The sequence below is a fragment of the Nycticebus coucang genome, chromosome 10 (genome assembly GCF_027406575.1).
Source record: "Nycticebus coucang isolate mNycCou1 chromosome 10, mNycCou1.pri, whole genome shotgun sequence".
Classification (NCBI taxonomy): domain Eukaryota; kingdom Metazoa; phylum Chordata; class Mammalia; order Primates; family Lorisidae; genus Nycticebus; species Nycticebus coucang.
The window spans coordinates 79884266-81034828 of NC_069789.1; the positions used below are offsets into that span (position 1 = coordinate 79884266).

Genomic DNA, 1150563 nt, shown 5'->3' on the forward strand with positions numbered 1-1150563 from the left:
GAATGGCTGGGTCACGTGCAAATTTGATTTTGGATCTCTCAAGTCTTTACCTGTCAAGTTAAAAAATCCACTCAGCCCCAGGGCTGGGCTGAGACTCAGAGGTTTTTGAGGGTGAGAGTTGAACAAATTAGTTCTGAGTGTCAGGGACAGGCTAAAACAACACGGTCTGAGGTAACATGATACTGAGCTGGAATGACAGGGAAATCCAGCTGGTCTAGGCAAAAAGAGAAAGTTGAAATTGCTTGTAGGGGAAAAACACCAAAACACACAACTTTCAGAAGTCAAGGAAAACAGCCAGGTAAGAGAGATGGACAAACTGTAGGCCACAGTAATTTTGTCTGGGAAAGGCTGAACTCAGAACTCCATTTAACCAATAATTTACTCAAAGCTGCGCTGTGAGGACCAGTCCTGAGAATCTCTAAAGAGACGTAAGGGACAGAGGGTAACCACAGTGACTTAGCAGGGCTGGAGTCAGTTGTTCCTTCCCCTTTTCAGACTTCCTTTGTCATGCATTAGGTGATGGTGAGGAAATCCGTAGTAATGGAGCAATGAGGCTCTCCATGGCAACCAAAGCTCTCCAGGGCTCTGGAGGACTCTCCCCAGCTCCCCACAGGCCTCTGTGAGCTCATTTCTCAGAACTGCCTCCGCCTCCCTGGCTGAGGTTTCTCCTGAGGCCTCCTGTTGCATGCCCTTTGGTACCATTTCCATGGAGATCTCTTCTCCCCAGATGCTCCCATCAAAGAGAAATCCCCTCTTTTTTCTTCCTCTGAAACCTAACCCTGGGCCCACCTCACAGGCTTCCTCCCCAAGCATGAGTTTACGTATCTCAATTGTTTTGAAAAGAAACACCAGCATCCAGGAACAGTCAAGACTTGAAAGAAGTCAGACGTAGTCAGAAAGAAGTTTGATCTTGGATGGTGACAGCAATTATCACAACCTTCATATTCCTTAAGTATTATGCCCCTGGTCTCTGGAGCTCTTCAACAAAGACACTGCCCTGGTAAGGATGAAAGGGCTGTCCCTCCTGGCAAGCTGGCTGTGCCTGGGAAGAGACTGAAGCATTTCTTACTCTTGAATTTTTGTGCTGCATCTTTATTTTCCTTCCACTCCTGCCTCTTATCTCTGCACATCGACCTCCCTACCACCAGCCATGCACCTTTAGAGCTTTCCCTGATAACCTTAGAACTTCAGAATGGAGCAGGAATAGGAGGAGAGTGAGATGGAATAGGAAGATCCTTCCAGACCTGAGATGTCCATGAAATATTTTGGGTTTGGTAGGACTTAAAAAAATACTTTTAAACACTGTGTTTTGGAAAATAAAACCCAAAGTAATCTTTTCTTGTTTAGGTGTTTCTCCTGATCCTTTGCGCCTTATACCAGGTAACTGATACTCCCTGGGCACCTACTATGTGCTGGGCACTACACTAAGTTCTAGAGAGATAGTAATCAAAGTTCTTGCCCTTAAGGAACTTACAATCAAAGAAACTTCCAATTATCTTTGCCATGTATTCATGTATGTCTTAGAGACCTACAATGTGCTGATTCAGTTTTCCTTAAACATGGTGCATAGGCCTTATAGGATGACTTTGCTGGTACTTGAAAGACGGTAGGAAAGTTGATGCTGCAGCCAAGGGGCAGGGTTTCCCAGTAAGGGGGAAGGTGACAGGAGGAAGGAAGGAAGGGAGGGAACTGCAGGGAGCAGTTCCAGGCAAGAGGAGGGTCCTGCAGTTTCTATTCAGGCTCTGGAGCCATTGGTGACCCCTGACATGCTGTTGCTCACATCCACACCTAAGGCTTCTCTGCTCACCATCTGGGTTTCCAGGCAGGATGACGGGCTAGCAGAAATCCACAGGGGGCAGAACATCCCACCCTGCTGCCCTGCTCTGAGGCCACAGCTCCCAAGACAGCCGGAGGAGGGCTCTGTCCTCAGATTACACAGCAGTGCCTACTGAGGCAGAGAAGCTTGGACAGCAGGGCTCCGGCACTGATAAAACACATGCCTTCCAGTCTCTAAACTGGAATTAGTGGTAATAATCTTATGTCACTTCACCACTCTGTGCCTCACTTTTTCTCAGCTATAAAATGAAAACAGAGTATCCAAATCACTGAATTATTATTTAAATAATTTAATCCTGCATAGCACAGAGTTCATGCTCAGTAAGGGGTAACTGGTTCAGACAGGGCACCAAGCACTTAACCACACTCAAGCACCAAAAAATACCGTCATCATCTGAAGCCCACAATAATGAATTCATCTGAACAACTAGCTCAAATTTGTTTTGAACATAAGGATTCTTAGAAAATGAAACAATATCTTTATAAGTAATTTTTTAAACTGGAATGTAGCAGGGAGTACATGAGGAACCCATGCCCCATCACTTTCCAAACATTACCAGGTAACGTGACACATTCCAAGACTTTTTTCTGAAGATTCGTTCCTTTTAGAAGAGGAGTTTCTTGGGCAAAAGCCACTTCGATCATTTTGGTTAGGAATTAACTCTTAATAACCAACCTTACCAGGAAAACAGTTAATTTTTTAAAAAATCTTTCTGCCCCTGACTCCAGGGAGTACAAATTTTAAATCTGTGAATACTACTAATTGGAATAATGTGACGACTAATTATTATTATAGCTAACATTTATTGAGCGCTTACTACAGGCTGGATGCTGTCGTGTTTTGCATGTATTAACTCAGGCTGTCGTCAACTCTGAAGTTGGTGCTGTTTTAAGTCCTGTCTGACAAATAAGGAACCATCCCTCGCAGATGTTTAGAAACAGACCACAGTCACACACCTACCAAGAGTGTAACTGTATTAACCAGAAGGCTCAAATGCAGGCTCTCTGGCTCCTGAGGGTAACTGTCTCTAGTACATAGAGCTCTTCTTTGTCTTCTTAAGCTTAGTACGTTGAGGTCAATCTTCTTCTTTTTATGGAGACATTGTAAACAGTTTCATTTTTCACTGAGCAACTTATTTTCATAAATTGAAATGATACATCCAGGATATTAAAATTGATATCGTTGTTTTATGGTTTCATGTTTTTATTTCACTATCTGAGGCTTGCTGAGCACCACACAAGCGAACAGCTGTCTCTGGTCAGTGAGCCAGTGTTTGCCTGGAAACAACTAAGCAGCAGGTGACACCAAGTGTAAGTGACAGGACAATGGAATACTGGAGGAGTGTAGGGAAACAAAGAGTGAATATTGGGAATGTTCTACCAGCCAGATAAGCAACCTTACAATCACAAACTTCCTCTGCCCATATCCAGGCCAGTTTCCCTTCAAAATGGTAACAATACAGCTATTAATATTTTTGTCATTCCAAGAAGCTCAATCTTCATACTTGACATTTCACAAATCCTGTGTCTTACAATTAATGTGCACATTTAAGGTAGAAATGTTTTTTTCTTCTGTAACTTCCGAAAGCTGTTACTCAATGCTGTGTCTTACAGTCAATGGCTTCTTAGAATCCAGAAGACACAGCTTTGGATACAAAGATGAATGTACAAAGATTCCACCAAAAGACTCCTAGAATTAGTAAATAAATTCTGCAAAGTCTCAGGTAACAAAATCAATGTACACATATCAGTAGCATTTCTGTATACTAATAACAGTCAAGCTGAGAGTCAAATCAATAGCTTCAAAGAAAATAAAATACCTAGAAATATAATGTGTTTAACCAAGGTCATGAAAGATCTCTACAGAACACTGAAGAAAGAAATTGCAGATGACACAAACAAATGGGAAAACATACCATGCTCATGGATTGGTAGAATCAACATTCTTACAATGTCCAGACTGCCCAAAGTGATTTACAGATTCAATGCAATCCCCATCACAGTACTTAAGTCATATTACATTGATTTAGAAAAATAATTCTGTACTTCATTTGGAACCAAAAAAGAGCCCAAAAAGCCACAGCAATCTTAAGTAAAAAGATCAAATCTGGAGATACCACATTATAAGGGTTCAAACTAAACTACAACAATAAATGGTTTTGAATATTGTCCTTCCTTTCAAAAAAATTAGCTCTAACTTTCAACCTTGATTAGATACCAGTAAAGAGTGTAAACAGGACATAAATCCAACTCTTCTGACTCTGGGTTCAGAATCCTTTCCTCTACACACCATAATTTCTCCAAATTTATCTCAGAAAACGATGGCAAATACAATAATGGATTACCGTAGGATATCTGGGCAGGGAGGTCTAAGGATAAAACTCTAGGCCAAAGACATAGGAAGTATTAAAATCCTAAGGCATCTCTCTTTAGATGGGAGATATTCCTGTCTGCGTTTTAGCTAAGGGTTCTCCAAATGGGCAGCAACTGCACCCTCTAACAGGGGGATGGTTTGGCCTGCCTGCGAGAAGAGCAGGCACCGTGGCAATCTGGGTGGTTCTGCCGTCCTTCCTCTTTCTGTTTCCCTGGCTCCTGATTTGTTTTTACCAGAGTCCCCACTGCATATTCTGAGTGCGCTCTGGTCAGATGGAGGCACCGAGACAAGGCTCTGCTGCAGGATCCCATCCCCTGCAGAGGGGCCTCTGGGGTGGCCCAATAGCGATAGTTGGTAACATGGAGGAAGGCCCTCCTTTCTTCCATCAGAGTGGGGCAGCCTGGACCTGGACCCTGGCAGAGTAAACCTTCTCCCAGGGCCAAGGAGCTGCGTCTTTTCCAGCTCTGCTATGGAAACTTGGATGAGACATATCACCTGTCAAGGTTTCCATTTCCTCATCTACCAAATGATGCTTCTGCTGCATCATCTTAAAGTTCCTGTTATGAGCATGACTGTGATTCCCCTTTCCCAGCACAAGATACAACCAGCTGGTTTGTATTGGGAGAATACAAACCCTTTTCCTGAGGGCAGGTTTTAACGCAGGGGAACACTGACCGGCCATGGGCTATGGGATGAGGGGCCATGTCACCACGGAGAGGTAAGAGAAGGCACAACCACTCCCAGCAGCTCTCCCAAGCATCTGGAAATCCAGGCTCAGAGCTTACATTCCTGGTCACTTTGTTACCAACTCTTTTGGACAATTTGATGGGGGGTGTGTGTGTGTGTGTGAAGGGACTTCAGCCCCTTCTAGTCATAAACATGCTCAGGTTTCAATTATTAACTATTTAATGTTGTTATTGAAAATATTTATTTTAAAACTACTCTAAGAGGGTGAACCTTCTTTATGGATCGCCCCCAGCTGATTTCTTATCTGCTGTTGCCAAGAACAAGAAAGGAGAGAATAAAGCTGAACAAGGTACCAGGCTCAATAAACATTTTGTTTAAAGTGTTCTTTTAAAAACGCATTCCCGGCCCTTATCACTGATAACTGCCACTTTTCTATTTTTTTTCACTTGCATTTGAAAGAAAATGAGAAAAGGGAGCAATGACGTGCCCCAGAAAACCAGGGTGTTTACTGCTTAGAGGAACCAGAAGTTTATACGGACATGGGGCATGGCTGGATTAAGAAATGACAGCTCAGCACAGGGAAGGGGAAAACCAGAAAACAAAAAAACCAACCCTGACAGCAGCAGTAAAGCAAAAACAAACAATTTTAAGAGATCTGGCCAGAACTGGTCTGTACAGATTCCCTCCCTGCCTGGGCTTCCTCCTCTGCTCTCCCGCTCCCAGAGCAGCAGCAGCCTCACCCCCTGGACTCACACTCCCAGCAAGGAAGTCCTCCACTTGCCTACAGCTCCTCAGACTAAGCCTGTGTCAACTCTACCCCTCTCCCCACCCCAGGAATCAGACCAGGAGGGAGGGAGGGTGAGGAGCGGGGCAGGAGGAAGACAGCTCAGCTGGCTGGCCCTGGCCCCTGAAGAAAACAAGCAGAGGCAGGGAGGAAAACATACTGTTCCCTGCAATCTGATCACCTCTGTGCAAGCCTCTGGGTTACACACCCGGGACGCCCAGGCCCAGAGGCGAAGCTGATTAGACCAGGCAGGAAAGCGGAGCTGGTGACTGTTACCAGGCGGATTAGAAACATATTGTGGAGAAGGGGTTGGGGGAAGGGGGTGTGCAAGGCAGTGTGGCGGGCTTGGGCAAGTGAGCCTGGAGGGGGCAGGGGACCTCACATAAAGCTCTCCTTTGAGCTGAGCCGCTAGCTCCCGGGGTGGCCCCTGGCAGCTGCTGAGGCCTCACAGTGAGAAATCTGGAATGACAAAGGCACTGTGACAAAAGGGTCTCTGGCCAGAGGGGCTGCGGCTTTGCTGGGTCAGGCACTTCTCTTCTGAGGGGCAGGGTTCAACCAGGGGAGGAGGCTGGAGTCTCAGTCACAGGAGCTTAGAGAGGAAAGGGAGCTAAGGACTTGGCTTGCCAGGTGCCAGGGACTATGCTGGGCTCTGTGTACGTAGTTCATGGGGTTTGGGATCTCAGTATGGAATCCTCACTGGATTGAAAAACAGGAAGCAGATAGTGTTCTCCCCCTAGCTCAGTGTCACCTAGAGTTGCCCAATATCACATCAGTGCCATTTTTTGGGAATGTTCATCAGAGGCCAGTTGAGAATTTTGTGACTAGGACAGCAGTAGCTTCCAGCCCAGGCAAGGACATTCCGGAGTGCGAGGACCAAAGAATGTCTTTATTGTCTTCTTGCCTGTGAGCCGCCACCCATGGAACTGCTGGACCCTCAGCGTTCAAAAATCCCGCGTGGGGAGGGCTCCTTTCTTTCTTTTTCTTTTTTTTTTTTTTGCAGTTTTTGGCCAGGGCTGGGTTTGAACTCAGCACCTCCGGCATATGGAGCCGGTGCCCTACTCCTTTGAGCCACAGACCCCGCCCAAAGGAGGGCTCCTTTTTAACCTGCCGGGCCACCGCCAAGGCCCCGCGGCCTCCACTCTAGCGCCACCTGCTGGCCTCTAACTGCCAATGCCAGCTGGCTTGGCTGGGAACTTCTGGTTCACAGCACCTATGTTAGCATCACCCAGCCCAGCTTTGCCAGGGCCAGCATCTGCTTTTGCTCTACCTCTAATTTCTCTACGATCGATGGTCCCTCTTTCCATTTTCCCATAGTCTTCATCAGTTTACCACCACTTCATATTATTTGCCTGCCTCCAATGTCCCCCATGCCCCCCACGCCTGCCCACGTCAGGGAGATCTTGGTACCTACCTTTGTTTCTTACACCATTGCCAGTGGACTTTTTCATTTAGATCTTTTTTTTTCTAGTTTTATAGAGGAACTTTCTCCTCACTTCTGGAGGTTTTAGACATGTTTCTGAGAGCTTGAGAAGCACAGTATTGTATACTAAGTTTGTGCTTCCCCTGTACGGGGACTCAGTTCTGTTCAGTTGTAGGGTGGCTTCCTTGCCCACCTGGGAGTACCCTCTGAGAATGCAAATGGCAGTCTTTGCCCCTGGTTTTGACCATAATGCTCAGTCCTGGTGTTTAATTCCTATCCACAAAGCCCAATCAAACCCCGTGGGAAAACCAGGCTTATGGCTGATGAACATGGAGACCAAGCTTGACTAAGAAGAGTTTGCCTACAGCAGCAGCTACAGATGTGTTCTGAAGAGTAAAATGCTCACTGCCAAACTGGAGGAGAGCCAAGGTCAGAACCAGAGGGGCAGAGTTGGGACGAGGACACAGAGAAGAGAAAGAGGCCATGGAGAAGAGAGAGGATGTGAGGCTGGGCCTGAGGAGGGCAGGTGAAATATGGGAAGGGGTCATGTTTAATTCAAATCATGGCTAAAAGTGAAAAACAACTTTCCCTCTTGCTGAGGGAAGTCAGCAAGAAATTATGAACTCAGAGAAGTGACTTGAATTCTGGCCCTGGGGAAGGGCATTCCCCATTTAAGCACTCTAGTGGTCAGCTTTTAGCTGCTGGCAGAAGACCACTTCTCGTGACAAAATAAGCAAAAAAGTGGTCTATTTATCTTCTAAGCTCTTAGCTCAGTATGGATGGACAGTATCTGGGCAATTCAGCAAAATCAACTTTCTTCGGCAACATGGATCAACAACAAAAAAAAATCTATGAAGTCTCATTGGCTAATCTCCAAAATTCTGCTTTAGGCTTCCCCAAACCAGACTTTTCATTTGAAGAGGAGGTGGCACAAAGATAACCAGACACAGATTCCTTGAGCTCAGGCAAGTAAACAGCTGGGTCCCAGCCAGGCTGCAGGCTGACCTCACTCAGCCGCCAGGGTGACCTCACCCAGCCTCAGGTCATAGGCTACTGGTAAACAGCAGCTGCAGGTAGTATCTCCACCTTAGAGGGTTTCTCTGGCTCCACCTCCTGATCTCTGCTACAAACGCTTGTCTCTGAGGTCTTTTCTCTGGATCTTGTTCCCGGAATCTCCTTGCCTCTGTTCTCTGCTTTGATGATGAATCTCTGGAATGCCCCTCTCTGGATTTAATGTCTGTTTTTTCCTAGAACTTCTCCCTCCCCTCCATATACTGCATCCTTTGCACGGTTCCTGGAGCCCCAGCATCTCTGGTTTTTAGGACATAGCACACCAGCCTGTGTCCAACTTCTAGGGCTCCTGCTTGTCTAGAGAAAGGATCAAGGGTTGGGTTCTGCAGCCTGAGCAGGAACTTGGGTGTTTCTACTTGTTGCAGCCTGAGAGCCAAGAGGGATGATGAGAACAAAGTAAAAGTTAGGAACAGGCAAGGCGAGAACTGCATGCTTGAAAATGGTAGCCAACCCCAGTTGGGGTGTTTTTTTCCTTGCACCAGCAGTCCTGAGTGCCTCAGACTGGCTTAAAGGGCCAGAAACAAGGAAGATCAGTGATCCTCAAACCTGGTTCTATCTTAGAATCACAAGGCAAGCTTAACAAACAAACATTGCAAGGATCAGATCCCATCACAGAGCAATTAAACCAGAATTTCTCTGAATGGTCCCCACATTTTTTTAAAGAAACCTTCCCAGAAGAGTCTAATGTGTGGGCAAGGATGAAACCACTGAGGTGATGATAGAATCAGACCCCTTTGTCTCGTCCTCAGCTGCACCTGACCAGACTGCTGGGGTACAGAGTCAAGGCTTTGGAGTCACACGAGTTTGGATCTTGGTGGTCCTGCTTACTAGTTGTGATCTTGGGATAATCTTAATGTTTCTGAAGGTATTTTGAGAATTATATCAGGTGGGATATTTAAGCATCAAGCATCTTTCAGGTTCAGAACATGTCAACTCCTTTCCCTGTCGCCACACAAACATGTTCCCTTATAGTTCTTTACTAGGAGCTGAGATCATCCTAGAAAAGTTGGGATACCAGAGCCATTGCCCCACATTTTTGTGGGAGATGGGCATGAACTTGTACCACCTAACCTGGGAGGAAGACCAACCTCAGCTGCTGAGCACCTGATCATCCCTAAGTCTGTTTCACCATCAGCATTTCCTAGGATCTGGATACCCAAGTTATCTCTAAGCTGTTTAAATTTCGCCTTGCCTCTCCTGCTTCCATATGTTGTCCCAGTCTATATGTTTGGACTTTTGACCTGAGCAGCAGAACTATAGTTGGTTTCTCTTTAGTCATTTCTTCCTTTAGGGAGACTTATATTGAGCGTCCAGCTGGGTTCCTCTCTTGACTCCTGTCATCATTCCTCCCAGAAATCAGCACCTGCCCTCACATCTCAGCCCTGGTTGGGTTTCTAGCCCATGGTGGCACATCTTCCAGTATCGGCTTCTGCCAAACTGACACCCAATGGCTCCTGCATATAAGATTTGCTCCTTCACCTACCCTCCTGCTCCAGCACTGAGTTGGAAGTATCCATGCTGCTCTCAACACCACTTCTGGAGCACCCAGCTACCCTTTCCAGGGCCAGCCTCAAATCCGGGAGGGTCATTTCTGTTTCTTCCTCTCTTCACAAGGCATCATGTCCCCACTTGCTCCAGTCAGATATCACCCCTGCTCCCAGCCCCAGACTCACCTTTCTTCATTCCTGAACCATCTCCAGTCATCATGCCATTCTGGCATTATAAATATTTGGTGACAAATAGTGATTGTCTTGGAGTTTGGAGATAAAAGGGAAAGTCCTTGCAGGAAGGTGTAGCAGTAGGCCCAGAAAGGGTCCATAAATTAACTTGGATATGTGATTTCTTACGACTTTGTGTGGAATGATGAGGTGGCTTTCATGTGTTACAGTAAATACTTGGGAATACACTAATCTTTCCAAAATCCAAATCAACTCTGAGTTTTCAACAAAGCCTCCAGATTCTGCATTAATTCACATAATGGGATATGTAAAGCATGTAGCATGGGGCCATGGCCTTTTTCTGGAATCAATTCTGCAATTTCTTCATCAAACCCATTCTTTCTTTTTTATTGTTTAGGATTCATTGAGGTACAAAGAGTTATCAAAACAATTCTTTATAGACACTACAATCATATCCACAGTATGAATTCCTTCTGTCATTTTTCCACACCAACAAAATGATCAAAATGGTCAGCTTGGGAAAGCATTCTGGGAAGGCCTTCTAAAATACAACCTCCAAGTAAACATGCTGGCATACAATGTGTGTGGTAGAGCAGCATGATGTCACTTACTTGGGCTTACAGTGCTAAATCAGAATCTGAGGCTGCGTCTGAATCTAAGATGACATCACTAGAGTACAGGCCAAGGGCAGTAATTATCCCATCTCATGGGCCAACTCAGATCAATCTACAGTGGCTTCCTAGAGCACTATACCAAAAGAAGTTGGAAGGTGGAGTCTGGACTGAGTGAAATGGAATGCAACAATCGATTAGTGATGTCTGCGCTGAGCAGGCTAGTGTGGTACCAAGAGCATAGGTGCTGAGCCAGTTCAAGTCCTGTCTCTGCCGCTTATTAGCAGAGTGACCTTGAGCAAGTTACCTAATCACTTTCAGGCTTGTTTCTCATCAGCAAAATGCAAATAGACTTTGTTTTCTACAGTACCTGCTTCACAGGGTTATTGTGAGGATTAACTGAGATAATTCATGTCAAGGGCTTGTACTGTATCTGGCACACAGTGCTCAATAAACATTAGCTGTTACGATCATAAATGGTATAGGCCCAGATGTAGGGAAAGCCACCCTGTGTTCAGCTTATGTGTCATCCCAGGTGCAGACTTGTGTGACTCCTTGGAGACACTTGCGATTAAGACATCTTTTAAAGGCACTTGTAGGGATAGCTGGAACTTCTTCATTTATAAGATATGAGCAAGAGGTTTTCAGTTGATGTTGGTAGAAGTTTTATTCTGATTCTCTCCAAAAAGTCCTTTGAATAACTTAGTCCCCAAATTCACTATGTTCTTCTCTATGTCTGTTCCCCTACACATGCTTTTCCTGCCCAGGATGCCCTTCCCCACACTGCCTATCTATATATAATTCTCTCTTTTGAATAGTTTGCAAAAGATTGGAATTCTTGGTGGAACTCTCTAGTGAAATAATCTGGGACTAGGAAGATTTTTAGAATTACAGATTCAATTTCTTTATTGGTTAAAAACTGTTCAGTTTTTAATCTATATTCTTAAATTAGCTTTGGTAAATCACAGGTTTTTTTCCTTTTTTAATTATCCAATTTATCTCATGATCACAGTACTACCAAAATATCTGGGGGAATTTTTTGGAGAAAATTATAAGTGCAATAGAAATCTGTGTTTAAATTGGAAAGCTCTAGAAAATGATAATTAGTTGGGTTTCTAACTATATAATTTTGAGTGATCAAGTATTGACAAATTCAGAAAAGCTCAGAGTTTGTAAAAAAAATTTCAGCCTGGCAAGATTCTGTAGAGTGGCAGACTACTTATTCACGTTTTCCCTATCAATAATAGGGATAGAATTTCTACTGGGCAATCGGCCACCCAGCTAATGACTACTTGTTTTGTCCTGAAAGCAATTGATTGGGTCTGCACTTCTCCAGTACCTTTTGCCTTTCACTACTGGCGGATGGTGAGAAGTGGATCAGGTTCTTTGGAGCCAGTTGGGGAGACACTGTTGAAGATGGTAGTAGCACTAATGATCCTAAATTACCAACTTCTAGACCAATACATGACAAAAATTACCTTTATCTTATTTATGCCATTGTACTTTTGAGATGCATTTTTCTGCATTTGGGCCTGTATCATAGTTAAGAATAGGTGAATCAGAGGCATTGGTTTAGTGCCTTACAGTACACTGTTCTCCAGAAGTTTTAACTCCACTAGGATTTAGTTCTAAACCAACTGAGATAGGTCAGGGGGCATGTATACTTAGTGGAAGTACCCTGTTGATTGTATGCAACTTAGTTTTTTCTCTCCTTTCCCCTTAAAATAAAATGTACATTTTCTTTTTCAAGAAAATTAATGTAATGACTACATAATAAAGTCCTATTTCTGAAATAGTAAGCCAATAGTTTTTCAATCTAAAAAATACTTTTTTCCTTGTTTTTCTATGATTTCTCCATCCATTGAGACACCGGAATGACTTTCCTTAAGAGGGAAGTTCAGACACAGCTTAGAACTGTTCTCCAGCTATCTGTTATAAAAATTTTTCCCAATGCATTATTTTATTAACTACAATCAAAGCATTTATTATTAGAAAAAATTAAAAGGCCAGACATAACAAAGGCGGCAAAAACTTTAATTAAATTCAACTAACGTAAAGTTATTGTGCCAAATTTCTAAAAATGTTTCTAAACACTTATTGTCTGTTAATTAATTATTGCAGACAGTAACAAAGAGTTCAGAGACAGAGAATAGTGCCTGGGTATATCTGGACAAGGGGATCATTGGTGAGCTGTCAGTTTCAAATTAGACTCTCTGGGTTCATGGAGAGGAAATCACCTTCAAAGCCAGGGCTTCTTGAGAGGTAAATGGTTTTCTGTTCCTAAAATGTCCCTTCACATATCAAGATCAGAGTTTAGGGGTCTGATGCAGGGGTGTCCAACATTTTATCTTTTCTGCCACACATTGGAAGAAGATTTGTCTTGGGCCACACGCTAAATACACAAACAATAACAAAAGCTGATGAGAAAATAAAAAGGTCCATGCATAATTTTTGTGGTATCTGATGCATAATTTTTGTGGTATCTGTTTGCCATAAGCAAACAGTCCTCACATAATACCCATGTGCCTGCAGGCTACAGGTTGGACACCCCTGGTGGGTCCAAGGCATGGTATTGAGAGAAGCAGGATATGACTTGGTGTTCCCATCCCCAAAGAGACAACTTCTTTCAATAACTGGAAAGCGGGGGACAGAGAGGATGACAGGGGATCTGATAGGACAAAGTTCTGTCCTTGAGGTTGAATCCCCTTGGGAAATAGCCATATATATTTAGAAAACCCAAGAACTGCTTCCTTGGGTCCTGGTTGGGAAGATGTGTCCTTGTTCAGCACAGCATCATGTCAGTCATGACACGGAAGCAGAAGCGACCAGATGGAGGGAGGTGTCCAGAGAGATGGACATTCCACACCTGTATGTAGTGTCAGCACATCGCAGTGAGGGAAACATGGAATCACAGAGAGACTTGCTGGACGGGAAGAGGTCTGGGCTCAGAGGGAACAGAGGATTCTGTGGTCACGGACAATGATGAGGACCCTTGTGATTGGGAGTGGAGCCACTGAAATCTCGTTAAAAGACTGCAACATATCATGTAAGAATCTTCAAACCTATAATGCTGAGAAAAGCAGAATTGCCTTATAGATTTTAGAATGTAAATCTTTGAATAGTGACTGCTATTGTGGTTGAGTCGAACAGCTCCAAAAGTCTAAAAATTTGGCAAATATCTTAGGTTCAACCAGTGAAGTGAGAGTCCTTCTAATTGAGGGTTGAGAGGTATTGAGGCCAAGGGCTTGGGAGTCAGACTGACCTAGGTCTAATCTTGTTTCTGCCATTCACTTACTTGGCAACCTTGGGGATATACTTTCTCTCCTAAGAAAAACAGAGATAGAATATCTTTGAGTATTGCTATGAAGATTAGCAAGTATTCATGTAAAGCACCTTACCCCTGTGTATGCACTCAGTACAGAGAAGACACTGGAGAAATAGAAGCTGTTATAATCTTGATTTGGGCTTTGCAAGCTTCTAAGAAACGGACACCCTTACAAGAAAGAAGCAAAAGGTTGTCATCATACGTGTCCCAGGAAGAAGAAAGACCGGCACCAAACCCTTTGTGTACTTGAGACTTTGATGTTCAGCAAAGCCTACTCTAACTTCAGGGGGAGAGTGTACTCAGTTTTACTATTAATCAGCATTATCTGATGACAGACTTATTGCCCATGAAAGTGTGGTTTTATTTCTTTTGATTCACTTTATTTCAGTAATGGCAAAGGTGTCTCATTATGTCACAGGGGTTAAGCAAGAGCCATCATTTGTTGGTAGTGCCTTCCTAGGGCCCAGACTCTATTCCACCTGGAAAGCCCAGGTTTACAGCAGCTACTCAAGAGCACCAACATGCACTCGTTACTTGACTTAAACACTTTGGGTCATTGAATCCATGTTGGCAGTGGACCTGACATAACATGCTTGAAGGTGAGGGGAGCTCTGACACTTGGTCCTTATGCAGGCACTGTGGTCCCCCAGCTGGTCTACAGCCCTCTTGGTGACTCTAGAAGCAGACTTATTTAAGCTTGAGAGGCAAGCATGTCACTCAAACTACTTGTGGTTAGAATGACTTTGGGGGCTGCTAAACAAAACAAAACAAAAAAAGAAAAAATGCCTGTTCCAATGTGTCCAGTCCCTCAGCCACTCCATTTTCTGCTAGTCTTCTTGTCCTTGGGGAACATAAATCCCATAAAACAAGCTGTGCATATCATAGTTCACAGAGGTGATCTACGATGTCACTACCGGAGAAAGGAGGAGAAGGTACCACCCACATTATCAAGGGAACTGTGGTGGGAGGTGTGTGTGTGGGGGTGCAGTTCCCAGCACAGAACAATCCAGGTTCACCTGAATAAAAGGCTGTTAAGAGACTTAAACTGGTTGACAGTCAGCAAAGAATGAGAGTAGCAAAACAAAATTGAGTTCAATTTCAAGGTCAACCAATTGTAAAGAAACAAGCACATGCGTAAGGAAGTTTTATAAGCCAACTGGCAAGTTTTACAGGAACGAGGCAGCAGTTTGGCAATGTTATATACCAAGGCTAAGGGTGAGGTTAAAGTTAGGCCTCCCCCTGGGTTACCAGGGAGCAGCTTCTCTAGCCAGACAGGAGACCAATAGTTGAGGACAAAAGGTCAGCATCGTCCTGACACAGACAGAATAGGCCAAGTCACTTTCTAAAACCCCCGGGTGTTTCCTTCTAACGCAGTGTGAAATTACCCCAGACATAACAATAGTCCCCAGAATTTGAGTGCTGGAAGAAACCTCAGAGGTTCCTAATCTGATGTGCTCTGTTTACAGATGGAGTAAGTTATAGCTTGGAGAAATTAAAGGACTTGACCGAAGTCAAGAGACTGGGTGACAGGTCTCAGGACATTCCAGGTGATCTGCCCCCAGTTCAGTGTTTTTTCTTAGAACACAGTCTGATTCCTAATGTGTGTCTTCTGAGAGCTCTTGTTTCCTGTCTTGGGACTACTTTTGTTACAAATCCTACTTATAGTTAATAGCAGCTGTGGTTAACACCCCTTATGTAGTAAGAACGGTCTCACCACTTTTTATTTTTCAGGCTGGACACTGAGTACAGGAGATTAAAATATACACGTTTTGCATTTTCCTTTTGGTAAAATGAGATTCCTAATACCATCTTGCTTTCTAAAGCTGCCTCTAGGGGTGGTGGGTAACATTCAGGATATTTATTCAAAGTCGACAAGAAAACAGTTTTCTAAGACTCAAAATCAAGGAGTTTATTATCTAGTCTAAAAGCTAAATTTGGCCCATACAGAGAAGCAGTGAGTCTATAAGGCAGGATTGATTTGTGAGTTAAAATGATAAGCTTCGTGAAGTTCCTGGAGGGACAGATCAGCGAGAGGGAGGGTGATCAGGAAAGGCTTCCTGTGGGAGATGGGACATGCATCGACTTTTAGGTAGGATGGGAAAGAGCTGATAAATGGGGCACCCGTGCCAAGGGAAGAAAACAGGAAGGATGTGGACAGAGGCATGGGAATGAGAAGAGCATCTTCAGGAAGAGTTGACTAAAACCCAATAGGAAATGGAGAGCCACAGAGAGATTTTAAGGAAAGAGGTAACACAAATGTAGTTGTCCTGGCATGTCGGACTAGAATCCATGGGAACCAGCCATTATATGTGTATTTCAGGAGAAAATAGGTAAAAACCATTAAGGATCTGAATTGGGTCCCCCAGTGCAAATGGAAAGGGAGTTACAGGTATGGCAGACACTTTAAAGGAAATATTGAACAGAGGCCATATGCTCCCTTTTCCCTAAAGCAGCCTTTGCTCATGTCTCCTAATGATGAAACACCAAATGGTTTTATTTATGGAAGGAACACTGTGTATTATAAATGTCTATATATCAATAGATCACGTAAATCATGTTTCTCATGATTTGTTTTTCCAAATAAATCTAATTGCTTTAGATGAGGTTTAAAATTCTGGATGCATTCTGCAGTGTGGAATTAACATAATAGTTTATGGTTTTCCAGGGACATCTCAAATGCTTTTGAAATCTTTCAAAGCTCTGCATTTCTCAACAAGTGGTACATTAATCAGGCTCTTGCTCTTGCAGGCTGTAAAAAAGAAACACACTCAGCTTATGCCATATGATGGAACTTTATTGTTGAAATTCACAGCAAAGTAAGTAGGTAGGTACACCCACTGCTCAGCAGTTTTGCAGCCATTCTGGGTTCCACATACTGATCCAGGGCTTATACAATGGAATGTACAGTAGGCCTAGATGGGACCTGGGGGGAAATGTAATAGTTTCACATGGTTTTGGTTACTACAGAGGCTCTTGAGACCCTATTTTTCTGTGAGCACTTTCCATGCTCCCCAAGAGAGAGGATTTGATTGCATAGTCATTATACAATATGGAGGACCACTGCTTGGTGGAATTCCTCCCCAAGGCATCACATTGAGAATCTCTGCATCATGGTCATCTCCACTTGATTGCCTTTGACTAGGGCTCAATTCCTGTTGTAATTAGCTCTGGCAGGGTCGCTAGCTCTCATCACAGATGACACGAACCACAGTGATTCAGACAGAAAGAAATGTCTGGGGTGTCTTATTCAGTGGGGCTCTATGGCAGACACTCAGAGCTTCCCATCTAGTTTAGATGGGATGGATGATGGTAGAGTTGTGTGTATGGAGGCAATAGAAGGAATCATCATTATCGAATGGAGTCATATTACTTCCTAAGTTTTCAACTTAGGAAGACAGCTGGATCTCAAATGGACAAGGGTTCCTATGTATTTTGAGCTTCTCACTAACTTCTGCTTCTGTCAAAATTAAATTTTTCTCTCTCCTCCTCCACTAAACAAGGCAGGAGTCATGGTCACATGGCACATCTGGGGATTTCCATAATTTTCTGTCTTTTATTGTTGCTGTTATTGGAGATTAGGTATGAGAGAAGGTCAACTGCTCTCTCTCTCTCTTTTTTTTTTTTTCTCTGAAGTCAAAGATCGTCTACACTGACTTGTCTGGGATTATCAACAACTAACCAAGGACTACTTAGTGACTACCAGCTCCAAGGTGACATCTCATGATTTCATCTCATATAGTAGCTCTGACCTACTGGAATGGTTCCTAGAATGGTTGAGAAAGATTCTAATGTTTTGGCTTTTCTCAGAAGGAAAGAATGCCAACATTAAGTAATGACAACTCTGAGTAGAGGAGGGACAGAAACACCATGCATGTGTCAACCTTATATCAAACTGATGCCCCTCACATCATTGTCAATAGGAACACTCTCTTCCTTACCTCCATCCCAATTCACTAGATTTAAAACACAGAGATTTCATTGATGTCTGATGCCCTTTGCTTCATTATCTCCATTCAAATCTATATAATTAACAATTTTTGAAATTGTTGAACTTTTGCAATTTCTCCTTTTCTATTCCTTCGGGGGTGTCCAACCTACAGTCTGTGGGCCTCAAGATGATTATTTGAGGACTGTTCTGTTCATCTGTGGTGTCAGATATTGCGAAAATTATGTATGACTTTTTTCTTTGCTCATCAGCTTTTGTTAATGTTTGTGTATTTGAAGTGTGGCTCAAGACAACTCTTCTTTTTCCAATGTGAGGCAGAAAAAGGAAAGGTTAGATACCCCTGATAGCCCTAACCTTGGTCCAGGACAGCTTTTTAGATGATCAAAGCTGTTGTCAATTAGAACAGTAGAGTCCTGAGGGAACCCACTGGATGTCCAGGAAAAGCCTTCAATTAGCAGATCCTTGGTACTCTGGCCATATTGAGCTTTAGTCTCCCCTTGGCCTTCCGGGTGTAAAATCTCCGTAGTATCAGTGCCCCAAATTGGACAAAGAGGAAAATGATTTTTATGAATCAAAATCATCGGAACCTATGTATAAAAAGCTATACGGTAAAAGTGGACCAGCTCTATAGAAAATGGTGAATTCCTTGCAGCTAAACATTTGTCCCTGGTAAGGACTCTCCATGGAAGTCAGGACATAGTGACAAGAGGGGTTGGCAGACAGGAAACCCAACTTGGAGGCTGGCTGTGTGACCCAAAGAGATTCAGGTGATGTTAGCCCATCTCCACAAGGACTGCCTCATCTCCCCTTCCCCAGGGGTTGTTCTGGATAAGCACTGTCAGTGTGACAACCTTACTGGCTTTCTGATGGACACCCTTTAGCAGCACTGGTATCACGTGGCTACCACTGAGTTCCTCCATTCATTTGGATCTGAACAACTGCCTTTTTTTTGTTGTTGTTTTTATTCAGTCTCCGTAGAGACTGTCAAAAATTGTCAATGCTGACTATATTTCAAGTCATCATGGCGGGGTATAGGGAAAAGTTGTCAATTAGCAATAATCACTCCTTGTGATAAACCTCATTGGCTACAATACTGCCACTGCACAAAGCTTGAACAACTGCCTTTTTAAATGGAGTTAAGTTTCATTTGCTGAACCCTTGCGGGTTTGGGGGTTCCCCACTGTACACCTACCTAGTCCATTTGCCAGCTACATAGTTAGCCTCACCACCTTTAGATTTTACTAATCCATTTGCCTAAGAATACCTTTGATTATCTAATCGGCCTCCCATTTCATGGGACCCTAATTGACAAAGCCCTACTACAGACAATGTCTCATGAAGCCTTCACGATGGGCTTGGGAAACAGGCAAAGTGTGCATTGTATTACCACCCTCATTTTACACACTAGGGAGCTGAGGCTTTAAAAATAAACTTATCCACATTGTGGCAGCTAACCTGCCCCAGGGCCAGGCCTGGGATCTGGGACCCATGCCTGACTGGGGACCCTGTTTGCTCTGCTACCTGCATCCCTGTTTTTTTCTCACTACAGACACTGAGATAACAGTTCCCAAATCCTGCTCAGAGTGCTGTGAACTTCCCAGTGACAGTTTTCAGGCTGTCACCCAGTGTCTGACTGCCCGCTCCCTATCCCCCAGATTTTTCATTCTGCTCAGTCATGCGAACCCTGTTCCCGTTCCCACTTGCCTCCATGCTCGCCCCTGCCTTGGCAGCTGCAGAGCAGAAAGAAAACGAGTTCAGAGTGTGCTTCTGGGTCCTGTTTCAGTGCCCATCCCCAAGCTGCATGGGGTATCAGTTTGGCAGGTCATCTTCTGCTGGCACTGGGCTTGGGGACCTCAGGATGGCAAAGGCAGGGGAGGCACGACTGACTGAGACTGAATATTTTCAATGCACGTTTGATTCTCATTTCCATTCAGGGCTCCTCATTAGGCCACAGATGGACCATGGACCTGTTCTTCCTTTTGAGTTGGCAGGGCCCAAAGCCCCATTAGCAGCAATGCGCACCAGGAGGACTCCAGGGAGAGGAAGAAGGCTGAAAGGACTGGAGTTTCTAGTCCAATTTTTAAAGAAAAGAAGAGAATAAAGGCCCATAAAACTCAGAAACACTTCTTCCCTTGGTTCATTCACATGGAAATGCAAGTCTGATGATCTTGGACAAGGAGGTGATGGCCTCAGGAGCAGGGGTCAGAGAGCTCTCCATATCCTCAATCCAGCCCCATGAGCACTAGCAGGGCTTAGCCCCTGAACCACCAGTGCCAAATGGCAGCAAGAGCCACGATCCCAATTGTTAAACTAGTAAGTGCTCAGCCCCAAACAGCTCTTCCTGGTGCACGTACTCCCAAGCATTGGGTGCTGGGAAAATTCCCCATCAAGCACAAGATACCCCTTTGACTGCTGTATTCATGATGTGAAGGGGAACAAGGAAAGCGGTACTAATGTTGTTAGGGGCTATCCAAGACCCCTCTAAGGGCTGTGAATGCTGCGTAGGGTGAGCAGGCCTGATGGGCACCAGGGTTAATGTCAAGAAAGGAAGCAGTGGGTCTTGTTTCTTGACACCTAAAGAAGCAGATACTGGAATGAGATCTATGTTTTGCAACCTAGTCTCTTAACGAGAGACGCAGACAGAGCAACTCCGCCTTTGTTATGATCACTTTGTTTATTACTAAACCTGTCAGCACACCTGCCCTGAGCACAGCATCATGGATGATGCATAAGGAAACGCCAGCCCTGGTTCCAGGGCACAACCCTCCCCTTCATTCACTGCATTCTCAGCCCATCCTCCACCACCCGGGAGGCACGCAGGATGATGTTAAACTTCCCATCCTGCAAATGAGGAAACTGAATCTGCATGTAAACGATTTGCTTATGGTCAGCAGAGCTAAGGCTCAACCCCAGGACTTCTGACCAACTCTTGTACCTATTTTTTCCCAAGAATTTACCTTCTGGAAAGATCTCAACCTAACCAACATGGTTAGGATTGGGAAGGGACATCAAATTTGGAACTATGAATAACTCTTGGTTTGAAGGTAAGTTTCATGACATCTAGACTTCTCAAAGAACCATCATTACCAGGCTTTCTGTAAGAGACCTAAGCTGAGGCTTTCATCCGAGGGACAGTCTAAATATCAGTGCCAGGTAGATGGTGCTCTTCTGTTTGCGAGGCTGACTCCCACACAGCCTCATCTTCTCTTTCCAGCTGGAGTCCAGGCTTCACCCTGCCCTTTGCCATTTACTGCATCCTCCTTCCACTGCTGAGGGGTGCTTTCTTTTTTCCTGGGTTTATCGGCCTTCTTGCTACCTTCTCTACTATGCTGTTTGACGATGTTGATGGAGGCCAGAACATTTTACATCAGTCAGCACCTTGTGTCCATTAGAGGAAGGAAAATAGAGAAAGGGGGAAAGCGGCCAGCACTCCGTCTGTGCTAGGTTGCAGACCTGGGTAGCAGCCTCCTTCATCTGTTACCTTCAATCTGGACTCTGTATTCCATCCTAGCACAGGGCCTGCCCCGGGGACTACCTTCCAGAGTACTCTTTCCTACAGTGCCTGGTGTCTTTGTCCTGCTATGAAGTAAGGCTTGTGTTCCATATCCTGCCAAGCATCTGCTTATCACTAGACAAGGCAAATATGGTTGAAATGCTTCCAATACTACTAATCAAATTCCAGTGCAGTCCAAATCACCTGGTTAATTGTTTTGAGCACCAGACCTGGCATTGACAGGCTCTGGAAGGAGGTCAGCAACTTCAATCAGGATAAATTTCACCATGCTCTTTTGCACTGAATCAGTAAAACTGACCTGCAAGAGTATAAGTTCCACCAGGGTAGGGATTTTCATCTGCTTTTTTCTCTACTATATCCCTTAGATACACCTGAAATGCTACCAGAACAGTACCCAAATGACTGCTAGGGACATTGTGGGTACTCAATAAATAATTTTTAAAAATTGAGTTCAAGTTGGGCGACGCCTGTGGCTCAGTGAGCAGTGCGCCGGCCCCATATGCCGAGGGTGGCCAGTTCAAACCCAGCCCCGGCCAAACTGCAACAAAAAAATAGCCGGGCGTTGTGGCGGGCGCCTGTAGTCCCAGCTACTCGGCAGACTGAGGCAGGAGAATCGCCTAAGCCCAGGAGTTGGAGGTTGCTGTGAGCTGTGTGATGCCACGGCACTCTACCGAGGGCAATAAAGTGAAATTCTGTCTCTACAAAAAAAAAAAAAAATTGAGTTCAAGTTAAAGTGAATGTACAGATCATAAATATACTATTCAAAAAGCATTGAGCAAGTGTATACCCTTGTGATATAGAACATTTCTGTCATTCCAGAAATAGGCAACTGCTATTCTGATTGTTATCACTTATTATCAACTTCTTGAACTTCATCTAAATAGAAAATTTAGAGAGCCCTGGGGGATTGGACCCTGCTATTAATTCATTAAAAAAAGGAAAAATAAATAAATAGAATATTTAGTATGTACTCTTTTGTATTTGGCATTTTGAGGCTCAACATGTTTTGGAGGTTTATCCATGACATTGCATATATTAGTATAATAGTTTGCTCCTTTATTTTTTTTTTATTTTTTTTTTGTGGTTTTTTGGCCGGGGCTGGTTTTGAACCCGCCACCTCCGGCATATGGGGCTGGCGCCCTACACCTTTGAGCCATAGGCACCGCCCAGTTTGCTCCTTTATTAAAAAAAGGTTTGGCTGGGCACCTGTAGCTCAGTGGTTAGAGTGCCAGCCCTGTGCACCAGGGGTAGTGGGTTCAAACCCGGCCAGGGCCTGCTTAACAACAACAACAACAACAACAAAATTTGTTGTTGTTAAGTAGTATTCCACATAGGACTATTCCACAGTTTCTTTAGTCATTGTCTTGTTGATTAACATTTGTTTGTTTCTAGTTTTTGGCTACTATAAGTAAAGCTGCCAAGAATATTTTTGTATAAGTCTTTTTATGAACACATTTTTATTTTTCTTGGGTGAATACTTAGTAGTGAAATTGATAGATCATCAATTAGCTGGATCATAAGACTCTTCCAGGCTAGCAATACATATTTATTGAGCCTTTTGAAATGTGTCCAGATATTATTATTATTTCAATTTGAAAAGTACTTTGCCTTTCTCTATCAATTATAGTAAAATTCATTTTTCAAAAAGTTTCCACCTCCTACACAAAGACTTCCCTGATTATCACAATATTTTTTTAATAATTTACTTTTATTTTTTATATTCATAGAGACAGAGTCTCACTATTATGGCCCAACCTGCTTTCAAACTCCTGATCTCAGGTGATCCGTCTAGCTCAGCCTCCCAAAGTGCTGGGATTACAGGTGTGAGCCACCATGCCTGGCCTCAACAATTTTAATGGTTAACAAGATTTATTGTGTAGGTAATAGATTCCTTTTATTTTACTTTTTTCCTGAGATCATAGAGGAGAAAAATCAACCTTTGTCCCCAGTCTGGTGGAGAAGATAGGCAGCTAGTCACAGGTGTACACAGGATGCTAAATGCTACAAAGGAAGATTGCCTCACTCGGCCAGAGAGGTCTTCCCAGTACTGGACATCACCGTTGACACTACCCAGCTGGGGTGAAAAACAAAAGAGGACATTGTAGGCAAAGAAGACGGCAGATGCAAAGAGAGGTGAAAGATAGCATGCTTCATCTGGGAACAAATGGATCCTCAGGGCTGAAGCAGGAGTGTGGGTCAGGGGAGGTACCACAGAGGCAAAGTGGGCTGGGGACTAGCGGGGACCTGGATCACAGAAGGCCTTGACTGCTGCATTAAGGCATCCGGACTTTACCCGGAAGCCAGTGGAGAACCACTGACTGGCCGTAAGCAGGAAAGGTATTAGCAAAATGAACTGCCTCTCCTACTTTTCCACCGTGATCAGCAGGACTCTTCCACACCACTTGTTTCCGTTTGCTTCGTGTTGCTGTGGTTTGCACATGTGCCTCTTCTCCATCCAGCCTGCGAGGTCAGTCTTCCGCGTGTCTTACTGATCTCTGTGATCTCAAAGTGCTTGTCAGCAGGCATGTATACAGCAGGCACAAGTGTTTATGGGTCTCCAACACATAGAATTGAACCATGAATTCCTAGAGACTATGATCACTGTTGGGGCTGCTAGGCTGAAATTTAAAAAGGATGTTAGTTTTCACTGGGGCATAAATTCCACTGAAATGAATCTGATGGGAAAGTTCTGAAATTTAAAATCAAAGAGGGAAGAATCGCACAAAACTAAGAATCCTAAGTTGTTCTTGTCCTAATCTTATCTACCTCCTACCCAGAGTCCCATGAGGTATATCTTGGAGTGTTCTGCAGTGAAACCTGGTTGCTTTTCTGAAGTTTTCCAGAATTTCTATCTAGTGAACAGATGGCATTGTTTTCATTTGAAGAGCAAAAGAATTTCATGTATTCAAACACTGAAAACTTAAGAAAACACACAGAGCATGGGAGTCATTATAATGGGAGAGAGAACACGGTAAGTCAACAGAGAGCTAGACTCCGTACAAAGCGAGAATCCAATTGACTCCTTGGCCAATAATCCGGACTCTGTAGATTGAGGGTGTGTGCACTAATGTGGCACTCAAACAGGTGCTAGCCCTGGCTAGGCTTTCATTTACAAGCACACCTATTATGGGTTTGACCCTGAGAATTCAGAGATGAAAAGTCCACCTGGGGGGTGCCCTTGGGGGGTCTTGGGAGGGGGTGTCTTGCACCGTGGTGGCAGAGATAGTAATTCATAAAAAATCCAGACAGAAAATGGGAGCAATAGTGGCCCCTCAGCCAGCCTGGTGGGCTCGAGAAGGCTCCTGGGAAGGCGATGACTGAGCCCAGTGTTCTGAAGGAGTTAGTTACTGGGAGCTGTCCAGGAGAGCAGTGACAATGAGATAAAGTAAAAAGAAGATGAAGGGCATTCCAGGGGACAGGGTGAAACCATAGGCGCAAAGGCCCAGGAGTGATGTGAGTACAGGGAGGTCACAAAAAGCAGTCTAGCATGGCTGGATAGTAGCAAAAGGTGAGGCAGAGAAGCAAGCTAGGGGTTAGAAAATACCTGAGATGAGACATTATCTGAGCACAACATTACATAAGTTCATGCATATCACTTGCAAAACAGGGTGTATCCTTTCACTAAGCCTGTTTGTGAGATTAAGAGATTAACAGTTTGCACGCAGGAAGAATTATTCATTTATTCGTTCAGTCTAAACACACATATAAAGCACGTTCTAAGTGCCAGACACTGAATTCTATATTCCGAACAAAATGACTAGCCGTTAGCACTCAGTCCAAGGTGAGTACTCCATAGACAATTACCAAATGAATAAATGAGTGATCCATTTGGGCTCCTGTCCAAGAAGCTTATAGTCTAGTGGGAAAAGCAGAGAGGCAAGCAGATTATTACGTATCAAATGTTTACAGTTAGGATAGGGCAGGGAATTCAACCTAAAAATGTCTATAAGAGCCAGGCAAGTAGAATAAGTAAATGAAGAGATTGCTTATATAGAAAACAAGGGACCAGTGGGAACTACACAAGTGCAGAGGACAGGCCCATTCTAAAGGGGAACAGTTTCTATTTGATTCCAGGCCAATTAGTATCAAAAAAAGCTGAGAATTTGTATTCTTAAGCAAGTGAAACCTTGTGCTCTCTCCAGCAGCACATATACTAAATCAAGTGAAATGTCCTTGTCTAATTTGGTTGCTCCCACCTGCCCAGGAATCCAGAGTAATCAGCCTGGCACCCACATGGAGGGCGTGGCCTAAAGGAAGCATTGGTTAGTGAGAGAGAGGCCCTAGAAGCTGCCCTTGTGGATAGGCATGGTGTGAGGCTCAGTGATCTCCGTGATAAGGAGGAGGACACCACAACTGTCACAGCCAAGAGGACCAGCAGTGCACCAGGTATTGCCAGCAGCCAGGACCCCCACCTCCCAGCAGTCCATGGGGCTCCTGTGCACTGGGTGAGGGCCTGACTTTAGATCAATCTCTGGCCTTCTCTAAGCCCTGGGCTAGGCTTTGGGGAAGTTCCTTCCCCAGACTGCCACCAAACCTGTGTGGCAGTCACTAATTCCCTGGCCGTGGGGATCTGTTTGGGGCTGTTTGTTCACAAAGGGAAACAGAAGGCTGCAGTGTGTCGGAATCCTGCCCCTCCCCCTGAACCACTGCCTCCCCCACCACATGAAAGCTCTTGAGCAAACAGAGAAATCAAAGATGATTATACCCTGCTGGAAACCCGCGTGCTTCCGCCTGGCTGCGTCTCCCTGCCAAACTGTTATGTAAGTCACAGTCCCACTCAGGCCTGGATCCAAACGGAGATGCCACTGAAGGCCCTTCCACGACCTGCTCACCACCTGCAGCCTTCCCCATGCACGTCTCATCTTACCACAAGTACACCTGCCCCAAGGGCACCATGCATGCACTCCATGGCTGACACGTTGCCTTCCCATTTGTTTTGGGAATTCCCTCTCTCCATCCCCGTCCAGCTCAGAGGTATGGGTGGGTCAGGACCAGGAGTTTGCTTTGGCCGGATTCCAAGTGACTAAGACATTTTGTACTAGAAAACTTCATTTAACAATCTGGGGGAGTTGGGTGTTTTTCACCCTCCTAAGTGAATAATTCACTTTGGCCGTTCAGATACCAGAGCCGAACGAGTAGCTTCTGGAACCTGAAATGACCTCCTGGCCAGAAAGGGCCTGAGCACACTGCTCTGTTAACCAATACTTATTTCTATTTAGGGATTCTGGCCATGTCCCTCTGCCCTAAACCACCTAAATGAACATATAAGAGCTTTTCCTTTGATGTGTCAGTGACTTGGGAAAATGAGCTGAATTCTCAGGGCTTTTTTTTCTGCATCATGGGGCTAGGAACACTCCCTGGCTCCCGCAGCAAGTGCACTAGAAGCTTGAAATGTTAATATCAGCTTTAGGGCTTGGCTATAATTACAACTGAAATGAGGTTTCAGGCTATTTAGTGTTGATGATGTTCAGGAGTTCATATATTCATATCTATTCAACTACTCTCCCTTTCACAGCCTTAATTAGTCATACCCCGGAATGAAGGGCTCAGATCTCAAGCAGAAGAGGCCTAGACTTTGGAGTCAGATAAAACTGTTATTGGGACAATAATGGTCTTTCAGAGCCTATGTGACCTTGCTCCCTGACACCTCCTGCTTTCCCTTAGTTTTCCTACATCGCTTCAGAAATGTACAAGCCTTCCAAGGGGTCTAGCTTTGGAGAATGGCCAGCCATCTCCCTCTCCCCCTTGTTTTACCAGGGACAGGCCAAGTGGGCTGTCTGGTGAGATTGCCAAAGGAATGAGGAGCTGGACTGAGGTCTCAGGGCTTAGTTCTCTCTACTAGATCCCATCCCTTTCCCCATTAATGCCAGAGGGTCCCCCTCACTAGCCAGGACAAGTGGATTGTTGTTCAACTCTTTCTCAGTTTTGATCACCAAGGTGCCAGATGTAAGAATTGAGGCAGATAGCTCCTCCTGGGAAAAATGGCTAGCAGGTTCATATTCCTTGACCAAAGATGGAACTGCCTTTTCTAAATGCCAATCTGAAGCAGGACTACCCAATAGGTCTCTGTATCCAGATAAGAGAAGGAATTTATAGGAATACCCCTTAAGCACATGGCAGGGAGATAGAACAAACTCTAAATATCCTGAGAACCATTTTTACAAAGAATTGGATCATAACCATGCTGTGAAAGTAACCAGCCACCCTCCCATTGTCTGTATCTAAATACGGTTGTTGATCATATTCAAGAATCCATATGTATTTAACCTCAGATCCTGAATCCTTCTAACCAAGGAAGCTCTGCTTTCCTACCTTGTTTTAAGACCTTTGGCTGGAAATTGAAAAACATGAGTCTGAATTACGTAAAGCTTGGGTTCTTTCATTCTGCTCAACTCTTCCTGGTCAAGAGGGATAAAAATCCCAACCCCTGAAATCTAGGGACCTCATCCAGCTCCTCCTGGCTCTCTGGATAATCATTAAATTCCTGTTAACCAGCCTTTCTACATTTTATCTTAATAAATGATGACACTGATGGTGTTGAGACAGGTCTAAGAATACAGCCTTTTTGAGCACATTTTTTTCCCCTGCCTGCTTCAGACTGTCGGCCTTCTACAAAGAAGCTTCCCTCCTTGGACCCTGGGGTCTCTACCTGGAAAAAGGAGATGAGAGTTAAATGAAGTTGAATAATCTTGCCTATGGGGAGTGCTTTCTTCACAAAATATACTCCCCTTAATCTGGGTGGTGGTAGGAGGCTGGGGCGGGCAGGTAATAACTAAGAGCAGCCCCGATAAGGCATGGAGGCTGCATCAACCACTGCCCTCCTTCCACTGGCATAGGACACAACTAGAATGGGATGTTGGGCACCAGAGAGCACTTCCGTATGTCTCAGAGTGAGCAGAGTAAACACGATGGCCAGCCCATCAGAAGCCTTTTCTTTTCTTTTTTTTTTTTTGTAGAGACAGAGTCTCACTTATGGCCCTCGGTAGAGTGCCGTGGCCTCACCCAGCTCACAGCAACCTCCAGCTCCTGGGCTTACGCGATTCTCTTGCCTCAGCCTCCCGAGTAGCTGGGACTACAGGCGCCCGCCACAACGCCCGGCTATTTTTTGGTTGCAGTTTGGCCGGGGCTGGGTTTGAACCTACCACCCTTGGTATATGGGGCCGGCGCCTTACCGACTGAGCCACAGGCGCCGCCCTTCTTTAACCCCAGGTATTTACACCTCCTGTGTATCACTCTTAAGATAGAGGAAGCTGAGTCAGGAACATGAGGTTCAAATGCTACAATTCCCAAAGATAAAGATAACAAAGTTAAAAAGTATGTGATACATCATTTTTGCCAATCATAACCTTGGCTATAAAATATTTAAAAAAAATCAGAAATCACCAACATATCTTGAAATATAGAGATATACAAACATTCCCTTATACAGTTTTGAAACTTCTGCATTAAACTTTAATCGTTAATAATTACTGCTCAGTTTAATCTAGTTTGTATGGTAAATCCATTGTTTCTGGAAGTTTCTAAAAATAAATTCTGGAATATGTATGTGTCTTTCAAGAATGAGTTGTTTTTTTTTTTTAACTTTTTTATAAAACCTTTTTGATTTACAGAAAAATCGAGATAATAGTATAGAGTTTCCATGAACCTCTCACTTAGTTTCCCCCCAGCTATCATTTTGTGTAAGGGACACACTTTATAATTAATGAACTGATATTGATACATTGTTATTAACCAAAGCATACTTTAGAAAATGGGGATTTTCACAGAAAATAGGCATTAAGATCCTCACTCAGGCTTTCATATGGTAGAGAGAAGGGCTTTGCTGATTTCAGATCTCCCCTATCACCTTTTAGAACACTCACTGGCTATTCCTGGGTTCTTTCTGCAAGAGAAAAGAAAAACTGGTGTAAAAACTTGGTTGTTGGCTCGGCACCCCTAGCACAGTGGTTACAATGCCAGCCACATATACCGAGACTGGCAGGTTCGAACCCGGCCTGGGCCAGCTAAACAACAATGGCAACTGCAACAAAAACTAGCCAGGCATTGTGGCAGGTGCCGCAAGTCCCACATACTTGGGAGGCTGAGGCAAGAGAATCACTTGAGCCCAGGAGTTTGAGGTTGCTGTGAGCTGTGACACCATAGCACTCTACCCAGGATGACATAGTGAGACTCCGTCTTGGAAAAAAAAAAAATAAATAAATAAATAAAATAAAATAAAAGATAAAAACTTGGTTGTTCATTGTGAAGCAACTCCCATACATCCTGAAGTTGTTCTCAAAAACGTTTTATCATAGCAGTGAAATAAATTAACTAAGAATGGAAATTTTGAAATCAAATCGCTTATTCGGTCATTAATAAACTATTACTTTATCAAGCTTCATCTTTCTTATCTGTAAAATAGAAATAATATGGGTGGTGCCTGTGGCTTAAAGGAGTAGGGAGCCGGCCCCATATGCTGGAGGTGGCGGGTTCAAACCCAGCCCCGGCCATAAACTGCAAAAAAAAAAAAAAAAAGAAATAATATAGTAGTAATATAACTACAAATGATAATAATATGATTTGCTGTCAGTATGAAATAAAAATGTTTTGGAATCACTCAGCTCTGTGCCAGGCATATAATAGAAGTTCAATACTGGTGATTACCATTAAGCCTAAAAGCTGAAGCTTTCTTATGAAGCAACTGTGGTCAACAAATTAGTCAATGAGTAATCTGAATCAATTTGGTGAAAAGCAGCTTTTTCAACAAAGATCAGCTTCAAAGGTCAGTAGGGAGAAGAGAAATTGTTGCAAAAGCATAAACTTAATTGCCTGAAGAATTCTCTTGAAATTGGAAAGAACAAGGCAATTATGGGGACCACTGATGTGAAAACATGTGAGGAGCTAACCATGGGCTTTTTTGACTTTACTATTCTGCTTAAAGGACTAAAATAACAGTGAATGCTTAGAGCAGCAGCCTAAACAATGGCTCTGATGAAGGCATTGTTAAGGGAGAAACAGTGTCGTGGGGTGAATCGGGGTGTCATGGAGCTCTGGCTCCTGCCTTGCTGTTCCCGCCTCCACCTCACCACATCTTCTTCTCCAGCCCTGTGCACCTGCTGCAGTGAGTCAGATGTGCAGGCTCTCCACGCCTGCCAAGCTCTTGCATGCTCTATACTTTCTTTCTGGTACACGACCACACCTTCACCTAGCTAACACAGCCATCAGGACTCAGCTTAGGCGTCATCTCCTCTGGAAAGCCTTCCCCAACCACTGCCATTCTGGTTGACACATGCTCCCCTAGGCCCCCAGGTCCAGCCTCAGCATTTCACCCACTTCTTCATGTCTCTGCCTCCCTGTGCTGTGATACCATAGGTACTCAAGTCAAGCATGGCACCCAGGATGTGATGAGTGCTCAAAAAATGTTGGCTCGTGCCTATTCTCTGCTCATTTGTGATCCCAAGGGTTTTGATTCTTCTCTCAAACCCTGAAGTAGATGCAGTTAGGGGAGGCATGTAGATTTGGCAGAAGTTTCATGTCTGCACCTGAAGCATAAAGGAGAAAACTTTAAAGGTTTATTTTTAAAGAATATAGCTAAAGCCAGTGTAGGATTAAAGAATATCAGATAAATGGGAGGCGCCTGTGGCTCAGTGAGTAGGGTGCCGGCCCCATATACCAAGGGTGGTGGGTTCAAACCTGTCTCTGGCCAAAGTGCAACAAAAAAATAGCTGGGCGTTGTGGTGGGCGCCTGTAGTCCCAGCTACTCAGGAGGCTGAGGCAAGAGAATCGCCTAAGCCCAAGAGCTGGAGGTTGCCGTGAGCTGTGACTCCATAGCACTTTACAGAGGGTGACAAAGTGAAACTGTCTCTAAAAAAAAAAAGAATATCAGATAAATTATGTTGGGGAACAGTTTCTAGGTTCCAGTGCGTAAAACAATGCCAGTCTGTTGTGAAGTTTTCCCAGTAATGAAGATTCTTCTCAAAAAACTCCCACCCAGGGGTAGTGCCTGTGGGCTCAAAGGAGTAGGATGCCGGCCCCATATACCAGAGGTGGCAGGTTCAAACCAAGCCCTGGCCAAAAAAAAACAAAAACAAATAAAACTTCCCACCTGTCCTGGTAGGGTGCTCAGTACTGGGGGCAGGGTCTCCTGGCGGCTAAGCCCCTCAGAGAGGGGCTTCCCTGCAGCCTGCTCTCTTTAACTTTCCCAGGATAGACACTTGGTCAGCCCCTGCCAACTTAAAAGTGTGACCATTTTGATTACCACAGCTGAGGAAATGGAAATCACGTTACTTCTTTGCAGTCACACAGCTACTAAGTCTTGAAATTAGGATCCAGGCCCATCTGTCTGATTCCGAGGCATTCAACCATGGCAGTCTTCAGCAGCTGGCACCTACTCACATTGCAGGCTTGGTTCTCAGAGGATGGAGTCTACCTGTATGAGGCTGAGCTGGCAAACCCAGGTTTGTTTTACATGGGCACAAGTTCCCAAACTGGATCTCATCAGTGCCCATTTATCATTCAGGTATTTTCTGCTACCTGATTCTCTTCCTTCTTGATCTGTGAATCCCTCTGGCACTACGCAGAAAGGAAAGATTCCAGGTTGGATAAAGAGGGATGTTTATGGCTTATAATATTATAACGCACCCCACAGCAAATCTAGTGTGCACCGGAGGGTTACAGCAGAAGTCCCAGAGGCAAGGTTAGTACCACAGGTCAAACAGCTCTACAATGGCCATCAAAAGTCTCTTTAAATGGATGGGTTGGACAAGAGCTTCGTATCTTTTTACAGAGATAAGTAGGCCATTTATAGAAGGGGTTGGAATTATTTTTAATATATGATTAGTTGATATGGTTTTGGTATTTTCTTGGCATAAAATTAAATCTTATATAAAACCCATTATCCTAAGTGAAATATCTCAGAAATAGAAAAACAAATACCACATGTTCTCACTCACAAGAGGAAGCTAAATGAGGAATATATACATCACAGGAGGTGTTGTGGGCATTGAAAACTAAGAAGGGGGATAGGAAAGGGATAAAGGATAAAACTCTACCTACTGAGTATAATGTACACTATTCTGGTGATGAGTACACGGAAAGCCCTGACTTTAACACAACTTATCCACGTAACAAAAAACACTTGTCCCCCCTAAACCTATTAGAATAAAAAAGACATAAAACAAAATAAAGTACCCACTATAGGATACTCACGAGTGTTTGGTTAAATGTTTAGCGTTTTGTGATTTATTGGTCAAGCTGCACTATCTCTACAGCTGCAGCCTTGAATCCATGTCAGGAGCTCCTGGGCCCAGCAACTGGGTGTTCTGCGGGTGTGACTCCACACACAGCCCTGAGCAGGGGCCCATCCTGTCCTTGGCCTGAGTGCCCCTGGGAACAGGTGAGCCGGCTGGCAGTGCTAAGGAAGGTGCTCCCTGAGCCTGCTGAACATCTGTACTAGGGAAGACGTCATTTCTCTCACAGTAATCGTGTTGACTGACAACATTCTTTCTTTTCCAAGTGGTGAGCTAACTCAGAGGTCAAATATGAGCTGATTCAGAAATGAAAAAATTGAGCAGCGAGGAAAACAGACAGAAGCAGAAGGCAGACCCATACGTATTCCCTGGCTTCTGCCATTTTAGACACAGAGGGAGTGTAGTCTTGCTGTTCCCTCCCTGGGAGATTGTTTTGGGGTTTTGGCACAGGGCAACAATCTGGGAGAGAGAGCAAAGTCTATGGATATCGTTGCTTTTTCTCCTCTAAGCCAACTAGTGCCTTGTTTTTCTGTGAGCCTGCCACTGTGGGAAAATTGCTAGAGTGTAAAGTTTCCCTTTTGTCCCCAGCGTACTTCATTTACCAGCCAGCCAAGCCGGGAACAGAGCTGCCTCTCACCCTGCTCATGAATGAGTCCATTTTCTCAGGGCAGCCCCTGCCTGCCCATTGTCTAACTGTCATGGCCTCTTGTATAGGTGTTCCTTGCAGCCCGGGCTGTTATGTAACGCCTGGGCAGGGAACTCTGCGTGAGGGCAAGAGAGATCAGAGAGAGGAAAAACCCAGAGGGTAACTAAGACCAAATGTCTTCCTGGAGAAGGAGAAAAAAAGAAATGCTAGCCATTTGTCAGCTCTTTTCCTCCGGCTTGTTTGCCTGAGTAATAAACTTTGATTGCTGGCATACAAAGCCCAGGGAGCTAGCTCCAGTGAGCGCTTCCGTAAGACAGGACATGCTGTGCCCTCAGCTGGTGCAGCTGCCGCCTCGGTCCTCCCATGAGACCCTGATAAGAAATCTTCTCCCTCGTGTATGGCCTAGGAGGAAAGGACACTGCCCCTCCTCAGCCTCCACTTTCATTTTTGTGTGTGTGTGTGTGTGGTTTTTGGCCGGGGCTGGGTTTGAACCTGCCACCTACGGCACATGGGACCGGCGCCCTACTCCTTGAGCCACAGGCACCTCCCCTCAGCCTCCACTTTCTATTCCTCCTGTTCCTGCTACACCATCTGCCCAACGAGCTGCTCAGTCCTGCTTGGAGAAGCACACACCTTCTCTAGGCCGTGTGGCAATTCTCAGGCTACCTTGACTCTTCAGCAGAGTCAGTGTTGAGAGGCGGCCATCACTTGGTGTCCACGAATGGGGCCCTATCCCTCACACTTGTGTCCCTTGGATGTCACATTCCGGGCTTGTGTCTTTTCCATCATCCCTTTTGGCCACACTACCAATATTGCGGTGAAATGAAGAGAGGTGCTCTTCATTCTTTCTCTATCTGCCGCAGCATTTCCCCCGAGGCTGTTCTGCAGAACTCCCATCCTGGTGCCACAAGGAGAGACTTTACAACAAACCAAACAGGATTCTGTGGACAGGTACTTTGGAAGAACGCTGCCTATTCTATACCACTCTTAGAAATTCCCAATGCATGCTAGCATACTAAAACCCTGACAGCTGTGTAGTAAAGAAACCCTTACCACTTTGGTGTAACACTTCCCAAAGTCCTTGACCATGAGTCCACAAATTCTATGTCTACACCATGCACTGATTCTATCAATTACAAGGGCAAGGAGAGAATAAGAGCACGGGCGGACCCAAGGTGAAGACGTCTGGTCCTCACTAAGAATCGGCTGCTCTGTCCAGCCCACCCGGAGCCACTCCACAGAGACAGCGGCATGAGCTGGTCTCTGGTACTCACACACACTGCCTTCTGACTTATCCCCTGCCCACTCCAATTTGCGCGTCCTGGTTCTCTGATCTCTTGGTTTTGGTGTATGCCTCACGGTAGGTTCCTCTGACCTTTCTCTTTGTTATAAAAAAAATCCATGGAAAGAAAAACCAAAGTCAAACAACCCAAAAAATCTTACCTCTAGCTTGCTAAATAGGGCTTATGGTCTGAAAACCCTAGACTTGAATCCTGATGCTACCATTCTCTCACTGTGAGAAGCTCGTTCTCTACTCTGTGAAATGAGGATAGGATCCCTTGCCTCGCAGAGTTGTGCAGATTAAATGAACATGTCAGGCCTCAGCATGGCAACTGGCATGTGGCCAGGGCTCGGCGCATGGCTGCTATTGTCACGATTCCTCCTCCCTTGTCTGCTCTCAGTCCTGCCTGCTGCCTGCATCTGCCCAGCTCTAGGTCAGCCTCTTTTCTCCCTCTGCTGAGTTACCCTGCACCAGGAGCCCCCCTGACAAGAACTCTGGGCCAGGTCTCCTCCACCTCTGTGGAACCTGCTCTGCCCTTCTCATCTGTCCCCTCATCTCTGCAGCCTTCAGTAGCCCCTTGGAGTCAGCATTTTACCCCATTTTATGTCTCCTTGGGGCCCCCATGGAAGACAGAACCCTTCATTAGCAGAGTGTTTTGCAGTTTACAAGATTCTTTCTTTCTTTCTTTTTTATTGTTGGGGATTCATTGAGGGTACAAGAAACCAGGTTACACTGATTCCATTTATTAGGCAAAGTCCCTCTTGCAATCGTGTCTTGCCCCCAAAAGGTATGGCACACACCAATACAAGATTCTTTCTAATAGATCATGTCACTTAATCCTCATAACAATACTCTCTGGCCTGAGTTATCTTTCTACAGATGAGGGGGGAAAGTGACTCAGTGACTAGTTTGAGGGTCTGAGGTAGCACAGCAGTCAAACACAGAGGCTGGGCTGGAAACAGGTCAACTTCAGAGGCAGTGTCTCCCTCGCCACATCCCCACAGCTGCCACGTGGGTCACTGTGACACATCGTGGAGGGAGAATCCTACCTTCCTGTCTCCTCAGGACCCTGTCATTGCTGATCCCTTTCTATCTCTACATATGATCTTGCAGAGCAATAAAAGAGGCCTGGAGGCTCAGCGCCCATCGCACAGTGGTTATGGCACCAGCCATATACATCAAGGCTGGCAGGTTCTAACCCAGCCCAGGCCAGCTAACCAACAATGACAACTGCAATAAAAAATAGCCAGGCATTGTGGCAGGCACCAGTAGTCCCAGCTACTTGGGAGGCTAAGGCAAGAGAATCACTTAAGCCCAAGAGGTTGAGCTTGCTGTGAGCTGTGACGCTACAGCACTCTACTGAGGGCAACATAATGAGACTCTGTCTCAAAAAAAAAAAAAAAAAAAAAAAAGAGGCCTGGAGAGAGGGCATTGTGAGGGAAGGGAGATCAGCTGACCCTCCAACTGCTTGTCCCTGGTTCTGGTCCTGCTTCCTGACCCAGTTCCCAGCATCTGCTTTCCAGAGCAGGAGCACATGGAATGCCAGGGCCTCTACCAGGAACAGCACAGATACTGAATGAAACATGTAGAAGAAAATTTTGATTTAGCATACTTGATAGTCTCTAGTATGATGAATCCGTTACATTGTCACTGAGTAAAATACCTCAAAACTCTTTAGACTGAAGGCTTGTTAAGTCCTGACTCTGTTGAGAAGAACACACACACACACACACGTATCCCTAAGGTACTGAAGTAAGGGAACAAATGGTGGTCTTCCATTTAGACTGTTCTTTACGTCACATTCTACAATACATGTGTGAGAGCTAGTGACAAATTCTAGATCATCTGAGGATTTGGGTGCTTTGGTCTTTGTAAATCATAAGGCCTATAATTGTGAGTACAGAGCAGAGGCCGTTCAAAAGGAACAGTAATCCCAGGGCAGCACCATGGACAGTCACCCACCTGTATCCTGATCCTTGGGCCCTATGCCCTAGAAACACAGGAAGCAGTGGAGGAGGAAAGAGAGAGGGATCTTCTTCCTCTGCGGGAAGAGTCATGGACTATGAAAAGTAGGGCCTTCTTTTAAACAAGATGTAAGATGACAATACTGTAAAAATAGTGTGGCATTATTGTAAGAATAAATGCTGATAGAAAAGAGTGGACTCTCGTTTTAATCTACATCAACATATTCCTTCCCATCTATAAAATACAGTATAGCACATTTAATAATACTCCATAACACATAGTAAAGAGGAATTTCAAGCTGATGGGGGAAGAAAGAAATGTTCAATTTATATGGCTTGGGCAACTGGTTTACCATTGGGAAAAGATTTATTTTAAACCCTCCCACACAACTGTAACAACAAATTCAAAATCAGTCAAAAAAAGTTAAGAATAAGACAATGAAGCCTGGAAACAAGTTGATATGAGAAGATCTCCAACACAAATTAAAATGGGCTAATATCTTTGATATATGGCCAACATTTAAAACAGGGTGGCCTAATAGCTGGGCGTTGTGGCGGGCGCCTATAGTCCCAGCTACTTGGGAGGCTGAGGCAAGAGAATCGCTTAAGCCCAGGAGTTGGAGGTTGCTGTGAGCTGTGTGAGGCCACGGCACTCTACCGAGGGCCATAAAGTGAGACTCTGTCTCTACAAAAAAAAAAACAAAAAAAAAACAGGGTGGCCAAGTTATGGCTCTCAGGCCAAATTGGACGTCCTGCTTCTTTTGTACTGCCTGAAAGCCAAGAATGGTTTTTATATTTTGTAATTAAAAACAATTATCCCAGACCCACTTGATTAAAATAGTTTTTAAAAATCAAAAGAATACTATATTTGACAATACCTGGAAATTATATGAAATTCAGATTTCCGTGTTTAGAAATAAAGTTCTGTTGGACCATAAAAAAAAAAAAAAAAAAAGAAAAGTAGGGCCTTCATGTTTTTCTGTGGGGTAGTCAAAACGTTTTGGGGAATCAGGACCATAATACTCATGTACATGAAAAGAATGGTCATCTCTTGACCTCTGATGGAAGATCAGGCATAGCCTGATATGGGCTTCTGTTCCTTATGGAACACTTTAATTATTCTCTAATTATTTTTTTCTTTCACCAGCTTCCTAAGGTCCTTGTTTTATTTTCACACAGTTGCCGCAATACAGAGTTTAACACCCTCTGTCATTCCAATCTCTCCTCCAGGGGCACATTAAGAATCTTAAATTTCAGCAGGGTGCAGTGGCTCAGGCCTATAATCCTAGCACTCTGGGAGGATGATCACTTGAGCTCAGGTGTTTGAGAACAGCCCTGAGCAAAGCGAGACCCCATCTCTACTAAAAATAGAAAAATTAGCAGAGTCCCAGCACCTATAGTCCCAGCTATCTGGGAAGCTGAGGCAGGCTGAGGTTACAGTGAGCTGTGTTGATGAGCTGAGTTGACAGTGTAGAGTGCTATGACACCATGGCACTCTAGCCTGGGCAAAAGAGTGAGATTCTCTCAAAGGAAAAGTAAAACAAAACAAGAAAAAAGAATCAAATTTCTACTTTGTTATAAAAAAGGTATTAAATAATGGTTCTGGTCTGAACTCTGGTAATTGGGGGCTTTCCTCCCTATATATTAGTGTGCGACAAACCCCTTCAAAAATACAATGGCACAAAACATTTATTTTGCTCACAATCTGCGATTTTGGCAGGAAATAGTGCATCTTTGCTCATCTTTGTTCATCTGGTGTTGGCTGGAGCTCCCTGATGCTTTATGACAGACATGTAAGGGAATAATCTTCACAAGATTCTAGATCCCAGCCTTTGTCTGTCAGTGGGTGGGAAGGTGCAAAGCTGGGGACTGAGACAGCTGGGTCTCACTGGGCATCTCTCTGTGTCATAGTTCTATATGGCCTCCTTAGCATGCAGCTTTGGGCAGCTGGACTTCCTCCAGAACAGCTTAGAGTTCCTTTTATATCCTAACTTCAGAAGTCACTCGGAATCACTTCCATCACATTGTATCCACCAAGGCAGGAACCTGCTTCACAGGAGGGAAGATGGACTTCACTTTGTGGTTAAGATGAAGTGACAAGTTTCTAGAACAACACGTGAGTGGTGGGACGCAGTGGCTGGTGCCTTTAACTGTAGTACTCTGGGAGGCCAAGGCAAGTGGATAACTTCAGCTCAGAAGTTCGAGACCAACCTGAGCAAGAGTGAGACCCTGTCTCTACTAAAAATAGAAAAACTAGCTGGGCATGGTGGCTCATGACTGTTGTCCCAGGTCGTCAGCAGGCCAAGGCAAGAGAATCACTTGCCCAGGAGTTTGATGTTGCTCTGAGTTATGACACCATGGCGCTTTAGCCTGGGGCAACAGAGTGAGACTCAAAAAAGAAAAAGAAAAAAAAATAGGGCAACACATGAGACTAGAAATAGATCTTTGGGCATCTTTTGAAAATTCAGTCTGCCACAAAGGGTAAATCAATGCAGGGGATGTTAATGTGTTGGATTACTAGCTTCCGAACTGTCAGACAGTGGACTAATGAATTGTTTGCTGCCTCTTAGGGGGAGGGTGGTTATAAGTTGTAAAAGAATAAAGCAAGATAACGAAATGGAGGCCAAGTCAGTTGCAAAAAATCACTCACTCCCTTCTTCCCCATGTTGCTTCTTCAAACCACTGGTAACATGCCTTGAAGCAGGCACCACCATTATTGGGGTTTTTTTAGAGACAGAGTCCCTGGGTCATACGGTAGTACTATTACCAGTTTTGCAAGGAAATTCCACACCATCATCCATAGCGGTTGCATACATTCCCACCAACAGTGTATGCGGGTTCTCCTTTCTTCACACCCTTGCCAGCATTTGTTATTGCCTGTTGTTTTGTTAAAAGTCATTTTAACTGAGGAGAGATGATAGCTCATTATAGTTTTGATTTGCATTTCTCTGATGACGAATGATGATGAACAGCCTGTTGGCTATTGGTATGTCTTCTTTTGAGAATGTCTATTCAGATAATTTGCCCGTTTTTTAAATCAGATTATTTGATGTTGTTCTTTAGAGTTGTTGGAACTCCTTGTATATTCTATTTGTTAGTGCTTTGTCAGATCGGTAAGTTTGCAAATATTTTCTCCCATTCAATGGGTTGTCTCTTCCTTTTGTTGATTGTTTTCTTTACTGTGCAGCTTTTTTTTTTTTTTTGTGGAGACAGAGTCTCACTTTATGGCCCTCAGTAGAGTGCCATGGCATCACACAGCTCACAGCAACCTCCAACTCCTGGGCTTAAGCGATTCTCTTGCCTCAGCCTCCCAAGTAGCTGGGACTACAGGCGCCCGCCACAACGCCCGGCTATTTTTTGGTTGCAGTTTGGCCGGGGCTGGGTTTGAACCCGCCACGCTCGGTATATGGGGCCGGCGCCCTACTCACTGAGCCACAGGCACCACCCTACTGTGCAGCTTTTTAGCTTGATGTGATCCCATGTGTCCCGTTTTGCTTTGGTGGCTCTTGCTTTGGGGCCATTACTCAAGAAGTCAATGACCAAAGTCCTGAAGTGTTCCCCAATGTTTTTGTTTAGTAGTGTCATAATTGTAGGTCTTCCATTTAAGTCTTAATCCATTTTGATTGGATTTTTGTATATGGCAAGAGATAAGGGTCATTTCATTCTGCATATGGATGTCCAGTTTTCCTCGCAACAATTATTGGAGAAACTGTCCTTTTCCTACATTATGTTCTTAATGACTTTGTTGGAGAGAAGTTCACTATAGATGTGTAGATCATTTCTGGGTTCTCTATTCTGTTCAATTGTCTGCATGTTTGTTTTTATGCTAGTCCTATGCTGTTTTGGTTATTACATCTTTGTAGTATAATTTGAACTCAAGTAATATGATTCTCCAGTTTTGGCTATTCTAGATCTTTTGTGAAGAAGATCATGGCTATTTTGTTGAAGATCACGTCTGATCTGTAGATTGCTTTAAGTAGAATGGATGTCTTAACAATGTTGATTTTTTCAATCCATTAGTATGGAATATCATTTCCTTTTTGTGTCTTCTTCAATTCCTTTCATCAATGTTTTATAGTTTTCATAATAGAACTCTTTCAACTTTATTCCTATGTATTTTATTTGTAGCTATTATAAATATGACTACTTTCCTGATTTCTTTTTCAGATTGTTTGCTGTTGGCATATGGAAATGCTACTTATTTCTGTATATTGATTTTATATGCTGCAACTTTACTGAATGTGTTTACCAGTTCTAACAGATTTTTTTGTCAAGTTTCTATATTTCTCTAGATATAAGATCATATTATCTGCAAGCAAGGATAACTTGACTTCTTCCTTTCCAAACTGGACGTTCTTTATTTATTTACTTCTGTTTTCTGATCACTCTAGCTGGAACTTCTAGTACTAAAATATGTTCAATAACAGTGGTGAAAGCAGGCATCTTTGTCTTGTGCTAGATCTTAGAGGAAAAGCTGTCAGTTGTCCCTATTCAGTATGATACTGTGAGTCTGTCAATATGGCTTTTATCATGTTGGGGTAAGTTCTTTCTATATCCAGTTTTTGAAAGTTTTTATCATGATAGGATATTGAATTTCACCAAATGCTTTTTTAGCATCAACTGACATGATCACATGGTTTCTGTTTTTCATTTTGTTGATATGACATATTACTTTGACTGGTGTTGAACTATTTCTGCATACCTAGGATGAATCTCACTTGATAATGATGAATAATCTTTTTAATGTATTATTTAATTCAGTTTGCTAGTATTTTCTTTTTTTTTTTTGTATTTGTGCTTAATTTTATTTATGTGCCAGATTACATTGGTGGATTTAGGTATGTTAAATAAACCTTGCATCTCTAGGATAAAACCAACTTGATCATGGTGTATAACTTTTTTAATGTGTCTCTGCATTCTGCTTGCTAAGATCTTTTTTTTTTTTTTGTAGCATTTTCTTAGTTATTTTGCTAAGACCTTTACATTCCACATTTACTAGGATTCACATATACCCTTGTAAGATGCACCCCAGGTGTAATCCCATTAATCCCCCTCCTTCCCCCTCCCTCCCCTCCCTTTCCCCTTTTTCCCTATTCTTAGGTTGTAACTGTGTTATAGCTTTCACGTGAAGGTCCTACATTAGTTTCATAATAAGGGTGAGTACATTGGGTACTTTTTCTTCCATTCTTGAGACACTTTACTAAGAAGAATATGTTCCAGCTCCATCCATGTAAACATGAAAGAGGTAAAGTCTCCATCTTTCTTTAAGGCTGCATAATATTCCATGGTGTACATATACCACAATTTATTAATCCATTCGTGGATCGATGGGCACTTGGGCTTTTTCCATGACTTAGCAATTATGAATAGGGCTGCAATAAATATTCTGATACAAATATCTTTGTTATGGTGTGATTTTTGGTCTTCTGGGTGTATGCCCAGTAGGGGGATTATAGGATTGAATGGCAGATCTAGTATTTTCTTGAGGATTTTTGCATCTATGTTCATTGGTGATACTGGCCTATAGTTTGCTTTTTTTTCTTCTTTTTTCTTTTTTTTAATTAAATCATAGCTGTGTGCATTAATGTAATCATGGGGTACAAGATGCTGGTTTTATATACAATTTGAAATATTTTCATCAAACAATTTGAAATATTTTCATCAAACTGGTTAACATAGCCTTCGCAGCATTTTCTTGGTTATTGTGTTAAGACATTTATATTCTAGGTGGAGGGAGGGTAATAGGTGGGACCATACCTACGGTGTTTTTTTTCTTGTGTCTTTGTTTATGGAATTAGGGTGATTTAGGCCTTTTAGAAGGAGTTTGGGAGTATTCTCTCCTCCTTGATTTTTTGCAATAATTTAATCAGGATTGGTATTAATTCTAATTGAATGCTTGGTAGAATTCAGCAGTGAAGCCATCAAGTCCTGGGCTTTTCTTTTGATGGGAGACATTTTTTTTTTGTAGAGACAGAGTCTCACTTTATGGCTCTTAGTAGAGTGCTGTGGCCTCACACAGCTCACAGCAACCTCCAATTCCTGGGCTTAAGCGATTCTCTTGCCTCAGCCTCCCGAGTAGCTGGGACTACAGGCGCCCGCCACAACACCCAGCTATGTTTTGGTTGCAGTTCAGCCGAGGCCGGGTTTGAACCCACCACCCTCAGTATATGGGGCCGGCGCCTTACCGACTGAGCCACAGGCGCCGCCCGATGGGAGACATTTTTATTACTGATTTTATCTTGTTACTTGTTATTGGTTTATTCAGATTTGGGTTATCTTCCTGGTTCTCTCTTTGTAGGTTATCTGTGTCTAGGATTTCCAATTTATTGGCACATCATTGCTCACAGTTGTCTCCAATGATCCTTTGAACTTCTGCAGCACCAGTTGTAATGTCTTCTTTCTCATTTGTGGTTTTATTTGTTTGGGTCTTCTCCCTTTTTTCCTTTAGCTAAAGCTGTGTGTATTTTGCTTATCTTTTCACAAAAACAACTTTTTGTTTCATTGACCTTTTATATTTTTTTTGGTTTCAGTATCATTTATTTCTGTTCTGATCTTTATTATTTCTTCTCTTCTACTAATTTTGAGTTTTGTTTCCTCTTATTTTTCTAGTTCTTTGGGAGGCATTATTGGTTATCTATTTGATGCTTTTCTACTTCTTTGAAAGAGGGACTTATTGCCATAAACTTTCCTCTTGTTATTGCTCTTGCCGTATTCCATAGGTTTTGATATGTTGTATGTTTATTTTCAGTCATTTTGAAAAATATTTTAATTTCCTTCTTATTCTCTTTATTGATCTACTGGTCATCCAAGGGCATATTATATAATTTCCACATGTTTTTATACAGGATGTCCATAAAGTTTGTGTGCAACTTAATATGTTAAACTATTTTAAATTGCATACAAACTTTATGTCCACCCTGTATTTTCCAGTGTTCTTCCTGTTACTAATTTTTAGCATTATCCTATTGTGGTCAGAAAAAATACTTGACATAATTTCAATTTCTGAATTTTTTTATGACTTGCTTTATGGCCTAACTTATGGTCTATCCTTGGGAATGATCCAGAGCTGAAGACAAGAACATGTATTCTACAGCTGTTGTTGGGTAAGTATCTACTATGTCCATTTCATCTATAGTGCAGGTTAAGCCCAATGTTTCTTTGTTGCTTTTCTATCTGGATAATCTGTCCAATGCTGAAAGGGGAGTATTGAGGTCACCAGTGATTATTGTTCTGGGGTCTATCTCTCTCTTCACCTGTGATAATATTTGCTTTATATATATCTTGGTTCTCTAGGGTTAGACACATGTATATACTTAGAATTATTATGCCTTCTTGCTCAGTTGGCCCTTTTATCATTCTGTAATGACCTCTTCTTTGTCTCTATTTACAGTTTCTGTCTTGAAAACTATTTTATCAATACAGGTATAGCTACTTTTGCTCTTTTTTGGTTTCCATTTGCATAAAGTTCTTTTTCCCCTCCCTTTACTTTATTTTCAGTCTATGGGTGTTGTTATAGGTGAAGGTATTTATTTTATTATTTTATTTTGTTTGAGACAGAGCCTCAAGCTGTTGCCCTAGGTAGAGTGCTGTGGCATTATAGCTCACAGCAACCTCCAACTCCTGGGCTTAAGCAATTCTCTTGCCTGGGACTACAGGTGCCTGGCTATTTTTTGGTTGTAGTTGTCTTTGTGCTTTGGCAGACCCAGGCTGGATTCGAAGTCGCCAGCTCTGGTGTATGTGGCTGGCACCTTAGCTGCTTGAGCTACAGGTGCCAAGCCACAGGTGAAGGTATTTATTTTAATCTTCATAGTCTGGGCTTGTCTGAACCCATCTGTCCTGAGAAGGCATTCCAGGCACTCAAAGGGAATTGAGCATTGTGCTGTAAGTGCTTGGTTATTGCAGCTCTCTCAGTCCTGGGGATGCCTCAAGCCCAGTAGTGACTCTTGAAGACCCCTGGTGGTACTGCCTTGGTGGACATGGGTAATATATGGAAGAATTCCCCAGATTTCCAGGCAAAGACTTTCACTCACTTCCCTCATTCCTTGTGCTGGGCTGCTGGAGTTGGGGGAAGACTGATATGGGCACTCCCTTGAGGCCATTATTATCGGGTCACACCTTAAATCTTCCAGTCTCACCCAAAGCTCATGGTGACTTTTGCCTGGTTACCTCTGATGTTTTCTCAAAGCCCAAGCTCGCTTTAGTCAGAAGGTGTCAAATCCTGCCAGGACTGGGTCCTTCCCATAAGGCAGCATGTTTCCTTCTGGCCGAGGATGGATCCAGAAATGCCTTCCAGGAACTAAGGCTTGGACTCAGCGGCTTCACGAGTCTGCTTGGTACTCTATTGTACTGTGGCTGAGCTGGTACCCAATCAGTAAAACAAAGTCCTCTGAACTTTTACCCTTTCCTGTCCCAAGCAACGCTGGCTGTAATTGGGGGGGAGAGGCTACTGCTAGTATCTCACTGGGTGATGTGTATCTCAAGTCTATTGGCTCTAAGCCAACATACCACACGAATTGCCCTAGGACTGCAGCCTTTGTGGTCCAACTGCCTTACAAATCTAGGCCCCAGGCTGCTTTTTGTCAGCAGTGGTGGCTAATCAGAACTTGGGCCTTGGGGTTGAGGATATCCCTGTGTCAGGATGGCCCTTGGTTTCATTGTAAAGTCTCATAATCACTTCACTATCCCTTCCCCAGGCACACAGATTCTCTCTCCACTGGGCATGCTGGTGTGGCACTTCCAGGGGATGGAGGAGGGGTGCCATAGGCAATACAAGGTTCTTTTTTGCCCTCTTTAGTGTTTCTTTCCTTGATATAATGTTAAAACCAGGTAGTACAATTGCTTACTTGATATTTGGTTCTTCTGAAGGTGTTTGCTTACCAAAGGGATAATCACTAGAGGTTTCTATGAAGCCACCTTGCTCTGTCTCCTCAATTCAGTTTTTCAAACTTTTACAAAGAACCTATTTAAATGCCACCATTAACCTGGGGGTGAGGGTTGGTGCTAAATCCTCCCATTTCAAGTTGAGATGCTGAAGAATTAAGAATAAACCTGAACTATCTAAGGCCTCCCAGGCACTTCAATTTAGAATAATCCTAATTATCTGGCAAAAGCAAATGTAAATCCTCTCTAAATGAAGAATACCTTTGTACAAGGAATTCTGCACATACACATCCTAGTACACAACTTAGAATTAGCTGCATGAAACAGGAAAATACAAAAAGCAAAGTTGAAAAAGAGCCACATGGGGTCTAACTATTTAAATAACCAAGAACATTTTACAACCAGAAGCAGATAGTACCATCAAATTATGATAATATGGGGGAGAATTTAATAAAAGAATAATTTACAAAGTACAGGGTGCAATAGGGGAGAGATGGCTCAATACTCTGAGTCCACTTACAAGACCATCTATTAATTTGTCCACCTTTATGGCTCAGCACCTGTAGTTGGAGGTTGCTGTGAGCTGTGATGCCATAACACTCTACCCCGGTGACAGCTTGAGGCTCTGTCTCAAAAGAAAAAAAATTTGTCCACCTTTAGGTTTGACAAATTATGGGGAGGATAAAGGTATCAGACCCTAGAAATGGGAAGTCTGTGGTCAGGATATGTGGCCAGCCCACAATGACCCCATCTTCTCACTGTATCAGCTCAGTATGTCAATACCAAATATCACTCTCTTCCTTCCCTCTGGTCCTACTGGTACTTCCCATTACCCAAATAAAGCTAGAAGCCAGAGGACAAGAAAGTCCACTGATACAGTCCATGCAGAGTAGGTTCCTGGGGGGAAAGCAGGGAGGAGGAAGGTGAACACACATGTGGACAGGGAGACAGAAGACGGATGAGATATGCTGTTATTTTTTCAAGAAAATAAATGATTAATGATTAAGGATCTAGGTAAAAAGCTAGAAACCATGTGAAACAGACCAAAAGAAACTCTAAAATTAAAAAATACAGTAATCAAAATTAAGAACACAATGAATATGTTTAGCAGCTGTTGAGACCCAATGAAGATTTGTAAAGTGGTAGGTAAGTCAGAATATAATATATGGAACTAAGCACGGAAAGAAAAAGGATGAAAAATACACAACAGTAGTAGGAGATACAGATGATATAGTGAGAAGAAGGGAAGTAAAAGGAGGAGAAAACAAAAGCAATAACTGAAGAAGTCATGGCTGAGAATTCTTAAATCTGCTGAAAGATAATCAAAGAAAAAGAGACAAATCACCCTCTGCACAGCAACAGTAAGAATCACAGCTGACTCCTCAACAAAAATGGAAGCCAGGAAGCAATGGAATGATGTCTTTAAAAGGCTGAAAGAAAGGCTTGGCGCCCATACTCAGCAGCTAGGGCACCAGCAGCATACACTGGAGCTGGCAGGTTTGAACCCTACCTAGGCCTGCCAAACAATAATGACAACTACAACCAAAAAATAGCCGGGCATTATGTTGGGCACCTGTAGTCCCAGCTACTTGAGAGGCTGAGGCAAGAGAATCGCTTATGCCCAAGAGTTCGAGGTTGCTGTGAGCTATGATGAGGCCACAGCACTCTACTGAGGGCGACATAATGAGACAATGTCTCAAAAAAAAAAAAAAAAAAAAGTCTGAAAGAAAATAACTGCCTATTGAAAATCTTATGTCCAGAATAAAAATCTATTAAGGTGAACTGAGGTGCTGAGCTACAGGCTTGGCACCTGTAGCTCAGCGGCTAGGGTGCCAGCCACATACACCAGAGCTGGCAGACCCCAGCTTGGGTCTGCCTGGGTCTGCCAAACAACAATGACAACTACAACACCCTCCCTCCCCCGAAAAATAATAGCCAGGTGTTGTGACAGGCGCCTGTGGTTCTGGCTACTTGGGAGGCTGAGGCAAGAGAATCGCTTGAGCCCAAGAGTTTGAGGTTGCTGTGAGCTGTGACGCCATGGCATTCTACCAAGGGCAACATATTGAGACTCTATCTCAAAAAAAATATATATACATTATGTAAAATGGTAGATTTAAATGCAAATATATCACTAAATGTAAATGTGTTCTAGTTTTTATTAATATAAAAAGGTTGTCAGGCAGGATTAACAGAAAACAAAATAACATAATAGCTTAATCCTTTTTATAAGAGGCATATCTAAAGCATAACAATACTGAAAGATTGAAAGTAAAAGAATTAAAAAAGACACTAGGCAACTAAAAACTGAAAAAAAAATTATTAATGGTTTTCAGGAGAGCTATATCAAAAATTTAAATCACCATCTTGTAGAGATATCTACACTTCCATGTTCACCGTCACATTATTCATAATAGCCAAGACATGGAAACAACCTCAGCGTCCACTGATAGAGAAATGGACAAAGAATTTGTGACATATACCCCAGGAATATTATTAGTCTTAAAATGGGAGATACTGCCATTTTTGACAATGTAGGTGAACAAAGAAGACATTATGCTAAGTAAAATAATCCAGATGCAGAAAGAAAAGTACTGTGTGATCTCACTTACATGTGGAAGCTAAAAGAAAGTTGAGTACATAGAAATAGAATTAAAAAGGCACAATTGGGGATCAAGAGAGAGAGACCCACTTCATTTTGATAAAATGGAATCCATCACGAAAATGTAATAATTCTAATTTTCTATGCATTGCTAACATAGCCTCAAACATATAAAAAAGAAAACAGGGAAAAATTAATTCACCATTACAACTGGCAGATTTTTAACATAATTCTCACAGTAAATGATACAGCAAACAGACAAATATCATTAATCATATAGATTTGAACAATGCAATCAATATACTTGACCTAAAGGATATTGATAAGACATGCATGCTGTGATTACAGGTTCTAATTTTTTTTCAGAGTACGCAAGGAAAATCACAGAAATTTACCAGATGATGGGACATTAAGTACATCTCAATTAACTGCAAAATACTGAAGTATTTTTTTTTAATACTGAAGTAATTTAAAGTATTTATCTGAGAAAAAAAAGACAAAGAGATAACCAGAAAATCCTCATATGCATGAAAATTCAAAGAAAATAATTATCACGGAAATTAGAAGCAAAAATGCAAAGATGTATTTTCTCCCTAAATGACCTACAAATTCAATGCAATAGCTTTAAAAAATAGCATCCAGGCTCGGCCCCCATAGCTCAAGTGGCTAAGGTGCTAGCCGCATACACCGGAGCTGGCGGGTTTGAATCCAGCCCAAGTCTGCCAAACAGCAATGACAACTACAACCAAAATATAGCTGAGTGCTGTGGTGGGTGCCTTTAGTCCCAGCTACTTGGGAGGCTGAGGCAAGAGAATCACTTACGCCCAGGAGTTGGAGGTTGCTATGAGCTGTGGTGCCACAGCACTCTATCCAGGGTGACAGCTGGAGGCTCTGCCTCAAACAAACAAACAAAATATATGTATAGCATCCATTGTTTTCCTTTGTGGAAGTTGATAAGCTAACTGTAAATTTATTGTGAGAGTGCAAAGGACTAAAAAACAACCAAGATACTCTCAAATAAGAACAAAGTGGGAGGACTTGCTCTACTGGAAATGAAAACTAATTATGAAACTACAGTAATTTTGATTGTGGAATTGGAGCAGGAATAGACAAACAGACCCATGAAGCAGAAAAGAAAGTCCATATGTGGACCCCTCCCATTTATTATGAAAGTAACACTGCAGAGTCATGGGCAAAGGATGGTCTTTTCAACAAATGTGCTGAGATATTTTAGATATCCACCTTGAATAACAGCAACAAAAAAGAAATTGAATCCCTACATCACATCATCATAAAAATCCATCTGTAGTATACGTTAGATGTAAAGGTGAAAGATAAAATAATAAACATTCTAGAAGGCAATTATAGGAGAACAACATTATGATCTTGGGGCAAACGAAAGAGTTCTTCACCGGGGCACAAATAATACTAATCACAAGGGAAACATTGATAAATTGGACCACATAAAAATGAGTAACTTCTGTTTACCAAAAGGCACCATTAAGAAGGTGAAAAGAAACGAATCCACAGAATACAAGATATTTGTAATACATATAACAGGCCACTTGTTTGCATTCAAATTACACTATAAACTAATAACCCATCAGTAAGAAAAAAACAGCCCAATAGAAAAGTGGGACAGTCACATCTAGAATATTCAAATGACAAGTGGACATTTGAGATACCACTACATACCCACCAGTCTTAAAAAGACTAAGAATATTAGTCTTAAGGCACCAGCCACGTACACCTGAGCTGGTGAGTTCGAATCCAGCCAGGGCCCACCAAACAACAATGATGGCTGCAACCAAAAAATAGGCGGGCGTGTGGCAGGCGCCTGTAGTCCCAGCTACTTGGGAGGCGGAGGCAGGAGAATTGCTTGAGCCCAGGAGTTGGAGGTTACTGTGAGCTGTGATGCCACAGCTCTCTACCCAGGGCGGTAGCTTGAGGCTCTGTCTCAAAAAAAAAAAAAAAAAAAGACTAAGAATATTAAATGCTGATAAGGATATAGAGAAACAGAAACCTATACATTGCTAATAGGAGAATAACCACTTAGGAACGTGGTGGCATTCATTACCAACTAACATACTTCCTGCTAGGAATGCCATTTCTCAGTACATACCCACAGAAAGATGAGTACATGGGCACAAAAAGACATGTACAAGAACATTCATCACAGCATTATATATAAGAACCTCAAGCTGGAAGCAATAAAAAGTCCACTGACAATAGAATAGATAAAAAAATTGGGTTCTATTTATACAATGAAGTGCCATAAAGAAATGAACATGAAAAACTATACCCACAAATACCCTGTTTCCCAGAAAATAAGACATCCTCCGAAAATAAGACCTACTTACGGGAAAGATAAGACGTCCCCTGAAAATAAGATCTAGCGCATCTTTGGGAGCACACCTTAAAATAAGACACTGTCTTATTTTCAGGGAAACAGGGTACTAACATGAATAAAGCTTATGAACTAGTATGGAGCAAAAGAAAGCATATACACAAAGAATACACATTGTGTGATTCCATCCATACTCAGTTTTTAAAAAAGATAAAGCAGTAATATTTAGGGAATTTGTGCATACGAGGAAAACAAACATGATTTTCATAAAAGTCAGGGTAGTTTTCCTTTGACAGAGCAAAAGGAGGCAGTAATTGAAAGGGGCCCCAAGTGTCACTTCTGGAAATGTCTGCTCGATTCCACATGGGTGTTTGCTTTTGATAAATTATTGAGCTTACTATTTTTATTTTGTGCACTCGTTGGCAGTTGAGTTATAGTTCACAATAAAAAAGGTTTTATAGCACACACACACATTCAACACAATACGTGTGTTAAGTATCTAGCCTCAGGGCTGGCTCGTAACAGATGATCAGAGAACACGAGTCTCTTCTCGTCACTCATTCTTTCTTTCTTTCTAACAGAGAGAAAGGAAAAAGAGAAAAATGTGAATTTTCAGAAGCATCTCACTTTCCAAATACAGGCACAATCTTCCTCCCTCTTTTTCAACCATCTCATTGCCATGGCAACAGCAATCAAAGGTGAAGGCTTGGAAGAGAAGAAGGGATGTGGGCGCGACAGCCGGACTCGATTACATCTTTGCATGAGGAAATCCTTTCTAATAACCAAACCGGTGAAGCCCAAAGCCTAAAGTGCCTATTAACGGATAATGTGTTTGCTTGCTTTTTATTTTATTTTTTCCCTTCCAAAACCAAAACCAAACCTTTGTTGAAAGGCTTACCTTTGCTGCAAGTTGCAGTTAATCCTGTAATCACTGTGTGAATGTTTATCAAGCCAGAACATTCTTTGTGTGTCACAGAAGCAAGAGGCCAGCAGTGGAGCCCTTGTCTTGCATAGGGTCCATTGTAATGCTGGGGAGGATGGGGTTGGGTGGGCTTTGGTGGTGGAATGGTGGTCTGTGGGCTTCAGGAAGTCCTCAGGTAGGTGTGTTCCAGCCTGTGCCCACTCTCATGACTTAGCTCCTTACCTATAGCCACTTGATAAGTTTGGAACTGGGGAAAAGGCTAATGATAGTTGGGGAAAATACTTCAACTCTATCAGATGAAGAATCAAAGACAACTGAAAATCAAGGAGGTGTCAAAGACTACTTTAAGATTATCTCTCCCCAGGTTCTTCCCCCCCACCCCTTCCCCCTTACCTACAACCAGTTTACCTAAAAAATACCAATCTTGGAAAGAGATGAAAGAATGAGATTTCTGGGCCTAAAAATGAACAAGTCCAAAGGGCCAATAACTGAAATTGTGAAGGACCTTGGGAGCTTATTTTAGCTGATGTTGGAATTCTTTCCTGTGGCCTCAAAGGAAATTCTGCCTTTAGCAGAGATTTGTTCTGCAAGGGGGATCAGACTGGAATTCCTTATGGACTGGGAAGAAGGCAAAAGAGGGGAAAGGATTCAGGAGAGGACATTTGCGTCCCCTGTTCTTGGACCAGTAGAATTAGGCAAGAGGCATTCTCTTGATTTGGTAGAAGTGGGACTATATAATTAACTTAGTACATAGTTACTGAGGACCTGTAGCATACCTGTGCTATGCCAGCCAGGTATAAGAATATTGGAAAACCAGAGAGACTGTATCTCTCATTCCATGGAGCCTATGGACAGAAGGGCTATGGCGGACACAGCAGGCTCCCCTAAGGCCAGAGGATTTGCAGGCTAAGATAGTATTTGTTTCTTGCATTTCAATTCTAGGAGTCTGGCAGAGGGAAGAAAAGTGTGGAGAAAGAAGAAAAAAAGACTATCAGAGAAAGCTTGTATTCGCAAGGACCACACCTATACTTGGTAAAAATGAACAAAGCAAAAAAGAAACCCAGGATATTACTTAGGGATATTAGTTTTGATCATCTACATAAATACAGAAAATGTGTCAAGAACCTAAAAGACAGGCCAGGCGCAATGGCTCACGCCTGCAATCCTAGCACTCTGGGAGGCTGAGGCGATTGGACTGCTTGAGCTCACAGGTTTGAGACCAGCTTGAGAGCAGGAGTGAGACCTCATCTCTACTAAAAATAGAAAAAACTGAGGCAAGAGAATTGCTTGAACCCAAGAGTTGGAGGTTGCTGTGAGCTATGATGATACCATGGCACTCCACCCAAAGTGACAGCTTGAGAATCTGTCTCAAAAAAAAAAACCCTGAAAGATTAGCCAAAGGCCAGAACACAGACATCTTGCAAAATAGCAAAAACAATCAGAGTAACACCACAGACACTTGTCTGTCTTTTTCCAAGGAGTCTAGAACTAAAAGGAAGAGAAAATAATACTCTACTGACAGGCAGATGACAGGCTGACCACCCAGAGGATGGCTAAGAAAGACAGACTCTACTAGTCTGCTTGAGGGTAGAGCTGAAGGAACAAGACCCACACCCACCTGGGCAGGTAAGAGATCCACCCAGGGGCAAGGGGTACCTGTTGGGCTGGTCACAATATCGTTCCCAAAATGTACTGGTGCAGAGGCAGCAGGGAGGCCTACGGGGATAGCACTTCTAGTCTTGATTCTGCTGTGGATCCCTCCACATGACCCTTGGCAAGCTTCTTTCCTCAATGATTTCCTCATTGCAGAGCAGCAGAAACACTAATTACAGTGATTTCAATCCCATTACCCCCATCATGCTCACTGCCAAAACTAAATAGCACGACACTAACATGTCCTCTGTAATCCTTCTCCATGAAGGATTTTTTCTTTAATACTTAAGAAATGTTTTCCAACCAAATTAGAGCAGGGAGAATGGAACTTTAACAACTAGGGAGAGAGATGTGGCCATCTCCTTTCATGAGGCAGAATCATGGCCTCGGCATAGGTTCTCATAGATGACCCAAGGGCCCCTTGGGTAGGACCCTAGTCAGCGTGGAGAGCTGAACAAAATATAGCTTTTCTAAGCTCTCACTACATAAATGAGGCCTGGCCATAGACTGCCACATGGGGAGATTTTATTGTTCCAATATGTAAGTCTTTTCTCTGCCACTGAATTTTAGGGTCACTGAGAAAAGGACTGTGTCATTATTCCTCTTTATTTCTCCTGGGATATTGAGAACGAATGCTGGATGTTCATTAAATTCTTGTCTACAGAATGAATTTAACAGACATCTGCCTCCTGTATGACAGGTACTGTGCTAAAATAAACAGATGTTGTTCTAAAGGTCCAAGGAACTCTCCAGGTTGGTGCTTACTAATACAAGAACATTATTGTTGCCCACTGTTTTTTAAAAACAGCCCATAAGATCAATTGAAGTGATGGAGGAGAGCAAGACTCTCTGCTTCCACACAGGCCAGCTCCAGTGGACCAGTGTCCACTGTGGATGGAGCAGTCCTTGACCGAGTGGTCTATGACTTGCTGTGGAGCTTCACAGACCAGGAGCAAGTTACTGCTACAAGTTGGATGGACCAATATGGACCCCAAGTCACTCTAAGACAAAGTCTAAACGTTTCACTAGTTTACTATGAGTTGAATTAATTTCTGAAATTCTGGTAGTAGGATTGAGGAGAGAAATTGAACTGGGGACAGGGTATTAGGAAAATGGGAAGGGAGGGGCAGGCAAGGGGACCATTTCAGAGTGACATTAAAATTTTGTGTCAAGTGTTTTCTGGGATGGTCATAGAGGTCAGAGCAGCACTTACAAACTTTGTTCCTTTGATAAGGTGAATGGAACAGAAAACCTGAGCGCTGTTATCTTATCATGTCTTTTCTTAGAAAACCAACCTAGAAATGCTCCCTGATGGCCAGCCTGGTTCTTGGTCCACACTCCCAGTTCAGACCTGTAGATACTTGAGTAGACTAAGTAGGTGCAATGCAGACAGGATTGTCTCCTAAATGTACTTTCCAGGACACTAGGTATGCAGGGACAAAGTACCATGGACCTGTATCAGTGTCCTGAAAGCTAGAAGCAGGCCAGGCTTTTACTACACTAACCCACAGACTTAATGGAAAGTTGTCCTGCCTGCAGAAAGCTGGCAGAGCAGTTGTGCAAACAGCTTCTCTCTGGCCTCCTCTTTCTCATACCCCAGGCAAAGTGGCCATGCAGCTGAAGGTCACAGGAATAGTCAGTCTTTGCTGTGACCCTTCTCCATCCACACTGATGACCTCTTGCCAGATCTCTGTGAGAATTCAGAAGGAATTGTGGCATTGGCCCAAGGTTGAATCTCAGTACCCCAAATGCATGGAGGCAAGGGTCTTCTGGTTCAGCAGCCAAGGCTCCCTGAATCAGATCAGCTTTGAAGAAAGCCAGAGCTGAGAGCCTAAGGGATGTCACGGCCAAGGATGCCTTTTTCCCACAAGGTATGGGGAGAGATTAGAAAATTTTCCCTCGGGCAGCACCTGTGGCTCAGTGGGTAGGGCACTGGCCCCATATACTGAGGGTGGTGGTTTCGAACCTGTCACCGGCCAAACTGTGCCAAAAAATAACCAGGTGTTGTGGCGGGCACCTGTACTCCCAGCTACTTGGGAAGCTGAGGCAAGAGAATCACCTGAGCCCAGGAATTGGAGGTAGCTGTGAGCTGTGATGCCACAGCACTCTACGGAGGGCGACAAAATGAAACTCTGTCTCAAAAAAAAAAGAAAGAAAAGAAATTTTTCCCTCAACCTCTCTGCTGCTGAGAGGGTGACCATCTTATTTACCATCAGCCACAATCCCCCTGCCATGGGGCTTGGGGGTGGGGGGGTCACACTTCTTCTCTACCTTTCTCTGGGGCTACATAACCTGGAAACAAGGCTATCAATTAAGTAACTCTATTGAATTTCAGAGCTCAGAACCATAAAATCTTAGCACTGGAAAGATTATAGAGGCCATCCCTCTCTACCCTCAAAGAACCATCTATTTCTTTTTCCTTTCTAATAAAAAGAATAATGTTTTCATTTCTCTGGTTATACATTCTCAGTTGCTTTAGGCATCCCTCATAAGATATGACACTAGACCCAAGTATGTGGCCAGCCATGGTCTTGGACATAAAAACATGAGTAAGACACAATAAACAGGTGGACAATGGAGCCACGTGCCACCAAATGCTATGAGAAGTGCAGGGAAAGGTGAAGTCTGCAGCAGCAGGGAAGATGCTCAGAGTGCCTGCTGCCTAAGTTGGACACTGGATTTACCAATGAGCAATCAGGAAGGGAAGGGACTCTAGGCAGAGGAAGTAGCACTGATTCATTCATTCATTCCTTCATTCATTCCTTTTTCATTCATTCAATCAATATTTGATGAGTACCTATTTGTAGCAAACTAGGAAAATAAGAGTAAAAAAAAAAAGCAGCAGCACCCCTGGCCTCTGGTAGCTTTCAGTCTAATTTAGGGCATAGGTTAAGAAAAGAGTCCAGGGTGACATCGTGAGGACAAGGACAGCACAGTGGAACAGGTGCTGTGAGAGCCCACAGGAGGGCACTAACTCCACGAGTGAGAGCGGGGATGAGAAGGAATGGAAGCTCAGGAGCAGGCTGGCCAGAGCACAGGGCCCCTGGAGAGTAGAGGGAAATGAGGCTGGGAAGATAGTTGAAATGGGAGAGTCTCAGGTTTTATTTCTAAGGTGATGGGAAAAGAGCATGGAGTGATGCAGTCCTATCTATGTCCAAGGAAAATCCCTCTGGGAACAGTGTGGGGAACTGGTGGGAGGGGCAGGAGATGGAGGCAGGGAGACAGCAGGCTGCAGGGGTTTCCACAGCTCATGACTTTTCTCCTCCACTGCATGTCCATTTCTTTCTCTAAGCATGATTGCAGAATGCAATGAATATTGTACGTGTGGCGTGACCAGCACAGAGTTGCTCTAAGATGACTGATTATTATAGATATCACCTTTCTCTCACCACTATTCTGGCTACATATCACAGTGCTGCTTCATACAGACCTTGTTGTCAACATAAATTCCCAAGCCACATTATCAATGTTATCATTTACTTTGGTCAAACCTGATTCCCTCACTTAGATATTCAGGTCTTGGTACCCAAAATGCAAGAATTCCCATTCATTCTTGTTAAATTCCATTTTGTTAGCTCTGTCCACTCATCTAATCCTCCAGAATTATTTGAGATCCTATATGTTCCATCAATGTCTTTCTACCTTACCTAGCTTTGCAACATCTGCAAATTGGAGCACCATTCCAGGGATGCTCTTACTCGAGTCCTTGACAAAACTTTTGAACTTGATAAAATTTTGAACTTTTGAACAAAACAAGGCTGGAATATGCCATTTATACATTCAATGAAACAGTTTTATAGAATCATATTTTTCTACCATGTTCGAAGATACTAGGAGAATCTTTTGCTTCAAACACTATGCTGAAATCTAGACAGACTATGGCACTGTCCAAGGACACTTTCTAAACAAAGGAATGTGCATCATCTGGCAAAACCTGTTCTTGGTTAACTAATCTAGAATCCTAGTCACCACCACTTTCTTTTTCAAGGATCCACTGACACACCTTTCAACCAACAATTCCAGTGGCCACATCTCATTCCTCATTTGACTTGACCTCTCAGCAGAAGTTGACACAGCCCACTCCTCCCTCCTCTTTACCAGGCCTCCAGGTTCCCACCTTCTCCTGAGTCTCCCCCAGTCTCCCTGGCAGCTGCTCTTCTATGGTATTTGGGTCCTGGTTCCTCCTCCTCCTCCACATCTCGACATTGGAATGCACTGGAGCATAGCCCTTGGACTTCTTTGTTTTTTTAAGTTACTGCAGTCCTTTGTTAATTGCAGTATTGTCGCGGATGTATCACTTCTACCTGACCTCATCTCTGATCTACAGACTCATGAATCCAACTGCATGCCAGTTTCTCTTCTTTGATATTAAACAGGCCTCTCAAACATTAACACATCCTCATTCTTTCCATTCCCTAAAGCTGTACCTGCTCCCCTGTAGCCATCGCATCTCAGTTAATGGCCACACCATCATTCCAGCTGACCAGGTCAAAATCTTGGGAATTGACCTTGACTCTTCTCTCTTTCTTACATCCTCATTCAACACATTAACAAAATTCATTTGGGGCAGCACCCATAGCTCACTGGGTGGGGCGCTGGCCACATACACCCAGGGTGGCGGGTTCGAATCTGCCCTGGGCCTGCTAAACAATGACAACTGCAACAACCACAGAAAAAAAATTGCCGAGTGCTGTGGCGGGCACCTGTAGTCCCAGCCACTTGGGAGGATGAGGTAAAAGAATTGCTTAAGCCCAAGTTTGAAGTTGCTGTGAGCTGTGATGCCATGGCACTCTACGAAGGGCGACATAGTGAGATTCCGTCTCAAAAAAAAAAAAAATTCATTTGCTTCTATTTGGAACATGACTGCTTTTTAGACCATGTCTCAGCCTGGTAGCCTCCATTGCTACCAGCCTGGTTTGAGCCATGACATCTGCACAGTTTATTACAACAGCTTCCTTTCTTTTTTTTTTTTTGAGACACAGCCTCAAGCTGTCACCCTGGGTAGAGTGCCGTACCATCACAGCTCACAGCAACCTCCAACTCCTGGGCTCAAGCAATTCTCCTGCCTCTGCCTCCCAAGTAGCTTGGATTATAGGCACCTGTCACAACGCTTGGCTATTTTTCTTTTTTTTTTTGGTTGCAGCCATCATTGTTGTTTGGTGGGCCTGGGCTGGATTCAAACCCGCCACCTCAGGTGTTTGTGGCTGGCACCTTAGCAGCTTGAGCCACAGGCGCTGAGCCATTACAACAACTTCCTAATAGGCCTCCTGTTCCACTGTAGGCTCCTTTGGTCTCTGCAACACAGGGGGACCCTGTTAAAATGTAAATCAGAGCCTGTCACTCCTCAGGTCACTGGTCATCATCTCTGCTTAAGAATCATGGTTCTTATAAGGGCCTTCAACACCCTTCCCAGTCTGGCTTCCTTCTCATTCTGACCCCATCTTCTACCCTTCCCTCCCCCAGTTTCTCCACAGCAGGCACACTGGCCTCCTTGCTGCACTGAGAACACAGTGGGAACACTTCCCCCTCGGACTCTGCACATACACTTTCTTCTCCAGAGAGCCACGTGTCTTCACACTTTGCTGAGAGGTCTTCTCGTCACGAGGACTTTGCCTGACTCCTTGCTTTCACGTGTAACCCTCTCCCTGTGACCCTGTTAGCCTCCCTACCATCTACCAACAACATATTATATACTTCCTAAATTTTTTTTTTTTAATTTTGAGACAGAGTCTCACTATGTTGTTCTCGGTAGAATGCAGTGACATCACAGCTCACAGCAACCTCAAAATTCTTGGGCTTACGTGATTCTCTTGCCTCAGCCTCCCAAGTAGCTGGGACTACAGGCACCCGCCACAATGCCCGGCTATTTTTTTTTGTTGTTGTTTTTGCAGCTGTCCTTGTTGTTTAGCAGGCCCAGGCTGGGTTTGAACCTGCCAGCTCCGGTCTATGTGGCTGGTGCCCTGACCACTGAGCTACGAGCGCCAAGCCATACTTCCTAATCTTTAACAAGTCTATGTCTCCCTTTACTAGATCTGCTACACAGAAGGAGGCATGGATTTCAGTTCTCTATCTCCCCGGCTCAGCACAGAGGCTGACGCACAGTAGGTATGCGATAAAATATGCTGAATAATAAACCATATATGGTGTGAAATTTTGCTTGACAACTGACAGAGCTGAGAAAATTCACTTCTTATATTTTGAAAACTGGAATGTATTCATTCATCTCTGTTTTCTAGACTTTTCTCTGATTGACATGTTTTATAGACTATTCATGGAAGATCGGCCATAAGAGTAGCAGGAGCTAACAGATACTGAGCATTTAATAGGTGTCAGGCCCACTGCCATGAATAGTTAGTATCTTCTTTAAACTCTTAAAAACTCCTATGAGGTAGGTATTAAGTATTATTTTACCCATTTACCAGTTGGAAAAACCAAGGCACAGATTAATCAGGTAATTGGCTACGATCTGAGACAAGATTCAAACTCAGGTAGTGTAGTTCCAGGGCGTGTTCTCTTAACTATTCCTGCCTTTACATTAATCTCTCCTAAAAATTCCCTCAGCACTCTGGAATGTAATTCATTTAGGCCAGAATATTTTAGTTAATTTGAGGAGTAAGCCTCACTCTTGCAAAGTCCTTGTTCTTTGAGGATTTCGGTATCTTTTATTCAAAGTGCCTGCTCTTTTTGGTCTTAAAATCATTCAGTTTGACAAAGAAGTTGGAAGCAAAATAAAAACAGGTAGGACTGTTCTTCTTGTCACTCAGTAACATCCCACCATCCATCCCTGGGGACAGACCGACGTCTCCATTGTTCTCCCCATCAAACAAAACTTTAAAAAGGCTCCTACGTTAACAGTTTTCAGATATCCTGGTTCAACATTCCTGATATTACTCTTCAGTTCCACAGTAGTCTTTTAAATTAGTTTTCATCAATAGCTGCTCTTTCCACCCTTTGCACATGATCTGTATTTTAAAGACTAGGCTCTTCTGAATGTTTCCTGCGTGGCTACTTTTGCCTATTTATTTATTTATCTATGTTTATTAAGATGGCCTTTTCAGCTCTCTCTGCTCTTCTTCCATTTTAGAAACAGCTGAGATCACATGAATAGAACCTCATTCTGGATGTCTCTGGGTTGGCAGCCCCATTTGGTTGATTCCACTACAGCCACGTTCCCTGTCCACAGTGTGGAGTTGGTTCTAGGGGTTGGTTTCCCAGTAGGGACTACCCCTCCCGGTCCCACATGACAGGGAAGCCTGGTGGTTGAGTTCCAGACCATGGAACCCAGGAAAGCCTTGCCAACTCTGCACACCCTCTGCTGAATCTGCTGGCTGGATGTCTACACTCCAGCTGATTTTGGAAGCTGCGTGCAGAAGATGGCAGTGCCTCTGTCAGCCTGAGTGACTCCTAGCCAAACTGTATTTTGTAGGAGTAAAAAGTAAACTTCTATGTGTGAAGCCACTGAGATTTGAGACTGCAATTTTTGACAGTTGGGACCCCTTAACTAGAACGGATCCCCTGCCCATTGTTTCATGAGCCTACCCACATCTCCTCTCTAGAGCAGCACGCTGAGCACAGGCACCCCGCAGTCCACAACCTCCCCTCCGCCAGCCAGCCTCCTGTGTCCCGCCAAGCCTACCTCAGTGTCCCTCACCAAACTATCTTCTGGGAGAGAACACAGTCCAATACAAACCCCAAAAAGGAAAGGTAGAGGCTGCTCTCTATGCAGCTGGGTGGGATGAAGGGGCCAACCACACCCATCACGAGGGAGAGGAGAGGAAAAAGGAAGAGGGGTGTGGGAGTGACTAGCCTTTTGGCTTTCCTGTGGGGGAGCATGGGACAAGCTCCAGCTGTGTGAGAAACTTCTCAGTCCACCCCAGGAGCAGGCCGAGAAGCAGGCACTTGTCCATCCTGCATCTCAGGCAGCAAGAAGCTGTTGGCAGCTTGGCCCGAGTGACTTGTTCTGTGCTTTGTGTGGTCTTTATGGTGGGTGATGGTCTGAACGTTCCCAGGGCAGATAGGTGAGTAAGAGCAGAGCCCAAAGGGAGGGAGAAAGCGAAGCCAGGCTGGCTGGACTCCTCAGTCAAAGAAGCTGCTTCCCAAAAGGCCCGGTGCAGGTGCCTGGCACCTTCCCAGCCTGACAGAGCTCACAGGGCCAGGTAGTGTGGCTGTGGGCTCAGGACCTAGGAAAGCTATTGGTTGTTTGTCTTCAGCTATTTTTTCCCCTGCATAAAATGGGAATAAGGGTCCATATTGCCCCATTTAGAATATTAAATATCAAAAGTAACAGCTATTAACAATGGCAATCAACAGAGCATTTCCTAAGTGCCAACCACTGTTCTAAGGCCTTACACAAATTAACTCATTTATTGTCTGTACAAACTCTCTGAGGTAGGTGCTATTCTAATCCCATTTTACAGATGAGGGAGCTGAGGTCCACAGAGGTGAAATATCCTATCTGGGGTGATGCAAGTAGCTTGTGGCAGTGCACGAGATTTGTTTATTTATTTATTTATTTGTAGAGACAGAGTCTCGCTTTATTGCCCTTGGTAGAGTGCCATGGCGTCACACAGCTCCTAGCAACCTCCAACTCCTAGGCTTAGGCGATTCTCTTGCCTCAGCCTCCTGAGTAGCTGGGACTACAGGCGCCCCCCACAATGCCAGGCTATTTTTTTGTTGCAGTTTGGCTGGGGCCAGGTTTGAACCTGCCACCCTCGGTATATGGGGCCGGCGCCTTACTCATTGAGCCATAGGTGCCACCCCAATACATGAGATTCAAACCCGGGAGTCTGGCTCCTGAGTCCACCTTCCTAACCACTGTGGCAGCCCGCAGAGAACCCTGTCAATCAACACTCACCACAGAAGGGCAAAGGTGGCAGGTCCTGCACCAAGCCTGGCACACAGTGGGCCCTGGTCACATAGCGCCTCTCTTCCTGCCCATTTCCATGCTGGGACTTGGAGTGCACCTGGCACCATTCCCATTTCAAGGAGGGAGGCAGCTTTTGTGGCAAAACACTGACTGAGACATCCAAAGACCTGTGTCTTTATCAATTATCTTTGTGGTCTTGGGCAAGTCCCTTAGGCAATCTCAGTTTTAATTTCTGCATTTATAAAAGGAATGTATGCTCCATACAGGGCTGGTAGGAGGCCTAATATCACCACTCTTAGCACTTAGTGGTACCCGTGTGTGACTCTGACCCAGGATTCTGTTCTAGGTGGATGAGACAGGGTGGTGCCTGTGGCTCAAAGGAGTAGGGTGCCGGCCCCATATGCCGGAGGTGGCGAGTTCAAACCCCGCCCCGGCCAAAAACTACAAAAAAAAAAAAAAATTAATAGGTGGATGAGACACCATGGACAGGTGGGTTCCCTGGAGCAGGAGGAGCTGCACCAAACTAACGTTGACACAGAGCTTTGACATCCAAGAAGTCATAACACTTAGGCCATTATCTGTTCCAATCCTCAAAAATAAAAATCTTACCATTCCTGTGCAGCCTTGAGTGAGGTCATACAAATGGAATTGCAGCCTCTCTCTGGCAGAACTGGCTCTCACCTGCTCAACCTTGAGGTACAGGACACACCCTGCAGCCCAGACCTCAGACGGTGCTTTTGAACCTTCAGGTCTGCCTCAAATGCGCAGCCCTGGGTTAATGACTAACCACAGCTGCATGACCAGGTCCTGGTCATTCCTCAGAGACCACACTCAAACCCCAAAATTGTAGCAGAGGAGGACTTTTCTCTTTTTCTTTCTTTTTTGGTAATTATTGTTATTTCTGCTACTTGTTACGAGGAGGAGGGGACAATAGGCTCTGGCCTAGGCAAATGAGATGGGACCCAAGTTCATCTTTGGGCCCCCACTTGGGGTTTTTCAAGATCTCATGTTTGCATGAAATTTGGGTGTTGAGTCTATGGGTGATTTCGTCCCCACTCTGCTAACATCAGTCCAGTGGGCTGTTACATCTCTCAGGGTCTCCACTCTCTGGGTGCGTTTTGTGCTCAGCAGGCCCATCCTCCCATTCCCTGAGCCAAGAAGACCATTATAAGGGTTCTCTGGCTACAGGACACGGTGTGTGCAGCAGAGAGCCCAAGGCAAGAGGCTGTCTTTGGTGACTGCCAGTGTGTGTGACGCATGCAAGAGGGTTCAGTCACATCAACTAGTGCTTATTTAAGCAAACACCCAGGACTAGCAGGAAACCATGAGCCTCTGGGGCTGAATCTTGAGATTTCTTCTTTCTTTACATGTGTCTTTTCCTGAGTCAGTGGTGGTTCTAGCTGCTTGGGCTGGGGTCCAGACACCGAGTGCAAGATACAGCAGCTTCGGGGCCCAGAATCTGCAGACCCAGTGGGTTTCTCTGGAGACCTGGCTCCTGCTGGGAGGCAGGGATGTCCCAAGATGGTACAGGTCATGCCAGGTGGCTTGGCAAAGGAAAGGTAGGCAGAGGGCAGGGCTATAGCACTCCACCCCAGCCACTGTGTGGGATAGCATGTGAGGAGCCAACTCACCATGGATTTATTGCAACTCCCATAAAATAGAATATATATTCTTTTTCTCACTCATCATAGCACCTTACAAATATTATCTCTGTATGCTAAAGACTTGCTATGGCTGCAGGAGGCTCAGCCAGGCTCTGGGACGGATATTGGAGGGAGGGAGAGGGGGAGAAGAGAGGGAAGAGGATCTATTCTGGGCTCCAGCCCCAGGGATGTGTAGGGAAGAGGCCCAGCTGCTCAGGACATCACCCAACAGCTGCCTGACCCTGATGATGGGTGGCCACGCACACAGACTGAGATATGCAGGCAGCATACATCCATCTATTAGGAATGGGCCAGGCTTTGTGCCAGAATCCAGAGCTAAATAAGACTAGACTTACTGCTGGAGGCATAAGCAGACACTGCAGAGGGAGACAGAGCAGGCCCCTCCACCCAGTGGGTGGGAGGCCCCTGCCGAAGGGCCCGTTGTTCTCTTCGAGGTCAGCAACCCAGAGGAAGCCACTTCTGCCACAGTTCCCATGTCCCTTCCGACCCTTAGAGGAGTGTCCAGTGAGCATCCAGTCAGCGCCACAAGTCCAGCAGCTGCCCTGTGCTATTGGGAGCTTGAGCATTTATTCTTCCGCTCAAGGCCTGCTCCCTGAGCACCTACCAGGTGGGAAGCATTGCACTGAAGGTCAGAATCAGGGAACCTGAGGCTCCAAGGTGCGGAGGACAGACCCATAAACAAATCACATGCCTTAGAATGAGGATGTGGATGCCAAGGAGGCAGCAGAACGCTGCTGTGGGGTGCCTACGTGGGAGGGACCAGAAGGGAAGAGCTGGGACTTGTTTACCAAAAGGTACTGATGGGCTCAACTTGTCTTGCCTGGGAATTTACCTGGCATTGTTCTGATCTCCCTACCTCTGCCCTTCCTGGTTCCTACCCCATGAAAGGGCATTGGGAAAGGCTGATGTCAGAAATGGCAAGTCAGGACATACACTAAGCAACAGAAGGCTTCCTATTTCCCCACCCAGCCTCTCTCCAGCCTCCTCCTGCAGCCTCGGGGCTGGGCTTGCCTTTGCCAGACTTCAAGTAATACCCATTCTGCTCTGGGCTGGGACTGCCACACGGGGCAACGAGGCTGTTGTTTTCCTCTTGTGGTTGCCCTCCTGAGTCACCTGAATGACACAGGGAGATGGGGGCTAGCCTGGGGCTCAGATCTGGGGATGCCCTGGTACCCAAATCTTCCTGTGCTCTACAAGAGAGGCACCTGCTCCCACATAGTTGTAACTTTGCTGTTGTTCTGAGCTCAGCAGTGTCCCCTGACAAAGGCCATGGAGAGGCCCTCAAGGAGGAAGAAAGGAAAGACAGACAGATACACACTTTCTGGCCAGAGCCCCATCAGATAGTAAAGAAAGAGCTCATTCTCCTAGGAGGAAGCAAGGCACACTCTGTCCTTCAGGTGCCATTTTTCCCAGTCAACAGGGGCAAGACTGGACCAGATAAGCCATGAAGGGGCCCAGTGGCGCTCCACGCCCTGTCCGTATGCACCCACAGCCACTTGGGTGGCTGAGAGGGAAGTCCCAGGTTAACTCTTTCCTTGTCTTAGGCAAAAGTGGAAGGAAGTATGGTGAGTGTGGGTAGTGCCTTCAGGGTAGAGCTCGGAAGGCAGAAATAAGGTTTCTATCCTGGGGGTCCTCCCCTGTCTCCCTCCTCCCTGTTGTCTCCTCCAAACACCCTGCTCTCCAGAAGCAAAGGCTCCAAACTTGTCACTGAAGGGCAGAAGGCTGTTATAGCCCCAGAGCCTATATTACCTTGCGGGCAGGGGTGGAGAGGGTTGGGAAGTTCAGTTCTTCAGGGTCCAGCCCAAAGGGTCCACCTCTGAGATCCTCAAAGACAAAGTGTCCACCCTCGCGTTGTTGCTGCTGTGATTTTCAGGTGTCACTGTGGTGTGGCCAGACATGGGCCACACCACAACTCTTCTTTAGGCACAAGAATTGGACTGGGGCCCTGTGTCAACTCTAGGAGCACGTCAGCACCCGCCCTCTCTTTGGCTCTGCGCTCTGTGTCCTTTCCAGGAGAGAGGTGCATGCCCTGCTGTCTGATCTGTGCTGCCCCAGGAAGCCATACTGGGGACTGACCAGAGGCATCAACAAGAAAGACTGCCTGTGGGTTGGGACCAGCCTGTCCCGCTCATTCCACCCAGACTCGTATCTCAGCACTGACTTGACCTAGGAGGAAGGCTCTGAAACCAGGCTGGCCACCTTTCACCTAATCAAGCAGCCCACCCTCAGGCCCCGACCCATCCTACCTCCACGGCGAAGCCTTCCCTGTCACCCCCTGCCTTCACAACTGTCAGCACCCACATCTCTCTCTGCTCACTAAGACCCTGCACCGAAGCTGGAGGGAGGCGATGTCACAGGGTCCCCAGCCCTCTGAGCTGCTTCCAGTACAGTCAAGAATATGTGTAAATAAATAGAAACATCATTTGGGGTTTCATGAGAGAGATTTAAAGAAAATCCTCAGGAGCTGGACGAGAAAAACCACTGCTCTGACCAGAGAGTGACAGGGGAAGGGAAGCCTGAAAAATGATTTCCTGAAACACACAGGGCTGGGACAGTGGGGTCAGTATAAAAAACACTTTCTGGCAGAGTGGAGACAGGACAGGGTGGATAGATGTGCAGGGAACTGCCGGGAGCTGGCCCTGCCAGAGCAGAGTGGGTCCCAACCAGGCCAGCTCCTTCAAGAAGGTGGGCACCTAGGCATCCCATTTTTGTTTTTGTTTTTTGAGACAGAGTCTCACTTTGTCCACCTTGGTAGAGTACTGTGACGTCACAGCTCACAGCAACCTCGAACTGGGGCTCAAGCAATCCTCTTGCCTCAGCCTCTCGAGTAGCTGGGACTACAAGCGCCAGCCACAAACACTCGCTATTTTTATTATTATTATTATTATTTTTTTTTTTGTAGAGACAGAGTCTCACTGTACCACCCTTGGGTAGAGTGCCCTGACGTCACACGGCTCACAGCAACCTCTAACTCTTGGGCTTACGCGATTCTCTTGCCTCAGCCTCCCAAGCAGCTGGGACTACAGGTGCCCACCACAACGCCCAGCTATTTTTTGGATGCAGTTTGGCCGGGCCTGGGTTTGAACCCGCCACCCTTGGCATATGGGGCCGGCGCCCTACTCACTGAGCCACAGACACCACCCAACACTCGCTATTTTTAAAGACGGGGGTCTTGCTCTTGCTCAGGCTGGTCTCGAACTCCTGAGCTCAAGCTATCCACCCACCTTGGCCTCCCAGAGTGCTAGGATTACAGGCATGAGTCACCGCGCCCAGCTTAGGCCTCACTGTTGTCACCAGCTTTCTCCTAGGGCAACTGTGGGCAGGGACTCAGGAAGGCTGCAGGAAGAAGGAGCAACATGGAGTCACCTGTCTAAACCAAAGCCAGCTCCCCCAGCCCAGATTTTCCATGCATGGGTAGCCCTACAACTTGAGCACCGTGTGGCTTTAATTCCCCGCGGAACTCCTGAAAATGCTGCCTGACTGAGCAGTGACAGAGCTGACCATGAGCTAGGCCCCAGCCTCCCTGATACTTCTGCACACTCATCAAAGAGGAGGGTTAAAATTCAGCCCAGAGAAGCACAGCAGGAGGCCTGGTGGAGAAGGGAGAGAAAGTGCCCCCTGGGAGCATCTCTGCTGGACTCCTCCAGATACTTACTCAGCCTTCCAGGGGAGGGTTGTGCACTGTGGGTTATGCTGTTTTTGATTGAAAGACAAGGCCTTTGGAAACTAATCACACAAAGGAGAATTCTGCCTGCCTTTATCAGAATCACCTGTGGATTCCTTGGCTCTAGGGTGAGGTCTGTGAGTTTGTTCCCTTCTTCCCTCCATCCCTTCCTTCCTCCCTCAAGCCTGCAGGACCCTTAGAAAGTTTAGAATAAGAAAAGAAGGGATTGGATCACACATGGTTCCTCGTGTGTAGTGCAGGGCTTCCTGGCCCCGTATGGGCCTGGGCGCCACTCTGAGACCATGGAGGAGGCATCCTGTCCACTGCCTCCCAGAACAGGAATGGTGTCCTTGGCATCCATCCCACTGAAGGGAGTCCCTCATCCAAGGAGCAATGCTGCCACCTGCTGCTTAGTGTTAAAAACGTCCCTCATTCTCTGAACACATGGTGCAAACAGAGGCAGGGAGCAAGTGAGGGGCCACCCTGGCCTCCCCCTTTAGCTGTGTCTTTAAATGTCCTATTTTGAAAGTTGCAATGTTCTCCAATCACGTCCCTTTTGGTGAGCTTATCTTCCTTGGGCAGCCACCTTGCAACAGGCAAATCAGCTCACCCATAACCTGGCCTTGAACTCAGTTCACTTAGGCGTGCATTTGTTAAGCATTTGATATGAATTAGGCATGGGCTGGCAGGAAGGCAAGGTCTTACTTTTGCAGAAAGGAGTGAGAATTGGGGCTTATCCATGAATATGGATAATTTCTATCTAGAGCAGCGGTTCTCAACCTGTGGGTTCTGACCCCTTTAGGCGTCAAACGACCCTTTCACAGGGGTCGCCTAAGACCAGCCTGCATATCGGATATTTACATTACGATTCATAACGGTAGCAAAATTGCAGTTATGAAGTAGCAACAAAAATAATTTTATGGTTGGGGGTCACCACAACATGAGGAACTGTATTAAAGGGTCATGGCATTAGGAAGGTTAAGAACCACTGATCTAGAGTGATGTCTGTACTGAGTCCTGATGAATACGTGGGAGCCAGTCAATCAGTTGAATGGGAAAGAGGATTCCAGGCAAAAGGACTATAAAATAGAATACATAGTATCCTGGCTGTTTTAATATAGAAACTTAATTGCTATATTTTTAACCTACTTTTTTGCTATATTTTTAACCTACTTTCCACCCAAAAGGGTGGAATTCAAACATTCCCCCTCAATTTCTTGGAACGTTTAAAGATTAATAGGAAACAAGTGTTTCAGTTCCTAATAATTAGGTTTTGGGGTTTAGGGACCTTCCACGTCTATTAGGAAAGAGGGAATCGTAGGTTTGAGGGAAAAGGCAGTGTTACCCAAGGAAACAGGAGGCAAAGAAGGCTTATTTCCCCTAGTAAAGAGTTCTCTGGGCCAGCGTGGAGAGAGGACTCTAGGTCAGTGCCCTGCTCTGGTCTCTGAAGTGACCCAGAGAAGTATCAGGCCCCACAGGGAAGCGGCTGCTTAGTGTGAGGATGCTCTGGAAGTCCAGCCTTGCAATGAATTTTCAGGTCCAAGAATGGTCCTAGAGCCAGCAGACCTGCAAACACCAGGCTGAAAGAGAATATCCCTTTAGGAGAGTTCACAGGGTAACAAATGTGGACAAATACCTACTGTCCAGACTCCTTGACCCTAGGAGGCACTCAAGAACCTTGACACAGTCCAGAAATAAAGAAATACAAGTCCAACCCACAATGAGAAAATAAAGGAACTCAATGTTCTTGCACACCACAGTCTGTAGCAGATTCATAGAGGTCATAGGTACAAAAAGGGTCAAGAAAGTCCCCATTCTTAAGACAATTACAGAGAGAGCAGTACGTTTCTGGGTGGTTTGGGGTAAACTACTTGCTCTCCGGCCTTGGTTTAGTCTTTGGTGACAGGGTGAGGAGGGTGGACACGTGATCTGGAGGCCCATTCCTGTGCTCTGTGAATACAGACAACATACGCTGTCACAGATGAGAGGAGACACTGGGTCTATTGCCATGACTAGGAAAAACTTTGTGAATGTGATTTTGAAAGGTGAAAAGAAGCAAAGGAATGATGACTGATGAAGAAAAGGAATGAGGTGTGGGAGGTGGCCAGCTGTGGGAGGGAGGCTGGTAGGAGGAACATGAGGACAGTGGGGGGAGGTGGGGGTCAGAGCTCCACCTCCCTTTAGGAGAATTCACAGGAGGAGAAAATAGGAAAGACAACGCCTAAGAATCCCAACTATAAGTATTTCTGGTGAATTTCACATTGAGTCAGATACTCCCCAAAGTCCTTCCTGGAAAGGTCCTCAGACTCTTACACTTCCACCATCTACCAGTGAGACATATAACATGCAACAAGTGTGTTTTCACTGACAGTGTGTGAAAGTGCAAGGGGGAAGCGGCCAGCCATCTGCAGGGCTTTCTTGCTATGCTTGGTCAGGCACAAGGGCCACGAGGCCTGAATTGTTCTGCTCAATGCTGTGTCACATCCTGAAAGGCAGTTTTATGAAGTCCTGAACACAGTGAAATATGCCTCACTCCCACACTGCTTGAACTGCCAGGTTGGGAGCGGGTGGAAGTGTTGGTTTAACGACTTTGGGCTCTGGCATCAGACAACACAGCTTTGAATCTTTGCTCTGTCACTTAAGTAGATTTTGCGACAAGGTGGCTCCATGCCTCAGTCTCTTCTTGTGTAAAGTGGATATGAAGGCTCCTGCCTCTGCAGGTGTAGTGTGGGCCTGGCACCTGGTAAGCACTCCGCAAATTGTAAATCATAGTCATCTTGCAAAGCACCAAGATCCTATTCTGTGCTGTAAAGTCAGAGAGAGGAAGTAAGAAATCGTATTGGTTGATATGGAACTGGGAAAAAATCTCTAATGATTCCAGTCCATTTTTTTTTCTTGTTTCTTGACTCGCTGGCATTAATATAAAATGCAGAAGGCATACCAGCCACAAAGGTCATTAATGAAACTGTTGGGTGGAGGGGTGTGCAATAGACCAGAACATTCTGTAGCTCTGGTGGTTCTGGGATCCTGGCCAAACTTCTTCCTGCGGACAGCCCTAGTTCTTGCTTTGTGCCCCAGAGGTTGTGGTCACCTGGTTCTCAAACGGCAGTTCTGGGGCCAGAGTTGATAATATCCTGCTCCTGTTCATAATTCCTCAGCCAAAGAGTTGTATGCCTTCTAAAGATAAAACAAACAAAAAAACGCCTTCCCTCAGTGTCCCCCATGGGCCCCAGGAAAGTGAGCAAAACTCCTCAGCGTGCTCACAGGTCCACCACAGCAACCTCACCCTACAGCATCAGCAGCAGCAGCACCCCTCAACATGCCAACCATCCTGAAGGGCTCTCAGCTCCCGACATTCCCTCCATAACCTTCATCCTCTCCTCACTAGCTGTTTGTCCTCCAGGCCTCTGTTTAGCCATTTTCTGAGACCATCTCACCACCACGCCTCAGTGGAGAGTTCTCCTGTGTGCTCCCACCTCTCCGGTTCCCCCCACCGTGGCCCTCAGCACATGCACATGCCCCGGCTCAGCTCTTCCTCTGCTTCCTCAGACTGTCCATGACTTGAGGGAAGACAGCAGTGTGGATTCCCTGTTCCTGTGATACTGTTCCTAGGGCACCAAGCACAGCACCCTGATTTAATCAGGCTTCTTAGAGGGAATGACACTCAACATGAGATTTAAGGGACCGGGGCGGGGACAGAGGAAAGACCATGCTAACAGTACAAAGGCCCTGGGGATGGAGAGAATTTGGCACATCCAAGGAAGGTGCTAAGGACAGTGTGGCTGGCACGGAGAGAGGAAGCAGGTGGTACGGGATCTGGTGTGAAGATCAACGCATAGTGGGAAGCGAGTGAAACTTGTTAATCTCAACAAAAACATCACCCTATATGCTTGACATCTCCGCTTCCACTTTTTGCTCTCAAAGAACATGGCTCTTTTCTGAAAAAGAGTTCCCTTCAGCCTTCCCAAGTGGTGGCTTATATTTTTCTCCCACATCCCTCATACCACGGAGCGGGCCAGGTGTCTTCCTCACTCCCCTGTAATTAGTTTCCCTCTTTCTTAAAACTGCCCAGCTTTGAATATCAATAGGCAGCCTGCGGCGTCCAGCCCTCTTCCTTGCAGTCAGTCATGAATCCTAGATCACTCCCGGACTCTGCATGGATCTCAGCACCTGCCCTACCATCACTCCTACCAGCCCACCTCATCACCAGCTCCATGCCACAGATACCTTGGTTCTGAATCCCTGGGCCCCTCCCTTCTAATGACCTGTCCTTCACCCATTCTGGCCAGTACCTCCTGACCTCCCAGCTTGCTGCCTCCCAAATCCCACCACCTTTGGTCCTCAACCCGGGGTGGGGGTGGGGGAATACCTGACCCTTTCAGCTTACAGAGTCTGCTCTCATCAGGATCTCTCTCTTGCCATCTGATTGGGCTTCAATTCCACCACCTTTTTAATCACCTCCTTTTCCTATTCCCTCATCTTCAGTACTTTTCCTTAGTTTTGTTGTGTTTTATGGCAAAACTCTGACCCTGGTTAACTCCAGCTCTGTGCCTGCACCACACTTGCGCCCACACGGCTGCCTGAGGCTGAAGGAAAGCACACAATCTCCCTGGCTGGTCTAACTGTGATTCATGATTCATGACGACTAACCTCAAGTGGGTCTTTAATGCTGCCTGGCAATTATGGACCCATTCACTCTGCTGGATGAATAGTTCACGCCTTTCTTCTTTTCAGACTTCCCACACCTCCTCCCCCGTGTGCCAACTCAGCCAACGACCGACCGTGCTTCCAAATTTCTCTGAGAAAAAGCAACCACAGCAAGAGAGCTTCTCAAGCTCCCACCTCTACCTGAGCCCACGCATCTGCACCTGTGGCCGTGGGCTTTCACTTTCCTCTGTCACTGTGGAGGCCTGGCCTGCGCAGAGGCCCCTAGACCCCAACCTTCTTCACTTTCTCAAGGATATCATCCTATTTCTCTGTCCCCCTTGAATGATTTGTTTATACTCTGACCACAATTCCTCTCTTCCTTTAAATGTGTTCCATCAGGTTTTGATCCCCATATAGCTTAATTATAGCTTTAAGTGCAATCCACACATTGATAACTCAAATTTCATTTTCCACCAAGACCTTCATGTTGAAACCCACATGGTTATATCCAATTTAGCTGCCTATATCCAATTGTCTCGCCCATGCGTCCAAGTGCAAATGTTGTACAAACCGAAACTACTTGTCTTCTCCCCTACACTCTGCTCCTCCCACACTCTCCCTTTCTCAGAAAAGAGGAATTCCATCCTTCCAGTTGCTCAGGTCAAAAATCTTAAAACAGTCATCCTTTGCTCCTCTCCCTGTCTCACATTCCACATCCAACCTATAAAAAAAAAAAATCACGCTAGCTCTAAGGTCAACATATATCCAGAAATTGACCATCTCCCACCATTGAGACTACTCTGGTCCAAATCACCATCATCTTTCACCCAGGCTACAGCAAAGACTTCTAAATGAGTTTCCGTCAGCTTTCTTAAAATAGCAGCCATAGTAATCTGGCTAAAACCTTGCTCACAGGAAAAGTCAAACTCCTTTGAATGGCCTGCGAGACCCTACATGATCTGGCCATGATCTCACCTCCTCCTCTCTCCCCCTGGCTTCCCCTGACCACCAGCATAGGCCTCCTTGACCCCCACACTTCAGGCAGGCACCAGCCTCTCCTCTCTGGCTTCTCCCAGGTACTTGCGTATCTTGCCATCCTGCCTCCTTTAACATTTTGTGTAAAGGTCATATTCTTTTTTTTTGAGAGGTCCCCGTGTTGGATGAAGTGTCTCATTATGTTGCCTCGATAGAGTGCCATAGCATCACAGCTCACAGCAACCTCCAACTCCTGGGCTCAAGCGATTCTCTTGCCTCCGCCTCCCAAGTAGCTGGGACTACAGGCGCCCACCACAATGCCTGGTTATTTTTTGGTTGTAGTTGTCATTGTTGTTTAGCAGGCCTGGGCCGGGTTTGAACCCGCCAGCTCTGGCGTATGTGGCTGTCACCCTAGCCGCTGAGCTATAGGCACCGAGCCTAAAAGTCATGTTCTCAATGGACCTCTCTCACTCAATGGAATTTGAGTTGAAATCCCCAGCCCAACACTTTCAATACCCTGACCACTGCTCTATTTTTCTCACAGACTCTTATTTACTTATTTCTTATGTCTACTTGTGGGGTTGGGGGGATTAAAACAAAAAAACTCCTTTATTTCCCTCCCCTGCTCTTTGTTCACTGTGAGCAGCACAGATGGTGTGTTCACCCCCGTCATCCAGGGATACTGGTGATAGAGCCACCATCATCTCAAATGTTGCTCTGTGAGAGGACAGAGGGAGCTTGGAGTCTCAGAGAGCAAAGGGCACGCTCTGTCCAAAAGACAGAATATAAGAAGGGACAACACAAATGATTACCGAGCAGTCAATCACCATTTCTCAAATGAACAAATGAATCAACATGAGGGGGTGACTTGGAGGTCTCCGTGTTAGATAAAGTCTCATCTGGTGGAAACCAAGAAAAGAGAAAAATTAGAAAGAAAGGGGATGTGGGGGTCAGTGACTCATCAGAGGCCAAAGGGGTGGAAGTCCAGTTTGACTACGAGCTTTTCAGATGGGGTGAATGGAGGAAGGATAATACCAGCTGAAGAAAAAACCCCAGAAACATAAAGGAGGTGCGAATGTAGGTGTGTTGACATGTATGTACTAGGTAAAATGCACAAGAGACACTTAGGATTTTTTTTAATTTTTTTTTTTTATTGTGGTAAAATACAAGTAACATAAAATTAACCATCTTAACCATACTTTTTGGCTTTGCTTTGTCCATGTTGAAAAAAAAAATTTTTTTTTTGAGACAGAGCCTCAAACTGTCGCCCTGGGTAGAGTGCCGTGGTATCACAGCTCACAACAACCTCCAACTCCTGGGTTCAAGCGAGTCTCCTGCCTCCACCTCCCAGGTAGCTGGGACTATAGGTGCCCGCCACAATGCCCAGCTATGTTTTGGTTGCAGTTGTCATTGTTTTTTTGAGAAATACCTATTCAAATCCTTCATCCATTTTTAAATCAGATTGTTTGGGTTTTTTCATCGTTGTTGACTTTTAGGAGTTCTCTATATATTCTGAATGTTAATCTCATCAGATATGAGAGATTTGATTTGTAAATACTTTCTTTCATTCAGTAGGTTGCATTTTTACTCTGTTGATAATGTCCTTTCATGCACAGAAGTTTTTAATTTTCATGAGGGCCAATATGTCTATTTTTTCCTTCTGTTTCCTTATCTTTGGTCTCATGGTCAAGAAATTATTTTTAAATCTACAGTAAAGCTTTTGCCCTATTGTCCGAGTGATATAGGGTTAGCTCTTATGTGTAGGTCTTAGATCCATTTTGAGTTTTTATTTTTATTTTTTTTTTATCCTGAGAGACAGGGTCTTGTTCTTCTATTTAGGTTCCAGGTTGGAGGCAGTGGTGTGATCATGGCTCACTGTAACCTTGAACTCCCGATCTTTAGTGATTTTCCTGACATCATTTCCAAGTAGCTAGGCCTGCAGGTTCATAAGACCATGTCTGGCTAATTTCTTTTAAGAGATGGGGTCTTGCTATGCTGCCCAGAGTGGTCGCCAATCCCTGGCCTCAAGTGATCCTCCTGCTTCAGCTTCCCAAAGTGTGAGCCACCATGCCCAGCCCTGTGTTAACTTTTGTATATGATATTAGGTAAAGGTCCAACTTTATTCTTTTGTTATATGCATGTCCAGTTTTCCTAGCACCGTTATTTGCAAAGACTATCCTATCCTTACTAAACGATGTTGGAACCCTTATTAAAAGTCATTTGATCATTGGCTCAGTGCCCATAGTACAGTGGTTGTGGCGCTGGCCACATACACTGAGGCTGATGGGTTCAAACCCAGCCCGGACCAGCTAAACAACAATGACAACTGCAACAAAAAATAGCCGGGCATTGTGGTGGTTGCCTGTAGTCCCAGCTACTTGGGAGGCTGAGGCAAGAGAATCGCTTAAACCCAAGAGTTTAAGGTTGCTGTGAGCTGTGATGCTACAGCACTCTATTAAGTGCGACACAGTGAGACTCTGTCTCAAAAAAAAAAAAGTCATTTGATCATATACGTGGAGATTCTATTCTACCCACTGGCTTATTGCCAGTATCACACTGTCTGGATTATAGTAATTTTGTAATCAGGAAATGTGAGTCCTCCAACTTTGTTCCTAGTTTTCAAACAATTTGGGTTATTTGAAATCCCTTGGGTGTCTGTGAATTTTTTAATAACTTCTTTTATTTATGTAAAAAATGTTGGAATTTTGATAGGAATTACATTAAATCTGTAGATTGCTTTGGGTACTACTGATATATTAATAATTTTAAGTCTTCTAATACATTAATATAGGAAATGATTCTATTTATTGATCTTTAATTTCTTTCAAAATGTTTTGTAGCTTTCATTCTGTGAAGTCTTTCACCTCTTTGGTTAAGTTAACTCTGAAGAATTTTAATCTTTTTGATGCTACTGTAAATGGAGTTGTTTTCTTAATTTCCTTTTCACATTATTTGTTGTTAGTGTATAGAAATTCAACTGATTTTTGTGTGTTGACATTGTATCTTGGTGCTTTGCTGAATTTGTTTATTAGTTGTTAACAGTATTTTGGGGGACATTTGCATTTTGACCTTACTTTTTGCTGGATAAGATTTATTATTTTGGCACCTAGCCCTTTCTCAGTACACTGCTTCTCCCTTGTGGCCAGACACGGGGCACTGGCTAGGAGGTAGATCTGGTCCTTGCTCTGCTGGAACTTGCAAACTATGGTGGGGATGCAGACCTTTATATGGGACTTTAACAAATGTGAAGAATAAAGAAAAGTTTCAGGGACATTCAAGGCATTTTACATGCATCACCTCACAATATTCCATTAGCAACACGTCCTTATAGAATTTACCACTGAAGATACATGTGTAGCTGGGCCTGGAGTCTTCTTTATGTTTAGATTTTTAACTATAAATTCGATTTATTTAAGAAACATAGGGCAATTCATATTTCTTTTTTTTTTTTGAGTAAACTTTGGTAGTTTTGTTTCATTTAACAATAGTGTTTCTGGACGGTGCCTGTGGCTCAGTGGGTAGGGTGCAGGCCCCATATACCAAGGGTAGCAGTTCAAACCCTGCCCCGGCCAAACTGCAATGACAACAACAACAACAAAAAAAATAGCTGGGTGTTGTGGTGGGCACCTGTAGTCCCAGCTACTTGGGAGGCTGAGGCAAGAGAATTACCTAAGCCCAGGAGTTGGAGGTTGCTGTGAGCTGTGATACCACAACACTCTACCGAGGGTAATAAAGTGAGACTCTCTTAAAAAAAAAAAAAATAGTGTTTTTATTCCTAAAAAAGAATTTTTCTGTTTTAAAGGTGAAATTTTGAGGGAAAATGTTGTTTATAATATTCCATTATTATTCTTTTAATATTTGTAGACTCTGTGGAGAGATCATCTCCTCTGTTACTGATCTTAGTAACTGGTGTTTTCTCTCTTTTATTACCTGATCAAACTGACTAGAAGTTTACCAATTGTATTGATCTTCTCAAGGAACAAGTTTTTGGTTTCATTGTTGCTATTGTTTTTTCTGTTGTTATTGTTCTCCTATTTTGTTGATTTCCACTGTAATCTTTACCTACTTTATCTACTACCTAACTTTGGATTTCATTTGACCTTTTTGTAGTTTCTTGAAATATAAACTGAGATCATTACTTGAGAACTTTCTTCCTTTATAGTATAGGCTTTTAGTTCTATAAGCTCTTGATGGCCATAATTTGTCTGTTTTAAAGCCTAAAATAGTAATCAATAGAAAATAGTAATAGTAATCAATATTTGTCAAATGAATTGATGCCTCCCTCTGCCCAAAACTCTCTGAATGGTTTCCATCTTACTCTAAACATAGCCAATTCCTGTCATAATCTTCCCAGCTATACACAATCAGGCCCCTGCTACTTCACTGACCCTTTTTCCTGCTGTCCCCTAACCTACACAAGCTCCTGGCTGCCCATCAAACTGGCCAGGTAAGACCTGAACTCAGGCCCTTTGCATCTACCATTCTTCTGCCTAGAACACGATCTCTCCTGTCTCTCTCCCTTACCCATGAAAAGTGACAGAACTTACTTCTTCCCTCTTTCAGACACACGCTGAAAAGCCACGTCAGAGTCCTTGCAGACTGCCCTCTGCCCACCTCCACTCTCTTGCTCTATCCCATGCACTCCCCTTCTTTATTTGTCCCCATGGCTCGTCATACTTTTGCTACCTTCTAAAGTCCTCTTTACTCTGACTTTTGTTTTTGTTTTTCTTTCTGTAGAGACAAGAGTCTCACTTTACCGCCCTCGGTAGAGTGCTGTGGCGTCACACCACTCACAGCAACCTCCAGCTCTTGGGCTTACGCAATTCTCTTGCCTCAGCCTCCCAAGCAGCTGGGACTACAGGTGCCCGCCACCACGCCCAGCTATATTTTTGTTGCAGTTTGGCCAGGGCTGGGTTTGAACCCGCCACCTTTGGTATATGGGGCCGCCGCCCTACTCTGACTTTTGTTTTGGCAAGAATGTGAACTCCTTGGAAGTAAGGAAGTAGTGCTTTTTTCCTCTTCCTTCCTCTCTCTCTCTCTACACACACACACACACACACACACACACACACACACACACACACACACATATCCCCAGGCCCAGGTGCAGTTTCTAGCCTATAGCAGGTGTTATCTGTTTAACAAATTCATAACTTGAAAAATAATCACTGAGTTGAGGATGGATTGTATGGAAGCAAAACTGCAAACAGAGACTAATAAGGAGGAACTTCAACTGTCAAGGAAGGCGTTAAAGGTGGCTCGTGCCAGAGAAGTGGCAATGGTAATAACGAGAAGTAAACTATTTCAATATAAAGTTTCAAAATAAAATCCATAGGCTATGCTGATCCATAAGATAAGGGTGGTAAGAAAAGTCAGGGTAAAAGGATAACTCCTAGGACCTGGGCTTACCCAACTTGATGGCTGATGGTGCCATTAATTGAGATGGTGATATTTGGGAGAGGGGTAAATTTGGGGATTTAGTTTTTTTGTAGACAGAGTCTCACTTTGTTGCCCTCGGCAGAGTGCCATGGTGTCACACCTCACAGCAACCTCCAACTCTTGGGCTTAGGTGATTCTCTTGCCTCCGCCTCCCATGTAGCTGGACTACAGGTGACGGCCACAACACCTGGCTATTTTGTTGTTGTTGTTCTTATTGCAGTTTGGCTGGGGCCAGGTTTGAACCCGCCACTCTTGGTATATGGGGCCAGCACCCTACTCACTGAGCCACAGGCGCTGCCTGGGGATTTAGTTTTGAATGATTAAATTGGGGGCGTTAATGAGTGGAACTATCCAGTTGGTTTATAGAAATCTAGAATTCAGGGAGGATGTATATTTGATATTTTTTAGAATACAGATGAAATTTCAGGCCATGAGCATGGATGAAATCACCTAGAGAGAGTGTATGGATAAAAGGAAAGAAGCAAGAGGAAAAGAGGGGAAGGAAGGGAAGAAGAAAAGGGAAAGGAGGGGAGGAAATAGAAGAAGAGAGGAAGGGGGTAGGAGAGGAAAAGAAAAAGAAGAGAAGAGAGGCAAGGAAGGGAGAGAGAACAGAAGAGATGAGAAAAGGAGTGGGATGCTTAAGGCCAAATTCGCAGGCGTCCTCAAACTTTTTAAGCAGGGGGCCAGTTCACTGTCCCTCAGACCGTTGGAGGGCCGGACTATAGTTTAAAAAAAAAATATGAACAAATTCCTATGCACACTGCATATACCTTATTTTGAAGTAAAAAAACAAAACGGGAACAAATAGAATTACACCACCTCATGTGGCCCACGGGCTGTAGTTTGAGGACCCCTGCTTTAGAGAAAAGAAGTGATGGAAGAGAGCAATGGAGAAGTTGTAGTGTCATATAAGGAATCAAAGAAGGAAGTTTCCAGAAGCAGAGTGAAGCCAAAGGGATAAAAAAAGTATCACCTGGATTTTTCCCAATGGAGGTCATTGAGCTTGACTAGAGTGATTTCAGTTAGATGGAGGGTAGAAGCCAATGTGTAGCAGGTTTGAAGAGTAAATGAAGTGATACGACGTGGAGAGAGCATATGTAGATAAGGGTTTCCAGAGCTGGCCTGTGAAGGAAAGGCCTCTCTTGCACAGGACAGCAAGTTCCAGCCTTGGCCTCTCCAGCTGGGCTGAAATGGGAATTGCAGGTGCTGTACCTAGGCAAGAGGTCATGGTGCAGGTGGAGATGTACTGCCCAGATCGTCCTCCAGGGCGGCCCTCGCTGTGCACCTGCAGGTAGTGCCCTGAGCAGGCACCCTTCATGTTAGCTACTTCCGAGTTGGCCTCAGCTGCAGAGAGCTGCCTGATCCAAGACCACGCCCTTTCCAGGGCATCCTGTACCTGTTTATCTGGACAGAGAAATACCAGCCTCCCCAGCTGCCAATGCTGGACACTGACCTGGAACATTTGCTCCAAAGCTTCCTGACAGGTTGGCTGAGGCTTTGTTGGGGTGCATCTTTCTCTGCACAAAGTCTAGCTGCCCAAACACAGTTTAGGCAAGATGTGATGTCACCTTTGCTTGTGTAAAAGCCTGCTTTGGTGTGTTCCTTGACACTGAGAGGTCAGGGGATGTGCTTTCCAGCAAGGCTGGAGCTGCTGGGGCACCAAGAGAGAGAACCAGAAATATGGAAGAGCCAAATCTTCTCTGCCTGTAATGGTCGACCAATGCCCAGAACACCGCTTAGGAACTCAGATGGCAATGGGACTCCAGTCCTTCTCTGTTATTTTCAGCTATGGGTCTCTCCATGTATTCTGCTTCTCCAGATCCACACACTGGGCTCTGTGCTGTTTGGTGTGATGATGGAATGCATGTCTTCACAATGTGCATGGCAGCTCTGAGACAGGGGTGCTGTTACATGCATCCCGCTGCCCCACTGCATGGGGCGGGCGGCAAGAGAAGTCACCATGCTTCCTCCAGGTCACAAACTAGTAAGCGGCAAAGCAGGGATCTGAGCCCAAGCCTTCCTGAATCCCAAGTGGCACTCCTGACCCTGCCTTTTTTCAGTACACAAGTTGAGTATCTCTTATCCAAAATTCTTGGGGGCAGAAATGTTTCAGATTTTGAAATATTTGTATATACATAATGATATTTTTCTTTTTCTTTTCCTTTTTTTTTTTTTTTGTTGTTACAGTTTGCCCGGGGCCGGGTTCAAACCTGCCATCCTCAGTATATGGGGCCAGCGCCCTACTCACTGAGCCACAGGCGCCGCCCACTTTTTTTTTTTTTTTTAAGATGGGGTTTCACTCTTGCTCAGGCTGGTCTCCAACTCCTGAGCTCATGTAATTCACCTACCTTTGCCTCCCAGAATGCTAGGATTACAGGTGTGAGCCACCACACTATCATAAGGTCATCTTCTGAAAGTCTGATGGACATGGAAGTTTGGGGGCACCACTATTTAACCCACTACACTGTGTAAAATAAAGTTTCTTTCTTTCTTTTTTTTTCTTGAAACAGAGCCTCAAGCTGTCACCCTGGGTAGTGTGCCATGGCATCACAGCTCACAGCAACCTTCAACTCCTGGGCTCAAGCGATTCTCCTGCCTCTACCTCCTAAGTAGCTGGGACAGGCGCCCACCACAATGCCCGGCTATTTTTTGGTTGCAGCCATCATTATTGTTTGGGGGGCCCAGGCTGGATTTGAAACTGCCAGCTCAGGTGTATGTGGCTGGCGCCTTAACCACTTGAGCCACAGGTGCCAAGTCTACCAGGCTATTTTTTGGTTGCAGCCATCATTGTTGTTTGGTGGGCCCAGGCTGGATTCGAATCTGCCAGCTCAGGTGTATATGGCTGGCGCCTTTAGCCACTTGAGCCACAGGCACTGAGCCCATAATGATAAATTTCAAGGGTGGGACCCAAGTCTAAAGACAAAATTCATTTATGTTTCTCATCTATACACCTTATATATAGAACCTGAAGATAGTTTTATATAATATTATGTATGAAACAAACTTTGTGTACACTGAAGCATCATGAAACAAAGATGTAACTATCTCAGCCACCCACGTGGACAATATGTAGTTATGTTGTCATCATTCCTGACCTTGAATATATGCTACTGATAAGCATTCATCTTCTTATATTTATTCATACTTGAGTACTTTATAATAAAAAGTGACATGTAGCTTGGCGCCTGTGGCTCAAACGGCTAAGGTGCCAGCCACATACATCTGAGCTGGTGGGTTCGAATCCAGCCTGGGCCTGCCAAACAATGATGGCTGCAACAAAAAATAGCCAGGCGTTGTGGTAGACACCTATAGTCCCAGTTACTTGGGAGACGGAGGCAGGAGAATTGCTTCAGCCCAGAAGTCGGAGGTTGCTATGAGCTATGATGCCATGGCACTCTACCTAGGGCGACAGCTTGAGACTCTGTCTCAAAAAAAAAAAAAAAAAGTTTAATACATGCAATTAATACAATGAAAAAATGATATGTTCAGGATAACAGCACACTGGAATACTTGCATCAGTTGTCAAACAATGGCAACAATAAACAACAGTGGGCTTTCAGTTTGTACCTATGATGCTATGTTTTGTCTGTTTTGATTAAAAGGTTACTATATGCTTTATTTTATTTTATTTGACAAGAAACATCTGAAGCAGTTGAGGGCCTAGAAAGTGGGTCCCTGGGGATAGGGAGGCATTGAATAAACTGTGTGTTATGCACCTGCGTTTTGACTGCAACCTGTCACATGAGGTCAAGTGTGGAATTTTCTACTTATGGCATGATGTCAGCACTCAAAAAGTTTCAGAGTTTGGTGCATTTCAGATTTCAGGTTTTTGCATTAGGGATGCTCCATTATGCTAGGTAGACAGATGGCCATAGTAAGGCTGTTTCAAAGTTTGAAGAGGCCTTTACCCTTCAAGAGGAAGAAACCTAATGGGCAAGGGCAACCTACCCAAGGAGATGGTGCATGGCCTGGAAACATGTAGCTGAAGAGACAAGTCCACGAAAGGTACGGAGACATTGTCCTTGGGTCCTAACTAAGGAGCAACCTTTACAGTAAAAGATGTGTCACTGGGAGAATTAGTCTGCTAAAGTCCAGGACAAGGGCCTCCCTAGAGCCAGGACTCAGGTCTGTTCCCAGCACTGCCCACCTAGCTGGGCCCCTGTGCATCCTTAGGGTGGAGGCAAGGTGGCAGCCTCTATGACAACAGCCCCACCTCATTCTCCTTTCTCTGATTTGGTGCTCTTGGGGCTCTTATTCAGCTTTGTAGCAATACTGTCCTACCTGCAGAGATAGAATGGTGACACTGCAGGAGGGTCCCAAGCTCCTTGTGAGGAAGGACTGCACATCTCTGTGCAGAGAGCTTTGCCATCTCTCATCCTCCATGCCTTTCTGAAGGAAGAAACCTGGCTGAAGAGCAGAAGCCTGGACATTCCCAGATTCCCCAGTGTAGGCTGCTTCGGGCCACCAGTCCACTAGCCTGAGCCCCTGGGTGGGGGTGGGGGGGTTGTAAAAAGGAACCCTCTTTTCTCTGCAAGAGGAGGACTGGACTAGGCCAGAGCACTCTCATCCTCTCATCTAATGAGGCCTGGTCATTAGCAGACTGTTGATCCTCCTTCCTATTACGTGCCTATGGCTCAAGGAGTAGGGCGCCGGTCCCATATGCCGGAGGTGGTGGGTTCAAACCCAGCCCTGGCCAAAAAAAAAAAAAAAAAGCCCCACCTCTTTGGGGCAGCGCCTGTGGCTCAGTCGGTAAGGCGCCGGCCCAATATACCGAGGGTGGCGGGTTCAACCCCGGCCCCGGCCGTTGTGGCGGGTGCCTGTAGTCCCAGCTATTCGGGAGGCTGAGGCAAGAGAATCGCTTAAGCCCAGGAGTTGGAGGTTGCTGTGAGCTGTGTGAGGCCACGGCACTCTACCCAGGGCCATAAAGTGAGACTCTGTCTCTACAAAAAAAAAAAAAAAAAAAGATTTTAATTTTACATATATACAAAAATGTAATTTTCAAATATGATGACATAAAACTGTGCAAAACATGCCTTTGTTTTCTTAGGCCCTACTTATAACTGTGTTTATTCCTGCTTCTATCTATCTCCATGCCTATCCCCACTGCCCTCACATTTGCCAGAGGTTTTCATGGTCATTCCAAAGAACAGACACGCTCACTGCTCTGGAGGAGGCAGGGCCGGGCCTCAGTTCGCCTTGGCCAGGAGAATGCACACGTAGAGAGGCATGCTGCATTCCAGCAGCCCTAAAGAAAATTCCTTTCAAGAAACTTGGCTTCACACCCATGGCCAGAGCACTGTGTGGAGAGGTCCTCTCCGGTTACGATCACTGCTGCAGTTGAGAAAGGAAAAGGGACGTGTGTTTGTATGGAAACCTCAAACGCCTCTCCAGATCTCCTGTGAATTACCTCTGTGTTCAGGCAGCTGAGCTAGACAGCTGCAAGGAAAGGCGTGTGTGTCTGATGGGGGCCTTGGAAAGAAAAGGCCCCTTGTACCCTGGCCAGCTCCTGTAGGTGGTGTGACCTGGGAGGACTGTGCAGCCAGGAGCTACGCAGCAGCTGTGGCGGAAGCTGGACCCCAGCAGCAATGTTCCAGTGAGCCAGAGGGGGAGCCCGAGAGACGGGCAGGGCAGCAGACGGCACCTGAGGAGGACAGCTGGGATAAAGGACTCGGTGAGGAACTCCTGACATGGCGAGGGCCCTGCCCTCTTCTTTGTTTGGCAAACTCAAACTCGTCCTTCAAAGCCAACTCAAAGGGAATCTCTTTGGGGAAGACTTCCCTGAAGCCCCGGCAAAGCCAATTCCTCCTCGTCACCTGCAGCATGCCCGCCCATAGTAGAATTGTCCGCACATAGCTCGGAGTTTCCTGCACACTGCGAAGCCCTGCGAAGCCGGACGCTGCCTGCTTCCTCCGCATGCTGGCTCGGCCTCTGGCTCTGAGCAGTGCTTATTGGTATAGTTGGGGCTCATGCCCGGGCTTGTCAAAAACACAGGATCGGGGGCCCTCCAGGACCTGAATAATCTCTGGGAGTGTGGCTCTGGAATCAGTGTACTTATCCAAGTCTCTATACAATGCACTGCAGGATTGATACAAAGCAAGGCATTTTTCAAATGTTTCTACCAAGAATCAAAGCAAACCAGAGTAGTTTTCATTATAACCCTACACACATATGAACATAAACCTAAAACAAAATTACATGAAACTATACTCTTCCGTGTGTGAAACGGAAGAGTATAGTTCCGTTTGATATGTTATATGCAATTTTATGCTAGCTAATTCTAAAAAGAACATTGGTTGAGGCTCACTAAAGTGATTCCCTATCCTATTTACAGGTTGCGTCCTGCAATTTGAAAAGTACTGATATAATGAAGCTCATCAAATTTTTGATGAATGAGTGATGGGACAAATAAATGAATACTGGTATCTCAACACCTGTTAAACCGAGACTCTGCATTAGATAATTTCTAAAATCTCTTCATTTAAAATTCTGAAATCAATTCCTTTCTTCCCCCTTGCCCCCCAATTTCTAACAGTTCCACCATGCCCCGGGCTCCAGTAATCCTCGGTTAAAGGACTGTCATTGATACATAAGAGCAGAGGCTTCTGTTGCAATTTGATCATAAATTAAAGATCTGCAGCATCTTTCCTTCTAACCTCCCCAGGTCTTCCATCTCTAATCCTGGAAGGACCAGCAAAGACAGAGGTAAACCTCAAGTGTTGGAGATTCCCAGAAGTCTTATTTCTGGTGTTCTTTCTTTGACTTCTGCAAGGTCCTAAGGCTGAGGTGGAACATGGAGGAGGAGAGGCCTGAAGTCTCTGTGGCCTGGGAAGGTTTCCTATTCCCTGGGCTAGGGAAATGTGCTGCTATGCCAATAGAGAATGTGGATCTTCCACCACTTGTACCCAGAGGGCTCCTTGAACTTCAGAGATGCCTATCCTGATGCTTGCCACTCGTCCTCCTGCAGCATGGGCCTGGGTGGTCACCTGGGAGGGCCATACAGTAAAACATGGCTCTTGAGGAGTACGGAGAGGGCTGGTCTTCTTAGAGCTCACCTAAGGGGCTCTAGTGATCACTGCCCCAAGGGGACTTGGTTATAGCTCACCAATAGGGTAAAGCCTTGGTACAACTTGAAGAAAAGGTGGAAACCTGAGGGGGTGCTCTGCTGTTTGGGATAGACAGGTGAGTCCCCCCACCCCATATTATACTACCCTGTTTCCCTGAAAATAAGACAGTGTCTTATTTTAAGGTGTGCTCCCAAAGATGCGCTAGGTCTTATTTTCAGGGGACATCTTATCTTTCCTGTAAGTAGGTCTTATTTTCAGAGGATGTCTTATTTTCGGGGAAACGGTATTACTAGCTAATATTGATTGGGTGCTTGTCCATCCCTTGTACTCTGCAAAGTGCATCATCTCATTTAATCCCTACAACCACTCTGTGAAATAGATGCTATTAGGCATAACTTACAGAAAAAGAAATTGAGGCACAGAAAGATTAAGTAACTTGCCCACTCATGGGCAAGGTCACAGAAATTGGATTTGCCCAAGTAGCCTGACTCCAGATGCCCCACACGCTCAGTCACCATGCTGCACACCTTTACTGGGGCAGTTGGCACGTAGCCACTGAAGAGAAGGCCCTCTGCCTGACACAGTTCTGCAGGAAGTGCCACGAAGTGCTGAAGTGTGGTATCATCACCTTGTCCTCTCACCCTGTCAATGATTGCCGTGTGTGCCCAGTACACTACACCAGAAAGGCCCAGGTTTACGCTATCACTGCTCTGGCAACATTATTGGCCTCAATAAAGGCTGCTTGACTAGTCTCTTAGTGGGAATGTTTTGAGGAAGAAGACCAGCATCAGAGCTGGAAGAATGACATGCTTCTGGAAGCAGAGTAATTAAGGGCAAGCATTCTGGAAGAACAGGGATGGATTAAGACATCAGCAAGCTCCCACTAGCTGTAGGATAAAAATAATAAGAGTTATTACAAGTTGCTGAAAAACTACCATACGGCAAACAGTGGCCCAAATGCTTTTATAATAGTGTTACACTTGCAGGGGTCCTCAAACTACAGCCTGCGGGCCACATGAGGCGGTGTGATTGTATTTGTTCCCACTTTGTTTTTTTACTTCAAAATAAGATATGTGCAGTGTGCACAGGAATTTGTTCATAGTTTTTTTTTTTAACTATAGTCCGGCCCTCCAACGGTCTGAGGGATAGTAAACTGGCCCCGTTTAAAAAGTTTGAGGACATGGGCGGCGCCTGTGGCTCAAGGAGTAGGGCGCTGGTCCCATATGCCGGAGGTGGTGGGTTCAAACCCAGCCCTGGCCAAAAAAAAAGTTTGAGGACTCCTGGACAGGTTATTTTCTCAACAACCTCATCATGAAGGTATTCTTATTCCCATTTTACAGATGGGGAGCCTGAGGCTCAGAGAAGTTAAGTAAATTGACCAAGGTCATTAAACAAATAGAACTGGAGTTTAAAGCGAGGCCTTTCTGAGTCAAGATTGTGTACCAAGTTCCTGTTTCCTCTTACAATTCTGCTTTCTGCATGTCTATTCTGATTTTTTTTTTTTTTAATTTTTTTTTGTAGAGACAGAGTCTCACTTTATGGCCCTCGGTAGAGTGCCGTGGCATCACACAGCTCACAGCAACCTCCAACTCCTGGGCTTAAGCGATTCTCTTGCCTCAGCCTCCCGAGTAGCTGGGACTACAGGCGCCCGCCACAACGCCCGGCTATTTTTTGGTTGCAGTTCAGCCGGGGCTGGGTTTGAACCCGCCACCCTCGGTATATGGGGCCGGCGCCTTACCGACTGAGCCACAGGCGCCGCCCTGCATGTCTATTCTTATTCAAGACAGTTTAATGCATGAGAGAAAACAAAAATATTAGTGGCTCCATGAATCCTCAAGAATGACAAAGGGAGCAGACTGGGTGGCACTTCACCAATAGTTCCCTCTTATCTGCAATCAGCTCAGCAGAGCACTGTGATGATCGCTGGCAGCGAAGCTTGGGGTGGGGTAGGCCTGGCTTCAGAGTCTTCTCAGGTCCCCTCAGAGTCACAACCCCTCCCAAGGTCTAGATTTGGGTATGGTTCATAAACTCAGCCAGGAGCCCAAGGCCTTCCCCACGAGGAAGGGCCAGTGTGGGCCCATGTTCTACCATGTCACTGAGCTCCACCTGTCTGGTTCATGTCATTGCCATTGACAGGCACCATGGAGCTCCTGCAATGTGCCTAGCAGGGGCCAGATGCTTTCCTCTCTCCCTGTTGACTAAGCTCCTCACTCAGTCTCTTTTCTCTCCTCTTCGAAGACTGTCAGGAAGGCCCTTGTTTTCACCATGGCCAGTCAGGGTAGCATAGGGGAAAGCCAGATTTTAAAGGTAGACTTGCAAATAATAACAAATGAATGAACATAATAAAACAGGGTATGTATTAAAGCAATTTAACATCTTTAAAAAAAAGTAAATAAATAGGGCGGCACCTGTGGCTCAAAGGAGTAGGCACGATCCCCATATGCTGGAGGTCTGGTCAAAAACTGCAAAAAAAAAAAAAAAAGTAAATAAACAAATTAAAAAACAAAAAAACCTTTCTTATTTCCAAACATAAGGGAAGGGCAGAACGGTACAGATCCCAAAAATCCTTAAAAGAAGGAAAACGAGGTGATCTTTAGGGAAATCCTCTTCAACTCTCCATGTCTAGTGGGACTGCTGGGAAAATTGAATGAGACAGGGAACGTACTCGTGCTGTCAAGAGTGAAAAGCACCCAGAAAACAAAAGCAATTCTGTTCCTTAGGATCTGAATGCAGGTTGACTAGTGGTCCAAGTAAGAGGCATAATTCAGTTCTGAGGCCTCGTCAGCCCCTTATGTGACTTATGAGTATAGTGAAGCCTCATAGAAAGAAAAGGCGCATGACGCTTCAAAGCAGGGTTGTTTTTTTTTTTTTATTGTTGGGGATTCATTGAGGGTACAATAAGCCAGTTACACTGATTGCAATTGTTAGGTAAAGTCCCTCTTGCAATCATGTCTTGCCCCCATAAAGTGTGACACACACTAAGGCCCCACCCCCTCCCTCCATCCCTCTTTCTGCTCCCCCCCCCATAACCTTAATTGTCATTAATTGTCCTCATATCAAGATTGAGTACATAGGATTCATGCTTCTCCATTCTTGTGATGCTTTACTAAGAATAATGTCTTCCATGTCCATCCAGGTTAATACGAAAGATGTAAAGTCTCCATTTTTTTTAATGGCTGAATAGTATTCCATGGTATACATATACCACAGCTTGTTAATCCATTCCTGGGTTGGTGGGCATTTAGGCTGTTTCCACATTTTGGCGATTGTAAATTGAGCTGCAATAAACAGTCTAGTACAAGTGTCCTTATGATAAAAGGATTTTTTTCCTTCTGGGTAGATGCCCAGTAATGGGATTGCAGGATCGAATGGGAGGTCTAGGTTGAGTGCTTTGAGGTTTCTCCATACTTCCTTCCAGAAAGGTTGTACTAGTTTGCAGTCCCACCAGCAGTGTAAAAGTGTTCCCTTCTCTCCACATCCACACCAGCATCTGCAGTTTTGAGATTTTGTGATGTGGGCCATTCTCACTGGGGTTAGATGATATCTCAGGGATGTTTTGATTTGCATTTCTCTAATATATAGAGATGATGAACATTTTTTCATGTGTTTGTTAGCCATTCGTCTGTCGTCTTTAGAGAAAGTTCTATTCATGTCTCTTGCCCATTGATATAAGGGACTGTTGGCTTTTTTCATGTGGATTAATTTGAGTTCTCTATAGATCCTAGTTATCAAGCTTTTGTCTGATTGAAAATATGCAAATATCCTTTCCCATTGTGTGGGTTGTCTCTTTGCTTTGGTTATTGTCTCCTTAGCTGTACAGAAGCTTTTCAGTTTAATGAAGTCCCATTTGTTTATTTTTGTTGTTGCAATTGCCATGGCAGTCTTCTTCATGAAGTCTTCCCCCAGGCCAATATCTTCCAGTGTTTTTCCTATGCTTTCTTTGAGGATTTTTATTGTTTCATGCCTTAAATTTAAGTCCTTTATCCATCTTGAATCAATTTTTGTGAGTGGGGAAAGGTGTGGGTCCAGTTTCAGTCTTTTACATGTAGACATCCAATTCTCCCAACACCATTTATTGAATAGGGAGTCTTTCCCCCAAGGTAAGTTCTTGTTTGGTTTATCGAAGATTAGGTGGTTGTAAGATGTTAGTTTCATTTCTTGGTGTTCAATTCGGTTCCAAGTGTCTATGTCTCTGTTTTTGTGCCAGTACCATGCTGTCTTGACCACTATGGCTTTGTAGTACAGACTAAAATCTGGTATGCTGATGCCCCCAGCTTTATTTTTGTTACTAAGAACTGCCTTAGCTATACGGGTTTTTTTCCGGTTCCATACAAAACGCAGAATCATTTTCTCCAAATCTTGAAAGTACGATGTAGGTACTTTGATAGGAATGGCATTGAATAGGTAGATTGCTTTGGGAAGTATAGACATTTTAACAATGTTGATTCTTCCCATCGATGAGCATGGTATGTTATTCCATTTGTTAATATCCTCTGCTATTTCCTTTCTGAGGAGTTCATAGTTTTCTTTATAGAGGTCCTTCACCTCCTTCGTTAGGTATATTCCTAGGTATTTCATTTTCTTTGAAACTATGGTGAAGGGAGTTGTGTCCTTAATTAGCTTCTCATCTTGACTGTTATTGGTGTACACAAAGGCTACTGACTTATGGACATTGATTTTATATCCTGAAACATTACTGTATTTTTTGATGACTTCTAGGAGTCTTGTGGTTGAGTCTTTGGGGTTCTCTAAGTATAAGATCATGTCGTCAGCAAAGAGGGAGAGTTTGACCTCCTCTGCTCCCATTTGGATTCCCTTTATTTCCTTGTCTTGCCTAATTGTATTGGCTAGAACTTCCAGCACTATGTTGAATAGTAAAGGTGACAGAGGACAACCTTGTCTGGTTCCAGTTCTAAGAGGAAAAGCTTTCAGTTTTATTCCATTCAGTAAAATATTGGTTGTGGGTTTGTCATAGATAGTTTCAATCAGTTTTAGAAATGTGCCACCTATGCCTATACTCTTCAGTGTTCTAATTAGAAAAGGATGCTGGATTTTATCAAATGCTTTTTCTGCATCTATTGAGAGGTTCATGTGATCTTTATTTTTGCCTCTGTTAATATGGTGGATAACGTTTATGGACTTGCGTATGTTAAACCAGCCTTGCATCCCTGGGATGAAGCCTACTTGATCATGATGAATGACTTTTTTGATGATAAGCTGTAATCTATTGGCTAGGATTTTGTTGAGAATTTTTCCATCTATATTCATGAGTGAGATTGGTCTGAAATTCTCCTTTTTGTTTGGGTCTTTTCCTGGTTTTGGTATCAGGGTGATGTTTGCTTCATAGAATGTGTTGGGGAAGATTCCTTCTTCCTCAGTTTTTTGGAATAATTTCTGCAGTACAGGAATAAGCTCTTCCTTGAAGGTTTGATAGAATTCTGGAGTGAAGCCATCTGGACCAGGGCATTTTTTAGTTGGAAGCTTTTTTATTGTTTCTTTGATCTCAGTGCTTGAAATTGGTCTGTTCAGGAGCTCTATTTCTTCCTGGCTAAGTCTAGGGAGAGGGTGTGATTCCAAATATTGATCCATTTCCTTCACATTGTCAAATTTCTGGGCATAGAGTTTCTGGTAGTATTCAGAGATGATCTCTTGTATCTCTGTGGGATCAGTTGTTATTTCCCCTTTATCGTTTCTGATTGAGGTTACTAGAGATTTTACTTTTCTATTTCTAGTTAGTCTGGCCAATGGCTTATCTATTTAATTTATTTTTTCAAAAAACCAACTCCTTGTTTCATTAATTTTCTGAATGATTCTTTTGTTTTCAATTTCATTGATCTCTGATTTGATTTTGGAGATTTCTTTTCTTCTACTGAGTTTAGGCTTAGATTGTTCTTCTTTTTCCAATTCCATAAGATCTCTTGTGAGATTGTTGATGTGCTCTCTTTCTCTTTTTCGAATGTAGGCATCTAAAGCGATGAATTTTCCTCTCAAAACTGCTTTTGCAGTATCCCACAGGTTTTGGTAGCTTGTGTCTTCATTGTTGTTATGCTCAAGGAAGTTAATGATTTCCTGTTTTATTTCTTCCTGCACCCATCTGTTATTCAACAGAAGATTGTTTAATTTCCATGCCTTTGGGTGGGGTCGAGCATTTTTGTTAGAGTTGAGTTCCACCTTTAGTGCCTTATGGTCTGAAAAGATACAAGGTAAAATTTCAATTCTTTTGATTCTGTTGATATTTGTTTTGTGTCCCAGGATATGATCAATTTTGGAGAATGTTCCATGGGGTGATGAGAAGAATGTATATTCTTTATCTTTGGGGTGGAGTGTTCTATATGCGTCTATCAAGCATAGTTGTTCTTGGGTCTCATTTAAATCTCTTATATCTTTGTTTAATTTCTGTTTAGAGGATCTGTCCAGCTCTGTAAGAGGTGTGTTAAAGTCCCCTGTTATGATGGTATTATCAGATATCATATTGCTCAGACTGAGTAAGGTCTGCTTCAAGAATCTGGGAGCATTTAAATTGGGTGCATAAATATTTAGAATTGAAATGTCTTCTTGTTGTAGTTTTCCCTTGACCAATATAAAGTGACCATCTTTGTCTTTTTTGACTTTAGTTGTTTTAAATCCACATGTATCTGAAAATAAGATTGCAACTCCTCTTTTCTTCTGAATTCCATTTGCCTGAAAAATTGTCTTCCAACCCTTGACTCGGAGCTTTAATTTGTCTTTTGAAGCCAGGTGTGTTTCTTGCAGACAGCAAATGGATGGCTTGTGTTTTTTAATCCAGTCAGCCAATCTATGTCTCTTCAAGCCATTAACATTTATTGAGATAATTGATAAGTGTGGTAGTATTCTATTCGTCTTATTTGGTGAGAGTCCATTGGTTAGTTTTATCTTTTGCATCAGTGTGGAGGTTAGGTTCTGTCCTTTGATTTCTGAGTTCTTACTTTGCTGCTGATCCATTGTGGTGGTCAGTGTGCAGAACAGGTTGAAGTATCTCCTGTAGAGCTGGTCTTGTTGTGGCGAATTTCCTCAATGTTTGTATATCCGTAAATGATTTGATTTCTCCGTCAATTTTGAAGCTTAGCTTAGCAGGGTACAGAATTCTGGGCTGAAAATTGTTCTGTTTAAGTAGATTAAAGGTAGATGACCATTGTCTTCTTGCTGGGAAAGTTTCATTAGAGAAGTCTGCGGTCACTCTGATGGATTTGCCCCTGTTAGTCAACTGGCGCTTACTCCTGGCAGCTTGCAGAATCTTTTCTTTTGTCTTGACTTTGGACAGGTTCATCACAATGTGTCTTGGAGAAGCTCAGTTAGAGTTGAGGCGACCTGGGGTCCGATAGCCCTCTGAAAGCAGTGTGTCAGAATCTTTGGTGATGTTTGGGAAATTTTCTTTTATAATATTCTCTAGTATGGCTTCCATTCCTCTGGGGCATTCTTCTTCCCCTTCTGGAATTCCTATAACTCGTATGTTGGAACGCTTCATAAAGTCCCATAATTCTGACAGTGAACGTTCTGCTTTCTCTCTCTTCTTTTCTGCCTCTTTTACTATCTGAGTTATCTCAAAAACTTTGTCTTCTACCTCTGAAATTCTTTCTTCTGCATGGTCTAACCTGTTGCTGATACTTTCCATTGCATCTTTAAGTTCCCTGATTGACTGTTTCATTTCCTTCAGCTCTGCTATATCCTTTTTATATTCTTCATATCATTCATCTCTGATTTGATTCTGTTTTTGGATTTCCTTTTGGTTATTTTCCACTTTATTAGCAGTTTCCTTCATTGTTTCCATCATTTCTTTCATTGTTTTCAACATGTGTATTCTAAATTCCCTTTCTGTCATTCCTAACATTTCTGTATAGGTGGAATCCTCTGCAGTGGCTACCTCATGGTCCCTTGGCGGGGTTGTTCTGGACTGGTTCTTCATGTTGCCTGGAGTTTTCTGCTGATTCTTCCTCATGAGTGATTTCTTTTATCTGTTTCCTTGCCCTAATTTTCCTTTCACTTCCTCTTGCTCTTTAAGTTCTTGTGCCTGTGGACTAAGGGTTACAGGACCAGAAGGGTGAGAAGGTTGAAGAGCAAAAAAGGGATGAAAGAAAGGAGGACCGAGTGATAAGAAAAAAAAAGAAAGATAGAGAAAGGAGAGGGGGTGGGGATAAGGAATATTGACAAAAAGAAGAGAGGCACAGAAAGAGGGAGACAGGGCAATATAGGTGTACAGTAGGGTAGTTTGACACAACCTTAAAAAACCCCACCTTCTGGGGGTGCCCAGTTGCGTGGTTCCCTTGAGGTCAGCAGCTCTTTGCTAACCTGATCAGACACAGTACCCCACCTCCACCAAGTAGGGAGGAAAGACAAAAATGCTATAAATCAAACCAAAACAAGCAAACAGAAAACTTTACAGGGATAAAATTGGGTGAAAAACCAAATGATAGTGGTAGAAACACTAGCAAAAATGAAGTTGTAGTTATTAAAAAAGGCAGCAATGGGAAATTATAATTAAACTAGAAAAATTGAGAAAGAAAAAGGGATCTGTATGGAAAAGATTGAAATTAAAAAACAAAAGAACATCAACAACGTCAAAATAAACAAACAAACAAAAAAAACAAACAAAAAAAAGAAAAAAATACACAACCAAAAACAAAGGAGTTTGTATATGTTATTGAATATTGTCTGGGCAACACGTGGTCTTCTGGGGTATGAGATGTTAGTCACAGTTCTGATACGACTGGAGGCTGCTGATTTCTCAAACCCCAGCAGGTAGACACCCTAAATCTCTCTTCAGCCCACTTGAAAGGCACTTTGAACTTGTAAACTTGCTGAGCAGAAGCTTTCCCAGCTTTCTCACTGGAATCACTGCTGAAGTGGCTATCCACTTACCTAGTGTGCCAAAACCGGTCTCACTCTGCCCCTGAGGGTTAGGGCTGCAAGGCGGCTCAGACTCCACCCTTAGGCTACTTGGTTGCTGGGTTACCAGCTCCCACCCGTTTCTAGCTCTGTGACCCTGAGGGCGGAGCTTGCCAGGCAAATCACTGACAATGGTTCCATGTGACCCACCGCCAAACACTATTAGCTCTGTCTGGCTCAGCAGCTCAGACTGGGGCCCTAGACAATGGCCAAAGTTCTCCGCACTCCCGCTCAGGCCTTCCCCAAAGCAGTTCAACTCAGTGCCAAGTCCAAGGACATCAAAACAGTTCACAGGTAAGGCCTTTCTGGTTTGCAGTCTCGCTGCTACTGAACTTACAGTTGTGGGCGGGTTTAGACGGATTGAACACACGCGACCACTTGCCGGTTTTCCACTGTTTTAGTCCTCCTCTTGGGGTCCAGAAGTCTCTCGCTGACTCCCTGTATCCTCATAGGAGTGATGATAGGCAGTTCCCACCAGCCAGAGATGCCTGGAGTCCTATCTCCCCAGACTCACGGTGCCCATATGCAAGGAAGCTGTTACTCGGCTGCCATCTTGCTCCGCCTCCCAAAGCAGGGTTTTTAAGATGGCTTGGGGACCTCTCACAATTGGTGACTCAAGGAGATGTTATTTAGTGAGCCAGGCCTGTGTCCGGGCCACTCCAGGTTTCATTTATCTCTAAGTGGCCCATTGTGTACCAGTGAGATGGAAACACCATGTCTTAAAAACTAAGGAGTGATGTGAACAATTTAACATGGAGGTCCTAAGACATGATAAATCTGTTATAGTTTCTAGAAAGAAAGCACAATGAAAAACAAGCTGTCATACCCAGACATGAATGAGTAGGCATTTGTGGGAAGTATCCCTTTGGGAGCAGAATGTCTTCTGAGGCAGTAACCACAGTGACCACATATACAGAGGTCACATAGCCTGGGAGTGGAAGGACTAAGACAGGGGTGTCCACCCTTTTTGTTTCTCGGCACTACATTAGAAGAATAAGAGTTGTCTTGGGCCACATATTAAACACACAAACACTAACCAAAGCTGATTAGCAGTAAAAAAGGTGCATGCCTACTTTTTGTGATATCTGACACCACAGATAGGTAAAATAGTCCTCACAAAGTCAGCATGTGGCCCTCAGGCTGCGGGTTGGACAGCCCTAGACTAAGAGTTTCCAGGAAGACATGGAGGGGAAGTCAGGCAAAGACCAAGTGTGCAGGCTCCAAGGGACAGTATTGGGGAAGCTTATATTGTAAGCAGTTAAGACTGCAGACTCCAATGCCTCCACTCCAACCACAGCTCCACTACATAGGAACAGTGTGACTATGACCGTGGATAAGGGCCCTAAGCTGACTGTGCCTCAGCATCCCCAGTGTGTAAATGGGGATAACACTGGTAGTAGCCACTTCATCAGAATGTGGTGAGGATTAACGGAGACACTGCATCTGGTGTGTGAGCATGGTGTTGGCACCAATAAATGCTGAATGAATATGCATCATTGCTGAGAGGCTACAAGGGGGGTACACACACACACACACACACACACACACTCATTCCAGCTCCAGCTTTCACCTCCAAAGGACACTCTACCAATCAATGACTTTCTTGGTAAGCTTTCACCTCCACAGGACACTCTACCAATCAATGACTTTCTTGGTAAGAAAGTACTTAGGAACTTTACCTAAGAATTGCAATCAGTGTAACCTGGCTTATTGTACCCTCAATGAATCTCCAACAATAAAAAAAAAAAAAGTAAGTACTTAGGTACTTTCTTGCCAAAAAGGTATCTGAGCCGGTATAATATGGCAACTTGGGGCATTCTGAACAACAGAGTCGGGATGTGGGTTGGTGGCAGCACCATCTGAAACACTGGTATCAGAGATACTTTAACTATTTCCTCTTCCCATCCCACGCTCTCCTCAACCTTTTCTGCATCATGGCCTTTTAAGAAATCGGTGACTGCTAAGGATCCTCTTGCCAGAATAGCGCATGTCTCGCATCTGCTGCAGTCTTCACTTCATTTGAGGGGCTCTGTGTTCATCAGGATCCGAACTCTGTTCCAGAAGTTCAGACTCACAGACCTTGAGGCATGTCCCTGCTGCCTGCTTCCTCCCTCTGAAGCCACACTGAAAAAACCCCAAGGGCCAGAGACACCTGCTTCTCTGGATCATACTCTGAAAATTGCTCTCCAGAAAGTGTGTTGGGCATCAATATTCCAATAGTCACAGCTCTAACAGAGTCAGGGGGATGTAAAAGGAGCCCCAGGAGCCATGTCTTCTCTAGATATAACAAGGCCATCAATGATAACAACAAGGGCAGCTAACGCTTCTGGCATTTGCTACGTTCCACACACTGTGCTAAGCTTTTTCCAAGCTCTTTATCTCATTCTGTCCTCCCAAGTCCTCCATGATGCTGATACTATCCTGAGCCCTATTTCACAGATGAAGAGTTAAAGCACACAGGGGTTAAGTGACTTGCCCAATGTCAAACAGCTGGTGAGTGATAAGATAAAAACACAGACCCTGATGCTGCTATCGACCGGTATGTTTTTGGGTCACCTAGTGACATCACAGGTACCACCATACATACTTCCATCTCCTCTTTCAATGTCCTGAACGTTCATCCTAATAAATGCACATTAGACTTGAGTGAGTATAAATTCTGAACACGGTGAAACTTCTATCCTGGGTCAACCTTTCTTTTCAGAATGAACCTACATAGGGAGCAAGGCTAAACGATGAAGAGAAGGGATACACATGCCTGGCATCTGTTTGAATAAGGCAGAAAATGAAGGAAGTTTGGAGAACACTCAGGATCTAAATGTAGACCTGCTGTTTGATCCTGCAGTTCTTCTACTAGGTGTATATCCAAAAGACCAAAAATCATTTGGCAACAAAGATATTTGCACCAGATTGTTCACTGCAGCTCAATTCATAATTGCTAAGTCATTGAAGAAGGCCAAGTGCCCATCGACCCATGAATGGATTAATAAATTATGGTATATGTATACCATGGAATACTACACAGCATTAAAACAAATGGAGACTTTACCTCTTTTATGTTTACATGGATGGAGCTGGAAAATACTCTTCTTAGTAAAGTATCTCAGGAATGGAAAAAAACATATCTAATGCACTCAGTACTACTATGGAACAAATTTATAATCACTCACACTTTCATATGAAAGATCAATCATAACTATAGCCTAGGATGAAGGAGGGAAAGGGAAGGGGAGGGAAAAGGAGGGGTGTGGGTCGATAGAAGGAGGGTGAATAGGGGGACTACACTTATGGAGCACATTGCAAGTACAAGTTGGATCTATCAGGTATAGAACACAAATGTCTCAACACTGTAATTGGGTAAATGAGATGAAGGCTATGTTAATTAGTAGGATGTAAGCACTCCAATTTGTATAAATAATCAACACATTGAATCCCATAATGGCATAAATGTGTTCATAATCTATGTACAAATGATTTAATTTAAAAGAAAGGCAGAAAATGATTTCCTTGGACCCACCTCCCAGTTAAGTGGCCATGGGCATCTTGGAGCCAATGACCGGGCTGCTACAAAGAATTCCGTGACCCCTCACTCCTGTTCAACCCACAGTTCTGCAAAACGTGGGAACCACAGTAGAGGAAGTAGAAGTACAGGCTAAACACTCTGTTGTGCCTCCCAGAGAGGGAAAAAGCTGCCCAGGAAGCTCGCATGTGACAGTGGCCTGTGAGAATGTCAGGACTGAAGTGAAGGATGGGCTGCTTGCTCCATGGGAGGAAGGAGTGAGAGTGAACAGGAGGCATAGGGCCACCTGCAGGAGGGCCGAGAGACCAGGTGGGAGGGAGGAAGGCTGGCTCTGGCAGGAAGGGGAGGCGGGAGCAGAGGGAGCAGAGGATCGGTTCAGGCAGTGAGAGAGGGCAGACCCACTCTATTTCCCAGGCTGCTCTCTGGATGCAGCCAGGAAGGTTGAGTGTATTACACTGGCCCCACCTCCTCAGGCTCTCTCTGCAGTTGCTGGACTGGACACAAAAGCATAAGAGACAGAGACACCATCTCTGCTGATCTGTACCCAACTCAGGTTCCTGCTATTGAGGCCACATGTCACAGAAGCCAGGGCAGAAGCCCCACACTGCTGTCTGCATTTCCCAGGTAAGTAACTGTCTGTGTCTGAGCCAAGGTGATGGGCAAGGCCTGAAGGGGGTGGGCAGAGGAGAACATGGAAGGCAGCCACCCTGGGATGGGCTTGGTACAAACTGGAAAGACCGAGGAAGAGGGGCAGGGGCCAGAGCTGGAACAAGCCATTAGTCCAGACTTCTGCAAACTGTCCATGTGTGAGGTGGGGGAGCTGAAGGCTGCACTTGGTCCACTCCTGGCTGGCGAGTGCACGAAGTTCCAGGAAAGGGCTGAGCTCTGATAGCTTCTGGGGGCCAGCACATCTGGAAAGCAGAGGGACAGCTTCTGGAGGCCAGCACAGAGCAAACACAGCACCTGTGTTCCACTTCCAGACCAGGTATATTTGTGCAGACTCTGCCAGAAAATCCTACCCTGGGCCCCTGCCTTCCTCCAGACTTTCCTGGTGGTTGAGAGAGAGCCTTGGCAGCTGCAGGAGGAGAGCAGGACTTATATGCACTGGAGACAGCGCTTCAGACAGAGGAGGGACTCCCCACTGAGAAGGCAGTGCCCCTCAGACTCCTGAGAAGGGGTCGCTTAGCTAGTGAAGGGCTGTGTGCTGCCCTAGGGAGGCCCACCAGTGGCCCAGAGGAAGAGAACAAGACACGGGCTATGAAGAACAGGGTTCATGGGGGTAGGCTGGGGAGTGGGTGAAGTAAGTGCCACGGAACATGCACAGCATGCTGATGCAGAGGTGGAATGAGACCCAAGAAATCAGCTCCACACAAATCCAGCATCCCTTTGCTGGCCCTTCTGGGGGACCCCAGCCCCTGAGCAAGCTACCCAGTCTAAGTTGTACGAATTGGCTAGTGCTGTGTCTGCTCTATTAACTACACACATGCATCCAATTTCTAAGATCCACTCTGCTGAAAATTTGTCACTCCTGGGTTCCTGTCAAAGGCATGCCAGCCACTTCTGATATGTGATGGGGAGAGGGCAGCGGCTCCTGGGCTTGAAAGCACAAAGGGATATGAGATGCTAAACTCCAGTCATGACTGCAACATGTTCTCCCTTCCTCTATGGCTTCTGTACCTAGAGCAGAAAGTAAGGATTCCTCCTAATGCTCCCCACTCCATCCATACACTCTAACTGGGCTTGTGATGAGGCAGAGCCTGGGGAAGGACAGCTTGATGAGATGGGGACAAGGCAACAAGACCCATCAAAGACAAAGATTGCTCCTTCTGAGATGGCAGTGTAAGGCGGCCCTGGAGACAGAGAGAAGGTGGTTTCAGAAAGCAAATACTCAATGACTAATGCCCTCGACCACCCCAGGCAGCGGCCTCTGCACCACGGGTCCTGGCTCTAGCAGCTGGCCACTGGCCTCTCCCTCTGTGGAGGGCAATCTGGGTCAATGAGAGCAGGGAGGAGCCCAGCAGTGAAGCCTCGTAGCCAAGGTTCCTTGGCCCAGAAAACACAAGGGGCTTTGATGCCTGCAGAAAGCAGCAGCTCTCCCTGCTGGATGCTGTGGCCGCTCTTGGGTGGGGCCCAGCCCTAGGGCAGGCCTCAGTCTGGAGGCCACAGCTGGGAGGCAGTATGGTTCAGGGCTCAATGAAACAACCTTGAAATTAGAGAGAAACCCCAGGGCTGCTGTCTATGAGCTGTGTGGCCTACAGCAGGTAAGAAACCTCATTAAGCCTCAGTTTCTTGGTCTACGAAATAGAAACTATAATATGACAATAATAGTGTGTATCTTAAAGGTTGCTGGGAGAAGTAAATGAAATCATATGAAGTCTTCCACATAGTGCCTGGTTCATAATGTGTGCTCAGAAAAATGAAAACTATTAGTACTACCCCCATCTGAGATTCTCAGAAAGTTCTCTCCAGACCAAAGCAAACTTAGCCCTATGATCAGTAACTGTCCCCCCAAGAGGCCCCTGTTGGCCTGCCTCCCACTCCAGTAACTCCTATAAAATTTGCCACTTGCACCCAACAATCTTTATTAGGCTTTCTCCATGTCTTCAAGGTAAAATAAAATCAGTTTGAAAATAAAACCCAGATGATACCCATGTCTTATGCCTTGTTGTCAAAACCCAAAGTCCATGCTTCTCAAGTGAGGGGACTTATACCCCTGTGGGCATGTGTGGCTTATGAAAAGCACGCAAGGCCATGGGATCAATATGCCATACCCGGGGGGACAGGTGAAATATTTAAACCAAAGGTAACTTAAACACTATTTTTCTTTTAAAACAGAAAAGGCAGACAGAGAAGGCCAGGTATGGTGGCTTACGCCTATAATGCTAGCACTTTGGGAGGCTGAGCCAGGTAGATTGCTTGAATTCAGGAGTTCAAGACCAGACTGAGCTAGAGCAAGACCCTGTCTCTATTAAAAATAGAAAAACTAGCTGGGGGTTGTACGGCACCTGTAGTCCCAGCTACTTGGGAGGCTGAAACAAGAGAATGGCTTGAGCCTAAGAGTTTGATGTTGCTGTGACTTATAATGCCAAGGCACTCAACCCAGGGCAATAGAATGAGACTTTGTCTTGAAAAAAAAATGACATAGAATTTAAATTCTTGTGAATGTCTAACATGAGTCAATATTTCAAGAACAGTTCAAGCTCTCAATGGGCATCTCCTCCTCAGGTGCTTACACTTACCCTTCCTGGCAGTTAGGGGGCTCTTCAAAAGTCACAAAGACAGAAAAAGCCCTGCTTAGCCAGTGAGAGGTGACAAGTGCCTTCTTGGGAACACCTCTGATGCCTTCCAAACTAACCCCCATTCACCCAAGGGTTGCTTCATGTCTTTGGAAGAGATGGCTCACACAGCCCACTGCCTGGAAGGCAGCTCTAGCTAACATTGTCACAGATGGTGGACTTGCATTCCTGGCAGGGACAGCAAGAGCCAGACTGTTTTCCAAATAGGGGACACTGTGAGAGGGCCCAAGAAGACCCACAGCTTGCTTCCTGCTGTCTCAAGCCTTCCCCCTTTCTCACAGAGGACCCATTTGGCTAGCAGTTAAGGTTTGAGCAGCCGGGACAAGGTAGGGCCAGCTGGCACAAAGCAAATGTCCCATCCTGGCTATTCCTGACATCATGGTCCCCTGGGACTTCTAGCAACCAGAATCTCCAAAGGAGTATGACTGTGGAATTTTCAGCAGGGCCAACTCGGCCTTCCCCAGTGGGGCTCAACAACATGTCTGGTGTGGAGACCAGTGGGAAACACAGCTGTAGAGAGAACCTCAGTCATCATTCTTTGTGATTTCCTCTTCACGCTTCCCTTTTGCAGGTATCCTGAGCCAAGCAAAGGTTCTTCCTAAGGAAGAGCAGACAACGGAAGTGTCTGAACGCCATGGCACAAGTGGACAGGTGGGGCGAGGTATCCCCTCTTGGCAGCTTGACTGAGGAGGTTCATGATGGCCAGATGCTAACCATGAACTTAGAGAGGGAGAAGGAAGATGGTAAGAACACAGGAGATGAAGAGGGCACTGGTGACCTGGCAGCCTGTCCAAGGGGCAGCTTCCCAGTAACTCACCATGATCCAGACTTTCAGCATCCACCCATGAAGGAGGAATCGAAATTCTCTGACGCCTTCAGTGCTAGAGGCATTGGGCAGAGGCCAGTGGAGGTGCCTGGGAAGGATGGCTGGGAAGGAGAGGTGTCAAAGACCCTGGGTAGCCTACCCAGCGGCCTTTCACACAAGTTGTTAGGTCAGATGCAGCCTGTGGATAATGATGCAGACAGGAGGGCAAACCAAGATGAAGCGTTAGATACCCCATCTAATTTACTGGACAATGGAAAGTATCTTAGTGAACAGAAAGACGTACGCGTGTCCCCAGGCAACTACTTCCCAGCATGTTTCCCCAGGCCGGGGAGCAGTTTGAACCTCCCCTCGCAGGAGACACACACACCAGCACCGGCGTCGGCCACCCCAGCCAGCCTGGCAGCTGCGGTGCTGACAAAAGCTCGCCTTAGCAGGAAAGGCCAGCACCAAGAGAACGCGCGAGAGAGCGGGCAGGCGGAAGGGCGTCCCTACAGGTGCCTGAGAGGTGGCCGGGCCTTCCGGAAGCCCAGCAAACCGCGGAGCCCCGCGGAGGCGCGCGGTGGCGACAAGCCTTACGCGTGCGAGCTGTGCGGGAAGGCCTACTCCCACCGGGGCACGCTGCAGCAGCACCGGCGCCTGCACACGGGCGAGCGTCCCTACCGGTGCCCCTTCTGCGACAAGGCCTACACCTGGTCCTCCGACCACCGCAAGCACATCCGCACCCACACAGGTGAGAAACCCTACCCGTGCCCCGACTGCGGGAAGGCCTTCGTACGCTCCTCTGACCTGCGCAAACACCAACGCAACATGCACAGCAACAACAAGCCCTTCCCGTGCGCTGAGTGCGGCCTGACTTTCAACAAGCCGCTGTCGCTACTGCGCCACCAGCGCACGCACCTGGGCGCGAAGCCCTTCCGCTGCCCCGCCTGCGACCGGGAGTTCGCGGTGGCCAGCCGCATGGTGGAGCACCAGCGCGTGCACTCGGGCGAGCGGCCCTTCCCCTGCCTTACCTGCGGCAAGTGCTTCACCAAGTCCTCCAACCTGTACGAGCACCAGACGCTGCACACCGGCCAGAGGCCCTTCAAGTGCGCCGACTGCGGCGTGGCCTTTGCGCAGCCCTCGCGCCTCGTGCGTCATCAGCGCATCCACACCGGCGAGAGGCCGTTCCCTTGCGCTCAGTGTGGCCAGGCCTTTGCCCGCTCCTCCACTCTGAAGCGGCACCAACAGATCCACTCCGGAGAGAAGGGTTTCCTTTGTGCCGAGTGCGGCAAGGCCTTCCGCATTGCCTCGGAGTTGGCGCAGCACATCCGAATGCACAACGGGGAGAGGCCCTACCAGTGCAAGGACTGTGGCCAGGCCTTCACCCGGTCCAATCACCTCCAGCGACACCAAGCCAAGCATGGCACCTGCAAGAAGGAGCCTATTCAGGCTCCTTCTGATGAGTGAGGGCTCTGCTGGCTAACTCTCAGGAGAGGCCGAGACAGCAGACCTTGCTTCTTGGAACTCTCTCCTGTGGACCCACTCACGTGGTGGTGTCAGGCAGCCTCGCTTGTCAGCCTCTCCTCTCAGCGGGTCGCTGGCCTATGGGTGGTCCATTTGATTGATTTCATCTCCAGTATAGCAAGTAACTGCAGGGATAGCACCCAGGTGGTTTCATGTCAGTTTTTCTTCTGCGTCTTAGAGATCATAAGCAATGGAAAAGGGTAACAGAGTTGTGGGAGCTGGTCGGATGTTGAGTTCATTGGGTTGGGGGATCTCCATCCATCAGAAATTATGTATGAGCTTGGCACTCGTAGCTCAGTGAGTTGGGCACCAGCCTCATATACTGAAGCATGCGGGTTCGAGCCTGGTCTGGGCCTGCTAAACACCGACAACTGCAACCAAAAAATAGCCGTGCCTTTTGGCGGGCACCTGTAGTCCCAGCTATTCGGGAGGCTGAGGCAAGAATGGCTTAAACCCAAGAGCTGGAGGTTGCTGTGAGCTGTGATGGTACAGCACTCTACTGAGGGAAACATAGTGAGACTCTTGTCTAAAAAGAGAAAAAAGAAATTATTATATATGGAATTATTTGTTGGGCACTATGCGGGGCTCCAAGGATATGGTGGGGGGGAGAGGGAACCGGAGTGGCCTGGCCTGCCCTCAAAGCCACATGCAAACACTGAGAAGGCATCCAGGCTGGTCCTCTTTAGAGAAAGGAACTTGTTGGTTTCTAAAGGAATCGCCAGGAGTGGTTCCTATCATGCTCTCCCAAAGCAACAAAGCCTACTTTAGGGTAACTCAAACCCAGAGGGACATCCCGTCATGTCAGTATCTGCTGAAACGACTTTACCCCTGGGGAATAGTTTTATAAGTCTTGGCCTTAAAGTAGAGAAGGCTTTTTTTTTTTTTTTTTTTTTGATGGAGACTTTACCTCTTTCATGTTTGCATGGATGGAGCTGGAACATATTCTTCTTAGTAAAGTATCTCAATGGAAGAAAAAGTATCCAATGTACTCAGCCCTACTATGAAACTAATTTATGGCTTTCATATAAAGTAGAGAAGGCTTTTCTCGTAAAGGGAGGGGAGTTTGTGTTTTGTGCTTAGGAACCAGTTATTCTAGAAATTCAAAATAGCCTTAGTATCTGAAAAAAAAAAAAGCGTATTTCTTTTTACAGGGGAACTTAGAAACCGTATCTAACCTGAGAGTCTCACCCAGAAAATTCCTGTGTGTCTCCTCTCTGGCTGCCTCTTTTCCTATTTGTACCTTGGGGTTTAAGTCACATGTAACATTTATAGAGGAATTGATCTATTTACAGAGAGACCTATAGAATTTTTCCAGACATGCCTAACCATGATTATTGAAACCTTTTGGATTCATTTAAGGTTGCCTGGTTCATTAGCTTTGATTTCAAGTAAATGAAATAGAACAACCTTTGCCCAAGTGCCAATTGGCTTATATGTGTTTCAAAGTCATTAAAACGAGGTGTGAAGCCCACATGACTCACAGTTATCCTCTAATAAGGTTATTCAAAATTTGCATCACTAACAACCACTCTTCAAAGCATATTGATGGGGCCTGGGCTACAATGGCTCACACCTGTAATCCTAGCAATCTGGGAGGCTGAGGTGGGCTGATTGAGCTCAGGAGTGTGGCGGATTGCCTGAGCTCAAGAGTTCAAGACCAGTCTGAGCAAGAGTGAGATGCCCCCCGCCCCCCCTATTCCATCTCTAAAAATAGCTAGGCATCGTAGCCAGTGACTGCAGTCCCAGCTACCCAGGAGGCTGAAGCAACAGGATCGCTTCAGCCCAAGAGTTCTAGGTTATTGTGGGCTGTGACACCACAGCACTCAACCCCGGGGTGATCAAGTGACTCTGTCTCAAAAAAAAAAAAAATCATATTGATTTTTACAAAGTCAATAGTTTCTACCTCTCTGGCTGGCACTGGTAGCACAGTGGTTACAGTGCCAGCCACATACACCAAGGCTGGCAGGTTCAAACCTGACCTGGGCTAGCTAAACGACAATGACAACCAACAAAAAATTAGCCGGGCGTTGTGGTGGGCGCCTGTAGTCCCAGCTACTTGGGAGGCTGAGGCAAGAGAATCACTTGAACCCAAGAGTTTGAGGTGGCTGTGAGCTGTGACGCCACAGCACTCCACCAAGGGCAAACAAAAGTGAGACTCTGTCTCAGAGAAAAAATAGTCTTTAGCTCTGGACCTCAACTATGGGAAATCTACAACTTCACAGGGGTCCTTTGTTCTTGCAGGCAGATAGTACTTCTTAACAAAGTTTAATAAATAAGATATTCCACAAGAAGGTATAGTGCCTTCCTCTTAAGGGTATCTTTAGCATATTTCTAAAATTGCCACCAAAGGGTGCCAAATTTGAATTTCTCTTGGATTCCATCTGGTTTGGACCAATCATGTGAGTTCTCAATAGCATTCTTGTGACACATAAGGGCCAGAGAGAAACAATCTATTAAGTCATACCTTGTTTCACCAGGGTAACCTTAAAATAATCCATTCTCATCATTCACCAGACTTTGAGCTTCAGCTTCTGCAAATGCATTGGCAAAATAAAAATGACAATAACAGGCCGGGTGCGGTGGCTCACACCTGTAATCCTAGCACTCGGGGAGGATGAGGCAAGTGGATTGCCTGAGGTCACAGGTTGGAGACCAACCTGAGCAAGAGTGAGACCCTACCTCTAAAAAAATAGCCGGGCATTGTGGCGGGCACCTATAGTCCCAGTTACTTGAGAGGCTGAGGCAAAAGGATCACTTGAGCCCAAGACTTTGAGGTTGCTGTGAGCTATGACACCATAGAACTCTTCAGGGTGACAAAGTAAAACTCTGTCTCAAAAAAAAAATGACAATAACAGATAAGTTAGAGTCATCTACCATATGACATGAACTTTGGCTGAATGCAAGAGTATTACTTTGGGTGGCGCCTGTCGCTCATTGGGTAGGGTGCCGGCCACATACACCGAGGCTGGTGAGTTTGAACCCAGCCCAGGCCAGCTAAACAGCAATGACAACTGCAACAACAAAAAAAGTAGCCGGACGTTGTGGGTGCCTATAGTCCCAGCTACTTGAGAGGCTGAGGCAAGAGAATTGCTTAAGCCCAAGAGTTTGAGGTTGCTGTGAGCTGTGGTAGCACAGCACTCTACAGAGGGTAACATAGTGAAATTGTCTCCAAAAAAAAAGTATTACATTGGTAGAGAATTTATAATAATGAATTTTTGACCACGAACAGAGCAAATGTTAGCATTTTTTTTTTCTAAGTGATGAATGGAATATTTGAAGACTGAAGGATTATTCCTTTTCATTATATTCTTTTTTGAAGATGGTCATTAATATATTTTTACTAATTCAAAAATTGGGTTGGGGGCGGTGCCTATGGCTCAAAGGAGTAGGGCACTGGCCCCATGTACCGGAGGTGATGGGTTCAAACCCAGCCCCAGTCAAAAAGTGCAAAAAAAAAAAAAAAAAATTGGGGGGTGGCGCTTGTGGCTTAAAGGAGTAGAGTGTCGGCCCCATATGCTGGAAGTGGTGGGTTCAAACCCAGCCCCAGCCAAAAACTGCAAAATAAATAAATAAATAAATAAATTTTAAAAATTGGGTTTGGTTCTATAATTGTTTTGACTTGTTTTCCAAAGCCTGGCTGCACAGCAATCACCTGCACTGCTTATTAACAATACAACTTCCTGAACCCTAACTTAGAATATTGATACAGGTCTGCAGTGCAGTACCTGGGTATGATGGGCTCACCTTTGGGGGAAAGTGTGAGTGTACTTCTTATTAGGTGGGAAAACTGGATTAGCTTATGCTGGGTCTCTTTGGTGCTATGTACATTTCTGGGACGTGATGTTCCATAAACATTTTAAGGAAAATTGTCCCAACCAATCTTTTCTAACATCAGCTGCAAAGGTCATGCTGAGTAGGTGTTAGAGGAAAAAGTAATCCCATTACTGTAGTCACAGGTCATTGGACCAAACTCTGGTGCACAAGTGGAAGGGAAAAATACATAGAGTAGACAGAAGTGAAGCCAACTGGCTTTGAGGTGGCTTGGGACAGATTCTGCCCAGTGAAGTCTGTCCATCCAAAGTAGGGGCAGTTGAATCGTCTCTTTGGAGAAGAATCAGTGCTTGAAAACGGGTTTTTCTTTCTCAACTGACTGCCCCCAATTGTGCTGAGTTTTGTTTTTTTTCTATAAACCCACTGCACATCACAGCACAGACAATCTTATTTCCCTAGTAATTAAAAATCAGAGAGGGGCATTCTTTTGATGGGAAGAATTTAAAGCTTCTCTCAGGACTAATGCTGTTTCCACAATTTAGTTTGCCAAGATTAATTTGTATATAACCCATAAAAATGTTCATTTATAAGTTTCCACTTATTAAAATTCTCCTGGTGTATTCACCAGAGAATGCAGTGATACTAACCCACATCTTTTAGATAATAATGATAATAGCCAACACTTGCAGAGTGCTCAGTACATGCCAGCAACTGTTCTGAATGTTTTACATATATTAACTGTTTAATTTTTAAAGCAAACTTGTAGTGATTATTACCACCATTTTTTAAGATATGGAAATCAAAGGACAAAGAAGTTAAATTGCCCAAGATATCATAGTTCGAAAGTGGCTGGCATAGCAATGATTTGACACGTAGGCATGCTTGTGCCAGAGACTGTTCATACCCACAGAACCAACTGCCTCTGTTTGGTAAAGAAGGATATGCTATGGTTGTCAATGACATGCATTTTACAAGGGGATGACCATAACTCTAGAGAAGGTAACAGAAAACATGGTATGACTCAGAGGAGAAGACTTGTAAATTACTTAAGAATGAGTCTGGGAGAGCCTGGGTTGACAGCTAGTAATCATTGATTCCTTAGGAAAATTATCCATAAGCTGGCTAGTGGGAAAGAATTAGCATTCAAAAGTGATGGTTTCTTGAAGGTCCACCATTGTTTCACCTCACTGACTAGGAAACATTTTGTGCCTGTGCCATACACACAAAAATATACCAGCAATGAATCTTGATCCTCAGTATTTACACAGCATTTTATAATCCAAATGCATGTACTTTGGAAAGCTATAATATACACATACTATCTAGATATGAACACAACAGATCAGCCTGGAGGTCTAACTAGGCCTTAAAAAATCTTGTTTGGAAGGAAATTTTGTGTAGAGCATTAGTTTAATTGCTAGAATACTCAAGCAGATGCCAATGCTAGACTTAGAACTAGAATATGAACTATAAACTCAATGACCCATAAAAATATTGCCAAAGATGGGATGACTCAATGTTTCATCAAACCAAAATAGGGTATCTGTTTAAGCTGATAGGGAAGCTCATTTTTAACATTAATTCCCCTCTCTTTGTTCTTCAGGAAACCATGTCAATAGTTTTCTCATTGTGACAAGATAACATTTTTTTTTTCTTTTTTTGAGACAGAGTCTCCCTATGTCACCCTCGGTAGAGTGCCATGGTGTCACAGCTCACAGCAACATCAAACTCTTGGATTTAGGCAATTCTCTTGCCTCAGCCTCTCAGGTAGCTGGGACTATAGGCGCCCACCACAACAGGCTATTTTTTAAATGTTGTTGTCATTGTTTGGCAGGCTGGGGCTGGGTTCGAAGCCACCAGCCCCAGTGTATGTGGCCGGCGCCCTAACCACTGAGCAACAGGCGCCGAGCCATGGATAACATTTTTATATCTCTCTCGTTCCTGTTTTCCCCTTAACCTCCCCCACCACACAAACCTCAGTTAAATTGATTTAGAGTTTCACTGTCTCAGGAGTGTCAGGAACTTAGTAGACTGGTTCAGTAAATGAATGGAGCTTCTATAAAACATAAGTTATAACTGAGGTTTAAAGAAATACATGTCTTGTGGAAAGCAAAGATGATATCAAGGAGGCTGAAAACAAGGAGGGAAACACAGTCTACTGTGGTGGTGCAGATGAAGTCAAGGACAAATGGGAAAGGAAGCAAGGTGAAGAGACCAGATAGCAGAGGCAGAGTCAGTAAAGCTCAGTGAAGGGATGCTAACTACCATCGAGTAAACGCTTTTTAGGGGTCAGGAAGTGCATTCATTATCTCAATTAATCCTTACAACAATTTGCTAAGGAAAACTCTTGAAAAACATTCCCCCCTGGGGTCTTTAACAATTTTCCTTTCCAGGAAAGTGGACAAGATGAATAAGTCATGGCCATTGTCTTTTATTGTTAAGCAAAGGTTACTAGGTCTATGTACCCCTTCTAAGAGGTAGGCTGCCTATTTGCAACAAGGAGGACCTGGGGCAAATCCCCTGCCTTTTGGTTTAGAAGTCATGCTTGCTTACATTTTTATTTTCCATAATTACTGCAGTTCAGAGAATGTGTTTACAAATTCTTTGATACACCTCCCCTTCAAGAAGCAGAGCTTAATGGCCAGCATGGTGACTCACACCTGTAATCCCAGCACTCTAGCAGGCAGAGATGGGAGTTTGAGACCAGCCTGGGCAAGAGCAAGACCCCATCTCTACTAAAAATAGAAAAATTAGCCAGGCATTGTGACGGGTACTTGTAGTCCTAGCTACTCGGAAGGCTGAGACCAAAGAATCTCTTGAGCCCATGAGTTTGAGGTTGTGTGAGCTATGGTGCCATGGCACACTACCCAGGGTGACAATGCAAGACTCTGTCTCAAAAAAAAAAAAAAAGCTTAATTTTTTTCCCTTTTGGTATGAGCTGGACTTAGTGACTTGGTTCTAATGAACAAAATAAAACGAAGATGTTGTATAACTTTCAAGGCTAGGTAGTACAAGGTCCTGTGGCTTCCACAGAGCACTTGTTCTCTTCTCTTCCCCTCTTTCTCTTTTTCTGCCTGTCACTTGCTCTGGAGGGAGCCAGCTAACTTGTCTTGAACAGCCTTCTAGAGAAGTCATGTGAAGAGGAACTGAGGTCCTCCCCCCATAGCCGAGTCAGTGAGCTTGCAAGCTCCTCTAGCTCCAGTCAAGTTCAGATGACTGCAGGTTTGGTGGGCTGCTTGACTGAAACCTTAGGGAAGGCTCAAAGCGAGAACTATCCAGCTGTGTTGCTCCCCAAATCCTCACCCTTGCAAACCAGGTGAAATAATAAATGCAAACCAGCTTGTTGTTTTAAGCTGTTAAATTTTGGTTGGTAATTTGTAATGCAATAATACAAAGAACAAATTTGCTCCTAATAAGTAAGAGACTAGTCACTTGATGTGCTCATCAGCCCTGATTTCTCCCCTAAGGACGCTGTCAGAAAGGTCACCAAGTGGAAACACTTCTTTATGTCCTATCACCACATCCACCCCCCAAATGGTTGCCTGGAAGGGGTCCAATTATTTATAGGCTCCTTCTGTCATCTGTCCCATTGCCAAGTGAGCCATCTAAACTCCGAGGCCCAGGAAAGGGGGTCCTTTGAGAAGTGGGAAGGAATACTGCAGGTAATAGCTGGACATTAGCACTGCGTCAGATAGAGCATGATAAAAATGAATCCCTTTTGGCCACTCTCTTTTTTTTTTTTTTGAGACAGAGTCTCAAGCTGTCACCCTGGGTAGAGTACAGTGGTGTTACAGGTCACAGCAACCTCAAACTCTTAGACTTAAGCAATTCTCTTGCCTCAGCCTCCCAAGTAGGTGGGAATATACAGGCGCCCACCACAATGCCTGGCTATTTTTGTTGTTGCAGTTGTCATTGTTGTTTTAACTGGCCTGGTTGGATTCGAACCTGGCCTGTACCAGGTACACAACAAGGACCACTTCAACAAAAAATAGCTGGGTGTTGTGGCAGGCCCCTGTGGTCTCAGCTGTTTGGGAGGCTGAGGCAAGAGAACTGCTTAAGCCCAAGAGTTAGAGGTTGCTGTGAGCCGTGATGCCACAGCACTCTACTGAGGGTGACATAGTGAGACTCTGTCTCAAAAAAGGGGGGAGGGGCAGTGCCTGTGGCTCAAAGGAGCAGGGCATTGGCCCCATATACCAAAGGTGGTGGGTTCAAACACAGCCTGGGTCATAAACTGCAAAAAAAGAAAAAAGAAAAAGAAATATTTTGAAAAGTGCAGGAGTTACTAACCAAGATAAGCCAAATTACAAACGTACTTTAGGAAAGAGGCTACATTTACATCCGAAACTACATGCAAACCAGCACACAGGTGGCAACTGTGGAACCCTTAAAGAGCCAAGCAGTACACCAGATGATGAAAATAGTTAGACTTCTTGATAAAGAGTCTGCCAGCTCCTTATTTAATTCTGCCAACATTTATTTAATTCTCAGTCATTAATAACAGTGATGTCTGCACCTGTAAGGTAACTATTTTACTCCTGCTGGAAATAACCATAGCCTTTCTAGGGGGGGGAAGTCCACGTTCTTAGATTTATTTCAAGTCATCTATGAGGAGTCAGGGTCTGGGAATAAAACCTGGACTGAATAAGTTAGCAAGTACATTAAAAAACTTGTCTTAAGACAAGATGGCGGACTGAAGCCAGCTTTCAACAGAGGCTCCCGTCCAGAAGGAGAGTTAAGGGACAGGAATTTAGTAAGTATCCTGGTGGACTTGAGCCTCACCAAGAGAGAAGGTTGAAGAACGCACATCAACACCGCTGAGGCAAGCTGCGATCACAAGGACGCAAACAAAAGGTACAAAATCCACCACCAAGCGGACGGGAGTCCCCCTCCCCCATGGGACCGGCTCAAGAGCCCCACAATTAAACAAGCGGGCAGAAATTAAAGGCCCTCCCACTACACTCCACGGGAGAGACCTTCTAAAAACTGGACCTACCCCCCCTACTGGGGTGCCGTGGCGTTCTCCTGCCAGGCATAAAACGGAATAAAACTTTGGGAATCCTTCCCCGGCAACCCTCCCGGCGCTCCCCTCCCGCCCACTGAGGTCTGGAGGCCTGTCCCCCAGGACTTCGGATCCTTGGGTGATTTCTCAAGGGGAGTGGACAGTCCCCGAGTTGCGACTGGTCAGCATTGACTCTGAGGCGCGCGAGTGAGGAGAGGGCACCGGGCTGAGGGGGAGTCACGCCTCGCGCACTTCCCTGCTGTGCAGTGCAGCAACCCTCCCCGGGCACAAGACTGAATAAGACTCTAGCTTCCCCGCTGAGAGCTGAGAGCCCCTACTCTCACTCGGGGTCTGAGGGCCTATCCCCCAGGAGTTCGGATCCTTGGGTGATTTCTCGAGGGGAGTGCACAGTGCCTGAGCTGCGTCAGGTCAGCGCTGACTCTGGGATACGTGAGGGAGGAGAGGGCACTCTGCTGAGGGGAAATCAAGCCTTGGCGGCACTTCCCTGCGGTGCAGTGCAGGAGCCCTCCCCGGGCCGTATTGTTGCCTAAAACTGAATGAAACTCTAGCTTCCCCCCCAACTCCCAATCGGGGTCTGGGGGCCTATGCCCCAAGAGTTCTGATTCTTGGGGGATCTCTTGGGGGGTGTGGACCCAGCACAAAGTGCGGCCGCTCAGTGCTGACTCTGGGGCGCGGGACAGAGGAGAAAAGGGTCGCCTGAGTGCCCACACCAGAGCAGCAGTTCCCTGGAGGTAGATCAACAGCCGTTTTTTCTTTAACGGCAGAACGCTCACTTCTGGATATTCTGAGGCCACACCCCCTGTCTCCCTGGGCAACCAGAGGAGGCCACCAGTGAGCGGGGGATTTCCTGACACTGCTCACAAACCCGGGAAGCTTCCAGGGCAGGGCCGACCCAGAGAGGTGATCGGACTCAAACCTCCAACACCAAAGACGTTTGAACTCAAAACAGCTCGTCTTCTGTAGGCGATTTCAACAGGAACAGAGACAGAACCCCGCAAAGTTGTCTGTTCTGTTCTGTTCTGTTCTGTTAGCAGCATCCATCAGGGATGGGGCTAAGCCTGAGTGAACACCTCCCTCCCATCACCTGCATCAAACACTCATAGATGTCAGGCCCCATCTCCTCCTGCTAGATAGCGGCAGTCTGCGGGGGCCTGGCAGACTTCCTTGCGATTCAGGCAGGTGCAAACCCCTGGAGTGTCTGTTCACTGCAGGCAACTGGGTTAGCCATCTGCAGAGATACCAGTGACTGGGTCCGACGGAGGGGCAAAGTGGGGAAGGAGACGTCAACCTTCCTAGACTGCTCTGTTTGCTGGGTGGCTCCTCCTGACTCCACGCTGCACTGGGGTGAGCCGTGTCAGAGGAGTCACCAGGCCCCTGTGATCCAGTTCCCAGAGACCTCTTGAACTCTCTCACCTGAGACAAGTGCCGATCGAGACAGTAGATTCGGACCTTTTGAACTGGGCTAATAGACTGAGGACTTTTCAGGCGGTGCCCTGGGTGTATGGTTGTAGGAAGGTTGATTCTCCTTTTCCAACTGGGGCCAGAGGTGGGCAGGCGGGGTGACTTAATTGCTGATTTTTCCACACAGCTGAGACTTCAAGCCAGAGTAGAAGTTGCAATAGGATCGAACAGAAACCAGCTGAAAATAAGACAGAACCACTTTGCTCCACCACACCAGACAGGGCCCCAGTTTCTCAGGCCACAACACTGTATGGGCCCTCGATAAAACCCCAGGGGAAAAACCAAAGGGAGTAAAATAACCATGGGGCGGAATCAGCAGAAAAACTCTGGTAACAACCAGAATAGATCAACCCCCCCAAGAAAAGATACGGCAGATGTGATTGAAGATCCCATTCATAAACAACTGGCTGAGATGTCAGAAATCGAATTCAGAATTTGGATGGCAGACAAGATAAATAAAATGGAATTAGGAATCTGAGGAGAAATTCAAAAATTGTCTCAAGAATTTAATGAATTTAAAGACAAAACCACCAAAGACTTAGACACACTGAAGCAAGAACTTACAGCCCTCAAAGATATGAAAAATACAGTAGAATCCCTCAGTAACAGAATGGAGCAAGCAGAAGAAAGGATTTCTGACATTGAAGATAAAGTTTTCAAACGCTCCCAATCTCTCAAAGAGGAAGAGAAATGGAGAGCAAAAATGGATCACTCACTCAGAGAACTCTCAGATAATTCGAAAAAAAGCAACATAAGGATTATAGGAATTTCTGAGAACGATGATGTGGCCTCCAAGGGCACAGAGGCCCTTCTGCATGAAATTATGAAAGAAAATTTTCCAGACATGCCTAGAGAATCTGAAATTCAGATAGCAGACAGCTTCAGAACCCCAGCACGATTCAACCCCAATAAGTCATCCCCCAGACATATCATAATTAGTTTCACTAAAGTTAACATGAAAGAGAAGATTCTCAAAGCAGCCCAGCGAAAGAAAACTATAACGTACAAAGGTAAGAATATTAGAATAACTGCAGATCTCTCTGCTGAAACTTTTCAAGCCAGAAGAGGCTGGTCATCAACTTTTAATCTCCTAAAGCAAAAAAACTTTCAACCCAGGATCTTGTATCCAGCTAAACTGAGTTTCATCTATGATGGAGAAATTAAATACTTCAATGACATTCATATGTTGAAAAAATTTGCCATAAGTAAACCAGCTCTTCAGGATATTCTCAGACCTATCCTCCACAATGACCAACCCAATCCTATACCACAAAAGTAAACTCACTCAGAAACTTCGGATCAAACTCCAACTTCCACACTGGCGAAAGGATTAAAAATGTCCACTGGACCTTTGAAAAACTCGATACCCAAAATTCCACCAGACTTATCAATACTCTCCATCAATGTGAATGGTTTAAACTGTCCTCTAAAGAGGCATAGGTTAGCTGACTGGATACAAAAACTCAAGCCAGATATTTGTTGCATACAAGAGTCACATCTCAACTTAAAAGACAAATACAGACTCAGGGTGAAAGGATAGTCATCCATATTTCAGGCAAATGGTAATCAGAAAAAAGCAGGTGTTGCAATTTTATTTGCAGATACAGTAGGCTTTAAATCATCAAAAGTAAGGAAGGACAAGAATGGTCACTTCATATTTGTTAAGGGTAATACTCAATATGATGAGATCTCAATTATTAATATCTATGCACCCAACCAGAATGCACCTCAATTTATAAGAGAAACTCTAACAGACATGAGTAACTTGATTTCCTCCAGCTCCATAATCGTCGGAGATTTCAACACTCCCTTGGCAGTGTTGGATCAATCCTCCAGAAAGAAGCTGAGCAAAGAAATCTTAGATTTAAACCTAACCATCCAATATTTAGATTTAGCAGACATCTACAGAACATTTCATCCCAACAAAACTGAATACACATACTTCTCATCAGCCCACAGAACTTACTCCAAAATTGACCACATTTTAGGTCACAAGTCTAACCTCAGTAAATTTAAAGGAATAGAAATTATTCCATGCATCTTCTCGGACCATCATGGAATAAAACTTGAATTTAGTAACAACAGGAATCTGCATACCCATACAAAAACATGGAAGTTAAATAACCTTATGCTGAATGATAGCTGGGTCAGAGATGAGATTAAGAAAGAAATTGCCAATTTTTTGGAACAAAACGACAATGAAGACACAAACTATCAGAACCTCTGGGACACCGCAAAGGCAGTTCTAAGAGGGAAATTTATAGCACTGCAAGCCTTCCTCAAGAGAACGGAAAGAGAGGAAGTTAACAACTTAATGGGACATCTCACGCAACTGGAAAAGGAAGAACATTCCAACCCCAAACCCAGTAGAAGAAAAGAAATAACCAAAATTAGAGCAGAATTAAATGAAATTGAAAACAAAAGAATAATACAACAGATCAATAAATCAAAAAGCTGGTTTTTTGAAAAGGTCAATAAAATAGATAAACCTCTGGCCAACCTAATCAGGAAAAAAAGAGTAAAATCTCTAATATCATCAATCAGAAACAACAAAGACGAAATAAGCACAGACTCATCAGAAATCCAAAAAATCCTTAATGAATATTACAAGAAACTTTATTCTCAGAAATACGAAAATCTGAAGGAAATAGACCGATACTTGGAAGCACACCACCTTCCAAGACTTAACCAGAATCAAGTAGAAATGTTGAACAGACCCATATCAAGTTCAGAAATAGCATCAACTATACAAAACCTCCCTAAAAAGAAAAGCCCGGGACCAGATGGTTTCACGTCAGAATTCTACCAAACCTTTAAAGAGGAATTAGTACCTATATTACTCAACCTGTTCCAAAATGTAGAAAACGAAGGAAGACTACCCAACACGTTCTATGAAGCAAACATCACCCTGATCCCCAAACCAGGAAAAGACCCAACAAGAAAAGAAAATTATAGACCAATATCACTAATGAATATAGATGCAAAAATATTCAACAAGATCCTAACAAACAGAATCCAGCAACACATCAAACAAATTATACATCATGACCAAGTTGGTTTTATCCCAGGGTCTCAAGGCTGGTTCAATATATGTAAATCTATAAATGTAATTCAGCACATAAACAAATTAAAAAACAAAGACCATATGATTCTCTCAATTGATGCAGAAAAAGCTTTTGATAATATCCAGCATCCCTTCATGATCAGAACACTCAAGAAAATTGGTCTAGAAGGGACTTTTCTTAAACTGATAGAGGCTATCTACAGCAAACCCACAGCCAATATCATATTGAATGGAGTTAAATTGGAATCATTTCCACTCAGATCAGGAACCAGACAAGGCTGCCCATTGTCTCCATTGCTTTTCAACATTGTAATGGAAGTTTTAGCCACCGCAATTAGGGAAGAAAAGGCGATCAAGGGTATCCATATAGGGTCAGAAGAGATCAAACTTTTGCTCTTCGCAGATGATATGATTGTGTATCTGGAAAACACTAGGGACTCTCTACAAAACTCCTAGAAGTGATCAAGGAATACAGCAGTGTCTCAGGTTACAAAATCAACATTCATAAATCGGTAGCCTTTATATACACCAACAACAGTCAAATTGAAAAAGCAGTTAAGGACTTTATCCCATTCACAGTAGTACCAAAGAAGATGAAATATTTGGGAATTTACCTAACAAAAGACGTGAAAGATCTCTATAAAGAGAACTATGAAACTCTAAGAAAAGAAATAGCTGAAAATGTTAACAAATGGAAAAACATACCATGCTCATGGCTGGGAAGAATCAACATTATCAAAATGTCCATACTACCCAAAGCAATATATAATTTCAACGCACTCCCTATTAAAGCTCCACTGTCATATTTTAAAGATCTTGAAAAAACATTACTTCGTTTTATATGGAATCAGAAAAAACCTCAAATAGCCAAGACATTACTCAGAAATAAAAACAAAACAGGAGGAATCACACTACCAGACCTCAGACTTTACTACAAATCGATAGTGATCAAAACAGCATGGTATTGGCACAAAAACAGAGAAGTAGATATCTGGAACAGAATAGAGAACCAAGAGATGAATCCAGCTACTTACCGCTATTGGATTTTTGACAAGCCAATTAAAAACATTCAGTGGGGAAAAGATTCCCTATTTAACAAATGGTGCTGGGTGAAATGGCTGGCAACCTGCAGAAGACTGAAATTGGACCCACACCTTTCACCATTAACTAAGATAGACTCTCATTGGATTAAAGATTTAAACTTAAGACAAGAAACTATAAAAATACTAGAGGAGAATGCAGGGAAAACCCTTGAAGAAATTGGTCTGGGTGAGTATTTCATGAGGAGAACCCCCCGGGCAATTGAAGCAGCTTCAAAAATACACTACTGGGACTTGATCAAACTAAAAAGCTTCTGCACAGCTAAGAACACAGTAAGCAAAGCAAGCAGACAGCCCTCAGAATGGGAGAAGATATTTGCAGGATATATCTCTGACAAAGGTTTAATAACCAGAATCCACAGAGAACTCAAACGCATCAGCAAGAAAAAAACAAGGGATCCCATCGCAGGCTGGGCAAGGGATTTGAAGAGAAACTTCTCTGAAGAAGACAGGTGCACGGCCTTCAGACATATGAAAAAGTGCTCATCATCTTTAATCATCAGAGAAATGCAAATCAAAACTACTTTGAGATATCATCTAACTCCAATGAGACTAGCCTATATCACAAAATCTCAAGACCAGAGATGTTGGCGTGGATGCGGAGAAAAGGGAACACTTCTGCACTGCTGGTGGGAATGCAAATTAATACATTCCTTTTGGAAAGATATATGGAGAACACTCAGAGATCTAAAAATAGATCTGCCATTCAATCCTGTAATTCCTCTGCTGGGCATATACCCAGAAGACCAAAAATCACAACATAACAAAGATATTTGTACCAGAATGTTTATTGCAGCCCAATTCATAATTGCTAAGTCATGGAAAAAGCCCAAGTGCCCATCGATCCATGAATGGATTAATAAATTGTGGTATATGTATACCATGGAATACTATGCAGCCTTAAAGAAAGATGGAGACTTTACCTCTTTCATGTTTACATGGATGGAGCTGGAACATATTCTTCTTAGTAAAGTATCTCAAGAATGGAAGAAAAAGTACCCAATGTACACAGCCCTACTATGAAACTAATTTGGGACTCTCACATGAAAGCTATAACCCAGCTACAGCTTAACAATAGGGGGAAGTGGGAAAGGGAGGGGGGTGGGTAGAGGGAGGGGGATCGGTGGGATCACACCTGTGGTGCATATTACAGGGGTATTTGCGAAACTTGGTAAAGGTAGAATGTAAATGTTTTGGCACAGTAACTGAGTTAACGCCGGAAAGGCTATGTTAACCACTGTGATAAAAATGTGTCAAATGGTTTATGAAGTGAGTGTATGATACCCCATGATCATATCAATGTATACAGTTATGATTTAATAAAAAAAAACTTATCTTAATGAATAAATTTTAATAGAGATAAAAACAAAAGGTGAAGATAAAATTAACAGTCCAGCCACTAGGATCCCTCCAGTTCATGCCCTCAGAGTGCTAACTGAGAGAAAAAATGGCCGCTATAAGCACAGGGGTAGGGTTTCTCTCCAGAATGAATCAGCCAATGGTGGTGCAGGGATGCCAACCCAGTGAAGGTCCCTCCACACTCAAACCACTTGCAACAAAGAAGACAGATGTATGGTTTGGAGTTTTCCCTGCCTGGGTTTCATTCATCTGAACTGTGTTTCTGGAATACTAAGCACCAGGGATTCCTCCAGAGATGACTAATTTTTTTTTTTAATTGTTTCAGGGAGAGATAACTTTTTGTTCACAGAATTTGCTAAAATTTACTCAAGGAACTACAGAAATATTTTCACTTTTCTCAACAGTTAAATAATTTCTAACTTTAAAGAGAATTAGAATAGTAATTACCTGACTTTCAGTCAATATGGTGCCAAGAGTTTGTACTTTAACCACCATTCCTACAATACAAGGCAATAGAATTATAGATAAAATGTAACAATAAAAAATTTAAAATAAAGCTGTGCTTAAAATTAAGATTAAAACCTTTGGGCCTGGACAGCATCTGTGGCTCAGTGAGTGGGGCGCCGGCCCCATATACTGAGGGTGGCAGACTCGAACCTGGCCCTGGCCAAACTGCAACAAAAAATAGCCGGTCCCTGTGGTGGGCACCTGTAGTCCCAGCTACTCGGGAGGCTGAAGCAAGAGAATCGCCTAAGCCCAAGAGCTGAAGGTTGCTGTGAGCTGTGACATTACATCACTCTACTGAGGGTGCCAAAGTGAGACTCTGTCTCAAAAAAAAAAAAAAAAAAAAAAAGATTAAAACCTTCATGGAGCATAACTAAAAAGAAATAAAATATAGTAATTAGGGGTAGGGATGTAGGGTTGCTGGGTTCTGGGTAGGAGAATTGGCAGAAGTGACCAGGAGTATAATTCCTAAAGTGTAAGTGAAATAAAAATGAAATTTGCTAGAAAAAGATCCGCTCATAGTCTGTGACATGAGCTTATGTAAAGCTGCGTGCCCAGAATAGTTATAGAAGCAGGTACAGCCTCTCAACCAGGATGTGATCACAACAGGAAGAAATTAATAATTTAGAAGACACGGCTCGGTACCTGTAGCTCAAGCGGCTAGGATGCCAGCCACATACACCAGCGCTGACAGGTTCGAATCCAGCCCAGGCCCGCCAAACAACAATGACAACTACAACTTAAAAATAGCTGGGCATTGTGGCAGACACCTGTAGTCCCAGCTACTTGGGAGGCTGAGGCAAGAGAATCACTTAAGCCCAGGAGTTGGAGGTTGCTGTGAGCTGTGACGACACAGCACTCTACCAGGGTGACAGCTTGAGACTCTGTCTCAAAAATAAATAAATAAATAAAAATCTACAAGACCAACAGAAAAAAAGAGATCTCAAGGAAAAGCGGGTCCTCTGAAGATATTAATCAAAAAGAGAAAGTACTAGCAATAGCAGTAAAGCGAAACGGGAGAGGGTGCTAAAATACTATAAATGAAACAGAAGGCAAAATTATACTTATGGTAGAAGTTTTAAGACTAGAACAAATAATATTTTAATAAGTTAAACCACATGGTACTCATAAATTTAAAAACTTAGATGGAAAATTTTCTGGAAGAATATAAATCATCAGAATAGCCTCAAGAAGATAAAAATTCAAATCAATAACCACTAAAAATTTCTAATCTATTATTTAAAATCTTACCTCCTTACCCCCAAGACCTTAGGCATATGTGGTTTTATAAATAAATTGATCAAATCTTCAAAGAATAGATAATCCTTTTCTAATATGAACTATTCTAGAAAATAAAAAGATAGAAGGCAAGTTTTTTTTTTTTTGAGAGTCATTTTGTCACCCTCAGTAGAGTGCCGTCGCATGACAGTTCACAGCAACCTCCAGCTCTTGGGATTAGGCAATTCTCTTGCCTCAGCCTCCCAAGTAGCTGGGACTACAGGCCCCTGCCACATCGCCCAGCTATTTTTTTTGTTGCAGTTTGACCAGGGCCGGGTTCGAACTCGCCGCCCTCGGTATATGGGGCTGGCACCCTACTCACTATGGAACTAAACACAAGATTAACCTATAAAAATCAATAGATTTCTATATGACAGCAATAATCAATTTAAAATAGGTAATAGTCACATTAGCAATAAACCCTCTGTGATCTTTAGGGAGAAAATTCAACAAAAGATGAACAGAGGCGCTCTGGTCCTTCCGTTTGTCAGACAGCCGCTTCTTCTAGTGCAGCGCCAGCCGCATCCCCGAGGTACCATGGTGAAAGTGAAGGTCGGAATAAATGGCTTTGGTCGTATTGGGAGCCTGGTCACCAGGGCTGCTTTTAACTCTGGCAAGGTGGATATTGTCGCCATCAATAACCCTTTCATTGGCCTCAACTACATAGTCTACATGTTTCAGTATGATTCCACCCTTGGCAAATTCCATGGTACAGTCAAGGCTGAGAACGGGAAGCTTGTCATCAATGGAAATCCCATAACCATCTTCCAGGAGCGAGATCCCACCAAAATCAAATGGGGTGAGGCAGGCGCAGAATGTGTTGTGGAGTCCACTGGCATCTTTACCACCATGGAGAAGGCTGGGGCTCACCTACAAGGGGGGTGCCAAAAGGGTCATCATCTCTGCCCCTTCTGCTGATGCCCCCATGTTTGTGATAGGTGTGAACCACCAGAAGTAGGAAAACAGCCTCAGCATTGTCAGCAATACCTCCTGCACCACCAACTGCTGAGCCCCCTTGGCTAAGGTCATCCATGACAACTTCAATATCATGAAGGGACTCATGACCACTGTCCATGCCATCATTGCCACCCAGAAGACTGTGGATGGCCCCTCTGGGAAGTTGTGGCATGATGGTCACCGGGCTCTCCAGAACATCATCCCTGCCTCAACTGGCGTAGCCAAGGCTGTGGGCAAGGTCATCCCTGAGCTGAATGGGAAGCTTAGTGGCATGGCCTTCCATGTTCCCACTGCCAATGCATCAGTTGCGAATTTCATCTGCTGTCTGGAGAAGGCTGCCAAATACGATGATATCAAGAAGGTGGTGAAGCAGGCATCAGAGGGCCCCCTCAAGGGCATACTGGGTTACACCGAGCACCAGGTCATCTCCTCTGATTTCAACAGCAACACCCATTCTTCCACCTTTGATACTCGGGCTAGCATTGCCCTCAATGATCGCTTTGTCAAACTCATTGCCTGGTATGATAATGAATTTGGCTACAGCAACAGGGTGGTGGATCTTATGTCCCACATGGCCTCCAAGGAGTAAGAACCCCCAGACCACCAGCCACAGCCAGAGCACAAGAGGAAGAAAAAGGTCCTTAGCTGCTGGGGTGCCCCTGCCTATTCAGTCCCCCACCTCACTGAGAATCAACCCTCGACACAGTTCCCACACCAGACCCCCTAAAGAATGGGAGGGGCCTCAGGAGCCCCACCTTGTCATGTAACATCAATAAAGTTCCCTGAAGTAAAAAAAAAAGGAGGAACAGAATTTGTATAGAGAAAATTATAAAATGTCATTGAGGAATATGAAATAGAGCCTGATTAAAATGAAATAGATCAGATTTATGCTTATGGATGAAGATTATATCACCCCTATTGGGGTTTTAATCCATAAAAACCCCAATACAAATATTTTAAGGACCTTAGAAAAACTGAATCTAAAACTCATATGGAAGGGTCAAAGGCCCATGAATGGCCAAAATAATTCTGGGAAGGAAAAAAAATAAATAAGAAGGAAACAGAGGAGTAGCCAGACCAGTGAGCAGGACAAGTCATTTTAGATTCATCAAGTTGGTTTTGTATTAACATAAGGACAAATAGATTAATAAAACAGACTGAAGAGCCCAGAAGGAAATCCAAGGACAGGATCTTGGTTTATGACAGAACAGACATTATAAATTGGTAGAGAGAGAACATATTATTTGATAGTGGTGTTCAGAAAAACAAATACACATTTTTTTTTTTTTTTTGAGACAGAGTCTCACTTTGTCACCCTCGGTAGAACTGCTGTGGTATCATAGCTCACAGCAACCTCAAACTCTTGGACTCAGGTGATCCCCTTGCCTCAGCCTCCCAAGTAGCTGGGACTACAGGCACCTGCCCTGACTCCCAGCTAGTTTTAGAGACGGGGTCTCACTCTGGCTCAGACTGGTCTGAAACTCCTTAGCTCAAGCAATCCACATGCCTTAGCCTCCCAGAGTGCTAGGATTATAGGCGTGAGTCACCACGCCCAACCAAATATACATTTTTTAAAAATTAGATTTCCTTCTGACACGATGAAAGATTAAATTTGTAGCCGGGTACTGTGGCTCACGCCTGTAATCCCAGCACTTGGGAGGCTGAGGTGGATGGATTGCCTGAGCTCACAGATTCAAGACCAGCCTGAGCCAGAGTGAGACCCCTGTCTCTAAAAACAGCCGGGTGTTACGCCAGGCACCTGTAGTCCTGGGAAGCTGAGGCAAGAGAATCACTTGAACCCAAGAGTTTGAGGTTGCTGTGAGCTAGGATGCTACAGCACTCCATCAAGGGTGACCAAGTGAGACTGTCTCAAAAAAAAAGAAAGATTAAATGTGAACAGAGGGTGGCGCATGTGGCTCAAGGAGTAGGGCACCAGTCCCATATGCCGGAGGTGGCAGGTTCAAACCCAGCCCCGGCCAAAAACCACACACACACACAAAAAAAGTGAACAGAAATAGGTTAAAACTATAAGAAACAAAGATGTATATTCTTATAGCATAGGGGAGGATTTTTTAGACAAGATACAAAAAGAATCATAAAGGAAAATGTGGTAGAATTAGGAAACATTAAAATTTTAAAGATATGTAAAACAAAGTGGTATAAGTAAATACAAAAGACAAATGACAGTTTGCAAGGATGTTTTCAATACATATAACTGTTAAAGGTGGAGTGTCCATGATCCGTAAATTACTTGGACAAAACAATAAGGAAAGCACGGCCTAAAGAAACTGGGCAAAGATTAATTTTAAAAATCTAGAAAAAGGCTTGGCGCCTGTGGCTCAAGCGGCTAAGGTGCCAGCCACATACACCTGAGCTGGAGGGTTCGAATCCAGCCCAGACCCACCGAACAACAATGATGGCTGCAACCAAAAAATAGCCCGGTGTGGGCGGTGCCTGTGGCTCAGTGAGTAGGGTGCTGGCCGTATGTACTGAGGGTGGTGGTTCAAACCCAGCCCTGGCCAAACTGCAACAAAAAATAGCCAGGCGTTGTGGCGGGCGCCTGTAGCCCCAGCTACTTGGGAGGCAGAGGCAGGAGAATCACTTGAGCCCAGGAGTTGGAGGTTGCTGTGAGCTGTGATGCTACAGCACTCTACCCAGGGCAACAGCTTGAGGCTCAGTCTCAAAAAAAAAAAACTAGAAAAAGTATAAAACCAGCACATTGTACCCCATGACTGCATTAATGTATACAGCTGTGATTCAATTAAAAAAAATCTAGAAAAAGAAATTCAAATTAACAATAAAGTTGAGAAAAGTTGCTTAACCTCAGGAATAATCAGGGCAACACAAAACAAAGTGCTGGTCCATTTCTGTCCATCAGCTTGGCAAGCATTTTTAAAATTTGACAACCTCCTGATGAGATTCACCAAAAAAGGACACAACATCATTTTTATAGTATTCCTGCCCCAAATGCATAACTCAATCTAATCATGTGTAAACCATCAGGCAAACTCAAATTTAGGAACAGGAAATAAAATAATGGTCCTATTCACTTCAACCATGTCTATGTCATGAACTAGAAAGATCTAACAGTTTCAGATTAAAGGAGACCAAAGAAGCATGGCAACTAAAGAAGCATGGGTCAGAAAAAAATTGCTAGAAAGGACTTAATTGGGAAAATTGATAAATTTTCTAGTTTTACATCAACGTTAAGTTTCCTGAATTTGATAATTTTACCATGGTCACATAAGAGAATGTCTTTGTTCTTGGGAGCTATATGTGGGAATGTTTAGGACTGGAGGATTGTGATGTCTATAATTTACTCTCAAAGTGTTTAAGAAAAAAATAATTATGTATGAAAAGGAGGGAAGGGAGGAAGGAAGAGGGAGACAGCCAAAGAGAAGGACAGCAAATGTGGTAAAATGTTAATAACTGGTGAATCTAAGTGAAGGGTATACAAAGGTCATTGTCTCATTCTAATAACTTTTTTACTGGTTTGGAATTATTTTTCCAAAATAAAATGTTAAAAGTATCTATTTCTATTTCTTTATCTATTTCTTTACTATTCTAGTAAAGGATTTCTATCAAGTGTGGATAAGGATGTGGAGAAATGGAAATTTTCAGATGCTGGGCCCAGCGCAGTGGCTCACGCCTGTAATCCCAGCACTCTGGGAGGCCGAGGCGGGTAGATTGCCTGAGCTCACAGTGAGAAACCAGAAACCAGAGTGAGCAAGAGGGACACTTCAACTCTAAAAAAATAGCTGGGGGGTGTGGTGGGCGCCTGTAGTCCCAGCTGAGACAAGAAAATCGCTTGAGCCCAAAAGTTTGAGGTTGCTGTGAGCTGTGACACTATGGTACTCTACCGAGGGTGACAAAGTGAGACTCTGTCTCAAAATAAATAAATAAATAAAATAAGAAATAAAAAAAAAAGGCTTGGCGCCTGCAGCTCAAGTAGCTGGGGCGCCAACCACATACACCAAAGCTGGTGGGTTCGAATCCAGCCTGGGTCTGCCAAACAATAATGACGGCTACAACCAAGAAATAGCCAGGCATTGTGGTGGGTCCTGTAGTCGCAGTTACTTGGGAGGCAGAGGCAAGAGAATCTCTTGAACCCAGGAGTTGGAGGTTGCTGTGAGCTGTGATGCCATAGCACTCTACCCAGGGCGACAGCTTGAGGCTCTGTCTGTAAAAAAAAAAAAGAAATTAAAAAAAAAAAGTGTTTTAAACAGAGGGAAAAAAACGCTGTGACCTGAAAAGTGTACAATGAGGAACTAGAATTGTTAAAAAGAAAAGCTGATTGTTGTACTCATGTGCCACCTGGAAGAAAAACTAGGACCCCACTTTAGGTATAAATCAGATGGTGATTTATTACACCTGCACAGGGGACCACTGCCCCAAAGGACAAACGGCCCTGAAGAGAAGAGCAGGCTGACTTTTATACCATTTTTGTTGCCGTGCAAGCAAGCAAAAACAAAAGCAGAACGTGGCAGTTTGTTAGCTCAGTGGGTAGCTCAGGGCAGGGTTACAGTCAGGGCCGCTGGTTGGCTCAGGGGGTTACATCGTGGCAGCTGGCATGAGGACAAACTTGGCTTGGGAAATTTCGCTTGAGTAAGCTTTCCACCATTGTTTAGCCATTGCTAAGGGTTGGGGTTAAGTTCTACCATTGTTTTACCCGTGGCTAGGAGTTTTTTGGGAACTCTGGGAACTTCCTTGTTCTGAAAACTATATTCAGAATTAACCCAAGGTGAGGGTTGAGACGTGCAGGGACTCAGGCTGAGACAGGGGCCTTTAGGGGTCCTTTTGCTGGGTACCACATGATCTATTATTTTAATAGATTTTATATATTTTAACAATAAAGTTAAAAATTTTATGGTATGGCAAGAGTGACTTTTGTTTAATAAACCTGATGAGTCAGTCTTATTGAGCAAGGGAAAACAATTCCCATGTTCTTGGAATCGCATTTTATGATTTCCTAACTATGGATGAGAAAGACATTTCCCAAGTTTCCTTCAGAAAAGATTGGTGCAATAAACATGATTAACGCTAAGAGGTTTGATAATAAATTACCAAACCCCATATGCACAAGAAATATGACTAAGAATTATTTTAATATAGACTCAGGGCAATAATCACAAATTCAACTTCAGAGCGGCATGAATTACAAATACAGTCAGATATATTAAATTTGGGGAAAAGTCAAATTTTAAAGTGGCTTAATTCTCTTAGCATAGATCGCTAGGTATCTGCCTTATTGTGGCATGGTCTGATGGGTTGGCTGTGGGTGATTGGTTGAAGCTCAACTGTTTCTGATGGGCTGAAACCTAGCTATTTGTTTTTTAAAAAGTACAAAAACAGCTTCAAACTGTCATTCGTTAAGGTCATTTGTTATTGGAAAGAGAAGGGCATGATAACATACAACCTTAGCTGTCTTAAGATAATGTTAGCAAGGATAATAACATCCTCCTACAAACCTACACACCTTGCTAGAAAGAAAATGTGAAATCAAACAAAGCACAGACTATGAATTAGGGCCAAGAAAAAACTTCTTTGAGACTGCCTGTAGAATTCTGAATTCTATCACGTACACAGGTTTTTTGTTAGCACTATGCTGGTCTCTCTAATTCCCAAAGGTACACTGCTCTGCTATGGTGAGCATTTTGAGGCTCTTGTTTCACATGTACAGAACAGTGCCTGGATCTGGATATGCGTTTGATCAATGGTCAAATGTACCAGACCAATGCAATGTCATAATAATAGGACATGTCCTCTCCACAGTTCACCCCATGCCCTGCTGGCTTAAATCTGGTGCTTTATTCATTTCCCTGGGTCCTATCATATGATTTGTGATTCCTTTAAAAATTTTCTTTTCTTTTCTTGGTTTTTGAAACAGACTTTTACTCTGTGACCTGTGGGTAACTGGGACTACAGGTGCCTGCCATAAAGCCCAGCTATTTTTAGAGAGGAGGTCTTGATCTTGCTCAGGGTGGTCTCAAACTCCAGAGCCCTCCTTGGCCTCCCAGAGTGCCTTTACAAATTTTCAAATGCACAGGGCAGTGCCTGTGGCTCAAAGGAGTAGGGCGCAAGCCCCATATGCTGGAGGTGGTGGGTTCAAACCCAGCCCAGGCCAAAAAAACTGCAAAAAAAAATTATTCAAAGGCACAATACAGAAAAACTCATTTCTTAGTAAATATTTGTTGAATATCTACTTCATTAATTGTAGAACTACCACATAGTAATTCAAAATATTACTGATTGGGCAGCACCTGTGGCTCAGTGAGTAGGGCACCAGTACCATATACCGAGGGTGGCAGGTTCGAACCCGGCCCCGGTCAAACTGCAACAAAAAATTAGCTGGGTGTTGTGGTGGATGCCGGTAGTCCCAGCTACTCGGAGGCTGAGGCAAGAGAATTGCCTAAGCCCAAGATCTGGAGGTTGCTGTGAACTGAGATGCCATGGCACTCCACCGAGGGTAACAAAGTGTGGGTGGCGCCTGTGGCTCAGTGAGTAGGGCTCCAGCCCCATATGCCGAGGGTGGTGGGTTCAAACCCAGCCCTGGCCAAACTGCAACAAAAAATAGCCAGGCGTTGTGGCGGGTGCCTGTAGTCCCAGCTGCTTGGGAGGCTGAGGCAAGAGAATCACATAAGCCCAAGAGTTGGAGGTTGCTGTGAGCCGTGAGCCCTGTGACCTCATGGCCCTCTATCTGAGGGCGGTACAGTGAGACTCTGTCTCTACCAAAAAAAAAAAAAAAAAAAAAGACTCTGTCTCTAAAAAAAAAAGAAATGAAATATTTCTGATTAAGGCCTGGCTCGGTGGCTCATGCTGGTAATCCTAGCACTCTGGGAGGCCGAGGCGGGTGGATTGCTTGAACTCATGAGTTCAAGACCAGCCTGAGCAAAAGCAAGACCACCCCCGCCCCCCCACCGTCTCTACTAAAAATAGAAAAACAGAGGCAAGAGGATCACTTGAGCCCAAGAGTTGGAGGTTGCTGTGAGCTATAACGCCTCAGCACTCTATCCAGGGCAACAGCTTGAGACTCTGTCTCAAAAAACAACCACAAAAGTTCAAAATATTTCTAATTAAATTGAAAGTTAACTTACTTTGTAATAGATTGATTTTTTTTTTCAGTTTACTGTGATGCCTTGTGTGACTATAAGAATATCACATAATTTCTTTAAGTGTCTGTTTCCTTATCTATAAGGGGAGAAGAATACCAAGTACCCTTATAGAACTGCAATAAAAAATTAAATTAAATTGTGTACACAAAAGATTTCTGAGTTTTATAAAATTCTACACATATGTTAAGTTAAATAAGCAGAAGACAATTAGCCTGAGGATGTTTTTATGCCTTTTAAAAAAAAAAGCAAATAGCTGGATTTCAGCCAATTACTTGAAGTTGAGTTTCAACCAATCACAGGCAGCCAACTGATGAGACCATGCCCAAATAAGGCAGATATATAGGGGCAGCCAATCAGGTGTTTTCTCTCCTTTTCTTCTGTGTTGAGCCTATAAAAGTTCACTGCTTGCACTGCTGGGCACAGCTATTTGAACCTCTTCTAGTACTGAGTGATGCCCCATTCACGAATCATTCTTTGCTCAAATAAGCTCTTCTAAATTTAATTTGTCTAAAGTTTTTCTTTTAATGTATGTAAGATATTATTACAGAAAAAAAGTGTGTTACTTTTGAAATGGTTGTTTTCAGGGACCACAAGTACAGAAGTCAATTACTAATAGTTTGGTCAACAACAAATACCAAAATACTTTAAGTAATTTTTAAGAACAATTAAACTGGCCAAGCGCAGTGGCCCACGCCTATAATCCCAGCACTTTGGGAGGCCGAGGTGGGTAGATTGCTTGAGCTCACAAGTTCAAGACCAGCCTGAGCCAGAGCAAGACCTAGTCTCTAAAAATAACCAGGCGTTGTGGTGGGTGCCTGTAGTCCTAGCTACTTGGGAGGCGGAGGCAAGAAAATCGCTTGAGCCCAAGAATTTGAGCTATGATGCCACCGTACTCTATGAGACTGTCTCAAAAAAAAAAAAAGAATAATTACACAGATGAGGATTTCTGTATAGTGTTTACTAGAATGATTAACTTTTAATATTATACTAGAGTTTAAGGATGAAATGGAGCCTAGTGGGAAAAGCAAATGTTAATGATTTACATTTTAAATACTAAGAACATCAAACTAATATTCTCCTTGCAAAATGGCATTTATTAGCTTTAGTACATGTTTGTTTGTTTGTTTGAGACAGAGTCTCAAGCTGTCACTCTGGATAGAGTGCCATGGCGTCACAGCTCACAGCAACTCAAACTCTTGGTCTCAAACGATTCTCTTGTCTCAGCCTCCCAAGCAGCTGAGACAATAGGTGCCCACCACAATGCCCAGCTATTTTTTGGTTGCAGTTGTCATTGTTGTTTTAGCTGGCCGGGCTGGGTTTGAACCCACCATCCTTGGTCCATGTGGCTGGCACCCTACCCACTGAGCTACAGGCACCTCCGAACTTTAGAATACGTTTTATCAATGTTTCCAAAAGAAAGAATGGTTTCACTGATCCATCCTCAACTATCCCCCATACCTTCTTATCAACCTCCTCAAGCCTCATATCAAGGTCTTCTGAGTGTTTCCCAACAAGAGTCTTCATCAACACTCACTCTCCAAACAAGCTTTCCATCCACTCAACTACCCAGCCTTAAGTCCAAACATTCATCTATTCATTTGTCCAACCCTTCCCTCCTATGTAAGTGTGCATCCTTCTAGATATTCCTTTACCTGTCTGTCTGTCCATCCATCATCTATCCATTCATCCAACATTGGTACTGAGCCAGGCATAGAAATAGAGATAAAGACACTGCCCTAATAATTTGGTACATTTTCTTCCATTCTTGAGATACTTTACTAAGAAGAATATGTTCCAGCTCCATCCATGTAAACATGAAAGAGGTAAAGTCTCCATCTTTCCTTAAGGCTGCATAATATTAAGAAAAAGTATCCAATGTACTCAGCCCTACTATGAAACTAATTTATGGCTTTCACATGAAAGCTATAACCCAGTTACAACCTAAGAATAGGGGGAAGGGGGAAAGGGAGGGGAGGGAGGGGGAAGGTGGGAAGACGGAGGGGGATTGCTGGGATTACACCTGCGGTGCATCTTACAAGGGTATATGTGAAACTTAGTAAATGTGTAATGTAAAGGTCTTAGCACAATAACTAAGAAAATGCCAGGAAGGCTATGTTAACCAGTATGATGAAAATGTGTCAAACGGTCTATGAAACTAGTGTATGGTGCCCCATGATCACATTAATGTACACAGTTAGATTTAATAAAAATAATAATAATAATTTTGGTACAGAAACAAACATCACAGTGTAAAAAGTGCCACCAAAGATAAGCATTGCAGAGCACTATAGTAGCATAGTGGGAAGACGTGTACTTGAAGATACTGAAACTTTCTAGGGGAAGTGGTTGATTTGCTGGATTTTGAAGACAAATAAACTTTAAGAAAGGAAAATCACCACCCAGTGGTCCTCTTTTCATCTTTTTCTTTCCAGCATTGGAAAGAAAAATGTAGTCTACAGTGGTCAACTTTATTTCCTCTCTACCCAGTCCACTGCAATCAAATTGGGTTCCCACATTCCACTGGAATTGCTCTAAAATTACACAAAATTGCTCTTAAATACCGAAAGCAATTTTAGGTCATCATCTGACTCCAGCTCTTTGCTATATGTGACAGTTTTGTCATCTCCTTCTGTTAGAAACTCTTCTCTTTCTTGGCTTCTGAAGATTGCATCCGTCTACGTCCTCCTGGTTTCCTTGAGTTTTTCCTCCTTTTCTTTCTACTGTGCTCATGGCTTGTCTCTCACTTCATGCCATCCCTGAGAATTCTTCCACTCTGATACCTTTACGCATAGCCACACACTAGAGCTGTACATACGCAGAGCTGATCCTGTCCTCACCTCATCTCTTCTTCAATGTTCTCAAGGGACTTATTTTTCTTCAGGTAAATATTGAAGAAAAAGTGAAAATTTGTTGTCAGACTCAGTATTGCAGGCAGGCAGCTGTACTAACATATGCAGAGATTCAGAAGTGTGAAAGACCAACAAGGATTGAGAGGGCTGTAATAAGTTCAGCATCACGGCAGGTGAGGTTGAATGGAAGGAGTGGGTGTGAGGAGAGGTGAGAGGTAAGGCTAGGCAGAATGGCAGGGATCAAATGATAAGAACCCGCCTCTTTACGTTAACCAAAGTCTGTACTTCTGAGCCATTTCACCCTTTCCTTTCTTCTTCAGATCCAAAACACGGTGATCAAGGCTCCTTCAGTATCCGTCTTGTGATAAATACCAGTATTGCAATCCCCCCCCAAAACCAAATGTAGATGGAGGAACCAGACAATAAAGCACTTTTTGGAAAACCTCTGTGTGCTCATAGCCAGGACCCTCCACTGCCGAGCACGTTAGACTCAGCACAAGAAACACTGAGCATTTTATGATTCGTGATCACAGATTATATTCATTAGAACACAAGCAATTTTTTTTTTTTTTGGTAGGGTCAGAGTCTTACATTATTGCCCTTGGTAGAGTGCCGTGGCATCACACAGCTCACTGCAACCTCCAGTTCCTGGGCTTAGGCAATTCTCTTGCCTCAGCCTCCTGAGTAGCTGGGACTACAGGTGCCCGCCACAACACCTGGCTATTTTTTTGTTGCAGTTAGGCCGGGGCTGGGTTTGAACCCATCACCCTCGGTATATGGGGCCGGCGCCCTACTCACTGAGCCACAGGGGCCGCCCAGAACACAAGCAATCTTTAAAAATTAAATATTGCCATGGTCATTCTTTTTTTGGATTATGGTTCTATTTTTGTTCCTATCATGTTGTCCTGGGCTCTCAGATGAATTACCAAATCATGTACATGTTATCCCGATGTAAGACCAACCAACAATTCTACAAAGGTTGTGAATTCCATAAACATCTGGGTGAAACCAAATAGACTTTGCAAATGTTGAAATTATAAGAAGTAATACTTTTCCCACCCATTAAAAAGGCTGTGTTTTGGGCGGCTCCTGTGGCTCAGTGAGTAGGGTACTGGCCCCGTATACCAAGGGTGGCGGGTTCGAACCCAGCCCTGGCCAAACTACAACAAAAAAATAGCCAGGTATTGTGGAGGGTGCCTGTAGTCCCAGCTACTCATGAGGCTGAGGCAAGAGAATCACCTAAGCCAAAGAGATGGAGGTTGCTGTGAGCTGTGATGTCACAGTACTCTACTGTGAGTGATAAAGTGAAACTGTCTCTAAAAAAAGAAAAAAAGAAATAGTAATTCAATATGAGGGCACACACGATTAGGAGACGTTGTTTGCATTTGTGCGGGTGATTAGGTTCCATTGTTTGCATACTAGGTAGAGTCCTAGTTGTAGGTGAGTCCTAAGGAAGTGTGCCACATACCCCCACATTGTGACCATTAAGTTGGAACATAATGGGGCATTTGTAGCAAGGAAGCAGCCATAGACAATATGAAAACAGGTGTGACTATGTGCCAATAAAACTTTATTTAAAAAAATGGCTGTCCATCCTTGGACTGTAGTTTGGTAACCCCAGAGTCAGGGCACTATGTGAGGTGAGTAGGCAGGTTCCACCTCTGCACAGTGCAGGGTATGTCATATAAACTGACACATCGCAGGTCGATGGAGTCCAGTGGGGCTGGGTGGATGGAGCTAGGGTCTCGAAAGTTCGGCAGGCTTCACAGAGAGACAGATAAATTTTGTAGGAAAGAAGGCACTTCTGCTCAAGGAGAACATGAAAAGGCAGAGGCTGGCGGAAGGGGTCTGTGACTGATATGAAGTTTATGTGGAAGAAAAATGGATATAAAAGGCAGGACTGAGCCCATCTGTGCACTATGAGGGGACATAGTGGCCATATCCACGAGAGAATGAATGGTGTCTACAGTTGCATGTTGACAGAATATTCTAGAGCTGTGTCTGGGAGAAAGACCACAAAAGTGAATCTCAGCAAGAGGGTGGGTGCTCTGGAATGTTTGGAGGCCTCTCCACCAAACTTTCATAGGAGAACTTGCCAACTATGGATACAAATCCACTTTGAAGATGTGACTGTCCAGGCTGGTCACAGTGGTTCTCACCTGTAATCCTAGCACTTTGGGAGGCCGAGGCAGGTGGATCTCCTGAGATTGGAGGTTCAAGACCAGCCTGAGCCAGAGAGAGACCACATCTCTAAAAATAGCTGGGTGTTGTGGTGGGCACCTATAGTCCCTGCTACTTGGGAGGCTGAAGCAAGAGAATTGCTTGAGCCCAAGAGTTTGAGGTTGTGATCTATGATGCCATGGCACTCTACTGATAAATTGAGACTCTGTCTCAAAATATAAAAAAAAAAGACCTGATTGTTCTCTAGTAAGGTGAAGTGAGGGGACACTAGGATAATTAAATTCCCTAATCTGAGTATGAGCAGCTTGGATGTTCCTGAGCAAAAAGGGTTTGAATCTGGTTCTGTTCATTTGATGAGGATTAATATTGATGCCAAAAATTTTGTTTAAAACATTCCTGTCCTGGCTGGGTGAGGTGGCTCACACCTATAATCTCAGCACTGTGGGAGGCCAAGGTCAGTGGATTTCTTGAGCTCAAGAGTTCCAGCCCAACCTGAGCAACATGAGACCCTGTCTCTACTAAAAATAGAAAAACCAGCCTAGCATTGTGGTGGGCACATGTAATCCCAGCTACTCAGGAGGCCGAGGCAGGAGGATCACTTGAGCTCAGGAGTTTGAGGTTGCTGTGAGTTATGACACCATGGCACTCTACCCAGGATGACTTCATAAGACTCCATCTCAAAAACAAACAAACAAAAAAATTTCTGTCCTAATTCCATATCTCTTCAGGTCCTGGCAATATTCCAATGTCTAATTCAGAGTAAAGCAATAAAATGAAACCACTCTCAAGATAAATTCATTCCCTGTGCATGTGTTAAGCTCCCTGTATTTTTAATAAAATTCTCTTGAACAACAGAATAAATAAATAAGTAAATTAATTAATTAATTAATTTTGAAACAGAGTCTCACTATGTCATCCTCAGTAGAATGCTGTGGTATCATAGCTCACAGCAACCTCAGACTCTTGGGCTTAAGCAATTCTCTTGCCTCAGCCTCCCAAGTAGCTGGGATTACAGGTGCCTGCCGCAACACCCAGCTATTTTTTTGGTTGAAGTTGTCATTGTTGTTTAGCAGGCCAGGCTTGAACCCACCAGCCTTGGTATATATGGCTGGCGCCCTCCTCATTGAGCTACAGGTGCTGAGCCTGACAACAGAATGTAATCAGAATTGGATTGGATTAAATGGAAAGGCAGGATGTGGGTAAGGAAGGAAGAGGGGCTCCTATGAAATCCCCTGTGAGTGGGTCATACTCTAGACTGGAGCTGTCTGCAGGAGTCTCCAAAGACTGGAAGGCAAATCAAATCTTACAGGTTTTTCTTTTTTTAACTTCTCAGATTTCTACAAAGACCAGGTATGTGGGCGGGCCTGTGACTCAACGGAGTAGGGCGCTGGCCCCATATGCCGGAGGTGGTGGGTTCAAACCCAGCCCCAACCAGAAAACTGAAATAAAATAAAATAAAATAAAATAAGAGCAGGTATGAGAGAGTAAGTCCAGAGAATGGAGCAATTTGTTAATTAGATAATTTGCTGTCCAAAGCCAACTTAATGCCAGGGATAGGGTGTGTAGTTGGGGACAGTTGGCCTACCTCCCTGGCAATGGTAGGTGGGACTTAAATTTTCATTACACAGGCTGGATGGAGAAATGAGAGACTCTTCACTTCCTTTTTTTTTTGAGACAGAGTCTCAAGCTGTGGCCCTGGGTAGAGTGCCTTGGCATCACAGCTCACAGCAACCTCCAACTCCTGGGCTTAAGCGATTCTCTTGCTTCAGCCTCCCAAGTAACTGAGACTACAGGCGCCCACCACAATGCCGGGCTATTTTTTGGTTGTAGTTGTCATTGTTGTCTGGCGGGCCCAGACTGGATTCGAACCCACAAGCTCAGGTGTATGTGGCTGGCACTTTAGCCGCTTGAGCCACAGGTGCCAAGCTAAGACTCCAGAGCACAAGTTGGGGACACTCCAAGGTGGTGAATTGAGCTTCTCCCATTAACTATTCAACTTCTCAGCTACTGGTAGGTTTTTTTTACCCCCCGCTTCAATCAGGTTGGTCCAAGAGGGAACAGAGGTAGGGAACATGAAGACCAATCTAATGAGACCCACATATGTAAGTATAAAAGTTATAATTGCCACATAAAAATGACAAAATGTAAATATTTTAGTATCCAATATAGTCATTTCAATTGCAATGAGTTTTTATTTGCTTTTGTTTTTATTTTATTTTATTTTTTGAGACATAGTCTCAAGCTGTCACCTTAGGTAGAGTGCTGTGGCGTCACAGCTCACAGCAACCTCAAAGTCTTGGGCTTAAGCAATTCTCTTGCCGCAACCTCCCAAGTAGCTGGGACTACAGGCGCCCATCACAGTGCCTGGCTATTTTTTTGTTGTAGTTGTCGTTGTTTGGCAGGCCGGGCTGGATTCAAACCTGCCAACTCCAATGTATGTGGCTGGCACCCTAGCCACTTGAGCTACAGGCACCGAGCCTGTTTTTATTTTTTTGAGACAGATTGTCATTCTGTCACCCAGGCTAGAGTGCTGTGGCATCATCACAGCTCACAGCAACCTCACTCTATTGGGTTCAAGTGATCCTCCTAACTCAGCCTCCCCAGTAGCTGAGACTAGAGATGCTCGCCAACATGCCCTGCTAGTTTGTTTGTTTTGTTTTGTTTTGCAGTTTTTGGCCAGGGCTGGGTTTGAACCCTCCACCTCCGGCATATGGGGCCAGTGCCCTACTCCTTTGAGCCACAGGTGCCACCCTGTTTATTTATTTATTTATTTTTTATTTTTTTCTTATTTTTAGTAGAGACAGGATCTCATTCTTGCTCAGGGTGGTCTGGAACTCCTGAGCTCAACAACCCACCCCCTTGGCCTCGCAGAGTGCTAGGATTATAGGCATGAGCCACTGCACCCCACCTATAATCAGTTTTTAAATGGCACGAATAAGATAATTTCTATTCTTTTTGTTATTAGGTCTTAGACACCTAAGGTGTATTTTACACTCACAGGACACCTCAGTTCAGATAAGTCCTGATTCAGCTCAGTAACCACCTGATGATGAGTCCTGGTTTTTATTCCAGCAAGCATTTCAAATATCAGTATTTCATAGCCATGAGTCCTTCCTGTTTGTTCCTTCTTTACATGGGATGGCACCTAGTAGGTACATGAAATCTGTTTGTGTTTGAGATGGCAGACCCCCATGGACAAATAATCATATGACTCCTGAGAACTACAATATCCTGCTATTTCCACAGACAGGCACTCTGTGGAACAAAGTGAGCCTCTGTCTAAAAAAAAAAAAAAAAGAAGAAGCAGCAGCAGCAGCAGCAGCAAGTAGAGGTCCTATTTGCCCAGACGATCTTGAAAATCCCGTGCATCTGAAATGTAAATTCCTCTGCTCCCTCCGATGCTTGGACTCAAGGCGGAAGGAGCCCCAGGCGGCGGCTTGCTGTGCCGCTTCTGCTCGGAGGTATCTCAGAAGGGTGACATCAGGCCCGCTGCCCAGCTGGGGGAGCTGTTGTCCAAGGTCAAGGACCTGGAGCCCCAGCTGAGCGCCTTTGTACAGATGAACCCCAGGAAGAGGAAGTTCCACGGTAGGAGTCTCTCCCTTCTGCCCAAACTCATAATAAAGGGCCCTGGAAAAAACAGCTTTCAACATTTCTCCACAACTGTGGGATGATGCCAGACCCCGAAACATTCATGCTTCTCAAACAAAAGCTGTTCTTACCTCTCAGGGTAGATTTTCATAAAATCTGTGATAATTTGGCTCAGCTCCCATAGCACAGTGGCTGCGGCACCAGCCACATACGCCAAGGCTGGTGGGTTAGAATCCAGCCTGAGCCAGTTAAACAATAATGAACAAATGCAACAAAAAATAGCCGGGCGTTGTGGCGGGCGCCTGTAGCCCCAGCTACTTGAGAGGCTGAGGCAAGAGAATCGCTCACGCCCAAGAGTTTGAGGTTGCTGTGAGCTGTGATGCCACAGCACTCTACTGAGGGTGACATAGTGGGACTCTGTCTCAAAAGAAAAAAGAAATCTGTGATAATTTGTACATGATTTTGAAGGCTAACTAGATTTTATTCCTTCAGAAATCATATGAACTCAAGGAAGAAAACTCTTTTTTTTTTAATTTTTTTTTTTTTTTTAGAGACAGACTCTCACTTTATCGCCCTTGGTAGAGTGCCGTGGCATCACAGCTCACAGCAACCTTCAACTCCTGGGTTTAGGCAATTCTTTTGCCTCAGCCTCCCAAGTAGCTGGGACTACAGGTGCCTGCCACGACACCCGGCTATTTTTTTGTTGCAGTTTGGCGGGGGCTGGGTTTGAACCCACCACCTTCAGTATATGGGGCTGGTGCCCTACTAACTGAGCCACAGGCGCCACCCAGAAAGAAAACTCTTTAATCAAATGATCCAATAACCTAATGTAGAAAGAATTCATACTATAAATAACATGCACCTGTTACAATAGTCCTGCATTCAATACATAAGATGGGACATAATCAGGGGCCCAGGGAGGCTTTCCCGGGAAAATTCTGATTTAGATAAGAAATGAAGAATAGGGCGGCGCCTGTGGCTCAGTGAGTAGGGCGCCGGCCCCATATGCCGAGGGTTGCGGGTTCAAACCCAGCCCCGGCCAAACTGCAACCAAAAAATAGCCGGGCGTTGTGGCAGGCGCCTGTGGTCCCAGCTGCTCGGGAGGCTGAGGCAAGAGAATCGCGTAAGCCCAGGAGTTGGAGGTTGCTGTGAGCCGTGTGACGCCATGGCACTCTACCGAGGCCGGTACAGTGAGACTCTGTCTCTACAAAAAAAAAAAGAAATGAAGAATAAAGGTGGTGCCTGTGGCTCAGTGATTTAGGGTGCCAGCCCCATATACTAAGGGTGGTGGGTTCAAACCTGGCCCCCACCAAACTGCAACAAAAAAAAAATAGCCAGGCGTTGTGGGAGGGTGACTGTACTCCCAGCTACTTGGGAGGCTGAGGCAAGAGAATCACAGAAGTCCAAGAGCTGGAGGTTGCTGTGAGCTGTGATGCCACATCACTCTACCGAGGGCGACAAAGTAAGACTCTGTCTCTAAAAAAAATAAAATAAAAGAAATAAAGAATGAAATAAATACAAGTGAGTAAAATATTTGAGTTTTTGTAGTGGAAGGGAGGAGGGAGTATGTAGTGTGTGTCTTTGTGGAACTACTAGTTTTTTGTCCACAGTGGATATGATCTTGGATGTGGTTACAGCCAACAACCACTCATCATTTCTGATAACCTATGGGTTCAGTGTGAGAGCTTCAAGCAGAAGAGGGAAGAGCATCCAGAGAGATTCAACTATGCCTTGTGGATCCTGGGCTCCCCTTGGTGCACTTCTGGCTGGTATTAGTGGGGGGTAGACATGGGTACAAGTGCAAAATGGAACATAGGCACATGCAAAGAATCTGTTAATCCACAAGGGGAGATCATATCGCCTATTAAAATAGACTTCAGAGGCTTTCTGCCTTGCGAGCTCACCTGTTCCTTTTCCTCCCACCCCTACGATCTGAAACTCAGCCCTTTCTGTCTACTTCGGTTTCCTTTCTCTCTTAGACAGGGTCTTTCTTTTTTTCTTCCTTTTTGAATTTCCACAAAGCACACATTTTCTGCTCTCCAAAATGGGGGAAATATATTTAAATTGGGACAGAGAGAACTAATTAAACTACTACAGAACAAGAGTAAAACTACAGAGATTATAAAAATGCAGATCAGGCTCAGCGCCTGTGGCTCAAGAGGCTACAGTGCCAGCCTCATACACCTGAGCTGGTAGGTTCAAATCCAGCCCGGGCCTGCCAAACAACAATGACGGCTGCAACCGAAAAATAGCCGGGCATTGTGGTGGGCGCCTGTAGTCCCAGCTACTTGGCAGGCGGAGGCAGGAGAATCGCTTGAGCCCAGGAGTTGGAGGTTGCTGTAAGCTGTGATGCCACAGCACTCTACCCAGGGCGACAGCTTGAGGCTCTGTCTCAAAAAAAAAAAAAAAAAAAAATGCAGATCAACAGATTCTTTTCTAAACCAGCACTCATGAGTGCTGACACTGATCATCATTATCCAGAATCAGATAATATCCTTTAAATGCCCTGCGGTCCCTTGGAGATGTAAATCTTCGTGTCAGTGAAATGCAGCATCCAGGCACCAGCTAAACAGCACTCCAGCCAAGACCACATCTGAGGCAAGATAAAATTCTTCACTTGTTGAAACTGCCTGCTCTGGACACTCAGCCAGATTTACCAGAAAGCAGCATTCCACACCTCAGTCTAGTGGCCTGGACTCAGTCTCTTTGCTGGCACTGGCAGGTTCGTTTCCCAGTCAGGGAACCTTTCCCATTCCTTTTCCTTTTTTCTTTTTTTTTAGCCCTCGGTAGTATGCTGTGGCGTCACAGCTCACAACTTACAACTTACATCTCATGGACTTAGGCGATTCTCTTGCTTCAGCCTCCCGAGTAGCTGGGACTACAGGCGCCCGCCACAACGCCTCCCTATTTTTTTTGTTGCAGTTTGCCTGGGGCCGGGTTTGAACCCGCCACCTCGGTATATGGGGCTGGCGCCCTACCCACTGAGCCACAGAAGCCGCCCGTTTCCCATTCCTTTTCAATTAATGGAATGATTCTTGACATTTAATTTTTTTTTTTGCAGTTTTTGGCCGGGGCTGGGCTTGAACCCGCCACCTCCGGCATATGGGGCCATCGCCCTACTCCTTTGAGCCACAGGTGCCGCCCGACATTTAATTTTTTGTTCTTTTCTCTTCCACGGACAGTTCTGGATTCCTTGTCTTTTTTACCTGTGGGTCTTACAGGGTTGATGGGACTGGGTGTCCAGGTGCTCAGCTGAGAAGCTGAGATCCTACACCTCATGGCCGGACAGAAATGTGAGCTGGCAGCAATAGGGAGGTTTTCAAGGGGACCATTCTGATTAATCCCATTTTTGACTAAAACAATCTCTTCAACTCCACCCAGACAATTCCCTGGAGTCATTCCTGTGATACAAAGAGCAAAGAATACTCCCTTGCTCCTCCCCACCACTGACCTTAGTCAGAGATGCAGGTTTTTGTTCCCAAAAAACAGTGGAGGAGGGCTGGGCACGTTGGCTCACATCTGTATTCCTAGTACTTGGGAGGCTGAGCTGGGTGGATTGCCTGAGCTCACAGGTTTGAGACCAACCTGAGCTAGAGCGAGACAGTAATCGCAGGACAAAATAATAGCAGGGCATTGTGGTGGCTCCTTTATTCCCGGCTACTTGGGAGGCCAAGGCAAGCAAATTGCTTTAGCCCAAGAGTTTGAGGTTGCTGTAAGCTATGATTCCACGGAACTCTACCAAGGGTGACAATGAGACTCTGTCTCAAAAAAAAAAAAAAAAAAGAGTAGGGGAGGTTTTAGAGAGACAGAGAACGTTTTTACCCTTTCTCAGGTCATTCCCCCTGTGACAGATAAATTGCATATTGGTGAAGTCTGGGCTTTTTCTGTGACACCCCCCACCCTATTAATAGACATAGTCCCCCTGAGGCATTATAATCTCTCCTGCCACATTCTCCTCTGACCCTCCCATCCTCCCCTTAACAGGAGTCCTTAAACTGCGGCTCTTGGGCCACATGAGGCGGTGTGATTGTATTTGTTCCCGTTTTGTTTTTTTACTTCAAAATAAGGTATGTGCAGTGTGCATAGGAATTTGTTCATAGTTTTTTCTTTAAACTATAGTCCAGGCCTCCAACGGTCTGAGGGACAGTGAACTGGCCCCCTGTTTAAAAAGTTTGAGGACCTGGCGGCGCCTGTGGCTCAGTCGGTAAGGCGCCGGCCCCATTTACCGAGGGTGGCGGGTTCAAACCCGGCCCAGGCCAAAACTGCAACCAAAAAACAGCCGGGCCTTGTGGCGGGCGCCTGTAGTCCCAGCTACTCGGGAGGCTGAGGCAAGAGAATCGCTTAAGCCCAGGAGTTGGAGGTTGCTGTGAGCTGTGTAAGGCCATGGCACTCTACCGAGGGCCATAAAGTGAGACTCTGTCTCTACAAAAAAAAAAATGTTTGAGGACCCCTGCCTTAGAATCACCAAAGTCGGCCAGGCACAGTGGCGCACGCCTGTAATCCAAGCATTGGAGAGGCTGAGATGGTAGGATTGCCTGAGCTCACAGGTTCCAGATCAGTCTGAGCAAAAGCGAGATCCCCATCTCAAAAAAATAGTTGGGCATTGTGGTTGGGTGCCTGTAGCCCCAGCTACTTGGGAGGCTGAGGCAATAGAAATGCTTAAGCCAAAGAGTTTGAGGTTGCTGTGAGCTGGGACGTCACAGCACTCTACTGAGGGTGACAAAGTGAGATTCTGTCTCAAAAAAAAAAAAGTATCTCCAAAGTCTGTTATTCCACTCTCCAGGGCATGGAAAATTTGTCTCCTGCTAAGTGGGATGTTAAAAGACAAGTTCCTCCCAATACTGAAGACACATACAGTACTGAACTGCAGAAGAGTGGGCATGGAGAATTTTAACACCATCCTTGTGGAAGGCAGCAGAGCTCCCTTCTGCTCAAAGATCCAATTGGGAAAAAAACTTGAAGGCAACAAACACCCAAGGTCAACACTTCAGAGGGAAATTCCTAACCCCCCAAACCAACATAAATGCAACTCCAGGCCCAGGGGTGTTTTGGAGAAAATGTTAGAGGCAAATCCAACAACATGGACTGGGGTTTCCACAGCAGGGGCCACATGCTATTCCCAAAGAGAACATCAGCCCTGCTTTTATTTATATATATATTTATTTATTTTTAAGACAGAGTATCATAGTGCTGTAGCCCTGGGTAGAGTGCTAGGGCATCATCATACCTCACAGCAACCTCAAACTCTTGGGCTCAAGTGATCTTGCCTCAGCCTCCTGAGTCGCCAGGACTACAGGTATCCACGGGACTACAGGTATCCACCATAACAGCCAGCTAGTGATATAGGATTCCACCACTCAGAGCTGGATAGGGAGACCCCATTTTCTAGACCCAGGTGAGCTCAGAAATCAGACCCCCATTTTCAGGCACAAATAGGCTGCCATTTTCAGGACACACCCTCTGGGCTCTAATAAGATGAGGAACAAAGCAGCCTGAGATGTTTTTGGGGGTGGTTCCACCTGAGTTGGGGACAAAGACTGGACCTGATAACTGCCCTAGTGGAGGAAGAACTGTATTCATTCATTTGTTAATGCACTCATTAACTTTGAAAAGATGTTTTCCACCTACCAAGTCCTGGCCAACTGTAATTCGAAAGACCTAATATCCTTGATAAAAAAGTCTTGTAGTGACTCCCCAGGTTAGTTCAGGTTAGTTCATGCCCCCCCCCCAGAAGCTCTGGTGCCTTTCTTTTACTTTTTCCGTCTTTCCCTTTCCCTTTCTTTCTTTCTTTTCCTTCCTTCCTTCCTTTCGTTTGTTCTTTTTTTTTGAGACAGAGCCTCAAGCTGTCGCCTTGGGTAGAGTGTTGTGGCATCACAGCTCACAGCAACCTCCACCTCCTGGGCTCAAGCGATTTTCCTGCCTCAGCCTCCCAAGTAGCTGGGACTACAGGCGCCTGCCACAACGCCCAGCTATTTTGGTTGCAGCCGTCATTGTTGTTTGGTGGGCCCAGGCAGGATTCGAACCCGCCAGCTCAGGTGTATGTGGCTGGCGCCTTAGACACTTGAGCCACAGACGCCGAGCCCTTCGGTATTTCTTTGTAATTTCTCTTGGGCTTAAGTGATTTTCTTGCCTCACCCTCCTGACTAGCTGGGACTACAGGCGCCCACCACAATGCCCAGCTATTTTTGATTGCAGTTGTCCTTTTTGTTTGGAAGGCCTGGGCCGGCCGGGCTTGAACCTGCCAGCTTTGGTGTATGTGGTTGGCACCCTACTCACGGAGCACGGGTACCGAGCCTATTCCTTTCTAATTTCTTTTTTCTTTTTTTGCAGTTTTTGGCCAGGGCTGGGTTTCAACCTGCCACCTCCAGCATATGGGGCCAGTGCCCTACTCCTTTGAGCCACTGGCGCTGCCCTTTTTTTTTTTTTTTTTTCTTTTAGAGACAGTCTCACTTTGTTGCCCTTGGTAGAGTGCTGTCGTATCACAGCTCACAGCAACCTCCAGCTCTTGGGCTTAGGCAATTCTCTTGCCTCAGCCTCCCGAGTAGCTGGGAGTACAGGTGTTGAAAGACTTGGGGCAGGACCCCCCACTCTGCCCTGAGCGATGACGACCCCAATCAACCGCAAGAGACGGTGCTTGATGCAAACAGCAAGAGGATTTTATTCCAGCATGCTGGGGCTTGACTCGCAACTCTTTTAGGAGCCGAGGAGTCAAGCCCTGAACAGCAGGTTTTACAAGCTTATAAAGACAAAAACCACAAAGTAGGGAGGGGTAGCAGACATAGCAGGGGCTTTAGGGAGGGGTAGCAGACATAGGGGCTTTTCCACATAAGAAGAACTCTGGTTCATTACTCATCTGTCTTAAGACAAGATCAGCAGTTAAACATTTGCTTAGCTTTTTTCTTTCAGAACCAGTTACCAGTTATCTGCTTCAGCTCGGGGCTATTTCCTAGGACAGTTACAAAAGGTCACATTCTTATGGTAGGGGGCGAGGGGTGCTGCTACATATCTGGTCCCCCCCCCCTTTTTGGATTTGGTAGTACTTTCCTTCAGTGTCAGCCACAATTCTTGGCTATCCTTTCTAATTTCTTTTTTCTTTTTTCTGTAGAGACAGAGTCTCACTGTACCGCCCTCAGGTAGAGTGCTGTGGCATCACACGGCTCACAGCAACCTCTAACTCTTGGGCTTACGCGATTCTCTTGCCTTAGCCTCCCTGCTAATTCCTAATAAAAAATCCTGTCTTGCCACTGATCTGTGGTCTGTGGGTTCATTCCTTGAATCTCCAAGACCAACGACCACTGAAGAGCAAAATTCTGGTATCACTAGTTTTTCTATATTTAGTAGGGATGGGGTCTCACTCTTACTCAGGCTGGTCTTAAACTCCTGAGCTCAAGAAATCCACCTTCCTTGCCTCCCAGATTATAGGTGTGAACCATCCCACCCAGCCTGGCCCATAAGCCCTGCTCTGGATTGACTCTAAACGAACAAATGGAAAACATTTTAGGGATCAGTGCTTTAGGATCAACAATCAAGAAAATGACAAATAGAAGAATAACCATTCCCAAAAGTATGAGGACATTTTAAAAGGATTTAGAAGAGAAATTATATTTATTAAAATCATTGATACAGGATTCCACCACTCAGGGCTTGACAGGGACCCCCCCCACCCCAATTCTTAGGCCCAGATGAGCTCAGAGATCAGACCCCCATTTCCAGGTACAAGCAGACTGCCTTTTTCCGGACAAAGCAGCCTGTGATGGTTTCTTGGGTGGTTCCACCTGAGCTGGGAACAAACACCCTAATCCCTTCTCAGGGACAAAGACTGTAAAGGACCTGATAACCTCCTCTTAGTGGAGGAGGAACTACATTCACTTATTTGTTAATACACTCACTAACTTTTTTTTTTTTTTTGAGACAGAGCCTGGGTAGAGTGCTACGGCATCACAGCTCACAGTAACCTCCAGCTTTTGGGCTCAAGCGAATCACCTGTCTCCGCCTCCCAAGTAGCTGGGATTATAGGTGCCCGCCACAACGCCTCGCTATTTTTTGGTTGCAGCTGTCATTGTTTGGCAGGCCTGGGCCGGATTGGAACCCACCAGCTCAGGTGTATGTGGGCTGGCACCTTAGCTGCTTGAGCCCCAGGCACCAAGACCACTCACTAATTTTGAAAAGATGTTTTTCCATCTACCAACTGCCAGCCATGTGTAATCCTCAAGGACCCCTGGATAAAAGAGCCTACGTGGAGACACCTCAGTTTGTTCAGTTCTTTCCCCCTTCCAGAAGCTCTGGTGCTTTTTACTTCTTTTATATTCTTTTCTAACTTCTAATAAAAGTCCTATCTTACCACTGATCTGTTGGTTCATTCTTTGAATCCCCAAGACCAAGGACCTACTGAAGAGTGAAATTCCGGTATCATGATGACATATGAAAGAAATATGTTATATATGCTTTTATATACATATATGCATGTGTATATATTTATACACTTATATGTATGGGATATTATTTTAGCTCCCAATCAATAGAGAAATGTAATGTGAAAGGATCTAAAATACACTATGGGTCACAACTTTTTTTTTTAGAGGCAGAGTCTCATTTTGTCACCCTCGGTAGAGTGCTGTGGCATCACAGCTCACAGCAACCTCCAGCCCTTGGGCTTAGGTGATTCTCTTGCCTCAGCCTCCCAAGTAGCTGGGACTACAGGCGTCTGCCACAATGCCTGCCTAGTTTTTGGTTGTAGTTGTCATTGTAGTTTGGTGGGCCAGGGCTGAATTTGAACCCGCCAGCTCAGGTGTATGTGGCTCGCGCCTTAGCTGCTTGAGCCATGGGCGCCAAGCCGAAATTGAAACTTTTCATAATAAAATGGCTATTTTTTTTGTTGCAGTTTGGCTGCGCCAGGTTTGAACTCACCATCCTCTGTATATGTGGCTGGCGCCCTACTCACTGAGCCACAGGCCCTGCCAGAGTCACAACTTCTTTTTTTTTTTTTTTTTGGTAGAGACAGAGTCTCACTGTACTGCCCTCGGGCAGAGTGCCATGGCGTCACACGGCTCACAGCAACCTCCAACTCCTGGGCTTACGCGATTCTCCTGCCTCAGCCCCCTGAGCAGCTGGGACTACAGGCGCCCGCCACAATGCCCGGCTATTTCTTTGTTGCAGTTTGGCCAGGGCTGGGTTTGAACCCGCCACCCTCGGCATATGGGGCCGGCGCCCTACTCACTGAGCCACAGGCGCCGCCCCAGAGTCTCAACTTCTATTTGTGTGTTTTGAAATTTGTCTTCATGAATTAAAAGGAATTACCAGATAGGAAGGTGCCTCGGCTTTGGATGTAAAATGAGAAAAGTATCACCCAAACACTAGTCAAAGAGGAATGTGGAAATGACCCAATGAAGACAATTAAATTTCCACCCCCTAAAGGTGATTAATTCTTTCTCACCCTCCTTCCAATATTCCAACCCCCCTCCTAGCTCCTCAAAGCCTGATCATAGCTGACTCATCTGATACATACTTTGAGGGACATTTTTGCACATTTTTTATCTTTATTTTATTTTTTTGAGACGGAGTCTCACTTTGTCACCCTCAGTATAGTGCTGTGGCTTCACAGCTCATAGCAACCTCAAACTCTTGGGCTTAAGCAATTCTCTTGCCTCAGCCACCTGCGTAGCTGGGACTATAGGCGCCCGCCACAACACCCAGCTATTTTTAGAGAGGAGGGGTTGCTCTGGCTTTGGCTGGTCTCCCAACCTGTGAGTTCAGGCAATCCACCCACCTCGGACTCCCAGAGTGCTAGGATTACAGGCGTGAGCCACTGCACTGGCCGTGCACATTTTTTAAAAACAGAAATGAATCTCAATTAATATATGCTGTGAAGCATGGGGAAAAAGTAAAATTATTACAACATATTTTATTTTGAACAGTGTCACTAACAATAAAACAGAACTTTCCTTGGCTGGCTGTCAGGCAACTGTGTCAGGGTGGGTTTCTTTACCAAGTGTCTAAACAGGAATCTTCACACTTTGGGAAAAACTCCTTTATGAAGTAGTGAGCATGGTCTAGTAAGTGATTGTAGTGAAGACTCTGTAACAGAATCATTGACTTTTCTTGATTAAAATGTGAGGTGATGATACTTCCATGGTCAAAAACTATTTGAAGTTAACCCCATTCATTTTGGAAGGCTTCATCGTGTAGTCTAGTTTTTAAAAACTTCCAACTGATTTTTAATCCAGCTGTTGTTATCAACAAGCATAGTATTCAAGATCTAATCTGGAAAGATAACAGGCAGTATTTTTTCCACTTATTTATTTATTTATTTGAGACAGAGTCTCACTTTGTCGCCCTTGGTAAAGTGCCATGGCGTCACATCTCATGACAACCTCCAGCTCTTGGCCTTAGGCGATTCTCTTGCCTCAGCCTCCCAAGTGGCTGGGACTACAGGCACCCGCCACAACACCTGGCTATTTTTTTGTTTTATTTTGGTCAGGGCTGGGTTCGAACTCGCCACCCTTGGTATATGGGGCCAGCGCCCTACTCACTTAGCCACAGGTGCCTCCTTATTTCTTTCCATTTAGTAAATAAAATAATTGTCTTAACATACATCTCTGCCAACAGCATAAAAATTCCTCAATATGCCATAATTAGATCCAAAGCTGAGCAGATTAAAGAGAAGGGGCAGGATGGGAATAAGGTGGGTGGTGAGATCCTCTCCAATAAAAGGTCCACGAAGGTGAAGGAGCTAAGGAAATTTCACCCCAAAATATGATTCCTTGGCATGAAGATTATTTTATTTATTTATTTTTTTAGTAGAGACAGAGTCTCACTTTATGGCCCTCGGTAGAGTGCCGTGGCCTCGCACAGCTCACAGCAACCTCCAACTCCTGGGCTTACGCGATTCTCTTGCCTCAGCCTCCCGAGTAGCTGGGACTACAGGCGCCCGCCACAACGCCCGGCTATTTTTTGGTTGCAGTTCAGCCGGGGCCAGGTTTAAACCCGCCACCCTTGGTATATGGGGCCGGCGCCTTACAGACTGAGCCAGAGGCGCCGCCCGGTATGAAGATTATTTTTAATCAAAGGCCATTGGTAATCAGGAAACATTGAAGGAAGCCTCCTCTCTATCTACCTAGAATCTGAAGGGGCTGCTGGCCTCCTTATCATATGCTAAGAGATGTGGCTCCAACCTAATTTGAAGCACAGTACCTGTCTCTCAGGTTACATAACAAATCAATGTGTTTCCCTTCATCTACATATCCCCCCTAGCAACTACTTACTGCACCTATACTTTCCACATCCTCTCCCTGCCTTCTAAAAGGCATTTTTTTTTTTTGGTAGTTTTTGGCCGGGGCTGGGTTTGAACCCACCACCTCTGGCATATGGGGCTGGCGCCTACTCCTCTGAGCCACAGGCGCCGCCCCTAAAAGGCATTTATAAAAATCTCTGACCATCAGGTGGCGCCTGAGGCTCAGGGAAGTAGGGTGCTGGTCCCATATACCGAGGTTGGCAGGTTCAAACCCGACCCTGGTCAAAACTGCAAAATAAATAAATAAATACATACATACATAAATAAAAATTTTGAAAAAAAGTAAAAAAAAAATCTCTGACCATCACCGAGACTTTGGGTAATCATTCTTGTGACTCCCTCTATGCCCATGGTATTTGGAAATAAAACTTTCTCTTTTTTATTTTATTTATTTATTTATTTTTATTTTTTGCAGTTTTTGGCCGGGGCTGGCTTTGAACCCACCATGAGGCCTACAATCCCAGCACTCTGGGGCTGGCACCCTACTCCTTTGAGCCACAGGCGCCACCCTAAACGTTTCTCTTATTAATTTACAACAATTGTGAGTTGATCTTCCAGGCAACCAACCAAAGGGAAAAGGGCACATTTTCCCTGATCCCTACAAAGGTGAGTTTCTCTCCAGATCTGAGCTGTCCTTGGACACAGCTGGAAGCCACAAAGGAGTCTAGTGGAGGAAAGGTGAGTTCATTTTCCTTTTTTTCTTCAGATTAAAGTGAGGGTACATACAGGTAGGTTACATTGTTTGCATTTATACTTATTTATTTATTTAATTTAATTTTATTTTTTGAGACAGAGCCTCAAGCTGTTGCCCTGGGTAGAGTGCTGTGGCATTACAGCTCACAGCAACCTCCAACTCCTGGGCTCAAGCGATTCTCCCGCCTCCGCCTCCCACATAGCTGGGACTACAGGCACCCGCCACAACACCCGGCTATCTTTTGGTTGCAGCCGTCATTGTTGTTTGGTGGGTCCGGGCTGGATTCGAACCCACCAGCTCAGGTGTATGTGGCTGGCGCCTTAGCCGCTTAAGCCACAGGCGCCGAGCCTGCATTTATATATATAAAGTAATGTTTAAATTGTAGTTATGTGTATGTCATCCAGGGAGTGTGCTATATACCTTTGTACTGTTCCTGAGGGATAGGAACCTGAGGATCCCTCTATTCCCTTCTTGAATTTATGTATTTATTGAGACAGTCTCACTCTGTTGTCCTGGGTTGAGTTTTGTGGTGTTACAGCTGACAGTAACCTCAAAACTCCTAGGCTCAAGCGATCCTTCTGCCTCAGCCTCAGAAGTAGCTGTGACTATAGGTGCCTGCCACAATGCCTGGCTATTTTTTGGTTGCAGCCATCATTGTTGTTTGGCGGGCCCTGGCTGGATTCGAACCTGCCAGTTCAGGTGTATGTGGCTGGTGCCTTCGCAGCTTGAGCCATAGGCGCCGAGCCTCTGCTGTAGGTTTTGTTCTGTCTTCCCATGCTCCCAGTCCTTGGCTGCAGTGTCCTGATACAACTCCCATTATCATGGGCTCACTCTGTTCAGACTTCAGGTCACTGAGATCATCACAATGTTTGTCACTTTCCAAAGTCCTCTAGGTTCATCCATGGTATTATAAATGGCAGGATTTTTTTTCTCTTTTTTTTCGAGTAATATCTCATTGTATAGCTCCTAGGATCTTCTGATCCACAGTTCTACCACCAGAAACTTTGGGAGCCTCCCTGCTCTGGCCCCATGTACAATGATGCTGTAAGGGAGTGCTGACACCCAACACTGGAGTTCATCCTGGAGATCTTGCAAGAGGGTTGCTGGATCACCGGGTAGTTTAATTTTTAATTTTCTTTCTTTTTTTTTTTAAGAGACAGAGTTTCACTTTATGGCCCTCGGTAGAGTGCTGTGGCCTCACACAGCTCACAGCAACCTCCAACTCCTGGGCTTAAGCGATTCTCTTGCCTTAGCCTCCCGAGTAGCTGGGACTACAGGCGCCTGCCACAACGCCCGGCTATTTTTTGGTTACAGTTTGGCTGGGGCCAGGTTTGAACCCGCCACCCTCGGTATATGGGGCTGGCGCCTTACCGACTGAGCCACAGGCGCCACCCTAAGTTTTAATTTTCTGAGGAGGTTCCCTACCGTTTTCTTTTTCTGTTTTTTCTTTTCTTTTTTTGGAGACAGAGTCTCAAGCTGTCGCCCTGGGTAGAGTGCTGTGGTGTCACAGCTCACAGCAACCTGAAACTCTTGGACTTAAGCGATTCTCTTGCCTCAGCCTCCAAGTAGCTTGGACTACAGGTGCTCACCACAAAGCTAGGCTATTTTTTGGTTGTAGTTGTCATTGTTGTTTGGCCCAGTCTGGATATGAACCCACCAGCTCTGGTGTATGTGGCTGGTGCCCTAGCTGTTTGAGCTATAGGTGCCAAGCCTGCATACAGTTTTCTTTCTTTCTTTCTTTTTTAAGAGACAGAGTCTCACTTTATCATCCTCAGTAGAGTGCTGGGGCATCACAGCTCACAGCAACCTCCAACTCCTGGGCTTAGGCAATTCTCTTGCCTTAGCCTCCAGAGTAGCTGGGATTACAATGCCTGGCTATAGGGCAGCGCCTGTGGCTCAGTCGGTAAGGCACCGGCCCCATATACCGAGGGTGGCGGGTTCAAACCTGGCCCCAGCCAAACTGTAACCAAAAAATAGCCGGGCGTTGTGGCGGGCGCCTGTAGTCCCAGCTGCTCTGGAGGCTGAGGCAAGAGAATCGCTTAAGCCCAGGAGTTGGAGGTTGCTGTGAGCTGTGTGAGGCCACGGCACTCTACCAAGGGCCATAAAGTGAGACTCTGTCTCTACAAAAAAAACAATGCCTGGCTATATTTTGTTGCAGTTTGGCCGGGCCAGGCTAGAACCAGCTACCCTCTGTACATGGGGCCAGTGCTCTGCCCACTAAGCCACAGGAGCCACTCTCCATACAGTTTTCTATAGTGGTCATACCAATTTACATTTCAACCTGCAGTGTACAAAGAGGTCCTCTTCCCCCGACCCTGATCAATACTTGTATTTTTGAGAATCGCCATCTAGCAGATGTCAGCTAATATCACATTGTGGTTTTAATTTATTTATCCTTCATTGTTAGTGAAGTTGAGCACCTTTTCTAGTACCTGTTGGCCATTTTTATTGTGTTCATTGAATAAATGTCCACTGAAGTTCTCTGTCCATACTTTTTTTTTTTTTGAGAACAAAGTCTCAAGCTGTTGCCCTGGGTAGAACGCCTTGGCATCACTGCTGACAGCAACCTCCAACTCTTGTGCTTAAGTGATTCTGCCTCAGCCTTCCAAGTAGCTGGGACTACAGGCACCCACCCCAATACCTGGCTATTTTTTTGTTGCAGTTGTCATTGTTGTTTTAGCTAGGTTCCATCCCGCCAGCCTTGGTGTATGTGGCTGGCAAGCTGCCGATTGAGCTACTGGCGCCACCAAAGTCCTATCCATTATTATTATTATTATCATTATTTTTGAGACAGAGCCTCAAGTTTTCATCCTGGGTAGAGTGCTGTGGCAGTACAGTTCACAGCAACCTCCAACTCCTGGGCTCAAGCGATTCTCCTGCCTCCGCCTCCCAAGTAGGTTGAACTATGGGCACCCACCACAACTCTTGGCTATTTTTTAGTTGCAGCCGTTGTCAGTGTTATTTGGTGGGCCTAGGCTGAATTCGAACCTGCCAGCTCAGGTGTATGTGGCTGGCGCCTTAGCCGCTTGAGCCACAGGCACCCAGCCTCCTCTGTTCCATTCTTAAATCAGAATAATAGCAAGGTTTTTATGGGGGGGCGTTGGTTGTTCGCTTTTGCTACAGAGTTGTATAGGAACTTTATTTTTCATATTAACTATTTCATGCAACTGTCTGGGCTACCATACTAGGCAGCTGTGGAATAAACCAGTTCACCACTTCAACTCAAAGCTTCATAATGAGGGACAGCCTTCATTCCAAATAGCATTTACTTATCAGAAGTTCTGGGCTACAAGTGATTTATATTTGTGTTTATGTTTTCTCTCCATTTACCAGTACTAGTGATTACAAAGAGTAGACAATGCTATATGTCTGTGTGTGCAAAGCTGAAAGTGACCCAAGGAAAATGAACTACTCAACTCACACAAATGCTAATACCCTGTACATTTTTCCCCAGACAGGCTCATGGCCCAACACTTTAATGTAGATATTCTACATTAGAAGCAAGTAGACGTTCTATCTGCCTGGACTATGTTGGTAATCCCGGAGCACCGGAACCATGCATACCTCCAGGTCCTCCTATTCGGGTACTGACCAGTGGAGCTCCGCGGGGAAGGGTTGGCTGTATTCCCTCCTTAAGGTCTCAGAAGAGTAACAATGGGCTCTGCCCAGCAGGGGGAGCTGGATTCCGAGGTCGAGGCCCTAGAAAACCAACTGAGAGATGTGCTACAGCTTAACCCCAGAATGAAGTCCCAAGGTAGGAGTGTGCACCACCTGTCCCAAACTAATCCAGGGCCCTGAGAAACAGCTTTTAACTGCATCTTTGTTAAATAGGGGCGTTAGCCAATTTCAGGCAACTAAAACTCTCACGTAGCAGAAACAACATGTGCTTCAGTCTCTCAGCTTGCATTGGAACCACCTGGGGAATCAAAGGGGTGCGCAGCATCACGCCACATCAACAGATTGGCTGGGCTGGGCGAGGGGAATGCTGACCCAAGTGAGTTCAATCGGGTCAGCATTCCCATCACATAACCTTGTATGATTTAATTAAAAAGCCCTAGTAATTGAGGTTGTTGCCACATGGATGAACAAAGTGAGCCAACCGGGCAGCACCTGTGGCTCAGTGAGTAGGGTGGCGGCCCCTTAAATACCGAGTGTGGCGGATTGGAACTGGGACAACAACAAAATAGACAGCAACAAAATAGCCGGGCGTTGTGGGGGGCGCCTGTAGTTCCAGCTACTCGGGAGGCTGAGGCAAGAGGATCGCCCAAGCCCAAGAGCTGGAGGTTGCTGTGATCTGTGATGCCACCGTACTCTACCGAGGGTGACAAAGTGAGACTCTGTCTTAAGAAAAAAAGCAAAAAACAAAAAAAAACAAAGTGAACCAGTCAATGGAACAAAAAACACAGAACTTGGAAACAAATGTAAGCAAAAAGGAAGTCATCACAGCTTGCTGGATAGTGTGATAGGTCAACTATTCATTAAATGAGGTGGCACTATTTTGACATATTTTTTACAAAGTCCTTTCTCCTTATCTTAGAGAAGGGTAATCACAAGGGGCTTAATATGTACTTCTGCACGAAAGCAAACCTATTATATTTTAAAAGACAACATAAGATGCTTTTATGACTTGGAGTAGAAAATTATTTTTTTAAACAAAACTTCAAATTTATTTATTTATTTTTCTTTTTCCTTTTTATTAAATCATAGCTGTGTACATTGATATAATCATGAGGCATCATTCACTAGCTTCACAGACCATTTACCAAGTTTCACATATACCTTGTAAGATGCACCGCTGGTGTAACCTCACCAATCCCCTTTCCCTCTACCCATCTCCCCCCTCCCTCCCCTCCCTTTCCCCCTTCCCCCTATTCTTAGGTTGTAACTGGGTTATAGCTTTCATGTGAAAACCCTAAATTAGTTTCATAGTAGGGCTGAGTACATTGGGTACTTTTTCTTCCATTCTTGAGATACTTTACTAAGAAGAATATGTTCCAGCTCCATCCATGTAAAAACTTCAAATTTATAAAACAGAATAAACCTTGATCAATTTGATTTCATTTAAAAATAAAAACTGTTCAGTGGGGCGGTGCCTGTGGCTCAGCGGGTAGGGCGCCGGTCCCATATGCCGGAAGTGGCGGGTTCAAACCCAGCCCCGGCCAAATTAAAAAAAAAACAAAACAAAAACTGTTCAGTGAATGCCCCCTTATTTTTGACTGGGAGAGGATACCCACATCGTGCATAAATGACTGAGTTCCTATTTTAGAATACCTAAAGAACAGTTACATTCAGATAAAAACAGAGAAATAGCCAGCAGGAATGTAAGTGAAACAGTGAAGAGGCAGCAAATGGCCCACGGACATGGAAAATGCGCTCAACTGCATTAGCAATCATATAAATGAAATCAAATATCGCAAAAACAAAATATATTTTCCACCCAGTATTTTTGGTGAATTTTTTTTTTTTTTTTTTTTGTAGAGACAGAGTCTCACTTTACTGCCCTCGGTAGAGTGCCGTGGCATCACATGGCTCACAGCAACTTCCAGCTCTTGGGCTTATGTGATTCTCTTGCCTCAGCCTCCTGAGCAGCTGGGACTACAGGCACCCGCCACAACGCCCTGCTATTTTTTTGTTGCAGTTTGGCCGGGGCTGGGTTTGAACCCACCACCCTCAGTATATGGGGTCGGCGCCCTGCTCACTGAGCCACAGGCGCCGCTCTTTGGTGAATATTTTTAAAATCTGACACTATCAGGGGCAGGCAGTGATGTGCAGACATGGAATAGTCACTGATGGTAATATACTTTGGTGAAGCCACTCGCAGATAGGCAGAGGGAGTGATGTATGTTTTTGTGACCCAGCAGTTCGACTAATTATCTATTTTAAGACTCTTGTGAACTAGGGGATATGGACAAGAATGTTTAAAACAGCATCATTTATACTGGCAAAAATTGAGAAACAACCCAACTACCTATCACTGATAGGATGGATAATTAGATTGTGATCTATTTAACACTTAAGTACTATAAGGCTGTAAATATAAATGAACTACAGCTGAAACAAATTAACCTTAATAAATCTCAAAAACAAGTAAAAGAATGGGGAGGATGGGTGGAGAGAGGGTAATTGGTGGGGCCACACCTATGGTGCATCTCAGAAGGGTACAGGTGAAACTTACTAAATGCAGAATACACATGTCTTCATACAATAACTAAGAAAATGCCATGAAGGCTATGTTAAACAGTTTGATGAAAATATTTCAGATTGTATATGAAACCAGCACATTGTACCTCATGATGGCAGTAATGTACACAGCTATGATTTAATAAAATAAAGTAAAAGAATCAAGTCACAGAATTATACACTATAATTCAATAATGAGGAAAAGTAAACATACTTCTCATGGGAACATATTGATGGAAAAAGTAAAATCTAGGGAAATAACATTACTTTGTAATGTAAAATTCTCTTCCTTCAAGGGTGGAAAGGGCATGCATTTGGGCTACACAGGCTGAGTCTACAAAGGTTTCTTTTTTTTTTAATACCTACAAAGGTTCTTTTGTCTTTCTTATTTGTGTTATGACTAGTTGTTCCTAAATTTTTTATTATATTGTCTACACTTTTTTGAGACAGAGCCTCAAGCTGTTGCCCTGAGTAGAGTACTATGGCATCACAGCTCACAGCAACCTCCAACTCCTGGGCTTAAGCGATTCTCCTGCCTCTGCCTCCCAAGTAGCTGGGACTACAGGCACCTGGCACAACAGCCGGCTATTTTTTTTTTTTTTGTTTTTTGGTTACAGCTGTCATTGTTTGGTGGGCCTGGGCTGGATTCAAACCTTCCAGTTCAGGTGTCTGGGGCTGGCACCTTAGCCGCTTGAGCCACAGGTGCCAAACTGATATTGTCTACACTTTTTATGTGTATATATATTTCATATTGTAATAATAGCACTTAGGATTCTTATAAAGAGAACAAAAAATTATGATTATAAACAAAGTTCCCGGCACACTGAAGTCTTTCAATGAACCTTGGAGATGACCATGATGGTTATAGGAAGCTGGAGAGCAAAAACTATACTGCCCTCCATACCCGTAACAATGGCAGCCAGTGGACTCTTGGGAGTTGAGTATAGTGACAGCAGAAAGATGTCTCTGAAGGAGCTTAGGGTATGGGATGGAACCAAGATTATAAAGAGTCAGACCAGCTCCCCAAATTAGCCACATTGCAGATGCCAGAGGACTTCCTTGCAATCTGAAGCCCTAGGAATGATGTTCAATCAGGATGTCTTCTGCACTGCCTACCACTCTGCAGGACAGCAGGGATGGAGGGGAGCTGGGCCAACAGCCAGAGTGGCAGGAAGTTTTGTCTCAACCTCTCTTCAGCAGCAACCTTCCCTAGCCAATGGGGCAGGAGACACTGGCCAATCAGTGAGGCACTGGCCAATCAAAGGGCACCACTTCTTCCTCCTAGGTCCAGCTGCCCTTTATCACAGACCAACTGAGAAGTCCTGGAGTGGTGAGTCAGTGGGTCTGGTTGGTTCCCCTGTTACTGTTGGTTCCAATTGAGCACAGCCAGGCTGCCCCACTGTTATTACCTGGCTTTGTCCACTACCCTTGTGTTGGCGGAGCAGGTGGACCTCGTGTGCACACACTGGCCCCCCCAACAGCCTAAGACCTGAGGGAAGGATGCAGGGTGAGAGACCTTGAGGCCTAGAGGGTGGGTGAGTTTTTATTAGATTCTCAATACCTGTTGAAAGAAGCATGAAGGGAAATTGGAGAACACAGGCAGAGGTGAGGTTGGGAGGCATCATCCCATGCACAGTGATCCTGTTCTCTGACCAGGCCAGAGGAGTTTCCATACTAAAATTCTACCAAAAATTTGCACACATTTTCCTTTTATTTTTAGCAGACTCGTACTACCTGTATATGTTTATAGGATGCAGAATTTTCTTTTTTTGAGACAGGCTCACTATGTCACCCTCGGTAGGTGCTGTAGCATCGAAGCTCACAACAACGTCAAACTCTTGGGCTTAAGCGATTCTCAAGTAGCTGGGACTACAGGCACCCACCAGAATGCCCGGAGGGGTTTCTGTTACTGTTCCTCATATCTGGAATGTCTCCCAGCTGTTAGCCAGTCCAGTGGCAAAGTTACTCCAAACCCTGGCCATACCCACTTTTGGTGCTTCCCATCACTTTCCTGGGGAATCTTGTCATTTTTACCTACACCATGTGTTTGAAATGTGAGAATCCGCTTACTGTTCTGGTTCCTCTCCATGGAAGAGCCACATCTCGCGTGTGTCTACTCAACTATCTTCTGGCCATGCCCTGTCTTCTTGAGTTCTCAGAGTCCTTCGTAGATTGTGGACATAAATCTTATTAGATATAAAATTGCAACTTATGCTCCTTTTGAAGCTTGTCTTCATCCTCTTATTAGGGTCCTTCTCAAGGAAAGTATCTTAACTAGAGTCCTTTTTCCCTTTTTTCCATGGATCATGATTCTTATGTTGTATCTAAAAACAGCATCAAACTCAAGGTCATGTAGATTTTCTTCTATGTTTTCTTTTAGAATTTTTATAGTTCTACATTTTTCATTTAGGTCTATAACCCATTCAGACTTGATTGATCTATAAGCTGTGAGGTAGATATCTGGGTGTTTCTTCTTTTTTTCTTTTTTTAGCTGGAATCTCATTTTGTCACTCTCGGTAGAATGCTGTGGTGTCACAGCTCACAGCAACCTCAAATTCTTGGGCTTAAGAATTTCACTGTTTCAATGACCATCTCAATGAGAGTGAGATGAAGCTGGCGCAGTGGCTCATGCCTGTAATCTCAGCACTCTGGGTGTCTGAGGCTGGTGGATCCTTTGAGCTTAGGAGTTTGAGACCAGCCTCAGCAAGAGTGAGAGCTAGTCTCTACTAAAATTAGAAAAACTAGCCAGGTGTTGTGGCAGGTGTCTGTAATTCCAGGTACCCAGTAGGTGGAGGGAAGAGAATCATTTGCACCTACAAGTTTGAGGTTGCTGTGAGCTGTGATGCCATAGTACTCTACTCAGATGATAGAGTTAGACTCTGTCTCAAGAAACAAAGAGAATGTGAGATGAATCCAGTTAAAGGACTTCGTGTCCTCATCCTCATGTCCTCATCCTCATGCCACTTCCCAAAGTAGCAAGATATTAGTGATCTTGATCCATTCATTTTTAGTAACTTGGTACTACCTTGAATTTACCACAGTTTCTCCTTCTCATCTTCCCCCCATTACTGTCTCTCTGGAGATTGGTTTTGATGTGGTGCCATCTTTCTTCTCTGATTTTGGGCTCATAGGGTATCTAGAGGAGCTCACTGAGAAGGAGTTCAAAAAATTTAAGGAGCATTTTAAGCAAGTGACTATGAGACCTGAACTCGAGCAAATTTCCTGGACCAAAGTGAAAAAATCATCCTGGGAAGAACTGGCCAACCTCATCCAGCAATATAAGGCACAGCAAGCATGGAATTGGACCTTAAGGATATTTCACAGGATGGACAGGCAAGGTCTCTGTGATAAGGTCCAGAGAGAATGCACAGGTGAGTGAGTCTGTGGGGAAGGGCCCAGGCTACTTAAGGTGATTCTCACCTCCTCTTTTGGTAGATGGTTTCTGTGCCTGTCTGCCACAGGGACAGAATGTGCTATGAGAAAATATTATTCTTGTAGGTAGCAAATTACCGTTAGACCTGCTGGCTTTTGTGGCAAAATGTAGGTGGATGATGTGTCCTAACCTGTATTGTACCTTTATATGGATCACCAATAATATATTTTTTTCTTTTGAATTTTCTTTTGTTTTTATTTCAGATTAATATGAGGGTACAAAGTTTAGGTTATACTGTTTTCATTTCTAAGGTAAAGTTCAAGTTCTAGCTGAGCCCTTCACCCAGAGGGCTGCTGAACACCCTCATATGGTGCACATTAGGTGAAATCCCACCAATCACCTTCCTGCCCCACCCTTCCCTGCTCCCCTTTCCCTCCTCCCTTCCCCTCCCCCCTGCCTCACCCTCTCCCCGCTCCTCTCTCCTTTCCATCTGCTCCCTTCTCCCTCCTCCCCTTCTCTTCTCCTTCCTCACTCTGCCCCCTCCCTCCTCCTTCCTCCACTCTCTCTTCTTCCTGCCCCTCTCTCTCCTCTCCTCCTTGCTAGACTATACTAGTGTTTTTCTTTCAGGTCACCATAATTTTTTTTTTTTTTTTTTTGTAGAGACAGAGTCTCACTGTACCGCCCTCGGGTAGAGTGCCGTGGCGTCACACGGCTCACAGCAACCTCCAACTCCTGGGCTTAAGCGATTCTCTTGCCTCAGCCTCCCGAGCAGCTGGGACTACAGGCGCCCGCCACAACGCCCGGCTATTTTTTGGTTGCAGTTTGGCCGGGGCTGGGTTTGAACCTGCCACCCTCGGCATATGGGGCCGGCACCCTACTCACTGAGCCACAGGCGCCGCCCAAGTCACCATAATTTTTACTCTAAGCTGAGAGCTTGCATCCAAGCCAGAAACTCTAAGACAATGTCTTTCTTTCTTCCTTTCCTTTTCCTTTTCCCTCCCCTCCTCTCCTCCCTCCATCTCTCTTGGTAGAGTGCCGGGGCATCTCACAGCAACCTCCAACTCCTGGGCTTAGGTGATTGTCTTGCCTCAGCCTCCCAAGTAGCTGGGACTACAGGTGCCCACCACAACGCCCAGCTATGTTTTTGTTGCAGTTTGCCCAGGGCCGGGTTCAAACCCACCACCGTTGGTATATGGATCTGGCGCCCTACTCACTGAGCCACAGGCACCTAAGGCAGTGTTCTTCAAACTTTTTTTTTTTAAGAGACAGAGTCTCACTTTATGGCCCTCAGTACAGTGCCGTGGCCTCACACAGCTCACAGCAACCTCCAACTCCTGGGCTTAAGTGATTCTCTTGCCTCAGCCTCCCGAGTAGCTGGGACTACAGGCGCCCGCCACAACGCCCGGCTATTTTTTGGTTGCAGTTTGGCCGGGGCGGGGTTTGAACCCGCCACCCTCGATATATGGGGCCTGCGCCCTACCGACTGAGCCATAGGTGCCGCCCTTATGGCACAATTGAACCTATAGTTAAACCTCTGCAGCACAATTTAGTTTGATCAAAAAAAAAAAAAAGAATATACTTACTGTGCTTTGAACTACTTTTGAAAATAATTAACGACTGGGCAGCGCCTGAGTAGGGCGCTGGCCCCATATACTGAGGGTGACGGGTTTGATCCTAGCCCCGGTGAAACTACAACAAAAAAATAGCCGGGAGTTGTGGCAGGTGCCTGTAGTCCTACCTACTCGGGAGGCTGAGGCAAGAGACTCACCTAAGCCCAACAGCTGGAGGTTGCTGTGAGCTGTGACGCCACGGCACTTTACCGAGGGCGACAAAGTAAGACTCTGTGTCTTAAAAAAAAAGAAAGAAAATAATTAACAATCTTTAAAAATGTTCATGGCACACTAAGATCCTCTCACAGCACACGGGTTGAAAATCACTGCTTAAAGGTGAAGTTGTATCATAGAAAATCTGGATTTGACCAGCAGTTAACACTTGCTGTATATCGTACAACTATCTGGGCTTAACTGGTGTAATCATGTGTTTGCTTAAAACATCCATAGAGTGCCAGTGCTTAATAAGATTCTTTTGGGGGGGTGCGGGGGGGGCACAGTATCACATCTCACCCTTGGTAGAGTGCTGTGGCATCACAGCTCACAGCAACCTCAGACTCTTGTGCTCAAGTGATTCTCTTGCTTCAGCCTCCCAGCAGCTGGGACTACAGGTGCCTGCCACACCTGGCTATTTTTTGGTATTATTGTTTAGCAGGCCCCAACCAGGTTTGAACCCATCAGCTCTGGTACATGTGGCCAGCACCTTAAGCACTGAGCTAAAGGCACCAAGCCTTAATAAGATTCAAAATCACTCAGCGCCTGTAGCACAGTGGTTATGGCACCGGCCACATACACCAAGGGTAGCGGGTTTGAGCCCTGCCTGGGCCAGGTAAACAACTGCAACAAAAATATAGACAGGCACTGTGGCAGGTGCCTGTTGCCCCAGCTACTTGGGAGGCTGAGGCAAGGGAATCACTTAAGCCCAAGAGTTTGAGGTTGCTGTGAGCTGTGATGCCATAGTAGTCTACCGAGGGCGACCTAGTAAAACTTGGTCTCAAAAAGAAAAAGATTCTAAATCACTGTCACGTATATATAAATTTTCATATTGAACAAGCAGAAGTTCATGGCAGAGAAGCTCTGATCTTTCAGCAATATCGTCTTAAGGGTCATGATTTATACTTACCCTGGTATAAGATGTTACTGTTACTTTGCATATTTGACACACCATTTTTTCATTTGTTTTCCTCTCAGTGACTCAGAACACAAAAAGATCTGTAGAGGGTATGTTAAGAATAAATTCAGCAGCCTTTGCACCAGCAAATCCATCACTGACTTTTTTGAATGTTTTGGTGAGCATCTCAGAGCAGAAGAACTCAAATATTTGTACCTCCTTTTTGCTGCCAAAGAACCTGGGCAGCAGTCACGTACCACCATCTTGCAAGGAGCACAAGGCATCGGAAAATCTACACTTCTGATAAAGCTGGTCCTGGGCTGGGCAGAGGGCAGCCTCTATCAGGACAGATTGCTCTACGTGTTCTACTTCTGCTGCTGAGAACTCAGGCAGTTGAAGGAGACCAGCTTGGCTGATCTGATGTCCAGGAACTGGCCTTACCCTTCACCTGCTCCTATCACAGAGATCGTGTCCCAGCCAGAGAAACTCTTGTTCATCATCGACAGCTTTGAAGAACTGAAATGTGACTTGAGTGAACCTGAGTCAGCTGGGCAGTGACTGGATGAAGCAGCAGCCGGTCCGGGTGCTGCTGAGTGGTTTGCTGTGGAAGAAGATGCTCCCAGAGGCCTCACTGCTGGTCGCAGTGACGCCCGTGTGCCCAGCGGAGCTTCAGGCTCGGCTGGTGTGCCCAGAACTCGTAACGCTGTCCGGATTCAGTGAGGGGGAAATAGAGACCTATTTCCACTATTTATTCCCAAGCAGGAATAGAGCTGTGGAGGCTTTCTGTTTTGTAAGAGAGAACGCACAGAGGTATTCCCTGTGCCATGTCCCCCTCATTAGCTGGGTTATGGGCACCCGTCTGAAGCAAGCGATGGAGAAAGGCAGAGATCTGGCCCCCATCTGCTGACGTCTCACCTCTCTGTATGCCTCTTTCATCTTGAACCCGTTCACTGGCAAGGACGCTGGTTGTCCAAGTCTGCAGAGCCAGGTCCAGCTGAGAGGCCTGTGTTCCCTGGCTGTAGAGGGCATGTGGACCAATGTGTTTGAGTTTAATGATGAGAATCTCAGGAGAAATGGGATAGCGGACTCGGATGTCCCTGCATTGCTGGATACCAACATTTTCCTGCAACGCACAGAGAGCTCCTACACATTCGCGCGCTCGAGCATACAAGAGTTCTGCGACCATCCCAACCCGGCCGTCAGGTGCAGAGAGACACTACTGGCTGCCCACCTGAAGAAAGTAAAGAAAGCACGTTGGATTTATTGGGGGAAGTTTCGTATTTGGCTTTTTAAATGAAAAGGAACAAGAAAAGATAGACACGTTTTTTTGGCTTCCAACCGTCCAAAGAGATAAGGCAGCAATTTCACCAGATCCTGAAGAACTTAGGAGAATGCCAAGGTCTTCCCCGGCACACTGATTTCCTGTCGTTGTTTTACTGTCTTTTTGAAATGGAGGATAAGGCCTTCATGAGGGAGGTAGTGAACGTCCTCCAAGACATTAATTCTTCTATCAATAATGACTTGGTGGTTTGTGTCTACTACTTAGAATACTGCTCTGGCTTGAGGAGACTTTCGTTTTCAGTCCCAAAAGTCATTGAGGAGAATGGACATGGCTGTAGGTAAGTCCAGTCAATGACTTTCTACCCCGTCTCAGAATCTGTCCGTATTCTCAAGTGGGTTTTGCTAAGTGGAGGATCATGGTAGGGGTCTCTCCTTTGCATCCAACGAGCTTTAGTTCGAGTCCCAGTGAGACTCACTAGATGTTCTGGCCATTTCGTTGCCTGAGACTTGTCTTTTCTTAGCTTCAGTGGACTCATCACATAGAGTGGGGATGGTGTTCATAGTCATATTGTAAGGATGGATCCTGAGAATCACGTGATGTGTATCCTACCTTTCTCAAACACAGCTGATCCATCCACATAATTAGTACCTACACAGTTCCTATGGGACCACACGCAAGCTTTTCTTTTTGTTTTTTTGAGGCTGCGTTTCACTCTGTCACCCTGGGCATAGTGCCCTGGCATCATAGGTCACAGTAACTTCAAACTCTTGTGCTCCAGTGATCCTCCTGCCTCGGACTCCGAAGTGGCTGCGACTATAGGCATCTGCCACAGTGCCTGGCTACTTTTTGTCTTTTCAGTAGAGATGGGGTCTCACTCTTGCTCAGGCTGGTCTTGAAGTCCTGAGCTCAGGGTGGATTCTACAGTGATGTTACAGATAAGGAAACCAAGGCAAAGAAGTCTAGCAAGCCGCCCAAAGGTTGTGTGGTTAGGAGCCTCAGCCATCTTGCAGAAGACCTTGTGTTGTGGATATGACGCAGCATTTCTCAGCTTCAGCACTGTTGATATTTGGGGGGCTATCCTGGGTTTCTTTGGGGGGGGCTTCCTGTGTATTACAGAATGTTTAGAATCATTCTGTCCTCTGTCCACAAGATGCCAGAAGTACCCCTCCCTTAAGCAGTAATAACCAAAAGGACCTCCATATGTCCCCTGGGGTCCACCCCACCCCAGGGGGAGTACCAGTAATGTAGGGTGACCTTACCCAAATGACCCTATTCTCCCTAGTCAAAGGAGACTCTGACTCAGAAGTCTTCTGTACAGGGAGACAGCGTGTCCTGTGTGCCTGTGGGGAGGGGCTTGTGTTCACTGTTCACCTATAGAGAGCACGTCCTTTCTTCTTGATCACAGGTCAAGTAGCAATGTCATTCATTGGCATTGCATTTTCTCTGTGTTCACGACCAATGAGCACCTCAAAGAATTGGAAATAATAAACACTGACTTCTGGGCAGCGCCTGTGGCTCAGTGAGTAGGGCGCCGGCCCCATATACCGAGGGTGGTGGGTTCAAACCCAGCCCCAGCCAAACTGCAACAAAAAAATAGCCAGGCATTGTGGCGGGCGCCTGTAGTCCCAGCTGCTCGGGAGGCTGAGGCCAGAGAATCGCGTAAGCCCAAGAGCTGGAGGTTGCTGTGAGCCGTGTGATGCCACGGCACTCTACCAAGGGCAGTAAAGTGAGACTCTGTCCCTACAAAAAAATAAAAAAGTAAAAAAAAATAAACACTGACTTCTGCCAAACTGTTCTGGAGATTTTGTGCAATCAGCTGAGACACCCACCTGTCACCTTGAAAAGCTTCAGTAAGTTGAAGATGCTTTGACTTGTGAGTATTGTGGAAATAACAAATCCATGTCAACCAAGTTAGCTCTGAGCTGAGGCTGATTGTGTAAGTGAAGAATTCAAATTTAGAGTAGAATTTCTCAGTCTTGGTACTGACTTTTTTGTTCGAGATCCTTCTTTGTTTGGAGTGTGTTGCAGCAGGATATTGAGAAGCATCCCTGACCTCTGCCCACTCGCTACCAGTAGCTTCCTCCTAATTATGACAACTAAAATGACAAGGATGTGACTGGGCTGTAAAATTAGAGAATGAATTAATTATGGGTTATAAGAGATAGCCAAAGACAGATGCTCAGGCCTCCTTAGAGGAAACGTAGGTGAAACTTGCTTTGCTTTTTTGTAGGCTAAATCGTGTTTCCCTTTCTGGTGGAAGTAGTGTTTTTTTTTTTTTTTTTTGGCCAGGGCTGGGTTTGAACCCACTGCCTCTGGTATATGGGGCCAGTGCCCTACTCTTTTGAGCCATAGGGACTGCCCGGAAGTAGTGTTTTCTTTCTTTCTTTTTTTTTTTGTTTAGGAGCTTTTAATGCTTAAACTGAAAAAATTGCAAGCTGTGTTTTCATAGCCACTGGTCCATGGTCCCATCTCTGGCAGGGCAAGAATTTGTTCCTCACCCTGGCCACAGGTGGAAGCCCAAACTCCTCCTAGCAAAGTCTTCAGAGTGCAGGGGGGCTCCCCTTGTAGTGCTGTGCAGTGAGTTCCCAAACCAGAGGCAAGAATACAAGAAGAGTATGTAAATAGGAGCTGTGCGCCAGGCCTGGGCAAGGCGCTCGCCAGTGTTATCTCGGTTAATCCTCACACCTACCTCAGGAGTAGGCATCCCCTACTTGTGAGGAGGAATCCTGAGGCTAACCAGTTGTCCATCAGGAAGTTCACAAGTCCATCAAAGCTGAGATGAAAATCCAGGTCTTATCAGGACAGGAGCAGTGGCTCATGCCTGCAATTCCAGCACTTGGGAGGCCAAGGCAGATGGATTGCCTGAGCTCACAAGTTTAAGACCAGCCTCAGCAAGAGCAAGACCCCGTCTCAGAAAAAAAAAAAAAAAATGGCTGGGCGTTGTGGCGGGTGCCCGTAGTCCCAGCTACTTGGGAGGCTGAGGCAAAAGAATTTCTTTAAGCCCAAGAGTTTGAGGTTGCTGTGTGTTATGATGCCATAGCACTCTGCTGCGGGCGACAAAACAAGACTATCTCAAAATGAAAAAAAAAAAAAAAAATCCAGGTCTTCTATCCTTCCCATTCCACAACACTGAATTCTCTGTCTGGTCCAGGCCTGGCTTCCCATAATCAGTTCCATCTTAATATCATGTCCTATGCTTTGTCCTGACCCTGAGAGAAGGAGTCAGCAGCAGGACGCTGTTCTGTAAGGATGGTAAGGATCTTGGCATGGTATTTCATCTGAAACAGCAAATATGACCTTAGAAGTCACTGTTTGGGTCACTCTCCGCTGAATAGTTTCCCAAGGAAATGGTGAGGTAGAGCAGTCTGCAAGTGCCACAAAGCCCCCCTTCTGATTCTCTGTGGAATGAGATACCACACAGGGGCAATGCTCAAAGGGTGGTGAAAAAAGCAAGGATCAGGAGGGTGAACTGGAGTAGTATCAAAACTGCCACGGCAGGTTGGTAGACAGTCAACAGATCAGAGAGCATGTTTCCCAGCCACCGGGGAGCCCAAGAGGACCTTTTGGCTCTAGTCCAGGGAGTGTTTTGTCTTCTGCTTGCGCAAAAATGACCTGGAGACCTTGAACATGTCCTATGCCTGGCCCCAGGGGTTCTCATTTTGATAGCAGGGACAGCAGCCCCAACTCATTCAGTTTCTCCTTGGCCACTGCCTCCCAACCCTTGTTGGCCTGTGGGTTACGGGGAGAGGGGTGCAGCAGCCCCTCCACCTGGACCTCTGGCATTAGCCCTGAGAGAGCCTGCTGTGCCCGCTGCTCCACTAGTCGCCCCACTCCCACCACCAGCCGCACCCCCAGCAGCTGCACCTGCCGGCAAAGGGCCGCATCACAGATCCCAAGAAGCTGTTCTCGCTGCTTGGCAGGCAGCTCGGCAGGAGTGAGGTTGCGCCCACTGGGAGTCAGGAATAGCAGTGGACACAGATTGTGGACAAAGCAGTGATGGAAGAAGACCTCAGGTTGTCCACAAAGGTTCTGGAAAAAGCCCCAGAATCGGGCACCGCTCACTTCTGACTGTGGGCACTCCGGTCCTAGCACTGGTCATTTAGGGTGCTCTTGGGGAGGAGTCAGCAAAGGCCCCCCCAATGCCCAACCAGTCCCGGACCATGCTCACTTCCCCAAAGGGCACCCCAGTCTGGGCCATGCCAAAAGGTCCCGGGTTCATCCCAGGAAGAGCACTTGCTTGGGACCCTGGCAGTAGCGAGTCACATAGCTGCGATGTGGCTCCCACTCATACTCCACAGGATTGTAGATGATGCCCACTGGCTCTGAAAACTGCAGCTGGCTCAGCTCAGCGTTGAGCCGAAGCTCATCCTCCAAGAAGCCCTCAGCCAAGCTTTGAGGGCAGGCTGAGGGCTCCATTGAGGTACTAGGAGCTCATGGAGGGCCACCGCTAGGAAAGCCTGGGGCACAGCCATGCGTTGTCACCTTTCTCTCCACCATTTTACTGGGGAGTGCATTGCCACCAACAACTTCCAGAAGAGAAAGGCCACTTCTTATCCTTGCATCCTGAGCCACCAGGATAGCCCTGTTGCATGGCTAGTGTACCATAAATGTCTGTTGACTGAGTCGGAAGTAGTGTTTTCTTTGAGGTGCTTTCTCACAGCCCAGACTTGAAATATTTGAACCCCCACAATGTAAATTTTTCCCCTGATGACATGAAGATGTTTTGTAAAGCCTTGAGCTTGTCAATGTGCAACATAGAAGAATTCGTGTAAGTCTCTACTTTCATCAGGAGCACTGATTTGATTCTAGAAAGGATTGTATATACTTGTTAATATGTCTACTTTTCTTTTTTTTCTATTATTTTTGTGCAAAGTTAACTTCCTGGGAACTTAAGAATAGGCTATGGAAGTTAAAGTTTCTCAATTGCTATAACCACTGTGGAAAATGGTTTGCCTATTTCATAGATTCTGACATATTGTATTCACCTAGAAATTCTATAGATAGTGGTTTGTTGAAAGACAGGTACCAAAATGTTCACGACAGGTTTTCAGAATACCTGCAAAGTGGAAATACTTGCTATCGTAAGTTAGATGAGAATCCTGTGGTTATATTCTTATGGGAATGAATGATCTGCCATGAGCAAAAATTCATATGCAGAAATTTGGATGACTCTTAGACATTATTGATAGAAATGGGCCAGACTCGAGTGTATCATGCAGTTTTATTTATATAAAGTTCAAAGATAGGCGAAACTAGCACTAGAGTGAGAAGAGTGATAGGAACAGGGAGGCAGGAGGCAATATGCACACTGTTTCTTGGCCTGGACGCTGGTAACACAATAGCATTACGTTTATGCAATTCGTCGGTTGGCACTTGACGTTCATTTGTGCACCTTTCAGTATCTGTTATATTTCAAGCATTTTTTGTTTTTTTTGCAGTTAAATTGGGACCCCCCTCTAACACTTATCTTCTGTTTACTTTGGTGCACGCACATTCAGATGCTTCTCCATGCAGCTGGGTCTGTGGGCTGCCAGCAACCAACACGCAAAGACCCAAGCCCATTCTTTGTAATAACATCTTTGATAACCCCAGACCTCAAAATGTATGCTTTTAAAATCAACAATTTAGTGGCCTTGGTATATTTTCACACAGATGGGCAACCACAACTATCTAATATTATCCCTTTTAATTTTTAATTTTTTTTTTTTTTACATAGTCTCACTCTGTGCCTTAGGTAGTGTGCTGCGGTGTCATCCTAGCTATAGCCACCTCACAATCTTGGGCTCAAGCGATCCTTTTGCCTCAGCCTTCTGAGTAGCTGAGAGTATAGGCGCCTGCCACCACACCTGGCTAGTTTTTTCTATTTTTAGTAGAGACGGGGTCTCGCTCTTGCTCAGGCTGGTCTTGAACTCCTGAGCTCAAGCAATTCACCCACCTCAGTCTCCCAGAATGCTGGGATTATAGGCACGAACCACTGTACCTGGCCAATTACCTAATTTTAGAATGTTTTCATCACCTTAAAAAGAAAACCACATAGCCCTCACTTACTCCCCGTTCCCTGTCTCCCTGGTCCCTGGGTATCACTCAGTCCTAATGGCTTTTTGTATTTTGAACATCTCATAAATTGAATTATATAGCATGTGGTCTTTTGGTGAGTGGCTTCCTTTCATTTAACAAAATGCTCTCACAGTTTTTCAGAATGTACTATGTGTCAGCACTTTATTCTTTTTTACGACTAAATAACATTCCATTGTATATGGAATACCACACTTCGTTCGTCTAGTCTTCCATTGATGAACATTTGGGGATTCTGAATAAGGATCTATGAACATTCATGTTTAAACACTTGTTTTCAATTCCTTTGGGCTTATGCCTATAGAATTGCTGTGTTGCATAGCAAATCCATGTTTAAATTTTGGAGGAAACATCAAGTTATTTTCTATGGCTTTACCATTTTCTATTCCCATTAGCAATGTATGAGGGCTCCAGTTTCTTCACATCTTTGCCAGTACTTCTTATGATAGCCATCGTCATGGATGTGAGCTGTAACAGCATCTTATTGTTTTTTTAATTTACTTTTTCTAAATTACTAATGTTGAAAAAAAATATTTTTTGAGAGACAGAGGCTCACTTTATCACCCTTGGTAGAGTGCTTTGGTGTCATAGCTCACAGCAACCTCCAATTTCTGGATTTAGGCAATTCTCTTGCCTCAGCCTCCCGAGTAGTTGGTACTATAGGTGCCTGCCACAATGCCGGGCTATTTTTTGTTGCAGGTTGGCCGGGGCTGGGTTTGAACCTGCCACCCTTGGTATATGGGGCTGGTGCCCTACCCACTGAACCACAGGCGCTGCCCCACATTTTTTTTTTTTTTTTGCAGTTTCTGGCCAGGGCTGGGTTTGAACCCACCACCTCCGACATATGGGGCCGGCGCCCTACCCCTTTGAGCCACAGGTACCACCCCACATTTTTTTTTTGTAGAGACAGAGTCTCACTTTATGGCCCTCGGTAGAGTGCTATGGCCTCACACAGCTCACAGCAATCTCCAACTCATGGGCTTAAGCGATTCTCTTGCCTCAGCCTCCCAAGTAGCTGGGACTACAGGCGCCTGCCACAATGCCCGGCTAGTTTTTGTTTTTTTTGCAGTTTGGCCGGGGCCGGGTTTGAACCCACCACCCTCGGTATATGGGGCCGGCGCCTTACCGACTGAGCCACAGGTGCCGCCCAACATTTTTTTTTTTTATTGTTGGGGATTCATAGAGGGTACAAGAAACCAGGTTATGCTGATTGCATTTGTTAGGTAAAGTCCCTCTTATAATTGTGTCTTGCCCCCAAAAGATGTGTCGCACACCGAGACTCCCACACCCTCCTTCCTTCCTTCTATTTTCCCTTCTCCCCCCCTTCTTCCTTCCCCCTCTCTGCCCACTAAAGGGGGGCCACATGGCTGAGGTTTTAATACATAAAGCTTAAACGTCAAAAAGACATGAGTTTAATCTTTAGTCCAAGATTCACTGTGTACAGACTTACGTCTTTTTGCCTTTTGTAATTTTTTTTATGTATTACTTTATTTATTTATTTATTTATTTTCCTTTTTTTTATTTTTATTAAATCATAGCTGTGTACATTAATATGATCATGGGGCACCATACACTTGTTTCATGTGCAAGAGGCATAGTGATGAAGTCAGGGCTTTTTAGGAGATCCATCACCTGCATAACACACATTGTGCCCATTTTGTCATTTCTTACCATCACCCCAACCCTGCCTCACTCCCATCTTTCAACACCTCCAGCTCTTAGCCTGTGCGTGTGAATTTTTTAGCTCCCACTGTCCGTGAGAACACGTGGTATTTGTTTTTTGTGTGTGTATCCTCTGCATTCTTGAGCAAGACATTTAATTTCAGATTCAATTTGCTCCTCTGTAAACAGAAGGAAAGAAAATATCCCATGTTAACGTTTGTGCTAGGTTGTTCATTGCAGCTCAGTTTCCATATTTATAAGAGGAGGAAACAACCCAAGTGCCCATCAACCCAGGAACGGGCTAATAAACTGGTGTATGTGTACCATGGAATACTGTTCAGCCATAACAAGGCTGGAGACTTTACATCTTTTGTATTAACTTGGATGGAGTTGAAACACATTCTTCTAAGTAAAGTATCACAAGAATTGAAAGTAAGTAGCTAATGTACTCAATACTAATATGAAGCCAGTAAAGGATCACACGCTCACACAAGAGAAAAACTCAATTCAAGTTGGGGGAGGGGGAATGAGGGAAGAGGATTGGTGTGCTCCCACCTAACGGGCGTGATGTAAGGATACATGGCACACCTCCTGGGTGCAGGACACAACTCCATCAGGGACCTTCCCTAACAAAGGCAAACATTGTAAACTAATCATTTGTACTCTCATATTAATCCGAAAATTTTAAAAAGGATCCTGCCTTAAAGGTGTTATGGATCTTTTTTTTTTTTCGTTTTTAGAGGCAGAGTTTTACTTTCTTGCCCTCAGTAGAGTGCTATGGCATCACAGCTGACAGCAACCTCCAACTCTTAGGCTTAAGTGATTTTCTTTCCTCAGCTTCCCAAGTAGCTATGATTACGGGTGCCTGCCACAATGCCTGGCTTTTTTTTTTGGTTGTAGTTGTCATTGTTGTTTGGCAGGCCTGGGCTGGATTTGAACCCACCAGCTCCGGTGTATGTGGCTAGTGTCCTAGCTGCTTGAGCCATAGGTGCCAAGCCCTGCACCACCTCTTGCCTTCACTTAGTCTGAATATTCTTCTCTTGCAGTCATAGAATGGGGGATAAATGGGGTGCTCCAGATTCTTGGCCTGGGGATTAGATTTTAATGACTCTGAGTGGAATAGGCTGTCCAGTCACATTGCCATGGGTGTGGCTACAGAGAAGAATGGACAGTGGGGCCCATAAGGAATAATCTGATGCTATACACGCTGGATGGTAAGACCCCGTGCTCAGAGGCGACAGGATGAGCCTTCGCTTCGTGTCTCGCCCACATCCCACCTCCACCTGAGGGTGGGGCTGCTTCCCATTGTGTGTCTTTTCATTGCAGGTTGAAGGACTGTGGGTTGACCAGTGCCTGCTGCAGGGACCTCTATTCCGCTCTCACCAACAGTAGGACCCTACGGGTGCTGGACCTGACCCTGAACACCTTGGACCACAGCGGGGTGGCTGTGCTCTGTGAGGCCCTGAAATACCCAGAGTGTCCTCTGTGGGTTCTTGGGTGAGCTGGGGTCCCTTTTTCTTAGTGGTGGGAAGAGTGCTGGGGTCTAAGAAGGGATTGCCTGCAACCTAAAATGCACAATTCTTGCCAGCTAATCACGTTGCATTAAAACGCAAATCATGTTCCCTATCTTGGGGTCAGTGTATTGGTTAGAGATTATGGCTATAGAGCCCTCACTCACCACAGTGCCTCGGGAATGGGGAGTGCCCAGTAAATGTGACATTTGGTACTATTATAATGTAAATCATCATTCATAAATACTTACATTCCGGGCAGCACCTGTGGCTCAGTGGGTAGGGCACTGACCCCATAAACCGAGGGTGGTGGGTTTGAACCCGGCCCCCGCCAAATTGCAACAAAAGAATAGTCGGGCGTTGTGGCGGGTGTCTGTAGTCCCAGCTACTCAGGAGGCTGAGGTGAGAGAATTGGCCTAAGCCCAGGAGTTGGAGGTTGCTGTGAGCTATGACGCCACAGCACTCTACTGAAGGCGATAAAGTAAGACTCTGTCTCAAGAAAATAAAAATAGCCATAAATACTTAAATTTGTAAATATAAGTTATTCTTATATTTGTAAATGTAATTTACATTTGTAAATATCTTATATTTGCAAATATAAATGATAAGTGATATGTTGATTTGCAGTATAAAAATATATAACTTAGGTTCATTTATAAGCATGGATTTTATATTTGTAATTAATATAAGTTATGTATATTATAATTCTACATTTTATTAGGTAACTATATAATGCTAAGTATTTAGCTTTCTCATTCATTTTTCCCTACCTGTTTTTCAAAGCAATCTGAGATCAAGGCAATCACAGGCAGTGATCAGGCCTTTAACTTCTAGAAAACAGAAATATAAGATGTTGGGTTAAAATTATCATAAACTCCAGCGCGAAAGATCATTCACTTATTTTCCCTCTTACAAAGACACATTTGTTTCCTTAAAGTTCATTCTTATAAATCTTCATCTAAAAATGTTGGAGACTTGGCACTATTTCCTTCTCAATTTAAATTTTGGGGACGGTTCAGAACAGGTAGTGCCAGAGTTTGATGACGTGGAAAGACTCGCACTGTCTGTTGTTTTCTGTCACGGAAGCCTGTGTTTGGATTCTAGCTTTTCCATATTTAGTCCTGTAACCCTGGGCAAGGCATTTGCCCTCTCCAATGATCAGTCTTCCGTGTGCAAAATAGGGGTAATTATTTTACACAGTAATTGTGAAAATATATATTGAACTGTATAAAAAATGATGAAACCATGTATGTGAGTTTGCACCTGCTCTGCCTCCAATCTCTCACGGCTTCACCAAGGTGGGCTCATCTACGAGAACGGACAGTTGCAAATAAACAGGTAGCAAACAAAGACAGGGGTTGCTGAATCCACGGAAGAGCCCAGACGTGGTAATCCTTGAATCTTTTGTCTGATTCAAAGTGACAATGTAGTGTGATGTATAAGTGTGGGGACTCTGAAATTGCATTTCTGTGATCCATTTCCTGTCCATACCACTTTCTAGTTTTGTGACGTTGGGCCAGTTCACAGCATATCCTCGGCATCTTCACCACAGATCAGGACGGTAATGGTGTCCCATAAGGGGGTGAAAGCTTAACGAGATACTCACATAGAAGCCTAAGCACGGGGCCAGGACCAGGCACTCGGATAACGTTATCTTTTCAAGTAAAAATAGCTTCAGCCTTTTCCCCTGCACATTTCCAATCCCTAATGTTTACGTGGAAGTGGTGTTTTCTGTTACCAATTCTAGACATTTATTCGGTCCGGTAACATGTTAGACGCAGCACCCACAAGCTGGTGAGGTCCCGTTGTGTGCACCTCTTCATAACTTGGTTTGTAGTGACAGCAAGTTGGCAGCTTGAAATTGGCTGTGATGGTATTAGAGAATTTATACCATAGAAATGGACAAAAGAGCAAGGCTCAAAATCAAGGTTTGGTTTTTGTTTTTTGGGGTTTTTTTAGATCTATGGATTTTTTTTGATCTATGTATTAGCACCTCAACTGGGGTGGATATGTCTTTCCCTTTGGAAGCAGCACCATGGTCTCCTAGGTTTGTCCTGGGGGAGATAGTGGAGGAAGATGAGATGCAGAAATCATGTGAATTAAACATAGAGGCCCCCCTTTTTTTATATCTTACCAGACTGCCAAAAACTAGTGTTGATGAAGAAACCCAGATACTTCTGACAGCCGTGGAAGAGAGAAATCCGCACTTGACAATCACAGGCATTTGGTGAAGCAGAGACGGGACACAGCGGTAGTTCCCTGATTTCATGGAACCTGGACTCATTCTGACTCAGGGTCACCTGCACAGACCTGGAATCAGGGCTTTTCCTCATGGCACCCTGTATCCACATATTACAAACCTCTGATGCTCCAAGATGTGATCTCCCTGGTTCTCCATTCCGATCTATTTCATAAAATGCATATTTTTATTTGCTCTTTGGCCTTGCATAAACCACTGAAAGAGCTTTGTGGTAAAATTTCTACTGTCTCTCAAAGACATTATAAACACTCAATAAAGCATTAGATCTTTTTATCCCTTTTTTTATTTCAAAATATTAAGGGGGTACAAATATTTTCTTTGCATGGATACATTGCAGTAACACTGATGTCCCAGCTTTCAGCATGTCACCACGGTCATGTTCATTGTGCCTAATGGGTAAGTTTTTATCCCTTACCCACTTTCAAACCTCCCCTCTTCTCAAGTCTCCAATGTGCTTTTATATCTTTGTGCCTATGTGTACCCATCACTTAGTTCCCAATTATTAGTGAGGACATGTGGTGTTTGTTTTTCCATTCCTGAGATACTTCACTTAGGATAATGGTCTCTAGTTCCATCCAAGTTGCTGTGAAAGACATTATTTTACTCCTTTTTGTAGCTAAGTAGTGCTCCCTGGTTTGTGGGCGCATATATACTTATGTGGATGTTATTTAAATATATATACATCCTACATTTTTTTAATCCACTCATAAATTGATGGACACTTGAGTTGGTTCCACATCTTGGTAATCGTGAACTGTGCTGTGATGAACACATGGGTGCATGTGTCTTTTTGATAAAATGACTTCTGCTGCTGTGGGTAGATACCCAGTAGTGGGATTGCAGGAGAGCACGGTAGGTCTGCTTTTAGTTTTTTGAAGAGTCTCTATACTATTTTCCACAGAAGTGCTAATTTGCAGTCTTATATCTTAAAACACACTTTAGATAATTTTCTTTTTTTTAGACAGAGCCTCAAGCTGTCGCCCTGGCTAGAGTGCTGTGGCATCATAGCTCACAGCAACCTCCAACTCTTAGACTCAAGCCTTTCTCCTGCCTCTGCCTCCCAAGTAGCTGTGACCACAGGCGCCTGCCACAATGCCGGGCTATTTTTTGGTTGCAGCTGTCATTGTTGTTTGGGGGGCCTGGGCTGGATTCGAACCCTCCAGCTCAGGTGTATGTGACTGGTGCCTTAGCTGCTTGAGCCACAGGCACTGAGCCCACTTTGGATAATCTTAAAACAGAACCTGTTGCTGGTGACTGGTGCAAGAGTGTGGACAGAAGGAACTGTGGTCCTCCCTGTGTGCTGACTTGCAAGGATCCTGGCTTCCTGGGGCGCACTGGGAAGGCTGGTCCAACGTGGGCACTCTTTGTTAGTCCTACCAAGACTCCAACTCGGGTCTTCCTCTTGCCTAATGGAAGAACTTTAGAAGTATGTTAAAATTTAGAAATATATGACCTGCCCATTCCCCTAACACTACACATAAAGGCAAAGGTCCCTTTTACCACCAAACCTGTACTCATACCCCTAATTCCCCCACATAACTCACAGATATCTTCCAGTATCATCCATATGTTTTTACATAGTATTAACACTTGACTATATCTTTCTTTTTTTTTTTTTTGGCCGGGGCTGGGTTTGAACCCACCACCTCCAGCATATGGGACCAGCGCCCTACTCAACACTTGACTATATCTTTCAACAACACAGCATTGGGATTATTTTAATCACATAAAAGATGTCACACTAGCTACACTAATCTGCAAGTTGTTTTCACTTAGTCTATCTGATACTTATATAGAAACACATGCATATGTGTGTGTATATTAACACTAACAAAATGAAAATACTCCCAGAAGAATGCATTTGTGTGTATACAACATGGGTAAACAGTGGGAGAACTTGCAGAATGATTTGTTTAGCAAGATACATGTATGCGTGTGTATTGCATCATGGACAGAATAAAAGCAAAAGCATTTTATTTGGTATACAAGTTTTAATGTATGTATACATTGTGGAATGGAATACATGTGGAAATCAAGCTGATTAGCATATCCCTTATTTCTCGTGGTGCTAAAATTTCAGCAATTTAAAAATGTGAACAACAGTCACCGTGATGTGCAGTAGAGCTCATGAACTTATTCCTCCTGTTTAACCTAAGCCCTGTGTCTTATGATCCTCATCTTCCATTCCCTCCAGGCTTTGGTGACCACCATTATACCTGCTTCCAGGAGTTCAACTTTTTTAGATCTTACTGTAAATGAGATCACTAGTGTTTGTCTCTCTCCGCTTGGCTTATTTTTTTTTTTTTCTGAGACAGTCTCACTATGTTATCCTCGGTAGAGTGCCATTGCAGTAGAGTGCTGTCACGTCACAGCTCATAGCACCCTCAGACTCTCAGGCTTAAGAGATCTCTTGCCTCAGCCTCCCAAGTAGCTGGGACTACAGGTGCCCGCCACAACGCCCGGCTATTTTTTGGTTGTTGTTTGGCCGGGGCCGGGCTGGATTCAAACCTGCCAGCTCCAGTGTATGTGGCTGGCGCCCTAGCCGCTGAGCTACAGGCGCCGAACCTGTCCAGTTATTATTTTTGGTCACTGGGTACATTCTCACGTTCTGAATTTGATACTTCAGAACACTTTAGGGTCCTCTTGTGCCTCTAGAGAGCTGAGATTTAGAAACAATGTCTATGTCCAGTCACTCCAGTAAAGAGCGTCGCGTTCTGAAGAGGTGACAATTGTCTCACAGGGAGTTGGATGATCTTATGATTTCAGCATGATAGTTGACTTTTCCACATCATTGTCTTACATGCAGATATTAATATGGTGCCCAGGAAGGTTATGAACTGTCGGTGTGCAGCTTTGCCTCCTTATCCCAGACCCTCACTACACATGTGGAAGGTGCAGGTTCATTTAATGCTTCTCATGTCACCTCACTGTGGAAAGAGACACGTGGTTCCTGAATTACAGGTTTTGGTGGCATGAGAATAGAAATAATTACAAAATAATGGTAAACTGTGAAATCGGAGATAGGCATTATTCTCCAGGTGAGCCTGTTCTGTGGACTATGTCCATGTCTCCTTTTTCTTTTTCTTTGTTTTTTGAGACAGAGCCTCAAGCTGTCCCCCTGGATAGAGTGCTGTGGCATCACAGCTCACAGCAACCTCCAACTCTTAGACTCAAGCCTTTCTCCTACCTCCACCTCCCAAGTAGCTGGGACTACAGGCGCCTGCCACAACGCCCGGCTATTTTTTGGTTGCAGCCGTCATTGTTGTTTGGGGGGCCCGGGCTGGATTTGAACCCGCCAGCTCAGGTGTATGTGGCTGGCGCCTTAGCCGCTTGAGCCACAGGCGCCAAGCCCAATGCCTCCTTTTTCAAGGAGAAAGACTGGAATACTTTTCTGACATGAGAGCCCAAGCGTGGTGCAGTCATCACCAGCCCAGCTGGCTCTGCAGTCCCTGCCATGCAGTCTCAGTACAGTAGCCTAAGAACCGTAGGGGTAGTGGCTCTGAAAACCATCTTTCCTCTCTTGATCACGGTCGGGACTCTGGCCAGTGTCCTTGTGTTCCTCCATAATGTCTCTCTAATCCTGCCCGGCCTTAGGATTAGGGCCACACACAACTCTCACCCACCTGGCCGTGGCCAACTCACTGACCCTCTCCAATGAGCTCCCCCACTCAATAGTGACCTTTGTTCTGCAAAAGCCCTTGTCCTCTCTAGGGAGCAAACTGGTTTATTATAGCCACCTGGTGGCTCTCGGCACTGTTGTGCTCCACCTGTGTCCTGAGGACCTGTGGGTTCTTCACTCATCCTCAGGAGCCCAGGGACAGTGATGCTCAAAGGAGGACCCCCCTCAGCCATGGGCCTGCCTGCGGCACCTGCTGGCCATTCAGTTCCATATGGAATATCTAGATTCCTGTGACACTCAGTGGTCCCCGGGACATAAATGATACCAACACACAAGGCCATTGGTTCTGCCTATCCTGTGCTTGCACCACAGGTCTGGTCTTCCTGTGGTAGTCCCTGACACCCTGCTCATTGGCCACATGAGTGGCCCGGTGGCTCCATGATGCCTCTCCTGCAGAGACACCACCAGAGAGTATAGCAAGTCCATAGCACCAGCCAGCACCACAAAAGCCCCACCTCTCCTCGTGGCTGATGCATGCCGCAGGTGCTTCGGGTTCATGTTTTCCCACTTCTTGCCCCTTACTATTGATCTTTAGGAACCCTCAGAGGCCTGGGTTCTCCTCTTGAAATGCAGACCAGACCGTCATGACTGAAATATTACATTTAGCAGGCAGCACCCACAACAGCCACAGTGACTCCACTCAGTTATCGTCTGAGCACCCCTTTCCCACGCAAACCCACAGTACTTGGGAAACTCAGTGTGACATTGTTGCTGTGTTGGTGGGTCTTACTGTTGTGGGTCAAAGTCCCACAAAGCAATGTCATGGAGCTTGGAGGAAAGGAATTTCCTCTTCGGCCAGTGGAATTGTCTAAAAGAAATCTCTCCTGGGTCGGCACCCATAGCTCAGAAAATAGGGCGCCAGCGACACACACCGAGGCTGGCAGGTTCAAGCCCAACCTGGGCCAGCTAAACAACAATAACAACTGCAACCAAAAAATAGCCGGGTGTTGTGGCGGGTACCTGTAGTTGCAGCTACTTGGGAGGCGGAGGCAAGAGAATAGCTTGAGCCCAAGAGTTGAGGTTGTGAGCTGTGACGTCCCTGCACTCTACTGAGGGCGACATAGTGAGACTGTCAAAAAAAAAGGAAGAAATCTCTCTTCAGGATTATGTAAAGAGTCCACAAAGTTCATCTGAATGTGAATACTCAGATCAATTATGCTAATAAAGTTTAATTGGTTTAATCAATAATGTTTCATAGTGCGCTAATCCCTGACACAGTGGTGCATAATTTACTATGAGTCTAAGTGAATACTCCTCTAAGGCGGGTTGCTATTTTATTTCATAAATGAAGACAGAGACTTGAAATGTGAAGCATGCCTTTTGTTAGATAATTTTGTATCTTTCTCTCGTGTTGCTGCCAAAGGTTTTATTTTACAGAAGACGCAGTGAATCACTGCCCCTTCATCCCTGCAGGTTTTCTTTATAGAGTTGACCCTCGGTCCATTTTACTGGTAGGATGGATGAAGCATTAGTAGGCTTCTCACTAGACAGCGGTCAGAGCTGCCATCTCTAGATTTGTTACTTGGAGTTTTAGTTGTCACTATTGAAAATCACAGCTGCGACTTACTTTCTATTTTCTATCAACTTCTTCCTTCCCTTTTGTCTTTCCTTTTTTATTTTTTTCTGAGACAGAGTCTCACTCTGTTCCCTGGGTAAAGGGCCATGGAGTCATAGCTCACAGCAACCTCATTCTCTTGGCCACAAGTAGCTTACCCTCCAAAGTAGCTGGGACTACAGGGTGTATGCTGCGAGCCCTGGCTAATTTTTCTATTTTTTTTTTTTTTTTTTTAAATAGAGAAGGGATTTCCAGTTCAAGCTGGTTTCCAATTCCTGAGCTCAAGCACTCCACCTGCCTCAGCTTCCCACCGTGGTAGGATTACAGGTGTGACCCACTGAGCCCAGCCTTGTCTTTCCTTTTGCTTTTTGTGGGACAGTCTGGCATGTTTCCTCGGATCACACTGGGGAATCTACAGAGAATCTCTTCTTCAAAAAAGAGTGATCCACTGTGCACACAGTCTGGATTTTGGATGTTGGTTTAAGACGGGGGAAGTTTGCAGCCAGCACCACACTTCCCCCTGCCCTCAGTGTGGATACTCGGGTGTGCTGAGTGGCCATTTTCCTAGATATGGACATTGGAATTGTCTCCTTCTGTCACCATGCAAATAGTACCCAACTTTGCCCTGTGCATAAGGAGTCATTATGGGATTCTGAGCAGAAAAGTGCTGTAATTGGCTCTAGATTTTAAAGGGCTCGTTGTGTTAGGAGGGTAAAGGAAGACTGAAACTAGAGGCAGGAGGCCAGTGAGGAAGCCGTGGTAGTAACCCGGGGGAGAGATGATGATAGAGTGAAGTATGGTGGTGGGAATGATTTGGAGAGTAGAACAATGGGCGTTTCTAAAGTGGAGTCAAGTAAATAAGTAAAATAAAAGGGAGAGTAAGAAGATAGAAGCTAGGATAATGAAGTTTCTGGTTTGTGTAACTGGGTAGATGAAAAATCATTTGTCATGATGGATAATAGAGAGTGAAGTGGATTTATTGGAAAATATTTATTCTTTCATTCGAACATTTTCTATATGCTAGGCATGAGTTTAAGCCCCAGAATAATTTCCAATTAGGACATAAGTTTGAGATACCTTGAAACATCCAGACAAGATGTCTAGCCAATAGGTAGAGATAGGCATCCAAAGCTCAGGAAAAATGTCTCCATTTTGTTATTATAAACAACATTGGAACACATGTCCTTGTGGGTCATTTTTTCTCAGGTGCTTAATTAGCTATACTGTGCAGAAGATATTAGTGAAATGAGAATGGCTAAGATTTACACTCCCATACCATCTCATTGATATTACTTTTTAAAATTGTCCTATTTAAAAATGTCCTATTCATTTTTGTTCTGGTGTGATTGACTTAATTTTCCAAAGAAAAAACAAATGTGCAACTGCATGACTGAGCAGTACAATCAATATGACTGATTTCTATAAAATTGATAATAGAATTAAAGGTTAAAAATCCTCTTCAGAAGCATTTTTTATCACTTTCAGAGAAATCTGCAATTTTCTTTGACTTAACATTTTAGATACAATCACTACTTACATAGTGTGATAGCCTTATGATAAGTACAATACTTTTTGGAAAATGGGCAAAATTTAGAAAAAGTCATAAATGCATGTACATTCTGCCCCAGTGTTTCAACTTTTGGAAAATTCTAAAGAAATCGTCTAAGCAATAGCAAAAGTGGTATGCATAATAATGTTTATCATAGATTTATTTATAGCTTTTAAAGGAAAGGAAGCAACCTTGGAGTCTATGGGAGTAAATTATAGTTCATTTACATGTAGCCATTAAAATTACGGTTAGGAAAATTATAGAGAATCACGAAAATGCCAGTGATAGAATGTTAAAAGAGACAATGCAGGAGAAAAATTTGAAGTAGATTACAATTACAATTATGTCAAAAATACATAGGAAAAATAATGGAAGTAAATTTGCCAAAATGCTAACAATAGTTGCATTTAGATGGGGGAAATTATGGGTTATTATTTTTATTTATTTTTCCAAATAATATGTGTACCAGAGGTTGATTATTATTTTTTTTTCCAATGATTGTTTGCCCTTTCTCTAGTAAAAGCTCCCAGAACTCTCCAGAGGCAGTTGCTGGTTCCTTCTCTGAGTTTATATGGTTTCAATGAGGGTGACTCCATTCCTGCCAGGGATATAGCCCAAGCCAAGATCATCAAAAGCAATTAGACCCAATTCTAGGACTTTTATCATAGGAACTTTCAGAAAAGATGCAAGTTCTTTCCAGAAATAACTATGGTTTGTGAGAAGACAGGGTGTAAGTCTAGAGCTACGGGCAGCCACTTTGCCACCACAGGATACAGCTCATCTGTGAAAGGATCCAAGACAGAGGAGAGCAGGGACAAGAGATGGAAACAGAAAACCAAATTCTGAGAACATTTTTGGAGCTCCAGATGCATGGCGCGAAGTTACCTCTGGAATGATCACTTACATGTACTCATAAGTTTGTTTTGGCTTAAGCCAGTCTGATTATTTCTCTCTTTTTACAACAAAAGAGACCTAATTAACTGAATAATCAGATAAGATTCTATTTTTTAATGCTGTTTTAAAAAGCATATGCGACCTGATCAAACTAAAAAGCTTCTGCACAGCCAAGAACACAGTGAGTAAAGCAAGCAAACAGCCCTCAGAATGGGAGAAGATACTTGCAGGTTATGTCTCCGACAAAGGTTTAATAACCAGAATCCACAGAGAACTCAAATGTATAAGCAAGAAAAGAACAAGTGGGTGGCGCCTGTGGTTCAGAGGAGTAGGGCACTGGCCCCATATACCGGAGGTGGCAGGTTCAAACCCGGCCCTGGCCAAAAACTGCAAAATAAATAAAAAATAAATAAATATCATACAAAAAAAAAAAAAAGAACAAGTGATCCCATCACAGGCTGGGCAAGGGACTTGAAGAGAAACTTCTCTGAAGAAGACAGGCACACGGTTACAGACATGAAAAAATGCTCATCATCTTTAATCATCAGAGAAATGCAAATCAAAACTACTTTGAGATATCATCTAACTCCAGTAAGATTAGCACATATCACAAAATCCCAAGACCAGAGATGTTGGCGTGGATGTGGAGAAAAGGGAACACTTCTACACTGCTGGTGGGAATGCAAACTAATACATTCCTTTTGGAAAGATGTTTGGAGAACACTTAGAGATCTAAAAATAGATCTGCCATTCAATCCTATAATCCCTCTACTAGGTATATACCCAGAAGACCAAAAATCACATCATAACAAAATACTTGTACCAGAATGTTTATTGCAGCCCAATTCATAATTGCTAAGTCATGGAAAAAGCCCAAGTGCCCATTGATCCACAATTGGGTTAATAAATTGTGGTACATGTACACCATGGAATATTATGCAGCCTTAAAGAAAGATGGAGACTTTACCTCTTTCATGTTTACATGGATGGAGCTGGAACATATTCTTCTTAGTAAAATGTCTCAAGAATGGAAGAAAAAGTATCCAATGTACTCAGCCCTACTATGAAACTAATTTGTGGCTTTCATATGAAAGCTATAAACCAGTTATAACCTAAGAATAGGGAGAAGGGGGAAAGGGAGGGGAGGAAGGGGAGAGGGGGTGAAGGGAGGGTGATTGGTGGGATTACACCTGCAGTGCATCTTACAAGGGTACATGTGAAACATAGTAAATGTAGAATATAAATGTCTTAACACAATAACTAAGAAAATGCCAGTGTGATGAAAATGTGTCAAACGGTCTATAAAACCAGTGTATGGTGCCCCATGATCACATTAATGTACACAGGTATGACTTAATAATAAAATAATAAATAAACACACAAAAATAAATAAAAAAGCATATGCATCAATGAGCATTCTAAAGCATCATGAACTTTCTAAAGTGTGCAATCATTTCTTGACCTGTCCTAGAAGTACAAATGAAATTTTGATTTTTAACTTTAAGGTTCTGGAAATTCCAAAAATCTTGACTCCGCCCAGTTACACTGCTTCCTAAAGTCATTTAAGGGTTTGGGAACCAAGTAATACAGAACGTTGTTGTTACTTGGACTGGTGTTTCAATACCCCCAGTAACGTATGCTTTTTTGTTTTGTCTCTCCAGAATCTCTCCCTTTTTCTGCTGACAGTGTGCCCTACTTCTTTTTGGAAACTGTTCCCCTTCCCAACTCTGCCAAAAGTGGGCAGATTATGGAAATTAGGTCATCCAGGGCCCGTTGCAGATTTTTCAAATAGAAATTAAAGAAAGAGACTCTCTTTTCTCTGGAGTAGAAGCTGAAAGATGCTGGTGCCCAGGACCCCAGTCTTGTAGAGGACGCTGGTCTGAGAGAAGCCATGTTGCTTAGGGAAGCAGAGGTGAGGTGGCAAGTAATCCTGTTGAAGTCAGCCCCCAAGGACAGCGCATTCTTGTCCTTCTCACAGTTGGATTATGTAAGCCAGTAAGTTCTTGCCCTCCTCTTCAAGGTTTTTCCACTGGATTTGTTCACTTGCATCTAAGAGTCCTGAAAATATGGCTCTAGCTCAGTGCCATGGGAAACTTAGGTAGGGGCATGGAGCCCAACTTCAAGGTCCCAGAAGTGTTTTTCCTGACACCTCCCGACCTCAGGACTTTGTCCCTTTCTAGTCAATGGCATGTTGTTGGAGACCAAACTAAAGTATTTTTACTTCATGTATCAATGAGGACAGAAGACAATGCAAGATGGCAGGGCACATTTTCAAGAGGGAAGCTCTAAATAAATTTACCCACTGAGGTGTAAAGAAAAAGGAGAAGAGAGAGGGAGAGAAAGAGACAGAACAAGACAGCCGGTCAGCTGTGAGGAGGTAGAACCTTAGCTGTAAAGAAAAAGGAAATAAAAGAGAAATTGTATTTACACAGCACTGAGAGGTGAAAGAAACAAACATCTAGGAATTGTGGCCCAGTCGACGAACTGTAACCCACCTGGATTACCAACTCTTCCTTGGGAAAGGGAGAAGAGCAAAAAATGCTGTGAAAGAGAGAATAGGAGAGCAGAGAATGGGACAGAAGTTGCATGTTGGTTAAATACTAAAAAGGTTTAATAACAGATGTACTATACTATTAACTCCAATTTTCTTTTTCTTTTTCTTTCTTTCTTTTTTTTTTTTTTTTTGTTTGAGACAGAGTCTCACTATGTTGCCCTAGGTAGAGTGCGATGGTGTCACAGCTCACAGCGACCTCTAACTCTTGGGCTTAAGCCATTCTCTTGCCTCAGCCTCCCAAGTAGCTGGGACTACAGGTGCCCGCCCCAACTGCCGGCTATTTTTTGGTTGTAGTTGTCATTGTTGTTTGGCAGGCCTGGACTGGGTTCAAACCCGCTAGCTCTGGCGTATGTGGCTGGTGCCCTAGCTGCTGAGCTACAGGCACCAAGCCAACTCCAATTTTCTTAAATAAAAAGAATGCTTGCTGGGCGGCGCCTGTGGCTCAGTCGGTAAGGCGCCGGCCCCATATACCGAGGGTGGCGGGTTCAAACCCGGCCCCGGCCAAACTGCAACCAAAAAATAGCCGGGCGTTGTGGCGGGCGCCTGTAGTCCCAGCTACTTGGGAGGCTGAGGCAAGAGAATCGCTTAAGCCCAGGAGTTGGAGGTTGCTGTGAGCTGTGTGAGGCCACGGCACTCTACCGAGGGCCATAAAGTGAGACTCTGTCTCTAGAAAAAAAAAAAAAAAAAAAAAAGAATGCTTGCTAAACAGTCAATCATCAAAGACAAAATATGGCGGTATTTATTTACAATTTCTCCCTGATCTTAGACTCCTCATGAACTATTAACTTTGAAGCTCTAAGGAAAAATTCACATAAGAACCAGTTAGTCCAATGCTTTTGCCGAAATTGAAACTTTTCTTTTCTTTTTTTGAGACATAGCCTCAAGCTGTCGCCCTGGGTAGAGTGCTGTGGCATCACAGCTCACAGCAACCTCCAACTCCTGGGCTCAAATGATTCTCCTGCCTCCGTCTCCTAAGTAGCTGGAACTACAGGTGCCTGCCACAATGCCTGGCTAGTTTTTGGTTGTAGTTGTCATTGTAGTTTGGTGGGCCAGGGCTGGATTTGAACCCGCCAGCTCAGGTGTATGTGGCTCGCGCCTTAGCTGCTTGAGCCATGGGCGCCAAGCCGAAATTGAAACTTTTCATAATAAAAATGAATAACAATGATTCTTTTTATTTTTTTTATTTTATTATTTTTTTTGTGTGTGTTTTTTTTTTTTTTTTTTTTTTTTTGGCGGGGGCTGGGTCCCACCTCTGGCATATGGGACCGGCACCCTACCAGCTGAGCCACAGGTGCTGCCCAGCAATGATTCTTTTTTAAGCAAAGAATCAGTGTTTATTAGAGATTTCTTTCTGATTGTCCTTCTATATCCAATATTATTATTATTTTTTATTTTTTTTTATTGTTGAGGATTCATTGAGGGTACAATAAGCCAGGTTACACTGATTGCAGTTGTTAGGTAAAGTCCCTCTTGCAATCATGTCTTGCCTCCATAAAGTGTGACACACACCAAGGCCAGCGATGATTCTTAACACTTTCTTTGCTATGAATCAAAATGCACAAGATTTTTGTTGTTGTCAGCAGAATTATATAAATTAGCTGCAAACACTGTAACAAAATTTAAAAATAGTTTGTTAATATTTATAAATTTAGGGTTTCTATTTATATAACATTCCTTTAAATTTGATGCTATTGCTTCAAGAGTTAGTGTGTTTACTTAACTTGGACAAAAATAGCTTTGAACATGAAATGCATTTATTCCAAAATCAAAGGAATTTTTCTAAAAGGATGAACCAGTTTTGTAAATGTGCATGCAAATTTTAAAGGGAGATGATGTTTTGGTACTTGATTCAGTTATTGGAAAACATTAAAATATGTTTTATTGTTTAATGTTGTTTTTTTTTTTTTCTGAGACAGAGCCTCAAGCTGTCGCCCTAGTTAGAGTGCTGAGGCATCACAGCTCACAGCAACCTCCAACTCCTGGGCTCAAGCGATTCTCCTGCCTTCGCTTCCCAAGTAGCTGGGACTACAGGTGCCTGCCACAACGCCTGGCTATTTTTTGTTGCAGCCATCATTGTTGTTTGGCAGGCCCGGGCTGGATTCAAACCCACCAGCTTAGGTGTATCTGGCTGGCACCTTAGCCACTTGAGCCACAGATGCTGAGCCTAAAATATGTTTTAAACAACTTGGGTATATAAATGTATTTTTTCTAACTAAATTTTATGAAATCTAACTATGAATCAAGTTTTTCTGATGAAAATTTAGCATCTGTGTTGAGATGTACTAGAGTAAAATACATACCATATTTCAAAGACTTACTATGACAAAAAGAATGAAAAAATATTGCAATAAGTTTTATATCGATTACATGATAGTAGTTGGAATATAGGCAGTCCCAGGGTTATGAATGAGATAGGCTCTACAGGTTTGTTCTTAAGTTGAAATTGTAGGTAAGTTGGAACAGGTACATTTACCTATTACCTATAAGCAAGAGTTATCATCATAGCTCACTGCAACCTCAAACTCCTAGTTTCAAGTGATTCTCCTGCCTCAGCCTCCTGAGTAGCTGGAACCACAGGTGAGTGCCACTACACCTGGCCGATTTTTTCTATTTTTTGTAGTGACAAGGTCTCGTGCTTACTCAGGCTGGTATCGAAGTTCTGGCCTCCCAGAGTGCTAGGATTGCAATCATGAGCCACTGTTCCCAGCCTCCTTTTACTTTTTTAGGATGACTAATAGAAAAGTTTAAATTACATATGTAGATTGCATTAATATTGATTGCGCAGCACTGGTCTAGAACATAAGGCATGGGGGTGACAAGTCTCTCTCATAAATTGTCAGCTCTTTTTTTTTTTTTTTGAGACAGAGCCTCAAGCTGTCACCCTGGGTAGAGTGGTGTGGCATCACAGCTCACAGCAACCTCCAACTCCTGGGCTCAAGTGATTCTCCTGCCTCCGCCTCCCAAGTAGCTGGGACTACAGGCACCCACCACAATGCCCGCCTATTTTCCTGCTGTTTTTTGGTTGCAGCTGTCATTGCTGTTTGGCAGGCCTGGGCTGGATTCAAACCTGCCAGCTTAGGTGTTATGTGGCTGGCGCCTTAGCCACTTGAGCCACAGGTGCCGAGCCTGCCAGTTCTTTTAAAGATAGACACTTGTTCATCTTCATTTTCCCCCAGTGCTTACTTAGCATAATACTTTTTATGTAGTAGGTAATCAATAAATGTTTGCTAAGTTTAATTTCATTTGGAATAAGACACTACTTTTTATTATGAGAAACTACTCTCATCTTGTGGGATTTAGAATTGGTGGTACGCGATGATCATTAAACTTGGGATTTTTTTTTGTTTGTTTGTTTGTGTATGTGATTTTTTTGGCCTGGGCTGGGTTTGAACCCGCCACCTCCAGCATATGGGACCGGCGCCCTACTCCTTGAGCCACAGGCGCCGCCCAAACTTGGGATATTTTTTAACATTTTTTCGACCACAGAGATCTAACATACTTCTGTCATTCCTTAGCTGCCAGTGTTTTGAACATCTTTATTTGCTTCTGAGTTCACTACAGTGCCAAATACTTGACAGTACTGAATAATTGAGCTCTTTTTATACTGATTACTTCTGTCAGCACCAAGATAGAAATGCAAACATGAACTATCTGGAAGAATCCAGAGGGAAAAAGAGAGGAGGGACAATTCTAGGGAGAGAGAAGATACCTTAAAAACCAAAGTGGGTGGAAATCTAGTTTATAATTCAGGAAATAGAATTGAAAATTAAGCCATAAATACTAGGCACTGTAAAGAGAAAGACTCCCAAAAGGGCAAGGCAGGTACAAAGACCTGAGGCTCAGTTACTTTCCAAATCAATGAACAAGAAGTCAGGGTGTGAAAGCTGCGATGGAGAATGATGACGTTCAAATCAACACTCAAGGGCAGCACGTTATATACACCTGTGAAGGCCTGGGTCTGGAAGGCCACCAGGAAACTGTTTTTATTCACCCTGAATGAGTCTGGGGTATGATCAACTTTCTGATCTATTCAAGTTGTTTTGATTCTGCTTGCTGGAAGGGGGTGCACCACCAACTTGGCCAAATGTCTGGGCACCCTATGGCCCAGATGGGATGACATGACCTGTAAGATGGGATGACATGACCTGTGACATGACCTTCCATCCCATTACTCAAGGAAGCACAAGGAATAAGAGAGTTCCCTGTAAAGGGTCCTTCCCCTAACTGGTCCTGCTTCACTAACAGAAAGTAAAACACTGTGGCTTTTCAAAACCTATGATGCAGGTTCAGTTGCAATGTGAGGCACTGATGCCAACATTTACAGAGCTATAGGAGTCAGAAGGAAAACCTTTTGCCAATAGGTATTCACACAATGTATAACCACGATTGCCCATTTAACCTTCTACTTCCTTAGGCAATAAAACTTCTATTTATTGGGTGAAATACTACGCTAAGTTTGTAGCCAACTAGAATACTCTTTGGTTTGTTGAATGTTTTGGGGCCAACAGGGTTAGATTAGGGAAAGGGACTGTGTTAGAGGCTATCAAAGTTATCACTGTATGCAGATAATCCCCTGAATGCCTATAGAATTTCTCCTTGGCTGGATCAAACCTCAAATCAACATCTGTGTTTCCTAGTGTGAGGTTAGTCTTCCTTCAGAAGGCTAAGTGACGAGCAGAGGGAAAAGCATGTGCTGGGTGTTTTGTGGGGACCTTACCCATGTTATCTTACTGATTCCTAGTAACAACCTATAAAGGGGGCATTGCCACCTTCACTTTATATATGGGAAAGCTGCGAAGTATATCTAATAAATTACAGACATGGGAGTCTAACCCAGTGTTTCTGCAGAGTACATTTCCTATACTGTTCCCAGTGTGAGATCTAAGACGGAAGTTATTGAGGGGTGACCTCCTGAGCTTACATTTTAGCTTACTCCCCATTAGCCTACACTGCATTTCTCAAGGTTCTCCCTGGAAATTAGTCAATGAGCCTCTACGGGAACACAAATGACTGAAATATAGGAAATGTTCATATAGTAACATACAGAAAACATTCTCCTTAATAATCGAAAAAAATGCATATTGAAACAACAGTGATGAGATTTAAAAGACTTTTTCCCAGACCTTCAAGTTGGCTATGTACATACGCTAAATGTGCAATCTCCAATCTACAAGGGTTAGCCACTGATTCTAGCCTGAGTTCAAGGAAATCCAAAGCCCTTGTTTTTCTTAATTATCTGGCTCTCTAATCCGGGTCCAACTTTCCACTTAATGACCTTGACCTCATTTCCATCTTGAAGGCCTATCTGTATACATATATGCTTCCTGCCAGTTTGGTCCTAGCTTGACTATTTGAAATTCCCTTTGGTCCCCAGCTTCCTCTTTGCCTCCTATGAAAATGTCCACCAAGGCTCATCATGAGGAATCTAATGTGGTCACAGCTATTCAGTTGACCATGTTGGCATTAGGGAGCTAGGGTAGGACCCCACTGATCTAACATCATGAAGAGCACCCTGAAGTAATAGCCTGCTAGACAACACAGGGTCAGGTGGAAACAAAAAAGGAGGCAGAAGTCAGTGACCAGCACACAGATCTTGGTGGTACCTCTGTGTTCCTGCCAGCTGGGGCACTCAGTGAGAGGTATCAGTCAACTTCATAGCCTACCCACAAAGCTGAGCTGATTATCTTCAGAAGCGTGGTAAGAAGTTGCACCTAGCTTGAGTTCCTAGATGGCTAGTCTACATACTCAGCCTCTGAGCCTACCACAGTCATTCTCCACCCAGCAAGATGCCCACAATTGCTCATTTTGGACAAGTGTAGGGATTAGATGTGCCTGCTTGTTGCGTGACCGCAGATGTGAACGAACAGCAGTTTTGCCGTGGGTGTAAACGCCCTCCTCTAATTATTAAGTGAAGAAATAGACTACATGGGATGGGATGGCGTGTAGTGAAATTCTTTATTCAGGGTTTTGATTTTATACCTTTCTAGTCACATACACACTAAATCTATTATCTGTTAGTTTCATCATTACCTCATTTTACCTATCTGAAATTAACTTGAAAGGAAATATCCTGTTACCATATCAACACAATCACTTTTATAGTAAACATCTTCTAGACACTGACTAATCTCTGGGCAGGTCTAAATAAAGATCACAAAGAAGAAAGTAGCCACAGGGGAACAGAGTTAATGGAAGAATATCTTCAAGCATTCACTCAGTTTACTCAGTATGAAGTAACGACTGTGTCTTTTCCTCAAGGCAGAGCACCTATAGACCTCTGACAATATGTTGTTAATATACGTCAACCCTCTGGCCCGTATCTCTGAGGAAGGGTGGCATGCCCTTTGATCTCAGGCTTCACAGAGTACACAGCTTCAGAGAATGGGCTTGTGGGATTTTTAACTCCAGGCAAGCCAACTCTGCGTGTGTCCCAGGGGGACCCACGTCCCTTAAGCCTCTGGAAAAAAAGCAAGCCATTTTAAACTCACACTGAGTTCACTTTGTGTGCTAATGTAGGATATGTTTATTTCTTTTCTTTTTTTTTTTTGTAGAGACAGAGTCTCACTTTATGGCCCTTGGTAGAGTGCCATGACATCACACAGCTCACAGCAACCTCCAACTCCTGAGCTTAAGCGATTCTCTTGCCTCAGCCTCCCAAGTAGCTGGGACAACAGGCACCCGCCACAACGCCCAGCTATTTTTTTTGGTTGCAGTTCAGCCGGGGCCGGGTTTGAACCCGCCACCCTCAGTATATGGGGCCGGTGCCTTACCGACTGAGCCACAGGCGCCGCCCTGGATATGTTTATTTCTAAATATTATCCTACACTGGCCCACAAAATCAAGCAGTGGCTCCACTTAGCCAGAAAGCCTGCCCAACAAACCCACCCAGGCAGGAATAGCCAAAGCATCCTGAACAACAAAAACTACAACAGAAACATTGGAGGAATCATATTACCTAACCTCAAATTATACTACAGAGTTTTAGTAACAAAAACAGCATGGTACTAGTGTAAAAACAGATACACAGACCAATAGAATACAATAGTGAACCCAGAAATACATCCACACATCTATAGTGAACTTATCTTTGACAAAGTTGCCAAGAGCATATGAGGTAGGGAGGAACAACAGTCTGTCCAATAAGCAGTGCTGGGCAATTGGATCTCCATTTGCAGAATAATGAAACTAGACCCTTCTCACTTGCAGTATAAAAAAATCAAGTCAAAATGGATTAAAGACTTAAATCTAAGACTTGAAACTATGAAGCTACGAAGAGAAAACATTGGGGAAATGTTTTGGGACATATGTCTGGGCGAGGACTTCTTCAGTAATACCCTTAATGTGCAGGCAATCAAAGCAGAATTGGACAAATGGGATCACATCAAGCTAGAAGCTTCTGCATAGCAAAGGAAGGATTCAACAAACGGAAGAGACAACCTACAGACTGCCAGGAAATATTTGCAAATTACCCATCCGAAAAGGGATTAATAAGTATATTAGGAGCTCAAACAACTCAATAGGAAGAAATAAAATAAGTCAATTAAAATTGGGCAAAGGATCTGAATAAACATTTCTCAAAATAAGATATATCAATGTTTAACAGGTATGTGAGTAAACACTCAACATTGTTAGTCATCAGAGAAATGCAAATCAAAACTATAGGAAGATATCAACTCATCCCAGTTAAAAGGCTTCTATCAAAAAGATAGGCAGTAACAATTGCTGGCAAGGGTGTGGAGAAAGGTGAATTCTTGTACATTGTTGATGGGAATGTAAATTAAATTAATGTGCCATTATGAAGAATAGTATGAGGTTTTCTAAAAAAACTGGAAATAGAACTACCCTATAACTCAGCAAATCCACTGCTGGGTATATATCCAAAGGAGGGAAAATCAATATATCAAAAAGATATCCGCACTTCCGTGTTTAACGCAGCACTATTCACAATAGCCAAGATTTGGAATCAGCCTAAATGTCCATCAATGGATGAATGGATAAAAAAATTGTGGTATATATACTCAATGGAATATTATGTTGACACACAAATAATGAAATCTTGACATTTGCTGCCACATGGATGGAACTGGAGAACATTATGTTAAACCAAGCACAGAAAGATAAATCTCACATGTTCTTACTTATATGTGTGAGCTAAATAGTAAAGACAATTGATCTCTTGGAGACAGAGAGTAGAATGATGGTTACCAGTGGCTGCGATGGGTAGTGGGGGGTGGTTAGATAATTTGGGCATGGTTAATGAGTGCAAAAATATAGTTATATTAAACAATATTTGATAGCATAACAAAGTGCCTATAATCAACAATAAGTTATGCTATGCTTTAAAGTAAGAATGTTCCTAACACAAAGAAATGATAAATGCCTGGGGTATTAGATACCCCAATTATCCTGATTGATTAAATCATATTGTACATTGTATCACATGTACCCTATACAGATATACAACTATGTACCTATAATATTTTAAAGGAAAAAAAAAGAAAATTCATCAAGTTATACATGATGGTTTGATAATGTTAAGGAACGCTCTTAAACTGGAATTTTATCTACAGAAAATGATAAGGTGATTTGAAGCAAAGGAATGAAATACAATCGCCCATCGCTATTACTGAAATTTGATTTGCATAGATTAGAATTTCCAGAGTATCTGAGACTAAAGTGATAGAGAAGATTTAAGAGAAATTTAGAGAGGCTAGTGCACGCAGAGAGGCGATGAGAAAGCATGGAGGCAGGCGAGCGGGGATCATGTCCAGTGACTAGTGAGAGATGGAGAATCATGGGGAGGGTGGCTGAGAAGGGGATTTGGAGCAGACTGTGGGAGGTTTTGAACACTAGACAGGGCTTGCTCTTAATCACCTGCGTCATAGAGAGCCAACAAGAGTTTTGAACACAGTAGTAACTCCCCCCCACCCAGTTCTTTCTACTTTTATAGGGTGAAGTATGGAAAGTATATCTGAATTTATTTAGAAATTTTTTGTACATACATATATAAAACCATATATGTATGTACATATACATCTGTGCATACATATAAATCCATACATATGTATATATATATGTTTTTTGTTTGTTTTTTTGAGACAAAGTCTCACTTTGTCACCCTCAGTAGAGTACCCTGGAGTCACAGCTCACAGCAACCTCAAATTTTTGGGCTTAAGTGATTCTCTTGCCTCAGACTACCAAGTAGCTGGGACTAAAGGCGCCCACCATAACGCCTGGCTATTTTTTTTATTGCAGTTGTCATTGTTATTTAGCTGGTCTGAGTGGGGTTCGAACTGGCCAGCCTGGGTGTATGTGGCTGGCGCCCTACACCTTGAGCCATAGGTGCTGCCTGTACATATATCGATTTTATCCCCATAACAACTCAAAGGAGTGGGTTATTCTTATTTCACAAATGAAGAAATTGATGCCTAGAAAGGCTAATTTCTCTGAGGATAACAGCAATGGGCTTCTGCCAACAGTGGGAAAGTTTTGCTTCCCTTTTAAGAGTTACTGTTGCATGACCCGAGACTCCAACGAGCAGCAGCTTTGCTGTAGGTGTAAACTCGCTCCTGTAATTATTAAGTCAAGAAACAGACTATACACCGTGGGATGGCATATAGCAAAGTTCTTTATTCCAAGTTTAAGTTTTATACTCTTCCAGTCACGCACACACCTAATCCATTATCTATTAGCTGAATTTTAACTTGAAAGGAAATATTTATCATATCAATGCAACCACTAGTGTAGTAAATCCCTTCCTCTAAACAGTGACTAGTTTTCCGAGCAGGGCACAAAGACAAAAACAGCTATAGGGGAACAGAGTTAATAGAAGACTATCTTCAAGCATTCACTCAGTTTACTCAGTATGAAGTAACGACTGTGTCTTTCCCTCAGGGCAGAGCACCTATAGACCTCTGACAATATGTTGTTAACATATGTCAACCCTCTGGCCCGTATCTCTGAGGAAGGGTGGCATGCCCTTGGACCTCAGGCTTCACGGGGGTGGGGTGGTGGTGGTGCTGGGGGCTGGGAGGGTGGTACTGCTTCAGAGAAAAGGCCTAAGGTATTTTACAATTCCAAAAAAAGCCTAACTCTGCGAGTAACCCAGGGGGGTCCAAGCCTCTTAAGCCTCTGGAAGAAAAGCATGTCATTTTAAACTCACACTGAATTTACTTTGTGTGCTTGATGTAGGATAAGTTTATTTCTAAATATTATCCTACATTTACCCCAGGAAACGGGGCCTGGTGGGATTCTGCAAATGACTTCTTCATTAGGGGTAGGAGGTGGTGAGTAGGGAGAGCATTCTGGGGAAGCCAGCCTCCAGAGCAAGTGGCCGGCATGGTTTCCATGGTAATAGGTACACCAACCCTTGCACAAAATCTCATTCTCCTCGAGGCCAGAGAACCCAGTCTGATGATCTCATTCAAGCCATGGAGTCAGAGCCACTCAATTCCATGTCAGCTCAGGGCACTGCCTCTAGAAAAATACTTTTTATTTTAGCAAATCATTATTAATGATTCTTGCTTCTTGTCTCAGAAATGTTCTCCAGCTCAGTGATGCATTGGATGAAGGAATGTTTTTTGAAATTTTCCGTCTCTTTCATAGCCTTCAGGTTTGGCTCATGTGAAAGAGTTGAGAAGGTGGAAAATTTTCTTCATCTGTATTGACATCTGTATGCTGATTATCTCTCTATATATGAATCTAAGATGTGTCATTTGTTGTCACATGATGTCACATGGTCATTTTAGCTTAATTCTCAGACCCATCTCTTTCTAGTTCTGTGATTTGAAGCAAAATAACAAAGTCCGTTGGGGCTCAATTTTCTTGTCTGAATTATGGGAAAAGATGCTAGAACTTCATAATGAGAAAATGGATGAAAAGCTCTTAACACACAGCTAAAAGCCAACTAAATTATTATTAATTCCATACATATTGGCTTTCTGGGGTTTTTACTACTTAGGGAGAATTTATTAGTAATTTTTGACACTGATTATCCAGAGGAGTTGGGAAATATAGTGTGTGAATTAATAGAATATTACCAGTAACTGAGTTGATACACACACACAAACATACATAAAACCAACATAAGATCAATAAAATATAAGGAATGAGATTCACATTTACATTTGAAGAGCAATATTATTGTAAATCACTTAAAACCCAGGGTTTGAATCCAATTGGCTAACTCCAAAGTCTCTTTAAGCCACCAAAGATATGAGCATAAATAGGTTTTGCATGCACCTACTTTGCAAATACATAGTTGAGGTATTCCTTCTTACTTATACGCTTATTACACCTGAAATAGACCCTAATTGTGTAACTATGAGAAAGTCATACGAATTGTCAAGGTTAATTTTCCTCATCTGTGAAACAGAGATAATCATAATACCTCTGTCATGGAATTGCTGTGATGTTTAAATGAAATAGTCAATAAAAGGCACTTAGCATAGGTAGCATGCACTCATTAAATGTTAGGGTAATGGATTTGCTTTGAGCCCACCCGGATCCTCTTTACAAGCCACACTGCACTCATGCTTTGGCTGCTGTTTATGTTAACAAGTCACAGCTGCCCTCCAGCAGAATTGAGCCCTCAGCCAAACAGAAGCTTCCTTGCCTAGAAGGAAACACCCCTACCTGCCAGGACAGATATCAGCCAGTGGTAACAGAATTAGTGGTACAAAAAGCTGGACCCTTTGACTCAAGGTGGAATTAGTATGTAGTGCAACTTGAGCCTTTTTGTAAGATTAAACCAAAACTAGTCTTTGAACACACACCTGTTTAAGCATTCTACTCCTGTCCTAGCCCACGTCCTTCACTCCTTTCATCCTGGAAGCACTTTCCAATCACTTAAAGGAATCTTTATCTCAGTCCTCCATGCTCAGGAACCCAACTTAACACATTGCTGACAGGTCCCTAGTTACCCAGTAATACGGATAGTTTCTGCATAAAATTGCTGGTCAACAATGTGTTAAGATGTTAGAGGCACTAAGTGATTCTTTATTATAAGCAGCTGAGAGATGAGGCGGGGAAAGAATAAAACAGGCTGAATTTGGGCGACTGGGTATTGAGACTGGAAGAAATGAATCAGGGAACAGCGGCCATGTTAACACATTGTGGACTGGCAATTTTTTGCAGAAACTATCCATGTTATTGGATAACTTGAGACCAGTCAGCAATGTTGAGACAACTGGCCTTGGTGGTAATCTTAGGCAGGTGACCATCTGGATGAGATTTTACAGTTGGTTTACTTCTGGCTGGATGACCACAAGGACCCCACTGATGGAGGTAGGTGGCGCTTTGATAATCTCTGTATGCTGCACAGAGTGGTTGTTCAGGTTTCCCTTTGCGATGCCTTAGGATGGGATTTAGGTGGAAAGCGATGAACTATCTGATGCAAGGTCCCAGGCATTTGAGAAATGAGGGAAAATAGTAATTATGAGTTCTCTGGAATTGAATGAATAGTTGAAGAGAGAAAATTACAGGCTCATATCATTTAGTCAAAAATTTAAAGCAAAACAGCAGAGTCACAGGGTTCATGTCCTCCAAGTGGGGTGGGGTGGGAGCAGAAACAGCTCACAGAACTTGATTGCAATAGTGCAAAGCTCTGAGAAGGCAGTTCTTAGCCTAGGCAAGTCTCTTCAGCCAGTGTCAGGGCCTCGATAGAATGTGACCTTGAAACTTGGAATAGGGATATCTCTGCATAGACAGACTTCCAACTTTTATTTCCCCCAAATCCTCTGATCCTGAAGAAGTGGCCTATTCCTTATTATTGAAGATAGAGTCCTCCATCCCCCATTTTGCTTGAAGCCCATAAAAAGACTTCAAATAAGGCCATATAAGGCAATAAATGGTCCTTCTTAGGATATGGCCTCACCTCCCTTACTTGCCACCTGACCCATAACTAGCATCAAAGCCCTATCGCTCAGTCAGAAAAGTTCTGGGCCTGCCAAAAGGAAGATATTATATGTCAAAGAAGCCTTAGGAACTAGAGAAAATGTACTGGCAGAAGCTAGGAGAGTACGTCTGAAAGAAGACTCTAAAAGTGCTTGACCAAGGCGAACAGAGTATAAGCTTGTTAGGGGAAAGCTGGTGAATATGTGGGCACTCCACTCCTGCCATATGTTAATCCCCTCGCAAGGGTTAGGAGATGACTCAGAATTCTTGCTGGGAAAGCTTTTGGAAGGTTGGAAAAAGTAAAGACCTACACAATGAAATAGAAATGCAAGAACTATTGTAGCAAATGATGGAGGAAGGTATCAGAAAGCTTAGAAGTGGATACACTGGATTGAATCTGCTGTATAAGACAAGAGTACTACTAGTTGACCAACTTCTCAAGAGCAGGGGTGTCCAACCTGCAACCTGGGCTATGTGCTGATTTTGTGGGGACTTTTTTTGCTTATCTGTGATGTTGGGATGTCACAAAAAGTGTGTATAGACCTTTTTTTGTGCTAACTAGCTCTTTGTGTTTATTTAATGTGTGACCCAAGACAACTCTTATTCTTCCAATGAAAAAGAAAGGAAGAGGGGGAAGGTTGGATACCCTGGCTCAAGAGGACCCAGAGGTCAATCCATTTAGCCAGGTGATAGGAAATGCATTGGTGGGGGGATGGAGGGGGAGGCATCACCACTGAGGATCCCAGCCAGTAGGTGTCTTTTGTAAGCCAGTGCTGGTGGAAGGATGTGTGGTTACAGTAGTGGGTCCCTAATATTAATGGAATGGTGGAAAAACAGAGGTGAAGTGGCAGTCCTTGATTATCTGAATCAAGGTGGGTATAATTATGATAATGGGCAACAAGGTCAGAATGGTAGCCTGCAGGTATCAAAGATAGCCATAATGTGATATTCCTAGGGACAAGATTGATGGCCAACCAAAGTACTGTTTTTTTTGTTGTTGTTGTTGTTTGTTTGTTTGTTTGTTTTAGAGACAGTCTCACTTTGTCGTCCTTGGTAGAGTGCTGTGGCATTACAGCTCACAGGAATCTCCGGCTCTTGGGCTTAGGCTATTCTCTTGCCTCAGCCTCCCGAGTAGCTGGGACTACAGGCATCTGCCACAATGCCCAGCTATTTTTTTTTGTTGTTGTTGTTGTTGCAGTTTGGCCAAGGCCGAGTTTGAACCCACCACCCTTGGTATATGGGGCCAGTGCCCTATTCACTGAGCCACAGGCACCGCCCCCCAGAGTACTGTTTTTTAGAGTAGAACTTTGTAAGTTGCCCATTCAAGCAACTGTAACAAACTGGTCAACACACAGAGGTGGTTAACATAAGGAACATCCATTGAGTACATGTGGTACATACTAATTATGAAAATTAGGTCAACTTAAAGAGGTTGTCAGTGTAGGGATGATAGTCAAGTATAGATACATAATCAAGAGATCAGGAGTGATTGAGTAGAAGGGTAAAGTCAACCATCTCTGTAGAAAGTCATAATCTCTTGCTCAGTTTTTGGCTCTCTGCTTCAGAACAACTAACTGAAGGAGAGGCAAGGTTCTCAGGAGGAAGGATCAGCAACACCATGGCAAGTACATACAGCAGTTAGTTCTCCAGTCTTTCCCCGAAGAGATGTTTGGTTTTTACCTAGATCTTTCAAGAGCCATTAGATGCATTTTTTGAGTTGATGCCCATGCCCTGGGTTTCAGAGCACCAACATGGCATCCCAGTAGTGCAGGGGCTCACGAGACTCATGCAACAAATGGAACATTGGCCCAGAGCCACTTCTCAGTGGAACCAGTGGTCATTTCCCTGCTTACCAGCTTTGTTATTAGAAGAGACATACCTAGCATTTGGCAGAACTCTCACACACATTCATTCCCCAGCCTATACAGTAAGAAGTCCTATAGTCAGAAAGACTAAGTGCAAACTCCTAAAAGTTCACACCGCCTTGCTACTCATACCAAGATAAACAAAACATTTCATCCCAGTGGACTGGAAAGGTTAGTCCCACTCTGAGATCTAATGGATGCAGGTTCGGTGGCCTCTGTTTCATTCCCCTCTAATTCACCAGTCTGATCCCCGCAAAGCTGAAGAATTCCAGCCAAGAATATATTTAATATGAAATCAAAATATGGAACCAAATAGTAATCCTAATTGCAACTGCTGTGCTGGATATCATGTTATTACTTATGATAAACTTACGAGAGCATTCTCTTCCCCAAGGGAATTTAGGTCTTTCGTGGATTCATGAGTTTGGGGATGTTTAAACAGACAAATTAGATATAGTCAGTTCCTTAAACTGGGCTGAGGATTTGAAATGCATTGTGCTGGTGAAGTGGAGTGAGAATATAGACAGCTCTTGAATTACTTCAAATTTCTACTAAGTGGGGCTTTCAAATAATTATGACAATTAACAAATTTACATATTTTGGGAAAAGCTTATAATATGTCAAATCTTGTTTTCAAATGGTTTAAAGTAAATGCTGACAAACAAGTATAATTTACAGTTGGGAAGAAAAATGGATTTAAACTTCATGGAGGAATGTGGGGAAATCAGAAACTACCCCCATCCTGACTGAAAAGTATGCTGTTTCTTACCCCCCAAAAGCTGGTTCCCTGACTGGCTTCTCTGGGTCTGGCTTTAGAAGAACGGGAAGTAACATAAAGAGGGGGAAATCAAATTATACCGGAACTTTGAGAATCTACTCCCTTCCTCCACCTTCACACAGATCCTTCACACAAATCTTCCTCCCTCCCACCAAAGCCTTCTAGGGATATATCACCAGGAGGAAAAGAAAAAGGACAGTGGGTAGCCCGGGCTGCATGGGGTTCTTACCCTCCCTAAGTAGCCAATCGAGGCCAGCGGCCTGAGAACAGAAGCCATATGGAAAGAGGATGCTGTCAACCAGTCTCCACAGCCTGGCTTCTTTAAAGTCCTTCTTCCTCAGGAATGAAGACAGAGTGAGTCTTATCCTCTCAGTCGCCTGCCTCCTTGGAGTCCTCAAAGATAAACACATGGCCTGAAAGTTTGCAGCACTCTTCACTACAGGGTCCTAGACTGGGAAGAAGTTAGAAACTGTATGAAATTATTGTCTGATTTCCTTGCTTAGATGACAGCAGAAACCCTATGTGTTCTCCCATAGGCCTCGTGGTTTCCAGAGGGTTTATCTAAAACTTTTCCACTCCCTCAAATTGCAATCTTCCCTTGGTCTTGTGGCTCCCTCTTCACTCGTTTCTCCTCTCTTGCTTGGGAGCTGATGGTATCATTTGCCCCGAGGGTGTTACTGGCCCCGCTTCTTTGCCATTCTCTGCATTAACATTCTTGTTGCAGCCTCACTGTGAGTGGGGCTCGATCTTAGGCTCAGTCATGCTGCCTGCTCTGCATTTCCTCTCCCTGCCTTGCAGCTCTGGCATTTGCCCTGAGAAGGACACATCTGAGATAGGGAGGATGAACTTCAAATGGTAGAAAGCTGCCCCACTCATTTGCAGCCTAAAGTGGAGCCTCTCAGCTGGTCCACAGGCCCACAGTGAGAGGCAAAGCCCAGCCCTGGTCCACTGAACCCCCCTGCATGTGAACAGCAGTAAATGATTGCTATATCAGGCCATGTAGTTATGGAATGCTTGGTTACTCAGCAATAGCAGGACGGGCCTCAGGATTCCACTGGAAATCAACAATAGCAAATTAAAACCCTTCTTCTCAGATGGCTAGTATTATCTCTGAATCTCAAGATATCACTGGTGGACATTGCTGTTTCTATATCCCATAAAACATACAGACTTCTATGAATACTCAAGAAATAAATCAACAACAGATACAAAAGCCACAATTTTGCAAGAGTCTAAAACTACTAAAAAGGTACGAAACTTGGTTGAGAATAGTCAACTGGTTTATTAAAAGTTGTAAGGACAAGTGTGGTGCTCACACCTACCTTTATTTTGGCCTTTTATTTCATCTTTGAACTTCTTAAGTATGATACCACAGAGATGACATTAAACATTATTAAGCAGTCAATACTTTGTTAGGTATTCAAACTATAAGGCCATAAGTGACTGACAATGAGTTAATATAGAGAAATTCTACAAAGTAATAAGAAAAGCACTAAGCACTTAATGGATAAAGAAGTGACACAAGCAGATAATTCATTAAAACAAAATTGTTATGAACAAATACATACAGAAAATATACACAAGTATTTCTTCCTAAGTCAGCAAAAAATAATTTCAATAAAAATATATAATGCTAGTGAGTGTGGAAGTATGTATATGTATGCCTGGATGCATTAGGAATCAGTATAATAGTTGTATAAGTCTTTTTTTTTTTGAGACAGAGCCTCAAGCTGTCACCCTGGGTAGAGTGCCGTGGCGTCACAGCTCACAGCAACCTCCAAATCCTGGGCTTAAGCAATTCTCTTGCCTCAGCCTCCCAAGTAGCTGAGACTATAGGCGCCCGCCACAACGCCTGGCTTTTTTTTTTTTTTTTTTTTTGGTTGTAGTTGTCATTGTTGTTTGGCAGGCCTGGGCTGGATTTGAGCCCGCCAGCTCTGGTATACGCTGTAGGTGCTTAGCCGTATAAGTCGTTTTTGATAATGGAAATAAAAATGAAGCTTACTCCCATCTTTACAGTTTTAGGCTATCCATCCTAAGAAAATAACCTAAAAATTTAAAAATTTAAATGTGGGCATTAAGATAGCTGTATAGCTATGATTTAGAACAGTAAAAAACAGTAAAAGACTGGAAACAACATTAAAGTCTAATTATAGTGGAAGGGTTATATAAAATATGGTATATCTATTCTGTAGGATATTTATAACCATGAAATGTGACTATTAGGAAGATGATCAAGTTCCATGGAATCACAGTTATTTTATAATGTCAAATGATAAACACAAGACACAACACCATGAACTCAATTGGACTGTCTCTATTGCCAGCCAGACTGCTCCCCTCCATTGAACCAAACACAGGATACGCTCTGAGGGTTTGTTTGCTGTTTTAACCACGATTTGGTGGAATTATATCACAAAGCTTTTTGCACAAAGGGAGAGTGCTGGTGTCAGTGAGTTCCTTTAATTTGGAGACTTGTGTGTTTTAGTTTGTGGATGATTTTTGATATTAATTCATAGAAAATTCCCTCCCATTCTTTTTATTTGTGCTCTTCATAGTTTCTAATAATTGGATACAAACTTTTAAAAATCTCTGTCTTTTCATAATGTACATTCATCCCTTGGAATATGCAGGGCACATGCCCAAATATGTGTATACCCAAACCCTGCAGCCAGCCCTGTGGAATCCAAGTGTGGGAAAAGTCAGCTGTCTGTGTGTCCAGGTTTTGCATCCACAAATACGTTGTTTTAGATATGCTTCTGGTTGAAAAAAATTGTGTGTAAACACTAGGTGTATACCTGTGTTGTTTAGGGGTCAACTATATTTCCTGATAGGTTTTCTCAACTTTGTCTTCTAAATTTTCTATAGAATCTTAAATTTCAGCTATCATCATTCATTTTCAAGAGTGCTCTCTTATTCCGATAGTTCTGTTACAGGACTATGAGGCTCAAAAAACATTTCATGTGCTTCTCTCCATTTTCAGGCTTTAGTTCAACTGGGGCCTTGTGACCATTGCTGGCCAAAGGTCTGTGGCAGAGGTGACATATGTCACTCGCAGATTGAAGCAGCTATTGTGTCTCAGTCCATCCCTCTTCTCTCCTGCTCAGGCGTCCTTGTAAGCCACAGGTAAAAATGGTGGCATCCCCAAACCAAGGAAGCCTACATCTCTAGTAGGCTTTGCATCTAAAGAAGAGCAACTTTTTATTGCTTTGGATTTGGTGTGAGAAATAAACTTTAGTTGTTTTAAGCCATTGAAAATTGAGTGCATCATTTGGGTGCTGTGGCTCATACCTATAATCATAGCCTCTGATAGGCCAAGGTGAGAGGTCTGCTTTAGGCAAGGAGTTAGAGACCAGCCAGAGCACAAGCAAGACCCCATCTCTACTAAAAACAGAAAAATTAGCCAGGTGTGGTGGTGCCCGCCTGTAGTCCCAGCTACTTAAGGGGCTGAGATAGAAGGATTGCTTAAGCCCAAGAGTTGGAGGTTGCAGGGAGCTATGATGACACCCCTGTATCCTAGTTGGGGTGGCAGACCCTAAAAACAGAAAAAAAAAAGAAAGAAAGAAAAAGAAAAAGAAAATTGAGTGTGTCATTGAAAATTGGTTATGTTGGGGCGGCGCCTTTGGCTCAGTGAGTAGGGCGCTGGCCCCATATGCTGAGGGTGGTGGGTTCAAACCCAGCCCCGGCCAAACTGCAACAGAAAAATAGCCGGGCATTGTGGCGGGCGCCTGTAGTCCCCGCTGCTTGGGAGGCTGAGGCAAGAGAATCGCGTAAGCCCAAGAGTTAGAGGTTGCTGTGAGCCGTGTGACGCCACGGCACTCTACCCGAGGGGGGTACAGTGAGACTCTGTCTCTACAAAAAAAAAAAAAAAAGAAAATTGGTTATGTTATCAGTGTAACCTGGCTTATTGTACCCTCAATGAATCCCCAACAATAAAAAAAATATATATATATATATATATCTACCATAAAGTTTTTTCACCCACAAAAATGATGATTTGTTTGCATTGTGAAATGATGCATTTAATCCTGAAAGTAAGTGATTTCAGTATGGATGAAATAAACTAGGTTTCAAGTGGCATAAGACTTGAAATTTCCAGAGGTGCATTTTATTTAAAGCATACCAACAAGACGACTGTCAAGACTCATGGCGACTGAAACTTTCTAAGAGAAGAATTTACACAGCTTAAACAAGGCTGGTGAGTCCCTTTGCAACTTAATTGAACTAACCTCACTCCTAAAACAAATATATTTACAGAATTAATGAACAAAAAAACTCTGCAGTATATTTTCTCTCTTGTGGTCATAGCACGCTAGTCTAATAACAGACACATGTAGCTAACTGTTGAATGTATCCAATAGGGTCCTCCTCCTCTTGGGTAAATATGGCAAGGATCAGAGCCTTCCATTGTAATGAGACATTTTCTCACCAGTCTCGTCTACAATAGCACCCTCTGTTCATTGTGCTCCTGTGGTGATGGAATGTAGACTTCTCTCCCTTAACTTACCTGCACTGTACTTTAAGAATGCAAAATATGTGTATCGCTAGAATTCTTTCCCTCCAGGATCTTCCAGGCATTATTATGACTTTGAATTTCTTTTAATTACAATTAAAACTCTATCACATTAAAAAAAAAAAGAAAATTGGTTATGTTGCGACAGCATAGCCTATTGTATTTTAACTAATACAGTCCCTTTTTTGTGAGTGCAATATTCCTCTCTCTTGGGGTAGTCTAATAATTCTTGCCTTTATACAGCTTTTTTTTTTTTTTTTGAGACAGAGCCTCAAGCTGTCGCCCTGGGTAGAGTGCCGTGGCATCACAGCTCACAGCAACCTCTAGCTCCTGGGCTTAAGTGATTCTCCTGCCTCTGTCTCCCAAGTAGCTGGGACTACAGGCACCTGCCACAATGTCCAGCTATTTTTTGGTTGCAGCCATCATTGTTGTTTGGCAGTCCCGGGCTGGATTCAAACCCGCCAGCTCAGGTATATGTGGGTGGTGCCTTAGCTGCTTGAGCCATAGGCATCAAGCTGGTATAGCTTTGTTTTCCTGATGCCTTTTTTCTATTGGTTGTCTCTTTTTTCCTTTTTTTTTTTTTTTTTGGTGTTTTTTAGCCAGGGCTGGTTTTGAACCTGCCACCTCCAGCATATGGGACCAGTGCCCTACTCCTTTCAGCCACAGGTGCCACCCAGTTGTCTCTTTTTTCATGTTAGAGGCTTTCCTTAAATGTCTTATGCTTTTTGACCATTTGATTTTAATAGAAGGTGCTAAAAATTTGATATAAAGTCTTGTAGACTGTGGGGTGTCACCCTAATGTAAGTAGGGGCTAGCTCTTCATTAGGAGACCCACATGTGTCATAGATGAAATTCTTCCTTTGGAGCTATTTAATATCCAAATAGAATAATTCTCCAATACCTTGTCTGGGAGGTAGAAAGCCATATTTGTCTGACTGTCTGTTTTCTGGGAGCAAGGCTTGTAAAGGATTTTGTTGTTTAAAGTGCAAACTTTCATTAAAGTCTCCTGTTTTCAAAGCCTAATGCCTCTACATCTGGAATCTTCATATTCAATTTTGCTGATAAATCAACTTCTGCAGAGGTTGGTCCTCTGGCTTTGTAGTTTTGGGAAAGGGATCTGGGAGAACTGACCTTCTTACATGGGTTTCAGCAAAGCCCATCTTATGTCCTGTGCCTCTTCCTTGTTTTTGGCAGTGCTTGGGTCGCCCCCTGCTAAGTCCTCCCAGGAACCCAGTAGGCAAGTTACCTTTCTGCCTGCGGGCACATGGGCTGGCACTTACTCCACTCTGCAAAGTCAGTTGCTACTCCTCCATCTGGTATTTGGACTTGGTATAAATGAGATCTTCCAAATCTGCCAATTTTTCTTCTTATCTATGGTTTCCTTCTGTGTTCTCTTATTCCTTGTGGATTTATGTATTTTTATTCCTTCACTGGGACTTGACTGTTTTGGAATACAGAAGAGATTTCTTTTAGGACTGCTTTTTTTTTTTTTTTTTTGTAGAGACAGATTCTCACTGTACCACCCTCGGTAGAGTGCCGTGGAGTCAGACGGCTCACAGCAACCTCTAACTCTTGGGCTTACGCGATTCTCTTGCCTCAGCCTCCCGAGCAGCTGGGACTACAGGCGCCCGCCACAACGCCTGGCTATTTTTTTGTTGCAGTTTGGCCGGGGCTGGGTTTGAACCCACCACCCTCGGCATATGGGGCCGGCACCCTACTCACTGAGCAGAAGAGATTTCTTTTAAAAAGCAAGTGGTAAATCATCTCCTTTAGCTGAAGATATTGCTAATATTGCTAATGAAGATAATGGAAAAATCTGAATAAAATAATTACAGGGAAAAGCTAATGCAGTCACTATGAATAACAGAAATCTATACAAGGCTGGCAAGAAAAAGGCCCACAGGCATGATTTATTTGACTGTCTGCCCGCTGTCCTCCTTCTAATATCAGCAAAGGTTTCACAGAGTTGTGTGGGTGCTTGTGCAGTTCCTGGCATATTAAGGTTCAGTACTTCAATTTCACAAATATTTATTGATGGGAAAATCATCTCATTGAAATCCTTTTCCATAATTGTTTTCTGTGAATTGGTACAAATGGTAAAGCAGACATTGATATTTTAGCTTTTATTGGTATGTTACTTGCTTATTTCTCTGAACAAAACCTTAACCATGAAAAATTGACTTTTTGGAGAAGGTAATAGACATAAAAGTTCATCATTTGTATTGAATGCATTGGAACATACAAACTCAAATATGTTTCTAAGGTGTTCTTGTTTTTACTATTACTCAGTCTATCTTAAGTTCTTTTTTTTTTTTTCTTTTGTGGTTTTTGGCTGGGGCTAGGTTTGAACCCGCCACCTCCGGCATATGGGACCCGCGCCCTACTCCTTGAGCCACAGGCGCCACCTAAGTTCTTATTTCATAAAGTTAACCCCTCACATGCAACAGAGAGCCAGACACTGCTTATTCCTCTAGACCTCTCTAGACATAACACATTATATCATCATGAAAATATAAATAAGGTTTCTCATCATTATTTTTTTTTTGGGGGGGGGAATCCATCCTATGGAAATAATCCAAAATTCGACTTCTTTTTTGGGGGGTGGGGGGACAGAGTCTCACTATGTCAGCCCTGGTAGAGTGCCGTGGCATCACAGCTCACAGCAACTTCAAACTCTTGGGCTTAAGCGATTCTCTTGCCTCAGCTTCCCAAGTAGCTGGGACTACAGGCGCCCGCCACAACGCCCGGCTATTTTTTTGGTTGTAGTTTCAATTGTGGTTTGGTAGGCCCGGGCTGGGTTTGAACCCACCAGCTGTGGTATATGTGGCTGGTGCCCTAGCTATAGGCGTCGAGCCCAAAATTCAACTTATTTAGGCATTAAGATATTCATGATGGTCTTGTTTATAACAGCAAGATGTCAAAAACCTACTTTCTCTCAATCTCTCTCATAACGTGCATGCACCAAACTTATCCCAGTCAGGTCTTCTTAATGACATGAGGGAAAGATGGGCTTCCGAGAGGAGCACAGAGTTCATCTTTAGTAACAGGAGGAAGGCAGAGTATCTGGGTGCAGATGGTGGAAGGTGGGTAGTGGATGAGGTAGTGGGAGTTTGTGGAAGTTCTCTTCTGATTGCTCCGATTTTGCCAGGAAATAAAGAAGCAAGGTTGTCTGCTGTGAGTGGGGGCAGAGGTGTTGGACGTGTGAGGAGAAAGAAGAAGGTGTGAAACAATCATCTCGTAGAGTAGGAGGGTAAATGTACTAGGGAAATACAATATGGTCATTGGGCAGCAGTGTGAACCTGGATTTAAAGCAAGACGACCCAGTGCGGCTGTGAGCATGTGTCCAGCCCCTTCTAGCTGGACTAAGTTCAGAGGCCAGAGCAGCAGAAAGTTAGAAATGATCACATTTGGAGTTTAACCAAGCAAATATAATGCATGAAGAGGGACATGGGAAATGAGGGAACACACACAGAAGTTACCAAAGGAACTAAGCTAATTAAAGAGGGCAGAGGAGAGGGCACCAAGTGGGTGTGGACAGTGGAAAGGGGACAAGATCAATGGATGATGACCCCTACTGGGGCCAGAGGATTTTTGATATCTGGGGTCTTAGAGAGAGAAAGGTGAAAATGAGAAAGCAAGAGAGAAATCATGCAGTGGGTGCAGCGACTTGCTATGACAAGATCCCAGTGTCACCATGAGAGTGATGAAGGAGGGTGGAGGACAGATCATCCACAAGGGGCATTTACTGAAATGAGTGAGTGGCCATGACACAGGAAGTTTCTTCATCGCCTATTGAAGTCACCAAAAATTAAGATAGAAGGTAGGTTGGAGAAAATGACAGCCAAATGTCAGTAAGTTACAGCTATTATACAGTGAGGGGGAGAGGGTGATACGTCTGACGATGTGATTCGGAGCCAGCGCTGTTTGGGGAGGCAAGAGGGAGAAGGGCCTGAAAGTGGCAATGAGGAGCCGGGAGAATGTCACCATGAGGGCTTGAGGGATGCAGGAGGAAAGCAATTCCTACCCGAAGGGTGACAGGATCCTCAGGAAACTGAAAGAAATGTTCAGAGAAGAGCTGGAGAAGGAGATTTTTGCTTATGGTGAACCATGGATTTAAGAGGACACAGTAGAAGGTTTGGGGAACTTGGGATAAAATTGGGGTTGTGCAGAGGCATGTAGGGATGCGAAGATGGGAAATGAGGAGTGTGGGAATCTGAAACTTCTTGTGGTGACTGACACAGGGATAAAGGCCAAAATGAGGACTGTATGTCAGGGGAGCATTTGGGCGTCTGGGGCTTCCTCTTGGCTCCTGTCCTTGGTGGGTAGAAGACATGGGGTCTTAGAGCTGGGGTAGAGTTCATGTTTGACCTCCCTTTGGGAGGGACTGTGAGGTCTCTTGAATGTACATTGTCACTTAGACCTAGCAACTCTATAACAGTTGTATTTATTCCCCATATTACAAATAAAAAAGTTGATTTTAGCTCAGAAAGTTTAAGCAACTTGCTCAAAGTCACACAGCTAGTCAAGTTAGAGTCAAGACTCAAAATCAATCTCTGTCTGACATGCAGGCTTGCTCTGCTCCCGCTCTCTTTCTTTAATTTTTACCAAATCTCATACCTCCACCTCTTATTGAGATGAATGAGATTGAGGTAAGCTGCATATGCTTGTGGAATGGGGGCAAAGTTGAAGAAATTTATACCTGAAGGCTTATTTTTTTCTGTTTAATCCAGATATTCATTTGGTGGGGTCCTTTATTCCTCTCTAAATTGAGATAGGATTGTTTCAATATTATTCCAAACCTGTGAAAGTCATTGAGGCCTTACACAGATTCCCAGGGCTCACTTTTTACAAATGCTCTAGGTCTCCATAGTGGCTTTTTCTGAGTTGGTTCAGTTGGGAGATCTCCTTTCATCTTGTAGGTGCTCTGATGTCTATGCTTTATAGAAAGAAAATTGTTCCTCTCTTAAATTCTACATGTCAGCAGTCTCACAAAGCATTTGTATTTGTGTTAGATTTGACAGAGGTTTTTGATGGGATGTGTATCTTAGAAACACAAACATCCACGCCAACATCTCTGGTCTTGAGATTTTGTGATATAGGCTAGTCTCATTGGAGTTAGATGATATCTCAAAGTAGTTTTGATTTGCATTTCTCTGATGATTAAAGATGATGAGCATTTTTTCATATGTCTGAAGGCCGTGCGCCTGTCTTCTTCAGAGAAGTTTCTCTTCAACTCCCTTGCCCAGCCTGCGATGGGATCCCTTGTTTTTCTCTTGCTGATGCGTTTGAGTTCTCTGTGGATTCTGGTTATTAAACCTTTGTCAGAGATATACCCTGCAAATATCTTCTCCCATTCTGAGGGCTGTCTGCTTGCTCTGCTTACAAGTGCCCATCGATCCACGAATGGATTGATAAATTGTGGTGTATGTATACCATGGAATACTATGCAGCCTTAAAGAAAGATGGAGACTTTACCTCTTTCATGTTTACATGGATGGAGCTGGAACATATTCTTCTTAGTAAAGTATCCCAAGAATGGAAGAAAAAATACCCAATGTACACAGCCCTACTATGAAACTAATTTGGGACTCTCACATGAAAGCTATAACCCAGCTACAACTTAACAATAGGGGGAAGTGGGAAGGGGGGGTGGTGGGTAGAGGGAGGGGAATCGGTGGGATCACACCTGTGGTGCATATTACAGGGGTATTTGCGAAACTTGGTAAATGTAGAATGTAAATGTTTTGGCACAGTAACTGAGATAACGCCGGAAAGGCTATGTTAACCACTGTGATAAAAATGTGTCAAATGGTTAAAATAAAAAAAAAAAAAGTATATTTTCAGCACTTCTATAAAATTCTTAGGATCTTAGATACTTTACTTCCACTTGTTGCTTACACCTTATATATCAATGGATATTGTGTGTTGTAAATTCTAAATGTTTTTTACAGGTGAATATGTATTATGATTATTGTTCTTTCAGATTCTGTGATGCTTATTGGAACCCCTGCTTGGATGTCATGAATATCATTAAATTCAAAATTTGAGTCCAAAAAAAAAAAAAAAAGAAACACAAACAGCTTCCAGTGGAACATGATTCACTCTCGCTCTTAGAAGGCTTATAGTTTTCCCACTGGGATTTTTCACCAGCTTCTTCACCCAAGAGTTTCAGACAAGTTTGGCCAACTTGAACCCTCCTCCTTTCCCCTCTCCTCTCTCTTTGTTATCCTTGGGATTGTTGAATTTTTTTCATTCTATTATGTATCAAACAACTGTCCCTAGTTCCTACCCTCCTATGCTGGGCTAAGCCTGCCTTTGCAAATGCAAGTTCATTTAAGCCTCTCCATTGATGGAAAGATCTGTATAACATGATCCAGCTGCCTGGTTTACTCTATATTGTCCCATATTCAGCTAAGAAGTAAGACCTCCTGCTGAGATGGGGCAGTGGGTGAGGGAGGGCAGGAGTAAAAAAAGGCTTAAGAAAGAGGTAATGCCAAGAGCCCTCTGCAGGGAAAGGAGGAAGGAATGCCAGGGATTCTGGAGGATGCTGCTGCAACAGAGGTAGTTAGAGTCTTTGCTAGCAATTAGCCATGTAAGCAGAAAAGAAGTGAAAAAAGATGGCTGGTGCTTTGTGGGATTATAGAAGTCTGCAGAATAAGCACAGTATAAAGACAAAGACACAAAGTTACATAACATCCTGACAAGAGGGTTGCTGAGGAGATGGGCTGTGGGCCTGAACAAGACAGAGAGGAAGTGAGACAAGAAGAGAAGTTGAGGGAAAAGAGGGGGGAACCCCAACATCTCAACAAGATTAGAAAATGGGCTGTGAGACAAGAAGCAAGACAGGAAGGAGGTGGTATAGGAAGGGGGTCAGAAAGGAGTCAGGATTCAGCAGCTGGGTGGCTCTCCTGGCACTTGGGGACCTCCTGGTTTCCTCCTGGGCCTCCTTCCTCTTTCTCCCTGGAAAACATGGGCCTGCCAAAGCTGTGGTGGCATAAAGCAGTCCACCCCTGCAGCTTCACAGAAGACCCAGACCGGAAAGGCTAGTGAAGCAGTGCAGTGCCCCTCCCCTGCAGCTTCGCGTGGCTCCTTGCGGGATTGTTTTCAAGTGAACTTCCAGTTTAGGAAACTCACAGTCACATAATAGCTGCTATTTCTCTCTCCTCCACTTCTCTCCCTAACACCCCACTCTCCTCTTAGGGAACAATGTTCCCTCTTGTCTGCTGCAACACATGTTGGGGGGGGGCGTAGTGGGTACTTGATTTCCCTAGACTTGAAATTGAATTCTTCTCCTGAACATCTCTGTAAATTACAAGCACTCAGTTCTATCCCCTTGCAGTCCTAACTGTCACCAGTTGCCTTTCTGGCCTTTACCCAGCCCACAGTCTCTCACACCTTTGTTTCATTTTCACTTACTGCTCTTCCAATCAAATGCCATCTCTGTTAACACTGTATTGTAAGGGAAGCAGAGAAGGCCTGTCTGGGCGCTCATTAGAGCCAGACATTCCAGTGCCATAGGGGATCTGCCTGGCTTCAGTGGATCCCAAAGCATCATCTTTTCTGCCTTCTTTCTCCCTGTAGTTTCTTCCCACAAGTCTGGTTCTCAACCTTCCTAACGCCGCGACCTTTTAATACAGTTCTTCATGTTGTGGTGACCCCAACCATAAAATTATTTTCGTTGCTGCTTCATAACTATAATTTTGCTACTGTTATGAATTGTAATGTAAATATCTGATATGCAGGATAATTTAGGCCACCCCCATGAAAGGGTTGTTTGACCCCCAAAGGGGTTGTGACCCACAGGTTGAGAACTGCTGCCGTAAGTTATAGCTTTAGTAGTTTGAGATCACATACTATTGTGACTATGGCACAGTTAAGGGCCACTTTAAAGTTATAACAAATGTCCTTAGTCATGGGACCATATGGAGACTCAGTGGGTGATGCCATTAGCTGTAAAGCTTGAGGCATATTTGCAGCTGCCTTGCCTAGAAAAAGAGAATCCTAAATCAGAGAAATGTTTTGATAAAATATACTGGAACAAATGTTAAGCTGCTCTACTACCAAACAAGAGTCTTCCTGTTTGCCTTGCAATTTTGTTTCCCCCAGATGATTGCAGATGCTGCAGTCTTAGGCAGAAGCTTCTGATACTTACCTGCATGAACCTTGACAACCATCACCTTGTCTCAGTGGTGACACTTGATCATGGTCCTCCCCAGAACCAGGACAGAACTCTCTCATCCGTGTATTTAGGGTGTTTTATGGTGAAGCAATGAGTTTCCTTTCCATGTTGCATCAGGGATTCATATATTTCTGATGGACACATGAATAAACAGCTAAGACATGGAGAAAGCTCTTTCTCAGCCAATGAGCTATAAGCAATCTCAACTTTTGGGCCATCCTACTTACCCTTCAAAATGATGTCATCAGCTAATTAGCCAACATGCTTTCCTATCACCAGACCAGACAGTGACTGGGCAGCTTAGAGGCAGGGACCACGTCCCTTTTCATCGCATAAGCACATATTTTGAAAGGAGTAGGCCCTATGGCCGAATGGAACTGAATTTGGAGCCAGAAAGGGCCAATGAGATCATCTAGTTCAGGGTTTCCAAAACTGGGTTCCTTAGAACATTAGAGCCCAATGAGACAGTGGTTGAAAAGTTGTTAGGGAGAAAGAAGAGAGGATTACAGGGGTTGTTGTGTGGACAAATTAATTTGAAAAATCTGATCAAAGTTTATTATTATTATTATTATTGGACATACCAAGTCTTTGAGTACTATTGAGCCTTCTGGATGGCCAAAAGAAGGGGTGAAAGTACATACTGTGTGTTCTCACTAGAGTTCTGCGGGTCAGTTTGGGAAGGGCTGATAGCAGTCCAACTCTCATTTTGTAGGTGAGGGATATGAGGCCGAAAGAGGAAACAACCTGCCCAGGGTCATTTACCTTATTAGCAGCACAGCTGGGATTAGGACCTGCACTTGTCCTTTCTATGGTTTGTCCTTGGACAATTGCTACACAGCCACCTGCATCCTCAGCAGTAAGGAAAGGACCCCGGGGATGAGCCGGTAGCCTGAATTTCATGTCAAGTGTTTGTTTTCAGCTTGACATTTCAAAGATCGATATCCTGACTATCAAGAAGAATTACCTCAAACCTCCCCAAGCCCTTAGGAAACACGTTTCCCCTCATGAACCATGCAGTTCCCAAATTTATGATCCATATGAGGAGATGTCATGCACTGCTTTATATTTTATTCATGTTAGTCCGGGCCATCACCTCCATCACTGTACCTAAAAAAAAAATAAAATAAAATAAAAAAAGGGCAAAAAGTGATGCCTACAGAAAGAAGCTTTACAGACAGATGCAAAACTCTATGCTGAAACTAGAAAAAAATAAAATGCCAAGAAAAACAGTCAAACGTGCGTGGAGCACTAGACAGAGAGGTGTGCATGTGACGGGGTGGGGGTGTCTTCTGAATCATTTCCCTAAATTTAGCGATGCAGTTTTTAAAAAATAAGCCTTTAAGTGCTGCTTCCCAGAAATCCTGTTATTTCTCTGCATATGTCTTACATAAGTCTGTGCCACAGGCCTGCAGAATAGTCAAAAGGGAAGGGACAGCCCTATCCCGGAAGAACCATCCAGAGAAATTCCACAGAAAATGAGATGATAAGGAACTCAAGAAAACCCAACTTTTGCCTTTTTTATCCATGCAATTGTGAGTGGTGCTGTCTCCTGGAGGTGATGTCTGCTGAGTGCCTCCCACTTAGATATTGGGGGGTGGTTCTAATATTTATTCATTTCTCTTCTGAATAGAGCTGTCACTGTTGTTAATCATTTCTAAAAGCCTTATCATTATTCTTACTGAACTCTTAAAGGAACATCTCCCTGCTACTTGCCCTTATTCCTTTGACATCTCTTTCTCTCTCTCATTTTCTCTGGATTTACCCCATGAGCATTTCCAGAGGGAGTCAGGCCTCTAGAGTTTTTAGAAATCCATTTCTTTAGATTCTTCTTCCAGCTTATATCTAATTATGTAATTGATTTTACAATTCTGAGTTGCCTCTTAGCAAGCGGTACAGGGTAGCAGGAAACCTGATGGTCAATAACAGGAATTTGTATAATACACAGGCATGTTATTGAAAGAGGTTTCCATTTACATCGGAGCAAATGTCCTGATGTTTGCAGCTATACTCTGCAGACTTTACAAATGCCGATGTTTGGGGTCAGCTTTGAGTGTGAGAGTTGTTCTGATGGCAAACTCCTCTCCTTCCTACATATAGAAGCCCTTTCTGAAGTTTTCTATCTGCCTGAACCCTCATTCTGGCACTTTCTTCCTCCCAAGCCTCTATTTCCTCCACCTACCCATAACAAACCTCTTTACCAATCTGCAATCCTGTTTAATCCTCTTTTGTTTCCCACTGAGCTGCGAGAGATAGTCATGAATCCTTGCTAGCTGGAGCCCTGGAAAGAAGCAGATAAACAATTTCATAACAATCTATTAATAACTGATAATGACTTTGTATATTACTTGCCTAAGATACTTCACATTTTAATAGGGGAGAGCTCATTAATTCACAAAATGACTGAAATGCCTACCATGTGCCAAGCCTTGTTCTGGGGATATCAATTCAGATGAGGGTCCTGCTTACATTGTAGTGGGAGAGACAGAAAACAGGCAAAAAAGGAAGACCATTTGTGAGGGTAGCAGGTTCTATGAAGAAAAGGTGATGTGAGAGAGTAATTTGGTGAGCTGGAGTGAGTAGGGAGTACTCATTAAGGAGGTCATTGTGTGAAGGAAGAGAAGGAGGGAGATCTCTGCAGAGTGGGGGGAAGAGTCCCTGAGGTGGGAACACCTTGGACAGGAATGGAAGGGAGGTGAGCATGGCTGTGGTGTGCAGAGTAAGGGGAAGAGGGGAGGGGATGGGTTTGCCTTGTGGACCTAAACAGTTCTTGGTTTTCAGGTTTTTTCTTGTTGTGACGATAGGAATTATATTTCCAAGCTCCTTACATGTCAGACTGGCAACAAAGAGCTTCTTATTCATCTTCAAAGACTTTTTAATAATATAGGGCCTAGAAAATAGCAAATATCCAATAAATGATTGATTGGTCAAAGTCTGAAGTCATTCATTTCACTAAAGATGTAGGGCATGTGAGAAAAGGAGCTTGGTCTTGAGCTGTGATTGTGGATGGATGGATGGATGGATATATGGATGGATGGATGAATGGATGGATTTTTTGGGAGAATTACGTGTTTGCCCAGAAGCAGACCCTAGCTTTCCAACTTACTCATCTTGTCTCCATTAGGAACCAGATCCTATATTTTTATAGACACTCTTACCCTATAGAATTCCAAGAGGTTTTTAAAGCCCTAACTTGAATAAAAGACTGTGTTTCCTACACTGTCCTCTACTGTGAGCCTCCCCGAATTTCCTTTCTCTCAATTTTGACATTTATTCTTAGCTTCCTTTAACTAGGTAACATTTATTAAGCAAGTTAAAGCCACCAGGCTTGGTGCTATGCTTTATGCAGATTATTTCATTGGCTCCTCATAACACGCTATGACGACTGCATTTGGAAGATGTGGTGAACTATGGGTTACACGGTCCGAGTAAATTACTAAGTCACATAGCCAGAATGTGGCAGAGCTGGGAGATGTTCAGTCTCCTCTGTCCTCAGTCCCATGTCAGTGTATCCATTCATTCCACAAGTGAAAACTGAGCAACTGCATGCACACAGGTGTGTTATTGAAAGAGGGTCCCTTTACTTTGAAACTAATGTCCTCATGTTTGCAACTCCATGCTGCAGCCTGCAAAGGTGACTTGGTGGATACAAAGATAAATCACATCTTCTTACCCTCAAAAGAGTTACAATCTTTTCCTTGGTTACACGTGTAGAAGAGGATAAAGAAATAGTAAACAGAGTGCTAGAAGGGGAAAAAAGAGAGAAAATCCATTTTATCCATAGGTAATAATCACACAGCATGTCCAATGCAAATACCTTCTATTTCTTCCCTTCAGAAAAAGACAAATCTAAGACGTGGCTCTTTGGTTGTTTAGAATTTCAAGCCAAGGTCTTCAAAGGATGCTAATAAAAATATGCCTCTTCCTTCCAAAAATTGCACTCCCCAACATTCTAAAGACACAGAGGTCAAGCTGGGAGGGAGATTACAGAGCTATGATGCAAGTGTCACCCCCTACTGGCCAGATCATCAGAGTCACCAGCCAACAACTCACGTTGACAAAGTAGCCTGCCTGGATCCCTTATAAACTTCAGATGGTTCAAGTCAATAGCAGCTGAAGACCTGTCTGTGGTGCACAGCCCAGGAGATAGTGTGATACACTATCTTGTATTGGTATCAATATTATATTACTCTAGTGTTCTGCCATATTTTAGCTTTCAAAGCTTCACAAAAGTTTCCAATCTGAGTTGCAATAATTTATTTAGGTCTGGGAATCATTTGCAGAGATAAACATTTCTGATCGAATAGGGAGAAGATTGATGAGAGAAAGTAAACCCTGAGCAGAGTGAGGGAATCATGACACCTTAGGGTAGTGGAGGAATCTTAGTGTTACTTAGTCATATCGCTCTAGGAGTTGGGTGGGCCTAGTAAGCTTTCACAGACTCTTAGGGCACTAGAACCCCTCTCTGCTTTGAGAGTGTGGTGACAAGCAGCACCTGCTTTCAGAGCAATGCATCTCTCCCACCTGATAAGTGGTGGACACCCAGGAGTGATTCTTACCTTTCATTATGACCCATCTTGCTATTGCATCAAAAAAACTGGACAAATAAAAACACCTGTCTACTAGTTAAAGAACATTTCTCTTTGAAAGCACAACCTCATGGAGCTTCCTGGTACAACATTCATTTTTAAGCCCAAATATTTTTATCTTCTTCTCCCATCCGAAAAAGACCTTACTTCCATGTTCCTACCACCTGTAAGGTCCTCTCTGCCTCTCCAATGATTTTTCCCATTTCTTCACCCTCTCTTTCCCTTCTCTCCAAACACTTGAGACAGACTTTTTCTGATACAATTGAGCTATTTGGAATTGGACTTATTGCTTCCCTAAGATTCCATTTTTTCCCTGAAAAAATGGGAATAATAATAGACACTCCAGAGAAGTTTTATTTTCTATTTTTATTTTATTTTTTTGATCTAGAGAAGTTTTACAAAGTTAAGTCAGTAATATAGATAAGGCCTGTAGCTCCATATCAAGCACATAATTGCTGTCATTGTTATTGTTTATTTTTTTAATTAAATTATAGCTGTGTACATTAATGCAATCATGGGATACAATGTGCTGGTTTTATATACCATTTGAAATATTTTCATCAAACTGGCTAACATAGCCTTCACCTCATTTTCTTAGTTATTGTGTTAAGACATTTATACTCTACACTTAGTAAATTTAACATGTACCCTTGTAAAATGCACCGTAGTTGTGTTCCCACCAATTACCCTCCCTCCACCCATCCTTTCCCCCTCTCTTCCCCTCCCCTCCCTCTCCTCTTTCCCCTTCTTCTTGGGCTATAGTTGGGTTATAGCTTTCATATGAAAGCTATAAATTGGTTTCATAGTAGGGCTGAGTACATTGGATATTTTTTCTTCCATTCTTTTTTTTTTAATTAAATCATAGCTGTGTACATTGATATGATCATGGGGCATCATTCACTAGCTTCACAGACCGTTTGACACACTTTCATCACACTGGTTAACATAGCTTTCCTGGTATTATCTCAGTTACTGTGCCAAGACACTTACATTCCACATTTACCAAGTTTCACATATACCCTTGTAAGATGCACCGCTGGTGTAATCCCACCAATCCCCTTCCCTCTACCCACCTCTCCCCTATCCCCTATTGGTGGGATGCACCGCTGGTGTAATCCCACCAATCCCCTCCCTTTCCCCCTTCCCCCTATTCTTAGGTTGTAACTGGGTTATAGCTTTCATGTGAAAACCCTAAATTAGTTTCATAGTAGGGCTGAGTACATTGGATACTTTTTCTTCCATTCTTGAGATACTTTGCTAAGAAGAATATGTGCCAGCTCCATCCATGTAAACATTATTGTTTATATTTTTGTTCATGTTTATTCTTGTCCTGGCTTCTTTCTTCCTTTCCTATGTCAAAGTCATTTCTAAATGTTCCTGATGTTCTATTAAAGGCAGTCCTTTATAGAAAGTCCAAAGGTTTGCTAATGTGTCAAAATGTGTTCAACCCATAACTGGGAAAATCTGTGATGAAGATGTAAATGCCACCAAGTTTAGCGTGGTTGGCAGGGCCTGGATTATCCGTTTTGACTTTTAGAACAAGATCTTCACACAACAGCTTCCAGTAAAGACTGTTACTGTTACAGGAGAACTGAATAGAGAGGCTTCTTAGTACCTTCCAGACTCCTGGGGGAATTCACCCCAGCTGTGACAGTTACTAGTTGACAAACTTCCTCAGAGGGACACCCTTGTGTTTGCATCCTCCACCCCCAAAGTCTTCAGGGACCCAGTTGCCCCCTTGGCTTCTGAGGCTACATCCAGCAAAGGAACAAGGAGGACTTGGAAAGGTTCCTGCCGGCTGGCCCTCAAGGCTGCCTCTTGAAATATGTATAAGCCTAGTCACTTAGAAATACATCTCATTAAATGAGATATTTTTTAAAGAAGGGGAAATAATTTATAAAGATAAAAATAACAGCCTTGCCACAAAAGTGCAAAAATAAATTCTGTACCTTTTCTGCCTGATTCAGGGAGGGAGGGAGAGAAGGGAGGAAGAGAGACAGAATGTATTCTGGCTGGAGCTAAGTAAGGACAGAAACTTGACCAACCAGCAGCGATACCCAGAGACCCCAGGATCTTAGGCAAGACAGTGGAAGGGAATTGGTTTTTAAAAAATCTAATTTCTTAGTGCTAAGCTCCTCAAGTCATTCCCAGCATGATGCTTTGCTCCTAGATGGTGGCGTGCCACAGGGGTATAAGCTCCTTGTAGGTCTAATTCCTCCCCTCCCCAACAAGTTTAATCATAGGATTCTGCAAGCAGAAAACAAAAGAGAACTCCCTCCTGGATTGAGGTGGAACACATTTTTCTTAGGAAAGCATCACAAGAATAGAGAAGCAGGAATCCAGTGTACTCAATTCTAATATGAAGGTAGTAGATGAGCTAATACACGGTAGGGGGTAGGGGACTGAGGAAGTGGGGAGAGGGAAGAGGGAAGGGGGGGGCTGCGGGGTCACAGTGTACAGCACACCTCTTGGGGGTGGGGCACAATTATAAAAGGGGCTTTACCTAACAAATTCAATCCGTATAACCTAATTCTTTGTAGCCTTAATGAATCCCAAAAAATAAAAAGAGAGAGAGAGAACTCCCAGAAGCCCCTTTCCTTCAGTGGGTTTTATTTTATTTGTTTGTTTATTTATTTATTTTAGAGGCAGAGTATCACTTTATCGCCCTTGGTAGAGTACTATGGTGTCACAGCTCACAGCAACCTCCAACTCCTGGGCTTAGGCGATTCTCTTGCCTCAGCCTCCCAAGTAGGTGGGACTACAACGCCTGCCACAACGCCTGGCTATCTTCAGTGGATTTTAAAAATGCTCTCACATGACCTCAGCTCTAGTAAGCCCCTTTGTTCCTTAAAAATAGCAGCCATTAGCTAGGCATTGTGGTGGGTGCCTGTAGTCCCAGTTACTAGGGAGGCTGAGGCAAGAAGATTGTTTAAGCTTAGGAGTTTGAGGTTGCTGTGATCTATGACACCATGGCACTCTACCCAGTGTGATAAAGTGAGACTCTGTCTCAAAAAACAAAATAATACAAAAAAACAGCAGCTATCCTTCTGCTCCAGGGCCTTTGCACTCCAAAGGGCTATTTCCCTGAAGAGGTTCATTCCATTACCTCTTTCAAGCCCCTGCTGAAGCAACCTTCTCAGAGGGCCTACTTCCCAGGGCCCCAGCCCCAGCTAGTACACCTGTTCTATTTCTCCCCATAGCACTTACCATCTTTAAACCTAACTTATCACTTATTTCTTTTTTGTTCAAATGTAAAGTTTCTTATTATTTTTGTTCTCGTCTTTTATTTTATTTTTTATTAAGTCATATATACATAGATCATGAATACATTTATGCCTTTGTGTGATTCAATGTGTTGATTATTTATACAAATTGGAGTGCTTACATCCTACTAATTAACATAGCCTTCACCTCATTTACTTAATCACACTGTTAAGACGTTTGTGTTCAATACTCGATAGATTTGACTTGTACCCTTACAATATGCTCCATAGGTGTGGTCCCGCCATTAACCCTCCCTCTACCAAACCACCCCACTCTCTTCCTAACCCCCTTCCCTTCCCTTCTTCATTTAGGCTATAGTTGTGATTCATCTCTCATATGAAAGTGTGAGTGATTATAAATTGGTTTTATAGTAGTACTGAGTACATTGGATATGTTTTTTCCATTCCTGAGATATTTTACTAAGAAGAATATTTTCCAGCTCCATCCATGTAAACATAAAAGAGGTAAAGTCTCCATCTTTTTTACTGCTGCATAGTATTCCATGGTATACATATACCATAATTTATTAATCTATTCATTGGTTGATGGGCACTTGGGATTCTCCCAAGACTTGGTAATTATGAGTTGAGCTGCAATGAACAATCTGGTGCAAATATCTTTGTTGCCAAGTGATTTTTGGTCTTTTGGATATACACCTAGTTGAGTGGAGTAAAATTGAAATCATTTCCACTCAGATCAGGAACCAGGCAAGGTTGCCCATTGTCTCCACTGCTTTTTAACATTGTAATGGAAGTCTTAACCATCACAATCAGGCATGAGAAGGCAATCAAGTGTATCCAAATAGGATCAGAGGAGATCAAACTGTCACTCTTCGCAGATGATATGATTGTATATCTGGAAAACCACAGGGACTCAACTACAAAACTCCTAGAAGTGATCAAGGAATACAGCAGCATCTCAGGATACAAAATCAATACTCACAAATCTGAAGCCTATATATATACCAACAATGGTCAAGGTGAAAAAACAATCAAGGACTCTATTCCCTTTATAATAGTGCTTATTTCTTTTATGGCCCATCTTCTCCAATGAGGGCAAGAATTTTCATCTCTTGTTTATGGTACATCACATGGCCCAAGGAACAAATAGTTCATAAAATTCTCAATCACATCTGATAGCAGCACACAGCAGTCTTCCCCCCACCCCAAAGATTTGATAAATGACGAGTTGTCCCCTCCTACCAGCCATGACTGAGAAGGTCACGATTTAGAGAGGTGATGAAGATGGGAACAGGATGGCCTCAGACAAGGTTACTGAGAGCTACCCAGGCAAACACAGGCGGCACCTTTGACTACATGAGGTTTGTTCAACTTAGATTACCCCAGATAATAGTAGCCACATTTGTACTTTTAGAAACTGAAAATGGAATCACAGAAAAGGGGGGGAAATCATGAGGAGGTCTGAGAATAGAGCGAATTTTTCCCATTTCCTTTCTTCCATCCTCTGTCTGGAGCACAGCCACGTGGAGGGTTGGGATTTAAGAAGTAGATGTGTATTTTACTTGCACTATGTAAAACTCCATTATTTCTTCAATTCCTATGTTCTGAGCTCATAACATACCAAGTTAGTAATTGTGAATAATACAATTCTAAGCGTTTACATAGTTGTAAATATAATCTTTAATTTGTAACTAATTACTGTGAGGTGACCCATGCACAACTTTACTGGGTTTGCACTGACTGCCTAGGTGCTTCCCCTGATCAGCTGCAGACTGGCAGCCCCCACCCCATGCAGGGCAAGTAGAAAGCATGTCCTGACAGCTGAGAAGCCAACGAGGGACTCAGATAGCCCTCCCAAGAGCACCAACAAGCATAAGGGGCCAATATCCAGAACACACAAGGAACTCAAACTATTATTAACAAGAAGGCAAACCAATTTTCAAAATGGGTGAAGGACTGGAACAGACATTTTTTAAAAGAAGATATACAAATGACCAACAGATATATGAAAAAAAGTTCAACATTTCTAACCATCAGAGAAATGCAAATTAAAACCACAATAGGAGAGTATCTCACCTATTAGATTGACTATGATCAAAAGATGAAAGATAGGTGTTGCAAGAATGTGGAGAGTCTGCTCCAGCTTGTGCGTGAGTGTGCTTCCGCCCGCCCTGGGACCTGAAACCCAGCGCCCGGGTGCCCCGGCCACCTATCTGAAAATGTTCACAGCCAGCCTCCTGCATGTGCATGGGGGCCACAGTGGTGTGCAGGTACTACCAGCCCGACCTGACGATACCTGAAATTCCACCAAAGCCTGGAGAAGTCAAAACAGAGCTTTTGGGAGTAAAGGGGAGACAACACAAACCTCGAACTTCTTAGCAGTAGAAAATACAGCTATGCCAAGAATTTTGTGAATTATATTATGTCTTAAAAGTGTATTTATTAAAAACGTATTGAGTCACACTACTTGTTCTTAAACATCTTGTCCAATGCTAAGTCTAAGAGGAAGTGCTCAGTACAATGAAATTTAAATATGGCTTGACCAGGATTTCTTGAACACTGCCAAAGTGCATATCATCTGTTTCTTGAATATGATTTGGAAGATATTTAGTCTTGAATATCACGTGAATCAGTATTTGGATAGGTACCCTATGGGTTGTCTTGATTTAATGTAAATCAATAAAATCATTTTAAACCTAAAAAAAAAAAAGGAATGTGGAGAAAAAGAAAATCTTATTCACAATTGGTGGTATTATAAATTAGTGAAGCCATTTTAAAAACAGTATGGAACCTCCCCCAAAACCTAAAATAGAATTAGCATATGATCTAGCAATACTATTATTGGGTATATACCCAAAGGAACTGAGATCAGTATGTCAAAGAGACAGCTGCACGCCCATGTTCCCTGTTATTATTCACAATAGCCTGCATTATTCACAATAGCCAACATATATGGGAACAAACTAAGTGCCCATTAACCGATAAATGGATTGGAAAAAAATGTGATCTATGTACACAGTGGAATACTATTTAGCTTAAAAAAAAAAGGAAATTCTGTCATTTGCAACAACAGGGATGAACCTACATGACATTATGTTACGTGAAATAAGGCAGGCACAAAGTTCCAAATATCACATGATCTCATTTCTATATGGAATCTGAAAGAGTCAAACTCATAGAAGGAGAGGTGGTGGTTACCGGAGGTTGGGGCCAGGGGTTGGATAGGAAAGGGGAGATGTTGGTCAATGGGTACAAAGTATTAGTGACATGGGAGGAATAAATTCCGGTGTTCTATTGCACAGCATGTTGACTATGGTCAATAATAATGTGTATTTCAAAATAGCTAAACCAGCATTTTAAATGTACTTACCACAAGAGATGATAAATATTCGAGATGATAGCCATGCTAATTAGCCTGGATTATATTCCACAATGCATTGAGATATCACATTATACTCTATAAATATATACAAATATTTGTCAATTAAAAATAACGCAAAACATATATAGGCAGAGCGCACGCCAACCACCACCAAGACAAAGCAGCCCTGCTTGGCCTAGATCCACCAGTGTCAGTCGTGGCTCAAGCCCCAGCTCCCGCCTCTGTCAGAGGAGTTGAATGTCGGCAAGCTTCATTTCCATCTATGGAAAAAACATTACTTGCTCAATTTATTCCACAGAGTTTTAATAATGAAGTGGGTAATACTTATCGAGTACTTACTATGTACCAGATATTGTTAAAAGTGTGTGCATCTGTATTTATACACGTATATGTTTATATATTTGCAAGAAAGTGCACAAATCTTGCATAAAGCTCAGTAGGTTTTTATATACAGAGAATGCCAAAAAATACACATTTTAAGAAAGAAAATAGTAACACAATTATCAATATACAGCAACAACAAAAGACAAATAGAAGTCACGCCAAGCACCTCTTATAACTGCAGAAGTCAAATGTGACTTGAGTATTACAAATTTAATGCAGGTTTTTCCTTTCTTAAAATGTATATGCATTTTTTGGCACCCTCTGTATTTATACACTTGCAAAATTACTACTTAGATAAAAATATAGACTATCATCAGCACTCCAGAAGAGACCTTTATGCCTCTTACCAATCAATAACCTCCAAAGGTAATCACTATTTGACTTCTAGCGCAATAGATTAATTATATCTATTCATGACTTTTGTATACACAGAATCATACAAGATGCTTTTGTTTTTTTCTAGCACTTTCCATAAAACATGTTTGTGATTCATCCATGTTGCAGGTAGCAGGAATTGGTTCTTTTATGAATATGTGAATGTACTTTTTCATCAAGTCTGTTATTGGACATTTGGATTGTTTCCAGATTTTACTATTATGCACAAAGCTGCTATAAAAATTCTTGGGGAAGTATTTTGGTAGATACGATTTCATTGCTTTGGGGTATAAACCAGGATGGGTGGAAGGTGCTAGATTTTTTTTTTTTTTTTTTGGTGGTTTTTGGCCAGGGCAGGGTTTGAACCCACCACCTCCGGCATATGGGACTGGCGCCCTACTCTTTGAGCCACAGGCGCCACCCGGAAGGTGCTAGATTTAAAATCTATAGACACTTCCCTTTAGTATCAACTGCCAAGTCCAACATGACTATACTCATGTGCACTCCCACTAGCAATAATACGAGAATTCCAATTGCATTGTATTCTTACCAACACATGGTATTCCCAGTCTTCTTAATTTTAGTCATTCTAGGAAGAATATTTTGTTATGGCTTTAATATGCATTTCCCTGATGACTTATAATGCTGAGCAACTTTTTATGTTTATTGGTCAGTTGTATAGCCTCTTTTAGAAGTTCAGGTATTTTGCCTTTTAAATTTTATTGCTTATACATTAGATATGAGTCAATTGCTATATATACGTATCTACACACACACACACACACACACACACACATCTTTTCCCTGTCATCACTCTTCATCTGTTGATAGTTCTTAATTTTAAAGAAGTCCAAATAATGTCCTTTGTGTTATGGTTATTGATTTTTGTGTCATATCTAAAAATATTTGCCTTTCTCAAGGCTTGTTCTCCAATGTTTTCTTCTAGAAATTTTATTGTTTTACATTTCACATTTAGGCCTGTGATCCATATTAATTTTTAGGTGTGATGTAAGACAGAGGGGTTCGGTTTCATTTTTTCCATATCAATGTCTAATTTACCCAATGTCACTTGTTAAAAAGTCCATCCTTCTCCCACTGACTTGTAATGGCAACTTTGTCATAAATTGCATGATGTATTTGTGTGGGTTTATTTCTACACTCTATTATTAATTTCATTGTTCTATTTAACTACTCTTTCATCAATACCAGGTAGTATTTATATTATTGTAGCTTTAAACTAGTTCTTTGAACTTTGCTCTTCCTCAAGACTTTAGTCACTCTTCTAGGTCCTTTGTACTTCCCATATAAATTAGTTTACTAATTTCTTCTAAAAAACCCTACTGATAATTTAAGAGGGTTGATTTCTCATCTTAATAGTGTTGACTATTCCAGTTCATGAATATGGTATATCCCTCCGTTTGGTAGTCTTTAATTTCTCTCAGCAATGGCTTGCAGTTTTTGGTGACAGTATTTTACATGCTATACTTATTTAACCACCTGAACAATCCTGAGAGATAGACACTATTAATATCCCCATTTTTACAAGGGAACTAATGCCTAGAAAGGGTTAATGATTCACCCAATGTTGTGCAGTTAAAAAGCAGCAGAGTCACTGTGCAAATGAAATGTGATCATATGGGAACAGGACATGTACAGATTCAAAGGTGCTATCTAATGATTAGCTATGATTACGGCTACATTTTGCTGGGAAGATGGAGCCCAATGCTGTCGTATAAATATTTAGAGTCCCAAATCTCTGATGAATTTTAGGTTAACTTCCTTGGCTTTGTTGATTATCTTTACTTTGAATCCCTTTTCTGAATAAAATTTTGTGTATTGCTGGGTGCGGTGGCTCATATCTGTAATCCTAGCACTCTGGGAGGCCAAGGCAGGTAGATGACCTGAGCTCAGGAGTTCAAGAGCAGCCTGAGCTAGAGCCAGACCCTGTCTCTTAAAAAAAAGAATGAAAGGCAGTGCCTGTGGCTCAGTTGGTAAGGCGCCGGCCCCATATACCGAGGGTGGCGGGTTCAAACCCGGCCCCGGCTGAAATGCAACCAAAAAAAAAAAAAAAATAGCTGGGCGTTGTGGCGGGCGCCTGTGGTCCCAGCTACTCGGGAGGCTGAGGCAGGAGAATCGCTTAAGCCCAGGAGTTGGAGGTTGCTGTGAGCTGTGTGATGCCATGGCACTCTACCGAGGGCCATAAAGTGAGACTCTGTCTCTACAAAAAAAAAAGTAAAAAAAATAAAAAATAAAAAAAATAATGAAACTGAGTTATAGCTTTCATGTGAAGGTCCTAAATTAGTTTCATAGTAGGGGTGAGTACATTCTCGAGACACTTTACTAAGAAGAATATGTTCCAGCTCCATCCATGTAAACATGAAAGAGGTAAAGTCTCCATCTTTCTTCAAGGCTGCATAGTATTCCATGGTGTACATATACCATAATTTATTAATCCATTCGTGGATCGATGGACACTAAGAATAGGGGGAAGGGGGAAAGGGTGGGGAGGGAGGGGGGAGGGGGGTAGAGGGAGGGGGATTGAAAGGATCACACCTGTGGTGCATCTTACAAGGGTATATGTGAAGCTTAGTAAATGTGGAATGTAAATGTCTTAGCAAAGTAACTAAGAAAATGCCAGGAGGGCTATGTCAATTAATATGATGAAAATGTGTCAAATGGTCTATGAACCAAGGGTATGGTGTCCCATGATCATATTAATGTACACAGCTATGATTTAATAATAAAAAATAAATAATGAAAAAAAAAGCTGAGTGTTGTGTCAGGAGCCTGTAGTCCCAGCTACTCAGGAAGGTGAGGCAGGAGGATCTCTTGAGCCCCAGAGTTTGAGGTTTCTCTGAGCATGACACCATGTTACACTACCAGGGTGACAAAGTGAGACTCTGTCTCAAAAAAAAAAGAGAAAAACATTGGAATACTGAGAAAACTCTTTTGGTACATGACAATGTTTTTCTCATTTTTTTAAGGCTCTTCCACTGCTCTGCATGATATAGTATGTGCATTAGATATTTGCTGAAATGATGGGCCAGTCATGATAGTGAATTTTGCTTACATATTACACCTGCTCAAAACAACCGCTTTGTAAACATGGTTCAGCAGAAATTTAAGGACTGACAGTTTAAATACAGAGGATAATTAAATTTTCCACTTCAAACTTTTAAGGAGCTTAAGAGAAGATGAGAATCTGTAAGGGTTCTTCTTCTTTAACATATTTTTTGCTAACTGTAATACACTGTTTCTGTTTTTCAGTCTTATTTAATCAGTAGGTATGCAATTTAGTGAGTACCAAGTCATAGATAAGTGGGGAATTATTTCAGATCTTTGAACTAAAGACTGTTTTCTATGTTAAAATGCCCCAAACATGCAATTATGGAAGATCATTTGTGTCAGAAAATGAACCAAAAAACTCAGTGGTAGGGGCTCATGGGAACACTTCTTTGTGTATATTTTTAAGAAGTTAGTGAGGATAGGGTTTGAAATTAGAAAGAAAATTCTCCACCTAACCTCCATTACTATAAAACTAAAAATGCAAAGTGCAAGACATAAGATGTTTTACTATCCAATCAAGTATTTATAACAGATTATATACATGTAAATGAATATATGATGGGTAACAGTTGTCAGTGATTTTCACTGGCCCCTGCCCATGGGTTGGTTTAAAATTATAAAGACTAAGGAAGAGGCTCGGTGCCCGTAGCACAATGGTTACGGCGCCAGCCATATACACCGAAGTTGGTAGGTTTGAACCCAGCCCGGGCCTGCTAACCAATAATGACAACTGTAACAAAAAAATAGCCAGGCATTGTGGTAGACGCCTATAGTCCCAGCTACTTGGGAGGCTAAGGCAAGAGAATTGCTTAAGCTCAAGAGTTGGAATTGCTGTGGGCTGTGACGGCACTCTACCAAGGGTGACACAATGAGACTGTCTCAAAAAAAAAAAAAAAGACTAAGGAAGAAATTTCTAAAAATTTAAGGGACCAAACCATCTCTATAATGCTTGGGGAAAGGATGTATAGGTTTCTGACCCTGTATATTACCAATAAATACCTCAACAACATGAGCTGTAATTATCTCATACATTTGCACTGACAGTCTTAGGCATTGATCCTTACTAAAATGGACAAAATATCTAATTATGGGAATGTCAGAGAATCAAAGGAAGGTAGAAAATAAATGTTATGTGTATACCATGGAGTACTACTCAGCCAGAAAAAAGGGCGAATGAATGCCTTTTGCAGTAATTTAGATGGAACTAGAAACCATTCTAAATGGAATATCATCAGATTGGAAAAACAAACATCACATAATGTGCTCATTACTAAATTGGAACTAACCAATAAAACTCAGTGGAAAGCAAGCAGGAGAAGGCAGGCCTGAGGACAAAAACCTACCTACTGGGTACAATGAACACCATTTGGGTAATGGGCATACCTATGGCTATGACTCAAGCATTACAAAGACAATCCATGTAACCAAAAACATCTGTACCCCCTTAACATTTTTAAATTAAAACAAATTGAAAGCAAACTATGTAAGGCAAAATACATAAGTTTAAAAATAGTCCTCTCATTTACTAACTTTATTTTTGATGAAATTCACTTGAAGTATCCATTATAGCTCTTAACGTATCTATTTGTATATAGCTACTTTCTAAAGGAGCATCGATCCTAACAGATTCCTCTCTGTGGATTTTTGTCACCAGCTCTCTGATATTAGTAGACTATTGACCTACAGAAACACAAAAGAGAATAATACAGTAAAAAATAATAGCATTAATGACTCCTTGAATTTATACAAGGACTTTCTTACATGAGAGTGTTCCTCATATTTTTCACATTAATGCTCACATAAAATTAGGCAACTTAGCAGCTAGCACAATTCGTGTTTTTACAGACATAATTAAGTTCAAATGAATCAATTTAACATTGTCCATAGTGTCTATGGAGGAAATAGGACAGGTATTTCCCAATTCCTCCTTCAAGTCTCTTTCACATAGGTTATATCATTAGCCCCCAGTATACTCCTATGCTTTCTCCACTAACAGAGCTTTCTCCTCTTTTTCCTTCTACTATGACATGTCCATTCATTGTATTTGTTTGCTAAGCAATAGCAACTAAAGTGTGAAACTGGCATTTAAGGTAGTTTATATATAATTAAACAAAATGCAACTTTGGAGTCCATTGAATTATTGAACTTTCAAGAATTATAATCACTCGATTTTACTCTTAATTAGTTCTAAATGTTCTGATGGTGACCCTAGAGTTACTTACAAATTCCAGGACTAAACATATTCATTCCCTGACTGTATACATTTTTAATGCTAACCCCAACTAGAAGTTACCAGTAGACAAATTATGAGTCGACATAAAAAAAAAAAAATACATCTGAGGATAATCCGTTGCAGGATTTTTTTTTTGTAGTTTTTGGCCAGGGCTGGGTTTGAACCCGCCACCTCTGGCATATGGGGCCGGCAGCCTACTCCTTTGAGCCACAGGCACCGCCCCTCTGTGGCAGGATTTTAGAAGATTTGGGGAAGCCTCAAAAAGTTAAAAGATGAAGTTTATGAATTAAGCATAGAAAGTCACAAAGGGAGAGAGACTAAGCTGAGATGAAAATCATACAATGAGACTAAAAATAGACTAAAAATTTTTAAGGAAATTGCACTACAAATACTATATTAATACTACATACTACTACTAAATTAAATTCCTTAAAATTTTTAAGGAAATTGCACTACAAATATTACATTAATATTATGTGCTCCTACTAAATTAAAATTCACCTTACCAGACACAAAGAGTAGAATTGAAATTACTGAGAATTAAATTAGCAGACAAAACAGGGAAGATTTTTAGAATTCAGATTAAAAAGACAAAGAGAAAAATGCTGACCAAGAAGATGTTTTTTGTATGGATGGTAGAAAATAGAGAGCCCAATATATGGAAAATTTTAAATGAAAGACTAGAGTAAATGGAACTAATTCAATCATCCAAGAAATAAGAGAAAAAAGGCATTTCCATTATCTGGGATAGGGTGGGGTGAGGATGTGAGGGAGAGCCCATTTTGTATGCCAAAGTAAGGTAAATTTAATTACTTTAAGAAGAAATCCATACCTAGATATAGCCTGATCAAATTATTATTTTTTTTTTTTGAGACAGAGTGTCACTATGTTGCCCTCGGTAGAGTGCTATGGAGTCACAGCTCACAGCAACCTCAAACTCTTGGGCTTAAGCGATTCTTTTGCCTCAAGTAGCTGGGACTACAGGCGCCTGCCACAACCCCTGGCTATTTTTTGTTGCAGTTGTCATTGTTGTTTAGCTGGCCCAGGCTGGGCTTGAATCCACCAGCCTCGGTGTATGCGACTGATGCTGTAATCACTGTGCTACAGGCGCTGAGCCTGAACAAATTTTTTTAATTAAAGAAATCCTACATGCATCAAAAGACTAAGAGCAAAGAAAAAAAATCAGGCCTAGGTTTTATTTAGGAAAATCTAGAAAACTCCATTTGAAGTCATCATAGAACTGCCAAGTTAGTGATAATTTGTAAGGCTACAATTTGGGGGAGAAAAGCAAAATGAGACAAACCAGCATTTTATGTAGTTTTACCTCCCAGACAACTTTCAATTTCAAAAGCAGCTACTAAGGGAATAAAAAGCTGAGCTGAGATTTAGACCCATGGGGTGAGGGGAACAAACAGTAGAGTTAAGAGGTTAACCTGGACAAAGGGGCTCTGAAGAGGAATAAGCGTGACTTGGGAATAGCTCCCATGGGGACATAAGGCTAGCTGTGAATCACATAAACAGCTGATGCGAGTAACTGATCTGGGATTGTAGTCCTTCTAGCCATGTGGTCCATGAAAAGACAATGAACTGTTTCTAAAGGAAAATAATATCATATGGAGCCTCATGACTAGGTAAGTTTTCATAAACCATGTCCAGCACTTAGTCAAATATAACCAGATATGTGAAAATACAACACTTAAAACCTACCGTAAATAAAAGCAGACAGTAGAAACCTATTCATGGGAAATTCAGATAAAAGAGTTATAAGGTAAGTTGTAATGGACTTTAAAAACACCTTTGGGCGGCCTGCATAGCTCAGCGGTAGGGCACCGGCCACATACACCAAAGCTGGCGGGTTCAAACCCAGCCCGGGCCAGCTAAAACAACAATGACTACTACAACAACAAAATAAACAGCTGGGCTTGTGGCTACTTGGGAGGCTGAGGCAAGAGAATCATTATGCCCAAGAGTTTGAGGTTGCTGTGAGCTGTGACGCCATGGCACTCTATCTTGGGTGAGATAGTGAGACTCTGTCTCAATAAAATAAAATAAATACAAAGACCTTTGATTACTGTGTTGAAGGAATTAAAAGACCAAGAAAGGAAATTCAGAGAGACTACTAGAAACTATTAAGAAATTAAAATAGATATTCTAGAATTGAAAAACACAACTGTAATTAAAACTCTGAGTTTGTTTATATACAGCTGAACCAAAAAATAGATAAGAAAACAATGTAAGAGTCAAGGAAAAGAAAAAATGATGAAATTACAGAGAAATTGAGTCAGATAGGTTATGGTGAAGAGGTCTAAAATACTAGTAATCTTAATCCCAAGGAGAGGAAAAGGACTATGGGGGTAGCAGCAATATTTGAAGTGATCATGGATGATAATTTGCCAAAACTGAAGAAAGACCTGGCGCTACATATTGAGAAAGTACTATGGACTTCATGCAGGATAAAAAAAAAAAAAAAAAAAAATTCTGCACAGGAATTTCAAAATAAAATGCCAAAAGTTGAAAATAAAGAGAAAAATTCTTAAGAGAAGCTAGTGTAGAGGAAAATCAGGCTGGGTCATAGAAAAGGGATTGGAAAAGTAAAGGGAAGAATTGATAGAAAGATTGAAAACTTGTGGGTGATAAAAGCATGAGCAAAATTAGAATGCAAATAGGACATGGGGAATATATATTTTTAAACATGTATGACTAGTAAAGTATTAATAGTCTTTACATATAAAGAAGTATTTCAAATCAGAAAGTAGGCGGGAACTTATAAAAATGTTCAAACTTTCTAGATGTCAAAATACAAATTAAAATAAGATTTCATTTTCTTATCTACAACATAGAAAATGATAAAACCAATTTTGGAAGGTCCTGGGGGAATATGAACTCTCATTTCTGGTCAAGACTGTTAATGCAGACAAATCTTTCTAGATGGCATTGGTAATGTGTATTGAGAGCTTTAAGTATTCCTTTAACTCTTTGCTCAACAGTCTTGCAGGATTTTTGCCTGAAAGAAATGTTCATTCAGGTATAAAAAAGAATATTCTAGGCCAGTCACTATGGCTCACACGTGTAATCCTAGCACTTTGGGAGGCTGAGGCAGGAGGATTGCTTGAGGTCAGGAGTTCAAGACCAGCCTGAGCAAGAACGAGACCACATCTCTACAAAAAATAGAAAAATTGGCTAGGTATGGTGGCATGTGCCTATAATAGGTCTCAGTTACTTGGGAGTCTGAGGCAGGAAAATTGCTTGAGCCCAGGAAGTTGAAGTTGCAGCAAGCTATGACAACACCACTTCACTCTAGTCTGGGCAAGAGAGTAAGACCCTGTCAAAAAAAGAAAAAAAAAAAAAAAAGCTGAAATGGAAAACATCAATATCCAACTAGGGCAGTGGTTCTCAACCTGTGGGTCACGACCCATAGGAACTGTATTAAAGGGTTGCGGCATCAGGAAGGTTGAGAACCACTAAACTAGGGTTATTTATGATGCGCTTTTTTAAAAACTTTATGACACTTTTTTTTTTCCCTAACAAAGGATGTGAAAAAGACATTCTTATATTTCTAAATCCATTCCATTTGATATTAAATGCCAGGTAAATGTCAGGTAAAAAGTTAAGTTATATTCTGATGGTCATTAGTTTTGCATGTATGAACTTAACTACAGACTATAATTTTGCACTGAATTTTCACTAACCATTGAATTTTAGCTTATTTTGAGATACCTCTTTGTTGCATAACATGCCCCCATTCTATTTGCACATGATTTCTTACAAATATAAGATGGTATACTGTATGCTAGGCAAGGTAGGTACCACTGGATATCTTCTACTAAAAAAATTTTCAAAACTAGAAAAGTTATGTTTGACTATTTTGTGAGTCTGGAAGAACTGCTATCCCTCAGGTTCTGTTAAATAATATGATTAAGGAAATAATAACACTTTCCAATGGGGCCAGGCATGTTGGCTCATGACAGTAATCCCAGAACATTGGGAGGCCAAAGTTGGGGGAGTGCTTGAGGCCAGGAGTTCAAGACCATCCTGGGCAATATAGGAAGACCCCCTCCCCAATTTCCAAAAAGCTGTTTTTTTTAAAAATTAGTCAGGTGTGGTAGTGTGTACCTATAATCCTGGTTATTCAGGAGGCTGAGGCAGAAGGACCCCTTGAAGCCAGAATTTTGAGGTTACGACAAGCTACGATTGCACCATTGCAATCCCTGTCTCAAAACAAAAAAAATTCCAAACGGGAAATGTGGACAAAATCCTAGCATTCTATGATGTGCTTTGAAATTATACTATTAATCCTAATGGTGCCCAAAAGAGCAATGTCATAAACATAAGTTATAAAAATATAAAATTTTTGTAATTTTACATATGATCGCTAATACATAAAATGTTTAATAATTTTATTTATTTATTTAGAGACAGAGTCTCACTTTATTGCCCTTGGTAGAATGCTGTGGCGTCACAGCTCACAGCAACTTCCAACTCCTGGGCTTAGGTGATTCTCTTGCCTCAGCCTTCTGAGTAGCTGGTGCCCGCCACAACGCCCAGCTATTTTTTTGTTGCAGTTTGGCTGGGGCCGGGTTCGAACCCGCCACCCTCGGTATATGGGGCCGGTGCCCTACCCACTGAGCCACAGGCGCCACCCTATTTAATAATTTTAAAGCTTTAGATAAAAAGGCAATTAATATTATAATTAAAATGCAATGTAATATGGGTATATGTGTTTTATTTTCTGCTAGTAAAGACAAGTAAAAACAACTGGCTGGGAGCAGTGGCTCATGCCTATACTCCTAGCACTCTGGGAGGCCAGGTGGGGGGATCTTTTGAGCTCATGAGTTTAAGATCAGCCTGTACAAAAGAACAAGACTCCATCTCTGCTGAAAATAGAATAATTAGCCAGGCATTATGGCAGGTGCCTGCAGTCCCAACCACTCAGGAGGCTGAGGCAGGAGGATCACTTGAAACCAGGAGTTTGAGTTTGCTGTGAGTGAGGCTGACACCATAGTACCCTAGCTTGACCAACAGAGTGAGACTCTGTCTCAAAACAAAACAGAAAATATCCCCCCAAAACAGAACCCCCCAACTTTTATGTCTCTTAGTGTGATTTTTTCGCCCCCCAAAAGGTATTATTAAATGAATGTACATATTACAATCAGTGTTATCTTATAAATCGAAAACAATTATCACAGGAATATACAAATATAAAATTGTTAATATCAAAGTGGTATGTTTATTGCTGAGTAGTATTTATGTATTGCTTTACTTTGCCTGATGAAACAGATTGATGTTATATATATCCTTTGTAACAGTAAATTCTAGAAGACAATGGAACACAATTTAGAAAATTTTGTAGCTAGGGGCGCAGTAGCTCACACCTGTAATCCTAGCACTCTGGGAGGCTGAGGTGGTTGGATCCCTTGAGCTCAGAAGTTTGAGACCAGCCTGAGCCAGAGTGAGACCCTGTCTCTAAAAACGAGCTGGGCATTGAGCAGGCACCTGTAATCTCAGCTATTCAGAAGGCTGAGGCAAGAGGATCACTTCAGCCCAAGAATTTGAGGTTGCTGTGAGTTGTGATACCACTGCACTCTACATGGGGTGACAAAGTGAGACTGTCTAAAAAAAAAAAAAAATTAGAAAATTTTGTAACCTAAGAATTTTGTACAAAGCTAAGCTTTCTATCCTATGTGTCAGCAGTACAAAGATATTCTCAGATATTCATGGACTCAGAAAATGTCCTACTTATGTATATTGCTTTTTAAAATGTACTTAAAAATTTGCTCCAAATGAACAAGGGAGCAAAACTAAAGGCTGAAGGTTGGGGAGCTCAGGACATAAAGAAAGCAGCAATGACTACTTAGTCCAGTTAAAATACGGAAATCTAAATGCTTGCTATATATACAAACATACACTTTTCTGAAAACTTAAAATGATCATCAAAAGACAATATAAAGAACATAATAGCATAAAAACAGCAACATGGATTTAAAAACCTTGATAATTGTAACAAGGACCTACAAGTTGTTGCTGATCAAGGACTAGAGTGGGGGGAAACCGCATCAAATGTGGAGGATTCAAGAATATTGCTGAATTCTTCACTCCAATTTTAAAGAGATATGTCAACACAGCACTTTTGAGAAGTTTATAGAAAGCCAATGACATAATTAGGATCTGCTTGTAAAACACTTCAAAATCATAAATTATAAATGCAGATAAAATATAATCAAAGAACAGAAAGTAAATGACAAGAAACCTTTTTAAAAAGTATAAAATGCTGCAAAAACCCCAATACCAAATATCAGATTTACCAACATAAATGTAAATTAGTTGAATTTTTTCATTAAAGGACATTCAGATGGAGTTGTTTTTTATTTATTATTATTATTATTATGTTTTGCATTTTTTGGCCAGGGCTGGGTTTGAACCCACCACCTCCAGTATATGGGGCTGGTGCCCTACTCCTTTGAGCCACAGGTGCCAACCCAGATGAAGTATTTTTTTTTTTTTTAAAAACCTATGTCCAATTTATCAGAGATTTACTTAAACTAAAGTTGTCATGAAGCTGACATAAATAAGCATGTCAAAAATACTTTGCAAATGCAACTAATAAGAAAATGGTGAACAATATCAGACAAAACCAACTTTTTTTTTGCAGTTTTTGGCCGGGGCTGGGTCTGAACCCGCCACCTCCAGCATATGGGGCCAGCACCCTACTCCTTTGAGCAACAGGCACCGCCCCCCAAAACAACTTTTATACAAACATGTTTATACAAAGAGAACTATTTTATTAACAGGGAGTTAGTTCTCACTGAAGCCAAAACTAAAGCTTTATGTGCCAAATAAAATTGCTTCAATTTATTTAAGGGAAAACATTTAGAAATAATAGTAAGAAAATAGTAAGAAAAGATTTGACATTATTTGAGTTTTTAACAAACAAGTAAATAATAAGGGAGGATATCCTTGAATAATATGTATATGAAAATGCACACCCTCTGTATTAGCAAGGGTTCTCCAGAGAACTAACCATCATCCATGAGTTGTCCCTTTACACGCAGTAGGATGACTGGAAATTGCAAAAGAAATCCAGACAATAGTGAGTATGTAGAGAAATAGTTATGGACTGTAAGATACAACTACTTTGGAACACAGTTTGGCAGTTCCCAAGTGTTAAACATAGAATTACCATAGAGCATAGCAATTTCACTGGCATAGGCATACACAAAAGAGGAATGAAAAGTGTATTTACACACAAAAATTTGTATATAAACATTCTTTGTAGCATTATTCCTAATAATCGAAAAGTGGAAACAACCCCAATGTCCATCAGCTAATAAGTAATTGTGGTTAAGTCCATACAATGCAGGTGGCGCCTGTGGCTCAAGGAGTGGGGCGCCCGTCCCACATGCCGGAGGTGGCGGGTTCAAACCTAGCCCCGGCCAAAAACCAAAAAAAAAAAAAAAAAAAGTCCATACAATGCGGTATGATTTCAGCCATAAAAAAGCCTTGTGGATAAACCTGGAGAATATTTTGCTAAGTGAAAAAAGCCAGATAGTAAGGCCACATACCGGCTGATTCTATTTATCTGTAATGTCTCTAACAGTGGAGTGAGAAACCTGTGGCCTTCTGGATCCTTGCTTGAGTGCAGTGTTTTGAGTGAATCCAAATTTTACAGAAAAAATCGCTTTATTATAAGGGGTGAAGCTTAGAAAGATGAAGCTTTTCTTATTTCCTTTGCCTAAAAAAGAACAATCTTGAAATTAGAAGCTCTCCAGTTTCCCACCCCTGCAGGGTTGCTAGCAGAGAAATTAGTAAGTAAATTAGAAGAATCATAGGAAATATTTAAAAGCTCTTTCTCAATTTTTAGATGCCAGAAAAAAGCTAAAACTTCAACCATAGATTTATTTAAAACTTTTCCTAAAATTGGAACATTACATACACAAATTTAAGGAATACAGCTAAAGCTGTAACTTACAGGGAAAATTCATGGTATTAAATAATCTATTTAGCAAAGATTAAATTAAAAAGAAGTAATGAAATTTTTAAAAGTTCATCCAAGAAAAACAAAAATCAAAAAACTATAAAACAGAAAAATGAAAAGCAATAGGTCTGGTAGCTAAATCCAATAATACCTTTTGAAAGATCACTAAAATAGACAGGCATTTGGGAAAGCAGTGACTTTTATTTTTGGGCTAGTTTGCTTTGGTTATCACATTTTTTGTATTAGCTGATAAAGAACAGAACTACCTTAAGTTCTTTTATGGGTAAAGGATGATATAAATTGTACTTTAAAGATTATTTCTTTATAAAATAATGAAAAGTTAAGAGGCGACTTATTTGATTTCTCTATAGTTCTGACAGAAGAGAAACATTGGAAAAATATTCTACTCTATATCTTCCTCCTTTTAAAGCACAGATCAGGTGATTCACATCAGCCACACAGCAGCTGGTGTAAGAAGATGAGGTGTGAGCACCACGCCTTGCAGCTCCTAGGGTGTCATGCCCATATTTAAGTGATTCTTAACCTTTGTGGGGAAGGATAATGTCATGGATAGCTTTGGAAACTTGAGGAAAGCTTAGTGGCTTCTCCCCAGAAAAACTATACCCATATCCCTTCGTATCCTACCTTGGTGAGATCAGGTTCCTCCCCTGTGTATCATCTGCCACAGAAATGATGAAGGTAACACAGTTTGGTACAACTAAGCCTCTAAAGCAGTGGTTCTTCAATTTTTTGAAGACATTCTTTGACACTCTTAAAATTTAGAGAGGACCCTAGAGAGCTTTTGTCTATGTGAGTGGCTAATCCTTCTCAATAGTTATATTCAAACTTAAAATAGAAATTCAAAAAACATTTACTTAAAATAGTAAGTTAATTGCCTATTAATAGAAATAAAATTTTCAGAAAAATAACTATATTCCCAAACAAAAATGTAACAAAGGACATTTTTAAAGTTTTGAAATTCTTTTTAATATCTTAACACGAAGTAGCTCAATTCTCATATCTGCTTCTGCTTCAATGGGTGCTTTATCACAGGTCAGGTAGCCTCTGGAAAACACCAGTGTACACTCATGAGGAAGTAAAAACAGGAAGGCAAATGTCTTAGTATTACTGTAGGAGTAATTCTGATCTTGCAGAACCCCTAAATGCATCTTACAAACTCTCCCTCAAAGTCCCCGGCCCAGAATTGAGAACAGCTGCCTTTGAAATTCCATAAAACACTAAGCCTTCACAATGTTAACAGATTTTTTTTTTTTACTTAATTTTTACTAAATCATAACTGTATACATTTATACAATGTGACGATTTGATATACAATATGGAATGCTTAAATCAAACTAACAATCATCACCTCACTTTCTTATTTTTTGTGGTAAGACATTTATAATATACTCTTAGTTGTTTTGAAATGTACCCTTGCATTGTGTACATTAGGTGAGAACCTGTCAAATACCCTCCCCTTTCCTCCTCTCCCGGCTCTTTCTAGACTAGCTTTGTGTTTTATCATGCTTATGAATGTGTAATTGTTTATTTGTTTCATATAGTATTGAGTACACTGGATACTTTTTTCCATTCTTGAGATACTTTCCTAAGAATATGTTCCAGCTCCAGACCTTAAAAGAAAAAAAGTAGTATACCCAATTCACTTCGGGGAAATAGGTTTTCTGGATAAGACTTCACGTAGGAAAAATATAGGAACCGGAAATGGAGGAGCCACTGCATTACATAAGATGGCCATTGGATGGCACTGCTGTTCCACTCACAGGCAACTTGAGCCCTCTGCACCAGGAAATGGTCCTTACCTTGAGGAAGCCCCACATTCCCAAGACAGTTAGAAAACTTACACAGTACTTTCTAGATTTGGGTTTTTTTGTTTTGTTTTTTATGTAATGATTAAACGGTTGTCACAAATGGCAATATAAACTCATTTCTTCTCAGTTCAAAGGCCATTTCTCACTGCACTGCAACTGGGAGCTTTTGGGTTATCAAAAACAAAAGTGAAGTTTTAAGTTTGTGACTCAGACCAGGTATCTATCTGAACAGTGCAGAATATAATAGAGATGACAGACTCTGACCTCAGGAGCTTACTTAGAGCATAACTAAGGGTGACTGAGAAGCCAAGGCAGGTCTGGCTAAATCTGATTCAGTTTTATAAGACTGCAAGTTAACCACCTGGGTATGTTTTTATTGAGGAAAACAAGGTCATGTTGCAAAAGTTGTCCTGAGGGCCAGCAGCTTCGAGGGGTGAGGGGGCTCTCTCGGAAGTCTCCAGCATTTTTGGCCCCAGAGACTGGTTTTGTGGAAGACATTTTTTTTCACAGATGGTGAGGGGGGCATTGGATTCTCATAAGGAGTGTACAACCTAGATCCCTCACATGCACAGTTTATAGTAGGGTTCACATGTCTATAAGAATCTAAAGCCACCGTGGATATGACAGGAGGCAGAGCTCAGAGGGTGATGCCAGCAATGGGGAGCAGCTGTAAATACAAATGAAGCTTTGCGTGCTCACCCACTGCTCACCTCTTACTGCATAGCCTGGTTCCTAACAGGCCACAGATGGGTACTGGTCCGTGGCCCAGGGGTTGAGGACCGCAGCCTTACACAGACAATAGTCTCTACGAGAGGCCATTCAAATGAACAGAGAGCCTGATGGCAGTGTAGGGTGACACACGTCCTGCTGGATAGTGAGGTACTTACACAGACAGTCTGATGGCAGCATAGAAGTGACACGTGTGCTGGTCCATGGCGAGGTACTCACACAGTGAAGTTCGGTTCTGCAGCTCTCCCCCACGCGGCCTTGCTGTGAAAATGGCTTTGGAGAAAACACAGACCTACATAGGGAACAGAATGCCCCAGTGCAAAGGTCTGGAGAAGGTAAGTAGCTGAGAAATTTTGCAGTGTTGCGGGGGGAGTGGAGGCTGATGCTGTAGGCTAGAGCAAGGTCAGGAAATAAACTCTTGGCAGGTTGAGGAATTTGAACTTTTTCCAAAGGGCAGTAGAGAGCAGTTGAAGGGTGTGAGGAATTTTTTGCTTCTGTGGTGTTGGATGTCGTGAAAATTAGGCAGACGTTCTTTTTTTCATCATCGGCTTTTGTTAGCTCATATTTAATGTGTGGCCCAAGATAGCTCTTCTTCTTCTAATGTATGTCAGAAAAGCCAAAAGGTTGGACACCTCTGGCTCATACCATGTGCTAGCTATTCGTGTTGATTCCTTCAATCCTCTTATCTACCCTGTGAGGTAGACAGTATTAGCACCTCTTCTGTGGCACAGAGGGGTAAGGGCCTTACCCACTATAACTCAGCCAATAGGTGGCAGAGCCAGGACCTGACCCCAATGAGTGTGGTTCTAGCCATACTTCCTCACTAATAAAGTGGACAATTGCCCTAGAGTGTTACAGCTACTCTGAGAGACATCAGCTGGGTACAGTGGGAACCCAAAGCAGAGAATGTTAAATTCTACTGGTAGGTATTAGGGGAGAGAGAAAGGGTGTAGTGAGAAAAAAATGCATAGAGGATTCGAGCTGAATCACACTGTTGAATTTGCATGGAGTAAATATTTGGGAGGGATAAAGGGAAAAGAGTAGGAGGATATTTCAATCAGAGTAAGCAAGGCCTGTCTCAATACTGCACACAGCTACCCTTCTCCAGACTCCATGGAACTTGTGGCCACAAGTAAAGCTGGACAGGCAGCTGGTGGCCAGGTGATGGGGTTACGTACTCCATGGAAAGAAATGTACACTTATTCCTAGGAAGGTAAGGTTGCTAGACTCAACCCATTACTTTACACATTTTCTTTTTTAGAGACAGAGTCTCATTTTATTGCCCTCAGTGGAGTGCTGTGGCATCACAGCTCACAGCAAACTCCAACTCCTGGGCTTAGGCGATTCTCTTGCCTCAGCCTCCCAAGTGGCTGGGACTACAGGCACGGGCAATAATGCCCAGCTATTTTTTTGTTTCAGTTTGGCTGAACACACCACCCTTGGTATATGGGGCTGGTGCCCTATCCACTGAGACACAGGTGCCGCTCTACTTTACATATGTTAAGACCATTTTGGAGGCTGCCCTTTCCATTCTAAGTATTAGTCAACATTCTTGGGTTCTGACCTGTAGAAACTTGATAAAAATGACATCATCCAAATTATGAATAAAATACTGAAGTGGAATGGAAATCAGGATTAAACCCTGGAGCAAATGACATACACTACAGCTTGTTACTAATCAATCAATTATACAGCCACCCCACCAAATTGTCACCTAGCCCATGAGTCTTCTTTTTTTCTTTGAGACAGAGTCTCATTTTGTCACCCTCAGTAGAGTGGTGTGCCATCGTGGTTCACAGCAACCTCAAACTATTGGGCCCAAGTGATTCTCTTGCCTCTACCTCCCAAGTAGCTGGGACTACAGGCACCCATCACAATACCTGGCCATTTTTAGAGACAGTCTCGCCTCACTCAAGCTGGTCTCCAACCTGTGAGCTTAGGCAATCCACCTGTTTCGGCCTCCCACAGTGCTAGGATTACAGGCATGAGCCACTGCAACCAGCCTGCCCACAAGTCTTTGTCTGGTTCATAGGGACAGCAAGAAGACAAATATTAAACGGAAATAAAGACCTTGTGTGCACGGGTTTCTTTTGTTCTTTCAATCTCATAGCCAGGCTGGATTAAGAAGAGGGATTATTCTGGTGTGTATTCTTTATGAACCCAGGTTGATTTCTTGTCATTCTCTCTTACTTCATTAAAATCAATCATTTTGAAGTCCATTATAGAATTTAATTCGACCAAGAAGCCATTTTTCTTTGGTGCCAAACTTTCTCCTTTCTGAAAGCCGGTCCAACACCTGTCCATTTTAAGGACCCCAGCCAATCTCCCATTATCCATGGTTCAGTTTGCGATTTCTCACAACAACCTGGGAGGTGTTCCATCTGGGGTGTTGGCATGCATAGCCCTTCTTGTTCTGGATTCTGCTCACCTCCACCTTGTCTTTTCTCTCTGTTCCACACTCCAGTGCTCCAGGGCAATTCTCAGTGTGTTCCCCACGGATTCACACACTGTGTTTGCAAACACTGTTCCCTCAGCCTTGAAGAGGGTTTCTTCTTCTCTCTACCCAGGGAAATCATATTCTTTTTATTTTAATCTGTTACATGTGTTCCCAAAAAAGTCAAATAGTTATAAACTTCATTATGAAAACAGCAGATTTCTAACTTTCTGCCTGCCTCTTTATTTCCATTTCCCTGAGATGACCACTTACGATCATTCTTAGGGTATTTACCTCCATATTGTGAAATAACATGTTTCTATTACCAACCTCTTGACTTTGCAGTTTTAGGAATCATCTATAAAATTCTTACTATGAAAGATGAAGATCTAGCTCTCTTCAATACTTCCCCCACAATTTTCCTCTCCCCAACCTTCCTGTAGGCTTATATCATCGTTTATAGTTAGATCTGTATTCAGTGTTTACATAATTATGACTATATTCACAGCATGCCCATGTAGTAAAGCGTGATTACATTTCCTTTCTTGTATAACTTTTAATTTTCCCTGGAGTTAATAATTGTCTTATTTCTTCATTTGCGTGGTTTTCTATTCACCTACCAGTAATTCCTACCTAGACATTCTTCCACATATGTAAATTTCTTCCCAACATATTCATGCATATTAGATGTTCCATCAATGTCATCTTCTTGGAAACTTTCTGAATGCCCTCTGTCCTTTCTCTCCAAACAGCGCTACCTGCACTGCTGGCCTGCTAAGCAGCAGTCTCCCTGACTTCTTCTCATTAGCTTCCTAGAATTCTTTTCTTCCTGTGCTGGAATCCTCATTTTCCAGATCCCATGTTTTCTTATCTTCTTGTCTTTAATTACTCCATCTCTTTGTCAGACCATGTCTTTTTTTTCCTTTTTCTTTTCTTTTTTTTTTTTTTCTTTTTAAGATAGAGTCTCACTTGGTCATTCCTGGTAGAGTGCTGTGGCATCACAGCTCACAGCAACCTCAAACTCTTGGGCTTAAGCGATTCTCTTACCTCAGCCTCCCAAGTAGCTGGGACTGCAGGTGCCTTCCACAATACCCGGCCTTTTTTTTCAGTTGTAGTTGTCATTGTTGTTTGGCAGGCTCAGGCCAGGTTCGAACCCACCAGCTCCAGTATATGTGGCTGGCGCTTTAGCCGCTGAGCTACAGGCACCAAGCCCAGACCACATCTTGAAATAGATTCCTAAGAAAGCTTCTGTGAGAGGTAAATTTTTTGGAAAAATTGTAAGCCAAAAAATTATTTATTCTACCTTGACATTTGATTGACAGTTTGGCCATCAATAAAATTCTAGATTGGAAATTATTTTCAATGTTTTTGAAGTCACTGGCCCATGTCTTCTAGTTTCCAATGCTACCTCATTGAATTAATGGTAAGTGAAGAAAAGCAAATCTGATGCCGTTTTGGTTCTTGATTCTTCATATGTGACCTCCCTGAAAACATTTAGAGCTTTTCTCTGTCCCTGGCGTTATGAAATTTTGCAGTGAGATGTTTGTGTTCTTTCATTGTGCTGGCCATTTGGTGTACCCTTATATTCTAGAAGTTAATGTCTTTCTGTTCTGGGAAATTTTCCTGAATTATTTAATAACTTCTGTTTTTACCATTCTTCCTTTTGAAAACCCTTTAGTATTCCTGTGCTATTTCTCTAATTTCATACTTTCCCATCTCTTTGTGTTTTTTGTTCTATTCACTAAGATATTTCTTCAAATTATCTTCCAAATGTTGAGTTTTTACCCTTTTTATTTCTAAAATACCTTTAATTTTTGGTCCTATGAGTGGCCTGCTTCTTCATGGAGCACCTTGCTTTTGTTTCACCAATAAAGTTCTTCCTCATCTTTCTAAAACGTATTGGAAACATATTGGAAAATATATATATTTGTTTCTTTTGTAGGTTTCTTTTTCCTGAATCATCTTGGTTTTCTTCTAAATTTCTTCTTTTCTTGTTTTTTGAGGAAGAAGGAACAGCCTTAATATGAGGCTTTTCTTAAATATCTGGGAATTTTTTTTTTTTGAGACAGAGTCTCACTATGTTGCCCTCGGTAGAGTGCTGTGGCATCACAGCTCACAGCGACCTCATGCTCTTGGGCTTAAGTGATTCTCTTGCCTCTCAGCCTCCCAAGTAGCTGGGACTACAGGCACCTGCCACAATGCCCAGCTAATTGTCTGTTGCAGTTGTCATTGTTGCTTAGCTGACCTGGTCTGGGTTCAAGCCCACCAGCCTCAGTGTATGTGGCTGACCCTGTAACCACTGTGCTATGGGTGCTGCGTTAATATCTGGGAATTCTTGGCTGTCCTTTCTGGTTTAAGAGCAGGGCATGGAAAAGCTCTGTGCTTGTGAATGAAGCCTTGACTAGAAACAGATTCATTGTGTGGAACCTGGCTGGGCTGTTCTACTGCAGAACACTTTATGTCTTTTCCCTTGGATTAGACAGTTTTCTTTTTCATTTATTTATTTATTTAATTAAATCATAGCTGTGTACATTGATATGATCATGGGGCATCATTCACTAGCTTCACAGACCGTTTGACACACTTTCATCACACTGGTTAACATGGATTAGACAATTTTCTTAGGGAAGAAACATCATTCACTCTTTTTCTAGGGAGGATAAGCCTGGTGCTGATGTTCTGGTTCCAGAGCACAGAAGGCTCTGACAGCCATGTGCAGGCTTCCTCTGAATCCTGCTTTCAGAGCAACATTTCAGCTCTCACTATACCTGGTGCCCCCAAGCTAGGGTCCCTTTAATCCACCCTCTCTGGTCTTCTGCCATGGTGGAGCAAGGGGAGCTGTCTGCATGAATCAGGGAGGGGAGGATGATGGGGAAAAGGCCTCTGAGGTTCTTATTTCATCTTAAAACCAACTGTCAACCATTCCTTCTGCTTTTAGCTTCATTTCCACTTTCATTGTCAGTGGTATCCTGTACCCCCCCACATTCTATAGTACTGCCACTTCAACCTTTAGTGATGATTTTAGCCTTCTCAGCTCTGCTGAGAATTGAATTGGTTATCAAATGCCCATCTGCTTTCTAATAATGTGTTTGGTGTTGCTTTCTTTTCTGTTCTCTTTGTTCTTAAAGATTTATTCCTTTTGGAAAAAAAAAATCCCTTTGGAGAGGGTTTCAGGATATAGTGGAGACAACATGCATCCATTCTACTTGCTATAACAGGAAGCACACAATTATTTTTCAAATTTTTTATGTGGCATGATCTCCTACTAGGATTTCCCTGCCTGCCTCACACCTACAGGATCCATGGCTTCCCTCTTTATGGCCCTTCTGTATCTTAACATTGTACGTATGTCTTTTCTTGCATATATAACATGAATACATAATGAAGTATGGATTACAAACTGCTCAAGTGAAAAAGTCCTGTTATATATTTTTATATCCTCAAGATATGGCAGAGAACCCCATACTTAAATGCTCCAAGAAAGCATGTTGACTTGAGCAGAAATTGGGAGGTGTTTTTCAAAAGTAAACTCAACTGCAAAGAGATGAGGGCCTTCCAGCAAGAAGCCCCTAAATGAAGGTATTTTCCTAGATTCCATTTTATCATTCCTGGGAATGGTGAGCAGTGAAATTGCAGACCTAAATTTTCCTAAAGAATGTCCTTCAAACCTGGGAAATGTAGTGGGCTTGCTTACCTTCCTCAAGAACAGGGGGGCAGGGGCTGGAACTAAGAGCACCTTTGGGGCTAGGAGTAAATTGCATTTTTTTTTTTTTGTCAATTAGTTAGGATAAGCATGATGTCCTGGCTCTGGAAGGCTGGATGTCTGTGATCACCTCTCTCATGTACAGGGGGTAGGGTATGATCAGAGGTGAATGTCATATCCTCTTAAGCCTCCTTGGAGTTCTTTGGCCTCAGAACACACCTAGCTCATCCTAATAAGGACCATATTACCAAAGGCAAAGCCTTCCCAAAGCTGGGCTGGGTTGAAGAGCCTCCAGCAACTTGTAGTGCCTATAATAATAAAGGCAGGGGTCTTGGGTTCGGGTTTCCCAGCTGGGAATTTAGCTAACAGCAATATTGTGAGACATCTTCCTTGCACTGAGTTGGCCAATAATTCTGCTCCTTTCCTAGTAGGCAAGTAATCAAGGAATATAATTCATACTGGTTACCAAGAAGCCATCCAGCATCTTCATTAGTGAGCTGGAGCTTGAGCATTCAGATGGAGAATCTAGAATGTGGGAAGTTGGCCCAACCCTCTGAAAGTTAGGAAGGTCTTTGGATGCAAGTGGCTCTGGGAGGGACAAAATTTCAGGAAGCATAAGCAAACAGTGGCAGGCTAAGGGGCAGAATTAAGAGACAAAAGACACCCAAATCACACCTGGGAACCAATTATATGCATCTAATCTGAAGGGTGAGACAAAGATGGAATGACATAGAACTAGAAGGAGCAGGTCTGGACTGAGACTAGGGTCTTGGCCGTATTTCTCTCTGCTTAGCTATTGTGGCTTCAGAAGTGTTGTTTCTTAAGATATCAGGCTCCTATTTGTCGCTGATGGCCCTGCAGTGTGACGTGTCACTTTGCATGACAACTCACTACTCATTGTGGTGACAGTGTTTAGTCAGGACCTGTCCAGGGCAGGAGAAAGGATCTAAAGAGAACAAGTAAAAAGAAAAGATACCACTTTCTTAGAAATAACTGAGGTTATTACCTCTGTCTGGGGAAAATAAACCTGTCAGGAATCTGTTGGGCTGCTGGGATCATTGACAAGATGGTGAACGTTGACATGGAATCCAGGCAGCCTGGGAGCCTGGATGATGGATCGTTTTGACATCAGATGTGCACATCCTGAAAGGAACTAGATTCTCAAAGCCAGAACAGCAGCAGGGGCTAGGGGCATTGCAGCACCAGAGCAGGCAGGCCTAAATTCTTCTTCCTCATTTTTTCTGCTTAGTTTCCTTCTCTTTATAATAGGTTTGAGCAATAAATGAAATTTGGACTTGGATCTGGATGTTACTGAATTGCAAATATGTGAGCTGCCCTTAGAAAACCCAGACAATCTTGGAGAAAAGGTCAGGAATTTTCCAAGTGGCCTATGACAATCTGAGCCTTTGTGCTCCTTCAGGTGACCCTTTCCCCCCAAGTGTCATGGGTGGGAATGGGGTGCAGAAGTCAGGGAGGTCTAGCCTTGCCTTTTATTAGCTGTGTTGCTGGGCAAGTGACTTACCCTTAATTTCCACATTTGGAAACTAGGAATGCCTACCTCCTAGGCTGGTTATGAATGCCATCAAGAACATGTGAACGGCAAGCTTCACACACAGGTTGGCACCTCGGTGCCCAGTACAGGCTATGAAGCTAATTCTGACTGACTGACCACTCTCATGGCTGCAGGCCAAGAGTCACTTGCCTGTTGGCATTCTAATTTGTGGTCAGATAGCCTGGGCTATTCCTTGGCCACTCTGAGGAATTATCTGAACTTGGCCAAAGAAATAAATTCTCCTCAAAAGAGAGAGGGAAGAGTAGGAACTCACTTGTAACACTGTAAGCATTCTAAGAAGAAATAGCTAGGAAGGCATTTCGTGAATGCTAACGCTAGGCAGGAATATTTTCTGGGAAGCTGTATGATGGTGTCTAGAACATAAACATAGGTTTTGATTCTGCTTACGAACTGCTTCACTCAGTCAAGTGCTTAATTCTTTGGAGTCACATGGGAGTCTTTATCTGCTATTAATAAAATGCTACCATCACTGTATTACTTATAGGTTGTTACCAGAATTAAAGGAGGCAAAATATGAGAGGCTATTTTGCCTAATATTGTGTGCATGGAAGTTATTCCTTGATGAATTTTGGCTTATTTCCTTCCCATGGTTCTTCTTCTATTGTCAACTCAAGAATCTCTGATGCATAATTCAGATCCAGATGTCAGGGAGGACAAAAAATACCAAGAGATGACAGAATCAAGATTAAATAGCATCTTAAAATGTTGGAACACTGAGGCTGGAAAATATATAAAATGGAATTTAATAAGGCTATATGTGAAAGCTGGCATTTTGTTTCAGTATCCACTTAGTTCACAAGTACACGATGGATTTGTGTGAGTGTGTGTTGTGTGAGCACAGCTAAGACCTGAGGCTTTGGAGACAGAAGCACCAGACACTAGGCAAATGCCAATCTCTGTGGTGTAAATACTCTCACCTTGGCCGATTATAAGCTACTAATGTAAATGTGGAATTGGAGAGAGATGTGCCCAATTGGCTGTCCCAAGTTGGAGCAAGCTGACTTCAGCTCACTCCTGCCTTTATACTCTGAGCTCAAAGGCACAGACTTTGCATTTAAGAGACCTGCAGCTTAGTGGAAGAAACTACTTGTTTCCAGCACAACCTAGGAGTGCACGTGGTTCTGAGAGAGAACCCCAACCTGGTGGGGGAAAATGTGCCTAATTGAAGTTGGCTTGAGAGTAAAGCAGGGGAGAGGATGTTCCATACAGAAGGAGCAGCTGCAAACCTGCAGAGCTAGGAGGCAAGATTGCAAATGTGGGACCACAGGAAAGGTCCAGTTTGAATACAGCAGAGAGGATAAGGTTGATTCAGAAAGACTGAGGCTGGAGATATGTGATGGCTAGAACACAATAACAAATTTGAGCCTAATTTTAAAGGCAATAGGGAAGGAAAGAAAGGAATTTTTATTTTTATTATTTTTTTTGAGTCAGAGTCTCACTCTATCACCCTGGATAGAGTACTATGGGATCACAGCTCACAGCAACCTCAAACTCTTGGGCTTGAGCAATCCTCTTACCTCCGCCTCTCAAATAGCTGGAACTACCGGCATGTGCCACAACACCTGGCTAGTTTTTCTATTTTTAGTAGGGACAGGGTCTCTATCTTGCTCTATCTTGAACTCCTGAGCTCAAGCAATCCACCCACCTCAGGCTCCTGGAGTGCTAGGGTTACAGCCATGAACCATCATGCCCAGCAAAGGAAAGTTTTTTTTTAACAGGAGTTACATTGTGATATTTGCACTTTAGAAAGTTCAATCTGAGGGAAACAGAGAAAAATGGATCACATTAGGTCAAGAATGGAGGTAGAGATATCAATTAGAAACATAGAAAGAGTAATAATAGTGTGAAGGCAGTGACATTGGAAAATAGAAAGGAGGGCACACATCTAAGAGATGTCAGAAACGGAATAGACAGGACAGGATGACAAGGAGAAAGGGAAAAAATAGGGCATGGTGAATAAATGGATCTGCAAAGTAAGGGGAATGAGGAGTTAGAGAGGATGTGCAGGTTCCTGGCAGTGACATTAATGTGGTTAGGGAACAGTTCTTTCAAGAACTAACTCAGAGAGCATTTTTTAAGATTGTTAATTCCTGGGGTCCCACCACCACAGGCTGATTTTAGTAGCTGGATCTGGACCTCTGAATCTGCACTTTAAAACAACCCCCTAGAGTCTATTGCATAAATGTGAGAGATACTTTCATTACTTACCTGTGTTCCAGACATGCTGCAGAGAATGGGAGAAAGTCCTTGCCTTATAGAGTCTTTAAGTGCAAGAAAGAGAAAATAAACCAACAAATATATACAATGTTTATATTCTAATACCTTCCATGAAGAAATCATAGAATAAGGGGATGTAGATTGATGGAAGGTGAGGATAGGGTTGCTATTTAGGTAAGGTAGTTGGAGAACCTTCTTCAAAGAGGTACAGTTGGGGGGTGGAGCAAGATGGCCACCGAGTAACAGTGTCCCTGCAACTGGGCACGGTGAGTCTGGGGAGATAAGACTCCAGGCATCTCAGGCTGGTGGGATCTGCCTATAATCATCCCTTTGAGGATACGGGGAGTCAGCAAGGGACTTCTGGACCCCAAGAGGAGGACAAAAACAGTGGAAAACTGGCAAGTGGTTGCATGTATTCAATCGACCTAATCCCCCTGGAAGCCGTAAGTACAAGCAGCAGTGAGACTGCAAACCGGAAAGGCCTTACCTGTGAACTGTTTTGGTGTTCTTGGACTTGGCACTCAGTTGAACTGCCTTGGGGAGAGCTTGAGCAGGAGTGCAGAGAACTTTGGGCATTGTCTAGGGCCCCAGACAGAGCCGCTGAGCCAGACAAAGTTAATAGTGTTTGGCTGTGGGCCGCAGGGAGCCATTGTGAGAAAACTGCCCTGGCAAGCTCCGCCTTCAGGGTCGCAGAGGGTGGGAGCTAGTAACCTAGTGACTGAGCAGGCTAAAGGCAGGAACTGAGCTGCTTTATAGCCTTAACCCTCAGGAGCAGAGTGAGACCAGTTTTGGCTCACTGGAGCCTCGGGCTGTTGCCCTGGGTACAGTGCCATGGCATCACAGCTCATAGCAACCTCAAACTTCTGGGCTTGGTGCCACCCGGACTTCCATAAGAGCCGTGTTGTGACCCCGACCCACGACCCACACCCGCCGGACCTCTGCATGCCCTGACCAGGAACTGTGGGAGCCACACAACCTCGCATCCTCCCTCCTGTACCCTCCCTGCCTCCACACTGGCCCGCTCATCTGGCCAGGGACTCTGGTAGCTGCATGCCCTCTGGGTCCCTCCCTGCCTCTGTGCAGAGCCCTTCTCCAGAGACCGCTGGAGCTTGGGCTGTCTGTGCCAAAGTCACTGGGTGCCAGGCACTCCCAGAACTGTGTGCATGACCTCCTGTCCTGTTGCTGGATCCGGGTGTGTCACACTCTGGAGCTGCTTCTACAACCAGAACTCCCTGGTTGGGGCAGCCCCAGAGGAACTACACAGGGTCACTCCCTACAAAGATCTAGCAATAATAGAGTGATCCTGCTGGGGTCTAATCTTGGAGAGACACCTACCCAACTCTGAGGACGGCCAGAGGCAATGGTGAAAAACAATCATGAGGTGAAATCAACAGAAAAACTCTGGCGATATGAATAATCAGAGTAGATCAACTCCCTCAAGGATCAAGACACAGCACAAGATCCCATGCACAAACAAATAGCTGAGATGTTAGAAATTAAATTCAGAATCTGGATAGCAAATAAGATCAAATTAGAATTTCAAGCAGTAACCCAAAAGACATCTCAAGAATTCAATGAATTCAAAGATGAAATGACCAAAGATTTTGACACATTGAGACAAGAAGTTGCAGCCCTCAAAGATCTGAGAAAAACAGTAGAATCCCTCAGTAACAGAATGGAGCAAGCAGAAGAAAGGATTTCTGATGTTGAAGACAAAGCTTTCGAACACTCCCAAACTCTCAAAGAGCAAGAGAAATGGAGGGCAAAAAACAGATCACTCTCTCAGAGAGCTCTTGGATAATTCGAAGAAAACCAATATTCGTCTTATAGGGATCCCTGAAAGCAACGAAGTGGCTTCACAGGACACAGAGTCTCTTTTCCATGAGATTATGAAGGAGAACTTTCCAGAAATGCCAAGAGATTCTGAAATTCAGATAGCAGACAGTGTCAGGACTCCAGCACGACTCAATACAAATAAGACATCCCCCAGACACATCATAATCAATTTCACTAAAGTTAATATGAAGGAGAAAATTCTGACAGCAGCCAGATGAAAGAAAACCATCACCTACAAGGGGAAGAATATTAGAATAACTGCAGATCTCTCTGCTGAAATCTTTCAAGCTAGAAGAGGATGGTCATCGACTTTTAATATCCTAAAACAAAATAACTTTCAACCCAGGATCCTGTACCCAGCTAAACTGAGTTTCATTTATGATGGAGAAATTAAATACTTCAATGATATTCACATGTTGAAGAAATTTGCCAGAACTAAACCAGCTCTCCAGGATATTCTCAGACCTATCCTCCATAAAGACCAGCATAATCCTCCACCACAAAAGTAAACCCACCCAGAAAATTTTGATCAAATTCCAACTTCCACAGTTGCAAAAGGATTAAAAATGTCCACCGGACTCTTGAAAGGCTTATTAATATTCTCAATTACTGTGAATCATTTAAATTGTCCTCTAAAGAGGCACAGGTTGGTGGACTGGATACAAAAACTTAAGCCAGATATCTGCTGAATACAAGAATTGCATCTTACATTTAAAGAGAAATACAGACACAAGGTGAAGGGATGGTCATCTATACTTCAGGCAAATGGAAAGCAGAAAAAAGCAGGCATTGCAATCCAATTCACAGATGCAATAGGCTTTAAACCAACCAAAGTAAGGAAGGATAAGGATGGACACTTCATATTTGTCAAAGGTAATACTCAAAATGATGAGATTTCAATTATTAATATTTATGCACCCAACCAGAATGTACCTCATTTTATAAGAGAAACTCTAACAGACATGAGCAACTTGATTTCCTCCAATTCCATAGTAGTTGGCGATTTTAATACCCCTTTAGCAGTGCTGGATAGATCCTCCAAAAAGAAGCTAAACAAAGAAATCTTAGATTTAAACTTAACCATTCAACATCTGGACTTAACAGACATCTGTAGAACATTTCATCCCAACAAAACTGAATACACATTCTTCTCATCAGACCACGGAACATACTCCAAAATCGACCACATCCTAGGCCACAAATCTAACCTCAGCAAATTAAAAAAAAAAATAGAAATTATTCCTTGCATCTTCTCAGATCATCATGGAATAAAAGTTGAACTCAATAACAACAGAAATCTGCATACCCATACAAAAATATGGAAGCTAAACAACCTTATGCTGAAGGATAGATGGGTTATAGATGAGATGAAGAAGGAAATCACCAAATTTTTGGAAGAAAACAACAATCAAGACACGAATTATCAGAACCTCTGGGATACTGCAAAGGCAGTCCTAAGAGGAAAATTTATAGCACTGCAAGCCTTTCTCAAGAAAACAGAAAGAGAGGAAGTTAACAACTTAATGGAACCTCTCAAGCAACTGGAGAAGGAAGAACATTCCAACCCCAAACCCAGCAGAAGAAAAGAAATAACCAAAATCAGAGCAGAATTAAATGAAATTGAAAACAAAAGAATTATACAACAGACCAATACATCCAAAAGTTGGTTTATTTTTTTATTTTTTTTATTTTCTTGTAGAGACAGAGTCTCACTTTATGGCCCTCGGTAGAGTGCCGTGGCCTCACACAGCTCACAGCAACCTCCAACTCCTGGGCTTAAGCGATTCTCTTGCCTCAGCCTCCTGAGTAGCTGGGACTACAGGCACCTGCCACAACACCTGGCTATTTTTGGTTGCAGTTTGGCCGGGGCCGGGTTTGAACCCACCACCCTCTGTATATGGGGCCGGCGCCTTACTGACTGAGCCATAGGCGCCGCACCCAAAAGTTGTTTTCTTGAAAAGGTCAATAAAATAGATAAACCTTTGGCTAACCTAACCAGGAAAAAAAGAGTAAAATCTCTAATTTCATCAATCAGAAATGGTAACGATGAAATAACAACAGACCCCTCAGAAATTCAAAAATCCTTAACGAATACTACAAGAAACTCTACTCTCAGAAATATGAAAATGCGAAAGAAATTGCCCAATATCTGGAAGTACGCCACCTACCAAGACTTAGCCAGAATGAAGTGGAAATGTTGAACAGGCCTATATCAAGTTCTGAAATAGCATCAACTATACAAAATCTCCCTATAAAGAAAAGCCCAGGACCAGATGGCTTTACGTCAGAATTCTACCAAATCTTTAAAGAAGAACTAGTACTTATACTACTAAACCTCTTCCAAAAATATAGAAAAAGAAGGAAAATTACCCAACACATTCTATGAAGCAAACATCACCTTGATCCCCAAACCACAGAAAGACACAACAAGAAAATAAAATTATAGACCAATATCACTAATGAATATGATGCTAAAATACTCAATAAGATCCTAACAAACAGAATCCAACAACACATCAAAAAAGTTATACACCACGACTAAGTGGGATTTATCCCAGGGTCTCAAGGCTGGTTCAGTATAGGTAAATCTATAAATGTAATTCAGCACATATACAAAGTAAAAAATAAGGACCATATGATTCTTTCAATTGATGCAGAAAAAGCTTTTGATAATATCCAGCATACCTTCATGATCAGAACACTTAAGAAAATTGGTATAGAAGGGACATTTCTTAAACTAATAGAGGCCATCTACAGCAAACCCACAGCCAATATCATATTGAATGGAGTTAAATTGAAATCATTTCCACTTAGATCAGGAAACAGGCAAGGTTATCCATTGTCTCCATTGCTCTTTAACATTGTAATGGAAGTTCTAGACATTGCAATTAGGGAAGAAAAGGTGATCGAGGGTATCCACATAGGGTCAGAAGAGATCAAACTTTTGTTCTTCACAGATGATATGATCGTATATCTGGAAAACACTAGGGATTCTACTACAAAACTTTTAGAAGTGATCAAGGAATACAGCAATGTCTCAGGCTACAAAATCAACACCTTAAATCTGTAGCCTTTATATATACCAACAATAACCAAGCTGAAAAAACAGTTAAGGACTCTATTCTTTTCACAGTAGTGCCAAAGAAGATAAAATATTTGGGAGTATACCTAACAAAGGACATGAAAGATCTCTACAAAGAGAACTGTGAAACTTTAAGAAAAGAAATAGCTAAAGATGTTAACAAATGGAAAAACATACCATGCTCATGGCTGGGAAGAATCAACATTGTTAAAATGTCTATACTACCCAAAGCAATATATATAATTTTAATGCAATTCCTATTAAAGCTCCCTTGTCATATTTTAAAGATATTGAAAAAATAATACTTTGCTTTATATGGAATCAGAAAAAACCTCAAAGAGCCAAAATATTACTCAGTAATAAAAACACAGCAGGAGGAATCACGCTACCAGACCTGAGACTGTACTAGAAATCGATAGTGATCAAAACAGCATGGTAAAATAGAGAAGGATATGTCTAGAACAGAATAGAGAACCAAGAGATGAATCCAGCTACTTACCATTATTTGATCTTTGACAAGCCAATTAAAAACATTCAGTGGGGAAAAGATTCCCTATTTAACAAATGGTGCTGGGTGAACTGGCTGGCAACCTGTAGAAGATTGAAACCGGACCCACACCTTTCACCATTAACTAAGATAGACTCTCACTGGATAAAAGATTTAAACTTAAGACATGAAACTATAAAAATACTCAAAGAAAGTACAGGGAAAACTCTTGAAGGAATCGGCCTGGATGAATATTTTATGAGGAGGATTTCCCAGGCAATTGAAGCAGTATCAAAAATACACTACTGAGACCTGATCAAACTAAAAAGCTTCTGCACAGAAAAGAACATAGTAAGTAAAGCAAGCAGACAGCCCTCAGAATGGGAGAAAATATTTGCAGGTTATACCTCCGATAAAGGTCTAATAACCAGAATCCACAGACAACTCAAACGTATTAGCAAGAAAAGAACACGTGACCCCATTTCAGGGTGGGCAAGGGACTTGAAGAGAAACTTCTCCAAAGAAGACAGAGCAACAATCTACAAACACATGAAAAAAAGCTCATCATCCTTAATCATCAGAGAAATGCAAATCAAACCTACTTTGAGATATCACCTAACCCCAGTAAGAGTAGCCCACATAACAAAATCCCAAAACTAGAGATGTTGGCGTGGATGTGGAGAAAAGGGTACACTTCTGCATTGCTGGTGGGAAGGCACACTAATACGTTCCTTCTGGAAGGATGTTTGGAGAATACTTAGAGACCTAAAAATAGACCTACCATTAGATCCTATAATTCCTTTACTAGGTTTATACCCAGAAGACCAAAAATCACCATATAACAAAGACATCTGTACCAGAATATTTATTGCAGCTCAATTCATAATTGTTAAGTCATGGAAGAAGCCCAAGTGCCCATCCACCCACGAATGGACTAGCAAATTGTGGTACATGTATACCATGGAATATTATGCAGCCTTCAAGAAAGATGGAGACTTTACCTCTTTCATGTTTACATGGATGGAGCTGGAACATATTCTTCTTAGCAAAGTATGTCAGAAATGGAAGAAAAAGTATCCAATGTACTCAGCCCTACTATGAAGCTAAATTATAGCTTTCACATGAAGGCTATGACCCAACTATAGCACAAGACTATGAGGAAAGGGCCAAGGAAGGGGAAGGGAGGGGGGAGGATATCATAGGGGGAGGGTAATAGGTGGGGCCACACCTACGGTGCATCTTAGAATGGGTACAGGCGAAACTTACGAAGGGCAGAATACAAATGCCTACATACAATAACTAAGAAAATGCCATGAAGGCTACATTGAACAGTTTGATGAGAATATTTCTGATTGTATATGAAACCAGTACATTGTACCCCCTGATTGCACTAATTTACACAACTATGATTTAACAATAAAAATAAATAAATAAACAAACAAAGAAGTACAGTTAACCTGGGTTATAAAAATAAGTGAAAAAAAGAATGGAGAAGCATGAATCCTATGTACTCAATTTTGATATGAGGACAATTCATGACAATTAAGGTTGGGGGGGAGGAAAAGCAGAGAGAGGGAAGGAGGGGGCCTTGGTGTGTGGGCCCCCCTTGGTGTGTGGGCCCCCCTTGGTGTGTGGGCCCCCCACCTTCTGGGGGCAAGACATGATTGCAAGAGGGACTTTACGTAACAAATGCAATCAGTGTAACCTGGCTTATTGTACCCTCAATGAATCCCCAACAATAAAAAAAAATTAAAAAAAGGGAAAAAATAAGTGAAAAAGGTTGAAGAACACTGAGTTGCAAAATATAGAAAACATCACAGAACTGGAATGTAAAAATGGCAGGGAGGAAAGGGTGGTTCTGTTTTTGACATCTAATAACTATAACTAACACTCTTTGACATCTGAGTGGAGATAATAAGCCATTGGATTATATTGGTTCAGATCTCATAGAACAAATCTGGGCTTGAGATACAGATTGGGAAATACCAGGATGTACACAGTGGTTAAAGCTGTGAGAATGTGTGGAGGGAGAATAGCGGCTGAGAACGGAGCCCACTGAAGGAATGCTCTCCTGAGGCAGGTGAAGGAAAGGACTTTGAGAAGGAAAAGAAGAGGCAGCAGTTGGAGAGATAGAAAGGAAACCATTAGCAAAGAAGAGAGTTTCAAAGAGGGATATGTAAGCAGCTCAAGAGCTGCCCAGAGGCCAAATGAGATAGGGAGAGAAATGTATCAAATGTATTTGGGCTATTGAAGATAATTTTCTATCTTGATGGAGAGCAGTTCCAGAAAGGGGGTGGTTGGAGTATAGAAGAGTCAATAAGAGGTGAAAGTGCTCATTCAAAAAGTTGAGGGAGGTAAAGTTCTAGAGTAGTGAAAGAAGGGCATAGCATGGAGAATTTTTTAAGATAGACTTGGATTTGTTTATATGTTAAGGGAAAAAAGCCAATAAAAGATGATAGTGGAGAGATAATTAAGACCCTGATGAAGAAGAGGGACTGAAATCTCTGATCTTAGAAGGAAGGGTGGATCCCCATGCAAACGCAGTTCTAGGCAGGCTAGGGAGAGAATAGATTCCCAACCCAAGGGCCTTTACCCTTGGAAGTGGAAGTTACAGCTGTTAGTACAGAGTAGGTGAGTAGATGGTCTAGGGCAGAGCTGGAAAAGGTGGCAGAAATATGAAAACCTTGTCCTTAGAAATATGTTTGTGATGTGACAGGACCACAGTGTGATGGCTGAGTCATGGCTCAGCTGAGTCAGAGGCCCTGCCGTGAAAGGCCACCAGCCTGTCCATGTGTGTGTGTTCATCCAACAGAGCCCGGTATCTCAGATAAAGGATTTTTTAAAAGGTAGGGGATTGGGAAGATCTGGTGTTGGGGTTTTGTGCCATAAGTCTGGAGAGAATAAAGACATAATTGACCCTAATGAAGGAGGTTACCAGTGCTTCTGGAAGGGAAGCCCCTTGTCATGGGATGGTCATTTGGTCCAATTAACCCCAGGAGTTTGTGAGCTGGTCTGAAGACTATTTGCATCAGGATCACCCTGGAGCTTGTAACACCAGCAATGAAACTTTGAGGGGCAGAGCCTAGAGGGTTGCATTTTCACAAGCTTCCTAGAAGATTCTGATGTTTACAGAAGTTATATAATTGCTGTTTCCTGAGCCCTAAAATCCCTCCCCAGCTAACCACAGATGATACTCTGTCCTGAAACTCCAGAGGAAAGTCTCCTCACATTTCTTCCCATCCTGCAACAGAGACAGGGCAGTCCTAGAAGCAAGGGATTGCAGTCATGTCAATATCTGATCTATACAAGAGGGAAGACCCCTTCCCCGGTGTTCTCCTCCCAAATCCCCCAGGCTCCTTGGTTAGCTGAAGGGGTCTAGCTGCCCAGCTGCCTGCCCCTTCTCAGAGAGACCTTTCCAGGACTGCTCTCCCATGTTCTGGGGCTCTGCCATGTGCTTACCTAGAACTTCAGGTGGATCCTACTCCCCCACAGCTCCCAGCCATCCTGTCACATCATGGACCAGAGAGCTAGAGAGCTGGGATTTAACAGCCAGAATTAATTAGGCAAATGTCAGATGGGTATGAGTCACTGAGCCCTTGGTATTTTGGTGGATTATAGACCGGAGCCCTCACTGCATAGGCAGTCCCTGGGTGGGCTGACTCAGGATTGGCAGACTACAGCCAGGGCTGTGCGTGGGCACAGGTCAGGTGCATAACCCCACACCACTGAGGGAATCCTTGCTCATCTTTTACACAATGGGCACTGTTACAGGGATGTTCAGCCATTAGTTGTTGGGTTTTTCTTCAGCAGGTGAATCACCTAAGAAAACTTGTGAAGCATTTATGATTCTTGGCACCACGCTGGGTCTGATGAGATAGCTTTCCACAAAAAACTAACAGTAGCAACAATAATAGCAGCCAAAATTGCTTGGTATTTCCTGTACTAGTAACATAGTACTAATAATAGTAGTATTACTAATAGGCACCGCCTCCTCTCCAGCCACACAAAGGAGGCCTTGGAAGTCATTCAGGACTTCTTTCCCCCTCGCTCCCTACGTCTAATTGATCAGCAATTCTTGTTGGTTCTGCCTTATTAAAAATTCTATCAATATGTATTTATTCTACATCTCTGTTAGGTTCTGGGAAACAGACAAAAAGGAATAGTATCAAGGAGCCCATGGTGTAATGCAGTGTTATTCAGCCTTTTTATCTCACGGCACACTTGAACCTATAGTTAAACTTCTGTTGCATATTTAAAGTATGTTGATAAAAAAAAAAGAGTAAAAAAAAAGAATATACTTACTGTGCTTCGAACTTCTTTTAAAAATAATTTAATTCATTATCTTTAAAAATTTTCACAGCACTCCTAAGATCCTCTCACAGTGTACCATGCTACAGCACACAGGTTGAAAATTACTGGGGTAATGTGCCACGTGAACAACATGTTATGGTGGGGTTGCTGTGTGGGCACAAAGCGGGGCATGAACTCACCTGGGTAAGGAATCAGGACAGCTGCCAACAGAGAGTTTTCTAGTCCATTGCTCCTTTCTTTCCCCAATACCACATACATTATCATGCATTAAGCATTTGAAAACTGGAATACTGTAAAAGCCTCTTAATAATCTCCTTGTCTCCAAACCGGTCCTCTTCACACTGCCTCTGAGTCTTTTGAAGATGCAATTTTGTTTATACACACATTTCACCCTACTTAAAGCTCATCAGTGGCTTAGGATAAAATCCGAACACTGTGTATAACACACAAAGCTGGTAACAATATGGCCCCTCCTGACCTTTCCAACCTTTTAATAGATACTAACACTTTTCCTAATACCCCCACACAAAATCCTATCCTTTGCAGATGCTATTCTCTTGATGTAGAATCCTCTGCCTATATATCTCCCTGAGGAATCACTACTTTTCTTTTAGACTGTTAAAATTCCCCATCTGGGGCAGCGCCTGTGGCTCAAATGAGTAGGGCACTGGCCCCATATGCTGGAGGTGGTGGGTTCAAACCCAGCCCCAGCCAAAAACTGCAAAAAAAAAAAAAAAAAAATCCCCGTCTGGCCCCTGCCCTGTGGTCCTCAGGCAAAATTATTGGCTCCATCCTTGGTCTTCTCTTGGTGCTTCAAACATTTTCAATTGCCCTCATCTCTTTGTTTTGGACTAAACTGGTCTGTTGGATGTATGTTCATCATCAGATAATGATCATCTTGTTGATAGGGACCATGTCTTACCCATCTTTATATCTGTGTTGCCCAGAACAGTCAGTGTCTGACACATAATGGGTACCAGATAAATATGTCCCATAAATATAAACAACCTGGGAAAAAAGCATGATCTCAGAGACCATAGCTTTAAAGATTTAAAGAAAACAGTTTAAAAAAAGAAAAGGAAATTCTGTTGAAAGTAACCAGACAACAAAAGTATATTAAGATGATTTGTTCTTGATATTACCCTTTAATTTTTAGCCAAAGATATTTCCTTCATCTGCAATTAATACCATATACCGTGGGACACCCATTTCTCACTAAACAAGACTGGGAATTCTAATGTCTCCAAGTGTTCTCAGAGGTATGGCATGCTATATCTTCTCTATGCCCGTTCTGGCCTTTCATAAATGGCTTTGTGATTGGGTAATTTAACCTCCTGCAGCCTTGGTTTCCCTATCTATGTAATAGGAGCAATGTCAGCCTGCAGTGAGTTGAATAATGATCTCCCAAATATATCTACCTGGAACCTTATAATGTCACTTTATTTGGATAAGAGTTTTTGAGAGATATAATTAAGGTAAGGATCTTGAGATCATTATGGATTGAGGTGGACCCGAAATCCAATGACAGATGTCCTAGGAAGGGTAGAACAGGAGACTCAGATACAGAAGAGAAACACAGAGAGAAGACAGAGGCAGAGGTTGAAGTGATGAGCATTTAAATAAAGGAACACCAGAAATTGCCAACAGCCACCAGAAGCTAAGAGAAGGGCATGGAATGGATTCTCCCTGAATCTCCAGAAGGAATCAACTCTGCCAACATCTTGATTTCAGATTCCTTGGCCTCCAGAACTGTGAGATAAATTTCTCTTTTAAGCCACCTAGTTGGTGGTCATTCATTACAACAGCTGCAGGAAATGAATACCCAGTTTTAACTGGCCCTTGAGAAGGTCAAATGAGATGGTAGGCATGGGGGTGCTGGGACAGAGGAGCTGGGTTCTGAGCCCAGCACTGTGTGGCAGGCTGGCTCCTTCCTCCCTGGATCTGAAGGGAGCCTGGCCTAGGCCCCAGGTGACCAGGCTCATGGGAGAAGCTAGTTCAACTAAGTCTCAGGTGCTGCCTTGGAAAGTAACTCCCTCTGCAAAGTGCTTTGAGAGCCTCTGGCCACAGGTGCCATGAGGACAGAGTTCTCGGGGCTCTAAACTATTGGGGTACTTCTTTTTTTTTTGAGACAGAGTTTCATTATGTCGACCTTGTAGAGTGCTGTTCTGTCACAGCTCACAGCAACCTCAAACTCTTGGACTTAAGTGATTCTCTTGCCTCAGCCTCCCAAGTAGCTGGGACTATAGGTGCCAACCACAATGCCTGGCTATTTTTGTTGTTGTTGTTGTTGTTGTTGTAGATGTCATTGTCATTTGGCAGGCCCGGGGCCAGGTTCAAACCTGCCAGCTCTGGTATATATGGCTGGCGCCCTAGCTGCTGAAACATAGGTGCCGAGCCCATCGGGGTACTTCTTGAGGGCCTTTCTTACATAGTCAGTTTCTGGTTCTCAGGCCTAGGTTAAATTTATTCAGCATCTATCATTGTTTTCCTGGCTGCTTAGCTGTGCCCCTATGAGTACTTTGCTCTGAGTGGGTAGGGGAGCTGGCAGCCTCCATGCCGCAGGCTGATTGAGTTTTCATTATTATATATAGCATTCCAGACTCAAAGCAGACGGTCCCTCTATAAATTAGCATGGCTGTTATATTGCCTCCCAACAGAAGCCTGCCTCAGTGACCTTCTGGGCCTGGCCTGGAAGGCTAGACTGGGGAGAACCATGTGTGAGCAGCCACCTCCCCTTTAATCCTGTCAAGATGATTACTGCCTGCAGCAGCGTGGGGAGAACCTCCTGGCTATTTATCCTCTAGAGCAGTGGTTCTTAACCTTCCTAATGTCTCAATGTATTTTCATTGTTAAAAAGGGGTCATGACCCACAGGTTGAGAACCACTGAGGGAAAAAAAGAGCTTATATCTAGAGCAAACCTAGGGTCTCTCCGTCAGTTAAATAGGGAAACGCACTCCATTGCCAAGATTCCCAGAGTCCTATCTCCATCAGGGAATGCCTCCGTTTACTCTCAGCAGGCTAGACAATAAAGCTTAGAGCAATGTTTCTCAGACTTTAGTGTGCATAAAAACTCCTTTGGGCCTTTGTTGAATATACAGATTTTTGAACCCTGTGTCCAGGACTGGCAGCATCTACACATGTGACAGATGTTCCTGGCGATTTCAATGCAGGCGGTCCCAGGGCCATACTTTGAGAAACACTGCCAACATAGCACAGAGGCTTAAAGGCTGTGCCTCTGTACTTGCAGAAATAGCTAAAACATGTGTGTGGAGCCTGAGCACATTCAACTCCTGTAAGCCTCCATTTCCTTGTCTTTTATATAGGGATAATACCTGTACCCAATTTACATAGTTGTTTTGAACGATTGAATGATATAATTAATGTGACATGCTTAGTATAATGTCTAGCATATAATAAGTGCTCAAAAATGTTAGAAATATTGTTGCTGAGATGTTGAGGAGGGGAGATGTCTAGAGCAGATATCCTCATGAGTACGAGAGGTTTGATGAATGCTAGCCCTGACAGCTGGGATGTCAGTTTCTTAGAGAACTAAGGTGTTTGTGAGGGTATGGCAGGACCTGATGCTCTTGGGAGGGTTGGGGTAGGCAGCTTGCTGGAACGTGAATGTGCAGTGGAGCTTGAAGCATATGCCCAGGCTTCCAAGCTGAGCATACAGGATGGAGGATGAGGATGGATACAGTAGGCCTAAGGAATTGGAGCAGGGAACCCATTAGTAGAAAGGGGTTGTCTTGGGGAACTGGTACAGAAGCCCTGTGGTAAAGATTGATTCTAAGCCAATGGTATTCAGATCAGTGATTTGAAACCCAATGCCAAAGCCCAGTGGTTGCAGTCACTGTGGGAACAATGCCATGGGGCAGGGTGCAGCTTCTAAGCTGCACCAGATGGAGGCTATATGGAGACCTAAAAGTGCTTAAGTAGTTAGTCTTTACCCTATACTAATAATTTTTACCCAACAGATGTTTGCCCTCTGCATGAATTACTCTGTGGACAAAGGAGAGCCTATAGGCAAGGATATAAGGAGACCCCTTAAAAGGAAAGTTCATTGCTTTAGGCCAGGGATGATGGTGGTTTAAACTATGATGATAATTTTTTTTTTTTTTGAGACAGAGTCTCACTATGTTGCCCACCCTCACAGCAACCTGAAACTCTTGGGCTTAAGCGATTCTCTTGCCTCAGCCTCTCAAGTAGCTGGGACTACAGGTGTCCACCACAATGCCCAGCTATTATTTTGTTGTAGTTGTCACTGTTGTTTAGCAGACCCAGGCTGGGTTCGAACCTGCCAGCCCAGTGCATGTGGCTGGCACCCTAACCAATGAGCGATGGGCACTGAGCCTATGATGATAATCTTGAAGGCAGGATAGAGTCAGAGCTGGGACACTCTTTGATGGTAGACTGGGTAAGATTTGCTATAAGATAAATGTGAGAGCAAGAGGGACAAAAACATGACTCCAAGAATTTGGTTTAAGCACACATGTGAATTGTGGGACTATTTATTGAGTCAAGAGAGAGTGACATAGAGAAGATTGGCCTTCAAGGAGAGAACTCATGAGTTTGGTTTGGAACATGTTAACTTTGAGATGCCTATTAGACATACAAGTGTAAAGAATAGTAGGCATTGGGTATATGAGTCTGGATATGTGGAAAGGGGCTGAGATGAAAGGGAAAGGAGATGGAGATAAAATGTGAGTCTTTGATAAATAGACAGAATTGAATACCATCACATAGGGATAAAGGTAGATAGAGGAGAGAGCCATGGACAAGAGGCTCTTTCAAGATCTGGAAGAACAGGATAATCCAACAAAAGAGTGTTATTTTACACCTGGCCTCCTCCTTGTATCTCACCATCAGCTCTAGAGTCAAACATTCCCATAGATCCATCTTCATCACTTATCAGTATAAAAACTTTGGCATATTATTAACCTCTCTTCAATTTTGTTTTCTCTTCTATTTTCCTTTTTCTGTTTTTATTAAGTAGGGATAATAGCACCTACTTCCAGAGGATTCTGTAAAAATTAAAGGTGAAAAGTCAAAAGGCATGGGAATCACTCACAACACCTGGCACAGAGGAAGCACTCATTAACTTTTAGCTACTGTTAACAATGCTGTGAAAAAATGTTTTATAAATCATAATATGCTAAGGGATTACTACTTCTGCTACCATTATTATTTTGTAAATTCTCGGAACTAATATTTTTTTCAGTTCCATGATAATTGAGATGACTTACTGATACCTTGGACATTTTATATAAGAGAATTGAAGATGGCCTTTCAGTGACCTAGAAAGCTCATTTAATTAATTCCCAGATACCTCTGTTTTTCCAATACAATGATCATTTAAGTCGTATGAAGAAGACAAAAGAAAGCTGAGGTAGGCAGGAAGGATTTGCCACAATCAGTCACCAAAGGTCCAGCCAAAATAGGATTCCACACTGTAAGTGATGAGATTTCTGAAACAGAAGACCTCAGCAGCCAGGTATGGCATTCCCTGGAGACAATCCTCGTTTCATGAGAACTTTGTGGAAATCTTGAGGGTTCTTGAGGAATACTAGCTTCTCTTCCTGGTACCCATGGAAACATGAAGAGCAGTGGGTCTCAACTGACTTGAATAAATAGCTCTTCTGCTGCTTATCTCAATAAATAGAATGCAAAGATATAGGCCAGGGATCTGGAAGGCTCACATAGAACAGGCATTCTGGCTCAAAGGCAGATGCTTCAATTCCCTCCTGGCATTTCATTCAGTCACCATCAGAAGCAGGACATGCTCACGGCTAGAGAGTAGGTCTCCAGTGTGCAACCAAAATGGCAACTGGAAGTGAATCTAACATACCCTCAACGATCTTTTGTTTTCACAGAGTGAAGAGAGTAGAGGATATTATTTAAGTCCATCTGTTAGTCCATCCAGGCAGTATAAGGGGTAAAGCAGAGTTTTAAAAAATCTGCTGGAAGCTAGGAAACAGGAAATATCGGATACCGAGTGCCTCAGACCAAGCTCTTCTAGGCCAAGAACTCTATGTTCTAAAGTCAAATGGCTCCAAATTAATCCAAACCTTAATTTTACCTTGTCATTGGCTACTAACCAGCTATTCTAATGACACATTGTCAAGTTGTTTAATAATTTAGCTAGTATAGAACAGTGGTTCTCAACTTTAACTGAACATTAGCATTGTATGGAGATTTTTTTTTTTTTTTTTTGAGACCGAGTCTCACTTTGTCTCACTTTGTCACCATTGGTAGAGTGCCATGGAGTCATAGCTCACAGCAACCTCAAGCTCTTGGGCTCAAGCGATTCTCTTGCCTCGGCCTCCCAAGTAGTTGGGACTATAGGTGCCTGCCACAACATCTGGCTATTTTTCGGTTGTAGTTGTCATTGTTGTTTGGCAGGCCAGGGCTGGATTCGAACTCACCAGCTCCATTGTACGTGGCTGGCACCCTAGCTGCTGAGCTACAGGTGCCGAGCCTATATAGAGAATTTTTGAAAAATATTGCTCTCCAGTCGATGCCTTCAAAGATTCTGCATTAATTGGTCTGCTGCAGGGCCCAGACCTTGATACCTTGATATGTTGTCAAAGCTTTCCTTTTGATTTTAATTTGTAGCTAGGGCTGAAAACTATCAGAATAGAGAATATCTGGCTTTAGCCTAGTTCTTTTTTTTTTTTGAGACAGAGTCTCATTATTTTTTTTGAGACAGAGTCTCACTATGTCCCCCTTGGTAGACTGTCATGGTGTCACGGCTCACAGCAACCTCAAATGCCTGGGCTTAAGCAATTTCTCTTGTCTTAGCCTCCCAAGTAGCTGGGACTACAGGCACCCACCACAACGCCTGTTGTTTGGCAGGCCTGGGCCAGGTTCGAACCTGCCAGCCTTGGTGTATATGGCTGGCACCATAACTATGGGTGCTGAGCCTAGCCTATTTTTTCTAACTATTGAGATAACTGGCTTGATCTGGCTGCTGTTAGACTGTTTTCTCAGTAGCTGACCTGTGAGAACAATTGGCTGTGCATACTTGACCTAGGGATTCATAACACCATCTTCAATAGTCTAGAAACTTTAAAAATCCTTCTTCGAAAGAGAAAATTATGTTTGATCCAAGGAAACCAACCTCACATATAAAGATGTGTGAATTCCAAATCCATGCTGAATTTGGATATTTTAATTTTTTTATGCAAATCAGAGAAAATGGAATGTTCCCAGGATGAGTCAGAGCATCTCAGTCTGTTAAAAAGTGCCTAAGGCAGGACCCTGGAAAGAGGCACATCTCAGCAGAGAATTCCAGCAGTTTCCTTCTGTAACAGCCACATTTTCCAGTATTTGTATTTGATGCTTTGATATCATACCTTAGCATCTGAGTCATGTGGAGATGCTCCCCTCTCCTTTGCTCACCCCGAAAAACAGACTTTCTCTTTCAGTGTTAGCCAATTCCTGGAGATGGTAGAGAACCTCCTTGCAAGCCTGGCTTTCATGTGCAAACTGACCAATGCAGAACCCATACACCCTTTATGGGTTTTTAACAGGCAAGTACACTATTCCCCTGCCCTAATCACTCTAGGGTTAGATATCAGAAAACTAGAGACATCTCTAGAGGTCACAAAGTAAACTAGCTCACCCTAAGCCTGCTTTCCTTGTGGCCTCTCGTTTTGGAATCTGATACTATAACAAGTTCTTTTTTCAGTGGTAGATGCTTCCTGATCTATTGGCCTTTCCATACTTGAATAATAATAGAACTCATTTCTTAAAACACTTTCCTGAGACTGGAGAAAAAAGAAAACGAGGAGTCAAGCCAAAAGCAACCAGGAAGGGATAGACACTCTTATCTCCATGGGAGTCGGGGTGGAGAATTACATTAGAGATATAGGAGTTTGAAACCCTGAAACAGATTCCAACAGTCAGAATCTGGTCTATGGATTTTACCTGGCAGGATGCTGGCTGGCCACTCTCGCAGGATCCTTGGTTGCTTCCTTTTATGTAGAAGTCAGTAAGTCAATAGTATAACCCCCTCATGTCAGGGAACCAGCAATACATGTACCTGAATTATACTAAGGCAGACGTGCCCAGGACAGGACATCCAATGAGTGCAAGACATCACCCATAACAATGCCCTCCTTGGAGCAATTTCAGAACGTGGAGCAAACTGCTGTTTGTGGAATCTGATTTTCAGTGACTCAAAGAAACCCTTGGAGGTATGGAAGGTGGAAAATGTCTTAAAAGATGGTTGTCAGGCTGGCAGAGTATATGTAGGAGAGTAGGGTTAGAGTACCAGGAGTCTTCTCAATTGCTCTTGAGGGTCAAGGGCAGATAGGGGTGTCTTAAGTACTGATGAAACATAACACCTTAGCATCTGAGTCATGTGGAGGTGCTCCCCCTCTCCTTTGCTTGCTCTAGCTTCTTGGTACTTGCAATTGTGAGATTGTCTCTTCCACAGTATTTGAAAAATGAAGGTCTTTGTTCCAACTTGGTATGTAACTCTGATTCAAATGGAGTGCCAATAGGTTTCCTACCCTGAGAGTTTCTCCTAACTTAACAAATCTGGTGCTGGATCTCAAAAGGTGGGCTCCCATGGCCTCAGGACCTACGTCTGTACCAGATCAATCTGACTTCTGGGTGCCTCATTTTCTTCATCTATTAAATAGGAAAATAGATTTCATCACCTACATATGTTGAATATTGAATATGTTTATATATGTAAAGATTAAGAACTGTGCTTGGTCCTAGTAAGCATTCAATAAATATTAGCTCTTTTTAACCATTAAGAAAGCTACAAGGTGCTAAAATGTTAAGGAGTAACTCACTTGATTTTCTGAGGGCTAAATTGTTGGACCCTTTGTTAAAGATAAGAATAATCCAAGTCCTTTGCTTTAGTTTTAGGGATGCTCAGGATCTGCTCTACACATATCAGAAGCTATGGATTAAATCAAGGTCCGCCAGTTTAGGATCATAGTCAAAGCAAGATCATTGGTGCTCACCTTACCTCTCAGGGCCTGACTAAGGCAACTCTCCCTCCTTTGGAGCCAACCAGGTTGGCTAGGAGTACAGAAATCTCTAAGGCTAGGACACCAGTAGCTGCTGACGCCAAAAGACAAAGACTTTAGAGTTAGACTCAAAATCCATTCTGAGATAAACCAACTCCTAACAAGAGCATCTAGAGCCCCTTTTCTCCCTTTGTTGCCCTTTAGAACTCAATTCAAGGTCACTCCCTAAAAGAAGCTTTTCACAGCCAGCACAGGCCAAATTTGCTGTCCTTTCTCTAATCTTATCTCTGTTAGAGCAGGGCTCTGCCTCTCATATTGAATGAGACAGTTGAAATAAAACAATACACAACGGAGGACTGCACAGTCATTTTCCTGTTGACATGTCTGTTCCCATGAATTAGGTTGATTTGATCATGAGTTTCTCAAAGTCAGGGACTTTGTCTTATTCATATTTGTATCTCCAGTGACTGTCAGAGTACTGACACTCTGAAGCTGCTCAGTCAATGTTAGGATGAGTGAATGCATTAGGGAACTGCTCTGAACATCAGTTTAAAAGTGAGAAGAATACCTTCTGCATGGCATTATTGTTTAGATGCAGTGAAACGCCATCTGCATATAGGACAGTCGTAGCTTTGATGCATTCTGCTGCTCATTGTCTGACCCAAATGTAGGGCTTCAGTCAATGGTTGTCTCCTTCTTTCCCACCATGATTCCTTCCTGGAGGTGGCTTCACCATCAGCATCTCTACAGCACCTAGGTGGTCTTCTGGACACCTGTCTGAGAGTCCTGCAAGCTACCTTCTGCCTCAGGGCACCTTTCTTAGACTCTCTCACCAAGTTTTACCCAGATTATTATCTGGGACTTCATGTCTTATGAATTATTGGCAGGGATTCTTTAAGAGCCCCTAATATTATTTCTTCTACAAACCTCCTCTTCAAATTCAGTTAAATATTTTGGTGGAAGCCACGATTAGGGAGAAATTTACCAGAGATAACATGACCCTGCACTACTTTTTTAGGCTCTATGACTATTTGTAGACAGAAAAAAAGTTCTTTGCTTCCACTAAAGAGCCCCCTGCTATACTGTAGTTATTTTAACTTGTGAAAGACATGGGTTTTATTCCTTTGAATAAAATAATTTCCATTAAAGTATTCATCATGGTCACTTGTAATCCAGTAAGACATTACTGGCTGCAACCCCTGGCTGTGGGCAATGTTGCTTAACCAGACATCCAAGAAGGACCATAGACCTATGAGATATATGGCAGGCTAGGGGGGAAATGACATAACCATACCCCTGGGCACTTCCAGACAAGCATATTGCAGATGGCTCCAGGATGGGATCCATGCTCCCTTTATGGACTGCTCCACAATACTACTTTTGCTATACCAAAGCCATTGGAGAAATCCCAGGTCATAGCAGCCCTCCAGGGAAAAGACAGCTGAAGAGATCTGCCTCCCTGCATTCTGCTCGCCGTTCTGTGCATGCTGTTGGCATGCACACTGCAGACACGGCTGTTGATTTATAGCTGCACACCACATAGGAAACTGCAATGTGCTGCAAGGTGCTGCAGATGCTGGGTGTTCACTGAGCTTTCACATTTGCCTCAGGGCTCCAGCGGAGCCTGCGAGAGATTGATTATAACACAGTGAGGTAGTCCCTGCACCTGCCAAGTATCTGCGTACACCCAAGTGAGGGCCCCTGCCTGGTGGGATGTCGAGTCAGATTAAAATACTGCTTAATGATCCTGTGATGTAGTGCAGAGCACAGCATCTGAATCCTAGTTGCATTGTCCAGTGTGTGTGTGGTGTCCCATGTGCTAAAACTATCTAACTTTCTTAATTATGTAAGGAAACTCACTCATGAAACATGTGTTCCACCACTCCTAGAAACTAAAATAACATATCCCACTCTGCCCACCATTATTGGGATGGGCTTCTTAGTTATCACTTGCAGTCATCAACACAGAATTTAAGTTACTCCTCACTGAATGATTTTAGGAATGATGAAAGGGCCGCATTTTGGACATGTTTTCTGAATCCAAACTAGCCACCTGAATATCTATATCAGGCAAAAAGCAAAGGAGCCAATAAAATATAACAATAAAGCTATTTGGGTGTGACAGCACTAGCCAGAAGTATTTGGAATTTGAAAATATTTTTATCTTTTCTGTAAAGTGCTTAAATTTTGTGTGTGTCTCCTACAGAATAAAAGCATTGTAATAATCCCTCTAGAACAAGATTTACTAGCTATAGTCAAATCATTGGTTAATTGTAGTAAATCTTTTTCTCTCTTTCATCATCCTTTACTCTTCATTCACCTGCTTTGGGTTTCAAACAGACTTTGAAATGTTCAAAAATGTCCAGGGTCGAAAACACAAGCCATAAAATAACAGATAAATGAGTTTTTACCAAATTAAAAAAATTCTGTTCTTTGAAAGATAGAATAAAGGCAATATTGCTGTAGCTAATGCAATAAAAGCTTTATTGGAAAACTATTTGTAAAGCACACGTCTGATAAAGGACTTGTATTTAGAATACATAAAGAATTCTCCAATTCAATAAAAAGAAATAACTAAATTTTAAAAGTAGGTAAAATATTTGCATAGATACTTCACCAAGAAAGATTTATAGATGGAACTCTCAAAGTACATGAAAAAATGCTCACTATCATTACTAATGAGAGAAATGCAATTTAAAACCACACTAAAATGTCACTATACAACTTTTAGAATAGCTGACACATAAAGGACTGAGATGTCAAGTGTTGACAAAGATATGGGTGAGCTGCGACTCTCTTGGGGATAGAAAATGGTATAATCTTCTCACAAAACTTGGTTTCTCAAAAAGTTAAATATGCACCTACCATATGATCCAGCTATTCTGCTCATAGGTATTTGCCCTTGAGAAACAAATGCATACAACTATGCTTTCACTTTTCACATCAGCATAATTTGCAATAGCTCCAAAAAGATTCAGCACTACAATCAGATTCAGGACTTAAGTCTGTCAAGTCCAGACTTACCAAACTTGAAACAACCCAAACGTCCATTAACAGGTTAACAGATGAATAAATTGTGGTATATCCATACAATGGAATGCTATACAGCAATAAAAAAGAATAAACTATCAAAACATGGATGATCTCAAAATAACTGTATTAAGTGATAAAAGTTGGGAGGAAAAGCAAACACACTATATGATTCCATTTTTATAGTATGATTCCATTTGTATAAAATTCTAGAAAATGCAAATGAATGCATAGTATGTGTGCTGTCCTGGGAATACACACAGAGAAAGAAAGAGGGAGGGACTACAAAGAGAGAAGAGGAAACTTTGGGGTGTAATATATATATATATCCATTATCCTGGCTTCTTGAGTATTTAAAATGTCGCAACTTCTCAAATTGTACATATATGCAATTTATAGTATGTTTATTATACCTTAGTAACACTTAAAAATGCCTTAGAGTGGTATCCCATAGGATACTTTTTCTGAGCATAGTTAACAATAGTGACATTCGTCATGTCATTGCTGCCATGTGGGTTCATAGTGGTTCTAGATTCATGCGGCATCGTGTGATGACATACCCAAAGCATGCTGAACCTGCAGATTATTTTGGGTTGGGAGGGTGTTGCTGTCAAAGGGCTACTGGTTGATGACACAGAGGCAGCACCGCAGATGAAATGAATGATTTTAAAAGGGATGGCTGGTGCTCGCTCAGGCACAACAGCCATCACTTGTCTTTATTCACTTTCTTATATACCCAAACTCATTAGATAAAAATAATCCAAGAACAAGGAAGACAAAAGGTAAAGATTCCTTATCAGTGTTAATACAACAAAGTACGTACACACCTTTCTAAACCAAGAATATCTTGTTTGGAGATAAACAGCAATGGGGATGAACTACAAAGGGCTGGGTTGTCTGTTCTGTTTGCCTACTTCAGTCCACATGGGGCAACCACTCTCCCGCTGTGGGTGCCATCAGAGCTGGGGGTTCTGCACTCCATCGTGCCAGACACAGCCTGAACCAAGGGTCAAAACCACCACTGGCCTGGCATAGTCATAACCAGGGGACTGCTCCTCCTCCTACCAAGTGTCCCTTTCTTCCCACACTCTCTTTCTTCCCCATTAGTCACAGATTCCAACTTGATGGTTGGTGGTTCACACTATGCTCAGATCTCTCAGGACAAGACCAAATACTCTGTGCTCTGCAGGGGGCAGGACTTCAGACCATCATGTGAGGAGGAAAGTGTGGACTGGGAGTTTGGACTTGTAGGGGAAAATATCTGTTCAATCTTATGCCTGGTGGGGTGGTGTCTAGGTTCATAAGTGGGATCTCCCTGGAGAAAGAGACCTGGAGTTTAGCAGCTCTCTCCAGAGAGGTAAAATGAGAGGTCTTTTGTTCCCTGCTCCTTTGCAGATAGCCTGCGGCAGGCCTCCTGCTTGGGGGAGTGGTCCCCTGTCCTCTAATCGATAGGATTTATACCTATAATTTGTTTTTTTGAATGCTCTTCCTTGGAGTTACAGCTTGCTGAACTTCTTTCTTGGCTCAGTTCCCCACCTTTGGCCTCATAGAGTCTGATTCCATGTAGTTTTTCTTTCTCTGATGAGGAGCATCTGCTGAGGGTTGCTACTAGTCAGCCATCTTCCCAGAATTCTCCTACTAATGTTTAAAATACAGAAAAGAACTTGATCCCTGGGAGACTCTATGGTAAATAGTTTTATACAATAATTATGCCCCATTTTAATTTCTGAATAAATCTAGATTTTCCCATGATAGGTCTTTTTAAAGTGGGAGATACAGAGCTCTAGACTCTAGGCTAAATTTGGACTTTGGATATGTTTTGTTTCATCAGCAAGGTTTAAATATTGAAATAATTGCCAACATTTAAATGGAGTTTTTACACAAAACTCTGGAGTTTGGGGTTATTTTTGCTTTTTGTAAGTTGTATAGTATGGTCACACTGAGCCTGTGAGCATGTGGCAACAATCACTAAATATTGACTGCCATCTTTGGTCAGAGGGAAGTCACAATCCCCTTCTAGTCCCTCATTCTATCACCTCCGTGTGTGCATTTACTTTAGCAATTCTTGGTTGAAGATGGGTTATATCACACTAGGTCACATAGAGCATGAGAAGAACAAATATAGAATGGGGAGAGGATTCTACCCCATAGTTTTGCCAAGGAACCTCAAAATTAGGGGCCTAGCAGAAGTATTAACAAGATGCATGGGTTTTCCTGACTACCTGGAAATTTGAATCTGGTAAGTGCCAGTAATTTATTTATACTTATACTGATTCAATTGGTAAATAGTAAACTTGGCTTTCTCACTGGTACAAATGCCAGCAGTAGACTTATATCCTAAATTCCTTTCCAGAAATCTCCCTAATGGCATTGAAATGCAAATTAGAATGAATGTGAAACCAATAGTTTAAAACCTTGGCAATTAGCAAACTCATTTATTGACTTGGCAAAGAAAAAAAGTGCTGATATAGAAGAGAAAATTACTTTGTCACTTTTGTCATTTTTTGGACTGTTCTTTTGTTTCATTGTCTTATTTTGGTTTTTGTTTCTTGTGATGTAACCCTGACGAAGTTAGCCAAAGGAATAAGAATTAAGATTTATTTAAATCCCCCTCCTTCCCTTCATGAATTACTTCCTTTAGACTGTGTGCCACATCTCTATGTCATATACAGCAAAACAGATGTTAAGCATCTGGGATCAGAGCCAAAACAACCAAGCTCTCACACTTACTAGAACAGTCTCATTCTGTAACGTTACTTAACTATTCTATTGTCTCAGCCTTCTTAGAAGAAACTCAGAAATTAAATGTGTAAGTTCTCATATCAGATTGCCTGGCTCTGCATCCTGGCTCTATTATTGTTGGTAAGATCTTGGGCAAGTAACTAACTCTGTTACTGAAAGCTTGTTACCAAAAGCTCAGTGCTTGTCCAGGAGGCTGCTTCAGAAGAACTGGGAACAAATGGTTGAGGAGAAAGAAAGAGAAATGTATTACTTTGCTGGCAAAGGAGAAAAAAGAAAAAAATAAAATCTCAAAGTCCTAATTCCTGCTTCTGAGTAGAAGCACAGAACTTTTGAAAGTTTTGATTATTCCTATAATCCCATTTTGGGCTAAGGCAATCTGTGACCTCTGCTGGGATTGATCCCATCTCTGCTGAGACAACCTCATAGCCTGTGCCCAGAAGATTCACTTGAGCTATCTCTGGTGACACAAAGAATGAACAACATGCCCTGGTCACTCCCACACTGGCCTGAGGCCGGGATGCAGTTTTTAGTTCCCAAAAAGAGTAAGGACCATTTTCTCAGGCCATTTTTCTGTAGCAAGCTCCTCAAACCACTTGTCCTTGAGGCTGCATCAGAAAAACTAGGACAAGTGGTTTGAGGAGAAGGAAAGAGGAGTGTATTAATTTGCCAGCCAATGAGGAGGATAGAGACTTCTATCTAAATGCCATAGTCTTCCACATAAGTGGACATACAAAGCTTTTTAAAAGGGAGGGTTGTCAGTTTCAGGGTATTATTGTTCAACTGCAGTTGATAATTCTGATTGTTCTATCTCTGGTGAAGGAGACAATTCCAGGACATCCCCTACCCAGATGGCCTACAAGGACCTCCAACCTCCATTCCAAGAGTTCAGCTGAGCCACCTCCCTTAGCACAAAGAACAAAAGACATTCCCTGCCCTTCCTGACCAATGACCTGAAACAGGGATACAGGTTTTAGTTCCCAAAAAATGTGGGGGAAGTTTTAAAGAGATAGAAAGCATTTTTGCTATTTTTCTGAGGCAATTTCCTCTGTCACAAATTCTCTACATCTCAGTTTCCTCAACTTTCATACAGGAATAATGACTATAGCAAATGCCTCAAAGGATCATTGCAGTCATTACCTGTCAAAAGGCTATGAAGCCCCCAGCCCCAATTCAGGCTTTCTCTGAGTCCCACTAGCAAGTGGCCCCCAGAATACCAGAACACTTTGATTTGGCCAACACAAAAAGAGAAAACCAAGGAGCAGCAACACAGCCAGTACAAAAAGAGGAAGTTAGGCAGCAGTGGCAATTTAAAAGAAAAGTTTAATTTTTTAAAGGAAATAAAACACAAGTTCATAAGCAGATAGAGCACACCTGAGAGAAAGGTGTGGCTCTCTTCTTCGTGAATGAAGGACTCCTTACAAACTCTTTTCCTTGTATTTATTACCCAATTCCTAACTTTGCTCTACCTACTCCTAAGGTTTATGCATTTCTTTCTCCTAGGGTCTTGATCAAGCTGACTCCACACAATTCTTAACTAACTTCTTCTTTAGAAAGTCTCCAAAATATTATCAGGGCATTGATTAATCATGGGATGCTGACTAACTTCTTTAAAAAGTTCTTATTGATTAATTCCTCTGTGGGGATCTTAGGAGTTGAACAGTCTCTGAATTTCAAAACTTTCTATCCACAATCTTGGCTAGTTCTGTTTTTGTAGTATCTCAGAATAGTCTGTCTTCCCTATCCTGTTCATGTCTAAGTTGAGGAACTATCTTTTCCCTGTCTCAGCAATTGTCTGTGTTTTTTTTTGCCTTTTTTACCCTGTTCCCCACCTATCCCTAACATTATTGAGGAATAATTTTTAAAGTTAAATACATAATCTCATGCAAATACATGGTAAGGATTGTATCAAAGATTTATTTGACTCATTAATGATGGAATCAGGATGGCAAAACTGGTATAAAAGCGAATGCAAGAAACTCAGAAAAGAGAAAGAAATGCTGGACTATGATCACAACACTGGTTAATGTCCTAAAAGTGAAAAAACTATGACTTTGGGGATTATCTCTTCTATCAGACAAAAATAACTTGCAGGACTAAGCATAGAGTTTCACACCTGTAATCCTAGCACTCTGGGAGGCCAAGGTAAATGGATTGCTTGAGCTCAGGAGTTTGAGACCAGCCTGAGCAAGAGTGAGACCACATCTCTACTAAAAAAAGAAAATATAGTTAGGTATCAGTGGCAGATGCCTATAGTCCCAGCTACTTAGGAGGTTGAGGCAAGAGGATCACCTGATCCCAGAAGTTGGAGGTTCCTGTGAGCTATGATGATGCCACAGCACTCTACCCAGGGCGACTGAGTAAGACTGTGTCTAAATAGATGAATGAATAAATAAATAAATACAAAACAAAACAAAAATAACTTGCAGAAATTAATTATAATGTCCATAGGAAAAAAAAAAGCCAAACTCTGTAAAATAGTTTAAAGAGGTTTATTCTGAGTCAAATTTGAAGATCATGGCACAAAACCACTCCCAAGGATCCTTGAGCAAGTAGACTTCTGTGTCTAGGTTATAGTTGGTTTTTATACATTTCAGGGATATAGGAGTTGCACAGAAATCATAAATCAATACACAGAAAATGTATGTTGGTTTGGTCCAAAAAGGTATGACATCCCTAGGTAGGGACTTTGTAGGTTATAAGTGGATTGAAAGATTCTTTGATTTGGCTAATGAAGTAATTGGTTAATGAAGCTTTGTCTAAAGTCTTTGAATGTTTTAAGTGAAGAACAGGAAGTTTGTAAATCAGAGATAAGCTACCAGCCATATATTTGTTGGGTAAATTGAGGACCTGGGGGGTTGTCTTGCATAGCCTTAGGTCTATTAATGAGCTGCAAAGAGTATAGACAAGAAGGGTGGGGCATGATGAAGCAAGTCTGATGTCCTATCTCATGGCTAGCAATCAGTTTCAGGGATCTGATCAATAGTAGATGGTAAGTCACAGTTATCTCCCTAAAGAATCATATGAACCCTATGCAAGTTTGTCTAAATTGCTGTCTATATCTTTGAAGAATCATAATGTAGAATTTTGACTTATTTCCAAATTTTTGATAATTTTACTGAAAGAATTAACTACAATAATGTTCATAAGTTCTTTAAAATAGTGGCTATTTTTAATAAATATTATGTGTTTTCATCATTACTTGTAAAATGGGGAAGATGAATTTTTCTAAGCCCACATCATTGTTAAACAATCTGTATAAGCTCTTAGCCCAATGTCTTGCACGCGGTAAGAACTCAATACATGTTAGCTGTTCCTATTGGTTGCTGGAAGGTCAGAAACTATATAAACGTACTGTATAACCATATTGGAAAGGCACAAAAGAAACTCTGCATGTGATAATAAACTCTGTAAATTTTGCCATCATTATCATTTAAAGAATGTGCTTCATTCAAGTAGTTGCAATACCAATGCTATATATTCTTATCAAGTGGCCTTAATTTTTTTCTAAGTTATATGAAGAAGACCTTTAAACCCTTCAGGAGAAAAGCTCTTTTCAGAATAATCAGTTTTGTCAATCAATCAGAGATCCACTGAGTTACACTGACAAATCTGCCTTCTATGTTCTTATTTCATGGAACAAACTTTCCCAGGGACAAAAGTATAACTTTAAAAAATAACATTAAGAAAGCTCACAGCAACCTCAAACTCTTGGGCTCAAGCAATTATCTTGCCTCAGCCTCCCAAGTAGCTGGGACTATAGGCGCCGGCCTCAGTGCCCAGCTATTTTTTTGTTGCAGTTGTCATTGTTGGTTAGCTGGCCTGGGTTGGTTTGAAGCCACCAGCTTCAGTGTTTGTGGCCGGCACTGTAACTACTGTACTACCGGTGCTGAGCCTAGGAGTCTCACTTTGTCACCCTTGGTGGAGTACCTTGGTGTCACAGCTCACATCAACCTCAAACTCTTTGGTTTAAGCGATTCTCTTGCCTCAGCGCCCCAAGCAGCTGGGACTACAGGAGCCCATCATAATACCTGGCTATTTTTTTGTTGCAGTTCTTGTTGTTTGGCAGGCCCAGGCCAGGATCGAACCTGCCAGCCCCAGTGTATGCAGCCGGGGCCCAAGCTGCTGAGCTAGAGGTGCTGAGCCAAACAGCATAGTATTTCATTGGTATTTGTGATCTAAACATTATTGCTCACATCAAAAACTTAAAGTTAACCAAAATTCCAATCAATCAACCTGTTATCTGCTCCTCCATAAAACTGGTCCAAAAAATAAAACCAAGATTTAAAAAAAAAGAACTGGATTGGGCAGTAGGGGCCACCATTGTGGAAGTACTGAATGCCACTGGGAGGTTAGAATGTTTAATTTTTATGTTATGTGGAGCAAGAGACTTCTGGACCCCAAGAGGAGGACAAAAACAGTGGAAAACTGGCAAGTGGTTGCATGTGTTTGATCGACCTAATCCCACCAGCAGCCGTAAGTACAAGCAGCAGTGAGACTGCAAACCGGAAAGGCCTTACCTGTGAACTGTTTCGGTGTTTTTGGACTTGGCACTCAGTTGAACTGCCTTGGGGAGAGCTTGAGCAAGAGTGCAGAGAACTTTGGGCATTGTCTGGGACCCCAGACTGAGCCACTGAGCCAGATGGAGCTAATAGCGTTCGGCTATGGGCCACAGGGAGCCATTGTGAGAGAAGTGCCCCAGCAAGCTCCACCCTCAGGGTTGCAGAGCAAGGATGGAGCAGGAGCTAGTAACCTAGTCTCTGAGCAGCCTAAAGGCAGGGAATGAGCTGCCTTACAGCCTTAACCCTCAGGGGCAGAGTGAGAATGGTTTTGGCACACTGGAGCCATGGGCTGTTGCCCCGGGTAGAGTGCCGTGGCATCACAGCTCATAGCAACCTCAAACTCCTGGGCTTGGTGCCACCTGGACCTCCATAAGAGCTACTGTAAGGAACTCCATAAGAGGAACTGCAAGAGCCGGGCAACCCTGCGTCCTCCCTCTTGTACCCTCCTTGCTTCCACATCGGCCTGCTCGTCTGGCCAGGGACACTGGTAGCCGCATGCACTCCGGAGTCCTTCCTGCCTCTGCGTGGAGCCCTTCTCCTGGCCAGAGACTGCTGGAGCCTTGGGCTCTCTGTGCCAAAGTCACTGGGCGCCAGGCACTCCCAGAACCATGCGCACCTCCCAAACTGTTGCCGGATCTGGGTGTGTCACACTCTGGAGCTGCTTCCACAACCAGAATTCCCCGGTGGGGGCAGCCCCAGAGGAACTACACAGAGTCATTCCCTACCAAGATCCAGCAACAATAGAGTGATCCCACTGGGGTCTAATCTTGGAGAGACACCTCCCCAACTCTGAGGACAGCCAGAGGCAATGGTGAAAAACAATCATGAGGAGAAATCAACAGAACAACTCTGGCGATTTGAATAATCAGAGTAGATCAACTCGCCCCAAGGATCAATGGGGCAGACACAGCACAAGATCCCATGCACAAACAAATAGCTGAGATGTCAGAAATCAAATTCAGAATCTGGATAGCAAATAAGATCAAATTAGAATTCCAAGAAGTAACCAAAAAGACATCTCAAGAATTCAACGAATTCAAAGATAAAATGACCAAAGATTTTGACACATTGAGACAAGAAGTTGCAGCCCTCAAAGATCTGAGAAAAACAGTAGAATCCTTCAGTAACAGAATGGAGCAAGGATTTGTTGGAGCAAATGGAGCAAGAAGAAAGGATTTCTGACGTTGAAGACAAAGCTTTCAAACGCTCCCAAACTGTCAAAGAGGAAGCAAAATGGAGGGCAAAAACAGATCACTCAGAGAGCTCTGGGATAATTCGAAGAAAACTAATATTCGTCTTATAGGGATCCCCGAAAGTGCTGAAGTGGCTTCGCAAGGCACAGAGTCTCTTCTCCATGAGATTAGGAAGGAGAACTTTCCAGACATGCCAAGAGATTCTGAAATTCAGGTATCAGACAGTTTCAGGACTCCAGCACTACTCAACCCAAATAAGACATCCCTAAGACACATCATAATCAATTTCACTAAAGTTAATATGAAGGAGAAAATTCTGAAAGCAGCCAGACAAAAGAAAACCATCACCTACAAGGGGAAGAATATTAGAATAACTGCAGATCTCTCTGCTGAAATCTTTCAAGCTAGAAGAGGATGGTCATCGACTTTTAATCTCCTAAAACAAAATAACTTTCAACCCAGGATCCTGTACCCAGCTAAACTGAGTTTCATTTGTGATGGAGAAATTAAATACTTCAATGACATTCACATGTTGAAGAAAATTGCCATAACTAAACCAGCTCTCAGGATATTCTCAGACCTATCCTCCATAAAGACCAGCATAATCCTCCACCACAAAAGTAAACCCACCCAGAAAATTTTGATCAAATCCCAACTTTCATAGTCACATAAAGATTACGCTGGAAAGGCTATGTTAACCACTGTGATAAAAATGTGTCAAATGGCTTATGAAGTGAGTGTATGATGCCCCATAATCATATCATTATATACAGTTATGATTTAATAAAAAAAAAATGTCCACTGGATTATTGAAAGGCTTATCAATATTCTCAATTAATGTGAATGGTTTAAATTGTCCTCTAAAGAGGCAAGGTTGGCTGACTGGATACAAAAACTCAACCTGGATATTTGCTACATATAAGAATCGCATCTTACATTAAAAGACAAATATAGACTCCAGGTGAAGGGATGGTCATCTATACTCCAGGCAAATGGAAAGCAGAAGAAAGCAGGCATTGCAATCCTATTCGCAGATGCAATAGGCTTTAAACCAACCGAAATAAGGAAGGATAAGGATGGACACTTCATATTTGTAAAAGGTAATACTCAATATGATGAGATTTCAATTATTAATATTTATGCACCCAACAAGAACACACCTCAATTTATAACAGAAACTAAAACAGACATGAGCAACTTGATTTCCTCCAGGTCCATAGTAGTTGGAGATTTTAACACCCCTTTTAGCAGTGCTTGATAGATCCTCCAAAAAGAAGCTAAGCAAAGAAATCTTAAATTTAGACTAAACCATTCAAAATCTGGACTTAACAGACATCTACAGAACATTTCATCTCAACAAAACTGAATACACATTCTTCTCATCAGCCCACAAAACATACTCCAAAATCGACCACATCCTAGGCCACAAATCTAACCTCAGCAAATTAAACAAAAATAGAAATTATTCCTTGCATCTTTTCAGACCATCATGGAATAAAAGTTGAACTCAATAATAACAGGAACCTGCATATCCATACAAAAATATGGAAGCTAAACAACCTTATCCTGAAGAATACATGGGTTATAGACGAGATTAAAAAAGATATCACCAAATTTTTGGAACAAAACAATAATCAAGACACGAATTACCAGAACCTCTGGGATACTGCAAAGGAAGTCCTAAGAGGGGAATTTATAGCACTGCAAGCCTTCCTCAAGAAAACAGAAAGAGGGTGGTGCCTGTGGCTCAAGGAGTAGGGCGCCCGTCCCATATGCCGGAGGTGGCGGGTTCAAACCCAGCCCCGGCCAAAAACCAAAAAAAAAAGAAAACAGAAAGAGAGAAAGTTAACAACTTAAAGGGACCTCTCAAGCAACTGGAGAAGGAAGAACACTTCAATCCCAAACCCAGCAGAAGAAAAGAAATAATCAAAATCAGAGCAGAATTAAATGAAATTGAAAACAAAAGAATTATACAACAGATCAATAAATCCAAAAGTTGGTTTTTTGAAAAGATCAATAAAATAGATAAACCTTTGGCCAACCTAACCAGGAAAAAAAGCGTAAAATCTGTAATTTCATCAATCAGAAATGGTAACGATGAAATAACAACAGAAATTCAAAAAATCCTTAATGAATACTACAAGAAACTCTACTCTCAGAAATATGAAAATCTGAAAGAAATCAACCAATACCTGTAAGTATGCCACCTACTAACACTTAGCAGAATGAAGTGGAAATGTTGAACAGGCCTATATCAAGTTCTTAAATAGTATCAACTATAAACAATCTCCCTAAAAAGTAAAGCCCAGGACCAGATGGCTTTACATCAGAATTCTACCAAACCTTTAAAGAAGAACTAGTTACCTATATTACTAAACCTTTTCCAAAATATAGTAAAAGAAGAAATATTACCCAACATATTCTATGAAACAAACATCACCTTGATCCCCAAACCATGTAAAGACCCAACAAGAAAAGAAAATTATAGACCAATATCACTAATGAATATTGATGCTAAAATACTCAATAAGATCCTAACAAACAGAATCCAACAACACATCAAAAAAATTATACACCACGACCAAGTGGGATTTATCCCAGGGTCTCAAGGCTGGTTCAATATACGTAAATCTATAAATGTAATTCAGCACATAAACAAACTAAAAAATAAGGACCATATGATTCTTTCATTTGACTCAGAAAAAGCTTTTGATAATATCCAGCATCCCTTCATGATCAGAACACTTAAGAAAATTGGTATAGACGGGACATTTCTTAAACTAATAGAGGCCATCTACAGCATACCCACAGCCAATATCGTATTGAATGGAGTTAAATTGAAATCATTTCCACTTAGATCAGAAACCAGTCAAGGTTGCCTATTCTCTCCATTGCTCTTTAACATTGTAATGGAAGTTTTAACCATTACAATTAGGGAAGAGGAGGCGATAAAGGGTATCCACATAGGGTCAGAACAGATCAAACTTTTACTCTACGCAGATAATATGATTGTATATCCGGAAAACACTAGGGACTCTAGTACAAAACATTTAGAAGTGATCAAGGCATACAGCAATGTCTCAGCCTACAAATCAACACCCACAAATCTGTAGCCTTTATATATACCAACAATAACCAAGCTGAAAAAACAGTCAAGGATTCTAATCCTTTCACAGTAGTGCCAAAGAAGATGAAATATTTGGGAGTATACCTAACAAAGGATGTGAAAGATCTCTACAAAGAGAGTTATGAAACTTTAAGAAAAGAAATAGCTGAAGATGTTAACAAATGGAAATACATACCATGCTCATGGCTGGGAAGAATCAACATTGTTAAAATGTCTATACTACCCAGAGCAATATATAATTTTAATGCAATTTCTATTAAAGCTCTGTTGTTATATTTTAAAGATCTTGGAAAAATAATACTTTGTTTTATATGGAATCAGAAAAAACCTTGAATAGCCAAAACATTACTCAGCAATAAAAACACAGCAGGAGGAATCATGCTACCAGTCCTGAGACTGTACTATAAACTGATAGTGATCAAAATAACATGATATTGGCACAAAAACAGAGAAGTAGATGTCTGGAACAGAATAGAGAACCAAGAGATGAATCCAGCTACTTACCGTTATTTGATCTTTGACAAGCCAATTAAAAACATTCAGTGGGGAAAGATTCCCTATTTAACAAATGGTGCTGGGTGAACTGGCTGGCAACCTATAGAAGATTGAAACTGGACCCACACCTTTCACATTAACTAAGATAGACTCTCACTGGATCAAAGATTTAAACTTAAGACATGAAACTATAAAAATACTCGAAGAAAGTACAGGGAAAACTCTTGAAGGAATCAGCCTGGGTGAATATTTTATGAGGAGGACTCCCCAGGCAATTGAAGCAGTATCAAAAACACACTACTGGAACCTGATCAAACTAAAAAGCTTCTGCACAGTCAAGAACATAGTTAGTAAAGCAAGCAGACAGCCTTCAGAATGGGACAAAATATTTGCAGGTTATACCTCTGATAAAGGTCTAATAACCAGAATCCACAGAGAACTCAAACGTATTAACAAGAAAAGAACACGTGATCTCATCTCAGTGTGGGCAAGGGATTTGAAGAGAAACTTCTATAAAGAAGACAGATGCACGATCTACAAACACATGAAAAAAAGCTCATCATCCTTAATCATCAGAGAAATGCAAATCAAAACTACTTTGAGATATCACCTAACCCCATTAAGAGTAGCCCACATAACAAAATTCCAAAACCAGGGATGTTGGCATGGATGTGGAGAAAAATGCACACTTCTATACTGCTGGTGGGAATGCACACTAACACGCTACTTTTGGTAGGATGTTTGGAGAATACTTAGAGATCTAAAAATAGACCTGCCATTTGATCCTATAATTCCTTTACTAGGTATATACCCAGAAGACCAAAAATCACAATATAATGAAGATATCTGTACCAGAATGTTTATTGCAGCCCAATTCATAATTGCTGAGTCATGGAAGAAGCCCAAGTGCCCATCGACCCATGAATGGACTAGCAAATAGTGGTACATGTATACCATGGAATATTATGCAGCCTTAAAGAAAGATGGAGACTTTACCTCTTTCATGTTTACATGATGGAGCTGGAACATATTCTTCTTAGCAAAGTATCTCAGGAATGGAAGAAAAAGTATCCAATGTACTCAGCCCTACTATGAAGCTAAATTATAGCTTTCACATGAAGGCTATAACCCAACTATAGTACAAGACTATGAGGAAAGGGTCAAGAAGGGGAAGGGAGGGTAATTGGTGGGGCAACACCTACGGTGCATCTTAGAATGGGTACAGGTGAAACTTACTAAAGGCGGAATACAAATGTCTACATACAATAACTAAGAAAATTCCATGAAGGCTACACTGAACAGTTTCATGAGAATATTTCAGATTGTATATGAATCCAGCACATTGTATCCCTTGATTGCACTAATGTACACAGCTATGATTTAACAATAAAAAAAGAAAAAGAGGGCGGCCCCTGTGGCTCAGTGAGTAGGGTGCTGGCCCCATATGCCGAGGGTGGCGGGTTCAAACCCAGCCCCGGCCAAACTGCAACAAAAAAATAGCCGGGCGTTGTGGCAGGCGCCTGTAGTCCCAGCTGCTTGGGAGGCTGAGGTAAGAGAATCGCGTAAGCCCAAGAGTTAGAGGTTGCTGTGAGCCGTGTGACGCCATGGCACTCTACCAAGGGCGGTACAGTGAGACTCTGTTTCTACAAAAAAAAAAAAAGAAAAAGAAATTAAGTGAGGATGTGTATCTCTGAGTTTACTGTGCATTAGACATGACACATTGCTAGTCTTTTTTTTTTTTTTTTCTTTTTGAGACAGAGCCTCAAGCTGTTACCCATGGTAGAGTGCCATGGCATCACAGCTCACAGCAACCTGCAACTCCTAGGCTCAAGTGATTCTCCTGCCTCCGCCTCCCACATAGCTGGGATTACAGGCACCTGCCACAATGCCCAGGTATTTATTTTGGTTGCAGCCATCATTGTTGTTTGCTGGGCCTGGGCTGGATTTGAACCTGCCAGCTCAGGTGTACGTGGCTTGCGCCTTAGCCGCTTGAGCCACATGTTCCGAGCCACATTGCTAGTCTTAATATGTCATGTTCATGATATTCATGACCTTTACTAGCACCATCACTATACTCTTTTTGATACTTGATTTTCCAGAGAATACCCAATACCTGCAAATTGAGTTGGGGAGAAAGATATTAAAAAATGAGAACTAGATACATTTTTCACCATCTGTGTAGGTTTCATTAACAATGCCTGTACTTATTTAAAACTGGTCAATATTCTGGGCGGCACCTGTGGCTCAAAGGAGTAGGGCGCTGGCCCCATATGCCAGAGGTGACGGGTTCAAACCCAGCCCTGGCCAAGAACTGCAAAAAAAAAAAAAAAAAAAAAAAAACCCAAACTGGTCAATATTCAGATCTAGTGCCCAATAATAAAATTTGGAGTCAAGTTAGTTCTTTTTCATTCATGGTCAACTCTTGTTGAGCACTTACTCCTTTAATTTACCCTGAGGGCAGAGACCATGCTGTGGGTGGACTGTTTCACACTCAGCATAGTTGTAGGATTGAGCATACCCATTGTGCATGCAAATGTTGCATATTTGAGGCATTTGGAAAACTTCAGAAAGAAGATATAGGCCAGAAGAGCTACTTTAGGCAGTTTTACATAAGCTAGTTACAGCTATCAAGGACCATAAAGCTTGGAATCACACACCTATTTAAAGAGCCTAAAGGTAATTAAGCACCCTTGTACATAGTCTGCTTTACCAAGGAAAAGTGGAAAAGCCAAATTGCTCAACTTGGAGAATCCTCACTGTCCCAGCACAAGATTTCAAGGAATTGAGAAAAAATTTTAAATCAGTATTTAATTACATCCAAATTTTGTGATGTTAATAGGAATAGGAAAATCACTCAGCCTTTAAGAAAGCAGCCTCAATTGAGAGAGAATACCCGAGAAGGGTGAGGTCTAGAAGAACAGGTCTTCTCAAGGAGACCACAAGGATACACATGCAGGGTCCTCTCCATGGTGACTCAGCTCTTGGGAATTTGTAAACTTAACTTCCTGAAACTTGGAAATTTCCAAGTTCTGTGAAATCCTGTAGTTCTGTAGGGGTGGGAATAGCATCTCCCGCTTGATTCAAACTGGCCAATGAGAAGGGTACCTGTGGGGTGGAACTTTTTGACTGTCAATAAAAAGGGAAAGACCAAGGCAGTCGGGAGCGTGGCCATTTGGAATTCTTCTAGGTGGTAAGCTCCCGGATGGTGAATAAAGCCCTTCCTCTTATAAACGTGATGTTTGGGTGCTCTTTCTCTCCGTTGGGCCTTGTCTTCCTGCAACACAATCAATTACAAAAGTCCTTAAGCAATCAGTAAATATATTTGAGACCTATTGCTTTTCATCACTCTCTTAGGAATGCTGTACTGAGAGATTGAGAGACAAAAGTATAATACAACTATAGAAATGCATGATTAGAAGGAATTATCTCTATTTCAAGGCAGCATTCATGTCTACATTGAGCCTTTAAAAGTTCTTCATTTCACATGTGTAGGGGAGGAAAGACTTTTCTCTGTCCTCTTAGTTTCTGTGCCTGGGAAAAAGATAGATTATTAAAGATAGATTAACAGTAGAAAAAGCATACATGCAGGGTTTTTGTTGTAGTTGTTTGTTTGTTTGTTTGTTTTTGAGACAATCTCACTATGTTGCCTAGGCCAGTTTTAAACTCCTGAGCTCAAATGATTCTTTCTGCGTTAGCCTTCTGAGTAGCTAGGACTACATGCATTTGTCAATGTACTTGGCTACAACTTTTATTTGATGTTAATATTCTATGCCACAAGTGAGTCTTCATAAAATTCAAACTCCCAAAGAAGAAGTTAGACCTGGGGGCATATAATCCAGAGCAGTAAACTGTGGAGCCATCAAGACAAAGGTAAGAGGGGTTTGTGCCAGAGGCAGGAAATTGTGGGAAAGGGACTGGGAAATAGGGGGAACCTAATGAAAGATAATCCTTAATTTAGTGAGGTTTATTTGTACAGACTCATCTCAGTGTTGATGCCCTTTCTCTAGTGATAAGAATGGTTTCTTGGTACCAGCAGGGAACCTTTCTCACAGGAAGTTTATACCCTGCTTTTAGATAGAGGTGGGGGAAGCTGAGAGCCCTTCCAGCACCTGCTACTTCTCAATTGCACTCAGCTCAAAATAATTAATATGGCAAAGTGGCATGTTTTGGGGCAGTATGTCCTGATTCTCTTCAAATGGTTTCACATCCCAGCATCTTTCTAGTCACTTTCTTCTGACTATCTCCAGCTCATCTTTACTACTTCAAGAGACCAGTACACAGAAGTGACCACAACCTTCCAGGTCAGACCAGACCTTCCAATGCAGAGTCAAAAAGCCACTTCTCTTTTCTTTCAAAAGTTCATGTCAATGCTACCAAAGTTGAATCAGTTTTCTGGCTTCTATAGCTCAGAGTACTGACTCATCGTCAGCCTCTTGTACAATTCCCAAAGTCTCTGTCACATGTGCTGTTGCTAAGCTCCTTCTCCTCCACCCTTGCTTCTGCAGATACTTTTTATGGAACAAAGAGCTAACTCTGGCACTTAAATGGGTGTTCTTAGGTATGGACTCTATTAACTTGCTCATTCAATCAAACAATTTCTATGTGCTCTTATTTTCCGGAAGTCACTCCTCTGGGAACATAGATTGGTAAATACAATGGATACAACATTTGACCACACAAATCTTTCAGTTCAATAAGGAACAAGAATGATAAGTACAATGGGTACAACCAAGTGGGTTAAGTTCTCTAATGGGAAGTACAGGACAATATGAAAGATTCCCTAACCCAGGTTTGGGGGATGAAGTAAAGCTCCATGGAAGAAATTACACGTTAGCTGAGTAATGACAACGATTGGTCAGACAAAGAGAAGAAGAAGGATCCTTCAGAGAAAATTCTTGAGCAAAGAAGAGAGAAGCTGAATGGAGATTGTAAGGCATTGAATCAGGTTATTAGCATGGGGTCAGGGAGCAGCAGTGGAAGAGCAAAGCAGCAGAGTTTAGCCAAGGCGGAATTTGGACTTCACCTTAAAAGGAGCAGAGGACTATTGTTACCTTAAAGAGAGGAGTAGAATCAGACCTTTACTCCAGAAGCATCACTTTGGCTACAAAGCAAGAAACAGACTAGGCCAATGCTGAAGGCAAAGAGACCAGTTAGGTTGTCCGAATATTCCAAGTGAGAGCTGGCAGTGGTCTGATCTAGGGCAGCAGCAAGGAATATGAGGGAAAGTGAATAGGTGAAAGAGAGATTTAGAAGTAGAAATGATTGGACTTTTTGAATAGTTCACTCTAGGGGGCATGTGAGATAGAAGATAAAAATAATACTTGGGATGTTGATTTTAATATCTGGATAACACCTGGCACATTCACTCAGAGGGAGAACATGGGTAGAGGAGCAGGTGTCTTTTTGGTTTTATTGTTTGTTTACTTGGGCACAGAGTGAGTTATAAGTCCTATTTTGCACATGCTGAGCTTGGGTTGACAAGGGAAATGTCAAATATGCTGTTGAATATGTAAATGACAATCTGAAGGGCAGATTCAAGCTAGGATTAGAGATTTGGAAATTATCAGTATATTGGTGAGAAGTGAATAAAAGGGACAGAATGAAAGGTCTAGGGGTAAGAAGAGAAGAGGATATAAGAAACTCCACCATTTAAATTTTGAAAGAGAAAGAGGACTCCACAAAGAAAGAAAGAATATTCCAGAGTTATAGATGGAAAATGAGCAAAGAAGCCTCAAGAGAATTGTCAGTCTATCAAATGCTACCGAGAGGTTGTCCACTATATTTCTTACATTAGGATTTTGTTATCCATATTTTAGCAAATGTGTTACTGTGTTCATTAATTCATTCAAATAAATCTTTATTGAGCCCCTATAATACGTGAGGTATTCGTCTAGGTCCTGGAGCAGGCAATAAACCAGGCAAAGACTATGTGTAAGGCACATTAAAGTGTTCAACAAGACCCAGAAAAGACAGGGTCCTGTTTTCCTCTCTATAGTTTGGATATCAGCATCCTTGGGTTTCAGCTGATTTTGACCATCTTAATGAATAACATTTGGTGTATATTTTGTTTTCTTCCTGAAAGGTTACTATGAGAGAACTTGTCAAATGCCATATTGAAATCCAAATATAGTTACCCTCATGCATTTTTCTTATCCCCTAGGGTAGCAGTTCCTGTGATGGAATATAGCAGTACGTGGGGCACGGGATTATCAGAAAATCAGTTTGAAATTTGTCAGAGACTTGGATTTTAGTCAACTAATTCAGCCCCATGGGTTACTAAATATTACTGAATACACACTTGTGCCAGGCTCTGTTCTATACACTGGATGCCATAGGGAACAAAACCAACAAGGTCCTTCACACTTTGCAGAAGAGAGGGTCAGTTAGTACTTAAGAGCATAGGCTGGGTTTAAAGCTCTTCTCTGCCATTTGCTGGTTTTTTCATCTTTTTCTGCCCTAATTTGTTAAAAGATATGTTTTTAAAAGGGTAACATCATGATTCTCATACAATTGTAAACTATAAGGTGAATGTGTATCAAAGATTTCATTTAAATTATGAATGAAAGAACCAATAAGATGTTACAAATAAGTCAAAGAACAGATGTTTGTGCACCTAAAATATGCAGTATATAATCATGAACGCTGAAATAAATTTTTTTTGTTTCACATAACTGACCAACATTAACATCCATAGGATAACAATCAAATGCATTTTACTGGATGTGAGGAGTGATATCTGAGGCAAGTAAGAATTAGTCAGATGACAGTGAAAAGAGAGTAGGAAGGGGAAAGAGGATTGCATGCAAGTCTGGAGGTGAGAGTGAATCTGGAAAATTTGGGGACTTGAATGTAGCTGAGTCTGATTGAATGAAGGCTATCGAGTAAAGGGAAAAAATGGTCAGAGAGAAGCTGAATGCAAGACCTTGGAGAGCCTTGAGCACAATGTCTAGGAATTTGAATTTTAAGAGCAAAGAGGAGATATTGAAAGATTTGGTACAGAGAATTGGCTGGCACTGATTTGCATTTTAACAAGTTCTTATGGCTGTAGTACAAAGAACTGTATGGAAATAAACCAGACTGAGGGAAGGAAGACAAATTGGGTATTTATTTTTTTATATTTAGCAGTAATCCAGGCTGGAGATGGTGGTAGCCTCAACCAAGAGCTGAAAGTAGGGATAAATAAAAATAGAATTAAGGTTATATATAATGTAGATCTTAGTAGTAGGTTGTGACGTGTGTGAGAGAAAGAGAGAAATTCAAGCTGCAACCCATGTTTCTAACTTGGGCACCTGAAGAGATAGTGTGTTCACGGCATAATAAAGACAGGACTGGAGACAGAATTTGGAGGGGAAGATAAATTTAGTTTTGAACATGTAGAGTTTGAACAGCCTGTAGGGCATATAAATGGACATGTTTAATAGGTAGTTGGATATGAATTATAGGGAGTAGTGGCAGATTTGGGGTCTGTGGGATGTGACAAGAACTGAGGAGAGGCTCAGGATAGCTCACTCAAGGAGAGTGAGTGAGGAAGGAAGACCTGAGAAAGATCCCTGGGGAACACCAACATTTAGAGGATGGGAGAGGAAGAGCAGCTGCCATGGGAACAATAAGGAGCATTAGCTGGGGAGATGGGAAATAGTGCGGAATGCAGAATGGCTGAAAAGAGTTCTTGAGGGATGAGGGAGGGTGGTCAGTGCAAATGACACTAACACTTAGTGCTCACTGCGTGTCAGGCACCCTCATTCCAGGCGCTACATACACCCAGAGCTGTCCTCCCAACAGTTCTATAATAATGTATTATATCTTGGCTATATATGGTTCTGTGTTAAGATGTAAGAAAATTGACTTTATTCAACTATAAATGGCAAGAAACCAGTAGAGAGAGGTGGTTTAAGATACATCAGGCAGGGGTAGGGAGACGTGCCCAACAGGCAAAACTTCTAAGAGGCAGAAGCAGGGGATCCAGATATGTCTCCTTATAGGAGAAAAGTGAGGAAGATTGAGTAAGGATGAGGGTCTGTGTGTGGATCTGAGGGCCAGAACTAGGGAAGAGAGAAGTCTGTATATTATGAGAGGAAGCTATAAGGTCAGAAACTGAAAAAAAGAGAAGGTTGGAAATAGCCTTGTGAAGATGGGACATACAGAAGGGTAAAAGGAACTGAGTGTCTAGTCACAGCTAAAGACTCAGACCAGAAAGTCCAGATCCGAGTCACTACACTATTGGCCAGCAGGCTCTCAGGACTTACCTCATCCTAAGCCCTCACAAGAGGTTCTGCAGGCCTGCAGTTTCTTGGGGCTCACAAACCCTGAAGGTACATCCGTAGGTAGGTATTTCCTGGTGGGGCCATCCCTGCAGTCATGAGTCACAGGAGCTGGAGACTGTTGGTTTGAGACTATAGGTCTCAATTTGCTCCTTATCACACCCAAACCCACATCACGAAGATAGCACATTCCTCCTACAATATTTTTTTGTGCAGGACTTGTTTTTTTTTTTTTTTTTAACAGAGGCTTTCTTGGTCACCCTGAGTGCCGTGGTGTCATACCTCACAGCAATCTCAAACTCTTGGGTTCAAGAGATCCCTTTTTTGCCTCAGCCTTCCAAGTAGCTGGGACTATAGGTGCCCACCACAAAGCCTGGCTATTTTTTAGAGATAGGGTCTTGCTCTTGAGCAGGCTGGTCTCAAACTCATGATCTCTGGCAATCCACCTACCTTGGCCTCCCAAGTGCTGGGAGGACAGGTGTGAGCCACAGTGCCTGGCCTGTGCAGGGCTTTTTGGAAGGCAAACATGTGTCTTTGTAGTTTTGAAGGGGTGGGGGGCAGGGGGAAGGCCTAAATATCTACTATAAGGTGATAAGACTTTGTCTTTTCATGGTTTCCACTGAAGGAAAAAAATCATTTTTCTTCTCTGGAAATTGCAAATGAGGTTTGGCAGAGAGAGAGCACACCCCTACCTTATGACTTTGTAAGATATTTCTACACACACACACACATACACACACAAAGCCATTTTGCAGTTTCAGAATTCTAAATGCATTCTAATCTGTTGCAGTGGGTATGTGTAGAGGACAGATGATAGCCAGATAGGTATCTAAGCAACTGTTCTTTGACAGACTAAAATTGGGGAGCTAAAAGTGGGATCATAGGAACATGGAAACATTATGCTTTGAAAAAATTACAAGGTCAAATAGCATTGCCAGTGGATCCTGGCAGGGGACGGCAGTTGAGCTGCAGAACTGCCTTGGAGACAAGACACTTCAAGGCCTCCATTGTGATATTGTTGTCACAGGGCACCCAGTTAAAGCTGCTTTAGGAGTTATTATTTCTGCTCCCTTACTCCTTCCCCCTTTAAGTCAGTGGTTTTCTCCTCTACGTTTATGTAACATTTTAAAAATACATATACCCAAACCCCCAGTCCAGAGATTCTTTTCTCAGCAAAACATTATTGATGCTTAATTGACCACAATGAGCCAAACCTATTTGAAATACACAATTTGGTAACTTGTGACATGTGTATGTAATCATGAAACCATCACCACAATCAAGACAATAAACACATCTATCACCTCCAGTTCTCCTGCCCTTTTATAATCCTTTTTTCCTACTATTCTGACTCCTGTCCCCAAACAACCACTGATAAGATTTCTGTTACTTTAGATACATGTGCATGTACATATATATTTGAATTTCTTAAAGTTTGTGTAAATGAAGTCAGTTTGTGCTATTTTTTGTCTTCTATCATTCAGCATAACTTTTTTTTTTTTTTTGTAGAGACCGAGTCTCACTGTACCGCCCTCAGGTAGAGTGCCGTGGCGTCACACGGCTCACAGCAACCTCTTAACTCTTGGGCTTACGCGATTCTCTTGCCTCAGCCTCCCGAGCAACTGGGACTACAGGCGCCCGCCACAACGCCCGGCTATTTTTTGGTTGCAGTTTGGCCGGGGCTGGGTTTGAACCTGCCACCCTCGGCATATGGGGCTGGTGCCCTACTCACTGAGCCACAGGCACCGCCCATTCATTCAGCATAACTTTTAAAGATAAATCTGTGTTTGATCAGTAGTTCATGATCAAACTCAATGATAAGATAATAAACTTTGTAGTATTTTGTGTCGTATTTGGATTAAGACTAACCATTCATCTATTGATGGACATTTATGCTGTGTCAAGATTGAGACTATTCTAAATTACATTGATGTGAAAATCCATGTACAAGTCACTGTATGGACATACGCTTTCATTTCTCTTGGGTAAGAACCTACAAGAGAAATAGCCAGATTATATGGTAGGCATATGTTTAACTTTTTAGGAAATTGCTCAACTGTTCCCTAGAGTAGTTATACCATTTTACATTTCCACCACCAGTGTATAAGAATTGTAGTACCTCCACATATTTGCCACTACTTAGTATGGTTAATATTTTTATTTTTAGCTATTCTAAAATGTATGTAGTGGTTTCTTGTTGTGAATTTAATTTCTCTAATGACTAATAATGTACATATTTTTGTGTGTTTGTATGTTATCCATATATCACTGATAAAATGTCTATGCATATCTTTTGCTTGATTTTTATTGGGTTGTTTATTTTCTTATCATTGAGTTATGAGTGTCCTTTATTCTGAATATAATTCCTTTATCAAATATATTAGTATAATTTGCAAATATTTTCCCCTGAGTCTGTAACCCATCTTTTCGGCATCTTAACAATTTCTTTCTTTTTTTTTTTTTGGTTGCAGGTTTTGGCTGGGGCCGGGTTTGAACCCACCTCCGGTATATGGGGTCGGTGCCCTACTCCTTGAGCGACAGGCACTGACCATCTTAACAATTTCTTTCAAAAAGAATGATCTTTTTTATTTTGCTAAATTCTAATTTATCCATTTGTTTCTAGATGAATGGTCTTTGGAGTATCATAGCTAAAAAAAATTATTTGCCTAACTCAAGGACAATAAGATTTTCACATATGTCTTATTCTAGAAGTTGTATCATTTTTGTATTTAGATCTATATTCCATTTGGATGTGATTTTGGTATATAATACAAAAATTGATTAAACTTTTAAAAAATATGAATATTCAACTGCAAATAATTCACAATAGGTAGAAAAGACTGTTCTTTCTCAACTGAAGTGCCTTGGCAGCTTTGTCAAAAGTCAGCATTCAGTATATGTGTTGGTCTATTTTTGTATTCACCACTTTGTATCTTTGATCTATTTCTCTGTCTTGACATCAGTATAATATTACCTCAGTTACTATAGCTTTATAGTGTTTTGAAATCAGGTAGTCTTAGACCTTTAGCTTTGTTCTTTTATTTCAGAGTTGTGTTATCTATTGCAAGTTGTTTGCATTTCCATATGAATTTTTGAATCAGTTTGTCAATGTCTATAAGTAACTTGAGAATTACATTCAACCTATAGTTGAGTATGGGGGAAACTGATATCTAATAAAATTGATTTTGCGCCCACATGAACATGGTAAATTTCTCCTTTTCTTTAGGTTACTAATTCCTCTCAGTGATGTTTTATATTTTTCAATTTATAGACCTTGTGTATCTTTTGTAAAATGCATCCCTAAGTATTTAATATTTCCAATATTATCATACATGTTTTCTTAAGTTTCAGTTTCTAATTGTTGGGTGACTGTAAACAAAAATATAATTAATTTTTATACATTGATTTTTCTATCCTGCAACCTTGCTAAACTCACTTGTTAATTCTGGCAGTATTTTGATAGATTTCATTGGGCTTTTTATACAGATGATTATGTTGTCTGTGAATAAAAAGACAACTTTCTAAAGTAGATGATTTTTGTCTATTTTTCTCACCTTACTATGCTGGTTTGAACCTCCAGTACAATGCTGAATAGATGTGACATGGGCATCTTCGCCTTTTTATTGATCTTGGGGAGAAAACATTCATTCACCGTAAGGTTATGTTTTTTTATAAATGTCCTTTATTATTTGGGAAACAATTCTATTCCTTGCTTACTGATAGTTTTTTAAGGAATAAAGGGTGGATTTTATTAAATACTTTTTCTGTATTTATTGAAATAATCATTTAGTTTTTCTTTTTAGTCTGTTAATGGGGTTAATTAGTGAAATACATTGACTGATTTTCAAATGTTAAAATAACCTTGCATTCTTGAAAAGCTCACTTCATTATAAGGTACTATTACCCTTTTTACATAGTTATATTTGATTTGCTAAAATTTTGTTTAGAATTTTTGCACACACATTTATGAAGGATACTGATTTGTAGTTTCAACATTGTTTTTCACTGGTTCTGGTGTTAAGATATTGATAGTCTTACAGAATGAGGTGGAAATATTTCTTCTCCATCAATTTTCTAGAACAGTTTGTGTATAATTAGCATTATTTCTTCCTTAAGTGTTTAATAGAATTCACAAGAGGCAAAATATTATTTTTTTAAATGTTTGATAGAATTTCATTTGTACACAGAACTTTCTTCATACAGAGGTTTTTAACTACAAATTCAATTTATTAGATATGGGGGGGTGTTCAGATTATCTAATTATCTGATTCATCTTGAGTGAGTTTTTGATAGTTTGTATCTTTTAAGAAAATTGTTTATGTCATTGAAGTTATAGAATTTATTGGTATAAAGTTACTCATAATATCCTTTTAATATTTTTAGGAACAGTGCTGATATATCTTTTCTTGTTTCTAATATTGATTATTTGAATCTTCTTTCTTTTTATCTTTTTCTTAATCTGTCTTGCTAAAGCTTATCAACTTTATTATTCATCTCAAATAAATAGTTTTTTATTTTGACTCTTATTTTTCTTGTTTCTATTTTATTTCTTGTTTCTAAATATCCATGATAGTTTTTATTAGTTTCTATCTTATGCTTACTTTGGGTTTAGTTTACTTTTACTTTCATAGTTTCTTTTTTTTAATTTTATTGATTCATTCATTTATTTTATTTTTTTCAGAGAAACAAAAAGAAAAACAACAGAGAAAATTAACAATGCCAGAAGTTGATTCTTTGAAAAGTTAATAAAATTGATAAAACAGCAATATTTATCAAGATAAAAAGAAAGCACAATAGCCATATGAGGAAGGAAAAATGAGATATCACTACAGATCCTACAGGCATTAAAAAGGATAATAATGGCCTGAACAAAGTAAGGCCCCATCTCTACTAAAAATAGAAAAATTAGCTCGATGTGGTAGTGCGTGCCTGTAGTCCCAGCTACTCAGGAAGCTGAGGCAGGAGGATTGCTGGAGCCCAGGCATTTGAGGTAGTTGTGAGTTAGGCCATGGCATTACTTTCATAGTTTCTTAAGGTGAAATCTCTGGCCATTGATGTGAGACTTTTCTTCTTTTATAATATAATCATTTAATTTCCCCCTGTGTACTGCATTAGTTGCGTATTATACCACTATGATATGTTCTGTTTTCATTCAGTTCAAAATACTTTCTAATTTTCTTTTGTTGTCTTCTTTGTCCCGTGGATTAGATATGTGTTATGTAGTTTGCAAATATTTGGCAATTTTCCAGGTATCTGTCTTTTCTTGATTTTTAGTTTAATTTCAGTGTGGTCATAGAACACAATTTGTGCGACTTTATTTCTTTTAAATATATTGAGACTTTTAAAATAGTCCAAGTGTGCACTGTCTTGGTAGATAGTCCTTGGGAACTTGAAAAAAGTGTTTATTTTTATGTTATTGGGTGAAGTATTCTATATCCCAATTAGTTCAAGCTGGTTGATGGTATTGTTCAAATATTTTGTATTCTTACTGATTTTCTGTCTTCTTGCTTTTGAGAGAGAAATATTAAAAACTCTCACTATAATTGTAGACTTGTCTTTCTCTTTGAAATACAATCAGTTTTTGCTTCATGTGTCTAAAGTCTTTAGATTCATAAGCATTTATAATTGTCATGTTCAACTGACACTTTATCATTTTTAAATGATCATCTTTATTAATATTCTTTGCTATTATTTCAATACAGTCCCTTCAACCTTCTTTTGATTAGTGTGAATATGGTATATCTGTCCCTCTTAGGCTATTTATATCTTTATATTTGGTGTACATTCCTCATAGCATATAGTTGGGAATTTTTATCCAATCTCACAATCTCTTCCTTTTAGTTGGAGTATTTTGACCATTAACATTTAATGTAATTGTCTGTACGATTAGTTTTAAATCTATTATCATATTATTTGTTTTTTTCTGTTTGTTGTCTATCCCTGGACTCCCTTTCTTCCTTCCTTTATTCCCTCTTTGGAAATATTTGATTGAATTTTATAATTCCATTTTATCTCATTTGTTGGCTTTGTACTTTGTTTTAGAGATTGCTTTAGGGTATACTTCTTTAATTTATCAGAATCAATCTTGAAATGATAGTTTGTCACTTCATATATAATAGAAGAGCTTTACAATAGTTCATTTCTTCCCTCCTGAACTTTATTCTATTTTTGCCATATATTTTACTTTTACATATGTATAAAACTGTAATCAACTAAATAACACATTGTATTTAAAATTTAATTTTTTAAAGTGATTTAATAAGAAAAAATGTCATATATTTACCCATGTAGTTACCATCTCCACTGTTTTTTATTCTTTGTTATAGATCCATATTTCTATATGACATTACTTTTTTTTTTTTTTTGGCCTGAGGATTTTCTTTAACATTTATTATAGTGTAAACCTGCTGTTAAAATTTTTTTTCCATTTTTTTTTGTATGAAAAAGCACTTTGCCTTAATTTTTGAAAGATATTTTTATGGGTTATAAAATTCTAGATTGATAGTTGTTTTATTTTAGTACTTCAAAGTATGACTCCACTGTCTTCTTACTTATACTTTTTCCAATGGGGCACCTGCTTTCTTTCCCATATTTGTTCTTCTGTAAAAATGTACTTTTTATTTCTCCGGCTACCTATAGGATTTTTTCTTCATTGCTGGTTTTGAACAGCTTTTTCATGATATGATTTGGTGCAGTTTTCTTCATGTTTCTTGTGCTTATGGTTTGTTGAATTCCTTGGATCTGTATTTTCATTGTATCCATTAAATTTGGGAACATCTCAGTCATTATTTGTTCAAATATTTATTATGACATATTCTCTTTTTGTCTACCTTTGTACTCCAGTTAATCAAATATAAGGATACTTGAGGGAATCCCAAAAGTCACTGCTGCTTTTTCCCTTTAAAAAAAATTCTCTTTATGTGTTTCATTGAAATAGTTTTTATTGATATGTCTTCATAGTTTGCTAATGTTTTCTTTTGCCATATCTAATCTGTTATAATTTCTCCCATCCAAGTACTAACCAGGCCCAATCCTGCTTAGCTTCCGAGATCAGATGAGATGGAGTATGTTCAGCATGGTATGACCGTAGACTAATCTGTTATAATTTCTAACCAGGGAATTTTTTTTTTCAGAAATGATCATTTCTATCTCTGGAAGTTTGCTTTAGATATTTTTTCATGTTTTCATATCTCTAGTTATTTTTTACTTTACATAGAATACAGTCATTCTAACTGATTCAATGTCCTTTTTTACTGATTCTAGCATATGTGAAAATTATGGTTAATTTTCAATTATTTGACTTATATTTTTATTATGAATTATATTTTCTTCCTTCTTTTAAAGCCTAGTAGTTGTTATTGTTGTTATTACTGAATATTAAACATTGTGAGTTTTACCTTGTAGAGTTCTGGATATTTTTGTACTCCCATAAATACTTTGGGGCATAATACTAGAATATAGTTACTTAGAAAGAGTTTAATTCTTTTTTTTTTTTTTTTTTTTTGTAGAGAAAGAGTTTCACTGTACCACCCTCGGGTAGAGTGCCGTGGCGTCACAAGGCTCACAGCAACCTCTAACTCTTGGGCTTACGCGATTCTCTTGTCTCAGCCTCCCGAGCAGTGGGACTACAGGTGCCCACCACAATGCCTGGCTATTTTTTTTGTTGTTGTTGCAGTTTGGCTGGGACTGGGTTTGAACCTGCCACCCTCAGCATATGGGGCCGGCGCCCTACTCACTGAGCCACAGGTGCCGCCCAGAAAGAGTTTAATTCTTATGCTTCAGTTTTAAGATTTATTAGGCAGGAAGGACTGGGGCGGTTATCAGCATGGGGTTAATTATTCTCCACCACAAACAAAAACCTGTTTGATCAATCTGAACAGGTAGAAACCTTGCAATGGAAAACCTTGCATCTTTAGGTTTTCCATTCTGAGGTCTGAGAAATAGGCATTATTCTTGGCCCTGTGTGGGGCTGGCACATTGTTACCTCTAATCCTTTCAGATGGTTTTGCCCGAAATCTAGGTGGTTTTCCTACACATGTGCATCAATCAATACTCAGCTGAATACGCAAAGGGTATCCCCAGCAGATCTCCAAAGTGCTTGTGGGTGTGCTTGCTCTTCCTCTCACCTCTCTCTTCCCCCAATTCTGTCCCCTCCTCAATCACCCCACTCCCATCCCATACCTGTTTTCTCTCTGGTACTCTGTCCTTGGAATTCTACCAACTTAATCTCATCAAATTCTCAGCTTTCTCCCTCCAGCTCAAGTAGTCCTCTCGGCTCCACCCTGCACTAGAACCTCAAAACTTCCTCAGTTAGTAAGCTGGGATAACAGTAATGCCTACCTCATGTCTTTTGTATGTCTCAGGGGTCATTGTCCTTTGTTCTCTAGTCAATGCCCGTAATTTTACATATTTTGTCTTTTTTGTTTTTTTCTTTGCTATTTTAAATGAGAGATTAAACATGGACTGTGTTATTATGTTTTAGCCGGAAGTGGAGTTCCCAGAGATTCTCTTTCAGTGAGTGTGGGACTAGGCTTAAAAATAACTCAGAGGGGAGGAGACAAGATGGCTGACTGAAGCCAGCTTTCCACAGAGGCTCCTGTCCAGTAGGACAGTTAAAGGACAAAAACTCAGCATGTAACCCGGTGGATTTGAGCTGCACTAAGAGAGAAGGTTGAAGAACGCACGTCAACCCCGCTGAGGTGAGCTGCGACCACAAGAATACAAACAAAAGGTACAAAATCCATCACCAAGTGGATGGGAGTCCCCTCCCCCATGAGAACGGCTCAGAGTGCCCCACAAACAATCGGGCAGAGTTCAAAGGTCCTCCCACTACACTCCATGGGAGAGACCTTCTAAAAACTGGACCTACCTCCCCTACTAGGGTGCCACGGTGTCCTCCTGCCAGGCATAAAACTGTATAAACTGTATATAGTCTCTACCTGGAATTCTGAGCTCCCAGCACTCCCCTTTACTCACACTGAGGTCTGGAGGCCAGTCCCGGTTGGCGGAGAGGGGACTGCACTGGAGTGGCAGTTCCCTGAGGCACAGTGTGACAGCTGTCTTTTGGTGACAATACGGCCAGGCATAAAACTGTATAAAGCTGTGTGTGTTCTCTGCCCACAGCCCCAGACTCACAGCGCTCCCTACACTCCCCTCTGCTCTCGCTCCAAGGTCTGGAGGCCTGTCCCCCAGGGGTCCAGACTCTTGGGCAATTGCTCAAGGGGTGTACACAGTGCTGGGCTGCAGCCAGTTGGTGCAGACTCTGGGGTATGGGAGCCGAGAGAGGACGGTTCGCCGGAGGGGAGCTACACCAGAGCGGCGGTTGCCTGAGCCATAAAACGGCAGCCCTCTTTTGCTAGCAATATGGCTCACTACCGAATATTCTGAAGCCACACCCCCTGTATCCCTGGGCAACCAGAGACTCTAAGTATAGGATTTGCCTGAGGCTACTCCAACTTGCAAACTGGGGAAACTCCCAGGGCGGGGCTGACCCAGAGGTCCACTTTACTAAAACTAAAATGCACCTGGCCCTCAGGGGATCGTCAACCTATAGACAATACAAGAGCAAAGACAAGCTGATTTGGAACTCAATTCAGCTTCTCTTCTGCAGGGGAACTGCAGAGTTGTTCTGTTCTGTTCTGTCAGTAACATTAATCAGGGGTGAGAGTGGATGTGAGTGAAAACCCCCCAACCTTCATCAAGTGCCCGAGGTTGTCAGGCCTCACCTCCTCCTGCTAAGAGAGAGGCAGAGCGCAGCGGCCTGGCAGACTTCCTTGTGATTCAGGCAGGTGCAAACTCCTGGAGTACCGATTCACTATAGGCAACTGGGTCAGCCAACTGCAGGGCTATCAGTGACTGGGTGTGACAGCGGTGCAAGGTGGGGAAGGAGGCATCAACCTTCCCAGACTGATCTATTGGCTGGGTGGCTCCTCCTGACTCCACGCAGCACTGGAGCAAGCCACACCAGAGTAGTCACCAGACCCCTGTGATCCAGTTCCCAGAGACCTCTTAAACTCTCTCACCTGAGACAGGTGCAGACTGAGACAATTGATTTGGACTTTTTGAACTGAACCAATCACCTGAGGACAAGTCAGGTGGTACCCTTCCTATGGTGGTAGGAAGGTTTGATTTTTCTTTTGCAATTGTTTGCCAGTGAGGGGTGGGGTGACTTAATTGCTGATATTTCTCCACAGCTGAGACTTCAATCCAGAATATCTGTTTCACTAGGGTGGAACAGAAACCAGCCGAAAACAAGACAGAACCACTTAGCCCCACCACACCAGATGGGGCCCCAGTTTCTCAGGCCACAACACTGTACATGCCCTCGACAAAGCCCCAGGGGAAAAAATCAGAGGGAGTAAAACCATGGGGCGGAATCAGCGGAAAAACTCTGGTAACATAAATAACCAAAATAGATCAACCCCCCCAAGGAAAGATATAGCAGATGCAATTAAGATCCCATTCATAAACAACTGGCTGAGATGTCAGAAATCAAATTCAGAATTTGGATTGCAGACAAGATTAACAAAGTGGAATTAGGAATTCAAGGAGAAATTCAAAAGTTGTCTCAAGAATTTAACAACTTAGACACACTGAAGCAAGAATTTGAAGCCCTCAAAGATATAAAAAAATACAGTAGAATCCCTCAGCAACAGAATGGAGCAAGCAGAAGAAAGGATTTCTGACATCAAAGATAAAGCCTTTGAATGCTCCCAAACTCTCAAAGAGGAAGAGAAATGGAGAGCAAAAACGGATCATTCTCTCAGAGAGCTCTGGGATAATTCGAACAAGGCAAATATCCGAATCATAGGAGTTCCAGAAACAGATGAAGTGGCCTCACTGGGCACAGAGGCCCTTCTGCATGAAATTATGAAAGAGAATTTTCCAGACATGCCTAGAGATTCTGAAATTCAGATAGCAGACAGCTTCAGAACCCCAGCATGACTCAACCCCAATAAGACATCCCCCAGGCATATCATAATTAACTTCACTAAAGTTAATATGAAGGAGAAAATCCTCAAAGCTGCCAGGAGAAAGAAAACCATTACCTTCAAAGGGAAGAATATTAGAATGACTGCAGATCTCTCCGCTGAAACTTTTCAAGCCAGAAGAGGGTGGTCACTGACTTTTAATCTCCTAAAGCAAAATAACTTTCAACCCCGGATCTTGTATCCAGCTAAACTGAGTTTCATTTATGATGGAGAAATTAAATACTTTAATGACATTCATATGTTGAAGAAATTTGCCATAAACAAACAAGCTCTTCAGGATATTCTCAGACCTATCCTCCATAATGACCAACCCAATCCTATACCACAAAAGTAAACTCACTCAGAAACTTCGGATAAAACTCCAATTTCCACACTGGAGAAAGGATTAAAAATGCCCACTGGACTTTTGAAAAACTCGATACCCAAAACTTCACCAGAGTTATCAATATTTTCCATTAATGTGAACAGCTTAAACTGTCTTCTAAAGAGGCATAGGTTAGCTTACTGGATAAAAAAACTCAGGCCAGATATCTGTTGCATACAAGAGTCACAACTTAAAAGACAAATACAGACTCAGGGTGAAAGGATGGTCATATGTCAGGCAAATGGTAATCAGAAAAAAGCAGGTGTTGCAATTTTATTTGCAGATACAATAGGCTTTAAACCACCAAAAGTAAGGAAGGACAAGAATGGTCACTTCATATTTGTTAAGGGTAACACTCAATATGATGAGATCTCAATTATTAATATCTATGCACCCAACCAGAATGCACCTCAATTTATAAGAGAAACTCTAACAGACATGAGCAACTTGATTTCCTCCAGCTCCATAATAGTCGGAGATTTCAATACTCCTTTGGCCATGTTGGATCGATCCTCCAGCAAGAAGCTGAGCAAAGAAATCTTAGATTTAAACCTAAACATCCAACATTTCGATTTGGCAGACATCTACAGAACATTTCATCCCAACAAAACTGAATACACATACTTCTCATCAGCCCATGGAACTTACTCCAAAATCGATCACATCTTAGGTCACAAGTCTAACCTCAGTAAATTGAAAGGAATGGAAATTATTCCATGCATCTTCTCGGACCATCATGGAATAAAACTTGAGCTGAGTAACAACAGGAATCTGCATACTCATACAAAAACATGGAAGTTAAATAACCTTATGCTGAATGATAGCTGGGTCAGAGATGAGATTAAGAAAGGCTATGTTAACCATTGTGATAAAAATGTGTCAAATGGTCTATGAAGCGAGTGTATGATGCCCCATGATCATATCAATGTATACAGTTATGATTTAATAAAAAAAAAAAAGAAAAGAAAGAAATCGCCAACTTTTTGGAACAAAACAACAATGAAGACATGAACTATCAGAACCTCTGGGACACTGCAAAGGCAGTTCTAAGAGGGAAATTTATAGCACTGCAAGCCTTCCTCGAGAGAACAGAAAGAGAGGAAGTTAACAACCTAATGGGACATCTCAAGCAACTGGAAAAGGAAGAACATTCCAACCCCAAATCCAGTAAAAGAAAAGAAATAACCAAAATTAGAGCAGAATTAAATGAAATTGAAATCAAAAGAATAATACAACAGATCAATAAATCAAAAAGCTGGTTTTTTGAAAAGGTCAATAAAATAGATAAACCTTTGGCCAACCTAATCAGGAAAAAAAGAGTAAAATCTCTAATCTCATCAATCAGAAACAAAATAGACAAAATAACAACAGACTCCTCAGAAATCCAAAAAGTCCTTAATGAATATTACAAGGAACTGTATTCTCAGAAATATGAAAATCTGAAGGAAATTGACAGATACTTGGAAGCACGTCACCTTCCAAGACTTAGCCAGAATCAAGTGGAGATGTTGAACAGGCCCATATCAAGTTCGGAAATAGCATCCATACAAAACCTCCCTAAAAAGAAAAGCCCGGGACCAGATGGTTTCACGTCAGAATCCTACCAAACTTTTAAAGAGGAATTAGTACCTATATCACTCAACCTGTTCCAAAATGTAGAAAAAGAAGGAAGACTACCTAACACATTCTATGAAGCAAACATCACCCTGATCCCCAAACCAGGAAAAGACCCAAGAAGAAAAGAAAATTATAGACCAATATCACTAATGAATATAGATACAAAAATATTCAACAAGATCCTAACAAACAGAATCCAGCAACACATCAAACAAATTATACATCATGACCAAGTCGGTTTTATCCCAGGGTCTCAAGGCTGGTTCAATATACGTAAATCTATAAATGTAATCCAGCACATAAACAAATTAAAAAACAAAGACCATATGATTCTCTCAATTGATGCAGAAAAAGCTTTTGATAATATCCAGCATCCCTTCATGATCAGAACACTTAAGAAAATCGGTATAGAAGGGACATTTCTTAAACTGATAGAGACCATCTACAGCAAACCCACAGCCAATATCATATTGAATGGAGTTAAATTGGAACTCAGATCAGATCAGACAAGGCTGCCCATTGTCTCCATTGCTTTTTAACATTGTAATGGAAGTTTTAGCCACCGCAATTAGGGAAGAAAAGGCAATCAAGTGTATCCATATAGGGTCAGAAGAGATCAAACTTTCGCTCTTCACAGATGATATGATTGTATATCTGGAAAACACTAGGGACTCTACTACAAAACTCTTAGAAGTGATCAAAGAATACAGCAGCATCTCAGGTTACAAAATCAACATTCATAAATCGGTAGCCTTTATATATACCAACAATAGTCAAGTTGAAAAAACCGTTAAGGACTCTATCCCATTCACAATAGTGCCAAAGAATATGAAATATTTGGGAATTTATCTAACAAAGGACGTGAAAGAGCTCTATAAAGAGAACTACGAAACTCTAAGGAAAGAAATAGCTGAAAATATTAACAAATGGAAAAACATACCATGCTCATGGCTGGGAAAAATCAACATTGTTAAAATGTCTATACTACCCAAAGCAATATACAATTTCAATGCAATCCCTATTAAAGCTCCACTGTTATACTTTAAAGATCTTGAAAAAAACAATACTTCGTTTTATATGGAATCAGAAAAAAACTCAAATAGCCAAGACATTACTCAGAAATAAAAACAAAGCAGGAGGAATTACGCTACCAGACCGCAGACTATACTACAAATTGATAGTGATCAAAACAGCATGGTATTGGCACAAAAACTGAGAAGTAAATGTCTGGAACAGAATAGAGAACCAAGAGATGAACCCAGCTACTTACCGTTATTTAATCTTTGACAAGCCAATTAAAAACATTCAGTGGGGAAAAAATTCCCTATTTAACAAATGGTGCTGGGTGAACTGGCTGGCAACCTGTAGAAGACTGAAACTGGACCCACACCTTTCACCATTAACTAAGATAGACTCTCACTGGATCAAAGATTTAAACTTTAGACATGAAATTATAAAGATACTAGAGGAGAGTGCAGGGAAAACCCTTGAAGAAATCGGTCTGGGCGAGTATTTTTTGAGGAGGATCTCCCGGGCAATTGAAGCAGCTTCAAAAATACACTACTGGGACCTGATCAAACTAAAAAGCTTCTGCACAGCCAAGAACACAGTAAGTAAAGCAAGCAAACAGCCCTCAGAATGGGAGAAGATATTTGCAGGTTATGTCTCCGACAAAGGTTTAATGACCAGAATCCACAGAGAACTCAAACACATTAGCAAGAATAGAACAAGGGATCCCATCGCAGGCTGGGCAAGGGATTTGAAGAGAAACTTCTCTGAAGAAGACAGGCACGTGACCTTCAGACATATGAAAAAATGCTCATCATCTTTAATCATCAGAGAAATGCAAATCAAAACTGCTTTGAGATACCATCTAACTCCAGTGAGACTAGCCCATATCACAAAATCCCAAGACCAGAGATGTTGGAGTGAACGTGGAGAAAAGGGAACACTTTTGCACTGCTGGTTGGAATGCAGATTAATACATTCCTTTTGGAAAGAGATATGGAGAACACTTAGAGATCTAAAAATAGATCTGCCATTCAATCCTGTAATCCCTCTACTGGGCATATACCCAGAAGACTAAAAATCACATCATAACAAAGATATTTGTACCAGAATGTTTATTGCAGCCCAATTCATAATTGCTAAGTCATGGAAGAAGCCCAAGTGCCCATTGATCCACGAATGGATTAATAAATTGTGGTATATGTACACCATGGAATATTATGCAGCCTTAAAGAAAGATGGAGACTTTACCTCTTTCATGTTTACATGGATGGAGCTGGAACATATTCTTCTTAGTAAAGTATCTCAAGAATGGAAGAAAAAGTACCCAATGTACTCAGCCCTACTATGAAACTAGTTTAGGGTTTTCACATGAAAGCTATAACCCAGTTACAACCTAAGAATAGGGGGAAGGGGGAAAGGGAGGGGAGGGAGGGGAGAGGTGGGTAGAGGGAAAGGGATTGGAGGGATTACACCAGCGGTGCATCTTACAAGGGTATATGTGAAACTTGGTAAACGGTCTGTGAAGCTAGTGAATGATGCCCCATGAATATATCAATGTACACAGCTATGATTTAATAAAAAAATAATAATAATAACTCAGAAGAGCAACCAGGCTTGAGACTAAAGAACTTAGGAAAAAGGACATCTTCACTTTCCATAGTCTTACAAGCAATACAAATTTCTTTCCTCAGTAATCCAAAATTAGAAGCTTCTATTGCCTTTTTTCTAGCTTAGAACATAGTCAATCTTGTATTCTTCCCCTGCAGTGTTAAGATTCCAGGCAGTTTTTCCTGTAATTGTCTACTTTGTTCTCTAAGTTGCCTCCTCTCTTCCTCTCATATATTTACTGGTAAAACTCACAATAATTCCTGGATAAAGGTATTGATTATATTTAATATGATCTGTTGATACCACAGGGTCAGTAAACAGCCCGGAGCTCCAACCCCAACAACAGGCAGATAAAACAAGGAAATCTCTGGGTTCCCTTGGTAATCCACAGATTTTAAGAGAGGAAGGAATACATCCCTTGAGGGAGGACCCAATACAGTCAAACTATAGCTTAAGACCTAGAGACCAATGTCCCTTGTAATTTTGCCCAGCTATTTTTATCTTTGGGGCTCTAATTTGAGATGAAAGCAGAGTAGTTTATCTAACTGGCTCACTGCTCTAACTGTCATTTCCCCATATGGAATTCTGGTTAGAGGAGATTCTTTTCACTTTCACCAAATTTGTGGGTAAAAGGGGTACCCCAAAACAGATTCAGAATCTCCTTCTTTTTTTTTTTTTTGGCCGGGGCTGGGTTTGAACCCACCACCTCTGGCATATGGGACTGGCGCCTTACTCCTTGAGCCACAGGCGCTGCCCCAGAATCTCCTTCTTATATCAGGGCTCCAGATTCAGAGAATCCACTGGAGTAGGCTTGACCCACTCAGGCTCCTAAGGCAAGTATGGAAATTAGACCCCTTTTTATAAGTAAGGAAACAGAGGTCCTGACAAATCATAGGCTGTGGCCTGTGTTAAGTAGAACTAAGCACATACTTAGGCCCTTGAAAATGCAAAACGTTAGTTTCTGGCTTCATATTAGAAGGTGAAGGTCAAATAAAACACAACACAAGGTCAAATAAAAACACCTCTACCTGAACTTTTTAGTTACTATTGTATGAAAATGCTAAAGTGTTTACCAAACTCTGCCCTTTTGCAAAAGGGGTTCATTGACTGCTGGTCAGGTCACTAAAGTGTGGTTAAGTTTAGCAAACAGAACTTGGCATTGCTTAGAATAACTGCCAGTGATAGAGTTGTCGGTTTGCTACTGTTGTTGTTTTCTAATCACCAGAACTTTCACAACTAAAGTGAATCCAGTTATTTGATATGCATTAGCAGTGTATATAATTTTTAAAACCGAAGTATCTATGAGTTAAAGCGTAATCAAGTAAGTCTATGCTTATCACCAATATACAAGTAGAAAAATTTGCAAAGGGCAGAAGATTTGAATGAAGTGATACAAAAACATGAAGAAGAAAATCTTTAGAACAATGTGTGCCTCCTGTACTCTTTTGGCCTGTGGCTTCATTACTTCAAGTTACCTTTAATTATGTAACTAGAAAGTGTGAAGCCAGAATTAACCAAGGTTCTTGGTACTTTGTTGGGTGGCTGCCAAATTCATAATAACTGAATTAATGAAAAAAGAAAAGAAAAGAACGAGACCCTTCCCTCTGGCCTCTACTTGTCTTCTGGTTTCCTCACCTGGTTTCCTGACCTTCTCTTCCAGACCTTCTCATTTTGACTGAATCATGACCTGCTCATTCTTTTTTATAATTAATGAATTAATTAATTTTTTATTATTAAATGATAGCTGTGTACATTAGTGCAATCCAGGGGTACAATATGCTGGTTTCATATACAACCTGAAATATTCTCATCAAACTGTTCCACGTAGCCTTCATGGCATTTTCTTAGTTATTGTATGTAGACATTTGTATTCTGCCTTTAGTAAGTTTCACCTGTACCCATTCTAAGATGCACCGTAGGTGTGGCCCCACCCATTACCCTTCTTCCGCCCTAACCTCCCTCCTCCTTTCCCCTTCTTTGGCCCTTTCCTCATAGTCTTGTGCTATAGTTGGGTTATAGCCTTCATGTGAAAGCTATAAATTAGCTTCATAGTAGGGCTGAGTACATTGGATACTTTTTCTTCCATTCCTGAGATACTTTGCTAAGAAGAATATGTTCCTGACCTGCTCATTCTTGCCATACGTACAAGCTGTTACCTTTGGGTAAATGTCTTTTCCCAGAGCACAACATGGTGGACTCCCTCTGGTAGACTTTTTCTGGCTACCTAATCTAAAATCTCAAATGACTATGTCATAGCACCCTTCTTATTTTCTCCTTAGTATTCTCCATTGTATTATCACCACCTGGTATTTATTTATCTATTTTCTATCTCCTTTATTAAAATGAAGCTTCAGGCTCAGCACCCATAGCTCAGCGGGTAAGGCACCAGCCACATACACCAAGGCTGGCAGGTTCGAACTCAGCCTTGGCCTGCAAAACAACAATGACAACTGCAACTAAAAATAAAATAGCCGGGCATCGTGGCAGGCGCCTATCGTCCCAGCTACTTGGGAGGCTGAGGCAAGAGAATCACTTAAGCCCAAGAGTTTGATGTTGCTGTGAGCTATAATGCCACAGCACTCTACCAAGGGTGACATAGTGAGACTCTGTCTCAAAAAAAAAAAAAATTAAGCTGTATAATAACTGAAATTGATATAGATACATACCCTGTACCATTCTAAGCACTTTCCATATAATAATGCATTTAATCCTAACCACAAATCTCAATTGGTCTACTATTATTGCTTTCATTTTATAGATGATAGAACTGAGGCAAAGTTGCTAGTGAAATGGAGATAGGAAGAGAGGAAACAACTTGTTAGTAAGTGGCAGAACAGGGCTCAAACCCAGGCAGTCTGACCCCCAAACCTGTGCTGTTAGCCACTTCCTAGGCCACCTCCTGCACACTGTTAGTCTGGGGTCCTCTAAGCAGCAGACACCAAAATGAGATTAGACCTTAAGAAAGTTATTGGAAACACTAGTAAGGTAATATGGGAAAGGAACTAGAGGAGGCTGCAAGAGAAGTTAGACCATGATGGGGTTATGACCCTTGTGAAAGAGAGAGGGAAAGGAAGAAGCCAAGGAAATTATAGATTGTAGTATATATATTTTATTTTATTTTATTATTTTATTTTTGAGACAGAGCCTCGAGCTGTCACCCTGGGTAGAGTGCTGTGGCATCACAGCTCACAGCAACCTCCAACTCCTGGGCTCAAGCAATTCTCCTGCCTCTGCCTCCCAAGTAGCTGGGACCACAGGCGCCCACTACGATGCCTGGCTTTGTTTTGGTTGCAGCCATCATTGTTGTTTGGTGGGCCCGGGTTGGATTCGAGCCCACCAGCTCACGTGTATGTGGCTGACACTTTATCCACTTGAGCCATAGGCGCTGAGCCAGATTGTAGTATATTTTAAGAAAGCTTCAGGATGGCCAGGGAGTCCTCAAGCTAGAGTCACTATTAGAAAAATCCAACACCTTCTAGGACTTGGTCTACTTTAATACCTCAGCCAAGTTCAGTCATTAGTGGGAGCAACCTGTGGGAAGAGTGGCCTCAGCAGGAATGTTGTGACAGATTTCAGAGCATGGCACCTGGGGGTGTCAGTTAATTACATTCCCTGAAGTGGGGATCTGAGAGGTACATTTTCATGGTGGCCAACATCCTGGGATATTGTCTTGTTCATTACCATATCTCCAACACATAGACCAGCGTTCAGCCTAGGGCAGGCATTCAAATGTTTATCAGCTAAACGAATTACCTCTTGGATCACTTAAGGTACTCAGTAATTATTTGTCAAATATGAACAAATAAATAAACATTTAAAAAAAAAAAAAAACAAGTCTCCTAATGCTCTCACAATTTTCCTACCCCCATTGCTGCTCTGGTGAAAAGTGAGTGAGCAAACTGGGATTAGGATGACAGGAGACAAAGTTTACACTTTCCTCTTGGTGATGCCCTATTTAGGCAGTGATTTACAAGGACAAGGAGTTTCCCCTGGGAAACAGAATGAGAACTGGCTTTTGTCTGGGCAGGTGTTTTTACAGACACTTCAGACCTGTACATTTCAAGCACTTAATCCACATGAAATAATGATAGTTCACTCTCCTGAATCCATTCCAAGCCGGCTAGATATATAGTTTGTGTAATGTATAACAGAAGCTCTAGGCAGGAGATCTAAGGCTCATGAGTTCCTTTTTATTCCTTCTTTTTCCTCCCCTTTGTTTTAAAACAACAATTTATTTTTTCACAGTTTTGGAAGCTAAATTTCCAAAATCATACTGTCAGGAGGGCCATGTTCTCCCTGAAGACTCTAAAGGAGAATCCTGCCTTTTCTCTCCCTCCCTTTTGATGGCTGCCTGCAATCCTTGGTGGTCCTTGGCTATATAATTCCTTTCTTTCTTTCTTTTTTTTTTTTTTTAGAGACAGAATCTCACTCTGTCGCCCTTGGTAGAGTGCTGTGGCATCACAGCTTACAGCAACTTCAAACTCTTGGGCTTAGGAGATTCTCTTGGGCAAGTAGCCTGTAGTCCCAGCTACTTGCCTCAGCCTCCCAAGTAGCTGGGACTACAGGCGCCCACCACAATGCCTGGCTATTTTTTTGTTGCAGTTTGGCTGGGGGGCGGGTTCAAAACAGCCATCCTTGGTATATGGGGCCACTGAGCCACAGGTGCAGCCCAAGGCTGGATTTAGTTTTTTTTTTTTTTTAACAGAGTCTCACTCTGCTGCTCTTGGTAGAGTACCACGGCATTACAGCTCACAGCAACCTTCTGGGCTTAGGCGATTCTCTTGCCTCAGCCTCCCTAGTAGGTGGGACTACAGGCGCCTGCCACAACACCCAGCTATTTTTGTTGTTGTTGTTGCAGTTTGGCTAGAGCCAGGTTTGAACCTGCCCTCGGTATATGGGGCTGGAGGCTATATCATTCCAATCTTTGATTTTGTTGTCATATGATATTTTCTCTATCAATCTTTTGTCTCTGTATTCAAATATACCTCTTCTTTATAAAAAAAATATTTATTTTTAAATGTGGCAAAATATACATAACATAAAATTTGTGTATAATCCTAGCAATTTGGGAGGCCAAGGTGGGAAGATCCCTTGAAAGCTAGCAATTTGGGAGGCCAAGGTGGGAAGATCCCTTGAAAGCAGGAATTCAAGATCAGCCTGGGCAAAATAGTGAGACCCTGTTTCTACAAAAAAATTAAAAATTAGTTGGGTGTGGTGTCCTTTGCCTGGAATCCCAGCTACTCAGGACACTGAGGCAGGAGGATCACTTGAACACAGGAGTCTGAGGTTGCTGTGAGCTGTCATGACAACACTGCCCTCTAGCCTGGGCAACAAAACAAGACCCTATTTCAAAAATAATTACCATTTTCGCTATTTTTAAGTGTGTAGTTCAATGGCATTAAGTGCATTTACATTATTGTGCAATCTCTACCATCTATCTTCACAATTTCTTTTCATCTTCTCAAACTCTACACCCATTAAACAGTAACTTTCCATTCTCTCCTCCCCTTAGCCCCTGGCAGCCAACATTCTATTCACCATCTCTGTGAATTTGACTACTCTAAGTGCCTCATATAAGTGGAATCATAGAGTATTCGCCTTTTGTAATTTATTTTGCTTAGCATAATGTCCTCAAGATATATGTTTGTTAGCATGTTGTCAGAATTTTCTTTTTTTAGAATTTAATTTTTTAAATTAAATCATAACTGTACATTTATGAGGTACAATGTGATGATTTGATATACAATGTGGAATGCTTAAATCAAACTGATTAACATAACATCACCTCACTTATTTTTGGTGGTAAAACAGTTATAATTCACTCTTAATTGTTTTGAAATGTACCCTTGCATTGTGCACATTAGGTGAGATTCCCACCAAATGCCCTCCCTCCTCCCTCTGCTACCCCCCCCTTCTTGCTGGACTATATTTGTGATTTATCATACAAATGAATGTGTATGCAATTATATATTGATTTCATAGTAGTATTGAGTACATTGGATACTTTTTTTTTTCCATTCTTGAGATATTTTACTAAGAAGAATATGTTCCAACTCCATCCAAGTAAACACAAAAGATGTAAAGTCTCCATCTTTTTTATGGCTGCATAGTATATGTATATGAATATATATTTCAATAATATATAATTAATTTATATATATAAATTAATATATTATATACTATATAATTAATATACTAAATTAACAATTTGTTAATTTATTCATGGGTTAATGGCCATTTGGGCTGCTTCCACGATTTGGCAATTATGAATTGGGCTGTAATAAACATTCTAGTGAAAATGTCTTTGTTTTAAAGTGATTTTTTGTTCATGGGGTAGATACCTAGTAATGGAATTATGGGATCAAACAGTAGGTCAAATTTTAGTTCCTTGAGAATTCTCCATACTTCTTTCCAAAAAGACTATATTAGTTTGCAATCCCACCAGCAGTGGAGAAGTGTTCCCTATTCTCCACATCAATGCCAACACCTGTAGTTTGGGGATTTGTGATGTGGGCTAATCTTACTGGAGTTAGGTGATATCTCAAAGTGGTTTTGATTTGCATTTCTCTGATGATTAAAGATGATGAGCATTTTTTCATGAGTTTTTTGGCCATTCACCTGTCATCTTCAGAAAAGTTTGTTTAATTCTTTTGCCCACAGAGAAATGGGGTTATTTGTTCTTTTCTTATTGCTTAATTTTACTTCTTTGTAGATTGTAGTTATTAGACCTTTGTCAGAAACATAACCCGTAAAAATCTTCTCCCATTCCATAGCCCATTTGCTTTACTTGCAGTGTCCTTAGCTGTGCAAAAGCTTTTTAGCTTGATCAAAACCCAGTAATATATTTTTGGTGTTTCTTCATTTGCCAGGGGGTCCTCATAAAATATTTTCCTAGGCTAATATCTTCAGGCATTTTTCCCTGCACTCTATTCTAGTTATTTTTATAATTTCATGTCTCAAATTTAAATCTTTTATCCAGTGAGAATCTATTTTTCTCAGTGGTGAGAGATGTGGGTCCAGTTTCAGTCTTCTACAGGTTGCTAGCCAGTTCTCCTAGCACCATTTGTTAAATGGGGAATCTTTTCCCCAATGCCTGTTTATGTTGGGCTTATCAAAGATCAAATGATGATATGTGGCTGGGTTCATCTCTAGATTCTCTATTCTATTCCATATATCAACATCTCTATTTTTGTGCCAGTACCATGCTATTTTGATCATGATAGGTTTGTAGTATAACCTGAAGTCAGGTAGTGTGATGCCTCCAGATTTGTTTTTTATTTCTAAGTAATGTAGAATTTTATTTTTAATAATAACCCATCATAGGGCTGCTATAATAAAACTCCACATACTAGGTAGCTTACACAACTGAAATCTATTTTCTATGAGAAAATAGTCTTCACATGGTCTTCCCTCCGTCTGTGTTATCTGTTTCCTAACCTCTTCTTTTATAAGGACACCAGTACATTGGCATTAGGGCTCACCCAAAGGACCTTAATTACCACCTTACCGCTCTTGTCTTCAAATAGTCACATTCTGAAATATTGGGGGTTAAGAGTTAAGACTTTAATATATGAATTTTTGGAGAAGACAATTCAGCCTATAATACTGTGGCATGATTATCAAAATCATTGTATTAGCATTGATACAATTCAATTATGTATTTAACAAACTTTGTTCAAATTTTGCCAATTGTCCCATGTTATTTTCCTGATCCAGGATCCAATCTAAGATTACACATTGCATTTAATGGTCTTGTTTTTTTTTTTTTAATCTTTATTAATCTGGAAATGTTCTTTGATCTTTTTTTGTCTTTCATTTACTTAATTTTTTTTATCTGTACAAATCTGTGGGGTACATGTGCAATTTTGTTACATGTATAGATTGCATAGTGGCCAAGTCAGAGCTTTTAGGAAATTCATCACTTGAATAATGTCCATTATATTTATTAACTGTGTAATAATTTCTTGTCATCTACTCCCTCACTCCCCATCCTCTGAATCTCCATTGATTATCCATTTCCACTCTCTACATCTATGTGTAAACATTTTTTAGCATCCACTTGTGATAGTTGACCTTCTGTGCCTGACTTATATTATGTAAGATAATGGCCTGCAGTTGTTCCACACGTTTTTGCTGCAGAAGAGAAGTATTCCACTATGTAAATGTATCACCTTTTCTTTATTCATTTCTCCATTGATGTACAATTAGGTTGGTTTAATATCTTACCTATTATGAATAATGTTGCAATAAACATACAAGTGCAGGTATTTTTTGATATATTGATTTCTTTTCTTTTGGGTAGATACCCAGTAGTAGGATTGCTGGATCTAATGGTAGCTCTATGTTTAATTCTTTGAGAAATCCCCGTATTCTTTTCCTTAGAGGTTCTACTAATTTACACTCCCACCAACACTCTATAAGATTTCCTTTTTCTCCAAATACTCTCCAACATGTCATTTTTTTGTCTTTTAATATATGTAATGGGTATTCCTACTGGGATAAGATGATATCTCATTGTGGTTTTAATTGGCATTTCTCTGATGAGTAGTGATGTTCAACATTTTTTTATATACCTGTTGGCTATTTGCAAGTCTTTTACAAAGTGTCTATTCATGTCTTTGCCCATTTTTAGTGGGATTGTTTATTTTTTGTTATTTATATGTGTTACGGACCGCCCTGTCGGTGGCCTTCAGTCCGAGGGAGTGCAGGGAGAAGGAACGAGGAAAGTTGAGAGGTCGGCGCAGGAAAGATGACAGATTGCCACACAGCATGTGATGAAGGAAGCAGCTGTGAATTTATTGGGTACACATGTTGGTATTTATACATTTTTACAGAGCTTACATAATGCAATCTTTTTGCTTACGTGTGCGGGTTATCTTTGCGTTTACAAGTGTGATTTATCATGCATTGTTATGTTTTAACGTTCCGCTTCCGGAGGGTGGCGGTTATTAGTCAACTCTGCCCGCTTCCTCCTATCTCAGTTTCTTATTATCTTTTTAGAACAGCTTGACATCTTCTTTACGTTAATGCTTGACTAATTCTACATTTACTATTTGATCTTATTGTTATTGATAATTATAATTTTGATTTAGAGTAAATTCCTTGACAAGTATTATTTTTCCTATTGATTTTTATTATGTGTGACAATTGGTGAAACAAGATGTTCTGAACAGGACTTTATGGTGGGTGGATGTGTTTCAGTGACTTTGTAACTTATGTAGATAATTTGTATTTTATGTCCTTGGGCTTATCGTCTTAGCTCACTGGTGGGAAAACATCTTTATGTGCTCATTGTTGGTGTCACTGAGCTTAGCAGCTCACAAGGCTGTGCTCTATCTGGATTAGTAGTGCATTGTGCTCATTCTTAGGAAAGTACATATTGACAATTTATCAGAACAAACAGACTTCTGGTACAGGATGACAAACACATGAGTAGACACCACAATCTTTAAACTTAAGCGGGTAACTGAGCATGCTAGGCAACATTTCTGATGCTGTGCATACTGGGGGCGCTGGGGGCAAAGCTCCGGGGAGCACAAACCACCTTCCCGTCGTTCTGTAACGCGGACAGCACTGCCTCACTACGGCTATATGCCGTGGGTGCGGCATTTCCCCCTTTTTTGTTTTTAAACCGCAGTTCAAAGACTTCTTGGCGTATAGAGATAATAGAGGAAAACAGATACTGTATGAGACATGGTAACAACAACACAACATAAAATGATAAACAACCAATAATGGTTATGAGCACAATATACTGGATCCAGTTAAGAGGATTGAGTGTTCTAAACCCATTAGTTAAAGATTGAGCTAATGTGTTAAGAGAAGTTATTGGTAAATGAGCTTGACTCATGGCTGTAATATCTTGTTGTAAGTTGTGTAAATTATGTGTTATATTATTGTCTCTCTAGATACTTTGAAGATGTGTTTGTACTTTGTTCTATGAGTTAGATATATTATATGGTAAAGGTGTAATGTAAATGGCTTGAAATGCTGAGTGACATTTTGTTTATAGTTTCTGTTGTATGTACTTAATATCTTGACTTAAAGCTAAGACTACTTCTTCTAACACATTTAATTTAGCTTTAAGCTTATTATCAATACTGGCTTATGTCATTAACGTTAAAGTTACATTATTGCTAAGAGTATTGACATAGTATGCTGTATGTATTTGTTGTACTAAAGTTGTAGTAGTTACAGCAAAAGGTAGTGATTATAGAAATTAAAGTTGTAATACCTAAAATTAAAGCTGTCACAAATCTCTTAGGCCTAATTAATTTATTAAGTGTTTCTAACACTTGTAATGCTGCATTATCATACCATGGATTGTCTTGTAGATTTACAGGTAACATTACATATGAAGGTTTTTTTTTACAATTAACATAACATTTACTTGTTTATCATGTTGCATATCAAAGGACGCAATACAATTAGTTATTTTTACAAGTTAAAAGATTTTAAAGGAAATACATAGTTAACTGGATCACATGTAAATTCTTTCACAAATTCTCTTTTATGAGTTTCATTTAACCTGCACAGACCATCTACAAACATTCTAAATTTTCTTGAACTTTTGCCCTGCCTTTTACTTTCTTACATAACTATTTTGTTTCAGGACAAAATTTATCACACAAGATTCTTTCTTTACACAATGTCATTCTCCTTTCTGTTTAATTTCTCTTACTCTCAAAAACTTACTTTTCACCAAACAGGATTCCAGTTTACCATGAAGTCACTTATTCACTCAGCTAAACTGATAATTAGAAGGTTTAAAAGGCAAGAATTTTATCCGTTGACAAAGATTCAGTTTGTAAAAATATTTTTCTTATTTATACAAATTACTAGTGGCAAAGGGCCAATAATAAAGGTTCTAAATCTCACCCTTGGGATTTTGCCAGTGCTGCTGTCTGGGGGCTGTAACACTTGGGAGGCAGGCCCGCCCCACGAAGGGCAGGGGGGCCCCCAGCTTCCTTCTCTGCTGGGCTTTTTCAGCTGTCTTGGAGCCAGTGGAGATGCGCCCGGTGGTTTTGTTTGCTATCGGCGAGTGTACTTTCATTTTCTTCAAGCGGCGGGTGAGATCTTGTAGTAGCTGCTGGCGCCTCTTTCTGCATTGTCTTTTCCGAATCTGAGTTAACTGCTCCTGGAATAACTTCAAAGTTTTTAGTATAATTTGAACTTTTACTAATTATAATTCCAATCGTTCCAGGTAAAAGTTGTCTTTTCATTGCAGTGGGGATTAAAGTAACACCGTCCTATTTGGATAATAAGACATTCTTTTCATTTGCTAAATTTAAACCTGCACTTCCAGGAGTGCCCCGTGAAAGGTCATGAATAGTAAATTCAGGGGCTTGAGGATTCAATGTAGATAAAGGCTGTGTGTTACAAGCTACAGCCTGCTCTCCCTTGGGGTCTGGGCTGGGAGAATGCCCCTTATCTAGTTTTTTGATCTCTGTACGTCCTGATCCTCAGGATCAGTGTCTCCCTTGTTATTTAAGGGGGTTCCATCCTTATGAAATTTTGATTTACATTCATTTCTCTAATGTCGCCCCTTCTTACAATGAGGGCATAAGCCGGGCGGTTCCCCCCTCGGCTTATTGGCATGGGACTGTTTACAGTCCTTCTGCATGTGACCTGGCTTGCCACAATTGTAGCAAGTGTCAGCAGGAGCTCTCGGCCCCTTACCTCTCTTATTGAAGGTATTTTTAATATAGGCGCTGAATTTCTGTCCTTGCATTGCTGCAGCATAGGCCATACTTTGGACTATCGCTGGTGAGGCATCCATGCATGTTTTAATATCCTTGGTTAATGCGTGCCCCATGGTACCTGCTGATTGCTCACACTTAACCGGTCAGCCTTTACCGGCGGGACTGCAGCTCCCTGGTGAGAGCCGCCCTCAACCTTGAAAAAGAAAGAAAGAGAGAGAAGATTACCTGTCCTTCAGGTCCCTGTTCGGGCGCCACCTGTTACGGACCGCCCTGTCGGTGGCCTTCAGTCCGAGGGAGTGCAGGGAGAAGGAACGAGGAAAGTTGAGAGGTCGGCGCAGGAAAGATGACAGATTGCCACACAGCACGTGATGAAGGAAGCAGCTGTGAATTTATTGGGTACACATGTTGGTATTTATACATTTTTACAGAGCTTACATAATGCAATCTTTTTGCTTACGTGTGCGGGTTATCTTTGCGTTTACAAGTGTGATTTATCATGCATTGTTATGTTTTAACGTTCCGCTTCCGGAGGGTGGCGGTTATTAGTCAACTCTGCCCGCTTCCTCCTATCTCAGTTTCTTATTATCTTTTTAGAACAGCTTGACATCTTCTTTACGTTAATGCTTGACTAATTCTACATTTACTATTTGATCTTATTGTTATTGATAATTATAATTTTGATTTAGAGTAAATTCCTTGACAAGTATTATTTTTCCTATTGATTTTTATTATGTGTGACAATTGGTGAAACAAGATGTTCTGAACAGGACTTTATGGTGGGTGGATGTGTTTCAGTGACTTTGTAACTTATGTAGATAATTTGTATTTTATGTCCTTGGGCTTATCGTCTTAGCTCACTGGTGGGAAAACATCTTTATGTGCTCATTGTTGGTGTCACTGAGCTTAGCAGCTCACAAGGCTGTGCTCTATCTGGATTAGTAGTGCATTGTGCTCATTCTTAGGAAAGTACATATTGACAATTTATCAGAACAAACAGACTTCTGGTACAGGATGACAAACACATGAGTAGACGCCACAATCTTTAAACTTAAGCGGGTAACTGAGCATGCTAGGCAACATTTCTGATGCTGTGCATACTGGGGGCGCTGGGGGCAAAGCTCCGGGGAGCACAAACCACCTTCCCGTCGTTCTGTAACGCGGACAGCACTGCCTCACTACGGCTATATGCCGTGGGTGCGGCATATATGTTTGAATTCCTTTTATATTTTGGATATTAATACCCTGTCCAATGAATAGTTTGTAAACATTTGCTCCCATTCTATATGTTGTCTGTTCATTCTTTTGATTTATTATCATTGTCATCATTATTATTATTGATGTGCAGAAGTTTTTTCATTTAATTAAGTCCCATTTGTCTATTTTTGTTTTAGCTACCTGTGCTTTTGAGGTCTTGGTCATAAATGTTTTGCCTCTACCAATGTCCAAAAGAATTTCCCCTAGGGTTTCTTCTAGTAATTTTATAGTTTTAGATCTGACATCTAAATCTTTATTCCATCTTGAGTTGATTTTCGTATATGATGGGAGAGAGGGGTCCGGTTTCAGTCTTCTGCATATGGCAATCCAATTTATGGCAATACATCTATCAAAAAGTGTATCCTTTCCTCAGCTATGACTTGCTCCAGTGCTCCATGTAGTCAGAAGGACCCACCCAGCCAATAGATTTGTCATGGAAGGTTGATGCCTCCTTCCCCACCTTGCACCTCTGTCACACCCAGTCACTGATAGCGCTTCAGGGCTGTGACCCAGTTTCCACTAGTGAACAGATACTCTAGGGAATTGCACCTGCCTGAGTCACGAGGAAATTTATATCTGCTCAGCCAGGCCACTGTGGTCTGCCTCTATCCAGCAGTGGGAGGTAAGGCCTGACAACCTCGGGCACTTGACGGAGGCTGGGGGGTGTTCACTCAGTTCCAGCCCCACCCCTGATTGATGTTATTGACAGACTAGAACAGAACAACTTAGCGGGAATTTGTTTTGGTCCCTGCTAAAGAGAAGCTATTTTGAGTTTCCAGAGCCTGCGCCTCAGGCCCTGTCTTTGCTCCTGCAGGTTTCTACATTGATTAGTTGTCAATCTAGCTTCCTGCCTTCCTTTGTCTATAGGCTGATGATCCTCTGAGGGCCAGGTGTGCCTTAGGCTCAGTTTAGCGGTCCTCTGTGTCAGCCCCACCCTGGGAATTTCCCAGCTCTGCACATGCATTATCTAGTCCCCACGCTCTACCCAGGGCGGTACCACCTCGGGCAAACCCTTTCCTCATGGGGCCTGCATTTCTATCCCAGATCTGTTCCGCGGTGGTTGCCACCTGAGAAGATGCCCAGCCTCCTCTGGTTGCCCAGGGAGACAGGGGGTGTGGCTTTGGAATATTCGGGAGTGAGCCCTATTGTTGCCAAAAACAGCTGCTGCTCTGTGCCTCGCAGCACTACCACTTCAGTGTGGTTCCCTCTCAGCCGACGGTCCTGTCCTCACTCCCATGCCACAGAATCAGCACTGACCAGCTGCAGTCTAGGCTCTGTCCGCACCCCTCAAGAAATCACCCAAGAATCTGGACTCCTGGGGGACAGACCTCCAGACCTCATAGTGAGAGTGGAGGGGAGTGCTGAGAGCTCAGAACTCCAGGTAGAGAATGCATACAGTTTTATACAGTTTTATGCCTGGCAGGAGAATGCCGTGGCACCCTAATAAGGGAGGTAGGTCCAATTTTTAGAGGGTCTCTCCCATGGAGTGTAGTGGGAGGACCTTTGAACTCTGCTTGTTTGTTTGTGGGGCACTTTGAGCTGTTCTCATGGGGGAGGGGACTCCCATCCGCTTGGTGATGGATTTTGTACCTTTTGTTTGTATCCTTGGGGTCACAGCTCGCCTCAGCGGGGTTAATGTGCATTCTTCAACCTTCTCTCTGGGTGCAGCTCTAATCCACCAGGTTACTTGCTAAATTTCTGTCCTTTAACTCTCCTTCTGGACGGGAGCCTCTGTGGAAAGCTGGCTTCAGTCAGCCATCTTGTGTCTGCCCCTCTTAAGTGATTCTCTTGTCTCAGCCTCCCAAGTAGATGGGACTACAGGCACCCAAGGGAACACCTGGCTATTTTTTAGTTGCAGTTATTGTTGTTATTTAGCAGGCCTGGGCTGAGCTCAAACCCGCCAGCCTTATTGTACGTGTCTGACACCCTACCCACTGAGCAATGGGCACTGCCTCCTTCATTCTTTTTTATACCTGATTAGTTCTAAAGCATAGGTGTGTTTATTCAAAAACTTTGCTATATTTTGTTCTTTTCAATGCTAAACAATTATAAACAATGAGACAGTGCCTAACTTTACATGTGTTTACATATTGCTGAGGGTATATTTTTATATAAAAAAAAATTTAAAGGTGAAATCTTACTCTGTTACCCAGGCTAGTCTTGAACTCATTGCTTAAAATGATACTCTTGCCTCACCTTCTCAAGTAGCTAGGACTATAGGCACATGCCACTAATATTTTTGGGGAAAATTCCCAGAACTATTTCTAGCAATTTCGACTCTTTTGCTAGGTCAATATGTAATTGCATATATATTTTTTATTATGTGTTTCCAAATTCTACTCTAAAAGAATTGCATTAGTTTATATTTTCACCAGCTATGTATGACAGTCCCTATTCCCACATAGCATCACCAAGAAGCCTTTCTCTTGTTTTCACCTTTCCAATGGATAAGAAATGGTATCTTGGCTTGGCACCTGTAGCTCAGTGGTTAGGGTCCCAGCCACATACACGGGGGCTGGCAGGTTCAAACTCAGCCCAGGCCTCCTAAAACAATAATGAAAACTTCAACAAAAAAATAACTGGGTGTTGTGACAGGCGCCTGTAGTCCCAGCTACTTGGGAGGCTGAGGCAAGGGAATCATTTAAGCCCAGGAGTTTGAGGTTGCTGTGAGCTGTGATTCCTTGGCACTCTACTAAGGGTGACATAGTGAGACTGTCTCAAAAAAAGGAAAAGAAGTGGCATCTTAGTGTAAATGTATTTGCATTAAATTAATTTGCATAACCAGATTATGATGTAGATTAAACATCTTTTGTATATTTGAGGGCCATTTTGAGTATATTTTTGTGAATTATCTGTTCATGTTATGCCTATCTTTTATTTTATTTTATTTTTTTTTTTGAGACAGAGCCTCAAACTGCCACCCTGGGTAGAGTGCCATGACATCACAGCTCATAGCAACCTCAAACTCCTGGGCTTAAGCAATTCTCTTGTCTCAGCCTCCCAAGTAGCTGGGACTATAGGCTCCTGCCACCACACTCACTATTTTTTGTTGTTGTTGTTGTAGTTATCATTGTTGTTTGGCAGGTCCGGGCTGGATTTGAACCCGCCAGCTCTAATGTATGTGGCTGGCGCTTTAGCTGTTTGAGCTACAAGTGGTGAGCCTATGCCTATCTCTTTATCAGGACTTTAGATCTCTTGTCTTAATTTTTATGAGGCCTTTACATACTCCGGATATTAGCTTTGATCACTCATATGTGCAGCAAATATCTTCTTCCAGTTTTTCAATTCTCTTTTGACTTTGATTATAGCTGTTTTCCCCAAGCATTTTCTGTTTTATATACTCAGAAAGTTAGATGGGTTCAAAACTATGCCCTATAAGGTAGTTGAAAATATTTCTAGGGAAAGGCTAAAGACTGAACGTAATTAATGTTCTTCACTATTTGAATGCCTGTCAAGTGAAAGAAGTAGAGTCATTCTGTGTTTCTCTAAGGGGAAGTACTTGATTAATTTATTTGAAGTTAAAGGAATTCTAGTGGTATGTGAACCCTAAATTCACAAGTGGCTTGTTTCATATTCCTGGGAAAATTAATTTTTTTTTATTCCTAAGATCAAATATTAGCATTTTGTACAAATTAAGATGCTAGTTTAGCTGGAGTTTTGGGCCTAAAAAGAATTATCAAAGGAGGGGTAGACTATAGGAAATTTGAGTGACAAAGCCAAGATAGAAACAGCAAGAATTTTACAAAGGAAGTCCAAGGGGGAAATAGGAGGGGGACAGAACCAATTCTGGCAATGTGGGTGAGTATTATTTATGATTTTTATGCATTCTTGCCTAGATCCATCAAGGTGAGTTGAGTTTACATAAACCATACCAATAGACATTTCGATTAATTTGCATATTCTATAATTATTTCTTGAGCATCACTATGGTCCCAACATCATCTGAGTGTTCAAAATATAGCAGAACAAGAAAGACATTTTCTCAGCTTCACAAGGCATGCAGTCTTGGCAATGGTTGCTTACCAGCTGCGAGTCTGCTTACCAGAATGTTGTCCCAGGCCAAATAATTTCACCTTGCACGTAAGAGTATCAGGAAATGTCATCTCAGTGAAATTCAGATGATTTTCCTGGCTGGGCTAAACTGAACTAATTATCATACCTTTTCATTCCAGATATATAGAACATTTCATATGATGTAATCATCACAGCTATCTTAGGAAAAGTACTTTTAGTACCCCTGTGAGAGTTATAAAGGAAAGAACATAGATGATAAGGTAGAGAGTGATAATCAGCCCAGATTGGCGTGAGTTGGCAGAGGACCCAAAGCAGGACCATGCTGAGATTCATGCTCAGAATCCTACTCAGTGGCTAGAGTGCAGAGCATGGCAGTTTGGAATCCCTGTGCTTTGTTTCCATGACAACACACAGAGACATCCCTAAAATTCATGGAATAGTGAAAAATGGCTTGAGACATCAGCCTGTGGTTTACCCCAAAGAGTTGCTTTTCTCTCAACCCTCAGAGGTGAGCTACTCAGGCTCTGAGACAGGGACTGATCAGATGTCAGAGCCGCTCAACCTCAGAGCGAAAGGTGTGTTAGAGTCCATCCGCTCCAGTCTCTTGGACTGCGATGGCCTAAAGGGATGAGGTGATGTTCCCAAGATCACAGTTCATTAATGTTGTTTCAGGATCTGCCACTTTCCTGTGTACCTGTTCATCTTCACCTGAGGCTATTTTCTTCCAATTGGCTATGCCCTTAGCTAGTCTATACTTTCTTTAATGTCTCATGTAATGCTCTCTTTCGTCTCTAAGCCTTCACACTTACTTTTCCTACTCTTTGGATTACTTTTCCTTTCCCTAAATAATTCTCACTTAATTTTCTCATCTTCAATTAATCTTTAGACTGAGTAAAAGTCCCTCCATTTATATTCCCATGGTATTATTTTCAGCTCCCTTGGAAATGCTCATCACATCTGCAGTTGCACTTTCAATGCTTATCTTCCCCGATAAATTAGTAAGAGTAATAAGCTATTTTTATCTTAGGTTATCGTTCATAATCTAGCCCAACACTTTTTGCACATAGTAATGACTCAATAAATGTTTGTTGAATTAATGGAAACCAGAACTCAAATTTAGTTTTTCTGTCCTCACTGTGACATTATTTATACACTGCAGTCCTGTCTCTTCATTGAACATTCTTTTCCTATAGAGACACAAGAGACATTGGCAGGGTTCAAGCATTTGCTCTGAGGATCATATGGTTACTTGCAGTACTTAAAAAGTACTTGACTAAAGAATAATATTTAAAAATGGGTGTGACTCAAAGAAAGATGTGGCCTCACCAGAATTCCAATATCAGTAGCACCATTTTTCGATATATAGATAGGACAAAAACATGGATTTGATTTGGTTAAATTCAAATGTCATGCTGGATTTTCTTTTGTCTTCTTTTTTGAGACAGAGTTTCTTTCACTTTGTTGCCCTCAGGAGAGAGCTGTGGTGTCACAGCTCACAGCAACCTCAGACTCCTGGGCTTAAGTGATTCTCTTGCCTCAGCCTCCCAAGTAGCCGGGACTACAGGCACCCGCCACAATGCCCAGCTATTTTCTTGTTGCAGTTGTCATTATTGTCCAGCTGGCCTGGGCCGGGCTCAAAGCCACCAGCCTCAGTGCATATGGCTGGCACTGCAACCAGCGCCATAACCACTGTGCTACAGGTAAGATTTTCTATCCAGCAAGATCAGCCCATCAATCCTAGCATTCAGTAGGTGATAGTTTGCACTTATAGCCAAGAGTTCTTGCAAATTCAAAAATACAGAAATTCAAGAAGACTCAGGAAAAATTCTAACAAAATTTCATCTGTTTATGGACACTAATAAATCAAATATGCTGATCTAAAACAAATAAATGTTCAAACTGGATAATGAAATTTTTTTTGTTGTTGCTAGGGTTGTTCTCATTCTTTCAGCCTACTAGGGTCATTTTGAATCTACACTAAATTCTCTGGGGGCATTACTTAGATCCTCCTGCCTTATCATCAGTATATTAGAAAAACATACCTTATATTTCTTCATTTATGTTTATAATGAAAACGCAGTGGCTCACAGCCAAGGCAAAAATTCTTAGCCATACCTCTTCTTTTTTAAATTTTGTTTATTTATTTTTATTTTAGATTAATATGAGGGTACAAATGATTAGGTTACACTGTTTGCATTGCTAAGGTAAAGTAAGTTGTCATTGAGCCCCTCACCCAGGGGGTGTGCTATACACTCTTACATTGTGCACATTGTGTGAGAGCTTACCAATCCCCCTCTGTCCTACTCTTTTTCTTTTCCCTCCTCCCCACTTCCCCTGGCTTGAAAATACTTGTGTTTTTCTCTCTTGTGGGTATGTAGTTGTTTTTCAGTTGGTTTTTCGATTAGTATTGAGTACACTTGATACTTGCTTTTCCATTCTTGTAACACTTTACTAAGAAGAATGTGTTTCAACTTCATCCAGGTAAATACATAAGATCTAAAGTCTCCATCTTTTTATGGCTGAATAGTATTCCATGGTATACTTATACCCAGCTAATAATCTATTCGTGTGTTAATGGCCACTTGGGTTGCTTCCACATCTTGGCAATTATGAATTGGACAATGAAATTTTAAGTAGAATGTTTCTTAACATATTTTTCTATTTGGATTTTCTTTATATAGAAGTTATAAATAATATAAATTAATAAGACCAAATCTTAGCCATTATTCAGTTCACTCATGCATTTTAGAATAGTGAAACAAGGTCCTGGGAAATTGAGTGACTTGCTTGTGTTCTAATGGACCATGGTAGAAACATTCTGTGTCTTTCCCCTCAACATGCTACCGGTGTGATATGTCTGTGGTTATAGGAAGATGTGCAGATATAGGTATGCAGAAACCAAAATCTTCAAAATGATGTTGGCATCATGTTTAGATGGATATAGGCACATGCTTATACATAAAAAACAGACAAGTGACCCCTGTGTCTTCAGACTAACACGGGCCATTTGACTTCATCGTAATTATCAGAGAAGGAAGCTAGTGCCAGGAATGATGCTTGTTACCCAAGAGATTATTTTGGAGAAGCCAAATCAAAATACTCCGATTAACTTGATTCTGTTGGGTTGGAGAAGGGGAAAAATGGTATGACTCCCACAGAGAACCTTTCAGCCACACAGGCAGCTTTGGCCCTAATCATAATTTAGATAATATTCAATATTTCTGAAAGCACTTTTGTAGGCATCCCAGGACTTTTCATTGATTAAGAACTTGTTTCAGCAGGCCCTGAGGTTTACTTTTGATTTGCGAACTGTTCCTTCAGAGAGAGAATAATTCAAGTGTGCTAATATGATTTCTGAGGGGATAATTAGTCTACAAGTCAGGACAGTCTGATGACTTATTTTCCTAGTGCTTTGTACCCACAATAAGCTGGATAAATGATATAAACATTGTTCACTACAGAGGAAAATGGTAATATTGTTATTAAAGCAGCAACTATTACTCCCTTTGTTCTCAACTCTCTACTTCAGGCATAAATAGGTTTCTTTCATCTGCCAATCACTTAACTAGAAGCACCTATCATTTCTAATTGACACATCTGTAAAATTTGTTCTAATCATTACCACCACCATTCTTCCCACTATTTGGGCTTTCTGGGGCTATAAAGGCCCATTTAGGGAGTGATTGCCAAGGTTACTGCACATGTGCTGGACTAGCACTGTTGAGTGGAACCTAGTGTGATGAAAGAAATGTTTTGTATCTGCACCCTCCAGTATGGTAGCCATTATACACATACGGCTGCCGAGCACTTAAAATGTAACTAGTGTGTCTCAGAAATGGAATTTTATATTTTATTTAAATTTAAATAGTTCCCTGTAGCTAGCAGCCACCTTAGTAGCACAGAGACTGTGATTGACCACTTCTATCAAATCCTGGCCAGAGCCCATTCTTGTTGTTCAACCATAGCTGCAAAATATTCTGGGAGATGCACTCTTCTGTGTGCTTGAGAAGAGAGCCATCCAGCAGACCTCCACCATGTACTATCCATTTGGTAAGAGAAGTCTTCTCACTCTGATTTTCACACATAGGACATACTCACTAAAGGGGTCACCCCAAACCCACCTTATCCCCAGTCCCCGCATCCAGCTGAAAGTTCAGGAAGTTCCCGTTTGATGTAGTCTTTTTGATACAGGCTTTTCGAAGCCTGGCAACTTATAAAATAAGACAATTATGGGCTTCTCCTCTCATGTCCCCAGTATACAGTGATGGAAAAAGGCTCAGATAACCACAGTAAACACACCCCCAGATAGGGGAAGAGTGGCGACGTCGTACAGACACTCATCTGTAGCGGTTCTGGAATCCTGTTAAGCATATGTCATAAAGATTCCTTGGTTGTACCCTGATTCTGGAAATAACTCTTGTTATTCTCTGTAGCTCCTTGTCCCTCTAGGAGGCGCTCCTTATCTGTAACTTTTCTTAACCACATACGAAAGTTCAGGGAATTTCATAGCCAAGCCTGGGAGTGATGTGTATTATGCACACACACATCCCATCAACCAGAATCTGATGGTCTCAATCTAATTCCAGAGGGGGCTGGGAAATGTAGCATTTCCTTGTGTACAAGAAAGTGGGGTGATGGGCACCTAGATTGTCCTTACCACGCTAAGGATGTCCCATGCACTTTACCACTGTTATCTCATTCCCACCACCCTGGAAGGTATTATTATCCTCATTTTATCAGTAGGGACTAGAAAGACCCTACATGTTTAGGCACGCCACATTTTGTTGCTTAAAGTTGAGAGTCCCTGTCCCAAGGTCAGGTAGCCTCAGGGAAAGCTACAAGGGGGGCTGCCATTTAGCCAGCTGACCTCACCTCAGTGCAGTTTTTACCTATTAGTTTTGAGCATCTGGAACCTGATTTGGAATTTCTGATAGTGAGTCAGTCTCTCAGGGATAGCTTTACATGATTCACACAGAGCTTGATGTATATGCCACGTAAATACTTTATTAACTTGTGAAAAGAAATAAAATTGCCACATGGCTGGAATTTCACGTGGGTGTGATGTGCTCTCTCTCTCTCTGAAGCCTGGTGCCACTCAGGGATGGGTGATGGGGATGGATAGCGGGAGAGCATCTCAGCATACACACGGCCACTTGCTATTATCATGACATTCCTACACCTCCCGGCAAGTTCCCTAGGTGATTCTCAGACAACCTCCTATCCTTCTCATTCTCCAATTGACCATATCCACTATAAATAGTCAGGTTTTTCTGGGTGTCTGGATGATCTAGGATCAGAAAAAACAGAATAAGCGTATTTATTTAAATGAAGACCTGCTCCTTAGATAAGAAGGCTTGAGACGCTTTAGGCCAATATGCAGAAGCCCTTAGTAGTTGTAGTAGCCTCCTTCCCTGAACACTGCCTGAGGGTTCTGCCAACATTGGCCTCTTATTTCGTATATTGTACCCCACTTCTGTGGCTAACAGGACTGACCTTTTTCTAAGTTTCCTTTTCTGGCCATCCCACCCTGATTGCCACATCCTTTCTTGTTGGGCATCCATTCAGATTGCCATTAAACCTTGCTGTCTTTTAAGATGACTTTATGCATATCTCTGCTGTAACCTATCGTATGCTATCATAATTCTATGAGGCAATTCTAGTCCCTTCCCAAATTCTGGATGGTGTCTTATTGTGGCTTTATGTCCTTTATGAATTGTAAAGAATACAGCACGGGATGAAAGAAGGAAAAAATTTCCCTCTGCTTTGGAGTTTCTTCTCATTTTCTCTCTCTAAATGCTGTGATGATCAATTTTCAGATGTGGAGGAACCTGAGAGGATCAGATTCTTTTAAGTCTGTAGTGTTAACATAATCACTTGCCTCTCTCTTGTTCGTGGCAGGTGGCAGTACTAGATCGTGGCTGAGTTAGTCATCAGTAGTTTGCAATCAATACAAAACATTCCTAGCCCTCTTAAAGTTTTGTTCATATATGGCTAAGTCATGGATTATCAGCATATTTTAGGATTGTCTGAGTCATAATTTTCGTAAGACACTGCTTTATTAGAGGATAGAGAAACTGAATTCAAGAGTTAGAAGTATCTGGATTCCAGGGGACATTCAGATTCCTCTATAGAGAAGATCACTGTTGTGGGAACGAGGTAAGGCTGGATGACCCCCACAAGCTCTTCTATCCCCGAAAGTCTAGCAACTTCGTGGTTCTTCGTAGGCTTCTCAACCACTCTTTTTGGGGTTAACTATGTCTGGCAGCTATTCCGGGTGTTTTTACTGTTGGTGATGTTGTTTGCCACTGGACTCTCCCCATCTTCTTCTGAGAGATGATTCTTGCTTAAAATCTATGTATGCCATCTTTATAAATGTCTCACCTGGAGCAACACTCCACTTCCTGGATTTTAGGAACCTTTCTAATTTTATTATTATTATTCCCTTACAATTTCTGTAGGCGATGCTGTTTCTGAGTTGCTTGTGTGAAATGAAAAATAGCCCAGCGAATAAAGAGAGAATCACTTAAGGTAGTGTGCTGTGTACTCAGACCACAGTGGAGCAGCCAGCAGTAAGGCCCCAAGCAGGCCTGAATGTGGACATGCTAAAGAACTCCATCTCACTCCACTCCACTCAGTCAGTCCTAGGACACAGTCAGGCACTGGAGCTGGTTGGCCTGGGTTTATGCCAATTGTGCCCATATTTCTTCCAGTCCTGCATTCAGTAACTTCATGCTGGTAGCTGGAAGTTGACCACAGTGGAAGCAGTTTCCCTGGATATTGGCAAATGCTACAAATCAGTGTTTGTTTCTTAACTAATGTGATGAAAATGTGTCAAACGATCTATGAACCAAGTGTATGGTGCCCCATGATCATACTAATGTACACAGCTATGGTTAAATAAAAATAAAAATAAAAATAAAAAAAAAAGAGCCAGTCGTTAGGCATTTAGCAGCATACTATTGTCCAAGGTTATGGTCATGGTGCTGTTTCAGCTCAGTGAGTTCAGAGAAGACTAAAGATAGAGATTGAGGGGGAGACAAGATGGCGGACTGAAGCCAGCTTTCAACAAAGGCTCCCGTCCAGAAGGAGAGTTAAGGGACAGGAATTTAGTAAGTATCCTGGTGGACTTGAGCCTCACCAAGAGAGAAGGCTGAAGAACGCACATCAACACCGCTGAGGCAAGTTGTGATCACAAGGACGCAAACAAAAGCTGAGACTTCAAGCCAGAGTAGAAGTTGCAATAGGATCGAACAGAAACCAGCTGAAAACAAGACAGAACCACTTTGCTCCACCACACCAGACAGGGCCCCAGTTTCTCAGGCCACAACACTGTACGGGCCCTCGATAAAACCCCAGGGGAAAAACCAAAGGGAGTAAACCATGGGGCGGAATCAGCGGAAAAACTCTGGTAACATGAATAACCAGAATAGATCAACCCCCCCAAGAAAAGATACGGCAGATGTGATTGAAGATCCCATTCATAAACAACTGGCTGAGATGTCAGAAGTCGAATTCAGAATTTGGTTTGCAGACAAGATTAATAAAATGGAATTAGGAATTCGAGGAGAAATTCAAAAACTGTCTCAAGAATTTAACGAATTTAAAGACAAAACCACCAAAGACTTAGACACACTGAAACAAGAACTTACAGCCCTCAAAGATATGAAAAATACAGTAGAATCCCTCAGTAACAGAATGGAGCAAGCAGAAGAAAGGATTTCTGACATTGAAGATAAAGTCTTCGAACGCTCCCAATCTCTCAAAGAGGAAGAGAAATGGAGAGCAAAAACGGATCACTCACTCAGAGAGCTCTCAGATAATTCGAAAAAAAATAACATAAGGGTTATAGGAATTTCGGAGGCTGATGACGTGGCAGCCAAGGGCACAGAGGCCCTTCTACATGAAATTATGAAAGAAAATTTTCCAGACATGCCTAGAGAATCTGAAATCCAGATAGCAGACAGCTTCAGAACCCCAGCACGATTCAACCCCAAAAAGCCATCTCCCAGACATATCATAATTAGCTTCACTAAAGTTAACATGAAAGAGAAGATTCTCAAAGCAGCCCGGCGAAAGAAAACTATAACGTACAAAGGTAAGAATATTAGAATAACTGCAGATCTCTCTGCTGAAACTTTTCAAGCAAGAAGAGGCTGGTCATCAACTTTTAATCTCCTAAAGCAAAAAAACTTTCAACCCAGGATCTTGTATCCAGCTAAACTGAGTTTCATCTATGATGGAGAAATTAAATACTTCAATGACATTCATATGTTGAAAAAATTTGCCATAAGTAAACCAGCTCTTCAGGATGTTCTCAGACCTATCCTCCACAATGACCAACCCAATCCTATACCACAAAAGTAAACTCACTCAGAAACTTCGGATCAAACTCCAACTTCCACACTGGCGAAAGGATTAAAAATGTCCACTGGACCTTTGAAAAACTCGATACCCAAAATTCCACCAGACTTATCCTTACTCTCCATCAATGTGAATGGCTTAAACTGTCCTCTAAAGAGGCATAGGTTAGCTGACTGGATACAAAAACTTAAGCCAGATATTTGTTGCATACAAGAGTCACATCTCAACTTAAAAGACAAATACAGACTCAGGGTGAAAGGATGGTCATCCATATTTCAGGCAAATGGTAATCAGAAAAAAGCAGGTGTTGCAATTTTATTTGCAGATACAGTAGGCTTTAAACCATCAAAAGTAAGGAAGGACAAGAATGGTCACTTCATATTTGTTAAGGGTAATACTCAATATGACGAGATCTCAATTATTAATATCTATGCACCCAACCAGAATGCACCTCAATTTATAAGAGAAACTCTAACAGACATGAGTAACTTGATTTCCTCCAGCTCCATAATCGTTGGAGATTTCAACACTCCCTTGGCAGTGTTGGATCGATCCTCCAGAAAGAAGCTGAGCAAAGAAATCTTAGATTTAAACCTAACCATCCAGTATTTAGATTTAGCAGACATCTACAGAACATTTCATCCCAACAAAACTGAATACACATACTTCTCATCAGCCCACGGAACTTACTCCAAAATTGATCACATTTTAGGTCACAAGTCTAACCTCAGTCAATTTAAAGGAATAGAAATTATTCCATGCATCTTCTCGGACCATCATGGAATAAAACTTGAATTGAGTAACAACAGGAATCTGCATACCCATACAAAAACATGGAAGTTAAATAACCTTATGCTGAATGATAGCTGGGTCAGAGATGAGATTAAGAAAGAAATCACCAATTTTTTGGAACAAAATGACAATGAAGACACAAGCTATCAGAACCTCTGGGACACTGCAAAGGCAGTTCTAAGAGGGAAATTTATAGCACTGCAAGCCTTCCTCAAGAGAACGGAAAGAGAGGAAGTTAACAACTTAATGGGACATCTCACGCAACTGGAAAAGGAAGAACATTCCAACCCCAAACCCAGTAGAAGAAAAGAAATAACCAAAATTAGAGCAGAATTAAATGAAATTGAAAACAAAAGAATAATACAACAGATCAATAAATCAAAAAGCTGGTTTTTTGAAAAGGTCAATAAAATAGATAAACCTCTGGCCAACCTAATCAGGAAAAAAAGAGTAAAATCTCTAATATCATCAATCAGAAACAACAAAGACAAAATAACCACAGACTCATCAGAAATCCAAAAAATCCTTAATGAATATTACAAGAAACTTTATTCTCAGAAATATGAAAATCTGAAGGAAATAGACCGATACTTGGAAGCACGCCACCTTCCAAGACTTAACCAGAATCAAGTGGAAATGTTGAACAGACCCATATCAAGTTCAGAAATAGCATCAACTATACAAAACCTCCCTAAAAAGAAAAGCCCGGGACCAGATGGTTTCACGTCAGAATTCTACCAAACCTTTAAAGAGGAATTAGTACCTATATTACTCAACTTGTTCCAAAATGTAGAAAAAGAAGGAAGACTACCCAACACGTTATATGAAGCAAATATCACCCTGATCCCCAAACCAGGAAAAGACCCAACAAGAAAAGAAAATTATAGACCAATATCACTAATGAATATAGATGCAAAAATATTCAACAAGATCCTAACAAACAGAATCCAGCAACACATCAAACAAATTATACATCATGACCAAGTTGGTTTTATCCCAGGGTCTCAAGGCTGGTTCAATATACGTAAATCTATAAATGTAATTCAGCACATAAACAAATTAAAAAACAAAGACCATATGATTCTCTCAATTGATGCAGAAAAAGCTTTTGATAATATCCAGCATCCCTTCATGATCAGAACACTCAAAAAAATTGGTCTAGAAGGGACTTTTCTTAAACTGATAGAGGCTATCTACAGCAAACCCACAGCCAATATCATATTGAATGGAGTTAAATTGGAATCATTTCCACTCAGATCAGGAACCAGACAAGGCTGCCCATTGTCTCCATTGCTTTTCAACATTGTAATGGAAGTTTTAGCCACCGCAATTAGGGAAGAAAAGGCGATCAAGGGTATCCATATAGGGTCAGAAGAGATCAAACTCTCACTCTTCGCAGATGATATGATTGTGTATCTGGAAAACACTAGGGACTCTACTACAAAACTCCTAGAAGTGATCAAGGAATACAGCAGCGTCTCAGGTTACAAAATCAACATTCATAAATCGGTAGCCTTTATATACACCAACAACAGTCAAATTGAAAAAGCAGTTAAGGACTCTATCCCATTCACAGTAGTGCCAAAGAAGATGAAATATTTGGGAATTTACCTAACAAAAGACGTGAAAGATCTCTATAAAGAGAACTATGAAACTCTAAGAAAAGAAATAGCTGAAAATGTTAACAAATGGAAAAACATACCATGCTCATGGCTAGGAAGAATCAACATTATCAAAATGTCCATACTACCCAAAGCAATATATACTTTCAACGCACTCCCTATTAAAGCTCCACTGTCATATTTTAAAGATCTTGAAAAAACATTACTTCGTTTTATATGGAATCAGAAAAAACCTCGAATAGCCAAGACATTACTCAGAAATAAAAACAAAACAGGAGGAATCACACTACCAGACCTCAGACTTTACTACAAATCGATAGTGATCAAAACAGCATGGTATTGGCACAAAAACAGAGAAGTAGATATCTGGAATAGAATAGAGAACCAAGAGATGAATCCAGCTACTTACCGCTATTTGATTTTTGACAAGCCAATTAAAAACATTCAGTGGGGAAAAGATTCCCTATTTAACAAATGGTGCTGGGTGAACTGGCTGGCAACCTGCAGAAGACTGAAATTAGACCCACACCTTTCACCATTAACTAAGATAGACTCTCATTGGATTAAAGATTTAAACTTAAGACATGAAACTATAAAAATACTAGAGGAGAATGCAGGGAAAACCCTTGAAGAAATTGGTCTGGGTGAGTATTTCATGAGGAGAACCCCCCGGGCAATTGAAGCAGCTTCAAAAATACACTACTGGGACTTGATCAAACTAAAAAGCTTCTGCACAGCTAAGAACACAGTAAGCAGAGCAAGCAGACAGCCCTCAGAATGGGAGAAGATATTTGCAGGGTATAACTCTGACAAAGGTTTAATAACCAGAATCCACAGAGAACTCAAACGCATCAGCAAGAAAAAAACAAGGGATCCCATTGCAGGCTGGGCAAGGGATTTGAAGAGAAACTTCTCTGAAGAAGACAGGCGCACGGCCTTCAGACATATGAAAAAATGCTCATCATCTTTAATCATCAGAGAAATGCAAATCAAAACTACTTTGAGATATCATCTAACTCCAATGAGACTAGCCTATATCACAAAATCTCAAGACCAGAGATGTTGGCGTGGATGCGGAGAAAAGGGAACACTTCTGCACTGCTGGTGGGAATGCAAATTAATACATTCCTTTTGGAGGGATATATGGAGAACACTCAGAGATCTAAAAATAGATCTGCCATTCAATCCTGTAATTCCTCTGCTGGGCATATACCCAGAAGACCAAAAATCACAACATAACAAAGATATTTGTACCAGAATGTTTATTGCAGCCCAATTCATAATTGCTAAGTCATGGAAAAAGCCGAAGTGCCCATCGATCCACGAATGGATTAATAAATTGTGGTATATGTATACCATGGAATACTATGCAGCCTTAAAGAAAGATGGAGACTTTACCTCTTTCATGTTTACATGGATGGAGCTGGAACATATTCTTCTTAGTAAAGTATCCCAAGAATGGAAGAAAAAATATCCAATGTACACAGCCCTACTATGAAACTAATTTGGGACTCTCACATGAAAGCTATAACCCAGCTACAACTTAACAATAGGGGGAAGTGGGAAAGTGGGGGGTGGGTAGAGGGAGGGGAATCGGTGGGATCACACCTGTGGTGCATATTACAGGGGTATTTGCGAAACTTGGTAAATGTAGAATATAAATGTTTTGGCACAGTAACTGAGATAACGCCGGAAAGGCTATGTTAACCACTGGGATAAAAATGTGTCAAATGGTTTATGAAGTGAGTGTATGATGCCCCATAATCATATCATTGTATACACTTATGATTTAATAAAAAAAATTAAAAAAAAAAAAATAAAAAAAAATAAAGATAGAGATTGAGTCACATGTACCTTACACAGAATTGAAAAGAGCTTCTTAATTCAGTCTTGCTGCATTACAAATATATAATAATAACTGCAGGGTGAATGTAAGGAAGGCATAAATACTACATCTCATTTTTATCTTCATATTCCAATGACGTATTTTGAAGACTCCTTTAAAAAAATGCTTAAGATTTTCTTAACTTTTTAACACTGATTAAAATAATTTATGAAATTCCTTTGTTTTTACAGACATTCAAATACTATTTCCTTAGGATCAGTGGATAGTTAGGCTTCCCAGATTTCTTAAACGATGCAAACATTTTAATTTCTTTAAATAAAAAGTCACGTAAAGGAACATTACTTAGCAGCAGATTGGCAATCTAATTTTTATTAGAGCATTGGGAACCATATCTGCTGCAATTAAAATGTAATGAAAAAATTTTTAAAGTTAAAATGTTGAGACATCCAAGAAAATGTGGAAGCAGTAAGGGCTCCAGAATTCTGGAGAGAGGATGGCCCCTTCCTGTGTGAACAGATATTGGTCAGGCATTTACTTTCCTGGGGGCATTTTGCAAATCAGGAAAAGTGCTAACTATCAGGGGATAGTTACTGGAGAAGAACCAAAATAAAGCTTTTGCGGTCACAAGACACTTACGAAATGAAATGGAAATCAGAGAAGCCTCAGGCAAACACCAATTTTCTGCACCAGACATTTGCTGGAATCTAGAACTATGTGTAGAAGGCAAAAGTGGAGGGTAAAAGCAGAGGAAAATCTTTTACAGTTTTGTGGCACTTAAGAAGCAAAGCCTTGATAGAGACAAGGGGGCTATTTTTTTCATGTGCCATATTTTGAAGTGAGATAAGTCAGAGGCTAAAAAACTAATTCTCAAACCTCTGAAACTAATAATAGAAGCTCCCACTTCCGTTCAGGTGGAAGAATGATGCCCACCAGACCATCGAAAGCCTGTAAAGGCTAAGTCTGGGGTAAAAGAACAAGCCACAGGTAAACTGAGTCATGTTACAACTTTAAACCAGACACTATCTAACTCACAACCTGACCTGATGGAGGTTTTTAACTCTTCGCTCTATCTGCCGAACAGAGGAAAAGGGCACCACTGTGAAACTAGTTGTCTGCTGTCTTTATGATTCATTTATAACCAATATTTTACTTACAATCAAAAGTAACTAAAATAGACTAGAGGAAACATGACCTCTAGTCTAACAAAGGGGAAAATTCCTCTGCCAGGAGCTCCACTGCTCAGTGTAGGAAGGGCCAGGTACGCTGCCTTTGGCAATTTGGGTTGGTTGGACCTCAGACCCCTGAGAGGGTGTTCAGGAGCCAGCAGTGGTGGACTAGTTTAGGTGTCCCCAGTCCCCAGACCCCTGGGGTCATGGTAAGTGCTGGGGGACCATACTCAGACCCAGCCGGCAGACTTGCTCTGAAGCCTTCCTGGCTTCCGGGGCTTACTGTGCTAGTGAGGGGTCGGGTACTCTCCTGTTCCAGAAGAATGCTCAAGCTGAAGGGCACTGTGAGCCTGTAATTGAGGGCTGAGCCTCTCTTGACTAGATTAGCAGAAGGGGGCAGCTGTGGGACACACAAGCTGTTCACCCCTCCTTTCGGGGGACAAAGGTGTCCAGATTCCCAGCTCCTGCCCTGGCCCTGCTGCAGCAGAGGTAGTGAAGGCAGCTGAGCACTGTGTTTAGGATGACCAGACTGGGTGTGGGCTGTGGCTGAAGTGCTGGGTAGAGGAGGTATGGTTGTGTCAGGGACTTGTTTCAGGAGAGGGCAGGCTCCTAGCAGAAGGGACAAGCATCTAGCAGCGCAGGAAGAGGACTGCTAGCCCCAGCCTCCCTCAGAGGAGACAGTAACTTTTGTCCATGGGGCATACAAAAATACTTACTACTTCTTTTTAGCAAAAAGGCAGTGAGCCCCATGCTGTGTGGGAGCCTGGGTGTGAGGGGTGCTGTCAGAAGCAGGACAGACTTTGGAACACTCAGCAGTCCAAGCAGAAAGAGCCAGTGGGAGAGTGGCAGGAACTCTGTCAGAGGCAGGACAGCCACTCCTGAGTGCCCTGGCTTACTGTTCCTCTGTGGCACACTCACCAGTCTCAAGTGGAAACCACCTGCCTGGGTGTGATAGGCACCCTGGCAAAGGTGGGGCAGCCACTCCAAAGGTGCCCTGCCTTTGTCATCCCCTGTGAGTCACCACCAGTCCCAAGTGGAAAAAGCTGTTCAGCTGTAGATGTCTCTGTGGCAGTGAGCAGGGATGGGGAGGAGGAGAAGCCCCCATACGGTGACATCTCCTCTGGGAGGGGTGCCAACAACTTTGGATCATAAACCTCTGGTGCAAAGGATTTGTATTCCACCTTCCTTTGTCCTAAAATGCATTCTCAGCACTTCTCAGTCACCTAGGGGCAGCTGTTCCATGGGTCAGAACTCCTGGGGACACTGCCTGTGTCTCACCTTTCCGTTCTCCTTTCTGATTGTCAGTCCGAGTGGGTGCTGGGGAATTTTCCTGTGAGATCCAGACAGGAGAACTAAGGGACTGTGATTTCCCCAGGTCAACAGAGGTGGCTGGTGTGTGCACAGGTGCTAGGGGACCCACTGTCTTAGCATGCATCCATGGAGGGGAAATGGCCCTACCTGGTCCTGCAGCCTGCAGCTCTGTTCCCAAGAAGCTCTCGGTTCACCAGTGGCAGTGGCACCTGGCTTCACAGAGGCAGAAGGGTTCTCTGACAGTTGGGAGCTTGCACATTGTCACAGGTACGAGGGAGGAAAAGTGTTCATTCCCACCTGCCTTTTCTGCCAGGATCCAATTCCCTTGCAGTGGACTGCCACCACCATTTTGCTCCTTCTTGTTCTGTGCTACCACTCCTTTCTAGGGGATCTCCAGCGAGGGAAGGTTCTGGCTCCTTTCCCTCAATATTCCAGCTGGACTGTGCTTTCTCACCTGAAACTTCTTCCTCTATTTGGGATGATCTGGTGACTGATTTCTTTAGCTAACTATCTTGTCCTCCTTCTAATTATTCTTTTCTTTATTGTTGTCTAACTGGATTGATTCAAAAGCCTTGTCTTCAAGCTCTGAAATTCTTTCTTTTGCTTGTCTAGTCTCTTGTTAAAATTTTCCACCATATTTTGTAATTTCCTAAATGAGTGTTTCATTTCTAGATGTTCTGTTTTTTTAAATATATTTTTATTGAATTTTTCATTAATGTTCTGAATTTTTTGTTTGTTTTTTTCTCTGTGTTGGTTTTCAACTTTTGCTTGCTTCTCATGGAGATTACTTGCAATCCATATTTTGAATTCTATGTCTGTCATTTCAGAAATTTCCCTTTGTTTGGAATACATTGCTGGAGAACTAGTGTGATCCTTTGGGGTGCTGAAGGAGGTTGTATTTCCACACTCCCAGAGCTCTTATGTTGCTTCCTGCTCATCTGGAAGTACCGTTATTTCTCGTATTTGACTCCTGCTTGCTGCTCAGGACTCAAAAAACTTGAAGGGCTTCCTCTGAGTTCCAACAATGCTTCTTTGTACTCTCTGGGTAGCTCCTTGCCTCAGTCTGGGGGCCTGTGAGAGCATAAGCATTCTCCCCTACTTAGGATTTTTTAAAATATTTAAAAATTTTTCAGTACATTCAGGGAGTACAAATGTTTTTATCACATGGTTGGATACCTTGTATAATGCTTAAGTTGGGGCTTTTAGCACATCCATCACATAATAGTATTCATTGTATCTGATAGGTGAGTTTTTAATCTTTCACTCCCCTTCCTCTCTCCCCCTTCTTGGTTTCCAATGTCCTTTACATCTCTATATACCTTTGGGTACCCAGAGTTTAGCTCCCAATTTTTAGAGAGTACATGTGTATTGTTTATTACTGAGTTACTTCACTAGGATAATGGTCTCCAGTTCTATCCAAGCTGTTGCAAATAACATTATTTCATTACTTTTTATGGCTGAGTAGTACTTTGTGGTGTATGTATACCACATTTTCTTTATCCACTGAGGAATTGATGAGCACTTAGGTTGAGTCCACATCTTTGCATCTTTTCCTTTCGGTGGTGCCTGGTAGTGAGATTGCTGGATCAGATGGTAGATCTATATTTATTTCTTTGAGGAATCTCCATACTGTTTTCTACAGAGGTTATATTAATTTGCAGTTCAACCAGCAATGTATAAACATTCCTTTCTCTTCTGCATCCATGCCAGCATGTATTATTTTTTGACTTTTTAATAGTGGCCATTCTGACAGGGGTAAGGTTATATCTCATTGTGGTTTTTATTTGAATTTTCCTAATGATTAGTGATAATAAGCATTTTTTCAGGTCTGTTGGCCATTTTTTTGTTTTCATTTGAGAAACTTCTGTTCGTGTCTTTTGCCCACCTTTTAATAGAGTTTGATTTTTCTTGCTGATTTGAGTTCTTTGTAGATCCTGAATATTAGCCCTTTATCAGATGTACAGTTTACAAATTTTTTTTCCATTCTGTAGGTTGTTTACTCTGCTGATTATTTCTTTTGCTGTGCAGAAAGTTTTTAATTTAATTTAATCCCATTTATTTATTTTTGTTATTGCTATATTTGCCTTTAGGATCTTAGTCATAAATTCTTTGCTTAGGTCAATGTCTAGAAAGGTTGCTCCTGTGTTTTCTTCTCGAGTTTTTATGCTTCATGACTTTCTTTTATCCACCTTGAGTTAATTTTCTATATGGCCAGATATAGGGGTCTTATTTCATTTTTCTGCATGTGTCCATCTAGTTTTCCCAGTGTCAGTTATTGAATAGGGCTTCCTTTCCCCAGTGTATATTGTTGTCTGCTTTGTCAAAGATCAGTTGGTTGTAAGTAAATGGCTTTATTTCTGGATTCTCTATTCTGTTCCATTGGTCTGTGTTTCGACTTTACACCAGCACCATGCTGTTTTGGTTAGTATAGTCTTGTAGTTTAATTTGAATTCAGGGAATGTGATGTCTTCAGATTTGTTCTTTTTGCTTAAGATTGTTTTGGCTACTTGGATTCTTATTTGGTTCCAAATTAATCATAGAATTGCTTTTTTTTTTTTTTGATCTGTGAAATATGACATTGGTATTTCAATGGGGATTGTGTTGAATCTGTAAATCACTTTGGGCAATGTGGATATTTTAATGATGCAGATTCTACCAATCGATGAGCACCAAATGTTGTCCCACATGTTTGTGTCATCTGTGATTCCTTCCATCAGTATTTTGTAGTTGTCCTTGTAAAACCATTCACCTACTGGGTTAAGTATATTCCTGGGCATTTTATTTTCTTTGTAATTATTGGAAATTATAGAGTGCATGCTTTGATTCTCAGTTTGGCTATTGGTATATAGTAATGCTTCTGATTTTCATACATTAATTTTGTAACTACAGACTTCTCTGAACTTATTTATCAATTTTAGGTATCTTTTGGCAGAGTCTTTAGTGTTTTCTAGATATAAAAACATATTGTCATCAGACAGGGATAGTTTGACCTCCTCTTTCCTGATTTGGATGCCTTTTGTTTCCTTCTCTTGGCAGGTCTCCAGCTAGGACCTCTAATACTATGTTGAATAGAAGTAGTGACAGTGGCACCCTTATCTTGTTCTAGTTCTTAGAGGGAATGCTTTCAACTTTTCCCCATTCAGCATGATGTTAGCTGTGGGTTTGGCATATATGGCTTTTATTATTTTGAGGTATATTCCTTCTATGCCTAGATCGTTGAGGGCTTTTTACATAAAAAGTTGCTATATTTTCTTGAATTCTTTTGTTGCATCTATTGAGATGATCATGTGGCTTTTGTTTTGCTTCTGTCTATATGGTAAATCATGTTTATTGATTTGCATATGTTAAACCATCCTTGCATCCCTGGGATGACACCCATTTGGTCATAGTAAATTATCTTTTTAATGTGCAATTGAGTTAGGTTTGTGAGTATTTTGTTGAGGATTTTTGCATCTATGTTCATTAGAGACACTAGTCTGTAGTTTTCTTTCCTTCTTTTTTTTTTTTTTTTTGTTGTGTCTTCCTAGCTTTGGTATCAAGGTAGGTGATACTGGCTTCATGAAATCAGTTAGAAAGGATTTGCTTCTTCTGAGTGTTTAGTAATAATTTCTAGGATAGGTTCCATTTCTTCTTTGTGGGATTAGTGGAATGCAGCTATGAATCCCTCTGGTTTAAGGTTTTTGTGTTGTTGTTTGGGGGAGGTTTTTTTGTTAATGCCTCAACCTTGCTGCCTGCGAGGTCCATTCAGGATTTCTATTTCTTTCTATTCAAGCTTGGGAAGTTTTGTGTTTTTTAAGAATTTATCTATTTCCTCTGGAAATTTGTGTATTTCCTAGTTTGTGTGCATGGAATTTTTCATATTATTCATGAATGATACTTTGTATTTCTGTAGTATTAGTTGTACTGTCTCCTTTTTCATTTCTGACTGAGCTTATTTGAGTCCTTTCTCTTCCGTTTCTGATTAGTCTGGTTAGTGGCCTGCCAATTTTGTTTAACTTTTCAAAGAACCAACTTTGTGTTTCAATGATCCTTCAAATATATATAAGTAGTTTCCATTTCATTTAGTTTTGTTCTGAGCTTTACCTTTTCTTCTCTGTGTTATAAGTTTAGTTTCCTCTTTTTTTCCCTAGTTTCTTGAGATGTGACATTTGTTTATTAATTTGTGATCTTTCTGTCTTTTTGATGTAGGCATTTAAGGCTATGGGTTTTCCCCTTAGCACTGCTTTTCCTCTATCCCATTGATTTTGAAAGTATGTGTCCCCCCTTTTCATTCAGTTTGACAAATCTTTTTATTTTCATCTTAATTTTATCATGTACCCAGAGATTCTTTAGGAGCAAGTTGTTTTATCTCTATGACTTTGCTCAAATTTGAGTAAACTCTTGGTATTTAGTTTCTAGCTTTATTCTGCTATAGTCTACGATGATACATGGCATAATTTCAATTGTTTAGAATTTTTTGAGACTTGTTTTGTGGCCTAAGATATGATCAATCTTGGAAAACACCCCATGTGCTGATGAGAAAAATGTTTACTCAGTAGTTTGGGGGTAGAATGTTCTGTAAATGTCTGTTAGGTCCATTTGTTCTAAAGTCGCATTCAAGCCCAGTGTTTCTTTATTGAGACCACATATTGTAGTTCAATCATCTGTCCAGTTCTGTCAGTGGGATGTTGAAGTCCCTGTCAATTATGATGCTAGCATTTATTTCTTTGCTTAGATTTAGTAGAATTTGTTTCATAAATCTGGGAGCTCCTGTTGTTAGAGGGTTATATATTTAGGATTTTTTTTTTTTTATTGTTGGGGATTCATTGAGGGTACAATAAGCCAGGTTACACTGATTGCAATTGTTAGGTAAAGTCCCTCTTGTAATCATGTCTTGCATGCAGGATTGTTATGTCTCTTTATTGAATTGTTCTCTTAACCATATGTAATGGCTATCTTTGACTTTCTTCACCATTGTTGATTTAATGTCTATTTTCTGCTATGAGAATGGCTATACCTGCTTGTCTTTGTTTTCCATTTTCATGGAATATTTTTTCCATTCCTTTATCTTGAGTCTGTATGGGTCCTTGCAAGTTAAATGTGTTTCTTGGAGATATCAGATACTTCGAATATGTGTATATATAAATATATATATTTATATATATATATATACACATAGACTGGCTAAATGGAAAATTATATATAATTATATATTACATTATAAATTAATTATTATATTATAATATATTATATATTATTTATATAGTGTATATAATTAATTATATTATATTATTATACATATAATTTATAATATATATTATATATAATTTTCCATTTAGCTAGTCTATGTCTTTTATTTTAAAGGGGCATTTAGACCATTTGCATTCAGCATTAGTATTGATATGTGGGATACTATTCTGTTCATCATGTTGGATGATAACTTGTTATTTTGTTTTCCCTCTTGTGCTAATGTTTTTTTTTGTTGTTGTTGCAGTTTTTGGCTGGGGCTGGGTTTGAATCTTCCACCTCCAGTATATGGGGCCAGTTCCACACTCCGTTGAGCCACAGGCACCGCCTTGCTAATGTTTTATAAGAGCTGTGAACTTTAACTTTTGCATGTTTTTACACTGATGGGTATCTATTGTGTTGATCTATGTATAATGTACATTGGAATATTTCTTGTAGTGAAGGGTTAGTATAGGCAGTCCTCAAGTTACAAACGTCTGACTTACGTACAATTCACACAAATGGAGGCTATTACAGGTAATAGGTAAATAAACCTATTCCAACTTACATACAAGTTTAACTTAAGAACGTATACAGAATCTATCTTGTTTGTAACACAGGGACTACCTTTAGTGGCAAATTCCCTTAGTGTTTGTTTATCTGGTTCTCCATCATTTATGAAACTTAGTTTTTCACATTAGAAAATTTTGGCTGGCAATTGTTCTATTTAGGAAGACTAAAAATGAGGTCCTAATCCCTTTCTGTTAGCCTGATGGGCTTTGCTTAGTAGGTTAGTTGTTGCTTTTGTCTTATAGCTTATAGAATTTTCTCCTTTGTTTTGAATTTATCCATATTGATGACTGTGTGTTTTAGAGATGTCCTGTTTGCTATGAATCATCTTAGTGTTTGATAACCATCTTGTATGTGGATATCTGAATCTCTGGTGATACCATAAAAGTTTTCCTCAGTAAGTCCCTCCAATAGGATTTCCATGCATTTTGCTTTTACTTCTTTTTCCTCGGGGATACCTGTGATTCATATATTAGCTTGTTTCATATAGTCATATATTTCTCTGAGTGATTGTTCATTCCTCTTTACTCCTTTTTCTGCATCTTTGATTTAGTTAATTGAAAAGCCTTGTCTTTAAATTCTGATATTCTATCTTCTGCTTGGTCTAGTCTGTTGCTGAAGCTTTCTGTTGTATTTTGAAATTCTCTAAATAACTCATTTATTTACATTCTCTTGTACCTTTTTTAAAGATACAAGACTTGTATCTTTGTCTAGCTTTTTAGTGATTTTTTCATTGATGTTCTGAAATTTTTTTGACTTCTTGAGTTGCTATTCAATTTTCCCTTCAATCCAATTTATCTTATTTGCCATAATATTCTGAATTCCATTTCTGACATTTTGACAATTACCTTTTATTTGGAGTCCTTTGCTGTATCAGGGGTGTCTGAACTTTCCTTTTCTATGCTACACATTAGAAGAATGAAGATTAGGTGTTGTCTTGGGCCACACAAATATACAAACACTAAGGAAAGACGAACAGCAAAAAGGTCTGTGAATATTTTTTGTGATATTCAACACCATAGATAAGCAAAAAAGTCCTCACAAAATCAGCATGCAACCCACAGAACACAGCTTGGATACACCTACAAATGTCAATCCATTTGGGATTTCAAACCAGCTTATTTTTTTATGTTGCCAGAGTTTTTTTTTTTCTGGTTCCTTCTTTTCTGAAACCTCTTCTCTAAGCTTAGGGAAGATAGGTTTGTGGTGTGCTTTTTCTCCTTTGCTGGGAATTCTCCTTAGTCAGAGGAAAGTGAGGTACCGAGATGGTGCTTTTGTGACCTGCTGTGGATAACTGACCTGGCATTAGAGGAGTGATTCCACTGAGAGCTTGTAATGCAGCTGTTTTGCATTGTCCCATTCCACTGTGATTGTCGTAGTCCGTGTTTGCAGTGGATAATCTCCATGTGGAGTGATGAGCTATTCCCCAGGCTGCTGTTGGAAGCTGGGGCTGGAGTTTGGGGTGCTGGGAATATCCCTCTCCACAGAAGCTAGCATTGTAGATTTCTTTGCTTCAGTCTCTCCATAACACTGGCAGTGGTAGCTGGGCAGGGCTATCTAGGCAGTGATCATGATGGTCCAAATGTGATGGTAGCTCATGGCTAGTGGGTCCCTTGTGGAGAATTGGATCAGCTAGCAGATGGAGCCTCAGTTGTGGAGCTGCAGGGCCCAGAGGCAGTATGAGAGGCTTAGGGACAGAGCTATGGGGCTGGACTGTCATCAACATGGGAACTTAGGGACAGGGCCACTGTGCTATGCAGCAGCATGGGAGTGGTAGAGGTGGACCTGTGGGCCCAGATGCCATGTGTGAGTCTTAGATTGCAGCCATAGTATTCAGTAGCAGTGTAGGAACCTCATGGATATGGACACAGGGCTGAGTCACTAGACAGCTAGGACTCTCCCCTTGTCCACATCAGGCCAAGGCAGTTACCATGGAGCTTCTCAGGTAGTGGTCTCTGGAGTTCATTCTGCTCAAATCCTCCATGATGAGGAGGAATAGCCAGCTCCCAATCATGAGGCATGTGAGAACATTCACTCTCCCTGTTTCTTCTCTGGCCTAGCTGGGGCAGTGTAGAGGCAGCTTCAGCAAAGCCATTAGACAAAGGGCTCTGGACCTGAGAGCTTGAGATGGCATCAGTTGTACTGACCAAAGAATGGAACCCACTAGGTTCTTGCTGTGTCCTCTCTCCATGCAGTGTCACTGCACAGATTCCATGTAGCTCTCTGATCAGTCCACAGGTCTTTAGTGGTGGTGGGTGCCTACTCCCAACTCAGGCTGCAGTATCTGTGGAGTCTCAGGGTCTCCTCCTCCTGTCCTTCCCTATATGTGGATGCCTCCCCCATAGAACTTCCTGTCTTTCCAAGTGGATCACATTGTCACCTTCTTCTTCATGGTGAGTGTCCCCTGTCACTTCTTTAGTAATTCACATTGTTCTCTTCAAGAAAGTCCATCTGTAGTTGGACATCCATATACAACTTTTATCCTCTCCTTGAGAGTGGCTTGTGTGGGCTGCTTCTAGTCTGCTTTCTTACCCCCTCTTCCTCTAGTTAGGATTTTAAAAAGCCCTGGCAGATGGATGGAATCCCAGAAATCTCTCACTCATGCTTTCTCAGCATAGGGCATTTCTCCCATCTTTCCACTGATCTTGGCCAACTTGGGTGTCACTCTTTGCTTTTTCAGTTTCTGTCACTTCTCTGTTTTAATTTGGTATTCTTTCTTTGACTACCTATTCAAAACATGAATGTATACTACCCAATTTTAAGTGCTTTCTGTGGGAGAGGTGTATATTAGTTGCATTTAGTCAGCAATCTTGAAATGGAATTTTCATAAGACATATTGGCCTGTAGTCTTGTAGTATTTTTGTTTGGCATCGGTCTCAGAGTAATGCTGACTTCATAGAATTAGTTAGAAAGTACTCCCTCATGGGCTGGGTGCAGTGGCTCACATTTGTAATCCTAGCACTCTGGGAGGACAAGGTGGATGGATTGCCTGAGCTCACAGGTTTGAGACTATCCTGAGCCAGAGTGAGACCCCATCTCTAAAAATAGCTGCAAGTTTTGGCAGGTGCCTGTAGTAGCAACTACTTGGGAGGCTGAGGCAAGAGAATCACTTGAGCCCAAGAGTTTGAGGTTGCTGTGAGATATGAAGCCACTGTACTCTACCAAAGATGACAAAGTGAGACTCTGTCTCAAAAAAAAAGGGGGGGAGGGGTGAGGGAGGAGACAAGATGGCTGACTGAAGCCCGCTTTCCACAGAGGCTCCTGTCTAGAAGGAGAGTTAAAGGACAGAAATTTAGCAAGTAACCTGGCAGATTAGGGTGGCACCAAGAGAGAAGGTTGAAGAATGCACATGAACCCTGCTGAGGTGAGCTGTGACCCCAAGGATACAAACAAAAGGGGAATTTAGCTGGGACAGAAACAAATTCCGCAAAGTTGTTCTGTTCTGTCAGTAACATCAATCAGGGGTGGGGCTGGAACTGAGTGAACAGCCCCAGCCTCCATGAAGCACCAAAGGTTGTCAGGCCTCACCTCCCCCTGCAAGAAAGTGGCAGACAGCAGCGGCCTGGCTGAGGAAACATAGATCTCCTTGTGATTCAGACAGGTGCAACCCCCTGGAGTATCTGCTCATTGGAGGCAACTGGGTCACAGCCCTGCAAGGTTATCAGTGACTGGGTGTGACAGAGGTGCAAGGTGGGGAAGGAGGCATCAACCTTCCCAGACTAATCTACTTGCTGGGTGGGTCCTCCTGACCTCATGGAGCACTGGAGCAAGTCATATTTGAGTTGTCAGCAGACCCCTGTGATCTAGTTGCCAGAGATCTTTAAAAATCTCCCACCTGAGATAGGTGCTGACTGAGACAATTGATTTGGACCTTTCGAACTGAGCCAATAGCCCAAGGACTATCCAAGTGGTGCCCTGGATGTGTGGTTGTAGGACGGTTTGATTTTCCTTTTCCAATTGTTGCCTGTGGGGGGTGGGGTGACATAATTGCTGGTATTTCTCTGAAGCTGAGACTTCAACCCAGAGTAACTGTTTCACTAGGGTCAGATAGAGACCAATGGAAAACAAGACAGAGCCACTTAGCCCCACCACACCAAGAAAGTCCCCAGTTTCTCAGGCCACAGCACTGTACAAGTCCTCAGCAAAGCTCCAAGGGAAAATTACAGGCACCAGTCCCAGATTTTGGGCAAAGGGCTGGTTAATCACTACTCCTGGATCCTTGAACCCAACTTTTCTTTATCCACTCATCTAGTCAAACAGTATAAAATAATCATGGGGTGGAATCAGCCAAAAAACTCTGGTAACATGAATAACCAGAGTAGATCAACTGCCCCAAGGAAAGATATGACAGATGTAACTGAAGAACCTATTCATAAACAGATGGCCGAGATGTCAGAAATCAAATTCAGAATTTGGATTGCAAACAATATTAATAGAATGGAGGAAAATTTGGAATTAGAAATTCAAGGAGCAATTCAGAAGTTGGAATTAGAAATTTGAGGAGAAATTCAAAAGTTGCCTCAAGAATTTAATGAATTTAAAGACAAAACCACCAAAGATTTTGACAACTGAAGCAAGAATTTGCAGCCCTCAAAGATCTGAAAAATACAGTAGAATCCCTCAGTAATAGAGTGGAGCAAGCAGAAGAAAGGATTTCTGACATTGAAGACAAAGCTTTTGAATGCTCCCAAACTCTCAAAGAGGAAGAGAAATGGAGAACAAAAATGGATCATTCTCTCAGAGAGCTCTGGGATATTTCGAAGAAGGCTAATATGAACCTCACTGGAATCCCTGAAAGCAATGAAATGGCCATGTAAGGCACAGAGGCTCTTCTCCATGAAATTATGAAAGAGAAGGTTCCAGACATGCCAAGGGATTCTGAAATTCAGATAGCAGACAGTTTCAGAACCCCAGCATGACTCAATCCAAATAAGACATCCCCCAGGCACATCATAATTAACTCCACTAAAGTTAATATGAAGGAGAAAATTCTGAAAGCAGCCAGATGTAAGAAAACCATAAAGTACAAATGGAAGAAAATTAGAATGACTGTAGATCTCTCTGCTGAAACCTTTCAAGCCAGAAGAGGGTGGTCATCGACTTTTAATCTCCTAAAACAAAATAACTTTCAACCCTGGATCCTGTATCCAGCTAAACTGAGTTTCATTTATGATGGAGAAAGCAAATACTTTAATGACATTTATATGTTGAAGAAATTTGCCATAACCAAACCAGCTCTTCAGGATATTCTCATACCTATCCTCCATAATGACCAGCCCAATCCTCTATCCCAAAAGTAAACTCACTCAGAAACTTTTGATCAAACTCTAACTTTCACAGTGGCAAAAGGATTAAATATGTCCACTGGAATTTCAAAAAACCCGATACCCAAAATTTTACCAGACTTATCAATATTCTCCATTAATGTGAATGGCTTAAACTGTCCTCTAAAGAAGCACAGGTTGGCTGACTGGATACAAAAACTCAGGCCAGATATTTCCTGCATACAAGAATCTCATCTTACCTTAAAAGATAAATATAGACTCACGGTGAAAGCATGGTCATCCATATTTCAGGCAAATGGTAATCAGAAAAAAGCAGGTGTTGCAATTCTATTTGCAGATACGATAGGCTTTAAACCAACAAAAGTAAGGAAGGATAAGAATAATCACTTCATATTTGTTAAGGGTAATACTCAATATGATGAGATTTCAATTGTTAATATTTATGCACCCAACCAGAATACACCTCAATTTATAAGAGAAACTCTAACAGACATGGCAACTGGATTTCCGCTAGCTCCGTAATAGTCAGATATATATATATATATATTTTTTTGTAGAGACAGAGTTTCACTTTATTGCCTTGGTAGAGTGCTGTGGCATCACACAGCTCATAGCAACCTCCAACTCCTGGGCTTAGGCGATTCTCCTACCTCAGCCTCCCGAGTAGCTGGGACTACAGGTGCCCGCCACAACGCCCAGCTATTTTTTTGTTGCAGTTTGGCAGGGGCTGGGTTTGAACCTTCCACCCTTGGTATATGGAGCCGGCGCCCTGCTCACTGGGCCACAGGTGCCGCCCCAATAGTCAGAGATTTTAACACTCCTTTGGCAGTGTTGGATAGATCCTCCAATAAGAAGCTGAGCAAAGAAATTTTAGATTTAAACCTAACCATCCAACATTTGGATTTAACAGACATCTACAGAACATTTTATCCCAACACACTTCTCATCAGCCCACAGAACATACTCCAAAGTCAATCACATCATAGGTCAGAAGTCTAACCTCAGTAAATTTAAAGGAATAGAAACTATTCCTCGCATCTTCTTGGAACACCATGGAATAAAAGTTGAAGTCAGTAACAACAGGTATCTGCATGCTCATACAAAAAACATGGAAGTTAAATCACCTTTTGCTGAAGGATAGCTGGGTCAGAGATGAGATTAAGAAGGAAATTGCCAAATTTTTGGAACAAAACGACAATGAAGACATGAGTTATCAGAACCTCTGGGATACCACAAAGGCAGTCCTAAGAGGGAAATTTATAGCACTGTAAGCCTTCCTCAAGAGAACAGAAAGAGAGGAAGTTAACAACTTAATGGGACATCTCAAGCAACTGGAAAAGAAAGAACATTCCAACCCCAATACAGTAGAAAAAAAAGAAATAACCAAAATTAGAGCAGAATTAAATGAAATTGAAAACAAAAGAAGTATACAACAGATCAATAAATCAAAAAGTTGGTTTTTTGAAAAGCTCAATAAAATAGATAAACCTTTGGCTAACCTAACCAAGAAAAAAAGAGTAAAATCTCTAATTTCATCAATGAGAAATGATACAGAAGAAATAACAAGAGATTCCTCAGAAATTCAAAAAATCCTTAATGAATATTACAAGAAACTTTATTCTCAGAAATATGAAAATCTGAAGGAAATTGACCAATACTTGGAAGCACGTCACCTTCCAAGACTTAGCCAGAATCAAGTGAAAATATTGAACAGGCCTATATCAAGTTCTGAAATAGCATCAACCATACAAATTCTCCCTAAAAAGAAAAGCCCGGGACCGGATGGCTTCACGTCAGAATTCTACCAAACCTTTAAAGAGGTACTAGTATTTATATTATTAAACCTGTTCCAAAATATAGAAAAAGAAGGAATACTACCCAACACGTTCAATGAAGCAAACATCACTCTGATCCACAAACCAGAAGACCCAACAAGAAAAGAAAATTGTAGACCAATATAACTAATGAATATAGATGCAAAAATATTCAACAAGATCCTAACAAACAGAATCCAGCAACACATCAAACAAATTATAAATTATGACCAAGTCAGTTTTATCCCAGTGTCTCAAGGCTGTTTTAATATATGTAAATCTATAAGTATAATTCAGCACATAAACAAATTAAAAAACAAAGACCATGTGATTCTCTCAATTGATGCAGAAAAAGCTTTTGACAAATTCCAGCATCCCTTCAAGATCAGAACATTTAAGAAAATGATCAAAACATATAGAAGGGACGTTTCTTAAACTGATAGAGGCCATCTACAGCAAACCCACAGCCAATATGCCATTGAATAAAGTTAAATTGAAATCATTTCCACTCAGATCAGGAACCAGGCAAGGTTGTCCATTGTCTCCACTGCTTTTTAACATTGTAATGGAAGTTTTAGCCATTGCAATTAGGGAGCAAAAGGCAATCAAGGGTATTCATATAGGGCCAGAAGAGATAAAACTTTTGCTCTTCACAGATGATATGATTGTATATCTGGAAAACACCAGGGATTCTACTACAAAACTCTTAGAAGTGATCAAGGAATACAGCAGCGTCTCAGGTTACAAAATCAACATTCATAAATCAGTAGCCTTTATATAAAACAACAATAGTCAAGCTGAAAAACCAGTCAAGGATTCTATTCCTTTCACAGTAGTGCCAAAGAAGATGAAATATTTGGGAGTTTATCTAACAAAGGATGTGAAAGATCTTTATAAAGAGAACTATGAAACTCTAAGAAAACAAATAGCTGAAAATGTTAACAAATGGAAAAACATACTATGCTCATTTCTGAGAAGAACCAACATTGTTAAAATGTCCATACTACCCAAAGCGATATACAATTTTAATGTAATCCCCATTAAAGGTATTGAAAAAATAATACTTCATTTTATATGGAATCAGAAAAAACCTCGAATAGCCAAGACCTTACTCAGAAATAAAAACAAAGCAGGAGGAATCACGCTACTAGAACTCAGACTATACTGTAAATCAATAATGATCAAAACAGCATGGTACTGGCACAAAAACAGAGAGGTGGATGTATCAAACAGAATAGAGAACCAAGAAATGAACTCAGCTACTTACCATTATTTGATCTTTGACAAGCCAATTAAAAACATTCAGTGGGGAAAAGATTCTCTATTTAACAAATGGTGCTGGGTGAACTGGCTGGCAACCTGTAGAAGACTGAAACTGGACCCACACCTTCCACCATTAACTATATGGATATAGTCTATAAGATAGACTCTCACTGGATTGAAGATTTAAACTTAAGACATGAAACTCTAAAAATACTAGAAGAAGGTATATACGCAGAAGACCAAAAATCACAATTCAACAAAGACATCTGTACCAGAATGTTTACTGTAGCCCAATTCATAATTGCAAAGTCATGGAAGAAGCCCAAGTGCCCATTGACCAATAAATGGACTAGCAAATTTTGGTACATGTATATATGAAATATTATGCAGCCTTAAAAAAAGATGGAGACTTTACCTCTTTCATGTATACATGGATGGAGCTGGAACATATTCTTCTTAGCAAAGTATCTCAAGAATGGAAGAAAAAGTATCCAATGTACTCAGCCCTACTATGAAGCTAATTTATAGCTTTCATATGAAGGCTATAGCCCAACTATAGCACAAGACTATGGGGAAAGGGCCAAGGAAGGGGAAGGGAGGGGGGAGGTTAGGGTAGAGGGAGGATAATGGATAGGGCCACACCTTTGGTGCATCTTAGAATGGGTACAGGCAAAACTTACTAAATGCAGAATACAAATGTCTACATACAATAACTAAGAAAATGCCATGAAGGCTATGTTGAACAGTTTGATGATAATATTTCAGATTGTATATGCAACCAGCACATTGTACCCCTTGATTGCACTAATGTACACAGCTATGATTTAACAACAAAAATGAATGAATAAATAAATAAATAAACAATTAATAAAAAATACTAGAAGAAAGTGCAGGGAAAACTTTTGAAGAAATTGGCCTGGGTGAGTATTTTATGAGGAGGACCCCCCCGGGCAATTGAAGCAGCTTCAAAAATACACTACTGGGACCTGATCAAACTAAAAAGCTTCTGCACAGCCAAGAACACAAAAAGTAAAGCAAGGAAACAGCCCTCAGAATGGGAGAAGATATTTGCAGGTTATGTCTCCAACAAAGGTTTAATAACCAGAATCCACAGAGAACTCAAATAAGCAAGTGATCCCATCTCAGGCTGGGTAAGGGACTAGAAGAGAAACTTCTCTGAAGAAGACAGGTGAACAGCCTACAGACATATGAAAAAATGCTCGTCATCCTTAATGATCAGAGAAATGCAAATCAAAACTACTTTGAGATATCACCTAACCCCAGTAAGAGTAGCCCACATAACAAAATCCCAAAAGCAGAGATGTTGGCGTGGATGTGGAGGAAAGGGCACACTTCTACACTGCTGGTGGGAATGCCCATTAATAAGTTCCTTCTGGAAGGATGTTTGGAGAATACTTAGAGACCTAAAAATAGACCTGCCATTCAATCCTATAATTCCTTTACTAGGTTTACCCAGAAGACCAAAAGTCACAATATAACAAAGACATCTGTACCAGAATGTTTATTGCAGCCCAATTCATAATTGCTAAGTCATGGAAGAAGCCCAAGTGCCCATCGACCCACGAATGGACTAGCAAATTGTGGTACATGTATACCATGGAATACTATGCAGTCTTAAAGAAAGATGGAGACTTTACCACTTTCATGTTTACATGGATGGAGCTGGAACATATTCTTCTTAGCAAAGTATCTCAGGAATGGAAGAAAAGTATCCAATGTACTCAGCCCTACTATGAAGCTAATTTATAGCTCTCACATGAAGGCTGTAACCCAACTATAGCACAAGACTATGGGGAAAGGTCCAAGGAAGGGAAAGTGAGGGGGAATGTTAGGGTGGAGGGAGGGTAATGGGCAGGGCCACACCTTTGGTGCATCTTAGAATGAGTACAGGCGAAACTTACTAAATGCAGAATACAAATGTCTACATACAATAACTAAGAAAATGCCATGAAGGCTACATTGAACAGTTTGATGAGAGTATTTCAGATTGTATATGCAACCAGCACATTGTACCCCTTGATTGCACTAATGTACACAGCTATGATTTAACAATAAAAAAATAGAAATAAAAAATTACTTTGAGATATCATCTAACTCCAGTAAGGTTAGCCTATATCACAAAATCCCAAGATCAGAGATGTTGGCGTGGATGTGGAGAAAGGAGAACACTTCTACACTGCTGGTGGGAATGCAAATTAATACATTCCTTTTGGAAAGATGTTTGGAGAACACTTAGAGATCTAAAAATAGACCTGCCATTCAATCTTACAATTCCTCTACTAGGTATATACCAGAAGACCAAAGATCACATTATAACAAAGATACTTGTACCAGAATGTTTATTGCAGCCCAATTCATAATTGCTAAGTCATGGAAAAAGCCCAAGTGCTCATCGATCCATGAATGGATTAATAAATTGTGGTACATGTACACCATGGAATATTATGCAGCCTTAAAGAAAGATGGAGACTTTACCTCTTTCATGTTTACGTGGATGGAGCTGGAACATAGTCTTCTTAGTAAAGTATCTCGAGAATGGAAGAAAAAGTATCCAATGTACTCAGCCCTACTATGAAACTAATTTGTGGCTTTCCTATATAAAAGCTGTAAGTTTATACAGTTATAAAGCTATAACCCAGTTATCATCTAAGAATATGGGGAAAGGGGAGAGTGATGGGGGGGAGGATGGGCAGAGGGAGGGTGATTGGTGGGATTACACCTATGGTGCATCTTACAAGGGTACATGTGAAACTTAGTAAATGTAAAATATAAATGTCTTAACACAATAACTAAGAAAATGCCAGGAAGGCTATGTTAACCAGTGTGATGAAAATATGTCAAATGGTCTATAAAACCAGTGTATGTTGCCCCATGATTGCATTAATGTACACAGCTATGATGAAAGAAAGCAAGGAAGAAAGGATGGAAGGAAGGAAGGAAGGAAGGAAGGAAGGAAGGAAGGAAGGAAGGAAGGAAGGAAGGAAGGAAGGAAGGAAAGGAAGGAAGGAAGGAAGGAAGGAAGGAAGGAAGGAAGGAAGGAAGGAAGGAAGGAAGGAAGGAAGGAAGGAAGGAAGGAAGGAAGGAAGGAAAGAAAAAGAAACTCCCTCTTCAATTTTTTGGAAAGGTTGAGACAGATGAGTGTTCTTTTTAAAATGTTTGGTGGCATTTTCTGTAAAGCCATCAGGTCTAAGCTTTTTCTTTGTTAGGAGATGATTAATTACTGATTCAAACTTCTTACTAGTCTATTCATATTTTCTATTTCTTTGTGGTTTATTCTTGCGAAGTTTTGTGTTTCTAGGAATTAGTCCACTTTATACGTTATCCAATTTAGTGGTATACAGTTGCTCAAGTACTTTCTTGTAATTTATTTTTACTTCTGTAAAATCAACTATTATTTCTGATTTCAGTAATTTCAATATTTTCTCTTTTTTCATAGTTTAGCTAAAATCTAGCTTTGGTCTCAGTTTTGGTTTTGTTGATTCTTTTTTGTTATTTTTCAGCTCTTTTTATTATCTCTGCTCTTAGCTTTGTTATTTGCATTCTTCTGCTAGCTTTAGGTTTTGCTTCTTTTTCTAATTTCTTATATTGTAAGATTGTTGATTTGAGATCTTATTTTTTTTTTTTTTTGCTTTTCTGAACATTTTTATTTTTTTATTTTTTTATTGTTGGGGATTCATTGAGGGTACAATAAGACAGGTTACACTGATTGCAATTGTTAGGTAAAGTCCCTCTTGCAATCATGTCTTGCCCCCATAAGTATGACACACACCAAGGCCCCACCCACCTCCCTCCTTCCCTCTTTCTGTTTCCGCCCCCATAACCATAGTTGTCATTAATTGTCCTCATATCAAAATTGAGTACGTAGGATTCATGCTTCTCCATTCTTGTGATGCTTTACTAAGAATAATGTCTTCCACGTCCATCCAGGTTAATACGAAGGATGTAAAGTCTCCATTTTTTTTAATGGCTGAATAGTATTCCATGGTATACATATACCACAGCTTGTTAATCCATTCCTGGGTTGGTGGGCATTTAGGCTCTTTCCACATTTTGGCGATTGTAAATTGAGCTGCAATAAACAGTCTAGTACAAGTGTCCTTATGATAAAAGGATTTCTTTCCTTCTGGGTAGATGCCCAGTAATGGGATTGCAGGATCAAATGGGAGGTCTAGCTTGAGTGCTTTGAGGTTTCTCCATACTTCCTTCCAGAAGGGTTGTACTAGTTTGCAGTCCCACCAGCAGTGTAAAAGTGTTCCCTTCTCTCCACATCCACGCCAGCATCTGCAGTTTTGAGATTTTGTGATGTGGGCCATTCTCACTGGGGTTAGATGATATCTCAGGGTTGTTTTGATTTGCATTTCTCTAATATATAGAGATGAGGAACATTTTTTCATGTGTTTGTTAGCCATTCATCTGTTGTCTTTAGAGAAAGTTCTATTCATGTCTCTTGCCCATTGATATAAGGGATTGTTGGCTTTTTTCATGTGGATTAATTTGAGTTCTCTATAGATCCTAGTTATCAAGCTTTTGTCTGATTGAAAATATGCAAATATCCTTTCCCATTGTGTAAGTTGTCTCTTTGCTTTGGTTATTGTTTCCTTAGCTGTACAGAAGCTTTTCAGTTTAATGAAGTCCCATTTGTTTATTTTTGTTGTTGTTGCAATTGCCATGGCAGTCTTCTTCATGAAGTGTTTCCCCAGGCCAATATCTTCCAGTGTTTTTCCTATGCTTTCTTGGAGGATTTTTATTGTTTCATGCCTTAAGTTTAAGTCCTTTATCCATCTTGAATCAATTTTTGTGAGTGGGGAAAGGTGTGGGTCCAGTTTCAGTCTTTTACATGTAGACATCCAGTTCTCCCAACACCATTTATTGAATAGGGAGTCTTTCCCCCAAGGTATGTTCTTGTTTGGTTTATCAAAGATTAGGTGGTTGTAAAATGTTAGTTTCATTTCTTGGTTTTCCATTCGATTCCAAGTGTCTATGTCTCTGTTTTTGTGCCAGTACCATGCTGTCTTGACCACTATGGCTTTGTAGTACAGACTAAAATCTGGTATGCTGATGCCCCCAGCTTTATTTTTGTTACTAAGAACTGCCTTAGCTATACGGGGTTTTTTCCGGTTCCATACAAAACGCAGAATCGTTTTTTCCAAATCTTGAAAGTACGATGTTGGTATTTTGATAGGAATGGCATTGAATAGGTAGATTGCTTTGGGAATTATAGACATTTTAACAATGTTGATTCTTCCCATCCATGAGCATGGTATATTCTTCCATTTGTTAATATCCTCTGCTATTTCCTTTCTGAGGAGTTCATAGTTTTCTTTATAGAGGTCCTTCACCTCCTTCGTTAGGTATACTCCTGGGTATTTCATTTTCTTTGAAACTATGGTGAAGGGAGTTGTGTCCTTAATTAGCTTCTCGTCTTGACTGTTATTGGTGTACACAAAGGCTACTGACTTGTGGACATTGATTTTATATCCTGAAACATTACTGTATTTTTTGATGACTTCTAGGAGTCTTGTGGTTGAGTCTTTGGGGTTCTCTAAGTATAAGATGATGTCGTCAGCAAAGAGGGAGAGTTTGACCTCCTCTGCTCCCATTTGGATTCCCTTTATTTCCTTGTCTTGCCTAATTGTATTGGCTAGAACTTCCAGCACTACGTTGAATAGTAAAGGTGACAGAGGACAACCTTGTCTGGTTCCAGTTCTAAGAGGAAAAGCTTTCAGTTTTACTCCATTCAGTAAAATATTTGCTGTGGGTTTGTCATAGATAGCTTCAATCAGTTTTAGAAATGTGCCACCTATGCCTAAACTCTTCAGTGTTCTAATTAGAAAAGGATGCTGGATTTTATCAAATGCTTTTTCTGCATCTATTGAGAGGATCATGTGATCTTTATTTTTGCCTCTGTTAATATGGTGGATAACGTTTATAGACTTGCGTATGTTAGACCAGCCTTGCATCCCTGGGATGAAGCCTACTTGATCATGATGAATGACTTTTTTGATGATAAGCTGTAATCTATTGGCCAGGATTTTGTTGAGAATTTTTGCGTCTATATTCATGAGTGAGATTGGTCTGAAATTCTCCTTTTTGTTTGGGTCTTTTCCTGGTTTTGGTATCAGGGTGATGTTTGCTTCATAGAATGTGTTGGGGAAGATTCCTTCTTCCTCAATTTTTTGGAATAATTTCTGCAGTGCAGGAATAAGCTCTTCCTTGAAGGTTTGATAGAATTCTGGAGTGAAGCCATCTGGACTAGGGCATTTTTTGGTTGGAAGATTTTTTATTGTTTCTTTGATCTCAGTGCGTGAAATTGGTCTGTTCAGGAGCTCTATTTCTTCCTGGCTTAGTCTAGGGAGAGGGTGTGATTCCAAATATTGATCCATTTCTTTCACATTGTCGAATTTCTGGGCATAGAGCTTCTGGTAGTATTCAGAGATGATCTCTTGTATCTCTGTGGGATCAGTTGTTATTTCCCCTTTATCATTTCTGATTGAGGTTACTAGAGATTTTACTTTTCTATTCCTGATTAGTCTGGCCAATGGTTTATCTATTTTATTTATTTTTTCAAAAAACCAACTCCTTGTTTCATTAATCTTCTGAATGATTCTTTTGTTTTCAATTTCATTGATCTCTGATTTGATTTTGGATATTTCTTTTCTTCTCCTGAGTTTAGGCTTAGATTGTTCTTCTTTTTCCAATTCCATAAGATCTCTTGTGAGATTCTTGATGTGCTCTCTTTCTGTTTTTCGAATGTAGGCATCTAAAGCGATGAATTTTCCTCTCAAAACTGCTTTTGCAGTATCCCACAGGTTTTGGTAGCTTGTGTCTTCATTGTTGTTATGCTCAAGGAAGTTAATGATTTCCTGTTTTATTTCTTCCTGCACCCATCTGTTATTCAACAGAAGATTGTTTAATTTCCATGCCTTTGGGTGGGGTTGAGCATTTTTGTTAGAGTTGAGTTCCACCTTTAGTGCCTTATGGTCTGAGAAGATACAAGGTAAAATTTCAATTCTTTTGATTCTGTTGATATTTGTTTTGTGTCCCAGGATATGATCAATTTTGGAGAATGTTCCATGGGGTGATGAGAAGAATGTATATTCTTTATGTTTGGGATGGAGTGTTCTATATGCGTCTATCAAGCACAGTTGTTCTAGGGTCTCATTTAAATCTCTTATATCCTTGTTTAATTTCTGTTTAGAGGATCTGTCCAGCTCTGTAAGAGGAGTGTTAAGGTCCCCTGTTATTATGGTATTATCAGATATCATATTGCTCAGACTGAGTAAGGTCTGTTTCAAGAATCTGGGAGCATTTAAATTGGGTGCATAGATATTTAGAATTGAAATGTCTTCTTGTTGTATTTTTCCCTTGACCAATATAAAGTGACCATCTTTGTCTTTTTTGACTTTCGTTGCTTTAAATCCACATGTATCTGAAAATAAGATTGCAACTCCTCTTTTCTTCTGAATTCCATTTGCCTGAAAAATTGTCTTCCAACCCTTGACTCGGATCTTTAATTTGTCTTTTGAAGCCAGGTGTGTTTCTTGCAGACAGCAAATGGATGGCTTGTGTTTTTTAATCCAGTCAACCAATCTATGTCTCCTCAGTGGGGAATTCAAGCCATTAACATTTATTGAGATAATTGATAAGTGTGGTAGTATTCTATTCATCTTATTTTGTGAGAGTCCATTGCTTAGTTTTATCTTTTGCATCAGTGTGGAGGTTAGGTTCTGTCCTTTGATTTCTGAGTTCTTACTTTGCTGCTGATCCATTGTGGTGGTCAGTGTGCAGAACTGGTTGAAGTATTTCCTGTAGAGCTGGTCTTGTTGTGGCGAATTTCCTCAATGTTTGTATATCCGTAAATGATTTGATTTCTCCGTCAATTTTGAAGCTTAGCTTAGCAGGGTACAGAATTCTGGGCTGAAAATTGTTCTGTTTAAGTAGATTAAAGGTAGATGACCATTGTCTTCTTGCTGGGAAAGTTTCATTAGAGAAGTCTGCGGTCACTCTGATGGATTTGGCCCTGTAGGTCAACTGGTGCTTACTCCTGGCAGCTTGCAGAATCTTTTCTTTTGTCTTGACTTTGGACAGGTTCATCACAATGTGTCTTGGAGTAGCTCGGTTAGAGTTGAGGCGACCTGGGGTCCAATATCCCTCTGAAAGTAGTGTGTCAGAATCTTTGGTGATATTTAGGAAATTTTCTTTTATAATATTCTCTAGTATGGCTTCCATTCCTCTGGGGCATTCTTCTTCCCCTTCTGGAATTCCTATAACTCGTATGTTGGAATGCTTCATGAAGTCCCATAATTCTGACAGTGAACGTTCTGCTTTCTCTCTCTTCTTTTCTGCCTCTTTTACTATCTGAGTTATCTCAAAAACTTTGTCTTCTACCTCTGAAATTCTTTCTTCTGCATGGTCTAACCTGTTGCTGATACTTTCCATTGCATCTTTAAGTTCCCTGATTGACTGTTTCATTTCCTTCAGCTCTGCTATATCCTTTTTATATTCTTCATATCATTCATCTCTTATTTTATTCTGTTTTTGAATTTCCTTTTGGTTATTTTCCACTTTATTAGCAGTTTCCTTCATTGTTTCCATCATTTCTTTCATTGTTTTCAACATGTGTATTCTAAATTCCCTTTCTGTCATTCCTAACATTTCAGTATAGGTGGAATCCTCTGCAGTAGCTACCTCATGGTCCCTTGGCGGGGTTGTTCTGGACTGGTTCTTCATGTTGCCTGGAGTTTTCTGCTGATTCTTCCTCATGAGTGATTTCTTTTATCTGTTTCCTTGCCCTAATTTTCATTTCACTTCCTCTTGCTCTTTAAGTTCTCGTGCCTGTGGACTAAGGGTTACAGGACCAGAAGGGTGAGAAGGTTGAAGAGCAAAAAAGGGATGAAAGAAAGGAGGACTGAGTGATAAGAAAAAAAAAAGAAAAATAGAGAAAGGAGACGGGGTGGGTAAAAGGAATATTGACAAAAAGAAGAGAGGCACAGAAAGAGGGAGACAGAGGAATATAGGTGTCCAGTAGGGTACTTGATACAACCTAAAAAAAAAACCACCTTCTGGGGGTTCCCAGTTGCGTGGTTCCCTTGAGGTCAGCAGCTCTTTGCTAACCTGATCAGACACAGTACCCCACCTCCACCAAGTAGAGAGGAAAGACAAAAATGCTATAAATCAAACCAAAACAAGCAAACAAAAAACTTTCCGGGATAAAATTGGCTGGAAAAACCAAATTATAGCGGTAGAAACACTAACAATAATGAAGTTCTAATTATTGAAATAGGCAGCAATGGGAGATTATTATTAAACTAGAAAAATTGAGAAAGAAAAAGGATGTGTATGGAAAAGGTTTAACTTAAAAAACAAAACAACTATCAACAACATCAAAATAAACCAAAAAAACAACCAAACCAAAAAAAAAAAAAAAAACACAACCAAAAACAAAGCAGTATGTATATGTTATTGAATATTGTCTGGGCAACACGTGGTCTTCTGGGATATGAGATGTTAATCACAGTTCTGATACGACTGGAGGCTGCTAGTTTCTCAAACCCCAGCAGATAAACACCCTAAATCTCTCTTCAGCCCACTTAAAAGGCACTTTGAACTTGTTCACTTGCTGAGCAGAAGCTTTCCCAGGGAAGTGCTTGTCGCTGGAATCACTGCTGAAGTGGCTATCCATTTACCCTGTGTGCCAAAACTGGTCTCCCTCTGCCCCCGAGGGTTAGGGCTGCAAGGCGGCTCAGACCCCACCCTTAGGCTACTTGGTCACTTGGTTACCAGCTCCCACCCAATTCCAGCTCTGCGACCCTGAGGGCGGAGCTTGCCGGGGCAGATCGCTCACAATGGCTGCCTGTGACCCAGAGCCAAACACTATTAGCTCTGTCTGGCTCAGCGGCTCAGACTGGGGCCCTAGACAAAGGCCAAAGTTCTCTGCACTCCCACTCAGGCTCTCCCCAAGGCAGTTCAGCTGAGTGCCAAGTCCAAAGACACCAAAACAGTTCACAGGTAAGGCCTTTCTGGTTTGCAGTCTCGCTGCTACTGAACTTACAGTTGCGGGCAGGTTTAGACGGATTGAACACACACGACCACTTGCTGGTTTTCCACTGTTTTAGTCCTCCTCTTGGGGTCCAGAAGTCTCTCGCTGACTCCCTGTATCCTCTCAGGGGTGATGATAGGCAGATCCCACCAGCCAGAGATGCCTGGAGTCCTATATCCCCAGACTCACGGTGCCCAGATGCAAGGAAGCTGTTACTCGTCTGCCATCTTGCTCTGCATTCCCTATGTCTGGCTTATTTCTATTAGCACAATGTTTTTAAAGTTTGTCCATGTTGTAGCATGTATCAGAATTTCATTCCTTGTTAAGGCTGAATGATATTACATTGGAGGTATATGATACTTTTCTTTCTTTCTTTTTTTTTTTTGAGACAGAGTCTCATTTTGTTGCCCTTGGTAGAGTGCTGTAGCATCACAGCTCACAGCAACCTCCAGCTCTTGGGCTTAGGTGATTCTTTTGCCTCAGCCTCCCAAGTAGCTGGAACTACAGGCGTCGGCTACAACGCCCGGCTAGATACTTTTGTTTTTTGCAATGAGCTGGTCTTGAACTCCTGGCATCAATCGATACTTTTTTCTCAGCTTCTCAAAGTCTTGAGATCTTATTTTTTAATTTAAACATTTACAGTTATAAATTTCCCCCTTATCATTGCTTTTGCTGCCTACATATTTTCTAATTTCTCTTATGATTTCTTCTTTGATCCATTGATGGTTTAAGAATGTGTTGTTTAGTTCCCACAATGTAAGTTTTTGCTCCATACATTTCAATAGTCTGTTATAAAATGCATAATTTTTTTTTCCATTTTTTTTAATTGTTGGGGGCATTCATTGAGGGTACAATAAGCCAGGTTACACTGATTGCATAAAATGCATAATTTTTTATAATTAATATAATAGATATATCTATTATAAAAGATAATGTTATATTTTCTTACTACATTAAACATTGTATTATATATAATGTCTTTCCTTATCTCTTGTATCCTTTTTTGACTTAAAGTTTACTTTGCCTGACATTAGTATAGTAGCTATCCTTGCTCTTTCTTGGTTACTGTTTGTATGAAATACCCTTTTCTATCCTATCACTTTCAACTTATAACTTCCCTGTAGACAGGTTACAGTTGTATCTTATCTTTTTTTCCATTCTGCCAATCCTTATCTTTTGACTGTAGGCTGTTATCCATTTACATTTAAAGTAATTACTGATAAGGAAAGTCTTCTGTCATTTTGCTATTATTTCTATGAGCACATATCTTACAGCACTTTGTTTTTCCTTTTTTGCATTATCTTCTTTTGTGTTTAGTTGATTTTTTTATAGTAAACATTTAAATTCATTTCCTATTTTCTGTTGTGTATGCTATTTAGCTATTTTCTTTATGATTACCATGGAGATTACATTTACCATCTTGAAGCCATAGTGTCTTAATTTGAATTTATACTAGTTTAACTTCAATAGCATATAAAAACTCTGCTCCTTTTTTTGTTTGTTTTATTAAGTCATATACACATAGATCTGTTTCTTTAACAGCTCTTCTTCCACCTTTGATTGTTGATGCACGTTTTTACAATATGTATCCAAAAACATTAATTAATGTTTTTATTTCTTTATTTATTTTTAATTTTTTTTTTTTTATTGTTGGGGATTCATTGAGGGTACAAAGAACCAGGTTGCATTGATTGCATTTGTTAGGTAAAGTTCTTCTTATAATTGTGTCCCACCCCCAAAAGGTGTGTCAAACACAGAGACTCCCCACCCCCTTCCCTCCTTCTCTTTCTCTGCTCTTCCCTTCTTCCACTCCCTCCCTCTTTCCCTCTTTCTGCTCTCTGCTTCCCCTACCCTCCACCATGTACTGGGTCATTAATTGTCCTCATATCAGTATTGAGTACATAGGACTCTTACTTCTCCATTCTTGTGATGCGTTACTAAGAATAATGTGTTCCACTTCCATCCAGGTTAACACAAAGGATGTAATGTCTCCATCTTTTTAATAGCTGAATAGTATTCCATGGTGTACATATGCCACAGCTTGTTAATCCATTTCTGGGTTGGTGGGCATTTAGGCTATTTCCACATTTTGGCGATTGTAAATTGAGCTGTGATAAACAGTCTAGTGCAAGTGTCCTTACGATAAAAGGATTTTTTTCCTTCTGGGAAGATGCCCAGTAATCAGGCAGCCACTCTTGAGGAGAGTTGAGCAGATCCCACACCAGAGACAAATAGAACCTTCTGTAAAGAAGACAGATGAATGGCTAGCAAACATATGAAAAAATGCTCATCATCCCTAATTATTAGAGAAATATAAATCAAAACCATCCTGAGATATCATCTAACCCCAGTGAGAATGACCCACATCACGAAATGAATGCAGGATCATAAGAGAGGTCTAGCTTGAGTTCTTTGAGGGTTCTCCATACTTTCTTCCAAAATGGTTTTATTAGTTTGCAGCCCCACCAGCAGTGTAAAAGTGTCCCTTTCTCTCCACATCCACACAGCATCTGCAGTTTTGAGATTTTGTGATGTGGGTCATTCTTACTGTGGTTAGATGATATCTCAGGGTAGTTTTGATTTGTACTTCTCAAATAATTAGGGATGATGAGCATTTTTTCATATGTTTGCTAGCCATTCGTCTGTCTTCCTTACAGAAAGTTCTATTTATCTCTGGTGTGGGATCTTCCCAACTCTCCCCAAGAGTGGCTGCCCAAGCTCAGCAGGTATCCCAGAACTAGCTATATACTGGGACCTGTGGGCTGTTCCTTTGAGGCAGCCCTCCCACAATTGTGATGCCCTGCTAGTAACTGAGCTGATGGGAGTGCCATCCCGCCAGGAGGTTCAATCCTGGCCTCTGGGCACTGTTCAAGTTCACTTGCTCATTTAAGCCCTCCCAACTAGCACCCAAGTAAAAACAAACAAACAAACAACCCCTGAAGGACAGGCCTTCCCTATTTCTTGCCCTCTGCTGGAGGGCCAGCCAGCCTCTGCCTGTACCAGGTCACTTGCCTTCTGTGCTGGTCTTCCACTGCTCCTGACCTTGTTGGGTCCTGAAGTCCCCCACTGTTTCACTGTGCCTCCAGAATGATATTTCTGTGCAGGACACTCCAACTAGAAGTGGCTGGAGTCCTCTCTCCCTGGTCTCACCACAAGTGGCTACTGAGGAGATGTCTCTAGTCTGCCACTTGCTCCGCCTCCCAGATTTTTATTTTTAATCTACCTGAATCTGAATCTTCATATTTGAAGTGTTGTTTTTATAAGCATCATAAAGTTGAATCTTGATTTTTTTATTTGACCCAACAATCTCTTCCTTTTAACTGTTGTGTTTAGACCATTTACCTTAATGTAATTATTAACATGTTTAGTTTAAATTTGTTATACTGCTATTTTCTATTTGCCATATCTCCTTTTTTCCTCCTTTACATGATTTCTTTTGGATTTAGTATTTTTATAATTCTATTAATTTTTTGTTTATTTATTCACTAGAACTCTGTTTTGCCATTTTAGTGATTGCTTTTGTATTTATAGTATACATCTTTAATTTATTACTTATTTATTTTCAAGTGTTAAACCATTTCTAATAAGCTATAAGAGTCTTACAGTAGTATAATTTTACTTCTTACTTTATAATTTGACCTTTTCCTATTGTTATTATTTATTTATTTATTTATTTATTTTATTGTTATAATTTTTACTTTTTTTTTTTTTGTAGAGACAGAGTTTCACTTTATTGCCCTCAGTAGAGTGCCGTGGCGTCACACAGCTCACAGCAACCTCTAACTCCTGGGCTTAGGCGATTCTCCTGCCTTAGCCTCCCGAGTAGCTGAGACTACAGGCACCCGCCACGACACCTGGCTATTTTTTGTTGTTGTTGTTGTTGCAGTTTGGCCGGGGCTGGGTTTGAACCCGCCACCCTCGGTATATGGGGCCAGTGCCCTGCTCACTGAGCCACAGATATTATAAACCAAATAATACATTATTTCTTTTATTTAAGGTTTTATCTTTTATAGCTATTTAAATAATAAAAAATACTTTACCCACATACTTATTATTCCAAGTGTTCCTTATTTTTTTGTGTGTGTAGATTCTTATTTCTGTATAGTATTGTTTCCCTTGTCTGAATGACCTTCCTTAACATTTCTTCTACTGTGATATTTCAGCTTTTGTATATATGAACGAAACTTTATTCCACCTTCATTTTTAAAAGATATTTTCACTGGGTATAGAGTTCTAGGGTTTTTTTTTTTTTAAATAATACTTTCAAGACATTCAATTGGCTTTTCTTTTGCATTGCTTTTGATAATAAATTAGTTGTGATACTTTTCTTTGTTACTTTGTGTACTGATTGTTAACTCACCTTTTCTTATTTTTTATATATTTTGTATTTAGTATATTTTCAAATTCACTAATCTTTTCTTTTGCAAAGTCTAATCTGCCATTAATCTCATCTGGACTTAGTTTTCATCTCACATTTTGTAATTTTCATTTCTAGGAACTCAATCTGGGTTATTTTTAAGACTTTCATATCTTCTCTAAATGTTTTGAACATATGGAACCAGCCATAATAATTGTTTCAAATATTCTTTTCTGCTACTCCCAACATCTATTCCAGTCTGAGTTAGTTTCAGTAAGTTATCTTCTCATTATGAGTTATATTTCACTTTTTACTTGCATCTGGTAATATTTGATTAGGTGCTAGACATTTTGTATTTTACCTTATGGGTACTGTGTATTTTTATGTTTCCATAAATATGCTTGACCTTTTTTTTTATAGATATTTTACCTAAAAATAGTTTGATCCTTTTTTTTTAATAGATATTTTACCTAAAAATAGTTTGATTCTTCCTTCTAGACAAGACTAGAAACATTATCAATCTAGGGATAATTATTCCCCGTTACTGAAGAGCTTTCCATGTACTCTACCCAATGCCTCATTCATCTTTTGGGTTTTTAATCAGATTTCTTGCATTATTTCAGCACCAGGCACACTTATCTCTAATCATTTCAAATGTTTTTTTTTTTTTTTTTCCCCAGCCTTGGGTAGTTTACTCATATGAATGTCCTTATCAGTATTCAGTTCAATACTCAAGGGGAAACCTCTACAGATTTCAAGAATTCTCTCTCTGTGAAGTTTTTTTCCTTTCTGGTAGTTTATTTTGCCAACTTGTATTGCCATGGTCTCCTACAAACTCTCCTTTCCTCTTCAACTTGGAAAGTTCACTGGGTTCCACCTAGGTCCCCTTCTCCTGGTTTTTACAGCATAGTTTGAAAACTTTCTCAGGAAACTAAGCTAGGGCAATCATAGTGCTCACTTCATTTGTATCCTATCTCTTAGTGAGCACTCTACTTCATTATCAGATACGCAGTGTCTTAAAAACTGCTGTTTTATATGGTTGCTCCTTTTTTTGTTGTTTCAGGTGGGAGGTTAAATTTGGGGTAAAAGCAGAAGTTCTTATATCCTCATTTTTGAGAGTGGAATTATTTTACATTTGAGACAGGGGAGAGGAATGGAATTCTAGAAGTTGTAATGCCTCTCTAAAGGAGCTTATTGTCCTCTTGTATTTCTCAGCATCGAAAATGTATTTGGCTGCTCTTTTACTAGAACACACTTTAGTGTACAGGTTGAACCCTTCACGTGCCTTTAAGTGATGTGGTATCTTTCTGCGAATCACTCTTCCTGGTTGTGCATTGTGGGTAAGAGTCAGTGTGAGACTAATATTATTAACTCATGACATAGAAATACAGCATTTTATTATAAAGTAAACTCCAGAAATATTTTTAGAAAAATAATTCAGAAATATCTCTGATATATCTGAACTACAGGCCTGTAGCATAGATGAAAGGCAACATTATCTTATGAATGTCCTTGCACTCCCTGTCTTTGTCCTCTGGTCAACAATAGCTCATTCAATGATGATAGTATCAAAAACCAGAGATATATATTCATCCATTTATCCACTGTATGAATATTTATTAAGAAACCTACTATGTGGCAGGTGTTAACTGGCACTTTGACTCTCACAGGTTGTATATACATTCTTCTCTCTAGCATTATTACTTATATACCTTATTACTTTTTGCTGGATCCTAGACTTACATATATGAACACCAATCTCCTTATCTGATTTTTAAGCTGAATTAATTGAAAGACGCTGCCTTATTTTGTATCTTTATATTCCACATAGCACTTAGCACCATTTTGAGAATCTAGAAAGGTCTCAACAAAATTATTGCCATTTGGAATAAACTTTTTTTTTTTTTTTTTTTTGTAGAGACAGAGTCTCACTTTATCGCCCTCGATAGAGTGCCGTGGCATCACACGGCTCACAGCAACCTCCAAATCCTTGGGGCTTAGGCAATTCTCTTGACTCAGCCTCCCAAGTAGCTGGGACTATAGGCGCCTGCCACAACGCCTGGCTATATATTTTTTTTTTTATTGCAGTTTGGCCAGGGCCGCGTTTGAACCCACCACCCTCGGCATGTGGGGCCGGCGCCTTACCCGCTGAGTCACAGGTGCCACCCCTGGAATAAACTTTTAAATGCACGTGGAGATATATATGCTATGTGTCTGTTCATTCCTTACTTTCTTCTTCTGTTCATTCCTTACTTTCTTCTTAGCAGCGTTCACACAGGAAACAATTTTACGGAGACAATGCTTCTTTTTCTAAAAGTCATTCTTTCTAAGTAGTAATAGTTGCTTCTCTGCAAATTTGATCAAATCAAGGCAGGAATCCCCCAAGAAGCCTTGATTACTGAATTTAAAAAGAAGAGGGGCAGAAGGGAGGAGCAAAATTGCAGCCAAGTAACAGCTTCCTTGCAACTGAGCAGGGTGAGCCTGGTAAGAGAAGACTCCAGGCATCTCTGACTGGTGGGATCTGCCCAGAAACATCCCTTTGGGGACACATGGAGTCAGCGAGACTTCTGGACCCCATGAGAGGACAAAAACAGTGGAGAACTGGCAAGTGGTTGCGTGTATTCCTTTGGTCTAATCACTGGCATTTCTAAGAACAGCAGCAGCGAGATTGCAAACTGGAAAGGCCTTACCTGTGAGCTGTTTTTTTTTTTTGGACTTGACACTCAGTTGAACTACCTTGGGAGAACTTGGGCAAGAGTGTGGAGGACTTTAAGCATTGTCTAGGGCCCTAGAGTGAGCCACTGAGCCAGACGGAGCTAATAGTGTTCGGCTGTGGGCTGCATGGAGCCATTGTGGGAGAACTGCCCTGGCGAGCTCCACTCTCAAGGTCACAGAGCAAGGATCAGGCAGGAGACCTTGGGGGAGTAATCTAGTGACTGAGACACCTTACAGCCTTGGCCTTTAGGGCCATAGTGTGAGACCAGTTTTGGCACACTGGATAAATGGACAGCCACTTCAGGAATGATCCCAGAAATAAGTGCTTTCCTGGGAAAGCTTCTGCTTAGCCAAGGTTAGCGGTTTAAAGTGCCTTTTAAGCAGACTGAAAAGAGATTTAGTCTCTCCACCCTGTGGAGTTTAAGAAATCAGCAGAGGCCTCCAGTCTCCATCTCATATAGCTGTATCAGCATTGTGATTAACATCTCACACCCCAGAAGATTACCTGTTGCCCAGACAATATTCAGCAAAATATATATACTGCTTTATTTGGGGGATTTTTTTGTTTGTTTGTTTTCTTAATTTCAAAATTTTCCCTATAGATTTTTCTTCTTATTTTTTCTTTCTTTTCTTTCTTCATTTTTCTAGTTTAAATATAATTTCCAATTAGAACTTCATTTTTGCTAGTGTTTTTACCTGTGTTATTTGGTTTTCCCCCCAATTTTATCCTGTAAAGTTCTCTGTTTGCTTATTTTGGTTTGATTTATAGCATTTTTGTATTTCCTCTCTACTTGGTGGAGGTGAGGTACTGTGTCTGAACAGGCTAGCAAAGAGCTGCTGACCTCAAGGGAACCACCCAACCCAGCACCCCCAGATGTTGGGGGTTTTTAAGGTTGGGTCAAAGTACCCTACTGTACACTTATATTGCTCCTATCTCCCACTTTCTGTGCCTCTCTTCTTTTGACAATATTCCCTTTTACTCACCCCCCTCTCCTTTTTCTTTTCATTTTTTTTTTCTTTGTTCCCTTCTTGCTCTTCAATCTTCTCATCCTTCTGGTCTTGTACCAAAAGGACTCATCAGGAGTGATCCCAGCAATAAGTGCTTAGTCCAGAAACCCTAGTCCGGAGGCACAGTATATTAAAGAGCAAGAGGAAGTGAAAGGAAAATTAGGACAAGGAAATAGATAAAAGAAAACACTCATAAGGAAGAATGAGCAGAAAAATCCTGGCAACATGAAAAACCAGTCCAGAGTAACCCCCACAAAGGGACCATGAGGTAGCTAATGCAGAGGATTTCACCTATAAAGAAATGTTAGAAATGACAGAAAGGGAATTTAGAATACAGATGATGGAAACGATGAAGAAAACTGCTGATAAAGTGCAAAATAACCAAAAGGAAATCCAAAAACAGAATCAAATAAGACATGAATGATATAAAGAATATAGAAAAGATATAGCAGAGTTGAAGGAACTGAAGCAGTCAATTAGGGAACTTAAAGATGCAATAGAAAGTATCAACAACAGATTAGACCATGCAGAAGAAAGAATCTCAGAGGTAGAGGACAAAGCTCTTTTTTTTTTTTTTAATTAAATCATAGCTGTGTACATTAATGCGATCATGGGGCACCATACACTGGTTTTATAGACCGTTTGACACATTTTCATCACACTGGTTAACATGGCCTTCCTGGCATTTTCTTGGTTATTGTGTTAAGACATTTACTTTCTACATTTTCTAAGTTTCACATACACCCTTGTAAGATGTACTGCAGGTGTAATCCCACCTATTGCCCTCCCTCCCCCCTCCCTCCGCTTCCTTTCCCCCTTCCCCCTATTCTTGGGTTATAACTGGGTTATAGTTTTCATGTGAAAGCCATAAATTAGTTTCATAGTAGGGCTGAGTACATTGGATACTTTTTCTTCCATTCTTGAGATCGACAAAGCTCTTGAGATAACTTAGATATTAAAAAGGCATAAAAGAAGAGAGAGAAAGCAGAATGTTCACTGACAGAATTATGGGACTTTATGAAGCATTCAAACATATGAGTTATAGGTATCCCAGAAGGGGAAGAAGAATGCTCCAGGGGAATGGAAGCCATACTAGAGAATATTATAAATGAAAATTTCCCAAAATCACCAAAGATTCTGATATACTCCTTTTAGAGGGATATCGGACCCCAGGTCACCTTAACTCTAACCGAGCTTCTCCAAGACACATTGTGATGAACCCGTCCAAAGTCAAGACAAAAGAAAAGATTCTTCAAGCTTTCAGGAGTAAGCACAAGTTGACTTATAGAGGCAAATCCATCAGGGATGCAGACTTCTCTCATGAAACTTTTCAAGCAAGAAGACAATGGTCATCGACCTTTAATCTACTTAAACAGAACAATTTCCAGCCCAGAATTCTATATCCTGCTAAGCTAAGCTTTAAAATTGACATAGAAATCAAATCTTTACTGATATACAAACATTGAGGAAATTCACCACAACAAAACCATCTCTACAGGAAATACTTCAACCTGTTCTACACACTGACCATCACAATGGACCAACAGCAAAGTAAGAACTCAGAAATTAAAGGACAGAACCTAACTTCCACAATGATGTGAAAGATAAAACTAAGCAATGGACTCTCACAAAATAAGATGAATAGAATACTACCACACTTATCAATTATCTCAACAAATGTTAATGGCTTGAATTCCCCACTGAAGAGGCATAGATTGGTTGACTGGATTAAAAAACACAAGCCATCCATTTGCTGTCTGCAGGAAACACACCTAGCTTCAAAAGACAAATTAAAACTCAGAGTTAAGGGTTGGAAGACAATTTTTCAGGCAAACGGAATTCAGAAGAAAAGAGGAGTTGCAATCTTATCTTCAGATACATGTGGACTTAAAGAAACTAAAGTAAAAAAAATACAAAGGGTCACTTTATATTGATCAAGGGAAAAATACAACAAGAAGACATTTTAATTCTAAATATTTATGCACCCAACTTAAATGCTCCCAGATTCTAGTAACAGACCTTAACTCAGTCTGAGCAATATGATATCTTATAACACAATAATAACAGGGGACTTTAACACTCCTCTTACAGAGCTAGACAGATCCTCTAAATAGAAATTAAACAAAAATATAGGGGACTTAAATGAGACCCTAGAACAGTTGTGCTTGATAGATGTGTATAGAACACTCCATCCCAAAGGTAAAGATATACATTCTGGGCAGCACCTATGGCTCAGTGAGTAAGGTGCCACCCCATATACCAAGGGTGGCAAGTTCAAACCCAGCTCTGGCCAAACTGCAACAAAAAATGGCTGGCATTGTGGTGGGTGCCTGTAGTCCCAGCCACTCAGGAGGCTGAGGCAAGAGAATTGCCTAGGCCCAGGAGTTGGAGATTGCTGTGAGCCATGCCACTCTACCAGGGGTGATAAAGTGAGATTCTGTCACTTTATCACTTTATTCTGTATATATATAAACATTCTTCTCGTTACCCCATGGAACATTCTCCAAAACTAATCATATCCTAGGATACAAAACAAACCTCAACAGGTTTGTTTTCAAAAGAATTGAAATTTTACCTTGTATGCTCTCAGACTACAAGGCACTAAAGGTGGAACTCAAATCCAACAAAAATGTTCAACCCCACACAAAGGCATGGAAATTAAACAACCTTCTGTTGAATGACAGTTGGGTGAAGGAAGAAATAAAAGAGAAAATCATTAACTTCCTTGAGCATAACAACAAGGAAGACACAAGCTACCAAAACCTGTGGGATACTGCAAAAGCAATTCTGAGAGGAAAATTTATTGCTTTAGATGCCTACATTCAAAAAACAGAAAGAGAATGCATCAACAAACTCACAAGCCATCTTATGGAGTTGGAAAAAGAAGAACAATCTAAGACTAAACCCAGCAGAAGAAAATAAATATCCAAAATTAAATCAGAGATCAATGAAATTGAAAACAAAAGAATCATTCAGAAAATTAATGAAACAAGCAGTTCGTTTTTTTAAAAAATAAATTGAATAGATAAACCATTGGCCAGACTAACTAGAAATAGAAGAGTAAAATCTCTAGGAACCTCAATCAGAAATGATAAAGGGGAAATAACAATGGATGCCACAGAGATACAAGAGATCATCTCTTAATACTACCAGAAACCCTATGCCCAGAAATTTGACAATGTGAAGGAAATGGATAAATATTTGGAATCAAACCCTCTCCCTAGAGGAAGAAATAGAGCTCCTGAACAGACCAATTTCAAGCACTGATATTAAAGAAACAATAAAAAATCTTCCAACAAAAAAAATACCCTGATCCAGATGGCTTCACACCAGAATTCTATCAAACCTTCAAGGAAGAGCTTATTCCTGTACTGCAGAAATTATTCCAAAAAATTGAGAAGGAAGTAATCTTCCCCAACATGTTCCATGAAGCAAACATCACCCTGATACCAAAACCAGGGGAAGACCCAATCAAAAAGAATTTCAGACCAATTTCACTCATAAATATAGATGAAAAAATTCTCAACAAAATCCTAGCCAATAGATTACAGATTATCATCCAAAAAGTCATACATCATGATCAAATAGGTTTCATTCCAGGGATGCAAGGTTGGTTTAACATACACAAGTCCATAAAGGTTATCCATCGTATTAACAGAAGCAAAAACAAAGACCATATGATCCTCTCAATAGATGCAGAAAAAGCTTTCAATAAAATCCAGCATCCTTTTCTAATTAGAACACTGCAAAGTATAGGCATGGTGGCACATTTCTTAAATTGATCGAGCTATCTATGATAAACCCACAGCTAATATTTTACTGAATGGAGTAAAACTGAAAGCTTTTCCTCTTAGAACTGGAACCAGACAAGGTTGTCCTCTGTCACCATTACTATTCAACATAGTGCTGGAAGTTCTAGCCAATACAATTAGGCAAGACAAGAAAATAAAGGAATCCAAATAGGAGCATAGAAGGTCAAACTCTTCCTCTTTGCTGACGATATGATCTTATATTTAGAGAACCCCAAAGACTCAACCATAAGACTCCTGGAAATCATCAAAAAATATGGTAATGTCTCAAGATATAAAATCAATGTCCACAAGTCAGTAGCCTTTGTATACGTCAATAACAGCCAAGAGGTTAATTAAGGACACAACTCCCTTCACCATAGCTTCAAAGAAAGTGAAATACCTAGGAATATACCTAATAAAAGAGGTGAAGGATCTCTATAAAGAAAATTACGAAAACCTAAGAAAGGAAATAGCAGAGGAAATTAACAAATAGAAGAACATACCATGCTCATGGCTGGGAAGAATCAATGTTGTTAAAATGTCTGTACTTCCCAAAGTAATCTTCAGATCCAATGCCATCCCTATTAAAATACCAACATCGTACATTCAAGACTTAGAAAAATGATTCTGCGTTTTGTATGGAACCAGAAAAAACTCCGTATAGCTAAGCCAGTTCTTAGTAATAGAAACAAAGCTGGGGGCATCAGCATACCAGATTTTAGGCTGTACTACAAAGCCATAGTGGTCAAGACAGCATGGTACTGCCACAAAAATAGAAACATAGACACTTGGAATCAAATTGAAAACCAGGAAATGAAACTAACATCTTACAACCACCTAATCTTTGATAAACCAAACAAGAACATACCTTGGGGGAAAGACTCCCTATTCAATAAATGGTGTTGGGAGAGCTGGATATCCACATGTAAAAGACTGAAATTGGACCCACACCTTTCTCCACTCACAAAAATTGATTCAAGATGGATAAAGGACTTAAACTTAAGGCATGAAATGATAAAAATCCTCAAAGAAATCATAGGAAAACACTGGAAGATATTGGCCTGGGGAAAGACTTCATGAAGAAGACTGCCATGGCAATTGCAACAACAATAAAAATAAACAAATGGGACTTTATTAAACTGAAAAGCTTCTGTACAGCTAAGGAGACAATAACCAAAGCAAATAGACAACCTACACAGGATTGTCTGTGGGAAAGAATATTTGCATATTTTGAATCAGACAAAAGCTTGGTAACTAGGATCTATAGAGAACGCAAATTAATCCTCATGAAAAAAGCCAACAATCCCATATATCAATGGGCAAGAGACATGAATAGAACCTTCTGTAAAGAAGACAGACGAATGGCTAGCAAACATATGAAAAAATGTTCATCATCCCTAATTATTAGAGAAATGGAAATCAAAACCACCCTGAGATATCATCTAACCCCAGTGAGAATGGCCCACATCACAAAATCTCAAAATTGCAGATGCTGGTGTGGATGTGGAGAGAAGGGAACACTTTTACACTGCTGGTAGGACTGCAAACTAATACAACCTTTTGAAAGGAAGTATGGAGAATTCTCCACGAACTCAAGCTAGAGTTTCCTTATGATCCTGCAATCACATACTGGGCATCTACCCAGAAGGAAAAGAATCCTTTTATCATAAGGACACCTGCACTAGACTGTTTATTGCAGCTCAATTTATAATCGCTAAAATGTGGAAATGGCCTAAACGCCCACCAACCCAGGAATGAATTAACAAGCTGTGGTATATGTACACCACAGAATACTATTCAGCCATTAAAAAATTTACAGACTTTGTATTAACCTGGATGGAAGTGGAACACATTATTCTTAGTAAAGCATCACAAGAATGGAGAAGCATGAATAAATTGTATGTACTCAATTTTGATATGAGGACAATTAATGACAATTAATGACATGGTGGGGGTGGGGGAAGGGGAGAACAGAGAGAGAAAGAAGGAGGGAGGTATGGTGGGGCCTTGGTGTGTGCCACACTTTTGGGGGGCAAGACACAATTGTAAGAGGGACTTTACCTAACAAATGCAATCAGTGTAACCTGTTTTTTTGTACCCTCAATGAATCCCCAACAATAAAAAAAAAAATAAAAGGAAGAGGGGCTTATTTCTTATAAATATGAACTGTTATAAAAGGAATGTGCTTTGAAGTGATGGGACATAACATTCCTCTGGATGTACTACAGCTTTAGGTTGAAAGACAGCAAGGCGAGTTCAGATATATAAATGAGAATTACGTATTTCTCCAAAAACCTTTTAGCTCAGACTGAACGACAACAAATAAGAGCTTTTAAAGAAAAGTTTTCAGCAGAGGTTATTTCCAGCTTTATTTGGGTCCCACCAACTTCTCCGTTTAGTTACTTTATAAATTTGAGCAGGGCTAGGAATTGGCTTTTTGTCTCCATCTTTATCTTTGCCATATACTACTTTGCACACATTCACAGCTGTATCAATGGCTCTTTTTTGTCCTAAACTCTGAGGTTCACAGGGAGGGCTGATTAGTCTCTAGGAGGAACACCATTATTGCTTGAAATTAATTCTAAATTTATGGAGTTAAGGTACATATCAAAACCTCCCTCAAGACACAAAGTGACATTACTCTTATCCCTAAAATATTAGAAGAAAAACCCTGCACACCAATGTTTCACATGAACATAAATATAAAAACCCCTGATACAATTTTAATAAATTGAACTGGATAATTTATAAAATGAATCCAGCAATATACAAAAGAACTTAAAGGGATCCCAATCATAATCATAGCACATTGCTGTTGAGGAAATTGACAACCTGATTCTAAAATTTACATAAAAATATGAAGCACTAAGACTAATTAAAATGGTTTTGAAAAAGAAGTATTAGACTAATACTACTTGATTTCACAATTTATTATAAAGTTACCAAGACTTGTATTGGTGTAGATATGAACTTATAGAAAAGTGAAACATTATAAAGATTCCAAAAATAGACCCACATGTATATAGTTTGATGATTTTTTTCTTTTTACAAACATCCAATATAATTTAATGGAATAAGTCTTTTGTTTTCATTGTAATGGTATAGGAAAAACTAGATATCCATATGGGGGGAAGTTGAACCTTAACCCTTAACTCAACCAAACACTGCTATGGTCTGAATGATGGCGTCCCCTCCAAAATCATGTTGAAATGTAATCTCCAATGTAACAGTATTAAGAGGTGTGGCCTTTGGGAGGTGCTCTCATGAGTAGGATTAGCACCATTATAAAAGGGCTCACAGTTGAAGAGTGCTCTGTTATACAAATCCCATTCATGAGGGCTCCCCTGTCAAGATCTAATTACCTCCCATTGGCCTTACCTCTGAATACTATCATGTTGGGGTTAGGGTTTCAACATATGAATTTGAGAGGGACACAAACACTCAGTCATACTAATGTTTTGAACGGATTACCTTTACATCTCCACTTCCGTTTATTGTCCCCAATGCTAAAGCAATCTCTGGTTCATAACTGGAAGGTGGGAAGTGTGGATGCTTTCTATCTCCAGTCCCTGGATGGGGACAAATTCAGAAGCTCTTCCCAGTTTTGGAAAAAATTTTCCCTGTGGTTGAGCTGCGTTTATCTTCCCTTCACCTTTCCCACCCAGTTCTAGCAATGGGGGCTGGGTGTGAGGGAAGGCAGTGGAGATGAGGTGGGTCCAGTCCTGTATGACAAATTTAAAGAAGAAAGCATTGCTCTAGGTCACACCTGGAGCACAAGGAGGAGTTTGGAAAGAGGTCTTGACACCTGAATCGGTTGGGATGAATAGTCTAGGTAGGTCTAAATAATAGTCTTCAAGTATTTGAAGAAATTATCTTCTGGAAGAAAGATTAGACTTATGTTGCTATAGGGCACAAGTCTATGAGCCTTAGATAAAAGTTACATGCTGGGTGATTTCTGAAGAGCAGCAATATGTCTTCAGATAGAAAAGAAAAATATAAAATGAGAGAATAAAATAGCATGAAATAGGGCCTATTCCAAATTTCCACCTTTTAAGCTGGAACTAGCTTGAAATACTACTCTCAAAAGGTTACCCTTTGCCCTGCAATGTAAGGACAGTTCTACATGATCTGGACAAAATAGAGATGAGGCATGCTGACATTAAATGTCCTGGATCCGATTCTGCAAAGTGCAAATATGGGAGCCTGAATTATTTTTGTATGTCTAATCCAAGGTACCTTTAAAATTATCAACCCTTGCCATGGCTAAGTCAGTGTGAGATCTCAGAAACGTGTATAGAAGAGCAACCTGGCTCAAAGCAGCTGATGCTTCTAAGAAGCACCTCGATAAAAAATAAAACCAGCACATTGTACCCCACAATTGCATTAATGTACACCGCTATGATTTAATAAAAAAAAGAAAGAAAAGAAATATAAGACATTATAGCTTCTGTTTCTTTGAAGGTGACCTTAGTTACTCACAGAAAAGAAATGCCAACCCAATACATATGGCTACATTTAGTGAGGCTCAAGTTCCTTTTTGTCAAATATTTTCTCAAATAATATTTTCTGGAAGGAGAACATAAACAGAAATTTGCAAGAAGGACCATGTAAACCCCAAATGCTATAAAAGGAAGTCAATTTGGACTAGGAGTGGAGTATGTATTTGAAGTTTTATTTTATACCAAGTTGCAATTATGCATTGTATGGCCTTATCAATAAATGAGCTATAATGAAATCCTTATTTTTTCAAATGTATGTTCTTGGACCAGTTAGAATTACACAGGATATTTATAAAATTGCAAATTTGGGTTCTACCCAAGACCTACTGAATCAGAAGTTTTGGAGGTAGAAGCCAGGAATCTACATTCTGATATAAAGAGCCCAGGAAATTCTGACTCACACCCAAAGTTTGAGAACTACTGGATCAGAAAGTTACTAATATCACTTTCATCGTGAGCATTTTCTCATTCAATGATTTTTCATTCCCCCATAGAGGACCTGGGGCAAAGGTTTGTCCCTCTCCATTTTATCCTTTGTGAAGAGGCCTACGATGACCACTTGTTGGTTTGCAATGGATGGAGATTCCCAGGAGGCAGGTCTTTCAGTTTTAAAATCAGGCTGGTCCAGATAAACTAAAGCAAATTGGTCACTCCACAGGACCCAGCTTGAGTGGTTTTATTTCATTCCACTGCAGAGACCTACCAGGTCCGAAAGATGCCAGCTACTCCTCTTATGCCAGCCACACACCCATAACAGAATTATTTTCCCCCAGCACTGTTTAGCAAAAGGTCAAGCAGCCTCTGTACCTGCACTCCTCCCAGCCCCAGCATGAGGATCAGCCCAGAAACCATGCTGCCCACTCATTTGCTCCCAGTAAAGATGGAGAGGGGTGGTCTTCAGTCTCAGGGGAGTTGTCAGGGAGGTTTTAACCAGCCGCTCCCAGCCATCTGTACAGCTTATAAGATCAGCAAACGTTGAGTCATCTCTGCTGCTTCACTGCAAACCACCCATGAGGAATCCGACCTCCGCCTATTTCTAGAGAGGCATTTAACGAAGACTGACCTAATTCAAGCAAAAAATAGGTTTCGATTAGTGTGTGACTAACCTGCTTATTTTTCTAATTAAAAAAGAGCCTTTTTTCCATGCTTAGTGACTAGATTGTGATGCTCGGTAAGGGTAAAGCTGCCATTTACCATTTTTCTGCTTTCTTATCTTCTCTATTCCACACCTCCTTTCTCCACCTCACCCCTTTCTCTCTCTCAAATTTCTGAGAGCCTCTATAAGTCCCTCAATCTTGTAGAGAAGCTGTCTTTCAGAACTTGTTACTGCCCAGAACTGAGCATCAGCTGCTTCTGCCCCACAGAGACCAGCTTAGTGTGCAAGGACTCCCCATGTGTGTCCCCTCTGTCAGGAGCAAAGTAGCCCACCCAGGGCCTGTAGCTTTATTAGTTCACCTAGTGGGGGAGCATGCCCAATCCCCACAGAAGCAAAATCGTGCCCACACAGGATGGCTTATGTTAAATTGATTCTAAGAATCAGGGAATTACTTAAAACTTCACTGAGACTGTTCACATTTGCAGTCTGTGGTTACTACCTGCCCCACAGTTACAAAAGAAAAGTAAGAAATAAAAAACAAAGACACACGAAATTAGAAAGAAAGGTGATCTGATAGGTCTGGGATGGAGTCGAAACACATTCTTCTTAGTAAAGTATCACAAGAATGGAAAAGCAAGTATCCAATGTACTCAGTACTAATATGAAGCCAGTAGATGATCTCACACATGCCCATATAGGACAAAAACTCAATTCAATTCAAGTTATGGCGGGGGGCGGGGGGGAAGGAGAGAGAGAGGGAGAGGGGAAGAGGGAAGGCAATGGGTGTTCTCCCATTTAATGGGCACAATGTAAGGGTACATGGCACATCTCTTGGGTGCAGGACACAGCTACAAGAGTGACTTTACCTAACAAATGCAAACATTGGAAGTTGTTTATACCCTCACATTAATCTGAAAAAAATTTTAAAAAGAAATACAATGGGGAAGTAGAGAGTCCCAGGCAAAGCAACTTAATGCTATCAGCAGAGACTTCAAGTAGAATTGGTTAACCAATTCCTCAGCAACTAGTTTGCTTCTCCTGAGACAAATATTTGAAATTAATTTCACTTTGTGCTTGAGATGCCCCTGGAAGTTGCTTATGAATCAATTGATTGTAAACACAATTCTATTTTTAAACACATACAGGAACCACTATTGTTTTTAATGAAGCAAAGAATGCTTCAACCACAAAGCTCAAGCTTCCATAATTTATTTCAACCATAGACTATGATCTTGTGAGAGGATTCTAATAGTAGAAAATGAGACTCTGGTCTTATTTCTTTAGGTCCTTGACTCACCCTATGAGAAATGTTGTAAGGAAGCTGAATATGTGAGTGACAGAGCTGTATTTGCCCTTGAGAGAAATGTGAAAGTTATTGTACAGAAGGAACCTGGGGCCTCCTGGAGCAACAGATAGTGGTCAGGGAGGACCAGAGACCTTGCCAGGCTTGGGCAAGTTCTGTCCTCCTCTGGTGAGTACAGACATCAGATCCAGGGTACTTAAAGAACTAATGGAGACCCTCTGTGGTAGGCCCCCCAGGATGCCCATGTCCTAATCCCTGGCACCTGTACATGTAACTTTGCATGGCAGAAGAGATGCAGTTAAGGATTTTGAGATGAAAAAATTATCCTGGATGATCTGAGTGAACTGATGTAATCATAATGTTCCTTATGTGAGGGAAGGAGGAGGAGTCAGAGGAGCCAAGGGTTTCTTTAGAGACACCAGAAGAAGCAAGCACCATGACCACCTTGACCTTAGGCAAGGCTTCCTCAGTTCTGCTCGCTTCTGTTCATCCCCACTATCACCACCCTCATACAGCCCACTTCTTACTTCCTCTCCAGATCATTCCCTTTGAATTCCCTTGCCCTCATTGCAGCCAGAGTGCATTTACTTTTGCAAATCAGACCATGCCATTCCTCTCTTGTAGACCACTTCCATCGTGGCTGGTGGCCACAGGGACAAACAGAACAGAGGTCAAAAGGCTCACTTCATGCCTCCAAGAGGCCCCTGTGGAGAGGCCCCTGTTGGGTTCTCAGTGAGGAGGTCAGAGACGTCCTCAGGATGGACTATGTTTGGCTGGGGAGGGGGTGGGACTGAGAGTGATCCACGAGGACTGTGTTCTGGACTCAGGGCGCTGTCCCACATAGCCTGTCACCACAGTGGACATAGTGCAAGTCCAAGGTTGATGAGTTGGGCCAGCTGAGATATTCCAGGTTAACCTATACCAAGAACTGCTTCCATGTTATGTTAAGGAGCTGACCCTGGAAGAGATAGTTAGGTTTCCAGAGGGTCTGCTGTGACCATCACTCACTCACATTATCATGGTTAGCTGTGTATCCTCTTATGCAGAATTTGGTGGCAGAAGCTTGTATCTTGACCTCAAGAGAATATTGTTCTTTCTTTCATTTCTCTGGCTATCTTGATTCTCTTCTTTACCCTTTAGGTAAGAAAACCTGGTTTGATTTGCCCATATGAAGTCTGTGTTTAGTCTCTTTGTAACTTAATACTTGCCATTTGCCAATACCATGGTGGTGCGAAGGCTAAACTCCGCACATGGTTTATATGTAAGGCCTCCTGTCGCTCTCCAGCCTTATGCCTCAACAAGCTCTCTCTGTGCTCTGCCCTTGAACTAAGCTACTTCCTTCCATACCTCTAGCTAGCATCTCTCCTTCAGCCTTATGGCCCAGCCAACCCTGTCTTTAGGCCCCAGCTTAAGTACTTGTTCTCCCTAGAAGCCATTTTCAAGTCCCAGGTTGCTCCATAACACCCTGAAAGTTCCTATCCCTAATAGGATCACACCATGCCTGAGTGGTCCATTCTCTTATCTGTAGCTTCCATTAGGGTGTGGATGACTGGAGGACACTACTTCATTTGTCTTATTCCTAAAACTCTAGTGCTTGGCACCATAGTAAGTGGTTAATAAATACCATTGAATGAATGGGTGCATAGCTCATAGTAATAGTAGTCATGCTGTATGAAATAGAGTGCAATATTAGGCACTGTGCAGTATCATATTAGGCACTGTGTGTGTGTGTAATCTCTAATCCTAAATACATCCATGCAAGGTTTGTCCTGTTATCCTAATTATATAGCTGAGAAAACCATGAACTAGAGGCTAACATGGCTAGGGTCTCTATCAAATGCCCAGCCGGCTACCTGATGCTTCATGTCAGCTTACTCACAGAACTGTATTTATGTAAGGTGCCCTTCTCTCATCTCCACCCCCCTCTCATCCATCCATGTTATATTCCATCCAGGCCAAGCCATTTGATCCAGGGGCAGAGGGAGAGGTGTTTCAGTGTGCCAGGAAATCAGCCTGGATTCTGGCCTTCATTTCCAGGTCTGAGTAGTTTGATCTGATTGTCATGGTCTTCCTATGATGCAAGTATCACTGTTTATGCCGAGTTTTTCCCTGATTATCTTCTGGGACTGTTAGTAGAGGGTTAGAAAGGGGCTCTGGGGTGGAGCTGTGGGAAGTGCACACACTGTGAGGTATTTTGTGTGCCCTTATCACAGGAGTGAGTCCATAGCTTCCTTTAGACATTCAAAGCTGTCTTCTGGACATGTTAGCAAAAGAGCCTTCTGAGGTGAGGTGAGTCTCAGTAGTTTTTTTTTTCCTTCTCTTTTTTGGACAGTTGTGCTGGGGTTGCTTAGGCCACCTCAAGAGCCTAATTTGACTGCCTAGATTCACAGAGACCTTGTTGACTTCTGGAAAATGCATTTTAGAGTTTTTCTAAATTTCAAATCCCTCACATATGAAATAGACTGGGGCAGAATCTTAGACTTAGGCTCGGTGTTGGTGAACATTCTGAATTCTGTGATTCCTGGGTGTTATAGAATCATTTAAATCAGCAGATAAAGATTATAGTTATTTCATGTACACACGTGATTTTGCACACTGATGCAGAGGATCTGCAGAGGGATGCTGAAGCAATGCCCTGAGCCCAGGAGTCCTTCTTCTGGATGGACTCATAGTTGGACTGATGGGCAACTTCAGACTCACGCTGTTTTCCTTGTGGTATCCTGAATATTCCCTGTTAATCTCCTATAAAGGGTTGTACAATTTGTGCATGTCCTGAGATGATGTTTTATGAACTAATAATTTTTTATTGAACACCTAGGGTTGGTCTTTAAAAAGAATTATTCTTATTTTTGTTCCTTTTTTCTAATGGAGTTAACAATCAGGCCATTGACTATGAATTTATGGTTCACTTACATGTGCCGTTAATTTATGAGTTGATATTTCAAATTGCCTTGAATATTATTGTTTATATGCATACAGTATTTTTAATGTTGCCATTAACATTATTGCTACTTTCACAATTACTGTCTCCCACTAATATTTCTCTTATTTTATTATTAAATGATTTTTCCCATTTTGTCATTAAATGAATATGGAAATTAGAAGCAAAGAATAAGCAAAGAATAAGCAAAATTAGGGCGTGTTGCTAAGAGTGGAGGCATTATTTTAAAATAGTTACGTAATAATGATTTGCTTGCTTTTTAAGCTAATTTATTCCTCTTTCCTTAGAAACCTGTCTGGGGATCAAGTTGTCCTCTGTGTTTTATTAACAGAAGGGGGACACCCACCCAGCACACTCATCTAGTCAGAATGTGGCCCTGAGAAGTTCAGTTTCTTGAGTTTGGGGAGTGCACTTTTATGTTGTGGTGGTGACAATGATGATGACAAAAATGGTGACACTTGACATTTATTGAAGGTCTATATGGGACAGACACTGGCTGTTGCTTTCTGTGTGATGACTGCCTCACTCTGCACAAGCACCAGTGAGGGTAGTTGCTATTCTTGTTCCTATGTGATTCCTAGTGCTGTTAACCTGTGAAAGACTGTGGACATGAGTTCTAGATGAAAAGGAAATCAAAACAAAAATCATCAACCATGTTAGTTCCTAACAAATTAACCTTTGCCCAGTTTGTCATGCCATAATAGTGTGAAGTTAGGGGTCATCATATTCTGGTTCTCTAACTCCAATTGTGATGGAAACCCAGGAAAGAAGTTAGAACACAGAAAAATAACACAGACTCTGAGTTGGATAGACTCTTAGAGATTTCTAATCCAGTATCCGAGGAGCCAGACCACCCTGACAGGTGGCTTCAGGCCACATTTTTGGATGTTTCTCATCATACTAATTGTATCTAATAAAATTATATGTCTTAGGGCTAAGAAGAGATTTTCAATTAAACTACAAAAATAGGGATCTTATCCTGGAATGCTGGTTTCTGCTTAATTGATGAAAGAATGGTTCAGATTAAAATAATAAACTCAAGAGCAGGATTAGACGATGTTTCCCTAAAGAAAATGAAACAGTTGTTCTCAGAAGGGAGAATCAGACAGACCACTAAACCCAGGGCAGGCTTCTTTCTTCTTCAGGAAGCTATTGCAGAGAAATGAGGATGGATGTGGGCAGAAGGAAGGGATGGACAGTATCCTTTGCTCCTCTCGAGGCTGCACTTTCCTGAGCTTGGCAGCTGAGCTGCTGTCCCATAATCCCCATCCTCTGTCAGAGAGGAGGCTGGTGACAGTTCTTCAAGTCATGAAGCCCTGTTGTTTTGTAAGGAGATCCCTCTGCTTACTTTCTATCACTTCTCACTCGGAGATCAGGAAAATATATTGCCCTGCTCAGAAAATCTGCTCATCTTTTTAGGGGGATCAAAACAAAATTGTGTGGTATCTATTGTTTTTTCTTTCCTCCGAGACAAAGGGTATTTTATTTATTTATTTTTTGAAAGTCTTCTAGAGCCAAGATGTCACTAGAAATTTAAAAGCCTCTGGAATTCCTCCTACCTGGCTGAGGCTGAGGTGCGGAAGCAGCTACCAGCTCACCCTGAGTGTCCCAGCCAGGCTTCCTGCTGTCATCTCCCTTTTTGATAGGAATGAAGAAACAAGTCAAGTGAAGGGAATCAGGCTGATAAATTCTTTACAACAAGATTTTATTTATTTATTCTTTTCTTTGACCCCCCTCCCCCCAAAAAAAACATTAAAGTTTTTCATCTTTCTTTTATTATTAATGGTTTTCCTTTTGGATCCAAACGAGCATCTATGATACAGAATATCCACCTGGCCAACAAGCAGTGCTGAACTCTGGCTTTAGGAGAGCTGCACCCACACCCTGGGCAGGCCAGCATGGGCTGCTATTCGAACACCGTGACTGCAGGGGTGTTAGGCTGGCACGCCACAGTGTCTCGTGGGCTTGACTAGCACATGGTTTATAATGGGGGTGACAGCATCTTCATAGCCTGAGGCAGAGCACCCAATTTCCCTCCCGATCTCACCTGATGTGCTCATCCCGTAAGAGCGAATCACGGTGGGAATGGCCTGACCATGGGGCCCAAAGGACAGAGAGTATGGACCCCATAGTCCACCTCCTTGCTGTGTTATTCTTTGAGGTTGGTACTGTTGTACCCTGCAGAGTTTGAAACCTAACCCTGACAAAGCTCTCCCCCTGTCCCACTCACTGTCCCCTCTTCCCTCCCATGGCATTTATACCACTAGGATGGTTAATGTAACCTCTCCATATTAGCACTACTACATTGAAAAGTTGCTGAAGTCATAAAGATTGTCTTTGGGCTGCTTTAAAGCAAGAACCTCCTTTCTCTCCATCTCTCAGTTCTGGAAAAAAAAAATTAGGAACCTGTTAATCCTCTGAGGCCTTCAAATCCACTACCCTAGGTGAGTTTAATGGAAAGGACTTCTCCAAATCCAGTATTATGCTAAGGAGTTTACCCATAATCTAAGTAAAAAAGGGCATCCAAGATGGAAATATAATACATCTCTAAGCCTGTCCTCTTCTGGAATTTGCCACTATTTTCCCACCTCGACCTTGTCTTTGTTCTATAGTGTCTCTCCGCCCCCTCCACTCAGTTGTCCCAGCTACGAATGCCAAACGCACTTGGTGCATCAGATTTTTCTCCTCCATTGTTTTTCTGGGCAAGTTCAAGATCTTGGACTCTGTTTGAGGGGAACTGGACTGCTCTCTAATGTCACCAAGAGGCAAATTCCTCTGCAATTGCAGCACTTAGGGTGGCTTTATATAAATTTTGGCTTGTTCACAAAACACCAGGATAGAAAAACGCTGACTAAAGTTCAGCCTGCAGGCTAAGTATATATATACCCCCGTTGGTAGCCATTAGAATTCAATACCTATGTTTTTACTAAATCTGCTGGGATCTGCTTAATATTATACAATTCTCCACCAAATGTAACTAAGACCACAACTACTGTATACTTTAACAGGCAGTTCTATTACATTGTTTAGCCCTCATTTCATATTTCCTTTATTTTTAAAAAATTGATTAATGGCACTTTGAAATTTTGAGTGTGTTTTTCCCTACTCATCTCTTTACTAGGTTTGTTTTGGGTGGTGGTTCTTGGGTGCTACAGGCCATTGCCATAAGAAATCAAAATACTGGAAAGAAAACAACTGAACTGATGAATAAAGTCAAATTCATATTTTGCAAATATGGTTTAAACTCCCTTTCAGTTTGGGGGTCATTCTCTGAGTGAATCGAAGAGGAAGTGGTACCACCTGGAACAAATTCTAGGATCTGATTCTAGAATATATAGAGAAGTCCATTCTTATCTCTGACAAACTTACAGAACAAGAAGAGCAAGAAAAACTTATTTATATTTCCAGTGCTAGGTTGGAGCAGGTGTGTGGATGAACATGCTAAGTGTTAGCTTGTGGTCAGGCTGAAGTGTCCACGGAGAGAAGATGATACCGGGAAGCTCAGGACATGAAAACTCATCTTCCTGGATTAAAATAGAAGTCTATTTCTTTTCTTTTAATTGGAGAGTTAATAAAAGGAATAAGGGAAAATGGAAAGAATAGAGTGTAAAATTATAGCACATCCTGGATTCAGGTTCCATTAAACATGAAGTTTCTTCCAAAAAAAAAATTAAATGCTTATAGCAATGCCAATAATTCCATAGGTCCTTCATGGGATATAACAGGTGAAGGTTTTTCTAAATGGACTTATGAAGATTAAGTGCTTTAAATTATGTATTATTAACTTACAAACACTTGACAGAGCCATGAGTTAGCCACACGTTGTTATTTCCATCTTCCCAACAAGGGAAAGTAAAGAGATGCTTGCTGAAGGCACAAATTTTGGTATGGAAGGCTGGAATATAATTTTTGACTTCTAATAGTTTTCATTTACCAGATTACTACACTGTTTAAAAAAATTATGAATACATAAATTTTGTATTTATTGGTTAAAGATGTCCTGAAAAAATTCTATGTACTATTATTTCCTTAGCTTTCACTGAAGTTTTCAGGTAGTTTTTCATTGATTTAAGTCATATTTTAAGTCCTTAAAAAGAGAAGAGACAGAGATGTGGATGTAGAGACCAAGGCAGAGATTAACTTAGACACAACGAGAAAGAAGGAAACAAGGGAGACCAGTGAGAAAAGGAGGAGGAGCTGGTTTTGTAACCTCAGATTTTTTACTGAAGTATCATATCATTAAATTAGATGGAAAATGATTCTTAAAGCAGATTTGGAAAAATTGCGGAGCACAAATTTATCCTTGTCTGCTTTTCTAGAACAGGTCTGTTAGAAAAAAACCCAGAAGCTAGCCAAACAAATAAAAATAAACATAAATCCCTGCACCTTCTTCTACCTGATCTACTCAACTCTTTCATGCCTCCAGAAATAAGAACTCAAACTTCATAATGTATTGACATAGTAACATGGCTTATTCTAAAATCTCTTCACATTTAAACATCAAGATACTAATCTCCTTACGTATAGCATGGAGACAGAGGGTGGGCAGAAGGAAAGAAGACTATAAAAATAGAAGGGTGCTTTGGGGCACACCAGTCTTACCAACCACTGTTCGGACTCTGTTGTGAGCCCCATTAATACTGCTCAGCCAGTCTGTCCAACTGGCTTGAGTTTTGTTCAGAGAAGAATTTTAGCTCCTTTGGGTAGGTTGGGACAATCTTTGACTCTTTTTTCTTTGGCTTGGTGGGTTCTCCCTGGGATGCATAAGCCTCAGAAGGTCAAAGCAGAAAGTAGGATCAAGGACTGAAAAAGATGACCACAGGTAACCAAAGATAGTTCTGTTCCAAGTGAGTTGCAGCACATGACAGCTGACAAAACCCCTACATGAGCTGAGCTCTCCCTGTGCAGCTAGCAGAGATGGCATCAGCTGCTGCTTTATCTGGGGTAGACCTGGCTATAGTTACGGGATGGTTCAGAGAAGAAAAATCAGAAACCAAAAAAAGGAAAAAAAATAAATCCAAACCCCAAAGCTCCTGGTATGGGCAGTGCTTATGAATGTGGGATCTCTTTGATTACCTTCATGGAAATTTAGGTGATGACCCTTGAGCTGATTTTGTGTGGCTTTTGTTAAAACAAGAGCCTTAGTGAGGACATATTTTAAAGATAAATTATCTAAATCTGGACCTGATTCTTTAAAGATTCTTGTTCACTTGCTAGGGACCTGCTTCTTCTTTCTTTCCTGCATCATAAAGTCCTCCCCACACGTCTTTGATGGTACTCAATGCACTAAGATCCAGGAGGGAAGGACCTGCAGGTGGGAGAGAGAGCTAATGGGAGCAAATCCACACAAAAGCATGGAGACACTTCATAACAAATAGATGTGAAACCGATTAACAAAAACAGCAGTAAATTCCTTAACCTTAAAGTCTCACAAAAATCCCTCAAAGGTCAATGTCAATCTGCTCCCCTTATGCTGTACATTTGCCCTTTCTTTAGATATTTATATATAATTATAGACTATAAGCAAGTTGACAAAGAATTTCTCAACTTGTCCCTGGCTCTACATATTGAAGAAACACACTGTCCAAAAATGAGACATCCAGAGGAAACAGAATATGATGGAAAATTTAGAACTTATTTTATAAAAATCAAAATTACTTAACATTTTATTCTATTATTTCAGGAGAGACCTAATTTACTGGCAGTGAGCTTTTATCCAGTACATGGACATTTTGTCTACACTTTACCCACCCAATAGTCCCTGCACCTTAACACCCTGTGTCAGATCATCTTCTGAAGATCACCAGGTGAGTTGCAAACCATGTTTCGTTAGCACACGGCATTCCCCAACAGCTGAGCATGGGAGAGCAGTCAGGCCTGCAAATAGGCTTGGATCAGATCGAGGTAACCATCTCAAGGGATGGGTCCGTGCTAACATGCAGCAAAGCGAAGGCCAGAATGGGAAAATGGAAGGCAGAGGACCTTCAGGCTCACCACATGGACTCTAGAGCAGGCGTCTTCAAACTTTTAAAACAGGGGGCCAATTCACTGTCCCTCAGACCGTTGGAGGGCAGGACTATAGCTTAAAAAAAACCCAAAAACTATGAACAAATTCCTATGCACACTGCACATAGCTTATGTTGAAGTAAAAAACAAAATGAGAACAAATACAATTCACACTGCTTCATGTAGCCCGCGGGCCGCAGTTTGAGGACACCTGCTCTAGAGGGAGGTGGATCAGTGTGGGGAAGGGAGATACTAGTTGAGGGGCAGAACATGGTGGTCTTCTTTTTGTGGCCCCAGAGTTAGGACAAAACCCAGAGCATGTAGCATTCAGGGAAATTGTTCTTGGTGATCTCAGTACACTACAGGGACACTGAGTGGGAATACAAGTGAAGCCAAGAACAGAAACATTTTTTTCAGCTAGAAGAATAGTAACTGCTCATGGCTCTTTTGGAGCCTACGGGTTGCTAGAGGATATTGTCCCTTCACAGGGCAGGTAATTCTATGCTGGCCCTGGCCTGGTCCAAAGGCCTGGTAGCACTCTGTCCTCCTGGTGATGGAAAGGGAAGGAAATACAGAGAGATGCAGAGAGAGACACAGAGGAGAAGACAGAGGTGTGCATCCCCACCCTGCATCTTCCCGGAGCCTCAGGTGACCTGAGGAGCATCTACACACAGGCCTCGCTAGAACGTCACACTGCCTTGGTTTCTTTTCCTCTGTCACTGATATTAGCAAGGGAAACTGAACATATGACTAAAGACTCTTCTGAGGGCAGACCCTGGTTGTCATCTTCTTTTGCATAGAATTTCTCAAGGTGCTGCCATCATTTTTAATCTAAAGAGAAGCATGGGTCTGAGACCACAGGGGCCTCTTGTCAAGGGAAAGAAAAGAGGCAGAATCTGATACCTAGGAAAGGAAGTCCTGATCAGCTGTAAAAGGGAAGGCTGGCATTCACATTTATTCAGAGGCAGCCGGAAACCAAAGAAGATTAGGAGAATGAGTTCGTGACTTAACAGAAAATTCTCTTTTATTTTCTCATCTTAATAGAAGAGTAAGTGCAAGTTAAGGGAAAAGAAACCCAATTTCTTGGTCAAGGGAAGCTGAATAAAAGAAGTTCATAAGTTCATTGGTACTAGAAAAACCAGGTGGTCAGGTGACTGCATCTGCAGAGCTTCACAACACTTTATTCAGGACTCATACTTGTGAGGTTTCTCGACACAGTGAATTCACTGCTGATACTATTGTTTGCAGGCAAATTCCACTTCTGGCCATTGCTCTCAGCCTACATTTCTCCTACTGTTGAAGTGGCATAGGGTATCACTGCAGTTCCCTTTCTCAAAACATCGTGCAATAGACTTGCTGGCTCAGAATGGTCGTCTTGTTGGAGGCCTTTCCCTAGGGAAAGCCGCATTTCCAAGGTGGAAAAAAAGCAATTGTGTGCACACAAAGCAGCCCATAGCAGCACTTTGGCATGAAATGACGCTGAGCAGAGGAAACCTTAAAAACAACACAAGGCCCAGCGTCATTCTTAGGGAACGATCATGCCTGTTAGGATCGGGGTGTTATATGTATTAAACATTCCCAGCCACCCTCCAGCACACAGGAGCTAAGTGGGAGAGGAAAATGAAGATGGAAGAGGGTCTGAGAGCTCTGTCTCGGCCACACCGGCCTCCTGTCTTGGAGCTACTTTGGTTTGGGGGCTGACCATTGGTCATAAAACTCCATCCATAGCAAGAAGAGAAGGCAGGGCCATGACAAAGGATTCTCTAGCCACATATTTGAATTTAAGCTTATCAGGGCCAAAGTAGAGGCCTTATTTCTGTTTCAATCTAAAAAGTAAAAAAAAACAAAAACCAAAACAAAAAAACTAAACAAACAAAAAAAAAGGAAATACTTTCGTAAGAAAAAAGAAGAACAGGCTCCTTCTAAGAAAAATAACAGCCACAGACTGCTCCTAACTAAGGGGTAGAGCCTGTTAGGGCAGGAGGATAAAGTGTTTGTCCATGGAGCCCTCAGTGCAGGGGCCTCAGTGTCCCCCTGTGGAGACTCCTGGGTGGCAGGTTCCATCTGCTCCTGCTGGGAAAGGATGGCCCTGCCTGGCACCCTTTCTAGGGCAGCTGCCCATCTGCTGTGACAGTACTGGGGAGGAACTTAAGGAGAGGGTGCATTTCCATCAGATGAAGCCAGTTATGTGTTCCCTCAGATGGAACTATATACCAAAGGCTCAGTGGCTAGCCAAGAAAGGGCACTGTCTCTCAGTTTTTCCACACTGGGATGGTTAGGAATGACACGGTGGCCTGAGGCTGTCTTCTACCCAGCTCTTACTCTGGGTAGGGGTGAAACCCAGTCCTGGCCCAGAAAAATATTCAGGGGTGACTTGGGCCCCACTGGAGCCTGCTTTGCTAGAAGGAGCAGCAGCCCAGGTCTAAGCTGAGGTATATTTACTAATCACCTTAATGCATCCTGACAAACTGACCCTCAACCCCAAATCTGCTGCAGAAGCTGCAGACCCCATGGTTCCTCCTCATGAGAGGTCCTCAGGAAGTTCAGACTCTTTCACTGAAGCTTCTCTTGTTTCTGTCTACCAGCCTTTGCATCCTTAAGGAAGTCCCCGCCCAATGAGAGGTGGCCCACTTGGATATGTGTGTCCTGCTCTCTTAGGCGAGTGGCAGGGAAGGCCAGGCCTCTGGCATGTAGCCTCGCTGGGCTTGGCAGAGAGGCCCACTGCCCCCCGGACCAGAGTGTGGGCTGACTTCAGCCAGAATGTGCTGGTACGGCTGTGGCACTGTTACACATATTGAATTGCTTCTATACTGGTTGGAAAGCAGACTCTGCCTTCAGTTCCTTAGGTACCCCCTGCCTCCACCCTCTGAGGGTTCCTCCACAACTAAAGGGCCAAAGCCTGGGACAGCATGGTCACCAGCACTGTGGCTGAGCTCCACAAGGTGGGTGGAGCTTTTACTCCAGGGCTTTTACTATCACCCTTTTACATAGGGCTTTTACTATCACCCTTACCAGAGCCTCAGGCACCTTGTGGACCCTGGAAGACCTCCTTACCTACCCTAAGTGACACAGCACCTACTGTGCAGGCAACAGGCCTCAAGGAAAGGGGGCTGTCCCCCTCCCCAGCACCATCACTTCTGTTGCTTGGACCCTCTCCTCACGGTGGGGGCCACTGGGCTATGGCTTTTCTCACCCAGACCAGCCCTTTCTGCTGTGGCCACAGTGCCCTGACCCTTCCACTTCAGCCTCCCCTTGGCATCCGATGCTCCTGGCTTAGCCTGCGCCTCTTTGGGGGAAGAAAGCCACAGGATAATGCATGCTGCTGCAGTTGCCCAGGTGGCAGTGGTGCTGGCTGAGGCATGAGAGCTGGTGAGGGAGGAGATTCCTCTACTGTGGTCTCCACACTACTCCCCAGTTAAGAGCCAGAAAGTCTTCCAGGCTTCTCTGGACAATGAGCGTAGACACAGGCCAGCTAGGTCCCTCCACAGCGTTTAGAAAAATGGGAAGGGGCAAGGGCTAGCAAAGCCGTCCTCATGTCCCTTTTACCTTGGGAATCCCCCCCACGCTCCTGTGTTTTCTTTCCCCAGCAAAGAGGCAGAACTATGGCAGTGCCCATCTTGCAAAGGGGAATGAAGCAGTTTGGTGGTGTGACTGGTTTTCTGATTGTCTTTCACTTCCGAGTCTCCGGTGATGCACGTGTCCTCTGCCTTCCTTTCCCCTCTTCCTCCCCCCCGGGCCGCACGGGCTTCCCAATTCGGTCTTGGTTTTCTCCGTGTGAGAGAGCATGCATCGGAGGGGGGAGCAGCCTCTAGCATTTGTCATCTTCTTCCGTGTCGCTTAGGAGGTCGCTGACAGCCCCACACATCATGCCCGGCCCAGGCCCCCCACGCCTCCGCCGCCGATAGTGCCCATTGGGCATCTGCCAGCTGTGCCGCAGGGGCGGGGCCGAGCCAATGGTGTTGGAGCGGCCCAGGCTGGTAGCCACGGCTGCTTCGAAGGTGAGCGTCTCCTCCTCGCCACAGTCCGAGGCGTGGGAGTCTTCATGCAGAGCCAGGTAGGGCTCGGAGATATAGCGCTGTGGGGAAGGGTGCTGGCCCTGCTGGGGGTGTGGGGAGTTGGAAGACTCGGTTAGGCAAGCGCTGTGGCTTTCCAGAGCTTGGGAGGTCAGTGGGGAGCCCCCCTCACTTCCATCAGCGGGTGGAGAGACGCTGCCAGTGTGTCGCATCAGGGAGCTGTAGGAAAGGAGGGGCCGAGGCTTTGGTGGGACAGGAGGCAGCTGCCGACGACTGCGTCTTGGGGTGCTGGTGTCAGAGATGGAGGGGATGGAGCTCTCACTCAGGGAGCCTGTGCCCTGTATAGCAGGAGAGACAGGGCATGTCAGATTGGGCTTGGCAGGATTCCCATTTGGGACCCTGTCAATGTCCCTGGCCTCTTCTGTAGAGAGCCTTGGAGTCTGACCTCTGGAGGAGGAAGGCCATAAGTGGAGCCCATAGTGGTGGCACTATGCACACCCACTTGGGGATGCAGGGATTGAAGAGACCCAGGAACCTATAGCACCTAGACAAGGACATCTTAACTTTTTTTTTTTTTTTTTGTAGAGACAGAGTTTCACTTTATAGCCCTTGGTAGAGTGCCGTGGCCTCACACAGCTCACAGCAACCTCCAACTCCTGGGCTTCAGTGATTCTCTTGCCTCAGCCTCCCGAGTAGCTGGGACTACAGGCGCCCGCCACAACGCCCAGCTATTTTTTGGTTGCAGTTCAGCCAGGGCCGGGTTTGAACCCGCCACCCTTGGTATATGGGGCCGGCGCCTTTACTGACTGAGCCACAGGCGCTGCCCCACATCTTAACTTTTAAGTGCATATGAATTTGGGGGTCTAGTTAGACTGCACATGCAGGCTCAGCAGATCTGCAGTGAGGCCTGGGATCCTGCACTAAGAGCAAGCTCTCAAGCAATGTTAGCACTGTAGGGCCACACAGCAAGCACAGAGCTGGAAGCTGTACACCTAACGAGGAGCGCAGGGAAAGAAAGACAACTCCGTGAAAGGTGAATGAATGCTCTGATCGGGAAGCCTTTCCTAAGAAGTGAGTTCTAAGGGAATTACAAATCCTTCCCTGTCTTCAGGGGTTTGCTGAACTCAGCTTCTACACCCCACACACATCTGTTGGTTCAGGTCTCACTCGACCTTAGTTATTCCCAACAGTACCTGAACCCAGGTGTTGGTGAATGGACCTCCAGAATCTCCTGGGGAGGGATCCTTTCCAATGCAGGTTTCTGAGCCTCACTTTCATGTAGCCTCACTGGAGTTTTTGAAGTCCCAAGGATGTGCAGTAAGCTTCCTAGGTGGTTCTGTTCTCTATTAAAATTTGAAAACTACTCTTCTACAAGATCAATTTCTAAACTGCCCATGCCTCCAGAAGTCTGCTTTGGTAGCCCGGCCTCTTCCCCACTAATTGTTTCTGTTAAGCAAGTCTCCCATCTGGGTTCACAGAGCCTTGATCAGAGATCTAGGGCTGGGAGTGTGGAGTATCACAGGGACAAAGGACATGTTCATACAGCTCCGGTATTTATTTCCTAGGCATAGGCTGGTGGTTCAGCAAAAAGCTGGGAGGAAAGACACAGTCATCCTATTGGGATGGCCAAAAGTTGGGTAAGTGACGTTGAGTTGCTTTTATGAATCCTGGGCTGAGAGATGAGTAACTATCCCCACTAATACTAAGGATCACACAATGGGCAAACTTTTCTGGCTGAAGGACTATCCTTTCCTTCCACATCTGGCTGAGACATATGTGTACTTATTTGTATCTCCGGATCTTGAGGGTTGGAACAGCATGACCTCTAGGTGCACCATCATCTTTCTTGGGGGAAACCCGGTTTTCTGTGAATTCAGAGCACCTTTGACCTCCCTGCACAAGGGGGGTTTGCTTCCTGTGAAGCTCAGGTCTCTGTGGGTGCTTAATGGTGGCTGCACCTAATGTTCCAGTCTTCCCTGCCCTGTCCTGCAGGCCCCGGTTTTCTCTCCACGCTCACCTGTCTGTTTGGGGTCTGTGATCTGCCCTCGCTGGGTGACCTGGACTGATGGCGCTCTGGGGACTCCCAGTCGGCCTGGGTCCCTCGCTCCTCTGAATTGCAGCGTGAAACATCAGGAGAGAGGAGATGTTTTCGCTCTTTTGATCGTCCCCGCTCCCTGCCCCCTGAACGGTGGGCATCGGACTTGTGGCCTGTGAGAGATGACAACAACCCCTGGTTATGATTCAACTCACACTGGCTACTGAAGGGGAAGAGAGGTTTCACTGGTGTTGCATCACAACCTGGGACTGAGCCCTGGAATGCACTGCTTGTTCCCATCTCTCCAGATACAGACGCTGGGCATTAACTCCTTGTTAAGGTGGTGTCCGCAGGTGGGACCTCATCATGGCAGGAGTGCCCTCATAAAAACAGACATGACAGAGCTTCTTCCTCTCTCTCTGCTATGTTAGGACAAAAAGGTGGGAGCAAACCTCACAAGACTCAGGATCTGCCGGCACCTTCACTTGGATTTCCCAGCCTCCAAAACCATGACAAATAAATGTTGCTTGCTAAAGCTGTCCAGTCTACAGTAATTTGTTGTGGCAACCTGAATTAAGACAGGCCCCTAAAAATCCATGGCTTCTCCAAGCATGTCAACAGATGATCTGAAGAAGCAGGAAAGAAAGGCAGGCTAGAAAATTACCCTTCTATGATCAGGTAAGTCTGCAAGTTGCCTCTAGACAGACATGTATGCAATCAGTTCTGCTTCCACTTATGCTAGACGTAATAGAGATAGCATCTTTGCCAGCAATATGGCTCAGGAATTCTCTATGTCCTAAACATAACATTTTTTTATTTTTATTTTTTAGACAGAGTCTCACTTTGTCACCCTTGGTAGTGCCGGAGCGTCACAGCTCACAGCAACCTCCAACTCCTGGGCTTAGGCGATTCTCTTGTCTCAGCCTCCCATGTAGCTGGGACTACAGGTGCCCGCCACAACGCCCAGCCAGGACATGTAACTTTTTTAGGGGAAGACGGCACCAGCAGAAGGGAATTATGTTTCTATGCACTAAATAATGACACACATAACATAATGCCAGGGTAAGAAGCAAAAGGCTATCAGTTCTAGTCTGAATTCTGCCATGTACTGCCTCTATGATATGGGGTAAATCACTGCCTTTTCAGCTAAAATAAAAAGGTCAAACCACACTAACTATTTTCTTTTTGTTATTTAAAAAAATCAGTATAACACTTTTCCATCAAAAAAAAAAAAAACAAAAAAACAACTCTTGGCTAGGCACGGTGGCTTATGCCTATAATCCTAGCACTCTGGGAGGCTAAGGCAGGAGGATTGCTTGGGGCCAGGAATTTTGAGACCAGTCTGAACAAGTGCAAGACCCTGTCTCTACAAAAAATAGAAAAATTAGCTGTGGTGGCATATGGTTATAGTCCTGGCTACTTGAGAGAGGCTAAGGCAGGAGAATCACTTGAGTCCAGAGGTTTAATACTGCAGTGAGCTATGATGATGCCACTGCAGTCTAGCCCAGGAGACAGAGCTAGACCCTGTCATTATAAAATAAACAATAAAAAAGTAAAACTCTTAAATGAAACTCAAATATAGAAAGCAATTCCAGGTAGCATGTTTGTTCGGTTTGGTTCTCTAATATACACCTAAGGAACCAAGTAGTTTTGAAAAGGGTATGTGAAAACCTCCTTCAATTACCCTGGAAGGAAGGAATTGCATCAGCCTTTGTGATGAACACAGAGGGCTTTGGCCGCTGTTTCAGGATATACATTAGGTATGGGAACCCTCTTGGGTAAGGAGAATCTTTCTCTTTCCTCAGCCCTTGTCTTTATCTGAAGTCTGTTCCAGTTACCTATAGTCCTTGCCAGAACAAGTCCATTGGGGCAGCAGCCTGCTTCCTGACGGAAGGGCGGGACACAGAAGACCTGCTCACCTGAGTCAGAGTTCAGGCGATGGGCTGACAGCCGCAGGGAGGAGTGGTAACTCCGACGGCGCGACTTGTAGGTGTTTTCACTGCTCCGTTCCATGGAGAACTCCTCCAGCCAGGAGGAATTTGAACGCTTATCCCGAATGGTGGAAAATGAACGCCTCATAGAGCTTGGGTCTGTCATCACCTGGAAATATGAGCAGAGAAACAAAAGCCAGGATTAACTGCTGAAGGGGTCCAAAAGCACAGAAGAAGCGGCACAGACTGCTGAGGACTGCAAATTGTGACCCCTGCAGATTGTAACCTCCTTTGAATTCCTCTTGCTCAGATCTTAGCTGGAGGGGGCTGATCCAGAAAGTATCCTTATATTTTGTTAACATGGTCACTGATACTGGTCCAGGATCTTATCTTCATGCTCAAGAAAGCAACAGGTCAATGTACTAGGGCAGGGCCAGGCAGACAGATGGGTACTGTGCAAGCATCTCACAGAGTCGTCTACCCAACAGGGCTCAGCCACGAGATGCAGCAGATACTGAGCTGCTTTGAAACATGTAGAGCAACTGTCCACAAGGCTACGCCATGAAAAGAAACATGGTTTTGCCTTTTCTTCCTTTCTTTTATGCCCTTGCTAGAGAAGACCCTACCTACCCTATAGCACTAGCGCCCCAGAGAGTTCTCAATCGAACCACTGCAAAGATGGCACTACTTTCCCTCTACTGCCAATACTATCCAGCCCCACCCGGAAGACAGGCATTTTGATTTGCCACAGATGTTCAAACAAATTCACAAAAACTTCTTGTCTCTGTCAAAACCTGATGTAAGACAGACAGACAGAAAAAAGAAGCCAGGAAAACAGACAAAGAAATGAGGCGTGGCCTGTACTGGTTAGGACAGACAGTCCCGACACAGAGCTGTGTGTTTAAGTAACTGTGCATGTGCTGGGAAAGGCAGGAGAGGAAACAGAGAAAGTCCTGGAAAATATTTCTTGCATGGTTGGCTGAATCTTGAGGATGCTTAATCCATCCAGAGGGAGTTATGCCTCTCGGTTGGCTAGGCTATGGTGGGCAGGGGTCAGTGCAAACAGCCTCTGAGCCAGGTTTTGCTACTAGGGAAGGGGTGGGGCAAGCCAAGGCTCACCTTAAGATATCAGATATTATTTCATAACCCACCTAATACAGCCCGGGATGCCACTGCATAAGGTAGGTAGTGTTGGCTTTTTACCTGGGGATCCATAGTCAGACGTGGCATAGAGGACGCCCTCCCAGATCCCGCATGCTCCTGGGTGTCCGGAGGAAGGTAGAGGCCATGGTTAGAGGGCTGCACGGTTTTTAATTCACTAACCTCTGGCTCCTAGAAATAAACACACAGCCAAGCTTGTGGGACTTGGTTCCATCTCATTGCTTCTCACCTCCGGTGGGCTTATTTGGCCTCCTCGAGAATGGCTTTCAGAAGAGAGACTTGCATCTTTAAGGTCTCAGTTGTACATGTATGTGTTTATACACATATGTGGTATACCAGATGTCCCAAACAAAAAAAAGCTCTAACTTAGGATTGAGAGGTGAAAGTCACCTTTTCTGGTCAAGTATGATCTTTTTATCACTAAGGTTAACTTCAGACTTTATAGCTTTACAAAACATTGTTGGTCAGAATACTTTTAGATATGTGAAGGTGGTAATGTTGGGGTTATTTTTATTTATTTATTTCTTTTTGCAGTTTTTGGCCAGGGCTGGGTTTGGACCCACCACCTCCAGCATATGGGGCTGGCGCCCTACTCCTTTGAGCCACAGTCGCCACCCATGTTGGGGTTATTTTAATTTGAAGAAGCCTTTTATCAATTAAGTAGAAACCAGTATTTTAAGGGAAGACAGCAATTTTTGATGTTGAATATATCTTCTCAAGCCTTAAGACATATGACTTTATTAGCTAAAAGAGTTTTCTTATGATTGAAACCATCCAAAAATGTGGTGGGTGGCCATCTGTCAGGGATGCTCTGGACTACTGCAGTCCCACAGAACTATAACACAAGCCACTTACATAACTTTAAATTTCCAAGTGACATGCTTTTAAAAGTACAAGAAAAATTTCATAATCTTATTTAGCTTAATATATCCAAATATTATCATGTCAATTTCAAGTGCTAAATAGCCACCTGTGGCTAGCTAATAGTTACTATTAATAAATCAGGCTGTGCCCCTCTAGAGTGTTACCAGGTTGGACTGGAAATCTGTAAGGTTCTGTAAAACTATTTTATTCTTTTCCTGGTTACAGAATGTTAGTTTGTCAGTTTTAAGCACTCTAGACAGACAGCTAGTATACTAGCATGAAGAACAGAGCTGCCTTAGACAGGTTTATGTGGGCCACTCAACAAAGAGATCTAAGAATATTGGGGGCATCTGGAGACTATATCAGAAAAAAAGCTATTTTATATTTAGGAAATGATACCCTAAAAATATGAGTGTATGAGTAGGGCATTGCCCAAAAGAAAGGGTGCCAGGGATCTCCCTCAGCCCCATTTGGCTGAGTGGTTTCTGGCATGTTTGGGATGAATGCCCTCCCAGGGCATGTGGTGTGTACAGCTGAGGAGGTTAGTGTTTGCAGTACATGCTTTATACAGCGCACAGTTCTGACTCCAAACAGATGTGGTAACAACACTGCAGTCTACAGGTGTCAGAGGCGGTGTGAGACACACACACACAAATCATGGCCACGCCTCAGGATGTGGAGCAGGGGCCCCAAGGGATGGGCAGAAGTACACAGTGGTGAGCGTGTAGCACAGGCCGACACCAGTACTGACAATGAGATGAACACATATCCCAAAAGTTCTGGCACTACGGCTCAGCCCTGGGGAACCCGCAGAAAGGACGATGTAATAAAGTCTTCCTGTGAAAGAAAGGACATATTATTGAGATTTTTTTTTTTTTCTCATGAGACACATCACCAGGCAGGCAAGCTGCAAAATGCTGAGAGGCCCTTCTAAGAATCAAACTATCAGTACCAATTAGGGCCTAGGCCTCAGGGCTAAGTTTCTTAGAGGGAAAGGCAAGGAATTCCCACCTGTTCAACCAAGAACATCCTTAGCCAATCACTCACGCAATGGGGGTGTCCGGCCAGGCTATCCCAACAACACAACCATGTACAATTCTCTGTCTCACCATTCATAGGAGACAGAACTGGGAAATAGTTGCCCACTTGTTTGAGCTATGGAAGTGCTTCCCCCATCACCCGTGAGGGGATACTCATTCCATCATACACCCATTCCACCCACAGCATCCATTCGGGATGGCTCTGGGGTGCACAGTAGCAGCAGAGAGGGGTCAGGAGATAAACAGAGGGGAGAGAAGACCCACAGATACATCACAAAGTGATGTGAACATCACTTAGGACAATCTGTCTATATGGACTCCTGCAAAGGCTGGGTTTTGTCTGTTCAGTCCAATCAATGAATGCTTGGGGGAAACCTGAGCTAGTGGCTCCTGACCAGGAATAATTGTGAAGTTGATTACTTTCAATCTGTCCTTTCTTCTGTGAGCTCAACAGATCTCTCCAGAATTTTACCATTTATGTTAATAAAAATTCATTGTTTGCTTAGGGAAATGGCTTTCAAGACCTAGTGGGATGCATTTGATTTTGTAGAATTATAATCAAAAGGGCCATTGTGTCTGAACCCACACAAAGCAGAGGGGGAATCGTCTTCGGTACCTCCTGGCAGATACACTGCCACTGAGTCCTAGAGGAGACTCACCAGGTTTGACACTCTGTCTCCACAAGTGGGACCTGGCTGCACTAATTCACTTATTTTGAGATGAATCTTCTTAAAGCTCCCCACTGAAGGCAAGATTTGATATGTAACTTTTCCTTTAACATTTGATGTTCAGGGATATAGACTAAGTGGACTTGGTCTGTAGCAATTAAAGTTCTGCAGTAGGAAAGGGGCCTCTGGCTCTGTAAACCTACAAAGGGAGCATCATCAGAGCACATGAGAAGTTGGGCCATGAAAGTTTTGAAGGCAGAAAACTCCCAGAGTGGCTAGACTACCAGAAAGGATTTTCCTGATCATGGCTATGAAATAAAAATTTGAAAATGAGAATGGGCAGGATCAGGAAACCAAAGAGTTATTTTTGAGGTCATATAATGTGTTCATTCACCAGAGACTGCTGCTCCTGGAACTGTCCATCATCGGTTGGGTCCATACAAGCCAACTGGAAAATTTCCTGAGGGGAGAGTGGACTCATCGAAGGGTATCCACTCCGGCCACTCCTGAAAGGCAATGTCAAATTCAGAGGTAATGGGAGATGGAAGTAACACCTCCCACCCCAGACAGGACCTCCTTCCCAGCAAGGCAATGCCCGTTAGCCATGGCTTGCATGTAAGCCTAGTAACATACAGGTGGCTAGCCCTGAAATAGAAAATTAAAAAGAAAAGCATCGGAAAAGAGAGAAACTGGTGTTTTCATCCTGCATTTGGAACCATTCATCATTCTGCTGGCGACTAGCATATCTGTGACAAATGACATAATTTGTCACACTCAGCCATATGGAAGACCCATGCTAGATTGTAAACCTGTTTCTGCTCAGTTTCCCCATTCAGAGGAAAAATGCCATAGTTTAAACAGTGAACAGTTTGTTTAAATATTAAGCAGCCACGGTCTCTTAAAAATTTCCCCACTTTCAGCAAGAATATGGTCTTATTGTGCCAACATCTCTGGCCAAACAATCCAGTTCCATTCCATCACCACTTACTGAAGGACTACTCTGTACCATACACTGTGTTTGTTGGCTTAGGAACTGGTAGAATGATTTCAGAGGTGTATAGAGGATGTGAAAACCTCTGGGTTTATGGCTATGCAGGAAGGGGTCTAGGGCATCATGAAGAAAGAGGACACAGACAAAGTCTGCCTCTGAATGAAAGGAGAGCCAGCTTCATATTAGAATTTAGTGCATTGGCTTCTCCATTCTTGTGATGCTTTACTAAGAAGAATGTGTTCCACCTCTGTCCAGGTTAATACTAAAGAGGCAAGGTCTCTACCTTTTTTGTGGCTGAATAGTATTCCATGGTATACATATACCACAGCTTGTTAATCCATTCCTGGGTTGATGGGCATTTAGGTTGTTTCCATACCTTGGCAACTGTAAATTGAGCTGAGATAAATAGTTTAGTGCAAATGTCCTTATCTAATACACAGCCACACAAGAGAAAAACTCAATTCAATTCAAGATGGGGGAAGGGGAAGGAAGGAAAGGGTAAGAGTGGGGGAGAGGGGAGGATATGGGGGAGAGAGAAGAGGAAAGAGGGGGATTGGTGTGCTCCTACTTAATGGACACAATGTGGGGGAATATGGCACACCTCCTGAGGGTGGGACGCAACTACAACAGGGACTATACCTAAGAAATGCAAACATTGTAATCTAATTCTTTTTTCTTTTTTAGAGATAGAGTCTCACTTTGTCACCCTCAGTAGAGTGTCATGACATCACAGCTCACAGCAACTTCCAGCTCTTGGGCTTAGGTGATTCTCTTGCCTCAGCCTCCCGAATAGCTGGAACTACAGGCACCCGCCATTGTAATCTAATTCTTTGTACCCTCAAATTAACCTGAAATTAAAAAAAAAAAAAAAAAAAGAAAGGAGCAGTGTAGTGGGTGTATCACTAACCAGTGTTTGGTACTTCCACTCAGCCACTGGGATCCGCTGGTGATCAGGTGAGAACAAGGCAGCAGGGCCTTTAAAAACTTGGCCCCTATTGCCATTCACTGCCACCAGTATGGTGCCAGCCACCATTTGACCTGCTCAAGAGTATAGAGTGGGTTTCTGAACTATGGAAAGAGGACTGAAGTCAGTGCCTGAGCAGCAGCTCTGACAGAGGTGGGGCTGGGAGGGAGAGGTGGGACACACCCCCTTCTGTGTCAGGCTTCCACCCTTTCCTAGTTGAGGCTACTGCTGATGACTATATCCAGTAGAAAACGTGAGGCATGAAAAAGGCCTGCCATAATAATCCATAGGTACAATCTTACTGAGGTTAGCATCTCAGGGAAAGATCTGAGTGGCAGAGAATCACCCAGACTGTCTTCTTGCTGCCAGCGAGGGCTGCTGCTGAGTTCCCAGGATACTACAGAGTGATCTGGTATTTTAATGACGTAAATGTCAACCATCTTCCTCAGTGTGCCCTCTCCTGAAAATCACTGGCAGTAAGATGAGCTCTGCCAGGGTAAGAACCTTCAGTAGGTGAAGCGGACCCTCAGAATCACTGAACCACACAGAGTGGAATAATTTGAACCCAGAGTGATCTTCTACTTTCAAGACCTTGTCAGCCTTCTCAGTGTTTGGGGGATAACAAACACTGAGAAACACTGTCCCAAATGCAGACACTCTCCCAGTCTGGTCCCTATCTCATCAGCCTCCTCTATGGATTACTTTCCCCGTGACTCCCTGAATTCCAGACATACTGGCTTTTTAAAATCCATTGGATGGGCCAGACTGCTGCTTTCTACCTCATGACCTTATTTTTTAAAATAATATTTTTTTATTTCAGATTAATATGAGGGTAGAAATGATTAGGTACATTGTTTGTTGTTTCTAAGGTAAAGTTCAAGTTATAGTTGAGCCCTTCACCCAGGGGGTGTGCTGTATACACTTACGTTGTGTCCATTAGGTGAGAGTTTACCAATCCCTCTCCCTCCTCCCTTTTCTATCTTTTCCCTCTCTCCCTCCCCCCTGCTTGAATTTAATTTTGTTTTTCCCTCATGTGGGGGTGTAGTTGTTTATCTGTTGGTTTCACATTGAGTACATTGGGTACTTGCTTTTCCATTCTTGTGATACTTTACTAAGAAGAATGTTCTTCAACTTTATCTAGGTAAATATGAAAGATGTAAAATCTCCATTTTCTTATGGTGGAATAGTATTCCATGGTATACATATATCATAGCTTATTAATCCATTCATGAGTTGATGGGCACTTGGGTTGATTCCATGTCTTGGTGATTGTGAATTGAACATTCTAGTGCAGATGTCCTTATGGTAGAATGATATTTTTCTCCTGGGTAGATACCTAGTAATGGGATTGTGGGATGAAATGGAAGGTCTACTTTTAGCTCTTTGAGGATTCTCTGTACTTCTTTCCATAGAGGCTGTATTAGTTTGCATTCCCACCAGCAGTGTAAAAGTGCTTCCTTCTCTCAACATCCAAGCCAGCATCTGTAGCTTTGGGACTTGTGATGTGGGCTATTTTTGCTGGGGGTTAGGTGATATCTCAGGGTGGTTTTGATTTGCATTTCTCTGATGATTAGTGATGAGGAGCATTGTTTCATGTGTTTATTGGCCATTCATCTGTCTTCTTCAGAGAAGGTTCTGTTCATGTCGCCTGCCCACTTATAAATGGAATTGTTAGCTCTTTTCTCATTGATTAGTTTGTGTTTTCTGTAGATTCTAGTTACTGGCTCTTTGTCAGATTCATAGCATGCAAATATCTTCTCTCATTCTGAAGGTTTGTGCTTTTGTGCAGAAGCTTTGTAGTTCGATCATGCCCCATTCATTTATTTTTTTGGTGTTGCTGCAGTTTCCAAGGGGTTTCTTCATAAAATTTTTTCCCAGGCCAATGTTAAGAGTTTTTCCATACCTTATGCTAGAATTTTCATCATTTTTTGTCTTAAATTTAAGTTTTTTATCCAGTGAGAGTTAAGTTTGTAAGTGATGAGAAGTGCAGGTCCAATTTCAGTCTTCTACATGTGGCTAACCAGTTCTTCATTTATTAAATAGGGATCCTTTTCCCCAGTGTATGCTTTTGTTTGGTTTATTGAAGATCAGATGGTGATACTGTCTGGGTTCATCTCTAGGTTCTCTATTTTATTCCATAGATCTGCATCTCTAATTTTGTGCCAGTACCATGCTGTTACAATCTCTGTAGACTTGTAGTAGTATAACCCGAAGTCTGGCAATGTGATGCCTCTAGATTTGTTTTTATTTCTTAGAAGTGCATTCTGCCTCAAGACTTTAAGAAAGGCTTTTTCTTCCATTCTTGAGATACTTTACTATTAGGGCTTTCACATGAAAGCTATAACCCAGTTATAACCTAAGAATAGAGGGAAGGGGGAAAGGGAGGGGAGGGAGGGGGGAGATGGGTAGAGGGAAGGGGATTGGTGGGATTATACCAGCGGTGCATCTTACAAGGGTATATGTGAAACTTGGTAAATGTGGAATGTAAGTGTCTTGGCACAGTAACTGAGAGAAGGCCAGGAAGGCTATGTTAACCAGTGTGATGAAAGTATGTCAAATGCTCTGTAAAGCTAGTGAATAATGCCCCATGATCATATCAATGTACACAGCTATGATTTAATAAAAATAAATAAATAAATAAAAGACTTTAAGAGAGGCTGTTCCCAGAGTACAGAATGCTTCTCTCCAACTCCCCTGGCTCCTTATAAACTCCTTCCATGTTATTTTGAACTCATTCTTAAAAATTCTTGTCAAAAGTCACTTCCATGACTCACCCTATCTCTGATATCTTCTCTCACCCCATAAATGGTCAGATCTCTCTCTCACATGTACTCATATCATATGTTGCATGTTTTCTTTCTAGCATTTAGCAGAACTATAATTAAATCATTGAAAATGATTCAGTTTTTCTTCTTCCCAATAATTCTCTGCTTAATATCTGGTTTTCTACCACATGTGACTTCACTGAGGAAAGGGCCCTGTCATATTCACCACCACAGCCCCAGAGCAATGCCTCCTTAGACAATGCATGACTCTAGAAACATAGGTGGCTCTGAGGAGCCAAGCTCCTATCCACCAGGATCCCCATTTCAGGAAATGTGCCATCATTCACCCAAATGCTCAAACCAGAAACCCAAGGATCATCTTTGATTCCTCCTCTCCTTCCCTCCATGTAGCAAATCAATCACTTTATCTCCTTACTTCTACCCTGGTCCAAGCTCCCATCACTGATCATTTATCTAATTTCAGTGACTGACTCAATGGTGTTCCTGCCTCCAGAACGACTCCCCTCTAATCCATTAAGTCTACAATGAATTCGAGAATAACTTTTGAAAAGCACAAATCTGATCACATCATTCTAATGCATAAAACTCCATTATATAAGACAAAATCTAACTTCTTCATCATGCTTATAATTCCCCCAAGTCTGGGCCCCTACATATCTCTCTAAACCCATGACTCGCCACCTCTCTGAGCTCTCTATGCTCCACTCCATCCTGGCAGTTTTCAGGTTCCTTAAACTTACCGTACTCTCACTCTGTTGAAGAGCTTATGCTCAAGTCTCACTTAAATGTTACTTCCTCAGGGAGGCCTCTCCAAACTCTCAAACTGAGGGAACTACTTCCTGTACATGGCATCACAGCAGCCTACCCTTTCATATTTGAGCCTATAGTGCTCTTGTAATTGCTTTTTCCAGATCTGTTTCTACGGAGACTATGATTATAGTCACTGCTATTTCCCCAATGCTTGAACCAAATTGGCTCTTAATAAGTTTTAGTAAATATATGAGTAAATGAATCAATAAAGATATGGCAGAGAAGTCAGAGTGATCCTATGGTGGGGATTAGTTTGTATAGAAAATGGTTGTGGATATAATAGATTTAGACTGGGTGTAGGGGCCTTCCATTTCTAAGCCAAGGACCCAACCCATGAATCCTATTGATGGGGAGGTCTCACTCCTCCATCATACCTCCTTCTCTCCTTCCTGCACAGATAAAAAAAAATAAACATTTGCTTGTTTTCTGTGAACAGGAAAATCCACATCCTGCTTCCTCATCACATCAAATTGTTTGTGAAAATGACCAATGGCCTTGGACATGGCTCTGGTCCTTTTCATCTCTTCCAAATGTGTTGGATTGTGACCTATTTTGCTTTTCAAAAACAGATCTCCAACACCACAGGCAGAAAGAAATTAATGGTGTGAGAAATTCCAAATGGCCTCTGACAAAGGTCTCATTCCCAACCCCCCGGGTATCACTCCCCTGGATAATTAAGTCATGCTACTTAGTGATTCCTGGTTCCATAAAAACTAAGACTATGTTAAGTCCCACCACAAAAACTCATTTATATCAAGCAGAGGGACTCAGGCTCTTTGGGTACTCATGGCATGCTTGCTGAAGAGATACAGATAATGTTGAAATGAGATACGCGCGCTACAATAGATTATCTATGCCTAATGACTAAACTGGGGCTAGGGCTTATAACTCAGAAGAACTGGAAAATTCCTTAGTTAGGATTTTATTTTCACTTTGACTATAGAACATGAAAAAAAAAAAACATTTTTCTGATCTAAGGTTTTTTTTGTTCATTAAAGGTAATATGATGTTGTGGAAAGACTCGGGCCAGTTCCCTGTCCTATCAGCCATATGGCCTTTGAGTAACTTATTTAACCTCCCTTGGTCTCCAGTCTCTTCATTTGTAAAGTAGTGACATTAATATACACCTCCAGGGGATAGTAGGCTGCCATAGTGAGAATTGAGTGAGAGCATATAAATCATGACTCTAGAAGTGTCAATCTCAAGGAAAGAAGTAACTATAAGGGTGTTTTTAGGGCATACACTGGGGAAGTTGTATCTCTTAGCAGGATGCTACAGCCACAGAGAGGTGATAACCAAGAATTAGAGGATTATTCTTCCCAACAAAACTTTAGTACATTAAAAAACAAGTCAAAATTTCCTTCTTCCATTGTCATTCATAGTGATCACCATCTGAAGTTGGCCACAGCATAACACTTGTCTCATTTGATCCTCTCTTAGCTCTGCTGAAAAGTCATGTTGAGAGACTCAACTTCAGAAAAAAAGACCATTCAGCCCACAGTATTATTTTCAGGCACTCCTGGGCAGTGGGTTCTCCCTATACAGGTGTCAGGGACACTCTGGTTCTACTCACAGGCCTGAAACAGAGTCTTGCTGGAGATAAGGCAGTGCTTTGGCATTAGCAATGATCTCCTGAGGCAGAGATGAAGGCTCCATGCGCTGGAACATAGGTGCATTTTTCTGTGTACAAAGGGGGATGGAAGAGAAAGGAATTCCAATGACGTTGTGGAGTCTACTGCAGGGAAAATACAATTCACGTGGGTAACACAGGAACATAACTAATACCTTGTTTGACTATTTTAGCCTTTGGTCTATTGGGTTTCTAACCCCCTAGTTTCCAGTCCCATATCACTAGAAAGTTCCTGGGTCCTGCACTTCTCACCACTGCTTTTAGGCATGGGCAGGTACTACACTCGGGGATGCACAGGCCTGTCCCCTCACATGGCTCCCATGGTCCACCTGCCCAGTATGCTGTCAACCATCACCTGTTCCTCCAGCTGCTGCCTCTGCTTCTTCACCTTACTCTGTTTGTAGTAGTCCATGATCATCATTGCTGCATAGATTTTTCCCACAGTCAGGTCAGAGGCTAAAAACACAAAACGTGGCATGGTGGTGAACAAGAAGAAGACAGGTGGGAGGGAATGAGGACATCTCCATGTTTTGTTACCTCCCTCTGGTACAGTTTGTGCCTTTGGTCAACTATTCACCCAACATTTATTGTGTACCAGCCTCTGAGGATACAGAGCAAAATGTTCCCATGCATCGTCAGGGGACTTGCAGCCCCCGAAAGATGGTGATGATACTGAGGATACACAATACATTAGTGAGTACCACCTACAAATCTCGGTCTCTACATCTAAGGGACAACACCCTCCCGCCCCTCCACTGCATGAGGGTTTGCTGAGCAGTAGTAGTATGTGAAGGGAACTTTGTACCCAAGAAGTTTCACCCACAACACAGTGACCTAACTTAAGAAAATGTTTTCAATCAATAGTAACAACAACAACAACAACAACAAATCTTAAGAAGTAGGAGATTTTAGTTTCCTAAGACTAAAAGAGCAACTTTCCCTTATCTCCTTGATTATTCTGGGTTCCCGCAAAAGATGTGGCCTTGGCATGCTGGATCCCCAGTGGCAAGGACAGCCTGGAGAGACCCACACCTTTGGGCATGGGTACAAGCAGATCCAACATCTTCTGGGACAGGTGAGGCCAGATGGCCAGGGTCTCCTTCTGCAGCTCTGAGTCTAGCTGCTGCCTGTCTGCACCACCTATAATAAGATAAATTATAAATAAATAAATAAATCAGAATGGACACAGGAACAACAAGGACTGAGGGAGCAGGTGAGGGTAGAGCTGAATCAGCATGGCATCGCATACTCTGAGAAGAAATCTTGGCACTTGGCGACAATGGATCTTGCAAACCTGGTCTTTCTGCTGAAGATGCAGAACACGTTTTGGCTCCAATTTTCAGTGACTCAGGGGTATCCTGCCAGAGTTATCTAAAACCCTGACACCAAGACTGATTTCTGATTCCAACAGACTCTCAGGTGCTCAAACGTATCAGAGGGAAAACAAAAACAGCCATGAGAACACTTCCCCTGCCTCATTATACATATGTGAATCCTGCCACTGGCCCTAAGTCCATCCAGGGAGTGACATGATGCTAATAAAGCATCTGGATCAGGTGAGAGCAGCGCTAAAAAGCCATGTGGAAGTTGTAAACCTTTGCTCTCCTAAATCACTGAATCAGAAATCAAGATGAAGTACTGTATCACTGTGGCTTCTATAACAGCACCTGCTACAGAAGCCTTCCGAGACTTTCATATGAGATTTTAAAAAGGGGACAAAATTAAAATTTGTATGTTCAATAAACAAATATTTCTAGCACTGCCTACTATGTGCCAGACATTGAAGATAATAGACTGTTGAAGCTGAAAGGAGCCCCAGAAATGATCATCTATTTTATCAGGAGGAAACGACAACTATCAAAGTTATTAAGTCACACAGGGGAAAATAGAATGCTGATATTTGATGTTCAGGTCACTGCACTGTCCTGTCCTTAGTTGGATGGATATGCAAATATTAAAATCTCCATTTTGTACCACCCTGAGTGAGTGGTTCCAGAACATCTCCCTCCCAGCCCGCTTCCTAATTACCTTTGGCAATTTTAATGTCCAGAGCCGTACGGATCAGAGCCATAAGTGTGGAGGTGAAGTGGACTGTCATGTCCTCAGCTACTGGCATATTCATCAAGACCAACCTCTGTGTGAAAGACAAAAAGGAAACAGCAGGCAAAAAAAAAAAAAAAAAAATATCGAAAGACACCTCAGTGAGAAGGGAAGAGAAGTGCAGAGGTCAAATGCACAGACAAAAAAGAAGGGCAAGGATTTCCCTTCCCCTGTCCTTGTCCTACTCTCACTACTTCTCACTCAGGCTTATTCATTCCTGTTCTTTTCTAGGGAATGATGCCAAATTCCAAGGGACGGGGGTTCTCTAATTATTCTGTAGGATTCCCCCATGGGGAGTCCTAAGAATGTCTTCGACAGGGGTGTGAAGTGATTTCTGAAAGAAGTGGCTCAGGGAGAGGAGTTGCCCTGGGCGGTGGCTCCATACTGCCACTTGTCCCGTGAGTTTCCCCTGAAACTCAGATGGAAAGATATTAAGGGGGAATTCTGTTTTGCTGATCTGACTTGAAAGATGCATCCTGGTGCCCCCTTTTTGAGTCTTTAAAAGATGAAATTTGCCAGCACATGATTGAACATGCATTAGTCCAACTTATCCAAAGGATGAGGTGGAGCAGGATGGACCAGGGAGGAGGGAGAATGCAAACAGGCTCTCGGGTAGGAAGATGAGCAGAGTGGAGGAGAAAGAATGAGAGAAGGGTGGCCCAGGCAGGAGCAGAGTGGGCAGGCCTTGTCCCCTCACCCAAAGGAAGGAATCACACTGAAATGGCCAAATCCACTTTCCAGAGAGTATCTTGCTTTTGGAATTCTTTAACTTTTCCTCCAATCCCCATTTTCCCTTCTCCCACCAAGATTCATCCCTGAAATTCAAAGAATCCAGGACCACATTCCAACACCTGGTCATTTGGGGTGTGGTCATCATAATCAAAAAGGATGCCAGTCCCCACATGCATAAGGAGCCAAGTCCTGGGGAGTGGGTGAGCGTCCCCAATGGCCACGTTCCAGTGAGATGCTTTCTGGAGCCATATGACTTGGAGGCAGCAGCAGGAGAAGGTCCTCTGGCAGAACCACCAGGCTGGCAGGGTCTCTAATGTTCCTTTGGAACATCTTGCCTAAAGCAATGCCACATGGTGTCTTAGAGTGGAAAGCCAGTTTCCTGTTTAGATTTGAGTACCATCTCTCTCCTACTTCTTTAAAATTCTAGAGAAGTGGCAACAAACATTACCATGATGTGTTCCTAAGTGAGTGAAAGTGCTCCAGAATTCTGGGTCAGTGAACATCAAAGGGGAATTAGTGGTTAACTCTACTAATGGGTGGGGAAAAAATTCAGGCCCCAAAGTTATGAGCACCCTAATAGCAGGTGACTCCCAATACACCATGCTCTCTAAGCAAGCCATAGGAAATGCTTCCATAACGGCAGGGCCAGGTCCCATGTAGAATTCCATGCTGCCAGTAAGGCAAACCTAGTGCTGAATGCAACTTGAGCCCATAACTGCTGTTTCTCTTGAGTATTTCCAAGAGAACTGGGTAGCCAGGCTAATGGGAGAATGAAGCTGCATTCCTTCCATCTATCATGGGAGAGAAGAAGACGTCTTCTTTTTTTCTTATACCTAGAAGGAACCTATATCATGGAGGAAGAAATCTGTTCAGAGGAATTTCTGCACTGTTTCCTTAGTCTATCTGATGGAAGATGTTTCTATTTTTGGTAAAGTGCTGCTAGCTGTTTTGGCTCCTTCTTGCCCATATACGCTCTCCCATAGGCCACCACTCTGCTTCCTCTAAAAAGAAACACCACTTGACACTGCCTTTCTCCTAACCCGCTCACAAGAAGCCACACACTTACAGAAACAGAACAACACACACAGGAACCCCTTGTTGGGTAATACGGCAAACCATTCCTCGCATCTTCTCCTGGCTTCATCCTTCGGGAGCCCTTCCTGACTCCGCAGTCTCCTCGTTTCTTCCATCCTCGGCCCCTCCTCCACCTCCCCAGCCCGGCTTCCTCCCCAGGTCCAACTAGACCCCATGGCCTGTGGTGTCTAGCCCAGAACGAAGGAAGGGGTGGTCTACCTTATATGCCACTTTGGAGGGACATCTCTTGCCGAGGCCTAGCGGAGGTGACATGAGAGTCAGCATTTCATACATCTCAGTGTAATGGATGCGGCCACTGCTCATGGAGGGTGGTAAGTGGGGATGGGAGTGGGTTAGCGGGCGGGGGGAAAGCAGGAAAAAGGAGGAGGAATTGGGGGAAGGATGCAGACAGGTAGGAGAGGAGAACAGGCATCCCCAGAGAGCAAAAACGAAACGAAATACAGAAAAACAAAACAAAATGGACAAACAGGAAAAGAATAGGAAACCTGTTAATCAAGGCAAATCGTCCACGTGACTCCATCCTGGTGTGGATTTATATCACGCCCCACACAGACCCGGGAGCACCGGTGGCAACCTTTGGTCCCCCTGACTTCCCGTGTGCACTGTCATGGGGACTTGTTTTTCCCTCCTCGATGAGCATTATCCTGACTTCCATGTCCACTTCATCCATCCCCAACATAACACAGCTTAGTTTCAATTCCCAGGGCTGTGCGTGGGCGGTATAAACCGGATAGACGATGCTCCAGCCGTGGGTCGGAGTGCCCGGCCTGGCTGGCAGGCTCTCCCTCCCCGAACCCACAGGAGGAACGTCGTGTATCCCCCCGTGGTGCGTGTGTGGCAGGAGGCCTGTCTCGCACTGCGAGTGGTGGGCTGTGGGTGCTGGTCAGAGTCGGCCCGTTGCTTCCACCTGGCTCTGTGGACAAGAGTGCTCTTTATGCCCCAGCATGCGCCGGGTCTGTGGCATGCTGGGGACAGAAGGAACAAAACCAGGGGGAGGAAGAGCATCTCGCATGCCATGCTACCCTCCCAGCTCTCCCACATGCGGCTGCAGGATTCACCAGGGTGGAGTTTAAAGAGTCTCGGCAGACGTAGCTGTTCAGCCACCTGAGTATGGAAACCCTGCATGACCATCCCAGGCCGGCTCCGTCCCGTCCCCCAGGCCTGCATCCTGCCCGGGGAGCTCTGTGTGTCCCCTGGAGCCCATGCTTGCCTCCACTAGCACCAGGAGAAGGTTCCTTTTCTAGCAGACTTGGCCTCAGACGGGGGCTTAGCAGAGCTGCTGAAATATAGAGAGTTCCCAGTGTGTGGCAGAGTGGAAAAGGGAGGTCTATGTACTCCTGAATGATATCTTTGGTTTAACCGATAGGTGACTTGGTGATTGTGACAGCCCCCTTAGCCATTCACAACATGTGGCAGGACCTCAAGGCAAGGGATTTGCTCAGTAACTCTTCTTTATCTGTGAGACCTTCCCAGACATACCACCTAACCTAGTCCCCTTTTATCTTCTCTCAGATCTTGCCCCAGTTCTTTACTGTTGCCCATTTCCTTTCTGTCCTACAGCTTTTATAGTCACTTCTGGCCAAACTATTGGGTGGAGGGCAGTGGTAGGGCTCACTGGAATCACTGCAGTACATCATATAGGGGATGATGATGCTGTCTTGCAAAAATGAGGTTTCAGTGAAGGGAAACCAGAACTGTTGCTGGGTTAAAAAGATTTCTGCCTCTGTAGTGGAAGAAGAGGTCCCTTTGGTTAAGTGTACAGAAAAGGTAGAATGGAGTGTGTGTGTATGTGTACATGAAGAAAAGTGAGACAGACCAAATTAGTCTTCATATTAAGTCCTTAACTCTTTTCTGCCTTCTCCCCAAAATATGCCCTTCTTCCTTATGTAACAGCTGCTGGTTCTGGAAAGGTCTGGACCTCTTTAAACTCAAAGGAAAGCAACATGAAGGTGCCCTCCTGTGGTGCAGTGGTGGTGGAGCAGAGGACAGAGCAGAGGGGTGAGGTGTTGTACCCCATGGCAGGTCGCGGCTGGGGTCTGGGGGGCAAACCTTGCAAGCCACCCTGTAGGGGCAGTTCTCTCCCAGGCCCAGAGGCGGCGAGATCACCCGCACTAATTTGTACATATCCTTATACGGGATCCTGCCGCTGTAAAGGAAGCACAGGTGGGTTAATAGGATACTCAGAGAAGGTGGGAAAGAAATGATAGATTAGCCATGAAGGGGATGGCTGGTAAGAGCAGCTTCTTTCCTTAGGCCAGGAGAGACCAAGGATAGTGAGCCCCAGAGAACCATCAGCTGGCCAGATGGCACTGTCCCGATTTTCTAAGGAAATAAGAGCCCATCCACTGCCAAAAGGACCTGCCTATGACCAAGAGCACCCGAGATACCTGTCTGGCTCATACCTGGCCAGATGTAGCCATAGCCCCGGTTCCAGCTCAGCTTCTAAGAATAATGCCTGCCAATTCACAAATGACACTGACCACTGTCCAGAGCAGACACCAGGCAGCCATGAAACGGGCTGCACAACTGTTTGCTTTTCACAGACACTGATTACACTCAGTTACTCACAGCTGCTTGTCAGGGGTGATAGGAAGTCAGTGGCTTTTTATAGACTGCAAGAGACAAATTTCCCATTAGGCTAATTAGCAAGGAGCACAGTGGCATGAGGGAGTTCCCAGAGGGCTTTGCTTCTCTCTGTAACAGCTTTTTCTCAAGTTCAGCTTGGGTGAGTCTTCTCTACTTGGTGGGAACCTATTGAGATCCGTATTCAGAGAAAGCTGGGGATGGAGCTGGAAACATTCTTCTCTAGGAATGTTCTCCTCCGGGCCCCTACAGCCTAATCCACAGCAGCTTGGTTGGATTCAGCCAGAATTCCAGGAACAGTATGACCTATCTTACCAACCCTTTTCCCTAAGACCCTGCTGGAGAATTTCAGCCTTCTGTGGAAGGGACAGAATTAACAATTGATTCATTTTCAATGGCTAAAGCATCTTCCTCGTCAGGAGCCAGTAAAAGGAAGCAATGGCCAGTGACCTGCAGGTCTGGGCACACTGGGGCGCAGACTAGGACTTCCATTGGAAATTATAAACATGGTATCTCCACCTCCAAGCATTAAGTCCTGGCTGGCAGCCACATCAAGACTAGGGTTTCATCCCAGCTTCATGCTTTCTAGCCTTGTTTAGATTTGAGAGTTGATTCTTCCTATTCTTCCAGACAGCAGCTCATAAGTACTTCCAAGTCTCTCGACTAGTGAGAGGAGGTAACTTAGAGCATTCGGTCTTTTATTTTGCCTCTTAGTGAGCTAGGGAAGTTGGGGAGTTGGTAGTGGCTGCAGGCTGATGTTCTCTGTAGCCTGTATCAGTCTTCCTTTTGAAGACTTTGGCTCACTTTACATTTCTTAGTACTCTCCTCCCATTATCGCATAGAAAAACTCAATGAAACTAACCAGAATGAATCACACTGTGAATTTCAAAGCAGACAGAACAGATTCTACTTTGCCTTTTTGCTCTTTCCTAGTTTTCATATGTTTGAGTCTCAGGATTAGGCCTTATGGAATTGTTTCCTCCCAGAAGCTAGAATGAATGGGGAGGAGTCTGTTCTAATACACACAACATGTGGATCCCAAGATACCTGAAACCATAGGAAGTGGGGGTTCCTGACACCTGAGTGAGGCTAGATGAGCACTGAACTCCTTTGCTCACAGTTGGTTTCTCCTCTTTCCAGTCAGAAGGAAATCCCTTCCTAGGTTTCCAATCCCACGACCATCCGTGTTTACAGATGCTGACTTTCCATATACTCCACGTTGCATTTCCATATGGCAACTGTCAATTGCAATAATAGTTACATACATGATTTAATATTGTCTCACAACCACCCTTCAAGGTATATGGATATCATTATCACCAATTTAAAGTGAGGAAGCTCAGAGTGGTTAAGTGACTTGTTTACAGCCATGGAGCTGATAAGATGCAAGCCTGGCTACATTTTCCTCTAACACATCACCCACTGCTTTCTAAGAACTGTCTACTAGAAAGTAAGCCCAGAAAGGAAAAGCTGTTGCTCAGCCATTGTAACAGGAATGGATTTAGATTTGGGTAAATTTGTGCCCTAAATCATTAATAATTACTGAGGGGAAGAGGAACTCTGATTCACTCTTCCAGCCCCTAAAACAGTTGACCCAAGTTTAAAAGCCAGATTGGAGGACAGATTTTGGTTATGGTTTCAGATTATCAAGGGGATTCCAGGTGGAAGCAACATGGCCCATTCCTGTGAAGGAGAATATTTCTTGTAGTATTTTCAGAGGGGAACCAGAATAGATAGGTTGGTGAGTTAAGACCCAAAAGCTATGATGACCTGGGATAGAAAAGTTCCTCTGCAGTGAGCATTCCCAGAATTCTCACCCCATCCTCAACCATGAGGGCTAAAATACTGTTTTTGTACTCTAAAGCAAGAGTTAGCAAACTTTTTTGACAATAAAATATTTCAGTAGTAAATATTTTTAAACTTGAGGGCCATACCGTCTCTGTCACAACCATTTAACCCTTCCTTATAGTGTGAAAACAGCCAGAGACAGTACAGGCATAAATGAATGCTTGTAGCTCTGTTCCAATAAAACTTTATTCGCAAAAACAGACAATGGGCAAAATTTAGCCTCATAGTTTGCCAACCCCTGCTCTAAGGCCCACAAGGCACAACATCACTTCAGAACTATTGAACTGTGAAAGTGACAGTAAAGAGGTTATCTTTACCAATCCTGCCATTTAAATCAGTTCCATGTATTATTAATAAAAACCCACAAGTGCTTAAGGGAACAGTTGGAAGAACAACTTGATTGCTTTTTTTTTTTTTTTAAATGATTTCTGAGTTATATCCAACTATCTCTGTGGAGAGGGATGAGAGAGATAAAACACTAACAATCACTGATCATGGAGGCCAGATGTCCAGCTGGCAAAAGAAAAAAAAAATCCTCCCCATAACCCAAAGGAGTCCAACTACACATTGGCAGGAAAAGAAAAAGAAAGATTATTGCGGTTTAACCCAAACTATCTGGGGTAAGAACTGGGTGATGAGATTTGGCAAAGAAAGGGGGAAAACCCTGTCACAAAAGGAAAGAGAGAGTGAAGATGAAGGTGTTTAGTGACTAGCTGGACACTAGAGTCTCTTCCACAGGCCACACCTAAAATCGCCTTTCCTTTGGTAACAGGCAGGCATTTGAGTGGCTCAAATTAATTCCAACCTCTTTCCCTGAGAACTGCAGAGGCCCTTGATTTGGGCCCTGCTAGGGTGGCTGAGAGGCCTACGCACCATGCCGCTCTGTCGTACTCTGCCCAAACGCGGACAAACTCATCCAAGTGGTGAGGGCCCAGGATGGAGGAGTCCCGCGTCAGGTATTCAAAGTTGTCCATGATGACGGCCACAAACAGGTTGAGCATCTGAATGGCAAGGAGAAAAGAGCAGTCAGGGAAAACCTAAAGCAGAGCTTAGGATGTGGAGAAGTAGCTTCAAGGTCAATGAAAGGATTCAAAAGTTTGTAAGGCGGAAGTTCCTAGCTAAAGCAACACTGTTCTTGCTGAATGCAACACATCCTCCTCACTTGCACCCTCCTGTTTCATTGTGTAAATGCTATTATTTCACTTTTCTATGCCACTTCACATTTGTAGAGTACAGTCACTTTTATGATCTATTCAATTTGTTTAATTGTTGCTGTGGTAGCAGCTATGACATTTTGGAGGACTAGAGGAAGTCAAGGCCAGATGCCAACCTTCCCTCTCCAGACTTCCTCCTTATCCTTGCTCCACAAAAGGAGCCCAAACAACAACTGGCAAGATGTCTTGGAGCTGATGGTGTGGCTCGCTGTGACAGCACTTGAACCTGTCTGTGACTCTTAGGTGGCTTCCAAGACTCTGCTCTCCCATGTATTTGTTCAGCCAAACTTTATTGTGTACCTATACGTTCCAAACAGATGCAGGTGCTGGGAAGATGAGATGAGAAAGTTCTCATGTGGAGGCTCTCCTGTGCCTGGCACAGGGCTTAAAGCACCATGGGACTTCACTGGATGTAGTTACTTAAATGCTCATAAAGACTTTTTTTTTTTTTTTTGTAGAGACAGAGTCTCACTTTATGGCCCTCGGTAGAGTGCCGTGGCATCACACAGCTCACAGCAACCTCCAACTCCCAGGCTTAAGCGATTCTCTTGCCTCAGCCTCCTGAGTAGCTGGGACCACAGGCGCCCGCCACAACGCCCGGCTATTTTTTTTTTTTTTTTTTTTTTTTGGTTGCAGTTCAGCCGGGGCCGGGTTTGAACCCTCCACCCTCGGTATATGGGGCCGGCGCCCTACCGACTGAGCCACAGGCGCCACCCTCATAAAGACTTACTTAGTATTGAGCAGAGACTGTGATATATTGAAAACATACAAATTTTAGATTTTAAAAGCCATGAGAGAAGAATAAGCAGGTGAAGGTGGGGATAGAAAGGAGTATGAAGGCAATTTCTTCTAGCTAAAGGAAAAATGATTAAGAGGGTTGATCCTTGAGCTGATTCCTGACAGAGCAGACACTGTTCACCAGCAGACACAGATAAGCACAGACACTGAGATTTGCAGGGACAAGGGACATTCAGGGATCTGCAAGGAGGGCAGAGCAGGTGGTCCAAGTGCCAGATCCTAGAAGACCTCACAAACCACAAGCGTCTAGACCAGGCTTGGTCAGAAAGTAAATATTTGAGGCTTTGCAGACTATAAAGTCTCTTTTGTAAACTATTCAGGTCTACTGCTGCAGTGCCAAAGCAGCCCCTGACCGTACGTATACAACTGAGTATGGCTGTGTTCCAAGAAAGCTTTGTTTACAGACACTGAAATTTAAATTCCATATCATTTCCACATGTCATGAAATATTCATCTATTGTTTTTTTGTTTTTTGCATTCATTTAAGAATGTGAAAACTATTGTTAGCTCGAGGGCCACACAAAAATGGGTTGGGAGATCAGATTTGTCCCATGGGCTGTAGTTTGCCAACTTCTGGTCTAGACTATTCCACAGGCAACAGGAACCACTAAAGGTATTTGAAGAGGAGTGACAGCAGAGGATACCTCTGCATTCGTGAAGACCCTTTGGTAGCAGTGTGGAGGGTGGACAGGAGACCAAGGGGAGGGTGCTGCGGTGCTCCTGAACCATGCCAGGGCCAGGCAGCAGCACAGATGGGAGCAGACTGACCAATGTGCAACTAACAGGTCGAGCACAGTCGACAGCACTGTTGTATTGTTCCTTAGCTCCCCGGCACTTGGCTACTGTGTCTCTGTTATGGGTTCTTGCTTATTCCCAGCTCGTATGAGCCTGGGACCCAGGCTTCAACCAGTCATTGAATCCCATTCCCTTGGGCTACTGTGGTTGGAGATCCATATCAAAGCCATATTGAACCTTTTGGGCAAAATACTTGCTTTTCCGTGTTTCTGGAATGTGTGAGGATATGAGGTCTAGAGCTGCTGCTACAGTCCAGGGAGCTGTAGGGTAGGGTATTTGAGAAAGCCCACGTGGAGGAAGGAGGGTAGAGGGAGAACACCTGGTCCAGTGGTGTCATCTGAGCACCACATCAGCCTCCTGTAAACCTGCCCTGCCACAGGACTCCTCCCTGACACGAGCCTTTAAAATTCTCCTTGCTCAGGCTGGATTTAGCTGGGCCTCTATCCCTCGCAAGTGAAAGAGTCCTGCCTGCCAGGGACCAACTGGCTATGGCAGTGAGAGAACAGGAGTGCTGTGGACTGCCAGATCAAGTGGCCAGGTGCTGGAGGTGCCAGGTGTGTGCGCAGGACACACAGGATCAGGGGAATGTCTGGAGGAAGGATTTGGTTGGAGTGTCTCTGCAATACAGAGGCACCACTGGTCACATGTAGCAACAAGTCTCCACTCCCTTCCTTCCTTTGTCCTGCTGCCTAGAATATAAAGGGAGGGCCAGAGGTGTCTTCTCTTACCATGAGGATGAGGGACATGCCCTAGAAGTGAGGAGAAGACTGCAGGAGTGGGTCTGGGGCCCTAACAACACTGTGGAGCCCCGATTAACAAGTCTGTCTTCCACCTTCCTCCGGGCTTCCCTGATGTGAAAGGTGGAAGGGAAATCAATATCCCTCCTGGTTTAGCAGCTGTTATTTGAAGATTTCTGTCTCATGCAGCTGAGTCTGACATAAGCCTTTCTCTCTGTCACTGAGATTGGAGCCACAGTGAATTTAATCTACCACTGCCTGGGTTATAAAGGGTTTTCCATGTATCTGCACATTTCTTTTACACGCCTCTCAGGGTACCAGTTACTAATGTTAACAAAGACTATAAGCAGTGTTACTGTTTTACACTGGCACCTAGTTTTAATAGTGTGGTGTGCACAGTCACACCCGTTACTCCTCCTCACACCCACTCCAACTCTTTGTGAGCCAGGTCTAATTACCATTAGCTCTTCAAGGACAGAAGCCTTTTGAATCACATTGGAATTCTTAGTCCCCAGCACAAGGCCTGGAACAACACAGGGCATCAATATATCTCAGTAGCATGGTGGGTTTCAGTGGAGAAACCGAGGGACTTGCCCAAGGTCACAAAGTCAGTCTCCTGGAGAGCTGAGATCTGAAAGCAGATCATCTTCTACTGAATATAACCTCATTAAAAATAACATTAATGTGAATTATGCAACAACCTTCCATCTCAAACTTCTAAAAGTACTTTCATAGTCTCTAATTAATTTTCCAGTTATATCTTTGGTTTCTTTTAAATATTTATTATTAAACACTTAAGCCATCTAAGAAAGAACAGAGCTGTCCATATGCCCTTCTAGCTGCTCCTTTTAACCCTCTCAGGAAGCTCTGGGCCCCTGAAAGCTGGTCTCACCCTTCGTCTGTGGGTGACTGTGGGACTGGGGCTTGTGGACAGTCAGCCTTTTAATTACTATTCAATAAAAAGGGGCTGAAGATATAAATCAATGAACCCAAAGCTCTAGTCAATATCATTCTAAATTTCCATTGAGTTACTTTCATTCGACTTCCATATTTATAGGTAGGGTACTGAGGTGTGTTCTGTTTTCACTGAAAACACCTTTCAAATGAGAAGGAAGTGTGTTAAAACACACGTATCACCTTGCCATGCATATCATGATATTATTAAGTCATTTTTCTCCCTTCCATTTTATAAAAGCTATTAAGAGGAAAAGCAATTTGGTGAAGGCCAGCACAGGAACAAAGCCCAGATCACAGAGTGGGCTGCCCAAGCCTCTGGTTCGCTCCCTCCTACAACACTGACCTGCAGGCCACACTTAGCCTCTCAGCATCCCTCCTCCCACCCTGGAGAGCTGGGCGGGCAGCAAGTTGCGGTCCCCTTGGGATCCCTTTACAGAAGCAGAATTGCCTGGGCATGAGATAATTAATTCACGTTTTGAAGCATGGGCATGGAACTGACCACTTTTCAGCAGCATCGCTGTTCTACTTTCAGGTTTGTGTGTAGCCAGTGGTGTTAGGAACGGGCTAAGGAATGTCAGAGACTGACACCAGACCCACCCTTTTATCAACGTGGTAGCACCTCATACATTTATGGTTAGCACTGCTTTCTGATGTGCAGGGTAGAAATGTCTGGAGGTGGGTGTGCTGATTCATGCTTTCTCCAAAAGACAGACTTAAGAAGGCACCTGGGGCTTCGTACCATGTAACTACACATGCTCCGCAAACGTTATTCCTTATGTACTAGCACTCACCACAATCGCATCTTCTCATGTCCATCAAGCTAGTCCCTTGTCATCCAATGTAATGATATCTCAAGTCAAGAGAGAACCACATCTGTTATATTATCACCATTCTACTCTTAATAATGCTCTCACCTTACATTTCCAAAGTTCCTTTCCTCAAGCAGTTCAAAAATCTCCCAAAGAGAGGCAAGATACTCTTAGCCCTACTTGGGTAAAATACCTGAGGTATGAAAAAGAAAGGATTCACTCTGGGTTTCCACAGAGTCACTGAGCTAGCCTCCCCTCACCTTCTCACAACCACCTTTCCCTAGAAGCAGCAGAGACCTTTTCAACCCTTGAAAGTCACCCACCCAGGAGGCTGACAAGCATCCAAGAGTTCTCTAGAGGAGGATCTAGTTCTTAACTTGGGCTAAAGAGTGTGTGTGAGAGAGGGAGAGAGAAAAGAAAAAGAGAGAGAGGGAAGACAGGGCATGGGGGAGGGAAACGTGAGCACGCACTGAAGCCAACATCTCTGGTCTGTGTATCAGAGGGGCTGGGTGGTAAGATGGGACGGGCCACACCTCAGGGCAGGAGCACATCGTTGCTCACCAAGAAGGAGCAGAAGAAGATGAAGGACACAAAGTAAACGTAGGCCAGGTCGGTGCCGCAGCGCTCATTCTCGCTCTGTCCTGACGGGGCCGTGGTGTCGGGCTCACAGCCTTTCTCCCCGAGGCACGACAGCATGATCTCCTGCCAGGCCTCACCTGTGGCGCTCCTGAGCCCAAAAGTCATCTCGGTTAGCAGGAGCAGGGTCTACACATCCTATCACATCCTGCGTCCTCTTTCCCATGTGCCTGTCCTTTCTCTCACCCTGGGCCCAACATGCTGCCTTCTCACCCAGCTGGCCCCTGCAGTGCGCTCCATCCAGAGATGGAGAGTGCCTGGTGGTGAGGTCTCACTCAGGGTCCCTGCTGCTGGTAATGGAGGCAGTGGTGGGATTCTTGAAGACTCCACATAAACCTGGCCACCCAGGGTTTCTGCCCCTACATGGAATTTGGTCTCCAAGAAGAGCCCTTGCTGTTGCTGGAGGACTTGCTGAAGGTGAAATTTTCAAATTAACTACTAAGTTGAAAATATTGATAAAACTTTCTCTTGTCCAAGGGTTAACTAGACCCAACCCTGCTTAGCTTCCAAGGTCAGACCGGGCATGTTCAGAGTGGTCTGACCACAGACAAGATGAAACTTTCTAATGTCCCAGGGGCAGTTAGGCAAAGGCATTGGACCTCCCCCCTCCTGCTGTATAGCCTGATAGGGGCAGATGCAGTAGAATAGAGAGACAAAGGGAGACGGGAGGAAGAGGCAGGGCAGCTCTCTCTCCCCCTTGGGCTAGCTGCAGCAGCAGGAGGGCATTCCGGTACCTGAAGAGTAGCATCAGGGACCCAAAGAAACTCCGGAAGTTGTTGTGTCGGTTGATGTGACTCTCCTCGTCTAATTTTATGTTTCCAAATACCTTGAGGAGAAAAACAACAGAAAATAAGGAGCATTACTGAGTTGTATGATATGTCCAGGACATGAGGGTTAGCAAAGTCACATGTCCGGCTTTTCTGACAGCCTCTCCCTGAAGCAGACGACTCTCGCGCCGAGAGCTGGTGGACACCGTGCTTGTGGCCTGTATGTTGTTATTCTCCACCATCCAGTGCAGTGCAGCCAAGGGGACCAGCATTTGCAAGGCCTGAGCACAACACAGAATGCAAGATCTTTGGAAGTACTCTGCTTACACACAGATCCTCCCACTCCTGATGTGTGGTCCCTTTATTTCCATGGTACTTGTCACCATGGTACTCAAGCACTCTGTCAAAGACAGAATCCCATAGCTGGAGTTCAGGGAAGCAGTCACCCCTCTCTTCCTGTCTCAGGCAGTTGTGACAGCAACATCTGAATTTGCAGGAGACATCATTTATGGCTTGGGCAGGTGCTGCCCTGGAATTTACAAGCAGTTTAGGTCAGAGAAGGGCATCTCTATCTTCCTTAGATATGTCTCTATCCAGAGAGTCTAATCTCAGCACCTCTGTATGTCACTGGTCTAGAGTCAATGAAAATGAACACACATGCACCCACATGCACATATCTATCACCCAACAGACACGGGTCATTTTTGCAGTGGCTAAAACTAAGTCCACGAGAGAGTCAGAACCCTGTAGACTTGAAAAGGGAAAATGACTTTTGCACTTCAACAGAGTGGGTTTACTCATCTGCTTCTGGCCACTGGGCTCAGAATGTGGTCTCTGCAAATTCATGTGAAAAAGTGGGAACACTTGAAGGTCTTTATGCACAGACAGTGAATACAGATGAACTCTCAGACAGTGCTGCCTGGAGCCGAGGCCAACTCAAGTCTCTTCAGATGAGAAGAGCACTCTTAAATACGCAGCTCCCTTCCCCAGCCACGTTTCAGACATCAGGATCTTTTCTCTGAAGTCAATGTTTGTACAACTGAGGGCTTACTGGGTCACTTTACCAGCCACTGGAGACAATGTTCAGCCTACATTTAACATGCTGCAGTTTATCCAGTGTATGCTAAATGGACCACATTTTTCCCCTAACAGTTTTATAATGTGCAATTGAGGAACAATCTCTGCCCCCAGCTATTTTGCTCAAGTAACTCCCACTGACACCTGCTTTGAGAATTTGTTCTCAATGCTGTTTTTCAAAACCCAAATACTACTTGTCTCCCAGGGAGAATGGAGGTGGCAAGCTAGGCAGCAGCCAGGAAGAAGGGGAAGAGGAGGATAAGAAGGTAGAGGGCCTCCCAAAAGACAAATAGTAGCATTAAAAAAATCCCACCCATCCATGGTGCATCTTACAAGGGGACGTGTGAAACTTACTAAATGTAGAATATAAATGTCTTAGCACAATAACTAAGAAAATGCCAGGAAGGCTATGTTAACCAGTGTGATGAAAATGTGTCAAATGGTCTATAAAACCAGTGTCTGGTGCCCCATGATTGCATAAAAGTACACAGCTATGATTTAATAATAATAATAAAAAAAATCCCACCCAAGCAGTCAAATCGAATTAGCTCTGGATTCACCAGGGGGAGACTGTCATGTAAGCTTGTCCTGTCACTTCCCCTTCTCTCCTTTCTTTTCAGCTGCTTGGTTCAGAATCCATGGTTTATCCCTGATTCATCACCTACATACAACTTACCATGTTTCTCCTCTCCTCCTAACATGCCTGACACCATTATTAGGTGTCCTTGTGATTTTCTCAAGCACCTCACCCCATCACGAACTCATGGAGAACACTCTGTGATTTGGCACAAATTATATGTGTAATAGTCAAAGAAATGAAAGCTATTTTGAATCTAAGATAATTTTCAAGTCAAAAATGTCTATTTATTGTGAAAGTGCTCTTTAAAATTCTTTTTCAATTTTTAATTTATTCAATTTTTTACTTAGTCCTTGTTACCAACCCAAATCTATATCAAAAGTGTACAACCAGGTGTGGTGGTGCACACCTGTAATCGTAGCACTCTGGGAAGCTGAGGCAGGAGGATCACTTGAGGCCAAGAGTTCAAGACCAGCCTGAGCATGAGCAAGAGCCTGTCTCTATAAAAAATAGAAAAGTTAGCTAGGCATGGTGGCATGTGCTGTAGTCCCAGCTACCTGGGAGGCTGAGGCAGGAGTATCGCTTGAACCTATGAGTTTGAAGGTGTGAGCTCTGATGACGCCACTGTACTCTAGCCAGGATAACAGAGGAAATCCTGTCTCAAAAAAATTCATCAGAACATTTCATAAGAGTATAGGCTTGAATCCATTCCCAGTTGGAATCTCAGAGCTAGACCTAGCAGGGACCCGTGAAGGTCTCTAGGCAGCACCTCTACTGTACTGGTGATGGAATTAAGGCCCAGAGAGTTCAGTGACTTGACCAAGTTGGCAGAGCTGGTCAGTAACAGAGCTGAGACTGAAAACTCCACTTCTTAATGACCAGTAGTCACAGGGCTCTTTGCAACCCCCAGCAATTACTCCTTCCTTCCAGCTTTAACCTCTTCTGCAGAGGTCTCTTCCAGGAAGCCTTTGAAAATTCAGAATAATAATTGTTCTTCTCATAGATACATCCTGTTGCTATTTATATTTTTCCAAAAGTGTGTCCACTGCCCTTTTGTCTTTCTGTGTGAACGGGTCCCTCTGTTTTGTCATGACTATATTAGACGCTGCAAAAACAGGGGTCTGCTCTGTGCATGGTACCGGGTCTCTGTCACGGACCAGGGTGGGGTTGGCCAGGTCAAGGCAAGTCACAAGGGAGATGCTATTCACATCTCTATGGAGTGGAAATAGCTCTCTCACTTTTGGGGAAGAAGTCTAAGGGGGATAAGGTATTAGACATTATAGTTACCATGAAGAACACAATCTCAGCACTGAACAGCTCCCGTCTCCCACTAAAGCAGTGGTTCTCAACCTTCCTAATGCCGCGACCCTTTAATACAGTTCCTCATGTTGTGGTGACCCTCAACCATTAAATTATTTTCGTTGCTACTTCATAACTGTAATTTTGCTACTGTTATGAATCGTAATATAAATATCTGATATGCAGGATGGTCTTAGGAGACCCCTGTGAAAGGGTCGTTTGCCCCCCAAAGGGGTCATGACCCACAGGTTGAGAACTGCTGCACTAAAGGGTCACAGAAATACTTGTGTTTGTCTGGAGGGATGAGTAACAACATCGAGTTAAGCGCACGGGCAGTGGAGCAAATAGAGCTCGGCTCTTCCACGTACCATCTGAAAACTGAGTACTAAGTTTCTCCAAAATGGTATATATATATATATATATATATATATATATATACACATCACAGGAGATGATGAACTCTTCTGTAAACATGTTCATATCACTCCTGAGGACAATAATCTATATCTTTCTCTTTCTCAGTCTGTTTCTCTCTCCCTCCCCACTTAGTATAGTGTCTATCACACCCAGGAATTCAAGTAATTATAAACGGCATTATTGTTATTATTAGTGTCTGTAGATTTAATAGCCGTTTATTACCAGAGATGGTGTTATTCTAATTTATTTTGCTTAAAGATGAAAAGGAGTAAGAACTATTTGAAGCATGGGCAAAAAAACTTAAATATAACTAGGAAAGAAAAACTGTAATGTTACAACGCAAAAGATAAATGCTTGAGATGACAGGTAGGTATCCCAATTACTCTGATTTGATCATTATGCCTTGTATACAGGCATCAAAATAGCCCATGTACCCCCACCAATATGTACCACTATTATATATCAACAATGAAGACATTCATTTTAAAAAAGACCTTAATTTAATCAAGCTTTCAATTGTCTAAGGATATTTTAATCCTAGAATCAAATATTTGGGATTTAGACAGGAGTTAAGGGGAGTCAGCAAGCCAGTCTGAAACTTCGGCAGGAATTCCATGTCCAAGGCGGCCAACATCATCATTAAAGTCCCTACCAAGATATCCTCAATGAAGAAGACTTGCTGCTTCTCAACCAGGTCTCACACATTTTGATACTTGACATTCTATTGTATTTTTAGAGAACAAAACTTTCCAAGGATGGAGTCACAGAAAGAATGAAACTGAAATGTACAAGCAAGAGAGAAAAGCAAAAATCAAAGATGCTTCAGAGATGCTCTTGAGAGGGCTGCAGAGGACAGTGAGCCTGGGACACTGGAGTAGAGGCCCTGGGTGGCAGACACAGTGGGGAAGGCAGTGGTCATCCAAAGGCAGCCAGACTTCCTGACGATGGGAGACTGTCACAGTGCTAAAGTTTTTTGCTGGTGTCTAGTCACGGCATCTCCCAGGGAGAAGGTCAGCCTGGCAGGAAGCCTGTGTGTGTGGTGGGAGAGGTTTGCATGTGGGCCGTGCTGCTGGTTATTTGTGACAGGAGATTACCTGCCACAGAAACCTGTCATCTTTGAAAGGTCTTTTGGCCTCCTCTGCGCAGCAGCCTCTGGGTACCTGTCTAAATACCTGGGCTGGGAACCTGATCTGTTTCCCAAGTTCTGAAACTGGTAAGGAGGTATGAAAGGAAACTTTCCAGCAATGTCCATAACCCTTTAAGAGAGGAAGTAGCTGGAATGTGGCCCTGGGGTCTCCCTAGGAATGGGCAGGCTGCCAGGTACTCTCTGAGTTGTTCACAGTGGGGGGCCTTAGGGCATGAATCTTAACCAGTACAGATGTATCTGGCTAAGTGTCACCACATACAGAAGGAACAACAATCTGACTTTCTTATAGGTCAAGTCCCAATACTCGAGATCCTGATAAACAGGTCATCTTGAGGCTCACTTCTCCCTAGTCCCCTGAGGGTCCTTCTGGCAAGGAAAGATGGTGTTTTGTTGTTGTGTCCACAGAGACCCAGCTACTTCCAAGTCAGCATCATGAGCTGACAACCTCAGAGGAAGCCCCAGCTGCAGCACCAGACCACCCTGCATACCAAGACAAGCTGAGTTGGGATCCACCACACATGTGAAATAACAACTTCTCACCACAGCAAGGCCTTGGGAGAGCCCCCTTAGGCAAGAAAGGGTTCAAAGTATCTGCAAATCCCACATGCTCAGGTTCTAAGTCAGAGACCCACCAGGCCCCTGATACACCAGCTCACCTGCATCCCGATGATGGCATAAATGAAGAAAAGCATGGCAATCAAAAGGCAGACGTAGGGGAGAGCCTGGAAGGAAAGCAGAGATAAGACCATTAATCAAAGGCAGGCCTCTTCCAGGCTCAACAAACCTGCTATCACTGGCAGTACAGGGACTCTTGCCCTGAGGCTAATGCAGACAGAGGATGGAACTCTATTCTCCAGGATGTTCTGTTTGGGGGTCAGATGTCTACATCCTGACTGATAATATAAACAGTTGTCCAAAAGAGTCTTGTAATTTACCTTCTGTCTCACCCCAAAGAGTAGCCCAAATCTCCAGGGATAACTGGGAAAACTTCCCAGGCTTACAATTCATCCCACTCGACATGCAGACAATCAATAACCGGGGCAACTAGGAGGCAAGTTGCATGCCGGCTTCTAGGTTTGGCTTCCAAAGCCTTTCGCACTCAATGTGGAGCCCATAGCAAAGAATTGGGTTGCAAACTAGAATGACTGAGGTCTCCCCTGTTTGTCAGTCCCTAGAAAGCCCTTTCTTCTTCTAATGAAACATCATTTTCCAGGTTAAGCCTCCTGACATTTCATTATGTTTCGTGCAAAAGCCTGGTAAGTGTTAGCCATCAGAAAACCCTGCCACGCCGCAGTGCACAGAATTCCGTATTGTGCATGCCTGCTGCCACCCGGGGAGGGTACTATTTCAATTGTGGGGATGGGGGACAAGGCAGGAAGATGGGAGGCGGGGAGCTGCCCTTGGTGGCTGGGGGAAGATAGAGAAGCAGGGCAATCTGGATTTGAGGCCAGGGTGGGCCACTATAATTCTGGGAGGCTGGCTGTCCCTACTGACAGGGAAGTCCTTCTTTATCATCCAGGAAGCTCCCTGGTAGTCGGGGTTACTAGAAGTCTCCATCCTGTCTTGAGTCTGCACATCATGAATCCCAGGAGATCAGTTGAAGGCTTTCAGACCTCATGAGCAGGACAGGGCTTATCAACAGTTAACTAAATGAAGAGCCCTGTGAGGCCATTTATAACTTGAATAGTGGATAAAATTAAAATGCAGCTGAAAGCTGGTGGGAGAATCCCCTTTCCAATGAAGCGCTGATACCCAGGATCTGGGGGGGAGGAACTGCATTTCAAGGGGCAATGTGAAGGCATGTGCTGCGGAAAAGTGAGAGGAAGGAGGTAGGGTTTCTTGCACCTGCACCCACCTGCCCTTAGTCTACCTTTCTAGAAACATTTATTTATTTATTTATTTATTTATTTTGAGACAGAGTCTCAAGCTGTCACCCTGGGTAGAGTGCCATGGCATCATAGTTCACAGCACTCCAACTCTTGGGCTCAAGTGATCCTCTTGCCTCAGTTTTTCTATTTTTAGTAGAGACGTGTTCTCACTTTTTGCTCAGGCTGGTCTCAAACTTGTGAGCTCAAGCAATCCACCCACCTCAGCTTCCCAGAGTGCTAAGATTACACCATGCCCGGCCTTTATTTATGTATTTATTTGTTTATTGAGACAGAATCTTACTCTGTTGCCCTGAGTAGAGTGCTGTGGCATCATAGTTCACAGCAACCTCAAATACTTGGGCTTAAGCGATCCCCTTGCCTCAATCTCCCAAGTACCTGGGACTACAGGTGCCTGCTAAATGTCCAGCTAATTTTTCTCATTTTTAACAGAGACAGAGTCTCAGTCTTGCTCAAGCTAGTCTTGAGCTCCTGAGCTCAGACAATCCACCTGCCTTGGCCTCCTAGAGTGCTAGGATTACAGGAGTGAGCCACCGTGTCCAGCCCTATTTTACTTTTTCCACTCCCAAGTCTCCAGCCCTTAGTTATCTCTCCCTACTTCCAACTTTAGGGAAAATACTAAAGATTCACTGTTTTCCTTTCTTGTCACATTATGACTCTTAACACAAAATAAGGGAAAAAAGGTAAGAACTGAGTAAGGGTCAGAAGGAGAGAACTGGATGCTGCTCAGTGCGGGGTGGGGCAGGTACAGGGCATGGGGCTGCCATTCCATCAAGTGGCTTTGTATCAGCAGTGGCAGCCTCTGCTGATCTGAATGTAAGAAATCAGCTTCTACACTGCAGCCCAGAACTGTTCTGAAAAGGAAACATTGATCTATGACACAGTGTCACCTGGAGGCAGATTCACCTGTCTTCTGTGTTATCTATAGTACTCGCTGGAGTAAGCCAACAATTTGGCCATCAATTTTTGACATCCCTTTCTTCACTCTCAATAGTATAGAGTTTCACAGAGACTTGGTGATTGTGGTAATATGACAGGATGACATATTTCTTAAGAGGCTTACTAACAAGTAGAGTTTGTTGGGTAGTCCTCTAAAAAAAAAAGACTTAAAAGCATCTTGTTTTTCTGATTCTAAATCCAAATGTGTCTGAGACTGGGAGAGAAACTTCCTGTGAAGGTTTTAGTTTTTTCCTCTGTCATCTAACTTTGGAAAAACAGTTTTCATTGAAGTAAGTCCTCTGTGGGAGTTATCATGGCAAACAATTACTGTGGATGTAATAAAAATGTCAAGGGTGTTCTAAGAAGGTAGAATAGCCTCACAGTTGATCTCACATTCCAAACTCCAAGGCCCTTAATGAAGAAGTAAATGAATGATGATGATGTGGACAGAACTCCCCATCCCAAATGATGAGTAAACGTGAACTCAATGGCTCGCCTTCTTTAGTTTAATTTCTAATTAAAATGCATACATAGTTAAAATAAGAAAGGAAATTTGGTGAATTTATGATTTTTCATCTTCAAATCACTTTAATTTCATCAAATGTATTGTTAATCACATTCATTGAAAAAAATTCTTTTAGGAGAAAGGCATTTAAACAACACTCAGGGCCCCTAAAGCTTAAAAGTAACTAATTTATGATATTTTCTAGAGTTTAAAGATATTTAAATATGTTCAGAAAACTTACTGGAAATCTGCCACTAAAGTGGCATCTCAGGCATTGATTTTTAACTTGTATTCATTATACATACACTCGTCTCTGCACTGCCCTGTGAGACTGTCCAACAGAAACTCACCATATTAACTTGCCCAGATGCTCCTATTTGTGTGTAGGACACAGAGGTGACCATTAGCATACCACACATTCAAATGGCTCAGGAAACAGTGGTGAAGACATGGGTGGGGTCAAGTATGAATCACCTTACTATGATACACGACTCAAGGAGTCCTTTGAAAAACTGTCACGTGAAATAAAGTCACTGACAGTCCCTGAAAATGCACAGGACATCTGACTGCAGGAGATTGGTTTTTTACATAAACAGGATTGCTCAGGACAACTTGGAATCTCTAAGGAGGCAGCACACCTTATTTAACTTGTCCCCGGTCTCAGCAGAGAGGGTGCCTGAGATACAAAGTCAAGGTGTTTTTCTAGAACATGATCCTTTCTAGTAGACATAAGGTGATTTCTGTCAAGCCAAGCTGTGCTGGAACTAAAAACTGCTGTATTTATTGAATGCTTTAGCAAACACCCATCCTTCTAGCTTCCATTTCCTGGAGGTGAAGGGACTCAGGTAATGATGCTAGTGTGGCCTGGCTGTGCCGTCTAACGTGATGACCCTCACAGAGGACGTGCTGGGGCCGCTTACCTTAAAGGACTGCACGAAGGTCCAAAGTAAAATACGGATAGTGTAGCCCTGACGCAGAAGCTTTATGAGGCGGGCAGCTCGGAAGAGCTTCAGGAAGCTCATATTGAAGCCGCTGGTGTTCACCAGCTGGTGGGCAAAAGGAAACATATAATTAGTGACATTATCTTCATTTAGAAAGATCTAAGTACTACTAGAATTTGCATATTTGTCCCTCATTCACATAATAAAATTGGATACAGTCTCTTTGTTAACCCCAACTCCATCTATGGGCCAGCCAGTGAAGCCCATCTTCCTAAGCCTTCCCTGGCCTGTCCCTATGCTATGGTACAAGAGTAAGGGATGTACTCCAGCATGTACCCTGCGTGCACTGGATAACAACTGGCCTCCCTAGTCTTCTACCAACTGGTCTGAAGTCTGCAAAAAGAGCTAATCTAGTAATCCCTCTTCTGATATCCAAATGGAATTACAATGAGCTCTACAAGTCTTCTTTAGGATGAATAAATTTAGAGAAACAATTCAGGTCTAAGACCTTTGAGAGGAAAGATAATGTACCTCTTTTGGAAGCAGAGCGCTGTATACACTAGCGCTCTTCTGACACCCTCTTACCCGGTAAGCTACCTGTACAGGAGTCATGCAAATAAACAAAGCTTTCATGAGATCTAGCACTATTCCCACATCTGCATTCCTTGGCTAATGTCCAACAGGGAGGAAGTGAACTACTACACCTAGATGGGTACACATTTGCCCTGTAGGTTAAAAGTGGCTGGAATGTACGGAGGTGCTTTTTTTTTTTAATGCTTAAAGAACAATAAGCCACTCACCTTGCTGTCTGTCAGGATAATTTCTGTGATACTGCCAATCACAGTGATGAAGTCAAAGATGTTCCAGGTGTCTCGGAAATAGTTCTGCCAAATGAATTCAGTCATAGAAACGTAAGAAAAAGGACAAAAGAAAAAAAAAGACAGGATAAAAAGGAGAAAAGACATCTTTTATTGCATAATTTTGTCACTTGGAATTAAATCTTGTCAATTCATGCATAAGTTCACTCTAACTTTAGCTTCAGTTTCCTATTTCTAACCAGAAATGCTATTTCTCCCTTTACTAGTTTAAGAATTTCTCATTTGAATAGGCAGCTCCAACACTATTTGAAGACCTTATTTTTTGTCATTAAAAAGCTTATGTGGAATGAAGAGGGTTTTTTTTTTAATGTCTACAGAATACTTACGTCTTCATTTTCAAACCAGTTTATTGAGGTATGATTAACAAATAAAAAGTGGTCCATATTTAATGTATACATCTTAAGGCACTTAAGGATATGTACATACTTGTGAAAACATCACCACCATCATACAACTGTAATTTTTAAATTATTGATATTACATGAAGGGATCTTATAAAAACACAAGCTGACTTTCAACTATCGAAGTCACACAAATCTTAAGTGACTAAAGGTTACAGATTTGCCAAAAAATCTTCCCTCTAGCTCCACTGAGCCTTTTCAAACCACTTGCTGATTGGCAGTAAAATGAACAGACTTCATCCTCCTTCTCTTTCTCTGCTCTGTTATACCTTCTAAGAAGAGGTAACTAAGTAAAATACAAGCAAGCAATAATAAAATGAGCGGGCTAAAGGTCACGGAGGAGACATGAGGAACCTGGAAAATCTTCCAACCAGATAGTACTCCATTTAGGAAGAGAGAGTGGACTGTGACTCCATTTCCCAGGCTCAGGTGAACACAGACCTTGGAACAAAATAAAATAAAACAAACAAACAACCCCCCCCCCCCAAATTTAGACACTTGGATCTCCAAAAAAGTCATTAGCTTGCCGATAGGCAGCACCTCCCTTAAGAGGCTTTAGGAGCACTGCTGAAGTGTACCCCATCCCAGCCTCACTGTTGGCATCCTGAATCCCTACTCTATGGGCCAGACACTGGCTCAGGCTCTTGGCCTTCTTTAAAGTCCTTTATTTCTCTCATGGATCCTCCAGGTAGGTAGTGATAAATATCCCATGTTCGTAAAGTCGAAGGGTTGCCAAGAGGAGTGGGGAAAGACATGCGATACAGAGAGAAACAGAGGGTGAGGAAGTTACAGTTCATGAGCACCCACTCAGAATGAGGCCCCTGATTGGACACACACAACAAAGTATCTGAGGCCATAGGCAACTATTGTCATTCTCATTTTATATATGAGAAAACTGAAGCTTGAAGAGACACCCGATTCTAAAGACGTGTGTACCTATGGGGCATATAGAGAAACTGAAACATACAGCTTCATAAAGTCACTCTTCAGGAGACTTAGTTCATCAGTGGGGAGCCAAGTTGAATCTGAATTCCTCAATTCTCAGGGCTCTCCTATTGCCTACCGGGGGGGTGAAATTCCTAATTCTTGGTTTTCATTCTTCCTAATTCTTGGTGCATGGATCTAGGGCTTCAAGGACTAGAAGGTCTGGATTCCATTTGAGGCTGCTTTATAGTACAGAACAGCACAGCGTGGCAGAGACTAGCGCAGTGGAGTGTGTGGTACAGAATAGCATAGTGTAGTATAGACTAAAAGATTACCGTGAGCTCTGAAGTCAGACCACGATCTTAATCCTGGCTCTACTTTTGACTAACCTTGGGCTAAGTATTTAAACTTTCTGAGCCTCAGCTCATCCATAAAACAAGGAAATAATAATGCCTATCTAGTTGTTATGAAGCCAAAATGAATATGTAAAGCATTTGGTACTTAATAGGCAACCGATGTATGTTACTTCCTTCCCTCTTTTTCTCCTCCCTTTCTGTTACCACTCTGCTTTCTAATTCTGCTGCCTTCTATTTCATGATATTTAAAAAGCTATACAATTTTTCTGAACTTCAATTCCCTCATTCAAAATAATCATAATAATAATGGCAATAATGATAATGATCTCTGCCATGCCTATTTCAGAGTCATTGAGAAGATCTAACAAAATAGTATAAACTAGGGTATTCTGAAAGCCTAAAGAGCTGTATCAATGTACAGACTTATCAGGATTAGTGGCGCCTTTTATTGTGCAAAAAGGCCTGTAGCCCTTGAATGAAAACATGACCGTGAGGGTGGGAAGGAGGCAGACTTCAGGGCTGAATGCAGTTAAGCTTGTAAGTATGCTCTCAGCACTCTCCATAATTAGACACATAATTGGGGACTTAAGCCACAGACAATGTCAATACCACATGCAAGTAATCAAGATGCATGGAAAAACTTTCCCTGTTGTGGCCCTGGCTTTTCCTTTTTCAGTTCAACCTGCTCAGGGCTAGACTGTATTATAAAGGCATCTTTGTTGGTGGTAGTTTCTTTTTCCTTTTTTATTTCACCAAGGCTCAAAACACTCAAAAGGGAGTCAAGCAATCAACAATGTAGCTACCTGCAATGTCTTCCCTTCACCTCTGCACCCCAAAACAATGAAATTAATGGCTTTCAAAGAACCATTAGGAGATGAAAAGCAGCCCCATGATCAACACTCAGAATTATCAAATCCAGCTCAGAGTCCCTGTTAAAACTACTATCAGATAAATACTTACTCAGAGAATAAACAAAGTTTTTCTTCTTACAGGAAAAGCCACATGCACATATGATTTGAAATGGTAGCTCACACCCCAAATAGTTGTGAAACAGCTGACAAGTGGGCTTATCTGCAGCCCACTGAACTCTCTGTACACACTGAAGGAAGGGGTGGGGGACGAATGAGGGGGTTATTTTGTTTATAGGACACTGAAGTAAAGGGCTAGGTTTTCTTAACACCCTTGAAAACAGATGCAAGAATATGCCAAACAATTATAATTAGTAGTTGAAGAGAAAGAAAAGGAGAGCTCATGCCAGAAAAATTCACCCCCAATCCTCCCCAAACTTAACTCCAGAATCCTTCCCTCCTATTACACACAAACACACATCCCCACTCTCACACACCCACACACACGTCCACACCCACACCCACACCCCCATTAAAGGTCATTGGCCTTTGTAAGTGTAAGTAAAAAGCATTTATTTTCATTGGCAGAAATTACTCTTCATGTTACTGATGGCAGAACAATTAGCAGGTAAAATTTATTATTTGCTACATGTGTGGTTAAGAGGGACAGACATTCCCCCATCTGGCTTATAAAACTCTATACCCTTTACCAGTAAATAAGCACTCAAAGTTTATGAGCCCAGTGCTTGTTTTGCTCCTTTATTCACACGTATGTCACAGTTTGAATACAACCCAACGATGCCACCTCTGGACTGCTGGACCAAGGCTGATGGCTAGATGAGTGTCAACCTGGGGATGTGGCTTCCTTTGCTTTTGTCTGAAGCCCCTCACCCATCATCTTGTGTGTACAGCAGTTTACTGAGCAGTCAAAGAAACGTAAGAAAAAGGACAAAGCCCACATTTAGGTAGGCAGGTGTGTGAGCCACTTCTGGAACAGCTGTAACCACCACTCCCTTTTCCAGCAAAGGCTGGGAATGCACCCAAAAGGAAGAGAAGACAAGCCTAGTGCTGGGATAAATTCAGTGACATACCAAGAAGCCAAAAGCGATGACCTTTAGGACACACTCCAGGGAAAACACCATGGTGAAGGCGATATTCAGGTACTTCAGGGCCAGCTCATAGGTGCAGGGAGCAGAGTAATACTGCCAGGGAGAGAAGAGAGGAGAGAAAGAGAATCAAAGCCTAAAGTCAGAGGGGGAGTATGTGCCAGTGAGACTGGCCAGCTCTCACCCTGCCCTTGTGGGACATTCTGGTGCCTGGCACAGGCGGAGAGAGATGGACATTGAGTGCCTGAAAGGAAAACTACACACCCAATGCCACAGAACAAAGCAAAACACCAACCTGTGCCCTACCTCAATGGCTTAAGAGTAAAATAGCCAGTCTGGTTAACATAGCCTTTCTATGAAGCTAGTGTATGATGCCCCATGATCATATCAATGTACACAGCTATGATTTAATAAAAAAGAAAAAAGTAAAACAGCCAGCCTTCCTAGGAATGAAGGTGGTCAGGATAGAAAGGCTTTCTAGAGTTAGTTACTTTATCATTTGGTATTTAATAGGATCGGGCCTCTCTTAATGCTCCACCAGTCCTTCAGACCCCAGCATGATCTCTATCTTTGGTTATTGTGCAACTGACCCCAGCATGATCTCTATCTTTGGATATTGTGCAACTGACACCCTTCACCATCTTTGGGAAGCTCCTGGACTGCTACCACAGGTCTTACTGCATTCTTCACAGTGGGCCCCTGAAGTCTCAGAGGTGAAGATATTGAACAAAATAAGACCACAAAGAGATTCCATGATGGAAAAGGAGGGAACGAGCAGACAGACAGGAGTGCTGGAGCGTTTTCCCAGTGTGTCAGTGCACCCAGGTCACTGGGCTCAGCTTTCGTGCCTCCCCCTCTCACCTTCATCATCAGCACGACGGTGTTCAAGGCGATCATGGCCATGATGGTGTACTCGAAGGACGGGGACACCACGAAGTGCCACACGCGGTACTGGAACGTGTGCCTGTTCTGTGGCATGTAGCGGGTGAGAGGTTTGGCACTGATGGCGAAGTCGATGCATGCCCTCTGTGGAAAAGGCACAGTCATTAGTCCAAGCTTCAATCCCCCAAACCTGCCCGGTGGTGGGATCTTTGTTAGATGGTCAGAAGAAGAGGATGGTCTATGAAAAAAAGGGCAGGGCTGAACAAGCAGAATTAAAAATGGCAACAGGGATCATCTGGACAAAACTGCAGGAGAGATGTCACCTGAAGAGAGTACACAGAATGGGGGGCAAACACTTAACAGTTTATAAGTCCTTTACACAACATGTGGCTGAGAAGTTTAGGCAGAAAGGCTTCCCTGAGGCCTTTACTCAAAAGTAAAGCTTTGTCTGCTTATGTATTCCTACAGCTTATGTTGCATTTTCCTTATAGCCCCCCAACAGTTTCTAGTTCAGTTGCATTATAAAAAAAAAAAAATGAAAAATAAAAAACAAACTGTTGAAACTTACAATGTGCCAGAACTATGCTCATTGCTGGAAAAGCAGTGATAAAACATATTCCCCGTCCTGACAGCAAATACACACACCAGGGAGGGCCACAGTCAGGTGGGCAGCAGATGTCTTAATGTTGTAATTATAGCACACATCTCTGCCTTCTAGATGCTGCTTTAAAGATACCCACTGCACCATAAATACCTTACATATCTTCCAGATCTCCATCTTCTCTCTATAATCAAGCTAAGAAAATGCAGCCTGCCTTCCTAACACAGCTACTCAAAGGGGCCCTGCTGTCCATTGCATCAGACCAATTTTGTTACCTCATTCTTCTCCAGGCTGCACTCCTCCATCATCTTGTCCCCTTGCTCCTGGAAAGTGATGATGATCAGAGCCACAAAGATATTGACAAAGAAGAAAGGGAAGACCACAAAGTAGACCACGTAAAAGATGGACATCTCCATGCGGTTGCTGCGGCTTGGGCCTCGGTCTTCCTCTGTTACGTCTACGGAATGCTGCAGAACTCTGTGGGGACAGAATGCGGGGAGGAGTACGGATGCCAGATGACAGTCTTGGCTCCATTAGGAGATGTGACACCTATTATAGTTCTTTGTCTGGCTTGACTTTGCCGATGCTTTGTTAATTCTTTGGGTCCATAACCAAGTTGACATATCCCCTTGGTACCAATCCACTGCTCTTTCTAGCCCCTGTTTCATTATACGTTCAATTCCTAAGCAACAGAAGGACATCATTTTATTGTTTAGGTTGTTATGTACAATACCAAGAGACTCCTAGATTCCTATTTGACATTTTGCTGCCAACTAAAACACACTGTCTCCAGAAAGTGGTGTCACAGTCATTGCCAAGTCTCTGAAAAGTCAGCCTTTCATTTATGGACAGCATGAGAACCTGCATCCTGCTGTCTTCTTCATAGGAGGTGTGATCACAGGATGTATCTTTGGGCTTGGCAATTCATCCTTAACACTCAATCCTCAGGCTCTCAGGTGCAGGGCCAACCTGGAGGATAAATTTGTCTAAAGGAACCCTGAAGGGATTCTCTTGAGGGTTAGAGGGCTGTTCAAAACCCATTTATTCTATAGGGGCAAAGGGGGCTCCACTCTACTCCTCCATAATTGGCTAAAACATTTAGAGTTTCAAATATTCCCCAGACTTTGTCACCCCCTTCTCCATCTTTGCCTTAAGGATTTTTATTCTTCTTCTCTTCTGCTTGTCTCACTTAGTCATCACCACTTACTTTCCTTAGTATGATAACAAAGGGTCAGCCTGTCCATTTTGATTCAGCTTCTTTTTTTTTCCTGAGGCAACCTTGGATCCCCTTCCACTCACTGACAAGCATGCCACCTCAAACCCGGTACTCACTGAGGCCAGCCTTCCCCTGTAGATACAGTGAAGAGGGTCAGCAAGGCCCAGATAATGTTGTCATAGTGGAATTCATGGCGCTTCCATTCCCGGCCCTTCACTTCCATCTTGTTTTTCTCATGGTCTACATAGTTGCCTCTAAAAACCAGATAGAAATAAAAGACGACGTCTTCACTATAGCTCATGGAAGAGTCAGAACATTCTACCAACTTCAGTAATGGGGCTAATAATGATCACCACACAAATGCAAGGAGAAAGGACTTTTCTTAAAGGCAAATATTACCATGGAACATAAATGGGATTTGGTACCCAGCAGATGTGGGATGAAATCGTAACCCTTTCATTAGTTGTTGTTATAACCTCGATCAGCTTCAACTTTCTGTCTTAGCTTCCACACATATATCATACAAAGAAAATCCACCTCAATAGGTCGTTAGAAGGATTTTAAATGAAAATTGAGTATAAAATGTCCTGTACCCTGTCACAAAAGAAGTGTTCAATAATAAAGTTTACTGATGCCTATTTTGTCTTTCTGCAAAAGAGGAGTGCAGATAAGTATGAGAGAAAGGAGGGAGGGAGGACCTATGGGTGGGGTGGCTTCATCATCCCTTCAGCAAAAGTGAGTGAGGTGTGCTGGCAGTACTTACATGCACTCCTTCTCTGTGTCCTTCGAACTGTCTGTGCAATAAAAGAATTTTCCCTTGAAGAGCTGAACTGCGATGACAGCAAAGATGAACATGAAAAGCTTGTAGACAATAAGTATGTTGAAGACGTTCTTCAAGGAAGTCACCACACAGTCAAAGACAGCCTGTGAACAGAGCAAAGAGCCCCTGCATATGAGCCCTGTGGTGGCCACACCACCCGCACCCAGCCCCACTGAGAAGGTGCCGGAAGAGGGAGCGTCCTCCTAACAGGTGAGTCTCATAGGATCAAGGAATGGCTTTCAAGCTGGTCATGATGGCAAGGACCTACCACGTGGGAAGGGAACATAGGTTCTGAATCTGAAAGTCAACCCAAAGCAGAGAAAACTAGATGATATCTAGCAACAAAGGGGGTTCCCTATCAGATTCCTAGTAGGGATAACTCCACTTAGTGTGAAATACAAGTTTAGAAGTGGACGGGATCTTTGAGATCATTTAACAATTAAATAGCTTGTCCATGATCTTCCATTTATTTGATGACATTCTTAGATTTGATTTATAAACTAATTATAAATTGTATTCTTTTAACCTTTCTAAATGAATCAGAGAGTGATCATATATTCTGATATTCCATAGCAAGTTCATAAATTGGCCCTGATTACGTTCAGCACATCACGTAAACATTAGTGGAGCTGTCTGTATTTGGGATAAAGACCATAAGAGAGGCCGTGGGGATCCTGGATGGACAGAGCCAGGGATTCACACTTCAGGTAAAAGGTCACGAACCTCCAGAAACCTCCATCTTAGCCCCTATTCAGTGAGGCATTACATGGGAATTCAACATATTTCAAGCCATTTTTAGGTTCTTTTCTAGGTTTTTAGGTTTTATGACAGAGGCGAGTCCCATGGTGGTCCACATTTGTGCAGTTGCTTCTTTGCAGTGCTGGGTGAAGCATTGGTTTAATTAGTCCAACACTGCAGGGAATGTGAGTGACACGCAGCCTTGTGGAATCATCAGAGCCACCTACATATCCTTAGGTTATAGAGCGGCACAGAGAGGAACCAGGGAACCAGTTCCTTCTAATTAATGGAATTAACCAAGGCTGGGGTCGCCTTCTCCTGCCTGTTAGTTAATCTCATCAAGTCTGTCTGCGCTCTATCTCCTTGGGACCCACTGGGTCTTGCATTGCAGCCGACAGCAGTGGTCAGAGCCCCAGGCAGCCAGCCAAATTCTGTGTGGTACAGGCAGAGGAGAATGAATATTTATGGGCACTAGCCCAGACCAGGTCCTGTGGTGGGCCCATATCAGGTGGGAGGTGGTTAAGAGACAGCTGCTGCTGTGGGAAATGCCTCCTTTAGGAGAGGAAGGCAGGGCGGCCAGGGAAAAAAGCAATTGGTGAGGCTACTTCCTTTGGAGCTGTTTCCTTTGGGAGTCTATGTATGGGCAGGGGCCCTGGGCTCTAAAGGGAAGCCATGTTTTACCCAGTGCAGGGCCTTTCAGAAGGGACGTTCCTTCCATCCCCAGCCTTTCATAAACCTATTTTGCTTTGCCTCCTGTCTGCAGAGTGAGAGGGCTAAACGGAAGCCTAAGAGGACAGGAGGGGTTTGAGATGGGCTGGGGCCTGACAGAGAGTGTCAAAGATTAGAGGACCAACTGGAAATGGGAATTAGGAAGTTGGGAGTGGGGAGTCAGGTTGCAAGTTCCTTCCCCCTGCTTTCTCTTCTGTGGCAGGCCTGGGAGAACAGGCCGGGGCACACCAGGGGAATTTGGGGTTTTCTAACAGGGTCCACTCATGTCAGCTCATTTTGGCCACACCAGAAGTCTGTGAGTTATAAACTGTCTAGATTTTTCAGTTGAAAGAAAGTGAAAGAGTAAGTGATCTACCTTGGGCCGCACAGCTCCTCAGTCTCAGATTGAGCTTGGCACTCGAGGGGGCTCTCTCCAATGCTGACTGCTCAGCACATAATTAGTTTGAGAACCCCTAAGAGTCACCTAGGGTGTGGCTTTGGAAGGCACACACAAGTCCCCTCCTCCAGGGAGTCTGGCTGTAGTGTGCTGGAGTAGCCCAGGAACCAGGAGATTCAGAAGCACCTGCAGGTCGCGATGCAGGTGCATCCCACATTGTGAGAAGGGCCATACTAGTCCATACAGCCCTGCAGGTGGGTAATTGCATCTGTTCCGGGGAAGCACTCTGGAGTAGCTCTGAAACACACATTCAGCTGGTTGTGTGGCCTGGGCAGCAGGAGCAGGACACTGGGCTGTGAACAGGGAGCCCTGATCTTCTCCTGGGCAGTGGCTGGTCTCATCCATAGAAACTCAAGGAGGATGGCCTTTGCCCCATTGGAGTCTCAGCTTCCACTAACAGCAATGTATATGGGTTCACTAGGCTGGCAGAATACAGTGGAAAAGCACAACTCCAGGGGCAGCAAGGCTCACAAAGGTGGAGCCCTAGTAGACTTCAGCAGGAACAGGGTTGAAGAATGAGGAATTTGGGTAAGATACCTATTAAATATTATATTCTGACCATAGGAGGAATGTTAGCTCACTTCCCCATGTCTTCTCTGCTTCTGGCAAAAATGGACTGTGTGTCCTTGAATGAATTATTGACTCATCTGTGCCTTAAAAATATGAAAGGTTAGGGATAGGAACTCCTCTCCTCCTCTAGAATTATGAGAGAAAAAAAAAATCTGACCCAGCATGCAGACCACAGCACACATGGAAGGCTCCTGCTGCTTCTGTTTTTGTGCTAGGGGCTCTGCCTTAACAACCCAGGAGGCTCCAGGACAAAGCTACAGAGGGCTGTGCCTGGATGGCATACCACCCACAGAGCAGAGGATATACCTGGGTCTGGACTCAAGGGGCAAAGCCTCCTTATAGATTTTTTGGGATGTTGGTATTTTCCTTTGAAACTAAGACCCTTACCTCAGGCAGAAGACAAGATCCTCATCAACCACATGAGAAAAAGAAATATTACCAGAACAAATTCCCTAAAGCAAGCCAACCGTGGCTAAGAGAGAAGATGGGAGAAGGAGATTTGATGGGAACAAACTCTGTCAACATTACCTTGAGCTTGGGCAGACGCTTGATGGTTTTCAGTGGCCTTAGAACTCGGAGCACACGCAGGGACTTGATGGTCTTGATGTCCCGCCCCTTGTTGGTTCTGCAAGGGGAGAGCACCCCCCGCCGCCCCGAGGGATCATTTAGAAAGGGGGAGAAATAAAAGCGACATTCACACGATCGCATTAACAACAAGGCAAAGGGGGAGACGTAGGTGAGAGTGAAGGAATTGGGTCAGAGTTGACTCCTTCAGGGATACTCCACAAAAAAATGTTTCAGGATTATCAAATTGCTCCCCAGTGTGCACTTATGCACACACACCCACACATGCACACGCATGCATGCACAGAGGAACACACAGGTACATATGCACACATGCTGATGAACCTGGTCTCTCCCTAATGGACAGTCTAATGCTACTTATCACCTCACTGGCACCATGAAAATGGAAGCTACAGGGACTATAGCCCAGTGCTTTTCCAGTGGTAGGTTATCTAAGGATATTTGCTGAATGGAACAGGAAGCCCCAGCTGAGAACAAGTCTCATCAGGGCCTTGATTTGCCTAGGTTTGTCACCGCTGGGCAGGTGCAAGGCCAGCAAGGGTGGTTGGTCGGACACCCTCGCTGGGCTGCCTGTTCCAGGGAGCATGTAATGCTGGCTTCTTGCCAGGCCCTGGTTCCCACCCCAGTTATCTCTGTGTGGCTGGCTCCCCTGCTAGTTCAGATGCCGCAGCCAGCAAAGGCTGCACAGGTTACTCGGCTGGAGGAGGCCCAAGATGCCGCCCCTGCCCATCTTTATCCCGGCTCTGCAGCTAATGATCCTCCCTATCCAGCCTTCTGGAAAGGTTTTTCTCCTAATAGAGAAAACGTATTCCTCTTTTTTAGGAATGATGAATAAATCAACATGCATATCTCTTTTCTCCCTGTCATTTCCTGAGATCTCTGTGTTCAAGGCAGGTAACTACAAGTTATAAAGCACATAGATGGTAGAAAATGAGACTCTCTATATATAGTGAGGTCAGGCCCTGGGTCTTTCCTCATGCTGGGCCAGATTACTATCACACCAACAATCCTGGAATGGGATCCAGAACATCAGGTGAAACAACAGGGCTTCTCCTGCCCTGCCCACCCCCAGCCCATACACATCCATCTATTCCTTCACAGAAGGTTAGAAAACATTTAGTCTAATCCAAGGAACGCTGCTTTGCCCTGAATATTAATTTTAAGACTCTTAATGGTCACAAGCAGTGGCCTACACGTCTCTCTTATTCAATACTAAATTGAATATAAATAATGTAAAAGTATCGCGCTGTAGGAACTTCGGTATATTTTATAGACTATTTTACTGTATCAGGTTCATGTATCTACATATCTAACAGAAGCAACACAGGCCAGGGCTCAGTGGCTCACGCCTGTAGTCCTAGCACTCTGGGAGGCTGAGGCAGGTGGATTGCCTGAGCAAAAATGAGACCCGTTTCTACTAAAAATAGAAAAACTAGGCTGGTATTGCAGTGGGTGCCTGTAGTCCCAGCTACTTGGGAGGCTGAGGTAAGGGGATCACCTAAGCCCAAGAGTTTGAGGTTACCGTGAGCTAAGATACTACAGCACTTTACCTAGGGTGACAGAGTGAGACTCTGCCTCAAAAGAAGAAAAAATAAGAAATAAAATAAAATAAAGTAAAAGCAACATACCAGCCAAATACATACCCCAACCAGTAAGAATGATTCTTCCCAGGAAGGTCTGGTGATTCCTAATTTTTGATTTCTCGGATATCATTGAAAATCACCACTCATATAAGCTCACCATTCCTTTTTCAATATATCCACTCCTCCCCTCCCACCCATACTTCCTCTTTCCACCTGCTCCCTGCACCTTTTACTTCAAAGAAAATCAAACATATTTACCCCAAAGCGTTCCTATGAAGGATCCAATCAGAGTGCAGTTCAAAAAACAAAAAAGAAAGGAGAGGGAGAAGAAAGATAGTCAGAACATTTTTGGGCAAAAAGAGAATCTTATGATGGACAGGAAATTGAAGAAGCACAGGCCCAAGGGACCCCACCCACAGCCTTGGCACTTGCAGAGTCCACACACTTTGTAAGAGGAGGGGCCAGGGCACCCTTTGCTCCATGGCCACGGTCTCAGTCATGGCCCTACCTGCAAGGGCAACAGCCGTTTGCCAACACTAGTGAAATTGACTCTAACTACGGACACCCAGGTATCATACTTTACTTCACAGAACCTAGTTTAACTGCAGTTTTCTAAATGTAGGCTTTTACTTTCATTTTCTTTGTAGTCTTCAGATAAGCTCTCTCCATTTCCACTTCTGAGAAACCAGGTCAGAGAAACTGTGCCTCCGTTCAGGGCCAGAAAACTTGGGAAAGGCATTTCCAGTCACATTGGGATAGCCACACTTCTTAAGGGTCTCATGTGAAGAGGGACACGCAACCACTCTGAAAAGACCACTGTGATACCTCTCAAAAGCTAGACCAGCAACATCATTACAGCACCTTGAAATGAGGGAAGAGGCATTTGTCCGTCAAGGTCATGATGTCACACCACAAGCTTACCTTAGAATAAGCTAAATGAGTAACTTCTATCATGAGCTATTTACAATGCAACTTGAGGAAGAAAAATCAACCCAGCTCTGTTGGTGAGGAGTAATCCTCCCCCCCACCAAAATTTATAACAACAATTCAGAGCATAAATATCTTTGAGACAGACATGAGAACTAACTTTTAAACTCTTTCAGTATTTATTCTTTATTCTGGGTCAGACTCATACTAAGCACTTTTAGTTGCAAATCTTTAAGACTCCTACTAACTTTACAACGTAGGTATTACTACGCGCATGTCACAAATGAGATTCAGAGAGGTTCAGTGATTGTCCAGTATTAGCTGGTAGAACTGGGACTTGAACTCAAGTCTGCATGATGCTTGGAGCTCTGGCTTTTAAACACTAAGCCTCTGCACTAGCAGGTTTTGGTTCAAGGCTCCAAAGAGCTCACCAAATTTTTAAACTGAAAAGACCCCTGATCTCCACAGGGTAACTTCAAAGGAAACTGAGGTCCTGGGAAGACGTGCCTTACACAAGATCAGAGAGTAAGTTTTGAGTCACAGGTGAACATATGTTCCATGATTCCCTATCCTGGCCTGCTGCTGCAAGGAAGTTTCCAGAATTCAGGCTTTTGTTCTTCGTTGCTGACTGCTACAAAGGTTATTTTTCCTCTCTTTCCTTAATTTTTTTCCAAGATACCACAAACCTATACCACCATATGTCACAAGCAAAGCCTTCTAATGGCCAATTTACTCAGTAAATGATCCTGTACTTGGAATTATATACATTTTCACTATAAACACCAAATGAATTGCCATTTGGCAATTAAACCCAAGGCCTTATAAACCTTAAATCCTTAATGTGATAACCTCTAAATATTCAGAGGGCAGGCATATCTTCCCTTTACTTATGACACCATCTTCTCACATACAAGAAAGGACATTTGGTAGGTCACCTACATATCCTTTGATTCACTCATATAACAAAGATCTACGGATTCCTTAATACATGTCAGGCATTGTTCTAGGCATTGAATATACAGCTGGGAGCAAATGAGGTCGCTAACCTCTTAGAATTTACCTAGTTTAGGAGGGAAGAAAGCCCTCAAGTAAACAAACACAAATAAAAGCACAATTGCCAGTTGCCACAGCAAAAATGAAATCATTTGATGGAAAAATTTCCCCAAACCTATGTAAATTGCCCTTCTTTCCCTAGATTGTATTTAAGTAGAAATGAAGAGAAATCTTCCGTATCTCTAATATGTGGGAACAGGGTGGGAGGTCAACCTATGGCAGTGATCTAGGGTCACGTACTCCAGACTTTAACCTTCTGCTTAGCCTAAGTCCATACATATCATGGAGGCCTTCATATCTAGTGGAATCTGAACAGGTTTTCAGAGGTCACATTCGCAGATACCCATCTTATGAAGGAAGGCCCAGTATTTCTCGCTCCTCCCACAAATCTGAACGGAGGACATAACTTTCTCTCTACAATTGATTCCTAGTAAAATATCACAGTACAAAACAAAGGCGATTTCTCACCATCGTGTGTGTGCTCCTTGTTTTGGAAAACAAGGTTTCTTGATGGTGTCCTCTAATCTTAACAGCTAAGGGTGGCTGCCAAACTACTGCAGGGGAGGTCTCTTTGTCCCATTCTAACTCTCACAGATCTGAGACAGGACAGCCCTAAGACACAGGCTCAAAGTAAAAGAAAGAGCTGTCACTGCCCTGTGAAGCTTTCATCAAGTCTTTTCCTGTACAGGGGCCACTGAAAAGCTGTGAGTTTGCATGGTTGCAGAAAAAAATGCTGCATCCTGATTTAAAAATGTGAAATGTAAGGTGTACTGAATAACAAAGTCATAGAGTCAGGAAAAGCCTCCACAATTTAGTGCCACTAAAATCTATCATAATTTACACACAGACGAGGCCAAAGTCCCGCTCCCAAATCCACACTAGGAGAGTTATTTAAGGCATTATCAGAGCCAACAGGATTGCAAGGGAAGTGTTTTACCAAACTAAGAAGACAAATTCTTCAAACGTTTTAATTGAGGCACATTTGTTGGGCAATAATTTATGTGCTTTTTATAAATCATTTAAATATAATCATTCAATAACACTTTGCTAGTCTTTGCTTCTAAATGTATAATCACAATTTCTTTTTACACTGCCTAGCTAATTAGTGAAATTTTATCAGGTTTAAAAATTGATGCTAATGTTAAAATCTGAAGATAATTCCACACACCAGGATGCACTAGTCCCACTTAATTGGGCCACCCATTTTATCATTTATTTCCTACTTATTTGGTTAAGTTTCTGGTTGCTCTCCAGGAAAAAAAAAAAAAAAAAGCCACATTTCTCTCTTGTCTCATCAGTAAAAGATAAGAAATTGCCAGTTCAATTGTCAAGCTGCCCTCTAGATCTTTCTTATGTAATCATTCATCATTCACTGTGATCTTGCTCTTCAGCTACCAGGTCCCCTTTCCACGTAGTCTGAAGCCAATTTCTGCTAGCAACTGACTCTCCTCCTAGGGCAAAAGAGCAGGGACAGCAGGTTCTGAGGAACCCCTCCTCTAAGTGTCATGGCCTTCCACCTTCCCTCATGAACCCAGGAGGGAAGAGCACAGGGATTTAAAGAAGTCTCTTGCCTTGGAGGAATAGCCAGGCTCCTAGGGGTGCAAGGTGGCAGCAGGGGTCAGGCCTAAAGTGTTGGGACTACTATTGGGTAGGCGATAATAGCTACCTTTTATTATACAACTACTAAGTAAATATATTTTATCTCATTTCTCACAGGACCAAAATAAAGTGAGTTATTTCAAATTCCCACTCACAGAAGAGGAAGCCAAGGTTCAGAGTTAAGGCTGCTCATAATTAATAGTGCTGGGATTCAGACTCTGAAACCCATGCTCTTATTTACGATGTTAAAATGCCTTTCAGATAGGAACCACTGGAGGGTTTTAACCAATGAAGAGAACAGTAAAAGAAACCAGCAGTTCTGAGTTCAAATGCAGAGCTACCCATCCCACTCCTCTTAATCAGCTCAGAGTCTATGAGGGTTCATAGGAAGAAAAACTCACAGATGAAAAACTCAGGGATACCCTTCTCCATCTGGCTTACAGGTTTTGAATGTCTCCTGGTAGAAACAGAAGGATCTGGAGGCTGAGGAAAGATCCATACAAAGCCACCACTCTGAGTTTATAGGGGTTAAGGAGTTGAAACTAACTAGAACGTCACAGATAGCCAGGAGTTTAATATAATGGAGAAAACACTGAACTCCAAATCAGAACACCTCCTTTGCTCATGAGCTGGATTTGCTATTTACCAGATGAGTCAGACTAGTCAAACCTTGGGCAATCTACTTCTCAACTGCAAAACAGGACGTCCAGTGTTGAAATGGAGAGAATGAAAGCACTTTAGACATTCTAAAGACTCACGGAAATGAGAAGGAATTTTCTCCCTTTGCATTGGAAATGCTTGTCTCTCTGGGAGCTGGAAGTAAGGCCAGGTTCATCTGCTTGTATGATGAATTTAAATTGGGTACTTTGACCTTGTCACTGCTCACCTGCTGCTAGTTGGGGATTATTTTTCCTCCTGGTCTACGCCCCAGCATCTCTGGGCATCACCCTGACCCCTAAATCCATTGTTATTCTGTCATCTTTCCTTGCTACGTGACCAGAGCACTAGCTCTACACTAAGTGGTAGGCGCCTTATCCTCGCTATCTTGCATGTGGACCTCAGTGAGCTGCCCATCAACACTCATGAGAGTCTTCCTCTAACTTTGTCCTTGGCAATACACAGTACTACACTCCAACTACAAGGTGTTCTTGTCCAAGCACTGAGACACTCCAGGACACAGCAAAGCATCCAACTCTTAGCAGTTTTGTCATTCATTCTTGGGAACAGTGACATTGTCTTTCTTCTTAGTCTTAATATACCCAAAGACCCCTCATCTGTTGATACCCTTGGAGCTAGCTGAAGTCTACCCAATACATTTCCTCAGCAGGAGACTAATCTGTTATTCTAAAACCTGCTTCCACATCTTGAGGGCACCATGATGAGTTTCTATGAATCAGGCAGGACTGGACTCTCCCAACAGTGGTGAAGGCTCTGGTTAGACCCCTTCCTGCTTACCATGAGGATGGGGCTGTGTCCCTGATTGGAACATTTCATTTTGCTTAGTCTGTGGCCACAGGCTGAGATCTCATTTACAACCAATTATCTTCCTAATTTCTGCTGTTAATAAAGAAAAATACTTGGGTGTTTGAACCTGTTGCCTCTATAAGATAAAGGTCTCTAAGTGCACATTCTACAGATGGTTCCACAGTAGCACCCAATGTCACAGGCACAGACAACACGTTTTCCAGTGTTCACCAAAAAATACGCGTGCTGGGGCTTAATGCCAAGAGCAGGTAGACTGGGGACTTATCTCCTTTCATACTCTCCCCTCATGTGGCTCCCCCTCTGTTCCTCCAAAATCCCATTTTCAAGGCAGTTATAGTATGATATAGCAGTGGTCACCCCAACAGCCCATGGGAATTAATAACCTTTAGTGTCCATGCCTGGGCACAAGAAAGTCACATGAATTCAATCATGAGGTGACTGTTAAAACTGGAGTCTTGAGGAACACAACATCCTTCTATATCTGCTCACTGCTGGAAATTTCCAATTCCTTTTTAGCCAGCATCTTAAATCCCCAGTTAATGGGCAATCTGATGGCTAAATTTAATTTTAATCCTTCATTCTCTTCCACAGAGCAGGGGGACTAGATGGCCTGTCTGGCTCAGTGGTAAATGGGTCTTCTTTGCATGAAGCAGAACCTTGTCCATTTTCCCTCTTCTACAAGATTAATGTGCAGTCACAGCTTCCTTTGGGAGACTCCTCTTTCAGTGCTTAAGGAAAAGAGGCTGTCAAGAAAGCAGTCCCATTGGCAGCACTTGAGGTGTGAGAGGACTGCCTCAGACAGGTGGCCAAGGGCAGGAGGGAAAGACAGCAGGGTTAGGGGGAGACATTTGCTCTGTTGTTTCCATGGATATTCTATGGCTATTTAGGAACTTTCCAAACCTAACATCATCCATGCCTGTGTGCGAAGCTCTGCTGCTGTGGCTGGTTCTGTATGCATTCAGTAAACCCCATCCATCCCAGCGACTAGGGCAGGGTATCAAGTGTCAGGAAAGCAACATACTTCAATGAAAAGAAGATAATAAAAGCTAATGTGGGAACTCCAGTTCCTTCTGGCATCAAGAGGCAGATTAACTCATGTTTTTCATTTCTGGCTAAGGACTGGATAATGAAAGGCCAAGTGTGGCTGGCAGCCAGATCCCCTGAGTGCCAGCGAGTCTTGCCCTCACCTTGTGCCCTGCTACGATGGCAAACGGCAACAAGAAGCTTTGGTGTCAGCTGCCAGCATAACTCTGACTGATGTACAGGTCCTGGGAAGTCCCGAAGTCGGGGAGGAGATAGGAGCAGAACTGCTAGTTATTTTTCTCTTAAGCCATTTGTGCTGACAAGCAATTATAAGCTGCAAGTTTACTCCTAGAATTCAATGCTGATTTCAGTTGAGCAAGGCAAGTCACACGTCATAGGGCAGTGGAAACAAAAAGGGTGAGGGGCCTGGGTTGGGAGGACTGCAGGTGCCTCTCACACACGTCAGTTCTGTCCCCTCCTGCACTGCCCCTCTGAGATGTGGTCCCTGGCCACCTGCCTGCCCACATGGAAGGCATGAAGCTTGAAGACATATCTTCACTGTGCAGGATCTCTTGAGGCTCATGAATGCAGTCTGCATGGTGGCCTGACTCCCCTACAAGGCAGCTGACTCTGGGGGTACCCCGAAGTGAGGGAATGTGCCTGCTGTGCAGATCCCCAGAAATGCCAAGGCTGTAACCATCTCTAGCTTCCTACCGGGAGGCAGGGAAGCAGAAGAGATGGCAACAGGGTGTGAGGAAATCGGGAAAAGCAGGTTCTGGTCCTTCAGTAGAAAATAATTATCACACAGAAGAATGCCCTTTCATCAGAAAGAAAAATATAAAAGAGAAAGGTTTCATAGATTCAGCCACTCACCAGACTTTTCTTGAAACCTCAAAGTAGAAAAGACACACCTGGGGACATTTATAGTTGGCAAACACTTTGCGTCTCCATGTGGCTCATAAAGTGGGGTGTCGTAGGGTAGTGGAATGAGGAAGTGCTGAACCCAACCTTTGCCAAAACTCTGCCCACCTCCCTACAGAGAGGATGGGCTTTAGGAAGGAGACGAGTGTTCTTATAAATGCTTTATAATGTAAAAGTGGATGTAAAAGAACAGAAAAGTTGCAATATGGGTATCTTTCCATTTATTTTCTTACCCAATGGTAATGCCCACATGTATAAAATAAACCCCCTTCCTCCTCAAAGTGAATAAAGTTCCCAAACAGAATTTGTCAGGTTTACATTATAAAGAATCACTTTAATTGATGTATGTAGCTGTGGAGAACAGATTTCTCTCCAGTCACTACATAAACAACATATATGCTTATAGAAAACATACATGATGGCAGGCGCAGACCTCTGCAGGAGGACTTGGGGGACAATGCAGCTTTCTTTGAGAATTCAGCTAGAGGTCATCCCCTCCCCTTGGGTAAGGGCACTGCTCTTGGGAGTTGGACTGAGTGCTGAGATGGCTCTGGCTGGCAGTGGTGGAAGGAATGCCACGTCACCTCTGGTTTCTGAGGAGCCGCATAAAGATGCTACTATGGCAACCACCATCCGTAGCTCAAGTTGATTAAACAATAGCCTTTGCAGAAGCCTCCTGAGTAAGGTGAGGTTCAATTTCAAGGACAGAAAGAGACCGGGACAGGGGTAAGGTTATCTGAATGGTGGACATTCACAGGGGCAAATACATGTATTATACGGATATGACAATGAAAGTTGTAACCTTGAGGAGAGAGACACTTAACAAGCCTGCAGACAAACTCACATTCAGCTTCCTGCTGACCTGAGCCCCCTGGCCAGGAAGGGCACAGGCTCAGGGACTTCACTCCACCCTCTGCCCCAGGCCAGACCCTCTCTCTGCTGGCAGGTGGGGCTCTGGCTAACCCTGTCAAAGTGATGGGTGAGCTGAATTCTCTGGAGCCACTCATGAGGAGAGGGGCAGAGCAGAGTTAGGAAGCATGGCACAGGAGTGAGAGGAAGCATTACCTGGACCTCCACAAATGTGATGGTGGCCAGAGGAGGCAAGAGTGGGGGTCTATTCCATGAGCAGAGAAAGGAAAGCGGGAATGGACATGGTAAGCTCGGAGGGATGATGACAAAAGAGAGAATGGATGGAGGAGGGTAGGCGAATGCCATCTACATTTCAGAGAGAAATGAAGAGACAATCTAAGAGATGACATCACTGAAAGCAAGTGATGGCTCAGAACCCTCAATCCATCACATAAGCACAGACCCCAGAACAAGGGGCTCCTGGCATCCCCTGCACTGTACCTGGTCTGAGGACCAACAGAGAGGCTTCAGCTCCAGGGCTGTTAAGGCTTCCCCTGCCACCAGCACCAAAGCCACCACCGCCATGTTTCAAAGGGCACAAAGAAAGAACAAGACAAATGACAACCTACAGCATGTCATCACTGCTGTGGATCTGGGGAGAGACAGCTAGATTGTGGACATGGGACAGGCATGCAGAGGCTTCCTCTAGAAGGCAGCTCCTACACTGGCCATGGTGGCACACACCTGCAGTCCTAGCTACTTGGGAGGATCTTTTGATGCCAGGAGATCAACCTGGGCAATAGAGCGAGCTCTTACCTCTAAGAAAACAAAAAAATGCTACATAAAATAGCATAAAATAAGATGCACCTCCTTCCCTTACTGGCACCAACACATAGGCCTGGTTACCAGGTACACAGGCACAGGTGTGTGTGAGGTGTGGTCCAACGAGCTCTTGGAACAGCTGCTCACATTTCCAACTCTTTGCATACATTGTACATCAGTACACACTGTGCTCCTATATTTGGACTTCATGATGTGATGGAGAATGGAAAGAAAAGGAAGGGAATTAACATTCATTGATCATTCACATTTTGTCAGGCCCTGTGCTATGCACTTGAAGTACATTATTTTATCTCCATTTTAGAAGCAAGAAACTGGAATTAGAAAGGTTAATATATTACTGCGTGGTTTGAGAACACAGCGCTGGAACACGGAGGGGCCGAGACTTAAATGAGGGCCTGGCTGACTCCACAAACCCCACCTTTCTGTCCTCTCTGCCTTGTCACCTCCATGGGATCTGTTCTTCCTAGAGATATGGTAGGTGTTTTCCTAGATGCTTCTCTCTCCTTGGCCTTTTTTTTTTTTTTTTTTGCAGTCTTTGCCGGGGCTGGGTTTGAACCCACCACCTCCAGTATATGGCGCCCTACTCCTTTGAGCCACAGGTGCCACCCCCTCTCTTCTTGGCCTTTATCCTTCAAAGGGAGACACATTATTTTGGTAAGATCAAAATAAGAACAATAATACAGTGAATAGAAACTGATAAGATGAGAAGGGAACTTGACCTTTTAAAAACCCAGATAATATTTATCTCTAATTAAAAAGGTGGTTCTCCTAAGGACAAAAGCAGACTTTCATGCATCTTTCCAAGAAGAAGAGGAGCCGGAGGTCCCCTTGGGAGAGCCAGAGTTGCCTTTCTTTTCATCTTGCTGTGAGAATCCGGACAGGGCTCAGATGAGAAAATACCGAGCTTTTGTCAAATTTCCCCAGAATAATCCAACTAGCTCCAATAGGAAGTCATGTGATTCCACATGACTGGAATGGGTACGCACACTATTGCACACAGGAACAAGGGATCCTAGAGTTACCTCACTTGCCAGCCCATCTCAGGGTCACATACCACATGCAGCCCCACTCTGCTGTGGGGCTGTCCTTTCACCTCTTCTACAGACAGAGGGCCCCTGCTCTAGGCCACTTAAGGAACATGCCTTCTTAAGTCTCACCCACCTCTTCTGCCAGGAAGGATAGGCGAGGGAAGCACCTGGTGCTTGGGGACAAGGATCCCTTCCTAACCACTGGGACGGGCAAACCTGTGGAGGTATTTTGTTCCTTTTGCAGCTGCCATCAGTGACAGCAGCTCCCAAAGGCTTTCCTTCTGCCTGGTGCTTCTAGCCTTGCTTAGCTGGCCTGGCCCCCACCTGTATACAGAGAGGTGCAGGGCAACACTACCTGGAAGAGGGTCAGGTCGTTCAGGATGGAGCATGGTGCAGACAGAGCCCCAAGGCCCACTGGGGCATTCATCCTACTGGGGCACTGAACATATCTAGTTAGGAACAAGCATCTCTATTTCCCAGCTATACCCTAGAGGGCTAGAAGAGCCCTTCACTTGTCTGGATTCCACAGGAAGCATTAGAAGGTGACTGAAAACTTGCTACAGCTGCATCAGTGTGTGAACTTAAAAAAGCTGAAATGTAATGAACATGATTTAGTTGGTTGAATGGTTCAAGACTGTTTACCTAAGTGGGTTACCAAGGGTTTGCAAAGTTCTCCCTTTTGGAGATTAAACATATTAATATGTGCAGAAGCTCTTGTTTACCTTTGCTTGTGGGCAGAAAAGCCCCCCATGCCTAACCCTGTGTTCCCCAACTCTGCTCTACCCTCTGTTCAAGCTGCTTCCTTAACTGACAGACATAGAAGTGAACGGGCATAGAAATCAGATGTCTCTGGGTCCACCCCTGGGCGCATGAAGGCACTGTCAGCACAGCCAGTGTCTAAGCTCACTTATCCCCAAGAAAGGAGCCTGGGGCCTGGACTTTGCCCTCCTCTACCTCCCTGTTCCTGCCACTTGGGGCGTAGGAGCTAGAGCTGCAAGGCTATCCGGAGCTCTGCAGCAGACAACAGGGCAGCACTCTTGGGTAACACTCTCTGTGTGTCTCCCCTCCCCTCTGGAGAAGGCCTCAAATCAGCCAGAGTCTCCAGGAAGAGGGGAGGGAAGGGAACGGAGCAAGAAAAGAGCCACTTACGCCAGAGCAAAGGCCACCAATGCGCCAACCACCACCACAAAGTCCAGGATGTTCCACAGGTCTCGGAAGTAGGACCCGTCCTGCAGGATCAAGCCCTGGTCGATCATCTGCAGAAGGAGCATGTAACAGCACAGATGAGCCCGGGAGGTGAGCGGCACTTGCCCTGAATTCTGGTTCACAGGGCCACAGCTCCACAGCCACCATCTCCATGATCAACCCTACACTGGGAGCCGAGGAGTGAGAGGGTGGGTCCAACAGTCTATCTATACCCATGGAACTGAGGCCTGAGACTCCTTTTCTAGCCATGCAGGGTCTGCTAGACTCCTTGGTCATCCAGAGCCCTGCCATACCTCTCCTTTCACTGGGGCCTCAGAGCACCAGGCATTGCTACATAGGCACAGATGGGTAAAATCCCCTATGGGCCAGACTTAGGGTGGTGGCCTTGGCACACACCCAGGTTCAGCTGGGATGCACTGGGGAGGGAGTGCAGTCCCCACACCTGCCTGCACGCCCACTGCTCTGGCCATATCCACACCCACTGGCAGTCATGTCTTACAAGACAGATTTATTTGCTCAGGGTTATGAGGCCAGATAAGGAGTGGCAGAGGCTCTATGGAGGTCTGTCATTGGCTAGTTGGTGGCAGAATGGGAAGGGCCCTGTCCTAGGGGAGCAGATAGGTGACCCAACTCAACCCGGGAGCCCAGGTTTTCTTCAGAGGCTTTACCTTTATGACCATCTCAAAGGTGAACACGCCAGTGAAAACATAGTCAAAATACCTCAGGACCTGTAGGACATACAGTGGAGAGAGAGGACCATGTGTAGCCACTAGGCTACAACATTCCTGCCGTCCCACCCTGATACCCCAACCTCTGCCTCAGAACCAAGGCTTGGAATCATAACTGCTGGGCTGAGGGACCAATGTAAGGGGGACAGGGACCATAGATCTTATAGGAGCCAGTCCTTGGCTGTTCTTCCTCGTTGGCCAGAACTTAAACTCTTGGGTCTCAACTGTCCCCACAAACCCCTCCCTTCAGTGCTGGTCAGGACCTGGAAATCCCTCACCTTCTTCCTATCTTCTGCCATAGACTTGGGGAGCCCAAGAGATGTTGCAATCACACTCCACATACATCATTCAGGACCCTAGGTTGAATGCAAGCCCACAGGGCCTGCAGATGTCTGTCAGGGCCTGGCTGGACCTGGTGTCCAACCCCTGGTATAGCACATGGGTGGCCATGCAGTTCAGGGGGAAGGGCTGATCTCAGAATGGCTCACACTTCACACTGAGGACGAGGAAGAGATCCTTCCTCAGTCCCCAGTGCACTTCCTACCAACTCCATTCACCTCTAGTGCTGGGACGCAGCGGCTGGAGAGGAGGGGCTGGGATGGGACAGGTGGCAGGGCACTGTGGAGGTTGGTGAGTGGTCCCTGAGCACCCACCCTGTTGCGCTCCGAGTTGGTCAGGACGGGGTCCTCTGCTGCCAGGGCGATGCTACTGGCCGCGATCACCAAGAGGATGCACATCTCAAAGTAGCGCAGGTTCACGATGTAGTGGCAGGCCCTCCGTATCCTGTAGGGGTGGGGTGAGCCCTGCTGAGCTGACCGCTCCCCTCCCAAGCCCATCCCTCCTACTCCCCGCCTCACCCCCATAGGCACAAGCCTCTTCCAGACAGCCAGGCCCTCCCTCGCCAAAGGAAACTGCCAGGGACAGCAATTTAATTTCTTGGGCACCACCCTTGATTTAAAGCCCCAGTGGAGGGAGGTAATCAGATTGGTTAGAGGCTGCAGCACGCAAGCCAAGATGTATTATCCACAAGCACGTCTGAGCCATGGGCTGCAGTTAGCAGCAGGCAACAAACCCAGGCAGCTACAAGGTGCCCTCCACTGTAGCTCGGGGTCTACTCTCCTACTGAAAGGAAACTGGGACATACCCAGGAAATTATAAATAACTAAGAAAAATAAAAATAGACCTTGACTCTAAGATTCCTGACTAAAGCAGTCCCAGGTTTTCATGAGTCCCAGGTTATTTTAATCAAACAATCTTCTACATTCTCCACTCTAACCATGGATGACCTAACATACCTTAACCCCAGGCCTGGCTTCTCCCTTCGCAGAGCACCTGAACGCACCCACGTCACCGCTTCCTACTCTCAGAGGCTGGTGTACCTGTACACCTCACTCATAGCCAACACAGAAGGCAGCTTGTCTTTGCAAGTTCCCTCCTTCCTCACTCGAACCCTCCAGACGCCTCTCCCCTCCCCCCTACTTCCTGCCCCTACCTCTGCTCTGAGAAGCATGCCCATTTCAAATATCCACCTGTAGGCCAGTGAGACCTAAACTCTTAGATTCCAGTGGATGATCTGGTCATTCTAGGCTCACCTTACTTCTTGGAATATTTGGTGACACATTCTCAAGTGTGTCACTTCCTCTCTCCTTGCCACCTACTGAACAAAGGATAGGTAAAAGGTCTTTATCTCATAACATTTCTCATGTGATCCTGCCTTGAGCTACTCTGGAGACTATGGGCACAGAGTTCAGAGGCTGTTTAGATTAATGACCCACCTCAGTGGGTGCCCAGATGCTAGATGTCTGGCTACATTGGACAAGGCAGGCTCAGGAAGGTGAGTAGGGGTCCTTCTTCTCCCCATCACCCTGCCCTAGGACACAGCCCTGGTTGTGTCCCCAGGCCCTCCCCTGGGGAGGGCAGTGCAAGGGTGTCTTACGGGTTGGTGGTGCTGAAGATGAACATCGAGCTGTGGGGCACCATGGCTTTGCCCGTCTCACGCTTCTCCTTCTTCTGCTTCTTCTTCTCCAACTCCTCCTCATCCTCTTTGATCTCCGCCTCCTTCAGGGGACTGGCTTCTCCATCAGTCTTATTGCTGACTGCAAGAGGACCATGGGATCTTCAGAAACTTTGCTACATGTGGGAATGGCCCCTTCACACCCAGCTGGGGACACACAGAGAAGATAAAGAGGGGCCCGGGGGACAGCCCTATAGGTGTTGGAGTACTTCTCTTCTTCTCTCCTTATCCTCACCCTTACTCAAATTTTTTGAGGAATAGCCTGTTACATCATATAAATGATAATGATCACGGTCCCCTTTCACAGTGGAACTTTTATCGTCTGCTACATAGAAAGGTGTTTCTGTTGTAAAGTTTGTGAAGTTTAGATTTCACATCTGAACGCTAGACTCTTTGCATACAGTCTCTTATAGAATTTTCACATCAGTATACCCTGAGAAGCATGTATTATTATTCCCATTGTACAGATGGGAAAACTGAATTGCAGGAAATTTCAGAAATTTTCCTAAGGCCAGATAGCTAGTGTGGGTTCCCAACTCAAAATCCTACATCTTTTCAGTGAAGTCACCGCAGTGGAAGATTTCAGGAAACTATCACTCTGTTTGCAGCTGCCTTTCTGCCTGTGCTTTTTCTAGCCATGATTAATGGAGAAATGAGCATGCAATATTCATGTGACTGTGGCTCCATGACTGCATTCCAGGAGGGGAAGGATGAAGGAAGAGGTCGTGTGGAGCTCTTAGGCTGCCGCTCTGTTTCTGAACTCAAGTCACAGTGTGGGTTAAGTTGGCAAGAGCCTGAGGTTATCTGAGGGGGGAAAGGGACTCAGTCTGCTGATGGCTCAGTGATGGCTCCACCCTGGACCTCTGGGCCAGCTGTGGACCTTTGTGGTCCCGGCGCACAGGAGGGCCTTCTAAAAGGTAAGTCATAGACAGGATCCCAAAGCCTTCCATGACATGCTCTTACCTCACCCGAGGCCCTGAGTAGCCCTGAAATGGGAGTGGAGGGAAGAGCAATGTTGTTCTTAATGTTGTTTCTCGTCAAAGAAGGTCCAAAACAGTTCTTACTTATTAGGGCACAAAAGCAAACAGACACCAAGAGAGGCTGTGAGTCTGGGACTCTGGGAGGTTTCACTTTTTAAAGCAGTGTGGGCATTCTGAGGGTAGAGAATGTGAAGGGATGGGGAGGGAGATGGAGCAGTGGAAGGAAGGAAAACAGGGAGAGGAGAAGACTGTCACGGGAAAGGAACAAGATGGACAAAGGAGGAGGAAGACGGCAGGGGTGGTCACAATTGGGAGATCATGGGGCGGCAGGTGGGATTAATGCAGGGACGGGGTAGTCAATTAAGTGCCTTTTTTTGCTGTGCTTCCCTTTAAGGTTTCCTAGCAACATCTGCTGCCTGAGTGAACCAGGATGGAGAGAACAGAGAACTTGTGACTAAAGGCTCCTAGGAGAAAAGGGTTGATAAGAGTAATAGAATCATAAAATGTTAGTACAGGGAAAGGCCTCGGAGGTCACATAGTTCAACAGACTCACTTTACAGATGACAAACAGAGGCCTCGAGAGAAACAGAGTTTTTTCCTGAGGCCACTCACTGAGCAGAGCCAGGGCCAGAAAGTGCTGTTCTGACACCATCCACAGGGCCCCCCACCCTGCCTGGCAGCAGAGCTCCCTGGAGAGAACAGGGAACACCATTAAATATATATACACTGAATCTGTTCATTGACTATGTAACTGGGTGCAAAATCACATAGGATCACTCTGAAAACTCTAGGGTGGTCACAGGGACCAAAAGCTTCAGGAAATTTTATGGGACACTCTTACTTAATTTTTGCCCTGCACACTGGGAGACAATTGCCACTAACTTCTACTTGCTGAAGAATGATTTACTTCTGGCAGGGGTGCTTTCTGAAGCAGGTCTGCCTGAATGACCAGAGGCTGCTGTCCCCAGCCCCAGCAGTACAGGGGATGGATGGAGGGGGCCAGGATGTGCTCTCACTATGCACCACTGTCGAGTCCACCAAGGGGCCCACATCAGGGATGGAGACAGCGATGCTGGTGCTCTCGGTGGTGGCCTTGTCCTTGCCAGCCATGATGCAGGAGAGGTCAGGCTCACTCTGGCTGACGGCCCGGCCCATGTCCAGTTGCACGTCCCCCAGCAGGGCTTGCTCGCTGCTGCCTTCTGGCTCCTCTGTCAGTGCTGTGCCCTTTCTCACGTCCAGCTTGGGGTGCGGCAGCCCTGGTTGTATGTCAGCCTCCTCAAGGGCTCCCGCCAGCCCAGAGCCTCTGGCCACCATCAGGCTGTTAGTCCTAAGAGGAGATGATGGGGGCGGGGTGCTGAGAAGCCCTGGCCAAGTGGCTGATGGGCCTGGCAAGGAGGGCAGGCAGGGCAGCTCGAGTGGCCTGTTAGAGAGCATGGGCCTCCACTGCCCTCCACCCCACCCTGCCAGGCAGACAGGAGACAAGACTGGGACCACATCTGCTGCTATATTTCTGGCCATCTACCCACAACCCACTTCCAACAGGAGACGGCCTGGAAGGACAGAGCATAATTTTCAGGGGAACTTATCCTATTGCCTGTTATATCTACTCACGCCTTATAAAGGGCCCATCAGCACCACTTCCATTTCATAAAAGGGGAAACTGAAGCTAGGACAGTCTTCCACTGAAGAATTCCTAACACCAGCCTGTGCTACGTGTGTCCAGGGCACTCCTGTGACTCAGTTACCTCCTCAAATCCTGAGCTCGCTCTTCTTGGATCGTTGGCTCCTTGCCCCCGTGGCTACCCCTGGGCTCGTGGTCCTTCTCTCCATCAGCAGGCCCAGCTTCATCCAGACTCCGCTCCTGGCTGACAGACCTGCTCCGGGAAGCCGAGGCAGACTCCTTGCCTTCTGTCCGGACACGGCGGTGCCGGCTGCGCCGCTGACTCTGCCTGTGCCTTGCCCGGTCCTCGAAGGTTACAGTGGCCTCTCCTCCCCCAGCTTCCTGCTGGGTTGGGTCACAGTTCCCATGACAGGACCTGGACAGCCATGGAGGCTCCCGTCTTCCCAGGGACAAGGGGCTCCTCTGGTTGTCCAGGGTGCTGGACAGATCCCCTCTATCCCCCTTGAGGGACCCCCCACGGCTGATGCGTTCCTCCTCACACTTCTCCAGGCCCAAGCCTAGGGCCAGGCCCTCGATGGCCCTGGGTCTCCGGTAAAGGCTGGGGTGAGCGTTGAGGGGGTTGAGAGGGCTCAGTGGGTTGAGGGGGTTCAGGGGGTTCATCGGCGGGGCCTCCTCCTTATTGAGGGCCTCCTGGCTGGACATCTGCATGTGCCTCCTCAGCTGGCTGGTGCGCTGCTCCCACACCGACATGTGGTGCCGGCGCCTCCGCTCCCGCCTGGCAAAGGGGAGAGGTGAGGGCTGCGGTCAGACCCTCCAGCTGCGGGTGGGGAGGGCAGCCACCGGGGCGTGGAGAGGGTGGGACACAAGGCAAGGGAGCAAATGGGAGCGCCCAGGACCTGCAGACAGGAAGCACAGAAAGATGTGCGGAGTAGGGTGGGCCACACGTGAGTGGGTCATCCGCTGTGCCAGCAGCCGGGGGCTTTGCAGCAGCTGAGGGCTGGGGCCAGGATCTGCCCAGGACTGAGCTCCAAGCACAGAGGCCTGCCACGCCTTCACCTCCTGCTCTCCTTGCTTTCCTGGCATCAGCCTGTGCTACTTGGTGCCCTTGCTTTGAAGTCAGAGACCTTCCCTCCTCCTCTCCCCTTCCTCCCTTTTCCTTCTCACTTCACAGCTGGAGTAACAAGGGCTGCTTTGGTACTAGCAAAGGTGAGAACAGTGGCAAGCAGTCTTGTTACGACGTCTCAGCTGTGGGTCTCTGCCACGGTAGCTAATGGAAACCACAGATGCACATGCAGAGACCCCCATCTACTCATACTTAAACCCACTGTGGAATGCTCAGTGTGGGGGTCTCGGTGAGCACTGACATGGCAGCAGGAGCACACGGACATGAGGCACACACAGGAGTGGGCTCCCTGGGCAAAGGGAGGTCAGCTGCTCCTTCCCTCACCTGTGCCTGTGGGTGCACACCTACACACTAAGGGGACACACACATGTACCCACACGCACCCTCACGAGGCCCACGCATAGCTGTACACAGCTGCCTACGTGAAAGGTACGCCCCCCAACACTAATCGCCAACACCAACAGATGCCTCCTCGGGCCAAACAGACGAGTGAACGCCACACGGGGTCATGTAGACACACACTGAAATAAGCACACGTGGGGAAGTGCAGACGGGCATACCCACAGACCGTGTGCACGGAACACACACACACACCACGGCACACACGGACATGCACACCTAGTGCCATTTTGTCCAGAGCAAGGACCAAGACACACTGTCCCCGCGCCACACGTAACCACTCACAAACACGCAAACCGGTACACACATACAGGTGGCTGCTGCGTGGCTCCCACATCGACATGTGGTGTCTTCTCCTTCTGTCTCTTCTGGGAAAGAAAAACGAACAGGTTCAGTTCACCCTAGCCTCTAGGAACTTCACGCCCCACAGCCACCAGCAGAGTTCCGGAGGATCCCCTGCATGTCCACTGCTTCTCCGGGTGCCTGCTCGCCCTCTGCCAATTCCCATCCTGCAACTCTCCAACACAGTGACTGCGGGCTCCTGGCTATGTGCAAATACATGGGTCTCGTTTGTGAAGCACACATGCGGAGACACAGGGCCGTGCCAGTCCATTCCGCTCAGCCCCAGATGCTCAGACGTCATGCCCTGCAGGCACGCACACTGTCACCTACATACCCTCCAGAGGCACATTTTAGAAATCCTATAAACATTTTTTTTTAATTTCAAATTAATATGAGGGTATAAAGGATTAGGTTACAATGTTTGCATTGCATTGATATAATCTCTGTAGTAGTTGTGTCCACACCCAGGAGGTGTGCCATGTACACTGACATTGTGCTCATTAGGTGGGAGCACACCCATCCCCCTCCCACCTCCCCTGCACCCCCTCCCTCTTCCCCCCTCCTCAACTTGGATGGAATTGAGTTTTCCTCTGTATGGGTGTATATCAGTTCATCTCCTGGCCTCATATTAGGATTGAGTACATCAGATACTTGCTTTTCCATTCCTGTGATACTTTACTAAGAGAAAGCCTGTACACTCTGATGAGTGTCTTTCCCCCTCCCGAGTCATTTCCAGGGTAGCACAGCACATTCGCATGGATGGGACTCCCGGCTCACCCCTCCTGTAGCAGATCCTGACTCAGTTTCGCCCAATGTGCAGGGGACAAAGGCTCCGCCATGCATACTGTTGAGGCCACAAAGCAGCCCATGGCTGAAGGCAGTGCCACCATCCTGCAGGCCACCACCCGGGTGCTCCAGGATGTGAGAGGTGCCCCCTGAGTTTACGCCATGCAGTGGCCCTATCCAGAGGCCTTGGAGGTTCAGTCTGTTCAGGTGGGTAAAGCACAGAAAAATCTATTCTAGACACACTCTATGTCCTTCCACGCACTAGGTCAGAGTGACAGGGTAGCATCTGTCAAAGCAGACAGGGTATCTGGTAATATGAGCCTGTCCACAGAGGGCAGGTGCTCAGGCAGCGGACAACACATCTGGGATGCCCCCGGAGTGACCTGGCCCCACTCACTGCACTGACAGACCCAGTCCAGCCCAGTGGGCCCTACTCGGAGCTAGGAAGTTGGTGAATGCTGCTCCTTCCCTGATAAAATGGATGCCTTCCGATGGGGAACATGCTAGGTCCACTAACACCGTTCCACTGCCACAGCTCAGATGTCTGCAGAGCAGTCCGGTATGGCGGGGTGGAGGGAGCAGAAACAGCTGGTCTGAGTCTCTCTCTGGGTGTCTGGAAGGGTCACAGGGCATGTGTGTGTGGCTTCCCAGGAGCACCCACCGGTGCAGACATCACCGCGGAGAAGCCCGTGAGCTCCTCAGCTGAATACATCCCTCAGCATCTGCAGCCTGCAATGCGATGAGGCGCAGGCGGGGGCGGGAGCGCGGAGAAGCACGGGGAGCATAGAAGCACACTCTCTAGGCAGGCAGCGTGCACATCGCTAGGAAAAAGCGCATCATACCATCTATTTGCAAATTCTCAAATATTCAAAACCAGCCCTCCAGAAGCGTGTGTGTCAGAGTGTAAGTGTATGGGAAGATTCTCTCTTGCACACACACCAACATGAACATACACACACATACTCACAGGCAAAAGAGAGACCACCTGTAACTCCCACACAAACCGGGCACACACTTTGAGCTCCCCTCCACCTTTCCACTCACACATGCGAGGATCCATGTTTACGTTCATTCTTAAGATCACACAAGGTCGTATCTGCATATCTCCATCTCATGTGAATGTGACATCGTGTGTACCCCGCAAATAACCTTGTGGAATAGGAAGGGCAGGGGGCATTCTTCCCATTTCAAAGACGGAGAAACAGGCTCTGAGATCCTAAGTCCTTCCCTCTCTGAGGTCACGGAGCCTATCAGTGACGGCACTATGACTAGTGCTCAGGCACTATGGTTTGTAACAACTCTCCTTCCATGTTTCTCCGTGGACAGCCATGTTTGCATTTAGTCCATAAATCCACGGGCTTACCTGCACATCTGAGCAGGGTGCACACACCTGAGCAGGGAGCACACACCTGAGAGAAAGCACACATCTGAGCAGGGTGCACACACCTGAGCAGGGCACACATACCTGAGCAGGGCGCACACACACCTGAGCAGGGAGCACACACACCTGAGCAGGGTGCACACACCTGAGCAGGGCACACACGCCTGAGCAGGGTGCACACACCTGAGCAGGGCACACACGCCTGAGCAGGGTGCACACACACCTGAGCAGGGAGCGCACACTTTAACAGGGCACACACACTTGAGCAAGGCACACACCTGAGTAGGCACATACCTGAGCAGGGCACACACACTTGAGTAAGGCATACACCCGAGCAGGGAACACAGCTGAGTAGAGCATACACCTCAGTGGCACACACCTGAGCAGGGCACACACCTGAGCAGGGCACATACACCTGAGCAGGGTGCACACACCTGAGGAGGGCACACACCTGAGCAGGGCACACACCTGAGTAGGCACACACCTGAGCAGGGCACACACCTGAGTAGGCACATACCTGAGCAGGGTACATACACCTGAGCAGGGCACACACCTGAGTAGGGCACACACCTACACACATGCTAAGGCATACACCTGAGCAGGGAACACGGCTGAGTAGAACATACACCTCAGTGGCATACACCTGAGCAGGCACACACCTGAGCAGGGCACACACCTGAGCAGGCACACACCTAAGCAGGGTACATACACCTGAGCAGGATGCACACACCTGAGCAGGCACACACCTGAACAGGGAGCACACATCTGAAACAGGGCACACATACTTGAACAGGACACACACCTGAGCGGGCACACATCTGATCAGGATGCACACATCTGATCAGGATGCACACACCTGAAGAGAGCACACACAGACCCTGAGGTCACTCATGCCAGTAGTATCCACCCCACTGTACATGTACAGCAACTGAAGCCTGGATCTCTGCTCATCTTGGATGTCTGCAGCACCTTCTTCCACCTTGCTGTGCCCTGGTGCACACTGCTCAGTTCCCATGGCCCTGTGCCTACCCACATTTCATTCATTTTTTTCATTCCATAAATAGTGAGTTTCCACCATGGGCCAAGCATCGTCCAAACTCACATCTCTCCAAACCCGCTTCTCCCCTAAGCTTCCTCATCTCAGCAAATAGAACCACCCACTCCTAAGTGACAGCCAGTCCTACCCATCCACATTTTTGGATACCTGTGTGAATGTGTTTTTAAATAAATTCATGAGTTCAGGGAAGGTGGGGTAGAAACTATTCAAGACCCAAAGAATATTCTGGATTAGAAGGAGTGTTTGGCATTTCTCTATTAATCTTTAATGGTGCAGAGCTGGGATTTTTTTTTTTTTATCTCACTCGCAGAAGAGGGGTTCAGAGGCCAGGCCTTCAAAGTTTTGAAAGGGGAAGGCAAGATGGTGGCCATGTGGGAAAGAATCCCAACATAGCTCCAGTGTGCCCTACAAGATGAGGCAGAGGCCATTCTGGAGCCCTTCCTAGGGGCTCTGGGCAACCAAGGGCTCCTTCCTAACCAGCCTCAAATAATAAGAATAGGGTCTAGTGTCAGGATGGAGTTCTATCTCCCAGAGGTCACAGACCCTTTCCCATAGATACCCCAGGGCTACTCACATAGCCCTCAGGCAGGCTCAGAAGTAACAGGAATCATGTTCTATGGTACATTCTTAGCCTCTTCACAAATACCTCTTCACTCACCATGTAGAGACCAGGCCTGTGCAGGGCCCCCGCCAACTGCCTGAGTTCTCCCATCAACACAGGTCCAGGCCAGATCCCTGACAGAGGGTGTTCCTGCTGCTTTCCTCTGTCAGCCTCCTTCCTCTTCCCAACCCACTTCAACTGGATTCTTTCCCCAGCTTTTGTTTTGCCAAATCCAGTGGTCCCTTTCCCATCTTCATCATGGGTGATCTTTGAACAGTATATAGTACCAGCATCCACGCTTCCTTCCTGCAGTTTTCCAGGCCACCACGCTTCCCTGTCCTTTCTCCTGACTCCTGGTCATACCCCCTTGGTCTCCTTTGCTGGCATCTCCTCTGCCAGACCCTCAGGCAGAGGGGCACTCTCAGCCTCTGTCCCCAGCTCCTCTATTTTCCATTCCTGCTGTTCCTGGGTCATCTCACCCACATGGACAGCTTAAATAATATCTACATGCAAATGACTTCCTCAAATCTTTATTTTAATTCTGACCTCTCTTTTTAGCTCCAGACTCATGTAACCAATGGCCTAGTCAACACTTGCATACCTTAGAAGTATCTCAAATTTAATGTGGCCAACATGAACTCTGGACTTGTACCATTCTCCAGGGATTCAGTAAATACATGTACCACCATCCTCTACCTGGGGGCTTAGGGCTCAAAATCTTAAAATCTGGGATTGAGTTTTTTCTGTTTTTTTGTTGTTGTTCCATCCTTAGCCCTATCACATGTAATCCATTAGCTCGCTCTCTGGCTCTCCTTCCCATACAGGGGCTGAATGAGATTACTTCTCACCTCCTCCACTGCCACCACCCAAGGCTAAGCTACTGTCATCTCTCACCCACTTTACTTTCAGAGCCAACTCTCTGCCTCCTGCCTCCATTCTTAAGTCCCCATCAGCCATTCTCCATTAGAACAGAGTGACTTTTAAGTATAAACCATATTATATCCATCTTTCCACTTTAGATCCTCCCATGATTCCAATGAGAATAAAAGTTAAAACCCTCAATCTGGCCTTAAGGACCGCTGAGTTGGCTCCTGCCCACCTCCCTGGCTTTGTCTCCCTCCACTCCCCTTATGTGCCACACACCCACCACACTGGGCTTTCATGGGGGGCAAGTTTCCTTCAAAGTGTTACACGACCACCCTCCACATATTTAGGTCTCTGCTTAAACATCACCTCTCCGGAGAACCCCTCCTGGATTGCCCCAAGGTATTCCTCCCAACTCCTGTCCCTCTCTACCTGTGGCCCTGTTCCATTATACTATACAGCACCTGTCACTATCTGAAACTATTTCCCTGTTTCTCATCTATCACACACACTGAAATAAAAGCTCAGTGAGAACAGAGACTGTCTTGCTCACTGCTAGATTCTCAGACAGATCCTGGCATGGAGCGGGCACACTCCTCCAGCTGATAGTTCTGTGAGCTGCTGGACTGGCTGTCGGCACAGGAGCCCAGGGGTCGGGAAGAGGGCAGTTGACTCACTCGATAGAAGGCATGTTGGGTGCGGACATCGGGCTGACCTCCTTGGCCTTCTGCAGTGCATGTTTCTGGTTGAAAGCCTCTTCTTCCTCTTGTTCATCCTAGACACAAAGCAGATATGGCTTTACCGGGGACCTCTATAAATGACAGTAGCTTTCCTTCACTCTCCTGGTAGGAGTTCTAAAGACCATGTAAGTGAGGAAGGCAGAGGGAGAAGTTCAACAAGGTAGCATGAGGTTAGGTGGCTCAGAGACTTCTGATGGCCAGAGGCCAGGTCACTTGGGAGACAGCAGCCTCATGGTTCTAGCACCCTGTTCCTACAGGCTGCTCAGCACACATCTGTCCTTCTAGGCAAGGCCCCAAGTACAGAGCTAGGGCTGAGCAGCTCAGCCTTGTGTCTTCCCTGCACAGCTAAGCGGCCCCGCGCAGCATGCTCAGGCATAGACCAAATCCCTTCACCAGCATTCCTGCCTCTAAGTGTCCCCCTCCGTGATAACACCAAGGAAAACCGGGCTAGGTAAAAGGACTAGCGCTGTTAAGAATACATATGTCTTCCCAGCATGCTATGATTTTCACCTACATTATTTCATTTGATCCCCATGGTAATCCTGAGAGCTACCCAAGATGGATACATCATTCCCATCCCACACACGAGGAAACTAATGTTAATGGAGACAGGAGTCTGGCCAAAGCTAAAATAGCCAGAAAGTGGCAGATGTGGGACTCAAACCCAGTTTTTCAGATGCTAAAGCTGGCATTTTTCCTACTAGACTGTAGAGACAAAGACCCCCAAAGATATAGGGAAGAGTAGCCAACAGATGATGGAACACATGGAAGACGTCCCAGAAACCTCCCAGATGCTAAGTGCCTCTGTCCCAAACCAAATTTGCATTGTAGGGGGAGGAGAGTTTTACTCATCTCTGCAGACCATCCTTCTGCAATTAGTTATTGCCTCTTCCCCCCCGACCCCCCAGGGAGATGTATCAGGAAGGAAAGGAACATCTTTCTGAGAAATGTAGTATCTGGCTTCACTGAACTGTCCCCAGAAGGACCATGGCCAGGAGAATATCCCAGAGGCCATAGCTCAGGAGCTTTGAAGTTACTGGCCACTCTCACACCCAAACCCAGAAGGCTCAAGTCACAAGATTAGGGTCACCCAGCCATAGGTCACAGTAGTAGAGGTAGAGACGAAAGCAGGGCTCTCCTGTTTTCTCAACTCTCCATGATCATCCTGGAAAGGACCCCTTTGTAGGTTCTTAGAGATTCATCAGTTACTTCTGTATCCTATGAGAAACCCAGGTTGAGTCTCACCAAACTGTAGGAAAGTGAACCAGGTTTCCTTCACAGGTGTGGCTCTCTAACTTTTCTGAAATTTCCTTAAGAGGCCTTCCTAGCAGGCCTGAGTCAGACAATTCAGATTTGGGGAGAGAATTCTGAAGGCCAGAAGGTGCCTAAGGGCAATATAGAACCATCAGATCCCCAGAAAACAATGCTCACCTTAGTCAGCTCCTGGGCATTGGCCAAATTGTCCACAGCAATGGCCAAGAACACATTCAGCAGTGTGTCTGGCGGTGATGAGTTAAGGATGGGCAAGTAAGAAAAAAAAAGATCTTCAGCAAGGCTGAGCATGAACCTCCATGTCTTTTCTGCTGGACACTGGCAGGAGCAGAAGCTATTCCAAAAAGTCACTTTAGCAGAGGCTGTGGGAGGAGAGACAGAGAGGTTGTGCAACTCTGAAGCAGAAAGGGGGTGCATCTTCTGCCTTCTACATATCATCTCTTTTCATAGGATGCAGAGATACTTAAATCAGACCACTGAGGGGGCCAGGTGAGGTGAGGAGGCCCACGGCACTGTGAAATATATATTTGGTTTTAATCCTATTTCTGGTTATACAACTCCTAAAATCCTTAGAAACTCCAAAGTAGAGTCTTTCTGTCTGCTAATGACTTGACTGATGGCTAGCAGTTTAGTCTGTCCCCCCACCTCTAGGTAGCTTCAGGATAGGACTGGTCATGGAAAAAACAAAAGCAGGGTAAGAGGGTTGGAAAGTTCGGCCCTACTCTTCAACCTCTTGGGATTGGAGAGGGGCTGAGGGTTATATTAATCACCAATAGCCAGTGGCTTAATCCATCATGCATGTGCAATGAAGCCCTCCATGAGAACACAGAGGACAGGGTCTGGAGAGCTTCCAGGTAACTGAACACGTGGAGGTCCTTCAAGGTGGTGCATCCAGAGAGGGCATGGACGCTCCATGCTCCTGCCCCCATGCCTTACCCTGGGCATTTCTTCATCTGCGTCCTTTGTGATACTATTTATAATAAACTGATAAATGTGTTTCCCTGAGTTCTGTGAGTCACTGCACAAATTAATTGAATCTGAGAAGGGGGTGGGGAGATCCTAATTTATAGCCAGTAGGTTAGAAGCACAGGCAGAATAACTCAGGGCTGCGATTGCCATCAGAAGTAGGGAAGAAGTCTTGGGGACTGAGCTCTCAGCCTGCGGGATCTGAGGCTATCTCCAGGCAGATAGCATCGGAATGAAATTAGAGGACACCCAGCTGTTACCTTGCAGAATTACTGCTTGCCTGTTGGTGGGGTTCGGGGAGGGGGAACGAACCCACACATTTGGTCACAGAAGTCTTCTGTGTTGATTGTTGTTGAGTGAGAGAATGGAAAAAAGCACTTTGAGTTTGTTTTTCCACACTCAAAAGGTCTTTAGACAGCTGTGGCCTCTACCCACAGCAATAATAAATAAGAGAACCATTGAACAACGATGTGTGTAGGGAGCTCAGTGGAGGAGCTCATATCCCCTTTCCAGGAGGCTGGCATGAAATCCCACCTAGACCAAGCAGCATCATGCAGTGCTGTCCTGTAAGATGAAAAGAAATGAGATGCCACACCCACTGTCCTTTAGCAGCTCTCAGTAATGGGACGCTAACTCACTTCTCTCACTCCTCATGTTAAGGACCTGGAAGGTTTCCATGTTTCCTTTAACAGAATGTCATAGAGCAGGCACGATCCATTAGGAAATCCCTTTCTAGTCCATGCTCTAACCCTGCAGGTCCCAATTTTCCAACTGTCATTGAAGCTTATGTGCTATGGAACATAAACATGGTTTTAGCATAAAAGTCCAGCTCTGACTACACTCAGAGCAATGGGAAAATCAAGGAGCCATTGTAACAGTGGCATTGTGACAAAGGATGGGAGTCCATTTCTGCAACTCACTGATAGCTTTCTTTTTGTAAGTTTTTTATTGTTTAGCTTATGGCTTACTCTAACCCTACAAGAAGTTTTCAAGGCAGAAAACTTAAGGGAACATACCTCTTTTCTATGAAACTATAGAAAATGCAAAAATACAGTTGCATCGCACAGCTCTCACTTTGCTCTGCTAATCCCAGCTCAAGGCAAATTCCAGTGCCCCCAAATATTTAATGAGTGCAAAGGAGTTTGTAGTCATAAAGTACATTCAAGTAAGTTACCTCATTTAATATTTGCAACTGACAAAGGAGACAGATATCGTTAGCCTCCTTGAAGATATGAAAAATAGAAGCTCAGAAAGACTGAGTGAGTTTCCCCAGGTCACATAGCAAGTATGCAGAGTTGCTGGGACTCAAACTAAATCATCCTGATCCAGATCCTGTGACCAGGTTATGGTCACTGGAGCTAGACAGACTTGCTTTGTAATATTCCTTTTTGATTTAGTAGTTATTTGACTTAATCAAGTTATTTCTCCTCTCTGTATCTCATAAAGATTAAATGAAATAGTGTTTGTTAAGCACTTAGTCCACAGTTTCACATACAGCACAAATAAATAAATATCAGCTATAATTAGCAGTAGCAGCATTAATCATAATATTAGCATATTAAAGATCTTCCTAGATGGCAGGTTCTGTTCTACATTAGCATGCAATTAATTCACTACCATTATAATCTTTCTGCTATTTCAGTCTACAATGAACTCTGTCCTCTCCTATCTTTCCAGCTCATAGTATTTCCAACCATTCAAGGTTAACAGCCTCATATGTTATTAGTAGTATAAAAGCAGATTTGGTATAAACTCTACCTCGTTTATATTTGTATTCTTGACTCACCTGGTGTCCAAGTTCTGTGTGATCAGGATTCTTTTTTGTCTTAGTAGACCAAGCAACGGTCACGGCCCCCGCCCACCCCCACCTATCCAGGTTTTGCCACCACTGCCTCCACCACCTCCTCCTCCCAAGCTGGTCCCAAAGGGTGGGCAGCATGGCTGGGAAAGGATACAGTTCCCAAACAAGGTGAGCACGATGAAGTAGATGGCTGACCACATGCCTGAGCTGACGCCCCCCTGGGAGCGGATCCCATTGTACATCACCTCATTCCAGTCCTCGCCTGTCAAGATCTGCAAAAGCAAACAGGCAGGTCAGACCCCTGGGTTGGTGAAGAACACGGGGCAAACAGCAAGCTCTGGGCCTGGGTCCTTTCCATTTACCCCCTTGCTTGACCATACTGCTGGAAGGAAAAAAAAGTCATTCCTATAAATAATTCTAAACTTTCTTTCGAGGAATGGTTCTTTTTCGCAAACTAGAGTTCCTCCCACATCCAGCTTTGCCAGCCCGTCTCCTGCCCGTCCCCAGCACTGCCCAAATACAGTTCCTGGACAGAGCATTATTGGAATAAGCCTTGTGGGCTACATTTCAGGAAATTTGGGTTCTGGTTCAGTCTTAGCAGTCTCAGATTCTGGCTAAATATTGTTTTTCTTTAGTTCTAAGACACTATTGATTTTGAACTTCCTCCATGATTTCAGAAGTTGTTTTGTGTGTGTGTGTGTGCGTGAATGGAAAAGACACCTCACTAAATGGACTTCATTTAATGGATACCTCACGAAATGGGTCAGAAGATGTCTCCAGATTTCAGAAAACCATAAATGGGATTTGTGGCTGAATGTCTCAGACTCAGTGTCTCCCGCAAGCTCACAGGTGTAGGGAGAAGGACAATGAGGTGGTCAGGAAAGAGCTTGCTAACTACTAGTGAGAACAGAGGCACAGAGGTCCCAGGATCATTGTGGTCATGATTGCTCAACAAGAAAGAGTGCCCCGTACTCTGGGAAGAATCTGGAGAAAGAAACAGAACTCTCCTGACACTCTAAGATACCACTGTCCAAGGGACCCGCACAGCATGTCTGGACTGTCTGTTGGCCTCCTACCTGGAATACAGTCATAATGGCTGCAGGGAAGGTATCAAAATTTGCTGAAGGAGTCCCATCATTAAAGTTAAACCTGAAAAGGAAATTCAGAGAGAAGAATGGAATGAAAATCTCACATACCAAGTTTACCCTTCCCAAGATTACAGTTTTCATCATTTCTTTTCTCCTTTCTTCCACATTCCCCCCTTTCTCTACTTTTCCCTATCTCATATAACTTATAAAGATAGCTTCTACTATGAACTATCATATGATTTCTACTGTGAACTAGGCACTTTGAAGGATGTGGGTAGTTAGACAGGGTTTGAGCTGATCATTAGTTAAAAGGCTCTGTGCTGTGCACTCCAGGGACAGTGGCAAAGGAGTGGTTACCAGAAATGAGAATGCCATGCAGTATAAAGACATTTGTTCCACACACGTAGTTAGCAGTGGACTCAGGCCATGCAGAACAGACAAGATGGTTACATGGTGACCAAGGCAATGACCCTGGTCCTTGCAGGCTTAAAACTAGGTTTTGAGCCTTTTTTGGGTGGAGGGCTCTTTGGTGCTTACCTGCCTCCAAACAGCTGCATTCCTAGGAGAGCAAAGACAACAATGAAGAGGAAGAGGAGGAAGAGTAAACTGATGATAGACTTCATGGAGCTCATCAAGGAGACCACCAAATTCCGCAGGGACGCCCAATACCTGCGAGTTCCAGACAAGACTACAGCTGTGAACACGGAATACCAGCCACCCCAGGTCCAGCCCAGCATCTTCCAGGTATTCTATGAAATTAGCTACATTTGTATACTTGTAGGAAGTGGGATGGCAGCAATGTGTTGCTCCCTAGGGAATGTGGCAAAGGATCCGGCATCATAGATATTTTCTGGCTTGATCTTAGGAGGAGGAGGAGCTGAAGAATGGAGTGGGAAGCAGGGCAGGGCAGGGAAACATGTGGTAAGAGGGAAAAGAGGAGATGGAAGGAAATAGAAGGCGGAGAGAATGTTCCACTCTCAAAGGTGACTGGGCAGAGTCCAAATTCTCATCACTTACTTGGTTACTTTAAATATTCTTAGAAGCCGAAGAGCTCTCAAGACACTGATTCCAAAAGATGTGCCAGGTCTGAAGATTGCCCAGACCACTTCAAAGATACTGCCCACTGTGACCTAAAGAGGCAAACCCAGCCACAGGGAAGGGGGAAAGAGAAGAAGAGAGGAACGTTTGGGTATTCAGCACACAATCGACAGGTCTCTCCAGACTATGTGGAAATTAAAACTTATCCCCTCCCCATCCAGCCCGCTCGCCAACTGGCTACCTCCTTGTGACAGCTGCCGCCTCTCTCCCCCTGCCCTGTACTCCCCTTTCTAACTTTAATCTTTCATACTATACAATGGTTTACTGACTTCTGTCTTTGCTGAAAATGACACAGCCAGTCACTGCGTCTGCACGAATCTGATAGCCATAGCTGTTCTGACATCATAAACCCTTGAACAGACAGACAAAGGAATGGCGCTCAAACCAAGAAAACTAATTTAAATTAGTACAGTAAATTGTATTTCCATATGGAAATCTCAGAGAGGGCCCGCATTGTCTCACCATCCCAGCATTTAGTGCTAACAAGAATGTATATGTGAATCAATAAATGTGATTCACCACAGAAGCAAAAACAAAGATCACATCATCATCTCACTAGATACAGAAAAAGCATTAGACAAAATCCATGATTTTAACAAACTAGGCATAGAAGGAACGTATTTCAAAATTATAAACTAGGCATTGAAGGAACATATCTCAAACTAGGCCTAGAAGGAACATATCTCAAAATTATAAAAACCATTTGTGACAAACCCACAGCAAATATATCATACTGAATGGGGAAAAGTTGAAAGTATTTCCCCTAAGAACTGCTATGGGTCTTGGTATAGTAAACAGCCTTCAGTCACTGTGGTTTTGCAACCCTCAATGTGACAGACCTTGTTGACATAGGGCCTGATTGCTACAGAAAACAGCAATTTCAAATGAACATTTCAATTTAATTTTAATTATATATTTATTGGATGTATACTGTATTCTAGATATTGTGCTACAAGGGATAGCAAAAATTAATCCTCATGGCAATGCTGAAAGGTATGTATGTAAGGTTAAAATGGTCTCTCACTAGCTGTTCTGCCTGAAAATTGCCCATATTCAGAACCATATGTTCCAAGTTAAAATATAAATTGGCAAGAGCTCAAAATCTTTAACACCTAACTGAAGCTTTGGCAGAAAAAGAAGTGGGTTTGGCAGACAGAGAAGTGGTTCAGGAGCCCAAAGTTCCCTGACCTAGTTCTGCGGTTAACTGGGCACATGAACTTGTACTTGGTGGCTTTTATTTACTCATGTGTAAATGGGAAGCCTAACTCCTGATGCATAATGTAGTGCCTAGGACTCCTGTAGGCAGCAGAGGACAAAAACAACATGTGTGAAAACACCTGTAAGACTGCTATAATAGTAACCGTACACATTTGGATATTAATACTTTAAAGAAAGTAAACAGCTCGCTGAGATATCCTACATGCGGACTTGCTAATATAAGGGTGTATGTCTGTGTGTGTTTCTATGAGACTATATCTAGATAATTATCCTACTTTTAAACTAAAGTAGAACAAACAAATATATAAGCTTCTCTTTTTACAGAACCACCTCTAGAATCAAGTCCTTTGTCCTTTTCTCCAGGCTTCTCCCAAGATAATAAGTGGTTCAAAGCTCCAGCTATGGGTAGCTTTGTAAAAACTCATTCAGCTATACACGTAAGTGTGCACTCTATGGTATATGTGTTATACTTTAGTACATACATTAGAAATCAAAGAGCTGAGGAAAAAACCCAAACAAACCCTTGTGTGGTGAGGATTCACTTTCTGCTGAATCCCCTTTGGCTAATCTTATCTATTCCCCTTCTATAAATTCTGCTTGCAGTGGCTTCTGCTGAGTAACAGAGCAAGATGCTTATCTAGAAGCATGAAGCAGGATAGGAAGGCTTCCGGGGACTTACCCCAAAATCAAAGCAGTTAAATGAAGAGTGAAAGTAAAGGCGCGGCCCCATGCCGTACATCTTCAGGGACATCTCCAAGAGGAAGAGTCCCAGAAACAGAAATTCTGCATAGTCTGAAAAATAACAAGCAGAAGCATTAGTTCCACAGGTCATGTAGGCTCCTGCATTCCCCAGCGAACACACCCACCTGCAGAGGAACCCACAACAACACAACGCAAGGATGTTCAATGGCCTTGTCAGGCTGGTGCTAGGCAGAGCCTGACGACATGCGAATACTCTGATCCAGGATGAGTCCCAGACATGCTTAACAGATCAGCTCTGCTCTTGCAACAGTAGTTCTGTCACTGGACTTTAATGGTACAGGGCCCCCAGAGGAGAAAGAGGGGACTTTATTCTGGAACGGGACTCCTCTTCCCATGTCCAGCAAGGGACACCTCCTAGCCTTCACACACAGGGGCAGTCTTACCCAGAGCTGCCTTACAGATTCAGTCTATTTAAGATATCACTTCAGTGATCAAAATCCCCTATACCAATGTGCCTCCTTAACAAACTAAGTGAGGCTGAGACAGGAGGATGGCTTCAGCCCAGGAGTTTGAGGTTGCAGTGAGCTAAGCTGACACCTTCACACTCTTCTCAGTAAAGTATCACAAAAATGGAAATGCCCTCTCTGGGCACTTTCAGTCTTAGTATCCAATGTACTCAATACTAATATGAATCTAACAGAAAAACAAGTATATTCAAATGGAGGGGAAGAGGGAAAGGGGAAAAGAAAAGAGGAAGGGGGATTGGTCAGTGCTCACCTGATGGACACATTATGAGGGTATATAGTATACCCTCTGGATGAAGGGCTCACCTGCCTCAGTGAAAACTTGAACTTTACCTTAGAAACACAAACAATGTGTAACCTAATCATCTGTAAACTCATATTAATCTGAATTAAAATTTTAAAAAAGGACTAAGTGAAGGCTTTATAGTACCCAAGGTGTAACAGTTATCTTGTTGACTCATCATCAAGGATTTGTTTGCCTGATTCAGCAATGAATGAAAGCTGGTAACAGTCACATGATAAGCCAGCCCCCTTGAGAACAGCTCTGGCCTCCCTTGCAGTGTGAAGAGGCAGAACCCCTGGCTGGCAGAAGCCCAGCTGGGCCTAGCAGGATGCTTTGCTCTCTCATATTCACCCAGGCAGCAGTCACTGTTCACTTACAGAGGAGGTGGGTGAGCCACTGGGGCTGGTTGTGATGGACGATGGCCACGCAGGCAGTGTTGAGTGCCACAACGCTCAGCACAACCCAGTAAAACACCTGGGACTTAACCATGTGGCGAACGGAGATGCGTAGAAGTCTTTCCTTGTGCCGGAAATAGGAGGCCCCGTCCACCTTTGAGCTTTTGATACTGGCTCGGGCAAGAGGTGTGCCTAAGGGAACAGAAGTAAGGAGGAAGAATGAGAACTGAAATGTATCTTGGGATCACCCCCTGCAGCCACGAGGCATTCAGTGGGTAAGAAGAGCAGCTTAAGCATCAGGGCAAGGTGGCCGACATGGTGCAGGCCCAGGGAATCCCCTCTCTGGGCGCTCTCAGTTCTAGGAAACAGAAAGATTCCCTGGGCAGGATACCAGGCAAAAATATTCAGTGTCTTGAATCCTAATAGGATCATGTTTATATTTGCAACAGACTGGGCTTCTCTCTGTCCTTTCCTTTTAAATATGCTGCAGGCACTGGAATCCTTCTGCCGCATTGGAGATCTTTCTACCACTGGCAGCACAGAGCAGCAGTGAGCACTGTGAGTCTCTTCTGCCTTTAAGGAGGGAGTGAGACCTTTCTCTTTGGGCAAGAAAAACTTGCCATCAGCCAGAATCTCACATTGAACAGCAACCCTATTAAAGGGCTGACAACAGAAAATAGCTGAAATGTCACATGATGGCAGCAGGTGGGTGCTGCCACGGTTAAGCAGATGACCTCAAGTTTTCATGTCTGGGTCATGAGAAGAAATAGGTCTTTGGGAGCTTTTGAACAATATCTCAAAGTAGGTTTTCATCATCATGCCCAGGAGAGAGGATATGTCTACAAATGAGGTATATCTGAAGAACCAGAGTCAGATTCCTAACCCCACATTTCATGTAAACAGCATCCCCTGGTCCCGTTATTTTGGATTTGGGGGTAAATTATGATCATCTAGATTAGATTCCCATGTCTTTCCTTAATTATATCCCTAAGTTCTGGATTCTTTTCCTTCTTGTAGTGCTTCTCAAAAGATGGGATCTTGTTTTTGACGGGGATTCAAAGCACTAAAAGGAGATCTCTGAGCGGATCCACCTACCCACAGAAGAGATATCGACGCAGTGCTCATCGCTGGAGTCTCGGGTCATGGCCTCCGTTCGGCTCCTTTTGATGGTTGCCCTTCGAAGCACTATACCGGGGAAGGGAAGGCTGGTGAGAGGCCACAAGCACACCCAGACCATTCTGGACAAAACTTGAGGACCATAGGCAAGAGGCCTATGCAAAGACCCTGTGACACAGGCGTCTGCCTCCTTTAATCCCTGAGGCTGGGTGGCAGAAACAGAAAATACCTACAGAACCATGAACGCTGTGCTCCCAGCACCTCCTGAATATAGGGGCTCCAGGATCCCTGCTAGAGCTGGTCTAAATGCATAAGCAAACCTCCATTCCCTATCTATTTGTCCTGGCTCTTCATAAACAATGCCACTTCCCGGTAGTGAAAGTGGTCTCAGGATGATCCCCACACATCTTAAAAGCAGACCCCTTCATGTGCCATTGGTCGTGTGATGGTCTTTTCACTGCACAGTATCAATCACATGCCTGGGAACAAAGCAACTCTCGGGTTTCATTTTCATCACTTTAAAAGGCATTTAAATCTGTGACTCAATTCCCTTCATTTTAAAGCATGAGGGGTTTTTATGACAGAGCCGCTTTCGTTTCAAATCCCAGAGCACCCTCTTTTCTTTCCTTCCCCTCTTCTGATCAAGAGAGATTGCCACCACCTAAGAGGGGGCAAAGGCAAATGTGGGAGGTGTGGGAGTGCTGCCTTACCTTCTAAGGCGGATGTTCCAGTGTTTTTATTTTCTTCAGCAAGCATGACTTCCTCTATATGGAAACAAATGGTTTAGTAAATTATCCATAAATGCCAAATTATTTTGCAAAACGAAAATCCCTCGGGGACAGCTCTGGCTCCAGGGTAACAGAGAAAGTGAAGAGTTCAGAGTCTGTCACAGGCACCAGCATCAGAAACAGACTGGGTGCCACAGAGGGTGCGCAGAGCTCACAGAACAGAGAGGAAGTCCTCCAGGAGGAGGGTGGGGATGATGGGCAAAATTCAGCTGTGTGTCTGATACCCACACTCAGAAGGACACGGTGAGGAAGAAGAGATCTTTTCAACTAAAACCCCCTACGTTGAAAGGAATGACAAATTTCCGTTTCTGTGTTTTCTTCTCCCAGTTTCCTGCCCTCTCTTGTGCCTAACATCTACACCGCCATTCAGCAGGGGAGCCCACTTCCTTGTCTTTGAGGAGGTGGCACCGGATGCCTCAAGGCCCTCAGAGAGAGGCCAGAGGGTGTGGGCCTCCTGTGTCCCCACCACCTCCCACCTGCTGCAGTTGAGCAGAGCTTGAGACAAAGGGGCCTGGGCTCATCCCGAGTTTATCCCTACGGTATAATAAAAAATAAACTGGTTTATTTTTGACAATTGGTTTTTGTCTCTGGTTCCTGGCTCAGAGTCTTTGGTATGCTAATAAGAAGACTCAAGGAAGACAGAGAGGCCCCTAATAGTTTAAGAATGGCATCTGGTGGCCAGAGAAGCTAGCCACGTGATAACAGCCTTAGAACTCTCAGCCTCTCCCTCCCCACCTGTAGGGAGGAGAGGGGGCTGGAGATGAGTTTAATCACCAAGGCCCAGTGATTTAACCAAGCAGGTCTACTTAATGAAATAGCCACAAACCCTCCTAAGTGACCAGCTCAGGGAGCTTCTGGGTTGGTGAACCCATAGACAAGGCAGAGGGTGGTGTGCCCCCCAAACCCCAAACTTGGCCCTATGCATCTCCTCCGTTTGGCTGTTCCTGAGATGTATCCTTTGTAATAAACTGGTAAAAGCACAGTTTTTCCAGAGTTCTGTGAGTCATTCTAGCGAATTAATGAACTGGTAGGGGTTGGAGGTGGAGGTTATATGAACCCCTGAATTTGTAATCAGTCAGGCAGAAATCTTGTCTCCCAGGACCTGCTTTCATCTGGCATCTAAAGTGGGGCAGTCCTGTGGGACTGAGCCTTTAACCTATAGGGCCTGCAGTTACAGTAGCAGAATTGAGTTGACCTGTCGGACACCCAGTTGGTGTTAGAGAATGGAAATACTGGTAGATGTTGGAACGATATCATTTGGTTGTTGGTTTTTGAGAAACAGAGTGCACAGCCCTTGGGTTCTGTGCTCTCAGACTCCCGAGGGGCAGTCTTGCACTCTACTGAGGGGTCACCATCAGAGGGGTACTATTTTCTACTTAGACCTAGACTTCCCCACCCCCTCCAAATGTACCAGCAAAATAGCCCTTCTGCCCCAAGTCTGGTAGGATCCCAAGTGCCCCATTGGGGGTGACTTGGACGAGTTTTGATCGCAAACCCTGGGCCAGGCTATTGGAGACCTCAGCTATCAGTTCCTAAGATCCCATCTGGTGGGTGGGAGAGAAGCTTACAGGAGACCCTTTTAAACAATGGTTTAATTTAAGCACTTTTAACAAGTACAAGGATAGTTGGCGAGGTCAAAGTCATTACTGTATTCCAACTGCATCTAAACCTGAGAGTATATAATGTATTTCCCAGGGAGGGGGATATTTTGAGGCTGAGATGGTACTAGCAGGATGGCTATTATGCCAAGTCATAAATGTTTACCTTTCTTTTTTAGGTACAGCCTCTGGAAAAACACTAAGTTAACAGGTTAAGTGTTGTTGGTGGGATGCTCCTTCCTGCAGACATAGAAGGTTTTAAAGCCATTTCATAGCACGGGTCGTTTGAAGGGTATCATTTTAAACTAGGTACTTGTAAATAAATACCTCACAACAACGTTAATTACCAGAGCAGAGAGTCACTTCGGCTCTGCACAGTGTCTGGGCTTTGGAGTGGGCAGATCTGAGGACCCCCAAGGCAGAAGGAAGGCTCATGGTGCCACCCCGCATCCCTGGGAAGCGCTTGAGGGCTCTGGATGTACGGAAACCACCCTCCTTCTCCTGCTCCCAACCTTTTGCCAAGTTTGCTTTAGAACTTGAATGTCTTTCCAGGGAAATGTAACCCATATGTCTCTGATTCACTCACGCTCCATTTGTAAGGGAAGGGCTGGGAAGCACAATTTGACGTCACAGTGCGTCTTTTTTCTTAGAAGGAGGAGAGAGCTGGCCTTGCCAACTGGAAGAAAGGGAAGCCTTGGAATCTTGCAAAGATTCTTCAAAGGCAGAGCCACAAAGAGCAGCACATCGTGCCTCCGGGTCTGTGCGGGGTCATGGTGAGGGCTGGGAGGGCTCTTCTCTGGGTCCACTGCCAGCTCTTGGTGGTCTGTCAGATGGCACCTCCACCAAGAAAGCCAAGGGCAGGTGGGAACACCAGGCTGCCTGCCTGGCCTGGAAGCCAATCTGATTACTCTCCCCGGTAAGGCTGAATTCCCATTCAGGGGAGAGATAGGGGAGAGTCACATCCACCCCACCCCTACACAACAGCTCTTGGAGGAGAAAGGGTGAAATGGGAGCGCAGCCAACATGCATCACTCATGCTTCCGCAGGGGAGTTTGGAGGGTCCCAAACAGAGCAGTTCATCTGCCTTTCAATCATACACACCCTCTCTCAGCCCTCAGCGGTAATCAAAAGTTGACTCCAGAGCTCAGAGGGGCCTGCTGTGTGCTGGCGGTCAGAGGAAGAGTGTCAAACTGTCATTCCAAAGCTCCTAAGGAAGGGTTAGGCTCAGGCAACTAAGCATCAAATCATACTCCAAATTTTCCCTCCATGACCTGACATTTGTGCTGTGCTTTCTACTAGGAACAGAGAAAAGATGCTGACTGTCATATGCTTAATATTTTTTTTTATTAAAAAAATCACTCTTTGCTCTGGAAGAAAATGAAGATATATGACACCAATGAAATCCAACATTTAAAATAATAAAGAAAGCAAATGTATCCCCTTTACTGACAGATACTAGGTGATGGATGCCCCTCATAAGCAGCTAAGCAGCAGCTGAACGTGAACCTGGTGGCTCTGCCGGGTGACAAAAGTATGACACGTTTGGCTGTATTCGCACAGCTGGGCAAGAACTATTCCTGATGTTGAGCCACAGGGTGAGGAGCAATGACAGCTTGAGGTTTAGGAAACCACCTGTCCTCACTGTCATCTCTTCCCTGGATGGCGGCAATAGCCTCACAACTGCTCTCTCTGCTTCCACCCCTGTCCCCCTGTGTTCTATTCCCAATGAAGCAGCCATGTGCCCCTTTACAATCTTCAGTCAGAGGATGTCAGTTCTCTGCTCAAAACCCTCCCGTCATTCTTTTGTCGCTCACAATAAAACCCATAGCCCTTATCATGGCCCATATGGCCACATGCAATTGCTGCCCACTACCCTCTCGGCCCCGCCGGCCCTCACACTGTCCTCTGCTCTACCGCCCTGCCCACTCCCCATTCCACTCCTTGGGCACTGCTGGCCCACCCCCCCAGGGCCAGGACTCAACTCCGGAATACTCTTCTCCCAGATCTGCCTGGGGCTCACTACCGCATCTCTTCAAGTCTCACACAAATGGGCCTACCCCGACCCCCACTATTTAAAATCGCAGTGTACCCTATGCCCCATAACCCTACCCTGATCTGTTTCCTCACTGGACTTATCTTCTTACCACCTTCTTACAAGTTACTCATTTATAGTTTTATTTCTTTTTTTTAATATATTTTTTATTGTTGGGGATTCATTGAGGGTATAAGAAACCAGGTTACATTGATTGCATTTGTTAGGTAAAGTCTCTCTTATAATTGTGTCCTGCCCCCAAAAGTTGCATAATTGAGACCCCCATCCCCCTCCCTCTCTTTGCTTGCTCTTCTCTTCTCCCACCCCTTCTTCCTTCCCTCTCTCTGCTCTCCCCTTCCCCCACCCCCCACTGTGTACTGCCTTCCTACAAGAGAAGAGTATGGGAGAGTCGATGGTTTTTTTGGCCCACTGCTATCTAAGTGCCTAGAATAGGGCCTGGCACAAAGCAGGCACTGGACAAATAAGTGGACTGTTATGAGCAGCACCAGGATGAGCATTAAACAATGTCACCAGACCAACCTGAGCTTGAGGACTAGGCCCTTACCTTTTACACAGCTCACCTTGCTAAGATCCTGCCTAATGAAAGGTGTCCAATAGATGAACAGTTTGACCCCAGAGAAAGAAAGTGAGGCCAGCAGGAAACCCAAAAAGCTAACAAGGCATTCAGACCTTCTCTCTGCTCTCGTCTGAGCTGCCCCTTGAATGTAAGCACTTGGGAGTACCTGTGGGCCCTGTGGTTTGTGTAGCTCCCTCGTCCCCTAACCCCAGGCTCCTGCAGCTCACCTGCTTTGTCTATCCAGGCACGGTAGCCATTCAGCTCACGCTCAATCTGCTGCTGGCGCCGCAGCTTCATGAAAGCTCTTCGGTTCTCCACTCTCTCCCTCTCTTTGGCGAATTCCCTGTGGACAAGATGGATAAGAGTCACCAGGTTTGTATAGTGCCATATCTAAGGGACAGGATGAAGCAGGTGTCTTTCTGCATCCTGGGAGACTGGCACCTCTCCGTCCCCTTGCAAGGTTATACAGAAACACACCTCACTCGGCCTCACTCGGGTGAGGTGCATTCCAATTAGGACTGCTTTCTCTCTCTCTTTTTTTTTTTTTTTGTATAAACAGAGTCTCACTGTACCATCCTCAGGCAGAGTGCCATGACGTCACACGGCTCACAGCAACCTCCAGCTCTTGGGCTTACGTGATTCTCTTGCCTCAGCCTCCCAAGCAGCTGGGACTACAGGTGCCCGCCACAACGCCCGGCTATTTTTTTGTTGCAGTTTGGCCGGGGGTGAGTTTAAACCCGCCACCCTCAGCATATGGGGCCGGCGCCCTGCTCACTGAGCCACAGGCACCACCCTGCTTTCTCTCTTTTGAGGAGTACTTTTGTAGCCATGGGACAAACTAGGTTTCAAAATGCCAAGCCCCTCCCCTGGCTCCTGCCTTCTGGTCTCCATTCTCTCTCTCTCTCCAGAGTTCACCCTTATAATCAGACATTTATTGTGGTCAGCTACAACAGAGACCCTCAGCCTCTGAAGGGCACCACTACCCTTTCTGCCTTTGATAACAACAGTGATTAATGTCTCCAGAACATTTACTATGTGCCAGCTCTGTATGAAGTTTTTCATACTCATTGACTCATTTAATCCTCCCAACTATCCATGAAATATTATTAAAATTCCTACATAACAGATGGGGAAACCAAGGCTTTGAGAGGTGACATGACCTGGTGGGATGTGAACTCTAACTGTAAGGCTGTGCTGTCCCTGGGGTCCTGTATCCTGTGGTGCTCAGTAAAGGCTGCTACTGAAAGCCAATGATACTGATGACTTGAAGGGCTGAAATGCTGTTGGAAGAGGCTGGCATCAGTTAAGTAAGAACTGGAGGGGTGTGGGAAGGGCACCTGGCTCTAGTGGAAGAACAGTGGGAGGTAAGGTGGGGCATGGAGGGGCCGAGGAAGATCACCAGACAAGGAAAAGCCCAGGTGAGGGCAGGGAAGAAGGCAGAGTCCATGGCTGGCACAGGTAACCAAAGCCACTCTGTGATCGACAGAGTGAAAACACCAAAGCTCTACCTGGCAGAGCCCTGCCCACATAAAGCTAAAGAAAAACAAATTAAAAAAAAAAAAAAAGAAGAAAAGAGGAGAGCAGCAGACTGAAAATTCCCTAGGAGAGAGGAAGAGGATCGAATTCAATGGGTGAGCAAATGGGGATAAAGAAATAGTTGTTTGCTGACAGCTCTTCCAGAAGCCACCCCTACCAATGCCTTTCTTATCACCAGACACCATTATTCTAGTGCAGGGCCCCCCATCCATGGCTCAGATGTTCTCCCACTGCTCCAGAAGCTGTTCTACATATGTGAGATGATCCCCATAAATAAAGAGCTGCAACCTGAGGATGAGGGAACCCAGAACCCACTGCGGGTCCCGCCAGCCCTGCCCCCTCTTGTCTGAGGGCTGAGTGATGTGTCCCAGCCACAGGGAAGGGGATAGAGAGGTGCCAGTCTACCAGGATGCAGAAAGACACCTGCATGTGCTCACCTGAACTTCCTGTCAATACAGAGCTGGCTTGCTTGGGGCACAACTGCCTGCTTATAATAATCACCCTCAGACTGAGGATGTGGGGACGAGATGCATTGGAAGGAGACATTCTCCTCTGCCTGATTCAGTGGGTTTTACTAAAGGAGCTATAGGGGAATGGAAGGAGAGCATCAAAATGAAGAGTGACCAACGCCAGTGAGGGTAAGAGAATTCAACCCATGGGTTCCTCTCTTTCCTCACCTTCCCTTCCAGATTTTAGAAATTTGGAAGTAACAGGAGGCTGGCAATGTTCACAGCATCACCATCCACCAACATTCTTCCTTTTGGCTCTTTGCGCCTTCCTATCCCTCCTGTTCAATTAGTTCCCTTGTTCTGTTGGTTCTACTTTCAAATAGCACTGAATCCACCCTTCCTGTCCATCCTCATAATGTTGGTCCAAGACCTTATCCTCCTGTCTGGACTATCTCAGTAGCAGCTAGTGGGTCTCTCAACCATCTCTCTCTCTCCCTTCATTTCAGCCATCTCTCAGCCATTGATATTATCTCTCTAAAACACTCCTGGGTCTTCCCCCAGTAATAACATTCCTTGAGCACTTTTAAATTTACGAAGCACCGCCATACATTTTGCTCATTGAAGCTTCACAACCATTCTGAGAATAAGGTAGAACAGATAACTTCATCCTCAATCCAAAAGTTAAGCAACTTGAACAAGTTTAAGTAAGAAACAGAGCCAGGACTGGAACTCAGGCCTGTTGGTCTAAGAGCTTGAGTTCATCAGGCCCTATAGAGTTGCTGAGACCTGTGGCACTTTTTTATGCTAGTTTCTTTACCTTTCATACATATGTGTCTTGATTTTTCAATTAAGCTCTGGAGGAATCCAGAGAGGGTTAACAAGAAGGTAATAATTTCAGCAAGACCTTGAAAAGGGAACAGCATTTAAGCAGGCTCTGGGCAGAGGAACATGATCACCCTTGAGCATCTTGGGGAAGCGTTATCCCTAACATGGCCATTTTCCAGCCCAGAAAACTGAATCTGAAGAGAGCTAAGTAGCTTTTGCAGAGGGGTGCATGTCCAAGGACACAAAGCCACTAACAGGAGCCATGAGTTCAGAGCTTCTAAACTCCACCTTCTTTTTACTCTGTCAGCACCTCCTTTGCCCTCTGCTGAAAGAAGTACAGGGAACATGGCCTTCAAAGCCTTTCACAGTCTGAGCCCAGACCTTATTGTCCAACATCCCTTCTCACCTGGTGTCTGCCTGCAGGCCACCACGGCCATACTTCAACCACAGCAAATTTCCCATTATTCCTACAAATGCAGGGTGGGCTTTCGAGGCTGGTTTATGCTACTTTGCTGCCTCAAATCCCCTTTTCTTATCTTCCTGAGTGTCAAACTTCTTCTTTAAGGCCAGGTTGAAATATCACCTCTTCTGTTTGGCTTTCCCCTCCTTCCAAGCCTCTCCCCTGGCTCCTGTCTTCTGGTCTCCATTCTCTCTCTCCAGAGTTCACCTTATAATCAGACATTTATTGTGGTCAGCTCTATGTTTGTTTGACTATTTCTTCCTTTATGTCAGCTTCTTTAGAAAACATTCTTACTTCAACATTTTATCTTCCTGTACTAGAGCACTCCTGGTACTTACTATATGTTCAATGGATTATTTTCTTTTTAAAAAAATATCCAGGCTGACTAAGTGAGCATACTGATAGCTCTGTTCGGCTCCCAGAGGCTTAAATAAATGAGCACTTAACTGACGCAAAGGGAGCCAAGTGAACTAATGGTAACTCCCGGACACTGCCACAGTTTCCTTTGTTTAACTCCATTAAAATCATCAGAGATTTAGTCTATGAAGCATGTGATGTGTCACCTCTGACCCCCAGAATAGCAGTTTAGCTTGAATTCTAGTGGGATAGGCCAGCAAACCCCAAGCTAAATGGCTGGTGTATTTGGAAGTTTTGTGGCTCTGGGTATTGCTGGCTGGGTTCCCTGCTCTTCTTTGCCTGACCCCCAACCCCCACCCCCCAGCATCCTAGCTGGGATTCGCAGGCCCAGAGCCCAACAAATCTGGTCAAGTCTCTTGGCTAAAATAAAACAAACAATATGCTCCACTGGGGCTACTTCCTCCAGCATTTTAGCTAAGGAGAAAGGCTCTATGTGGGAGACCTTATTCACTACATTTACTAAGAAGCCTTTTCTTAGTTTTTTTGTTCTTTCAGTGAGAGGCTGGGTAGAAAGTCTGGCACCTGTATCGTTCATGGGACTTCTCACCCCTCCCTTGCTGTGGTAATTTTTTGTGCCAATGGCCTATCTCCAGAGCTAATCTTCAGATTCCATGCCACCAAGCAGAGCCTATAGAGCAGTATGTTTCAACCCTTTTTTTTTTTTTTTACTCACACTTGAACCTATAGTTAAAACTTCCACGGCACACTTAAATTATGTTGATCAAAAAAAAACAAAAAAGAATTTACAAGAAGAATATATTTACTGTGCTTTGAACTTCTTTTGAAGTTCATAATTTAATTTATGATCCATAATTTAATTACGGATCTTTAAAAATCTTTGTGGCACATCTAAGATCCTCTGCTATAGAGTATCACATTTCATCAAGGACCTATGATGTTTAACCCAATCCCTGATATTATAGATTCCAGAGATTATAAAAATAAAACATTCAGAACAGCTAATGTTCATATAACGCACTTAAAGTCATTTTCATGCAAATTAATTTATTTATATTTTCAAAAACCTGGGAGAGTCAAAAAGGTTACTTGCCCAAGATAACCCAATTAGCAAGAGGCAGAAACAGAATTCAAACTAATGTCTTCCGATTCTAGGTTAAGTTCTGTTTCCACAATGCTTCCACTATCTTCCCTGATAGCTACAAGTCAAAATTTAAAATCTCCAAAAGGGATTTTATGTTAGTCCCAAGTCAAGGAAAATAAGGATATTCAAAACAAAGATTTTGTTTTTTTCTAAAGGGATTGCCTTTTTCATTGAGACCATGGCATAAAAATCCATTGCTCTATGCTGGGTTAATAAAGACCTAGAATATGATAACAGTCATAGCTTTCGCAGAGCTAGTGATATGCTTCCTGATTTGCTGTTCATTTAGTCATACACACATTACATTCTGGGGAGGACAGGAGCAAACAATATTCAGCTCTATCACCAAAGATTACTAAATGTTCTAACCTCAGATTTAAACAGGCCGACCAGGCTCACGAGTATACCAGTGGCCAGACCTAAGAAAAGGAAGCATTCTCATTTCACTGGTCCCTCTCTTGCTGAGCATCGGAATACTGTCTCCTCTTTACAGAGGACCTTGGGGTTATTTAGGTGGTGATGCTTTTGCAAAGATAAAGCATATGACCTTTTCTTAGCCAAATAAATGACCACTGCCAAATTCCATATTGAAAAGCAGCTCAGAGAGTAGACTCTGGATTATCTCAATTTGTCCAGTTCCCTCGGATTAAGCCATAGAAAGTTTGAAAAGGGAACTCTGGTTTATAGTAGAATAGTGCTCGTGACTCCTGAGGCCCTCTGGCATTGGCCCGTGGCTTAAGTAAGACGATGGGGAACCAGTTTTTTTTTTTCCTTTGCTGCATCCATTTTCTACACCCAACGATGTAACAGAACTGTAGATTGGTTACAGCTAGACATCAGAATTCCAAACCAGAAGAACAAGGATAAATGCCCACTGAACACTACCCCCAGGTAGCAGAAATACTACCTGGTCTATTTTGAGATTGAGGCATCCAGCTATCCTCTGATGCTAATAAGCTCGGCTATAACCTCTCTATCTCGGTTCCCTCATCAGGGATGACATTGGGGCACATAAAAACCCTCTGCTCATAATCTGGTTTACTCTATGCGTCCTCAACGGATTCCCAAAAGGGACGGTATAATGATAAAAATCCAAATTGTTTTTCCTTGCAGATACTTCCTTCACTCAACTCTGTTATCCACAGCTTTAGGCTGCTTCCTCCAGCCGCAGCCCCCACTGCCAGGTGAGGGTAACCTGCAGTTCCCTCACAACACAGCACTCACATACATGAAAGAAGGGGAGCTGAGGGTGAGCGCGGATGAGCCTCTATCTCGACTGCCACATACGCATGCCAGTTTCTAAGTTTCAGGTAAGGAAACTCAGGAGAACACTTGCACTGCAGGGTCAAGTACAGTTTTCTTCATTCATCCTAGCTACTGAATTTGCATTTGTGACCGCCTTTGTTTTCCAGCAGTTTACTTGAGAAGCATAAGTTGTAAAATTCAACTATTCATACATAGCCAATTTTATAGTATTCACAGAAAGATGAAATAGAAGAATTACATAGATAATCTCAGACAAGCCAGAATGCCTAAAACATTTATCACGTGTGCCTGGGTGGAGGAGCATAGGGGAGGGAAAGCAGAGGCCTCTTTGAAACCATGTTTATGTTAACTTTAAAATTGATTAATATTTTATGAATTCACATACATAAAGGAGCCATTGCCACAGGTAGTTCGCAAAGTGGCTCATCTGTATCTTAATAAATAAAAAGGGATTGTTTTTAGCCCATAGGGTCTTGATTGGAGAGGCTTTGGTCTTCCACGTCCTGGAATTCATCATAATGTTACTAACTCTTGGGGATAAGAAGTAGGTTCACCAAAGCCTTGCTCCAGCTGAAATCCCTGCCCATGTACATCACCCTAAAGTCACAGGGTATCTAAACAGGTCTCTCTATACTTGTCTAGTGAGAAAGATATTCTGACAGGCCCACTGTGGCAAGGAAGCCTCTGTTGGAGGACTGTTTGGCTCACGTTTTAGCCTCTGGTTCCAGACCTCCCCTCCCAACTCAGTACACACAGGGAGCTTTGTTTACTGATGTGAAGCCCTCACTGCTGTCATGGCAACCAAAAGGAAGACAAAGCCCGCCAGGATGGGCCAGCCTGTGTGACTCAAAGATCTGTTTACCCACACTCCTGTACACACTTGCATGCTTCATCACACACACATTGGCACGAGTGCACACATGCTCACGCTGACACAGGAAGCATATGTAGACAGACTCTGCCAAGCACACAAATAGTCACATGGTCACACTCCTATTAACCTTCACAGCCTGTCTTTCAGAGGGCTTTGCTACCCACAAAGAAACAGTGCCGCTGTTCCTGTAAGATCTGTGCTTCAGGAAGGAGGAATTTGAGCTGGAAATCAAGAAAAACCTCTTCAATCCTGAAAGTTCCAAAATTAACAGAGAAATTGGGGGAGTTGGATTGACACCTATGTGGTGGCAGTAGTTTAATTTCATTTCCACTTGGAAATGCGCTGAGGAAGGGGGAGCGGTGAGATTTTTCAATGTTCTTATGTTCGTAGTGTTCAGTGCTCTTACGACCCTGGGGAATCTTTTCATTTTTCAGAGGAGCAAACACAGCCCCAGAGAAGATAAATACCTTTCTTAAGGTCACACGGTTTGGCAATATTATCATTATTTATGCCTTATCCCATGACTTGTTCCAAAAAGGATTTAAAAGGAGACTTAGGCTGTCAATAAATAAAAGCCAAAACACAAGCTAGCCCTCTAAATCCTATCCACTGTTGACTCTAATAAGCAGGACGGGTGTCCAGATGGGTGAGGATGCAAATACTCAGGCACTATATCATACTGCATTACCCTGTCTTAGAATCAAGGGCTTTGGGAAGGCTCCTCCTAGGAGCAGAAATCCTTGCCTAAAGTGGTTAAGGCAAATAAATGGCATCACCCAAAACACTGTACCCCTCCCTTAGCCCTCTACCTTATATCCATGGCAGAAGAAAGGCCCTGAGTTTCCCAGACTAGGATAGATAGACCTGGCAGATCACCTGTCCAAGCCCAGCCATTTACAAGGAAACTAATCAGCAGTCCCCATCCTTTTTGACACCAAAGACTGGTTTCATGGAAGACAATTTTTCCATGAACCAGGGTAGAGGAGATTAGATTCTCATAAGGAGTGTGCAACCTAGATCCCTCACATACACGGTTTACAGTAGGGTTCCTGCTCCTGTGAGAGCGTAGGAGATGGGGCCTATGTGGGCCACTGATGATGTAGGGACAGGAAGTGAAGCTCAGGTGTTGATCTGAGCAACAGGGAGCAGCTGTAAATATAGGATGGAGCTTCACTGGCTCACCTCCTACTCTGTAGCCTGGTTCATAACAGGCCAGGGCTAGTGGGAATCCATGGCCCAGGGGTTGGGAACTGCAGAACTAAAGGACAGGGGGAGGTCAGACACCTGCTGGTCCACAACCTGGTACATCTCTTAGATCTCCATGTTCAAAGTCATTACTATTTCATAGCTTCAAGACATTTCAGATTCCCTTAGGATCTCAGGGAATGACTTTTCTCTCTCTTCTTGACACTGAGAACTCATGTACTTATTTGTTTGAGTAAGTACAGTAAAAAAAGGCCTGGCAATGAATGTAAAGGGGATAATGAAGAAACTAGACTATGTTTCTTGTTTTAGTTTTTAACCTTAAAGTTGGTATAATCCAGACTGTTAAAACACAATCACACATATCTCCGAAGTTATACAGACCTGAGTGTGAATCCTAGCTCCATCCTGGTGGGATCTGAGGCATGTTCCTAACTTGAGTCTCAGTTTCTTCGTTTGTAAAATAAGAATAAATATCCTAACTATCTCAAAAGGTTGATTGTGAGGATTAAACAGATAGAAAGTAAAAAGGGTAGTGTGTAGGACAGATTAGAGCCACTTGGAGCACCTGGTTAATGTTACTGACATTGCTGAGAATGTGTCATAATACAGATAACCTGTTATCAAGGCCTTCATATGTATATATTCATTCTGCCTCCAAAACACCATTTATTGAGTGTCTACTACATGGTAGGTATTGTTTTAGAATATGGTAATACAGCATCAAGTATCAAAGCAAAATCCTTGTCCCCACAGAGTTTACAGCATACTGCAGGAGAAAAATTGTAAACAAGATAAGCACAATACATAGTATGCTATATATTGGCAAGTCCTCAGGGAAAAAATAGTAGAGAAGTACAGTTAGTATTGGTGGGGTGGGGGCTGGAATTGTGGATCGGGTGGCTGAGGAATGCCATGAAGTATGCGAAGGGGAGCCACGCAGATACCCCAGTGGGGGTTGTACCTCCAGGAAAGGTGGCAGCAAGGGCAAATCTGAGGAGTTTCTGAAGAACAGAAAGGCACTGATATGGCTGGACTGGATTGAATAAATGCTTAAGGGATGAGGGGAGGTCAGAGAGGATGATAGGCCGGGTGGAGGTGGAGGGCTGGATCACACAGGGCCTATGGAGATCTGGCTTTCACTAGGGGTCACTGGGAAGGCACTTGGTGGGATCCAGCAGTGGACTTAAATGACATGAGCTAAGTTTTCAGAAAATGCCTCTGGTTGAGAACATGCTGAAAAGGACTGAAGGTAGAAGCTGGTAACCTTCTGGTTATGTCCAGATGATGGCAGCCTTGGCCAGAGTGGCAGGAGTGGGGCTTCTAGGAAATAGTGGGGTTCTGATTCTATGGTGAAGATCAAGCTAGGAGGACATGCTGACCATTGAATGAGAAGTCTAATAGAGATATGAGCCCAAGATGACCCCCAGGCATCTGGCTATAGTAACTAGATGTTTGGAGTTAAATGATCTGAAGTAGAAAAGATACCAGGGTTGGGGGTGGGGGACAGATTTGTGGGGGTGGAATCAAGAGTTCTGCTATGTATATAACTCAACTAGATATTTTAACACATTTCCAGTAAAGATCTTTAGGCTTAAAATTACCGATTCTCTGTCATCTATACAATACATGCCAACTGCTTCAAGAGTTATCAATGGTGAAGGAAACAGCACCCCAGACTCTCTGACCACCACCTTCCTTCTCCCCCACTCACATTGGCTAGAAAGATGTCAACAGGTCACTTAGCAAAACCATCAAGAAACTGTTGTTGGTATTGCTACAAGCAAAATTCGAAACACAACAAAAAAACCCCATGAATCTTCTTGAAGGCTGCACTCTGTCATACCCTGTGCTACGCTGACCCCTCCCATCACCAGATAGACAAGGAGGAGTGTGTCCCATGACCACTGCACAGTCACGAGCTCTCACGTGGTGGTCCTGAAAACCGGAGGAAATGAGGCCAGGTACCACACTTCTGCCCCTATTCCACAGATTAGATAAGTAGAGGCTTAAAGAGCTTTGAACCCCGTGAGAGTTACACAGCAGCACTCAGATCTCTCTGCTCTGTTTAATTCTCCACCGGTCTGTGTCACCTCACTGTGACACACAGAGACTATCAAGACACAAACTCAGAGGCACACATGCTGCTTTCTCTCTCGCTCCATGTATATAATCGTGTGTGTTTCAGTGATAATATTTCCGTGGGTTCAAAGCCCTGTGGCACAGGAAGAATGGGCCCCAGGAAGCAAGTGCATTCCACATTCTTCTGTCTCCTCCCCTCACGTCCCCCACCCGCACTCTAATTACAGCATAAAAAAGGCATCTTGACAGAGAACAAATGGCTGTGTTCTTTTAAGAGACACATTTTGCACTCCTCTGGGAAGCCACAACCATTGGCCGCCTCCCGAAAGGCTTTGGAGGTGACTGAGGAGCCGTGCGGCTATGTTCAAGGGGGTGACTGAGAGTCTATTACCAGGTCGAGCCTCTGTACACTGTGTCACTGTGTGGACATTTTTCCCTTTTGTCAAAGGGCTTTGAGTTTCCCAGAATCCTTTCTTCATCCTCCTCAGATAATTTAAACATTAAAGATTCCTCTTAGGAAGATAAAATGTCATGGGTCATCATCAAAAGATTCTTCCCTGTTAAAACAAGCCCTTTCATATGCTTTGGGATGGACAAGTCGGAGAAGGCCCAGCGCTGACTGAAGGGGAATGGTGGAAGCAGAGGACAGGAGCTGGAATCTGAAGGGAAAATGGGCCAGAGGGAACCAAGGGGCGAGACTGGAAGGAGCGGAAGGAAGGTGAGACCCGGCGCAGGCTGATGAATGCAAACTCACTACTGAAAGGTTAACCCGGCCTTTCCACTCTCTACCCTTTCAGAGGCTGGGATTAAAATGGGTGGGAGACATGGGAGTTTTCATTCATACATCCATTCATTCGTGTTTTCAGGGTATATCAGAAAAACTCCCAAATTCAGTCCCATTTTTCAGACAGACAAACAAAAACCAGGCTTAGAACAACTACTAGCATTGCCCAAATCATAGTCTGCATGTAGTAGAAGCAGCTGCACCTCTCCATTTCCGCTCCTTGGCATTGTCTGAGTACTCACGGGTGATCCCGCGTGCTATACGATCTGTCAGGACAGAAGCTCTGGGGACTGTTAGTACTCACAGTTACATCCCCAGCTCCAGCATGGGCTAGCCCTCAGCATTGTCTGTCACCACATGCTAAGCAGCCAGCAGAGGAGAAGCAGAACAAGACGGGAGAGCGGGTTCATGGAGGAGGACACACCCCCCGGGCCTAGGTCTCCTAAAGCTCCCGCGGCTAGCCCCTCCCAGGGCAGAGCTGCAGCTGTGTTTGTCCGGGGTGTGCAGAGGCGATCCAGCAGGGAACACAGTGGGCCACTGGACTCCAGCTTACCCTCCTGCGACACCCACCCTCTGGTATGCTTCTTCCCAAACTTCTGTGCTCCTCCAGACAGTGCAGCACCCCAAGGCCCGGGCGTAGGTCCTTTCCTCTAGCACATTCTCCCTCCAGGTGATCTCATATAGGCCCACGGAGATTTCCAACAGCACCTCTGCATTAGAGATGATCAACTTTACATCTCCAGCCCCAATTCTCCACTGAGCTCAAAACCCACTTATGTAACTATCTACTTGCCAGCAGCTATGTGGATGGCACACGGGCATCTCAAATGTGACAAGAATTTTGATTTCTCTCCCAAACTGCTCCTCCTCTAGTCTCTTCCATCTCAGTATGTAATGCCATCCAAGCCAGGAGTCATCTCAGTTCTTCCTTTTTCTTGCCCTAACCATAGGCTACTTCATAAGCAATTCCGGGCAGTCTTACCTCTTCTCTCCCATCTAGTGCTGTCACCCTAGTCCTTGTGACAGCCTGGATGCATCCTGCCTTCAGAAGACGGCAATAACCTCCTGAATGACTCCTTGTTCCCACTTCTGCCCTGATCCCTCTTCTCTCCCAATGGGAAAACAGGGGGCAACTTTTAAATACGAAATAAATCATGTTCTCCTTCTGTTGAAGACTCTCTCTGGGCTCCCCACTGTTAAAATCCAAACTCTTTATTATGGTCTATGAGACCCTCCATGGATTTTTATCTCTCTCTCAAACTACAGGGGGGATCTTTTCTGATAACAATGATAACAAAATTAGAATTAAGAATCTGCCACAACCTGTTTTATTAATATTTGTCACTAAAACATGATCTTCTTCAACTATTTGGTTTTTTGGCCTTTCTTCAAGAATGTGATCTACATGAGGAAAGGGTCCCTTGTGCCACATTCATCATCATATTCTCAGTATTAGAATAGTGCCTGGTGCTTGGAAGGCATTCAGTATTTGATGAATGAATGAATAGAGTAACAGAATGGTCTGGAATTACATAGTTTTCTCTGGAATTACCTCTATGAGTCATGTCCACTAGAGACCCTATCTGCTGGCAATGTGGTCAATCCCTCCACCTTCAAGAATTCTCAACCAAGTCAACCTGACAATGAGTTATACGCTTGCTCTTCTTGCTCTTCATCACTTCGTATGAGCTTTCAAGACCACCCAAAAGCAGCAAAGCTTTCAAGACCACCCGAGAGCACCAAAGCGACACCACAGCAGGACATTCATTACTATGCTTAGCCGAAAGATTCTGTGCTGTAGCTGAGACTATATCCCTCTTTAGTCTTAGTCTCATTTAAGTTGATGGTTATCATCCATTATTGAGATGTCTTTCTTAAATTGAGGATATTTAATAAATCGCCAACTTCTGCCTGTCTTATAGTTAACCTAAGTTCTTCATTAAAATGCAGTTAATTATTACCTCACTGAAAGTGTCACCATCTATTAGAGGTAAGTGCAGGAGATGTACAGCCAAGATGCTCTGCTCCTGAGTGACTGGCAGGCATCAGTGCTCCAGACTATGGTAAGGCTATGCACTTTCCAACAAGGACTTTGTAACAATAAGCATACAACTGGAGTGACAATGTATCACAAAAGAAAATTAAACCTGGGGTACAGTAAAAAAAATTTACTTGAACTCAGTACACTTATCTTTGAATCAGAACACAGGCAAGTTATTTAGTCTCTCTGAAGTCCAATTTCCTAATAAATGGCATTGATAAAAATACCGTTGAGAAGCTCACACGAGCAAAGGCATGGTGCCTTCTACAGATGTGAGCTGAAGCTGAAGCTGGTTCTTGAAGCGCAAAGCACTGTCAGTGGACGGCTCTTGTTACTCTATCACTTTGGGGTATTAACTCCAATCAGACATTTGAGTCAAGGATAACACACAAACCAGCACTGGCTAGGAAGGAGTACCGGTGAGGTTTAGAGAGGGAGAAGGCACATCTTTTGATAAAGTCTACGTTACTGAACACTTGCGGATTGTTGGACTACTTTTCAACTCTAACTTCTTACCTCATAGATTGTATATAACCATCACCTTCATGACAGCTATTTTTATGGAGGACTTTTAGGTGAGGATTTGCTTCAGAACAGACTCTTCAGAGTTTGGAGACATGTAAATGAGGGCATCAGGGAGGGGCTTCCAGCTTGGCCCACAACCTCCACCCCAGCATGGACTTTTAACTGCTGCCAAGGCCCTTATCTTTAACAAAGCCCTCCCTTATGTATTTCTATCCTGCTGCAAACACACTGCTCACACAGCTGTGGTACTCAAAGTGGGGCCACAGACTCGGTGCCCACCTGCAAACTGTTTCCAGTCCATGATGAGATAAATTCAGAAACCGAAAGTGCTCAATAACTTTTACAATATTCTGATAGATATTTTATGTCTATCAAATACAGGGTGGCCACCCTGTATCAGAATAAAAATTGAGAGCTTTATTTCATATCTCTTTATATTTTTCTTTTTTTTTTTTGCAATTTATTTTGCAACAAATGACTTTTACAAAAGTATCAATATCATATGTTAGACCAGAAATTTTAAAAAATGATTGTCCCCCACAGATAGCTTGAACAGCACTATCTGGATTAAAATCATCTCTCCATGGCTAGAAGATGGGTATTGAGATCATCATACTTATTTTGTGTTTATGATATACTAGAAACTCTGCTGGATGTTTTGTAAGTGCTATCTCCTTCAATTTTCATAAAAACACAAAATACATAATATTACCTCACTTTTTAAAAGAGGCCAAAGGGTGTTTAAAAACTCCTTCCAGGTCATATAACTAAGCAGTGACAGCACAAGGTTCTTCTGGCCACAAACAAGTCTACAGAGACAAACAAGAAGAGGCCCACACCACCGAGGTCGTTAGGATTACACTGGTAGCCTGTACCACAGATTTTCCCTGTATTTTTCTGTTCTTTCTTTCTGTGTGTTCTCTCCCCTGTATTTTCTATTCTTCTTTTTCATCTTTTTCTTTTCTGACTTTTCTTCAGTTTCTTGTCCCCAGGGTGTACTTAGCTGAGAAGAAAGAACGTGAGGTCACAAAAGCCCCTGACCTCCACTACAGAATGTCCCTTCCGTATCCAGGTCTCTGGAGTTGAGGAAATGCACATTTTCATGGTGCACAGGAAGTAGGCAATTTACAGGACCCTCATATTATCAAATAGTGGTTTTTAGAAATGGATTCCTATTAAAAGCACTAGATCTCAACAGCATAAACAAAATAACCATATTCTTTTGCAAGTACACACACTCCACTAATAAACACTGATCGTATTTAGGTTTCTCACAGCCAAACATCACAATAAATTCTAAGTTAAAATAGTACTTCATTCTTATCTGAAAATGTATTTTACCTGTAAACATCTCTGCATACATGTGGCTACATCTGCAGTCATGCAGATACACATATGGGAACACACACCAAGTGTGTGAAGAGCCCCTCTTACGGGTTTTAGGCTGACATCTAAAAAGATGCACCACGCCAACATTTTTTCCAGAGGGTTACCTACTCCTTTGTAGTGATGCCTCCTCCCTAGCAAACTAATAAGTACAGACTTTACTTCTCAAGGGGCAACTTTATAGGAAGGATTTGGCTAAATAATTCTGTTTATATGTGAAACAAGATAGTTACTAAGACATGCTCGGAAAACTTAAGTTTTAGAGAAAATCTGAAAAGTCAAAGAACTGACTTCTACTTTTGGCAGAATGATACACTAGTGTTCTGAAACACCTTTAACACAAAATGCCCAGGGGTTGTATAAACTTATGACAAGCTTGATAATTAATGTGTTCCTAAGCTTAGAGGAAAGTGATTGAAATCTCCATGATCAAAAAATCAAGAACATATATATGTTAGGTAACTATTTCTTATCTTGTTTACATACTTTTTTTGATAGTATCTTTGATGAACAAAAATTTTGATTTGACAAAGCCAAACAGATCAGTTGTTTTTACTTTTATATTCTGTTCAAAAAAAAATTTTTCTACTCTGAGTTCTCAGAGATATTCTGAAATTAATTCTTATCTACAGAGAGAGATAAGGGTCTAGATTCCTTTTTCTTCACATGGAATAGCCAGCGGATTTAAAAGAATTTATTAAAAAGACCTTCTTTTCCCCATTGAATTTATTTTATACTTTTGTCAAAAATCAACCACCATATAAATGGGAGGCTCTCTGTTTTGTTCCATTGATCTATTTGACTATCCTGCAGTATTATAGTAAATCTTAAAATCAAGAGGATAATTGGTGGGACCACACCTACGGTGCATCTTACAAGGTACATGTGAAACTTAGTAAATGTAGAATATAAATGTCTTAACACAATAACTAAGAAAATGCTATGAAGGCTATGTTAACCAGTTTGATGAAAATATTTCAAATTGTATATAAAACCAGCACATTGAAAAAAAAAAAAACCCAGCACATTGTACCCTATGACTGCATTAATGTACACAGCTATGATTTAATAAATAATAAAAAAAAATCAAGAATAAAACTTTGTTCTCCTTTTCAAAGCTATTCTGGCTAACTTCTCTAAAGCCTTTGCATTTCCATATGAATTTTTGAATTATCTTCTCTATTTCCTCAAATAGACAATTTTGATAGAGATTATACTCTATATATTGACATAAGCATAATGGATGTCTTAACAATATTAAGTTTTTCAATCCATAAAAATAGTATGTCTGTCAATTTTTTTAAATAAATTCTTTTACTTACTTCAGCAGTGTTCTGTAATTTTCAGTACAGAGGTCTTGACATCTTTTGTCATCAAATTTATTCCTAGTTCCTTGATTACTTAAAATATTTTTAATTCATTTTTAGTTCATTGAAATTAAAATTCTTGATTGTTACAAATATACACAACCCAATTAATTCTTTTGCGTATTGATCTTATATCCTGTGACCTTGCTAAATTCACTTAATTGGTTCTGATAAGTTTCTAGACTCTACTGTTACATTTTCAAAGTATACAATCATGTTCTCCATGAAAAAATTATACTTTGATTTTTTTCTAATTTATGTACCCCTTATTTCTTCTCCTTGCCTTATTCAAATAGCTCAGATTTACACTATAATGTTGAAAAGAAGTGGTGAAAATTGGAAGTCTCTGCCCATTTCCAGATTATAAAGAAAAATAGATTAATATTTCTTTAAGTATCATGCTAGCATTTTTATAAATGCCCATCTTAGGCTATTTTGTGCTACTATGGCAGAATATCTGAAGCTAGGTAATTTACAATGAACAGAAAGTTATTTGTCTCATGGTTCTGAAAACTGAGAAGTCAACGATCAAGGTGCCATGTATTTTGCAAAGGCCTTCCTGCTGGGTCATCCCACAGTGGAAGAAAAAAAGCGTATGTGTGACACAGCAAGAGGAAGGGGCCAAACTCTTCATTTACCAGGAACCCACCCCTGCAATGACTAGCCCACTCCCATGACAATGGCATGAATCCAGTCCAGAGGGCAGAGTCCTCATGATGTAGTCACCTCTTAGAGGTCCCAGCTCTCCACATGTGTATTACACTGGGGATTCATTTCTAACGCATATACTTTGGGGGACACATTCAAACCACTGCAATTTTTTAAAAACCAGATTGAGAAACTTCTTTTATTAACTAACCATGAGTTTTTATTATAAAGGAATGTTCCATTTTGTTATTTTTATGAATGCATTGAGATGTTATATGCCTTTCCTGTTTTATACCACTAATGTGGCATATTACACTGATTGATTTTCAAATGCTAAAGCAACCTTGCATCCATGGATTAATCATCACTCAGTAAAGAGGTAATATCCTTTACATTCTGCCAGTTTTGATAGATAATATTTTGTTAAGTAAGTTTTCATCTATGTTCACAATAAATATTGTTCTTTCCTTGTGGTGTATATGTGAAGGTTGAGTATAATGTTTATGCTGGCCACATCAAATTATTTTTGTAGTATTTCAGCTCTCTCTATATCCTAAAGAATTTTGTGAAGGACAGAAGAATTTTATTTCTTTCTTAATATTTGGTAGAATTGACTGGTAAAACAATATGGAATTGAATTTGCTTTGTAGAAAGAATTTAGATTATGAATTCAATTTCTTTAATAGATATGAATTTATTTAGACTTTTAATTTCTTATGTCAGTTTTGGCAATTTATGTTTTTAAGGAACTTGTCAAATCTGTTGGGTTTACTGGAATAAAATTATTCATAACATACCCTTATTTGCTAAAGCTGATGGATCACACCTGTAATCCTAGCACTCTGGGAGGCTGAGGCAGGAGGATGACTTGAGGTCAGGAGTTCAAGACCAGTCTAAGCAAGAGCAAGACCCTGTCTCTACTAAAAACCAAAAAAATCAGCCCAGAGTGGTGGTGCATGCCTGTAGTCCCAGTTACTTGAGAAGGTGAGGCAGGAGGATCACTTGAACAAAGAAATTTGAGGTTGCAGATAGCTGTGATGACACCATTGCACTCCAGCTGGAGCAACAGAGTGAGACTCTCCCCCTTCCCCACAAATATGCTTATTATATGATGTCTCTAGGATTTATAGTGATGCCTATTTTTTGTACCTGATTTTGATAATTTGTGTTGTGTCTTTTTATTTGAAATTTATATTTCAAAAACAAGTCGCACTGCAGAGCAGATACCATTTAAGATAATGTCAGTGAAAAGGGAGATACATATTTTTTAAATGCACGACCTAGAAATAATGAGATGAGAAAAATGAAAGGGAGGCTAATAAAAACATATGAAAAAATGCTCATCATCCTTAATCATCAGAGAAATGCAAATCAAAACTACTTTGAGATATCATCTAACTCCAGTAAGATTAGCCCATATCACAAAATCCGAAGACCAGAGATGTTGGCGTGGATGTGGAGAAAAGGGAACACTTCTACACTGCTGGTGGGAATGGAAATTAATGCATTCCTTTTGGAAAGATGTTTGGAGAACACTTAGAGATCTAAAAATAGATCTGCCATTCAATCCTATAATTCCTCTACTAGGCATATACCCAGAAGACCAAAAATCACATTATAACAAAGATACTTGTACCAGAATGTTTATTGCAGCCCAATTCATAACTGCTAAGTCATGGAAAAAGCCCAAGTGCCCATCGATCCACGAATGGATTAATAAATTGTGGTATATGTACACCATGGAATATTATTCAGCCTTAAAGAAAGATGGAGACTTTCCCTCTTTCATGTTTACATGGATGGAGGTGGAACATATTCTTCTTAGTAAAGTATCTCAAGAATGGAAGAAAAAGTATCCAATGTACTCAGCCCTACTCTGAAACTAATTCACGGCTTTCATATGAAAGCTATAACCCAGTTACAACCTAAGAATATGGGGAAGGGGGAGAGGGAAGGGAGGGAGAGGGGAGGTGGGTAGAGGGAGGGTAATTGGTGGGATTACACCTACGGTGCATCTTACAAGGGTACATGTAAAACTTAGTAAATGTAGAATATAAATGTCTTAACACAATAACTAAGAAAATGCCAGGAAGGCTATGTTAACCAGTGTGATGAAAATATGTCAAATGGTCTATAAAACCAGTGTATGGTGCCCCACGATCGCATTAGTGTACACAGCTATGATTTAATAAAAAAAAAAAAAAACATTAGATAGGATGAAGGTCTTAAATATGTCAAGTCAGAGTTCCATAAAAAGAGAAGAAATAAATAAGGAAATATTGGGAAAGACAATACCGGGATTTTCCAGAACTGATTAAAATATTCAGCTACACAGATGCAGTAAGTATAATGCATACAAAAGCAGGAGAGACAGAAATCTATAACTAGAACTGTTACAGTAAACTATATAACACCAAAACAAAGACTTTAAGGACGCCTAAGAGACAAAGATCTGTGTAGAAAATCCAAAAGGATTGACAAAAAGTTGGAACTAATAACAAAGTTGCAAGATGTAAGTTTAGGATACAAAAACTTTCCTATATACCAGCAATGAAAAAATGGAATTAAAATTAAAAACACAATATCATTTACATTAGCACTTCAAAAATTAAATACTTACTATGCACAAGAGCTACATAAGGAAAACTACAAAACTCTGATGAATACAGTCAAGGAACTGAATACATGGTGATATACTCTAGGTTAATGGTTAGGAAGACTCAATACTGTCAAGATGTCAGGTCCTCCCAACTCGATCTAAAGCTTCACTGCAATCCCAATCAAAATCCCAGCAATTCTGAGTATTGGTAAACTAATTCAAAAGTTTATATGGAGAAACAAAAGCCCCACAATAGCCTACACACCATTAAAAAGGAACAAAATCAGAGGATTGACACTACCTGACTTTAAGAAGTACTACAAATCTACAATAATCAAGAAAATGTGGCTAACAAACACATGAAAAAATGTTTATCATCTCTATATATTAGAGAAATGCAAATCAAAACAACCCTGAGATATCATCTAACCCCAGTGAGAATGGCCCACATCACAAAATCTCAAAACTGCAGATGCTGGCGTGGATGTGGAGAGAAGGGAACACTTTTACACTGCTGGTGGGACTGCAAACTAGTACAACCTTTCTGGAAGGAAGTATGGAGAAACCTCAAAGCACTCAAGCTAGACCTCCCATTTGATCCTGCAATCCCATTATTGGGCATCTACCCAGAAGGAAAAAAATCCTTTTATCATAAGGACACTTGTACTAGACTGTTTACTGCAGCTCAATTTACAATCGCCAAAATGTGGAAACAGCTTAAATGCCCACCAACCCAGGAATGGATTAACAAGCTGTGGTATATGTATACCATGGAATACTATTCAGCCATTAAAAAAATGGAGACTTTACATCCTTCGTATTAACCTGGATAGAAGTGGAAGACATTATTCTTAGTAAAGCATCACAAGAATGGAGAAGCATGAATCCTATGTACTCAATCTTGATATGAGGACAATTAATGACAATTAAGGTTATGGGGGGGGAGAAGAAAGAGGGATGGAGGGAGGGGGGGTGGGGCCTTAGTGTGTGTCACACTTTATGGGGGCAAGACATGATTGCAAGAGGGACTTTACCTAACAATCGCAATCAGTGTAACTGGCTTATTGTACCCTCAATGAATCCCCAACAATAAAAAAAAAAAAAAAAAGAAAATGTGGGGCGGCACCTGTGGCTCAGTCCGTAAGGCACCGGCCCCATACACCAAGGGTGGTGGGTTCAAACCTGGCCCCGGCCAAACTGCAACAAAAAAATAGCCGGGTGTTGTGGCGGGCACCTGTAGTCCCAGCTACTTGGGAGGCTGAGGCAAACGCCGGAAAGGCTATGTTAACCACTGTGATAAAAATGTGTCAAATGGTTTATGAAGTGAGAGTGTATGATGCCCCATAATCATATCATTGTATACAGTTATGATTTAATAAAAAAAAAAAAAAAAAAAAGAGAATCGCTTAAGCCCAGGAGTTGGAGGTTGCTGTGAGCTGTGTGATGCCATGGCACTCTACCGAGGGCGATAAAGTGAGACTCTGTCTCTACAAAAAAAAAAAAAAAAAAGAGAAAATGTGGTACTGGTGAAAGCATATTGCAAATTGATCAATGGAATAGAATAGAGCCTAGAAAAAGATCCACATAAGTATCCTCAACTGATATTTGAAAAAGGCACAAAGTGGAGTTAAGCTGTTCTTTTTCTGTAAGGTGCTAGAACAATAGAACATACATATATTAAAAAAGAAAACAGAATCTAGATGCAAACCTTATATGCTTCACAAAATTAACTCAAAATAAATCTTATATACCATGATTTGAATGTTTGTATCCCCTACAAAATTCATGTTGAAACTTAATCCCCAATGCTACAGTGTTAAGAGGTGGGGCTTTAGGAGGTAATTACGCCATTAGGAATCTACCTTCATCGAAGAGGATTAGTGATCTTATAAAAAGATTGCAGGGGACTAGCTAGGTCCTTTGTGCTCTTCCATCTCTCCTGCCACGTAAGGACACATGCTTCATCTATTTGCCCCTTTCTGCCGTGTGAGCATATAGTGTTTGCCCTTTCTGTCATGTGATGATGTAGCAACAAGGCTCCATTTGGGGAAAAGAGATTCTTCACCAGAAACAAAACTGCTGGCACTTTGATCTTAGAATTCCAAGCCTCCAGAACTGTGAGAAATAAATTTCTATTACTTATAAATTATCTGTTTTTTTATGGCAGCACAAATGGGCTAAAATAATAGAGTTTAATATAAGATGCAAAACTATAAAATTCCCAGACAGTAACATAGGTATAGCAATGACTTTTTAGATACAACACCAAAAACATGATCCATGAAGGAAATAACTGACAAGATGAACTTCATTACAATTAAAAACTTCTCTCCACAAATGTCCTAATGCTATAATTGGGTAAATGAGATGAAAGCTATGCTGATTAGTATGATGTAAGCACTCCAATTTGTACAAATAATCAACACACTGAAATGGGCATAAATGTATTTATGATCTATATACAAAAGACTTAATAAAAAAAATTAAAAAATTAAATTAAATTAAAAACTTCTGCTCTGCCAAAAGACACTGTCAGGAGAATGAGAAGACAAGACACACACTGGGGGTCTGTGCAAAATATTTGCAAAATATTTGCAAAAATCCTATCAAACAGCTATTATTAAAAATATACAAAGAGCTCTTAAAACTCAACAATAAGAAAACAGACAACCAGATGAAAAAATAACCTTAAGATACACCTCACCAAAGAAAATCTACAAATGGAAAATAAGCATAGGAAAAGAAGCCCCACATTGTCTGTCACCAGGGAAATCCAAATCAAAATATCAATGGATAATACTGCATACCCATTAGAATGGCCAAAATCTGACCACAACAAATGCTAGTGAGGACTACAACAACAGGAATGCAAAACGGTATAGATGCTTAGAAAGCAGTTTGGCAATTTCTTACAAAACTGAAGATACTCCTACCACAGCAGTCATGCTCCCTGGTATCTACCTGAAGGAGTTGAAAACTATGTCTATGCAAAAACTTGCACATCAATGTTTTCAGAAGTTTATTTATAATTACCAGAACTTAGAAGCAACCAAAATATCCCTTAGTAGGTGAATGAACCATCCAGACAATGGAATATTTTTCGGTGCTAAAAAGAAATGAGCTGTTGAGCCACGAAAAGACATGGAGAAACCATAAATGCATATTACTAAGTGAAGAAGCTGATCGGAAAAAGGTTACTTACTGTATGATTCCAACTATATGGCAATCTGGAAAAGGCAAAAGTATGGAGACAGTAGTTGCCAGGGATTGGCAGGGAAATTGAATGAATAGTAGGAGCATGGAGGATTCTAAGGGCAGTGAATATCCCCTACATGACATTATGGTGATATATACACATCATTATACAGTTGTCTATACCTCAAGAGTGAGCCCTCATATAAACTACAGACTTTGGATCATTTGTCCATTAATAGGAACAAATGTACCATACTGGTACGAGATGTTGATGATGAGAGAGGCTATATCTGTGTGTAGGCAGGGGATAAATGGAAAAACTGTGCACTTTCTTCTTAATTTTGCTGTGAAACTAAAACTTCTCTAAATAAAGTCTTACAAAAATACACACACACACACACACACACAGACACACATCACTAATAAGGACTGACAACTGGTCTTATCTACAGTGATGGAGGCCAGGATACAGAGACTATACGTCTAGAAAGCTGACACAAAATAATTCTTACCTTTGAATTCTGACAAGTTAACTCCTAAGAATGAGGACAAAATAAAGTTATTTTTAGATAAATAAAAACTAAAAGAGTTTGGACCAAAACATCTCCACTAAAGGAACTCTTAAGGACATACTTTAGAAAGAAGACAAATAGTAATCAAAGAAAAGTCTAAAATGAAAGAAAGAATGGAAAGCAGAAAATATGGTAGACATGTAAATAAATCTTAAAAACATATTCATTTAAAATAAAGATTGTGTATAAATTTCGGAGTTATAAATTACAAATCATAACTTGGTCAATAATAGCTTATAAGTTAAAAACAGTAAAATTATTACTGATTTACTCAGTTCATATATTGCATAGTAGAAAGGTAGAAAGGCATTAAGTTTATAAAAATTTAAGAATGCTTGAAAGAAAGTAAAATTTAGCCACTAAAAAAAAATCAGAATAGGATCTTAACATCTGATAGAGAATATAAGTAGAATAGGTGGCTGGAAATATTAACAAGATATGGAACTGATAAGATGTTTTGACAACCCCAAATAATCTACAAATAATTTAGTAAAATTAAGAATGTATAACAAGATCGATGAATAAATATGTCAATATCTAAAAATCAATGGAAACTCTAGACACCAGAATTAGAATATGAATCTTAAAAAGACATCATTTATAAAAATAAAAAAAAAGAATGTATTAATTTGCATTCCCACCAGCAGTGCAGAAGTGTTCCCTTTTCTCCACATCCACGCCAACATCTCTGGTCTTGAGATTTTGTGATATAGGCTAGTCTCATTGGAGTTAGATGATATCTCAAAGTAGTTTTGATTTGCATTTCTCTGATGATTAAAGATGATGAGCATTTTTTCATATGTCTGAAGGCTGTGCGCCTGTCTTCTTCAGAGAAGTTTCTCTTCAAATCCCTTGCCCAGCCTGCGATGGGATCCCTTGTTTTATTCTTGCTGATGTTGTGGAGAACACTCAGAGATCTAAAAATAGATCTGCCATTCAATCCTGTAATTCCTCTGCTGGGCATATACCCAGAAGACCAAAAATCACAACATAACAAAGATATTTGTACCAGAATGTTTATTGCAGCCCAATTCATAATAGCTAAGTCATGGAAAAAGCCCAAGTGCCCATCGATCCACGAATGGATTAATAAATTGTGGTATATGTATACCATGGAATACTATGCAGCCTTAAAGAAAGATGGAGACTTTACCTCTTTCATGTTTACATGGATGGAGCTGGAACATATTCTTCTTAGTAAAGTATCCCAAGAATGGAAGAAAAAGTACCCAATGTACACAGCCCTACTATGAAACTAATTTGGGACTCTCACATGAAAGCTATAACCCAGCTACAACTTAACAATAGGGGGAAGTGGGAAGGGGGGGTGGGTGGAGGGAGGGGGATCGGTGGGATCACACCTGTGGTGCATCTTACAGGGGTATTTGCGAAACTCGGTAAATGTAGAATGTAAATGTTTTGGCACAGTAACTGAGATAACGCCAGAAAGGCTATGTTAACCACTGTGATAAAAATGTGTCAAATGGTCTATGAAGCGAGTGTATGATGCCCCATGATCATATCAATGTATACAGTTATGATTTAATAAAAAAAAATAAAATAAAAAAAAGATATCATTTATAACAGCAACAAAATCATGATGTGCCTAGGAATAAACTAACAAAAGATATGTATGACCTTTCTGGAGTTATAAAATTAGATTGAAAGATATTAAAGAAGGAAAAATCAATGAAGATATCCATATGTTCATGGGTAGACTTACTATTGTAAATGTCAGTTCTTCCTAAACTGTGCTATTGATACAAAGTATTCCAACAAGAATCTTAACAGAGGTTTTCTTGGAACATGGTAAGGATGAAAATATTCACACAGAAGAGAAAAATGTTAAAAAGAGCCAGGGTTTTTCCTAAAAGGGGTACAGGGCAATTCACTATCTATATGGATAATAAACGAAAATGGGTCCTAGCCTCAAACCACTCACCCACACAAATATACACACAAAATCTGAGTAGGCTGAAGACTTACTATAAAAAGAAAAAAATTTAAAATTTTTTTTTTATTAAATCATAGTGTACATTGATATGATCATGGGGCATCATTTACTAGCTTTACAGACCATTTACCAAGTTTCACATATACCCTTGTAAGATGAGAAAATATATCTTTATAATTTCATGCCAGAGAAAAACTTTTTTTTTTTTTATGTGAAGCACTTTTTTTTATTAAATCATAGCTGTGTACATTAATGCAATCAAGGGGTACAATGTGCTGGTTTTATATACAATTTGAAATATTTTCATCGAACTGGTTAACACAGCCTTCATGGCATTTTCTTAGTTATTGTGTTCAGACATTTATATTCTGCATTTAGTAAGTTTCACCTGTACCGTTCTATGATGCACCGAGAACTTTTTAAATAAAATTTAAAGAACAAAAACCACAGCAAATAAGATGGATGAACACAAACAATTTAAAACTTTAAACTTCTGTTCACAGTTAGGAAACCATGAAACAAAAGGATAACATGCCACAAACTGAGAGAAGTGACTTCAACACATAAAACTGACAACAACAAAACCCCGCTCATTTTTATTCAGAGTATACAAAAAAACAAAAGAAAATGGCTCAGATGAAATATGCAGAAATGATGGAAACATATTTCACAGTAGAGGAAACATAAATGGGCAATAAACATTGAAAATATGTTTAACCTCATTAATAACCAAGAAAACACAAACTAAAACCAGGAGAGGCTCTTTGTACATATCAAATTGGCAAAAATTCAGATATCAAAAAGTTTATGTGTTGATAAGGATATAAAACAACAGGATCTCTTATAAACTGCTGGTAAAACTGTAAATCAGAACAATCCAGGTCTGAAATGGAAATCAATAAAAGAAGGAAAATTAGAAAATACACAAATATGTGGAAATTAAACAACATGCTCCTGAATAACCAATGGATCAAAGAAGAAATCAAAATGTAAATCAAAAAATACTTTGAGAAAAATGAAAATGGAAATACAACATACCAAAAGCTATAAGCAAAAGTAATTGTAAAAGGAAAGTTTACAGCAATAAATGTCCTCATTAAGAAAAAAGAAGATTTCCCAAAAAAACGAAAAAAGATTTCTAAAGGCAAACCTAACTTTACACCTCAAAGAATTAGAAAGAGAACAAACTAAGCCCAAAGTCAGGATAAGGAAGGAAATAATGAAGATCAAAGCAACTTAAGTGAAGGGAACACTTCCAAACTCATTTTATTATGCCAGTATTACCTTGATACCAAAGCCAGATAAGAACACTAGAAGAAAAGAAAATTACAGGTCATTAGCCCTAATGAACATATAAGCAACTATTCTCAATAAAATACTAGCAAACTGAATTTAAGAGTACATTAAGAGGGACATTCACCATGATCACGTGGGATTTATCTCTGGGATCCAAGTATGGTTCAACACATGCAAATCAATAAGTGTGACATATACCAAATTAACAGAATGAAAAATAAAAATTAAGTGAGCATGTCAATAGATGCAGAAACATTAGCTGACAAAATCCCACATCCTTTCATGACAAATACTTTAACAAATTAGGTATAGAAGGAATGTACCTCAATATGAAAAGCTCACAGCTAATATCATACTCAACTGTGAAAAGCTGAAAGCTTATCCTAAAAGACCAGGAACAAAGCTGGGATACCCATTCTCACCACTTCTATTCAATATAGTACAGGAAGTCTTAGCCAGAGTTAAGAGAAAGCAATACAAGGCAACCAAATTGGAAAGAAAGAAGTAAAATTATCTTTGCAGATCACATGATTTTATATACAAAAAACCCTGCCAGAACTAATAAATTCAGTGAAGTTTTAGAATGCAAAATCAACATACAAAAAATCAGTAGAACAACTAAACACTAACAACAAATTCTCTGAAAAAGAAATCAAGAAAACAGTTCCATTTACATTAACATTAAAAACACAAAATACTTAGGAATAACTTAAACCAAGGAAGTGAACTATCTGAACATTGAAAAGTATAAAACATTGATAAAAGAAACTGAAGAAATAAACACAAATAAATGGAAAGGTATCTCATGTTCATGGATTAGAAGAATTAATACTGTCCAACTGTCCATACTACCGAAAGTGATCTATAGATTCAATGCAATCTCAATTGAAATTCCCATGACATTTTTCCACAGAAATAGAAAAATCAATTTTAACCACAAAACACTCTAAATAACCAAAGTAACTCTGAGCAAAAAGAACAAAGTATCACATCACATGCTTTCAAGAGGTACTATAAAGTTATAGTAATCAAAATAACATAGTTACTAGCAAGAAAACAGACAAACAGACCAATGAAACAGAACAGAGTCCAAAATAATTATCAAGAAAGATACTAAGACACACAATGAGGAAAGAACAGTCCCTTCATTGGTGTCTATAAAACTGGATAGATACTGACAAGCAGAAGAATGAAACTGGACCTTCATTATCATACAATATGCAAAAGTGAACTCATAATAGATGGAAGACTTAAGCATAAGACCTGAAACTGTAAAACTACTAGAATGAAACAGAAGGGAAAAGCTTATTTACATTGGTCTGGGCAATGATTTTTTTTTTTTTTTTGATAAAGGATCCCAAAGCACTAGAAACAAAATCAAAAATACACAAATGAGACTGCATCAAACTAAAAAGGCTCTTCACAGCAAGGAAAATATACTCATTAGAGTAAAAAGACAACCTATAGAATGGAAGAAAACATCTGCAAACCATACGCTTTATAAGGAGTTAACATCCAAAATACATAACAAACCCAAACAACTCAATAATAAGAAAACAAATTACTTGACCAAAAATTGGGCAGGGAGGCTGAATGACATTTCTCAAAAGATGACATACAAATGGCCTATAGATATATGAAATATGAAATACTCAACCTCACTAATCATCAGGGAAATGCAAACAAGCAGAGTTCAAAGGTCCTCCCACTACACTCCATGGGAGAGACCCTCTAAAAACTGGACCTACCTCCCCTACTAGGGTGCTACAGCGTTCTCCTGCCAGGCATAAAACTGTATAAAACTGTATATATTCTCTACCTGCAATTCTGAGCTCTCAGCACTCCCCTCCACTCTCACTCTGAGGTCTGAAGGCCTGCCCCAAGGAGTCCAGATTCTTGGGTGATTTCCCAAGGGGTGTGGACAGGGCCTAGACTGCAACTGGTCAGTACTGATTCTGCGGCACAGGAGTGAGGACAGGACGGTCGGCTGAGAGGGAACCATGCTGCTAGAGCAGCGGTGCTCCGAGGCGCAGAACAGCAGTGGTTTATTGGCAACAATAGGGCTCAATCCAGGATATTCTGAAGCCACACCCCCTGTCTCCCTGAGCAACCAGAGAAGGCCAGGCATCTTTTCAGGTGGCAACCACCGTGGAACAGTTCTGGAACAGAAACACAGGCCCCGTGAGTAAAGGGTTTGCCTGAGGCGGTACCTGCCTGGGTGGAGCACGAGGACTAAAAAACGCACAAGCAGAGCTGGGAAATTCCCAGGGTGGGGCTGACCCAGAGGACCGTTTTACTGAGCCTAACACCCACCTGGCCCTCAGGGGATCGTCAGCCTATAGACAAAAGAAGGCAGGAGGATAGAACTGACAGCTAACTGAATACAAACATGCAGGAGCAAAGACAGGGCATGAGGCGCAGGTTCTGGAAACTCAAAACAGCTTCTCTTCTGCAGGGGAATTTAGCAGGGAAGAAACAAATTCCCGCAAAGTTGTTCTGTTCTGTCAGTAACATCAATCAGGGGTGGGCTGGAACTGAGTGAACACCCCCCAGCCTCCATCAAGCACCTGAGGTTGTCAAGCCTCACCTCCCTCTGCTGGATAGAGGCAGAGCACAGTGGCCTGGCTGAGCAGATATAGATTTGCTCGTGATTCAGGCAGGTGCAAACCCCTGAAGTATCTGTTCACTGGAGGCAACTGGGTCACAGCCCTGTGGGGCTATTAGTGACTGGGTGTGACAGAGTTGAAAGGTGGGGAAGGAGGCATCAACCTTCCCAGACTAATCTATTTGCTGGGTGGGTCCTCCTGACTTCACGGAGCACTGGAGCAAGTCATACATGAGTTGTCACCAGACTCCTGCAATCCAGTTGCCAGAGACCTTTTACACTCTCCCACCTGAGACACGTGCTGACTGTGACAATTGATTTGGACTTTTTGAACTGAGCCAATCGCCCGAGGACTATTCAAGTGGTGCTCTGAGTGTGTGGTTGTAGGAAGGTTCGATTTTCCTTTTCCAATTATTGCCTGTGGGGGGTCGGGGTGACTTAACTGCGGGTATTTCTCCACAGCTGAGACTTCAACCCAGAGTAACTGTTTCACTAGGGTCAGACAGAGACCAGCCGAAAACAAGACAGAACCACTTAGCCCCACCACACCAAACAGGTCCCCACCTTCTCAGGCCATAGCGCTGTATGGGTCCTCGACAAAGCTCCAGGGGAAAAATCAAATGGTGTAAAATAATCATGGGGCAGAATCAGCAGAAAAACTATGATAACATGAATAACCAGAATACATCAACCCCCCTAAGGAAAGATATGGCATATATAACTGAAGATCCCATTCATAAACTGCTGGCCAAGATGTCAGAACTTTGGATTGCAAACAACATTAATAGAATGGAGGAAAATTTGGAATTAGAAATTCGAGAAGCAATTCAAAAGTTGGAATTAGAAATTCGAGGATAAATTCAAAAGTTGTCTCAAGAATTTAATGAATTTAAAGACAAAACCACCAAAGATTTTGACGCACTGAAGCAAGAATTTGCAGCCCTCAAAGATCTGAATAATACAGTAGAATCCCTGTATTTGAACTCTCCCAAACTCTCAAACAGGAAGAGAAATGGAGAGCAAAAATGGATCATTTTCTCAGAGAGCTCTGGGATAATTTGAAGAAGGCTAATATCTGCCTCATTGGAATTCCTGAAAGTGATGAAGTGGCCTTGTAAGGCACAGAGGCCCTTCTCCATGAAATTATGAAAGAGAATTTTACAGACATGCCAAGAGATTCTGAAATTCAGATAGCAGACAGTTTCAGAACCCCAGCACGACTCAATCCAAATAAGACATCCCCCAGGCATATAATAATTAGCTTCACTAAACTTAATATGAAGGAGAAAATTCTGAAAGCAGCCAGACGTAAGAAATCCATTACCTACAAAAAGGGAAGAATATTAGAATGACTGCAGATCTCTCTGCTGAAACTTTTCAAGCCAGAAGAGGGTGGTGATCGACATATAATCTCCTAAAGCCAAATAACTTTCAATCCCGGATCTTGGTGTATCCAGCTAAATTTAGTTTCATTTATGATGGAGAAATTAAATACTTTAATGACATTCATATGTTGAAGAAATTTGCCATAACCAAACTAGCTCTTCAGGATATTCTCAGACCTATCCTCCAAATGACAAGCCCAATCCTCTACCACAAAAGTAAACTCACTCAGAAACTTTTGATCAAACTCCAACTTCCACAGTGGCAAAAGGATTAAAAATGTACATTGGACTTTTGAAACCCAAACTTTTACCAGACTTACCAATATTCTCCATTAATGTGAACGGCTTAAACTGTCTTCCAAAGAGGCACAGGTTACCTGACTGGATACAAAAACTCAGGCCAGATATTTGCTGCATACAAGAGTCACATCTTACCTTAAAAGATAATTATAGACTCAGGGTAAAAGGATGGTTGCCCATATTTCAGGCAAATGGTATTCAGAAAAAAGCAGGTGTTGAAATTCTATTTGCAGACACAATAGGCTTTAAACCAACAAAAGTAAGGAAGGATAAGAATGGTCACTTCATATTTGTTAAAGGTAATACTCAACATGATGAGATTTCAATTATTAATATTTATGCACCCAACCAGAATGCACCTCAATTTATAAGAGAAACTCTAACAGACATGACCAACTTGGTTTACTCCAGCTCCATAATAGTTGGAGATTTTAACACTCCTTTGGCAGTGTTGGATCGATCCTCCAATAAGAAGCTGAGCAAAAAAATTTTAGATTTAAACCTAACCATCCAACATTTGGATTTAGCAGACATCTACAGAACATTTCATCCCAACAAAACTGAATACACATACTTCTCATCAGCCCACGGAACATACTCCAAAATCGATCACATATTAGTTCACAAGTCTAATCTCAGTAAATTTAAAGGAATAGAAATTATTCCTTGCATCCTCTCGGACCACCATGGAATAAAACTTGAACTCAGTAACCACAGGAATCTGCATACTCATACAAAAACATGGACGTTAAATAACCTTATGCTGAATGATACCTGGGTCAGAGATGAGATTAAGAAGGAAATTGCCAATTTTTTGGAACAAAATGACAACAAAGACATGAATTATCAGAACCTCTGCGATACTGCAAAGGCAGTCCTACGAGGGAAATTTATAGCACTAAAAGCCTTCCTTAAGAGAACGGAAAGAGAGGAAGTTAACAACTTAATGGGACATCTCAAGCAACTGGAAAAGGAAGAACATTCCAACCCAAACCCAGTAGAAGGAAAGAAATAACCACAATTAGAGCAGAATTAAATGAAATTGAAAACAAAAGAATTATATAACAGACCAATAAATCAGAAAGTTGGTTTATTGAAAAGGTCAATAAAATAGATAAATCTTTGGCTAACCTAACCAGGAAAAAAAGAGTAAAATCTCTAATCTCGTCAATCAGAAATGACAAAGACAAAATAACAACAGACTCCTCAGAAATTCAAAAAATCCTTAATGAATATTACAAGAAACTTTATTCTCAGAAATATGAAAATCCGAAGGAAATTGAACAGTACTTGGAAGCACGTCACCTTCCAAGACTTAGCCAGAATAAAGTGGAAATGTTGAACAGGCCAATGTCAAGTTCTGAAATCAACCATACAAAATCTCCCTAAAAAGAAAAGCCTGGGACCAGATGGCTTCACGTCAGAATTCTACTAAACCTTTAAAGAAGACCTAGTACCTAATATTACTCAACCTGTTCCAAAATATAGAAAAAGAGGGAAGACTAGTTAACACGTCCTATGAAGCAAACATCACTCTGCTCCCCAAACCAGGAAAAGACCCAATAAGAAAAGAAAATTATAGACCAATATCACTAATGAATATAGATGCAAAAATATTCAACAAGATCCTAACAAACACAATCCAGCAATACATCAAACAAATTATACATCATGACCAAGTAGGTTTTATCCCAGGGTCTCAAGGCTGGTTCAATATATGTAAATCTTTAAGTATAACTCAGCACATAAACAAATTAAAAAACAAAGACCATATGATTCTTTCAATTGATGCAGAAAAAGCTTTTGATAATATACAGCATCCCTTCATGATCATAACACTTAAGAAAATTGGTATAGAAGGGACATTTCTTAAACTGATAGAGGCCATCTACAGCAAACCCACAGCCAATATTGTATTGAATGGAGTTAAATTGAAATCATTTCCACTCAGATCTGGAACCAGACAAGGCTGCCTATTGTCTCCACTGCTCTTTAACATTGTGATGGAAGTTTAAGCCATCCCAATTAGGGAAGAAAAGGTGATCAAGGGTATCCATATAGGGTCAGAAGAGATCAAACTTTCGCTCTTTGCAGATGATATGATTGTATATCTGGAAAATACCTGGGATTCTACTACAAAACTCTTTTTTTTTTTTTTTTTAATTTTTTTATTAAATCATAAGTGTATACAATGATATGATTATGGGGCATCATACACTCACTTCATAAACCATTTGACACATTTTTATCCCAGTGGTTAACATAGCCTTTCCGGCGTTATCTCAGTTACTGTGCCAAAACATTTATATTCTACATTTACCAAGTTTCGCAAATACCCCTGTAATATGCACCACAGGTGTGATCCCACCGATTCCCCTCCCTCTACCCACCCCCCCCCAAAACTCTTAGAAGTGATCAAGGAATATAGTAGCATCTCAGGTTACAAAATCAACATTCATAAATCGGTAGCCTTTATATATACCAACAATAGTCAAGCTGAAAAAACAGTCAAGGATTCTATTCCATTCACAGTAGTGCCAAAGAAGATGAAATATTTGGGAGTTTATCTAACAAAGGACGTGAAAGATCTCTATAAAGAGAACTACGAAACTCTAAGAAAAGAAATAGCTGAAAATGTTAACAAATGGAAAAACATACCATGCTTAAGGCTGGGAAGAATCAACATTGTTAAAATGTCCATACTACCCAAAACAATATACAATTTTAATGCAATCCTATTAAAGCTCCACTATCATACTTTAAAGATCTTGAAAAATTACTTCGCTTTAATTGGAATCAGAAAAAACCTCGAATAGCAAAGACATTTCTCAGAAATAAAAACAAAGCAGGAGGAATCACGCTACCAGACCTCAGACTATACTACAAACCGATAGTGATCAAAACAGCATGGTATTGACACAAAAACAGAGAAGTAGATGTCTGGAACAGAATAGAGAACCAAGAGATGAATCCAGCTACTTAGCGTTATTTGATCTTTGACAAGCCAATTAAAAAATTCAGTGGGGGGTGGCGCCTGTGGCTCAGTCGGTAGGGCGCCGGCTCCATATACCGAGGGTGGCGGGTTCAAACCCGGCCCCGGCTGAACTGCAAACCAAAAAATAGCTGGGCGTTGTGGCGGGCGCCTGTAGTCCCAGCTACTCGGGAGGCTGAGGCAGGAGAATCACTTAAGACCAGGAGTTGGAGGTTGCTGTGAGCTGTGTGATGCCATGGCACTCTACCGAGGGTGATAAAGTGAGGCTCTGTCTCTACAAAAAAAAAAAAATTCAGTGGGAAAAAGATTCCCTATTTAACAAATGGTGCTGGGTGAACTGGCTGGCAACCTGTAGAAGACTGAAACTGGACCCACACTTTTCACCATTAACTAAGATAAACACTCACTGGATTAAAGATTTAAACTTAAGACATGAAATTATAAAAATACTACAAGAGAGTGCAGGGAAAACCCTTGAAGAAATCGGTCTGGGCAAGTATTTTATGAGGAGGACCTCCCGGGCAATTGAAGCAGCTTCAAAAATACACTACTGGGACCTGATCAAACTAAAAAGCTTCTGCATAGGCTAGAACACAGTAAGTAAAGCAAGCAAACAGCCCTCAGAATGGGAGAAGATATTTGCAGGTTATGTCTTCAACAAAGGTTTAATAACCAGAATCCACAGAGAACTCAAACGTATAAGCAAGAAAAGAACAAGTGATCCCATCGCAGGCTAGACAAGGGACTTGAAAAGAAACTTCGCTCAAGAAGACAGGGGCATGGCCTACAGACATATGAAAAAATGCTCATCATCTTTAATCATCAGAGAAATGCAAATCAAAACTACTTTGAGATTTCATCTAACTCCAGTAAGATTAGCCCCTATCACAAAATCCCAAGACCAGAGATGTTGGCGTGAATGTGGAGAAAAGGGAACACGTCTACACTGCTGGTTGGAATGCAAATTAATACATTCCTTTTGGAAAGATGTTTGGAGAACGCTTAGAGATCTAAAAATAGATCTGCCATTCAATCCTATAATTCTTCTACTAGGTGTATACCCAGAAGACCAAAAATCACATTATAACAAAGATATTTGTACCAGAATGTTTATTGCAGCCCAATTCATAATAGCTAAGTCATGGAAAAAGCCCAAGTGCTCATTGATCCACGAATGGATTAATAAATTGTGGTACATGTACACCATGGAATATTATGCAGCCTTAAAGAAAGATAGAGACTTTACCTCTTTCATGTTTACATGGATGGAGGTGGAACATATTCTTCTTAGTAAAGTATCTCAAGAATGGAAGAAAAAGTATCCAATGTACTCAGCCCTACTCTGAAACTATTTCATGGCTTTCATATGAAAGCTATAACCCAGTTATAACCTGAGAATATGGGTAAGGGGGAGAAGGAGAGATGGGAGGGGGGAGGATGGGTGGAGGGAGGGTGATTGGTGGGATTACACCTGCGGTGCATTTTGTACGGGTACATGTGAAACTTTGTAAATGTAGAATATAAATGTCTTAAGAGTATAACTAAGAAAATGCCAGGAATGCTATGTTAACCAGTGTGATGAAAATGTGTTAAATGATCTATAAAACCAGTGTATGGTGCCTCATGATCGCATTAATGTGCATAGCTATGATTTAAAATAATAAAAAAAAAGAAGCAGAAAGCAGACTGGTGGTTACCAGGGTCTGGGATGGGAAAAGGAAGTGGGGTGATGTAGGCCAAAGGGTACAAAGTCAGTTAAACAGTATAAATGAGTTCTATAGTTCTATTGTACAGCATGACAATTATAGTTAATAATAACATACTATATCCTTGACAATTTCTGAGAGTAGGTATTAAATGTTCTTACTTAAATAAATGGTAAGTATTTAAGGTAGTGAATATTAATCAGTTGATTTTTCATTTCACAATATACACATATATCAAAATATCACTTCATACCCTATAAATATATGCAATTTTTATTTGCAAATTATATCTTAATAAAGGGAGATACAATTGGGCATTATCTGAGAGAGTTGAACATGCATACGTCTTATGAACCAGAAACCCACTTTCAGAATCTTCATAGCAGCGTCACTTGCATTAGCAAAAAAAACTAAAACTAGAGGATAATTTATAATGCATTTATACAGTGGAATTCTACACAGAAATAAAAGTGAGCAAACCAGCATGTATAAAAATATACACCATATTTTACAATTCACAAAACATTCAATGATATATCACGTAGGGATGCACATGGGTGGTAAAACTAAATGAAAAGCACAGGGATGATACACATTACCCTTGATGGGGAGAGGCCAGATCTGGAAAGGCAGCTGGCCTTTACTGGCATTGGTGATGCTCTATCTCTTAGGCTTCATTGTAAGCACCCAGGTACTCGTTTTAATTTTATTTGTGTCACATAGATGGTATGACCATGTATAAAATTACATATATACATAAAAACAGACAAAAAACAATTGTGTAAGTCAATGAGTCATAAAGACACAGTGCTTCACGGTTATGAGGGAACTGTGTTACCTCGAGTCATTGGCCAAAGCTCTGGACCAGAAGGAGAACAGTTGGTTTCAAGTTCTGACTCTGGAGTATTCTGGCTATGTGATTCTAAATAAGTCATCAATAAGTTTCTGTTTCTTAATTTATGTAACAGGGGGAAATAGTTTCTCTTAAAGTTATGATAGGAATAAAAGAATGAGATATATACAAAGTGCTCTAGAGAATCTAATAAACCATAAGCTACTGTAAGTGAACACGAAGACCCTAAAACACATACAGGGAACTTCATGTCTGTTAACTGCATCCTTTTCCAGTTGTCCCAATGCTCTTTCTTTCAAAAGTGATAAAGGCCATCAGAAATCATCTTATTTTTCCCTGACCATGTGCAGAGGCGAGCCCCTGGGGCTCTAGACCCAGTTGCCTCGGATTCGCTGAAGTCAAACCCTTAGGCATGCCTCCCTTCTGAACTGTGAACAGAATACCTGCTCAGAGGGCCAAAGCTTGGCCAGTTGAGGGATGGATTGACAAGCCAGAAAGAGCATGGTGACAAACCCGTAAGGCCATATAAACCAGTAAATAATAATCCCAACTTCCTAGTATGAATCTTGTCCTGAGTGACTCCTCAAAATGAAAAGAGTCATAGATTCCAGAGTTCATTAGAAAAACATTAAAAGGCAAGATAGAAAAGAGGAATATCCCAATAGAAAAGAGTGATGGTCAGTGGGAAGGTACCATCTGTTTTCCCTACCCAGGCACCTGCTGCCCCACTAACTCCAAGGTCTCAGTTCCCATCTGGTCATTGCAGGTTACAGGGTATACTCCTTCCTTCAATTCAAACCCTTCTATGCCCCCACCAATCACTCTCTTGAAATTTGTGAAATAAGGGAAGCTTGATAAATTCCCCCTTTGTCTCACACCCACAGAAAGAATAACAATAAAAGTAGCATCACAAATCACCCCGGTTCTCCATCTCTCCTTGAAGAGAGCCAGACAGAAATCCAGAAGCAATCTTTTTTAGGATTATCTTTGACTAATCCTTACCCACAAGCCTGTTTTCAAAATACCTTCATAAGAGGCAACTCTCTATATGAAAGTCCATCCCCACCTTGGCCTGGCCTCTGAACATGTCCTCACTGGATAGAAGGGCCTTGTAATTCCTTGAATCCAGTAATTCAAGCTGCATTATGTGGATATCAATGAAGATCAGAAGAACCTCATCATTTTGCCACCAGCCATAGCAAGTCAGCCTGAAAAGCACACACTCAGAGGCATGAAGCCATCCCTAGAAAACCTGGGTTCTTATTGGTCTCCAAGGCTCTATCACTTGATCTAATGAAAGATGAAAACCATGGTCTTGGCACTCAATGAAGAAAAAGGGATAACATGGATGAAAATCAAACTAAAGATTCATCTGACGAGGGTAGGTAGACAAAGAGCACTGACTAGGTAGATATTGGTCAGGGGCCTGGATTCCAGCCCTACTCTGCCCCTCACCATCTCTGGGTCTTGGATGAGACTGCCTTTAGGGTGGGTGGCTTTACTTCAACTGCTAAATGTTTCCTCAGGGCCTTTCCAGCTTAAGCACTCTATGGGTCTAACTCAAATGAAACCCAGTTTTGGTCATATTTGATTGGTTCCAGAAAGTGAAATTTAGAGAACTAGGATGCAGGGTATGAGGACTATGAAGGAGAGGGCCATGTTACAAGTGACATGACACAGGTGGGGCTCAAATGAGCAATAAGCTTTGAGAAACCTGGGGCAAAACTATGGGGTGTAGGTGAATTTTTTCTAGAAAGTCATCTAGACAGAGTTTAAGAGGGTCTCTTAAAAGTAGATCTGTTCACGATTTTCCCACCAAGCTTAACACAGCTTCCAGTTCAGGTAGAAACTTTATATTTTTTGAATAAGTGAGACCAGAACTGAGAGCATCTACAAGAGAAGGGTTTGCTGGTAGGATTTGCACAACAGAAAACACCTGCCCCAAACATGGCAATTTGGAGTATTATGAGAAAGACCTGGAATCCTTCCAAAAGTGATATTCAGGAAGCACCACACGAGGAGCAGTCAGTGGTAAGGTGCACCAATAAGAAAGATGGCGCCATGGACCTGCTTTGCTGAGGAATAAACCATGCCAGGTTAGTTACCTATAGAGACCAACTCCATTCCCCTGGAGACCAGTACAAGGCATTCATAACATAGCACTGCCTATCTTGAGGGATATATTCTACAGCTGCAAACTAGCTTTATAAGAGGACAACATGAAATACCAAATATAAATCATTTGAAAAGTTCAAAGTGGACTGTAGGCTACCCAACAAGGAAAAAAAAAAGAGTTTTCTTTGTAAGCACATTTTCATGGGAGTGAGGGGGAGGAAGAAATCTTCATTTGTTCATCAAATTCTCATTGAGCACCTATTATGCAGCAGACGTGGTGCTGGGCATTACATGTAATACGTGCAACTGCATGCCACTTTACAGTGTGCAAAACACTTTCACACAGACAATCTGGAGAGTAACTCAGTCTATATAATATTTTAAGCCCTAAGGTCACACAGACCCCTTTAATTCCCAGTCTTTAAAATCACAAATTAGAATTAATTTTCTGTTTATTTTCTGTAGCATGACACTAAAAAGGGAAAATGAAATTAATTTAAAAAGGGCAAAACCTTTTGTTTAGGGAGAACATCCTCTTCAATGGGAATGCGGTATTATCACCAAACAAGAAACAAAGCAAGTTGGCAAACGTATTAGAGACCAGAGGAAGAAGATCTGATAAAAAACAGTCTCTTAAATCCAAGCATGAGGGCATGAAACACAATCCTGTAAGAGACTGAAAAATTACAGGCTGAATAAAATTCAGTAGAAATTGATTAAGGACAAAACTCAGAAGTCCTAGGGTTGGGATGCCAACTCTGCCACTGCGTGTTTATGTGGCTGTGGGGGCTGCTTTTTTCTAATCATCTAGACACAGAATTTTATCCAGTGCCACTGCACAAAGTGCCACTTGCTAGATTGGAAAATGCAAAGATGCATAAGATGCCACTCAAGTCAATTCCATCTTCCAAGGAGATAGACAAGCAAACTAATAAAAAATGGCATGTGCTATAAATTGGACATAGATGAAATAGGAAGGAAAGAGGCTCCAATTCTGGGGAAGAAACTAGGGAAGGTATTCAGGGAAAGGACATCATATTCTTGAAGGATAAGTAGCAAATGCATGGCGACACCAGTTGCAGAGAAAATCCAGGCTGGACGCTGGTCTTTGCTGGCAGGGACAATAAGAGTTCAGGAGTGCCCGTACTGGGTGTAAGATGCCAGGGAACAGCATGGTGGGAATGTCATACCTTCCTTGGTCCTCCAATTTCTTCACTTGTGACATGTAGAACTAACAAAAAGCCTAAACCCTCTCTACTTTGAGTACTGTGGAAAATCATTTCTCATCTTGAAGACTGTTGTGCTTAAAACTATTGTGCAATCTTTTTAAGTAAGCTAAGAAAAAGCTGACGAACTGGCTGAAATAGGGTCCTATGGCATCCCAGGGTCAGAGCTTGATCAGGCAAGGGGGTGTGCCAAAGGGCAAGGCTCTGAGTAACTGCTATGAGGTAATGGCACAGTCATCACTGCTGCTTACACATATTTTTGGCTTTTTGTCTTCTTGGCCCCTGCAGGTGGATGGGGCCACGTGGCCAGTTTTGGCAAACACACCTAAGACCGAAGACTTCATTGACAGCGTATAACTTCCAGAGCTCTCTACCCACCTGCCACAATGAGAAAAAGTGTGGCTGGCTGGGCCTGGTGGCTCACATCTGTAATCCTAGTACTCTGGGAGGCCGAGACAGGTGGACTGTTTGAACCCAAGAGTTTGAGATTGCTGTGCTGTGAGCTATGATGCTATAGCACTCTACTCAGGGTGATGGCATGAGACTCTGTCTCAAAAAAAAAAAAAAAAAGACAGAAAGAAAGTGTGGCTGAAGTGGACTAGGTGAGGGAGAGAGCAGGAGGTGATGAGGTCAGGGAGCTCCATCAGCCCAGGTTCCCAAGGGTTTGTCACAATGATTTGCCCAGAGTCCCCAGCGGACCAGAAGACAGACATGTAACACAGCCAAAAATAAAGCAAGCTGTGAGCTGCAAATTATTATTATCTTCCTTTTATAGATTGGAAAACTGAGAGTTAACGAAGTTAAATAACTTACTCACAGCTAGTAGGTGGTAGACCAGGATTCAAATCCTTATCTGGCTCTGTTCAAACACAACTCCATTCCCCCAGGAACTTGATGTGATTTACTTTATTCTGTGGGTTGTAGGAAATCTTCAAAGGTTTCTACATGAGGGAGTAACACGATTAGATCTATTTTTAGAAAAATAGTTCTATTTGTGCCAAAACCCAAAGACGAAGAAAGGATACCACTTGGTTATGGCAGAAACCTGGGTGCAACATGATCAAGGGCGTTGAAAACAGACAGGAGGATGGGGAGAGCAACAGACATTTCCCAGGATAGAAAAGAACTTGCAGGCCAAATAAGGAAGAGCCAGGAATTCCAAAGGCCCCCACGATGGGTAAGTGGGTGTGTTAGTCAAGAGAACACATGAGGATTTTACAGGAAATTAATCTGGTTTGTGGTGAACTTGAAAGAATTCATTCAGATCTATTGCACAGTGGAAAATATGGCTTTGCAGCAGAGAGGTAAGGGTTGGGGATATGGAGCCAAGGGTCACAAGGACATGGGAGGCTTCCAGCTGTGGCACTACATGAGCTCTCATAGGAAGAACAGAACAACAAAGCTCAGAACAGCTCCTGATGGGGAATCAGCCAGGACCTGGAGGAGAAAAACACACCCAGTCCTCCTCCATGAGCTCCTACCCATTGATGTTAAGCATGGCCATGTGGCCAGTCCAACTAATGGAAAGTGTCACATGGCACTTCTGTGCTAACACATTTAACTGGTGGTGCTCTGCTCCCCAGCCCTTCTGTCCTGCCAGGGAAATTGTCCAAGTGCCTGTAGAGATGGTGGCATCATAGGACAGTGGCATCTCCATCAGCCTGGGTCTCTGAGTGGCACATACAGGAAGCCACTCTGACCTGCACCTTCTGCAACATAGCTGGATTTCCCTCACTAATGCGGTGGGAGTGCTCAGAAATGTAGGAAGTGCGAGTTCATTATAGCCAAGACACGGAAACAGTCCACGTGCCCATCAACCCATGAATGGGTTAACAAATTGTGTTATATGTACACCATGGAATACTATGCAGCCATAAAAAAGGATGGAGACTTCACATCTTTTATGTTTTCCTGGATGGAGCTGAAACATATTCTTCAGTAAGAATCTAGTAAATATTAGTAAAGTATCTCAAGAATGTAAAAAAAAGTATCCAATGTACTCAATACTACTATGAAATCAATATATAATCACCTACACACTCATACAAAAGGCAAAACATAACTATAGTCCAGAAAGTAGAAGGGAAGAGGAGAGAGAGGGGAGGGGAGAGGGGTTATGGGAGGAGGGATGGTATTTGGGGGGACCTCACCTAATGTGCATGATGCAATGGCACATTTCAAAACCATTAAGAAATGAGTATGATTGTGATAGATGTTACTTAGCTCAATGTAAGCATTTCACATTGTATATCGAAGCACTACCCTGAACCCCATAAATGCATCAATGTACAAAGTTATGATTTAATAAAAATAATTAAAAAAAATAAAAAAGAAAGAAAAAAAAAGAAATGTAGGAAGTGCTACCTTTGAGGGACATCTCAGGAAAGGTCCCCATGAGGTCATGGGCATTTTCAAGTGCCTTGAGGAGAAAGAGCTTCAAGGCCTGGAGAGACCACTGACTGTGCAACAGGGATTCACTGAGGATAACTGAGGACAGGGACCTGGTGGGTGACGTTTACTGTTGTGTGAACCTACGCCTGGCAAAGCGTTGAAACCATTCTCAGGAGGTTTTCCTGTTTTGAGCTTCTCATTTCCAGAGGCAAGGTGTATGAGGAGCAGGGTGGGCTGGGCTGGGGAGCTTGTACAGCAGAGAACACATGCTGGCCACGCATGGTTCGGCACTGCCAGCCTGGCAGGCAGGCCGCTTACGTGCTGCTCACGGTGCCAGCTTTCACTTGCTCAGACCCACTCGGTTGTGACATCCCTAGCTTGCGCACTCACCCTAAATCGCATGACACCCTGATGGCTGGAGGTTCATGCGTCATAGTACAGCAGACCTGGCTCCATGAAAGTGCACAGCCCACATTCACAAGGAGGACACAGGACCCACTCTCAAAGCCTGCCCTCTGCCCTGGGAACTACTCTGTGGCCCAAATGCTCATCAACATCCCCCCACTCTCTGCCTCCTGTTCCTTGTCTAGCTACTGAGGTTGGGATTCAACTTCAGAATATCAGCTTTGTCCAGACTGGACCCCCTTTTGGACATGGATTTGCTTGTCAACTCTGCATACTTCTAAGGCTGCCTGCCCTGAGATCCCCAGGTCCCTGCCCAGCTAGGCCTGCTCATGCACTAGCCACTGATAAGGGAAAGATAATGAAAAGCTCCTCTCAGAACCCTATCCCTATGGCACTGTCCTGACGGGTAATATGCCTTGTGGCTGTGATCTCTCTGTGCCCCCAGACCAAGCTGGGTTTTATATTTTTCTCCCATTTCCTTATTTAACACGCTCACCCCTTTCATGTATTTGCATTGGGTACCCTGGCACTATGTCGTTATGCTTCTGGGTAAGGACCCTGGGCCCCCACGGCTTTGCTTTCTCCAATAGCCGTAGCCACTCTGCGCATTTCCTAAGGACACGTGGGCCTTGGATTCAGAAAGACCTAAGTGAAAATCCTCCTCCTTCAATTACTGATATGGGATGCTATGGCAAGTAGCTGGTTTCCCGCAGTCCTGATTTCCCCCTCTGTAACAGGGAAACACAGCCTGTCTTACCAAGTTGTTGTGAGGATTAAATAGATAATTTACAAAAGTTTTCCCAGTATATTATGGTTATCTGATACATTTTGCTAACTTTCTTCTGATTTTTTCCTCTAAGATTCCTTTCTATTTTACAACTGCACTACTCTCTAACTATTAAAATGATTCTGTCCCATCTGGGTACCTCTCTCCTGAGGCTCTGTCACTCTTAGGTGCCAATAAATGAATCAGGCAAAGGTGTTAATGAACACAAGGAAGAAAGTGTGTAGCTTTCATCATTTATCATATTTGTAGTTATTTAGAGGCTATTATAAAACTTTAACTTGAATAAATTGGATAATAGAAAATTCCTGTTTCATAGGAGACTAGTTAGGAGGCTTTTAATGATAATAGTTATATATCATTAACACCTATTATGTGCCAGGCACTGGGCTAAGTTCCTTGTATTCGTTATCTCATTTAATCAATAAAAAACTCTATGGGGTATTATGATTCCCACTCTACAGACTGATAAACTGAGGCTCAGAAGGGTTGGAACATTTGCCCATGGTCACACATCTAGTTAAATGAAGAGTTCAACTTCAAGCCTGAGCCCTCTAATCCAAAACTGCTATGCTTGACTGCCTCCCTCTTTTGGTTAGGGGCCTTTCCAAAACCTTCAAATCGGGGTTGCCTTTTTATGTTCATCTTTAACCCCAGCCTTTTAAAGCCCTAATATCTATTTAGTATGTTGTTAGTAGGGGGATACATACATGTCAGAGATGCAGCAACACAAGAAGAAACAGGACCTGTCATTATTGACATTATTGTTATTATAATCTATCCCTTTGCTACTGCTCCCAGATAGTGGTTTGTTTACAGGTCAATGAGGACTCTGTTTATGATTTCTCTTTTGTCTTTACAAATTATTTCTTTTTTTGAAATAATGTGCCTCCTGATATCCAATCTCAAAGCCATGATCTGGGTGGAATGAAATGCTCCCTCGGTCCTGTTTTAGAAGCAGCCTAACCTACATTCTGTGCCAGGCACATTTACCACGGTTCAGAGCGACTGGCAGAGGGGCACCCCCATGGTCCTCATGCTGATGCAGCTCAGAGCTCCTGGAGAATTGGAGTTGGGGGACAGAAGAGGACCTAGACAAGCAGGTGCTCTTACTCACCGAACAGACCTGCAAGCTGATCTTTCCAAAACACCACGTCCCCCATGGTTATCCTATTTCCTTGATCCAGCACCCACCATAACTCTACCACCTGTAGGATAAAGCTTAATCCCCTCTGTTGTGAGGCCCTCCATGACTCCCCAAACCAAGTTAATCCAACCTTGTTTCCACCCCTCTCACATGCAACGTCTTATAGCCCACAAATAAATCAGGCTGCCTCAAAGCTGAGGTTCATCCTGAGCTTCCTGCCCGACCCCACTCCGCACTATCCCTTGGCTTATCTAAGTTCTGGCCACCTTTCTAAACCCAGTTCAAATCCTACCTCCTTTACAAAGCTGCTCCTATGACAGAAGCCACGGTGGCATCTCTAGTCATAGAACACATATGCCCCGTATGGAAGGATGTGAAAGATTTTAGTTTTCTGGGGAGGACGTAGCCTGAATTCTTTCAGATTTTCCTATGTTTGGTGATTAGGTGATACACTAGACAATTGTGCCATAAAGATAATTTCTTTGGTGTGCTACTCTTCCCCAACTGACCTGCAACGTAAGAACGTAAGTATCAAAAGTGTGTGCACTGGAATTGCTTTTTTTTTTATTATATCATAGCTGTGTACATTAATGCGATTATGGGGCACCATACACTGGTTTTATACTTTTGCATTCCTTGAATGTGGCAAAACAAAAATCGCATCTAAGATGCTACTGCATCATTTAAAATTACATGTTTAAAGGGGGGAAAACAACTTTCTAATCAAGCATAACTACTGTGGGGATCAATATATAAAAAGTGTCCTTTTATTCTCTTCCTGATTATGGAACCAACAGAGAGAGACACAGGATATACAAGAATCAGATAAATGAAGACCCACATATCAGTTTCTGCTAAAGCCAGGTGGAGAACATGCCTTTCGATCTATCTTGTAGATCTATCACTAATCTTTACCACACAATTTGAGCCACACAATCACAAGCATGACTGCACAAGCCCGGACCTGCCCTGTTACAGGGCAACTGGCCCTGAAGTAAGAGAAAAAGAAGGTATGTGCAGGAGGGCAGGAGAAAGGCTGAGAGGAGCAACCCAGGCCTTGGAAGCCCTCTGATGGCCAGAGGAATGAGTGGGGAAGGGTCAGTTTGGGGGACTAGCAGTATTTGCCAGAGGAAGGCTCCTCCCAGGGAAATAACAAGGGAGAGGCAATTCCCCTCACTAATGAATGGCTCTAAAATGCAGAAAGCATTATACAAATATTAACCCTTTAACTGGTTAGTATCTGAAAGGGGCTAGAAAATTCGATTTAATCTTTGCTGCTACAGAGCACCAACTCAATGATTTGTTTATTTCAGGGAGTGTGGCTGCTCTCCTCAGGGGATGTCAGTTCACCTACACATCGTCTGCTGAGCTTGACGTGGACCATTGCCAAACAGTCTCTTATCAGCGTCTAGCCAGAGCCCATGGAACAAGGAGGGCCTCATGCTTTGCCCTGAATTGAGCACTCACGTGCTCATTCATTCAACAACCACACATTAATTAGCGTGTGCCAGACACTGCTTTATGGTAGTGTGTCCTAGATCAGTGTTTTCAACCTTTTTTTTTAATCTCACAGCACCCTTGAACCTATAGTTAAATTTTCACAGCACATTTAAATTATGTTGATCAAAAAAAAATTAAAAGAGTGAAGAAAGAATACTGTGCTTTGAACTTCTTTTGAAAATAATTTAATCAATGGTCTTTAAAAGTTTGCATGGTACACCCGAGATCCTCTCAAGGCACACCAGTTGAAAAATCACTGTCCTACTCAGAACCCTGTCAGAGTACCAGTTACCAATATCAAAAAAGCACAAGGGGGCGTCAGGATCCCCAAATTCAATCAGGTCTCATAACAAGCCTGTTAATGGATGGATTGGTTCAAAATGCCATTAGATAAGCATTGATTATGTGAAGGCAGGATATGTCTTGCAATGTGCATGGATGTTCTAATGAGGAAAAAATGCACACTATTTGAACCAGGACAAGGGAGTATCAAAGAATATTTTTGTTCAAATATATTTTTTAAGAGTCAACAATTCTAAGATGCTTTGGGTGCATTTCTAATTTGAGTCTGGTAGACAAACACATCACGACCTGCAAACGCCTCCTCCTTTTGTGTAAGACCCTTACAGCTCTGGGGCACTGCGCTGAGAAGAGCCTCCTGTTTATAATGAGTGCCCAATAATGGGGACTTTATGTTCTGAACTGTTGTGTCCAGGGTGATACAGCACAGACTGTCACTTGGGCTACAGTGAAATTCACTGGAAGGAGCAAAGCTGAGCTGTAAGAGAGGGTGGGTGGGAAGGAGGAGAGGAAGGAGAAACAGCAGGAAGACAGCCCGGCTTGTGGAGGGCTGTGGTGTGCGGTGCACTTCACACAACAATGCACCGGGTCTCTTTTGTCTGAATCCCTTAGCTTTGAGCATTGTCTAGAGTGCATGAGGCTGCAAAGAGCCCTGCATTCTGGCCCTGGTGGCTATCCCAGGGCCTCTGTCAGGGTCAGCCAGGGGCAAGCAGCTTTGACAGCCCAAGCCCTGCAGAGAGTGCAAGAAGTGCTAACAGCCTCTTCAGACGTACCCTTCACTTCCCCATCACGGCTTCATTATTGTTATTATTTTAATTCTTTCCCTTCTGGGCTCCCCTGCCTTCCCATGCAAAACTGGTTCAGAGATGCCACTTTTGGAGCTCATTACGTTGTCATGGCAACTAGAATTTTCAAAGTTTATTTCTCCTCCATGAACTCTCCTTCCCCATTCCTATCTCTTACCACATATACGTTTCGCGTGAGAAACAAAACGTGGAAGAAAATAAGACCGCTATCTGCTTCAGGTACATTCTTCTCACACACACTCTATTTTAGCACAGCGTGTCCTACTGGATACATGAAATTACCCCTGTTCCCACTGTCTACAATTAACATCCCAGACTCCCAGTCACCCGTGATGTCTGGGAGCAAGGCCTTGTGTGGCAGCCGTCAGCTTGCCTCCTCCTCCTCCTCGCCACCTCCCTTCCTGCAGAGTGGCAGATATATTCCTTCCTGCTTATGTAAACCACAAACACACTGTGTCTTGGTTGTCATCTGTTAGCCCCTGAAAGCAACAACAAAAACAACTGTAGACAAGGGGAAGGGAAAACACCTCAGACACACTTCACGGGGGCTCTCTCTGGAGAACAGAAGAACTACAGTTGCCAAAACAAAAGGAAAGGAAATCCCCAAAGAAAATTTGCTAAATTGATTGTTAATTATAACATTAACCTGTGTTATCAAAACCCAGGTGAGACAGAGAGGGGAAAAGGAACAGAACTAGGGAGGAGAGAGCCTGAACTTTCACAGTGAATGCAAATCGTCTGGGATAAGCTGACGGCTGGCTTCCCACCACCCACTCACCCACGTGGGGGAAGCGCTTGAACCCTGGCCAGGCGAGTGGGCACCTGCAGGCAAAATGGTTGTTTGGATCACAAGCTGCCACAGGTCCCCAAGGACCTCTGCTCTGGTTCTCTGTGTTGGGTGCAGATGACCCAAGGGCAGCTGTCAGGGAAATGGGCTTCACCATGGTCTGCAACACAGTCTCTCCTTTCTCCTGGCAGCCCGTGTCCCTGCCATGCTGTCTGCCAGGGAGAGGTGAGATGACTGGGACCACAAAACATGGGCATTTAAGGCTGAAGGAACATGGAACTGACAGATGGAGCCTGGCCCAGATTAGGGGGACAGCGTCCAGAGGCTGTAAGATAGAATGACCTTAGAGCTACTGAGACCCAGTACTTTTAATTTATGTGCCTGAGATTGAGACTAGACTCTGTGGCATCAAACATGACTCTGTGTGCAAACATGATAAGTAAGCATTTTGATTGAGACTCTGTTTACCTGCTCTAGTATTCATCATTACGAACGGAAGGAGATACCCATTTGCTTAACCATAAAAGCTCCAGGCTCTAGTGTTGCTTCAACTGGCCCTTAATGGGATTAGCTGTGTAGCTGGGGACTGTTATGGCAATGCTGTACTCTGTGGTGAGGAAGAGGATGACAGGGCAGGCAGGCTGAGCAGGACAAATGCACATGGGGGTAAAATGGAATGGTGGGCATTTCCAAGAGAGATGGATGACAACTGCAAGCTGGCAAGGCAGGTGTTGGGGTGGAGACTGCTGAGTGCAGTTGGTCACCAGGAGGAATAGAGCAGGTTGCAGGAGAGGGGTGGGGTCATGTCCACTGAAACTTCCAGGGCTCTGGCTGGCCTGTGGGATGGGACAGGAGTGTCCTGCCCAGCCCGTGGCTTCTGGGCAGCATCCCAATCCCCAGAGCACCTATCCTCTGGTCCTCTGAGGGGTGCCCCTTTTCTGCACAGTGGACCTACTGCCTTCCCAGCCCACTGCATTCTTCAATTCTGTTCTCCCTCTGCTTCTTTTAATTCACCTGCTTACTGACATCAGAAGAACTGTTCTTGGCACATAGTGGGCACTCAACAAATGGTGAATAAACAAACTGCTCCTTGAATGGACAGCAAGCAGTATACACTCTGCATGCCGCCCCACATCCCTGCGGCCCCTCTCAGGTTTGGGTTCTGAAGCTGTGGTGGTCAGCTCTTATACACGCTGACAGACGTGACAATACCTACATCTTTCTCCTTCTCTATCTGACTTCTCTAGGCCCCAGGAGCTCCTTCAGCCTACGAACAGGGGAGGCCAAAAGTATCATCCCTCAACACGGGACAGCAATTGATGGAGGGGGGGACATATACACACATATATACAGACATACATATACATATATGCGTCTCCTGGTTCCCCAGTGCCTTGGTGGAGCACATCTGAGGTCCATCTACATGGTTCCTTAGAGAAATTCCAGTGGACTAATCCTCAGAAGTCCACACGGCTAACTCTTTAGCTTTTTCTCTTTCCCGCCTCAATTTTTCCACTCACTCCCTTTTGCAGCCGGAAATCACCCCTTCAAATCAACTCCCTATACCCCCAATTCTTCTCCTAGGGTTTTCTTCCAGGGAACTCAGGCTGAAACACTTCATGTGAACTAGTTAGTCCATCAAATACCTTTCCCCCCTCACAGAGGATGAGGAGGAGGAAAAGGGGGACTTAAAGTAAGGGAGTGCAAAGGAGCACGATCTCAAACACAAACACCTTCTACTTTTCAAATTTTGCCAGGAGTAAAATTTGGCCAGAGTTGAAAGATTATATGAATAAGAAATGCCTGGAAAGAAATGAAAATTTTTTATTATCTATAAAAATGATGAACATAGCCCAGCCTAGAGACAGATGGCTTGCTACTGCTTCTGAGGACACCACTGAGAAAGGGGTTCCAGAAATGAATGACCAAAAGGAGACCCCTCCTCTCAGGAGCTAGACAAGCTGAGACACAACTTGGCCTTGAGGTGCCCTCTGACCATCTCAGGCCTTTCCTCCTCCTATTCCTAGGTGTACAGAGACAGTACCTAGGGATTGGAGATACCAACAGAAGCATAGTCCTGATGAGTTCACTGTCTTTGGAATATAAATTTGCTTAATCCGCTAGGGCAACTTTCTTCACTGGTTATGGCAGACATATCCTTTTGTGTACCACTAAGTGAAGAATGGAGTGCCCTGTGCAGGTTAATGAATGGATTCAAGTTACTATTGCTCAGTTATTTATTTATTTATTTTAGCTTGGTGGGTAGATCACATTTTCAGAGTTAACAGACACTGTCCACTAGAGAGAGACAAGCACCATTTCTCCTGCAGGAAACAGTGAGGAGCAGTGTGTCAGCCAGGGAAAGTCTATCCATAGAGTCAACACCAGGATCACACCAACACTGACCAGGAGGCCTGGCCCCAATTCCCTCAAGTCTGACTATTCTTTCATTCTAAGACAAGAATCAAAGCTGCTGTCCAGAGCCTGTTCATTTTCTTCATAACATTTACCATTATTTGTCTTATTTGTTGGTTTACTTGCTAGTTTTCTGTTTTAGCCATTTGGATGCCAAGTTCATAAGAGCAAGGGATCCATCTTCTTGTTCATTCTCAAACCCAGAGAGTGCCCCCCCCCACAGTACTTAACAAATGTTTGCTGGATAAATACTTTAGTAAGTGGTCAAGCTAGTATTACTCCCCCTTACCTTCCTCTCCTTAAAGTTAGCTTGTGTCCTCTTCCTTCAGTTCTTAAACACTAAGGTACAAATGAACGGCAATGAGATCATCCCTCTCTCAAATTATATTTGATCACGGGTACTTTGATCTAAATGGAGAATATAATGTGAAAATATGGCAGTGAGAGGATGGAGGAAATGCTTCTCTGTGGACAGCACAGAGGTCATGGTGGCAGAGGGGTGGGGAAGGAAAATCACATTCTTTCTAATGCCACTTCAGTCAACTCTGAAAAGGATTCGAGGGCCTCCTCTGGTCTGGTCAATGTTAACCTTTGGACTTGTCAATTGCTAAACAGATTAGTTATCAAGTCTAATATAGGTTAGTGTGGCCCTTTTAACAGACTCTGGGCTCTCTGCTGTCCCCAGAATCCTCTCAAGTGCTGTTCATTTCCAGGGTTCTCTGTGGAACATAGCATCTCCATGCTCTCCTGGCATATCAGAGTTTGCTTCAATAGGAAAGAGTAATTTCAACATTTTTGCTAGATAAAGAATATTTTGGGATGCAACGATAATTAAGTGTTGAGAATGTAATGATGTACTTGACACCAAGGGGAAAATAAAGAACTTTTAATTCCACTACAACCCTAATAGCATCCGAACGTAACAGCTAGAAATGCCAGGCACCCACTATACAACCAAGTTGCAAAGACTGTGATTATCAACCAAGGAAATTGGGAGGTATTATTTCAGCCACCTCAGTGTGCACGTGTCTGCAAGTGCACAGAAAACATGTCTAATTATAGGGGCTTGACTATGGGCTATAAGCTCAGAATGAAGTGAGGCTCTAACATTATCACAAATTCCTTGTGGTGAAGTCAATTACTATGAGGTTCTATATACCTAAATACCAGAAGGAGGGAAATGAGTTCAAACAAAAAAATATTTTCTCTAATCTTTAAAAGCTTATGATTTTGGCATTAAAGCTACAGTGAAGTGAGCATACAAAATAAATTACTACAGCAAAAAAGAAAAAAAAAGCCTTTACAAAGGTCCTCAAAACAGCACCGACTGCCCTGGGTCATCCCCATCACACTGATGATGACAAAGGCTCCCCCTTTCTCAGTGTGGTAGAGAAGGCCACTGGCCTAGTTCTTAGAGTTGTCCCTTGACATGAGCACAATGGGGTTCGACTGTGGGTCTCCATGCTCAGCTCTTTAACAACACGAAACTTGCATTTCAGGGGAACTACCATTGAAAACAATGCCCAAAATATCAGGAAAATTTTTGATGAATACAGACATCCCACAAACAGGAAGTTCACCCAGGGGCATTTACTGGGAGCCCACTGTGTGCTTGTTAATTATACTTGCTAAGTGCTGGGGAAGAGAAAATGAACTCACCATGGTGCCTGCTTTCACAGTCCTGTGAAAGGGGCAAAGACCTCTACAGATAACTATAAAATAAGGTAACAAGTGCTCTAGTAGAGGAGTATATATAGTGCAATGGGTACCCAGATGAGAAACTCGACCTTGAAGGATGAGTCAGAGTTCCCCAATCAAGTAAGACAGTGGGTGGAAGTGGTTGTGGGGGTTGGTTATTTCTAGCCAAAGAACCCATTACCTGGGAATCCAGAGAGCTGTGCAGCCAGGCGAAGAGGAAACTTAGAAACAAGGCTGGAAAAATAGGTTGGGGCTAAACTAAGCTTTGCAAGGTCATTCAAGACAAAGAACATGCATTTGAACTCTTTCTTTAATGAATTATTTGTGAGAGAAGCTAATAGTCGAGGCTTTGTGATTAATCTGTTTTAAAGTCCTTAAGTGCTAAACTTAAAAGGTGTCAACTCTGTATTTGCTTTTTCTACCCTCTCAGGGTTGGTTTTGTTGCTATTTATTCTCTTTCTGAGAATTTACTGGCCCCTCATATTTAAAATATGATTTAATCATCATTGATCTACAATATTGTCTGACTTCAAGATAAATCTGTGACACTTACTATTGTTTGTTGTATATTATTAATTTTTTTTAAGCCAGCAGGTGAGGATGTAGAAAAACCAGAAATCTCATGCATTGCTATTAAGAATGTAATATAGTACTGTCACTCTAGAAGACAGACAGGCAGTTTCTTATACAACTAAACATGCCTTACCATCCAGCCCAGCAATTGTACTCTTGGGCATTTATCCCAGAGAGAGCACAGTTTATGTTCACACAAAAATATGCACACAAATGTTCACAACAGTTATTTGTAACAGCCCCAAACTGAAAACAATTCAAACGTGTTCCAGGGAGTGCCGGGTTAAACAAACTGTGATATATCCATACCGTAAGATACTATTCAGAAATGAAAAGGGATGAACAATGGACATAGGCACTAACCTGGATAGATTACAAGGAAATTATGCTAAGTAAAAAAAAAAAAGTCAATTTTTAAAAGTTACATATGTGTATCATATGATTCCATTTAAAGAATATTATTGAAAGGAAAAATTAGAAAGATGAACGGGGGAGTGGTGGACAGTGGGTGACTATAAGAGTAGCCTGAGGTGCCCTATGATACCAAGACAGTTCTGTATCTTGATGTAGTAGTTACACAAATCTACACTTAATAAAATTGTATGGAATTACACACATACACAAACCAGTGTATGTTAAAGTTGTGTAATGTGGGGAGCACCATGGATTGGACCTTTATTTCCTGTTGTAAGTATTGTAGTACAGTTAGGCAAGATGTTATCATTGGGAGAAACTTGGAAACACCTCTCGGGGAATCTTGGAGAACAGGGCTGGAAGAAAGATTTCTCTTTTAAAATTTGTTTTTCAAGTTCCTGTGATTCTGTAATTATTTAAAAATAAATTTTTTTTAAAAAGCATGACATGTTCTCCACATTGCGAACTTCAACAGCTATTTATCAGTCAATTTTGTACTAAATTTCTATGACTCTTTCAGCATTTGGGGTCTTTTCATTCCTTTTCGAAACCCTGTATTTCTTTATCCTCTAGGATATAATGCTTTTATGATATCCTTTTGAAAATCTAGATATTCTCTTAAACAGGTAACGTTTATGGAAACCCCATCTGTTGGCTCTGCTTTTTTTTCTCTACATGCCCGCCATGGATAACCTTACCTATGTGTACCATTTTGTCCATTATGTTCCAATGGTATATCACATCTTTTCTCTCTTTGTTCCTAAGACATTGACTTTGGCTGACCCTTATCTATTTGTTCAGGCCTCCTGAACTTTAAACTCACTCTATCTGAAATTGAACCCAACTTCCTCTCAGATCAAGAGGTTTCATCCTTTCTATTTTCTTCACCTCAGTGAATGGAACCAAAGTTCTCCAAGACATTTACAAATGGATCTTGAGTTCATATCCTAGGTGATCTTCCCTTATTTATTTACAGATGATTATTCATCATGTCTTAACTATTTTACCACCTAAAATCTTCATCTCTGTTTTGTCTTTACATTCCAGCCATCAGTGCCTAGGATCCTCATTTTATTTTATTTTTTCTTTTCTTTTCTTTTCTTTTCTTTTCTCCCCTCCCCTCCCCTCCCTCCCTCCCTTCCTTTCTTTCGACAGAGTCTCACTGTGTCACCCTTGGTAGAATGCTACAGTGTCACAGCTCACAGCAACCTCAAACTCTTGGACTTAAGCTATTCTCTTGCCTTAGCCTCCCAAGTAGCTGGGACTACAGGCGCCTGCCACAACATCTGGCTACTTTTTGTTGCAGTTGTTATTGTTGTTTTAGCTGACCTGGGCCGGGTTTGAACCTGCTAACCTTAGTGTATGTGTCCAGCACCGTAACCACTGGACTACAGGTGCCAAGCCAGGATCCTCATTTTCTATCTGCTACTAGAGCTTTACTACAGTCTTATTACTAATCGATCACTTTAAACACCTTTTTTTCTTTGTTTTTCACCTTCTACAATCCTCTGTATAATCAATCTAATATCCAAAACTAGCTTGTTTTGTCTTTTGAACTTATCAGTGAATTATGGTAGTCAAATTTTTATTTTTACAAATTCACACATTTGTCACTTTCTTTATTTAGGTTTATTGATTTGTGTCATGTTTATAAAAGGCCTTCCCTTTGAAGACTTTTTTAGTTTTCTGTGTTTTCTTTGATTTAATTTTAAAAATGTATATACTAGCTCCACATGGAATTTATTTTGATATAAGACATGATTCAATTTTCTTCTTTTCAGTCATCACACCATTCACTGAATGATCCACTTTCACCAACGTGAAATGACATTTATATATACTGTAAATTCATATATATGCAGTATGCATTGGGGTTTCTTTTTGGTTCCTTTATTCCTATATTATACCACACTGTTTCAATTATTGTAGCTTCAGAGTATATTTCACTACTGTATAAAAATTCCCTATTTCTCGGAGTTCTTTCTAGGAAATGTCTTGGCTATCATTGTATTTTCAGATAAATTTTAACATAATTTAGTAAAGTAAAAATCTTATTTGCACTTAGTATCACATTAAAGACTAAAGTGGGCAAAGTAGATATTATTGTAATTTGAAATATTTCTTTTCAAGAACAGGGTTTGTCTTTCAATTAACTAAATTGGAATATATTATGTGCCTTGGAATCTCCCCATAATGAAATATAAGTTTCATGAGGGGCAGAAATTTTTGTTGTGTTCTCTGCTATATTGCCAATATCTGGAACACTGCCTGCCATGCAGTTGAAGTTTAAAACCCAACTGAGGGAAAGTGGATTCAGGAGAGTCCAACCATTTTTCTTTTCTGCCACACATTTGAAGAAGAAGAGTTGTCTTGAGCCACATATTAAATACACAAACACTAACAATAGCTGATGAGCAAGACCAAAGGTCTATGCAGACTTTTCATGATATCCAACAATGAAAATAAGCAAAACAGAACTCAAATAATCTGCATGTGGCCTGCAGCCTGCAGGTTGGACACCCCTAGAAATGAATTCATGAATGATTCTATCATTTAGGCAATGGGAGAGAAGACATTATAAATAATTAAGGCACACAAACACTAGAATTAAATGTCAAATTTGGAAAGACTTCTTTTGTGGAGATCAGGCTGGATCAGAGTGAGCAGGGAGAACATTTAAAGACAGTTGTTACAGGCCACAACACAGTTCATGAAATCTTTCAAAGCAGAATCAGTTCATTCTTAATGAACAATTAGATGCAGAGTCCAAGGGAGGGGAAAGTTATCGTGATTAACTAAGGCTTCTAACTTGGATAATAACTGTGATAAAAGATAAGAGGAGGAGGATGTGGGAGAATAGTGGGTGTGCTTAGTGGCGGGGTAGGAGAACGAGACACTGAATTCAGTTTGGGGAGTCTTAAGTTTGAGACACCTAAGAGATAACTAAGAGAAGGTGTATGTTGTGGAGTTTAGTAGCAGACAGGTAAGTTAAATCCAGGTCTGTCTGTTAGCAAACCCATCTTCTTTTCATTTTTTTCCATTTACTTTTATGTTTTTGACACATGCAATTATATATATTTACTTGATGTACATGTATAAGTTATATAATGATCAAAGGAAGGGTATTTAGTGTATCCATCACCTCATGTATTTATAATTTCTTTGTGGTAAAAACATTCAAAGCCCTCTCTTCTATTATTTTATCATACACAGTCAATTCCTGACTGTTAACTTCTGTCACCCTACTGGGCAATAAAACACCAGAACTTCTTTACTCCTCCTACCTAACGAGCTATCTTCTTAAGCATTATTTCACACTATATTCCACTAAGTAAAAATTAACTTATTCTCTGAAAAACAGATAAATGAGATTTGAAGATGGAAACAGTCTTGAAATAGGTTTGAATGTAGTTACTATGTAAGACAAATTTGGAGAATTTGGGTAGTGGTACAGTCATTAAAAGACTGGGTTCTTTGAGGACTTCGTAGAGGAACAGACTAGAATGCATGCATTAATGTTTGCACATGAATATAAGTCAGCATGTACATACATGAAAATGTGTGCACATGTATGCATCATAGATAAAGGTATCAGAGTCTTAGAAGATGAACCTATATGAAGGTAGTTAAAAGTATGAACGAGAAGATATTAGGATTGTTGCAATAACCTGTGAACTTTTCCAACTAGAAAGGCTACGTATGGAAAATTATTCAACAAAGAACGGAGGCTTTTTTACATTTGGCTATTGTCTTTGTTACCAAAAAGACACCTAAAGAAGTCCCGATCTATGTGTCCAACTTTCTCTATAAAAAGGACAGGTCATTGTAAAACAGCAGCTTGTTTTGATTATTTGATTCTCCTACCCACTGATCTCTCTATTCATTCTCCCACAACATCTGATTCACCTCTCAGATCCAGCCTTTCTAGGTATGCCTGTTGGCTCCTCCCAAATGACTTCCCCTCTGCACCTCACTGCTTCGCAGCCCAGACTCCTCCCACCTCGGCTGAGCTTCCCGAAACACCTATCTTGGCATGGCTCCTACTCCCCAAGGTAGATTAGAACAAGAAAACACTAGAGTTTAATTTGAGAGAGGACAGAATTTTAGTCTATAAAAAAGGAACTAGAGCCTCCCCCAACCCAAGGCAGCTGCACTGCATTTCACAGTCAGTCTCAGCCTGTAGTGTTACAAACACAGCAATTTCGGGGTATTCCCGCTGATCAGACCTCTTCCTGCTAGTAAGTTCTAAAAGGGGGAGTGATGTTATATAAAATATAGATTACATGCACAGCACACGACTATAATGTCCATAAGGGCAGGGATGTTTCATCCCCAGCATCTAGAACAGTGTTTGATACCTAGCAGGTACTCAACAATATTTGCTAAGTTAATAAATTCAAAAGACCACTTCGTTTTATGCTGGGGAATGTATATCACATCTCCGTTTTGAGTAAAAGCCAAGCAGCCAAGAGCCCATTGGAAACACCCAGTTCATCAGAGAGGAGCAGCGTTTTGTGTTCCAAGCAACACTGGACTGCCAATCAGAAAACCAATTTTAGATTTATGACTTAAGGCATGTTACTTGCTCACTTTGAGCTGCAATCTCCTTACCTGTAAGATAATAATACTTCTTAGCATCATTGTGAGAATCAAACCAATGAGTACACATGAAATGCTTTCTAAATGAAGTGCTCTAAAGTAAAAGGAATAGCTGTTTCATCTTTTTCTGCTTCTAACCGCTTAGTTGCCCATGATTCCCAATGAGACAACAGTTTTATCTTTTAAAAGTGATTATTCCTGAAGCATTTGACGTGTATGACATAAAATGGCTAATGGACTTACTATACAAATAGATCTTTTAAGGTCATACGGAAAAGATAACTATACCAGTGGGAAAATAGCAAAGGATATGAGAAATTAACTAGACGGAAAAAAACAAATTCCCCATAGCCATGTGTACAACCTGTGGTAAGCCTTTGCCTGCAATGCCTGTAAGCTGTAGGGAAAAGCATCATTCTGCAGAGGAAACAGCTTCTCTGGAACTTTTACCAGGATGTCCAATTTCAATGGTTATACTGCTGACTTCTAAGATGACAGCTTCTTCCTCAGTTCTCTGCAACACTATTTATTCTCCATCCCCTAAGAGGCCCTGGTGTTACTTAGTTGCCCTTCAATTTTGCAATCACTTATTGAGCCTAAAAACAAGGCACTGAGACCTAGGAGAGATCCAGTTATGTGGAAAGACATTGCCAGCATAAGAAACAAATAAGGGTGGCAGAGACATTTGTAAGTCCAGAGCAAGGAATGTACACCCTGGGGGAGGTGGCAGAGCTCTTCTCCTCACTTGCTGTATAAGACTTTAACACTTTCAGCCCCCATTTCCTCATTATCAAATGAGGTTAACAAGAACACCTGACTCGTGGGATTGCTAGAAAGATTAATTGAATTAATGTATGTAAGATATTTAGCAAAGCATTGGGCAGATGACAGCTTTCAATAAATGTCAGCTCTTACCTTTAGTATTAATATTAACAGAATTCCACAATGTTACAGAGTAATAGATTCTATAACAAACAGAGTACATATTGCAGTGGTTCTCAACCTTCCTGATGCCTCCTAATGCCACAACTCTTGAATACAGTTCCTCATGTTGTGGTGACCCCCAACCATAAAATTATTTTCATTGCTACTTCATAACTATAATTTTGCTACTGTTATGAATCGCAATGTAAATATCTGATATGCAGGATGAATTTTCATTGTTACAAAGGGGTTGTGACCCACAGGTTGAGAACCGCTGACATAGTGCCACAAACATGGGAGAAGACTTTAATCATAATTGTAAAATAACAGTGAGGTAAGGACCTGAAAAGATCTCACGATGAAAGTCAAAGCTGAAACAAGTTTTGAAAGAAGTGCAGGAATTTAACACAGAAAACCAAGGGAGGCTCACTCCAGACCACATGAGCAGAGGGGAGCAAGGCCAGGGCACTCCAAGGAACTACAAATGGTGGAGTGTCAAAGTTGCGGGCCCCTTGGGGCACAAGGGCACATCCATCCATGCTGTTCCCTGTCAGATGCTGTGGACAGTCAGCTGTACCTGTGGCATCTGAAAACATCTGAGTTCACACTAACTGACTAAATAGGAGTGCTGACCAAGAAACATGAATGGCTCTTTTCCAGCCCTACCTATAGACATGTAAGTCAGGTTCTAAAGAGAAAAAAATCTACTACTATTAGCTACTATTTAGTAAGAGTGTACTATCTCCCAGATCCTATACACTTACCATGTATGCTCTGATTTCCTTTCCCCAGTCATCCTATATGGTAGATAATACTTGTAGCCTTATTCACAGTTGGGTGACTGAAGGTACAGAAAAGTGAAGTGATTGACCTGACAGGACACAGCTGGCAAGTGACGGCAACAGAATCCAGACCCAGACACACTGTCCACAGAGTCTAGACTTCACTGTGAGGATATCCCTATAGCACAGAGGAAAAAGCAGCCCCTACAGGGAGCCAGGAGATGCAGGTTCTGACCAAGATCTGACTCTAAAGAGCAGTGGTTACCTGAGTGATCACTTCATTCTCCATTTGAGTTTCCTTAGTTGTACACGGAGGGCAGGAGCAAACTACACTTAAGAGTCCCGTCTTCCCACTGAAGAGTATAGGCATAGGTGGCACATTTCTAAAACTGATTGAAGCTATCTATGACAAACCCACAGCCAATATTTTACTGAATGGAGTAAAACTCAAAGCTTTTCCTCTTAGAACTGGAACCAGACAAGATTGTCCTCTGTCACCTTTACTATTCAACATAGTGCTGGAAGTTCTAGCCAATACAATTAGGCAAGACAAGGAAATAAAGGGAATCCAAATGGGAGCAGAGGAGGTCAAACTCTCCCTCTTTGCTGACGACATGATCTTATACTTAGAGAACCCCAGAGACTCAACCACAAGACTCCTAGAAGTCATCAAAAAATACAGTAATGTTTCAGGATATAAAATCGATGTCCACAAGTCAGTAGCCTTTGTATACACCAATAACAGTCAAGATGAGAAGCTAATTAAGGACGCAACTCCCTTCACCATAGTTTCAAAGAAAATGAAATACCTAGGAATATACCTAACGAAGGAGGTGAAGGACTTCTATAAAGAAAACTATGAAATCCTCAGAAAGGAAATAGCAGAGGATATTAACAAATGGAAGAACATACCATGCTCATGGATGGGAATAATCAACATTGTTAAAATGTCTATACTTCCCAAAGCAATCTACCTATTCAATGCCATTCCTATCAAAATACCAACATCGTACTTTCAAGATTTGGAAAAAATGATTCTGCGTTTTGTATGGAACCAGAAAAAACCCCGTATAACTAAGGCAGTTCTTAGTAATAAAAATAAAGCTGGGGGCATCAGCATACCAGATTTTAATCTGTACTACAAAGCCATAGTGGTCAAGACAGCATGGTACTGGCACAAAAACAGAGACATAGACACTTGGAATCGAATTGAAAACCAAGAAATGAAACTAACATCTTACAACCACCTAATCTTCGATAAACCAAACAAGAACATACCTTGGGGGAAAGACTCCCTATTCAATAAATGGTGTTGGGAGAACTGGATGTCTACATGTAAAAGACCGAAACTGGACCCACACCTTTCCCCACTCACAAAAATTGATTCAAGATGGATAAAGGACTTAAATTTAAGGCATGAAACAATAAAAATTCTCAAAGAAAGCATAGGAAAAACACTGGAAGATATTGGCCTGGGGAAAGACTTCATGAAGAAGACTGCCATGGCAATTGCAACAACAACAAAAATAAACAAATGGGACTTCATTAAACTGAAAAGCTTCTGTACAGCTAAGGAAACAATAACCAAAGCAAAGAGACAACCTACACAATGGGAAAGGATATTTGCATATTTTCAATCAGACAAAAGCTTGATAACTAGGATCTATAGAGAACTCAAATTAATCCACATGAAAAAAGCCAACAATCCCATATATCAATGGGCAAGAGACATGAATAGAACCTTCTCTAAAGATGACAGACGAATGGCTAACAAACACATGAAAAAAAGTTCATCATCTCTATGTATTAGAGAAATGCAAATCAAAACAACCCTGAGATATCATCTAACCCGGGTGAGAATGGCCCACATCACAAAATCTCAAAACTGCAGATGCTGGCATGGATATGGAGAGAAGGGAACACTTTTACACTGCTGGTGGGACTGCAAACTAGTACAACCTTTCTGGAAGGAAGTATGGAGAAACCTCAAAGCACTCAAGCTAGACCTCCCATTTGATCCTGCAATCCCATTACTGGGCATCTACCCAGAAGGAAAAAAAATCCTTTCATCATAAGGACACTCGTACTAGACTGTTTATTGCAGCTCAATTTACAATCGCCAAAATGTGGAAACAGCCTAAATGCCCACCAACCCAGGAATGGATTAACAAGCTGTGGTATATGTACACCATGGAATACTATTCAGCTATTAAAAAAATGGAGACTTTACATCCTTCGTATTAACCTGGATGGAAGTGGAAGACATTATTCTTAGTAAAGCTTCACAAGAATGGAGAAGCATGAATCCTATGTACTCAATTTTGATGTGAGGACAATTAATGGCAATTAAGGTTGGGGGGGGAAGCAGAAAGAGGGACGGAGGGAGGGGGTGGGGCCTTGGTGTGTGTCACACTTTATGGGGGCAAGACACGATTGCAAGAGGGACTTTACCTAACAATTGCAATCAGTGTAACCTGGCTTATTGTACCCTCAATGAATCCCCAACAATAAAAAAAAAAAAAAAGAGTCCCATCTTCCTCCAACAATTCTGATCACACTTGAAGATACAATTTGGACAACTGTACATTAAAAGCAGTGTCTTGGGGGAAATGCAGACTCTTTCAGCAAACTCTTATGAGCTTTGTGTGTGACATGCCCTACCTCACCCCAGTCATATAATGCGCCCAGAATAGTATCCTTCTAGTTAAAGGGGAAACTATAAACATCCTTCTCTGATAACTAAAACTGGGTATTATAATACTCTAGATTATACTCTATAATACTCTACTCCAGAAGCTCTACGTCTGTCCTGTGGCCACCACTGGGGGCCTCTTCATGTTCCCCAAGTTCTGCTGTACTACATGCTGGAAAATTTCCTTCCATAAACCACATTTAAACTACACAGAGGATCTGTTTAAGGGCAGAGGTGTTAAAGCCTCTATCATAGACCTCTGTTCAACTCCTGAACCTGCTGTTTCCTAGCATTATTTGCTTAGGCAGATTACCAACCTCCCAGACACAGTTACCCTGTTTATAAAAGAAAGCAATTAATACCCACAGACTCGTCGTGAGGACTAAGTGAGACAGCATGTGTCATGGGCTTGGCATAATGCTGGGTGCAAAGTACAGTCTCAATAAGTCACAGATTTAAAAAAATCAACCTTAAATAAACTCTATCCTACTGCTGTGTTCTAGTCAAAGGCACAGAGTATGTTACCCTTTCTTATACTCCATAGGTCCAAAAACTAAGCTCTTTCCCTGAAACCTACTTTTTGTCCTGTGTTTTCCCCTAAATACCTAGTAGCTCAGTTCAGAAAACGAAAAGAGGTTCAAGAGACATGTCTCTGATTTCCACCTCCAAACCCACACAGTCCTACCCAGGGCCTGCAGTGCCCTCCCCCCAACACCTCTTGGGTCTGCCCTCTCCTCTCTACCCCACCACACAGAACTGCTTCTCTCTGGGATCAGGCGTCTCCCTGCCTCCAGCCTTATTTCTTCGTATACCACTCCAGGGTGAGCATCTTCCAGTGCCAATCTAGTCATCCTCCTATCATACAGCTTCAGAGCCTCCCACATGCTTCTGGGATCAGATTTAAACACCTCGGCTTAGCCCAAGAGGCCCTTCTGGCTGAGCCTTGGCCTATCTATGCCTCTAGCCCCATCCCTGTCCCTCCCAGCTCTGCCAGCTCTGCACCCTGGCCTTTTATCTTCCTTGACTCCCAATGTGCTGTCTCTGCCGGAATGTCCGTCCTCCTTCCTTCCTCTAGCTAGCCATTGCTTACTCTTCAAAAGCACATACTTTTGTCACCTTCTTCAGTCAGCCTCATCTGACCCTTGCCCCCTTCCAATTTAAATGCCACTCCATTGTTAGACAGGCCCTTTGGGTAGCAGCTCTCTGTCCTCGACTGATTTGGTATCCCTAGCCTCAAGTGACTCACAGCAAGTACTTAGTAACTGTTGCCTGGGTCAATAACAAATTTTTACTGTTTGAATCCAGAGTCAGAATCCCAGCAGAATTACTGTGTCGTTCACCCACACACCCATCTCAGCCAGCCACCTTCAACGTCAGCCTGCCTTGGGAGAATCCGACACATGTCGATCTAATACCCACGATAACCCTCAGAGATCTCACCCACATCACTCAGCTGGGCATGAATAATTTCCTTCTTAAGACCAACAGCCATTCCTAGCTCAAGTTAGTCCTGGAGAACACACAGGAGTTACCACCTAATAAGCAAGAGCAGGTCCATCAGAAGATGCCAAGTTTCCATCAGGAGATGCCAGGTTTAACACTAAAGGGACATTTGTTAGTCTGTTTCTTATAGCCATGATTTATGTCTTAGCTTTGTATCCCAAAAATTTCCTTTCAAGATAGTCATTACCTAAAATAGGTGAGCCACATATGAATCTTAATAGCTTCTGAGGGGACTAGAATTCTAGACTATTTGAACTTAGACCCTATTTTGTGTATTTTGAAAAATTTCATTATTAGTCTACATTTTCCTTATTTTATTCATCTTTATAACCTAAGAGTCCAGCAAGTTATCTCTTGCAGAGTAGACATTCAATATAACATTTGCTGAATTGCACTGAATCGTCAAACGCAGCCAGCAAATGAGTTGATAGCAAGACAGACACAGTCATTCTGCTTGCTGACGGAGCCACTCCACTCACCAAAGAAGTGCAACCAGGAGAATTCCTTCTCTACCATTTTCCATTAATCCTTAGAACAATAGGACTATGGGTCTTTGCATCTTCTGCTTAGTATGTACCAGGTCATACTGTGTCAAGATGAGTGTGTGCAAGTAAGTGTGTGCATGTTCAGATTAAAACTTGCACTAATACATCCGTATGGTCAGGGTGGTATTCTAGGCTAACCCTTGGCAACTTTTCACTAGTTGTGCCAACCTGGGTGCCAGCATCCCTGAATGGAAGCCTCCTGGTATACTAAAATAAGCACCTAAACAGAAGTTGAGAAATTATAACCTCTGGCCCCACACCTACCAGTAACTAGTTGGAGATTAGCATCTGTAAATCTCCCTTTTCTCATATCCAAATAAAAACACTATCTACTTACTGCACAGAGCTGTTGCAAAGAACAAATACAATAATGGAAGCATTGAAAACTATGGCATGCCTTCCACATACAAGACTTCACATCACTCCCGTGTGTGTATGCAAGCAGTCCCTGGCCTGACTGTCCATGCCCCAGTTTGGAGACAGCTCAAGTGCTCCCCCATCCCTCCCTCCCTCTCTCCAAAAGCCCTGGGAATAGTGGAAAGGGACAGTGGGATGGCTTAAGGGCATTTTCTGACTGTGGGAGCCTTTGGCCCTGTAGCCCCTGATGGTGCTCAGGATGTGCTCCTGCAGCCCTGGTTTGTTTCCATGGAGACAGGAAGCTCTGCTTGTCTTCAAGTCTAAGCTAATGGTTTTCATCAAGTCCCATTTCCTCTGAGACAAGTAAAAATGCTACAATGCTTCTCTCCATACTTCCTCTTTAAATAGGAAGCTGACAAACATGCCTGTAGGTTGGTGGCTTCCTCCCACCAATGCCCATGCCCTTGGGATGGTGCCTCAGTCGCTTCTACACTTGGCATCTGATGGTCTCTGAGCACCAACGAATGCTGCCCAGACCCTTTCACTTGGGCTGTCTTCCCCACATGCTGAACACAGGGGCCATATGTGTCCCCTCTTCCACTGCTGTCTCTCTGTGCTCTAGGAAGGCCTCGGTATGTAACATTTCCTGTGTCCGCAGGTCACAGGAAACCTGTTCCTTGGAGATAAAACTTTCAGAGCTATTGGAGCCAGCTTGTGAGTACAATCCCAACTAAACCCCCACTCCACGGAGAAAGCTCACACCCTCCGTGGAGGCATGTGAGAGCCAGCTAAGCAGAAGAGTGAACCCACGGTCTGTACCCAAGACCAGCTGCTGCTGAACCCTCTGCAGGTACCAGGAAACCCCTCCCAAATGTGTTAAGCATCAGAATGCGAAAAAGAAACTGGGATACAAATATTTCCATCCCAGCCTGTAAGGCCCCTATTATTAACAGTCCTCTAAATGTCAGAATTTATTCATACCAGCTGTTCCCAGCTGCCAGTGTCACTTCCTAGACTTCTAGGAGTGCTAAGGAGGCATCTGCCGTCCCGGATCCATGACATCTCCTAACCTGAGGCCATCTTCTAGTGGAAGAGGAGCCCATGGCCCCACAGCTGGCTCAAGCCAAACAGCACAGGCTGTTGGGCAGATGATAGCCACCTGCGTCTCATAGGCTGTGAAAAGGCATGTCAGTATTGTCACAGGATATAGGCAGCTGGTAGGAGCTAAGGGCTACTCCATGCCAGATCCTGGCTAGGCTTTATGAGAATGAAACTGCCATTCCACTTACGGAGGAACTTGCAAAACACACAGGGTTAGCAAGTGTCTTCTTATAGGATTAGGCTTCTCACCTATGCCCAAAGTTTATGCTTCTTCCTCTGCACCACGCTCACCCATCCAGAAGAGGATGTAAGAGAATGAAAAGATGTGATTCCAAACCAGACAGAGTCCGCCTGGTTAGACACAAGGCATCGTCCGGTAGGGCAGTGTCCGGCAGTGCTCTGTCCCACCTCCATTTCTGTTGAGACACACCTTGAACTCATCCTGGAGACTCGCCCAGGACACCAGCGACGTATGTGAGCACAGCATCTACTTTGCTCTTTCTCCAAATAGTAAGGATCTATCTTAAATTTTCCAAACTAACATATGAATACACGTAGGAAATGAGTAAGGATGAATGAACATCTTGTAGTTAGTCTTGTTAAAGATAAGAGTATACAAACTAGAGATTATCCCCTCAGTAGAGATACATGAAGAAAGTCTGTGGTCAGGTCCCTCTGAGAGACTCTCAGGCTATGTGACAGTCACCTAGAGCAGTGTTTGGGCATAAACAAAGAATGTCAACAATCATTCACTGAATGAGTAAACATGTAGAAATCCTATTACGTCTTTAAACTCTCCACTGGATATACACTATGAGCGTTCTTACTCCTTTGCAATGTCTTTGGTTTCTCCCTTATAACCATTTCACAAATTACCACAGGCTCTTAATACCACACAGTTGGACCAGAGCAGTTGTTTCCTCCTTAATCCTCCTGAATCTGGTCTCTCCCATTGCCAATCCTTCCCCCACGGATGCTAGATGAATATTCTTATATATGCCTTTCATCCTACACATTTTTGTGTGTAATATTTTCACTTTAAAATTTAATTTCTACTTTCTCAAAGTAAGGCACATAGAGTTTAAAAAGTCAAATAATTTTGAAAGAATTACAATGAAAAAATAGCAGCCCTCTGCCTCACCTCTCTCAATCCCTGAATGTCAGTCCCCAGAGGCAACCACTTTCAACTCTTCACCTGTTTCTTCTGCTTTTCACTTCCACATTTCTAAATATTATACTGAAAACACTGCAATTTATCTTTCAATTTTAGATATTGCTTAAAGACTTCCTAACTGTGGAACCTATGATTTTAGTCTTTGATCTCCCCTTTCTCTTCTCATACTCAATCTCCCCCATCCTCTCAAGGCAATTTTAGCACCACCAGGGTTCTGTCTCAAGAGTTCAGCAACAAAAAATGTAAATGTGGTTGACAGCTGAGCTGCACAGAGGCATTCCTGTGCTTATGTCTCCTTGGTGGTGACACTTTTTTATTTCATGGAATTAAACACTTAGATTGGTGCATGTATAAATACATACACACATTATATATTCACACATTTATGCATGGCTTAACAGCAGGGATATGTTCTATGAAATGTGATATTAGGCTATTTCATCATTGGGTGAACATCATAGAATGTACATACACAAAACTAAATGGCATTACCTTCTATACACCTAGACTACATGATATACAGCCTATTGGTCCTAGTCTACGAAACAGGACAACATGTTACTATACTGAATACTGTAGACAACAGTAACTCAAGGTAAGTATTTGCACATCTAAACATATCTAAAGATAGAAAAGGTATGGTAAAAATATGGTGCAATAGATTAAAATGGTATACCTGTATAGAGCACTTACCATGAATGGAGCTTGCAATGCTAGAAGCTACCCTGGGGGTGGGGGGGTCAGTAAGTGAGTGGTGAATATTGAATGCCTAGGGCATTACTATATATGCCTGTTGACTTTATAAACCCTGCATACTTCAGCTATACTAAATTTATTAAAAATATTTTTCTTTCTTCAATAGTAAATTAACTCTAGCTTACTGTAACTATTTTACTTTATAAACTTTTAAAATTTGTTTTAACTTATGGAATCTCCTGTAATAACCCTTGGCTTAAAACATACTCTATAGCCAGGTACAATGTTTGGTGCCTGTGATTCTAACTACTCAGGAGGCCTGTGATTTATAGGAGAATTGCTGGAGCCCAGATGGTTGAGACCAGCCTGAGACATAATCAAGACCCCATCTTAAAAAATAAAAACAACAAAAAAACTGGGCGGCACCTGTGGCTCAAAGAAGTAGGGTGCCAGCCCCATATGCCAGAGGTGGTGGGTTCAAGCCCCGGCCAAAAACTGCAAAAACAAACAAACAAACAAACAAAAACTGTACGGAGGTACAAAAATATTTTCTGTCTTTATATCCTTATTCTGTAAGCTTTTCCCTCTAATTGTCTTTTATTTTTTACTTTTTAAATTTTTTTGTTAAAAACCAACACATACACATTAGCCTACGGTTACATGAGTCAGGATTATCAATATCACTGTCTTCTCCCTCCACATCTGGTCCCATTGGAAGGTTTTCAGGGGTAAGAACACGCATGGATGTGTCATCGCCTATGATAACAATGCCTTCTTTTGGAGCATCTCCTGAAGGATCTACCTATGTCTTTTTTACAGTGAACTTTCTTTGTTTTAGTAAGTAGGAATACATTTCAAAATAAAAAATGTATGGCAAATACATAAATCAGTAACAGTTATCTATCATCATTAAGCACTGTATGTGCTATACTTTTATATTACAGGTAGTATGATTTTGTTTATTTCAACATCATCACAAATGTGCACATTGTACTATAATGTTATGATGGTATAGGAATTTTTCAGCTACACTATAATCTTACTGTTATATATTTGGTATTTTGGTAAGTTGTTGGCTGAAACATTGTAATGTAGCACCTGGCTGTAACTCTTCTGAATACAACAATACACATCAGGGAATATATTAGTTTGATTTTTTTTTCTTGCAGATTATGTTTGTAGAGTCCTCTGTTATCCTATTTGGATCTGAGCTAGATGCTTGCCAGGACCCTGAGAGCTGTGATCTTAGACTTTCCTTTATCATCCTGGGAACCAAACCCCCCTTGCTTCTTTCTTCCACTGAATCCCTGGTTTCCATGACTATCATGTTTTTCTCTTTCTTCAATTATTTCCATAATTTTGGTAACATACAATTTCCAGTAACTTTTTCAGAAAGGGTATCTGAAAATATCTCTATTCCATTCTCAAAATAATTGGTATTTGGGCTAGGTATAAAATCCTATCTTGGAAATTATTTTCCTTCCAAAAGTTTTGGGAACTTCTCTGTTGGTTACTATTTTTCAATGTTGCCATTGAAAAGCCCAGTTTTATCCTGATTCTTTGTAAGTAAACTCCATCCCCTTTTCCAATTGCTGGACAGTTTCAGAAGAGTCTTTACTTTGATGTTCTGAAATTTCATGATGATTTGCCTTTGTGTGGTCTCTTTTCATTACATACTCTAAGTGCTCAGTGGGTATATTTTTATTATTAATGAATTAAACTCATTTGTTCCTTTTTATATCCATACCCACTTTCTATTTCCCTGCTATACAATCATTATACTATGTTCAATGTGTACCTTTTATTTGAATGCATTTTTACAAACTGTGTATGCTCGGTATACATGTTTTTGGGGGGCTTTTCTTTTCTTTTTTTTTTTTTTTAAGACAGAGTCTCCTTATGTCACCCTCAGTAGAGTGACATGGTGTTACAGCTCACAGCAACCCCAAACTCTTGTGTTTAAGCGATTCTCTTGTCTTAGCCTCCCTAGTAGCTGAGACTATAAGTGCCCGACACAATACCTGGCTATTTTTGTTGTTGCTGTTGTTGTCATTGTTGTTTGGCAGGCCTGGGCCAGGTTGAACCCACCAACCCCAGAGGGCTACAGGCACCGAGCAGCTGAGCTACAGGCACCTTAGTCGCTGAGTTACAGGCTCCGAGCCTGTATACATGTATTTTTACTTGAGTAATATTATATCACATTGTTTCCTCCTTGTTTACACTAGACTCTATGTTCTTAAGCTATTCTATGTTCCATGTATACATGGTGTTTGTTGTTCCATGTGACATTGTATGTTATAGCATGCATCCAGCATTTTACCCATCTCATCTCCCAGTTATGGCTACTCAGGTTACCTTCAACTCCCCCACTTTTCATGAAACAATCCTGAAAAGAACATCCTTGCATAGGTCCCAACAGATATTTTAATCTGATAATGTTAATCTTTTGGTTTGGGGAACATTTCTTGTATTTTTCTTTGTTAATTTCTTTCTTTCCATTTCGTCATATTCTTTATGGAACTTCTATGATAGTGTGATGTTGGACCAACTCTTTTTTGTTTTCTTTTTGGTTCTACTTTCTAGGTGATTTCTTCAACTTTATATTTTAACCATTTACTATCTTTTTATTTTTAGTACATTTTTAAATTTCATTTTTCATGAATGTAAATTTACTTTACTCACATTTTATATTAATTTCCAAGAGCTCTTCTTATCTTCTACACTTTTCTAGTAATTCATCATTCTGTAGATGAAACCATTTCTTTCCCATCTATGCTGATACCAAATACAATTTTTTTATTTTTTTTTGAGACAGAGTCTGACTATGTCACCCTTGGTAGACTGCCATGACGTCAAAGCTCAGAGCAACCTCAAACTCTTGGACCTAAGCAATTCTCTTATCTTAGCCTCCCAGTAGCTGGGACTACAGGTGCCGGCCATAACACTCAGCTATTTTTTTGTTATTGTTGTCATTATTGTTTCGCAGGCTCTGGCCGGGTTTGAACCCACCAGCCCTGGTGCATTTGGCTGGTGCCTTAACCACTGAGCTATGGACGATGAGCCCAAATATAATTTTTTAAAGTTGTCTTCTGCTCCCTGCATTGTTCATATTCAGAGAAGTTCCTTTCTTCTATTTGTTATTTGCTTTTTTGCCTTTTGTGTTGGAGATTTTCCTCAAACACTGATGATCGCCAGCTGTGTGCTCATATTTAAGAGCAAAGAACAAACCCTAGTTGGAAATGCTATACGGATGGTTGGAGCTCATGAAATGGTGAGTGTGGTGGATTGGGTAGTAGCCCTTCCAAAAAGATGTATTCATGTCCTAATTCCTGGAAACTGTGAATGCAACCTTATTTGGATAAAGGATCTTTGCAGGTGTAATGAAGTTAAGGATCTTCAGTAGAAGAGATCATCCTGGATTATCTCAGTGATCCTAAGTCCAACAACAAAAGTCTTTATAAGAGCAAAGCAGAGGGAAATTACACAGAAGAAGGGGCATTGTGACCACAGAGGCAGAGATGGAGTGATGTGGCTGTCAGACAAGGAATTCCTGGAGCCACCATAAGCTCCAGGAAGTGGAAGGAAATACATTCTGCCCTGGAGCCCCTGGAGAGAGCACGGCCCTGGCAGATTTTAGACCTTTACTTTCCAGAACTGTGAGAGAATATAGTTTCTCTAAGTTTAAGACACCCATTTTGTGGTAATTTGTTGTGGCAGCCATAGAATTAATACAGTGTACCTCACCAAAGGTGATGGGGTAGGAACTTGTTTCTCTGGTCTCCCCCAAAATGTCAGGATAGACAAGTCTTTTCTCTTAGAGGGACTATGTCCCACAGTCCTCTAAGCTCCTACCAGATCGCTGTATTTCTGAGAGTCAAGCACTATAAGTGGACTGCAATATGGACATTCAGCTATGTATTTTCATTCAACCTTCCTGTTTTCACAACATATCAATCCACCCTCAGGTTCACCTGTACCTGTTACCATTTCAAATTTCCCTAATTTTTCCTAACTTTTGCTGGGGTGGGGGTTAGGTGGAGCAGATGCCTGGCATCATTGCCTGGGGGTTGCAATCAGGTAACGAGAGGGCATCTGATATTCTTTATAAGGACTTTGAAACAATCCTCTTGGGCTTGGGGTATTTTTTTGTTTTTTGTTTTTTAATTTTGGATTTAGCAACACATCTATTCCAGGTCTCAATTCCTGATACTTCTTAGGGCTCTGTAGGGCAATCAGTTTGCTTTCCACTGGCATTCTCCATTGCAGGCAATTAAATCTCACCTCTTCCTACATCAGTCACCATTTTCTATCTTCAAAAATTTGGCTGGCATGTCTCATCCATTATCATCCCTCTTGTCCTCTCTGACCTATGCCCTTCTTAAAATCTATTTCCCTTATTAGCAAAGTTTCAAGAAATGACCAACTGGGTTCAATCTGCCACATTCTAGTAGAAACACCACCTTACAAATTTTCATTTGAAGAACTTATGCTACTCTGACAAGAAATTAAGTTTGATTTTGCTTAGAAAAATGTAAAAATACATCTCTGTCTTAGCCATCCTGAAATGCTACCTTATAATCTCTTCACACTCCATAACAAGTCCCATTTCTTCATCTTTGCTTATGGTGTCATGTTCCCCTTCCTGAAATGTTCACTCTCATATGTTATTCTATTACATATATTATATCCTGAGAAAAATCCTAATCCTTCATGAAACCATCTCTAATAATGTCAGGCTACATAGACTGTCATTTCTCCCAAACAAAATTATTAATAAACAACCCTCCTATTTCAAGTGTTTTTGTGTCTTTCCAGTAAAACATGTTTCTTAAAGGGAAGAACCATACTTTGTATGCTCGTCACAATGCTCCCCATGGTATTGAACACTGAATGCTTGTAGATTGGCATGAGCTAATTCAGGCCATAACTATAAGATTTGGTGTCCAATATTCAACAGAATAAGAATCATTTGAGGAAAAGCCTATATCTTGTTCAATTCTGTATCCCTACCAAACAGCACAATGTTTGACATAGAAGGCCTGAGACTGTTGAGATACTGAAGGAAAGGACGGATGGGTAAGTGAACTCTTACTCAATATTGTGTTCAGTGTTGTGCTGACACATCAATTTTTTAATTCCTAAGAATAATAAAGATGATTAAAATGACGGTTCACTACTGCGTTCCTAGCATCTCAAACAGCATTTGGCACATAGGGGCTGCTCAGTAAATGTCTTCTAAATGAAGGCTAAATGAATGAATCTGCCATGAGTCAGGAGGCATTAGCTTACAGTTAGCAGTCAGCAAAGAAGTTGAGAGAGAGTGAAACATCTGGCTTACCCGGAAAGCACTCCCAGGACTAGGTTGAGAACAAAAAAGGATCCAATGATGATGAGGGGGATGAAGTACAGCCAATTCCAGGTGGCTCCTAAGGCATCATTGGTCTGAAAGAAAGAAAAACAGTCCCTTAATACTTAAAGCCATCTGCCAGAAGCAAGGCAGTTCCCAGATCTTTACACACAGGATAATATAACCAGCCCAGTGCAGCACAGCTGAGCACTGCCTCGCCCCACTCCTGATTTGGTATTATTGTGGGGTGACTCATAATCTCCCATGTTCATAGTGATGGACATTGCATCAGCTTCACTGTAATATACTGAGTTGGAACATCCTTAACAAATGAGACAACTGAACACAGAAAAGCCAAATACTTCTCTGAAGTCATACAGACAGTCACTGGTTTTGCAGCATTTGGTGATGTGGGTTCTAAGCCTTTATACTCTAAATCAGACAAATTTTCAAAAAAGACAGAGGCAGGCTGTGTCCATCTCCATCTCTCTAAATGAAGGTCCTTCACATACCCCACAGCTGGGCTCTGGCTTTCTGCATCCATCACAGTGCAATTCTACAGAGCTGGCCCAGGCCTGGCCCTAGCTAGGCCATGGCCAAAACAAGAAAGAAGTCTAGAATAAAGAGTGATTACTTACTCTCTCTGTAATGCTAACACACACTGAACCAAAGAATACATAGAAATCCATATGCTGGATTCTTATACCACAAGTTGGATGCAAGTACCTTGAATAAATCAGGGATCGAGAAGGATTAGATCATGCACCTTAGACAAAACAAACAACTCTTGGCAGGATGTTTTCTAGGACCTTGAAATAGAGCTTGGGACATTTTAAAAAATCCTTCTTAACACTTATGCCTTTCAGCTAAGAGTTCTCAAGCTTCATCTGGACTCTTCCTCTCCACCATTGCCCCCCAACCCCCATGTCTTTCCAAATAGTTTCCCTGAACCGCACTTCACAAATGTAAGGCTTTCAAATCCCCTCTCTATACCACCTCACATACAAATTCTAATACCCATTTAAAACTCATGGTAGATATTTGATCCCAAATTCATTGAAGGAAACAAGAGCAGAAAAGTCAAATGCCACGTTTAAAACATACATGCTCCATTAGTAAAATCAAGAATTCGGAATTTCTATGGTAGAGTGCTTCTCATCACTGCAATTTGTCTTTTTCTCTCTTTCACTACCAAACTTGGAAAACCTAATTTTGATTTATTTTAGTCTTCATGCTTCCTGTGTACTTCTCTGACATTCTTTTTTCCTCCCAATTTCTCTCATTTTCTCTCTGTTTCCCATTCAAGTATGTCAGTCCTCAGAATATAGCCTTCCATCAAGCACGGCAGCCATCACTGTATAAGGTAACAGATTCATTCATTAAAAATCGCTTCCAAGACTGTGTCCTTTTACCAAACTTCTGTCTTGTCTTTCCCTCCTCTGTTAAGAGAGACATGATTGTATGTGAAGTGGAGTAAAAAGTTAAAAATATACAACATCAAAAAACCACTTTCAAAGCGGATGGAACAAAGGCAGGCACCTACCAATTTCAGCATATGAAATCTACATCTTCGGTCTGATCGGCTCTGGTCAGTTCTATGCAAACAGAGAAGATTGTGGACCAGACCTCAGAGAAAACTTTTCCTGATTATTAGGAGAAATGTGTGGAAGAAGTGGATGTCAAAAGGCTATGGAGGGTTTTAATGAATAAAAAAAGTCATTTTTCTGAGAAAGTTGAGACTTGGGCCTGCCGTAGGCTGAAGGACGAATCAAATGATCTTCCTATTGCTAGATCTGTTTCTATTCATGATTCTAAATCAAACATTCTGAAAGACTGGTTTATTCCAGTGGTTCACCAGGGGGGTTCCAGATAACAGGGTTTGTTCACTGCGCAGCTTGGCTAGTGCTGGCTCCTAGTGCGCCCTGGCAGCAAGAGCTAAGTTTACACCCAGCACCCAGATCAGGGCTCTGTTGCCAAAAAACATTAGTCAGTATCAGCAATGGCAGTGATGAAATTGTGCCTGTTAACAGTATTTTTGGTCTCAGAAACAACTGAGCTATAGTTGAAGATGGCTCAGAGCAATTCCACTTGGGTGACTATTTGTGAAGGATGCTGCAGAGGGAAGCGTATGCCCAAAATCGTGTTCCTCGCATTGCTGGTGATCTGTGAGATGTTAATGTGCTTTTTGGAAAATGGGCTTCTGTAACCAAAGAAACTTGGGAAATTTACAGCCAATTATATTTTCTTCTTAGCGTGTGAGAAGCACTACACACAAAAAGGAACATTATTTACTTTGTTTATTCCAGTATTTCCAAAACTTCCTTGATTATAGAATCCTCTTTTACAAACAAAAGGAAAAAATTCTGTTAACACTTCAAAGGGCTGGTCAAGGTGGCTCATGCCTGTAATCCTAGCACTCTGGGAGAGCAAGGCAGGTAGACTGCTTGAGCTCCAGATTTTGAGACCTGCCTGAGCAAGAATGAGACCCCCATCTCTGTCTCTGCTAAAAATAGAAAAACTAACCAGGTGTTGTGGCAGGCCTCTATAGTCCCAGCTCCTCAGGAGGCTGAGGCAGGACTTCCTGAGCCCAAGAATTTGAGGTTGCTGTGAGCTATGATGATGCCATAGCACTCTATCCAAGGCAACAGAGTGAAATTCTACCCCCCAAGAAAGCACATCAAAGAATACAGCCTGTGAAATGTAGGGATGAATGCACTCCCTTCATTGGTCTTGAACGTGTTTCCCAATTCTTTTATAAAACACCAATGATGAACAGTATCTTTTCATTTTTTTCACATGTTTTGTGAGAGTGTTTTGGTTTAACTTATATTAAGGCAGAAACCTTAACCGTCTGGTCATTTCTATATCTGGCACCTCACAAACAGTCTGGAACACATAGATGCTCAACTAAACAATACACGGCCATAACTTTAATATGATGATTCTCTGGCTAAAAATATACCAATACAATTTACTCAGCTTGCTCTCAATCTGTGGTGCTTTCTCTGAATTGCTATAAAGGCCAGTGAGGAGGGGCAAGAACAGGAGGGAGGAGAAAAAAAGGAGAAAAAGAATTGCTGGGATGACACTGTGCCCTGGGGTTATTAAAGATGACTGACAGATTAAAAGGTTCTTCCTTCTGGAGAACACAGCTTGACAGCCCCCTAGATTATTCACAAACCTTTTAATAGACTTGCCACACACACCCTCTCTACACCTTGCCCCTCTCCCTCCAGTTTCACCCTACCTGGCTGGGTGGCCTCCCCTGCCCCACACATGCTTGACAAGTGACACCTCTAGCAGGACAACGGCACCTCCCTCAGCAGGAAGTGGGCAAGCAAAGGACTTCATGCTTCTTTCCTCCAAAATAGTGAGGTTCTTGCTGATGCCGATTAGGGCTTCAGTGTCCTTCTGATTCATCATTAGTAAAACCTTAAAACCATCCAATGTAGGAGCGACAACCACCAAAGTGTCCTTTGAGATTAAAAAAGAAGCAGCAACTGGCAATTCTGAAGGCAGCCAGTACCCTGATACCGCGCGAAGTGGGACTAGGAAGAAGTTGCCAGGTCAGCTGCTGAGCTGTGGCTGTGCCCTCTCTCATGGGGTGCACATGTGTCTGTCTCACAGGGGGAGGAGGAAGGAGGAGTTGCCTGGGTGAGAGGGAGAACGCTCCCTTCCACTCCCTCTGCTTCTGTGACAGTCGCAATTCTCACAAGCTGCTTTTGTGTAGGATCATTGCACTTTATCTTCCCCAGTGACTCTTCCTTCAGGAACACGGGACAACCATGCTAAGTGCTCTGAGCAGGATCGTGGGCCAACAGGCTCTGCTGGATTCTGGCCCCAGGAGAGTTTCCCAGTGGAAACTTCACAGCCAGACCTCTACTGCAGAGCAGCTAAGGGTGACCTCAGTTCCCTTCCAGCAAAGAATGCCGCCCAAAGAGAAAGAGAGCCAGCTTCTTCATTCCACACCTAGCATGGAATGCCTACCATGTACAGACAGCACTTCTCTTAGGGTCAATGTCCTCTACTTAAAGCACAGATGTTCCTCTCCCATCACCCCCACCAGCCCAGCCCTTCCCCTAGGCTGGCACACTGGCTGCTCCCCATCTGGCTCACCTGCCGATGCCCTGAGTGACAGGCCAATCCCTGAGTGACACACACGCCGCACATGCACCCGACGGGGGTGATGACAGAGAAAGTAGCTCGGGGGTGGCGGCCCACCTGCACAGGGGCGCTCAGCAGGTGCGAGCCCTGACATCTGCGGGAATGTGTTCCTCTGGGAACCTGCCCAGTTGGGGGTGTGAGCTCACCCACTCCCTGCGTAAACAGCACACATGGCAATTATCACATTAATCTCTGGGGGCCTGGGGTGATGCTGGAAGGTGGGGTGGGAGGAGCAGGATTGGAGAAGAAGATGGAGACGAAGAGAACAAGAGGAAAGGGACCCCACAGTTCCCCGGGCCTGGCCCCCACCCTAGAAGACAGGTCTCTAACAGGGTTCCGCAGGGCTCCAGGGATAGCATGCCAAAAAGCCCTTTGTAGGTGCCTCCCCTTCCCAGGGCAGCTCCAGCTGGGTGTGTGTGTACATATGTGTGTGTGTGTGTTCGTGTGTGTATGTGCATATGTGAGGCGCACATGGCTGAGTGGGAAGACTGGGTGTTTTGAGACTGGGAAGGGACAGGATTCTGACTCCATGGTCCTTTCAGAATCAAAGGGTCTCTGGGACACAGCTGCTTCACAGGCTACAGGCAGAACCTGCTGGAAAGTTCTGGGCTGGCCGACAACAGGGTTTCCTGACTGGGGCACTCCTGGAATTTGGGGCCAGTCCATTTTCTCCCATGCACCAGCAACATCCCTGGACTCTCCCTACCAGGTTCCCCCTGTTGTAAAAGCCAAGACTATCTGTGTCCAGAATTACCAAATGTCCTGGGGAACAGAATGGGTTCGGGCTGAGAATCCATGGACTCCAAGCTCCTCTCCAAGTAGAGATCTTGGGCTTTATTAATTATTAACTGAGCTCAGGTCCAGAGATGGTTGGAATAGCCATCCTAGGCTACTAAAAAGGTAAGGCTACCTATCTCAGCAAAAGTGTCTGTCCAAAGCCTCTGCTGACCTCTCCCAGGGCAAGAGCAATTCAGAAAGCAGTGAGTGAGGAAGGAAAGAGGCTGAGGACCAATTCAGGTGCTTAGTACCTTTCCTCATGGTGACACACCCAGTGCTCATTGCCTAACATGCTGACTCGCCCCACTTTAGCTCCCATATTCTTCCAGTACCAAGTGTGACAGCTCGTTTCCTGCCCAAGTAACTTGGAATCCACATCTCAGCACCATATTTTGTTCAACAAATCCATGGAACACCTGGTATCTGACAGACCCTCTTCTAGGTGTTAGGGATCAGTGATGGGCCAATGGTGAAACAGAGACCCCTGTGAAACAAGCCAGCACAAATGTACAGCTTTAACCTTCAAACCGTGGTCAGTAAGGGACAACCAAGTGCTCAGGCAGGTGGGTCTGCACCAGTCCAGAAGGTTAGGAAGACTTGCTAAAGCTTTCAGAGACTAGGAGCTACCTTGGTTCAGACAGTAGAGGTCAGAAAGGCAGTGAAAAGGTTTATTATGGAGGTGGAAGAAAGAGGGAGAGAAAAAAGATTAAGATTAAGAAATGCTCAAGAAGCAGGGGGTAGAGGCACCCTTTCACCATGAACTGTCAATACCTTGTAGCAGTCCCCCACAACCCCGTGCAGATATCATCCTGAAATGTGAAGGAATCATAAGAATGCTCCTTGATGGATTTTCTCAAAGCATTCAGAACTGGGCAACCAGGATCCAGACTGCCTAGGGGTGCCCTCATGTCCCTTCCTAAGCACTTTCTCCTTCCTCCTCTCCACATGTAACATCACCCTGACTTCTAGAACCATTAATTAGATTGGCCTGATTGGGAAATCCATTCGAACATTTCCCCATATACGCTGAGCCATCCACAGGAACTCAACCACACAGTACCCACTCCCACTTACTTCCTGCCCTCCTCCCTGCCTGGCTCTCGCCAGCCTGGCTGTGAGGGGTTCTGTGGTGCTCCCCACAAGGTCTCCTTCACCAGCAAGTGCATGCATCACCCAGCTGTTCCAGGTGTTGGCTGTTAACAGCTCACACCTAGACCCTTCTCAGAAGCCTGCCCTTGGCTGAAAGACTAGCTTCATCTGGGATTTTACGCCTGCAGATCGTGGTGGTAACGGGAGCTGTAAACCATAACCACCTAATGCAGGGCTATTGCTATCCGTGGTCCCGCCCTTTTGCAAAAACTCTGAAGCCACCATGGAACCAGGGAGAGGCTAAAACTTTTGAAGCCACATCTTTGCCTAGATTTTCCCTGACCTATCCTAACAGCAGCGTCTCATCAAATCACGGCAATCATGGAATCTCCATTCCAGAGCCAGTTTCTAGGGAATGTGACTAAAGGCACTTTCTCATCAGGGTTTTGATCAACCCTACAAAGCTGGCAATACCCTGCCCCTGAGTCATACCAGTTGGATGGTGTTTCTAAGGCAAAGTCACTGTAGTCCTCTGACCACACCTGTCATTTTTTTAAAAAGGACACAGTGAACAGGGCACCCTACAAGCCATAGGCCTATGGATCATTCCCGCCATCTACAACCACAGTGGATCAATTTATTGAGAACACTTGACTCTCCATATCTACTTTAGATTCTTAAAAGAAATCCCACCCACACTATTACCACCTCCTAGGGGAGAATAAAGACAAATAAGAAAGTCAGCGCTAGGATCTTGCAGCCAGAAGACAAGAGCTCTCTTCTCAGCTCCCAGGGAAGAAGGAAAGTGGGGGAGTAGGTGGAAAGAGTAAGGACACAGACCTCCAAGTAAAACAGACACACTTGCCTCCATGCACCCAGGGGGCGGAGATGGTCACTTCTTGGATCCCTGAGCATAGTTAACAAGCGTACAAAGTGTCCCCCACACAAGCAAGCTCCAGAGGCAGCACCAGCTCAGCCAGGGGCTGCTGTAAGTTGACTGAGGCTCCCCATACATTCTGATGGTTCCAAGTCCCCTGCACTCTATGCAGCCATGTTCTCCCTGCTGGCCTGAACTACCAGTGATTGTCACTGAGGATGCCGCAGTGCCTTAGTCCAGATCCAAAAGGGCCTTGAGGAGTACTGGGTATGAGGAAATTCCACCACCTATTCTTTCCTTTCTCTTGCCAGTGGGAAAATGCAGCAGAACCCACGTGGCAAAAAGGAGTAACAGAGAAAAACAGGACTCACCCTCCGCCCCCCGCCACCTACAAGCAGCCACCCGATGCTAATGAGACCAGGGTCAGAAGCCCCCGCCAGGAAGTTGCATAGACAAACACGGCCCCGACCCTGCATGCAGGTGGACATCACCACTGGCTCTGGGCAGACAGGTGTCAATGTGTCAGTGGAAACCCACCCACACTCCAGGGAAACAACCCGAGAGTGAACAGCAGTGCCATGGGGGACTATGAAGGCTGCCATGGCCGCGTCCATGCCTGGCTCAGGGCCCTCTGGTTATTCTGGATCTGGTTTGGTATCTAAAATAAATAAAATAAAATGTTTTTTGGTTAAATCTTAATAATTCTAATATCAATACCATGAGAAGTTTATCTTGTCCTCTCCCTTACTGAACTCTGACCCAGAAGCCTAATCCGGAGATAAAAGATGCTTTAAAGAAGGTCATCTTGTAATGGCTGAAGCCGGATTTGATTTACATCAGGATCCAATATTCTCTTCTCTCTACTTTTGTGTATGCTTGAAAATGTCTATAATAAAAAGCTTTAAACTTTTTGCAAAATAAAATGAGTTTCTTTAAATAGATGTTGGCCATGGGTGAATTTTAAGACAAACTTTTAGTCAAAATGGTGGAAAATGGTGATGATTATGGGAAGAGGGTGGTAGAATTATTTTTCTAAGACTCTTTTTACATTTTCTATATCTTGCAACTTTCTTGTAGTAACTAAATGTTGGTTTTATGGTTAGAAAAAAAAACAAAGATTATTAGAAAAAATTTAAAAGACAGTCTCCTGCCCCTGCAGCCTGGGGCTATAGGGAGGCAGGTACTCCTGGGGCTGCTAGGAGACCAGGCAAGGGCAGCTGTTACCGTGCTGAGCTTTCCAGGCTGCAGAGCTATTTCCCACAGGACAAAGGCGAGTGTGTCACTTCTCAGTCTGGTGTGTGGTTCTGGCACCACCCACCACCACCATGTTGCAGATTCGCCAAAGCAGGTGAAATTAGGAAGGAATTAAAGAAAATGCACCTGCAGTGACAAGCTAAAGCACATCATCCCTTCACTCCCTCACAGGGCTTATGAATGAGGGACTGGGTACCCTCTTTAAAGAGGGGCAAGCACCAGAAACAGACCTGAGAATGACAGGCAAGGCGGATTTCAGAAGGAGAGAAGGGTGTAGGAGATTTCAGGTATCTGTTCTCTGCTGTGAGCGTTTGGGACAGGGTCGACCCTATTCCAGAAAGAACAAGCTAGACAACACCAGGGTAACTGGTCTTCAGCCACCCCCTCTCTGGTTCCCCTCTATGGCCCTGTGGTCATCAGGAATCACTCTCTCTGGTCACCATCATCTACTGCTTTTCCAGTGGTCCCGTCTGTGCCCACTAAATAGCCACTATTCTCCACTCAGTGTAGTATGAGTAGTACTCTAACCTTCATCAGCTTACAGGTTCTACAGCTGGAAGGAATCACAGCATCCCCTCATTTTATGGATGAAAAACCAAGGGGTAAAAGCTAAATGACAGCCAAAAGCTACTCAGCAGTTGGTTACAGAGGCAAAACTAGAGTGCAGGACTTCTAACCTTCAATGCACTCCCTACACCTTTCTGCTCTATCCACTTATCCCTGTTCCTGTTAATTACTTTGTATGGAACTAGTCCAGCCTCATGATCTCATTTGGCACATACCTGAGGTAAAAGACCATGACTGTCCCTCCCTTCCTCTCAAGATTAAGACCACTGAAGTCAGGACCTGAGAACACCGTGGTTTAATGAAGGAAGGAGCAAAACTAGTAATGTCATGTCTGGCTTCCTGAAGCTGTACCTCCACCTGGCAGGAGAAGGGTTCAGGTTGGCCTATCAACAGCAGAAGACATTCCAAGGACAAAGAGGCAAAAAAGCGTTGCTGTTGGTGATGGCAAGGAGGGCAAATCGGGGCAGGGAGGACCCTGAATGTTGGCCTCCAGTGTATGGACTGTCTCCCTCCCCAGAGCTCTTCCTTCTTTCATCTCTCTCCTGTGCCTTTGCTCCACCAAACCATGAGCCCTCTTACACTTGAAAACACCGCTCAGCCTCTGTAAGGGTTCCCCTTAGCACATCTACTCCACTTGGGAATTCCCCCAGCAATTAGGCACACCCATAGTAGCATACCTATTTATTCAACACTTTTGAGTGTGTACTCTGCACAAGATGAATAAGAAAGGAAAACAGTTCTCAAGGGCTTTGGTACCCATTTGTCATGAATACAAATGCCCATAATGGAAAACAGAACATTATGCACCGCACTTAGGCATTTATTTTTACTTATTTACAGACCTTCCCTATACATGTTCTGTCTCTTTTACATATTGGTCCTCCCTTCCCGTTAGGGCTGAATGTTTCTCAAAGACAGAACTGCATCTTTTACTTCTGTGTTCATTCTGCTAATACTCAGCGTATGTCTCTACAAACAGAAGACTCTCAAAAATGCTGTTGACTAATAGGAGATTATAAACCGCTGGCATTCTTGCACTTCACAAGCCTGAGTTTCTTTTTCTGAAAATAAATCTGTCACCTGTAAAATGTCATCTCTGTTGACATATGGCAAGCACACTTTATTTATTTATTTTTTTATTGTTGGGAATTCACTGAGGGTACAGAGAAGCAGGTTACACTGATTGCATTTGTTAGGTAAAGTACCTCTTATAATTGTGTCCTGTCTCCAAGAGGTGGCAAGCACACTTTAGTGAACTCAAATATTCAGCACAGCCTACAGGAGCAGACCCTCAAGAAAAAAATCCTCAGATAATCATTTTTCCTGGCTTTCATTCCTTCCTCAATGGATTCTGAGAAGGCAAATTCATTTATCAATGAACATCTCTGTTTTAATTAATGATTGTGTATTAAACACTATGAAAGGCTAGTTAGCCCAGCTGTTTTCTTGAAGAAGCCCCAGGAAAGTTAGTTTCATTTATTTTGTGGCCACAGGAAACATTCTTACTCCTTAATAAGAACAGCTTGAAAGCAAGGAACTGTGGCTTATAAGTCTCTGTATCTCCAGAACCTAAGACCACATCTCTAGAAAAACGCTCAATAAATCTGCCTGGGTGTTGATGGAGTGATAATGAAATGCCCAGTCCTACATGCCTGTTTATCCCCTAGGGCTTGAAAGTATGTGGCGAGGCTCTCCAAGATGGCCCTGTGGGAGCAGTTTCTCACAGCACACTGGGCTAGTATTATGCACAAGACATCATTCCCCTCACCCCTCATGGCCATTGGCAGACTCCGGACAGTCAGAGTCCTCAGGTTGATCAACTCCATCTGAGAGTGGTGTCATCCCCTTGCCCTATGCCATATAATTGTTGTCTGTAGGAATCACTGTGCCAGATGACCATCTGTCAGGAACGTGGTGGAATTCCTCCCTTGAGCAGGCACTACATTAGACACCATCTGCGAGGCCCCTTCTCACTCAGACTCCATATGCAACCCTTTGCTTCTCCTCTATCTCATGGACTGTAGTTCTTGGGTTCCATTCTATTACTGCCCAAGCCCCTTCTCTTTCCTCACATCTTGATTTTCTTTACTGTGTCATTCACTCTGATGCTGCCTTCCTGGGAATTCATCTTGGTTCTCTTTGCCCTAAGATGCACGGTGCTCACTCCAGCTGAGCCTTGCCACTGGTTTGGGGCACGATGAAGTTGAGATGGAATACAGATAATACTGTCATACCCAGCAAAAGGACCCCAAAAGGCCCCTGTCTCAGCCTGAGTCCCTGCATGTCTCAAACCCCACCTTGGGTTAATTCTGAGAACAGGTTTCAGACCAAGGAAGTTCCCTGAGTTCTCAAGAACTCCTAGCAATAGGTAAAACAATGGTAGAACTTACCCCAACCTCCTAGCAATAGCTAAACAATAGTGGAAAGCTTACACAAGCAAAATTTCCCAGGCTAAGTTTGTCCTGGTGCCAATTGCCATGATGTAACCCCCTGAGCCAGCTCACTGTAACCCCGCCATGTTATAGCCCCTCTGACTGTAACCCTGTCTCTGAGCTAACCAGCCACGTCCTGCTTCTGTGTTCGCCAGCTTGCCTGCCAACACAGCACAAAAATGGTATAAAAGACAGCCTGCTTTTCTCTTCAGGGCCGTTTGCCCTTTGTGCGGCAACCCGCCTGCACAGGTGTAATAAATCACCATCTGATTTATACCTGAAGTGGGGTCCAAGTTTTCCTTCCAGGTGGCAAATGAGTACAAGAATACAATAATCATGTTCACTGTTTCTCCAATCTGGGAAGCATTAGAAAGAATCCCTTTCTACTTTTACTGGTCTTTGCACCACTTTCTTTGCTGTGGATTAGGGTAGAATGTACTACATCAGTGAAGACTGGGTGAGCAACCCAAACCCAGGCAAAACTCTTTCTGGAAGTACTAAGATGACCTGAGTAAATCACCTTCATCCACACCAGTGGTTCTCAACCTGATGTATTTTCATTGTTACAAAGGGGTCACAACCCACAGGTTGAGAACCACTGATCTAAAACCATTTCCTGTCATTTAGATGCTAAGTCTCCAAGTAACTAAGGAGAGAAAAATAACCACGCTTCCACTTGTCTGCTCTACGCTGCAGAGTGAACCACATGCAAAGCTTACATGAACTCCAATGTTCACAACCACAGTGAGAGAAGTGCTATTATGATTTTCATACTAAAACCCAACAAACAACAATATAACCCAGCTTCAGAAAGACTAGGGGAATTGCCAAAAGTCCTACAATTAGTATATTGTGCAGTCAGAATCCACACCCAGGTTGGACCTCTTCTCAAGATGCTTTTACTATAGTATGTTGCCTATGGAAGAGTTGGGGGAGAGATAGAAACAACATTATTTTAACTTGGAATATATTTAAGAACAGAGATATGGATGCTGGTATATTTACAACAGCAATGCAAACAGAGAAAATAGTCTGACTAATCTCACATTGTAATCATATCCCAATGTTGTGCTGTTTCAACACCTTTGATGCCTATACCCTAACTTTGTGCTTTCTTCTCTACCCTGGAGGTCTGATAAGGTTGGTAGACTGTTCCCTGACTAGTTGTATGACAGTCATTCTGTTGCCAGGGAGACCTTGTAAAGTGGGAAGAGTGACTCTCAGCCACAGCTGGTTCCATTCTTCAGAGCTGGGACAGAGTTGTCATTTCTAACTAACTCACCTTGCCCTTTGTCTTCCCTGATTTATGAAGGGAAATCCCCTCCCATTATTGAAAGAGCCTGCCCTCTGTACCTCCCTTTCCAGCTCCTGCCCACCCGTACACCAAGTCATGGCCATACCCAGCTTCTTCCTATTCCCTCTTGTGTCACATTACTTTTCTATCTCTATGCTTTTGTCCCTACTACCTAGAATGCCTTCCCCACCTTTTCCTCCTGAAAACCCTCTGGCCAAACCCTGAGTCAATGTTACCTTCCCTAAAAATATCCCTAGTGACTCCCTCACTGCCCATGTTGAATTCCACCATACCACTTAACTCTGCACCGTAACCATCGTGGGCTGGTATGTTATGCCCTTCCACAAGATTTGACATCCCAAAACAAGAACCAAGTTTGACTTGTCTTTGTATCAGCCCCAGAACCCAACTAAGCTCTCAGTAGGTGCTCAACAGGTGTTTGCTGAATGAAGAAATAAATGAATAACTTAAGAAATTGAATGTATGGTCTGATTAAATCAGAAGGAGGCAGAAAAGAGAGGAAAAAGAAAGGCTGATCAGAAAGAGACTTCCCAAAGAGTTAACTAAATGGCTAGAGGTTTTATTTTTTCATCACTAACAGGGAAAAGTTAGAAGATAATTAGAGGGATTTTATCAGAGACTATCACTTAATAAGCCCATTCCAGGTATATCTTGTCAAAAAGAACTTCTTCTAATCCTCTCTGGAAGAGAAAGGCTCTATCACTCTTATCTCTGATGAGCTCAGAAAAGGATTAAAACTGGTAGACTCTGCCTTCTCATCTAGCTATAAAACTGGGTCAGGGAGGCAGAAAAGACAGAATTGACTCAACAGGTGTGTGGACTGTGGTTCCTGAAGAGTCCTAGAGATGAAGGGAACTTCCCTGATTTCAGAATACAAGAGGAAACCACATTTCTCAGGGATGGACATGTATGAAAAAGAAGAGAGGGCAGCGTCTCTGGGGCAGCATCAGCACACACAGCCTCACTGCCTGGCCAGCTCTGCTGGGAAATGCCCAGTCAACGCTGACAGCACCAACTCCAGAACACAGGGGCCTGAGGGTGGCCCTGACTCTCTGGATGGCTAAACTTGAAAATCTCGCATCCCAGCCTAGGGGCTCTATCCTCTTCGGCTGTGTCAGGCAGCAGCCATTTAGCCTCAATTCTAATAATTCCCCCCTCCAAAAACAAATAAAAATTCACCGTCGAAATCCTGACCATCTGTCAAGGTTTTTCTTATGACCCCTCTAATTCCTTGACTGCCCAGGGCTGCTTCCTCTGGCTGGAGTACTGAGGGCTTTGCAGGCCTTCTTTGGAATCCTCTAATCCTCACATTCAGGCCTGGTCCCCGCCCATTCTTTTGGGTAAATCCTGGAGATTTCTTTAGTCTGGAGGGTATAAATTTCTCTAGGCCAATTCTGTGATATTTAGCAGCAGGTCAAAATATATTAGTAAAAAAAGTAAACTTTTTTTGGAACAATTAGTACATAAGTTTTACCTAATTAGCACAGTTAGTCTCCTCAACAATCTCTTGAAACAGAAACCAGTACTGTAAACTTTTTCAGTGATGAGGAAACTGAGGCACAGAGTGGCTGAGTAACTCACCTGAGGTTGCATAGTCCTAAGGTCAGGACCACAACCCTGGTGGTCTGACTCTAGCACTCTTATCCAATACATCCTGTACTTGGTAAAGTACCTGAAACATAGTAAATCCTCCACAAAACCAGTTTTTAATATCATTTAAATAGGTTAGGCTTAGTTCCCCTCAGTCAACCCTTAGCAAATAAAGAAAAAGAAATGTCATCATTATTTATATTCATCTCATCTAAATATTTTACTTGCTGTGAGCAAGGAGATTTCGCCTGTTTTTAAACTTCTTTTATCATTTTCAGATTATACAATATTTATCACACCATGTAATATTTATTTACTGTCCATCTCCCGTACAGATCTACGAACTCTTGGAGGACAAGGTTGCATGTGTCCCTGGATAGCAAGTACCTCGTGCAGTATTTGACATTGAATAGGTACTCAGTGCACACCTGTTGCATGAATGGGCGGATGCGCTAATCACGTAATTCAGAATCAAAATGTAAACTGGATACACACAGTCTCAAGCAGTGGTTCTCAGAGGGTGGCTGGCCTGGACCCACAGCATCAGCGTCATTTGGGAACTTGTTGGAAATGCTAATTCTTGGGTCCCAGTGCAGACTCCAGATCAGACCTCTGGGTGAAGCTCAGCAATTTGTGTTTTAAAAAGCTCTTTAGGTGATGCCTGCAAAAATTTGGGAATTACTGGTCTAGGAAAAAAGAGAAGAGAAGGGAAAAGAGAAGAGGAGAAAAGAAGTCTGCTATGGTCTTATTTGCTATGCTGAAATATCCAGGAGTAAAAAAAAAAGAGAGAGAGAGGAAAAGAGAGCTAGAGAGTGAGGAAGAGAAAGCTTGAGGTTGAGTGGGGAGGAGGAAAGATGACAGAAGGCTGTGGGGAGAGATGGAGAGGGAGGAGAGAGGAGTGGGTGAGGAGGAGATTGATTCACCTGGAGATTGCCTGAGAATGAAATGGGTTCATGATCTCAGCTGGGTGTTGCCATAGCAACAGGTACAGCCCTCCTGCCCCCCACCCCCTCTCCAGGATGACCAGGCATCATCCACACACACACCTACATCACGTCCTGAACCCTGCAGAAGGATTGCAGCTTTAATGACTTAGAAAAAGGTGGAAAGCTTAAGGAAGAATCTCCCCGTACAGGCTCTGGCCCCTGGCGGGGTTCCTGGAAAGGCTGCCTCAGAGGGCAAAGGGAGACGTGAGCTGTGCAGTCTCAACAAGTGGTGGATACACCTGGCTGAAAGCCAGCGTGGAGGCGCTGGGGTCTGTTCTCTGCACCCCGGGTCACATCCTAACACAGTCTGGCCAGGATGGCATGGCTGCCTGGTGGGACTTACTGTGGGAAAGAATGGCTGCCTAGGGAGGAAAAGGAGAGAGCCCATCCAGGGTAAGAAGCACAGCGAGGTCAGGGAAGGGTTACTCTGGAAGCCGGATGACGGGATTCTACATGAACAGAACTCCCATAAAAATTCGAGCTCAAAGACTCTGGTGGGAGAACAGAGGCTCCCCGCTCTGGATAATGAGGAGCAGGCGGCTCACAACACTGTCACTGCCCTTTGCTGGGAATGTCGGAGCTTCTAGGGCACCCATGAGGTGAGCACACTTCTAATTGGCCTCAGAATAAAGACATGATGGGGGCTGCAGAGAGAAGACACTGAGATAAGCAAAACGCACAATGCTCCATACGTTGGATAGAAATAACTTAGGAAGAGCAAAGCGACTTTACAGCCAATTACACATTAAAAGTAAGATATAATTGCTGTTGCTATGTTTGTTTCCAAGAAGAACTGTGTTATGATTAGACTAACAGGCTAGCGTTAGAATTCTGAGCAAACTGCATGGAAAGCTTAGACTCGCTTGCTTGCTTCTTGAGAGAGGGAAGCAAATGAGGAAAAACTGAGTCACTAACCCACAGCTCTGTTCAGAGCATCTACCTTCAGAAATCTTCACGCAGCCTTGGACCCTTTCTTAGGGGCACGGGGGATTTTTTGAGAGAGATCTCATACCTGAGACATTTAATCCTCGTAATGACTGAACAAAGTCATCACTATTACTCTTGTTTTACAGATGAGGAAAACAACTCAGAGACATCAAGTAGCATGTAAAAAGTAAAATAACAGCAGAGATTCAAACCCACATCTACTGACTTTTCAAAATCATGCTCATTGACCCACACCAAGTGGTTAGATTCTGCCCACAATCATGGGCAGAGAGGTATGATGCCTTCTCCAGCCAGAACTGGCATCTCTCACTGGACAGGTTATCTCTGTGAGACACTATCGTCTAACAGGGAAACGCCAGCCCCATCTCCTCCTCCTCCTCAGTTCTGTAACATTGGGCCAATCCCTCAACCTCTCTGTGCTTCAGCTTTTCAGTTTGCACAATGGGAAAGCTAATCCCTAGCATGCAACAGCACTGTTTAGACTGGGTGAGAAGTGCAGTCTGATGGTTAGTGCCCGCCTCGCCACCCCTCAGCCTACCATGCATTTATGATTCTAGGTCCATCACTTCTCTGCCTTTCAGTTGCCTCATCTCTAAAATTTATGGATTAGAAACAGCTCAGCTAAAACACTCAGTTCAAAGAATGGCAAAGCAGAAGGCATCCAGTAAGTGTCAGTGATGGTGACAGGATGAATCTGAATGCCTGGAGCAGATACTGTGGTTCTTTACGCAGGTCCCTTCTTCGGGGCAGACACTTGTATCCCCCAGCTGCTGCAAACATACTGTGCTCACAGCTGCACCCCTCCCTGGGAACTGCTCTCACCTCTATTTGAGACATCTCTGAAGGGGCATCCAGCACCGGTGGTGTAAGGCTGTCAGCTTTGGCTTTTCCCCATCCTTGGTGTATTTCCCCAAAGCCCACCTCAAGGCAAGGTCTGCATACGACTCTCTTGGGCAGAGCTGACTTCCAGGGAAGCCAATCTAGACAGTTATCTATATCTTAAAGGATGTTCAATAAAGGGTGATTCTTAATAGTAATCATAGTCCTCAAACTCAAAAAACTATGATATTGTATATGCAACTCCTGGTACCTTTATAAAAATGTTAGCTGGACTATACATTCTTTGAGGAAATGGATTATGTCTTAAATATCTTTATGTTTCCTCCAAGCACCCTATAGATGGCAGATGCCCTAGGAAGAAACAGATTTGACTTATACAGCCTATATTTCCATTCAACCCAGGATCAAATCAATCTGCCTGGGTCCGGGGGTATACATTTCATTTCTACAATGTTGACACACATGGCTAATAACTGGAGCACACACAGGCTCAGCAATAAGGAACTTTATAAATGAAATCCCTCTGACAGAATAACTTTGGAAAAATGGGCCACACAAATCACACCCGGAAGTAGATTATATAAAGGCTATTGTTATTAATTCTCTTGATATTAGATATTAAACAAAGCTTCCATCTGCAGAGATAGGTGTTGCTGACTTGGCCTCCAGCATCCCAAGAGAGAGGCAAATCCCTCAGGGGACAGCCAGTCCCACAGGAGTCTCCTTCCATGCCCCCTCCACCAAGTTGACATAGAAAGCCAGTGCATGCTCTTGAAATAGAAGCTGGTTCCCTTATTCCCAAACCTGTATTCTTGGGTTACTCGATACCTTCCATCATTGGCTCTTCTAGAAATGTAGGCATAAAAGAAAAGAAGAAATGCACAAACATTGCTCTCCAGTACAAAGAAACAGCTTAGCTCCCCACTTTAGCTGTCCTCACGGGTCTCCTGCATAGGCTACAGAGAGAAGCTGGGAAAAGATCTCTCATGTGAAGGATGGGTAGCTGCCAATATTTCACCAGCTTATTCAATTCAAGGTGAATTTGGCTCAGTCTAAAGTCCTGGGGCCACACGGGCAGACACAGATCTGTTGCTATGTATGCTAGTCTCCTGAGCTTCATGTGCTGACTGAAATCCCCCAAAAGTCTGAGCTCCAGTGAGGTCTTGAGCTCCACTTGAAACCTAAGGTAAACCTGACCTCCCCAGCGCATGGAACCTTCAAGGCACAGTAGGAAAGGCTGTGTAGATCAGGTGTCTTCCACGCTGGATCAACCACTCTGAAAAAGTGGTCAAACCAAGGGTTCCTCAACTCTGTATTTTCAGCTTATGCTAAGAGGGAATAACAGGTGAGTTTGCAGTCAGGGAGCCTGGAAACTGAGGACTTGCCTCCCACCTTCTTCCCTCAAATGCTCCAGTGTTTGCTTCACTCTAAGGAGCATCCTCCCAGCGAGGGGGCCAGGCACGAGGTCCAGCCCTCCTGCCAACCAGACTGCAACAGTGGGCCCTCCATCTGGGAATGAAATCCCAAGCACTAGCCTGGAGCTGTAAACACACCCAGGCGTCTACCTACCGAACGCCACTGTGCCCCGGGCGTTCTGCTGCGGAAGCAAATCATCAGAGGTCGCCCACTCAGGCAGCTGAAGATTCAGTCAGGGAGACTGGAAACTGCAAAGATTCAAGGCTTAGCAAATGAGATACAGACAGACACATACAAAGCCGACTTTTAGAGAAGGGCATAGAGTCTCAGGGCTTGAGCAGTCCTATAAGACTTTCTCTAAAGAAGTTATCCTGGGACCTGGAACATTAGAGCTCTTTCCATAGAAGATCACTCTCAGCCAGAAGTCTCCAATATCACACATGGGCAGGGCTGCAGGACAGCATGTCATCACCTAATTAACTGAGGATTCCGCCCCTGGCTCGAGCGCTGCCACCCTATACCAGGTCCAGAAAGCTCCCTACTATGCAGCCGTGCAGTGTCAGGCCAGGTCCGCTTGTTCTCAGAGAGTAGGCCTTTGAAGAGTCCTGCCGGCTGAGGATGGCACCCCAGGTCCTGACAGCCAGACCGCCCAGCCATGGAGGCACCATGCCAGAAGGTACTTGATCCCACCTGGCCTGGGAGGAAATAGGTCAGTCGAAACAATAACAGTTGTGAGGAAAGCAGGCCTCAAAGCCTGCACACATAGCAGACGGCTGATAAATATTTCCTTTTTAAATAACCAAGGTAAGAAATGAATGAACAACTGAGTATGAGGTTGGGGGTGAGGGGTGGGGGTGTTAATTACACCACTTTGTCTTATGCCTGAACCGGCCTTGGCATCGTGGAATTATTTTCTAGCTGGTTTGAACATTATGGCCAGACAGTAACAGAAAAAGTATACTAATCAGTCTTCATCTTTCAGTACTTACTGTATTTGTAAAATCTTAAATTATAAAAGTAACATGTACTAGGAATAAGTAATCAAACAATACAAAGATGGATAAAGAAAAAGTTTAGTGTTCTCTCTCCCTCCCTCAGTTCCCATCCTGTGGTGATAAGGATTAAGGCTCAGCGTGCACACTTCCACCTATCTCCACGTATATTCAAACTTACACACATTTATAGACAACATTTTCAGATCTGTTTATTTTTTAAATGAGATCACACTCAATACTCTGTCACTTGATTTTCTTATTTAAAAACACAATATGAATGTGCCTCTGGGACAAACACACAGATCTGACTCATTAAAATAAACACACACGTAAAGAACCACAGCTAGAAAACTACATTCCACTGATCTCCTTACTGGTGTTGGTGAATCTAATGGTTTAAAAAAAAAGTGGGGGGAGGTCTTATTTATTGCTTTAATTTGCATTTTTCTGAGTTTTAGCATCATGTCAGGTATTCTATATGGATCTCTTTTCTTTCAGTTGCCTACTCACACCCTTTGTCCATTTTTCTATGTGGTTATTTGTCTTTATATGTTACTTGTATTAGAACTTTATGTGCCATTTTTCTCAATTATCTTTTGACGTGGTGACTTTTTATCATTTAAAAATATGTAATTTTTTATGTAATTATTCTTAATGTTGCTGAGTCAAATGTTAGAGTTCCTGCTAGAAATGAGAATGTTCTTCCTCTCTTCCCTCTCAATCTTATTTGGGGTGCTGTTTCACAAATACAGATTGAACTTAACAATCCATATTGAATTGAAGTAAGGTAATTCAAACTCCACAAGCATACTTGACAGAAGAGTTGAAAAAAACATGGTAAAATCACTCCTCCCTATTAAGGACATAAAAGGAGCAAACAACTTTTCACTATTCCTTGCTCCCTGTAGAAGTCTAAGGAAGGACCATAACTGTTTGACTGCTTGTTCCCACACTGAAACTACTTAACATCAAGTCCTTCTAGTCAATCGGTCTCAATCATGCCTGTGACCCTGGTCTTCCTTGGGTAGTATCATCCAAGCAAGCACCTCCTCACTTACCTGAATCCTTCAGCAGGCATCTCAAGCCATACCTGCCCTGGGAAGCCTTCCCTTGCCCTCCTGGATGGAGTGGCTCTGCACTATCAGGGGCTTCTCTGCACTCCTGGGACAAACTTACCACCTTGTGAGGCAGTTATTTACCTGCCATTCTTACTTATATTCCAAACACCCACTACTGTGGCTGACACATAGTATTTATTCCTTAAGTAGCTGTTGAAAGATAGCAGAGGGGAAAAAAGCAAGAAAATTGATAAAGAAGCACTAAAATCCAAACTTGAATGTTAGCAGTTAACTGCCAACTCAAGATCAATCAGGAATGAATGTTGAACATAGTTGAAATTACAAGGTGAGTTAATGAAGAAAAAAAAAAGATTCCATTTACAAAAAGCTGATTGACACAAGATTCAAGAACATGCCTGGTTCCTAAAGAAAGGCCTGCCTACACTTCAGAGCCGCTGGGACGCCATTCTCCTACTACCATATTTCACTGTGGGACAAATGGGTTTTGGTCAAGGATAAAACCTAAATATTCATTTCTTAGATTGTTAATGAGTTTTGGGGATGATCACTATCATTCAGCCTTAACTGCAACCAATTTTTTCCAAGTTAATCTTGACATCAACACCTCCCCTAAAAGACTATTTCTATGATTACAAAAAAATTGATTCATATGACAGCATTTACACTTCAAGCTCACATCTTCTAGATGTGACATATTTTTGCATTGACTATAAAACTACAAAGCAGGCCACTGGCAATGAGCTCCTGGGAGAAAGAATTTCAATTTTTTTAATAGAATAACAATAATGTGGTCACACGGAGTCCTTCTTTACAAATAAAGCCACTGTGTCCATTCTAAGTGCCATGGACATTTACTGCCCAACTTGGTCTCATCTACTCCCTGAGAGTGAGTTTTTCCATCCCCCGAAGGTATGCGGAAAGATCTAAGAAAATGGAAGTTTCCTGAGACTCCTCCAGTGATCACTATAAGTTCAGGAGACAGTTGAGATTTTCACTTAGGACAAGGTTCAAAGGTTATTAGCTTTGGCCAGTCAGCCAAAGGATACACAGCCCATCTCAACATCTCATCACCTCCAATAGCTTTCGGTAATTTTTTTTCTCTTTTAAAAAATAAGATTTAACTAATCCCACTGCTAAAAACACCAGCTTTAGCATTATAGACTACTTCTGATGATCTCAAATGTGAATTTCACAATACAGAAATAATTAATTACTGCATTTTAAGACTATAATATGAACTAAGTGCCAATAACATAGGGTAGAAGAAGGGTAGAAAGACAAAGCAAAAGTGGATTGAAAAGACATGACATTAAAACAATGAGATTATTGTATTACGATTTCAAAAAGTTTAGCAACCTCTAGTGTTCCCCACTGGATAAACATGTTAGTGACACAACTTACACCTTAATTGCCCCAATTTGTAATAATTAAGAACACTGGGGAGAAGCCTGGTGAGACAGAGGTATCTACCATTTGAAAGGCCTTTTCCTGCTCTAGAATGCTAGACAACATTTCTTTATCCTTAACCACTGTGCTTGCCTGATGAACCCTTTTGAGCCCCTATAGTCACCATCAGTCTGCCCAACACACAGCTCTCATTATGGCCTCCTCTGCTCAGAGACCACTTAGCCCGCCAATTAGAGGCCTTGAGTACATCAATCTCCCCAACCTGCCCCTCAACAGAATCCCTCTCATACACCTTAACCTATCACAGTCCCTTGGTAACACATTACATTTTCCAGATGCAAGTCCTGGTTCCTCTGCCATAGATGGCCACCATTTTTAATATTATTTCAATTGCTATCTCTTTCTCTAAGACCTAGTTCAACAGTTTTCACTTCTGAGAAACATCTTATTCTATGAATCATTCTCCATCCTGAATCATAGTTACCAGTAACCTCCATAGTACCTGTAACATTGTAAGTGCTAAATATTTATTTAATGATGTGGATAAATGTTTACTGAAACAAACTGAATTTTGAGATTTTTCATTGTTCTTTCATCCTGCTAGGGTGTTCATCATTCTTTTTTGTAGGACTTGTTCCTTCTAATCATAAGCGTACATGAATAATTGAGAAAATGTACAGAAAAGCATAAACAAGAAAATAAAATTATCCACATTCATCACCTAGATAACTACTCTCATTACCCTCTTAATTGCACATGTTACATCAATGCAATTAAACAAATTAGATATGGAAGTCCTACGCCCTGGCTATGTTTTTTCCTAAATTTAAATCAAGTCACATACTATGTACTCACCCAGCATTTGGTTGACCAGAAATCTCTGCTAATGAGCACTCCCACTTATCAACAGTACAAGACAAGCAAATGTTCTTGGGGCCCCACAAGTTTGTGAAGTGCTTTCTCTGAATCATAAACTCATAGAACTTTCTTGGTCAGAGTGACCTCAGAAAAGCATCTCCATTTGTACCACCCATCCTCCCTCCTATGCATTTGTTCCAAATACTCTTTATATATAGGTTGGACACAATCTCAGAATCTTTCTCCAGGTAACCATATCCACCAACTGAAAACTACATGCAAGGTGGGACCCAGCTGTCTTCTGAGAGCCCACACCCCCATTCATCTCCAGGTAAAAGGTCTTGGGAGAGGCTGAGTAACTTCACAAGATCCAAAGGTCCATGAAGGGCCAACCAGGAAGCAGAACTCTCTAGCCTTGTTCTACTACTCTTTGCTTTAAGTCACACATGTAAGACAACTCTACAGGCATGCCTGATTTTATCACACTTGGCTTTATTGCATTTTGCTGATATTGTATTTTCACAAATGGAAGGTTTGTAGCAAACCTACATGGAGCAAATCTGGGATATGATTTTTCCAACAGCATGTGCTCACTTCATCACCTTTTGGTAATTCTCACAATATTACAAACTGTTCCATTATTATAATAACTGTTAGGGTGATCTAGGATCAGTGATTTTTGATGTTCCTGTTCTATTTGTTTGGGGATGCTACAAACCATAGCTATATAAGTGAGTGAACTAAGAAATGTTATGTGTGTTATAACACCTTCATCTCTCTCCCTCTCCTCAAGCCTCCCTATTCTCTGAGACAGAACAATATTGAAATTAGTCCAATTGTTAACCTAACCCTCCATCTAAGTGTTCAAGTAAAAGAAAGTTAGCCAAGTTATGAATGCAAAGGAAAAGTTCTTAAAAGAAATTAAAAGGCTGCTTCAGTAAAAACATGATTAAGAAGAAAGCAAAAAAGCCTTATTGCTGATATAGAGAAACTTTAAGTGGTCTGGATATAAGATCAAACCAACCTCAACATTTTTTTGAGCTAAAACATAATTTAGAGCAAGGTCTCTATTCAGTTCTAAGAAGGCTGGGAGAGGTGAAGAAACTAAAAACAGAAAAAAAAAGTTGGAAGCTACCAGATGTTGGTTCATGAGGTTTAAGGAAAGAAGACATCTCCATAAGATAAAAGTTCAAGGTGAAGCAGCACGTGCTGATGTAGAAACTGTACCAAGTTATCCAGAAGATCTAGCTAAGATAACTGATCACGGTAGCTGCATTAAACACAGATTTTCAATGTAGACGAAACAGCCTTATACTGGAAGAAGATGCTATCTAGGACTTTCATAACTGGAGAAGGGAAGTCAATCAATGCCTGGCTTCAAAGCTTCAAAGGACAGGATGACTCTCTTATTAGGAGCTGGTGGAGCTGGTGACTTGAAGTTGAAGCCAGTGCTCATCTGCCATTCTGAAAATCCTAAGGGCTCCTAAGAATTATACTAAATCTACTCTCCCTGTGCTCTACAAATAAAATCAAGCCTGGATGAGAGGAAATCTCTTTATAGCAGGGTCTACCGAATGTTTTAAGTCTGCTTTTGAAACCTACTGCCCAGAAAAAAATACTCCTTTCAAAATATTATACTCATTGACAAAGCACCTGGTCACTCAAGAGGTCTGCTGGAGATGTACAAGGAGATGAATATTGTTTTCATGCCTGCCAATACAACATCCATTCTGCAATTATGTATCAAGGAACAATTCAACTTTCAAATCCTTTTAAGAAATACATTGGTAAGGCTAAAGCTATTATAGATAATGATTCTTCTGATGGTTTTGAGCAAAGTAAATAGAAAACCTTCTGGATAGGACTGACCATTCTATATGCCATTAAGAACATTAGTGATTCATGGGGACGCATTTGGTAGAAGTTGATTCTAACTCTCATGGATGACTTTGAAGGGCTCAAGACTTCCGTGGAGGAAGTAATGGTAGATGTGGAGGAAACAGCAAGAGAATTAGTATTAGAAGTGGAGCCTGAAGATGGAACTGAACTGCTGCCATCTCATGATAAAACTTCCATGAGTTAATAGTTGCTTCTTATGAATGAGCAAAGAAAAAGATTTCTTGAGATAGAATATACTCCTAGTATATTCTGCGAACATTGTTGAAATGACAAAAAAACCCCAGCGTATTAAGTATATTCAGTTGATGAAGGAGCGGAATTTGAGAGGAGTGACTTCAATTTTGAAAGAAATTCTACTGTCAGTAAAATGTGATCAAACAGCATGCAGAGAAATCTTTCATGAAAGAATGAGTGAAAGGATTCAGCAGACTTCACTATTGTCTTATTTTAAGGAATTCCCACAGCCACCCCAACCTTCAGCAACCAGCACTCTGATCAGTCAGCAGCCTTCAACATCAAGGCAAGACCTCCATCATGCTGGTGTGGATGTAGAGATAAGGCAACACTTTTACATTACCGGTGGGACTGCAAATTAATACAACCATTTTTTAGAAGGAAGTATGGAGAATCCTCAGAGAACTCAAACTAGATCTCCCATTTGATCCTGCAATCCCATTACTGGGCATCTACCCAGAAGAAAAAAAATCCTTTTATCATAAGGACATTTGCACTAGACTGTTTATCACGGTTCAATTTACAATCGTCAAAATGTGGAAACAACCTAAATGTCCACCAACCCAGGAATAGATTAACAATCTGTGGTATATGTACACCATGGAATACTATTCAGCCATTAAAAAAGATAGAGACTTTACGTCTTTTGTACTAAGTTGGACAGAGGTGGAACACATTCTTCTTAGTAAAGCATCACAAGAATGGAGAAGCAAGAATCCAATGTACTCAATTTTGATATGAGGACAACTGCCGACCTAGTACATGGGGGGTTGGGGAATGGAAGAGAGGAGAGACAGAAGAAGGGAGGGGGTGGGGGTCATGGTGCGTGGCACACATCTTGGGGTGGGAACACGTTTATAAGAGGGATTTTGCCTAACAAATGCAATTAGTGTAACCTGGATCTTTGTACCCTCAATGAATCCCCAACATAAGAAAAAAAAAAAAAGACTTGCTGAAAGCTTACGTGACTGTTAGCTGAAAGCTTACGTGACTGTTAGCATGTTTTGCAATAATGTATGTTTTAGCCTAAGACTTGCTGAAGGCCTAGATGATCATTAGCATGTTTTAACAATAATGTATATTTTTAGATATATGCTATTTGCACTCTTAATAGACTACAGCATAGTGTAAACATAACTTTTATATGTACTGGGAAGCCAAAAACAATTCATTTATCTCTCTTTATTGCACTATTTGCTTCACTGTGGTGGTCCAGAACCAAACCTGCAAAATCTCTGTATGTCTGCATATTGTCTGAATGTAAAATGTATTTTATTGTAGTTTTAGTTCTTTCAAAATTCATAATCCACATAATCTATACAGCAATCTGTTAAGTAATTTAAAAGGAATTTTTTAATTTGTGGACCCAATTAAATACTCCTGTCTTCAGACAAATTCTTTAATCATTTAATCATTCAGCAAACATTTGAGAACCCACTCTGTGCTAAACTCTGGCAGACAAAAACTGCATAACTGTGTTTTTCACTTTTTTTTAATCTCATGACACTTTAACCTTAGCAGCACACTTAAATTATGTTGATCAAAACAAAGAGTAAAAAAAAGAACACACTTACTGTGTTTTGAACTTCTTTCAAAAATAATTTAATTAATGATCTTTAAAAATGTTCCCAGCACACCTAAGATCCTCTCATGGCACACAGGTTGAAAATCACTGCTGTACATGTCAGATCTACTAGTATAGAGTATAAACGTCTTAACCCAATAATTAAGTAAACGAGCTGATGTATATATTAACTGGTGTGATGTAAGCGTTCCTAATTCTATATGAAATCAGCACATTGTACCCCATAAATGCATTAATGTATACATGATCTACATGTTTATGATTTAATAATAAAAAAAAAGAAACCTTGAAAATCTCTGCTCTGTAAAGTATAGTACTTGTCTTTAAAGTACAGAGGATGCCAAAAAAATGTATACTGACTTTAAGAAAGGAAAAAACTGTATTAAAATTGTAATACTTAATATATGCCCATAACAAAAGACGAATACAAGTCACGTTGAGCACCTCTTATAAATGCAGACATGTGATTTGAGTATTAGAATTTGAATATAGTTTTTCTTTTCTTAAAATGTATATACATTTTCTGGCACCCTCTATATTTTGCCAGGTGTATATGTAAATAAAAGTAGATTTCAAGGTACAATACATGCCAAATAAGTAATACAGATGTTCAAGTTACATAATCTTTTAAAAGGGTGAGATCACTATAGGCCAAATTAGTGAAGGAGAACTGCTTATAGATGGTGGAGATTTTAACCAAGAGGTTGTCTAAACAAAAAAGGGAGAATGCGGTGGGGAAAGGTTTGTGGAACAACCAAATGGACTTTAATCACAGCTGATGATGGTTGGTAATCATTGAGTCCCAGGTGCAGTAACTGATTTGAAAAGAAAGCCTTGTTTTTACTTTTCCTAACTAGGTTAATAAAAAAATACTGGGAAATTTTTCATTATATGGTCTCAACTGTGAGAGGGTGTGGCTGCTAGATGGTTCCTAGAAAAAGCTCCTAAGCATAGTGACCAAAGTCATCTTAAGTAGGCACTTCTGATGCCACCCTTGTCTCCTCTGGATCCGGCCCCCCCACCTCCAGAAAAGGCAGTGGGAAATGGAACTGTAAGAGTAGGGACAACAGGAGGATACAGTGTGCAGAGAGGAAGAGCTTTTCCCATCAAAATTCATGTTGAAGCCCTCACCCCCAATATCCCAGAATGTGACTGTATTTAGAGAGAGGACCTTTTAAAGAGATGATGCAGTGAAAACACAGTCATGAGTATGGGCTCTAATTCAGTCCGCCTGGTGTCCTTATAAGAAAAGGAAATTTGGACACACAAAGGATGCACACACACACAGAAAAAGACCATGTGAGGACATGGTGCATCTTACAAGGGTATATGTGAAACTTGGTAAATGTGGAATGTAAGTGTCTTGGCACAGTAATTGAGAGAATGCCAGGAAGGCTATGTTAACCAGTGTGATGAAAGTGTGTCAAACGGTCTGTGAAGCTAGTGAATGATGCCCCATGATCATATCAATGTACGCAGCTATGATTTAATAAAAAAAAATAAAGTAAAATAAAATGCATAGTCACCTCTGCACAGATAAAAAAAAAAAAAAAAAGGCCTCAGAAGAAACCAAATACGCCAACATCTTGATCTAGGACTATGAGAAAATAAATTTCTGTTGTTCTGGTCACCCAGTCTGTGGTATTTTATTATGGCAATCCAAGCAAATTAATGCACCTACCAATACTCTAATAACATGTCTGTAATCAGGGGGGATCAGTCAGGAAAGGACTCTGACTTACTGAAGGAGAACAGCTCTCTGCTAAGCCAAAACTTGGCTTTCCCAGAGTTCAGGGGAAGTAAATGGAGGATCTGGTCTTGAACATGCTGAAGCTTCCTACAGCATAAGCTGGGCTGGAAATGGGCATGAGGCAGCTCTGTGGACCAGTGCCAAGGAGGGTGGGTGGAGTCCCTGTTGCCTTAACTCACCCAGGAGCAGAGAGTGGGGACACTGATCATGACCAAGGGCATTCTTGGCAGTGAGAGCCCCTGCACTGGATGCCTTAGCTCAGCAGGGTCTGGTATGCCCCCTAAGGAGGGGGTATGCTCACAGCTGGGCTAGGCTTAACCCTCACTCCACAGCAGAGCTCTGTGAATGGATATTCCCCTACCTAGGCATTTTAGATTCAGACATTATATAGACTGGGCTTAGCACGACCAAGGGCTCTAGCAAAGGTCAGGGACCACTCCATTAAAAACAGATAGTGATGGAGAAAGGCTCACTCCCGGGCACATCCTCTCTCTAGAGTCAGCAGCAGTCAAAGAGCTTGAGACATGCCTTACTACTTCTAGGCTGGGTGACTAGATAGATAGGTCACTCAGCCTCTCAGCATCTTCATTTCCTCACCTAAGAAGAAGTGATAATACCAATTTCACAGGGTTTTTAGCAAAAATCAAGTGTGATACAGTCAAGCTTTAAGCCATTAAGTAGCTCCATAAATGCTAGTTGTCTTGGCAATTATTAAATTTACTTGCCGTATCTTTCTGCTTCTCTAACTTCTGTCCTCACTCACTGGCAGGCTGACGTGCAACATGGACATGCATTTTAGAGTCACAGTTAGACTTGGCCAACAGAAGTGAGCCATGTGTTCAATTTTTTCTGTACCACCCTTGCATATATTAAAGAAGCACAGACACAGTAAGCGCTTACCAAGCACCTACTTGGCTAATGTAGGTTCTATGTTTAGAAACAGTTCTACGTCCTCCTTTTAACCCTTACTGCATTATTGTAACACTCCTAACTCTTCTCCCAGCCTGGAGTATTTCTTCACTTCCCCACTATGAGTCACTTCACAACCCAAGCCATCCTGCACATTGCTGCCAAAATATCTTTCTAGAACACTATTTTTAAAACATTCAACCTCTTATCCAAAAACTTCTATACCTACTGATCGCTCATAAGGCAAAGTTCTAAAGTCCTTAGCTTGACCTTCAAGACCTCTCATAATGGCAGCAACCCACACATCTGTGCCATTACTTTACTATATGAATCTTCCACCCTGTTCAACATGACCTCCTCATGAATGCTGGACAGTAAATACTTGCTGAATAGGTAGATCACTGTTTGACCAGCATCAAACAAGTGAACATTCCGTGTTTGACTCCCCCTCCTCATTTATATCCATGGGTTTTTTTCCCTCCTGGAGTCTTTCTCCAACTTGGAGTCACTGACAATACCCCTGGATTAGGACATAGAGGATGCTGTTTAGAGTTGTGTAAGTACAAACCACACAACCACATAAGGAAGTCCTCCTTTCCTTTCTTTTACTTATTCAATCCTCTCACTCCTCAAAGGCCAGCTCAAGCCTCATCTTCTGTGTGAATGAGACTTTCCTAACTTCACAGCACTGAGGAGTCTCTCTCTTCTCTGCATTCCTCTTGACACATGCTGGCTACATCATGCCTCTCCTTCCCAGCACCTTCCATCTTGCATTACTGTTTGAAGGTTCATGTCCACCAAGTCCCTGAAGGGAACTCTCCACATCTTCTAACCTCTTAGCATATCCAGTACCAATCATAAAGCTATGAATGTAGCACAGTCCAGCTGGGATTCCTTGGAAAGAAATAGCTTCCGACGAGAAGTTGGGAGCAGCTTCATTCTCGGGGTTTCAAAAGTAGTGAAGTCTTGAACAGTTCTAAGTAGACTTTTATCTGTGTTATCTCTAACCCATTTGTCAACTCTACCTCTAAGTCTCAACTTGAGATGAATGAACCCAAGAAATGAATTTAATTGCACCTGTCTGCATGTCTCAGCATGTGGATGGGGGTGTCAGCGTGGTGAAATGACATTAGCCAGGTGAGTTTACTGCATATCTATAATAGCAGTCAGGATGTCCTCCCCTTCACAGAAAGAACGCTGGCACCACTGACTCAGCACACGGGGATGTTTTCCCAGTCGTGAGACTGGCTGGCGCTGATCCGCCCCCTTCTCTTACCAAGCTTACCGAAGAGCAAAGGCCCACTTGCACTCTACAGCTACCTGGGGTTAGTGGCCCTAAAACTAATCAATGGCCTCCAACATAGAACAACCTACCTGGGTCACATAGTAATAAACTGCATGACAGCAGCTTTGCTTGTATCTAATTTCTACAGCCTTAAAAACCTGAAAATATTTGTTTTTGTCTGCCACAAACCTGTCCTCTGAACTCTAGAATCATAGATCCAGTAGCCTGCTAAATTAGCTACTGCATGGACGTTCAATGGCCATCTCAAATTTGTCATATCTAAACCCGAGTGGCCAATTCACCCCTCACAAACCTGTTCTTCTCATCATTCTCTCCAGCTTCATTAATTACAATACCATTCTACCAGTTGCTCAGGCCAAAAACCTTCAAATCACCCTGACCTTCATCCCCTTTTTCTCTCATACTCACTTCTGGTCCATCAATAAATCTATCAGCCTTTCCTTCAAAACCTATCTAGAATTTTACTCCTTTTCACCATCCATACTGCTACTACCTGCTGTAAGCCACCAGCATCTGTCATTTAGATTATTGCAATCACCTCCTATCTCCACGCCTCCATCTTTGCCCTCTTCCAGTCTACTATCAACATAGCAGCCAGGGTGACCCTATTCAAATTAAGCTGAACCAGATCATAGGCTCTTCAAAGGTCCCCAAAGGCTTCCTATCTCAGCCCAAGTGAAAGTCAATCTCATCATAAGCTATGGGCTCTGCTGGACTTGGCTCCCTTTGTTGACAAGCTCCATGCACACACTCTCCGAGTTCTCCCTTGACCTTCCCCAGGGCCTTCACACTTACTATTCCCTCTCAAAATGCTTGTTCCTCAGATATCCATATGCCTTAATATCTAGATTTCTTCAGGTCTTTATTGAAAAGTCAGCTTCTCTGTGAGGCCTTTCCTAATTTACCCTACATAAAACTGCACCATCAGGCCATTCTATCAAAACTGACCACATCCTCTTAGATTGTGTCACCATCTATCGTGCTATGCATATTACATATCTGTTTTGGTTTTTACGTTGTTTACAATGAAGGTTCCATAAAGACAGGAATTTGGATTGTCTTGCTCCCTGGTATATCCCAGTCTCTAATGCCTGGTACACATAAGATGCTCAATTAATGTGGAATGTAAAGGTCTCAGCAAAATAACTAAGAAAATGCTATGAAAGCTATGTTAACTAGTGTGATGAAAATGTGTCAAACGATCTATGAACCAAGTGTATGGTGCCCCATGATCATATTAATGTACACAGCTATGATTTAATAAAAATAAAAAAAGGGAAAAAAATTATTATATGAAAAAAATCCTCGTTTAATAAACCGAAAGCCATTTATTTTACCTGTTATCATATATCTATGAATCAAAAGTATGATCATCTTTGAATCTTCAGGGCAAGATCAACTAAATACCCTGAAGAATATCCTAATGAGTAACCCTAAAGAATTTTTGTGAGCAGCCGGTATATATTTGGTGTTCATATGACAAATACTTACTGAGCACCCTGTAAGTCCTAGGAATACAACAATGATGAAAGCAAATATAGTCTTTGATCTTTGAAATTCACAGACTAGCAGAAGCAGATTTCAACTCCTTCCCTGAGTAATCTCTGGATCTCAATTGTGATATCTGTAAAATATGGATGAGACTATTTCACCTACATAAGGACCAGGGAGATCAACCAGATGATTTCTTGAAGTCCCTTTCTCCCACTTTGAATTTTATCTGCTGTGCCCACTGTCACCCCTTCCCTGGTATCTTCTTCCCAGAATACTTCTCTTTGGTTCATCGAGTCCCCTTGTCTCACATATCCACATAAATACAGACACACAGTCAATTCGTAGTTGGATCATCTGTAACATTCAAAACACCACCGTAGGAGAATTAATGTCATGCAGGAATTCATTGTCTACAGTTTTGGGCTTCTGGAGTGAGACAGAGGGGAAAAGCCATATCAAGTTTGGAATTAAAAAAAAAAAAAAAAAAGAAGGAACTGCCATGCAAATCCAAAAAGCTTTTCTTCCCACACTGAAAATAAGCTCCCTCAGTTCTGGGTTTCACCCAGCTAAATGTGGACAAAGCAGCAGTCACCCAGATAACATGAAAAGCTCTAATGGCACATCCAACAGAGTCATTGTGCTAATACCACATCACTCTGTCACTGTCACAACGTTGTGCCCCTTAAAATACCCAGAGTCATGTGGGCTCTTTTGTAATGGAGAGAGGTGTGGGAGGCAATCTTTCCTTGAGAGAACATTGAAAAGGAGGGGCCCTCAGGAATGTTGGCAAAGAACGTGCTATGTACTTAAGCTCGCGGCACTGAGCTCTCACTGCTATAATTGTGAGTGATGGAGGTGGGAGAGAAGGGAAGCAGAAGTCCTTGATAGGGAGACTGGCATGAAGCAGATACACATGAAGCCTGGCTAAATCCTAGGCAGAGAAGCAAGTGAACAGAAAACAAAGGCCCCTAAGGGAGTTGTGCCAATTCACTTGCAACAAGGCATTCAGATCCCCAACAGCTCTGTCTATTTCCTGCTCTTAACAAAGACCTGGATGCTCATTCCCTGGTTCAGTCAGTATATTCTGGTGGAACACTTAGGATGTGCCAGGTACTTATTGGGTGTGATATACCATGATGAACAAAACAGACTCCAATTAAAAGAGAAAAAACTTAGGGATAAAGAAATATACCTTAGATATAAAGATGCACAGAAAGATGAAAACAGAGTAGCATAATAAACTCTCCAAATTTGGAAGAAAATAAAGATAAGAAATACTACAGAACAGAAATAAAAAGAAACGTACAATCCAGAAAATGAACAAAACCAAAGTGGGTTATTTAAGAAGTCTAATAAAGTTGATAAACTTCTAGCAAGACTAATACATATAAATACATTAATAAGAAGAGGCAAAACAAAGATTATCAATTTCAGAAACAAAAAAAGGATAGCACATCACCCCAGATCCTATGGATATTTTAAAAGATAATAAGAAGATATTATGAAAAACTTTATGGAACTAAATTCGGAAATTAAAATGCACAAGATGAATTACTTTAAAAACACAACTTATAGCAGTTTTCATAAATAGGAAGGTTAAATAGTCTTATGTTAAATAAATTAAATTATAATTTATAAAAGACATAAAACAATACAAAAGAAAACTTGAAAACTTGAACCTTATTAAATTCTTTTTCTAAATTAATTGCATTGGTTCCATGATTTTTCTCCTTTATTTTTCTTTCTTTCCTTTTTTTTCTTTAATTAAATCATAGCTGTGTACATTAGTGCAGTCAAGGGGTACAATGTGCTGGTTTCACATACAACCTGAAATATTTTCATCAAACTGTTTAACATAGCTTTCATGTCATTTTCTTAGTTATGGTATGAAGACATGTGGTTTCTACTAAGTTGTAATTTGTATAACACAGTGGAGAATTGATTAATGTTAATCACTACATTGAAAAATAAAGGAGAAAACTTACTAAATGGAGAATTCAAATGTCTTCTCCTTTATTTTTCAATGTGGTGATTAACATTAATCAATTCTCCACTGTGTTATACAAATTACAACTTAGTAGAAACCACAAAAAGAAAAAAACAAAACAAAACAAAACCCAAGCCCAGAGGCTCCATGAATGAACTCTAAGGAAGAAAATACTTCAATTTTACAAAATCCTGCAAAGAGTAAGAAAAGAGAGAATATATACAAGTTGTTTCACAAGAAAAATCTAACCTTCATGTAAAACTAGACAAGAACACTGTAAGAATGTAAACTTATGGGCCACTTATGAACACAGATAATGTAATTGTAAACAATTAAGCTTAATGATATAGAAGTTGGTGTTAGTCTGAGGTTGCAAGTGTGTTTAACACTGGAAAAATCAATGTAACTCAGTAAAGTAAAAAGAGAAAAACGTGATTAATGCAATAGACGCAGAAAAAGAATTTAATAAAGTCTGAACCTGGTTCATAATTCAAAAACACTTTAGAAAATTAGTAATAGAATGAAACTTTCTTTGTCTTAAAAGGGTATCTACAAAAAATCTACTACAAATGCCACATTTAATGAGGAAATAGTGAAAGCATTACCACTGAAGACTATGAATGAGATAAGAATTCCAATATTATCATTTCTATTTAATTGGTACTAGAAGTCTTAGCCTCTATAATAAGGCAAGAAAGAGAAATAAAGTATATAAGGATCAGAAAGGAAAAATTAAACTATTATGGCATAATTAAGTATATAAAGAATCCAAAAGGATCTTCAGATAGACTACTAAAATTAATAAGTGTATGTATCAAGATAGCCAAATACAACCTCAATATACCGAATTAATGTATGTTTATATACTACCAACAAAAAAATTAGAAAACCTAACTTTAAAAATAATGCCAATTACAATAGCAAGAAATTAAGGTTTGTTTTTTTTTTTTAAGTATAGCCCTTTTTAAAACATGAAAAAGGAGGGGTTTTTAACAAAAGATACATCACACCTTTATAAAGGATATTACAAAATATTAATGAAAAATTTAAGGCAATAAAATAAATGGAAGAATATACTAAGTTCATGAATGAGAGAACTCAGTCTTGTAAAGATGTCAATTCTCTCTAGTACTATAAAGATTCAACGCAGTACCAATCAAAACCTCAGGAAGATAGCCAGGCGTTGTGCCGAGCGCCTGTAGTTCCAGCTACTTGGGAGGCTGAGGCAAGAGAATCGCTTAAGCCCAGGAGTTGGAGGTTGCTGTGAGCTGTGTGAGGCCACGGCACTCTACCAAGGGCCATAAAGTGAGACTCTGTCTCTACAAAAAAAAAAATAAATAAATAAATAAAAAATAAAAAAATAAAAAAAAAAACCTCAGGAAGAGTTTTTAGAGAAAACTGACAGGTTAATTCTAAAGTGTATATAACTGAACCTTTTTTTTTTTTTTTGTAGAGACAGAGTCTCACTTTAACGCCCTCGGTAGAGTGCTGTGGTGTCACAGCTCACAGCAACGTCCAACTCCTGGGCTTAGGTGAGTCTCTTGCCTCAGCTTCCTGAGTAGCTGGGACTACAGGTGCCTGCCACAATGCCCGGCTATTTTTTTGTTGCAGTTTGGTTGAGGCCGGGTTTGAACCTGCCACCCTCGGTATATGGGGCCAGCGCCCTACCCACTGAGCCACAGGTGCCACCCCGTACAACTGAACCTTAAACAATATAAGTTTGAACTGTGTGAATCCACTTATACATAGATGGTTTTCCAATAAATATATTAAAAAGTTTTTGGAGATTTATTAATTTGAAAATACTTGTAGATCAACCCAGTAGCCTAGAAATATTTTAAAAATTAAGAAAAATGAGATATGTAATAAATGCATAAAATGTAGCTAGTGGTCTATTTTATCATTTACTACCATAAAATATACACAAAATTATTAAAATTTAAAATTTATCAAAACTAACACATCAGTAGACCATAAACGGCAATATTTACAGTTGAGAGAAATGTAAACAAAGGTACAGCTATGGTATTAAATCATACCTGCATAAAATTAACTGTAGTCCCTACTGCACTAGTGTAACTATTTCATACAGTAGCCACCTCGGGTTGCTACTGCAGTGAGCTCAAGTGTTGCAAGTATCCCTTTCAAACACCATATGATGCTAATCATCTGTGTGAGGACTTTGTCTCTCTAGTAAACTGTGTATCACAGTAAAAAGTAATCCCTCCCAATTCTTGTGTATTTTTCATTGTTTAGTGCAATGCTGTAAACTTTGAATAATACCATGGACCCATGTGAAGTGCCACCAGTTTATGTTGGAAATGTTCCCAAGAAGCAGAGAAAAGTCATGACATTGTATGACTTTTATATTATTTTATATCTAAAAAACCCCAAAGATTCAACAAAGAGACTCCTGGAATTGGTAAACAAATTCAGCAAAATCTCAGGTTACAGAATCAATGTATACAAATCAGAAGCATCACATACACCAACAACAGTCAAGCTGAGAACAAAACCAAAGACTCAGTACCCTTCCTAATAACAAAGAACATAAAATATCTAACAAAGAAAGGAAAATATCTGGGAATATATTTAACCGAGGAGGTGAAAGACATTTATAGGCAGAACTATGAAACACCAAGGAAGGAAATTTCAGAGGACACAGATGGAAAAGCATACCATGCTCATGGATTGGCAGCATCAACATTGTTAAGATGTTAATGGTACCAAAGGTGATTTACAGATGCAATGCAATCCCCATTAAAATACCAATATCATTTTTTACATATCTAGAAAAAAAGTAGTCCTATGCTTCATATGGAACGAGAAAAGACTCCAAATAGCCAATGCAACCTTACTCAACAAGAACAAACCGGGAGGCATTATGTTACCAGACTTCAAGCAATATTACTACAAGACTATGGTAACCAAAAGAGCAGAGTACTGGTACTAAAACAGTACTATGGATCCAGACAGAGAACCCAGATATGATACCTTCCTCATATTGCCATTTTGTCTTTGACAAAGCAGACAAAAACATACACTGGGGAAAAGAACCGTATTCAATAAATGGTGCTGGGGAAATTGGGTAACTGTATGTATAAGACTGAAAAGGATTCACAGCTCTCACCACTCACAAAAATTAATTCATGATAGAGAACAGACTTAAACCTGAGGCATGGAACTGTAAGAATCCTAGAAGAAAATGTTGAAAAAACTCTTATAAGACTAGGGAAGAATTTATGAAGAAGAGCAACAACAACAAAAAATAAATGAGACCTGATCAAAGTAAAAGCTTCTGCAGAGTCAAAGACACAACCAATAGAGCAAATAGACAACCTACAGAATGGAAGGAGACATTAGCACACTATATAGCCAATAAAGTGCTGATACCCAGAATCTACAGAGAACTCAAGCAAATCATCAAGAAAAAACCCAAACAACCCCATTAAAACGCAGGCAAAAGACATGAAAAGAAACTTTTCAAAAGAAGATGTACTAATGCCCAAAAACCACATGGCAAAAATGCTCAACATCTCTAATCATCAGGGAAATGCAAATCTAAACTCCAGAGAGATATCACCTAACTCCTGTGAGAATAGTTCTTATCAAAAGTCCCCAAACAACAGATAGTAGTGTGGATATGAAGAGAATGGAGCTTCACACACTGTTGGTGGGACTGTGAACTAGTCCAATCTGTATGGAAAGTAGTATGGAGATACCAAGTGAACTACCATTTTCCAGCAATCCCACTATTTGGTATTTACCCAAAGTAAAGCAAAGACATTGTATTAAAAAAAAAAAAAAAGAAAAGAAAAGAAAAAAACACTTAGCCACTGGCACTCAAATGTTTATGGCAACACAATTCACAATCATAAAGACATGGAAACAACCCAAGATCACAAAAATGTGGAAACAACTCAAGAGCCCACCAATATATGAGAGGATTATAAACTCTGGTATATGAATACCATGGGGGACTACTCAGCCATTAAAAAAAAAATGGTGATCTAGTATCTTTTGAAACAACCTGGATGGAACTGGAGACCATTCTTCTAAGTGAAGTAGCACAAAAATAGAAAAATAAATACCACATGTACTCAATACTAAATTAAAACTAATGGATCAACACTTATGTGCCCATATGGAAGTTAAACTCAACAGAAATCAAGCAGGTGGGAGTGGGGAGGAAGGGGTGGGTGGATTCACACCTAACAGGTACAATGCACACTATGTGGGGGAAGGGCACATGTATAACTTTGACTTGAATGGCACAAAAGGATCCTATGTAACCAAAATGTCTATACCTCCATAATGTTCTGAAATTATTTTTAACTGAATTGCTTGATATGTATTGTGGGATTGAGGTCTGCAGCTGAGGCTGCCTGTCATTTCAAGATAAATAAAGCCAGTGTAAGAACTATTGTTTAAAAAAAAAAAAAAAAGGAAAGAAAGGAAATTTGTGGAGCTGTGGCTGCAGTTACATCACCAGATACAAAAAGTATGCACCTTTTTGTGAAACACCTTTTCATCTCATATTCAAAATGCAGCTTTTATATGAGTGCAGGATTGCTGTAAGGCATAACTACAGACTCCAATATTATTTAAAAAAACAAAGTCATTATATGACAAGTTAACGCAAAAGGAGGTGAATGATCTAAAGCTGGAGAATTTACGCCAGCAAAGTACGGTTTGATAATTTTAGGAAGAGGTTTGGCTTTAAAAATGTTGCGATAACAGGAGAAGCAGCTGCTTCATCAGATGCCATTCCCAGATGGAATTAAGATGCTATTAAGAAAATCACCAACTGGGCATGGTGGTTCATTCTTATAATCTGAGCACTTTAGAAGGCCAAGATGGGAGGATCACTTTGAGACTAGAACTTTGAGATCAGCCTGAGCACCATGGAAAGACCCTATCTCTAAAAAAGATTTTTCTTTCATTGGCTGCACATGGTGGCATGCCTATAGTTCTAACTAGGCAGGAGGCTGAGAGAGGGGGGTTTCTTGAGTCTAGGAGTTCTAGGCTACAGTGAGCTATGATCATAACGCTGTATTCCAGCCTGGACGATAGAGCAATATTCTATTTCTAAGGTGGGGGTGGGGGGAAATAAAAAACAAGAAAATCATTCAGGAGAAAGGATATCTACCTAAACAAGTTTTTATTAAAAGTACCCTGTCCTGAAGAAAAAAAAGCCACAAAGGCCTTCTGTAAGGAAGAGAAGCAAGCATCAGGATTTAGGGTGGGAAAGGATAGGCTAACTCTGTTTTGCGCAGATACAGTCCAGGTTATGATCAGGACTGTCCTTATCAATTAAGCTGCTAACCCCTAATCCTTAAAGGAAAAGATAAACCCTGGCTGCCAGTCTTCAGGTTATACAAGAAGTCCTGACAATAATAACTTTTTTCTGGATGAGTTCCATTGATGTTTCATCCTGAAGTCAGGAAGTATCTTACTAATAAGGGACTTCCTTTTATAGTTCTTTTGATATTGGGCAATGCTCCTGGCCACCCAGAACCCCTTGAGTTCAACACCAAAGACATCAAAGAACACATGAAGTGTTCTACATGTATTTGCCCCCAAATGCAACATTTTTAATCCAGACTCTAGACCAGAGAGTCATAAGCACCTTTAAGGTTCACTACACACCATAGGGAATGGAAAGGATTATCAATGCTTTGTAAGAGAACCCCAACAGAGAGAACATCATGAAAGTTTGGAAGGATTACACCATCAAAGATATCATCATTGTTATAGTAAAAACCATGAAAAATCACCATGCCCAGATAATACATTCCTGCTGGAGAAAACCATGCCCCGTGAAAGACTCCATAGGATTTACCACACAGCCAATCAAGAAAATTATGAAAGAGACGATGGATATGGCCAAAAGGTACAAGACAAATAGTTTCAAGATGCAGATCTTAGAAAAATTCAAGAGCCAGTAGACACTATAACAGAGGAATTAACAGAAGTTGACTTGATGGAGGTAAACCATTCTCTCCTGAACCAGTGCCAGACAACGAGGAAGATGGAGAGGAGGCAGTGTCAGAAAACAGACTGACATTAGGCAATTCAGCAGAAAGGGTCTGATTATTCAAGGCTGCTTTTGATTTCTCTTACCATATGGACCCTTCTATGATATGGGCACGGAAACTAAAGCAAATGGTGGAAGGAGGATTGGTACCGTATAAAAACATTTTTAGAAACATGACAAAGCAAAACAGTCAGACAGAAATGACAATGCATTTCCATTGGACTTCACTGAGTGTGTCTGCCTCTCCTGCCCACCTCCAACCTCTCCTCTTCCTCAGCCCACTCAACGTCAGGATGACCTTTATGATGACGCACTTCCACTTCATGAATGGCAAATATATTTCTCTTCCTAATGATTCTCTTAATAACATTTTCTTTTTTCTAACATTTTTATTGTAAAAATATAGAATATAAAACATACAAAGAATGTGTTCATCGACTGTTTATGTTATCATTAAGTCTTCAGGTCAACAGTAGGCTATACGTAATTAAATTCTGGAAGAGTCAAAAGTTATATACAGATTTGACTATATTCAGGGGTCAGCACCCCAATTCATGAGTTGTTCCAGGGTCAATGGTAAATGTAAATGTGGAGGAAAAAAAAGAAAAATGGCCCAGACAAACCTGAACAGGGAGAAAAGATCTGGAATAATTACATCACCACATATTTATTTTAAAGCTACAGTTATTTTTAAAAATGTATTTGGTGCAGGGAGAGACAAAGAGATACAACAGAACAGCACAGAGAATCCAGAAACAAGTTCCTATATACACAGCTAAGTTGGTTTCTGATAAAGGTGACAGAGAGTAATAGAGAAAAGTTAGACTTGTCAATAAATAGTGCTAGGTCAACTGGATGTCCATATGGGAAAAAAATGTATCTTAACTCCTACTCACAACATAAAAATTAATTCCAGCTGGACTAGAAACTCAATGTGAAAAACCAATAAAACTTCTAGAAGATAAGGCAAGAGAATGTCTTCATGACCTTGGGGTAAACTAAGTTATTCAGTCAACCTGACAAGTGTAGACTCAAAAAGTGAGGCATTGTGGATCACAGTAGCTTTGTAGAAAGAGCAGTGGTCTCTCTGAGTGTACACCCATAGAAGTGTCCCAACTGCCTGCTACTTAAGAGTCAGAGGGGTGGGTGGCATCAAATTGGAAAAGGGACAATACAAGAGCTATTTTGGGGGGCCAGAGGTACCCAGCGATACCCTTTCCTGAATATGCTCTGAGCACAGGTTGTGCACAAACCTGATTGGTCAGCCCTGACAGTTGATTTCTCAGGTCAGACCCACCACACTGGAGTGTTCCGATGTCAAATGAAACTAGGCAGAGAGCAAGGCCCACATGAGCTCAGGTTAACCCATCCCCCTCCCAAGGGGAAGCCAATCCGCAATTGGAAGACTGCTCAGAGCAGGAGAGTGCAAGTCACATGACTGAACAGTGGCATTAGGTGGAATGGCACAGCCAGAGAGATCAGCCTCCAGCAGAACACCCTCTCCTTACAGATGTTGGGATGAGCCCCACCTACGCTTCCCTCTGGTGCTCTTCTTCCCCTCTCCTGATAGGTGTGGACCCCCTGAGGGCCACACTTTATGTGCGTAATTTCCTAACTGTATTGTGCCTTCTCCTGGGAAAGGGAGAGACTCTGCAAGGTGGCTTGGCAGTCTCTGCTCCTAACATTGTGCATTGGCCTTCAGAGGGGTATCATCTTTCTGTCATTGCTGTTTTTAAAAGCCACCTCATTTTGCCACCTGTATGCATTAAGAGAAAAGTTCATCCTCAGTTAAAATGTCACCAAGGTGATCAGAGAGAGCTGGCTGTACACTAAAAAGACCAGAGAGGGTGGCCCTCACTTAGAAATTGTGACACAAGCCAACTGCTCAAGGAGAAAGATGCCAACCAGAGGGTCTTTCTATATTGTGGCTTTTAATACACCAGGATTGCTATGGCTATACACATAAACCTGCTGGTTCTTCCCAGCCATAGTGCAGAAATAGGGTCAGTGCACAGATAAGGTCAAGGCTGAGATCTAATTTCTAGGTGAGCAAGCAGCACCTAGTCCTACTGTATCTGTAACTCAGCAAGTGGGACGGGGCTTGTGGAGATAGATCCACATCATGCTTGAGCTCACCTATGTGGTCCTTGGGTCTAACTTCTTGAGGAAAGGCAGTTGCCTTGCTTGACAGCACAGGTGCACCTGCCCCCAACACCTCACCATCTGCCTGCTGAAGTTTCACATTGTTTTGATAACTGACAAGGTCTTCCATTCTCCGATTAGGGTTAAGTCCTTAGGATGAATTGCTTCTAAGAAAAAACGCTGACATAAAATCAAGCACAGGTGTGAATAACAGAAATCAGAGCCTTTCCTTAGAGAAGTGCTCACAATGGTGCCTTATACACAGCGCCCAGTAAATATCAGTTGATGAAATGAATGAACGAATAAATGGGAAAGAGTATTTGCTAGGGACAGAGTGTTTGGATGGTGCTGGAAATTTTTATAAAAGGTTCTAGGAGAAAGGACAGAAAAGCTGGCCACCAGAAGACACACCTGAAAAGTATAAGCCTCAGTGTCCAGAGACAAGATTGGAGTGGAGATGTTCAGGTCAGGTTTATCCAAAGGGGAGGGTGACCTGCCCGGGCAGCACAAAGTTGGTATCTGCACCCAGCGGCCAGTTAGAGACTCCTTTTATAGGGGGCCTAGGGTATGGGCAAATTCCACAGCTTGCCTGGAAAGTTAGGATCCTTTGGCATGAACTTCTCAGGGGTGGGGCTAATTAGGTGCTTTGTCTTAGAGGAGGATGAGGAGGGGGTTAGGGGGAAGGTTGGGAAAGGGTTTGTGTGTGGCTGTGTTAGGCTCCTCAACAAAACCACTTTGCTATCTCATAATTTTTCCAAAGCCTGGCTCGGACCTTCCTGGCCATGGAGGTGGATGAGCATCTGAACTGTGCATGCTGGGAACCGCTACCCAGCAGGAGGCAGGGCTTTCAGAACAGGATGATAGCATGGACTAAGGAGTGACCTTGGCAAGGCATTCATGTTTCTAGCTCTGTTTCCTCATTTAAAAGAAATGAAAATGATGTTACATTGCAAAGTTGTACCAGTTCGAAATAAATAATGGATTTTAAGCCCTCAACATAGTGCCAAGCATACAGTAAAAGTTCAACAAACATAGCTGCTTTTCGTTGTTTTGCTTTATAAGCAAAAATGCATGCTCTTATCCATGGGGCCAAACTGGCCATGGAAGGGCCTCGGAGGAGTCAGCCAGGATGCTGCACTGACACTCAGGAACTCGCTACACGTGAGCATGGGGGTCCTGAGCCACCCAAGTATGGCATCTGCAAATCAGACCTCAGACTGTGAAGTTCACGAGGTCCGAGTTCACACTGTTCAGTGAATTTAAGCATAAAAAGCAATGTTTAGATCAGAACTTTTTGCTCTATTGAAAGGAATGATAAGAAATATTCAGCATGTCAGATTTCAAAACCTAAGATGTGCCATCTTTTACTCTAAGTTTAGCTGTTGTTGATAGAACAGGCAAGGCAGAGAATGCCAGAGCACTCGGTGTCCCCTAGCAACTCCTCAAGAGCATTCTGCAGACCCCCAACTACCCAGTGACATGTTTGGGGAGAGGCTTCTCAACCTTAGTGTGTTTGACTTACTGGTCTTACTGGAAATGGCTGGGAAAATGACCTCCCTGGCACTTCTGGGCAGGGACTGTGAAAGCTACCTTCAGGAAGCGTGCCCAGGCTCCAGACCCACTGAGCAGTGCTGAGGACAGAACGGTCATGACTTTTCCAGTAAGAGGTCAGGAAAAGGCTTTCTACACACAGCACCTGGCCAGGGCTCTCCCCGCTGGTCTTTAGTGTTCATCTAATGAACACTTGTGCTGGTAACGAGCACTGGGGACGGGTGGAGGTGAGGGTGGGAGTCCTCTGTCCTCGCTATTCTCCTCTGATTCCATCAAGTCAGGAGTTCGTGCCCAGGAGCTATGTCTAGACGCAACAATCCCTTGGCAATCCTGTTCTTGCCCACTTGAGTTTGAGATCCAGCTGTCCTGCTTCCCAGCTGTGTGACCCGAAGTAACTCACTCTCAGCCTCCATTTGTCTGAGAATAATGGAAGAATAATGAGTTCTAGCTCACAGAACTATTGTGAGAATTAAATGAGATAATGCATAAAGGGGCTAAACAGTGCTTAATGACATAATGAATAAATGATTATAGTTTGTATCAGTTTACTCGGCAATCTGCTTGCAACTTACACACAAACATTCAGGCAAAGCCCTCACAAACTCCCCATCCTGTTCACAAGCTCCTTCCGCCACACATGGCGGGTCTGTCCATGTGCCCAGCACTGGGCCCCTCCGCGTCCACAAAAGATGTTCAGCTTAGGAAGAAGAAATGGGAGAGTACATTTGTGTTCCCCAGCATTTCCCTCAGCACCTGCGTGAATGCCCTCCCCAGCTGGGCCACCTCCTGCCCCTCTGTACCTTTGTTGTGGTGCCAATTCTTATTTAACATCTGCTGAGCACAAAAGGTGCATCAGGGCCCAGTGGAAACAAAGTGAAATGCTGGCGGTGCCCCCTGGGCTTAGTCCTGAAATAAGACAGACAGGAAAATAAAACATAACCCCAGGAGAGAGGGCCCTAGGACAAAGAATGGCAGCGAAGCCTGTTTTCTTCCAAGCTGTCTCTCCCCACTTCATTCCCCTTCCTTTCAAACCTCTTATTTTGAGAGAGGTTTATGTTTGTTTTTCTCAGATAGCAGTAAGAGAATGAAGGGGAGATGTTTAGGAAGCATGCATTTTGAGGGAGAATGTTAAGCAGAGAAAGAGCCAGGTACGGTGGAGCAGGGGTAAGAGAAATGGCTTTGAATATGGCAGAGCAGTAAGAGAACATAGTTCTGGGTGTAGCCTTCTGCTCTCACTCTAAAGCTGCCCACCTGGGCAGAAGGGTTGAAACACAGGTCAGGAGACAGCAATATCCCAGCCCAGTAGGCTCAGAAACCCCAGCCCATCATTCGTGGGTCTGCAGTGATAATATGCAATCAGTAATCAGGAATGTAGAAGAAGCTTCCAGAAATAAGGAAAGAGGGAGCAGAGGAGTGAGATCCCTCGAGGAAGAAGATGGAAAAGCATTGCTCACAAAGACCTGGCATGTGTCTAGAAGAGAAGAGAGGTAAGGTGTCACACAGAGGAATCCTGCCCAGAAATGCCAGGCTCCAGGCCATTCCGTGCCCTGGGGCCTCCTGGTGACTGGCACCCCAGTCTCATCCATTCTCAACAGTCCTCATGCTCAGCCAGCATGGTCATCTCTCACTGGTGGTCATCCAGGACAGTCCATGCACCCTCACATCCGGCAGCAGTGTTCCAGTCACTCCTTGCTTCCCTCTATTCACGCGCCTCTGACAGAAACATTTATCCAGCTTTCATAATGGGCCTCCTCTGTTGAAATGCTGGCTGGAGCTCCCATCATCTGCAGGAGAAACCCAGCTTCCTGAGCCGGACAATCTGTGCCCTGCATCGTTCGATGGCTGCTACCTTTTCTAATCCTAGCTCCCACAGGAGCCCAAAAGATTTTCCAGCTTTTCTGCCTTTTCTCACACCAATATGCTCACGGCTCCTTGCTCCTTCTCATCCCAAATTGCGCCTATTGTGCCACAGAGTCTCTATCTGCCAGCCCTGCCCCCACCCGAACCTCCGCCCTTCTCTGCACGCTGACAGGTGAGGCTTTACCACCCACATTACCTGCCTCCTTGGGTCCTTTAGCTTCTAAGTGGGGACACCAGAAGCTAGAGAGAGCTGGGGGCATGTTTTTTCCCACTGCCTCCTGGCTTCAGTGTGGCCACTCTAGCAGGACAAGGTCTCTCTGTGACCATAGTCTGGCAGCCCCTCTTCCATCCTCACTGGGTCATGACAACCCCATTTTCTCCCAGGAGTGGAAATCACTTCCCGCTATAGCTAATCCCTGGGGTCTAAATCTCCCTTGTTGGTCCATGTTCCTGTCAACATCTCTGAAATCCTGTCGGCATTAAATCCTCTTCACAACCCCAGCTGAAGCTGCCTTCTGTTTCCTGCCAGGATCCTGCTTGAAACGCCATCATCCCAGCCTCGCTGCAGATCCCTACCTCCCCCAGGAAACTTTCTTTCCACCGTCATTAGAGTGACTGCTCACCCTCATCACTCCCCAGCATCCTTACTTAATTCCAACAATCTCAGGGAATTTTATGGCTTTCAAAGTATCTGACATAAATGAACTCATCTTTTCCTCACAACAACCCTAAAAGATAGACAAGGTATTATTACCATTAAGAATCTCATTGGCATTTTGCAGAGAGCTGAAGCTTAGAGAATAAGACCCATCCATGGCCAAGAGCAAGCAGCTGTTAGGCTGTTGTAGCTCAGCAGTGGGGGCCACAAGGCATGCTGGGATCCCAAGGACACGGACAGCGGGGAAGGGAGGAGATGCAGCTGGAAGGACAGGCAAGGTGTGTACCTATGTATACAGGACCCAAGAAAGCAAAATGCAGTGGGTGTGACAAAACAAAATTTAAGACACAATCCTCAAGAGGCAATAATCTCTATCTGGTAAAAGTGTGATATAAACAGCTGATGATAAAAACACAAAACAGGGCCAGGTGCTGATTCACGCCTATAACCCCAGCAGTTCGGGAGGCCAAGGAGGGTGGATCGTTTGAAGCTAGGAGTCCAAGACCAGCCTGAGTAAGAACGAGACCCTGTCTCTACAAAAAATAGAAAAATTAGCTAGGGATAGTTGCACATGCCTCTACTCCCAGCTACTAGGGAGGCTGAGGCAAGAGGATTGCTTGAGCCCAGGTGTTAAAGGCTGCATTGAGCTATGATGACACCACTGCACTCTAGCTGAGGTGACAGAGCAAGAGCCTGTGTCAATAACAAAAATCAAACAAACGAAAAACAGAATAGAGCCAGGTAAGAGGGGACCTTAAGAACAAGAACTGTTTATTATGCCTTTTGAACATCCAGCTCTGCTCTACCCTCACCCTGTACTTGAATCAAAGCCCCAGGCAAAGAGGTGTTCAAGACAGATACAATCATTTGTTCAGCCTCTGCAGTGGGTCAGGCATAATGCCACATCCTGTAAACACTGCAGAGAATAGGAATGCCATGGCCCAGCTCTCACCGAGCTTATGTTTAGTAGGAGGAATGGCATTAAACATCACACAAACTACTGGCATGTTACAACCGTGGTAAATATGCCAGAGAAAAATTGAGAGCCACGAGTGATTTCTAGGGAAAGCTGACTTTGTGTAGGGTCGATGTGCAGGGTTGATCTCCCTGAGGACATATTCTTTACACCGAGATCTAAATGACGAGTTAGAGTGAACTGGAAAGGGAGGGGCACGACTGAGGGGAAATTTTATGCATGTAGAGCAGCACATCCACAGGTTCTGAGGCTGAGGGAGCTGGCGTGGGTACCCTACAAACCACAAGGGCCAGAGAGGCTGGAAAGGCTAGCAGATGCCACCTGCCTTGTGGTTCATGCTAAAGATTTAGGTCTATATTTCAAATGCATCAGGAACCTACTAAAGGGTTTTATAAAAAGGGAAGTGAAATTTGCTTTGTTTAAAAATCATTTGGGTGGCCAGGCGTGGTGGTTCATGCCTGTAATTCTAGCCCTTTGGGAGGCTGAGGCAGAAAGATTGCTTCAGCTCAGGAGTTCAAGACCAGCCTGAGCAAGAGTGAGACCCCTGTCTCTACTAACCATGCCTGAAGCTACTCAGGAGGCTGAGGTAAGAGGATCGATAGAGCCTAAGAGTTTGAGGTTGCTGTGAGCTACGACAACACTATGGCACTCTATCTAGAGCAGTGGTTTTCAACCTTCCTAATGCCTCGGCCCTTTAATACTGTTTCTGTGGGTCATGACCCACAGGTTGAGAACCGCTGATCTAGAGTGATAGAGTAAAACTCTGTCTCAAAAAAAAACAATCATTTTGGCTGCAGAGAATAGATTGAAGAGGGGAAAGGGAGAAAGCTAGAAAGATAGTCAAAAGACTATGGTGGTGATCTGGGGAAAGGAGATGGTGGCTGAATGAGAGTGTAGATTATGGAGAAGCAGGAGCGGTGTGGACTGTGTTTTGGAGATAGCATCCATAAGACTCAAATCCAGCTTACAAGATTCATAGATGTTTGTAGTGGGAGACAAAAACCAAAAGGGTGAAGGAGTGGGAGGAAAGAGGAATAACACCAAAGCTTTGGCTTATGCAACTCCATGGGGAGGAGGAAGATACTTTATTGAGCTGGGAGGACCAGAAAGAGAAAACTAGGGGATCAAGACTTCACCTGAAGGCTTGTTAGTCCAAGGTATTCAGGAACAGTGCCAACAGCAGGTGATAGGGTATGAGTGTGGAACTCAGAAGAGAGTTCTGGGCTAGACACAAACTCAAGTTATCAGTATATAGTCCAAAAGACTTTCACCAAGGTCCCATAGAAAGAGAGTGAGTGAGAAGAAATGAAGGTCCCAAAGGAGAAGCAATCGGGAAGACAGAAAGAAACAGGACAGTATCATGGCCCTAGAGTCATGAGCTTTAAAGAAGGAAGACATTCCACTTTGTTGAACGCCACCAAGAGACAGAGCACAGAGCAGAAGAGAGTGATCCGTATACTACACAGAAGGTGACATGGCCAGGTTTTAAATTCCCAAATTGCCTCGAAGTTATAACCAGCACATGGGGATAAATGTGTATGTTAAAATTTCCATCTGGACAAATACCTACCAGGTCAAGCCTGAAACCTCTTACATGCTGAAAAATTCCCCAGGAAGATCACTTCTGCCCCAGCCCCTTGGCTGGCTGAGCAACCCTCCTGCCCTCCAAGCCAGCCCAGGACCATGAGCCCAGGCACTGTCTCCTGGATGCTGGGCAGTGGCGGGTGCTGCTCTGAGGGCTGCTGGGAGGTGACAGAAATAGCTGCGTAGATAATAAGATCTGTGCCTGCTCCCGAACTGCTCAGAACACCGGGTGTTGATTAAATTTTCATACCTCCAAGACAGATCTTTTTTCCCCCTTTCTGTTTTTTACCCTGTGCTTTCTTTTTTGGTTGTTATTATTCCTGTTTCAAAAACATAAATAAAAGAAAACACAACACAAACGACTCTTCTTTTCTTGCATGTGTTCTGGCTTGAATTTTCAGTGCTGCCTTGGGCATCATGCTGACTTACAGGAGAAGCACCTGCAAAGTGGAGCACACAGGCAGGACTGCCCAGCCCCCACCTGCTTTCTACCCAGCTCCGCTTCTCCCTCTTCTCCATCTCCCTCCTTCCGTGAGCTTCCTTCACTGCCTCTTCAGACAGCCTCAGTCCACGTGATGTCCCTTTCTCTCCCCCGTCTCGGCCCTCTTCTTGCTTGTTCTAATTTCTTTCTGTTTCCTCCTCAATTGGCTCCTAAGTTAAACACATGAATGTATGGGCATGCATGCACACACTCCAAATGACTTCTTTTCTCTCCCTTTCCTCCCTTGCTCAGTCTCTGGACAGCTCTCCTTATTTCCACTCTCAGAGAAGAGCTATCAGCTGGAGAGCCGGGCTTTCTGAGGGAAGACAAATAATCACCCATCACTTCCTTCATGCTCAGAATGACAAATAGAGCCTTTCTCACCTCTCCCACACGGGGAGGGTTTGGGGTCACTGTTCTCCCCTTGTTCTACAAATTGGACTTAGAAAGGGATAAGAAAGTCGCTCTGACCTCTGTTCGAAGCTCCTTGCTAGGTCAGGCGAGGAATCCCTGGGCTGAGTCCCCACCCTGTGCAGCTGGGAGTGGCCTGAGAGCCTCCTCTCCTCCCTCACCTCCTCCTTCCTGCTAAGACACAGGATCTAACCCTGACAGAGGTTAAAGTAGAGCAAGGAGTATATAGTAAGCACAGTTTTATCTCAGTCCCACAGGAATCGTGACAGGTGACCCAATTTCATCTTAAGTGATTCGGCGGCAGTGCCACAATAGAATGTGGCATCAGAAGCCTAATTACATGCAGAGTGAGGCCTGGTGGTGGGCAGAGAGAGCCTCCTGAGACTAGGGGGTCATACCCAGCCACTCCATCTCCTTCACTTTCTGTTTCTCAGTGTCATCCTAAGGAAAGTGAAGCCAGCCTTGGTCCCTAACCCCACACGACTGCACAGCTACCCCTTTTCACGAAAATCATGATCTCAAGCCTGTAAGGAAGAAGAGTTCTACATGTTACGTTGAACTCAAATATCTGGCGGAGGGTAGGGTCTCAGGGTCCTGATTTCTTCCCCCAAAGGAGGGCTGACAGGTGGGAGGGTTCCCTGAAGACCCACAGTCTGGTAGTGGATGGAGTCCCAGCTTGAGACAGCGCCAAGGCAGAACAATTTCCCAGCTGTGGGCCTCAGGTGATGGAACTTGAAGATTGGACATTTAGGTACCACCCACGGGGGACATTTAGGTACCACCCTGTTCTCCCCAATCAGGATGAGTCCAGTAAACACCAAAGCCTGGTCCCTCTCTTAAAACTAGTATTTTCAGAATGAGAATGGCTGGCTAGCTCTGTTATCCACAGAGGGAGGGCAAAGGCTGGTGGGCACTGGGTCAGAGGGCAATCCCCATGCCTATTTCAGTGAATGCTGTGGGTCTTCTACCATCACCCCTCCACCCGAGGGAGTCCTGAGGCAGGCTACCTCTCACCTGATGGAGAGTAGCTCACATCACCAGACAGGCAGGGACCAGGACACGGGCAGGCAGAGGCAAGAAAAGGAGGCAACAAGAAATTGGCTCCTCTACGAGCTATAGATTATTCCCAGGCAATCAAGTAGAGAGGATCAGAGGTGTGAAATGCTAATAGCATTGGCCAGTCTTCATGTATCCCAAACCCTCCAGGACTCTCATCAAAAAGACAGCCTTACTTTAACATTCTCTCTCATGAAAAAAAAAAAAAAATGTGTCATGAGCAAAGCCTCCAGCATAGTGGGGTGGGGCCAGCGACTTTTTCTCTTGGAAATACTAATTGCAGTGTTCACACAGCATGCTTCATAAAAAGTCAGTTTCCACACAGCTACTCCCTACAATCTCACAAATAAACATGTAACACATACGCATCTTAAACATAAGCATATCCTTCCAAGTGGCTATAACAACATTTATTCTGAGATAGTCATAGCATAATCACGAAGAGCACAGACTCTAAAGACAGACTGCCTTGGTTTTCTCAGCTGTCAAATGGGGATATCATCTTCCTATCTCCAATTGCTGTGGGGAAAATTGAGTAGATTTGTAGGTGCAGAGTGTTTAGAACAACACCTGGCACATAACACGCACCCCGTGTTTGCTATTGTTCCTCACCCTGGTCCTTTCACCACACCAACTCTCCCCAAGGACGTAAGCAAGCAGCTTCCCAATTCTCATGGCTAGCAGGCTTTCCTTCCTGGCTTTAAGGTTCAATTACCTCTGATTTATTCATGGATTCAAATTCTACTCAGAGATGTTCCAGGCTTGCTGCGGCACCAGCCCTGAGCCTGGTGAAGTCATGAGGACTGCCTTGGGAATTCTCAGCTCCTCACCCATCCCCCAGCTATAGTCACTGCAGTTATTTTCATGTTTAAATATGGATCTTGTGGCTTTTCAATGAATGGCTGTGGCTTTTTGTTGATCCAACCTCACTGAGCCCGTTTGTGGACTCATCTAACCCCAAGCCTAGGATGGTCGCTGTGCCATCAATACTAAGTTATCCTTAGTATTGTCCAACAATACTAAGGACACCCTGATGCATGGTTCAACCCTACTGAGCATGCTGTTCTGAGAGCACAGGTTAGGTGACTAATGGCAGCCCGCCATGCATGTCACAGATGTACCCCATGTGTCACCAGAGGGGCCGGTGCAAAGGCCCAGGGAATACCAGTGAGTGCAACAGACATACACATTGACCAGCCCCTCATCCCAGGAACTCATGCTCTGTCATTTTACTCATCCACAAAATATGTATTACGCACAGGTTGAACATCTCAAGCCCAAAAATTTGAAGTCGGAAATCTTTGAGTGCTAACATGACACGAGAAGGAAATGCTCATTGGAGCTCCTCAGATTTCAGAGTTGGGGATTTGGGATATTCAATTGGGATAATGCAAATGTTAACAAATCTGATCTGTGAAATACTTCTGGTCCCAAGCACTTCCGATAAAGGATATGCAACCTGGCCTTGTGCCAGGTATTGACCCGAGCAGCAAGCGTGTGCAGCAGCGTGTGAGATGGGTGGAATATACACTGCCACAGACAGGGGGAAGTTCTCCAGGGAGAACAGAGCTGAAAGGCAGTTCAAGAGTGCTGGGAAGGGGCAAGTCAGGAAAGGACTTAATGAGTTAAGAACTGATCAGCGGGATGAACGAGCCCAGTCTGACAAGGAGGGAAGAACATTCCAGTAAGTCCCAGAGTCACAAGGCTCCTAATAAGGAAGAAGCACACCTGATGTGTCGTGTGCACCAAGAAGGCTGCAGTGCCGGAGCAGATGACGGCAGTGGAATCGCAAATCATGTAAGGTCCAGTGCATCCTTGTAAGAACCTGGGGTTTTACTCAGCCAGAGGGAAAAAGCTACTGAAGGGTTCTGCATGGAGGAGTGACATGCTCGGATTTACATTACTGGGATCATGAGGACAGTCCCCACGAGGTGGGGCAATGGTGCATTAAGGGAGACACTGCAGTAACTCAGGTAAGACACAGAGGTGGGCTAGAGGTGCAGTTCTGGAGGTCAGGAATGGCAGTCAGATTCTGGACGAATATTGCCAACAGGAACTACTGATGAATTAAGTGTGGAGTGTGAGACAAAAGAAGAAGTTAAAAGTGGTTCCAAGACTTGGTATGGCAACAGCAGCTAATGACGACACACAGGTGGATGACTTAATAATGTCAATACAATGAGGACCAAGTGAGAGAGAGCACAGGCAAAGAATCACCAGAAGGGGCTGTGTGCTTGGAAAGAATCACGAGAAGGGGCTGTGTGCTCAGCATCCAGCGCGCAGCAGGCCTTCAGAAAAGGCTTGCTTAATGAAAAAGTGTACAGTTCCAGAAAGAAAAATCAAGCTTTAAAATGTCAGCTTAAAGGAAAGTGTAAGTTTTACAGGAGATGAAGAACAGATAAAAGGACAACGAACCTAAACAGAACTGACTCAGCTGGAAGAGCTTCCTCTACACCCATATCTCTACCTATCCCACACCTATAGTTACCCTGCTGGCTGGACACAGGAACTCCTAAGTTCATCCCCTATGGCAAAGTAGTCCCTGTCATCATCAAGAAATTGGTCCCAGAACATTTATTATCCTGATAACTTCCTAAGAGGTGCAATGACATAAAATTTTGGGCCAATTCTAGAAGAAACAGCTCCAAGAGAGAATCCCCCAGACTCAGGAATTAGTCCCAGGCCCACTGTGATGCTAATGCACAGCAGGTTGTAGTTCAGTCCTTGGTCCATTTCTCTATCTATACTTTCCTCCTTTGGGACACCAGTTAATCCCATGACTCTAAATACCATTACTAAATTGATGATTCTCAAATGTGTATTTCCTGCCCTAACTTAGCTCCAGACCTCACTCCTCCTTAGATATCTGATAGACACCCATTAGGTATCTCCGATTTAATATGCCCCAACTGGACTCTTGACCTTACTCAACCACCCTGCCCCTTCTCTTGGCTGCCTTATCTTGGTACATGGCACCCACCATCAATATATGAATGTGGCTGAGAAGCCATTGTTTTTGATCCCTCCCTTCTCCCACCCTCCATTCAACCCTCAAGCAGGTCCTTCCAGCTCCACCCTCAAAATAGCTCCCCATCTAACCACTGCTCAGCACCACCAGCACAGCCAGGCTTGGCAGCATTGCCAGCCACCTGCCTCCCCTCCTGCCCTAGCACGGCCAGTTCTCTACACAGCAGGCAGAGTGATCTTTCCCCATAGATCAGATCTTATAATTCATCTGCTCAAAGCACTTCAAAGACTTGGATATCTGATAGGCATCACCCTCAATATAAAATCCAAACTCCTAAGCAGGGTCAACAAGGACCAGCCTGACCTGGCCCCATTCTCTCGGACCTCCTGCCCCTAGAATGTTCCAGCCTTTCTTGCTATTCCCTGAAACTTCCCAGCAATCACGTCGGGTCATTGCACTGGCTGACCCTCTGTCTGGAATGCCTTCCCCAGACAGTCCAGGGCCTGTTCTCCCACTTCATCTCCTTCCCAGACACCCCGTCTGAACCACACTGCTTATTTTTTAATGTCTATCTTCACACTAGCCTATAAATTCCAGGAGAACAGGGATTTTGTTTATTCACTGTTATATCCCTAAATCCTAGCACAGTGTCCAATCATAATGAGTGCTCACCAAATACCTGTGGAATGAGAAAAAGTTATTGGAAAATACCAGCAAATGTGCCCCATTTAACATATAGGCTTTCTGTTTTTCCTAGCATAGAAAGGTCCACGCTATAGTATTATCCTACACAACTCATTAATTTATTACTCCATTCATCTATTGACTCACTAGATTTTACTGAGCATCTATTACATGCCAGACAATATGCCAGGTTCTGTAGAGAATCATGAAATAACAGACATCCATGCCCCTACACAGGTAGTTAACAGAGCAGTATCTTAACAAATAATCATACAAACACGCATACAAAAGGTGGTAAAGGCTATAAAGGGAAAAACAAGAGTGTGATAAGAAATGATACCAAGGGCTCCCAATGTAGACTGGGGCCAGGAGAGGGCTCTCTAAGGAAGTAACAATTAAGCTGAGACTTGAAGGACCAGCAGGAGTTGGCCAGATGCAGAAGGGGAGGGAACGGTGCAATTACAAGCAGGGAGTGGGAAGAGCCTAGCAGGTGAGAAGTGACAGTGGCGGGAGCATACAGAATGGGAGAGGCCAGGGCGTGACACAAGATGGGAAGCAGGCAGGGGCAGATTATCAAAACTGTTGCCACATTAAAAAATTAGAAGAAACAGGAAAAGGGAGAGCTCAGGCTTGCTGGACCACTTCCCACATTTGAGCCCTAAGGAGCATTGCCAAGTGCCTGAAGCTGGTTAGTGTCAGACAGTAGGAGCTACAGAGGAGTCCTTGATAATGTCGGGCAAGGAGACCAGGAGACCGTCCCCCTGGCAGAAAAAACTCAGTAGATACTAAGGGCTCTCAGGCCCTTTATCATTCACCCCGACCTCCTCTCCAGCCTTCTCTCCAGGCAATTTCCCCTCTCCCCTTTATTGCGGGCACTCCTAGAACATGGTACGTGGACTTCAGACCTCCACCATGCTCCTGCTCAGATCATGACTTTTCCCACCCGCCTTCTCCACCTGCGAAATTCCCTCCATCTCTGTGAGGTTTCTCTCGGAGCCTTTCTTGACCTCCTCAGATGGAATACTGACCAATGTCTTTATGCCCCATGGTTTAGTCCATAATGTTCAAAGAGACTGTAACTTAATCGAGGCATCCACCCTGAGGGGAGCAACAGAAGCTCTGCTATCATTCAGCACCTTATACAGGCCCTGGAGATGAGTAGACACTCTACTTGGGTGGATGCCCAAATCTCCCACCTTCTCCTCTGCCATTCTGTTCAAACCGATGGCAGCAAAGAGTAGTGGAAAGAGACCAGGCCTTTCCAGCTTGATGGGGCTCAGTTCCAAGTAGGCTTTCCACCTTTAAAGCTGGACAACCTTGGGTAGGGTCTTTGTGAAATGAGGGCTGCCAGAGTCATCTGCAAGGCTGCTGCAAAAGTTAAAGGTCATGCGTGCAAGGTGCCCAGCACAGTGCCTGGCACACAGCAGGCTTAGGCTAAATGTTGCTAGTATGTTTATCCACATGACTTCTGTCTTTCGTCTCTTTGAACTAACGTTCAAAGAGATCCCAACGAAACGTGCTTTCTGCTGAGAGAGAAGGCGCACACAGAGAAAGGCGCGAAGCTATCTGGTGGGAGGACAACCTCACTCCCCGGCAGGAGTGGGGAAGTGGCACACTAGATTCACGGGAAGCCAGATGACAACAGTGGCATGGCCCCCTTCTCCTCTCAAAGTAACCTCTGATCACTAGTTCTGCCACGACGGCAAAAGCCACAGAGAGACAGGGTCCCGCGAAGGTCCTGAGCTCCTCTGAGTGCCCAGGTGGGTCTCATAAAAGGGACCGGTTGCCACGGCAGTGGAGGATATGTAAGCTCTTCAAAATTAGAACAGGAATTTAATTAAACCAGGGGAGGAATGAGAAATGGGAGATGATTAAGCCCCAGGACATTTCCCTCCTTTGAGAGGAGGGGAGGAGAAGGCAGGACAGAGCCAGACTCACCACCCATGTCCGCCCCAACGCCCCTCAGCCTCCTCTCCTCCACGCCCCTTACCACACGCCCAGGGCACCCTCCTTCCTCCTTTTTTGGGTACCTCAGCCCCTACCCCAAAGCCAGCCTTGCGCAAAGCTCTCCTCAGGACATATGTGCTGCTGACTCATTCTCCCAGCTTGTAACAAAGCTGGAAACCTTTAATTCCCCAGTCATCATCTTTTCTCGCTCTTTCTACTTCATCTTGTTTCATGTTATGAATTATGTACGGTGCTTCTGGTACTCAAGCAAGGCCCTTTACCAAATCTGTACAAAAGAGAATCGTGAGTGATTTGGATCAACCAAGGGTCACCTGAAATGAAGAAGAGCTCCCAGGGCCTGCAGGGACTCTGAGCTTAAACTTGCACACATACACATACCTGCGGGCTGCTCCTGGGAGATGAGAAGCCCCCAACCTCATCTGGGTAGAGTGACAATAACACGCGCTGATGACATTCTTCCTTACATCTGCCTTCTGTTAGGCTGCAGAGGCCAAGGTGTGGGGGTGGGGGGGTGGGAGGATGTCACCCTGACAGGCAGGCAAAGTGGGCACCTCCCTTCCAGGTGGGATAGCTAGGCTTTGTACAATTTGCAGTGCAAGGTGGTGTTGTTTTTTTTTTTTTAATTTATAAATTGTAACAACAAGACATGTCTACAGGAGGCTGCTTCCCAACTGCCTGAAACAGGGTACATAAGCTCTCCAATATCCTCCAGCAAAGGGAGTCTCTGTCTCCAAACCACAGCGCACATGCCTTACACTACTGAAGGGAGGGGACAGCCCCACATGCCGTGTCTTTGGGCCCCTTCCTCTCAATCTCCTTGGCCCAAACTCCCATCTTTTCCCCTCACTGCCCACTTTTCCCCTTGTTAAAAGCCCTGAGATCCAGTTTTAATTATCTACTTTGCGGTTTATTTAGCTGTAGATGGAAGTCATAACACAAATGCAATAAATAACCTGGGTACAAAAGAGAGGCCAGCACCCTTCCCCTTGGTGTCACCTGCGCACACACACACTGACTAAGCACCCGCAATTACTCCTTGCGTAACCTTTCCAGTCACAGCACGCTAACAGACACAGTGCAGGATGCAGGCAGGCAAGGTTTGTGTTCCAGGGTGTGGTGAGGGCCTAGAGGGCTGGCCAATTCAGCAGGCTTCCTACTCAATAGAATCCACGGTCCTGAGCCCCGGACACCCTCCTCTGTGGGGAGCCTTGTCTTGGTGATTTAGTTTAGCTCTGGGTGCCTCTCCGCTCCTCCTCCCACCGTGCTCCTTGAGGGGCTATGTCACACCACTCCAGTGCACTCTGCTAAGGAAGAGGAACTTGTCATGGAGAGAGGACAGTGGGAGCCCCCGGGAAGGGGAGGAAGGTAGAGAGAGAGACAGGCCTGCTTAGAAACACAGGGAGAGAGAGAAGTTCGTGAGATAGCTATGGCAGCCTGGTTGACCAGGCCACCCCACCTGTGTCTGGGGAACAAGTGCTGCCAAGAACAGGAATGTGTGCAGGGGACAGACAAGGAAGGTGTGCTCACCTGGGCAGCCGTGTGCCCGCCGTCCGTCAAGGCCTGCCTTTCCTTTCACATTGTTAAGACAGCTGTGGTTTTGATTCAATAAGGCCACTGGTGCCATCTGTGAGAGGCATCCCAGAGGCAACCGGGGGACATACAAGGAGAGCACCATGGAGTCGCCTGGGAAAGGACTCAGTCTGCCGCACTCCCTTCCCTTTCTGCTCTACCTGGAAATCCACTGCTTTTATACAAACTACTCAGGTAGTGGTGGCTTTGTTTCCATCATCAAGAAAGCGGTTGAAAAGGTCATGGTATTAGGATGTTTTGTGCACAAAAGAAAGAGAAACGTGCTGACAATATTTTGAATATACATTCTACCTTTCTTCCAAGGGATGCCATTGACCACATCTGTCAAAACATGTTTAAGGATGACGTGCGAAAAATCCGCCTTGTAAGCCTTAATAATAGAAATCCTCCTAACATAAATGTTCATGGAATAAGAAGGTTTTAGATAATGCCCTAAATTTATAAGGCACATCCTGATACACAAAGCACTCTCACACATACGTTTTATTTCATTCTTCTAACCACCATGTGAACTAAGTACTGAATGGGTGTTTTAAATTAACAGAAGAGGAAAAAGAGTCTCGCTGAAGACACGTGACTTGCCTAAGCTTACACTGCAGGGTCACGAAAAGTGGATGAGAAACAGACTCTGGGCTCAAACACGTCTTCTGAGCATAATCCAATGTCTAATACCGCCTTATTCCTGAGGATATTCACTGTATCAGCTCCATTGGTTTTCTAACTTACTCATTGTTCAGTGGCAGTCACATTAAGTAACTACTAATTTCTCTTAGAATGAATATAAAAATTTCAACGTTGCCAGAATGGAAAATTCAAGCATTAAACTGCTAACAGTGATATTATGCACTCCAAAGTAAATTATTTATATAATTATAATAATAGGTTGTATGAATCCATCATATAGATAAAATCTAGATTAGCAGAGATTTATTTTTAGCTTTCACGGGTCACAAAATGTTCAGAAAACAGAAACAAAATGATTTGGGCTTGCAATGGTTTTACTAACTTTTTATTTTGCCAAGAAAGGATATTAACACTTTAAACTTAAAAATTCAATTCCAAGTTGAACGAATTTATTTTCATGAAAGACTATATTGCCATTATTTTCACAGTATGCCAGTCTTTAGGAACACTCGGCAGACGCGGGTCAGGTCTGCCCTAGCTCTTAACCAAGGATGCAAAGTCCCGTAGCATGTTGGATTTGGAAGCAGCTACAGCATCAGCACTTCACCAGTTATTCAGAGGATATGCAAGTTAGCAAGAACCGGTATTAACACTTAGAATCCCACTTTTGTACCAAATATAGGTACATTCTTCAATATGTACATAATATAAATCACACTATATTTCTAAGCAAGAATAGAAGACACGAGAGCACCCAGAACATGGAACAGACTTACAGCAAACAGAAGCTAGAGAGCAGAGAACATGAGCATAGAATTTGCCTTATATGTTCTGGAAGCAACCAGACACCCTCTCTGTGTGAATAACAAACAACAACAACAACAAAAAAAAAAACCCAAAACACAGCTTATAAATGTGCAGTTCATACAAGCAAAAAGTCATAAGACCATTCACAGAGTGAGGGAAGAATGTATTTTTTCAAAGCATGTTCACGTGCTTTATCTCATGTCATTGTTACAGGGTTCTTTCCAGGTAGAAACAGTAGGCAGGACTACCCCCAGATTACTGATAAAAAGATTGACACAAGTTTAGTAGCTATAGAATACTTAACAAGAGAGGTCAAATGTTTCTCTCTTGGGGCTCATGGTAGGAGGGGATCCAATGCCTGTTCCCTATCCACAGGGAAAATGCCACATCCTGAGGTCATGTGAACAAAGGTATAAAATGGAGCTTGGTAAAGGTCTAAGTCAAAGATACATGTACCAACAGAAAGTCACTTAACAGACAGAGTCATGGGGACAGGCGAGGGCAGGGATAAGGGAAACTTCAATTTAGGGGCTGCCCGTGGTCACACACCAGCATTGCAGGCAGGGCCTGCTTGATACTTTTTCTTCATTCTGTTCCAAAGTCCTAATCATCCTTCAGGTTGCCCAGGGATTCATCTCTTTAAAAAGCATTTCAGAACCAGGTTCCAAGCCAAGGGGGCCAAATGTGTCATAGAAATGAACTGCTAATTACACACAAACCCTCTGTAAACACTGAAAGGAATTACCTTTCCCCTGCTTCTCACTGGTCTTGTCCTTTGCTCTGCCTGTCACAGGAGGAGGGAGGAGCCAAGCTGGGGTGTCACATCTCACTTCTGACACCACTTGTCAGGGCCCGGAACTGGCCAGGTCTCGGGCCTGGCTTAGGTAGGTTCCAGACACAGACCGCTAAGTTACCTTGCTCAGGTACCCTTTCTCTTAGGTGCCTAAGGGCTATCTACTTTAGCTGGAGAGAGAAGGAGAGAGACTTAGAGTAAAACAGTCTTCTTAGAAGATAGATCTTAGTCCTTAGCAGAGCTTAATGATCTTCAGCAGAGAGATGCCGTGCTGGCGTTCTGCAGGCAGAGAGGAGACAGTCAGAGTAAGCGGGTCTGTGATAGAATGCGCATGCTCCCAACTGCCTTCTCCTCCAGCCTAATATAAGGCTGATCTCGTGCCTCTCAACACCACAGGTGTAGAGACTGCCAATTCACCACTGCTCTCATCTCGCAAGCTCTCATGCTTGTTAGGAGCACTGAATCCCCCTCCATGCCCTTTCCACCAAGGTGTTCCATTATTAAGCTATACAGGTATTTCTTATAACTCTCACTCCTCCTAGCCATAGGCTACATGGGCTGCTACAGGGGGGTGAAGAAGGAAAAGCAGAGAATGCAGTTGTCCCTCTGACAGCAGCTCTCCGGCCGGACGGGACCTATGCTGGGTATCGCCATGGCCCAGGCAGTCGGGAAGCCAGGGTGGCTTTGCTGGGTTCCTGCAGCTACTCTGCGAACTCAACTCATCATTGGATATTTACTGAACACTCAACCAGGTCTAGGGTACTGTGTGGTCGATGCCAGAAGACAGAACAATATTTAGATAAGAAAAAGGGACATAAATACCTCAAGACAACTAATAACACAGGGCATCTGGGGAACGTACCCAATGAATGCTAATGACATTTAGGTCTCGGGGACCAAGCTCAGAGGAAAAATCTTCTATCATTTCAATTTTTCAAGGACAGTTGGAGAAGGCTCTGTGGAGGAGATGGCACCAGAGTTGTGCAGTTTAATTCCAAGAACACTAATTCAAGACTGGCAAAGATGCAAACAGAAGGCACAGTGTGGCTAGACTGAGGGAAAGGAAGGGACTGGTCTGTGAGGAGCAGATATGTGCAGAGGGCCGTGGAAGAGGATGCTTTGTCTACTCTAGATGAATGATTTCAGAAGTTTTTAAATAATAATTCCTAACATCATAGGGCTATGTGCCAGGCACATGCCAAAGGCTTTATCCATGCCAGCTCACTTATTCTTACTGTAACTCTATGAGGCGAGTACCACAATCACCCTCACTTTACAGATGAAGAAACAACAGCACAGAGATAAAGTAAGTTGTCCAACTCCCAGGGAGTAAAAGTGAAACGAGGATTTCTAAGCTCTATGTCATAGCACCTCTAGCATCAAAAATCATTTCTGTCAAATATGATTGTTTTCATCAATACATAAAACTTACAAAAGGGACATCTTTTAGCAAAGTGTATATTTTGTATTTAATATAAACGGTACTCACAATACAGAACATTTATATAATATTGCTCAAAGAAATAAGGTTGTTCTTAGGAAGATAAAAATTTGAAGTTGGGGTTATAGATGATTGTCGCAGTCTTGACTCAGCCCTGGCATCCAGTCTATTTTTGTATTTTATTTTAGTTTCATAGTATTGAGAAAATCTTGAATCATACGGAAAAATAATGGTGTGCTCACATATATCACTTTATGTAGGCAAACAAACTCAGGGCTGATTTTAAAAAGAAAAAAGACTAACAGAACCACAAGTTTTCTAATCAATAGCACATTTACACAAAGCTGAAGTGAATGCAGAGATGGCAGCAGGAGCTGAATCGAAGGTCTGCACAAAAAAGGAACCAAGCCAGTGTGATCCTGGGTGGTCTCCAAGTGCGAAGATTTGATCTGTAACACTTTGATTATGTGTGGCTTTTTAAATTAGTTTTTGTCCTGAATTTTCTATTTCCTCCATTCTACAGCTGTGGTTCTCAACTCCAGGCCATGGTTCTGGTCCATGGCCTGTTAGGAACTGGGCTGCACAGATGGAGAAGAGTGGCAGGCGAGTGAGTGAAGCTTCATCTGTATTTACAGCCACCTCCTATCACTCACATCAGCTCCGGAGTACACCTCCTGTCACATCAGCAGCAGATACTCACAGAAGCACAAACCCTACTGGAAACTGCACACACAAGGAGGGATCTAGGTTGTGCTCCTTACGAGAATCTAACACCTGATCATCTGAGGTGGAGCTGAGCTGGTGATGTTAGTGCTGGACCATCTAGCTGCAGGAAACAAGCCCAGGGCTCCTCCTGATTCTGCACTATGGTGAATTATTTCATTATATATTACAATGTAATAATAGTAGAAATAAAGTGCACAACCAATGCAATGTGCCTGAACCATCCCAAAACCATTCCCTCTACCATCACCCAGGTCTGTGGAAAATCGTCTTCTGGTCCTTGGTGCCAAAAAGGTTGGGGACCACTGTTCTGCAATATACCTTTCTTTGTAGTTGAAGATTTTGGAACTCTGCATAAATGAACATATACCATTTAGAATGTAGTAGGGGTTTTCCTACCTCAAAATATAGTTATTAAGTTTTTTATAGCTCTTACAATCAATGGCCTCTTAGATTTAAGAGAGACATGTTAATAACGAATTTGAAACAAATTTTAGAGATGCCCCCAAAGGCTATTCACAGGTATCGGCTGGTTCAGAGTGAGGCCAGTGGCCTTGGGATGGTGAATGGGAAGAGTGAAAGGGTGGGGGAAGGAGGCACTCAGCAAAGTGCCCTCAGGAGGATGAAAATGCAAGCAGTCTGCTCTCTGACCATCCTAAGTGCTATACCCCACCTGCTCCTAGAGGTGAGGAAGATGGCATACTGGAAGGAAGGGCCCCAACTGGGCTACTGCTTCTCAAGAAGAGGGAAACAGGACAAGCTTGGGGGATAGAAAGGTGGAGAGAAACCAAAAGGCATCCTACTTTGAGATATCATCTAACTCCAGTAAGATTAGCCCGTATCACAAAATCCCAAGACCAGAGATGTTGGCGTGGATGTGGAGGAAAGGGAACACTTCTACACTGCTGGTGGGAATGCAAATTAATACATTCCTTTTGGAAAGATGTTTGGAGAACACTTAGAGATCTAAAAATAGATCTGCCATTCAATCCTATAATTCCTCTACTAGGCATATACCCAGAAGACCAAAAATCACATCATAACAAAGATATTTGTACCAGAATGTTTATTGCAGCCCTATTCATAATTGCTAAGTCATGGAAAAAGCCCAAGGGCCCATAGATCCATGAATGGATTAATAAATTGTGGTATATGTACACCATGGAATATTATGCAGCCTTAAAGAAAGATGGAGACTTTACCTCTTTCATGTTTACATGGATGGAGCTGGAACATATTCTTCTTAGTAAAGTATCTCAAGAATGGAAGAAAAAGTATCCAATGTACTCAGCCCTACTATGAAACTAATTTATGGCTCACATGAAAGCTATAACCCAGTTACAACCTAAGAATAGGGGGAAGGGGGAGAGAAAGGGTAGGGAGGGGGGAGGGGGGTGGAGGGAGGGTGATTGGTGGGATTACACCTGCGGTGCATCTTACAAGGGTATATGTGAAACTTAGTAAATGTAGAATGTAAATAACAATAACTAAGAAAATGCCAGGAAGGCCATGTTAACCAGTGTGATGAAAATGTGTCAAACAGTCTATAAAACCAGTGTATGGTGTCCCATGAGTGCATAAATGTACAGAGCTATGATTTAATAAAATAAATAAATAAATAAAGTCATCCTAGGTCTTTCAGGACTGGTCTCATCACTGTTTTTTTTTTGAATTTTGCAATTTCCCAGAACTTTGGACATATTCCAATGCAGCTGATAAACCAAAACTGTGCTTACCAGTTACATACAAAATCTTTTTCTTGTAATTAACTCCACTACTCTGCCTCCCGCGTGAGTGCAGAGAACCCTGTTTTCTCTTGTCTACAGATAACAGGGCCCAAGGAAAGGAGAGGGAAGAGGAAGAGAGGAGGGCTTTCAAGAGTCTCTACGGAAGGAGCTCTCCAGAAGTATAAAGTGGGGCCCCTGGAACACGGCACATGACAGAAGAGACGCCTGTTCAATCCCTCCCTCTCCTCGGGCATGAGTGTAGTCAGCAGGGAAAGCTTCAGCTGGGAGAAAGCTGCCATCTAACTGCTTCATATAAAACATATAAGGCCAAGATATGTAAATCTGTGCATACTTTTTCAATAGACACAAAATGAGGAAGGGCATAGAAGGGAGTTAAAAGAAAGTTAGATCTCCCAATCCTTCTCTCTCATCAACCTTTTAAAGTCAGTTTCTGGGCATTGTCCCTGAAAAAAAGTAAAAATGTCATATAGCATCTAAGTACCTAGGAGGTAAGTGATGCCCCCAGTCTATTGTCAAAATCTCTGACTTCTCTGTCCAACAGGCTGCGATTCAGCGTCATCGGCCCTCCTAGAGGTCACTGGCCTCCAAAGTCAACTGGCCCAGAGTCTACACAGGCTCTCAAGCAGCACTTAAATTGACCACTCCCAACTCAGTCCTCCCAGAGATTTCTATGTACATATCTCCCAACAATTCACTAGGTCCCATTTGCCCCGTTGTGAATACGTGTATACCACGGTCTAGATTCAAGTTTGTACATTAATTACTGAGAACCCACTGTGTGTCAATCACTTTGTCAGGCAAATATTGAATAAAGCATGATCTCACAGAAATCCATACAGCAGGGCCCAGGCTGCAGGCAGCAGGGTGCCCTCTTCTCCAGAGCTCTCCTGCCCCGCATGCCATCTCAGCCTCCTGGCAGGTGCAGTCAAACCTCAGCGGGGCCTCAAGACCATGGCAGAGCTTGCTGAAAATACAGATCCTTCATCCTCCCTGTAGAGATGCTGGTCCATCAGGTCTGGGGCAGGGGCTTGAATCTGACATTATCTAAATGCTCCCAGGTGATCTGAAGAGGGACCACGCTCTGAGGGGCATGGAAGGAAATGCTTGTGAGTTATTCCCAGTGAATGATAAGGTGAGGGAAAAATGAACAGAGACCTCTGGGCTTTCCCGGTGTCTGAGATACTGGCACTGTGCCATCCCAGCCTGGCTGAGATGCTATAAGCATCCGGGCTCTAGAGTGACCCAGTGGACAGTACCTGAAACAGCTATGGAGTCGCCAGTGTGGTCCCTCCACTTGATTTCTGCCCCTGCATCCTAATTCCTGGTGTTGCCTCAGAACAAAGGGAATCATAGCCTGGAAGCTGCATGCCACAGCAGGCACCTGAGGCCTCTGGCCACTCATTAGAAATTAAACTATGTGTTAGAGTGGGCTGGAAGAAAGAAAGGGAGGTCCAGGCCAGCCTAATGGCTCTGCACACACAAAAGACCAGGAAAATGGCCTGGTGTGTGGTATGAAATTCAGGCATCAGATCAAGAGGCAAACTTAGCACATTTGGAATGAGACCAAACACAATGGCATCTCTGGTTTGACAAATTATTAAGAAACCAGGACGGAAATACAAGGAGTAGGAATAATCTTGGGGGGTGGAGGGCAGCCACAAATGGGAATGGAATGAGAAAGGAAGAAAGAAATCCCTAGCATCTTCCCAGGGAGGGAGCCAGGAAGGGGAGGGCTGTGGCCCCGCAGTCAGGGCCAGGAGGAAGGCCCTACAGGGTTTAGAGAGGACAAGTAATTAGCAGGAGAACAGGCTGCCAAAAAGCAGCAGCAGAAGCTGCAACGTAAATGTGTTTAAAAAAAGAGTTAGACAGACACGCTGAGAAAAACAGGATTACAGAGTACAATGCTGGTGAGGTGGTAGGCGGGACTGGTGGGTTTCAGTCCCCAAATGTTCCCCAAGTCAACATTCTGAATTGAGCTGAAGCAGCCAGCCCCCACCCCCCAGAGTGATGTCAGAAGGCCCAGAGGTGTGCCATGCCGTGTAGTCACAGCTTACTCACACATGTACAATACACGCGCGCGCGCACACACACACACACACACACACACACACACGCTCAATCTCCTGCTACTGGGGGCAGCGAGAGCACCAAATTAGAAATGGGAACATTTGGTTTCCAGACCCACTTCCTGCTTCTTCTATGCAATGAGACAGGTCTCTCCACTTACTCCACAGACTGAATTTGTCCAGCGGATCCAACAGTCACATCTCTAAAGGGTCTGTAATCCACTCAGCTCTCCTCCCTTTTCATTGTCTGGCCACTCTCTTTCCTCCTGACCTTGCTGCAATTCCAGGATTGCAATGTTCCAGTCACTTTCCTGACCCTTTTTTATTTGACCTGGCAGCCCTACTCTGGTAGAAGCCAACTCTTCACCTACTTCCTGCCCAAGTCTACGTGGCTAAAGGTGACCAGAAGAAGGCACATCACACTCAGGGGACTCCCTGAAGCCCAGAGGGCCCTTCATGCTGCCTGGGAATCGGACACATTTCCTACTCCACTTACTCTCCTGTGCTCCTAGAAAACTATCTTATACCTCTTCAAACTTCCAGCACCTTCCCCCTCCCACCCTCAGCAGATGCCCTTACTTCCTACTTCATTGGGAAAACGGAACCAACAGGAAGAGGATTTCTACCCACTTCTGACACCACTTCTACTCATAGACCAGTCTCTGCAGCTACTTTTCTGCCTTCCCTCCTCCTACTGTGGATAAGCAAAGGGAGCATCTACCTGAACCACGCCCTGCACCTGTGCTCCAGAATCCCACACACACATCTGCTCAAGGAGATTGCACCTCCAATTTTCCTCCCTCTCCTACATCAACAATGATCTTTATCTCAAATAGATCATCCCATCAACCCATAGATGGCGTTTCTTCCATCTGCCCCATTTGTCTCTGATTTCTTTTTCAAACAAAACTCAACACAACAATCTGTACCTGCTGTTTCCAGCCCTCTCTGAAACGGTTCCCACTCCACTCAAACTGCTCCTGGCACCCGGAGGTTCTCAGGCCTCACCTCACTTGGCCCAGCTGCCGCATTTGACTCAAGTGGGCAAAACAGGCATCTATGAGCTCCGGGGAGAGTAAACACAGACGTGAATGAAAGGCAATCTGTGGATGTGATTTACATACATTTCCAAGAAATTATTAGCAAGGTACCATAGTAAAAACTTTTTGAAATTAAATAACGAGATGAAAGGAAAAACACTTCTTCAGGGACCCAACTTGATCATCCTCAACTTCCTCCCCCACTGAAGATCCCTTCACTTGGCCCCAGGAAACCACACTTCCTGATTTCCATCTTTCCTCCCTACTTACGCCTTCTCAGTCTTGTTTGCTGATAACTCCTTACTTCCCCAACAACTTAACATCAGAACTCAGCCCTGCAACCTCTTCTCTTCTCTATCTATATTCACTTCTGTGGTGGTTTTGTCCATGACTTTAAATGCCATTTATATACTGAAAACTTTCAAATTTGTATCTCTATCCTAGGAATCTACCCTGAACTCAACTTATTCAATTCCCCCCTTACGCTACATGACAAGTAAGTATGGCAAATTTAACATGTCCAAACTCAAGGCTCATAGCCTCTGACTTAGTAGATAGCAACCCCACTCTTCTGGCTACTTTCTCTCACTCTTACCTCCAGTCTACCAGAGAATCCCATGAGCTCAACCTCAGAAATACATCCCACATCCACCCCCTTTTCACCAATTCTACCACTACCTCCCTGGCCCAAAACTCCATGGTTTTTGTCCTATTCCTTGCCATGGCCTCTTAACTTGTCTTGCTGCCTCTGACCCTACTCCAGCAAAGTAGCTGAAGTGAACCTCTTTGAAACATAACTCAGATCATATCACTCCTCTTCTCCAAACCCTCCATGACTTCCCGTCTCGCTCAGAGTAAAAACCAAGTCTCTGTGATGGCCTTCAAGGCTCCCAGTGATCTGCCATGGATTCCAGCTCCTCCTCATTTCCCCCTCATTCATTGCACTGCAACCCCCCATGCCCTTTATTTTGCAAATACAGCTGGCACACAGGCATCTTGGGATCTTTGTATTTGATATCCCAGCCACCTGGAACATTCCTCCCCCAGATTACCACCTGGGACACTCTCTCACCTGCTTCCAGTCTTTGTTCAAATGCTACCTTCTCCTGAAAAATGTGGCCCTTCCTCACAGCTCCATTTAAAATCGCAACCAACTTCCCCCTTCCCTGTTTTTTCTCTCCATAGCACCCGTCACTATCTGATGCACCATATATTTTTGTTACATTCCATATGTATTTTCCCAGTAAGAATGTAAGCTCTATGAGGGCAGGGACTTTTCAATATTTTATTCACTATTGTATCCCAGCAGCTAGAATAGTAACTGGCACATAATACGTACTTAATAAATCTTTGCTGAATGAATAATGAGTTAATCAATGAATCTGTAATTACCTGTGAATGTAAACAGAGAGGAGAAAATACTACAAGTTCAGGAAATCATTTCTCCTCCCTCTACTCTCTCTTGTCCTTGAAAAGCCTGGCAAGCAAGATGTCCTGCCAATTAGGAGGAAGTCAGCACAGCTCTCTACCCACCCTGCTTTCCAGCCTTCATGGGAAAGAGGGCAGACTAACTCCCGGGACCCACTTATCTATTCCTCTGTGGATAAGACAAGTTGCAGCGGAAAAGACAGTGGTATCAGATTTCAGAGTCATCTGTATTTATTATAGGATCTCAGACTCCTGCAGGGTCCTAGGAAAAGGACGGTCGATATAGGAACATGAGAAAAACAGCAGCTATTCCAGGGCATCTGTGGTCCTAGATACAGTTATCCACAAACATTACCCACTATGTAACTGACCCTTGGTCAGTCAGCTCACCTTATCACTCTAGGGTCACAAGATAATCACAGGCTCCTGCCACCTGTTTGTCACATGAGTTTTGAGTATGTTCTGCTCTAACCAGGGCATTGGGGGTGGGGTGAAGACCGAAGCAAAGATGAATAGACTCTTTCCCTAGTCTCATGGACCCCAGAACCCAAAGTGTCCTCTGTAGATACCACAAGTTCAGAGGGGCATCAAGAAGAGAACAGCAGTTTTTCATAAACCCAGAGACACGAGTTATGCTTTCAACATACTCACACATAACACCCATGAGCAAAATCTCAGGGAGATAAAAAGCAAATAGCTGTTAATCATTTAACAAATATTGGCAATGGCAGCTGGGAGAATGCAACTTAAAAGAAAGCCACAGGCACATCACAGAGCAAAGGACTTCTGAAGAGTAAGGAGATTCTCAGGAAGCATCCAGACTACAAGCTGCTTCTTCCTGCCAAAAGCCAGTACAGCACATGTAAACCACTCATGCCACAGCAGCTCAGAGCCTCCCCATCACAATGGGTATGCCAGGCGAACCTGCAAGACTTCTCTGCACCTGTACAAGTTTACCAACAGCAAGTGAGAAGAGAAATGGCTCCCACACAGAAATACAAATGAAAAACATCAGACTACAGACAGGGGCTAGGAACCTCTGCAATCTCCTTATCAGTCCTCATACAAGAAAACGGCTACCCGAATTAGCAGTAGCATAAAACCAGAATGCAAATGAGAAATGAGACTCAGATAGAACCAGGGGCACATCAGTTCCCTTAGCTGTCTCTAGCCCAGGTGAAGAGGGTTTAGAAGTTAGTCCCAAGCCAACTGAGCATTTGCTGAGTGAACAGCATTGAGCAGAAGGAACACCTGTGAGGTTTAGGAGACATAAAAGAAATTAAATTAGTAAGGACAGGGGTGAGTTTGTAATTCAGGGAGACCTTTGGAAGAGAAAGTGAAGACAGGTAGAAGCAGCTAGAAGAACCGGAGAGTGTTCTGCATTCTTTTCACCACAGGAGGGAGGGAAGCCAAGAATACAGCTGGAGTTTGACCAAGCAGAGTTGAAGCTTTGGTACAGACTAAATTAAGCATGGGCAACTCCAGGTTGCCCTGACAATGGCAACCCTCCCCACTTATAATAACTCATTCTAACAAGAAAAGCCATATGCAAATGAAGTTAACAGTCATCAATGGCAGAGCCACCACAGGTCACAGGGAGGCATTTAGGAAGAGTCTGTGCAGGAGAAAAGGGATGTGCCCAGAGAGAAGCATCTAACCGCACAGAGGACTTCTTCCTTCTCCAAAGACCAGAAGCTTCTACTAGTTTGGGTGTAACTGTGCAATAAATCCTACATATTTATTGCATCTTTCACTAGAAGGGGCTGTGGACTGGGAAATAGGGGCTCCCCATCTCTTAGTGTTCTATGCAAGCAGACCCAGCAGCTGGACAGACTAGGCCTTCCCAGAGCCAGGAGTGGTAGAGACGGAAATCAACGCTGTTCTTTATATTTGCGTCTTATTGGTGGCAGAAGTGATAATGTTCAGTAAGTGATTTTTGGTTTTACATATGTGGGAACATATATACATGTAAATATGCATTTATAATACTACATTGGCTACTTGTTCACAGTTAATTCCATGGTGTGTGTGTGAGGGAGAGAGAGAGACAGAGCTCCCCAAGCCCTGGATCCAGCCATCTGGGCAGCAGGAGGCCTTCAGTAAACTGAAGTTCAGTGGCTGAGAGGCTGGAGGTCAGGGAAGGTGTGAGTCTGTGGCCCCAGGAGCCTATACAATGACAGGGGTCAGAGGACCTGCAGCTGGATCTCTTCTCCCTCTCTCCAGGGACAAAACTAAAGAGGGGCACAAACTCACTGTCTGTGTGTGTGATCTCCATACCTATGGTGGACAGATGACTAGAGAGAGATGGGAATTTGAGGAGAGCAGAAGAATCATGGCACTATTCTCTCCCCATTTCCCTGTACCTGGCACAGAGCTTGGCATACAGTAGATGCTCATTAATACATGTTGAAAGAATGAAAGAGCAAACAAATGAAGTAATGTACAAATGATGAGCAGCTGTTCAGCTGTGTCTGCAGCTCCTGCTTGTCTCAGTACCATCTGAGTCTTGGCTAAAGAGGACCAGCAAGCAAGCCTGTATTCTCTAATGCAACACTTCTTCTTTGGGGCTTTCAATGCATTTATCACATCACTTAGGTGAGTCTACACATATAATTGAAGTACATCACTCCCAAAGCCCCACAAGTGACACCAGCCACTGCAGGGCTGATACTCCAATTTCTAGAGGTACCTGACTAATCTGAGTGACATGGCCTCAAGACAACCTTCACATCTCAACTGTGGAGTGATGGCATTCAGCAACCCCACCTCTCTTCCCTCTTTCCAGCTGCCTCTCACAGATGGCGAGAATCCCAGAGCACCCTCCAGGAGCTTCTGGTTCACAGCTGACCCCTGGGCTTGCTGGGAATAAACTGATCCTTGGAATTTCTTTGCCACCCCTTAGAGCAGTGGTTCTCAACCTTCCTAATGCTGCGGCCCTTTAATACAGTTCCTGTGAGTTGTAACCCACAGGTTGAGAACTGCTGTGAGCTTAGAGCTTTAGCACAATAGCCTATGACTCCTGCAAAGCTTCATAATCTGCCTTGTTCACCCTCCATGGGAATGGACTCCCGGACATTCACAAAGTACCTACTTACACAGGCCTTACACAATCCTTGCTCTTTGGGCATTATGATCTGGTTGAGTCTCCCCTGAGACACAGCATTTCCTTTCCCCCCAGTGTAAATTACACCCAGAGCTCTTCCTCAGGGTGCTTTGGATAAACTACTGTGTGTCCCATCTAATAAATTTTATACAGGTAAAATCAGCCAAAATGTTCAAGAGAAGAACTGAAGGAAACAGAGGGCACCTGAAGGTAAACGCAGGCTGTGGATCACATGAATGAAGGATCATCACTGCAAAGGTATCTGCCTTGGGGAAGGCTGGCTGAACGCACAGAAGGGCACAGTCCTATGTAAGCACCAGCGCAAGTTACTTTGCCTGCCCAGGGTCCATGTGCAGCAAATCACACACTTCCCCCACCTCTCATGTTTGAACTTACCCTCCTTACCATGCTTCTGCTAACTTACTAAAGTCAGACAGACTATGGAAAGCAGAAGCGACTTCAGGGTCACCTTGCCCGCCTCTATCCCCATGCAAGAATCCTCAACATCCCTGACAGGAAGCAAGACATTCTTGTCTTCTGCACCAACTCAGAACCTTGCAAACGCGTTTGATTACATGAATCACAGGGGCACTTGTTTAAAGAACAGCTCACCAACTATCCATAGCTATACAAAATCAGAATCTCCAGGGAAGAGGCCTGTGGATCTGAATTTTTAACAAGCATCCCTGGTGAGTCTTACAATTAAGCATGCTTCTTATGTGTGTGCAAAGCAGCAGTTCTTGATGGTGGCTGCATGTTAGCATCAGCTAGGAAGCTTTTTAAAAAAGTCAAAGACAGGCCTTCACCCCTAGACATTCTCCTTAATTAGTATGAGATGGAGCCTAGCTGGTGTAATTTTTTTTAAGTTCCCAGCTCATTCTACCATGCAGTCTGGGCTGAGAACTACTGTAACAGCTTCCTAACCTGTTGGTTATAAGCTCTTTGAGAACAGCAACCAAGAAATCTACTCCTTTTGGTACCCTTCACTCTACTCTACCGTCTCATAAAGCCAACATACTTTATACCTGTTAAGTGGATGTGATTTAACTAGATTAACTAGTTTGTTTGCCCATCTAATATAGGACCGAATTTCCTGATGGCATTAAGAAGCTGTGTACATCCACTTAGCAAATGGGCAAAGGAGGGCTATGAACTGCTAAGACTTCTCACTCCAACACGTACGCAGCCCCAGCCCTTCCTGTCCCCAGACTAACCTCATTCCGGGTTTCTCCCCTCCTCCTCCCTGATCCCCGCCAGCTCTACTCACATTGTACAGCACGGTGGTCCACCCTTCCATGGTGATGCACTGGAAGACAGTCAGCACAGCAAAGAGGATGTTATCAAACTGGGTGATCCCATCATTGGGGCCGATCCAGTCCTTGCATTCATAGCCAGCCGGGCAGCCCTGCACACCACACGGGTGAGGGGGATCAAATCCTTCTAGAATACCTGTAGACACATTGGAAGGTGGGGGGTAAACCACATAGTGTTTAGCGTGAGCTGGAAATGATCTGAGGGAGCCACAGGCAAGCAATTCTCTTCCCTATGAAAAGAGGCTTGCCCTGCCTTGTCTCGGACTTTCTCTCCTCCCTGGTGTTTCTACAGCTCCCAGCTCACATGCCGTGTGTTCAATTCTGTGCTTCCCAATCCTTTCTGAAAAAGGAACCTCTCCTTCACATGGCCCCCACTCTGCAGGCCTCATCCCCTACGTTCACCTGCAGTACAACAGGTATTTATAGGACTCAATCACACAGAGAGTTATAAGGTGAAGGCAGAGTCAAGTTCAGGCTTCAGAATAAACCCTGAGTTCTTTCTGGGTTTCTTGGAGACCATTATAAACCACAGTCCCTTTAGTTTACAGGATATCCTAAAAGTCATAAAGCCTAAAGTTGCCATAGATGGGGAAAAAGGGAAATTGTAGCTAAATGCACCTTTATTTGCAAAATGGTCATTATAAAATTTTACAAAATATTCTCTACATATTGGCCACCTCTTTGTAAAATTTTTTAATGACTATTTTGTTAATAAAGGTACATATGTCTATAATTTCCCATTTTTCCCATCTATAACATCTGTGGGGGAAACTTTTAGGACATCCTGTATAACTACTTGTTTTCCCAGCATGGATTCATAGAAATCTAAGGTGGAAGGTGTCCTAGAAGATCCTTTTCATGAAAGACATGGTACCTATGTGGGATTCCTCAGCCTGTCTCCCAATCTGTTTTCTCCTAGGGTAGTCTACTCAACTTGAAAAGAACAAGACACAAAAAGATGAGAATTCTGGGTTTGTGTACCCCAGAAATCTCAGTACACTTGCCAGGTCAAACTCAGAGCTCTCTCAAGTCTTCCCCACTTCATGTGAGTCAGATGGAGAGCAAGGATGATCCTGAGAGGGAGCCCTGAGGGAGAATGTCTCCGCAGATCTGGAGGGGCTAAGCCTGACTCTGGACTCCTGGGTCTCACTGGCCTATGGGCCAAAAAGACCACTGTACAAAGGAGGTGTGTATGTTTGTGTGTGTATTCATTCATTCAGACAGGTGGTTTTTGAAGTGCTTTCTGACAGCCCTCTACCATGGGATGGGGAAGCTGAGACCAGCTAGCTGAAATCGTCCAACTACCCAAGAGGTTATTTGCTTTGCAATCAGCGTTAAGTAGAGCTCTTTATTCTTAGCTGGGTGTGCCTGAAAAGGCTGCTTAGTAAGAAGTTTCTAATTCCAGAGTTGGGACATACTTTTCCAACTAGCTCCCAATTGCTCTGAAATTACCCCAGTGACCAGAGGAGGAAGAAAGGGAAAAAGAAGAAAACAGAAAATAGTACCCCTACCTGAATTGTTCGTGAAGCATGCTCGATGTAACTTCCCACTGTAGAACTCCAAGCCAATGATAGCAAACATCAGGATGGCAAAGAAGAGCAGAAGGCCAATCTGCAGGAGAGGCACCATGGCCTTCATGATGGACTTCAACACAATCTGCAGGCCTAGGAGGAGGGATAGAGAGTGACAGAGGGAGATCTCCCCCAGCACCATCAGACAAGGCAGGCTCAGTTTACCTTGTCCTAGGAGCAGAGGGGCCTGTCTTTGAGGGGAAAGAACCACTGGTCCTACAATGATAAAGGTAATTCACAAAGAGATAACCAGGACAAGTGAAGCCAAAAGACACCATTGCCCCTTTCCCTGGGGAACAGTCCCTCCTCCTCCTCACCACTCCCTGACCCTTCACATGCCTGCTACCCTTCCTCATTGCTTCCACCCATGTTGTCTTCTGCATTCCCATGAAAGATCAGATTTAGTAGAATGTGCTCCTTTCCTAAAGGAGACTAGGCCTCATCCTGCTAGGCTGAGCATCCTACAAGAACAATAATTCATGTTCCCTGTCACTCTGTCTCAGATCCAGTTCTCCTGCCCACTGTTGGGGGAGCACAATTAGTACAACCACTAGTCAGAAAATGCCATCTGTTTTGACCCTGGCATGGCACTTCTGGGATTCTAGCCTAAGAACACAGAGACTTGAATAAAGATTTAAGTAAAAAGATGTTTGTTGCAGCAGGCACATTTATAATTGGAAAAAAACTCAAAATAACCTATTTTTATTATTTATGTTGTTTGACAACATAAAAATGGCTTAAAAATCATGACACATACAAGGATTTTTAATTCTAGAAAAATAAAATACTTATTTTGGGATAAGAATACATATATATAGATATCTTTAATTCCAATTATATTAAAATGCACAGGAAAAATGAATAAAAAGCATTAAGATGTTAACAAAAGTTATTTCTCATTGATAAGATATTTTTTCTTTCTTTGCTTTGCTTTTTTTTTTTTTTCTTTCTGAAACAGGGTCTCACTCTGTTTCACAGCTCACAGCAACCTCAAACTCTGGGGCTCAAGCTATCCTCCTGCCTCAGCCTCCCAAATAGCTGGGACTACAGGTACCCACCATGATCCCCAGCTAACTTTTCTATATTTTAGTAGAAATAGGATTTCACTCTTGCTCAGGCTGGTCCCAGCCTCAAAGTGATACTCCTACTGTGGCCTCCCAGAATGCTGGGATTGTATGCCTGAGCCACTGCACCCAGACTTACTTTCTTTCTTGTAATTTTCTTTACATCTAAATTTTCTATAAAGACTCCCCATTATCTTTTAAATCTGATTTGAAAAAAAAGGTTCAATTTAAAAATGAAATATTATGCCAGATTGCTACATCTCTACTATTTATTAACAGTGGGGCTTTCTCCCAGGAGAAATTGCTTCTTGTTTATCCCAATTCTCTCGAACCCAGATCTAGCCGAGGACACGTCAATACAGCTACTAGCAGAGCAAAAAGAAAGGCAGATGCTCACTAGGTATCCCCGACACGAGCTTCAGAGGCCTCAGGACACGCACAGCCCGCAGGGTCCTCAGGTCCACGTGAGTGTTGAAGTGGGTTCCCGCAGTGGCCAGGATGCTGCAGAGAGACACAGAGGGCTCAAGGTTAGCACTGTCTGGCTTTCCCCTGTGGCTCCAAGAGGGAGGCTGGGCTGAAGCAGGATCCGCCTGGAAAGCACAGAGCTGACACCAGCTGTATGTGGGTACACCTGGGCTCAGTTGAATCACCAGTGGTTCCGAGTGGAATTAAATTTAGCCATCTGGGTTTCCCTTTCCAAAGAAGAGTAACTTATCATATTAGAATCCTAGTTCCAAATTGTAAGGAAAACATGAGGTCCCCCACATCTGTCCCACTCCTGTCCCCAAACCTTGCCCCCTACTCTCCTTTCTGACCCTTGCCAAACTCCTTCCTCTCTTTCCAACCTGCCAGACACTCAATTTTTTTGTTTCAAATTTTTCTTAGATTTCCTTGTCTCCTATTTCCCTCAGGAAATTTTTCTGGATTAACTGCACTAAAGTAGTAATTCACTCTTCACCTCGACACTTAGAATTTTTAGCAAACAAATCGATTACGCTAAAGCTCATAATTGGGGAATAACTTTAGTATTCTTCATATTGTATCAGTGTTTTTCTAATTGCCCAAAACCACTCTTTGACCTGGACTGGGTTTCTTTGCTTCCATTTTTCCACTTTCCGAAGCCACATCCAGAAGCACACACTGAAAACCCAAAATCCCTAAGAATCCTATTAGATTGTGTGTACCAAGTACCTTGTCGTAAGGCTCTTATGATTTCATGACATGGCAAGTATTTTGGAGAGACAAAGACATATATGTACATATGTACTTTTAGAAGACTGAGTCAGAACATCTGGGTTTAAGTCCTGACTCTCCACTTCAGAACTGGGTGGCTTGACACAATCACATAATCTCTGGAGTCTCACTTTCCTCATCTACAAAATGAGAGGGTTAGGGTAACATGGCCTAATTGTAAAAACAAAATAACATGGTATTACATATTAAGGGTATTCTGTAAACTAACATATATGACAGACCTGTGTCTAAATCAAAGATTAACAACATTAATTTAACAAAATATTTACTTCCTGATTCTACCATCATCTGAAAGCAGGGACTTAGGGAAATAGAGTCTTCTACACAGTTGTGACTTTATCTTCCAAGGCCAAAGAAAGAAATCAGGGAGGAGGTGATATAACTTCTAATAAGTAGTGGTAGGCAGAGGTCTGAGTACGTTCCCTGACTCTCCTCCGCTGCTGGTGAAGTAGGAATTAAGACCCTCTCTGACAGAGATTTCCCCTAGGGTCTGTGCTCATGGTGACAAAAGAAATGGGAAACAGCTTCTGCTGCTGAAGAGCATGGATATATCTCTGGGGAAGAAGACAGCTTAGACTTTATGAACCCAAAATTGAAGTTCTCCTCCATGGCCTCCCTCTGATTTTGTGGTGTGTCTCTCCATGTGGTTATGTAGAAATATTGCAGCATAACCAGCTGCTAGTAAGGCGTTCATGTAGCATAGGACAGGTGTCAGGTACCTTCCCCTCTGCTGGTCCTGAGAGCGACTGGTGGCAGGAACAGACACCATGGTCTTCTGAACATAGTCAAGTTCACTAACTGCTTCCCATCGGATGCCAGCACTCGGCCCTACCCTGCATATTTTTGCTCATAGTTGTCAGCAGGTCAGAAGAGAATGGAAGCTGCTATGATCCTCACGGCATGGCACAGGTCCTTCCCCCTGTGGCCACACTGCAGTGGCACAGCAGAACAGGAGACAGAGGGGCGTTCTGGGCAATGAGGCCCAAATCATCCTTCCTCAAATAAGTCACCCCGGGAATTCTTCTGCCCTGTATTCCTTCTCCTCTTGATCTGGGAATTTGTTCTCATCCTCCTTGACAAACCAGATCTGCAGCCTCTTTTCTCAGACATATTCCACTGTCCACATCACTGCCTGAAATTACCCTAAAGCAGCAGGCATAGGTTTAGGGCTGCCCAGTAAAATACAGGATGACAAGTTCAATTTGAATAAACAACATAATTTTTAGTGCACTATCTGTATAATGCATGGGATATTCATGGTTTATCTCAAATCTGAAATTTGAATTTAACTGGATATCCTGTGTTTATTGCTAAATTTGGCAACTAAGGTGGTGACCAGAAATGACCAGGTAAAGAGGACAAAATTTTATTTAGTTGTCAGTTCCAGCCCTAAACAAATTTGCAAGTTCCCTTCCGAGAACAGACACAAGCCTTTTAGCATTAGGCCCAGGGTTGTCTCCTGGGCTCCAGAAATGACCTGTTTGCTTCTACCCATAAAAACACCAAAGATGAACTTCATTAACTTCTGAAGGGCAAGTTGTTCATTAGCATCCATGAGAAAAGGCTGATTAACACCAGCAAAGGTGTTAGGTGTTTAACCAGCCCTATGATGAGGAGACCATGAGGAGACAGGAAGGGACTTAATTCAAGCTGGATTACCAGCAGAACTGAGTGAGGGCATCACTCCCAGGGGTTCATACAAATGAGCTACTGTGTCTGCTCAAAAGCATCCCTTACGTGGTCAGTTCCTTCATCTCTCCCCCACTTTACTTCCACCAAAGCCTGTCGTATCCTTCCTATAAAGCATCCCTTGGAGTCCCTTCTTACTCTCTAGCCCCCCTACTGTCAAGAATGTCCCTCCCTTGCCTAAATAATAGGACTGAGACCTCAAGGCCCAGATGACATTGGGCTCCCTCCTTGGAAAAGACCTGCAATCAAAAATAATTGAACCAGGATTCTGAGAAAGGGGAAAATCAAGTTCAAATCCCAGTTCCATCACCTATACTAGCTGACTGATTTTGTGTAATTGCCATGCAGGGCCATGGTTTTCTTAGCTGTAAAATGGGGACAGCGTCTTCCTAAGAGGGTCGATGTAAGGATTAAGAAAGGCAATGCATATAAAATTCTTCACACCATGCTGACAGACTTCGTGCGTGTTCCTGGTCATCAGGAATAGAAACAAATTAAACTACAAATCACCCACCACCACCAAATAAAAGCATATTGAGAGGATCAGGAGTGCATGGAATTGAAGGGCTCCTGGAAGACTGGGCAGGGAAGCAGGGAAGCAGGAACCTTGGGCTGGTGGGGTAGCGAGGTCCCAATTTGAGGAACCTGTGAATGTTACCTAGTAAGTAAAAGGGTCTGTGCAGATGAGATTATGGACACTGAGGTGGTGAGATCTTCCTGAAGTATCCAGGTGGGCCCTAAATGCAATGACAAGTGCCCTGATAACAGAAAGGCAAAGGTAGATTTGAGCAGAGACAGAAGACTCAGGATTGAAGCAGGGTGGTCTGCTAGTTGTCTCTGAAGGAGGAGGAAGGGCCCAAGAACAGAAGAACACAGCCATGCAGCTCTACAAGCTGAGAAGCAAAGAAGGGAATTTTCTCCTAAGGCCTCTGGACAGGAGAGAGGAGAAGCCCAGCTCTGTAAGGCAGAGGGTAAGAGATGAGTAAGAGAGAAGAGAGGAGGGAAGATGGGGGGTGGAAGAGAAAAGGAACGAGAGACCAGCTGACATCCCAAAGAACGAACGGAAGAAAGAAAGGGAGAATGCCAGCCCCAACTTTGGGCTTCTGACTATCTAAGTATTACAAGAATGGAAAAACAAATACCACAAGTACTCACTATTAAATTGGAACTAGTTGATTAACACCCATGGGCTTATGGTAGTAAAACTGAAGGGAAACCAAGCAGGTGAGGTATGGGGGGTAAATTCACGACTAACCGGTACAATGCACACTACCTGGGTGATGGGCACACTTAGAACTTTGACTCAAACTATGCAAAACCAAACCATGTAACCAAAACAATTGTACCCCTGTAATATTATGAAATTTTAAAATAAAAGAAAAGAAATGTGTTGCTGCAAGACACCCAATTTGTGGGGATTTGTTACAGCAGTCACAGGAAACCAACAGAATTGGCAAAGGTCAGAGATTCCAAGAAATCTGATTCCCTGGGCCAATGCAGAGGTTGGTACAGATATAAATATCAACTGCTTAATGTCACAGTGTCACTAGCTAAAGAATAAGAGTCATGGGAAAAAAAAATGCATGTGGTCACACGTCCCCCTGTCCCCAAATCCCCATCACTTCCAAGTAAGATTCCCCACCAAAAAACACATACAATAAAAGATTCTCCCAAAGGGGAGATCAGGGGCCACTGGAGAAGCTGGACAAGGGAGAAATGAAAACAAACCATCTATTACAGCCTGGCTCATAGAAAGTACTTAATTAATAGGTGTTGTAGGGAAGGGAGGAGGGAGGAGAGTGACTGGCAGGATCTCACCTACTGTGCACAGTGTGAGGGTGCTCAGCACGCCCCCTGGGCGAAGGGCTCAACTACAACTTGAACTTTACCTTAGAATTAAAAATAATGTAACCTAAACATCTGTACCCTCGTATTAATCTGAAATATTAAAAAGGTGTTGCAAAGGAAGAAAAGAAAGAATATATCAGTTTCCTTATCTATAAAACAAAGTGGTCAGTTAGAGGGACATGTCAGACACACCTGCCCCAGGCTCTAAAGCCCTGGGAGCCAGTGCCCGCCCAGAGGGTGCTAGACTCCTGCAGCTCACGCCAATCTCCCCTCTACCTCGATGTCCAGAGAGCTGCTCAATGTTTAACTCCGATTACATATTGTTCTTACATCTTAGAACAGAAGTTTGATTGTTAATAGGAATTAGTTGGGATTTTTAATAACTTAGTTCAAAGCCAAAATTCCTTGATGGCAGAAACTGCCTCTCATATCTCCATTTACTAGGGCCTCTTCCCAAAAAGTACACACCAGTGGTGCTCAAAAAGTGCCCTTGACTCAAGGATAAGTGGGCAGCCACACATTCCCACTGGGACAGATTAGATGACAGGACCCATCCACAGATGCATCCCTGGGGCTGGGGCTGGGGCTGGGCCCGTGGCACCCATTGATTGAATATCCTAACTGAGGGAGGTTTAACACATGTGTAAGTAATTATAAGCTACCAAAAATCTACTGAATTAAACATGTTTTACTCTCCATTTCTTTTAAATAAATTTTTGAAAATGTGATTTGATATGGGAATCAATTTCTATAGACTTCATTTTAGCTTTAAAAAAATCCCTGTGTATTAAATAGTTCACACAGAGATAAACAAACAAAAAAATCCACTTTACCAAAATATATATGAGGGATGAAGATGAGGCTGGGAGAAGGAAAACAGATGTCAGGCCCATCCCAATCCCCAGCCTCTGCCAGCTGCCTCTTCCTTCCTATCCTCACCATGGTGGATACCACTCCACCCTAGAGCCCAGGACTACTGAACATATGCCATGTGACAGCACTGGCCTTATGACAGTCTGAAGATGGCAATGGTGTATGAAGCTTATTGAAAGAGACAGACATTCCACAGATCACAATTATAGCAGGTGGAAGGTCAGAGGAGGAAATGTCACTATGGAAGTCACAGGGGGGCTCAAAGACGAAGCAGGAAACAATGTGGCAAGAGCATCCCAGATGCAGGAAAGGGCACACACAGAGGCCCAGAGGCAGCGAGGAGACCTGGGTATTTAAAAGACTGGAACAAGGCCAGTATGGCTGGAACCAAGTGAACCAGGACAGACTGGAAAATGAAAAGTCTAGAAAGAGACTGGGAAAGGAAGACTTCATCAGCTGTGTTAGGGGTGTGGACCAAGTCCAGCAGTGTCCAGAGAGCTCCATGCTTAAATTTGCTGATGGAACATCAGGTTAACCACACTGCTTCTCTGAGCTCAAAAGAATTTCCCTCATCTCGCATTGGTCTCTCCCCTTTTCTGCAAGCCCCAGTTTCTATAACTGGGCATACCTTGGTCTCTGTGCCTGAATTGTCACCACCTTCTAACCCACAGGCCCTGATTAATTCCTGTCCCCTCTACAGCAGTAACCCCTGAGGGAAGAATATCTATACAGTCATACATACTGGGAGGCTGGGCATCCAGAGAAGAGGAGAATCTAGATCTGTCTAAGGAAACCATCCATCATCCTAGGGAGTGACTGGTTTAGAGGTGGGCAGCTGACAGGTAATGTAACCCAGGCCACGGGATTAGAAAGGAAAATACAACTCAGGGCTTCGATTGACCTGTGTTCTAGAACAAAAGCAAAAGCATATATAAAGCATGATTTCCGAACCTTTTTGATCACAACCTACATTAAGAAATAAATCTGACATCACAATCCAGAATGCATATATGAGATGCACACATAACATTATAAAACAGTAATTATTCTTTCTAAGTGTGGTGTACCCCTATTTTTTCTTTAGCTCTTCCTCTTTTATATTTCATGCTGGTTGCATCCAAATAAATTGATTTCATGGCCCTCTAATTGGGGTTCAACCACATTTTGAAAAACCTAGGCATAGAGACCAGCCAATGCACATTCACACTCTCTCTCCAAGGCAGTGTTTTGCAACCCTTTTTATCTCATGGCACACTTGAACCTATAAGCGTGGTTAAACTGTAGCACACTTAAATTATGTTGATTATAAAAAAGTAAAAAGAAATAATATACTTACTGTACTTTGAACTTTTTTCAAAAATAATTTAATTAATGATATTTAAAAATTTCCGGGCGGCGCCTGTGGCTCAGTCAGTAGGGCGCCAGCCCCATATACTGAGGGTTGCGGGTTCAAGCCCGGCCCCGGCCAAACTGCAACCAAAAAATAGCCGGGCGTTGTGGTGGGCGCCTGTAGTCCCAGCTACTTGGGAGGCTGAGGCAAGAGAATCGCTTAGGCCCAGGAGTTGGAGGTTGCTGTAAGCGGTGTGAGGCCACGGCACTCTACCGAGGGCCATAAAGTGAGACTCTGTCTCTACAAAAAAAAATTCCGCAGCATAAGGTGGCGCCTGTGGCTCAGTGAGTAGGGCGCTGGCCCCATATACCGAGGGTGGTGGGTTCAAACCCAGCCCCAGCTGAACTGCAACCAAAAAATAGCTGGGCGTTGTGGCAGGCGCCTGTAATCCTAGCTGCTCGGGAGGCTGAAACAGGAGAATCGTGGAAGTCCAAGAGCTAGAGATTGCTGTGAGTCCTGTGACATCATGGCACCCTACTGAAGGTGGTAAAGTGAGACTCTGTCTCTACAAAAAAAAAAAAAAATTTCCGCAGCACACCTAAGATGATCCTCTAGTGTGCCATGACACAGAGTTTGAAAATCAGTGCTCTAAGGAGACTGTTCTAAAGAGAACATGATAGGCCAGCATGGATGGCTGCCTTAACAGCACCATGAGCTTCTTGGTATTTTCCCAGAATGATAAACAGTTTCCCTCAAAAGATTTTGCTGTGCTTTTCTAAGAACTGCATTCTAGCAGAAAAACTATTGCCTCTTATCATAACTGGAGTAGCAGTAACATCTTGCTACCTTCCAGCATTGGCAATCTTAAAGACGGATCACACAGACATGCACATACACACACACCTTAAAACTGCCATGGGGCAGTTATCTATTTCTGGTTAGTTTTTGTTTGGTTGGTTGGTTTTGGGCTTGGTCATGTGTCTCATCCCACATTTATGGCTATTAGTTAATTTCTGGACAAATTGGAGCATGGACTTTCTTTTAAGACCACAGAAAATAAATGATAACCAAGAATCCCTAATATATCTTGGAAGGAAGGGAAGAAAGATAGGGTCAACCTGCCCTTTCCCATAGAGAAAACCTGTACCATCTCTAGGAAAGAACAAGTGGTTCTGTATTTGACTCAAGTAAGGCAACCCCTTCTGGAATTTACACTTGGGGTCTCAATTAAATTTCAGCAGAATCATAGTGGTTATGAAGTGGTCCCAAAATGTATCTCTTGATGAGAAGAAAAATCATGGCCCCCAAAGTCCTCTCTGTCCTCTCCCACCCAAAAGAAATCTCAATAATCAAACCATCATACCAAGGAGAATAGGTTGTATTGACATTTGGGGACAAATAATTCTTGTTTGTGGGAAGCTGCCTATGCCTAGAGTATTCAGTAGCATCAGCAACCTCTACCTACTAGATACTGGTAGCAATCTCTCCCACTAAGTACCCCAACCTCCATTTATGACAACCAAAAGTGTCTCCAGACATTGTCAACGTCCTCTTGGGGCAAAATTCACCCCCTAGGTTCACTGTCTCAAATAGTGACTCCTTCAAACTGAGCAAGGCGTTATAGCCTGATTAAAGGCAACGACATGTGTTTTACAACCGGTCCCTATCTGCCCCGGGAGGAAATACACACAACCCCTCTTTCTGCCTTTCTCTTTACACACCTCCTAGGAAGTGTTTAAAGCTTGATCCCAACTTGCATCCAAAAGAAGCGTTTCCCCAAATGATGCCAGAAGAAGAATACAGAAATACACAAAGAAGGGTTTTGTTTCCTCAACTATGGTATAATAGAAATAAAGGTCAAGTTCCTTCCAGAACCCTACTAGAGTTTTTTTCTCTTTTCTGAGAAAGACCTTGATTATTCACTCAGACACTTCAAGGAGAAATGTCAAGACATGGGGAGAAACTCTACAACTGTCATTCAGGCCCACGTGACAATGATGAAAATAAAAACACTTCATTGTACTAGTTTGCAGCCCCACCAGTGTAAAAGTGTTCCTTTCTCTCCACATCCATGCCAGCATTTGCAGTTTTGGAGATTTTTCAAGATTCTCGTTGGGGTTAGATATCTCAGGGTGGTTTTGATTTGCATCTCTCTAGTAATTAGGGACAATGAGCATTTTTTTTCATGTTTGCTAGCCATTCGTCTGTCTTCTTTAGAGAAGGGTTCTATTCATGTCTCTTACCCATTGATATATGGGATCGTTGACTTTTTTCATGTGGATTAATTTGAGTTCTCTATAGATCCTAGTTATCAAGCTTTTGTCTGATTCAAAATATGAAAATATCCTTTCCCATTGTGTAGGTTGTCTATTTGCTTTGGTTATTGTCTCCTTAGCTGTATAGAAGCTTTTCAGTTTAATTAAGTCCATTTGTTTATTTTTGTTGTTGTTGCAATTGTCACAGAAGTCTTCTTCATAAACTCTGTCCCCAGGCCGATATCATCAAGTGTCTTTCCTAATGCTTTCTTTGAGGATTTTTATCATTTCATGCCTTAAATTTAGATCTTTTATCCATCTTGAATCAATTTTAGTGAGTGGAGAAAGGTGTGGGTCCAGTTTCAGTCTTTTGCATGTGGATATCCAGTTCTCCCAGCACCATTTATTGAATAGGGATTCTTTTCCCCAGTGTATGTTCTTGTTTGGTTTATTGCAGATTAGGTGGCTGTAAGATGTTAGTTTCATTTTCTGGTTTTCTATTCAATTCCAAATGTCTATGACTCTATTTTTGTGCCAGTACCATGTTGTTTTGACCACTGTGGCCTTGTAGCACAGCCTAAAGTCTGGTATGCTGATGCCCGTGGCTTTGTTTTTTTACAGGGTTTTTACAGGGTTTTTTCTGGTTCCATACAAAACGAAGAATTATTTTTTCCAAGTCTTAAAAGTATGATGTTGGTATGTTAATAGGGATGGCATACTGGGCATCTACCCAGAAGGAAAAAAATCCTTTTATCATAAGGACACTTGCACTAGACTGTTTATCACAGCTTAATTTACAATCTCCAAAATGTGGAAACAGCCTAAATGCCCACCAACCCAGGAATGGATTAATAAGCTGTGGCATATGTATACCATGGAATACTATTCAGCCATTAAAAAAGATGGAGACTTGACGTGTTTTTTATTAACCTGGATGGAGGTGGAACACATTGTTCTTAGTAGAGCATCACAAGAATGAAGGAGCATGAATCCTATGTACTTAATTATCATATGAGGACAATTAATGACCTAGTACATGGTGGGGGTGGGGGAAGGGGAGAGCAGAGAGAGGGAAGGAGGGGGTTGGGGGTCTCAGTATGTGACACACCTTCTGGGGCAAGACACAATTATAAGAGGGACTTTACCTAACAAATGCAATCAGTATAACCTGGTTTCTTATACCCTCAATGAATCCCCAACAATAAAAAAATAATAATAAAATAAAATATACTTCACTGTTGTTTCACAGTTTACATAGCCCTGTTCCATACAGGTACCACTCTCTCTATTTTATAAGCTTGAGAATTAAGGCTGGCTAGTGCAAGGTCACTGAGACAGTAATTAAATGGTCAACTGAGACTCAAACCCAAAAAGTTAGATTCCAAATTTGGAGTGCTTTCAGTAGCTACAAACGATAATGGTGAATAGCTAGAAATACATCCCAAAGGTACGCATACCTGACAAATGCTTTCTCAGGACAACCACAGAGTTGCCTCTGTGCAAGGCCTTGTGGTGCCCTATGATTGCAATATCAAACAAATGTTACCAAAAGTGTGCTTCAGAGAATTGGCAAAAAAAGGAGAATTGCTGGAGAGGGAAATCCTGCATTATAAGAACTCACTAAGATAAATACATGTTCTTTCAGTTGTTTCCCTAGTAGCGGTGAGGGATTTCTGTTGTTCTACTACCCACACACTTGCTCTCCCCAGGTCCTCCTAAGGACTAGGGATAAGCATTGTGAGATGACTAGTCAGGGACAGAGCAGGACCTAGCCAAGGAAAACAATTCAGCTAATTATCTGAGTGAGGGCCAGGTCTGCCCTTGTTACCAGGTTCCACAGACCAGCTGTGTCATCCAGCACTGCCCATACAGCCTACCCTGGTGTTTGTACAGCCAGTCTCCTCCTTCAACGAGGATATCACATACATACAGGTCTTCCCTAAAATTACAATGTTCTGACATGGCACAGCTGGCCCCAGTTAACAGGCAGACGCTCCTTCCCTGGGATGTTTGCACTTACGACTAACAGAGTTTGGTTGATTTCTTCTGAAGCAGCTGAAGACATAAAATAAAAGGCACACGTCCTGTTGCTGTCCATGTTTTCTCACACAAAAGAAAGCTGACCACAGTGAGCTTGAGTTAAAGGAATAAAGGTGACCCCACAGAGGAGAGAGGGAATGAAAGAAGGAAGGAGTTCATCTGGAGCTGAGTTCTGTCCCTGAGATTTTACCCCCCAGCCATTCCCTGATGCTTCCTGTAGTGTGGTGGTTCTCCGAGACATCCCTTCCCTGAAAAGCCTGCTCAAACTAGTCCAAGTTAAGTTTCTGTCATTCACAATAATCCATTCACCTATTCTTTTCTTTTTTTGAGACACAGTCTCACTATGTTGCCCTTGGTAGAGTGCCGTGGCGTCACAGCTCACAGCAATCTCAAACTCTTGGGCTTAAGTGATTCTGTTGCCTCAGCCTCTCAAGTAGCTGGGACTACAGGCACCTGCCACAACGCCCGGCTATGTTTTTCTTTAGAGATGGGGTCTTGCTCTTGCTCAGGGGGTTTCGAACTCCTGAGCTCAAGCAATCCACCAAATTACTAGGATTACAGGTGGTGTGAGCTACCATGCCCAGCCTACCACTCACCTATTTTATCTAGATCAGTGGTTCCAACCTTCCTAATGCCATGGCCCTTTAATACAGTTCCTGTGGGTCACAACCCACAGGTTGAGAACTGCTGATATAGATAAAAAGCCAAAGTGAAAGTTGATATAACTGGCATGGCCAGACCCACAAAAGCTAAGAGAGATACCAGCATAGCTCATTTTATTGGGCTTTGCTTTATTGCACTTCAGAGATACTGTGGTTTTTTATTTTTACAAATTGAAAGTTTGTGGCAACCCTGTATTAAGCAAGCCTACCTGCCCCATTTTTCCAACAGCACATGCTCATTTGGTGTCTCCGCATCACACCTGGGTCATAATATTTTGATTTTTTCCATTACCATTACATCTGTCATGGTGATCTATGATCAGTGATCTTTGATGCTACTATTGTAATTGTTTTAAGGTGCCATGAATTGTGCCCAGAAAACTTAATAAATGTTGTGTGTGTCCTGACTGCCCCACCAACCAGCCTTGCCCTTCTCTCTCTCTGCCCTTCTCTCTCTCTCACTCTCCTTGAGCTGCCTATTCCCTGAGATACAACAATGTTGAAATTAGGCCAGTTAGTAACTCTGTGGCCTCTAAGTTTTCAAGTAAAAGGAAAAGTTACATGTCTCTCACTTTAGATCAAAAGCTAGAAATTATTAAGCTTAGTGAGGAAGGTATGTCAAGAACTGAGCTAGGTTAAAAGCGAGGCCTCTTATACCCATTTGGCAACTTGTGAATGCAAAGGAAGAGTTCTTGGAGAATATTTAAAAAATCCCAAAAGTTTGAGTGGTCTGGATAGAAGGTCAAACCAACCACATATGACAAAGCCCAATCCAAACTGAGACCCTAACACTCTTTTTCTTTTTATTTTTTTATTTTTTGTAGAGACAGAGTCTCACTGTACTGCCCTCGGTAGAGTGCCGTGGCCTCACACAGCTCACAGCAACCTCCAGCTCTTGGGCTTAAGCGATTCTCTTGCCTCAGCCTCCCGAGCAGCTGGGACTACAGGAGCCCGCCACAACGCCCGGCTATTTTTTGGTTGACAGTTTTGGCCGAGGCCGGGTTTGAACCCTCTACCCTCCGTATATGGGGCTGGCGCCCTACTCACTGAGCCACAGGCGCCACCCTGAGACCCTAACACTCTTAAATTCCATAAAGGCTGAGAGCAGCAAAGAAACTGCAGAAGAAAATCTGGAAGCTAGCAGAAGTTGGTTCACGACGTTTAAGGAAAGAAATTATTTCCATAACATAAAAGTGCAAGGTGAAGCAGCAAGTGCTGACGCATTAATAGAACCTGCAGTTGTCCAGAAAATCTAGCCAAGATAACTGATGATGGTGGCTACACTAAACAGATTTTCAGTGTGGATGAAACAGCCCTATATTGGAAGAAGACGCCATGTAGGGCTTTCATAGCTAGAGAGAGGAAATCAATTCCTGGCTTCAAAGTGCCAAAGGACAGGCTGACTCTCTTGTGAGGGGCTACTGCAGCTGGTGACTAAGTGAAAGCCACCTCCCATTCACCATGCCAGCAATCCTAAGGCCTCTAAAAGTTATGTTAAATCTACTCCATCTGTGCTTTTTAAGTGGCACAACAAAGCTAGACTAGAGAACATCTGTTTATAGCATGGTTTACTGAAAGTTTTAAGCCCCCTGCTGAGACCTACTGATCAGAAAAAAAGATTCCTTTCAAATTTATTACTATTCACTGGCAATGCACCTGGTCACCCAAGACCTTGGAGATATGCAAGGAAATTAACATTGTTTTCATGCCTGCTAACATACCATCCATTCTGTAGCCCCTGGATGGAGGATTAATATGGTAAGGTTCCAGCTACTGTAGACAGTGATTCCTTTGGTGGTCTAGGCAAAATAAATAGAAAACCTTCTGGAAAGGATTCATCATTCTAGACGCCATTAAGAACATTCACGATTCAAAAGAAGAGGTCAGGGAGGGGAGGGGGAAGAGCGGGAGGAGGAAGAGTATTTGGTGGGACCTTACCTAATGTGCACAATGCAATGGTACATTTCAAAACTATTGAGAGTAGAGTATAAATGACTTACCACAACAAATAAGTAAGTGAGGTGAGGGTTATGTTAATCAGTTTGATGTAAGCATTCCACATTGTATATCAAATCAGCATACTATACTCCATAAATGCATTAATGCACAGTTATGATTTAATAAAATATAAATCATAAATAAATAATACACTATTTTATTTTGAAGAATATCAAATCAAATATCAAATATCACATGTACATATATAGATATACAATAAAAATTTAAGAATGCTATAATTATAAATCAAGAGATGAATGGTAAATGTTTTTAAAATTCTTCATTGACTAAAAGTAAAATAATTGTGTATATATGCTTATGTAGCATACGTATACCTATTAATCAATCAAAGTAAGTCAAAATGACAGAGAAAAAACAGAAAAGTAGGATAAAATACACATACTTAATAAAGGAGTGCATTTAAACTACATATATTGAAAATTACTTTAAAGGAAAATGAGCAAAATGCTTAAATTGGAAGACAAAAGTTCTTGGCCTAAATAAAAAAATAAAGCCAAGTGTAGGAGATTAAAAAAAAAAAAATCAACATAAACAGAAGTTTAGAAGAAAAGTATTTCAGCTCTCATGGATGACCTTGAAAGGTTCAAGACTTCACGGAGGAAACAGCTACAGAAGGAGTGGAAAGGACAAGAAAACCAGAATTAATAGTAGAAACTAAGTATGTGACTAAATTGGGGAATCTTATAAAAGTTTAACAGAAGAGTTGCTTCTTATGGATGAGCAAACAAAGTGGTTTACGAAGATGGAAACTACTCCTGCTGAAGATGCTATGAGCACTGTTAAAATGACAATAAAGAATTTAGACTATGACATGCAATTAGTTGATAAAGCAGCAGGAGGGCTTATGAGGATTGACTGCAATTTTGAAAGAAGTTCTACTGTGGGTAAAATGCTATCAAACAGCATCACAGGCTCCAGAGAAATCTTTTGGGAAAGGAAGAGTCAGTGGATGTGGCAAACTTCATTCTTCTCTTATTTTAATAAATAGCCACAGCTACCCCCAACCTTTAGCAAACAGCACTCTGATCAGTCAGCAGCCATCAGCATCAAGGCAAGACCCTCCTCCAGCAAAAAGATTACTACTCCCTGAAGGCTTAGAATAATCAGCAGCAGTTTTTAGCCACAAGGCATTTTTTAATTAAGACATATATACTGTGTTTTCATGCATAGTGCTTCTGTATGCTTGATAGTCTACTGTATATTTATATTGAAACATAACTTTTATACGCACTAGGACAAAAGAATTCATGTGACTCACTTTATTGGATTATTTGCTTCACTGCAGTGGTGGGAAACTGAACCCACAATATCTCTGAGGTGTGCCTGTATATGAAAAATAAGGAAAAACTCAGAACTAGGACCCTGGCATGAAGTCAACATACCAATTAGAGAATGTGCATGCTTTTTTCTTGGTATCATCTTAGCAAGTGGCTCAATTTCTAAGATAATGAAACAATGCTCCCTCATTAGCTTCTGAAAGAGTATAATTCTAAAATTACACTTTTTCTTAATCTTCGAGAGAGCAAGCGTCGTCTTCCCAACACATGAAACTCTGATGAGTGTGTTAACACGGGGAGGGTAGTTGATCAAAAAAATCCTGCCAAGTGGGAGGTGGAAAAAACCCTAACGTAGTGTTATGGGGCATAAAGAGGCTTTTTTATTTATTTGTTTTTTGACAGTCTGAGAAACAACAGACTCAAAAGAATCTGTTTCAGGTTATAAAACCTCCTCAAATCTATGACTCTTTCAGAGATAAATCACAGATCCATAAATTTTAGAAAAAAACATATCTGTCCATTGTTCTGCTTTCCTAGTTCTGCCTACAATGCCTAAGAGATTGATCCACCTGACAAGCATATGCCACCTGTCTTTTAGCATGACAAGTATTAAAAAAATATACCCAGACAATTTCCCATACTTGGATAGAAGACAACCCTACAATTACAGTGTTTGATGAAGAAGCAGCCATAGAGTTGTTATAAAATATCAACTGTCTGTACAGCCCCAAAGTGAACTAGGCTATTTGTCAGAGAAAACAAAATGCTTTTTACTTCTTAGAGTCATTAAACCAAAATTCATTCTAGTACTTCTGAGTCATATTGCACCCAATACCGTCTATTTAGAATACAATTAAATACAAGCAATTTTAATAATTAAAAAGAATTGTGCATATATACAGGAACTGTTTGTTTCCCAAATCTATTTGATAGAGACATGTGGGCACAAGGTAAGTGATTTGAATTACACTTGCATTGTGTATAAATAAAATGGTGAGTTGTTGAAGGAATCAAGAGGTTACTGTCATGACAGGGAAATGAAGTGGCACTGCCATTTTCTCAGAGAAGAATGTAAAAAAAAACACCTATTTCTAGAAAGGGACAAAACATGGCGTTTATCAATCATGGTGTCTAGACAAAGTGCTGCCTCCCTAGAAGTGCTGGAACCAGTGTCCAAGTTTAACTTGAGGGCACTGATCTTTCTCTTCAGCTCTGAAGTTATTTTTACCTTGCCAGCTATGCAAATAAGCTCATGGCCTCTGAGCATGAAAGAAACCAGGCTGAGAGCAAGTTAATATTTTATGAAAATGTTGTAAACTGCCAACCCTAACACTGAGCTTCACAGACTCTAGAACTGACCCTGTGTAGACAGAACCATGGCAAACTTCTGTATCAATCTAGTACCAAAAAAGGCAAGGTGCAGATAATTCACAAAAGAAACAGGCTACTTAATAATTGCACAACAAAAGGTCCATAGTTTTAAGATAGACTCCCACTGAATTAAAGATTTAAACTTAGGACACGAAACTATAAAAATACTAGAAGAGAGTGCAGGGAAAACCCTTGAAGAAATCGGTCTGGGCGAATATTTTATGAGGAGGACACCCTGGGCAATTGAAGCAGCTTCAAAAATACACTACTGGGACCTGATCAAACTAAAAAGCTTCTTCACAGCCAAGAACACAGTAAGTAAAGCAAGCAAACAGCCCTCAGAATGGGAGAAGATATTTGCAGGTTATGTCTCCGACAAAGGTTTAATAACCAGAATCCACAGAGAACTCAAATGTATAAGCAAGAAAAGAACAAGTGATCCCATCGCAGGCTGGGCAAGGGACTTGAAGAGAAACTTCTCTGAAGAAGACAGGCGCACGGCCTACAGACATATGAAAAAATGCTCATCATCTTTAATCATCAAAGAAATGCAAATCAAAACTACTTTGAGATATCATCTAACTCCAGTAAGATTAGCCCATATCACAAAATCCCAAGACCAGAGATGTTGGCGTGGATGTGGAGAAAAGGGAACGCTTCTACACTGCTGGTGGGAATGCAAATTAATACATTCCTTTTGGAAAGATGTTTGGAGAACACTTAGAGATCTAAAAATAGATCTGCCATTCAATCCTATAATTCCTCTACTAGGCATATACCCAGAAGACCAAAAATCACATCATACAAAATATTTGTACCAGAATGTTTATTGCAGCCCTATTCATAATTGCTAAGTCATGGAAAAAGCCCAAGTGCCCATCGATCCACAAATGGATTAATAAATTGTGGTATATGTACACCATGGAATATTATGCAGCCTTAAAGAAAGATGGAGACTTTACCTCTTTCATGTTTACATGGATGGAGCTGGAACATATTCTTCTTAGGAAAGTATCTCAAGAATGGAAGAAAAAGTATCCAATGTACTCAGCCCTACTATGAAACTAATTTATGGCTTTCACATGAAAGCTATAACCCAGTTACAACCTAAGTATAGGGGGAAGGGGTAAAGGGAGCGGAGGGAAGCTGGAGGTGGGCAGAGGGAGGGTGATTGGTGAGATTACACCTGCGGTGCATCTTACAAGGGTATATGTGAAACTTAGTAAATGTGGAATGTAAATGTCTTAGCACAATAACTAAGAAAATGCCAGGAAGGCTATGTTAACCAGTGTGATGAAAATGTGTCAAACGGTCTATGAAACCAGGGTATGGTGCCCCATGATCACATTAATGTACACAGCTATGATTTAATTAAAAAAAGAAGTCCATAGTTTCATTAAGAAGAAAAAATTCAAATTAAAACAACACAATTGCCTATCCCACCTATCAAACTGCCACAGCTAGGAGGACCGTAAATGGGTGCAGGCATTGTGACAAGCTCTTAGACACTGAGTGTATAAGGATATTGACAACATTCAGTCTCTTTGACCCAGTAGTTTTAGCAAACTACTTTAAGTACATACTCCAAAATGAGGGCAAATTATTATATACAATGTTGTTCATAGCAGCATTATTTACTGATAAGAAAATTAAAAATCACCTAGAACTATAATAAAACAAACAACCCAATTTAAAAAAGGCCACAAGAAGTGAGCAGTCACTTCAGCAAGGAAAGATGTGGACAGTAAACAAGAACATGAAAAAATACAACATCATTAACCATTAAGGAAATGCAAGTTACAGCCTCAATGGTTATTACTGCACCCCTATTAGACAGCTAAAACAAAAACAAAACAATGAAAAACCCAACAATACCGAATGCTGTTAAGAATGTGGAGCAACTGGAACTCTCAAACATCGCGGATGAGGATGAAAAACAGCACATTCCAAAACTATTCTGGAGAAACAGTGTGGCAGCTCCTTATGGAGTTGCACATACACCTAACCATTATGACCCAGCAATGAATGATTTAATTGATCACAGCTATGTCCATAATTGCCCCAAATTGAAACCAATCCAATGTCTCTCAGCTGATAAACAAACAAGCTGTGGTACATCTGTAAAAGTGAGTATCAGGCAGCAATAAAAAGAAATGAACTGCGTAGTATTGGTCTATGCAATAACACGGATGAATCTCAAAGGCATGATGCTGAATGCATGAAGCCAGAAACGCCACTGCCATCTCTATTTACGTGGCATTCTAGAAAAGGCAAAACTATAAAAACAAACAAATCAGTAGTTGTTAGGGACTGGGAATGAGGAGAGAGTATTAACTAGAAAGGGGCTTATGGGAACTTTTGGGGTGTATTTGGTATCTTGATTATGGTACTAGCCAGCTAACTATACATTTTTCAAAACACACAGAGTTGTATATCTAAAAAAGATGGATTTCACTGTATGCAAATTATACCCTACTAAACTTGACTTCATAAAAGATCACAATCCTTAGTATATTTTTAATTGTGGTAAAATACACATAACAGAAAATTTACCATTTTAAACTTTTTTTATTGTAGAGTTCTGTGGCATTAAGTACATTCACACTGTTGTACAACCATTACCACCATCTATCCCCAGAACTCTTCCATTTTCTCCAGCTGCAACTCCATACTATTAAACAATAGCTCCCCCTCCCACCAGCTATCCTCTCTAATTTCGATTTCTATGAATTTGACAAACTTAAGTACTTAACATAAATGGAATCATAATATCTGTCCTTTTGTGCCTGGCTTATTTCACTTAGCATGATGTCTTCAAGGTTTATCCACGTTGTAGCACCTATCAGGACTGCCCTCCTTTTTAAGGCTGAGTACTATTCCACTGCGTGTGTAGACCTCATTTTGTCCATCCATCTATCCATAGATGCTTAGGTTGCTTCCACATTTTGGCTGTTGCGAGTAATGCTGCTGTGAATGCAGGTAAACAAATCTGTTCAAGTCTTTGCTTTCACTTCCTTTGGGTGTACACCAATAAGCAGAACTGCTAAATAATACAGTAATTCTATGTTTCATTTTTTGAGGCCCCGCCACACAAAGAGGCCTTAGAGTAGCAATCTCTAACCTTTTTGGCACCCAAGACCGGTCTCATGGAAGACAACTTTTCCATAGGGGGTTGGAGGGTGGGCATTAGATTCTTAAATGGAGAGCTCAACCCCTCCCACATGCAGTTTACGCTCCTAGGAGAATCTGATGCTGCTGCTCATCTGACAGGAGGTGGAGCTCAGGTGAAGATCTGAGTAGCGTGGAGCAGGTGTAAATACAGATGAAACTTTGATTGCTGGCCCACTGCTTACCTCCTAATAGGCCACAGACCTGTACTGGCCCAGGGTAAGAACAGCATCCTTAGAATTTCAACAATCAGGGAATAGTTGAGGATAGCACAGTGCACTCAGTGCAGTATCACGTAGCCTTTTAAATGTTATTTCTGCAGTTTTTTTTTTTTTTTAGACAGAGTCTCACTTTATTGTCTTCGGTAGAGTGCCATGGCATCACAGCTCACAGCAACCTCAAACTCTTGGGCTCAAGCAATTCACTTGTCTCAGCCTCCCAAGAAGCTGGGACTACAGGCACCCATCATGACGCCTGGCTATTTTTTAAGGTCTCACACTTGCTCAGTCTGATCTTGAACCTGTGCGCTCAGGCAATCCACCCACCTCAGCCTCCCAGAGTGCTAGGATTACAGGTATGAGCCACTGCGCCCGGCCTTCTGCAGAACTTTTAATAATGTGGATCACAGCTTCATATAGTCTTAAGAGGACAAGCAGTATTATTTTAAGGAAAAAAATATTTTACCTACAATATAAATTCAAAAGTGCAAAATGTATAAAAAATAAAAAAGACTCAAAAGCAATACACCAAAATGATAACAGGGATTATCTTTAGGTGGGAGGATTGCAGGTTCTCTGTATTTTTATTGTGCTTATCTGTGGTTTTGAGATTTTTTCTTCTATAATCAGAAAAACTAATTTGTTTTTTAAAAAAAAGGCAAGGCATCTTGTGGCATCTCCCTCATTTTCTGAAGTTGGTGACAGACACAGTAACTCATCTGCTGTTCATGAAAGTCCCTCTTTGTGGACTGAATGGTGAGTTACATTCATATCAAGACTATCGTACATGTTTTGGTTGCTAAATTTTAAATATGACTAAAGTTCAACAAATACAGAAACAAAAGCCCCCGATAGGGTGGTGCCTGTGGCTCAGTGGGTAGGGCACCAGCCCCATATACCGAGGGTAGCAGTTTCGAACCCAGCCTTGGCCAAATTACAACAAAAAAATAGCCAGGCATTCTGGCGGGCACCTGTAGTCCCAACTACTTGGGAAGCTAAGGCAAGAGAATTGCTTAAGCCCAGGAGTTGCAGGTTGCTGTGAGCTGTGACGCCACAGCACTCTACCGAGGGTGATAGAGTAAGACTATCTCTAAAAAAAAAAAAAGTCCCTGATAAACACTGGCACTTTACTTAAAACAACAAAAACCTTCTAATTCTCAGAGGTCTACTACAGGCAATGAGGTGCTTCCTCATAAGCAGAGGACCCTCTGTCTGGTGCTCTGGATCGCACACCCTCTGCCACACCATGCTGAGGCCCCTCTCCTGGTTTCCTTGGGGTGTCCTCTCCACCCTCCTCACCTCACTGTCCAGCTTTTTCCAAAGCTGGTACACACTGCACCCTCCACCTCTCAGCCCACTGTCCCCTGGCTGCTGCCCTCGTCACCACATGGTAATGACTTTCAAAGAGCATCAGTGGCCTGCAGGTATTTGCTGCTACTCACATTTTAGTACTTTATAATTCTGTCGAATTTGGTGCCCTCTCTTTGAAATTCATCCTTAGGTACCCTTTCCCTGCTGGCTACTCCTTCCTCTACTCCCCTCTAAACCCACATCTCCTAAGTTTCATACATGGCCCTCTCTCCTCTGCTATGTTCAGTTCACACACTCACCCTAAGTGGCCTCATGGAAAGCAAGCTTCTGAGGATGGCTTGATGCAAATTAGTCCCAGTCCTCATCTCCAGAACAGACCTCTCTCCTTGCACATCCAGTATCCCACCCCAGTGGGCACTTCCACTCTCCAGCAGCCCCTACGGGGTTGGCCGCCTGCCTGAGCCCTGTGCAAGCCTCCGCTCACACAGTGCAGTGCGGGCAGTGCTCCAGCTTCTCCTCACACCTGGGAGGGGACAGCACCCACATTTGATCACTCTCTGTGATCAAGGTCTTGCATGATGGGGGCCCTGCCTCCCCTCTCAACATATCTCCCTCCACTATCCTCCCCACACACTCCCCACCCCCTCTCTGCGATCCAGCCAAAACAGCCTCTTCTGTTTCTTGACTATTTCAGACCTTTGTCTGTTTCAAAGGCTCTCACTAGTCCTTCAGTGTGGACTCTCCCAGCCCCACATCTTTGCACGGCTGTTTGTTCTTTGTCACTCAGGTCTCAACTCAAATGTTACCTCTTCTGTCTTTCTCAAGAGATAGTAACCGGTGGAGTTTTGTCTCTGTTAACAGCTCCATTTGCCCAGCCCCACTGCCAACATCTTCATCATTTTTCACAAGAACACCTAACAGTTTCTTTTTGCCTCCCTGCCTCCTCCTCCCATAACCTTATCTCCACACCACTAATGTGGAGCAATTAATGGAGCAATCTTTCTAAAATTCAAATCTAACACACAGATTCCCATGTAAGATCCTCCAAGGCCCCATACTAGCTTTAGAATGATGCCATGATCTGGCTTCCCCCTAGCCTTTTGGCCTCTTGCCATGCCTCCCTCCATGCCAGGCTCCAGCCATCTAAACCCACTACAGCTCCCAACAGGTGCCACACTTACCTGTCAGCACCTTTCCAGGCAGCCCACCCTGGCTGGGAAGCACCTGCCTCTCCCAGATACTCCGTTCAGCATGCACATCCTTCAGGACACCTTCCCAAACCACCCTTTCCCTCAATCTCCCTTTATGATTCAGTTTTCTTACTTGTTTCTCCCAAATAGATTATATTCTCTGGAGGGCAATGTCTGTGCCATATTTCTAGCCCATGAAGTAAAGTACTTGGCACATAGTAGGCACTTAATAAATGTACTGCAGGAAAGAGTTAACAGATAAACTTCCTGTTGAAAACGTCAAACCCACACGCCAACCTGCTATCCAGCGTTCCTGGTCTAAACACAACACCAGCCTCTGTCTGCACTCTGCAGGGATGGGCCACCCATCCCCGAACCCAAAGCTACAAAGTGACCCTCTCTGGCGTAGTTTCAAGATGACATGTCCTTCAGGCATTCCATGACAAGTGTCCTTTGCTCCTGGAATTATTCTCTTCTCCAGGCTCACATTTCTGATCCTTTTTTCATTTCCCTATAAGTCACTCTTTATTTTATACCAGTGATTTTCGACTGGCGTGCCACAGCACTCTGGGGTGCCATGAGAGGATCCTAGGTGCACCACAAAAAAATTTAATGATCATTTATTAAATTATTTTCAAAAGAAGTTCAAAACGCAGTAAGCATATTCTTTTTTTACTTTTTTTTTTTAATCAACATGATTTAAGTGTGCTGAGGAAGTTTAACTATAGGTTCAAGTGTGCCATGAGATAAAAAAGGTTGAATAATGCATCAACCAAATCCTGAGCATTCTAGACAATTTTATCTGCAACTACTCCTTTTTGCTCTACAAAGGTAGCTCCAGTTATAAAAACTGCAGAGGCTATCTGGCCAGGACTAAATTTAAAAGCCAGAATTTTGTTCAGGGCTCTGAACTCCGGGAACAGTAGGCTCAGAGGCCTGGAGATCTCACTTTCTCAATGTATCCCACAAGGTTCTGCTAAGCCAGCTCTGCCCCTCCTCCCACGCAGGATAACGTAAGTGAAGCTGTGCTTCAGGAAGGCTGCCCAGCAGTGGCAGACTGGACAGGGAGGGGAGAGGTGCAGACCCAAGGAGTGAAGCAAGTTGTAGGTTATGCCACAGTCCTGCTCCCAGGGCATGAGGCTCTGGATTCAGGTGAACAGGAAGTTCATGACCTCAGTCTCCCCAGAGCACTGGGCATGCTGACAGGCCATGTCTGCTCCACACTGCTATCAGCAGAGGGATGGTTAACACATCTTGAAACTGCCAGAAAGCATGGAGGCGGTCCCTAGACAGCACAGGGTGATGGTGGTAAGAGTAGACTTGCTGTGTCATTTTCCAGAGGGAAAAACTAAGGCTACACGGAAAACCAGAGGTGCTCCCGAGTAACACACAGAGGCCTCTTGGGCAGCCCTTTCTACCGATCCCATCACGTCTGTCACTTGCTCCTTTCTGTGCCCTTCCAAGCAACCTCATAATCGATAACTTTGCAAGGCACTGTCAGACAAATAAGACTCGCCAGGGACCAGCAGGCTGGGACTTCCAGCAGCCTGCAGCCAGGGTTACAGGGAGGAGAGCAATGGGAATGTGGATCCACGTGCTCCCTGGGGTGACACCCAAATGCCCCCCAGCCCTCGCGAAAGCCCCTTCTCCCTGCGCCCAGAAGGAATAAGGAGGGTTGTGCCTCAGTAACCCCTGTGTCCCTGCCATGTGACATTCCAAGCCTGCTGATCTCACCTTCTCTGACATACTGGAAAAACAGAGCTGAGGGGTGGAGTAACTAAAAATTCTGTGTGAACTCTAAGAAAGGCTGTGAACTAGCAAATTATCCTGGTTCTCCTTCCAAATCCCCCTTTACACCTCTTGGTAGCAGCAGCAGCCACGGCACCAAACACATTTTGTCATCACTCTAAGTAATTAGGAACCTGGGCTCCTCAGAACTGGAAGCTTCAGCACTTCACTACCTCAGTGTGACCACAGTGCCCCCTGCCCTAACTTCTTCCATCAGCCCCAGAATGTGGCCTGAGGCCATGCACCCTGTAAGCAAATATAGTTTAGGAAGGAGTGGCCTTTCTCTGGGGGAGAAGGTTCTGGTGGGCATCTCAGGAAGGAACACAGCCAAAGACCAGTATCCAGGAGGCCCTCTGGTGATTGAATGTCCAACGGAAAAGAGCTGCCTGCTGCAGCCTACCCCTCCTCCTCCCACAGTCCCTCTCAGAGTCCTTTCAGCAGCGATTATGAAAAGTCCTTTCATACTGTGATTATGAAAAGAGCCTTAAGTTTTGCTTTCTTATTTATATTCTCTCTTTACATTAGGCTATTGTGGAGACCCCAGCAGGCAAGAATGCCTTTTAGGAATACCTTGGGAGTAAAATGTGAGAGAATTCACTGTCCTGGGGTCGGCAGTATTTAAGAGTAAACTGCTCATCTAGACATACTGTCCCTTCCTCCCCAGGGGAGAAAGAGGTGTCCATGCCATGCTGACTCTCAGTAAAAAGACTCCCTGGACCCTTCTAGCATAGAAATGCATCTGAAGCCAGGCAACCCAGCCCGTGTCCTGACAACTGCAGCCTCCTTCACTTTAGCTGCACCCTTGGGTGAAGGAGGACACGCAGTCACCATCATGGGTGCAAGAAAGCTGGTGACAGCAGCTAGAGAACTAAGCACACACTGGTCACTCCAAAATCATTCTCTAGTCTAGGCCCATCAGTTTCAGAACACTTCATTTACCCCTTTAGACAGAGTTTAAAGATTAGAGGAGCCTTTCTCACTGATTTCTGGGCTTCCTCCTCTTCACAAAGTTTAAGAAAGGCTGTGTGTTCTTCAGACTGGCAGGAGTCATACTTTAAGTGGAAAACAATTCTCCCCTTCACTTATTCCTTTATTCATTCCTGCATGCACATATGTTTACATTATATTACATTTATGTAAACACATAATGCCTCTTGGAGTTTATAATCTAGTGAACCATGTCTTCTAAGAGCAAGACCAGGGAAGTGTAGCTCCTAGCTCTGCAGGCTTGATGCATCATGTTAAGTACTGACTCATTTCCTTTCACCTTAGTTTTCCCAATGAGAAAATGGGACTGCTGGTGCCACACAGGGGACAGTTGGTTGATCTCTGTGTGCAACCATCCCTCCCACAGTAACATCAGCAGACATGGCAGATGGCACCAGAGTAGCCTGCTGAGGTCAGGGGCAAGTGGAAAGGAAAAGAAGAAAACAAAAATCAATGAACATGTTCCCCTCCAACCAGGATCAATGTGGCCTGCGCCTTTAAGGCTTTTTGCTGATTTGGAGCAGGCGGGGAAGCTTTACTCTGTATGAGAGACCTCTAAGAAGATACCCCTTCTCTTCTTGAGTCTGCAATTTCATTTCTCCCTCCTAAAGCACAATGCAATGGAGAAGAGCTGGTAGGTCTAGTGACCGATATTCAGCCATACCTCTGAGTGTCTTATAAATATAAAAAGTAACTAAGAAGGATAGGACAAATTCTGTTAAAAGTGAAAACCAGGTAGGAGATAATATAAGGATGAGCGCCTAACCATTTTAAATAATAATACTGGGTCAAATATGTCTGCAGCTGAGAAGTCTGAGAAGCACTTCAACATATACATTCTCCCATGTGAGCATCTCAGCAGCCCTAGAAATATTCTGCACAGGAATTATTGTCTCCATCTGAAAGAGGAGGAGACTGATGCTCAGAAGGTCGAGTGATTTCATGTTGGCTTCATCAATAAAAAGCCTCAGTAGAGCCAGACTTGGACCTGGCCTCCAGCTCCCAAGTTCAATGCTCGTGTAGAAGCACTGAGAGAGCATCCACGCTGGCAGCTTGCAAGAAACTGGGGATAAAAACAGAGGCCTTAGAAATCTGAGCACATGTCTTGATTTCCCAAAAGAAGAGTCTAGAATGATAACCAATGAGCTCACTGTCAATCCCAGAAGAATTCAACTGTAGATCAGTCTATAACTGATAAGCAACGAGGAAGCAAGATGATCAAACAATGCCTGGGGCAAGCTTAGCTCAGTGCCTGGCACAAGGGAGGGCTCAGCAAATTCAAGGACTGGTCCTACACTAGTGCCATTGTTCCTTATCATCAGAAATTAGCATGGGATGCCATAGACTAAACAGATCCATGCTGAACTTCTTTCTTTTTTATAATAGGAGTATTAGATGAAGAGATCAAAAAAAAAATGCTAAAGATATGGTATCTCTGGATTTCAGCAGTCCCTTGACAAATCTACATTGTCACAAACGTACAACGTACCACATTGTGAGATTATGTACTCCTTAGTTAGTAAGAGACTGAATTCAAATACTGACTTTGCCATTGAGAGGCTGTGTGACCTTGAGCAACTTATTTAACCTCCCTGTGGATCTACTGCCTCATCAGTAAGATAATGACAAAGCTAGCAATCATCTCAGAAGACCACTGATAGATCAATTAGGATGACAAACAGATAGATGACTATAAAAGCAACAAACACCAGCTATTAATGTTATGTTATAATCTCAACAGGTAGGGAGGCCTCTTGAGTTGTGCCTCTGCATTCTGTCATGATTTCTGTCCATTTCAACATATTTATCAACAGCTTGGATGAATGACAGCAGAAAAAGCACGAAAGTAGAGGATAATGTCAGCTGTTCACATGGAAAAGACCTGGGAATGACAACCACAAGTTTCATATTAGCTAGTGGTGTGGTGGGGGGAAGAGCTAAAAATCTCAGACTGTGATCGCCAACACGTGTGTCACCCTGAAGTCCTCTGCATTGGTCGGGCCAGTTAGAGCACTGTGCTCCATTCTGGGTGTCATATTGTAATACCAATACTGAGGAATTTGGGGAATGGGGAATCACAAGGCATCTTAAAATGATGGCATCTGAGAAAAGCACGAATGTTTTGTTTGTGGCAAGTGACTGTCATCTGCATGAAAGCTTATAATGCTTTTCTTCTTGGCATAACTTGAGCCAGTGAATCAAATTAGAAGTGGCCAGAATTTTGCCAGAAAATGAAAAGAAGGACAGAGAAAGGAAGGGAGGGAGGGGGAAAAACCTAGGACCTAGCCAACAGTGGAATGGTGTGCCTTGCCCAGTAGCAAGTTCAGGATCTCAAGAAGAATCCAAGCAGGGGCAGGGATGTGGCAGAAGCAATTGATGAACTAGGTGATCTTAAAGGCCTTTCCCTATCCTCAGAGTCTACGATCCCAGCCCCTTTCCCCTGCACAGAGCTCTCTTTCCCCCATTTAGGCTGCTGTGGAGCTCCTGATCCCATGAAAACCTGCCAAAATTTGGCCTGTGAGACGCATATTCATTCATGAGGGATTCACCTGGCTGAGTTGGCTGGCCTGGCTGAAGATTTCGACACTGCAGCAAGTCACCCTCTGGAATCCTAAATGACTGTCAGGAGAGTCAGGAGCCTGGGCTCTAAGCAGCCTGCGCTGGGGACCTCAGCTGCACAGGCCAAACGCTGCATCACCACCGCCCCCAACCACCCACTGTCACCATAGCAACCACTGGGGCTGGCTGCCTAGGCAAGGCTCTTCAATCCAAGCGGGGGGGTGGGGGGGGCAGTTTTTCCTGCAATTTCCCAAAGTAGTGGGCCCTATGGGGATGCAGATAGGAGGACCTAGGAAGACCTCAGGAGGAGAATTCAACCTGTCCTACCCCATCCTCTTGGCTACCTCGAGACACAGCCTGTCATCTGTGACTTGACCTTGGCATCCTCTTACTCTAACCAAAACACAGGAGAAGAAGCCACTGGGAAATTTCCTTATTTTTAGAAGCACAATCACTTAGCAACCTAAATGTCCCGTTCTTCCCCACCCCTCCAAAAGCCCAGAGAAATAGATACAGTATTGAGGACTCCAGTGTTTGGCTCTGATACAGTGTGAGGATGTAATAATAATAATACTTTCTATTTATGTAGAAATAAAGCTTGCCTTCCAAGGAGCTCAGAGTCTTGCTAAAATTAAGGCACCGATCCCTCACACCCAGCCCCCTCTCCCTCTGAGTACAAACTGCCCAAAGATGGCAGTTTCCCTGTTTTTGACAATAGCCCAAGACCAGAAAGGACTTTACATATGGATTCTAAGACACGGAGCAAACATGATTCCGTTCTCTGTATGTTACTGTCTGCTACAAAGAAAAGGCATCTATTTCTAGCAAGAAAACAGAAAAAGGTCATGGTTTCTCAAACAAACGTCAGCAGTGAATTCCTTCCTCATATATGACCCTGGTAACCATTCCTTTCTTCTAGAGACTCTTTCTCCCTTCATTTCCCTGTTACTGGTCTTCCATCAATCTGTTCTCCCCACCCACAAGCTCTTTCCTGGCCTTCCTCCTAGATCCTCCGTATTGTTTATACTATTTTAATGCAGGGGTCCTCTTGCCTGCCTGCCCTCCTCTCTCTGCCTACTTTTTGAGATACATGGTTTCAACCACCAACTGTACCGTGATGGAGCCCAGATGTCTGTGCAGCCCCTGTCCTGGGCTCCAACCTCTCTACTACACGCAGTAGCCCAAAGGGCACATCTAATTCACAAAGCCAGAAGCCCCCATCCAGTGTGTCATAGTCTCACAGTAAAGGAAGTGAACCCCCCCTCAACCTTGGGATTCGCCTTTCATTCTGTCCCCTCCGTTATCCCCCAACTTTAAGGTTCCCTAAATACTTCTTAGATCTGTCCCTTCCTCTCTGGTCCTGCTGACATAGCCCAGGTTCCCACCCTCATCTTTTTTTCTAGGCAGTACAACATGTAAAAGGCAGGCTGCTAACCAGTCCTCCTAAGTCCAGCCTCACACCTTCCTCCCCCATCACCACACACAGGTGTACACTTGCAGCGTGGCAAGTCCACAATCCAATCTACCCAAGGACTCCATTGTTCTCTTGCTGAAAGCCTTCAATGACCCTTGATGGCTCCCTAATCCAGACGTGTCACTGTGGAACCCTGTTCCTTGAGTTGTGCCTGCCTGGTCAGCTAAGTCTGGAATTCTCCCACCACCCTTCTGCGGCTTCACAGGACAAGCATTCACACACACACACACATGCTCTCACTCTTGTGCATTTGCTCTCGCCTCAGCAGGTGCCTGTGTCCCTCCCTGACTTTCTTCTCCAGCCCCCCAGCTGGGGAGCCCTTTCTGAAGAAGTCTCCCTGAACCCCATGCTCCAATAAGCACAGCAGAAACCCAAGGGCAACTCCCCTTCCCCATCCTCTCCCCTTGGACACATTCGCTCTTCAGAGGTTTCCATAAAGTTCTAAAAACTTGAGGCAATGTTATAAAAGGGAAAGCAATAGTGAATCTGAGAGCAGCTGCCTGTGGCACAGTTTTGGCTTTCTCTTACTTTTGTACTTATTCCTCTTTCCAGAAAGGGGAAAAATCCAGAAACACAAGCAGAGGCCCGGAGCCCTCTCCCTTGCGCTGTCTTCCCCCTCCAGCCCCTCGGTGACCGCCCACACTCGCATTCCAACCCACCCACTCCGGCTCCCTTCTCAGAGCCAGGGAAGCAGCGCTTGGCAACCCAATGGTGTGACATTTCTCCTAGGGTTCTACAGAGCTGTGGTGCTCAGGAAAAGCAGCCTAGGCAGCCAGAAAGCTCTTTCAGCTCATCCTGACTCCACTCCTTCACAGCCCCTATGAGTCTGGGCTGCTTTCCTTTTCTGGAAAGCAGAAATTTTTTTATCTGTAAAATGAAGTTAGACCTTCCAACTCCCAGAGGCTTGGAATCATTGAAGAATGATTTTTTCCGCCCAGCTTTTCCTTTCAGTTCCCCTTAGACATGCCTATCCTTCCCAGACCATTTCAGTTTGGCTGCTTGGAAAATGCTGCTATGCCTTGTTACCCGGGAACTTACTTTATTCTCTGGGCCACAGAGTAAACAATAAAAATGTCACCTCTTCATTATCTGAGCTGATGGAGAAAGAGGCTTAGCCAAGTAAACATGATGGATAAGACCAAAGTAATTTATTTGTATTTTGTTTTGAGATGTGGTTAGAGATGTACACCGAGACACAAAACCATCTCTGCCCATTTGGAAACCATCCCAAACCTTCCCAGCCTGGCCCTAGTCCCAGGCTGGGTTTGGCCACAGTGTGAAGAAGGCCCTGGGTTGTGCAGATAGACCACATGCGGATAAGATGTCATTAACTGTGTCGTTACTCATAACATCCAATTCAACAGCCACGTATGGAGAACAGCCATGTGCAAGATGTTGTGTGGACAAAGAAACCTATAAGCCCTGCAGAGAACTACTTCTTAAATGTCCCCAGAAACTCAGAGTCCAGAAGAGGGGCAGGAGTCTGCTCATAATTATCCGTATGGTGTGAGTAACAATAAAGATACTAATAGAGTGCCACTGGAGCAGAGGGGAGAGTATGCCCAATTCTAACCAGGAGATCCTGGGAAGCTGCAGATCCAAACCCAGTTTTGAGTGGGTAAACCTTCATCATAGCCAATAGCTGGAATGTCAGCCCTGCCTTGAATTGTCCTTCAAGTGAATTAACAAGTAGGTAATAAATTCTACTCCATGCCTGAAATGATACAAGATGCTAAGGGCTATAACAGATATTTAAGACAGTTTTACCTTCCATGCATGAGATAATTAGCCAACAAGGCAGTGTTATATTCTGACAGAATAGAGGGCTCAATGTGTGCAACTGACAATAAGAATAACAGACTATAATAAAGTGCTAATTGCATGGCAAAGAAAATGAATAAGAAACTCTCCACAAACACTGTTCTTTATATCTGCTGCATCTCTGCTGATGCTAATGACAACACCCCAGTCAGCTGTGGGTAAGAAGGTATCTTCTATATCTTTGGGAATCAGGATGGGATGGAAGGAGCATGGGACAAGGAATGAGAGGCCCACATCCCAGAATAATCTGGCGTGAAGTTATAGGCAAGTTACTTCCCCACACTGGGCCTCTGGAAAGAAGGTGGACTCAAAGATCTCCAAGTCTCCTTCCAGTTCCAAGGAACTGTGGTTCTGAACACAAAGGGACCAGCTGATGTCATGGTGAAAGGTTTGGAAGGAGGAGGGAGTGGAAGGATTCAAGGGAAATGAATCAGGAGGGTAGATCAAGAGCAGGTATGGGAAAGTCAAAGTAAGAAATACATGGCCGGGCACGGTGGCTCAGGCCTCTAATCCTAGCACTCTGGGAGGCCAAAGCAGGGGGATCCCTTGAGCGCAGGAGTTCAAGACCAGCCTGAGCAAGAGCAAGACTCCATCTCTATGAAAAATAGAAAAAGTAGCCAGGCATAGTGGCCCACACTTAAGCCCCAGACTGAGTTTGTGGTGAGTTAGGCTGATGCTACGGCACTCGAGTCCAGGCAACAGAGTGAGACTCTGTCTCAAAAAAAAGGAAAGAAAAGAGAGGGCGAACAAAGCCAAGCAGGTGGCTGCTGCCATGCTGGGGACAGGCATGCGGCCAAGGGGAGGAGAGGCAGCACCCACCTGAGGGAGGTGCCAACGGTGAGGCACAGCAGGACAGAAGAGGGTACTGGATAGAAATACCTATGCTAGGGTCCCGTTTAGGGTGCACGCTCTGTAGAAGGACCTTTAGCAAGACTCTCATGACAGCTGACAGACAAAATGGGGAAGAAATGAAGGCAAGAAGCCAACCAACGAACCATTAAATCATCCAAGTTACAAGTTGACGAGGATGTGGGCTGGTGGCTGGAAAGATGACATCGGAGGGAAGAGCAGATAGCTTGATTTAAAAGGACAGGCAGAGCTTGGGAAACTGTCAGGTTGGAAGAACAAGAAAAGGGACAAGTCCACGCTACCACCCAACCACCAAGCCGTGGGACTTGAAATGGCCGAGACCCAGAGCTCTGCGCGTCCTGAGAGAGTGAGAGGTGTCATGCAGGAAGTGGTGAGTGGCACCGCCCGCCCAGGCCCTCCGTGTGAGAAGAGAGAGGGAGTGTTTAACGCCGCACGCCCTCAGTACCTAGCACAGTGCTTGAGCAGAAAGTACGGTCCAGGGTGGCCTACTAAGAGCCCCCCTCCTACTCTAGTCCCAAAAGTAACTTCAGAAGCTTTAAGGAAACAGGTCTGGCAGGAGAAAGCAAACAATGTAAGATGGAAAACAGGAGTCCCAGCCTGGCAAGGGCTTATATGGAGAGACCATGGGCAGCGGGAAAATTGAGAGAGGCTGAAAGAAAGTCAATGGGGTTAAGTCCCCACAGCGACCACAGGATCATAGACCAACAGTCTTCCAAGCACTCCAATTTAGTCCCATCACACCACAAGGCAAAGGGAGGCTCTCAGACAGGAGGCTGAGGTTCAAGAGGCTGACAGACCTAATGCGCAGGCCACAGCCTTCTCTGCCAGCCTCTCTCCTGCTCAGAGCTGGCACACCCAGCAGGCTTCCCAACTGGCCTGACACCGCCTTAAATCTTGATGGCTTGGCATACATCCCCATCCAAACCACATCCTGAGCCTGATGGGGATGTGCTCCCATTTACAAAACTGTCAGGGCAGCTGCTGTGGCCACTTAGCTCCCCCAGCACCCCAACCCTCACCTCACTCCCAAGATGCCTGTCCAAGGTCAGAGTCTCTTCTCTCCATCCCCAACCCCTAGAGGAGCATTTGATGACCTCATCATCTGCATAGTGGCGCAGGTGTGTGCCAACAGGGGAGCAAGGGAAGAACATTCCTGAAGAAGCAGCAAAAAAAGTGACTAGACTGAGGGTTCCTGAGGTAGCCTTGAGCCAAGAAACAAAAATTCCTCTTTCCTGGAGACAGGGGGAGTGGGAAGGGGGTCTTGAAAGCTATGGAGTTACAACAAGGCAGGCAGCAGGCACTGTGATCCAAATATGGAATCCACCCAAACTCCCTGAACAGAAGCCTCCCTTCCCAGGGCAAAGCAGGCAGGCTGAGCTTTCCTTGTTCCTCTCTTTCCATTCTCTAGGAGAAATTCAACCCTAGGGCCTTTTTTTTTTTTTTTTTTTTGGCGTTACCTCTGGGTTCTCCTAATGATATTATTATTGAAAATATTAAAATACTTCTAAAGGAATTATCAAGTACTTATCAATAGTGGGAACAGATAAGCAGAAAAATAACATTAATATTTTCTTGAGTTCCTGCATCCTGCCCTGATGAATAGCCTGTGTAGTCAGGAGTCAGGATCAGGCCCTCCACGCAGAAGACCTGTGAGAGGAGGCCTCCCCCTCCAGGGGTCTTCCAAGGTGAGGGCAGAGCCATCAAACACTGACCTTCAGGGAACATAGAGCATAGCCCCTGGGATGTTCTTCTCTCCTGACCATGCTGAACCCCTAAAGGGGCTAAAATCCCAAAGATTACAAAACACTTTTATACCCTTCTTATTATGAAATACTTCAAATTCTTAAAAAATACTACAAAAGACACAGCGTACACAGTTCTATGTTCAACAGGGGTTTACATTTTCTGATATTTGTTTCAAAATCTTTTTTTCTTTAAAGACCTGCAAATTTCAGATACAGGCAAGGCTCCACCCCAACCTGTTTACGTCCCCTCCTTCTAGAATAAGTACTGTCCTGGAGTTGATTAGATCAGCCTCATGCATATTTATGTGCTTTCCCAACATGGTTAGAGGTTTTTTTCTAGCTCAGATGTTTTCAAAGTGGTCCATGAACCACCTGCATCAGAATTATCTGAGAGCTTGCTAACCATGCAGATCCTTGACCCTCCGGGGGTAGGGCCAAAATTTTTCATTTTCTACAAGCACCCCAGATAATTCTGATGCACAATAAAGCTTTGAGAGCCACTCTGCTAGCTTAGGAGTTCAAGCCCTCTTATAACACAAAACCAACAACCACAAGGACCAAAACAGACAGGTGAATCCTGGGAAGGGTGACCCCTACAATTGCTATCTGTCATCTGCTGCCCCATGTGAATAACAAATCTGAATCAGGCTTCGTAATCTTTCCAATTACCCCACTGTCCGGGGTTAGCCTGCTGCTCCCCCATTACTTCCACAGCTCACACAGAGTCACAATAAAACACTAGTGAACATTTATTATCTTCACAGGGGAGGTGGAGGGAGAGAAGAGTGCTAAAAGGCCAACTGTACCCAAAGTCTTCTGTCTGCACCAGCCCACCACTGCCACCATTTGTAGCATGTCTCTGGCACCTTACAGATCATAATGGAGTGGCAATGTATACTACAGTTTTTTGTTGCTGTCCTAATTTAGGAGCTATATGCATTCTTGTCACAGCTTTATTAAGTTATAATTTACAACCACAAACTACACCCTTCTAAAGTGTACAACTCAATGGGGGTTTGCATATTCAGAGCTGTGCAACCATCACCACTGTCTAATTTCAGGACATTTTAACACTCCATAAAGAAACCCCCAAATCTATCACTAGTAACTCCCTACCCTACCTCCCCCAGGCTTCAGGAACCAGTATTCTCGTTTCTCTAGGAATTTGCCTATTCTGAATGTCTCCACATAAGTGAAATCATGCGATATGTGGCCCATTGTGAAGAACTTTTTTTTTCATTTTTACATATACATGTGTTTATTAGGTTTCCATTGTTTTGCCTTCACAAAATTAAAAAGGCTTTAAAATTTAACAACAATAACAATGTTTAAGATAGGGACCAGAAACAAAAACCTCATAAAGAACGAAGACAAATACCTTCAGAAAAGGAATCAGACAATTGCTGCAATGAAGTATTAAGCAATAATAATATTAATAATAGTAATGCAAAGAAAGTAACATTCACATTCACATTGTCAAATAAGAGTATGTCTATTACAGAATGCTTTGACTCTGAGATTCAGTATGGAGTCATCAGTTAACTTTTATTTAAGTCTCAAAAAATAGACAACTAATATTTATAAATAAAAATAAGATAATTTCAAAAAACATCTTTTTTTGTGATATGTGGCCTATTGTGAAGAACTTCTTTTTTTTTTGTGAAGAACTTCTTTCACTTAACATAATGTTGTCAAGGTTCACCAGGTATCAGTACCTCACTCCTTTGCACTGTCAAATAGTACCCCATTATGTGATAGGCCACATTTTGTTTGCTCAACAGCTAACAGGCACTTGGGCAGCTACCATTTTTAACTAGTTAATAGTTAAATTTTGAGGAACTGATAAACTGTTTCAAAAGAGGCTACACCATTTTACATTCCTGCCAGCAATATTTCAGGGTCCCAATTTCTCCACATTCCTACCCAACACTTGTTATTGGAGATCTTTCTAATGATAACCATTCTAAAGGGTGTGAAGTGGTATCTCATTGTGGTTTTTATCTGCATTCCCTAATGTCTAATAACATTCCCGTAGCCAGTGCTGGCTGCTATAACAAATACTATAGATTTGGGCGGCTGAAACAACAGAAATTTATTTTTCAAACATCTGAAGGCTAGAAATCCAAGATCAAACTGGAAAATTAGGTTCCTAGTGAGGGCCTTCTTCCTGGTTTGCAGGGACCATCTTCTTGCCATGTCCTTACATGGCAGAGAGAGGAAGTGAGCTCTCTTGCTTCTCTCCTTATAAGGGCACTAACCCCATCATGAAGGCTCCACCCTCATGAATTAATTACCTCCCAAAGACCCTGTCTCCAAATGATATCACCTGGGGGACTGGGGTTTCAACATATGAATTTGAGGAGGAGGGGAACATTTATCCAGTCCACAGCCAATGTTGAGCATCTTTTCAAGTGTTTATTGAATATTTGCAGATTCATTCTTTAACCGAAGAAGTGAACCCTAGTGAAAAGTGATTCTCCAAAGTGTGGTCCCCTTCCCACCCACACCCCTATCAGCAATCGCAGAGGTCGCATTAGAAATACAGATTCTCAAGCCCTACCCCAGATTACCTGAACCAGAAATTCGGGGAGTGAGGCCCAGCAGTCTGTGTTTCAACAAGCCCTGCAGGAGAATCTGATGTAGGCTTAAATCTAAGAGTCAGTGCTATGGAACAGTGTTTCTTATAGAGTGTTGCCCAGTATTTTAAGTGATACTTGATAAAGAAACTCCTTGGTAAAGTGAATTTGGGCAAAACAAAAAGAAGTCCTTTACTTAGGACTTTTCAGATTCTTTAATACACTCATGATCAATGTGTATCTCCAAGAAAGAAACTGAGTATGCTGCATTTCCCAAAACCTCGTATATGGATCGTCTTGGAGGGCTGGTGTCCCATAGATGTCACTTTGGGAAACAGTCAAGAAATTAAAAGGATATGCCACTATATTCTTTATAAAATTACCTCTGTTGTTAATGATACTCTTGAGATTCGTTCTTTACAATGTCTATACCTTTAGTTATCTATTGCTGCAGAGCAAAACTTAGTGGCTTAAAATAACCATCAGCACATAACATCTCACACAGTAGGTCAGGAACCTGAGAGTGATTTTGCCGGGTTTTTGCTCAGGATCTCTTGTGAGGTTGCAGCCAAGAAGTCAACCAAGACTGCAGACAAGACATGAGCTGGGGTGGCAGTTATCTGAAAGTCTGACAGCTCATTCATTGGCTTTGATAGAAGTTGCTATGACCTTTCATAGGGCTGCCTGAGTAAGCAATCCACAAAGGCAAGGGAAATGTGGCAATGTCTGTTATGACATAGCCTCAAAAATCACATCCTCACTTCTGCTGTGTTCTCTTGGTCACGCAGACGAAAGCTGATCCAATGGGCAAGTGTCTACACGAGGTCATAAAGACCAGGAGGCAAGGATGACATGAACCCAGGCAGTCTGTCTCCACAGTCCATGCTACTATGCCCAGCTGCTTCTCTGTTATATTGACCAAATAAGCCCTCTGATATCCCATTAGGAATGGGTAACTCAAAAGGACCAGCCTCTCTGCAGGGCAGAACTTAGCATGTTCTGTGCTCCCTGCTTGCTGTAAGCATGTCCGTGCTCTCTTGCAGCTGCTGCTGAGCACCGCGGCTTGCCCAGAAACGGTGCTTTTCAGAACACAGGGTTGGAACTGTTCATTAGCTAATTAGGCTGTTCTTAACTAATCTGGGAGATGAGCATCAATTTACTTCTGTTTGTGCTCTCAACAATCCTGATACCACTACACTACAAATCACACTATTCCCTTCATTTCACTGTCCACCTATCCAACTGGGAGACTCGTAACGCCAGCTTCTAAAACCCTGTTCCTTATAAATTCCCCCCACCTTTTTTGTAGGTATATCTTTAATTGCTATTATTATGCCAATAGAATGTTGGGTCTAAAGCCTTAACTTCTTTAAAAATGAAAAATACGTTTTTGCCCAAGAACCTGTTGAATCTTAGGATCCTTAAGACCTTAAGAACATTCTTGAAATGTTTTGCCTGTATAAGGGAAACAAAACAAATCTCTTCTTTCTACTATCTCCCTCATTATCAACAATGTGAAGGCTCTAACTGTGCATAGTGTCACCAGCACACAACAGGGCATCACACCCAGGTAGCAGGTGTTCATTGAGCATCTGAGAGTGATGACAAGAAGGATAGAGACCAAACAGGGACCAAATAGAAAATGTTTTGTTGTTTTTTTAAGAAACATTGGCTATGTTGCCCAGGCGGGCCTGGAACTCCTGGGCTCAAGGAATACTCCCACCTTCACCTCCCAAGTAGCTGGGATTATATAGGCATGTGTCACCACACCCGGCAGGAAATATTTCTGGGGACCTGAAGTCAGGCATCCTGGTTTCTAATTTCACCTTTGTCCTATTTTAACATAAGACCGTAAGTCAAATAACACAGCTTCACCGTACACCACTTTTACATGTGGCTACTGAAAGCAAAGGGCAAACTCTCCATCTGTCTTCTGCAGAGACAAGATGAATTTTAACAGGAGTCTTATCCATTAAGTAATGTAAAGGTTGCATATAGAATATTCAGAGGTTATTGCTCTAAGGAAGGATTTCTATTAACTAAAAAAAAAAGTCATCAGTTTTTTCATGTTACTTTTACTGAGCTCAAGGAAGGCTTTTGTGGGACCCAGGCCGTGGGAGGACGTGTGGGATTAAGAAGTCACATAAGCATCAGTGATGTTAAAGGGACCAGTAGAGACGGGGGAAGGAGACTAGGAATGAGAGAGTCTTCTTCCCATTAGACCAACATGGCATTTCTTGGCCTCAAGAACATACTTGAAATATTTTGCCTGCCTTCCTAAATTCTCCCCCCTTTCGGATTTCCATTCATTAATTTGTTCATTAGCTTGCTTAGTCATTCATCCATGCATTCAGTAATATTTGCTGACTGACTGCTAAGTGCTTGGCACACACGTTCAAACAGAATAAGATATAAGCCCTGCCAGCAAGCCCTCAGCCATCACCTACGTGGTGCTGGAGATGTTGGGGTCAACGTGGGAGTAAACCTGGCCAGGGAGGAAGGGCGTAGGGAGGGACATGGGGAGGAGGCAGAGCCAGGGAATGGTCACTTAGCTGAATAGATAACTGCCAGAGGGATGCAAGGATGGTATACCAGCAGGCCAAAGAGCATGCTCAAAAAGAAAGAGGCGTGAACTAGCATGAAATTCAAGGAACTGAAAGTAGTCTGGGACAGCTGGAGGGCAGGCAGCATGTGGTCGGGTCAGGAGGGACCTTGCACTCGGCTGCAAAAAACAGCAAACCACTGAAAGCCTTTGAGCAAGGAAATGCATAATCATATTGCATTTTATAATCTGTGCAGGATCTTTTTCAAAATTCAGCAGAAGTCTTTTCAGATTAACACTATTATCACTGAACAGATTGTCACTTTGTAGGATTTTAAGACTTCGCTGTTACTCAATTTGCTTTCTATGAGGTGATATCTTCCACTTCCTCTGATTGAATGCCCTTCCCCACATTCTCCTTGGCAAACCCCTATCAACCTTCAGCATTCAGCCTCAAGAAGCATCACCTCTCCTCTGACTTCTTTTCTCTCCTAACCCGAGCACCTACTCCCTCCTCCATGCTCCCAGGATACACTCAATAGAGCATTACTGTAGTGATGTATTCCAACTGCCTCTTCAAAGTCTCTCTCTTCCACTTGACTGTGGATCCCAGGAAGGCAGAGATTTGCATTCTAATTTACATATGCATGCACATTTACATATAACACAGGAAAAAGATTCCATTTATTCAGCAGTATTCTAGTCTTCATTTGTGTGAGTATAAGCAGTACTTTTTTTTTTAAATTTTATTTGTATGAGTTGAAGGGGTACAAGGGCAGTACAGTTTTGTGGCTGGGCTTTTGGTATAACCATCATCCAAATAGTGTGCCTTGTGCCTATTAAGTAATTTCTCACTCCCCAACTGCCTTCCACACTTTCCTGTTTCCAATGTCTATTATTCCATACTCTATGTCCACATACACATATTATTTAGCTCCCACTTACAAGTGAGAACATGAGGTACTTGACTGTCTGATTCTAAGTCTCCAGTTCCATCCATGTTCTCACCAGTACTTTATTGAACACCTGCTCTGTGCTGGCATTGTGCTGGGTATGTATTCAATACAATGCCTCCAAATGCAGGGCAGTATATCTAAGTGTGCACGCACTGTACACGCATACTGGAATAGATCTTCAGTTCACTTAAAGCAGAAGTTAACATCTGCTTCAGTACTTCTGAACATGAGGGATTAAAAGAAACTGATTTTTAAAACCATAGTAACTAATTTATTTACAATCATATCACATGACAAAGTAGAAACAGTTAAAATGGTTTCAAACACCAAGAATTTAATATATAAGAATACAATATGTTGAGCTGGCAGGGTAGGAATCAATTTCTAGAAACCCACAGGTTTGTTTTTTTTTTTTAATTATGTAAGAAAACACTAGGACAGAGCTTCTTATCCAACTACTTCTATAAAATCTTCTGCAGACTGAGTGGAATATAACATGGTAGTGACTTTGCATTCAATCAGCACAGTTATTAGTGCCTGTTATCAGTCAGCTCTGTTGGCTCTGAGAAAAAAAATAGCTGCTATTCTCTTTGTAGTTTTAGTGTATATTTCGGGCACCACACTTTACATGTACTAACTCAATAATCTGCGGACTAACCCTATGAAGTAAGTAGGCCCCATCTGGGTAAATTTTTTTTTGTTTTAAGAGACAGGGTCTTCCCCAGGCTAGAATGCAATGGTGCAATCATAGCTCACTGCAACCTAACACTCTAGACTCAAGCAATCCTCCTGCCTCAGCCTCCTGAGTAGCTAGGACTACAGGGGTGCACCACCATGTCCAGCGAATTTTTTAATTTTTTATAGGGATGGGGCCTCATTATGTTGCCCAGGCTGGTATCCAATGCCTGATTTCAAGCAATCTTCTCTCCCTGACCTCAGACAGTGCTAAGATCACAGGCATGAGCCACGGTACTCAGCCTTCCCCGGGTAAAGTATTCAGTCTCTCTGGGCCCCAGTTTCCTCATCTATAAAATGGCTACAATAATAGGATATACCTCTTAGGGTTGTTGTTGAGGAATTAGATGAGTTTACACATTTAAAATACTTAGAACAGTGCCTAACATTTACTTTCAAACATTAGCTCAGTCTCACCACCACCCTCACTCTTCATGACCGTTGTCATTATCGGCTCATTTTGAATATGAGAAAACAGAGGCTCAGTGAGCTCAGAAGAAGTAGGAGCCCCACCTTCTCCTTCAGACAGGCAAACTGAGCACCTGCTGTGACCTTGGTCTCCTTCCACTAAATTCCTAGAAATCAATTTGCATACACATGTGTACATACAAGAACCACACCGGAAAGCAAAAAAGGGAAACAAATCCTCAGTAGACCAAATCAGACATTACCATAAATCCCCTCTGGACAGAAAGTGCATGCGATCAGATTCCTTTTAAAGAAACCACAGCCTGCAGTCCCCAGAAGAGGATGTGACTGCTCTAAAGGCAGGCACGTCGCCAGGAGTGCTCCTGTCTGCACGTGGCAGGCCCTGGGCTCTGAGAGGCTAGGGGTGACAAACATGGGGGCAGTTTAGGCTAGGGGTGACAAACATGGGGGCAGTTTGGGTATAGACTGACATATAAGCACTTTAATTCCCTCTCCCTTAACCTTGTTCCCCCTCCTTATTTCCTTGGACCAGGCAGCAATAAAGGAAAATCTGTCTATAGATGGAGGCAGGCTGGAAAGCTGGGTGAGGAAGATGGGGCAGCGCTTTTGAGAGGAAGTTCCCACCCCTAGGTACCTGGCCACTAAAGTGACCCACCCAGCGCAGATGTCACCACGTCCACTCTTCATATTCTTTCTCCCTGAGAGCAACTGCACAAACAGATACAGCAGACAGAGGACGACGTTACAATCAAGGATCACCAAGCACTGAGGAACTCTAATACCACAGACAGAGAAAACAGAGCCAGAGAACTTGCATTCAGTGAAGAAGGAGTACCATTACTAGCTTAGAGAAAAGTGTGAGAAGATTGCAAGCATTTAAAAAAGTTACCCAGAAATAGCGCAAATGAAAATTTCAATAACTGAAAATTATAGAAATGATTAAACAGACTGAACGGCACATAGAGCCATGTTCCCAGAAATCAACGCAGAACAAGAAAGAGATGACAAATACAAAGAAAAGGTTCAAAACAGAGCATACACAGAGAGTTTCCAACATCATTTAAAACAAATGCCAGAAATAAAGAATAGGTAAAATACACAGCTATGATTTAATAAAAAAATTAAAAAAAGAATAGGTAAAATGGAGAGAAAGCAATTTAGAAAAAAGTGGTGAAATTCCAAACAAGAGAGAAATAATTCAAAAGCACTTCCCAGCACGGAATAAAAATACAAATCTTTGGATTCAAAAGCCCCCTTCCCAAATGCCATAACAAATAAAAATAAATGGGGGCGGCGCCTGTGGCTCAAGGAGTAGGGCGCCGGTCCCATATGCCAGAGGTGGCGGGTTCAAACCCAGCCCCAGTCAAAAACCAAAAAAAAATAAAAAAATAAAAAATAAATAAAAATAAATGAAAACCATCACATAAAACACATATTAGTAAAATTTTAGAGCACTAAAAAATAGGGGGGAAATGCCAATGTTTCTACAGAAAGAAGAAATAAAAGTTTTCTGAAAAGAAATAATCGTGTTGGCATTAGAAATGTCATCAGCCACAAGGAGAAAAGACAAAAGTACATTGGGTTAAAAATCTAATGATAATTAAATATGTGTGGGGGTGGGTGAGTATATATCTTATTTACCTAGTGGTTACCCTTAAATTTTTAATAGATATTTATTCTGATGGTGCATGACTTTTAAATATCCACAAATAATTTTCTTTTTATCAGAATGAAATCATTATCCCCAACCCCTTTAATGTTTTCATCTTGATCTTTTTTAGAAAAAAAATGTCATATTCACTTTCTTTTGGTTGGATTTATCTAGCGTATCTTTTACCATTTCCTCTATTTTCAATTTTCCAATGTCATTTTACTTAGCTTAGTTATTTAAACATAGGATTAAAAAATTAAATAAAATCACAGGTCTTTGTCTTTTCAAAAATAAGTCTAATCTATTTACCTTTGTTTGACTGCTATTAAGTTAGGACTTAATTCTGCTTTAATATGTTCTGTTTGCCTTACTTTACAATTGTTTCTTTTATCTCCTTTCTTGCTTTTTGACAGACTTTCTGGGTTTTCTTTGTCATTCCTTTTCTTTACTGGTTCTATTTACCTACAGCTTCTATTTCAACCTGTAGAACACCACAGCTTCTTTGGCTGTGATTATGAATTAAGTGTTCATCACAATTCATTCCACAGCTTTCTATATTATGGTTTTACTAACTTAGTAAAAATGTTGTTTATACAGTAACTTCATGTTCCATCAAATTGTATGCATGTTATCTCTCCAAAAACAAAGAAGTTTATTATTAATGCTGAAGTTTTTAATGGCTTTTGTAATAGCATTCACAGTAATTTTAATGTTTAATCTTCTACTGAAGGAACTTCCAAAACCTTTGAGTTCATGAATCAGATGAAAATATTGAGTAAATTATTAAAATGAATTTGATAGTTATTATTTACTTCCTTTTAAGGCTGGTCACTATAAGACTATAAAGAACATGTGTCTTAATGGTGAAGCCTTAAACATGCAACAAGATAAAATAGGCTTCTACTACTGCCACAATTCAACATCGTCCTTGAAGTTCTGGCTAGCGCAATAAGATAAGATAAATATATAGTAGATGAATTAGAAAGAAGTACAAGAAGGGTTGTTTGTAGCTGATATAATTTTCTACACAATCTAAGAGAATCTACTAAAAAATAACTTTAATTAATGAGAGTTTTATGTGATAATTGGATATATGAGAGTTTATATATGATATTATGTGATAACTGGATAGATGAGAGTTTTATGTGATAAGTTTCTATAAGTTAGCAACAGTCTATTAGAAATGGAAAGACATTCATTCACTCACAAGAGCAATAAAATTATAAGATACACAGGAAAAAATGTAACAAAAGATGTGCAAGTCCTAAATGGAAAAATCTCCAAAGCTGTAATAGGACCTAAGAGTAAGTATCTGAGGAAAACTCAAGACTGATGAAGATATGGAAAGATACTGGTAAGACTCAACATTGTGAAAATGTTGATTCTCCCCAAATGAGTCAGTAACTCCATTGCATTTCCAAGCAAAATCTGAAGATTTTGATGACTTAATTCTAAATTCATAGGAAACCATAAAGCCTAAGATTAGCCTATTCTAAATAAGGAGGGGAAGATTAGCACTGCCTGTTACCAAAAGGCATTATAAAAATATAGTCATTACTAATAGACAATAGGACAGAACAGAGAACCTCAAAACAGATAACTTAATATAGGAACTTGGCATACAAACAGAAGTTGGATTACACACAAGTGGACAAAAGATGTACTATTCACTAAATAGATGTGCAAAGCTATGGAAAACTATTACTAGTCACTAAATGGATGTGGAAAGCTATAGGTATAATTATACCTTACACAGTACATGCTAACAAATTCCATATGGGTGAGAGACATAAATATTACAAGCATAATTTTAAAATTATAACAGAAAATACAATGGAATATTTTTATAACCACCTTAAAAAAAAAAGTGATTAATAACCAAACTGCCATATCTTCATCAGAGTCTTGAGTTTTCCTCAAACACTGTCTCTATCCTACCTTCTATGATAAAATATGGAGTCTGACTGCCTAAGAGGCAATGAACTTAGTTTTTAGGATTTAATATAACAAAACTTATTTTCTTTAGCCAGCTTCCAAAAACCAGGACATATTTAGGAGTCTCAACTTTTCCCTATAAAATGAATAATATTGACAGGGTTTATTGATAGGGAATGTCACTCTTCTACAACTGGACATCTGTCCTTCATCCCTTGCACACAAGTATGTGTAGTCTTCAAAGACAAGGAAGATGTGTAGCGTGTCTGGTAACCAGGTGTTCTCCATTTTCAATGAAGGAGGTACACAAGGAGATGATTTTTGTAATAGCAGGGAGAATCTCGGCTAAGATCCAAAGGAAAAAATGTCTCCTGTCTGGCAAGGCTTAAAATGCTGTAACACAAAGGAAGGACAGCAAGAAGATATCTCCTTTCCTCAAATGCTTTCAGAATCAAATCAGCCATCTATCTTGGGGAGAGAGAATAGTTGGCTTAAAAAGGAAAATCCTAATTCATTGATTAATTTGACCAAAACCAGAACCCCTGGTCTAGAAGGACTGAGAAGCATACACCCATAGAAAACTTTGTTCATCTGGAAGAAGTTCCAATCCTCTCCCTCTAAGAGAACATGGGGGAAAGATGGTATGCACCCTGCTCTATCCCTGGGTCTGCACAGCCCCTCCACAGAGCCAGGGAGACAACTCTGACCTTTCATATGAAGTGCTCCTGTCACATGTACACATGCCACATCCTGTGGCCCCAGCATATGGGCCATGAATCATTCACAAAGCTTCTGAATCAATTATTCATCCAAACCAAAAGACCAAACACTTTGCTAATGGTCCAGGAAGGGGAGAGGGGAGAAGAGAGACTGATTTAAAAAAAAAGGAATCTGTGTCATCCAAACAATTGGCTATATTAATACTTTATTTTAAACCCAATAACAATAACAAATACACAAAGAGAAAGAAAACAGTCACCATTTCATTAATTGGAAAAGTAAGGTGGGCTGTCTCAGGAGGGCAGAAACCTACCAGCCTCCCCAAAGTCCTGATCAAAGGACCCCATTCTACATCACCCCTTTTTCTACTTCAGCCTCAGCACCCACACACTCACTGCTTGTGGGCCTCAGGTTTGGTTATGGCCTAGATTTTTATTCCTGCAGTGTGGGCTCAGGAGTGGGACACCCACCTAGGTAGGGTATGGCTAAGCCTGGAGGATAAGGCATGAACTGCATTGTGCTCACCCTCTCACCCCACTCAGCTCCAGAGGCAAGTGTACACAGACCCTCGCTTCCCAACCCTCCCTTGTCTCACATTTATTGGAGATCTGAGAATATCAAAGTTCCTGGGGCCAGGCGCAGTGGCTCACGCCTGTAATCCCAGCACTTGGGAGGCCGAGATGGGTGGACTGAGCTCACAGGTTAGAGACCAGCCTGAGCAAGAGTGAGACCCCATCTCTAAAAATAGCCAGGTGTTGTGGTGGGCACCTGTAGGCGCAGCTACTCAGGAGGCTAAGGCAAGAAAATCGCTTGAGCCCAAGAGTTTGAGGTTGCTGTGAGCTATGACATCACAGCACTCTACTAAGTGTGACAAAGTGAGACTCTGTCTCAAAAAATAGAATACCCAAGTTACCTAGAATAGGAAAAGAAGAACAATGTCAATGAAGAAATGAGAGAGCCATGAGACTAACACAGAAGGGACACAGTGCCTGCTTACGGAGGGAGATGCAAATCACAGCTAAGTGGGTACAGAGCAGGTTGACTGTCCCCTGAGAAGCCACACAGGTCTTGAGCTTGTTCCCGTAAGACAGAACATCATGGCAAAAACTGGTGAAAGGCAGGAAGGATATAAACAAGGCAGGGCAACAGCAAGGCAAAGAAACAGAGCAAGAGGCTTTGAGATCAGACAGGCCTGGCTGGGGTGAAGGAACCCCAGGTGACAGCAATGAGACAGCAAGGCCACCAGGCACTGGGACAAGGAAGAAAAGAGCTGGCAATGGAAGTCTGGAAGGCCGTACATTAGAGCTGAAGAGCTCCTCCTGCCACATCAACAAGGAAAAAGTTTGTCCAAAGGTCCTTTAGATCAGGAGAAAGAACTGGAGAAAAATTATTCACTCAAACACATGACAAGAGACCACAGCAGGGATAAACTTGAGGGTAGAAGAAGTTAAGTTGTGAAGCTCTTGCAGTGAATGGATCTACTAATGATGACCTAGACAAGGGGAGAGATGACAGAAGGAGGCAGGGAGACCAATTCTCCTTGAGGGTTGATGAAGACATCAGGTACAACAGAAAAGTCTAGATGACAGGAAAGATGATAAAATTCAAACAAATTCTCAAGCTTGTAGATTCTTGAGAGATCACTGAACAGAGGGGTCCTTAAATGTGGGCCACAGGCTCACTTGATAAAAGATACGAACCCTTTCTCTGGTAGGAAATGCTCTTACATACAAACTTATAACATCATGGCAAGCAATGTAATATTCGCTAAAGTTCATCCATCCAAACCTTTCAGGCTACACGTGAATAAACTGCAGCCAGGACTATTAGGCGGCTCACCTTGGTCCCTCTGCAGACACGGGAGGGTGGGGAGCAGATCCTCGTATTCCTGACAGACTTCAAGGTCTTTTTCCTTTAATCACACAGGCTACTGATGCCACTGATAAACATGATGATGTTGGAAAAGGTGTCATTTTACCATTCAAAGAGAAAACATCAAGAAGGTAGAAAAAAATTAAATAAAAATCAAAGTATGAGAAGTTACCGTTTCTGGAATGTCCTTTTGTATTTACTCAAAAACAAAGCAAAACAACAAAAAGAAAAACTTACACTTCTTCTAATCCCTTGACATTTTTGTTTGTTGTTTGTTTTTAATATATGATTAATTTAGAGAAGGGAATTCTTGTCAAAAATCATCAAATACACTATCTTTCCTCCCTCCTTTCACATAAATACAGAGACGATCATCTCAGCTTGCCCTGCTGGGAAATGGGTGTGCCCCCAAAGAGCAAGCCAGAACCATGAGTAACATAAGGGCTGAGTCCCAGTCCTTTCTATGATAAATTCATTTTGAAGTGTCCATCCAGGCAGGGGGACCAGTAAATTCTTAGGGTTTGAGTGTCCCCAGCAGAGAGAAAGTCACTTTTGGCCAGGGGTCAGGGGTTAGAGATCCTAATGAGTTGGGGAGAAGCAAAGGCCACTTCCCTCAGAGCAATTTACAGAAAGACAGGGCAACCCAACTCTGGAGCAGTTTACAGAGACAAGCTAAGGTTTCTCCCAGGAAGGCAAAGGCCTTTGAATCCTTTCAGCAGAATCCCTGATAAAGAAAGCGAGCTGCTAAGGAAACACAACTGCCACGCTATCTGCATTCAAGAGTTCTTCCTAGGATAATATACAGTATGGAGGACACAGATGAAATATAGATGCACATATTCTTTGATGCAACTTCAAGCAGGAATAGATTTGACCCACTGGCAGACACACGTATGGACAGGTCATAAACCATAAGCCTGTGCCTACCTTCTTCATGAGCTGCAAAAGTTCTTATTATTCTTATTTCTTAGTCTTTCTCTTCTCTTCCATATTACCTCTCCAGCCCAGCAGCTCCCAGGAACACCATCAAATTTTAATAGGTTCCCTTCTCCACTCCACCCATGGCCTGAATATAGATAAGTACATAAGGTACACCTATGACTCCTTCTACTGACAAGCAGAAGAATGGGAAGGAGAGAGACAGGGGAAAGCACCAGCAGCAACTAAAGTACCAGACACTTTCATGTATGCAATTCCTCTTCATCTCTTCAACAGTCCTATAAGACAGTATTGCTATCTCTTTTTAAATTAAGACTCAGGAAGGTTAAGCAGCGGCTGCTACAGTCATACCACCAATAAGGATCAGTGCCAAGATTCAATCAATTCTGGTCTGGCTGGGCTTTCCACTCCAACACACCCTCTCTCACTGGAATTGATTGAGTTTGACTGTCAGACTGCCAGCTACACATCAGCATTAAAAATCTACTATAAACTCAGCATCAAATATAAGTACTGTGTGTACGCGCATGCTCACAAGCCTGGGAAGGAATGGGAAGAAGGGGAATAAAATGAAAAAGATAAAAAGGTAGAGTCTCCACCACAAGAATTTAATGACATAGTAGATAATTACAAGAAATTATTTTAAAAGATCATAATCAGCACAGAAAAAAATAAGGAAAAGAAAAATAAATAAACAGTATTATGAGGTTTAATATGTAGGAAACATAAAATAAAGGAGAAAAGTAAACAAATCTTTTATTACAATAAACATTAATGTGCTATGTTTTCTCAAAAGAGAAAGACTCGAATAAGTTATCAGAAATCAATACAAACCACACACACCAATCATGGGATTGTGATTATGTAAGCAGCAAGGCATGGGAAGTAAGCAAGGAAATAGGAAATAAAAATGGATCTAACCTGGAATGAGAATTCACAAAAAGGTAAGGAGAGAAAAACAAGACCACATACATTAGCTTTCCATTGTTACTGTTCAGACCCCACTGATGACTGTACCTTATAGATTTATACTCATTTTATTATCATTAGATCAATGTAATTATTCAACTGTACTTTAAAAATTCTATCTTAGGGCAGCACCTGTGGCTCAGTGAGTAGGACACCGGCTCTATATACCAAGGGTGGCTGGTTCATACCCAGCCCCGGCCAAACTGCAATATATATATATATAGATAGATAGATAGATAGATAGGTAGATATAGATATAGATATATAGATATCTCCGGACATTGTGGCGAGCGCCTATAGTCCCAGCTACTTGGGAGGCTGAAGCAAGAGACTCACCTAAGCCCAAGAGCTGGAGGTTGCTGTGAGCTGTGATGCCACAGCACTCTACCAAGGGTAACAAAGTGAGACTCTGGAAAAAAAGTCCTGAGTGTCTCCATCCATTTGGGCTGCTACTACAAAAAATCATAGATTAGGTGAAAAGATAGAAGTAAAAACTTCTTTCTTAGATAAACTAAGAGCTCTGACTACAGATCAAATATGAAGTGATTCCTAGACCATGAAGCCTGCTAAATAGACTGAATATTTGTATGTCCCCAAAATCCATATGTTGCAATCTAATCCCTAGTGTGATGGTATTTGGACATGGGCTCTTTGGGAGTTTATTAGGTCATGAGGACTCTACTCTTACATGGGATTAGTGCCCTTATAAAAGAGATCTCAGAGAGCTCCTGCAGCCCTTCTGCCATGTTGAGGACACAGACAGCTTTCTATAAATCAAGAAAAGGATCCTTACAAGACACTGGATAAGCCTTGATTATGGACTTCTCAGCCTCTAGAACCTTGAGAAATGAATTTATAAGCTACCTAATCTTTGATTTTTTTGTAGTAGCAGCCCAAATGGATGGAGACACTCAAGATTTAGTACATTCTAGGAGCTAGTGTGATCCAGTACTAGTAACAACAGCCTACAAATGCAAGGGCATCAACTTCACCTCAACTATATCAAGAATTTCTGTGTGGCATAGAGTAACTCAGGAAACACATTTGCTCATTCTGTGCCTCCCTTTCCTCATTAATAAACTAAGGAATAGTAATAGATACTATGTGTATTTATTGAAAATCTACTATCTGCAAAGCTCTCTTTAAAGTGCTTTACAAACATATCAGTTAATTGTCATAAAATTACACATAAATATCCTGAATCTTTAATTTCCCAATGAGGAAACTGAAGTTCATAGGCTAAATAACTTGCTCAGTTTCATAGAGCCAGAATCAGACTTCAAATACAGAACTCTGTAATTCCAGATCCTTTGTTCCTTTCATCCTGCCAGGCTATCTTGTGTTGTAACTCTAGCCTATTTTAAAAGGCTAAATGGACAATATTACTAAAATGACTTCAAGATCAAAATGCTAAAGAAAATTCAATAATCTGCTGTCCTTTTAATCATCTTTAGTAGAATACATTTTATCAGTAATTAAAACCAAGCAGTAAGTTTCATATTCCTGTGGATAGATTGCAACATACCAACAGACACATACTTTTTTACCTTTCTTAGTTAAGACGCATCAGGAATTAAAAAAAAAAAAAAACATCCAGAGCAGGCAGCCAGTGGGACATACAAGTTAGGTGGGCAGTACAACATCATGGTTAAGAATCCGGGCTCCAGAATCAGACAACCTCATGTGAATCCTGACTCCGCCAACTGCTAGCAGAATGATAGGGGAAAATTACTGAGCCACCTTTGTCCTAGTTTCCTCATCAAGTGGTGATAATGATGATATCTACTTCATAAGGTGTTGCAAGAATTAAGTATAAAAACACATCAAAATGTTTACTGCAGTGATTAGCACTGACCATCAACTATTCATTAAGCCAGCAGTACTGAATAACCAGGTAGTCCAACCTTTTGTCTATTCTTCTCCTCTCCGCCTCCTGACCTGGCATCACTACAAGGGCCAGGTACTGAAGTAAGGAGCCCTTTTGGGTGGGCACGGTGGCTTACACCTGTAATCTTAGCACTCTGGGAAGCCAAGGTGGGAGGATTGCTTGAGGTCAAGAGTTCAAGACCAGCCTGAACAAGAGCAAGATCCCATGTCTATTAAAAATAGAGAAATGAGCTGGTCATTGTGGTGCATGACTGTAGTCCTAGCTACTTGGGAGGCTGAAGCAGGAGGATTGTTTGTGCCCAGGAGTTGGAGATTGCAGTGAGCTATGATGATGCCACTGTACTCTTATCTGGGGCAACAAAGTTCGAGACTCTGTCTCAAAAAACTAAAAAAAGAATAAAGGAGACCATTTCTAGACCATTACATAGAAAACTCATATAAATGTAAAGAAGGCTAAAAAATTTGGGCAACGCTTTCTGAAACTTGAAACCAAACTGGCCTCTTCCCATCAAAAAGGATAGCTTTCCTGGATTCAATTACGGAACCCCATATAGACAGCAAGTCATAAACTGCAGCAAGGAGCAACATAATGGACATCCCCAAGGACCACTCCATTACTGTGGTCACAATAATAAATCCTTTTCCAAAGACCCGTGACAATCATTTATTTACGACTAACACTAATCTATTTGCTGTAGCTATACACAGCACAAAATCAAACTTCTGATTTCAAGCTTCCTTGTGCAAGCTAAGGATAAAAAAGGCATTCGTAAACTGAAAAGCTAGTTTCCCCTCTAAAACTGGTGCCTGATTTTGCATTTTTCGGCCACAGACTTTGGAGTTTGATGGATGTTAACCAGCAGTGATGTCCAAACTGACATGGACATTTTATAAATAGCCTCAGCTGGCTGACTACCTCTGGGCTTTGCTATCTTGTAGAGAAAAAGACAAGCAACACAAAAATAAAATGAAATCAACCATTTGTTCTCATTCTTATCTTCAAAGCTTGATCGAAAGAAGTAGCAGAAAGGGTTCAAGGGCTACACTCCACCAGCATCTAGCGTGTCAGCATTACCATGTTAGAGAAGAATGAAACCACATTCCCAGGGAACTTTCATCTCACTTTCATCTCATTCTGTTCCTGCTCCTCCTGCTGCTCATCAGTCCTTGTACGAGGAAACCACTCAATAAAAAGTGGATAGATGGACAAACAGAAAGCTGGATAGCTTATTTATTTATAGCACATTTATTCCTAGTCTTTTATCTTGATCAAATGGTGTTGAACTAACATTAAAATGATCTCTCTGCATCAGACTTAAAGCCCCTCGAGGGCAGGTATCTTATTATTTATCCTTTCAGCTCCAATACTTAGTAAAATGCTTTGTACATGCATAGTATTTCTCGAATCACTGGAAGAAGCGCCTAATTCACAACATGCTCTATCTATGATGGCTTTTAACCAGAGTTGAATTAGGATCCAGATTCAGCATCATGATGTGTCATGGGCTTAGGGAGCAAGGAGAAGAGAGACATCCCATAAACAAGCATGTGGGTTGGCTTGATCTTTTGACTATTGTTCTATCAGGAAAATAAAAATCATAATAATCATATAGCAATGTTCTCAGCAAAACATTTTTAAAATAATTTCTCTGCTGAACATCAAAAATAAAAGCCCACACACTCATCAATTCTTACCCATTATGTGAATCAGTAGGAGATGCCTGGAGTGTGATCTCAGAGGGCAGGGACTATGTCTCTACTCTGGGCAGGTTAACAAATCTTTTAGCATATAATGGGCTAGATTATACAGTCTTTAGACTGGGTTTTGGTACAGCTCCAAGAGGTTAAACAAAATTATAGTTGAGGGGCAAGGCTAGAAGAAGACAGGAGGGAAGAGAGGAGTTCTTTGAGGACTTTAATTCCACGTCCCAGATTCTGAACAGACACGGGAGTTATTCAGGGAAGTTGTTCCAACTTCTTAACAGACATTGCACCTCTCCTGCAAATCTGTTCACTTTCCCTGTTTCAAAGCATTCAATGGCCTCTCACAAATATCCGTGGAGATGCCACCAGGCACTGAATGATGTGGCCCCCTGCGTCCTTTCCAACACCCTCAGGTTACTATCCCAGTAGGCCCTGCGAGCCTTCTTTCTGTTTCCCAGATCTGCACACCTGCCCTACCCTCTGCCTAGAGCTCTCCAAATCCTGGCCCCTTCTCCCTTCTCTTCTCATTCTTGCTAAATGCAACTGGGTCTTTAGCTGTCAGCACCACCTTCCATTTCCAGGCCCTCCTCCCCTCAGAGTAGGATAGCATTCCCAAGAAAAGTTCTCCTCACACTCTAACACATGTCTTTTGCAGCACTTTATATACCACTCAATTTAACTTTAATTTAATATCTGTCTTCTCTGCTAGACAGCAAGCTCTACGGCAATGGAAACCACGTCTCTGCCCACTTCTATATCCCTGGGAGTCAGCACAGTGACTGCACACAGGATGTGCCTAATATTGGCTGCCTCCCTCCTTCCTTCTCTCCTGTCTTCTCCCAACTTTTCCTATGTCTTCCCTGACCCCACAGTTCAAAGTTTCATCCAAGGGTATTAGGCACACTCAGGCCTGAGTGGGCTTTATCCTCTTTGTCTCCCCTTCACCCAAAGTTTTGATGAAGATTCAATAGCAAAGATACCCAAAACCCAATTAGTTTCTGCTCAGTTTCAGTTTGAGTCCCCCCCTGTGGCCAGTTACACAGACCTGGACTAAGGAAGGACCCGCTCCCCAAGGACCAGTTGGGCACAGGAGGATGGTGGGGCAGGAGGTGAGATGCCAGGGACCCCACAGTGATGTAAATCATTGTGAATGCGTGGTAGATGTGACCTGAAATAGGAAGCAGCTACACCTGTCACACCTGTCACTCTGCCTCCCAGTCAGTCTTAGCGTTGGAGGCCACACAGAAAAGTCGTGGCCTTGAGGTCCCTTCCTAACCATTCCATCTCCAAGGCCCAGGCTCCTGACGGAAGAGTGGCAAGTGAGAAGGAGGAAGATGAAAGACGAGGGGGAGGAAACCAGCGCTCAGTCTTCCTCTCAGCTCTCCTTGGGTGAGGACAGGAGCTCTGAGCAGGGCTCTGACTGGACATCCCTGCTCAAGGAAGAAGGCACTGTCTTCAGCGCTCCTTGGTAACATCCAGATGAGGGAGAACAGGACCAGCCCCCGGGGACCTGTGTGTGTGTTTTGTGGGCCATGAGGAGGGCAGTGGGGAGAGCACAGAAGACATAGAAAGGAAACACAAAACACATAGGCATCTAGAAAATGTAACATGTCCATTGTTAATAAAGTTTAGAGGTCATTTTATTCTAGGAATTCTTTTGTTCTTACTGATAGTAACTGCAGGAGATTTTGACTAATTTGATGAAATTAGATATATTACTAAAAGGAAATAAGATACATCCTATTTTCAAGTTATAATAAACTTCTCTCTGGAAACAAAATAATAGCTAGTGGAATATTTTAAATGTGCCATGGTTTCAGAATTTGCAGTAGGTTTCAGTGAAATTTGTTCCTGTGGTTTCAGGTTTTATAGAGATAAATCACTATTCCTAATGAAGTCTACAGAACCATAGTAGTTTGAATACTTTTTTTTTTTTTTGTAGAGACAGAGTCTTACTTTATGGCCCTCAGTAGAGTGCTGTGGCCTCACACAGCTCACAGCAACCTCCAACTCCTGGGCTTAAGCGATTCTCTTGCCTCAGCCTCCCGAGTAGCTGGGACTACAGGCGCCCGCCACAACGCCCGGCTATTTTTTGGTTGCAGTTTGGCCGGGGCCGGGCTTGAACCCGTCACCCTCGGTATATGGGGCCGGCGCCCTACCCACTGAGCCACAGGCACTATATGCTGTTTTTTAAGACACTCAGGTTGCTTTATGTGTATGTTAATATTTATCTTCATAATATCACTGTCTTGGAGGGAAAAGGTATGATTGTTCACTGATTTGGTTTTTGTTTTTTTTTTTGAGACAGAGTCTCATTAGATCGCCCTTGGTAGAGTGCTGTGGCATCACAGCTCACAGCAACCTCAAACTCCTGGACTCAAGCGTTCTCCTGCCTCAGCATCCCAAATAGCTGGGACTACAAGCGCCCACCACAACACCTGGCCATTTTTTTTTTTTTTGTAGTTGTCATGGTTGTTCAGAAGGCCTAGGCTGGGCTCAAACCCACCAGCCCCAGTGCATGTGGCTAGCACCCCAACCACTGTGCTACAGGCACCAAGCCGATTGATTTGATATCTTGCTTGGTCATTTTTCAAAACACTTTTGGGACAGAGGCTGTGCTGTTCAGTAGATATAGCATGGGCTTTGGAATAGTTGATAATAGAATAAAAATGGCAGTTCCTCCCCTGAGCAACTAATTGGCCTTGAGCAAGTGACTTAGCCTATTTGAGTTTTGGGTTTCTCATCTGTGAAATGGAGATATTATCTGCCTTGCCTTAGGTTTCTATGTTTAAAATAATACACACCAGTGTCCCTATAGTTTATAAAGGCTTCTACATTTAAAATAAGACATCTGAGCTCCTGGTTAAATGGAGCTGCCAGCATCAACACCAGCATCAGTGTTATCCTATTTACTTGTCACAAGACCTGTGGAGGCAGCTGGGCAGCAGTTACTTTCATTTCATGACATTTCACAAAGGAAACCAAAGCTAAGACAGTTTCCCTATCACCTGGTACCACAGAGAACGTGTATCAAGGGCCAGGACCTGAACCGAGAGCCCCTGAATGGCTCAATCCACTAGATTCGACCCTGCTTCCAGGTAAGTTGCACATACATATTCCAACCAGAGAAACAAAGTCTTATTTCTGAACACCCTCAACTTGATGGCCAAAAATCCAAGCAAGAAGCTACAGATTCCCACTGCCAGGAGCAGAGGAGCATAACCACAAGAAAGTGTGGAATCTGGAGGTACACAAACCAGGACCCAAGCCCCAGCTCCCCACACCCCATGTATAAGACCCTGGACATACTGCCCAGCACCTCCCTTTTCTCTTCTGAGAAAAATATGGTAAGGGAAAGCCAGACAAAGTTATCGTTCTCCAAAATCTAAGATGCAGTGACTGTGCTCTAGAAACCTGAGGTTTAACTTGTCTCTGCATGTTCTCTCTGAAACCAGCACACCCTCTTCTTCTTCTCAACATCCCCACTGCCCTACCTCACGCCTTCCCTTTGTGAACTAAAATAAAATCTTAAGGCTCCCCGTCGCTGACCAACTAGACCCTCTCTTGGCCAAGGGGATCCCCTAAAACTGAATGACTAGCCCTGGGGAAGGAGATCAGACATGCCTCATCACGTCTTCCCCGCCTCCTTAAAGATGTCCTTGGACTCATTACCAGGCCTAAGGCTGTGCAAGACATACCTTTAGGTCCTCAGTATATACAACAAACCAATTGAGTCTGGGCCTAGTCCAGTTTGTCTCTGGTTAACAGATCCCCATCTTAATTCAAGCATTCCTTTTTGCTGACTCTTGGTCTAAAAGACAAAGCCTAACTCTTTCAACCACTGTCACCTAAACAATCTTAAAGCCATCTCTAACCTGTAAGCTCCTGCTTTGAGATGTCCCACCTTTTGGGGCCAAACCAATGTATGCCTTCCACATGTTGATGTATGACTTTACCTGTCCCCCTAAAATGTATAAAACCAACCTGTAAACCTCCAACACCATGTCCACTTGCTCAAGGTTTCACGGGGTTTCACGGGTACAGCTCCGCATCACAATCCTCAGAATAAATCTCTTTAAAATTCTTTTGCAGAGTAAGGTTTATTCTCTGTTGACACCTTTGGTGACCAGTCTGCACTCACTGCATCTGCCAGTTACTGGCTACAGTGACACACACACTAGAGCTGTTGCACTTTCATATCGATACAAGCTGCGGATATTTACAACGTAGACACAAGGCACAAATCTCCACCCAGGTGAGGCATATTTTGTCCACAAAACAGACACATAAACACTCCCTTTAATTCTCCATTTTACCTTGTAAATCCATAGAATAGACATTTATGCTCTCTCCATCTCATGCAAACATGCCTCGGATTCTTCACGCCTACCTCCCTCTTAAACACACACACACAGACACACACACACACACGCATGAGCGTGCACGCATCTAACTGCCCTAGAACAGGAGCTGCAGGCGCAGGAGGGTGGTCTTGCCTGATTTATTTCCCTGTATGACACTTAGTGAATGCAAAACCCGAAGAAAACAAAAAACCCCAAACCAAACTACACAGGGATTTTGAAACTTCTTTCACTTTTTCTGCCTTTTCCTCCTTTTTGTTGGTACCAAAGCCAGTTCCCGCCCCACTCATTTCTCTCCATATTAAGCTCTGTCAATGCATGTGGCTTTCCCGAAAGAGAGACCCTCCCCACATCAAGGTCTTACACTTAGAACATAGCAGGTGTTCAACAAATATCTGTTTAGTGAATCAATGATGCATCTCAATATAGGGAAAAAACAGGTATTACCTACCACCCAAGGAGTAATTCCAACTCAAGTGTTCACCAACTACTAACTGGCACTGGTGTTGGGTGCCCCCCGAGGGAACTAGGTTAATCCCAGCATAGAGCTAAGAAGAGTCTTTTAAGTGTCACGTTTTCTCTTTTGCCCACCTCTCCCCCAAATCAAAATTCTGTGTTCTAACCGTATCTTTTCCATATTCACCCATCTTAGGAGAAATGCAGTGGGAACAGAAATAATGTTCTGATAAAAGGCGATGCTGTGAGTACCATTTGTGCTCCCACAGCACAGAGCTAGAAATGAAGAAACAGCCGGGAGGAGGAGGCTGACAGAGGAGAGTCACCAACTACCGGCAGAAAGAATGGAAATACAGCAAAGGCTAGAGGGCTGGCAGAACTCCCCCATCGGCTTCTGCTGACTCAGCCCGGCTGAGTAGCCCTGAGACGCTCTCATCGCCCCACTCAGCCTCAGTTTCCCCATCTCTCCATGAAAAGCCTTCATGCCTCTTCCCTTCACCTTCCCTTGCTTCCCACATCCCCACTTCCCTCACCTCAAGCAGAAAGGACAAGGAAGAGACAAGTCTGTACAACCCTGCCAGGCTCACTGGCACAGCAATGCTGTATAAATAGCCTGGGTTGTTATACCATGCTGTATTAATGTCCAGTGCTATCATACCAGGCTGTAATTCGTACCCAGTGCTCTCTTACCATGCTGTATTAATACCCAGTGCTATCGTACCATGCTGTATTAATATCCAGTGCTATCATATCATACTATATTAATACCCAGTGCTATCATACCATACTATATTAATACCCAGTGCTATCATACCATACTACATTAATAACCAGTGCTACCATACCATGCTGTATTAGTACCCAGTTCTATCATACTCTGTTATATTAACACTCAATGTTATCATACCATGCTGTATTATAAATAGTCCATGCTATCCTACCATGCTGTATTAACACCCAGTGCAATCATACCATGGTGTATTAATACCCAGTTTTGCATACTCTGCTCTAGTAACCAGTGCTGTCATACCATGCTGTATAAATAGCCCATGATATCATACCATACTGTATTAATACCCAGTGCTATCATACTCTGCTATATTAACACCCAGTGCTATAGTACCATGCTGTATTAACACCCAATACTATCATACTATGACCACAGGGATCTAAATCAAGCTGGGGGCTGAGGACTGTAGTCACAATTCCACCCCCATATTCTCAGCCCAGAGACAGTGTGCCCAGGGGAAAACTCTGTTTTCCTCGATCTTCAGCTGCTTGGGAAACGCATGTATTAGGGCGGCCTCCTTACAGAAAACCCTCTAAAAATACCTATCAATATATATTTAGCTCCAGATATCATCCTCCCACCAGCAGACTTCAGGCTAAACCATTCTGTGTGTGCCCCTAGAGAGAAGCTGGGGCTGGAGGACGCCCGCGCCCAGCACTGCTGCAGCCTTCCCTGAGCTTTGCACTTCCCTGCTCCCACTTCCTCGGTCCTTCTTTCTGCCTGGGTATGCACCCACTGTTCTTCTAAACTGCAGCTAAGGATGTGGAGATGGCTCCATGCTCTTTGCTATGCCTTTCCACAGAGCTGATTCCAGGGTAAAAAAGAAAAAGACTCCTGCAGCACCCAGAATGGGGTAGAACTCAGCATTCTACCCCCTGTCCTAAGCCTTCAGTGGCTCCCCACTGCCCTCTTGTTGAAGTACAAAGTCCTCAACCAACTGGCCCCTGCCAACCCCTCCAGCCTCATCCCTCACTATTCCACTTATCACATTTCCAGAAGTCTCCTATGGTCTGCCTCTTCCTCTCTCTCCAGGCCCGCACCTCCAAGCTTTTGTGACAGCATTCTATCTCACAGAAAATCTCTGTTCTTTCCCTATCCTTCTAAGTCCTATCTAAATGTTACTTCCTTCGAGTAGCTTCCCCCAGTACCCTTCTTCTGGGTTCTCATGGCACGTGGCCTCCCTCCCCCTACTGGGGGACACTGCCCCAGCCCAGCCACACGTAGCACCATGCCTGTCACGCTATGGGTACCCAACACTATCTCTTGAGTGACTGCCTGAGCCCTGGGGTAATGACCGTGGCAAGGAAAGGAGATAGAGCCAGGCGCGGACATACCTGCCCACTCCCCAGAGTTTGCACCACGTACCCCACAGTGAAAGGAACAGTCAGAGCAGGTCGTCCCCTGTTACAAAGCTGGCAAAACTGAAGGCAAAGCATGTCTTGAACTGATTCTCATTTTTTTGATGGGAAAACAGACAATATCACCAAGATTTCAGAATAGATTTGTAATGTCACCATACTTTAACATACAATTGAAAATAAAGATTTCCTAGGTGAAAATGGATGGCTTACTTCTCACTACTTGGCCTGAACCTAAAGATGCACTGGGGAAATAAGAAGAGAAGGCCAAATTGCTCCCGTAGCACAGAAGAGCAGGTGCCACGGGTGTCGTCACTGAGCTTGGGAGACAGTGTGGAGCCGACACCAAAGGCAAACAGGCCTTTTTCAAACCCTGACTTTACCATATGCCAATGGGCCTGGACAATAACCAGGCCTAATAATTCTTACCTTGTGATACCACTTTTAGGATTATATCTATTTATAAATATATGTATTTATAGAAGCCTTTGGCATCTAGTTCAATAAATGGCAACTTTTATGCCAAATGCCTGGTGGTGCAATTCAGCTGCTTTCTCCTGACGCTCTCCCCACCCTGTCTCCATCACTCTCGGAGGTTAAGTATTCAATATTCAGCCCTGCCCCTTCCCCATTACCCAGGAAGCAGTTCCCACGAGGTAACACTGACAAATGAGCACACAGCCCCAGATGACTGGAATCTCGGTACCTCTTCATGGCCTAGGGACTGAGCTCCCAGCTTTCATTTCCCTAACAAAATGACCAGAATGCGAGCAGGCTGGGAAGATACAGTTATAGAAAAGAGAGACACAGATACTATCCGGCTCTGCCAGACCCAGGCTGCCCTCAGCACTCACTTTTGTATCCTATAGACAAATGATTCAGTTCAGCGAGGGCTGATGGAGTTCTGACTATCTGCCAGGCTCTGGGCCTATGAAGATGTACGGAGGTCTGAGGCACAGCCCTCTCCCTCATCTCTCTGTTGTTACCCATGGTTTAGGAGTGTCCTTGAGTTTTTAACCTCCCCACTCATTTGCCCTTCTATTCCAGGTACAATATCTTATTATCAAGACTAATACATAATAGTGACTTCAAATATTTAGGAATTCTCCAGGTGGCTTGACAAGTATTTAGAAATAGCATCTCCTGAGTTGTTCCCAATGCAAGAGAGAGCCCAGTTTCTGTAAGATAAAAGTTTGGTAAAAGAATGGCAAATTCTACTGTCTTTTAGCAGAAATGAGAACATCTTAATAGAACTTCCTTCTGCTTTCAACGTACTAGTTTTTCTGAATTATTGAATGGGTGAATGAATGATTGAACAAATAAGCCAATTAATGAAGAAATCAGCTGGAACCTCTGATCTAGTTTCTGTGCATCAAACCATGCTATTCCTCCAGTTAAGCAGCATGACTCTTGACCACAGAGCAGTGAGTGTGATTCCAAGCCCACAGAGGGAAGGGTTAGTATGGGCACCTGGGGCTCCTGTCCTCTTCAGCACACACATGAGCCTCAGCTTGAGCAGGGCACATCCGCCTGACTATGCATCTCCCTGAGATGATCCCACACTGCTTCAAGGGGACCAAAGGAGCATGTAATCACAGTATGTTAGATCCAGAGTCCTTGGGGTTGTGAGGAATGGATGGTGTGGGAAAAAGAGTGTCAAAGAAAGTACCTAGAGCCAGAAGAAGTGAGATTGGATCCAATGCCACTAGCAAGTCACGTGCCCTCTCTGATCCTCAGTCTCTTCATCTGTGAAATGAGGAGAGCAAGATCCTTTCTACGGGATTGTAAGGACTAGACAAAATAACACATAAATGCACTTCCTAAACCATGAATGCTCAACCTGCAGCCTAACCACACCAATGGTTAGAAGGTCAGAGGTGGCAAGTAGAGTGTGGTGACCCAGGACCCCCCACCTGCCTGTCTCTCAGCCAAGGTCAATGAGAGTAGTTTTACACTGAGCCAGTTGTCTGAGACCTCTGCACCCACCTCCCCATCCTCCCCTCCCAGCACTGAGACTGAGGAGCTGTGCAGCCTCAGCCCCGAGGCGCTGTCGTGCTCCAGTACCTGTCATTCCTCTGTGCACAAGAGGAAAATGGGAGGTGACACCTGGAGATGAAGTGGGAAGGAAGAGCTGTCAGCAGACACTGCTGTGGGTGCAGGTGCCAGGAAGGCAAAGGGGAATGCTGGGTGGCCTGGAGAGGGGCCTGCACAGATCAGGGCTAGAAACATCAGCCCTGGATCTGCCATCAAGAAGCAGCTGATCTTGGGCAAATGACTTTTGCCTTCTGCCCTCCACCCTCCCTGAGGCCTAGATGACCTATCTCTAAGCCTGCTGCGCCTGCCCCACTGGGCTGGAATCACAACATACTTCATGGAATCTAAGACCCCAGCAATTGTAAGATGCCCCCAAATTTTATGTGGAAGGAAGGAGGGAAGGAAGGAAGGAGGAAGGAAGGAAGGGAGTTATAAATTAAACAACATCATGCCACTATTGTAAGGCACAGGTTAATTTCAAAGTTGTTCCAGCATGAAAAATACACCTCTTAGAAGTGACACAGTGTGGCGGAGGAAAGCACTGTGGAATGTGAAACTAAATATGATCATCCATTCCTATAGGATGAACTGCAACCCTCAGCCCCTCGACCCTTCAGCCAGGGTCTCCAAGGTGAGTGCCAAGCCCTTTCCTATAGCACATTCCAGTGCGAATTAAGGAGAGAGAAAGAGAACAGTCCACCCTGGGAAGAGGGTTAAGCAGCAGTCTGGAGGAGGGGCAGGTGCAAGCAGCATCCTCCCAAAGCCAACACACAGAGCCAGTGAAGAGCCACTAAGAAAAGGAGGGCTGTGTAGAGAGGGCAGAGAGGGGGCAAGTGGGCTGGCCAAGCTCAGTGCCTGCACCCACTCCCATGCGCCCCGTGGATACACAGGACGGACCCTCTCAGCTGTGCTGATGAAAGGGCCCAGCTGCCTCCTACAACTCTGCTCCTCTAACCACATAACGACCCTCATTTGAACACAAGGATTACTTGTCTCTTGTAAGTCTTCTTCTGTCTAGTCAAGTGGTCCAGTTCTTCCACCTCCCCTCACCCATCACAGTGCCCAGAACCCCACACCAGAATGGCTGGACTCTCCTTTAGAAGTACTGTGACCTGCCAAATGCCTTAGAAAACATGACATTCCAAAGATGTACGTTGGAGCATCTTTGATAAAATTTATCATAGCAAAAACCAGAAAGCAATCCAAGTGTCAAATAACTGCAAAAAGGAGAAGCAAGCTGTGCACATCTGTTTAATAAACTGCCGGTCCGTCGTTACAGAGTTTACTAAAATACGCAGTAACATGTAACACGCTCACACAATACTGGGCAAAGGCAGTGAAACGACAAGCATTTAAAAGAGAGCTTGGTGAGGGCTGGGAGGAAATATCACAAAATGATCATGAGTTTTGCTTAATTAGTGAACAGTTTTTTTTCCTTCTCTTGACTTTTCTATAATGAACATAGTATAGTTTAAAATAAAACCAAATGGACAGGACAAGAAATTTCAAATGGCCTCTGACACAGGACTGAGCAAGACCAAGAATTTACATAAACATAATGAACAATACACATTACAATACTTTTCTTCTGATAGAATCACAACATTTCTAGAAAGCTCAGATTCTCACATAGGCCTTTTCTAATGTATTATATATTATTTTCTTTTAAGGACACTTGAAATATCACCCAATGTACTTCTGTACGTGGCACTTCTGTAGTACCATGTACCAAGTGTATTTTCATATATAAATCACATTTAAAATGCAGTAGTAGACTTAGAAAAATAACCTCCAGAAAATCATTTTGTGAGGCAACAGATATTTTTAAACGTGCAGTCAACCCTACTTATCTGTTCCCTTCAATCCCTATACTCCCGTCTGTTCCATTTTCAGCATTTTCTCTTCCACTCAATCCCAATTAGCATGGAGGTTAAAAATATGAGTATTGTGTCTATTCCACAAGATAGTAAAGCAGAGGTGATCCTTCCCAAGCCTTACCCTTCTCAACCTCCCCCTAACTAGTCCCTGCGTGAGTTCCTCTTTCCTCCCCTCTCCTCTTGGCCAGTCATCAAAGTGGCTACACATTTCCCCCATCCTCTCCATTCTTGGTCACTCTCTTCTTTTCCCCAGAGGTGTGAGGTACTATCTGCAAGGCCCCTGATAAGGCCACTTCCAGACCATACTGCTTACTGCCACATCTACACAGGCCGGCTCACTGCTCCGGTAGGCACCAAGAGCCATCTGACACTAAGACCAACCAAAAGTCACAAGAGCCCAGGGCAGACATGCCCATCACCACATTCCCCAGGCCTATCACATTTGCTGTCAATGTCACTGGGTCAGCCCAATGTCCTTGTACTATATTTATTTCCAAAGAATGATTAATCTTATATTTAACTAAAATGCACTGCCATCGTATATGCTGCCATGACACCGAGTCAGCCCTAATGCAGTATTACTATATTAATTTCCAAGGAGTGATTTATCAAATGTTTCAACGTGGTTCAATGTTACACTATTAATAAATCTGCAAATCATAAAAAGTTCTGTGTTAGGACATGAGTCTCAAGTATCAGTTTGGAAAATACACCTGGGGTTTTCTCTGGCCCCCCAAAGAAACGGCTCTGGACGGCATCTTTTGGCCCATCTCTTGGGGGTGCCACTCAGCCTAGGGAAAGCTACTTGCTCTAGCAAAAAGGCTCACTGGGAAATGTCACCCCACCCAGAGAAGTGTTGTTTAGCATCCGAGCCAAGCACAGAATGAAAAACCAGAAGCAGCAAACCTGAGAGTCCCGAGGCCTCTGCCTAATGCCATACACATCTCCTCTTGGGGAGCTTCCCTAGGGCCCAGCCCTGGGGGAATCTCAACCTGAACTCTTCCTCTTTTCCTACCCACAGACACTGCCTCTCCACCCTGGGTTCCCTGCCCAGCCACGTTATAACACGAAGGCCCACATGCAAAGAAGGAGGGAGAGGAAGAAGACTCACCCGCTGAGGACCACAATGAAGTCCATGACATTCCAGCCGTTGCGGAGGTACGAGCCCTTATGGAAGATGAACCCCAGGGCCACAATTTTTATCCCAGCTTCAAAGCAAAAGATCCCAATGAAATATGGTTCTGTCTTTTCCTGCGGGAATAAGGTGCAGAGGCACCAGTGAGGGGAGGCCTGTGCTTTATCAGATGCAGACAGAGGCCCACCCAGCCACCTCCTAGATGTCTGTGCTGGGCTGTTCACATGTAGGTGGGAAGTGAGGGTGCTGAAGGGGACCCCAGGCTGGGACTTGCAGAGTACAACAGAGCATGGGAGCACATGGGGGGCGGCTGTGAAACAGGACAGATCTGGGGGTCACACCCAGGGTCTAGACTTCTTCCTCAGGAAGGTCCCTGTTGATCCAGGCTCTGCCCTGAAGGAGTCTCCACAGAGGTGGAAGGTCATCAGGCTGGATCCACCCACCTACACTTTGGATTTTCAGCAATCTGTTTGCTCTCTGTAGGGGAGTATGTAAGACCTGTGACTCATTTCTTTAAGGACAATACGGACGTAAGCATTTAGGAAGTTCATAACCACAAATACACACAAGCTCAGAGCATCCTTCATCCTCCCACGGCAGAAGTCCCTTAGGAAAGAGGTGCAGAGCAAACCGGCCCTGCCTGCTCTTCCTTCCTGCCTGGCCCCCATGCAGTGTATGTGAGCATTCACCCAATGGGGTTTATCAGTAACCTGTTCCTTGGTTAAGAGCAAACTCCTTACAGACCTCACAGAGAGGAGGAGAGAGAGGAGTGTGATAAGCCTAGTACAAGGAAACCCAGAAGACGCAGAGAGCAGGAAAGCGAGAAAAAGGGAGCACATACCAGTCTCCGGGACATTGGGGTCTTGTCATCCTCAGGAAGATGCTGCTCCAGGGCCAACACGATGCAGTTGGCAATGATGGTGGCCAGGATCATATACTCAAATGGCGTGGAAAAGGTGGAGTTAAGGAACAAATTCACCAAAGACACAGGCAGGCAGTTTCTGATATGGCCATGCCCATAAATACACAACCTTTGTCAACCCACACTGTGTCTGTGCAGTTTGCGGGATTTACATTAACAAACAGGCAGGCAGGACAGCGGATGGCCCTCAGCACAAGAAACCACAACCATAAATGACTGGTGTCTGAACACAAGGCATCCTTTCCAAGGGAAGGAAGTATGTAGCCAACAAATAATATAGTTAGGCGTATAGCAGACACTCCAGACACGGAGCAAATTTAATGACAAATCCAGGAATTAACCCAGGACTGAAAATGGAAGGGGGAAGAAGAGAGAAAGAAACCCAATAATGCCATGGCAGGGGCCCCCATTCTCTCTAGGCTTCAAATCACTGGCTTTGTAACAATGTGTAAACAAAAATCCAGCTGCAGCCGCCTGTTGCTGTCTAGGGACACACATCTGGAGACCCCTCTTCTAGAATTCAGCTCAACTGAGCAAAAGAAGAGCCCTTGGAAAAGAAACCATTCTCTCTATGCGAGCTTCCTTCTGCTTTAAACTCCAAGTCAGAAAAATACTTCATGGGGCCAGGAGAAGCTTGCTTTGTCCCTCCTTACGATCCCCAGGAAGTATCTATAGGAAGCAGAGCCTACTCAGCCATGAGCCTGAATCCAGGATGGTAAAGCCCAGGCCTCTAGGAACCAAACTACAAATGAATGAATTCAGGCATTTTTATGTTACATTCTTCTGAAAATAGGTAAGGGGCTCCCTGTGCTCTATGAAAACCAGGGCTGTGACACAGGTGCCAGCACCCGGACTCCTATGGAGGTCTTGCCCCAACCTCACAGGGAGATGGGGGGGACTGTTAGAAAACAGAAAAAGGTGAATCACCAGGCCCAGAGTTGGCATCTGGGATTTCATTCTGTAACCACTGTCATGACAACAAAAGGCTATTGTAACTGGTCTTGCTGAGCAGGAATCTCTGGAAGATTATGGAATCTGGCAGGAAAGGAGAGTAGAAGATCTTGCAAAGTAGAAGGGAAAGGAAGGGGCCTTTTTCATCTCCCCACTCACCAGGCTGGCTGTGTCTGACATAGGCCTGGAGCCCTCCCCAAGGAGCACAGAGGAGGGCAGGTCACGACTAAACCCCTGATACCTCTTCAGCCATGACACTGAGGGTGTCTGAGGAGGGCGGGGCATGGCGCACTCTACAGGCAGAGGTTTGCAAGGGGATGTGAGCTGCCATCAGCTGCTGTGTCCTGGTGCCAGCACAGGAGGCTGCAGGGGTGAGCCTGGCAGTGCCATCTCCTCCCCATCACCTTGTACCCTTGGGTCACACTCATACTCCAGGACCTGGCTGGCCGGCCTTCCTTGCCACATACCTCCAACACTTACACAGCACCCAGGCCCCAGGGACAGCTCTGCTGGCCTCTGCTGCCCTGTGTGGCTCAGCCACCAGATCTGAAAACAGATAGGCCTGAGGCCCTCAGAGTTAGCCCCACCTGCCACACCTGTGCTTGACAGCCTCATTGCACAGAGAGCCCCTCAGCACCCCGACTCCTCCTCCTCTAGCCTCTCTGGGTGCCAAGCTAGGCCCTGCGGGTACACGGCCAGCAGACACACAGCACAGACGCCCACCCAGCTTGCACATCAAGCTCAGGCACACAGCCCCCACCACCACCACCCCCCGGGCCACCAGTGCTCACTGTACACAGAGGCATACTCCCCTCTCCCACCACAGCTTCTAACCCGGAGCCCTGAAGAAAGCAGAGCAACTAGAAATCACACTGAGACCCAGGGTCCCTGAGACTTCTGAACAGCCCTAGGGGTGCTGGCCTGGGGCAAATGCCAGAATCCCCAGACCCATCTAGTAAAATAAAGATGGGAAGGTGGCAAGAAGCAGTGGCTGAGAAACCCACACGCTTTCCTGAAAACATGCCAAGGGGATAAGTCCAGAAAGGGAGCTGAGGACAGGCCTGTAAGTCGCTGCAAATGACGACAGAAGGTGAGGGCAGTTAGGGCAATGTTCCCAACGTACAGGCCAGGAAATACCAGCACTATGGGAACCTGCCATCAATCCACAAGGGAAAGACCAGATGAGTTAAGCAGGCTGCTCCCCAGTAGAGCCTCTTGGATCCCTTAATACCATTGTACACACCACACACACACACACACACACACACACACACACACACACACACACACACACACACAGCATTTCCCAAACTTCTGCACCATGTAACTTTCTCCAGAGCATCACTCTTGGGAACAGTGTTCCCAGGAAAATACTTGGGAATCCCTGATACATGGGCAGTCCCCAAAAGTTGGAGAGGAGGACCAGTGGCTCTGAGTGGAGTGAAATTAGGGTCTCTTCCATGTCAACCCCTGACTTTGTTCCGAACAAAAGTGTTCACATAAGTGTGGGGCTCACTCCCTTGGCCGGAGATGCCCCCCCTGCAAGCTCAGAAACCTGCTCAGCATAGCCAGGGAGCCCAGAGGTGAGACTGGGAACAAGCAGCTTCTCACTCAAGCTGCAGACCACTCAGGCTCTCTCAGGTCTGGGTGGGGTCTCTGATAGTCTGATGAGACGGAGTCTTCTTGCCCTGAAGACCCGGAGGTGATAGGCACAGGAGATGAGCTCTTGTTGTGGCTCACACACACAGCTCCCAAGCTTGACCCACCATATCCTCTTGGACTTGGCTACTCTCCTGCTATCCCCATTCTCTATTCCAACATCCACACTGGCATTTTCCTAGCTAGATAATCCAAATATACCACTCCCTGCTAGGACTTTTGAGTTCAGTTAGCCCAGAACATCTATGTGCAGATATGTGAGTTTTGTTGGGGCACAGGCTGGACTAGAGACGGTGTCGCCATGACCACTGCAGGATGCTCAGGGCAGGAGAATGGTTCTTGGCCCAGGTGCTGCCAAGACAACTCCCCATGACTGGCCAGGTATCTGGAGGCTGAGAATTCATGAGGTCTCAATGACTGGTACTACCCCAAACTCTGAAGGCTAAAGGTTGGGAATTTGGTACTTCGTAGGTTCTGAGAAGTCTCTTATTCCCACTTCCTCTTCAGCCAAACCCTCTACTTGCTGCCTTATGTGTAAAGATCATTCAGAGCAACAAAACTTTGGCTTAATGTTTTGGGTTTTTGGGGGTTTTTGTTTTTGTTTGTTTGTTTGTTTTTTGCTTAAAATTAAAACTGTTCAGATGCATATACCCTTGAGAGGGATGTCCCGTTCAACGTTATAGATCCTCAAGACCTCAGGATGAACCCATGCCTCGGGTAATGAAGAATTTGGGGTGAGACAGAAACTCAGGGGTCTGTGGGCCAAATGAAGGAAATGATAGCATTGGGGAACTCTTGGGGGGGCGGTGAGCAGGAGAGAACACCCAGTTCTCCCTGGGCCCCAGTCAGTCTCCTCTATAAGCCCTTTTCTTTAACCTCTTCTCCATTTCCCTTTCTAAAGAAAGCACAAGAGACAAGTATTTCTATCGTTGTGCTTTTGCCACCACCTGCACCTTTCCTCTCCTTTCTGGTCATACATCCAGACCAAGCTGAAATGCCACTTATCTACAAAGATTTCTCCTTATGCTCTGCACCCACATCGTGTAATTTTATTATTTTTTTCTCCTATTTAAATCTCCAAGGAAGTAGGCCTTGAAAGCAGGCATCTCATTCATCTGTCCACTGGCAGTGCTTAGCAGAGCCCCTGGTATACAGTAGGAGCTTATTCAATGTTAAATGCAGTGTGAATAAATGTGAGGTGTCTCTGCCAAGGCAGCTTTCTAAACAGCCATTATAAAGGCAGGGTTTTGTCACTCACAATGGCTCAGGCTGGGGCTCCTGCTCATCCACTCCCACCTGGTAGTTCACTCAGAGGCGCCATGCCCATTTCTCCTCAGCAGCAAAACTTCAAACCCAGCAGTGACAGCTTTGCTACATCTCTAAAGGAAAGAGTCTGGATGGCCAATAATGGCCCTTTGGTTAAGCTAGTAGTAGGCTGAACGCAGACATGACTTGGAAAGTCCCAAAAAGCTCCAAGTCACCATATCCTCAAACAGCACCTCCCCACCATGGCAATCACAACCAGGGACAAGACACAAGTCTATCCAAGACCCTGACTCCTCCTGCCTAGGAACGCAGCAACTCCCATGACACTCCGTGCCTGACACAAAGCATGTTTCAGAGGAGAATATCTGTCCCTACTGTCCAGATTGTGTTTTGAGATCTTGAACAAATGAAGCAGTGATGAAGCAGTGATGGAGCAGTGAGGCATGGGAGCCTGAGGGCAGGGCCTGGCCCGTCTCACTCAGCTCTGCATCTCTGGTGCTGGCACCATGTGTGGCATGCAGTGGGCTCCAAGGAACTATTATTTAATTAACTAATTAATTAATACTGAGCTGATCGATGGCTAGTGTAAGGAAACTGGAGCCAGAGGCATCTTCAAAAAGGTGCCCCATACTCTCTCTACACTGGATACCTATTTGAACTTTCTGTACTGTACATTGTGGACATGCATTATCTATTTTTAAAAAGAAAAAGAAAAAAACCCAGCATGTGTGGAAGATCCCTTTAATGTTGAAAGAGAGAGAAGAAGAAGAAATTCTGTCTTGCTGGAAGGATAATGAATTTTCTCTGGGCAGTAGGATGATTTTCAATTTCAAGTAGGCTGGTTTGAGTGTTAGAATGAGCATGCATTACTTCATATAAAATCAATCAATTAAGCATGCATTATTTCATAATTATAAAATAAATCAATTAAGGCTATATATATTCTGAAAAAAAAGAAAAAAACCAACACAAAAACCTATCCTGCCCTGAGGGCAAAGAGGAAGGTGACAGTCATAGAAATCTCAGAAAAGATTTCTGAGTGGATCAAATGCAAGAGAATAAAGGGACAAGACCAAATGAGGTAATGACCATGAAAGTACTTTGAAAGCCACAAAAGGCACCTCCCCTCCCAGATATCTCGCTGCTCACTAGGGGCCTCATTTCTTAAACTTTCCTGGCAATCTCCCCAACACCCCTTCGCTCCTCTCTCCCTCGAAGCCTGTTAATGAGGACCTATGTCATTCCAACTCTCCCTCTCCTGTCTCACGGCTTCAAGACAATCATTAGGGAAATGATAAAAATAGGTTCATTTATTGATTTATCTCCTTTACCCAACCCTCCTTCCTTCGAACGGTTGACTTGTTTCCTTAGCAACACAGCTAATTTGAGCAGTGCTGCTCAGCCTGCACACCTGCCATTTGTTCACTTCCTTCCTAAAGTGCAGAAAGCTGGGATAAGTGTGGTGGTGCTGGCTCTGCAGTCAACAGTGCCTGGAGACCTCCCTCTGCCAGACCAGCATAGCCTCCTCTATCCCCACCTCTCAGGTACAGACCAGCAGGTGCGGGCCTACAAGGGACTCAGTCAAGCCTCAGACAGCAGATATTGGGTCCCCCAGGGCAAACATGCATCTCTGTCACCACCATGGGGATGACCCTATACTCTTCTGCACTCAGCTGTTCTTCCCAGAGCCTATGGCATCAGAACACTAAGGGGACTGTGCTCCTTAGGGCCACCAGGGACAGGCCAGCAGACAGAACGCTGAGCCCTCTTCTGATTCCAGGCCTAATGGAGAATGTGCTTTTGTGGGACCAGCCGGTGGTCACTCAGGCACTTGTAGAAACTCTTGGACGAGTTCAGAAGAGGCCATAGCCTCAGGGAGGCCTGCCTCAGCCTCTTTTACTCATCCACCCCTCCTCCCAGACCTAGAACAATCTTCCCCCAGGAAGATTTGTCCCCGAAGAGTTGTAACAGTCTCTGAGGTCTCTCTTTCCACCCATTCCTTACCTGCACATAAACATTATCATTCTAATAAGTGGATGTGGACTCAAAGACAGTAACCAGGAAAGGGCCTTACCTAGTCTGTGATTTTTTCAAAGCACTACCCCAAAGAGACACATTAAATATGAACAATAGTGAAATACAGCTTTCCAAGATTTTCATCCAACTTCTCTTAATAGGGGAAGATTCAGAATCTTCCTTGAGATCTGGAATGCAACAGAAGAAATGTAGCATTGTTATGGGAGACCACAACCTGCGCTCTCACTACAAAAGCTGTCCCAACCCAGTACTTAGGAGTCAGGGGAAGGCTACCACCATCCAGTCTCACAGAACCACAGAAGAAATAGAAAGGAATCAAAGCCTAAAATGGTCCAGGAACATGCAAGCAAGCCCTCTGAAAACAGTAAGGTAAGACACAAATGTAGAGTCACTTTCATTATCCTACTAAATCAATGTTTAAGCATCTGCTGTGGCTTGAAGCTTTGGGGAAAGCATCTGTTAGTGGTCACAGCCTCCAGGAATGAGCTGGCTGGCTGCAGCCATGGGCTGACATTGAAGAGACCCACCTCAACAAAGGGTTTAGAAGAAAATTATGGTAATGGGCCTCTGGGTAGAGAGCAAAGACATTTGGCCAAGACCTTCAGGGAATATGGAAAGCACATCCAAACACCAGTCCCCAGAGGAGGATATATGAAACTGATGGCCCTGATGCATTCTCTCCCAGTGATTCGAAGGGACATTAATCACACCCAAGGCCAGGCCTAAGAACAGGAAGGGTTGAACCAGCACAGAAATCTGGCTCCAGCTCCTACAGGCCCTGATGAAAATGCAGTGAGATCATGCTGGTGAGATCATATCCCTCCCGCCTGAGCCCACTGAGAAAGATACATCTGTCCTGAAGGGACGAGTAATATGAAAGAGACAGGACCTTGTGCCTTCAAACTCAGACACAGTGACAGTTACAACCATGGCTTCAACAGAGTGTGTCTGCATTCTTCGTGGTCTTCCTCACCCTTCCTGGAGGAAGATACTGTTACAGGAAACTCTGCCTCTTCACCTGTCTATACATGCTGTGAGTGCAATTCTTCAACCCTTCATAGTCTGAATAGAAAATTCAAACCAGCACTATGATAATACCTGGGGCCAGCTCCCTTCCTAGAGGGTTTGACTTTTCTCCCAATGATGGTATAAAGTGAGAGTGAGCATAAGGTTTCAAAGATGGAGATCTAAGAGGGCTAAAACCTCTCACAAGTGGGCGGCGCCTGTGGCTCAATCGGTAAGGCGCCGGCCCCATATACGGAGGGTGGTGGGTTCAAACCCGGCCCCGGCCAAACTGCAACCAAAAAATAGCCGGGCGTTGTGGCGGGCGCCTGTAGTCCCAGCTACTCGGGAGGCTGAGGCAAGAGAATCGCTTAAGCCCAGGAGTTGGAGGTTGCTGTGAGCTGTGTGAGGCCACGGCACTCTACCAAGGGCCATAAAGTGAGACTCTGTCTCTACAAAAAAAAAACCTCTCACAAGCTACTGTCCAGCTATGGCCAGGTGAGAGGGCCCAGGTCAAGAGATGAGCCATGGTCCAAGGAGTCTTGGTCCAAAGGTGAATGTGTTCTCTTGTGGGTCCTTCTGGACCTCTTTACACTCACTCCTATAGCTAACCTGGCAGGATGTGGCATTGCAGCCTGAAGGAGACCAAGCCAGAAAAGGGAATAAACAGAAGAGACTGTATTCCTGGAGGCTCTGAGGGGTTACCAATGAACTTTTCAATTTCCTAAAAATGAATGTTAATCTCTTGAATTTATCAATGGATGGGCCACTCTCGTACTCAGGGTAAGTTCTACCATGAATTCCATTTCCATTTCCTTTCTCAGTCCTTACTTTTAGTTTCCAGTGTCTACCCCAGGCTGAGCAACAGGGATGAACCAGACATTATCCTCAAAGGGCAAGAGGGCTAAACACCTGTGCTTCTCCACGTGACAGACGTCAGTGCACAACTCTGGCTACAACCCTGGAAATCCACACTGCATCCCTTTGACCCCCAGAGCAGGAGAAACATACTGTTAACAAGCAGAAAGACAAGATAGAAGGTTCCACATACTCGATATTCTCCCATCATTATCTCATTGTTTTCCTTAGTGTAACTTTTCTCACTGCCCAACCACATCCTAAAAAAAAAAAAAAGATCAGATTGAAAAACCAAACCCCTTTTCTTTTTTTAAGACAAAACAAAACAAAAATGTACCATGTGACTTCCAGCTTTAACATCAGTTTTTTAACTTTGGTTTCTATGGTGGTGGGATGCAACCTGCCATCACCATGACAACAGCTGCCTCTGTTCAAATTCACCATCTGACAGGCAGTCCTGAGCACACACATACACACCTCTCTCCTTCTTAATCTCTCTCCCTCTTTTTCTCTGCTGTCAAGAAGATGGAAATGCCATTACACCTACTTCTAAAGACTTAAAATCTAATGAATGAAAAACAAAGAAAGCAATATTGAGAATATAACAAAGAAGCCAAGAACCCCCCCACCAAAAAAAGGCCTTTTGTTTGCCAGAAGAGCCCCACTGCTCTATTACGGAGGCCAGAGGACTCATTACTCAACACAAAAGGCCACAAGTATGGCCCTTTTAATGCTGGCTTTGAAGCCACATCCAAATTCTCCTTACCTTTGGACCAAAGAGCTCTCATCTGACTCCCAGTTCACTGCCCTCTACATAACATGACGGAAAGGAAGGGCACAATGCTGCTACTTTGCTGGGTCAATTTCAGACCCCAGCCCAGATTCCCAAAAGTCGGAGTGTGCCGGCTCTAAGGAATCAAGGCAGCACTGGCTTCCCTCCTGCTCTCACCGTGTCGCATCCCTTTCAGCTACAGTCAGCTGGATAAGTCTTAACAAATTCCTGTTATATTTCTAACTGCAGCCTGGACTCAAAATGCTGTTATTCGACACTGTTTTGATGATCAACAGACAAATGACTGAACACTACAGAAGCGAGAAGAAAGAAAAGGGGAACATTAAAAACCTCCAGAAGAAAACAAAACAGCAGTGGGAAAATTACCTGTTTCAGGAATCAGAATTTGTGTTTTGATGACACTCTCATGAATCTGAGCCCATCTGGCAGCAACATGCGTTTTAGTAAAGCAGTCTGTGAGCAGCAATCAGCAGCCCCTCCCAAGACTACACCCTACTTTGTATCAACACATTGGCATCTCAGGGAATCATATGGAACTCAATGCATAAAGAAAGTGAAAGACTCCATAAATCATCTCTGGAAGAATTTTTGTTTTCCTTTGAAAACTCTGCAACTGTACCCCTGTGTTCAAAGTCACCTACTGAGCCTGTAAATCCACCCACATGAGAAAATGTTGAAGGGACTAATAATATTCAGCTTGGAATGGGAAGACCTGAGAAAGACATCATAGCCACTTCCAAGTATCCGAAGGGCTAGCTCATAATAGAGGGCTTAGAGCAGTGGTTCTCAACCTTCCTAATGCCATGATGTATTTTCATTGTTACAAAGAGGTCGTGACCCACAGATTGAGAACTGCTGGCTTAGAGGTTTTCTAAGCTATTCCAGATGGTAAGACTAAGACCCAAAGGGTGAAATGCCCAGCCATGGCAGATCCAGGACAATGTAGAAAACTGCCACTGTTCCATCAGTGAATGATGTTAAGCAGTAAACCAAGTCCTACGCTAATAAATGTATAACACCAGGGAGAAAAGTTCTGATGCATAGCATCTGCCAATCTCTGGGATATAAATATTCCAACTTCATCATGGAACTTGGAATCTGGAAGAGGCATACACAAAGGAGACGGAAGAGCCAGCACACCACTTGCTGTAACTTCGGCATCTCTGGGACATTGTCAAGGACATTGAGAAGGAGATTGCTGCATTTCATGGCAGTTGTGCTGTGTCCCCTCATGTGCATACAGGGGTAACTAACCACGAAGGAAGCAAGGTCAATGAGTCTTCAGTCACTTGCCCCAGGGCCTGCTGGGTGAGCCTCACTTACTCTGCCCTTGAGCCAGACCTACGCTCAGGAAGACAGGAGCATCACCCTCATTGCAGAACGCTGTTACCTATGCAGCTGGACATGTGCCAGAAGCAACCACAGGTGAACGGTTGTGCCAATGCAGTGAAACACAAGAAATTAATCATCCCGATCTCTCAGGCTGAATTCCAGGATACCCAGGAGACTCTGGCTATTTCATCATAGCCCGCAAGAGAACTGCAAGGAATCCGCCAAGGCATCTGATCAAAGCACTCGGAAAAGAAACAGAAACAAATCAGGTAACAGTCTCACCTCTTACCCTAAAAGATCTGTGAATCTAAGCCTTGGCTAAACTGTAGAACCACCTGGAAAGTTTTTTAAAAATTAAAGCTACAGGTAATCCTATCTCCAGAAATTCCGATTCAATTTGTCCAGACTGAAGTCCAAGCATCAGCCATTCCTAGAAGTTTCTAGGCAGATCCTAACGTGAAGCCAGTGAGAAGAACACTGCTTTTCCTGCTGGAGGCCATGAAAGCTAATGCTGTCCTCAAATCAGGTGAGAACAGTGGCAGAGACTAGAATCACCGAGGCAGAGCAGTGAGAACTGAGAGGCATCCACCTTCCAGTCCTAGTAACTACCCCAAGGCACTCATTTCATAGCTGTACCTACAGGGACCAGAGAAGGAAGGAGACTTTCTTCAGAGCCAGGGCTAGAAACCTTCCTGGACTCTCACAACCAGGCCCTAAAAGGTTTGGGAAACTATTATCAGAACAATCAAATAAAACTCTCTGGTCTCTTGACTTAAAATGAGGATTTTAAAATAAAGAGATTGATGGACTTGAGTTTATTCCCTCCTTCCCAGGCCTACTCAGTTGTTCTCAAAGAGCACATCTCAAGGTAGTTCTGAATAGTTTACCTTTCTTAGGGTCACTGAAGAGCCCAGCAAACATTCTGAGACAAGCTGTCTGAACATGCACGCATCCTCCCATCTGCTGCAACATAGCTTTGTTTTTACAGTAGGTAGAAGTCCACTGCCATGGAGCCCTGAACTATCCTTTCATAAAGTTCTCTAGCAACACATTTGAGAAAGGAGAATATTAACCATTGTTTGGAATCAGTTTCCCATTCTCAATGAATTTGCTTCACCTCTATAAATCATCTTTTTTTTTAAGAGTTGGGGTCTTGCTATGTTGCCCAGCCTGAGCTCAAACTCCTGGCCTCAAGCGATCCTCCTGTTTAGACTCCCTCTTCAGTCGCTGGGATTCCTAGTTTTTCTTACTTAAGTCTTTATTACTGATAATCCTCATATTCATTCTCCTACACCCCCAAAAAACACCAAAAATACATATTTGCTAACTAATAAAAGGATGAAAGTCCCCAGAAGAAGATGAAGGGGCTAGAGGGAAAATGACTGAGCAGAGAAATTGTATGAAAGGAAGAAAACAGGAAATGTGACAAAAAGAGCCTGATCCTTACTTAGGAGCCCAGGTTTTAGTCTCCACTCTGTCATTTATTGAGAAACCTGTGGCAAGTTAGCTTTCTTACAGATAAATGAGAATTTGGTGAGAGTTTCTCCCAGGCCCCTATAATTTTAATATTCTATTTTTCGGTGGTGCTAATGGGGGACACAATAGGAGGAGCAGGGGAAAGGAGAAGCACCCACTGTTACAATCAAGAGAAGTCATTTTTTTTTTTTTTTTTTTGTAGAGACAGAGTCTCACTGTACCGCCCTCGGGTAGAGTGCCGTGGCGTCACACGGCTCACAGCAACCTCTAACTCTTGGGCTTACGCGATTCTCTTGCCTCAGCCTCCCGAGCAGCTGGGACTACAGGCACCCGCCACAACATCCGGCTATTTTTTTGTTGCAGTTTGGCCGGGGCTGGGTTTGAACCCGCCACCCTCGGCATATGGGGCTGGCGCCCTACTCACTGAGCCACAGGCGCCGCCAAGAGAAGTCATTTTTGGTGAAGCTACTAATGAGGACATCCTGGCACACGTAGGAACACCCCGAAAGTGTCTAAAGTCCATGGAAAGAATGACCAACTGGACTGGCCAGAAACTTCTCTAACAAATAATGAAGAGTTAAAATCTTAATAATGCTGGCCTGGGGGATGAATACAGACAGGACAGCTTTTCCATAAACCTACTGTAAGCTTTTTCTATATTCTCTATCAGGATATGAGAGTCTTTTTTGCAGTCTCCCCACACCCCAACCCCCATTTCTTTAAAAAGCTGCAAAGGCAGTAACATGCATTACATGAAATTTCAAGAAAAGGTCAAGAAACCTGCCACCTCCACACTGCAACTCACACATGGGTGCCCCAGAACAGAGAGGATAGGGCGTATGAATCTTTGAGGGCTGGAAAAAAGAAAATGGACTTTACATGCTAATACTGAAAGGGAAGCTGGCATTTCTGAGTCAAAGGCCCTCTGCAGAGTGAGAAAGGAACTATGGCAGTGGATTTTTAGGGGAAGGGAAGACAAAATAGCAAAGATGCCAGATTCCAACTCAAGCAGCTTGTACTCCATCAACATGGGACATGACATCTCAGATCTGCTTCAGGATGACTGTGATGACGGGTGAGAGATCTTTGCTCTGCTCCCAGCTATTGATCCTTCACTCCTCCGTGAATTTACCTTCCTTCCCAACGGGTGCTGCAGATACGTGTAAGTAGCTCACAGTACCATCCTAAGAAGATGCTGTCAGGGAAGAGTACCTGCTAGTGTCCTGGTATGGCTGGAGGTGGCCTGGTACAAAGGAAAGAGAACAGCCCATGGAGTCAGCCAGACCACATCTACCTATGACCTTGGGCTAATCACCTGTAAAATGAAAACCACAATATCAACTTTCCCTAGGGCTGGATTAAATGACATCAGCCCTTAAAGCACACTGCAGAGTGCCTGGCATGCAACCGGCAGGCAGTAAAGGTTTGCCTCTTCCATACTCTCTCAGGGATGCATGTGCAGAAGAGAAAGCCCCACAGGCCTGCAGGATGGTGCCTAGAGGATGTTGGTAAAATTAGATGATAAAAACACATGAAGGTAAGCTAAAAAGAGAGCTGATAAACCTTAGGACTACACAGGGTCGTCTAAACCAAGCCTCCTTCACAGTGTAAGTATGGAAAGCTGTTGGATGTACGTTCTCATTTCCTAGGCTCTATTCCTTTGCTTTGCTCTCCTGGGCCTGTCTACCGATGTTTGTGACAGAAATGAGCTCAGTCTGTCGAAGCCTAGGCAGTTTTTGTGAGTAAGCATTTGTTACTCTTTAATCATCAGCAGGGTAAGAGGTTACCCAGAGATGTAACATCCCTAGAATTTCAGAGGGTGTGGGGAAGGGGGTGATCTGAAAAGTACATACATACCTCTCTGGGACAAGGGAGTGTTCTTTTGCCAAAATGCCCAGATCCTCAGAACTGACATGGGCCCACACCCCCAGACCTGCCCCTCCTCATGTCACTACGCCCACCTGCTCAGCCCACCCCCAGGCAAGCCCACGCCCTTCAACTGCTCCTCCATCAACAGACTAGAACACATGCATCCTGGTGTATCCATATGGCTCAGTTATTGCACAAATACAAACTTCCACACAAACATAATCCAAAGTTAGCAGAAGGGAGAGGCAGTTCTCTTAACTTTTTTAGGCCCACTCCCTAACTTGTTTTTAATCTTCTGTCTGGTTTCCAGAAGCCAAGTGGTACAACTGAATTCTCCATTCTCATCCACACCAGTATCCAATTCCTACAGGTAAAATATCCTCCAGTATCCTGGATCAGAAGACTCCACTCCTTACCCCTACATCACTCCCACCCCTTGAGAAACTTCCTCTATAGTTCATGGAGTCAAATCCTCCCTTTTCTGATAGGACAGAGACAGAGGCCATAAATATCCAGGAGACCTAAACAGACAGGAAGCGGTTAGCTAGCAGGCTGGCGGCCCTGAGAAGAGTCTGCCTGGAGGGCAAGCTGGGACCTCGGAAGGATCCTTCCACAGGCCATTAATTAAGCCATCTGAAAATTTTGGCTACCATTGCTATACAGACAGAAACAAAATCAACTGAGTTTGTTTAAGGCTGCAGATGGTTTTGAATATCTGATGTGATTTTATCAAAAAGCTTGCTGGGAAAATTCTGCATCATTATTGCTCCTGAAGATAATTTTCTAGGTCGTAAACCCAAACTTGTCCTTAGGCACAATACTGGTATAAAACAGGCATTAGAAACATACAGAAGACAGGTTTGGATGTAGCTATCTTGAAATTTATATTTTAATGGTATCCAGATAACTTTGAGAAGAAAAAATAAAAGCTCATAAAAAGGCCATCTAGCAGAGCCTTTTGAGCATCGGCTCTGATCCAGGCCTTTGGCTCTTACTGTGTGATCATGGGCAGATGAGTCAACCTCTCTGTGCCTTAATCCTTCCAACTGTGAAATGCAGAAAGCAAGAATGCATATCTCTGTAGGACTGGAATAAGGAATAAATACAACAACCCATAGGCAGCACTTAGCACAGGACACAGTAAATGCTCAATAAACATTAGATATTTACAAACTTTATCAACATAGCACTAATACCTAACACGTCTACCAAAGGCTTCCGCACACATTCACGACAGTCCTACAAGTTAGGGAAGGCAGTCTCCCCCTCACATCTGCAGGCAGGGAGGCCCCGGGAGCTAACTAGAGCAATGCAAGGTCACATAAACATTCCCTGACAGCACTCAACCTAGAAATCTAATACGAGGAGGAGAGAAAATGGTATTGCTAGAAGGAGAAAACTTAGCTGCAGACGTTTAATTCATCCAAAATTAACCAGATACTAATAACTAGAATTTATTCACATCTTACTATGTGCCAAACACTGTTTTAAGCACTTCATTTATATTACTTCTCCTGATTTACACAAAAATCCCATAGCATGTACCCTATAGGTAAATGACTATTTCTACCATTTTATGTTGTGGACTCCAAGACACAAAAATGGTAAGTAGGTACTGAGGCACATAGCTAGGAAGTGGCAGAGGTGGCACTAAGATGTGAATCCAGAGACCACATTTTTAACAATGTTACCCTGACGATCCCAAGCAGACTGCTAACTCCCAACTCTAAGGTGAAGCCTTCATCCACTGGGCACTGGACTAAGGACATCTGATATCCCTTTGACTCACTCCTGAGATTCGAAGGTTGCACACTTTTATTTTCTAGTAAAGAAATAAAATAGTGCCTGAGTCTCTGAAAATGATACCTAAAGTGGACTTTGGAGAAAGCAAGAAGCTACAACCTAGCTTAAAATAGACATGAAGTAGTCATGAAAGCTGTACTGATTTCAGCAAAGCATGTGACAAGAATATCTCATACACTATTCTCACAGACAAACTAGAGAAATGTCAGGAGGCTAAAGCATGGTTCAGAAGATTTCAGAAAAGCTGCACAGTTGACACACACTAACTAATGCCCAGAAGGGGGGACCCTCACTCCAACCACATAGTTATCAATCACTCCAGTGAAAGCAGCAAACATGTGCCTATCAAATTTTCAGATGTTTAATTCACCCGACGCAGAGCTCGGGGTGGGGAGTTCACTCATTAAACAGCAGCATCCATAGACACTGTGTCATAGACATCACTTAAACTTCAGAGTAGGATCACCTGGTTCAAGTTTACTGGTGATGATCTTAGGCACGTGATTTAATCTTTCTTGCCCTTAGCTTTCCCATATACAAAATGTGGATAATAACACTTACCTTGTTGGATTATTCATTCGTTTTAAAATAGAGTATCTAAAATTTGGTGTATACTTAATGTTAGTTCCCTGTCCCCAGAGAATGGGGATCTCTATAGGATGGACTACTGGATCAAAGGTAAAGAGATAAAATGTACTTGAAATAAACATAGAGTCTCGAAACTACATGCAAAAATTAAATTGAATGAGAACAGAGTGAGAAAAAAATATGCCTGTCGTATTAAAAGATTTGGGGTTTTTAGCTGACTACAACCTCAAGTCAAGACAGAAAAAGAAAGCCATTTCTTTAAAAAACAAAATCTAAAAAATGAATTTTAGTTGAAACATATGTTAGATACTAATGTTAATAAGCACTATTTTATATACTAGTAATTAAAATAATAATAGACACTAGTTCCTCCCCTTACAGGAATTTTATTTATTTTATTTTATTTATTTTTTTGAGACAAAATCTCACTATGTCACCCTTGGTAGAGTGCCATGGTGTCACAGCTCACAGCAACCTCCAACTCTTGGGCTTACGCAATTCTCTTACCTCAGCCTCCCAAGTAGCAGAGACTACAGGTGTCCGCCACCACGCCCGGCTATTTTTTGGTTGTAGTTGTCATTGTTGTTTAGCAGGCCTAGACTGCATTCGAACACTCCAGCTCCAGTGTATGCAGCTGGCACCCTAGCCACTGAGCTATAGGCACTGAGCCACTTACAGGGATTTTAAACCAATATTAAAGTTGTGTGGTAAATGTTATAACAAAGTAATAAATGAGACACCACAAGGGAGCCCAGAGGAGGGTGCTGTTCTTATTTTGTGAAGAGGAATCAAGGAAGGCTTCACGGGCGAAATGACATCTGGGTACAATCTTAAAGCCAAAGTCATTCTAGGCAGAAGAGCAGCAAGTTCAAAGGCATGGAAGCCTAGAAGAGGACAGTGCCTTCAAGGATTAGCAAGAGCACTGGAACAGCTGGAGAGACGGTGACTAGGCAGTTGAGGAAGTTTGGGGTGATGTTCACAGTAGATCAGGAAAAGACCTATGCCACCAAACCAGAGAAACCTTGCCCAGTCACAAAGCAAGGTTTGTAAATGTTAGAACCCAAAGTGGAACTTAGGCTTTCTGACTTGGTATGTGTCCTCTCTACCTGTACTGTCCTGGACAAAGGCCACTAGTCTTATGTGACTACTTAAACATAAATTAATTAAAATTAAATAATATTTAAAATTTAGTTATCAGTCCCATTAGCCACATATCAAATGCTCAAGAGCCACACATAGCTAGTGGCTCCCATACCAGATAACACAGATAAAAAATATCCATTCTCATTGACAGTTCTAACCAAACAGTGCTATTCAATAAGATAGAATCATCAAGTAAACAAGAAGTAGATTTCATCCGTGCTGCTTTACAGAACAGAAAAGCGGGGGTTCGAAGCTATAAAGAGGCATATTTCAACTTCCTCTACATTAAGAGTACTCTGTTTTCTAAATAACAGAAGAGCACCCAGTCATCAGAAGTACTCAAACTTGATGGCCATCTCTCAGGGTGTTGCAGAAAGCATCCCTGTACTTAATTGATGCTCTTTGGTTAAAATGTTAGTGTCCTCTCATGGCAGCCCGGCTGACAGACCAGCACAAACATCTCTGCAGCTGCTTCACACGGAGGTCCTGTCATACTTGTACATAGGTTTTGATGTTTGTTTAGGAACCACTATACCTCAACCCCACATCTCAATATCGCATATTATTGAAATTTTTCTAACACAATAGGTGTTTTTAAATTGTGATTCACGGACCCTTAACATTGAATACAAAATTGTATGAGCACTTTTCGGGAGAAAGGGGTCAACAGCATCAACCAGATTTTAACAGTATTTGTGAGCCCAATATAGAAAATAAACAAACACACACTACACTAGAGAAAACCAATGGTCCCAGCCCTCTAAAAAGAGTCATTCAGAAGACATCTAGACAGCCACTCTGGTCATTCCCAACTCTGAAGTTCCAGACCCTTCAGAACCTAAAGACTGTCACCTGCAATTGAACAGGTGACAGATTGTTACAGTTCAACATCTACTGACCTTCAAGGAGAAGGGAGATAAGAGTATTAAAAAAAAGGGGGGGGGGCACCTGTGGCTCAACGGAGTAGGGCACTGGCCCCATATGCCAGAGGTGGCGGGTTCAAACCCAGCCCAGGCCAAAACTGCAAAAAAAAAAAAAAAAAGAACATGAAATAAGCCCAAGGAACAAAATTCAGAGTTACACTGGGGAAGGTATCTGACAACCTTTCACTAAGTGCTTACTCAAAGCTTCCTTGGAAACCTTGATGGTTCACGTTCAGTGTTAGCCTACAGAAACAAGAACACCCAGTTAGAAGTAAAAACTAGCTTCCCAATTGGGGAACTTGCCCAGTAAATCTAAAGCCTGTAGACCTATCAATCCATTCTTAAAATAATGACTTTGTTCCAACTACTACCTGATGATATGACAATTGTGCCAAGATTTACCTCCAGCTCCTACAATCTTTCTAAAGCTAAAAAGACTGATTTCTAGAATAATGCAACCATTCCTCTGTTATCTGGTACAGCTAGAAAAGAACACTTTGGTTAATTTAACAAAAAAAAAATGATGAAGAGCTACTTTATACAACTAATATGGGTTATAATTTGTGAAAGCTCAGAATGCAATGAAATGCATGCACCATTCACCATTATGCTGAAAATAATGTTGACGAATGCTTCATTGGCAATATTCAGCATACCATGGTGCCTAGGGGCCATCGTTTTAAATCTCAGTGGCCATTATGCTATAGATCTCTAGGAGCCAATTAATAAAGAGTTCTGTGTAACAAAATGCCAGATATTAAGTACTCCGTAATTTTTAACAGTGGTGAAGCCCGTGTTGGGTAATACAGAAGCCAAAACAATCCTGAGCAAAATTATAATCATATGATCTTATACAAGATGACAATCAAAATCATCATCTTGTCTTTTATAGCCTCCCAATTCCCAGGTGATGATCTTCCACTTCCCTCCCAGCCATCCAGCACCCTCACTCCACCCCCTAGCAACCTCCTAGCCCCTCACCAGGGCCACATCTGGTCCTAGAGGTCCTGGTCAGGAACACAGGACACATCAAAGGCACTTTGTGGATGGTAACTGATTGAATTGTAAATCATTCAACGAAAATGTACTGAATACTCACCATGTACCAGCAACATACTTGGTGGTGGAATTAAAAGGGGCACGTCCATCCTTAGAAGAGCCTGCTCTCAGTTATAAGGCCAGGAAGAGCAGGATGGACTAATTCAAGGTTAATAATATTGTTTATTTAGCTTAATATGTCCCCATGTCCCCAAAAACCTACATTTTGTTAAAGAATTATCACTACCTGAACTCAAAGAATAAGCTCTCCTTAGCATCAGGGCTTTAGCTGGTATATGCAAGAGAGACTCAGGATGGGGACTCTCCTCAGCAATTTGGAATGCCTTCTCCAAAGGCATTACGAGGTGGATAACAAAACTGTGTAACTATTCTCAAAGTGTGTTCCCAAGAGCAGCAGCATGAGTAGTACCCAGGAACTTGTGACAAAAACTCTCAAGCCCTACTCCAGACCTACTGAACCAGAAACTCTGGAAATGGGGGCCAAGACTCTGTATTTAATAAGCCCTGCAGGTGATTCTGAGATGCACTTGAGGTTGAGAGCCAGCGCTGCAGATGAAACAGGCAGAGAACACAGGTCTGACTCCAACACAAAGGAACTAAAGGAGGAATTAGCCTGATGACCATGGAAATCACCTATGAAAGGACGGTGGCTGATAAAAACAAAGAAACAATACAGTCCGCAGTGACACACAGCTGGAAATTGCTAGGACATCAGCGAGTGACTGTCACAAATCCATTTCACGCTCTTTGACTCTGACCAGCCCCGTGAGACAACGGTTTGGAAATTGAGAAAGAGGCATAGAAAGTTTGAAAAACTTCCAATCTACAGCTAAGCTGAAAGCTGGGGAAGACTTGTAAGGGCTACCTTTCCTCCTCGCGCTGGTTTTCAGAGCCTCCAGGGGTCCAGGAGACCATTCGTGACACCCTGCTTCTCAGCTAGTGAAATGACACCAGAGTCCAACTGCTGGGCCAGGCTCCATTTGTGGTGTTGCCCAGAGCATTACTTCTCTTCCCCTCTAGCCTGTTACCCACCATCCAGCTACATCCCTTCTATCCCTCCCCTAAAGGAAGAGAAGAAATGAAGACAGGACACCCCCCACCCCTTTAATGACACAAGCCTTTGGACAGCTTAGGCATAGATCTGAAGGAAGCTTTCCAAATTCTCCAGAGATGGGGAGAACAGATGCAGCCCAAATGCAGCAAAAATGCAGCAGGACCAAATGCAGCAAAAAATAGAGCCTCAAAATTATGCAGAGTTGCAACAGCAACTCAAATCAAACACCCACAGGCAAAAGGCCGCACTTGGCATGGTTGCCAGGGAGGGCCTCTCTCTGAACCCCTCACGTGGCTGGAGACTAGCTGGACTTGAGGTTCCCAAGCCCTGCCCACCTACTTCTGGCATGAACTGCTGCTATACAAACAGGTTTATTTCAAGCTCCCCCTTTTAATATGCAGGAGCACTCAGATTGGAACTGTTTAGTCCTACATATTTGGAACTCAAAATAGTTAATAAAGAAGCTCCTAAGAAGTACCCACTGCTCTGCCAGGGGGATGTCTTGACACTTTTTAAAGTCATTCACTGTTGTTCTCCTTAATCTGGCCCATCTTCCCCTAGCAAGGACAAACCTTCTAGCTGCTTTGATTTCCAGAGACAGGGACATGGGGGCTCAACAAGGTTTTTAGAGAAACATATTTGGGGTACTCAATGAACAAAGATATACCATTTACATCTCCCGGAAATAGGATTAATGCATAAGAGATCACTAGGTTGGCAGATTCTAAGAACTCTGTGCCTTTCTTTCTCTCCTTAATTAAGACTGATGTCAGAAATACAGCTGATGGTGAACTCACGTTCTCTGTGTGTAGATTTAGAAACCTTGGGAAGAAAAACATTGATCCAAGTCCCTGATTTTTTTCTTCTTTTTTTCTTTCAGGGATGGGATCTCACACTGTCACCAAGGCTAAAGTGCCATAACATGATTATAGCTAACTTTTAAAAAATGTTTTATGGACAAGAGACTCACAATGTTGGTCTCAAATTCCTGGCCTCAAACAATCCTCCTGCCTCAGCCTCCCGAGCAGCTGGAATTACAGGCTCAAGCTCTGCACCCAGCCAAGGTCCTAATATTTCTATCCCTCTTTGAAAGGGACTGCCCTAGAAGCCACATGGTGACTGTAGTTGTGGTAGTAGGCTGTCACACATTCATCTACATACATGGTCCTCACAACCACCACCCCACCACCCCCTCCACAATTACCATGTGAATTTACACTGAAATTTGAAAAGAAACAGTTACAGAAGCCTGTTCCTTAGCTCAAGGGTTCAGCATTTATTAGCGATAAGAGGATTCAGAGTGGCAAGTCCTTGGGGACATAAATACCTCCCAGTTAACCACAGTTTCTGAGTAGACAAGAGGGCCAGCTGTGTATTTGCGGGGCTTCCAAATGTAACAGGGCTGGGTTGGAGGCAGTCATTATAAAAATGACATGAAAAAACCTGTTAAAGATTTCCCCCAGCTACCTGTGTGCTGTGTTGGAGTGCCACTGCCAAGAACAGGGGCCTTAAGAGGAAAGGTGATTTCAGAAGCTGGCCCCCCGTGAGTGACCTTAATCACATCCAAGTGGAAGACAAATAACCTTCCTTTTCTGAAAACCCTAGGAAAAACCCACACATATAATGAATTATTCACAAAGGCCGAACCTAAAAAGGACAGGGAGAAATATAGAAAGATGAAAAGATGGGCAGAAAGGGAAAGAAAAGATTTGGTTTCTTACTCCTCAAATAAAAGGGTATTAATTACAGTTGCATTTAGGTTCCCCTCTTTTACATCTTGTGGTCAGTGATAAGCAAAATAAGATGAGCAAAGCTGGCTCCCATGGATTGGATTGCACGGCTGGGCTCTGGCATCTGGTGAGCTGCAGCTTCCCAGGCAGCTCTGCGTGTGAGGTAGGGAGGCAGCTGACCTGCCCATCAAACGCAGGGAGCCAGAGGGTTTGCAAAAGTTCTGAGCACAGAGCAAAGCTTGACTCAGTTTTATTGAAACTGAGAGTATGAAGATTGAAAGAAACCAGATGTTCCTATAAAGAGGGAGGAAAGAAGCAGAGTTTGGGGGGGGGGAACACCTACATTTTGTACAGCAATAGCTAAAAAGATATAAGCAACTTTGGATGGAGCTAATAATTCCAGAGTCTGAATCTTTCAGCAGAAGAAAAAAAAGAAGGCTTTTTCTCATTATTTTCCTCCTCCTCCTTTAATTCATAGTGTGCATTGCGCCTACTGCAGAAAAAGCAAGTGGAGGGAAGTGGGGAAATAATGATATGCAAACCAACAGACAAAACTATCACATCTAAGGTATTTTTGTCTCTCTCCTCCAGTCATTTCGTTTCTGTCAAACTCCTTCACTCCAACTTGCTTTCCAGGCTGTATCCCACTTACAAATAGTCCCCATAACAAGTCGTGGCCTGGTTTCCAAATGAAACATTGCCCACACCTCATAGCAAGGGCAAAGTCAACAGGCATTTCAGAGATTGTCCTGGGATCCTGGGATCCTGAGAAAATGAAAACCTTGATCCTGGAGTTTCAGGGCCAATGGCAATTGGCTTGGGTTTCGCTGTCAGCATCCACGCACAGGTACATGGAAGATGTGAAAGCTCTCTGCATTATCTGATCATAGGATATAATTACAGACTTCTTCCTTGTTAGCTGCCACCTTCTGCCCTAATTAAGGCATCCTGACTCATGATTCACTGAGTTACATCAAATGTGAAATTCTTACCAGGACTCCATTCTACTATCCTGCAATATGCTGTGTATTTATAGGCAACCAAAGCAAGAGAAAAGTAGATGCCAAAATGGGAGCACCAAGAACTGAAACTTTCAGCATGCCTCACCCAAATCCTCCAAAATAAATGGACACTTTACAATGGTAAATTCACTATAATAAAGTACATAACCTCTGGTCCACAGCCAGAGTGCTCTGGGGATACAATGAAATTTTCTACAATAAGAAATCATGAGCAAACACCCACAAGTTCATGTAATGAGCTTTATCATCACAGTGGCTACAAACACATTTGATCTTTCTACTTTAAAGCATGTTCATGTCCATGCAAAGCATGTGCTCCCCTGCTGAGATGACCAAGTGTGCATGTATGTAGGGTTCACCCACTACCCTCGGATGGCACAGAGTCTCCAAGTCAGATATACACTTCTTCCCTCAACCACATGACCTGGAAAAGTGCAAACAAGTGTGTGAATCATGCATACTATGCAAGAGAGAGCTCTTGTATACCGACAGGGCAACTAGCCCTGGGCATGCAGCACAGTGAACATGGGAGGGGATTCAGGACAGGCAACTGCCTAAGAAGAAGAGCTCATCTAACAGACCTACCGTTTGGTTAGATCTATGAGACGAGCAAAAAAGAAAAGAAGGAAACGTGTAGAATGTTAATATCACATTTTAAATCAGATTAGCATTTTCAAAAAGGGTATGGTATCCACTGCAGAAGAAAGTGCCATAAGAAAATAAAATTATCTCCCTATGCAGATGTAGCTTCCAAGAAAAATGAAACACATTCAGAGTGGGCTGTTGACTTGCTATCATCTTTCATGCCAAATCTGGGTTATCCTAGGCATTTCTTCTCATGAGAATTAGACCTTCCCATTAATAACCCAAAAGTCAGAGGTCCTACCTGCATAAGTTAAGGCAATCCTGTTACTTGACTGGTCTTTTCAGGCCAATCTGACTAAAGCCAGTACTATGCACCAGGAAGAGATGAAGGGACCACTAACTAAAACAGCACACAGCAGGGCCATCATCCTCCCAGTCCTACAGTGACTCTCTGCAGCCAGTAATAGTTTCAAAAGGTGTCGTAGTGCACAAGCAATCAAAATCCACAAACACGCAGAATGGGAGTGTGACAGTAACAAAGCAGGTCTCTGGCAGGTTTTCTAAGCAACCTGCCTTTTTCCCTTTGCCTTTTTGGCCTTTTCAAAGAGCAGAGAAGTACTTCCCAAACTTTAATGTCTATACCGACCACCTGGGGATCTTATTAAAATGCAGATTCTGATTCTGCAGACCTGAAGTGGAGTCCAGAATTTTCTGAATTTTTAACAAGCTTCCAGGTGACACAGATCCAGCTCCTTGCTCTCTTATCCAGGCAAAATCTAGAAGACTTCACCTTGAACTAAGACCCCTGCCTCAGGCATGCTGAAACTTCTGAAAGACTCCATTAATAAACATAGCTAGAGTTTATTGGGTACTTAGGTAATGTTCTGGCACTTGACATATATTAATATTACTCATTTAATTCTCCCAGTAACTCATTAATATCATCCTCATTTTACCAATAAAGGAAGTGAGTCACAGTCACAAAGTAACTTTTCAAGGTCACAGAGCTGGTGGACGAACTAGGATTTGAACCCAGGCAGACTAGCTCCAAAGTTTTATGGGCAACCACTACCCATACTGACCCCCAGTAAGAAAAAAACGAGATGTTTCAGAAGCTAGATGTTTAGAAAGGAACAGAAAATGAAACTAGGAACTTAGAGGTGTTTTAGAGAAAAGCCATTGTTTTCACGTGGTCACCACTAGAGAGACTATATTAGTCAATTATATTGTATATTCAAGAAAAAAAATCCAAACATGGTACATTTTAAATGTTCCAACTGGGCTCCACTGAACACCTCAGCAGATGTTCTCTGACGACTGTTACAATAGCTTACACACTATAGAAGCGCTGCGAAATTTCCAACCATGGGGAAGGAAGAGACGGTGGGGGCAGAGCTCACAGCCAAGGCGCTGAGCATGATGCTGAAATCAATTCCCTGGAGCATCTCTCCTTTGACTTTCTCTGGTCCATTGTGGCCAAAGACAAGGAAAGGGAGAAGTAAAACTCAGCCGCACCTTGTGCTCACAACACCTGGCGGAAAGGCGGTGTCTTTGCAGCGACCGACCGCGTGGTGTAGGAAATGTGCTTGGTTTCCCAGGGGCCCAGATGGAAGTGTCCGAGGTGCTGAACCCGCATGACTAGGGAGCCCGGGGCGGCTGGCGAGTCTTGGTGGCGCTGTCCGAGGTGCCGAGGATGGCTGCGGGCACACTTGGCCACCCACGGGGCAGCTGGGCGGCTTTGTCTACCGCAGAGAAACGGCAGGGCGCCTGTCTGAATCAACATGCCCTTAAGAGAGGGGCGCAGCAAAGCAGCACCTGGTGGATGGAAAATTTAGAGAACTGTAGAGGGCGGGTGAGGGAGAGGCAGCAGCGGGGGAATCTGTAGAGACCGGCCGAGAGGAGTATTTGCAGCCGCAGCACGCAACACAATGAGATCTGTCCGCTTTGTGCAGAGCCCGGGCAGGCGTGACTGCAGGACCGGACCCCTCCCCCTCACAAACCCCCTACGCTAGATCCTTTCAATTAAGATAGCGTATGGCCCCGGATCACTCAGTGGGGGCAGGTAGGGCAGGGGAGAGGAGGAACCCCGGCCAGGGGTGGTGGTGGGAGGATGTGAACAGCAGCAGGAAGAATATCTGCTTAGAGATGCTCCTTCGTTTCTAATGAGGGGTGCTGCCTAGAAGCACCCGGCGCCAGCCAATCACAGAGCTGCTGAAGCAGGGAACTAGGGAAGGAGGGGAAGGCCAGAGACCGGGATGGGGGCAGGAGGGAGATGCCCTGGGGGAAGAAAGCTGCATGCCTGGTTAATACTGAAGACCCAGTGCAGCCCTAGCTGTCTCACTGCTGCACTCCTGGAGAGCAGGGGTGCGGAGAAGGGAAGATAAGGGAGAAGAGGGGGGGCCACATTTGAAGGCGCATCCTTCCCAAATCTCCCTCCACAAGCATCAAAGTCCTGTGTCTTCCATCCCACCCCCATATGTAACACCACACCACTAGCTTGTCTCCTTGCTAAGCCCCTACTAATCACCTTCACCAGCCCACCGCCCACAATTCCTAATGGCCTTGCCCGGCATCCAAATCCTTAGTGAAGAACAAGGCAGTGAGATGCCTAATCAGCAGCCTGCATTTGGTGCACTTGATTAAACCCGCAAAAAAGCTCCTTCCATGAGGATACTACCACCATCAGGAACAGCCCCCACCAGCTTTGCGAAGAGCAGTTCTTTTGGAGCTAAAGTGAGACCGACTGCTCACACACCTCTGGCCATCCACTGAGAAACTCAGGCCCAGCAGATCCACCTGGATCCTGGGTCCTAGAGCAACCAGCTGGATCAAGCACAGAAGGAAGGGCACCCAACTCAGGACCAAGGAGAGGATGGGCCCTGGTGAGCTGCTCTTCCTTGGCTGAGAAGAGTAATCCAACTTTGAGCAGTTGGGGCTGTGGCAACAGAGATCACCTCCCCTGACATTCATTCATTCACTCAGCTTTCAGTGGAACTTAAACTTAGTCCCCAGAGTTTAGCTGGGCCCCCAGCCAAAATGCTGTTTTATTTATTCATTTGTCTATTAGCATACAGCGTTTTGGCCTTGGAGCTTTTGAACTGATAAATCCCCTCATGAAGCCTCAACTTCCTTTGACAGTGCAGTTGTCTCCCCAGCTGGAGGGGATGGGGGCAGAGAGGCTGGCTTAAAGCGAGGTGGGAAAGGGGGAATTGATTATGAAAGAAAGCATTGAGATCAGGGGTAACCCAATCTCTGTAGAGTGCACCTTGTGAAGGGTCCAGGGGTGGAGAGGGGGCTGGGAATCAAACAAAAGCCCAGCCCAGAAAGGGACGCACCCAGGGACACTAGAGATCTCCACATAGGAAACAACAAAAACCAAGAAGTCTTACCTTGAAAAACACTAATGCCCCAACCAGTCTCCACAGCACCAAGCTTGCCCCTTAGATGCACCGAAGTAAAGAGTGCACTTCAGCAAAGGGGCAAATTGGCACCAGGAAGGTGTAGGGGATACACTCCATGCTCCGTCCCTCCCCCCACCCGAAGACATGCACAGGGGAAGAGAGGAGTTACGGTGGGCAAGAAAGGATATGGCCAATCGATGAGCTTCTTGGCGTATTTCCTGACAATGTTATCTTCTCCGAAGATGAACAGGGATCTGTTGACGGTGAAACAGTTCTGCCGGACTGGAATGGGGTTGTACAAAGCCATAGTCCGCGCCCTCTGCGCTTTCGACTGCTTGTAGGCGGCCGCCGGCCCCGAGGCCGGCACTGGGGTTCCTTGCCGGTTCCTGCTCTGGTCCGAGTCTCCATCGCCCGACCCCGGCCTGCCGACCACCGCCTCCCCGAAGCGAGCCATCCTGAAGTTTAAACAGACAGAAGACACACAAAGGTGATCGCGGCCGAACACCCGCACACAGCAACAAGCAGAGAGACACACGGAGCCTCAGAGCCACATCCAGACAGTCACCGGGACCACCGCCTCTGGGGAGCTCCGCGAGCTCTTCGGAGAGGCGGCAGCAGCAGCCCCGCCGCTCTGAACTGTTGAATCTAAACACAGCCTCCGCGAAGCTCCATTCCTCAAGAAGCAAAAAAACACCAGGGCTGGGGGTAGGGCTCGGGGGTGCTCAGTTTCTGGAGGCAACTGCTTTTTTCAAAATGCCAGTGTGTGGTGTTCAGGGGCCAGAGAGCAGAGGGGTGGAGGAGGCTGCTCTTCAAACATAGCTCCTCTTCTGGCAGACGCACCACCTAGTTCAGGGAGAGAGGCAGGCACCGGCCAGCTAGGTAACAGTTTGGTGATTTATTGGTTGGGGGGAGGGGTGGAGAGGGAGGAAGGAATGAAAACAAAAGAACTTTTTCTTCCAAAAAAAAAAAAGAGAGACGAGGACAGGATTACGGTGACATGCTTTACAACGCCAGCCCAGGCAAGTCCATCTAAGAAATTCCACAGCGAAGACTTGGGTCTTTAAATCTGCCAGCACAGACGCATCCAAACGTCGGAGAGAGAGGGAGGGGGGAGAGCGGTATTGAGGTTCCTGCGTAAACCGCAATGCCCAAAATATCAAAATAAGAAGTCGATCCAACCGGAGAGGGACAAATGACTTCAAAGCTCCTGCGCTTGGGCTAGAAGTTGAGCAGCATCCAGGGAGCAGCGAAGCCCGAGTGCCAGCATCCGCCCGGAGCGCTGGCCGCCGCCGCCGCCTCCCCGATCAGCATGCAACAGCGATCCGCGGCTGCGCCGGGAGAGGGCGGGCGCGCGAGCGGGCGGGCGGGCGAGCGCTGGGGCGCGGGAGGAACAGGTTGCCGCCGAGGCTGGCGGCGGCCTGGCACGGAACTTGTCCAAGGACCGAACTTCCTCACTAACACCTGGGTCTCCGTCTTCCACTCAGCCTCGCTCCCCCAAGCCGCGGGGAGGACGCAATGGAGAAGGGGGCGGCGAGGAGGGCGCGCCAGCCGGGCGCAGGGGCTGGCGAGGCGCCCTGAGGAGCGGGGGAGGGGCTGGCGAGGCGGGAGGGGCGGGGACGCGGCCGGAAGGCTGGAGGTTCCTGGGAGGTGAGGCTGGACTGCCTGATTGATTTATTTGGTCAAAGGGTAGAAGCCACCTCCGCAAAGGTCCAAGAAACTAGCCTTTCCCCAAGTGATGACGCCGAGGAGAGGCAAGCACAGCTGGCGGCGCCGCGGCGGAGCCTCCGCAGGAGAGCGGGGACCTGGCGTGGGGCGCACACGCACGCGCGCACGCACTCGCGCCTTGGGTCCCGCAGAGCGGGGTCCCCACGGCTATGCACCTCTCAGTGTCTGGCGCAGTGCCCGGCCCACCCGCAGCCCTAAGAAGGAGTCCCAGCCTTTTCCGCTCTGTGAGCGGAGCGGCATGGCCGCGTCGCCGTTCCTCCGCACCTCCCAGGCTCCGCTAACACTACCAGGGATCTCCACAAAGAAGGCAGCACCCTCTCCTCATCTCCCTATTTCGCATCCTGGAGGTCCCATGGGGGAAGCCAGGAAGTCTGGGGACTCCACACTCTGGTGTTGATGCCAGCGCCCCGTGGGAGCTTCTGCCCTTGTGGGGCGGCCTCCTAGCAGAGCCCTGCACTCCTCTCCTGGAAGGGGATCCAGATATTGGGTCCCTAGAGGGTGAGTTACGGGCTAAAACTACCCTTCTCAAAATCCTGGCAATCAGAAGGGTCCTTCTACCCCCATCTTTTACTCCCAAATAAGCTCCACTGACTTTCTCAAACCTATTCCCCCCCACCAAAAAAAAAAAAAACAGAGGGGCAGAGGTGGGCTCCAAGCCCCAGAGAAAGAGCCCCTTGTTTAGCAACTAAGAATTTCCACACAGGTGACTGGTGGTCTGAACTGAGGACAGGGCCAGCTGTCCCCTCCTATGTCCACACTAGCTGGGGCACATCTTCCTCTACCTTCCCTTGCCTTAGCCTCAACACATAGTCCCCTCCAAATTCTCCCCACCTGAGCAATGGAAGGGAAGGGAAAAGGAGAGGCTGAGGAAGGAAACAAAGACTGACCAAAGCTCAGAGGTAGGAAATCACCAGTGAGTGTGGCTTCATGTGTGTGAGGGGCACGTCTCTGTGTGTAAGATTAACTGCTGAGAAGTGATATGGCATCTGAGTGCGTGGCCCATGTGTTCCTAAGTGTATGTGTCTGTGAGGGGGCAAGGCCATGTGAGCACCGACACGTGTCTCTTGTGTGTGAATGTATGTGTAGACAACGTGTGTCTGGAAATCTGAAGGGGTGGTTTCAACTTTACACCTCTGCTAAGTACTGCTGCCCTTGGACCTTTTGGAGTCCATTTGGGCCTGAATTACATACAATTCAAGGTGAATGGGCCCTTAACTGTTATTCTGATTTCACATTACTGCCTTCCTCTGTCTTTCCTCCTACCTCCATGGAATACCTAGTCAGAAGTGAAAAGGAGGGTCACAGTGGGAACCATGAAGTTCCATCAGCCAGTCACTTAGAATCAGTCCCAAGTGGCTGTCTCAGTAAACTACAAGGGATTAGAAAGGGCTTTTAGAAATTATCAAGTACATGCCCTGGCTTTCAGGTAGTACCATAATCTATAGCACAAAATTCATTCAAATCATTCATTTGATAGATATTTTTGAGTACCTTGCATGTGCCAGGCACTGTTTTAGGTACTGAGGATATAATAATGAGCAAAATCAAGGATGACATCAATAACGTATCTTCTTCTTAGACTGAATTAGATTGTGTAGCCTCATTGGCAAGACTGCTTCACAAACCTCACTTTCATGCTGTGACTGTACCCCTGCCCTTAACAGACTGGGGCTCACTAGCCTTTCATCTCCTGGGAGAGCTTCTCGGAAGATCAGAGATCCCTGACTTGGCCCTTCAATGTCATCCATTCAGCAGAGATCCAGTACTAATTTCCTTTCCTCTCTCTGCCATGTCCTATGTTGTTTTTGGCTGCCGTCATTCTGTAGAGACCTAGAATATTCTTGAGACAGGATATTACACGTGGAAATGTGAAGACCCACTGGAACTGATACCTGCCTTCTTGCCTTCTGAGGAGATGGGGATCAGAAATGCATAGGTTGGGGATATGTATTGGGGAGTATGGGCACCTATGTGGAGAGTTAAAAGGGACAAATTCTTGGGAGGTTGGAAGCCAAAAGGATAGGTGCACACAATGGCATAAATGGCTTCAGGAAAAGACTTGGCCTAAGGGCAGCAACTCTAGTAGAGAGAGACATTTTCATTTCCTCTCCTCACCTCGTTGTCATAGCTGAGACCTTTCACATCTATGAATCTCTACATTGGTTTCATATTCTCCAATCTCCCAATCCCTTAGGACAGCTACAATTTTAATGGTTGAATAATGTGTTTAATAGTTTTCGGTTAACATAAACCCCACAGCTGAGCCTCACTCCAAACCTCTTGAGATCAGCCTGGCCACACATGTATCATGACCCTGATATGACAGACAACACAGTAGAGTTTCTGAAGTGTGAAGCCATTTGCCCACTGTCTGATGAGAGACAGAGCATGGGCTCCTAGCACATCTGACTTTCAGTTTATGGCTCTTTCTGAAACCCACACTGCCTTAAAGGGCAGCAATAGTGAGATTCCAAATTGTTCATCATCGAGAGATGAAACCATACAATGACCTATCGCCAATGGAAATGCTATGCTTACCATCCTCAAATTGAATCTGATCAGTGGCCAAATGCTTCTGGCACCTTGCCGGGAAGGTGTTTTAACAGGGGATCTAGTGCCCAAGATCTGGAGGATCCTTCAGAAAGAGTTCATGATGAGATTGTTGTCATAATGCTTTTCATGAGAGAATGGGTATTCTACTTCCAGTACCACTTTCTTCTTAAGGACCCACAAATGGAAATGTGGAAAATTAGCAACTAGGCACAACTGCTTAGAAACCCGCGTGAAGACCTTCTGAAAATCCTTTTCGGGCCTCAGAGGGACAGCAGCCTGTATTTTCCTGTTGTTGTTGCACCATCTACTGGTGACTTGTGAGATAGCGCTGTGAGCCTAGTACTTGATAGCCCAGAGCTCCACACACCCAGCCTCAGTGAAGCCTAGACACTCCTAAACAGGTGATGCCTTGTCACCAGTCTTCTACTCCACTGTGGGAGTAGACCTTTGTCAAGGTCCAAGCCCTAAATTTTACCACAATGCAACCACCTATCTCACAGTGCCTGGAAAGTGCAGCCATACATGCCAGGGTACAAGATCAATACCACACACACACACACACAAGTTAAAATGGGGTAGCCAAATGCTCTCCGTGTTTTTCTTCAAGCACTAACTTGCAAACCATGACCTCAACAGGAGCTAAGGAAGCAAGTTAAAAACTTTCCTAGATTATTAAGCCCATTCAGAGTATTAAACTTCATAGTCTTTACCATGTAGCTGTACTACTGTGCTGTACCATCCAAGATGCAATCAGGAGTGATGGGGATGGCAGGTGGTCCCTTCAGCCTCCTCTGGAGAAGGAAGAAAACAAGGTTCCCACACTTCCTCCACACCAGGCAGGCCATGAGTGTTTGGACTGAGACAGATGAATGTGAGTAGCAAGGTTGCAAGAAGAAGCAAGAAGCAGGTGGCCTATTCCCCCTCATTCAGAAAGCTCTTCCCAGATCTATCGGGCCTTAGACTATTTTCATATGAGACTTTAGCCCATCACTGAGGAGTCTGCAAATTTGGGTCTCATCCAAAAGACATGTGCCCCTTCCACCAGCCCGCTCCCTCATCATCCCCCACCCTGCCAGTTACACTCGGATAGCTTATGCTTAAGCTATCAGAGCCCCTTTTGTTCTATTTTTCTCCCGTTGAGCTTTTCCAAGAAATAGACTCTTATGCAAAGCAGTGCTCTAAGGAACATAATGCAGAGAGGATTTGGGAGTGGGTTCTTAAGAAAAAAATTGGCAGGAGACCATGTGCAAATGCATAGCAAAGCAGAGGAGCATCACAGCAATGCAGACATCTTGGGAGTCTGGTAGCTTTCACAATACCTCACAGCCCTTGCTTGGACTGCACAGCCTTATGTAATGTCCAGCCCTAGTACCAGCATCTCTCAAACCTAAGCCTGAGAAGTCCCATGACTCTTAACACCCTGCAGTTAAACAAAGATCTGCAAATTTTGCTTTAAAATGTTTTGAAGACCATTCATTTCTGACACCCCAACACTTACTGGGTCCCAACTATCATGTTGTCTCATCGAATTTTTGCTGCAAGACTGTGAGGCACATTCTATTATCTGAGACCCAAAGGGTCAGGAACTTGTCGAAGTGCACAGAGCTTAGAAAATAGCAGAACTGGGACTTCTATTAGTAATGCTGGGATTCTTTGTAATATGTGGCCACTAGCGACATAGTGTATGTCAAAATAATGCTTTCCTTGCTTAAGACTCAGGTTGTAGGCATGATCTTGGACCTTGGAGAAGGAAAGCATGACCTTGATCTAGGGAGCCTCCCAGGGGATTAAACTTCTAAGAATGCAAGCTCCTACTCTGCCCCGTAGGGCTGGTATGAAGGTTAAGTTAGTTAATACGTTCAGCTCTCGTAGCTGTGATCACAGTAACACATAGCAAACACTGCTTATCTGGTGACTTGCTGTTTCTTAAAGCACACTTTAGAACTGCCACGCAGGATGGTCACATGACTTGGCATATGTGTGGAATGGATGGAGGAACAGAGACCTGTAAGTGCCTGAGATGTGCTCAGAAAGAAGAATGAAAGGAGAGAGGAAAAAAAATAGTAGAAAACCAGTGTCTGGGGAGTCTTAAAATCCTTGGTACCTGAGAGAGTTGTTTGTTTGTTTACTTATTCATGCATTCATAAACCCACTTAATAAATAGTCATTAATCCCTTTTGATGTCCCAGGCATTGTTCTCAGAGATTCTGAGGCTCAAAGATAAATTAGACACAGTTACAGCCTCTAAGAGCTTAGTTACAGTTTAAAAGAAGAGAAGGGAAAAATACCCACGAAGGGCTCTAATATGAGACAGGATGTGGAGCACACCATAGGGGATCACTCGGAACAGAGTGGGAGTCATCCCCTCTTGTTGGAGGCAGCCCGGAAAGGGAAGGATCCACGAGATCTCTTTGAAAGCTGGCACGGGGGCACGAGAGGGATGTGGCAGGGCTGCAAGACGCCTGGGACTCAGTCAGCATTTTTAACTGATTTCAATGCATCTAGGATCACAAAGATTGTAGCTTTACCACCTTAACCTTTACTTTTCCCTACGATGAGGGCACTTTTCAGCCTAGAGAAAAGCCAAATATATTTAACCTAACAGATATTAACCCTTATTGGCAAAGTTGCTTTGGAGGTTCAGAGTTTATCTTCAGATAGCAAAGGATCCCTCCTCCCACCACTGTCCACCTCTCTTCCCACCCTCGGGGCCCAAATGTGCTGCCTAGTGGACAGCCAAGTGCAGAAAGGGACTTGCTGGGCAGCGCTCCCCCTGTCCCTGGTGGGGGTGAGCAGAGGAGGAGAGCAACTGACAGGAGCATGCCCATCCATCCACCCCCACGGTCTCCTGACTCAGAAAACACAATACAGCCTACACCTTGCAAAACTCACTCAGCCTGGGTGGGCTCGGGCTGATTCATTCATTCAGCAAGCATGCAGTGAGCACCTTCCACATGCGGGGCATCCGGTCAGGGGCTAGACAAGGGGGTGGTGCCGGGGAGAAGGTGCCCAGGTTAGAGTCTCATCTTGCCTTGAGCCACTAGCCACATTTCACTCTTGAAGATCAGGCCACAGGAGCAGAAAAGGTAGCTCATGGTTCCAACAGCCTAGAGGGACCTGAAGGCCAGAGAAGAGGACAAGACTCCCCTGAGTCCACTGCACCCCCAGTCCTGCTTCAACTGAGGCCCTCTGGCTGGACTTGTCAGCAGAGTATGCCACCGCCTGTCCATCACCACACCCTCTCTCTCCCACTCGCTCCTACACTGAGCAGCTGGTGACACCCACCTAGTATAAAATAACCGGAGTGATTAAGGCATTCCCATATGATACGGACTCGAGGCCAGTTTCCAAACATACACCTGGGCAGGCCGTTTGCTGGTTCTGTCTCTTCCATTGCCCAGAAATTGCAGTAAGACTCACACTGACCTCCTAAGGGTCCTTGTTTTACCCTCCGTTTCCTTGGTCCCTCTGCAGACCAGTGGTCTCCCCTCCTGGAACCCCAGGCCCCACATCTCCCAGTCTCTCACTGTTCTCTTCACTCCCTCTTCTCATTGTTCTCATCTGACCGCGGTGGGGGGGGGTGCCCTGGGGGTCTGCTCTCAACCCTCTGTCTCCTCTCTCTTCCTTTGAGGTCAAATCCTTATCCACAGTTTCCACTGTCCCATTGACTCCCACATCTAGTCCCATTTGCCTCATCCCCAGATCCACACCTCCAACAAAGTAATAGGTATCTGCATACGGGTCACCCTTCATCACCTCAAACACAACGTGTTTCAAAGTGAAGTCCCTGTGATCCTTCAAAGCCAGCTCCCCGTCCCAACATTCCAGTTTCCATCCACATGACATTGTTCTCCCTGTCACTAATCACTTAACTTCAATGGCTCACCACTGTCTATAAAACGACCAAGCTCCTTAGCCTGACAATTTAAGGAAGTCTGAATTCAACCTCTCTTTCCAGTACCATCTCCCCATACATCACAGAATTAACACAGTTATAACAAACATGTCATGCCCACACTTACCTCAAAGCCCCACTCGCAGCATCTGCTGCAGACTGCCCCGAGGACATCCTCCTTCCTTTCTGCTTTACCCCCTCCCAGGCATCCTTTAATGTGTGGTTCAGTTCAATTCTGCCTGCCCCATGAAACCTTCCAGAATCTCTCTAACTCTGTGACCTCTACCTCCTGTGAACTCACAGAACTTCCCTGTCATTCACGTAGCACCTTGTTTACACACTGTTATCGTTGTCGTGAATATAACTTCACCATTGCATACATTAAACTACACTTAATTTTTCAATTATGCATGCCTTTTCTCCTCAACTATGTCAGCGTCTTCTCAAGAGTAGAGGACATAGCTCCCCCTTCATTTTATTACCCAGAATGCCTGCATTATGTTGTCCTCATAGCCGGACTCTCCTAAATAGTCAGTGGATGAATGAATCTCCTGTAACTCTTTTTGGTGAAAAAGGGTTCGGGCATCACTCAGCTGTCTGGTCCCTGCCTGAGGAGCCATGCTTCCCCTAGCACATTCTCGCTCTGTCTCTGAGTCTTTGGGATGAGTGATCATCCAAGAAGGGATGCCAACCTCTCTTGTCGGCGAGCAAGTGGATAACTCAGGGGAAGCTTGTCCAGCATATCCTTCCTGTTTTTAAAAACAAGGTCAAAATAAGATCTGGGGAATCAGTTATTAAAAGGAAACATTTAGATCACCACAGAAAGAATATTTTCAGATCCCTTTCCACAGGGATGAAACATGGAAGGAAAAAGTTCTGCTTCAACAACAACAATAAAAAACTACGTTGACCACCATTTTAATTGGTTCTATCTCTTCTCTACAAAAAAAAGGCAAATGTCCTCATGGGTCTTATGAAGAATTACATGAGCAAATGCATATATGCAAAGACCCCCACTGGGTTCTGACGTGATCTCAAACTCTGCCAGTCAAGTGTGCAAACATGCACGTAATCTTCCTATGCTGCTGGGAGTTCTCAGACAGGCTTAACACAGCACATTCAAATGTGAAAAATTACATTATGATGATTTCTAAATATTCCCAACATGCCGTTTAAAATGGGAAAGGTAGAAATGTAATCCTCAATCAAGAGAGAATTTCTGGAACACTCCTAAGACCCTTAAGACGCCAAGCCCTCGACACACACATAAACACACACACAGTACAGCCTTTGCCCTTAAAGACTTGGTTGTTTTTTCTTCTTTCCCACAACCACCCACCACTCAGTCACAGACTTCAAAGTAATTCTGCTAGATGTAGTCAAGTATTAATATAATAATTCAAGGCTTTCTGTTATGCTATATTCCTTTTGTTTAAATAATCTCTATCCCCCCCCAATAAGTCATAACTTCATATGGCAAATTCTAGAGCTAGAAAAAGATGGAGCAAAATAGACATGCATCAAACAAGTAAAGAATAATTACAAAGACAATTATAGGTGATGGGGTTTATAGTAATATTTATAATAAGTATTAGTACTTACTATGTGCAGGGCACTGTGCTAAGTGCTTTACTTTCCTTATTTCTCTGAATAATCCTCTGTGGTGAGTATTCTTATAATCCCCCTTTTACAGATAAGAGAAGTGAGACTGAAAGAGACTAAATAATTTCCCAGACAGGTGGTGGGTGACATAGCAGAAAGTCACCCCTAGATCTATCTGACTCCAAAATCCATTATCTTAATCACTGTAAGGCCTCTCACAGATATCATGAATTCAAGCTAGCCATTTTATTTCATGATGATTTTACAAGTCCAAGAGGTAAGAATATGTCCAGACTCTACAGATGTGCTGAGGGCTTCAGAACGTACAAGTCATCAGGGTGTGGATAGCAGCAGGAGACTCGCACCTCAGTCCCGGTTGGATTTATACCCCATGTGCAAAAATGACAACAGTAATGCCTGCCCTCTGAAACCCAGGGACTTACTGACAGACTAAATTTGAGAGCAGATTATTAGCCTGACCTGTTGCTGTAGAAATTCTGCATTGCAACATCCCAGGGCAACTTGAGTCATGCCAAGGAGAACTGAGTTCCAGTTCAGAAACTGTTTCCACTCTTCAGAACTTCTCATAATTAAAAGGGTATGCTGCTGTCCACCATTTACTCATGATGAGCATGGCTTTACATACCATTTACTTGGTGTAACAATACTTAATTTTCAATAAACGGCCAAATTCATCCCAAGTGCCCCAATCCCTGAGCTCCCTGGTTGGTCAGCCTCGAGTAGAGCTACCTGGAAAAACTACCCAGGAAAAGCTACCTGGAGGGGTAGACAGGGAGGGAAGGGAGCGGGGAAGAAAGGATAGTTGTTCTGAGCAGAAAATAAGAGTCTCCTGCATTGTAGACCCCAACATCATTCAGTGCCCTGTGTTCAGCAAATGCCAAGGCAGCACTATTCTGACCATCCAAGAACATCGATCCTGATCATTAGGTACAGTTTTCATTTGTTCTTTTCTTCATGAATATTTCTGCTCCCAACACGTGCCACTGAAGGACTCAGCAAATTTAAATCCTCCTGCCTCTCAACTTGTTTTCCTGCCTGCACTCCAGCAGGTAAAACACCCACAGACTCATAGTGCTCCGGGCTGTAGAATTCACAGGAGTCTATAATGTTCAGGTTATTTTTAAACTTTCAGGCCACTCTCCCTCCCCATGAACAGCAGGCCTGCCATTTAGAACGGTGTTTAACCCACACCCCACCTGCTTTGAAACTTTAGCTTTCTGTGTTAAAAGAAGCAATCCTTCAAGTGTGCGTGTGTGTGCGCGCGTGCACACACACACATACACACCCTAAAAACTGAAGATAGGCGCCAGCTTACTGGGGTTGAAAGATCCAGCTCACAGAATGATGCTGAGATTGTAGAGAGGATGTGTCTGAAAACGCTTTGTAAATTCAGAGTGCCACACCAGTGGGTATTACTGTTCTATTAGGGGTAATATCCAAAGACAACAAAATAAATTTTCTTGTGGATATGTAAAGTTTACAACATGACCTTATGAGATACATGTAGATAGTAAATGTTCACTGTAGTGAAGCAGATTGACATCTATTGTCTCATAAACTTCTTTGTGACAAGGGCAGCTGATCATCTATTTAACAAAATCCCCCCAAAAAAGCAATACAATTTTATAAACTATAGTCCTCATGTTGTACATTAGATCTCTAAACACCTGATTTATCTGCTGCTCCTTTGACCTACATCTCTCCACTTCCCCGCCCCAACCCATGGCCTGTGGTACCCACTGTTACCTTCTCAATCTCTGTATTAGAGCTCCTTTTCCCCCTAGGTTCTACACGTAAGTAAGGTCATGTAATATTTGTCTTTCTGGGTCTGGTTTATTTCACTTAGCACAATGGCCTTCAGGTCCATCCATGTAGTGGCGAATGGCAGGATAGCCTTCTTTTTATGGCTAAATAATATTCCATTGCATATATACACCCCCATTGTCTTTGTCCATTCACCGATTAGGTTGTTCCTATATCTTGGCTATCGGGCATAATGCCACGTTGATTGTGGGAGTGCAGTTATCTTTGCAAGATGGTGATTTCATCTCCTCTGGACAGATGCACAGAGAAGAGATTGCTTTCAGTGATGGTGGAGATCCAGCTCGAGGAATGGTGTTGAGATTGCTGAGAGGGTGTGTATGAAATGCTTTGTCAACTCAGTGGGTGGTAGTGTTGTCATCTCTGCAGAGACAGAAGCCAAGCATCATAGGTAATGTCAAAAGACTACTCCTTATTTCCAAAAAGGAATTATCCCACTACAATCAAAGCATTCAAGGCCCTTCTTTTGCCCTGAGAGTCAGACAGGAGCTGGCTAAGGGGTTTTAATCATTGTCTTCAAATTAATTACCTTTTTTTTTAAAGTGAAAAACATTGGGGAAAGGGGGAAAGAAATTGTAAAAACAACTCAACAAAAAGAGAGTTAAGTAGGAGAACCAAATAAAAATCTTCAAAGTGGCAGCAATAAGCAACAGTTGGGGAAAGTTGAAGTCTTGTGTGTGTTACCTTATTTGATTTGTTCAGGAATCCTAAGAGGTGGGTTGGTCATCTTCAACCATTTCTCAGATGAGGTGACTCAGATCACACAGAGCTGGATTGGGAGCTGCACCTGCCTAAGTCGCATACTGACCCTACGGGAGGTGCGGTCAGGAACTGACCCCATGGAAGCGGTTTTTGTACAGCTGGTTAAGCTGGACAACCAAACATGTGAAAACAAATTTTTGTTGGGTCAGTCTCTGATTCCACCACCCCCCGATGTGTATATGACTGTTTAATGCCAAAGGCCACATCTTTGCCATGGTTTGAATGTTTGTGTCCCTCCATACTTCATGTTAACACATAATCCCCAATGTACCAGTAGCAACCAGGTGGGATCTTTATGGTGTGATTAGGCTAAACTCATGCATGGAGTTGGTATCTTATACAAGGCCTAAGGGAAATAGCTAGACCCCTTTTGCCTTTCAGCCTCGCACCATGTGAGGACACAATGGTCTTTATCCTCTCTGGCAGAAGGAGCATTCAAGGTACCATCTTGGAAGCAAAGACCATGTCCTCAACAGATATCAAACATGCTAGTACTTTTACCTTGGATTTCCCGGCCTTCAGAACAATGAGAAATGAATGTATACTGTCTTATAAATTACACAGTCTATATTTTGTTATAGCAGCAGGAATGAACTAAGACAACCTACTGCAAGAGATATACTGAAAGGGTAAGCATGGCCTGAATCTTAAAGCTGGATAAGAATAGTTTCAAGGACCCAGAGTGGACGGGCTTGGGGTCCCTGGGAAGTCAGTAAGAGCTAAGTGGTGGGAACAGAGCCTCTTCCAGACCATGGCCAAAAGTGAAAGATGCAATGTCCCTTTGTCTGGGTAGGCTCTGCATGAGCTACAAATCTCCACATAGTCACTCAGCCTTCCACGCTACTGGAAATAGGATGGCACAGACAAATTCAATCAGAGACTGTCCCCAAATGCCTTCCCCTTAGTAGTACACCTCTCAGGGCAAAGGCTATAGCTTCTATAATCCCATTGTTGCCATAATGCCCCAGGCACCTATAGTAAAACCTCTCTTCTTTTTTCTCTCCTCTCTCTTTTCTTTCTCTCTCCTATCTCTCTCTCTTTCTCTCTGCAAATCCTTCAACCAAAACTCCTAACATGCAGGAGGGATGACTCACTGAAGAGCCTCCTCCTCTCCCTCTCCCTCCTCACCCCCCGGCTGAAGCACTAAGTGATAAAATGATCAGGTGGCTCAACACTTTTACAGCTAAATACATTCCAAGGGATCTTTTACCCCAGAGTCTGTTTCCCCAAAGGCATTTAGGGTTTGCACACATTCTTGTGTATCCCTGAGACAGCATGAACTGGTTTCCCTCCCCTCTCTGCTTCCCTCAGGAGCGTTTCCCAACTACTCTTCTCCTCCCACCTCTTCCCAACTGCCCCTTCCTCTTCTTCCACCTCCTCAATGTGAAAGTTCTTCAGATCAAATGTTTCCTGCCCTCTTCATTATGTACACACTCCCTCTTGGTGATGTCATCCATCTGGATGGCTTCAACCAAAGCTAATATCTGGAAGACTCCCAAATCTTTATCTTTGGCTGTGTTCTTTTCAAGTCTGGTACAATAGTCACAATTGCTGAAATGGGCTCCTCCACCTGGATGGGCTGACAGCACCATGAATCAGCTGGTTTAAAAACAAACTCAACATCTTTCCCTCCAAACCAGCTCCTCCCTGAGTCTCTAATTCTGTCTGCAGCATCTCAGCTTCCCACTAACTCAGACACAAAACTCTGGATGCATCTTTGACTCCAGCTCTCACACCAACCATTCCCCAAGGCCTGTCACTTTTTTCTCTCTAGGCCACTTTCAGTCTATCCTTTCCATTTGTACCACCACCCCTTACATCAGAACTTTATCCCTCTTCTGCTCCAAAAATGGGAAGAGCCTCCTAACCCACCTTCCTCTTCCAGGTTCTACAATAATTCACTGCACAGTTCAACTCTGACCCCCATCCCTAGCTTTCAGTGCAATGAGATTCAAAGTTATTTCTCCAGTGCCTAGAAGAGAATCTGGTTTAAAAAAATCATTAAACAAATTTATTTTTTTGTGGAACAAATGATTGAGTTTCCTAGTGCCTATGAAATATAACTATGAAATCATGAGCTCTTAGAGTCCAAAGCAAACTTAAATGTCATCCAGTCCAAGTCCTCATTTCTACCCTATTTTACTCCCAGCAATATCTCCTACAACTCCAATGAAGCAGGACTATTCACTATTCTCCAAAGTTACCTTGAAATGTTTATTTTGCATATCATTTCTCATTTCCCTTCCCCCTCCTTGCCCCCTTCTTCTATACTACCTGTCAGAAAACTATTTATACCTAAAAGCCCAGTTCACATGATACCTTCTCTAAGAAGCATTTTGACACCAGTACGACAACTGTGATGTCTCTCTGCTCAGAGTACCTCTAGCAGTTTATGTCGCTCTGCCTCAGATACTGAGTGTAATCCTCTCTTCTCTTCCGCTACACTGCAAGGGGCTCAGCTTATTCAGGCTTGTATTATCCATAGTACTAATGCATTGCCTTATGCATGGTGGTTATGAATACATGTTTATTAAATAAATGAATAAATGCATGTATAAATGAATGGTAACCATAAACAAAGCCAACTGGATACAAGCAAGATATGGACTCCTTAGGATCTGTGCCATGTTGGGAAAGTGCCATGGAAGGAGTCAGAAGGGACAAATCTGTTCTGGAGACAATCCATGCATACCAGGAAGATCATCCTAACACTCTCCTCACAGGTCCAAGTGCAGCTGACAGACACAACACGCAAGATGAATGACCCAGTGTGTGGAGGCAGACATTGTGGCCACTGTCAACCTGCAAAGCTCATGCATCTTGAGTACAGTATTTTGCTCTTGGTAGCAAAGAGAGAAATATTTTCAACTCATTTTATTTCATTCATATTTTTATGGATGCAACATGGGTTGAAATGGTCAGTATTAGATAGATAGGTGATTGAAATATACCGTTTAGCTAATCTAGCCACACATATCAACCTCCTCTTCTAACCCTTCCATGTTTAGATAAGAAAAGACATGTAGAGAAGGATTTCTCAACCTCAGCACGAGTGACATTTTAGAGTCAGGTAATCTTTCTTTGGGGGGCTGTCCTTGCCCCATAGAATGTTTAACAGCATTCATCCCTGGCCTTTACCCACTAGATACCAGGTACACTCCTGCTCACTCAGCTCTGACAATCAAGAATGTTTCCTAACATCCTTGCGGGCGGGGGCAAAATCACCCTGGGTGTAGAGTGATTAAACAAATTGCTCAGGATCATCGGTCTCATCAGCTTCATAACTAGATACAGAGTAACTTAACTCCCCATGGAATTCATTCACCACACTGCGCACACCTTTCATTTTCTCCCTCATAGCTAATAAGCCACAGCCATTGAGAACTGGGTGAACGCAGGATTGTGTTCTGGTTTTCAGATGGGCACAGGGTCCCACATCTCAAGATAAAAGAGACATATTCTCAGCACAGACTAAAGGGACAGCTTAGCTGAAAAGAAAAAGGGGACCACAATCCAGCATCATAAGCTTAAGACTCATCAACTTCACCTCAGACTAATAAGATTTCTCCTGACACACTGAATACTTATAAATGTGGTCACAAGGCCCCAAGAAGAGTAAGTCTCTCCCTCAAATCGGTGTTGTCTGCAGTAAAAATGGCCATGCTAATTTTTTTCCATCCAAACCTGTGTACACTCGCCCCACTGATTTTCCTTCTATCTGCTTTCCCTTCTTATTTTTTAAAGCTAGAAAGAAACTTGAGTCCTTCAACTCCTCAGGTCACTAACACCCTTTGTGGCTTCGACTTCGCTTCCAGAATTTCTCTTCCCTAGAACTGGAGAAGCATTTCCCTGCTTCCTGATTCTGATCTTTCATTTTCTAAAAACACTCAATCACTTCAGGCAAGATATTTTTGGGAGCTGCTGGTAAGAACTTAACCAATGATCACTTTTCTAAGTGAACTGCCATTAGCTAAGCACTCACGTACCATCTGAGGGGGCAGAAAGTAATTGCCCATTAATGACCTGCTGCTTCTCCCCCACTTTCTTCCTCAAATCTCCCCCTACACTCTGTCAGCCCTCTTATTAACCTCTCCATTAGGAACATCACAGCTATAAGTCTTAGAAGACTGTGTGTATCCCTAGGGAATATTTTATCCCTTCCTATTTTAGGATATTCTCTTTGTAAAAGTCATTCAAGGATCTAGTACTAGAAAGATCACAGAACAAGTAAAGCCTCTTGCTAAAAATTTCTTTAAAAAACTAGATAAAGTACAGAAATATATTTTCAAATATATTTGAAAAGATATATTACTGAACTTGCAAGACATAAAAGGAAATTCTTAGGAGGAAATGAAAAACAAAGGAGTAAGCTTGTGAATCAAAACTGCAGCTGTCCTATGGGCAGTGAGTGATTAGTCCTGGTGACAAAGGAGATTTAATGGATGAGTGTTAATGCCCACTCAAGAGCAAGTGATAAGATCTTAAGAACATGTGTGAACAGAAGTTGGAACTAAGACACTGCACCAAGCTGTAGGATGCTTGAAGAACTGTACGTTCAGTTACATAATAAACTGCATAAAATCTACCCTCAGCAAAAGGAGATAATGAGGTGGCTTCTGTCTCTGAATGAGAAAAGCAAAGTCTTGAGAAATCAAATCCCAAGACTACATGTTACACAGACTTATGGGCTGAATTCACACCCCACGTTCAATAGGGTTCAGGAACTCTTAGGCCAAAAACATAACACTCCTGGATCAAGTAAGAGAACCAAACAAAACCACTCTGAGGATATTCTCACAACCCAGAGTATACTGCATTTCTAGGGTAAACAAGCACCGCTAGACATGAGCTTGCAACTAAAATTCTTCATAAAAGATTTTTAATCCAGCATAAGGAAAAGTTAGCTGGTACAGTCAACAGAAGGATTAGAGCCCAAGAACTTTAAATAATAGAAATAGTATATAAGGAAAAACAATAATAGAATACAATAAGATGAGAAAAATGATAGATCTGAAGAAATCTCTTATAAAGAGATATATAATCATTTAATTTAAAGGCAACAGATACATTGACTATTAGATTTGATACAACTATGCAGAGTAAACAGGAAGACACATGAGGAAACTCCAGTACATAGCACAGAGAAATAAAAAGATGAAAAGTATGATTACAGTTGACAGACATGGAAGACATAATGAAGAGAAATCAGACAGTATTTGAAGAGCAACAGCACAAATTTTCTGGTATTAATGAGGTCTTTAAATTCTCAGAGCCAAACATTTCAATGAGTTCTTCACTGAGATTACAAAAAAAAAAAAAGGAAAGGAAAGAGAAAAAATAATTGCAACGAGTTCTACGCAGGATAAGTAAAAATAAATTCAACCTATACACCCTCTAGTTAGATATCAAAAGATCCCAAATCATGAGCAGAAAATTTTAGAAGCATGCACATGACTACAAGAAACAGATTATCAATCACATTAATAGAAGTCAGAAAAAAATAGAATAATATCATCAAGTATTGAAAATACTCAGCTAAATTAAGACTTAAGTCAAGTCATATCTTTGTTTGAAGTGAGGTATCAAAGTAAGAAACACACTAAAACTGTGTCTATTCATTATTGGACTTGAAGTACTAGTCAGTATAATAAGTAAAGAAAAAGGAAGGAAAGTCAAATGGATTATATTGAAAAAAACAAAGCAGTCATTATCCACAGCTAATTCTGCCTACATACAATACATGACAGCCTACCAAAAAAAAAAATCCATTCACAGTAATAAGAAAGTGCTACAAGAATGCTGGGAGCAAAATCAGTATACAAAAATGCAAGCTCCGAACTAAGTCTGTGTTATTTTTGAACCATACATACCTCACTTCTCACCGCCCTGCCTACCTTATGTGGCATTGTTATCTAGTAATTTAGTTCCATCTTGTGCATGTGTGTATTTTTGCCAATATCTTTTACTCATTTTGCCCTTTTTTCTTTTTTTAACTTTCTGAGGGACATTAAGGAAGCATAAGAATAAATATGTCATTCTCGGGGATTAAAAAACAAAATAGTTTTAGAGGACAATCATACCCCCAAATTAATCTTTCAATTTATTCAATTCCCATCAAACCTTATTTTTTAATGAAGTGTGACCAGTTGATCTGAAAAGTCCCATGATATATGATGAATAAAGAGCCCAGACAATTTGACAGAGGCATATCAAAACTACAAAGTTATAAAAATTAAATTAATGAGACACAGGGGAAGAGGATATATAAATAGACCTATGGAATAAAATAAGGTACGCAGAAACAGTGTAAAAGGATTGCGGACTCGCTAAATGAAGCTGAGTCAAAGGACTAATCCAAGAGCAGGAAAAAAAAGATACATTAGAGCTTACCTCACACAATACACAAAAATTAATTGCAGATAGGTTAAAAGAGCCACATGTGATATGCAAACTGTGAAGAAATTTGGCAATAAATATAAATGACTTCTTTTTAATCTCGGTATATGGAAGGAATTTTTAAATGAGATAAGATGGATGAAAATGATAAAGAAAAAAAGCAGATAGTGCGGCGCCTACTCAAAGGAGTAGGGCACTGGCCCCATATGCCAGTGGTGGTGGGTTCAAACCCAGCCCCGGCCAAAAAACTGCAAAAAAAAAGAAAGAAAGAAAGGAAAAAGCAGATACACTAAAACTGATACCTTAATATGACAAAAAGCACCATAAATAAAAAGTTAAAAAGACAAGCTACGTGGGGGAGAAGATGTTTGCAACCCACATGTTATATCAATGGCCCACATCACAAAATCTCAAAACTGCAGATGCTGGCGTGGATGTGGAGAGAAGGGAACACTTTTACACTGCTGGTGGGACTGCAAACTAGTACAACCTTTCTGGAAAGAAGTATGGAGAAACCTCAAAGCACTCAAGCTAAACCTCCCATTCGATCCTGCAATCCCATTACTGGGCATCTACCCAGAAGGAAAAAAATCCTTTTATCATAAGGACACTTGTACTAGACTGTTTATTGCAGCTCAATTTACAATCGCCAAAATGTGGAAACAGCCTAAATGCCCACCAACCCAGGAATGGATTAACAAGCTGTGGTATATGTACACCATGGAATACTATTCAGCCATTAAAAAATGGAGACTTTACATCCTTCGTATTAACCTGGATGGAAGTGGAAGACATTATTCTTAGTAAAGCATCACAAGAATGGAGAAGCATGAATCCTATGTACTCAATCTTGATATGAGGACAATTAATGACAATTAAGGTTATGGGGGGGGAAGCAGAAAGAGGGATGGAGGGAGGGGGGTGGGGCCTTAGTGTGTGTCACACTTTATGGGGGCAAGATATGATTGCAAGAGGGACTTTACCTAACAATTGCAATCAGTGTAACTGGCTTATTGTACCCTCAATGAATCCCCAACAATAAAAAAAAAAAAAGATTCTCAGCAGCCGGGCATGGTGGCTCATGCCTGTAATTCTAACCCTTTGGGAGTGTGAGTTGGAAAAACTGCTCGAGGCCAGGAGTTCGAGACCAGCTTGGGCAACATAGAGAGACCTTATCTCTGCAAGAAAATAAACAAAAATAATTGAGTGGCATACTCATGTAGTCCCTCCTACTGGGACAGTAGAGGCTGTAAGAGTCCTTGAGCCCAAGTGTTTGAGGCTCCAATAAACTATGATTGAGCCACTGTACTTTAGCCTAGGTAATGGAAGAGACCTTGTCTCTAAAAAAGAGGAGGGGGGAAGAATTCTCAGAAATCATAAGAAAAACACATACTACCCGATAGAAATATGGGCAAAGGATATGAGCCTGCAATTGACATAAAGGAAATCTGAGCAGCCAACACACACATTAAATACTTAATTAGTAATCAGGGAAAATACCATTAATGAAATAATTGGATTCCATGTCACACTCCTCAGATTGGCAAACTTTAATAATTCTGAACATCTCAGGTGATGTGCAAGATACACAGGAATGGGGACTCTGCCGCTGGTGGGAGCGTAAACAGCACAGTCACTCTGGAAAGCAGTGTGTTAGTACAGCATTCCCCCTTCTGTGCTTTCTCTCTCTGTACTTTCAGTTTCCCTCAACCACGGTCCAAAATAGTAAGATATCTGGAGGGATAAAAAGAAAGAGAGCTGCATTCACATATTTTTTTCTTTTTTGAGACAGAGTCTCACTATGTCACCCTGGGTAGAGTGCTGTGGCATCACAGCTCACAGCAACCTCAAACTCTTGGGCTTAACTGATTCTCTTGTCTTAGCCTCCCAAGTAGCTCTGACTACAGGTGCCTGCCACAAGGCCCGGCTATTTTTGTTGTTGTCGTTGTTGTTTAGCAAGCCCAGGCTAGGCTCAAACCCACCAGCCTTGGTGTATAGGCTGGTGCCTTAACCACTGAGCAAGGGGAACCAAGCCTCACATAACTTTTATTAAAGAACACTGTTATAAGTGTTCCATTTTATTATTATTGTTTTCATTTCTTGCTGTATCTAATTTATAAATTAAATTTTATCATAGGTACATATGTATAGGAAAAAATATATGTAGGGTTTGGTACTATCCACAGTTTTAGGCATCCTCTGGGGGTCTTGGAATGTAGCCCCCTCAGTTAAGGGGGACTACTGTACCTAGTAAAGGTAGAAATGTGCATTCCAAAACTCGGCAATTCCATTTTTAGGAATCTATCCCAGAGAAAATCTCACACAAGTGCTCAAGGAAACATGAACCAGGATGATCATTTGAACATTACTTTAACTGCAAAAACATTGAAGCAACCTAGCCTCCTCTCAGAAGGAGAATGAGTTAAGAACCTGTCACTTATTCATACAGGGGAGTTCTGCACAGAAAGTGAAATCATGAACTCCATGTGCACGCACTAATACTGGTAAATCTGAGAAATAAATGTTTACTGTGCTATAAAAGGGTACATTCTACACATCATTTATACACAACTTCAAATTTCTCAAAAATCATATACATACTTTATTAATATATACATATGTAGAACATTTTTTAATGTACTTGGTAATGAAATATCAATTTCAGAGGCATGGTGACTTCTGAAGCAAGGGACAAGGAATAAGAGTGCTAAAGGCATCTGTAACATTTGACTTCTTTAAAAAGTGGAGAGAGATGAAGCAAATATGGTAAATATTATCTATTTAATCTTCATAGTAGGTATATGAGTGTCTCTTAATTGTTTTCTACATAGAATGCTTGAAATATGTAATTAAAACAAGTGTTTAGGAGAATCTAGGAGATAGTCTTACTAATTAAAATACCCAAAGCTATCAAAGATGTGAGCAGTCTCACCCACTACTGGTAGGGGTGTAATTAGCACCACGTTCCTGAAGGAGATTGGGCAATCTCTTACTTCTTAAGAGTCATAAATATGTGTATAGCTTATGCCACAATAATTCCAGTTTTAGCAATTTCCCCTTATGATCTCATCAGATTGACATACAAGATCTTCTGTAAAATTGGCCATTGGATTGTTAATTTTAATATTAAAAACTATTATCTGTTTGTATTATTATACTAAGTGAACAACAATAAGGAACTGGTTAATATATTATAATTTAGTCATAGAACAGAATTTTTCCAGTTATTAACAAATTATTAAAAATAATCTCATAGGACACTGCTTGCAATATATTATTAACCAACAAAGCAAGTTACAACATCAAGATGTGCACCTTATAATCCCTGTTCAGTATAATAACCTGTATGTGGATGTATGTATATGAGTGCACATACGTGTACGTGGTGGGGGAAAGCCTAGAAGAATTCTTGCCCGGTGTTAATGATTAGTTACACATGATGGGATTGTGGGTAATGCTAATTTTCTTCTGTGTGACTTTCCATATTTTCTGCAACAAACATGAAATACTTGTAATTGTTTTTCTTTTTACCAGTGTTTATTTCTGAACTTTTGCCCAACTCATCTTCTTTTTTTTTTTCCTTTTAACCCTGTTGGGAACTTTATTTATTTATTTTTTTATTGTTGGGGCTTCATTGAGAGTACAATAAGCCAGGTTACACTGATTGCAATTGTTAGGTAAAGTCCCTCTTGCAATCATGTCTTGCCCCCATAAAGTGTGACTTGTAATTTTTAAAAAATTATTAAATCTGAGATGGGTTCTGAGCTTCATATGAGTTGTTGCCATCAGCCACCCTCAGAGATGGATTCTTTATTCTGCAAGAACTGGTATCATATTTGAGCAAGTAAAGAAGACAGTGTCAAGGGGAAAATGCTCTGGAGGAGGACTCCAGAGGGGAAAGTCTTTCATCTATAACATAGATGTGAGTTTTATCTCAAACTCTCACAAGGGCACCATCATAGTGATTCAGACATGGATGTGGCTTTGACCTCCTCAAAAGGGCTAGGTTCCAGCCTCCTGAGTAACTCCAGAGGAAAGTTTTGTGACAATCTATCACCTGCCCTAAAGGCACAAACTCCAGAATCTCCAATCTAACCCATGGAAGAAAGTCTGCCAGGTGAGGGCCCGGGTTGAACCTGCCTCAATTTCTTTATTTTGGGTACAATAAGGGAGTTTAGAATGAGCACAGATCAGGCACTTTACACACCAGCATCATCTAACTCTCACAACTACTCCAAGCAGCTGGTGTTACTACGTACTAATCACCATACAGCAGATGAAAAACTTAGACCAAGGCCATGTGCCTAGAAACTGGTTAAGTTGGAATTCAAACTCAGGGCTGGCATAATCCGAAACCAAGTCTCATCTTATTAAACTAAATTAATTTTCATTAATGAAAGCAGTATTTTCCATACATTGTTAGCCACAGATCCCTTTCTACAGAAGATGTACTACTCTAAGTGTGAATGAATGAAACAGATGAAGGCAGAAGGAGGGTTACTCTGATTTGACTAAGAGTGGAGAACCCAGGCTCCTTCCTCCCAAGGTGATTCCACAGAGCAGCGTGAGGAACACTGTCATTGGGTCGCTTTAAAGGTCTCCAGTTCTTCCCCGCAGTGTTCCCCAAGCTGTAGCCTGTGTTCAACAGATAATGAAGGTCCTTGGCAGGTTATAATTTATCATCTTGCTGAACAACATATTTGAATTCCAAGCATTAGGGTTGTTGTGCCAAGAATGGTGAGTCCTTTACTAACAGCAACATGACCTGCCACCCAACACCCTCAGGGCAGCCTTTCCACTGTCCTGCACAGACACACATGCTCATGGTTTCCATGGCTCCCACTCATGTTCAGGCCATCATCCATCCCTCTCCCGAGTCTGCCTACTGCTCCTCTCTCCCCTTCAATTTATTCTCCCAACTGCAACTGGAGTTGTCTTTTAAAAAAGAACATCAGATCACATCACTCCACTGTCCAATACTCTTTAGTGACCTCCCCTACTCCTCAGAATGAAATGTAAACTCCTTCTTTTTTTTTTTTTTTTGTGACAGAGCCTCAAGCTGTCACCATGGGTAGAGTGCCATGGTGTAACAGCTCACAGCAACCTCCACCTCCTGGGCTCAAGCGATTCTCCTGCCTCCACCTCCCAAGTAGCTGGGACTACAGGCGCCCACCACAATGCCTGGCTATTTTTTTGGTTGCAGCCATCATTTTTGTTTGGTGGGCCGGGTTGGATTCGAACCCGCCAGCTCAGGTGTATGTGGCTGGCGCCTTAGCCGCTTGAGCCACAGGCGCCGAGCCTGTAAACTCCTTCTTGTGTCCCACAGGGCCCTACATCAGCTGGTCCCTGCCTGAATATAATTGCCCAGGGTCCCCAAAAGCAGAGCCTGAGGCAAGGGTTTAGATGTCTTTATTAAGGAGTACAATGGCCAGGAAGCAGGAGTGAGGGAAAAGGGAAAGGACAGAGGAAGAGCAATACTAAGGGGGACACCAGGCTGGCCACTGCAAAAAGATAACTGCATCTCAGGATAATCCATCAGAGGACAGAGAAGATTTCAGCTGCTGAATCTCCCACTGATCAAAACTTCATCACTTGGGAAATTAATCTCCTCACCAAATTCTAGTTGTCCAGAAGAACCCCATGAATCCCAGGGGTCAGTGTCAACAGGGAAGCTTCAGGATAAGAGGTAGGAGTGCAGAGTATGAGCTGAGGAGCTGTTGGGTTTTACATGCATGAAGTTGGTCAGCCACTGTAGCAGCAGCTGTGACTGGAAGAAGCAGCCAAAACCTCAGAGGTAGGTGAGGCCTAGAGGCCATGACTGGTGCAGATGAGGTGTCCAGCACACTAACCTCTGACTGTATCTCCTGCCTCCATTCCCCTCTCTGTATTCGCATTGGCCTCCATGACATTTCTCAAGCACTCCAGGCTGGCCCCTTAAGGGCATTCAGACCAGCTGTTCCCTATGCTAGAAATGCTCTTCCCCCATCCTCCCATGGACCTGCTTCCTGACACTCAGATTGCCCCTTATATGCTATTTTGGCAGAGCCTTCCTGGACCACTCCCCCAGTCACACTCTATGACATCACCCTGTGTTCATCTTTCACTTTTTACTATCTTGTATCCTCTTGTTTATCTATTGTTGATCTATTTCTGATGACTGTAAGTTCCTTGAGAGCAGAGACTTTGTCAATATTGTTCCTTTCTATATCCTCATAGTTGGAACAGTACACATATGTATCAGGTACTTAATAATTATTTCTTAGGTATTTGTTGGGTGGATGGATGGATGGATAAATAAGAAAATGATTTAATATTTATCTTGTAGCTCGGCGCCTGTAGCACAGTGGTTATGTTGCCAGCCACATACACCGAAGATGGTGGGTTCGAACCCAGCCCAGGCCAGCTCACAGACAATGACAACTGCAAGAAAAAATAGCCAGGCATTGTGGTGGGCACCTGTAGTCCCAGCTACTTGGGAGGCCGAGACAAGAGAATCACTAGAGCCCAAGAGTTGGAGGTTGCTGTGAGCAGTGATGCCATAGCACTCTACCAAGGGTGACATAGTGAGACTCTGTCTCAAAAAAAATAATAATAAAATAAAACAAAATAATAAAATTTATCTTGTGCATGAATGGATTAATAAACAGTGGTTTAGGTATACCATGGAATACTATGCAGCTATAAAAATATGGAACTTTACATCTTTTGTGTTAACCTGGATGGAGTTGAAACATATCTTCTTAGTAAAGTATCACAAGAATGGAAAAGCAAGTATCCAATGGACTCAGTTCTAATATGAAGTCAATAGACAAATTAATACATGCCCACACAAGAGAAAAACTCAATTCAATTCAAGTTGGGGGCATGGGAGAGGGGTGAGAAGGAAGAGAGATTGGTGTGTTCCTACCTAATGTGCACAATGTAAGGGTACATGGCACACCTCTTAGGTGTGGGACACACTACAACAGGGAGTTTACCTAACAAATGCAAACATTGTAACCTAATCATTTGTACCCTCATATTAATATAAAATTGACAATAAAGTAAAATTTAGCTTGTGAAAAATAGCTAAGAAGCACATTGGAAGCCAAAATGAAAGATGAAAAGGCCAATGGTGATGCAACGTACCAAAGACACAGGACCCTCAAAAATGAAGGCAAGAGCCTATCTAAAAATTTCTGTATTCTGGAGCATCTCAGCTGGACTCTGTGTAGGTCACAGATGTCAAGGGCCTATAGTGCCTCAGTTTCTTTGTGTTTCTTGGAAGTGCTTTTCCCAGCTAAATCCTGGCTCCCTCTCTGCTGCCTTTTTTTCTCTTCCTGGTTGTGGATGGACAAGTCAGCCCATCATCTTCCCTTGGGGTTCTTCTCTCAAACAGGAGACCCATCTCAGCTCTTCTATAGCTCAGCCCTGAAAGAGGGAATCTATGCCTTTCCAGGGAGCTTCTGAAATGGCCAGAACCAAGGAAAATGTTACTCTTGTTTCCTTCTTTGCATTTGCCTTTTGGTGGTTGCAGGAGGTTGTGGGAAGCACAGAGGGGTTGGTATGAGGGGACAAAGGCGGGACTGGTAGCACCACGAGTCACCTGTGTGTTCTCCTGCCTCCATGGCTTGCCAACAGGACATCCCCCGCCAGTTGGAGACCCCAGCCAGCTACCATGGCAACAAGAGGACAAAATGAAATGAGAGAAAATCATGACACACAGGAAAGAGCAGTCTGAAGAATAGGAAAAGTTTTTCTGGAAAAGGCAGTAGAGGAATAAGCAGGGAGGAGCCTTCTGGCCCATCATGGAAGTCAGCTCACAGGCGATGGACCCAAACCCCATCTAGAATCCACAGGCTCATCCCCGCCCACACCCAAGTTTGAGGTTCTTTTCACCCCTCCCCCTGTCCCCTGTACGTCCCTTCCCCCAGCATCCTGGGGAGAGGTGGTCCTGCCCCATGCTGGGAACAGATGAAGGTCTTTGAACATTACCAGTTACTCCTGTTCTTGTCACTCACAAACCATGCTGAGCTGAGACATTTCTCCTATCCCTGAGAAACAATTGAACATTTGTTCAATTTCAGAAGTCTGTTCACCTCCAGATAGGGGAGCAGGTGAGCACTCAGGCTAAGTCAGCGGCAGGGAGGGCATTTTGAGGGAACTTGCCCTTTGTGCACTTTCCTAGCAGGTAGGGAGAAGCCGTGGCCCCAGCTCTGCCTACTGCATGTAGTAACATGCAATCTGCTAGGCTTCCCCTGCAGAAGTCAAACAAGCTGGCCAGCACCAAGTGAGACCAGTCATAACAATGCCTCACACTCTGTCATCCATGACCCCTGGTCCCCAACACTGTAGTCACTCTACTTGTGAGGAGCCAATAGCTTGGCTGACAGCTTCTCTCCTTCCCAGACTGACCAAGGGATGGCCCTGTGTCCATAGCATCTCCTAAACACCCACCAATCTCATCTTCCTTCCTTGTTGAAAAGGACTGAATGTTTATGCCCCCTCCCCCAAATCCCTATGTTTAAATCCTAACAAGATGATGGTATTAGGAGGTGGGGCCTTTGGGTGGTGAGCAGGTCCTCAGAGAAGAAGGGATCAGTGCCTTCTAAGAGAGGCATCAGAGAGATGCCTTACCCTTTCCATTGTGTGCAGTTAACGGTGAAAGGAATGGCATATAAAAGAAAAAAGAAAGAAAGAAAAGAAAGCCATCTAATGAGGAAGAGGGTCTTCACTAGACATGAAAACTGCTGGAGCTTTGATCTTGGACTTCCCAGCCTCCAAGACTGTGAGAAATACACTTCTGTTGTTTATGGAGCCACATATTTTATGATATTTTAGTATAGCAGCCTGGAGAACGAAGATGCTTGTCTTTTAGTAGAGGAGCTAACACAAGATCCCTTGACTTTTCCCAGCACCTCTGAAATCTCAACCAAGCAGCCTTGAAGATTACAATTACAATTTTTCTCTTTTTAAACCTCAAGGGAAAGATGGGTGGAGGAGGAAGGGAGAAAAATCTCTTCTCCACCTCCAGCTGCCACATCCCACGGCCCACAGCGAACGCTGCAGGTAAATATTAGCTCCCGTTGGAGTTAAAGAATACCAAAGAGAGTGAGAGAGAGACAGGGGAGAGGGCGAGTGCGATTTTCTGCTGCTTAGCACCTTCCTGGCAGCGTGGGAAGCTGGTTGAATAAGCAAAACATGGGTTCTCAACTCCAGGCACATAAGTAAGTGCAAATAGATCCACTGCTCTTAGCAGCCCGTGAGGGGGGCCGAGAGAAGGATGGCTCCCACAGCCCTACCCTCCATGCCTTGCAACCACTCAGATCCTCGAAGCAAGAACTTCCTCACCCTGAAAAGGAAGAGGAAGCAGGGAAAGACATGAAGACGCCCAAGGAAGGAGGTGGGGGTCTGAGTGCATGCCAGGGGAATGCCTCAGATCACACCGAGGCTGGCAGAACAAGCATGCCTCTTCCACACCCTCAGGTTCTTCACTGCAGTGAAACACGACACCCAGTCCTAAAAGCCTGGGAGCCCTCACAGACCCAAGTTCATGATCTCCAGGCAAGCCGATTCTCTCATCTTGGCCCCCACGACCTCAGCAGCCCCCTGCCCACCTGCCCAGTCTCTCCTGCACTAGTTTCCAGCCTTCACGAGAAGTTGAACTCTTCTCAGTTGCCCTCTCTCTCACTGGGACCAGCAGCGATGATGTGGTCTCTCTCCAGAAGTCCTTGATCATGAATCCATGTTGACTCCAAATGGACCTGGTCCTTCTCCATCCTCTCATTACCTCTCTCCCCTTCCTTACTAGGCCTCCCTTCCAATTCCTGGGCTCAACATTGCCAAAACCAAATTCTTCCCCTCCAAAACAGGTTCTCTTCCCATTTCAGTCAATGATGACCATCCCAACCCCAGTCTCCCAGACTTAAGCCACTAGTGCCTCCCTCTCCACCCAGGAAACACACCCCATTGAGCCTTCTGCTAGTCTCCTGGTCCCCTTGGTGATACACCCTGCACACCACTGCTGATTGGGTCCACCTCACAGAGCTGGGACCACTTTCGAGGACATGGTCTCGGGTATAAACCCCAGGTACAAGGCCAGAATGAGAAAAGTCTGCTTAACTCAATGATGAGTCCAAATTATGGTAAAGGATGAAAGCAAGAGGTCAGAACTAGAGATGAGTTACTGAAGACCAGAAAATATGAGGGTTAAGGCAATGTCAAGACTAGGCACATGAGACAGAGGCCAGAATTGGCACAAAAGGTAGACTGGGTCATAATGGCAGTGACTGGGGCAAGTGGCCAGGACAGTGACTTGGTTATTCAAGGGAGTCAGACATCACTTTTTACTGTAGTCACAGCTAGCTGAATTTTTATGGGCACAGCCAAGTGTACAGACAAAGTTTCCAAACTTTTCTCCCTACTATCCTTAACAATCTTACTCCCAAAGCTATTCTCACATTATTCCCTTGAGAAGTTGAGAAGAAGTCTCCCCAAACCTCCCATCGTATCAAATACCTCCAATTCTTTGTCAATATCTGTCCTCATCCTTGGTGCTTGCCCCAAGTACTACACTACTCAACACCTGCTCTTCCCCTCAACTCTGGGCATTTGAGCCCACCAGGGGTCCCTTAGTTTTAGATTTTGAGGAAGAACAAATTTTCAAAAACAACCAATATAATGTGGCCAACTTTTTATTCTTCTAACTATGGGCTTTCAAAAACAACCATTGATACTCCAACATTTCAAAAAGAAAAGGGTATTTTAACACTAAAATGTTGGAAGGACATAATCTCAGAAAATCCTATAAAATAAATAAATGTAGCCTTATGAAATAATCCCTGCTTATCCTGTTTTTCCTCATTTCACAGCAAACTGATGAAATGTTATCATCAACAAGCACAAACCTACAAATTAGCATTTGGGAACTACAAATATAAATTTCTCATTTGACATGTAATCACAGAGTGCTTTTTGTATTTTTGTTTAGTTTTTTGTTTTTGTTTTTTGAGACACACTCTCACTTTGTCACTTTCGGTAGAGTGCCATGGCATCACAGCTCACAGCAACCTCAAACTCTTGGACTCAAGCGATTCTCTTGCCTCAGCCTCCCAAGTAGCTGGACTACAGGTTCCCACTACAATTCCCTGCTATTTTTAGAGATGAGGTCTCACTCTGGTTCAGGCCTTTCTCCAACCTGTGAGCTCAGACAATCCACCTCCCTCAGCCTCTCAGAGTGCTAGGATTACAGGCGTGAGTCACCATGCCCAGCCATGTATTTTGTTTAGTTTTGTTTTCTCTTATATATCCAGGTATTCAACTTTGCATGTCTATTTCATGTGCTAGGTGGGAAGATCCTTCAGGTCAAGCGCTGTTTATACTTCTTTGTATCCCTGTAGTCACAAACACTGAGCAAATGATTGTCAGGTCAGAGCAGGAAAATACTTAAGGAACCGAAGGGCAGGAAGAAGCTGAGAAATAAAAACAGAAGGGTGGGGGAGACAACACATTTCTACTACCATTTTTTGCTGCCTTTATGTTATGATCCTTGAAGGAAGCTGATAAAAACAGACTTGTCTATGACATGGGTATTTCAGCCAAAAACACCTCAGATGCATTAGTTCTAAATTCTCTGAAACCCTCAAGCTGTCACCAGTTTTTGGAGCAACTTTGTGAAGACATGGCATTATACTGGGAGTCAAGTGAGGGTGGGCTACATTCCCTGGCTTGCCCTTGGGGTGTCATTTTACCTCTTCTAAGTCTTAGCTGTTTCTCTCACTAAATACCTGTATTTAGACTATACTAGAAGGTTCCTTCCAACCCAGAAGGCTGTGATTTTTTCACTCCCATCTTATCAGTGAATGAACAGGGATAATGTACAGAGAAGGCTAAGAGGCTTGTTCAAGATCTCCTGGAGGCTCTAGGGAGAAACCTGATCCCTAGCCCCATGCTGTGCCATGCAGCACAGCTTTCTTGGCCGCTCATGAAGGTAAACTGTGACATCTGTGCTAGGCCACCATAGCCTGTAGTTCTTGATCCCACTAGGAAGCCCTTGGACTCATAATAAAAGTAGTAAGGTACTATTTAGTAAGTGCCCACTGTACACCAAGAACATGTCCGGCACTATGAGGAAACTGAGGCAAAAGCAGTCAAGCAATATACATGGTTGAAGGTAGGAACTTGAACCTGGGTCTCTGGCAGCATGGCCTGTGCTAAGAGACTAAGGGCCTAAGGGACCAAGAGCTATAGGTGAACAAGCAGATTTTCAGAAGCACGCAGTTGAAATATCTGAGCTTGTCCCAGCACCAGAATTCTTCTAGAGTCCAGAACTTTCTACCATCAATAGCGTCAGCAGCAGGAATCGGAATGAGCCGTGTCAGCTCTCTCTTGCTAGCCCTTCTGTCCAGGCAGCCTCCTGCCACCTGCCCACAGTGGGATTCTGCAGCCACCTCCTATAATTCTAGAGAAGGATATAAAAGGGTTACCTGGCATAAGACCAGCATTCTCATTTATGACCTTGAAATAGACTGATTACGTAACACTTTCAGGCCACCCTCTGTGCTTACTCCATCCACACACACCCCCTTGTACAGGTTGAGACATAAACTCCCTTGAAGGCAGAGACTGTTTCTTTCAATCATGTATCCTTTACAGAGCCTAGAGCTAAGCTTGCACCCACACGACAGGTGCTCAATATACATTTAGGGCTCAGGCCTTTGTTTCACACTTATTGTCACTAAATTCTAGGCAGTTCTCAGAAAGAGAAATTACAGAAAGATTAACTCTTAATTTTACTGTATGATTAGGAAGTAAAATGATTTATTTTGTCCCTGGACCCTTTCTCTTTAACCTCAACTCATATATACTGATATGAGGTAAACTATAACCTTTTTAATGGCAACTTCCTAAGGACTTGGCAATCGTTAGAGCTAATTCTTGAGATACACTGGTTTCAAGAAAACACTGCCACAAACTATCCAAACACAAGTCCATCAAGAGTGGAGGACACTAAAACTGCCCTGCTGAGGGTCACAGGGTCAGCAACAATGCATGTCTGAGAAAGAATCCAAGCTGGCAAATTTTTATATTCACCTTCGCATTATCTGGAGTGTCAGGAATGCAGGAGAAGGGAGTAAGGGGAAAGAAATCAGGCTGATATCCTACTGAGAAGAACCACCAAGGAGAAGCACCTGAGAGAAAGGTCCAGAAAAAAGAGGCTGGAGTGGGAGCTGAAGAATTAGGGTTTGGAAAGGAGAAGTGTCTTGCTGAGTCTCATATGTGGTTAAGCAAAGGAACCCACACCAATACTTTGGAGGGCAGCTGAGAGGCAGGCCTACCAGGGACAGTCTTTAACACAGATTAGTGTAGGTTCCCCACACTGGGAAATACCTCCTTGGGATAACACTTCCAAAGAAAGCTGATGTGGAAAACTGGCCCATCCCCCAACAGCCTTGGCTGAGGCAGGCTGGGAGCCAGAGCCTTATTTTCTGGATTTCCTGTGCTCTCCCTAGCACCTGCAACCCCGAGGCATCCCTGAAGGGCTCCAAGGAACACAGTTTGCAAACCACTGGAGAAGTGAGAAAAGAATCAATCCTTGGATCTAAAGACCCAAACTTGAAGGCTGGCTCCGTAACTTACTAGTTAACTTCTACCTTCTCTGGGCCTCAGTTCCTTATCTCCACAATAACCTCTAACTCACCTGTGGAAACAAGGTAATATATGTACATCAAAGGCCCTGTGAACTGCAGCCCCATACAAAAGCATTCACTTTTATTCAGAACTCTTCTTGTTTATTCAAGAGTCAAGGCTTTGAAAGGGAACTCAAAAGTCATTTAGTCATCTTCTCACTCACTTGAGAGACAATCCTTTCTTCTACCAAGGATTACTAAGAAGGCAAATTGATTGACTAAGCCCTCATCAATGGGGGCTCCTAGCTTTGCTGTGGGAAGCAATTAGCACCTTAACTGTCTGGGCTACACTCCCGCTACTCACTCAGCACACCTGGTGAGCCCATTCCTTTCTGAGGGACATTACTTACCTTGCCTTTCCTAAATAGATTGTGAGTTTCTTGAAGGCAGCAACCTCTTTGGCAGTCCCCTTAGTCCTAAAGTTCCACCAAGGGCCTCATGCCCTACCTAAAATATTTTATTGGCTCCTCACTTCTTATAAGATCAAGTCCAAATTCCTCAGCCATAGATCCTTTCTTCTTATTCATACACTCTTTTTGAAGACTCCTACCCACTCCAAGGCTTCAGCCTTTAGCCTGATGACTCTGAGTACTCCTAGCTGTGACCTCTCTTTCCCCTGAGCTCTTGTTTTTCACAACCAGCAGCCCATTCAGCTGTCTATAAGGGGAGATATTAAAATATTGAACTGGTGTGGTCAAAGTAGGAGACATCCTACTATGCACACATTAACCATATAGCTGCTAGATCTTGGGACAGTCCTTAGGGACTGGCAGGGCAAGCAAGGCAGTGGAAGGGAATGAGGATGAGGCTGCTCAGGGCAGAGGCTATTTACATACATCACAGAGGCATTTTAATATTTTTATAACCATCCAGTAGATGTGAAGCCCAGCTAAACTCAATCTTGATCATCCCATGAGCCCCTCAAATTCAACATGTTCATGCTGCACTCAGCTTTTCCACCAACACCACCCCACCCCGGTGTCACCTTCTCTGTCCCAGTAGCAATGAATGCTCCACTAGCATCCACCCAGTCACCTAAGCCAGAAACCTGGGGATTCTTGGGACCACCTCCTCTCCCTCAATCTTATCCATCAGTCACCAAGTTCTCCCCTTTGCAACTCCCAAATAGCTCTCAAATTTGCACACTTTCTCCAGCCCAGCCCCTAACTCAGGGAACTTCCCTTGGCACTTAAGACCACTGGCCAGGAGTCTCCCTGACTCTGGCACTCCCTCCTCCAAGCCATTCTCTATTTTCCAGCTATGATCATCCTCTCTGAAGCCAACTCAATCATGGAACTATTCTTCTACAGTCGTGGCTCTGCTTTTCCCTGGGCTAAAGCACAAATTTCTTCACTTGGCATATATACGTGTATCATTACCTGCTTTTTTTTTTTTTTTAGCTCCTGCTAATCTAATCTCTCCCCACCCTCCTCCCCCATAATATTACTGCACTCCAAATACCACCCATAATCTCAGCTTCTGATTCTCTCATTTGCCGAAATCTCTCTGGCCTCTGGGTGTTTCCCCATGCAATCTATTCTTCCTAGAATTCTGCACTTCTTCAATCCCTACACACACACACACACACACACACACACACACACACACACACCCCTCACCTGAAGATCTCTGGTTTGTTTTTAGGTTTAGCTTGTATATCAATTCCTAAAGGAGCTTTCCTGACCATCCCCTGGCAAGACTGGAAGACTGAGCTGGGCACTCTCCTCTGTGCCCCTGGAATACTAAACCCTTCCTGCCTCCCACAGCAATGATGACACTATATTGCATTTGCCTTTTTTAATTAAGAGGGAGGTTTGTCATTTTTTTTTTTTGTCTTTGAATACCCAAAGTAGAGATTTAATCAATGTTTCCTGAAATGAAACAAAGGAGCTCAGCCCAGCACCTCCACACAAGGTGGTCTGTGGGTAGGAATTGGTCATGCACCAAAAAGACGCCCCAGGTGTCTGCTCAGCCAGGCTCCTGCCTGCACACAGAAAGAAGCTAGTGCCACTTCACACACACTTCTGACACTCAATGCAGAAGCTAAGGGGGAGAAGAGATTAGCATAAACACTATAAATTCCTCAGCAGTCAGGGCCCAAAAGCAAGTTAGCAACTTGCAATCCTGATATGTCAAAGTCGGTTTAATCAATGTGCAGAGACAGAATCGTGGTGCACTGCCAGCCTGTCAGAGCAGCATCGAAATTGGAAGAAAACAGCAAGAATACTGAGGCAGGACATGAGATGATCACATCATGTCAAAGTGTGTTCATGAGTGTACACATATGTGTGTGGAAGACGGGGGTAAATGCAGCCTTCCTGATTTGGCACTGTATAGGCATTGCAAGGAAGGAACTGCATGTCCCTTGAGAGTTTTCTAATTGAGGCACAAACCAAGTATCTGTGTCTTGGAACTGTGACCTTCCAAAGTGCCACAGTGCCAACAGACTGCCCAGATCCAACCAATGAGCTGCATCTGCAGGAAATGAGTTAACACACCACTGAAGTGTTTCACAGAATTGGAGAGCCCCCACGTTGTGGCTCTGCCAATGGCCACGCCAAACCTAGTGTTCCCTTCTTCCCCATGCTACTCCTGTGTCCCTGCAGTTTCAATTCTGACTCAGCCAGCACAGTCACTCCAGGCCTCCTGTGATGGCAGGGCCTCTGGCCCAAGGACAACCTCTCTGCAGGGTCCCAGGCAGCTGAGATGAGCAGAACAGAGGAAAGGCTTGACCCAGCTTACTGACTAGCATGCCCTCCACCTAGCACACCCAGGGGAGGCTCTGCAGAGACAAGATGCTATCCCACTTTAAGCCACTCATAAGTGACTTAGAGCTCAGTCCAACCAAAGGCCCTGTGACAGAGTCACTTCAATTTCTCAAAGATCTCTCTTGTCCCAGGCTGTGGGAATGTAAAATTGCCCTGCTGCTTATCAGCCACTGAAGGAGGCAGGAAGGGTAATTGACACTGTGCCTCAAGCCCAGACCCCAAACTTACTTGGGTAAATCTAGAGGAAACATGCATATTTAAAGGAGACTTCAATTCTGAGGCTCTTGGTTGAGAACCCAGGAGACACAATATGGTGTGGCAGAAAGAGCAACATTTAGACTTGAGAGTCTTACCCACCTGGGCTCAAATCCTGGCTCTGTCACTTACTAGCTTCTGGACCTTAGGCAAGTTACTGAATTTCTCTAAACTTCAGTTAATTCATCAACAAAAAAGGACTGCACTTACCTCATCTGTTTGCTGCAATGATTAAATGAGATAATATTGTACTGATCTAGCTTGAGGCTTGGCATACAGCAGGTGCTCAGAAGATGTTAGTTCCCCTCCAAAATTTCAATTAAGTGCACTACACGCTTTGCAAAACTATTAAATGTGATAGGCAGAATGATGTGTCCCCCAAAGATGTCCATATTCTAATCTCTACAACCTGTAAATTAAGAGAATTAAAATTGCAGATGGAATTCAGATGACTAATCAGCAGACCCTTTAAACGGAGATATCACCCTGCACTATCATGGTCTCATTTATCTAAACACATAATCTCTAACCTAGTCATACCAGCTCCTAAAAGCAGAGAGGAAGATGAAAGAGTGAGTTGAGTTGGAAAGACCATGTAAGACAGACTCTACCTGCTGTTGCTGGCTTTGAAGATGGAGGAAGGAGACCACAAGCCAAGGAGTGCAGCAGCCTCAAGAAGCAGGAAACAACCCTTAGGTTTCAGTAAGAAAAAAGAGACCATGATACTACAACTGCAAAGAAACGAATCCTGTCAACAATGAGCATAAGTAGGAAGTAGATTCTCTCCTAGATCCTCCAGAAAGGAATGCCATCTGCCAATACCTTGACCTTAGCCTGGTGAGATTCATAGCATGCTCCTGCCATACAGAACTATAAGATAATAAATTTATGGGGCTTTTTTAAGCTACTAAATTTGTGGTAATTTTTAATAGCAGTAATATAAAACTGGTACACTATGCTATTTACATATAGATTTCACTTTTTAAATTCAGTTCCATTTTTACAGGAAAAAAAAATCCCCAAATGGAATAACAAGCAAGTTTTCTTTTACTCAGTTAATGACTCTTTGGAGAAACCTAGACATTCTGGATATTTGAACCCTGAGACTCTAATCCCGAAACCTTCCTGTTGGTGGCAGCTTGTGAAATGAGGTACACTATTTCACTATTTCACTATGGAAAAACAAAGAGCCTTGCAAGAAGAGCATTACCAAATCACCCTACAATGTACGATCATATCACAAGCTTAAAAAACAGTGGCTCAGCTAGGCACAGTGGTGCACTTGTTGTCCTGGCTGCTCGGGACGCTGAAGGAGAGGTCTCTGGGATCTCTGGACCACAGTTTGAGTCCAGCCTTCACAACATAGTGAGATCCTGTCTCTAAAAAAAAAAAAAATGGCCCAGATCCTTCTGGGTTTAAGAAAGGATCTAATAGGTATAGTTCTAAGAATGGTATAATCTGGAGATGAGAAACAATCCAGGTGCTATTTACCCCAAACACAGGTATCTAGAAATAACACAATAATCCAATAAGTGCCACAGCCCCACCCACCCCCAGAAAAGCTTTTCCGGGGATACAAATGGCACATTTCATGATGTCTCCCATTGTGCTAGACTCTGCTCTGCCACCAGCCAACAGAAAGTGAGAGTCTCTGTGGGTATTCGCTGCAAGGGAATAGCAGGGATGGAGCAGAGAGCATTTGGACCAAGAAAATGTCTTAGTTTTTAGTCCCGAGTATTTTCAGATTTAGAGAGCCCATGCCAAGAAGCTGTAAACATTAATTCAGCATGGCATCTGATCATCCTCTAAAATGCCTCTGAATCTTCAAACAGTGCATTAGCCACCCCAAAGCCAGGAAAAAAGAAGGAGCTGACAGCAGCAACTCTAAGCATTGTGTGCTGACAGAGTCCGCAGCCTCGGTAATGAAACAGCGCTCTGCTGTATTAATTAGATAATCTATAATAGCTTTATCCATTAGGCCCACTGTACTCTGATGTGCTCAGAATCCAACACTTGGCACCAAGCGAGCCTGTGCTCTTTAGTGAAGATTCACTTTATCCTCTATCACAGGCTGAGGCAAAATCTATGATAAGCTACAAGGGCAGGATGGTGACCTCATAGATATTGGGAGTCTCCAGACCAATGGTGCTGCCACATCCTCCCCCAGTCCTGGAAGTCCCCTCCAAAGACCACCACAGTCCAGCAAGGAAAATAAGCCTTCCCTGACCATCTAAGGCCAGCCCTGCTGGTGTGCATATAAGGAGCTAGCCTAGAAAAATGATGCTATTTCACCTGAAGAAGAAGGTATCAGGTGGGCTCCAAGATGACTTAGTGACATTCATGGGCCTTTGCAGAAAGGACTGGCCATTTCCATAGTTTCAGCCCTCTCTTTTACCTCTCCCTCTCCTTCTCCATTCTCTCTCCTGTATGACACAAAATAAAGAAAAAAATTATTTTTATTTTTTAACAGCACAGTCCACCTTTCCTCAGAAGACACCTGCTCTGTTGAACGAATCCTTTGACAAGCCACTTGAGGACACACCAGAATAACTACAGATGCTCACCGGATTGCTAGCAAAGGAAGCCAGCTCAGCTAACTGCAAGGTTTGAACTCGGCTGCTCTGAGTCTGCTAACTGAGGGTCAGAAATGACCTGTGGGGGACAATGGAGGAGGGGCCAAAGGAAAAGAGTAAGAGAAAACAGATGAAGTACCCAGGAAGGGGAGCTGAGAGAAAAGCATTAGGGAGAAGAACAGAGATGTTAAAAATGAATTCAAGGAACTGAAGCAAGTTTTCTAGATGATGTACAGTGTAAACCATCTTCACTGGGCCCCAGAAAATCTGCAGTAAAAGCTGCATTTCTCATCTGTGTGCTGTAAAGCCAGATTGTTCTGATGACAAAGAACCAAGTCCTGCCTTGACGTGGTTGCAGGACGAGAGCCGTCAGGTCTATCATATTTGATTGTATGCAGAAGCAAATATTCTGCACTGCAGAGGGGTAGGGGGGGAAGAGAATGGATTCTGGAACTTGGTAGACCAGGATCAAATCCTGGCCTCACCATTTACCATTGGAGGGTCTGCTCACAAAACGTCAGGATTACCTTCCCTGTCCCACAGAGGCAAAAATGCCTGCCTTACACTATCATTACAGGACATCCCGTCTCAGAACCTGGGTGTCTTTAGGAATCTGTACAGTGGGATGACAGGACTGGTGGTTCTGCCCACGACAGGTCATCTGCCACATCTTAAGTTTGCAATACCCTTTGCAACAGGCTTCATTTTAGAGTCAAAATGCTCTTTGTCATTTGCAACATTCTAGAACAAAGAGGGCATATTTTCTGATCTTTCTTATGTCTATGGAGAAAACCCAGGGAAGAGACAAAGAAACCACAGGGGTGAAGTGGTGTTTGGGACAACAGGAACCAATATCGCATGTCTGCTTGTGGCTGATGGAGAAATGACCTGAACTCTGGGTGAGAAGCTGTACAATTCTGTCCAGTACCTTACATCCGTCTGGTATTTAATATTTTGCATAGCATTGTCGTACATTTTATATATTACTTCTGTGATGTTGCATTTTGGAGAAAGAGCTGACTTTTAAAAAGTGACGTAACGTGTGCCAACTTACACAGTTCCCAAAACCAGGGCGAGGCCTCAAACTCAAGCCCAGTGTGCCTGTTAATTGACCGACCCTGTGTGCTCAGCTGGCTCATGTCCAGTTGGGCTTTTCCTCTCTTTGGTTTATGAATTCTGCCCCTCCTGTGCCGAGGGAAAGAAGAAAACTCAAGATGAGCCCAGAGGGGCCAGGGTGACCAGGACACACCTAGCACAGAGCTCCTATGGAGGAAGAGAGCCCTCTGGGCACAGCTGCACTTAGACACACTCTTCCAGGGCTGGCACCCATCACGGGAGCTCACTGGCCCACCATGTTGTCACCCTCTACAAGAACAGAGGGTGTAGAAGGCTGGGAATTGGGAACCTTTGAGCTTATCTGAACACGAAGGTAAGTCTGGGACACTGGAAGAGGCCTTTGGGTCCCTGTTGTCTGAGTGACAGGCTGTGCTGGCCTGTTCCCAGCAGAGAGATGGGGGATGTGAGCCATTGGAAAGGTTTTGTGCAGCTGGAAAGCTCTTGTGCAGTGGCTGGAAAGAGAACACTCAAGAACAAAATGGGGAGGAAAGATGAAGCCCTGTGTGCCCCACACCTGTACCCTTCCTCCTAAACCTAGCCTTCTTCTTCCCATGCCCCCAGTGAGATGGGATGCAGGGCTGCCACTTCCTGCAGTCTGTTACAGGCAAGCCAGCATCCCAGGTCCCCAGGGGCTCTCCCATGCTGTCATTGCATCCACAACCCAACCTGTGACTGAGACACAGCAGCTTCTGGCTGAGCTGTGGAGGGCAATGAACGAAGGTTTACCTGACTCTCCACTTCCCTCCTTGCTTCCATCGCCCTCTCCCAGGCTGCTTCACCTTCCCAAAACAGAGGTTCTCCCTCCTGACAGCCACTTTCTCTGGCCCTTTCTTACGGTGCTATGGAGAATCAGGATAAGAACGCACAAGACTCTGGGAGGTGGAGGTGGGCAGATTGCCTGAGCTCATGAGTTTGAGACCAGCCTGAAGTAGAGTAAGACCCCACATCAAAAAAAATAGCGGGGTGTTTTGGCGGGCACCTATAGTCCCAGCTACTTGGGAGGCTTAGCAAGAGAATCACTTGTGCCCAAAGGTTTGAGGTTGCCATGAGTTACGACGCCAGAGCACTCTACCGAGGGCAACAAAGTGAAACTCTGTCTCAAAATTTAAATAAATAAATAAATAAATATAATTAATTAATTTTAAAAAAAAGAACACAGAAGAGTTTGTCTCCATGCCAAACACACTTGCAGCTGCCCACAAATCCCAGCCCCCCTCCAAAGCCGATGAAGCAGGGATAGAGAATCAGGGCCCGTACCTGACATGTGATGCCTTTTAAGCTCTGAGCACCAGGGCACACAGTGACTCCAGTGTCTTCCTTAACCAGGTGCTACAACAGAGCAAGCCTGGCATTTCCGATTTGGGTAGGAAAGGAAAAGGATGACCAACACCGTGGTGTTCTCAAATCCAGCCATCCACCATCCAGGAACACTTGCTTGGTATCAACAAACAAATGTTAAAAGCAATGAATCATTAAATTAGCCAATTAAAAATAATAAGGGTAGAAGGTGGCCCCATTGTAAAACACAGATGTGCTATTGACTCCCCTTTCCCCAGGGGGATGGTTGTCAGGAATGCTGCTTTTCCAGACTCTGGGAAGAGCAGAGCATCTGAACAGCCCAGTAGTCCCAGCAGGGCTTCTTCTGTTGAGAGCATGGAGTCATCCTGGTCACCCATCAAGCTGTCTCCACTTTTCTTAATAACCAACACCAACTCTTTCTGCCACTGCCTATCCTGCAAGTGCAAACACAGACCAATCACTCCCCCAGATTCAGCTCCCTATTATTCTCTGTCTGACTGACAGGTCCTTTGACACATGCGACTTCCAGCCCACCTCCTCCAGACCACCCCTGCCCATAGCCCATTGTGCTATGTAGCATATCTGTGTATTTCAGAAATTGAAGTGAATTACAATTAGTTTCCTTTGAAGAATTTCAAGACACCCTGGGGAATCAATGAGCAGGGCCAGGAATCACTGATGTAAGGTTTCACTCCTAGGCATGGGAAACTTTTCAGTCTGGGCTCCTTCACCTCCTATGGAAGCCTGTGACAACTGCCTCTTTCCCCTGCCCTCCCTCCCCCACCGCACACTCACGCAACCTAAAAAAATAGGTAGCCCACTGCTGGAGACCATTTTCCAAAGAAAACATCTACCTGATCACAGGTGCAGCCTCAGACTGTGGTTGCCAAACCATACTGAGGTAATTGACATGAAAGTACTTTTGAAAGGTATAAAGCATTCTATAAATGTTAAGTCTTTATTATTTCCTTTTATTACTATTATTGCATGAAGGATTGTACTTGATGTACCAGTCTCTATTTACCACTCGATCTAGAGTACTCTGTCCATCTTGCTGGAATGGCTCCCTGGACTTCTATCCCCCAGCATTTAGTAGGCATTCCAGACTCATCTTTGAGATTGGATTAACTTGAACAGGGCTCCACAAAGGAATTCATTTTTTTTTTTTTTTTTTTTGAATTGAGACAGAATCTCACTCTATTGCCCTGGGTAGAGTGCCATGGCGTCACAATTCACAGCAACCTCCAACTCCTGGGCTCAAGCAATCCTCCTGCCTCAGCCTCCCAAGTAGCTGGGACTATAGGTACCCACAACACCACTCAGCTAGTTTTTTAGTAAAGACAGGGTCTCGCTCTTGCTCAAGTTGGTCTTGAACTCCTGAGCTCAAGGGACCCTCCAGCCTCGGCCTCCCAGAGCACTGGGATTAGAGGCGTGAGCCACTGCACCTGGCCCACAAAGATATTTCTTAAAAAGAAAAAATGCTGCCTCCTTGTAGGGATGAATTTGACTCTCACTAAGGAAAATCTATTTTTATGTTTTTATACTGTGACCAGATGACATCTTTGTTATTCTTTTGGCAAATAATACTAGTCTGTATAAGACTGTATAATAGTCTTATTATAAACACACAAAGGCCCTGCAAATAATACTAGACTATATAAGACTAGGAGAGAGAGACTTCCCCCCTCTGTGGGGGAAATTGCCTTAGATATGCCTCTCTCCAAAAGGCTACCAATGAAATGATGCCATTAAAGGTGACAGGTACTGAGAGATATTCACTGCCAATCACCATGCTAGTGCTGGGAACACGGAGATGAATGAGTTGCAGTCCCTGTCCTTAAGGGCTCGTCCTCTAGACAACAAGGTGGCTGTGTGTAGCGGTTTCATGCCGTCTGCACCTTGGCCCAGTTTGGCAGCAGAAGAGATAAAAGTCCAGCCCTGGCTGCCATAGACAAAGGTGTGGCCTAGTCAAGCTGGTCATGAACATGGGCTTAAAGGCAGTTCTTAAAAAAAAAAAAAAAATCCCCAAAACTACACTTGGGAAATACAAATCTAACCCTCTGAAACTTACGGGAAAAATATCTCAAATCTGAAATTTCTGTCTTTGATTTTATCCATAGTGTTGTTACCTAAGTCTGAAGGAGCAGACTGGAGCACCGCATACATCACAAGTTCTCCTTCGGGCATGCTCAGGGAAGACGTTCTTTAGACCCCGAGTTAAGATGTCAAGGAAGAAGCTGGATGTGAGCCTCAGGACCCAGAGGGGAGATAAGGGCTGGATCCACAAACACGGGAGCCATCTCCCTGTGGAGCCCTGGAAACACACAAAGCTGGATAAGATCCTAGGGGCATAAACCTACCGGGAAGAGAAGGGGGCCCAGATCCCAGCTCTGGGCGCACCCACCCCGGGGGTATAGCAGAGGAGGAAGAACCAGCAACAGAGACTAGAAAGAGGGAAATAAGAGGGAAGGCAGGACAGCAGAACAGCAAGCGCCTGGGAACGAGACGGGAGTCAGCTGGAGAGCACCAGGGAAGCCAGATGAAGACGGAGGAGGAGGCAGGGGCGGAGCAAGGCGGACAGCGCGGGTGCCCTGCGTATGCGCAGCCTTAGTGAGCCTGCGAGAGAGGGTCGGGGGGTGGGGGGCACAAGAGACCAGAAAGTGGAGACAACGCTGACAAGTCTTGCAGGAAATCTTGCTGCTGCAAACCACAGAAATGGGACAGGGGAGAAAGGGGTAGGAGGTCAAGGGAAGACTGAGATTCTCGACCTGGCCGAGGGGGAGAAACAGTGTAAAAAGGAGGGATGAGCTGGAGAGCAAATGTGCTACATTTTAAAAGACGGTATAAAACTACCAGAAGTCACACAGGAGCCAGGCAGAGAGAATGGAAGCCTGTGGCGACAGGAGGCTCCGGTGGCACGTTGGCTGGTCAGGGTGACCCCTCCGAGATGCTACTGGGGAGCACATGGAGAAGTCACTGCATTCCCACCAGGAATGCACAGTTAGTGATGTTCTCAGTTGTTCAATGTTGTACCGTGTTTTCATGGGTAACATGCTTTCTAAGGGGAAGTTATTTATTTTATTTTTAATTGACAAATATTAATTGTATGTATTTGTAGAGTACAGAGTGATAGTTTGATATATGTTTACGTGGCAGAATCATTAAATCAAACTAATTAATATATCCATCACCTTTCACACCTACACGTCTTTTTTTGTGTGGGGGTGAGAACACTTAAAATCTATTCTTTAGCAATTTTGAAATATCGTATAATAGTACAACATACTACGATTAGCCATGGTCACCAAGCTGTGCAACTGATCTGTAAAACATATTCCTCCCGTCTGAGTGCAGTGCTGTGCCCTTTGAACAATACTCACCCCCCACCTCTGTAACCACCATTCTCTCTACTCCTGTACATTGAACTTCTTTAGATTCCACATATAAGTGAGATCATGCAGTATTTCTCTTTCTGTCCCTGACTTATTTCACTTAACACATTGCTGACGGGTCACGAGTTACCCGGTAACATGGATAATTTCTGCATACAATATTATAAGCAGCCAAGAGATGAGCAGGAGAGAAAGAATAAAATAAGCTGAATGTGGGACAACCAAGAATTGAGACTGGGAGAAATGAATCAGGGAACAGCTGCTACATTCACAGATTGTTGACCAGCAATTTCATGCAGAAACTATCCATGCTACCAGGTAATTTGTGACTCGTCAGCAATTACCATAAAGTCCTCCCAGCTCACCTATGTTGTTGCCAAGGACAGAATTTCCTCCTTTTTCAAGGTCAAATAGTATTTCATTGTGTACATATGCCACATTGTCTTAATCCATTCATCTGTTGATGGACACACAGCTCGCTTTCATATCTTAACTACCGTGAATAATATTGCCGTGTACACAGGAGATCTCTTTTCTCCACATTCTTGCCAACGGTCTTTTCATTTTTCTGATGTCTATTCTAACAGGGATGAGGTGATACCTCATGGTGGTTTCAATTTCCATTTCCCTGGTGATGTTGAGTATCTTTTCATATATTTGTCTGTCTTCTTTCGAGAACTGCCTATAAGGTTCTTTGCTTATTTTTAATAGGGTTATTTGATTTCTTGATATTAAGTTGCTTAAATTCCTTATATATTTTGAATACTGGCTCCTTACCAGATGTATGGTTTGCAAATATTTTCTCCCAATCCATGGGGTATTCCTGCACTTGGGTATCAGATGTTTTCAAGTTACATTTTACTGCACAATATTTTGTTATAATCTTATGTTATTGCACCATATTTTGTTATCAATCACTAAACTCTGGCCATAAGATACCACAACTCCAAAAATATCATTAAGCTAGAATAAGCCAATCCTAGACATCCCAAGAAAAAGAACTCTTTTCACTGTCTTAGAATCAGTCATAGAATTCAGAAAGGTAACCAAATGCATCATTCATTCCAAAACATACCTTAGAAGTCTACTGTGTGGGTGGCACCTGTGGCTCAGTGAGTAGGGCACCACCCCCATATACCGAGGGTGGCGAGTTCAAACCCAACCCTGGCCAAACTGCAACAAAAAATAGCCAGGCATTGTGGCAAGCATCTGTAGTCCCAGCTACTCAGGAGGCTGAGACAAGAGAATCGCCTAAGCCCAAGAGCTGGAGGTTGCTGTGAACTGTGACACCACGGCACTCTACCGAGGGTGACGTAGTGAGACTCTGTCTCTAAAAAAATAAATAACTAATAAATAAGTTTAAAAAGAAGTCTACTATGTGACAGAAACTGTCCTGGACATAAATAAATGGCCATGGTTCCTGCAAATAAATAATTACAAGTGGACAGAGTGGACAGAAAAGTACTCTGGGAAGAGAGAAGATGGGAGCCCAGACATGAGGGATGAAAACCAATCTGCTGTATAGAAAACAGAACTCAAAGTTCTAGGAAGAAGAAACATTCCATGGGGGTGGGTCATGCTGAGTGTTAGCAAGAGTACAGGAAATTGTATCTTGCTGCTAGTGGAAGCAAATATTGGTGAAAATTTTCAGTAGGGGGAGCAATTAAATAATTTTATGCAGCAATTTCATTTCCAATAATTATCCTAAGAAAATTCTCAAAACTACAGTCAAAACTATATGTCACCTCCACAGAGCAGCCTTTAAGAGGTATTTTTAAAACACAGATGAGTTTGTTCAAGTGGTGTGCTGGTACCTGTTTAACACCTGACTCTCTAGGGGAAAAATACCCTGGTTGGCAGCATCTGTTACAAATTTCTGTGGTGCAATTAGGAACGATCCCTGACTTGCAATGGATGTTTCAACTTACGATTTTTCAACTTTATGATGAATTTATTAGGGTATTAAATGTATTTTTTCATTTAATATTTCCAACTTACAATGGGTTTATTAGGTCCCTAGAAGTGGAGCAGCGTCTGTGCTCACACTATAGCAGATTTTGAGTTACCAAAATGGTGTCACTGAGTAAGGAGCTGGGAAGAGAAGTGCACAATAGACTCTCATAGCCCACAGGGGCTGGCTCCAGCACACCACTGGGTTAGCATCCCTGCCCTGCAGTCCTCCAGTGGATGTCCATTGCCCCTTGTAATAAAGTCCACGCTCCTCACCCTGACCACCAAGGCTCTGCAGGACCAGGCGGCTCCCACCCACCTCCCTGCCTCCTCCTGCCACACCCTCCCCCTCACTCACTGCTTCTGAATTTTGATTCACTCCCACTTGGGATCTTTCATTACATTCTTGCCTAGATCTTCCCCTTGTCATTCAGGTGTCTGTTTAAATGCCATCTATTCAGTAAGGTCCTCCCTTACTACCCTACCTGAGCTTGCCCCCCTTAGATTCAGTACATTACCCTGTTGTATTTGACTGATAGCCCTGGTCACCACCTCAACTCACTTCGCTTATTTATCATTTTCTATTTTTTTCTCCCTCCCTCCCTTCCTTTCTTTCTTTCTTTCTTTTTTTTTTTTTTGTAGAAACAAGATCTTGCTCTTGCTCAGGCTGGTCTGCAACTCCTAGCTTCAAACAATCTTCCCATTTGGCCTCCCAAAGTGCTAGAATTACAGGTGTGAGCCACTAGAATTTAAACGCCTTAAAATCAGGTGTTTGTCTAGTTCTGGTTACCCCTGTAATTCCCAGCATTGGAAAAAGATTTGGCATGCAGTAAGTACTCAATAGATACTTGTTGAATATTGATAAGTTGATTCATTTATCTAAGAGTGAAAAGTTTTAGGACCACATAAACATCCAGAATTAGGGAAATGGTGAAACTAACATTTATGGATCATTTACTATCTGCCAGGAACTGTGACAAGCGCTTTATGTGTTGTCTCAGGTGTTTGCTGAGCTGTTATTCGGGAACTTCCTTATTTCACACTTGCTGTGGCTATTTACATTGGTCCAGAGCTCTTTAGCAAGGAGGGCTAAGAAGCAGGACGGCAGCTAAGTTTATGAGTTCCTCACTTAAAGGCGGGATAACAGCATCAAAATCTCTCCCTGAACTTCAAGCATCAACCATCACAAAGCAAGCATTCAGACAATATTTAATGATATTGTGATAATGCTCAAAATCTAAGGAAAAATGAAATATATTCTGTAAGCTCTCGAGAAAAAATATAAACATGTTTATACATATATGTAATGCTTAGGAAAAGACTAGAGGCAAGTACATCGAAGTGTTGGCAGTGCTGGGTCAGAGTGGGTGGATTGTGAGCGATTTTTATATTCTTCTTCATACCCTTCTACATTTCCCAACTGTATCCCAATGAGCATGACTTTTGAAATGAGAGAAAAAAAAATCTATACGCTGGGCACAATGCCTCACACCTATAATCCTAGCCCTTTTGGAGGACAAGGCTGGAGGACTGCTTGAGGCCAGGAATTCCAGATCAGCCTAAGCAAGAACAAGACCACATTTTCACAAAAAAAAAAAGAAAGGAAGGAAGGAAGAGAGGGAGGGAGGGAAGGAGGGAAGAAAGAAAGAAAGGAAGAAAGAAAGAAGGAAAGAAGGAAGGAAAGAAGGAAAGAAAAGAAAGAAAGAAAACATAAATATTAGCCAGGTGTGTTGTTGTGTGCCTGTAGTCACAGGAGGCTGAGGCAGGAGGATCATTTCAGTCCAGGAGTTTGAGGCTGAGGTAAGCTATGATAATGCCACCACACTCTACCCAGGGAAGAGCAAGACTCTGTCTCAAAAAAATATATATCTCTATTATAACATTATTTAAAAGGTCGAAGATTTTAAGGGCAATGGAATGCAAAACTTAAGAGAACATTAACCAGCTGAAATAAAGCAGGACCAGGAGGCTGCAAATGGGAGCCATGCTAATATAAGTCCTGTAGAGAGAGAACTTAACCTGAGAAAAAGTCAGCGTGGGAAGTGGTTACCAATGGGGGAAGCACAGGGTGGAGAGGTGAAGGTGCAGAAGGAGACCATGGTAAAAAAAAGAAGAAGAAGGAGACCATGGGGCGGGGCTGTACTGCAAAGCCTCCATCCCTGAACTCTACTCCTGCAGGGAGGCAAATCTGGGTTGGAATGTCCTGGGTGTCTGGCAAAAAGGGGCAAGCCACTCAACGCCAACTCCAGAAGGAAAGCTGAGCCCCCAGGCTAGAACTGGAAGAAACCTTGGAGCTCTTGGAGCAGCACAGCCCGAAACAGTGGGCTGTGCCGTGTGGTGCTGATAACCATTGCAGTGTGGCTGGTCCAAATGTGACCTGTGCTGTGTCAAATACATACTGATTTCAAAGATAGTATGAAAAAAAAAAAAAACATAAAATACCTCATTAGCCAATTTTTATCGGTTTCATTTTGAAATGATCTTTGTGATGCTTTGAATTAAATTAAGTATATTATGGATTTTACCTGTTTCTTTTGACTTTTTTAATGTGGCTACTAAAAGTCTTAAAATTACACAGGTAGCTCAAACAATATTTCTATTGGACAGCACTGATCGAGACCAACACTTTCATTTGACAGGTGACAAAACCGAACTGGAGAGGTTAAATGGCTGGAGGTATTTAGTGAAAGCCACACAGCTAGTTACTGACACATGATAGACAAAACCCAGAGTTCCTACCAGCCAATCCAATCCTCTTGACTCATCACTCAAAACACATACCGCATGTTTGATTCTGGAAGCACTGAAATGATATTGCTTTGCTTCTATACAGAAGATAAAGGTTATTATCATCTGATGACAACTAAACTTGGAACTAAAACTTTTTGTCAATGTGCTTTCTGTTTGAACATCGTCTTTGTGAAATAAGAGCATCTTTCAGGGTTTTCATTCATGTATTCTTTCAACCCAGCCAAGTGTCGGGTAAAGCAGGGTGTTCTACAGACCGACAGGTGGAATCCAGTCATAACTGTCACCATGGGATGAGGTTTCCAATTAACAAAAATTAAACTGGCTCCTGCTATTTTGATTAAGGACAGATTCTCTGCTTACATTAGATCTAGCTGAAGCTGGACAATTACAATAGGACAAAGCTTACCTGTGGCTTGGTTTTACTTTCATTGCCCAATATAAGGAAACAATGCTTTGCTGTTTCTTGGTTTTGACAATGTTCTTGTAGCTGAGAATAGGAGTTGCCTACCTAACAGCCATTCTCTACTTCTGTCTTCCTAACAGAACCCCGATTCTACAAGGGACAGCAGAATGCTCCACTAATAAGACTACATTTTTCTCCTTTCTGGCTCTGGAAAGTCATGTGATGAAGATCCAGCCAAGAAGGTACAATTGGAAGTTACTAGATGGGCTGTGGGAAAAGTTCTTCCAATATCACTCTTCTGTTTGCACCTTGCTTTTCTTCTGCTTTCTGCCTCTATTGCCCCCACCCCATGTTGGCCGTGGAGCTACCACTTGTGGGTGTAAAGATTCTGATGGCATCAGAGAACTCCTTCTGGCGCAGGATGGCTCCTCTAGTCTCCCCGTAACAAGAAAAATCAAACTGCAATTTATTCTTCATGTCACTATATGCAAAAGTCAAATGAAGTTTCTGATACAAGATCCCACAAACGCATCTCTTATCCATCCATCATGTATAATAGAGTTTTATAAGAAGACTAATTTAAAATGTGGGAACTTTCCCAAATCTATGATTTGCCTCAGGACAAAAACCTTGCCCTTGGGTGGCACCTGTGGCTCAGTGACTAGGACATGGGCCCCATATACCAAGGGTGGCAGGTTTGAACCCGGACCCATCCAAACTGCAACAACAACAACAACAACAAAATAGCCAGGTGTTATGTTGGGCACTTGTAGTCTCAGCTACTCAGGAGGCAGAGGCAAGAGAATCGCCTAAGCCCAGGAGCTGGAGGTTGCTGTGAGCTGTGACGCCACAGCACCCTACTGAGGGTGACAAAGTGAGACTCTGTCTCTTAAAAAAAAGAAACCTTGCCCTAAAGAATGCTGCAGATTACCGAGCGAAATGGGCCTCACGCAACCACGGAAACTTTCTTGAAGTCATGTGTCCTAGAAGTGTCTGAGTTGCTTTGTGGCTTGAAGAAGAGGAGAAAAGTGGAAACAATCCCTCTAGTAAGTAGCATCCAGCACCTAGGGTCACTAGCATGTCTGTTAGTACCCTGAGCAGATCATAATGGGATTAAAAGATATGCCATTTTCTTCAACTTTTAATGCTCTGCACCCCCAATCGAGCGTTCAGCCAATCTCTAGTTTCTATTAGAACACACCAATGCCCTCTTAAAATAATTCCTATTTGGGGAACCCCTTCTGGGAACTTCAAGAGCCACAAATGTCTTCAAAATGATGAAATGACTTACCTCAGAGTTTCATGGTCGTTATATGCTGTCATCAAAACCAAGTCAAAAGCAATTGAATTTTAAAAGAAAAGAAAAGAAAAAGCAATTGAATAGCAAAGATGGTGTGCACCACCACATCAAAACTCACTCCACAATTTCACCTTCTTATTCAAGGAAAACAAGGGCAGTCTTATATTGAAATTTTACTTTTAAGCAGAGCTTAAATTTACCTTTTGTTGTATTTGCACAATTTGAATGTAGTTTTTTAAAGAAAGTTTTTCCTGAAAAATCAACAGGCATAATTCTTTAGAATATCATTTTTTATTACATATATATGAAAGAAACCAATAGATAAATTACAGGCAAAATCGTTCGTAGTGGGGTATGTTTGTGTGTGCCTGAGTTTCTAGAAATATAGTGTTATTACTGTAAGACTCCAGTTGTCCTATAGATGATGAAAGTAAGGTTCAGGAAGGCTAATTGCTGGACTCTAATCCAGATAAGCCTCCCTCACCCCACAATCCTGAGACTCTACCGAAGAGATATAAATGATGATCCTGTGAGCCCTGAAATCTAGAACCTTGCAGAAATGTTCCAACTGCCTCTAAAATACCCAGAAAACAGTCTACCTAGAGTATAGACTATGTGGTGGTCCTTAGAGGACAAGCTCAGTCAGTCTGCAGAATCCACGAGGTAGCTACAGGGTGCTTTGGGTCTAGATCAGTGGTTCTCAAACTGCCGTCATCTAAAGCCCTTGTAAAAAAAAAAAAATATATATATATATATATATATCTCCATGCTAAAACTCTACCTAAGATTAATCAAATCTAAATTTCTCAGGATTTGGATCTAGACACCCCACTTTTTCTAAAGCAAACCGGGAATGGGAAAGGGGGTCCTGTGATCACTGAAATGGTCATTCTGGCCTCCTGGCCACAGCCCAGGGGAAACAGGACAGGGACTAACAACAAACGTTAGTAATAATGACATTGAGCACCTTGGACGTGAGCCTGAGACACTGTGTTCTCAGGTCCTGAAGATTAAGAGGTGTCCACAGGCCCATGAGCAATAGAGCCAGGTGCACTCACTCTGAAGACCTTTCAGTTGCTACAAACTCTGCGGCCTGAAGCATTCTGACAGGACCCAGAGATGGCAGAGCTGAGCACAGACCCTGGGGAAAGACTTGGACCCACCACTGACAGGTTCCACTTATCTCCAAGAGGGTGTGGAGAGAGGTCTGACACAGACTTGACACAGACCTGCAACAGAGGAACCCCTGGGGCGCACGTCCCAGCACTGTTCTGGCTGCTTCTGGAGGTCTGGTGTAGCAGTGGCAGTGCAGAGCCTCCCTCTGAGCAGAGGCTCGGCTGCACTCTTTGTGTGGTACAGGAGGCACTAGGCCAGCCGCCCTTAAAGCCATGATATGTCCCTCTCTCCTCTCAGGACACACAGCCCACAGCTCTCCGCCCTCCTCAACAGCTGCCTTGGTTGAAGCTGGCTGCGAAGACCAAGGTTATGACCCTCTCCTGGGGCAGTCTGCATCCCAGTGACTGGTTGACGAAGGGATAGAAAAGCCTGGCCTTTTTGCCCCAACTCGGGAAAACTCGGGAAGACTATCCAAGTTTTAGAGCCCCACAGGTCTTTGTTGAGACAGCATCACAGCCACCTTCCCGCTCTGACCAGTGCTGCTCTCTTCCTCTCCCTTCCCCAGCATTAATCCTAAGAGTGCCCCTGCTAAACCTCCCACACAGCAATCCCCTTCTCCCTCTGTTTCCCAGAAGCCATTCCGCACCAAGCAGCCTCACCCTTCCAAAAGCAGCAAGGGGTCAGAGGCCCAAGGGCAAGGTAAGAGGAAGGTCAAGTGCCCTGGGAGTGGGAGGAGAGAGCATGGCTTTACAGAGGCCGGGCACTCAGCCAAGCCAGGTTGAGAAGCCACATGTGCTGCATCTGAGCCCAGAGGGCATGGCACTCTCTTTAGCCCTGTAACCCCACAGTCGCTCCAGAGGAGATGAAAAGGAGAAGCCAGGAAGAGAGAGGGGGGTGTGGCCTGGAAGGGGGAAGAATTGGAAAAGAGGGGCTGGGAAGAGGTCTGAGTACCAGCCAGGTGCCCAAACAGACTTTGCCTGGAGGCCATCTGTGAAACAGCTTGCAAACAGGGAAAAAGTGATTTCAACAGCTTGGCATTTACTTCAATGGTTGGCATTTAATTCAATATCAAGCAACTTAACAAAGAGGAAACAGAGGCTCAGAGAGGTGAAGGGATTTTACCCAAAGCCATCCAGCTTGTAGGAGATACATCCAGGACTGAAAACAAACCCTATAATTTGTGCTCTTAACCAATAGACAACCCGGCCTCAAACAAAAAACAAGTGCTACCTCTAGCCAACATTACAACAGCGGGGCCCAGAGAGGTGAAGAGGCCTGGCCAAGGTCACACAGCTTCCCCATGGTAGTTTCCTTTATAGAAACAATTCTTTAGCAACCCTATACTACATGTGAGCCTGGCACTGCACCAGGGCTAGATTTAATGCCATCCCTCCTGGGAGTATACATGTTGTGAAAGAGGGCCAGGGGGTTAGAATGATAAGGGCAGTCTTCCTAGTCCACCAGCCCAAGAAGGGAACCTTGGTTTGAAAGCAGGGCACCTCTCTGAGACAACTACACCCAATACAACATGGCCAGTGTCACTCATCTGCAGCAAAGCCAGAACCACAAACCCACCACTTGGGCCCAAGGACAGCACACACCAATCAGCACCACCTGGACACACACTCTGTCCCCAGACCCACGCCCAGGAAACACACAGGGTTCCCTAAAAGAACTCCAAGATTCAGCAAGCCTCTTGCAATCACCCCTAGAAAGGCACCAGGGTTCCCCGCTCCATGCAGGGTGCCACATGCTGAGCCTCAGCATCCTCAAAGCACTGCTTTGGCCCTGGATAAAACTGAAGCTGTCAGCATGCTAATTAGCCACCCGGAGAGGCTGGGAACACTGGCTGACAATTAATAACTCCATCTCTCTGTTTTCTGCCGGCATATTATTAATTCATCGGGCCTCTCCATTGGGGCCAGAGAGATAACCCACACCTGGAAAGTTCACATTTGAATTTGAGACTGAGATGCAGAGGAGGGTGGAAGGGAGAATCGCCAGTCCTCAAGGGAAGCAAGGGCAGGATGTAGGACAGACCTGTCCAGACTCACTCTAGAACTTTGTCCAGCAGAAATGAAAGTGTCTCTCACACACAGGGGTTTACTGCGGCACTGCTGGCAACTGCAACTGGAATCACCTTGCATGGGGGCTGCCGGGCTAGACTACACGCTGAGGAATGCCGTGCGGCACGGAAGAGCCACTACAGACCGTCTCCAGAAGCCGCAGAGGAAGGATGCTCACCACATGTTGTAAAAGTATAAAACATAAAAGAAGAAGGGGAAAATGAAGACTTCTTTGTATCATATGATTTCGTTTTCATAACAGAAAGTAAAGAAGGGCTGGAAGGAGTAAGAAGGGCTGGATACATTTCTCCCAGCTTAAACAAAGACAGAAGGGGAAAAAAGCAACCAGCCACAGAGAATGGCACCTGGAGGGAGGGCAGGATGGGGAGAGAGGAGCAGGATGGGGAGAGAGGAGCAGGATGAAGGGAGGAGGGCAGGATGGGGAGAGAGGAGCAGGATGGGGAGAGAGGAGCAGGATGGGGAGAGAGAAGCAGGATGAAGGTAGGAGGGCAGGATGGGGAGAGAGGAGCAGGATGGGGAGGAGGGCAGGATGGGGAGAGAGGAGCAGGATGAAGGGAGGAGGGCAGGATGGGGAGAGAGGAGCAGGATGAAGGGAGGAGGGCAGGATGGGGAGAGAGGAGCAGGATGGGGAGGAGGGCAGGATGGGGAGAGAGGAGCAGGATGAAGGGAGGAGGGCAGGATGGGGAGAGAGGAGCAGGATGGGGAGGAGGGCAGGATGGGGAGAGAGGAGCAGGATGAAGGGAGGAGGGCAGGATGGGGAGAGAGGAGCAGGATGAAGGGAGGAGGGCAGGATGGGGAGAGAGGAGCAGGATGGGGAGGAGGGCAGGATGGGGAGAGAGGAGCAGGATGAAGGGAGGAGGGCAGGATGGGGAGAGAGGAGCAGGATGGGGAGGAGGGCAGGATGGGGAGAGAGGAGCAGGATGAAGGGAGGAGGGCAGGATGGGGAGAGAGGAGCAGGATGGGGAGGAGGGCAGGATGGGGAGAGAGGAGCAGGATGGGGAGGAGGGCAGGATGGGGAGAGAGGAGCAGGATGGGGAGGAGGGCAGGATGGGGAGAGAGGAGCAGGTTGAAGGGAGGAGGGCAGGATGGGGAGAGAGGAGCAGGATGGGGAGGAGGGCAGGATGGGGAGAGAGGAGCAGGTTGAAGGGAGGAGGGCAGGATGGGGAGAGAGGAGCAGGATGGGGAGGAGGGCAGGATGGGGAGAGAGGAGCAGGATGAAGCTGGACTTGACCCAGCACACCTAAGCCTGGTATGTTGAGCCAACACTGTTCCCAGGACTGACCACAGTTCTGGTTACTTTAAAGGGAATTTACCTAACTCCCCTCTGTTTCTTTCATAAATGTGGGAAGGGATGTAGGTTTCTTGCAGTCAATGAGATTGCTCCGGCAAGACCAGTGAGGCTGTGGGCTGTGCGCTCAGCTGCATAGGAGGACACAGCAAGAGGCTAGGGAGGAAGGGGGGAGGAGGGGCGGCTTTCCATTCACACTGAGCCCTGCATGCCTTCACTGTTGCCCGGCTTTAGCTTTGATATTAAAAAGAGGAAGAGAAGGATGGTAAAGGGGCCTAAAGCAGCAGGGCAGAGGATGGGCAGGGGCAAGGCGGAGGTGCAGTCAGGAAAGGCACCCGGGCCAGGCAGATACTGGTGCTAGGAGGGTGTCTTTCTCTGTGCCCTGGCTTTGTTACCTAAACATCAAATAAGAAGTTACGTGAGACGCTGTTTCTAACAGTCTTATTGTTATCACAGTGCCTTGAATACTGTAGGTGTGTGCTCAACTGTGTTTCAGCAATTTCATATACAGTGTATTTTCAAACCAAAAAGTCTGAAGCAAATTTCTTCAACTATGTCTACTTCCTTAGCACTATTTCATTTTCTACTTGTGTCTTCAAACAGCCCATCACATCCGAGGCAGAAATGTTCTGCACTCATCTGCAGCCGTGCAGTCGTGCAGCCTGGCTGGGCAGGGCGGTCCCTAGCGCTCCACCGGCTCCGCTAAGGCCTTCCTCCTCCTTCCTTCACCCTCCTTGCCTCACCCGTGGCCCGGTGGCCCACCGGTGGCCACCTCAGCTATCAATCACTGGGAAAAGCCTGCGAGACAAGAGGCCTTGGCTGCAATACACAGAAACAGCCACTTGGAGGCAACATAAAAAAAGGGAGGAAAAATCTCTTGAGGAAAAGGGGGGGATGTGACAAATCGCGCAGCTGGCACTAGAGGGCGCCACATTTCTCGCTGTCATCAAAAAGACGGCTGGAGGCAGATGCCATATTTTGGCTGAAGAACTTATTTGTGAAGATATGGCCATGAGGACACAGTGCGCACAGCCTACGGGCCTGAGGGGTATTGGGGAGTCTGGCTCTCCTGTGCTTGCATATGTGACAAGACTCTAACAGTGCGGGAAAAGGAAGCATAGACCTGGACTAAGACTAGGAGTCACAGACCCTTCCCCTCACCTCCTCCTTCCAGGCTGGCCCTAGAAGGGAAGCGGTGGGACAGCAGATCCCGTGGAGCCCTCGCTCCATGCCCTGTGCTCTGGGAAAGGTGGGAACGCTTCTGCTTTCTCTGGCAGCATCCAGTGGCTTCAGCAAAAGAGCCCAGAGGTTATGCGTGGAGCCCAGAGGTTTTGCGTTCTCGCTTTCTCAGCGGTGAGAGCAGCCAGCGGAGGGAGAGGGGGCCTGTCACCCTGCAGAGGACCCTCCTGCACAGCCCCGCTGAGTCAGCAGAGGGCTCAGCGGCCAGCAAGCGCAGGAACTCACCGCTTAGACACCACCACGTTTATTCTCCAGCCCTGGTCTCTAGAACTGTGAAAGGCTTGAAGGCGAAACTATTGTAGGAAAAGGAAAGTCACTAGAGGCCAGACCTAGAAACAGAATCTCTGGAGGACAGGTAAAGAAAACACAAGGTTGAGTGCTAAATCTCCCCAAAGGGCCCATCTTAAAGCAAATCTCTACAAGTCACCAGAATTGTGTCAGTTCCCAAGGGAACGGCCTGATTCTCTGGATTCTCTGTGCCTTCCTGTTCTCATAATTCCAAGAAAGCAGGGCATATGCTACAGGTCCCTTCTTGGCTGGTGGCAGTAACACAAACGTGTTACTGGCTAGCACCAACAGTGTGTTGCAGACGCATGGTTTCTGTGTTCTCCTGGCATATGTTCTGGTTTCTGCAAGCCTTTACATGTTATACTACAACCCTAAAATTACAAAATGCCTCATCTTTTAGAGAGGGGTTGGAATTTGCAGGGCTTGAAATCCAGGTGCCTTTGGGCCAAACTGGTCATCTAAATGAGTGAAACAGCCTAAAGTAGGAGGAAACAGCAGCGACTATAGTGACACAGTGATTTCTTATACCCTCTAAAGCATACAAATTTAAATGGAACTAAAACATCAAATCGTTCAATAAGGTACTTCTATTTAACTAAAATTCTGCCATGTGCCCTCCCCACAACAGCATTTCCAGATTCTCCTAGTCTGAGAACTAAATCAAGCTATGCTTGTCTTGGCCACCAGGTGACAGCATGTGGACTAAGGTCTCTACTTGGTCTTACTGTTAGAGACAGGCGTGGGCTGCCTTTCACCAGGCCAGGCAAAATTGGCCCAAAGGCCTTGAAAATTCAACTAGAAGGTTTCAAGGGTGAGACACGTGTTTATTCACAGAATTTGGTGCTCATGTTGAATGCGGCGAGAATGCTGGTTAGATGCTTGAGTTATCTCTCCCAAGTCAACAGAGCCGCATGGCACATGAGACATAAGTAAGCAGGACTCACAGGACTAGGTCCTCCAGGCTGTCACTCATCAGAGTTCATCAACCTTGTAAACAGAAGAAAGTTCACGGAAAGCACCAGCAGTCACCCAGGCTCTCAGGACTCCAGTGTCCTCATCTGTGAACGAGGCAAGCTGATTTAGATAATAATAAAAATAATAATAACAGCTGATATGCATTGACTGTTTCCTTTTGTCAGACTCTGCGCATTTCCTCAATGTCATATAAGCTGCTGTGGTCTACCAACACAAACACCTGCCCCCAACTCCAACTGTGGCTTCTGTACCCCGTGCCGTGAATCTCTGGTGCTCTGCTGTACAAGGAGAGGAATCAGATGTGAAGGGAGGGCAGAAATAATCATGCCCCAGACTAAGTACTTTACATTTTGTTTATACTTCACAACAATTCAAAAAAGTTACTATATTCATCCACAATCGAGCAAAGGAGGAAAACAAGGCTCAAAAGTTGAATATTTTGCCCAAAACCAAGTAAGACATGGTTCAGTGAAGATCAAACAAAGGCAAGAAAAAGCATGGCACACAAACAACCTGCAACTTAATCTGCCTGGGTTTTACAGCCTGGGAGCCTCCACACCCCAGAGACTGACCCTGATCTAGACCTAGAGCCCCTGGGGTCCTGAGTTCCTAGACTAGACCTGACAGTATGGCTGGGAGCTGTCAGAGGCCAGGTGAAGATCTATAGTGTAATCGCCAGTGTGCCACCTGTTTACAGAGCATTCATGCATTCCCAGACATCTCCCAAGAGCCTAGGTATCAGGCATTGCTCTAGCACTGGGGGTACAGAGTGCACTAGTCAAAGTCCCTGCTTTCATGGCACTGACACTCTTGTGAGGGGGGCAGTCACCTGCACAAAGTCATGTGACATAGTGATCAGGGTCTATTTTAGGCTGTGTGGTGAAGGACAACCTCTCTGAGCAATATCACTTAAGCTAAGGTTTAAACGACAAGAATGAACCAACCCTATTAAGATCTGAAGAAAGAACATTCCAGACAGAGGAAGGAACCAGGGCAGAGACACAAGCAGATATAGGCCTGGCCTGGAAAGAAGGCCAGTGGGCAGGAGTGAAGGGAAGAAGGGAGAGAGTGGATGAGGCCAGAGATGGGGCCAGGGATGGGGCAAAGACCAGGGAGAGGGCTTCCGAAGCCAGGGAAAGGGGTTCAGATTGTCCGTATCTATCGTGAATAGACATGCCCTGACTCCAGAGAATCAAAGATGCAAGGAGCAAGGCCACATAGGAAGCCATTGCAATGGTCCAAGTGACAGTGGCTTGTAAGAGACTGGCAGCAGAGGAGAGGGACAACTGTTTGGACATGGTATATGCTTGGGAGATGGTACTGGCAGGGCTTGGCACTAGTCATAAGTGAGGAAAAGAGAAAGAAAGAGATAAAAAAAAGATCATGAAAATATTTGGCTTAGGCAACTAGAGAGATGCCATTTACTGAGTGAGGGAAAATGAGGGGCCAGATGGGATCAGAAGAGGATCAGGAGTTTTGTTCTCATGTAGAGATGCCAGGCAAGCATTTGGCTACAAGAGTTAAGAGTTCATAAGAAATCCATATTCAGGAGCCATTTACAGATATGTGGACCTGATTGAGATCACTCAGGGAGACTGCAGGCAGAGGAAAGGCCCAGAATACCTTGGGGCTCACCAACATCTTGAGGTCTCCACCCATCTAAGTGATGTAATAAATGTGGTCAAAACTTAAAACAGGCCAGCAAGGGGGCATTTTCTTTTTTGAGACAGAGTCTCATTGAGCCACCCTGCATAGAGTGCCATGGCATCATAACTCACAGCAACCTCAAACTCTTAAGCTCAAGCAATTCTCTTGCCTCAGCCTCCCAAGTAGCTGGGACTACACCTGTACCAAGTAATACAAGGTGTGCACCATGACATCTGGCTGGTTTTTTCTATTTTTTAGTAGAGACAGGGTCTTACTCTTGCTCAGGCTGGTTTCGAACTCCAGAGCTCAAAAGCTCAAGCAATCCACCCACTTCAGCCTCCCAGAGTTCTAGGAGTATAGGCATGAGCCACCACACCTTGCCCAAGATGAGTATTATTACCCCACTCCACTCAAAAAATGCAGAGGTTACAACGTGCCCAAGGGCCCACTGATCTACAGTAGCACTGCAAGAATTGGAGCCTGAATCGGGTTCCTGTCATTTTCCTGGTGTTGTACTGATCACTCAGGGAACACTAAAGGGAGTAAAAGGCTCTAGCACCAGAGGACCGGGAAGGAATTTTCACTGGCTCTGTGATACCGGGCAAGTAGCTGAACTGCCCCATGCCTCAGTTTCCCAGTGTGTAAATTTTTTTTTCTTTTTTCTTTTGAAAACATCTATTAAGGACCTATTATGTGCCTGGCACTGTGCTAAGTGATGGTCACACAACAGGGAGCAGACAGACTTCTCTAGTAGGGGATACAGACGTGTAAACAGGCAATTACAATACAGTGTGATAAGTACTGTGATTAGAAAAACACTGCTTCCCCCTTTACAGAGTAAGTCATGCCAACCTACGCAAACTTGAAAGTTACACATAATTTCCTTTCTTCCAAACCTATATGCAGTAATAGTCCCACACAAAATGTTTCTGTTCTTTATAATAGTACCAATTATTTCCATTAGAATAAATAATACATGCAAAGTACCTTGCATATAGCCAGTGCTCAGCAAATGGCAGCCCGTCATTACTAAGACACAGGTTTGGGGCCTAGCGCCCCCTCTAACTCAGTTTTCTCTTCTGTATGTTAGGAATAATAATGGCTAATCCATGGGGTCATCGTGAGGGTCAGAAGAGATAGCATATATGAAAACATCTTGAAGCTGCAAAGAATCATATTAAAGTGTCAGTGAAACACTTTTAGCACAGAAGGACACCTGGTGTCAACCAAAAGGTCCTTATAACTGGAACACTAAGCCTGATGAAACCTTTAAAGAGGTTCGTTGGGGAATAACACTCTACACAAGAAAATCTGCTTCATCTGAATCACCAAAAATATTTTCCATAGAAAAATGGAGACTCTTCCCTCTGACCCTGTCAACTCCTTCCCTACTACCATCTGGCTCAACCAGACAAAAGCAGGAAAAGAAAAAAACCTCCCAGGTTGGTTTCTAGGCTTTGTGAATCTCCAGATCTCCAGGGAGGCAAGATCTGTAAAGCTGGTGGTATGTGCTGTAGGCTGTCAGCTTGTAGGCAGTGGACAGGGTCTCGGGATGGATTAGAACTGGGGGAGAAGCAGGAAACTGGAGGGCCACCCAAAGAGAACCCTTTCTGATTTCCCTCAGTAGTACATCCACGCCCTGAGAAAGGGCTAGAGTGACCTAGGACTAGAGCCAGGGAATTCCTGTCTGTTGAACAGACACCAGGAGAAGCCAGAAAGCAGAAGACAAAAGGGAAAAGAAGGCTCCATCTCTCCAAAGTACACAGCAAGTGCGGGGTCCTGAGCAGCCCTGAAGGAAGGCAGACAACAGACTCCTCCTTGCCTCTGCTAATTGTTCAAAAGGAGGGCCTTGTACAGTCAGCAACCTGCACAACCACGCAGCTGTCCCAGGGAATCCAGCTGCCTCCTTCCCTAGTAGGGAAGCTAATTAGGAACAGGAAGCAATTCCCTTCCATGCGTTTATTTCCTCCTTCATTCACCAGGTTCTTCCTGTGAGCTAATTACACCCGAAGCACTGTTCTAGACCCTGGAGATAAAACTAAGTCATGCTTTCAGAAAGCTTACACTCCAGTCTGTGTGTGTGTTGGGGAAACAATAATAAGAGCTATGATGAAAAATAAAGAGGAAAGAGTGGGTCAGGAAATCCTCTTTGAGCATTAGTATAAAAGAGGTGAAGGAGGAGGGGAGCCACACAGAGGGGACAGCAAAGGCAGAGGCCTTGGGGTGGGAGCTCTGAGCACATTCAAAGAAAGCAAGGGGCCAGCTGGCTGGGGCGGAAGGAGTAAGAGAAAGAGGAAGACAGGAAGCCAAGATGTCTGTGGACCTCTAGGGGCTGGGGGAGAGGCCCAAGCGGGTAGAGGAGGGATAGCACACAGGGTCTTGTAGGACAGGCTAAAGGCCTTGGGTTTTCTTCTGTGGGAGATGGGAAACCACTAGAGGGCTGTGAGCTGAGGACTGATGTGATACATTTCTGAAGACTCTTTGACATAAACGCCCTGTACTATCTTTCTAAATACTTTGTAAATCAGAGAAAGAAAAGAAAGGATCTTTATCTGCAGTGGGGGGGAAGGACTCCAGCAGGGAGGGGTAGAAGCAGTAGGCTTGTTAAGAAGTGGTTGACATAATCCTCAGGGGCAAGGTACTTAAACTGAGCCCCAGCTGTAAAAATGGAGTTAATGATGGTACTAACCTCATTCAGTTTTCACACGGATAGACGAATTCACACTTGTAAAATTACAAATACCTAGAACAGTGCTGGCATCCAGTAAGTACCATTTAAGTGCATACAGAATAAAAATAAAAGGTGCTTAGGCCAGGGAGATAGTGGTAGATGTGGTGAATGTGATCTGATACATTTTGGAAGGATCAGCCAATGGGGTCTGGCAAAAGTTCGGTGTCAATGTGATAATCGAGATGGCACCAGCACAGGCCCCAGCAGCGGAAAGAACATAGGTACTATAATATTTACTGAGGGAGGGAAAACTACAGAAGGAGCAGGTTTAGGGGAAAATTAATATTTTGATGTTGGATGTGTTTGAAATGCCTGTGGACATACAAGTGAAGGTGGTGAATAAGTGGGTGGTCGCTAACATTCAGGGAGGAGGTCTAGGCTGGAGATAGGAATGGCACCACCAGTGTATGATGGTAACTAAAGGACCGGGACTAATGACTAGAAAGTAAGTGTTGGTAAGAAGAGAAAAAGACTGAGGACTGAGCCATGCGTGGGCCCTCTCATGTTTAGAGACTGAGAAAAGAAAAAGGAAATCAGCAAAAAGATTAATGGACAAGCAGAAAGGTGGAAGGAGAACCAGGAGTGGTATAATAAAAACCATGTAAAGAGTTTTTACAAAGAGGGAGTGATCAAATGCTGCTGCTGCTGCTGGGTCAAAGAAGTTGGACCCAAAGAATCACCCAATGGATTTGGCAACGGGGAAGTCTGTGTCACCACATCGAGAGTTATTTGTTTCACAAAGGCCTGATTGCAATGGGTTCTAGAGAGAACAGGGAGAAAAAAATAGACAACAGAGAGAATAGACAAAAGGGCTCCTCTTGTTGCACGTGGGTACCAGTCTCCACATATAATGTGACAAGTGGTCGTCCCCAGTAACAGGAGGAAAGGCCTGGTGCAGGGCCCCGGTGCAGCAGGTGGTCCATGCGGTGGATGGAGCTTGTACATGTCTCTTCTGATTGATGCCATTTTCCCAGTGAAATAGGAAGGCAGTTGTCATAAGCTAGAAATGAGCTGACAGGAGACATTGGGATTTGAGGATTAAAGGAAAGGTCTATGAAATAATCTCTAGAAGAGTGTAAGAATGAATGGAAGAGGGAAAACTGTAATTTCTAGGCAGGATGAGGGCTGAGTTGAGGCGGTAGTTCACACGGAGGCCAGCCAGATCCGGAATACAAGGCAGTGTGGAGGAGACAGCTGCCCACCCAGAAGGCAGCTGCAGACCAGGCAGCATTGTAGAACAGTGGAGGTGGAATGGGGAATAATAAGAAAGCCGGGCGGTGGGGGGGGGGCGGGGGGGTGGAGGGGGGAAGCAAGGGGAATGCCCAGAGAGGGTGGGGAGGATATAGAGGGTTCTGCTGCTGCTGCTGCTGCTGATGGAACACACATTCCAGGCAGTGCAATATTAAAGTCTGGAGAGTAGGGAGGGAAGGGGTGGGATGTAGATCAGTTTAAGGCACACTGGAAGCCAGAAGGGAAAGGAGGCTGGGTGGTGGGGAAAACACAGTGGTGTTCAGCATGGAGGTCTCCAAGCAGCCTGCTGGGATGAGGTGTGAGGGCAGGGGGCACGGAGGGTGGCACAACACCACTGTCTCTATCACTTCCCGTTTTCTCTTCAACCCATTCCTCTAGGGCAGTGGTTCTCAACCTTCCTAATGCTGCAGACCTTTAATACAGTTCCTATGGGTCACAACCCACTGGTTGAGAACCACTGCTCTAGGGCTTCTGACCCCATCACCCTGCTGCAACTGCTCCCATTAAGGTCACCTCTGTATTGTCAAAACCAATGATTCCTTCTCTAGCTTCATTTTATTTGACCTCAGCAATGTCCCACACAGATGATGACTCCTTCCTCTGAACACACTCTTCCTCTCGCCTCTTTATCCCCAAACTCTGGTTTTCCTCCTTCTCCTACTCCTTCTCACCTCCTCCGGGAGCTTGTCCTCCACTGCTACACTCCTAAAAATTGACATTCTCCAAGGCCATTGAAGTGTCTTCCCTATTTCGTGGCCTCATGGCCCTGCCCAAGTGAAAGCAGACTCCCAGTCATCCCACCACCACCCCATCATGCTCGACTGATACGAGATCTTGACATCATCCAAATAGCAAATGTTTAACTTAGCAAAAGACATCAAAGTTATCCACATACTGCCAGTCTTGGTGAAGCTAGCTTTTCATTGAGTATGGTAGGAATTCTTCGGTTTGGCCATATGACAGGCAATGAGTGACACAAACAATGTGTAAATAGTCTCTGCCCTCACATTGTTCAGGGTCTTCTTAGGAAGAAAAGATAGAGGTGCATAAAAAGATTGTACTTCTAAATATGAAAAACTACCAGCTATCAGATTAGCATGGTTCTCAAATGGCCTTCTAAGTCCTCCTACTCATGTTTCAAAGTCATGATGAGGTGATCTACTCAAGGTCACACCACTAATGAGGTCACCCTGGAAACCAGACCCAAGTCTGTCAATCCCCACACAAACACTCTCCCCATCTCATCTTACATGGGTGTTTCAGATAAGAAGTGCTGTGCGATTACAGTGAAAGGCACTGTGCTGCCATGTTTATAGGCCTGGATTCTAGAACCAGACTGTCAGGTGAGGGTTCAAATCACTGATCAATCTCAAATTACAATGCAGTTACTACCAAAGTGACCGAAGGAAAGTCACTCAACCTCTCTATGCCTTGTTGGTTAAACGTAGACTATACGTGCACCCAGGCTCACAGTTAATGATGAGGGTTAACATGAGTTAATACATGTCAAGTGCTTAGAGTGTTACCTGGCACTTAAAGAGAGCTATGTAAGGTTTTAAAGACTAATAGTACTGAGAGATGAGCAGCAGAGAGGTTTGCTGAGTGCTGGCTATGCCCAACTCCTCTCTGAATCCCGGAAGTGGGCACATCAGGGCTCACAGAATGAACGCATGAACCAACAAACATTAATAATTTACAGCTTTAAGAAGCAGAGATGGGTAATCTCCCCTTACTTGCACCATCCAGAACATCCACCAAAACCAAGTAGGCAAATGCCACCATGACCACACCACCATTGAAAACCACCTGTTACTAGTCTCTCCAACAAGTCAACAAGCCAAGGCAAGGGGAGTTAAAAACATCCAGACCACAGGACATGCAAACATGCAGAGTAAACTCCATCATCCAAACGACAAAGTCCTTATATCCCCCGGTGGGTGACTGAGAATTCAAGGAAAGGCCATATTCCTTTAATTTAGAACTCCTAGGTATAAAAAGCTCAAGTTCTCCACACACATGAATTGGATTCAAGTCGATCTAAAACAGAACACAAACCCTTTCTCCCTACACAAAAAGAGCAGAGATAAAGGCTCGAGCGGACACAGATCCTAGGCAGTGTCTTCCATCCCCGGAGGCTGGACTCCATATGCAATCGATCGTTCCTCCACGGTGGCATTAGTCGCAATTCCTGAAGGACAGACGACATAGATGATTCACGTTTTGATGGATTCCCTATGGTTTTCAGGAAAGCTCAGAGTACGAAACAGATCCCAGTTCTTTGCCCACAAAACCTAGGTGAAGCAGGTGAGTTTGGTCAGGCAAGCTTGATCCGTCCCCACCCCTCATCTGACGGCTGTAGACCTTATCGCGGGAGGGTCCGGGAGGCCTGGAGGCCCAGGCCGGGCAGCAAGCCCAGTGGACGGCGCCTGGTGCGCCCCGCCCCGCGCTGGCCCCGCAGACCCCGCCCCGCCGACAGCCCCGCCCCCGCGCTGGCCCCGCAGACCCCGCCCCGTCCGCAGACCCCGCCCCACCGCAGCCCCGCTACTCACTCCCACTCCTTGCGCCGCGCCTGCGGGGTGCTCTGCATCTTGTGTGCCTCGTGCGCTTTGATGATGTCGCGTTGTTCGATGAGGCCCCCGCGCCTCCGCTTCATGACCTCGGGGCTCACCGGGAGGAAGGGGCTGGAGCCTGCCTCCAGCGCCGCGCCGCCCTCCCAGCCCGGGCCCTCGCCCTCCTGCACCGGGAAGAAGTTGTCGAAGCCGGCGGCGGCGCGCGGGGAGGCCGGCAGCATGCCCACCTCGTCGGAGACGTCGGCCTCGAGCAGCGCGCACTGCTGGGGCCGCCATGCCTCCTCCTCCGGCAGGGCTAGCACGTGGCGGCGGCGGCCCGCGGCCCCGGGCTCAGGGCTCCCCACAGCCGGGCAGGGGGCGGGCTCGGGCAGCCTGCGGCCTGGGCTCAGTCCACGCATCTCGGGCACCATCACAGAACATTGCTCTGCCGGGGAGGTGGGGCGGGTAGAAATAAGGGGTGGGGGCGGAGGGAAGGGTCAAGGGTACAGAGAAATAGAGAAGAAAAAGAGGTTAATGACTTGTCCACCAGGCTGAGGCTCCGTTCCAGACCTGGTCCAGAAACCAGCACACAGTAGGAGCTCAGGAGATGAAGTTGAAATCAGGAGCACACCTACTGTGGACCAGGCTTCGTGCCAGATGCTGGATATGCAGAGTTTAGCGAAGCAGACTTGCTTCTTGCACTCATGGACATCACGATCTACTGTAGAAGACAGAGGTTAAAGAAATGGATGTGCGGAGAGATCCAAAGGCTGCCCATCGCACCCTGGAAGCCAACTACCTGCTCCCTCCAATTTTTGGTGAAAGTGGTCCTTCCAAACCACTTCCCAGTGCCCCAGCTCCTCCAGGTGTGTCAACCACCACCTGCTGCCCTGACCCCCACATTCTAGCCCAGAGGGGAGCTCTTCTTGGGAACTGAGACCTCTGTTCAGATGGATTCCTTCCTCCTTTTCTAGTGCACTCTCCTCCTGGGCCCTGGGCTTGTGTGCAGTGATGCCCCTGCTGGCTCCCTGCACCTCATTCCCTTTTCCAAGCCAAGGAAGATAAGGTCAGAGTCACCTAGAAGAGTACTCATTCCGTCAGTATTGAGTAAGAGCTTACGCTGGGCCAAGCACTGGGCACTCCGAGATGAGCTGGAATTAGTCACCACAGACTTTGAGGGAAAGACAGGAAGGACATAGACCTTGACCACTCACATGAAGTGCTGTGACAGAGGCAGACAGCCTATTGCAGGAACTCACAGGAAGGGCACCAGCTTGGCTGGGAAGATCAGGAGGGCTTAGTGGAGGACATGACCCTTGAGCTATCTGTAAACAGAGCTGGCTGGGCAAGGACTAGGGGAGGAATATAGCCAAAAGGACTAACATGTGCATGAAGGAGGATTTGGGGAACCCGAGGATTTAGAAAGGGTTCCCACAGCTAGCCTGAGATCCAAGAACAGCCCTTCTCCCTTCACCACACCTGAGCTTACCACCTTTTCTAGATATCTAATCAGTGACTGCCTCCTAGCCTGGAGCCCAACCTTCTCCTCAGGCACATTCCCAGACACACCCCTACTGACAAGCAATACACACATGCTCCTGGGTCTTAGAAGTGCCATGTGTTTTCCATGCTTGAGGAGCCCTGGCATCCAAATCATTCAACTAGTGTTTAGTTGGCACCCACTCCATGCTGGGAACTGTGCTGGGTCCCTGGGGAGGGGCCAGAATCCTGCCCTCCAGACACTGCCCCTCAGCCTTCCTTCCCTGCATTAGACTGCAAGTCAAATCGCAAATCACACACACAAAAAGGAATATTAAAATGGCCGGGAATCTTAATGAGCTAAACATGTCATTTTTAGGTGAGAAAGCTGAAGTCCAGAGAGGTAAAGAGCCTTGCTCAAGGTCACACGGCCAGTTAAAATCAGAGCTGGGAGAGAATTCAGATTTTAAGTGCTAGCTTGTGGTTTTTTCCCACTATATTGATCACTCTGCCTCTACCACATGAAGCAGAATCCATAGATGCCTCCCCTAGCCTCCCTCCTCATTATGCTAAAGTAGCAAATAATATGAAAAGGCTGGATGATCAGATGGTCTTTGTGCATACATGATAAATCCTGATAGGAACATTAAATAGACCCCAATGTCAGTGGACAGCAGGCCTGTTAAGTTGTCTTCTCCATTCCTAGCATCTGGACAGGCCTTCCCCACCTTGCCAGCATCACACCCCAAAGCCTCAAGAAGTACTAAATTGGAAGCTCCAGGGACATGCCAGCCAGGCACTTGAGACCTGGCCACCAAGGCTGGGTCAGAGGAGCAGGGGCAGAAAAGTAAAGGGTCTAGAATGAGCTTGGTACGGAGGAGAGATGAAGGAGAAAATACATTTCCAATCCTGCCAACAGTTGGGTGGGTCCCTAGAAAGAGTGATTCATGTTCCTCACGTTGTCATTCTGTCTCAACTCCCCTTGATGGATTTTAAATTTATCCTTCATTCCTACGATGTTTAAATGTCTCTCCCTCACACACACATGCACACACCCCTCCCCTGCTGCTCCCACTCCCTCCCTAGGCCTTAGCACCTCCAGCAACTCCAAGAATCCTTGGACTCTGCCATCTCCAGCCTCCTCCCGCTCCATGGCAAAGGTTCCCAGGCCAGCCTTCCAGCTCTCTCCACACCACCAGGACCCGGCCCCTGACCTGCTTCCTGACTCACCCCCCCGTTCCTCCCCGTACTGGATTTCTTCTTTCCAGACATTCTGCCAATTTGAATCACAGCTTTGCTGAAATTACAGCAGCAATAACATGCACGGCAGAGCTCTGGCTTCAACGGAATCAATTTTGCAAATATCAAAACATGAAATTATCTCATCTTTCCTTTAAGAATTCCTGTTAAACAACCCTTCTATCCTTGATATAAACGTTCATCAAGAGACTCAGTCGCCCCCTTGACTTGCTAAGCCGGCCAGTCCCCAGGTCTGGCCAGCATCAAGCTGAGAGAACACCCTCCTTCTCAAGCCATTCAGACAAGCCCGTCTGCAACTTCTAGGAAAGGACACTGGAATCTACTCTATACTTAGGTTTCCCCAGCCCCCAAATTTGGCATTCCTTAAGTTCCTTGAGGTCGAGAACTTTTTTTTTTAAACACTTTTTTTTTTATGGCCAGGGCTGGGTTTGAACCCACCACCTCCAGCATATGGTGCCGGTGCCCTACTCCTTTGAGCCACAGGCACCGCCCCTGAAGTTGAGGACTTTGTCTTATCTCTCTGTATCTAGCACCCAGTACTGAGTCAGGCACACAGTAGGTGCATATGGGGGTCACAAGGCTGTTTGCCAAATATTCTGGTTATCCCCTATCTTGCACATAGTAGGATGCATTTCCTGGCTCCTATGGTTGGGTAGGGCCATGTGAACCCTCTGGCCAGTGGGTTGTTAATACGAAGATGTTTGATGTATCACTTCAAGGCCAAGCATTTAAATGCCAGTGCAAGACCCCCTAGAGCAGGGATTGCCGATCTCTTCCTGCAAAGGGCCAGAGAGTAGGCATTTGAGGCTTTGCAGGCCATATAGTCTTGGTTGCAGCTACTCAAACTCTGGTGTTGTAGGATGAAAGCAGCCAGACAATAGGTAAATGAATGAGCCTGACTGTGTTCTGATAAAACTTTGGCCATTCAACTGCATCTTCTGGACTCTATCATTGTCACTCATTCTATGCCCATGGACAGAGTGCCAGGCAAAAATAGGGAATGGAGATCCACAAAATAGAGGGGTACGCATACCAGGTTAGAAGCATCCTGAGAGCAAAGCTGCTGTCATTGTCCTAGGGCCCTCACTCCCATCCAGAATGGAAGGAGAACAGGCCCTGCTGCTTTGAGGGACTGGCCCTAGAAGGAGCTAATGACACCTGTCTTACTCCTCTAACTCTTGTTTTCTACCCAGATCTCTTCTTATCCTTCATTGCTATGTTTGCCTCATGGGGAAGGGTATGATTTTCAATTATGCAGTTCCTGAGGAGGAACAGGGCTTAGTGCAATGTGGCATCCCCAGAAAATCTCTTCCCTTGCTTGTGATCTATCTTTCATTGCTTGTCAGGGCACAATGTGGGTGACAGGGGAAGGGCTCTCCTCAGCCCCCCACCCAAGCACCCTGTGCTGCCAGATACACGAGAGCCAGTGTCTGACATTGACTCCCTTCTACCTTTCCAGAGTCAAAGTCAAGATCTTCATTGACAAAGAAATATTAACGTTGTTTGTACCATCTTTTCCTTTACTTCTTATCAAGAGTTTTAATTTATATTTATCTATTTTTGATTGCTTTCAAAATAATGACCCATACATCCTCTTGGCTTATCTGTGCCTCTTAGGCCCTGCAGGTGAGTCCTCCACATTGAGGACATTCGTTTTTTCCTCTCCTTGGGTTCCTGCCCACCCCACACCAGCCACTGTCAGATGCCTCCAGCACACATGGATCCTCCAACCACCATGTGAGAAACAGAGACACCAGGAATTCAATGAAGCTTACGCTCTTGTGAACAGTAATATACTGTCCTTGTACCTTGAACATTTTGAGTTCAATGAGAAAGAAGAAGTCTCTGTTGTATACACCACCAAGTTCCATAAGCTGGGAGACAGTGGACAGAAATGAGACTTATAGGCACTACCTGTGGTAGGCACACAAGTGTCCCCAAGCTCACCCTGAGCTATCCTGCCTCTGTTCCTTTCATTTGCCCTAGGCAGGAAGAGGGCAGAGAGGTCACAATTCCCGGCTATTATAAATTTAAAATTACAACAGGGAAACAATTTTTAATATACAATACTATACAACTCAGATATCATGCTGAGATCTTTCTTCCTTTTATTAAGTCATATACACATAGATCATGAATACATTTCTGCATTTGTGGGGTACAATGTGTTGATTTTTTGATACAATTTGGAATGGTTATATCGAACTAATTAATACAGCTTTCACTTCATTTACTTAATTATCGTGTTAAGATATTTATGTTCTATACTTGATATATTTGACCTGTACCCTTACAATATGCTCCATTGGTGTGGTCCCACCATTTACCCTCCCTCTATCCAACCTTTCCCCTCTCCTCCCATCCCCCTCTACTTCTCTCCTTCATCCTGGGCTATAGTTGTGATCTATCTTTCATAAGAAAGTGTGAGTAATTATAAATTGGTTTCATAAAAGTATTGAGTGCATTGGATACTTTTTCTTCCATTCTTGAGATACTTTACTAAGAAAAATATTTTCCAGCTCCATCCATGTAAACGTGAAAGAGATAAAGTCTCCATCTTTTGTAAGGCTGCATAGTATTCCATGGTATACATATACCACAGTTTATTAATCCATTCATGGGTTGATGAGCACTCAGGCTTCTTTCATGACTTGGCAATTGCAGTGCCAAGAACACAGTAAGTAAAGCAAGTAGACAGCTCTCAGAATGAAAGAGGATATTTGCAGGTTATGTTTTTGACAAAGGTTTGATAACCAGAATCCATAGAGAACTCAAACTTATCAATAAGAAAAGAACAAGCGATCCCATTTCATTGTGGGCAAGAGACTTGAACAGAAGCTTCTCTGAAGAAGACAGGTCTACAGACACATGAAAAAATGCTCATCTTTAATCATCAGAGAAATGCAAATCAAAACCACTTTGATATATCATCTAACTCCAGCAAGAGTAGCCCACATCACAAAATTCCAAAACTACAGATGTTGGCGTGGATGTGGAGAAAAGAGAACACTTCTGCACTGCTGGTGGGAATGCAAGCTAATATGTTAATTTTGGAAAGAAGTTTGGAGAACACTCAGGGATCTAAAAGTAGACCTGCTGTTTGATCCTGCTGAGCTCCTTTCTAAAAATTATTCTCTTGAGAAGAGAACTGATATAGTTAATGGGTTTCCTGCCCAGAAAAAGAGATGGCAGAGAAAGACTACACTCATCTTCACCCACCTGCTTAGAGAGAAAAAATTTCTTGTGCAGAAATAAATGTTCACCTAGGATTTTTCTTATCTGAGCCAGCTTGCTACCTGATCACAAAAGGAGGAGTAAAAGCTGGACATTATTTTCATTGCTATGACTTCCTAAGGCTGTTCCTCAATCTTTAGTGTACTCAGAACCATCTGCATTGCAGGTTTAAAAATGCAGATTCCTGGGACTTCTCTCCAGAGATTCTCATGCAGTAGATCTTGGGTGGACTCAAGAATCCACATCTTTAATTGGCACCCTTTTCTCCTAGGAGTCACATCTTGAATCCCTTGAAACCCTGTCCTAAAAGCAGTATGTCATCATGAGAGGTTGTGCTAAGTCAGCAAGGGATGTTGACCTGGAAGAATTAGGTTGTTAAAAAGCCCTGCTCAACCATTTTCAATCTATATCACAAAAGGAAATTACAAAAACACACCCAGGAGGAATTCCTTGACCCACCCCACTCCTTGCAAAGCTCTATCTTCCCCCACTTTCCTCCCCCCAAACTGTCATCAGTTTTGACCCACCTCCATGTATCTGTGCTGTTATGGTGACTATTCAAGGATGGACTAATGTCCAACAGAAATTTGATAGGCTGGTGCATTTTGAATGTCAACCAAGACTCAAGGAAAACACTCTGCTTCAAATGTGGAATGTTCACAAAGTCAGCCTGAGTCCCTGTGGAGAACTCAAAAGAGTCTGCAATCTGGTGTCAGAGCTCTAGGTTTAGGTTACAGTATGGCCAGTTGCTAGTCAAGCAACCTTCAGAAACTGGCTTCTCTTCTCTAGGTCAGTTCTCTCACCTAAACAATGAGAATAATAGTATAACCTGCCCTGCACAAGTCTGTGGCCAAAATCAAGTAAGATGGTATCCAGGGAAGAACTTGGAAGTGAGGTAAATACGGGGTAAAGAGTAGAGGTTAGGAGCCTGCACTCTGAACTCAATCTAGTATGAATCCCAGCTTCCTCATCACTAACCAAATCCCTTTCATTACTTCATCTGTAAAATCAACATTAAGAGTAGATACTTCAGAGGTTGTTATGAGAATTGAATATAGAAGCATGTAGATGAGTAGATGACACATTAAAAAATGATCAATAAATATTAGTTATCATTTTTATTATGTATAATGGCATGTTTTTATTAGAGTAAGCAACCTTTCTATCAAATCTGTGGTTTAATAAGATAAGAGAAAGAGAAGCTCTGCTCCACACAGTCATTCAGGGACTCAGACTCCTTTTCTTCAGTGGCTCTGACAGATCCCTAGAGCAGGGTTCAACAAGTTTTTTTTTTTTTTTTAAAGAATAGATAGTAAATATTTTAGGCTTTACTGGTCTTAAGATCTTAGTTGCACCTATTCAGTTCTGCCTTTGTAGAGTGAAGACAGCATAAACAATACATAAACAAATAGGCGTGGCTATATTTCAATAAAACTTTATTTACAAAACCAGGCACCTGTGCCTAGGGCTTCAGAGTCCTCCACTTGATTTTTTCATCTTCAAGCAGAGACAAAGAAAAAGAAAAAACACTTGGAAAATCTTGTAAAACTTTAGAGGCAAGACCAAGAAGTGGTATATATTACTTCTTGCACACTGTTAGTCAGAACCCAGTCACTTGGCCCTGCTTAACTGCAGGAGAGCAGACATGTGGTCTGCCTGTGTGCCAAGGAAGAAGGGGAGAAAAATCAATATCAATAAGCACTCACAATCTCAATTAGACTATTACTTTTTGTAGTGTGATGTGATCACAAGAGCAAATACAAATGCAAACACTTACAAATACGTCAAATACACCGAACACTGGCCAATCTACTGAAAAGAGGAATAAACTGGTTGCTGAAAATTGCAGCATAATAAAGTATATAGAGATAAACAGATTTTTTTTTTAAATGAAAGAAAAAGGAGAAACTCTAAATGTTCTGATAATCAATCAACACACCAAAGGTTCTGGAAAATTTGGAAAAGAAGACCTCAAAAATGTTAAGTGTTGGTGGATCCCCATTAATTATACAACAGATTCACATCACAGACATATTATCTCTGCAGAGCTTTGATTAACGACTACCCCTTCCCCACTAGCCTTGAAGCCACATAAAGGTAGTGACCATGTCTGCTTTATTCCCCACTGTATCCCTGGCACGCAATGCTTGTGGACTACAAGCCCATGGACTTACAGACTCAAATTGAAATACCACATTTGCCAGGCTCAGGATAGAGAAGGGCTGGGGGCTACTTCCAAGAGCTCACACACATTCCCTGAAAGTAATCTGCAAAGGGATTATAGCATCAGGTTCAGACAACTGAATTCATAGTGCTGCAAAATCTTCTCCAACATCTTTTTTTCTATCAAAACATTTAAGTACCAATTCCAGGTGCACTGGGGATCTCCAGCTAGTTCCTGATATTATCCTTCCCACCCACTTAGACCAAGATTATTTGAAGTGGTTTCCTTAGAGCTGACTATCTTTCAAAGAGGCATTAGTTGCTACCACAGTAAAGTTACAGACAACCCTGTTTGCGCTGGCAGACAGAGACTCCTCTCTGAACAGAATCATGTGATAGCAACATAGGCTTTCAAAGGTACTAGCTCAGGAGCAGCCCCTCTCACTATAGCTCTAAATAAGGAATACAGTTTGTCCTAGCAGAGCCAGGCAGAATCTCCACCCAGAGAAACAAGTGCAAAGCCTCCACAATACGGCCCTCCTGGAGGACACCCCTCAAGTGCTTCACATACAGCAGGTTGTGAGCTCCAGTGGCAGTGGCCATCCCTGTCAGATGCTGAGCTCTGCCCCATCTGTCTGCCAGGGCTGGCCCCTCCTGGTCATGTCCAGATGTCTAGCCTGTCTCAGCATCCAGCCTTTGTCCAGCCACCTTCTCAGCTGTGATCAAACATGTGGGAAGCTACAGAGATAGCTACAGGTGGTTGGCTCTCCAGTTATGATGTGGACACTCAGGCACTGATAGCAGAAGGGTGTCCCTACTCCTCCGAAGCATGCCTGATCTCTGAAAGCTGTTAGCATTTTTCCTTCATCCCACCCTCTCTCTGAGCCCTCTGACTATTCTTCTTTCTAATTTTCCTGTCTGGTTATTTATTGTGTATTTTACCACATAGTTACTAATAATGATATGATAATTAACTTGCTTTTTAAGCCAAAGAATTTGTTGAGAACAAAATTTGCATTTCCGGAGATAACATGACCCAAAGGAATTTTTCCTCAATAAATACGCATAGTATGTGATGTTGACAATTCCAAATGTATAACTCAGATGGGTGTCCCCTAAAGTTGTTCATTATAACACAGGGCACTTGTTAAGATTAGATTGGCAGTGACAATCAGATTGAAAGAAAGTACCTGCACACCTTCGACAAGGTTAAAAGAAAAAATGTAGTAAGAGTCATGGGTATCTCTCAAGATCATTCCATCCCCCAACCTTGTGTACTGGTTGCTCAGTTTGAGGGTGGGCTCTAACTCCATGGGGAGTTCCAATTAGGCTAAGTCAAGGCAACCCCTTTCCTTTGGCAGTGATTACTTAAGGGAAGGGCACACAATCCGTTTAAAGCCTATAAAGTATAAGATGATATTTACTGGGGCTTTGGGAGAAATTCTTATAGCTTTTGAGGGAAAGCTAGAAAAAGAAGTGGCCTTATCTTTGCCTCTAGAAAATTTCTGCAAGGATGCGAACCATGGAACTGCTGAGGAAGAAGCTGCCATGTGGAGGAAGGGCAGGCCGAGAGAATCACAGCAGATAGAGGGGGAGCCCCACTCAGTCAGCCTGGAAGCCACCCTACCCTGACCACCAGCAATATAAGCCAACACAGCTCCTGATGGCTGAAGTCCATTTGACTTAGGTTTTCTGTTACTCACACTCCAAAGCCTGTTCATGGAAGGAGGCCCCCATCCACCCGCATGATTATAAGTTTGTCAGGTACTCCACAAGCAAACGAAGCCAGGTCATGGGAAAGAGGGTCTGGGTCATCCTTGTCATCTTATCATCATCTGATGAGATCAAGTGATGGCTTTTGATCTGGGGTGAAATGAGAAAGAATGGACAAAAAGGAGTTTCACAACCCTTTCCCACCTTCTTTCCTAGTCCCTGGGCTGTCTTACCACCTTATAAGGAGAACTGACTGGGGTCTTTACACCAAATTCCTGACTATCTTCCCCATAATCTTTTACAAAAATATCCCATGATGATGGGAACCCCACTCTTCAAAAACAAGAACAAGTGGTCTAAAAGAGAATTATTTTTCTGATTTGCAAATTTATACACACACACACACACACACACACACATATATGAAATGTCTCTTCTAGTTAGAAAAAATTAACCTACACTTAGTTATGTTAACAGATTGCCTTCATGGAAAATATATAATGATATGAAATTGGGCCATCAATCGTCAGATACAAATGCCCCTACGTAGCCCATCCTACCTTTCTTCTACCTCTTTGTCCAGCCCCAACTGGAGTCCCCAGGGCCAGGCTCTTTGTTAGAGATGAAAATCACTTACATATGGGCACATTGTAAGATGCCAGTGTTCCAGGGAGCTGGGCTGCAGGGATTCCAGAAGGTGGAGGCAAGACAGGGGCCTCTGCTGTGCTTGTTGAGTGTGAGAAAGACGCAATGCTGTGCTTTGCAGGGCTGCCACTTGCTCCTACCATACATCTGTCAAGCATTTCAGTCTGACGTTTCCCATATATATAAAGCAGTGCAATTTTCACTGGGACTAGTTGGATTGTAGACAATATGAAAGCTCTGGCAAAAAGCCCTCTCTTATCATCCAAATTATAAAGGATATCTTTTTGAGCCAGTACCATACTGGAGGCTTTAGCAGCCTTATTAGCTGATCTTCTCAACAATCTTTGAGCTTTTTCTTTAAGTGAACTGAATCATTCACTCATTCATCCAATCATGTATTTATTCAGCATGTTGATATGAGCACCCATCACAAGCCAAGCATTGTGCTAGGCACCAGAGCTAAAATCAGACAAGTAAACTGATTCTGATGTGACACCATGATTTGTGCTCAACTGAGAAACAGAATAAGGTGCCTGGGAATCCTTGGAGGGTCTAGAGGAGTTGGGGAGGCTGCCTAGAGGCCAAAATACTTAAGCTGAGAATTATGTATTCTCAGCTTAAGAGAGTATTATGTCAGAGTCAGCCAGGCAGAATGGGTGGAGTCGAGGTGGGCTGCAATTTAAACAATATGGTCAGGGTAGGCCTCATTGAGAAGGTGAGATCTGGGCATACTTGAAGGAAGAAAAGGAGTAAGCAATTCAGATAAAGGGAAGACAGAAAAGGCTGTGCAAATTCCTAATGAGGAAGCATACCTAGAACACTCTAGGAGCAGCAAGGACGGCAGTGTGGCTAGAATAGGAGTGTGGAAGGAGATGAAGTCAAAGATTTATTGTGGAGGGCAGATCATGGGGAGCCTTTGCCTTCTGCTCTGAGTGAACTGGTAAGCCACTGGTGGGTCTTAAGCGGAGACTGCTCTGTCCCACCTGGCTGCTAATGAGGCAGACTCCAGGGTAGCAGAGGAAGGGCAGGGAAATCAGCTGGAAGCCACTACAGCCATTATATGGCAGAATAGCTGGTTCCTCTCCTCTCTCAATCCCTGGGCAGAGACAGCATTGCAAAGTGCCTCCCCAAGGAGCTCAACATTCCCTATGCCAAAAGGCAGACTGTCAGGACTGAGGAGAGGCACAGTGGGGGGCCTGAGATTGTCACTCCCTACCCCCAAAGCTCCTGTGTTCCCCAAGTCATACAGATAATCTCTGAAGATTTCCTATCTTCAGTGCATCCTCTTGCTCCCAAAGTGGAGTATGAGGGTCTTGCAGCTGTCCTGAAAGGGCCTCAAGGCTTGGGCAAGGAGGAGACAGGCTTCACGTACCAGGAGACCAGAGGCATGGCAGGGCATGAGGATGCTTCCGCAGCCAACCTGGAGGGAGGGCGCTCTGCGCTGCAGCAGCAAGCTGGCTGTCTGCAGCTGTCCACTTGAGGGTCTACAGTCCAGATGCCCCACCCCAATGCCTGCCCACTTAATCTCCATGAAAGGAGGTCTAGGAGGCAGAATATTAGTTGACTGAATATCTAATCAAAGGAATAATAAATGATGAGTTAACTAGAAAAATCTCTGGCTAGAACTAAGGAAAAACATGAATTTGAAAAGAGCAAGTTGTTTTCCACTAAAGTAGCTGGGGACTCAAAAATCAAATATGCCTCTGGGAACAGTGAAAGCTAGATTTTTATAATGAGTTTTGTGAAGCAAATTCAAGTTTGCTTTACAATGTATCATTGAAGAAAACACTACTACAGTAGATAAGATTCCATATTATTTATCTGAATCATCTACACTATTCATTCTTTGAAACAGTGTGAGCTAAAATTCAGCAATGAAGGTCTTAAACATTCAAGGTCACATTGTAGGACCTCACCCACAATTCCTGTAGTCTTTAATGTGGGTTGCCAAGGCATGGATTTCCTTAGCTTCTTCATCCTAGGCAACAATATCCATGAAATCATGATTTTTACACTAATTATATTTTTACTGCTTTAACAGTAAATTCCACACCAAGGAAAATCATCTAGCATACTACCCTATGGGAACGCTGTCCTGGCTGGCATGTAGGACCTACATAACTTTAGTTAGTCTTCTCAGGGATTGATGCTGGAGTGAGGTGAGGACATCACAGATCCCCCAAGCTATCCTCCCAGTCACTGCTTGAAGCAGCTCTACCATACTCCTGTCCAGCCATTCACTCTTGGTTTGAACACTTCCTGTGACAGGGATCTCCCTGCCCCCAAGGCAACTATTCTGACTTTAGATAGCTTTGTTAAGGTGATCCTTCTTTTTCTGAACTGAAATCAATGTGTGTCAATACAGAAATCAATGGACTATAGGGAAAGGCAATTTATTCATCTCCAGGCCACCTCAGACAATCTAGATAAAGAACATGTAATCAGCAATAAAAACAATGAAGAGAAGACCAAAATCAATGCGTCTCCTGTCAGAATGTAGCTCTCTAGTGAAGTAACCCAGCATTTTCTCAGTTGATTCAGAAGACCACAGGATTTTTCAGTTGCTTTTTTCTTTTTCTACCTCTTTAAAACTCTTTGAGCTTTCATCACAGTAAAAAGCTAATTGTAGCTTTCCAGCAAGCCATTACTTTTTAACTCAGGTTATTTCAGAAGAGTTGACTCCCACAATTTCAGAGGAAGAGCAGAAAGGTCATTCTAGGCAAGAATCCCCAGGAGGATTGGGAGGTTTGGGAGGGGAGCTCACTCGGGGATTCAGGTTCAGGTTAGGGAGAGGAGATTCTCCCTCCTCTTCATGTCCTCCTGGTGCAGCAGAACTTCCAAAGTCACCTTCTGCACAGCTGGAAGAAAGGGAGCTCTGTGCCTCTGTCCATTGCCTTTTGTCCCTTGATCAAGCTAAAAGGCTGATTTTTAGGGATGGGGGCTACAGATTTCAAAGACGTGGTTGTTTTTGCTTTGTGAAGTGAAAGACCATGGGAACTAATGCTAAAGCCAGTCCAGCGGTAAAATGCAGATATCTTTCCTGAATGTGAAACAGAACCAACAGTTGTGACAGTGAAAGGTGACCAGGGTGGGTGGGGGGAGGCAGTGGCGCTGGTGCTCCCTGGAAGCTGACAGCACTCGTCCCTGGCACCAGCCTCCAGCACCCCAGGGCACTCCAGCCTCCAACTTCGCTTTGAAGCCCTCTCTGACCCTTTATCCCTTTCCGCCAGCTCTGGCTTTGCCATTTGCCAGCATAATGTCCTTGAGTGAGTCAGCCACTCTCTCTGGGCCTCAGTTTTCTCATCTGTTAATACAGAGGTAATTGTCCTTTTCTTTTCTTTTTTCTTTGAGACAGAGTATCACTATGTCACCCTCAGTAGAGTGCTATGGCGTCACGGCTCACAGCAACCTCAAACTCTTGGGCTTAAGCAATTCTCTTGCCTTAGCCTCCTGAGTAGCTGGGACTACAGGTGCCTGCCACAATGCCTGGCTATTTTTGGATGTCATTGTTATTTAGCATGCCCAGGCCAGCCTTGAACCCGCCAGCCTTGGTGTATGTGGCTGGCACCCTACTCACTGAGCTGTGGGCACCAAGCCATAATTGTCCTTTTCTCCAGCAGATTTGTTATGAGGATTAAATAAGATGAAGCATGAGACAGCACTTCCTAAGCTACAAAGCTTATGGAGGAAATTGTCATTATGATCTAATTTTGCCACCTCTTTTTCCTGTTTTTAAGGAAATAGAAGGGCAGAAAAAGAAGAGCTGGTACTGTCACTTTGGAGACTCTTCACATAAATAAGAGGAGTTAAGCTGACCCTCTTTCAGCCAGAGAATCTGGGTGGCACCTGTGGTTATCATAGATGTGGAGATGTCACCATTGCATTTTACAACTGACTCAGAATAGACAGAGGTCAGGGGTCAGTCCACCATGGGAACTCAGTGACCTATGGGGCTTCCCAGAAGCCTGGGGTTGAAGCAGCAATGGAGATCTGGGCCCCAGAGTGGCAGCAGGAGGAAGAGGCGGCTTCCCCAGGCAGGCACTAACTTGATGAGGTAACATTAGCAGATTAGCAACAGGCTGGCTAATGGATTTGTTCCTGTTACAGGAGCATCCGTCTCTGCAACAAAGGAGGTGACCACCAGCTCTGGCACAGTGCTAGGAGAGCATCCAGGATCCCCAGGGTTACTTTCTGCCTCAGCCAATGGTGCAAAGACTTTTTGAGAACCAGGACAGTGCTCATGAGAACGGTCTGCAGGACAAAAGAGGGAAGGTCTGGCCTGTGCCCAGGCCTGTACCTGGGGGTTCCAGGGCTGGGGAGCCCAGCAGTGGGAGGGGAAGAAAAGAAAGCAGAGGAGGAGTGGGGCAGAAGAGGAGAAGGGGAGGAGAGGGAAGGGGGCAGAGAAGGGAAAGGAAAGGGACAGGAGGGGAGGGGAGAGGAGAGATAGGGACACCAGGCTCTCAAACTGGATTCTCAGCACCACAGATGTGGCCCATTCAAAAGCTTTTCTCACTTTCTTCCTTTTTCCTGGAGCTTTCTGGTGGCCTTAAGTGGAGATTGAAACACCTAGCCAGGTGGGAGACTGGGTTTCAGAGGGTCCTGGACAGAGCCCTATCCACTTTTTTTTTTTTTTTTGGCATTTTAATTTATTTTTTTATTTTTTATTTTTTTTAGTTTTTGAGCTATCTTCCAGGTCCTGGTTTCTTTCTTTGTTTTTTTTTTTATTAAATCATAGCTGTGTACATTGATATAATCATGGGGCAGCATTCACTAGCTTCACAGACCGTTTACCAAGTTTCACATATACCCTTGTAAGATCCACTTTTATAGTGGTGAGGCCCAGCAAGAAGAGAGGGTTAAATAACAGTAGGCTGCTGGAAGCACACAGGCGCCAGGATGGTACTGGGCTTTCAGCTCTCAGAGACACGCCAAAAGCCCCTCCACACCCACACTTCTTCCCTGCACAGGTCTGTTTGGTTGGCCCTAGAATTCCCTCACCTGGAGGCAGCTATCTTCAGGGCTTGGCAGTACCCTAAAAAGCAGATACTGCAACTTGCACATTAGTCCCAGCTGTTCCCTGTGCCGAGTTCATGACAGAAATGTTCAAAGCAGGCTTCTTCTGCAGGCTGGACAGATGTGTTCTACTCCTGAAATAAAGAGACTCCCATTGGTTCCCAAGACCCAGAAGAACAATTAGGTGATGGAAAAATTTCTCTCCTATAAATTTTTTTCCTATAAGCACTTGAGATCGGATACCTCTTTTTTTTTTTTATTGTTGGGGATTCATTGAGGGTACAATAAGCCAGGTTACACTGATTGCAATTGTTAGGTAGAGTCCCTCTTGCAATCATGTCTTGCCCCCATAAAGTGTGATACACACCAAGGCCCCACCCCCCTTCCTCCGTCCCTCTTTCTGCTTCCCCCCCCATAACCTTAATTGTCATTAATTGTCCTCATATCAAAATTGAGTACATAGGATTCATGCTTCTCCATTCTTGTGATCAGATACCTCTTGTCTACATAAGAATGTTGTGGGTGATTTTATATTTTAGTATGAATGTTTTCTGGGTCAAATAGGTCTATGTTTCTATGTTATTCCACAGGGACTCCCCTGGCTTTACAGATGCCCTGCCATGTGGACCAGTGTGAGAGTAAGACTTCTAACTTTTAACTAAAAGAAAAGGAAGTGTGTGGAAGGAGGCTTAGCTGAGGTAGTAGTTATCCGCCATCACCACCATTACCATCAAAATCATCAAAGGTATCAAAGCCATGATTTTTAAAAATATAGACCATCTGCCAGGCCCAGCTGATGGCCTTGCTGCCCATTTCACTTAGGAATATGGAGCAATCAAAAAAGAACTCCACGAGCTCCCATGACCATATCTGCCCACCACCCACATAGTTGTCTTCCCAGCTATTCCCATAGAGAAGCTGGGCATGTGCTCCAGCAATTCTCTTTCTCTTCTGCATCATCCATTTTTTGGTATCTATTGGGTTATCCCCATCACCATACAAATATACTGTTATTTCCCTCATCTTAGAAAAGTTACTTCCTTCACCACTATTACCCGATTTCTTTGCTCCCTTCATAGCAGACACCTGAATAGAGTCGTCTATGTTCACGGTCTCAGTTCGCCTCCTCCCATGCCTCTGCCACCAGCTTTGATCAAACTGTTCTCCCCACTGTTCTCTTGTGACTCGAATTATCATCTATGTGTTACCAACCCCAAAATTTATATCTCAGCTGAGATCTTTCTCCCAAACTTCTGACTCATGTAACCAACTGTCTACGTGACTTCTCCACTTGATATTTAACATACAGCTCCAATTCAGCATGTTCAAATGTGAACTACTAACTTTGCCTAGCCAAACTTGCTTCCCATGTCCTCCCGAACTGATGACACCTGCGTTCTTCTGTTTGTTCCAACTATCCTTAGGTCCCATCCTTCTCTTACATCCATTCATCAGTGAATGCTATGGAATCTAAAAAGATCCATAGGTCAAATAGGTCTATGATCCATGCTGCAAGGTATCTAAAAAGATCCAGTTACTTCTCACCACCACTGCTACCATCCTGATTCAAACCACCCTCATCTTTTACCTGGACACAGCAACAACCTTCTATCTAGTCTCTTAACGTCCACCTTTGCCTCTCTGCAGTCTGTTCTGAACACAGTAGCCAGTGTGCAGATTGAGTCTCTTAAATAGGCAGATCACATCATTCCTCTCTGTTCAGCACCGTATAACATATCCTTGCTTCATTTAGAGTAGTAGCCACAGCTGTCCCAGTGGCCAGAAGACCCTACAGTGTTGGGCCTACACCGTCTGGCTCCCTGTCACTTTCCCGACTCCCTCTCCTTGTTGCTCATTCTCCTGCACCAGCCATACTGGCCTCTGAGTTGGGCTTGGAACATGCCAGGGCCAAGCCCACAGCATTTGCACTCAGTTTCTTCTGCCTGGAATGTTCGTCCCCTAAATATCATTATGGCTCAGCCCCTTATCTTCTTCAAATCTTTGCTCAAATATCACATTGCCAATGAGGCCTGTCTTGCCAAAACTAAAGAATCCCGCCTGCTTCCCCACCCCCAGCACACTCAAGCCCCTTACCCTACTTTCCTTTTGTCCCCTTATAGCTAATTATTTATGCTACTTTATTGTCCATCTTTCCCTGCTAAAATCTAAGCTACAAAAGGGCAGATATCTGTGTGTGTTATTTGCTGAGATACACCAAACTCTTAAGATGTCATTTGGGGGCAGCACCTGTGGCTCAGTGAGTAGGGCGCCGGCCCCATATGCTGAGGGTGGTGGGTTCAAACATGGCCCTGGCCAAACTGCAACAAAAACTAGCCGGTGTTGTGGCAGGCGCCTGTATTCCCAGCTACTCGGGAGGCTGAGGCAAGAGAATCACCTAAGCCCAAAAGCTGGAGATTGCTGTGAGCTGTGATGCCACAGCACTCTACCAAGGGTGACAAAGTAAGACTCTGCCTCTTAAAAAAAAAAAAAAAAGACAGCATCTGGAAATAGTCAACATTAAAAAATATCTGTTGAATGAATGGATAACTATTATCTATAACTATTACAAATGCCTCACAAATTATTTTTTCTTCATCTGAAGAAACTGCAGAAAGAGAATTAACATTGCTCAGCCTTATTGTGTGCCAGGCACTTTAAATACATCGTCTTATTTAATCCTCCCATTTTATGAGGCTCAGAGAAGTTAAGTAGCCTCCTAAATTCTCATAAGTGGTGAGAAGCCAAACTCCGATTTGAGCCCAGGTCTGGTAGGGGAGGATACTACCACATACACACTCCTCCCACATTTCCACCAAACATTGGCCACATACTTGTACTAAGCCAGGGAACCAACTTCCCCCAAGACAGCTGTCTTTGGCCAAGAGAAGCCACCACATCTCACTTTTCTGTCACCCCTTAAGGGCCCTGCCTGGAGGCCAGTGGCCAATCTCTACTTTTCTTCCTGTCCCTAGGTACACACATGCATCCCACCTGTGATACATGGTGACTAATAGTTACCCCCCAAAATGTCAAGTCTTCAAACCCACAAACTCAGGAAGAGGTTCTTAGTACCTTCTTTGAAAGTTGCAAACATTTTTCCAAATATTTGAAATGTCAGAGTTTTCAAGGTCTTTGTGTTGCAAACAAGTACATACTGGCCCGAGCCTTCTCACTGCCTCCATTAGAAAAGATCACTAGGGCGGCGCCTGTGGCTCAGTCGGTAAGGCGCCGGCCCCATATACCAAGGGTGGCAGGTTCAAACCCGACCCTGGCTGATCTGCAACCAAAAAAAAAATAGCCGGGCGTTGTGGCGGGCGCCTGTAGTCCCAGCTACTCGGGAGGCTGAGGCAAGAGAATCGCTTAAGCCCAGGAGTTGGAGGTTGCTGTGAGCTGTGTGATGCCACGGCACTCTACTGAGGGCCATAAAGTGAGACTCTGTCTCTACCAAAAAAAATAAAATAAAAATAAAAAAGAAAAGATCACTAGCCCTACCTTCAGTCCCTTCAAAGCCCTGAAGACAGAATAAAGAAGAGCTAATGGCAGTAACTTTTTTCTTGCTCTGTTGCCCAGACTAATGTGCAGTGGCACGATCATAGCTCACTGCAGCCTCAAACTCCTGGGGTCAAGCAATCCTCCTGCCTTAGCCTCCTAAATAGCTGGTACTACAAATGCACATCACCATGCCTACCTAATTTTTTTAATTTTTGGTAGAGATGGGATCTTGTGTGTAGCCCAAGCTGGTCTAGAACTCTTGGACTCAAGTGATCCTTCCACCTCAGCCTCCCAAAGTGCTGGGATCAGAGACATGAGCTACCACGCCTGGCCTATAAACTAATATTATGTTAGCTCCTACAACATGCTAGACCCTCCTGAATCCTTTACATATATTACATCTTGTTTAATCTCCACATAAACACTATAAGGAAAGTATATCATTAACCCCATTTCATAGATGAGAAAAACTGAGGCACAGAGAGATACAATAACTTTCCTAAGGTGCTGTACCTGGTAAGTAGTAGAGCCAGAATTTGAACCAGGCAGTCTTCCCTCATGACCTGCATTTAGCTGCTAAGCACACTTCAGTGGCGACAGCGTGTGGAACATAAACAACACCGGCAGCTATTTATGCCTCTAGCACAAAAAAAAAAAAAAACATTCATACTCAAGGCACTATCCAGATTGATAAACAAGTTGACTTGAAACTTCCAATACCCATGTCCACAGTTAACTCTTATCTTTTCACAAACCTCATTCTTGTCCCCCTGAAGAAGCAGCCCTCCATTTTCTACTCAATCAGTTATCTCTTACTCATTGCTAAACATAAAATCTCCAGTTGCCAGCATCACACATTATCTTCATGTCATGCTCCACATCTCAGCCTCCTCCCTCAATCACCAATCACACACCTTTCTACCTGCCCAGCAGTCTTTCTTTCCTTCTTTAACACTGACTGCCTGATCTTTACAATTGCATAAATTTCCACCTAGGCATCCACTGTATTCTGCACATAGGGATGGCGTCTCTGAGGAATACAAGGCTTATTGACTCCCTGCCCCAGGGGAACCTGAAATATTTTAGGAAAGATCAATTGACGCTCTTTGGCAAAGCTATGATCTAACCAACTAGTAAAGCAACTTAAAACTTTTGGGAAGTCCGAGGAAGAAAGAAAGATCCTTGTGGGCTGGAGGAAACCAAGAAGGCTTCATGGAAGAGGTGAGGTTTGAAGTGTTTTTGAAAAATGGGTAAGAATTGGATGAAGGAAATTTTACATGCAAAGGCATGGCAGATGAAATTAGTAAGTCTTAGTCAAGTGTCAGGAAAAATATTTCAGTTAGAGAAACATGGGAAATAAAATTGGATGGGATCCTAAAACACTTTGGTGCCAGACTAAAAGACACTGGGATGATGTTCTGGAGGCATCCAACTGCCTGGTCTTCACGCTTTCTGTGATGATCTGCACAGAAACTCTCCTACGAAGAATATTCTGTGCTTGTCCTTTCAGGGTCACCAAGAGGCCAAGAGAGGTTTTTTCTCATTTACCCTATCTCCAGCTCAGAAGAGGTCTGTCCACTAAACATAGAGAGAAAAACAGACAGACAGAGACATCTGGAAATGCTCACCAGATTCCTGGACCATGGCACTTTCCGACAGACAGAAGCAACAGCCTTCTATTCCACTCAGGAGCCAACTCCAGTCTGCACAAACAACTCAGCCAGGATCTCAAATTTACTGCACCCCCACTCACTGCCAGGTCAGCTCCCATCTTCAGCATTTCCCAGATTCCCTTGACAACTGGCTTCTGGCCACATTGGGAGGCCCCAGTGGGAGACCAGAAGGCAGAAAGAAGGGAGAAGCCAGAGTCTATCTCCCTCTCTCTCTTGTCTGTAGCTGGCAATTTATGGCAATGGCAATGTCCCCTTTATCATTGCAGTTCCTTCCCTGACAGCCTGTCCCTCTGAGGTATCAGCTACCCCCAGGCAGGACTCACCAAGGCTGAATAGTTTCTGGGTTCAGAGTGTGGGTCCCTGCAGTGTAAATGTGGTGGTGGCTCCCTGTCCTGAGTTACCGTCTATCCCTAAGCAACCAAATCCTTGTATTAATATTCCCTGTTTGAAATACCTAAATTTGTTTCACTGACTGGACCCTGACTAATACAGGAAGCCACAAAGGTTTCCCAGCAGGGCAGTGGTGGATTTCACATTATATTTTTTTAAGATTACTCTGGCAGTGGTGCAAACACTAAGATGGGTAGAATTTTAAATGACCTAGGAGACTCTTTCAACAGTTCCAGTAACAGGTGGTTGTATCCAGGAGTGTAGGGGGTGCCGTGAATAAAGAGTGAAGTGGGGAGAACTGAGCTCTATTTTGGAGATAGAAGCTAAGCAACTTGGTGATAGATCGGATGTGAGCAGGATAAAAAAAAGGGAAGAATCAGTGATGACTCTTCTAGATTTTTGGCTTAAGCAACTGGGTGAAAAGTACAAAGAATAGGAATGAAACTCTAGGTTAAAATAATGTGGAGCCATAAGGTATAAATAGTCCTCAAGGTCTGATTTTTAGAAAAGTACAAATATAGGCAGAAATTAACCAGCCATTGTTAACTTCCAGTTACAGCCTAACCTCCTTACCACTCTAACTGGTTACTATTTAATGGCATATCTTCCCTGATAGGCACAAGATTTGTGACTTCCGCCAATACTTCTGTAGATCATATTGCTACCATGAAGCCCAGACTTGTGCTTCTATAGATACTAGTCTTTGAAGTATTTTTCAGACTCTGCATTCCAGGGTGACTCACTGAGACCACTTGGATCTGTGGATGGGGTAAGAATGGATCCAATGGTCTTTTAAGACCTCATGCAAGCTATAACCCAGTTACAACCTAAGAATAGGGGGAAGGGGGAAAGGGAGGGGAGGGAGGGGGGAGGTGGGTAGAGGGAAGGGGATTGGTGGGATTACACCAGCGGTGCATCTTACAAGGGTATATGTGAAACTTGGTAAACGGTCTGTGAAGCTAGTGAATGATGCCCCATGATCATATCAATGTACACAGCTATGATTTAATAAAAAAAAAAAAAGACCTCATGCCACCAGGAAATCTTCCAACTGAGAAGACAATCTCTGCTTCCCAACCTCCACCCACCAGCAGACCTGATTCCCTAGCCCTTTGCCCATCGAATTATCTTTAAAAATCCTTTCTCCCAAATTCTTGGGGAGTTGGATTTGAAAAATTCCTCCCATGTCCTCACACGGTACCTGTGATGCTAAACACTTTCTCTGCTGTAACCCCCCCTGTCTTCATGTACCGGCTTCCCTGGAGCAGCTGACAATGAACCTGGTTAGGCTGTAACAGGAATATGTGGGCAGGGACAGTTCAAGGGTCAGATAGCATATCAATCATCTTCTTCCTCGTGAAGCCTCTCCCCTCCTTCCAGGAGGAGGCAATTTCTCCCTCCTTTGTAATCACGGGACAGTGGAGACTTACAGTAATTCCACAGTCACAAGTCCATTTGACTTACTTCCCTGCTGGAATGCACTGCAGTGTAGCTCACTGTATCTTGTTCATTTCTGTAATCCCACGGCACCTAGGGCTCTCAGACATTGAGCTGCATGGCAAAAGCACAGACCTGGGGGCCTAAAAGAATAGAATCACCTCTAGGCAATAAACTCCAAGTCCCAGCCTCTTTCTATACAAAAGCATGTGGCTTTCAGCAACCACTTTGCTAACAGTCCTTGATGTCTTTTCCCAATGCATGAATCAAACCTACTCTCCTACTTACGGGCAGCTGTCCTGGACCCACATGCCCAGAGTTCCTTGGTGGCAGGAAGGACACACAGAGGCTCAACAAATGTCTATGGAATGGAATCAGACTAATATAACCAAACTACATGAACAATATCTCTTCTTTCAAATGCTCTTTTAACTTCTTCCATCTTCCTAATATCTCATTATTTAAAAAAAAAAAAAAAGGTTTTCTCCACCATCACTGAATTCTATAGAAGCCACTCCTAAGGGGGTCAGGTCAGAAAGGTGGGAGCCCCAGTGCCATCACCGACCTTGTTCCCACAGGGAGGCAGCTTAACCTCTGCCCCTTTCTCAACAGTGGATATGGTAACAGCCCTGCTCAGGGCACTGTCATGCAAAGCCACGATCACGCATGTGGAAGGGAAGCCCTGTGTTCTCAGAAGGAACAGAATAGAAAATAACACAGTCCTCATGGGTCCCATGCTGATGCACAGTCAGCCTCCCCTAAAACGGTCTTTCTGTGGCTACCAACACATCAGCCTCCTTCTCCGCTTCCTTCCGCTGCTCCTTCCTTGGTTTTTTGAATCAATCTAAAGTACTGTGTCCTCACTCAATGTGCCCCCAGGTCCTAGGCACACCCCATCCCTTGTTGCATTCCGTCCTCACTCCCTCTGCTCTAAACCAGCACTGGTGTCACCCCCCAAAATCCCCAGGATAAGGATTTAGCAAACACTCACTCTGGAGTGAGACGCTGTGCCAGACATGGTCTATGGAAAAGAGGCTTGTCCTGGTGGAGTTGAGCATCTTTGTGAGGCCCTGGGACCCAGAGGTGCTTCCCACGCACACACAGAGCACGACATGGGACCTCCCTGTGACACGCGCATGTGTGAAATTTCATATGGTCCCTGCTTCCGCACTACCGTCTCCATCTCTGCATGCCGCCGGCCTCCTCCTGCTTCCTGTGCCCACGGCGCTTGTATCCTCGCCACTTGGAGCTTCCACCCTGTGAATGAGCCCACTCACTATTTATCTGTAACCCCAAATCAACACCTGGGGCTCATCTAAGGGTGAAGTTCAGCCCAGATATGCACAGGACAGCAAAGAATTTGGGTCGCCCGGTACACCCAGTCCCAGTGATTCAGACAAGGCCCCGGCACCTCTTCTCAGCTCCCATACTGTAAAGAAGTGTCCCTTCTGTGGTCTACGCGCACCACAGTTTTTGAATTATTGTGCCTTTTGTTGGTGACCGTGCTGTTCAAATGGCCCCCAAGCACAGTGCTGACATGCTGTCTGTGTTCCCAAGCACAAGGAGGCTGTGTGCCTTATGGAGAAAATGTATGTGTTAGGTAAACTCGGTTCAGCGCTGTCATAGTGCTGTTGGCTGGGAGCTCAATGCTAATGAATCAACAACATACATTAAATAAGAAACACACATAAAACAAGGTCGATTGATCAGTTGGTGAAAACACAGTGGCCAGAGGCTCACAGGAGCCTCACCACACACACTTACGCACCACGCAATGATGCTTGGCTCAATGTTGGACAGTATGTACAACGGCAGTCCCTGAAGATTATAAAATTGAATTTTTCCTGTCCCTTTTCCATGTTTAGATACACAAATACTTACCCTTGTGTTACAATTGCCTATTCAGTGTAGTAACATGCCATACAATTGTGTGGCCCTAGAGCAGCAGGCCATACCATACAGCCTCAGTGTGTAGAAGGCTGTACCATCTAGGTCTGTATAAGTACATGCTGAGATGTTTGCATAAATACAAACAATGTGTTTCACAGACTATACCCCCTTGTTAAGTGACACCAGACTGTATTTCCTATTTTTCTAGGAGCAACAGCTCAGCATTAGCTAATTCAGTGTTCACAGAGACCTTATGGATCGTTACTGCAGATGAGGCACATGACTGGGCTGGAGCTCTGTACTCTCCATAGTTCTCCTGGACTGTGTTACAAACGTGGAGAGTCTAGAATGAGGAGGAGGTGACTCTGCCCCTGCTGCTCTGCTCAGACCTCCTCTGCAGGGTGGAGTTCATTCCTGGGTGCTCCGCTCTCGGGTGAGAACAGACAGCAGTCACAGTGACCACGGGGGCGGAGACCTTGCACTCCAAGAAACTACTGAAGGGACTCTGGGAGCCCATCAGGACAGGGAAAGACTCAGCTATCATCACATGCCTCGCAGATTCGTGTGGAGGGAGGACAATCAGGCTGGATTTATAGGGCCCCAAGGGAAAGGGCTGGACCCAGGAGTAAAACCCTCCAAAGGCAGATTTTAGCTCAGCCCAAGCAAGACTGTACCAGTGGCAGGAGGGGGAGACCTCATGTGTTAATGACGTCCTCACCACTGCAGGTGACAACCACCAGAAAGGGACATTGGGAAAATGCAAGCACTAACTAAATGGTATTTTAGAGTCTGTTATCCTATGAAAATAAGTTCTCCAAGTGGGAAGCAACACTCTGCCAGGGCAAGAGCACTGTTCTAGTGGTCAGGTCTCCAGTCTCCATGTATAGGAAAGTGGGCTGACACTGCCTGCACTCCCAGCTAGTGAGGGTCAAACCTGGCTATGTGTCCTGGGGCCTTCTTTTGTCCCACAGGAGAACTGTGGGCAGGAGCAGCTCCCCCTTGGACGGGGGCTTCTTGTATCTGGGTGCCCATGGTTGAGCAAAGCTAGACAAGTGACAAATACCAGGTCAGCCCCCTAAGCCCACTCAAAGCCATTACCATGAGAGCATTTCCTTTTGCGCCTCGAGCTGAGCTGAAAACATGAGCATGTAAATTAGGCCTTTTCCAATCATTTTAAAACTGTAAGCCTCAGCAGGAAAGTGATTTTGACTGTCCAGAGAAAACACAGGAATGGAAAGCAAGCTTCCTGTCACCATGAGCACTCAGAAAAGTAGCTCAGGTGTTCCCCAGGATGGGAAGGAGGTGACATGAGGTGACACCTGACCTTTTTGGGAGAGCAGAGAATCTCTCCACCTCACCCTGTTTACAGCACAGAAATGGCCAAGTTTATGCCACTGGACAAATAAGAGACTACAGAACGGCTCCAGGAGGCCACATGGTGCAGCTTCTCATGCACAAGTGTCCCTGTGCACTTACAGGGACTGGGGTGTACAGGCCTCATGGGCACCCCATCAGCAGTGCCGACGTCTATATCTTTGTGCTTTCCACCCCTCAGCCCAGGAAAGAAAGCAGGGGTCCACCAATCAAAGATTACTTAGTAAACGCAGGCTACGTGATCCACAGGAACATGTGAAGACTCTTTGAGGAGGAAGGGGAAGCCACATTAAAAACTGTTAGAAAATAGTTACTCGGGCTCAGCACCCATAGCTCAGTGGTTTGGGCACCGACCACATGCACTGGGACTGGTGGGTTCGAACCCGGCCAAGGCTTGTTAAATGACAATGGCAACAAAAACAAACAAACAAAAAAAATAGTCGGGTATTATGGCAGGTACCTGTAGTCCCAGATATTTGGGAGGCTGAGGCAAGAGAATTGCTTAAGCTCAAGGTTTGAGGTTGCTGTGAGCTGTGACACCACAGCACTCTACTGAGGGTGACACAGTAAGACTGTCTCAAAAAAAAGAAAGAAAGAAAGAAAATAGCTACTCAATGAGCTAAAAGATTCAATTGGTGCAACAAGCCTCAGTGGTCAGGGAAGGCTTAAGAGATGCAAAAGGGTTCACACCGGGGTGCTGTGCAGGGGGAGTTTGATTGTATTCGGGATATGATGAGCAGACCATACAGAGGTACACAGCCCAGTGTGGGACCTTCTAGCCACATGGGAATATTTACATTTAAATAAAATAAAACTCAGTTTGTCTGTTATACTGATCACAATTTGAGTGTGTAATGAATAGCTCCTGTAGCTAGTGGCTGCCCTGTCAGCCATAGAATTTCCATCAAAGAAAGTATTATTGGACAGCTCTGATCCCAATTGTCCTTAGCCCCTTCAGCATTCTTCAGACACCCTAGAATGAGCTTCACCCTCACTGCTGTGACACAGATGGTCGGCCCTTAGAGATCAGCCGCTGCCCAGCTCTCTTGGGACTCATGTTTCCCGCTCTGCCTTCATGTATCGTGTGTATCAGCCAAGCTGAGCGAGCTTCCTCCTGCCCTTCTCATAAGTAGCCTGCTGAACCATTTTTCTGGCCCCTTTTACCTGCCTAACTCCTCCGCCTGCCGCTTTAGTCAGAGCATCCCTTCCCTGGCGTCCTTCCTGATACCTTGATAAGACAAGGGCTCCTTTGCATTCTCAGAGAATGTCCACCAGAGCCCAACTGTCGTTGTTCACTAAGGTATACCAAGTGCCTGGAACACTGCCTGGCTTGGAGTAAGCGCTCCATAATAATTTGCTGAATGAAGGAATGAATGAACAAACAAATAACAGTTGGTTAGAATTCCTTGTATCATTGATTGTCAATCACCATAATTTGAAAATTACATGATGGCAGGAATCTTATTTATCTATTATAATTCACCACCTTATCTCTACTCTCTTCAGTGTATATAGTAGATACCAAAATTATTAAGGAATGATGGTAAAATAAATGAAGGAAGAGAAAGAGGGAGGGTAAGAGAGGAGAGAGGGAAGAAAGGAAAGAAAAAAGGATATAAAAGGAAGGAAAGAAGGGAGGGAGGGAGAGGGAAAGAGAAAGATGGAAAGAAGTGGGCAGGAAAGAAGGGGGAAGGAAAGAGAGAAGAAGAAAGAGAAATAAAAATAAGAAAAACAAAAGGAAGCAAGAAGTAGGTGTGGAAATGATAAATGCAAAATCTTTGCCTTAGGGGACAGGAAAAATGATGATGTTATTGAGTAACAGAATAGCTGGAGACTTCCTGGCACCAAGCAGCCAAGCTTTCACTACATATAATGCTAGGACAATCCTTTCCCCATCACCAACTCAAAGACAGGCTTATAAAGCTTCCCCAAATAGCCCCATCCCTGTCGCTGCTGCTCCCCAAACCAGTGAAATGAGAAATAGGCAGAAGTGCAAATTAAGCTCTTTACTGCAATTAGCAGCCTAGCACAGCCACCGCCTGTCTTGCTGAAATGTGATATTTCATCAGAGACACTCATAATCATAACCCAATGGGGGAGACTGTGAATCAATTCACTGCCTGTTTTTTTAACAGCTTTATATGAAATGATTTTTATTCCTTACACTTGCTAGTTATCCCCAAGGAACTCAAGGCAATTTACAAACTTTTAATTCTCATGACACCCTGGGAGTGAAGGAGGTAAGAATCTAGAATTTATGGATAGAGGGAGACAAGCCAGGTGACAGGATTAAGGGTCTTTCTTTGCCCAGACAGGAGAGACTCACCCTGTCCCCAGGGTGCCAACATTTTAAAGCTAAAGGGAGAGTCACTACAGTGATATTCCTAAAAGCCATTTCAGTAGAAATGTCAGAGCAGAAGCCAGGAGAAGGTGAGTGAGGCAGGAGGCAGTGTGAGAGCACGAATGGGCGTAACTGTCGGTAAAGAGGCAGGAGGCAGGGACGCAGGAAAGATGGCTCAGGCAGAAGGCGGCAGATGATAGATGTGTGCAGGCCTGGAAGGGGCTTGAGCCAGGAGCACCGGGAGTGAAGGTTGTCCCTTCCAAGGGAGGAGGAGAAGCATAAGGGTGCAAGAAGAGAGCAGATATCTGAAGAGAGCCATTTGGAAAAAGAAGCAAAGCCAGAAATCACCATTTTATAGACGTGAGGATGCCAAAAGCCACAGAAGCAATGTGACCTGCCCAAGCCACACAAGAAGCCATGATGGAGGGGAAAGCAGAACCCGGTGATCCCTCTGCTACTCCATACTGGTAGAGGAGGTGGTATTTGCCTAGTGGCCTCCATGTTTTCCCCTGTACAATAAGGTAGGGCATGATTGGAAGCTCAGGAGAGGTGAAAGAGATTAAATTTTCCATTAAGAATGACACTAAATATGCCAAGTCATGGAAGAAGCCCAAGCGTCCATCGACCCATGAATGGATTAATAAATTTGGTATATGTATACCATGGAATGCTATGCGGCATTAAAAAAGATGGAGACTTTACCTCTTTTATGTTTACATGGATGGAGCTGGAAAATATTCTTCTTAGTAAAGTATCTCAGGAATGGGAAAAAAAAATATCCAGTGTACTCAGTACTACTATGGAACAAATTTATAATCACTCACACTTTCATATGAAACATGAATCACAACTATAACCCAGGATGAAGGAGGGAAGGAGAGAGGGATGAAAATGGAGGGTGGTGGTTCAATGGAGGGAGGGTTAATAGGGGGATCACACCTATGGAGCATATTGCAAGGGTACAAGTCAAATCTATCAAGTATTGAATACAAATGTCTTAACACTGTGATTAAGTAAATGAGGTGAAAGCTATGTTAATTAGTACGATGTAAGCACTCCAATTTGTATAAGTAATCAACACATTGAATCCCACAAAGGCATAAATGTATTCATGATCTATGTATATATGACTTAATAAAAGGAAAAAAAAGAATGACACTAAATCAGATTTGATGTTAGATATTGGGTTTGTCCAGCCTGCTAAAACTGGATACATTTTTAGTACAGGCATCCCTCATTTTAGGAAACAGATACTGTCTCTCAGGGTCTTAGCACAATATTTATTTCTCGTCACTTCACCATGCAGGGCAGGTAGGCAGGAAGACTCTCTGCTCCATCCAATCAGTCAGGGACCACATGCCTGCCATCTAAAACTCACTGCCCAACATGGTAGCCACTAGCTACATGGGGTGGTTTAAATGAAAGAAAATGAAGTAAAATTAAAAATTCTGTTCCTCAGTCACATGAGCTACATTTCCAGTGGGTGTACGGCTACTTTACTGGACAGGCGAGACATAGAACATCTCATCATCACTCACAGAAAGTTCCACTGGATAATGTGCTCTCCACTGGGTCTCTGAGAAGCAGCTCTGAGGATGATGCAGGCGGTTTTATGGGAGAGGCCTGTGGGTGCCATACATCACTTTTCCCCACATTCCACAGCCAGAGCTTGGCTGCACAGCCACACCTACCTGCCAGGGAGACAGAGAAAGGTAGTCAAGTTCTGTGCCCAGGAAGGAAAGGGATGGGTTTAGTGAGCATTTGCCAGTTCCTGCCACAGATACAGTCTAGCAAATTCTTAAAATAAAAACCTAATTTCCCAGGTGAGTTCTGAAACAAAATCAAATTGATGATTCTAAAAGGAGAATATCTCCCCAGAGACTGTTTGAAATTTTAAACACAGAAGAATTAAGATGGTGGTCCAGCTCATGCTGAAAGTCATGATTCTCCAAAGGCATCTTGCCACACGCACACTTTCCTAATCCTAGCACTCCCAACTGCTCTGTTTACTACTTTTACTTCCTTTCTGCCCCCCATGGCCTCATCCGGTATATACTACCTGTGTGGAGATGCATGAATCAGCACTCACTGAGGTATCTTGGCTCCCTTCTAACTTTCCTGCACACCTACCCTGTCTGAAGCATGTATTCAAACTTGCATGGGTTCAGGTCAGCTCAACAACCTTCACTGGACCTTGCTATATGCACAAGGAGCTCTAGAGTATAAAAAGGTACAAGACACAATGCCTTAAGGATTGTGGAGATGATTTTAACATGTTGGGCTGAGATAAATGCCCAAACAGAGATATAAAAACGGGGGCTAAATAGAATGAAGAGATGATGTCAGGGATGGAAGCAGAGAAAGATTCCATCAAAGAGAAAATAACAGGGACTGTGAACACAAAGTCTGATTTCAACAGGCTGGAATGTTAGGGTGGGGATGTTCCAAGAAAAGGGAGCAACTGTCCTAGCCTTGCCCACTAGACAGAACGGCTGACTGTGCACCTTGGGTCAGTGTCTGGAGGGGTGTCACTTACCCAAGTTTTGTCCAACCATCTCAGCCTGAGCCCCCTCCCCTTCCCCATAAGTCTCAGCACCATCCCCTGCACCTGACTGATCTACCCAAATTTCCTGGGGCAGAGCACCTGGGCAATGGGCTGAGCTAAAGGGAGGGTGAGGCCACGTCCTTCAAGGACTTATTGATTAAAAAAACAAATTGGAAGCTTTGAAGACCACATGAATTTGGGAAAGATTGCTACTGTTATCTGCTAAGGTCTACTTGTATGGAGCAGAGTGGGAAATAGAGTGGTCAGTCAAGGAGTTCTACTATCCCCAAACTCACTTCTAAACTAAAATTTCAAGGCTCATGATTGTCATCATCAGCAAGATTCCTAAACACATTGGGTTGTATCAAATCCTCTTCTTTCTACCTTAAATTCTTCCACTCCACCACCATTGTCCTCGCCCAGGTCACTGTCATGTCCTGCATGAACAACTCTAGGAAACTCTTAGCTGATCTCTGCTTCCACTCTTGCCTCCTCCACAAGAACTTGTCCACCTGCAGTGTGAATGACCTTTTAAAACCCATCCATGACTTCCTATTGCCCTGAAAATAAAACCTAAACTCACCTACAGCTTACCAGCCCAACCAAGTCTCACACTACCGTCCTCCTCCTTACCAACTCGAGTCATACTGGCCTCCCAGTCAGTTTCTAGAATACATGAAAGTCTTTCCCATTTCACAGCCTTTGCAACTGCTATTTCTCAGCCTGGAATACTTGCTCACAGATAGATCTTCACATGGCTGGCTCAGCTCAAAGGCTGTGGAATGGGAAAGACTGGATGACCCTAAGTGTCCTATCCCAAATAACCGCCCTCCCCACTTGCTGCTCCAGAATTGGCTGGGGCTATCCCTAGGATTCTTTTCTTCCCTTGCTCCATGTTTTCCAGAAATCTCATCCACTCTCCTGCCTTCTGCTCTCACCTCCATGGTCATTTGCACGTTTTTGTGGCAGCACTCACCTCTCTGCAGCTGTCTTCCACATTCTCGGCTGGCTCCCGGGTGTTCCCACCCTCCTACTCTGTGTTCCCTATATAGATGCAGAAAACTAGAGCTCATATTTTATAAACCAGTTCCTAATCCTTTCTCCCTTATTTCTGCTAATCCTCCCACCACCCTTCCAGTTTCATAAGCTTGTAACTTCACAGTCATCTTTAATAAATTCTTTATATATAATTAATAACCAACTTTTTAATAATGTTGTACAGTATATGACAGGATTTCACATGTCATCTTATTAATCACTGAAGTTGTCATTATTATGTTACAGCTTTATTGAAGTGGAATTGAATATAATACAAAACCATTACTAAAATGAAGATAATGAAAACATTCATTTTCCCCACAAGTTTCTCCTTGCCTCTGCAATTTTTCCCTCACCCTTCCCCACTTCCCCATCCTCTCCGAGCAATCACTGATATGCAAGCAACACTGTATATTGGTGTGAATTTCTTAGAATTTTAGGTAAGTGAAGTCATACATTACATACTCATTTTGGCCTGCTTTCTTTCCTTCAATGTACTTATTCTGAGATCCATCCCATGTTGTAGCTCATATCAATAGTTCATTCCTTTTTATTGCTGATTAGTATTCCACTGTACTGATATGCCAGTTTGTTTATCCATCCATCTGTTAATGGATATGTGGGCTGTTTCCCATTGGGGGCAATTAGAAATATAGCTTCCATGAACATTTTTTTTACAAATCTTTGTATGGATATACTCATCAGGTTTTCATTCCTCTTGGCTAAATGACTTGGAGTGGAATGGTTGTATAATTTTGTAAGTATATGTTTAACCTTTTTAAAAATTGCTAAACTGTTTCCCAGAGTGATGGTGCCATTTTATATATCTCAGTCCCACAGAATCGGTTCTTTCACATCCTGACCAACTTCATATCGTCAGTCTTTGTAGTTTTAACCATTTTAATAGACAAGTAGTGGTGCCTTGTTGAGGTTTTATTTGCATTTCTTTAATGACTAACTATATTGAGTATATTTTCATGTGTTTATTTCCCACTTGTTAGAATTCAGTCTGCTGAAATTTTATTCAGCATTTGTATGACTATGCCCACAAGAGATATCAGTCTGTAATTTTCTTATAATATCTTTTGCCTCGTTTGATGTAATGTTGACCCCAGAGATGTTGACCTCAGAAAATGAGCTGAGAAATATTCGTTCCTCTTCCATTTTCTAGATGCATTTTCTAGATGCATTGTGTAGAATTGGTACTATTTCTTATTTAAATGTTTAGTAGAATTCTCCATGAAGTTATCTGGGTCTAGAGTTACTATTGTGAAAAGGTTTTTCATCAAAAATGGTATTTCTTTAATAGGTGTGAGGCTATTTAGGCTATCTATATTTTTCTTGAGCAAGTTTTGGTACCTGTGTCTTTCAAGGAATTTTTCAATTTTATCTAAGTTGTTGAACTTTTTGACATAAACTTGTTTATAACGTTATTCCTTTTTCATATTATTCTAGTTATCTTCTTAATATCTGTAGGATCTATAGTAATGTCACTTCTCTCATTCTGGTTTGGTTTCTTTTTTGTCTTCGTTTTTTTTTTTGTTTTTTTTTTATTGTTGGGGATTCATTGAGGGTACATGAAACCAGGTTACACTGATTGCATTTGTTAGGTAAAGTCCCTCTTATAATTGTGTCTTGCCCCAGAAGGTGTGTCACACACTGAGACCCCACCCCTCTCCCTTCTTCCCTCCCTCTGATCTTCCTTCCCCCACCTCCTCCCTCCTTCTCTCTTTCTCTGCTCTCCCCTTCCCCTAACCCCCACCATGTACTAAGTCATTAATTCTCCTCATATCAAAATTGAGTACATAGGATTCATGCTTCTCCAGTCTTGTGATGCTTTACTAAGAATAATGTGTTCCACTTCCATCCAGGTTAATACAAAGGATGTAAAGTCTCCATCTTTTTAATGGCTGAATAGTATTCGATTATGTACATATACCACAGCTTGTTAATCCATTCCTGGGTTGGGGGGCATTTAGCTGTTTCCACATTTTGGCAATTGTAAATTGAGCTGCAATAAATAGTCTAGTGCAAGTGTCCTTATGGTAAAAGGATTTTTTTTCCTTCTGGGTAGATGCCCAGTAATGGATTACAGGATCAAAAGGGAGGTCTAGCTTGAGTTCTTTGAGGTTCTCCAGACTTCCTTCCAAAAAGGTTGCATTAGTTTGCAGTCCCACCAGCAGTGTAAGTGTTCCTTTCTCTCCACATCCATGCCAACATATGCAGTTTTGAGATTTGGGGATGTGGGCCATTCTCGCTGGGATTAGATGGTATCTCAGGGTGGTTTTGATTTGCATTTCTCTAATAATGAGGGATGATGAGCATTTTTTCATATGTTTGCTAGCCATTCGTCTGTCTTCTTTAGAGAAAGTTCTATTCATCTCTCCCTATTAAAATACCAACATCATACTTTGAACAATTGGAAAAAATAATTCTTCATTTTGTATGAAACCAGAAAAAAACACGTATAGTGAAGGCAGTTCTTAGTAATAAAAACAAAGCTGGGGCATCTGCATACCAGACTTTAGGCTGTACTACAAGGCCATAGTGGTCAAAACAACACAGTACTGGCATAAAAATAGAGACATAGACATTTGGAATTGAATAGAAAACTAGGAAATGAAACTAACATCTTACAGCTGCCTAATCTTCAATAAACCAAATAAGAACATACACTAGGGGAAAGAATCCCTATTCAATAAATGGTGGTGGGATAACTGGATATCTACATGTAGAAGACTGAAACTGGACCCCTACATTTCTCCACTCACAAAAATTGATTCAAGATTGATAAAAGACCTAAATTTAAGGCATGAAGTGATAAAAATCCTCAAAGAAAGCATAGGAAAAATACTTGAAGATATTGGTGTGGAGAAAGACTTTATGAAGAAGGCTTCTGTGGCAATTGCAACAACAAAAATAAACAAGTGGGATTTAATTAAACTGAAAAGCTTTTGTACAGCTAACGAGGCAACAACCAAAGCAAATAGACAACAATGGGAAAGGATATTTGCATATTTTCAATCAGACAAAAGCTTGATAACTAGGATCTATAGAGAACTAAAAGTAATCCACATGAGAAAAGCCAATAATCCCTTATATCAATGGGGAAGAGAGATGAATAGAACTTCTCTCATTCTTAATGCAGGTTGAATATCTCTTATTTAAAATGCTTGGAACCATAAGTATTTGGGATTTTTGAACATTTGCATTATATTTTCTGGATGAGTAACTAATCCAAAAATCCAGTTTCCAAAATGATACACAAAGCATTTCCCTTGAGCATGACCTTTGAGAGTCATGTTGATGCTCAAAAAGTTTTGGATTTTGGAGTGTTTCAGATTTTGGATTTTCCAACTGGGAATGTTCAACCTGTATTGGCAATTTGTGTTTTCTTTCATTTTTACACAATCAGTCTGGCTATACACTTATTAATGTTATTGATTTTCTCAAAGAACCAGCTCTTGGTTTCACTGATTTTTCTGTTTTCTATGTAACTGATTATAGCTCTGATGGTTGTTTTTTGTTACTTACTTTGGTTTTACCTTAGTTTCTTTCTCTTCTTTCTTAAGATGGAAGCTGAAGTCACCTCTTTGAAACCTTTCTTCTTTTTATATAGGCATTTAGTGCCATAAGGTTTGTATCTTTATATTCATAGCATATTTCCTATAGGCAAGAGATGGTTGAGTCTTGCTGTTTTATCCAATCTGACAATGTCTGTGTCTTTCAATTGGGGTATTTGTTGATGTGGTTGGGTTTAAATCTATTATCTTTATTTTTCTATTTGTCTCAGATGTTATTTGTTTCCTTTTTATGTCTTCTTTTAATAAACTGAATAATTCATATGGTTCTATTTTATTTCCATTGTTGACTTAATTAGCTGTAACTCTGTTATTTCAGTGGTTGCTTTACAATTTATAGTATATGTATTTACCTTATAACTCTCTATTTTCAAATAACAGCATACCATTTCACATATAAGAACCTTACAATAATACATTTCCATTTCTTCCCTCCCAAACTTTGTTCTATTTTTGTCATGTCTTTGACCTTTAATATATTATAAATCCCACACTAAATTATGACTAGTTTTGGGTGGCACCTGTGACTCAGTGGGTGGGGCACTGGCCCCATATACAAAGAGTGAAGGGTTCAAACCCAGCTCCGGCCAAACTGCAACAAAAAAATAGCCAGGCATTGTGGTGGGCACCTGTAGTCCCAGCTACTTGGGAGGCTGAGGCAAGAGAATCACCCAAGTCCAGGAGTTGGAGGTTGCTGTGAGCTGTGACGCCACAGCACTCTACCGAGGGTGACTAAAAAAAATAAAATAAAAAATAAATTATTACTAGTTTCATTAAACAGTATGCTTCTTTTAAAGATACCTAAATAATAAGAAAAATTTTCATATACTTATCCAAGTAGTTACCATTTCTAGTGTTCTTCATTCCTTTTTGTAGACCTGTAATTCCATCTGGTATCTTATTCCTTCTGCCTGAAGGACTTCCTTTAATATTTCTTATAGTGTGTTTCTGCTGGTAATGAATTCTTTCAAATTCTTCAGGTCTGAAAGGTCTTTTTTTTTCCCCTTCATTTTTGAAAATATTTTCCCTGGACTTAAAATTCTAGGTTGAACAGAGTTTTGTTCCTTCAGTACTTTAAAGATGTTGCCACTGCCTTCTCCAAAAGAATTCTGGTATTATTCTTATCTTTGTTCCTCTGTACATAATGTGTCTTTTTTTTTCTCTACCTGCTTTTAAGATTTTCTCTTTGTCAATGTTCTATGGTCTAAATGTTTTTGTCATTCTCACCAAAAATTCATATGCTGAAACCTAATTACCAGTCTGATAGTATTAGGAGGTGGGAGGTTTGAGGACGTGATTAAATTAAACCAACAGGGTAGCGCTCTAATGCATAAAATTGGATTTAGTCCTCTTATAAAAGAGCTACCTACCCCTTTCCACCACGTGAGGACGCAGTGAGAAGGCACCATATGTAAGCCAGACAGCAAATCTGCCTTGATCTAAGATTCCCCAGCCTATAGAACAATGAGACATAAATTTCTGTTGTTTATAACCTACATCAATTATGGTATTTTATTAGCAGTTGAAACAGACTAAAAAATAATGATGTAGAGTAATGGGAGTATGACACACCTTGGTGTGGTTTTATTCAGGTTTCCTATACGTGGGGTTTCTGAGCTTCTTAAACTTGTGACTGTATCATTTTTGTTGAATTTGGAAATTTGCTGCCATCATTTTTAAATTTTTTTTCTGTCCTTTTTCTTCTGTCCTTCTTGGATTCCAATTACACGTATATTAGGTCACTCAAAGTTGTTCCGCAGCTTACTATAATAATGCTCTGTTCTTTTTTTCTTTTCTTTTTTTTTTTAATTAAAGACAGAGTTTCACCTTATCGCCCTCGGTAGAGTGCCGTGGCATCACACAGCTCACAGCAACCTCCAAATCCTTGGGCTTAGGTGATTCTCTTGACTCAGCCTCCCAAGTAGCTGGGACTACAGGCACCCGCCACAACGCCAGGCTATTTTTTTTGTTGCTGTTGTTGCAGTTTGGTTGGGGCTGGGTTTGAACCCACCACCCTCGGCATATGGGGCCGGCGCCCTACCCGCTGAGCCACAGGCGCCGCATCTCTTTCCCTTTGTTTTATTTTAGATATTTTCTACTGCTATGGCTTTAAGTTAACTAAACTTTCCTTGTGCAAAGTCTAACCTACTATTCATCTCATCCAGTGTATTCACCTTACACATTGTAGTTTTCATTTTTAGACATAGGACTTGGACTTTTTATATCTTCCAAGGCTCTACTTAACTTTGTGAACTTATGTAATATAGTTAACGATAATTATGTTAATGTCTTTGTCTACTAATTCTAACATATGCATCATTATCTCCTCATTATAGGTGTATCTTCCTGCTTCTCTGCATGCCTGGTAGTTTTTTACTAGATGACAGACATTGTGAATTTTACCTTATTGGATACTGAAAAAATTTTCCCTAAACATATTTGTGAGCCTTATTTTGAGATGCAATTACTTACAGACACTTCAATCATTTTGTGTCTTGATTTTAAAATTTGTTACCCAGAATCAGAATCATGTTTGGTCTAGAAATAATTTTTCACCTTCTATCAAAGAAGACCCTTCTGTGTACTCTACCAAATGTCCTTAAATCTTGAGGTCTCCAATCTGTTTACTGAGAACAGTTTATAGCCCTGTGTGAATTTTGGGCACTGTTACCTCTAATCCTTTCAGGTGGTTATTTCCCCAGCCTTAGGTAGTTTCTTCACATATATGCACTTAAAAGTATTCAGCTAAACACTCAGAAAGGATCTATATAACTGTCTCCTCTCTTTTACTCTGTCCTGCAAACTCTAACCACTTTGGTTCCCTCAGGCTCTCAGCTTTGTCTCCTCAATTCAGGGAGTCCATTGGAATCTATTTGAGTTTTACTTCTCTGTAACATGGCCTGGAAACTCTCTCAAGACTGTAAGTTGGAACAATCATAGTGTTCACCTCATGTGCTTCTTCATCTCTCAAAGATAACTATCCCTTTTTGTCTGCTGTCCAATATCTTGCAAACTATTGTTTTATATCCTATGTTCGGTCTATTGTTGTTTTTTCAAATGGGAAGTTCAATATGGTCCTTTTTATTCCATCATGACCGGAAGCCAAATCTCTTTTATTATTATTATATCCACATTACCAATGAGTAAATTGAAGAGAGAGTCAGTCCAAGTTTTGAAATTTAAGTGGTCTCAAACCCCACAACAAATTTAGCACCAACTTCTCTCAATTATTCCCCTTTTCTCTGTTTCTATTACCATCACCATAGTTCAAATTGTGGCATCTGAACTAGCAAAATAGGTACCTCTGAACAAAGTGGTAAATGACAAAACAATATGCATTTTATAATATTTCTGTGTTGCTAACAGCTCTTGCATGTTGATTTGGTAAATATAGAGAGAGGAGATTTGATAAATATAGAGAGAATGTGCAGTATGGTATTAAGAGAACGGAATACTGGAGCCAGACTGCCTGTATATGTGCCCTAGCTCCACAATTCACTGGTCATATTATCTTGGGCAGGTCACTTAACTTCCTTATGCATTCATTTTCTTGGCTGTTGTCCAGAAATATCAAGAATTCTTGTGATAATTGGATGATTTAACATATGTGAAATGCATAGAACACAGTAAACACTAAGTATTAGCTAGTATTATAGATGTGAATTCAACTGATCTTGCTTTGAATTTCTCTTCCTTTTAATTTATTCCTAAAATCCAAGTTTTATCCTAGTACATCCCTGCTGTAAACCCTTTGATGGCTCCCCATGTAACCTCCAAAGGGCTTCTATTCTCTAACCCAGCACTCATCTCTAAAGTCATCTCCAGACCACCACTATTATCACATGAACTCTTTGTTCTGGGAACGCTCATTCATTTGCCAGACTCCTTTCATTTCTTCCGGCCTTTGCTCACATGATCACCTGCACTTGGAATTTCATTTTATAGCCCCCCACACACCGAGTCTACCCCGAATCAAAATCCTATCCATCTTTAAAAGTCCAAATGAACCTCCACCTCTGTTATAAACCCTCTCCTGCTCAGTCTAAAAACATTTCATCTCCATGTCCTCTCAATTGCCTTGGCAACGATTGTCCATGATTTCATACAACCCTTATTTACTTCCTTGTTTAGTATTCGTTATCGTATACCTATGTACCTAGAAGGCACTCAGTAGACCTCTACTCAATGAACAAATAAATGAATTTGACTCAAAAAAGCAAATGAGGACATTTAAGGCAAGGGAACCATACAGTAAATTCTTTCCTTAGCCATTTCCTGCTGGGAAAAGCTAAGCTCCTCCTCATGCAAATGATAGGAAGAGCACAGACCAAAACAGCCACATCACCCCTGGCAGCCTCAGGAATACAGAAGCAACAAAGGCCATGAAATTCCAGTCCCCAGTTTCCGGGCTCTTGAATGTATCTAATTAACTCAGACTTACTGAGTCAAATATGCCAAAGAGAAGCAGAACATCCCACCAAATATAGACTCAGCCGCCATCGTCCCCTGGAAATAGAAACTAGGAGACAGCAGGAGCTGAGGGCAAAAAGGGAGAGTGACATGATGTCAAAGGACTGGAACCAGTTCCCATCCTTGCCAACCCTGCAATAAGCCAGAGAGAAACCAGACAACAGGAACCGCTCCCAACCCTCTCCCACCTCAGGCTACAAGGGACCTTCCTTAAAAGTTGGGAAACAGGGAACAAAGAAAAATGTGACACAAGCTGCCTCCCAGCTTGAGGTCCTCTCTGCCTCTGTCTCCCAGAGACTAAGGGAGGAAAGAGAATTAAGACATAAAAACCTATCGCAGCAGGCTCTGCATGGCTGTACTGGCTCAGAAAACATCAGGTAGGCCAATGCTGTCATAGAAGGCAAAGTGGCATGTCCAACCCTTTTTCCCTTTTTCTTGTCTCTGCCCCAGAAAGGTAAATAGCTTACTTTCCTGGGTGGGTAATCAAGGTCAGGGTTTATTTTAAAGCAGACAACAACAATAAAGAAAAAAAGGCATACATATAGATGGTGTGATTTGTAAAAATTTTATCCCCTAAAATCTCCAAACCCCATGCCCACTCTTTTTTCCAGCCACCTTAGGTCTCTACCCTGCAGACTTCATGCATCTCAGGCTCATTCCTGCTTCCATGAACTCAACAAATATTTATTGAGTGTTGTATGTGTGCCAAACTCTTGCACTAGAGAGCAAATAGTGAGAAAATGCACACGTAGTTTCTGCCCCAGTGGAGATTATGGTCTACAGAGAAAGGCAGACATTAAATGATTTCTACTTATACATAACATAGATAAAATAATATGCAATGATTAAGTATATCTTAAATTATCAGTAATTTAATTAATTAAATGAATAATGTACACAGATAAATGTGCAATGATACAACACAGTAAGTCTGAACAGGCCTAGTACAGGGTACTGTCAGAAACACGTCACCAGAAAACTCAGCCTCATTGGGGGAATCAGGGAAGGTCTCCCAGAGGAGACTGAAGAATGAGTAGGAGTCAACCACATGTGGAAGAGGTGGAGGAGGGGGCTCCATTGCCTGACAACACTTACCAGCAAGGTGATCCAGGGCATAGTGCCTAACTTCCCTGAGTCTCATTTTCTCGCTTGTGAAATGGGGATCATCATAGTACCACCTGGGTTACAATGAGTTAACCTGACACCTGTTATATGCATAACGAGTCTAGAATAGTTCCTGACCAAGTAAGCACCAAGTGTTTGCTATTGTCACTGAGGTTATTCCTGATCTTCTAGGATAGTGCTTTTCAGCCCTTTTAATCTCATGGCACACTGGAACCTATAGTTAAATTTCAACCAATTCATTATTCACTTAAATTATGTGGATCAAAAAAATGAGTAAAGAATAAAAGAATATGCCTACTGTACTTTCAGTTTCTTTCGAAAATAATTTAATTAATGATCTTTAAAACTTTTCATTGCACACCGGTTGAAAATCACTGCTCTAGGAACTAGCTCATGTTTCTCCTCTTGACAGACCCTATCAGATGTCCTCAGAGGTCTCAATTGAAACCTTGCTCTTGGGGGAGAGGATTCCACATATGGATGTAGGGCTGGGGAAGAATAAACATTCAGTCCGCTGTACATTCTCAGTACCTGGCACGGAAAGCATAACATGAACATTCTATAAAGCTTTGTAGAATAAATTAGCACGTTCCCATTGTGTTGATTTCCATGGATGTTATCTGTCCACTGCGTCGCTCAGCTCCTGTGGTCTCTCTACCTTTCAGTGTCTGGAAACCTTCTCCAGAGCAACTGTTTTTCTTTTACCTTATGAAAATGTGACACCTGTGACTAATTGTGCTTCTTTTTTTATTCTGGCTATAAAGAAGCTCAGAGCCAAATGTGAAGTCCACTTCATAACTGTGAAGGCCATTTATGGTATGCAGTGTACCAGCTCTTTGTTTAGCCTTAACCATGTTTATTACTTTCTGATTTGCACAGCTCAGATGTGTAAAAAAAATTTAAATATATCTTTTTTTCTTAAACCAAAATCAGTTTTATTATTGAGCCCTAATTTTTTAAAGATCTTTAATTAAATTAGTTTTGAAAGAAGTTCAAGGAACATTAAGTATCCTTCTGGGTAGTGAGGGAAAGGGAATTTAAACTTGCTACTGAAAATTATTTAAGTTTCTACTTGATAGAATCAGGTGTACCTGCCCAAATAGACCTGTCCCACCCAGGCAGGGTCAGATTCATGACCCACCAAGGAAAGGTCAGACTCATGTCCCTCCCAGGAAATAGGAATACCACCAATTTCTGTGCTCCCTGACCCTTTAAATCCCCATCTGCCATAATCTATGTGTGGAATTCCTTTCTTGATTTCACCCCCACCTGCATCCAGGTGGAAATAAAGACCACATATTTCTACAGAATAGGGATTCCATTTTCCTTTGTTTCACACCTTGGAATAATCTTTCCTCCTTGGGTCCAGAACCTTTCACTACTGACTTTTAGGTTATCTCAATCTCTTAGGGGCAAAAAATCAAGTCAAAGCTGAATTTCCTACCAATTTCTCCCCTTTTCTCCTACTAATTGAATGGCGTCTGACCTTCAGGAGGCACTAAGGCATCTCAATGGCATCAGAGAAGGGACTTGCAGGTCTTTGTGGGTCTCTAGTACAGGGTGGCCAGTCTGGCCTGGGCCTAGGCAGCTGGAACTCATTGCTTCTCTTTTGGGTGTCATGCTTCAGACTGTTACCAGCTGACAAGAACAAGCCTCTGGGTGTGAGGTCCCCACTTTCGAGGCCTATGTTTGAAAACTGTAGGATGGCTTTCATGCAATCATTTCAACCAATTCAGGTCAGAGAAAGTTCTGCGATGTGGCTTTTTAAGCTTCCCCAAACCCAGAATGCCTTGGTTAATGTGCAGAGAATTGCCCTCCCTCCCAGGGGACCCTGAGGGACGATCAGAGGAAGGCTGGTGACAGACAGGCATGCATCTTCTTCTGTGGCCCAGTCGGACTGCGAAACAGAGCCTAAAGAATTCAGCCATTACAAAGCCTTGGTAGCAAGCCAAGTAATTTCTCCCGTCTCTAACCCCCACACTGAATTTTGTGTGAGATTTGAATTAGTGGAAATTTCCAAGCCAGAAATACCTAGGAGCCTAGTTGCTTGGAAATGTTGACACGCAACTATTCACTGGTGTACTTACAGTCCTGCATAATCAAGCAAGGAATGTCCTAAACTGAACTAGGGGAGTGACTTAGACAAAAGGATCTGCTGTCTTCCACAACATGAGCTTCCACCCTCCTGGATTATGTTCCTTTTAGCATAGTCATCAGCCTGTTAGAGCAGTGATTTTCAACTGGTGTGACACGGCACACTGGTGTGCCGTGAGAGAATCTTAGGTGTGCTGCGAACATTTTTAAAGATCTTTAATTAAATTATTATTATTTTTTTTTTATTGTTGGGGATTCATTGAGGGTACAATAAGCCAGGTTACACTGATTGCATTTGTTAGGTAAAGTCCCTCTTGCAATCGTGTCTTGCCCCCAGAAGGTGTGACACACACCAAGGCCCCGCCCCTCTCCCTCCTGCCCTCTCTCTGCTTTTCCTTCCCCACCCATGACCTTAATTGTCATTAATTGTCCTCATATCAAAATCGAGTACATAGGATTCATGCTTCTCCATTCTTGTGATGCTTTACTAAGAATAATGTCTTCCACTTCCATCCAGGTTAATACAAAGGATGTAAAGTCTCCATTTTTTTAAATGGCTGAATAGTATTCCATGGTGTACATATACCACAGCTTGTTAATCCACTCCTGGGTCGGTGGGCATTTAGGCTGTTTCCACATTTTGGCAATTGTAAATTGAGCTGCAATAAACAGTCTAGTACAAGTGTCCTTATGATAAAAGGAATTTTTTCCTTCTGGGTAGATGCCCAGTAATGGGATTGCAGGATCAAATGGGAGTTCTAGCTTGAGTGCTTTGAGGTTTCTCCATACTTCCTTCCAGAAAGGTTGGGAAGTTCAAGGCACAGTAAGTATATTTCTTTTTACCCTTTTTTTTTTTTTTTTTTAGAGACAGAGTCTCATTTTGTCGCCCCCGGTAGAGTGCTGTGGCATCATAGCTCACAGCAACCTCCAGCTCTTGGGCTTGGAAGATTCTTGGGCTTGGCGATTGTCTTACCTCGGTCTCAGTCCCAGCCACTTGGAACTACAGGCACCCACCACACACCTGGCTGTTTTTGTTGCAGTTTGGCTCAGGCTGGATTCAAACCCGCCACCCTCGGTATATGGGGCCAGTGCCCTACTCACTGAGCCACAGGTGCCACCTGTTTTTACTCTTTTTTTTTTGATCAATATGATTTAAGTGTGCCACAGAAATTTAACTATAGGTTCCAGTATGCTATGAGATTAAAAAGGTTGAAGAATACTGATAGAAAATCCTAGCAGTGATTTTAAAAGAACCTACTGTGGTCCAAGTGCTTTGCATACAATCATCTTTGAAAATGGAGCAGGGAGGTTATTCTGAGATCCACTCTAGGAATGTGGAATGAAGTAATCAGACTCCAAAACCCATGCTTATTTACCCTTCAAGATAATGTATTGGAAAGTTGGAAACAAATTCATTGTAAATAAGGACCAAAAATATACATATATTCTTGGGAGGGTGAGGAGGAGCTTTCTTTATACAATTGTTTTGAAGGTGGTTCTGGGGTCATTTGCATTGCTTCTGACTATGGCCCAAACACTGCCCCTTCCTCACTGGTCCTGTCCCCTGTTCCCACACACATTTTTCCACTCTTACAAGACATAAGAGGGAAAATGTCAGATGTAAATTTTGAAAAGCGGCTCCTAGTGAAGCTCTATAAGGGTGTCTGAATTGTTTCTGTTAGACAACTGAACAACCTTCAAGCTAATTTTGATTTTCAGCTGCATTTATTATTTCTAATTCAGATGTCTTTAATAACTTCAGAAATCTTTCAAGAATAAGGTTTGTACCACAGGTTCTCTGTGGAAACAGTTTTCATTTGTCACCTAGTTATAAATACCTTCTTTCTTGTTATTCTGGTAGCTCTGCGATGCATTTCTTTTTGCCAAGTATTTCACAAGGCAATCTATCAAAAGCATTGGTAAGGTTATTCTGAAAGCTATATGGGAAATAAAGCAATATTTTCAAAGAAAGCAAAGTGACAAATAAGTTGGCATATTTCTCATGGTTCTAGAACAAAATTATATCCATAGCATTTGAAAATGATTAAAATGTAAAACCTATTAGGAAATAATCTTTTAAGTAGACGAGTTACTCTGTTATTTTACCTTCTAATTAGAGTATAGACATAATTACTAACTCAAATCAAATACATTTGGAAACTCACAAGCTTTGATTTACTTTTTATTAATTTCTTTTACAGGTTTGAGATAACAAGCTAGCGCTCCCTAAATGTTTTGCAAGGTTGTGGTGCACAGCAAAAATAAATGTCCAGGTGGTCCTGTGAAAAACTGAGAAAAAAAATCCTGGGAAAAGAAAAAAGGAAATAGAAAATTTGAAGAGAGAGACGAGACAGTGCCAATTTAATTGAAAACCAAGTTTCTTAAGCAGCATTTTGGATGAGGTACCAGGCCAAATGTCTTCAACAAATTCTAAATTTTACCAAGAATCTGCTTTGATCCTGACAAGAAAGACTCACTGAATACAGAAGGTACAACCACAATACTCTTCTAAATGGTCACCCTCCAGGGATGGGAGGGCAAGAAATGAACATCTGTCCCAGGACCAGGTGTCCAGGGCCCACTTTGAGCCCACTCCTGTGCTACCCCCAGACGTAGCTAATAGGATATGTGAAGAATACAGGTGAAGCCTCCTTCACTACACAGACTCACATAATGAAAAGAAGAGCAACTATTAAGGAATGCAAACAAACCCCCATGCTATTTCCTCTTTACCTGTAAAACTGAAGTAGAAGTACCTCACAGGGCTAAACTGTCAGGATTATAGATCTTACAGGTAAGTGCCAGGCACAAAATATGTCCTCAAGGGGTGGCAGCTACTATTATTATATTATCAGTATTTGTATCATCTCTTTAGTTATCAATCATTTCTGAGAGATGTCTAAGGTTCAAGAAGTGAAGTAAGTCACCTGGGATCCTTGAGAAAAGAGGTACTGGGGTTGGGGCTCACAACGTGGACCCTGAAATTGCAGCTGCCACTGCGCCTGCCAGAGTGCCAGGCTGTACCCACCTCCTACAGCAGCTCCTGGAAAGCCAGCTCAGATGCCATCCCTGCAAGCCTGGACGCCCCTTGGCAGGCTGCTGGCTCCCCTCCCAAGTTGGAAGGAAGAAGGACAAAGGAGGAGAACAGAGGAAAGTGACTAGAACACCAGGAGCCCTCAAAGTGCCCCAGGTCTAATCATTGAGTCAGATGCACTGATTGAGTCCTACCTTGCGATGAGCAGGTCTTGTGCAACCTACAAACTAAGCAAACCCAGTCAGAGCCTGGCACAGTGCACTGCCTCTAGCCAGCTTCTGATCACAGGAACTACAGGACCTTAGAGCCCCTCTTGGTTAAAAATAAAATGGGGGGAGAAGGAGGTAGAAAGAAGGGTGCAATCTAAGTGGGGTGATGTGTGAGAAGGGCTTAAATTCTCTCCTCCAACTTTAAAAAAGAAGGTGTAAGAAGAATGACCATTCAGTGAGGACAGCCAGATGAGAAGCAGGTCCCCAAGGAGGACCCAACCCAAGTTCTTTCGACGGCTTTTCTCCACCTCTCACCAGCCTGTGCTTGTGGAGTCAGAGTAACAAGGACACCCCCAAGTTCACAGGCTCAGGCAGGTCTTTGATCCCCTGCAAGGTTTCCCAGTTACAGCAGAAAGGCCCCCAGAGCCACCTCACGTGTGCTTTCCAGCCTCAACAGACCATCAGCTGTGCCCAGGTGCCATTTCCTGCTACGTGTCAGAATGGCAGCAGGTCCCTGGCCCCCAGCCACAGGAAGGAAGCTCTCTCTCCTGCCCACCAAGTCAAATGAAACCCCTGGAGCTTCCACCCAGGCTGCCCCCGACTACTGTCCAGACTCTGCTTCAGGGCAGGAAAGAAGAATAGTGACTAAGGTGGCCATGGAACCGCCCCCCCCACACCCTCACTGTGTTGTGTACTCCACCCAGCTCCCGTTCCTTCTTGTCACGGCATACACTCCTGGCCCCTTGCTAATTTTTCAGTAGAACAACAAATCACGGGATTTGTTCTCTTCTCTTCTAGTTCACAGGATTTACCCGAATGCCTCTGAACTCCAGGTCAGGAGCTCTCAGAGGTGAGGATGGCCTCACCGTCAGGGGCTGTCACATACACTCCCCAGGCCATGTGCTCAGTGCTGCCACCTGCCCAGGCCCAGAGTGGACAAGCCCTCCCAGGACCTTCAGCGTGTAGGGTGGGGGGCTGGGCTAATGAACACTTGCAAAGGCTGGTGCTAAGGAAAGGCCAGGGAGCAGCCCATTGCCCCGGCAGCCCTGCCTGCAGGAAGGAAGCCCTGCCTGGGCGAGGGGGCAGGAAGGTCCTCCCTGGCTTTCCCCACAGAGGTGGTGACCCTGGCCCAAGGGGACCCAATAATAGCTACTTCCTCCTCCTATGGCCCTTGGCCCCCTGAAGAAAAAATCTGCTCCCTAGAGCCTCACTGTATTGTGTACTCCACCCAGAATCCCATCCCTCTTATCATGGCACACACTCCCCAGGGCACAGCTACTCACCAAGGCCATGGTCTCATTCCACTTTCTCTTGTCCAGATTTTTTTTTTTTTATCATAAGAACATCTCATTTATTAAACATTTTTAAGTCTATCAACGCCAATGGAAAAGACTAAACTGTATTTAATTAAATTACCTGCTATAAAAATAAGTTAAAAGTGGGAAACGTAAACATTTTTGTCCAGATCCTCACAGTCTTTCCAGTGACCCCCTTCAACTCAACCCCTATGTCAACCCATGTGTCCCTGTTACCTCCCCAAAGTGTCTCTGAGGCGTGGCCTTCCTACATGGCCAGACAGCCTCCACCCTTTGTGCCCCCAGCCAGTCATTACACAGAGTGTTACTGCACGCTTCCCACTCAAGATGAATGGGTGAGCGCAACAGACATCCTGCCCGCTCACACAGAGCTCACACTCTAAGGAGGAGAGACAGCCATCATGACCAGGGGTACTGCAGGTGCAGTGAGCATGGACGGTGTGAGTGGCTCATTAGGGCTATGGAAAAGGAAGCCAGGGAGCAGCACAAAGGGGCCAAGGAGTATGCAGATGCAGGGAAGGGAAATGCAGGGTCCCGTGGGGAAGGCAGAGGAGGTGAAATCTGAACAAAACCTTGATGGAGATAAGGGAAGTGGCCAATCAGATTCATGGGGAAAGAACATTCCAGTTTGTGGGACACCTGGTGCAGAGGCCCTAAACTTAGAAAAGAACTAGCCTGGCCTGGGCTCCCTCTAGACTCTGCTACCTCCCATCTCCTGAATGTCACTGTCGGGCTGATCTTTCTGTTTTCCCTTTGCTGCTCACCTACTCAGGAATTTACAGGAACTTACAGTTGTACAGGGGACCAAGTCCAGAATTCATAACGTACTCTGATTATGAAGACATCCCATACCTTGGCCCCTGTCTCCCTGTGGTGGTACGTGCTGTTGGTGCTCTGCCCAGGTCTCCCCAGCTTCCGTCCACCTTGCTTCTAACAACTGGCACCTGCAATCTCACTGATTAGGAGCCCTGCCCTTGAGCTACTTCCCACATCCTCATGCAGACAGCCAGGAGTACAGGGGTGTCTAGGTGTCCCATCCTGAAGTAGCCTATGACTAGTGACTAATGGAGGGGACTGTGTCATCTGCCCTTGACTAGTGGTTGATAAACTTCTGTGTCATTTATGCTCCAGAGGGATCAGGCTGAGGCTGTGATATCCCCTGAAACTGCACTCCTGCTTGGTGTGTTTCTCACCCCTTCCTGCCCCATAATCCCTCACCTCTTTCTCCTTAATAAATCACTTGCATACCAATCTTTATTTCAGGATCTGCATCTAGGCAAATGACCCAAGACACTGTTCATGTAAATTTAGTTGCCACTATTTTCAAACATGGATTCTCAACTCCCTGCCTTAGCCATTCTGGCTAGGGCCATTTCCCCCCTCTGATTTATTAAGTCAATAGTCATTCACATGTACACATTTTGGCAAGTCTTCACAAGTAGATTTGTTTTGTTTTTTTGTTCATGCAATAGTATAGAGGATTAAACATCATACTTACTACAACAGTCACCAATATCATAACTCATCTGAGGAATTACCGAGAACAAAACATTCTCCTGGCAAGCCTGGAAATCCCTTGTGACTTGGAAGGCAAGCCACCAAGTAACTCAGTAATCCTGGAGGAGCAAAGTTCAGTCCTGTAGTAGTAAGGCTATTTTTAAACGTTAAGCATTTTATGACAGTTCCTTAAAGGATTAGTGGAGAAAAATTGCATTTACCATTTTGAAGATCATTTCCTTATCACCCTTGAAGATCATTTCCTTGAGTACATACTCTGTTGCACCTATGAGATCATTTCCCCGAGCACGCAGACCCTGCATGTCTTTGCTTAGTAATCTTTCCACCTATTATGTATCTTCTCAATAAAAGGACTCTGCGAGAAGTGCCCAGTGCTGTCCTGCACCTATGGGTAGCCTCACCTCTTGCAGCGTGTTCTGCCAATCCGTGTCTCACGTGATCATTTATGCGGTTGCGACACAGTGGTTTCACATATCTACTTTTTTATTTCCCCAGTGAGGTCATGAGTACCCTAAGAGCAGGGATGATATTGTAGACTTCTTTACAACCTTCTGTATGGCCGACTAGGCACAAAAATATGCTCTCAAGACTTTCTGAATGGAACCGAAGGAACACAGGTCTCTTTGTCTCCTGTCTGTGGTGCAGCAACCTAGAACAAGGGACTCCAAGGTCACTCAGAAACAGGGCTATAATATGCTCCCTTGGGGCCTTTGGGGGCTCTATGTGGTGCATGATGTCAGACCTGTGACAGGTTACTTACACCCTCCCCTGTCCCCCCAGACTCTCCAATAAGCTTATAATGAGGTCCTAAGGAGGGCCCCCAGGATAAGGGTTACAGCCTAGGGCCGGGTCAGCCCAAGGCAAGATCTTGAGAGCCTATAAAAGCAACAGTCTAACTCCACTTTTTCCATCTCTTTCACTTTCTCCATCTCCTCTTTCACATTCTCCCCCACTTCCCCATTCCTTTCTAAATCTTATTCTCATCACACTTTGCTCTAATCGCTACTGCCATATGGCTTCAGGTGAGCTGCCTCTGGGAGACATTTGTCTTTCTAGAGAGTTGGCAAAACTTTAGGTAGTCAGGGAGTCCGGTGTAATAATCCCTTACCACTGCATGGTATTTTACAAAGTGCATAGTATTTTCACATTCATGGTTTCATTAGATCCTAGTAACAACTCTAGAAGATGGATAAGGCAATGTCATCCACAGACAAGGAAACTGAGGTCTGGAGAGGGTGAGTGCCTCACTCAGGACCACACACCTCCTGACCAACACAGCCACAGCCAGATGAAGGCCGTCTCCATGTCAGAAACCGCAGTAATGGCAAATACTCAGTCTCCCAGTCAAGAAGTCCTGCTGTTACCAGCTGCTGAAAGGACCACACATGAGTCCACCTTTCATTTCTGCACTTATTGGGAAGACACAGGAGACTTGGGGCCTCTGGGAATAAGAAAGTCAGCAGTAAAGCAGATCCAGAGTTGTGCACTGGCGACTGGGACAACGCACCATCCTTTGGTCCCTGATGAGGAAGAATCAGATGATGCTGGAGAAAGCTAAAAAGAGGTGGCTTAGGGTTCACCTAATACCTACTCAGTGCCAGGTGCTTCAGAACTGTGCTGTAAAGGAAATAATGGCAGCCCTACTTGACAGATAAGGAAACAAGCTCAGAGAAGGCAAGTGACTAGCTCAAGATCCCTATCTAGCAATAACACTCCGTGTATCAGCCATCTATTGTGCTCCTGCTCTGGGTCAGGCCCTGTGCTGAGTAATACATGTGCTTAATAATTCTAATAAGCACTAATTTGTAGGCTGGAGAGGCTGTATGAATTAAATAACTGTATCACCATTATAGAAGCCAAAGCTAAATCTCGTTAAATAATTTGCCGAAAGTCACTCAGCTGATAGGGAACAGAGCCATCTGGGGGACTTAAACATCAAGTCCGCCTCCTCCCTTTTTATCGCTTCAGTCTCGAGCGGAGTTTCCAACACTAAGGCGCTCTCTATAGGAAGGCACAGGTTGTTGAGTAAGATAAATTTTTTTTTTTTGTATCTCCTACTTTTTTTTTTTATTAAATCATAACTGTATACAATGATATGATTATGGGGCATCATACACTCACTTCATAAACCATTTGACACATTTTTATCACAGTGGTTAACATAGCCTTTCCGGCGTTATCTCAGTTACTGTGCCAAAACATTTACATTCTACATTTACCAAGTTTCGCAAATACCCCTGTAATATGCACCACAGGTGTGATCCCACCGATTCCCCTCCCTCTACCCACCCCCTCCTTTCCCACTTCCCCCTATTGTTAAGTTGTAGGTGGGTTATAGCTTTCATGTGAGAGTCCCATGAGTAAGATAAATTTACAGGTAGAGGGGGAGAGAGGGTAAATAGCTCCCTCCAGGGGCGATTTCAGAGACACTAAAAGGTCCCTTTTCAGCTAATCACCAGAATCTGCAATGAATTCAAGCGTATCAACAAGAAAAGAGCAAACAACCGCCCTAGCCCAGTGGGTAGGGCACCAGCCACATACACGGAGGCTGGTGGGTTCAAGCCCAGCCTGGGCCTGCTAAACAAAAATGACAACTGCAGCCAAAAAATAGCTGGGTGTTGTGGTGGGCACCTGTAGTCACAGCTACTTGGGAGGTGAGTCAAGAGAATTGCTTAAGCCCAAGATTTGGAGGTTGCTATGAGCTGTGACACCACAGCACTCTACCAAGGGTGACATAGTGAGACTCTGTCACAAAAAAAAAAAAAATTAAAAACAAAAACTCAGCAGGAGACATGAATAGAGACTTTTCTCACGAGGACAGATGAATGGCCAATAAACACATGAAAAATGCTCTTCATCCTGAATTATCAGAGAAACACAAATCAAAACCATTCTGAGATATCCCCTAACCCCAGTGACAATGGCCCATATCACAAGGTTCCAAAGCAACAGATGCTGGCATGGGTGCGAAAAGAAGGGAACACTTTTGCACTGTGCAGGGACTGCAGACTAGTGCAGCCTCTGTGGAAAGAGCTTAAAGGAGACCTAACATTTGACCCTGCAATCCCACTATTGGGCATTTACCCAAATGAGAAAAAGACATTTTACCACAGGGACATTTACATTCAAATGTTCATAGCAGTTCAGTTTACAATCGCAAACACGTAGAAACAACGGAAGTGCCCAACAACCCAGGAATGGATGAATAAACAGTGGTATGTGTATACCATGGAATACTATCTAGCCATAAAAAGACGGAGATTTCGTATCCTTTGTAACCACCGGGATGGATTGAGGAAACATTCTCCTAAGTACACGAGATTGGAAAAACAAGCACCACGCGTACTCAATACCAATTTGAAACTAGGACATTAATAATCACAGACCCACACAAGAGAAAATCTCAATTAAATTCAAGAAGGGGGATGTTCAGTAGCTTCCCACTGGATGGGTACAATGCATGGATATAAGGCACACTCCCTGAGTGTAGGACACAGCTACAACTCTGATTTTAGCTTTTCATGTGTAAATTACACAACCTAAACCTAATGGCTTTTACCTTCATATTAATCTGAAATTAAAAAGAACTAAAGGTCCCTTTTCATGATTCCTCTGCCCTGCCCAGGGCCAGCTGTCTGGCAGGGACTCCATCTCCATGTGGAATGATGATCCTACAGTGTTCCCAGCAGGTCGTGAGAAGGCATCTGGCAGCCAAACCTCTTGGCCTGGGAGACCTCTGAGACCTCCCCTGCTATTTCCAGGAAAGCAGCCCCACACAGAGCAGAAGGCTGAGCAGCATGTGGGAGAATAATTTTTTTTTTTGTTTGAGACACAAGTCACTACGTCACCCTGTGTAGAGTGCTGTGGTGGCCTAGCTCACAGCAACCTCAAACTCTTGGGCTAAAGTGATACCCTTGCCTCACCCTCCCAAGTAGCTGGGACTATAGGCACCTACCACAACACCTAGCTGGTTTTTCTATTTTTAGTAGAGATGGGGTTTCATTCCTGCTCAGGCTGGTCTCAATCTCCCAAGCACAAGCAATCCACCCACTTGGGTAGAACAGTATTGTCAAATATTAACCAAGGTTTCCAACCCCCTCAGTATTTCCCTATACTCCTTTGTCCTTCCCTCACTGGGTCTGCTTGGACAGTCCATTGCCTCAGGGAAGAAAGACAAGGAAGAATCACAGAGGGAAAGATCTAGTTCTGGGCTCTTGGGTTTTCAAAGCCCAGCCCTCAGGAAGGGGCAGAGAGGATCCATAGACTCAGGAACCACGTGAAGAAGAAGCTCAGAGCTCCTGAGCACTGGGGAAGAAGTGAGACATCAGAAGTAAAGCATGGAGGGGAAAGAAGTGGTGGGTCCCTGAGAAAGGGGAACCCTGTGCCTGTCCCCATCCTTGGAGGGCCCTAGAGCCACCCTCCCACAGGGTTAGGAGAGCTGAGAGCACTTTCCATCCTTGCCTCTCTCCTAGGTATAGCCCTAGGGGGCAACAAGATCTCAGGGGAGAAATGGCTGTATAGAGTACACAGAGGCAGAGTGTGTACAATCTCCAAAACATAATTCACTTAACATAAAATTCACCATTTGAAAGTATACAATTCAGTGGTTTTAGTATATTCATGATGTTGTACATCCATCACCACTATGTAATTTTCAGCACAATTCCATTACTCACCCCCTAAAAGAAACCTTGCACCTGTTGTACCTGTGGGTAGTCACTCCCCTTCCTCCAGCTCTGGCAGCCACTACTCTACCCTCTGTCTCTATGGACATTCCACAAACATGGGAGAATACATAGCCTTTACTTCTAACTTCTTCCACCTAACGAAACATTTTTGATGTTCATACTCATGTTATACCACGTATCAGTACTTCATTCCTTTTTGTGGCTAAACAATATTTCATTACATGGATATACCACATTTTGTTTATCCATCAGCTGGTGGACGTTGGGTTGTTTTCACTTTGGAGCTATTAGGAATCTTACTGCTCTCAACAGGCATGTTCAAGTTTTGTACAAATATATTTCTTCAATTATTTGTGGTCTATACCTAGGAGTGGAATTGCTGGGTCATACGGTAACCCTAAGATTAACTTTTTGAGGAATTGCTAAGTCTTTTCCACTAAAGGCTGCAGCAGCAGAAATAAAGCTTTGATAGCCGGGTAGAGCATTCCCTATGGCCCAGTATGCCATAGAAGCAGAAAAACCATTATGATCCCCGTGTGCCAGGAGAGAGCCAGACCATTAAGAGAAGGAGAGTCAAAATTACTCAACAGTGAACTGCACAGGTGGGCAGCAATGTAGACACTTGCCAGCATTTGCATGTGACAGACGCTCCCATGCCCTCTGATTCTAGCTATAACCCTCAGGAAGGGAAAGCGCTCCAAATTCAGGGAGATTAAATTTCCTCTCTCACATAATGGGACTGTATTATAGAAATTAAGTTGAACTGTGAAAAATAAAATAAAATTACATTTCTTGCACACTGTGTGAGTAAAGTACCAACCACACAACTTAATCTTGGGAAAAACTCAGAGAAGAGACTGTTAAAGCTCATAAAGAATTTTAGAACCCCCATCACCCATGCCTCTGGATCTATATCCAAAGTGGAAGAGTAAGTACAGACCTGTGGAATATCAGAACCAAAAAGTCCCTTAGTGGCAGCAGAAGCCTACCCTCCTTGGAAGGGCCTTTCTAACTAGTTCTCAGCTTCTTCTCTGCCTCCCCCTTCAGCCAGAATGGACGGCTTGCTATTCCCCACCTCCATGAAATATGTTTGAACTTCTGTGTCTTTGCCTGTGCTGTGTTCTGCCTTCCCATCTTGTAGACTGAAAACAGCCTAGGTCAGGCCAAGTGCAAACGTCAATTTCTTCAGTAAGTTATTTCCCAACCTTCTCAGGCAGAATCCATCCATCCCTCCTCTCTGTCCCCTTAGCATGCTGTATGCTTTGCATTGTGCTTACTTGTTTACAGGCCTCTGTCCTCTGTCCGGACTCCATGGCCCTCCAACTGAAGGGCAGTGTCTTATCCAACTGTGCACCCCATGTGTTTAGCACATGGCCAGTGCTCCACAAATACCTGTTCAGGGAATGAATGTGGCCAAGTCTCTGATGTGCAAATGGGACTAAGGCCAAGCGAGGTAAGGAACTAGTCAAGGATTCCAGTAGTACATAGGTGCTGAGCTGTGACTTGAACCCAATACACCCAGGGCACCTTCCAAATAAACACTCCACTGTTGTCCAAAATTGCTGTCAGTCCCACAACTCTGTGTGAGTTGCTGATAAATGATAAAAGTAAGAAAATGTCACAAGGGAGGAACATCGCTGGCATATGCATTAGGCTGGTATTTGAGGAAAAGACATATGGGGGAAATGTTACAAGGACATTATGTAGTGTGCTGGGTGTACTTCTGAGGGAGGACAGTTTATAGAAGCCTGCTTTACAATGATGTGAAATGATAGCTCATTGTGAACATATCAGATCTAACATGGCTCTGCAGTGGCCAGATCCCCCACTCATCAACACTCCTCCTGCGAAATAGACTATTCACTTTCAAACTATTCTAAAAAACAGGGACTAGGCTTTTCCAAGAAATCCCCATGGAAGAACAGCCTTCATGTTCCTTCGTTCATTGGATCACCAGCCCACAGTCAGGACACTTTTACTATAAATGAATCCCTCCCGCGGCCTTGTGAACTATCATGAGATTACACATTGAATAAGATTTCACCAAATACTCTTTAAAATGCCCCTCACTTCAGTGGAATAGAAATCATTACAAACCTCACCGTTGTATCTTCCAGCAAAGCTTCCAAAAAGAAGAGGAAGCCGGAGAGAGGACAGTGTAGGACCTTTAGTGTGACTTCACTTTGCATGTTGCTGAGGTCCTGGCTCAGAAACAGGAGTAGTAGGCAGAACTCACCTATGAACAGGAAAAAGGCTACTGCCAGCCTGGTGCCCTCAAAATTTGAGGAGTGGAAGACTGCTCAGGCCACTGCGATGAGACAGGCATGGCGCCCTGCACGTGGAGAGCACGCTGCTGATGCAGTCTGCTCCATCATGACAGGCAGCTCTCCCACTCTCCCCTCCACTCTCCTCCATCTCCTTGACCCTGGCAAAGGACCAGACCTTCTACTTCCCTAGAGACGAACCCTCCACCAGCAAGTCTCTCTCCTTCCTCCCATGGCAAATGTCATGAAAAGCTCCACCCACCCTGTCCTCTGCTCACCACGAATAAGCAGCAGGAAAGCCACCCTCACCCAAGTAGCACTGGCCTCCCTGCCCTCCCCGTTCATAATGCCAAAAACCAGAGACTCAGGGATGCTGTCTAACAGAGTGTGCACCCAAGGCTGCCCCAGGGGGCTGGGCATTCACAGCATTTAGATATCAAATGTCGATTAATTTGGGGTCAATCTACATAAGTTTGAAATCCAGGAAAAACCAAATACCCTTTTGTTTTCCTTACATTGAAAAGTGATTGTTTACCTAGGGCTGAATTTCCCCACTGAGCCAGGAGGAGGTTTTCTTTTGGCAATATACAGGCAATCCTGTCTACAAATCATCAACTGACCCTAACTGAGCTCACACAGGAAGCCTGGCAGCATCCTTCATCTCAAAACAAGAAACAAAAATAGGGAACCAGGAATGGGAGTCTGTCCTCACTACAGAGGGTGGTGGCTCAGAACAGGAGACAGAGGAACAAGCTCTGCTCGCCAGATGGCCTGAGAAGAGTCAGACTTTTGCACCTACCTCAGTTTGCTCATATGGAGATGGGAATAAACAGTACTTTGAACATTTAAAAATCCCCGAAGTGCCCCACTGAGGACTTGCAAGCATGGCAATGGTGAGGTCACACCTGTTGGTGGGGATGGGAGTTCTGAACTGAGAAAAGGAAGAGTGGGCGTGAGCTCCGGCAGAGGGAAGAAGCTGAAAGCTCCAGACCACCATGTGCCTTCTGTGCTCAGGAGACCCCTGGGGTTAACCCAAGAGCAAGAGGGAGACAGGAGTCAGGGCTCCTTCCAGCAGCGGGAGGAGGAGGGGTAGGAAGGAGGAGACCGGGTGGGAGGGAGGAGGAGCTCAGTTCCAAGGGAAGCTGTCACACTCACTTCCAAAAAGAAGCCTAAGAGAGGGCAGCTCCCATTAGTAGTGAAATAATCAGAAAGGGACCATTGTTTACCCAAGAACAACTTCTCCACACCCTATAACTCAGCCTCTTTGCTGCCCTGGTTATATTTAGAACTGACTGGAGCAACCAGGTTATTTTGTCCACTGGAGCCAAAGGATATACTTTAAGAGCTCCCGCCAGGGCTCAGGGACAAGGGTGTAGGGAACCTCATTGCCCCCACGTCAGCTCCCAGGACTAGGAGAGTCCCAGGAGGCAGCGGGAGCCATCCCTGCCTGGAACAGACACACAACAGTAGAGCTGGGAACAGCCTTCACCACTGCCGCTTTTTCCCAGGCAGCTCTTTCTCTGAAGCAGGTGGCAGAGCTGCCTTAGCTGAAACTCCTGCAGCCCCAAGCACCCTTCAGAGCAGACCTGGATCCCTTCTCCCAAAAAAGCCCAGTGGCAGGCTGCATGCAGGCAAGAGCGTACATGGCTTCCAGGGACAGCAGAGCTCCGAGGTGGGACGGTCCAGCCACAACGAGACCAAGTCCAAACAGGAGTCAATCCATCATGCATCTCTGTGTCCCAAACACCAGGTACAAACTATATATTAAGCTAGGGGAAGGTGAAATGGTTTGGGTTAGGACGTGAGAGGATCTTAGGTGTGCTGCAAAAATTTTAAAGATCATTAATTAAATTATTTTCGAAAGTTGTTCAAAGCACAGTAAGTATATTCTTTTAACTTTTTTTTTTTACCTTTTTTTGATCAATATGAGTGTGCCATGGAAGTTTAACCATGGGTTCAAATGTGCTGTGAGATAAAACAAGTTCGAAAGATACTGCTCTAGGATCGCACAATCAACTTGGACACACATATGTGCACACTCCGCACACACCACACACACATACACCACACACAAACACATATACCACATACATATCACACACACACCCCACACATACCACATATACTCCCCACACAAACACAAACTATACACACAACACACACTCCCACACACCCTACACAACACACACACAACACACACACACAAACACAACATACACACACCTCACACATACAACACTATACACACCACGCACACCCACACACACCACACACAACACAAACACATCTCACACACACAACACACACCTCACATACACAACACACACTATACACACAACACACACATAACAGACACCACACCGCACACACCCACACACACATACACACATAACACACCACATACACACACCATATACACATACAACACACACCACACACACACAACCGGAAGGCAACAGCCAGAGAACAAGGTGGCTGGAGAGAGTCCTGCTACTTTTCTACTTCCCTAAATCCTCATGCTCCACTTCCCAAAGCTCAGGAAAAAATAACTCATACCAAGTACCTCCATGTCACCGGGACCATTCCTGATCTCTCTGCCTGCAGAAGCACAGGCCAGCCAGCAGGCCTAGACTAACCACCCTGTCCATGTGCCTGCCTCCCTGGGCACTGGGTCATGCCGTGAACTCGGGAGGGGTGCCCCTATGTGTCAGCAAAAAATGAGTATTTTTTGAGTAAAAAAAAAATAAGCAAAAAAGGAAAGGGGGAAATGAAACAAAACAACTTGGCATACAGTATATGAAATTTTGGATCACAAAATAGTAATTGTTTTACACATTGGTTCTTAATTCCACATGGTTTGCCTCGCAGTCTCCAGGATGCTTCCCCTTCACTTCTCGTGCCTCCACCCTCAGCATGGCCTCCTGTGGACTTTGCTGTAACACCCGTCCTCCTGTGGCTGTCAAGCAGCTGCCCGCCTGCAGACGAGAACGTGGTGTAGAGTTCTCTTTTAGAGGGGGCCTTTACAGATTTTTTTAAATTACTAATGAAATGAGCACTTAATGCATTGGAGGCCCTGGGCTGAGTAAATGCTCACACACACCCCTCCCCACCCCCGTGTAAGGGAGGTCTCATTAACAGATGAGGAAACTCATGCTTGAAAGTGTAAAGGGCTTCTCAAGGTCACCCTGCTAGTGTGTGGTGGGGCCAGGATTCACACCCAGGTGACCAGCTGGGGCCTTGCTGGCTCAGCTGCCTCTCTGGATTCCTTCCTTTTGGACTGTCTCAGCCATGCTGTAGCACTCGCCCCTTCCTCTGGGGGCTTTCTCACAGTGGAGCTCCCTCTTCCTCCTCAAAGACTCCAGCAGTGCCTGGCCCTCTCTGATCTCATGGCACAATTGGATAGCCAGAGTTCCCACCAGGATGACTCAGGTCCTGAACCTCCTTGTTAATGCCACTCACCAGGCTTGGAGTGGACCATTTTATTTTCTGGTTTGGTTTCTGCATAGGCGAAATCCTCCTTTTTTGCCCACCTACCTTTTCCTCTTTCTGCTGTGGAATTTGGTCCCATTGCCCCAAACTTTCCAGGCAGCAGGGCCCAACTGCTCTTTTCCCTTCTCCCTCCATGAAAACTACTCTAGGCTGGATATGCTGGCTTATGCCTATAAACCTAGCACTGTGGGAGGTCCAGGAAAGTGGAGTGCTCTTAAGTTCACAAGTTTGAGACCAGCCTGAGCAAGAGCAAGACCTCATCTCTACTAAAAATGAAAAAAACTGAGGCAAGAGGATTGCTTGAGCCCAAGAGTTCAAGGTTGCTATGAGCTAATGATGCCATGGCACTCCATCCAGGGTAACAGAGCAAAACTCTGTCTCAAATAAAATAAAATAAATAAATAAGCAGTCTGCAAACCACCCACCCACACACCCACAACTCTGGGATGAGGGCTGCGGCAATACCTGTAGCTTAGTGTGGCTTTAAAAAAACATAGCTGTTGCACTATGGTAAGGGACAGGCAACTCAAATTGCACAAAAGAATCTCTGATTAAGACCATTTTGTCCAGAGGAGGTAGAACAGAAGGTATTGATTTTGATGAGGTGGAGACTGCCATGCTCCCCAAACAGCCATGTAAGCTTGTTCACTTGGTCTGCGTGCATCCACCTTCTCAGGGAGGCCTTCCCCAAGTGCCCTATTTAAAGGAACAACCCTTTCTTCCACTCCCTGTCCTCCTGACCCTCTATAGAGCTTATCTGAAATGCTGTACATTTAACTTATTTATTTTGCTTATAGTCTCTTGCACTCCATGTCCAGAATTTGCCTGGCTCAATGGTAGATATTCAATACATGTGTGTTTCATTCATTCATTCATTGAACAAATATGGATTGAGTGCATGCTATGCAACAAGCACTATTACAATAGACTCTGTTATTTTAAAAAGATTTTATTCAGCTTCCAGTCTAATATGGAAATAAATACAAACTGAAATAATACACACATAAAGTAAGACTCCAATTTGTGTGTCCCAAGGGAGGGACCGAATCAGCCATGCCAGTTAGATGTCATGCATCTAAGGCTTAAGGAAGTGGCTATTTACCAAGTATGTGTGGAAATCTTTTCATTTTTCACAACCCAGCATGGCAATACAGGTATGTACCAATTAATTGTGACAAAAATCTCTTCAAATCCCATGTCTAGGAATAAGAACAATCTTGCCTTCTACAACTGCCCATCACCTTCCTTCCTTAGTGTGGTTGCCACAGATGTGTGGACACTCCCCTCATCAAGAGGTAGAATCTGTCTCCTCCACACCTTGAATCTAAGTGGGTGGTTCACTGACTGCTTTGGCCAGTGGTATGTATTAGAAATGACAGTTTATTTACACCACTAAGCCCTTTCGTGACCCATTGCTCCAATGTCCCATCTAAAGTGCCTTTGCATGGTTCACTCCATCTCTTTCCACCCCATCCCTTTCCCATCACTACATTTATGCCAAACTACTAGTGGTTCCCAAAACACATCATGCTCTCTCTGACTTTTTTACTCTCCGTTTCAAGAGCTTTCCCATGTGTTTTTCCCACTATCTGGAACATTCTCCAGCACTTTTTCCTTGGCTAATCACAAATTGTCTTTCAGAGTACACATGACTTCCTCCAAGAAAGTGTCCGTGACTCTCAAGATAAAATTCATACTCTCAGATCACAATGCACACTGCACTAGGCCTGTAGCTTTCTACTGTGACTGCCTGTTACTTGTCTGTTTCTCCCATTAGACAAGAGCTACTTGGGGGCCAAGCCTATACCCCATGCCTCATGGTACCCCCAGGGCCTGACTCATAGTAGACTCCCACTAAATGCTTGAGGGATATACAAATGAAGGCCTGATACACAGGTCCCTAGAGAGATGATGGTCTGCATGCCCTTCTGGGATAATAGAGGAAGGCATTTGTTCATCAGAAGCCAAATAGCGAATGATTTCACAGGGGCGGAGACAAGATGGCTGACTGAAGCCAGCTTTCCAGAGAGGCTCCCGTCCAGAAGGAGAGTTAAAGGACAGAAATTTAGTAACTAACTTGGTGGATTACAGCTGCACCAAGAGAGAAGGTTGAAGAATGCACATCAACCCCGCTGAGGTGAGCTGCAACCCCAAGGACACGAACAAAAGGTACAAAATCCATCACCAAGAGGACGGGAGTTCCCTCCCCCATGACAACGGCTCAAAGTGCCCCACGAAAAAACAAGCACAGTTCAAAGGTCCTCCCACTACACTCCACGGGAGAGACCCTCTAAAAACTGGACCTACCTCCCCTACTAGGATGCCACGGCATTCTCCTGCCAGGCATAAAACTGTATAAAACTGTACATATTCTCTACCTGCAATTATGAGCTCCCAACACTCCCCTCCACTCTCACTCTGAGGTCTGGAGGCCTATCCCATAGGAGTCCAGATTCTTGGGTGATTACTCGAGGGGCATGGACAGGGCCTAGACTGCAGCTGGTCAGTGCTGATTCTGCAGCACGGGAGTGAGGGGAGGATGGTCAGCTGAGAGGGAACCACACCGGAGTGGCCGTGCCCTGAGGCGCAGAGCAGCAGCCATTTTTAGCAACAATAGGGCTCACTCCTGAATATTACAAAGCCATACCCCCTGTCTCCCTGGGCAACCAGAGGAGGCCGGACATCTTCTCAAGTAGCAACCACCGCAGAACAAATCTGGGACAGAAACACAGGCCCCGTGAGTAAAGGGTTTACCTGCGGTGGTACCAGCCTGGGTGGAGCACGGGGACTAGAAAATGCATGCACAGAGCCGGGAAATTCCCAGGGCAGGGCTGACCCAGAGGACCTCTTTACTGAGCCTACGACGCACCCAGCCCTCAGGGGATCGTCAGCCTATAGACAAAGGAAGGCAGGAAGGTAGAACTGACAGCTAACTGAATACAAACCTGCAGGAACAAAGACAAGGCCTGAGGCATAGGCTCTGGGAACTCAAAACAGCTTCTCTTCTGCAGGGGAATTTAGCAAGGACAGAAACAAATTCCCCCAAAGTTGTTCTGTTCTGTCAGTAACATCAATCAGGGGTGGGGCTGGAACTGAGTGAACACCCCCCAGCCTCCATCAAGTGCCCAAGGTTGTGAGGCCTCACCTCCCCCTACTGGATAGAGGCAGAGCGCAGCAGCCTGGCTGAGCAGATATAGATTTCCTTGTGATACAGGCAGGTGCAAACCCCTGGAGTATCTGTTCACTAGAGGCAACTGGGTCACAGCCCTGCGGGGCTATCAATGACTGGGTGTGACAGAGGTGCAAGGTGGGGAAGGAAGCAACAATCTTCCCAGACTAATCTATTTGCTGGGTGGGTCCTCCTGACTTCACAGAGCACCGGAACAAGTCATATCTGACTTGTCACCAGACGCCTACGATCCAGTTGCCAGAGACCTTTTAAACTCTCCCACCTAAGACAGGTGCTGACTGAGACAATTGATTTGGACCTTTTGAACAGAACCAATTGCCCGAGGACTATTCAAGTGGTGCCCTGGGTGTGTGGTTGTAGGAAGGTTTGATTTTCCTTTCCTAATTGTTGCCTGTGGGGGGTGGGATGACTTCATTACTGGTATTTCTCCACAGCTGAGACTTCAACCCAGAGTAACTGTTTCACTAGGGTCAGACAGAGACCAGGTGAAAATAAGACAGAACCATTTAGCCCCACCACACCAAACAGGTGCCCAGTTTTTCAGGCCATAGCACTGTATGGGTCCTTGACAAAGCTCCAGGGGAAAAATCAAATGGTCTAAAATAATCACGGGATGGAATCAGCAGAAAAACTCTGGTATCATGAATAACCAGAATACATCAACCCCCCCCCCCAAGGAAAGATATGGCAGATGTAACTGAAGATCCCATTCATAAACAGCTGGCCAAGAGGTCAGAAATCGAATTCAGAATTTGGATTGCAAACAAGATTAATAGAATTGAGGAAAATTTGGAATTAGAAATTTGAGGAGCAATTCAAAAGTTGTCTCAAGAATTTAACGAACTTAAAGACAAAACCACCAAAGATTTTGAAGCACTGAAGCAAGAATTTGCAGCCATCAAAGATCTGAGAAATATAGTAGAATTCTTCAGTAACAGAATAGAGCAAGCAGAAGAAAGGATTTCTGACATTGAAGACAAAGCCTTTGAATGCTCCCAAACTCTCAAAGAGGAAGAGAAATACAGAGCAAAAATGGATCATCCTCTCAGAGAGCTCTGGGATAATTCAAAGAAGGTTAATATCCACCTCATTGGAATCCCTGAAAGTGATAAAGTGGCCTCGCAAGGCACAGAGGCCCTTCTCCATGAAATCATGAAAGAGAATTTTCCAGACATGCCAAGAGATTCTGAAATTCAAATAGCAGACAGTTTCGGAACCCCATCACGATTCAATCCCAATAAGACATCCCCCAGGCATATAATAATTAACTTAACTGAAGTTAATATGAAGGAGAAAATTCTGAAAGCAGCCAGACGCAAGAAAACAATTACCTACAAAGGGAAGAATATTAGAATGACTGCAGATCTCTTTGCTGAAACTTTTCAAGCCAGAAGAGGATGGTCATCGACTTTTAATCTCCTAAAGCAAAATAACTTTCAACCCCAGATCCTGTATCCAGCTAAACTGAGTTTCATTTATGATGAAGAAATTAAATACTTTAATGACATTCATATGTTGAAGAAATTTGCCATAACAAAACCAGCTCTTCGGGATATTCTCAGACCTACCCTCCATAATGACCAGCCCAATCCTCTACCACAAAAGTAAACTCACTCAGAAACTTTTGATCAAACTCCAATTTCCACAGTGGCAAAAGAATTAAAAATGTCCACTGGACTTTTGAAAAACTCGATACCCAAAATTTTACCAGACTTAAAATTTTGTGAATGGCTTAAATTATTCTCTAAAGAAGCATAGGTTAGCTGACAGGATACAAAAACTCAGGCCAGATATTTGCTGCATACAAGAGTCACATCTTACCTTAAAAGATAAATATACAGTCAGGGTAAAAGGATGGTCATCCACATTTCAGGCAAATGGTAATCAGAAGAAAGCAGGTGTTGCGATTCTATTTGCAGACACAACAGGATTTGAACCAAAAAAAGTAAGGAAGGATAAGAATAGTTACTTCATATTTGTTAAGGGTAATACTCAATATGATGAGATTTCAATTATTAATATTTATGTACCCAACCAGAATGCACCTCAATTTATAAGAGAAACTCTAACAGACATGAGCAACTTGCTTTCCTCCAGCTCCATAATAGTCAGAGATTTCAACACTCCTTTGGCAGTGTTGGATAGATCCTCTAATAAGAAGCTGAACAAAGAAATTTTAGAATTAAACCTAACCATCCAACATTTGGATTTAGCAGACATCTACAGAACATTTCATCCCAACAAAACTGAATACACATACTTCTCATCAGCCCACGGAACATACTCCAAAATCAATCACATCTTAGGTCACAAGTCTAACCTCAGAAAATTTAAAGGAATAGAAATTATTCCTTGCATCTTCTTGGACCACCATGGAATAAAAGTTGAACTCAGTAACAAGAGGAATCTGCATACTCATACAAAAAACATGGAAGTTAAATAACCTTATGCTGAATGATAGCTGGGTCAGAGATGAGATTAAGAAGGAAATTGCCAAATTTTTGGAACAAAACAACAATGAAGACATGAATTATCAGAACCTCTGGGATACCCCAAATGCAGTCCTAAGAGGGAAATTTATAGCACTGCAAGCCTTCTTCAAGAGAATGGAAAGAGAGAAAGTTAACAACTTAATGGGACATCTCAAGCAACTGGAAAAGGAAGAACATTCCAACCCCAAACCCAGTAGAAGAAAAGGAATAACCAAAATTAGAGCAGAATTAAATGAAATTGAAAACAAAAGAATTATACAACAGGGTGGCACCTGTGGCTCAGTGAGCAGGACGCCGGCCCCATATATCGAGGGTGGCAGGTTCAAACCCAGCCCTGGCCAAACTGCAACAAAAAAATAGCCAGGCGTTGTGGCGGGCACCTGTAGTCCCAGCTACTCGGGAGGCTGAGGCAGGAGAATCGCTTAAGCCCAGGAGTTGGAGGTTGCTGTGAGCTGTGTGATACCACGGCACTCTACAGAGGGCAATAAAGTGAAACTCTGTCTCTACAAAAAAAAAAAAAAAGAATTATACAACAGATCAATAAATCAAAATGTTGGTTTTTTGAAAAGGTCAGTAAAATAGATAAACCTTTGGCTAACCTAACCAGGAAAAGAGTAAAATCTCTAATCTCATCAATCAGAAACAACAAAGACGAAATAACAACAGACTCCTCAGAAATTCAAAAAATCCTTAATGAATATTATAACAAACTTTATTCTCAGAAATATGAAAATCTGAAGGAAATTGACCAATACTTGGAAGAACATCACCTTCCAAGACTTAGCCAGAATCAAGTGGAAATGTTGAACAGGCCAATATCAAGTTCTGAAATAGCATCAACCATACAAAATCTCCCCAAAAAGAAAAGCCCGGGACCAGATGGCTTCACATCAGAATTCTACCAAACCCTGAAAGAGGTACTAGTACCTATATTACTCAACCTGTTCCAAAATGTAGAAAAAGAAGGAAGACTACCCAAAATGTTCCATGAAGCAAACATCACCCTGATCCCCAAACCAGGAAAAGACCCAACAAGAAAAGAAAATTATAGACCAATATCACTAATGAATATAGATGCAAAAATATTCAACAAGAGCATATTTTCTTAACAAACAGAATCCAGCAACACATCAAACAAATTATACATCATGACCAAGTCGGTTTTATCCCAGGGTCTCAAGGCTGGTTCAATATCGTAAATCTGTAAGTATAATTCAGCACATAAACAAATTAAAAAACAAAGACTATATGATTCTCTCAATTGATGCAGAAAAAGCTTTTGATAATATCCAGCATCCCTTCATGATCAGAACTTTTAAGAAAATTGGGATAGAAGGGATATTTCTTAAACTGATAGAGGCCATCTAAGCAAACCCACAGCCAATATCATGTTGAATAGAGTTAAATTGAAATCATTTCCACTCAGATCAGGAACCAGACAAGGCTGCCCATTGTCTCCACTGCTCTTTCACATTGTAATGGAAGTTTTAGCCACCGCAATTAGGGAAGAAAAAGCGATCAAGGGTATCCATATAGAGTCAGAAGAGATCAAACTTTCACTCTTCGCAGATGATATGATTGTATACCTGGAAAACACCAGGGATTCTACTACAAAACTCTTAGAAGTGATCAAGGAATACAGCAGTGTCTCAGGTTACAAAATCAACATTCATAAATCAGTAGCCTTTATATATACCAACAATAGTCAAGCTGAAAAAACAGTTAAGGACTCTATTCCATTCACAGTAGTGCCAAACAAGATGAAATATTTGGGAATTTATCTAACAAAGGACATGAAAGATCTCTATAAAGAGAACTATGAAACTCTAAGAAAAGAAATAGCTGAAAATGTTAACAAATGAAAAAACATACCATGCTCATGGCTGGGAAGAATCAACATTGTTAAAATGTCCATATTACCCAAAGCAATACACAATTTTAATGCAATCCCTATTATAGCTCCACTGTCATACTTTAAAGATCTTGAAAAAAATAATACTTTGCTTTATATGGAATCAGAAAAAACCTCGAATAGCCAAGACATTACTCAGAAATAAAAAGAAAGCAGGAGGAATCATGCTACCAGACCTCAGACTATACTATAAATCAATAGTGATCAAAACAGCATGGTACTGGCACAAAAACAGAGAAGTAGATGTCTGGAACAGAATAGAGAACCAAGAGATGAATCCAGCTACTTACCATTATTTGATCTTTGACAAGCCAATTAAAAACATTCAGTGGTTAGGGTTTTCACATGAAAGCTATAACCCAGTTACAACCTAAGAATAGGGGGAAAGGGAAAAGGGAGGGGAGGGGGGAGGTGGGTAGAGGGAAGAGGATTGGTGGGATTACACCAGCGGTGCATCTTACAAGGGTATATGAGAAACTTGGTAAACGGTCTGTGAAGCTAGTGAATGATGCCCCATGATCATATCAATGTACATAGCTATGATTTAATAAAATAAGAAAAAAAAAGAATGAAGAGGAAAAAAATAAATAAATAAAAAATAAAAACATTCAGTGGGGAAAAGATCCCCTATTTAACAAATGGTGCTGGGTGAACTGACTGGCAACCTATAAAAGACTGAAACTGGACCCACACCTTTCACCATTAACTAAGATAGACTCTCACTGGGTTAAAGATTTAAACTTAAGACATGAAACTATAAAAATACTAGAAGAGAGTGCAGGGAAAACTCTTGAAGAAATCGGTCTGGGCGAGTATTTTATGAGGAGGACCCCCCCGGGCAATTGAAGCAGCTTCAAAAATACACTACCGGGACCCAATCAAACTAAAAAGCTTCTGCACAGCCAAGAACACAGTAAGTAAAGCAAGCAAACAGCCCTCAGAATGGGAGAAGATTTTTGCTGGTTATGTCTCTGACAAAGGTTTAATAACCAGAATCCACAGAGAACTCAAACATATAAGCAAGAAAAGAACAAGTGATCCCATCACAGGCTGGGCAAGGGACTTGAAGAGAAACTTCTCTGAAGAAGACAGGTGCACGGCCTACAGACATATGAAAAATGCTCATCATCTTTAATCATCAGAGAAATGCAAATCAAAACTACTTTGAGATATCATCTAACTCCAGTAAGATTAGCCTATATCACAAAATCTCAAGACCGCAGATGTTGGCATGGATGTGGAGAAAAGGGAACACTTCTACACTGCTGGTAGGAATGCAAATTAATACATTCCTTTTGGAAAGATGTTTGGAGAACACTTAGAGATCTAAAAATAGATCTGCCAGTCAATCCTATAATTCCTCTACTAGGTATATACCCAGAAGACCAAAAATCACATTATAACAAAGATATTTGTACCAGAATTTTAATTGCAGCCCAATTCATAATTGCTAAGTCATGAAAAAAGCCCAAGTGCCCATCAATCCACAAATGGATTAATAAATTGTGGTATATGTACACCATGGAATATTATGCAGCCTTAAAGAAAGATGGAGACTTTACCTCGTTCATGTTTACATGGATGTAGCTGGAACATATTCTTCTTAGTAAAGTATCTCAAGAATGGAAGAAAAAGCATCCAATGTACTCAGCCCTACTATGAAACTAATTTATGGCTTTCACATGAAAGCTACAATCCAGTTATAACCTAAGAATAGGGGGAAGGGGGAGAGGAATCTGAGGGAGGGGGAAGGATGGGCGGAGGGAGGGTGATTGGTGGGATTACACCTGCAGTGCATCAATACAAGGGTACATGTGAAACTTAGTAAATGTAGAATATAAGTGTCTTAACACAATAACTAAGAAAATGCCAGGAAGGCTATGTTAACCAGTGTGATGAAAATGTGTCAAACGGTCTATAAAACCAGTGTATGGTGCCCCATGATCGCATTATTGTACACAGCTATGATTTAATAATAAAAAAAAAAAGAAGAAGCCAAATAGCTGGCCACCCCATGAATTCCCAACATGTATAGCTGACAACAATCTAAGACAGCAAACACTAATTCTGCCTGGGGCCAAGCCACCTCCTCCCCTCCCCCAGCTCACACTTAGCCCTCTTCCTCATCCCCATCAGAAATTATATCTTATCTGAATGGGCTCACCAACCTGAGTTCTGCATCAAAGTAGGTCAAAGGGACATTAGCACGGTCCCCAGGATCTTACAGCCAAGGGCCCTGCACCTTCCAATCCTTGCCATCATCTCCACCCGCAAGCCAAGTGAGCAATTTAGCTGATATCTACAAATTGCCCTGCCACTGCTCTGATCTATTGCTTTCTTCTCCAGTACCTTAAGATGATATAGATGCTAACAAGTAGCAGAGGAGGCGGTGAAGAGAGAGACCTACTGCATTAATTATTCAAATTTATTCTTGTTTAACTTCAGAAATGATAAAGAGAAATTCAATATTTCTGGAAAGGCTGTCTAAGTAGGAGACCTTAAAGTTTCTTTGACAGAGCTAAGAAATATAATATTCTTCTCTTATTTATTTGATTTTGTCTCACAACCTTATTTAAGGCCACGAATTCTTGAAATCTAGGTGATAAATAACTCAGAACTGAAGTCAGCCAAGGGCCTTGTTAGGCCAACGGAAGTACTCAGGGCCCCCCAGCCCCATCCTCACCCCACTCACTTGGACACCATCCTTTCCCGTTGCTCTGTGCCCTATCTCTCCCTGTCAGGAGACTTTTAGTAAAAACACAAAGAGCTGGTACAACTGAAAGGCCCAGCATTTCTGCCACCCCAAACTTCTAATCCCTCTTTCCTGCTGGTCAAATCCTCTCCTGGGAATGACAGGATTAAGAGGTTATGAAAAATTAAAATACCATAAATGCTGACATAATTGAGCAGGCCTATCACCACCAATGGATGGGAGGCTCTGTGACATCATTTTACCAGTGCTTATTGGGGCTCCAGCCGGATGCCCAGCACTAGCTATGCCAGAAGCCACAAGTGCAAGGCCCTGCACTTCCTGCCCCCACCCACCTCCTCCTTCTCCTTTAACAATCCCATCCTCGGTAGGCTGAGCAACAGCCTGCAAATAGGCTCACAATCTAGTCCCCAAAACCTGTACATGTTCCTTCCGTGGCAAGAGAGACTTTGCCAGTGTGATTAAGGATGGTGAGTTGGGGAGATTATCCTAGATTATCTAGATGGGTTTAAATGTAATCACAGGTGTCCTCATAAGACAGAGGTTGAGGGAGGTGTGACAACAGAAGAGGAGAAGGCAAAGCGACCATGGAGGCAGAGATGGGAGTGAGGTGGCCACAAGCCAGAGTGTAGGCAGCTCCAGAGGCCGGAAGAGCCTGGAGCAGCTCCTCCCCTGTAGCCTCCAGAGGGACCTGGGCCCGCTGACACCTTGATTTCAGCCCAGTGATACTGATTTCAGATGTCTGGCCCCCAGAACTGTAAGAGAATACATTTCTGTTGCTTTACAGCAGCCAAATCACTTCTCCCCGTACTAGAAACCCAAAGTTCTGCCACTCCTGGCAACGTGTGGCCATTTTCTTCAGCCTGAGAGAGTCCAGAGTAGGACCATTCTTTTCTCCACCACATTCTATACCATTCTCATGGGCCTTGGGGCTGAGCCCTGGAAGTTGTGCAGACTGCAAAGCACCCCTGCCTGGGTTCCAGCACCGCCTGGTGGGAGGAAAGCTTTCCAACACCCCAGCCCCGCCCTCTACCTTCAATTCTGCTCCTCCAGCTCCTGGAAGGGCTGGCTGCTTCCTCAGTCTGAACTTAAACCCCACCTCTTAAAGGGTCCTTTCTTAACCCAGGGCCAGAAAGAGTCCTCTCCTGTTTTTCTCTGCCCCTGCCTGTTTGTTTCCTCACAGAGGTTACCACCATTTATAATGATTTTTACTTATTTGCTTGCTTACTCATATGTTTACTTTTCACTTGTCTCCTTCCCAAAGTGTAGGGACTGCATTTGTCTTGTTCACACCTGTATCCGTGGTGGCAGCACAGTGCCTAGTAAATGACAGGTGCCTAACAAATACTTGCTCGATTGATTAATCCTTAATCTGGAGAGGTTGCAGGTGAAAAGAGAAATGGGGAAAATACCGGGCAAAGTGGGGTGGGCATATTGAGTCATTTTCAAGTTTGAGTCATGGGGGGCATGACTCTGTTGAGATAGGACCCCAGTGGGGGGTAGAAATGCCTCTTGTCGGTGTGCTGTCCTAGAGTCACTCTGACCCCAGGGGTGAGGGTGACTGCAAGCACACAGCTGACACATGGTAAACCAGGCTGCCGAGGGACCCAGTCTATCTGACACAGCCTCAGCCTTGGGCGAGCTGGGGTCCACTGGACACACGGAGCCAGTGACACACCCAGTCACCCCCACCTTGGTCATCGAGGGAGGGGGAAAGGAAGCAGAGCAGGAGAGGGAGAAGAGAGGAGAGGGCTCAAATCTCCAGAGGAGCAAGACTCCCCTTCGGTCCCTTCTTTTTGTGGCAGGATTCCTGTTCCTGGGGGGCAGGTGCAGGAACTGCCCCGTCTAGATGATGGAGGGCCCCTGGAGCCAGGAGCAGGCACTCATGTCCTCCACGGGGCTCCAGGGGAGTGATTTCAGCCTGACTGATAGCAGAGCAAGAGAAGAAGAATATCACATACGTGAGTTTCCCAAAATTAAAATGGAGAATGGGGCCTTAGGGAAGGCTGCCTGGATAATTAAAGCATCAATTCAGGTTCTGGTTTTCCTGAGAGCAACAGGCTCCTGAGAGCCCACTAAATCTCCCCCATTAATGGCTAGTGGCCTGGCCACCTCCCTCTCTACACACAGGGGCAGCAGAGCCAGGCAGTCGAGGTTCTTTACACAAAATGTCTCTCAAAAGTTGGAGTTGGTTTAGGTCTGATGGGCCAACTACACCCCTGATACGGAGGCTCAGAGAAGGGAGTGACTTGCCCAAGGTCACTCATTGGTAAGTAAGAAAAGAGAGCAGAGTTCAAGTTCCCCAGCATAACTGGACCACACATTTCTTGAAGGCTTGTCCACAACACTCCTATACCACTCTCACAGCCCTGAGCACTTTCAGCACAGGCCTGTCTCCCTGCTGTCCTCGTCAACTCAGGCCTAGGCCCAGGCCCACCCTGCTCCCCCTCATCTCCACAATGTCTCCCCATTTTCAGCTTCCCTGGGACCTCAGTTCAAGGCCTCTCTTCTCTACCGTCTTCCCTATCAGGATCACTGTTTCTTCCTCCAGCTCTTGGAGTTTTCATAAAGCACAATTCATTGCTGAACTCTACCCTGAATCCTATGAGGCAGGACCATCTCATCACATCTCCCCAGGAAGAAGACTGATTCCACAAGGATTCCCCCCGAAGTCCCCTGACCTTGCACACAGTCACTGTCACTGTCTCAGCAATCAAGGATTTCAGTCTAGGTTTAGTTGACTTTTAGGCCCCATAGTGGACCTGTGTTTCTGTCCCCACTCCAACAGTAGCATAAATTCCACCAAGGGCCAATTTTATTACACATTGTGACACTTGTCTACATGTTCCCTCAGTGTCCAAGCAGCAGCCTGCCCCTTCTCTACTGTCTGAGAATCCCCATGACCACGTGTTAAACAGCTGTCCTACTGACCCTGCCCAGGAGGAGCAGCCTGGCTGGTGGGAGCACTGGATAGCAGGTTCTGTGCTGGGACCTACATTCCAGTCCTGCCCCCACCACTGCCAGGCTCCACATCACATAGTTCTTTGTCTGTTAGATGAGGACATTAGATTTCATTGCTGCTCCCCAAGGCTCCACTGCCTTGCAGTTCCTAAAGTGTTAAGTAGACATTGGTGTCTCCACGCACAGATGCCAAGCAGAGCAGCTGGAAGCAGAATATGGCCTCCAAGTCTGGGCCATGGAAGAGGAGAAAGAAGAATTATCCCTTTTCCTGGAAGTCTGGCTTGGATCTCCCAGGAGAGAGTGTGCAGTAAACACTAGACAGCACGGAAACTGCTGAGCAACAATCCGCCCACCCAACACTTACGCACAGCCGATCCCCACCAAGCGCAGCCTCCCAGGAGCACAGCAATGGTTAATTAGATCCAGAGACCCGGCAGCTTGCATCAGGGCTCATCGTTAAGATAATAATGAGTGGAAGAGCCATTAAACAAACAATATGGGCCCTCAGATCTCACACGCTTTCTTGGACTGGATGCAGGGAGGGAAGCTCTAAGTTAAATGTGACCTGGCTTGAGGCCCTCCCCTCCCTGCCCTACCCAAGAACCAAGTGTGTACACATCTGAGACTGATGATGCTTCTTCTCCACCCTGTCCACCAGGCCCTGTCTGAGCTCCAAGGACAGCTCAGTGTCAGGGATGCCACCCCATGGACACCCACTGCCCTGGAGACAAATGACTTCAAGGATCCAAGTCTGTCAGCTCCAGCTGCTCACTGTAGGCGCCCAGCCTGGCCTGGGCAGGTACGGGTGGGTGTCCTTTGTGGTCCTGGCGGTAAGGTGAGCTGATGCCTCTGCACCCACACCCTGAGGTGAGCTGTTGTGCAGCCTCAATAATTAACACCTATGCAAAGCGTCTTTCATGCCGTCAACTGGGATATTGCTATTTCTTGATAAGAAAGGGAAATATTTACTATCCTAGGACACTTCTAACCAGAAACCTGACAGGGCACAATACCCAGAAAAGTTCTTTGTCATAAATGGGGCTCCCCAACCCTGTGCTGGCAGGCTGCAGCCCGCTTGCTGTGACCAACCCCGTCACCTGGGAAAGCTGACACAGTCACTGAGTTGAGACTGCCACCAGCCCCACAAATGACTAAGACAGGCAATGTGAGTAAAGGCCTGAGTCACGACAGACCCAGCATCACTGGCGGGGGGAAAAGCGGGAGCAGAGGTGCTGTGGGGCCTCTTAGGGACAGTCCCTGACTCTGCAGAGCCTTTAGTCTGGGATTGGAGATGGAGGGAGGGGGCTCTGAAGCTCTTGGGGTAGGAGCCTTCTTGAGTAGGAATTCTGCCTGCCTTGCTGTGCAGAGACAAGCTGCATGTTGAATCATAGACAAAAATGCTAACAACCATCTGGGATGGACAGAAAGAAGAAAAGGCAGGGAAGGGAAGACTATCCAGATATATTTTTATTCTTTCATTCCTTACTCTGTATCTCTTCAGCTCGGGACTTTCTGGTTCTGTGGACACTCAGCTTTACAGAAAATTAGACCAGTCCTAAGAGAAATCAGGTTGGAGATAAAGTAAACAGTGTGTGGGACAAGCCTGTGGGGCACTTCATGTCCATGAACCTGGTGAATGAGCAGGAAGGTGTGGCCCTTTCTCAAAATAGGAGAGCAGGTATCTAGATTCAAGAATTTGGGAGAGTAACGATTTCCTTGATGCAGATGATAAGGCAAGGCTGAGAAGATTCCACTAAAGCTGTGGTCCTTGACTAGCCAAGGACATTCAGTTGGCAAGCATTAATTGGTGCCCACTAGGTGTCTGGCTCTGTCCTCAGCAAGTTTGCAGAGGAGTCTCCCTCAGGCGCAAGACAAGCTCCCTCCTCAGAACACAGCCCCCAGGCTTTGCTTCCATAGAATGTCTTCTTTGATTGATCAAGCAATGGTCCCCCAGTAAGAGGGGTCAGCAGCCACGTCCTCCCTGCATCTGAGAGGCCAGCAAGGGAGGCCAGGTGCCAGGTGCCACCTTGTCCATCTTTAGACACTCGGCCCTTTGTGTAAAGGGAATGTGATCCCAAGAGCCTTTGGCTAAAAGGCAATAAAAAATAAAGACATGAACCCACACCTCAGATTGGCTACCACCCTCCAGGGAAGGGACCTGAAGGGATGGAACCCTACCTGAAGAGGTTCAGGGAGAGATTTAGGAAAGGTTACAGTAACCAGCACCTAACCTATAGGTAACAGGGAAGTGACAACATCTCAGAATAAATCCAGGCTGACTTCCTTGTGGCCCTGCCACAACCAGAGGGGCTGCCCAGCCATACTGGCTTACAGCAAGCAACAAATCAGACAGGAAGCCCCATCCTTCTACAGCCACATTTTAATGAGGATATTGACATTACAGGGAAATTTTAAGAAGTAGAACAAATAGCATTTTACTTGGTGATAGGGCTAAGGAGAAAAAGCTAAAACAGATAAACATGTTAACCTGAAAATTTGGAAAGGATGACTAAGGAATATCTTCAGAGAAAAGGGCTCTTGAGCAGAGGCCTGAAAGGACGGGGGACTGACCTGAGGAGACACCTAAGCAGGGCACGGGCAGAGAGAAGAGCTGTGTGGCTGCCCTGAGGAGGTGGCCCTGGGATCCTCCCTGACCTTCAGTGCCCCCCTCCCATTCCCACCATCCTGTGCAGGGGTTTCCACTACTCATCCTACCAGAGCTTGCCCACCTTGGGGAAAGCCTCAAGCTTAGCCCTTGCATGTCCAGTTGTCCATGTAACTTGTCAAGTGGACTGTCCCTCAGGAACACCTGGCCCTGCATGAGAGAGAGGTGTGAGGCGACAAACCTGGGACACACTGGGGGGCAGATGCCTGCAGTCCTTCCTTCCCATGGCCACGCCCCCTCCTCCAGTAGCACATCGTGGTCCCAGGAGCTCTGTCCCCTGCCTATCAGAGGCCATTGGTGTGGAGACAGATCTAGGCTCAGCCCTAGCTCAGCCACCTCAAGGAGCAGTGAAACTAGAGCAAATCACCGACCTTCCTGGGCCTCAGTTTGCCCATCTGTAAAATGAGGATGTTGGACAGCTCCCCTCTCACATCCTTCCAGCCCTCCAGAGCCCCACTCTCTGCCTCTAAGCACATCCTTGCCAGCATGTCTCCGCCAATAAACTGACATTCTAACAGGGGCCCTCTAGTCACACAGCCACAAGTCCAAGGAAGGTGCCAAAGCCAACAGCCCCTGGGATAGATTTCAGGGCAGTCTTCTCAGTGGCCATTCATGCTGCAGGTGCAGCCCCCTGGCCTGCAGACTCAGCCTGGCCATGAAGAACAATGAGGAAAATGAAGCAATTCCACGTGCAGCCAGCCCTTCATCAGCCAGGGTTTCCTACTGCTGAGGTTCACACTAACTAGGAGAAGAGTCCAAACCCAGGGTCTGTGATGCTCTTACAAAAAATTTACAAAAAGATTTCGAAAGGAAATAAGCCACCAGCACTCCAAGGCAATCACCATCAATCAGCACAGCAGGTGACAACCCACCTACCAGGCAGCCTCCCCCCAGCTTCTCTTTCCAAGGAGCAGAGCCATGCTGAGTGTGCAGACTCTGCTCAAGAGTGGGCTGTGGCTGAGGCTGGGGCTGCGGGGTGTCCCCGGGCTGGCTCCTCTGCTGAAGGAAGGAATGGGGAACTGGCTGAGAGGGGGTTGGGGTGGGGTCTGCCGGCCCTACTCACTGTCATTAACTCCAGGGTCTGGCTTGGATCACCTTTCACTAACAGGCATGAAATTCAACTTATCCCTTGGCCACCAATCAATGGTGCATAGTGGGGGCAGGGAAGGGACCTGCCTTAATTACAAGGATCCCCTCAGATCTGGTTACTTTCCTAAGCTGACTTGGTCAGTGAAAACTGCAGGGCAATTGGGGCTCTGCCATCAGGTCCTTACAAAAAGAGACTTAAGGTTCCCAGGCAAACAGTCAGCCCAGGGTTCTCACCACTATCAGCCAACAAAAGCCACCTCTATCGTCCACTTGGGTGGCTTCTGTTCTACTAATGATCCTCTAGAATTCATGCTAAATGGGGGGGGGGGGAGTGTGGCAGTAAAGATATGCATAGTGTAATTCTTCTGGTCTTGTCTTCCCAGGACAAATAGCACTTTTGACCACTCAGATGCTTGGTTTTTCCACTGAGGCCATTGTCAGGGGGCATTTTTGTCTCTGAGGGTAGCTGGAAGGCTGAACTCTAGTTTTCCCTCTCTGTACCACAGCTGATACAATCACTGCCTCTTCTTGGTGACCTCTCGAGACCCTGAGGCAGAAAAGCACCTGTCCTCTCAGCAGACTCCAGGGTACAGCACCAGACCCCCCCGCATCCTCTGCTCCCTAAGGGTCTAACATAGGAGCCTTATGAAGGCAGGAAGACCAGTGTGCCTTGGGGTGGAGAGAAAGTCCAAGAAGAAGGTTTGCTGGTGTAACAGAAAGAGTACGTGACTGAAATGGATGTACAGGAGTGTGTTACGTTCTAATTTAGCCTCTGCCCTTAGGCAGTTTACAGCCAAGAGGAGACGGGAATGCAGAGCAGTGCCCAGAACAGGGACGACTGCTAAACAGGAGAGCCAAATAAAGGGGAGTCGGAGAGAACACAGGGCGGGTACCTGACTCTGCATCGGGGACTAAGAAACAGGATGAGAAGAATGGCTTCCTATGGAAAGAGGTATTCAAGGTGACTTGAGTGTGGGAAGAGGTGTCCAAGGTGACTTGAGTGTGAGCAAGAGTGGCCAGATAAAGGGGAAAGGGTGAGGGGAGAAGCTGCAGACAGACAACAGTGGGTGTAAGAGCCAGAGACCCCTCTATGTGGTCAGGTTCAGGGAAAAGGGAGGGACCAGTTGGGCTCTCTGGAACTACAGGGAGGTCTGGCATCTACTGGCTAGGTGACAGACGGGGTCATCGCGAAAGGACTCTGAGGACAGAAGCAGCAGTACAGGTTTCTCTTTAGACAGATTGCGGGAATACTGAGTCAAGGATGCAAGGAAAGAGACCAGGCTGCCAGTCAGGAAGCTGTTGCCTGCTTGATTTCTCTACTTAAATACATAATAAGCATCTCAAACATGACAGAACTAGAGCAGAGCTTTTTAAGTCTCCCTTCTAGCCTCCCCACCCCAGCCTCAGCCTTCTCTCTATCAGTACAGAGACCCTGTTCTCTCCAGTCACTCAAGCCAAGGACCAGATGGCATCCTAATAGCTGTTTCCCTCCATGGCCAACACTATCCCCAGCTGATCTATTGGCATGTCCTAGAGGTCACCTCCAAAACACCTCCCAGAACACTGCCCCAGTCCCAGGGGTTCTGCAGCCGGCTAAGTGACACTCCTCCTTCCACGTTTGCTGTCCTTCAACCCATTTGTCACATGGCAACCTAAGTGAGCTTTTTACACCTTTGCGTTATGAAATATCCAGAAAAGTACACAAAACAGAAACATACAACCCTGTATTTCTCACAAACGGAGTACCCATGGAGGTACCTACAAGGTCAAGGAGAACATTGCCAGTTCTCTCCAAAGCCCTCCTCTGTTCTCTCCCTCTCACTGGCCTACCATCTCTGCCGAAGGTAACCACTATTCTGGCTTTTTTTTTTTTTTTTTTTTGTAAGACAGAGTCTCACTTTGTCGCCCTTGGTAGAGTGCAGTGGTGTCACAGCTCACAGCAACCTCAAACTCCTGGGCTTAAGAGATTCTCTTGCCTTAGTCTCCCAAGTAGCTGGGACTGCAGGTGCCCACCACAGTGCCTGGCTATTTTTGGTTGCAGTTGTCATTGTTGTTTAGCTGGCCTGGGCTGGCTTTGAACCTGCCAGCCTCAGTGTATGTGGCTGGCGCTGTAACCACTGTGCTATGGGCGCTGAGCCCACTATTCTGGCTTTTAAGGCAACAACTTCCTTGACCTTTCTCATATTTTATCACTTAAGCACGCATCCCGAAGAGCTATAGTTTGGATTTTGATGGAATTTGGAATCTATAAATGAAAACAGGCTGCACGCATTCTTCTTTGTCTGGCTTCTTTCCCTTAGTATTATACTTATGAAATTCATCTGTATGGTATGTGTAGCTATAGTTTGTTAATTTCTATTATCCCATAACAATCCATTATTTATCTATTCTGTTGCTGATGGGCATTTGAGTGGTTTCCAGTTTTTTTACTATTATGAATAATATTGCTACAAGCAGTTTTATATATATGTCTCTTGGTGCCAGAGGGTCTTAAACATAGATCAGACCATGTTCACTACTCTGCTTAAAACTCTCCCAAATCATCCTGTCATACTTAAAATCCAAATTCTTGGGCGGCGCCTGTGGTTCAAAGGAGTAGGGTGCTGGCCCCATATGCCAGCCCAAGCCATAAACTGCAAAAAAATAAAATAAAATAGGAGGCGGAGCAAGATGGCGGCCGAGTAACAGCTTCCTTACATCTGGGCACCGTGAGTCTGGGGAGATAGGACTCCAGGCATCTCTGGCTGGTGGGATCTACCTATCATCACCCCTGTGAGGATACAGGGAGTCAGTGAGAGACTTCTGGACCCCAAGAGGAGGACTAAAACAGTGGAAAAATGGCAAGTGGTCGTGTGTGTTCAATCCGTCTAAACCCGCCCGCAACTGTAAGTTCAGTAGCAGCGAGACTGCAAACCAGAAAGGCCTTACCTGTGAACTGTTTTGGTGTCTTTGGACTTGGCACTCAGTTGAACTGCCTTGGGGAGAGCCTGACAGGAATGCGGAGAACTTTGGCCGTTGTCTAGGGCCCCAGTCTGAGCCGCTGAGACAGACGGAGCTAATGGTGTTTGGCTGTGGGTCACAGGGAGCCATTGTGAGCGATCTGCCCCGGCAAGCTCCGCCCTCAGGGTCGCAGAGCTAGAATCGGGTGGGAGCTGGTAACTCAGCGACCGAGTAGCCTAAGGGTGGGGTCTGAGCTGCCTTGCAGCCCTAACCCTCAGGGGCAGAGTGAGACCGGTTTAGGCACACTGGGTAAGTGGATAGCCACTTCAGCAGTGATTCCAGCGACAAGCACTTTCCTGGGAAAGCTTCTGCTCAGCAAGTGAACAAGTTCAAAGTGCCTTTTAAGTGGGCTGAAGAGAGATTTAGGGTGTCTACCTGCTGGGGGTTGAGAAATCAGCAGCCTCCAGTCGTATCAGAACTGTGATTAACATCTCATACCCCAGAAGACCACGTGTTGCCCAGACAATATTCAATAACATATACATATTGCTTTGTTTTTGGTTGTGGTTTTTTTTTTTTTTTTGGTTTGGTTGGGGGTTTTTTTGTTTATTTTGATGTTGTTGATGTTGTTTTGTTTTTTAATTTCAACCTTTTCCATACAGATCCTTTTTCTTTCTCAATTTTTCTAGTTTAATTATAATTTCCCATTGCTGCCTTTTTCAATAACTAGAACTTCATTTTTGCTAGTGTTTCTACCGCTATTATTTGGTTTTTCACCCAATTTTATCCCCGTAAAGTTTTCTGTTTGCTTGTTTTGGTTTGATTTATAGCATTTTTGTCTTTCCTCTCTACTTGATGGAGGTGGGGTACTGTGTCTGATCAGGTTAGCAAAGAGCTGCTGACCTCAAGGGAACCACCCAACTGGGCACCCCCAGAAGGTGGGTTTTTTTTGAGGTTGTGTCAAAGTACCCTACTGTACACCTATATTGCTCTGTCTCCCTCTTTCTGTGCCTCTCTTCTTTTTGTCAATAGTCCTTTTACCCACCCCCTCTCCTTTCTCTATTTTCTTTTTTTTTTTTTTTTTATCACTCAGTCCTCCTTTCTTTCATCCCTTTTTTGCTCTTCAACCTTCTCACCCTTCTGGTCCTGTAACCCTTAGACCACAGGTACAAGAACTTAAAGAGCAAGAGGAAGTGAAAGGAAAATTAGGGCAAGGAAACAGATAAAAGAAATCACTCATGAGGAAGAATCAGCAGAAAACTCCAGGCAACATGAAGAACCAGTCCAGAACAACCCCGCCAAGGGACCATGAGGTAGCTACTGCAGATGATTCCACCTATAAAGAAATGTTAGGAATGACAGAAAGGGAATTTAGAATACACAGGTTGAAAACAATGAAAGAAATGATGGAAACTGCTAATAAAGTGGAAAATAACCAAAAGGAAATCCAAAAACAGAATCACATAAGAGATGAACGATATGAAGAATATAAAAAGGATATAGCAGACCTGAAGGAAGTGAAACAGTCAATTAGGGAACTTAAAGATGCAATGGAAAGTATCAGCAACAGGTTAGACCATGCAGAAGAAAGAATTTCAGAGGTAGAAGACAAAGTTTTTGAGATAACTCAGATAGTAAAAGAGGCAGAAAAGAAGAGAGAGAAAGCAGAACGTTCACTATCAGAATATGGGACTTTATGAAGCGTTCCAACATATGAGTTATAGGAATTCCAGAAGGGGACGAAGAATGCCCCAGAGGAATGGAAGCCATACTAGAGAATATTATAAAAGAAAACTTCCCAAATATCACCAAAGATTCTGACACACTGCTTTCAGAGGGATATCAGACACCAGGTCTCCTCAGCTCTAACCCAGCTTCTCCAAGACACATTGTGATGAACCTGTCCAAAGTCAAGACAAAAGAAAAGATTCTGCAAGCTGCCAAGAGTAAGCGCCAGCTGACCTACAGGGGCAAATCCATCAGAGTGACCACAGACTTCTCTAATGAAACTTTCCAAGCAAGAAGACAATGGTCTTCTACCTTTAATCCACTTAAACAGAACAATTTCCAGTCCAGAATTCTGTACCCTGCTAAGCTAAGCTTCAAAATTGACAGAGAAATCAAATCATTTACAGATATACAAACATTGAGGAAATTCACCACAACAAGACCAGCTCTACAGGAAATACTTCAACCTGTTCTGTACACTGACCACCACAATGGATCAGCAGCAAAGTAAGAACTCAGAAATTAAAGGACAGAACCTAACCTCCACACTGTTGCAAAAGATAAAACTAAGCAATGGACTCTCACAAAATAAGACAAATAGAATACTACCACACTTATCAATTATCTCAATAAATGTTAATGGCTTGAATTCCCCACTGAAGAGACATAGATTGGCTGACTGGATTAAAAAACACAAGCCATCCATTTGTTGTCTGCAAGAAACACACCTGGCTTCAAAAGACAAATTAAAGCTCCGAGTCAAGGGTTGGAAGACAATTTTTCAGGCAAATGGCATTCAGAAGAAAAGAGGAGTTGCGATCTTATTTTCAGATACATGTGGATTTAAAGCAACTAAAGTCAAAAAAGACAAAGATGGTCACTTTATATTGGCCCATGGAAAAATACAACAAGAAGACATTTCAATTCTAAATATTTATGCACCCAATTTAAATGCTCCCAGATTCTTGAAACAGACCTTACTCAGTCTGAACAATATGATATCTGATAATACCATCATAACAGGGGATTTTAACACTCCTCTTACAGAGCTGGACAGATCCTCTAAACAGAAATTAAAGATATAAGAGATTTAAATGAGACCCTAGAACAACTATACTTGATAGACACATATAGAACACTCCACCCCAAAGATAAAGAATATACATTCTTCTCATCACCCCATGGAACATTCTCCAAAATTGATCATATCCTGGGACACAAAACAAATATCAACAGAATCAAAAGAACTGAAATTTTACCTTGTATCTTCTCAGACCATAAAGCACTAAAGGTGGAACTCAACTCTAACAAAAATGCTCGACCCCACCCAAAGGCATGGAAACTAAACAATCTTCTGTTGAATAACAGATGGGTGAAGGAAGAAATAAAACAGGAAATCATTAACTTCCTTGAGCATAACAATAATGAAGACACAAGCTACCAAAACCTGTGGGATACTGCAAAAGCAGTTTTGAGAGGAAAATTCATCGCTTTAGATGCCTACATTCGAAAAACAGAAAGAGAGCACATCAACAATCTCACAAGAGATCTTATGGAATTGGAAAAAGAAGAACAATCTAAGCCTAAACTCAGTAGAAGAAAAGAAATATCCAAAATCAAATCAGAGATCAATGAAATTGAAAACAAAAGAATCATTCAGAAAATTAATGAAACAAGGAGTTGGTTTTTTGAAAAAATAAATAAAATAGATAAACCATTGGCCAGACTAACGAGGAATAGAAAAGTAAAATCTCTAGTAACCTCAATCAGAAATGATAAAGGGGAAATAACAACTGATCCCACAGACATACAAGAGATCATCTCTGAATACTACCAGAAACTCTATGCCCAGAAATTTGACAATGTGAAAGAAATGGATCAATATTTGGAATCACACCCTCTCCCTAGACTCAGCCAGGAAGAAATAGAGCTCCTGAACAGACCAATTTCAAGCACTGAGATCAAAGACACAATAAAAAATCTTCCAACCAAAAAATGCCCTGGTCCAGATGGCTTCACTCCAGAATTCTAGCAAACCTTCAAAGAAGAGCTTATTCCTGTACTGCAGAAATTATTCCAAAAAATTGAGGAAGAAGGAATCTTCCCCCAACACATTCTATGAAGCAAACATCAACCTGATACCAAAACCAGGAAAAGACCCAAACAAAAAGGAGAATTTCAGACCAATCTCACTCATGAATATAGATGCAAAAATTCTCAACAAAATCCTAGCCAATAGATTATAGCTTATCATCAAAAAAGTCATTCATCATGATCAAGTAGGCTTCATCCCAGCGATGCAAGGCTGGTTTAACATACGCAAGTCCATAAACGTTATCCACCATATCAACAGAGGCAAAAATAAAGATCACATGATCCTCTCAATAGATGCAGAAAAAGCATTTGATAAAATCCAGCATCCTTTTCTAATTAGAACACTGAAGAGTATAGGCATAGGTGGCACATTTCTAAAACTGATTGAAGCTATCTATGACAAACCCACAGCCAATATTTTACTGAATGGACTAAAACTGAAAGCTTTTCCTCTTAGAACTGGAACCAGACAAGGTTGTCCTCTGTCACTTTTACTATTCAACATAGTGCTGGAAGTTCTAGCCAATACAATTAGGCAAGACAAGGAAATAAAGGGAATCCAAATGGGAGCAGAGGAGGTCAAACTCTCCCTCTTTGCTGACGACATGATCTTATACTTAGTGAGCCCCAAAGACTCAACCACAAGACTCCTAGAAGTCATCAAAAAATACAGTAATGTTTCAGGATATAAAATCAAAGTCCACAAGTCAGTAGCCTTTGTATACACCAATAACAGTCAAGATGAGAAGCTAATTAAGGACGCAACTCCCTTCACCATAGTTTCAAAGAAAATGAAATACCTAGGAATATACCTAACGAAGGAGGTGAAGGACCTCTATAAAGAAAACTATGAAATCCTCAGAAAGGAAATAGCAGAAGATATTAACAAATGGAAGAACATACCATGCTCATGGATGGGAAGAATCAACATTGTTAAAATGTCTATACTTCCCAAAGCAATCTACCTATTCAATGCCATTCCTATCAAAATACCAACATCGTACTTTCAAGATTTGGAAAAAATGATTCTGCGTTTTGTATGGAACTGGAAAAAACCCCGTATAGCTAAGGCAGTTCTCTGTAACAAAAATAAAGCTGGGGGCATCAGCATACCAGATTTTAGTCTGTACTACAAAGCCATAGTGCTCAAGACAGCATGGTACTGGCACAAAAACAGAGACATAGACACTTGGAATCGAATTGAAAACCAAAAAATGAAACTACCATCTTACAACCACCTAATCTTCGATAAACCAAACAAGAACATACCTTGGGGGAAAGACTCCCTATTCAATAAATGGTGTTGGGAGAACTGGATGTCTACATGTAAAAGACTGAAACTGGACCCACACCTTTCCCCACTCACAAAAATTGATTCAAGATGCATAAAGGACTTAAACTTAAGGCATGAAACAATAAAAATCCTCAAAGAAAGCATAGGAAAAACACTGGAAGATATTGGCCTGGGGAAAGACTTCATGAAGAAGACTGCCATGGCAATTGCAACAACAACAAAAATTAACAAATGGGACTTCATTAAACTGAAAAGCTTCTGTACAGCTAAGGAGACAATAACCAAAGCAAAGAGACAACCTACACAATGGGAAAGGATATTTGCATATTTTCAATCAGACAAAAGCTTGATAACTAGGATCTATAGAGAACTCAAATTAATGCACATGAAAAAAGCCAACAATCCCTTATATCAATGGGCAAGAGACATGAATAGAACTTTCTCTAAAGATGACAGACGAATGGCTAACAAACACATGAGAAAATGTTCATCGTCTCTACATATTAGAGAAATGCAAATCAAAACCACCCTGAGATATCATCTAACCCCAGTGAGAATGGCCCACATCACAAAATCTCAGAACTACATATGCTGGCGTGGATGTAGAGAGAAGGGAACACTTTTACACTGCTGGTGGGACTGCAAACTAGTACAACCTTTCTGGAAGGAAGTATGGAGAAACCTCAAAGCACTCAAGCTAGACCTCCCATTTGATCCTGCAATCCCATTACTGGGCATCTACCCAGAAGGAAAAAAATCCTTTTATCATAAGGACACTTGTACTAGACTGTTTATTGCAGCTCAATTTACAATCGCCAAAATGTGGAAACAGCCTAAATGCCCACCAACCCAGGAATGGATTAACAAGCTGTGGTATATGTATACCATGGAATACTATTCAGCCATTAAAAAAAATGGAGACTTTACATCCTTCGTATTAACCTGGATGGAAGTGGAAGACATTATTCTTAGTAAAGCATCACAAGAATGGAGAAGCATGAATCCTATGTACTCAATTTTGATATTAACACAATTAATGACAATTAAGGTTATGGGGGGGGGAAGCAGAAAGAGGGATGCAGGGAGGGGGTTGGGGCCTTGGTGTGTGTCACACTTTATGGGGGCAAGACATGATTGCAAGAGGGACTTTACCTAACAATTGCAATCAGTGTAAACTTCCTTATTGTACCCTCAATGAATCCCCAACAATAAAATAAATAAATTAATTAATTAAATTAAATTAAATTAAATCCAAATTCTTTAGAAAGTCTGTGCTTCCTTCTCTGACCTCCTCTCCCCCTCCTCGCTCACAATGCTCCTGCCTCACTATTCTCTGTCCCTGGAACATGCCCAGCTTGCATCTACCCCAGGGCCTTTGCACATGCCCTTCCTTTACCTGGAATGCTCTTCTCCCAAATCTTAGGGTAGGCTGCTCCTTCTTTTCATTCAAGTCTCAGGCCAAACAGCACCTCTCCAGACAACTCCCTTGACCACCTAATTTGGAAGAGACCCCCACATCTCCCTTTTCACAGGCCTTCCTTTTGCTTCCTTCAGGGCACTCTTCACTGTGGGAAGCCATCTTATTTATAAGCCTAGTTACTCACTTATTGTTTATCTCCTCCCACCTCTGTCTTGCTCATTGCTGTATCCTCAGCACCTGGCAGCCTGTCTGGCATAGAGTGAGCATTCAGTAGAAGCTTGTTGGATGAATGAATGAATGAATCCCTAAGAAAGAGGCCAGGTAACTTGACAGCTGGGGGAGAGGGAGTGGAGAGACCAACGCATACTTCTGAGAACAACAGAGGAAGAATAAAGGAAGGAAAGGAGACAGGAGATTGACACTGATTAGAACTTTGTGCCTTGAGCCAACGAATTCATTTTTCCCTGTGCTGGAGAGCTGTCTGCTCCTTGCAGGCTGGATGAGTCTCATGTTCTAGTCTCAGGTTCAGAACACTGAACCTCCTGAGGGCACAAGCCAACCCCTGCTGAAGTAGGAGAATAAGGGAGGCTGCCTTTAATCCTCGTCTACACTAGGGGAAAGGTGGGGGGGGGGTGTTTCATTATTCTGTCAGAGGAGCCAGGGCATCGGTAGGAGACAATTCATGTGTCAACCTGCCTACAACCCCTGGGAATGACAACTGCTGCTTCAGTGAACATCCAGAGAGTGGCAGAAACCAGCACCAGACCTAGGATCTTCCAGCCAGGCTGTGGGGTGGGCTCCAAGCAGTTTGAAGCCCATCCCTGCAGAGACCCACAGTTTTTCCTGGAAGATAGGAATGAGAGCAATACCAAAAGGCAAGACAGAAAAGCTCAGCTTGGAGGTGGGATAGAATGGCAGGGCTGCTGTGAGGAAACGGCAGTAATTTCAAGAACCTGAACTGGAGGGGTGAGAAGCCTGAGTTCTGTCCCATCTATCCTTACCCGTGAGATCTCAGGCAGACTTCTTAATCTTGTCTGGGACTTCCTCTTCAAAATGAGCACAAATAAAATCCCTCTTTGTCCATATCTCAAGGTTACTGTAAGGATCAAATGAAATCACATATAAAAAGAGTTTGTAGATAAATGTAAGACGATACATGATGGGCCTGAAACAGACTCATTACTCAGAAAATAAAAGCAGATGGTAAATCATTGGCTAAGCCTGGAATAAGTGTTAGTGTTTAGGAGGATTTTTCCCTTAGGGATACATTTAGCACCCCCTAGGCCACAAGGGTGGGAAGCTTGTAATGACTGTTTCCACAAACACAGTAAGAGCTCTAACAACTGTGAGTGTGTATCCTTACAATAACTAATGAAAATAAAACAAAACCCAGGAATGAATTTAATAAGTAATATACCAGATAGATGAAGAAAATTTTAATTTAAAACACTATTTAAAGATACAAAAGATGGCCCAGCACGGTGGCTCACACCTGTAATCCCCGCACTCTGGGAGGCCAAGGTGGGTAGATTGCTTGAGCTCACAGGTTCAAGACCAGCCTGAGCAAGAGTGAGACCCCGTCTCTAAAAACTGCCAAGTGTTGCGGTGGTGGGCACCTGTAGTCCCAGCTACTTGGGAGGCTGAAGCAAAAGGATCACTTGAGCCCAAGAGTCTGAGGTTGCTGTGAGTTATGACACTGTGACACTTTACCAACAATGACAAAGTGAGACTCTGTCTCAAAAAAAAAAAAAAGAAAGATACAAAAGAACTTGAACAAATGAAAAATCATGCCATGTTCATCAGAAATTTAATCTCATAAAGATGTAAGTTATCCCTAAACCCAATTTATAAACTAAATATATTCCCAATAAAATTATCAATACATTTGGGGGGGGTACTAGATAAATTTAATCTTAATTTCATCTGAAACAATAAACAATAATATTCAAGAAAATTCTGAAAAAGAAAGGTATGAATGACTAGCCCTACCACATATTAAGGCACATTATAAGATTGCATTAATTAAAACATGCATTCTCTCATATGAATGGACAAATAGATCAATGGAATGGAATAGAAAATGCTGAAACAGATCCATATACTTATGAGAAATTCAACTTCAGATCATTGAGGAAGAGATAAATAATTCAATAAATGATATTATGATAACAAAGCAGACATGTGGGAAAAAATTAAGTAGGATCCTTCCCCTAAGTCTTATGCCAAAATAAGTTACCAATGAGTCAAAGATCTAAATGTAACAAATGAAACCCTGAAAGTGCTAGAAAAATGTAATTTTGTGATTGTCTTTTATTAAAATATAGTATTAAAGATACTATTAAGATCTAAGATAGTATAAAAACCAAGACATAGTAGTAAAAAGACTAATAAATGCAACTGCATGAAAATGTAAAAGTTATCATCAAAACAAACACTTCAAAAGACAAACTACAAATTGGGTAAATATTTTCTGCATTTATGCTACAAAAGACTAATTTTCTTAATATACAAATAATTTCTAAGAATTAATAAGAAAATGTATAAAGGATATAAATAATCAGTTCTCAGAAAAGGAAATATAAATAGCTCTTAAGATTTGCAAAGATGTTGAATCTCACAATAAGAGAAGTATACATTGAAACTAGGAAATATACCATTTGTCATCTCTGGGACAGTCACAGCCCCAAAAAGTTTGATGAGAGCAAGGAGGCAAGAAAACAGGTACTATGCTGGTTAGATTAAACTGTACAATTTCCATGGAAGGTTATTTGGGACTATATTATGAAATTGTCACCCTTTTGCTCTACAATTATATTTTCTTCACATGTATTTTTTCCTCCATATCTATTTGCATTTTTCTTCACATACGTTAGCATGTATGCAAATGGTGTTTATATACTTATTCATTGAAGCACTAATATAATAGCAAACTACTTTTTAAACTGTATGTCCATCAAGATGAGGTCAACTAAATAAATTATAAAACATATACACCTTTTTAAAAATCTCCTTATGAGATGTGCCTCCATCTGATTTGTAAGGATCTCCAAGTTCAATTCTTAAGTGGAAAAATATCTAGGTGGAAAACCGTAAGTTTTATGCGTTACTATTTGTTTTTTCAAAATCTATACATAGGGCTTGGTGCCCGTAGCACAGTGGTTACAGTACCAGCCACATACTCTGAGAGTGGCGGGTTCGAACCCAGCCAGGTCTAGCTAAACAACTGCAACAAAAAATAGCCAGATGTTGTGGCAGGTGCCTGTAGTCCTAGTTACTTGGGAGGCTGAGGTAAGAGAATCGCTTAAAGTCCAAGAGTTTGAGGTTGCTGTGAGCTTGATGCCATGGCACTCTACCGAGGGTGACATAAGGCGACTCTGTCTCAAAAAAAAAAAAAAAAAAAAAAAATCTATACACTGGCTCAGCACTATAGCTCAATGGTTAGGGCGCTGGCCACATACACCGAGGCTGGCGGGTTCAAATCCAGCCGGGGCCAGCCCAACAACAATGACAACTGCAACAACAAAAAATAGCCAGACGTTGTGGTGGGCAACAACTACCTGGGAGGCTGAGGCAAGAGAATCATTTAAGCCCAAGAGTTTGAGGTTGCTGTGAGCTATGATACCATGGCATTCTACCAAGGGTGACATAGTGAGACTCTTGTCTCAAAAAATAAATAAATAAAAATCTATACATTGTATTAATTTTATGTATATGTCTGGAAATGGAAAGATACACCAGAAAATGGTAACAGTGGCATAAATTTCAGTGATAACAACAGGTGGTTGGGGGAATTTTAGAAATAAAGAGACACTGAAAACTACAAAATGTTGCTGAAATTAAAAATGACACAAATAAATGGAAAGTTATCCCATGTCCACAGACTGAAAGACTTATTATTCTTAAGATATCAATATAGATTCAATGTAATCCCTTTCAAAATTCCAATGGCATGTTTCACACAAATAGAAAAGTCAATCCTAAAATTCATATAGAAATTTAAGGAACTAAGAATAACGAAAACAATCATGAAAAAGAACAAAACTGAAGGTCTCACACTTCCTGATTTTACATGTAAAAGTTATTGCAAAGCTATAGTAATCAAAACAGTGTGGTACTGGCACAAAGGGAGTCATATAGACCAATGGAATAGAATAGACAAGCCAGAAATAAACCCTCACATTCATGATTTCTACAAAGGTACCAAGACCATTTAATGGGGGAAAGGACAGTCTTTTAAACAAAGGATATCTAGAGGGAAAACTAGATATCCACATGTAAAAATGAAGTTAGACCCTTACCTTACACCATATGCAAAAATTAACACAAAATGGACCAAAAGCTAACTGTAAGAGCTAAACTATAAAAACACTTAAACAACAACAGAGGGCACTCATACTATCAGTGGGACTGCAAACTAGCACAACCTCTATGGAAAGTAATATGAGATACCTCATAGAAGTAGACCTCCCATTTGATCCCACAATCCTGTTACTAGATGTTTACTCAGAGAAAAGAATGTTATCATAAAGACACTTGCACTCGAATGTTTATAGCAACAAGATTCACAATCACAAAAATGTGGAAATAATCAATTGTCCATCAATACATGAATGGATGAATAAAATGTCATATATGTATACCATGGAATACTACTCAGCCATAAAAAAAATGGTGACTTAGTATCTTTTGCAGCAACCTGAATGGAATTGGGGACCATTCTCCTAAGTATTGCAAGAATTCTCCTCAGTATTACAAGGATGGAAAAACACCACATGTGCTCAATATTAAATTGGAACGAGTTGACAAACACTTATGTACACACATATGGAAGCAAAACTCAACAGAATTCAAGTAGGTGGGAGGGAGGAGGAGAGGATGGGTAAATTCACACCTAACTGGTACATAGGACACTTTCTGGGTGAAGGGCACACTTACAATTTTTACTCAAAATATACAAAAGCAAGCCATGTAATCAAAATGTGTGCACTCCAATAATATTCTGAAATTTAAAAAATGAAGACAACAAAGGGGAAAGCTTCATGACATTGAATTTGATGATGATTTCTTGGATATAACACAAAAAACAGGTGACAAAAGAAAAAATAGAAGAACTAGACTTCATCAAAATTCAAAACTATTGTATATCAAGGTACACTATTAACAGAGTAAAAAGGCAATCTACAGAATGGGATAAATGTAATATTTCCCATCAGACAAAAGAGTAATATCCAGAACATTTAAAGAACCCCTACAACTCAACAACAACAATAAAACAATTTAAAAAACAGGCAAATGGCTTGAATAGACATTTCTGCAAAGAAGATATATAAAAGGCCAGTAAGCATGTGAAAAGATACTCAGCATCACTAACCACTAGGAAAATGAAAACCTCAATGCAACAATACCACTTCATAACCATTAGAATGGGTATTAATAAAAAAAAAAAAAAAAAACAGAGAATGTGAAATGTTGCAGCCACTGTGGAAAACAGTGTTATATTTCCTCAAAAAAATTAAACATAAAATTATCATATGACCTACAAATTCCATTTATGAATATACATGTAACCAAAAGGTATCTGAATTGAAAGAAGGGACTCAACCAGGTATTTGTACACCTATGTTCATATCAGCATTATTTAAAATAGCCAAAAAGGTAGACATACACACCAAAAGTTCAGGTAACAAAAACAAAAATAGGCTCGGCACCCATAACACAATGGTTATGGTGCCAGCCACATGCACCGAGGCTGATGAGTTCAAACCCCGCCAGGGCCAGCTAACCAACAATGACAACTACAATGAAAAAATAGCTGGGATTGCAATGGGTGTCTGTAGTCCCAGCTACTTGGGAGGCTGAGGCAAGAGAATCACTTAAGCACAAGAGTTAGAGGTTGCTGTGAGCTGTGATGCCATGACATTCTACCAAGGGCAACCTAGTGAGACTCTGTGTTAAAAAATAATAATAAATAAAATAAACAAGCGGTACTACATCAAACCACAAAGTTTCTGCACCGCAAAGGAAAAAAATCAATAAAACAAAAAGACAGCCTAGGGTTGGGAGAAAATATTGTAAACAATGTCTGATAAGGAGTTAACATCCAAAATATGTAAAGAACTCATACAATTCAATAGCAAAAAACCAAACAACCCAATTTAAAAGTGGGCCAAAGGACCCGAATAGACATTTCCAAAGACAACATTCAAATGGTCAACATATATGAAAAACTGGTTGACATCACTAATGATAAGGGAAATACAAATTAAAGGCACAATGAACTATCTCCACACACCTGCCAGGATAACTGTTAACAATAACCCAAGAAACAAGTGTTCGTTTGGGTGTGGCAAAAAGGGAACACTTATACACTATTGTTGGGAAGGTAATTTGGTACAAACATTATGGGAAACAGTATGGGGAGTTTCCTCACAAAGTTTAAAATGAAACTACCAACAATCCCGCTGCTGATATGTGTGTGTGTGTGTGTGTGTGTGTATATGGAAATGAAATTGGTCCCTTGTAGAGATAGCTACACTCCCATGCTCACTGCAGCATTATTCACAAGAGCCAAGACCTGGAAACAACCTGAGTGTCTGTTGATGGATGAATGAACGAAGAAATTGTGGTGTGTGCAGATATATAATGGAATATTGTTCAGTCTTTAAAAAAGAAGGTAATGTCATTAGAGACAGCTTGGATAAACCTGGAGAACATTACACTAAGAGGAATAAGCCAGACAGAGAGAGACAAATACCGCAGGCTCTCACTAATACAGGGAATCTTTAAAAAGCCAAACGTATGGGAATAGAGAGCAGAACAGTGGTTTCCAGGGACAGAAAGGAGGAACCAACTCAAAGAAATATATCAAAGAGCGTAAACTTGCAGCTAAACAAAGAGCTTACATACACCATTAGGGCTATAGTTAATGATATTGTATTGTACACTGCAATTTTGCTAAGAGACTAGATTTTAAGTGCTTTCCACCAAAAAAAAAGAAAAAGTAACTATGTATGGTGAAGAATATGTTAATTTGCTTAATTGTATTAATCTCTTCACTGTGTATCAAAACATCATGTCGTATACCTTGAATATATGCAATAAGCATGTAAAGAAAATAAAAGTAAATTTAAAAACACTTCCCACTTTTTAAAGAGACATTATGCTAAGTAAGATAAGCTAATCACAAAAGGAAATCTATTGCACGATCTTGCTTCCACAAGACACCAAGAGTCATCAAACTCAGAGAGAGAGAAAGTAGCATGGTGGTTGCCAGGGGGTGTGGAGAGGGAGGAATATGAAGTTATTCTTCATGGATATGCAGCTCCGGTCGGGGGAGATGAAAAAGTTCTAGAGATGCCAAGGTGGGTGGATCATTTGAGGTTATGAGTTCGAGACCAGCCTAAGCAAGACCCCATCGCTAAAAAATAGTCGGGCATTGTGGTGGGCACCTGTAGTCCCAGCTACTTGGGAGGCTGAGGCAAGAGTATCTCTTGAGCCAAAGAGTTTGAGGTTGCTGTGAGCTCTGATGCCATAGCACTCTACTGGGGACAAGAAAGTGAGACAAAGTCTCACTTTTATCTCTTGGTAAATTTTTTTTTATTATTGAAAAAAAAAAAAAGAAAGAAAGAAAAAGAAAATGTTCCAGAGATAGTAGATGATCATGGTTGCACCACAATGTAAATTACTTAATGCCACCAAACTGTACAATGGCTAACCAGGTAAATTTTTTTGTTATATATATTTTACCACATTGAAAATAAATTAAGAGAAAGAAATTAACCCCAAATAACATACAAAGTAGAGTATACTGAACCCTCCTGGGCCAGAATCCTTGCCCCTTTCTCTATTAGTATATCACCTAAGACAGGGTATTCAGCATTTCTAAAACTCAGTTTCCTCATCCATAGAACAATAATAGCACTGCATTGGGTTGTTCTAAGGCACGTATAGGGCTCACAGTAGTGCCAACCACATCGTAAGGGCCTGATAAGTAGTAGTTTCTTCTCTATCACCATCTTTAACAAACAGCTATTGAGTACCTACTAAATCTAGGCACTATGCCAAGTGTTAGAAATACAGACATGAAAAGGATGCATTCTTGCCTGTAAGAACCTCATGTCTTAGTAGACGGGGCCTTACCTGATTCTATCTTCACTCCAACCTTCATTTTTAAGTTTTGAAAAAGTCACGATGGAAGTACCTTTAAGAAGAAAGTCAGGAGGTTTAATTAGATTGAAGGTCTACTAAAGTGGTCTCTGATGACTAGACCTGTCTGAAATAAAGCCGTCTGAAAAAGTGGCGCAGTAGCCTGGATCACTATTTACCGGACATGTTGCAGAAGAGATTCATAACACTGGAGTATGATATGAGGTCACGGTGCCCATATGGCTCAGAGAGTCTGTGATACTACAGGGTGGGGGCCTAGGACTGCACTATGAGCAGCTTGGCTGACATCTCTGCTCCATGACATCATCCAAATTCCCCTCAGCACGACCTGAAGTGTCCATATGTCAGATGCAGATTCAAGTTCAAAATGACAGACACGATTTCCACATAGATGAATGGAGAGAGACCAAGGCAGGATCTTGGATGACTATTCACAGAATAGTAGAAAGGCCCAAAGAGGTGGCCGCCACTGCCCTTTTCTGAGCCAGTGCATGCTCTGTGCTGTAGACCTTGGAATAAAACTGAAGCAACATGCACAGCTGAACATCTGGAAGAAAATACCCCAAGACTAGCTGGGAATGTAAGGAGGATACCTTCACCCCATCCCCAGCTTCAGGATGCCGCAGGCAATCCAGCAACCAGAGGAGTGTGAGAGCTTGTTGTCTAAGGAAAGGGAAAGCAGGTCTCCTCCTTGGGGGTGCCCTGCACAGAGACAGACCCATTTACATCTGGGAACATCATCTGCTTTCAAGACTTCTACTGCAACATCCAGTCAGGCCCAAGGAAAAGAAGGGCAGAGATATTCTCTGCATGCTCTGTAACCAACAGCTTCCCGGAGGGTCTCAGGGAAGGACAGCCCAGCTCCTGTTTGCTGGACATTCTGACTTTCTGTCCTGGAGTCCAGCATGGTGGGAAGAGCAGTGCAGCCAGGGAAGGTCTCACTGATAAAGACCTGCAGGAAATGGGGGGCAAGCCACACAGATGTCTAGAGAAGAGCACACCAGATAGAGGGGAGAGTGAGGCCAGACAGTGGGAGGCAGTGTGCCCGGCATGTGTGAGGTCTAGCAAGGAACCTGTGAGATGGGGCTGGAGAGTGATGGGGAGAGGTGTGGATGAGGTAGGGGAATGAGGGTAAGGGCAGGTTTCAGACCCTACAGGGCTTCATGGGCCATTTTAAGGATCTGACTTCTACTGGTGATAAGCTGGGAAGCCATGGGAGGGTTTTGAGCAGAGGAGTGAGACAGTTTGACTCTCCATTTCCAGAAGGGCCCCCTGGGATGCTGGGTTGAGGACCCTCTCCAGGTAGGACAGCACAATCACCTGCTCCGGTGAGTAACAGGAGAGCGTGACAGTAGCTTCCACAAGGCTGATAGCAGCAGATGTGCTGAGGAGTGGATATATTATGAACATAGAGCCAACAGGATTTGGTGGCAGATTGGATGTGGGGCACAAAAGAAAGAAAGGTATCAAGTATGATGCTGAGATCTCAGAAGGACATAGTAGTCATGAACTGGACTAACAGGGAAGACCGAGGAAGGAGCAGGTTTAGGGGTGGGGAGGAGATCAAGAATTTATATTTGAACTTGCAAGGTGAGACGTGGCTCTCAGACATCCATATGGACACATCTCCTGGGCAAATGGATAGACACATGCAGTGTTCACAAAGAAGGCCAGCTGTATACATAGACGTCATCTGTGTACAGGAGGAATTTAAAATCAGGATCCAGGACAAGTCACTGCAGAGAAAGAAAAAGGCCTTAACACTTAGCCCTGGGATAATCAAGGCTCATGGCCTGATTGATGAGGCAAATCAGCAAAATCCACTGATAAGAAGTGACCAAAGGGGTAGGAAGACCACCAGGAGAGGGTGGAGTGTCCTCACTGCCAGGTGAAGAAGAGTCAGCTGTGTAAATGGCTGATAGTATCTCAAAACAAGAATTAGAAGCTAACCACTGGGTTTAGTGACAGGAAGGCCCTGCATAGGCTTAGATACAACACTTTTGGTGAGGTGAGAGGAGAGGACAGCCTCATTAAAGAGGAAGGTTCAAAAGAAATGCATGTAGCCAAATAGTGCAAGGCAAGTTTCTCTTGATAAATGTATTCTAATTAAAAAAATGAAGCAGGAATGATAGCATTAGAACATCAGCATATTGTAAGTCCCTAATGAAACAAATGATCTAGTCAGGGCTCAGCAAACTATGACCCTTGGGCTGCATCTGGCTTCTTGTTTCTGTAAATAAAGTTTTATTGGAACTCGCCCAGGCCTGTTCATTTATGTATTGGCTGTGGTTGCTTCCGAGCTCTGCTGGCAGGATTGAGTAGTTGAGACAGAGACCACATGGCCCACAGACTAAAATATTTACTGTCTGGTCCTTTACTGAAAAAATTGCAAGCCTTGATCTAGGTAATGGGTGTGGGCTGGGGAAGAAGTTAGAGTCCAGCAGGTGGACAGAGAGTGTGACGCTTCAGTAAAGAAAATAAGGGCTGAGGCCCATGAGGGGAAGCCCTTCCCACAGATTTCTAGAGTATTCATGCTGCAAAGGGCTGGGGGATGATACCGTCCACCCTCCTTCCTGACTTCTCCCTGTGGGCCAACAGCTGAGGAAGGAGCCCCACTCCTTTAAGTGCAGGTGACATCCTCAGGGAGATCAGCTTCCATGTTGGGGACAGAAATGCCCCCGCCAGGGACATGACTCCCGTAACACCAGATGCCTCAGTGAGGGTTAGCCCCAGACCTGCCTTCCCACCTCTGTCCTCCGAGCTCTGCATCAACCTCTCGGGGCTGACTGACGATGGATATCATGGCAAAGTCTCCTGATATCACTTGAGTATTTGGGATGTGCATTTCACCAGTAGGAGTTTGTAGCTTTCATCAGATTTTAAAGGGTTCTGTGACCACAAAGGTTAAGAATCAATGCACTTGAGGCTTAGTAATTTTTTTGATGGACTGAATTTAGGAAGGTCTGGGGATTAATCATGTCTGTTTAGGCTCCTCCAAATTTCAATATGTGCTTCCCATTCCCCAGTATAGAAAATTATTTCCGGACAAATGAAAACAAGGATTAAGATTCTCCGATGACAGGCTTTGACAGCAAGCTGATAGCAGTGCAAATCTCAAGCATCCTTTACCTTTACAGGCTGAATAAAACAACAAACCTGTCAGGAACTGGTTCCCACGTAACAGCTGACATTATTACATGTCGTACAAGCCCTACAGTTTACAAATTATTTCTTCGCCACTTCCTATTTTGGCTTTAAGAATTTCACCTTGAAGACTTAGAGAAGCAGGGGAAAACAATAAAATGGGGTGCAATTGGTATTTTTTCCTTCAATTGTGTTTAACTGTCTCAGTGGTTTGAATGACCTGGACAGATTAGCATCCCCAGCCCTTCACCACTTTACAGCCTATGATGGTTTATTTGAGGTGTTAATGTGACTGGATTAAAGCTACCTAAAGAAGTGGTAAAGTATTACTGGGGGGTATGTCTGTAAGGATGCTCCCAAGGGCGACTGGCATGTAAGTCAGAGGGGACTAAGTGGCCAAGAGTCACCCTTAATGAGGGCAGGCACCCTCCAATCAGCTGGGGGCTGGATAGAACAAAAACAGAAGAAAGGCCCTCTCTCCTGGAGCTGGGACACACCCTTCTTCTCCTGCCCTTGGACATCAAACTCCAGGCTGTGCAGCCTTTGGGCTCTAGGACCTATACCAGCTCCCCACACCCCTCACACCAGGTTCTCTGCCCTTCGGACTGAGCCATTTGACTTTTATCCTAAGGCTTCCAGCTCACAGAGGGCCTGTACTGAGACTTCTCAGCCTCCATAATTGTGTAAGCCAATTGTCCTAATTAATGCCCTCTCATAGAACTGTCTGTCTGTCTATCTGTCCTAGTGGTCCTCTGTCTCTCTGGAGAAACCTGACTCATACACATTCCTACCACAGGGATGGGTGAAAAGGTGTGGGATCCAAGGCCATCTGCTCTGTCTGCCTCCCACAAATACATTATATGGTCACTTGTACTGGCCCAAGGCTCTGAGATGCTGCAGGACAGCGGGTGCAGAGGGCAGGCCACAGGTACTATGACGGCCAGAGTTCCGCCTGTCCCTGCCCCCTGCCCCTGCCCCTCCCACAAGATCTCAGCTCCACGCCCTGATCTCAAATAAGCCCCGACCATCTCTAGCTAATATTTGTTGATTGTTCATACATTAATCTTTACACAAATCCTATGAAGTGTTATTCCACCAGACATCAAGGAAATTAAGACTGAGAAAATAACTGCCCTGTACAGAGCCACTTACAGGGATAGGCAGAGCCCCATGGGAAAGCTGCCTGGCTGTAGGGTGGTGCTCTGAGCCCTGCACTGAAGCACGGACTCCCCACCTGCGTGGTGACTGCTCTCCATTGCACTCCCCTACCCATAAGGAAACACTGTGACAGAGACCGGCGCAACTTTCTTCCAGCAAGGGAATTTCAATGGCATCTTCTAGGGCACCAGCAAGTCTTGCCTCCAACCCAAGGACAGAGTATGACAAATGTGATGTCAGGGCTGCAGCAGCCATGCGTGGAACTCGGGCTGCGTTTGCCCCATTCCCCAGGGGCCTTGTCAGGGCTGACCAACGGGCACTCTGCTCTTCTGCTCCCTGCGCACCAACCTCACCAAGATGACTACCGACTCGTGCCTGTTTGACATTTTTTTAAAATTTTAGATCAACATGATAGTACACATGATGCTTTGCCCTTGAGTTTCAGCCATAAGGAACTGCAGGCAGGCAGAGAAGAGGTGAAGCAACAGGGCTGGGAGGAGGTGGCCATGGCAGGGCGGGGTGGTAGCAAAAGCCAGACAATGCTGGAATCAGAATGCAGACCAAGGACCGGGTGCCCTTAGAGGCCAGGGCGTGCTGAGGAAGGGGTCCTGCTTATCTGGCCCATGCCAGAGCAGCTGATCAGCTGGGTGGTCAGCAGGGAAGCCCCCCATTGCAGGGCAGGGAGGATGGGGTGCTAAGGCAGCAGGGAGTATGCAGGGAGGGACAGGTGTGGCACAATTTTCCCTTAAAGGAGCTCACACACTCACAACTAGAGCAGTGTCAATTCCTCCGGAGCCAGGGCCGGGGAGGGCCAAACCCACACAGGCCCATCTCTCCTACTCCTCTGAAGGGACCCATGTCCATTCAACAATGGGGACTGGACTTCTGCCATGCACTGGGCACTGGGCTGAGCTCTGGGACACAGCAGTGAATAAAATAAACCTAGTACAATCCTCAGGGGACTTTCTGACCGGGAGACACTGACACTAAACAAACAAGGAAACACACTGGTGCACATGAACTTGGGGTGGGTGCTATAAAGTGCAAGGCACTGTGTGAGGGTGATAGAGGGGCCTAAATTAGATGACCTGGCATGGAGTGGCTGGTAGCTGGCTGTGAGATAGAGCTCACTGAAGAAATTACATTTAAATTGAGAACTGGCCAGTGATAGGCACCAATCAGGTGAATGGGCAAATAGAGGACAGAGAACTTCAGACAGAGGATATCACATGTGCAAAGGCTCTGCAGTGACAATGAGCTTGGCATATTACACAGGAGGCCAGAGTTGCTGGAAGGTGATGTGTGATGGAGAGAGATGCAGGAGCTTAAGCCAGGGAGGGCAGGAGACTGGAAAATTCAGGGCACAGAGGCCATGGCTAAGAGCTTGGGCCTCAAGCTGAGAAGTGGCATGAACACGTTTGCACGGCAAGCTCATGCAGGCTACTGTATGGAGGACAGTACTACATGGCTGTGAGGAGGACCAGAGAAGAAGTGCAGAGATGAGTTGGAGGCTGTTGTGGTTGTCTGGGTGAAGGTAAGGGTAGCTTGGCCTAAGTGGTGGCAGCAGAGGTGAAGAGAAAATGGCAGGATTGAGAAATACCAAGATTTTAATAATGGAGTACACTCAACGCGCAAGTATCAACAATGACTCCTGGATTTTCAGGTAGATAAAGGTGCCATTCGTCAAGACAGAGGAAGCTGGGGAAGAAGAAGACTTGGTGGTAGAGATCAAGATTCAGTTCTGAAATATAAAGTTTGAGATATCTCTGAGACTACCAAATGCAAAGATTAAGAAAGCCACTGGTTTAGAAGCCTGGAGATTAGAAGAAGAGGGGCCTAAGCTGGAAGCATAATTGGGAGTTTCGATAAACTGTTTAAATAGTGCCCCTACAGTGGGCGCAAGAATGTACCAAGCATTCTTTTAGCTATGGGGTGATTAACTGATCAAGAGCCCAACTGCCGGGCTCTACAATCCATCCTGCATTCACACAGAGAGGAGGGCAAGGATGCTTAGGCAGGCCCACTACTGGGAGACACAGGACTTCTCTGACAGCCAACTAGGGCTCGGGGGCTTTCCAACAGCCATGCTAAGCCCTTAGATTGCATGGTAGGCTGGGACCCTTGCACTCAACCTGCCTTTCCTCCAGGAAACCTGTCACTCAGGGTTAGACTTGCATGGTGCGATGGCTATTTCAGCCTTTCCCACCTCCCTCCCCGTTACCTCTCATAGGTGTTTTCCCTAATAAAATCTGTGCAATTTGTCCCATCTTGGTGTCTACCTCCCAGAGGACCAATCTAACACAAGGCCCAATTTGTTCACATCTCCCTATATCCACACCTTGGGTAGTCCCTTCCCATACTGAGTCTCAGCTTGGCCATGTGACTTGCTTTAGGCAAGAGAACAACAGCAAATGTGACATACGCAGAGGATTGAAAAAGGCTTGCACCCTGGGGTTGCCCTCTCTCTTCACTGTGGTCCGAATGTTTGTGTGCTTCCAAAACTCATACATTGAAACCTAATCACCAACACGGCGGTGTCAGGAGGTGATTAGACCATGAGAGTAGAGTTCTCATGTAAAGAAGACCCTGAGAGATGCCTTGTCCCTTCCGCCACATGAGGACAGAAAGAAGACACCATCTACAAACCAGGAGGTAGGTCCTCACCAACAACAAATCTCCCAGCACCTTGCTCTTCCAGCCTCTGGAAGTGTGAAAATTAGATTTCGATTATTTATAAGCCACATAGTCTATGATATTGTGTTATAGCAGCTCAAACAGACTAGGACACTCTTGCTTCTGGGAACCTTCTGTAGTCATGTGAAAAGGCCTGTGCTAGCCTTTCTGAGGATGAGAAACCATGAAGAGAGAGGCTCTGGTCATCCCAGCTATCCCACTGCCTCAGCCAATGCCCTATAGATGTGAGTGAGGCCAAATTACACCACCCAACTCCACCCCAGCCAGCCCAGGACAAAAGAATCACCCAATCAACCTATGGAATTATGAGAAATACGGGAAGCACCTGTGGCTCAGTGAGTAGGGTGCCGGCCCCATATGCCGAGGGTGGCGGGTTCAAACCCAGCCCCGGGCAAACTGCAACCAAAAAAATAGCCGGGCGTTGTGGCGGGCGCCTGTAGTCCCAGCTGCTCCGGAGGCTAAGGCAAGAGAATCGCGTAAGCCCAAGTGTTGGAGGTTGGTGTGAGCCATGTGACGCCACGGCACTCTACCTGAGGGTGGTACAATGAGACTCTGTCTCTAAAAAAAAAAAAAAAAAGAGGGAATTATGAGAAATACTAAATGTTGTTCTGGGCTTCTGAGTTTGAGGATAATTTATTATGCAGCAAAAATTAACCGATAATAGGAGTGTGGGACATAAAGATGGCCTTTAAAGCCAAGGGAATGAGTTGGTCTTAGCAGGGATTTTCAGGTCCTACCTCATTCTCCCAATCCAAAGCCCTTCCAAGGGCTCTTGCCATTAGCCAGAGCCCTTTCTGGAAATTTATTCAGCACTTAACTGTGTTCCAGACAATATGCTAAGGAGCTGTGAGTATGCAGTAATAACTGAAACACAATTTTTACTCCTTGAATAAAGATTGTGGAGGGGGATCCAGAGAAAATGCCTCTCCAATTTTCTACAAATTAAAAACTGTTGGAGATAAAGTTGGCATGAACATGAAATCTGCCTGGATTCTTCCCCTTCTGCTTCATGGCCACACTTTCTACACACACACACACACAACACATAGTAATTCAGCCTTCAGTTAATTCCCCACTTTCTCTAAGAGGAGCTGATGAGTTCTGCTGTCATTTCAAAGTTGAGAGTACAATACCCCAGTCACAGGGGGAAATGGTACCATAAGAGAGAGGAAAAGAGAATTGGGACTGGCCAAGGGTTTCAGAGTGGCTTCTTTACCTCTTTATACATTCCGTAAGCTTATCAGTCACCTAGAAAGGGCAAAACATTGAGAGACATAGATAAAAGGTACAGTCCCTGCTGTCACAGCTCTCACAGTCTGGGGAGGCTGGTAGTGGCAGAGGTAGGCACAGGTGCTAGGGGAATACTAGACCTAGGACGGCCTATAGGGAAGCAAGGAATCTTGCTGGAAGAGGCAGCTGGGATTAGAGCTTGGTAGGATGAGCAACTGCGAGGCAGGCCCTAGTAGGGAGGGCCGATGATCAAACTAAGCTAATGCAGATGAGGGGCGGGGCACACGGGAAGAAGACAAAACACCCGTGACTCCCAGATTACAATTTGCTGAGAGGAGGACAAGATTCGGTAAGTGATGAGGGGTTCAGTTCTAGACAAGGTGAGTTTGTGATACTATGAGGTGTTGAAGAGAAACATCCAGTATTCAAGTGGAAAGAAATTTTGAAACTCAAAGAGAATCGTAGGCTAGAAACCAAATTTGAGCGTCATCAGCATATGGGTGACAGCTGAAGAAAAGAGAGGTGCGTGGACTGCAAGAAGTGAAAGGGCCAGGGTGGGGGCTGGGATCCCAGCTGAACCCGCCAAGTGCGTGAAAGTGCCCACGAGGCACCCCGAGGGGTCCAGGCCTCCTTATTGGTGCCGCTCCAGCTCTCTGCTCAGCAGTCTATTGTAAGTGGCCAGGAAACGAATTATCGAGAAGATGTTAGTGATTAATAATAGATGTCTCCACAAACATTTGCATTTTAATTAGGGGTCTAAACGTTATAATACTTCTGGCTTTGAAGCCAACACTTGAGTCAAACTCAGGCTCTACTGTCTACTATGTTCTTGGGTCCTAGAGGCCTTTTTACTTATTTATGAAACAGGAATAACAATTCTTATACCTCAAAAAAGGTGTGAGATATTCCAAGCTTCTGGAATACCGCCTTCATCTAACCTTCTACAAGTGATTCCCAAACTTCAACATGCCCCAGACTTACCTGGCGGCTGTGGCCCCACCCCCAGAGTTTTTGTTTCAGGACGTCTGGGATGGGGCCGGAGAATGTGAGCACCTAAGACGTTCTTAGAGATCCCGATGCTGTTAGGCCAGGAAGACACCACCACAGCTTGAGACAGGAATTCTCACTGGCTGTGCCGGCAAAACTGGTCTGTGGTCCTGGGGAAGGGCCTTAGGACCCCAGCTCTAGGTGCTAGGTAGAGGAAGCATGATGAAGCGGTGGCACAGGCAGGGGCAGGGGCAGGTGCACAGCCTTCTCCCTCAGCTGTCACCCGAGACATCTCCAGGGCTAGAAGTTGAGTGATTCACACCCTTGTGCTTGAAAAGCTGTGACTCACAGCCCTGGATACAGTAGGTGGGCTGCATTGACTCACTTTTCAGGGAGGTGGCAAGGGGAAGGGAGCAGGTTTGCAGCGTCACAGCCAACCATCAAGGGGATGGACTGAGGTCCTCTCCTTGCAATGAGCTGGGCTGCAGAGAAGAGAGGTGCCGCGGTGCTGAGGAAGGTGAAGGCTACATACGGAGGGAGGCCCCAGGCAGCGTGAGGAAACAGGCATCCTCAGGGGCCTTTATAGCCAACTTTATATACCCAGGTGCAGGAGGCAGGTGGGTTTGGTTCCAGACCACCTGGAACCAATTTCAGATAAGCTCACCTCTGCTCCGGGATAAGAAGATGCTGGTAAGCAAGGACTCTCTACTTGCTCTGCCTATCCCTCTCCATTCTTCTGAGCCCTCGTGATGCCCAGAGAACCTCTCAGCTCTCCCAGGCCATCATGTATGGAAATCTCCAAGAAAGCAGGAATGGAAGTAGTAGTATCTTCTTTTGACAAACGCTTGTCACAGGCATCATCTTATTTCTTTTTTTTTGTAGAGACAGAGTCTCACTTTATGGCCTCGGTAGAGTGCCATGGCATCACACAGCTCACAGCAACCTCCGACTCCTGGGCTTAAGCGATTCTCTTGCCTCAGCCTCCCGAGTAGCTGGGACTACAGGCACCCGCCACAACGCCCAGCTATTTTTTGGTTGCAGTTCAGCCAGGGCTGGGTTTGAACCCGCCACCCTCGGTATATGGGGCCGGCGCCTTACGGACTGAGCCACAGGCGCCGCCCATCATCTTATTTCTTAAAACTCTCCTCTGAACTCCCAATTCACATTTATAATCCAATTCAACTCTCATTTACTACAATTGAGGTACTGAAACTGCAAATATTAATCACAACACTTACCTTCACGGAATTTTGCCTAATGAGATATAAAATGTGTTGTGTTTATTTAATAGTCGACAGAACAGGTTTAGACACAATTTAGTTTATTCCTCATACCACATAAAATTAGTGATACGAGTCCTATTTCATTTTTCACGATTCTGATCTTCAGCTTAAATTTCACCTCCTCAGAAGCCTTCTCTGATGTGCCAGTCTAATGAGCTACCCAGTTACTGCCACACCACCATCTATTAATTCTCTGAATAACATTTATCATGGTTTGATTTTTTTTTACAAACTTAATTATTTATTATTTCTCTCTCCTGGCAATGAAATATCAATTTCACAAAAGCAGGCTATCCGGCAGTCTTGTTCATTGCTATATTCCCAGTACTCAAGTCAGCGCCTGGCCCAGAACAGTGCGAGGCCACCTGCACAAGGAAGAGCAGGGTAAAGTGGGTGGGATGACAGCAGGGAGGGAGGGGGGATCAGGGAGAGGCTACGTAACTTTTCCGGTAAGTGACATTGCCGCCCAAGCTCAGTCTCCTTCTTCTCCAGCCACCTTGGGGGGGGTCGTTCAGAGTGAGTGCTGGGTTCTGAGGTTGGAAGGCTGCCTCTGCTCACCTGCCTACAGAGGCAGAGGCACCTGGGACTCTCAGACTCTAGTGCTGAACAGCTCATTAACCAAGAGTCTGAGATCCAACAAAGAGAAAATGCGGAAGCTGGATATGTGTTCACCTGTCATTATGAGTCCCCGCACTAAGGAAAGTGGGGGGGGGTGGGGGGACTTGTTCTGCATTTAGGATCATTACATTCAAGAAAACATCAATCAAGGACAAAGTAAGCCAAGAGTAACTCCATCTACTTTCTTTTAAAAAAGCAGAAATGTAAAATGCTCATCATTTATTGTAAAAGAGAACAAAGAATAAAATTCTTAGTCAGTAGATAGAACAAACAAAAAAAATTCTATTGTATGGCCAGTCAAGGGTAAAGGGTGAAAACAAAGAACAGAGGAAGAGAGAAAAGGGAAGGGAAACAGAACCATGGAACAGTCACTGATTTTGAAAGCCCCTTCTCTGAAAATCTAGGCTCTGTGGCTGTGAATTAACTATGCGGCTGAGGCCCAGCAGGGTGGAGTGATTTTCTCATGGTCACATAGCCAGTAAGGACTGGAGCAAGACCAGATCCACTACGCCATCATCAGAGGATACATGATCTAGTAAAAGAAATGCTTTCGTAAAGGACCATCACTTAAGTGCAAGGACCATGCCATCTTCAGCGTTATTTTCCCTTTTCTCTTGACAAAAGCTCGTGTCCACATCTGGTTCATGAGAAAGGAGTGGAAACCCTGAAAGGACGTAAGAGAGGAGTAGACATAGATATCCAGGTGCCTTTTTGTAACTACAGTGATATTTCCACCATTAAGTGTGTCCGTCAGTGTAACCCTAGACTTTGTTACCCATGTTAGAAATTACACAAAAACCCACAGGCATGGATGCACTGCCCTGCCACAAGCCGCTGTACTCAAGACCGCATCACACTTGGAAGCTCCTTGTGCCCGCCACTTACTGTGCCCTACCTCAACCCCCTTCAGCTGCTGCTGCCACCTCTCACTCTGTCTAGAAAATCTGGAGGGTTCACTCTTTCCCCCAATCCCAGAATAGTGTTTATGGGGGAAAATTTTTTTTGAAGTGTGGTCAAGGTAGGTACAAAGCCCCTCCGATCCCACAGACTGAATCTTCCAAAGTAATTCCATATAAACATAAATAGGAAGGTGTTTCCTTAGTAAAGCCCCATTCTATTCTAGAACATCATTCACAGAAATTCTCCCAAGTCCATGCATGTTCTTCAGACAACAGAACCTTCTAGAATCTTCATGTCAGGAATGAGGAGTACACCAATGGTTCCAGTTTTCCAGGTTACAGTGAGAAAGTTACCACCCATCTTTACTTTTGCTGGGAAGGTACTTGACTTGCACATAACCAGCTCTGTACTATAACACATGATTTTCTAAGGGGCTTTTGGTTCCAACTGGCTTTATGGCTTATAACATGCATACTTGGTCCAGTGGCCTAGACCCAGGCTGCCCACCACCTGTCAACACCATGAGGGCTATGGCCCTGTTTCACCTTTTTAGTTTGTAGACCACCTTCTTCCACTGTCCTACCTCCCACCCTATCCCCTTCCCCAGAGCTCAGGTCATCATTCAAGGGCATATTACAAAGGGTTGTTTGCATAGTTTTGTATTTCCCTCTTTCCTCAACTCCCCCTCACTTATTGGGGATGTCAGGTAACACAGCTAGAGGGAAGTCTCTCCCCTGGCCAAATAAACCATCTCATTTTTGCAGAGGGGAAGTGGGCTGAGGCCTTCCCCCTGGAGACCAAGGGCAGTTGCTGCTCCTGCCAGGACACTCTTCCATGGCCGCTCTGACTAACTCCTGCCCACCAGCCCCATCTGCCATGCCTACTCCTCACCTAGGGGGGAAGAGAGATGGAGCAGCTCTGACTAGGATTTGCAGAGGACAGACAACAAAGCCACCCTGATTGGTGGTATCTTAGACTGCTGAAGCTGGGAAATACCTACAGAACATCCGCCCAACCTTAATTTTTAGGCCAGTAAAATGAGGCCCATGTGCCCAAGGTCACATGGCTCCTTAGTGGGGCTGAGTCAGCTTAGACATGAAGTCTCCAGTCACCATCCTATCCCCTCTCCCCCACCCCCATGCTGCTCTTGGTCTGGTAAATTACTGTGCTAAGGCTTGCTTAACAGAGTTAAGTAAGAAGGATGAACAACTGGAAACATCGTCTAAAATTACCTATTCACACCTCTATTTTTGTCTTCCTGGTAGAAAAAGGGACCTAATGAATACATTAACAGCTGGGGATGGTCAGATTTCCCTGATAGTCTACAGAATTACTTTTGGGGAAGCTAAGGGATGTCAAGACCGTTTCCAAGCCTAGACCACAGTCAGTCTCTGAGGTAACTGGACTCACCTCAGTGTGATGAGGCAGGCGTTAATTACTGCAGGGTGGATGAAGCCTAAACATGGGATGGTGACTCAGGCACTGCCTTTCCATCAGTCAATCCTCCTGCCCCAGGTAGGACCCATGAGCACACTAGACTCAGATCTCAGAAACAGATCCCTCTAATGACAGTCCAGGTGACCAGGTAGAAAGTATGGGGCACAAACTTCATGCACACCAAAAAGGACACTGCTGACAGAAAAGGCAGGGGCAATGTGAGCCACAAACCAGCAGGATGGACAAGCAGACTGCCCACTTTGGAACCAGCCATCACCCTTTAGGGTCCTGAGCATCTGTGACCAAATCTGTGAGCCAAATGCGACTCCAGCACAAAGGGGCAACCTGATGTGGAGTGTCAGCAAGCCTGGGTTGCAATCCCAGCTCTGCGCCGTACTAGCTGGAGGAACCTGAGCAAGTTAGTTAATTTTTCTGAGTTTCCTTGTCTATAAAATGGGGGTATTTACCTAATAGGGTTAGGTAAGGATTAATTAAGATAATGTCTGGAAACTGCTTGGTATAGTATCTGGAAAATACAGTAATAAGCACTTAGTAAATGCTAGCTAAACTTTTGGAAGCCCTTCAGGGACTTAGCTGCCTGGCAGGCTTGCAGGAGGGAGGTGTGACTGACACATCCCTAAGAGTCCTCATCACTCCCTCACATAGCAAGGAAGTAAAAACCAGACATTTCCCTGCAATCAAATGCTTCTTGAACACGAGTTTGTCAGTTTGAAATCCAGACAACACGTAGGATTTTTTTTCCTCTTCCTTCTCCCCTCTCACAACCCAACACACACACCCCAGACTTGGAGGAGTAGAGGAGTTATGACAGCAGTGATCCAATACCTCAGCCGTGTGACCGCAAGGGTCACTGTGTATCACACTGCCATCAGCACGGCACTCACAATTCCTGGCCAGAAGGACAGCCTCCTGGGAGTCCCCAGCTCATAAATACAACCAGGCAGACAGAGGGATAGAAACGGCTCCCTTAAATCACCCTCAGTTTGTAATCCTTGCAGGGTCAGAGCACAAAGTGCCACTCTGGGAATAGGCATTTTAGAGGAACTGGTGTAACTGGAGGAAAAGAACTTCATCAAAAGAAAGAGATTTGTATTTCAGAGCTGGATATTTACAGGAAACTGAATCAAAGCCATTTGAAATCTGAGTCAAGAAGGAGCATTCCAGGAAGGAAGATGCAAGATCCAAATGACATGAAAGCAACACATGTTGCCTTGTGAATCGTCCCGACCGCTAATCACACCATCAGTCTCAGGGCTCATTCATCTCTACCTGTCTGGACAGTCCCCACTGGCCATATTAATTACTACTAATGTTTCTGTCTACTCTCAGAAATGTCCCAGTTTGGACAATAAATGATGCGATTACATTATACTACAAGGTGGTAAAAGCATCGTAGCTGGTCAGAGATAGCATGTGAGAAAAGAACAGAACGTAATCAACAAGAAAAGGTTGATTACATTTTTCTGGACTATAGCGATAGCTACAAGACCCACACATTTACAGGAGAGGAAGTTCTATATTTTCCATTATTAATTCCTCTTGGAATTGAAAATGGGAATGATTTTTCCCTGGTGTCTATCCTAAGCCCCAGGAGAAGAAGCCCCTCTTCTTCCTCTGGTTCTGACCTTGTGGATATAATATTCTTAGTTAAGCATCAGAAATACCCTTCCATTTTATGAAAGCACTTCTCTACTTCTGCCTGGGTTCTCTAAGCGGACCTGGCTCCCAGGATGATGATGTCCCTATGACATAATTTGAATCTCAGCCTCCCAGAGTAAGAATCAATGTTCCAACACTCTGGCCTCCAAAGGGAGGAGTGTGAATCATTACAAGCCGCCAGATCTCGGTCACCCACCCATCTACCTACTCAGCTTGAACCACCTGTTCTGAGCAGCCAGAGTCACAGACCGGATGGGAGGGAGGACCCCCTCCCCGCCCTTGGGCAAGCGGCCAAACTCGGCCACCTCGGTCCCCCAACATGAGGAGGAAGCCGTGATCCCAGGGGGACGTCGTGGGGAAGGAGGGGGCGAGTAAGTAGTGTCTCCGGCTACTGTCTCCGGACACCAGGCACGAAGCGAAAGATACAGAAAAGTGGATGTTTGGTCTCTGGGAAAGGACGCAGAACCACCCTCTCCGCAAGGACACTAAAACCCCGGTCAAAACGCAAATGACTCTGAGGAGCCCGGCTCCCTCTCCGCACTCTCCTCTGGCCCTAACCCCCAACTCCCAACCCCCTCCCAGGGAAGGGCCCACTGGCTCCCACCTTGCGCTCTAGGGACACCCAGCCCACCCTACACCTGTCCTGAGTCTCCTCCAAAGGCGCTTGTGGCCTCCTCCACCGAAACTTCGTTGGAAGCTCAGCACCTGCTCAGCGCGCTGGTACCCCAGCGGTCCTGGCACAGAACTTCCCAGTGCTTGGGACCGCCGAGCCGCCGGCGCCGGAGCAAGGAAGGGCGGCTGGAGGCCCCGAGGCTTGGAACACCAGGGCACCTGCTCTCAGCCTGGCTCCGCTCTCCCCGCGGCGGTGAGAAAAGCGCGACCTGGACCGAGATGCGGTGTCCCTCGAGCGGTGTCCCTCCCCGGGCACCTGGCAAGGGACACCGCTCACTCCCGAAGCGCCAAGCGGTATGGGGGCTTGCCCACTCCCGGACCATTCCCACCGAAGTTGCCAAGGAAAGGGCAGAGCGTGCAGAGAAGAACCGGCTTGGGGGGGAAGATTCCGAGGAGGCTAGGGCCAACTAGGAATCTCCAAGGTCCAGGCAACACCCCCAACAGGTAGCGGCGCCCAGGCTGGGGCTCCGGGCACAGACAGTCACGTCCCAGGCAGCAGGAAGCCAGGGCTTACCTTGAATTAATGCAGAGTCCCGCGCTCAGCTGAATAAGGAAGGAGGGTGTGCTAGTATTCCTGAGCCATCACTGAATTATTTTAAAAGAGCACAGGGTGGGGGGAGGGAACGGAGACAGAGGGAGGAGAGATGATGAAATGGAAGCGGGAAGGAGGAGGACTCTACATGAAGAAGAGGGGAAGGCAGGCAGGCGGAGGTGAGGACGAGAAACGGAGAACAAAATAAATAAAAGAGAAGGGAGACAGTAAAAAAAAATCTGTCTCCTGCCCACACAGTGGAAAAGAAATTTCTGGCAATCAGAAAGGGAACTCGCACACGTGCCCCCCGGAGGGGCAGGCTGGGGACTAACAAAGAAGGGAAGACCCGAGCTGCATCCCAAGGGGAGAAGGAGCTGCTGTCCAGGCACCCGCTGCCCAGCCGAGACGCGGACGGAGGGCTGGAGGCTGGAGGGGACTAGACGCGGCGCCCGCGGGAGCGCGCACACCCGACTCTGGCGGGGGGCAGCGCGAAGCTTGATTTACAGGCGGGGATGGGGTAACGAACACCCCGAGGGTTAGAGATTTAGGTCAGGGTTGATGTGGGAAAGTTCAATAACCTCAAACTTCAGCGGGCGATTCCACAAGAATACACCATCCCCTCCGAGGTCCTGATCGCAGACCTCACCACGCTCAAGGCTGTTTATCTCGCCAGGAAGCTGGGCAGGGGGAACTGTGATCCGAAGAACAAGATTACATCTCAAGAGAAGCAGAAGCGAATTGGGGGCTTCAAGGATGAAGTTAAAGAGAAGGAGAAGTATGGAGGACCACCAGCTCCTGAGTCAGATGCCGCCCAAGGAAAAGGGGCTCTATCCCAGCCTGAGGAGCCTCTCTGCTGCCTCTGGACTGACCCAGAGGTTCTCGGGGGTTTACAAGGGCCAGCTGAAGGCTCTAAGGGAGACCCTGGTCCCTGGGGGCAGTTAAGGGGCACAAAAATATCAACAGCCCTAAAAGCTAAGCCAAAGTGGCATCTCCAAGGCTTCTGAGACCTGGTCCCTCTAGCAGGGTTGTCAACCTTTTTTTTTTTTTTCTTTTTCTCTGCTGCACATTTGGAAGAAGAGTTGCTTTGGGCCACACATTAAACACAAACAATAACCAAAGCTGATGAGCAAAAAAAAAAAGGGGGGGGTGAGGAGGGGGGTCCGTTTATACTTTTCATGACATCTAACACCACAGGTAAGAAAAAAAGTCCTCACAAAACCACCCTGAGGCCCACACGGTGGACATCCTGCTGGAGTTTACTCTCCCCTGGTTCAGTGACCCAGAGGCCTCCCAGAGCCCTGCAGGTGAAGACTTTCCATCCCACCAGCATCATTAGAAGTCCCAGCAGGGTCTCCAGCAGAGGGCTTATTAACAACTGCTCACCCTACCCTAGGAGCTCAAGAGTAGGAACAAAGAAGGGCCCCAGAGAAAGAGAGAAGAGGAGGCAGCGGTGGGAAGGGCAGGGACAGGGGGAGACCCCAGCAGGAAGAAGCAGGAAGGCAGGAGGAGGGGAAGGGGAGGCATTCTCTCCCTCCCCACTCCTGTTTCTTAAGCTTCGCACTGATGGGGCCAGTCCTCTGAAGGATTTGTTTAAGGGTTGCCAGCCTTGAATAAGGACAGTCTGCCCTTCCATGGGAGCTTCCTGTGGCTGAGGGCAGGGACTCCTTTAGAGTCAACTTGGCATCGTTTACACCTGCTTGCTCAGGGCCTGGCACAGTTGTGGAGGTCAGGAACAAGCTTTGAAGGGAACTAAAAAGCCACTATGGTGACAGCAGCGCCCCCTACCTTTCCTCCTGGGGATGGGGCAGGAAGAGAATGTCAAGGGCTGTGCACCCTCTTTTGCTAGTCCCCACTCTACTCCCAGGAGTGGGCAAGTTGGGAGGTCCACCCTCTGAGGAGCCAGGATCTTGACCTGATCAGATAAGTTCTGAAAATTCTCAGCAAGCCTGAAAAGAAGTTAGCCTAGTCTCTATGAGTCAGGCCTCCAGAAAGCTGGGCCTTTAGCCTGACATTAAAATTAAAAAAAAAAAAAAAAAGTGCTCCAGCTAGGTGTTAGGGAAAAGATCAGGGCTACAGCCTTTTTCTAAGGCTGACACATTTCTAGAAACAGTCTCGTGCATCTGATTTCCCCTACTAAAAGGCTGGCTTTTTTTCTTTTCAAATGTGAGGATGCAGTGGGAGCCTCTCTTGTGAAGGAGATCTGAGCCCCTGCACAAAGGTGAGTTGGAAATGAGGGACCTGGGGGGCCGCAGCCCTCCTCTCAGGGGAGAAGCAGCCCAACTCGGGGAGGAGAGGGAGAGATATCCCCCACTTTAGGAAATGAACCTCAGAATCTCTTGGAGCCCAGGGGAAAGAAGAATGACTCTATTTACCCTAAAATATGTTATTCATGCCCACCTCCATCCCCTCCACTGCCTGACACTCACATATATGCACGTTTGAGTACACAAACACACACGCGATACAGTTAGCAGCCACCCAGGCCCTTCTTACCTCCTCTTCTTGTAGGAGACTTCACACTACAATGTTTGGGTTTCTTTTTTTAATAAAAAAGTTTGAAGAGCTAGGATACCAGAAGGCTGACGGTTTTCCTGGCTGGGGATCTCCTTAAGAGAAGAGCATCCATACTCAGCCCCTTCCACCATCAAAATAAACAACAATTGTGCCACAAACAAGACCCTCCTGGACAGCTTACTCATATTACTGGGAGTCTGCCATGCCCACCAACTAGATGGTTCCACAACATACTCCCTCTACCTATCCCTGGAGGCAGCAGGATGCCAGCTGCCCAAGCGCGACCTTCGCATACACCTGCCATTGTATTTTTTGTTTCTCTGGCTACAATATGGTGTCCTTTCAGACATAGTGAAAATATTGGTTTTGGTTCTTGTCCCATCTGAATGAATCGTGGCTGTTGCTGTAGGCAGAGAAGATGGGAAAGTAGGCTGGAATGAAGCGATTCTTCTCAACACAGGGGCCTGTCTCCCTCTAGCCCAGCAGATGCACCTCCTCCCACCCCCAGACCACTAGATAGATGTCCCACAGAAGAAAGGTCCCAGAGCCAGAGACACACTCCCTCACCTCCCAGTCTTCAGCCAGACCAGCCCGGGAGCACCTGGATAGCCCAGGCCCAGACCTGCGCCCCCTAATGGGACTTCTTCCTGGGACCATGACTTCAAAGAAAAGACCCTGGTTTAATAATTCAGCCTGCTTGAATGCCATTTAGTAGCCATGGCAACCAGTTCCCTGCCATCTAGTTGTAGGCAGGATGTGGCTGGAAAGGAAAGAGAGGGAGAAAAAGAGAAAAGGGTAGAGAGGGAAGGAAAGAAAGCCAGCTCAGATGTTACCTAAACTTTCACTCCACACCATAATCCTGACGAGAAGAAGCCAGTGGCTCTCAGCCAGCCTCACCCTCTCTCTTCCCCCCAGTTCCGATTCTTCTCGGTCCCCACCTTATCTTTCTGTCCCCTTCCTCTCTCAAAGCCCTGAAACCTAGGTTCTTGATGTGCACTCCCCCCAAACCCCTTTGGAACTCTGGCGAACTCCTTAGCCTTTCTCTGCCTCAGTTTCCTTATATATAAATTAAACAGCCGTGGATGTTCACTCTGGGTCCTTCCAGCTCTAAAAAGTGCACGATCCTACGGCCCTCTCTCAGTCTCCACCATTCTGTCCACTGTTCCGCTGTCTCCGTCTCTCCATCTTCCCGCCTCTTGTTTGGTCCCTGCGTTTCTCCATCTCCCCTCTCTTCCCCCCTCTTTCACTATTTGCCATCAGGTTTTGCCTGTGAAACAGTTACATTTCTAATAAATACCCCATTCCCCTTTGCTGGAAAGAGTCCTGCCACCTCCCTTTACCCAGCTCATTTCCCCTCATCCTTCAGGATGCTGTCAGACATCAGCTCCTCTAAGAAGCCTCTCTGCCTCCCAAGATAGGGCAGGTGCCCCCATTACAGGCTCCCATAGTGCCCTGGATTCACCCCTATTGCCCGCTACCTCACTGCGCTGCCCTATAATTGCCTATCCTATCCTCTGTTGGTACCTCAGCTGGCATGTGTGCTCACAAACAGGAAAAGTAGTGCCTCGTTCATTGCTGTATCCCCTGTACCTGCCATCTGGCAGGCACTTAAGACGCAGCTGTTGAATGGAAGGGTAAATAACCCCAAACTACAGGTTTCTGAATCATGCTGTTAAAGACCAAGACATACCCTAGAAAGGGCTCGGGGTAGGAAGCCAGAGCAGAAGCCTCCCCTTGTACTGTAAAGTGAGGGGGCCTGAAAGCCGCAGCCAGAATGGGGAAGGTAGATGATGCCAAGTGGGCAGCTCCCCTTGGCCCCTCTGTGGCACCATTAGGGCAAACACAAAAGGTAACTCTACACAGCCAGTACTGGGAGCGCCTTCCAAGGTGTCAAAGCTGCCAGCAACTGACATCAAATATCTCCCAGCCTTTTCGCCTGGCTCCTTTCTTCTCAGGAGTAGGGCTGTGAGGGAAGCAGACGGAGGCTGGGGTGGTGCTCCCAGAGGCACCGGGCCATGTGGGCAGCATTTCAGGCCCCTGCTGGGAGATGCCAGCGTGGATTTCTGTCATCCAGGAAGCAGCTGCTTTAAAAAGTGAAAGGACAATATTCTTTTGATAGTCATCTTCCGATGGCAAGTAAGACCTACCCATTTAAAAACCCTAATCTAAGAATGCAAATAAGACCTATCCATTTAAAAACCCTAATCTAAGAATGTAGATGAAAGACAGAACTCATAAGCTGGGTTCTTCCTAATGCTCCGTAATGAATTCTCTTTCATTCAAATGTTACATAAACAGGAGGGACAAAGGTGGTAAACACACTACACACAAGCCCCCAACACTTGTGTGCAGCAAAGTTCCCATTAAGATAAGATGGCCTCAAGCACAAGGCCAGATTTTGCACAGCATGCAGCCCCCATACCTGGCCATGGCTGTCTGAGACCCTGGTCTCTATGGAGCCCAATAACCCTCAACCCAGACAGAGCTGCCTTACACTCAAAGATCTGCCAGGTGACACACAATCTTCTTGATATCATGCACATACTGAATGACACATGTCATTAGCGGACTTTCCTGCATTGTCCCCATCCCCGCCCCCATGTGGCACTCACATATCCCCCACATAGTAGGAAGGCTAGTCCCAAGAATGAGAAAAAGCAAAGAGGTTTAAAGCAGAAAGCTAAAAAAGAAAAAAGAAAAGAACAGCATCTACCCTGAAAAAAGACAGCACTCTGTAAAAACAATACTCCCAAACCTGAGTTTACATCCATGCTAGATCATCTGAGGAGTTCAATTTGGATTCATGCTGAGTTTCTCCATCCCAGGGGAATAATTCCTCCCAGCTGGTGAAAATCCCAACTCCTATACAATTTTGTGCAATAAAAATCTGATATGGGGAAAACGTTAAGTTAAAACCTTCCTGTATGCCCCAATCATGCTGCAGCATTACCCCCCACTAAATTGGAATTGCACATCCTCTCCCACACACTCTAACCATCTCGGAGGGCAGCACCCAAACATTAGGACAAACCTACACTCTTTCACCACTCCTGAGAACAGAAGCGGAAAGCATGTGGCAGCGAACGCCCATGCTAATTCCATTTGATAGCCACACACACAAACTGTCAAGGCATTGCACAAACATGCCCCACATGTACAATAATTAAAATAAAGCACATGAACATACACTCGTGCATACATTAAGCCCTCCTGAGGCATGCCGCACGTGTGTGTGTGCCCGTGTATATGTGTGTGTGTGTGCGTGTGCACACATGCACACGCATGTGTTTTGTTTAGAGACTGGTGATGCTTTGGATTATGAGGTTTCCATGGTTACCTTCTGTGGAGGGAACTGGGGTAATTGAACTCTAGGGGTTCACCATCCAGCAGATGCAGCTTGCTTACTCCTGTTTGCTCCCTTGCTAGCTCTCCAGCTTGCTGGCTCTGTCTGCATTTCATCACCATCACTTTTTAGTTACAGTTTCAAGTTGAGTTCATTGCAATGGAGTCAAACCCTGTCTAGGGGTCTGGCTGTACCTGGGAAAGAGGTGAAACTGTGAAATAAAAACTCTGGCTTCAACATACAGGTTACCCTGGAAGGGTCTCAGGCTAAATGGGGTCTGGGAATAGTCACGATCACATTGCCCACCCCCTCTCCTCCATGCAAGAAAGACAATCACTCCAGAATGGGAAAGAAAAACTGTATTTGCTAGTTCATAAAAATCTCTAAGAGAATAAAACGTAAAGACCCAGGTCAGCATAATGGGTGCAGGGGAATGGGTGTAGGGCTCCAACACCACTATTTCCTCTCCTCTCTACAGCATTGACCAGCTTTCCAGGTGGCCCCTAAATGGTTATTGTCTTAGCTCAGGCTGCTATAAAAAAGCACCATACACTGGATGGCTTATAAACAACAGAAATTCATTTCTCACTGCACTGGAGGCTGGGAGTCTGAGATCAGCATGCCAGCCTGGTCAGGCTCCAGCGAGGGCCCTTGTCTAAATTACAGGCTGTTGACTTCTTATATCCTCACGTGATAGAGAGCAGAGATAGGGCAAACTCTAGTCCTCTTTCTTTGAGGACATTAATCCCTCTTGAGGGTTCTACCCTCATGACCTACTTACCCCAAAGGTCGCACCTCCTATTACCATCCTATCAGAGGTTAGGGTTTCAATAGAAATTTGGGAGAGGGCACACAAACTGTAACAGTTGTATCCATTTTGAGGTGAAGTAATTTCTGGGGATAGTATTAACCTCACACATAGTCCCATCTATACTAATGGGAAACTGACCAAATTGGCTTATCAAATGAAATTCTTTTTTGTTTGTTTGTTTGGTTTTTTGTTTGTTTGTTTCTTTTGGGCAGTTTTTGGCCAGGACCAGGTTTGAACCCACCACCTCCGGTATATGGAGCCCCACTCCTTTGAGCCACAGGCGCCACCCTCAAATGAAATTCTTCAACACACTTTAGATGCTAATGTCTCATTCCTTACAATGGGTCTCAGAAGAGAAACACAACCAGAAACCCATCAGGAAGTATTGTCAGACACTTGTGCAGACTTTGGTGACTGAAAAGACCAAAGAAAAGAAATCATTTCACTTACGGCCATGAAGCAATATGACAAGGTCAAAGCCATGAAGAGGAACAGGGAAACCCATTGTCCTGGGTGGTAAATGAAGCCTCCATGCCTCTCAGTCAGCCTTGTCAGCTTTGGGGCCTCAGCCAAGACGCCTACCTTCCCTGAGTCTCAGCATCTTGTGTTTCTGTGATGGTTGGCTTCTAGAGGTCCCAGATGGTTTTCCACATATAGGAGAGGCCCTTTGGCCTGATAATTCAACATATGCCTCGGGGCAGAAAGGATCCAGCTCAAGTGCTAAGGGGCCACCTGGATTGCAAGTTAAGATAGAAATCAGAATTATTCTCCAAATGTCCATAGTCTCTTATGGTATTTTACCTCTTCCTTTTCTGCTCTAAACTTTTCCCCCAACTCAGAATGCGGGGGGGTGGGGAGGATTGATGAATCAAGAGGAATAAATTTTAAAAAGATCTAAATGAACATAATATGTTTTCAATTTGGATCCAATCACTTTTGAAGCAGGGCAGGAAACAGGGTATTCTTGGGTAATCTATAGGGAAAAGAACAAGGAGCTAATTAACCAGTTAGAAAAGGCAAACAGCAGACATGAAACTATTCCCCATACAGAAAAGAAGAATAGGGGATGATTTCATCATTATGGACTTCAACCGGACCCATAGTCTCCACCCCACCCCCGCCATGTTAGCGGCTGTTCCAAGCTGAGCAGGTCTAGAGAAGTCCAAGGAAGCTAAGAGGCCAAAGAAAGAGGTTGACATACCCAGTTTCTCAGAAAGAAACATTTAATGGGGACTTACAGACAGAAGCCACGTCCCAGGTGGTGGCGAGATGAGAAGAGATGCTTCATCTCTGCACCATTAACCCCCAGACCAAGGACTTACATACCATAGGAAAGGAATGGACAGGACAATTGAAGTCAACCCCTTAGAGAAAGGCAAGAACACTGTGTGAATCTGCCTGAGGACGGAACTTTTGGTCAAGGTTGTTTTGACCAAAGGGCAGGGTCAGAAATCTAGAGGCATTCCTGGAACCTAGGTTGATCAGAAGTCCACATGGCTAGTTAGCATCTAAGATGGAGTTGTATTAGCAGGCTAAATTGTGTCCCACCCAGATTCACATATGGAAGTCTTAACAATATGACTGTATTTGCACCTATGGTGCATCTTACAAGGGTACATGTGAAATTTAGTAGAATTAGTAGAAATTGAGGTATAGAATATAAATGTCTTAACACAGTAACTAAGAAAATGCTGTGAAGGCTATTTTAACCAGTTTGATGAAAACATTTCAAATTATATATAAAACCAGCACATTGTACCCCATGATTGCATGTACACAGCTATGATTTAATTTAAAAAAAAAAAAAAAGAATATGACTGTATTTGAAAACAGAATCTTTCAGGAGGCAGTTAAGGTTAACATGAGGTCATTGAAGGGATCCCTAATCCAGTATGACTGGTGTCATGAGAAAAGGAAATTGGGACACAGACACAGAAGAGCATGTGGAGACCTCCATAGCCAAAGAGAGAGGCCCAGAAGCACCGACCCTGCTGATGCCTTGATCTCAGACTTCCAGGCTCCAGAACTGCGAGAAAATACATTTCTGTTGTCTAAGCCACCCAATCCATGGCAGCTCAGAACAAAACCAGAAAGTACACCAAAGTGAGACAGTGAGGAATGGCTCTTTAGCAGTGGTCCAGACCCAGGCTCTGGAGTCAGACCGCCCAGCCTCACTGCCAGCTCAGCCACTCGTTAAATAGGTCTGAAATTACAGAGAGGTCTGAGTACTACATTGCCACCTTTCAGGGAAGCTGCAAGTTTCAATTCTTATAACCCACACATATTGATTATTTTAGGAAGACTATTCACAGTGTTTTGAAACCATCACAGGCTGTGAACTGTTCCCCACAGGTGCCCTCATGCCTCCCCCATAGCCCTCTTGAGGTTTCTCAGGTTTTCATTTTCCTTTCCCTGTTAACACATCCCTCACAAATCCTTAAGGGAAGCCTCCCCCCAGATCTCTTCATTCCAAGGACAACTGATCTGAATCATTCTTCATTCTGTCCTTGTGGGATTTCTGGAATAAGAGGAGGGGAAAGGGGGAGTTAATGTTTGGCACCACAGAAGACCAAGGAGCAGTTCATTTCCATTGATCAGGAAGGAACGGTGGCTGCAGGGTCCCAGAAACAGTGGACAGTGGTCTCAGCAACCTCTGCCTGAGGCTGGTAGATGCCTTGATGAGGACTCACCAAGTGTCCTTTCACATTCTGTCACCTGGGACCACAGGCAGCCCAGTCAATTGTCTTCCTTGGGCCTTTGATTGGTCACTGCTGATTCTGCTCTGTGGTACCTCTATGGCTCTGCAAATCTCTCTGGCCTCTGTTGCCACAACATAATACCTAAGCCTTCTGTTTTGGGAACTCTGGTCATACTCAGATTTTCATGAGGCTATTTTTGCCTATGAAAAAGCCTAAGACCAAGCCAGCAACATTTCATTCCACATGTCCATGGAATGCAGACGATGGGGGTCTGTCTATTCAGAGAGCCTAGCAGTACCCACTTGCCAAGGCCCAGGATTCTTGAGCAAAGAGCAAATGAGTCATCACAGGAAGAATTAAAGATAGTCTCATCCCAAGCCCAGAGTATGCTCTGTCCTAAAGCCAAGTCTAACAATAGAGACAACTAATCAGACAACACACTGCCTCCTCGGCATGCGCCAAACCCCGTCCCCCCAGGTAGACATCCCTAAATGGTGGTCCCATGGAAAGATGACCATTCAAAATCTCTATCTTTCCAAGTCCTTGGAGTTAGGAACAAGAGAGAGTGGGAAAAAACAAAAACATGGAACTATTGTGTAAAGGAAGTCCTCTCCAGCTGCCAAGGTCAAAGACCAATGCCCTCTTGCTTCTCTCATCACACTGAGATCTCAGTGTCATTGGCATATTTTCAAAGAGCTTTTGGTAAGGGAAAAAAAAGAAAAGCACAAATGTTTCAATAAGCGAACCTACATCCTTGGCCCCTGGAGGCTGGTAATTCCTGTGGCACCATTAGCTTTTTCTCCCCAAGGGAAAAAAATATTAATATTAAGAGGAAGATTTGGGCATCTCTCCCACCAAAACCATGCATTTCCCCAGACAAATTCTGTAAGTCTCATGAAGCACTTACTGCAGCTTCAGCCTTCACTGGCTTTGTTGGTTCCCCACACATCTGTTGTATTATTCATTTAATGAAAGATAAGAAAAGAGACCACAATATCATCACCCCACAAATTACCTGAATTTTACCTCCCGAGGGCGTGAATCCTTCCATTTTCCATGATTTTTTTATATATAAGCTTGAGCCAGTTTCTACAAAGTGACCAAGCTTCTAGCCTGGGCAAATGAATTTCATTCTGCAAATGTAATTTTATAAGATATTTAACCTAAGTATCCCAGACTTGACCTTCCTTCTTCAAGACACAGAGGCCTTCATATCAGAGTTGATGGCAGAACATCTGATTACCCAGATTACCACGCTAAGCAACCACATTCATTCACATTTTCTCTCTCTCTCTCTCATTTTGGTAAAATATGCATGGTCATATAGCATGACGTGGTGGACATTGGAGACTCACAGAGGGTATGACAAACTAAAGTCTGGGCTTTTGGTATTGGAGACTCATAGAGGGGTATGATAAACTGAAGTCTAGGCTTTTGGTATATCTATCACCTGAATAGCGTACATACCTGTATATACCTGTATGCTATTCAGGCAATAGATATACCAAAAGCCTAGACTTCCCCATACAGCATACCCATGTCACAAAACTCCACTTAGAATCTCTAAAGATAAAAAATCATTTACCCTTTCAATAATTGTAAGTATATCATTAAGTACATTCGCATTGTGCAACCACCACCATTCTCCATCCCCAGAACTATTTCATCTTACCCAACAGAAACTCTGTCCCTGTTAAACACTAACTCCTCATTCCTCCTTACCCAGCCCCCTGGTAACCACCATTCTACTTTTTGTCTATGGATTTGCTACTCTAGGTACTTCATATTAAGTGGATCCATACAATATTTGTCATCCTAGGACATTGATTTATTTCACTTACCATGATGTTTTCATGGTTCATCCACATCATAGCACGGGTCAGAATTTCCTTCCTTTTTAAGACTACTATTCCACTGAATGTATAGACCACATTTTACGCATCCATTCATCGCTCAATGGACGTTGGGTTGTTTCTTTTTGGGTGTTGCGAATAATGCTGTTTTGAATATTGTGCAAGTATCTATATGAGTCCTTGCTTTCGGTTCTTTCGGGTAGTCCCAGAAGTGGTGATGTTGTAGTTCCTAAGACAGGTCCCACAGGAAGTCACAGCCAGGCAGAGCCATCACCACTAAAGATCTGACCTCAGCTGGGCAGTTTCAGAAACATAGTTCTGTCAGTCCCCTGCTAATTAACCAGTCTCAGGGGACGTAAGTCACCAAAGCCAGAATTTTCAGAGGCTGAGAAACTAGAATGCTGGTTTATTAATTTACTCGGGGTATATCCTTTCCAGGGCCTGCCGCAATGTACTGGCATTCTCTGGCCAGCTTGCCTCTTTTCTATCTGTGTATCTATAGACTACATGAGTCCTCAGAGGCTGCTCAGAGTCACAAGAGGAGGACAGTGTGGACAGTTTTCCAGCCATGGAAAACCCTAATAAGTTTTCCCACCCCCAAATAGAGCTTGCAATTTAGCCATTCCACAATGTAGACATATTTCAAAGCATCACATTGTATACCACAAATATAAACAATTTTTGTCAATTAAAAAAGTAATTTTTTTTAAACTAGAGCTTGATTCTAGGGACCAAATATCAGCAGGGTGTCTATACATCTTAGGGACTGGTTCCCTAATCAAACAAGAACTATTCTGATAAATGTATAAAAGTGATGATTTAAAAAATAAAGTATAAAGCATTATATAGATGTTCCATGGTAATATTATTTGTATTATTATACAGGTATGCTTATAACAGTTTACGTGTAGGCAGTGCTGTGGAGGTGTAAACATACTGAACTGCCAGTGAAGACTCAGATTCTAATCCCAATTTTGCTTTCAGATTATTGTAGGACCTTAAGACACTGACAACAGCCTTGCTTTTCAGCTGTGTACCATAGTGAGTTGAACTAGGTGGGCATCAAAGCCACGGCTTTATGACTTGATGAGTTTGTGGGCAATCTGCATAATAAGTGCTAGGATTTCAGAGGAGGGAGAAATCAGTGAGGATTATTCTCATGATGGATTAGAAGAAAAAGCACACGAAAATAACAAATCCAGTAGCTCTCCCAGAAAAACAATTTAAAGAGCATATCCTATTGGGTCAGGAAATAAATTGATGGGCACAGAAATGTTCGAAAACTATGTGACTAGAATAACAATAATGTACCATAGCTGCTGATGGGAGGCACCCTGCTCAGAAAATTCCTTGGGCTCACAGCACCTTCTGGGATAAAAAGTCAGGCTGACATTTTATACACAGGATGAGAATAAAGTGCTCCTCTTATTCAGAACTGTGTCCTTACTTTATTGATATTAAATTTTAATTTCAATTAAAGTGCCAAGATCATGCCCCAGGATTTAATGTAGTTAAATCCCTAAGCTGTTGAAATAGCCATGTTTACTTTCTTGAGAATTCTCATCTTGGCCTTAAGCCCCTCTACTTAAGTTGAAATCTTCCATTACACAGATCCATTATTTACTTATTTCTTTTAAAGCTTCACTCCTAATATCCTGCACCTCAAACTCAGAGTCCTCAACTGGTAAAACTGCCCTATGACCACTTACTGTGAAATTTACTGACATAAATTCAAAGACATTATTTTCTGCTGCAAACCCCAAGCTCTGAGTTGTCAATATGGGTACCTGTTTCCAAGCTCAAACCAACTTCTCTAACATGTCCTGAGCTAGGCATAATCAGGAAGATAAATTGTTCAAGAAAAAGGATGAAGCCCTCAAAGTTGTTATTAGCTGAACATCCCTGTAATCCTAACAGTTTGGGTGGCTGAGGCAGGAGGATTTCTTGAGGCCTGGAATTTGAAACTAGCCTGGGCAACATAGTGAGACCCCATCTCTGCAAAAAAAAATTTTTTAAAGTAGCTGGACATGATGGCACATGCCTGTAGTCCTAGCTGTTCAGGAGGCTAAGGCAGGAGGGTCATTACTTGCACCCGGGAGTTTAAGAGTACAGTGTGCTATGATCATACCACTGCACCCCATATAGAAAAGGCAGGATATGTATTTCATACATATGACATTATCATAGAACAAAACAGAGTCCACACTCACTTCTTGGAAACATTTAAAAATGTACTCAGCCCTACTATGAAACTAATTTATGACTTTCACATGAAAGCTATAACCCAGTTACAACCTAAGAATAGGGGGAAGGGGGAGAGGGAGGGGAGAGAGGGGGGAGGGGGGGCAGAGGGAGGGTGATTGGTGGGATTACACTTGCGGTGCATCTTACAAGTGTACATGTGAAACTTAGTAAATGTAGAATATAAATGTCTTAACACAATAACTAAGAAAATGCCAGGAAGGCTATGTTAAGCAGTGTGATGAAAATGTGTCAAACGGTCTATAAAACCAGTGTATGGTGCCCCATGATCGCATTAATGTACACGGCTATGATTTAACAAATAAATAGATAAATAAATATAATGAAATAATGAGATTAGCAACAATTTAAAAAAGCTTTATAAAAGAAGCAGGACTTGAAAGAAACCATCATTTAGTGTGAAAGTTGCACAAAAAGCAGAAAATATGCGCTGGATCCAGTGACTGCGTTTCTCTGGATTTAGAAAACAGATCTCTATCTTTGCTCCTTTGCCCCTGTGCTTTTGCAAACACAGTAACCCCTGATGGAGATAGGGAAGACATCTCACTGTCAGACGGAAGGGCGTTCTCATATACTGGAGAGAGAAACCGCTCATCTCTAACACCTGCTCTGCAGACCAGGACACATCCTGAGCACAGGCCAGCAAGTTCACAGGCCAGAGGGGTGACACTTGACACTGCCTCAATTTCATCTAGCTCCATGTGGCTAGCAGTGGCCATAGGGAGACTCAGAACCTCGAGTGCAGGAAATTCTCCTTCAGAGATGTGCTCATTAAGCAACAATCCTCCCTGCCCCTACCATCCTCAACCCAGAAAAGGCAGGCTTTGCTATAAGGGAGTTGAGAAAAATGGCTGTGAAAGATTCTTAGAACCAAAAATAATTCCATCTGGGCCTGTTTCAGTGGCTGTATTTCCTCCTGAATTTGACCTTATCAATACCTTTCAAAGTACAGATTGAGCATCCCTAACCCTAAAATCCCAAATTCGAAATGCTCCAAAATCTAAAACTTTTTTGAGCACTGATGTGAAGCCACAGTTGAAAATCCCACACCTGATGCTTTTGTTACCTGATGGCTTGACGTACACAAACTTTATTTCGTGCACATTATTTAAAAATATTGTATAAAATTATCTTCAACCTAAGTACATATGGTGTATATGACACATAAATGAACTTTGTCTCAAATGGACTCAGAAGCCAACTTGCCAAAGATAGAACAATTTGAGCCATAACAAAAATAAAAACTGTCAATTGAAACACGTTGAATTATCTTAAATTTATGAATGCATTAGTATACTTTAAAGAAAATACCTTTATTGATCACCACTGGAATTCAACTCCTTTTGAAAAATGATAATAATGGGAAAGATTTAAGCATTTATTCTGTTTTTCCTACAGAAACTGGTGAAGGATAGTTGATAAAGGAATGTTCCTCTTTCGGTAATACTAATATTTCAGCTAATAACCAAAGACAGAAATGATAGATCCAGAATACTCCCATTTTGCTTCTTCTAATGAAATATAAGGAGTGATTACTAAAAGCTATTAATATCATAAGAACACAACTAGACGTTGCATCCCTTCTGATATTTAAGGGACAGCTCCACCTATGAAGTAGTCTGGCCTCCCTCATATAAAAAATGAATTGGATCAAACCACTCGACCTCACTGTCGATTTACAGAGGAGACAGAGGAGCATGTTAAATGCTGTCATAAGGATGCAATCGGCAAAACATTCACTGGAAACTCTACTGGAAAAGTCACTGGTTTTCTTCAAAAACAAGAAACTACCAAGGACAAAAAGAAATAGAACAAAAACCTATAGACTAGACCGAAAAAGATTTAAGAAACACAGTAGCCAATTGCCACGTATGAACCTGTTTGAATCATGATTCAAAGTGTAAACAAAAAGAAATGAAATAAAGGACCATTCATAGTGCAATCAGGAAAATGGGGGCACTGGATGATATTTGATAAAAATTAAGGATTACTGTTGATATTTTACATTCTGCAAGAGCTTGTGGTTATGTTTAAGAAAGAGAGTATTTGTCTTTTAGAAATACATACTGAAATATTCATAGATTAAATAATATGCTGTCTGAGATTAAAAAAAAAAAATCTGGGGAAAGGGAGAGGAATAATACTGAGGCTAAAGAAATTAGTGATAATTGCTCAGCCGAGTGGCAGGTACGCAGGAACTCTTAGGCCTTCTTTTGTAAATGTTTAAAATTCTCCATAATTTTATCAAATGACACATACAGAAAACAGCACAAGTCCTCAGGCAGACTCAAGGTCACAGACGGAGCACTGCAGCATAATTGTCAGTGGTGGTAAGAGAAATGAGAATAGGGACCTGGAGAATGAAGAAAATAAAATAGTAATACATGAAAACGACTTGCAAAGAGGGATGATACTTCCATCCCATGAACAGAGGAGGAGGATGAATGCTACTGTCTAAACCTAAAACCCCACCACCCAAACTAAAGAAATAACATACATGAATAAAACAAAACTTCATGACTACTCACTCAAAAAGTAATTTGAGGAGTTGTATGCAACTTACTCAGGAGTTTCTTAAGTGAAATTAGTTTAGCTGAGAGCCTTGTAAGGAAATACCATTAGCATCTATCAGAGAGGAGGTTCCTCTGCCCCATCAAAACTTCTTCCTTGCATTATTCCCTTACAGGCCTGGAGTCATGTCACCTGGATGTGGATTAATCCATCCCTGCTAATGTGCAGGATGTGCTAATCTTTCTGAATTCATTTCTTCTCTAGCAGCAGCTCATCCTTTTCTAACAAACTTATTCCACAAGCAAAATTTCTGAGTACCAGTAAAATCCACAACTCAAACAGTCTAGGATCTGAGACTGTTCTCTAAAATTTATACAAAGATCAAGAAATTAGGAAAGAAAACCTAGGTCCTCCTAAGAGAGAAGAATCCCACTTGGGTGGGGAGTGAAAAATTGAAGTTCAGGGCCCAGCACAGGGGCTTATCATGCCTATAATCCTAGCATACTGAGAGGCAGAGGCAGGAGGATTCCTTGAGGCCAGGAGTTTGAGACCAGCCTGAAAAAAGAGTGAGACCCCATCTCTATGAAAGAAAGAAAGAAAGAGAGAGAGAGAGAGAGAGAGAAAGGAAGGAGGGAGGGAGGGAGGGAGGGAGGGAAGGAAGGAAGGAAGGAAGGAAGGAAGGAAGGAAGGAAGGAAGGAAGGAAGGAAGGAAGGAAGGAAGGAAGGAAGGAAGGAAGGAAGGAAGGAAGGAAGGAAGGGAAAAATTAGCTGGGCGTGATGGCACACACCTATAGACCCAGCTACTTGGGAGGCTGAGACAGGAGGATCACTAGAGCCCAGGAGTGTGAGGTTGCAGTAAAGTGTGATGACACCACTGTGTTCTAGCCAGGAGACAAAGAAAAAGAAAATTAAAAATTGAACCTCAGGAGGCTGAGCACAGTGCCTCACACCTATAATTCCAGCACTATAGAAGGCAAGGCAGGAGGATCCCTTGAGGGCCAGGAGTTCCAGACAAGCCTGGGCAATATAGTGAGGCCCTGTCTCTACAAAAAAAGTTTAAAAATTAGCTGGGCTTGGTATTGTGTGTCTGTAGTCTCAGCTACTCAGAAGGCTGAGACAGGAGAATCACTTGATCCCAGGAATTGAAGTTTGCAGAGAGCTATGATGACACCACTGCACTCTAGGCAGGGGGCAAAAGAGAAAGACCTTGTCTCTACAAGAAGAAAAAGAAAGGAGGAGGAGGAGAAAGAAGATGAAGACAAAGATGAAGGCAAAGACAAAGATGGGGAGGAAGAAGAGTCTCAGAGCAGCAAGCATTAAGGAGAGACAGAAAAACAAAAAGAAAGGGGAAGGGAAGGAGCAAAAGGTAAGCTGTAGCACAGACAGGGAAAGAGGGGGACCCTCAAAAGAGGAGAAGAGGTGCCTCACTGCAGAGCTCAGACAATGGTGCCATAAATCCCTTTCTTCCTGTGAAAATCTTTCTGGATCTAGAGAACCAGCTTACAGATGATTTTCTTATTAAACTTCACAGGTGGGCTTGCTGCCTGTAGCTCAGTGGCTAGGGCGCCAGCCACATACACTGGAGCTGGTAGGTTAGAATCCAGCCTGGGCCTGCCAAACGAGGACAACTGCAACCAAAGAATAGCTGGGCGTTGTGGTGGGTGCCTGTAGTCTCAGCTACTTGGAAGGCTGAGGCAAGACAATCACTTAAGCCCAAGAGTTTGAGGTTGCTGTGAGCTGTGACACCATGGCACTCTACCCAGGGCCACATAGTGAGACTCTGTCTCAAAAACAAATAAACTTCACAGCTGAGTGCTGATCAGAAGCAGGAATGGGTTTGGTGGTTTGGTCTTGCAAGTTCATCTTGCCCTCTGCAGGCCCCTCCTCCTCAGCAGACCTTCAGAGGGTGACCCCAGGGTGATGTCTAGGTCTGGCCCCATGTGCTCACATGCAGTACTCAGGGAAGGGCGACTAGCACAGCTCATCTATTCTCAGTGCAGGGGGGTCCTTCTCAGAGCTAGGAGGGTGGGAGAGTCTGAAGCCACTTTGGGGTCATAATGACCACTGGAAAGAGCTATTTAAAGACATGAAAAGAGCTGCCAGTGAAACAGATTGTGTTGGAAAACGAGAGTTGACCGGGGTCTAATTGCGGCCCTCTCTGTGCAACACCCAGCCTGAACCTGCTTTCTCTCAGTCCCAAGCCCCTTTTGGAAACTGGTCATGTTCTCATCATCCTGAACTCCCCCTGTAGAGGTCGCTACACTCATCTCCTACTCTACTTCCTGTTGGTCGTCTCCTCTCCATTTAGCAAACGTGTCTGACAAAGAAAATTGTGCAATCATGGGCTGCAAAAAAAAATGTAGTATTTTTTTTTTTTTGTCCATAACAGAACTTACTCACGAGCCGGCATTTCTTTCTCTGTAGCAGAAATCGTTATCTTTCCAATGCAGGGTTACTCTGTCTCTTTTGGCTTAAACTTGCTCCATGTGAGATGCACACTCTTCCACCTTTGCTCCTCCTTCCCCACTGGCTGAGGATGTTCTAAATTCCTATGGTAAGAAAAGGCAGGTAGTGTTGTGGCTTCTGGGAAAGATGTCAAACTTTGAGTTGTCCTCTGTCCTGGGCCACCCCCCCCAAAGGATACCTCCTCTTCTCTGGTCCTTATCCTTCATCATCCTGCTGTAGCTTCTCATCAGGAGACTTGTGCATTCTGCAGCCTCCCTGTAGCATCCAACTCCAGGCTCCTTAGGACCTACCAGTTTGTTCCCAGCCACTTCTGCAGCCATTGAGGGTGCTGTGGGAATTCTTTGGATGCCTTCCGCCTCCACCCTGGAGAGCACAGAACTCTGTGGGACTCCACCAGGCTGGCCTGAGACCTGCCAACCTAGACTTTCCCCAGCCATTGCTACTCTACACCCCAGGCACCATGTTGGGGGCAGGTCCACTTGGTCTTTGGCCATAGTCCAGGAAGAGAGGTGTTAAGTGTCTGCTGTTCTTGGACTTCCTTTCAATCCATTTACACTTTCTCCCCTACTTAGGTGCAAGGGCAATAGGTATACCAAGTACCTTCTCAGAAACTGAGGCAACACCTAAGTTCTAGCAATATCCACTTTGGTTCTCTTCCTTCCCCTGGCTAGTCACATTTTTATCTCCTTTTGAGTGGGAAATAAATTATGTCATCCTGCCTTCTAAAATCTCAGCTCTCTAGACTTTGGCTCTTGATATTTAAAGCCAAGGTTTTTAGAATTAAAACACACACACACACACACTTAAAAGCATCAGCTTTTAAGATTATTGTTTATGCTAGGCAGGAAAGAAGATTCTATCAGAAATCCAACGGATTTTTTTGTTCTGCCTTCATCCACTTGCCTCTCAGAGCTGTGTAGTAACAGCTATGATTTAATAAAAAAATATATTAAAAAAATTAAAATCTAGCCAGGCGTTGTGGCGGGCGTCTGTAGTCCCAGCTACTCAGGAGGCTGAGGCAAGAGAATCGCTTAAGCCCAGGAGTTGGAGGTTGCTGTGAGCTGTGTGATGCCACGGCACTCTACCGAGGGCCATAAAGTGAGACCGTCTCTAAAAAAAACAAAAAATTAAAAAAAATAAAAAATAAAAATCTACGGGTACAAATGGAGGGAGAAGTAAAGACAAAAGGAAGTGTAGTGGCAAGAGCAGGGACTTAAGTTCTAAATATCTGAATAATTGTAGCCATTCCCAGAACACCTGTTCACCCCCTCCCTTCTCCTGCTCAAATCTTTCACTCAATCCTGCTCCCTCCAAGGTTCTATCTCTGTCCCCCTGCCAAGACACTCAGCGCTGGCAGAATGTTGTTAACAGCCCATGTCCCCCAGCATGTCTTCCCTGACAACACCGCAGTCCTGGTCAGCCTCTGCATGTGAGCAGCCCTGTCCACAGGCAACCTTCCTGCAGCTGTTGGCATCTTCGTTGGGCACCTGGGCATTTCTGAAAACCATCTCAGGCCTCTGGGATATTCAGACAGGCTGCAAGGGGACCTGTGTGCATGAGGGCCCCTGGGCCTGCTGAGAGAAATGGAAAGGAAGACTTCAGGACCCACAGGCTCTCTGGACAGAACACCTTTAAGAAGACCTAAGAAACAAGGAAGGAGAGAGCCACGCTACTCTAATCTGTAGAGGGGGCAGGGAAGGAGCTGGAAAGAAAAAGACCCAGGGGATGGAAGGCCATCCCTGGCCTGCTGCCCAAACTCTGCTGCTCCTGTCTAACCTCTCACATAAAAATACAATCTTTTAAAGATGGCTGCAAGTAGAATGAGGGTGATGTGTCCTGGTTTTTACAATTCCTTTCGGATCCTTTTGTCACTTGCATCATTAACTCCAACAATTCTAATTCTTGGTTCTTTTGGGAAATTGAGTCCACCCCAAAGTCAGGGGCATGGCATGTGTCCCCTGCGTCTCCTTACCCACTCTCCACAGGGGGAGAGCTCAGCACGTGTTGTCAACTTGTTAAATGTCACAAGAGATGCTTGGGTTTGGCAAAATGAAGAACTTTACAAGCTGGCTAGGAACTGCAGCAAAATATAGAATTACTCCTTAGAGATCTTTAAGAAGGGGGGTGTAGTCTCCTCACAAAAAGAGGATGGTTGCCCTCCACCGTCCACTCCCTTCCCCGAGCCTCGGATTGGCAAGAGGAAGGACTGGGGCTGCTGCCCGCTGCTTGGTGTGTGGTTTGCCATTTCCAATAATCCTATAATAGCAACGCTCAGAGGAGCCAGCTGTGCACCTCGGGAAGCATTCAGCTGCTCCATGGGGCTCCACAAATTAGACCCTGAATTAGCCACACAGGGCTCAGATTCCCAGTCCCACCCGCTGATCCTTCCCAGGTGATCCCCAGCATGCTGGAGAAAAGGCCATTCTCAGCTTCCACAGAATGAGCAGAGCGGTCCTGGAGTTAACTGTCAGAAGTTAGTATTCCAAGCACAGGGTCCCAGGAAGGGTTTAAAGAGGAGAAGTGTGCTCAGGCTGATCATTATAAAAGATTTGGCAGCAGGTATCTTGTTTCCTCACCTGTTTTGTAGTTTGGGAAGTGTGTGTGTGTGTGTGTGTGTGTGTGTGTGTGTGTGTGTGTGTGTGTGTGTGTGTGTGTGTGTGTGTGTGTGAATACATGTTCTTTGGAACTTTATCTGTGAAAATTCTGTGAGGTCTGGGTTTCCTTAAAGAGGATTAGCATTTCCTTTTGTCAGACTCTTGGAGACACAATCGACCCAGGACCACTCTAAACTATACTTTTTGATGAGGATGTTGGAGGTTAGAAAAAGGATGTGAATTCCAGCGCCGAATCTGCAGGAGGGCAGGCACGGGGTTAGAAATTCTTTTTCCTACTCCACTTAGAACTAAGACTGACAGAGGCTCAAGGCTCTTATTCCTACTCCCCTCACTCTACAGAGTGGGTTTTATTTTTTCACTAGGAATCTAGTCTTTGAGGGCCCTGGTACCTTTATGGGAGGTCTCCAACCTCAACCATCCTACTTTAATTTGAGATGGTTTAGACTGAGATGACATTTGTAGATTTTACGTGAGTCTCGAGGTCTAGATCTATGTTCCCCAACCCCTAGGCTACACCACAGCATCACCACCTGAGCTCCTAGCCTATCTTCCCTCCCCCAGTCCTTATCACCCCCACTCCCCACCCATCCCTATTCATGGAAAAATTGTCCTCCATGAAACTGGTCCCTGGTGCCAAAAATGTTGAGGACTTCTGAACTAGATCACCAGGGATTTACAGGGACCCCCAAGCCCACACCAGATTTAGCAAAAAGTTAGCTTTGCTAAGTCCTGTGTCTTGTCATTTCTGGCCCCCAAAGATTTCAGCCACTTGCCTGCCAGTTTATTCATGCATAAACAATGTGCTTTTTTCTTTAATTAGCATTTTTAGGTATTCTATACACACAGTATCTAGTCTGTCATCATACTAGAAACAAATAGTACTTTTAGCCTTTTCAGCTGAGATAATTAACACAAGTACAAATAAATAAAGCATACTTTTAAAACATATTCACATTAATAAATTTACAAATCATAAAGGAGGATGCTTTAACTATATCTGATATTTAATTCATAAAACTACACACACATTGTGGTAGATTGCATTTTCCAGAAGGTGGCCATAACCATCTCTCCTATTCTACTACATGCGTCTTACAATGTTCCTTTGGCCCTCCTCCCAGAAAAAGTAGGCTCTATGTCCCCTCACCCTGCAGCTGGGTGTGTCCTTGGATTCACCTCAGTTAATAGAATAAGTGGAGTTGATGCTATGTGACTTTCAAGGCTAAATCAGAAAATGCCATACACTCCTGCTTTGCTATCCGGGGCACTTGCCCTTGACACTGAGCTGCCATATTGTGAGGAAGCCCAAATGAGCCCATGGGGAAAGCTGAGTTCTCAGCTGACAACCAGCATCATCCACCAGACAAATGGGTAAAGGTTCCTCTAGATGATTCCAACTCTCAATCATCAAGATTTCTCCCACCATTGAGTATTCCCAGCTGAGGCCTCGAACATCATAGAGCAGAGATGCGGCATCTCCACTGTACTCAATCTGAACTCATAATCCACAGTCTGTAAGCAGACAGAATAAAATTGCTCTTTTGTGCTAATAGGTTTTGAGTGGTTTGTTACACAATAATAATAACTTAGGGGGGAAATATGTGTGTGTAGATTTAATGAAAGGCATAGAATATGGGGTTAGACCTACTCAATAATTTCATGACTCTAAATAAATCATTTGTTTTACACCTCTGTTTTCACACCTGATTGAAAACAATGGTATTGATGGTATTAACAATTGTAGTGATGGTAGTTCATGTTTATAATCCTAGCACTCTCAGAAGCTGAGGCAGGTGGATTGCCTGAGCTCAGGAGTTCGAGACAAACCTGAATTCAATATCAGCCTGTGCAAGAGTGAAATCTTATTTCTACCAAAAATGGAAAAACTAGCCAAGTGTTGTGGTAGGTGCCTGTAGCCCCAGCTACTCAGGAGGCAAGAGGATCTCTTGGGCCCAAGAGTTTGAGGTTGCTGTGAGCTAGGATAACACCACAGCACCCTACCCAGGGTGACAGAGTAAGACTTTGTCTCCAAAAATAAAAAATAAAAAAGGTACTGACTGTATCTACCTCTGAGTGCTGTTAAATTAGCTATGAAAAACAATTTTGTAACTATAAAACATTATGGAGATGTAAAATATTATTATTCTAATTTCTGCAATGCCATTAGAATACTTTTATTGAAACCGAACCATAATTTGTCTGCAACTTCCATGGATAACAGTCTCTAAAAACACAGAAACAAGCCCAATTCTTCTTCCACATGACAGGCCTTTTAGTATTGTTAAATAATCCCAATGCCATTCCTAAGGCTTCATTCCAGGTTCAAGGTACTTAGTATTCTTTGTTTCTCCACCCATATGTCACATGTCATCTAGTCCCATGTGTTTGTTGGGGCGGGCTTCTGAGAAGGTTTGGCTTCTCCAGGTCTCTAGATCGCAAAGATGGAGGTTCCAGAGTGCTGCTGCCCCCAGACAACTCTGCATATCATGAGGGAAACAGACTCCATCTGTAGCCTGCACAACATGCCAGGTCACTGTCCCACCCTCACCCCGTACCCCCATCTCTAAACAGCCTTGGCTCCCTGTTGCTCCTTCTTGTTGTAGACCAGTTTCCTTCCTTTTAACATTTAGGAACTTAATAGCCATGTGTGAATTCTTGGTAAATATTAGATGGGCCTTGAACAACACAAAAAACAAAAGGACGGGGAAACATTTACACCCCCAACTTGAACATCATGGAGATCTCATTTTAGCCTATGTAGAGTACGTGAATTAGAATGAAAGGAGAATCATTTATGCAGGGTGGCCCTAAAGTTGATGTGCAATTTAAAATAGTGTGTATTACACATGAACTTTATGGCCACCCTGTATATTGAGTTTAGATAACTTCTTTCCTCTAGAATACTCAGGGCACTCTACTAGGAAATTTTATTCAATTAACATAAACAGGGCTCAGCTTTTCAGGGCTTTGCAAGTGTCATTTCACCCACTTGGGTTCAGCTTCCTCTCCCTTGAAATGCAACCATCTCTTGTCTGTCGTACACCCATGGTGCCCTCCGGCACAGAGCGTGAGTGGAGAGCGCTAAGCTAAAGTAGACTCACAGTGGTAGAGCCAAAGGAAACCGCAGAGACAATCCACTCCATTCCCTTCATTTTAAAAATGAGAATTCTGTAACCTTAAGAAACAACTTCCTCAAAGTCACAACTCATTAGGAACAGCACTAGACAACTTTTCGTTATTCCCTTTCATGTGGAAAGCAGAAGAAAAATGGTACGAGGCTGCTTAGCACTCTCAAGAGACATGGATCTTGAAGGAACAGGACATTTCTGCACAGCTATCTCAACTTTTGCTATAAAAACCTACAAGTTTCCCAGAGAAGAGCAACCATAATGATCAGGTGAAGACAGGATCGAATAGCTCAGTCGGCTGGGTTAGCACCCTCGGTAATGATTTAAAAGGGTGGGACGAGACCATGGTTTAGTGTTTTACAGTTGTTAAGTATTGAGGAGGAAAAATAAATTGAGGGCACAAGGGGAGATAATTGGGCAGTAGGGATGAACAAACAGAAATGGAGAAAGACAAATTAAGGCGGAGTGTTATGAGAACACTGCCCAGCACAGACTCCCACAGGCCACCCTGGATACTTTACTGTAGATAATAATCTTTATTTAGGCAGTAAAAAGAGCCTGCATGTTTCTTTTCCTTCTTCAGCTTTGTGATTATTTATAAAATATACATATATATACACAGAGAGAGAGAGACAAAGATAATGTTCAAACACTCCTACAGTCATAAAAATCCCTCCCTGAAAGCCTGTTCTATCCTTTTTAATTAATACCAAAAGCAATTAAATCATGGTGTGCTTCCATTACCTGCCAAGTTTCGTTATTTTTAAAATACAAAAACACGGTTTCAGATTCTATTATTTTGTCCATATACAGCCTTTCAAAGGTGGTTTCCTTGGTTTCCCCATATATGAACTTTTAGCCAGGAAATTTTTTTTAAATGACCTACTTTGGGATGATTTGCTTTTGCTTGGTTAAGTTCTTCTTTAAGGAATGCCAGCCTACCTACCCTTTACCTGGGGCTTCTTCAGAGGGAAAGTCACCATCACACTGCAACACACATGCAAGCCGGCTGCCCTCCACTAGGCTTTCCTTCCTTTTGACATGTCGGAACTTAATAGGCATGTGTGAATTCCTGATAAACATTTTATTTGTTCTGTAAGCTGAAGTAGCAGCCCAAATCATGGGATGAGGGGATTGTATTGTTGACTTTGGGTAGACTTAAGTCATCAGCAGCAGAATCCCCAAAACTTGTAACAAACAAAGCTAAGCAGACGTTGAAGGTGATCTCAAATGCTGGACCAGGAAAGACCTCCAGCTACCCAATACCTTCCCCACCTACATAAATTTTCAAATGATATAATCTACATCTAATGGGTTTTTTTAAAAGAATAGATCTGGTGTTCAATGATTAATAGCCATCAAGAAGAGCCCATAGCTTCCCTACATAAGAGCTAACCAACATCGTCTCCTTTAAGTAGAAAGATCGACTTTAACAATGTGACATTTATCATTAATACTTGGATAAGCACCTTCATAATATGAGAACACTGGGCCAGATGCTATGGGGGCCACACAAAAGTATAAACCGATCCTCACCTGAGGATTTTCCAATTATTAGAGATATAGGACAAAAATATGTGAAAAGAGAAACACTGAGGGCAGTGAATGAGAAATGCATTACTGTCCAGTGAGGGACGGGATCAGCAGCAAACTCCAGAATATGCAAATGACATAGCGAGGAGACCCAAACATTCTAGTGACCTAAGAAAACACCCACAAGCCAAAGGTAGAAAAAGCAACTGAGAGTTTATCCTGGTGTCAGGAAATACAGTTTCTCAGTTGGCATACACTCTGTCTCCCGTTACTGACAACAGACTACCCTCACTTCACCTACGTGCCAGAACATAATTACACCCCAGAGGTAGACTACAGGTTGCCCAATCAGATCAGCCAACTGCCTTGGGAAGTATAGGCACATAGAGGCCAGTGCACCAGGGACCATTCTTTCCCTGTAGGGAGGATGCGAGTACGGTGTTTCAAATGTTTGCCAAAAGCACAAAGGATGCTTTCTCTTCTTCCCTGTTCCCTCTGTCAAAGGATGGCTAAGGACCTGCTGGGGGTGGGGGGCCCTGGAAATTGCCCTCTTTGCTACTTTGCTACAGGTGCTTTGCTGCTTCCTATTAGCCCTGGCTCTTGCCTCTCAGAGGGCATTGAGGTGTGATGGAATTCATTACAGCGTACAGAATCATAGAATCAAATAATTCCAGTGTCTTCCAGATGCTGAAATCCTTCCACAACATTTTCTCCAAATGGCCATCAAATCTAGTGATGGAGAGCTAAATACCCCAACAGAGAAGTTATTTCTGATGGTTGAGAAGTTCTCCCTTACTTGCATTTCCCTGATACTTGAGTTGCTCCTAATTATAACTCCTTTTTTCTATTTATTTTTTTATTGTTAAATCTTAGCTATGTACATTTGTGCAATCAAGAGATACAATGTGCTGGTTTCATATACAATCTGAAATATTCTCATCAAACTGTTCAATGTAGCCTTCATGACATTTTCTTAGTTATTGTATGTAGACATTTGTATTCTACATTTAGTAGGTTTCACCTGTACCCATTCTAAGATGCACCATAGGTGTGGCCCCACCCATTACCCTCCCTCCGCCCTGACTTCCCCCCTCCCTTCCCCTCCCTTGGCCCTTTCCCCATATTCTTGTGCTATAGTTGGGTTATAGCCTTCATATGAAAGCTATAAATTAGCTTCATACTAGGGCTGAGTACATTGGATACTTTTTCTTCCATTCTTGAGATACTTTGCTAAGAAGAATATGTTCCAGCTCCATCCATGTAAGCAGGAAAGAGGTAAAGTCTCCATCTTTCTTTAAGGCTGCATAATATTCCATGGTATACATGTACCACAATTTGCTAGTCCATTTGTGGGTCGATGGGCACTTGGGCTTCTTCCATGACTTAGCAATTATGAATTGGGCTGCAATTAACATTCTGGTACAGATGTCTTTGTTATATTGTGATTTTTGGTCTTCTGGGTATATACCTAGTAAAGGAATTACAGGATCGAATGGCAGGTCTATTTTTAGGTCTCTAAGTATTCTCCAAACATCCTTCCAAAAGGAATGTATGAGTGTGCATTCTCGCCAGCAGTGTAGAAGTGTGCCCTTTTTTCCACATCCACACCAACATCTCTGGTTTGGGGATACTCTTTTGGTTATGTGGGCTACTCTTACTGGGGTTAAGTGATATCTTAACCCAGTTTTGATTTGCATTTCTCTGATGATTAAGGATGATGAGCTTTTTTTCATGTGTCTGTAGATCATGCGTCTTCTTTAGAGAAGTTTCTCTTCAAGTCCCTTGCCCACCCTGAGATGGAATCACTTGTTCTTTTCTTGCTAATACGTTTGAGTTCTCTGTGGATTCTGGTTATTGGACCTTTATCTGAGGTATAACCTGCAAATATTTTCTCCCATTCTGAGGGCTGTCTGTTTACTTACTAGGTTCTTGGCTGTGCAGAAGCTTTTTAGTTTGATCAGGTCCCAGTAGTGTATTTTTGATACTGCTTCAATTGCCTGGGGAGTCCTCCTCATAAAATATTCACCCAGGCCGATTCCTTCAAGAGTTTTCCTAACTATAACTCTTGAGTTCTCTTGGATACTGTCTAATATTTAAAGCAGTGGTTCTCAACCTTCCTAGTGCTGTGACCCTTTAATACAGTTCCTCATGTTGTGGTGATCCCCAAATTATTTTTGTTGCTACTTCATAACTGTAATTTTGCTACTGTTATGAATCATTATGTAAATATCTGATATGCAGGATGTGTTTCCTGATGGTCTTAGGGGTCATGACCCACAGGTTGAGAACCTCTGATTTAAAGACAGGTCTCAAGGCCTTTACAGTCATCACTTCTGCAAGAGCAACAGGCAGATTTGCTACAACCATTCCAGACATCACTTGGTTTCAAAGCATTCATTTTCCCATTTTCTCGGAACGATTTAAGATATCAATTTGTTTATATCTCTCTTAAAACCTGATCTCTGGAGATGAATAAGACACTCTGGACATAATCTGGCCAATGCAAAGTAAAGCAGAAACTCTTCACTCTGGTTACTTAGGTAATATACTAAAATTAATCAAATAACTATGTTTTGGCCACATGGCATGGCATGTGCTTACTGTAGACTAAAACTTTTTAGGTGCAAATACTTCTCGCTTGCCCAGAAATAATTGATTTTCATTTATTATACCTCCCTCACACAGCTGGTCATTGTCCCAGAAACCATATAAGAAAATGATATCTTCTATGCTCTTCCCATCCTTTCTGCTTGAGATCCAATTATAGATTCAAATGACTGTTTCAAGAACCTAGGGAAAGAAAAACTGTTCCTGACCAAGAAATCTCCATGGATTAGATGTCTAGGATGTCAAAATGGGATTCTGTGATACGAGAATAAAGGCTACGGCAGCCTCAAAGGACCCCAGCGCTGGTCCTGATTCCACCTGAATCCTCCCTTCTCCTCTCCCCAGCCCAATCAGAAAGCCCCAAGGAGAGGCCGTGAGGGGCAAGTGAACCTCTCTGCTAGCCAAAGGAGAAGAGGGGAGACCTGCATATCACCAGCCCTTCATTTCATGCCTGTGTACCACTGGCATGGACCATGTCCTGTTAAGCATCATAAGATGTTGATGGAAGGAGTGAATTGAGCACATGCTGAAACTTTGTATCTCCATCATCTTCAAGAATTGTCTGGGAGAGGAAAGCTGTTCAGTTACTAATTTAACACCTTAACTCAGTGGTTATGATCCTAAAATTTTATTACATGTTTTTGTGGTGAGAACCAACTTTACAGCTTGTTAGAAAAATAAAACGTAAGCATACAGCTGATTTAGAAATCTTATTACTGTCAAAAATAAATTTAAAAATAAGCTCATATGGAAGTGGAGGAAGGGAACAAAAAACATAGGGCAAACACTTCCGTCACTTTGCTGCAGAAGAGCCGCCTACAGCTCTCTCCAATCATTGCATCAAATCTACATGCCTCAGCCTGGTATTAAAGATGTTTATAATTGGTGGAGGGGGGGGGCCTCTCCTTTTGTCCCATCATATCTCCCTCAGTTCATGTCCACCCTGGTTGCGTCAGGCTGAACATCCATGATATTGCCCAAAAGACTTCTGTAGCCCAAAAGATCTTGCACCTCTTTCTGAGCAGGCTCCATTCAGATTATCTTTCTTTTTACCTTTTTTTTATATGTCAATGCATTTATGGGATTCTCTTTCAAGATAACATTCAGAAAACCTCCTCTGAAAACTCTTATCTGGCTAACACCATCCCATACTGACTATCCTTTTTGTTTCTCTAAAGCATATGGACAATCTTTTTTTTTTTTTTTTTTTTTTTTTAAGATAGAGTCTCACTCTGTCACCCGGTCATCATCATGGCTCACTGCAACCTTAAAATCCTTGGTTCAAGCAATTCTCTTTCCTCAGCCTTCCTACTAGCTGGGACTACAGGAATGCACCACTAGGCCCAGCTGATTTTTTTATTTTTTGTAGAAAGGGGGTTCACACTCTTGCTCAGGCTGGTCAGACAGACAAATAACCTTGAAAAAGAAGAACAAAGTTAGAAGACTCACATTTTCCAATTTAAAAACGTACCACAAAGCTACAATATGTACAGTAGTAGCATAAGGAAAGACATACAGATTACTGGAATAGAACTGAGAGTCCAGAAATAAACCCTTACATTTATTTATGGGTCAATTAATTTTTGACAAGGATGCCAGAACAATTCAACTAGGAAAGAATTGTCTTTTCAAAAAGACATATAACTTACCTGCTTGCCAAAAGAAAGCCAATCACTCTTTAAAGGAACACTGTCTACAAGGTGGCCATAAAATTTGTGTGCAATTTTAAATTACACATGAACTTTGTGGCCACTCTATGTGTATGTGTGTATACATGTATAGCATTCAGGAAAGTAAATTCATAATATTCACCTTCCAATAAAAATAATTATTATATATGCAAAAGGCAGAAAATTGTGACCCAAAACCTCAAGGAAAATCAGTCAGTGGACACAAATCTAGAAATAACGAATTCAATGAGGAATTTTCAGACAAAAACATAAGACAACAGATTACAAATGTTACAACTATGTATAAGTATTTAAAAGAAAACAAAAACACATGAGGAGAGGTGGAAAATACAGACAAAAGTAACACAAATCAAACATTATTTGAAATGAAAAGTTCATTTGATAGCATGAAGAGCAGATTAAACACTGTAGAAGAAGAAAAAAATCAGTGGACTCGAAGACATAATAGTGGAAATTATCCTAATGAAGTTTAGAAAGAAATCTCTAAATAGACAAAAATAAAATGCCAGCACTTCAGAAACCAGTGAGACAATATCCAGTTGACTAACATATGTGTATTTATGTCCCCAGAAAGTGGGCAGGAGCGACAAAAATAAATTTGAAGACATAATGAATGAAATTTTCCAAATTCTATAAAAGTTAGAAATATACAGATCAAGGACGCTGAACAGACAGAACCAACACACAGTCCAAGCAGTATAAACACACAAAAACCTTAGTAGGCAGAATACCTCAGAAACAAATTTTTCAAAGCCAGTGACAAGGAGAATATCTTTAAAAAGAGTAAGAGGCTCGGTGCCTGTAGCACAGTGGTTATGGCACCAGTCACATGCACCGAGGCTGGCGGGTTCAAACCCAGCCCGGGCCAGCTAAACGACAATAACAATTGCAACAACAACAACAAAAAAAAAAAAAAATAGCTGGGTGTTGTGGCTGTAGTCCCAGCTACTTGGGAGGCTGAGGCAAGAGAATCGCTTAAGCCCAGGAGTTTGAGGTTGCTGTAAACTGTGATTCCATAGCACTCTACTGAGGGCGACATAGTGACACTGTGTCTCAAAAAAAAAAAAGATGAGTAAGAGAAAGGAAGAAAAAAACACTACACAGAGCAACAAAGGTAAGATTCATATAAACTTTTAATCAGAAACAAGGCAAGACAAAGGAAACAGAATGGCATCTTTTAGGGGCTCCACATATTTTTTCACTTGTTTGATTAAAATAAAAATTATACATACTTGTGATGTACAACATGATATTTTTATATGTATATATTATAGTATCACTAAGTCATTAACACATCCATATTTATCATTTTTTGTGGTGAGAATATTGAAAATCTAGCCTCTAAGCATTTTTCAATACATTGCTATTAACTATAATCGCCATATTATACAGAAGTTTTCTGAAATTATTTCTCCTGACAGTTTGTATCCTCTAATTCATTTAGACTTCTTGTCAGAAATAATGCAAGTCAGAATTAAGTGACATCTTTAAAGTACTGAAAGGAGAATAAGCTTGTCAAAATCTAGAATTCAAAATCCAGTGAAAATATCAAAATCTAATAAAAAATAAAGTCAAATAAATATTTTTCAAAGGTTGAGAAAATTTGTTGCTGGGAGACCATCATTACAAGAAATGTAAACTTATTCAGGAAGAAGGAAATAATACCAGATGGAAACTTGTAACTACCCAAAGGATGAAGAAAGTTAAAAATGGTACCTATGAGGATAAATGTAAAAATGATTTCTCTTATATTTTAACTTTTTAAAAGATAGCTGTTTTAGAAAAAAAACTAACAACCACATATCATGAGGTTTGTAACATATGAAAGCAAAATGTATGATAACGATAACACAAAGGACAGGAGAGGAAAACACAGAAGTATATTGTTCTGAAGTCTTTATATTACATATGAAGTGGTATGATAGTATTCAAAGGTAGATTGTGTTATGTTAAAGAAGCATATTATAAACCCTAGAACAAATATCTCTCACACACATACGAATACACAGAGAGAGAGAGTATGACTGTCAAGTCAATGATAGAGAGAAAATGAAATACTACAAAATGCTCAGTCAAAACAAGATAGAAAAAGAGGATAATATGAACAAAGAACACATGCAAAAAATCTAAAGAGAAAACAAATATAAAGATAGTAGATTTAAACCTAACTATATCAACAATTATATGAAATGGAAATGATCTCAACAGTCCAATTAAAAGGCAGAGATTGTCAGTCAAATAAAAGCCAGAACCCCAAAGCATATTCTGTCTATAAGATATACATTTTAAATATAAAGTCAAAGATAAATTAAAATAAAAAGATGTAAAAGGTATATTATACAAAACTAATCAAAAGAAACCTAGAGTATCTATGTTAATATCAGAATAGTGAATGTAACCAAGGATAAAGAGGCACAATTTATAATAATGAAAGGGTCATTTCCCCAGAAAGATGTAATAATCCTCAATGTGTATTTTAAAATATAGGAAGCAGGCCAAGCATGTTGGCTCATGCCTGTAATCCTAGCACTTTGGGAGGCTGAGGCAGGAGGATTGCTTAAGGTCAGGAGTTTGAGGCTAGCCTGAACAAAAGCAAAAAACCCATCTCTATAAAAAGTAGAAAAATTGAAAAAATGGAAAAACTAGCCAAGAATTACAGTGCACTGCTGTAGTCCCAGCTACCCAGAAGATTGAGGCAGGAGGATCACTTGAGCCCAGGAGTTTGAGGTTGCATTGAGCTATGATGAGACCACTGCACTCCAGTCTGGGTGACAAAGTGAGACTCTGTCAAAAAAAAAAAAAAAAATGGGAACCAAAAGCATATAGAAATGACAAGAGAAATAGATAAGTCCATAATCAGAGATTTCAACATTCATCTCTCAGTAATTAACAGATCAAGTAGACTAAATATTCCACCAAAATACAAAAGAATTGGGTGGCACCCGTTGCTCAGTGGGTAGGGCACCAGCCACATACACCAAGGCTAGCAGGTTCAAACCCAGCCTGGGCCAGCTAAAACAATGACAACTGCAACAAAAGAAATAGCTGGGCATTGTGGTGGGCGCCTGTAGTCCCAGCTACTTGGGAGGATGAAGCAAGAGAATCGCTTGCACCCAAGAGTTTGAGGTTGCTGTGAGCAGTGATGCCACAGCACTCTACCCAGGGCAACATCTTGAGACTCTGTCTCAATATATATATATATATACACATATATATATATACACACACATATACACACACACACACACACATATATATAAAAGACTTGAATAACACTATTTATTAATCATCTTGAATTAATTGATATTTATAGAATTTTACCCCATTCATCAGCATGTACTCAGAGAACTTACAGTGTACTTTGACCATAACAGAATGAAATTAGAAATCAACAACATAATGTTACCTGGTAAATCTCAAAATGTGTTAAAATTAAAATGCTTCTAAATAATTAGGTCAAATAAAAATCATAAGAAAAGCTTTTAAATATCATGAACTAAATAATAAGGAAAACACACATATTAAAATATGTACCATGCAACTCAAGCAGTTCTTACTGGGAAATCCATGGCTTTAAACACTGATATTAGAGGAGAATAAAAGTTCAAAATAAATTATCTAAGCTTCTACCTTATAAGTGCTAGAAAAAAGAGAGAATTAAACCCAAGTTAAATAGGAAAAATGAAATAATAAGAATAAAAGCAGAAATCAATAACATAAAAATGAATAAAATAGAGAAAAATCACTAAAAAGTTGATTGTTTAAAAAAGATAATTAGCAATAGCTTAAAAAAACATAAAATAGGAAGATTTAAATAAAATATCTGCAAAACCTCTACACTGAAAAATACAAAATATTACTATGTAAATTAAAGTAGACCTAAATAATTGAAGAGATATACCATGTTCATGGATTGGAAGACTCGATATGGTTATGATATCTTTTCTTCCTAGATTGAACTATAGATTCAATAGAATTCCAGTGAAAATGTCAACAGGCTTCCTTGTAGCACTTGACAAGTTGCTTCAAAAATTTATATGGCATTTCAAATAACTTAGACCATTCAAAACAGTTTTGAAAAAGAAAAATGAAGTTGGAAAACTTACTTTACCTGATTGCAAGACATGTTACAGTGCTACAATAAACAAATTAGTATGTGTGGAGATGAGGATCCACGTACCCAGCAATGGAACTGAATTGATAAGCTAGAAACAGATAAGTGTGTATACAGTCAACTGTCACTTTTGACAAAATTGACAAGAGAATCTAATGGGTCAAAGACCATCATTTCAACAAATACTGCCAAAACAGCTACATACCTGCATAGAAAGAAATGAAGCTCAATCCTTTCCTCACCTCATACAAGAAAACTTACTTGATATAGATCGTAGACTTTAACTAAAAGCTAAAACTAAAAAAAAAAGTTCTATTTTTAAAAAAAGAAGAAAATTTTTGTAACCTTGGGGCAAAGATTTTTTTTTAAATCTTCTAAATAATTTTTTTTAAAGAACATAGAAAGCATGAATTATAAAATAAAAAATTGGTCTTCATCAAAAGTAAAAACTTCTGCTGCTCAAAAGACACCATTATAAAAATGAAAAGGCAAGACACACACACACACAAAATTCATAGTACGTTGATTCAAAACTGATAATCCAGAATATTTAAAGCATGTCTTCAGCCCAATAATAAGACAATCAACTGTAAAAATGGCAATATATGATAGTTACCAGAGGCCAGAAAAGATAGTGGGGAGACGGCAATCAAGAGGTGTTCGTTAATTGCTACAAAAATACAATTAGACAGAGGGACTAAGATCTAATGTTCAGTAGCACAATAGGGCAACTACAGTTAACAACAATTCATTATATAAAAAATGCTATAGGGGGCGGCGCCTGTGGCTCAGTCAGTAAGGTGCCAGCCCCATATACTGAGGGTGGTGGGTTCAAACCCGGCCCCGGCTGAACTGCAACCAAAAAAAAAATAGCTGGGCGTTGTGGCGGGCGCCTGTAGTCCCAGCTACTCAGGAGGCTGAGGCAAGAGAATCGCTTAAGCCCAGGAGTTGGAGATTGCTGTGAGCTGTGTGATGCCATGGCACTGTACCGAGGGCCATAAAGTGAGACTCTGTCTCTATAAAAAAAAAAAATGCTATAGGGACCCTCTGGGAGGAGGCAGAGCAAGATGGCAGCCGAGTAACAGCTTTCTTGCATCTGGGCACCGTGAGTCTGGGGAGATAGAACTCCAGGCATCTCTGGCTGGTGGGATCTGCCTATCATCACCCCTGCGTGGATACAGGGAGTCAGCAAGAGACTTCTGGACCCCAAGAGGAGGACTAAAACAGTGGAAAACCAGCAAGTGGTCGCTTGTGTTCAATGGGTCTAAACCCGCCCGCAACTGTAAGTTCAGTAGCAGCGAGACTGCAAACCAGAAAGGCCTTACCTGTTAACTGTTTTGGTGTCTTTGGAATTGGCACTCAGTTGAACTGCCTTGGGGAGAGCCTGAGCGGGAGTGCGGAGAACTTTGGCCTTTGACTAGGGCCCCAGTCTGAGCCTCTGAGCCAGACGGAACTAATAGTGTTTGGCTCTGGGTCACAGGCAGACATTGTGAGCGATCTGCCCCGGCAAGCTCCGCCCTCAGGGTCGCAGAGCTAGAATTGGGTGGGAGCTGGTAACCCAGCGACCAAATAGCCTAAGGGCGGGATCTGAGCCGCCTTGCAGCCCTAACCCTCAGGGGCAGAGTGAGACCGGTTTTGGCACACTGGGTAAGTGGATAGCCACTTCAGCAGTGATTCCAGCGAGAAAGCTGGAAAAGCTTCTGCTCAGCAAGTGAACAAGTTCAAAGTGCCTTTTAAGTGGGCTGAATAGAGATTTAGGGTGTCAACCTGCTGGGGTTTGAGAAATCAGCACCCTCCAGTGGTATCAGAACTGTGATTAACATCTCATACCCCAGAAGACCATGTGTTGCCCAGACAATATTCAATAACATATACATACTGCTTTGTTTTTGGTTGTGTTTTTTTTTTGTTTGTTTGTTTTTTTGGTTTGGTTGGGTTTTTTTGTTTATTTTGATGTTGTTGATGTTGTTTTGTTTTATAAGTTCAACAATTTCCATACAGATCCTTTTTCTTTCTCAATTTTTCTAGTTTAATTATAATTTCCCATTGCTGTCTTTTTCAATAATTAGAACTTCATTTTTGCTAGTGTTTCTACTGCTATTATTTGGTTTTTCACCCAATGTTATCCCGCAAAGTTTTCTGTTTGCTCGTTTTGGTTTGATTTATAGCATTTTTGTCTTTCCTCTCTAATTGGTGGAGCTGGGGTACTGTGTCTGATCAGGTTAGCAAAGAGCTGCTGACCTCAAGGGAACCACCCAACTGGGCACCCCCAGAAGGTGGGTTTTTTTTCAGGTTGTGTCAAAGTACCCTACTGTACACCTATATTGTTCTGTCACCCTCTTTCTGTGCCTCTCTCCTTTTTGTCAATATTCCCTTTACCCACCCCCTCTCCTTTCTCTATTTTTCTTTTTTTTCTTATCACTCGGTCCTCCTTTCTTTCATCCCGTTTTTGCTCTTCAACCTTCTCACCCCTCTGGTCCTGTAACCCTTAGTCCACAGGCACAAGAACTTAAAGAGCAAGAGGAAGTGAAAGGAAAATTAGGGCAAGGAAAACAGATAAAAGAAACCACTCATGAGGAAGAATCAGCAGAAAACTCCAGGCAACATGAAGACCCAGTCCAGAACAACCCCACCAAGGGATCATGAGGTAGCTACTGTAGAGGATTCCACCTATAAAGAAATGTTAGGAATGAAAGAAAGGGAATTTAGAATACACATGTTAAAAACAATGAAAGAAATGATGGAAACAATGAAGAAAACTGCTAATAAAGTGGAAAATAACCAAAAGGAAATCCAAAAACAGAATCAAATAAGAGATGAATGATATGAAGAATATAAAAAGGATATAGCAGAGCTGAAGGAACTGAAACAGTCAATTAGGGAACTTAAAGATGCAATGGAAAGTATCAGAAACAGGTTAGACCATGCAGAAGAAAGAATTTCAGAGGTAGAAGACAAAGTTCTTGAGATAACTCAGATAGTAAAAGAGGCAGAAAAGAAGAGAGAGAAAGCAGAACGTTCACTGTCAGAATTATGGGACTTTATGAAGCGTTCCAACATACGAGTTATAGGAATTCCAGAAGGGGAAGAAGAATGCCCCAGAGGAATGGAAGCCATACTAGAGAATATTATAAAAGAAAATTTCCCAAATATCACCAAAGATTCTGACACACTGCTTTCAGAGCGCTATCGGACCCCAGGTCGCCTCAACTCTAACCGAGCTTCTCCAAGACACATTGTGATGAACCTGTCCAAAGTCAAGACAAAAGAAAAGATTCTGCAAGCTGCCAGGAGTAAGCGCCAGTTGACCTACAGGGGCAAATCCATCAGAGTGACCGCAGACTTCTCTAATGAAACTTTCCAAGCAAGAAGACAATGGTCATCTACCTTTAATCTACTTAAACAGAACAATTTTCAGCCCAGAATTCTGTACCCCGCTAAGCTAAGCTTCAAAATTGATGGAGAAATCAAATCATTTACAGATATACAAACATTGAGGAAATTCGCCACAACAAGACCAGCTCTACAGGAAATACTTCAACCTGTTCTGCACACTGACCACCACAATGGATCAGCAGCAAAGTAAGAACTCAGAAATCAAAGGACAGAACCTAATCTCCACACTGATGCAAAAGATAAAACTAAGCAATGGACTCTCACAAAATAAGACGAATAGAATACTACCACACTTATCAATTATCTCAATAAATGTTAATGGCTTGAATTCCCCACTGAAGAGACATAGATTGGCTGACTGGATTAAAAAACACAAGCCATCCATTTGCTGTCTGCAAGAAACACACCTGGCTTCAAAAGACAAATTAAAGCTCCGAGTCAAGGGTTGGAAGACAATTTTTCAGGCAAATGGAATTCAGAAGAAAAGAGGAGTTGCAATCTTATTTTCAGATACATGTGGATTTAAAGCAACTAAAGTCAAAAAAGACAAAGATGGTCACTTTATGTTGGTCAAGGGAAAAATACAAGAAGACATTTCAATTCTAAATATTTATGCACCAATTTAAATGCTCCCAGATTCTTGAAGCAGACCTTACTCAGTCTGAGCAATATGATATCTGATAATACCATCATAACAGGGGACTTTAACACTCCTCTTACAGAGCTGGACAGATCCTCTAAACAGAAATTAAACAAGGATATAAGAGATTTAAATGAGACCCTAGAATAATTGTGCTTGATAGATGCATATAGAACACTCCACCCCAAAGATAAAGAATATACATTCTTCTCATCACCCCATGGAACATTCTCCAAAATTGATCATATCCTGGGACACAAAACAAATATCAACAGAATCAAAAGAATTGAAATTTTACCTTGTATCTTTTCAGACCATAAGGCACTAAAGGTGGAACTCAACTCTAACAAAAATGCTCAACCCCACCCAAAGGCATGGAAATTAAACAATCTTCTGTTGAATAACAGATGGGTGAAGGAAGAAATAAAACAGGAAATCATTACCTTCCTTGAGCATAACAACAATGAAGACACAAGCTACCAAAACCTGTGGGATACTGCAAAGGCAGTTTTGAGAGGAAAATTCATCGCTTTAGATGCCTACATTCGAAAAACAGAAAGAGAGCACATCAACAATCTCACAAGAGATCTTATGGAATTGCAAAATGAAAAACAATCTAAGCCTAAACTCAGTAGAAGAAAAGAAATATCCAAAATCAAATCAGAGATCAAAGAAATTGAAAACAAAAGAATCATTCAGAAAATTAATGAAACAAGGAGTTGGTTTTTTGAAAAAATAAATAAAATAGATAAACCATTGGCCAGACTAACTAGAAATAGAAAAGTAAAATCTCTAGTAACCTCAATCAGAAATGATAAAGGGGAAATAACAACTGATCCCACAGAGATACAAGAGATCATCTCTGAATACTACCAGAAACTCTATGCCCAGAAATTTGACAATGTGAAGGAAATAGATCAATATTTGGAATCACACCCTCTCCCTAGACTTAGCCAGGAAGAAACAGACCTCCTGAACAGACGAATTTCAAGCACTGAGATCAAAGAAACAATAAAAAAGCTTCCAACTAAAAAATGCCCTGGTCCAGATGGCTTCACTCCAGAATTCTATCAAACCTTCAAGGAAGAGCTTATTCCTGTACTGCAGAAATTATTCCAAAAAACTGAGGAAGAAGGAATCTTCCCCAACACATTCTATGAAGCAAACATCACCCTGATACCAAAACCAGGAAAAGACCCAAACAAAAAGGAGAATTTCAGACCAATCTCACTCATGAATATAGATGCAAAAATCCTCAACAAAATCCTAGCCAATAGATTACAGCTTTTCATCAAAAAAGTCATTCATCATGATCAAGTAGGCTTCATCCCAGGGATGCAAGGCTGGTTTAACATACGCAAGTCTATAAACGTTATCCACCATATTAACAGAGGCAAAAATAAAGATCACATGATCCTCTCAATAGATGCAGAAAAAGCATTTGATAAAATCCAGCATCCTTTTCTAATTAGAACACTGAAGAGTATAGGCATAGGTGGCACATTTCTAAAACTGATTGAAGCTATCTATGACAAACCCACAGCCAATATTTTACTGAATGGAGTAAAACTCAAAGCTTTTCCTCTTAGAACTGGAACCAGACAAGGTTGTCCTCTGTCACCTTTACTATTCAACGTACTGCTGGAAGTTCTAGCCAATACAATTAGGCAAGACAAGGAAATAAAGGGAATCCAAATGGGAGCAAAGGAGGTCAAACTCTCCCTCTTTGCTGACGACATGATCTTATACTTAGAGAACCCCAAAGACTCAACCACAAGACTCCTAGAAGTCATCAAAAAATACAGTAATATTTCAGGATATAAAATCAATGTCCACAAGTCAGTAGCCTTTGTATACACCAATAACAGTCAAGATGAGAAGCTAATTAAGGACACAACTCCCTTCACCATAGTCTCAAAGAAAATGAAATACCTAGGAATATACCTAACGAAGGAGGTGAAGGACCTCTATAAAGAAAACTATGAAATCCTCAGAAAGGAAATAGCAGAGGATATTAACAAATTTAAGAATATACCATGCTCATAGCTTGGAAAAATCAACATTGTTAAAATGTCTATACTTCCCAAAGCAATCTACCTATTCAATGCCATTCCTGTCAAAATACCAACATCGTACTTTCAAGATTTGGAAAAAATGATTCTGCGTTTTGTATGGAACTGGAAAAAAACCCGTATAGCTAAGGCAGTTCTTAGTAACAAAAATAAAGCTGGGGGCATCAGCATACCAGATTTTAGTCTGTACTACAAAGCCATAGTGCTCAAGACAGCATGGTACTGGCACAAAAACAGAGACATAGACACTTGGATTCGAATTGAAAACCAAGAAATGAAACCAACATCTTACAACCACCTAATCTTCGATAAACCAAACAAGAACATACCTTGGAGGAAAGACTCCCTATTCAATAAATGGTGTTGGGAGAACTGGATGTCTACATGTAAAAGACTGAAACTGGACCCACACCTTTCCCCACTCACAAAAATTGATTCAAGATGGATAAAGGACTTAAACTTAAGGCATGAAACAATAAAAATCCTCAAAGAAAGCATAGGAAAAACACTGGACGATATTGGCCTGGGGAAAGACTTCATGAAGAAGACTGCCATGGCAATTGCAACAACAACAAAAATAAACAAATGGGACTTCATTAAACTGAAAAGCTTCTGTACAGCTAAGGAGACAATAACCAAAGCAAAGAGACAACCTACACAATGGGAAAGGATATTTGCATATTTTCAATCAGACAAAAGCTTGATAACTAGGATCTATAGAGAACTCAAATTAATCCACATGAAAAAAGCCAACAATCCCATATATCAATGGGCAAGAGACATGAATAGAGCTTTCTCTAAAGATGACAGACGAATGGCTAACAAACATTTGAAAAAATGTTCATCATCTCTATATATTAGAGAAATGCAAATCAAAACAACCCTGAGATATCATCTAACCCCAGTGAGAATGGCCCACATCTCAAAATCTCAAAACTGCAGATGCTGGCATGGATGTGGAGAGAAGGGAACACTTTTACACTGCTGGTGGGACTGCAAACTAGTACAACCTTTTTGGAAGGAAGTATGGAGAAACCTCAAAGCACTCAACCTAGACCTCCCATTTGATCCTGCAATCCCATTACTGGGCATCTACCCAGAAGGAAAAAAATCCTTTTATCATAAGGACACTTGTACTAGACTGTTTATTGCAGTTCAATTTACAATCGCCAAAATGTGGAAACAGCCTAAATGCCCACCAACCCAGGAATGGAATAACAAGCTGTGGTATATGTATACCATGGAATACTATTCAGCCATTAAAAAAAATGGAGACTTTACATCCTTCGTATTAACCTGGATGGACGTGGAAGACATTATTCTTAGTAAAGCATCACAAGAATGGAGAAGCATGAATCCTATGTACTCAATTTTGATATGAGGACAATTAATGACAATTAAGGTTATGGGGGGGGAAGCAGAAAGAGGGACGGAGGGAGGGGGGTGGGGCCTTGGTGTGTGTCACACTTCATGGGGGCAAGACATGATTGCAAGAGGGACTTTACCTAACAATTGCAATCAGTGTAACCTGGCTTATTGTACCCTCAATGAATCCCCAACAATTAAAAAAAAAAAATTGAAAAAAAAATGCTATAGGAATGGAATTGAAGTGTTCCTTAAAAAAAGAAATAATAAATGCTGGAGGTGATAGATACGCCAGTTACCTTGATTTGGTCATTATACATTCTTTGCTTGTATCAAAATATCACATGTACCCCGCAATATGTATGCCCATTATGTATCCATAATAATTAAAAATAATTTTTTTATTTTATTTATTTGATAAAGACAAGTTCTCACTATTGACCAGGCTAGTCTCAAACTCCTGGCCTCAAAAGATCCTCTAAGCTCGGCCTCCCAAAGTGTAGGGATTGAGCCAGCACACACCTGGCCCACTTTTACTGTTTAGATTGCTCTTTGTTTTATATGAGCTCCTCTATTCTCCTGAGGTAAACTGTCACCCTTTGATATGAAGTCAGACAATGAAGTGCACAAAGTTATTCTAGAAAAAGTGCTACACACCTCAATGCTGAATATCATTATGGTCACCTTCAAAGTACTTCCCTTGAGAAACTACTCCGACTCCACCCTTCAAAGCAATTGTGGAACTTTTTTTCTAGAATGGCCATCATCATCCAAGGTTTGACAACTTGGTTAGGGAACTCATCCTAGAACAAGTACTTAGCGTAAGTACGCAGTGTCTCTGCCTAGAGACACCTTATTTAGGATATATTGTTGATTCTTTGAACACCCTGCTAATAGCACTCTAACTCATCCCTGAACAAAGCTCACTTAACACTAGTGTGCCTCCATAAAGCAATCACAGCCTCCTCGTGCTTAGTAGCACCCGGCACCACGTCAGCCCTGTGCTTGGGGTTATTTCAAAAAGCACCAACAAAAAGTACAAAAATGCAAAAAAAGAGGGAACACTAAAAATGCCTCAAAAAAAGACACTTATGAAAGATAAGACAGGAAAGCACGGCATTGCCTTGTAAGACTTCAGCGGGGAACTGAACTGGTCACATTTTCCCCCATTCTGTGCATGTTTGAGAAGGACCATACAAGCACAAGGGGTATTGATTTGGGGGTTACAAATAAATTTTAGCAGGTATGCAAATTCAGAAATATAGAATCTGTGAATAATGATCATCTGTGTCTGACAACATCTAGTACAGAGCATTCAGTAAATATTTCTTCAGATAATGGGAAGGACAAATAAAAGAAGGCATTAACTCATGACTGCACTTAAATCTCTATCTAAAAATTCATTTTAGGAGGCATATTCAGGCTGGGAGATAAGCTCTCCAAACGTAAGTTTTTTATATGCTTGCAGAGACAAATTGGAGGCCATTGCTTGGGAAAATCTGAGGAGAAAATCTCATATAACCATCTGCTACTTGAAACATCCATTCAAGGAAAAGGGTTTCTTATTTTTTTATTAGCAACCTGAAAGTTTCTTACTTCTGATTATAGAGAGGGAATAAAAGAAAAATAAACTGACTCTCATGTTTCTGAACAGAGATATTTGCTCTTTAGCTTTCCTGTAGAGAAAACAGAGAGATAGTACACATGATTCAGTTTACCCCCATTAGAAATTTCTAAGAATAACCCAGAAAAGGAGCAAAGAAAAGATGTAAAGACACCAAAATACACTTTGAGTTATAATGCCCAGGGTTGGCAAACATGTGGGGAAATGAGCATCCCTGGGCCCTGCTAATGAGAGTATAAATTGATACAAGTTTTCTAGAGGGGGGTTGTTAATATATATTGAGAGCCGTAAAAGTACCCATATCTCTGGTCCAGTCATTTCACTTCTGGGAATTTATCCTAATTCAAGATACAGACTATGATTTATGTGCGATAACGTTCATTGACTGCAGTCCTACGTAAAATGGAAAGAACCTGATACAAACCAAATGACTGAGGAGGAATAGTTTAATAAACAAATTATGATGCAGGTGTCAGGCTCTCCCGCCTTCCCATCACTCCTCTGCCTTTTATTTTCAAGGTCACTTTTCTCTCTTATATGATTGAAGGAGAATGTTTTAGCCTTAGAAACTCAAGGTGCTTATGTTGCATTTCCAGGTCTGCCATGGACTGTCACTCACTTCATAGGCGATCCCCACGTAGAACTCCTAGATGCAGCCACCTCCAGTGACACTGCAGAGGCTGGATTTGGGGCTGCCACATTTCCCTTTACCGATATTTGCTTTATTCTTCATAGTATGCCACAGACTGTGAGTGTAGTAGTTTTTAACCAAAGATTTGGATTAAAAAAAATTGTAAGTAGGAATGGAGAACCTAAAGCTATGCGCTGGATGAATGTCCTCTAGTCTGTAGGATAAACATTCTAGAACTAAGCCCTCCATGGACAGGAGGAAGGTTCCTTTCACTGCTACATTCCCTTTCCTACCTCTGCCTCCCACCCCAACGTCTGCCCTCTTTTCTAACTTACTCCCCTGAATCGCCACACAAATTTTGAAAAGCCCTCTTCACTCCGTAAGAGTGGTCTTTCCTCCTCCAATGTAATTATCCATTCTAGAATACGGTGCTGGTTTTTAAAGGAGGGAGAGGGTGAGGAGGAAGGGAGACTTTAGCAGAAGAGCCAATAATAGCTTTGATGATGCAATCTGGAAGGATGAGCAAAGGTAGAGTTTGCAATCTGAGACACCCTCCTGCCCCCCAGCAGAACGGGGTTAAGTACAGACACTCCTGTCTGGCCTGCCTCTTCTCTGATACCTCTTTCAGTAAGAGGTGGCAATGCGCCTCTTTATTCTCCCAATTTTCCAGCAAGAAACTGTTGTACTAAGTGTACAACCGCCCAAGAAAAAAACAGCCATTCTTTAAAATAATAGTCTAAGTCAATGGCTTTCAACATGATTGCACCATTAGAATTCCAGCGCTCAGGCCCCGCCTCCATAGATTCTGATTTAATTGGACTTGTGCAAATATTCAGCTCCAATTATGCTATAATTATTAAAAATGTTATTGAATAATACCTTGGGACTTGTTCTGAAAAAGCTTGCTCTGGAGTCTAGATGTCTAGATAGCCTTTCTTAAAGAGAGCTCAAGGAATAATAATTGTTCAGCAAGATTGTTAGCAGTTATTATAACCCCAAAAGAAAAAGGTAATGCTTCTGTGCTCAAATGGGTTTTAGAAAATCTAAACTCCAAAAGAAAATAAATATTTACTTGCTTCAGGATTTCTCAGGGACTTTGATGCTCTGAGATTCATGACTCTCCAGCAAGGGGCTCAATACAGTACACGTATTACAGCATTCTCCGAACTTACTGGACCACAATACCTTTGTTTTCTGTTTGTTTGCTTTGTAAGACGGCTCTAAAAATATATGTCTAAGAAATACAGTTTGAGAAGTACTAACTATATAATTTATGATTTCTTTTATCAAGCAATTTTTTTAAGATAGGGTCTCATGATATTACCTAGGCTGAAGTGCAATGGGCACAATCATAGCTCACTGCAACCTCAAACTCTTGGGATCAACCTCTTTATCTGTCACCTCCTGCCTCAGCCTCCCAAGTAACTAGGATACAGGCATGTGCCACCATGCCTGTCTAATTTTTTTCATTTTCTATAGAGACAGGGGTCTAACTATGTTGTCTAGGCTAGTCTCCAACTCCTGGTCTCAAGCAATTCTTCTGCCTTGGTCTACCCAAGTGCTAGGATTATAGGTATGAGCCACCAGGCCTACCATAAAAAACTATTTTTAAGGGATATGTTGACAAAAAAACAAATTGTTCACATTATGCTAACCATGCCTTTGGCTTAAAAGTTTTCTTGTTTTCTTTCTTTTTTGAGACAGGGTCTTGATCTGTCACCAGGGCTGGAGTATGCAGTGTTGTCATCATAGTTCACTGCAACCTCAAACGCCTGGACTCAAATGATCTTCCTGCCTCAGCCTCCTGAGTAGCTGAGACTACAGACACACACCAGCATGCCCAGCTGATTTTTCTATTTTTTGTAGAGAAGAGTTCTCGCATGTGCTCAGGCTGGTCTTAAACTTGGCCCCAAGAAATCCTCCTGTCTCAACCTCTCAGAATCCTAGGATTACAGGCATCAGCCACCATGCCCAGCCCAACCTGATTTTTAAGATTCACTTTTCTATACAGGGAAAAAATATCTTGAATGTTGGATAATCAGATAAATTCTTTGCTACTCTTCTCATTGAAAAGTAGAATCTAGGGCGGCGCCTGTGGCTCAAAGGAGTAGGGCACCAGCCCCATATGCCAGAGGTGGCGGGTTCAAACCCAGCCCTGGCAAAAAACTGCAAAAAAAAAAAAAGAAAGAAAAGTAGAACCTATATCCCTTTTCCTTGAATATGAGTAGACCAGTGACTCTTCCAATCCAGATTATAAAGTCTGGATCAGAAGAGTCATGCACCTTTCACCTTGGTTGCTGGAACACTTGAACTTGGAGCTCTCAAGTACCACATATGTAAGAAATATGACTACCCTGGGCACCCAGGCCCACATCACATGTGTGAAGGTGCTCAGGTCTACAATCTGGCTGAGCTCAGCCCTCCAGCTATCCAGACATGTGTGAAGAAGCCACCAGATGATTCTAGACCTCTATCATTCAAGACACTCTCTGTTGTTCGAATCTTCCTAGCAAAGGCCCCAGACATCCTGAAACAGTATGCCTACTGTGTCCTGTTGAACTGCTAACTCACGAAGTCTGTGAGCATAGTAAGTTCTGGGCTGGTTTATTATGCAGCAACAGGTAACTAGAGCAAGCCTAAAATAGATTTTAAAACCTCAATCACAATCAAGCCTCAATCACAATTGTAATGAAGCACACCAAGCGAAGGAAGGCATGAAGGGGACGAGGAAAGGAGGTTAGCGCCACAGGTGAATGAAAAAGGCTTAAACAGATGATATTATCACTCCTAATTTAGGAAGATGTCCCCATGCTTCCTACAAGGAGAATCAAGACAGTGGTTTGGGAAGAGATGGGCCGGGGCTAAAGGCCCCTTGCTCTATGACATCAGACAATTAAGTTTGCAAACTCATCTAGAAAAAGTGCTACATACCTTGTTGCCAAATACCACAATGGTCACCTTTGAAGTAGTACTCCCCTTGGCCATCTGGTGACCATAGTGATATTCAGCAATCAGGTATGTAGTATTTTTTCTAGGATGAGTTCACGAACTGAGTTGTCCAAATTTGTACTCCTTACTGATGTGGAAAACAGTCCCCCCATCAGACTCTCACCACCACCTCAGTCTCCAGCCAGCTGGCCCCAAGGTCTTGTGGCCCTCCAGTCTGCCCTCATCTCAGCACTGTCTCCCTTCCTTGGCAAGGCCAGAGTCCTGGGACACGCCCTCCAAGATAACTCCCCAACTTGCGGCAGGGCTCAGCAAGCCAGCCTTGTTCTCAGCCCATGACAGAGATAGATGGCTTGATTATTGAAGGAAAAGGAATAGCTAGGTAAGCAAGGGCAAACCTTTTCATGTTGGAAGGGAGCATTCATTTAGCTGTCATCAAATAACATTGCACTCAAGAAACTTCTATTAGATATACTTTAAAATGTACATTATTTTATAAAAATCTAACTACCAGGTACTTAATAATTTCAAAAACATGAAAACTATTTGTTAATTTTAAAGTTAACTAACCATTTAATTACTTTGTTTTGTCTGCTTTCCATTGGAAAGCATTTGAATCTTTGGTTGCAGCATGGAGGGCCACAGTTTCAGTTGATCCTTTAGATGGTATCAGTCAGACATTTGTGATATTACCAGTCTCTTGATTTGGGTTAGGTAGGAGAACATAGACTCACAGCAATAACTTGTTGAAAAGAAAGCATTTGGGGGGCATGTTGCCAAAGGGGTGGGTATTCTACCATATATTTCCATATTTTAGTTGGATCTTTCTTAGCATCAAACAATGACTTTTAAATGTCATCTACTGAGAGCTCAATCAATTCTATCTAGGGGTCTTTGGGTGCCTTAGTGATAACAGCTAGGTGAGGCTGAAATGTTAATTGCGTGTGATGTCATGATTCTAAAAGTCAGTGAGCCTTTCATTGTATTCTCTAATTAATAGGTCTATTAACAGCTGTGTATTCGTCAAATGATTCATATATATCATCATGCTCATCAATGACCTTTGCTAACTAGAGAATATGTTCATCAAAAACTCTCTTTTGAAGAAAAATTGTTTTAAAGAAACCTTTTTCAAAATGCTTGGATTTTTTGGCATATAACATATGTATGCTTAGTTTTACCCTCGAAAAAAATATTCAAGGCAGTTGACACAATATCACACAGAAATGCTGCACTCCCATAGAAATCCTCTTTCAGTAATTCACATTGATTCTGTTCTTCATAAATTTAATTATCTATTCTCACAGAGATAAAACTTTGGCTAGCCCCGTCGCTGCTTAGCCAATTCACATTAGAATGATACAGCAAATCCACACTGAATACTTCATCATTCAACCTTAGCACATTAGGAAACTGATGATGGCATATTGCATTTGCATGAATATAGTTAATAAGACTTAAACTTGCTGTGAGTGTCACCAAAATGATAGCATCAGCGCAGAGATTTTGCTGATATAAGATATAATGAAAAGAGACATGATTGCAAGAGGGACATTGCCTAACAATTGCAATCAATGTAACCTGGCTTATTGTACCCTCAATGAATCCCCAACAATAAAAAAAAAAAGATATAATGAAAAGAAATGAGAACATCTAGATCCATTAATCTACATCTTTTGTTATCTGTGCAATAAACCCTTCATGTTTTCCTGTCATGGAAAGTACACCATTTGTACATACACTTACTAAATTTACCAAATTCAGTCCAACTTCACGACATTTATCTTGAAAGTCATTGAAGATATCTGTTCCCCATGTTCCATTAGCAAGAGTACCCAAAGCTAATAACTCTTCACAGCAAAGAAAATCTGTTATGATCCAAATGAAGTATAAAATCTGCACCAAGTCAGTATCAGTTGATTCATCCAAAGTGATTGAATACTATATATTTTCCTTTTGAAAGGAAAATACTTTTGAAGTATTGCATGAAGTTCTGTTAAGTTGATGGCTAATTCACACTGCCAGTCAGAATGGTAGTCCTGGAAAACCGGCAGCAGTTGTTTGTACTTTGAGACATCTTCACGGTTTAAGCCTCCTGCAACTTCAGGCATGCATTCTCTCGCAATTTCTAAATGGCTTCTCTTTTTTCCTGAGTGTCAAAGCTACTGCATAAGCTACTTCAGTGCCATTATTTCTGGATATTATGGCTGCTTAAAAGAATTGTCTTTGCTTCATCTTTTCATCTTTTAATTTCTTCAATATGACCTTCTATGCCTCTCCTTCTGACTTAAAATAGTTGTGGTCCTTATGAGTGTTATAATGCTGATGAGCACTGAGTTTAATGTTGATACTGCAGTATCACAAAGCAAGCAAATCATCTTAACTTTAGCAGATAAGATAATACTGCAATTCCCAGTCCTCATTTAAAAATACATTTTCTTCCTTCAGTGTTCTCTTGGTCTTCTTTGACATGAGGGGCTGGTAAATAGACAATTAAAAAATACTGTTGAGCCACGCAACTATTCACACTTCTACTTCAAATAGAAACTTCCACGCAGTGCACAAACAACAGTGCACCACTGTTAAAAGGCAATAACAGACTGGTCAACTTGACCCCCATAAACTCTCACAAATCAGGCTTCTGCAAAAGTGGCACCAGTCAGGTGGGGGAAATTAGAACTAAATCATGAGCACAGCAGCCATCAATTTAGCCCTTATGGCTTACTAAGGTTCTAATTGTGCTGGTCAATCTGGGAGGATTGTTTCATTGAAACTTATTTTATTCTTTGGTAGTTTAAATATGCTTATTTTAAAAACAAAAATTAAAAGATGAATGGAAATGTATTAATTAAAATAAAAGGATTTGTTGTGTAAAATTTGGATTCAGTCAAAAGGCTCCACTTAAGGACCTAGAATGCCACCCAAGTCCTCCACCCTGATTCAAGGAAGGCCATGGAGATTATTGCCAAATGAGGCAGTTTGAAAAAACACAGAAGCTATTTCCTTTTTCAGAGTTTGTGGTCTTATATTCAATTATTACCATAATTGGGTTTTCATCCAGACCCAAGTTAATTATCATGGTCTGAATTATCAGCACATTTATGCTCTTTTTGTTTCTATTGTTTGGCTTTTTTTTTTATTTCACAATATTAGGGTATACGTATTTTGTTTACATATCTTGTTTTTGTACAGATTGAGTCAAAGTTATACATATAAGTGTGCCCTTCACCCAGACAGTGTGCGCTATACCCAGTAAGCATGACTTTACCCATCCCCTCCTCTGTGGAGAGTGGGCTGTGAGGCGGCAGGGCCCCCACAGCCTGGGGAACATTGAGGGAATGAACCCCCAACTGCTTCTCCTCCTTTCCCAAAACAACCATATTCCTTTCTTCATGCTCCCTTTGCTGAAGTCTTTCTCTAGTTAATTTTTAAGAACTATGCAGAAATTCTTGTGATCTTTCCCTTTTCACTTCTTACCATATGCTAACAAAGTTGAGTAGAAACCATTTGTCTTTATTAGAGTCATTAACATTTTCCAATCATACTGTAAGACCAAGGATATATCTTTTGCCTATGCTACTTCCCTGTAGACAACCCTGTAGAGATACTATAAAATAGAGCTGATTTTGTGCTTTGGTGCTGGCTGCAGCCATCATCTCAGTCAGACCCCCTGATCCCATCTTTCATCTCTGTGTCTTCTCTTGTGTTGTATTTTCCTCAGTTCCCACCGCTTCCACTCTGGTTCACTCCCTTTCCCTGTGCTGGCTCGCAATACTCCTCCACCCTCCCCTAGCTTTATTTCCACTGAGATTTTCTTCCATATGTGCACATAAGTGTTCATCAGTTAGTTCCAGTTTGGTGTTGAGTACATGTGTTTGTTGTTCCATTCTTGTGATGTTTTGCTTAGAAGAATAGTTTTCAGTTCCCCCTTATCACAAAAGATACCAGCTCATAATTTTCCTTATGGCTGAGTACTCCATGGTATGCATATACCACATTTTATTAACCCATTCATGTATTCATGGGCACTTGGCTTGTTTCCACATTTTTGCAAGTGTTTATAACAACAGAATTCATAATTCACATTTGAGTGCAGGTGTCCTTTTTATAAAATGACCTTTTGTCTTTTGGGTACGTACCCAGCAGAGCACATTGATATTCTGATCTATATTTCTACTTGTTACTTTTGTACTCCTTGCAAGATGAAGCAGTGTAGTCTCATAGAGATGATGGGGAAAGACAAAAAGGGACCAACCAGGGGGACCAATCATCACAGTTCACCCAGGACTAAGAGGCTTCCCAATTTGTGGATTTTTACTACTAAAACCTGGGAAGTCCGAGGCAAATCAGTGCAGTTGGTCATCATAGTACTAATATCTCCAGTGGGCCCAATCCCTGTGCCCACTCTGCTATTAGGTCAATAAGGCCCTCCCGAGCAGGATGAAAGAGAAAAAAAGAACCATGGCCCACAGCCCACAGTCCACAGCCACTGCCCCCATAAGGCTGGCCAGCTCCAGGACAGGCTGTGATGATGGTGGCCTTGGTATAGGATCCTCTGTCTCCCAGCACAGGGTTCTCTGCCCAGAGAGATTTGTGGTCAAATAAATTTTGGAAAATCTAGGTTCAATGTAACGAAACAGATGCTTTTACTGCAGGGCTTGTCAGAGCCTGTGCAAGAAGCTCACTGCTTGTCATTCCTCTGTCCAGGAGCATTATGGGAGCAGAGGGAGCAGGAACATAGCAGTACGCAGAGATCAAGTCATCATCCTGCAGGGACTTTACCTGACAAGTGCAAACACTGTAACGTAATCATTTGTACCCTCATATTAATCTGAAATTTAAAATTAATAAATAAAAGGGGAAAAAGTCATCATCTTTATCATTTCCATAGCCACCACTGGCATCAGTTGCTGTCCTCGTTGTCATAGCAGCCACCTTCACTGAGCGCTCCCTGTGTACCACGCATCATACTAAGGGCCTTCCATGCCTTATGGCATCTAATCGTTTCCCCAGCACTACAAGGTTCAGAAGGTGACTTGTCTAGGAACATGCGGCTATCATGCCTGGAACAGGACACAACCCCAGGCCTGTCTGACTTTCATCGGTGTCTCGTAGGCAGTGCTTCTGGCTGCAGAGCCCTGGTCCTACTGCCTGGATCCTTTCTTATCCCTACTCCCTTCCCTCATAACAGGATTTATTGCTAGAAACTTTTTTTTTCCTGAGACATAGTCTCACTTTGTCACCCTAGGTAGAATGCCATGGTGTGATAACTCACAGCAACCTCAAACTCTTGGGCTCAAGTGATTCTCTTGTATCAGCTTCACAAGTAGCTGAGATCCCAGGTGCCACCTGGCTATTTTTAGAGACAGGGTCTCGCTCTTGCTCAGGCTGGTCTTGAACTCGAGAGCGCACGTGATCCACCCGCCTTGGCCTCCCAGAGTGCTAGGATTACAGGCATGAGCTATGGACTAGAGACTTCTCATAACTAGGAATAAATGGAAAAGGCTCTCTCAAGCTGAGAATTCTCTCCATTGCAGTGCCATTCCCCTCTTCTGCCCCTCTCCTACTCTATTCCTCTTCATTGGATCCATTACTTCTAGGAATTCACCCTTCCTCAACTAATGTGGAACCTGTGAACATCTACCCATCCCACAAATGTCCTCTGACAGCCCTTTTCACATACACACACTCACACGAACACACTCACACACATAGATAGTATTTCAGTTTGTTGGGCTTCTTCTTTCAGTTGTCACAATTAAAAAAATAAAAATTCTAACAAGTGGACTGGGGGTGGGGAAGTCAAATAGTTACTATATTTGTATAGTGAATGGATGTAGGTGATAATAAAGGCAGATGTTGCTATAGCAACTAACGCTCTAGGAGCCCATACACATCGTTATGCCTTTGTGCAAAGTGTGCTGAAGTGCAGCTAACATCTTCCCGAGGGGTCGGCGCAGAACAGGGCACACTGACCGCTGTGGCCAGGGTGGGGCCCGTGCACATGTGCGGGGCTGGCTCCTGAGTCACCAAAGCCTCTGCAGTAGCTTCAGCTCCGGGCAACCCACTGAGTCTCAGGGAAAGCCACCCAGGGGTGGCCCTGTCTCCTGCCCGGGTGAACTCTCATTCTAGCTCTCCTTTTCTTCTCTCTCTCTCTTTCTTTTTTCTTTGTGTGTGTGTGTGTGTTGGTTCTAAATTACGCTAACTGGTTAATGACAGCCTGGGTTATTTTCTGAACATCACCTGGAGGTACAGGGTGGGGTGTTCACTCTGGCAGTGCCCTGCCTTGGAAGGTAGTGGGTAGGAAGCATTCCCTGTGCACTGTCCAGCCAGAATAAGGCAGGCCCTTTCCCCAGGACTCCCTCCCTCCTTGGGGCGAGTGGTGGTGGTGGTGGGAGTCCTTCCCCAGGATCCTGCACACTGTCCTCACCTCGGGTTCCCAGACCCACACATGCTCTCCCTCACCCACCCAATCAAACCAGCCCTCACCCTGCAGGGTGTGGTCTAGCCCCCCGCTCTGCCACCTAGGAGCTGCGTGGCCTCCCAGAATCTCAGTGAGAATCTCACCCCAGTGAGAGAGGGCTGCACCTCTGGAAAAAGTGCTAACCTAGACCATTCACAAGTAGGTGAAAACGATAACATGGCAAATACACTTCCCATAACTATTTTGCTTTTTGTTTTTTTTCACAAAACAGTAGGCTCAAACTCAAAGAATAAATTACAAGTGAGCTCACAGCCATTATGCTAAGTAAAATTAGCCAGATACAGAAAGATAAATACCACATGATCACATTCACATGTGGAATCTAAAAGAGCTGAACTTGTAGAAGCAGAGAATAGAATGACAGTTGCCAGGGGTCAGGGTGGAGGAAATGGGGAGATGTTGACCAAAGTATACCAAACTGCCGTAATGGCCACTAGCCACAGCTCTACCTTCAGGAACAGCCATGGCCCAGCAGATGACAATGCAGCTGCTGCTCCATCTAGTGGGGGTGGCCGCGGTGGGGGTGGCTGGCAAAGGACTCCTCGGGCCAGCACTGAGCTTCTCAATGTCTATATGGATGCCAAGCACCACAGGGGAAAGCCAGGGCCTGAGGACAACGTGCATGATGAGTGCCGTCCCTGGGAGAAGAACGCCTGCTGCTCCACCAACACCAGTCAGGAGGCCCACAAGGATAATTCTTACTGTGTAACTTCAACTGGGACCACTGTGAAGTGATGGAGCCCATCTGCAAACCGCATTTCATCCAGGACAATGGCCTCTATGAGTGCTCATGTAACCTGGGGCCCTGGATCCAGCAGGTGGACCAGAGCCAGCAAAAAGAGCAGATCCTGAACGTGCACCTGTACAAAGGGGACTGTGAGCGCTGGTGGGAGGATTGTTGAACCTCCTACACTTGCAAGAGCAACTGGCACAAGGGCCGAAAGTGGACCTCAGGGCATAACCATGTCCGGTGAAAGCTGCCTGCCTCCTTCCCATTTCTTCCTCCCCACACCTGCTGCTCTGAACAAGAAAATCTGGAGTCCCTCTTACAAAGTTAGTGACTACAGCCAAGGGAGTGGCCATTGCATCCAGATGTGGTTTGATCCAAATCAGGGCAACCCTAATGAGAAGACGGCAAGGTTCTATGCTGAGGCCGTGAGTGGGGGTGGGCTCCATGGAGCCTGGGTTGCCCTGCTCCACCTGGCCCTCATGCTCTTCCTGCTACTCTGCTGACCTCTCTGTGCCCTCTGACAGCTGGACACCCCTGCCTTGCTTGACCCCACAGCTCCCAGCTACTTATTTCCTGCTCCATGGTGGCACTGCTGACAGCCAGTTTAAATAAACCAAATACTCCACATGAAAAAAAAAAAAAAACGCAGAGATAAGTTCTTAGGAGCTAATGTACAACACAGGTGGTGGATGTGTTAATTAATTTGTGGTAATCATTACACAATATATGGATATCAAATCGTCACAATGTATGCCTAGAAAATATATAAAATCTTTCTCAATTAAATATTCTAAAAATTTTTAAGTTTAAAAATTTCAATAAAAGGGCGGCGCCTGTGGCTCAGTCGGTAGGGCGCGGGCCCCATATGCCGAGGGTGGCAGGTTCAAACCCGGCCCCGGCCAAACTGCAACCAAGAAATAGCCGGGCGTTGTGGCGGGCGCCTGTGGTCCCAGCTTGTCGGGAGGCTGAGGCAGGAGAATCGCTTGAGCCCAGGAGTTGGAGGTTGCTGTGAGCTGTGTGAGGCCACGGCACTCTACGAGGGCCATAAAGTGAGACTCTGTCTCTACAAAAAAAAAAAAAAAAAATTTCAATAAAAATACAAAAAGAAAATCACCTCCAGAAAAGAATAAAGTTCAAACTGTAGAAATTCAGACATTAGCTAACAGGTGAGGGATATGCTCTCATAGCAATAGGCTCCTGCAATGACCATCTGCACACAAGGCCTACCCCCGCCCACCCTGAGGCCACTGAGTTCTCCCAAGTTGGCTACCGAGGCAGGTGGGCAGGTGACTGGAGCAGCATAGTGTGATGGCTGCCGTGGAGGGTGTGTGCTCTGAGGAGGCACACCGACACAAGTGAGGTACCAGCTGTGTGAACCTGGGCAAACTACTCAGCCTTTCTGAGCCTCAGTTTCCATGTCTGTGAACTGGAGACAATGTCTGTCTCGTGGGGTTGTTGTCTACTCCATGCTTTGGACCACTGTCTATTTCTAATGGTTCCCAAATATCCCAATACCCAGCCCAGAATTCTTTCATGAGCCCGACATCCATATGTCAAGGTGCCACCCGGCAGCTTTATGTCCCTCAGACACCCCAGACTCAACATCCCCAGCTGAGCAAAGCATCTCCCTCCATGAACCTTTGCCTCTCTGTCCTCCACATGGGTCAGTAACACCACATTCCACTTGCTGCCTCTCCTTACACACCCACAGGACCAGCCAACACCCAGTCCTGTAGACTCACCTCCAGCTATTTCTGGATGCCTTCTCACTGATCCTTAAACAATTTCCCTGGCCTGACCTTAACAGGCCTCCTCCGCCCAGGTGATGTCCCCACTCGCCCCATCCTCCCCACACATCCCGGAGAGGCCGTTCAACACGCAGAAGTGATCACACTGCTCCCCATAACCTGGAGATAAGTCCAAACTCCTCAGGAAGCTCTTCAGGATGCAACTCCTGTCACCTCTCCAGCCTCACCCCCTTCCACACTCCTCGCAGCCTCACAGACCTGCACGCAATCCCCCACAGATCCGTGGCATCCCCCACACCTTTGTACCCTTAGCTGTGTGTGCCCTCTGCCTGGAGCACCCTCTCTTCCCCCCTTCCTTCTCATTCACCTCTGACACTGGAAGCTCCCTCTGATTCCCAGGACTGGGCTTCTCGAAAGCCGTGTGCATCACTCTCTTGTGGCACTGGCTGTGTTGTCCTCTGTGCCCTCACTCATTTCACCAGCAGACTGTGAGCTCCCCATGGCATACTCCGACCACAGCTTATTCATGCCTAGACCTCTAGTTCCTAGCACCATGCCTGGCCTCCAGGATATGCCCCAAATTGACTATGTCTGATGAAAGTGTTAATGAATGAAATTTTTGGAAGGGAATCTTTCTTTTAAAACTGAACTGAGCCTCATGAATTTACAGCACTATTTTTTATCCACCTAAGCCAGGACATGGCAATTGTATTCAGTTGGATGGCTGGCTCCACATTGGAGCTGGGATGGCCAGTTTTACGTGTCAATGCAAGCAGGCTGTAGTATTCACACGAGCACTAATGAGGGAGCTGTCATGGAGGCATTTTGCAGATGTGATCAACATCTACAATCAGTTGACTTTAAGGAGATTATCAATTCTAGGTGAACCTGACCGAGTCAGTCGAAAGGCAAAAGGACTGAACAGAACTAAGGTTTCCCCCGAGGAAGAAGAAACTCTGCCGGGGACAGCAGCTCAGCTCCCACCTGAGTGTGTCCAGCCTGCCCTTCCTGACAGCCTAACCAGCCCCACAGTCATGTAATTAAAAAAAAAAAAAAGAGAGAGAAAGAAAAGAAAAGAAAATTCCTTGCAGTAAGTCCTATTGGTTCTGTTTCTCTGATAAAGCTCTAAGCAGAGCTGATCCTTATCTTTGGACAAAAGCTCTTCCAGAGGGGACAGCACACTGAGAGGCCCTTCAGATGTTGCAGCTTTATAGTAGCTTTGCAGCATCCTCGAGAAGGAGGGGGCGGGGGTGGTGAAGACCACATTCCCTTTGCCTCAGGAGTGTCTCTGCACGGGTGGCCCAATGGCTCGTACAGGTAGCACTAATATTCAGGTAGCCTCCCTCCCAGTCCAGCAGACCAAGTCTGAAGCATCAGGAATTTGTATTAAGGAGAAGAAAAGGCAACTGTAGATTATTGAACTTTGACAATTAACAAGTAAACAAACATGCAATTGCATGCCAGAGCCCCAGCTAACCCAATGTACTCTGCTCATTTAATTTGACATGAGTCATTTAGTTTTAATTAGGACAATGCTTCACAGTGTATTAGTGGGAGTCCTGTAGTATATGTTGTGGAAATAATGAAGGCTTAGCAACAAGACCTTTCTCAGTGCTCTGCTATTAAACCTTCACTGAGAAGGGAGGTGAGGCTGCCAGGCTCTTTGTGGAAATGACTAGGTTTGGAAATTAGCACTGTGAGAAAGAGCTAGGTGAGACAGAGTCTGGCAAAGCCCCCAGATTTGAGCAAATCCAGGGAGCACACAGCTCACAGACCTGAGGACAAACCCACTGCTGAACCGCACAATTACACAGCTTTCCAGGCCTTAACAAGCCCCAGAACAGCCACCTGCCCCACCGATGGCCAACAGGGCAGGATGGACGCTGCCCAGGCAGTCATCAGAAAGAGAATGTCCCCCCTTGGATCCTACCTGGCCATGCTCAAACTCCACTGACCCTTCCTTTGTCCCCAGTAGGAGCAGAATCAAGATCACGCCTCACTCTCACTGATCGGATAAAAACGGAGCTTCTGCTTCCTTCTTCCGCCTTCCCATTTGCGCTCAGTCAAGTGACTTCACCATGAAATAGGTTCATTTATTCTCAGAAGTCGAATGGCTAGATTTGCTTCCCTCCCTCTTACCTACCTAACTTCAGTGTGAATGCCACACCCCCAGTGTTTCCCTTCACTGGGCGACCCCCAGGCCTGCCCCTTTGCTGAGGAATCAGCATCACTTATCCTTTGGCAGAGAAGCACCCCCACCATTTTCCTCTCCCCATCACTTGTGAGTTGAGCCATTTTGAGCTTCCTCTTACTTGTGAACAAGAGGGTTGTCTTCTAAAGTAGTTCCAGGTAATAATGAACACACAGAAGATCTCTGTCTGGGAGGGAGACAACCACCATGTGGCTCACTATGTCTTGGCCTTAAGAGACACCTGCTGCCGAGAGGCTGATGAACTGGAGGACCAAGGCACACTGTCTAGACCTATGCCACACCGCCAGCTCCAAAGCTTGGGTAAGTCACTCACTTCTCTGGGCCTTCGCTGTCCTTTTGTAAAATGAAAAGGTAAAAGTGCTGCCCCCTGGTTTGCAGTTCAAAGGAAGGATGCAGACAATTAACAGACGTCAACATTTACCAGGTAGTGACAAACCTGGCGAAGAAAACAGGCATGTTAAGGTGCCAGAGGGTGAAGGAGGTTGCTGTTTTATCAGAGATATGTATCAGTGAGAAGGAGCAGCTGAAACCGCAGTAACGATTTCTTCTTCTGCTCCAAGTTTCTGAGATGCCAGAAGGAAAAAAGCTCACTTCCCCAAGGCTGCCTCTTTTAGACTGTGCCAGGATCCCTGTCCTGGCCTCATTCCCTAGTCCTCTCCTGACCCTGTCTCCCCTCTCTCCCATCCTTCCCCATCTCGTTTCTGTCTCCACTCGGCCTCCTCTCCTGTTCCCCTTCAGTATTCAGTAAGTCACCTCGAGGCAGACATTGTATAAATCCTTATCTCCATGATTTCACAGCCCATCCTCTGTCCCTAGGTTGCTTGGCCCCACGAATAGTCCCAGAGTTTCTCACATGGTAACAGGGAGGGCTGGGGGGGGGGGACATTGACCCCTATACTGAGGAGGCTTCAAAGGCTCTTCAGGCCCCTGTAAGATGGAAAAAATAAGGAACTTCAGCTTTTGGGAATAAAATCTGGAGCCTCGGACAGCACTTGTGTGGGACAGGACAGACACAGATCCTCCCGACTGATTTGTGGGTTTTATGAGTTAACCTGACATGTAAGTTAACTTGACACGCTGTGTGCATGGCACAGGCTCAGCATCACTAATGAGTAACCATCTTCACGAAGCTTGGTGTACAGAGGAACAAATGATAATCACAACACAGAGGACAAGCCGTGGATGTGTGGGAGCAGAGGAGCAAGCTCCTAAACACACTTGGAGGGGCTAGGACACCTCCTGGAAATACTTTCCCCACTTAATTTTCCTCCTTCAGCCACTCCTCCCCAGTCTCCTTACCTTCCACGCCTTTACATGCTTGGAGCTCCCCACCCCAGCTCCCAGACCTCTCCTCTTCTCTGGGGCTCTCACTCCCTAGGAGAGCTCATCTATAAGGACCACCTGCTACTGAAACCATCAAATTCCTATTTCTAGCTCTGACAGCTCCTTCTAACCACTAGCTCAACATCGCCCCTTCAAGGTCTAGTGGATATCTTTAACTAAATATGACCCAAACCGAACATTTGATTTCTACCCTCTTCTCCCAGAAAACCTGCATCCTCCTTAATCTTCAAGCCAAAGCCCTGTGTTTGGCTTTTTCTCTCTTTTTATTCTCTCTTTTATTCTAGGGTTCTCTTTTTCTCTCATGCCAACATCTAATCAGCCAGTTATCTCGACCTGAAAACTATAACCTTAATTTGGCACTTCTCACCCAAGCCACCAGCTTCTCCCTCTGAGGCTCTCGCATCAGCCACTAACTGATCCCCTCACCCCTGCTTCACTCCTAAAATCAGAATAATCATTCAAAACTGCAAGCCATAGTCATGTCAAAACCTCCCAGTGGATTCCTGTGTCACTAAGAATAAAATCCAAATTTCTCCCCATCACCTAGACAACGGTTCTCAACCTGTGAGTCGTGACCCCATTAGAGGTCTCCCACATATCAGATATTTACATTATGATTCATAACAGTAGCAAAATTACCATTATGAAGTATCAATGAAAATAATTTTATGGTTGGGGGTCACCACAACATGAGGAACTGTATTAAAGGGTCGTGGCGTTAGGAAGGTTGAGAACCACTCACCTAGAGGAATCTTGATGTTACCTGAGCTGCTGCTTCTCTGGCTTTGGCTCCTATGACTCCTGCTGGCTCCCTTAGCTCCAGCCACACCAGCTTGTTACTGTTCCTGAAATATACCAAGCATCCCTCCCCTGCCTCCTAAGGCTTCCTCTTGGGCTGGACCATCTTTCCTGACACCTGCCTTTCTCCCTCACTTCACGTATCACGTCCTCAGAGGGGACCTCCGTGGCATAGATCCTTTTACCAAATTATATCTGAGGGTCCTTGCAAGAAGCAAACAGAACACCCATCTATGATCTTTGAAGAGACCTTTCCATATTCACAGGAGAAACTAAGAAGAGATTCTAGGGGGGCCCCCACCAAAACCAGGAGTAGTGGGAAGCTAATACCACTATTAGTCCTGAAGGAGCAAGAGGAGGAACTGGTGTTACCAGAGACCCCCTGAGAGCTGGAGCCCTGTGAGTGGGCGTGTTTGGTGGCCTGTGGCTGTAGGAGGGCCCCAGAACTGTGAGAGCAGAGCTGTGGCCAGGCAGAGAACAGAAGAACCACCATCCAGCTCTTCTCCCATCCCGGGGCTTCTGCTGCTGCTGCCTCCTTTTGTCGAGACCCCACTGAAAGGCAGAGGGCAGGGAGCTCTGGCGATGCCGTCACTGGGGCTCTGGCTCAAGGGCACAGACAAGGACAGAGAACAGGAGCAGGACAAGCGGGATCACTCAGCACATCAGTATCCCTGGTTGCCCTCCTTCCCGTGTGTGTAATCCCATCCCCCTTCTGCCTGCTATAGTGACCAGGGACCATCCAGACCCAGTCAGCCTGGATCCCAGCACGCTAAAGACCTGGAGCAGAACCCCCTCCCCACAGTGAACATGAAACATGAGCAAAAAGAAGCCCCTGAGACGTGGGGCTGTCGTCACTGCTCATTCTCACTGATACACTTCTCTGATAAAACTGTAACTCCCTGCACCCCCTAGCACCTTAATATGCCTTGTTTTCGCCATCGGGTTTATCACTACCTGGTAAGCAGTTTACATGGATGACTGTAATTATCATTATTTTTACACGGTCAAGCAAAGTTTTTAATATTCACTGTTACCTCGACATTTACCTGGTATAGTGACCAGGGACCATCCAGACCCAGTCAGCCTGGATCCCAGCGCGATAAAGACCTGGAGCAGAACCTGGTCAATGTCAATGTCTGTTAATTATCAGTGTCCTTCCTCTAAACTGCAAACCATGGGGGCAGCACTTTGGTTCCCTACTAACACCAGCACCTAGTGCCTGGTATATAGTAGGTGTTGTGGTTCTTTGCTGAGCAGATGAATGGAATAAATGAGCATGTAATGACCAGGAAGCACTATTACTTATGTGCTGGGCACATTCTCAGACTGAGGAACTAGAAGATGAAGCAAGTAATCCACTTAAGCTCACCCAGCTCAGACAGTGGAGTAAGTTGTGAAGGCGCGTTGACGCCAGAGCCCACCCCGCCGTGCTGCTGCCCAGGGTGAAGGTTTGGTGGGGAACTTCAGGGAGACAGTTCCAGGCACAGGCCTAGGCTGGAGAGAGCCAGGCCCTCCCACACATGGCAAAGTGTTGGTTATGGCTCCAGCCATAACCAACGAATTACACGAGGGAACAGTGAAAATTAAAAACTTTGCTTGACCATGTAAAAATAATTACGGTCATTTATGTAAACTGCTTACCATTTCTGCCTAATTACTAGGCAGCACAACAATTATGTAGATCTTTAATGTCAACCTAACTTTGTTAAAAGTTTTATTTGATTATAATTGTTAAAGCTAAAAACAAGATCTTCGTCCAACAATGAGTTGGTTGCTCATGGAGACTGATTCTCTGCCCAGAATTTAAAATTAGAGAGGAATTACCTGGTCCTCACCGGTTGCTGCCTGTCTTATTGGTGAGACTTCCATCTGGACTCAGAGCTCCTTGGGGCAGGAACTATCTACTTTTCCCTGGTATCATTAGTCCCTCTGCACCCAGAGTCCAGCCCAGCCCTAAATTGAGTGGGGGCCCCTTTGCCAGGATTTATCCATTGGTGCTCACTCTCTCGAAAGATGGTCCTAGCTCATGTGCCTCTGAATCTCCTTTCACTGCCTGGAAGCTGGAATTTTAGGAAGCCCAGGAGTGTTCTGAAAGCACTGGCTAGAAAGTGCCACATCTATACCAGTTGTGGACAATGCCAAGTGCCTTCCTGGAGCCCTGTAACACATCTTCAGAAGAGTCGGGGGTAGGAAACTGCTGGGTGACGTGGCAACTGAGCAGAATCCTTCTAATGGTAGAACAGAGAGGGCCAGCTGTCCCCAGTATCCATTCTTTCCTTTTAGAGTTACAAAAGTTTTAGCTGGACACATAACAGCTGAGATAAAGGCCTTAGGCCCAGGCCCTTTTGCAGGTAGGTGGAGCCATTGGCATCTCAGCAGAAATAATATAAGCAAGTTCAAGGTTGTGCATTTAAAAGCGGGAAAAAAGGAACCTTTTCTCTCCTCTTTCCCATCCTACCTCAGGCTGGAGTGCAGGCAGGAGAGCTTGGGCAAACCTCCTTAGACCCAGATGGAATTGAAGGATTTGAGATCCCAGAGTGGCAAGATCAGCTGAACCCACATAGTCAGAAGCTCCGAGCTGCAGCCCCACCCATCACAGAGCATTGCCCCCGTGCGACATAACACCTGTAAATCACACAACAGCACAGGGAAGAGTAAAAGGTAGCAAAGGAATTAGGAAGGGGTGAGTTTTGAATTTTCATTGCCTTTGTTTGTAACATAAATTATTCACTTTGAAGTTTATAAAATTTAATTTTTAATGATGGTTCTGTGTAACAACCATCTCACAAGATTTCTGAAAATATGTGGCAGCTCAAGCTTCAGGTCTTTGTTATAGCAGCAAAACCTGCATCCTAACTAGTCCAAAGGTGTTGCCGGAAGTGGGAGCAGGCTGAGATCATGTTCTTAGATGTATGTGATGCATAATTCAGCCTGACGATAACCTAGGGTCACCTGAAAAATGACTTTACTCTAGGGACAACTTTAACCAAAAAAATTCTAAAGTTTTTATGAACTATTATTTAAACACACACACACTTCCTGCCCCCTCACCCCAGCTTGAACACACCCACCTCTGTGGAGAACTGCTGCTCTATGATTGCAAAAGCCCTTTCTGCTCCTTCACGGCCAGGTCGAGCACTGTCGCCTCTCTTAGGAACTGCTCTTGCCAGTTTCAGGGTGAAGAGGAGCCCCTAATGTAACTTCTCACTTTCACAAAACAAAGGGTGCGAAGCAAGGAAACCAACCATTCCATAAAAGTGCCTAGTTTCTCAGAGGAATGTGTTTAGTAGAATCCCACCTTGTTAAGACTTACAAAGAAAGGAGAGAAGAAGAGAGAAAGAGGACGGGGAGCAAGGAAGGAGTCTATACAGGATATACACACACCACACGTATACGTATATACACAGACATTGCACATCTACCTGTGTATAGATGTATACGGGTCTGACAATTAAGTTCATGAACTTGTCCTAGTGTAAGTGCTTCCTACCTCATTGCTAAATACCACTACAGTCACCTTGAAGCCCTCCCCTTGGGAAGCTGTGCCCTGATGCCAGGGCCTAGTCCCACCCTTCAAAGCAATTTTGGAACTTTTTCTCTGGAATAACCATCAGAGCTATTGTCATAAGGCACACAAAAATACACAACAACAATAACAAATGTCACTCAGCAAGACACTGCCACATGTCACCACAAACACAGCTGTGAGACAGTGATGTACCAAGGTTATGTCATTTGTACAGTGCTGCTGACCTAAGCACACAGGGGCAAGTTAACAAACGTGATCGTCAGACCCTGTACAACAACAGCTCTGACGGCCATTTCAGAAGAAGAGTTCCAAAGTCGCTTTGAAGGGTGGACGAGGCAAAGGCGTCTGTGAATGGCTTCCCAAAGGGAGTACCTCAAAGGTGACCGTAGCAATATGCAGGAGGAGGTATGTAGCACTTTTTCTAGGATGAATTCACAAACTTACTTGTCGGGCCTCATGTGTGCGCACGCATAAATGTGACATACATATGATACACATGTTTCTGTCCCAAGACAAAGCTGTGCCAAGACACCACAAAATCCTGAGTTAGCTCAGGAGACAGAACAGCAGAGAGGGAGGGTAACTTTCTTCATAGGCATCTGTATTATCTGGCTTAATGCACCAAGCCCCAATTTTACTTTTGTTATTAAGAAAACTCAAAACATGCTATGAAAAACTACAGCGTATATAGCCATTAAAATGAATGACTTGGAGCCACATTATATCAACATGGCCAAAACGCAAAAAAATAGTTTTGAGCAAAAGAGGAAAGTTAAAGATTAATACATACACTATGAAAACAATTCTATAAATTTTAAAACAAAAAGTATTATATATTGTTTAGGATATACACACACACACATGCATAGCATTAGTATGTAAAAATATCTATGGGGATAACAAACCTAAATTCACATTAACAGTTCTTTCTAGAGAGGAAAGACAATGAAATCTAAAGAAACATGGGTTCTTTCAGCTGATCTGCAACACATTTGTGTGTGTGTGTGTGTTTTCATTTAAAGCAAGTATGGCAAATGTTAAAGATGTGATAAATTAGGTGACAGAGATATAGACGTTCATTATAAAGTTGTTAACATTTGCCCACATGCTTACAATAGTCCGTAATAAAAATGATCTTAATTTTTAAATTAAAAATATTCACTAAAATGAATTCAACCATGAGAAGAAGGAAATGTACGCGTTATACACACCTCCACGAAAGTAAGTGTGTCACTGCTTACTTTATTGTACACTCATATCCCCATAAGCCTGTGAGTCCTGGAAGGCTGGGGCTTTATCTTTTAATCCATGAATCCCCTGTGCTGTAAGGCCTAGTCCAGCATCTCCTGGGCAACCTCTAATATACCGGATGTTCTACTAGACTCCAGAGATACAAAAGGGTAATTCAAATGCAGCCCTTTTTTTTTTTTTTCCTGAGACAGAGTTTCACTATGTTGCCCTTGGTAGAGTGCTGTGGCGTCACAGCTCACAGCAACCTCAAATCTTGGGCTTAAACGATTCTCTTGCCTCAGTCTCCCAAGTAGCTGGGACTACAGGTGCCCACCACAACACCCAGCTATTTTTTGGTTGTAGTTGTCACTGTTGTTTGGCAGGTCCAGGCTGGGTTCAAACCCGTCAGCTCCATGGCTGGCGCCCTAGCCACTGAGCTATAGGCACCAAGCCCATGCAGTTCATTTTTAAGAATCTTACATGCAACAGGATAGACAGATAAATAAACAATGAATTACAATTCGCCAGGTTTGCTCTGTGATAGCTGCATGGCCCTGGCAGTGCCCCTTGTGCTGACTAGAGAAAGTGGCCAACAGGGTAAGGAGGCACCACTTCTGGGTGGGAGCGTAAGGAGGCTGCTCACCTCCCAGCTTCACCTCTCCCAGACACGGGACACTGGAATACACAGCTTCTCTAAGTACTATTCTCATCCGTAAACTCTTTGAGGACTCATGAGTATTCAGTGAAATACTGTCACTGCAAGCACGTGCACATTGCTGGGACAGTGAGTGCTCAATGACTGTTCCACCCCATGGGAAGATTGAGCATGGAGAAAGCTGAATAATTCATCCAAGACCAAACTATCGTGGGTGACAGATGCAGGATTCCAAACCACGTATGTTCTCCCTAAGGTGCCTTAAATGCAGTAGAAATCGTGAGTTTCTGAGGTTCTCAAGACTGCATAAATGCCTACTGAATTAAGACTTAATTTCTAATTTAAAGTCAACCCTTTAATCATAGAATAATATCATTTTATAGCTAAAAGGCACATAAAAGAATAAAAGAATCAATCACCTGCCTCTGTTCCCCATAATATTAATAGTTAAGCAAGACAAAGAGGCCTGCAGACATTCCCAGACCCCAGGGCAGGGCGGGGTGGACTCCAGGCCCCCAGCTTCTCTCTCACTGCATCTTCCAGGTTCAGAGTGGCCTATGCTCGCCCCTGGACAGCACACCTCCCCTCTCGCTAGCCCGTGACAGTAAAGATCAACCCTCCCCCTTCCCCGTGAAAAATTGGTCTTTCTTGGGCTTTCAAGACAGCACTGGTCTCTGATCAGCTCCCTCCAATTTCCTGCCCGCGCAGCTCCTCCTCACCCTGTGTGGTGTTTGATGTGGCTTGGGGATCTCTGTGACTTCTTGTACCTCTGGAAGCTAAGTCAGGCCAGGGTAGGGACCTGCAGTGAATGCCTGGAAGGTGAACAGCAGCTGAGGTCACCAGAATAGAGGAGGTGATAACAACAGGGCATTTACCAAGCTCCCAGCAGTCTACTTCCCTTCCACCATTTCAATGACCTCTCTGAATAATCCTCAGACAGGCTTGAGTATGATTCCTGCTTCACAGATGAGGAAACCACAGCTAAGAAAAGTTAGAGGACTTGTCCAAAGTCATGGAGAGAGGAAGTGGTAGAACCAGGACTCGAACTCCTGAAACCAAGATATAACTGCTATGCACCTCTGCCTCTTTGGAATGGGACACATGGCATATCACAGGACCCTGTACTCCCCACAGTGGTGACAGTCCTCAATGTGACCTAAACCTACCAGATGGGGAAAATGAGTCTCCACACACATGCACTCACCGTCTTGCATGAACATTCAGGTTCAAATGATAGGAGGATCATGCCCTGCACGGTTGGGTGCGGAGTCTACAACCGTGTTCCCTTCTTGTTTCACCTGAACAGTAACCAGCTGCCTCGATGTAGCTCTACTTGCTATTGATGGTGTTGAGTTTTGCATTTTTGTGGGGCACTTTTCTCTACAGTCTCAAAGGCTTTGAAGTTCTGAGGATGGGTTTGGCAGGCATCCATCCAAGTCAAAACCCCAACTTCCTGGGTTTCCACTCCACTCTTGCCAGCAGATCTCCACTTTGGCGTGTTATATTCCCCAACCTCATACTCCTAAAAACCTCTCAGAGCCAGCACAGCTCATATCCCACGGCCTCCTCCCTCTTGCAAGTCACAACCTTCAACAGGAAGAACAGATGAAAATGTCTCCTAAGCCTTCAAGTCCTGTTTCCTATTCAAAATTTCAAGGTCTACAGAGGCACGTTCAAGGATTTTGTTTTTTTTTTTTTTTTACCTCAACTAGCTTATTTTTCCTGTGTGAATCAGCAGAAGTGGGCAGTCGTGGAGGACAGGCAAGCTAAGCCCTGTCACATCCCAAATAAAAGAGATGTTGAAAATAAGAATGTTTTATAGGTGGTAGAGCTTTGGTCAGATGTCAGATAGTGGCAGTCATTTGAAATGAGCCACCCCAGGGGACAGCAATATATCTCTTTCTTAGTCCAGCCTTATCCAATGCATCTGACTTCACGCCCCAAGAGAAAGGGTCACCAGCACCTTTCAACCCTGGCTCTGGGGAGGCTCCCAGGCTCCCTCCTGACTTCCAGATGGTGCCTATGGGCATAGTTCTGATGGGGGAACATCTGTTCAGTGAGGTAGATTAAACCACTCTTGGATGTCCTGATGTGTCACTCCAGGGTCCTGGGGTCCTGCCAGGTCACCAAAGATCTTCCCCCAGCCCCATCATTGTTAAATGACCAAGACCCTCCCATAAAACAGCTTCTTGCTTCTTGCCCAGTAACTGTTCCACATGTTTATAAAAATTTTTTAAAAGCTAACATGTAGTAAACAATTTGTATGTCTTATCTCATTCCATCCTTACAACTATGTTGTGATATATATATTACGTTTGTTATTAATGTATTATTGGTGATAACACATTACATTTCAGAAAATTGAGGCTGAGAAAGGTCGACTAACTTTGCCAAAGCCCCAAGCTAGTAAGGGGTCACACGGAGATTTGAATCCATGGCTGTGTAATGCAAAAGCCCCTCTTCCCAACTATTCTGTCATTTATCCTCCTAATGGAAACTAAAGACACAAGTGCTTTATGACCAACTAAAAATTGAGCCCTTATATTCTATACTTAGAAGACTAGGGAAGGGACCAAGCTGCTCTGCCTTCATAAATCCCCCAAATTAGAAAGGAATTCAAGTGACAAACCCCTTCTAGGTAACTCACACGATAGCTGGTACTTCTCAAACTTCCAAGTGCTTCTCCATTCGTCCCCTCCCCATCTTCTTCCTACTCTGCCCTGAGGAAGTTGGCCTCCATGGGCTGCCACACCAGGGTGTCCCTGCTGTCCAATGTCTGGCTTAGCCAGGGCAGGACATCAGCGGAAGATCAGAGACTAGTAAGAAAGAGAGGCTGGGTATTTATTCCCTCTGCTCCTTCCGGGTCTTGCCACAGTTTGGGCAGTGGTTGCCTTTTGTATGACAATAGCCTCTGAGCGGACCCCGCTTCCAAGCTGCAGTTCTCCTGGACTCTAGCAGTGTCGTCCCTTCCCCTGGCCCTGATGGCCTACAGGTGGTAGCAGCTTCCACCCCCTGCTTGACCCTGGTGCATCACCATCACACGTGGGCGCCCTGAACCCTGTCCAAGTGTAAATAGACCCTTCACTAATTTTTCGTCAGCTAACCCACCTTTCTCCCAGTGGGAACCAAACTGATAGAAATGGAATGGTAGGAAATGAACGGACAAGAAGAGGAAGGTAAAGATGGCCCCAGGTTTCCTGAAGTGGGAAGCTGGGGAACTAGTTGGTCTGACACATGTTTGCACACTTACCATTGGGTATCGGCTTCTCATCCTTCCCCAAATGTCTTTTTTCTGAAATCGCTCAGGCAGATCTGTGTTTTACCTGGAAAATCTTCTCCGAGGAGGTAGATGGCTGTTAAAACAAAGAGACAAAGCAGTAAAATGGAAGAACTGCCCCACCGAGGTTATCGCAGAGGGCTGCTGTGCCATCTTCCCAGGAGATACCTACGTGAGCTAACACTGCATTCCCTCCCCCTCCCACACAACTGAGAGCGTCCATTGGCCAGTCCAGCTCCTGGCCAACTATGCCTCAGTCCCAGGGATGGTGGTCCTGATTAATATAGATACCACGTATGCAAAGGCATGAGTGCTGTGCGGCCCTTGCACCTATTGCTCTCAGATCCATTCCCTGCTCTTTACTGCATTTCTGGGCCCCTTGCCCTCCTGCAGATTCAGCCCCGGGACATGGGTAGAAGATTGGAAGGTGAGAGGAAGAGAGACACCTGGGGATTTCTCTTCATCTCTCTCTGCTTGGAAGGGCATCCCCCAGCCATGGCTCTGTCCTCCCTGTGAGTCCAGCTCCTCCCTGGCTGCCCCTCCCCCATGGTCCCAGCTCTCGCTGAGCAGCCCCTCCCACTGGGGAGCCCCATCTTCCCATCTCCCTGAGATCCTTCCAGCCTCAGGAATGGCCAGCAGCCCCTGACCCCCTGTTTGTCCTCAATTCGTCCATCATCTGTGAAATTAAATATTCTCTGTTGTACAACCTCAAGTTGTTTCTATTTTCCTGACTGGTCCTGACTGATACAGTGACTTGCCCAAGATCACATGGCTGGTGAGGGGCAGAGCAGAATCAGACCCGTCCTCCCAACCCCAACACCCCCAGCCATGCAACACTAACTGGTTCAGAGGACTCCAGTTCTTATCTCACTGAAGCTTTTGCCTCCCGCTGCCCCCTAGACCTGGGAGTCAGGGTTTTCATGTTTGGATTCAAAGGCTGTCACACCAGTTACCTGCTCCTAAATTAGAGATCCCTGGGCCCTAAATCACAGCAGACAGCAGGCCTGGAAGGAAGGTTTCTCTGCTGGTTTTTGCTTATTTATTTATGTGCAAGAAGATCTCAAGTCACTTTAGGAACCCCTCTTACTGCACACATAAATGCACCTCAAAATCCTCAAGAGAACTTACTTACCTAAGACTTGCCACATGAGGAAAAGATGCCACTTGCCCAGCACAGCCTGGAGAGCCGAGGCCCACTCCACATCACTCCTGGAATGTTACGTAACAGCCCAAAGGGTCTGACCATCACTGGTTTGGGTGTAGCTTTCTCTCTCCGATTCTCTTGCTGGGAGGAAGCAGTGAGAGGTGCCCATTCCTGGCTTCTCTCAGGTAGCTCAAGGTGAACCTGGACCTGATGAGCACAGCACAGTGGAACAATGCAAGTTCCGCCCACAGCAGGCTCTTTAACTGGAAATCAGTCATTAGCAATAACAAAACAGTCAGGGAGCTTCAGCAGGAGAGACAGCTCTGTTCTGAGCTCTCTGTTTGTGTTCTGATGGGGACTGGGTGGAGATTAACAGCAGAGCCCACTGGAGAAGTGGTTCTAAGTTATTCAATTCAACCAGGCCCCCACCGTGGCAGCATTGGGAGCCTGGGGGCTCTGAGGCCCAGCTTCTCTTCCTCTGCTTTTCAGAAACTGTCCTGTTTCCCTCACCCCAAGCTATAGCCTTGGCTTTCTGCTTCCTTCTCTGACCTCCTAGAACGGTTGTTGTCAGCACCACTGGCCCTCCAGTACTTCTACCTGACTTGGAAAGAACTGTTGGGAATAGTTGGAAGGGCCGTGTCATTGCCATAACTACATTCCAAATATGTGCCTCACACAAAGAGAGACAGAGGGAGGCAGAGAGAGGAAATCGCTTTCTACTGCTTGACACACACACACAGTGACACACAGGAACAAATAATTATTCACCCACCTGCAAATGGAAGAAGCTTTGATACAAAGGTACCATATCCAAATCTGGGGTTACAGTGACTCCACAGAGCAGGTGGGTGACAAAGGACTCCCCCCCACACGCACACACACGCCCCACAGACAACAAAAGCAGAACACAGGGAGAAAGGGAAGGTCCATACTCTCAAATATAACTAGCTATACCTCAAAATCTCCTGAGTGCTTTTTTTGTTTTTTAGAGACCAGGTCTCACTGTGTCACCCAGGCTGGAGTGCAGTGATATCTTCATAGCTCATAATGTCGAATTCCTGGACTCAAGTGATCCTCCTGCCTCAGCCTCCTGAGTAGCTGGGACTACAGGCATGTGCCAACATGTTCAGCCTACTGAGGACTTTTTAAAAGCTCCTAACTAGTTTCCAACCAAAGAAACTGAAATTCTGTGATCTGAGGAGAGCTTGAAGGTCACATGCGAGCCAGCTTGGCAGCCTGTCCAGGGGACAGGTGTGAGGACTGGAGAGCCCCACAGAAGGCTTGTCTGGGAGCCCTCACTCCCCTCCATCCACACCGAACCTGTGACCCTCAATCCTCAGCTCCTTTGCTCCGTTCACACCCAAAACAAGGGGCTCCAAGAATCGAGAAAGAACTTCGTAAGATGAGGAGACATCATTTATGATTTCAAGCTTCGCATTTTTGTGTGTATCAAACACATATATAATATACCCATATGCTGGGGACACTATTCTAAATGCTTTACAAGTAATTCATGACATTAATGCAACCCTGTACCAATTTTCTGAAGTAGATAATGCTGTTATAACCCCATTCACAAAGAGAAAAAGCACAGAGGGTTCAGTGACTTACACAGGGTCACACGATTAAACAGTAGAGCCAACTCTCAACTCAGCCCACTTTCAAGTGCATGTGCGCACACCTGTGTGTGTCTGCAGCACACATGAGAATTGAAAACCTTCCTTTAATAAAACCATGAACTCCTTGAGGCAGGGGTAGACTTTCAGTCACCCAGCACCCAGAGCGAGCCCTCAGTAAATATTACCCAATGGAGAGCAGTCACTAACCTTTCTTAAAAGTCTGCTGGGTGCCAGGCACTGGGCAAGGTATTTGCACATCAAGTTCCATATTAGCCCTCACCCAACCCTGACTCACACTCTTGCTCTCCAATGAGAGGGTGACAAGTCTCAGAGACAGACCAGGGATGTTCACAGGCAGATCTCTGCCATGCTTTCAGGTTGCTCCTGCCTCCTACTGCTCCAAGCATTGCCGCCTTCTGCTCTGTGGCGTTCTGTGCCCGTGCTGCTTGACAAAATAAAAAAGGGTCCTAAGACAAGGGAGGGATGGAGGAACTGGCCTGAGTTATGGCTGGCAAGTTTCTCAGGGTCTCAGAGCCAGGACACTCACCACACCTGGGTGCAGCATCCACAGCCAAACCAGTGCCATTTCACTCCCCTTCTATCCTGTGTCCACTCTGCCCCTTACTGGCCAGTTACCACTGTATTTTTACTACAGCTCGACCCTTTCACAGGACGAGGCAAATGAGAGTCAGAGTGCCTGAGCTTTTGTGCATCTAAAATTATACTTTGCCTCAGCTCAAGGTGCTACCAAGGTTCCTTACACCACCAAAATGAAGCCTTTTGTTTGTTTGTGACAGAGTCTCGCTCTGTCACTCAGGCTGGAGTACAGTGGTGTGATCATAGTTGACTACAGCCTTGAATTCCTGGGCCCAAGTGATCCTCCTGCCTCAGCCTCCTGAGTAACTAGTATTTCAGGCATGCAACACCACACTCAGCTAATTCTTTTTGTAAAGATGGAGGGTCTCACTATGTTGCCCTAGCTGGTCTCAAACTCCTGGCTTCAAACAATCCTCCTGCCCCAGCCTCCCGAAGTGCCAGGATTACAGGTGTGAACCACTGTACCTGGCCTCTATACTGAAATGTTATGTAATGTAATCATTGCTGCCTAGATTTAAATCTCCTGTCTTCCTCATTTCCTTTCCATAGCCCCATTCCTACACTAGACAGTGGGTTTCTGAAGAGCCAGGATCATTCCTACTTTTTTCATTTTTTATTTATTGGACACTTAGTATGAACCAGGCCCTGCCCCCAGGATTTCAGATGTCTGACACAATCCATACTCTGGTAGAATCTGCGATCTAGTGGGCACAGTGTAAATGGAACGAACTCGTCATTGTAGAGGGTTCATTAAAGCCAAAGTACAGAGCTGAACAAAGCTATCCCTGAGATATTTCTTGACTGGTCAGTGGCTTGTGTGAAACTAGTTGAGGTCATTGTGTGCAGTAGGGAAAAGGGGGAGACTGGATAGGGGGATAGATGGCGTTGACAGGAAGCACATACCTGTGTTTGGGTAACACGTGCACATAACTCTGAGAAATGCCATTATAAGGAAATGACAGAGCTCTGCTCTAGCCCATTTTGAGATTGCAATTCACATCACCACAATGGCATGAGGGTTTTAGGGAACTGCCTTGTTAGAAAGGGCTGCTAATTCCTCCACTGTTTCCATGGACCTCTCCTCCTGGGAGAAACCTGGAAGTGAAGGTTAGTGAGACAAATTACAATTTAGAAGGAAAGTTCATGGGACAAATGGCAGCCCCCACTGCCATGACTGCTCCAGGGCCCTCCACCTAGATTCCTAATCTCCTTCCATCACTATCTATTCTAGACCTCCCTCACCTTCAGCTAGTACCTCTGCGGCCCTTCTGCTGCTGTCACAACCCAGACCCTCAACTCTGAAGGTCTGAGCTCTGCTCACCCTGCCCTTCCAGGCCAGGATTGCTACCCTTGGCCATTTACCATCACAGTAGAGGAAGGGAGCAAAGAGGGGTCCAGGGTATCACTGAGTGCCAAACATATTCCTCTCTCTCGGAACCATTACCACATAAGCTTAGAGAAGTGTTATTGGGTCCTTCCTGGGAACCTGGCTTCGCCTTCCATCAATGAATCCTGGGTCTGAAAACTGCCCCAGGTCCAAAAACCAAACAAGGGATCATGACTTTTTATTGGGTGACTGTCCTAAAAGTACTGTTTACCCGATCAGTACTTTTATCTGTCCTTGTTTGCTGCCCATATATTGTATTTTTTTTTTTTTTTTTTTTGTAGAGACAGAATCTCACTCTATGGCCCTCGGCGTGGCATCACACAGCTCACAGCAACCTCCAGCTCCTGGGCTTAAGCGATTCTCTTGCCTCAGCCTCCCGAGTAGCTGGGACTACAGGCGCCCGCCACAGCACCCAGCTATTTTTTTTTGTTGTTGCAGTTTGGCCGGGGCGGGTTCGGCATATGGGGCCGGCGCCCTACTCACTGAGCCACAGGCGCCGCCCTGCCCATATATTGTATTTTGTTCTGGTGATCATCTCCACAATTCTCTGTGTGTCAGGGCCTCCTGGCTACCACTCTGAACTTTCTGCTCACTACAATAATTGCATCCATGATAATGGATTCTTCCATTCATTACAATTATTGCAGCCCTACTGCCTCCTGGCTTCTGTTATTTTGGGGTCCTCTCTCTCCTGCTACCAGTGAGCCTCATTCTATAATGATTCCTCCTAACCTTAGCTCTGACCTACAGAGGACAGCCATGACCAAACTTAATGATGCTGGTGCCTCTTTCACTGGTGTATTCCTTAAATGAGATAAGCTCATCACTGGGTTTTCTGGGTTCATGTACTATATCCATTCACCATTCCTATGACACTGAGTCTTTTAGTTTCTTTCTCTACCATTCACTGTGGCCACTCTGCCATTTTGACCTCACTTAGGTGGACATAGTTCTCAGAACCATCCTAGCAGTGAGTTTATACCATCAAATTAAATTATGTGTCTTGTGAGCATGCCCAAATCAATACACTTTCCATTATTCCATCCTATGTTCTGGTACCAGTGATCAAGCACTCTCGTAATCCAATCTGGTGAACACCTCCAGCTCCTACCAGGATATGCTGGCTGGATTTGGGGAAATAATTCCCTTTCTCCCTTAGCAGCCTAGCATGTTCCTGGCTGAGTTTTGCTGTGACTTAACCCAAGTTATATACCTCGGGTCCCACAGGAAACAGGGGCAGTCCTGAGGGAGAGGAAAGAAGAAACACATGTTGTCCTACAGGGAGAGGTATCTGCATTGTTTTCAGCAAGAGGAGGAGGGTAGTGCTATCTCGTAACATGGAGGGGTGGCCAATTTCTGCAGGCTCAAAGAGTTCAAGGAGATCTGCGAAAGTCAAGATTTTAAAGATGTTGACCCAGATATCCAAGTGTCAGCGTTGCATCCATTTCCAACAAGACCCTAACCTTGGCATAGCTGACTTGCCCTGTTTGGGAGTTTGGAGATTGAACACTCTGATCATTAAGGCCTGGGCCACCTCTGTACCCTGCCTCTGTAGGAAAAGAGAGCCTCTTTATAAGCTGCCAAGGTGGGGTTTGACACTTGCTTTGAATTAGCTGTTAACTGTTCTCAGCCTCTTGTTGTCTTTCTCTAGCAAAAATATAAAATTTGAAAATATCCATGTGTGGAAGGAAAATAATGGTCCCTAAAGATGGCCAAGCTCTAATCCTCAGAATCTAGAATACGTGACCTTATATGCCAAAAAGATCTTTGCAGGTGTACTTGAGGTTAAGGTTCTTAAAAAGAAGAGATTATCCTGGATTATCTGGGAGGGCCCAATCTAACTGCCTGAGTTCTTAAAAGCAGAGAACCTTTCCTGGTTGCAGAGACCCAGAGAGAGAGCAGAGGAGAAGGACTTCACCCATCACTATTACTCTGAAGATCAAGGAAGGGACCATAAGCCAAGGAATGCAGCTGCCCTGGGTGATTAGAAAAGGCAAGGAAGCACAGTCTCCCTGAGAGCTTCCAGAAAGGAGCACAGTCCTGCCAACACCTTGACATATGAGACCTGTGTCAGACTTCTGACCTACAGAACTATACGATGATAGATTTGAATTATGTAAGGCACTAAGGTTGAGGCAATTTATTACAGCAGCAATGGAAAACTAATACATCATCCAATCCCACTGTGTTTGAAAAAAGTAAGGAAAATAGTGCCACAAACACCTGACATATAGCAAGAGTTATTGTGTTTTCCTCTACTGCTATACCATTCAAACTCACCACTGGTGAAAGTTTTAACCACTGGACTTATGCAGAGACTGTATGCCCACGTACCACCAATGATGGAGTCCTCATCACCAGTTGGCTGGCTCCTAAACCTCATCTTATCACCTGCTTTTATGAAGCCTCCTTAAGAAACTTTTGCAAGTTGGGTTACCTAGAAAGCAGACTGAGGCAGAGTTTACTGCTCAGAAGCTGTATTAGGGAGTGCTCTTGAGATCAACACCTCTGGAAGGGTAGGGGAACTAGACAGAGGAAGAAATAGAGGTTCCATACAAGTCTCACAGCTTTAACCAGCACCATGGGAGCCATAAAACTGAAATGGCCCATCAGAATATCCCACATTGGGAACAAAACTTCTAGGCCTTTATATCTCCACTTTAATTAGCCATTGGATGTGAACCACCCATGGAAAGACATGACCTTGGGCAAAATGGCTCACTGCAGCTAAGACTATCCATGAACAAAAAGACAGCTGAGGGCTGCTCACTAAAAGGACCCCACAGAAGTTGGCCCAACAAGTCCTGTTTTAAAGGTGGATCTGCATGTCCACTTTATGAGCCTTCCTCCTCTGGACAGACAGTACTACTCCAAGACAAGAGCTTGGAGGATTTCTCTTTAGAGAAATGACATTTGGAGATCTGCGATAAAATTGGCTTTGGGGAGGTCCACCAGGCAAGAAACCTCTCAGAAGTTCAAACACACGTATTCTCTTAAATATGAACAGGTAGTTAAGAATTGCCAGGTATTTCTAGAAATCATCAAACATGACAGAGAAAGGCCAAAACAAACAGAAACAAATAAAGAATGAAAACTCGCAGGTAAAAGATAATTCAATAAGCAGAAGAAAACATTTTTGAAAAACCTATAATTTTACCCTCAGAGAGACAAGCCTACAATGCCGGGGGAAAGGAAGATTGATTGGTTGATTGACTTGTTGGTTGGCTGATTCAGAGAAAAGAAAGAACTTTTGGAAATTCAAATACAATCAAGGAAGTAAGAATTTCAATAGTAGAGTTAGAAACTAACATTGACAAAATCATTCAGGTAAAATTAGAAGATTATTTCAGAAGGTTCATATTCATAGAAAATCCACCCATGGGTATAGCTAGATCCCGAGTTACAAACATCTGACTGGCATGAGACTCACACTTACAAACTGGGGCTCTTATAGGTAATAGGTAAATGTACCTGTTCCAACTTACATACCAATTCAACTTAAGAACCAAACTTACAGAGCCTATCTCATTTATAACCTGGGGGCTGCCCATTTTATAGACGTTATTAATGTTAGGCCCCCAAAAACCCAGTGATATACAAGGTTGGACAATTAAGTTCACAAACTCATGCTAAATGTCACGATGATCACCAGATGGCCACAGGGAATACTTCAAAGGTGACCACAGTGATATTTAGCAATGAGGTATTAGCCAAGCCTTTAAGGGATGAACCAGACATGGCCGCATCATGTTTGCCTACCTCCAGTTGGCCAAACCCCATCACAATGAAGAGGATAGGAACTACAAGAGAAGAGGATAGGAACTACAGCTTTTCCTGGGCAGCAATAGATGCAGCTAAGAATTCCCTATTCAAAAGGAAGAGAGGAAGGATGGTGGGACACAGCTGGCTGTCTCTGCCACGGGAACCCAGAAAACAAAGCTGATTTAAAAAACTAACAGATCATTATTCCAAGAGACACCTAAGTTATATAATAAAGAAAATGTAATCATAATATACTACATGGCTGAGCTGTGAACAATTTTGCCTAGACACTGATTTTTACTTAACCAAAAAGTTTGGTTTTTGTTTTTTGTTTTTTTGAGACAGTGTCTCACTTTTTTGCCCTTGGTAGAGTGCCATTGCATCACAGCTCACAGCAACCTCCAGCTCTTGGGCTTAGAGCTTCCCCAGCAGCTGGGACTACAGGCGCCCACCACAACACCTGGCTATTTTCCTCTTGCAGTTTGGCCGGGGCCAGGTTTGAAGCCGCCACCGTCCATATACGGGGCCAGTGCCCTACTCACTGAGCCACAGGCACTGCCCTTAATCCAAAATTCTTAAAAGCTGTTGAGAGAAGATGGAAAGAAAGAACCGGGTCTGTTGAGAGGGACACGGATAGAAAAGTTAATCATCAGTCTTAGAGAAAAGTTCTTGGATAACACCTAAAATTAAAATATCAGGAAATCACATTACATACTTGTCATTTAAAATCACGGAGGCTAAAACCCAGAATAAATAGCTAAAAGGGTTGGAAGAGGTTGCATATGAGAATACAAGATAGGAAGAGGAAGATGGGGACTGCTGATTTTCATTACAATCTTTGTAGAAGTCTTCTTAACTCTTATATTTATGTATATAAATTTGATAAAAATAAAAATTTAAGGTATGGAATAGGTGTAAAAGAAATGCTAAGTAGGAAAACAGATAATATTTAAAATTTTACAAATTTTATTTTATTTTTTTATTTTACTCACCACTATGCAAACAAGGAATTTGGCAAATTTTTTAAAGTAAAGTCAGTTTTACTACAATCTACACTTTTAACTCCCTATCTCAATGATCCCCAAATTCACCTTTTTTTCAAGATGTGATCGGTAAATCATCTAAATGAGAATAACACAGGAAGCTTGTATTCAATACAGATTTCTTGGCACCACCCCTCCAGTAACTCAGCATATTGAAGTTTAAGGACAACCTCCCTGTATAAAATCTCAGTTCCACCCAAGCTTGTCTGTCTGTTTGTTTCACTAAAATTTTTGGCACAGTCCTATCTCCAAATTTTTTGCCTATTCTCTCCAGAAAATCTCTCCCTTTTTCCTCAGCCCCCTCTCCCTGCCTATATAAGCTCTTCTAGCTCATAGCCCTCTTGAGCACCACGTGACCAGTAAGCAGAAAATTACAATGGATGCCAACCCCAGTCTGCCAACTCCACCCCACTCCTGAACATGCACAGAGTCACTACCCAGCCTGCTTGGTAGTTGCCATTGTATCCAACGTTGGGATAGTCCCCTTGTTAATTCTAGTTGACCAGTTGGTTGATGGATTGAATTCATGTGGGTTGTGGTTGGGCCAGGTACAGGGTAACCCTGACTTGGCAATTCAGAGGGCCCCCCTTGGTGGGCTAGGTATTAGTCTCCTGTGGTTGCCATGTCAAATTACCTAAGCCCCAAATAACACACAATTATCATCTCACAGTTCTGGAGACCAGAAGGCAGACATCAGTTTCACTGGGTCAAAATCAAGATGTCAGCAGGGCCACATTCCCTCTATGTTCTAATGGAAAATCTATTATTTGCCTTTTCCAGGGTCTAGCGATTTCTAGCATCCCCTGACTTGGGGTTATATCTCTCTGGTCTTCAAGGCCAGTATCTTCACATCTCTCCCTGCTCCATGTATATGAAATCTCTCTCGGCCTCTTCCTATGATGGCTCATGTGATGGCATTTAGGGCCCACCTATATAATTTAGGATAACATCTCCACTTTAAAATTCTTAATTGACTCACACCTGCAAAGGCCCTTTTCCCACACAGGGCAGCATTTATTGGTCCCATGGTGGGGACCAATATTGGCCCCCAATATGTCTTTGGGGAGCCAATATTCAGCCTACTACAGGGAGTGTCTTAACTCTCAGAACTGCCTCACCAGAAGATGCCCCAAGTGTCCCTTGGTCAAAATGCTCACAGATGGCTCTTACAAGTTCATCTCTGGATGCAGTGTTCCAGTGCTGGCTGCATATGAGAATCACCTGGGGAGTTTTAGAAACATGCCTTGTCAGGTTCCCACCTCGGAGCTTCTGATCCTGTATCAGAGTGGAGTCTGGGTGTGGGTAACATTAACCTCCCTACTGATTCACATATGTGGAGCCAGGCTGGAGAGCCACAACATAAAGCTCCCTGGAGAGTGGGGAGAAGCCCCAAGTCTCCCTTTACTCGCTTAAACCTCGGTCTCTTTATCCTAAATGATGCCCCAAGCCAAGAATACTAGAGGCCTACTTCTAACACCTGGCAATAGGGTGGGGAGGCCAGGCTGGAAGATGGGGGCTCAGGCAGAACTTGTTCTCTCCCAGTCTGGCCCCCTGGAATTCCACACCTTCCCCTCCTCCTCTACCTGAGCTGTAATCTTGATTCTCCCAGCACAGATCTAATTACTGCACTTCCAGTAAGAAGGGAATGAAAGGCAACAAGACAAGCCAAGACTCCGGCACAGAAAAATTACTGATGAGAACAACAACCTGTTAAACCCATCGTGTTCTTTCCAGAAAATAAGGAGTTTCACAGATCCCCTATTCTGAGATATACCCTGGGATTGTCCTGCCCTGGTCTCATGCCGCCCTTGCATGTCCACACCCACGCATGTGCGCACATATGCACAGGTAAACTCACGCCTGGCTGCTGTTGGATTGCTGCCCTGGCCCACCTGTGGAAAAACAGATGTGCAAGAGATGAGGCTGGCAGCACAGGAGGACATGAGCCAGCTGTTCTACCCCATGCCCAGTAGACAAACAGATGTTTCTCAACTTCCAGCGCAGGGCAAGGCCAGTGCCTAGAGTGTAATCCAGCCACCGGCATAGGCCTGAGGCCATGTCACAATTTTCTGGGAACAGGACCAATTTGACATTGCAGGACTCAAAAATGACCTCTGGGGCTTGGCAACAACTGGCTACCATTTGGAGCCAGGAAACTACATTGAAATGTAGATGGGTCACTCTGGAGCCCACCTCCTGCTGTAAGGCTGTTTACTCAGTCTCAGACCTTGGGGAGACGCTTGGCGGAAGGCCAAGATTCAGCATGGCTGTGGAGCACACCCTACCCTTTATCTTCCCCCACATGCTTGGCCCTACCAGTGCAATGCGTCCATCTGCATGGCACAAGGAGGCAGGGAGGTTGACCAGCAGAGGCATGAGAGCACCCTGGACCGGGAAATTGGAATCCATTTTCACAGTGCTATGTGGTGGGGGATCAAGTAACTTCACCTCTCTGGGACTCAGAACCTTCACCTGCACAATAAAGGGGTGGATTTGGGTTCCCTCAATCCCTTCCTGAGCTAGGGTTTTATCTACCAGCTTTCTTTTTTTTATCTCTTTCCACATAGCATATTCAGTTAGTTTTTCAGATTTCTGGTACTTTGCTAACTCTTGAAGTTCCTCTGTATCTGTTAATTATTATCAGTAGACTGCTGCTTAACCCCAGCAGCATAAGAAATTAAACAACTACAGCTCGCACGTCTGCATGAGGCTAGCCCAGGCATCTGTAGACCTGCAGGCTGGGGCAGCTCTGCTCCACGTGTCCTTCATCCTGCTGCTGTCATGACCAGCATACTAGCCCCAGTATGTTCTCTCCAGGGAGACAGCAGGAGGCGGGCTCCAGACTGACCCATCTACCTTTCAGCAAGAGGGCAAGCAGAAACATGCAGGGCCTCTTGCACCCAGGCCGGAAACTGCACACTGTCACTGCCGTCTTATTCTATTGGCCAAAGCAAGTCATGCAACTAATCCTTGAGTCAAGAAATAAGGAAATAAAATCCACAAAGCTACATGGCAAAGGGCATGGATACAGAGAGGAGGAAGAATAGAGGCTGTTAATGCAATCTACTGCAGCCTCCCTGAGACAAGGAGAATCACCACCCATATCAGGCCAATGGACTCTCCTCTCAGCCTTGAAGGGGGTGTGGGTAGAATCAGCCACTTCCTGCAAACATGCAGCTCTCCTTCCCCTGAGGGTACAGCCTTTGGGGGACCAGGGAGAGTGCTCTCTCTCTTTTTGGAGAGAGAACTTCAGATTTCAGAGTTGACCATCTTGCTCCACCCAAAATGCCACAGCCTCTGGGCCCCTGAGGGGAAGAGTTCATAGTGAAAAGGGTCACTCTGTGAGGTGACGGAGCAAAGCAGCAGAACCTGCACAGGCTTGGGCCCTTGAAGGCTCTTAGCACTTGGACCTGATGGGCACTGAGGTGGGGGGGATCCTGGAAGGGGGGAGGAGCGGGAGATGGCAGTATGCATAGTCTCCAGGGGCCTGCAAAGCTGCCTAAACACATCCATGGCTTAGTGGAAAGGACCAAGGCTAATCTACAGTCCTGCTTCTGTCCCTCACTAGCCAGGGGTCTCAGGTAAGTCATTCAACCTCTCCAGGGTTTGTCCCCCAAATCTAGGAGGGGCATATCCTTCTAGGGCTGAATTAGGCCATTTACAAGAAATGGACTTTGCCAAGTGTCACTAAATATCCTTTGAAGTGTGACACCAGCCACCATGCAGGTCCATCTTTCTCCATCCTGTTTGGGAGGGCAGGGGGTGACATTTTTCATTCCATCCTGCTGCTACCAGTTCTCAGGGCTGAGATGCCCTCCTCTGTCCACTAGGTGCTGCCTGCTGGCTTTCAACTGATGCCATTCCACAGTTTGTGTGTCCACAAAAGCTCTCTCTACTCACTGCTCTTGGCTCAAATATTTGACTTTATTTTTCATTTGCCCGCTCTCTGGATGCCCTCCTGGAAGTCTGTGCCCCTGGCTGCTCCACCCGTGGCAGGTTTAGATTTGTCATCAGTGTCTCTTGGCTTGATTCCTTTGGTCTGTCCCAGCAGGCTGGACTCACATGCTCAAATTGAAGGTCAACTCTTGGACAGTATTATGGCTGAGCAGCTAGAAAAAGCCTCAGAAGCTGATTTTCTTTTCTCTAACTACTAGATCATTCTTTTATACAGTGACTCCCAGGTGAGACCCCAGGCTCTAAAATGGGTTGTTCCCTGTTACCTCAGAATAATGCCTTCTTTTAATATCTCATCTGGACTCATCTCCCTGAGTATTGCCACCTCCCTTGAGAAAACAAACCACCAAATCCATTCCCTTGGCCTCGCACAGTAGCAAATGCTCCCACTTAGAAGCTTCAGGAGACAGGGCTGTGCAGGACAGCAGCATCTGGTGCTCACTGGCCCAAAAACTGACAGGCAGAGGTTGGAAATGAAGGTGACGGGCAAGCTCGCTGACTCAGGGAGTACTTGGACAGGGCCACAAGCACAGGAACAGAAGGGGACCACTGTTCTCTCAGCCAGACCAGCTGACGGACTTGATCCAAAGGTGGGCACCTATCTTCAGGGAGCCTCTTGGCAAGGCCTCAGAGATTCATGTGAGCCTCTTATGACTACACTTCAAGTTGTAGGTCCTGAGCTCTTCTTTATCCCAAGATCAACAAAGTAAATATTTGTCATCCAGTTGACAGAATGCATTGAAGCCCTGCCATGTGACAAGTAGGGGTGAAGCTGAGAATAGCACTACAGTGAATAAAATAGACAGGGACCCTGTCCTCATAACACTTACATTCCATGGCATTCCAGAGATTGCTGAGGCAACTGAGAACTAAAATAGTTTTGGCCTGTAAAATAATTCCAGAAAACAAATAGAGTCTGGCAGAACAGGAGCCTACCTGTGATGGGGTGTTACAAAGGCCTTTAGAGGAGCTGATGTTTAAGTAGAGACCCAAAGGTTGAAGAGAAGGAGGAATAGTGGGCAAAGGGGCTACATGTGCAAAGACTCCAAGGCAGGAAGCAGCTGGTGTGTCCTAGCAAGTGTAAGAAGATCCTTGTGGCTGTCCTCTATCCCCTCTACTAGTCAACATAGTGCTGGAAGTTCTAGCCAATGCAATCAAGCAAGAAAAGGAAATAAAGGGCATCCAAATAGGGGCAGAGGAGGTCAAACTCTTGCTCTTTGCCGATGATATGATCTTATACACAGAGAACCTCACAGACTCAACCACAGGCTCCTAGAAGTGATCAAGAAGTACAGTAACATCTCAGGCTATAAAATCAATGTTCACAAATCAATATCCTCTGTAAACACCAATAAACTCCCACGTTGAGAAGAAAATCAAGGACACAATTCTCTTCATAGTAGCTCAAAAGAAAATGAAATACCTAGGAATATACCTAACAAAAGAGGTGAAGGACCTCTACAAAGAGACAAAGAGAATTATGAAACCCTAAGAAAAAAAATAGCAGAAGACATTAACAAATGGAAGAACATGTCATGCTCTTGGCTGGGAAGAATCAACATTATTAAAATGTCTATGCTACCCAAAGCAAACTACAGATTCAATGCAATCCCCATTAAAATATCAACATCATACTTTAAAGAACTGGAAAAAGTAGTCCATTTCATATGGAACCAGAGAAAACTCCAGATAGCCAAGGCAATTTTTAGTAATAAAAACAAAGCCAAAGGTATCACTCTACCAGATTATCTTACAAATCTACAATGATCAAAACAGCATTATATTAGCACAAAATGGAAAACCTATTGGACCCGAATAGAAAACCAAGAGAAGAAACCAGTCTCTTACAGCCATCTGATCTTTGATAAACCAAACAAAAGCATACACTGGGGGAAAGAATTCCTATTCACAAACACTGCTGGGAGAAATGGATAAACATGTGAAAGACTGAAACTTGGCCCATACCTTACCTTTCGGCAGTTATAAAAATTGATTCAAGATGGATAAAAGTTTTAAATCTAAGGCATGAAATGATAAAACTCCTAGAAGAAAGTGTGGGAAAAACTCTTGAGGATGTCAGCCTGGGGAAAGATTTTATGAAGAAGACTTCTGTGGCTATTGCAACAACAACAAAAATAAACAAATGGGATTTAATTAAGCTGAAAAACTTCTTCACAGGTAGGGACACAACAATTAAAGCAAAAAGACAATCTTCAGAATGGGAAAAGATATTTGCATGTTATGAATCTGACAAAGGCTTAATAACTAAGAATCTATACAGAACTCAAATTAATCACCAAAAAAGAGCCAATAATTCCATGTATCAGTGGGCAAGAGACATGAACAGAATCTTCTGGGAAGAAGACAGATGAATGGCTAACAAACATATGAAAAAAATGCTCATCAGCCCTAATCATAAGAGAAATAAAAATCAAACCCCCCCTGAGATATCACCTAACCCCAGTGAGAATAGCCCACATCACAAAGTCCCAAAGTTGCAGATGTTCATGTGGATGTGGAGGAAAGGGAACATTTTCACACTGTTGGTGGGACTACAAACTCATACAACCTCTTTGGAAAGAAGAATAGAGAATCCTAAAAGAACTTAAATTAGACCTCCCATTCAATCCCACAATCTCACTGCTAGGCTTCTACCCAGAAGAAAAAAGAAATCATTTTATCATAAAGATATTTGCAGTAGATTACTTATCGAAGCTCAATTTACAATCACCAGCATGTGGAAACAACCTAAATGCCCATCAACTCAAGAATGGATTAACAAACTGTAGTATATGTATACCATGGAATACTATTCAGCCATAAAAAGATGGTGAGTTTACATCTTTTGTATTAACCTGGATGGGGCTGAAACACATTCTGCTTAGTAAAATATCACAAGAATGGAAAATCAAATATCCAATGTACTGAATACTAATATGAAGCTAGAAGACGATCTAATTCACATCCACATAAGAGAAAAACTCATTTCAATTCAAGTTGTGGGGAGGGGCTGGAGGGAGGGGAAGGAGAGCAGGGGAGGGGGGTGCTCCCACTTAATGGGCACAATGTAGGGAGGTATGGCACACCTTTGGAGTTGGGACACAACTACAAGACTCTTAACAAATTCAAATATTGTGACCTAGTTGTTTGTACGCTCACATTAAACTGTAATTAATTTTTTTTTATTAAATCATAGCTATGTACATTGCCTTGTGACTACAGCAGAGGGAAAGAAGATGAGGGCAGGAACCTCTGGGGAGGCAGGCAGGGCCATCTTCCCCAGCGGAAGATGCTGGATTTCCTCCTACACTATGGGGAGTCATTGGAGAGCTTTAAGCAGGGGGTTAACATGTTCAGTGTTTTGAAAAGATCTCTCTGGTGGTGTGGAGAAAATGCAAACACTCCTGAAATCAGAACGGAGGAGTCAGTGTAGCCAAAAAAGAAGGCTTTCTGAAAAACAGCACAGGCTAACACCTTTGCTAGACACTTGTACTTTCTTCTAAAGACTTAAAAATAAGATGGAACCATCTATCTAAAATAGTTTATAATTGTCTTATCTTGGAACAATGGTCTAATTCTGGTTCCTACATGAGCTGTGTCTCAGCTGAATTTTTTCTGAATTATATAAAGCAGAGAGATAGCTACCTCTACTGCCTTTTTTAATTGAATAGATAGTAAATTTTTAAAACTTTGAAAACATTACAGGTATTATTATTCAAATAAGCCAACAGGTATGTGTTGAGATGTTTTCTGTGAGCCGTGCTCCATGGAAAATACAAAGTCCTTTTGGTAAAGGCAGCTCCTGTCTTCAAGGGCTCTACATGTTGATTTGATATGTATCAAATAGATATGATAAAATAGATAATATAAAAAAATTAAACCACAATATGGTTTTGGTGTTTCAGCAGAAGAGATAGATACCACGAAATTGTGCGTGAGAACTTACTACATTTTAAAAAGAATGCCCAGGACTTGGAACTAGAAACTCGTGCCAAGCCACGTCTGGACAGAAAAGGATCAGGCGTGGCTGGCTTTGACCCAAGCTTTGGACTCCCCAGGAGGATTGGCAAGGACACCCGCTGTGAGTGAATGGTCAGGACAGAAGTACCAGTGGTGTAAAGTACAGTATGTGTATGGGGGAGTCCTGGACTTATGTCTGTCCAGATCCTGAGTGTTCCAAACAAATATTCTGACTCTTCACATAGGGAAGAACGGATCTGTAACGCCCTGAACCTTCTACGATTTTTGTGTACTCTCTCAGAAAAAAAAAAAAAAAAAAAACAGAATTACTAGTATAAAATTAGATATGAAAGAGACAATTTATTTAGAATAAGAGAAGAAATAATTACAATTATTATTGGAGTCTTAGAAATTCAGGGCATTCTCTGCTAAGATCCCTTTAGGCAATTTGCCAGAAAGGCTCACATAGAAATTCCCCTCTCCCTTGGAACACTGTGTATCTTCCCCCAATACCTCCCAGGATCCGAAGCCTAAGCTTCATACATTCCAGGCAAATCCACCCCTGAGCACAAGAAAACAAGCACTTGATCAGATTTATGTTCCAGAGAACAGGAGTCAATGAGTCTGTGGGACAGACTCTCAGAAGCCCCTCCTGCCGCTGGGGACGCATGAAACACTGGACTGATGTGGCCTGTCCCATAGACACCTCCACCTCACTGATGTTCTCAGGTGACTGCTGCTGTGGGCGCAGCCCTCATGTGAACCCCTGCTGAGCTGGGACTGGTGGCTTTTCTGATTGGACAGGAGCTGTGCCTTTGAATAACAATGACACGGTTGGAGAGTTTGGCTGGCCCAACTCTTCTGACTTATGAATCCTATAAATTGGCTACAGCTTCCAGTTATCAGTGGACCAGCGCAGGGTGAAGCCAGGGAGGATCCAGGTTCTCCAACCAGACATCCGATTCTGCCACTCCCAGGTATGCTCTGTGACCTATGCCCAAATTTATGGGAAGATCTTTCTGGATTCCCCAACTATGACTGAAACCATACAGTTTTCACAAGTGTGCTGGCACTGGCACAGAGCAGTGCTGGGGAGGGGGCATGTGAAAGCATCTCCCCCAGCTTGGGACACTTACCACCCTCAAGTCACCATTAAAGCTACAGAATCATCAACTGTCTACTCCAGAAAGAACCTGAGAGCCCACTCACTACAGGGGGCTGCAAGGTTTAGTTAACTCTTCTCCAAAAGAGCTTTTACCTAAAAGCCAAACAGAGCGGAGGACCCCCACATCACTCATGTGCCTCATTCTTCTAACATGCATTCACCCTGGCCCAAAGCTTCTAGTAGTAGCCAGCAAGAGCAACATCCAGTCGCAGTGGTCATCTCCAGCCACTGGAGCTGCCTCTTTCCCAGCCCACCCCTCGGGTCCGCCCTTAGTGCTCTCATCAACTGCTGCCCCTTCTACAGGAAAGACCGCCCTCCTGGACCCTCACCCACCTCTTAGATCCTGCTACTCAAGAAGGCACAGAAAGGCCCCTTTTGGTGATTCCATTCACCAGCACATCCTTGACCAGAGAGAGACACCTACTGCTATTCTCAAGGCCACAACTCTGACCTCCATAAAACGGCACCCAACTCCCCACCATCAGCCCTGCCGCCTCGCCAGGCAAGTAATGGGCCTCCTCTCCTCACTGGCCCCCACCAGCCCCTCCATCCCAGGAAGGGCCACTCTCAGCCCCAGACTCTCTCCTCTCCTCTAACACTACACACCCCCTAAACAAAACCTTGCTGGACCCCTAGAAATGGTATTTTCTTCCCAAAACTCAGAAGTTGTTAACAAAAGCCAGAGAGCAAGGAGGTGGGAATTCCAACTGGGAAAGTTGGACAACTTTCTTAAGATGCTGGAAGAAGAAAGCTCACCCTCATCCTTTAGAGCTTCCCTGGACAATCAGAACAAAGTATGAATTCACAGATGAGCTAAAACCTCAATGGATTGTCCCACCACAGAGATGAAATAAATAAAAGCGGAGTATTCAGGCAGTGTCCTCCGCCACATTACCTGTCCTATGGTCCCTGAGGGTCCATGGTCTGAGAACTAGAGAACTCCATGCCCCACCCACACACACACACTTCCTTTCACAGGTGAGGACACTGAGGGCTTTCCCTGCTCAGGTCCTTTCCCTGGAAATGCCTGCCTCTGTGTTGGGCTTTTCTTGTCTGTTCTGAGTCTGTTCTGAGTCTGAGCCTTTCAGTTCTGAGCCTGCCAAATAAATGGAGGAGACAGAGCCTGAGAGGGACATGCTTTCTGCCCCAGCTCACCTGACAGAAGCCAGAAGGGTATGCAAGACACTTCAGGAAGCCGCCAAGCGAGACCCGTCTTCTATAAGCTGTCAGAAACATCACCAGGAGCTGGAAGATGGTTACTCAATATAAAGCATGGTTCCTGGAGAGGGGGAAGGAAATTGTATCAAGAGACCAACACGACCAAACGTTGGCAGGAGCAGTGGTGTCTAAAAATCACTAGTGGGATGCCTGGAATGCTTAATACAAACTCCAGAACGTCTGAAGCCATCTGGTTAGCAGGTATGAGTTTTTTTAAAAAACAGATATTTTGTTCAGACATTTATATTCTGCATTTAGTAAGTTTCACCTGTACCCTTCTAAGATGCACTGTAGGTGTTGTCCCACCAATTACTAAGAAAATGCCATGTAGGCTATGTTAACTAGTTAGATGAAAATATTTCAAATTGCATATAAAATCAGCACATTGTACCCCGTGTTTGCATTAATGTACACAACTATGATTTAATTAAAAGAAGAAGAAGAAGAAGGGAAAAAAACAGATATTTTGGTTTTGAGAAGACAAATTCATGAGGAAAGTTTGATATGACCTAAGAGTTTTGGTCAGGACAGTCTATGATGTGCTGCAGTAACAAATAAATCCTGAATCTTAACAAGATTAATTTTAAATCAGAAGGCTGAATGTAACAAAGATTTCTTTCTCATTCACAAAAAGCCTGGTGCATGTCAGGAAGTGCCCCTCCATCTGGCCATTTTGTTCCAAGTGCCCTTTGGAACACATGGCCATCAAGGTGAAGGAAGGGAGAGAGATGTCAAAAGGCACCCTGCATCTTAACTGTCTGCATGAAAATGGCACCTGTCACTTCCACCCACAGTCCACACAGAGAGCAAGGCACGTGGCCCAGTGTAATTCCCGGAGAAGCTAGCATGCTAGGAAGCACACAGATTATTTGATGAACACTCTCAAGCCACATTAGATTTAAACCCTTTGCCAAGATACCTGATCTTTTTCCTGGGGTACTGAGCTCCCACCCCAAAAGGTTTCTCCCTTTTGTCATCAAACCTGGACTAAAGCACATGGTCCTCACAGCCTTGTCATGTTCCACAAAAGCACTGGCCAGAGAGCTGCCAAAGGAGAATATGACTTTTTCTTATTTCAGGTCCCTCATGGCAAACCACGCACTCAATAAAAAAAACTAGAAAATGGTGATTTGTGATAGTTTGTTCATTCAACAAATATTTATGGAGCCCTCCACATGTGCCAGGCACTGTGCTTTGTGCTAAAGAATCAACAGCGACTCAGACACGGCTCCTGCTCTCAGAAGACTGCCTCGGAGAGGGGGCGGGGGGCAGGGGAGGCAGGCACTACTCAATCACTTCCCCACATGCAACTCCAAGCTGAGGTGAGTGCTGTGAAGGAGAACAGGGAGCTATGGCCGAATGCGAAAAGTGGGTCCAATCTTGCCTAGATGGATCAATGAAGATTTCTCTGAAGAAGGGCTGTCTGAGCTGAGCTAGGAAGGGTGCATAAGGGGAAGCCAGGCCAAAGGGGCTGGTGTGCAGGGAGGAGGCAACACACAGCATGTGCACAAGCCCTGAGGGCAGAGGGCACACAGCATGTTGGGGGAACTGCAAGGTGGCCAGTATGGCTACCACTCAGAGGACAGGAGTGCCACTGGGTGCCACAACCTCACAGGCCATGATGTGTGTGGAAAACCAGGTCTTCTCTTTTTAATGAGATTCTTGTTTTAAGATTGCTTTAGTGCAGAGTGGTTACAGTTTGGCTCTTTAGTCAAAGTATGGGAAGTGTCTTGGGGTCCTTCTTGGCACTGGGCCCAAGATGGTTCATGATCAGTCCCCAACTCAGCTCCTACATGACTTTCCTCCAAAGTGAAGGTTCCAGCCACATCCTCAGCTCGTCTTCCAAGGAAAACTAGCAGAAAAAAAGAAACAGACCTACTTGGAAAAAAAAAAAAAAAGACGGTAAAGTTGTAAGTCTTCCTTTATGCTGTCAAACAGTTCTCATGCCTCAAACCTTATGAACACTTCAAGGAAAAAAAGTCCTCAAAAGAAAGAAATTAGTGGCGGATAATTTATTGTCGAACACTATAAAAGGTGTTCCAAGGGCCCAGAAGTCATAGCAGGAACTGGCCTGACTGAGGAAAAATCTAAACCTGTGACTCACACTCTGGGCTATGGTCTACCCCCAGGTGCACCTCACACTCTGTGGGGTCCCAGACACCCTGGCTCTAACATCCCTTTAGGCCTACAAGGTTCTGGAGAATTGTCACCTGCCTCAACCTCCAGTCCCTCCCAATCTGTTGCCCTTCACTCTCCCAGCTCCAGCCACCTCAGACTGTTCCCAGTCCCTCAAACACATTCACTCTTACCTCGAAGTTTCCCAAAGGCTCTTCCCTGGCTGGGAACATCCTCCCTTCTCTTCTTCCCCTGCCTTCCTGTCAGCTCTGCCTTCACCTCTCAAGGACACCCTCCCTCGCTCTCAGACATGGACAGATCGCTGCTCTTGGGCCTGTAGCATTCTGTCTGTCTGCTACAATACCCCAAAGACCCCTCGCTGGTACTACTCCCTCCCGCACAGACTGCAAGGTCCCCTGAAGCAGGGCCCACTTTCACATGGCCCACTGCTGTCTCTTGGGCCCAGCACAGTGCCTGACACGCAGTAGGGGCTCAGCCACTGCTTCCTGAGTGAATGAGTAAACTACAGAGCTAGGGTTTAGGTTTCTCAAAGCCAGAATTTTCTGTCTTAGTTATTCCTGATTATATCCCCAGCACCCAGAACAAATACTTGCTAAGTAAATGTATCAACTTCTAAGCCAGAAAGGGCAATGTAGAGATTATGTAGTCTAATGCCCTCTCTTTGCAAGTGAGGAAACCAAGACCCAGGGAAACCAAAGACCTGCCCATGGTTTCACAGCTCACACGTGTAGGCTGGGCTTCCAGAGCTAACAAGTGAAATCATCCAGAACACTCTGCCTGTCCCTTTATTTGGAGGAAAATACTCACAGTATTAATCCTTTCCAGAAGCATCTGCCCAAAGTATTTATGTATATTTGAATGTATTAATTTGTTAATTCCCTGTCTTGCTCTAAAAAGAAATGGAGACAGTTCGCCCACTGCAGTTGATGTCAATGCTATATTTTCCAAATTCAAGAACAAAACACACACACACACACACACACAAAGCCTGTTTAGAAGGAGGGAGGATAGCACCTCAAACAGAACCAGCCTCCTCAGTCAGAATAGAAAACCTCCAGCAGAGAGGGTTTTCTCAGTAATCAAATTACCAACATCAGTGATTAAGAGGAACAGAGCAGATGTGGAAGATTTCGATTTTGCTAAAAGATTTGACACAATGTCTTAAGGAAATGAATTTGCAAAATTCTTGCATGATGATGGCATCATGTCATGTGCAATAAAAATCTGTCTGCAGGACCACAGATGTGGTCAATGCTGACAGCCAAACCCACAGAGTGATCATTGATGTGAGTCTCCTTATCCTCCTTATCTGAAAGGGACAGCAGATAGCTCCCTGAGGGACCTGCATCCACAATGACAACAATAAACACCTTATATTTTTATATGGCAGTTAACTTTCTAAAGCCTTTCAGCCACACCATCTTATCTAATCCTCATCACCAAATGCCGAGGTTCAAATATTAAGTGATCTCCCAAGTCCATGGAGCACGTGAGTGGCTGAAGCACCAGCTCTGAGGTCCAAAATATCATTTATTCCACTTAACATAGTGGCCCGTTGTGGGAAAGACATTTAACTTTTTCAGGACACAAGGTCATCATATTTTTTAATACCTGCATAGCACTAATTGCTACCTTGCTAGATAAATTAGTCTCCCAAATGAGCATTTTTAAGTGATTTCTCACAGGGATATGAATGGACTTGCAGTAAGGGGAAAGAGAATACAAGGACTCATCTCTGAATCTAATCTCTGGATCTAGAAATTGTTCTCCAAAGAACTGCAGGTTTTTCCTGGCCAATTCCCTTCTCAGTAGTCCAGGAAAAGGTACAGTCATGGCCAAAATCTGAACCTTTCATGTTCTCCAAAACCTGCCTCCCATCTCTTGTTCTTTACCATGAAAAAGGTCTCCATCTGATTTCATAGGCTGGAAACCTTGGGTGATCCTTGACACCTCCCTCTCTATTGGCTCCCAAATCGTATCCATTGCCCAGTCCATTTTACCTCCTAAATACTATTCATGTCAACCTTCCTTGTCCATCTCACTGCCTTTGCCTGAATCCAAGTAATCTTTTTTTCATTATTTTTATTAAATCATAAACACATAGATCATGTATACATTAATGCATTTATGGGGTATGATGTGCTGATTTCATATAGAATTAGAAATGTTTACATCACACTGATTAATATATACTTCATCTCATTTACTTAATTATTGAGTTAAGACATTTATACTTTATACTAATAGATCCAACATGTACCCTTGCATTATGCACCATAGGTGTGATCACACCATTAACCCTCCTTTGATCTGACCTCCTCCCTCCCATCCCACCCTCCTTCTCCTCCTTCATCTTGGGCCATAGTTGTGATCTATTCTTCATATGAAAGTGTGAGTAATTGTAAATTGGATTCATAATAGTACTGAGTACATGGGATATTTTTCTTCCATTCTTGAGATACTTTATTAAGTAGGATATGTTCCAGCTCCATCCATTTAAATGTAAGAGTTAAATCCTCCATCTTTTTTAAGGCTGCATAATATTCCATGGTATACATATACCACAATTTATTAATCCATTCATGGGTCGATGGGCACTTGGGTTTCTTCCATGACTTGGCTATTATGAATTGAGCTGCAATGAACAATCTGGTGCAAATATGTTTGTTATAAAGTGATTTGTGGTCTCTTGGCTATACACCTAGTAGAGGAATTGCAGGATCAAATGGCAGGTCCACTTTTAGATCCCTGAGTATTCTCCATACTTCTTTCCAAAAGGGATGTTTTAGCCTGCACTCCCATCAGCAGTGCAGAAGTGTTCCCTTTTCTCCACATCCATGCCATTATCTGTAGTTTGGGGATTTTGTTTTGTGAGCCACTCTTATTAGAGTTAGATGATATCTCAAAGTGGTTTTGGTTTGCACTTCTCTGATGATTAAAGATGATGAGCATTTTTTCATGTCTCTGTAGCCCATGCACCTATCCTCTTCAGAGAAGCTTCTGCTTAAGTCTTATGCCCACAGTGAAATGGGATTACTTGTTCTTTTCTTATTAATAAGTTTGAATTCTCTGGATTCTGGTTATCAAACCTTTGTCAGAAGCATGACCTGCAAATATTCTCTCCCATTCTGAGGGCTGTCTGCTTGCTTTACTTACTGTGTTCTTGGCTGTGCAGCTTTTTAGTTTGACCAGATCCCAGTAATGTATTTTTGGTGTTGCTTCAATTGCCTGGGGGGTCTTCCTCATAAATTATTCTCCCAGGCCAATTTCTTCAAGTGTTTCTCCTGCAATCTCTCCAAGAATCTTTATAGTTTTATGCCTTAAGTTTAAATCTTTTATCCAGGGAGAGTCAATTTTTGTTAATGGTGAAAGGTGTGAGTCCAGTTTCAGTCTTCTACAAGTCACCAGCCAATTCTCCCAGCACAATTTGTTAAATAGGGAATCTTTCCCCCAATTTGTATTTTTGATGGGCTTATCAAAGATCAAATGATGATAAGTGTCTGGGTTCATCTCTTGGTTCTCAATTCTGTTCCATACATCTACCTCTGTATTTTTGTGCCAATTCCATGCTGTTTTGATCACTATAGATTTATAGTATAGTTTTAAGTCTGGTAGCGTGATTCCTCCTGATTTGTTTTTATTTCAGAATAATATCTTGGTTATTTGAGGTTTTTTCTGGTTCCATATAAAACAAAGTACTATTTTTTCCAGATCTTTAAAGTATGATGGTGGTGCTTTGTTAGGGATTGCATTAAATTTGTAAATTGCTTTGGGTAATATGGACATTTTAACAATGTTGATTCTTCCTAGCCATGAGCATGGTATGTTTTTCCATTTGTTAACATCTTCAGCTATTTCTTTTCTCAGAGTTCCATAATTCTCCTTATAGAGATCTTTCACATCCTTTGTTAGGTAAATTCCCAAATATTTCATCTTTTTTGGCATGACTGTAAAGGGACTAGAGTCCTTGACTGTTTTTTTGGCTTGACTATTATTGATATATATAAAAGCTACTAATTTGTGAGTATTGATTTTGTATCCTGAGACACTACTGTATTCCTTGATCACTTCTAAAAGTTTTGTGGTTGAGTCCCTGTGGTTTTTCAGGTATAAAATCATATCATCTGTGAAGAGTGAAAGTTTGATCTCCTCTGACCTTATTTATATACCCTTGATTACCTTCTCTTGCCTTATTGCAATGACTAAGACTTCCATTACAATGTTGAAAAGCAGTGGAGACAATGGACAACCTTGCCTGGTTCCTGATCTGAGTGGAAATGTTTTCAATTTTACTCCATTTGATATGATATTGGCTGTGGGTTTGCTGTAGATGGCCTCTATCATTTTAAGAAAAGTCCCTTCTATACCTGTTTTCTTAAATGTTCTGATCATGAAAGGATGCTGGATATTATCAAAAGCTTTTTCTGCATCTATTGAGAGAATCATATGGTCTTTGTTTTTAAGTTTGTTTATGTGATGTATTATATTTATAAATTTACATATATTGAACCAATCTTGAGACCTTGGGCTAAAACCCACTTGGTCCTGGTGTATAATTCGTTTGATGTGTTGCTGGATTCTGTTTGCTAGGATCTTATTGAATATTTTTACATCTATGTTCATTAAAGATATTGGTCTATAGTTTTCTTTTCTTGTTGGGTCTTTTCCTGGTTTGGGGATCATAGTGATATTTGCTTCATAGAATGTGCTGGGAAGTATTCCTTCTTTTTCGATGTTTTGGAAAAGGTTAAGTAATATAGATACTAGTTCCTCTTTAAAGGTTTTGTAGAATTCTGATGTGTAGCCATCTGGTCCTGGACTCTTCTTTTTAGGGAGATTTCATATAGTTGATTCTATTTCAGTACTTGATATAGGTCTGTTAAGCATTTCCAATTCTTTCTGAGTAAGTCTAGGAAGTTGGCATGCTTCCAAGTATTGGTCAATTGCTTTCAGATTTTCATATCTCTGAGAATAAAGTTTTTTGTAGTATTCATTAAGGATTTTTTGAATTTCTGCAGTGCCTGTTGTTATTTGGCCTTTGTCATTTCTGATTGATGATATTAGGAACTTCAATTTTCTATTTTTGGTGAGGTTAGCCAAAGGTTTATCAATTTTGTTGAATTTTTCAAAAAAAACAACTTTTTGATTCATTGATCTTTTGAATAATTCTTTTGTTTTTGAGTTCATTTAATTCTGCTCTAATTTTAGTTATTTCTTTTCTTATGCTGGGTTTGGGGTTGGAATCTTCTTCCTTTTCCAGTTGATTAAGATATCCCATTAAGTTATTGACTTCCTCTCTTCCTGTTCTCTTGAGGAAGGCTTGCAATGCTATAAATTTCCCTCTTAGGACTGCCTTTGCAGGATCTCACAGGTTCTGATAATTCATGTCTTCATTATTGTTTTGTTCCAAAGATTTGGCAATTTCCTTCTTAATCTCATCTATGATCCAGCTATCATTCAACATAAGGTTATTTAGTTTCCATGTCTTTGTATGAGTATGCAGATACCTGTTATTTGTGAGTTCAACTTTTGTTGCATGATGATCTGAGAAAACAAAGGAATAATTTCTATACTTTTAAATTTTCTGAGGTTAGACTTGTGACCTAAGATGTGATCAGTTTTGGAGGATGTTCTATGGGCTGATGAGAAGAATGTGTATTCAGTTTTGTTAGAATGAAATGTTCTGTAGATGTCTGTTAAATTCAATTATTGTATGGTGAAGTTTAAGTCCAAAATTTATTTGCTTAGTTTCTTATTGGAGGATCTATCCAACACTGAAAAGGGGTATTAAAATCTCTAACTATTATGGTGCTGGAAGATATTAAATTGCTCGTGTCTGTTAGGGTCTCCCTTTTAAATTGAGGAGCATTCTGGTTGGGCACATAAATGTTAATAATTGACATCTCATCATGTTGAGTATTTCCCTTAACAAATATGGAGTGACCATCCTTGTCTTTCCTTACTTTTGTTGGTGTAAAGCCTAGTGTATCTGCAAATAAAATTGCTTCCCCTGCTTTTTTCTGATTTCCATTTGCCTGGATTACAGATGTCCTTCCCTTCACCCTGAGCCTATATTTATCCTTTAAAGCAAGATGAGATTCTTGTATGCAGCAGATATCTGGCCTGAGTTTTTGTATCCAGTCAGCCAATCTGTGCCTCTTAAGAGGACAGTTTAAGCTGTTCACATTAATTGAGAGTATTGATAAGGCTGGTAATATTTTGGGTGTCAAGTTTTTTGAAAGTCCAATGGACATTTTGAATCTTTTCACCACTGTGGAAATTGGGTTTTGGTCAAGAATTTCAGAGTGAGTTTACTTTGGTGGTAGAGCATTGTGCTGGTCATTTTGAAGGATGGGTCTGAGGATATCCTGAAGAGCTGGCTTGGTTATGGCAAATTTCTTCAACGTGTGTATGTCATTAAAGTATTTAATTTCTCTGTCATAAATGAAGTTCAATTTAGCTGGATACAGGATCCTGGGCTGAAAGTTGTTTTGTTTTAGGAGATTGAAGGTCGATGACCATCCTCTTCTGGCTTGAAAAGTTTCAGCAAAGAGATCTGCAGTCATTCTAATATTCTTCCCCTTGTAGGTTATGATTTTCTTATGTTTGGCTGTTTGCAGGAAGTTAATTACAATGTGTCTAGAAGATGCTTTATTTGAGTTAAGTAGTGCTGGGGTTCTGAAACTGTCTGCTATCTGAATTTCAGTATCTCTTGCCATGCTTAAGAAGTTCTCCTCAATTATCTCTTGGAGTAGAGTATTTGTGCCTCTCAGACCATCCTCTTCTCCTTCAGGGATTCCTATGAGGAGAATGCTTGCTCTTTTGGAGTGGTCCCACCATTCTCTCAGGGAATGATCCATTTTTGCTCTCCATTTATCTTCCTCGTTGAGCATTTGGGAGCGTTCAAAAGCTTTGTCTTTAATGTCAGAGATCCCTTCTTCTGCCTGCTCCATTCTGTTACTGAGGGATTCTACTGTATTTCTCAGATGGTTGAGGCCTGCAAGTTCTTGCCTCAATGTGTCAAAATCTTTGGTGATTTTGTCTTTGAATTCATTGAATTCTTGAGACAACTTTTGAATTGCTCCTTGAATTTCTAATTCCATCTTCACCTCCATTCTGTTACTCTTATTTGCAATCCAAATTCTGAATTTGACTTCTGACATCTCAGCCATTTGTTTATGAATGGGATCTTCTGTTGTGTCTCCTTTGTCATTCCTTGGGGAAGTTGATCTACTCTGATTATTCATGTTGCCAGATTTTTTCCACTGATTCCACCCCATGATTATTTTTCACCATTTGGCTAGAGAAGCTGGTAAGGTGAAATTAAATTGAGAGCTCTTGGAGTTGTAATTAACCAGCCCTTTACCAAAGAACTGGGACTGGTGATTGCGGCTTTTCCCTTAGAGCTTTACAAAGGTCCCAATCAGTACTACAGCCTAAAACTCTGGGTATCTGCTTGGTCTGGTGGGGCTAGATGGCTCTGACCTGTATTCAGCTAGTGTCTGTCCAATCCTAGTGAATCAGTGGCTTTGGGCTAAAATCTCAACTGTGGAGATATATATGCAACTAGGACCACCACCACCACTACCCCCCGCCCCAAGCAACAACTGGAAGGGGAGAATCCCACACTCCCACAACAACACAACCAGGGTACAACCTTGGTGGGTGCCCGGCTGCTCGGCCCAGATCAATAGTTCCAAACCAGTTGTCCTGGTCAACACACACACACACACACACACACCAATCAGGTGGGAGAGTTCAAAAGGTCTTCAGCATCTATGCAGCAGGAGTCCGCTGGCAGATCAAATGTAACTCACTCCAGTGCTCTGGGGAGTCAGAAAGGCCTGCCCAGCAAAATAGTCCAGGGGGGCTGGTGCCTCCTTCCCCACCTTACACCTCTGTCACACCCAGGCACTAGTAGCCCCATGGGGCTGTGGCCCAACTCCCTTTAATGAGAAAATGCACCAGGGATTTGGGCCTGCTAGAGTCAGAAGGAAGTCAATGCCTCGTTGGCCAAGTGACCACACTGCCACCAGCCACCTGGGGGAGTTGAAGTTGGATTACCTCGGGTGCTCAATGGAAACTGGGGAGTATTCCACCTGAGCTCATTCCAAACCAGAGGTTAACAAAGCAGCAAATGTTTTTCACCCTCAAAGACCATGCCTCTGCCACAGCCGCTCTGCTCCTCTGGTATCCCTGCAATGCGAGATCTAGCTTCCTCCAGCAGTCCACAGAATTGGGGAGGTGTCTCTCTGAAATTTGACCTTGGCAGGATCACTCTATTCATGCTGCTGCTAGGTGGGAGGTGTCTCCACTTGGGTTCCCATGCCTCTGTGATTCCTGAGCCTCCACCCTTTGTATCCAGAGAGGTGAAGGAGAAGTGAAGATGCCATTCAGAGAAAGAAAACTCAAGGCAGAAGTCAGTAGGACAGTGAATCAGAGGACTGAAGAGCCAGAGGAACGTTAGAAATCTGCTGGATCTCAACGCAGTGATGGGCACCTGTAGTCCTGGCTGCTCAGGAGGCTGAGGCAGGAAGATCACTTGAGTCCAGAAGTTTGAGGCTGTAGTGAGCTACAGTTGAGCTCTGAATAACCACTACATTCCAGCCTGGATAACATAGCGAGACCCTGTCTCTAAAAAGAAAAAAAGAAAGAAATCAGCTGGTCTGGAGGTTTTAGTCCACCTGCTACCCAGCATTGAATAGTGTCCCCCCAAAATCCATGTCCACCTGGAACCTCGAATATAACTTTTTGGGAAATGGGTCTTTGCGGATATAATCAATATGAGGTTATACTGGATATGGGTGGGCCCTAAATCGATAGCTGGTAACCTTATAAAAGGACACAGGCACACAGGGAGAAGGTGGCCATGAGATGGTGGAGGCAAAGAGCAGAGTGATGCAGCTACAAGCCAAAGAAGACCAAGGACTTCCAGCAATCATTAAAAGCTTGGAAGAAGCAAAGAAGAATTTTTCCTAGAGCCCTCAGGTGGGAACACAGGTCCACTGCTGACACCTTGATCTTGGACTTCTAGCCCCCAGAACTGTGAGAGAAAAAACTCTCTATTGCTCTCAGCCACTGAGTTTATGGCAATTTGTCATGGAGATGGCCTACAGGACCAAATAGGTAAAACAATGAGTGACCCACCAGGCAAGGCTGCACCAGGAAGCACAGCCCACAGACAGGGCGGCAGTTACTCAGATCCAACCAGTCGCTGTCAACAGCCAGCGATGTTGCCAAATATGCCAATTTTTCCAGAGAAGGAAGAAATCCATACCTTTATATGAAACCTCTGACTTTTCAATGTTTGCTTACATGGAGGATCTTAAATGGAGGTTTTGTTCTTGTTTCTCTGAATCAGAGTGGTCTAGATAAAGCCAGACTAAGATTCCCATTTTACAGGCAGAGAAGCCGAGAACCACGAGGTGAGATGATTTATGTCTCACAACTCTTAAGTTAGAGTCAGAACTGAAACCCACACAACCATTTGCCACACTGCACCCCTGCCATCTGCCACACACACAGGCTTCTCTCCCGTGCTCTGGTGCACCCCCTGATGAAAGAAGCTGACTCCCAAGCTGACACCCAAAATGTCCCCACTTTCCCAGCTGCCATAGGTGTCCATAGGATTTAAGATCCTGCCAAGCTGTGTTCCCAGAAGGAAGCTACACTGTCCATAGCAGAGAAGTGCTCAGCCACAGAAAGAGAAAGGGATGAGTTAGGGCCTGGAGGGGCACGAGGCATCAGGACGGGAAAGGCGTGTTACAGGGTGGCATCAGAAGGGCCCCACCTGGCAGCACCTGTGATCCCACTGCAGTAGCTGTCCCCAGCAGGTTGTGGGGTAGGTCAGATGGATACAGCAGGCCTCTTCCCAGCAGGGACCATGGAGACATCCTAGGCATCATCTTATAGAAGAAAGAACATGGCAGAAAAACAGCACTAATGGGGTGCCAGGGCAGGCAGACCTAGAAGTGCACCTGAAGTGTGATGCCAGCTCTGCCCAGAACACCTTTTCAGATAGGTTTTTACTATTCTTTATGTTCTAAAAGTTCTTAGAAACAAGGAGAGTGACTGTTCAGGTCCATTTGGACAGTGCCTGGTATGGCACCAAAGGCCAACAGCCCCTGCAAGGTTCTCCTCTGGGATATGAGGACACTGGCACCGATGCTGGAACCACCTGCTCAGAGACCCAACACCACTGCAGTCCGAGCACATCTTCTCTTGCTGTGATGTGTGAAGCACTTTGGAAGAACAGGAAAGAAAGGGAGATGGTGCTTTTAATATTTTATCATTTGACATGATGCAAGAGAATCTTTGTTAAACATTTTTCGTGGAGTCCAGAAATGAAACACATTTCTGTTTGAATCAGACAAGCCCATTACACCATAGAGCTTGACAGCCCTGCTGCCCTCTGTCACTGGTCCTCATAGAATTCAGTGAGGCTGGGGATAGGACAGAGGTGGGCAGAACTAGCAGAGCAGGGGCTGGTCTGGGGCACCCACCAGGACCTCTGGCAGGTGGAGAGCCCTCGTACCAGGGTGGCCTGGTGAGACATCCGAACATATAAGCAGGCACACAAGGACATGCTGCCTACATGGTGGCTGATAATGAAAACCAGAGCAGACTCCAGAGGACAACGGACTCTGCTTTACAACATGAATGATATGCAGGGGCACGCCTCTCTGCTAGGCCCTCATCCTCCTGGCATCTGTGCCCTGCTATCTGCATGAGTAAACGGCAGCTCATTAAGAACACATTAGTAGTTCTGTAACCATGTAAGGAAACCAATCTAGAGAACCTAAGCTGCCGGAGGTTTCTCTGATTGAGTTTCACAGCCTTGGAGGCATGAAGCAGACACTGTCATCTGCCGTCTGTCTGTCCAGCAAGAAGAGAAAGAATAGACTCTTATGGAAACACAGGAGAGACTTAATAAATATTTGCTGAAGAATGAATGATGGTAGGCTGAGTTCACCAAGGGCAAATCTTGCTAAAAATAGGGAAATGTTTGGACCAAACTGGTTTGGGGAGGCATTTTTCCCAGTGTCTAGCCATCCACCAAGGGCCTGAGACTGCAGTTGCAAATCAGTGTCATGCATCAAATTACCTGTTAGCTGTTTGGACATTTCATCACGTGACCAGCCTGATTCAGAACGTCTCAGGCAGGGCTCAGGAATCTAGAGTTTTATTTTTTATTTTTTATTTTTTTATTTATTTTTATTAAATCATAGCTGTATACATTAGTATGATCATGGGGCACCATACACTTGGTTCATAGATCGTTTGACACATTTTCATCACACTAGTTAACATAGCTTTCCTGGCATTTTCTTAGTTATTTTGCTAAGACTTTTACATTCCACATTTACTAGGATTCATATATGCCCTTGTAAGATGCACCACAGGTGTAATCCCATTAATCCCCCTCCCTCCACCTACCTCCCCCCTCCCTCACCTCCCTTTCCCCCTTCTCCCTATTCTAAGGTTGTAACTGGGTTATAGCTTTCATGTGAAGGTCCTACATTAGTTTCATAATAAGGGTGAGTACATTGGGTACTTTTTCTTCCATTCTTGAGACACTTTACTAAGAAGAATATGTTCCAGCTCCATCCATGTAAACATGAAAGAGGTAAAGTCTCCATCTTCTTTTAAGGCTGCATAATATTCCATGGTGTACATATACCACAATTTATTAATCCATTCGTGGACCGATGGGCACTTGGGCTTTTTCCATGACTTAGCAATTATGAATACGGCTGCAATAAATATTCTGATACAAATATCTTTGTTATGGTGTGATTTTTGGTCTTCTGGGTATATGCCCAGTAGAGGGATTACAGGATTGAATGGCAGATCTATTTTTAGATCTCTAAGTGTTCTCCATATCTCTTTCCAAAAGGAATGTATTAATTTGCATTCCCACCAGCAGTGCAAAAGTGTTCCCTTTTCTCCACATCCACGCCAACATCTCTGGTCTTGGAATTTTGTGATATAGGCTAGTCTCACTGGAGTTAGATGATATCTCAAAGTAGTTTTGATTTGCATTTCTCTGATGATTAAAGATGATGAGCATTTTTTCATATGTCTGAAGGCCGTGCACTTGTCTTCTTCAGAGAAGTTTCTCTTCAAGTCCCTTGCCCAGCCTGCAATGGGATCCCTTGTTCTATTCTTGTTAATGTGTTTGAGTTCTCTGTGGATTCTGGTTATTAAACCTTTGTCGGAGACATAACCTGCAAATATCTTCTCCCATTCTGAGGGCTGTTTGCTTGCTTTACTTACTGTGTTCTTGGCTGTGCAGAAGCTTTTTAGTTTGATCAAGTCCCAATAGTGTATTTTTGAAGCAGCTTCAATTGCCCGGGGGGTCCTTCTCATAAAAAACTCACCCAACCCAATTTCTTCAAGGGTTTTCCCTGCACTCTCTTCTAGTATTTTTATAGTTTCATGTCTTAAGTTTAAATCTTTAATCCAGTGAGAGTCTGTCTTAGTTAATGGTGAAAGGTGTGGGTCCAGTTTCAGTCTTCTACAGGTTGCCAGCCAGTTCACCCAGCACCATTTGTTAAATATGGAATCTTTTCCCCCACTGAATGTTTTTAATTGGCTTGTCAAAGATTAAATAATGGTAATTAGCTGGATTCATCTCTTGGTTCTCTATTCTGTTCCAGACATCTACTTCTCTGTTTTTGTGCCAGTACCATGCTGTTTTGATCACTATTGATTTGTACTATAGTCTGAGGTCTGGTAGCGTGATTCCTCCTGCTTTGTTTTTATTTTTGAGTAATGTCTTGACTATTTGAGGTTTTTTCTGATTCCATATAAAACGAAGTATTGTTTTTTCAAGATCTTTATAGTATGACAGTGGAGCTTTAATGGGGATTGCGTTGAAATTATATAATGCTTTGGGTAGTATGGACATTTTAATAATGTTGATTCTTCCCAACCATGAGCATGGTATATTTTTCCATTTGTTAACATTCTCAGCTATCTCTTTTCTTAGAGTTTCATAGTTCTCTTTATATAGATCTTTCACGTCCTTTGTTAGATAAACTCCCAAGTATTTCATCTTCTTTGGCACTACTGTGAATGGGATAGAGTCCTTAATTGTTTTTTCAACTTGACTATTGTTGGTATATATAAAGGCTACCGATTTATGAATGTTGATTTTGTAACCTGAGACACTGCTGTATTCCTTGATCACTTCTAAGAGTTTTGTAGTAGAGTCCCTAGTATTTTCCAGATATACAATCATATCATCTGCGAAGAGCAAAAGTTTGATCTCTTCTGACTCTATGTGGATACCCTTGATCACCTTTTCTTTCCTAATTGCGGTGGCTAAAACTTCCATTACAATGTTAAAGAGCAATGGAGACAATGGGAAGCCTTGTCTGGTTCCTTATCTGACTGGAAATGATTCCAATTTAACTCCATTCAATATGATATTGGCTGTGGGTTTGCTGTAGATAGTCTCTATCAGTTTAAGAAATGTCCCTTCTATACCAATTTTCTTAAGTGTTCTGATCACGAAGGGATGTTGGATGTTATCAAAAGTTTTTTCTGCATCGATTGAGAGAATCATATGGTCTTTGTTTTTTAATTTGTTTATGTGCTGAATTACATTTATAGATTTACGTATATTGAACCAGCCTTGAGACCCTGGGATAAAACCGACTTGGTTTTGATGTATGATTTGTTTGATATGTTGCTGGATTCTGTTTGTGAGAATCTTGTTGAATATTTTTGCATCTATATTCATTAGTGATATTGGTCTATAATTTTCTTTTCTTGTTGGGTCTTTTCCTGGTTTGGGGATCAGGCTGATGTTTGCTTCATAGAACGTGTTGGGTAGTCTTCCTTCTTTTTCTACCTTTTGGAACAGGTTGAGTAATATAGGTACTAATTCCTCTTTAAAGGTTTGGTAGAATTCTGACGTAAAATCACCTGGTCCCAGGCTTTTCTTTTTGGGGAGATTTTGTATGGTTGATGTTATTTCCGAACTTGATATGGGCCTGTTCAACATTTCCACTTGATTTTGGTTAAGTCTTGGAAGGTGACGTGCTTCCAAGTAACGGTCGATTTCCTTCAGATTTTCATATTTCTGAGAGTAAAGTTTCTTGTAATATTCATTAAGGATTTTTTGGATTTCTGAGGAGTCTGTTGTTATTTCGTCTTTGTTATTTCTGATTGATGAGATTAGAGATTTTACTCTTTTTTTCCTGATTAGGTTGGCCAAAGGTTTATCTATTTTGTTGACCTTTTCAAAAAACCAGCTTTTTGATTTATTGATCTGTTGTATTATTCTTTTGTTTTCAATTTCATTTAGTTCTGCTCTGATTTTGGTTATTTCTTTTCTTCTACTGGATTTGGGGTTGGAGTGTTCTTCCATTTCCAGTCTCTTGAGATGTCCCATTAAGTTGCTTACTTCCTCTATTTCCGTTCTCCTGAGGAAGGCTTGCAGTGCTATAAATTTCCCTCTTAGAACTGCCTTTGCGATGTCCCAGAGGTTCTGATAGTTCGTGTCTTCATTGTCGTTTTGTTCCAGAAATTTGGCAATTTCCTTCTTGATCTCATCTCTGACCCAGCTATCATTCAACATAAGGTTATTTAACTTCCATGTTTTTGTATGTGTATGCAGATTCCTGTTGTTACTCATCTCAAGTTTTATTCCATGATGATCTGAGAAAATGCATGGAATAATTTCTATTCCTTTAAATTTACTGAGGTTAGACTTGTGACCTAAGATGTGATCAATTCTGGAGTAAGTTCCGTGGGCTGATGAGAAGTATGTGTATTCAGTTTTGTTGGGATGAAATGTTCTGTAGATGTCTGCTAAATCTAAATGCTGGATGGTTAGATTTAAATCTAGAATTTCTTTACTCAGCTTTTTATTGGAGGATCGATCCATCACTGCCAAAGGAGTGTTAAAATCTCCAACTATCATAGATTTGGAGGAAATCAAGTTGCTCATGTCTGTTAGAGTTTCTCTTATAAATTGAGGTGCATTCTGGTTGGGTGCATAGATATTAATAATTGAAATCTCATTATATTGAGTCTTACCCTTAACAAATATGAAGTGACCATTTTTGTCCTTCCTTACTTTTGTTGGTTTAAAGCCTATTGTATCTGCAAATAAAATTGCAATTCCTGCTTTTTTCTGGTTACCATTTGCCTAAAATATGGGTGACCATCCTTTCACCCTGAGTCTGTATTTGTCTTTTAAGTTAAGATGTGACTCTTGTATGCAACAAATGTCTGGCCTGAGTTTTTGTATCCAGTCAGCTCACCTATGTCTCTTTAGAGGGCAGTTTAAGCCATTCCCATTAATGGAGAGTATTGATAAGTTTGGTGAAATTTGGGGTATTGAGTTTTTCGAAAGTCCAGTGGGCATTTTTAATCCTTTTGCCATTGTGGAAGTTGGAGTTTGATCAGAAGTTTCTGAGTGAGTTTACTTTTGTAGTAGAGGATTGGGTTTGTTATTATGGAGGATAGGTCTGAGAATATACTGAAGAGCTGGTTTGGTTATGGCAAATTTCTTTAGCATATGTATGTCATTAAAGTATTTAATTTCTCTGTCATAAATGAAACTCAGTTTAGCTGGGTACAAGATCCGGGGTTGAAAGTTATTTTGCTTGAGGAGATTAAACGTTGATGACCACCCTCTTCTGACTTGAAAAGTTCCAGCAGAGAGATCTGCAGTCATTCTAACGTTCTTCCCTTTGAAGGTAATAGATTTCTTTCGCCTGGCCGCTTTGAGAATTTTCTCCTTCATATTAACTTTAGTGAAGTTAATTATGATATGCCTGGGGGATGTCTTATTGGGGTTGAGTCGTGCTGGGGTTCTGAAGCTATCTGCTATCTGAATTTCAGGTTCTCTAGGCATGTCTGGAAAATTCTCTTTCATAATTTCATGCAGAAGGGCCTCTGCGCCCAGTGAGGCCACTTCATCTGTTTCAGGAATTCCTATGAGTCGGATATTTGCCTTCTTCAAGTTATCCCAGAGCTCTCTGAGTGAGTGATCCATTTTTGCTCTCCATTTCTCTTCCTCTTTGAGAGGTTAGGAGCATTCAAAGGCTTTATCTTTGATGTCGGAGATCCTTTCTTCTGCTTGGTCCATTCTGTTGCTAAGGGATTCTACTGTATTTTTCATATCTTTGAGGGCTGCAAATTCTTGTTTCAGTGTGTCTAAGTCTTTGGTGGTTTTGTCTTTAAATTTGTTAAATTCTTGAGACAGCTTTTGAATTTCTCCACGAATTCCTAATTCCATTTTGTTAATCTTGTTTGCCATCCAAATTCTGAATTCGATTTCTGACATCTCAGCCAGTTGTTTGTGAATGGGATCTTCAATTACATCTGCCATATCTTTCCTTGGGGGGGTTGATCTATTCTGGTTATTCATGTTACCAGAGTTTTTTCCGCTGATTCCACCCCATGATTGTTTTACTCCCTTTGATTTTCCTCTGGTGTTTTGTCGAGGACCCATACAGTGCTGTGGCCTGAGAAACTGGGGCCCTGTTTGGTGTAGAGGGGCTAAGTGGTTCTGTCTTGTTTTCAGCTGGTTTCTATGTGACCCTAGTGAAACAGTTACTCTGGGTTGAAGTCTCAGCTGTGGAGAAATACCAGCAATTAAGTCGCCCCACCCACCACAGGCAACAAATGGAAAAGGAAAATCAAACCTTCCTACAACCACAAACCCAGGGCACCACCTGGATAGTCCCCAGGTGAGTGACTCCGTTCAAAATGTCCAAGTCAATTGTCTCAGTCAGCAGCTGCCTCGAGTGGGAGAGTTCAAGAGGTCCCTGGGAACTAGATCACAGGGGTCTGGTGACTGCTCTAAAATGGCTTGCTCCAGTGCTGCGTGGAGTCAGGAAGAGCCACCAGTAAATAGATCAGTCTGGGAAGATTGATGCCTCCTTCCCCACCTTGCAGCTCTGTCACACCCAGTCGCTGCTAGCCCCACAGGGCTGTGACCCAGTCAGTTGTCTGCAGTAAGCAGATACTCCAGGGGTTTGTACCTGCCTAAGTCACAGGGTAGTCTGTGTCTGCTCAACTAGGCTGCTATTCTCTGTCTTTATCCAGCAGGGAGTGGTGTGGCCTGTCAACCTCGGGCACTTGATGGAGGCTGGAGGTGTTCACTCAGTTCCAGCCCCACCCTTAGTTTATGTTACTGGGTAAAGGGAACAACCCTGTGGGAGTTTGTTTCTGATCTTGCCAGGTTCCTCTGCAGAGGAGAGGCTGATTTGAGTTCCCAGAACCTGTGCCTCAGGCCCTGTCTTTAGTCCTGCAGGTTTGTATTCGCAGCATGATCAGTTGTTGGCTGTAGCCTCTTGGCCTCCTTTGTCTATAGGCTGGTGATCCCCTAAGGGCCAGGTGCGTCTTAGGCTCAGTAGAGTGGTCCTCTGGATCAGCCCCACCCTGGGAGTTTCCGGCTCTGCGGGTGTGTCTTCTAGTCCCCGTGTTCCACCCAGGTCGGTACCATCTCAGGAAAACCCTTTACTCACAGGGCCTGTGTTTCAGTCCCAGGTCTGTTCCATGGTGGTTGCCATCTGAGAAGATGCTCGGCCTCATCTGGTTGCCCAGGGAGACAGGAGGAGAGGCTACAGGATATCTGGGGGTGGGCCTTGTTATTGCTGAAGACGGCTGTTGCTCTGCACCTCGGGGCACCACCGCTCCAGTGTAATTCCCTCTCAGCCAACCATCGTCTTCTCGCTCCTTTGCTACAGAGTCAGCACTGGCCAGCTGCAGTCCAGGTCCTGTCAACACCTCTCGAGAGTTCACCCAAGAATCTGGACTCCTGGGGGGATCACAGAGTGAGAGTGGAGGGGAGTGTTAGGAGTTAGAGTTGCAGGTCATAACACCAAGCTCATTGAGACCAAATGAACAAATAAACAGATACAAAGGTTACCAGGCACATGGGCCCATAGATACAGAGACAGACGGAAACACATAGACATACAGGCAATAGCCACGACAACAGCATTATAAGAACAACTGCAATAAAAATAGTGATAATCGTAAAATAATTGAAAGAAAGGGGAAAAAAAGAGAGAAAAAAGTGGTGTTAGAAGGAATGTTAAATGAGAAGAAAGAAGAAATTAAAATTAGAAGACATAGAAATAAAAAATAATCTATATAAAAAGTAATAATAATAAAAAATTATCGAAATCTCCTCTAAGAAAATGGTGAGGAAAAAACAGACAAAAAAAAAACCACGAAAACCAAAAACAAAACAAAACCAAAAAAAAAGGTACCAACTACAAAAATATTCTTGTGTGTAGAAATATACCTGTAAATATCTATATGTCTGCTGTAGGGATCAACTTTCATAGGAATATATTCATACTGCAATATACTTTCTGGACACCAGGTGGCGCTGTGAGTGGTTCCGAGACACATACCTGATTTACAGTTTATACTATTACCATGGTAACCACCTTCCATGGCCGATAGCCATTTTGAAGTTTCCGTAAAAGTTTGTCACCTAAGAATTGTGCAATCTCGGCTGTTCTTTTCCAGACAGCACTCGCGACCGACCTTCCCACTCAGTGCAGGTGTCCATGCTTCCTAAGTCCCTCCACTCTGTTCCCAGGTTCCCCCGCAAACTGGCGACTGCAATCGGCCATAAGGGGAGAGGTGCTGAGTTCAGCTGTCATTGGTGGGCTCACAGCTCTATCTCCTGTAGCTGGTTCCCGACGGTCTGTGGCTTCAGTAGTTTCGTGGCTCCAGAAGCCAAAGCCGGGTCCTAGGCTTCAAGCCAGTTCCCATGGTTGGAGCGCTCGGGGGACTTATTTTGAGTTTTATGGTTCAGAGTTTCTCTTTTGGATGGAAGCCCGCCAGTTCGCCGCGCAGCCTGAACCGCCAGCCCCCTCCAACACCTGGGGGAAAGGTGCCCACCCTTTTGGGTAGTTCAAAATGTCTGTTTCCCGGGCAGGATCCCTTCCCTTCAATTGTCCAACAGTTTGCTCAGCTCCCCATGGTTTTGAGTGGCTCTCCTTTCGGATGCCTCCCTCAGTTCAGGATTAATTATTTGTCAATTGGATTTTGTCAGCATTTACAAGCTACTGACCTCCGTAGGGGAGGGGCCTGCTGGCCGGCTCGGCTGAGCAGGGAAGAATCTCTACAACAGAGTCTGTGATTTTAAATTACCCCTCATATATAGCAAACAGCCAGTTAGCTGGGCATCTCCAGCTGTCTGTCCACTCCAATAATCCACACACAGGGAAGGTCCAGACCACCTTTCCTCTCACCTGGTGGCTTGGAAGAGGTGGGCTACACGTCCGTCCTGTCCACCGTCATGCTCCGCCTCCTCAACATGCCTTCTTACTTAACCTTCTAACATAAGAACACCTACCTCTATTTACAGGATGAGGAGGCTTGGAGAGAAAAATTAACCATCTAGTATCTCACAATCTCTCTTGCTTCAAAGTTCTAGAACTCTGCCATGTGGGACCTAAAAGTTGGAGCCTCTTAGTGGGGCTTCCTTTTCCGAATCCAGAGTTTTAAATGCTTCCTGAGGATTCTTACCTCCTCCTGTTTGAGAACTTTCACTTCAGAGCAGGGGTGCCTAACCATTTTTTTTCCTGCTCCACGTTGGAAGGATAAGAGTTGTCTTATTCACTTTAAATAACAAAATACACAACCACTGGCAAAAGCTGATTAGCAAAAAAATGGTCCGAGCATACTTTTTGTGCTATCGGACACCCCAGATAAGCAAAATTAAAAAGCCTCACAAAATCAGCATGCAGCCCTTGGGTCTCAGGTTGGACACCCTTGCTCTACAGCCTTCTGCTCCATGGACCTGCACCCCAGGGCATTCCCTGAGAGGTTGCTGGAAATGCAGACTCTCAGGCCCTGCACAGAGCTGCTGAGTCAGAAACTGCATTTTAACCAAGGTCCCAGCAAGTCTTCAGGGTGTGAGGTGTCAAAAGCACCGACCTAAAAGCTGCCAGACCCCACAGGGCAGGGGCCTGGTATGCCTGACAGCCATGCAGGCCTATCTGAGTCCCGCGGGGCAGCCGCCTATCAGCTGGCATACAGTTCTTCAGCCGCATCTGCCTTCTGCCAGGCACAGAGGTTGTACTCAGTGGCCTTGTCTTGGAGGTCCTTATCAGTTGGAGATTCCCAGATTTCAGAATCCCAAGACATCTCCAAGCCCACAGCATTGCGATGTGAGTCACAACTGTGCAGATCTAAGCTCTCCTTGTCTTTTTCCATGTTTAAACTCAGAATGAGGGCTGCCTTCAGAAGCACAGCCCGGAAATCTGGAAACAGCAGGGATGTGGCTTCCCTGATTCAGTGCTTGTCCCTGCAGCATGGAACAGAAGGAGCAGGGAACTGCAGTGTCACAAATCCCAGGCTGGCCCTGGCCCAGCCTCTGCAGCAACTGAGCCTTCTGTGGCCACTCAGGGAGAGCAGCAGGCACAAGACCATTCCATGCCCGTCTCCTGTGCCCTCAGGAGCTGCTGACGGTTTTATGACCCTGAGCAGGCTGCCCACGCACTGCCGTGCTAATGTCTGCTGGGAGGTGAAATGAGGCAGGCCTGCCTCTGCCAGGGAAGGAGCTACCTCCTCGCACATGCCCTGTCTCAGGCCTTCGCTCCACAGCCACAGGGGAATCATCAGTTTTCCTAAGCGTCTGCCCTCCTCATCTTCAGGTAGTGCCCATCCCAGGATCAGAACACAGCCAGGGAGCAACTTCTGAGCACACTGAGACACCAGGCTCCCAAAACAGTGTGGTGCCAACTGCAGGGTATTTTTAGCCTGGATCCCTATGGAAAGACAGCTCACAAAATCCTACTTTGTCAGCACTCCTGTCCTCCCGTGTCCTGGGAGGCTTGGGGTTGCCTTGGTAACCCAACAGACTGGATCCACTGCTTTGGGGGACACCTGTAACCCGCCCACAGGGATTGGTCAGAGGCATCCAAGGGTGTTCTCACCTCAGGCACCGGCCTCCTTTCCCTGGGCAGGGTACCCAGGGATGGGGCCCTGAAGGCTTGGGAGTCCAGGAAGCCCATGCAGATGTTACAGCGACCTCCGTGGGAGACCTTGAGACTTTGGGTTTTCAAAGATGTTTTAGCCATCATGAAAACAGCATGCAGTGCCTGCTTTGACTCGGGTCTTTAAATTTTCATGAAATCTCTGCCTGCTAAAGATCAGTTTCTCAGCTCGCTGGGGGGTTAATTATTCACATGATGTGATTCTGCAGGGAAGCAAGGTCAGACTTCAGAGATAGGCCCTGTTAGCCTCCACTCTCTGTTTTGTGTAGACCTTTCTACTTTGCCCTTGAAAGGGGATGGGCAAGGGGCAAAGTGGTGCTCTGAGGCCTGGGATTTCCAGCCAGTGGCACCTGCTCCTCCCTATATGTCTTCGCTGTCATCAGGCACCTGGTAAGGTTCAGCCCTATAGCTCCAGTTCATCCCTCACAACATCTACCTCTTGATAGTAATGAACTTGGAGTGAGGCAGATGGGCTGTAGTAAACTTGCAGCACCGAGGGGAAATGCTTGGAACCAGAGCAAATGGGAACAAATGCTGCTAAAGTTAAACCCACACAGGTTCCAGCGTGACCAACTTCAGGAGAGCTCATTGCCACCCCCATTCAATTAGTTCCTTCCAGTTTTTGAGGTCAAGTGCTTCAGGCCCTGAGAGGATTAAATGTACTAACCAATCAAAACACAAATTCTTCAGTAATTGTATTGAATCTCTGTTATTCTTCCATAATGAAAATAGCTCTATTGAATTTTTTCCCTGCCTATATAGATAATACCTACTTATTGTAAGAATAAAAAATAAGTAACCAATACAGAAACATAGGGAAAAAATAAGGATTACCTGAAACCTGCCACCTAGAAATAACCACTATCTGTTTTGAGGGGGAGAATTTGCTTGTTCTTAAAAGGAAGTCCTAGCCGGCATGGTGGCTCACACCTATAATCCTGGCTCACACCTACACCACTCTGGGAGGCCGAGGCAGGTGGATTGCTTGAGCTCAGGAGTTTAAGACCAGCCTGAGCAAGAGCGAGGCCCCATCTCTACTAAAAATAGAAAGAAAAAAAAACTAGCCAGGTGTTGTGGCGGGTGCCTATAGTCCCAGTTACTAGGGAGGCTGAGACAAGAGATGGCTTGATCCCAAGAGGTCTCTGTGAGGTAGAATGCCACAACACTCTACCCACGGTGGCAGAATGAGACCCTGTCAAAAAAAAAAAAGGAAACCCTGCCTGTTTCTAATGACCCGTTTTCACACACTTTGCACTTCCTCCGTATGTACATGTGGAATTTTACTCAACCGGAATTGTATTGTGCATGCCACAGTTTTCACGCCACTTCTCTCTCTCTCCTTTCATCACAGCATTTTTGTGAGTTTATCTCCCATTCCCCCCCCAATCTCCCTCCCCAATGACCCAATGTTAATAGCCTTCTGTGCTAGTATCCATCTTGAAGGTATCCTCTCCTGCTCCTGAGCCTTCTGTTGAGAAACCATCTTACCATACCCCCATAGCTGAATGCCAAACACATTTCTGTCTCTCTTCACCACCTTGCAAAAATAATCCTATAAAATCCTAAGTCATTCCTTTGATGGAAACTATCCAACAAAGGCTTTGAGTTGTCCCACAAGGTCCCACGTGATCAGCCCCTCTTTCCGTATCATCTATCAGTCTCCCTTTTGTACCTCTGCTTTGGCCTTACTGGCCTGCACCACAGGGCCTTTGCACCTGTCATTCCCTCTGCCTGTTCTACTCTTTCCATAGATATCCACAAGGTTCATTCTCCTTCAGGTCTTCCCATAAACATCACCTTCTCAGAGAGATGTTTATTGATGATTCCATTTAAAATTGTACAAACTTTCCCCCAGCACTCCTTTCCTCTCTTTTGTTTTTCTCCAGAACTTGTCTCCAGCTATCATGATATATATTTCACTTACTTATTGTCTATCACCCACTAGACGGTAAAGGGTCACTGATGCCGTCCTGCATGCTGCCATGCCTCCAGGACAGCACCCATCACAGGTAAGTGCTCAGCAAATGCTTATTGACCAAATGAACCTAAGGTTCTTCAGGGCTAAGCAGGGGCCTAGAAAATCAACCAGCGTTTGTTCGGTAGCTGCGAGCTCCTTCTAGCGTTACGGCTTCAAGGTCAAATGGCACTATGAGCCTTGCTGTTCACAAAAGCAACTGTGTCACTTTTTACTCACAGGGCATGCTCTCTGACCCTTGGACTACAGAAGCAACAAATCACTGCCCTCCTGCTGAGTCAATGATCCAAACACCTCAGCATGGTTTCCACGTTGGATGTGGGAGGGTGTCTGTCACTGAGTTCTTGGAAGAGTCTTTTTTTTTTTGCAGCTTAAAACAACATAGGTTTATTCCTTCACTTAATAAGACTTCATGAAGGAGGAGGCTCATTTAAGCTGTACAAGTTGGATTCCATTACATGTATGTATTGTATAGTGTGGAGTCTGGGTTTCCAGTGTACCTATCACCTAAGTAGTGTACCTTGTGACCCATAGGTAATTATTCATCCTTCACCCCTCCCACCCTGCCCCCTTTTGAACCTTTAATGTCCATTATACACCCTGCGTGGCCCTGTGTAGCCATGGTTTAACTCCCACTTATAAGTGAGAAAATGTGGGATTTATTTTTCTGTTCCTGAGTTACTTCACTTAGGACAATGTTCTCCAACTCCAATCAAGTTGCTGAAAACAAGATACTATTTCACTCTTCCTTATGCCTGAGTAGTGTTCCATGGTACATATATACCACATTTTCTTTATCTATTTGTTGGTTAATAGGCACTTAGGTTGATTCTACATCTTTGTGATTTTGAATTATGCTGCAATAAACATGTAGGTGCAGTTATCTTTTTGATACAATAATTGCTTTCTTGGAGGAGTCTTGAATGGGCTTTCATCTGTGTGTCCCTTCACTGAGGCCATTCCTCCCAAGTCCTTCAGTGGGGATAAGCTGGCTAAGTTCCGTCTTGACTGTGGGCTGCTGGCCAGGGATTTTGTCTGTTCCCTTGTTGTTTTGTTATCATGGATGATTATTATGTAGTAGAAACTATCTTTTAAAAATGTAATACCTGGTATAGTAGATGTAGGGCAGTAAATGTATGAGAATTCAACTTGTTTTGAATTGTAATCTAGTTCTGCATTTTAATCTATAAAAAAGACAGGTTGGGGGTGTGATTGGGAAGCCAGTAGATCAAGAACTCCTCTGTCCCTGGCTTAAGACCTTCTGACATCAGACAAGAGAGTCTGTCTGTAGACACACAGACATAAACTGCATTCACAACCCAGACGGCAGGATCCAGAGTGTCAAGCTGTCTCTGGCAAAAGGCCATCTGCTTCCACCTTCCCCACTTCCCCCCTCCCTCCACCCCCTGCCATGTCCAGAATCAGAAACACAGGGGACTAGAAATTTCTAAATGCTGCCCTTGGCCTTGCTGTTGGGACACTCCTAGCAGCAGGTACATATTCCAGCTGCCACCAAGGCCAGTCCGACCTGGCTTCCCCCAAAGCTCCGCCCTCCACTCTCTCCTTGGAGAAGGAAAGGCCAGCCATTTGGAAGCCTTCTACCTTCTTTCAGGACAAAGCATCCCAGAGTTGCTCACAGCAAGTTCAGGAAGGAAAGGGGACTGGACCACCCCACAAGGCCTGGATCCCTGCCATCCGACCGGCAGATGGCTCCCTCAGTCACAAGAGAGGGCATATGGCCGAGGTAACTCCTTAGTCAATTCAACATTTGCAAGATTATCTTCTCCCAGAGTACAGTGGGATTAAATTTTTTAAATTAAGGTATAGGCCTGGGGAAAGACTTATGAAGAGGACTCTGTGGCAATTGCAACAACAACAAAAATAAACAAATGGGACCTAAAGTGAATAGCTTTTGTACAGTTAAGGAGACAACAACCAAAGCAAATAGACAAGCATCAGAATGGGAAAAGATGTTTCCATATTATGAATTGGACAAGAGCTTGATAACTAGGATCTACAGAGAACTCAAATTAAGCAACATAAAAAGAGCCAATAGGGTCGGTGGCTGCGGCCATGTGGGTTGGCGCTGGACTGAGGGCGGGTGGCGGGCTGCAGGGGCCAGGGTGGCAGAGGGGGTGCCTGAGCCTGCCCGTGTGGCAGACACAGAGATACAGATCTTTGTGGAGACCCTGACGGGCAAGACCATCACCCTTGAGGTCGAGCCCAGTGACACCATCAAGAATGTCAAAGCCAAAATCCAAGATAAGGAGGGCATTCCACCTGACCAGCGGCGTCTGATATTTGCAGGCAAACAGCTTAAGGATGGCCACACTCTTTCAGATTACAACATCCAGAAAGAGTCCATCCTGCACCTGGTGCTTCATTTGAAAGGTGGCATCATTGAGCCTTCCCTCCGCCAGCTTGCCCAGAAGCACAACTGCGACAAGATGATCTGCCGCAAATGTTATGCTCGCTTGCACCCCCGTGCTGTCAACTGCTGCAAAAAGAAGTGTGGCCATTCCAAGAATCTGCACCCCAAGAAGAAGGTCAAATAAGACCCTTTCTCCACAGGGCAGCCTCCTGCCCAAGCCCCATGGCCCTGGAGCCTCAATAAAGTTACCCTTTCATTGACTGGAGCAGTAAAAAAAAATAATAATAATAAAAAAATAAAAAGAGCCAGTAATCTCTTATATCAATGGGCAAGAGAGATGAATAGAGGCTTCTCAAAAAAAAAAAAAAAAAAACAGACTAATTGTTAACAAACATATGAAAAAATGCTCATCATCCCTAATTATCAGAGAAATGCAAATCAAAACCTGAGTTATCACCTAACCCCAGTGAGAATGGCCCACATCATAAAATCTCAAAGCTGCAGATGCTGACATGGATGTGAAGAGAAGGGAACACTTTCACACTGCCGGTGGGACTGCAAACTAATACAACCTTTTTGGAAGGAAGTATAGAGAATCCTCAAAGAACTCAAACTAGACCTCCCATTTGATCCTGTAATCCCATTACTGGGCATCTGCCCCCCACCCCCCAAAAAAATCCTTTTACCATAAGGACATTTGCACTAGACTATTTATTGCTGCTCAATTTATAATTGCTGAGTTGTGGAAACAACTTAAATGCCCACCAACCCAGGAATGGATTAACAAGCTGTGGTATATGTACACCATGGAATACTATTCAGCCATTAAAAAAGATGGAGACTTCACATCTTTTGTATTAACCTGGGTGGAGTTGAAACACATTCTTCTTAGTAAAGCATTGCAGGAATGAAGAAACAAGAATCCAATGCCTGCAGTTCTGATATGAGGACAGTTGATGCTAGTACATGTCAGGGGAGGAGGGAAATGGGAGAGTGGAGAGAGGGAAAGAGGGAGAGGGTCATGGTGTGTGACCCACCTCTTCGGGGCAGGACACAATTATAAGAGGGACTTTACCTAACGAATGCAAGCAGTGTAACCTGGTTCTTTGTACCCTCAATGAATCCCCAACAATAATAAATAAATAAATAAATAAATAAAATGAAAATATCTTGGTATATAGAGTCAGCACATTGTACCCCATAAATGCAGTCATGTACACAGTTACAATCTAATAAAAAAAAACCTTCAAAAAAATAAATAAATGAAATGAAAATATCATCAACTAAGGGTAATGTGAAGGTTGGAGCACTGGCAAAATCCTTAATTCTACCAACTGTAGAATTTTTTTAATGTAGTTATGTCTCATTCAACTACATGGGGTAATATGCACTTGCGGCTGGACATCATACATAAAACAGTTCACTGATACTCACAGGCAGTCTGCAAGGCAAACATTATGATGCTGTTCTCTACTAGAGAACAAACTGCCGTTCAGAGAGGTGAGCAGCTAACAGCTGGCCATGCCTGTAACAATTGACTTTGTTGATCTTGTGTGAGGATGGACATGGGCAGACAGACAGATAGATGGACGGACAGATGAAGCACAGAAGGAAAAGCAACTGAACCTCAGAGCCTCCCAGTTAGCCAAACCAATGGAAGAGTGGGGCTATTTAAAGGGATAAATTAGACTGTTTGGTAATTAGCTTTTTAGCAGTGAAGAAAAAGGAAGAGGAAGAGAAGAAAGGACTATTATTAGATGGTAGCCTTCAGATGCAGACTACTTAGGTTTTAATCTCAGGTTCACCATTCTCCTAGATGGATAACCTTGGCCTTGTTATTTCACGTCTCTGTGCCTCAGTTGCCTCATCTGCAAATAGAGGAAATAACTTGGAAAGTTGTTTTGAGAATTAAATGGATTACACAAAATAATACGTCAAGGATTTAGAACTTGGCCTAGCACCTAGCAAGTGCTCCGTGATTCCTGCTATTGTTAGCCCTACTTTGTATGAGGAGATGACATCCTGGGAAAGGAGATAATGCTTATTCAGTATCTATTTCAATAAACCCACTTTGGATATTGATATTTGGCAACCCCTTTATTCCATCACAGTACTATCAGGACATGTAAGTCAACTTTAGCCCAATGATCTTCACTGATGTGAGGATCTAAATTTTAAGTTAAGATTTTTCAACTATAACTTTGTACACAATTTTTAAAAAGTGGTGAGATAAAGGCAGAGGCTTTGCTTCATCGGAGACCAAAACACACTTACAGCATTTGTTGTCATGGGAGTTCAGAGAAACTCCATAATAATTGAAAAGAGACAGATCCACATTATTTTGAAACTGCTATAAGTATTTGTTGGGTGAATGAATATTATCACTTATAATATTACTCCAGACTCTATTCACAGGCCATGATAATTCCCTCTTAGAACTCAAAGAGTTTATTCCTTCTGAGGAACTTTCTTCTTTTTTTGAGACAGAGTCTCACTATGTCACCCTGGGTAGAGTGCTGTGGCATCACAGCTCACAACAACCTCAAACTCTTAGGTTTAAGCAATTCTCTTGCCCCAGCCTCCCAAGTAGCTGGGACTACAGGCGCCTGCCACAACACACGGCTATTTTTTTTTTGCAGTTGTCATTGTTGTTTTAGCTGGCCCGGGCCAAAGCCGCCAGTTCTGGTGCATGTGGCTGGTGCCGTAACCACTGTGCTAATGCCCTGAGCCCTTCTGAGGAACTTTCTAAAACAGATCTAAAGTCTCCTACCAGAAACCCTTGGACCAGATGCATTTGAGAATTTAGAATTTTCAGAGGTAGAGAAAAACTAGAGCGCATATACTTTATACCATATGATCCCCCCCATTAATATTAAAATAAAGATCATCAGCCTCACAAAACAGATTCTTTGTGGCAGTAAGATACTGTATTATCAACAGTATTTAAGGCTGTACAAGGTGAAAGTTAAGTCAGGCCTTACAAACTATAAAAATCTCCTTAAATTTTTTTTTTTTTTTTACTTAACCCAATATAATATGGCTTACTCTCCAACCTAACTGACTGATAGAAAACCCCCCTTATCTTTTTTTTTTTTAAGAAACAGAGTCTCACTTTGTCACCCTCAGTAGAGTGCTGTAGCATCACAGCTCACAGCAACCTCTAGCTCTTGGGTTTAGGTAATTCTCTTACCTCAGCCTCCCAAGTAGCTGGGACTACAGGCACCCACCACGACACCTGGCTATTTTTTTGTTGCAGTTTGGCCGGGGCCAGGTACAAACCCACTACCCTCAGTATATGGGGCCAGCGCCCTACTCACTGAGCCACAGGCACGACCCCAGAAAATCCCCTCATCTTATTTCAAGCATCCCTTTACACTGACTCCAAGTGTATAGACAAAGCTTTATTTTTTTAACCAATTACAAATCAAAGAATCTCTGAACCCACCTATAACCTATAAGGCCCTATTTCAAAATAGCCCATTTTTTAGGCCAAACTAATGGATACCTTCCATGTATTGATTTATACATTTATTTATTTTACCTGTAATTCCTGTCTCCCTAAAACATATAAAGCCAAACTATAACCTGAACACCTCCCAGACCACTTACTTAAGGTTTCTTGGATATGGATCCCAGCTCACAGTCACTGATATTGGCTCAGAATAAACCTCTTTAAATTATTTTACAGAATTTGGGGGTTTTCCATTAATAGGAGTCTGGCCTAGCACTTCAGCACAAATACAGTAGAACCTCTGTAAGCTGACCACCCAAGGGACTTTAACAAAGTGGTCAACCTACAGAGGCGGTTGACATAAGGAACTAGGCCTACTGTACTGACACATAACATGTGGTGCATGTCTGGTCTATGAAAATTAGGTCAACTGAAGGAGGTGGTCAGTGTACAGAGGTGGTCAACTATGGTTCCACTGTAGTTCTGCAAAGAACTTTCTGAATATTCCCACTGAGTTAGATAAAGACTGACATGAGCAGGCGGGCCAGCATAAGCTTAGGTTAGGTCAGTTTTTGTCACCAAATTAGTTTCTTTTCTTTCTTTTTTTTGGGGGGGGGTTGTTTTTGTGGGGGGTTGTTTGTTTTTTGAGACAGAGTCTCACTCTGTTGCCCAGGATAGACTGCTGTGGGGTCAGTCTAGCTCACAGCAAGCCCAGATTCCTGGGCCCAAGTGACCCTCTTGCCTCAGCCTCCAGAGTAGCTGAGACTACAGGCACGAGCCATAATGCCCAGCTAATTTTTCCACTTTTTTTTTTTTTTTTTTTTCAGTAGAGGCAGTGTCTTGCTCTTGCTGGGGCTGGTCCCGAAGTCATGACCTCAAGGGATCCACCTACCTCAGCCTCCCAGAGTGCTAGGATTACAGGCGTGAGCCACCATGACTGGCCTACCAAATTAGTTTCTTGCTAACAAATAGAAAACTCCAGACTTTGAAGCTTTTTGGACTTCCGAATAGTAGACAGGAGTCCACTGACCTGTAGTAAATAATGAGCTAGCAAGACCTTGGTTCGGTGTCTCCCAAACATTAACTGAACACTTACCACAGGAGCACTGTTCTAAGTGCGTTCACATGAGCTGTCTCATTCAGTTCTCAGAACATTATAAAGTGGGTTGAAATAAGGCCCAGAGAGGATGTGCAAGCAGCCTGAAGTCCCTCTTAGTAAGGATCGAGCTGTGATTTGGGCCTTGGGTGTCTGAGATCAGCTAATGAACATTTCCAGCCAGCAAGGGATTCCTAATATTTTTTTCCTTTTTCTCCCATTTTTTAAATTTTTTAGTTACCATCTTTTAATACTTGATGGTTATTAATTTTTTTGTGTTTTCTACTGAAACTAGTAGGTGGTTGAAATATCACATGATTTTTCTTTTCAAATTATAGACCTTCATTCCATACTTTTATTCCAAGGACTTTAAGTCCTTCATGAGGTTTGAGGACATAGTAGAGTCAACTTCTAACAGCAATAACAGCTAACACTTATATGGGCACATAAGAATCACCAAGACAATTTCTCAGCAAGTAAACAGGATCCTGCTTATGTTAAAGTTTGGACAAAGGAAACTAAAGAGGCAACTCCCAGGAACTCAGGTGGTTTGAGAAAGTTAAATGAAGAGACTCAGCTCAGTTTTGCAAACAAAGGGCCTCACTTGGTTTTCTCAGTCCCACAGCCCCACCTGCCTCAGTACCCATTTAGGGAGCATCGCAGTGCTGGGTGCTTTGGACCTGGGGGCCATGAAGCAGACGGAGAAGGCAAAGGAGAGCTCTTTATGCCAAAAAAATGACCTGGTATGTTTGCAAATACAGAGTAGATGGTGAGGCCAGAGCCAGGCTCACAGGCAGAATATGGAAAATAAGGAGTTGCAAAATAGTCCAGAGCTAACAATAGGCTCTGAATGCCAGGTTGAGAGCCCTTAGCTGGCATTTGGAGCTAAATGTGCCTTATGCCACAGTCCTGGGAGCCCCCTGGAGGCTTTGGGACAGAGGTGCCCCAAGGACAGTGGAAATCTTGTCTGTCTTGCCCATGGCCATTTGCCCCACACCGGGACAGTACAGGACACACTTGTTAAAGGAAGAAAATGAAGGAATGAAGATGGGAGTCAATCTATGTTGCAGGACGTACTTGAAGGCAGAGGATGGGGACGAACCAGAGACGGAAGATCCTGTCAAGAATTCACAGCAACAGTCTAGGTGAGAACTGACCAGAGGTCAGTGGTGATGGCCCTGGAGAGGGCAGCACAGTCATGCAGCAGTGAGGCTCAATTGCACCTGAAGACCAATGTGACTGTGCCCAGAGGACAAGACACCTGGCCAGTGTCCTGGTGAAGAAAGTGAAGGGGGAGAGGGTTCTTCCCAGTGGGCTGCTTGGCAGAAGAAACTTTCTGGGCTTGTTGATGTAAGATCGGCATCTGCAGCCTCCACTAAGCAGACAGGTGGGGGAGCTAGAACAGGTAAGAGACGTAATAATAATAACGGCGGTGTTATTGCTGCCTTCTGCAGAGAGCCTTCTGGGGCTCTCTTCCCTGCTCACGAGGCAGTGCAGCCCCCAAACCTCAGGGACACGCCCCTGGAGACAAAGGAACAGCTAGGAAAAGGGAAAGGAAGCAGAGTGCAAGGGACCTGCAACCTGGGGACAGCAGCGTGCTGGGGGCCATGGAGCGTGGCACCAGTCTGGGGCCTGCCCAGAGCAGCTGAGGCTCTCTGATCACAGATTTGGAGAGGGTCCTGAGTCCTTCCTCCCGGTGGAGGTGCACAGGGAGGTTTTCCAGCCGCATCTGAGCTTTTCCAGTGCACTGTCCAGCCCAGCCACCCCAGGAAGGTTTTCCCTGGGAAAAAGAGCCATTATCTTGTCAGAGCTTCCAGCACTCTCCTCTTGCTCCCACCCTGTCCCATCCCCAGCATCCTGACCCACCCACCTCGGTCTCTCTTTAAGGGGCCCTGAGCCATGTCCCGCTCCTCCTAGAGTGCCCCCAGGAGCTGGCTGAGGCTGGGGTAGGGGAGGCTGGACTCAGGACGCGCCCCAACAGGAGCCGCAGCCGAGCCGCACACCGCGGGCGGCTGCGCCACCCAGTGGCCACCTGCGAAATCGGCGGCGGAGACGGCCTGCACCGCCCCAGGGAGTGCCCCGCTGACGAAGGGAAAGCAGACCTAAGGGAAGGGAGTATCACCGCAGCACGGGTGGGTCTCAGGTCCCAGAGAGCAATTCATTCAGTACGGAAAGCAGCGCTTGTGGGCAGGCTGCACGGGGCGCCGGGGAGCAGAGCATGCAGGGGCCCTTTTCTCCCAGGAGACTGGACACCCCACCCCAGGTGACCACTCCCATAGGAGGACATTTGGCTGTCATCCCTAGCTTCTCCGTGCCACGCATATTACACCCACAGCTCTGGGTTGATCAAGAGACAAAGACAGGATTCTAGACCCTAATGCCGGAGCCACGCTCTTCTCCCTGGCTTTGGTCCCAGGGGAGCAGTAGCTGGCGAAGCATCCAGGTTCTAATCCCAGCTCTGCCCTAGCTCCACATGTGCCCTAGTCCATCTGTGCCTCGATTTTCCCATCTGGGGAAAGAGGATGATAAAAATAAAAATCTACCCAACTTCTCTCCCAGGAGGGCTGTGGTGCTTGAATGAAAGCACCAAAGTTTCCTCTTCAAAGCCATCCTATTCAAAGTTTCTGATCCGTAATAACTTTGGTTACCATAGGCAATATGTTAATACACAGGCAAATGTTAATACACTCACTTAAAGAGTAAGACCCTCAAATTCTGCCTATTTAAAAACTCCTCAAACGAGAAATTTTTATTTGGAGGGGATAGAAAGGAGCATGCGGTTGAGATCCAAAAATACAAAGTTCCATATGGGAAATTTAAATGATCTTAAGGATTTTACTATATAAAATGTAGAAGGCAGCTCACTCTTCAGGAAACCAGTAGAATAGACATTACAATCCCCCAAAACATTTGGAGGATGAAGTAAAAGCCAAAAGAGTTATCTAGGATCCCTCTCAATCCACTTCAAAGGTAGAATCACAGAATCACAGAAGGGTATGGTGACCTAGGACACCTGAGACAGCCATTGGCACCTATTCAGAGTGAGAGTGAAAGCCTCTACTTGTCCACCTGCAGAGGGACATCTTGTAGATGTACAAAAACAGTCAGCCCTCAGCCACTCCTGTGAACAGTCCCTGAGCCCCTCTTGCCAGGCTTAGCGACACACCCTCTTTCCCAAGCAGAGCCCCTTGTCCACCTCTACCTGATTCCTGTGCTACATCAACTGCAGCTACTGTTCACTCCTGTTTCCCCTTCATCCTGGGGTCTTTGGACAACAATGCTCAGTTTATTCAACATGAATGTCACAGTATTTATGGAGCATCTTCCATGTTCTAATTCCAGGTGCTAAGAATACCAAACGCAGATACTGCCCCGCTCCCCGCCCCCCACAATGGTTGGTCTGTTGGAGGAAGGGGTGGTGTCCATTAATCCATGACTGTGCACACATGGGGAGGCATTTCTTCTTTGACTCTTTATCTCCCAGCCCTGGTGAGTCCTGGCACAAAGAAGACTCTCAGGGGTCCTCAAACTACGGCCCTGCAGGCCACATGCGGTGGTGTGATTGTATTTGTTCCGGTTTTGTTTTTTTACTTCAAAATAAGGTATGTGCAGTGTGCATAGGAATTTGTTCATAGTTTCGTTTGTAAACTACAGTCCGGCCCTCCAACGGTCTGAGGGACAGTAAACTGGCCTCCTGTTTAAAAAGTTTGAGGATGCCTGCTAAATGAATGACGGTGGAATGGAGGATGTAATGATTTTGAGTGCTGCAGCTGGGAACAGAGGACTGGAGCTCAGGAGACATAACCTACCTCAAAAGGGATATTTGAGAGATTCTGCCCTCCCATCTGTAAGTTAAACATGAGTTGTATTAAACCCCGCATGGATATTCGGTGGGGGGGGTCTCAGAGCTTACAGGGAACATGAAGAAAATGAGTAAGCTACCCTCCACTTTGCCTCTGCACTTCCCGCACCACCTAGATGAAGAGAGGACAGGCGTATCCCTGGCAGAGGGAGGCTGCTGCCACTCAGAACACATCAGGTTGAAGGAATTAGGATGCTGAGTCTGCCTACACCCTAAGGCCAAACATCTGTTGAGCAGCCAGGGCTTCCACTATAGAGTATTCCTGTTCAAGGAAGTGCTAGAGATGGTGGGAAGAGGGAGGCTGCCTCTCTGTATCCCAGACTGCAAATCATATCTCCAGGCTCCAGACTGACCCATGTTTTTTCTTTATTTCCTAATTCAATGCAAGACTTCAGCTCCATCAGAATGCCTGTGGCACCGAGAAAATCAAATGTCGTTCCCAAAGTGGAATCAAAAATGAAAAGACAATGTTTTGGGCAGAGTTTCTGCTGGTAGTAAAAAAAGAATAATCCAAATTTCCCTTCAAATGCTCCACTGCTGGCTCCCTGAGGGAAGCCAGCCCAGGTGAGGGCTCCTTGGCTCCCCGGCCCAATGCTAAGATGCACTTAATTCCTGCAGACAAGCTCATGCTAGAAACAACTTCTAGTCATTTGAAAACACTTGCGAATGAACAAGCCCACTGCAGTCAAGTTGTATGGCTTGGCTTTGGAGGTCCCTGGACTCTGCTTCTGGGCCTCTCCCTCACCCCGCCCTGCCTAATAGTGCCTGTGACCTTCAGCTCCTCCTCCACTGAAGAATCCAGACTGAAAGCTCCAGGAGGGGAGGGACCATGTCATTGCTCACAACAGCATCCCTTGTGTCTAGAGCAGCAGTTTTCAACCAGTGTGCCCTGAGTGGATCTTAGTTGTGCCGCAAAATTTTTTAAAGATGGTTAATTAAATCATTTTCAAAAGAAGTTCAAAACACAGTAAGTATATTCTTTTTTTACACTTTTTATTTTTTTGGATCAACATAATTTAAGTGTGCCGCAAAAGCTTAACTGCAGGTTCAAGTGTGCCGTGAGATAACAAAGGTTGAAAAACACTGCTCCAGTGCCTCACCTGGCGCGCAGCAGGCCCTTGATAAGTATGTGCTATGTGGATTCGATGCCTCCCCTGTATAGGATATGAAGATGTCCAGGACATACTTCCCAGCTCCAGACTCATCCTCCTTATAACACACCTGGGAAAGGGTGACCCAGTTCCCTTCCCACCAGAGCCAGGGCTGGCCAGCAGCAGGATGCACTCCTGGGGGGCACCAGGGTCAGAGGAGTGCATGTCTAGCCCCCACCACTCCTGTGTTCTGAACACAGGCTCACCCTTCCTCTGAGCCTCTGGTGTATGCAGGCTGGCCTCCCGCCTCCCAACTGTCACCCTCCCTCATGACCCAGGACTCTGTTTCCTCTGGGATGCTTCCAGGAACACCCAGCACCATTTCAGAGAGGACTGGATGGTGTGAATCTTTAGCAACCTGGAAAACTTAAGCCAGTCAAGTCACTTCTGCCTTTGTTTCAGACACCAATTATGACAGCAGAACTCCTCGTCCTCACCAGTGTCCCTTCCGCAGGGGTAGACAGAGTGTCGAGGTAGGTTCGAGAACTGGGATGTCTCAACTCCTCCTGGCTCTGCTGCTTACTTTCCAGCAATGTTAGGGGAGTGCCTTTGTTTCTTTTGGCCTCAGTTTCCTCATCTATAAAATGAGGTTGATACTAATAGTTCCCACCTCATTGGGATGTGTGAGGTTTAAATGAGATAACCCATTAAAGCACTTAGAAAAGTGAGTGTGCCCATTTGTCCCCAGGAGGCTCCTCTCTACCTCCTCATGGAATCACCGCTGCCAAATCCCACTAGCTCCCTGCCACCCCTAAAAGGGATCATATTACATGACCCCATGTACACTCTGTGTTCCTTGGGACAGCCTAAATGTTACAAATAACCCCACCATTTAGTAGCTAAACAGGACAAAAGTTGATTTCCCCTCCAAGTCCAATATAAGTCAAAGGTGGGGAGCATTCTGCTCCATGAAGTCATGCAGGGACCCAGGCTCCTTTCTGGGGGCTTCACCATCTTCCACCTTTCACTGGCCCAATGCTCAGTCCCACAATCCCACCTTTTGCTTGGAAAAAAAGCAACAGTCCATATGTCTAAGAGGGAAATAAAATCCATTTGACGCACATATAGTATTTTTTTCCACACCAACTCCTGAAGCAGAAGCTTCTCTGGGAGGAAAGTTGGATATATTTTCTTCAGGGCATTCTCTTAGAAAACAGGCCCAAAGCAACGCTCCACACCTTTGTCCTCGAACCCTGTAGCAGATGATGTCTTGTCATCAAATCCTGATGGCAGATGTGTGAGAAAGAAGGTGGCCTTCAGAATGTGACAGAGCAGGTTCAGCTCTCAGCCCCTCTGAGTCAGCTCCCTCTTCTGCAGGCTAGATCCTCAGAACTGGAGACAATACCTGGGAAGTGTGGCCGCAATCCTCGCCCAACCACACCACACCACCCTTCCCTCTAAGTCAACAGGCAAAGGCAGAAGGAAGTGTTCTTCTGGCTGCCTGGGTGGACTGGTTTGCTTTGCAGACGGTCAACCCACTGATAGGACTGTAGCAATGGACAGAGGTGCAAGGTCAGGATAGTCTGTGATATAAATAAGTGAACACAAAATCTGGAAACCCAAATCCCTCTCTACCCCAACCAATGCCAGCTCGAGCTTTGTCATTTCTGACCCCACCCCCAAAGCACTTCCCCACATTTTATACTCAGCTGATCCAGATGGGCTATGCATGCTAAGAGCCAAACAGAGTAGGGAATCAGTTGTTTTATAAGCTCCTACAGACTCTGTCCCTAATTGCAAATCTATTTGGGATGCATTCTGAAACAAGAGGCTTTTCACTAACCACTAGTTCCTTAACAAACAAAAGGCAGGTCTCACACTTTCTCCTTCATTCCACCCCTTCCCAGGCACCTCCTCACTCACCTCGCTTTCAGACAATTACTGGAGGAAAAAAAGGCAACACCCGCCTCGCACACCCCGGGCAATGCCACCAGTCACCTACACGCTCTGGAAGCAGGAGAGAGTCGTTGTTCTCCTAGCAACACCAACTGCCCCAGCTGCACATATTTGGTGCTTGGATCATACAGCCAGCAGCAGTGGGGGCGTGCATGTTGCTAGGAGAACCTGAACTTGAATTTAAATGTGCAGCCATTCTCCGCTGCCACAGCTTTCTTCCAGCTGCAGAACAGACACAAACTCAACAGCAGAATGTGCAAGGCTGAGCCCAACTGGGAAATCCCCAGTCTCCGATATAACTGATCGTAGGTTTTTTTTTTTTCTGTGTCTTGAATTTCAAACTGAGTCGCAACCACACAGAGAAGCAAGAATCATGAAGAACGACCAGTTGGACCATATTGACTGAGCACCTACTATTGCCAGGCACTGTCCTTGGCTCTGCAGACACAGGTGGGAAGGAAATAAGACCCTGCCAGTGGGGAGCCTGTGTCTGGGGGAGGGAGTATGACAAACAGATAAAGGACCCACCTCAGTCAGGGTTGTCCAGATGAACAGAACCAGGAGGAGAGAGAGAGATGGGTACAGGTGATATAGACGTGTACACGTGTGTATGTATTATATACATGCATAGATTTATTTTGAGGAATTGACTTGTACAATTGTGGAGGCTGGCAAGTCTGAAATCTGGGGAGTAGGCCAGAAACTCATACAGGAGTTGAAGCTGCAGTCATGGGCCAGAATATCTGCCTCCATAGGGAAACTTCAGTTTTGCTCTGAAGGCCTTTCCATGGATTAGATGAGGCCCACCAAGCTGTGGAAGGTAATCTTTACTTAAAGTCAAATGATTGCAGACGTTCACCACATCTGTAAAATACCTTTGCAGCAATACTGGGTTAGAGTTTGATTGAATAACTGGGTCCTATGGCTTAGCCAGTGGACACATAAAACTAACCATGCTGAATGTGTATCACACATGTGTTGGGCAGTGCTAAGTAAGTGCAATGGAGAAAAAGAAGCCGGCGGAGAGGGACGGGGAGCGTGGGGGTGGGGAGAGGCACAGGAGATGCACCTGTGTGAGACAAAGTACATCCTTCAATACGAACATGAATGAAAAATAAGTAAATGAAGCAGTGACTCTGCTTCCTTGTAATTGAGGACAGGACAGAGGCATCTGCATAACTCTGAATAGCTTTACTTGACTCAGCTGGAGAAAGTGTTTAGTCTCAGGTCTGGTTGGTTCTTTCAGGAGCAGCCTTCCAACTGACTTCCACCTTCCATACCTGCCCCTCCCTCCACTCTCTGCTCCTGCCCCTTGGTCCCCAGGGCACCTGGTCTGCAGGCCTTCCCAGCCCTGCTTCCACCCCTTCACCAGGCCTCATCCCCTGCCCTGTCCTCATCCCCTGCCGCAGCTCCAGTCACACTGGCCTCTTGCTGCCCTCCCCTGACACTCTGGCCAGCTCCCTCCTGTCTCAAGGCCTTTGCCCTTTCTGCTCCCCAGCCTTGAGGGTACTCCCAGCCATCAGCCTGACTCCCCTCTAGATCAGCACCCTCCCTCTGCCTCACTGTTTCCTTTAGCCCAGGGGTTCTCAGCCTTCCTAATGCCCCGGCCCTTTAATACAGTTCCTGTGGGTCGCGATCCTCAGGCTGAGAACCCCCACCTTAGCCCATCTTCTGAGACTCCACAGCACTTAGAGAAGTGAGCATTTCCCTGCTGTTGGTTGTCGGTTTCTTCTTACCTTAATGCAGGGGCAGGGACTCCTGGTTGTTGTTGTTTTTAGAGAGTCTCACTCTGTCACCCAGACTGCAGTGCAGCGGTCTGATCATAACTCACTGCAACCTCGAAATCCTGGGCTCAGGATCCTCCCACCTCCACTCCCCAGCAGTGGAACTATAAGAGCAAGCCACCACACCCACCTATTTTTTTTTAAGAAACAGGGTCTTGGGGCCAGGTGTGGTGACTCCACCTGTAATCCTAGCTCTCTGGGAGGCCCAGGCAGGTGGATTGCTTGAGCTCACGGGTTCCAGGACAGCCTAAGCAACAGGAGACTCCATCTCTAAAAATACCCAGTCATTGTGGCAGGCGCCTGTAGTCTCAGCTACCCAGGAGGTTGAGGCAAAAGGATCACTTGAGCCCAAGAGTTTGAGCTTCATGTGAGCTATGATGCCATGGCACTCTACCAAGGGTGACAAAGTAAGACTGTCTAAAATAAAAAAAAAATTTTAAAGGAAAAGAAAAGAAACAGGGTCTTGCTACCATTGTCCAGGCTGGTCTTGAACTCCTGGCCACAAGCAATCCTCCCATTTTTTAATTGTAGTAAAATAATGTAACATTTACTATTTTAAAATGTACATGTCAGCGAGAGTACATTCACAGTGTTGCTGAGCTATCACCACTACCTAGTTCAGAACATTTCCATCACCCCAGAAGGAAGCCCCACACCCATGAAGTAGCCCCTCCCCATTCTTCCCTCCTCTGAGTCCTGGAAATCACCAATATGCTTTTTGTCTCTGGGTATTTTATGTAAAAGGATCACACAAGATGTGGCCTTTTCTGTCTGATCTCTTCCACCTAGCATGGTGTTGTTGAGGTCTGTCCATGTTGTAGCACACAGCAACACTTCATTCTTTTTGCAGCTGAAGAACATTGCATTGTATCGACAGCCATGCTGTGTCCATTGATGGACACTGGGGTTGTTTGCACCTTTTGCAGTTATCAATAATGAACATTTGTGAACAGCGTTTGTTTCAAAGGCTCTGTTTTGATCGCTCTGTGTCCCTGGCTTGTAAACAGAACTGCACAGGGAAGGGCTCAATAACTAATATCCGTGGACAGCTTAATCTTCAGACAAAGAAAAGGTGAAGTTTGGCATTTAATTTCCCCCAAATTCCCACACCCACCCTCTCTACCACAGCAAAGTCTAAGACTCTGTGTCCACGCCTCCTTTATGCCCATACTCTCAGCGTCCCTCAGCCAAACCCACCCAGCAACTCCCCAGCAGTCAGGCAGGTGCCTCCCCAGCTCCCACTCCCCAACGGTAAGCACATTCAGGCCAGCAAGACAAATGGACCCTTCTGAATTCCCACACGGTCCCAGCGTGCCCGGAAACAAAGCACTTTTATCTTCAGGCTGATCAGTAGGCTAATGGGATTCTGAACATTTCTTTGGATGGGATAAATCTTAAATTAGAAATAAGAACATAAAAAATATAATGTCCTATAGTATCCCTGGTATGAGTTTCCTAGGGCTACCATAACAAAGTACCACAAACTGGGCAGCTTAAAACAACAAAAATCTATTCTCTCCTAGTTTAGAGGCTAGAAGCCCAAAGCTGGGGTGTCAGCAGGGCAGTGATCCCTGTGAAGGCTCTAGCCCAGTGTTTTTCACTTTTTTATCTCACAACACACTTGTACCTATAGTTAAACTTCTGCAACACACTTAAATTATGTTGATCAAAAAAAAGTAAAAAATAAAAAAGAATATACTTACAGTGCTTTGACCTTCTTTCAAAAATCATTTAATTAATGATCTTTAAAATTTCTGTGGCACACCTGGGATCCTCTCATGGCATACCGATAGAAAATCACTGCTCTAGGGGAGCATCCTCCCTCACCTCTTCTAGCTTCTGGTGTTTTTCAGCAATCCTTGGCATTCTTTGCCTTGCGGCTGCCTGATCCGACCTCTGCCTCTGTCTTCACATTCTTCCCTTGTATCTTCTTAGGACACCAGTCACATTGGAGTAAAGGCTTATCTTAATAGGAATGACCCTGTTTCCAAATAAGGTCATATTCTCAGGTACTGGGGGTTGGGAGTTCAACATACCTTCTTGGGAGACACAATTCAACTCATAACCTTGAAGAAGGTAATGAGACATTATATGCTTAATTTTACTAAAGCATAAATGATTGCCAAGATGGGGGGCGGGGGGACAGGGGATTGCTGTGCAAGTAAAGAAAGAAGACCATGCACAGGTAGGGTGCTTCCACTGATGAGAAGAAAGGGATGAGAAAGAGAAGAATTGAGCCTTCCTCTTTCTCCCTCTGTCTTTCTTGCAACTCCCCCAGCTGAAGGCCAGATCTGTTCCCTTCAGCCAGTCCAGCTGCAGAACAGAGTCAGGAGGCATCTCAAGTCTCCACAAAGGATCCTTCCAATGCTCAGACCAACTCCTTCCTCTGCTCAGAACCCTCTAATTGATCCCTTGTCAGCCTGGCTAATGCCCAAGAGGCCGCCCCAGGCCCTCTGCACACACACATCGCCTCCTACCTCTTCCCTACCTCTCACACCATACTAGCCACACTGGTCTCCCCCCGTCCATGAAAGTACCCACATGCTCCCACCCCCACGGCTTTGTCTTCCTGTTCCCTCTGCCTGAAATGTTCTTCCTCCCTCTAGAGATCTCTGAGGAGCTAATAGTGCATCTTGTAAGGGCCTTCCTGAACCACCTGATCTCCTCTCTTTTCTAGCACTTTCTATGCCCTTCCCTTGCTAATTTTTCCCCAGCCTCTGCCATTACCTGATGTGTAAGTGTTTGGCAATTTACCATCTGTGCTCCTCCACTCAGGTGCAGACACTACCAGGCCAGGGAATGTTGTGTTGTGTTCTACACAGCCACATTCCCAGCCTCTAGAGCGGCAGTTCTCAATCTGTGGGTGGCGACCCATAGGAACTGTATTAAAGGGCCGTGGCATTAGGAAGGTTGAGAACCACTGCTCTAGAGAATCCTAGCATGCATTGGGCGATCCATTCCATTAATTATCCTAGATGAAGGCAGCCGCTCCTGCCACACCCAGTGCTGGAGGAGCCTGGCAGCTTCTGCAGAGGCCCTTCTGGGAGTTGGTGTCCTGAGGAGCAGGAGAGCAGAGGGCCAAGCTGCAGCCCTCTTCCTGCCATGGGAAAAGACCTCCCAGAATTGCTCAGCTCAGCCTGGGGAGGAAGTGGCCTCAGGTGTCCCCCACAGTCCAGTGCCTCTCCAGCCTGGGGAGCCAGAGTGTCCAGGCAGTGCATTGTCTGTTTCCAGTGGCTGCACAAACTCAGAGGTTTAGAACAACACAAACTTGTTCTCTTGCAGTTTTGGAGATCAGAAGTCCAAAATAATCTTCTCTGGAGGCCACTATTCAGCCTCCCTCAGGCAGGAATGAAACAGGCCGGCTCTTCAGCCATTGCCTTGGGATCTACTGGCTGCCCCATCTCCAGGGCCAGGCCACCTGCCCCGTCCTCCTCAGGTGGGACTTAGCACAGTTCCTGCACAGCTGCAGGCCCTGGGTACACCTTACTCAGGCTGAACCAGGGATGGGCAGTCTCAGAACCAGCGTCTCTGAGGTTGGGGAGGTGTCACTTTCTTTGGCTTTTGGGGGAGGGGGACAAGGTGGGATAGCTTAGTGTCCCAGGTCAGTTTTGCACATTTTGCTTCTATTCTTTTGCCTCCAGCTTCTTCTCTTCCTCAGAACACACCTGACCTTTGTCCCTGTGCTCTCCATCCTTCCCCACCTCAGCACTTCACTTTGTTGGTGCCTTGAAGAGGGAGAGTTCATTGGGCCCCTGCTCCCTTTCCCTCCCTCCCTCCCTCTCTCACACACAGGAACCACATTCTGAATGTTTGATGGGAAGAGGCCGAGCACACGGACAGCGCCCCACCTCTCCCTATGCTGCCATGAGAGCCGCAGAGCCAGAGGAGCCGAGTCCCAACATCATCATCCTGGAGTGGCTGTGAGAACTGACCCCACTGGGACTCAGTCTTCTCCTTTATAGAGTAGAGATAATCCTATTGGGATGGCGACCTGCACTGGTGGTCCCCAAACTCCCTGCATAACTTGACAGAATAGCCACAGTGTGGAAGAATCTTCGTAACAACTGAATGAGGAAGAAACAGAGGCCACGGCATCAAGAACCTCAGACTGGATGGGCACCTGGGGCCAAGGTCAGGAGAGCCCCACAGTGTCCCAGACCAAACCCTACCCTGAGCAGGTGGCAGCTTTCACAACCACATGATGCACTGCAATTACCCCCAGGCCCAGATCCCAGCCACACCCCACAGGCTGCAGGAGAGGCCTCTGGACTCTTTGCCTCTTTTCACCACACTGCTGAAGCCAGCATTGTCCTCGGGAGAAGTGGCCTCCCTAGGCTTTCCTCGTGTGCAGGCTGGTTCCCAGGGGACTGCACAGTGCTGTAGGCACCTGCCCCTCCTTCAAGTGTCTCCGAGAAGCCCACGGAGACGGGGAGTCGGGCGAGAGAGAAAGCACCCTTTTTACAGTCAGACCTGAGTCTTAATTCCTTGGCAAATAATTATCAGGCTGGGGGCGGGGGTCATGGATAATGTGTGGAAAACACAGAAGGAGCCTCAGGAAACGCTATTTCCCTCCCCGCCGCCACCCTGCGAGGTGCCTGTATGGCAGGCCCCAAGGTCTCTGAGCCTCCATTGCTGGCTAAGTGCCTGCGGGCCCTACCTCGGGAGAAGCCATCGCAGTGACCTGCGGGAGGGCCACCTTGAAATGCCTGCCGCGCACCCCGCACCAATGTGTCAAACGGAAGAACCAGGAGGGAGACAGAAAAGAACTAGTGGGCAGGGTATGTGTTTCCTGGGCTGCTGCAACAGAGTGCCACAGACTAGGTGATGCAAAACAACAGAAATGTGTCGCCTCAGAGTTCTAAAGGCCAGAAGTCCAAGATCAAGTTGTCCTCTGAAGATGCTGAATGAGGAGCTGCTCCAGGCCTCTCTCCCAGCGTCCAGGGGCTTTGGGCTTCCTCAGCTGGGAGAGGCCCCACTCCAACCCGCCATCCGCACGTGGCATTTTCCTGTATCTTCACCACCTTCCCTCTGTCTGTGTCTGTCTCTGTGTCTAAATGTCCCCTTCTCAGAAGGACAGCAATCGCATTGCATTAGGGCCCACTCTATTGACTTGATTTTAACTTGATGACTCTTGCAAAGACTCTATTTCCAAATAGTCACATTTGGAGGTACTAGGGGTTAGGATTTCAACATATCTTTTTGAGATATACATAATTCAACCCATAACAAGCAGGGATCAGTAAACATTTTCTGGAAAGGATCATACAGTAAGTAGTTTAGACTCGTGAGCCATCCCTTCACTGCCACGGTGACTCAGCTCTGCTGTGGTAGCAGGAAGGCAGGCACAGAGAATATAGCAGTGAATGAGCTCGTTTTGTTCCAATAAATTTCTATTGACAAAAGAAAAAAAGGTGGTGGGCGGATCTGGCTTGCAGCCATAGTCTCTGCTAATCCCTAGTTAGGAGACAAATTTTTTAAGCAAACAAACAAACACAAAACAGAATTTATGTAGCCTTTCTGAGAAAGGGAATTCAGCCAGGGAAATCGAGGTCAAGAGCAAAATCTGAGTGCCCAGAAGTGCTAGGAGTGGGGTCAAGGAAAAGTCCTTGGGCTCAAGCACGTGGATTCAGAACGGGGGGGTGGGGGGGGAACGAGTGCCAGGGAGGAATGCCACCCGCACACCCTGCTCGCTCACAGATGCGAGGCACAGATCTTACATGAGGAAAGAGATGAGACACCAAAAGGCCATGTGACTTGCCAAGGACTCACGGCTAGTAGAGGCAGGGTCAAACCCAGGCAATCTGATTCCAGAGGTTGATTCCAGAACCATGAGCCATAGGCCTCCGAGCTTGGGAACTTGGTTACTCCTGAGGACATGGAACCAGTAGAGGACATGACTCTGAGGGCTGGGTATCCAGGGCCAAGTTCTTTAGGAGGTTGAGGCCAGAGAGGTGGAACTAGACAGTCAGGGAGCCTGGAAAGAGCCAATGAAGAACAGAATTAGAATCTGCACCCAGGGTTTGCCATCTAAACATCTAACACCTCCACTTGAGGAAGCTATATCCACACCTATCCCACAAAAGAGATGGAGATGGGATACCTTCACTCCCAGCTAGCAAAGGTTTTATGAGTTGTGCTAAATATAAACTAATGCACAAATATAATACTTAGGGAATCCCTTCGCCAGGGTCGTAAAGAAATGAAAACAGAAACAAGGTCAAGATACTAATGGCACTTCATCGAGCTCCGTCATAGAAGTTCACCCTTGTTAGCCTGTCATCTTCACACTTCATTGAAAATCCATTAAAACAATTGCTGGGCCATTAACCCTGACTTTCAGGCAGAAGCCTCCCTTGAGCACAGTTGTGTAACTAGGGTTCTTTCATTAATACTTAGTGTAATTGCTTGTGAGCTAGATAATTGTGATTACGTACCACTATTTAAATGCAGAGGGGAAGCTTGAAGATACTATCTTTTTGTTGCATCTTTTTTTATTTTTTAATATGCATGGACTCATTTCCCTTAGGCAAAATAATATATTAAAACTTGAATTTTTAAAACAGAGAGAGGGCTGATTACTCAATCTATAAAAGAATACACCATAGGATTCCTTAAATTGTGAGCTCCCACAGCAATCTAAATTATTTGATTTAAAAAATTCCAATCTGCTGGGATCTTTTCCTTATTATGACTCTGGCATAAAGATTATATTTGAAAAAGAAACACAACTGCTAATTAGTGACCTGGTGACTTCTGGATGGAGAGCTAAAGGTCTGCATTTATAAGCAGGATGGACAGAGGCTTTTTCTTTTTTTTTTTTTTGCAATTTTTGGCCCAGGGCTGGGTTTGAACCCACCACCTCCGGCAAATGGGGCCTGCACCCTAAGGACACCTTGAAGTTCAGCCTCAAAGCCTGAGATAGGACTATGACCTGGGGCAGGCAGATGAATCAAAGGGGACACCAGTTAGAGATGAGGGGAATGTGAGACCAGACTGCAATTTGTAGCCACTGTAAGTAGACGTTCCTTCCAAAATACAGAGGGGAAAATCCTTGCTCCCAGAAAAAGAGTCTCATGCCCCTCTGTCCCCCAACCCCATGCAGTAAGGCAATCTTACCTAGCACCACTTCAGATATTAAAGGATATTAAAGACCTTTCTCATCAATCAGCGACTTTCTTTTTTTTATTTTATCAGCTTCTATTATTTGCATTTAAAACAAGGCACAAAAAATTGCAATGCCATCCTCCAAGGTGTGTAGCAGTAGGCTGTCAGTGGAAGAAACGCAAGCTGTGTGTCCTCTGCCCTTACACCACCAATTGGCACAGAGGACCCGTTGCACCAAATATTGGTTGTGGGGCGCACTCATAAGCAAGCAATTGAGTCTGCAGCAGACACTAGCTGTGTGTCCTCCAACCAACTCTGACCTATCTACCTGGAGATAATGTCCGATTCCCACAGCTCGTCCCCCACAGCTTGTCCCACAAGCCTGCCTCCCCTTCAGACATGAGTCTGGGCCTCAGGAACTTCTGACTGACCAGCTTCAAGTTGGAGTTCCCATGAAGCCCTCGTTCTGTTAGATTAAATTGCTAGAACTCAAGGAAACACTTAGCTAGCAGTTTATTATAAAGGATATTACAAAGAATACAGATAAGAGATCCATCAGGCAAGGTATGGGAGAAGGGGTGCACCACACCCCTGGGAACCTCCACATATTCAGCTATCCAGAAGCTCTCTGAACCCTGTCCTTCTGGGTTTTTATGGAAGCTTCATTACACAGGTATGATTGATTAAACCATTGGCCATGGGTGATCAAATTAATGTTCAGTAACCTCTCTCCCTTCCTCAGATGTAGGGGAGCAGGGCTGAAAGTCCCAACCCTCCAATCCTGCCTTAGTATTTCTGGTGATCAGCCCCCATCCTGAAGCTACCTAGGGCTGCCAGCCAGCCATCAATTGATTAGCATACAAAAAAGACTTCACTGTAGGATTTTAAGGATTTTAGGAATTGTATACTAGGAAACAGGGTTGCAGACCAAATACAAATTTCACAATATCCCGTCTGTATGCTCAGTAGAGTAGTAATTTGTTCCTAATTATTGCTAAGAACTGGGTTTTGCAAACGATTTACTCATTTGGTGGCAGTTTTTAGGATAAATTCAAGGTTGCCCCTCTATTCATGTCACACTAACGCCTGCATTTCCTTATGCTTTTCTAAGGCAAAAAGAAAGGTGGCACTGACACCCAGAGAATGGCCCGGCACCCTGCCTGGCAGGTGTGTGGTCTGTGTGAGCATCAGTTGTCCAAGGAGGGAAACAAAGCCACCTAGCACGGTGGCTCCCAGGACTTAGAACATCACACACCAGCAAAATGTTCACACAGAGTGTGAATCCCTGAGGAAGGGATTCAAATGTTTTATTTCCAAAATAAGAACGCTTGGTGAATATACTGTCTCCTGCTAGGACCTGTCTCCTGCAAATGTTTTATTTCCAAAATAAGAACACATAAATATACTGTCTCCTGCTAGGACCACCATTTCATAGAAGAGTAAATATATTAATATCAACAGTCAGAAGGAAAACCTCCAAGCATTCTCTCAAAAAAGATAGCCAATAATCTCACATTGACTTTATATATGAAAAAAAGTTGTTCATAGTTCTCTTACCTTGATGAAGATTGGTGAAAATTTCCCTCATGAGCCTACAAATCTCAGTGCAATGCACTTAATATCCAATGCAGTAGCCATTAACACTTGCAGTATGGGTGGTCTGAACACAGATGTGCTATAGGTGTGAAATTCATACCAGATTTCAAAAATTTAGTAAGCCAAAAAGAATGTATAATGTCTTATTAGTAGTTGGGGGGTTTTTTTTGGGGGGGGTGTTCTTTTTTTTTTTGGAAACAGACTCTCACTCTATTGCCCCAGGTAGAGTGTAGTGGCATCATCATAGCTCACTGCAATCTCAAAATTTGGGGCTCAAGCATTCCTGCTGCCCCAGCCTCCCAAGGAGCTGGGACTACAGGTAGACACCACCACACCTAGCTAAATTATTTTAAATTTTTTGTAGAGGTAGAGTCTCGCTCTTGCTCAGGCTGGTCTGGAACTCCTGATCAAACCAACCTCCCAGAGTGCTGGGATTACAGCTGAGATTACCCCTGTCCTTGGCCATTATTAATAGTTTTTATATGATCTTAGTCTTTTATAGTAGTTTTTATATTGATACATGTTGAAATGATAATATTTTGGCTATATTAGGTTAAATATTTATTAAAATGAATGTAACTTTTTAAAATTTTTTTATGTAGCTACTAGAGAACTTTCAATTACTATGTGGCTCATGTTATATTTCTGTTAGACAGAGCTACTTGGATGATTAGTATCGATAGGTGAGGGATATGTCTCTACATAGAGATAGAGTCTACTTTTTCACTATATAAATATATTTTTATATTTTGTGCTGAAAAACCAAATAAATTGGATTTGAATTTTTATGTTTTCATTCAGGGCAGAGAGGTTGTGACTGTAAGAACCCTGATACTTGCTACAGACTGGGCCTGGGCGACTTTGCTCACTGTTCCAGACTACACGTTGGATGCCCTTGTGGCCACTAGAGAGCAGTGGTGTATTAAAATGCGAGCATTCCAGGGATGTTAACTGAGGCCTCCCACGTCCTCCCATTGGCAGGGCCACTACTGGCAGGCACTAGCTAATTATGGAAACCCATCCTCTTCCCCTCCCTCTCCAGTGCTCTGTGCCTCAGGAAATGCAGGAGATCACAAGAGGAAAACTGGGCAGCCCCAGAGCCAGCGCTTCAACTGTGAGGTTCAGCAGAGCCCCAAAGCAGGATGGCCATTCTGTGCAAAAGGAATCAGGTGTGCAAAGGCAGTTGTTCAGTGGCTCAGGCTGCTGCCAAGTCAAGGTTTACCTTCTTGCCTCTGCCACTGACGAAATGCATGGCCTGAAGAAAGTCACTGGCCTCTCTTCTGTAAAAGGAGGCAGTGAGGTGAGCGTTAACATGTTCTCCAGTGTCAGCATTCCGTATTTTCAAGAGTAAACCCCACAGGCCTGCTGTTACTATAAGCTAAATGCGGAGTGAGAACAAGTTACCATTACCAGACTTCCAGGCATGATGGTACTACAAGTCTATGCTTTTAGGGCCCCCTCTGCTCCAAACACTTAAGAATACTAGATAAAACACAAAAATTAAAAATTTAAGTCAAAGCCTGCTCCAAAAGATCAGCATCTCCAAGGATCAGAGAAACAGAGAAACACGATGTTGTAGGCAGGAATGACACCATGAGTTTGGGAGGTTGCGGGTCAAGGAGCAGGTGGAGGTGGCCAGGAGCTTTTCTCCTGTGGTGAGTTGGAGACTGCCACATGAAGAAGTGTCCCCAAGCCAGGGACTTGGTGGGGCTGCTACACCCAAAAATCAAGGATATAATATACTGGGGCTGCAACTTATACAAAGTTTCTTACCCCAACTGAGGAGGAACCTGGCCTAAAGGTCCCTGGGCCCAGTGACAGCATCAGTAATGTCCCCAGATCATGGATACCTGAGCTGACAATTGAAAATCTGGCTCTATACTGGAGAGCAAAAAGGAAACAACTACCAAACCACTAGGCTGGAAGGGAGAGAGCACAGAGAGAGAGTAAAATGACTAAAAATAATCCCCCCAACAGAAGACTAAGAAAGCAGTCAAAACTTGCAATTAAAAAATGCTGTGGTAGAAAGTAAATTCACATCAACTGAAGTGAAAATAGGAGAGCAACTCGATATTGACTTTTAAAATAAGAACTTATTCTTTGTTTGACAAATATTCCAAGCACCTGCAATGTCCTAGACAATGTTTCTGTTGCTGAGAATACAATAAACAAAACAAAGTGCTTGGATCAGTACCCATAGCTCAGGGGTTAGGGCACTGGCCACATACACTGGGGCTGGCAGGTTCGAACCCAGCCTGGGCCTGCTAAATAACAATGACAACGGGCGGCGCCTGTGGCTCAAGGAGTAGGGCGCCTGTCCCATATGCCAGAGGTGGTGGGTTCAAACCCAGCCCCGGCCAATAACCAAAAAAATAAATAAATAAATAAATAACAATGACAACTACAACAACAACAACAAAATAGCTGGGCATTGTGGTGGGCACCTGTAGTGCTGAGTGAAGAGAATCACTTAAGCCCAAGAGTTTGAGGTTGCTGTTGACCCCATGGCGCTCTACCAAGGGCAATATAGTGAGACTCAGTCTCAAAAAAAAAAAAAGTGCTTGCCCTCATTCTAGTGAAAGAGACAGTTTTCTTTTTTTAATTATGTAATATGTCAAGTAGTAACAAGTATTATGGAGAAATGTTTAGAATCCTCAAAACTCTAAAGAAATGAATAATAGCCATTTATAAAAACATAAATCATGGAATAATAAATAGGCAAAAATAAAAGCATGTTAGGAAAAACAACTAGTTGAAATAAAAAACATAGGCATTAAGATACAAAAACTCAGGTCTGATGTGGTAGCTCATGCCTGTAATCCTAGCACTCTGGGAGGCCGAGGCAGAAGTATTGCTTGACCTCAAAAGTTTGAGTCCAGCCTGAGTGAAAGTGAGACTCTGTCTCTACTAAAAATAGAATAATTAGCCAGGAGTCATAGTGTGCGCCTGTAGTCTCAGCTACTCAGGAGGCTGAGGCAGGAGGATCAGGATCAATTGAGCCCAAGAGTTTGAGGTTGCTGTGAACTATGATGATGCCACTGAACTCTATCCAGGGGATGGAGCAAGACTGTCTCAAAAAAAAGAAACAAATAAAACTCAGTAGTATTGGATAAACCCTATGAATTTATGGTGTTACAGAGATCCATTAATTAGAAGCATTTGTGAAGAAATCACCCATAATGCTGCACAAAGAGAAAAGAAACGTATTTTTAAAAATATGAAAAGGCAATTAAGAGGCATAGAGGGTAGAAAAACAGGTGCCAACATATAACTAATAGAAATTCCAGAAGAAGGGCGGTGCCTGTGGCTCAGTCGGTAAGGCGCCGGCCCCATATACCGAGGGTGGGGGGTTCAAACCCGGCCCCGGCTGAACTGCAACCAAAAAATAGCTGGGCGTTGTGGCGGGCGCCTGTAGTCCCAGCTACTCTGGAGGCTGAGGCAAGAGAATCGCTTAAGCCCAGGAGTTGGAGGTTGCTGTGAGCTGCGTGATGCCATGGCACTCTACCGAGGGCCATAAAGTGAGACTCTGTCTCTACAAAAAAAAAAAAAAAAGAAATTCCAGAAGAAAAGAAAAAATGGTATGAGAAAGAAATGATGTTCAAAGAGATAATACTGGAAGTTTTCTGGTATTAAAGTTAGAATTCACTAAGGTTCGCTAGATATAAACACATAGGAACTTGTATTTTCACTATGATGTATCTAGGTATCCACACGTCACAGTGAAACTGTGAGATATGTAAGGATAACTAAAAAACAATCTTATCAGCAAAAATAAGATGGATTATCTACAAAAGAAAGAAAACTGATAGTAGCAACACCATCAGAAACAGAAGCCAGAAACCATGGCAGGAATTCTTGCCAAGTGCTGAGAGAAAGTGGCTACCTACACTAACTAGAATTCTAACTTTAATACCAGAAAATTCCACCACTAGAATTCTAAACCCAGCTAAATGATTATTCACTCAAGAATGAGAGAAAAAAAAATTTTAGGCATACAATAATTTAAAAAATATTACAGGCCAGCATGGTGGCTCACACCTATAATCCTAGCACTCTGGGAGGCCAAGGTGGGAGGATCACTTGACCTCAGGAGTTTGAGACCAGCCTGAGTAAAAGCAAGAACCCATCTCTACCGAAAATACAAAAACTAGCTGGGCATTATGGTGCATGCCTGTAGTCCCAGCTCCTCAAGAGGCTGAGGCAGAAAGATCACTTGAACCTAGGAGTTTTGGGCTGCTGTGAGCTAGGCTGACACTATGACACTCTAGCCCAGGCAACAGAGTGAGACTCTGTCAGGAAAGCAAGGAAGGAAAGGAGAGGGGAGGGGAGCGGAGGGGAGGGAAGAGGAGAGAAGGGAAGGGAAGGGAAGAGAAGAGAAGAGAAGAGAAGTCACATCCCATAGGCCCTATGTAAAAGATTTACTAAGAAGTCTCAACACAATGGAAATCACAGAAGTTTAGAATGGAACAACAAAAGCACCGCATATCAAAGCAATAATAATGGCTATAATATGTTGCTTCCAACTGCGAGCCAGGGATTACATTAAATATTTTCTAGTGTACCTCTTAGCCCTCATAGTCAAGTTATTAACCATGTATTGTTAATATCTAGTTTTATCTCATCCTTTTGCTAAGATGAGAAAACTTTCTGATAGAACAAGATAGCCATGCTCTTTGAACTAAATATTTGTGTCCCTCAAAATTCATGTGTTGACTCCCTAACTTCCAGTGTGATGGCATTAGGAGGTGGAGCTTTTGGGGGGTGATTAGGTTTAGATGAAGCTATGAGTGTGTGGCCCTCATAATGCGATTAGTACCCTTAGAAGAAGAGGAAGAGATGCCAGAGCTTCCTCTCTCTGCCATTTGAGGACACAGCAAGAAGGTAGCCCCCTGCAAGCCAGGAAAGAGCCCTCCTGATAATCCAACCATGCTGGCACCCTGATCTTGGACAAGATCTAGTATTCCTTTTCAGCGGTTCTCAACCTGTGGGTTGAGACCCCTTTGGACTGTATTAAAGGTTCACTGCATTAGGAAGATTGAGAACCACTGCTTTATATAAATCTGAGCTAAGATACATGCATAATGATCTGGGTCTTTATAAAGATAAAGAACCAGTGAAAGGGCAGGTAGAATTGTACTGACCCTTGGAACAAGAAGAGGGGCCTGTGCCTGGTGCAAACAGCTATTTGACAGGGAGATGGCAGACAGCACTCTAATTCATAAGTAGTTCATGCTGGTGATTACCTTTTTGCCTACTCACCTTTTTCTTAAGTCTAGGCTGAGCCTGCCTCATGTTAAATACAGTGGTCCCTTGAACAACATGTTTTGAACAGCTCGAGCCCATTTATACACAGGTTTTCTTCTACTTCTGCCAGCCCTGAGACAACAAGGCAAACCTCTCCTCTTCCTCCTCATCCTTTCTCCTTCTCTCGCCTTCTCCTCCTCTTCCCTCTTTCTCCCTTCTCCATCCTCCCTCCTCCTCCTCTGCCTCAGCCTGCCCAACATGAAGATGAGGAGGATAAAGACCTTTCTGATGTTTCATCCCATTTAAGCAATAGTCAGTACCTTCCCTTCCTTATTATTTTCTTAGTAACTTTTTTTCTAGCTTACTTTATTGTATATTTAGGCATATAATATATATAACATACAAAATAGGTATTAATCAGTATGTTTATGTTATTGGTAAAGCTTCTGGTCAGCAGTAGGCTATTGGTAGATAAGTTTTTGAGGAATCAAAAGTTATACCTAGATTTGGGACTGCACAGGGCGGTGCCCCCAACCCTTGTGTTCTTTAAGGGCCAACTGCACAATATCAGGACACCTGCTCAGCTTTTACCACAATTAGGTTCCCGCTGTAGATAGAGGCATTTACAGGAACCATGCATTTGGACCTGAGGTTGCCAGACCAGGCTGTACCCTGGAATGTCCTGGGGAGCTTTCAAACATACCCATGTACCCCCTATTCATATTAAATTGATTGTGGCTGCTACCTGGGCAATAGGGTTTTTAAAAATTCCTCTGAGTGACACTGTAGTCTGATCACAGTTAAGAACCACTGGTGGGGGGTAGCTGCTTTGCTCCTCCATGCTCCCTCTGCGGCCCTCATGCTGCGCCCTCGCTGACACCTTGCCCCGCTCTCCGTGGTCCATCAGGCCTGCCGCCCTTGGTGGTTGAAGTTGTAGTGGTGCTGGCCAGCGGCTGCCACCCATGGAGAAGGCAGGGTGGGGCAGTGATGGCAGCCCCCAGGGGCTGGTCCTGCACATCATGACTTTCATCACAAGAAAGGCTGCCAAACAAGTAAGAAAAGACTCCACGAGAGAAGCCGCTGGGCACTGGTGCTGAGGCTAGCGCTGTGTGCATTGCCGAACTTCACCCTTAGATTGACCCACTTCTGTCTCTATAACTTCTGAAATTCCTGAGATCTACTGGAGGAAAAAAACACTCAACTCCTGTGAAGTGTAGGATATCCTGGGTCAGTTCCGAGTGTAGGACGACTGTCTGCAGGGTAAGAGCTGCTCACTGCGACCCCAACCCGTGACCTGCGCCAGCTGGGCCTCCGCACACCCTGACCAAGAACTGCAGGAGCCGTGCAATCCCGCATCCTCCCTCCTGTACCCTCCCTGTCTCCACACTGCCCACTCATCTGGCCAGGGACTATGGTAGCCACGTGCCCTCCGGAGCCCTCCCTGCCTCTGCGCAGAGCCCTTCTCCTGGCCAGAGACTGCTGGAGCCTTGGGCTCTCTGTGCCAAAGTCACTGGGCGCCAGGCACTCCCAGAACCATGTGCACCCACCCACCCACCCACACCCCAGGCCCTGTTGCTGGATCGAGTATGTCACACTCTGGAGCTGCTTCCACAACCAGAACTCCCTTGCTGGGGCAGCCCCAGAGGAACTACATAGGGTCACTCCCTACAAAGATCCAGCAACAATAGAGTGACCCTGCTGGGGTCTAATCTTGTAGAGACACCTCCCCAACTCTGAGGACGGCCAGAGGCAATGGTGAAAAACATCATGAGGTGAAATCAACAGAAAAACTCTAGCAATATGAATAATCAGAGTAGATCAACTCCCCCAAGAATCAATGGCAGACACAGCACAAGATCCCATGCACAAACAAATAGCTGAGATGTCAGAAATCAAATTCAGAATCTGGATAGCAAATAAGATAGAATTAGAATTCCAAGCAGTAACCCAAAAGATATCTCAAGAATTCAACAAATTCGAAGACCAAATGACCAAAGATTTTGACACATTGAGACAAGAAGTTGCAGCTCTCAAAGATCTCAGAAACACAGTAGAATCCCTCAGTAACAGAATGGAGCAAGCAGAAGAAAAGATTTCTGACATTGAAGACAAAGCTTTCGAACGTTCACAAACTCGCAAAGAGGAAGAGAAATGGAGGGCAAAAACAGATCACTCTCTCAGAGAGTTCTGGGATAATTCAAAGAAAATCAATATTCATCTTATAAGGATCCCCAAAAGCGACAAAGTGGCTTCACAAGGCACAGAATCTCTTCTCCATGAGATTATGAAGGAGAACTTTCCAGACATGCCAAGAGATTCAGAAATTCAGATAGCAGACAGTTTCAGAACTCCAGCATGACTCAACCCAAATAAGACATCCCCCAGACACATCATAATCAATTTCACGAAAGTTAATATGAAGTAGAAAATTATGAAAGCAGCCAGACGAAAGAAAACCATCACCTACAAGGGGAAGAATATTAGAATAACTGCAGATCTCTCTGCTGAAGCCTTTCAAGCTAGAAGAGGATGGTCATTGACTTCTAATCTCCTAAAACAAAATAACTTTCAACCCAAGATCCTGTACCCAGCTAAACTGAGTTTCATTTATGACGAAGAAATTAAATACTTTAATGACATTCACATGTTGAAGAAATTTGCCATAACTAAACCAGCTCTCCAGGATATTCTCAGACCTATACTCCATGAAGACCAGCGAAATCCTCCACCACAAAAGTAAACCCACCCAGAAAATTTTGATCAAATTCCAACTTCCACAGTCGCAAAAGGATTAAAAATGTCCACCGGTCTCCGAAAGGCTTATCAATATTCTCAATTAATGTGAATGGTTTAAATTGTCCTCAAAAGAGGCACAGGTTGGCTGACTGGATACAAAAACTCGCAGCATACAAGAATCTCTTACCTTCTTACATCTTACATTCAAAGACAAATATAGACTCAAGGTGAAGGGATGGTCATCTATACTCCAGGCAAATGGAAAGCAGAAAAAAGCAGGCATTGCAATCCTATCCACAGACACAATAGGCTTTAAACCAACCAAAATAAGGAAGGATGAGGATGGACACTTCATATTTGTTAAAGGTAATACTCAATGTGATGAGATTTCAATTATTAATATTTATGCTCCCAACCAGAATGCACCTCAATTTATAACAGAAACTCTTAACAGACATGAACAACTTGATTTCCTCCAGTTCCATAGCATTTGGTGATTTTAATACCCCTTTAGCAGTGCTGGATAGATCCTCCAAAAAGAAGCTAAGCAAAGAAATCTTAGATTTAAACTTAACCATTCAAAATCTGAACTTAACAGACATCTGTAGAACATTTCATCCCAACAAAACTGAATACACATTCTTCTCATCAGACCACGGAACATACTCCAAAATCGACTACATCCTAGGCCACAAATCTAACCTCAGCAAATTTAAAAAAATAGAAATTATTCCTTGCATCTTCTCAGATCATCATGGAATAAAAGTTGAACTCAATAACAACAGGAATCTGCATACCCATACAAAAACATGGAAGCTAAACAATCTTATGCGAAGGATAGATGGGTTATAGATGAGATTAAGAAGGAAATCACCAAATTTTTGGAACAAAACAACAATGAAAACACGAATTATCAGAACCTCTGGGATACTGCAAAGGCAGTCCTAAGAGGGAAATTTATAGCACTGCAAGCCTTCTTCAAGAAAAGGGAAATAAAGGAAGTTAATAACTTAGTGGGACATCTCAAGCAACTGGAGAAGGAAGAACATTCCAACCCCAAACCCAGCAGAAGAAAAAAAATAAACAAAATCAGAGACAGCCATTGCAGTACATTGAGCTCCATAGAGACAGCGCCGGGGCAAGTGAGAGCCGGACGGGCACTGGGCGACTCTGTGCCTCGCTGAGGAAAAATAACTAAACATGGGCAAAGGAGATCCTAAGAAGCCGAGAGGCAAAATGTCATCATATGCATTCTTTGTGCAAACTTGTCGGGAGGAGCACAAGAAGAAGCACCCAGATGCTTCAGTCAACTTCTCAGAGTTTTCTAAGAAGTGCTCAGAGAGGTGGAAGACCATGTCTGCTAAAGAGAAAGGAAAATTTGAAGATATGGCAAAGGCGGACAAGGCCCGTTATGAAAGAGAAATGAAAACCTATATCCCTCCTAAAGGGGAAACAAAAAAGAAGTTCAAGGATCCCAATGCACCCAAGAGGCCTCCTTCGGCCTTTTTCTTGTTCTGTTCTGAGTATCGCCCAAAAATCAAAGGAGAACATCCTGGCCTATCCATTGGTGATGTTGCAAAGAAGCTGGGGGAGATGTGGAATAACACTGCTGCGGATGACAAGCAGCCTTATGAAAAGAAGGCTGCAAAGCTGAAGGAAAAATACGAAAAGGATATTGCTGCATACCGAGCTAAAGGAAAGCCTGATGCAGCGAAAAAGGGAGTCGTCAAGGCTGAAAAAAGCAAGAAAAAGAAGGAAGAGGAGGAAGATGAGGAAGACGAAGAGGATGAAGAGGAGGAGGAAGATGAAGAAGATGAAGATGAAGAAGAAGATGATGATGATGAATAAGTTGGTTCTAGCGCAGTTTTTTTTTCTTGTCTATAAAGCATTTAACCCCCCTGTACACAACTCACTCCTTTTAAAGAAAAAAATTGAAATGTAAGGCTGTGTAAGATTTGTTTTTAAACTGTACAGTGTCTTTTTTTGTATAGTTAACACACTACCGAATGTGTCTTTAGATAGCCCTGTCCTGGTGGTATTTTCAATAGCCACTAACCTTGCCTGGTACAGTATGGGGGTTGTAAATTGGCATGGAAATTTAAAGCAGGTTCTTGTTGGTGCACAGCACAAATTAGTTATATATGGGGATGGTAGTTTTTTCATCTTCAGTTGTCTCTGATGCAGCTTATACGAAATAATTGTTGTTCTGTTAACTGAATACCACTCTGTAATTGCAAAAAAAAAGTTGCAGCTGTTTTGTTGACATTCTGAATGCTTCTAAGTAAATACAATTTTTTTTATTAAAAAAAAAAAAAAACAAAATCAGAGCAGAACTAAACAAAATTGAAAACAAAAGAATTATACAATAGATCAATAAATCCAAAAGTTGGTTTTTTGAAAAGATCAATAAAATAGATAAACCTTTGGTCAACCTAACCAGGAATAAAAGAGTAAAATCTCTAATTTCATCAATCAGAAATGGTAATGATGAAATAACAACAGACCCCTCAGAAATTCAAAAAATCCTTAACGAATACTACAAGAAACTCTACTCTCAGAAATATGAAAATCTGAAAGAAATTGACCAATACCTGGAAGTACGCCACCTACCAAGACTTAGCCAGAATGAAGTGGAAATGTTGAACAGGCCTATATCAAGTTCTGAAATAGCATCAACCATACAAAATCGCCTTAAAAAGAAAAGCCCAGGACCAGATGGCTTTACGTCAGAATTCTACCAAACCTTTAAAGAAGAACTAGTACCTATATTACTAAACCTCTTCCAAAATATAGAAAAAGAAGGAATATTACCCAACACATTCTATGAAGCAAACATCACCTTGATCCCCAAACCAGGGAAAGATCCAACAAGAAAAGAAAATTATAGACCAATATCACTAATGAATATTGATGCTAAAATAATAAGATCCTAACAAACAGAATACAACAATACATAAAAAAAAAATTATACACCATGACCAAGTGGGATTTATCCCAGGGTCTCAAGGCTGGTTCAATATACGTAAATCTATAAATGTAATTCAGCACATAAACAAACTAAAAAATAAAGACCATATGATTCTCTCAATTGACGCAGAAAAGGCTTTTGATAATATCCAGCATCTCTTCATGATCAGAACACTTAAGAAAATTGGTATAGAAGGGACATTTCTTAAACTAATAGAGGCCATCTACAGCAAACCCACAGCCAATATCGTATTGAATGGAGTTAAATTGAAATCATTTATACTTAGATAGGAACTAAGCAAGGTTGCCCATTGTCTCCATTGCTCTTTAACATTGTAATGGAAGTTTTAGCCATTGCAATTAGGGAAGAAAAGGTGATCAAGGGTATCCACATAGGGTCAGAAGAGATCAAACTTTCGTTCTTCACAGATGATATGATCGTATATCTGGAAAACACTAGGGATTCTACTACAAAACTTTTAGAAGTGATCAAGGAATACAGCAATGTCTCAGGCTACAAAATCAACACCCATAAATCTGTAGCCTTTATATATACCAACAATAACCAAGCCAAAAAAATAGTCAAGGACTCTATTCCTTTCACAGTAGTGCCAAAGAAGATGAAATATTTGGGAGTATACCTAACAAAGGATGTGAAAGATCTCTACAAAGAGAACTATGAAACTTTAAGAAAAGAAATAGCTGAAGATGTTAACAAATGGAAAAACATACCATGCTCATGGCTGGGAAGAATCAACATTGTTAAAATGTCTATACTACCCAAAGCAATGTATAATTTTAATGCAATTCCTATTAAAGCTCCATTGTCATATTTTAAAAATCTTGAAAAAATAATACTTCATTTTATATGGAATCAGAAAAAACCTCGAATAGCCAAAACATTACTCAGCAATAAAAACAAAGCAGGAGGAATCACACTACCAGACCTGAGACTGTACTATAAATCGATAGTGATCAAAACAGCATGGTACTGGCACAAAAACAGAAAAGTAGATGTCTAGAACAGAATAGAGAACCAAGAGATGAATCCAGCTACTTACCGTTATTTGATCTTTGACAAGCCAATTAAAAACATTCAGTGGAGAAAAGATTCCTTATTTAACAAATGGTGCTGGGTGAACTGGCTGGCGATCTGTAAAAAACTGAAACTGGACCCACACCTTTCACCATTAACTAAGATAGACTCTCACTGGATAAAAGATTTAAACTTAAGACATGAAACTATAAAAATACTTGAAGAAAATGTAGGGAAAACTCTTGAAGGAATTGGCCTGGGTGAATATTTTATGAGGAGGACTCCCCAGGCAATTGAAGCAGTAACAAAAACACATTACTGGGACCTGATCAAACTAAAAACTTCTGCACAGCCAAGAACATAGTAAGTAAAGTAAGCAGACAGCCGTCAGAATGGGAGAAAATATTTGCAAGTTATACCTCCAATAAAGGTTTAATAACCAGAATGCACAGAGAACTCAAACGTATTAGCAAGAAAAGAACAAGTGATTTCATCTCAGGGTGGGCAAGGGACTTGAAGAGAAACTTCTCTAAAGAAGACAGACGCACAATCTACAAACACATGAAAAAAAGCTCATCGTCCTTAATCATCAGAGAAATGCAAATCAAAACTACCTTGAGATATCACCTAACCCCAGTAAGAGTAGCCCACATAACAAAATCCCCAAACCAGAGATGTTGACATGGATGTGGACAAAAGGGCACACTTCTACACTGCTGGTGGGAATACACACTAATATGTTCCTTCTGGAAGGATGTTTGGAGAATACTTAGGGACCTAAAAATAGACCTGCCATTCGATCCTATAATTCCTTTACTAGGTTTATACCCAGAAGACCAAAAATCACAATATAACAAAGACATCTGTACCAGAATGTTTATTGCAGCCCAATTCATAATTGCTAAGTCATGGAAGAAGCCCAAGGGCCCATCGACCCACGAATGGACTAGCAAACTGTGGTACATATATACCATGGAATATTATGCAGCCTTAAAGAAAGATGGAGACTTTACCTCTTTCATGTTTACATGGATGGAGCTGGAACATATTCTTCTTAGCAAAGTATCTCAGGAATGGAAGAAAAAGTATCCAATGTACTCAGCCCTACTATGAAGCTAAATTATAGCTTTCACGTGAAGGCTATAACCCAACTATGGCACAAGACTATGGGGAAAGGGCCAAGGGAGGGTAAGGGAGGGGGGAGGTTAGGGTGGAAGGAGAGTAATGGGTGGGGCCGCACCTATGGTGCATCTTAGAATGGGTACAGGCAAAACTTACTAAATGCAGAATACAAATGTCTACATACAATAACTGAGAAAATGCCATGAAGGCTACGTTGAACAGTTTGATGAGAATATTTCATATTATATATGAAACCAGAACATTGTACTCTTTGATTGCACTAATGTACACAGCTATGATTTAACAATTAAAATAAATAAATAAATAAAACTGCCAGAAAGCAAAACAAAAAAAAAAAAAAGAACCACTGGTCGGGAACTGGGTAAGACAAAGGGAGACTGTTGCTATCCCAACAGGCTGGATCTGGGGGCAAGGGCCTGTCAGCCCCTCTAGACAGCAGGCAAGGGCTTTAGCAAACCTCATAGGCCACTGTCGGACAGCTTTGGGAGCTGGTTCCCCTTTTGTTGGAAGAAAAATGTACCTCTTCTCTGAAATCAGAAAAGAGGAAGCTTAGGGTACTTCTCAGCAAGACAAGCAGTTCTCCAAGATTGGAAGAGGAGAGATTTCTCTTCTCTTGACATTGACACAACCAAATACCATTAGCCTAGAACTAGGGGCAGTAAGTATGACGAGACACTTCATTTCTCACTGGCATGGCCTCACACGGAAATGACATAGACAAAGTAAGTTTGCTGTTAAACCTTGCTCCTTTGCATCAGAAAGCTCCTCTCCCTCCCCCCTCCTCTCCTCTCTCCTTGTCCTCCACCCCCACATGCCCCACCCCAGTGCCTTTTGAATCCTGGTCAACACTTCTCCACTGCTGCCCATGTGGCGGAGCTCCTGCCCTGCACCCATCACACACCTCACCCTGCCCAGCCCTGAATCCACAGCAGGTTCTGCACAGACCACCCTGCCTGGCAGCTCCTCCCCCCAGGATGCAATTGTCTTCCCAAGCCACCATGTGTTGACTGAATCATCTTCCTGCATTCGTGACTCCCAGTTGCTTATTACGTAAAATCCAACCTCCTTAGCAGAGGCGTGTGTCTTCCTAGCCTCACCTCACCCCTCTACTCCCCCATCACTGTGTTCCTGGGCCTCTCCACCCCACATGCAGCATGAGGCCACCAGCCCCTCCCTCCTCTGATAACTGGCTTCACACTGAAGTCCCTGACCCCAACCCTCCTCTCCTCTCTGCTCCTTTGAGCCCCCATATGACACCTCACTACAACCTTTCCAGCTCCCCCTCTTATTGCCTCTTAGGTTTCTAGAGCTCCAAGAGCATGGAAATTCTGCCTGGCTATCTTCATTTCCCATTAATTCTATCCTGGGTCCCTAATAGGAAGCAGAAACTGAAAGAAAAGTGAGGCAACAATGCCCAGCTTGTCACTGGACTCAACCCCACTGTGCCCAGTGCCTTGCAGGTGCCTAGGAATTCTGCTGCTTCTGCAGCCCAGAGAGAAAGCTAGAGATTTCTGGCCAATAGAAACTGCATGTCCCCTGGAGTTGGAGGCCTGGGCCCTGCTTCTGATGACAGTCTACTTCTGGAATTATCCAGATATCCCTCTGGAATTACCTGTGACACTGAGCAGCAAAGATCTTGGACCCATCCCTCCTGCCAGTTAAGTTCTTTCCATCATTGTCAGAGCACCTGCTAAATGCCAGGCCCCCAACTGGGTGCAGAGACACAAACCAGGGGAAACAGGGCTGGCCTTCACTGGCTCCCAGGGAAGTTGGGCGGGCATACAAGTGAGCACTGGGAGCACCCAGCAGGAGGAAGGAGGGAGGAGAGGCACCCAGGAGAAAGGTGACCTGCATCAGGAACAGTGGGCAGCTGGAGCCTTGTTCTACAGCCTGCACAAGTCCCCCTCCCCAACACATGGTCAGTCCAAGGGACCATGCCTGCAGGTGAGCTGAAGTCCATAGCCAGCAGGGGGCTGCGTAGAGCAGATGCTTTCTGCTTTCCCAGGGCTGTGCTGACCCACCCTAAAGCTTTGCTGCTCACCTGTTACCCCAGCCCCTTCTAAAAAGTGGCTCTGGAAGGCCACAGGCTTGCTCCCTGGTATAAGGTGCCACAGCAAATGGGACTCCAGAACACGAGGAAATGCACTGCTTGCTCCCACCCCAGAGCACCAGCCAAGGCCACTCACGCTGAGGGCATTGCTGAGCATCTCAGGGCACCCTCAGAAAAGGAAAATATGGAAGTGCCCCAGCCTCCAGGGCTTACAGCCAAGTTGAGGCAGAAGTCCTCTAGGGACCACGCCTTCCACAGAGGAGGCCCTGTCGGCAGGACCAGCCCTACCCAGTCTCCTGGCCCCGCCAAGCTGGAGCAGGCTCCCGGGAGACCCATCTCAGGGTCTTCATTGAGAGCATCACAAGCATCCATACGGGGCAGCTGACACTGTGGTGCGGCCATTGTGCAGGTGCTGTGTGGTTGCTGTTGTGTGCTTGGCTATGGCTGTGTGGTCTTATGGTGGCTGCAGCTGTGTTGCTGTGAGGTTGTGAATCTGTTGCAGGTATTCTGGCTCCTTCATCACAGCTGGAGGAGGAGGAAGCCAGCTGCTGGGGAGGGGTGACCGCTGGATACCTGACCCCAGCCCATCACCCGGCACCGGCTGTGCCCAGGTAAGCAAGGAAGGGAAGGGCGGAGAAAGACAGTTTCCCCGGTGAGTGTGTCTGGGAAGGAAGCCCACGTGCTCCCCAGCCCCACAGCCCTCTGGCTTTGCTGTGGGTGACTCCCAAGCAGGCTATGTAGGCCTCTTATCCGGAGATGAAGTCAAGTCCAAGTGCTTTAAAACCAAGTGCTCCTTCACACAGCCTCCGTTCCCAAGAACACTTTATCTGCACCACCAGAAATAGACCCTGCCCAACCCACTGCCCTGAGACTCGCCAAGCAAGCCTGGGCAGGCAGCTGGGGGAGGCAGGGAGCAGGGAGCAAGAAGGCTTTTGCCAGGGGTGTGGGGGCAAAGGGAAGACATGTCCTACCTAGGGCACAGCAGAGGGTCCAGCCTGATGGCCATATCCTTGACCCTGGGCCACAATCAGCAGAAGGCTGAGTGGGCCCCTCCTTACACACCTTTACTCACCATCCTTACAAGAGCCCAGTGAGTGGGTCAGAGCCATGGCAAGGCCGAGAGGTTTACCCAGCATGGCAGACAGAGCCCCCAGCCCCTAGTACCAGGCCAGATTTCACAACTGCCTCAGGGAACTCAGGTCCCAAGCAACGTATTCTCCTCCCCTGCACCCTGGTTCCAATCACAAATTTATTGGGGTTTTTTAATAAGAACATATAGATACTATTTGACATGACCCAATGGTCAAAATGCACAAAAGGAAATACAGTGAAATATCCACCTCCCATCGCTTTCCCTTAACCACCCAGAGATAGTTTATAAATGCACAAGCAAATGTACACATGTATCCATGCAAGGGGAGGTGGTGTGGCGTGGGCATTAGAGCACAAACTGGAGCCAGACTGCCTGACTTCACATCCCAACCCTTACTCCTCACCAGCTAGTATGTGACTCTCTAATCTCTCAATCACCCTCGCCTGCAGAATCAGATAGAACCACGCTACCCTCCACGTATGGCTGTGCTGAGGTTCAATAATGCATGCCGGTTTTCACTGCCATGTACATTCCTTTTTGTTCCATTCTGCAGAAATGATAGTACATACCATTCTGCGCCTTATTTTTATCAATTTAAAGTGTATCTGGGGCTAGACACAGTGGCTCATGTCTGTGATCCTAGCACTCTGGGAGGCCAAGGTGGGAGAAACCCTTGAGCTCAGGAGTTCAAGAGCAGCCTGACCAAGAGCGAGACCCCATCTCTACTAAAAACAGAAAAAATAGCCAGGTGTTGTGGCTTATCTGTGGTCTCAGCTACTTGGGAAACTGAGGCAGGAGGATCACTTGAACCCAGGAGTTTGAAGTTACTGTGAGCTAGGGTGACACCATGGCACTGTAGCCTGGAGCAACAGAGTGATACTCTGTCTCAAAAAAAAAAAAAAAAAAGTGTATCTGGGAGTTCATCCTTACATCAGTACATAAAAAGCTTCCTTAGTTTTTTTTAGAGCTGCACAGTATTCCACTGTCTCAATGCACCACACTTTATTGAGCCATCAGTTTATTTTGAGGGACATTTAGGTGGTCTTTTATTCTTTGACACAATGCCACAGTGAATAACTTTGTATATATATATATAACTTTGTCCAAAAGTGGTTAGTATAAACCCCCAGATGTAAAATGCTACATCAGGGATGTGCATTTGTACTTTTTGCCACCCATAAAGGTTGCATGGATCTAATGTCCCCTCCACAATATGAAAGAGTTTCCATGTTCCATGCCTTCACCAATACAGCATATAAACAGATTTTTTATCTTTGCCAATTTATAAGTAAAAAATGGTAAATGCTATCTTTCTGTAGTTTTATTATGTAATGTATCTTATTATAGGTAATGGAGAGCAATGTTTATAAAACATGGAGATTTTTTTTTTTATTTTCTGTTTTTGGGGTTTTTTTTGGCCAGGTCCAGGTTTAAACGTGCTACCTCCGGTATACAGGGCCAGTACCGACTCCTTGAGCCACAGGCACTGCCCACATCGTGATCCTTTTTCTATGAACTCTCTGTTGCTATTTCTATGAGCTCTCTTTTGTTTATTTTCTTATCATATACTATATCATCTTTCTTATTGGTGAGTAGAAAGCCTTATGTGTTAGGAATATTAGCATAACTATTCTGGCTTCACATTACTCTTTTATTTTGTTAGTTTTTCCATACATAATTTTTTTTTTTTTTATTGTTGGGGATTCATTGAGGGTACAATAAGCCAGGTTACACTGACCGCAATTGTCAGGCAAAGTCCCTCTTGCAATCATGTCCCACCCCCATAAAGTGTGACACACACCAAGGCCCCACCCCTCTCCCTCCTTCCCTCTTTCTGTTCCCCCCCATAACCATAATTGTCATTAATTGTCCTCATATCAAAATTGAGTACATAGGATTCATGCTTCTCCATTCTTGTGACGCTTTACTAAGAATAATGTCTTCCATGTCCATCCAGGTTAATACAAAGGATGTAAAGTCTCCATTTTTTTTAATGGCTGAATAGTATTCCATGGTATACATATACCACAGCTTGTTGATCCATTCCTGGGTTGGTGGGCATTTAGGCTGTTTCCACATTTTGGCGATTGTAAATTGAGCTGCAATAAACAGTCTAGTACAAGTGTCCTTATGATAAAAGGATTTCTTTCCTTCTGGGTAGATGCCCAGTAATGGGATTGCAGGATCAAATGGGAGGTCTAGCTTGAGTGCTTTGAGGTTTCTCCATACTTCCTTCCAGAAAGGTTGTACTAGTTTGCAGTCCCACCAGCAGTGTAAAAGTGTTCCCTGCTCTCCACATCCACGCCAGCATCTGCAGTTTTGAGATTTTATGATGTGGGCCATTCTCACTGGGGTTAGATGATATCTCAGGGTTGTTTTGATTTGCATTTCTCTAATATATAGAGATGAGGAACATTTTTTCATGTGTTTGTTAGCCATTCATCTGTCATCTTTAGAGAAAGTTCTATTCATGTCTCTTGCCCATTGATATATGGGATTGTTGGCTTTTTTCATGTGGATTAATTTGAGTTCTCTATAGATCCTAGTTATCAAGCTTTTGTCTGATTGAAAATATGCAAATATCCTTTCCCATTGTGTAGGTTGTCTCTTTGCTTTGGTTATTGTTTCCTTAGCTGTACAGAAGCTTTTCAGTTTAATGACGTCCCATTTGTTTATTTTTGTTGTTGTTGCAATTGCCATGGCAGTCTTCATCATGAAGTCTTTCCCCAGATCAATATCTTCCAGTGTTTTTCCTACGCTTTCTTTGAGGATTTTTATTGTTTCATGCCTTAAGTTTAAGTCCTTTATCCATCTTAAATCAATTTTTGTGAGTGGGGAAAGGTGTGGGTCCAGTTTCAGTCTTTTACATGTAGACATCCAGTTCTCCCAACACCATTTATTGAATAGGGAGTCTTTCCCCCAAGGTCTGTTCTTGTTTGGTTTATCAAAGACTAGGTGGTTGTAAAATGTTAGTTTCATTTCTTGGTTTTCAATTCGATTCCAAGTGTCTATGTCTCTGTTTTTGTGCCAGTACCATGCTGTCTTGAGCACTATGGCTTTATAGTACAGACTAAAATCTGGTATGCTGATGCCCCCAGCTTTATTTTTGTTACAGAGAACTGCCTTAGCTATACAGGGTTTTTTCCGGTTCCATACAAAACTCAGAATCATTTTTTCCAAATCTTGAAAGTACGATGGGGTGGTGCCTGTGGCTCAGTGAGTAGGGCACCAGTCCCATATGCCAGAGGTGGCGGGTTCAAACCCAGCCCCGGTCAAAAACCACAAAAAAAAAAAAAAGAAAAAGAAAGTACGATGTTGGTATTTTGATAGGAATGGCATTGAATAGGTAGATTGCTTTGGGAAGTATAGACATTTTAACAATGTTGATTCTTCCCATCCATGAGTATGGTATGTTCTTCCATTTGTTAATATCCTCTGCTATTTCCTTTCTGAGGATTTCATAGTTTTCTTTATAGAGGTCCTTCATCTCCTTCATTAGGTATACTCCTAGGTATTTCATTTTCTTTGAAACTATGATGAAGGGAGTTGTGTCCTTAATTAGCTTCTCATCTTGACTGTTATTGGTGTACACAAAGGCTACTGACTTGTGGACATTGATTTTATATCCTGAAATATTACTGTATTTTTTGATGACTTCTAGGAGTCTTGTGGTTGAGTCTTTGGGGTTCTCTAAGTATAAGATCATGTCATCAGCAAAGAGGGAGAGTTTGACCTCCTCTGCTCCCATTTGGATTCCCTTTATTTCCTTGTCTTGCCTAATTGTATTGGCTAGAACTTTCAGCACTACGTTGAATAGTAAAGGTGACAGAGGACAACCTTGTCTGGTTCCAGTTCTAAGAGGAAAAGCTTTCAGTCTTACTCCATTCAGTAAAATATTGGCTGTGGGTTTGTCATAGATAGCTTCAATCAGTTTTAGAAATGTGCCACCTATGCCTATACTCTTCAGAGTTCTAATTAGAAAAGGATGCTGGATTTTATCAAATGCTTTTTCTGCATCTATTGAGAGGATCATGTGATCTTTATTTTTGCCTCTATTAATATGGTGGATAACGTTTATAGACTTGCGTATGTTAAAACAGCCTTGCATCCCTGGGATGAAGCCTACTTGATCATGATGAATGACTTTTTTGATGATAAGCTGTAATCTATTGGCTAGGATTTTGTTGAGAATTTTTGCATCTATATTCATGAGTGAGATTGGTCTGAAATTCTCCTTTTTGTTTGGGTCTTTTCCTGGTTTTGGTATCAGGGTGATGTTTGCTTCATAGAATGTGTTGGGGAAGATTCCTTCTTCCTCAATGTTTTGGAATAATTTCTGCAGTACAGGAATAAGCTCTTCCTTGAAGGTTTGATAGAATTCTGGAGTGAAGCCATCTGGACCAGGGCATTTTTTGGTTGGAAGCTTTTTTATTGTTTCTTTGATCTCAGTGCTTGAAATTGGTCTGTTCAGGAGCTCTATTTCTTCCTGGCTGAGTCTAGGGAGAGGGTGTGATTCCAAATATTGATCCATTTCCTTCACATTGTCAAATTTCTGGGCATAGAGTTTCTGGTAGTATTCAGAGATTTCTTGTATCTCTGTGGGATCAGTTGTTATTTCCCCTTTATCGTTTCTGATTGAGGTTACTAGAGATTTTACTTTTCTATTTCTAGTTAGTCTGGCCAATGGTTTATCTATTTTATTTATTTTTTCAAAAAACCAACTCCTTGTTTCATTAATTTTCTGAATGATTCTTCTGTTTTCAATTTCATTGATCTCTGATTTGATTTTGGATATTTCTTTTCTTCTACTGAGTTTAGGCTTAGATTGTTCTTCTTTTTCCAATTCCATAAGATCTCTTGTGAGATTGTTGATGTGCTCTCTTTCTGTTTTTCGAATGTAGGCATCTAAAGCGATGAATTTTCCTCTCAAAACTGCTTTTGCAGTATCCCACAGGTTTTGGTAGCTTGTGTCTTCATTGTTGTTATGCTCAAGGAAGTTAATGATTTCCTGTTTTATTTCTTCCTGCACCCATCTGTTATTCAACAGAAGATTGTTTAATTTCCATGCCTTTGGGTGGGGTCAAGCATTTTTGTTAGAGTTGAGTTCCACCTTTAGTGCCTTATGGTCTGAGAAGATACAAGGTAAAATTTGAATTCTTTTGATTCTGTTGATATTTGTTTTGTGTTCCAGGATATGATCAATTTTGGAGAATGTTCCATGGGGTGATGAGAAGAATGTATATTCTTTATCTTTGGGATGGAGTGTTCTATATGCGTCTATCAAGCACAGTTGTTCTAGGGTCTCATTTAAGTCTCTTATATCCTTGTTTAATTTCTGTTTAGAGGATCTGTCCAGCTCTGTAAGAGGAGTGTTAAGGTCCCCTGTTATTATGGTATTATCAGATATCATATTGCTCAGACTGAGTAAGGTCTGCTTCAAGAATCTGGGAGCATTTAAATTGGGTGCATAGATATTTAGAATTGAAATGTCTTCTTGTTGTATTTTTCCCTTGACCAATATAAAGTGACCATCTTTGTCTTTTTTGACTTTAGTTGCTTTAAATCCACATGTATCTGAAAATAAGATTGCAACTCCTCTTTTCTTCTGAATTCCATTTGCCTGAAAAATTGTCTTCCAACCCTTGACTCGGAGCTTTAATTTGTCTTTTGAAGCCAGGTGTGTTTCTTGCAGACAGCAAATGGATGGCTTGTGTTTTTTAATCCAGTCAACCAATTTATGTCTCTTCAGTGGGGAATTCAAGCCATTAACATTTATTGAGATAATTGATAAGTGTGGTAGTATTCTATTCGTCTTATTTTGTGAGAGTCCATTGCTTAGTTTTATCTTTTGCAACAGTGTGGAGGTTAGGTTCTGTCCTTTGATTTCTGAGTTCTTACTTTGCTGCTGATCCATTGTGGTGGTCAGTGTGCAGAACAGGTTGAAGTATTTCCTGTAGAGCTGGTCTTGTTGTGGCGAATTTCCTCAATGTTTCTATATCCGTGAATGATTTGATTTCTCCGTCAATTTTGAAGCTTAGCTTAGCAGGGTACAGAATTCTGGGCTGGAAATTGTTCTGTTTAAGTAGACTAAAGGTAGATGACCATTGTCTTCTTGCTTGGAAAGTTTCATTAGAGAAGTCTGCGGTCACTCTGATGGATTTGCCCCTGTAGGTCAACTGGCGCTTACTCCTGGCAGCTTGCAGAATCTTTTCTTTTGTCTTGACTTTGGACAGGTTCATCACAATGTGTCTTGGAGAAGCTCGGTTAGAGTTGAGGCGACCTGGGGTCCGATAGCCCTCTGAAAGCAGTGTGTCAGAATCTTTGGTGATATTTGGGAAATTTTCTTTTGTAATATTCTCTAGTATGGCTTCCATTCCTCTGGGGCATTCTTCTTCCCTTTCTGGAATTCCTATAGCTCGTATGTTGGAACGCTTCATAAAGTCCCATAATTCTGAAAGTGAACGTTCTGCTTTCTCTCTCTTCTTTTCTGCCTCTTTTACTATCTGAGTTATCTCAAAAACTTTGTTTTCTACCTCTGAAATTCTTTCTTCTGCATGGTCTAACCTGTTGCTGATACTTTCCATTGCGTCTTTAACTTCCCTGATTGACTGTTTCATTTCCTTCAGCTCTGCTATATCCTTTTTATATTCTTCATATCGTTCATCTCTTATTTGATTCTGTTTTTGAATTTCCTTTTGGTTAATTTCCACTTTATTAGCAGTTTCCTTCATTGTTTCCATCATTTCTTTCATTGTTTTCAACATGTGTATTCTAAATTCCCTTTCTGTCATTCCTAACATTTCTGTATAGGTGGAATCCTCTGCAGTAGCTACCTCATGGTCCCTTGGCGGGGTTGTTCTGGACTGGTTCTTCATGTTGCCTGGAGTTTTCTGCTGATTCTTCCTCATGAGTGATTTCTTTTATCTGTTTCCTTGCCCTAATTTTCCTTTCACTTCCTCTTGCTCTTTAAGTTCTTGTGCCTGTGGAAGTTGCGGGCGGGTTTAGACGGATTGAACATATGCGACCACTTGCCGGTTTTCCACTGTTTTAGTCCTCCTCTTGGGGTCCAGAAGTCTCTCGTTGACTCCCTGTATCCTCTCAGGGGTGATGATAGGCAGATCCCACCAGCCAGAGATGCCTGGAGTCCTATCTCCCCAGACTCACGGTGCCCAGATGCAAGGAAGCTGTTACTCGGCTGCCATCTTGCTCCGCCTCCTTCCATACATAATTTTTAATGCAAAAGAAGTTATCATTTTTTTCTTTATGGCTTCCATATTTAGTGTCATACTTTTGAATGTTCTTCCCTCTTTCCAATGTGGTCATTAGATCATTTTTTTAAGTCTTCCATGGTTTCTTTTAGCATTTTTATTTATTTTTTATTTTTTATTTTTTTGAGACTTAGTCCCACTGTGTCATCCTCGGTAGAGTGCCGTGGCATCACAACTCACAGCAACCTCAACCTCTTGGGCTTAAGTGATTCTCTTGCCTCAGCTTCCCAAGTAGGACTACAGGTGCCTGCCGCAACACCCGACTATTTTTTTTGTTGCAGTTGTCATTGTTGTTTAGCAGGTCAGGTCTGGGTATGAACCTGCCACCCTCAGTGTATGTGGCCAGCGCCATAACCACTGTGCTATAGGTGCCAAGTCATCTTTTAGCATTTTTAAAAATTTAAAACACTTGCTTCTCCTGGTATGTATCCTGATATGAGAAATTAAGTATGGATCCAACTTAATTTTTTTTCAAGTGTCTACCCAGTTGTCTTAACACCATTTATTGAATTATTCATCTCTTTTACCCCACTTATTTGAAATGTCATCATTATCATAAGCCAAATTCCCAATAAGTTTTGGTCTATTTCTGAACTTCTTATTCTGTTCCAACTCCAAGATGTCCTACACTATTTTGATTATTGTAACTTTACAACGTGCATTACAGTAAATTTTTTTTTACAATAAATCTTATAGGGGTAGTTTCCCTTCCATTTTTCTTGCTTCTGTTTTCATATGAAATGTTAGTTTTCTTAGGATTTCTTTTAATTTATAGGCTAACTAAAGCAAAAACTGATCCTGACAATGTAACCAAATATGTTGTTGAATCAGTTTTTAGTGAATTATGTTTTTCCAGAAAAGTATCCAATATACTATGTTTTGCAAAGTGAGGGGGTTCCTAAGACTACCCTCACATTCGATAATTTGCCGAAAGGACTCAGAACTATTATACTTGTGGTTATGGTTTATTACACAGAAAGGATACAGACTAAAATCAGCTAAGAGAAGGGCACATAGGGCAGACTCCAGGAAAGCTCCAACATGAACCTTCCAGTTGCCCTCTCCCCGGAAAGCCCTGGCAGTGCTGCTCTCCCCAGCAGCAACACGTGACGATACACACAGAGTACTGCCAACCAGGGAAGCTCACTGGGGCTTTGGTGGCCAGAGTTTTTTGGAGGCTTAAGAACATAGACATGACTGATGGCCCATAGGGTCTCCAGACCCTTTTGCAGTTTTTTGGCCGGGGCTGCGACACTGTGTGCCACAGTCTCCCATCATGAATCACAGTGTGGCCCAAGTCTCCCAGGGAAACAAAAATAGTAGACAGGATGTTACAAGGACCTAGAACTTACTCCCGGGAGCCAAACAATGGCCAAATCTCTCTTTGGGGATAGGTAATTCTTAACTATATAAGTTTTTTTAATTTATTTACGTGGTTGATCAAAATAGTCTCTAAAGTTTCTTCTAGCTCCTTTTATCTGTGGTTATTTTCCCCTTAGCATTTCTTATTTGTACTTGCTCCTTTCTTTTCTCTTGATAAGTATATAATTTATAAGTCTTATTGTGTTTTCAAAGAATTAGCTTTTTATTATTTATTGCAATTCATTAATTATAAAACATCTTTCTGTTTTTTAATTCATTGATTTCTGCTTTAGCATTTATCAATTCCTTCCTTCTGCTCTCCTAAGGGGTTCTGCCACTTTTCTAACTACTTTGATTTGATGTTTGTTTCATTTTTTCTTTCCCATTTAATTTTGTATTAATTCATTATATGACTATGTGCATTAGTCATGGTTTTCCAGAGAAGCAGAACCAATAAGATTTTTATAAAGACATTTATCAATTGATTATAAAGAGTTGGCTTATATAATTACAGACACTGAGAAGTCCCAAGATCTTCAATTAGCAAGCTGGAAACCCTGTCTGAGGCCTGAGAACCAGGAAAGCCAATAAGTAAGTTCCAGTTTAAGTGTGAGCTGGGAGGCAGAAGAACAATGCTCCAGCTCACACACAGGCACAGAGTGAGAATTCTCTCTTACTTGGCTTTTTTGTTTTATTCAGGCCTTCAATGAATTGGAGGAGACCCACCACATCAGGAAGGGTAACCTGTTTCATAGTCCACCGATTCCATTTAATCTCATCCAGAAACATCCTTGCAGACACAGCCAGAATAAAATTTGACCAGATAGCTGGGCAACCCCCACCCCATGGCCCAGTCAAGTTGACACAGACTATGTATGAATCATTACTATGCATTTTCCTCCGGGCACAGCTTTAACTGTACTTTATCAGCTCTGATAAGTAATGTTTTTATTATTGTTATTTTAGATAATCATTTCTTCTTGAAAATGCCTTGTGGCTTACAGCAGGAATATTTTGCTACTAAATTTTGATCAAGCAGTAAGTATGACAACTTGCCTCTTCACATAAAGTTGATATGATTCTTACGAGAGCAATACGAAGGTAAACCAGTATCTTATCAGAGCTCAGAAGTTGCTTTGAAAGAATTCTCTTAGAATTTGAAAAACTCATTTAAATACCAATGGAAACATGCACCTACCTACTGACCTAGATGGCTTTCTTCACAACCATGTTCGAAAGTTACCCCTGTTGAATCTTGAATCTAAGAGGAAAAAAGAAGCTACCACCTCCCTCCCATCTAAGGGTTGTAAATATTATTATTAACAATAGTTATAATAGCTACCATAATTCTACCTCATATATGTTTCCCGTGCTTTATATATGTCATCTTATTTAAATTTTGCACCAGTTCTAAGATGGAAATATCATACTCTATATTTTAAAGATGAGAAAACTAACCCTCAGAGGAGTTACATAATGTGCTTAAAATTACAATTTGTTTTAAGTGGAGGAGCTAGGGTTTCGCATTGGCTTTGAAATAAAACCCATGCATTTTTTCAGGATGCTACCTTGCCTCTTTCATCCACCTTGCTGCCTCAACTTGCACCAATAAGATGGTTCTGCCTCCCTTGGCAAAACTTATTTTCCAGGCAGATTAAGTACATCTGCTGTGGTCCACTCTCAATTAAGTAGAAGTACAGCCCAGAATTCTGGAACTACAATGCATGGAAGGCCTTTGCCTGTAGAAGCCACATGGATAAGGAAGACTCTGAGCCAAGCATTAATGAAAAGAAAGGGAGGGGATCTGAGTGGACTGAGAAAGCAGGGGCCTGGCACAGCTGTTTCAGAAAGAGGGACATCATGACAGACCATCAGTACTGACCACAGAGGCTGCATGTGCTGGAAACACCAGTCACCTGTGCCAAGCCTATTAAGTTCATCTCAGCTGTCTGGTAACTGCCCTTTAATGAAACAAGCAAACAACTTCCTATATTTGAGGTTTCAGTTAGTGTTGTTGGCCAAGTTTCAGCGGGAACCAGAGAAGGTGACCACATGGGGGCTGCAGGCCCTGATAGCAGCCAGAGCAGACCTCAGAGCACCTGCCAAACCAGCAGATTATCAGTATCCTGCTGCAAAGAGATAAGGAATGTTGTGATCCAACCTCCAGAAGGGCAGGGCTTTATATAGCAGCCTGAGTAGGCTGCAAGGGAATGTCCTGGCCGAAGGCTTCTCTCCAGCCAAGCAGAGAGGGGAGTGGGTGGGGAGGAAGGAGGGAACTTTATAAATAACCCAGTGTGCGCTGATCTGCTCAGCGGCCCTGTCTTAGCAAAACCTGAGATCTGGGGGAGGAGAGGGACATTTATAGATGACTTTTATTTTCTTTATACTTCTCTATATTTTCCAAGTTTTCAACAATGAACTTGAACTCCTTTTATCATCAGAAAATATTAATATAATTTTAAGAAAGTAAAAAAGAGGGGCGGCACCTGTGGCTCAAAGGAGTAGGGCGCTGGCCCCATATACTGGAGGTGGTGGGTTCAAACCCGGCCCTGGCCAAAAACTGCAAAAAAAAAAAAAAAAACCAGAAAGTAAAAAAGAGAGGCATGAAAGGAACTCCTTTGGTTGGGAAATTAAGTGACCCCCTTCACTTTGCTTAGAGGTCCCAAAACAGGAACCAGAGCTCTCTTCCCTTCTCTGGCCTCTCCCTGAGGGGACCACGGGGTGCCTTTACCTGCCTACGCTGCAGATCTGACCAGTTTTCTCAGATCCTCTGGTGCCTTCATCCCCCACACCCTTCCCTCCACCCCCACCAATTCAAACGTCACTGTTCTTGACCTTGTTTTTAGATAAGGTGTCCACACCCCAAATTTCTGCTGGGGTGAAGAAAAGTCTCTCACTCAGGTACGTCGGCCCTGCCTGCTTCCTTTGCCCCCTAATACCAGCTTAGTAATGGGAAAAAAGCAACAGGGTCCTTGTACAGATAATGTGGTTTATGGTTCTGATGCCTCAGATTCCTTATCTGGAAGGTGGAGATAGTAACTGTACCTGCCTCTTAGAAAAGATACAAAGATTAAGACAGTAACAGTGAATGTGAGGTGCCTGACACATTGCAAATGCTCAGTTAAACATCAACTGATTATCCATCCATGTACCTCCCTCTCCCAACTCAGCCACCACCACCACCTCCTCCCCCAATCACCACATCTACCAAATTTGGCAAAAATAACTTCCATTGTTTCCAAAAATAACTGCTCCCAGAAGGCATGAAGATTCACCACCCCACGTCTGGCGCTGATTCAAATCAGGAGTTCCAAAAATGCTTCTAGAGGCGAGAAGCTCCTTGGGATGACAGTCAGCCTTTCCAGTGCCCCTTATGGGCAGCAGTCCCCAAGTGGGTGGGTGAGTCATGACCAGGGTGCTACATAGACAGATAAATGAATAAACCCTTTGTTACTCTGTAGTAATAACCTCATGTAGACTAAGTTCAGCTCATGACTCTGGGGCAATTTTTAGGAGACAAAAATAGGTAAACTATCAACTGATCCCTATCTTTTGTTCAAGTGCTATGTGCAAAAAGGCACTGTGTTAACATTCAAAAGTGGAAACTTTTAAAAGATGAAAGTTTCTTCTCTGAAAGAGATTATGGTCTAATCAAGGAAGTAAACTACAGATACAGGAATAGAAAGCTCACTCAGCAAAGTAAGTATGATCCATGCCAGTGATAAGGTGAAGCATTTGGAAAAGAGTTTCCCCCTGAATTCTGGAAGTCAGAGCAGCCTCGTGGAGGAAATTAATATCATCAGTAAGTGGGTACCAGGTCTTACAAGGATCCTGCAAGTAGCATGGAGCCTGCGAGAAAGGATCTCACATGTCCATGTCAACAAGGCATGGTACTAGGTATACATATAAGTGCACCATCTTTTTTGATTCCTATAATAATACTGTCCTCGTGTCACCATTCCCATCTTACGGATAAGAAAATCGTGGCTCAAAGAAGCTCAGAGAATTTAAATTACACACCCGAGGTCTCATACGACAGAGGCAAGATTCAACCCAAATGAACTCCACAGTCCATATTCTCATTCTGCTACCTGACCCTTAGCAGGGACACACCTGGGCTGTCTGTGACTGGGATTCCTCTCCTTGGCTGCACCTGCTACTGGAGGACGCAGCCCATTGTGGCTGGCAAATTGTTTGGAGATGTGCTGACTTTATATCACTACCCAGTATCAGGAGATAAGAACTCTAGATCAAAGTAAGAATTTTCATAATGTTATATAGTTACACCCCTCCTCCACTTTGTGACATTGTTCCCCATTCATCAACTCACCAATACTATCACAAGAATGCACAATACTCAGCATGAACTCTTCAGGAAGACATAGAAATAAGGTAGGAATCATCTTCCCAGCTGACCTTTTCCCCCAGTATAAAGCCATTCAGACTTGCAGGAGTTTTGTGAAGTAACAAATACCACCTGCTGGTTAGTGTTGGGAAAAGTCACCTGCATCTGAGTGCAATCAACATCGGCACCAAGATACCACGCATATCCATTGGTGTCATATTTCCCAGTCTGAGATGTTCAATAACAGCAACAGAAAATGGTCTAAGACAAATGGGAACTCAAGTCATAAAGGAGCTGCAGAACCACTCTTCAGGGAGCCAGGGCAGGGTGACCGGGCAACTCTAGGCTGTTTGCAGCCCTCTGTTCTTTAGCTGGGAGTCCAGTATTGGGGAGAGATAGAAATAAATGTCATCCCTCTTTCATGATGTATTAATAACAAAATTGATCCAGGAGCTGTGACGTGAGTACCCAGTAATAGTGGATTTCCTGAGACTGCATCCCACCCTCCCCAGGCATTAACACAGTGGCCTCACCTTGCACCTAGCTGAAAGTGAGGATGATGCGCCCTCTCTGCAGGCGGATCCTAAGTCAAGAAGGGACTGGACCAGGTACCCTCCATTTCCCTTCCCAAACTCACCAATCAGTTCAGCTACTGGAGACAAGAGAGAGAGACAAAGAGCAGCCAGGGGTGCTACTGTAATCAAACTCCCTCTGTGTGGAAATATGAAGAGAAGGAGAAGAAAATTCCTTCCCAACACTCATCCCAATTCCATTCTAAGCATGCACATACCCTTTTTAAGCCTCTCCAGTAAAATACTATGTGTGCCTTGTTTTCAAATGAATGATAGAATTCACAACTTGCATAGAACCACCCCTTATTACACGTGTGCACATATACATACACATGCATACTTAAACAGTCCTGGAAGGCATCCCGTGTGGAAAATAAAAATGTTCAGTTGCCAAAGATGAGTGAACCCATTTGTGGACCTGTTTCAGAAATGAAAGAAATGAACAATAAACATTTTTGAACTTGTTGTGCTCTCATTCAGCAGTCTAGATCCAATCACAGCTCTTTTGCTTAAAGATGGGTCCATTCATTCATTTTTCATTCAATAGATACTTGCTGAATGCTTACTACATGCCAAGCATTCTGCTAGGTTAACTGGTGAGGAAACTGAAAAACAGAGATATTGGCAAACAGAAGCCCAAAACCAACTATTTGCCCAGGCCAGAAGCCTGGCCATCATCCTTCATTCTACCCTATTCTTCAATGCCTTTATCCAGTGGCCAACCCCCAGTCCTGACATTCTATCATTAATGTATTTGAAATCCTTCTACTTCTTTCCATCCGTCTCGGCTGTTTCTTGGTCTAGGCCACCATATTCTCTTCCTCGCATTACTGCAGCTACCACCTAATTAGTTTACCTGCTTCCAGACTTGCTCTAATCCAATCCAATGGCCAAACCACAGTGTGTGGTAAGGAATCTGGCCTCACCTAAAGAGGGGTGTGACCTTGGTCCCAGCTCCTACCTCTAAACACTTGCAACTTCCCAAGTAATAGGAATGTCTTTATTATTCATGGTGGACCCCTCATTTATAATGAGATGACTCAGCATAGGGGCTGGCCCTGTCAGATAAACCAACCACTGGGAAGGCTGGGCCCTTGGGCTCTGTGATATCAGCCTGACATCTGGGAAGGAGGGAAATTCTGAAGATTGAGTCCAACCATGTGGGCAATATTCAATCATTCCTCACTAGTGAAACCTCAATAAAAACTCTGGACACCAAAGCTTGATTGACCTTTTTCCCTGTGTATCATCACACATCAATGCTGGCAGGGCAATGTGTCCTGAGAATACAGAAGCTTCGTTTTGAAATCCTTTCAGATTCTTCCTCATGTATCTCTTCCTTTGGTGGGTTTCAATTTGGATCTTTTTACAATAATAAAACTATAATCATAAGTATAGCACCTTCCTGATTTCTGTGAGTTGTTCTAGTGAATTATCAAACCTGAATGTAGTTGTGGGAACCCTCAAATTTGTAGCTAGCTGTTCTGAAGAGATGGTGCCCCTGAGGACCCCCAAACTTAGGGCTGGAGTCTAGGGTGAGGACAGTTTTGTAGGGGCTATGCCCTTAACTTGGAGTTTGGCTAACTCCTTGCACACAGTCAGGGAGGTTTTCTAAAATGGGATTATGATCACATGACACATCTCACTCTCCCTAGGACAAAGTCCAAATGCCTAAACATGGTTCCAAGACTGCTGATGATCTGGCCCCTACTTGGTTCTCCAAATTTAAAACCACCCTATTCCCCTCAAACTTGACATTCAAGGCACATTGAGCAACTTGCCACTCCTAAGTGCTCCATGCTCTCTTATTCTTCCACACCTTGAAACATGTGGCCACTCATCCCGTAATATTCCCTGGACTCCCTTCTCTTGGCTAATCCTCACTAGTCCCTCATATCTCTGCTTGATGTCACCCTTCCATAAACCCTCCACCAAGACAGAGCTGGATGCTCACGACTTTTAAAGCATTTAGCACATGCATGAAAGTGGCCTGGTCTGTCTCCTCTATCAGACTATGTACTTTCTGATTATGCAAACTATGCTTTTCCCCTGTTATATCTTTCCTCCAGTGCTTAGCAGGCTGACACATAATTCAAAGAGAGAAATAGTAAGACTAGAGGGGGAAACCTGGCAGACATCAATGTGAATAAGTGCATGGGTGCACAGCAAGATTTTGGAAGGCTTTCAGTCTCCTTCATGGCACCCAGGTTGTATCCAGAAGCCAATTACAAGTCATCTTTCAAGATGTTTCTACTGACAGGTAATCAATATCCTCCCTTTGAGGCTGATTTCTTTAGCTTCAACTTCAGAGAATGAATTATTTTTAACTTTGCCCCCAAATTTTGAGAAGTACCCTGTCTTGAGGACTGAACCCAACTATCAATTGCCCTTTTGGGTATTTCTTTAGCCCCATCACTACTATTTTATGTTTCCCATCCCACTCTGTATACAAGGTTACATGGTATTTATAGAGGGCCAGCAACAATGCATTATATTTTAAGTGTAAATAAAACTAGATAATTTATGAAAGCAATATTTACTGCCAATTCATACATGTATAAGCATCTATCTATGCATTCTTATTAATCAGTACTTCATAAAGCCCTCACTGGTGTAAGTGAAATAGCTTCTCCTTCTTCTTCCTTTTAGCATTCACTTAAAACAATCTACATGGGCTTCCTCTTCCACCCTTTGTTCTTTCCTTCCCTTCCCTTCCTGGCATGGAAGGGTCACACTGGGCTCGCAGGGCACTGACTGGGGGAAGGAGCTGCCATGTAGAGATAAATCAATGCTATACCTGCTGGCACCCAAAGATATAGGGCACTGAAGGATGGGGGCAGAGAATAGAGGTAAATAGCATAGCTGATGTGATTGAGAGATTGGTTACATTACACAAATAAATACATACATTAAGGATGATGAGAACCAGGTTTCTCACCATTGGAGAAGGGAGTTACAAATGTGGCAAAGGAGAAAACTGTACAAAATCTTGAAGGCAGACTGAAATTAGAGGTGTTAGTATTATCAACTTTCTTTTTTTAATATTTTAACACTGACTGATATAGAAATAGTTTTACATGTAGATGTATCTATGTATAGACATATATGTATGCATAAATACGCATATATTTTCTAGCTCTGCCCACAGAAAGTGCCTAGAAGCAAAGACACCCCAGTAACAATAAGTGCACTAAGAGCCCAGGTCTTGGTCTCTAAATACCATCCTCCATTAAGAGGAGGTAGGAATCATTGAAGAAAGCTAACTCCTGACTGAAGCAGGAAAGTACAAGATGAACCTGGTCCTCCCATGTGCCAGAAAATAAGATAGTGCTGAGAATGGGAGAGACATGTCAGAAAAATGGAGCCACCCTCAAGGGACTCTACCAGCTATATGTGATGTAGGATGAACATCAAAATAAACAAGATAGCAATGGAATATAAACTATTGAACAAAATAGGATTCCTTACTGAAATAGATACATAAACAAACACAGAAAATGGGATAGCTCTGTATTAGAGTAGCCCACCAACTAATAAAGGGAGAAGAAGGAATGATGGATGTAGAAAGCCATCATTTGGCAATGGTCATTGTGGTGGTTGACTCTGGCAGGAGACATCAAGAGAGGTTGGTGGATGAAAGTTTGATAAAGAATAGGAATATCTCCCCCCACAAAGTGCCAGTCAATTTAAAAGAGAGAAATGGTGACTTCATAGGAAAGAAAGCCACAGACACTAAAGTAACCGGGGCTCAAGATAAAGAGCACCAGTTGTGGTTTGTGTTGATATCATGTGTTTCCCCCATCCCACTGCTATGCATTTCACTGACAAGAGCTCAGCATCATTTCTATAGCGTTCTTATCAAGGAAGCATGACCCAAGTCTGGTCACCAGCACACCAGACAGACCTGGGAGTCCTACAGAATGAAAGGCTTATTCTCCTTAAACTAACTGAGGACATGAAAGACAAAGAAGCTGTTTCAGACTGGAGAAAACTAAAGAGGCATGAGCCATGTATTCCTGGGTATGATCATGGACCAGAAAGAAAAAAGAGACATTGTCGGTACAGCTTGAAAGTTTTGAATGAAGTCCATGGATTGGACCATAGTGATGTATCCAAGTTAATTCACTGATTTGGAAGGCTGTCGGGTGGGTATGCATAGATTACATAATTCTAATTTTGTAATAAATTACTCTTTGCTGAGGTCCACAGAACAAGTTTCCTCATTTCACACAAAAAATACATAAATATATAATTATATATTTGAAGTCTCTTCATCCTTTGTGTCTAATGATATGCTGAACTCTGACATCATGTCTGGGCTCCACCATCCTCTTTCTGCATTTGTCTTTCAGTCTATCACTAAAAATTTATCTTCTTCTTGACCTGTTACTTCTTGTTTTCCTAACTTCAGAGGCATTTTGTTCATTTGGAGGTGTAAGGTTTTATTCTGCCTTGAAGCACTCTTCCCATTAGCTAGAAGATTTTTTTTTTTTTTTACAAGAAAGGTATACCTAAGCCGATTTTCTGTAAAATCTGTCACCGCTTAAGTGGTACCCTGCTGCTTGAGTCCTCGTTCGTCTCCATGGCAATGTTCTGAAACTAGTCTGCTTATGTGAGCATGTTCAAGGCCCGTCAAATTATTTATCCAAACAGAGCTGGTGTAGCCCACCAATGCACACGCCTACACATTCAGCCCATCACAGCATCTTCAAATGCAGCCAGAGTTTGGTTTGTATTCATTTCAAAGACAACCCATCCTTTGAACTGGAAGGCCCACTCATCAGCTGATTGCTTTCACTCATTCATTCATTCATTCATGCATCCAGGCATAGAGGGAGACAGAGACATGAAAACTTACCTCCTCCTTGGGGTTTCAATGGGAATCAGGGCTGGCTTCAATGAGGAGTGGCCAGCTGACCACTGGAGGGGAAGGACTTTCCTGAAAAACAAGGTGTGGACAAATGCACGAAAGTATAAACAAATGAAGGAACATATCAAGGCCAAGGTGACAGATAACGAGCCTGGGGAGTGGGGTGGAGAAGAGTCCGGAGGGTGCAGCAGAGGAAGGCATCGAGCCTGGGGTGGGAGAGGACAGCAACAACATAAAATACTAAAGAATCCTCACTTTTCTGTAAAGCTTTGAGGAGGGCTTTAAGAGGTGATGCAGCATTCTCGGATTTCCATTTTAGAACAATCACTTTCCTACTGCACTGAGATTTGATTAAACAGAGAAGCCCCAGACCCAGGGACAGGCTGATAAGGGCCTGACCAGACAGTGAGACTCAAGGACCACTTCAGAGGCAGGATGAGTCAGACCTCAGACCAATCAGACCTGGACTGAGGGAAATCTTAAGGATCTCTGGGCCCATTTACTGTCAGAGAAAGGAGCAGGGCAAGAGAGCAGATGAGGGTACAGTATGAGATATTCTCAGTCTGAGGAGTCACAGAGACATCCAGTAACAAAATTAGGGAGTGGACACACCTCCTGTCCTCTGACTTCTCCACACCCGGAATTCTCTATCACGGGAATAAAGCAATCCGACAAGCTAGTCCCCACTGAGGTAGAATTAAGATTTAAAGGTTTACTCGTGACTACCACCTTAGGGATTATATTTTCATTTAACAAAGGGTACCACTTAGCTAATCCTAATCAAAGGAACCACCCGCGTGCAGCAAAATCCAAGCAATCTGAGGGGAGTTATTTTCAGGTAGAGAAACCACCCAGCACCCCTCAAATCACATCACAGAAGCTACAGCTAAAAATTGTCTCAGTGAACAGACTTCCCTGGTGAAGTTTCACCTTCATTCCAAACAATTTAGTCTATACCATAGACAAGCAGGGGTCCTCACACTTTAAACAGGGGTCCAGTTCACTGTCCCTCAGACCGTTGGAGGGCCGGACTATTAGTTTAAAAAAAAAACTATGAACAAATTCCTATGCACACTGCACATATCTTATTTTGAAGTAAAAAAACAAAATGGGAACAAATACAATCATACGGCCTCATGTGGCCCGCCGGCCACAGTTTGAGGACCCCTGGACAAAGGACTCTTCCTGTGGGCCAGAATTCTGCTATCTTAGCAGAGGTGGTAGGACACCTAATGTCACAGACTCCGGGTCCACCGAGTTCAAGTCTTGGCTCTGCCATTTATTCGCTGTATAACCTTGGGCAATTACTTAACCTTTCCAAGACTGGAGCCCATCCTGCACTAAACAGAAGTCTTTGCGAGCCTTGATTTGAACAAGATGGTCCCTGTAGCCTTGGTTCCTTCTTCTCCCGCCCATACCCACGACTGAACTTCGGACTGGAACTTCCATCAGTTATTCTCCCCGCCTCCACCATTTATCTCAGCGACTTTTAACACCCGAGTCACTTAGAGAAGCCTAATTCTCTTCCTGTTCATGCTACTTGCTGTTCTGACAACTTCAGGTGATGAATAGCCATCCTTGGGCAGGCACCGGCTGTGTCCGCGGACCCCGGTAGGGGGCAGCACCGGGCAGCGAGAGGCGACGCCGGGGCACCCTGAGAGAGCGCGGGGGTCGGGCGGGGAGGACCGCACAGGAGGCGTTTGAATTCCGAATGCGGCTGACAAAGGACCCATTTTACTCCTTGCGGGTCTGACGCAGCCATCCGGGGACTCCATCCCTTAGTAAACAAGGGAGCAGGGAGTGGTTTTCTGAAAGCACGCCGACCCCAGCAGGTCCGGCCGGGCTGTTCCAAACCCACACAGGACACCGTCACCTTTCAGCATAGCCCCGATCCAGAAGCACAAAGCTGCTCCTTCCTCCCGACCCATCGGGCTCTGCTTGTAGAGGCGCCCCCGCCCCTAGCGCAGTGGTAAGAGAGAGTCCTTCACAAGGACGAGGGAGGGAGCTCAACGGCCCCCCAGACGCGCTTTATTTTTTAGAGCTTCCCACACACTCAGCTCCGTGGGGGAGTCCTGGAGGAGACAAAAGAAGAGACACGTATGCAGACTCGACGGAGCTATTATAATATGGTCGAAGAGTTGCGCAGATGGGAAGCTGGAAACCGGTCCAAGGATACACGTTACTCGTGCTCTGGGATAAAGCACGGTGGTTCCACCTTCCCAAAGCCCTGGGATGCACCCTCAGACCTAGTATGATTTTTCTGTGATTTGTAAATTTGTTTTTGAGGAGAAACAAAGGGTCAGAATGCTTAAAATCAATCAAGACTGCCCTGGACTTCCAGAATACGGAAATCACCATAGGAATATTGGGAATGCTGGGGAATTGAGGAAGGGAGCTACAAATGACGGTGGCGTGAAGTGGCCTGTGGGGGCCAATGGACTTGGTTACTTCTGAGAGAGCCTGGGGCCTCTGTGCCACGTAGAGTCACCGTCACCCACTCTCCTATTGACTTTGGCTGAGGAGGGGAATCGCTATGTCATGGTGACATCACCACCTTCCAGGAATCACTGAGTCAGTTCAGCTGCTGGAGGCCTGAGGCAGGACCCACTCACTTCCTCCCGGCAGAAGGCAGGGGGAAGGGGTGCTGGGGAAGAGCTCCGGGCCTGTTTTTCATCACCCTTTGCCAACACTCAGGCCAGCCAGGACCTGACCCAGAGCAGACTAGCTTTGCAAGAGACAGATGTCAGTGTGGCACCTGGGTGCCCACTCCCACCCACACTCTCAGGCTACACAGGAGGGAGCCCCTGGGGAGAAGCCCCTGGCTAAGGATTGAAACACAAGCCTCCCTGGGAGAGGTTGCACTTTTAGCTTTGTCAATCCTTGTGAACAAGGTGAGCTGTTTCTGAAGAGAAGCGAAGTGACAGAGGGAAGAGACAACATAAGAGGGAGTGGGGAAGTGTGGAAAGTGAGGAGGGGAGGACTGAAGAAAACCTGTGCCCGCTTCATAGCTAAAGGCTGTTCCCGATCTGCTATCAGCTGCACGCAGTCTTGGGGGAGACAGGTTTGACCAGGACCACTCTTTCCGCAACAGACTGAGCACCTACACAGCTCCACTCATCCCAGGGCCAGAAGCCCAGGTCCAGAGCCAGAGGGTGGCCACTGGTGGCTCTCCTGGGGTAGCTACCTCCTGCCCCTCCCTGCTGCATAGTCATAGGTACCTCCCCTTCTCAGGGCTGACCCCTCCCTTCTCTGTTAAGAAGATTCAAGCCAGAATCTGTCCACACCACATCAGCATCTGTTTCATCTTGTCGTTAAACTCAATGTTGCCTTTGCTCTGTTAAGTTGGTCTTACAAAAAAAATAAAATAAAATAAAAACAGGAGGCAATAATGCAACTTTATAGCACGACAAAGGCCCTTACTCCCTTTCCCCCACTAATACACACACACACACACACACACACACAAAATCTGCCATGTTTTAGCCTTTTATTATATGGGTGCATTTACTGCCAAGAGAACCCTGCCAGGTAAATATCTCCATGTTATACACAAGAACACTGAGATTCAGAAAGGAAAAGAAGTTCCCCAGGGCACACTGCTAGTGTCAGAGCTAGTCTCAGAAGCCAGGTCTGTCTGCCTCCAAAGAGCTGGGATCTTTCCGCTCGGGTACTCTGACTCAAAATAAGAGCCTCCTCTGCCTCTGAGTCAGAAATTACAAAATTAGAATTTCATTCAGCAGTTCACAAACTGTTCAGGTTGGAAGAAATTTTGAAGTTTGTCCAGGTCCATGACCCAGGCAGACCTCTGGGTCTCCTGCATGGTGTCCAGGCTTCTGCCTGAATGTACCAAGTTCAGTAAGTGTCCTACTTCAAGCCCGTAACAGTTGAGAATTGTTAGACAGTTCTTTTGGGTCTGGATCTGTACTCTCTAGCTATGGATTAGGTTTGCTCTTGGGAACACAGAGAATCTAAGCAGTGTGCTACCCTTGAATTCTCTCCCTCCAAACCACTTGTTCTCAATTTCTTTCAGTCTACTTTTTATTTTAATTTATTTATTATTTTTTTTTTTTGTAGAGACAGAGTCTCACTGTACCGCCCTCGGGTAGAGTGCCGTGGCGTCACACGGCTCACAGCAACCTCTAACTCTTGGGCTTACACGATTCTCTTGCCTCAGCCTCCCAAGCAGCTGGGACTACAGGCGCCCGCCACAACGCCCGGCTATTTTTTTGTTGCAGTTTGGCCGGGGCTGGGTTTGAACCTGCAACTCTCGGCATATGGGGCCGGTGCCCTACTCACTGAGCCACAGGCACCGCCCATTTTATTTTATTTATTTATTTTTTATTGTTGGGGATTCATTGAGGGTACAATAAGCCAGGTTACACTGATTGCATTTTTTAGGTAAAGTCCCTCTTGCAATGGTGTCTTGTGCCCAGAAGGTGTGGCACACACCAAGGCCCCAACCACCTTACTCCTTCCCTCTCTCGGCTCTTCTTTTCCCCACCCCTCCCTCCTTCTTTCTCTCTCTGCTCTCCCCTTCGCCTACCCTCACCATGACCTTAATTGTCATTAATTGTCCTCATATCAAAATTGAGTACATAGGATTCATGCTTCTCCATTCTGGTGATGCTTTACTAAGAATAATGTCTTCCACTTCCATCCAGGTTAATACGAAGGATGTAAAGTCTCCATTTTTTTTAATGGCTGAATAGTATTCCATGGTGTACATATACCACAGCTTGTTAATCCATTCCTGGGTTGGTGAGCATTTAGGCTGTTTCCACATTTTGGCAACGGTAAATTGAGCTGCAATAAACAGTCTAGTACAAGTGTCCTTATGATAAAAGGATTTTTTTCTTTCTGGGTAGATGCCCAGTAATGGGATTGCAGGATCAAATGGGAGGTCTAGCTTGAGTGCTTTGAGGTTTCTCCATACTTCCTTCCAGAAAGGTTGTACTAGTTTGCAGTCCCTCCAGCAGTGTAAAAGTGTTCCCTTCTCTCCACATCCACGCCAGCATCTGCAGTTTTGAGATTTTGTGATGTGGGCCATTCTCACTGGGGTTAGATGATATCTCAGGGTTGTTTTGATTTCCATTTCTCTAATATATAGAGATGATGAACATTTTTTCATGTGTTTGTTAGCCATTTCTCTGTCGTCTTTAGAGAAAGTTCTATTCATGTCTCTTGCCCATTGATATATGGGATTGTTGGCTTTTTTCATGTGGATTAATTTGAGTTCTCTATAGATCCTAGTTATCAAGCTTTTGTCTGATTGAAAATATGCAAATATCCTTTCCCATTGTGTAGGTTGTCTCTTTGCTTTGGTTATTGTCTCCTTAGCTGTACAGAAGCTTTTCAGTTTAATGAAGTCCCATTTGTTTATTTTTGTTGTTGTTGCAATTGCCATGGCAGTCTTCTTCATGAAGTCTTCCCCCAGGCCAGTATCTTCCAGTGTTTTTCCTATGCTTTCTTTGAGGATTTTTATTGTTTCATGCCTTAAATTTAAGTCCTTTATCCATCTTGAATCAATTTTTGTGAGTAGGGAAAGGTGTGGGTCCAGTTTCAGTCTTTTACATGTAGACATCCAGTTCTCCCAACACCATTTATTGAATAGGGAGTCTTTCCCCCAAGGTAGGTTCTTGTTTGGTTTATCGAAGATTAGGTGGTTGTCAGATGTTAGTTTCATTTCTTGGTTTTCAATTCGATTCCAAGTGTCTATGTCTCTGTTTTTGTGCCAGTACCATGCTGTCTTGACCACTATGGCTTTGTAGTACAGACTAAAATCTGGTATGCTGATGCCCCCAGCTTTATTTTTGTTACAGAGAACTGCCTTAGCTATACGGGGTTTTTTCCGGTTCCATACAACACACAGAATCATTTTTTCCAAATCTTGAAAGTACGATGTAGGTACTTTGATAGGAATGGCATTGAATAGGTAGATTGCTTTGGGAAGTATAGACATTTTAACAATGTTGATTCTTCCCATCCATGAGCATGGTATGTTCTTCCATTTGTTAATATCCTCTGCTATTTCCTTTCTGAGGAATTCATAGTTTTCTTTGTAGAGGTCCTTCACCTCCTTTGTTAGGTATATTCCTAGGTATTTCATTTTCTTTGAAACTATGGTGAAGGGAGTTGTGTCCTTAATTAGCTTCTCATCTTGACTGTTATTGGGTATACAAAGGCTACTGACTTGTGGACATTGATTTTATATCCTGAAACATTACTGTATTTTTTGATGACTTCTAGGAGTCTTGTGGTTGAGTCTTTGGGGTTCTCTAAGTATAAGATCATGTCATCAGCAAAGAGGGAGAGTTTGACCTCCTCTGCTCCCATTTGGATTCCCTTTATTTCCTTGTCTTGCCTAATTGTATTGGCTAGAACTTCCAGCACAATGTGGAATAGTAAAGGTGACAGAGGACAACCTTGTCTGGTTCCAGTTCTAAGAGGAAAAGCTTTGAGTTTTACTCCATTCAGTAAAATATTGGCTGTGGGTTTGTCATAGATAGCTTCAATCAGTTTTAGAAATGTGCCACCTATGCCTATACTCTTCAGTGTTCTAATTAGAAAAGGATGCTGGATTTTATCAAATGCTTTTTCTGCATCTATTGAGAGGATCATGTGATCTTTATTTTTGCCTCTGTTAATATGGTGGATAACGTTTATGGACTTGCGTATGTTAAAATAGCCTTGCATCCCTGGGATGAAGCCTACTTGATCATGATGAATGACTTTTTTGATGATAAGCTGTAATCTATTGGCTAGGATTTTGTTGAGAATTTTTGCGTCTATATTCATGAGTGAGATTGGTCTGAAATTATCCTTTTTGTTTGGGTCTTTTCCTGGTTTTGGTATCAGGGTGATGTTTGCTTCATAGAATGTGTTGGGAAGATTCCTTCTTCCTCAGTTTTTTGGAATAATTTCTGCAGTACAGGAATAAGCTCTTCCTTGAAGGTTTGATAGAATTCTGGAGTGAAGCCATCTGGACCAGGGCATTTTTTAGTTGGAAGCTTTTTTATTGTTTCTTTGATCTCAGTGCTTGAAATTGGTCTGTTCAGGAGCTCTATTTCTTCCTGGCTGAGTCTAGGGAGAGGGTGTGATTCCAAATATTGATCCATTTCCTTCACATTGTCAAATTTCTGGGCATAGAGTTTCTGGTAGTACTCAGAGATGATCTCTTGTATCTCTGTGGGATCAGTTGTTATTTCCCCTTTATCGTTTCTGATTGAGGTTACTAGAGATTTTACTTTTCTATTCCTCGTTAGTCTGGCCAATGGTTTATCTATTTTATTTATTTTTTCAAAAAACCAACTCCTTGTTTCATTAATTTTCTGAATGATTCTTCTGTTTTCAATTTCATTGATCTCTGATTTGATTTTGGATATTTCTTTTCTTCTACTGAGTTTAGGCTTAGATTGTTCTTCTTTTTCCAATTCCATAAGATCTCTTGTGAGATTGTTGATGTGCTCTCTTTCTGTTTTTCGAATGTAGGCATCTAAAGCGATGAATTTTCCTCTCAAAACTGCTTTTGCAGTATCCCACAGGTTTTGGTAGCTTGTGTCTTCATTGTTGTTATGCTCAAGGAAGTTAATGATTTCCTGTTTTATTTCTTCCTGCACCCATCTGTTATTCAACAGAAGATTGTTTAATTTCCATGCCTTTGGGTGGGGTCGAGCATTTTTGTTAGAGTTGAGTTCCACCTTTAGTGCCTTATGGTCTGAGAAGATACAAGGTAAAATTTCAATTCTTTTGATTCTGTTGATATTTGTTTTGTGTCCCAGGATATGATCAATTTTGGAGAATGTTCCATGGGGTGATGAGAAGAATGTATATTCTTTATCTTTGGGGTGGAGTGTTCTATATGCGTCTATCAAGCATAGTTGTTCTTGGGTCTCATTTAAATCTCTTATATCTTTGTTTAATTTCTGTTTAGAGGATCTGTCCAGCTCTGTAAGAGGAGTGTTAAGGTCCCCTGTTATTATGGTATTATCAGATATCATATTGCTCAGACTGAGTAAGGTCTGTTTCAAGAATCTGGGAGCATTTAAATTGGGTGCATAAATATTTAGAATTGAAATGTCTTCTTGTTGTATTTTTCCCTTGACCAATATAAAGTGACCATCTTTGTCTTTTTTGACTTTCGTTGCTTTAAATCCACATGTATCTGAAAATAAGATTGCAACTCCTCTTTTCTTCTGAATTCCATTTGCCTGAAAAATTGTCTTCCAGCCCTTGACTCGGAGCTTTAATTTGTCTTTTGAAGCCAGGTGTGTTTCTTGCAGACAGCAAATGGATGGCTTGTGTTTTTTAATCCAGTCAACCAATCTATGTCTCTTCAGTGGGGAATTCAAGCCATTAACATTTATTGAGATAATTGATAAGTGTGGTAGTATTCTATTCGTCTTATTTGGTGAGAGTCCATTGCTTAGTTTTATCTTACGCATCAGCGTGGAGGTTAGGTTCTGTCCTTTGATTTCTGAATTCTTACTTTGCTGCTGATCCATTGTGGTGGTCAGTGTGCAGAACAGGTTGAAGTATTTCCTGTAGAGCTGGTCTTGTTGTGGCGAATTTCCTCAATGTTTGTATATCCGTAAATGATTTGATTTCTCCGTCAGTTTTTAAGCTTAGCTTAGCAGGGTACAGAATTCTGGGCTGGAAATTGTTCTGTTTAAGTAGATTAAAGGTAGATGACCATTGTCTTCTTGCTTGGAAAGTTTCATTAGAGAAGTCTGCGGTCACTCTGATGGATTTGCCCCTGTAGGTCAACTGGCGCTTACTCCTGGCAGCTTGCAGAATCTTTTCTTTTGTCTTGACTTTGGACAGGTTCATCACAATGTGTCTTGGAGAAGCTCGGTTAGAGTTGAGGCAACCTGGGGTCCGATAGCCCTCTGAAAGCAGTGTGTCAGAATCTTTGGTGATGTTTGGGAAATTTTCTTTTATAATATTCTCTAGTATGGCTTCCATTCCTCTGGGGCATTCTTCTTCCCCTTCTGGAATTCCTATAACTCGTATGTTGGAACGCTTCATAAAGTCCCATAATTCTGAAAGTGAACGTTCTGCTTTCTCTCTCTTCTTTTCTGCCTCTTTTACTGTCTGAGTTATCTCAAAAACTTTGTCTTCTACCTCTGAAATTCTTTCTTCCGCATGGTCTAACCTGTTGCTGATACTTTCCATTGCATCTTTAAGTTCCCTAATTGACTGTTTCAGTTCCTTCAGGTCTGCTATATCCTTTTTATATTCTTCATATCGTTCATCTCTTATTTGATTCTGTTTTTGAATTTCCTTTTGGTTATTTTCCACTTTAAATTTTTCCAATTTCCTTCATTGTTTCCATCATTTCTTTCATTGTTTTTAACATGTGTATTCTAAATTCCCTTTCTGTCATTCCTAACATTTCTTTACAGGTGGAATCATCTGCAGTAGCTACCTCATGGTCCCTTGGTGGGCTTGTTCTAGACTGGTTCTTCATGTTGCCTGGAGTTTTCTGGTGATTCTTCCTCATGAGTGATTTCTTTTATCTGTTTCCTTGCCCTAATTTTCCTTTCACTTCCTCTAGCTCTTTAAGTTCTTGTGCCTGTGGAAGTTGTGGGCGGGTTTAGACGGATTGAACACATGCGACCACTTGCCGGTTTTCCACTGTTTTAGTCCTCCTCTTGGGGTCCAGAAGTCTCTCGCTGACTCCCTGTATCCTCATAGGAGTGATGATAGGCAGATCCCACCAGCCAGAGATGCCTGGAGTCCTATCTCCCCAGACTCACGGTGCCCAGATGCAAGGAAGCTGTTACTCGGCCGCCATCTTGCTCCGCCTCCTTCACTGTGTTTTTAACACAGGCCTTAGCATATTTAAAACCAATTAAAGTGTGATAATTTTCACCCGCACCACATTACTCTTAATCCATCTAATAGGGGTGGGAAAGTGTGCTCTGTTGTTTGTGTTTAAGCCACATACCCCAGTTTGTCAGAAGCATAGATGCAACAGGATCTAACCACTGGCCATACCTCCCTCATACTCTGGGAAGCATCAGCCCCTATGCCACCCACGCCTGGGGACTGACTCCAGGGTCTGTGTGTCTAAAGGTCATCCTTGCCACTCCCACCTGCTGGGCTCCAACCCCTAAAGCCTTCACACAATGCTGCCTTGTCCTGCACCTTGAGCTAGTCACAATCAGCAGGACTCTGTGGCTCTAGGTACCATCTACCTCCCAAAGCCCTGCACACTCCATAAAATTTCCCTACCATGGGGGTATTTTTTCAGTCAATCTCTCTATTGTGCCTTTTTTTTTTTTTTAAGACAGACCTTGCTATGTAGCCCAGGCTAGAGTGCAGTGGCCTCATCATACATAGCTCACTGCAACCTTACTCCTGGCCTCAAGTGATCCTCCGTCCTTGGCCTCCCAAAGTGCTGGGATTACAGGTATGAGTGAGCCACGGCCACCTCATGTGCTGTAGATCATTCATTCAACATTTATAAACAGCTTCGCTGTCAAGCACTGGTCCAGACACTCCAACTATTGCAATTAACAGGCCTTCAACATTAAGTTCTGGTGAAGGAGACGCACAGTATGTAAGGACACATAAGTAAATGACAGCACCGCAGGTTGTGATTATGCTCCTCAAGGAAATGAATAGGAAATAATGTAAGAGAGCAGATGGAGGCCACTTTAGAAAGGAAGATCAAAAAAACCCCCTCTGAGGAGGGGCAAAGATTTGCACCACACCTGCCAGGTAAGAAGAGGCGGCGAGGAGGACAAGCCAGAGTGGGAGCCCAGAGCCAGGGACGAGCCAGGTGTCTTCAGAGGCAATGTGGTGCTGTGGAAGAGAAAGCAGGGGAGAGGCAGGAAGAGTAGAGGCCAGGGTTAGAGTCAGAGCTGGACTCCACCTTCAGGCAGGGAAGTGGCATAAACCAGTGGAACGTTTCCAAGCTCATTCTGGCTATTGCATGGAGACTGGAACTGGGGGTTGGGGTGGGTGTGGGTACGGGGAGTAGAGAGCCCTGTTGGGCTATTGCGTTGTCTGGGTGAGAAGTGAGGACTGGGCATTGGTACTGAAGATGGAAGGCAATGGAAGATCCAGACACGATCTGAAGGGAGGTCCATTTTGGAGACAGGACTAACCATCGTCATATTGTTGCAGACTTCAGGAAAGGGCATGAAGGAGTGTCTCACACTGGGAATTCAGAGACAGCCTGGGGTGAGGATTGGAGGGTGGCACCCTCAGATGTCCAGGAGCTGTTCAAGGCGTAAGCCTGCTTCTGCACATGTGCACGTGTGGGGGGTGTCTGTGACGTGTCTTTGTGCGTGTGTATGTCTGAGGTCAGGTCCCTGTGTGGTGTCTGTATGTGTGGTGTGTCTGTGCCTCTGTGTGTCATGTATGTGCATGTGTGTCTGAGTCCATGTGTCTCTGTATCTGTGTGTGTCTCTGTGTGAGCACAGGATTGGGAGAAGGACTGAAAGCCTTCCAGAAAAATCCAGTAGGGGCTGGGGGTGGAAACAGGGTAAGGCCTAGCCAAATACCAACACCCTGAAAATTAAAAGAAGCTGTGCTTCTGGCCATGACATCAGTGCTCTCCTCATGAAGTATCCAATGGGGCATTTCCGGGTCATAACAAAGGAATGGTGAAAATTAACTGCACATCCCAGCTGCACGGCCTTCTCCCATTGCTTTGTCATAAACATGAGGTTGTGAGCTACGGGTGGGCCTTTCTAGGCTAGCTTTGGAACTTTGCCTCCCTTCATAATAGTAATTCTACAAGGAAAGGGGTTCCAGGCGCCTAGCAAGTGAGCTATAAATAAACCGTGGGAGCACAACTCAGAAGCAAGTTACTCTGCCTCACCCAGCTGGGAGAGGACTATAGTTCTCCTTTTTGCAGCTCACAAATCAGCTTTTCCTTACAAACCAGTATCTCTGCTGCTTACTCATTCAGCCTGTGGCCAGTTATAACACTCCAGGATTTATTTTCTTCTGTAGTTTGGCCCAGAAGGGTTTAAACTGTGAGTTTTTGTGCCAATTCATTATAGTACAGCCCAGAGGACCCATCACAGGAAGAATTTTTAAAGGAGTCTTTTAAAGAAAGCCATATCTACTTATTAGCAAAGGCTAAAGAAAGTATATTATCTGCAGTCCAGGGTGAAAACAATTCATTTTTTTTAAAGACCTATAAAGATAACCCAAGATCTCTCAGTCCCTGCCAGTCTGAGAGACAGAACAATAGGAACCCATATTTGGCTCTGAGCTGCACCATGCTGGTTCCTCCCACCCCAAGAAACTCCTCCCTGAAGGGCTCTGACCGTCTCCAGAGAGGATGCCAGTCAGAAACTCAGATAGAGGCAGGCTGCAGTGGCTGGTGGCATGGCCCTCATTTTCCTGGTCTGTAAACTACTAACTGTAAAATCTTAAAAGTGGGTGTCTCACCTCCTGGTATTATTCTAAGGGTCAAATGATTTAAATACCTGTAAAGGAGCTAAGCATGGTGCCAGGGATCTGGTAGGTATTGAATAAATGCTACCACCATTGCTGTCACCTCCCCTAGCGAAGGGCTCTTCTCCCCCTGTCCCCTAGAGGTCCAGTTCTCCAGGCCTCAGGATGCAGTCACCTCTCCCAAGGATCTCCTCTGTCTTTGTGCAGGTGGGGTCCTGGCCAGCCCATCCCACCAAACATGCCCAGGCACATCTCCCCCGCCCTCGGCCTCATGCTGGGTGGGTGCCACATGAATGTGACACCCAGGAGCACACAGGCAGAAACACACCATGAATGGTCTTGCTGCTCTCTGTCCCTGGCTGCCCCTCTGCAGGGCACACCCACCCCCAAGTTCCCAAGTTAGGAGACCAAGGCTCTAAGGAAACTGATTGCTGGTGGGGATGGTGATTGAATCCATGAGCCTTCCTAAGACTCTCTGAAATTGTCAGGGGGCCTTTGGAGAGGTCAATGGTTATAGCCAAAAACAAACAAATAGGAGAAAATCGGGCAAATTTGAGAACGTAGCTGGGGCACAAGGACACTTGTGAGGGGACAAACCAGAAGTGAGTCAGTCACCAGTCCTCAGCCCAGGCTGTGCATTCAACTCATCTGGGGAACTTTTAAAATGCCAGTCCCCAAGCTCTTCCCCAGACTCAGGAAAATAGAACCTCTAGGGTTGGGGCCCAGTTTGCTGCCTGTTTTTAAAGCTCACGAGTGACAGCAAAAGACAGGGTTAGCACAGCAGCTTCCCCGATGCCTACACTCCCCCACCACACCATGAAAGTCTGGCATTGTCAATACAAAGCCAGAAAAACAATCAACGTGACATTCACAAACCTCAGACTTAAATGCTGACTCTGTCATTTTCAGAGTGACCCCTGACAAGTCTCTCATCTTTGGGGAGAACTACAATTTCCTCATTTTAAAACAAGGAGAGCAGCCCAAATTGCAAGTCCATCTGTAGTGAGGCCTTTGCCATATCCTTCCCTCTGCTGAGCTCATGAAGGCATCCTCCTTCCCTGAGCTGCTACTATGTGAGGGGGGCTTGGGAGGCCTGGGGGACAAAGGCCAGAGGTTGCTAGAAGAGTCTCTCATCTCATGTGGTGTGCATCAGGGGCACAGGAAATGCCCTTAATTCACCTTCTGGGGGGTGATACCTGTGTCTCTTGAAGGACCACAGGAAGTTGAGGTACAGAAGGTAGGAGGACATTCCAGGAAGGGAACAAAGATGGGGAGGGAATTACAAGTATAGGTTTCTATGATAGAAGATGTTGTCAAGTGGGGTAGGCCTGAAGCTGGAGGATTGAGGAGCTCTGACCAGAGCTTGGGGGAGGTGGGAGTGTCCCATCCAGGCCAGGAGCCACCTGTGCTTTGGGGTTAAGGTCACAACAGACTGCCCTGTAGAGATGGGGAAGGTTTTAGGGTTGACTTCAGGGAGCTCCTGTGTTCACCCGACGTCTAGCCAACAACTGACTCTCACCAGGTTCAAAATCCAAATCACTCTCTCCTTCTCATCCCCTCTCCCACCCAAAGTACCTCCTCACTGTGACTTCCGCATATCTATATATAACCCAACCACCCTCCCAGCCAGCATTTCAATCATTTTTGATTCCTCCCAGCCCCCAACTCTAGCCCACTCCTGCCCTGCCCCCACCCAGTGGCCCAGTAGACAGACACCAGGGCATCCTCTCTCCACTCCAGCAGCTTCTACCTTAGCCCTGCCACTCCCTTCCCCTGAGTTGCCATCCTCAGGCCACTGCCAGGACAGTGCTAACCATGTGACAGTCTTCATCAAAACTTTCACCGACCCCCATCCCTAAGGAAGAAAATACACCACAGTGGAGTCAAGACTCCACAAAATGATCCCATCTTGCTTCCCTGGCCTAACCTCCTTCCAAACTCTGCCTCAATCTCCAAAAGGGCCCTGCACCCTGTGCCTACTATTTTCTCTGTTTAGAAGAAAGGTCACCTTCAAGCATCAAGGTCCTGCTCATTCTTCTGGGCCTTCCCCAGATAACCCCCAACCTATACCAATAACACAGCCCACAGCCAGTCCTCCTTCCACTGCCCTCCCATTGGGCAGAGCCCCTGGCTGAGGTTCAAACTGCAGCTGCACCATTTATTAGCACTATGGTGGTAGGAGAGTCCCTAGCCCCTCTGGGCCACAGTTTCCTCACTCATCTTTCAGGGTTGCTGCGAGGACTAATTGTGACAACCTGCAGGACAGTGCCCACTTTGAATCATAAGTGGTACAATCATAAGATGGTACCAGTCATCTCTAGCCCTTGTTCAGCGGGCTCACTGAGCCAACTGTGAGCCTGTCCTCAGACACATCAAGACAGACATCTCCTTGGAGCCCTGCTCATCTTCAGCTGGCAGCTGACTGCATCTGGTGACCTTCGGCAAGGTGAATGTGCCCCTCTGGCAGTGAGCGCTTCCCCCGGGGCCTGCCCCGCATAATCCCCTCCAGGGCCAGCTGAGCTGGAACCAAGACACACACATCTATTTGGGGGCAGGATGGGCACCCCCGCTCCTACCACTAAAGCTGCAAAGTGCTTCTTAGAGCTGCCAACTCATGATCTTCAAGTGACTTTAGTGGTGGAAGAAAAAATCCTGGCACTTGGTTGATGCTAAATGGACCTCCATGCGCTAAATCAATCACACTTAGCTTCATCACAGCCTAATGTGCTCTCTCCCAGTGCCTCCATTGAATTAGTTTAGCGAGGATTTCCTGCTTCAAGGACAGCAACGGTGATTAGTGCCACTTTCTAGACCCGATTTCCAGACAGACAGGAAGACAGATGCTGATAAGACCTTATACAGATGATAGGCAAGTTCTGGGAGGGCCTGAGGGCAAAGCAGGTGGGGCCAGGGCATGGCGGGGAGGAAACACTGCTGGGAAGGACCCCAGCAGGAGAAGGGAGTAGGGTATGCTCCAGGAAGAGAGCTGTCTTCAGCGGAAAGAGTCAGGGAAAGGATACTTCTAGCCCAAGGCCAGTCTGTATTATCCTCAGCAGAGAAAATAGCCCATTTCGTGTCCTTGTGACTTCACTGACTGCAGAGCATGAGCCCAAACGAAGGTGGCACCAGAGAAACACAAAGCAGCTCTCCTCTCAATCCCTGCTGTCTCTGTGCCAGGGTTACTCAGCCACCTGGGGCCTGTGTGGAGGGGGAGAGACATTCTGCCATCTGACAAAGCCTGTGCAATCAAATGTGAAATTCATTAAAGTCACTCTCTGATGCCCTCAGGAATGCACACTTCTACACCCCAGGTAAACCACATCAAAGGGGTATTTGTCAGCATGACTTTTTCTCCCCACCCCTAGAGACCAACCATGGCATTCCTTTTTGAAAGCCTGCAGTAGGTGGCAGTCCTCACAGGGACCCTGCCTGCACAGCGGCTGGACAAGGCCAGGCTGGCCCTCGGGTGGCTCCCATGGAAACTGCGGGTCTCAGCCACCCTAGCCTTTCACTTACAGCCTGGCCAGGAAGGGCCCACGCATTCTCATTTCCTCTTTCCTAGAACAGAAATACAGCAACAAATTAACCCAACTTAATCTTGGAGAGATTTCTCAGACCTCTTCCAACTCCATGACTTCATTCTTTTCTGGGTACCTTTGTTCCCTTCTTTTGTACCACTAACTTTTCTGTTTCTGGCTTGCTCTCCCTTCCCCTCAACGTTCTCCTTTCCCCAGGTCTTTAGAGTGCCCATCCCTCCAAGCTTTCTTCCTCCTCTCACCCTTCATGACTCAGTCTCCCTTGAGCCTGGAGTATCATCACCTCTGTCCCAGCCCCTGCTCCATTCTGTCTGAAACTCCTCCTTCTCCTCAACTCTGAAGAAAGCTGGCCAGAGAGATCACCATCTCCTCCCCCTTGTTTCCCTCCTCTGCCCCCAGGCACATAAAAGGGACAGAGGCACCAGATGGCCCTTTACTAACAGAGGGACTCTGGAGGCTGCAGCCTGCAAAGTCCCCTGCTGGGCCTTCAAGCTAGTCCAAGCTGCTGCCCAGCCCAGACGCCCAGCTGACAGAGGATGGGGCAAAGGGCCAGCCTCCTCAGCACGAGGCCACCTCCTGTCCAGCCTGCCTGGGGCCAGCCTAGGGCAGGGGTGTGCTCACCAGCTGAAAAGCAGAAGTTATCACCCTGTGTCTGAGGCTGGAGCACCTGGGGCAAGGGTTTGATGGCCTGAGGGGACACAGGGCTTTCCCAGAAAGGAGGAGTAACTGGCAGTCTGCTCTTCCTATGGAACCATCTGTACCAAGGAGGGACCTCAGCAATTTATGGGTAAACAGGCCATGGAGGAGCCGACAATCCCCAGCTCTCTTCACAAGAAAGAAGATTTAATGGTGCAGGATTTTGCGTCATTTATTCAGCCAGGCATTACCCAAGTAATTTGCCGCCATACTCCTAATCCTTCCATAGTCCTTCAGGGTAAATATTTTGATTCCCATTGTGCAGACGCAGAAACTGAGATTCAGAGAGGTAAATGATTTGCCCCATGCATCACAGCTAGAAATCCAGTTAATGAAATTTAACATTTTTTTTCCAGTTAAGATTTCATAAACCCTGCTAAGATAGTGTTTCAATGGCATCTATAAAGCCCCCACTCTGGTCTTCAGGAATGCCACAGCAGAAGTTTCCAAGGCTGGCTGCCCGGTGCTTTTTAAAACATGGATCCCTGGGAGCCCCCTCCTCTAGAGGTTCTGATGTACAGTAGCCTCTCTGGAGATGCTTATGTAAGAGCAGAAGCCATGGAACTGGGCAGATTCTACCAGTCACATGACGTGGGAAAAGATACCTTCTTCATTCCCTCAGAGGCTCAGTTTCCTAGTATAAAAAATGGTGATAATATTGCTGTGCCCATGTGTCATGAGTACTACAGGGGCCTGGCACTGTGCCAGGCATGCTGGTGGCAGCTCCTCTCTTCCCTTCAGAAACCTGAGGTTCCAGAGTCCAAACTTCAGAGAGCAAATCAGAAGAGGGGCGTAGCCCATGAATACTGCTCCTGTAACAGTGACCTTTGGTTCAGGCTTTAATACAAGTCCACGCACCCTGCCCCAGAACCAGCTGGCTCCTACATAGGACAGACTCTACAACAAGCCAACAAAGGACAGGGGATTTCCACAGGTGGGAACCTCTGCTCTCAGAACTTTCATGTAAAAGGCTCCAAACTGACCTACCTCACCTGCAAAAAGGTCACTGTCACAGCTTGCTGGGAGTTTCTGGAAACCTATCAGTTCTTCAAACTGCTCCCCAGCCTCTACCTCTCATTGGCCAAAGTGCATATGTCCAGAGCCAACTCTATTAGCTGCCCTCCAGGCAGCGACAAACCCACCCCCAGGTTCAGGCCCTCCTGCCATGTCCAGTCACTGCCACACCCTCAGGCCACTCTCTCCACCAGCCCCCTCCTGAACCCCACTTCCCCACTTTGAAAAGCAGTGAAGATACAGCCTCCTCTGTTAACTGAGTCAACTTTGAGTTACCTTGAGGGCAGGCTTACTCCAAGTAGCCTAGATGAGTCTCTTTTCTTTTCACCATTTTAATACAGAAGTATTAAATGCCAGCTGCCTCTCCAGAGTACGCTCGAACCTACATTCATTCTGGCCAGGAGCATGGCAGAGGCCTTGCCATGGAGGCCCCATGCTGGCTGGGCACCTTCACCCTCTTCACCTCCCCTTCCTGAGAAACTGGAAGGCAGGAGCCATTGCCATTGTGTTAGAGATGAGGGGACTGAAACATCAGTTCACACAACCCACAGCTGCTGAGTGGCAGACTCTGGCTTCAATCCCAGGAGGTCCCAGACTAGGATTGAGAGTCCACTGAGACTGGCTCTAAAATGTATCTCAAATCTATTTTTCTCCCTCTTTATTTTCTCCACCCAAGGGGGCACCACCCAAGGCACCACTGTTGCTCACCTGGGTCATTAGAGCAGCCACCTAAGTGGCTCCTTGTTCCCATTCTTGGTCCCTATCGCCCATGTTTGACACGGCCAGGGCAGCACTTTTCATGAAGCAACCTTGTTACTCCTCTGCTGCAGTGAAATAAACTCAACCTCCTTAGATAGCACAGGCCTCAGTGACCCGGCCCTCACCGTCCCTCCTCTTTGAGTGTCTCACTTCCCCTTCTCTCCGTCCCTCAAGCCTTCTCCCACTGTGGGATCCTAGCACTGCAGTTTCTTCTCCTCTCTTCCCATCCCTCTGGGTATTACCCTATTTTATGTTCCTCGTCGCATTTTTAACCGTCTAAAAGTATACTGTATTGCTTCATTTCTTCTTAGGTGGTGTTTTGTTTGTTTTGTCTGTCTCCATGGACCCATATAAACTTTACAATTTTGTTCTGTTTTCCCGTGGTGTCCCTTATGCTGAGACAGCACCTGGCCAATAGTAGGCACTCAACAATTATCCTCTGGGTGACTGAATGAACGCCCGGGAGACCTCAGAGGTGACAGGCCGAACAGCATCAGAGGAGAGGGCGGCCAGGGCAGTATAGAAATAGCCCTAGCAGGCCTCATGCCAGCCACATGAGAGCACAGCTCCAGTCTGGAGCACAAGGTGGACAGTCAGGGTTTGGCCAAGGAGAGGGGACTGTTTGGAAATCGGGAAAGTAAAGAAAGACGAATTAGAATAATTGGGTTTGTGGTGGTGTTTATATTTTTAAGACCACTGTTTTTCTGCCGTGGCTCAACATGAGCAAACCCAACTTCTAGAAAATAGCGGAACCGGAAAAGTGGAGATAACTAAACACCATAGGCGAAAATGGAAGCGGTTCCCAGAGTTGGATCGCAAGTGTGTGGGCTTACACGAGCCCAGGGAGGCCTCCTCCTCCAGAAAAGACAAGAGGAGAAGAAGGAAGAGGAAGAGTGAGGAGCAAGGGGAGAGGAGGAGAAACGCAGTGCAAAGGAGACAGCCCAGTCACATGCTGGAGCGGCTGTTGACAGAAGACCTTCCCGTGAAGGTCACAGAGAGAAGTCTGCCCGGTTTTGTAGCATGTACCTGACCTCAGAGAGACACTAGCATGGGCTGGCTGAGAGGATGGAGGGTGGAAAACCTCCAGCAGCACCGTGGAAATGCTCAGTTCCCTCTCAGCAGTTCCCTCCAGCCTGGGCTGAGCCCTTCCTGTTCTGACACCTGTGCTTGGCTCGGCTTCTCCTGCCCAAACTGTGTCCCTGAGGACACTCAGTGCCTCGGGATGAATGGGGCCGGTCTCTTTGAAACACCAATTTTACTTGTTTATTAGGTACAGGGCATTGTCCGTATTATACAAACAAGAATTTTGTTTTGCCATGGATGCAAAATCTAGGTGAATTTTTAAGATAAAATGTGAGTCGGCTCAGCGCCTGTGGCTCAAGCGGCTAAGGCGCCAGCCATATACATCTGAGCTGCCAGGTTCGTATCCAGCCTGGGCCCGCCAAACAACAATGACAGCTGCAACCAAAAAATAGCCGTGCATTGTGGCAGGCGCCTGTAGTCCCAGCTACTTGGGAGGCTGAGGCAGGAGAATCGCTTGAGCCCAAGAGTTGGAGGTGGCTGTGAGCTGTGAAGCCACGGCACTCTCCCCAGTGTGACAGCTTGAGGCTCTGTCTCAAAAAAAAAAAAGATAAAATGTGAGTCTTTCATAAGTTTCACACCTATAGTAATCTCATAAACAGCCCAGGGGCATTTACTCTCTCCTGCCATTCCAAAGGCTTAGAAGAGTAACACAGTGTTAGGTGCAGGGGCTTTGGGACTGGGCTGCCCAAGTTTGAATGCAGGCTCTAACCATGTGGCCTTGGACAATTTGCCACTCCATGCCTCAGTTTCCACATCTGTAAAGTTGGGCAGATGGTAACAGCACCTACTCCATAGAAGGAGATGAGTTCGTGTGTGTGTTGGGGGGGGCTTAGAACAGTGCCTGGAGCGTGGTGAACGCTGGGTAGGTGCCAGCTATTTTACTGCTCTGGTGAGCAGGCCCATGACAGCTGTCAGAGGCACGACACTCCATCTCATGCTGCCTCAAGCTGTTTTCTCTCCCAACAAAAGCATTGGTGACACTGAAGGGTGGGGACAGTGACCTAGCTCTTGGGCATGACTGCTGATGTGCAGTCCTAGCTGCTGTCCCCCTATGCAGTGCCCCTTCCAGAGAGCTGGTGAGTGCTGGGCTATAACCACGGGCCGCTGCGCTGCCACTGCTTCTCTTATCTGGAAGGTGCTTTCCAGCTGTTCACCTGCACTGTCTTTCCCTCTCCTGCCAACCCTTCCCCACCCTCAGGACTAAGGGCACAATATTTAAAGGGGCACACACTCCCAGGGTTGTGCAAGTATTTAGGACTCAGTTCAGCTGCCACCTCCTCCAAGAATTCCTTCCTGAACCCCACTCACCCACATCTTCCTGATGTCCCTCACTGCTCTCACCTCCAATCAAAGGCCATTGCAACTGCCTGTCACCCTGACTGGCTGCGACATTGTGTGTGAGTTCCCAGGCACATACCCTCATCCTTTTTCTACTTGTGAAGCCTCACATTTGCTGAGCAAAGAAAGTACTCAATAAACATTTGATGAGTAAATATTGAGTGAATCATTCTCAAAGGGAGCCCAAAGCCTGGCAAAGGTACAATAAAATGCTAATCACTCAGAAGAGAACTCTGAGGAAGAAAGACAAGAGGGCAGAGTGGAGGAGCACTTATGGCTTGTGGCAGCAATGCCACTGACCTTATGGACAGATGCCCAAGAAAGAGAAAAAAGCACTCCCTTCTCCTTCCTGAAAAATCTGGTATCCTGGAACTCACCCAGTCATTCCTTCATTCATGCACCAGTCCCACACTGGGCACCAGCTGGTGACAGACACTCTACAGAGCAAAGATGGGGACAGACAGGGCCCTTCTTCAGGCTCCTGGGAGAACCACGGGCCCAGCACTCTTTCTGCCCTTCTCCATGCTAATTGTGAGGCCACCAAGCCATGAGCCCAACATGCCTGATCCCGGCATACTGAGTCACCATGATCTCAGTCTACTTTGTGACAAGCCTACTGCAGGAATTATGCTTCAGGAGAGGCAGTGAGGTGTGACAGAAGCACAAATCAAGAGGTCAAGTTGTGGGGCCTTTGGTATCACTGACCCTCTTGCCTCTGGTCCCCAAGTGCTTGTCCCCTCCCTCATGGCAGTCCTGACAGGCTCCCAAATGTTCAAAAATAATCCCCACACTGGATAATCTACCTCTAACTAGGAGAGGCAATAGGAGGCAGGGGAAAGAGCAGAGAATGTGTCTGAGTTTGAACGCCGGGTGTGGCGCTTAACTGCTGAGTGACTAGGGTTGTGCCGTTCAGGCTGTCCTTGCCCCAGTCGCAGTGTTGTTGATTACATGGCATGACACAAGCACAGGCCCAGCACAGCCCATAATAGGCTTCAACACATCCTAACTCTGTCCCTGTGAATAATGAACTAATATATACATAGAGTTTTATAAAATTTCTTTTTGTAATTGATTGGTATATTTCTTTTTGTAATTGATTGGCAGAAGAGACCCCAAGGTAATATAAGGGAGGAGCAGTAACTCCACCTGGGGTATCTGGAAATGCCATCAAAGAGGGATGAAGCCTGGGTTAGGTGAGAAGACAGAAATACATAGGAGCTGGGAAGGGGACTGGAGATAATAAGGACAAGGGCAGTCCAGACAGAAAGAACAGCTTGAGCAAGACATGTGTGGTGGGGGGCGTGTGGCACGCTCCAGGAACCACAAACAGGTCATGTGCCTGGAGACCAGAGTGCATGTGAAGATTGGATAGAAGATGTAAATAATTGGGTTTCAGCCCAAAGGGCCTTTCACTGAAAACAATAGCTTTGCATTTACCTTGACTGTCACACAGAGGCCTCTGCAGTAGCAGGTTAGAGGCCAGAGGGCAGGGAAGGAGACCAGTCTAGAGCTCAGGGTGATGATCGGCTGAGAAATGAATAGGGCCTGGATAAGACAGATTCAAGAGATGTTTAAGCTGGGCGTGGTGGCTCACGCCTGTAAATCCTAGCTCTTTGGGATGCTGAGGTGGGTGGATTGCTTAAGCTCAAGAGTTGGAGACCAGCCTGAGCAAGAGCAAGACCTCATCTCTAAAAATTTCCCGGTGTTGTGGTGAGTGCCTATAGTCTCAGCTATTCGGGAGGCTAAAGCAAGAGGATTGCTTGAGCTCAAGACTTTGAGGTTGCTGTAGGCTATGATGCCACAGCACTCTACCCAGGGTGAGAGAGTGAGGCTTTGTCTCAAAAAAAGAAAAGAAAGAAGTTAAAGGAAGGGAAGGGAAGGGGAAAGAAAAGAAAAGAAAAGAGATGTTTAAATGGTAAGAAAAATAGACAAGGAATGAGAGAAAGGGAGGCATTTAGGAAAACTTCCACTTCCACCTTTTAGGTGATTGGACTGATGGCTATTTATTGAGACAGGGAACCCATGAGGAGTTGAGAATAGTGAACTTGGTTTTAGATAAAAAGGATCTGAAATATTTGAAGGCCATCTAGGTGGTATCCAATAGAACTTGCAAGCAGGACTGAGTTCAAACCTGAATCTTCTGAGTGGTCACTGTATACTTTGAGGCCTCCAAAGTTCTGTTTTCTCATCTGTAAAATGAGGCTGATACCTACTTCGTAGAATTATTGTAAGAATGTGGACTAGATAAGACAGCCGAGGGAGAGCACTAAGCTCTATGGCTGGCCCGTGGTTGGGACTCCATGAACATTGACTGAACCCGAAGATGACCATGATCATCAATGGTTTTTGGTGAAGTGCCATCACCACAAGTGTGTGGGCAGCTCAGTTCTGTTCATCCCAGGCACCTTGGGGGCAGTTCCGGCTAGGTGGAGAGGACTGTGGTCAGGTGACCAGCTACTGAGAAGGGAGTTCCTGGTGTCCACCTCCTCAGCTCCCACACCAGGGACACACCTTACCTCTTTCCATTCCCCTGCAGCTACCCTGCCCAACTGGATTCCAAAGATTAGGAGAACCTCCCTGGCTTGACTCAAGCAGACTGAGTGCCCTATTTCTGACAACAGGGGCCCTGAGGCAACTCTTGCTCTGGGAAGATAAACAGGTTTTATTTTATTACCTCCACTTTAGGATGAAGCCTCAACCTCTCCTTGCTATAAGCAGCTCATTAGAAGGAAAATGACCTCTAATTACAATAGTGCACGTGACCCCTCCAGACTAGACTGCAAGGTCCCTGAGGCCAGGAGCTGGGTCCCAAAGGTCCTCATTTCCCTCCTGGCCTTTAGCACCTGCCCATCATAGTAGATCCTCAGGAAGATTTGATGCACATTAATGCCTGTGTTTGATTTCTGACCTAGGGTTTCCTATCAGAGAAGCAGAGTTAGATGCACTCCTCGAAATTCAACAGGGAAATGTTACGCTGGGTCAAGGTTAACAGGATCCAGGGCCAGCTTCAACTCTGCCCCACCTCTGCCCCTGCCCCAACCTGTGATGCAGAGACTAAGTGTCTGGGAGTAAATCCCAAGTCATTCTGGAGACAATGCATCAGGTCCTTCCTTGGATAAGATGCAGTTCACCAGCCCCTAAATCACATCTCTTGCAGCAACACATCGAGGCAGCTCCAAGTGCTGTCTCTTCTACCCCCAGGTCTCACACAGTGGTCTATGGAGTTTAGAGTGAAGCAAAAGACACTGGGGGGAGAGGGGGGCCTGTGCCCTAACACAACCACAGGTGCTTGCCACTAAAAACAAGCCCACTTTCACGAGCCCACCTCCCTCCCCTCTGCATCTTGTCTTCAGCTGTGTCATCTCTTAGTTCTCTCTGGCCGGTACAAGGTAGATGCCTGTGGGCTGCCTCTCATCCCAACCAGTTAAGGCAGTAATGCAGCCCCATGCCCTAAACAGCAGTTACAGAATTCAGCAGAAAGGTGGTTCCCAGCCAAGCCTCTCCTCCTCCATGTTGGCTGGGTTCCTTACTCAATTACTATCTCAGCCTATCTTTGCACTCCGACTAGCCTCTGACCCTCCCAAGAGAGTAGTCAGGAATCCAAGGGATCAATAAAGACTTCAGAGATTTGGGACACCTGGGGAGATTTTCCTAAATGAGATCCCCCTTCCAGCACAGACTCCCAGTTGCCTAGCAACTGCAAGAAGCAATCTGGGAAATCCAGAGCTTATTCCACAGCCCCCTGTGCTGTCATGAGCTCGGTGTGACCCACCTAGGGAAGAAGACACTGCAGCAGATAATTATTAGGGGTAACAGCTGTGATCCCAGACCTGCTATTACTGTGTTTACCGAGGAGTGATTTCTACAGAAGCTCACGCCACTGGCCTTTCCCAGGCCCTCACCCTTCCCGCCTTGTGCTGACTAAGTGAGTAGTAATAGCCTGCAGCCGTTCCCAGGAGTAGGAGCTACAGCCTCAGAGGGCCCCAGGGTGCTCTGATACCGGTTCTGCCACTTAACCTGCTCCCCAAAGCAGTGAGGGGCCCCAGAGAGGAAGAATGTAAGTGAGGCGTGGGGCACACACCTTTGGTCTGGGTAAGGGTAGAAGATGTCCAGTGGGAAGAGAACCAGAGTTGATGTTGTGGGAGCAGGGGATCTAATCTTGTTAAGGAAAGCTGGGCTTGCTTTTTCTTTTCCTTTCTAAAGCCAGTGGCCTGCCCTCTGCTCCCCTGTCTGAGTGGCCTGCTCAAGGCCAGGCTAAGGACAAGGGACAGATGTGAAGTTGAGAATGTCAAGACTCCCCTTTCTCCTCCTTCCCCCCTCTCTCAACCATCCCTTTGGTCTCCAGGAGACAGTTGGAATTCGAATATCCAGTGTCGTGAAGCCAAGGAGGAAGCTAGGACAGAAGTCTATAAAGCCAGCCACTTGCTTCTCTCTTGGGAACTCCCTTGTTTATGAGCTGACAACCTGAGCTTCACGGGTGAAAAAATACCCAGCAAATTATCTCTCTAGGAGTGGCAGGTACCTTTCCAGACAGTCTTCCAGCTCTGCCTTGGATCTCCATCCTGCTAGCCCTGCATACTGGATCTGGCAAAAATATCCTGATGTGTCCCAAGGCTTTTCTTTAGTTTCTCTCCCTCCACAAGGCAGAGGCCAGAAAATCACGCATGGAGCCCACCTGGGAATCAAGACTATAAGGACCAGCTAATCAAAGTCATGGACTCAGAGACTGTTAAATCTCAGCATGACATTAGCCATGATCTGGCCTAACACCCCCATTTTATAAATGAGGAAGCTGAGGCCTAGAGAGGGAAAGTGGTTGACACATGATCACACCACCACAGTGTTTTTCAACCATTTTTATCTTGTAGTGCACTTAAACTATGCTGATCCAAAAAAAAAGAGTAAAAAAAAAAAAGAATACATTTAACTGTGCTTTGAACTTCTTTTGAAAATAATTACTGATCTTTAAAAATTTTCACAACACACCTAAGATCCTCTCATGGCACACCAGTGTGCTGTGGCACCCCACTGAAGATCACTGCGCTGCTTGTGTTAGTGGCAAAACTGAAATCACAGCTCAGGCATCCTGACCTCTACTCAGTTGTCATGTCCAGCACACCAACCTTGATTCTGTTTGCAATTGACCTTCAGACCACAGAAACAGATTTTTAAGTCTAGCATTGTAGGTTTAGATAGTAAACACTTTAAAAGTTTTCATGAAGTTTCTACAAGAGTCTTATCCTACACTCCTAGCATTCTTTTCAGGTAAATGAAGCTGACAATAGTCCTCTTTGGGAAACAGGCATGAAAGAGTTCCCTTCAGTCAAGAGATGTCAAAAGTGGGTAGAAGAGTTCGAATTTCTGACACCTGCTGCTATACCCCATGCCTCCTCAGATCAGGCATTGTCCCTCAGAAGCACCCAGCTAACAAATGATATGGTCACAGATGCCCCTTCTAGAGAAGAAACCTAGACACACAGCCAGAACCACTGCTGCATTTTAATTCTGAGCTAACATGTTTCCTCAAGCACAGCGGTTCTCAACCTGTGGGTCGCAACCCCTTTTTTCCATTTGTAACAACGCGACAAATTGGAAGGTTGAGAACCCCTGCTCAAAAAAGTCACTGGTTCCTTGAACTTCATCTTTTTTTTGGAGACAGAGTCTCACTCTGTCGCCCTCAGTAGAATGCTGTGGTGGTGTCATAGCTCATACCCTGTTTCCTGGAAAATAAGACAGTGTCTTATTTTAAGGTGTGCTCCCAAAGATGCACTAGGTCTTATTTTCAGGGGACGTCTTATCGTTCCTATAAGTAGGTCTTATTTTCGGAGGATGTCTTATTTTTGGGGAAACAGGGTAGCAACCTCCAACTCTTGGGCTTAAGCGATTCTCTTGCCTCAGCCTCCCAAGTAGCTGGGACTACAGGCACCTGCCACAACGCCCGGCTATTTTTTGTTGCAGTTGCCACTGCTGTTTTAGCTGACCGGGGCCTGGTTCAAACCCGCCACCCTACCCACTGGCACAGGCGCCACCTTGAACTTCATCTTTGAGAAGCCATCATCCCATCCCCTCTCCCTCTCCTTTCCTCTCTCTTTTCACTGCCTCTCTCTCTCAGTTGCTCCATGCCCTTAGGGGAAGAGCATTTCTACCTCTGCTGAGTCCAACTTCCGGATAAGGAGAAACGGCAGTGAGAAATGCCCGCTCAGCATCCCCACATGTCTTTGTTGCCCTTGTTAGTGGGAGGCCGCTTCCCCTTTGAAAGCTGCAGGGTGTTCACCAAGGAGCCTGGGTTGTTAGAGCCATTACCTGCTCGCTGCCAGCCTTGTCCTCTCTGCTCTGGACAGAGTTTCTTTGCAGACATTAAGACTAGCAGCACTTCTCGCACTTCAGAAAGCACAGGAATCACTTGAAAGGCCTCATAAACACACACTGCTGAGCCCTGTTTCTGAGAGTTTCTGATTCAGTGGGTCTTGGATGGGCCCATAATTTGCATTTCAAGTCCTCAGGAGGTACTGACACTGCTGGTCTAGGAATCTTTTTTTTTTTTGAGAACCACTGTGACAAAGGACACAACTCATACAATCTATGGACCATGCATGAGTCTGGTGGAGATGATCAAAGAGATGGGAAAGAGGGTTGGAGGAATTTGACTGTGAGCAGCCACCTCCGGCATGCCCTCAAATAATGTCACTTTGTTCGGCATCATCTCTTTATCTCATTAATGAGAAAAACAATTTCCAGCCAGGGCCACTGTCTGTGGAGCTTGCACATTCTCTCCGTGTGGTTTTTTTCTCCATTTATTCCAGTTTCTTCCCACATCCCAAAGATGCACGTTAGGTGAATTCGTGTCTGTACAGTCCTGATGTGAGTATGGGTGTGTGTGGGAGAGCATCCTGGCATGGAATGGCCCCCTGACCAGGGTGGGTTCCTGCCTTGCACCCTGAGCTGCCAAATGGAGAAAAAAACCACTGCTTGTCTTCCCCTCCGTTTTCTCACTCCCTCTCCTCTCTCAGTAGCTTCCCAGCTCTTTGGCTTTCTCTGCTCGCTGCTCTGCTCCTGCCTCCACAGCCCCTGGATCATGGGGCAAGGAAGGGAGTTTGGGCCGGGGCACCAGCATAGGGAGAGACCCCTGACTGTGGGTCCCTAGGTACACCTGATCATAAGGTGCAGAGACCTGAGGGCAGCTGGTTAAGGAGTTCAGAGAGCATGATTCCATTCACCAGCCAGGTAGGAGCTGGCCTCAGGCCAGTCCTTGAAAAGAAAGATGCTACTCAGGGACCGGGAGGAGGAGGGGCTGCAGGCACAAAGGCACAGCCCTAGCTGTAGCTGTGATCTGCTGACGACTGCCCCCCTTCCCTCCCTGGCTCTTTCAGAGGGTCCAGCAGGGGCCAGATGTTTGCCAGATTTCTGAGAGGGCAGGAATCTTGGGAAGTACAGGAGGGTGCTCTGGGAGAGGGACCACCTCTATGAAGAGGGCAGCACCCAGCCATCCACCCTGGCCCCAACTGTCCTCCTTATGATCGCCTTGGGGTGGTAAAGGGTACAAGAAAGAAAGAGAATGTCTCTGCAAACTAGTGAGTATGATTATTCCTATCTGGCTGTTGAGACTGGCAGCAAGGGTGGGAAGCAGAGGCCTTGCTGCTCAAATGCCACAAAAGCTGACCCAGCCCTCTTGAGTCATTTCCCAAAGAACTTCCCAGTAGTTCCCAATGTGTCCAGAACCTGCCTTAGGCTGAGGAGACTTACAGCGCATAAATAAAGGGGAAGCGAGACAGAACCTATTCCCCCCACCCCCAACAATCCCTCTTCGTGTCTCCTATAGTAAGGCCAGGAATTGTACACTTCACTTTCATTGCTTTGGGCTATTTTGGACTGGCGAGCATGAAGATTTTTCTCTACAACAAAAGATACCATCTGGGAGAAGCTCTAGGATTGAGACAGAAAGGGAACTTATAAAGTTACCACCCCATCCCCCCTGTGAAGACACCTCATAGCAGGAGGCCACAGGAGCATCTCAAACACACCACCTTGGCCCTTATGAACAACACATTTGGCCTCCTCTATGCCTCCATATCCTCCACACCCTCGCCTCTTCCCACCTCCCACCTGTCAGGCATGTTGCAAGACTGCATTGACCAATGTTTACAGCATGCTCCAAAGAAGAATGATCTAGTTACAAACCCCTGAGTCATCTGGCCTAGTCACCCTTCACTCCTCTGGTCTGACCTTCCCGCAGAGTGAAGCAGAGCTCATGCTCAACAACACTGGTTCACAAGGCCTCACCAGCCAGAAGGCTGAGCAGGCTTCCTAGACCTGCCTTTTTACAACAGGCAGTAAGAGAAGAAAGAAGCCTTTAGTAAGTGCCTGATGTATGCAGGGACTGGATCAGACACTTTCACATATATTACACTGTCAACTATTTAAAAACCTTGTGTCGCAGGCATTAGGATACTCATTTTTCAGCAGGGGAAACAGAAGCAGAGAGGTTTTACCCCAGAACTAGCAAGTAGCAGAGCCAGAGGTGGAACTGTCATCACCTGAGTTGCCCCAAACGCAGAGCCTGAGACAAAGGCTTATGTGCAAGTTGTGTATTTGGGACTGTGATCCCAGGAGGCAGAAACGGAAGGAGAGAGCCAATCCAGGGATTCACTGTGACGTTGTCCATCACAGGTCAACAGGTTAATCAATCCTACCAGACAGTGTGAGGAAACTGAATGCATCTCAGGATGATCCAGCAGGGGAAAAAGGGGGAAAGACATTTCTCCATTGCTTCTGGTTCCCCACTGGCAAGAGTTGCCCACGAGGTATGAACGCCTCTGTACTTCTAGACACATGTACAAAGCTGGGAATCTTGCACAGAACTGGCCGCAGCAGCAGAGGCTAGAAGAAGTTTCCAGACAGAGAAGACTCGAAGTGGTGTTTAAGGGCTGTGCAGTGGACATGGGCCCCACCACAGCTTCCTGCCACACCATCCCCATGCTGAGTAACATATACAAGGTCACCAGGGCACTCAGGGGAAGAGCCAAATTTGAATCACAGCCCATGAATTCTATGCATTCATTCAACAAATATTTACTACAGGCCCACTATGCCCTAGTCATCAGGGTTTAGCAGTGAGGGAGGAAGGCAAGATCCTCGATCTCATGAGCTTAAATCCCCAATAGGAGTGGAGAAGACATGGACAAGTAGCCAAGAAATAAGCAAGTGCTGATTCCACAGCAGGCACTGTGCCAAGCTCTAGGGGACCCCAGAAGAGATTGCTTCCTTGTTAGGGAAACAAAGGAACACAGTACCACAATCTAATATGGTAACTGCTGAGATGGGGTATGTACATGTTCCTCTCTGACCCGAGCCTGGATAGTTGGGGGCATTAGGAAAGGGCATCTGGAAGAGATGAGAGAGACATCAGCACTTTCGAAGGCCTCATAGGATGAGCCGGGCATCTCAACCTGGGGGAAGGAAAGGATCTGCTCCAGGGAGAGGGAATGGCCTGAGCAAAGACAGAGGAATGAGCATATTCACGTTCTGGAAAACTACAAATACGTCAGTGTGACTAGAGGGTGCTACACATGCAGGATGGTGTCAAAGGACGGGCAGGGAATGGACCATGGAGACTTAAATACCTAATACTGGAGGATGGGGATTTAACTCTGAAAGTGAAGATGAGCCTCTTTTCATCCTCTCAGCCCAATTAGCTCTTAAACATCTCAGCTAACGATAAAGATAAAACCAAATGGTCTGACACAGAAGTTGGCAGTTGGGCATAGGAAGTACAGGGAGGCTCAGAGAGAAGGCCAGTGGCCTTGGAGATGAGATGAGAGAGTGGCTGGATCTGAGTTGTCTGGGTTACCGGTCAGTAACTCAGCTCTCCAGACTTGATGGTGCACAGGGGGCACAAGGGCTCACTCTTGGCCACTTTGGACTAGTGCAACAGTCTGAAGACTAGTTCCTCTGAGGCTGAAGAATCCACCCTTTACCTCATCTCTTTCAGTTTCCATGTCTGCCCCTCCACAGCCTTGCCCTTTGCAGAGAAAACCAGCAGCTGCCTCCTGATGTCTTGGTATGGAGGACCTTGAGTGTAGGCCAGGTGCTGCTAGCCTTCATCTGGCTTGTGTACAGTAGCTGCCGGGGCTTTCTAGCTGAGCCCTACCAGTGAGAACACACACCAGCAAAGCATGCAGCATCTGGCTGCCTCTCTCGCAGAGGCCCGTCACATCCATCATGTGAGCAGGAGAGGAGCTTCCCGCAGCTCACAGACATCTCCCACAATTCCCCTGCAGAGCCCTTGTCAAACCGAGCCCCTGGCTTCTGTTCATTCTTCAAAGCAAAGAACCCTGAGATGATGTGAATACAGACAAAAGCAAAACCCCCAGAAGCAGCCTTCCTAGTCTCACATTCAAAGCATTTCTGAAATCCCACTCCAGTAGCCATCTACTTCAGAGAGGTTCTCACATGACTCAGGCCCCGGTCACATGCCCTATTGTTCAGCTGGGGCTGAGCACCTGTAGCCTCAGATCACGGGCAGTTCCAGAGCCCTTCAGCTCACCAGGGATGAAGTGAATACAGCAAAAAAGGTTTTTAACCCTAGCTCTGGTTTGGGGTTTTGTTTTTTCCTCCCTTGACCTGTCCCCACCCCATCAACATTTTTTGGTCCCAGATCCCATACCTTTAGGGTCCTGGTCTGTGCTGGGTGACCCTTTTCTGTGTTTGCTGGTCTGCTCCTTAGAGCAGGCGGTGATCCATGGGTGCCTCAACTCTGCAGACACAGCGTTTCATTTCAATGAGTTCATGTCTCAAAACTAGACCAGTGTCCCAAGAGATGCTGTAGACTAGTAGGAGACATGATTAGGGGCATGTGATTGTCTTCTTCCCCACCCAAGACCCTTCAAGTTACACCCAGGTCCTTCCCAAGCTATAAGAAATGATTCGCTGAAGGACATTCTGCAAATAGGATTCTGAGAATATCCACAACTGTGGTGGAGGGAGGTTATGTTAGGACACACAGACATAAACCAACAAAGGGGAGGTTTCCATCCCTAAGGATGCTAGGGACTCTAATTAAACTGACTGCTGAGTTGCTCCCTTGAACAGTTAAGCCAAGGAGAGGGACCCCTCCATTTCCCCAGACATACCCATCCTGCAGCAGTCACCTCCATCTCACAATCCCACTGCTCTCTGGCTTACAAATCCTGACAGTCCCTACAGATACCTGGACTTTTCTTGAGGGAGCTGCTGATGGGGCCAGGGGTACTGAGCACTGGCCAGGGTAGTAGTTCTTAAGGATCAGAAGGACTTTTCTTGTCAAAGACGGTAAAAGAGAAGTGGGCCCAGAGCTGATTCCAGGCTGCGTTGAGTTGGGCATCTCATAATTTTTAACAGCAGCTAGGGCAAGTCCCCATCAGCTCCATCCCTAGGCTCCTGGCATATCTGTCTTCATAAATCCAGCCTCTCTAATGGGCACATCTCATCTTTTAAAAGAACCAAGAGAGATTAAACTTCCCAGGCTCTCCTTGGATCTCACTGACAGATTTTTCTGATTCACCTCATTACCTTCTCCTATAGGGGCCCATTCATTTCCACCTCATTTTCCTCCTAGTTCTCACTCTTGTCCCCATCCCAGCATATCCAGACAGGGTGGGCTCTATCTTCACTTAGCATTCGCCCTTGCAGACACAACCCCACACTCTCTGTCTCTCTCTGGATAATTACAGTTTTTCATTTTTATCCCTCTCCTCTAGATCAAAGCCAGCCAGTCTCTGGAAATCTTTGAGACCAACAGCTCAGGAAGAAACAAATCACAGGGCAACAGTGTAAGTGGGTGCTGGCCCTCTGGACTTTGACTGGGTAGTAATAGATTACAAGACCATGCACTCTAGCCTGGAACCCTTCCTGCCTCACTTAACTGCAGGTGTGAATGGCCTCCACAAAGATCTGCAACCCCACGATTCATGTCTCTGAATCTCCTACAGTGTCTAGCAGAGCAGCACTGCAAAGTACGCGTTCAATAAATATTTAATGAACAGAATCCTTAGTGAAGCTTGAGCTATTCATCATTTGCTGCTTAGGATCATTCGTATATTTCAAAATTGCAGAATCTTGGAGTTAGAAGGGACTATGGGGTCATCAGTTCACTCCCCACCCAGCAGGAACACACACTACAGAATTTCTGACAGGCAGACTTCTAGCCTAGGCTCCCCGACCATCTTCATGACTATGAATGCCTAAGGAACCCCAGTCCCTCTTAAAGTTAAGATCTATGCTCATGCAAAAATCCTTTCTTCTATTTACCAGAAATCTTCCACCCTCACCTCTGCATCCCACACCCCCTCCACACAATGACCACAGAACTGTTTTTGTGTCTTCCAGGAGTGTGTACCCCAACTCAGTTCCCTGAGTAAGTGCTCAGGACAAATTGGCTTGCCAGTCCGTTTGTGGATTGAAAGGGATAGCAAATTCCCCCTAGAGGAGAACTGTTCACAGGGGAAATGAGCCAGTAGGAACGGAAGCCAAGCCTCACAGCTCTGCTCATACTTGTCCCAATTCCAAACAGCCAGGTGTCCACCCCTTCACATGTTCCTGTACCAACAAGACAGCAAGCTAAAACAAAAAACAAAAGATTCCTAGAGTTATTCGACCCCCTTCCTGACCTCCACCCCAATCTCAGGCCATCCAAACATTACTAACACTCTCTGCGCAGAGGACATGCTCACACAACATGCGGACGAGCTTTCCCAGAGTGAAAAAAACAAAAACTCACTTCCTCTGGCTTCTGCTCAGATGGGAAGACAGATTAATCATGGATTAGATTTCAGACAAGGTCTTCCAAAGGATGGGTCAATTCCTTTCATTCTAGTACTTTCAATGAGCAAGATGCTGCCAATGGAGCCAGAAACCTGGCTGGCAGCTTTCTGGGCATTTGGGTAGTAAGTGTAAGTGAATGGAGATGTAAAGATACATCATGCAAAACACAGGATAAACTTCTTTTACTCTGTAACTAAGCACCTTTGGTCCTCAACTACAGGCCTAGAACAGATCAAAGCACTTCCTTGCCTGTGTTCCTGGGGCCTGCATTTGGCCCTAAGTCTAGGCCAGAAAACAGGTGGAGGAAATTTTGAAGAGTAATACTGATGAATATTTATTCTCTAAAAGGCTGAGTTTTAAAGTCAGTGGGAAAAGGGGACTAAAGCAGGGGTGATAATAACAGCTGAAATGAAGTAATTTAAGTGGGAGCTCTTTATAAACTATTACATAAAGTCCTATGTACATGTGAAGTATTATAGGGTATAAGAGCAGATTCACACATAGGTCCTCGGGAAATGGTTAGACACATTTTCCTTAAGCGAGGCACTGTTCTGACTTGTTGGACTTAAAAGAAACCAAAGGAAACAGCTGTATTAAAAAAGTAAAAAATGTGTAATTTGCATCATACATAAACTTTGCCCACATCCCTTAAATATGTCCACTAAAGCCTCTGCCCCTTCCATGCCCATGCAAGGAGTCCCAGCTGGGGTTCTGAGAGATGATAGCAGAACCTTGGTTCTCAGATGGCCTTGGGCTTGACTTTGCAGGGCTAAAAAGGAAAGAAATTAAAACAATAAGGAACCCTCCCACCGGATTCCACCTTCTTCTGTTGGCCACTTCCTTCCTTCCCTCCTTTTTCCTTCCCTTCCTGCCGGAGCTACTCTGCCCCACCTTCCTTCCTGGAGAAGAGGACCTGCCCTTTCCTCTTCTAGAGCTGGTGCTAAGGAATGGACAATGTGAGTGGGGGCTGGGAGGAGTAGGGGGGAAGGGAGGCTAGAGGAAGAAAGAGGCTTTGCACAAAACAAAGCAAGAGTGACCAAGTAGAGATGGAATGAGATGTTTAGTCCTCAGGTTGAAGTTCAAGGGTCTCTGGCCAGTTCCCAGAAGTTTCCTTGACTTGAGCTCCCAAGCAAAGAGACTGCTAATGGCGGCAATAGAATTCCCACAGCCCCACCCGTGGGTGCCCAACTAATCTGACTTCGGGTAGCAGAAAAAAAAAGGGTGGTGTCAGCGAGATACAACGGGAACTCAATCTAGGTAGACATTTGCATCACACTTCTGCTGTCCCACGGTCTTGAGAGAAAAAATATGAATAAAAGGGCGGCGCCTGTGGCTCAAAGGAGTAAGGCGCCGGCCCCATATGCAGGAGGTGACGGGTTCAAACCCTGCCCCGCCCAAAAAATAAATAAATAAATAAAAAAAATATATCTATATATGAGTGTAAGGGAAACCAGGACAGAGACAGAGATGTTAAGAGTTTCTGGAAGAGACTTGAAAAGGCTGAGGACATAAAGAAGGTCTGACAGGAAGGAGAGGGGACAATAGAAACGGTAACGTGCAGCTGAGAAGTGTGAGGCAAGGGGAGCAGTGACAACTAAGGTCGCTACCACGGGAGACGGGGTGGGGGAGGGGAGGTCAAACAGTCGTTTTTAAAGGCAAAGCTTTGGAGAGAGGGCCAAACTTGAGGTGGCGAGCACAAAAGAAGGCGCTCCAGGAGGCAGTGAGTGGGGTGGTACGAGAGCGAGATGAAGAGGAGAGCGGGCAGAAATCAAAGGTTTCGTCGAGCGAGGGCGCGGGAGGAGGGAGCCGCCAAGGAAACGAGCCTGGGAAGGCCCAGATTTGTCTGGCGAGGGCGGCGGCGGAGGCAGCACGTGCATCGGGAGCCTCCCGGCCGCCAGGCTCCCCGCCGAGGAGCGCCGGGAAGGAGGCACGAAGCGCGGGGGCCGCCCCGGCCCCTCCGATTAGCTGGGACCTCTTGCCGGCAGGCCCCGCGCTACAGAAGGGGCGCATTGTTATGTCCCAGGCCGCAGCAGATTGCCGCTGTCCTGCAATAGCCTCGCACCCTGGCACCGCGCCACTGGCACGGCCCAGGGGTTGGAAATAACTGCGAAGTTCCCTTGGCGACCAGGCAGCGATTCCCGCCCCCAGGCACTCCCCGCCCTGCCTGCAGCGCTCCGCCCGCCAGCCCCAGCAGCGACTACCTCCCCTGGTCTGGCGCTCCCCCTGTAACCCTGGCAACGGCGGCCGCGGCGCACTATGGGCGACTCCTAAGGCCGCGGGGCCCCGCCCCGCCCTCCCCGCCCGCCGCACTGGGCCCCCGCCCTGCCTTCTGCCGGGTGGGGCGGCGCTGAGGCCCAGCCGCGGGCGCCGGCGCAGGATGCCGCCCCTCCCCCTCCGCTCTACAGGCCCGGAAAGGCGGGAGCAGGGGAGGAAGCTGCCCGGCGACCCTGGCGCTTGTCCCGTTTTCTCTGCGGAGCCTCCCGGATTCCCACCTGACCTCTGCGTCCCTTTAAATCCTGGCCGGATCACCCCTCCCTTCCTCCTGGGAGGAGACCTTGCGGACAGTCCCTGGCCTGCTTGGCAGATGAAAAGAGGGACGGGGAAATAAAGCTCCCTCCTGCCGGAGGGCTGGGGTCCGGAGAAACCTGGAGGTGTGGGCCAGGTGGCGTAGAGCTAGAGGGGAGGAATGGAACGGGAATCGCCCTTGGGAGCCGAGGCTGTGCGTTCCAAGAAACGTCCTCCATCCTGCCTGCGGCCAAACGTTCTGTGAACAAAGATCACTGTTTCTCCCTGCTGGGGTGATGTGGCGGGAAGAAGGGGGTGCTAGAGAAAGATTTCGACCTGGCTTGGCCCTCGCGCGTTTTATGTGTTGTTTGGTGAAGAGGGAGTACTGGAGATCGCCAAAAGTGTGTCCATCTCCTAGGGTGGCTGGAGCAAAATTGAGACTTTGTGGGGCCGAGCGATGTAGGGAGGAGAGGCAGGAGGATAGGAAGGAAAGGGCAGACCAGAGAGATGCAGCAAAAACCAGAGAGTGCCTCGTTTGGTTGTCTCGGGTGGGCATGGTATCCCAAAGAAATGCACTAAGAAAGTATGCGGGTTCCTTTGAAAATTAGTGCCAAATCAAATGAACATAATAAAATGTGACTACCTTGCATTTGTAAAGTCTTTCCCACATTCCATAAGTATTTTCTACTTCAAAATCCATGAAATCCCAGAGCACGAAGAAAGGATTCATAAGGGGACAAATACAACAAGACTCCCTGGTGGTAGTGGAGGAACTTAGACTCACCAGTTCTTAGAGCCCTGTGTTTTCTTTTAGTGGTTACAGCCCCATACCTTCCTATGCTAGGAAGAGGATGGAGATAACATAGTTAGAGGACCCAGGCGTGAAACCTGGCTTGGGCCAGTTAGGCATCATTTTTCTCCTCTGCGAAATGGTGGTTGTGAAAACCAGATTAGATAGTACATGAAGAATCCTCCATAAGCCATAGGATATGTAATACACATGCTTTAGTTATGGGGACATTTATAAGTTGGTATACAAGTTGTGATTTATTTATTGTAGCTGCAAAATAAGGTGGGGAGGGTTCCTAATCTGCCAGCTGGGAGATGTGGGGGCAGCACTGAAGGGATCTATGTTCTAATGAATCTCCTTTAATATTGCTGAGGACAGAATTGTGCTCCCCTAAAGTTCATATTGAAGCCTTAACCCCCAATGTGACTACATGTGAATATACTGTATATGGAGATAAGGTTCCTAGGATATAATTAAGGTTAAGTGAGGTCATAAGGGTGGGGCCCTAATCTGATAGGACTGTGGACTTAGCAAAAACAAGGAAGATCAATCTCTCTCTCCCTCTCTCTTCCTCTCTCTCTACCATGTGAGGGCACAGCAAGAAGGTGGCTGTATACAGGCCAAGAAGACAGCCCTCGCTGGAGCCTGACCATGCTAACCCTCCAGATTTCTAGCCTCCAGGACTGTGAGAAATAAATTTCTGTTGCTTAAACCACCCAGTCCATGGTATTTAGTTATGGCAGCCCAAGCAGACTAAGACAAATATGTCTGCACTGAAGCTAGGCACCCCTCCTACCACCTCCACCACCTGGCGTTTTGTTCAGCATTTCCACAGTTCTCTCATTTTTAAATTTTAACCATGTAAGTTGGAATCGGCAAGATTTAGTTTAAACTGAAGAAACTAAGACTCAGAAGATGAAAAGACCTTCTGAAAGTCATACAGATTGTGAATGACTGAACCAGGACTTGAGTATCCACAGACAACACTTAGACCACGGTACCTGCCAGGTTCTGGGCTATATTATGGGGATAGAAAAATGAATGTGATTTAGAGGTTGAGAAAGCACAGTCTGGTAGGGAGGGAAAGGGAAATCATATAAACAAATAATCACAGCAAGGAGAAGCATCTATTAGGATTCATTGTCACAGCAGGTACGCAGGGAGGGCAGTCTAGGCAGAGGAAGCCTGGAAAAACATGGCTTGGGGGAACCAAAGTGCTGCTGGGGAGAGGGTACTGGAGTGCAAAGGAAGGGACAAATGCCCCAGATGCCGCTAGAGGTCATCCGCCCAGGAGCTCTGGCCTCCCCAGGGCTCTAGCCAAAGGGGAGAACTGAACTTAGAGACCAGGCTAACAGCACTTAAGGACCTAATACCCCTAAGGACAAGCAATAGTAGACTCTTCAGTTAGGTTCATATTGACACTTCTATAGTAAATTACCTATTTGTTTGACGTGCAGTGTTCCAAGCATTAGTTAACAGCCTTAACTATTTGCAAGTAGGTGATAATGTGCTTTAATTAAAAAATATGAAATGAAGCCTGGGGCTGTGTTTCAAGTCTGTAATCCTAGCACTCTGGGAGGCCAAGGCAGGTGGATTGCTTGAGCTCAGTAGTTCAAGACCAGCCTGAGCAAGAGAAGACCCTATCTCTAAAAATAGCCTTGTGTTATGGCAGGCATCTGTAGTCCCACCTACTTGGGAAGGTGAGGCAAGAAGATCTCTTGAGCCCAAGAGTTTGAGGTTTCCATGAACTATAACACCACACAGCACTCTAGTGAGGGTGATAGTGTGAGACTATCTCAAAAAAAAAAAAAAAACACACAAGAGAAGAAAATATGAATTTTTCTGAAGCAAGAAAATAGCCTAAGCCCAAGAGCCGGAAGTCGCTATGAGCTGTGACACTACAGCACTCTACCGAGGGTGACAAAATGAGACTCTGTCTCTAAAAAAAAAAAAAAAAAAATGAAAGAAAATATGAATTTTCTATGGCTTTTCCAGCAAAGTTCTAGCCTTAGTTGGTGTTTTCATAGAATTGCTAGTCTCCAGAGGCACGAAGTCTTACTTAAATGAATACATGATCATCCCTCACAATAGAAATGCAGATAAGGGCCTTAATTAATGAAGGAAAAGGCTAACATCTGTCCCCTTTGGGGAGCATTAGTACAAGCTCTTACCTGTTATAGTCAAATATCAGTACAAGTTCTTACTAGTTATGTTCAGATAGGAAGATTCACTTCTATTTTTCTCTTTATGGGTACAACCTGCATACTTTGTACCCATACTTTCTTGTGTTTATCATATCTTTACTCCAACTTTCAGGGATTAATTAAATCTTGGGACTTGCGCTCCTAGGAGAGGGACCATAGCTTAGGGAAGAAATGGACTCAGTAGGGCTCTTGTACTTGAAAGATCCTATCTCAATCCAGGTTCCAGAAGCCTGCCCACTTCCCAGAGGTATTTGTTCTGAGCACCAGGCCAACAGCCAATTTAAGGGCTGGTTTGGGATTTCAGCATCTCTCTGCCTGGGACAGAATGAACACCATCACCTCTCCCTCACTGGAGACCTAATTAGGACTTGAACTCTGGTCTTTGTTCCCTCCCAGTGGGTTCCATACAGTGGAAAAGGTAAGGGAAGGAGGGGGTCAGGTAAACCCAGCAACTCCCAGAGCAGCTGGAGTCCAATAGCCTCTGAGAACCAAGAGATGAGTAAACAAGCAATTACCAGAAAGAGAGCCAAGAGCCTGGTAACTAGAGAAGTGGCTTAAATGACTTGATTGCACTCCCTGCCTCCCTCAAGTCCTCCTCCAACCCACTTTTTTGAGGCTCATTTCACCACCCTCTGCCTACTTTCTAAGTGAAATTCCACCCTCTGTGGTAGCCAGGTCCCAAGGGTGAGCAGCAGATGGTCATATTCTGGCCTGATTCTTCTGGGCTTGGCCATTGTTGGCATCACAGCCCTTTGTCTATATGGTGAGAAAGGGAAAGAATCAGACAGTGCTGCTATCCTTCCTACTCCAAAGCTCCTACAGCCCTCAGATCCCTTTGGGGAAGAGAGGAATTTAGGAGAAAGAGGTGACTCAGAATGTTCTTCTCAGAAACTGGAGTGGGAATCCAGCTGGGCTGCAGGAAGTGTGGGGTCGAGTCAGAGAAACCTCACATTCCTTTCTCTCTCTGCTCCTGTTCGCTAGTGTCTGCTTCTAGACTAGTCCCCGTTCTTTTCACTTTCTCTGGTTCTGCTGATACCAATGCAGATCCTGGCAGGAAAGGCTTCTACAGAGATAAGATTAAGGTCCAGCACTTATCCTCAAAGACTTTACAATTTGGTGAGGAAGAGGGAGGTAAGAAAGGTCAGGAAATTAAAAAAAGAAAAGTAAACAATAACAATACCAGGCAATGTATAACAGATGCCCCAGGAGAAGTGCCACTGTTACTATTGGCCCAGTGATATCGCACCTGGATGGCTGAACAGCCTTCTAACTGGTCCCTACTTCTCTTTGCCTCCAGTCTTTCCTCTTCTCCCACTCCCAGTCCTATCTCCACACTATGACTCAAGTCTGATTGGGTCCTACCCCTACTTGAAAGCCTTCCTGGCTCCCTGGAATCTTTTAAGATGAAACCAAACCCCCTAGCATGGCACACCTAGCCTTTTGTAGTCTTAATCCTTGGGTCCAGGCTCCGTGCCATACCCATGCTCCAATCAGAATGGCCCATTTGTGATGCCCAATTTCTACCAGCTCTCAAGGCCTCCGGGCCTTTACACATGCGGCTCTATCTGCCTGGAATGATTCCCCCTTAGTCTCAACTTAGCTAACTTTGATTTGCCTTTTGAGATTTAGCACAGAAATATCTTCCTCTTCCTAGAACACTTCCCTGACACTCTGTCTGGGTTAAGTATCCCTCATCACGATTCCTGTATTACCATAGTATTAGACCTGAATTGTAATGATCAGTTTTCCTTCTCTCTTCCCTCTAGATACCAAGTTCCATACTCATTTTGTACCCAGTGGCTGGCACAGAGTAGATGATAAATTATGGTCGAATGAGAAGCTGAATGGTAAGCAGAGGAATTCATAGAGAATATGAGGAGTCACTAGAGCTTCTGAGTCACACTGATACCACCAAACTATACTGTCAGATGAGTAATCTATTAGTTACAAGGCAGAGCTCGGGGGAGCAGAGAGTTGAGGCCAAGGGGAGAATAGACTGAAGTATTAATTGTTTGAAGTTAAGAAGGAAGATGATAACAGTGGGAAGGAGCTAATTGTGGAGACAATGCTGTAAGCTTAACAAGTGTTTGGATGTGTTGGCAAGAGGGATGTGGTGAGGAGTGGGAGGAGTGAGGACAAGATTTACAACCTGGTACCTGAGAGGGAATGTAAGAAGAATCAGACAAAAGTCAGGAGAAGATGCAATAGGGCAAGAGAGAGGATAATCTGTTTGTTTTTAGAAATAGCTTTTCAGCTAATTAGATTGGAAAGGAGGGATTTTGAGTTTTGTCTCTGGGTGGTCTAGGCATGCAAAGACTAGCAAGTTAGGGGCTCACCTTATCTTTACAGAAAACGGTGACAAAAGTCCACTAATAATGTTGGTTTGTAAGTGACTCTCGCAGCTTTAGCACTTCAAGTAGAGCTATTACTTCTTTTGTATTTTTCTCCCATATTACAGAGGACTTTGCTGGGGGATAATGCTGTTTTCCCATCTGGATGGGGTTGTGTTTATCAAATACACTTGCAGTTCTCAGCCCATCACCTTTCCCACTTCTTAATATTCTTCCTGTTTTCTGACTCTGAGTTTTAGTCTTGTGTTTCTCTTTAAATCATCACAGACAACTTGTCTTCCTCATCTGTTCACCCCACTCTCCTCTCTCTCTCCTTCTTTCTTCTCCTTACCCTCTCACCAATTGCCTTAAGAGACCTAAAACTGCTTGGCTTCCCTCCCTTTTCCCTCAGTGTCTGAGGCCTCTTTGTTGGACATGTCTCAACCTGTTTTCAGCCTCAGACTGGTAACACTGAAATTGGCAGATGAGGTCAGATTTGGGGAGGGAAGGTAGGAGAAAATTTCTTACCCAGGAAACCACGTTCATTCATAATGGGCTTTCCAAATGAGAACAGACTACAAGTGTGTGTGCGCGCTTGTATGTTTTCTGCTGGCAAGAACACCCAAATTCTGCTTTCCTCATAGCAGACACTTGCATTCCAGTATTTTTTAAACTCCTAATATATAAAGGGGATGAAGGATCAGAAATCTCTAGATTATAGCTGGTGGCCCTAGGGTTTCAGGGAGTGAGGCTTTTATCTCCAGGATCCTCTGGCAGTTTGTTACCTTGCCAACTGGTATGCTGGAGTTTAAGCTGCAAGGGTCTTCACAGGCGGGAGTTGAGGAAGCGAAGGCAGGCTGTTGATACTAACAAGGTCCCTGGGGTGATTTATCAGTGTCTCTGGTCTCCTTTTATTTGACAGGAGAAGGAAAAGAAAGTATTTATTCCTTCCTATAAGAGACACATCTTTAGGAGTTTATATACTCAAACCCCATTCACCCTCAACACAAGGGCCCACAGCTGTTTCTGCACCCACTGGTTCTGTCTGAAAATGTGTGTAGGCCCTTTCAGTTGACCTATGGTCCTTCTAGCTGTCATGCTGGTTCTATTTTGTCTTTTATGCCAAGTCTCTTAGGCAGTATGGCCAAGGACACCACGTCTCTCCACTCCTTTTACAATTTGGTTTTCTCTCCCATCTATCAGAACCTCTGTCTAAATTCACTGACAGTAGTCTTCAGTTCGGTATGTCCTTTGGCTTTTCTATTGGCAGTAAGCGGCTCTACTCCCACCTCACCACAAACTGCTCTGCATCACAGAGCCCTCTTCCTGCTCCAGCCCCCTACCTCTAAGCCACCTCCTTGTCATCTTAGCTTTCTGCCACTCTTTCTTCCCTATAGAGTTTTTTTTCTTTTTTCTTCTTCTTCATCTTTTTTTTTTTTTTTTGACAAAGTCCTGGGGAGTGTCATGGCATCATCATAGTTTACAGCAACCTCAAATTTTTAGACTCAAGCGATCCTCCTGCCTTAGCCACCCCCACTACAGATGCCCACTGCAACACCCGGCTAGTTTTTTCTATTTTTCGAAGAGACAGTGTCTCACTCTTGCTCAGGCTGGGCTCAGCTCCTGGGCTCAAGCAATCTGCCAGTCTGAGTCTCCAAGAATGCTAGGATTGCAGGGTGAGCCCCTGGCCAGGCCTGAGTTTCTTTATTCTTGAAGCCCTAAACTTGGCCATGATCCTCATGGGGAGTAGCATCTGAAAAGGCCCAGATGCTTGCAGGGGAGTTACCCACACTGAAGATAGTTTCCTTAGGCTGGAGGCAGCATGTGAAGGAAGGGATAGCAAGAACCAGCTAGGCCTAAGGGACCTAAAGCTGTGAAATTCTCATGATCCTAACTTCAGTGGAAATATCTGCTTTTTAATCTTTAATTACCTGGGTATCTTGATAAACAGCATATTCAATAGGTCTGGAGTGGGACCTAAGAGTCTGCATTTCTGGTAAGATCCAAAATGATACTCGTGCTGCTGGTCCACAGACCACACTGATTTATCTACTATAAGGTTTCCTGTTTTGCATCGCATCTGGTGTATCCGGACCTTTAGAGCCAGGGTCCTGAAGCTTAAATCCTTGTATTCCCTATTGATAAATTCCTTCTGGGTATTCCTGTAAATACTTATTTGATGGGACTCAGGACTGAGTTGCTTATATCTTTTAGCTTTGCTTTACAAACACTAATTTCTTTCCTTTTCTTTCTTTTTTTTTTTTTTTGAGACAGAGTCTCACTTTGTTGCCTTTGGTAGAGGGCTGTGGTGCCATAGACCATAGCTCATAGCAACCTCAAACTCTTGAACTCAAGTGATTCTCTTGCCTCGGCCTCCCAAGTAGGCACTCGCCACAACACCCTGCTATTTTTAGAGACAGGGTCTCGCTCTTGCTCAGGCTGATCTCGAACCTGTGACCTCAGGCAATCCACCCACCTCGACCTTCCAGGGTGCTAGGATTACAGGCATGAGCCACCGCGCCCAGCCTTACTAATTTATTTTCTAATCACAATTGTGAAGCAAGTTGATAACTTAAAAAAAAAAAAAAGACTATAGAGGGGGACATGCTTATGACCTTGACTGAATTTGTGCAAAAGACAAAGTATATAAAACTAAATATGTGTATCCCCTAATATTCTGAAAGAAAAAAAATTATAATTGAAATTATAGGAAGAAAAAAATTTAAAAATTGTAAATAGAAACCAAGAAAGACACATTTCCAGATTCAAGTCCACAGTCTCTTGCCCAGAGGAGTCTCAAGGCACCAGTGCAGGGGGGAATTCTAACACTGCCTCTACTAGGGGCCTCACTTGCCAGTTCAGGATGACCTACCACTCACTCCCTGAACCTCATTTACTCTTTTCTGCCTGATAGGTAGGAGACTCCCCCTCTTTGCCTCCTTCTCTCATAAGAGTATTCGAGAGCCTCAGGCAGCTGCCAGCTCCATGTTAGAAGGCCAGACGCCTGATGCTGAGGGACTGAAAGGTTGGGAGGCAGACAGCTGGGCCAGCCCCCACGCCACAGTCTCCCACACTGCATCTTCACAGCTGCTCTCTGCAGTGCAGACTGGGAGCGCCTTTGCCTTTCAAAAGACATTCTGAAGAGAGAAGAGGATGGGGGCGGGAACCCACAGAAATGATAGAGCAGTACAACCCCAGCTTAGCATCCCATGTACCTCAACTCCAGCTTCTGAAATGCAATCTTTGCTTTTAGGGATTTCTCCCAGGGCCATAAAAAGAAAACTACCCCAGAGTCTCTGAAGTAGGTCACGGAGAGAGGGGGAGAGAGAGAGGGCAAGAGCAAAAATGCTGATAAATGCAGATGCCAAGGCACTTTCACCCTTTTCCAAACCAAAAATAAAATTTAGAAATTGTCGAAGAAATTGGGAGGTGTGGTGAAGCTTAAGAAAAACCTTGAGAAAAAAATGGTGGGGGAGCTCCTGCCCTGTGTTCACTCAGCCCCCAACAGGCCTCCTTGAGCAGAACTTGATGTGGTGGTGGAACCCAGGTCCATCGCCTCACAGCCCTCTAGCTCACTTCCTCATGGTCACTTCTGTTGCAGGATGCCAGAGGGTTTTAACTATGCCTCACTCCCACTTCTAGAAACTCACTGTGAAAGGTCTCTATGAATCAATCAAAGCCTAAGAGGGGGAGATTCATTATCTGTTCCACTAAGCAGCACATGGGAGCAGAAGTGCTGTGTAGCCCACATTTGGGCTCCCCTGGCTTTGCCTCTCCTTCCCTGCATCTGGCCACTAGCCAAGCTGTTTTCGACTGCCACTCAGGTTTCTAGCATGTATGCTCCCCTCCCTGCTGTGACGGAACTGGGGGGTCTGGTGAGGCATGTGAGAGAGTGACTTCCAGCCACCACGGCTGTGGCTTCGTGTCCAGGGCCCAGAGTCTCTGGAGACCATTTGCAAATCTCACAGTCAGGCAATCACATCTTTGCTCCTTTTTGGTGGCCTGCAGCGTTCCCAATCACAGCTCTTCCCTAAGCAGTCAGAGTCATACCCCAGAAAAATGATGAATGTGAGCATCCTCAGGAGAGGGTGGGGAGGGGAGATAGAGACACAAACAGACGCAAACAAACAGAAAAGAAGGAAAGACAGAGCAGCTGCGTCACTGCAGGAAGCATCTATGCCACGAAGGACAGGAAGATCGCGTGACTGGCTAGAAAGAAAGAACCATGCAGACTTAGATCAGCTTGAAGAAAAATGAATGGATGGTATCCTGGATTCAGGAAGGCAATCAAGTGTGGGGAGCAGGAAGAGGAAATCCTATACTCAGAGACAACCTCAGGGCTTCAAGCAGAAGGAGCACAGATTTACACAGAGGGAATAGATGGTTTCATTTTTATCTCACTGCATGCATTTCCAGCAGCTACCCTGCCTCCAGACTCAAAAGGTGGAACGGGTTGAAGAACAAGCAGGTGAGAACACATGGCTTTTGGCACATCTATCAGTTCTAGAAAAAATGGAAGGAGTCTTGCCTTAGCATCTGGTGGAATGACTGAGCTGGGGTGACCTGGCAGAGGCCCAGTTCATAGGGAGAAAGCAGAGGGCTAGGACCAGGGTTCACTTGGTGCTAAATGGGTGGAAATGGGGCAGCTGCCTTACCACCCTGCAAGATCGGGATATGGCTTACCTACCATACAGGCTTAGGAGCTTATTGTGACCAGGTCCCTTAAAACTGTATATATAAAACTCTCAATAAATAGACTTACCAAGAAATGTCCCAGGCCTACTCTATGCCAGTCCCCCTGAAAGAATCACCTGCTAAAGATGCCTGGTGGCAGTAACAGGGACCAGTCCTTCTGGCAGCTTCCAAAAGCTGATAGCCAGTGCTCTTTCTTACTTGCTTTTAAGTGGGCAGCATATAGTGGTGGAGGCTGCTGCTGGCCTGGAGAGGCCCTTTCAGGAATGCAGTCCCTGGAGGCTTCTCCTTCCCTGGCTGTAGGATTCCAAAGGTCTGAGGCAAACTCCAGGCTGTAGTCCAGCAAAGATGCTTTGGGCTATATTCCTCTGGGAGACAGCAATTGCTAGAGAGGGAATTTATTTCTGAACCCTCATTCCCACTGGGGGAAGGAATGGGTGGCAGGCATTGGGAAAAACTGTGTTTGGATCAGGAAGGAGGCATTTAACTACATGCATATATTTTTTCACACTCCCTGCTCTTCATATTCTCTATCCTACCCTCAACAATTGACTTAAGATCACAGTGATTCCTAAGGGCCAACTCTGCTCCTATGTTTTTCTTCCCAAGGCTTTCTGGTGGGTAAAATTTTTAATTTGAACAATGTTTCAAGGGCCGAGAGACAAACTGCTCATTACTGGAAAGAGTGCCAGGAATCCCGGGAAGCAGGGCTGCCTCGCCACCAGAGCACTGCACCTCATAGCAATGGCCCCTTTCATAGTCACAGAAAGGTTAGATCAGCATTTCCTTTCATTCCTACCTTCTTTCAGGAACTGCTGGGATGAAAGGGCGCCTAGGAGAATGAAAAATTCACAAACAGGACAAGAATAAAATATTTAGGTCAGGAGATCAGAAATACTTTGGTTATTCAGTGAACTGAACTAACTCTACTTTAAAATAAAAAGTATAAGGAAATAAATGTCCATCAAACTCCTGTCACAGTAAGTATTGGCCTTTTGACCCCATACACATGCTGTGAGCTAGGTTATCATGCCCGTAAGTTGGAAGTAAGAGAGACTCAACTAAGCAGTGATAAAATGCAGTTTTGTCATTAATTTCATTCCCAGTATTTACTACATCTTTATTCTGAGAAGCATTCTACCAAAGTTGTTAAAGGACCCATTTTCTCCCACTTTGCATCTCAAAATCCAATCAGTGATGAATGGGAGGAATGGAAAGGTTATTAGGTGCCATAAAGAAAACCCAGTGACTTTGGAGAAACAGTTTAAGCTTTTCATCCTTTGGAAGGAAGACAGGCTTAAAGTGACATGGTTGAGAAGTACTACTGTACTCTACCTTTATACTCTATTAATGTGATCCTTTTGGAGTACTTGTCAAAAACACTTTTAAGAGACAGGGTCTCCATCTGTTGCCCAGGCTAGAGTACAATGGTGTGATCATGCAGTCTCCAAATCCTGAGCTCAAGTAATCCTCCTTACTCAGCCACCAGACTAGCTAGAACTACAGGCATGTGTCACCAAGTCCAGCTAATTTTTAATTTTTCTTGTAAAGATGGGGTCTCCCTATGTTGCCCAGACTGGTTGTGAACTCTTGGTCTCAAGTGATCCTTCCCCACTTCAGCCTCCCAAAGTGATGGTATCACAGGTGGGAGCCACAGCATCAAGCTTCAAAAAGCTCTGTAAACATCTGGCTTTTAAGTGGCAATCAAAATTATTATACAGACGAGCACTAAGGTTAATTTGATCAAGAGACAAGGCCCCTCACAGAATGATCAAGAGATGGTTAGGTGCTAAACTATAGCTTTGTTTCTAGTCACACTGCCTCTGATTTAGTTGTGTCATAACCGTATCTTTTTACCAGGAAGGCTCTTGTCCAGGATCTATCAATGAGAATGGTTTAAACATTCTATGCCCAAGTAATTAAGACTAAAAATAACTCTGTGGGCTATTTTCTTTTCTTTACTCATCCACAGAAAGCATTTGTATGTCAACAAGAACTTTGCTCCTTGCATACCTTCACTCCTGCTAACTCCTCTCAGAAAATAAAGCTGTTTGATAACAGTTCGGAAAGTCACAGGGTTGATGGGAGATGTACACAGCAATAAAACTATGCTAGTAGAACAAAGCTTCAGGAAAAATAGAAAAGCCCAGCATTCACAGACAGGATAATTTAAAAATAGATTCTCCCTTCCCCTCCTTTCTTGCAAATACTGTATACATAATTCTTTGACCACAGCATTATCTGATTCATGTACAGAATTCACTTCTATGTTAAAAGTAACTAACATTTGAGTGTTTATTATGCATGAAGCACTTTTCTAAGAGCATTAACTCATTAATTTTCATAACCCTAAGGTAGATACAATTATCCCAATTCCACATTTGCAAAAACTGAGGCTCAGAGAGTTGAAGTAAGCTGAGGGAGAAAAATCCAAGCAGTCTGGCTTCAGAGCTCATTACACCATACTGCTACTGCAACAACAAAAAAATAACGATCTTGTCTAATTTCCTATAACACTTTATCCCTTTATCAAACATAAAAATTTCTATTCTCTAAACTAAGGAGATACGTTCATCTTAATGTGAAACCAGGGATCAATGGGAACTTTAGTCTCATTCAAATGATATCAGCTTTCTTAAACACATCAAATGTTCCCCTTTTTGAAATAAAAAAAATGTACTGAGGGCACGCTTGGTAGCTCACATCTTTAATCCTGGCACTTTGGGAGGCAGAGCAAGATGATCACTTGAGGCCAAGAGTTGGAGACCAGCCTGGACCACACAGTGAGACTGACTTTACAAAAAAGAAATTTTTTTGTAATTGGTTGGGTATTGTGGTGTGTGCTTGTATTTCCAGCTACTTGGGAGGCTGAGGTGGATCACTTGAGCACAGGAGTTCCAGGCTGCAGTGAGTTATGATCACATCACAGCACTCACTCTGGCGGATGGAGACCCTTGTCTCTTAGAAACAAATGCATTGAGGTAAGTGTTCAAGTGTATTAATTACTTTCCAGCAACAGAAAATGTCTACAGAATTTAGGCCTGGGACACCTTTTTCAGTTTAAGCAGTCAGCACTTAATGATTGTTCCTAGCTATTATAGAACTCAAATAGCTCATTTCTGAAATAAAAACATGTCAGCTTAATACCCTAACTACAAAATGTTTCTGTGACTATATTATTATAGTGATAGAGCATAAAATAAAAAGTTCTCTATGCTTAAGGAACCACTGTTAGATTTGCAGAAATACCACAGCCCTCGCCTACTCATCTATGACCTATAATTGGGACTTTAGCTAAGGCCAAGGCACCATTCACATGCTCCTTTTGCTCAAAGGCCCTTTACCTAAAGCGTCACTTTCCTCAATTTCTCCCCTCTCTTAAACACCTTATTTACTCTTAAGTTGTTATAAATCAGTACCAACTTCTAAAATACTGGCAACCATATTCAATAATCACCATCCTCCAACTGGTTTGTTTCTGAAATGGACTACTGAGTACGTTTCAAATATTGAACATTTTGCTTTAGACAAAAAATTCTTAATCACAGAAATATTAGTAAAATCAATGGATGACCTTGGCTATCATCACAAGTGCTTACCATGACCGAAACACTGATGTCATCACTTAGGTAACAAAAGCAAATCAGAAAGTTTTGCTAAATGAGAATTAAATTTGCCTAGCCCTCCTTCCTTATCTGGTTTGGCATAAGCCATTTCTCTTTCACTTTCCACAGACATAACAAGAAAAGAAAAACTTGGACGTTCCCATCTTTACACCCACTGGCTAGCAAGGATGCACTTGCCCATTTACACAAGTAAGATTCTTCGTTGGTTCTAAGAGGCTTTAAAATTAAGATACTATCTAAAAATTTTTTTCAGTAACAAAGGTAATAAATGACCCCTAATACATAGCTTACTGGAGGCTAAAAAAGTCTTGATGACAAACATAAAAATTGGTGCTAAAATAATGTAACATTAAACAGACACTATCATTTTGAACTGTAGAAAATCGAACTTGCTGAAATTGACCTTAGAAAGGCAGTTGTAGTAGCAGGTTTCCAGAAACTAGTAAGTCTCTGAGATTAGTACCTAATAGCAGTCCTCTGAGCTGGAAGGAAAAACCTCAAGAGTGTTCCTCTTGATACTTAGTGAGGTCAGTAAACAATATCCTTAGTCTGTGAATGACTGATATTAAGAACCACACCTTCAATTTTCTAGCCCAAGCCATAGCCTCCCCGCCTCCCTTTTCCCTGCCAACCCAAGCGAATGAGTACAGACAAGGAGGCAGTGAAGTTTCTTCAAAATATTTAATACGTGTTAGACACGTAAATTTACATTTTTATACAAAAATCAATACAACGAAGGAGAAAATACTGTACAAAAACCTCATCAGCTCCCCCAACCTTTATACAACAAAGACTGGAGTCACCATATCTATGAAACCGTAAGGTCTTTCCACTTGGGGCTTCCGTCTGTAAACTTTATTTCATTATAAGCACTTTTTAAAAGCACTATGTAGTAGTTCTGACCTAGAGCTTTTAAAAATATAGCTTTTCTCTATAAATTCCGTATTTCCAAGCTTGAATTCTTCTGTTAAGTTCATCAAGCTTCTCTTCTCCCCTGGGGGGGTGCGAAGGGCCGTTACCATTCCCCTTTCCCAGAGTAATCACAGGGTTTGAACGTTTCTTCAGTGAGAGAGAGGTGGCGAGAGAGACAGAAAGAATACAAGCCTCTACTGCAGACTGAATCCCTCAGGTCCTAGGAAATCCTAGGAGGAAACGCCGCTCCTGGCGCTGGCCCGGCTCTAGCTCCCCGCGTGGGGCGGGTGTAAAGTCCCTCCCTCCCCCGAGACCCAGCCGGGAACTCCCCAGCCCAACCTCTCCGCCGCTTCCTTCTCCTCGCTGCCGGCAGAGGAAAGTCCCTGTCTGTCCCCAGTCTCTTAAGCTCCGGGGAAGGAGTGGTGCGTTCCAAAAGGACAAAATAAGCTTAATTCAGCAAGACGAACTTACACACACACAGACATACACATACACAAAAGTTAACGATCGTCCTCTTCCTATAGCCCCAAACTCCCAGTTCTCAAGATGAGACTCCCAAGTGTCCAGGCACAGCAGGCCGCCAAGCCCCGGGCAGTTCGCGCTGCCCCGCAGCAACCAGCCTCCCCACAGCGCTCAGCGCCTTCGGTCAATGGGAGTTCTCGCGGCCGTGAGAGGCCCGGCCCTCACATCGGGGCCACCCGCTGCTCAACCTCCTCCGCACACGCGGGCTGGGGCTCAGAAGGCCACGATGGCTGTGCTCCAAGAGTTAATGTCCCTCAGCACCGGCTTATCGCAGCAGATCTGCCCGGGCTCGGCGGCTTCCGGACCGCTCTCAGCTCCCTCTTCTTCCTCCCTGCCGCCCCCGGGGCTCTTCCGTAAGAGTCCGGAGAAGCTGGAACCGAAGATGCTAATGAGGTTAGCCACGTTACCGGTCTCCATATCCTCGGAGTCGTCGTCCTCTCGCCTGCCTGGCTGCTGCTCCTCCAAGTTCCGGCGGGGCTTCTTGAGCGGGGTCGAGCCGGGCGCCTGGCAGCCCGAGGGGCCGCCGCCCACTCCCGCCGCGCCGCGCTTCCTGGGGCACACGGCGGGCGGCGCGGGGGACTGGTCCACAACGGGCCGCGGCGCGCAGCAGCGGTCAGCACCCGGGGACGCGGCCGCCGCGCCCCGCTGGTCCTCCCCTCCTGGGGTACAGGCACTGGGGCGGCGCGCAGGTCCCTCGGGGAAGACGTCCGAGCCTCTGGCGGGGTCCCCGGCTCCTTCGGCGGCTGCCCCGCGTGGTCCTTCCACGCGGCCCCAGGCAGCTTCCGCCGTGTCGGCCTCTCTGCCCTGAAGAGCGTCCCCGACTCGGGTCACCGTGGTCGCTGGCTCCGCTCCCCCCACCCACGGCGCGTCTGGGACCGCGGTGCGCTCCGGAGGCGGCTGCGGCTGAGGCTGAGGCTCTGTCTCTGGCCAGGCGGCGCGGGCGGCAGGCGGAGGCGGCTCTCCCCAGCCGGCAGGTGGTCCGGCCGCTGGCTCCCTGGGCTGCTGCGGCGGCGGCGCCGGAGTCCCCACGGGACCGGCCAGGTAGAGTCCAGGGCATGGGTCGCTCAGGTAGACCTGACGGGCGCTGCGCAGCACCAGCGAGACCAGGAGGTTCTTGTGTAGCTTGATGCCGCCGCGCTGGACCCGCGAGTTGTAGATCTTGCCGAGGGAGATGCTGACTATGCGGTGAGCCTCCAGCTTGAACTCCATCCTGCTTCCCCTCAAAGGGCTGACGCCGAGGTGACTCGGATGAGTGAGCCCTGGCTCACGTTCGGAGTTGGGAGGGGGATCGGGAGCTGTAAACAAGTCCGTCCCGGGGTGCAACCTGGACAGCTAAAGACTTCGATAAAAAAACGACTCTAGCGACGCGCGCGGTGTCCTCCCTGCCTCTCTACACCAGGAAACGGCCCAGTGACCGGTCCAGTCGCGAAACGAGGCAGACTGGCCAAGCCGCGCCTTATATAGACAACTAGACCGCCAATCACCGAGGGCCGCCAACGTTCCGGGGCTGGTCGGCGCGCCCTCGTGCACCGCGCGCGGCCAATCGGAGGCCGAGGAGGGGCGCCGGGGCTTGTTCGAACGTTAGTCCCGCGGAGCAGGCTCTTAAAGGGGGCGACCGTAGGTGGCCACCGACCGCGCCGGTGGGGGCCAGTGCGTGAGGGAGGTGCTGCTTGTAGTTAAAGGTTCTGGCTTGTGCGCTGGCTTGCCAGAAACAAAGCAAACGAAACCATTCGAACTTCCATCCGAGTATGGTGGTAGATCTGCTCTGCAGTACACTCCTGATCCTTCCCTGGTGAAATCCTCCCTCACCCGCCTCTCCGCTGGTTCCTGGCTCCGCACATCTATAAATCCTAACCTTGGCAGAAATAGAGACGATGGCAATACGTGGTAGAGAACACCCCTAGATAACAAACAGTATTACCACAAGGTTTTGGCAGATATTATTTTTGGATATTTTCCCCTGTCCCCTAGAGTTACATACACTCTTAGCATCTGTCGATTTTAACCCCAAAGAAAAGGAAGGATTCTAAAAATTCCTGGATTTTTGGCTTCTTAGCAAGGACTTGTGTCTAGATACAAATTTATTGGTTCTCCACAAAAACAGGCATCTTTCATATTGTTCTCTGGAGTCTACCTAGGTTAAATGGAAGATGTTACAGGTTCTCCACACAAGGGCTGAACAGTCCACCCTTGGAAAAATCTAGCAAGTTCCAAAACTACAAAGAGAGAAGTCCCATGCTCCCATCATGATGTCATAATTTCATTTTGTGTCAAGGTAAATATATAAGGGAAGGGCGTTTCAGAATTTTCTGGTCATGCAACAACTTAGTCTATCTACTGATCCTTATAAGTACATGGCATCAGGCACAATCACCACATGATTGTCCAGGGTCCGGGCCTGGAAATGTGGAGAGTCAGCCCTGGTTAGTTCTACCTAAACTCCACCACAGACATGCCTGAGGACTCTGGATAAATAACCTCAGGATGATGTAGTCTGTCCACCTCTAAAAGGCAGAAGTCACATACACATCTGCTTTATTATGCCAAAGTTAAATGACAGCTCTCAGCTACAATATAATAAGAAAACTAAGCACAGCCTTCTTGAAGTCCATGTGGAACAGTCGGTCTGATCCTGTACCAGAGTTTGGCCACTCAGTATGTCCATGTGGGACAAATGCGCTAGTCAAAGATGGGCTTGAGCATGGCCAATTTATGCTCAAGACACCTCCAAAGAATATGATACCTCAGTAATATTACTTTTGTCCACAATTTATTGATAATAACTGAGAAAACCAGACTATCAGGCCCACAGTTTCTCCCGTCTAGGAATTTTAGACCTCATAGACAAGGAGATAAAATAATTACACAAGTGATTACAAAACCAAGCAGTATATACTGAGTAATAACAGGAGGAATTTTTTCTTCTATTTTCTCTTTCTTTGTCAGCTATTAATATTAGTCACTCTCCAGAGCTTAGCCATTGCATTATGTGATATTCCTGTGTTGGAATCCCAGTTCCACCTTTTACTTGCTGTGTGACTTTTGGGAAAGTTAATTCACCTCTCTGTGCCTCAGGGATAATAATAGAGATAATAATAGTGTCTACCTCTTAGAGTTTTGTGAGAATAAAACAAAGTACCACTGGCAGGCTCTTAGAACAGCAGCTGGTATACATTAAATAGTTAGCTGTCAATGTGTGTTAGTTATTAGAACACATTACCCCACGTGTGACCTTGGAATGAGAGAAGAGACTGAGAAAGGAAAGAATATAGATGGAAAAAAGTTTTACCAAGGAAGTTGTATTTGAGGAGAGTGTTGAAAAACCCTGAGGGACAAGGGTATCTATACAAGGATATTTGAGGAAAATGTTGAAAAACACACAAGTTCTAAGCAGCAGGAGCAGCAGACTCTGCTGTAAGAAACATCTCATTTTTGAAGGCGTGCCAGGCACCTGCCCAAAAGTAAGTGGAAAAGGCTGGAAACAGAGGCCCGGGCTGCATGATAGTGGATTATGCCTCAATGAAGAGATAGGGCTACAGGGACCTACTAAAGGTTGCTGAGTAAAAGAAACGCAGGGTTCCAGAATAGCTGGTACACAGAAGACCACTTAATTATAAAGCTCTTGTGGGAGTTTAGGCAAAAGATCACAAAGGCCTTAACTAGTAACAAGAATGAAGAAACTAAGAGACAAAAGGAACTTTAGTGATGATCTGGGATGCCCCCACCCACCCAACAGATTATCAATAGTGCCAACCTCTTACCATGAAGCCTTTCTCACCCACCTGAGCTGAACTGTCCCACCGCCCACCACTGTACCCTTCTCACACCTTTATCATTGCCTTCGTCACTTTCTCCTGTCTTGCCCAGTGCTCCTTCCAGACTGTGCCATCATCAAAGGCAGGAGTCCATCTCATAACTATAGCCAGGATAAAGCGAAATATGTTAACTGGTGCAACACAGGTACTAACCATGAGGACTCCTGGCTGGAGGCCCTTACAATGTAAGGGATTATGGGGAGACGGGGAAGGTACTCCTGAAGGAGGGACTGGATGACAGAAGAGGTTCCATCAACTAGCATAGAAGTAGTTCAGTATCCTAATAACTGGAGTGGTGATACCAGTAGATACTGAGTCATTATACACTTGCATGAATGAATCCCTAATAATGAAATTTCTGCCAGACACTGTGCTGCTCACATTACATGCAAACTTATAAAGTTCTGAAAGTGGATATCATTATTTCCATTTACATATGGGGAAACTAGGACTATGAAAGGCAATTTTCCACTCATGCAGCTGTAGGTGGAGAGGGTGAGACCAAACTCTAATCCTATTTAAAGTTTGAGTGTGGGTCCCTAGGGCTAGATTGCCTGCTTCCACTTCTTATTTTCTGTGTGGCCTTTGGAAATTCTTCTCACTTCCAGATGAAATGGGAAAACTATGTCCTAGTTTGGTGACATGGTCAAGTTATTTAACCTCTCTGTGCCTTAGTCTCCTGTGTAAAGTAGAAATAATAAAAATACCTTAATTGCTTGGTACAGTCCCTAACACCACATAAGCACTTATTAAGTCTTAGTTATTATTACACCAGTGCCTAGCATAGTACTGAACATATAGTAGATACACCATTACTATTTGTTGAATTTTGAAGTCTTTTTCTACTTACTGCTTAACAGGTGCTTAATAAATGTCTACTGAAATGAAATTGTGCATTATCACTATTATTATCAGGATTTCCTCTAGTCCTGAGCCAATAAAATGAAACCTTTACTACTCATCTCTAGAGGGCCTGAGCTCTTAAGATCAGGAAACTGCACCTCCGGAGGCCAAGGCGGGTAGATTACCTGAGCTCACAGGTTGAGATCAGCCTGAGCCAGAGCGAGACCTTGTCTCTGAAAATAGCAGGGTGTTGTGGTGGGTGTCTATAGTCCCAGCTACTCGGGAGGCTGAGGCAAGAGAATCGCTTGAGCCCATGAGTTTGAGGTTGCTGCTGTGAGCTTTGATGGCACTCTACCCAGGGGGATAATGTGAGACTCTGTCTCCAAAAAAAAGAAAGAAAAGAAAAGAAACTGTACCTCCATCTACCAAAAAGAAAGGAAGGAAAAGAAAGAAAAGAAAAGAAAAGGGGAAGATACAGAGCATGTTTTTCTAAGCTTTAGCAAGCAGGTAATTGAGGTAGAATTTGCTGTCATTGATCTCCTAGATTTTCTCAGTTTAACAAAAAACTGTGGCACAACAATCAGAAACACTATGGATATCAGAAAGACAGAGGAAGCAACTGGTCTGAAGTAGTGGCTGGAACGCTTCCCTATGGGCTGTTCTGCCCTTCCACCCCTCTATGTACTAGGCACAGGCAGATTTGTATGATGGGTGTCGGCCACCACTGTTCCCACAGCTGTCTGAGATCACTCAGGCACTATTAGAGCTTGGGCCCGAGGAATTCGGTCTGCTGGCTATTAGTGGTTAGGTTTTTTGTTTGTTTAAAGAGGTGGGGTCTCAGGATGTAGCCCAGCCTGGGGTGCAGTGGCTATTCATAGGCCTGATCTCACTCATCAGCCTGGGAATTTTGACTCGGTCCCTTTCTGACCTGGGCAGGTTCACCCCTTCTTAGGTAACCTGGTGCCCTCCGCCCCCCCCCCACTCTGCAAGGTTACCATATTGATGCCAAACTTAGTGCAGACACGGGATGGGCGTGGCATTCCATGGCTCCTTGCCACTGGTGCCCACTGCTGTTGACTTTATTTCCCTGTTTCCACAACTAATTGAAAGTATTATTATCAGATGATTAAAGAGTTTATATTGCCATAAATTGAGTCGAGTCTGTATAAGAGCAATGTAAACCAACTGTAGATTATGTGCACAAGTGCGATGTGAGAAGTGCTGTGATAACAGTTAGTGAGATGGAGGTAGGCGAAATGAAATAAGTGACCTACACCATTCCTACAACATTAGGACGCTTGGATTTTTTTTGTAAAAGTTGCTTAGGCAATTGAATAATCATTTGTGTGACATCCTGAATTCTTTAGGTGGAAAGTGCTATAAAAATACCTTATTAGTGCTTCATGTAAGCAATACTCCTCTTCCCCTTCTTAGAACAGACAAATACACTTTTTAGTTCATTCCTCTTCTCTCCCACCATTCTGGCATATTTTACATCTTTTTTTCCTTTTGGCTACTTGATTTTCTATAGAATTGCTTTATTTTCAAATAGTGTTTGAGTAGGGGTGGGCACCCAAACCAGCTTTTTTCCCTGCCTGTTTCCCTTCCTGGACTACTTACTAACCTCCTCTCCCAAATTTTGTGTCTTTGTTCAGAGACCTAAAAGTATTTTTATGATCTTTTCATACCCTGTCTCCTTTAAGATTCCTAAGGAAAACAAATTTCCCAGTAAGTAGAGCAATCAAGTTCATTAAAATGAGCTGGTATCCTCTCAAGCCCCTGAATAAGAAGACACAGCTATATAAAACCTTACCTGCACTGTTTCATACAATGACTGCGAGTCACATGTGGTTACTGAGCCCCTAAAGTGTGGCTAATACAACCAAGGAACTAAATTTTTAGTTTTATTTAGTTTTAACTTATTTATTTATATTTTTTGAGACATAGTCTTATTTTGTCACCCTCAGCGGAGTGCCACGGTGTCACAGCTCACAGCAACCTCAAACTCTTGGGCTCAAGCCATTCTCTTGCCTCAGCCTCCCAAGTAGCTGGGACTACCGGTGCCTGCCACAACACCCAGCTATTTTTAGAGATGAGGTCTCTCTTTGGTTCAGGCTGGTCTCAAACTGGTGAGCTCAGACAATCCACCTGCCTTGGTCTCCCAAGTGCTAGTATTACAGGCATGAGCCACCATGCCCGGCCATAACTAATTAAATTTAAAAATTGAAACAGGATATTTCCTCCAAAAGCTGACCTTATTGTGTCATATTTTTGAAGTTTGAAAATTTAGTTTCTTAAATGATATGTACTATAAATATAAATATAAAGCAGGTTTAGAAAATATGTATTAAAAAGAGAATGTAAACTATTTCTTAATATCTTTATCATGGTTACATGTTGAAGTGATGCAATTTTGAGTATAGTTGGGTTAAATTAAATATATTATTAAAATTAACTTAACCTATTTCTAAACTACAAGGCTCAAATTATATTTCTATTGGACAATACTGCCTTAGGGAGAATAAAGGGATAGGGAAGTGTGGACATATAAATATGCATGAGCATATTGTGGGCAACTAACAAATGTCCTTGATTGGAGAAAAGGGAAAGGACAGGAAAGATAAAGTAAAAAAGAAGTGAAATATAAAGCATGTAGATGGTTGTAGAGTTAAGGAGAAAAATCAAAGGAAAATGTAAACAATGGAGCTAATTGGCCAGAAGAAAAGTTCTTTCTAAACTGAGAAGTGGGCACAAAGCACCATTTTACTTATCAGAATATGATGACACGGAAATTACCACAGTGTTACTGTAAAATTCAATGTTATTTTTAATTCAAAATACAAACATGCAAACTTAATTTCAGAGAGCGTTTTTACTTGGATCACATTATTCTCTTGGGTTTTTAGGGTGCATTTATTCTTCTGATGTCTGCCTGGAAGTTGCAGGACTATTTGTTTTTAATGTGCCATTTTCCTGCACAAAAACCTTCAATGGCTTCCCATGACCTTTATGGCAAAAATCCAGTTCTCTGGCCTGGTCTCCTGAGTACTACACAATACATGTCAAAGACAAACAGCCAGGAGTGGTGAACAGAATCAGGCCTCGCTGGGTGTCCTGGCAGTTCTTACCAGCTGTGCGTGGGCAAATTTGGAGGTGGTCCTTATCTTGTAAAGTTGGTAAATTGAGAGGCCAGCTGCACTGGTTCAAGCCTGTAATCCCCGCACTTTGGGGGGCCAAAATGAGAGGATGACTTAAGGCCAGGAGTTTGAGACCAGCCTGGGCAACAGAGAGAGACCCCCCATCTCTCAAAAAAATTTTTTTAATTAGCCGGGGGTGGTAGCACCCTCCTGTAGCCCTATTTGGGAGAGTGCGGAGGGAGAATCTCTTGAACCTGGGAGGGAAGGTTGCAGCGAACTGTGGTCTGTCACTGCACTTCAGTCCAGGTGACAGAGTAAGAACTTGTCTCCAAAAAAAAGGGCTCAGCACCCATAGCTCAGTGGTTAGGGTGCCAGCCACATGCACCATGGCTGTTGGGTTCAAACACGGCCCAGGCCTGCTAAACAACAATGACAACAATAACAACAACAACCAAATAGCCAGGCACGGTGGCAGGCGCCTGTAGTCCCAGCTACTTCGGAGGCTGAGGCAAAATTGTTGCTTAAGCCCAAGAGTTGTTATGAGCTGTGATGCCACGGCACTCTACCAACGGCAACATAGTGAGACTCTGTCTCAAAAAAAAAAAAAAAAATGGTGAGTTGGACTAAATCAGTGGTCCTCAAACTCTAGCTGTACATTAAAATCACCTGGGGAGCCTTGAAACATCGCTTACATCAAAATGTCTGGAGTGAGACCCAGGTATCAGAAATTTTTAAATCTCCATAGGTGATTACAGTCTTACAGCCACATTTGAGAAGTAGTGGGTGGCCTGATTATCTTAGAATCATTTCTGGTCTAACATTCATCTATCTCCTCAACAAAATACCCTCTCCTCTTCAGCCCAAATTCCACATATCATTTCCTCCAGGAAGCCTCTGTACCCACTGATGTTTAGTGTGTGTTCACGCACACACACACCCTCTCATAACCTAACAGTCATTTGATACTTAAAACCACAATAACACTATCTTGTGATAACGTTAGATTCTGCTTTGTATTTTATTTACTTGTATTGTTTATTTGACTTTTACGTGGATATTGTCCCTGTTTCCCAATAATCTTATAAAGTACTGGGTGATTCTTTTTACATCTGGCCTGCCCTACATCCAGCACCCTGAATATTGCTATGTGCATTTAAGGGGATGAATAACTATCGGATAAACAAATTAATTAATGGGTTCCCAACATTTGAGATTAAAATATCCAAACCCAGCCAACTAGAGGGTAAAAAAAGAGTATGCCATGTAAATTATTCTAGTGATATATTAACCAACCATTATCACAAATACATTTTATCTTACCCTAGCTCATAATTATTCATGACCCTATGCAATATCTTTTCCCTCTGAAAGCTATTTTTCACATAAAATAGGTTGGTTTTAGGTAGTTTGCTTTTTTTACCACGAAGTTTACAAATATGTGATTTTATCACTGAAGTAATTGCTTGCTTACTCCGTTCTGATTAAACATTTATTGTGAATTAGTGATGTACCAAAAACCATGCTAGGTATCAGCACCTCATTAGAGACAACCTATGTAAAAATTTCAGCTAGTAAGAAAGTCTGGACCCTCTTCTCTCTACTCCCATACTAACTTTGGAACAAATAGAACATATGCTAATTCATCAGTCAAATCATTTTAGATCGACACAGCTGATCTAAATTCTGACATAAATGCTCATTCAGTTCAAAACCCCCAAATCACTACTCCATCTCATGCTCATTCTGACTAAGCAAATTCTGAGTATTTATATAGACACATGCTTAGTGCGAAAGCAAGTTTCAGATCTGTCTAACCAGCAGTTAGCATGTGGATCAGTAGACTTGGGTTTATAAAGCAATCTGAAGCTCTTTTGAGGAAAAATGTAAAATAGGCAGCTCTCATATCCTTCCCTTGACAACTATCACCTACAGAGTTCTCAGAGTCCAACTTCTCCATTAATAAGAGAGCATTCTATTTCCATTCTGAAAATATAAGATCATTGTTGGAAAAAAAAAAAAAAGTGTTAGCCAGCACAGTCAGCTCACACCTGTAATCCCAGCACTCTGGGAGGCCAAAGTGGGTGGATCGCTTGAACTCAGGAGTTCAGAGACCAGCCAGACCTCATCTCAAATGAAAAGAAAAAAAGAAAAACTAGGTGGCCATTGTGGCGGGCATCTATAGTCTTAGACTTGAGAGGCTGAGGCAAGAGGATAGCTCAAGCCAAGAGTTTGAGTTTGCTGTGAGCTACAATGCCAGAGCGCTCTAACCAGGGCAACAGAGCGAGACTTTGGCTCAAAAATAAATAAATAAATAAATAAAAACAAAAAAAAATTGTAAAAGTGTCTTTTAAAAGTCAAGTAAGTCTAGATACCTCTTCATATGAGAATTGGTGGAGGAAAAAAGAACTAGTTATGAAACCATGATGGCATTGCCCTTTTAAGAAGTATCAGATTTTGGTTCTCAGCCTGGGGGTGGGGTGTGGTGAGAGCTGGGGAGGGGATTTCCTTTGGGGGCTGACCCAAGAGTTAGAAAGTGGCAAAGTCACCGGAAGGGGGTCAGAGGTCACAGTTCCAAGTAGCTTTTTCTCAGTCTGGGTCTTTCTCTGTTTGATTTTTAATTGTCTGTGCTGGGATGGATTGTGTGTCACCATGAGTGCTCTGATTAGTGTGCCTGGGTAGAATTGTTTTCATGTGTGTCAGTGGGCTGTAGGCAGGTCTTGAGAACTGCTTAGTCAGTTTGGCTGCAGTGGTTTGAATTAAATGCTATGGTCCAAATGGATAACAGAGCCCTGGTGTCTTTTTTCTGTTATTACCGTTTTGGATTTTTTTTTGGGGGGGGGGGGTCTGGTTATTTTTGTTTTGTTTTGTTTTGTTTTTGAGGCTTATACATGATTTTTGATTGGCTTCTGGGCTGAGAACCAATTGAGTAGAAGAATTAGGTTAATTTTTGTTTTTTAAATTAGCTTAAATGCCTGTGTCAGAGAAGGATAAGGAGCCCTCTCTTTCCCTCCGCTCTCACAGATGTGAGAGTAAAATAGAATGAAGGAAAGGGTACGTACAGCTTTGCTCTTTTTTATTTTTTTAAACTATGAAATCTAACTAGACTGGAAGGGTTTGACAAACAATTAACTACCCTCCCAACTCAGCTGCTGTTTCCCAAAATAGCATCTCCTCTGCTGCCAGAGTAGATGGGGGCCTTCAAGGGAGGAAGACACAAAGGTGCCCTCTTTATGAAGCCTGAATGTCTGTGAGATCTTGAAGGCAGAGGGGAAGCCCGGGGGATTAAATTAGCAGGCAGCCCAGGCTCCACCTGGAAGGGAAATAGATAATAGGCTTTAAAGACAGGAAACAGCTTGTGCTCCAAAATAGTAATTTTCAAAAGCAACACATGATGGATCCTGGGAGGTGTTCCTTTTCCCCAAGTTCATAACATCGAAGCGAAATCACCCTTTAAGATGTCACCCAGCGAGTGAGTCAGGTCTTCTGGTAGCCCTGCAGTTTGTTCCCCTCGTCCCGGTATTTGGAAGGACTGTTGCAGCCAGCCCTTTTATAAACCCGATTCTCAGTTATAGAAATCGCATGGCCGGAGGTCTTGAAGAGGTGAGTTAGGGCTGGAGTTGTTGCTGCTTCTGCCTGTTCTTCACTCTCTGCCTTTTCCCTTCTTTCTAGTTTCTTTCCTTTTTGTGCTGTCTTAGCCTGCCATTTTTCTTCTTCCTCTTCATTTTCTCTGAAAGACTGCCTTTTACACTCCCACATGTCAAATTGTTCTGCGAGCCCAGGCTCTCTGGGGTCCTGAAATGTCTCCTGTCACGAGTGAGCGTGTGGATGGGAAGGGAAGGCACACCTTCGAGAAGGTCAGGAGCCTGAAGGTAAAGGAGGAAGACGGAGAAATGGAAGAACCCATGTGTCTCCCCAACGGGTTAGAAGACTATACATATCAAATTGGACCCTAGAGTTTGCTGTTGTTTTAAAATTTCCTTGGAAATGTGCCTAAAGGGGATGAAAGTGGCCATCAAAAAAGTAACATGTTCCGTGAATTAACTGACAATCAGCCTCAGCTGCTGGAAGCTGCAGGCTCGATTCCTTTGCACTGTACTGGCTTCCACTGTAGCAATGGCATTCCAGGTCACAGTCTGGTCATATGACCAGGACCTTCTGGACTGGGACTTCCCTGAGGGCAGAGGCAGGGCTTGCCCTGAGTGTATCCTTGGTACCTAGCACGGTCTTTGGTCCAAAGGAGCCACTCAAATGCTGGAGGGCCTCTGCAAGCATTGGGGTGAGTGGATGGAAGAATGGAGGAATAGATAGGGAAGGAAGACATTCAGAATACACATAAATCATGTCTTTTTCTCCCAATATTCTAGAAAAGGAAATATAAAACTGGCAAACTTTCTTCTGACAAGCAGGCAAAACAGGGAAATGATGTGATCAACTTGACAGTCCAACAAGACTTGCTCCTCATTATCCCCGGCACCTAGCCCATGGATGGCATGCAGGGGGTAGCTGAGTTAATGATGTAGAGGAGAAAAGCAGCTATTGTCTCTGGAGGAGGAGGTTTCCAGCAAAGGGAAAGAAGAAACAGTAAACAGTGATGCAAATATAAAGCATCTATGACATTATCTTTCCTCTACTCCGTGAAACTTCTTTTTTTTTTTTTTTTTGAGACACAGCCTCAAGCTGTCACCCTAGAATGCCTTGGCATCACAGGTCACAGCAGCCTCCAACTCCTGGGCTCAAGCGATTCTCCTGCCTCCGCCTCCCAAGTAGCTGGGACTACAGGCACCCCCCACAATGCCCAGCTATTTTTTGGTTGCAGCCATCATTGTTATTTGGCGGGCCCAAGCTGAATGCAAACCCGCTAGCTCAGGTGTATGTGGCTGGTGCCTTAGCCTCTTGAGCCACAGGCCCCGAGCCTACTCTGTAAAACTTCTTAAAGAAGAAAAAACCTCAAGAAGGGAAGGGATATTTTTGGAGACCTTGGAAGGGCTCTTAAAGAGACAAGAATGGAAATATATATATGGTGTGATACTTCCAAAAGATCCTCCTATAAAGGTAGCTGACTCAACTGTGTGATGAGCGTTTGGATCTGGAGGTGCTCAGATTCTTTTTACTTGGGCAAGGACGCTGCATGATAAAGGGATAGAGCAGCAGTTCTCAACCTGGGGGTCGAACGACACTTTCACAGTGGTCGCCTAAAGATATTTACATTACGATTCATAACGGTAGCAAAATTACAGTTATGAAGTAGCAACAAAAATAATTTTATGGTTGGGGGTCACCACAACATGAGGAACTGTATTAAAGGGTCAAGACATTAGGAAGGTTGAGAACCACTGGGATAGAGGGATAGTAATTAGGGAGGAAGGTCAGCAACCGTTGGCAAAATAGAATACTCTCAGCCCAGTGAGCGGCTTCTGCTGTAACCGGGTGGGGGGTGAAGCCAGTATGAATCCAAATGCCTGATTGCTCAGGAGTATAACCAACATTTAACAAAACAAGAGCTCAGTCTGGGATTTGTCACTCAGCTAGCTTTAACGCCATTCATTTCTCCATCTCCTCCCCACTTCTCAAGCCTTGCAAAAAAAACAACAACAACAACAACAAAAAGCATAGAGAAGATTCACATAGGCCAGGAGTTTTACCAAGTTCTGAACACAGAGTCTGCCTGGGAGGTTTTAGAAAGGGCAGTCATTTGGTTGACTCCAGAATGTGTTAATCCTGAGCAAAGCTGCCTTCATACCTCATTAGCACATTAATTGTACCGAATATTCTCTGCAGTCCTGTATCACTTAATATCCCGAGAATTTCTGGAGATTGTTCTACAAAATCAAGTTGTATTGACTAGAGTTGCAAAAAGTCTTGGCTCAAAAGCCCTTGTTCAGGAACACTTTAATGAAGAAAAGATAAGGTTGTAAATACATGTCTGAAATACTGAACTTGGTTCTTCTCTGCTCAGAAAACCCACGGCTGGTCTGGACATTGCCATGGTTTCTTGCCTGTCCTGGAAGTGCAAAACAAGAGGTGAGCTGACCTCCAACTCCACCTAGCTGTGCTAGAAATGGCTTCTGGGACCAATAACGGATTCAATGCCCCCACTCCACACACCTATAAGTACTCCCCAAAGGAAAAGGGGGGTGCTCGAGTTTAAGATACCAATTTTACTCCAAAGTCACCTGCCAGTCTTCAGGTAAAGCTCATTGCCTCATGGATTTTTCGTGCATCTTATTTTTTGCATATTCTCCATAATTTTCTTTGTGTACATCTTTCTTCCTCACCAGATTAAAAATGGTTCAAGGTGGTAATCTTTTTTTCAACCTCGGTCTCTCCAGTAGAATCCAGCCTACTATTTTATATCTAACAGCTACCAACAAATATTTGTAGCATTGAGTTTTGAGCCATGGCAGAACACTGAATGAAGACTCAGATCCTCGTGGAATTTTGGCTTTAGCCAGGCGTGTGACCCTGTGTAAGCTTTGGCACACACTGTCTTCAGGTTACTAATTGATGAAATGAAGAGGTTCACCCAAGGTCCTTTCCAGTTCCAACATACTAGAAAAAGAAGAATGAAAAAGACTTTGAGTAGCCCAACTTCATTTGCCAAAATAGTGGCAGAGGAGGAGTATTTAAAGAAAAAAGAAGTTAAAATGTTTCCTAACTGCTTCTGGTGCTTACTCAAATCCCCAAAGTTCAGGTTCTAAACCAACAAAATGTAAGAGGACAAAAGGAGCCATTGAAAAGAAATTTCTGTTTACAGTAATTTGTTGTGGTAGCCCCAGGACACTAATACAAATGTCATTTAAGCTGGCTGAAATCTCTGCTCTTTTCTGCACACAGCTACACCAGTCTATGAGGTTGAAGCTATCAGAGAGGAGAAAATCGTTGGAGAAAGATCTTGTGAGAGTCAGTAAAAAATGGGCTCTATGGTGGTCCATGCCTGTAATCCAGCACTTTGGGAAGTTGAGGTAGGAGGATTGCTTGAGCCAGGAGTTTGATGCCAATCTGGGCAATACAGTAATACCTCATCTCTTCAAAAAAATAGTTAAAAATAAGCCAGGTGTGTGGCACACACTTGTAGTCCTAGGTAGTCAGGAGGCTGAGGCAATAAGATTGCTTGAGCACAGTGGTTGGAAGTTGCAGGAAACTATGACTGGAGGCAAGTGGGGTGAGATCAAAACAGGGAGCTTGAAGGGGTGAAGAGAGTCTGGAATAGCTATTGTGCACAAAACTGACCAGGATTCAATTTATGAACATATGGCATGACCAGTTAACAGTTGGGCCATCATTCTTAACCAAATAGGTGAGTAAATTACAAGGGTAACTCCTCCCAAGGAAGTATGCCATTAACTGAAGTTTATTATGTTGACTGGTACAGTCTCAATGAGAAAAAAGCATTAGTTATACCACTTAGGCAATACTAAGACAGCCCCAGAAAATAGATTCACCTATAGACATAAGGTGCACCACGAACAGTTAGGAAACAGCTGCTTCAAAGAAACCATCTTAGGACTCAACAATCAGAATAGTGGAAGTATAATCAGTCTTATGTGGTAGCACTCCTGTCTGTGAAAAAAGAAGCTTAAAGTTCATTGCATTGAGTTGCTCACCATCAAATGATGAGAATTTTCAGTTATATCTAAGTAGATGATGGTCACCTTAGGTGGTGATATTTTCCTATTATAAATGATCGCAAGATCCAGGAACCAAATACCTGGGGCCTTTTCTTCTATGGGATTTTAAGCCAGTGGAAATGTCCCTTATTATTCCCGAACAAATGACATTTCATGTTATACTATGAGAATACCAAATTCCAATGGTAGTCTTTTCAGATTATTCTTCCGTTAATGGGTCCTCTTGAGGATCTTCATTTACAATCTCCTGGTTGTAAACAAAGTGAGATTTTTTTTTTTTTTTAAGGAGGCTTTAGGTAACTGTAATAATAATAGGTACAGATCATTTTTAACAAGGTAGGACCGTCAGTCAGTTCTATTATTTGGCTAATCTCTAGGCAGAATATTCCAGAGTAATAAGTTTCATGTATTTAGTCAAGACAGATAATTACAAATATCTTAACTGAATTGAGTTTCTGAACTGTCTTTCAATCTAAAAAGTTTTTTTACTTTGAAATAATTGTAGACTCACAGGGAAGTGGAATGATAGCATGGAGAGGTCCCACGTACCCTTCCCCCAGTTCACTCATGGTTACATCTTACATGATTATGTACAATATCAAGACCAAGAAATTGATGCTGGTACAATACGTGTACATAGTTCTATGTCATTTTATCACATACATAAATCTGCATGACCACTGCAATGAAGAGGTAGGACTATTCCATCATCACCAAGATCTTTCTCAGGTTACCCCTTCCCAGTTCACTCGCCCCTATCCCCTACCCATTCCTATCCCTTGGCAACCACTAATCTCATTTTTGTCTCTACAATTTTGTCATTTTGAGAATGTTATTTATATGAAATTATATAGTATCTAACCTTTTGAGACTGGCTTTTTTCACTCAGCATAATTGCCTTGAAATTCACGCAAATTAATACGCGAATTAGTAGTTCATTTCTTTCTATTGCTGAGTAACATTTTATAGCAGGGATGTCTCCTTATTTAACCATTCACCTCTTGAGGGGATTTCTCTTGTTTCTAGTTGAGGTCTACAAATAAATTTTCTGTGAGCCCTATGTGCAGATTTTTATGTGGACAGACATTTTATTTCTCTGGGATAAATGCCCAGGTGTAAATTGCTGGGAAAGTACATACTAAGTTTTCAAAGAAATGGCCAAACTATTTCAGAGTGACTGTACCATTTTCTACTCCTACCAACAATGCATGAGAGATCGGATTTCTCATGTCCTCACCAGCATTTGGTATTATCACTATTTTTTAATTTTAGCTTTATATTTAGGTCAAGACATGAAGTTTTTCATTGGCTTCAGGGTTTCTATTTATAACTTAAGTAAGTTTATTTCTTTATTTTTTATTTCAGATTAATATGAGGGAACAAATTATTAGGTTACATTGTTTTTGTCTCTTAGGTAAAGTTCAAGTTGTAGTTGAGCCCTTTACCCAGTGTACTGTATACCCTTACATGGTGCACCTTAGGTGAGAGCTTACCAGTCATGGTTTCAGGGGAATTTTTTTTTTGCAAATCATTTTACTTTCTCTAAGCCTCAATTTCTTCATCTATTAAACGAGAAAATTGAGCTATATGACACCAAACAGGCCCTCCAGTTCTACCATTTCTATAGTTTCTCCAATTCTGTGTGCCTGCGGATCTAACATGGGTGAGGTTGTTTTTTGTTTTGTTTTGTTTTTTCAAAGTGAAGAGCTTTCAGTTTTTGCCTTGTGCATCAGCTCCTCCCACCTGCCAAGAATTGACAAGTAATGAATCTTGTCCACAGGCCTCATTGCCATTTCCATGAGATGTGCGTTAACTCCCGAGGCGCTGCACTTAGCCCTCATGGCCTCATTCAGCATCTAAGCCACCCAACGAGGCTCAGAAAAAAAGACTCTGACTTTCACAGATATATAAGGAACAGTATTAATTTTATTATTCATTGCAAAGACATTTTAATTCCTTTATTCTGAAGGCTCACTATAGAACATAGTTTTGAGTAGACAACTCTTCATAATTTTGGTCAAGCATTGATTGAGTGCCTAGTGTGTGCAGGTCGGGTAGTGTAGTGGGAAGAGCACAAGCTGCATCCCAGGTGCCTGTGTGTTGTATTTGAATCGCGCCTCTGCCACTTACCTGTATAACCTTGTCAAGAAACATAATTTATCTGAACTTCAGCAAAATAGGGATGATAATATCTGCTGCCAAAGATGTTATGAAGAATAGAGGTATGTGTGAAATACCCCATTCATAGTAAGCACCCAAAAAACGATGGCTGTAATTATGTGGGACATGGTGAGTAGTCCCTGGAGAATACATCGAGGAAGACACATCCCAGGTGCCTGTGTGTTGTATTTCAGACACATGTCTTGTTTCATCGCCCCTCCATAGATGCTGGCAGCCAGGTATTTACTAGCCCTGTTTTTATAAAACTGAGGTTCAGGAAGTTCAATAACTTAAGATTACCCTGATACTAAGTAAAGTAGATGGAATTCAAACCATATTATTAAGGGGTTTACAGTCTAGCCAGAGAGATAAGCTGTGCAGAAACAGATAATGTAGGTAAATGCTGACACAGAGTAGCTAAGTGTCAGCTGAGTGGCAGAACCAAAAAGCATTTAGAGGTTTAGCAAGGCAGTTAGCTCTGAGGATTGGCTGTGCAGGAGGGCAAAGGGGAACGAGAAGATTAGAACTTCCTCTGTCTCGCCAAACAGCTCTGAGTTTCTAGCTGTCATCATCACAACTGCCTAGAAGCTGGCTCACCCGCTGCCAAAGCGAGACAGCTCTCAGCCCTTCCTCCTCCCTCCCTCCCTCTCCCCTTCAGTTCATAGCATATTTATACTCAGGCCCTCCCATCTCACCAGTAAAGTTTATCCAATCTGTGTCTTCACCATTATCTTGAAAGCTGCTGTCAGAGTTGTACTCCTTCTATCAACACAAATAGCCAAGGGCTATTTTGTAGAAATGAATTCTCTATTACCTTCTTCAAAATCAAAATCATTATATGAGTTTGACTTGCTTATAAGCATATGTCTGGGCTGTTTTTGCACTTGCTAATTTTCAAAACATCACTGGGCTCTATTGCCTGTAGAGTCCAGCTCATAATTAATAGTAAGTATTGGAGCAATTCATTTAGTCTATATACACATGTATCTAGTGCCTGTTACGTACAAGGCACTGGAGCATCAGGACTCATGGAACATGCATTCTGTGGAGGGCTGATTAACTAATGAAGGCCATAAACATTTAATTTAAATATCAATACTTGTGGCATGTTATTAATAAGAAGTTGGGGTAAACAAACTCTGTAGCTTTAATGAAATGCTGCAGAAAAACTATTAATTCCTTGTGGCAGGGGACAATCTTTGACTATTTCATCATTGGGCCTATCAACACGTCATCTTACAGACTGATTTCAAGTCTATGAAGCTGGGATAGTTTATATGTCTTTGAAATTTGATCTCAATTTCAGTTGCAAAGACCTTAGTTAGATTTGACTAGCTTGCCTTTCTCCCTCACATTCCGCAAGGATTAATGACTAACTCCATCTTTTTTTTTTTTTTTTTTTTTTTTTTTTTGTAGAGACAGAGTCTTACTCCTCGGTAGAGTGCCGTGGCCTCACACAGCTCACAGCAACCTCCAACTCCTGGGCCCAAGCGATTCTCTTGCCTCAGCCTCCCGAGTAACTGGGACTACAGGCGCCCACCACAACGCCCGGCTATTTTTTGGTTGCAGTTTGGCCGGGGTCGGGTTTGAACCCGCCACCCTCGGTATATGGGGCTGGCGCCTTACCGACTGAGCCACAGGCGCCGCCCCTAACTCCATCTTTTAACAGTAAGGTGGAGGGCGGCCCATGTGCTCAGCTTCTGAGGGTTACATCTGATTTGGCAACTTCCTGTTGTGGGTAATACACAGACTATATTTTGTGAGTATTCTGCAGAGTACATGCTTTGGAGGTATTTTAAAGCACGTGAGAGTCTAAAATTCCAAATGTTTTAGTTTCTATTATTCCAGCCCTTCAAGTTTCCCCAGAATTGTCATGAGGTGGGGAACTTGTGCCCTTCTCATTGCAAGATGGTTTTTTTGTAAGCACCACAGGAGGCAAGAAAAGCGTCATCATTTTCTACCTCACGGTTTCCTGCTGCATCCCTTTTAATAAAAGGATTTGTTCTGTAAAATTTGGATTCAGTCCAAAGGCCACTCTTAAGGACAAGGAAGGCCACAACTTTCCTTAAGGCCACAGGCTCCCCAGCCCTGCTAGAGAGTGTCTTCTCAGTGTGTTCCCGGAATTCTTTCTTCGTGCTGCGTCCTGTTGCTCAGAAGAAAATAGAGGGTTTTACTCATTTCAGGGAAATTTAGAGTCTGTGCTCATACCTCAAAAAGGAAGAAAGGCAAAGACTGCTTCAGCGTGGGTGGATGTCTCATTTCTCCCTCGGTTTCGCTTCCCTTTCCATTCTGGGGCTTCCTATTTCGCTCTGTGGCCTCCTGCTCCTAAGTTTATTCCCGTGGGAGAAGCCAGTCGCCTCTGGTTCCCACTCTCAGCTCCTGTTTGCTTCTTCAGAGGTCTGGCGGCCACCCCACACTTGCCTCAGAGCCAGTCGCTCCACCGGGGTGCAGGCCAGCCCAGCTTCCAGCCGCCACCAGCAGCTCAGCTCTGGCTGTCCAGCTACGCTGGGCTCAGAACCTTCTGGCCCTGAACGGTCCCTCACAGCCAACCCCTGCCCAGAGACAGATGCGGAAGCCTCTACTGGGCTCAGCCCACACTGCATGGGCGGAAAGGGGAGAGGAAAAAGCAAACTGGACCCATTCTCTCTGGAACAAGCATGTACCTCCCAGCTTAGGGCATTGATAAGAATTGATGAAGTTTGCATGTAAAGAACTTTCATAACCAAATGCACCAATGGTGAAAAGAAAATTCAGACTACGTTACAGCTCTGGTAGCCTTAAGAATAAAAAATAAATAGAAGGTATTCGGTCTGGGGACCCAAGACGGCTGAGAACTCATTTCTAGCACCTATTCCCATAGTCTTCAAGGAAAATGGTGCCTCCTGTAAGAACCTCTGAATTCTATCCTTGTCCTTAATATACGTGTGTGTGAGACAGGCTGTTGTTAGACTGTTTGGGATTCCTAGTCTCACAAACAAGGTGATGACAAGATAAAGTTTATTTAACAAAGAATGTTAATACTGCTGAAACCTTTAAAGAATTCAGATGAGTTGTAGGACTGCTCACCCTGGGCCCTGGAGTGTTACATGACCCTGCGAGCTATTTCCCCTCCATGACTTCAGTTGTAAGATGACACTGTTCTTTTGTACCAATACATGAAGACCAGCTAATTAAAATACTGTACTGATTCATTCAAGAAGTATTTACTAAGTTGCTGCTACATACAAGGCATCATGCACACGGACTGTGTAATATTACATAAAATTTTAAAAATAGATTGCCATAAATAAACACCATGATGAGATTATGTAAAACCCCTCAGGTAATTTTAACTGTGTGAATATACTACACACAACTTCCAGTTCTACCACTGTGAATAAATTGGCCTGTTTTCCCCCACCATCACCCCTCCTTTCCAAATCAATTCATTCATTTTAGTTCACAGCCCATTTCTATTTTCTAATGGTACCATGTAAGGCTGGGCCCTACACCAGGCTACCCCGCTGTGGGGAAAACAGGGTCAAAATCCCTTCTATTCTGCTGGTTAAGCCGTGTGACTGTCCCAGGCCAGTGTCCACTCAGAGGAAGGGTGCATTTTCCCAATTTGCACAGGTGTCCTGTGTGGGTTGGCTGTGGCCACGCTCACGTCCTCAGTTGTTCTGGGAACCTGAAGAACTGGGCAGAGTTTGGTGTTGTACTTCAACAAGGTTTAGGACAAGACACGCTTGATGGTACGTGTGGGTTTTCTCTGGCCGCGTGGCAGGGGCTGTGTGCAGTGTCCTTGCTGCTCAGCCTTGCCAGCTGCAGGAAGCGGGGAGGGGACCGGCTGGAGAAGGAGGCTTCAGCGAAAGCCTGGGTGTGTTCCCCTCCAGCCAGTGGGGGGCTTCTTTCTCAGAGGGGCCCCACAGAGCGCTTCCAGAAACCTCCTGCCCAGGGGACACTCGGGTCCCAGGGTCTGAACTCGTATTTCACCTACTGGAAGGCATCAGCGTCTCCCTCTGGCAGAACTTGCCCTGCTTGCTACTGAGAACCAAAGAGGGCGGGCAGTGGGAGCCCCAGCTCCGGGGGAGCAGGTGGGAGGACAGAGGCACCAGAGCGCCCTTCTCCATCAGGGGTGACAGTGGAAGGCGGGAACACTTCTCCTTGTCCTATGTGAATCTACAGCAGGCCTGGGGAGTGAGCCCTGTAAGTGGAAGAAAACTGAATGTTGGGATTTAAAGAAGGACATCTCCCCCTCCCCATAACCCACAAGCCACCAGAAACTCCACTCCTGACTCCCCTGACAGTTAGCCCAGGTGAACGACTAGTCACTCATCAGTCTGCCGTAGGGTGAATTTATTCAGTCATGTTGCTGTGCTCACTGCCAGATAATCCTGGAGCAAGAGGCATTGGTGGACTGATGGGAGCCTACAGAGGTGGCTGGGTAGGGGCGTCAGAGTTGTGTCCCCCCATAAATCATCTTTAAGTCCTAGTTCCTGGTCCCTCAGAATGTGAGCTTATTTGGAATTAGGCTTGTTGCAGATGTTATTATTTAAGGTGAGATCAAACTGAAGTAGAGAGGGCCCCTAACCCAGTATGACCTATATCCTTATGAAAAAAGGAAATTTGGACAGAGAAACACACACAGGGAGAAAACTAAATGATGGCTCGAGTTATACAGTCACAAGGCAAGAAACTACTAGAAGCTAGGAGAGAAGCAGGGAACAGAATCTTCCCTAGTGCCTTCAGAGGGAGGATGGCTCTACCAACACCTTCATTTGAACTTCTAGCCTCCAGAACTGTAAGACAAAAAAATTTGGTTGCTCCAAGGCACACAGGTCATGGTTTGGTTACAACTGCTCTAGGAAGCAAAGGATAGAGTGGGGAGAGGGTTGGGGGGCTTGACAGTTCCTACAGATTGTATCTTCCAACAGTGGCTAAAATAATATCTCCCATACACATGTTCTTCTTACAATGCAAAACAATCTTCCCATTGAGTGTCAGGGTCTATGTCCCTTCCACTTGAATGTGAACAGGATTTTGTGATATCCTTGATCAACTGACTTATGGAAAAAGTGATATTTTGTGACTTCAAAGGGTAGGTCATGGAAATGCTATGCATTTCTGCCTTGATCTCTTGGGAAACTCACTCTGAGGGAAGCTAACTGCCATGATAATCCTGGCATGTTGTGAGGAAGCTCAAGGCAACCCACACAGAAAGAGAACATGGAGTGTCCCTGAGACTATGCCTAGAGTTGCCTCACCACCACCCCTGACTGCTCCGGTCTTGCACCATACCTGTTCCAGCCACCACTTGCCTATAACTCCACAGCCAGAACTGCCTACCCAAGCCTTACCCAAATTCTTGGCCATAAAAATTGTGAAAGAAAATAAAAAGAGTGTTGTTGTTTTAAATCACTAGGTTCTGGAATTTTGTGCACAGACTATAAGGTTTGGGACTACCAGAAGCCACAAGGACATTAGAGAAAGAATGTTTCCAATGAAATGGAGCCTCAAAGACATTACACAGAGGTAAAAGGTTACAAGATGGCAATGTCCAAAGAAAGAGAGGTAGTGAAGGCCGTACAGGAAAGGCAGTGGAATCATTCTCAGAGAAGGGCAACATAGTCAAGTGAGAAACACCCAGGCTGGGAGATAGGTCACCTGTGCTCCCTCCTAGCTCTGCTCTCCACATCACATGCTTCAGGCAACTCCCTCTCTCCCCAGAGGATCTCTGTGAGCTAATAAATTGTGTGTGAGGGGAAACAGCAAACCCCAGAAACAAGAAGCTAACAGCAAGAGTATGTCCCCTTGAATCAATTCTGGGGTCATTCTCATTGTGATTTGATCATTCCCATGTAGACTTTCTGGCTGGAAGACATACCGACCAGCTGAGACAGATACCTGACCCACTTGGCACTCCTCCTGATGTATCCATCTTATCACCCCTGGGGACACCTGACCTGCACGCACATGTAAGGACAAAGCCCCCAGACAGTGTGCTCCAGATAAGGTCGGACTCTTCTGTGGGACCCCTGCCAGAAGATGGTCAACTGGCTTCCCTAGTGGACAACCATTCTGCATGGCCACAAACGCAA

At 43.6% G+C, this 1150563-nt stretch overlaps 5 protein-coding genes, 1 long non-coding RNA gene, 1 other non-coding gene and 3 pseudogenes across 7 annotated transcripts; 6 read left to right on the forward strand and 4 right to left on the reverse strand.

The window, feature by feature from the left end:
- Nucleotides 1-18702: 18702 nt before the first annotated feature.
- Nucleotides 18703-18844, reverse strand: LOC128597762 (U4 spliceosomal RNA). Its single transcript, XR_008383329.1, has one exon. It is a non-coding gene; the product is annotated as a U4 spliceosomal RNA (small nuclear RNA).
- An 82597-nt stretch (nucleotides 18845-101441) lies between these two features.
- ZNF648 (zinc finger protein 648) lies at nucleotides 101442-103079 on the forward strand. The gene has a single exon (XM_053605921.1). It carries the CDS (start codon nucleotides 101442-101444, stop codon nucleotides 103077-103079), a length of 1638 nt encoding a protein of 545 aa, XP_053461896.1.
- Nucleotides 103080-121230: 18151 nt separating this feature from the next.
- On the forward strand, nucleotides 121231-122240 carry LOC128596903 (glyceraldehyde-3-phosphate dehydrogenase-like; annotated as a pseudogene).
- Nucleotides 122241-158644: 36404 nt separating this feature from the next.
- LOC128596446 (NACHT, LRR and PYD domains-containing protein 4-like) lies at nucleotides 158645-174399 on the forward strand. Its single transcript, XM_053606075.1, is given in 11 exon segments — nucleotides 158645-158915; nucleotides 161727-162183; nucleotides 162185-162905; nucleotides 162907-162960; nucleotides 162962-163257; nucleotides 164326-164407; nucleotides 166743-166854; nucleotides 169391-169458; nucleotides 170898-170971; nucleotides 171984-172154; nucleotides 174306-174399. Coding segments are annotated over 11 exon segments (2304 nt in total). The 5' UTR covers nucleotides 158645-158740.
- LOC128596895 (single-strand selective monofunctional uracil DNA glycosylase-like) lies at nucleotides 166356-167159 on the reverse strand (annotated as a pseudogene).
- Nucleotides 174400-388319: 213920 nt separating the features above from the next.
- CACNA1E (calcium voltage-gated channel subunit alpha1 E) lies at nucleotides 388320-903268 on the reverse strand. The gene is made up of 50 exons (XM_053606843.1): nucleotides 902898-903268; nucleotides 792445-792889; nucleotides 727213-727479; nucleotides 700393-700498; nucleotides 699528-699667; nucleotides 635274-635377; nucleotides 633753-633905; nucleotides 632196-632377; nucleotides 559423-559526; nucleotides 486956-487071; nucleotides 482444-482497; nucleotides 481713-481802; nucleotides 480600-480809; nucleotides 479393-479505; nucleotides 477415-477527; nucleotides 476935-477066; nucleotides 476386-476458; nucleotides 475464-475581; nucleotides 472702-472769; nucleotides 471208-471305; nucleotides 465811-465867; nucleotides 464102-464752; nucleotides 463373-463683; nucleotides 461299-461458; nucleotides 460016-460145; nucleotides 459303-459362; nucleotides 458578-458684; nucleotides 447959-447970; nucleotides 446061-446157; nucleotides 443003-443163; nucleotides 442356-442493; nucleotides 441299-441500; nucleotides 440402-440566; nucleotides 439526-439636; nucleotides 435828-435911; nucleotides 435007-435132; nucleotides 431413-431478; nucleotides 426207-426298; nucleotides 425398-425563; nucleotides 420400-420527; nucleotides 415294-415390; nucleotides 413197-413302; nucleotides 412201-412308; nucleotides 411524-411624; nucleotides 411112-411218; nucleotides 404382-404493; nucleotides 401458-401586; nucleotides 400243-400423; nucleotides 398306-398496; nucleotides 388320-396626 (listed from the first exon to the last, which is right to left on the reverse strand). The coding sequence occupies exons 2-50, from the start codon at nucleotides 792873-792875 to the stop codon at nucleotides 396084-396086; spliced, it is 7371 nt and encodes a 2456-aa protein (XP_053462818.1). The 5' UTR covers nucleotides 792876-792889; nucleotides 902898-903268; the 3' UTR covers nucleotides 388320-396083.
- Nucleotides 903269-956683: 53415 nt separating this feature from the next.
- LOC128596447 (folate receptor alpha-like) lies at nucleotides 956684-957453 on the forward strand (annotated as a pseudogene).
- Nucleotides 957454-1016674: 59221 nt separating this feature from the next.
- Nucleotides 1016675-1019284, forward strand: LOC128596448 (ubiquitin-60S ribosomal protein L40-like). The gene is made up of 2 exons (XM_053606076.1): nucleotides 1016675-1016721; nucleotides 1018744-1019284. The coding sequence occupies exons 1-2, from the start codon at nucleotides 1016675-1016677 to the stop codon at nucleotides 1019240-1019242; spliced, it is 546 nt and encodes a 181-aa protein (XP_053462051.1). The 3' UTR covers nucleotides 1019243-1019284.
- Nucleotides 1019285-1056490: 37206 nt separating this feature from the next.
- Nucleotides 1056491-1066722, forward strand: LOC128597623 (uncharacterized). The gene is made up of 3 exons (XR_008383301.1): nucleotides 1056491-1056785; nucleotides 1066412-1066488; nucleotides 1066597-1066722. It is a non-coding gene; the product is annotated as an uncharacterized LOC128597623 (long non-coding RNA).
- Nucleotides 1066723-1126139: 59417 nt separating this feature from the next.
- Nucleotides 1126140-1128308, reverse strand: IER5 (immediate early response 5). Its single transcript, XM_053607777.1, has one exon. The coding sequence runs from the start codon at nucleotides 1128110-1128112 to the stop codon at nucleotides 1127117-1127119; it is 996 nt and encodes a 331-aa protein (XP_053463752.1). The 5' UTR covers nucleotides 1128113-1128308; the 3' UTR covers nucleotides 1126140-1127116.
- Nucleotides 1128309-1150563: the final 22255 nt, after the last annotated feature.

Bases quoted from the DNA above. Each gene is read 5' to 3' on its own strand.
- ZNF648 (XM_053605921.1), top strand. From the start codon at position 101,442: ATGGCACAAGTGGACAGGTGGGGCGAGGTATCCCCTCTTGGCAGCTTG.
- CACNA1E (XM_053606843.1), bottom strand. From the start codon at position 792,875: ATGGTGCCCGAGATGCGTGGACTGAGCCCAGGCCGCAGGCTGCCCGAG. The intron at 471,306-472,701 runs GTGAGCATTGTT...CTTTGTGTCTAG, and splicing joins ATGCCCAGGAGCTGACTAAG to GATGAACAAGAGGAAGAAGA. The intron at 412,309-413,196 runs GTAATTAGGAAG...ATCTTATTATAG, and splicing joins GGACATTAAAATTGCCAAAG to GTGGTGCAGACAGGCAGCAG.
- LOC128596448 (XM_053606076.1), top strand. From the start codon at position 1,016,675: ATGCCGTCCTGCATGCTGCCATGCCTCCAGGACAGCACCCATCACAG. The intron at 1,016,722-1,018,743 runs GTAAGTGCTCAG...AAGAGCCAATAG, and splicing joins CAGGACAGCACCCATCACAG to GGTCGGTGGCTGCGGCCATG.
- IER5 (XM_053607777.1), bottom strand. From the start codon at position 1,128,112: ATGGAGTTCAAGCTGGAGGCTCACCGCATAGTCAGCATCTCCCTCGGC.